General features: G+C 46.1%; 2 protein-coding genes across 6 annotated transcripts; both read left to right on the top strand.

Moving 5' to 3' along the window:
* The first annotated feature begins 198650 nt into the window (after positions 1–198650).
* On the top strand, positions 198651–674425 carry ARIH1 (ariadne RBR E3 ubiquitin protein ligase 1). 4 transcript variants are annotated; one of them, XM_069222254.1, is made up of 14 exons: positions 198651–199482; positions 223226–223293; positions 245262–245406; positions 290074–290166; positions 329016–329071; positions 329554–329620; positions 338919–339025; positions 411467–411509; positions 443736–443807; positions 570202–570332; positions 578474–578531; positions 609520–609780; positions 610078–610190; positions 673594–674425. In XM_069222254.1, the coding sequence occupies exons 1-14, from the start codon at positions 199195–199197 to the stop codon at positions 673676–673678; spliced, it is 1587 nt and encodes a 528-aa protein (XP_069078355.1). In that variant the 5' UTR covers positions 198651–199194; the 3' UTR covers positions 673679–674425. The 4 variants fall into 4 exon arrangements, with proteins under 4 accessions (XP_069078355.1, XP_069078353.1, XP_069078354.1 ...); XM_069222252.1 differs by having other exon boundaries at positions 198684–199482; positions 245262–245427; XM_069222253.1 differs by having other exon boundaries at positions 199046–199482; positions 609514–609780; positions 673594–673907.
* Positions 674426–835375: 160950 nt separating this feature from the next.
* Positions 835376–1152838, top strand: BBS4 (Bardet-Biedl syndrome 4). Of its 2 annotated transcripts, XM_069222250.1 has the most exons (17): positions 835376–835494; positions 867488–867539; positions 891635–891714; positions 893101–893164; positions 939674–939785; positions 947351–947423; positions 956314–956367; positions 971402–971529; positions 995146–995200; positions 995983–996051; positions 996289–996441; positions 1074504–1074675; positions 1081347–1081416; positions 1087147–1087288; positions 1089948–1090158; positions 1145666–1145847; positions 1152703–1152838. In XM_069222250.1, the coding sequence occupies exons 1-16, from the start codon at positions 835408–835410 to the stop codon at positions 1145815–1145817; spliced, it is 1674 nt and encodes a 557-aa protein (XP_069078351.1). In that variant the 5' UTR covers positions 835376–835407; the 3' UTR covers positions 1145818–1145847; positions 1152703–1152838. The 2 variants fall into 2 exon arrangements, with proteins under 2 accessions (XP_069078351.1, XP_069078350.1); XM_069222249.1 differs by lacking the exon at positions 1152703–1152838 and having other exon boundaries at positions 1145666–1146544.
* The last annotated feature ends 595 nt before the right edge of the window (positions 1152839–1153433 follow it).

The raw sequence follows: 1153433 nt of genomic DNA, 5'->3' as shown, positions 1-1153433 counted from the left end.
AAAGCTTTCAGAATTCAAAATCCTTCTTGGAGCTTGGGCCCAAGGAACACAATTGAAGCTGGAATTTACCAGAACATCTGTGTTCCAGTACTGCTCCCGCAGCTGCTACAGAAAGAGCGGGTGAGTGTATAGTCTTTATTCATTCATTACATTTTATTAATTCATTTATGAAACAGATTTTCTTAGGCCCGCAAATATTTGTAAAATATAAGATGTGACACTCATACTAAAAAGTTTGGAGACCCCTGTTATAGACGCAGACATCATAGAGCCCTCCATCAACACCTGGAGTTCCCCTGTCATTCTGGTTCCCAAACCCAACAACACCATCCAGTTTTATATAAAGTTCCACCAGCTCAATAGTAAAACAAAATTTGTTGCATACCCCATGCCCTGGGTGGATGAATTGATAGAGAAATTAGGGAAGGCCGTACACCTCTCAATGCTCGATCTCACAAAAGGCTACTGGCAAATTCCCCTGATTATTACAGCAAAAGAAAAAGCAGCATTCTCAACCTCTTCAGGCTTTTATCAGTTTAGAGTTCTTCTCTTTGGTGTTCATGGGGCTCTTGCTACCTTAGAACAGTTAACGGATAAGATCTTATGTTCACACCACCGTTATGCCACTTCCTATTAGTCCTTCTTGGAGTTCCCACCTCCAGGACCTAAGGGCTGTCTTCACTACTCTACTGCTCTTCGCAAAGCTGGACTCACTGCTAACCCTGAAGAGTGCACACTCCCCACCAATTCAATCAGTTATTTGGGATACCAAATTCAAGATGGCCAAAACCACCCTCAAGTAGATAAGTTAAAGGCAATTAAAGACATTCCTAAGCCTTCTATGAAAAAAAGGAGGTCCGCTCCTTCTTAGGCCTTGTGGGGGCTATTATAGACAAATTATTTCCCATTTTATGGATGTTGCCTCCCCCTTACTGATCCCAACCTGTGAAATTAACTAATTGGTCACTGACCCAACAGCGTAACTTTGATTTATTGAGGGATGTAGTGTTTAGGAAACCTATCTTTATATGACCAGATTTTCAGAAGCCATTTGTCCTGCTGACTGATGCCTCAGCCCAGAGTTTGGGAACGGTCTTATCACAGTCATATCGTAACAGTCACTTGCACCTTGTATAAATAAGTCAGAAAGTGTTGTTACAAGAGCAACACTCTGCTATCATTGCGAAGTAATGTCTGACCTTTAAGTGGGCCATGAAGGCCCTCCAATATTATCTGTTGGGTAATCATTTTCTTTTACTTACAGACCACTCTCCTCTAGTTTGGTTTGCCCATTAAAGGATTCCAAACACTAGAAACTTACAGTAGTTCTTAGCAATCCAACCTTTTTCCTTTCAGACTTACCAAAGAGCTGATAAACTAAAGGGCAACCTGGATTTCCTCTCCCATGCTGTGGCCTCTGAAGGGCCCAATCAGCCATCCTTAGAAGAAAGGTGTGTAACACGAGACTGCTTTGGACAGAAGAGGTCTCTAACATAGCTACCACAACATGCCACAAAACGGAGGGAAACATGCTAGTTGTTGGAAACTCCATGCACGTAGGGACGCCAGAACTTAAGCCGTTGTGATGCTATTAATTGTGTTTGACCAATGACTTTGTGTTTCACCACTGCGCATATTAGTTGCTCAATGTTCACCAGTAGCACATTGTATGTTTTGTTCAGCTTAGCCGCCTATTGGCTTTGACATGGCATTAGCCATTACATTCTGTATTCTGCGTATTGGCTTTGACATGCTGTATTCAGTTTAGCTGCCTATTGGCTTTGACATGATATTAGAGATTACATTTTGTATTCAGCTCAGCTGCCTATTGGCTTTGACATGATATTAGACATTACATTTTGTATTCAGCTCAGCTGCCTATTGGCTTTGACATGATATTAGACATTACATTTGATATTTAGGTTAGCTGCTTATTGGCTTTGACATGATATTAGACATTACATTTGATATTTAGGTTAGCTGCCTATTGGCTTTAACGTGGAGTTAGACATTGCAGTTGAAACATCGCAGATGTCTGTATTCTTCCAAGCTGTGTTTTTCCACAAGATGAACCAAGCTGTTTTCTTCACACCAGACTAGACCTGATAAGAGAGAGTACATTTGGTGTTTTCCTTTCTGCTCAGGCTTGGGAAGAGGAGAAGTCTAGGAGATCTGGCCAGTCTCCAAAGGCTTGCGTAGTTTTCCCAAGTCTGAGAGGAGGGGGCACGCTTTTGTAAGGATGACTCGGGGCTACAGTGAGTTAGATTCGAATCTGCTTGACTTCATGCTGGAACTAGGCGCCAGTTGCCAGTCTCCCGTGTGGGTAGATAATCTCTTTCTCGCAGTTGATCGGAGTCATCAACTTGCAGACCCCAGAAAGATGAAGCTGAAGATAGGTCTTACTTGCTCATACGGTGATGAATTTTAATTTTTATGCTTTGCTAATATAATCATATAAAGGTATATATATCTGCTGTGTACATTGCAACTGAGAAGTACTGTGATATATTTTGTTTTCATTGCTGCGACTACTTTTACTCTTTTGAACGTGTGCTTGAAATCTATTAATTCGTCTCTCAAGAACTTGTGGGTGGGGAAGAATTAACAACAATAAAGGTCTTCTTTGAACTCAGAAGTGCATTCCAGAGAGGTTCTGTAAGCTCTGATATGAGATAAGTAGGAAAGCAGAACAGGCGTGTGACCCAGAAGTAAGGGCAGAGAGAGCAGAAGGAGGCATTAGAAAGAGAAGAGCCACCAGAAGACAGAGAAAGCCTGCGGAAGACACGGATGGCACAGTGACGCAGGAGGGCCGGACGGCCTTAAAGGAAGAAGGATGCTGAGGAGACAAGGCCTGCAAAACGAGTGTGGGAGAAAGCAGAGACCTGACGGAAGGCTCCACTGGTGCAGGAAGTCGTCGGGTGGAAGGCGGTGTGGTTCCTCTTGCTACGGCTTGAGAGCAGAGCCTTAGCCCCAGGCAAGTTTAAGGGTTTTCATTGAGAAAGTGAGCAGCGTTTAAATACCAACACAGCCACAGGTGACGGGATTAGGGTTTTCCACAACAACAGCACTAATACCGGCACAAACTGTTTTGGACGTCTCAGAAAAACAGGGGCCTACCCTCGTAACCCTAGTATACCTGGGTCGAAAGAATATATGCAGAATAAAACAAGTGGTAATTAGTAGGGACAGATAAATCAAATCACTTACTGACAATGAACTTCTTAATTGAACATTGTTAGTGTATTTTAATTACAGCAAACTTTAACATTAATTGGTGGACAATAACACCCTAAGTGTTGAATAAACTTTAAAACTGGAGGTTCTCTACACAAAGTTATATCCAAGTATTTACAACATATTATTTACAGCAATTTGTTTACACCAATACACATTATTTAATATATCCTCATCGATCTCCACAAAGAATTTAAACTGTGGTTGGACGTGTGTTGAAGCTATTATCCACATGGAGGAGAGATGGTTGCAAATTTGGTTACATCCAATAATCCTGCTTTCCCAAAGCACTTTTTAACGGAGGGATGTAATCTGTATTCAAAGTCCATAAATCATTAATTTTTATATGGCAACCTCCTTATAATAAGGTTGACGCGTTTCGGCCCGTAAAAATATGGGCCTCTACAGGACTCGTGGAGTGATAAAGACCTGTGAATAGTATATGAACAGCAATTAAAATAGGGACTATATACAAATACCGACAAACAGACCCTTCGCCAAATCAAAAGTTATCTATTATGTCGCACCACTGTGAATTGTTATAAATTCAGTAATAAAATTAGCCACTAAACATATAGTCAAATCGCAATGGTAAGTATCAACAAAAACACCGAGAGTGTTACGATTCAGAGAATTCATGCCACATCTATAGGCCGAACCCAAAGGCTACTTACTTAACAAAAAATATATTTAAAACTAAGGTGTGTTGGAAACATTAACCCAGCTAAAATGTGGAAAGCAAGAATCCCAGATGATATAAGAGGGTCATACCTAATAATCATTGGATTCTTAGTTTAAAGGTGGTGCCTATAATATCAGGATTACACCTCTGTCGCCTCAAAGAAACTGCATTGTAAACAGAGAGACGACGACAAAGTAATGAAAACAACATTCCCAAAGACACTATTTTAAAGTATTGCCTGTCTGTGATACTGTTGGGGAAAGTCAACAAACTGTTTTGGAAGCGGGGTAGCAGTGGCTGACAGTACAATTCACTGTGTGACAGTGAAGGGTAGTAATAGTGTTGTTATTGGCTGACTCAGAACCTGTTCTCCTGAGGGTGACTACAACTTCACAGAAGGAATCACCTCCAAGACAATACCACAAAAAGTGTAATAAACACCTTCTACCTACCCTTAGGTGTGCCCTTGTGTGACAGCCTGTTACAGACATAGAGGTAATAACAAATGTGTCCCCCCCTCACCTGTTTAAAAAAATACGGAGGTAATACTCGGGAGGCACCTAACACAGAAGGCCATGACCAGACTCCTGAAGAACCAAAGGGCAGTGAAGAAGAAGCACAGAAGGGGTTTCCCGCACCCAGCAAATTAGGTGCAAAATATACCTTTGCATAGATTGTAGTCCACGCTCAGTTCCACAAAAAGGTATCCTTTTCCACTGGTCTTGCTCCAGCACTCAATATCTCACTAGTCAGCATTTCCAGCCCGTGGCTGGGGGTGTTTAGACAAAATATCAGAGAAAAAATATTGTGTGGACAAAATATCATGTCAAGAATATCAAGGACAAAAATATTGTGAAGGTAAACTTTTATAGCTAAGCAAAGTTTTACTATATATAACTCCACATATATGTGCCTTGGCAATATATATATATATTCAAGGTACGTAGATTTGAAGTTAAGAGTAGTAAATCTATACTTACCTATTTTGCATTTCTCCTCTCAATATTTTGGCCCTCAATATTTTTTACACAATGTTCTGTCCACACAATATTTCTGTTTCCCATATTATTATTTCAGTGGTCCTGGCTGGGCGCAGGCCATAACATGGGCAGACATTGCAACACAAACCACAGTTGGCTTCTGTGTCTCTGTTTCTTAAAATATGATCAATGTTACTCTTGAAATCAACTGGAAGTAAAAGGAACCGTTAGAAAATGAAATACAAAGTTACCAATAAGAACCCAACCTAAATTGACACCTTGCATCGGCATTAAAATAATTAAAATAAAAAGATTTTTGCCACTCACACGGTTAATCACTGATAAACAGTGAGACTGTTATGTGGAAAAGCCTTTCCATTGAAAAAAACACTTCATGTGCAGTAGCGAGTAACATAGCTCAGCGAGTTAAGCACTTACAGGCAAGAGCAGTGTGTCACCCGCAGGTAACATTTTGAATCTTGGCAGGTACTACTCCGCCTCATTCTTCCACGGTCAATAAACTGAAGTCCTGCATTAGATAATAGTGCTGCCTAATATTTACAATACAAAATGTAATGTTTACTTTTTTTTTGTTAACTTCATTTTCAGAGACTTGTGGGGGGGTAAGTTGCCACTTGGAAGCAGTTCTGACTTTTCAGCCAACATCTCTTTGCTTTCTCTGTCTTGCAGTTGAACCCATAATAAGTAAGTGTCCCATTTTTCTATTTTAAGATTTTTAACAAATAATGCAGATGGAAAATAATCTGTTTGTACAACAGTATTTATCTTTAAATTGGGAAATTAAAAAAAAAAACGTTTTATTGACTAAAGCAACAAAGCTTTACTATATAATTACAATACAATCAACACATGAAAACAAAAAAGAAACAACAAACAGTAGACTTGTGCATTGTGCACTTCATCTGCAGGTTCAGGTAGCCAAGGATCTAACCTCCCCCCACCCTCCAGTCTTGACCCCACACCCGCAATGGGAAGTATTTCACAATGTGCATCATTAGTCCACAACCATGCATACATCCAAGCCCCCTTTTGTGTGTCAGAATATTCAGTGCGTTGTGATTGCAACCCCTGCTCACTATCCCGATCCGTCCCTGTCTGCATGGCCTCCAGCAATGTGGCTCAAATTTCTAAGTCATACAGAAATTTATCATCCCATCTATTAAGTTTCATGTGTGCCTCGACTGCTAGTGCTCACTCAATGATGTCTTTATACCATAATGTGGTTGAAGGGGCCCTCATAATTAGCCACCCTAAGGCCACCCTCCTCTGGGCAACACTAGGGCCAGGTGTAGGAACCTCCAGGGCCTCTTGCCCCCTCGAGGTTGTTTAACAATGCCCAGCAGACACACCTGAGGTGACATTCAGTCGCTATCTGTCAGTGCAGCTGCTTGATCACTGATGACCAGTATGCTTGCATTCTGGACAGGTCCATGCCAAATGTAAGAAGGACGCACCTTCTCCCTCACGTGCCAACAATCCACACTTCTGTCCCTATACATCTAACTGAGTTTAATTGGTGTTAGATATGTGTGGTGAACATAAGTAAAGTGTGCCAGCTTAAACATAGCATTGCATGAGACCCATTTCACTAGCTAGCAGATCATGCTCCACTCCTTCAAGTCAAGTCAAACCCTCCCCCGTGCCCGGTGTGCCGCATGCTCTATCCCAAGCCTGTCTATCGTAAGTGCTCTATAAAGATACATTACCAGACGGCTCGCCATCCTGGCTGTCAACATCAAGTGTAGAGTTTCCCTCTGTAGGGGCGTAATCGGGAAATTCATCCAGATTTCCTTCGCAGTGCTCGCTAACTTAGCATCCTTCAAGAATTGTTGGACAAAGGTAATGAATTTCTCTCCCGTGTAGAGGTCATGCAATGTCTCTCACACCCCCCTCAGACATATCCTGGCTAATCCAGCTAAATAGCAGCAACGTCCGAATAACAAGGTCCCTAGCAAAGGGCATCCTCTTCAAGACTCATCACCACTCGCCCCGACACCCCCGCAACCTGTTGTATCAGATACGACATGTAATTTGGCGTCCGTGACCTAGCAGAAGCAGCACTAATAACAAGTGCATGCCATAGGTGCCCCGCAATAGTCCCTTCAATTTCACTCCTTGGCTGTCCAGTGTGTTGCATGCTGTATTTTAGTGACGTAATAATAGAGTTCTAAACTGGGAGCCCAATGCCTCCCTCCAGGTGATCCTGCTTGATAGCTGTAGCGCCATTCTGCTCCTCCTCCCAGCCTATACCAAGGAAGTCATGAGTCTGTAAAGATTTTTAAAAAGGCTGCATGGCAGGGTATAGAGCATGTTATGAATAATATAGAGGTACCTTGGGAGGAACACCATTTTTGCCTCTGATGCTTCCCATCATAGATAGCAGGCAGCGTGTTCTAAAAATGTACCAACTTCGTCAGTCCTCTCACCAACGGATCAATACTGTATTGACGCTGACTATCCAATGACTGTCCCACCCTAATTCAGAGGTATCAGAATGTTTTAGTCTCCTACTGCAGACCCATCAAGAACAGGTCCCCTTACAGTGTCTCACTGAGTGCCCCCAGGGGGGAAAGCAGTAGCTGGCACCTATTAATCCACAATCCTGTCCGTCCGTCCCAATTCTTCAAGTGCGCCACCAGCAGCGACACCGCCTCAGTGGGCCGTCGCAGGTAAAACAAAATATTTTCTGCATACAGGGAAATAAGGTGTGTGGAATCCCCTATGCCTATACTGAAGCCCTTCCCCCTCTCACTGCGAAGCTTCAACACCAAGGGCTCCAGCGCCAGGGCAAAGAGGAGAGGGGGCAACCATGTTGTGTACCTCTCCTCATGTCCGACTCTTCTGAAACCAATCCGCCACTCCGGGCCCTGACCTTGGGAGCTGTGTACAGTAGCCTTGCCCAACTGCAGAAATGGAGCCCACAACCCATCCTCTGAAGTACCCCCATCAAGTATGTCCACGCCAGCATATCAAATGCATTGGTGATGTTCACCAACACCAAGACCAGAACTTCCCCACTTTGATGCACTGAATTCATCGCATGCGCAAGCCTCCACAAATTAAGGGCTGTGCTGCACCCAGGCATAAAGCCACATTAATCTTCATGCACCAGGATTCCCACCACACCTCTCAACCCTTCCGGCAGGATCTTGCAGAGCACCTTAGTGTCCACATTGAGCATGGTGAAATGTCTGTAGGATGGCGGGCTCATCTTGTCACACCTTGGCTTTGGAACCATGCAGATCACACCCTCTCTGCCTTCCGAAACACCTCCAGCAGTGGTTCTGCCAACTGTCCCACATACGCCTGGTAACATTTCAATGGGATGCCATCGCCATCTTGCCGTCCCCCTATTCATTTTACCTGATGCCTTCTTCAACTCTTCTAGTGTAATGTCAGCCTTTAATTCCTCACTCATCAAGGAAGGCAACACCAGCAAGTCCACCCGGTCTAGGCATCTGTTCACCACTACGGCGTCCACCTCCTTGCTTCACCCTCCCCCATACAGATCTCGCAGGTGTTTCCTCAGAATCATTAATGACTCGTTGACACGTGGCTAAAGACCCACCCCACCTCTGGAGTGCCACAATAGGTACACAATAGGTGCTCTACTTTCCTCACCTTTAATCAGCCAAACCAGCTCCTAAATAGTGTTTTCCCCTTCACGATGCAAACGTTGTCTGTATCGTGTGAGCCTGTTGAGTCTATTCCACTTGTGTCCCAATCATCCCTGAAGAGCCACAGTTGTCTCCCCTGCATCTCGGGATTCCCCCTGCCCTTGCTGGGCCTCCGTTAGTCTTCTCTCTATGACCCTGAGCCCTCCCTGAAGTTGCCTTTACCACACACATTGCCCAGACATTTCGCCCGGAGAACCTCCTTCAGTGCCTCCCATTCAGTACTTGTACTACACTAGGAACTCTGCGATCGCCTCCCCTAGCGTCTGTCTGAATGATGCATCTAGCAGGACATCCACAGGCAAATACCAGCTTTTCTGCCCCTCCTGGAACCCTACTCCTCCCCTCTCCAGGAGAAGAGGGGAGTGGTCCGACAAGTATCTGCCCAAGGAGGTGGCTGTCTGTATTTCTGTCCATTTTTCAAAAACCACGAAGGCGCTATCCAGTCTGCTGTAGGTGCCATGGGTAGCGGAGTGAGCAGTCTGCTGTAGGTGCCATGGGTAGCGGAGTGACAGGAATACTCTTTCGTGGCCAGGTACATTCTCCTCCACATGTCCCTACATTCTAGGCTATGCATGATTACAGCCAGTGTCTCTGTCATATCAGGTTTGGTGAGTATGCAAGGGGGCCATCTGTCCATGTCTGTGTCAAGAACACAGTTAAAATCTCCAGCCCATAACAAGCACGTCATGTTATCTGTCACTTGCACCTGCAGGTGTGGAAAAAACGTCCTATCATCTATGTTGGGGGCATATATGTTCAGTATAATTATATCCACACCATCCAGTGCCCCTGCACCAGGATGTAACGTCCACTTGGATCTGCTTTTGAGTAAATCAGCTTAAAGAGCACACCAGGGACCATCCAAATGACCACCCCTTATGCATAGGATGAATATGTGGACAGTATCTGTTGATCTCTCTATTTTTTCTTCATTTTATCCGCTCCTTTCTCTGTGAGGTACGTTTCCTGCAAACAGGCCATGGTCACTCCAGAGTGCCTCAAGTAGGAGAGCACTCTGTGCCTTTTCACATAACTTCTCAGGCCTTTGACGTTCCATGTGACTATCTTCTAGGTCCGCATCTTACATATTAAATGCACCTGATGGCCCCCATTCCCTCAAGGCTCACCCCCTCCTCCAGCCCAGCTCCTGTCCCTCCCCGCAATCTACCAGTGTGTGCACTATCTGAGTCTCCTACAGCATATCATGTACCATAACAAAAACTAAACTCCCCTTTAAAGTAGTTTCTCCCCAGTCCCCCCAACCTCGCCCTGAGCAAGCACTTGACCACAACGAACATACAACATTGTGGTTGTGCACAATTCTGTACTAAGAATAACACAGACACCCTGTCCCTACCCCTCTGTTTTCTGAATAGCTGACATTTTTCCTGTAAAACTAGAGCCCAACTCTCACACAGACAACTATGCTAATTCCCTCAATGTGCAAGAACAAGTCAGTTTGATGGTACCCCCACCCAATGCTGGGCAGAGTCTCACACCAGGTCTCACTCCAGCTGTCCTACAGAGCCCTAAAGATCCCCCCATAGAGTTCAAGTATAACAATACAGTTCTGGGTCTCAACAGCAAATGTCCTACTCAATTCACCCCCTTGTTTCACTGAGGCCTGTACTTTGCCGCTATACTTCTTCCCACCTGACTCCATTGCATTCTTACACATCTGGTCCATATTCGACCATACCCCACAAATGTCAGCTTGCAGTCTTAATCAGAAGGGGTACTGGCAGATACTGAGGGAGTCAGATCAGCACTCTCCTTATCTCCACTCTGAGCATGGGGGAAGCCAGTGCAGTCCATGTGCTTGTCCGCTAGTGTAGCATCTTCCTGTATAATGATTCATGTTACAGTGCAGCTCGTGGCTGATGACGGATCCTGGGATTTACTTTTGCGGGAATTCCCTTGTCTTCCGATTCGCCTTCCTTGGCCCATTCTCAGTGTCCCTTGTTCACAGCATGGCACTTTGTTCCACTGCTCAAGCCATGCCCATACAGCCTCAGGCTCTCAAAGAAGTTTGTTTTGCCTTGCACAATCACTCGTAGTCTGGCCGGAAACAACTGCATGTGATTTTTGCTTTGCTTCCACAAATGACTTTCTCTGGTACTGCACATTGCAGGTGTAATCCGGGAAGATGGCAATACTTTAATGTCCAGGCCTCATGGGTGACCCAGAGGTAACAGTCAGTGTCACAATGATTAAAAATCCATCGCCAGGGCCCATTGAGCTCTCTCTGTCTCAAACATATGCATCAGGCCCTCTGGTCTAAATGTGTGGGTAGTCCAGTCCTCCAAGAATCTCTCGATTGACTCTCCTTCTGCGCATTTGAGGAACCCCACCAGGTGCAGGTTGTTGCACCAGGACCTGCCTTTAGTGTCCTCTGCCCTATCCTCCAATACCTTAGCAGCACCGTGAGCCACACAACCTATTCCTTTCAAGCCGCTGATTGACTGCACTGCTACCATTTCCATCTCCACTACTATTTGAAGGGCTGTGTGCAGGAGGCCACCATCTAGAGCAACAGCGTCTGTCTTTCCTTCTAGGGCTGTGTTGTTCCCCCGAATTGCCTCAAGTATAGCCGCTCTCATTGGTTCCTCCTCTGGTTCTGGTAACTGGCCCGTTTGGCGTGTGTTACGTGGTGGCAGACCCTGTGGTAGAGCATACTGAGTAATGGTGTTGCTCTGTTGCCCCTTGGCAATGGGGGCTGCAGCACCTGGTCTCAGTATAGCCCACTCACCTGCTAATGACACACAATCAAGCCACAGATGGACCCCCACTCCTGCTGCACTCTCGTCTTTCTCTCAACAATCCAAGCACTGGAGGAGTCACAGCCGGTACCCCTCACTCACAGCATCATCTGCCCCATTAACGGACATGCATTGGTGGGGCCCCCAGGCATGTCTCACATATCAGGTCCTCCCAGACCCTACAATGGGCACACCGACTGTGCCACTAGTGTGAACTGCAGCCTCCTCCAAGCTGCTCCTATGCCGTCGGATACCTCAGCCTTCGACCCGACATATACAGTCATTCACTGCCAGTTCTCTCCAGGAGACCTTCCTCTACAGTCTGTCTGCAATCAATTTCTGTCCTTGCTGCTCCTGGCAACTCCTTTGAGTGGTCCCGCACTCTCAGGTACAATACCAGGTCCCAATCACAGTTCAGCACAAGCTCCCGGGCCAGCTCCAAATGAAGCAGGCCTTACTGTCCTGCTGCCATTGCCGCGTAACATCAGCCTACCAATGCTTTAACTCTTCATTGGGAGGGGGCACCTTTACCGTTGCTCTTCCCCTGGGCCCAGGGCCACTTATCCCAGTTCTCCTCCACCTTTACTGTTCCCAGGGGACCCACTGGCTCTCAGTACCTCAAATCAAGTGGACCGCCGCCGCTACTTCTCACTGCTGAAGCTGAATTTTGGCTTTTCTGCGGCCTCGGTGCCACTCACTGCTCACTCAAGGCCCAGTTCGGCCTCACTTCTGAGAACGCAACTCTTCTTGGGGCTCCCTCTTGCCACCTGCAATCAGTGCAGCACCTCCAGGCAGCATATGTTATCCCACATGGCTCACAATGCCACCCGGGGTCTCAGCTCCCCCTGTAGAGAATCACTGCAGCCTCCGCCTCCATGGCACCCCATGAGGCCCCGGTCCACACTGCTTTCTCCTGATGGGCTACGCCAAGGGCGGATCCTCGGCTCGTACCACAGTGGAGTCCTCAGGTCCCGACGCCTACAAGACCGCTCCTCAATGTGCAGGCACCACAATGGGCACTCTGCCAACCCAGGTAGCCGCACCGCTCCTTGTCAGCACCACCTCGCCACTTCTCCTCACTGCTGGGCCCCATGGACGCTTGGCACTGCCATGCGGCCTTCCAGCTCAGCCTTCCACTCCACCTCTTCCAGGCCTCAGACAACCCCACTTGCAGGGTGACAATATAGATGGATATGAAACAGAATTCTCGTCGACTCAGTTTACAGCAATTTAACACTCCTACCGAGAGGATTGTGAAGGATTAGTTACTGGGGCTGCGGAGCTCTAGCTTACAGCATCTGATCAGCCATCTTGCCAGGCCACCGAAAACAGATCTTTTTTAATGTGATTTTCACTGCTGTGCTTTGGCCAGTGGGGAGGCTGAGAAAGGAACAAGGTTCCCTGTTGAAGCTTAAGTAGCTGCAGTTGTGCAATGTGATTCATTGCAATGGCAATATTTTCATGTGAGTGTATTGGAGAATTATGTGTAGGGCTAATTATTGCTCTAAAATCGGTCTTGGTGACAGGAAAAAACAGGATATTTATTTTCTGAATTCCAACTTCTTGTTGATGGATCTTATTTTTTTGGGAGAATTTATTCCACAGTTTGCAAATCAGTACTGAGAAGCAGCTATCACCTAAGCTATCACCTATTCAGGTTTTATGGTACGTAGAATTTATCAGCATTGAGACCCTTGATCTGAAGTTTCTTCTTTGATTGTATGGCCTGAGTTTGAGTTGTAAAAACATGCATAATGTGCAATGCAAATAGCTTTGAAAGACATTCTTTTGGCCACTGGTAACCAGTGCAGTGCTTTGAGGGCAGGGTAATATGGTCCCTCCAGTTCAGTTTAGGTTAAGGACTTGTCTGGTGCAGTGTAGTTTGGCAATTGATTGTCTAATGAGTCTGATGTAGAGTCCAGTTTCATCTGACATATATATTTAACTCAGTGATAGACTCAGGTTTTTTTCCAAAGTTATGGATGGAAGCACTAGTTAGGCCTTTTTTGAAAAAATGTAATCTCGATCCTAGAGGTATGAGACACTGTGGTCCTATATCTCTGCTACCTACCACTAGTACGCTACTGGAAAAATATCTCAACCAACAGCTTATGACATTTATTTACACACATGAACCACTGGATCCATCGCAGTCGGGTTTCGGAAGTCAGCATAGCACAAAATCTGTACCGGTAGCTGCCGTAGACAGCATTACATCATTAGTATATGCATGAGAGGCTGCGGCACTTATGTTAGATTTGTCTAACATGATATGGTTTCCCATTTTTTCTCAACTTCTTGTTTGTCACAGTTTGGACCAAATGAAATCCCTGAGTCTACTAAGATCTTTTCTGTCAGATCAGTCGCAAACAGCAATGTGTGGACAGTCTGTCTCAAAATCTTTCACTCTTCCATGTGGGATCCCACAGGGGTCTTCTTTAAGTCCAATCTTGTTCAACCTACATGTTTCCTTTTTGGCCAAGTTAATCTCAGACTGCCATTTGCTGATGATACGCAAATCATTGTCACCATCATGGAGGATGTTCACTCATTCGTACTGAATTTTAGGAATTTCATGAGGGCAATCAATAATTGGATGAATGATAACTATCTTAAATTATTTGCAGCTAAGAAAGAAGTCCTGATTTTTGGTTGTCACCTTTGTGTGTGGAACGTCAATTGAGCTAAAAATCTTGTGGTGATCTTTCATCAGCAACTTTTGTTTGACTCCCAGGTGAGCCATACTATGTCCTCCCGTTTTAATATCATTATCCCTTTATCCCGGTTTCTGCACGTAAAACAGTGGTACTCGCTGTGACTTCATAACAACTTGACTATAGCAATGCCCTGAATCTTAACATCAATAAAGTTTCTTTATTTAAATTCCAAACCATCCAAAATGCAGCTCCCTGGTGTCTTTGGGTTTGGTAGGCTTAGTGCCTTGATGCTTTTGGGTATATGGACATTTTACAAATTGTTTTTTTACTTCATAATTCATTCTTGCTATGACTATTTGTATCCTATTTGATAGCCTAGGTTGGGATAAGTGGGTCTTAGAATTCTTTTCATGTCAAATAAGTCTCAACCCATTTTTTGGTGGGTCACGAAAGTCAGAGCAATAAATAAAGATGCCTTTAGGTTCTGTTTTTAACTTGTCACATTTGCCCATGATTCAAAGACAGAGGTCCAGAATCAGGCTGCATTATTCTTTTAACGTTGAGATTGGTGTTAACTTTTCTTTTCTTTCTCTGACTGCAAAATAATCAACAAGCACCACGGCAGTAACCGCCAACAGCCAGGCGGAAGACAATGTACCGCCCACTCTATTATGACCGGCCTATCCGCCACCTTTTCCGGGGCGCTACCAACGACATCAAAAGCCTGGTGGAAACAGAGCTCAGAAGTCAAAGGACTCACCTGTGGAGACTCAGGGAACAACCAAGACGCCATGGAGCCCGAGCTGCATGTTTTCCCCATGCTCGTCTACCTTCTGCTTCATTATGAACACCAACGGTGGCGAAGACGACCACGTTGAGTACTTCCGCCTAGCACACAAGGGAGGGGGGAGGAAAAAGAGAGTGACACACACACGTAACACACACACCCACACCCAACACCATACACACAACTAGATGCAGCAACGTAACATATTAACCCCGTACCCCTCATAAATAATGCAAGGACAAAATGATTTGAAGAAAGTGAGTGTAATACGATAAAATACTATGAATAAGTGCATCAAAATCCAAACTTATATACATATTTACAAATGTAGCGATACTGCCCAGTCCTCAATGTCCGTGGGCCACAGGGCCACAACACATAGGCCAAGGCCCCACCTCACTCCTGCAACAACACGGAGAGAACAGTGCAGGGGCATCAGGTCAAAAATAGACAGGCACCTCAGGGGAACGAGGAATGGGGGGCACCTCAGCCGGAAGATGGTACAACGCCACTTGTCCTGGAGGGGGCAACATGCCCTGTGCATGATCCTGGGGAGTGCGAGGCCACAGTCTCTCAAGTGGGTGGTTTGCCCACTGCTTGGTCCTGGGGAGTGCAAGGCCACAGTCTCTCAAATGGGTGACTACTTCCACTGGTTCTGGAGGGGGCATTGTGCCCAGTGTGCTTCATCCTGTGAAGGATGGGGTGAGTAGATGGTGTCTTCCACTGGTTCTGGAGGCGGTATTGTGCCCAGTGTTCTTCATTCTGGGAAGGATGGGGTAAGTGGATGGCTACTCCACTGGTTCTGGGGGGCACTGTGCCCAGTGTGCTTCATCTTGGGAAGGATTGGGTGAGTAGATGGCTTCTACCACTGGTTCTAAAGGGGGCATTGTGCCCAGTGTGCTTCATCCTGGGAAGGATGGGGTGAGTGGATAGCTTCTTCCACTGGTTCTGGAGGGGGCATTGTGCATAGTGTGCTTCATTCTGGGAAGGATGGGATGAGTGGATAGCTTCTCTGCTGGTTCTGGAGGGTGCATAGTGCCCAGTGTGCTTCATCCTGGGAAGGATGGGGTGAGTGGATGACTTCTTCCACTGGTTCTGGAGGGGGCATAGTGCCCTGTGATGAAGATCTTTGGGGACTACAGGATCACAGTCTCTCACCTGGGTGTCAGACCCACAGGATTTGCAGGGGCCAGGCTGCAAACAGCCCATGGATGCAGGACTACACACTGTCCGCCGGCGCTGACGACTGCTCATTGGTGGCAGTGGTGCTGGTGGTGGTGCTGGCAGTGGTGGGGGGAGGCTCCAGCCCATCCCCTGCAGCCTTGGATGGCTGCCCACTGGGGCTGCTGCTGCTGGCAGTGGTGCTGGTGGCTGTGCTGGTGGCAGTGCTGGTGGCGGTACAGGTGGCGGTGCTGGCAGTGGTGGGGGGAGGCTCCAGCTCATCCCCTTCAGCCTCGGATGGCTGAACCCTCATGGTTGGAGGTAGGGGCTCCAAATGGGTCCCAGCACCAGGCCTCCTGTTCTTCCTGCCTCCTGGTGCAGGCCCCTTGCCCTTCCTGTCAGCAGCCGGGGATTGCTCCTTGCCCTTCCCTGTAGTAGCTGAGGGTGCCTTCTTGCCCTTCCTTGACGCAGCTGGGGGATGCCTCCTTGCCCTTCCTTGACGCAGCTGGGGGTGCCTCCTTGCCCTTCCTTGATGCAGCTGGTGGTGCCTCCTTGCCCTTCCTTGATGCAGCTGGGTGTGCCTCCTTGCCCTTTCTTGCAGCACCTGGTGCAGGCACCCTTTCAGTGTGGCTGCCTAGTGCCCGGTATCCTCTCCCACCTGGAGTAGCTGTCGACACTACTGCGGCCATGGATTGGGTGGCTGAGGTGCTCGCCTGGGTTCTGACCACCCTGGCCCGACGTGAAGGACGGGGGGAGTGGTAGGGAAGAGGTCAACGGTGGAGAGGAAAAGCTTCTTAGGGACATTGGGGAGGGAAGAGGGAGAAGGTTTGGGAGTGGAGGAAGAGGAAGTGGTGGTAGGAGGTGTCAGTCTGCTGTGTGTGGGTGCAGGTGCATGGGCTCGATGCTGTTGTGTGGTAGATAGCTGTTGGCTGTCTGAGTGCTTGAGTTTGTGTACTTTGGGAGGAGGGGGAACAGACACAGTGCTTTGGGAGGAGGGGGGCACAGACACAGTGGGAGAGGACACAGGGGACGTGTGCATGGATGTGGGGGTGGTGACTGCCAGTGAGGGGCGTGTACTGATAGGTGTGATGGTGATGTGGTAGCGGATGAGGATGTAGTGCATAAAGGTGTGAGTGTAGACGCAACTGGGAGGGAGGTGGACGAGGAGGAGGAGGGGGACACAGCAGAGGCAGTGGATGTTGGTATGTCTGCATCTGGATGGTGTTTGTGTGAGTGCCTGTGGGAGGATGTGTGGTGCTTGTGTTTGCCTGAACCACTCCTGTGTGTTGTCTTGTGTGCATGCTGGTCTGCCTGTGTGCTTGGAATAGGTTGAGGTTAAGGGGAATGGGATTGGGTAGAGGAAGTTGGAGGGGGGAGGCTAGAAACAGGGACAATCGCTGCCATTAGACAGAAGGCCAGAGCCTGGATTGATCTCTGTTGGGCCGCCATGCCATTGTGAATGCCCTCCAGGAATGCATTTGTCTGTTCCATTTGGACTGCCAGCCCCTGGATGGCATTCACAATGGTTGACTTCCCAACAGAGATGGATCGCAGGAGTTCATAGCCTCCTTACTCAGGGCAGCAGGGCTAACTGGGGCAGGGCCTGAGGTGCCTGGGGCGAAGGAGATGCCCACCCTCCTGGGTAGGCAGGCACGGGAAACACGCTGAAGGGCTGCTGGGAGGGCGGTGCTGGGACGGTGGGTGGCGGCTGTTCCTGTAGTTGGGGTGGGCACAGAGGTGTCCGCCACCACCAGGGAGCTTCCATCAGAGGAGGGATCACGGTCCCAGTCTCCGCCGTGGTGCTCCCCTCGCCCTCGGTCCCATTGGTGCCCTCCCCGTCAGTGGATTCGGCCTCCTGGGCCCTGTGGGATACAGCTCCTTCCGTCGCCGGTTCCTCTGCTCCTCCGCCAAATGATGCTAATGCACATAAGGACAGGGTGACAAAACAAAAAGGGGGGAGAGACAAAGGATACACTTGGTCAATGGCAGCAACAACATCACCGTTGGCGTACACGACACACACACACACAGGGAACAATCCTATGCACTAGGCAATGTAATACCAGTCACAATGCTAGTCACCAGCCCATGGACAGGGACACCTTAGGCCAATTGCAGCATACCTAACACCCACAGACCCCTGCCCAGTAGTGGATGCCTACTAGCTTGGCTGGAGGAAGTTTACATCAGAACCCTGCCCAACATGGGACCTACCCTGCAATGTCCGGCCTGGCCTAGGGGCACCGACAGACCCAGATCCCCCACCTGGATACCACGTGGAAGTAGTATATTGGGGCACTGTACTCACCCCCTTGTGGCTGCTGTGATGCCCCCAAGTGCCCATCCAGCTCCGGATAGGCCACCACCAGTATGCGGGCCATCAGGGGGGTCAGGGTTCGATGGGCACCCCTTCCTCGTTGGGAGGCCATCCCCAGCTGGGCCTCCGCCGTCTTCCGTGCCCAGCGTCTCAGGTCCTCCCACTGTTTCCGACAGTGGGTGCTCCATCTGCTGTAGACCCCCAGGGTCCGCATGTCCTTGGCGATGGCACACCATATACCCTTTTTCTGAAGGGCGCTGACCTGCAGAGAAATACACATAGGAAAAGGTATCAGTCCTGCCTGTTACACTCATGGCCCACCATAGCCCTTCACATCCCTTTACGCACAGACATGGCCCACCATACGTGCACCACACTGCCCAGGGCCCGTCCACCAACCCCCCCTACACGAGGCCTTCACACACATCACTCCATGCATTCATGCCCCATGTATCGTGCTCACAGTGCACTCACCTTTTGGTCTGGAGGCCCGTACAGCATTCGGTAATGGGGTAGGACCCCATCCACCAGTCTTTCCAACTCTGCTGCGGTGAAGGCAGGGGCCCTTTCCCCAGTGCCACGAGCCATGTTCGGTTCCAGACACAGGTCACAGCAGCACATGCAGTGTAGGTCCTCTCCTGTTGAAGGTCAGGTAGCAAGTGAGTGAACAGATAGGAAATGGCAGTCACGTCCGCGCCGGTGCGTACCGTCACCGATGGCGTACATCACCATTGGCCACTGTAACGCATGGGGCCCAATGACAACCAATGAGGAGTTGCACTGCGGTTCTCGACCGCCTCCCGCAACAGCGCACAACGTCAGCGGAATTACCTCATTTCCACATATCCCTCAATACAGGACAGGTGGATGCCATTTCAGGGGAGGGTGCACGCCATTGCACCTAACTGCGTCACAGTACACATAAGCAGCATTTGGACCTCTCCTACAATATACTGTTACAATCACAACATGCAATGAAGTGTAGTGTCTGGAAATATGGGATACTGACCAGCTGCTCACCGTTTTCCTCCATAGACTGCAACCGCTGTGGATGAATAGGAGATGGAGACATCCCCAGTGTACAGACCCCTGGTGAACTTAGCAACAATGGAGGACAGGCACATTATCCTCACCTATAGACTGGACAGGGCCACAATCTCAGAGCTGTGTGCCCAATTGGGGCCTGACCTGATATCTGCTGTCCGTCACCCCACAGGATCCCCCTCTTGTGCAAGTCCTACACATGCGCAGCTACATCGTTTTCCCCCAGGTGGAGGATTTGGCCACAGTGAAAGCTGATTTCTATGCAATGGGACATATCCCCAACATTATTGGGGCAACTGATGGTACACATATTGCATTTGTCCCCCCCAGGAGAAATGAACAGATGTTCAGAAAGCGAAAGAGCATTCACTCAATGAATGTGCAGATAGTGTGCCTGGCGGACCAGTACATCTCCCATGTCAATGCAAAGTATCCTGGGTCTGTGCATGATTCCTTTATCCTGAGGAATAGCAGCATCCCATATGTGATGGCTCAACTCCAGAGGCACCGGATGTGGTCATAGTTGAGCCCTGGTTCCCACCCAGTGGGTGTTGGTGTATGGGTATGGTGTGGGCCCTAAGGGTTGGTGTGTGGCTAACAGTTGTCCCTCGATATTTGCAGGTGACACTGGTTACCCCAACCTCTCATGGCTACTGACCCCTGTGAGGAATCCCAGGACAAGGGCAGAGGAACGTTACAATGAGGCACATAGGTGAACAAGAAGAATTATAGAGAGGACATTCGGCCTCCTGAAGGCTAGGTTTCGTTGCCTCCATCTCACAGGTGGTTCCCTGTGCTACTCACCCAAGAAGGTCTGCCAGATTATCGTGGCATACTGTATGTTGCACAACCTAGCCTTACGTTGCCAGGTGCCTTTTCTGCAGGAGGATGAGGCTGGAGATGGCCATGTGGCAGCAGTGGACCCTGTGGACAGTGAAGATGAGGAGGCAGAGGATGAGGACAACAGAAGTGCAATAATTCAATACTTTGAATGAGACACAGGTAAGACAGTGTAACTTTACTTTTAATTGACAGTTTTGTGTTTGACATTGTCACTGGCAGGCTGATTTTCCCACTTCTATGGCCACTCACTCTACCCTTTGGCATCTCTATTTGCAGATATTTGTGCCCCACTATCGCTCCTGGTGTGTTGCCTGCAGCCAACTACAGGTCATTCCTATGTATACATTACTGTACAGTTGTATTGCAGTGTTTAAACCTTGTTAAACGAATACATAGTGAAATCATTTGACATACTCCATACTTATATTTTTTCAAAGGGTGTTTATTTAAGTGCTAATAAGTAGAGGGGGATGTGCAATGGGCTGGGGTGAAGGTGGAGGAAAGTCCATGATAGAGGCCAGTTTATGTGGATCAAAGGTGCATTGTCCAAGGGGCATAGGAAGGGGAGCAATGGCAGTTCAAGGTGGACAAGGGTGACATTCAGGAGTGTCTTATTTCCTGGCGGGGTCTGGAAATAGTCTCTGGCTTCTGCCTGCATCGCAGGGAGCGTTTGCGGGGTGGTTCTCCTTCTGCAGGGGGAGGGGTGCTGGTGGCCTGTTGGTCCTGTGGCGGGGCCTCCTGTCCACCGAGGGCAGTGGAGGTGGAGGGCTGTTCATCGGTTTGGCTAGTGGTAGGGGCCCGGTGGTGTGCCACTGCCTCCCTCATAGTGTTGGCCATGTCTGCCAGCACCCCTGCAATGGTGACCAGGGTGGTGTTGATGTCCTTCAAGTCATCCCTGATCCCCAGGTACTGTCCCTCCTGCAGCCACTGGTTCTCCTGCATCTTGTCCAGTATCTGGCCCATTGTCTCCTGGTAATGGTGGTATGCTCCCAGGATCGCGATGAGTGCCTCCTGGAGAGTCGGTTCCATGGGCCTGTTCCCCCCCCGTCGCACAGCAGTCCTCCCAGCTTCCCTGTTGTCCTGTACCTCTGTCCCCTGGACCGTGTGCCCACTGCCACTGACCCCAGGTCCCTGATAGTCCTGTGTTTGTGGGATGGCCTGGGGTCCCTGTAGTGGTGGACACACTGCTGATTGACGTGTCCGGGGGACAGAATTATGGGCCCGCTGGGTGGGTACTGTGCTGGTGTTTCCTGAGGGGGTAGTCTCTGTGGTGGTATGGGACTGTGCGTGGGTAACCGACTGTCCAGAGATCCCTGATGGGCCAGGGTAGTCATCCAGATCCAGAAGTCCAGAGCTGCTGTCATCACTGTGGGCCTCTTCTGTGGGGGGACTGGATGTTGCTGGCACCTCCTCTCCGGTGACATTGGCTGGGGGACCTGTGTGGATGCAAATTCAGTGTTAATGTTTCTGTGTGTGACATATTGTGAATGGGTGTGTTGCCCTGGCAGCTTTGCCTTGTGTGAGTTGTTATTTGGTGGGCTAGGTGATTCTCGCCAATGTGCATGCTGTGGTGATAGGTGTCCATGCAGGTCTGTGAGGGGTGTCCATGAATTGGTGTTGCATGCAGGGCTTGGCACTGGGATGAGTGGGTTGTGATGGTGGGGTGTGTGGGAAGTGGTGGAGTGATGGGAGTGAGGGTGAGGGTGGGGGTATGTGATGGCATGCAGGTAGGGGGGTGATAGTAATAGAGAGTTGACTTACCAGAGCCCAGTCCTCCTCCTACTCCTGCCAGGCCCTCAGGATGCATGATTGCCAAGACTTGCTCTTCCCATGTTGTTAGTTGTGGGGGAGGAGGTGGGGGCCCACCGCCAGTCCTCTGTACAGCTATTTGGTGTCTTGCTGCCATGGAACGCATCTTCCCCCTTAGGTCGTTCCACCTCTTCCTGTGTCATCCCTTGTTCTTGGGTGCTGTCCCACAGCGTTGACCCTGTCCACGATTCTCTGCCATAGCTCCATCTTCCTAGCAATGGATGTCTGCTGCACCTGTGATCCAAATAGCTGTGGCTCTACCCGGATGATTTCCTCCACCATGACCCTTAGCTCCTCCTCAGAGAACCTGGGGTGTCCTTGTGGTGCCATTGATGTAGTGTGAGTGGTGTGGGTGAGGGTGTGAAGAGTGATGTGTTGGGGTGTGTGATGTAAGGTGCATGGATGGTGTATAGGTGATGGTGGTGTGTGGCTGTGGTCTTGTCTGTGGTCTTGCTATCTCTCTTGTGGCACTTCTTTGTATTCATAAAGGGTTGTGGGTAATGTGGGTGTGGTGTGTGAATGGGTGTCAGATGTGTGTAGTTTGAATTGTCCAATGTGGTGTTGTTTTGTATGTGTGTGTGTATTTTGAGCGCGGCGGTATGTACCGCCAATGGTTTACCACCATTGAATGTCCGCCGTGGTGATTCGTGGGTCATAATGTTGTGGGCGTAGTTCTGTTGGCGTATCCATGTGGGCTTGGATACCGCCAGTTTATCACCCTCCTTTGGGCTGGCGGACTTGTGTGTGTGGCTGTACAGTGACGGATTGCTATGTGTGTGTCATAATATGGGTAGCATTAATCTGCCGCCGCGGCTGTAGGTTGGCAGCAATCAGCATGGCAATAAGCGGTACTTACCACCAATGTCATAATGAGGACCATAATCATTTGTGTGCTGTACAGTTTTATCTATGAAACTCTATGTCTGTGCAAATTTAGTGCCCATTTTGATGGTAAATGTGCTGTCTGTATATGACTATGCACTACCACATGATGCTGTTACAATGATGTTACAGTAAAAAAAATCACCCTACCTCATATCCATTAAAGGTAGTTGGGTCCCTAAAGTTTGTTGTTCTAAAAAGTGGGTTGTGGTTCTAAAATGCTTGGCAGCCACTGGTCGATATGATGTTCTGCGCATTAGGAAATTGTGAGTATTTGTCCGTTATACCTGACAAAGAAAAACAAGACCCTAGCCATCTTGCACCTCAGGTGAGGTGGGTGACACCCTGGAGGCATAGCATCTGTAGTTTATTGTCACAGGGTGGATTCAAAACAAACATGCAACCACACCTGTGCAATATGTGGTACTATCGCACAGGTGTTCTGCGCTCATATAGAAAAATAACAGAAACATATTTTGAGCTTACCATTGTCATTTCAAAAAACTAAAATCGAAAAATAATTTTAAAAAAATAGAGCCCACCAAAAGCAAAACTCTGTGGGACAGGCTGAGGTTTAAAAATGTGTGTTGTTGGACGAGTCAGCAACAAAAAGTGTTTCAAAATACAAAAGGCAACCATTTATCTGGTACAGCCATGGCTAACTTTGTTCCTAGAATGGAACTAGCCAGGGGTGCCAGGCCATTTGGTCTACAAGCCATGCTCCTGCAAAACGAAGCGCATAAAAAATTGCTAAGAGTAGGTAATGCTACATATTAGGATAAGACTCACTGTTTTGTTTGTCAGTGCCAACTTGCCTCCACACTTCATAATGAATTAGTACCAATGGAATAACAACTTGATGGATTAATTTTTACAGCATTCCACAGCAGTCACCTCTATTAAGAAGTAAAAATCAGTGAGGACATAGGAACATATGAGGCTGGTGGTTGAAGGGGAACTTCCCAAAGCCAACCGACTGGAGGAAACCCAGATGTGTAAAATACCTGCAAACTCAGCTTCATGCAAAGCATTTTAACATACAGTAAATTTGCTTTGCCTGACTCATAATGGAGGACTTTTGCTATAACAATATTGTATAACGTTTAAGAATTATTGTATGCCTGTGGTTAATATTAATAGAGGGTTTTTAGTGTATATTCCACATGTGTACATTAATTAATGGTTGCTCCTTCACCAATAGATAGACAGTCCTTGCAAACAGATGTTCCTGGAGAATGTGTTGAGGAGAGTAACAGAAGCACATCAGACAGCAAAACACAGCCCACACCAACCACCCAACTAAGTAGAAGTATTGGAAGTAGGACAATGATGCATCACAGGTGTTCTACTCGTGTGCCTTCAGCACCAATTCATTTATCTCGGTAGTCGCACAGTTGCAGGTCAACCTTAGCTATCTAAAAGGCTCAAAGGCAAAGACGCTTAGCAATGAGCTCAAGGCCTAGAGTAGATTTTTAAAATTGTAATCCTTAATGTTACTTAACATTAATACATTCAAACATGTAATATCCTATCCGGTTCATGCACTCCTAAGAGTGACAACATTATAGCCTTTAACATATTTATGAAAGGAGTTGTTAAACCCAACAGCTACCCATCTATCATATAATGTACTCATCCTCCTTCCCCTGTAGGTACACCATGAGGCATCCCAAGGCATAAAAATCTGGTCCATACACATATCACAGGATACTATCTCCAGTTTGAGAAAAACGGGCTAGTAATTGACACCTATAGGGGGTCTGGTTGGTGGTGCTGGGTTCTGCAGGGTCATTGCTGCCCAGATCACCCTCGTGAGCCTCCTTGTCCTGCCTGCCCAGGTAGGCACGAAAGGGCCCCCAAACATCAGTGGGTCGTGAGGTTGCAGGAAGCATCAATGCGTATGTTTTGGTGTGGTTGTTTTAGATTGTTACGTCACAGAGCCAGTCATTCAACTTAGGTGTGTTGTGACTTTCCTAACATAGGGCTACTGGGCACTTGACCGGGAGCAGCGCCAGTGCTGGAAAGTACCTGTGGTCTTTGGTGTGTCATGTACGATGCCCAGGAGCGTTATAAGTGGATTAGCTTCTATGTGTCAATTAGTCGTCTGCTCTAGAATATTCTGTATGTATGCCAATAGGCAAGAATAGAGGGGCACTCCCAGGCTAGATGTACGAACCCTGCATTGTCAGCCTCACAATGTTAGCATCTATGGGAGCAACTTGGATCAATGCAATGTTGGCTAGCTGGTGTACTTTAATAGAGGAGTTTGTGTTGGTAGTTTAGGGGTATACAACCAGTTTGTGTGCAACAGTACTTCCATTGTGTATCAGTCAAGGGTGTTTCCAGATCTGCGTCCCATGCTTGTCATGCTGGATATGCTCTGCCTACTCAGCAGTGCAACAAGCATAATTATAACCAGGATACCCATCGCTTTGTATCAGAGGATGTGAGCATATGGGTCAGTAGTGAGAAATCATCCAGTTCTGCCGGGTGCCCGGGGAGTCTATCAAGTGCCTTGTTATGGAGATTAGCATACATAAAAATATCTAAAGTTGTGGGGCTGCCTCGTGACTGGAACGGTTGCAAAGTAAGAAATAGGCAATCTGTATATTGGTGCCTGAATTTGAACACGGCCATTTTGGAAAGCGTGTTCTGAACTGTCCGTTCTAAAGTGAGGGGTAGAAAGGAGTTGTGTAGGCGGAGCACCAGTTCTGTCGCATAATGTGCGCCAAACCTGGGAAGTCCCTGGGGGAGTATTGACAATAGCGGAATATTTCCTATCTGATCCCGCTCTGGTATAAGGTAAGGATCAGGAGTGCCCTGGGCGGTACCAGTCGATAGCGAAGTGACATTGTGCCATGTAGTAGTAAAGTTCAAAGGCCCATCGGTCATTGGGAAGTGTCATTGTGCCCCAACTTATCCTTGCGGTACTATCTGCCTAAACAAGTTTGGTTAGGAGGGATTTAAGGGTATGAAAAAAGCTCCTATTGAGAGGAATAGGGTGAATAAGAATAGATATAAACATTTTGGTAAGACCACAATTTTAAGCAGTGCAACCCTGCCAGCTAGAGATAAAGGTAGCTGAAGCCACGTATCTATTTGACATTGTAGCTGGTCGATGGCAGGGCCACAGTTAAAACGGATTATGGTTCCACATCTCTGTGCAAATCGATCCCCAGGTGTTTGACAGAGTCTAAGGCCCACCTAACAGACCCACTCCAGGGAACATGGCACTGCTTTGTCAGTGAGGGGAAATATATCCTTTTTATCCCAGTTTATAGAGATAGCTGAGTATCTACCAAATCGGATGATTTCCCTCAGGATACATTGTTCTCAGGATAAAGAGCAAAATATCATCTGCATACATGGGTATCAAAATTTTGCCAGAGTGAAAGGAAAGCCCTCTATGCCTGTGGTGTTGTTGGAGGTGTCATGTCAAAGGGTCCATGGTTAGAATAAAAAGTAAGAGTGACAAGGGGCATCCTTGCTGTGTTCCTTTGTTAATTGCAAATGAGTCCAAAAGTAGACCGATAACAGTAACCCTTTCAACAGGCTTAGAATAGAGCAGGTGTATCAGTGCCAAAAGAGCTGTAGCATGTTCGAGTTTCCATAAGAAAGGGCCAATCCAGGAGTCAAACACCCTTTTGGCATCGAGCAGAATCACTGCTGCTTTGAGATCAGGTTTTAATTGGTGTAGGACAGTGACCACTGTATGCAAGGTAATTGATGTCAATCTATGGGGACGCAACCAGCCTGCACCGTGGATATAATTTTCTCCAGTAAAATCGATAGACTGTTTGCAATTAATTTAGCTACGATTTTGTTATCACAATTTAATAGTGGTAATAGGCACATCTGATTACGTCTCGCCCGGGTTTCGGGGGGACTGAGATGACCACTTTGTGACCACTTTGCATAGCATCAGAGGAAGCATGCCGTCAATTAGTGCCTCAGCTTATACCTCTAGGAAGAGTGGGGCCAAAATACTTTTATAGGCTTTGTAGAAATCCATGGTCAAGCCAGCAGAGCCTGAGGCCTTCCCTCCACCTAGGGGCTGACTAGCTGCCTAGATCTCCTTTTTGGAAATAGGATGACTCAGAAATTGCTGGTGAAGGCCCTCCAAACACACCAGACTCACCTTCTCCAGGTAATTTGGAATGTAGTCAGTCGACTCCGTGATGGAGGACTCATATCAACGTGCATAATAGGAGAGGAACTTGGACAACACATCTTTGTCTATCAGTGATACACCTGGCTGGGTTGCGATGATGTATATGGGGCTCTGCTTGCAGTCTCGACGTAGGAGTGAGGACAGGCCTGATGTCCAGAGCAGTATACCCTCTACACATCTACTGATCGACAGATTGAGAAATCAGTTTGGGCTAGAAACGGAAGGGGAGGGATCTCAGCCAATCACAGACAGACCCACTACTTCAAAAGGGAGAAAGAGACATTTTGTTATTGAACTTTATAACACACAATCAGGATTTACATTAACAAAAAGTTGCTTCACGTTTCATTTTTCATGTATCTTGTGAATAAATATGGACATAAATTTGGTTAGTATAATCAGTTGTAGCCTGTGTCATTATTTAATATTTCTGTTTGTATTGTGTGTACCTTAAAAATAGTAATGTATGCCTGCCATTAACTTTCTCCCACAAGTCTTATGTCCTCTGGCCATGGTTTTTTTTGGTGTGCTGGCTCATCATTCACTTAACAGCTGTCATCGTTTGGCTCTATTGTCAGCCCTTTTCCTGGTGCTATGTTGTGTAACGTAGCACGAGTTGTTGCAGTCTTGCACACTGTCTCAGAGGAATACTGAACCGTACCACCATTGTCATGGAGGCACCTGAATCTGGCTTTCAGAACACCAGACGTTCTTTCTATTACTTCTCTAATACGCCTGTGTGCAACATTGTATCTTCTTTGCTGAGCTGTGACTGCAGTGAGGTTTGGTGTCGTAATCCAAGGATGTAAAGCACATGAACTGTCACCTACAGCAGGGGTAATGACTCTAGAAAAGTATTTCTTTTAATATTTTAGTTTGATCCCGAAAAAAGTAATTCAATAACCATCACATAAGTCAACTGTTGATATACAGCTGTATGGACAACATCTCCTTAAAATGTAGGAGTCGTGTACTCCCTGGATATTTAGCCACAGGGTTTGCAGTTAGACACCCTGCATTGTATAGTACTTGGATGTTAATTGAGTGATGACTTTTGGGATTCTGATACAGATATTCTGTTGCACTTAGTAGATGAATAAAACGAGTACTGCCCACAACCTAATACTTTAGGAAAATGAACAGTTTTATATAAATGCACATTGTTTGCTATAACTGTTGCAAGTTATTTGTAAATGCAATATGTGTGTTCATTTTAAGCAGTATTCCATCCAGAAAATGATATTTAAAAAAAAGAAAACAAAACCCTAGAAGTGAGCTCAGTGAAGCTGCTTTCTGTTGCTACGGCACTGTGAGATCTACCAGAAGCAAGAAAGTGAAGGAAGCACAGAGCTTGGACACGTGTTTGGATGGGCTCACACTTGTGTGTCCCTACGTAGGTCTGGGTCTAGGTAAAAAATAAGATATAAAAATACCTTACTGCTAAAATGATTCTTCTTATAAATCTCTTAGTCTGTTAAAATAAAGTTAATCTGACTGAATTTTTTTTTTCTTCTTCAGCTCCTCAGCTGTAGAGCAAAAAACCTCATTCTCCTTGCTAAAGCAAACATGCAGCCTGTAAAGAGTACCTCAGTGGCGGACGGCAATTTTACGAGGGGGGGCGGGGAAGGGGCGGTTACACATGCACACATACACCACTCACACCCATTCATTCACACGCACTCACACTCCCATTCACCACACTCACTAACAAATACACATACATTCATACACATATGCACACATCAAACATAAATAAAAAAAAAAACTTACCTTATGACCAGCTTGTCTGACGGGGAAGCCTCCGAGGTCCAAGGAGGGTTTGGCCCTCGGCGCTTCAGGGCTTAAAACTGAAGTGCTCAGGTCCAAGGCAATCAGTGATATTCCCCCTCGTCATGAGGGAGGTGCTTCGAGGCACCTTTGCCATACTGAAGACGTCACACCCACAGGGCTATGACTTCTTCAGCCCAGCAAATTTCATCTCAGACAGCAAGGAGTCTGCGCATTTAGGGCGTGTCCACCTCTTGGCTGCCTGACCTGAACCAGAAGAGTATATGTTAGGTGACTTTTGTTCAGCCTGGCAGACACACTTCATGTCAGGAAAAAGGTAGTGGGGGCATGGCCCTTTAGCCCGTACGTATGGGCCACTGCTGGAGTACCTCCTTACCTCAGCAGGGCTATGACAGCGTTGGCTTTATCAGCGGGCCTCCGCCCGCGAAGCCTTTTCTTCCCTGCTTCTCCATTGTAGTTCCGCTCAGCATCTCCTCTGAAGTGAGTTTGTTCTCCTGCATGCAGCATCTCTGTAAAGCACATGCAAAGGAGAAACCACAGCAAGACCTACAGCATCTCGGTAATGCTGAAGGTCAAAGGGCTGTGAGTATTATTATTGAGTTTATTTTCTATTTTTTAAGTAAGCTAGTTGTTTTTCAGGCCATAGAATTATGATTCAGTGTATACTTTTACAGTAATGAAAGCCTTTTTAATCTAAGCTGAAGGCTTTAACTTTCTGATTTCTTATTCAAGCCCATCCTGTTCCTGCACTATATAAGGCAGTCCATTTTGGGCCCTGATGCATTACAATTTAGCTTTACTCTTTTGCTCGCTCACTTGACTCATTTAAAATGTCCGTGTTTCTCATGCTCCGAGTATTCATTCTTGCTTCTTCCCTAGTTGTTTGACCTGGACTGTTGGATGGCTTTTTCCGGGTAACAGCATTTTACCCTGCTGCTGTGTATTGTTTTCTGGAGTAATCAGACTAATGTATCATCCTGGTGTCTAGTGATGCTGCAGGTGATAATAGGCCATGTCCCCATGCTAAGAATGCCCCTCTAGCATCGCCACGAAGACCTGATCTGAACATGGTCGTTGTGAAAAAAAGGTACTTTCCCTTCTTTTATACTGTGCACACAGGTACCTCCTGCTTCCACTTGAGGGTAGTTAGTGATGCTGGTTTTGGGCCCGATCCCTAATTGTGAATGTTCTGCACGTTCCATTAAAAGATCACAATTAGGAAATCACAATTTGGTAATCACTATTTGCTTTTGCAAAAATAGCAAATCATGATTTTTTTCGGTTTGCTTCGCTACTGTTGCAAACATAAATTAAAATATCATTCGTACATCTAAACCACGTGTTTGCAGCTGTAAATGATTCTGTGAACAATGTGATTCACAAAATATTAGTACAAACGGTCCCAAACGCGTAATGTGCCAGGCTGCTGTACAAGGAGAGTATTTATCCAAACGAGAAGGAGCATGAAAGATATACACTGGGTCTTCCTCATCTTATACAGTTATTTATTTAAAGTCCTTGTTTTAATGTATTTGCAGCATAATCAAAATAAGGAGTTATAATACAAGGGTCCTGCAATCCCTGTATGAAAACACGCCTCTAGTTTTCTTATTACAAGTGGCTTGGGACATATCTAGTCGCCTGTAATAAAGAAATGGTATAGCTGCTCAACTGTAATAAGTTATTACAGTTGAGTTCTGATGTCTCAGTTCCCGCTGCCAGAGCCACTTCCTGAGGGGACAGACAGGACACTGAGCATAATTATAGCCGCAGTTTTTTAAAAAAAGGAACCCTGGCTTTTCTTTCTTCTGCTATGTTTTGTACATGAGCAGTGATAAGCAGAAACAAGATATTTATGTCAATGTTTGCTTTTTGCACATTTTAGGAAATTGTAAGAAGCAGATAATCTGTCTGCATTTTTCTAAACATCCTGAGCTACATAGTTTTTAAAATGTAATTTGCATTAAAATGATTCTAATAGATTTTTGGGACAAATATCTAACTGTTCTTTGGTGTGTTTAATTTTGCATTAGAAATTTTATTGAAAATTCTTCATCCTTTCTCGTTCATATTAAACAGCAATACACCAAGGTTTTAAGCAGTTTGTGGGAAGAGTCATAGTGCAACCAAATATTATAAGGAATAAATTCTCTATGTGGTAACTGAACCCCTCTGTGACTGGTAATATCCTTGTAATGTATGGCTGGGGTACTTTGTCCCATGTAGAATGGTGGCTACAGTAACTAGTGGGAACTGAGTCAATAATTATTTTGTTAAAGCATAATTCTACACAAAAAATAGGTATACAGTTACCTCTCTTCTCAAACGTCAACGTTTATGCCCTAGTGAATTTCACAAATTCATCAGGGCTTCAGCTTGTTAAGATTCACTACTTATCTAATCGTAGCGAAAGCTCATGGTTCCGGTGTCTTTAAGCTAACAGCGCATACTTATTGTTACGCTCAGTGCTGTAAAGTTTCAACCATCTTATGCTATTTCTTATTGTACTCATTCCTGTTGCGTGGCATCATTATTTCATGAGTAGCAGCCACAGCTGAAAGGATCATGTAGGTGTCATGCTGCCTATTTGGAAATAGTTGTGTCTCAAAGGGTTATGTCCTTGCTCCGAACCTGCTAGTATGGACCACAGCTCCTACTGGTTAAGGTAAGGGTACAAGTAGGACTCCTTAGTCAGATAATGGTGCCTTTACATGAAGCCAGTGCCTATCCTCTCTAAAAACTACGTAAGAACACAAAACGGTAGTTGCAATTTCTGTAGCATGCTGGATGGTACACAACTGCTTGTAGGAGTAGATGAATTCTCCAGGTATTTGGAAGTGTAAACTTCACCTCTGCTTCATAATTCATTTTGCACTAGTGTCACTAAAATCGTGAGAATCTGTGGACCTTTCTTGACAATAAGGATATGAAACTACAATTTCACATCAGAAAAAATGATAAAGAGTAAAGCTGGAGGGTTTAAGTTAGTGATTTGGTATGCTAACCTGTGAAACCTTAAACAACTGAAGGAGGGTTGGAACTGCACTGTGTAGCACGGACCAGTGGGGAGAAGAAAACACATATGCTGTGACTGTTATCAAGGCTGCCACTGAATTTACATAGAAGGGGGGATGCATGTGCACCGTGGGCTCATGGTCGTGCACTGCAACCCACTCGATGTAACACTGTGGGTCTCCTTATGAGTTTAGCAAACAGTTTACACCGTCTGCCGAACTTCCGACGGGGAGGTTGCCACCATACAGGCTACCGCCTCCAGCCCAATTAAGAGTTTCCCGGTAGGTCAGCAGGCAGAAACCTCACTTTCTGCCTGCTGGCCTGGCGTGAAACAGTTTACAGCATTTTCTATGGCTCGTAATCGAGCCAGCGGCAATGCTGTAGAGCACAGGGTGCACCAGACAGTGAACATTGCTAGGGTGCTGGCCCAGGGCCCCGTCGAGGCCCCTGAACCCAATCTCCGCCAGCATTTTCATGGAAGTGGCACTGCCATGAAACCGCTGGCGGAGAAGGGGGTCGTGATCCCCAGGTCAGCGCTGCTTGCAGCACTGCCCTGGCCGATTAGGACCGCCACTACCTCCAGGCCACCAGGATCTCTGATCCTGGCAGAGCTAGTGGTTCCGCCAGGGTTGTGATGAGGCGCTCGAACCGCAGCATTGGCGGCAGTCCGACTGCCATCTGCGACGTGCCTGTGTACCTAAAGTCCCCAATGTCTGTGAATCAATAGATATTGTAGTCAGGTTTTCGGGTTTTTGCCAGATGGTGTCACTTTGTTTTGTGTTGCCATTGGTATCATTGCTAAATCCTTTGCTTCAGGGATGGAGTAATTCTTTGCACCAAGAGGTACCTAATCCTTGGGCTATTCTGTTCCGCTGCTCAATATCTTGCTTAGTCCCAGTCCGTTCTATTGGTAGCCAATCCCCAGTATGTTCCTTTTTGCTGGCTGACATGATTCTTTCAAAGCTATGCATTTATTTTACAAGATTACATTGTTTGAATATACATAAATAATGAACATATTACATGATTCTAGATAGAGTTTGTGTGTAGGAGTTAAGAGAATAGCGTCTTGCTTTTCATAGTTGGAGTGATGAAAAACATAGCTGCTGAGTGAGCTAAAAAACATTATCAAACGAATAGGAATCCTCCTTTTCTGTCAGCCCGTGAGCTGCTTTCCTTCTTCCTCCCTTGGGCTGTTTTACGGCTGGCTTTTTAGGTCGAGTGCCCAAGCGCTTTGACCTGTTGTAAGTTTTGTGCACTTTTAACCACACCCATGTCACGCCCATCACTTTCACTCGTTCCTGGGCTTGCGTTTCAAAAATCACTTGATGTCATTGATAAATGCTTTACGTTTGTCCGGCTTTGAGGATGTTTTTGTCACGCCTTGCAGACTGCCCCTGTTACATGGATTATTGTACGATTGCTTCTGGATGGGCAAACTATTTTTTTCTTTTGTCTCTCCCCTTCGTGCTGCATGGCAGCCCTGGCACTCACAGCGCTCACAGGGCAGAACAGTGTGAACTCGATTGGCGGTATTGGGGCGCTGTTCACATTGTTCACAGTTACCTACTTACCCTAAAATACTTGAAATTGGTGAATGCTTTATGTAAAACAGAAATCCTCAAAGTGAAAGCGGCTCTCCCGGCACAGCAGGAGAGCTGATACTACAATATTCACTATGCTCAGGAAAACTCAACCCATAATGCTTTGCAGGATGTTACTTTTCCAAAACATTTTTGTTCATAACTCACCATGTGGTAGTCCTAGGACAATGGGACCACCCAAAAAATGTTCACAACAACGTGCTCTTTCTGTCTACATTATATTTGGGTCTCCACACTAGTTAGTGGGGACCCCAAAATAATAACCCCCCTCACCTTTTAGTGTCTGTTTAAGCTACCTCATGGCTAGAACTTTTGTTTTACAGCTGGGAGTTGCGTGTGTTTTAAGGGCCTTGTTTGCAATATTATTGTTATAGGCCTGCTACCCTGGAATATATGTAGTGCAGTATGTTCTCTAGGGGCTAAACGTATGGTTACACCACATTATTTGTTGTCATTTCTTTTGTGTGGTTATTTCCTCTAAGGGCTAACTATATAGTTACATGACCATGTTTCTTACAAATGCTATTTTCATTGTGGTGTTCTCTATGGGCCGTTCTAAGCATTACAGTCATATCAACATATTAGCATTTTTGTGGCACGGAATTTGTCCCATATTGCTTTGCAGGGCATTACTTTTACAAAACATTTTTGTGCATATCTCAGCCTGTGCTGATCCTAGGACAATGGGGCCACCTTCAAAACATTGACCACAATGTGCTCTTTCTGTCTACATCATCTATGAATTCCCACACTATGTTAGTGGGGACTTCAAAATAATAACCCCTACCACCATTCATTATCTTTTTAAGCTTTCTTATGGCTGGGACTTTTGTTTTATAGCAGAGAGAAGTTATGTTTTATGGGCCTTGTTTGTAATATCATTGTAATAGTCCTACTAGTCTTAAAAATGTGTAAAGCATTATGCCTTCTAGGGGCTAAATATATGGTTACACTGCATTACTTTCTCCCATTCTGTTTATCATGTGGTTATGCTCTCTAAGCGCTGACTGTATGGTTACATTACCATATTTCTTCCAAATGCTATTTTTATTGTGGTGTCCTCTAGAGGCTGGTCTGAGCATTGCAGTCAACATACTATAATATGGAAGGTATTACTTTCACAAAACATTTTTGCTCATAACTAAGCCGGTGGTGGTCCTATGACAATGGGACAATCTTTAAAATGCTCTTTCTGTATACATCATCTCTGGGCCCCAACACTAGGTTAGTGGGGACCCCAAAATAATAACTCCTCCCACCATTCAGTGTTTTTTAAGCTTTCTCATGTCTATCATGTATACAACTTTTGTTTTACAGCTGGGAGAAGTTTTGTTTTAAAGTCCTTGTTTGTAATATCATTGCAGTAGGGCTGCTAGCCCTACAAATGCCCTCTAGAGGAAAAGTATATGGTTACAGTGTATTACTTTCTCCTGTTTTTTTCATGGATTATCCCCCACAGGGGCTAACACATGCTACATGACCATGTTTCTCACACATTATATTTTTGTTAAGGTGCCCTGTAGGGGCTGTTTTGAGCATTACTGTCTAAGGCCAAAAGTTTATTGCTGATAAACGTTTATATGATAATTGTATATGTTTTAATAATTTCGCCTTGTTACAATTATGACCATAATTCAGGCCATCTTAACATCCTTATTACACTATGACTGTTTGAACACTTTGAATATGTTTGGGTGACCCTTCTAGTTTATTTCACCTGTGTGACTGTCTTGTGTCTTTTTTTGGGGGAATTGTGTTGGCCAGCCAGCAACTCTGATGGTAGGGAGGTGAAAGTGGTATTCTATTGGAATTAGCATGGCAGATTTAAATTAAGATGCTGAATGGCAACATTTAATTTTTTTGCTGCAGATAGAGGGAGAAGGTAAATGGAAGTGCTTTAGTTATATGCAGGACCACTGGAATTACATGGCAAGACAAAATGAAATTATGAGGCAGGGTTGACCAATTTATGTGGCAAGAAAAGTCCAGTTATGAATTTACAGTGCCAATAGCTCTAGCTCAAGCAAATGCGAGACTTATTGCATTGCAAATGCTTGTTGTATTTATCCTCCTAGTTCATTGCTACTGATAGTTATCTGCTATCAGGCTTGTTGCCAAAAGGGTGGCAGACTTTGCAAGGGATGCAGAAGTTTGACTCAAGCCATTGTGTGCACTGTAGAGGGTAGAAGTCTGCCTTTGCCCCCCTCCTGGATTTTTCTTTTTTTTCTGTTTCTTGGATCTGGTGTTCACTTGGTGCATAGGAAAACAGGAACCAGTCTTCCTCATACCCCTTTGCACTGAGGTATATTTTCCATCTCTACTCTTTCCCTTGCCCTGAAAGTGACAAAGCTGTGAGGTGCAGCAATGTCGACTGGATCACAGTTATCTGTCAGTCAGGTCTGGTGTAGAAGCCATGGCAATGCTGGAGCTAGCCCTTCAGAGATCTGGCTATTTGTCAGTGCTGATGTGGGACTTGCTTGTGGGGCTTTTGTGTGAGATCATCCTTTGATTGGAGGCCACGCCAAGCCAGAGCAGGGAACCCACTGTGGGACACTTGCTCATAGAGTCCAGGATCAAAGGAGCAGGTTTTGTTAGTAGGTTTGCAGCCAGGTTGATCTGTGGCTGGAGAGAGTTTCAGTCTTGGAGCATCAGCTGGAAATACTTGTGAGGAGATTTTGGCTGTCTTGAATAAAGGTGTTAGGCTTTTGCTTCCTTTTGTTGCTACCTCTGTCTTGTATCTCGTAACACAAGTGTTTTATATTTTGAGCCTCTATGACATAGCATAACATAGCAAGTGTATTTGTGTAGAGCACATTCACATCCGGGACAATTTGACATTACTACTTTTAATGGTATTATACACGTACACGTCATCACGCATTCACTCATTCCTAGTAGGTTTGCAGGTTGCAGGTAGAATCAAGAGCACCGGCAGGAGGTCACCCAGTGCTGCGGATTCCACAGCAAGTTCTGCACTTCCAAATTTATTGTGATGACTAGACCGTGAGGGCCCACGCACCACACATATGAAGTTGGTTTGCCCCATGGTTGGGGGGTGTTTGTTTCTGCAGTTAGCATGGTGATTTCTAGTGTTATCAGTAAATATCCTGTTTGCACAGGCCATTTTTCTCCTGCTTGGGGTTGTTGGTTGTGGACTGCTTGTTTCTGAGTGAATACAGTGACTGTAGGCATGTTTCTACAGAGCTCCGAAAGTATTACAGCATCTCCGTAGCAGGACACCTATAGAGCCTCTTGACTCCATGGTTGATGTCATACCTCAGGTTATATTTGGATTGGTAGGCCTCGATTTTCTTCATGACCGCTTCGGTTCATTTCAGTGGTGATGCCCCCTTTAACCATATGGGAGGCATTTTAGTGCCTGTTTCCCGTCCCTTAACAGACACAAAGGGAGAGATTCCAGTAATACTATATGATGTGGTATGGTAGGACCATACCAAGCCTTTCAAAGTCTTCTCCACAGATATACCACTTAAATACAATCTTTGATCACACAATTGATCCCTTCAACTTGGCCTTTAGCCTTAGGACAATATAATGCAATTTTATGATGGCTGATAAACATTTATTTTAAGAAAGCTTTCATGAGGTCAGAGGTGAGTTGCACCCCATTGTCTGTGATGAGGACTTTTGGGATATCTTCATTAAAGGACACTTCCCAAAGGACATCTTTCAGCATATGGGTGGTGATAATATGCATGCACGTTAAATTATTCCAATGGAAATGATAGTCTCTCATAACTAATAGCATTTTTTTGGAAACCTTTCACATGGTTCTTCTGGAATCTTTACAGGGCCATGGGTGTGTGCGATGAAGGGTTTCCTTATGAACTTGGGTTTGTCAACGGTAACACACCTGTAGCACGCCATGAGCTTGTTTTCAACTTAGAGTTTAGTCATGGCCACCATTAGGTCTACCTGACTTTAGACTTGGTTGGTTCACTAATGCCCTTCATGCACAAAGTCCATTATTTCCTCCTTGAGCTTAATGGAAGGACTCAATTTAGTGCTCGACAGAACTTCCCTTCATTCATGCTAAGTTCATCCCTAACTTCCTAGTACATGTTTTAGCTCTCTCTAGAATAACTCTACACTTTGCAGGCTACGCTGATAAGTTAAATTCTTTTCTTCACACACATCCTCCAAAGGCATGCACGACAACAATCTGCTACAACATTATTATCTTATTAAAAACCAAAAAGCCAACGGGAAATTCTGAAAGAGGTAAGTTCCAACCAAGTGAACAAATGGGCTAAGGGTTTATGTTCTACTCTGATAATGAAAGGAATGCCTCGTGGGAAGAACTTAAAATGGTTAACTGCCCAATAACATTCCTTCTTTCCATTACCTAGTCATTACAGTCTGCTACTCTCAAGACTGTGGAGGCAAAGGCAATAGTGTGTTCTCTACATTCTTCTTCTCAATTTAAAGTGGTACCTAGTCCCTTGTCGTAGTTAAAATAGTGGTTTTTGACATATCAAATTTACCTAAAGATAGAGGTTAGTAAATGGCTAGTTTTATGCTTTTAAAAGCAGAGTCACACTCCTGGGACCCTTACTTAGTAATGATCTCATGGGTTCTACTTTCTCAAATAACTTTTACTCTAACTTAGAAAAAACTCTGCTAGACCGAAAAGAGTCTTGAGTTCCTCTTAATTGGTGGGGAATGGTGCTTTAATATTTGCCTGTTCGAGATTTAACTAAGGCTTGACCCCCATCATGGGATTTCATGTGCCCCATATAGTACACTTACTAATCTCACTATGAGGAACCAATGACGCCTGGGAGTCGTCCTATGCACTATTTGTCCCTTTTTATAGCAAGAAAAGCCTCTTTCAACCCCTGTAAGACTAATCTGAGAGTTTGATCATGCTTTCGTTCAGACGAACATAGAATAGAATGTCATCTTAGAAAAAAAGGAGGACATTAGTCAACCTTTCCAAGACATGATGCATAATCAACTGAAACACCACAGCAGCAGCAGAAGCCACCCCAAAAGACATTTTACCATATTGGTACGCTCTTAGATGTGTTATTAACAGGGTCATAGTCTATTAGCTTTACTTTAAGCTTTTGTGGCTAAGGCTATTGGGGCCAGCCATTTGGAGCTTTCTTTAGGGTCAATAATTCCTCAAAGTAAAAATCTGTCTTTAACTCAGTCTTAAGAGGTGCATGCACGATGTGTGTTATAGGTTCAACTTTGTGCATTACTGGGCTGACATTATATTTATACAATGTTGATAATTAGATAACAGCCCAACCATGTGTGCAAAACCATCTGGAAATTCACTGTGAACATTTTCTCCTCAGAAGGATGTAATAACTAGCAAAACAGGGTCAGCCTCACTCGGGTCTAGTTTTATTCCAAGTTCCTTCTGATTCTTCCATCTAACTCTTTGGATCCCTTCCTTGTAACATAAATACTCAATAGTGATCCTTCTCTTAACTGATAGCTTCATTTTATCATCTCTTCTTCCCCCAGGATTGATGTCTGGGTGTTCCAGTTTGTAGTTTATTCTCCAAATATTTGATTAGAAGAGTGATTATTTGCCAACGTGAAAGGAGAGCATGAATTTGCAAAAACAGTAAACATTTTTCTCCTCCTATGTCAATAAGGTATGATTCGAGCAATTGTACCCAGTGATTCCATGGAAGGGTGGGTTCTACCAGTTCATTCAGGAAGGAGGCAATTTACTCAGAGCAGCTTTAGTCATTATGGAAAATAATTAAATGAATAAACTTTGAATAGAACATGGGAGACATATTAAAGCAAGGGAGTGAGCAATACAGAAAATATTCCACAGTGTTTAACACAACCACAAAAGTACAATATAATGGACTGGTGCCAGAAGAGTATAATTCTGAGAGAGGAATTGCTCCTAGGAGATGTTAGAAATACACAATGTGGCAATATTTATGAGAACTCCTGAGATTAGAGTCTGTGAATGTTGGAAAAACTACAACTGTTTTTCACATACAGTGCTATTTTTATTGTAACCCACAAACTTCCCAGGAGGATATAGCACCGCCTAACAGATAGGCTCCGAACAGCCGATACAGAAAGAAGGTGGCTGGCAGGAAGATGGTGGTTTGCTGAAACAGCAAGTGTACATTTTCTGGAGGGACGTGTGCTTAGGTGGGTCCAAAACCTTCCTAAGTGCATATTTGGTAGTGAAAGAGAATAGCAGCTTTGCAGCTCCGCAGAGCAGAGAGACAGTATACAGAAGGTTCAATATTTTCCTCATGGAAGGCATGGAAGGGGTTCCACTACTTTGCTAAAGCAGAAAGCAAGCAGGGTCAACAGTTTTATATCAAGAGGAAGGGCCTCACATCAAGTAGCTTGGAGAGGCTGGAATCACCAGACAACTGAGGCAACTACATCTCACCCTGGAGAAAAAGGATTTCTATCAGGTTTTCTTGACCCATTATTTTGAAGCCACAATCATATCAATAGGTCTGTGCTACAGTCCGTAATGCCAAGAGTTAACAGCAACGCAGTTCAGCACAAAGGATACAGAGTGCTTCTTATTGAGGAATCAAGGACTAACAAGTGCAGATCCCAATATTCTTAAAAAGTGGTATTTCAGAGGGGGTCAGAAGTATTACCTCCAAATAAGCACAGAAGGCAAAATGTAATGAAAGCAACTTTAAAGAATGTGGTCGACTTTAGAGTGGTTATATTTACTATTTCCACTCCAAACTGAGCAATATTGATAAAAGTGTTGAACTTTGTGCAGGTCAGATTTACTCTTCCCACAGTATAAAATATTTAGCATTGTAGATAAAAAGTAAAAGTTAATATCACAACAGTAAAAATTAATAACAAAAATGTACAAAGTCAATTTAAAATATTTTAACAGTGTAAACAAAGGATTTTACCAATTAACAAATACCATTTAAAACTGATAAAACAACATTTAAAAAACTTCTACCTAACTTCCCTACAAAACAAACAGCCCACCAAAAATAAACAAATAGAAACATAATTATTACAATTTAACAAGCACAAGAAACAATAAAATATAATAATAATAACAATAATGACATAAATATTAAAATATATGTTTATCAATTTTACAAAAGAAACATATATTCATCAATCAATCAATCAAAACATTTATTAAGCGCACTACTCACCTGTTAGGGTCTCAAGGCGCTGAGAGGGGGGATGCCGTTTACTGCTCAAAAAGCCATGTCTTGAGGTGCTTTCTGAAAGTTAGGAGGTCTTGGGTCTTGCGTAGGTTGGTGGGGAGGTGGGAGAAGGATCTGCCGCCGGAGATGGTGCGTTGGATGCGGGGGACTGTGGCGAGGGCGAGGTCAGCGGAGCGTAGAAGTCGAGTTCGTGTGTGGAAGTTTACTTGTTCGTTGAGGTAGGCCGGTCCAGTGTTGTGGAGGGATTTGCGAGCGTGGATAAGGACTTTGAAGATGATCCTTTTGCTGATGGGCAGCCAGTGTAGGGATCTGAGGTGAGCGGAGATGTGTTTGTAGCCGGGGAGGTTGAGAATGAGACGTGTGGCTGCGTTCTGGATTCGCTGGAGTTTTTTCTGAAGCTTGGCTGTGGTACCAGCGTAGAGGGCGTTGCCGTAATCCAGTCTGCTGCTGATGAGGGCATGGGTGACCGTTTTTCTTGTTTCTAAAGGAATCCATTTGAAAGTCTTGCGTAGCATGCGAAGGGTGTTGAAGCAGGAGGATGATATGGTGTTGATTTGCTGGGCCATGGAGAGAGATGAGTCTCGGACGATTTCAAGGTTGCGTGCGTGGGTGGTGGGTGTTGGGGGTGGTCCGAGGGCGGTGGGCAACCAGGAGTCGTCCCATGCTGTCTTGTTGGGCGTCAAAGATGATGATTTCTGTTTTGTTGGAGTTGAGTTTGAGGTGACTTGCTGTCATCCATTTGGCGATGTCGAGGAGTCCGGCGTGCAGGTTTGTCTTAGCGTGGATGAGTTCCTGGTGAGGGAGATGATGAGCTGGGTGTTGTCTGCCTAAGAGATGATGGTGATTCCGTGGGGGCGGAGGATGTTGGCGAGGGGAGCCATGTATATGTTGAACAGGGTGGGGCTGAGGGAGGAGCCTTGGGGGACCCCGCAAATGATCTTGGTGGCTGGAGACCGGAAGGGAGGGAGGCGAACTCTTTGTGTTCTTTCGGAGAGGAATTGTTTTCCAAACATATTTTTAAAAATTGAATATTTAATAAACAAATTAATAAATAAAAAAACGTAAAACAAGAAATATGTGTATATATATTTAAAATACTTCCCAGTATACTTGTCTGCAAACAAAATAATCTAGTAAAAACTGTTGAAATTATATTTTACAAAATTCTCAAAGTTTATGATACATAAAAAACACAGAAACATTACACTAAAAAATTAATGAATACAAAGTATTACATTTAATATATTAGGAAAATACACACAATGTACAAATAAAAATATTTAGTTAAAATAATCTAATTAATCAATTAAAATATAATATATTATTAAACAATTATAAAATATCATTTAATAAATATTTTAAACCACTTCTCACCCTACTCCCCTACAAACTCATCAACCTACCAGTAAATAAAAAAAATACTTTAACTAAATTGTATTTTTTTAAAGATATTTTGAAACCCAAAAAATAAACTTTACTAGGCAATAATTACGAATAAATAAACTTAAAATAATAACTTAGAAAACAAAAACTAATAATGCAGCCGAAAGAAAGCAAAAAACAGATAATATGATATTACATAAAACAATATTAAATACTTTGATATTTTTAACAAAGTTATGTAAACGATTTTCATTTCGTATGTCCCACAATATTATTGTCATTATTTTTTTTTTAAATTATATTAGTGGACCACAATATTTTAACAACAATATAAATGTAGAACACCTAAAGTAGGGGGTAGGGCATGGTTATCTTCTATGCAGTTATCGGTTAGGATTCATAAATTAGTTATCTCTGCGTTTCTACAGTCATTTCACCATAATTCAAATCATACACTATTTACAGTTTGATTTGCGTTAACTTCCACTTGATGAATTCATATACTTGTTTCCTTGTTAAATCCACACATCAATCTGACCTGAAAAAGGCATCTTATCCTAACCTGTCCATATATATGATCATGGTCTCCTATGTGCAAAGGAAAACTCGAGTATTTGATAGATAGAGAAGGATGTTTACCATGTGATTTACCATGTCATAGGTATTCAGATCCAGCTACCTTATCAAGAAATTCCATCATGAGCATTATGATAAACTAGGACTTTGAGTGGGGCAGAATGTTAAGAAATATCAAGCACAAATGCATCTAATTCTTTAGTAATATATTCCAACAGTGTGCTCCAAAATGCATCAAAAGCTACATACTACACCCTTACCAGTCTTCTGCTTTTTGAAAAGCTAGGATATGTCACAATTCCTATAACTTCAGTGATGTACCACTGATGTTAGCACACCCCCTCTGAAAATTGTTCCAACACTGCTGGTGAAACATTGATAAACTAAGTGCCTAAGTCCAGTTTTAAAACAAATCCTTGCAGGCATGGACATCATTTAGGGGTCACCAGGGGTCACAATTGTGATCCCTGGCTTGCACCTTGCTACTCCTGGCACTGTCTTTGCGACCCCAGCCTCAGAGGTTGCAAATTCAGTGCCAGGAACCCAGTGGCAGCTGGTCCTAATGGACGTCAGTTGGGGCTCCACTCTCTTTCTTTTCAATTTTTTATCACACTATTAGTGTAATAAAAATGGAGTGCAATTAGCTGGAATATACCCTTCCAAGGCTGCTGAGGTAAGTAAAAGATGCTTTAAAATGAATGTTGTGTGTGTGCTTGCGGGTGAGAGTGTGTTAATGTGAAAGAGAGTGTATGTAAGTGTTAATTTGTGTGTATTTGTAAGTATGTGTGTGTGAGTGAAAGTGGAGGTCAAAGGGCAGGTGATGTCACTTCCGCTACCCCTGGCATTTCGGTGAATTGACGTCCATGCTTGTAGGTATTCTCAAGTAAGACCTCGGGTGAACCTTCCGGTATTTTTTGATCCTGTTTTTTTGCATCACAAAGCCATTTCAACAGAAATTTTCTCACTATACATGATCATACACAATCATCCCACACATATATGGTTTTCACACATAAATTGAGAAATATGGATGTGGCCTTATGGCCAGAGCGGCTGACTTTGGATCTAGGGAGCAGGGTTCAAGTCGCATTGTTGGCTTTGGGCAAGTCATGTATATGACTTATGATTTATATTTTTGCAGATGCAGTAATCTCTCTTGGTCTGTTGCAAGATTTCCTGCCTGCCAGGCTAAGACTACTCTGCCCCACCAAATATAGAAATGACCTCCAAGAAGTCAGTCGTTTCTAAAGCACTGGCAGAAACCCCTGTCATGGTGTTTTCTGTCAATGCTGTTTACAGTTTGGTGCAGGGCTCCGTCAACATGACGAAGCCCTGCACCAAACTATTTTCTTTTCTATTTTCATAAAGAAAATCCAGCCATGGTGAATGGAGCATTTAGCAGTTTTCACTTCCCTTACCACCAGGGTTTTCTTGGCGGTGATGGGCAGTAAAAACTGACATCTAATTCCATTCATTTAAATTAGGTGGGCAGATTAGAAGTCTGCCTTTGATGGTCATTAGGCTGCAAGGCCGTCAAAAGGGTTTAATCACAGTGTAGATGGAGTAGTCTCACCTGTGATTAAACCTATGCTCGGCCTGTATTTGTATAGGGCAGGCGAACCATTATCTTGGTGGTATTTATGCTACTGTGACAGAGTATACATACTGCCAAGATGTAGATTATGCCCTTAATCTCCTGTGCTTAAAATAAAATCAGTCTGACCTTATGTAATATGGCCCTCATGTAAAGCACTCCAATGCCCTTGGGCAGTGTTTGCACTAAATGAAAATTGTAATATAGATATATAGAGTCCAGAATGCACCACTGGGCTTTGTTTTAACATGAGAATAGATATGAGGCCTTACCACAAACTCTGCTGCAAAAGTGTTTTTTTTCAAATTTGCCAAAGTCACTAGTATCAGCATCAATATTTTTCAGAAGCCTTAAAATTTTAGTTAACAGATGCCACAGGCCATGCTCCAGTACAGTTCACCATCTGACACTTTTATGGGCAGATCAATATCTTGGCTGCAGTTTCATAAAGGGCTTATTAAACAGTTGCTCTTAGAGAGGAATGCAAAAAATCTTTAAAAGTATATTATTTTCAAAATTAAGAGCATTTTGAAAGCACGTCTACTATTATATTAATACACTGCCCCCACCGCCTGTCTGTAAAAAGCGAGGTGGGTTGCCGAAGTTTAGCATTCTACAAATTGGGGTGTGGTTCTAAAAAGTTTGGGAACCGCTGGGTTAGAGCCATTTCAGTTTAGTAGTCCTATGAAACGCTCCCAATTCAACATGGCTACGACTACTTACTGTGATATTTCTTCCCATCTTTCAACCTCTTCTTACTTAAGCAGTTGTGTGATTCATTGTATCAAAGTTTCTTCATGTTGGTTCCTTGCTCTGGATCCTCCCTCTACTTCATGTTCCTGCCGCGTCTGCTGTTCCTCTTGCCTATCTTTGTCTGCTTGCCTGAGCTGTATTTGCTAGTTTCAGTTTTTCCTTTGGAAATGGAAGTTTTCGCAAGTCTGAATTTCCTCCCCTCTCCTGCTTCAGTGTTAACATATCATTCTTGAGCACGAAACGAACAAGAAGAGCAGCAGGCCATTTCTTAGTATCAAGAAAAGAAATATATCTCTAACTTTGTAACGACCAGCCATTGACAGAGAGGCCCTGGTGATTAAATGGGGATGCCAGGACTTCTTTTACAAACATGCCAACCCTATCCATTTTAAATACTATCACTACACCTTTTTAATGCCTGCTACCAGCCTTCACTTGTTTGCCAGTGTGCACTACTGCATGCCCCACATATCTAAGGCTTAGTTGATAGTAGATACAACTGAGTCCATCTCAGTCGGCTACCAACCTGCTGGCGGGGGTGGGGGGCTATTAATATCACTGGACTAAACTGAGCCTGAAGCATGTTGCCATCTTCCCATGCTCACCATGCACCGGCGGCACTACTATTGCCTATTTCTTGGCAATTCCCAGATTATTTTGATGAAAAAGAAGCACTATGAATAGCTTTGGTTTCACAGAGCTTTACTCAAATCTGTTCCAAGGGAATTGTACCGCTTGCAATGGGGGTTACCGCTCCTACATTTTCAGCAGCTGTATTAACCCTAAAGACTGGGAATCCTTGAGAGGGTGAGTAGGAGCAGCTTCAGGTGAAGGGCAGAAATAGGGACTGTGAAGCAGAGAGAGGATGAGGGTTGAAGAGTGAGAGACAAAGAAGGTGGTGAGGATGAAGAGGGTAGTCGAGGAGAGAGAGAAGGGGTGAGGAGACAAAAGATGGGGTCTTGAATTGGGAGGGGCTCTAGAGAGGGGAGGTTGAAGAGGGAGAGGAAGCAGGCAAAAGAGGAGGCAATAGCATGGATCAAAAAGATAGTTAGTGTGAGCTAGTAAGAGCTAAATGGAGAGAGTTGAACATGAAGAAATAATGAATGGCTGAGGAAAGAAAGACACATTTTAGAGGGGATAAAAGGGTTGGACCAGAATAGAATGTTAGAGTCAGAATTTGGGGCAACATGTGTCTTGCTGTAGTCGCTTTTTGTCTTTTTTGGACCCTCCAAGAGTCACATATAGCTGTGCGTTATTTTAATGATTTTTCTATGCCTTGTTAGACAACAGAAACGTATCTTTAAGAAAAGCCTGGGAGTGGTTATTGCATGATGTCAGAGTTTAATGATGGAGTGAAATCTCACGGCATATAGTGAGTCCAGTACTGATTGTGTTCCTTTTGTTTTTGTGACTCATTTTTGTAGACTATCAGTCAACTTGCTTTACATTTGCAAGACGTAACATCTGTTTAATAGGGCAATTCACACCTCATGGATGCTCAAAATAACCTCTTATTTATCTTCAGTAACACTCTTTCTGGTGGATATTCTATCTATTCACAGAGTCCTCACGTTTAGAATGTTCCCCAGGATCGAACTTTTAATAGCTCTACGTAAGTGCGCCGCCGGAAGGTGCAGTGCGGCTCTGCACTGTCTTCATTCCGCCCCGGAAGTGACGGAGTGGGGGCCACGTATAAGTACCACCCCTGCTTGCCACCACTAGTTCTTTTCTTGATTCTTTCTGCGCCTTCCGATTCAGAGCACAAAATCTGTGTGCAGATCTCTAATTTGGGACCTTTTTAAATGGTAAAAAGGAGGCCACTCCCCTGAACAGGGAGACAGGGCATTGGTGAAGAATCTGCCTGCGGTTTGATAGAGTGTTCACCTGAATACCTCTAACCACAGAGCCCAACCTTCAGAACAGATACCAAAACAGTACCCCTCAATCTTCAAGGGTCTGTGGAGTGGACCAAAAAGTCTTGCAGGACCAAATGAGTGAAATGTCCTTACCGTCAGACCTGACTGTCAAGGTGGTAGTACCCACGTCATGGCCTGGCAGATGTCAAGATCATATCTATACACAATTGGAGAGTGAGATATTTTTTTCCATCATTGTACGTTCTCCCTGCCAGAAATGTATACACACAAAATAATATCAGGGGCTTTTACTGGGAGAACCCTTAAACATGTAGTAGTGGCATGGTTAATCATACGTGTCTTTCCTTCAATCGGCTAGGTGAATACCACCCATATGGCCTCAGCCATAACAGATTGTTTTCGGAGCTCATTATAAATGTTATCTTTTGGACAACTGCGCAGATCCAGTTAAACTAAAAATTACAATGGGTTTATCCCTAAATTATCACCTTTTATTTAATGGGTACCCATGTCATGGTTAAAAACACAGAGTGGAGGATGTGTTATGATGCTTGATTCATACATCCCATTTAGCAATCATAATCGCATACATGTTTCAGCCGATTCTGATAAGCCTATTAGGGTCTCTCGGCTTTCTTCACAGGCTCTAATCTCCCTGTCTTGATGCCTCTAATGTTATAAGGCTTTTCAGTGCTACAAGACCTACCCTATGATCCTTGAGAATCTAGGTATACAATGATTCAGCAAAAACAATGGCTCTCTTTGGTATCATTTCAAAACTTTTATATTAAATGCGAAGTCACCTCATGCAGTGAATGCAACGCCAAATAGAAACTATTGACCATCACATTTACTCCTTACACACAGGTTGTGCCCACTCGGGGGTAGTGCAACACCTAAGTACATTATTCTTCACTAAAGGGTGAGCAGTAATGTTTCCACCCTACTCATGTTGAAACAGATCTTACCTATGAACGTAGTACACTCAGAGCCCCACTGTTTTCAAGTCCTGATGAGACCCTCCTACCCAGACTAAAGGGTTGAAATGCTGAAAGGACTTGGCAGCTGTGGCCAATGGACTAATATGTTAAAATGTTCAGCAAGAATCACTCGTTCTTCACTGCTAGGTGTCTCTTTTCTCCTGCCAGAAACCACTCTTCTTCTTACCAAGCGCATGCCTAGTACCATTAATCCGTGATCGGGTCTGCACTCTAATCTTGTCAGAAGCTGGTAGCAATGTCTGTCATCTCAGTCTCACATTCTCTCTGGGACTCTTAACATCGTCTTGGTTGTCTCCATGGATTCCAAGCAGGGACAGTACGAGGACTTTCAGTATCCAGGAAATGATCACTTCTAAATCACTGATAAAAAAGGCCAGGATTCTGGCCTTCTGTCGCAATTGACTGCCACCAGCAGGGAGCACCCTAAGGATCTGCCTTGCCTTGTAGAAGCACCAGCACTAATTATCTGGTGGTTTATGGTTGGGGTTGACACGTGGATCCATGTCATATGACCTGTTGGCATCATTTTCACAAATTTCCTACACATCTAACAATGTATAGAAGTGCTGCAAATAGGTACTCCAATATCCATAGATTCTTCCAAAGGGAACAACTCCATGAATCTTATCCTCACTCTTATTTTGTCTTATTATTATTACAAAACATGGGGAGAAATGTTTCCCAAAATGTCACCAAACTTGAAGTACCTCTGCACATCCAATAGGAACTATCCGTACTTTGCTTCTGGAAAGCATTACAAGTCTGGCTCCTCTGTTAACTTTCACAGCCTATTCTGATTGCTCCAGGCCTTCCACTGCTCCAGGTCTTCCACTTGTTGGTTTCTGGTGCCTAGATATGCTCAAGTCCATTCAGTGCATGGTATAAATAAATAAATAAATAAATACATACATACATACATACATACATACATAAATGTCTACAGCAATGTGCCCTGTAGTTATACCTGTCAGGCTATAATGAAACACAAATTAATAAAATAAGAGGTTACTTAAAGAAATCAGCATTTGTTTTCCAAGCTCAACAAGCTGTTTCAATAATACAGATAAAGTATGTCACATTGTATGTGAAATTTGTAACCTGATTGCTCCAGCGTTATAGGAAAGCAAAAAAATATAATAAATGGTACCAGGTACATAAATGTGAAGGTAGTAGCATTTAGATGTCCGCTACTGTAAGTTACGTACATCCTTTTCACACTCAAAAGGAATAATTGAGCTTAAACCCACTCAAGGTAAACCCCCTTTAAGAGGAATCGCAAGTTCTTTTTGTTGGAACAGTTAAAACGTGTACTTTTAATTGTCACTACGTAAATAAAAAGTTTAAATAAAATAGTTGTAAAAAAATGTAATAAATAGCTAGTAAATAACATTTTAAATAAATGCAAAGTGCTGCTAGTCTTTAAAAATGTAATGGTTTTGTGTGTTATTCCTAAGGACTGAAAAAAGTAACCTTGACAGTAAGTCAATTAAACAGTAGTTGAATTGCACTGCATGAAATGAATTGTGCCTTCCCTTGTCTATTGACACTCCAGGCAAATGTCTAGTTCAGCGTGCTTCAAGCCCTCCTCAGCCCAAACACTCGACACTGAACAAATACATTCAAGAGTCCAGTGTCCCCGGCTCCTGGTTCTTTCAGTCTAAGGTGAGCCGTGGCAAGGGAATGCAAGTTCGAAGAGATTCTGAACCTTGAGAGCAAGCATTTGCACATTGCCAGTTTTCAAAGTGATGCAAGAAAGCTTAAAGTGAATGGAGAATTTCAATGGTAACCAGGGATGCCATATCAGAGAATTCAAATGATATACCCATTTCACACAGATGAGGCAGGCTGAGGTATGAAGCATAGCTGTCACTTTAGAGATTGAGCAGTAAGTGTAATCAAGTGGGAGAAAAATACCATTGTCAGATCTGCCATGTATTGTTGGTTATGTTGATGAAGGTTCTAAAATTAAGAATCAATCCCAGTGATTTTAAGAGGGTACTAGTTGTGTACCACAGTGGAAGGAGTTATAGAAAATAGTGTGAAACAAGTGTGTATTAGGAATAGAGGGGGAGAAGATGCGAAATTAGGTCATCAAAGGGTTACGTTTAAGAATGTTGAAATACTTCCAGGATTAAATGTTCGATGGGCTGTTTGCTTTTGCACAGGTGACATCTCCTTGAGCAGTCACCTGAAGGCAAAAGTGTGTCCCGTCAGTGTATTGCTGCATGGAAATTCCTAAGGCATTTAGAGCCTGATTGCAAGTGACCTGCTAAAATCTGGTTCAAGCTGTGAATCCTTTAACTTGTAAATGAGCTGTTTTCCCAAGTACGTGGGTGCATAACTTGTGTGCAATTATGCATTTAACACGTAGAAATACAATAATAATGCATGTAATATCCTATATCGAAGTATGCAAACAGTGCATGTGTTTACTCCAATGGTAAAACAACAAACTACAAACATCCATGAGTTGAACCCACATTGTAATAGCATTGTGGCTGCCAACAGGAGCTTACTAAGGCAGAGCTATTCGAATGTCAAGGACTAGCCGTTCAGAGGTTCCTATGACGATCCTTATAGGTTCCTCGAGGAAAGGATGACTTCCCAGTATCGGAGTAGCCACAGTGCCACCCTTCACAAAAAAAAATATGTGAAAAGTGAAAGGGGATACGTGTCTCCTTTAGAGGGTTACAGTTAGGAGGAAACCCCCACAAAGCTTAAACTACCTCCTGCAGCAATCCTATAATTCATGGTTGAATATGAAGATAGCAGTGGAGAAATCAGTACGGCACCAAAAGCCTACTAGCATAAGGCTTGAAAAATAGTGCCAGGCTATTCCAAGAGAAGGATGCATAAGAAAAACCTACGAGAAGCAAAATCAAGGACAAAAATAAAGGGTGATGTTATCCACGAAAAATCAGTGAACGAAGTGCACTGGGACGCACCTTTCTCATAAAACCTGATTATACATGTTTTTAATATAAACAGACATCACAGAAAAACATCCAGCAACATCTCGGATTGAGAAACTCAGAAATCCTCCAATGGACAGGCCACAGTCCGCCCCTCTGCAGGTGGTCATACTGTTTGTTTGACTATGAAGAAACCCAAGTTTGATATTCAGCACACTTCACATAATTCTAAAGCCCAACCACTGCCCTTTGTATTCCTTACTCCACGTGACTTGCTGTAAACTCCCCTGGGTCATAATTAATGTGGAAGTAGTGGAACAACCCATGTGGTGAGTATGCTCACCAGTGGTCTGTCACCGGAAAAAGACCCATGTGGCGAGGATGCTCACCAGTGGTCTGAGCACAGCATCTGACAATGCACTGATGGGGAATGCTTCTCCTTCTGAACCTAAGTGGTCACTGCCAAGCTCTGGGCACTGTCCTCTGCAGAGATCCCGCTACAAATGTAACATTGGAGCTTTCAGCTCCATGTAACTGTTAGAGACAGAAAGAAAAACAAGCATTTGCAATGCAATGGGTCTCCCATTTGCTTGAGTTAGAATTAGTGGCATTGTAAATTCATAACTGGACTTTTATTGCCACATAAATTAGTCAACCCTATCTCGTAATTTGGTCTGTTTCTGCCACATAATTCCAGTGGCCCTGCATATAACTAAAGCACTTCCATTTACCTTCTTCCTTTATCTGCAGCCAAAAAATGAAAATGTTGCAATTTAGCATCCTAATATAAATCTGCCATGCTAATGCCAATAGAATACCACTTTCACCCCGACCGCATCAGAGTTGCTCATTACCTGCTGCTAGGTGGGTTTACTGACCTACTTACCTGTGTCCCTCACAATCCTCTGGTGTCCCAAGCACCCTGCAATACATCAGGCTGCTGAAAGCCTCCAGCACTTGCGCAGAGACCGCCATCTCTAACGGCACAGCACACATCCATGCAACATGACAGTGTGGGGGACTAGAGAGATAGATTCATTTGACACTGAAGAAGGACTATCTTTAGGCCAATACGCTGACAACTGACACCAGACGAATTTCCAAAAAAGAACAAAGAAAACAAGCACCACTGGACTAAACACGGTGAAAGAAGACCTTTTGAATCATAACTCATGGTAAAAGTGAAACAAATCCACTTGCTCAGGGTCAAGGATGTGAAGTGCCTGCAACATACGGATAAACCAAAAGTTTAATAGAAAAACAAGTTCACACTCTATGAAACTTCTAAGCGGCATGGCTGCCACAGAGCACGAAGAAGACAAAATAAACAATGTTACATATCTGGTAGTCATGCAACCCCTCCAATTCCGCTGATAAAGTTTGTGCTGTATGAACCTTCTAAGCACTATGGCTGCCATGAGCATGAGCGCGAAGGAGAGACTCAAAAGAAAAAAGTGCTTGCAGTCAAACATATCGGCAATTGTGCAATAATCCAGGGTCAGTTCGCAAGGCGGTAAGAAAATTGCCCCAAGGTGGGACAAACGTAAAGCATTTACCAATTATATCAAGGGATTTTTGCAAGGCAAGCCCACGAACAAATTAAAGTGATTACGTGAGGTGGGTGTGGTTAAAGCCCAGAGAAGAGATTACAACACGTTGGAAAGCAGGGCATAGGCGCTCCTAGGCTCAACCTAAAAAGAAACACTAGGGTACTCTGTGAACCATAATAAGAGAGAAACACAAGAGAAAGCAAGAGAAGCAGAGAGATAGAAAAAAGAGCGAGACTGACTGTTTACAGCCAAAAATGTGTATATTTAAATGATGGCAAATACATGTTAGGATCAGTGGCGGCTTGTGGGAGGGAAAAGGGGCAGGGCAAAAGGCGCGTGTCGGGGGGAGAGGGGAAAAAGAAAATTAAATATAATAATTTTTTAAAAATATATCTTAATTCCGCACCGCGCTGCTCCGCTCCTCCGTCCTCGACTGCAGGAACAGGCTCCCAGCCTGCCTTGCAGCCAATCCTGATGCTGCTCAGAGCAGCGTTAGCATTGGCTGGGAGCTCCCAGCTAGGGTCCTCCCAGGCAGACTGGGAGCCTGTGCCTCCTCTCTCCAGCCCGGCAACACAGTGCCAGGCTGGAGAGAGCACAGTGCGCATGTGTGTTTGGCCAGTCCAAGATAGCCGACCAAACATACATGCAGAATGAGGGGGAGTGCTGTGCACTTCCCCTCAGTGCTCGTCACAGTCCGTGGCTCTGCCCCTTTTACTACAAAACGATAAGAAACATAGTTATTTGCTGAGTGGTTAGACGCTCCTCTGCCCTAGCGCCTGGTTAGGATACAAAATGATTGCATATTCCCAATATATTCAAAGTTGCTGTTTGTGTAATACTTCATGCTCAAATTTATATCCCTGATGTGATTTCTGTGGTAGTTTAGGATACTTGATGCTCTGAAAGCCATTTAATGACTCTTCTGAAAGCATTTTATCACCAGTGTTAATGCTGTTTTGCCATACAAGATACAGTGGTCATGAAGTTCGTGAAGTAAGGGCAGAAGGAGAAGTTAGAGATAAGGAGCAAACGATATATAATTTGAAATGGGTAATTAGTTTAGGGGAAATGCTGGAGAAATGACGAGACATTTGAAGGATGAAATATTGTCAGATCCAGAGGCGGAGAAGGGAATATGCTCTTTGAGACTAGCAGGAAGCACATACTGCTTGTGGATCCACTTTAGCTGAACGTTTTTATAGTCGGGGAGTCATTAGAAGTCAGAGCAAATAGTGCAGCATGAGGTAAAACCAAGGTAGTGAAGAATTTTGAAGACACAAAGGGAGATGCAGGAAGAGGCAGCTCATTGCCAGTTGTGAAGCACACAGGTAAGTGAAGAAAGCGAAGACCATAGTTATCACTCAGGCTTTTGCAGCTCTGCACTCAGTAGTTCTACAGAGATAACGATTATCCAAACTGATGAGTCTAAAGAAATCAAAACAGAATTACTGCTGAGGTCCATAGAGCTAAATTGTGGGAAGTGTTAGGTAGATTGGGGGTTCTAGCCAACATACTACTCTTGTTAAAGCGACTTCATGAAAACATTTACGCACAAGTGAGATGGGGCAAGCAAGGCGAGCTCACAGAAAAAATCCCAATTAAAAGGGGAGTTCATCAAGGTTGCGTGTTGACCCCCCTATTATTCACCCTTTTCATTAATGAGGTGGTGAAGGATATAATTACATGCCAGAATGATGCCCTTTCTTTGAACGCACAAAAAATCCCCATTCTTCTTTTTGCAGACGATTCACTTCTCATTTCAAAGACACCAAGGGGGTTGCAAACCCTTGTAGATAGATTTAATTAATTTTGTAAAGAACATGGGTTGGAGGTAAACGCCAGCAAAACCAAACTGATGGTGCTTTGCACAGTTCCCAGTAAAAGATGTACTATCAATATTGATGGACTTCCTTTGAAGAAGGTTAGCTCTATAGATTATTTGGGTATTAGGCTAACCAGCAATCTATCCTGGGAAAATCAGATTATGACGAGTGCGGGCTGCTACAACATAGAGCTGCGTCCATATTGCGCTTTCATCAAAGCTCTACAACAAAAGCAGTATCTCCTGCAATTAAAATTTATATAGCTAAAGCACAGGGTGCAGCTCTGTATGGTGCGGAAGTCTGGGGATTTTGCAATTGTATTAAGTTATCAGTAGGCGAAAACAATTTTGCGAGGGCTCTTATTGCATGCCCCTGCAGTACACCTTTGATTGCCTTTTTTTTTTTGACCTGGGGTTAAATCAAGTAGCTGACCTAGTTGTCTTAAGACCTCTCTTATATTGGATAAGGATATGGACTACCCCTGAATTGGACATACACAAGGTCTCACTACTCGACTTACTAAAAAGCCAGAATGCTGCCACAATTTTATGGATTAGACATGTCTCCCAATGGTTTCGCCTTTTGGGACTGGGCGATTATTGGGAAAATCCTCACAACTTAGAGGGGCGCCACAAAAATGTTTTAAAATCAGTTTACTGGTCTTATATAAGGGACAATTACATAATTTGTAAATCACATGGCCGCCTAACAAATCTTTACATTGATTTTAAATGGTTCTCGCAGTATGAACCATATTTAGATATCATACCTGATCTGCAGGGCAAGGGCCTTTATGCAAGATTTCAGTTTGGAACCTTGCCATTGTTGTCTTTAACTAGGAGTTGGGGACTGTCCACTTTTTCTGATATATGTCCTGTTTGTGGAGGTGCCCCAGAAACCGTTGAACATTTCATGTTTTTCTGTCCTGCTTATTTTACCCCACGGTCAAAATGGATCTGCAAAATCTGCCGAGATATGGGATTAAATAATCGTACTTCTGCAATAAGGATCCTAAAAAGTCATAGCTCACATGACCTTATCCTTGCAGTTAGCAAGTTTTTAGTGGCAGCGTGGCACATACGTCGCTGTCTCTTAAAAAACAAGGACCTACGAAGTTGATCCGGATGACATTTTTATGTGTAACTTGATTTTATTAACATGTATTAATGTTTTTATACTAGATTATTGATGATTGTATTTAATTGTGATTATTTATTGTATTGTGCTGCTTTGATGGTCAATTGACCGAATAAAGCTTGTTGTTGTTGTTGTTACTGCTGATGTCTGTTGCCAACTCTCAGAAATATTGATTGGAGTCGAGTCTTGGCATCCTTCCTGCTGTGATTAAACTAACATTCCTGGGTGTGTTTTGGGATCCTCGAACATCAACGAGTTGTTATGTACGTGCTAATGTAGTGTCCTCTAATTAACAGATGAACCTCTTGTGGTAGAGGACAAACACAGAGCTGCAATAGTCATAGGTTTGGTTCCCAAAAATATTGCAATATCCTAATGGGTCATATCACACAGTTTTAAAGAATGCTGTGACCAAAGCATTAATTCATTATTCCGAGATCAAATGGCTTCTATGACGACTGCACTGGCCACTGGTTAAGGAAACGATTTAATTTAAAACACTTGTGAATCACCAGACAATGCTCGACAAACTACCACAGTATCTTAAAAGAGGTTTGAGGTTATTCTGACCAATAAGAGCTCTTAGATCTATCTCAAGCAGCCACAGCTTAATATCTTCCTGAATATTTAAGATCTCAACATATACATAAAGGGCAACCCTAGGAAAATTGATTTTAGGTACAAAAGGAATGTTAACCACCTAAATGTGCATTGACTACCTATGTATTTGTGGTTCCTACGACAAAGACCTAATTATGTAGAAGAGATGTAGTATGTACTATCTTTGAGATATCAAAAGGTTTTCTTGAACAGTTTTGATTGTTTTTCATGAATGTGTTTGAGGTTTGTTTGTGTGGTAAGAATGGTGGCTACTATGCTTTGGGGACTGTGCTTTGAAATTTCAATGTAAAGGCAATATGTATTATTCATTATGAATTTTGTAATTAAATTACATTGCTAAATTTATACACAAAAACAAATGTTATTTTTGATAACTCTAGTGGTACATGTCATGGATCATTGTTGAATGATTTTCCTCAGTTAAGGAATACATGTTGAGCAGGATGCATGTTAGTATATAAATGTATTTTGGCCCCTGGTTCCACCTCATGGCAGTCTCATATATCCAAGAACTATCACTGTGTGGAACAGCTTCAACTGCAGGCCCAGTCGTGGACATTAGATGCTCTGAACAACATCTGATGTGCAGGATCACCCACATAGCCCATGTACAGTTCTATATATCCTAGTCCCGCAATCCAGTGTCAGAAGAAAGACCAGTGGGAGCTCCTGGTCAACTTAGTCTCATATCCCCATATACTGTCTCAAATGCCCTGACATTGTCTTCATATGAGAGGTACAGCTGCTGATACCATTGGTAAGTATTACAAGGTATGTAAAGTCTGAAATACCCATGCACAGACTCATGTACCCAGGTACCTTAATACCATACACATATGCTAGTAACACCTCCTGGTGTCCAGGTAAGCCTCACTGCCTATATACACAGTGTTGCATATGTCTCTCTTCAGCAATCATATGCTAGGAAAAGCTTTGGGTGCATATGTTATGCACCACGGCCTGCGAGCAATCTTATATGCCCCTGGGTCGATTTGATCTACGCAAGTGCTGAATTATGCCCAATGAGTAATATCAGATGCCAGGGGTTCTCTTCCTGCCCTATGTATGAGGAGTCGGATCTTCTTTGCTGGAGCACCACAAATACGCAGAGATAGACACACCCATGTGAACACCCAGCTGTATATGCATCTCACTTAAACATACTTCGTTCCTTTTAAAAAAATTTCAAGGTATGCATCAACTATTAGTCCAAAATATAAAAATATTTAAGTCGTTTAGTATACTTACCATAATAGCAAGGTGCACTCGAGTTCTGTAATAACATTTAGATTTATCCATAAAACAGTTGTTGTTGCATATGTATTGTGTTAGCACCTCTTCAGGCTAGCTACATGATTATCTGGGTAAACAAAGTCTATTTAATGAATTCATATTTTTAGTAGACTTATGGATCGCCTTTTTGTTTATTAACACTTGTTACAGAACATGGTAGGGATCATGACATTTAGATCAGGGAGCAATATAGTATAGCGAAGTGAATGACGTGTGAATCAGACATGTTGAGAAACTTTCAAGAGATTAGGGAGATGTATGAGACACCCTAAGGCTTATTCCTCACCTAATTGGGGTACTGCATCAACATTTAGGGCACACAACTACAGCGGAACCAGCACACAATCACACCCTTTAAGCAATACTAGACATAGGTTCCACAAAAAAAGCCATCAGGTGACTATATGGGGTATACAAGAGGACCTATTGTGGACTTTGGATTTTTTATGCATGAAGTGGACCTCGCACCTGGGGCAGACCTTACTGACAGCGAATGGGAGAAAGTGTTTATTTCCTAGAAAAGTGTCAAGGAGCACACGATTTAAACTACAACATACTCTCTTCTTGCATAGAGCATGCCTGCAGGTGCAATATCTCATGCAGCAGTTAGATATTGCCCGAGATGCGAGACACTCAACTACTGATGTGGACATGCAACATTGTAGTGGAGTTCTGAGGCAAATTGCTTGATAAACTCGAAGATATCCTAAAGAGGGAGGCCTTACTGGACCCGAAGGATTGTCGGTTGTGTCTTTTCCCACGACCTCAGAAAATGGGAAAATGGGCAATAAATTCTTCAGCCTGGTGTTAATACTTTCTAAACATGGCATAGCTGTGGCATGGAAAGTGCCTACCACCCGCGACTACGATACCTGGTTGACACAGTGTTGCATTGGGCAGACACTGAGCTGGCCTGAATGGATAAGGACAACTTTGAAGCACAGGGCAAGTATGAACACAGAACTGGGAGGAGATAGTAGCAGTATTCAGGGGGAATGATGGTCAGCAGATTGAGTAAAACAGAGAAATTAAGATACAAAGAACCGATAGCCCAGGTATGAGTAGCCATGAGCGTATTGGAGGTTGGGTTTCCAGAGTATGCTCCTGTTCAAAAGTCCGTATTTCAGAATTACAACACCTTCTGTGCATGGAAGGGCCCTGTGATGCCCTTTCCTCCTTGCCCCGACCCCAAGATGACTACTGGTTACACTTCAAAGCAGGAGACGGGGCGTGGTACAGTCTGACACGCTGGTTTTTTAGGGTCGAGCCTGCGTTGCATGCGCATGCGTATCGCATCGAGACGCTTTAGTTATTAGAAAAGGTCTCCGAGCCCTGTCGACGTCATGTCAGTGTGTTTAATTGGTTGGTGGGCTTACCTAGTAAAATCTGCTTTCTTTCATTAGTCAAAGGCATGCACACGTCATGCCTTTTCCGTGGTTAGCCCATCTCGAGCGCAGCGACCAAGTACAGAAAACATGCGAGGCTCGCTGTTTTCTGTCGGATCGTGGACTACTTTTTCTCTATTTTCCTAACGCAATTTTGCTTGGCAGAAGTCTAGCGCTTTGCACAGTTAATTTAACTTTTTCGGGTTACGTACATAAAAGCACTTTTGCCGATAGATGAAAAATCGGGTTAGGAGTTTACAACGCGATCAGCTCTAACATGAGCAAACGCGAGACCCGTTGCTTTGCAAATGCTTGTTTGGACTATGGGGGTTATTCCAACTTTGGAGGAAGTGGTAATCCGTCCCAAAAGTGACGGTAAAGTGACGGATATACCACCAGCCGTATTACGAGTCCATTATATCCTATGGAACTCGTAATACGGCTGGTGGTAAATCCGTCACATTTGGGACGGATTACCACCTCCTCCAAAGTTGGAATAACCCCCTTTATGTTTAATGGACAACTTTTTTGGCTTTCTTTCCCTCAGCAGTTCCTGTGCCATTTTTTGTATTATACTTGAATGAGTAAAGCGTGCTATCATAAGTTATTTTTTGGGGGGAAAACAATAAACGTCTATAAAATAAACACTTTACAGCACATACCACCTACATTATGAATAGCTGTAATTAATATGCAGAAATAAGTCTTGGCTAGTACCACTAAATATCATCTACTAAAGACTAACATAATACTGACTACCAGGCAATTCACCAACAAGAATCCCTGAAAACAAACTGTGGGTGGGTTAGTTGGAGCTTCTCTCTTTAATAAATGGGGCCATTTCTTCTTTGGAGCGCAATGTACCACCGTTTGGCAATTCGGTAATGAGTTGCAAACGAATTACCAAATGCAAAATGTGTTTTGCGAAGTACAAAGGCAAAAAATTCAGGCTTTCATGGTTTAGCATAGTGAACCAAATCAATAGAACTGAATTAACACATTCCAAATTCTAATATGCAAATAACGGTTTGCAGATGATATTTACTTTCTCAGGATGCCAGCTTTTTATGCAGGGTTGAGGAGAATGTGTACACAGGGGGGGAACTATATGGGAAATACAAATTGAGCTGTTGGGTGTTGTTGGAATTAATTGATGAACTGAAACCAGATTTCTCTAGAAATACCCAGTGTAGTTAGACTATACCTGTTCACCTACAGGTCATGAGTTCCTTATGTCTACTAGTCTCTGGAAATTATCAAGACATGGATAGAGAAGTGGGTGGAATAGCACAATGTGCACTTTCACTTATGTTTAGAGCATTCCTTGAAGCACTTTTATCCAGAGTACGTGTTCGCACAAACGGTTCACAAGTACAAAAGTATTTGCAGGGTCCCTTGGTGAAAGTTTCTTGTATAGCACAATTTCCACAGGTTATTGCTTGTGTGGATGGAATATCTGTATTAACACCTTAGCTGATGAGGCTTTTCCTACCCCTTTGCTGAGCCCTTTTATTGATCTGTGGGACACATGATGCTTAAGCCTTCGGAGCATTTTCCCACAAAAGGTGTCCAGGCCAAATATGCATCCTTTTCTCCCACAAATTGGGGATTCTGAAGTTACCCAGGGTTTGTGGATTGCACTGTAGGGCCCCAGAAAAAGCCAAAATATTACAAAAGTTTGTTTTAGAAAAATAGGAAAAAGTATTGTTTATCAAAGCAAATGTTTGTTTTCTAAAAAAGGCATCAACAAAACGTTTGCTGTGGTAGAATCCCCATCTTCCCAGCTTTCAGAAACAAGCAGAGTTGTATAGAATTTTTTTTTTTTTTACCACAGTATTTGCATTTTTCTAAGTGGTAGTCCATTTTTCCCATTATTTGTGGTTTCAACCCTCTTAAGGTTTGTGGTAGAAACAGACATGAAACCCATAGGTGAACCCATAAAGCTAAATATTTCTGAAAACTAGACAAACTTCCAAATTCAGAACAGGATCGTTCGCATAGATTTCTCATGGTTTACCTAAAGAAACTAATCACTGAAATGAAAAAATAATTAACCTAAATCGGAAAAATTAGAAATAGGTGACAACGTCCTCATCTATCATTTTTTTAAGTCCATTTCTTTATTGGCGTTTGACAATTACAGCAGTGGTACAGTGATACCAAATGCAGGTTGGGGAGAGGGAGGAGTGTGGGGCAGAGGAGGCACTGCACAAAGCAATCAGAAGCACAGTGATGGTATTACATTGACCGACACATGAAGGCCCTCAGAGATAACAACTCTGACAAAGCATTCCTCATTTTGGATGTGCACTTGAGGTGGGCCGTAAAGCGGTTGTTATTGTGATGACAGTGTCATACGCATCAAAGTGCGCGGAATTAGGCACAGCTCAGGGAGCAGACTATTTAGGATCTGAGAGGAGTTGGGTAATTCCCAGAGTGGGCCATCCCTTTCCAGGGAGGGGGTGATTCTCTTTGTCATAGGAAGGTTACGAGGAGTTCCCATATGTCTTTGGGGTTAAAGCGTTGTGGCATAAGCTCCCAGAAGTGGGATAGTTGCATTAAGTTTCATCCTGCAACCAAGTCTCTGCAGTAGGGGGAGACTGTCGTCCCCAGTGTATGGCGACCCTGCATTGCAATTAGTCGATGGTCCCCGGGAGGAGCATCTTTGAAGTAGGCCAACCAAAGGGCTTTGTGGTGGGGGATGGCCTGTGATGGTGTGTATAGTAGAGAAAACCCCAGCCCAGAAATCTGCCACCCGCAGACACTCTCATGCAAGGTGTAGGAAGGAGGCCCGGGGGGCGACTCGTTGAAGGCACTGTGTGTCCGCCACCAGTCCCATGCGAGAGCTGTATCGAGGTGTGGTATAGTCTGTGTATGAACCTGAAATGTATGAGTCGCAGTCTGTAACTAGGAGAGGGCGCCTCTCTGACTGCAGCAGTAGAACCATTGGGCATCAGTGTCTGTCTCCCTGGAGGTGCATGCCGCAGGCGTTCAGACGGGTGCCATGGTCTGCATGATGGAGTAAAGGTGGGTAACCAATTTATGTGGTGAGGGATTTGTGAGTAGAGCCTGAAGCAGGGGAGGTAAGGAAGGTGTTGTTTTATCACAAGGCAGGTTGCCTGGAGTTGGTGGTATAGGAGGACCTCCAGCACCGATGGGTGAGTTATTCCAGAGGCCTCAAATGGCGGTATAAAGTGGTTCTCAGGGTACAGGTCAGTAAAGATAAGGAGGCCTCTCACGCACCCTTGCCCTGCCACCCTCGTCTTGCAGGGGCAGCAGAAGGGGGTTGCGTCGTGGGGGTATAGAGGGTACACAAAGGCGTCTGAGCCCTGTGCATCGTCTCATGCCATAGCACATCCAGCGCATGAACTATATGATGGCAAACTCGATCTGCGTTGGCTTGTAGGGCTGGTAAAGTGCTAGGTTCAGAGGGCATGGTGCTGCATGGTCCACTTCGATGGCCTTATGTGGTTGAAATTGTGTGCGGTAAAGCCAAAAGTGTATGTATTGTGCTTGGGCACTGATTGCATTTAGGGTCATGTCGGGCGCACCCAGACCCCCTAATCATACGGCAGGGTGAGTATTTCCCAGGCGATCCTGGGTTGCTTGCCATCCCAGGTCAGCGCAAGGAGGTTTTGAGTGCAGCCGCTGAATAAAGTTAGCAGTAAGTGGGATAGGCACGTTCAGAAAAAGATGCAAGAACTTCAGAAGGATGACCATGTTTGCAATGGTTATCTGACCTGCCACGGATAGCAGCAGGTTGGACCCAGCCAGAATCCTGTCCTCCAGCCAGGCTATGGCGTGGTCGTAGTTGGCCCTCCACAAATCCTCCCAGGAGAATCCCTCAATGTGTATGACCTCTCTGATTACTGGGGCTAAGTACTCCTGGGGTTTGAGGACATATAAGGTTATATCATCTTCCTACATTGATGCCACCGTGAAGTCGAGGCCCTAGTGGGCATGATGCTGCTGGAGCCGAGCTGCAAAGGGCTGCATCGCCACAGTGAATAAGATCGTGGATAGTAGGTATGAATCGCGGACCAAGACTGAGGGCAGCGGGAAGAGATATGGGCACTCGAGGGAATCAAAAGCCTTTGTGGCATTTAGTAAAGTGATCATGGCTGCAAGCTGAGGGTCCAGAGTGTGCATGAGGGCGAATATTGAGCAGAGGTTGTGCGAGGTACAGCGGCTCAGAATTAATCCAGATTGGTCCGGTCTCACAATAGAGTGTAGCGGCGGAGGAGGCAGCCTGCTAGTATTTTTGCAAATATTTTATTATCGACGTTGGACATAGAGAGTGGCAGGTAGGAGTCACTGTGGTTCGCAGGCTTGTTGGGTATTGGAAGATACACTGTAACTGCTTATTGCTGGGATGGTGGTAAGCCCTCCCCCCCAGTTCCAAGGATTCCTCAGAAATCGCTAGCTTGTGGGGGGCTAGCATGGATGCATACTCGTTATAGGAGGAGGTGGTCATTCTATTCAATCCAGGCGCTTTAGCACCCGGGCGGCTCTAAATGACTCTTACGATCTTCTCCACTGTGATAGGAGAATCTATCACCTATGGGCTTGGTCCAACCACAGTAGCTGGACAGAGTCTAGATATGCAGCTTGAGCTAAGAATAGAATGATATCATAGTTCATAAGAGTCCACTATTGGTGGACTGCTCATCGTCCAGTAGCTCCACTACATAGGTAGAGGCCTGAGGTTTACAAAGCATACTAGGCAGGGTCCTGCTGGGGCGATCCTCCTCTCCCATACTGACATGCCCTTGCATCGCGGCCAAGATAGTTTGTCGCACATTTGACTTCTTCTGTGAATTTGGTCAGTTTCTCCCGAAGGGCAGCCATAGTGGCTGCACTTTTAGAAGTAAAATAGTCCAGCTCGAGAGATCTGAGATCATGGGCCAAACTAGCGAGCTGTCTGAGTATCACCCTCAGGATACCTGATTGTTTTGCGATGCAGATACCTCGGATAACCACCTTTTACGCCTCTCATAGAGTCAATGGGGAGGTTACTGATCCCTCAATGTGACTGAAATAGTCAACTATCATGCTGCAGACCTCTTTGAGGACGTCTTGAAGTGCCCCAGAGGGCAGACACCAAGTGAAGGCGCACAGAGCTGCCTGTGGCGTAGCAAGTTCCAGAAGGACCAATCTGTGGTCTGAAAGGGTACAGGGTAGGTGCGTTACCTCAGTGGCCAAGGTTCGAGCATCCTGAGATAAATAATCTATGCGAGATCATGGAATGCAGTGACGCAGGTGTCTTCAGTGAAGGCCGCTTGTGTGAGAATCCAAATGTCATAAAGTAATTGTCTGTATAAGGGTATTGAGTAGTGTTGCAGTGTTGGGATGAGGTGCCTAGAGGCACTTGAGCGGTCCAGCCTGTTGTTTAGTATCTTGTTGAAGTCACCTCCCCAGAGAATGGTTCCCGGGCCCAGGCTGTCAATGAGCCTCCAGATCTCAGAGAAAAAATCCAGACTGTCAGTGTAAGGGCCATAAACTGCAGCCAGAATGACGGGTTATCTGTGCTGGTTGCCAGCTAAAATGACGTATCAGCCATTGTGATCACAAAGGGTGCGCCGAAATTGCCATGGAAGACCCTTGCACAGCTGTATTGCTATGCCCCTGGCATAATTAGAGTACAAGGAAGTGTTGGCGTCCTGCACCATTCTGTGGTGCTGTGGACTGTGTTACGTGCAATTCCTAAAGACAGCAAATATCTGTATGGTGCATAGTAAGGTACGGATAGACCAGTCAAGCTTTCCTGTGATAGTTAAGCCAGCGGATATTTCAGGTAAGGAATCACAGGGTGGTCATGGTGCTGTGTGCAAGGATCGTTGGATCAATGCTAGGGACTGCTGTTGGAGGACCGTCACCAGGAGGGGCAGATGCATTAGGTGTGACCATGCAGGGGTCTTGTTAAATGGAGGGAGGGAAACAACCAAAAAAAACTTACAAACAAAACCGGCCCGCCACGCACTCTAATCCTCAAAGATAGTTTAGTACAGTAAGCTCACCCCCACCTCAAATAGCATGGAAACATCCCTGAAGGCGGTGGCAAGCCAGGCAGACAAACCAGTCATGCTCTGGCTAGGTGGCCCCAGGGAGCACCCAGTGAGGGCTGCATGGATCAATGACTGTGGCAGCCATGGTGTATGTGGGGTCACCAGTTTGTAAATGTATGCACAGGGTCACCGGGTTTTGCCCTCTCCCATCGGGGAGGGGATTTTCTTTGTTGGCTGGCCTTGTGGTGGCTCCTTAAGTATACAGGGGTAATTGTTATCGCTAAGGTGCTCCTGGCAGTGATGTGCTTAGCAAATTTAAGAGCCGCTTTGGCGTCGATAAAGTAACGTGGCTTCCACTCATGGGGGATATGCAGCTTGGCAGGAAATAGGAGTGCATGCTGAATTTTAGCTTTCTGAAGAAGTCTCTTGGCCGGCAGGAATTCCCGCAGGGCTGCTTGTACTGTTAGGGTAAAGTCTGGGTAGAAGGAGAGTTCATTGCCCTGATAGTGAACTGGGCAGAGGTCTTGGGCTAGACATAGGACTGTGTCTGGGTCTCTGTAGTTTAGGAGTCGTGCAACTATGGGCTGAGTTGGGGCATCCCAGGGGCAGACGCAGTGTGAGAGAGTGGTGTGCACGCTCTACAATGAAGACCAGGGATAAGGCCTCCCCAAACTGCTCGCATGGGGCATGGACTCAACATAGTCCTCCATTTTATCAATGGTGGTGGACTCCGGGACCCCCGTGATCCGAAGGTTATTGTGTCGAGAACGCACTTCTAGGTCCTCGTTCTTTGATGTGATAAGTTCAAGGACCTTGTCCATGTATAGGAGGTGTTCTCTAGAGATGGTATGAGGATCATCCACGTCCGATACTCAGTTCGATAGGTGGTCTAAGTGGTCTTCATGTTTGTCGACTCGCTCCTTCATGCAGTCTAAATGGCTAATAAGGAGGTCAAGCTTCACGTCTATCACTCTCAGGATGGTTTTTTACTTCAACAAGTGATTATTTGAGGTTGCTGTCATGCTGGGCTTCGACGCGAGGGCGTGCAGGGGGTTCCTCAGGTGGTGCCACTTGTTTCGTGTGACAGGTGTGTCCTTTGCCTTCAAAGGTAAGCTTTGCTTGCTGTGCATCGTGCTTCAGAGTTATACAGAGCAGTCATCTACGTTGTGGGAGGGAGGCCACCTTCCAGTGTTCATATGCAGGCCTGTGGGTCATCCTCGGATACACCCTGCATGAGGTAGTTTTTAAACAGGAAGAGGCCACTTCCTGCACAGATTCTATCCTGACCATAAGTCAAGGACCCTTGCGTTATGGTGCAATGGAACCTGTGTTGGCGCAGGCAGAACATAGTGTGCCAGCGCATGAAGACAGAGCAGAACTGCACCATTTCTTTGAAGGTATGGTGCAGGTCTGCTCTCCCCAGGTAACGCAGTGCAGAAACTTGCTCACTTTGTTGTCCCTTTGTCCCATGAAGTATGTTGTAGTACCTATGACTAAGCTGAGATGCACTATTCCAAAAGGAAAGACTCTGCTCTACCTACTAGGGTGGGGGCCTTCTTAGTACCCACAAGCATTAGCTTTCTAGGAACAATAGCCCTCACTCACCGTTAGGTGACATGATTCATCATCGGGCCATGCTCCTCGTCAGGCCGGCACTGCAATGCCTGATGGGCTCTGCTAGAGGGCTCTTTGCCGGAGATCTTTTTATGAAAATTGCCGGTAGTGAGTGGATGTGTGAGGGGCTAGAACAAAAAACATTACAATTGTCTTTAGGCGGCCAAGAAAAATATCTTTACTGTAACCTGATGCCTATGCCAAGATTAAAAACAAGAAAAGGGAAAACCTCATGGTCCATCACCATGACCATTAGTTCTGTAGTGTATGAAATACCCCCACACACAGTTTCTTCACACATACTTCATTAATTGGAGCAGGAGACACACACTTAACTTTTTAGTAGGGAACCAGACAATTATAATCTCCGGTTTTCCCTTTTCTTGTTTTTCTTCCTTCAGGAAATTGTGCAGCAACCAAATTTGCATACAGAACAATTTCTGAGGGAGCATGGAGGCTCTCTGGGGCCTCTTTCTAGGGCACAGTGGTGGAATCCATCTTCACTTGAGGAGTTGAATACATTTTTGGGCCTTACACTCAACATGGGGTTAGTGCACATAGCAAGCTTGCAGTATTACTAGTTTACTTGCATGGTTTGGGTAACACCCGTCATGAACAGAGATAATTTTTTTGCTATTACAATGTATGCTGCATTTCAATGATAATTCTCGTGTATTGCCCAAGACCATCCAGAACATTTTGGACAGGTTGTTCAAAATTCTGCCTGTTGTGGAACAGCTGTTTGCCAGGTTTCCAGAGATTTATATTCTTGGAAAGAATATAGCCATCAATGAGTCCTTGATCCTGTACAAATGACGGCTTCTATTCAGGCAGTACATACTGAGCAAAAGAGTTTATTATGGCATCAAGTTGTACATCCTGTGTAAGAGGTCTACTTGCTATGTATACAGCTTTAGACTGTATACAGGAAATGACTCAGCTCTATACCTTGTAGGTTGCCCTTCCAAGCTAGAAGTCACAGCAATGTTTTTATAGAAGCTTATCCAGCCATTCCTTTATAAAGTTTATAACCTTTATGTAGGCAACATCTATACAGGGGTAGAGCTATTCAGTAAGCTGTAAAAAGCTGGCACTGTGATATGCAATACAGTTCGATGTCAACACAAAGGATTACACAGGAGCTTGTTTATAGGATGTTACAAAAATCTCAGAGCAGTGCATTTCATTCCAACGAACTGCTACCAGTCAAATTCTCTTACAGGCTTTATGTGAACATGCTCACTACAATCAAGGATGAGAACACTCCCCCATCATGGTTTGAGGTCAGGTGGCCGATGTTCACAAGCCCACCTGTAAACTTGATTACAACATGCATTACATGTATATGAGAGGAGTTCTTCAACCATATAATGTGAGTTGAAAACACACACTTGGTATAAGAAGGCATTTACCCTGCTCATAGTGGCAATGCACATTGCATATGTTGTTTATCATCAGACCACCACAGGAAGACCCATGTCTTTCCTTGACTTTTAGTTGACCATAATTGAAAGTTTTACTGCTAAAGAAGCAGCAACTTCTGCTTCATATGCTGTGGAGGACGTGGCAAGGCTGCAGGATTGACACTTTTCTGACCCTATTCCTAACACAGCTAGATAGACTCTGCCATGTCGTTGTTGCAGAGTCTGCGCTGAACAAGGAAAGAGGCAGGAAACTTGTTGTTTCCATCCCCAGTGGCCATCACAGACAGTCATATGTTTTCCTACTTTATTTATGATGTACCACACAAAAGTGAAGTGAGGTGGAGCTGCTGTAATATATATCTTTCAGTGACTGTGCATGGGAATGGATACATACCTTCCATAGGCCACTAATTCACTAGGAAAACAGCAATACAAATGGTTTTCCTTGCTTATGGCCTGCACAACACCTTTATCCACCATCAGAACGTGGTAGGTGTTCTGTTTGCCGTATGACAAGTGCATTACAGTCACCACATTGCACGTAAAGGTGAATAGGAAATAAGCCATGTTGTCACGGAGTACCCTGTGTGGCAAAAACTAATTTTTAGTAGTTTTTGAAATGCTCTGTAGGGAACTTATGCAAAAACAACAGAAGATGGATGGAATGCAGACCAAATCAAACATTTACCCCCAGTCACAGATCTGGGTTTAATCCATCAGTTTGTTTGCTTGCCATGCCATTCCAGTTTGAACCCAGCCATATGCAAATCAGTCTTGACCCTGTTCCCCATGGGAACAGTGCAGTACAAACTGCCAGGCCAAGTCCTCCCGGGACAATAAACAAGCATCCTGGGACCAGTTTCGGGGTATCACCCTTCATAAGCCACGCTAGCTTGAATCTGGTGGCATAGGAAGCACGAGACCCACGTCTGGGCATACCCTTCCCACTTAGAGCAACAAAAGCAAAAACAACAAATGATGGACGAAATGCGGAACAAATCAAACATTCACCCCCAGTCACAGATAAGGGTTTAATCCACCATGTTTTTTTTGCTTGTCATGCCATTCCAGTTTGGACCCAGGGAACTTAGGCAGTCTGCCCTAGCATGTTCGCCTTCATTTCCAAGGTAGAAATGGACACTTACAGGAAAGTGGGCCATGAAAAGCAGTCTCGGACACCCCTAACTTGCATCTACAAACTAGAAGGAGTTGGATTTAGTACAGTGAGTGCGCTAAGGCACATGGAAGACATGTTTTCTTGAGCTCCAGGCAGTTAACAATGGAAGGCATTAGTAAAGGTTTACTTGGTAAGTATATGGGATTACTCAGGACTTTCAAGGGGACAGAGACATGAACAAGTATGAAAAGCTTAGGTTAGGTGTGTTTTCCCAGGGATATCACATAGGTAGAAGGCAAATAGTCAAGGTAGTAGATATACACTTGCCGCACTTTCAACAAGGGACTCAAATTCATCGGCAGTGGCCTCACCCCAATACTCAATTAGTCCCTCACTCAACTGACTCCAAACCTTAGAAAACGTAGTAGACAGACTCTCTGTACTTCAAAGAACTTCACTAGCTCCCTATCCACTTCACTAGCTCCCTATCAACAGCTCTCTTCAAACCCTGGACACACACATGTAACACATTAAACAAGACTGGTGCAGCGTACCTCTAAACCGCCTCAGATTTCAGAAACCTTCCATTGGCCAGCCAGGCTTGCACTTACACACATTCCATGCATATGCAGCACCAGAACAGGCAGTAGTGACTTCTCCTTCCTTGCTCCGAAAGGCATGAATGACCTGCCCCTACACATCTGTGCCACCTCTAAAATTATTGCATTCTGCACAAAGCTGAAGACTTAGCTCTTCAACCAGGTGAATCCATAGATCATCCCTGACTGCTCCTGCGTCGGTGCAATGATGCCTTCCTGGATGATAGTCTGGTTTTAAAAAAACTCATACAATTACAGAGAACTTTGCACCTAACGCTACACGTGTAGGTAATATATTTGTCCTGCTTGCCATGGTAATCCTTCTCAGAACATAGTAGATGTTCAGTTTGCTGTATGACAAGTGCATTACAATTACAGCACTGCGCATAACAGTGGGTGGGATATATGCCACATTCTCACTTGCTGCCCTGTGTGTCAAAAACAAATGTTTGTAGTTTAGGACATATTCCTTAGGGAATTTAGGACGGTCTTTCACACGTTTTCCTTAGTTCCCAAGGTAGATATCCACACTCAGTTCAAAGAATGTAGACCTCAAAAGGCACTTTTGGACACCCCCAACTTACATCCCCAAACTGGAAGGAGTTGGATTTACCTGTGAGTGTGCTAAAGGCGCATGAAAGATACGTCTTCCTGAGCCTCATGTGGCTGTCATGGGAGTCGTTAGCAAAGGTTTACTAGGCACACGTTCAGTAATGCTTAGAATACTTGACAGGTAGTAAAAATGTAGTCAATTTTTGTTTTTCATTTGTGAAATTTGTTGAGGCACCAACCGTCAACATGTCTTGCCGTATGTGTTTGCAGAGTTTTGCTTGTGGCGTATTTGTATGCAAGTTGGTGGGTGAGTGGGTGAGAGGTGGTTTGATTGAGGATTCCGTCCTGTGGAGTATGATTGTGATGGGCCTCTGAATGGAAGGGGTATGTTGATGTGAGTGCACTTATGTGATGAATTGGGCCCTTGGCTGTGGTATTAAAGTCTTATGTAAGGTGCCTGAATGGCGTGTGAATGGCCTATGAAGCGGTTGGTGCCTTGTTGAGGCTTTACAGCTCACATTCAGGAGGCGTGGTGTCAATATTCTGATATTATAATTGGTACTGGAGATGCCAGTAATAACCCGTATGAGTGGTGGTTTTACTTTGAAAGTTCAGTAACAACTCCTAACTTTTTGAACCCGCTGGTGTCCATGGTGGTATAACTTGTATTGATCCCACTCACTCTCCCACAAATGCGCTGCAAAACTTGAAAATTTGCATAAATGGATAAGATCACGCCTTTATTTAAATTTTGTGAAGGATATATCTGAAATCTTTTGCCATCCACAAATTGCACAACCAACATTCCTGCATGCCTCCACATTAAAATGGAACCCGATATTTTTGGTTATCTCTAGCGCTCAGAATTGGAAAGTGTAAAAAACACAGCATAGATACAACTTTGTTCACTGAAAACCACCCCTGTTGTGGGTAGCTGTGGATTTTGGGGCTTGTCTGTCCCGTCACCCAGAGAAAACTACCAAACCTGCATATTCCTGAAAACTGGAGAACCAGGGGTTGCATGACTTGCGTGGCTCTCACTAGGTAATTTTACCCAGAAGCTCTTGCAAACGTCAAACTTTGGTTAAAAAACACACATTTTCCTCACATTTCTGTGATGTAAAGTTCTGGAATCTGTCTTCCAATAAGAACGGTACCCCACATGTGTAGGTGAGCCAAAAGATAACAACACAAAAGGCCCGAAAGCTCAAGGGAGATAAGCAATAGGAATAGCTGCAGTATTTGGGTATCATAGCGATCTGATGTCTGATAATTTCTCTTATAGGAAACAATGCTTGCCATTAGGCCATACTTCTAACCACTCCCAGGGGAACACAAATACAACTTTGAACATTGCTCACAAAAAAACAGGTACATAGATAAACATACACTTGGACTACGGAAGGGAAGATGCTGATGCCGCCACAAAAGAGGTGGATTTGTGCAGTGTGCATCTGCTTGTTGTGCTAACCTGCATAATATTGTAACAAGGTGAGAACTTCTGTAGAAGCAGACAGTGACTCTGAGGATGAAGATATTCCCACTTGTCAACCACCCACAGCTCAGGATGCCAATACAGTAATTACCAGCGGCTGAAATTAATTCAAGCATTCCATCCATCACTTTTTTAATTCTCTTGTATGTCACCCGAATTAGGACGGGTATGCCCAGACGTGGCTCCCATTCACAGTGTGTCACTGGAACCAAGATATACCCAGTCGATGATCTCATAACCAGGGCGAAACCACTTCTGGGTTTCTTGTGTTCTGGTTCAGGGAGGACCTGACTTTGCAGTTTGGCCTGGACTGTTACCTTGGAGCAGAGTCAAGACAGATTTGAATATAGCCTGGTCCAAATTGAGGTGGCATGGTATGCAAAATAACAATGGACTTAGAGGCATCCTAGAGTAATTCTCCAAGAGCTGATTTGTGGCCCAAGCTGTGGGCTCCTTGTATTTCCCACACCAGCAGAGCTTTTTGCAGAGACCTGTTTAAACAGACAAACACTTAGTTAAATAACATGAAATGTTGTACAGCCTTGAATTCACTGGAAACAAACACACAGTTGCATTTCCTCTCCTCTGTCTTCACCCAGCACATGCAATGAGATGGCTGTTTTTCAGTGAAATAGAATGCAGGCCTCTCTTATAACTCTGATTGGCTGTGGCCAACCAATGAGTGTGAAAGTGTGTTTCACAAAACTGAAAATGTGTTGGTATGACTGAGGGATGAGGAATGAGGAGTAGGGATGATGGATGAGGAGTAGGGATAATGGATGAGGTATGAGAAGTAAGAATGATGGAAGATGGATGAGAAGTATGGATGAGAAGCAGGGAGGAGGGATGAGAAGTAGGAATGAAGGAAGAGAAGTAGGGATGATGGAAGAGATGAGGGATGAGAAGTAGGAATGATGGAAGAGCAGTAAGGATGATGGATGAGAAGTAGGGATGATGTATGATGAATGAGAAGTAGGAATGATGGATGAGAAATAGGGATGATGTATGATGGATGAGAAGTAGGTATGGCGGATGAGACGTAGGGATGATGTATGATGGATGAGAAGTAGGGGTGATGGATGAGAAGTAGGGATGATTTGTGATGGATGAGAAGTAGGGATGATGGATGAGAAGCATGGATGACAAGTAGGGATGAGGAGTGAGGAATGAGGATGTCCTAAAATGGATGCTGTATATATTTGTGCTGGAAAGGTAAACACTGCCTCACATGGAGTCAACAACATTACCAGTACCTAATGTATATAGTCCCAATGATATAAGCTATGTCACACAGTTGCATTAAGAGGTGTGCTATACAGATGGGAGGTGACTGACACCCTAGAGCAACAAATGGCCAAATGCTGATGGGTGGAGCAGGTCATACTCAATGGGTAGGGTGAGATACAAGCTCACATTCATAGTAACGGCAGGATGGAGTCACACATGTGCCAATGGGATTAGACCATCTCCACAATGCAGACATCGAGAAGTCTGGATATGGGATATGTACTTCCACTGACAGCAAACCATCAATGCACTTCTACAACTAATAGTCAGGCAGGGTGGTTACTACCCATTCCCCCCAAGTCTACATACATGTTGCATTGACTATATTTTCACACAAACTACAGTGAGGCAGCTAATCCCATACAACCTGAATCAAGTCCCAGGATACAGTCAATACTCACCCCCTTGTGGCTGCTGTGCTGCCTTCAAACGCCCATCCACCTCAGGGTAGGCCACCGTCAGAATGCGGGCCATTAGGGGGGTCAGGCTCCGATGGGCACCTCTCCCTCGTTGGGAGGACATCCCCAGCTGGGCCTCTGCGGTCTTCCGGGCCCTGTGCCTCAGGGTCTCCCACTGCTTCCTACAGTGGGTGCTCTGCCGTCTATGGACCCCCAGGGTCTGCACTTCCTTGGCGATGGCACGCCAGATCCCTTTCTTCTGATGGGTGTTCACCTGCATGGATGAGACAAACAAAAGGAAAGAGTCATGTACATTGGCTCCAGACCTACAGGAATGGTCTATACACATCCCACTCACCAAGTGCCCACACATACCCATCCTCTCTGCCCACACGCCTTCACTTGATGCCCTCTGCATGCATCTACATTCCCTCACAGGTGCACTTACCCCATTCACCGTCACATGCACCCCTATCCCCCATGACTATGGCATTGGGCTCACCTGCTCCTCTGGCACCCCATATAGCTGTCCATACGAGGGTAGGGCCCCATCCACCAGCTTCTCTAGCTCCTCTGAGATGAAGGCAGGGGCCCTATCACCTGCAAGACGTGGCATGAGGGCTCCCAGAGATGGTACACAGCAGCTCAGGTCATGGAGCTCTTGCTAGCAATAGTTATAGGAGTCAAGTGACCAAGGCTGCAGAAAATGGTGGTCACGGGCACCACGTACAGGGCTGTCGCCACCGGCGGTCACCGCCATCGGCCACAATCCCCCATAGGCAGCAATGTTAATCAATGGCAAGTTGCACGGCGGTTGTGACTGCCTACCGCCATGACGACATACGCTGGCAGACTTAGGTCACTTCCATCTGTCCAGTGCTGCAGGATAGGCGGCTGCCATTTTGTGCACATCTGATGTATTGATCTGCCAGTATATGTGCACCATACACATTTCTGTCCAAACTGGGGAGTAACCTCATGGTGTGCCATCAAGGTGGTGCGGACACGTGACATGCATCACACAGTAAGATGATGTGCCAGTGTATCTGTTGATGGGCTTGATTGGATACTCTGTGGCACATAGGTGGTGGCAATATATTGAAGTATCCTATTACTTTTGTAATGATCAGTGCAGGACAGCCCAGTTTGCCACATATGGTACACTACACATGATATCTGTCCTATACGACTTAAAGGTTCAGCATTGTGCTGCAGGCTGGTGTCCAAAGTGCTTCTGCATGTACATTATAGTATATGTCAGGAGTGCTTCGCATGTCCTACAGTGTTAGGTGTGTGCTATTTTGACATGTCTTGCATACGTGTGTGAAGTGCAATTCATAATGTACATTATTTTCTCTCTAACCTAGATATCCTGCCTTGGATTGAGACAACCACCAGTGTACCGTCCACTAGTTGACCTTGCAACCATGCAGGAGAGGCATATCATCCTAACCTATTGTCTGAATCGTCAGACCATCATGGATCTTTGTACTCAGTTGGAGCCTGATCTCTTACCAGACATACGCAATCCCCATTGCATTCTTCCCATAGTACAGGTCCTGTCAGTGCTACACTTCGTAGCCACACAGGCTCCTTTCAGAATACAGTGGGCCTGTCAGCAGGGAGGTCACAGCCCATGGTCAGTCCTGTCTTGAAAGATCTACTGTGTGCTTTTGAAACACCCGGACAGTTCTCCCAAGATATAGATCTGGCCCAAGTGAAGTCTGATTTTTATTACATGGGTCACATCCCTCATGTGATAGGGGCCATTGATGGCACCCATAAAGCCCTGGTCCCTTCCAATGCCAATGGACAGGTGCATGGGAACAGGAAGAATTTCCACTCTATAAATGTTCAGGTGGTATGTCTGGCAGACCAGTACATCTCACAGGTCAGAGGCAAGTATCCTGGATCTGTGCATGACTCCTTCATCATGAGGAACAGCAATGTCCCACATATTGTGTGACGACTACACAGAGAGAGGGCCTGGCTCCTTGGTATGTATGCATATGTAGGTGTTTCTGCATGATGGCACCTGTCATCACAATCTTCCCTGTCGCTGTACCTGTCATTTCAATGGTTCTATATCTATACACACAGGTGACTCTGGCTATCCCAACCTTTCCTTGGCTGTTGACACCAGTGAGGTACCCTGCCACGGATGGGGAACTCTGTTTCAATGAGGCCCACGGGAGGATGAGGCTTGTAATCGAACAAATATTTGGCCTCCTGAAGGCCAGATTCAGGTGCCTGGACCTATCTGGAGCTGCTCTCCTCTACTCGCCCCAAAAGGTATGCTAGATAATAGTAGCCTGCTGCATGCTCTACAATCTAGCCCTGAGACGTCATATTCCATTGCTAGCTGATGAGGGTGAGGCAGCTGGACCAGTGGCTGGTAATGCTGACATGGCAAGTGATGAGGAGGCAGAGGAGGAAGGTGCAGTTGACTCTAGGACTGAGCTCATCAATCAGTACTTCCAGTGACATAAAAGTATGTTGAGTGTGGGTTTGCAATTGTTGTATATCCACATGGTTTGCTGACAATAGCAACCCTGAGTAGACTCAAAAGTGGGGGTGTAATGTGGTCCTGTCCCTATGTGTGTATTGGGGGAGCTGACTGCCTGCATGTAAGTTGCACGATAAAAGTGTCTCAACTCTAACAAGTGCACTCACTGAGGTTACCAAGATACACAGCCTCAAAGTAAAGACCAGTATTGAGCTATGTGAGCTCCATTCCCCTGTTCTCATGTCAGTCCACCCACTGACAGTGGTATTGGAATATGTGCTTCAGTTACCTATGGCATGAGGCATTCACAGTCATTAGCCATTGCTAGATTACTTTTAGAATTGAGGGTTGTATCTGACAGATGGCAGCTAAAGAGAGTTTAGATGTATATACTGTGACTGGTGATGTATAGGTAATCTCTGGTGGCCCCTGCTTAGGAGGTATCCTACATTGGGTACGATGCCTATGTACTGCATAAGTGCTTTGTGTGGCTCCATGACTTCTACCTGATTGTATTCTCTGTCATTGTCATTTTGCAAGTTGGATTACTGACTGTACTCTTGTGTGGGCCTGGATTATTTGACTTACTGACCTCTGTCATAGGACATATCGGTTGTATTGTGTCTCCTGCTGAGGATGGCTCCGTCTGCTGTCCATTCCACTGCCTGTTGGATGTAGGGGGGGCATAACCAGTTCTTGTAATAGGATTCATGACGTGTTGATCTTTTAATGTAGACACATATACAGTAGATGTGTTCCATTTGTGTTTATTGTGCATATATAGAAAATGTGACAAAATAATATGGTGAATATGTTGTCCAACAAGTGATGAGTGGGGTCATGCTACTTAAAATCATCAGAGTAAGTGGTGCAGCAGATGGTTGCACAGGTCCAGTGTCATTTGATGGCGTTGTTTCATTCAACAGTCAAAAGGGTCTCTCAGTGGTACACAAGGGAGGCAAAACAGGTGAGGCTCACTTCCTGGCAGTAGGTTGGGTCTTGCCATCTGCTCCAGACGGATGTCTGGGTGGACAACCACGTTTGTGGGGGGTTCTTCACCTACAGAGGGAGGGGTGTCTGGGGCCTGTGCTTCCCCTGGCAGGGCCTCCATTCCACTAGCTGTGGCAGATGTGGATGGGCCAGGCGTTATGATGCTAGTGGAAGGGGCCTGCTGGTGGGTGGAGGAAGCACACAGGGTGGTGTTGATGTCCCTGAGCACCCTGCATTGGAGGCCATGGTGGCATTGTGCGCCTGCCACTGCTGCATGACCTCCTGGTGGTATTCCCCCTGCAGCCTTTGTTCTCCCCCAACATGGTTATGATCTGGCCCACCCTGTCCTGGGATTGTTGGTATGCTAACACAACTTGAGAGATGGCTTCCTGGTCAGTAGAGTCCCTATGGGGTCCCATCCTCTGGCCCACAGCTTCCCTCCCACGCCCCTGTCCCCAGATGCCTGTGCCTCAGGCACGGTGTGCCCACTTCCAGTGTCTGCAGGACCTTCATTGTCTGGGGCTTGAGGGGTCAACTCAGTTCCCTGTGGGGCACACAATAGTCCTTGGGACACAGGTTTGGGGACGGAGGGTTTGCAGTAATGTAGTGGCCACAGGGTTGGGGGGATAGGTGTGGGCAGGGTGAGACAGGGAGTCCTAGACTGACCAGGTGTCCCTGATGGGCCAGGTAGGTCGTCAGTGTCCAAGCATCCAGGCGTGTTATCCTCAATGGGGCCTTCATCCTGAGGAAGGCCGGCAGTCTCTGGTATCCTCTCCTTGGTGACAGTGGCTGGGTTACCTGTGGATGGAGTGAAAGACAGAGTTAAGATATAGGAGGTATGTATGGTTATGTCTTTCTCCAATGAATACAGTGGCTTGACATAATTTCCAGCAATGACAATGACAGATGTCTGTGACATGTGTGCCATACTCCATTTAGGTTGGTGTCCTTCAGGTTTGTTAACTTAGGCTCAGTGTATGGGTTCTGGTAGTATCTGTTAGTTTCCATGAGTGTTCTGCACTGTTAGCTAGTGTCTATTCAGGCCTGGTAGTTGTGAGAGATAATGGCTGGACATTGCAGCATGGTGTCCCAGTGGGAGCACTGTATGTGAGGTATTTGCAGTGATTTGTCCTGTCTGTGCATGTTGTGCATGTGCATGGAGTCTGCCATCTTTCATTCCAAATCAGGATTCTGTTTCTGGGTTTTGGATCCTGATTAGTGGCAAATGTGATTGGTCACAGTGCTGTAGCAGTGTTTAGCCTTGGTAGCTATTGTGGTGTGGCACTGCATTGCTATCATTGCCATGTAGTGGTCTTCAGTCATACCATCTAGTTGGTATGGGTAGTCTATTAGTCATACAGGCAAGGGATGTGATGTGCACATTCCAGGTATTCACAGAGGTGGGCTAGTGCATTGTGGGAGTCATAATGATAGTATTATTCATTGGTATCCATGCCTTTGCCAAGGGCTCGGTGGGCATTTGGGCAGTGTAGAGTTGTGGCATGCAGGAGAGAGGCATTAGGTGAATCGGTGGGAGGGGTAGTGGGCCATCCAGTGCATTGGGATGTATTTGGGTGGTGAGGAAGCATGCAGGACATGACAATTGTATGACATGGAAGTTGTAGGTACTTACCAGAATCCAGTCCCCCAGGTATTCCAGTCAGGCCCTCCGGATGCAGAATGTCCAAGGCCTTCTCCTCTGAAGATGTGAACTGTGGGGAGAGAGGTGGGGGCCCACCACCAGTCTTGTGCACGGCTATTTGGTGCCTAGATGCCATAGAACGCACCTACCCCCTAAGATCATTCCACCTCTCCCTGATGTCCTCCCATGTGCGTGGATGGTTGCCTACTGAGTTGACCCTCTCGACTATTCTCTGCGACAACACCTTTTTCCTGGCTATGGAGGTTTGCTAGACCTCTGCTCCAAACAGTTGGGGCTCTACCCTGACGATTTCATCCACCATGACCCTCAATTCTTCGTCTGTGAACCGTGGGTGCTTTCGTGGGGACATGGTGGTGGTTGTGTTGAGGGAGTAGGGGGGTGTTGTGTGTGTAAGGGTGCAGTGTAGGGTGATTGATGCAGTGTTGGTGGTGTGTTGTGAGTGATGATTGGTTGTGGTGAGTGTGTGTGCTTGTTGTGTGTGTTTTGTGTTGGTAGTGCAGTTGTGTCATATAGATGGGTATATGTGCCTATGGTGTAATGGCGCTATATATGTGTATTTTGAAGCTTTCGGTGTTTGTGTGTATCTCTTTTGTTACAAAGGATTGTGGGTTGCCTCGGGTGTGTTATATAGTGCAGTGGGTAGGTGTGTCTGATGTGGGTATGTGTATCAGATGTGGGGTATTCAAACTGCCCAATGTGGTTTTGTGTTCTGTCAGTAGCGGTTTCTGACCACAGCGGTTCGCACCGCCAATGGTTTTCCGCAGTGAAAGAACCGGTGTGCTGATTTGTGGGTCGTAATTTGGTGGGTGGAATGTTGTCAGCGTGGTGGTGCTGGTGGTGGAACTGCCTCTTTCCCACCCTCCCATCTCCTAGCGGTGTCGGATTTGTGGCTGTTTTTTGGCGGTCTTCACGTTTTGAGTCGTAATATGGTGTCGGAAGACCGCCAACATGGTGGTCTATCAGTGGCCACCATCGCGGCGGTCTTCCAAAAAGACCGCCAAAGTCGTAATGAGGCCCTAAGACTCTTACAGAACACCAGGAACATATGAACTATGGTACTCTTTAGACTCCTGCAAAGCATTTAACTTGTAAACCAGAACATTTTAATTTTGAAAAAGAACAAGTTGAGTATTTTTGATTTTGATTTATTGTTTCTGGCCTGTCTGTGAATAAAGTACCTACTATTTTGGATTATCCATCTATCCAGGATACAAGGTCATAAGTCTTGTTTTTCTTTGGTACAAAAACAATGGAGGTGCTCTAGCAGGGAGATTAAGTTAAAACAATCAAACCAATTGCTGCTTCTTTTGTAAATAACAATTGTAGACTTCCTTCTCCTTCTCACCTAGAGAAGAGGTGTCCCCAAAAGGGGAAATCAACCTAGGTTCAAATGGAATCATGTAATCATGCTCCCAACACGATGGCAGTAAAATGGCTTCAGGTTTAGAGGTAAATGGTCCTGCAACAGAACATAAGACAAACTGGCCACTACTATCTTAGAAACAACAACTCCTATTATGTCTGCTGATGATCAATACATTTCTGAAGCCCAATAATGATCATGACACAACTGTGAAGGTACATATATGGTGTGAGTTGGCAATTTTACATAAGCATTGTGCCTCTTTAACCAAGGATTTCCAAAGATTACAGCATATGGGAGAGGTGATCCAGTCAAACGATAACTCTTTTGTATGATCACCAAAAGGCACTTGTAGAGGGGAAGATATTGTACGAATTAGACAAGAAGTTACGTGTGATCCATCAATAGATCTAATCACTTCTGGAGTCATCTCTTTAACTTCCTTGGCATGTCATATCTTGGGGCATAATCCTAATCAATAAATATTGCACAAACCCAACTATCAGGAAAGGAAGAGTTATTCACAACCTTCCCTTCTTTAGCTAATACTGCAATAGGTAACATGAACAGGTGATTATCAGTTTTATTTAGATTAGACCTAATATAACTGATCAGCGCACTTTTGTCTTCTTTTTAAGCTAGAGGTTTAATTTACCAGTCTTCCTCAAGGGCCTTTAATTCAGGCAGATAAAGGTGTCCTTGTTGGCACAATATAGTCAAAACACAGTCTTGAATTGATGCTACTTATCCTACTCAGACAAGGGTATGCTACTGTCCTTACTTGTGCAGGCTCTTTATGAGAAAATGACTCTATGGAGGTCTCAGATTTTCCAGATGACAAAGAGTTTGGAAAAGTCCAGTAAAACCACTCACAACACCCTTATTTCCTTTTGTTTTTATTGTAATTAATGTACAATCAAAAGTAAAGTTCGGATAAAGTGGTAGGATGCTGATATCAAACTAGTTTGGCGCTTATCTCGTCTCTTAACCCATGATGAATTAAACTCATCTGAGTTTGCTAAACTCAGGTAGTTTTAGTTGCCAATTGGGGAAAGTAAGTTGTATAGTTTTAAACATCCATTTTTCCTTGCTGAATATCACATAACGACTCTTCAGCAAACTAATCCAAGCCAGGTCTTTCAAACATCCAGGGTCAGACTGGGAACCCAAAGCAGCCCTGGCAAATGTTGGCAGACCAGCCCCCATTTGGTGAATAGTGAGTGCAGCAAGCGAGCCTGACCACTACAAGGAGGCTTTGGGGGCTCCCCCCCCAAAAATATTTGAGCAAAAAGGGCACATTCTGAAACACATTTTGTCATTATATACTCAATTGAATGAGCTTTTAAAGCATAGTAAATGATGACCTTACAGTGCACCAGGATTCAACAATCTTTATTGGAGGTCTTGAATGATTCCCTTACTATCACCATCAAACAGTGCCCCCCATCTCTTCATTGCCCCTCTCTCACATGTATTTCAATTGTTTTATACCGCCTCTCACAGCAGTGTAGGATGTGGGAGCAATTTATATCGCACACAAATACAGAGAAAATGAATCATATATCTGTAAATCAATGTATAGGAAATGTTACATAAGACAAAGGGGACTACAAGGTGTAGGATTCATGTCATCCATACTGGTAGCCATTTTTTTAAGAGTACTTGGTCTGGTGAAACACAAATTCAGGATTCAGAAAGTAACACAGTTGTTAGAGTTGGCTTTACTAATAAGAATTAATTTCTACCCAAACAAACCCTTTTAGCAACATTAGGATAATGAAAGATTCTGAAAAAAACATATAACTTTCTAACCTGTACCATGCAGTTTGCATGGTGCTCTTTGATTACACTTCATAGCTCACTGTGCTAGATTAGGATTGTAATTTATGAACTGCACAGTAACAAAAGGGTCTCTGTGACAAAAGCAGTAACCCACTGAGCTATCCACTTAAAACACTGTTCTGGGATATGCATAGTACACGTCCTTTGCAGCAGGCACATTAACCCACTATGCTACCTTAGACAAAACTCTGATCTCTCTCCAGCACTAGCACTTTTATTGTTGCCCGAAAACTACTGGATATACAAGGAACTCTGCAGTAGATGCTTTCAAAACTGCTGCACTACTACAAAAATGCCCCCCCTTCATTAACAAAACTGACTCCCTCCCCAAAACCCCCACTCCACCCCCAATGCACCCTTCCAGCCTCTCGGGGAAAAGCCTGATGCCTGGTATAGCCAGCCTGGTCTTGCAAACATCTACTCAAAAGCTGCCATAAAGACATCATAGGACTGGAAACATGCATCAGATAGACATCAACTGAGTTGCCCGAGGAAAGGCAAGTACAGGACAGCAAGTAATCAAATAACCCACTTTAGTTTAATCTTGATTAAACTATGGAGTGCAAAAGGCAAAATACATCATGAGAGAATCCAAAAATTCTTGGAACTTAACTGAATCCCCAGACAAGTGTGGGCTATTTGATGAGAATTTGGGGATATCTGTTGTAGGAAAGTACCATCTTGCCTGGCATGTTACCCCCATATTTCACTGTATATATGTTGTTTTAGTCTATGTGTCACTGGGACCCTGCCAGGCAGGGCCCCAGTGCTCATAAGTATGTGCCCTGTATGTGTTCCCTGTGTGATGCCTAACTGTCTCACTGAGGCTCTGCTAACCAGAACCTCAGAGGTTATGCTCTCTCTGCTTTCCAAAGTTGTCACTAACAGGCTAGTGACTAAATTTACCAATTCACATTGGCATACTGGTACACCCATATAATTCCCTAGTATATGGTACTGAAGTACCCAGGGTATTGGGGTTCCTGGAGATCCCTAGGGGCTGCAGCATTTCTTTTGCCACCCATAGGGAGCTCTGACAATTCTTACACAGGCCTGCCAGTGCAGCCTGCGTGAAATAACGTCCACGTTATTTCACACCCATTTACCACTGCACTTAAGTAACTTATAACTCACCTATATGTCTAACCTTCACCTGGTGAAGGTTGGGTGCAAAGTTACTCAGTGTGTGGGCACCCTGGCACTAGCCAAGGTGCCCCCACATCGTTCAGGGCAAATTCCCCGGACTTTGTGAGTGCGGGGACACCATTACACGCGTGCACTATACATAGGTCACTACCTATGTATAGCGTCACAATGGTAACTCCGAACATGGCCATGTAACATGTCTAAGATCATGGAATTGTCACCCCAATACCATTCTGGTATTGGGGTGACAATTCCATGATCCCCCAGATCTCTAGCACAGAACCCGGGTACTGCCAAACTGCCTTTCCGGGGTCTCCACTGCAGCTGCTGCTGCCAACCCCTCAGACAGGTTTCTGCCCTCCTGGGGTCCAGGCAGCCCTGGCCCAGGAAGGCAGAACAAAGGACTTCCTCTGAGAGAGGGTGTAACACCCTCTCCCTTTGGAAATAGGTGTGAGGGCTGGGGAGGAGTAGCCTCCCCCAGCCTCTGGAAATGCTTTGATGGGCACAGATGTTGCCCATCTCTGCATAAGCCAGTCTACACCGGTTCAGGGATCCCCCAGCCCTGCTCTGGGCGAAACTGGACAAAGGAAAGGGGAGTGACCACTCCCCTGACCTGCACCTCCCAGGGGAGGTGCCCAGAGCTCCTCCAGTGTGTCCCAGACCTCTGCCATCTTGGAAACAGAGGTGTTGGGGGCACACTGGACTGCTCTGAGTGGCCAGTGCCAGCAGGTGACGTCAGAGGCTCCTTCTGATAGGCTCTTACCTCTCTTGGTAGCCAATCCTCCTTCCTAGGTAGCCAAACCTCCTTTTCTGGCTATTTAGGGTCTTTGCTTTGGGGAATTCACCAGATAACGAATGCAAGAGCTCATCAGAGTTCCTCTGCATCTCCCTCTTCACCTTCTACCAAAGGATCGACCGCTGACTGCTCAGGACGCCTGCAAAACCGCAACAAAGTAGCAAGACGACTACTAGCAACCTTGTATCGCCTCATCCTGCTGGCTTTCTCAACTGTTTCCAGGTGGTGCATGCTCTGGGGGTAGCCTGCCTTCACCCTGCACCAGAAGCTCCGAAGAAATCTCCTGTGGCTCGACGGAATCTTCCCCCTGCTAACGCAGGCACCAAAAGACTGGTCCTCTGGGTCCCCTCTCATCCTGACGAGCGTGGTCCCTGGAACTCAGCAACTCTGTCCAAGTGACTCCCACAGTCCAGTGACTCTTCAGTCCAAGTTTGGTGGAGGTAAGTCCTTGCCTCCCCACGCTAGACTGCATTGCTGGGTACTGCGTGATTTGCAGCTGCTCCGGCTCCTGTGCACTCTTCCAGGATTTCCTTCATGCACAGCCAAGCCTGGGTCCCCGACACTCCTTCCTGCAGTGCACAACCTTCTGAGTTGTCCTCCGGCGTCGTGGGACTCCCTTTTGTGACTTCGCGTGGACTCCGGTTCACTCTTCTTCCAAGTGCCTGTTTAGGTACTTCTGCGGGTGCTGCCTGCTTCTGTGAGGGCTCCCTGAATTGCTGGATGCCCCCTCTGTCTCCTCCTCCAAGTGGCGACATCCTGGTCCGTCCTGGGCCACAGTAGCACCCAAAAACCTCTACCACGACCCTTGCAGCTAGCAAGGCTTGTTTGCAGTCTTTCTGCGTGGAAACACCTCTGCAAGCTTCATCGCAACGTGGGACATCCATCTTCCAAAGGAGAAGTCCCTAGCTCTCTTCTTTCTTGCAGCACTCCAAGCTTCTTCCATCCAGTGGCAGCTTCCTTGCACCCTCAGCTGGCATTTCCTGGGCTCCTGCCCACTCTCGACACTGTCGTGACTATTGGACTTGGTCCCCTTGTCTTACAGGTACTCAGGTCCGGAAATCCACTGTTGTTGTATTGCTGGAGTTTGTTCTTCCTGCAGAATCCCCCTATCACGACTTCTGTGCTCTCTGGGGGTAGTCGGTGCACTTTACACCTACTTTTCAGGGTCTTGGGGTGGGCTATTTTTCTAACCCTCACTGTTTTCTTACAGTACCAGCGACCCTCTACAAGCTCACATAGGTTTGGGGTCCATTCGTCGTTCGCATTCCACTTTTGGAGTATATGGTTTGTGTTGCCCTTAAACCTATGTGCTCCTATTGCAATCTACTGTAATTCTACACTGCTTGCATTACTTTTCTTGCTATTACTTACCTAATTTTGGTTTGTGTACATATATCTTGTGTATATAACTTATCCTCATACTGAGGGTACACACTGAGATACTTTTGGCATATTGTCATAAAATAAAAATAAAGTACCTTTATTTTTAGTACTTCTGTGTATTGTGTTTTCTTATGATATTGTGCATATGACACCAGTGGTATAGTAGGAGCTTTACATGTCTCCTAGTTCAGCCTAAGCTGCTTTGCCATAGCTACCTTCTATCAGCCTAAGCTGCTAGAAACACCTTTTCTACACTAATAAGGGATAACTGGACCTGGCCCAAGGCGTAAGTACCTCTGGTACCCACTACAAGCCAGGCCAGCATCCTACATTGGTTGTGCAGCGGTGGGATAAGTACTTGTAACTACTTACCACTTTGTAATTGTGTACTTTTCATAAGAGAATAATATACAAAACAGTTCAGTGTATGTACACCTAACAAAAAAGTTTTGCTTTTCTCCTCTTAAACTTTTTACAAAGTTTTTGAAAAGTTTCTCTAAACTTCTAAAAGTTTCTAAAAGTTAGAAAAAGTTTTTTTCTCTGTTCTTTAAAAAGTTCTGAAACATTTTCTTCCTTCTCACTGTCTCTAAACCTTTTGCTATCATGTCTGTAATAGACTCTACTCTTAAAATGGTCAATACAACTTATGACAATTTGAATTACAAGAGCCTACGGAGTCTCTGCTTAGATAGAGGTTTAGTGATAGGAAAGAACCCTACAAAAGAGTTTCTATTTAACATGCTTATTGTGAATGATGAGTCCCAAGCAGGCACATCAAATGAGGGGTTAATAGAATGTTCCCATTCTGACTCTGAGGGAGGTGGGTGGGTTCTGAACCGGATCTGCCCCCTAGCAGGACACCCAGTAATGTTGGTAGTAATGGAGGTTCCCATCACAGTAGGGAAGTCTTTATTCCTAGAGGCCAAGTTGCTAGGGTCCAGTCAGTTAGGGACAGATCCCCCTCTGTTGTTTCCAATTTGTCTTCTGTATCCAAGCATTCCCAACCCACCCACCCTGAGGATAACTTGTTAGAAAGGGAACTCAAAAAGTTGAGGGTTGAAGAGACCAGACCGAAGCTTAAACAGCAACAGCTGGCCTTAGATAGGGAATCCCTAGACCTGGAGAAGGAAAGACAGAGATTGGGGTTTGGACCCCATGGTGGCAGCAGCAGTATTCCTGATAGAAATCCTGTTAGAGAGCATGATTCCAGGAATCTGCACAAGATAGACCCCCCCTTACAAGGAGGGGAATGACATCAACAAGTGGTTTGCTGCACTTGAGAGGGCCTGTATGGTACAGGGGGTCCCTCAAAGGCAGTTGGCTGCTATTTTGTGGCTATCTTTCACTGGAAAGGGTAGGAATAGGCTCCTTACTGTTAGAGTAAGTGATGCTAACAATTTTGCAGTTTTGAAGATGCACTCTTGTATGGATTTGGCTTAACCACTGAACAATACAGGATTAAGTTCAGAGACACCAGAAAAGAGTCCTCACAAGACTGGACAGACTTTGTAGACTGTTCAGTGAAGGCCTTGGAGGGGTGGTTACATGGCAGTAAAGTATCTGACTATGAAAGCCTGTATAATCTTATTCTGAGAGAGCATGTTCTAAATAACTGTGTGTCTGACTTTTTACACCAATATCTAGTGGACTCAGATCTGACCTCTCCCCAAGAATTGGGAAAGAAGGCAGACAAATGGGTCAGAACAAGAGTGAACAGAAAAGTTCATACAGGGGGTGACAAGGATGGCAAGAAGAAGGATGGTAAGTCTTCTGACAAGGGTGGGGACAAAAGTAAAACTGAGTCTTCATCAGGCCCACAAAAATCCTCGGGTGGGGGTGGTGGGTCCAAATCCTCTTCAAATCAACCTAAAAAGCATTGGTGTTATTTGTGTAAAGTCAAAGGCCATTGGACAACTGATGCCAGTTGTCCAAAGAAAAACACCAAACCTCCCACTACCACAACCCCTGCTGCAAATTCTAGAGCCCCTAGTAATAGCAGTGGTGGTGGGAGCAAACCTACAAATAGCCAATCCAAGGGAGTAGCTGGGCTCACTATTGGTAATGTAGTTGGGGTTGGTCTAGTTAGGGAGACCACAGAGGCTGTGTTAGTCTCTGAAGGTGCCATTGATTTGGCCACCTTGGTTGCTTGTCCCCTTAATATGGATAAGTACAAGCAACTTCCCCTAATAAATGGTGTTGAGGTTCAGGCCTACAGGGACACAGGTGCCAGTGTTACCATGGTGATAGAGAAACTGGTGCACCCTGAACAACACCTACTTGGTCAGCAGTACCAAGTGACAGATGCTCATAACAACACTCTTAGCCACCCGATGGCTGTTGTGAATCTCAACTGGGGGGGGGGGCTTACTGGTCCAAAGAAAGTTGTGGTTGCTTCAGATTTACCTGTAGACTGTCTACTAGGAAATGATTTAGAGACATCAGCTTGGGCAGAAGTGGAGTTGGAGGCTCATGCAGCAATGCTGGGCATTCCTGGGCATATTTTTGCTTTGACAAGGGCTCAGGCCAAAAAGCAAAAAGGACAGGGTAACTTGGATCCTGGAACAATGGACCAAGTGCTCCCTAAAGCTAGGGGTAGCAAGGGTAAATCCCTACCCACTATCCCTTCCTCTACAGATGATTCTTCTTCTGAGGAAGAAGAATTTCCTCCCTGTGCAGAACCTTCACCAGATGAACTGGCAGCAGACACTGCTGAGCTTTTGGGTGGAGGGGGGCCTGCCAGGGAAGAGCTGAGTGTGGCACAGCAAACCTGTCCCACATTAGACGGTCTCAGACAGCAAGCTGTCAAACAGCAAAATGGGGATGTCAGTGACTCACATAGAGTTTACTGGGAGGACAACCTCTTGTACACCGAGGCAAGAGACCCAAAACCTGGAGCAGCCAGGAGATTGGTCATTCCCTGCAATACAGAGAGTTCCTCCTAACTCTTGCACATGACATTTCTTTGGCTGGGCATTTGGGCCAGATCAAAACATGGGAAAGGCTTGTCCCCTTGTTTCACTGGCCTAGTATGTCATGGGACACTAAAGATTTTTGCACGTCTTGTGTGACCTGCCAAGCCAGTGGCAAAATGGTGGCACCCCAAAGGCTCCCCTTGTTCCACTACCTGTGGTTGGGGTGCCCTTTGAAAGGGTAGGGGTTGACATAGTTGGCCCCCTTGACCCTCCTACTGCTTCAGGCAATAGGTTTATCTTGGTGGTTGTGGACCATGCCACAAGATATCCTGAAGCAATTCCTCTACGGACCACTACAGCTCCTGCAGTGGCAAAGGCCCTCCTGGGAATCTTTTCCAGGGTGGGTTTCCCTAAAGAGGTTGTATCAGACAGGGGTAGCAACTTCATGTCTGCATACTTGAAAGCAATGTGGAAGGAATGTGGTGTAACTGTCAACACCAGAGCAACACACACTCTATTGGCGACAAAAATGCAAAAACCCAGCACTCTCAAAACAAAGTAATTTATGCATTGTGCTGATATGTTGTGGTTTAACCTTTTGCATTGCAGAGTTCAATCCTGAAAACTTATTTTTAATATGCTTACAAATACTGTTCCTTTGCAATGTATTGCTGCAGGTTTTCAGAGTGTGTTAGGGTGTGGCCCCTTTCCAGGGCCTTCCAGAGACTTTCCCTGCAACATGCCTGGGCGTGGTTCTGGGCTGGGCCAAGACTCTATAAAAGAGAGCCAGCCCAACTCCCAGTGCTCACTATTCAGAGGTCCCTGTGCAGAGCAGCAGCTTCTTCCTGAGCTCCTGTCCCGGCGGCCTATTTGGATCTTCCAGTCTTCTGCCCTAATCCTTCATTGGTGATCATTGTTCCAGGCGGTAAGACAGTGGTTGGACTGTCCCGACACCGTTATTTAGAATTTTAATATTCTTGGTTTAAATTCTTAAATGAGTAACAGATTACTTGCGCGCTACCATTTCTTGACATTTATATGGTAGTTTACAAATAGGCAAGACGCGCGATTTATTTCATAAAGGTTTGACTTTGTTATTCATTGCGCGCTACCATTTCTTGACATTTACATGGTGGCTTAAGAATCGGCAAGACGCGCGATTCGTTTTATGGTGTTTAAACATTGTTGTCCATTGCGCGCTACTATTTCTTGACATTTACATGATGATTTACGAATTGGCAAGACGCACAACTCGTTTCATGAGCATTTAACTTTGTTGTTCATTGCGCGCTACCATTTCTTGACATTTTACATGGTGGCTTAAGAATCGGCAAAAGAAGCGCAATTCATTTCATTGTACTTTGATCTTGTTATTTATTGTGAGCTGTTATTAATTGACATTTACATCGTGTTTTACGAATCGGCAAGACGCGTGATTCGATTAATGATGATTTGACTTTGATATTCATTGCGTGCTACCATTTCTTGGTATTTTACATGGTAACACTCGAATTGGCAAGACGTTCGATTCTCTCCTCGAGTCTAATTCATGTTGTTTATTGTATGCTACTATTCTAAGATATTTATTATGTAATATTCGAGTTGACAAGTTATGTGATTTGTTTCCTGAATCCATTTTGTGTTATTCATGGTGCACAATCCTTTTATGGTGTTTACTATATATATATATCTGCAATATGCGCAATTTGTGTTGAAACATTTTAAGAGTACACAGAAGGCCAGAGTTTCTAGATGCAATATTGTATGGTCCTAGTACACATTCTCAAAACAGGATTTATATGACTGGTTTAAAATTTAGTCAGAATGTTTTTTCTGATTCTCATGTAAAGGAAAGTACTTGAATAAGAAAGTTTTCATTTAATTCATCTTGATTCCCCTCTTGGACTCTCTCAGTCTCTGTGATTTATCTATCAGAGTCTTGGAGCTGTTCAGTGGTGGACGTGTTGGGACGTGTTAGACCCTTCACAATCTAGACATCTTAAACTGGAAATAAGAGTTCAGGTCAAGAAAAAGATCTATTTAAAAAAAGCTCTAGTAGATTCTGGGGCTACTGGGAATTTTGTTGATGTCCAGTTGGTTTGTGCATGGGGGATCCCATGTATTGAAAAGAAGACCCCAAAAAATCATCCAGGCAGTCGATGGAAAACTCTTGACTGGAGGTCCGGTAACTCTTCAGACTATCCCCTTGTCGATGATTTGTAAAGATAAGATTCAGAGAAAGAAACATAAAGAGAAAATCATCTTTGACGTGATCCATGCTCCCCAATATGGGATTATCCTTGGCTTGCCATGGTTAACTCATCACAATCCGGAGATCAATTGGGCAGAACGAAAAATCGTGTTCTCATCTGCGCTATGTAACGAACAATGTCTCCAAAAGATTCAAGTATCAAAAGTTTGCAACTCTTACATAGCTACTGCCGCGGAGAAAGAAATTCAGCTGCCCAAACAGTATTCATCTTACAAAGATGTATTTGATGAGAAAGGAGCAGAGACTCTACCTCCTCATAGATCTTATGACTGTCAAATTGATCTAGCCCCATGTGCGATACTTCCCAACTGTCGTGTATATGCCCTGTCAGAACATGAAAATCAACATTTCCTCCGTCACCTACCCTGGCGGTCATAGACCGCCAGGGTAGGAATGACCCCCTAAGTCTCCTGCAGCTTCGCCTTTGTTTTTTGTTCCAAAAGCTAATGGAGAACTTCGAACTTGCATCGACTATAGGGGTTTGAACAAAGTCACCATCAAGAATAAATATCCTTTGCCCCTAATTCCGGTCTTATTGGAACAAGTAGAGAAAGCAAAAATCTACATGAAGCTTGACCTTCGAGGTGCTTATCATTTGGTCAGAATGAGAGAGGGTGACGAATGGAAAACAGCGTTCAAGACAAGATATGGCCTTTTTTAATACACCGTCATGCCTTTTGGTCTGTGTAATGCTCCAGCAGCATTTCAATTTTTCTTGAATGACGTTCTTAGAGAGTACCTCGACATATTTGCCATAGTCTACATCGATGACATTTTGATCTACTCAGACAATGAAAATGAACATTTCCAACATGTCAAGAAAATTCTTGCAGCCCTTCGAAAACACCATTTATATTGCAAACTAACCAAGTGTGAGTTTCATGTCACCACAGTTGAGTTTTTAGGGGTTATTCTTACCCCTCAAGGTATGGTGATGGCAGAAAAGAAAGTAAAAGCCGTATCTGATTGGCCCACCCCAAAGACTGTTCGTGATGTACAATGTTTCCTGGGGTTTGCAAATTTTTACCAGAGGTTCATAAATCATTTCTCTCAGACAGTGGCTCCAATCACTAAGCTACTAAGAAAGAAAGAAAAGTTTGTATGGTCCCCAGAAGCTGATCAAGCCTTCTCGACTTTAAAGGAAGCTTTCTCCACTGCCCCAGTCTTGACTCATCCTGATGCGAATCAACCTTTCATAGTGGAAGCCTTCTTATCACAACGAAATAAAGACACTGGTCAACTTCGTCCTGTAGCTTATATGTCTCGGAAGTTGAACGAAGCCGAACAGAACTATGTCATTGCTGAAAAAGAGCTTCTGGCGATTTGTGACGCCTTTAAAGAATGGAAACATCATTTGTTGGGTGCCAAATACACTGTTACAGTATATACTGATCATCGTAATCTTCAATTCATGAGTTCCGCCAGACTTTTGACCCCTCTGCAATTACGCTGGATGCTTTTTTTTTGACGAATTTGATTTTGTAGTAACCTTCCGGCCTGGTAAAGATAATCGCAAGGCTGACGCCTTGTCCCGTCAAGAGTCTACCACGTTGCCTGCATTTCAAGCCTCCAGAACTATCATTGCTCCTGACAAGGTTCTATGTATCATAAAAACTGAAGATTTCTTTGAAGAAATTCACAACTCTTTCACTGTTGAAAAATGGCAAACATGGGCCCAAGCAGATCCCAAAAGGTCAATCAAGCAAGGTTTACCCTTTCATGACGCTCGTTTGTTCGTACCCACTACCAAACTTTGCAAGATAGTGTTTCATTGGTTGCATGTTATACCTACGGCAGGTCACCCAGGTACTCCTAAAACTCTTGAACTGATCCAACACTATTTTTGGTGGCCTACCCTAACAAAAGATGTAAAAGCAATGGTAAACAACTGTGAAGTTTGTGCTCGCATTAAAACAAGTCATTCAAAACCAAAAGGGTTGTTACATCCACTTCCAACCCCAAGTCGTCCATCGGAGCACATTTCTTTAGACTTTATTACCGGTCTGCCAATGGTTCAACAGCATTCATGAATTCTGGTGGTAGTAGATAGTCTCACGAAATATGGACATTTCATCGTCTGTAAAAAATTGCCCACTTCTAGTGAATTGGCATCTATTTTACTGAACAGAGTGGTTAGTTATCATGGACTGCCAAAGGTTATCCTCTCCGATCGGGGGTCACAATTTTCCTCCAATTTCTGGAAGACCTGGTGTAAAACACTCCAAGTGACATCTACGCTATTTACTAGTCACCATCCTCAAACAGATGGTCAAACGGAGAGACTAAATCAGACTTTGAAACAATACCTACGTGCCTACGCTGAAAAGGCACTTCATTCTTGGACATCTATGCTCTGGTTAGCTGAGTGAGCTTACAATAACTCATTCCACACTTCTATTGGCATTACACCCTTTTTTGGTTTATTTGGCTATCATCCTGACACCTTGCCCATCACAATTCCTCAAGAAAGTTCTCTTACTCCAGCTTTGTCAGAAACCATTCAGCATTTACATCAAACCCAGAAACTGATTCAACAGCATTTAGAAAAAGCCAAACAAAAATATAAAAGGCATTATGACAAGCAACATTGTGAGGGACCGCAATATCAACCAGGTGACAAAGTGTGGCTTTCCACAAAACATATAGGGCCTGATTACAACTTTGGAGAAGGTGTTAATCCGTCCCAAATGTGACGGATATACCACCAGCCGTATTACGAGTTCCATAGGATATAATGGACTCGTAATACGGCTGGTGATATATCCGTCACATTTGGGATGGGTTAACACCTTCCTCCAAAGTTGTAATCAGGCCCTTAGACTTCAAGAAGAAGCACATGTTTAACCCTAAATTCATAGGTCCTTATACTGTCCTTCAGCAAATCAATCCGGTGACCTATAAACTACAATTGCCCAGATCCTTACGGATTCATCCAGTGTTCCACACTTCCCTCTTGAAAAAGGCAGTCCAAAAGGTCCACCCTCATCCAGCTCCTGTTCTAGTACAAGGGGAAGAAGAATACGAAGTCAAAAAAGTGTTGGATTCTAAACTGAGAGGGCGTAATCTATGGTACTTAATCTCATGGAAAGGTTATGGTCCTGAAAGTAACTCATGGGTTTCCGCATCTGATGTTCATGCTCCAGTACTTGTGAGACGCTTTCATCGTCTTAATCTAAGCAAACCAGGCCCTAGAGCGCGTCTGGGAGAGGGGAGTACTGTCAAAATCAGAGCAATACGCGCTCTATTGGCGACAACAATGCAAAAACCCAGCACTCTCAAAACAAAGTAATTTATGCATTGTGCTGATATGTTGTGGTTTAACCTGAAAACTTATTTTTAATATGCTTACAAATACTGTTCCTTTGCAATGTTTTGCTGCAGGTTTTCAGAGTGTGTTAGGGTGTGGCCCCTTTCCAGGGCCTTCCAGAGACTTTCCCTGCAACATGCCTGGGTGTGGTTCTGGGCTGGACCAAGAATCTATAAAAGAGAGCCAGCCCAACTCCCAGTGCTCACTATTCAGAGGTCCCGGTGCAGAGCAGCAGCTTCTTCCTGAGCTCCTGTCCCGGCGGCCTATTTGGATCTTCCAGTCTTCTGCCCTAATCCTTCATTGGTGATCATTGTTCCAGGTGGTAAGACGGTGGTTGGACTGTCCCGACACCGTTATTTAGAATTTTAATATTCTTGGTTTAAATTCTTAAATGAGTAACAGATTACTTGCGCGCTACCATTTCTTGACATTTATATGGTAGTTTACAAATAGGCAAGACGCGCGATTTATTTAATAAAGGTTTGACTTTGTTATTCATTGCGCGCTACCATTTCTTGACATTTACATGGTGGCTTAAGAATCGGCAAGACGCGCGATTCGTTTTATGGTGTTTAAACATTGTTGTCCATTGCGCGCTACTATTTCTTGACATTTACATGATCTTTTACGAATTGGCAAGACGCACAACTCGTTTCATGAGCATTTAACTTTGTTGTTCATTGCGCGCTACCATTTCTTGACATTTTACATGGTGGCTTAAGAATCGGCAAAAGAAGCGCGATTCGTTTCATTGTACTTTGATCTTGTTATTTATTGTGAGCTGTTATTAATTGACATTTACATCGTGTTTTACGAATCGGCAAGACGCGCGATTCGATTAATGATGATTTGACTTTGATATTCATTGCGTGCTACCATTTCTTGGTATTTTACATGGTAACACTCGAATTGGCAAGACGCATGATTCTCTCCTCGAGTTTAATTCATGTTGTTTATTGTATGCTACTATTCTAAGATATTTATTATGTAATATTCGAGTTGACAAGTTATGTGATTTGTTTCCTGAATCCGTATTGTGTTATTCATGGTGCACAATCCTTTTATGGTGTTTACTATATATATATATATATATATATCTGCAATATGCGCAATTTGTGTTGAAACATTTTAAGAGTACACAGAAGGCCAGAGTTTCAAGATGCAATATTGTATGGTCCTAGTATACATTCTCAAAACAGGATTTATATGACTGGTTTAAAATTTAGTCAGAATGTTTTTTCTGATTCTCATGTAAAGGAAAGTACTTGAATAAGAAAGTTTTCATTTAATTCATCTTGATTCCCTTCTTGGACTCTCTCAGTCTCTGTGATTTATCTATCAGAGTACTGGAGCTGTTCAGTGGTGGACGTGTTGGGAACGTGCACAGACCCCGAGGATTTGGTGACTCTGACAGTAACCTACAAATTCACCACTCCTTATCATCCACAGACTAATGGACTGGTAGAGAGGTTCAATAAAACTCTCAAAGGTATGATAATGGGACTCCCTGAAAAACTCAGGAGGAGATGGGATGTCCTGTTACCTTGCCTCCATTTTGCTTACAGGGAGGTACCCCAAAAAGGAGTGGGCTTCAGCCCCTTTGAACTTCTCTTTGGACACCCTGTAAGAGGTCCACTAACACTTGTGAAGGAGGGTTGGGAACAACCTTTAAAAGCTCCCAAACAGGACATAGTGGACTATGTACTTGGCCTAAGATCCAGAATGGCCGAGGACATGAAAAAGGCCAGTAAAAACCTTCAGGCCAGCCAAGAGCTCCAGAAGCAATGGCATGACCAGAAGGCTGTTCTGATTCAGTACCAACCAGGACAGAATGTGTGGGTATTGGAGCCTGTGGCACCAAGAGCACTCCAGGACAAATGGAATGGACCCCATCTCATTGTTGAAAAGAAGGGTGAGGTTACCTATCTGGTAGACCTGGGCACTGCCAGGAGTCCCCTTAGGGTGATTCATGTCAACCGCCTAAAACACTACTATGACAGGGCTGATCTCACCCTGCTCATGGCAACAGATGAGGGACAGGAAGAAGAGAGTGACCCTCTCCCTGATCTCTTTTCCACCACTGAAAATGATGCTTTAGTGGAGGGAGCAGTTTTGGCAGATTGTCTGACTGCAGAACATACAACTGCATAAATCTCCTTGGACAATTTTCTGAACTCTTTCCAATTGTGCCAGGTACCACATACTGGTGTGAACACACAATTGATACTGGAGACAGCTTGCCTGTCAAAAGTAAAATCTATAGGCAGCCTGACCATGTCAGGGACTGCATAAAACAAGAGGTTCAGAAAATGCTTGATCTAGGAGTGGTTGAACCTTCTGAAAGCCCATGGGCAAGTCCTGTGGTGCTTGTACCAAAGCCTCACTCAAAAGATGGAAAAAGGGAGATGAGGTTTTGTGTAGACTACAGAGGTCTCAATCAGGTAACAACAACTGATGCTCACCCTATACCCAGGGCAGATGAGCTCATAGATACACTGGCATCTGCCAAGTATCTTAGCACCTTTGATTTGACTGCAGGGTATTGGCAGAACAAATTGGTTGAGGATGCTAAACCTAAAACTGCATTTTCAACTATAGGAGGGCACAACCAATTTATAGTGATGCCCTTTGGGTTGAAAAATGCACCTGCCACTCTTCAGAGGTTGGTGAACACAGTCCTGCAAGGGTTGGAGGCTTTTAGTGCAGCATATCTAGATGATATAGCTGTCTTTAGCTCCACCTGGGATGAGCACCTGGTCCACCTTTGGAAAGTTTTGGAGGCCCTGCAAAAGGCAGGCCTCACTATCAAGGCCTCAAAGTGCCAGGTGGTTTATCTGGCATACCTGGTAGGTGGAGAACAGATTGCACCACTTCAGGGGAAAATCCAAACAATCATGGATTGGATTCCCCCTACAACTCAGACCCAGGTGAGGGCCTTTTTAGGCCTCACAGGGTATTACAGGAGATTCATTAAAAACTATGGCTCCATAGCAGCCCCTCTTAATGATCTCACTAGTAAGAAGATGCCTAAAAAGGTATTGTGGACAGCTAGCTGCCAGAAAGCTTTTGAGGAGCTGAAACAGGCCATGTGCTCTGCACCTGTCCTAAAAAGCCCATGTTACTCCAAGAAATTCATTGTTCAAACTGATGCATCTGAATTAGGGGTAGGGGCAGTCTTATCACAACTGAATTCTGAGGGCCAGGATCAACCAGTTGCTTTTATCAGCAGAAGGTTGACCCCTAGAGAAAAGCGTTGGTCTGCCATAGAGAGGGAGGCCTTTGCTGTGGTCTGGGCACTGAAAAAGTTGAGGCCATACCTGTTTGGCACTCACTTTATTGTTCAGACGGACCACAAACCTCTACTTTGGCTAAAACAAATGAAAGGTGAAAACCCTAAATTGTTGAGGTGGTCCATATCTCTACAGGGAATGGACTATACAGTGGAACATAGACCTGGGAGTACCCACTCCAATGCAGATGGACTCTCCAGATATTTCCACTTAGACAATGAAGACTCATCAGGTCATGGCTAGTCTTATTGTCCTTCGTTTGGGGGGGGGGGTTGTGTAGGAAAGTACCATCTTGCCTGGCATGTTACCCCCATATTTCACTGCATTTATGTCGTTTTCGTCTATGTGTCACTGGGACCCTGCCAGGCAGGGCCCCAGTGCTCATAAGTATGTGCCCTGTATGTATTCCCTGTGTGATGCCTAACTGTCTCACTGCGGCTCTGCTAACCAGAACCTCAGTGGTTATGCTCTCTCTGCTTTCCAAAATTGTCACTAACAGGCTAGTGACTACATTTACCAATTCACATTGGCCTACTGGTACACCCATATAATTCCCTAGTATATGGTACTGAGGTACCCAGGGTATTGGGGTTCCAGGAGATCCCTAGGGACTGCAGCATTTCTTTTGCCACCCATAGGGAGCTCTGACAATTCTTACACAGGCCTGCCAGTGCAGCCTGCGTGAAATAACGTCCACGTTATTTCACAGCCATTTACCACTGCACTTAGGTAACTTATAAGTCACCTATATGTCTAACCTTCACCTGGTGAAGCCAAGGTGCCCCCACATCGTTCAGGGCAAATTCCCCGGACTTTGTGAGTGCGGGGAAACCATTACACGCGTGCACTATACATAGGTCACTACCTATGTATAGAGTCACAATGGTAACTCCGAACATGGCCATGTAACATGTCTAAGATCATGGAATTGTCACCCCAATACCAGAATGGTATTGGGGTGACAATTCCATGATCCCCCGGGTCTCTAGCACAGAACCCGGGTACTGCCAAACTGCCTTTCCGGGGTCTCCACTGCAGCTGCTGCTGCTGCCAACCCCTCAGACAGGTTTCTGCCCTCCTGGGGTCCAGGCAGCCCTGGCCCAGGAAGGCAGAACAAAGGACTTCCTCTGAGAGAGGGTGTAACACCCTCTCCCTTTGGAAATAGGTGTGAGGGCTGGGGAGGAGTAGCCTCCCCTAGCCTCTGGAAATGCTTTGATGGGAACAGATGGTGCCTATCTCTGCATAAGCCAGTTTACACCGGTTCAGGGATCCCCCAGCCCTTCTCTGGCGCAAAACTGGACAAAGGAAAGGGGAGTGACCACTCCCCTGACCTGCACCTCCCAGCGGAGGTGCCCAGAGCTCCTCCAGTGGGTCCCAGACCTCTGCCATCTTGGAAACAGAGGTGTTGGGGGCACACTGGACTGCTCTGAGTAGCCAGTGCCAGCAGGTGACGTCAGAGGCTCCTTCTGATAGGCTCTTACCTCTCTTGGTAGCCAATCCTCCTGCCTAGGTAGCCAAACCTCCTTTTCTGGCTATTTAGGGTCTCTGCTTTGGGGAATTCACCAGATAACGAATGCAAGAGCTCATCAGAGTTCCTCTGCATCTCCCTCTTCACCTTCTACCAAAGGATCGACCGCTGACTGCTCAGGACGCCTGCAAAACCGCAACAAAGTAGCAAGACGACTACTAGCAACCTTGTATCGCCTCATCCTGCCGGCTTTCTCGACTGTTTCCAGGTGGTGCATGCTCTGGGGTAGCCTGCCTTCACCCTGCACCAGAAGCTCCGAAGAAATCTCCCGTGGGTCAACGGAATCTTCCCCCTGCTAACGCAGGCACCAAAAGACTGCAACACTGTTCCTCTGGGTCCCCTCTCATCCTGACGAGCGTGGTCCCTGGAACTCAGCAACTCTGTCCAAGTGACTCCCACAGTCCAGTGACTCTTCAGTCCAAGTTTGGTGGAGGTAAGTCCTTGCCTCCCCACGCTAGACTGCATTGCTGGGTACTGCGTGATTTGCAGCTGCTCCGGCTCCTGTGCACTCTTCCAGGATTTCCTTCATGCACGGCCAAGCCTGGGTCCCGACACTCCTTCCTGCAGTGCACAACCTTCTGAGTTGTCCTCCGGCGTCGTGGGACTCCCTTTTGTGACTTCGCGTGGACTCCGGTTCACTCTTCTTCCAAGTGCCTGTTCAGGTACTTCTGCGGGTGCTGCCTGCTTCTGTGAGGGCTCCCTGAGTTGCTGGGCGCCCCCTCTGTCTCCTCCTCCAAGTGGCGAAATCCTGGTCCCTCCTGGGCCACAGCAGCACCCAAAAACCTCTACCACGACCCTTGCAGCTAGCAAGGCTTGTCTGCGGTCTTTCTGCGTGGGAACACCTCTGCAAGCTTCATCGCGACGTGGGACATCCGTCTTCCAAAGGAGAAGTCCCTAGCTCTCTTCTTTCTTGCAGAACTCCAAGCTTCTTCCATCCGGTGGCAGCTTCCTTGCACCGTCAGCTGGCATTTCCTGGGCTCCTGCCCACTCTCGACACTGTCGCGAATATTGGACTTGGTCCCCTTGTCTTACAGGTACTCAGGTCTGGAAATCCACTGTTGTTACATTGCTGGTGTTTGTTCTTCCTGCAGAATCACCCTATCACGACTTCTGTGCTCTCTGGGGGTAGTAGGTGCATTTCACACCTACTTTTCAGGGTCTTGGGGTGGGCTATTTTTCTAACCCTCACTGTTTTCTTACAGTCCCAGCGACCCTCTACAAGCTCACATAGGTTTGGGGTCCATTCATGGTTCACATTCCACTTTTGGAGTATATGGTTTGTGTTGCCCCTATACCTATGTGCTCCTATTGCAATCTACTGTAATTCTACACTGCTTGCATTACTTTTCTTGCTGTTACTTACCTAATTTTGGTTTGTGTACATATATCTTGTGAACATAACTTATCCTCATACTGAGGGTTCTCACTGAGATACTTTTGGCATATTGTCATAAAAATAAAGTACCTTTATTTTTAGTACTTCTGTGTATTGTGTTTTCTTATGATATTGTGCATATGACACCAGTGGTATAGTAGGAGCTTTACATGTCTCCTAGTTCAGCCTAAGGTGCTTTGCCATAGCTACCTTCTATCAGCCTAAGCTGCTAGAAACACCTCTTCTACACTAATAAGGGATAACTGGACCTGGCACAAGGTGTAAGTACCTCTGGTACCCACTACAAGCCAGACCAGCCTCCTACATCTGTAGACAATCAAACACTCAAAAGGTGATGGAGAAACACGTGCAAATAGTGTAACCACTGATAATTGGTCAGGGTAGCATTCCAACCTATTGTTTTTTTTTTTGCCCATTATACTACGTTCAGATTAGACCCAACTACATGCATATCAGAATTGGTCCTGCTCCAATAGGGACAGTCCAGCCTGAACTGCCAAGTCAGATCTGCTCTGAACCAGAATACAAGCAAGCCAAGACTGGTTTCTGCCTAGTTGGGCCTCTTCAGTCTTGTACCAGGTCATGGGCAGGATTCAGAGTACTACAGAACCTACAGAATCAGTGATGACATAATCTCTCAAGGACTGGATGCAGTGTAGGTCCGTTGAGTGCTCTTTGAGGTGCCCGAGGAAAAGACTACTCCTCCCAGTAGCTACAGTGCCACCCTGAACAGAGTAATATATGTGAAAGCTGTAAGGTGCTCCTCTAGATGACAACCCAAACATGAATGATGATGTAGATTGCTTTGGTGATAACCAGCAAGGCATCAAACTCCCCCTGACAACAGTATGAAGAAAAGAGCCAACAAGGATAACAGGTTTACAGTCAGATGATACACATGAAGTTGATTTATAACAGGTTAGAGGAAGAATAACAAAAAAAGTAGCAAAAGCTACTCTACATAACAGAAAAGGGAAAATTCCGAAAAATTATCTAAATAAACTGGAACAATCTGAGACAAATATATTTAGGAAGGGAGCCATGAGCCTGATAAAATAAATCAGGGAATGGAATGCAATGAGATGCATCCCATTTTTCCAAGTGCTGCCTTCTATGTGCCAAAACCAGGAACTGTTCTTGGAGGAAAATACTTTGCCACACCTTTGTTATCTGATCCCAATGGAGAGACCACCCTCACGGATTGGACACTTTGTATTGGCAAGCTTTGCCTTACACCAAGAACTCATGGTGTGTTGGCTCCCAAAATAAAAAATTAAAAAACACACTTTTGACATCCTGTGCAAAATTCAATCATCTGGGGACACGCTGCCACCCCCAGAATTCACCATCTGCTATCTGCAGGAAACCTCTCTGAGAGCCTGTGGGAGCAAAAGGGCTGGAGCATCTCTGACTAACAGAAGTCCATGTTCTGAACATGTGGCAGAAAACAGTGATGTGCTGAACAGAAGTGGGCCCAAGACTACTTCTCTGAAAGATGCATAAATGATTCAAAGGTTAGTGACCATGGTATTAGGGCCAGTATTGACCATGCATGTCCTAACACCCCGTTGCAGTGTCCCTTGAGAAAGACATAATGTAGGAAGTTGGCTCTGTATGTGCTATTTCAAAGTAAGGAATAGCATGCACAGAGTCCAAGGGTTCCCCTTAGAGGTAAAATAGTGGTAAAAATAGATAATACTAATGCTCTATTTTGTGGTAGTGTGGTCGAGCAGTAGGCTTATCCAAGGAGTAGTGTTAAGCATTTGTTGTACATACACATAGACAATAAATGAGGTACACACACTCAGAGACAAATCCAGCCAATAGGTTTTTGTATAGAAAAATATCTTTTCTTAGTTTATTTTAAGAACCACAGGTTCAAATTCTACATGTAATATCTCATTCGAAAGGTATTGCAGGTAAGTACTTTAGGAACTTCAAATCATCAAAATTGCATGTATACTTTTCAAGTTATTCACAAATAGCTGTTTTAAAAGTGGACACAGTGCAATTTTCACAGTTCCTAGGGGAGGTAAGTATTTGTTAGGTTAACCAGGTAAGTAAGACACTTACAGGGCTTAGTTCTTGGTCCAAGGTAGCCCACCGTTGGGGGTTCAGAGCAACCCCAAAGTCACCACACCAGCAGCTCAGGGCCGGTCAGGTGCAGAGTTCAAAGTGGTGCCCAAAACACATAGGCTAGAATGGAGAGAAGGGGGTGCCCCGGTTCCGGTCTGCTTGCAGGTAAGTACCCGCACCTTCGGAGGGCAGACCAGGGGGGTTTTGTAGGGCACCGGGGGGGACACAAGCCCACACAGAAATTTCACCCTCAGCAGCGCGGGGGCGGCCGGGTGCAGTGTAGAAACAAGCGTCGGGTTTGTAATGGAAGTCAATGGGAGATCTAGGGATCTCTTCAGCGCTGCAGGCAGGCAAGGGGGGGGTTCCTCGGGGAAACCTCCACTTGGGCAAGGGAGAGGGACTCCTGGGGGTCACTCCTCCAGTGAAAGTCCGGTCCTTCAGGTCCTGGGGGCTGCGGGTGCAGGGTCTCTCCCAGGTGTCGGGACTTAGGATTCAAAGAGTCGCGGTCAGGGGAAGCCTCGGGATTCCCTCTGCAGGCGGCGCTGTGGGGGCTCAGGGGGGACAGGTTTTTGTACTCACAGTCTTAGAGTAGTCCTGGGGTCCCTCCTGAGGTGTTGGATCGCCACCAGCCGAGTCGGGGTCGCCAGGTGCAGTGTTGCAAGTCTCACGCTTCTTGCGGGGAGCTTGCAGGGTTCTTTAAAGCTGCTGGAAACAAAGTTGCAGCTTTTCTTGGAGCAGGTCCGCTGTCCTCGGGAGTTTCTTGTCTTTTCGAAGCAGGGGCAGTCCTCAGAGGATGTCGAGGTCGCTGGTCCCTTTGGAAGGCGTCGCTGGAGCAGGATCTTTGGAAGGCAGGAGACAGGCCGGTGAGTTTCTGGAGCCAAGGCAGTTGTCGTCTTCTGGTCTTCCTCTGCAGGGGTTTTCAGCTAGGCAGTCCTTCTTCTTGTAGTTGCAGGAATCTAATTTTCTAGGGTTCAGGGTAGCCCTTAAATACTAAATTTAAGGGCGTGTTTAGGTCTGGGGGGTTAGTAGCCAATGGCTACTAGCCCTGAGGGTGGGTACACCCTCTTTGTGCCTCCTCCCAAGGGGAGGGGGTCACAATCCTAACCCTATTGGGGGAATCCTCCATCTGCAAGATGGAGGATTTCTAAAAGTCAGAGTCACCTCAGCTCAGGACACCTTAGGGGCTGTCCTGACTGGCCAGTGACTCCTCCTTGTTGCTTTCTTTGTTCCCTCCAGCCTTGCCGCCAAAAGTGGGGGCCGTGGCCGGAGGGGGCGGGCAACTCCACTAAGCTGGAGTGCCCTGCTGGGCTGTGACAAAGGGGTGAGCCTTTGAGGCTCACCGCCAGGTGTCACAGCTCCTGCCTGGGGGAGGTGTTAGCATCTCCACCCAGTGCAGGCTTTGTTACTGGCCTCAGAGTGACAAAGGCACTCTCCCCATGGGGCCAGCAACATGTCTCTGGTGTGGCAGGCTGCTGGAACTAGTCAGCCTACACAGACAGTCGGTTAAGTTTCAGGGGGCACCTCTAAGGTGCCCTCTGTGGTGTATTTTACAATAAAATGTACACTGGCATCAGTGTGCATTTATTGTGCTGAGAAGTTTGATACCAAACTTCCCAGTTTTCAGTGTAGCCATTATGGTGCTGTGGAGTTCGTGTTTGACAGACTCCCAGACCATATACTCTTATGGCTACCCTGCACTTACAATGTCTAAGGTTTTGGTTAGACACTGTAGGGGTACCATGCTCATGCACTGGTACCCTCACCTATGGTATAGTGCACCCTGCCTTAGGGCTGTAAGGCCTGCTAGAGGGGTGTCTTACCTATACTGCATAGGCAGTGAGAGGCTGGCATGGCACCCTGAGGGGAGTGCCATGTCGACTTACTCGTTTTGTCCTCACTAGCACACACAAGCTGGCAAGCAGTGTGTCTGTGCTGAGTGAGAGGTCTCCAGGGTGGCATAAGACATGCTGCAGCCCTTAGAGACCTTCCTTGGCATCAGGGCCCTTGGTACTAGAAGTACCAGTTACAAGGGACTTATCTGGATGCCAGGGTCTGCGAATTGTGGATACAAAAGTACAGGTTAGGGAAAGAACACTGGTGCTGGGGCCTGGTTAGCAGGCCTCAGCACACTTTCAATTGTAAACATAGCATCAGCAAAGGCAAAAAGTCAGGGGGCAACCATGCCAAGGAGGCATTTCCTTACACAACCCCCCCCCCAAACGAAAGAGGATGAGACTAACCTTTCCCAAGAGAGTCTTCATTTTCTAAGTGGAAGAACCTGGAAAGGCCATCTGCATTGGCATGGGCAGTCCCAGGTCTGTGTTCCACTATAAAGTCCATTCCCTGTAGGGAGATGGACCACCTCAACAGTTTAGGATTTTCACCTTTCATTTGCATCAGCCATTTGAGAGGTCTGTGGTCAGTTTGAACTAGGAAGTGAGTCCCAAAGAGGTATGGTCTCAGCTTCTTCAGGGACCAAACCACAGCAAAGGCCTCCCTCTCAATGGCACTCCAACGCTGCTCCCTGGGGAGTAACCTCCTGCTAATGAAAGCAACAGGCTGGTCAAGGCCATCATCATTTGTTTGGGACAAAACTGCCCCTATCCCATGTTCAGAGGCATCAGTCTGCACAATGAACTGGTTAGAATAGTCTGGAGCTTTTAGAACTGGTGCTGAGCACATTGCTTGTTTCAGGGTGTCAAAGGCCTGTTGGCATTCCACAGTCCAGTTCACTTTCTTGGGCATTTTCTTGGAGGTGAGTTCAGTGAGGGCTGTCACAATGGATCCATATCCCTTCACAAACCTCCTGTAATACCCAGTCAAGCCAAGGAATGCCCTGACTTGAGTCTGGGTTTTTGGAGCTACCCAGTCCAGAATAGTCTGGATCTTGGGTTGGAGTGGCTGAACTTGGCCTCCACCTACAAGGTGGCCCAAGTAAACCACAGTTCCCTGCCCTATCTGGCATTTGGATGCCTTGATAGAGAGGCCTGCAGATTGCAGAGCCTTCAAAACCTTCTTCAGGTGGACCAGGTGATCCTGCCAGGTGGAGCTAAAGACAGCAATATCATCAAGATAGGCTGTGCTAAAGGACTCCAAGCCAGCAAGGACTTGATTCACCAACCTTTGGAAGGTGGCAGGGGCATTCTTTAAACCAAAGGGCATAACAGTAAACTGATAATGCCCATCAGGTGTGGAGAATGCTGTTTTCTCTTTTGCTCCAGGTGCCATTTTTATTTGCCAGTACCCTGCTGTCAAGTCAAAGGTACTTAAGAATTTGGCAGCACCTAATTTGTCTATGAGCTCATCAGCTCTTGGAATTGGATGAGCATCTGTCTTGGTGACAGAATTGAGCCCTCTGTAGTCCACACAAAACCTCATCTCTTTCTTTCCATCTTTGGTGTGAGGTTTGGGGACTAAGACCACTGGGCTAGCCCAGGGGCTGTCAGAGCGCTCAATTACTCCCAATTCCAGCATCTTGTGGACTTCCACCTTGATGCTTTCCTTAACATGGTCAGACTGTCTAAAGATTTTGTTTTTGACAGGCATGCTGTCTCCTGTGTCCACATCATGGGTACACAGGTGTGTCTGACCAGGGGTTAAGGAGAAGAGTTCAGGAAACTGTTGTAGGACTCTCCTACAATCAGCTTGCTGTTGGCCAGAGAGAGTGTCTGAGTAGATCACTCCATCTACTATGCCATCTTTTGGGTCTGATGACAGAAGATCAGGGAGAGGTTCACTCTCTGCCTCCTGATCCTCATCTGTTACCATCAACAGATTCACATCAGCCCTGTCATGGAAGAGCTTAAGGCGGTTCACATGGATCACCCTCTTGGGGCTCCTGCTTGTGCCCAGGTCCACCAGGTAGGTGACCTGACTCTTCCTTTCTAGCACTGGGTAAGGGCCACTCCATTTGTCCTGGAGTGCCCTGGGAGCCACAGGCTCCAGAACCCAGACTTTCTGCCCTGGTTGGAACTCAACCAGTGCAGCCTTTTGGTCATACCAAAACTTCTGGAGCTGTTGGCTGGCCTCAAGGTTTTTGGTTGCCTTTTCCATGTACTCTGCCATTCTAGAGCGAAGGCCAAGTACATAGTCCACTATGTCCTGTTTAGGCTCATGGAGAGGTCTCTCCCAGCCTTCTTTAACAAGAGCAAGTGGTCCCCTTACAGGATGACCAAACAGAAGTTCAAAGGGTGAGAATCCTACTCCCTTCTGTGGCACCTCTCTGTAAGCGAAAAGCAGACATGGCAAGAGGACATCCCATCTCCTTTTGAGTTTTTCTGGGAGCCCCATGATCATGCCTTTTAATGTCTTGTTGAATCTCTCAACCAAGCCATTAGTTTGTGGATGGTATGGTGTAGTGAATTTATAAGTCACTCCACACTCATTCCACATGTGCTTTAGGTATGCTGACATGAAGTTGGTACCTCTGTCAGACACCACCTCCTTAGGGAAACCCACTCTGGTAAAGATACCAATGAGGGCCTTGGCTACTGCAGGGGCAGTAGTCGACCTAAGGGGAATAGCTTCAGGATACCTGGTAGCATGATCCACTACTACCAGGATATACATATTTCCTGAGGCTGTGGGAGGTTCTAGTGGACCAACTATGTCCACACCCACTCTTTCAAAGGGAACCCCCACCACTGGAAGTGGAATGAGGGGGGCCTTTGGATGCCCACCTGTCTTACCACTGGCTTGACAGGTGGGGCAGGAGAGGCAAAACTCCTTAACCATGTTGGACATATTGGGCCAGTAGAAGTGGTTGACTAACCTCTCCCACGTCTTGGTTTGTCCCAAATGTCCAGCAAGGGGAATGTCATGGGCCAATGTTAGGATGAACTTCCTGAACAGCTGAGGCACTACCACTCTCCTAGTGGCACCAGGTTTGGGGTCTCTGGCCTCAGTGTACAGGAGTCCATCTTCCCAATAGACCCTATGTGTTCCATTTTTCTTGCCTTTGGACTCTTCAGCAGCTTGCTGCCTAAGGCCTTCAAGAGAGGGACAGGTTTCTTGTCCCTTACACAGATCCTCCCTTGAGGGTCCCCCTGGGCCCAAGAGCTCAACCTGGTAAGGTTCAAGCTCCAAAGGCTCAGTTCCCTCAGAGGGCAGAACTTCTTCCTGAGAAGAGAGGTTCCCTTTCTTTTGCTGTGTTGCAGTTGGTTTCCCAACTGACTTTCCTGTTCTCTTGGTAGGCTGGGCCATTCTTCCAGACTCCAGCTCTACTTGTTCACCCTGTGCCTTGCACTGTGCTCTTGTTTTCACACACACCAGTTCAGGGATACCCAGCATTGCTGCATGGGTTTTTAGTTCTACCTCAGCCCATGCTGAGGACTCCAGGTCATTTCCAAGCAGACAGTCCACTGGGATATTTGAGGAGACCACCACCTGTTTCAGGCCATTGACCCCTCCCCATTCTAAAGTAACCATTGCCATGGGATGTACTTTTTTCTGATTGTCAGCGTTGGTGACTGTGTAAGTTTTTCCAGTCAGGTATTGGCCAGGGGAAACCAGTTTCTCTGTCACCATGGTGACACTGGCACCTGTATCCCTCAGGCCCTCTATTCTAGTCCCATTAATTAAGAGTTGCTGTCTGTATTTTTGCATGTTAGGCGGCCAGACAGCTAGTGTGGCTAAATCCACCCCACCCTCAGAAACTAGAGTAGCTTCAGTGTGGACCCTGATTTGCTCTGGGCACACTGTTGATCCCACTTGGAGACTAGCCATACCAGTGTTACCTGGATGGGAGTTTGGAGTGGAACCTTTCTTGGGACAGGCCTTGTCTCCAGTTTGGTGTCCATGCTGTTTACAGCTATGACACCAGGCCTTTTTGGGATCAAAGTTTTTACCCTTGTACCCATTGTTTTGTGAAGAGGCTCTGGGCCCACCCTCCTGAGCAGGTTTTTGGGGGCCTGTAGAAGACTCTTTACTATTTTTAGTTTTGGTTGTCTCATCACCCTTCCCCTGGGGAGTCTTTGTGACCCCTTTCTTTTGGTCACCCCCTGTTGAAGTCTTGGACACCCTTGTCTTGACCCAATGGTCCGCCTTCTTTCCCAATTCTTGGGGAGAAATTGGTCCTAGGTCTACCAGATGCTGATGCAGTTTATCATTGAAACAATTACTCAATAGGTGTTCTTTCACAAATAAATTGTACAGCCCATCATAATTACTTACACCACTGCCTTGAATCCAACCATCTAGTGTTTTCACTGAGTAGTCAACAAAGTCAACCCAGGTCTGGCTCGAGGATTTTTGAGCCCCCCTGAACCTAATCCTGTACTCCTCAGTGGAGAATCCAAAGCCCTCAATCAGGGTACCCTTCATGAGGTCATAAGATTCTGCATCTTTTCCAGAGAGTGTGAGGAGTCTATCCCTACACTTTCCAGTGAACATTTCCCAAAGGAGAGCACCCCAGTGAGATCTGTTCACTTTTCTGGTTACACAAGCCCTCTCAAAAGCTGTGAACCATTTGGTGATGTCATCACCATCTTCATATTTTGTCACAATCCCTTTGGGGATTTTTAACATGTCAGGAGAATCTCTGACCCTATTTATATTGCTGCCACCATTGATGGGTCCTAGGCCCATCTCTTGTCTTTCCCTTTCTATGGCTAGGAGCTGTCTCTCTAAAGCCAATCTTTTGGCCATCCTGGCTAACAGGAGGTCATCTTCACTGAGAGCATCCTCAGTGATTTCAGAAATGTGGGACCCTCCTGTGAGGGACTCACTATTTCTGACTAACACAGTTGGAGACAGGACTTGAGGGGTCCTGTTCTCCCTATTTAGGACTGGAGGAGGGACATTGGCCTCCAAGTCACTAATTTCTTCCTCTGTGATGTCATCATCAGAGGGGTTGGCTTTTTCAAACTCTGCCAACAGCTCCTGGAGCTGAATTTTGGTAGGTCTGGAGCCAATGGTTATTTTTTTGATATTACAGAGAGACCTTAGCTCCCTCATCTTAAGATGGAGGTAAGGTGTGGTGTCGAGTTCCACCACATTCATCTCTGTATCAGACATTATTTTGCTAAAAGTTGGAGGGCTTTTTAAAGAATCTAAAACTGTTTCTAGAATCTAATTTCAAACTTTTAACAAACTTTTTAAACTCTAAAAGACAATGCTAAACAGGGACTTAACACACAAGGCCCTAGCAGGACTTTTAAGAATTTGGAAAAATTTCAAATTGCAAAAATGAATTTCTAATGACAATTTTGGAATTTGTCGTGTGATCAGGTATTGGCTGAGTAGTCCAGCAAATGCAAAGTCTTGTACCCCACCGCTGATCCACCAATGTAGGAAGTTGGCTCTGTATGTGCTATTTCAAAGTAAGGAATAGCATGCACAGAGTCCAAGGGTTCCCCTTAGAGGTAAAATAGTGGTAAAAATAGATAATACTAATGCTCTATTTTGTGGTAGTGTGGTCGAGCAGTAGGCTTATCCAAGGAGTAGTGTTAAGCATTTGTTGTACATACACATAGACAATAAATGAGGTACACACACTCAGAGACAAATCCAGCCAATAGGTTTTTGTATAGAAAAATATATTTTCTTAGTTTATTTTAAGAACCACAGGTTCAAATTCTACATGTAATATCTCATTCGAAAGGTATTGCAGGTAAGTACTTTAGGAACTTCAAATCATCAAAATTGCATGTATACTTTTCAAGTTATTCACAAATAGCTGTTTTAAAAGTGGACACAGTGCAATTTTCACAGTTCCTAGGGGAGGTAAGTATTTGTTAGGTTAACCAGGTAAGTAAGACACTTACAGGGCTTAGTTCTTGGTCCAAGGTAGCCCACCGTTGGGGGTTCAGAGCAACCCCAAAGTCACCACACCAGCAGCTCAGGGCCGGTCAGGTGCAGAGTTCAAAGTGGTGCCCAAAACACATAGGCTAGAATGGAGAGAAGGGGGTGCCCCGGTTCCGGTCTGCTTGCAGGTAAGTACCCGCGCCTTCGGAGGGCAGACCAGGGGGGTTTTGTAGGGCACCGGGGGGGACACAAGCCCACACAGAAATTTCACCCTCAGCAGCGCGGGGGCGGCCGGGTGCAGTGTAGAAACAAGCGTCGGGTTTGTAATGGAAGTCAATGGGAGATCTAGGGATCTCTTCAGCGCTGCAGGCAGGCAAGGGGGGGGTTCCTCGGGGAAACCTCCACTTGGGCAAGGGAGAGGGACTCCTGGGGGTCACTCCTCCAGTGAAAGTCCGGTCCTTCAGGTCCTGGGGGCTGCGGGTGCAGGGTCTCTCCCAGGTGTCGGGACTTAGGATTCAAAGAGTCGCGGTCAGGGGAAGCCTCGGGATTCCCTCTGCAGGCGGCGCTGTGGGGGCTCAGGGGGGACAGGTTTTTGTACTCACAGTCTTAGAGTAGTCCTGGGGTCCCTCCTGAGGTGTTGGATCGCCACCAGCCGAGTCGGGGTCGCCGGGTGCAGTGTTGCAAGTCTCACGCTTCTTGCGGGGAGCTTGCAGGGTTCTTTAAAGCTGCTGGAAACAAAGTTGCAGCTTTTCTTGGAGCAGGTCCGCTGTCCTCGGGAGTTTCTTGTCTTTTCGAAGCAGGGGCAGTCCTCAGAGGATGTCGAGGTCGCTGGTCCCTTTGGAAGGCGTCGCTGGAGCAGGATCTTTGGAAGGCAGGAGACAGGCCGGTGAGTTTCTGGAGCCAAGGCAGTTGTCGTCTTCTGGTCTTCCTCTGCAGGGGTTTTCAGCTAGGCAGTCCTTCTTCTTGTAGTTGCAGGAATCTAATTTTCTAGGGTTCAGGGTAGCCCTTAAATACTAAATTTAAGGGCGTGTTTAGGTCTGGGGGGTTAGTAGCCAATGGCTACTAGCCCTGAGGGTGGGTACACCCTCTTTGTGCCTCCTCCCAAGGGGAGGGGGTCACAATCCTAACCCTATTGGGGGAATCCTCCATCTGCAAGATGGAGGATTTCTAAAAGTCAGAGTCACCTCAGCTCAGGACACCTTAGGGGCTGTCCTGACTGGCCAGTGACTCCTCCTTGTTGCTTTCTTTGTTCCCTCCAGCCTTGCCGCCAAAAGTGGGGGCCGTGGCCGGAGGGGGCGGGCAACTCCACTAAGCTGGAGTGCCCTGCTGGGCTGTGACAAAGGGGTGAGCCTTTGAGGCTCACCGCCAGGTGTCACAGCTCCTGCCTGGGGGAGGTGTTAGCATCTCCACCCAGTGCAGGCTTTGTTACTGGCCTCAGAGTGACAAAGGCACTCTCCCCATGGGGCCAGCAACATGTCTCTGGTGTGGCAGGCTGCTGGAACTAGTCAGCCTACACAGACAGTCGGTTAAGTTTCAGGGGGCACCTCTAAGGTGCCCTCTGTGGTGTATTTTACAATAAAATGTACACTGGCATCAGTGTGCATTTATTGTGCTGAGAAGTTTGATACCAAACTTCCCAGTTTTCAGTGTAGCCATTATGGTGCTGTGGAGTTCGTGTTTGACAGACTCCCAGACCATATACTCTTATGGCTACCCTGCACTTACAATGTCTAAGGTTTTGGTTAGACACTGTAGGGGTACCATGCTCATGCACTGGTACCCTCACCTATGGTATAGTGCACCCTGCCTTAGGGCTGTAAGGCCTGCTAGAGGGGTGTCTTACCTATACTGCATAGGCAGTGAGAGGCTGGCATGGCACCCTGAGGGGAGTGCCATGTCGACTTACTCGTTTTGTCCTCACTAGCACACACAAGCTGGCAAGCAGTGTGTCTGTGCTGAGTGAGAGGTCTCCAGGGTGGCATAAGACATGCTGCAGCCCTTAGAGACCTTCCTTGGCATCAGGGCCCTTGGTACTAGAAGTACCAGTTACAAGGGACTTATCTGGATGCCAGGGTCTGCCAATTGTGGATACAAAAGTACAGGTTAGGGAAAGAACACTGGTGCTGGGGCCTGGTTAGCAGGCCTCAGCACACTTTCAATTGTAAACATAGCATCAGCAAAGGCAAAAAGTCAGGGGGCAACCATGCCAAGGAGGCATTTCCTTACACATAACTAGCGACCATATCACAATCCAGGAAGGTGACAGTGTATGCAATTACTATCCTTAAGCACAGGCATCACCCAGTCACAGATCTCCCTCCCAGGATCAATCCAGCAGATCAAGCAGGAGATGGATATTAGGAATTAAGGTCCACATTGTCTTGCAACCACTCCACATAATGACAGACCTGAAAATAAAAAGTTTCTAACACCACACGCCATCAGAGAATGTCAACATTATAATCCTTATTTTGTACCAAACAGTTTAAAGGAGAATGATAAATGAATTATGCCTTTGCAGTATAGTTGCTTGACATAGGAGATCCATAAGCTCTTGAAAAACAATGAAGCACTCTAGGCCGGAGTATTAAGGACACAAGCAACGTTTTTCTATAATACTTCCATAAAAGGCCCAGCAATGCTATAGGTAGTGTCCTGCTAATCTCAAAAAAGGATCAAATACTTTTTTAGTTTATCTGAAAAACAGTGGTACGTATCACCTGCACTTTATCTATCTGGGGGTCTTATCCTCCCACCTCCTAGTGCGTAGCCTATGTATCATACATTTGCAGCAAGTTCCAATCCACTTCCATTTCCAGTTGTCTTTACTGGCATGCAGATCTACATGTAAGTGCTCCTCCCTTGCCTTGCCTGAGGAATGGTTTTCTTTTCTCTTCCTGAGAAGCAAACACCACCAGTCCCTTACAAATACCACCCAATATTAGTTTTGAGGCACTTGGTTAAGGTCTCAATGGATAAAGTGAATCAGTTGTTTAGGGACAACATTTTTTTAAATAATTACGTGGATAATATTTCTGCCCATAGTGTATGGAATGAAAATGTTCTTGACAACTCAATCTCTCTGACGTTATACAGACAAACATTCTAAACACTCTTCTCCATGGCAAACCCAGGATTTAGAAAACAAGGAACAAAAGTGTAGGCACCAAGAATGGAAATGGAGGCTTTATTACTCTCCAGATGATAAAATGATATACCTTAGAGCGCAACAAAACTATAAAAGTAAGATTTGACATACAAGGCTCACCTTCTTTACTAAGCACATTAATGCCTTGTAGAATATTGTAAAGAAGCTGAACAGACCTTCTGGTGACCCAAATAATTTATCGCTAGCTTTTTGTGAAAAACGTTCTTCCTACTTTCAAAATAAAATCATGAAAATCCTAGCATCACTTGGAACTAATCTGACTGCCATATGCCACTCCTACTCCCTTCCAGAATTGCTTCCGTATCACATGAGGTTAATTTTAATATTACCTCATCTACTTTAGACAGTCTTACTCAAATGAAAGATGTTGTGCACTTTAAACATATGACTCTGAGCTCTAGCTTGCCCAACTAAACATCCTAAACTCTGGGGCACCACTTTAGCCCCAATTTTTACCAATCTGTTCAATCTTTCACTTGAATCAGGTCCAGTTCTCTCTCACAGGAAGCAAGCCATAGTATTCACTCCGTTAAAAACACTTGAATGCTGATCTAGAGGTTTTCTCAAATTATAGGCCTATATCCCTCTTGCTAGGCCCAGCAAAGCCACTGGGGCCTATCAACGCAACTCTTTTGTCAGACCTTGAAACTACACAATAATTTGACTACCACCAATCTGGATTCAGGCAAGGCAACAGTACTGAATCTGGGATTATAGGAGTCCTAAATGAACTGTGTATGTGTCTTGACTCAAGTAGTACTGCCATCTTGACAACATTGGACCTGTCTGCAGCCTTTGACATAGTCTACTCTCCTGCCTGAGGTAGCGGGTAGAATTCTGTGTGCTAGACTAGTTTACATCTTTTTTGTCAGATCGAGCCCAAGACGTTTTCATGCCACCATTTAATACCAGTCTCAGAGGAAAGGCCTGCAGTATCCACCCAGGGCTCAGCACTCAGTCCGACACAGTATAATCTTTATGTAGCAGTGCTGGCTGGGATCATTCGGTTCCTTAGTTTTATATTTTATGCATTTGCTAAGGATACCCAGCTTCTAGTGAGACTAGATGGTGAATTAACCTCTATTCATATGACCTTTCAACTCTGCATGCCCAATGGAAGGATGCAAACTCTTGGATATTGAACACCGCAAAAACTAAAATTCTAACATTTTGAAATTCTACCAGCTAAATTTCTGAATGGTGGTTGAAAGAACTGGCAATGCCTTCTCCGCTGGTCTTATCTGTAAGAAATTTTGAGGTCATTTTTGCCTGAAATCCTTCTTTTCAAGAGCACATCACAGAAACATTGTCCACGTTTTTACCCTTTATTAGTTGGAATTTAGGAAAACTATTTTCTAAGCAACAGTAACATCCAGATTAGAGCACTGTAATGCAATCTATCTTGAACTTCTAAAAAACAAATATCACCTTTGCAGGCTATTCAAAATGCTGCGGCTTGCTTGCTACTTGGCCTGAAACAATTCTCCAACATATCACATTTGCAGGTCTTATATTGGTTTACAATAGTGAAGAGGTGCCAGTTCCAAGGCCTCTGCTTCTGACACCTAGCCATTAATGGATCTGGACCCAGATGCATCTTACAGCATTTTAAACACTAGCAATCTGCTTGTTCTTTGTGCTCTGGCGGCGCAGCGTCACTTTCTCTGTCCCTCTACCTCGTTCTGAAAGCATTGAAGGGTTTTTCTTAAGCTATCTCTCTGCTAAAGCACAGAATAGATTACCTCTTCACTACTGTCATATTACCTCTCTCATAGTGTTTAGATAACAATTATAAACTTGTTTCTTTACACATTAACCCCAGTGTATGTTCTTTGTTTTTTCATTCCTAACTACTGGTTTGCCCGCAGTCTCCTAGCACCAGGACATCCTGTTCAGGGTAACGGTTGTGCTTTATAAATTATTGATCAGCATTAAATTTTGCTATTCACCATTTCAGAGTGTAAAGATACTCCTGGGTGCAGACTTACATGTGTCTGCCCTCTGGAGAAGCATCCTACACCAGGACTTAAAAGTGCTAAGGTACTAATAGTACTTTTTCACACATAGGTGGAAACTTCCACCACTGTAGCAGAGATCTCTCTATGGTAATGTACAAGGAAATATTAAGCATTATTCATCTTTAAAAAATATTCATGTAAAATAATTTAATATATATTTTAAGCCTAGAACTAATAAAATATGTATTAAGTTATATTTATTTAATTTCTAAATAATACTTTTTAAAGAAGTTAACCCCCCCACCATATTTTTGTTATTTGTATTTAATATATGTTAAAATGCTTTAAATGTTTTGTATAGGGCTTGGATGGAGTACATGTATTACTGTTTTGGAACCATTTTGATTGTTTTAGCTTTAGAAGCGTAGTTTGCTAATAGCAAAGGGTTTTGTTTTTTGAGGGTGTGTGTATTTGCAGGTCCCTTCCTAAAACCACGCTCACTGCTCCCCAGAATGCTCTTAGCCACTCCCACCACCCCTCCTGCATTTACTACTACATACTACTATAACATGGACCACTATGTGTATGAAACTCTGCACACATTTGGCAAAGACCGTCACATAGAAAAGACAGGAGTTGCGGAGGTCTCAGCTTGTAGGTTAGTGATTAGCATTTTGTGGAATGTGAGCAGCAATATTTCACATGCTACAAAATGTAATTTGTGAACAGGCCTCCTTGTATTCATCAGGTATTTGAAAGATTGCCAGGTCTACAAAAAACCTAAGGAGGAGGATCTTAAATTACATGTGACAATCAAATGGATTCCCCCAGAGACCAGGAAGACAGTAAAAAAATGTCTAGCATTCGCGTTAAGAATTTTTCAATTCTATTAAGGACACGGAGGTGAGGATTATGCTTCTCTTTCCGTGCTCTTTATTTTAATAGCAGCCAATCAAAACCATGGAAAACAAAAAAATACATATCCCAAAGTCTGATATGTCACGTGATAACCATAGAGCACACCCATCCACTCCTCTTTCTTTGCCAAATATTCACAACAGATTAAAGTCACAGTCTTAAACATGAATCCTGCAAACACAATCCTGGAAGAAGATAACCTGGAGAACAAAAAATATGGCTCCAACCCTCCTGGAAACTTGAAACGGAGACCAAATGAATTGGAAATTACTTCTCATCATTTCCTAGGAAAAAAGAAAATTCAGACCATAAAAACTGAACATCATATGATACTTATATATACTACCAAATAGGGTGGGATAGCACTGAAATACAGTAAAATTTGTACATAAGCTTCATATTAACATGATGTACAACAAGATAACATATACATACAGTGCGGTGGGATAATCCTTGCCTCCGTGTCCTTAATAGAATTGAAAAATTCTTAACACGAATGCTAGATTTTCCCCCATATCAGAACGAAACTCTTCTGTACTCACCTCATAAGCTCTAAGACACTGTACTACACAAAGTTTGGGATTGTCCACAAAACAGGGATACAAAACTGACTTTAGATTACATTTAGTTCTACTTGAAATAGAAAAAGTTACTCCATCAGGGGAAAACGCTCTCCCTGCTAAATCCAGCGCTCTAACATCTGATACTCTCTTACACAAAATTAAACATAACAACATCGTGAGTGTGGCTGAAAGTTGTTTCCTAGATAAAAATCTATTGGGAGGCCATGATTCTAAAAAACGAAGAACAATGTTCACATCCCAAAGGGAAGAGTAGCGAGGGTGAGGAGGATTGGCCAATCTGATACCTCTCATTAATTTACAAACAATGGGAAACTCTCCAATAGGTTTGCCCTCAATAGGCAGATGACCTGCCGAAATAGCAGACCGATAATTATTAATAGATCGATAAGCTAGACCTGATGCAGCTAAAGAAGATAAAAAATTTAGGACCAGACAGCAATCTGCTGAAGAAGGATTCGCACCCCTAGCACCACACAAAGAACTCCAGCGCTTCCAAGCCGAAGCGTATATCTTGTGAGTACTGGAGGACCAGGAACCTGCAATGAAATCGGAAGACTCCTGCGAAAGCCCTGGGATACTCCATCTTTCTCTGAAAGACGCCATGCCACCAGAGATAACTGACCCGACAGGACCAACGGATGCAGAAGACCCAGAGGGTCCTGGAGTAGATTCTCTCGGAAGGGAAGCAGGATCGGATGATCGCAACTCAACTCCATTGCCAACGGAAACCATGCCTATGACCTCCAAAGAGGCGTCACCAGAACCAGATCCGCTTGCTGACGTCTGATCTGGGCCAATACCCTGGGGATCATCAAGAAGGGAGGAAAGGCGTACCCCTGGTCTTGAGACCAGTTCTGAAGAAAAGCATCTGTGTTCGCTGCTTCCGGATCCGGCCTCCAACTGATAAAACGTTTGATCTGCCGATTGAGGCGAGACGCAAACAAGTCTATCGAGAAGGGGCCCCACCGAGCAGAGAGTGCCCGGAAAATTCTGGGGTGTAGTCTCCAATCGCTGTAATCTCTCAGGTGTCGCGAGTTCCTGTCCGCCACCAGGTTACTGCTTCCTGGAAGGTACTGCACGACTACTGAAATCCTGTGCTGAAGGCAAAAGTGCCAAAATTCCTTGGCGATCTCCGCTAAAATGCGGGAACGAGTTCCCCCCAACTTGTTGACATATTTCACCGCTGAGATATTGTCCATGCGTAGAAGGATACAACAGTTCGCCTTGAGGGGGGAGAGACACTTGATCGCAAATGAGCCGGCTAGGAGCTCCAAACAATTGATGTGAAGGTTCAGCTCCGTGTGGGACCATCTGCCTCCCGTGGAGACTGATCCGCAACGGGCTCCCCAGCCCCAACGACTGGCATCGGACTCTATCACTACATCCGGGGACGAGGTCAAAATAGCTCTGCCGTTCCAAGCCTCCATATGCTCTAACCACCAAATCATCTCTGCACGAGATTCCTCCGAGAGGAGAACTTGGTCCGCATAACTGAGACCCCTTTGAAGATGTGAGATCTTTAATCGTTGAAGGGCTTGGTAGTGTAGAGGACCCGGTAAAATCGCTTGGTTCGAAGAAGAGTGCAGGCCCACTGTGCGGGCAATCGCCTCAATGATACAGTCTGTTTGGATAATAGAGACCTCAACTCCCTCTTGATTGACTGAATCTTCCCAGGGGGAAGAACCAATTGGGATCGAACCGAGTCTATCTGGAAACCCAGAAAGTCCATCCGTTGTGAGGGGGTCAGAATGGATTTCTGGGCATTGATTATAAAACCTAAGTTCTGCAGTAGAGACACCGTGCACCCCAGGTGGGAATGCAGAAGGCCTTGATTCTGGGCCATAATCAGAATGTCGTCTAGATAAATTATTAGACGGACCCCTTGAGAACGAAGGAACTCTACAACTGGCCGCATCACCATCGTGAAGCACCAGTAGGCAGAAGACTGGCCAAAGGGAAGAACTTTGTACTCTTAATACTCGCCTTCCCAAAGGAATTGAAGAAATCTCCGATGTGGAGGAAAAATAGGAATGGTCAGGTAAGCGTCCTTGAAATCTAAACGGACCATCCAGTCTCCCTCTTGGAGAATGTCTCTCAACAAGTGAATGCCCTCCATCTTGAAATGATGGTACAGTAAAAAACCGTTGATGTCTTTTAAGTTTAGAACCAGACGAGAACCACCCCCTTTTTTGTCCACTAGAAACACAGGACTGATAAACCCTGAAGGGTGTTTCGGTACCTTGACGACGGCACCTTTTGTTATCAGCGCAGAGATTTCTGCGGAGATGAGACTGTGTTCTTGAAGGGAAAAATATGTTGGACGAGGAGGCCACACCTGAGACGGGGACTCGTAAAATTCTAGTTTGAACCCCTGAACAGCCTCTAAGACCCAAGCATCCGAAGTAATCAGACCCCATGCTTGCAGAAAATTCTGAGTTCAGCCCCCCAACATTACATCTGAACTTGCAATCAATCTCACCTGTGGATCCTGACTCCTGGGAGAAAGATTGATGGCCTTTGGATCTCCCTCTGCGGAACCTGGACCAACCAGACCTTGGACGTGATGGGTAGAAGGTTGAAGAGGAGGAGTCGTACTCCTGAAAAACGCCTCTTCCTTGATGGTAGTAACCACTTTGAGGGCCTTGTTGGTTGAAGCGGCCGAAGGCACGCCCTCTGTAGCGTCTGGCCCCTCTAAAAAGTGGATGCAGCACCCGTCTTTTTGAACCTTGGGCCTTGTCCAAACTTTCGTATGTTGAAACATATTTAAAAAGTTCCTTTATGAAGGGGGAACCAAACAGTAAACCCTGAGCCGCAGGACCTGATTCAGAGGTAGCCAGATCTGCCAACTTTGGGTCTAACTTCATCAAAACGGAGCAGCGATGCTCCGAAAATATGGCGCAATTAGCATTGCCCAGGAAACAAAGCACTCGTTGAGCCCAACCCACAAGAATGTCAGGGTTAATGGGCTCTCCTGACTCCTTGGTTTGAAAAGCAACTCTAAAATCTTTGTTAGTGGACCCGAAACGTCCAACAGCTTATCTTGACACCCACGCCAGGTGCGATCTATACCTTTCTTTGGATCCTCAGCAGATTTTTTAAGGAAAGTGACGAGAGTAGGAACCAGTTCGGGGGTCTCAGTCACCTTGGAAGGGAAATCCGGTCTGGGGCATTCAGACCGCAGCCTGGAGCGAACCTCCTTGTCAAAGCTATGTCTAATGTGGGATTCCACATAATCTGCCACTTCAGGAGGTGGTAACCAAAGTGAAAACCTGGGGTGTACAATGTCTTCCGGTTCAAATGTCAGGACCCTAGGAGTAGGAGCTTCCTGATGATAAGCCTTCTTTTTGCGCTTGCGAGGGGAGTCATCTCCCTGCTCGGAGGAATGTTCAGAAGAAGAAGAAGCTGGGTCACTTGCAGCTTTCTTTTGCGATCCTGAATTATAATCATGCTCCCTTGCCATATTCCTAATAAGGCTTTCAAAGTCCGTGGAATGCGGATTAGTACTCTGCTTAGAGGCTTGGGTATTCGCCCGTAGTGAAGGTTCCATAATGGATTCAATGCCCGACGGGACTACCCAGCCTTGGTGCTCCGCAAAACCCAAAAGGTGGTGCTTAATGGGTTTGGTAGCTTGAGCTAAAGCTTGATTAACTGTATGACGCACTCCTGCGTCAAGAGCATATACCAAGTCCTGTTCAAAAGAACCAGCTGGTTCATCCAAATAATAGCCATCATCGGCTTGGTCTTCATAGCCAGCCATACTGTTACAGAGCGGAGGGGCCCCAGAGGAGCAGTAGTAAGAATAAAGCAGGGCAAACAAAAGTCCTTCTTTAGGACGTGGAGGAAGCTGCCCTGTGAGCAGAGACACATTTAGTGCAGGCCCAGCCTGGATACATGGAGCTGAGCCGGTCTTAATTCCCTTGAAATTGTTGTGCTTAAACAAACGCTCCTAGCCACGAGCGTGTAGGCTCTGAACTCGCCGAGTTCAAGAAGAAAAATGCTCCATGGATCGAGCGTGTAATTTTTTCCTTTGCCAAAGCAGGTATATTATGAGAAATACGCTCCGATCACGAGCGCGTAGATAATTAGGCCCCCTGGGGCAGTGTAAATAAATGCTCTTGCTCCGGCACACAACACGCGCGCTATAAATAGCCTGCTTCGCGGTCTCTGAAGCCGGAGCTCGGACAGCACTGTTATGTTTAGCACCTAAGAGCCGGCAATAAAAAGAGGACTGCGCGGAGACGCACGAGTCCTCGCTCCCCTGCTTCCACTCCACATAAGAAAGGAAGCGAGCCGAGCGGCCGCTTTAAGGAGGGAAAACACCGCTCCCAACACAAACACAGTAAAACACAATGTCCGATACATAAATCAATATGAGTCACTTAACTGGCTGCGAAGCAGCAAAGATAGAGGAGTGGATGGGTGTGAAGCAAAACTTTATAGGCGTCCTCCTCTATGGTTATCACATGACGTATCAGACTTTGGGATATGTATTTTTTTGTTTTCCATGGTTTTGATTGGCTGCTGTTAAAATAAAGAGCATGGAAAGAGAAGCATAATCTGAGCCTCCGGTCCTGACATAGAATCACCCATGCACTCATCAGCAGCAGACTTGACTACGGTAACGCCCTCTACGCCGGCACCACACTCCAACTCAAACGCAAACTCCAAAGAATCCAGAACACAGCTGCACGCCTCGTCCTTGGCCTCCCCCACCATGAACGAATCTCACCACACCTCAAATCTCTTCACTGGCTCCCCATAGACAAGAGAATCACTTTCAAGATCCTCATCCACGCACACAAATCCATCCACAACACCGGCCCGACCTACCTCAACGAAAGAGTGAACTTCCACACTCCCACCCGCAACCTCCGATCAGCCGACCTCGCACTAGCTACAGTCCCCCGCATCCACCGAACCACCACAGGAGGCAGGGCCTTCTACCTTCCTCGCCCCCACGACCTGGAACTCCCTCCCCACCAACCTCCGGAAAAACCAAAGACCTCCTACTCTTCAGAAAAAACCTCAAGTCATGGCTGTTCGAACAGTAAACCCCCCCTCACCCTTCCCCCCACTAGGGTCTTGAGACCCTCACGGGTGAGTAGCGCGCTCTATAAATGTTTCTGATTGATTGATTGACCTGAGAGGGGCAACTAATGCTATGTTCTACATCTGTTAAATAGTGTGCTTTCCTTAATTGTTCAATCAACTCATTATCCCTTGGCATAGACTAATTGTTACACTGCACTTTTTTGTTCAGTTTTCTCAAATTGATACAAAGCTGGATACTGCCATCCTGCTTCAGTACTATAGGGGAATTCTATCCCATAATTTCCATATCCCTCTGTATCTACAATGGGTACCTGGAGCCAAGAATTCCTCCAGGAGTTGTTCGGCTCTTCCCAAAAGGCCTGACATTTCTCTAGATCTTCTGACACTGACACAAGAAGGTTCAAAGTCCCATTGAGCACCAGAGGGCATTCCTCACAATCTGCATTTAGTAAAAGGCCTTTCTCTGCAGAAAGCAAAAAAGGTATGTTGCAAGTTAGTTCCAGGGTCATTGGAAACCAGGCTTGAGAAACCCAAAATGGAGTTATTAGAACAAGTGAACACTTTTCCCTCCTTACCTTCTGAAGGACTCTCAGAATCATGGCAAATAGAGGGAATGCATATGCGTTGGTCCCTTTCCAGATCTGAAGAAAAGCATTCATTGCTAGAGCACTCAGGTCTGGCATCCAATTGAAGTAACTCTTCAGCTGGTTTGTCAGTCTGGTCGCAAGAATATCTATGTGCAAAGGACCCCAAATTGGGAAAAGACTCTTTTAATAAAACTTGTTCAGTTTCCAATCGCTGAAATCTCGTAAGAATTTTGAATTCCAATCCGCAGCAACATTTGCCATTCCAGGCAAATATTCTGCTCTCAGACTGATCTTGTGTTCCAAACAAATCAACCAAAGTTTCTTTGCTAACTTTGAAAGGTCTAGAGACCTTGTTCCACCTAAGTGATTTATATATGCCACAGAAGAAACATTGTTAATTTTCAACAATACTGCCCTGCCTTATAAACAATGGTTTAAACTCATTAGGGCATAGAGACCAGTGGTCAGTTCTAAATAATTTATATGATGCATTCTTTTCTGCCTGAGACCAAAAGCCACCAGTCTTTTGAAGACCCAAACATGCACCACAGTCAGCTAAACTGGCATCCGATTCCAAAACAAAGTCTGAAGAACAACCGAAGATTGCCCTGCCATTCCATGCGTCTAGATTCCCCACCCACCAAGACAATTCTTCTCTTACTTTCTTGTCCAACAATACCCTGTCTCTGTACCAAAGGCCTTTCTGAAGGGCTTCTGCCTTTATCCTCTGTAAAGCCCGATAGTACAACAGGCCTGGAAAAATTGCCTGAATGGATGATGACAAGAGGCCCAATAGCCTGGCATGTTCAGTCAATGTCAAAACTTGCCATTTGAGGACGTAGTATATCTCTTTCTAGATCTTGGCAATCTTTTTTAAGGGTAATAACAGAAGCACGTTCACAGTATCTGTCGTGAAGCCCAACAACTCTAGGGACGTGGATGGAGTAAGAACAGATTTCTCCTTGTTAGCAATAAAGCCCAAGCTTTCCAAAAGAGACTTGATTATCCCTAGATCCTTCAAGGTCTGTGTTTCGCATTGAGACACAATGAGTAAGTTGTCCAAGTGAACAATTATTCGAATACCTCTTTCCCTGAGGTAAGAAGCTACAGCCCTCATAATCTTTATGAACCACCACGGTGCTGACGAAAGACCGAAAGGTAGCGCCTGAAAATGATAAAGCCACCCTTGCCAGGTGAATTGAAGGTAGGGTTGGTGAACTCTGGCCATAGGAATGGGGAAATAGGCATCTTTGAGATCTAACTTAACTAATCAATCCCCTTTTAATAACATGTCTCTTAGACAATGGATCCCCTCCATTTTGAAATGTCTGTAAACCACAAATCTGTTGAGTTCTCTCAAATTTATCACGCGTCTCCAAACTCTGTCTTTTTTTCCACTAGGAAGAGAGTGTTTACAAAAACCCTGTGGTCTAGAGGGACTTGAAGGGTGGCGTCCTTCTGCAGCAATGTTTTTACCTCTTCTTCTACTATCTGTAGCTGGGTAGATGATAGACTCATTTCTTTTGGGGAGAGTACCTAAAAGGGTTCCAGCCAAAAATCTATCTTGAACCCACAGCTGGCTTCTAAAACCCAGAAATTATGAGTAATAGATTCCACTTTGGGGAAAAATGTTTGAGGCGACTTCCCACTTTTACTGGGGAACATAAATGAGGAGAAACCATGATACTCACACTGGAACCCTGCGGTGCCTTGTCCTTGTGCTCTAGCCCTCTTCCTTGAGCACATCCTCTCTAGGGGTAGAAGTTTGATGAAGATCCATCTCTGTAAGAACCTCTTGGGGTCCTGTAATAATAGAACTAGGACTTCTGGGAGCTGCAGCCGGCAGAAAGTCCCCTTCTGCCGGCCCGTTGCCAAATAGTTACTTATTGTTTTAATCATATCCATCACCAAATAAGAGACCTTTGGGGTTTTCTGAGTGTTCTTTTTCTGCCAGGTTCCCAAGTTTTGGGGTTTATTTTTATCAAAATGAATCTACGCCTTTCAGCAGTAAGCCCAAAGTTTGCGTTGCCAAGAAGCACCATGGCCCTCTAGCTCCAACCTCAAAGCAGATCGATATCTATTGGGAGATCATTAGAATAAGTGCCCTCAGCCATATCTATAATCCTAGTCAGAGGACCAATGGCATCAAGAAGGCGATCTTGACGAGGCTTGAGAGACCCCTCAAGGCCCTTTCTAGGGTCTCTACCCAGCTTTGAATGTCATCAGTTCAGGATCTAAGTTGGGCGTAAGACATACCTTATTTTCAATTACTGGCCTGGAGCATTTGGCCCTTAAAACATAAGGTGGTCCCTTATCAAGGAGATTCCTAATCCACTTCTTGATAAACTTGGCCACATGACCAAGGGGCCAACACTCAGAGTGCCTAGAATGTTTAATCTTGTCTGGGGAAAACATCTCTTCCATCAAGAGGTCCTTTACTACGTCCTAAGAGGAAGGAGGATCGTCACTATCCTCCCAACGGTCATCATCATCATCCAGATCCCCTTGATCCAAGTCAAGAATATACTCGTCAATTTGGAATTCAACAGGTGGCTCCAAACCCCCCCGCCCAACTACTTGCAGGCCACTTGTCGTGTCTGAGTCAGCTGAATCTTGAGGGACAGCTTTCAACCTTGTGCCACTTGGGACACCCACACTTCACGAGGTGCTTGGACCTCCCTTTCTCTGTGAGATGCATGGACCTCCCTTTCTCAGTGGGGTGCTTGGACCTCCAATCTTTTTGTAAGGTATGTCAGCCTTCTCACTATGTTTTGATTTCCTTTTACCCCCTTTTATATCTCCAACGGGGATCTCCTCTGAAGTTGACTCAGGACCCCACAAAGACATAACTAATCCAGGGTCTCTCGCACACAAGTGCACATTTCAGTCTAAATTAATCTTTTGATTAAATCTTCATTAAGACAAAACATCAAAAGTTAAATAACAAATTTTAAGTAATTAAGGTTAAAATACCTAAAAATAATGAATTGCAACATTTCCTAAAAGGTAAATGAGCCAGAGCAACAAAAAAAAAAAAATGAATGGCCGCAATGTGGAAACAGCTGTTCAGGGCTTGTAACTGTCAACTGCAACAGTGACAGAATACCAAAACCCTGAGTATTCAATATAATCAAAAGCGGGCCGTTGCCTCGTCAATTATTTTAATCTGGGGGCTGACATGTCAAGTCCTACAAGGACGCATTGGCCAAGTAAACTGAGTGTCAGCTGTTGCCGAGTGGTTTCCTCTAAACCGGCCCTATTTGTCAAGAGCTATTTTGAGGACACGTTGGCCACTGCAAGAATCGGCACCAAAGAGAGGGAGCCTGTGTCCGGCCTAGTCGCTGGACTCGGCACAGCACTGGCATTAGCAGGGAACATGCCAGTGGCAGTCCCGACACACAAATCAGTCTCACACTCGTCGTGCTGCCCGCAAACCCTGGGGAAAGGACCTGAACAGGCAAAGGATCCCTGGTGGTCGAGATAAGAAGGAACAATGGTGTGCAGTGTGCTCTTCCAAGTCAAGAGAGCTATCACAGAGGTGCAGGAAATAACAGGTAACAAACATAAAAATTAAACCAAAGTCATGCACAACAATCTACTAAGAAAGCTCCAGAACTTGGAACTAGTTAGCAAAGGACACATTAAAAAGTTAATAAAATAACACCAACAAACATGAAAGTTCTCTAGGATTCTTATCTGCGTGGGAGTAGCATTTAAAAGAGGTAGATTGTTATTAACATGGTCTTATTATTATATGATGAATGTTCTGTTGTGGAATTGCATTAAAGGAATAATGCATTATGGGAGCCTCCAGTCTTGTAATGAAATTCATGGCCACAACAGTTTCTTACTGATACCACTATAGTGGCTGTTTTGTTGTTAAAAACAAAGGATGCATTGGGGTGGGTCACCACCTACATATATGAAATCAGAACCCACTGCTATTGAACTTTTCTCGGGATTTAGCCGATGTTAAAGCCTCCTTTGAAAAATGAAAGACCACTCAAGGCTCATATTCAGTTCTGCTTTCACTGAGACAAGGAAATAAGGAACTAGTAACACAAATGAGTCAATTTCAAAAACATTTTACTGAAGCAGCTTGTGCTGATGAAGTGGTACAGCAGCATTTTGTTTTGGTCTTAGAGAGGAGCTGAAGGATGCATTCGCTTTGGGGATTAACTATCCTACTACCACTAGATTGATAACTGATCTAAAGCTACAAATTGATAACCAGCAAAAAAGCAGGATACGGGAGAGGTGAGGATATTCTCATCACACTTGGTCACTTTCAAGGTGATCCTCCAGGACCTGCTCTCCTTTCAAAAGAGTCTATGCAAATAAGGAACATCAAAACCTCATTAGAAGAAAATGAACAAAAGTACCAAACAGGGTTCTGTCTCAATTGTGGGAAAGCTGGCCATTTTGTTAAACTGCCCACAGTTGGAGAGAAATGGGCAATCTTGACTGTAGCTGAAACACTTGAAGCGAGCCTACTTACAGCTGAACAGTCTTTCCCTAACACAAGCCTTGTTACTATTTAGGCACCCTTACTCTATTTGCTCTAATTGGCTGAGGAGCTTCTGGGTGTTTCATGGGCCAAGCTTTTCAGAACATTTGTCATATTCTTGTAGGGCAAAAAGAGTATCCTGAAGCTATCAAATGAATTAATAGAACAGATTTAACATCAGTAGCTATACCTAATGAAACTTTAGTTTTCATGATGGTTACGTAGATGGGACATCTCAAAATGATTAGATTAAACCTCAACAATACTCCTGCTTTCTCATCTGTATTAAGATCCAGCTGGCTCAGACTGCATGATCCTACAATTGAATTAAAAGATTTAAATATCACCTTTTCCTCTGATTATTGTGTGAGACAATTTTGCGAAAACATAAAGTTTGACTTGGTTTTATCTAGAAACCATGAAAGAACCTAGTAAAGAAGAAAGCCAAGGAGACTAGCCAATGGTAGAGTTACTTCCACCATGCCAAGATTCTGCAGATGTATTTAATAGAAAGGCAGCTGACAGACTTTCACCCCATCAAGAATACTACAATTGTGGTATAGGCTTAATTCTTGGGGCAGAGATTCATCATGGTTAGAATCAATACCTTCACAAAAATATGGAAAAAACATTAATTCGATATTCTACCTCCGTAGTGGGGCATCTATCTAGTTGATTCCAAAACAACATGGGGAGTTCCGTCCCTTTATTGATTACAGACTTTTGAGAACTATTCAATTTATTATTGATACCCTCTCTCCTTTATGTTAGTGTTGTAGGATCAGATAAATACTACCACCATCTTTTCCAAATTGGCTGTAACAAGAGCCTACAACCTTATGCGAATCTGAGAGTGTGAAGAACGGAAGACAAACTTAAACACCATAACTGCCTATTTTGAGTATTTGGTAATGCAGTTTGTGAAGCCCCTGTGGGGTTTCAAAACCTTAACAATGATATGTTCCATGCTCTCATATATACTTTTTATATTGTAGAGCTAGATGATATCATGGAATATTCCAAAGATTCAGCACAACACTGATAGCATGTTTGATAAGTATTATCCCATCTGCTGCAGGATGCACTATATGCAACAGCCGAAAATTATACTTCTGAGGTACCGCAGATCACCTTCTTGGGTGTCCAAATATCAGCTCAAGGTACTTGCCCTGTCCGTCTTCTATGAAGCAGGTCCAACATTTTGTAGGATTTGTTAACTTCTAGAGTCATTTCATCTAGAATTTTCATACCATTATTGGGGCCATTACCAGTTAACCAAAAGGGTGAACTTTTTCTGTGGGAAAAATAAGGAAAAACATTTGTGACACTAAAGAAATCCTTCACCAAAGCACCAATATCCTTTTATTATCTCTTATTGCCAACCTCCTTTTATTGTTAATGCAGATGCTAGCTTCTTTGATACAGGGGCGGTACTATTTTAAAGTGATCCAGAAACTGAGTTGTTGCAGCCTGTAGCATATTTCTCAAGAGTACTGTCTCCAAATAAATATAACTATACAAAATATGACAGTAAATTGCTTGCTATCAAGAAGTGTTCACAGAGTGAAGGTTATGTAAACTTTTTTCTTTTCTCACATTCAATTTGAACTTACCTATTGACCTCAGTTTGAATGTACCTATTGACTATGACACTGACACAGCAAGACTGATGTCTTACTCTACCAGTCTGAAGGAACAACTCTGTTCCCTCTTCCTCAGTCTAACATCCTGTCAACACTTATAAGCATTTCAATGCACTGTTTGACTTTTGTTACCCAAGCTTGACAAGAACAAGAAACAGATCTTCATCAGTTGAAAAATGTAAAGCCAACAGAAAGGTACCAAAAAGAGGATCTGTTATAAAGAAAAAAGGCACTATAGTTTCTGTTAACAGAGCTAAATGCACAAACTCTAGATTGATGCCACAACTCTCCAGCAACAGGACATCATGAGACCAGAAAGATGTAGGATTAATTTCAGAGACATTTTTAGTTGCCACATGTCAGGTGCCATGAAGAGTTACAACAATGTGCAATCTGTGCCAAGCGCAAGTAGATCTGCCGGGGTGCTGCAGCCTCAGCCCACACCTTCCCAGCCATGGGTCATTGTTATACTGCCTGGATCACCAAGGGTATACTATACTTGAGTAACTGAATACTTCTCAAAGAATCTGATATACAGTTTAGCAAACAGGGTACACCGTCACAAAGGTCCACTAAACCTCAGTCTGCCCACTTCATTTGGAGACAGGTAGACCATTACCCTTCTGTCCATGGATCCTTTATTGTCTGCGTTCCAGGAAAGCTTCCTCGAAAGGCCAGGTGGAGTATGAACCACTGGAGGAAGGGCATCACAAAGGCTGCCCAGTTTAGGGTAGACTGTGTAATTTCCTTTTTTCTGTCCATCACCCACAAGTAATACCAGGCGGTGATGGACAGAAATAAATAAATGACCCCTCAACACATTGTGAGAAAATTGCAATGGTGTGGGGGGCATTTTTTTCTTTTTCAGAAACGTATCCCCACATGGGAGGTTTGTTTCTGAAAAACAAAAAAAGATATGTTTGGTAAACAACTGTCAAAACCAATGTCAAGACCATGAAACCTTTTGTACCTTGACAGGAACTACTGTGACCTCTCTAAATTTGATAGACAGGACCCTGTCAGGGTGGTGGAAGTAATGGTCGCACCAATCTGATGGACATGGTACCATCAGCCAAAGTCTAACACAGGCTGAAAGTTAGGCTATTTTATTTCATTCAAAATACTTCCTACAACTGCCAAACTAATTCAAAGTCACAGATAGTGGGACCTTATTCACAGTTCACTTGGAACAAATTAGTGAAATTAATTTGGACAATCCACCTGTTGTTTTCAAGCTACCATCCACAAACTGATAGACAAAGAGACTAAGGACCTGATTTAGGTCTTAGTAGAGGGGAATACTTCATCACAAACCTGACAGATATCCCGTCCCCCGTATTATGATCCCATTCTATCCTATGGGGATCATAATATGGCGGACGGGATATCAATCACGTTTGTGATGGAAAATTCCCTCCGTCAAGACCTAAATCTGGCCCTAAGTCAGACCCCTGAACAGTATCTGAGGTATTTCCTCATGAATACAGAAAACAATTGGAGTTCATGGCTGGAGGGGGTAGACCTCTACAATAAATCTAAACGTAGTCCAACAGAGTTCTCACCATTAATTTACTCTTATCGCATTCACTCCCACCTGTTTCAACACAGGATATCCCCTTAAATGGTGTCACTTATTGCATATTTGTTACAACACTTTCAAACTGCCCAACATGCCTCTGCTCTTGATTTACGAAGGGTGAAAGCATACTTGGTTTCCAATACACAAATAACAAAGTGCTCTTACAAACAGGGTAACCGTATTTGGTAGGCCATGAAATTTCTTTCTGTATCCGGCTCACATCTGAGTTTGTGCCTATATTTGTGGGTACTTTTAATGTCTTAGATTCTGTAGGAAATTCTGCTCTACACCTGCTTCTACCTAACCACTAGCACATCCAACCCATTATTCACATTTCCAGAGTTGAACCTGTAGATTCTGTTGAGACACAGTCTCCAGCAATGCCTACTGTGATTAGTAGTATACCAGAGTTTTAGGTAAGTATGAGTCTTGATTCCAGAATCCACACGGAGCAGCCTTAGTACCTGAAAGCCTGGAAAAAGGTATGATGTGTAAGAGAGATCATGGGAATGAGGATTTTTTGTCCACGCTCCTCATCTGATGGGTAACTTTCGCAAACATTTCTCTGTCAAACCCACTGGAAGTATTCTTCAGTGGAGACCTACTGTGAGGAACTTGGTCAGAATTCCTGGTACAAAAAGCTGCACACACATTGGCCATCTCACATGATGTCTCATACAGGTATTGACTTCCCCTTAAGGGGAGAGTAGGATTACACTGGAGGAAATGGAAGACAGAGATGGAAGATGGAAGATAAAAGGAGCCAGAAACAAGACTGCTAACTTACATACATTTTCATTCGTACACTTTCAGGGCATGTTGGGCAGCTGCATCACACAAGGCTATCTCACCATCTGTTCCTTACCTGATAATGTGCTGTATAGTTGAACTGTTATTCCATTCTTGATACAGATCAGATCGCACACGGCATCCTTTCTCTCACATCTTTATTCAGTTTCGCCGTGGTGTTTCCCTTCGTAATTGCCATTCTTAACTGTATTGTTCATAGGAGATTTTGCTGCTCTCCTATGTATTTCTTCCTGCAGTTGCTGCTGGTCTCCCACAGTGCCTCGGATGCAAGAAAGATTCCTTCTATTTTCACAGTTTGTTAGCTGCCCACTTTATTCGGAAACTGGTTAGTGGTATTTCAATGTTTCTATGATTGTTTTTCATCTTTTTTTCAAAATGTTAGCACCATATTAATCCATTGTACCTTATTTAGTGAGATGACCGTCATTCCACAGAAGTGAAGTACGGCCCTGCATGAGAGAGACTCCTAATACATTAAAATTACCAGAGAATCCTGTTTTTTGATTTGCTTCTGTAACCCCTGTTTTTCCAGGTTGCTTCTTCCATCACAGCATCTTGCCAGATTAGGGACTCGCAGAGGGTGATATTCACTGGGTTTACTTTGTTTGCGAGTACACATCAAAGAAACAGGGACCTGTTAAAATTCTGTGTATTAGACACTATTCCAGCAAAGATAAGAGGTGGGAATAGAGAGTTAGAACTAAGGCAGTTAGAGTCTAGATTTATCATCAAGTATTCAACTACCTCCCCATATGGCTTTAACCAGGATGAAGAACGTTGGGTCCACCTTAATCCTATTTAAAAATTGGCTTAAATAATTAGAAAAATTAGGTAAAATTTTGATTAAATAAGAGTGTGAAAATCGTGAAAAATTGTAGAAAAATAATGAAAAATTGTAGGTGGTAAAAACTGTAGGTAAAAAAACTGTAGAGAGAAAACAAGTAATGGTTGGTAGGATCTTTTGTTGCAAATGCGCCAGATAATTAACCATGTACTGTATTTCCTCTTTTTCTGTGTCCTATATATGAATACTTATGTTCGTCTTTTTCTCTTTTTTAGGTATGTCAGAAATAGTAGTGGGGTGTTGCTGAAATGCAAGGAGCTATTATATCTATGAGGATTGATATCTCTCATTCAGATAAGTGATATTATATAAAAATATGATACTTGCCTGTTTCAAAATGGCCGACACCCTTTAGAGTATTTGTGTGACGAATTTGTGTTTGAGTCCCTCTTCTATGTTAAGTTTCTGTTGCCTGCTCTTGGACATTGAGAAATTTTCTAGCTATTGTGAAGGAAAGTTTCAATTCTATTAAGGACACGGAGGCGAGGATTATGCCTTATCTTGCTTCAATTTTTATTAACAGCAAGTTCAAAGGACAACATAAAAAACTACAACACCCATGGTTCACGTAGCCATGGTAACCAATGTCCAATCATAACAGTATCCAACAGTCTGTTTATATATCCCTGCAAGACGGTGTCCTTCCTCGTCTTCACTGCGACCGGAAGTTAATGTGTTCCTAGGTTGGTGCAGGTTCTGTACCTATAAAAAAAGGAGAACAGTGAAATAGGGAACCAAGACCTGCAAGTATAAGCAGGTACAGTAAATCACAATGGAGCGAAAGCCCATTCTCACCCTCCAGAAATACCAATAGCATGATTTCATCACAGGATCCAGTTATATATAATTTACAGAATCACAGTAATTTCACCTCAAAATAATAAAGATGTATACCAACTCCAACATGCTCAGTCGTTCCGGGTGGGTGACATTTTCCAAATGTCGGGCGGGATAATCCTCGCCTCCGTGTCCTTAATAGAATTGAAACTTTCCTTCACGATAGCTAGGAAATGTCTCATTCTATATCAGGACCGGAGGCGAGGATTATGCCTATTCAAAGCTTACTCACCACCAGTAAGTTTGCCTCGTGGATCGGTTTAAAATAAAATCTTTTGAACGTAGACTCCGACGACCAGTCAGCTGCGTTCATGATGTCTTCCAGCCTTCCCCCTACCTGGATGGCTTTCGAGGCCATCGCCCCCCTAGTGGAGTGCGCTCCAAAGACCTGCACATTGATGCCAGCTTCCGTTAGAATCCATCTGACCCACCTGACAATGGAGGGGGAAGAAACTGCTCTAAAAGGTTTCCTTAAAGAGATTAATAACTGACACTCCCCCGGTGGCCGGAGCTCCGCCGTCATTTCCTCGTAAGTCTTCAGGCATCTTACTACACAAAGCTTGGGAGCCTGGTCAAAAGCTGGATAAGTTACCGACCTGGTATTACATTTTGTCCTCCTGAAGACAGTGAACATTACTCCTTCCGGAGAAAACACTCTGGCTGAAACATCCAGTGCCCTCACATCCGAGACTCGCTTACACGAGATGAGACATAATAAGATAACCAGCTTTGCTGACAGCTCTTTGCGCGATAGAGATCTGTTGTCCTGCCAAGAGGACAGCAATCGCAATACCAGATTGACGTCCCACAACTCCGAATATCGGGGTTCAGGGGGACGGCTTAGCCTGATACCCTTAAATAACTTGCACACCCATGGGTGTTCCCCCACTGGGAGATTGCTGATTGGGGGGGTGTCCCGCCGATATCGCTGATCGTGCCGAATTAATCAAGCAGTACGCTTGGCCAGCCTCTGCTAGGTCTGCCAAGAAGTTTATGATGTCTGTAATTTGGGCCCCCATGGGATCGATATGTCTCGCCACACACCAACGAGCCCAGCGATTCCAGGCCAATCTGTATGTTTTACAAGTGCTTGGGGCCCAGGCCTGTCTGATAAACCTTTCAGCCTGTTGCGAAAGTCGGTGGTCCGACCAACGAGACCTGAAATCTTCCAAGCCACCAGAGGGAGATGGCCCTGAAGGACCAGCGGATGAAAATATCCCTCCGGATTCGAGAGAATGGATGGAAAGTTCGGTAGTAGAATCGGGAAGTCGCAAGAGAGTTCCAGGAGTGTGGGGGAACCACACCTGAGACCTCCAGAGTGGGGTGATAAGGATCACTGTTGCACCCTATCGACGTACCTGCGCCGTCACTCTCGGAATCAAGAGGAAAGGGGGGAACGCGTAACTCTGCTTCCGCCCCCAATCCTGAAGGAAAGCATCCACCGCCAACGCCCCGGCATGTGGGTGCCAACTGAAGTACTGTGGAAGATGGGAGTTCCATCTGGACGCGAAGAGATCCATTGCGCAGGGACCCCAACGCTTCATGAGAGTGAGGAAAACCGCTCTGTTCAACCGCCAATCGCTGGAGTCCTCCAGGAACCTGGAATTCCAGTCCGCCAGGGTGTTCTGGGACCCCGGAAGGTACTTTGCGTTACCGATATCTGTCGCTGCAGGCAATAATGCCAGAAGTCCTTCGCTAACTCCGCTAGAGCGGGTGCCCCCCAAGCGGTTCACATATTGCACCGCCGAAATATTGTCCATTCGCAAAAGTATGCAGCATGAGACTCTGTCCCGCGTCAGGGACCTGATGGCGAAAGAGCAGATGGAGTTCCCGCTGGGTCCAACGACCCCCAAAGGATATGTTCCCGCATCGAGCTCCCCAGCCATAACGGCTGGCATCCAACTCTATCACCAGGACCGGCGAGGCCCCGAAGATCGCCCTGCCGTTCCAAGCCTCCATGTGATCCAACCACCATTGGATCTCCGTCCGCGCCTCCTGGGAGAGGGAAATCAGCTCGGAGTACGTGAGGCCCCGTCGAAGGTGGTGAGCCTTCAGATGCTGAAGGGCCCTGTAATGAAGTGGCCCTGGGAAGATGGCCTGTATCGAGGAGGAGAGGAGGCCCACTATTCTGGCCAATTGCTGGAGTGAGATCCTGTCGTGCCGCAGGACCTTCGACAGTTCCTTCTTGATTTTGGTTATTTTCGAGCCCGGGAGACTGAGAGTCCTGGAGGAGCTGCATAGTTATGTTCGCATTGGATACTAGCCGCGTGCGCGACTGATCCATCGACTGATCCATCAGCAGAATATCATCGAGGTAGATGATTAAACGGATCCCCGTCGACCGGAGGTACTCCACCACTGGTTTGAGCAGTTTCGTGAAGCACCAGGCCGAACGGAAGGGACGTGAACTCGAACACCCGATCCCTCCAGACGAACTGCAGAAATCGGCGATGAGGGGGAAAAATCGGTACCGACAGGTAGGCGTCCTTGAGGTCGAGGCGAATCAGCCAATCTCCTTGCAAGAGCAAGTCCCTGAGCATGTGGATGCCTTCCATTTTGAAGTGGCGGAGACCACCCATTTGTTGAAGGCTCTGAGATTGATGACAGGGCCAAACCCTTTGTCCTTCTTCTCGACCAGAAAGAGGTTGCTTACAAACCCCCTGGAATGTCTGACCGATTCGCAGATAGCCTCCTTGCGCAGGAGATCCCGCACCTCTGTGTCTATCAAGGCGGCGTCTGGTTCCGAAAAGACGAGCGGGCGAGGGAAAAACTCCTGAACCGGAGTCCCCCAGAACTCTATATGGAAGCCTGACACTGTCTGGAGAACCCAGGCATCCAAAGTTAACTGGGCCCATTTGTGCGCAAACAGACGTAGCCTGCCCCCGACCGTATTTAGCAAAAAACTTGCACATTTTAGGGCCGATCTCCGGTGTCGCCGCCACCCTGTCGGGCAAGGTCGGGTGCGGGCATTCCGCCCTTAACCAGGCCCTGACCTCTTTGTCAAGAGGCTGCCTGATTTTACTAGCGACATAGTCTGCCACTCGTTTCTCGGGATGCCACTCCGAGGACCTGGGGTGATAGATGTCCTCCGGTTGAAACATGTCTGTGTCGGAGGTCTCCGCATCCAGCGCGTCAGAAAAAGTAGAACTTGAACACCACGGACGCCCGAAATCATGTTCCTCATCGAAGGAAGAGTCCCCTTCCGTGTCCCCGCCGACCCGCTTGGGAGACCCAGCTTCAGGGTCTGATATGTGGTGAGCAACCTCACCGGTCTCTCCGGGCTCAGAACCCTCCCGGAAGGGTGGACGCTTGAGCGTGCGCGCACTTTTGAAGAAGACTTCAGTAAGGGTGCTGAAGCCTTAAGGGTGCCCCGAGTCACGCTTGCGCACAACCTTGGGGCCCGCCGTACCCTTAAGGCCAGGCCCTGTCCCCCCCCACTGCACTTGTCCCCTGAAAACCGTGGTCGGAGAGTCTAGCCACGCTCTCCCTTAATGGGCCCAAGGCCTTGGAAATGGCCTGTGTGAGAAGGACGTCCACCTCAGGAGGCAGGGTCCGTTGGGAGGGGCCCTCACCAGGGGACAAAGTGGGGTATTTCTCTTGGTATTGCATGGACTGCATGGGGTAGGCACGGGAGGGTGAAGACAGGATGATTCTCCCTGAAAAAATATGCTGGGAAGCCCCCCCGCGCTCCTGTCACGAAGAATGGGCAGAGACAAGGTCTCGGTCGCGACCTGCTAACGTCGCGTGTGCCCACTAAGAATTTATTCCCACCGAAAATGGTGTCTGCGCAGGGGCTGGAGGGTTCTGGTGTGCACAAGCCCACTAGAACCCTAGTGCATTCCTCACCAACGAACGAGCGCAAACGCGGCTCAAAACGCTGCGAGAAACGCATTGGGAAAACCGGAGCGCGCGAAAGAGCGCCCTCTGGTGGACCCGACGTAGATTAAAATTAATTTGCGCTCGGGCGAAATGAAACGCCTACCGCGCGATGGGGTTGCTGGGCAGCCACCAGCAAATCACAGCGAAAGCGCTAACGAAGTGAAATAACAAAGCACAATACAAACAACACTTTCTGATACTCAGAGCAGTAAGGGGAAAGCACTTAACTGACACGTGAGCAGTGAAGAAAGAGGAAGGACACTGTCTTGCAGGGATATATATACAGACTGTTGGATACTGTTATGATTGGACATTGGTTACCATGGCTACGTGAACCATGGGTGTTGTCGTTTTTTATCTTGTCCTTTGAACTTGCTGTTAATAAAAAAGTGAAGAAAGATAAGGCATAATCCTCGCCTCCGTTCCTGATATAGAATTGAATACTTGTAACAAACAGAGGTGATTTGGATCTGTGAACAAGGAGTTAACTCTCCGAGATGCGTTAGATTTTCTTTTCTTTTGTTTAAGTAAAGCACGTTACTCTGCACTGAGTCCAGGCTTGTTGCTTTCTTCGCGGGGAAGCTATCTCGTGATGTTTAGGCTAACGCTGGCTGGATTTATGAGGGGTCGCCGCCCTGCCTGTGACTCCCCGTAACAAGAGGCTGAAGTGAAGGCGATAACTGTGGCAATATATATATATATATATATACACATATATATATATATATATATATATATATATATATATATATATATATATATATATAAATATATATATATATATATATATGCATTGCCTTCCTAAACTATGTTAGAGCACAGTGTGATAAGCCCTAATCTGCCCTTCAGGTTTCTCCCCGGGAAGACATCATCCCCCGAACCCGAGCAAGGAAGCCTGTTCTCTAGAAAGACACTGACCCCATATAGGCCAGGGATTCTGCAGTCTAAACAAGCAGCTGTAGCAAAGACATTTAGCAAGCAGCATGCAGTAGTGGTCATTTGGCTGGAATCTGCCTCTAACGTGTATGGGACTGAGAAAGGGTTTTATAATAAAATAACTGATGCTCTAAGAAAAGGTCCTGTGACAGGGTCCGAGTAATGGAGGCGGATAGACGTTACCGTGGTTTATGATTTTTATTACTTTGGTATAAGTATGATACAGTCTTTGTTATACAAGTCTTTCTTCTTCTTTCTTTTCTTCTCTTTCCTCTCGTACGGTCTTCACCCTCTTTATTCTTCTTTTCCTGGTGGTGACTCAGGAGGTGCATAGGAGGAAAGAAGAAAACAGAAAGGTGGTTTAGGAGGTTGGTATTACTGGTGATACACTCTCTCTCTCTCTCTCCCTCTCTCTCTCTCTCTCTTTTTGTCGTATCTGCATTTTTCTTCCTGTCGTTGGGCCTTCTCTTTTTTTCTTTCTGGGTTTATCTTTCTTGTCTGTTCTTGCGTTGTTAATATTTTCCCTTCCACTTTTCTCTCTATTTCTGCTTTTCTACCTTCTTTCTGTCTTTCTTGGTTCAGGGACGTCTTGTCAGACTTCTGCTTTTTCTCCTATTTTACTGGTGTGGTCTCTCTTTTCCTTTCTCTTATATATGTGAACTTTCCTTTTCTTCGTATTATTATTCTTTTTTATGTAACTTTTCTCTATCTCTAATTCCCTCTAGTACCCGAGTATCTGTGCAAATCAGAAGGAGAACCAAAAGAAAACAGAAATTCAGGGAAACCTAAATGGTGGATGTGCCCGGGTTAAAATTGTACCGTTCCCCTCCTGCCTCCTCCCCTTGGTGCATGTGAAACTCACTTTTCCGTTATTCCCGGTCCCCGTCGTGAAGTAGGACCGTACCTCACTAAGCCACGTTCTTCCCAGAGCGTGGCCGGTCTGCTCACTCCGTCTCGCCTCCTGCACCTCCCTCCGGTTCTTCTTGGGGGTTGGTCGGCCTCTCCGCACTGCATCGTCTTCCTCCTGGCGTCTTCTCCTCTGGTCCGCCCGTCTGGCACTCCGGCCCGTACGCGTCGTCTCCTCCGGGAGAAAACTGCTCTCCTCCTAGTGTGTTTGCTCCGGGTTTAAAAACGCCTCCCGCTTCCGCGTTTGTCCCACCTTGATTGGCTGTAGCTGTTCCAAATACTTCAGGGTCAACTTTGCCGTACCCAAAGGTGCCCCCGGGGAACGTCTGGTCCGCATCTCTGGTTCACGGACTATCACAGGTCCCCACGTAAGGATATGTATGTTTCTGTGACTGTCAGAGACACAGCGTACCACTTTTGCCCGCAACCCTATCTGACTACAGCCTTGAGGAAAGCACAAAGTGAAACAAATGCAGTGCTAAGAATGCAATGCTTTCCTAGGCGAAAGAACAACTAGGTAGAGAAAATAAAACACCGCAAATGTGGCTAATGCTAGAAAAATAATGTGTCTAAAACATAGCTAAAATAGCTATAAAACAAGGGTATGTCCCCTGTAGGAAGTTGGCTCTGTATGTGCTATTTCAAAGTAAGGAATAGCATGCACAGAGTCCAAGGGTTCCCCTTAGAGGTAAGATAGTGGCAAAAAGAGATAATACTAATGCTCTATTTTGTGGTAGTGTGGTCGAGCAGTAGGCTTATCCAAGGAGTAGTGTTAAGCATTTGTTGTACATACACACAGGCAATAAATGAGGAACACACACTCAGAGACAAATCCAGCCAATAGGTTTTGTTATAGAAAAATATATTTTCTTAGTTTATTTTAAGAACCACAGGTTCAAATTTTACATGTAATATCTCATTTGAAAGGTATTGCAGGTAAGTACTCTAGGAACTTTGAATCATTACTTTAGCATGTATACTTTTTACATAAAACACAATAAGCTGTTTTAAAAGTGGACACAGTGCAATTTTCACAGTTCCTGGGGGAGGTAAGTTTTTGTTAGTTTTGTCAGGTAAGTAAATCACTTACAAGTCTCAGGTTTGGGTCCAAGGTAGCCCACCGTTGGGGGTTCAGAGCAACCCCAAAGTTATCACACCAGCAGCTCAGGGCCGGTCAGGTGCAAAGCTCAAAGAGGTGCCCAAAACACATAGGCTTCAATGGAGAGAAGGGGGTGCCCCGGTTCCAGTCTGCCAGCAGGTAAGTACCCGCGTCTTCAGAGGGCAGACCAGGGGGGTTTTGTAGGGCACCGGGGGGGACACAAGTCAGCACAAAAAGTACACCCTCAGCAGCGCGGGGGCGGCCGGGTGCAGTGTGCAAACACGCGTCGGGTTTGTAATGGTTTTCAATGAGAGATCAAGGGATCTCTTCAGCGTCGCAGGCAGGCAAGGGGGGGGCTCCTCGGGGTAGCCACCACCTGGGCAAGGGAGAGGGCCTCCTGGGGGTCACTCCTGCACAGAAGTTCCGGTCCTTCAGGTGCTGGGGGCTGCGGGTGCAGGGTCTTTTCTAGCCGTCGGGAAATGGAGTTCAGACAGTCGCGGTCAGGGGGAGCCTGGGGATTCCCTCTGCAGGTGTTGCTGTGGGGGCTCAGGGGGGACAACTTTGGTTACTCACAGTCGTAGAGTCGCCGGAGGGTCCTCCCTGAGTTGTTTGTTCTCCACCAGTCGAGTCGGGGTCGCCGGGTGCAGTGTTGCAAGTCTCACGCTTCTTGCGGGGAGTTGCAGGGGTCTTTAAATCTGCTCCTTGTAACAAAGTTGCAGTTCTTTTGGAGCAGGGCCGCTGTCCTCGGGAGTTCCTTGTTTTGCTTGAAGCAGGGCAGTCCTCTGAGGATTCAGAGGTCGCTGGTCCTTTGGAAAGCGTCGCTGGAGCAGGGTTCTTTGGAAGGCAGGAGACAGGCCGGTAAGTCTGGGGCCAAAGCAGTTGGTGTCTTCTGTTCTTCCTCTGCAGGGGTTTTTCAGCTCAGCAGTCTTCTTCTTCTTGTAGGTTTCAGGAATCTGTCTTTCTAGGTTCAGGGGAGCCCTTAAATACTAAATTTAAGGGAGTGTTTAGGTCTGGGGGGTTAGTAGCCAATGGCTATTAGCCCTGAGGGTGAGTACACCCTCTTTGTGCCTCCTCCCAAGGGGAGGGGGTCACATCCCTAATCCTATTGGGGGAATCCTCCATCTGCAAGATGGAGGATTTCTAAAAGTTAGAGTCACTTCAGCTCAGGACACCTTAGGGGCTGTCCTGACTGGCCAGTGACTCCTCCTTGTTGTTCTCTTTGTTTCCTCCAGCCTTGCCGCCAAAAGTGGGGGCCGTGGCCGGAGGGGGCGGGCAACTCCACTAAGCTGGAGTGTCCTGCGGTGCTGTGACAAAGGGGTGAGCCTTTGAGGCTCACCGCCAGGTGTTACAGCTCCTGCCTGGGGGAGGTGTTAGCATCTCCACCCAGTGCAGGCTTTGTTACTGGCCTCAGAGTGACAAAGGCACTCTCCCCATGGGGCCAGCAACATGTCTCTAGTGTGGCAGGCTGCTGGAACCAGTCAGCCTACACAGATTGTCGGTTAGGTTTCAGGGGGCACCTCTAATGTGCCCTCTGGGGTGTATTTTACAATAAAATGTACACTGGCATCAGTGTGCATTTATTGTGCTGAGAAGTTTGATACAAAACTTCCTAGTTTTCAGTGTAGCCATTATGGTGCTGTGGAGTTCGTGTAAAACAGACTCCCAGACCATATACTCTTATGGCTACCCTGCACTTACAATGTCTAAGGTTTTGCTTAGACACTGTAGGGGCACAGTGCTCATGCACTGGTGCCCTCACCTATGGTATAGTGCACCCTGCCTTAGGGCTGTAAGGCCTGCTAGAGGGGTGTCTTACCTATACTGCATAGGCAGTGAGAGGCTGGCATGGCACCCTGAGGGGAGTGCCATGTCGACTTACTCATTTTGTTCTCACTAGCACACACAAGCTGGTAAGCAGGGTGTCTGTGCTGAGTGAGGGGTCTCTAGGGTGGCATAAGACATGCTGCAGCCCTTAGAGACCTTCCCTGGCATCAGGGCCCTTGGTACCAGAGGTACCAGTTACAAGGGACTTATCTGGATGCCAGGGTGTGCCAATTGTGGAATCAAAAGTACAGGTTAGGGAAAGAACACTGGTGCTGGGGCCTGGTTAGCAGGCCTCAGCACACTTTCAATTCAAAACATAGCATCAGCAAAGGCAAAAAGTCAGGGGGTAACCATGCCAAGGAGGCATTTCCTTACACAACCCTCCCCCAAACGAAAGAGGATGAGACTAACCTTTCCCAAGAGAGTCTTCATTTTCTAAGTGGAAGAACCTGGAAAGGCCATCTGCATTGGCATGGGCAGTCCCAGGTCTGTGTTCCACTATAAAGTCCATTCCCTGTAGGGAGATGGACCACCTCAACAGTTTTGGATTTTCACCTTTCATTTGCATCAGCCATCTGAGAGGTCTGTGGTCAGTTTGAACTAGGAAGTGAGTACCAAAGAGGTATGGTCTCAACTTCTTCAGGGACCAAACCACAACAAAGGCCTCCCTCTCAATGGCACTCCAACGCTGCTCCCTGGGGAGTAACCTCCTGCTAATGAAAGCAACAGGCTGGTCAAGGCCATCATCATTTGTTTGGGACAAAACTGCCCCTATCCCATGTTCAGAGGCATCTGTTTGCACAATGAATTGCTTGGAGTAATCTGGAGCTTTTAGAACTGGTGCTGTGCACATAGCTTGCTTCAGGGTGTCAAAGGCCTGTTGGCATTCTACAGTCCAGTTTACTTTCTTGGGCATTTTCTTGGAGGTGAGTTCTGTGAGGGCTGTCACAATGGATCCATATCCCTTCACAAACCTCCTATAGTACCCAGTCAAGCCAAGGAATGCCCTGACTTGAGTCTGGGTTTTTGGAGCTACCCAGTCCAGAATAGTCTGGATCTTGGGTTGGAGTGGCTGAACTTGGCCTCCACCTACAAGGTGTCCCAAGTAAACCACAGTTCCCTGCCCTATCTGGCATTTGGATGCCTTGATAGAGAGGCCTGCAGATTGCAGGGCCTTCAAAACCTTCTTCAGGTGGACCAGGTGATCCTGCCAGGTGGAGCTGAAGACAGCAATATCATCAAGATAAGCTGCACTAAAGGATTCCAACCCAGCAAGGACTTGATTCACCAACCTTTGGAAGGTGGCAGGGGCATTATTTAAACCAAAGGGCATAACAGGGAACTGATAATGCCCATCAGGTGTGGAGAATGCTGTCTTTTCTTTTGCTCCAGGGGCCATTCTGATTTGCCAGTACCCTGCTGTTAAGTCAAAGGTACTTAAGAATTTGGCAGCCCCTAATTTGTCTATTAGCTCATCAGCTCTAGGAATGTGATGAGCATCTGTCTTGGTGACAGAGTTGAGACCTCTGTAGTCCACACAAAACCTCATCTCTCTCTTTCCTTCTTTGGTGTGAGGTTTGGGGACTAAGACCACTGGGCTATCCCAGGGGCTGTCAGAGTACTCAATTACTCCCAATTCCAGCATCTTGTGGACTTCCACCTTGATGCTTTCCTTAACTTGGTCAGACTGTCTAAATATTTTGTTTTTGACAGGCATGCTGTCTCCTGTGTCCACATCATGGGTACACAGGTGTGTCTGACCAGGGGTTAGGGAAAAGAGTTCAGCAAACTGCTGCAGGACCTTCCTACAGTCAGACTGCTGTTGGCTAGAGAGGGTGTCTGAGTAGATCACTCCATCCACTGAGCCATCTTTAGGGTCTGATGAGAGGAGATCAGGGAGAGGTTCACTCTCAGCCTCCTGGTCCTTATCTGTTACCATCAACAGATTTACATCAGCCCTGTCATGGAAGAGCTTAAGGCGGTTCACATGGATCACCCTCTTGGGGCTCCTGCTAGTGCCCAGGTCTACCAAGTAGGTGACCTGACTCTTCCTCTCTAGTACTGGGTAAGGGCCACTCCATTTGTCCTGAAGTGCCCTGGGAGCCACAGGCTCCAGAACCCAGACTTTCTGCCCTGGTTGAAATTCAACCAGTGCAGCCTTTTGGTCATACCACAACTTCTGGAGTTGTTGGTTGGCCTCCAGGTTTTTACTTGCCTTTTCCATGTACTCTGCCATCCTTGAGCGAAGGCCAAGTACATAGTCCACTATGTCTTGTTTAGGCTCATGAAGAGGTCTCTCCCAGCCTTCTTTAACAAGAGCAAGTGGTCCCCTTACAGGGTGGCCAAACAGAAGTTCAAAGGGTGAGAATCCTACTCCCTTCTGAGGCACCTCTCTGTAAGCGAAAAGCAGACATGGCAAGAGGACATCCCATCTCCTTTTGAGTTTCTCTGGGAGCCCCATGATCATGCCCTTTAATGTCTTGTTGAATCTCTCAACAAGGCCATTAGTTTGTGGATGATATGGTGTAGTGAACTTATAAGTCACTCCACACTCATTCCACATGTGTTTTAGGTATGCTGACATGAAGTTGGTACCTCTGTCAGACACCACCTCCTTAGGGAAGCCCACTCTGGTAAAGATACCAATGAGGGCCTTGGCTACTGCAGGGGAAGTAGTCGACCTAAGGGGAATAGCTTCAGGATACCTAGTAGCATGATCCACTACTACTAGGATGTACATATTTCCTGAGGCTGTGCGAGGTTCTAGTGGGCCCACTATGTCCACACCCACTCTTTCAAAGGGGACCCCCACCACTGGAAGTGGAATGAGGGGGGCCTTTGGATGCCCACCTGTCTTACCACTGGCTTGACAGGTGGGGCAGGAGAGGCAAAACTCCTTAACCTTCTGGGACATATTGGGCCAGTAGAAGTGGTTGACTAACCTCTCCCACGTCTTGGTTTGTCCCAAATGTCCAGCAAGGGGAATATCATGGGCTAAGGTCAGAATAAACTCTCTGAAACCCTGAGGCACTACCACTCTCTTAGTGGCACCAGTTTTGGGATCTCTTGCCTCAGTGTACAGGAGTCCATCTTCCCAATAGACCCTATGTGTTCCATTTTTCTTGCCTTTGGACTCTTCAGCAGCTTGCTGCCTAAGGCCTTCAAGAGAGGGACAGGTTTCTTGTCCCTTACACAAATCTTCCCTTGAGGGTCCCCCTGGGCCCAAGAGCTCCACCTGATAAGGTTCCAGCTCCATAGGCTCAGTTCCCTCAGAGGGCAGAACTTCTTCCTGAGAAGAGAGGTTCTCTTTTTCTTGTTGTGTTGCAGCTGGTTTCCCAGCTGACTTTCCTTTTCTCTTGGTAGGCTGGGCCATTCTTCCAGACTCCAGCTCTACTTTTTCACCCTGAGCCTTGCACTGTGCCCTTGTCTTGACACACACCAGTTCAGGGATACCCAGCATGGCTGCATGGGTTTTCAGTTCTACCTCAGCCCATGCTGAGGACTCCAGGTCATTTCCAAGCAAAAAGTCTACTGGGATATTTGAGGAGACCACCACCTGTTTCAGGCCATTGACCCCTCCCCACTCTAAAGTTACCATTGCCATGGGATGTACTTTAGTCTGATTGTCAGCGTTGGTGACTGGATAAGTTTGTCCAGCCAGGTATTGGCCAGGGGAAACCAGTTTCTCTGTCACCATGGTGACACTGGCACCTGTATCCCTCAGGCCCTCTACACTTGTCCCATTAATTAAGAGCTGCTGCCTATATTTTTGCATGTTAGGGGGCCAGGCAGCCAGTGTGGCTAAATCCACCCCACCCTCAGAGACTAATGTAGCTTCAGTGTGACACCTGATTTGCTCTGGGCACACTGTTGATCCCACTTGGAGACTGGCCATTCCAGTTTTAGCTGGATGGGAGTTAGAAGTGGTATCTTTCTTGGGACAGGCCTTGTCTCCAGTTTGGTGTCCAGACTGACTACAGCTACGACACCAGGCCTTTTTGGGATCAAAGTTTTTACCCTTGTACCCAGAATTGTTTTGTGAAGAGGCTCTGGGCCCACCCTCCTGTGCAGGTTTTTGGGGGCCTGTAGAAGACTCTTTACTATTTTTGTTTTTGGCTGTCTCACCACCTTTCCCCTGGGGAGGTTTTGTGACCCCTTTCTTTTGGTCACCCCCTGTGGAAGTTTTGGACACCCTAGTCTTGACCCAATGGTCCGCCTTCTTTCCCAATTCTTGGGGAGAAATTGGTCCTAGGTCCACCAGATGCTGATGCAGTTTATCATTGAAACAATTACTTAACAGGTGTTCTTTCACAAATAAATTGTACAGCCCATCATAATTACTTACACCACTGCCTTGAATCCAACCATCTAGTGTTTTTACTGAGTAGTCTACAAAGTCAACCCAGGTCTGGCTCGAGGATTTTTGAGCCCCCCTGAATCTAATCCTATACTCCTCAGAGGAGAATCCAAAGCCCTCAATCAGGGTACCCTTCATGAGGTCATAAGATTCTGCATCTTTTCCAGAGAGTGTGAGGAGTTTATCCCTACACTTTCCTGTGAACATTTCCCAAAGGAGAGCACCCCAGTGAGATTTGTTCACTTTTCTGGTTACACAAGCCCTCTCAAAAGCTGTGAACCATTTGGTGATGTCATCACCATCTTCATATTTAGTTACAATCCCTTTAGGGATTTTCAACATGTCAGGAGAATCTCTGACCCTATTTATGTTGCTGCCACCATTGATGGGTCCTAGGCCCATCTCTTGTCTTTCCCTTTCTATGGCTAGGATCTGTCTTTCCAAAGCCAATCTTTTGGCCATCCTGGCTAACTGGATGTCCTCTTCACTGGAGTTATCCTCAGTGATTTCAGAGAGGTTGGTCCCTCCTGTGAGGGAACCAGCATCTCTGACTAGTATTTGTGGAGTCAGGGCTTGAGAGGCCCTGACCTCCCTAGATAGGACTGGTAGGGGGGAATCTTCCTCCAATTCACTATCTTCATCCTCTGTGTTGCCATCCACAGAGGGGTTGGCTCTTTCATACTCTGCCAACAGCTCCTGGAGCTGTTGTTTGGTAGGTCTGGAGCCCATTGTTATTTTCTTTATTTTACAGAGTGACCTTAGCTCTCTCATCTGTAGATGGAGGTAAGGTGTGGTGTCGAGTTCCACCACATTCACATCTGTGCTAGACATTATGCTTCTAAAAGTTGGAATACTTTTTAAGAATCTAAAACTAGTTCTAGAATCTAATTCAAATTTTAACAAACTTTTAAACTCTAAAAGAAATGCTAACAGGGACTAACACAAGGCCCTAGCAGGACTTTAAAGAATTTAGAAAAATTTCAAATTGCAAAAAATCAATTTCTAATGACAATTTTTGGAATTTGTCGTGTGATCAGGTATTGGCTGAGTAGTCCAGCAAATGCAAAGTCTTGTACCCCACCGCTGATCCACCAATGTAGGAAGTTGGCTCTGTATGTGCTATTTCAAAGTAAGGAATAGCATGCACAGAGTCCAAGGGTTCCCCTTAGAGGTAAGATAGTGGCAAAAAGAGATAATACTAATGCTCTATTTTGTGGTAGTGTGGTCGAGCAGTAGGCTTATCCAAGGAGTAGTGTTAAGCATTTGTTGTACATACACACAGGCAATAAATGAGGAACACACACTCAGAGACAAATCCAGCCAATAGGTTTTGTTATAGAAAAATATATTTTCTTAGTTTATTTTAAGAACCACAGGTTCAATTTTACATGTAATATCTCATTTGAAAGGTATTGCAGGTAAGTACTCTAGGAACTTTGAATCATTACTTTAGCATGTATACTTTTTACATAAAACACAATAAGCTGTTTTAAAAGTGGACACTGCAATTTTCACAGTTCCTGGGGGAGGTAAGTTTTTGTTAGTTTTGTCAGGTAAGTAAATCACTTACAAGTCTCAGGTTTGGGTCCAAGGTAGCCCACCGTTGGGGGTTCAGAGCAACCCCAAAGTTATCACACCAGCAGCTCAGGGCCGGTCAGGTGCAAAGCTCAAAGAGGTGCCCAAAACACATAGGCTTCAATGGAGAGAAGGGGGTGCCCCGGTTCCAGTCTGCCAGCAGGTAAGTACCCGCGTCTTCGGAGGGCAGACCAGGGGGGTTTTGTAGGGCACCGGGGGGGACACAAGTCAGCACAAAAGTACACCCTCAGCAGCGCGGGGGCGGCCGGGTGCAGTGTGCAAACACGCGTCGGGTTTGTAATGGTTTTCAATGAGAGATCAAGGGATCTCTTCAGCGTCGCAGGCAGGCAAGGGGGGGGCTCCTCGGGGTAGCCACCACCTGGGCAAGGGAGAGGGCCTCCTGGGGGTCACTCCTGCACAGAAGTTCCGGTCCTTCAGGTGCTGGGGGCTGCGGGTGCAGGGTCTTTTCCAGCCGTCGGGAAATGGAGTTCAGACAGTCGCGGTCAGGGGGAGCCTGGGGATTCCCTCTGCAGGCGTCGCTGTGGGGGACAGGGGGGACAACTTTGGTTACTCACAGTCATAGAGTCGCCAGAGGGTCCTCCCTGAGTTGTTTGTTCTCCACCAGTCGAGTCGGGGGTCGCCGGGTGCAGTGTTGCAAGTCTCACGCTTCTTGCGGGGAGTTGCAGGGGTCTTTAAATCTGCTCCTTGTAACAAAGTTGCAGTTCTTTTGGAGCAGGGCCGCTGTCCTTGGGAGTTCCTTGTTTTGCTTGAAGCAGGGCAGTCCTCTGAGGATTCAGAGGTCGCTGGTCCTTTGGAAAGCGTCGCTGGAGCAGGGTTCTTTGGAAGGCAGGAGACAGGCCGGTAAGTCTGGGGCCAAAGCAGTTGGTGTCTTCTGTTCTTCCTCTGCAGGGGTTTTTCAGCTCAGCAGTCTTCTTCTTCTTGTAGGTTTCAGGAATCTGTCTTTCTAGGTTCAGGGGAGCCCTTAAATACTAAATTTAAGGGCGTGTTTAGGTCTGGGGGGTTAGTAGCCAATGGCTACTAGCCCTGAGGGTGAGTACACCCTCTTTGTGCCTCCTCCCAAGGGGAGGGGGTCACATCCCTAATCCTATTGGGGGAATCCTCCATCTGCAAGATGGAGGATTTCTAAAAGTTAGAGTCACTTCAGCTCAGGACACCTTAGGGGCTGTCCTGACTGGCCAGTGACTCCTCCTTGTTGTTCTCTTTGTTTCCTCCAGCCTTGCCGCCAAAAGTGGGGGCCGTGGCCGGAGGGGGCGGGCAACTCCACTAAGCTGGAGTGTCCTGCGGTGCTGTGACAAAGGGGTGAGCCTTTGAGGCTCACCGCCAGGTGTTACAGCTCCTGCCTGGGGGAGGTGTTAGCATCTCCACCCAGTGCAGGCTTTGTTACTGGCCTCAGAGTGACAAAGGCACTCTCCCCATGGGGCCAGCAACATGTCTCTAGTGTGGCAGGCTGCTGGAACCAGTCAGCCTACACAGATTGTCGGTTAGGTTTCAGGGGGCACCTCTAAGGTGCCCTCTGGGGTGTATTTTACAATAAAATGTACACTGGCATCAGTGTGCATTTATTGTGCTGAGAAGTTTGATACCAAACTTCCCAGTTTTCAGTGTAGCCATTATGGTGCTGTGGAGTTCGTGTAAAACAGACTCCCAGACCATATACTCTTATGGCTACCCTGCACTTACAATGTCTAAGGTTTTGCTTAGACACTGTAGGGGCACAGTGCTCATGCACTGGTGCCCTCACCTATGGTATAGTGCACCCTGCCTTAGGGCTGTAAGGCCTGCTAGAGGGGTGTCTTACCTATACTGCATAGGCAGTGAGAGGCTGGCATGGCACCCTGAGGGGAGTGCCATGTCGACTTACTCATTTTGTTCTCACTAGCACACACAAGCTGGTAAGCAGGGTGTCTGTGCTGAGTGAGGGGTCTCTAGGGTGGCATAAGACATGCTGCAGCCCTTAGAGACCTTCCCTGGCATCAGGGCCCTTGGTACCAGAGGTACCAGTTACAAGGGACTTATCTGGATGCCAGGGTGTGCCAATTGTGGAATCAAAAGTACAGGTTAGGGAAAGAACACTGGTGCTGGGGCCTGGTTAGCAGGCCTCAGCACACTTTCAATTCAAAACATAGCATCAGCAAAGGCAAAAAGTCAGGGGGTAACCATGCTAAGGAGGCATTTCCTTATATCCCCCATCTGGGCTTTCGACAGAAGGGCACCAAAATTAGATTGAGAGCAAAAGATCTGAGAGGACGACAAGGTGAATATTGCTGCAAGGAAGAGCCAAAGTATTTACAGCCTTCCAAGAGGAGAGGTTTGTGTGTGAGGCAAAATGTCTTAAAAATAGTGCGCTTTTCCACCGGTAACCAGTGCAGCTGCCTCAAGCTGCTACTTGCGGATGCTAAGCACGGGAGATCCAAAATGAGGCGAGCCTCGGCATTCTGAATCAGCTGTAATCTATAAAGGGAACCCTTGCTGATATATAACATGAGAGCATTGCAGTAGTCTAGTTTAGAGATGACTAAGGTTAAAATCACCTAGATTCTGAGTTCCTTCTGAAGAAAAGGAAAGACTTTCTTGAGCATTTTCAGAGACCAGTGAAAACTTTCAACAGTATGGTTCACTTGTTGCTCAAAAGATAGAGACTTATCAAATAAAATTCTGAGGTTTCTGGCTGTTGAACTCGGGACTGGACACTCATTGCAGGACTGCGGCCACCAACGGGAGCTCCATAAATCAATGTCTAAACCAAAGTAAAGAATTTCTGTATTTTCTCCGTCCATTTTAAGCCAATTATGGCTCATCCACTTGTTAATCTTGCTCATGCAATTGTGAAATCGGTCTGCCACCTCATCCTAATTCCGGTTGACAGGGATGATCAGCTGAGTGTCATCAGCATAGGAGACCACTTGAAAACCGAATGAGCGGACCAGTCTGGCCAGCGGAGCAACACAGCTGCTGAAAGATCCAGCAGAACAAGAATGCCGCCCTCCCCCTGATCCACTCATCTCCAAATAATGTCAGCTGTCGAGACAAGAGCGGATTCCGTGCTATGTGCTTTAAGTACGTCACCCTACTCCATGCTAGCCTCACACACCTGAGAAGCACCAGGATACCCTTACATATAACATAACATAGTAGACATTAACAGAGTGAGGTCATCAATTACAGCGGTATGGATGGGGTCCTGCCTTGGAAATTAAATTAGATCAAGATGAAAAGGAACTTCAGCTGTTGCTTTGCATGACAGCGCATTACTAAATACTTTAGTTTTTTGAGAACCCAAGATCTCTTCTAGACGTATCGTAAAACTGCCACAGTTTGCTTGAGAATTGACATTTTGTAAAAAAGTATTGATCTTAGGGATCTCAAAACCTCCTATGTGTAACTGGTCCAATGGGCTTTGAAATTCACCCGTCATCAAAACATTTCTACAATATTCGTTGGGGTAAAGACCCTCAACTCACTTGTGAATTGACCTTTAAACAGTATATCGGTTTGACAAATGCTTCTGGATCATAGTGTTTCATAATGAACTATTTACCACACAATTTTCCCTAAATTTGTGGGGAAAAAGCCAAACTAGCAAGTGTTCTTTAAATAATACCAAGTACTTTAACACTTTTTATTAAACAAATACCAAAGACCTGCTCACGAGTTAACATTTATGACCGGTGCCAATGGCATGAGAGTTCAACACTTGCAAAAATGCCTTTGGGAGGGACCCACCTAACTCCTCTTTAATTGCATCTTTATTTCCATTTTGACCAATGTCACCAGCCCAACTGACTTTCAAATGCCATATTTACAAAAACATTTGTAGAAGGAACAAGAGTCCCTCAAGCAGAAAATACTTCGGTACAATACATCATAAGAGACACAATGGGGTCAATGTTGAATTTCCAAATAGATAATATTCTACATTTATTGAACTTAAAACAAAGAGTAGTGAGGAAACTGGGCATCAAGTGAGAAGTAGTAATGAAAACACAATTCAATTTAGCACTAAGACAACATGCAATAATGATTCCCAGTTTTCCCATGTATTGTACTGAAGTATTTTCTGCTTGAGGGACCCTTGTTCCTTCTACAAATACTCTACCCTGGTCCCTAAGTACCTATGATTTTTCCCTTGTTTGTAACCAATAATATTTACAAAAATAACAAACAATAACAATAATGTCTTGGTGATCCACAAGCTCTCTTGTAAAGTAGTGTCTAAACCATATTCATATCATATGGGCCAGGTGTGCTCTAAAAGGCTCTAAAAAGGCAGCATATAGCACAAAATAGGCAAAACATTCTTGAGAATGAACCTCTACTCCCCAACACTTCTAAGGCATTCTTTAAACTTGATCTGCTGCTGACCTACATTACTGGTCCAAAGAACTTTAATACGCAGGCAGTTATGCAACTTTTATGATTATTGCTAGCTTGTTGTGCTCCAAAATATGAAAATGTTCCCCAAAATGACTTTGTGGTACTTTCATATCCCTTTCTCTGCCACAGTGTAGTGTACCATTTGATATCTATGTAAGTATGCACGCCTGGATCCTGTCTCTGAACGCGGCATCAGGTTATAAATAAAAGCTACCTGATCGCACAGGCTCAGACAGCACATACTATAAAATCAGTTGCATGATCAGTTTAAAAATCTCCACAACACTGGGGAGAGCAGGATTATGACTGGGCCATTACTGCCCTTAGGGTCCATTTCAATCCTCAATTTGATTCAGAATTCAAACACTTCAAAATAAGGCAAGCATGCCAAATGGAGGGTTAATTGATCAATGTCTTAGGGAATTTTTTAGCACTTGCACCAAAGACAACCTTAACAAGGAAGTGAGGACACAAATCATACTAAGTTGCAGACCTGTTTTGTAATGCCAGATCGTTCTCCTACAGCTTGGAGCAACAATAGATGTAATCCTCACAGTAGCTAGGTCACAAACAAATAGGTGGAGCAGATGTCAGTGTTTGCTCAAATTGGGGGGCACTAGAGAGCCTGACGCAAGATGACAGCACTGCAGTGCTGCTCTGAAGACCAGGAAACGAAATTTGCACATTATCCTGCACCCGGTCGTTCATCTGCCCTACTAACAGAGCGTACTGTATTGTGGCCGATGAAGAGAGTGGATGTCACTCACTTTTGTGGTTCGGCGAGCCGCTGTGACAGGAAACTGCCTTAAGGACAGAAACTGTGGGCGCTGTGGGTAAAAAGAAAATGGCGGAGGCACCGGACCGCAGCATCGAAGGGCCCAGCGATTGCGAGGAATAATGATGCGCCTCATGAACATGGCCTGGCAGCAGTTGATCAGGGGACCCACTTACCCCCATAAGGTGCCAAATGAGATGGCAGCAGCGGTGTGACGAGGGGGCAGCCGCAATGATCTGACCTCGCTGGGCCTGACGGACGCAAGGATTCAAGCTGGCGGGTTCCAACTGACTGAGGCTTAGCTTGTGAGGGCAAGCCATAGTGAAGAGCGAGGTTCCCTGCACTGCTCCTGCTTACCAGCCCAGGTGGACTGCAGGGAACGTGCTGTAAAGAGTCATTTAGGCGGGTGCCTCAGAGATGCTGTGATGCATGGTGCCCCGGGGCCAGACCTCCGGGTGATAGTGCGGTGTGGATGCTGGCAGCCTGGAATGAAAATCTAACACAACGCAAACAACAACAAAGGTGCCATCACTGATCTGCACAATCTGAAGTGTGGGCCAGGTATCTCACTATGCTGCTGCCACAATATGCGCTGGTCGGACATGGCCAGCCCTGCCTTACAACAGTAGTGGGCTCTGGCGCGCACATATGGGCCCGCACTGTGCAGGTAAGGAGTGAAATCCAGGCCAGATGACGCTCCTGCTGAGGCATCAGGCAACTGCGGATGTCCTGCATCTCCAAACAAGAGATTCCTTTGGGCCTATTGGTGTGAAATACTGTGACTTTGCAATGGCAACATAGAAAAGTTAGTCGCTGGCTGTGTGAACTTGGGATTCACTGAGACACAGTTGGAGGAGGCTCAGTCCACTGGGGCCCGCAGAGTGGAACCCATTGCATCATCCAGCGTTGTCGCACAGCTCCCGAAGCCCAAGACACAGCACACTAGCGAAGGGGAAGGTGGACAGGCACCAGAACTTCCTTACATTTGAAATCAAGCACGCCACCAAGCCCCAATGAAATGATCTCTCGGCGGTGAGATCACGCCACAATAATCTGAGAATTATTGTCATTTCAGAAACTACCAACACTGGGAGGATGGAGCTCTATGTTGAACAAATACTGCAAGATATATTTGGATCAAAACATTTCTCTAATGTGCTGGAACAAGCACATCGATCTTTGACGGAGAGACCTCCCTCTGGGCCCCCATCATTGCACGGTTCCTGAATTATTGAGATCAGGACGTGGTGCTCCACAACATCAAGGGAACAAAGTTGCCTTTTTCTTTGACTTAACAGTAGCTATATAGGAGTCTCACAGAGAACATCTCCCTGGAAAATAGAAGCTGTAACAGGCGGGTATGGAGTAGGCCATGCTCTATCTGGCCATATTGCATATTGACCACCAGGACAGCCAGAAAATATTTTCCACCTCTAAAGTGGTAATGAACTTTGTAAAGAAAATTGGCACTAGCCACAAAGCACCTCCTGAATTGGAAACATGAACGGTCTATACTGTTGCCATAATATGGTTTGTGCTCTGATATCTGGGTGCCGAGCCAACATGATTAGAGTAAGACTATGACACGACCATCACGTAGGGCACTCTCCCACACTGACCCTCTCCTCTGTATGGACCTGCCGCCCTGAAGATGCCTCCTAACTCCAAGTCGCCTTCACCCATCTGGAGGCTTCCCAGACCTCTAACTGCCACCATGAGAGAGTACCCCTTGTGCTCGATGTGGTACTCTGTTCTCTTTCTAGCCTGTATTGAACTGTAGGGATGTTGATGGGATTTTGGTTAATGGTTGAATGGGGATGTGCCTTCAGCGAGATGGGGATGCTGAAGTGGGAGGGTATCTTGTTGTTTTAATTGCCTACACACATTATCTTGAAGGTGAGACTAAGTAATGCCTTGCTAAGTTTGTGTATATATGCGCTGACACATGTGAGGAATGGGTAATGACAGGATCACCGCCACAGCCAAGTTAACTCTTTTGACGTGGAACGTTAGAGGGCTTAATAACCCCCAAAAAACCTGCCAGGTACTAGCTATTTAGATCAACATCGTGTGCAAATTGCTCTACTGCAAGAGACACATCTCTTGCGGCTCATTGTGAACGCGGTGGGAGTGAGATGAGCAAGGTACCAGATAGCCTCTACATATGCTAGAGGGGTAATTACACTGATTAAGAAAGGAGTGCTGTTTATAGCCACACACTGAGAGGCAGACAACCAGGGACGCTATGTCAGTGTACAAGGTAAACTATGTGACACTGTGGTGACCACAGTCAGCACCTATGGCCCCAACGTAGATGACCCCGAATATTATACACAAATTTTAAGGTGCTTGCATGCCTTACCGTCGTCGGCCATGGTCTAGGGCGGGGTGACGAGGGAGGTCCAACCATAGACAAGGGATGTTAATCACATGCCTAGAACGCTCTCTGATCATGCTCTTGTGCGGCTGGTGCTAGTTATTCCTATGCACGCCCCTACACAGTTCAGGTGATGTCTGCACCCCACAGCACTGGTAGACCTGGTGTTCTGGGAGGAACTACACAGGGCTATCTTAGAATACTTTGTTCTGAATAAGGACACCTTGGAGAGAGTGGGCACACTATGAGACACCTTTAAAGTCACTACAAGGGTGGTGTATAGGCTCACAGGGGCAATTCTGAATGGCATATGGTTCCAATTACAGAAGACAGAGATAACAATGCATAATCTAGAGCTTGAGTATGAGTTGCAGCCTAGGTCTGGACCTTGGCTGCCATCCGAGAGCCGATTACTGAATATAGAGACACAGCAGACCATGAGGCCCACACCCTCTCACACAGACGCATTGCATGGACTTATGGAGAGGGGGGAAGGCCCAGACGAGCTCGGGCTAAAAAGCTAAAGGAACCGTGGCAGAACGCACACATAGGGGGTCATTCTGACCTCGGCGGTAAAAGGCGCCTACCGCCGGTCAGAAATCCTCCATAATTCCGCCGCGGTCGCGGAAACCCGCCACGGTCATTCTGACCCGCAGAAGGCAAACCTCCGAAAATCCGACCGCCACAACAGACCGCCAGACCAGCGGTCGGCGGAAAGGTGGAGGTGACCAAACCTCCACCGCCACGCCAACAGAAATACGCCCATCCCATTACGACCCACGAATCCACGCGGCGGTCATTCAAACGCGGTATTCCATTGGCGGGACACACCGGCGCGGTCAGAATACCCACCAACGAACAAAACTCACCCACATTGGACGATTTGAATCCCACACACCTGATACACATACACACACCACTCCCACACACACAATACAATATAAAACACCCACCCACATCACCCACAAACCCCTACGCTTACAAAATCGTAAAGAAGGCAAGAGAGAGACACCAGGATCCAAAACATAACAGCCACAGCCACTCAACACCATCACCCACACACTATCCACACACAAAACAACACACACCACCACACTCAACTCACTTAAATACACATACTCCACCCCACACATCATACACACCACCCCATGGCACCCCAAAGACAACCCCGCTTCACAGACGAAGAACTCAGGGTTATGGTGGAGGAAATCGTTCGTGTAGAGCCCCAGCTGTTCGGCACACAGGTCCAATACACCAGCATTGCCCGGAGGACGGAGCTATGGCAGAGGATTGTCGACAGGGTGAACGCAGTGGGACAGCACCCCAGAAATCGGGAAGACATCAGGAAGCGATGGAACGACCTACGGGGGAAGGTGCGTTCCATGGTATCCAGGCACAACATCGCCGTGCAGAAGACTGGCGGAGGACCCCCACCTCAACCCCCACAATTCACATCATGGGAGGAGGAAGTCTTGAACATCCTGCATCCTGACGGCCTCGCAGGAGTCGGCGGAGGAATGGATACTGGTAAGTTGAAGCTTCAATACTGCTTCCCCCCCACCTGCATGCCAAATCAGACCCCAACCCTCACCCCCATCCTCGAACCCCACCCTCACCCCCACCCCCATCCTCACCCCCACCCTCACCCCCACCACCATCCTCACCCCCACCACCATCCTCACCCCCACCCCCAGCACACCTATTCCCCGCCAATGTCTCACCATCACAACCCACACATCCCAAAACCTAGGCCTGCATGCGTCCACTAAGCATGGACACCCATCACCAAAGCATGCCCAATGCATATACACATCCCCCCCACAAGCCACCCTCACCAAAGCCCCCACACACGAATGCCAGCACTTGGGGACACGGGAACCCACAGATACACCCATATGCCACACATTGAAACTATAACCATACCTCTATACCCCTGCAGGACCCGACCGTCAACACACCGCGGCGGAGGGGCCAGAATTATCCACACCCCCCACCCAAGAGGCCGTCAGCGATGACAGCAGCTCTGTCGATCTGGACACCGATGACCAGCCCGGACCATCGGGGACCTCTGGACAGTCGGTTCCCCTCACACAGGCACAGGCCACTATAGACCCTAACCCCTCTGGGAACACCAGCACAGCTCCCACCCAGCGGGCCCATGCCTCTGTCTCCAGGGCGCGTCAATCTGCGGTGTGTCTACCACTACAGGGCACCCAGGATAACCCACCACCCCAACAACAACAGGGACCTGGGGGCAGTGGTAGTGGGCACACCGGCCAGGGGGCAGAGGCCCAGGGAAACAGGCCAACTCGGCGGGCAGCTGTGCGACAGGGGGGGGAGGAGAGGCCCAGGGAACCCACTCTCCACGAGGTCCTCACCACCATCATGGGAGCATACAACCGCTCCCAGGAGACGATGGCGACGGTACTGGCCCGGTTCCAGGAGATCCAGGTGCTGCAGGAGGAACACTATCGGGGGTACAGGGAGGACATCCGAGCCATCAACACCACCCTGGTTACCATGGTAGGGCTGCTGCAGGACCTCGTAAACAGCAGGGCGGACACTGAACAACACCCAAGGGCCCCTGCCACTAGCCGGGACCAAGAACAGCCATCCACCTCCGCCGGCGCTAGTGGACAGGAGGCCCCCGCACAGCAGCAGCCCACCAGACCCCCACCTCCTGCAGGAGAAGAACCACCCCGCAAGAGGGCCCTGAGATCTCGCAAGACAGAGTAGGATGTCAAGACCCCCGCCAGCAATGGATACCACCTGATGTCATCCCACTGTCCCACATTGTCACCCTGTCCATCCTCGAACTGCCCATGCTCCATCTCTCCACAGGCCTCTGGACAATGCACCTGTGTGACTGTTACTCTGGACTCTGCCATGGACATTCCTTCACCATAGCCCCCACCCACTTGAAACCACCCATCCCATTTTGAGCACTTCAATAAACACCTATTTTGCACCAAAATATCAGGAGTCTGGCTGTGATTTCAATAGATTGTAATTGACATGACAGTGCAAATATGTCCTTGTACATGGTGAAGTCAACAAACAGCTGCCACAAAGCTGTAGTCCATGGGGAAACGAAGCACAGGACTCGTAGTGGGGACCCCAGATCTGAAATAGGGAGGGAAAAGCCAAAACTCAGTCATCATACACTGGGGCAAATAGACAGGCAGCAGAGATGCTGCAGAGTAGTTAACTTTTACTAAATTATCTTTGAAATGTTACCTGTGTCCTATTGGAAGTACTGTTCAATGATTCTGTCCCTGTTGTCTGTTTCAGCCCCGTCGTCTTCCTCCTCGTCACTCTCCTCAGGTTCCACCGCTGCCACAACACCACCGTCTCGACCATCCTCCTGCAGGAAAGGCACCTGGCGGCGCAAAGCCAGGTTGTGAAGCATGCAGCAGGCCACGATGATGTGACACACCTTCTTAGGTGAGTACATTAGGGATCCCCCGGTCATATGCAGGCAGCGAAACCTGGCCTTTAGGAGGCCAAAGGTGCGTTCGATCACCCTCCTAGTACGCCCATGGGCCTCATTGTACCGTTCCTCTGCCCTGGTCCGGGGATTCCTTACTGGGGTCAGTAGCCACGACAGGTTGGGGTACCCAGAGTCCCCCACTAGCCATACACGGTGTCTCTGTAGCTGTTCCATAACGTAAGGGATGCTGCTATTCCGCATGATGTAGGCGTCATGCACTGACCCTGGGAATTTGGCATTTACATGCGAGATGTACTGGTCAGCCAAACACACCACCTGGATGTTCATTGAATGGTAACTTTTTCTGTTCCTGTACACCTGCTCCCTGTCTCTTGGGGGAACCAAAGCCACATGGGTCCCATCAATGGCACCAATTACGTTGGGAATATGTCCAAGGGCGTAGAAATCACCCTTCACTGTAGCCAGTTCGCCCACCTCAGGGAAAATGATGTAGTTCCTCACGGATTTCATCAGGGCAGACAACACTCTGGATAACACCTTTGAAAACATGGGCTGAGACATCCCAGAAGCAATTCCCACTGTTGTCTGAAATGACCCACTTGCCAAGAAATGGAGTACTGACATGACCTGCACCAGAGGGGGAATCCCTGTGGGTTGGCGGATGGGGGACATCAGGTCGGGCTCCAGCCGGGCACACAGTTCATGGATAGTGGCACGGTTAAGACGGTAGGTCAGGATAATGTGGCGTTCTTCCATTGTCGACAGGTCCACCAGCGGTCGGTACACGGGAGGATTCATCCGTCTCCTCGCCCAACCCAGCGGACGGTGCCTAGGAAGGACAACATGGAGCACACAGTCAGGCAACCCACAGGTACGTACTCACAGCTAGCACAGTATACGATTCTCTATGCAGTGAATGGCGTGTATGAGTGGCTATGCAAGGCCTAGGCCTGTGTGACGCAGTTGAAATTGAGCCATGTGGGCCCTGGAAATGGCGGCTGCCTGACCTGTGAAGTGTGACAATGGGATGTGAGGTCAATGCGCTGGCGTGGCACACCGCGGCGGGCGGCGGGCCAAGACCGCGGCGCGAAGCCGCATTGGTTAACATTGAAGCCTATGGGTTTCAGGAGCCAATGGCGAAGGGCGCCGGCGGTGGCGGGACGCACCGCCGCGGTACGCACCGCCGCGGACGTGACCGCCATTTTCTATCTACTTATCCACTTGCGACTTGAACTTTCACAGGAGAGGACCTATACTGCAAGTGTTGCTGTGACCTCGGTCTGGAAGGGACAATGGCTGCTGCGACTGGGGAAAGGGCCCCTGCCTTCACTGGCGAGGAGTTGGAGAAACTTGTGGATGGGGTCCTCCCCCAGTATGCGCTACTCTACGGTCCTCCAGACCAACAAGTGAGTGTAATTCTATCTGGATTTGGGGCCACTGGCTGGCTTGGGGGCCTGGCGGGGATGGGGTGCATGTTGGGCCTGGCGGGGGCCTGGCGGGGATGGGGGGCATGTTGGGGCTGGCGGGGGGCCTGGCGGGGATGGGGGGCATGTTGGGCATGGCGGGGGGCCTGGCGGGGGGCCTGGCGGGGATGGGGTGCATGTTGGGCATGGCGGGGGGCCTGGCGGGGATGGGGGGCATGTTGGGCATGGCGGGGGGCCTGGCGGGGGCCTGGCGGGGATGGGGTGCATGTTGGGCATGGCGGGGGGGCCTGGCGGGGATGGGGTGCATGTTGGGCATGGCGGGGGGCCTGGCGGGGGGCCTGGCGGGGATGGGGTGCATGTTGGGCATGGCGGGGGGCCTGGCGGGGGGCCTGGCGGGGATGGGGGGCGTTGGGCCACTGGAAAGGAAAATGCTGAGTAACTTGAACGTGGTATTTCTCCCTCCCTGTACGTGTCACATAGGTCCGCGCCCATGAGAAGATTGGGATTTGGCGTGCCATCGCCAAGGAAGTCCGGGGCCTGGGGGTCCACCATCGACGGGGCACCCACTGCCGCAAGAGGTGGGAGGACATCCGCCGCGGGACAAAGAAGACCGCCGAGTCTCTGCTGGGGATGGCCTCCCAACGTAGGCGGGGTGCCTGCCGTCAACTGAGCCCCCTGATGTTCCGGATCCTGGCGGTGGCCTACCCTGATTTGGATGGGCGCGTGAGGGCAGCACAGCAGACACAAGGGGGTGAGTAGAAGCATCATCTACTCTGTTGTCGTGCAGTGGAGGTGTCTGGGTGGGGGAGGAGGGCTGTGGGTCCCCCTAGGCCAGGGCGATATCTGTAGGCTGGGCACCCCCGTAAGCCCCTGTGTCCCCAGCCACCACCCTCAGTAGTGTGTCAGTACAGCCATCCCTGGGCCGTGTCATCCATGGGTGCAGTTGACAACTCTAGGCGTGTAGGGCATGTTCCACGGAATGCGTAGCGGACCACAAGTGCGCAACGTAGTGCAGGGGGCATCTGTGTCTGTCATGTCCGCTAACTGTACCGGAGATCCATGTACTCAATATCCCTTTATTTCTCTCTCCCCCCCCCTTTTTGTTTGTCTTTCTGTGCTTGTGTGCATCAGCATCATCAGGCGGAGGAGAAGTGGCATCGGGGCAGGAGGGAGCTGCATCTCACATGGCCCAGGAGGGCCATGCCACAGAGTCAGACTGGACCAGTGAGACGGAGGGCGAGGGGAGCTCCACGACGGGGACGACTGGAGCCTGCAGCGACACGGACACGTCCTCGGAAGGGGGCTCCCTTGCGGGGGTGGCACCATCCGTGCCCCCCGCCATTACAGGTACAGCCGCCACCCAGCGCACCATCTCCGCCCTCCCAGCAGCCCCTCTGCGTTCGCCCCGTGCCCGCTCTGCCAGGAAGCCGGGCATCTCCTTCGCCCCAGGCACCTCAGGCCCTGCCCCTGTTACCCCCGCTGCCCTCAGTGAGGAGGTCATTGACCTCCTCCGAACGCTCATTGTTGGGCAGACTACCCTTTTGAATGCCATCCAGGGGGTGGAGAGGGAGGTTCATCGCAGCAATGCGTACCTGGAGGGCATTCATTCGGGTCAGGCTGCCCATCAGCGATCGTTCCAGGCTCTGGCCTCAGCACTGACGGCAGCCATTGTCCCTGTCTCCTGCCTGCCTCTACTAACTCCCTCCTCCCAGTCTCCTGTTCCTCTGCCTGTCCCACCCACACCATCAGACCAGCCTGCACACACCTCAACACCCAAGAGAAGCTCATCCAAACATAAGCACCACAGATCACCCAGACATTCACACACGCAACATTCCGATGCAGACATGCCAACAGTCACTACCACCTCTGTGACCCCCACCTCCTCGTCTCCCTCCTCCCTCCCTGTGACGTCTACACTCACACCTCCATTCACCTCACCATCAGCCAGTGTTTCCATCACCAGCACACCCTCCACTCCAGTCCGCACACGTGCAGTCACCACCCCCACTGCCATTTACACGTCCCCTGTGTCCTCTCCCACTGTGTCTGTCACCCCCTCTTCCACACCACACAAACGCAGCCACCCACCCACCCAACAGCCATCCACCTCACGACAGCCTATCCCTCCTGCACCTGCACCCAAAGACAGCAAACGTGACTCACCTACAACCACATCCTCTCCCTCCACTCCCATTCCCACTGTACCTACCACTCTCCATTGTCCCAAGAAGCTCTTCCTCGCCACTACTAACTTCTTTCCTGACCCTGAGCCCCCCCCTCCTTCTCGTCGGGGTAAGAAGAGCACCTCAGCCACCACCAGCCCTGCAGCCCCCTTGACAAGGGTGCAGGGGTATTGGAGCCCGCCAGCCCGCATGTCTGGATCTTCGCCCAGCAGCAAGGGGACAGCCAGCCCACCCCCTGGGAAGAGGAGCAGAAGGCGGAAGGGGCGCCGCAGGAGCCCGCCTTCTACATCCCCCCCGGACACCACCCAGAGACAGTCACCAGCCACAGCTCCAAAGGGAGGCAAGGGCCACAGGCCGACGACTAAGGAGGGCAAGGGCAGCAAGTTGGAGAGGTCAGGCAGCAGGCCTGCTGCCCAGGAGGAGCCCACAACCCCCATAGCCGCTGCCCCGGGAGAGCCCACCACCCCCATAGCCGCTGCCCAGGGAGGACCCAGCCCAGCTGGCCAGGAGGGCCCCACCACCCACAGCCCAGGTGGGCAGTGAAGGAGCACCATCCCCGCTGCCCAGGAGGGCACCACCATGCAATTAGCAGTTGGCCATAGACCGTCCGCCGTCTCAAGAAACGCTGAACTGGGCCCCGCCGTCTCAAGAACCGCTGAACTGGGCCCCGCCGTCTCAAGAACCGCTGAACTGGGCCCCGCCGTCTCAAGAACCGCTGACCTGGGCCCTTCAAGGCAAGAACCGCTGAACTGGGCCCTTCAAGGCAAGAACCGCTGAACTGGGCCCCGCCGTCTCAAGAACCGCTGAACTGGGCCCTTCAAGGCAAGAACCGCTGAACTGGGCCCCGCCGTCTCAAGAACCGCTGAACTGGGCCCTTCAAGGCAAGAACCGCTGAACTGGGCCCCGCCGTCTCAAGAACCGCTGACCTGGGCCCTTCAAGGCAAGAACCGCTGAACTGGGCCCTTCAAGGCAAGAACCGCTGAACTGGGCCCCGCCGTCTCAAGAACCGCTGAACTGGGCCCCGCCGTCTCAAGAACCGCTGACCTGGGCCCTTCAAGGCAAGAACCGCTGAACTGGGCCCTTCAAGGCAAGAACCGCTGAACTGGGCCCCGCCGTCTCAAGAACCGCTGAACTGGGCCCTTCAAGGCAAGAACCGCTGAACTGGGCCCCGCCGTCTCAAGAACCGCTGAACTGGGCCCTTCAAGGCAAGAACCGCTGAACTGGGCCCCGCCGTCTCAAGAACCGCTGACCTGGGCCCTTCAAGGCAAGAACCGCTGAACTGGGCCCTTCAAGGCAAGAACCGCTGAACTGGGCCCCGCCGTCTCAAGAACCGCTGAACTGGGCCCTTCAAGGCAAGAACCGCTGAACTGGGCCCCGCCGTCTCAAGAACCGCTGAACTGGGCCCTTCAAGGCAAGAACCGCTGAACTGGGCCCCGCCGTCTCAAGAACCGCTGACCTGGGCCCTTCAAGGCAAGAACCGCTGAACTGGGCCCTTCAAGGCAAGAACCGCTGAACTGGGCCCCGCCGTCTCAAGAACCGCTGAACTGGGCCCCGCCGTCTCAAGAACCGCTGACCTGGGCCCTTCAAGGCAAGAACCGCTGAACTGGGCCCTTCAAGGCAAGAACCGCTGAACTGGGCCCCGCCGTCTCAAGAACCGCTGAACTGGGCCCTTCAAGGCAAGAACCGCTGAACTGGGCCCCGCCGTCTCAAGAACCGCTGAACTGGGCCCTTCAAGGCAAGAACCGCTGAACTGGGCCCCGCCGTCTCAAGAACCGCTGACCTGGGCCCTTCAAGGCAAGAACCGCTGAACTGGGCCCTTCAAGGCAAGAACCGCTGAACTGGGCCCCGCCGTCTCAAGAACCGCTGAACTGGGCCCTTCAAGGCAAGAACCGCTGACCTGGGCCCCGCCGTCTCAAGAACCGCTGACCTGGGCCCTTCAAGGCAAGAACCGCTGAACTGGGCCCTTCAAGGCAAGAACCGCTGAACTGGGCCCCGCCGTCTCAAGAACCGCTGAACTGGGCCCTTCAAGGCAAGAACCGCTGAACTGGGCCCCGCCGTCTCAAGAACCGCTGACCTGGGCCCTTCAAGGCAAGAACCGCTGAACTGGGCCCTTCAAGGCAAGAACCGCTGAACTGGGCCCCGCCGTCTCAAGAACCGCTGAACTGGGCCCTTCAAGGCAAGAACCGCTGAACTGGGCCCCGCCGTCTCAAGAACCGCTGAACTGGGCCCTTCAAGGCAAGAACCGCTGAACTGGGCCCCGCCGTCTCAAGAACCGCTGAACTGGGCCCTTCAAGGCAAGAACCGCTGACCTGGGCCCCGCCGTCGCAAGAACCGCTGACCTGGGCCCTTCAAGGCAAGAACCGCTGAACTGGGCCCTTCAAGGCAAGAACCGCTGAACTGGGCCCCGCCGTCTCAAGAACCGCTGAACTGGGCCCTTCAAGGCAAGAACCGCTGAACTGGGCCCCGCCGTCTCAAGAACCGCTGAACTGGGCCCTTCAAGGCAAGAACCGCTGACCTGGGCCCTTCAAGGCAAGAACCGCTGAACTGGGCCCTTCAAGGCAAGAACCGCTGTACTGGGCCCCGCCGTCTCAAGAACCGCTGAACTGGGCCCTTCAAGGCAAGAACCGCTGAACTGGGCCCCGCCGTCTCAAGAACCGCTGACCTGGGCCCTTCAAGGCAAGAACCGCTGAACTGGGCCCTTCAAGGCAAGAACCGCTGAACTGGGCCCCGCCGTCTCAAGAACCGCTGAACTGGGCCCTTCAAGGCAAGAACCGCTGAACTGGGCCCCGCCGTCTCAAGAACCGCTGAACTGGGCCCTTCAAGGCAAGAACCGCTGAACTGGGCCCCGCCGTCTCAAGAACCGCTGAACTGGGCCCTTCAAGGCAAGAACCGCTGACCTGGGCCCCGCCGTCGCAAGAACCGCTGACCTGGGCCCTTCAAGGCAAGAACCGCTGAACTGGGCCCTTCAAGGCAAGAACCGCTGAACTGGGCCCCGCCGTCTCAAGAACCGCTGAACTGGGCCCTTCAAGGCAAGAACCGCTGAACTGGGCCCCGCCGTCTCAAGAACCGCTGAACTGGGCCCTTCAAGGCAAGAACCGCTGAACTGGGCCCCGCCGTCTCAAGAACCGCTGGACTGGGCCCTTCAAGGCAAGAACCGCTGAACTGGGCCCCGCCGTCTCAAGAACCGCTGGACTGGGCCCTTCAAGGCAAGAACCGCTGGCCCTTTGGCAGACGTGGCAGGGCAGGATCTATCTTGCGCAGGGCTGCAGGATGTCCTCTGGCCAACTTGCCTCCTCCAGTGGCAGTGGGGTCTGTTATGGACTGTTTGGACTGTGGCTTTGCTCTCCCCAGGATGGCCCAGTGGGCAGGCCACCCACTGTATGGACTGTATGGACTGTGGCTTTGCTCTCCCCAGGATGGCCCAGTGGGCAGGCCACCCACTGTATGGACTGTATGGACTGTGGCTTTGCTCTCCCCAGGATGGCCCAGTGGGCAGGCCACCCACTGTATGGACTGTATGGACTGTGGCTTTGCTCTCCCCAGGATGGCCCAGTGGGCAGGCCACCCACTGTATGGACTGTTTGGACTGTGGCTTTGCTCTCCCCAGGATGGCCCAGTGGGCAGGCCACCCACTGTATGGACTGTATGGACTGTGGCTTTGCTCTCCCCAGGATGGCCCAGTGGGCAGGCCACCCACTGTATGGACTGTTTGGACTGTGGCTTTGCTCTCCCCAGGATGGCCCAGTGGGCAGGCCACCCACTGTATGGACTGTATGGACTGTGGCTTTGCTCTCCCCAGGATGGCCCAGTGGGCAGGCCACCCACTGTATGGACTGTATGGACTGTGGCTTTGCTCTCCCCAGGATGGCCCAGTGGGCAGGCCACCCACTGTATGGACTGTTTGGACTGTGGCTTTGCTCTCCCCAGGATGGCCCAGTGGGCAGGCCACCCACTGTATGGACTGTATGGACTGTGGCTTTGCTCTCCCCAGGATGGCCCAGTGGGCAGGCCACCCACTGTATGGACTGTTTGGACTGTGGCTTTGCTCTCCACAGGATGGCCCAGTGGGCAGGCCACCCACTGTATGGACTGTATGGACTGTGGCTTTGCTCTCCCCAGGATGGCCCAGTGGTCATGGAGTCCCCTCGTGGATCTGGCGTCGTGTACTCAAGTGGCTGAGGTGCCCCCCCTTCCCTTCCCCCTGAGGTGCCTGTCCTATTTTCTTTCTGATGCCCCTGCAGTGTTCTCTCCGTGGAGTTCTTGTCGTGGGACTGGGCCTTGCCCCTTTGCACAGGACCCCTGTGATCCACGGACAGTGGTTGGACTACATTTAGTAGCTGTATATATTTTGTACATAGTTTATTTCAATATATCTGCCCGTTTCTGATCTCTTCTTTTGGTCTTTGCATTATTTCGGAGGGGGGTGGTTTGTGGGTTGTGACAGTGATCTGTGGGAATGCATTGATGTGTGTGTTGTAGTGGGTGTGGGTGGGTGGGTGTGTGCCGGTAATCTTTTCCCTCCCCTGTGTCGTAGGTGCAGTACTCACCGATGTCTTCCGCGCCGCCGGGCGTGCTCCTGGTATATGAGGAGGAATAGGAGTGCGGGGATGACCTGCAACTCTGGCTCCATACTGCCGGAATCTCCCGTGGAGTGCGTAGAGGTGAGCGTTTTCCCGTTCGTAGTCTGTTTCCGCCGTGTTCTTATCGGCGGTGCTCCCGCCCCGGAAAAGGTGGCAGATTGGTGGGTCGTAATAGGGTGGGCGGTACTTTGTCTGCCGCCGGGCTGTTGGCGGGAACCGCCGCGCTGTTTGTTTGTACCGCTGTGGCGGTCGGAGTGTTAAGTTGGCGGGCTGTGTTGGCGGTTCCCGCCAGGGTCAGAATGCCATTTTTAATACCGCCGGTCTGTTCGCGGTCCGACCGCCGCCTCTCCGCCGACCGCCAGGGTCAGAATGAGGGCCATAATCTGTATAAATAAATCAGATAGCATACCATGCTTTGGAAAGCTGGTGATTCTAGCTGCGTTCTCTGCCTTCTACATGCAACTCTATGGGACACAACATCTGCTGCTGAGATAGTGGATTATCTGGACAATGTAGCCCTGGCATGGCTTTCACAAGGACAGAGAGAATATCTCATACAGCCCTTTACTGTCAAAGAGATAAGAGAGGCTATACAAGCCCTGCCCAACGGTAAGGCCCATGGATTAGACAGCTGGGTGAATTCTATAAAGAGTTTTCTGAAACATTAGCCCCCCACTTACATAGAATGTTTCACCTTCGCCCATTAGCCATATCGCTATGTGCATATGTCTGAAATACGGAAACCCACCTTGCACCATTCATCTGAGAACATACTTGGCTTCAAGGGTTAATTGGGAAAAAACATATATAGTACCCCTCATCATGAGTACCAAACCTTCTGCACTAGAGTTCCCATTGGAACGAAGCTCGGACCCTGTCAAATACTTGGGCATCTGGGTGCAACGGGATCCTGAGTTGGTGATTAGATATAACTATGGCAGGGATGATGTCCAATTGGAAGACCAGGTGCAACGAAGGTCGCGGCTACCGATGACTTTGGCAGACCGGGTGGCCACGATGAAAATTATAGTCTTGCCCAGGTTTCTCTATCTATTTCTAAATATACCCACACCGCTTGCACATCTTTCTTCAAAATGCCTATATCCCACATGATATCTTTCGCTTGGGCAGGTGGGCAGCCTAGGTTTGCCTGCAATGTGCTCATACTTCCCTATGAACAAGGGAGATTCAATGCCCAGGACCTACACATATAACTTGTGCTCGCAAGCACAACATGCACATTATTGGGTACACCCCCTTGGTACACACCACACCTAGCAACCGAACAGGATGATGCACATCCTATACTGCTACAATCGATGATACCACATGTGCGGGGGTAGGGGCCCGCAGGGACATTAACATTATACATTGCACCACAAGGGCCTGGTGAACACTAAATAAACAGGCAGGTAAACACCCGCTATATACACCAGCGCTTCCACTGGCATATCACCCAGCCCTTTCCGTTATGAACAAACCTAGAGCACTGACCCTACTGTCCAAAGCAGGATTGAAGACAATGGGGGATGCCTTTCTTGAAGGTCACTTTGTGGAACTATCAGCATTGCCACAGCAACACTGCCGGTCACCTCTCATGCATTTCACATACATATGTCTTTGGGCGTCCCAGCGTGAGCACTATCCTCAGTTTCCACAAGAACCCCCAAGCTTGAGAACACTTCAGGCACTGCTCACTGGCTCCAACTGTCAGTGTCTTATTACCAGACTATACACTGCAGCACAATTAGATGATGTAAGGACCCCCCACGCATTATAAGATAAATGGAATACTGCTCTAGACCTGCCACTATGTCAGAATGGGAAGTTCTGCTGCGCCTTAACTGGGAAGCTTACATCAAACTGTAACTTACGTATTATTCAGTTCAAGTCCCTGCAACAGATGTACCAGGTTGCTTAAATATGGGCTCAGGATTGATGATAACTGTGTAAGATGTGGGGCTGGAGATGCAAATTTTATACATTTGGCATGGGGGTGTGCCAAGATTCACCAATATTGGTTGCAAGTCACTGAAGTTCTTGCAGAGGTGGCGATGGAAACTATAGCCTGTGACCCACACACATCTTCTGAGATTTGTTAAGGCACTGCAGCCAATGAATCGTATATCGGTGGCAGTAACTATCCTATTGGCCAAGAGGAGAGCGGCTATACATTTAGAGAAAAAGTCATACCCAAAGCTTAGGCAGTGGTTCTGCAACAATGCACATTGTAAAGACCAACTGGAGTTGTATGTGGAAGAGTTATTGCGTGCATCGCAGCCAAAAGATTTCTGGGCACCTATGGCTGTGCATCTCCTGTCACTACCAGAAGAGACCCAAACAGATCGTATTAAGTAGTATGATGTTCTGTCATACTACTCAATAGCTAAGATGTTTACGGGTGTAACTCGGCATGGCACCTGTGATATGTTCCATCTTTGCTGGCAAACGTTGCTATGTTGTTTTCTGTATTGACTGAGTTGAAAATGCTCAATTAAAAAAATAAAAAATAAAAATGTTTGCTAAAATCGAGATCACAGAAGAGATGTATAATGGCGTATGTTCGAGAAGAATTCAGCTTTTGTTATCACGAGGCGGCAAGTCTCACGAGCCCTTGATAAGCACAGAGCCCAAAGTGAGAAGAAAACATGGCTACTGTAGAGCATAATCCTCCCCAGGGCAGAATGCCCAGCACAGGGCAAAAAATGCTTGAACCATGAAAAACGTAACTCTTTTCTCAGAGTATACAGGTGGGTGGCGACTATGAAGAATATCCCGTAGGTAATGTAACTCCAACTGTACAATGCACATGGTAGCAGACACCAGTGATGAAGACTGAGCGCTCCTCAGACAGAAATACTCAGAAGTTGATCCTGGTGATGATGACAAGGAAGAAGTCTTCATTGTGTCATTTGCTGATGACACCACTTACAAGAAGAAACAGAAACTCAATTGCAACATTGTGGTTCTAAAAATTCTGGACCCATGTAATTTACTTTGCCACAACAGTACGATTTTAGTATCAAAAGACCGATAATGACTAGTACACTCAGCATGAGCATTTTCGCTCAATTCCAGCAGCATTTTCACCTCGAAATCGCCATTTTTGTCCTGCACTCGTGGCTCCCATTTTATACACGACAGCCATTTTAAAAGTTGCCCTCACATAGGCTTATAATACAGTCGGATTTGATTCCAAGGACACGTACACCTTGATTGACTTTTCTCTGACCTGGGCAAGCTGGAACCATTGCCTCAGGCCAAACCTGTTTGGTCAGTCCCTCTCCCAGTGGCCGAATCAGATAGCATCAAGGCACACCATGCCATAAAACCCTTATTATCGCTCACACACCCTGCCTAATCTTACTCCCACCTGCACCTGCTCTTTTCTTCTTCTTACTTTACGAGGGGGAGGTGCCCGTTTTTATTGGGGGTCCACACTTATCTGATGTGAAATTCTAGGCCTTGCCGGGTAATTTATTATGGGTTGGGTGACATGAAATATGAGGTTTCATCATGTCACTGTTTTTTCCTTTGTAGTGAAGACATGTGAATGACCAACCAAAATGTCAAGAATGTTTGCCTGAAGCTTAAAAAACTGTATATAAGGAAACCTGATTTTGCATTGACACACAGTCTCCTGAGAACATACAAACCGTGCTGTTGTACTTCTAGGACGCTTGTTACTTGGCTGCAGCCAATAAATTCGATCTTTGACTTCACCTAGAAGACTCTGAGTTTCTGTAGTCTGAATCAGGAAAGTACCCGAGGTCTTTGGGTGTACCCTGGCACCGCTGGGTTACCGGATCAGTACCGGTTCTGAAAAACCCAGTACCTCAGTTGGCGCCCAACGTGGGGCGATACCAGCGGTACCGGTCCAAGCCTGAGGTTCGTGAGGAGCTTCGTGTGAAAATTCTGGAGGAAGGCCGCCACTTCATCGACCCCTGCATGTCGACGTGGTCTGAAAGTCTTTGCTGCGAGGTTCCCCGCTTCCCGACGGCTACGAAGGACTGCTGCCCTGGCTATCGCCCTGATTTGGACCCTTGATTTTTGGTAGAGCGAAACGATAAGACGAGTCTTCTGGTGACGTCATTGATATTTTCAGTTAAGTATAAGTGGAGCGTCTCCCAGTCCTTAGTTGGACACTTGGTTTGGTCCTTAGTTGGACACTTGATTTGGTCCTTAGTTGGACACTTGGTTTGGTCCTTAAGTTGGACATTTGGTTTGGTATCCCTTCGGGATCACTTTGATTTGGAACTTGCAAGTACCAAAGCCGAAGGACTCGTGTGTTCACGAGACTATCGTAAACGATAATCCTTTGAAGTTTGAAGCTAGACTAGTGAGCGAAGATGCCTGGTCTTAGCAGACTTGGAAATTTGTTTTGTCTTGGTTGTAAAAGGGACTCCCGGTTGGAGGACTCATGTCCGGTTCCTCCGATTGGAACTCCAACTTATGAACTATATGTGAAGCACGGAGTAGGCCCCATCACATATAATGAAGTATGGATCCGTTACACCAGAAAAGATGGTGTTTTAAAATGGCCCCAAAATGGTAGCTTTGACACAGAAATCTTAGATAACCTCGAAGTTAGACTTTTTAAGAAGAAAGCCCGGCCGGCAATGTTTGATTCTTTCCGCTTATGGCGTAAAGAAGCCAAGCAAAAGGAAATTAAATTAGCTAAGAAAAATAAGAGAGAAAAAGGTATTTCGATTATTCAAGCTGCTATACAGTTTAAAGATAACGAAGCAGAACAGTTGAATGAGCAGTTGCATAGGCGACACAAAATGACAGTAGATAAATGCTATCCAGTTTTGTCGCTTCTTCAGCAAGATGCAGCAAAAGACTCTGAAAAAGATCCCCTAATGTCGCATTTGCTAAGTTCGCCACCACCCTATGCGCAGAATGCAACGGCACCTCCGCAACCTCTAGTTGCACAACCAGTGGTTGCATTGCCTCCTGCTCCTCCCCAGCACCCACCAGCTATTCTTCAGTTGGTTCCTATTCCTCCGGTGCAGCCTTCTCAAGGGCCACCGGCTTTGACATCTGCTCTGCCTTTACTTCCTACAACTTTGACTACTATAGCGATTACCACTCCTGGTATTGTTTCTGACACTGCTTCTGTCTCTGCCTTGTCTCATTCTGTTTTTCCTCCTGTTCATTTGTCGACCTCTCCCTCTATCCGTCAGAGAATGACAAACACTGTGACTAGTCTTTTATCCCCTCTCTTTGGGTCATTAGCTACGACCCCAGTTACAGAGCGTAAGCAATTGCGTAGCCAATTGCCTGATGGTATGGAGAAAGAGACACTGAATTATTTGGCGCATAAATGGGTTACTGAACCAGCGAGATATGAACTAGAGTCTGTGATGGATGTCTTCCATCAGTGGGAAGAACCGAAACAGAGATACGTTTTTGAGAAAATGTGTACTTTTCTTTCTGAGGATTTAGAGGAAAATGGTTTGGAGCCCAATCCGCCTAAGTTGTGTCGTGTACGGTTTGATTTTTCGACAGGTTTGATTGTGGGTTCAGATGTCGAGAAAGCAGTTGCGACGTTATTGTCGTTTAGGACTGAAGGTGTTTCCAGGTTATTGTTTAAATATGATTCTTTTGCTAAAAAGAAAGGGAAACAGTACCCCATGAGAGAAGTTCCCCCACAGTGGAGGGAAGGGGACCCAAATGCTAATCCACCTGTCCTGCCTCACTTCCAGCGTGTATGGGTACACGTTCCATGGAAGCGAGCTGAAGTTTTAGCCCTTAAGCAGACATTGCCTGATCCCCGTAAGAATCCTACAGGGTATTACAAGGAATTGTCACAGACTACGGGGTCTTGCATTATGAATTTAGCTGACATAGACATGTTGTTTGGGAATGTTGTTCCACAGCCTTTATGGGGAAAGATTCGCCATGCAGACCATGCTCAAGAATTAGGTGACACATGGGCTAATATTGCTGCTGCAGATGCCCGACAAATTGGTGGTGCTAAACCTGAGCCTTTAGTGACAGAACTTCCTGGTAGAATTATTGATTACATGAAAACTATAATGCCTGCGATGCGTGTAAACTGGGATAAATTGTCTGCATGTAAGCAAAAGAAAGAAGAAACGGTATCAGATTTCTTCAGCAGGTTTGAAGAAACGTTTGTGGACCACAGTGGTCAAGATATGAGCACGGAAGGTGGTCAACGTTTGTTCGTCGATAAATTTGTGCATAATCTGCTTCCTGAGTTGTGTAAAAAGTTAAAAGATTCAGAAAGTTCTTGGGCAGTTTCCTCTTCAGCGCAGATATTGGCTACTGCACAATACTACGAAAATAGAGATAAAGATGAGAGAGATAGAGTAGAGAAGAAAACAAAAGATTTGAAAACGAAGGTTCTGTTACAACAAGCGTACCCGCCACGTGGTGGTCAGAATAGTGGTGCACAGAACAACTATCAGAATAACTATCAGCCCCAACCGTTTCAGAGAAACTCGCAAAGAGCCGAGTATGCTCAACCACGTATCCCAGTAGGTCCCAATCAGTGTTCATATTGTAAGGAAGAGGGTCATTTCAAGTATAGTTGCCCTGCTTTGCTACAGCGCGCAAATGATACTTCCGGTTTAAGAGGTCGAGGTGTTCCACAAGCACCTAGAGGAAGAGGACGTGGATATGTTCCCCAGAACGCGCGCCCATTCCTCCCTCAAAACTCAATGAACAGATTTGATCAACAGGTTAATGCATCCGGTAGGACGGCTCAGTACTATACTGATGATTACTATACAGAGGGTGAGCATTTGGACAGTAATGATTGCTAGGACAGCCATAGACAAAGAGAGGGAGTTGTTTCAGTTCCAGTAGATCAGAGTGGGCCTTATGTTGAGGTGATTGCATCAGGTGTGTCAGAACCTTTTCTGTTGGATACTGGTGCTACCAAGAGTTCTATTATGCACTCAAAACTCCCTGGCGCACCTTTGTCTGGCGAAACAAATGTATCAGTACAGGGAGTGCAGAATTATTAGGCAAATTAGTATTTTGACCACATCATCCTCTTTATGCATGTTGTCTTACTCCAAGCTGTATAGGCTCGAAAGCCTACTACCAATTAAGCATATTAGGTGATGTGCATCTCTGTAATGAGAAGGGGTGTGGTCTAATGACATCAACACCCTATATCAGGTGTGCATAATTATTAGGCAACTTCCTTTCCTTTGGCAAAATGGGTCAAAAGAAGGACTTGACAGGCTCAGAAAAGTCAAAAATAGTGAGATATCTTGCAGAGGGATGCAGCACTCTTAAAATTGCAAAGCTTCTGAAGCGTGATCATCGAACAATCAAGCGTTTCATTCAAAATAGTCAACAGGGTCGCAAGAAGCGTGTGGAAAAACCAAGGCGCAAAATAACTGCCCATGAACTGAGAAAAGTCAAGCGTGCAGCTGCCACGATGCCACTTGCCACCAGTTTGGCCATATTTCAGAGCTGCAACATCACTGGAGTGCCCAAAAGCACAAGGTGTGCAATACTCAGAGACATGGCCAAGGTAAGAAAGGCTGAAAGACGACCACCACTGAACAAGACACACAAGCTGAAACGTCAAGACTGGGCCAAGAAATATCTCAAGACTGATTTTTCTAAGGTTTTATGGACTGATGAAATGAGAGTGAGTCTTGATGGGCCAGATGGATGGGCCCGTGGCTGGATTGGTAAAGGGCAGAGAGCTCCAGTCCGACTCAGACGCCAGCAAGGTGGAGGTGGAGTACTGGTTTGGGCTGGTATCATCAAAGATGAGCTTGTGGGGCCTTTTCGGGTTGAGGATGGAGTCAAGCTCAACTCCCAGTCCTACTGCCAGTTCCTGGAAGACACCTTCTTCAAGCAGTGGTACAGGAAGAAGTCTGCATCCTTCAAGAAAAACATGATTTTCATGCAGGACAATGCTCCATCACACGCGTCCAAGTACTCCACAGCGTGGCTGGCAAGAAAGGGTATAAAAGAAGGAAATCTAATGACATGGCCTCCTTGTTCACCTGATCTGAACCCCATTGAGAACCTGTGGTCCTTCATCAAATGTGAGATTTACAAGGAGGGAAAACAGTACACCTCTCTGAACAGTGTCTGGGAGGCTGTGGTTGCTGCTGCACGCAATGTTGATGGTGAACAGATCAAAACACTGACAGAATCCATGGATGGCAGGCTTTTGAGTGTCCTTGCAAAGAAAGGTGGCTATATTGGTCACTGATTTGTTTTTGTTTTGTTTTTGAATGTCAGAAATGTATATTTGTGAATGTTGAGATGTTATATTGGTTTCACTGGTAATGATAAATAATTGAAATGGGTATATATTTGTTTTTGTTAAGTTGCCTAATAATTATGCACAGTGATAGTCACCTGCACACACAGATATCCCCCTAACATAGCTAAAACTAAAAACAAACTAAAAACTACTTCCAAAAATATTCAATTTTGATATTAATGAGTTTTTTGGGTTCATTGAGAACATGGTTGTTGTTCAATAATAAAATTAATCCTCAAAAATACAACTTGCCTAATAATTCTGCACTCCCTGTAGGGTTTTCCGGCGCCCCAGTTAGAAATCCGATTTCTAACCCTATATCTCTTTCTGTTGGACCTTGTAAATTTGAAACACCCCTTATTTTGACGACAGGTTGTGGCGAGAACTTGTTAGGATTAGATTTGTTAAAAAGATTGTATGCGACATTGTATTGCTCTCCTTCTGGAGTGCAACTCACATTGGGTAAGAAAGTGGTTTCACCAATGTATTTGTCAAAGGACAGATTTCCACCAGAATTTTCGTCTCTTCCTAATACTCTTTGGGCTACTGGACCTAATGATGTAGGTCTTTTGGAAATTCAGCCATATGTGATAACATTAAAAGCCAATGTTAAAATGCCACGTATTCCCCAATACAAGATCTCTGGTGAGGGGGAAAAAGCGTTGATGGAAATTATTCGTGATCTGATTGAGAAGGATGTAATTGAAGAGACAAGAGGCAACGTTTGCAATAGTCCTGTTTTGCCTGTCTTGAAGCATACTGACCCTACTCAGCCACCTGTTTATAGGTTTGTAATTGATCTTAGACAGGTGAACAAAATAGTTGTGCCACAGTTTCCAGTCGTCCCCGATATCACTGCATTGTTGACAATGATTCCGGCTTCAGCCACTTGGTTCTCAGTAATAGACCTGAAGAATGCTTTCTTCAGCATCCCTATTGAAGAGAAGCAGGGACATTTTTGGCTTCAATTTGGGAGGGCGAAGATTCAGATTTAAGAGAGCTCCTCAAGGCTATTGTGAAAGTCCATCCATCTATAGTCAGGCTTTGAAAGCACAACTTGACACTCTTATGTTACCTGATGGAGCCACTCTCATTCAATATGTCGATGATTTGCTAGTTGCCGCAGATACTAAGGAGATCTGCAAAGAAGCAACATTGTCATTATTGCGTCATTTGTCTGATTTACACCACAAAGTGTCCCTTTCAAAGTTACAGTATTGTCAAAAAGAAGTGACCTATTTAGGTCATCTCTTTTCGAAGGAGGGAAGGCAACTGACCCCAGAGAGAATCAGAGCTGTTGCAGCAATGAGTGTGCCAAGAACACAAAGAGAAGTGCGTGCTTTCTTGGGTATTACATCATATTGCAGACAATGGATACCTAATTTTTCGTTAATAGCCAAACCCTTGGTGGCATTAACTTGTAAAGATATACCGAATCCCGTCCCATGGTCTGAAGATTGTCAGAAAAGTTTTGTCGAATTACGTGATGCATTATGTTCAGCTCCTGTGTTGGGTACCCCCAACTACAGCAAGCCTTTTACATTGTATGTCCATGAGAAAGAAGGTTGTGCGTTAGCAGTTTTGACACAACAGTTTGGAGACAGGGAGCGTCCATGCGCCTATTTCTCTTCAACCTTAGACCCAGTAGCTAAGGCACTACCGAGCTGCTTAAGAGCGGCAGCGGCAGCTGCTGTTTCTATCCGCCAGTCTGCTGGTTTAGTGATGAATAACACATTAATCGTAATGGTTCCACATGCAGTGGACACGTTGTTAAACAGAACCAAGACACAGCATTTAACTAGTGCTCGATTGTCAGGTTACGAGTTGACATTGTTAGCAAGCCATGTACATATAAAAAGATGCACTACACTTAACCCAGCTACGTTATTGCCAATTATGACGGAGTTAGATACTTCTGAACAACATGATTGTCTCCATAGAACAGAAGAAGAAACGAAAGGGAGAATAGACCTTCTGGACACTCCCATTGCAAAGAGTGATGGTACTTTGTGGGTGGATGGTTCATGCTTTAAGCTCCCGAATGGTGACACGACTGCGGCGTATGCTGTGACAACTTTGGGTACGATTGTTGAAGCTGCACGTATCCCACATAATTCAGCCCAAGCAGCTGAGTTAATAGCCCTAACAAGAGCATGTACAGTATCAAAAGGAATGAAAGTGACTATCTATACCGATAGCCAATATGCGTTTGGTGTGGCCCATAATTTTGGGCGTTTGTGGAAGGAACGTGGGTTCCTGACCTCGCATGGAACTAAAATACAGCATGGTCAGTTGGTAAATGAGCTCCTTGATTCACTTACTTTACCGTTGCAAGTTGCGATTGTGAAGTGTAGCGCCCATAAAAAGGTGACTGATGATGTTGGTCGTGGGAATGCATTTGCTGATGAGGTCGCAAAAGAAACAGCAAGGAATGTGATGAGCCGAATGTATGTCGCGGGCCCTGCAAGATGGATTGGTGATGTTGGAATGTGTGAAGACACGATAGAAAGCGTGAAGTCGATTCAAGCTGAAGCCACAGAGAGAGAATTGAGTGTGTGGAGAGAAAGTACGGGTAAATTGGATGCGAATGGTTGTTGGGTCGAGTTGTCAGAACATCAAAGATGGTTGCTACCCGATGCGTATGTGCTTGCAGTAGTTACAATGGCTCATGGAATGGCTCACATCAGTGTGAAAGGAATTTGTAAGTTGTTGGCCCCAGTATGGCAAAATACAGGAATTCCCAAGTGCGCAGAAAATGTGGTTAGAAATTGCATGGTATGCCTGAAACATAACCCTGGTAGAGGAACCCCAACTCCAGCTGGTCATTTTGCACCTCCTACGTATCCGTTTGAGGTTTTGCAGCTAGATTTCATCCACATGGAGAGGTGCAACAACTTAAAATACGTACTCGTTGTTGTTTGTGCCTTTTCAAGATGGGTGGAAGCCTATCCCCTAAAAGAAAATACTGCGCTATCCACAGCCAAAGCCCTTGTGAAAGAGTTCTTCCCTAGATTCGGAATGCCGAGAATGATCTGGAGTGACAATGGAAGTGAATTTGTGGGTCAAGTGATGAAGAAAGTATGCGAAGGGCTAGACATCAACCAAAAGTTTCACGCTGCAAATCACCCCCAATCAGCTGGATTAGTGGAGTGCTATAATGGCACTCTAAAGCTAAAATTGGCCAAGATACAAGCGAGCTCTGGTCTCAAATGGCCTGACGCTCTACCCTTAGCACTCCTATCAACCAGAATGACTGTGCATTCACAAGTGAAACTTAGTCCTTACGAAATAGTCTTTGGCTGCCCGGCCAATATATGGGGAGTGCCTAGGCCCAAGAAGTTCAGCGAGATAGAGCATCCTGTCTTGCTTGACTATTTGTATGAATTGACAGCTAAATTGCGTGTCTTACATCAACAGGTCCACGACACCTTGCCTCTGGTCTCTGAATCTCCAGGTCATCCCATTGAGCCTGGATCCTGGGTTTTAATAAAGAACTTTCAGCGAACCAAAAACGAGCAGCCCAGGTGGACCGGACCGCACCTCGTTCTTCTCTCCACAAGATCAGCTGTTCGAGTAGAAGGGAAGAAACACTGGATCCATGGGACCCATTGCAAAAGGGTACCCCTACCTCTGCCATGTGACCGGTGGGTCCAGGAAGGTGTTGCCGACTCAGAGACTGAAACCGTGCCACGTTTTCTGCCTTTCAGCGATGCACGAATAAAAGGAACACTCACTGAGAAAGAAAGTGATGACATTTTACAATCAGCAGTATCACCGTCAGTTCGATTGGACACTACAGAACCTGAACTCCTTTTTCAGGACCACACGATACCTGGGACTAACCGTTATGATCTACGACCAAGAATAAAGGACAAATAAAATAGTTTACTTTTCTTCTCTTTAGCAAAGTTCTCCAATATGGAAAATTATTTTTGAATGACTTTTTGCTTTTTGTATTTTTTTTGAACCTCCATCCGGGTTCAGCTGTAGGATCGTGGCTGAAAAGACTTAGGAGGGTAGCCTGTGGACACAAGGTCTACAGGTCTGGTTTGTTCTAGGGCGGCCTGGAACATTCAGAACACTCCTAAGTGAAGTAAACCAACCGCCACGAGCGGCAACGGTTAGAGGATGGAATCTTTCCAAAATGGAGAACATGTTAAAAGACTGAGTTTCAAGAAGAGAATATGTGAAACGATAACCAGGAAACGGTTTTTGCTGCTGTGCATTTTTATGTTATTTAGTATACTTATGTTTTTTATAGGATATATTTTATTCTGTTTTAATGTGATATTGGCACCCACTACCTCGTCTGCACCTCCTCCTTCCACTGTTTCCCCACATTCTTTTCAACTCCTCCCTAAACATGAATCTGCTAGGAGACTAGAGTTCATTAATAACTCCTTCATCCAGCTTTTGCACCAACACCAACTAGTGATAAATACAACTAACTGTTGGGTGTGTGGCCTTATGCCTCACACAGCAGATAAAGGTATCCCTTATCTGATCCTGCCTTTTAGCCACAATGGTTCCGTGTGGGCATTCAGAACGATATTCATCTATGCACACTACCCCCTACGTTTTGCGGAAGACAACCCTAAGAAAAATGCTGTAGTTAAAGGTATCATAGACATGATGAAGGACAATATCTCCTACGAGACTATCCCCAGAGATGAGACGATGGCATATATAGGATGGAACATGACCGGATATGAAGCCACAATGAATGAGAAACAGCAATCTAAGATATCTTCCCTGATTTGGGTTGTACCCCATCAGGGTCACCTGTGTCTGCAAGGTACTGGCAAGAATCCCAGAGCTCAGCTAGGGGAAAGCGTCTGCACTGAGACATATGTCTTCGCATCTCAGACCTCCCCTCCGCTCTTGGCAGCTAAGGGCACCTATTTCATCTGCCATGATAGAGCCTTTACATGGTTGCCCCCTGACTTTTCGGGCACATGCTTCGTTTCGTTCCTGTTGCCCCCTACCTACACAGCAACGGCAGATTACCACAAGACAAGGATAGTTAGAGGCGTCTTCAGTGAAGAAGACACTGCAGGACAAGAATTTGGGGACTTCGTAAAGGGTTTTCTGCCGTTCTGGGGACAAATAAGCAACAGCAGGAGCATAAGGCAATTGATAAGAGTGGTTGAATCCACCGTGGCTGAAACCGCTGGTGCCCTTGGTAACTTGACTGCTGAGCTCCAGTCGGATCGTCTTATGACCCTTCAGAACAGGGTCGCATTAGATGTCATCCTTGCAGACCGGGGTGGAGTATGTACATTGATCCAGTCGAGTTGCTGTGTTTTTGTCCCAGATAACGTTCCAACAGTATACCAGGCCATCTCCAAACTGCATAGAATTTCCGAATCTATTCATTTAGATAAAGGAGATTGGTCATTAATGGGATGGTTCTGGGAACTGATATCAGCATGGGGATGGAAGATTCTAATGGTCATTGGAATGATATTGGCCATTCTTTTTCTGTTCTGTCTATGCGTGCAGTGTGCTCCTGCGATATGTGGTTTCTGTGTTACATCATGCATAAGGACACCTGCACCAAGAGACGAGCTAAATACTAGGATGATGTTACAGCAACATCTCAACGACTTTAGAAACATAGACCTGGACTCAGATTAGCATGAGAATAGGTTTATTGCCTATGTAAGGGCAAAAGGAGGGTTTGTGGTTCTAAAAATTCTGGACCCATGTAATTTACTTTGCCACAACAGTACGATTTTAGTATCAAAAGACCGATAATGACTAGTACACTCAGCATGAGCATTTTCGCTCAATTCCAGCAGCATTTTCACCTCGAAATCGCCATTTTTGTCCTGCACTCGTGGCTCCCATTTTATACACGACAGCCATTTTAAAAGTTGCCCTCACATAGGCTTATAATACAGTCGGATTTGATTCCAAGGACACGTACACCTTGATTGACTTTTCTCTGACCTGGGAAAGCTGGAACCATTGCCTCAGGCCAAACCTGTTTGGTCAGTCCCTCTCCCAGTGGCCGAATCAGATAGCATCAAGGCACACCATGCCATAAAACCCTTATTATCGCTCACACACCCTGCCTAATCTTACTCCCACCTGCACCTGCTCTTTTCTTCTTCTTACTTTACGAGGGGGAGGTGCCCGTTTTTATTGGGGGTCCACACTTATCTGATGTGAAATTCTAGGCCTTGCCGGGTAATTTATTATGGGTTGGGTGACATGAAATATGAGGTTTCATCATGTCACTGTTTTTTCCTTTGTAGTGAAGACATGTGAATGACCAACCAAAATGTCAAGAATGTTTGCCTGAAGCTTAAAAAACTGTATATAAGGAAACCTGATTTTGCATTGACACACAGTCTCCTGAGAACATACAAACCGTGCTGTTGTACTTCTAGGACGCTTGTTACTTGGCTGCAGCCAATAAATTCGATCTTTGACTTCACCTAGAAGACTCTGAGTTTCTGTAGTCTGAATCAGGAAAGTACCCGAGGTCTTTGGGTGTACCCTGGCACCCCTGGGTTACCGGATCAGTACCGGTTCTGAAAAACCCAGTACCTCAACATACAGATTCAATGCCTGGCCATCACCACTTTGATCCACATGGGGCATCTGTGAATGTTCAACACGCTCAAACCACACCCCACAATGGTACACAACCTCATTAAAATCTACGACACCTATGGGGCCTAACCCCTCTCCCGCAGCATGTTCAACATAAAAAAATTGCAGAAAATGAGTACCTATCAGATATCACCATACCAGCTATTTGTTTTGTAACCAAGATGAAAGCAAGCACATTCAGCAGCACCATAGCTGAAAAATGTGATTTGTTACACTTTGCTTGCATTGTCTGTTCCTATTCAACTTCCTACTACAAGCATTTGACCACCTCTTTCACGGTCTAGCCCAGCAGATCCCAACATGTGGTCCACGGGCCCCTAGGGGTCAGTGACACATTCTTTGTGGTCTGCAGGCCTGGCTCGGCAGGAAGGCACTTCATCAGCTGGGGACTCTGAAAGAAACACAAGCATGTTTTTATATTTATTACTTCCTTTGTGCAGCAGTTTTAAAAGCACTGCAAAGTTCCTTGTACATCCAACATCTTTTGAGCAAAAGTAGAAGCGTCAAGATAAATATGGTGATTAATGTACCTGCTGGATAGAGATGGGAGTTTTGTCTAGTGGCAGTTTTAACTCATCTAAGGTAGGGCAGATGGTTAGTATGCCTGCTGCAAAGAATGTGTATCATGCAAATAAGAGTATTTTATGTGCATAGCACAGTGGGTTACTGCTTTAGTTACAAACATTATTTTGTTACTGTGCAGTTCATAAATTGCAATCCTAATCTAGCAGTCAGCTGGAGCCGCATGCAAACTGCATGGCAAAAATTTGTAAGTTATGTTTTTTCTCAGCCTTTCATTTTCCTTTTGCTGCTATAAAAGGTGTTCTTGTGTAGAAATACATTCTTATTATTAAAGACAACGCTAACCACTGTGTTATGTTCTGAATCCTGGGTTTGTGCTTCTCCAGACCAAGCATTATTAGAAAATGCCTATGAGTGTGGATGACATGTGAATCCTGCACCTTGTAGTCCCCTGTAAAGTGCTCCAACTCCCCACAATGGTATGAGAGCTGGTATAAAACAAATGAATTACATATGACAGAGAGGCTATGGAGAGATAAAAGGTCCTTATCATTTTACTTCCTTTCTCCACCATATATTTATGTGAAAACGTGTTCTCAGATCTTATTTACTTACAAAATGAAAACAGAAATCGCTTGGGAAATGTAGAATGTGACCTGAGAATTCAGCTTTCCGAAATAAAATCAAACATTGAAAAGTTAGTCACCGATATGCAGCGCCAATCTTCTCATTAAAATTTTTCATTTATTGGATATTTTTTAATATAAAATAAATATATCCTCAGTAGTTCGAGTATTTGTTTGGTGTGTAATTGTTAATGTATTTTTTGCAAATTAATCTTTTAATGTTTGAAATTTGAGTCGTACAAATTGCTTGAGGGTCCCCGGCTTCCAGTAGTGATTCAGTGGGGGTCCTCAGAAGTCAAAAGGTTGGGAACCACTGCCTAAACAACACTTGCTCCCTGTTGCCTCCCCTAGCTTTGACAAATGAATTCCGAATCACACATTCTTGAGAGCCTCTTTCTTGAAATCTTTGAGCTAACCCCCAATGGCCTGTTCCAATTCTGAGTCTTCACTGCAGTTTCTCTGGGCGCAAAGCGCCTCACCGCATGTAATGCTCTGTTTTAAATTGACTGGATGAAAGCTGCCAGCATTGAGTACGGTGATACCCGCAGTGGGCTTTCTGTATGTTCTCTTGTGAAGTTTGTGGTCATGTACATAAATTTCCAAATCTAAGAACACTACCTTTGTGTGGCTAATGGTGCTGGTGAAGCGTAAATTCAAGGCATTTTGATTGATTCTGTGAATACACTCTATGACACTTGTCTTAGACCCCTTCTAAATAATAGATAGGTCATCTATAAACCTTGGTCATAGAATGACCTTGTTGCTCTATTCATCAGAGAATTCTGTTCTGAGCAGCCGAAATACAAGTTTGCATAGCTGGGGGCGAAGCAGGTGCCCATTGCACTCCCCCTCAATTGCCTATATACCTGGCTGTTAAAGAGGAAGTAATTATTCACCAGACACCATTGGACCATTTTGAGCAACATGTTTGTGCCCCAACTCGCGCCCTTGTCTGAGGCCGGGCCCTGTGGCCTACCCCTATATACACACAACCCTGTGCTATGCACAGCCTTTGGCTATCCACAGTGAGGGTTAGCTGCAGGCCTAACCCCTATATACACCTAAGCCTGCGCAACGCACAGTTGTAGACTGTGTGCGGTGAGGGATGGCCCTCATGGCCTGGCCTGCGGCCAACCCCCTATAAGCACCTAAACCCCCACCGTGTGTGGCGGAGTTGACCAAAAGGCCTGGCCTGTTGCCAGGTCCTGCGATCTACCCTCTATACCAGTGGTCTCCAAACTTCTTAATGCCACATGCCCCCCAGTTGAAAAATAAAAATCTATGGGCCCCCCTCAGAATTTTTCAAATATTTTATAAAGATGGCAATGTTTAAATATGGCTAGACCTATTTAAACTTTGCAGTTAGGTACTGTTACCTTTTTAAAAATGCAGTAACATGCTTTTGCTTAAAACAAAGGCCTGTAATCTGCTTAATGCTTCTGTTGGCCAGAGTCTGGCGCCCCCCCCCGGGACCACTTGAGGCCCCCAAGTTTGAAGACCTCTGCTCTATATCTACCCAACAATGCACCACGCATGGCCAGGTCCTCCAGACAAAACCCCATTAAGTAGTCATCCCCTGCCAAATTCAGCCTTAGGAAACTAAAGAAAAGGTATGTGTTAGGAATACCTTAACCCTCTAACCTTGGTCTTGGGGTCCTCCTGGGACCCCACCAAGGCCAAAAGCATTTTTTAAACATTTTTTCTGCAAATTTGCAGCTTGTTTTAAAAGAAATCCCCGAGGTGGGAGAGGTCCTTGGGGCATACCCAACTATATAACAGAAAAGGAGGGTGGCACACAGGGCCCCTCTCCTAGTGCTGGTAGGAGCCCCTGGTACCACCTTTTTACTGGGGCTTAATATTATTTTGGAGGGAGACCGAGCGGACCCCCCCCCATCCATGCACTAAAATGAGCCCCGTGGACTACCACCTCCCTGGGACTTTAATAAATACAGGCAATGGGCTGCATGACCCCCCCCTTCTAGGGCTTAAAGATGCCCCGGGGCCACCACCTCCCCGGGGCAAAATAAAAACTAGTGAGGGGGTGCGTGGATCTCCCTGGGCCCGGGGACCACCCCCTCCCCAGGGCCAAACTCCAAAGTTAAATTGGGAAGGGGGCCGTGCTGGCCCTCTCCTCAGACTGCTTTTGGCCACGGGGATCCGATCCCCCTGGCCTGGCCACATCCTTCTGGGTACCCTGGCCCCACCCAGAGCACCCACTTACCAAGATGGGGTCGCAGGGGAGCTTCAAGGACCCCTGTAGTCCCAGCCAGCTCCCCGCCTCCTGCAGGAGCCGACATTGCTCTTGCACACAGGGAGCTGCTAAATATGCAGCTCCCTGCATGCGGGAGTAATCTTTTATCTGTTTCCAGGCCCACAGGCCAGCAGGCAGGGAAACAGATCTAAACTCTTCTCCCAGCAAGTGGGAGTTGCTGAAAGCGGAGTTAGTGTTTACTTTTGCTTGGTGGGAGCTGTCACACAACCCGTCAAGCAAAAGCAAACAACTGTCTCTTGAGGGTGGGCACCTCGGGAGATAGCAGGAGCCTGCCATGGGGGCGGTGGTCCCCAGGGCCATTATTTGCTCCAGGAGGGGGGTTCCCCTGCCTTTGATTGCACGGGTCAGCCCTGGGGAGTTGGGTGGTCCCCAGGGTCACGCAGCCCCCTCCCTCTTCAAAAAATGTAAATGGCCCGAGAAGGTGGTGGTTCCCGAGGCATGGGGGGTTCAAGCAGCCCTCAGCACATATTCTTCATTTAGCCCCGGGGAGGAGGCCTGTGCTGACCCCCTCCATTAATTTAATAAAGCCCCGGGAATGTGGTAGCCCCCGGGCCTCATTAGAGCCCATGGTGGGAGCTCCACGAGCACCCCTCCCAGATTATTATCAAGCCCTGGGGAAGTGGTGGTACCCGGAGCTCTCAAGAGCCCTAGGAAGGGCAGCCTGTGTGCCACTCTCCTTTTCTAGTATATTTTAGTATATACCCCCAGCACCTGGCCTGTCCGGGGGCTTTCTTTGAAAACAAGCACTGAAGCCAGTGCTTTTTTTTTTTTTTCGTTTTACATTTTTGCAGCAAACTTGGGGCACAAATTTTTTGAAAATGTTTTTTTTTGCCTTGGCTGGGTCCCAAGGGGACCCCCGTACCAAGGCTAGGGAGCCACCCTTTTAAAAAAAAATTGATGTTTTTGTTTGGGACTTGACTGAGTCAGAGTACTAAAATGGCTGCCAACACTTCCTGGTTGAAGTGTTGGCAGCCAATCAGATCTCTGCATGAGATTGGGAGGATTTGGAAAATATTTGCACACCCAGATATACAAATTTGGATTTTCATTAAAATCTCAAAAACTAGTGAATGGATTTACATCAAAGAACAAAAAGCGTGCTTTCTGGACCAAGAGCTAACTCTCTGCCAAATTTGGTGTAATTCTGTCCAGTCGTTTGGGCTGTAGTCGTGCTCAATATCCCAATGGAAATCATCATGGGAAATGCACTTTTTTGACCACATCCCCGTTTCCTCTGCCCCGCTTGATGGATCACCCTGAAATCTTCCATGTACAATAAGACCCTATTGGACACTCTTTTGGAAAATTTCATGAAGATTTGCCAAACGATGCCAAAGATATAGCCAAGTCAAAAAACTATTTTCCTATGGAAACTAGGTTCTATCTATAACTACCTACTGGCAACAACCAGTAGGTTTTATATATAACATACAACACACACACACACATTACCCTACTGGCAAAGTGTTTTTGTTTTGCCAATAACTTTGGCGCAGGTTGAAGTATCTTGACGAAATTTTCAAAATTCGTATGGTAATTACTTCAGATGCTGTGTGGAAAGTTTTGGGGTGATTTGTCACCCAGAGACTGAGAGAAAGGGTGTGGGTCCTAAATGTGTTTTTCCCATGCAATTTTCATCCAGCTCTTCTTCCTGGCAGAATATTCTAAGTCCAGAGGTGTTCTAACTATGTGGGGTCAGAGGTCCAGTACTTATACCACTTTCTTCCTCTGAAGAAGGCAAACTTCAAAGAAAAGTCTCTGCAGTGCACAAGACTCTGCCACTCCTGCCCTGACACCAGACACACTCCAGGGGGTTGGAGACTGCTTTGTGTAAGGACAGACACGGTCCTATTCAGGTGCAAGTGTCAGCTCCTCCCACCACTCTAGCTCAGGAAGACCCATCAGGATATCCACGGCAAACCGCAGCTACCTTTGTGTGACTGTCTAGAGTGAATTCACAAACAGCCCAACTGTCACCCTAACCCAGATGTGTATTCCACAGACGGGCAGTGGAACAAAATGGTTAAGCAAGAAAATGCCCAATTTCTAAAAGTGGCATTTTCAAATTTACAATACAAGTTCAGAGACCCCAAACTCCACATCTCTATATGCTCCCAATGGGAAATTTCACTTAAAAGATATTTCAAGGCAATTTCCATGTTACCCTATGAGAGAGATAGTGATTGCAAAAGTGAAAACTGAATTTAGCAGTATTTCACTATCAAGACATGTAAAACATACCAGTACATGTCCTACCTTTTAAATACACTATAACCTGCCCATAGGGCTGCCTTGGGCCTACCTTAAGGGTGACTTACATGTAGTAAAAGGGAAGGTTTGGGCCTGGCAAGTGGGTGCACTTACCGGGTCTAAATGGCAGTTTGAAACTGCCCACACAGACACAGCAGTGGCAGGTCTGAGACATGTTTACAAGGCTATTCGTGTGGGCGGCACAATCAGGGCTGCAGGCCCACCAGCGGCATTTGATTTACAGGCCCTGGGCACACATGGTGCACTATACTAGGGACTGACAAGTAAATCAAATATGACAATCATGGATAAACCAATTAACAATACAATTTAGACAGAGAGCCCTTGCACTTTAGCACTGGTCAGCAGTGGTAAAGTGGCCAGAGTCCTAAAGCCAGCAAAAACTAAATTTAGCACAGGATCAAAAACAGGGGGTCAGAAGCAAAAAAAGGTTTGGGGATAATCCTGCAAAAAGGGCCATTTCCAACAAATGTGTTTTTGACAAAAATATCTCCTTCATGTCTATATTGTCTGTGTGATCACTTTTTAAGTTCAGTCCTTACATGGGAGAAAGCTTAGCACACACCAGAAATGCTTCAGTATTGATCACTGGCGGGTAGGGTTGCCACCTTCCCCACAGAAAAATACAGGCTATCTGTTTAAAATTCTGCAAAGGCTTGGACTTGATTCTTAAGTAGAACTGTTTCTAAAATTGTTTATATTTGTTTTTAAGATAGACTTTCTGTCAGGGTTCAATAATGCAGCTGTAGAAAACATTTCAAATTGTCTTCTTCTTACACTTACTGTTTAAAGTATGTACTGATAAGGGAAAAATAGCAGCTTTAGGTGATTTTTCTAATTTTTGTACCGACAGGAAATTAAAATATTGATTGTGTTGGTATAAAACTGGTCAGGTGGCAATCCTATTGGAGAGAAGGGTGCTTTAATGAGAACTATGGATACATGCCTCATAGTTTGATGTGTTTTGTGCATTATAAGAAAGGTGTGACAGGCCACAGTTAAGTAAAGAATTTTGAGGGGACTAGGTTATTAAGGATAGAGGGTGTAAGCTCTCTAATAATTGTCTCCACAAAAGGCAGTTTTAAAAAGCACAGTTTCCACATTTTGCTAAAATGTGTGATGTCAGTTTTTAGGAATTCGAGAATATGTGCTCTAAGTTACAGGCTTTACACGCTAATCCTAATGACTTTGTCTAGGCCCTGTAAACACACCTAAACCAATTCTTGTGGTAGTGGAGTTTGGTCTGTTTGTCCCTGTTTTTCCAAGATTAGAGGTACCTATTGCTTGTTTCCCAAACTTCTCTGAGGTCTCTAGAGAGCACACTTGAGGTCTTAAGATATGGCAAAAGTGGTCCTGTGTCTTGAAGCTAAAATTTTAATTGGCTAACGGTTACAGTTTGACGGTTATTCACTATTAAGAGTAATAGCCCCAAAGAGATCATCTTTATAAAGCTAGTTTGTAAATTAATTCAGGCTGTGGCCACTGATGCAGTAAGACTGGTTTGCAGAAGAGTGGTAATGCTCCTGGCCTAAAGATGATGAATAAAGGTCCTCGCTCTGCAAGTGAAGCCCTCTCCTAAAAAAATCAGGACATTGTCTAGAGCTGATCTTCTAGTTTCTGGAACAGTCAGAATACTCCAGTTATAGGCAAGTTATCTGGCATCTACTCGGCAGAGGTATAAGGCAGCATAGGAAAAAAAAGTGAAGTACATTTTGATGTTGTGATTTTAAAAAACACAGGTGGTCATTCTGACCTCGGCGGTAAAAGGCGCCTACCGCCGGTCAGAAATCCTCCATAATTCTGCCGCGGTCGCGGTAACCCGCCACGGTCATTCTGACCCGCAGCAGCAAAACCTCTGAAAATCCGACAGCCACAACAGACCGCCAGACCAGCGGTCGGCAGAAAAGTGGAGGTGACCAAACCTCCACCGTCACGCCAACAGAAATACGCCCATGCCATTACGACCCACGAATCCACGCGGCGGTCTTTCAAACGCGGTTTTCCATTGGCGGGACACACCGCCGCGGTCAGAATACACACAAACGAACAAAACTCAGCCACATTGGCCGATTTGAATTCCACACACCTGATACACATACACACACCACTCCCACACACACAATACAATATAAAACACACACCCACATCACCCACAAACCCCTACGACCAAAAATTCAGAAAGAAGCACAGAGAGACACATCAGCGATCACAGAATACCATCACACAGAGGCACACTACACCATCACCCACACAATATCCACACACAAAACAACACACACCACCACACTCAACACACTTAACTACACATACTCCACCCCACACATCATACACACCACTCCATGGCACCCCAAAGACACCCCCGCTTCTCAGACGAAGAACTCAGGGTCATGGTGGAGGAAATCGTTCGGGTAGAGCCCCAGCTCTTCGGCACACAGGTCCAATACACCAGCATTGCCCGGAGGACGGAGCTATGGCAGAGGATTGTCGACAGGGTCAACGCTGTGGGACAGCACCCCAGAAATCGGGAAGACATCAGGAAGCGATGGAACGACCTACGGGGGAAGGTGCGTTCCATGGTATCCAGGCACAACATCGCCGTGCAGAAGACTGGCGGAGGACCCCCACCTCAACCCCCACAATTTACAACATGGGAGGAGGAAGTCTTGAACATCCTGCATCCTGACGGCCTCGCAGGAGTCGGCGGAGGAATGGATACTGGTAAGTTGAAGCTTCAATACTGCTTCCCCCCCACCTGCATGCCAAATCATACCCCAACCCTCACCCCCATCCTCGAACCCCACCCTCACCCCCACCCCCATCCTCACCCCCACCCTCACCCCCACCACCATCCTCACCCCCACCACCATCCTCACCCCCACCCCCAGCACACCTATTCCCTGCCAATGTCTCACCATCACAACCCACACATCCCAAAACCTAGGCCTGCATGCGTCCACTAAGCATGGACACCCATCACCAAAGCATGCCCAATGCATATACACATCCCCCCCACAAGCCACCCTCACCAAAGCCCCCACACACGAATGCCAGCACTTGGGGACACGGGAACCCACAGATACACCCATATGCCACACATTGAAACTATAACCATACCTCTATACCCCTGCAGGACCTGACCGTCAACACACCGCCACGGAGGGCCCAGAATTCTCCACACCCCCCACCCAAGAGGCCGTCAGCGATGACAGCAGCTCTGTCGACCTGGACACTGATGACCAGCCCGGACCATCGGGGACCTCTGGACAGTCGGTTCCCCTCACACAGGCACAGGCCACTACAGACCCAAACCCCTCTGGGAACACCAGCACAGCTCCCACCCAGCGGGCCCATGCCTCTGTCTCCAGGGCGCGTCAATCTGCGGTGTGTCTACCACTACAGGGCACCCAGGATAACCCACCACCCCAACAACAACAGGGACCTGGGGGCAGTGGTAGTGGGCACACCGACCAGGGGGCAGAGGCCCAGGGAAACAGGGCAACTCGGAGGGCAGCTGTGCGACAGGGGGGGGACGGGCCCAGGGAACCCACTCTCCACGAGGCCCTCACCACCATCATGGGAGCATACAACCGCTCCCAGGAGACGATGGCGACGGTACTGGCCCGGTTCCAGGAGATCCAGGTACTGCAGGAGGAACACTATTGGGGGTACAGGGAGGACATCAGAGCCCTCACCTCCACCCTGGTTACCATGGTAGGGCTGCTGCAGGACCTCATCAACACCAGGACGGACACTCAACAACAACAAAGGGCCCCTGCCACTAGCCTGGCCCAAGAACAGCCAACCACCTCCGCCGGCGCTAGTGGACAGGAGGCCCCCGCACAACAGCAGCCCACCAGACCCCCACCTCCTGCAGGAGAAGAACCACCCCGCAAGAGGGCCCTGAGATCTCGCAAGAAGACAGAGTAGGATGTCAAGTGGGTGGGGGCTATGGTGAAGGAATGTCCATGGCAGAGTCCAGAGTAACAGTCACACAGGTGCATTGTCCAGAGGCCTGTGGAGAGATGGAGCATGGGCAGTTCAAGGATGGACAGGGTGACAATGTGGGACAGTGGGCTGACATCAGGTGGTATCCTTTGCTGGCCGTGCCCGCTCTGCCAGGAAGCCGGGCATCTCCTTCGCCCCAGGCACCTCAGGCCCTGCCCCTGTTACCCCCGCTGCCCTCAGTGAGGAGGTCATTGACCTCCTCCGAACGCTCATTGTTGGGCAGACTACCCTTTTGAATGCCATCCAGGGGGTGGAGAGGGAGGTTCATCGCAGCAATGCGTACCTGGAGGGCATTCATTCGGGTCAGGCTGCCCATCAGCGATCGTTCCAGGCTCTGGCCTCAGCACTGACGGCAGCCATTGTCCCTGTCTCCTGCCTCCCTCTACTAACTCCCTCCTCCCAGTCTCCTGTTCCTCTGCCTGTCCCACCCACACCATCAGACCAGCCTGCACACACCTCAACACCCAAGAGCAGCTCATCCAAACATAAGCACCACAGATCACGCAGACATTCACACAAGCAACATTCCGATGCAGACATGCCAACAGTCACTACCACCTCTGTGACCCCCACCTCCTCGTCTCCCTCCTCCCTCCCTGTGACGTCTACACTCACACCTTCATTCACCTCACCATCAGCCAGTGTTTCCATCACCAGCATACCCTCCACTACAGTCCGCACACGTGCAGTCACCACCCCCACTGCCATTTACACGTCCCCTGTGTCCTCTCCCACTGTGTCTGTCACCCCCTCTTCCACACCACACAAACGCAGCCACCCACCCACCCAACAGCCATCCACCTCACGACAGCCTCCCGCTCCTGCACCTGCACCCAAAGACAGCAAACTTGTCTCGCCTACAACCACATCCTCTCCCTCCACTCCCATACCCACTGTACCTACCACTCTCCATTGTCCCAAGAAAATCCGCTGGGGACCGCCGTCTCAAGAACCGCTGAACTGGGCCCTTCAAGGCAAGAACCGCTGAACTGGGCCCCGCCGTCTCCAGCACCGCTCCGCTGGGGACCGCCGTCTCAAGAACCGCTGAACTGGGCCCTTCAAGGCAAGAACCGCTGAACTGGGCCCTTCAAGGCAAGAACCGCTGGCCCTTTGGCAGACGTGGCAGGGCAGGATCTGTCTCGGGCAGGGCTGCAGGATGTCCTCTGGCCAACATGCCTCCTCCAGTGGCAGTGGAGTCTGTTATGGACTGTTTGGACTGTGGCTTTGCTCTCCCCAGGATGGCCCAGTGGGCAGGCCACCCACTGTATGGACTGTTTGGACTGTGGCTTTGCTCTCCCCAGGATGGCCCAGTGGGCAGTCCACCCACTGTATGGACTGTTTGGAGTGTGGCTTTGCTCTCCCCAGGATGGCCCAGTGGGCAGGCCACCCACTGTATGGACTGTTTGGACTGTGGCTTTGCTCTCCCCAGGATGGCCAATGGTCATGGAGTCCCCTCGTGGATCTGGCGTCGTGTACTCAAGTGGCTGAGGTGCCCCCCCTTCCCTTCCCCCTGAGGTGCCTGTCCTTTTTTCTTTCTGATGCCCCTGCAGTGTTCTCTCCGTGGAGTTCTTGTCGTGGGACTGGGCCTTGCCCCTTTGCTCAGGACCCCTGTGGTCCACGGACAGTGGTTGGACTACATTTAGTAGCTGTATATATTTTGTACATAGTTTATTTATTTATTTGGATTACTGCTGTCCATTTTTCAATATATCTGCCCGTTTGAGATCTCTTCTTTTGGTCTTTGCATTATTTCGGAAGGGGGGGGTTTGTGGGTTGTGACAGTGATCTGTGGGAATGCATTGATGTGTGTGTTGTAGTGGGTGTGGGTGGGTGGGTGTGTGCCGGTAATCTTTTCCCTCCCCTGTGTCGTAGGTGCAGTACTCACCGATGTCTTCCGCGCCGCCGGGCGTGCTCCTGGTACAGGAGCAGGTATAGGAGTGCGGGGATGACCTGCAACTCGGGTTCCATACTGCCGGAATCTCGCGTGGAGTATGTGGAGGTGAGCGTTTTCCCGTTCGTAGTCTGTTTCCGCCGTGTTTTTATCGGCGGTGCTCCCGCCCCGGAAAAGGTGGCGGATTGGTGGGTCGTGATAGGGTGGGCGGTACATTGTCTGCCGCCTGGCTGTTGGCGGGGACCGCCGCGCTGTTTGTTTGTTCCGCCGTGGCGGGCGGAGTGTTAATGCGGCGGGCTGTGTTGGCGGTTCCCGCCAGGGTCAGAATTGCATATTTTGGACTGCCGGCCTGTTGGCGGGTTGGCCGCCGCTTTATCACCGACCGCCAGGGTCAGAATGAGGGCCACAGTGCCTATAATATGTATAGTCCTTTATCAAATCGTTAGGAAAATTATGCTGGAAAATCAACTGTTTTGCAACCATTTTTTCATAGTTGTACTGGAGAAGGTAAACTTCATCCTGAGGAGGATAATACGTGCCTTGCATACCACAAATGTATTGACATTTTTCATTTGTGCTTTTCAGAATTAACCCTAGGGATTTTCATATACGTTTCGTGAAATTTGTCTTCAAAATTTTCTCTGATGGGGGAAAATCCTTCACACAAACCCACCTAATGGAAGTCACTTTTTTGTTTCATTGGCTTAATCAAAGTGGATGCAGATCAAAATAGTGGTTATGCCCCACCACTTTCAAAGTTCATCAGCTACCACTGGTCAGCACCATCGCCTGCTAAAGTAATTTGTGAGATGGCATGCAACAAAACACCTGCCTGAAGGTGTTAACACTCTGAAATACTGTAAGAATTCATCCTCAAAAGACTTTGTGGCAGTTACTTACCATTAATCTTCATTATCCTTAGTCTTTACTTTCCTTGTCACAGCCATTACTTATGAGGTCGATTCTACCAAAACAACCGGACCACAACCAAGAGGTAGGAGGGGATATGACCTATCCATGCTCACTCAAGTGGTGATATAAGGCATAGTCTACCCTTACTCCTTCCAGAACTATGAAGCGCAACGTAGTCCAGCAGCTCTAGGGAGAGAGGGCGGCTCACAATGACTGTGACAAGGACGTTAAGGACCAAGAATAATGAAGATTACTAGTACGTAACCCGGCCATTATCCTTACATCCCATGTTCTCAAACCAGTCATTACTCATGAGGAATACCAAAGCTGAACAGGCCAAAACACAAAATAATCCACAATAAATCATCATTCTTCGTGCATCAAAATATGTAATAGTGAACGGCTGAAATCCTAAATCAAGAAGAAAACGTTCAAAATGCATCACAGATTACAAAACTTTGCGACCAAAATCTACACTAGAAATGCCCACCCCATGAATTTTATAATGGTTCAAAAAAGTATGAGGAGTCTCCCACGTTGCTGCATGATAGATTTCTGTCAAAGAGACTCTATTGTACACAGCCCAAGAAGCTGCCACTCCTCTTGTTGATGTACCCAAGATTCTACCAGGAAGTGGCACTTTGGAAATTTCATAAGGAATCATGATGTTTTCTAATCCCTGAAATTTTAGAAGCTTTTTAACATGGAATCACTCCATCAAACGTAATAAACAACTGATCTAATTTTCTGGAATTCTTGGTATGATCCAGTTAAACTAAAACTGCACTCTTAACATCCAAAGCATGTAACATATTTTGACCCTGAGAAGTGGAATTAGGAAAGAAAGAGGGCACAAAAATGATATGCTCACTACAGGCAAAAGAAAGAACATTAGGCAAAACAATTATCATTTCTTAACACAATACCATCCTCCAGTTTTCTCAGCCCTGGGGTTTTGCACAACAAAGCTCTTATCTCCCCAATTCTTCTCGCTGAAGGCATTGCTACATTAAATCAAACTTTAAATGTAAGCCATTCAATTCACTTAATAAAATAGGTTCAAAGGAAACTAAAGGTATGTCCCAGAGCAGCAACACACGGTGAAGAACTAGTCTAGAAATAGGAAAACATATAAAAAGTCTGCATACTGAATTCTCATTTTCAGGAAAAAACACCCCAATGCTCCAGAAAATCTTGATTAGCTACCAATTGAGCTCTCAATGAGGCAACCGTTAAACCTTTGCTAAAACCATTGAACAATAACTGAAGTAACCATACAGATGTTATAGTCTTTGAAATAATTTTGTTCCTCTGAACACCTTCCCTGAATTGCAACTTCTAAATGCTAAGGTTCCCCTTTTGTTACTTAGTCTAACGCTTTCAACTTCTACACCAAAAGTCGTAAGTGGCAAGGAGGAAGACATCCCTGAGCTACCAGGGAAGAGGGAAAGGAGAATTTTCCAAAGAGGGAAGTGCCACGGGCAGAAGAAGAAACCAGGATCGCCTTGGCCAGAATGGTACCACCACTGCCTCCTCTGTCCCCTCCCTCCAAATTCTCAACAGCAACCAAGAAATCAGAGAAAATGAGGGAAAGCCTAAAAGAGCCTGTGTGGCCATTGAACAGTCAAAACTTTTACTCCCCGTGCTCCTGGTTATGTAAACTGTGTACAGTACCTTGCTAGTTGAAAGTTCTTCTAAGAAGCAAACAGTCTCCAAATCAGTGACATGCCTCATGGAACACTGTTACTGTGAAACATAGGTCTCGCGATGCTAAAACGTTACTGCTTTAGAAGCCTGTTTGGACATTGTCCTCTCCTCTGATGTATCTGGCTGAAAAAGACAGAGGGCACTTCTCTGCCCAGGCTCCTCTCCTTATGGTCACAAGATTCAGGAATGATGATTTTCATCCCCCTACCTGCTGACAAATGTCATTGCCACTTGACTGCCTATTTGCATCAACACATGATGATGTTTCAGAGTATCCTGTGAAAATGGCAAGGCTTCCCAGCTCGCTGACAGCTCTCTCCAATTTGAAGATTGTTGTTTCTGCTTCATAGACCATTTCCACTGATCTGTCAAATCAAACAGTATTGCGCCTGAATCTGCCAGACTGGCAGTGGTTGTCAACACATAAGGAGGATCAAGACTGAGAGGAAAACCTCTCATCAAAGAGGATGTCTTTTGCCACCACGGAGGTTAAAGTAAAATACATTTTGTGACTGGATTTATTTTCATAGTCCACAGAATAAAGTCTCCAGTACTTCAAAAAGCAAATTACTAAAGGTCTCCTGTGTAGTACGCAACTGAAAACACACAAGAGGCCATGTTACCTTGCACCATCATCTAGAGCCTTACCAATGCTTCCTTCTGTTTGTGGACATAACATAGGGAATCAATGACTATTGGTGCTCTGTCCTGTAGAAGATAAACCATACCTGTGTTTGTTTCAAAAAGGGTCTTTGTAAAAATCCTTTCCTATGGTGGATTCAGCTGGCACTTTGCATAGTTCAAAATCAAGCCATGACAATTTTCCATGATTTTTACTCCCTTTAAAATGTCTTCATTCGACGTGGCTACCAGGAGCCAATTGTCCAGGTACCTTAAAAACTTGAAGGTGCTGAAGATGAAAGGAGGCTTTTAGTGGGGCCATCATTTTTGTAAAGACTTGTGGATTATTTGACCCCAAATTGCAACACCTACAACTGATAACAGGTGCCAAAAACTCAAAATCTCAGATACTTTTGTTGGTCCACCGCAACCAAACGTGGTAATAGGCACCCATCAGATCCAGTCTTACCATATGAGACCTAAAAAGAATTAGAGAAATTAGCTTCTGTAAGGACTCCATTTTGAAATGGATATTCTTTATCCATTTGTTGGCTTCATTTAAATCTGTCACTAGATGCGATCCTCTTGTTATCTCAAGAACCAGGAATAATCTACAGTAACTGCCTCTATCCTTCTCCTCTGCTACCCTTCTTATTGCACTCTGCAGAGCTTCAATTGACGTTTTCAGTGGATCCTTCTTCTGCTTTTTGGATGGGTTGGATGTGTAAGAATGGTACCAGTCTATGGAAGAGTTGAGACAAATTCTGATATTCTCTCTCCACTGTTTTCAGAACCCAAGAGTATGAAGTGGATTGCATCCATTCCTCTGTGAAGTGAGCAGTCCTTCCTCCAGCTGGTCATTATTGACTATTTCTGACTTTGTCTGGACCTCTGAGATTTCCCATGTGGAGAAGATTTGTTTTTGCTCTAAAACTCAGGCCCTCATTATGAGTGTGGCGGTCTCAAGAACGCCACACTCGCGATGGCGGTCGGACCGCTGCAGACAGGGCGGTCGGACCGCCCTATTATAACCGTGTCTGATGGACCACGGTCCCACCGCCGGCACCGCCACGTTGACAGCCTGGTGGTCTCGACGGCTGCAATCTGCCAGGGAAGCGCTGCAAGCAGCGCTGCCCTGGGGATTGCGAATCCCCTTTCCGCCAGCCTTTGCATGGCGGTCTCACCACCATGTAAAGGCTGGCGGAAAAGGGGTGTCGAGGGCCCCTGCACTGCCCATGCACTTGGCATGGGCAGTGCAGAGGCCCTCATAGACAGCCCCATTGCGCCTTTCACTTCCCGAATTACGGGCAGTAAAATGTGCGACAGGTGCTGTAGCACCTGATGCACCACACGAGTCGGCGTCAATGTTGTGAAGAGTTTTCCGCTGGGCCAGCGGGCAGAAACGCTGTTTTCGTCCACTGGCTCAGTGGAAAACTTCTTAGGACGGCCAGCATACCGCCAACACTGGCAGTATGCTGGCTCCAGCGGCTTCGGAGGTCTTCTATGAAGACCGCCGAAGCCGTACTGAGGCTCTCAGTCTTGAATGATTTACCAAATTGTCTTTTTTCCATCTTGGTTAAATTTACGCCATCAAGGTTGTCTTAAAATGAAGATTTATTTGTCTTGGCAAAGATGATAATGAAGCAGGGAACACAGGATTTATGGAGAGGATGCATTACAGCTAACAACAGGTTATAACAATTTCAACTCATACTTCCTGGTTTTGGTCCTGTCATGAGGTGGGATCCACCTCATGAGTAATGGGTCGGACGAGGACATATGATGGAAAAATAATATGTTTAACACATGCTTTTCACAATATGCCAGGTCTACTGGCTTTGTCATACCTCTTCATAATAAACAAATCAAATCTACAGACTCCGACATAACTTTCCCAGTGAACCAATAATGCCTATAAACATCAGCATTGGCTTGACTTCATAACCAACACAAGACTACTGGAGTGTCCATAAACTAGCAACCATCACGAACAGCTATAAAATTACATATATGTAAAAAATTATAGTTAGCAAGACAATATGCAACCCCTTTCAAAAAGGCTCAACGAGGATTACAACAGTTAAAATCTACCACAGGGTTTCTCAGAGGGAAGACCAACATCAAAACTCTTGCCTACTAAGGTAATCTGTGAAATATCATGCTACAAAATACAGGTCTACAACCTGTAGTAAAGTGTAATATCAAACCACAATGTAAAGGTTTATTGGTGTTAACAAAAAAATGAGATGTGTCTACTGCTTTTGGTCTACAACCTGCAGTAAAGTGTAATATCAAACCACAATGTAAAGTTTTATTGGTGTTAACAAAAAAATGAGATGTGTCTACTGCTTTTGTCATCATTTTTCATAATAAACAGATTAGACCTATGGTCCTGGCCTATAACCTTCAATGTTGGCGTGTAAGGCCTGCTGTATTGACACTTCGCTTTCCACAAAGTATCCATCAGGCATAAAGACATAAAATTACAAATGTGTACAAAATAACATGTTGCAAAGCAAAATAAAATCTCTCCCAAGAGGCCTCTATTGGATTGTCTTCGTGTAAATCTTCTATCCCCAAGGTGTATCACATACGTTCCAATATTTTAGAAGAAGAAAGAGAGATTAAAAAAAAATAATCTGGAGAATATATTTCCTCCATTGAGTTCCACTGAAACAGAGGCAATTTCAGGGAAGAAACAGTCAAAATTAAGCTATTTTGGGCTCCATAAATCAGGAGTCTCCCACTAGAATCAGGTCTACATTCATGTATAGTATCAGATGGAGTAATCAACGCCAAAACCTTGCCTTAAATGGAAACCTGTGAGGTTGCACATAATAAAATACCTCTCTGCAGGTTTTAAAACCGAGCATTCACAAAACTCAGATGCCTGTTGGCTGTCGTATATGCTTTTCATTATAAACGTCAGACATACTGCTCTTATTGTGACTTTTCATAATAAAGACATCAGACCTGTAGCCTTATCCAACGTCTTACCATATCCAACATAGCCCCACTGTGTTGAGCATAAGCTTTCCCAAATAGACGTAATTCAAGCACTCTCTTTCAGAGGAATCGCACAACTTCTCCCCAATCAAATGTTGCACTGAAGACCACCAATAAACCCCTCGCAGTAGTAGTTCTGGAAGTTTTTTTGTCTGTGTATCGCTTAACGTCGCGTTACAGCTTAATGCTACGCAACACTTAACAATGTAAAAGAGCGTAAAAAGCGACTGACAAATATTCTTTCTAATTTTCATAAAGCTAAAAGGAAAGTATTTCTTTAGGGTGTGTGTATGTATATTCAAAGATTCATATTCAAAGCGAACTCGTCCCCTGCCACTCCCAACATGGCTGCGGATATTGCCCGGTGACTATGACACTTTGAGGCCTTCTAAGCCCCACTAATGATGGCGCTGTCGTCGTACCAAGGAAAAGGAGGGAGCCCACTGATCTAGGCGGTCTGATTGGGAGAGCTGTTCGGAGGTTGCACGTTACGTGCTTGCGTGACGCCTGAATCCCTTTGTTGGCTCAGCAGCGGCTCCGTTTTGTATTTCGGCAGGGACGTACTTTGGGAGATTTTTGTGTGAGACCCTGAAAACCGGGGGGGGTGGGCGACGAAGGAGGACGCGCAAAGCTAGGATAACATTTAGCGGGGAATAGCGTCCGCCGCCTGCCTGTGCGCATGCGCCATATTAGGAGTCTGTGAGGTGAAGGAGGGGAAGTCGCTATACCTTCCTCATGCGCAGACCAACATTACCAAACGATCTCTACACAGTTGAGGGGCGCTAGAAACATCGCGAGAGTTTGAGCAGTCAGCGAGAGCCGGGGCGCCTAATCCGCTGACACGCGATACTGCGCGCGAGCCCCGGAAAGAGACTGGGGGTGGCGGGTGCAAGTGTCCGGACTTGACATATAGCTGACGGTGAGCAGGCGCGGGTAGTGCGGCCGGCGCCGCGAGGAGCAACTTGCGGGCCTCGGAGGGCGCGCTGTCACAGGCCTCTCCCCGGCCCGCAGTCGCCATGGACTCGGACGAGGGCTACAACTTCGAGTTCGACGAGGACGAAGAGTGTAGCGAGGACAGCGCAGAGGAGGAGCCGGAGGACGAACACCTTGATCTGGGCGTAGTGGAGCCTGGTCTGGGCAGTGGTGAGAGGGACGGACTGGAACCCGGCGGAGTCAGTGGCGTTGGGAGCAGTGCTCTGGGTCCAGGCCACGACGAGGAGGATTATCGCTACGAAGTGTTGACGGCTGAACAGATCCTTCAGCACATGGTGGAGTGTATCCGGGAGGTGAACGAGGTCATACAGGTGAGTAGTGGGGTCACAGCGTAGAGTTGAAGGGGCGTACTAGTAACTCCGTGCCAGAGGTGAAAGAGTATTACGGGGATACGGATGCTGTATGCTACAAACTGTGATGCAACATAAGGGAGAGATGAAGGGCAATGTTTGAAGATGATGGTGAACGGTGATGCCTCATAAGGGAGACACGAGGGGCAGTTTGAAAACGATGATGGGTTGTAATGCCTCACAAGGGAGAAATGAGCATATCGTGAAGGCGACGGTGAAGCTTCATAAGGGAATGATGTGGGGCAGAATTTGAAGATGACAGCGGGTGGTGATGGTGAAGAGACTAAGAACTGTATAGAGGAATATGTCAAGTCTTGCGCGGATGCCCTGCAGAATATTTTTCCAGATTTGCTGGCACTACATTTGAAACGGTCCTAGACTGTGCTGATAGGAGGTGCAGATATCGTATGTTTGTAGTGTGGTCAGTGGAGACAACTCTTAAAGCTTCTTGTAAAATTACACTCGCGTTACTTATATGAAAGACTTTCTCCTTTTAACCAGATCAGACAGCCCCTACTGCAGTTTGGTGTCTCAACACTGTCTCTCTACCGCTCAAGCTTCCTTTGTATGTAAACGAAATTATACATTTCGAGATCCGTTCCTTGCAGCGTAACTTCGAGTCACCTTTGCACTTGTAAGATTGTCCATCACATGGTCTTGCCGTTTCTGGTCACAGTAAGCACCTTGTATACTCTTCATGTGCACTACATATCACGGTCATGTTACTCACATCTTGTTCTACTACTTTAATATTTATAAAGCTACTTTACAAACTTAAAACCACGTCAGAATTAACATAGGGTGTCTTATGTAGAAAGATGGATATTCTTGATTGGGCCCAAAACCCATAGACCCAGTTACATTAGAGAGTGATTGTCTCTGCTCAAGCATAGATTGGAACTATATGATCAGAAATCGAAGTCGCGGAGGCTAAACTCTACTTTATGTAGCTATGCTATGTATAGCCTTGCATGTCTCTTGCAGTACAAGAGAAGTAGTTACCGTATTCTCCGAGTTCTTGTTATCAACGCATTGTAATATTTATCCAGTTTTGGTTGTCGACCTGGTGGAAAATAATTATTGCGTCTGGTTTAAATAGTGACCTCGTTCTCCAGGGTTTGTATGAAAACTCCCCATCTGTGGAGAAACTAGTCATAGATCTTTCATAGAAACAAACTGATTTAATACATTAGGAAAAAAGCGATTTTAGAAGCACGTTATTTGTTTTAGGCTTTTATTCGCACAACATCACGTAGTTTGAGTTAAAGGCCTAAATAAGCGTCTGCGCAGAGTGAAGCGGAACTAGTAGATACGTTTTTGCATACTGGAGAATCAGTGATAGCATGGATTGTGTGGTGCAGGTTTGTTGGCAGCGTAAGCTTATACTGCCTCAAACTTAGATGTGAGAGGCTGTTGTTAGGGCAGATGCAATATTTGGACGTGGACTTAGGCATAGGTTGGTTGGTGAGTAAGTCTTTAGGGCAATTTTGATTATCATGCGGAAAATATTGGCATGTAGGTAGCGGTGAGATTAATTCAAGGGGAGAGCCCCAAAAGGCTCCACGGGTGGGGTCTTTTAGTGTTAGTTTCTTCTAGTTGGCATAGGCAGTTCATGCTTATTGTATTTGGTAACCTACTTAGAGTTAGAAAAGGAGGGCAGAAGAGAATGGTCAGGTTAAAAATAGGTTGCTTAGCAAAGTGTGATGTAATATAACAAGAGAGAGTGCATACTAGGATAAGCAAGCTAGGATGCCGTTTATCAATGTTCCCTTTGGTGTGTTGAAGGGGGTGGGGGGGAGGCAGATCTTTACTTATTTTCAATACCTGATCTTGGTTGTTGATCAACACGAATTGAAAGGCTAAATAAACTGACTTTCAACTGTCTTAGTTGTCCTCACCTTGCAGCCTTCTGCAGACTTAAATCCACAAAAAACTTATTTTGGTCTTATCTTCACCCACATCTTGTTGGTGGGGTGGTTGCGGTTCAGAACAGCCCCTGGCATTTAGCAAAATAACCTAGCCCTGAATGTCTCTTTATATATCTTACATAGATTTTTTTGCAGTCAAATTGAGGTACGTGCTGGGTGTCTGCATCGTATGCAGGAATGGTGGAGGAAGCTTCAGCATAGTCTGAGGTTATACACGCTGGGTGTCTGCATTGCATGCAAGAATGGTGAATGAAGCTTTAGCATTGTCTGAGGTTATAAGTCCTCTTTTTATACCGGGTTATTTGCGCAAGGCCCCTGACAGTGCTATTCTAACATTATCTCTAACACCATCCAGGAAGAATCTACTTGGATTTATAATTTTAAGTCTTCTCTGCCAGTTGTTTTGTCAGCACCTGAATATTGTCCGGAGCTGGCGAAAGGTATTTGTCCTGTCAAGTTGCCTTTGATGTCCTTGAATGTTGCACATTTCTGCATGTTTAGTTGTTTAAATCTGAGAATGATCGTTGAGTAGTCCTGTACCATCGAATACACGAAGTCTACCTGAAATGAAATCTCCTAAGTGACTAACAAAGCTGTATCTGCAGACTGTTAGGCATCTAATGGTTTACTCAAAAACTAGTTTGAGAGAAGACTGAAGAAGCTCTTTCTTCATTATTCTTACTTTATGTTCCCTGTTCCACACTGAGGGATATTTGAAAATAAGATGTACTTGTAAAATCACCAGTAGGTTTTGTCTGCTAGTGCGTTTTTTTCAATTTGTCTGCCATTGCTCTGTTAGTTATGGTCTAATGTTCTCTATCACATGGTTCTTTGCTGCCTGGCCTGTTAAGATCAGTATTTTCTCTTAGACTTTATAATTTCAGTTATTCCAGACCTTTGGGTTCCTTAAAATCTTGTACAAAGTTTACTTGACTGCACTCACTGTGCTGCAATTACCGTCTTTGAATTGTTTTTCCTTCATACGTGTGGTTTATATAATGGATCCTCTAAAATGGGGGTGTCTTCAGCCTATTCTGTGATGAGCGATTTACTAACAGCCATATTAACATTTACATTTACAGTATCTATGGCGTCAAACACACACTCTTCAATAAGCGTATATTTTCCAGCTCGCAATACTCTACCCTTCTTTCCAAGCCTGGTGGTCTCATGCATAGTGTGATTGATAATATAGGGTCTGCTTAACTACCAGTTGGTAGGTGGCTATCCTGCATGGTGATTGATCATGTTTCAGGCACCATGCTGTCAGTCATTCTGTGTGTGTGTATTTTGGGGCTTTGCCCATCAGTGTAGTCTGGCTGCCATTTCAAGAGTCTGGTTTGCAGCTGAGTTGTGCTGCCTTCTGCTCTAATTCCCAGACTGTGTGAATCGTGCTAAGCTGGGCTGCATGAACAAGAGCTATTTGCTGGCAAGGTACTGACAAACTCCTGAGCTACCTACCTCCGATGCAAATTTGAGTTGTTTAGTAAATAAAATAAAAAAGAGTGAATCAGTCAATCAGGGAATTTGTCAAGCGCCACCGACTACATCAGGACCATGCTAGACAGAGGCGAAACTGCTGCCCTTATCCTCATAGACCTCTCGGCTGCCTTTGACACCGTCTGCCACCACACCATACGCACACGCCTCCACGACGTAGGGATTCTCCACAAAGCCCTGGACTGGGTTACTTCCTTCCTCTCCGGAAGAACCCAGAGACTCCTCCTCCCCCCTCCCTTCCTATCTGAAGCCACTGCGACCATCTGCGGCGTTCCCCAAGGATCCTCCCTCAGCTCAACCCTTTTCAACATCTACATGGCACCGCTCGCCAACATCGTCTGATCACACAACCTCAACATCGTCTCCTACACCGATGACACCCAGCTGATCCTCTCACTCACCGAGGACCCGCCACTGCCAAAACCAATCTCCACGACGGGATGAAGGCCATCGCCAACTGGATGGAGAGCAGCCGCCTGAAACTGAACTCTGACAAAACGGCGGTCCTCATCCTCGGCTCCAACCCCTTCGCCTAGGACGCCTCCTGGTGTCCTGCCACTCTAGGAACCGCACCGATGTCCACCAACCACGCACGCAACCTAGGATTCACCCTGGACTCATCGCTCACCATGACCCAGCAAGTCAACACCGTCTCATCTTCCTTTTTCAACACCCTCCGCATGCCCTGCAAGATCTTCAGATGGATCCCCATGTGAAACCAGAAGGGCGGTCACCCAGACCCTCGTCAACAGCAGACTGGACTACAACAACACACTCTATGCTGGAACCACGGCCAAGCTTCAGAAAAGACTGCAGCGTATACAGAACGCCTCATCTTCGACATACCACACCGCAACCACATTTCAGCCCACCCGAGAGATCTACACTGGCTCCCTGTCAACAAGAGGATCACCTTCAAGCTCCTCACCCACGTCCACAAAGCACTCCAAAACACCGGCCCGCTTACCTCAACAAACGACTCACCTTCTACACTCCCAACCGTCAACTCCGCTCCGCGAACCTCATCCTCGCCACAGTCCCTCGCATCCACTGACCTACAGCCGGCGGCAGATCGTTCTCCCACCTCGCCGCCAAGACCTGGAACACCCTCCCCGTCCACCTACAACAGACCCAGCACCTGCTGACCTTCAGGAAACGCCTCAAGACCTGGCTGTTCGAGCAGTAGCACCTCACCTGGTCCCTCCTCCCTCTGCCTTGAGACCCTCACGGGTGAGTAGCGCCCTCTACAAATGATTGATTGACTACTTACCTGTGAGGGTCTCAAGGTGCTGATGGGGTCCTCGTCCAGGTACCTAGTGTATCTGGATGGGCTCGACCTTGAAACCAAGGCAGCTCTCTAGTTGTTATTGGTTATCTTATCTTAAAATTGACTTAGGCTACTGGCTGGACGAAGACATTTGACTATTTGTTTCCTCCTTTGCCCGCATTTTAATGGAGGACTGTTTGCTGTAAAAATGTATCAGGCATAACGCATTGATCTATACATCTAAGGTTACAAGTCTCACACTACACAAAAATCTAGTGTACTTGCTATAGAACTTAGCCAGATGAATATGCACATTTTTGAAGTCATATACTTGTCTTGCTTGGTGTGCAGTGATTACAGATTGATATACTAAGATGTACAATGGCTACTTGTTCAGATAACAGCATATCTTTGTAATTCCCAAAGATGATTGAAAACAGGGACTAGAATAGGTCCGTATGTATGGCATGCTTGAAAGGTTAGAAGGGACATCCCATAATCTGAATTTTTCACAGCGAGTGAGTAAAAGTTAGGCCGGATCATTCCTAGGTCCTGATGTAAGCTAAAGAACTCATTGAGGTGTTGGTGCGTTGGCTGAAACATGTTGCGCTTGGGGCACTAGAGGTAATAACACTCTTGTTACTTGTCCCCACCTGTTTTTGACTTTGTCAAGATGTCCTTGTACTAAAACAAACTTCTGGGCACCTTATGCAATGTTAATTTTAAGGCCCTCCATAACAACCAAAGAGCCTAGCTTCCCTAGGTTTGGAGGTTGAACCCACCCAGATACATATGACTGGACGAATACTCTGAAGCATGCCACTAGAAACCCTAGTAGGTGAAAGTTCTAATAAAACCCCAGAGTAGTTTCTGTTGTATGGATGTAGAGAGATAGGGGAAAAAAGCACTCAACAGTTCCCTCGCATTGGTTCTTTTGCTGGACTTTTGGAAGGTTAGTGGACCCTCTTTAATACTGCTCACTCCCTCTTTGGAATAGGATTGTTTAGTGAATATTCACTGGGCAAAAGTAGGTACGTCAGATTATGCAATTAATCCAAATCTGCACAGTTTTGTGTCTAAAACACACATTTGAAAGGAACTCACTGGTTTTTGGGTTGCCTTCAGATTTTGGACACTTTTCAGATTTTTTTGCAGGTCTCAAACATTGGAAATTACCTGTTTTATATGCTCTTTCATCTTCAATTTTCAGCCAGAGACGGCAGGGGTGTGGAATTTATTAAAATATCTACTTGTCCAGTGGACAGGTTGCTTCTCAAATTTACTTGTCCTGTAAAAAGATCTACTTGTCCCTTTGGTGCCATGTAGTGTGGCGACAAATTATGGCAGCAATCTCATTATGTAAGTGCTCTGATAATAGCCTCTCTGATTATGTCAGGGCTACTACCATAGTAGGGCTTAAATACTTGCAGTTTCAATCCCTACTGTAACAATTTCCTTATTTTGCCACCTTTCTGCAGATCTGCATACTGGGGCTGGAGGAAGCAGTAAGCAATAGTTCTAGGGCTGGAATGCCTTTGAGTCTGCAAACCTACTAACCTGCATGTTTTAAAGATTTTTACCAGCTTCTCTCTAATATTTTCCCATAATAAGAAAGGTTGGACATTTACTCCTGACAATGGCAGAATTAGAACTTCTTCCAGGGTTGGGAAGAAAGTGGCTGGAGGGAAAATGAACTTGCAAATGCTCAATAGATTTTTACATGAGCAAATCTACACATCGTATTTACCCATGCTAAAATACAGTTCACAAATATTTTATAGGGTACAACATATACCATGGGTGCACTTTTGTGACTTTCTTTAAGAATTTGGGGCCACATGTAGGTAGGTTCAGATTTGCGACCTGCAAATTGCGAGTCGCAAATCCGAATGTAGGATGGTGTCCCTGACACCATCTGTGATTCGCAAGGGCTTCACAAATGCCCACCTCATGAATAATCATGAGGTGGGTCGCAATTTGCGACCCCCTCGCGAATGGCGGCCCTCACAGGGATGGTGGCCTGCTGGAGACAGCAGACCACCATGTCTGTGACTGCTTTTCAATAAAGCAGTTTTTTTTTTTGTAATGCAGCCCGTTTTCCTTAAAGGAAAACGAGATGCATAACAAAAATGAAAAATGAAACGTTTTCGTTTCATTTTTTCAGAGCAGGCAGTGGTCCACAGGACCACTGCCTGCTCTGAAAAAATGTTTACAGTGACATTCACAATGGGGAAGGGGTCCCATGTGGATCCCTTCCCTTTTGCGAAAGTGTTAGCACCCATTTGAAATGGGTGCAAACTGCGATTGGTTTGCACCCGTGTTCGCGGTCACAAAACAATCCTACATTGCACTGCGAGTCGCAATTAGGAAGGGAACACCCCTTACTAATTGCGAGTCGCAAACCCGTTTTGCGATTCGGTAACCAGGTTACCGAATCGCAAAACTGGGTTTGTGCATCGCAGTGTGCTTTTTTCATGTCGCAAACAGCGAAAGTCGCTGTTTGCGACATGCAAAAAGCTACCTACATGTGGGTCTTGGTCCCTAATTAGGTCTGGTGTTAACAAAGACATTTTGTTTTTATTAAACTTCTATTTCTCTCTCTTTCGGCCGGCTTTACTGTGAGTGATCGCATTCTGCTCTTCCACAAGGAGCATATTGCCACACAAAGTAGTTTTGTTCAGTGTCAGGAACTACAGTGGCAATCAGTGACGTAACTAAACTGGAGGGTGCCCCTTTGTAAAGAACATGGAGGAGCCCCCTCTCCAGACTCACTCAGGGCAGGTGCTGTGCTGAAGGGGCCCCCTGGAGGGCGGCTGCGGGGCCTTTGTTATGCCACTGGTGTGCTTTTAGAGAGTTCAAAAACTTTTTGGGGGGGTTTGCCAGTGTTTGTTACAATGTTGAGGGCCTGGTAGCTCCCACAACAATAAAGTGTTACAAAAGCCATGTCAAAACAAGACACGCATTGATGAAACTAAAAGACTTATACAAATATGTCAGATCAGTTGGCTTTGTCAGTGTTTGTTTATTTTCATGCTTCCCATAATCGTGTTGAAAATGGTTACACTGATTTTCCATTAGAAATATTTTTGGGAAATACTAGCATGCATCAACACATTTTACTAAATGACACTTCATTTGCATATAATCAGAGAGCATTCTGGGAGCATTAAACTTAGCCTCATAGCCTAAACTTTTCAAACATGTGTATACACGTTTTTTTTTTTTGTACTGGAACCAACGTCAGTAGTGAAGTGTGACCTTAAAACATTTATTTACATCACTCACCCTAATAATGAAGACTTTCAAATAATGAACCATAAATACAAGTTCGAACAGCATTAACTTTTGGAAACACATTAACTCAACTGCAGAGAGTTCCACTCTCTGTAATCAGGCAGCCAAAGGGTTTGTGCTGCAGGGGGTTGGGCCTACTTGTCCCAAGGACAAAGTAAACATAAAAACTTGTAGCCCTTGACCCCAAACAAGATGTCCCGGGCGTCGGGCGATAGGAATTCCACATCCCTGGACGGGTGTAGAAATGTGAGTAAGGAAGGAGTAGTGACTGGGGCTAAGGATACAGAGCCACTATGGCAGCTCTTACAAAGTACTAGCAACACTACAGGCAGTGACAAAGGTACTCCATTTTATTAGCATTTTCATTTTAAGTCTTTGCACGAGAATCACTAAGCCCAGGCCTCCTATTCTGTGTAACAAAATGCAACAAGCATGTGTGTCTTTAATTCTCCAAACATAAAAAGGGGGACCAAGCAAAGGGGTATGAGGCTATATAAATCTGCCGTCCTGGCACAGAGGTTGAGCTATGTCTGCTGTGGTGGTGAAGGAGACCTAGATCTTGACATCAGCATGTACACGTTGCTGGTGGATAGAAGCCCTACACATTTGTAAGCTTGATTTCTGAACATGCAGGGGTGTTAACTGTGCCATTTGAGATTGTTGTACTTTTATGATTATTAGAGGCATTAGTCCAAAATCATGCAACGTCTGCAGATTTTATCGTCTTCCCCATAGAAATTTGAAAACCTTTCCAGCAATTTCTTCTGAGTATTTGGTAAGAGCCTAGCAATGTGATAGTAGGTGTCGTTATCTTTCTTTAAACCATGGAAATACTTCTCTTGTTCTTAAACATACATTTTATTTAAAAAATAAAATAAAGCTACATCGATTTGATTCACCAATGTTTGTCTCAGCTGGGGTGTGGAATTTCTATAGTCCGATGCCCAGGGCCTATTGTTTGGGGTCAAGAACAGCAAGTTTTCATGGTGGCCTTGTCCTTGGGTCAAGTAGACCCAACCCCCTGCAGCACAAATGCTTTGGCTTCCAGTATACAGGGAAAGAAACTATCTGCAGTTGAGGTAATATTTGTGTCCATATGTTAATGCTGTTAGAACTTGTATTTATGGATCAGTAATGCAAAGCCTTTATTATTAGGGTGAGCATTCTAAATAAATGTTGCAAGCTCTCGCTGCACTACTGACAGTGTTTTCATTAAAAATACAAATGTGTACACACAGGTTTGAAGAGGTTAAACATTTGAGGCTAGGTATAATGCTCCCAGAATGCTCTCTGATTGGATGCAGATGCTTACAGAACCTTGTAAGCAAGATTGATGGTTCTTTTCTTTTAAAGTAGAATGTTCAGGAAAAAATGCAAGTAGGAAAAAACGTTTTGCTAAATTACTGTGAAATTTTAGGTAGTATTCCTTTGAAGCATCATTTAGTAAAATGTGTTGATGCATGCTAGCGTTTCCCAAAAAATATTATAACGGAAAAGCGGTGTAACCAGTTTCAACACAATTATGAGAAACATGAAATGAAATTAAACAAGCATTGGCAAAGCCAACAGATCTAACATTGGTGGTCAGTGTTTTGTATTTGTCAGTGCGTGTTTTGTTTTGACATGGCTTTTGTAAAACTTTATTGTTGTGGGAGCTTCCAGACCCTCACCATTGTAACAAACATTGGCAAAAAAAAGTGTCTCAAACACATTGCCACAGTAGTTCCTGGCACTGAAGGAAACTACTTTGCTTGCCAATATGCTCCTTGTGGAAGAGCAGAATGCTATCGCTCGCGGTAAAGCCAGTCGACAGATGGATAGAAAGAAATAAAAATTGAATAAAAAAAAAAAAAAGGGGGGTCTTGGTTGACGCCATACATATTCAGGGGCCCAATTCTTAAAGTCACAAAGTGTAACCTGCTATATGTCCTTGCATTAGTGCAAAATTATGGCTTTCATGAATTCACAAGGCTTTACAAAAGTCAACCAGGAAATCGCACTCCTAGAAAATATTTGAATTGTATTTTAGCAAGAGCATATATGCATGTGTAGGCTTGCTCATGTGAAAAATCTGAGTGTTTACAGGTTCACTTTCCCTCCAACCACTTTTTTCCCCAACCCTGGAAAAACTTCCACTTCTGCCCTTGTCAGAAGTAAATTTCATAAATTTCTCACTATGGGAAAAGATTAGGGAAGAGCTGGTGAAAATCCTTAAAACATGGAGGTTAGTAGGTTTGCACAGATTCAAAGACATTCCAAACCTGGAACTATTGCTTACTGCTTCTTCCACCCCCAGTATTTAGATCTGCGGAAAGGTGGTAAAATAAGAAAATTGCTAGTATTCAAGCACTACCAAACTATTAGCCCTGGCATAATCATAGGCTATTATCAGTGTTCTTATGTAATTAGATGGCTACCATAATTTGTCGCGTGTTGCATGGTACCAAAGGGACAGGTAGATTGTTTTACAGGACAAGTAGATTTATGAAGCAACCTGTCCCATGGACAAGCATATATTTTATTAAATTCCACACCCCTGCCTCAGCTGTTCTATTCAGTCAAACGAGTAGCACACTTTAGAATCTTCATGTTAACTATGGGGTATCTTTCAGAAGCCTGTCTCTCCCCATTCCCCCATCCCCATACACATTTTGCTTTATATTCCTTGAGATACGGTTTTGAGTCCTAAGCAAGATAAGATCAATACTTTGCAACATGCTTTTGATCTACATTAGTGTATGTTGAGGTACGATTATTTACCTTTTGAAATTGTCATCCTATCTATCGGAATGTCGTTTTAGGTACTTTAACAAAATTGATTTTGTGTTTATATTTGGAGAAAGAATGGTGTTGCGTTGTTTTAATATATAGATGGCAAATGTTCTGTATTCTTTGTGATTTAAAGTAATGGTGTATTCTGCACTGCTGGTCACATGTTGTAGCCTGTCATTGCAGGTGAATAATGGAGTCCTGAATTTTGAGGAGTCTGTTGACACTGGCCAAATAGCCATCCTTTAGGCATAGAAGTGACAAATTTTGATTTTCACTTACATTTATACTGTTGTTGATATTCTGACATGTTCAGTGTCCATTGGATATTGTGCTTTTCGAGTAGCCTAACTATTTATTTAGACTGATAAGTAAAATATTTGGCATCCAGCATGGACTTTTTAGCGGCCCTGTTTTTTGTAATTCCAGTGTTCTCTTTTTTTGGTGATTTCTAAACTTTTGCAAATTAGGGGAAAGAAAAATGTTTTCTAATAGTAAATCGTTTTATCATTTCTTTGTAGTTTCTATTGTCCTCTTCGCTGCTTTGTCTAATATTTAAGTTGTTTTACTTGAAAGGTTTCACTGTGATAACTGAAAATTGCAATTGGTTGACCACACCGTTTTTTGTGTGATTTCCCCCAAAAATATTTAACTCATTTCCCAAAGGCAAGGGTTTTGATCTGTTTCAGTTTTCGAAGTTATTATTGGGTATCTCCAATTGTGAGGATAGTGCAGCTCACTTTTTCTGGCTTGCTAGCCTATTGACTCATTATGTCAGCGAAATTTACAGCAGTGCCAATCGCCTGCTGATACGGTGTTTTGGTGCTTGTGGGTTGTCTAGTGTTCATAACTGAAATTATTCAGGCCTTTTTGAAGTGAGTGATAACACATCTAGTCTGTCTTGAATTTGCATTGTAACACAGCTCTCGTGGTGTTGCGAATAAGATGCGTAGGGGTGACCTAGATTGGTTCATGAGTACCTGTGAAAGTATAATACATTCTGTGTATGCAGGGGATGATGCTCTCACTAGCGAAGTAGAGATGCAGGACGGTGGAAAATGACTGGGGAGATCAGGTGTGTAAGTGTGGCATTGAGCCATGCATTGCAGATTCGTTTTCCTTTGGAAGGATGTAGGAGCACTTGAGCATTAATTTCCTCGTGTATTTCCTCGGAGGTCTGTGCATAGCTGGTTGCTCTATCCCCTGGTGTTGAAACTGGCTTCCTCAACGTGATTATGCCTGCATGTCGCATGAATGAACTATAGGCTTCAACTTCTAGCCTGACAAATTAGTGTTGAGGATTTAGGCAGCCTTCTTAAAGTTGACACTCACTTTAACAGTCCCAGTATCGGAGTTCTTAGCTCCCTTTGCTGGGATATCATCTTTTTGTGGTGTTTTCCAGAGCAAAGAAAAGAAAGGCTTTGCAGTAGAGGACTCTGTTGAGGTAGATAGTTCTCTGCATTAAGATCTCCTACGCATTGACCAAGAAGCAGCCCTGGAAGGTCTTAAGAGCCAACTACTCCAGGGCCAAGGCCCACTGTGCCTGCATTGCCATTATGGGAGCTGTTTTTTATATTTGCCAGGCCGTTAAGTGGACTTGGGTGCATAAGTTCATAGCGCCACTGCCTTGACAGAAGGTCAGGCAGGAGTGCACTTTGCCTGGTTGGTTCTGCGTGTCTTTTTTGTTTGAGCCCAATCTATAGACACGCCCCGTTTTTTTGGAGGTACTGCTTTAGTGTCTACTCTGAGGAGAGGAATCTGAACTTGGAAGTATCCACCATAAAACAAGTTACCTTTGATAATGCTGTTTCTGATACTCTGAACATCTGCAGATTCACTGGTCTCCCAACTCCCCATTCTAACGAGTGGCCTCTTTTTAACATCTTAAAAGGTCCCATATTAGCCACAAGCACACTCTTACTGATTGTTCATGCACCACGCCTGAAAGCTGGCAAAGGGCACGAGACAAACTGACATCAGGGCTCAGGTGTAGTCTTTGTATGCAGCCCTGCTTTATCACTTTCTGGGCGGGTGGAGTCGGTGCTGAGTTGTATGACGCCACCTGTTAGCAAGTGGTAGCATTGCACCAAAAGTATCTGGATTCACTCTGAATTATTAGTTGAAGGTGAAGAGTCTGTAGTTAGAAGGGTATCCACCAGGCAGTGCACTACTGAATGTAAGATATTTGTTCATTTAAGTTATAGACCTATTTAGGGCTGTATCTGCTCCACTATGGTTAGAATCTGTGACCCACTGCTTTGAATACTGCAGCCTGTGCCCCATTGACTGAATATTTTAACAGCTAAGCGGAAATAAAATACCATGGAGCAACTGCAGTATAGTACAGTGACTTTTAATTTCAGGTCACATACCTTTTGAATGTTATGAAGTTGAAAGCTCATGAAGAAAAATATATTGTTTTTCATTGGTTTCTGTTGGAATAAGGGAAGTAAGTGCTGTAATCTGAATAATCAAATATTTGTTAGGCCACCTACGCTCTTTCTGCGGAAGGGCTCCCTATTTGATGAATTCTTTGTTTTTCAGTAGCACTGGTGCAGTCTTGTTTCATGCAATCTCATGACAAGACCTCTCCCAGTTTGAATTATTCTCGGAATGAATGTCTGTTTACCTGTATGTAGAAAAATAACCCTCTTTGGCATGATTACCCATGCTTTTTGCCTGCTGCAAGTGTGTTTTGACTGTTTTCACAGCGATCCTGCTAACCAGGACCCCAGTGATTGTGCGCACTCCCTTTAAATTTGGCATACTGGTGCCCCCATATAAGTCTCTAGTATATGGTACTTAGGTACGCAGGGCATTGGGGCACCGGGGGTTCTCCATGGGCTGCAGCATGTATTGTGCCACCCGTGGGAGCCCATGCAAAATGTCTGATGGCCTGCCATTGCAGCCTATGTGGAAGGGTGCATACACACTTTCATTATAGGGCACTGCACCAGGTCACTGTAAGTCACCCCAATGGTAGGCCCTCCTAGCCCAGAGGGAAGGGTGCGGGTACCGGTGTGTGAAGGCACCCCTGCATGAGTAGCGGTGCCTCTTTGAACTCCAGTTCCATTACACTGTACTTCGTAAGTGTGGGGAAGCCATTTTACCTGTGTACTGGACACAGGTCATACCTCTGTCCAGCTACATAATGGTAACTCTGAACCTGGGCATGTTTGGTATCAAACATGTTGGATTCATATCCCAGTACTGTTGCCAGTATTGGTATATGATTCCATGCACTCTGGGGGTTCCTTAGAGGACTCCCCAGCATTGCTCCTACCAGTCTTCTGGGGTTTTCTGGGAAGCCCGCCTTGCTGCCACACCTCAGACAGGTTTCTGCCCTCCTGCTGTTTGACCAGCTCAGATTGAGAAAGGCAGAACAAAGGATTTCCTGTGGGAGAGGGAGGTAACACCCTCTCCTTTGGAACTAGGTGTTACAAAGCTTGGGAGGGGTAGCCTCCCTAAGCCACTGGTATGCTTTGAAGGGCACATTTGATGCCCTACTTGCATAAACTGGTTTGCACCAGTACAGGGACCCGGTCCCTGCTCTGGCACGAAAATAGACAAAGGAAAGGGGAGTGACCACTCCCCTGTCCATCACCACCCCAGGGGTGGTGCCCAGTGCTCCTCCAGGTGGTCATTTGGTTCTGAGATCTTGAACCCAAGGTGGGCTGAGGCCACTGGGAGCATCTGAGTGGCCAGGTCAGGTAGGTGATGTCACAGACACCTACTGCTAGGTGGTCACCCTGCTAGGTGAACACATTCCCTTTCTGGGGCTATTTAGGGTCTCTCTCTGGGTGGGTCCTCAGATTCAATGTGCAAGATTCCAGCAGGACTCCATTGTCTCATTTACTTCATTTTCTGGCCACTGGGACTGCAACTCAGCCCTCCAGGAACCGACAATCTTCAACTACAGTGACTACTCTGCTCTGCAACATTGTTTCTCTGGCTCCTTCTGCCAACTGCAACATTTCCCTGGCTGTGCATCCTCTGTTGGTGACAAGTCTTCAGCCTGCGCAAGCAGTAAGAAGGAACCTCCCTTGAAGTGAAGGAGTCGCTCCCCTGAATCCGAAGACACCAGCTGCAGCAACGACTGGCTGCATGGATCCTCTCTCCTCTGGAACTGTGTGGATCCTGCATCACACGTGGTGGTCTGGAGTGGTCCCCTTTGGTTCTCTCTACCAGCTGACCAACTTGGGAGATGTTAAGCCCTTGTCTCTCCTTGCAAGACAGTACCCCTGTGCACTGTGACTCTTGCAGCTACCAAGGCTTGTTGTTCCTCCTCCAAGGGATCTTCAAGCTGTGTAGCCCCGGCCTCCATCACTCCTTCCTGCAAAGCCTTCTGCCTGCTGCTCCGGCGACGTGGGACTCCTCTTAAGTGTGCTGAGTGGGCCTCACTGCCACTTCTGTGCCTGCTGCCAGTGGGTTGCCTCCTCTTCTTGGGTCGAGTCCCCTGGACCTTGCTGGTCCTCTTCAGTCTTGCAAGCCTTCTTCTCAGTCTCTTGCATTTGCCAAGGCTTGTTGCCGTTTTTTTCAGTACTACCTGTTAAGGACTGCATCTCGACAGCCGACGTGGGACATCACTTACATCACTTCTGGGACTCCTCTTCTGCTCCTGTGCTGCACTGCTGACCACCTTTGTCCACCGTCGACATGTTCTGCATCCACAGAAGGGTGGGTAGTGGCTCCTGCTAAAACCAGACACCCCAACTCAAACTGGACTTGGTCCCCTTCCTTTGCAGGTTCTCGTCTGTCAGGATTCACCTTTGGGTTCTTCCAGTCTTGGTTGGGTCTTGCATAATGCTTTTCCATAGTCCTCCTGTTGATTTTGAGAAAAAACAGGTACTTGCCTCTGCTCTCCCGGTCGCTGGAGGTCACTCTGGTACTCAACTCTTGGGGTTCCTAGTTCCTCCAGCTCCCTTCTACTGATTTCACTTCCTCGGGTGAGGGACTGCCTTTCTCATTCTACTTTTTAGGGTTGAGCCTGCGTCGCATGTGCTTGCGCATGCTTATCGCAGAGAGACGCTTTAGGTATTATAAAAAAGTGTTTTTCATTGGTTTGTGGGCTTGCCTATTAAAATCTGCTTGCTTTCATTAGTCGAAGGCATGTACAAGTCATGCCTTTTCCGGTGGCTAGCCCTCCTCGAGCGCATCGACCAAGTACAGAAAACATGTGAGGCTCGCTGTTTTCTGTCCGGCTCGTGGACTACTTTTTCTCTATTTTCCTAGCGCGATTTCACTTGGCAGAAGTCGAGCGCTTTACACAGTTAATTGCACTTTTTCGGGTTACGTGCATTTAATGCACTTTTGCCGATAGGTGTAAAGTCGGGTTAGGAGTTTATAACGCTAATAGCTCTAACATGAGCAAACGCGAGACCCGTTGCATTGCAAATGCTTGTTTAGTATATGGTTTGGACCTCCCCTAGGGACCTCACTGTTTGCTATTGCTTTTAACAATGCCTATTGCTTTTTATGCTATTTACTGATTGCTAATGTGTATATAATAATGTGTTTACTTACCTCCAGTTGGGGGATTGCCTATTCAGTATTTTAGTATTTGTGTTACTATAATAAAGTACCTTTTTATACTTGTAACACTGTGTGGTTCTTTCATGTGTGTAAGTGCTGTGTGACTATAGTGGTATTGCATAAGCTTTGCATGTCTCCTAGATAAGCCTTGGCTGCTCATCCACAGCTACTTCTAGAGAGCCCTAGCTTCCTAGACATTAGCTACACTTCACTAATAGGGGATAGGTGGACCTAGTATATGGTGATCACACCATAGGTGCTCACCACAAACCAGGCCAGCGTCCTACACTGTATGCCCTGTTCAGCTGAAAGACTGACTGGCCATGGTGTGTTTTGTGTTATACCTCATGGCGCCCTTGTTGAGAAAGCTTAATCTCAATACAGTAAGTGAGTTGGTTATTCTGGCAAGCCAGTGACAAAGGCTATACACCTGATTGCGTCCTTGGAAATATTTATGCCAGCTGCAATATTGCTGACCTCTTGAAGTTACCTTCAAGGCAGTATGCCTCATTTACTTAGTATGTGTAGGAAGTTGGCTCTGTATGTGCTATTTCAAAGTAAGGAATAGCATGCACAGAGTCCAAGGGTTCCCCTTAGAGGTAAAATAGTGGTACAAATAGATAATACTAATGCTCTATTTTGTGGTAGTGTGGTCGAGCAGTAGGCTTATCCAAGGAGTAGTGTTAAGCATTTGTTGTACATACACATAGACAATAAATGAGGTACACACACTCGGAGACAAATCCAGCCAATAGGTTTTTGTATAGAAAAATATCTTTTCTTAGTTTATTTTAAGAACCACAGGTTCAAATTTAACATGTAATATCTTGTTTGAAAGGTATTGCAGGTAAGTACATTAGGAACTTTGAATCATTTCAATTGCATGTATACTTTTCAAGTTATTGACAAATAGCTACTTTAAAAGTGGACACTTAGTGCAATTTTCACAGTTCCTGGGGGAGGTAAGTTTTTGTTAGTTTTACCAGGTAAGTACGACACTTACAGGGTTCAGTTCTTGGTCCAAGGTAGCCCACCGTTGGGGGTTCAGAGCAACCCCAAAGTCACCACACCAGCAGCTCAGGGCCGGTCAGGTGCAGAGTTCAAAGTGGTGCCCAAAACACATAGGCTAGAATGGAGAGAAGGGGGTGCCCCGGTTCCGGTCTGCTTGCAGGTAAGTACCCGCGTCTTCGGAGGGCAGACCAGGGGGGTTTTGTAGGGCACCGGGGGGGACACAAGCCCACACAGAAATTTCACCCTCAGCAGCGCGGGGGCGGCCGGGTGCAGTGTAGAAACCAGCGTCGGGTTCGCAATGTTAGTCTATGAGAGATCTCGGGATCTCTTCAGCGCTGCAGGCAGGCAAGGGGGGGGTTCCTCGGGGAAACCTCCACTTGGGCAAGGGAGAGGGACTCCTGGGGGTCACTTCTCCAGTGAAAGTCCGGTCCTTCAGGTCCTGGGGGCTGCGGGTGCAGGGTCTCTCCCAGGCGTCGGGACTTTGGATTCAAAGAGTCGCGGTCAGGGGAAGCCTCGGGATTCCCTCTGCAGGCGGCGCTGTGGGGGCTCAGGGGGGGACAGGTTTTGGTACTCACAGTATCAGAGTAGTCCTGGGGTCCCTCCTGAGGTGTTGGATCTCCACCAGCCGAGTCGGGGTCGCCGGGTGCAGTGTTGCAAGTCTCACGCTTCTTGCGGGGAGCTTGCAGGGTTCTTTCAAGGCTGCTGGAAACAAAGTTGCAGCCTTTCTTGGAGCAGGTCCGCTGTCCTCGGGAGTTTCTTGTCTTTTCGAATCAGGGGCAGTCCTCAGATGATGTCGAGGTCGCTTGTCCCTTTGGAAGGCGTCGCTGGAGCAGGATCTTTGGAAGGCAGGAGACAGGCCGGTTGAGTTTCTGGAGCCAAGGCAGTTGTCTTCTGGTCTTCCTCTGCAGGGGTTTTCAGCTAGGCAGTCCTTCTTCTTGTAGTTGCAGGAATCTAATTTTCTTGGGTTCAGGGTAGCCCTTAAATACTAAATGTAAGGGCCTGTTTAGGTCTGGGGGGTTAGTAGCCAATGGCTACTAGCCCTGAGGGTGGGTACACCCTCTTTGTGCCTCCTCCCAAGGGGAGGGGGTCACAATCCTAACCCTATTGGGGGGATCCTCCATCTGCAAGATGGAGGATTTCTAAAAGTTAGTCACTTCAGCTCAGGACACCTTAGGGGCTGTCCTGACTGGCCAGTGGCTCCTCCTTGTTGCTTTCTTTGTTCCCTCCAGCCTTGCCGCCAAAAGTGGGGGCCGTGGCCGGAGGGGGCGGGCAACTCCACTAAGCTGGAGTGCCCTGCTGGGCTGTGACAAAGGGGTGAGCCTTTGAGGCTCACCGCCAGGTGTTACAGCTCCTGCCTGGGGGAGGTGTTAGCATCTCCACCCAGTGCAGGCTTTGTTACTGGCCTCAGAGTGACAAAGGCACTCTCCCCATGGGGCCAGCAACATGTCTCTAGTGTGGCAGGCTGCTGGAACTAGTCAGCCTACACAGACAGTCGGTTAAGTTTCAGGGGGCACCTCTAAGGTGCCCTCTGGGGTGTATTTTGCAATAAAATGTACACTGGCATCAGTGTGCATTTATTGTGCTGAGAAGTTTGATACCAAACTTCCCAGTTTTCAGTGTAGCCATTATGGTGCTGTGGAGTTCGTGTTTGACAGACTCCCAGACCATATACTCTTATGGCTACCCTGCACTTACAATGTCTAAGGTTTTGTTTAGACACTGTAGGGGTACCATGCTCATGCACTGGTACCCTCACCTATGGTATAGTGCACCCTGCCTTAGGGCTGTAAGGCCTGCTAGAGGGGTGTCTTACCTATACTGCATAGGCAGTGAGAGGCTGGCATGGCACCCTGAGGGGAGTGCCATGTCGACTTACTCGTTTTGTCCTCACTAGCACACACAAGCTGGCAAGCAGTGTGTCTGTGCTGAGTGAGAGGTCTCCAGGGTGGCATAAGACATGCTGCAGCCCTTAGAGACCTTCCTTGGCATCAGGGCCCTTGGTACTAGAAGTACCAGTTACAAGGGACTTATCTGGATGCCAGGGTCTGCCAATTGTGGATACAAAAGTACAGGTTAGGGAAAGAACACTGGTGCTGGGGCCTGGTTAGCAGGCCTCAGCACACTTTCAATTGTAAACATAGCATCAGCAAAGGCAAAAAGTCAGGGGGCAACCATGCCAAGGAGGCATTTCCTTACAGTATGAAACGCATATTTTAAAGCCAATAGGCTTTTAAGGGTGATTTGTTTTTGATTGCACCTTGTTAAAACCTGCAAACATATTTTTGTAAATAACCGGTGTCTACATCTTTTGTTACATGAAATCTCACAGATTAGCTATGTACTTATGTCTATCGTACCATCCTGGGATATAGTTCCTCAACCAGGACTCTCCAGCCACCTCTGCCTTGGGCTTTCCTTTCAATCTGACTCCAGGTGTAATTGTTCTCCTTTCACTCAGCCTCAAGGCCTTGGGCCAGGTCTTTTTCCTTTTCACTTGAGGGTTCCAGGTTCAGGCTTGCCTGGTGGTGTTTGATGCAAGCTTGTGGAGGGTCAGACCTGTCCAGCCAAAGCATCTTTTCATGATTTCTTCATTAGAAAGTAGTTGGAAATTCTGCTGCCATAGGTCATTGTGCTGATGTTTGGCCAGGTGATTTGGAGGCTTTTCCTCAGGCAGGTGTTGAAAGCACTCTTTAATTTGGTGGTGGTTGTCACTGTTTCCCTCCAGGTGTCTGCTCAATGCAGAAGGACCATTTCATGTTGGTGTTAAAAAATCTTGGTTTGCTGTGTTGAGTCCTTGGCGCTCCAGATCTTCTTTAGCCGATGAAGGCAGCCCTTGTTGATTCTTGCCTTGACGCTGGTGTTGGTGCCACCCTGTTTGTCTTTGACACTGTCCAGGTAGATGAAGGCCGCAGCCTTTTCCAGTGCATTGCCTGCAAGAATGACTGCAGTTGTGCTGGCCATGTTAGCCTTCAGGATCTTGTTTGTGAATTTTGAGGCCAAGTTGCACAGTTGTGGTTGCCACCTTGTTGGTCTTCTCACATGTCTGCAGATGGGTATGGGAGAGTACGGCCAAGTTGTCTGCAAACTCCTGGTCGTCGAGCTACGCCCAAGGTGTCAACTGGATCCCACTACTTCTTGCTGTGAATGTCTTCCTGATCCAGTCTATGACCTGAAGGAAGAAAAAAGATGAGAGCAAACAACTTGGAAGGCTTCCATGAGTTGTTCTCCATGGACTATCTTGCAGGTTATTCCATTTTAAGAGTTCCTGATGATTGTCACAAGTTTATCTACAGACCGAAGTGGCAGAGGAGTTTCCAAAGCCTAGATTAGCTTTGTAGGCAAGCATGTTGGTTTTTATTAACCAGTTTGACTGACCCTACTTGTAGACTTGCTCTTAATTAAAATCTATTCTTAAAGTCTGACAACCACTGGCTCTGTTGACCTGTGAGTTACGACACTTTTCTGATTACATGGGCCTGCCTGAAAATGAGTGGGCTTTAGTGCCATAGCTGGTAAGTCAGTCCTTTGCATGTTTAATCTTTCCTTTCATTTATTTACCTTTTTTTTTGTTTTTGGTTGAGAAAATACAAGGCGGTGGAAATGGGCCTCTTGTCTGCCACTCGTCTCATTTGCAGCCTGCCACATATGGCAAGGCCACTGCCTCTAAACCAGGCCACCACCATGGAATGATATGATTGCTAATTTCCTTTTTACTTTGTCAAGATGGCCAACACATTGGTTATTAATGTGACGTCCATGCTGAAACTTTAATTAAAGGAAACATAATGTACAGTTCTATTGCAGTATGCTACCTGCTGCAGTGTTTCTAGTTTCGCTGTAACGTTCTGTTCCTGCCCTCACTGTGGGAGCATTAAAATAACAGATTCTACTGTTTTTCTGTGGACTGATGCAGTTGCCAGAGTACTATAATTTGAAGGTATACATTTGGCTCTTGGTAAACAGTTCCTCCATACATTTAAGTTTAATGTTTTTCTCTATGCTCAAAAGATTGTCTTGTAATGAATAAGAGATTCTGCTGTCTTATTTACGTAAAAGAACAAGGGTTATATACTTCTGATAACAAGGAGCTGCTCAGAGTTCAGTTTGTGGATTAAATTTGACTTCTCTATAAATAAATAAAATTATAGGTATGGTGAGTCGACTTATTCTAAAATACACCAGCACATCTACAACACTAAGCCTGCCCTACACTCACTTTGAATTTCAGTTGTTAGGGTGATGAAGGCTATCTCGCAGATCTCTCTGACTTAGTTAACTGACTCAAAGCCACTTCAAAGATGTCCTGCTCTTAACCTTCGTCGAAGCTCTTTCCGGGGAGGCTCTCTATCACCCTACTCTCCATTGTCACTCACAAAATCTTCACAAAAGCTCCGATGGCAGACCAGATCCTCCAACGCCTAGAGAAACCTACACTTGGCCCTTCTATCCTTGCCAGCTACTGGTCCATCACACTCCTATCATTCATTGGAATTGTCATTGGAAAAAGCAGTCTATGTTCAGCTCCAAAGATCAATCTGGTTTCAGATCACGCTGCAGCATGGAGACTGGTACCTTACACAACATGGACAATACCCTCCTCATCGCTTACTGATATTACTGAACCTTTTAACTGCCTTCATCACAGTCTCACACTGATATGCCACCTAGGAGCCTTAAATGGGATTAGCTGGCAATATCCTTCACTGGTTCTACTCCTACCTTTTGAGACAACATTATTCTGTTCACATGGGCACTTCCAGGTACCAAAAGATCCCTTTCGCATTCAGAGTATCCCAGGGTTACCATACTGTTCCCCTGGCATCGTCAACCTCTACCTGAAGCCCCTTGGTGCTCTTCTTACAGAAACCACTATCAATATTCATCTGTATACTGATGATCAACAACTCTACATGAGTATCCTTTGCTTCGGACATCCAACGCCTCAGCACTGCTTGCATCTCATCCACACAAGGATGGACAGTGCTTACATGAAGCTCAACCCTACCAAGACCGAATTCCTGTTGTTTGCCAAGAACATGAAACAGTATAAACCTGGCTCAATGACCTAAACCTTGACAGCTCTGAATCCCAACTTCCATGAATGCCTAGTCATTTGGATTCACCCTGGAACCCAGCCTGACCCTCCAGGAAAATACAAAAAACAGACGGCCTAGCACTAACCCTAGTCTAAAGAAAGTGCAAGTTTGTTTTAGAACCAGTGTTCAAGCTCTCATTCTCTTACTTCTGGATGGTAGTAACTCTCGACTCTCATGGTCTCCAGACTGCAGCCTGGCATCCATTAACGATACCTTGCATGCTGCAGCACCTTTCATACAGGGCGTTAAGAAATATGATCACATAACCCTCATCATGATGAAACTCCTTCCCTTGCTGACTCTCCCAATCTTTACAACAAACAGCATAATTTACAAAGCCATCAAAACATGGCTCCCTTCTTATCTTGCAAATTCACTCACCATTCGAGGTGGTTCTTGGCACAACCACAGACAGGGCACTATCAGACTACAGACTAAGAGTTGCTAATAAGTAAACAACAAGGCAGCAGGCCTTTTCATCTATGCACCCAGGATGTCTAACAGCATCTCCTTATCCATCAGGACTACTCCAACTACTGCTCTAATTTAGGAAAGAGTTTAAGGCACACCTCTCTAAAGAACAATACATTTAAGTGCATTAACAGTCCACAAACTAACTTCTTTTCCTAATGTTTGTTGACTTTATGCTGGACTGTGACCATGTTCTTCACTTTCCTGCCTTTTTGGCTCTGTTTATTTTTAAACACATATATAAGTACATTTATTACCCCTAAAGTTAAGTGGAATTTTCTGAGGGGTTGTTTACTCTGACTGGGAGAATTCTGGTAAATTCAAATCCACCACCCTCTACCTCAGCAGCCCCCCAAGGATAACTGACCAGAGTGGTCTTTTAGCCCTCAGAACCTAATATTCCGGATGTTACTGGTGACTTCCCATTACCACCACACACCTGACAGCCTGTCTATATTTATTTGTGCAGACTTCTAAATCTAATTTAGATCAGAAGTTTTTTTTTTTTCAAGGATAATTCTAGTTTTAAAGGGTTTGAGATCGCCACAGTTAACAACTGTCTCATTATTTCTTTGTGATGCCCAGCTCGGATTGTTCCTTTAACTAATATGGAAGAGTGCGGACTATATATGAAATAATTGGTTACTTGCATGTATATGGGTTGTTAGTGCAAAAAAAGCTTGTTGTATTTTTAGTCATTTATTTGCCTTCTAGTGGTTTATCACAGCAAATAAAACATTTAGTTTTGAAGAAATCCAAATGCAGTCTTTAAGTTACAGAACCTTCTACAAAGCAATTATCCATTTATTTCATTCTTTATTTCTTTCCTTCTCCAGAACCCAGCGACGATCACCAGAATATTACTCAGCCATTTCAACTGGGATAAAGAGAAGCTAATGGAGAGGTATGTTACAAATGTTCATATAATATTACCAGTTGTGTAACTTATTTGTAAGTATCCATCACATGGAGTGTCACAAGCATTTCACTCTTTAGTGAGGGCATTTGTGGACTCTTCTTACACACAAAATGTTTGCATTACATGAAAGGTTGGCCCCATGAGCTCTTCTTAATAGCACATGTTGCACTTTCATGGTTGTTAGAACCCTGGGGAATGGGAGGCACCACAAGCTGATCAGAGGGTTGAAGATGTGAGATGGTGGTGGTTAAAGAATGCAAGTTGCACCTCTGGGAAACTAAAATTAAAAACCCTGCATGAGCCATTGGAACTCTTCTACAAGTATGACTGAAGCTAGAAGTTGCAAGCTAAGAAGAGTAAGTACCTGGATGCACAAAATGCAGTAAGAGACAAGTAACTTATCGATCTTGTTACCTAAATATGCAAGATGCCTAGGCTTGGTTGGTGCATTACTACTAGAAGATTCTTAGTGAAAGCCAGTTAATAGGGGTGTGCTACAGGAAAAGACAATTAATATTACTGTAGTATGGGAGCATACACATGCATAAACCTCCTGTCTACTGAAGAGTTTAAATTTGCCACTACATTGCAGGAATCTTTACACAGGATGTTTGTCAGTCGGATAAAGAGACAGGGAATGGACTCAACCGGGGACCTGCTCAGCTGGTGGGCTTAAATTTCAGAAAAAATGAGGACCTGACTTTATGAAAACAAACACAATGAACAAGTGAAATTCCTTTCACCCAGTAAGCAGCATTTAACCTACTGCTTACAGGAACTCCAAAATAGGCGGTACCAAAGGGTTGCCCAGTAATTCAAAATTATGAAGTAGAAGAAAATAACGTTTGCTAAGGCAAAGAGAAATCCCAACAGAAGGGTAGCAAATGGGTGACAGGATAAACAGTTAACTGGCAGTGCAAGATCTTGTAACAAACAGCAAGAGATTAAACAGACAGAAAAAGGAAAAGTAGAGATGGATGATTTCCAGGTACACCCCAATGATATCAGAACCAGGAGATTGTTATATTATTATACCCCCTGAATTTTATATTGTTGGTTTACCACTAGATTGCATACCATTTTATCACCTGGTAAGTCTATACTAATAGGCTTTGTCAAAGTCAGTAGGTTTAATCCTGTAAGCATGATAAAAAATTGTAATTGCTAGGATAGAAGGCATGCTGATGCATGCACATCACAATGCTTGTAGCTGTGGCATTTTGTACTTGTACAAGAGATAGGGCCACTCTGTCAAATGCTTTAGCGGAGTCTAAAAAGACCGCCACCATCTCTTGCATGGGGTTGAGTTGTGGAGTAGCGCAAATAGGGTACGCAAATTGTGTGCCGTAGACCTGCCTGGAACAAACCCCACTTGGTGCAGGAGGACCAGTACTGGCATCAGGAGGGTTAGCCTGTTGACCAAAAGTTTGGCTAAGATCCTGGTGTTTAGAAGGGAGAGATCTATACAAGTCAGGGTTATCAGGCGGTTTGTCTGGCTTTAGGAGCATGATCAGACTAGATTCCTTTATACTGCGGGTGTTTAGGAGCACTCCCTGTTCTAGTGCTTCGTTATACACCGTAGGAGTTTCAGGGTCAAGTGAAGCATTGTATCGTTTGTAAAATTCAGCCAGGAGCCCGTCCCCTCCCGGTGCTTTGCGTGTAGAGTCCAGCTATAGCTGATTGAACTCCTCGAGGGAAATAGATCCCTCAAGGAGGCGCCAGTATGGCCCCTCCATTCAGGCCAAAGCAATCTGATTTAAATATTGCATATATTCCTCACAATGTGATGACGTAGGGTGGCATATGGAGCAGTGGAATTGTCACCTAGTTCCAGTAGTATGTCAGATGCCTCATATAAAGCTGTGCCTATCTCCCTTCGTGAGGTGTGAGCTAGCTTGGACATGACGATTTGGGCGCGAAGGCGTAACCCAAGTCTAGCTTGGACGTTCTGCCTCCTTGTAGACTCTCGCCTTCACATATTTGTAGGAATGATGGACTTCCAGTTCCGTCATGTCTGAGAACTGTCCATTTGTGATGAATCTCCTGAAGGATGACGGTGGGTGGTGAAGCTTGGTAGCAGGCCTCCAAGCCATCCAGCTCCTGCTCCAGCTGGTCAAGGCTAGCCCAAAGTGCCTTGAGCACATCATTCTGTTTTGTTATACATATACCTCAGATGTACGCTTTGAACGCCACCCATACTGTGCCAAAGGGTGGTACTGATCCCTCATTGGGTTGAAAGTATTGCTGGATTTCAGGCCCCACCCCTTCCGAAAAAAATAAGTCCAGTAAGGAGAGTGAGGATAGACTGCATGTAAAAGCACAGTGCTTGGGAGAAGGTGTTCTAAGCTTCACCACAACTGGCAAATGATCAGACAAGGTATGAGGTAGGTGGCAAACATCCATCACCCACCTGCAACCATCCAGGGTTCCCAGGCAGTAATCTAAGCAAATCTAGGACACGTGGGCTTTAGAAACGTGTGCGGACTCGTGTCTGGGGAAGCGGGTGCGCCATAGACCAGAAATTCGATGTTTCCAGATTGGCACTTGAGTGACATTCACTGAGGGCGGCGGTATCAATTAACACTGGCTTGGCAAAATGCTTTTATTAGAAGATGTACTGAAGCTCACATGCATTGATAAAAGCCATTTAAGTGTTCAGTGTCCAAAATGGTGCTCACTTCCTAACTGATTTGTACGCATACCGTGCATTTACCATGGTGCAGTGGCCCCACCATTTTTTTTTTTTTAAGAACTTGCACAGATTACATTAGTCCTATGCTCTCACACTTATTACTTGTCCTGCGAATAAACACATGCTCCACCTGAGGACTTACTCACTTAAAAACAATATTTTAAAGGTGCCTAGGCTGCATCCGTTGTCTCATGCACATCCTGTCCTATTACGATGGTCAGAACCCCTTTCAGAGGGCCACGGAGCAAGCAGGAGCTACTGGGCCAGCGGGGTTGATGCTGTTAACTCATGATGTTACGGGGCCCCACCTACTATACCTATTCCTTGGGTGATGTCCCTTCACCCAACTGGGAGACTAACAGGCCTTGACCCCCCCAGTCCTGCTCACAGGCATGAGTCTTGTAGAATCTTCTTTTTCATTGCACTGCCTGATAGGCTGCTTAATAGTTGACAGTGTTTGGGTTCTCAAACTCTACTTCTTATGTGACATAGAGTCTGAGTCTTTGAAGTTTGTCGGGATCTGCTTCCTGGAGTGCCCTCTGATCTGTTCTCTTGTCACCCTGAAAGCAGTCTATTACAGCAGGAGCAACTCCAAACCTGATAAACCCATAACACAGGCCACAGAACTAGAGGTTCACACCTGAATGTCAGCCACAGTGATCTCTCTCAAAAGCTTACCCCATGGCCTCAGCCTCACACTTTGATTATCTTATCAGCATCATCTTCTTCCTGAGATGAGGCCATGCTCCACTGACCAGTGAACTTTTCAGAATCAGAGAGCCCGTGTTGAAGTGCACAGGGGAACCTGACTGTCCCTTGCTCCAATGTTGTCCCACTCCACTTACAGGTATGCAGAAATCCTAAATCTGTTGGGGCGTGGCTTTCTCTGCCCCCTCATGTTTCTTCATTCAGCCCTGGGGTCTCCCAAAATAGTGTAGTACCTGCAGGCACACATGCACCCAGCACACGCATATAGCATACACGTGCTGCACAGTTCTGCATTGTCCCAGTATTGTACCACTCAGGGGTACCCATACACCCAGCACATGTATAACACATGCACTGCACAACCCACACTGCCCAACACTACACACACAACACAACACTGCACACTGCACTGCCCAGCACACCACACAGACTGCCCAACACCCACAACCAATGTATGGCAAGCACGATTTGAAGCATACAGCAGCTGAACTTTAAATGAGTGAGCCTGTAGGCCTAACTCTTGTGACACAGGTAAAAAGGACCTGTTAACTCCTACTGATAACTACACGGTATGCAGCCACCACCGTCCTCATGCATACTTAACTTCTGGCAAAGGCTGTAGCCTTCCACAATTGCAACGTTTGCTCTGTGGTTGTCCCTCCCAGTTAAAAAACAGAAACAAAACCAGTATGTGGGACATGCCTAAGTTGAGGTGCACATATATGATCCGTTTTCGTCCATGACAACAAAAATCAGCCTTAGCTATCCAGACCTCTTTACACTTGAGGCACACAGGTCAGGACAGAAATGAGCGGTTTCCTAATGTGCATGTCCCTTAACTTGCGCATTGACTGAAGAACGCCTACGATGGTGAGTCCTTAAGATGTCCACTAAGAAGTACTTGGTGCCATTTACTCATGAGGTAGACTTTTATTCCCTGCTCCTCTTTTTCTTTTCAACATTCAGAAACAACTCTGTTGCCAAAATGCTATTCAGCTAGCTAAACTTTGACACAATATAGGGCATGATTACAACTTTGGAGGAGGTGTTAATCCGTCCCAAAAGTGACGGTAAAGTGACGGATATACCACCAGCCGTATTACGAGTTCCATAGGATATAATGGACTCGTAATACGGCTGGTGGTATGTCCGTCACTTTTGGGACGGATTAACACCTCCTTCAAAGTTGTAATCAGGCCCTTAGTGTGTAATTTTCACTAAGAACTTAAGTATGATGATTATTGTAATTGGTTTTCTACTCTACCAGTCCTGCAAAATTACTTATTGCTTGCTGTCATGAGCAGATATGCAAGCAACTAGATTATCTCCTGCATTGTTCTACATTTAAAAATGCAACACCAGGCACCCCCGGTATTGCTGTGCACATAAGTCCAGTGATTAGATGCTCTTGACCTTTGGGCCACCAGCACGTGTTCTACGGGTAGTATGGGCACTTCACATGAATGCACAGCACACTTGGTCCTGTTGCTAACTCATTACTTGCTGTTATACGTACATGTCTAAGCGAATCAACCTATATTTTCCTTTAAAATACCTTTGATACATCCAACCTCTGGGCACCCCTTTGTAGCGGATAATATAAAACATGACTATTCTGAGACCCAGATAAAATTTACTTAAGGTAACTGATACCATTACGTTTGAGAAAATGTTTTGTATACATAGCAGCTCAGCTTCTGATTGCTTTACACATCTCACCAAAATAGCAACAATTAATACAACAATACTGTTGTCCCCACTGTGATTTTTATTTTATTTTAATTATTTTTTGGTGCTATATTTTTTTTTCTATGTTAAAATGGTATGGGTATTTTCAAACCCAATATACTGATTTAGTATGCAGCAGTTTCTATCAGTCATTATTAATTTTTATTACCATACTCGCTTGAGATTTAACTTTTATTATAAGCCGCTAACAAGATTGGCTTTGTTTAACTACTTTCCCTAAATTAGCAACTCCCATCCCCCGCCACACTTTTTTCCCCAAGAACCATTCACAAGCACAGATAAGATGATCCAAAATCATTCTCATTATCCTTACAGTGAATAATGTAACTGAACATTGGTTTGAGTACAAACAGCCTTGAAGAAGCACGTCAGCTTATTGCACCTGGCAAAATGTACTCTCTGAAGTTTATTTGTACCAATTGTTAGAACAATGGGAATCAAAAATATAATCACATAAAAAATTAACTTGAACTTTTGTATCTTTCTAATGGGGTGCTTGATCAAATCAGCTTATTTCTACTGCACTGGGTTGCAAGGTTCATCCAGAGAATCACATATTGAATTTAAATAATGTGGTGTGCAGTATTCTGCTACTGTTGTGGAATACCCTGTTGACAAATATATAGCATTCACATCCACCCTTAAGATAAGCCTACATCAAATTGTCTTCCCAGTTACGCCAGGTGGTAACTTCTTGTATTCTGCCACTTGAGAAATAAAATCAACTTGAAGTGGGCAACATCTCGACTGCATATTTGCTCTCCTAGATAGTCCAAACACCATCTGTCTTTCGTTAACCACCTGTGCTTTAGACCTTATCCTGATCTAAAACCCAGTAATGATCTCTGCCTTACACTTCTTTACAAGGTTTGCTGACGCTGTACCCTCTTAACACTGGTCAGATGAATTTGGATTGTGAAGTCCTTCTCCCCAGCGATAAGCTTGAAAACTATCTAGTCTGCGGGGGCTGCCCTTTCACTTGATGAGAAGTTTTATTCCTCTGCGACTGGCAGTCTGTACTTCCAGCTACAGTTTCTATGTCATAGACTAAATTGTATTTTCTTTGATATGGCTTCAGGTGTACAGGACTGGATTAGTAGCATTCTGCATCACTCAAGCAGAAGGTTCCTGTATGGTAGGATAGATAAATTCTTCTACTTTTTTTTCTCTGAACTTCAATTGGACCGAGGCTGAAGTCACCTCATCAACACAGCAACTTGCTCAACCACGAAACTTCGTGGACAGTATTTCTGGCTTCAACCCTTTGATGGTCCCTGTTCGGTGACAAAGTGCCATCATCTTGTTGTAATGATGAGTGGGAAACTGAAGCCGAATGTATTTTTCTCCCATCTGACAATACTCTGATTGTACAAGTATATTTATGTTGAGGAGTTAAAGGCAGCTATTGAATTTACTAAAACAAATTACTTGACACCCCATCATGTCAGAGCACGAGGTTTGTGGCGACATGGGCACAGCCATCTCCGAAAGGTCAGCTTAGGCTCAACATCTTTTTCTACATGTCCCATCAGTTAGGGGTGCACGTTCCCGGCTGGTAATAATTCCCTATAAGCTTTGTTTGCTCCAAACCCTGATGAGTTTCTACTGCTGAAGACAGATGCTATTATGGTAGTTGGTAAAATTTGTTACAATTTTATTTGAAAAATAAAAACCAGCCCCTCAGTATCGGAGTAAGTCTTAAGGTTTTGTATTTTTAAGCTTGCCTTCATAGAGCAAATGTACTGTTTGTATAGAGCAGTGCCATCCATTGTTACGTCTGGCTTAAGACAGTTTTGTTAACTTTTTTTTAAGCAAGTATTTAAAATATTCACTGGAATGGCTTTGGCTCAGTTCAGAGTAGTATTTCTTGCTCATCTACTTCTGTGGGCTATTTGACATACAGTTCTCTTATGGAGTGCTTGAATGACACTGCATGAGAGACTATTCCAAGTGAAACTCACTCCTGTTGTACATTTTCATCTTATACTTGCAGTATCACTACTGCCAGTAGCAGCAGTACCACAGCCACAAACAGCACCATGAACCCACTACATTAATTTGCTATCGCAAGACAATTACTGCCAATACCACTACCATTAATGATAGTGATGCTACCAATAATATTAGTAACACAACCACTGCAAACTCTGTTCCCCTTCAGATTGCGCACCATTCTTTTCCCCCCCGGAAACAATTGGGAGCACACTGCCTCACACTAAAGCATGCAGTTTGCCCCATTGCAGTATGTTAAATGCAGTACAAATTCGTGCTTACTTCATTTGTAGTCCGTAGTGCCATGGCTGGTAAGGTTCTATCCTTAGTAGATCTTCCAGATATTGTAGTCCCTGTTCCCTATGAATGATATAGGCCGATGTGAATTGTGGTGTAGTGAGTAATTGCAGAAGGAAGGTACTCTCTTGTATTTGTAAGTTGGTAGGAGGCTGCAGATACACATTTAGCTCTAGAAATTGAGACCATCTCCTGAATTGATTTGCAGCCTAACATAGTGGCAGATCTACAAATACCCTAACAGGCGCTTATCATCTTTTGCTTGTTTTTCCTGTGTGCTTAGTCCAGGAACCACTAGAGGTGAACATGATACCCAGATAGGAGAATGATGTGACCCTTTCAGTTGGTCTGCTCTTGATGTAATGAGTTTGTGATTTTTACGTCGCCTCACCACAAATCATTGTGCAGATTTTTTTTAGGTTCATTTTAAGTTTTTCGGCAAAGCGATTAGTCGTTGCAGGCTGTTGACTGTCCTCAAAAATAGGGCAGCATCTTCAACATATAGGAGGACAGGGACTCCTCTTTCGTTCTCTTGTGGAGAGTCTACAACCACGTCCTGTAGCAGTCTATCCACACTATAAACAAAGCTTGCAAAAAGGGCACCCACTCGCACTCCCTCCCATCTCCTCTCTAGGAGATGGATAATGCTCTCCATTAAGGTCAGGACACCGTTGATGAAAGGTTCCTGTATAACTGAGATAGTTATGACACTGCTTTTTGCAAAACACCTACAGAAAGCAAAGTTTATGACAGAATTGAATGGTTTACCAGATCAAAAGCGCCAGACAGTTCAAAACATAAAAGCAGGTGTCTAATCTTAGCCCTCCTATATTTTCCTATACGATTCAGATTAAAGCACCTTATTACGGTCCTCAAGCCCCTCCTGATCCCATACTGTGAACTTATGCACACACAATTAGTCTTTGCCCAGTGTTCTTATCTTTCCAAGATCACTCTGCCCAGAATCTTAGCATAAGAGTCCAAAAGAGAAATGGGATGACAACATTTTGGGTCACTTTGAGCCTTCTGTTAAAATAAATAAATAAAATAATAATAAAAAAATAAATGGCACTGCCAGTGACTCAAGATAACTATTTGCAGTTGTGTTCATAACTTCATTCTGAATGGGAAACCCATAATACTGGCATATGTTTATTTATGCTTCTCACCAGGATTTTACCAATAGTCCTTTTTATTTAATCTAAATTGATAGTTATTGGGTGGTCCTTGCTGTAAATTGGACACTATTGGGTTGAATCTTTGACTGATGGGATCTAATTTGGGTGGGACAACTAAAAATGCTAGAAAATGGTCTACCCACTCTTGCATCTGCACATGCAAGTCTAGGTCAGGGATTGTGTTATCTTTCAGAAAAGGGGAGTTAATAGTTTGCTAGAATAAATATTGTTTGTGGCATAGCTTTTTGAAGCTTAGACCAAGCCTCCTCCTGTAACACTTATTTCCTGGCAGGTACTGCCTCCTTATACTTTTTAGTGAGGGTACTAACCGGAGTTCGATCTCCGGGGTATACATTTAGAGCTATCCATAATTTTTTTTTGTTTTGTTTTTTGATAAAGAATTTTTATTGATTTTTACAAAAGAAAGAAAAACCATAATACAAACGTCAAAACACGATGCCAACGGGCACCCAACATTGGTCGAACATGTAATCCCAGACAGCACTAATATTGGAGATGACATGTTATTCAGGTGCCTATTACTGCCTCCCATTTCCCCCATATCCTATTGTATTTATTCGGACATCCTCTAGCCTCATATACAAGTTTTTCACTCTGTGCGCACCAATCCACTCCCCGTCTCCATTTAGCCAATGATGGGGCACTCTTGGCCTTCCAGTTAGCCACTATATCCCTCTTAGCCACTAAGCACGCCACCCCGAGGAAGATTCGATCTGGTCTCCTTAGCTCGGTGTCACCCATGATCCCAAGAAGGAGGGGCAGAGGCTCTCTCTCTATATTCTCCTGCAGCACCTCAGAAACCTCCCCCAAGACAGCTCCCCAATAGGCTGTCATGGCCGGGCAGGTCCATACCATGTGGATGAAGTCGGCTGTAAGGTTTCTGCAGCGGGGGCACTCCGCAGTGGGGCGGAGGCCCGCTCTGTGTAGTTTGTCGGGTGTGAGGTATGCTGTGTGCAAAAAATAAGTTTGTATCAGTCTAAGGCGGGTAGCGATCGCCAGGGCACGCGGGGCCATTAGCGCCTCACCCCATTCCATCTCTTCCATGGGGCCCACCCACCCCTCCCATCTCTGGCGAAGCACCCCCAGGGAACCCGAGGTGCCGGAGACCAGGGTGCGATATATCTGGGAAACACCTCCCTTGCCCAGGCCCCCCATCAATGCCTTGGCCTCCATGGGGCTGCATTCGGGTATGGTTTCTCCCACTCGGATATGTACTGATAAGGCATGTCGGAGCTGGAGGTATCTGTGGAACTGTGTCTTATTTAATGAAAAGTTTTTCTGGAGATCTTCGAAGGATTGTATGTGTGACCCGTTCCAGACATCGCCTAGTATGGAGATGCCAATGTTATCCCAATTCTGAAACCCCTCCATGCCCGCCACCTCCACCAATTGCCTCCCCTGCCACAGTGGGGTCTGTCGGGTAAGTCGTCCCCACCACCCCGTCGATTTTTGAGCCGTCTGCCATCCCTGCAGAACCACCTTGGTCACGTCCGGGATGTCTCGAGAGATCGGACCTCCATAGAGGGTGTCCCAAATCCGTGGGTACCCCATCGTTTGGAGCTCCATTCGGTATGCCGGATCTGTCCACCCACCCCCCATCCAGTCATTAATTACAAGTACTTGTGTCGCGAGGTGGTAGTAATGGATATTGGACATGCCCAAACCTCCATCACACACATCCCTCTGGCAAGTTTTGAGTGCTAACCGTGAGCGGGCTCCGCTCCATATAAATTGGCGTGCCAATGAGTCCATTTCCCCAAACCATTTCCTAGGAATGGGATGGGGAAAGTTTTGCAGGAGATAGAGGAGCCTAGGAAGGATCATCATCTTGTAGAGCGCTATTCTACCAAGCAGGTTAAGAGGGAGTGTCCTCTAGTGTAGGAGATCACTTCTAATTTTCCTGGTTAACTGTGTAACATTAAGTTCCCATGTCAACTCGGGGAGAAGTGAAATAAATATTCCCAGGTATTTAAAGCTATTTCTTCGTACTGGTATATTCCGCTGCCAGTCCACACAATCTCCGGAGCGGTGTAGGGGGACCAACAGGGATTTGGCGGGATTCAGGATCAGCCCGAGGCTTCTGCGAAGAGGCCCAGGATCTTTAGCACGCAGGGGCCACTTTTAGCCGGGTTGGAGATATATAGGAGGACATAATCTGCGTATAGCGCCACACGGTCCTCTGCGCAAGCGGGCCATGACCAGCCTTCGATCAGAGGATCTCCTCGCAGCAGTATCGCAAGAGGCTCTATCATTAATGCGAAGAGCAATGGGGATAGCGGGCAACCCTGCCGGGTTCCGCGGCCAATAGGGAACGGGTCGGAGACCACTCCATTCACCCGGACTCGAGCTGTCGGTTTGGAATACAGGAGTCTCACTAGGCCTCGGAATTTGGGGCCGAGCCCATTTGTCTGCAGGACCAGTTCAAGGTAGGACCAATCCACTGTGTCAAAGGCTTTTTCAAAGTCCAGTAAGAGTAATGCCAAGGGTGTGTGTGACAGAGTCCTGCGATGTGCCAGAGCCAGATGCAACCGCCTAATGCAGTGCCTGGTGCTACGAGTGGGCATAAAGCCACATTGATCAGGGTGCACTAGTGTGGGCATTATCTCTTTCAATCTAGAGGCCAGGGTCGAGGAAAGCACTTTGATCTCAATATTCAGAAGTGAGATGGGTCGGTATGCCGAGCAATGCCGCGATGGGGGTTGGGTTTTTGGTATCACAACTATTGTAGCTTGCTCAATCTCGGTGGGAAATCGGCCTAGTTTCTCGGCTTCTCCATACATATTGAGTAAGTGGGGACCCAATATATCACTGCATTTGCTATATAGCGCTGCCGGGAGTCCGTCGGGGCCTGGGGTCTTGCCCGATGCCAGGCCGGAAATTGCACTGGTGATCTCTGCAAGGCTAATACTGTAGTTTCATCCAATCTATCTCTTGCCTCCAGGGAGATCCTGGGGAGAATGACATCATTCAAGAGGGGAGTCTCTTTCTCAATGGCAGGGCGGGGGTGCATTGCATAGAGGCGGGCATAGTAGGAGGCAAAGCTTTGTGCAATTTCAGCAGGTGTCCTGGAGAGGGAGCCCGAGGATTCTAAAATCTCAGGTATAACCCTGCCGGCCAGAGGGCGAGCGGCCAGCCAGTGCAGGAGCTTCCCATTTTTGTCCCCCCAGCCATATATACGGACTACCGAAGCTCTCCAAATGCACCTAGCCGAGTCTAGCATTAGGTGTTTAATTTCTTCTCTAACCATAGTCAGCTGCCTCAAGGCAGTGGCAGATGAAGAGGTCGTTTGTTGGCGTTCTAGTCTCAGGGCCTTAGCCTCCAGGTCAGAGATCTGGGAGTTACTGTCTCGCTCGCGGGAGCGGAGAAGGTGCTTGGCATGCCCTCTGAGGGTAGCCTTACAGGCGGCCCATAATGTTCCCGGGGACCGGACCGACCCCAGATTCAGATCAAAATATTGGGTTAGTTGATTTCTGATCTCCTGCGTGTAGTCTGTAGTCTTTGTCTTGTAAGTACCATGCGTTTAGGCGCCATACCGGGCGTCTGGAGGGATCTGCTCCACCCAGGCAGACCCGCACTGGTGCGTGGTCCGAAACTCCCCGGGGAAGTATCTCTGTCCCTGTGACGCTCGAGAGGTCCAGAGCGGACATGAATACCAGGTCTTTTCTGGATTGCGTCCGGTGGGCGGCCGACGTGTGGGTGTACTGACGATCCCTAGGGTGCCAGGTTCTCCATACCTCGCCAAGGCTCTCGGTCCAACCAGTCAGAGCCGAGGCCCTGGCTAATCTACTGGCCGTGATCTCGCCGGATACATTCAAATCGGGATCGAGAACCGCGTTGAAGTCCCCTCCCAGCAGGGTGGTCCCCTGGGGTATTCCCACAACCACTCGGCGGAGCGAGTGCAAGAAGGCATCAAGTCTCGTCGGGGGGGGGGGGCATACGCAGATATAACGTTTATCGGTGTTCCATAAAGAGTCCCCGTGGCCACTACAAATCTGCCCTGTGGGTCGACCTGCGTGGCTGTGATCACCACAGGCAGAGAGCGGTGAAGTAAAATGGCTACCCCTCTAGAGCCCCTGGAGAAGCCCGCGTGGTATATTCTGTCATATCCTCCCCGCATGAGCATGGGGCACTTAGTCCCAAGGAGGTGAGTTTCCTGCAAGAGGACCACTGAGGGGGAGTACCTGCGGAGAGTGTTAAATACTGCTGACCTCTTAATCTTGTCCAACAGGCCATTTACGTTCCAGGAAAGGACCTGAGTTAATGAGTGCCAGGCATGAGTTGCGTAGGTGTTATATAGGGCTGAGTGTCAGGCTGTGGACCCAGGGGCGACCATTCCAAACATAACAATGAAATAATAAGAAACCTAACCAACTTAATCCTATTCCTGTCTAAACTAACTTCAAAAACCCCAACCACCCCCCTCCCCATACTCCCACCCCGGAAGCATCTGTCGCCCAAATACCCAACCAAAACCAGACAGCCAGCAGGACTGTCCTTGGGGTGGAGTGGTAGACCCCTCCATATAGTCGGATCAATTACAATTAGTGGTAACCTGCCAAGTCTCGGGTGTCATAGTAGAGAGGCTTGACGCCTTCTGTAGTGACCCTTGTAAGGTCTGCATAGGTAAGTCTGACATCCCAAGTCTTTTGGACTCCCATCAGCGGGTGTCAAATGTGTCATATTAACCGAGGGCCGGGGATTGGCTCAAGTTGTTGTCATCTATTGTTTGGCTTGAGGTCTGAGGCCCGAGGGGTCTGCGGGTTTCCTCTCGGTTTGTGAGCCAGAGTCTCGGATTTCCTCATTATTTGCCAAGGTGTTTGTGTCTTTCAGTCTCCCTCTCCGGGATCTGGTGCGCCTCCGGCTCCTCCGGGGGCCTCCCGGGGTGAGGGGACCAACCCGAGGGGCCCTCTCAGAGTGTCCCGAAGGCCCACCCGCGGGCTCCGATGCCCTCCTCCGTCAGCCAGTCCCAAGCCTCTTCAGGTGTTTCAAAAAAGTGCGCTCGCCCGGCCAGGAGGACCTTGAGCCTCGCGGGGAAGAGGAGCATGTATGAAAGTTGCATCGCTCTAAGTTTCTGCTTAACGTGTTCGTACGACCGGCGGCGGGTCTGGACCTCACGGGTATAGTCTGGGAAAATTAGGATTTTATGGTTCTCCCATTGAAGATCTTCCAACCTCCTAGCCTCTTTAAGGATATTGTCTCTATCTTTGAAGTTAAAGAAGCGCGCAATCATTGGGCGTTTTGGGCCGCCTGGTGGGGGGCGAGGAGCCAGTGCCCTGTGGGCTCTTTCGATCGCAAACCAGGGCGAAAGGGACTGCTCCGGCATCCAGGTTTTAATCCACTTCTCTAGGAACTCAGAGGCCCCGCCATCTTCTATGCCCTCCGGAAATCCGATGAAACGCAGGTTATTGCGTCTTGACCGGTTTTCTGCATCTTCCGCATGACGGTGCAGCTCACCGGTTCGGGTCTGCAGCTGGGCCACTTTACTTCTGAGGTCGGCTAGGTCGTTTTCAGTCTGGGAGACTCTAGTTTCAACCTCGGTGATCCGGTTCACTGCATTTCTGAGGTCCTGTCGAACAAGACCCACGTCTTCTCGTACTTCCCCGATCTTAGTCTCTACCGCAGACTGTGATGATTGAATGGCTTGAAGGATGGCACTCACTCCGTCTGGTGCGGGGCCTCCGCTAGCTGTGTCTCCCTCTCCTTGCTGGCCCGCCGGTGTCGTGAACTGGTCAATCTTTTGCTGGGAGGGTGGGGGTTGTTTGTTCGCCTTGTCTCTCCCCATCACAATATCGGAAACAGGAGTCGGGTAGCTCACTTCTTGCAGTCTTTCAAGTCAAGCCTAGGTCCCATGCACGTTTGTAGTTACCACAGTTATAAAGAGGGCGTGGGGAGAGGCATTCAGGCCCGGGTTGTGGTCTTCTCCATCTTTGGCATCCGGTGACTCCACAATGGGTCCAGCTCTGTCCCAGCCCAGCTGCTAACTGCCATTAGGTATTAAGTGTTAAGGGGGGGGGTGGTAGGGCGTCTTCTTTCCCTAACTCCTCTCCCCTCCCCCACCCTGTTGTCACTTCGTGCCGTTACCTTCAGTGGGGCCTCGACCGGCCTTAGTGTTGTTTACGCTGCATCAGCGATGCCACGGGGTCACTCAAGGCCATCGCCCTCCGTTAGGCCGGATCGCGGTGTGTTTCCTGGTGCGGCAGCCGTCCGCCGTGGGCCTGTTCAGATCGGGGTCTCGGAGAGGGTGGCCCCAAGTCTCTCCGTTCAATTGCTAGTTATTCGGTCGTGTTGGTATCTTCAGAACGGCCTCGTCCTGTCCCGGTGTCTCCGCCGCACTCCGTGGACCCCCAGCATACGTTTATCGCCACTCATGACACCAGGGAGTCCCTCTCCGCAACCGCCACTCCAGCCCCTGCCAGCGGGGTCTCCCCCGGGTGCAGCGCAGCCTCTCAGCTCCCCTCGGCCGATGTCCTCGAGCCGGCGCACGGCCGCAGCGTCACCCACACAGCGCTCTCTCACCCTGGATGCAGCAGCGCCGCTCCTGCATGCCGCGAGGACCACGTTTGGAGCGCAGCCTCAGCTCCCTCCAGGATTCTTTCCTTACCCCGCCACACCTCCGTTCCAGTTCGGCCGCATTGGGAGGGATCGTCGGTCAGGCCCCGACTCAGCCGCGGGAGTCAGCCCCGGCCGCCATTTTGTTTTCAGGGACGGATCGGGCGCGGCTCGGGAACGGGCCGCTCTCATGAAGGTGCTCGCCGCCGGAGATTCCCAGGGGTCCAGGGGTCACAAGGATCGTCAAGACGACGTCTTCAGCTCGGTCAGGCCACTCTAACTACGGGCGGATGACGGAGGGGTCCAGAGCACTCTCAGAGTGCAACCGCCATCTTGACGCCCGAAGTATCCATAACTTTTTATATGCTGAGCAGGTCTGGTCAAACCAACCCGACTGACTCATCTTACTGTGCCTAGGTACAGCATTACTGGAGTTTGTGGAGTAGTGCATTTATGGGGTATGTCACATTCTCAAAAGCTTCTTCAATATCCCTTAGATTAACTGTCTCAGATAAACCAGACTCGAGGACCCGTTTGTTGGTTTCTATTAGTAAACTGATTAGGTTTGAATCCAGCCCGTTTAAGGCATGGCCCATGTGATCAAATTACTCCAATGTTGCTTGCAGTACTTGGAACAGTATACTCCTAGTTTGAGCTGTAAGGTGAGAACCAAAGGATACTGTCACTAACAATTGCGTTCAGTCATGAGATTCACTATATTAGATACACCATTTGTTGATAGTATATGATTGATGATAATCTTTGCATCCCTACCCATAAACTGCATTGTTGTCCTAGGGTGACATTACTTTTATCCTCCAAGGATGTTAAGTTATATTTATATATTGCGCTATTCAGTGCATTGCTCTTTCGTGTTTTGTGGGAAATGTAGCTGACCTACCGCATATGCATCTGTGACACCTCACACTTCTTTTGATGGCCGTAAACATTTGGAAATATTAAAATCTCAAACCAAGAGGATTATGTATTGGGTCAACTTAGGATAGAAAAATAAGGTCAGATCTTCCTCAAATTTCTTGATTTCCTTTCTACGAGTGGAGTCAAAGATATTGTTAAAATTGACAATGAGCAAAAACAGTGGTGTTTCCTAAGAGATAAGAGAACAAATTGGCAGTACAGTGAACCTGTATGTGTCTTATTAATATTTACTCAATAATTGGGAGAATAAGATAGCTAAGCTGTCTTCCACCCTTCCAGGGCTTGAAAGTGTTACTGCGGTGGCAACTGCGAAACTCTTCAATGTGGATGTCGACTCACATTTATTGTAGACAAATAATTTGAGCAGATGTTGCTAGGCTGCACCAGTCTGGACATAACTTGTTCATAAACCCAGCTACGTAGCAAGAAATAATTTGTGTATGGTTGGCAGCGCGAAGCCTGTGATTGTATTCAAACGTGCAAATGTTTCCTAATGCGTTAAGATGATCTCTAGGAAGATCTAGTTGTTTTTGAGTTAATTAATGAGAGAGGAGAGAGTCCAAGACATCCTGTAGTATAAACCCTGATGATGTTGTACCTGTGAAAGTGGCAGCAGATTCCATGGGTCAGTTTGCAATCTCCATTGGTGGAATCAGATGATTGAGGTTAATGATAGTGTTGAGTTTAAAAACTATATTAGCCTCACCGCAAGGGGTACTCTATTGATCAGTGATAATGGACTTGTATATAGAGACTGAGGTCTCCATTTTTTTGATTATGGGTAAAATAAATCTTGAACGGGGTTGGGGCTGAGGAGGTGTTTGGGGGGTATTAGTCGGAACAGAGTTAGACTAATCAAAAGATTGTCATTCGTTATCAGAAAGACTGGATAATATAGGATTAAGATTCTGAGTTGAAATTGCGGCATAGGGATGGCGAACATGCGAACGGTGCACAATCCTGTGTTTGCTCTGTAGGTGTCTATAAAAAAAAATACCCTAATGGGAAAAGCCTTATAGAATCCCGTGGGATAACCAGACTTTCACTTCTAAAACTGAACACCACACAGTCACCCGCCAAGTTCTCAAGTTCTTGTTTGAGAACCAACCCATTTGACGCTACGAATCATCAAGACGTTATGGGCCTCAAATAAGGGAAAATTTGTTATTCAGAGGCTGATGACCCAAGAGCCCACAGCCAGTGAAACCATATTCATAGGGTAGGGGTTTCTATCATCACATATACCTCCCCTCCAACCACAATGTGGAGATTGATGGCTGCTTAAATGCATCTCATCTGGAGGAATATCAGTATGTGATTTATATGGCAACAGAAGTCATAATTGGTAACAGAAGTAATTTCACATCGGAGGGCAGAGAGCAGGAACAAAGCAAGAGCTTACGGACCATACAGAGTGAAGGCTGCTTTTATGTGCTGTGGGTAGGCACCAGCCTGGAAACTCATAGGAAAGAGGTGATGAGGAAAGGAGTTTAATTCAGATTTACTGTGGACCATATTATGAAGGTGATTTTAAGCTATTCTTACTTTCTGAACCAACAGCACTAACCATCCACTAGTGAAAAGTGAGGCCTCGTTTAATTGGGGAAAAAAACATGAAATGTTGTTGTTAGCCATGATGTTGCCTTAATCTTTTTTTTGCCTTGCTTCCCTCAATCGGTATACCATGCTAGGAAACATTACAAAACACTTAAGAATATTTGGACCATGAGTTGCTTAACGGTGCTCATTTACAAACCCACTAAATTAGAAAGCAGTCAGTCAGAAAAGCACTATAAACAAGGCAAAGGGAATGTGCAGAACAGACAGCAGAAGTATTGACATAGGCCTGGGGGAGAGTGAAATAAGAAAAGTTGTGAAACGTGCTTCTACAGTACATATTTTGTATTTAAGCAGCAAGCACCATTGCATGTGTGTTTATCACGGTCTGAAGCAGGCACTACCTCATAGTGATAATGTGTGAACTTTTTGATTTTCTGTCTAATAAGTTAGCTCCGCTTGCATCACTAGCAAATGTTTTACTGAGTACAAAGCTATCCCAGCTAGCTCCCTGACAGTGTGGCATTCTGAGTTGCAGTTAGAATGGTTATCCAGCCAACAGTTCTAGACAAATGGTACATCCCAGAACTTGCCTGAAAAATGTATCATTGTTTTACAGTTGCTGTACATAATTGAGTTGCGTCATGGCCAATCTACCTTTAACTTAAACCAAAAGGGAGTTCTGTACCCATTCTATTACATGTGCAACAGAAAAAGGTGATGGATGGAGTGTTTGAAATAATCTTGGCCACTAGCAGTTGCTCGGGCCTCGCCCTAATCCATCATTTTTCACCAATCATGCCACCTCAGTTTCGTCCCAGCTTTATGCAGATCAGTGCTGACCCTGCTCCTCATTGAATCAGTACAGCCTGCAGCCCGAACTGCCAAGTCAGGTCCACACTGAATAGGAATACAAACAACCTACGACCAGTTTTGCCCTGATAAAGGCTAGTAGCCAGGTTTTTTTTTTTTTTTTTTTTTGGGGGGGGGGGGGGGGGGGTTCTGTCTTCAAGGCAGTCAGAGGGAATCCCCACACTGCTAGCCAGATCAAGAAGTGTCTCTGAACCAGTATTTTCTGGTCTTGAAGTGTTGAATAGGTGTTTAGTCAGTGAATTGGCTTAGTGTGGTCGCATGGTGAGAATGTTGGCAGACAAAGAAAATGTGGTGAGTATACCAGGAAAACCAAGAGACGGAGGCATTGGTTTAGATGGCAGTATTGACCATATGCAGGGTAAGAAGTCAGTGGGCAATAAGGCAACATAGTCACATTTGTCAAGCCATAGAAAGCCCTCACATTTCAGATTTTGAAATATGTTGAAAGGTGCTAAAGGGGCACAGAATATATAATTTCTGTAGTACTACCTAGAAGTAGCATAGTCATTTACTGCCGGTCATGATGAGGAAAACCTAAAAAAGGATGGAATCCAATGAAAAAGAGAGCAGACACCGAAGTCCATAAATACTCCCTAAGTCCTGAATGCCAGCTGGATGTACAATAGGTTTCCAAAATGCAAGTGAGTTTGTCATGAGGCATCCAACAAAAGGTAATTGCTCAAGTCAAAAAGATTTCAGCTATGGGGGAATTTAACTTTGTCAGTAGTCGTTCAGCAAGGTACTGAAGTTAGAACAAAAGAGAGATTTACCCAATAACTAACTATTCTTAGTATGTCACCTTATGTTCATGTAAAGATGTATTTTAGAATAGAAACTAGTTGATTTGAGCTCCATGTCAGTGTATTTAGATTTGAATGTTAATAGATGTGTTTGAGATAATCCAGTTCCAGGGTCTTCTGGCAAGATATGCTTAGTGTTGCATGACATTTTGAAAGTGCCTGTCAGTAGGCGTCTTGGCATGCCGGCACCATCCATCATCATGCCGGCATCCCCATGATCCAATCTGGAGTTTAAGGGTAATCAGGTTAGGAGTGGGGTTGTCTCTTGCAATCCACAGCTGTTAATGCAGGTTGATGCAGGTTGGCTTCCTGGCAAGGGTCTCTGACATACCATTGCAGGGTACCCTGCCACCTAAGACACCTGCGGAAAAGTATTTGAAGCACCCTACTTGTTAAATATTAGTATATACAGAATATTTGACGCAACTGCTTGCACTGCCAGTGACAATTGCTCACTGGCCTTATTTGGAGTAACAAACATTGCATGTCTTCATTGCAAATGTGGTTGGCTGCAGTGCAAAAAGATACTTTGCCACAGACAAATGAAAACATTTAGAGAGAACATAGCTGCCGGACATTGGCAAAGCCAAGAGGTTTGCCTTTAGTATGCTATACATTGAAATACTGATGCATGCCTGTGATGCTTTATCTAGACACATTTATCATTGCTATCTTTGCAGACAGAAGAGGTGGTAAAATGAAGAAAAGCAGGTGCTCACTTTAGGCAGTGCCACTGGAATTATGCAGCAGGAGAGAGCCAAATTATACTGCAGTGTTGAGTAAATTATGCGGCAAGAAAAAGCAAATTATGAAGCGTAATACAATGTAATAGTATTACTTCATTATTTTGTCCTTCTTTTTTTTTCTTTTTAACACTTGTTAATCACTGTCTGGCATTGGTAGCACCAATGGATCGTTTCACTGACTGCTACCTTACCAGTTCGGTCACTCTAAAACGTCTGTGAGAGCTGTTCTAGAGTGAGACAGATCTTAGTTTTTTTTCCTCGAAGTTCCTTCTATCATAATGTGACTGCTGATAGGCAATTAATTCATGTTATTTGTTAAAGATGTGCAACTTTGGTTTAATAGTATTTTTTAAATTATTATTTAATATTTGGCTATTTTCGTAAATGCAGTGGACATACAATTTACACAGTTATACAGTTATTTTTTATCACTTTTTGTCCCTGTACGTTAACTTACATACCGGACCCTTAAATGATCTATTGTGGTCTCCTAGCTCCACTACTTTATACGTATTATGTTTGTTCATACAAAGCCTGATTCCAAATTTCTAATAGTCTGTAGTGAGAAATGTTACGTTAGCAACACATTCCGTTAATGTACCCAAATTTCTTTCCTATCTTTCCTATATGTTTTCTGTCAAATGATCTATTCAGGTCTCCTAGTACCTTGGCTTTCCACTCACTGCTTTTGATGTCCCTTCCTCTTGCGCTCTCCCCATCACCACTTCTGCCTTCTTTTTACTGTTGTTGAATATCAATCCTGTGTGTCCTATATGTCTAGTGCTCACCCCTTCCAAATAATCTGTCCCATCAAGTTGTCTAGGAATGCTACAAAAAACTAAAAACGGGATACCTGGGATTACTCGGAAAACGGTGATGGCAGGCCACTATTACCATTCGACAAGAGGATGTCGGAAAACTGAAAACATCTTCTTGAACAATACCTTATGCTTGATAAAATCTTGCTTACCAATCACCATTAACTCCAAAGTGTATTATATATGGTAGCTCCCACTCAACCCTTCCAAGTTTATCGGACCTAGGTCAATTTGCCTCAAAAAATGTTGCAGCCTAATCTCCGAGTTTGCTATTGCTTCAGCCCCCAACAATAAACATAGTTCTTTCCTCACTGGACTGCTTGCTTCACGACTACAGATCTTCATCCATATATTACAGCTTTAATCTGGACTTTAAATGTTTATCTTCCTTCCTTCTAAGTCACTGTACATTGATGATACGTGATTTTATAGTTTAATTTCTCCTCTGGAGGACAGCTTCCATCTCCACTTTCCTTTAATCCTCAGTGATATTGAGGCCTGGCTGTCTAAACACTCTTAAGTTGTGTCCTCTGAAAACTGAGGATCTGCTGATTGACAATTCAGATTAATTACAAGTTATATTACCTTAATATTCTTGGTTGTATGTCTCCAGTCTGTAAATGCACATATCCCCTGAACTTTACACGGGACAAAAAAATAAACTACATTTACAGTCACATATCAGCACACAAGCAAAAACGGCAAGCACAGGGATAATTTTCTATGTTTGTGTCCGTTTTCAAAACTGTAGTTCAGTCCTTGGTTTTTTGAAGATTGGTGCCTCTGAAAGCCAAGTTAAATTCTGCTGTAAGGCTGGTAACTGGGTTAGAAAACACTGATCACATCTTAGTTTTTGCCTCACAAATGCAAGGTGATGTACCTATCTTGTCACTGCGGAGAATCTGTTTTGCTTTTAATTTATGAAATGCAAGATGATGTGGATAACGAGACTTGTCATACTTTAGAATGAGTTTTTAAAATCCAATTGATGCTGCACTTCTCTCGATTTACTCTTTTCCGTCTGCTTTTTGCAGGTACTTCGATGGCAACTTGGAGAAGCTCTTTTCAGAGTGTCATGTCATCAATCCCAGCAAAAAGTCTCGGACACGTCCGATGAATACTCGGTCATCTGCACTGGACATGCCCTGTCAGATCTGTTATCTGAATTACCCCAACTCAGTGAGTACCCCGCGACACAAGGCAGGTGGATATGGAGTTTCTCTATACAGCGCTGTAGTGCACATTTACTGTAATGGTTAAAGTGACACAGCCCAGGTCATATATTCAGTATGTGTTGCACCCCAATTATTTCACGTCATACCGTTTTTTTTTTGTTGTTTTTTTTTGTGTGTTTGTGAGTTTAGTGGTTTGATCCCAGAAAGAGGTTTACACTTGTCAGACTCTAACATGATGTGGTTGTAAGGAACACGCTGTACCTTTTACTATGTACCCTAGACAATATACAGATGTTAAAATAGAGCATAATTCTGTGTACGGTTTTGTTATAAACTTAACACCATTGTACCACATTTGAAGTTGGGGCTCCTTATTTTAAAATTATAAGATTCAGAGGACAAGTAGTTAAATGTGACCCATTGAAAACCATGATAAAATTAAGCTTCTCAAAGCACATGTTCTGCCTGAAGCAAGCTTCTAGAGTCCTGTCATACACATGTGAAACTGCAAACATCACATTCTTGTCATGAAAAGTAATTAGTATTATTATACAGATTAATATTTCAATAGAATGGAACATTTTGGATTTTTCCAGGTGTCAAAATTGGTTTGAGTTTGATACATAACAGAACAAAGCTGGGAAGGGATTCCACTGCGTCACACCAGTCATTATCAGGCTTTCACATTCAAGCCTACCACGATAGCCGCTTTAGGACCCAATGTGCATTGTGAAGTTCCTCTTTCTTAGTGCTTTCACTAATATGAAACAAGTACACACATGGTAGTCAGTGTAGTGTTTTGCCACAATTGCAGAGCACTCCTATTTTCAACTGAGAATTTAAGAATAACCAATCAGGGTCTCTTCATAGCCTAGACATATGATCGTACTTCAAGCCAAGTACTATTTTAATAGCTTTGCTTTGAACAGCATGAAACATCTTGATAGACAGTATGAGACTGTATGAAATGTATGAGATGATTGTATGAAACTAATTGGCAATGATAATCTTGAGCTAGTGCTAGCTTGTCTTTGATTCCTAACAAATGGCGCTTTTTGAAATATTGTGTAAGTAGAGATGAGCCACTTTAACAACTAACAGAATGTATAGTTCAATAATTTAATTTGTTTCTGTTATCAAATTATGCACAGCCGAGCTCCAGATATTGAGGTTTTTCGTCATAAGTATATATGCTCTGAAATGGGGTGCAGTACTGCTCAGCTCTCATCAGTGAGCAAGTGAGACAGCCTATTCGTGGGACCCTCTTTCCTGCATGGAGGTTGACGTCAACATGGGCTTACCTTTGGGTTCTGAGTTTTACTAATCATTAATCCTCTGAATTATGGTAATTTACCTCTGTTGTTCCAGGGTCACAATACTGTTGTAATCCAAATGAATGATCAAGTATCTGATTTTTCTCTCTGGCTAGTGAGGATGAAGCTTCGCCAGGAGGTAAAGGTGCTTACAAATTCAGAATGCAGTGAAGCACCGCAGACACCAGTGATTAGCGCAGTTCAAGACTGATATAGTCCAATTTGCTGGTTCCATCCACTTAGTATCTACAAGACTACTTTTTGACTAGTGTTTTCATGTCGCTTCGGGCTAGGGTATTCCTTCAGATCTTGTTGTCACCCAGCCCTTCCTTTTCCTTTCCTTTAACTCAACGTTGAATAAGAGAGACTTTCAGTGACAAAATCAAATATCTCTGCACACCTGAGGCTAAGACTATTCAGTACCTCTCCTGGCTTTTCTATAAGTGGGATTGCATACAACTGCTTTGTAGGGTGGGTGAATTGGACCTTTGATGTCACCATTGAACAGGTTCAGTTGTAGAGTTTGGTGCGCTTAAAACCTTCAGTTACTAGCTCTGATTGACAAAGAATGGCATTAAAAACATTTTTAATGGAAGACTGAACATTTTCATACTGACCATATAGCATCATTGCAAGGAATATAATGCTCAGTTGTTTTGGGACTATGTAAATTCATTTGAGCAGCCCCTTTAAATAGTACGGAGTAGGACATATTACAGATTAATATACAGCACTGTTGTGTCTATAATAATACAGTAGGTACCCCAATAAATAAAGAAAACTAGTAAGATCTTTCATAAAGTAATACATTTTTTTAATTTGATTAGTAGGGTTAGACCAGATTGGGCCACAGCCCGAACGGCATCCATATGATGTGTTTTAAACAAGACCAGATAATTAAATAGGCTGGTTGCTTAGCTAAAATAGTGGCTCCTGTCCCCTGGGATTCAGCCTTTGCTTTAAAAAAGGAGACTAATGAAAAACAACCAGCTGTTAAAAGCTCTCCTGGATGTTGATGAAAAAGTATATGTATATTTGTTGTTGGTTAAATTCTTGGGTATTAGCTTGTATTAATATCACATCACCCTAAACTAACTTCCATCCCAAATGTGAGGCACAGTTTGACTGACATCACTTTTGATCCAAAACCAGGTATTTGAAAGTAAGTCATCGTGCATGACTGCCTTATAGGTTTCCATGTGGCATTTGTTTGGTGTGAACTGAGGGAAGTTGATTTAAGTTGGCAACATATTGGGGACTGGAGGGTGGAGGGTGAATCCAGAGATACTGAACCAAGTTAAATCAGTAGAGGACTAAAACAGGGGGCCATATTGTACACCTGTACCTTACTATATGTACACTGATTTGGGTTGTGCTCTAGAGGTTGTGGGATGGTCTCCACCAAGACAGTCGTCCCCATATTCTGTTATTTCAGTATGCAGACAACACATTTATAGTTGACCTAAGTATTGTTGATTGTACGAAGGTAGATCTCCAAAGATTTCTGAATTCTCAAGAGAACCACCCAGTGGGGAATGATCTTAGTATAATTCTTAACATGGTCTTATTTGATTGTAGATGCTATGAAGCCATAAAATGCATTTGGATGTGTTGAGGGGCAAAGAATCACTCGAAGTTTGCCCTGGTGAAACTGGATAACTAGTCCAAACACGTCCTATCTACAAAGTGATACGAGCCATATCTTTGCACACCTGATTTGTGCAGCAGGTGCACATCTTGAATTTATGGTAGTTAATTTGTTCCAATGTTCTGTTCATAAAGTAATATTTGGCTTCTCTAATTCTAAAAGACTCCCCTAAGACATGCTGGAACATAGTCTATAGAGGCAGAGCTTAGCATTAAAGGCTTAACTTTTTAAAACTTGCTTTAAAACTTTGCATTCTCAATCAAGAACCATTAATGGTTTAATTTTAAGTTTTGGACTGAGCATTCTGAAGAACCCCTGGGTAAAGAACAGTCATTTGAGAAATATTGAGGGTGTTAATGAGAAGTCCGTTTCCTGGTTTTCTGCAAACCAAATTTGTTTCTATCCCTTTAGTGCATATCAGGTCTTTGAGGTGGGGAGGAATGGGCAAAGTACTAGATAAGGAATGTTTTTTTATTTTTTACTTTAAACTTCACTCTGTCCAGCATATTTAGGTCCACATTTTATACACCCTAGGAGGCCCTGGGTTAATGCCTTGACTAACTTGACTTGTGTTAGCTGGCGTTTGTGCAAGGGTGATTTCACATGTTGCTGGAAGGGCAAAAATGTGAGGCGAGGCACTTCTTAGTACATTTTTTAAAGGAATCACTGAGCTGTATGAAGAGTAGCTCTTAATGGCATCAGTTTTTTTCCTATTAATCTAATTATTGATTTTAGAACATTCATAAAGTAGAAAAGCCATGCATTCCTATTATTGTGTAGTTGTATATAAAGAGTTGTAGTTAGAAGTTAGTGCCATTCTGTGACTAACATTTAAGTCTGTTGAAAGATCAGGATGTGCCCTCAGTGTTTGATTTTATTTTTAAAAGTTTGATTTTGAATAAAAGAAATGTAATTTACTGCCACCATTGCCCCCTAAGGTGTACCTGCTTCTGGATCCTCTTTGGTTTATTTAGGAGTATTATGTGCTACATCTAATCTCCTTAACATCAGGGCAAAGCAAGAGATGGGAGCTTTATCTGACCTAGATAAAATGAGAGCGTGACCAATCAGGTCGAGTAGACATTCATAGATGATATGCTTGACCATAGCCCCTGAGAATTCAGAAAGCTCTGATGAAGAAGGTGAGCCTGAATAGTTATAGTAGTCTTCTGAAACGCATCTAGCTTTGTTTGAGACTTGGGGACAGCCAAAGAACGTTCCACAGTCTCGGGCCTCTTGCTTCCAGTGATCATCCTGGGTGTCAATCTGCTTGGTTTTTCCTGAAAGATATTAGCAGCAAATGAGTGAGGGTTTTCTTGGATATTGTATTCTGTTTTGCAGGTACTTTGGTTTATTATATATATTTTTTTAACTATTAGGTTTTATGGAGAGTGCAAAGAACCTTGCATTTGATCCTGACTGATAGGCAGCCTTTGGAGTGCTTTAAATTCAGGCTTGGTATGGTCCGGCTTTAGTGTGTTGAGGCTCATTCTAGTTGCTTGGTTTCATAGTCTGCTAATGAGTATTCTAGGAAGCCAATGTAGACAATAAGAATAATCTGGGCGGGACAAGACAACAGCTCTGCCTTGTTTATCAGGAAATTGAATATTTTGAAGTGAGAGCTGGTCCCTTTGTTCCCTTTGACTGGCAAATAGAATACTAGTTCTCAGAGTATCTGAAAATTCAGATTTTTCAAAGAAGATCACATCAATAGTCCAAGTATACCATAGGTTTTCTTGTTTATTGGTCGTATCCAAATGCATCAAAATTTGACTCAAACCCATATAATTTATGTTCTCCTTAACTTCATACAGATCACGTAGCCAGCACATGTTTTGTTGTAATGGCAGTAAGCCGATGACATGTCCAGTTGTACCAACAGGACATTGAAACAATTGGACATGAAATACCCTATAGCACATTATGCAAAGGAATGTACATCACAAGGGATGCACCTGAATTTAAAATTTCATGGTATTGATGTCATTTATGGTGATGCAAGAGGGGCTAATCAAGAATTACGTCTTAGACAATGTGAAGCCTGTTAGATCATGCACACACTTTTGAACGGGGTCTTAATTGTGATCACAACTGCAATATCTTTTGGGTACATGACCAGTACCTGGTTATTTGTAACACCATCTTTGTATATGAATGAGGTGTGTAATAACTGTCTGGATCCTGTTTTACTATTTAACTTACTTGTGGTCAACTGCACTTATTGATTGAGAAATAAATGATAGTACTAATTCTATTCTACTCACATTTGCAACTTTCTATCAGGGTGTCTTCACTTACCTTCTGTCTCTTGCGAATGGGGTCACAGGGACATGGGACGCTGTGCTTTCACAGGGGGCTATCATTGTTGTCTGTGTTTTAACATATGTGCGTATTAACTGTGTGTTTTCAGGTTTTCAACATACGCTAACCACTGACTTGTTTACTAGGAGTAGTCTCTCACTCCTGGGCTGTTGTGGGGAAATATAGGTGTACTGGACCGTTCAGTATCGTTTACGGGTCCTTATTTATGCACTTAGTTATGGACGTGTGTACCTCAAATGTTGATTGGAGTATTAATGTGGATTCGCATTGAAATGAGTTTGGGGTCATGCGTTAGTAAATTATGACTGACTAGCGGTTGGTGTTTATTGGAGTGAGTGAATTTGGTAATACTAAGATGGCTGCCTCTATTACACACATTCATTTCTGGCCGTACTCTTGTCCGCTTGTTATTACTAATGACTGGCGGGTCTGTGTGTGCCGGTACTGTGACGCACTAACTGGGAGGATATCAATAGTGATTTAAAGATGGTGCGTGCTATACTTACACTCTGCCTGATTATCCGAAAGGAGGAGTACTCTCTGCTCTTCACCGCAGCATAAGGCATTGACCGTATAAAGTGGAAATGCTTTTACTACCTTGACAGTGTTTTAGGATTAATGACATACAGAGAGGGGCTGCCCATGTGGCAACATAACTTTGACAAGTACGGATCAAAATGGTGCTGATTTCCTTTTTCACTACTTTTTATCGTACTTTCGGGCTTCACTTTACTGGAAGATTGGGACACAAGGTTCTAATGAGCCAAGTGGGATTCATTTTGAAGTTGGAACGTTATGACTTTGGTCTGAACACTACGTAGTTGTCTTTGCTAATTGGTCACTATTATAAGCAACGTGTTTTTTTTTTGTTTTTTTTTCTTTTTCTTTTAAATGGGCGTATGTCTTCCCCTCCCTTCTCCCCCACACACACACAGAAACCGCATACGGTCTATCGTTTGTAACCTGAACTACTGAGGTTTTGGTAACAATATTAAGGTGTTTTTCTCGTTATTGACAGTCTCTATTGGTGAATCATATAGTGTCATGCACGGGGCATAGGTACTCTGATTGTTGGTGACAAAAAACATTTTCTTTCAGTTTTTAACTCACTTTCTTAATATTTCTCACAACATGGTGTTGTCATTACTCTTGGGTTTCTTGGAGATGTGGTTTATTCTCTTTTGTGCACATTGTAAGGTATAATTGACACACTGATCTAGTTGTGTAACATTCTCTTCTAATGGTTTTTATACTGCATCTGTTGTAGCCCTGATGAACTTGTTGGCTTACTGCCATTTAGGTGAAACGTGTTGGCCACGCGATCTGTATGAAGTTAAGGAGAACATGAATTATATGGATATGTGTGTCAAACTTGGATGCATTTGGATCGGCGTTGGAGAGCCCAATAAACAAGAAAACCTATAGAATACTTGGATTATTGATTTGATCTTCTTGGGAAAAATGTGAATTTGTAATTGGAACAAATTCATTACTGTTAGGGGCAGCTTGGTGGGGGACTAATGTATACATTATTAGTTATGTGACCTCTATGCGTAGTATTTTGTGGCTCCCACACCCTCCCTTGAGCTCCAGGTAAAATCTTTTTTGGGGAAATACCTATTGGCACACGCAGGATTTCCGCTTTGGCCTAAGCCACCACGTAGATTGCTTTTTCTCTGAAAATTCCTAACTGGTAGAAGGTGGGTTTCTGGGCACTCTAGGTCTGTAGAAGTATACTGACTGGCTGTCTTTTTCCCTCTATGATGATCTTTATCTCACTTCTATTAGTGCTGTGAAAGCTCTCCTTTATCTCTCCTTTAGTTAAATACTTGGTCCTTCTATGCCAGTTCACTGTTTTTTCGCTGAAAAGGTAGGCTCTAAGATAGGGCTGTGCCATTTTTTTTTTTTTTTTTTTTCCCTTTCCATTATTTTTTTTGCCTCCCTCCCCCATCCAAATTGTGTGCTACTGTTGCTGTTTGGAGTTAGAATCCAAAGTAATAAACTGCAGCTCGCTACTCCGTTCAGATGGGTGATAGCTAGAATTGGCTACTTGGTAGTCTGCTTGATGCCACCCAACCTGCATACTGTAACAGAGGATCTATTTTTTTTATTTAAACAGACTTTATTGCAGTTTACGACAGTGGAAAAACAACCCCTCTGGGCACATCTTCATTACTACATTGCACAATTTTATTAGAAGTCATCTCCATCTCATTGTTTATAAAATTCTGATCATAGGGCAAAAGGTCTCAGCTCATCGTGATAAAGAAAAAAAGAGCTTCTTGCTTAGTAGTGTTCTATTTGTCCTCCCTCACATGCCCTCCACACCACATTCCTAGAAAGTGAAGAGTAATTGTGCCCACCCCAATTCCTTCCCTCACCCGTGGTGCCTGCCACCTCAGTGCCCTCCCGCGTCGGAGAGAGAAAATAAACGTGTAAGCAAGGAAAGTCTAACAGCTGTACTTGAGAGTGTGCAGGTGAGTGAGTCATGCCATATCCAGGAGTGTCCCTATATGTCACCTTGTGTGGAAGCTACCCTATGAATGTGTCTGAGAAAACAAGGGGGTTAGGTTTTAGTGCTTCAGAGGTCTGGGGTTGTGGTGGTGGGGGAGGGGAGGGTGCTGCAGTGCATCCAGTAAGGCCTCCCACACCAGGCCAGCTCCGCCTCCCGGATTCTCACCTCTCTCATATCCAACCCACTTAATCTCTCTCTTCCATGTGTCCATTCGGGGCCCACTACGGGTCTTCCAGTTTCTGAGTTTCTGGCTATCGCTTGTTTAGCAAGGACAAAGACCAGGTATTAAAATTTGCTTTTGACCTCTTTGCCATGTGTGGGAATCTACTCAAGAGGCAGTGAGCTGGGGTGCATGTGATCGCTCTCTGTGACCTCTGCTAGGGACCCCACAATGCCATCCCAATATCAAGTCCGGTCCGGAAAGCTCCAGAACATATGGAGGAATTTGTCCTCCTCCCCTCAACAGAGACATTTTGCGTCAGTCTGCGCAAAGTACCTATTGATTCTCCCTGGTGTAGGATACACCCTGTGAAAGGCATCAAAGTTGATACGTTTGAACCTAGCATTCCAGGTGGCCTTGGGAGTGCATTTGAGAATGTTATCCCAATCCCGGTCAGGAACATCAGTACCTAGGTCTTCCTCCTGTAAGGCTCTCAGAGCATTCAAGGGGAGCAGCATGTCTCCTCACAGCCGTTTATATAAACAGGTGACTGCTTTGAAGGTTCCTAGATACTGACAACACACCATATTCATTGGCTCTGCCATGCCTGCCCTCCAGCGCTTGCAAATTCAAGCCTTTACTGCTTAATGTGGACGAAGAGGACCCTTGGGTAAATCATATCGCAGGTGGAATTCTTCGACTAGGAGGAACACATCTGCTTCGAAGAGGGCTCCCATTGTCGATGCACCCACCGCTACCTACTACATCAGTCCCTGCCAGTTGCATCCATGTGGGAGCATCATCAAAAATGTCACCTGGATGTCGGGGAATATGATACTCGCGTCCATGTCCTCTTGAGGCACCTATTTCACCAACGGGGATAAGACCAGTGCAGCATGAGCTGTGATTCCTCTATCTTCCCCTTCACCCCCCCTGTGAGTCGACAGACCACCCACTGTGTTAGCTGTTGCAGCTGCGCTACGAAGTAGTAAAGCTCATAGGGTACAGTCAGGCCACCCTCTGGCATCGGCCGCCGAAGTCCAGGCAGTGACACCCTCCTGCGGCCCAAGCCCCAAAGGAGGCCTATAACTATATTATTAATGTCCTGGTGAAAGGAATTGGGGATCCAGATCGGAAGCACCCAAAGAGATACTAGAGGGGTGAAGGGCAACCATTTTCAGTAAATCCTCCCTCACTGCTATGGATTTCGGTAGAGTGCGCCAGAAATCAACACTGATCCGGAGGGCTCGCGTGTCCTTTCACATATTACTTTCCAAGATATTGGTAGGGCTGTGGTGAACACGAACCCCCAATATGGGAGACCGCAAGGTTCCCACTGCAGTGACCCCAGGCCCTTTAGTGGAGCCCCAAGGTGCCATGGTCTGGGGAAAAAGCAGGATTTCAGCTAGTTGACTCGCAGACCTGACAAAGAGCCAAACCGTTCCAAGAGCTCTCGAGCCGTTTTCAGCACTACTCCCGCGTCCCATAGGAAGAGCAATACGTTGTCCGCAAATAGCGCAATATAGTGGATCTGGTTGGCTGCTGCTATGTCCTGGTAGATAGTTCCCATTCTAGCACAGCAAGCCAGCGCTCCATGGCTAGGGCAAATTGTAGGGGGGACGGGAGCAATCCCTGTTCTATTACATAGTTCTCTGAGAGAGTGCGTCCGGTTCTTAATCCAGCTGAGGGGTCAGTAAACAGTAAGAGTCCAAGCCACAAAGTCACGCCTGAGGCCCTAGTGTGCATCATCACCCCATATAAGTAGGCCCATTCCAAGCTATTCAAAGCCTTTTATATGTCTACCATGAAAACCACAGCTTCCGCTTATTGTACGTAGTGACCCTCCGAATCAAATAAAGCCTTTCAATATTGAGTGCTGTATTACAGCCCCGGATGAAACTTAACAGACACACATACATACTCTTCCCCCCCCCCCCCCCCCCCCCTCCTTCCCCCCCCCCAGCTAGAACCACAGAGGTGCAGACTTGCAGGGTCCGTTAAGCACTGTATCTGGTTTGTAAATAAGATGATTCAGCTAGGAGTTCCTGCTGTACATTACACAAACAGGCCTAAAATTCAGTGTGGCTGTATTTCTAGCTTATAGGCTAGAAATATGTTGCATCCCATCTCTTAGAAACAGGCTTAATGCTTTATTTTCTGTGTTGGTTGTTATGGGTTTTAAGTTCGGTCTTCAGACCCTCAATTTGAAGTTGTCCATGCTAAATTTGGTTTGCTTCGTTCTGAAGGTAGAGTTTCAGTGGCAGTTATTTTTTCATATAGTTAGAATTATGGCCATGGCGTAGTACAGTTTTGCAGCACTATGGAAGTTGTTGGGATTGATTTGTGGGCAGTTATTTGTTTAGGGATAACTGTGTAGGTCAGATCTATTCCTCTCACTCGTTTGCATCAGTCTGACACCACAGACTTGCTCCCCCCCCCCCCCCCCTCCCACCCAATCACTGAAGGGAACTTATCAAAGGCGGAGATGGCAAAGAGATTGAAAAATCAGAGATGCGAAACCGCACTGGTAAATTCACCAGACCTATCTATAGATAGAGATAGAGATACATATCCTTTCACAAATTCCACCAATATTGCCGAACACTTTGGGATGGGTGCTTCCTTCGTGCAAGTGGCATGCACGTGAAATATAGCAACCAAACAGGCTCCACTTCAGAGCCAAAAAGGAGCACTCTCCAGATTCTCAACCACATTCATTACACCCAGCATGACGCGTTTCAGCAGATTGCCTTTCTCAAATGCCGGTAAAGAAATAGACATTTACTCACAGGTGCTTTAAATAGTTTTCCCTGAGAGAACTGGTATGTAGTAAGCATCAGCGTGTCTCTTAACGCCGAGATCAGCTCGAACTGAATGCAACCACTTTCTGCAACTCCTTTATCAGACCACAAGAAAAAGCCGGGGCATTTCTTAACTGGACCAACAATGAGATCGGTGCTTTGTTGGTCCGGTGTTCTATGTGTATATATTTGTAAATATTCATGGATGCACTTTTTCACTTGTTCACTTTTTCACTGAGCCGTCACTTTTGAGAGTCTTTTGGTTTTGTCAATGCGTGTCTTGATTTGACATGGCTTTTGTAACACTTCATTGTTGTGGGAGCTGCCAGACCCTCACCATTGTAGCCAACACTGGCAAAAAGAAAGAAGTTTTTGGTCTCAGAAAGCAAACATTGCCACCAGTGGCATAACAATGCCCGCAGCCCCCCTCCAGGCAGCCTCCTCAGCACATCACCTGCCCTAAGTGAGTCTGGAGGGGGGCCGCCTCCAGTTTCATTACACCACTGATTGCCGCAGTAGTTCCTTACACTGAACAAACTACTTTGTGTGCCAATATGCTCCTTGTGGAATAGCAGAATGCGATCACTCGCAGTAAAGCCAGCTGATAGAGAAATAGAAGTTTAATGAAAACAAAATGTCTTTGTTGACGCCAGACCTAATTAGGGACCCAATTCTTAAGGAGAGTCACAAAAGTGCAACCATGGTATGTGTCTTTGAATTAGTGGCTTTCATGAATCCAAAAGAATTTACAGAAGTAGAACAGGAAATCGTACTCCTAGAAAATATTTGTGATCTGTTTTAGCGCGAGCTTATATGCATGTGTAGATTTGTTCATGTGAAAATATATTGATCGTTTACAGGTTCACTTTCCCACCAACCACTTTTTCCCCAAACCCTGGAAGAAATTATTCTTCTGCCATTGTCAGGATTACATTTCCATCTTTTCTCGTTATGGAAAAAGATTAGAGAAGAGCTGTTGAAAATCCTTGCAAGGTAGTAGGTTTGCAGACTCGAAAGCCTGCGAGCCCTGGATCTATTGCTTACTGCTTCCTCCAGCTGCAGTATGTAGATCTGGGGAAAGGTGGCAAAATAAGGAAATTGCTATAATGGGGATTGAAATTGCAAGTATTCAGGCGCTACTATAGTAGTAGTCCTGTCCTAATCAGAGAAGCTATTATCAGAGCTCTTACATAATGAGATTGCTGCCATAATTTGTCGCCACAGTACATGGAACCAAAGGGACAAGTAGATATTTTTACAGGACAGTTAGATTTAAGAAGCAACCTGTCCCATGGACCAGTAGATATTTTATTAAATTCCACACCCCTGGTGATGCTCTCTCAGGCTATGCACTCCCTCTCCTGAATTTCCATGTATCCTCACTGTCCACTAGTAGGACCTCAAAACCTTACTGTCGAGGACATTTCTTAGGCACAGGATCTTATCCACTCAGCCAACCACTTAGCAAATCTTCCAGAAATTATTCCAGTGATTGACACCAGTGAGCTTGCGCAGTCTGAGTTCCCCTCCACATGGGTATGCCCTTCTGCCATTGCTGCCCATATCTAAACCTTGCTAACCTTTGTTATCCCCACTAGACTCGTGAAACCCTGTACTTTATTAGATGAGAAATATTTGAATTTGTTTCTAGTGCCACTTTGGTAACCCTCCACCTGACTGTCACTCAGCTCGCTCTACACATTTATTTGCACATGACCTCTAGGCCATCACCATGCTGCTTTGTTCTCCTGTGTGAAGGACTTGACTTATTCACCACAATTCTGTTATGTATGCCTTTTAAATCTCTTTAAATTGAACATTTTTAAAGCACAACTATCATTCCCAAGGGAGCCTTCTGGAGCTATTGTGGGTCAAGTGCAAAATCCATTCTGCTAGGCTAGGGAAAATCAGACCAGTGGCAAGAATCATTATCATGAAGGAATAGCAAAGGGTACCAGGGATTCAAATAATCCAGGTCCTTAACTGCTTTCTAAAAATAGTTTTGGATTCAATAAACCTTAGGTGGCTAAGAAGGGCGTTCCAGGTCACAGTACCTAGGACAGTGAAAGGTTTGCCACCTCTAGTTCTCAATCTTAATGGGGCAGGTTTCAGCAGATTGGCTTGGGGGGACCTCAGGGTTCTTCCTCGTAACATAGTGAGTGAACCTTGATGTTAGGAATTTCGGCTTAGTTGCTTTATAGGCTCCCAAGGTCATCAGAAGAATTTTAAAAAGTACCTTCTTGTGAATAGGCAAAACCAATGCATGGCTTTAAGATCTTCATAAGCTGATGATCTTCTTGACCATTTAAGGACTAATCTGGCAGCTGCATGCTGGACAACTTGAAGGTTTTGCACAGTCTGTTTAGAAGAGCCAGCTTAAAGACTATTGCAGCCTGGAAGTTATAAGTGCCCAGGCTAACATTTTTTCTAGTTCTCAGGGTCAGAAGATCAAAACATTTCCTCAGAGATTATATTGAATTTAAACATGCCCGTGACAGTGAGGGCCTGAGGACATATAGACAATTGGGAGTCAAATTTTACTCTAAGGATCCCAACGACCTTCACTATCGCCGGAGGAGGAGTGGTGGGACTGGGTCTGGCCACCATTTGGATGGAGAAAGTTAGACTTGCCCATCAACATGATCTGTTTTTCTCAGTCTTACATTTTAGATGGTTGTTTTGCATCTACTGAGTAACTGCAGTTAAACATTTTTTTAAAGTTCTGCTCTGATCCAAGTGATGCTTTTTCCAGCGATTAATATCAGCTGGATGTCATCTGCGTACAAAACTGTATCTATCCTTAAAGACTTAATCAGGGAAATTAAAGGAGCCATTTCGATATTAAATAGAGCCGGGCTCAATAATGAGCCCTGCGGAACACCTGAGGTTACTGTAGATTCTTCACAAGAATAGGGGCCCAACATAACCATTTGTCTGTGCTCTGGGAGAAATGATTTAATCCAGGAAAGAACTGAACCAGTAATCCTACACTCTTTCCTGCAGCCAGCCCCAATTTTGAAGTGTCTCCAATTTACAACAAAGCAGATTCAGTGGAATCCTTAGGACGAAATCCTGACTGCTGAGTGGAGTACACTAGCGTTTTCTAGAAAAGTCATGAATTGCTAACCCATCTCCTGTAGTAGGTTGCTTTCCCAATGTTTGCTTAATTTCTAGGTTATGGCTGAAATACAAACACCACACCTGCTCACCCCAATATGTCTCCTAGGAGAGATGGACACATTTCTTTTCTTCACAATTCAATGAAATATGTAGGCTACCTGCTTCCTTCCTAGAGGCTTTGACATGAGACAGTTTTTTTTTTTTTTCTGCACGTTTATCTTATCTACAAATACCAGTCTGTTAGCTCACTCTCGGAGTGCCCCCTACTGCTCACCTTTACTCATCCTGTGACTGATTTAGTTGACCTTTGAATTTCACACAGCTGTAATTTGTTTGCTTGCAAGTGACTTAATTGCTGGCATGTCTCCTGTTTTTCTTGGATGAGCACGACTAGGGGTAGTGAAGGATGTTTTGTCTCATCTGTGTATGTGGAGCACAAAAGCTCTTTCTTTCCCTGCAGGAAAACAAAAAACGAAAATGGTGACTCTCTCTACAACTACCCAGGCTTAACTCCAAAAGAGTTGCTGTTATGGTGGCTTGGTTACTAATATATATATATATATATTTTTTAATTAATCTGTTTATTGAAATTTTCGATTGTTTACAATTATCACAACATTTTGTTGGATTTGTGTTGCAGGTTGCTTCACCTGTGTATTACTTTGCTTTCTATTTTACAATACATTATCTTGTCTGTTTTCTTATTTTGAGGGGGGGGGGTGACTGACAAGGGAGCAGTGTCTCGGTCGTAATGTCTATTCCACCTGTTTTGGTTTTGCAGTTTCTCAGTTGTTGCCTGTATTCTGTGTGGCTTGTCGTTCTGTTTGATTGGTCATTTCCTGCATTCTTTTGGTGTGAATTGTTTTTCCCCCCTCTCTCTCTTTGAGCGAGTGTTGTGCTAGCAGTCTAAGGTGGGTTTGTGTCGTCTTTTCCCTGCAACTGATCCAGGAAGGTGTCCCATATGTCTGCACCTTTAACCTCAACCACGATGTCCCAGAGTGTACGCAGTACTTGTATCTCTGCATTAGTCCAGTGTGTCAGGTCCTTGGTCCATCTTTGCATGTCTGGGGTGCTGGGTGATTTTCATTGTGTTGCGATGAGCCGTTTAAGCATAATAAACGCGAAATCTGTGTCTTTGATTGTCTTTATTTCGCCTATGGCGTATCCCTAATAGGCAGGACTCTGGTGTGGGGGGTCAGAGGCAATCCCGACCATGTGGAGATCTGTTTTGTGGCATCGTGCCACACACGGTGTAGCAGTGAGCAGCTCTAGGTCATATGGTAGAAGTCTGCCTCTGCAACACCGCACCTTGGGCATTCGGAGGTGCCCTGTGGGAACATGTGTTTTATGCGAATTGGGGTTAAATATGCCTGGTGTAAGTAATTGAGTTGTGTGTATCTAAAGTGGGCATATCTCCTGTGTAGTTGAGGGCTATGGACCATGCTTGCATTGTGAGTGGTGGTGGTAAGGCCTTGTCCCATCTGGACTTGGCTTGCGGTTGTGCCTCTTCCGGACATGCCTGTAGTGTGTTATAGATCCAGGAGATGCTTGCTTGTGTCTCAGCGCCCGTCAACAATTCGTGTACTATGAGTGATGTTTGTGGTTCTGAGCTACCGCTGCCCCATGTTTTACGTATTAGGCTCTTAAGTGCCCCATGCATAATGAACTCGCCCGGACCTAGGGTGTATGTTTCCGCTAGCGACGCGTAGGAGGTAAAGTGGCCGTCTATGAATAGGTCACCAACTAATTGTATGCATTTTTCGGTCCATAAAGCGAGGCCCTATCTGCCCTGTAATTTATCCATTCCTGCTATAGCTAGTAGAGGGATCTTGGGTGAATATGGTGGTGTGTGGATACCCCTTGATACATAACGGCGCCAAATGCGGTCAGCTACTGTTATCAGAATGTTGCTATGAGGCGAGGGAGCCGCTCGTCCGATGAGCCAGCTCAGTACATCAGAGCGTCCTAGATATATTTTCACTTTGCGACCCTCCGGTCCGAGGGGGTCTTGTAACCAGATCAGAATCCAGTGCAGTTGTGCTGCTGCGTAGTAGAGTTCGAGTTGTGGGACACCCATCCTGCCCTTCTCTATTGGGAGACAGATCTTGGTCATGGCCACTCTCCTATGTCCATTAGCCCATATCAGTTCAGTCAGCAATTTGGTTAATTGTGTGAAGGTTTTTGGCAGTATAAGTGGTAGCGCAGTGAAGTAGTATAATAGTCAAGGAAGCACAATCATTTTAGCCAAGGCTACCCTACCCATGCGCAAGAGAGGTAGTGAGCACCAGAAGGGTATAGAGCCCTTTATTGACCTAATCGCTCTGTCTAGGTTGCCTTCTCTTAAATCTGAGGTGTTGTGGTAGATATGTACTCCTAAATATTTAAAAGTTGTATATTCCCATTTTAAATCATTGCCAGTAACTGCGTGGTCACGTGGACCTGGGAGTGGTTGCATGGGGAATATACATGATTTGGCCCAGTTGACGCGTAGGCCAGATAAGGCGCCATAGAGATTGAGCAGCTGTAGTACGTTCGTTAGGGATTCGGCGTTATTGCGTAGATATATTAATGCGTCTGCATATATAGGGAGATGATGCGGAATTCCTCTTCATCTGGAATGCCCATCTTGCCGCTTCACTGCGCAATCTCACTGCAAGGGGTTCGATTGCCAACGCAAATAGTAATGGTGATAATGGGCAGCCTTGGCGTGTGCCTCTGCCTATTTCGAATTCCTCCGAAAATGGTGGCACCAGTTTTGACTTGTGCCTTGGGGCTAGTGTATAATATGGATATCCAGTGCATGAACCCTGCGCCGAATCCCATTTTCTCTAGGGTTGCCATCAGAAAGGGCCAACCCAGTGTGTCGAAGGCTTTCTCTACATCTAGTGAGACCACCACACGGAAGTGGTCCGTTTCGGGGGGTCTCAGCCATTAGGCGTAGTAAGTTCCTAATGTTAACAAAGGTGTTGCGTCCGGGTATAAAACCGGATTGGTCCGGGTGTATCAGGGTAGTCATTAGTGGTATGAGGCGGTTCGCCAACACCTTCTCCAGTATCTTTTGATCGGAGTTTAGTAGTGATAAGGGTCGGTAGGAACAGACATTCAGAGGATCACGGCCTTTTTTATGTAGGACTAAGATTGTCGCTTTGAGTTGTGAGTCTGAGAGTTGCCCTAATTCGTATGCCTTCTGTAACATTATCAAATATGGCACAAGTGTTTGTGATGTGAAAGTCTGGTAATATTCAATGGGTAGTCCGTCTATTCCCGGGGCTTTATTATGGGCTAGTTGTTTTAATGCCTGTAATATCTCCTCTTTTTCTATGGGTTTATCTCGGTCTACTAGTTCTGCGTGTACACGTGTCAGCGGGGCACTTCGGAGAAACTCTGTTAATTTTAACGGGTGTGTGGGTGGGGGGGGGGGGGAGGTTCAGCCTTGTAGAGTGTGCTGTAATAGTGCTTAAAGGCGTATTTATTATGGTACCCGTGTCGTGTCGAATAGCGTTTATGGGGGTGTATCGTTGCAGCCCTTTTGATAACCAAGCCAGCATTCTGCTGGAACCGTCTCCCTCGGCATGCAAGCCTGCTGTGTAATGTCGGTAATCTAATTTTCGCAGCCGAATTTCAGATTCGTTCCATTGTTTTTTTAAGATTATTAATTTCATCTGTCGACACTGCCCAAGGCCATTTCGCATTCCATATTTCGTAGTTTCCCTTCGATATCTTGTAGTTCTAGGGTCAATGCCCGTCGGACCCCTCCCGACATTGACATACACATGCCTCTCCTGACAACTTTGTGCGCGTCCCATTCTAAAGTGCGTGATGCGGTCGTCTTAGCGTTTATTGCAAAGTAGGACTTTATTTCCTCTGCTGGTTTATCTCGGAATGGAAGGTCTCGCAATAGGGTGGGTTGCAGACGCCATTTGGGAATACGTGTTGGCTGTTTGCTCCATTTTAGTGTGGCGATTAGAGGGCTATGGTCTGATAGGGTTTTGGCCATGTAGGATGTGCTGTGTATAATAATAGCAGGTCTAGCCGTGTGTGGAGCTGGTGTACTGGTGAGTAGGAGTATTCTTTATCATTGGGATGTAGACATCTCCAAACGTCTTGTAACCCCCTCTCTTGGATCCAGGTACCCAATATTCGAGACCAGTTTCTGCTCAGTGCGCCTTTCACTGGGGGATGGGATCTATCCATTGACACATCTACAACACTATTGAAATCTCCCCCCCAGATAAGTACGGACGGATCATGTGAGATTTGTGTGGACATAGTTCGTAAAAACTCCCCATTGACCCGTGTTTGGTGCGTATATCCCGGCTATTGCTAATTGTTTGCCATGTAGTTCCTTGAGCAGGTAGACGTTTGAATAGTCCAAGACAGCTCCTGAGTTCCGTCCCATACGGAAGTGGTCTTTCCCCATCTGTGTTACACATACCATAGTCTGTACGCGTGTGCTGAAGCAGGTTGTATGGTAATATGTCCTTTGCTTGCTTTCTGTGTGGGTCTGTGTTTATCATTGAGCAGCTGAGTCTTTACGCTCGCCCCTTGTCGCTAGGGCTGGCTGGACGTGTGCATTACTTGGTGCAGTCTGCGTTGGCGAGACCGCGTGAGTTGTGATTGCAGCCATCATGTTCTATTTTAGAGATCATCTGCCGATCGTGGGGGTAAATGTTGGGCTGGAAATTAGAGGTGATGTGGGTGGGCCGTGCTGGCTGCTTGCTGAGTCTGAGTCCGTGATGCTGGTGTCCTGGTTGGGCTGTGTCTGTATGCACGAGAATCTGTTTACCACCTTTAGGGTTTGGGCTTGTTCGTCCGCTGCTTGTGTCTTAGTTGGGTGCGACTTGGTTCTGGGTTTTGAGCTTTTCTTACATCGTGGCTGCTTGGGTTAACCATTCTTTCTGTCCTTGAGTTTCCGCTGTGGGGTCTGCTAGTCCCTTTGCGTGTATCCAGGTCCATGTGTCTTCTGAGGTCGCAAATATGTGTTCTGTCTCAGTCCACCACACGTAATCTGGCGGGTACATAAGGGAGTATGAGTAGTTTTTGTCTTGCAGTACCTGTTTGGCTGTATAGAAGGTGGCGCGTTTACGCTGGACTTCAGCTGTGTAGTCCAGGTAGGCCGTGACCTTTGCGTTCTCTGTCTATTGGACCAGATGTGCGAAAGCCGTTCAAGACCTGGTCTCTGTCTCGGTAGTTTAAGAATCTCACTATTAATGGGCTGGGTGGGGCTCCTGGGTGAGGGGGCCCCCGGGATTTGATGTGCCCATTCCACCGACAAAGAAGGTGAGGTCTCTTATGTTAATATTGTTTCTTTGAGCCAGCGTTCTAGGAATCATTCCGCGTTTGGAAGTTCGATCCGTTCCGGAAACGCAAGGAATCTCGCGTTGTTTCGGCGTGAGCGGCCTTCTGCTTCATCTGCTCGCCTTTGCAGCCGCATTATTTCAGTTTCTTGGTGTTGGAGTCGGAGTTTCATGTCTTCCATATCCGGTTGGGCCGTTTTGAGAGTGGTTTCTGCTGTGGTGACCCTGTCTGCTAATTTCCGATGTTCCATTCGGAGGATATTAAATTCCACTACCACCGTATCTATCTTGCCCTCTAGTGATGTTCTGGTGTCAAGTACTGCCTGTAATACTTTGTCCATTTGTGTGGAGTGGGCGGCCAGTGTCTGTTACTTTGCGCAGAGCATTTGAGTTTGAGTCTCTCTGGTTCCAGTGATGAGGCTGTAATTCTAGTCTCGAGTTGGCCCCTCGGGGTTTCGGCTTCACCATGATTGTGGACGCTTTAGTCTCGTTGTACATTAGTTGTAGTGCCATCTGGGTGGCTAACGCTATTACATGTGTGCCCTGTGACTCTGGGTCACGGAGTGGACCGTTCAGGTCGATACGGGTGTGGTAATTTATGTTGGCCCCAGTTACGCTAGTTCATGCAGGCGAGTACCTGGCTCTGGGCGTCCTCGGAGAGTCTTCAGGCAGGGGGGCCTATTCAGGGTCGTGAGCTGTGTTTTGAGGGGTGGGCGGTCGCGGGAGTGGAAGCGTCAGACTGGTTCTGTTTGGCTGGGCAGGTCGGGGTTGCTGATTCTGCTTGGGTTCCCTCATTTGTGGCGCTTAGGGGAGGTTACATCAGGGCCCTTAAGCCTGGTTGTTACTTTTTAACTCCGCGCGTTGCCTTGTGCTTTCGCCTGCTCTTTGTGCCGTGGTGAGGTGCTTGGGTGATTCTTATCGCACACGGGTTAAACCGTGTAGCAGATGGGTCCCGACGCTGTTGTTGGCAGCATCCTGACTCTGTATTTAAATTATCGTCGGGGCGCACGCCGCCCCGTCTCTACAGTTCGAGTCACTGTGGTGGTGTTGGGTTATGCCCCCGGTAGGATTGGCGTTGTCGATTTATGCCTCAGCCTGCCGCTCGTGGCGTCCATTAGTACATGGCTCCATGGTCTTTCCGGGCCTGGCGGCCCACTTAGATTTTTCTCCGAGGAACGGCGATGCCAGTCTGCATCGCCGTCTCGTCGCTCACGTCGATCTTTCACCTCGGGTGCCCTCTGCTGTCTGGTGCTGCTGCTTCCAACTCAGAGTGCCAGGGTGCGTAGTGTTCCGCCGGGTCTCGGTCGCGGCCTCTATTCTGCTGACGACCCTAGCAATAACGGGCGTTGGTGCTGACGGATCTGCAGGTGCGTAGCGGGTCACGGTGCTTCGGTCGTTCCATAGTTTGAGTTGGGATGTCCTGGGACCGAATATTTTCAGGATCTTTGTGGGCTGTAAGCGGAGCTTTCTTCTGAGCGTCCTCTCACGTCGCCATCTTGGCCACGCCCCCTTTACTAATCTTTATGGTGTTGATATAGGGTACTGAATAATATCACCCACACACTGGATCCTGGAGCACTTTCTATGATTTGTTTTGTTTTTGCAAAATATAAAAATGTTTAAGCTTTTATTTTTAAAAGTAAATGTTTTCTTTAAAAAATAAAAAATAATTCAGATGTCCCCAAAATCCTATACTGCCCTATGTTTGCCTGTTTACTTTAAAAATGTATAAACTTTGAAAAACCAAATGACATGACTAGAAAACGTATGCAAACGTTTTTGGTGAGAGAAAGTAGGGGCGATATAACCTATTAGGCTTTAGCCTGAAAGGCTGGGAAAACATTTACTGCTTTTTAAAAGCCAACATACTACCGGTTTTCCATGATTCCCTGTAGGTGGCAGTTGAGCCAGTTTTTTTTTTTTTTTTTTGCCTGTCTTCTTATAGAGCCCTGTAGGACTAAGCTCAACCTTTTTTTATATTTTGTTCCCGTTAATAAACCTCTTAAAAGCACTTTCACTTTCCCTCCTTTAGGGATGGCCAGCAACTTTGTTTTATATTCTGACAGGGAAAAGAATTTTGATCCATAAAATGGCATCTATTTGTGAAGTGTCCCACTGTGGAAGAAAGGAGGCCCAAACATGCACTAATGCACTCTATATTGTATGTGTTCCTGCTTCTCATTGTCTATACTCCTATGAAAAATTACTGGCACACTTTGAAGGGACAGAGAGATTAATGGGCTGCTTGGACTCCCAGAGGATGAATGCAGACCTGAAGAGGCAGTATCCGGAAGAACAGAGGGACAGGCACTCTCTCCTTTCACTGTTTCCAATGACCTCCAGCAAAATATCACAGAAAAAGTAATGAAGTTGCACCTGTCAAGGTCTAGGAACATTGTGCAAAAGGTAGGGTGAGTTGCTGCTGGCTGGATGTTGAGAAGGGATGGGTCAAGGGCAAACCTTTTGACGTTGAAGAGACACTTCATGAAAGGATTCTTCAGCATCTGTCTGCTGAATGAGTCCTCAAGTTGAAAGAGAGAAAGGTACCGTTACGCCAGACTCGGACAGTTCCAGGACTTAAACAGTTCAGAGAAGTCTCACCAGTGGTGTCTATATCCTCTGCCTTAGCTCGGAGCTTGTGAGCATGCAGCCTTTCTAGTTCTGCCTCCTGTGGCACCAGTGCCTTCTGTCCAGTTGGTAGGTCCTCATATCTTGCCTGCAACACCTATGGTTCCTCCATTGATGTTGCCTTCACCAGTTTGGCAATCTTCACCTTTTTTTCCCTATGATCCTCATCAAGCATCCGGTCAAAAGACAGGTTGAGAACTTCAAGAAGGAGTTCTTAGAGTTCTCTGTAGAATAGCTGTCCTCATTCTCGTCAAACATTTAATTCCATCACATTCTACTCCTCTATGCATTGCTCAAGATCTGTGCTACATCCAAGATTTGTTGAAAGCTTATGATCTCTGCATCGTGAATATTCATATTTTTGGTATTCATCACTGCATCAAGATTCGCAATCTTTCAGAGCCTGCACGGGTGTCTTCTATAGAGAATACTGCCTTCAGACAAACAAAAGCTGCCTTACCAAGACCCTCTCTTCCTACATTTTCTGCAAGAAAGGACTACCCTGTTTTACTATCCTCCTGGCTACTTCTTGAGAAGGAGAGAGAGAAAATGTATCAGTTGGCAGAAAGTTCTGTGATACATCAGCATCTGCAACAAAAACGAAGATTGCCAGTGCCATTTTTATGTGCTTTGACAGATCACTTTAGGATACTTAAGCGATTTCAAGAGAAGCAACATCGAGAAGCTGGGCAATGTGAGTCAGAGGTAAGATTATCTCTGAACAGATCATTGGTGCAGCGGCTACTGTCACTGTTTACCTCTTCGGCATTCTTTGTGTCTGTCTTACCAGCCTGAAACCACAAGCCCAATAGCATTCCGAGCGTATTGTTTTCTGGAACCTCTTCTTCCTTCCTGTGTTCTCTTGGTCACAACAATACCATCAACAGTAACATCATCAAAGATCCTTTCACCCTGCAAGATGACCAATGGAAAAGGTATCCAATAAACACCAGCTGCCTCAGGAAATCCAGTCAGGTGGTGGCTCCTCTCCCTGTACCCCCCCCCTTCCAGAATCTCGCTTCCGCTCTCAGCGATTAACTGGAAGAGTGGAGAAAAATAACAGACAAATGTGCACTATTGTGCACAGTGACTAAGGTAATTGTCATTAATTCCTGCCAAGCAGAGACCTCTCCATACCATCTAGAATTGCTTCATGTGGAAGTCAGCACACTTCCTTTATTAAAAAAAAAAAAAAAAAAGAAAGAAAAAAAAAAAAACGAACTTATAAAGGCACCTGTACTTTAAGAATCCCTGTGTCAGTGTAACATATTTCTGTGCTTTAGTGACTGGGACTCAGTAAATTGCTGGCTCCAGTTGGATCCATACATTACCTCTGAGCATACACAGTATCGGCAAGTGTCTTTTGGATGAAAGACTGAAGTGTCAAGCAGTCAGGAATGACATCCTTACAAGCTTCTATCAGATTTATTCTCTTCTGAGATTGTGACGTTCTGCAATCCCCTCAATTTTCCTATCTTATGTAGCATCTGATTTTCATGTAAGCTGATTTCTCTAACCTTCTACCAGAATCTCTCTTCTTCTGCTAAAAGGACTTTGCATTCACTGGATGTTGAAAGGGTTTTGAAATGCTTTCTAAATAAAACTAAGGACTTGAGACAAACTACCCATCTATTTAACCATGGTCTAGTGCGAACAAGATTAGCCACTTCAAAACAGCCCATTTTTAATGGGCACAAATTACTTTCCATTGGACCGCAGTTGACCTCGCACTGTCACAGTACCTTTTGAGATTCTTCTTCAGATCTTTGCTTGTGCTTACTACGACTTTAAATTGGAATTTACAGACTTGCCGCCTTGAAAAAGCCCCAGGCCAGCATGTAGGGAGGGGGCGAAACACTTGTCAGCTGTTTATGTTCTATGTTTATGTTCTATATACTTCATTCGCAAAATAAAAATTACCTTTCTCAATCCAAGACTGCAGAATCTACCTATCTGTACTACAAGATCTGGTAATATACACTCTGTTCTTCAGCACAGTATGAATTTTGCCTCAGTGGGTAAGGAGTTTTCTCATTTTAGTTTTTGACCTATACTTTTGTTTCTGTATTTTTGTGTATTATGAGGTTCAAATAGTAGAAATTGCTTAGGTGGGGTTCCCAGTCTTCCAGCAATGATTCACTCAGTGTCTACGTGAATGTGAAGAAATGCTGCCTTAGATTATATGAGAACACATAGGTTCATTAATGTGACTAAGATGCACAATTCGAAATGGTAATTTTTAAATTGAGTCTGTCCATCCCGGTTTATGAAGCAATCAGTAGCCAGATATATTGCCTTGCCTTAATGTCTGCTTCTCATAAGAGCAATAGACCGTTTCAGAGAAAGCTATGGAGTCAGTCTATAGGAGAGGCAGAGTACTGTTCCAAGGGACCATTCTGGTCAATAATGGGCAATGTGGTGATGACGTTTTACTGTTCACTTTCGCATTTACTGCTATCCTCTCAAACTAGTGCAATTAATGTTATTTTCTTGGTTAAAACTCCTAACTGCCAACCTTAAATAGCGTAGTAGATGGGGATATTCAATAAATGGGAGCAAGTTATTGAAGCTTGGGAAATTGCACGAGACCTGTTTCAGAGACGGAAACGTTTAACCACAGAAGTTCTTCAAGGAGCGACAAGGTCAAGAACAGTACTGGAGAGCAAAATATTGATTCTTTTTAATCTTCAAGTAGATCTTCTGCAAACTGTTTTAAAGAAAAGTTGTGGTTCAACTAAAACTGGGCTGTGTGAAGTAACAGATTTCAGACAAGTCAAAGGATGTAAAATACTACCAGTTAGGGAACTTGACATTACAACAGCACTCGGAGGATATGGAAGGCTGACCTTAACACAATGTTTTTTTTTACAATTTTTCCTTTATTTTTTTTAAGCATCCTGGAAAAAATGAAGGGCCCGATGTGAAACTTTTTGTTGAAAACTGGAGTCCTTCTCAGTTCTATTATCCGGTGTTATTTTAACTACCTAGCCAAGAGAGTTAATTCCCACCCATCCAGAAGACGAGTCCTACTCCCTATGAAAAGGCAAATGTGCTTCTTTTCCCAAATTTTAACTTGGGCTGTCCAGTAACCGAGTTGTGTTGGTAAATGTAAAATACAACATTTCTTGAGAGGAGGATGCATGAGGCTGGTTGATGGCTGATTAAGTTTGGCCGCGCCTGAGCCAGCATGACTCATCTAATCCGCTGATACTAGCTGTGGAGCAACTGTACAATAAAACAGACGTACGACCTGGAAAACTAAATGAATGTACAGAAGATACTCCATTACTTACAGGGGTGCAGAAAGTGTGTGTACTTGTGCTTTTATTGTTTACTTTTGAATGATGATATTTAGCAAACCTAATTGTGGACACACTGATATTGTATGGAGAACAAAATTGCCAACCTCCTGTTTGTGGACCATGTGGTACTGCTTTTGTTGACTGAATAAAGTCAACAAAAGCAGTTCATTGCTGCCTCAAGGATTTTGAAGAACACTATACCCAAAAGCTGCATGTTAATAATATTTAAAAGCTGCTTTGTAGTTTTGAATCCAAGGTAGCCCCTCACTCCTCACCCATCGGAGTGCAAATAAACTACTAAACTTGTTCCATTAGAAAAAGTTCTTTTTTTATCTAATATTTGGCAGAACAGTGACATTTGAGGCTAGCATGCGTACAGAGTATGAAAAGGCTGTGGGAGCTGTTATGTGCAGCATTGGTAGCAAATCAAGAAGTGCCATGTTTCAGGTCTTCTGAGTGAAAGTGTTAGTTTAAAAAATCTGTGCTTTAACTAATGTCGTAGACTTTGAAGGAGTCGAAGATTGCTTTTGTGTCTGGGTCCTGATATTCACTGTATTGCTAATACAATTGTCCTGTGTCCAGTTTTGGATTGAATCATGCCACAAAGAAACCATGCGCAGAGGTTTATTTTGGATCTTTTAACAGTCTCATTCGTAAAGGGTCACAATAAGAGCTGATGTTTAAACCATGCAGAGAGGACTTTGAATATTATTTTTTGGGTAAACAAGTTTTTATTGTTTTTGGGAAGAAAAAGAGAAGATAAATAAAAGAAAGTGCAGAGCAGATAACATTTACAGTGAAGTGTAGCAATGCAGTAAATTCCAGCAGCGACCCACCATTGACAGTAATATTGGGGCAGTAGTCTGGGCGAGAGAGTGAACCACAATTTAGATCTCATTACAACAATCATAGTCGTGCTCTCACCCCGCTCTGTGGCATCATGTCCACCCATCTTCCCCATATTCTCTCAAATTTCTGGGGGCAGCCTCTGGATTCATATACCACTTTCTCTTGGTTTGCGCACCAGTCAATTCCCCCTCCCCATTTGTCGGAGTGAAGGGCCTTCGGAGAAGTTCCAGGCTGCGGCTATGTCTCTTTTGGCGATCAGCATGGCTGTGGCAGCCAGGGCTCGTTTCGCCTGTGGTCCTCCCATCTCTTCCATCACCCCTAACAGGGCTGACTTCGCCGATCTCTGTACCTCTTGTCCCAGGGCCTTCCCCAAGTCTTGGAGCACTTTGCCCCAATAGGACTATCACTTGACAGGTCCAAACCATATGGAAGAAATTAGCAGGCTCGCTCTAGTATCGTGGGCATTGGGCGGAGGGGTGGAGACCCGCTTGGTGTAGTCTGGCTGGTGTCAGGTATGCGCCACGTAAGAAGTAGAATTTCACTGTACGGAGTCTAGCTGACACCGCCAATACCCTGGGTGCCATCATAGCTTCCCTCCATTCATTTTCTTCCAGGGCCCCAAACCATGACCAACGTTACCCATGAGTAGTTGAGCCTCAAGTGGATTAAACTCTGGCAAGGGGCCTGCAGCTGGCAAGTGGACCCTCAGGCCATGTCTAAGCTGGAGATGTCTGAAGAACTGTGTTTGGGTTAGTTGGAAGTCTACTTGTAGGTCTTGAAATGACTTCATCGCTTCTCCTTTCCACACATCTCCCACCAAAGAGATGCCCAGCAAGTCCCATTCTGCGACCCCTTCCAGTGCTGCAGTCACGCTTAACCATTTCCCTCTCCACAGTGGGGTCTGGTGGGTGATGACGGTATTCCAGCGGGTGTCTTAACCAGAGCAGTCTTTTTGGTGTGCGGCGCTGCATTCTCTCCCGTATCTCAGCTTTCCATACATCACATCTAAGATATGTGGGAATCCCAGGAACTCCAACTCTACCCGATAGGCCGGGTCTCCCCATCCCCCGTTGAACCAATGGTGAATCACTATTAGCTGGATGGCTAGATAGTACAGATAGGGGTCCGAGGCACCCAGACCTCCATCGTATATCCCTCTTTGGCAGTGTTGTCGCCACTCGGTGTCTGGCACCCCTCCAGAGGAACAGCCCAGTAGCGCTTTCAAGAGCTGTAAACCAGGAGCGGGGGATAGGCAGGGGAAAATTCTGAAAGGTGTATATGGCAGGATCATCATCTTGTATAGGGCCACTCAACACATTACGTTTAGCGGCAGAGTTTGCCATCTCTGCAGGTCTGTTTTAACGCGCGCTAACAACGGCGACAGGTTTTTGGCCCACGTCAGTTCAGGCAAAAGGGACACCCAGATTCCCAGGTACTTGAAGCGGAGTCTGTGCAGCGGTATTGTGTCCTGCCAATCAAAGCAGTCACGCCATCTTGCCAGCGGGATCAGTATCGATTTGGTAGGGTTCATCTTTAGTCCCGACGCCAGCTCATAACGCCGTAAAAGGTTGAGATTACGTGGGCCCGTTATACTGGGTTCCTCCATATACAACAGGACGCTATCCTATCCTCATGGGAGTGACCCCGGCTCCAGCCGCAATATACCGGCTCCGTCCTAATCATCTGGGTCAAAGGCTCAATGGCCATAGCAAACAGAAGGGGGGACGAGGGGCATCCTTGCCGTTTGCCCTGATGAACCTCAAAAGTTGAGGACAAGGTCCCATTGACCTGTACGTGGGCTGTAGGGTTGGCATATAGTGCTTGAACCGGGTGACAGAACCTCAGGCCCGTGTGCTGAAGCACCAAAAAGAGAAACCCCCAGTCAACCGAATCAAAGGCCTTTTCGAAGTCGATGAGTAAAAGGGCAAGGTTTCGGGGCAGCCGGCGACGTTCAGCCAGAGCCACGTGTAGCCGACGGATACAGTGCCGGGTACTGCAAGTGGCCATGAATCCACATTGATCTGGGTGGATCAGTTGCGACAGAACCCTCTTGAGGCGGGTGGCGAGGATAGCGGCAAAGATTTTAATTTTGGTGTTAATCAGCGATTTCAGCCTGTAGTCTGCACAGTACAGCGGGGGGGGTTGGGTTTTGGGGAGTACTACAATGGTGGCGGTGTCTAACTCACGGGGGAAGTTTCCACTATTCTCTACTTCTATAAAGAGTTTTAATAAGTGTTGAATTAAGTCCTCCCTGAAAGCTTTGTAGTATTCTGAGGGGAACCCGTCTGGTCCCAGAAATTTCCCAGTACCTAAGTTCGAAGCGGCTGCCCCTACTTCCGCGCTAATAGATTCATCCAAGATCCGCACCTCCACCGCGGGCAATCATGGGAGGGGGACCTCGTCGAACAGTCGGTGGGCTAGGCCAAGATCAAGCAGTGCTGACGCTTGATATAGTGTTTAGTAGTACATGGCAAAGGCGTTTGCTATTTCTGTATGCTTCACAACGAGGTTACCGTCCCAGTCATAAATTTCAGGGACAATCCTGGAGGCCTCATGGCGAGATACCAGCCAATATAGCATTTTCCCCGTTTTGTCCCCCCACCCATAGATTTTTGCCATGGTTGCCCTCCACAGGTGTTTCGCCGCCTCCAGGGATTGATCTCGGATTTCCTCACGGATTAGGAGTAGTTGTCGCGTCGCCCTTTCACTTGGGTTTGTTTCATTTTCGTTCTCCCGGTCCATCGCCTGAAGTTCCAGCTGTACGATACGCTGGGCTCGCGTGCGTTCTTGGTTACATATCAAGTTTCTTGCCGTACCCCGCAGCACCGCCTTACTCACCGCCCACAGAGTACCCGCGGAGGCCACTGACCCCTCATTCAATTCAAAGTACTCTCGCTGCTCTTGTTGCAGCTGCTCAGTGTAGTTCCTGAATTGGAGGTACCACGCCTTCAATCGCCACATAGGACGGGACTGAGACCGAGCGGGACTCATGACGAACCGAAGCTGGGCGTGGTCAGAGATTCCCCTGGCCAATATTTCAATGTGGGAGAGGGCTGTGCAGTATGTGCTCTGGAGCAGCACCAGGTCAATTATGGATTGCGAGCCATGAGCTGCTGAAGTGTGAGTGAACTGTCGTTGTCTTGGGTGCCATACCCGCCAAGCATCACAGAGCCCCGTTGCAGAGAACCACCCTGTGAGTCCCGCCGCTGCTGTGTGTCTGTATACGGAGAGCGGACCGGCTACATCCACAGCCGGATCCAGAGTTGCGTTAAAGTCACCTCCCACCATAGTGAGCCCAGGTGGTAGATCTAAAAGTAGCTTGGTGAGGTCTTCGAGGGTTCTACGAACCAGTGCAGGAGGAGCATAAACACTGACCATATTAACTGTGGTTTCCTCAGCTTTGCCCGTAATGGCTACATAGCGTCCCTGTCTGTCCCGTACTTTGAATATTAAAGGCTGATCCAGTATCTAGAAGGTTATATCTTACTCTTCTCTGAATGCTTGGGCTAAGGCCCAGAGACAAATTTCTATAAGCACCTATATATTAATCAGCGTAGATGTTGTGGAACATTTCAACATTTCATAAGGAGCAGTTCTAACAGTATGCCCCTGTGCTCCAACCTTAAACTCCCCCCCCCGCCCCCATCGGTCCATGAAATTATGTGGATAGTACCTTTTACGTGCCTCTGCTGAAGACTGGAAATCTTGGCAAAATATCACTGTTAACACCTACTCCACAGTAGTCTGACCCTGGGATAAGAGGAGTAGGATGAGATGATGAGGAGGGAGTCTTGTGTGAGTGGGTAGGAAGCCTGTAGTGTAGGGAGAGACTGATGGACTGCAGACACAGAAATGTAATAGATGGGTAGAGGAAGAACGTTTTTAGCCATAAACAAATGTTTACTTTCTTAGCTCTGCCAGAGGACCTTTGTTCAGCTCCTCTATTCCACTCTCCCTGCCGTTTTCGTGGATGAAAGCCACACAGCTCTGCTGATGCACATTCATGAAATAGTACAGTCCTTTTAGGGAATATGCCAGCAGCTTGGCATATCATCAGCGTTAAGCCCCTCAGCCTACACATCAGGGTTTCCAGGTTTTTCCGAGGCATGGACCCCACAGACAACGACCATGCCACCATGGGTAACATAATTCAATATCTCCCTCTCCTCTGGCAACTGCCTGAAAACTTTTTGTGCGCGCCTTAGGCACACACTGCCATTCCGCAGGAGGCATGGCCAAGCACTTCCTGCAGATTTGGAATGAATTACATTCCGCAAGTGGGTCCCCCAAATTGTCCAATGGGGCTACATCCTGCCATACCTTTTAAACCTGTCACTTATGTCGGAACATGCTTTTCGAGGACCACCTGTCCACTTTGGTTCTGAAGATACAGGCTTTTGTGTCCAAAAGAGCTATAGAGAGGGATCTTTGCCTTCTCAAACGCTTCCTCCACACAGGCAAAATCAAGAAGCTCACATGGGCCTAGGTTTGTTCTGCCCTGGATCTCTGCAACTGAATGTTTGGTTTTAACCTGCAGGACCACTTTTTTCACATTTCAGTACTGCAGTCCAGGAGTGCAACATGAGGTTCAAGGTGGGCCACAAGCACTCTGTTTTTCGAGCTCATCAATGACCCTTGGGTGTTTCCAAACATGATGGCGGCGGTCTCTGCCTATCTTTATTCTTTGGGGGATATCAGTCTTCACCAGCCCCAGTGAGTGTCTGTTGAAGGTGGACTTTGCCACAGTTAATCATGAACCATCCCAGACAATGGCAAATTTCTTGACCTTGTTGTGGTTCTCACTCGACCTGCAGACATCACTCGACTTCTACGCAGAACCTTCCCAGATCCTTTCCTAATCAGCAGCAAGTTCAGGACATTTGGGCCATGATTCTGATGTTTCAGCCTCCGTAAGGATGGCTGATGCTTACTGGCATTTTAACCTCCTGTGTCCTGCTTACCAACCATGCCAGATAGCATATGCAGACTTTGCAGTAGTACCTGAAATCTCAGTGGGCCGAGCAATAAGAGAGCCTGTCGCGTTCCATCGAGGTGTCAGAAGAAACTGCACGAGATCAGCAGAGGTGGCTGTTTGACCATATTTGGACCAGAGGCAGACCCCTCCCTGTAGTCTACCCTACCCCAGTTGACAGTGGGGATGGACACATTCCTCTGAGTTGGGAAGGCCATCTGAGAGATGGTGGAGATCCAGCTCCATATCAGTTGCTTGAGTAATGGGTAATTCGGTTGGCATTGAAGGTCATCTTGCCCAACATCAGTTGGAGATTAGTGCAGGTTCTCAAGGACATCACCACAGTCGTTTTGTATTGCAACACGCAGGGTGGGTTGGGGTGGGGTCCTATGCCAGGAGTCTTTACACCTCTGGAACTGGCTAAATCATCAGGTCATTTCCCTAGTGATACAACACCTGTCGGGATCCTTAAACGCCCTGGCAGACAAACTCACACCACAAGGCATAAATGATCATGTATGGCAGTTACATCCAAAGGTGGCACAAATGGTTCTCCAGCAATCGGAAGAACCCTGGCTTGATATGTGTGTCACTGCTGAGAAAGCACCATGTCAACACTATTCTTTGCTGGAGTTTTCAAGAAGGTTCTCTCTCTCGGAGATGCATTCTGCCTAGAGTGAGGCTCTGGAATCCTGTATGCTATTCTGAGATAACCTCTTACCCATTAGTTCTGAAAATCGGCAACGACCCGGCTCAAGTCAACCCAGTGTCTCAGGATTGGGCCAGAATTGTGTATGTAGAGCTTCTGATGCTGCGTATCTGTCCTCCTGTCAGGCTGCACTTTGGGAGTATCTATCTTAGCACCAGGGCAGGGTCTTGCATTCGGGCATGCACACCCAGCACCACCATGCGTGGAGCTTGAGTAGCAACAGTAAATCTCCTTTGACCTTCCTTCTGAGGTCATTGATGTTATCCTGGCATCCAGGTATCCTACCATGAAATCTGTTTTTGTTGAGATAAGTTTGTGGCTTGGTGCCGTACCCTCCTGACTGCCACGATGTAGGCCAATCTGTTGGATATATAGTTTGGCCCAGCATGCACTTGCTTCGGGCACTGTAAAAGGTTATTTGTCTTTTGGCATTATGTTTGCCAGACCAACTGTCCTTGTTTAAAGGTTTGCAGCATATGTTTGCACTTAAGCCCTTTATAGTGCCATTATGGGGCTTAAATCTGGTTCTCACTTTTCTCATCCGGACAAACTATTGTTAAGGACTCTAGCAGTATTCTTACTAAAGGAGGAGACTGATTTGTACATCAGAGAAGCCATCACTCTCCGAACCTTCTGTGCTACACCTCATTCCTCAAAAGTTGAAGTGAAACTCGGACCCCAAAATAGTACTGAGTTTTTACATCAATCACACCAAGAAAGATTGGGTGGACAGTCAGCCCGCTGCAGGGCTTGCCAGTGCATAGAAGGGCAGTGCAGTGTACCAACAGACCATCTCATAATGGCTAGTCCTCTGTATTGAGATCTGCTATGCATACCTCATATCCTATGCAGACCTCATCCAACATATCTTCTTACTATCAGAAGACCCTCCACCACGACGGGCAGCTTCTGCGGGTGCATGACTGGCATCACCGACTGGATGAAAAACAACTGCCTAAAACTAAATACAGACAAAACGGAAGTACTGATGTTCAAGAATGACTTCTAGTCACCTACAGAAATCGAACTAGCACCCACCCTGACAGACCAATTACGCAACTGTGGCATCGCCCTGGACAGCAAGCTGACCATGAAAAACCATATTTACTGTCTCTTCCGCCTGCTTCCTAGCTTTTCACTTGCTCCGTAAGATCTTCAAATGGCTCCCTGTCAACACCAGGCGAACAGTTTCAAGTGCTAGTCATGAGCCGGCTGGACTACGACGGCGCACTCTGTGTAGGAATGAGCATGCACCTCCTGAAGAGACTGCAGTCCATACAGAACTATTCTGATGGATACAACTACCTGTGGATTCCTCACCTAATGAATACTCCCATGGCGCCAGCATTCAACTGAAATCTTACTAGTCTCTGCACGTCGACGTCACTCTAGCCCACGCGACGCCGTCTGACGTCATACAGGCAATAAGAGGTCCTCGCCGACGTGCCGATGACAGTTCCCTTTTTTCCGTGCATTCGAAACGGTTATCTTCGAGGGAGCTACTGTTACCTTCGTGGTTACAGTGTATTGTCTGCTGCGTAGTCTTCTCTGCGGTAATAATGTCTCAGAGGAAGTCGGGTTTCAAGCCCTGTCGAGAGTGTGGGGGCAAGATGTCAGTTACAGATCCTCACTCCGACTGTCTATGGTGTTTGAGCTCCGACCACGACGTCTCGACTTGCGATTCATGTCAACACATGAATCCGAAGGCCCTCAAAGAGCGTGAGGCCAAGTTATTCATGGCAAAGTCAAAGAAGAAGGAGAAACATCATAAGAAGTCTTCTTCGCCAAGGTCTCACCGGCGTCATCGAGACTCCCGGCGCCGTAGAGACTCACAACGTCATTCCAGCAAGGAGTCTCGTTCGAGGTCACCTTCGGCTCGGCGTCGGAGGACTTGGGAGGTCAGCCCCACGGTCACGCCGCATCCATCGACGCCGTTGCCCTCTCCGGCGTCACCGACTTCGCCTGGTCAGGCGTCGGTGATTGAGGTGGTGCAGCCTCTTGTGTTTTCTCCGGCGTCGCAGACGTCGAGGTCGGGGTCGCCCTCGATCCAGGCACCCCAGTATCCGGCTTTTCCCACTCCTGGAGCCGATAGTACCGCGTTTCTTAATGCGATGTATACCATCTTTCAGCAGATGGCTCCAGGAGCTGCTCCGGCTGGTCCTTCGGGGCCCTTGGCCTTTTCGTTGGGTGATCCTGCGCCTCTTCGGCCGGCACCCTTTATGCCCTTTCGGGAATGTGGGCTCGGCGCCGGTGCCGGCGTCGGTGGCCGCTCCGGTGGCTTCGGATGTTTCGGCCCCGGAGGTTGCCCTTCCGTCGAAGTCAGGATTTTGCCCTGTGACTCCGGTTGGTCCATCGGCTCCAAGACCTCGTCCTCCGGCTCCTGCCTCGGCGCCGAAGCTGCCTGTGGCGCCGGACGCGGCGTCAGATGCTTCTGGAGATCGGCGCCGTTCTTCGACGTCGGCGGAGGCCATGTCGACTCCGCGTATCGAGGAGAGACTTCATTCGAGGAGGCGTGCTCTCCGTCTTTTAGACGAGCAGGAGTACCAGCGAGTCTTAGAGGAGGGAGAGATTGAGGACTCTGGAGACGGACTACATGGTCTGGATACAGCCAGTGGGCTGGACACTTCCCCTGAGTGGGACCTTTCATCTCCAGGGGAATATATGGAGGAGGCTGCTTCCTTTCATGCTGTGGTGAGGAAGGCAGCGAGCTTTTTGGACCTGCCTTTGCCGGTGGCAGAGGCAAAGCAGAATTTGCTGACAGAGGTATTGCATCCGGCCTCTGCTGCAGCTGAGCCTCTCTTGCCATTTAATGAGGCTTTGCTGGATCCGGTGTTGGAGGTGTGGAAGAAGCCGGTGTCTTCCTCGGCCGTTCATAGGGCTGTGGCCAGGAGGTATCGAGCTGCACCATCTGACCCTGGCTTTCTCTCTAGACACCCTACGCCGGAGAGCTTGGTGGTGCAAGCCTCCTGTTCCTCAAAGTCAGCGCCTGGTTCCTTCCCAACGGTGCCTGGAGACAGAGACTCCAAGAAACTGGATGCGCAGTCCAAGAAAATATTTTCGCCATGCAGTTTGGCGTTGAAGGCCACCAACGCAACGTGCATTCTGGGGAGGTACATCCATGCTCTGATGGATGATATTTCGTCTTCATTTACGGAGCTCCCCCAGGGTCTCTTGGATGTGGTCTCGGACGCCCAGGCTGCCGCGACCCAGATTATCCAGTCTGGGCTGGACACGACCGACTCGGTGGCCAGGGCGATGGGCACGGCTGTGGTGGCAAGAAGACAGGCCTGGCTCCGAAACTCAGGGTTTTCTGCGGATGTGCAGTCGACCCTGCTGGACCTCCCGTTTGATGGGGACAGACTGTTTGGAGCCAAGGCAGATTCGGCCTTGGAACGATTTAAGGAGAGCAGAGCCACAGCCAAATCGTTAGGACTGCAAGCTCCTTCTTCCTCTGCCTCTTCTAGATTTTTCAGGAGGTTTCGGGGATTTGGGCGTGGCTCTTCTTCCTCTTCCTTTCGGGGGAGGTTCCAGCAACCCGCCTCTTCCCTCCCCTATAGGTCATTTAGAGGGAGGGGTAGGGGTGGGGCCCGTACCAGAGGAGCCTCTCAACAGCACTCTGCCTCTTCCTCGTCCTCTGGAGGGGTGCAGCAGGGGAAGCGGCCTTAGGCTTCCACCGTTTCCCACTCACTCCTCTCCTGTAGGGGGAAGATTACAGCATTTTCTCCACAAGTGGAAGTCTATCACAACGGACACTTGGGTTCTCGGCATTGTGGGGAAAGGCTACGCCCTTCCCTTTCGGGAGTTCCCGCCCCTCATCCTGCCCCGCCCATCTTATTGTTCAGAAGAACACCTCCTGTTGCTAGAACAGGAGGTTCAAGTCCTCCTTTCAAAGGGCGCGGTAGAGTTGGTCCCAGAGCAGGAAAAGGGTCGAGGTTGTTACTCAAGATACTTCCTGATTCCCCAAAAGGATGGTCAGTTGAGACCAATCCTGGATCTGAGGATCTTGAATTGGTTCCTCAAACAGGAAAAGTTCAAGATGCTGACCCTAGCACAGGTGCTTTTGGCGTTGAACAAGGAAGATTGGATGGTGTCTGTCGACTTGCAGGATGCTTACTTTCATATCCCGATACTCAAGTCGCACAGGAAGTATCTCCGGTTTGTGGTAGGGTCGCAGCACTATCAGTTTGCGGTCCTCCCGTTTGGTCTTACTTCAGCACCTCGAGTCTTCACAAAGGTGATGTCAGTGGTTGCGGCGGAGCTCAGAAGGAAGGGGATAGCAGTATTCCCTTACTTGGACGACTGGTTGATCAAAGCCAAGTCCCCGGAGCTTGTGTCGCATCCTCTGCAGTCAACAACCCAGTTGTTGTTCGACCTGGGCTTTTCGGTGAACGTGCCCAAATCTCACCTGGAGCCCTCTCAGCGCCTCCTGTTCATAGGGGCAGTACTGGATACAACATTGAGTCGAGCCTTTCCTCCGCCTCAGCGGATTCAAGATATTCAGGAATTGGTTCCAATGTTTCGAAATGGAGCGGTAGTTCCAGTCCTCAAGGTCCTTCGTCTGCTCGGTCTGTTCGCCTCCTGCATTCTGTTGGTCACGCATGCTCGCTGGCACATGAGGGCTCTTCAGTGGTGCCTCCGAAGGCAGTGGTCTCAACACAAGGGAGATTTAGAAGGTACTGTCAAGATCTCCAGAGATGCTGCTGTGGAATTGAAGTGGTGGATTGCGGGCAACAATCTTTCACAGGGAAAGCCGTTTGCGCAGTCGCCACCAGTGGCCACGTTCATAACGGATGCTTCCACCCTAGGATGGGGAGCTCATCTGGGGGATCTGGATATCAAAGGGCTTTGGTCTCCAGAGGAACAGGTGTTTCATATCAATCTGTTGGAGTTACGGGCTGTACGTCTGGCTCTCAAGGCCTTCCTCCCATCCCTTCGTGGTCAGTCGGTACAGGTCCTGACGGACAATACTACCACGATGTGGTACATAAACAAACAGGGAGGAGTAGGGTCGTACCTTCTCTGCAGAGAAGCTCTTCGGCTATGGTCCTGGGCAAAGGACCATCAGATTTGCTTGGTGGCAAATCATCTGGCCGGGGTCTTGAATGTACGTGCGGACAGTCTCAGTCGCCAATTCTCGGCAGACCACGAGTGGCATCTCCATCCAGATCAAGTCTGTTTAATCTTCCAGATGTGGGGGTTTCCTCGGATAGATCTGTTTGCCACTCGGGAGAACGCGCATTGCCCGTTATTCTGCAGCCTCCAGTATCCGATGCAGGGAGCGTTGGGGGACGCGTTTCAGATAACCTGGTGCGACCAGTTGATTTACGCGTTTCCCCCCATACCCTTGATTCCTCGAGTGTTGAGGAAAATTCGCCAAGACCGGGCCCAAGTCATCTTAATAGCTCCGGATTGGCCAAGGAGGGTATGGTACTCCGACCTTCTCCAACTCTCACTGTGCCCTCCGCTCCGTCTCCCTCTCAGGGCAGACCTCCTCTCGCAGTCGCAGGGGCAGGTTTTACACCCCAACCTCCAGAGTCTGCACCTACATGCTTGGAGATTGAACGGGGCAATCTGAGTTCCTTCTCTCTCCCGCCTGATGTAGTGGATGTTATCTTAGCGGCCAGGCGACACTCCACTAAATCTATCTACGCTAATAGGTGGTCTAAATTTGTTATGTGGTGTGGAGAGAGACAGATTGATCCCTTACATGCTCATCTGTCACATGTTTTGTCTTTTGCACTGTCTCTAGCGCAGAAAGGTTGTGCAGCGGCTACCATTAAGGGTTATTTGTCGGCCTTGTCAGCCTTCATTTGTCTTCCAGACCAACCATCGTTATTTAAATCCCCTATTGTTCTCAGATTCTTGAAAGGTCTTCTGAATCAATATCCTCCAAAACATTTGTTATGCCTCAATGGGATTTGTCCTTGGTCCTGACTTTCCTTATGGGGTCCCCTTTTGAGCCTATGCATTCTTGCCCCTTAAGGTATTTGGTTATTAAAACAGTATTCCTGGTAGCTATAACATCTGCAAGGAGAGTGAGTGAGTTGCAGGCCTTATCGGTTAAACCCCCTTATATAACGTTTTATGGGGATAAGGTGGTGTTGAGGACCAAGGCTGTTTTCCTTCCGAAGGTTGTTTCACCCTTCCATTTGGCTCAGACAATCACTTTGTCCACGTTTTATCCTCCGCCTCATCCTTCAAAGGGGGAAGAAAGACTACATCGCCTGGACCCAAAAAGGGCGTTGAGCTTCTATATCGAAAGAATGAAGGATATCAGGCTGGAGGATCAGCTGTTTGTCGGATACGTGGGCAAGAGGAGAGGAAAGGCAGTCCACAAGAGAACACTCTCCAGGTGGGTTGTTCTTTGCATTAAAATCTGTTACTCTTTGGCAAAGAAGGATCCGCCTGAGGGCATTAGAGCTCACTCCACCAGAGCTAAGTCGGCCTCTTCGGCCTTGGCCAGGGGTGTTCCTGTGGTCGACATCTGCAAGGCCGCAACTTGGTCGTCCCTTCACACTTTTGTGAAACATTACTGTTTGGACTCTGAGGTCAGAAGGGACGGTCATTTTGCACGGTCAGTGCTGCAGGATTTCTTGGTTTGACCATTTAGGCACCCACCGCCGGGCGTGGTACTGCTTTGGGACTCTATTCATTAGGTGAGGAATCCACAGGTAGTTGTATCCATCAGAAGAACGAGTTACTTACCTTCGGTAACGACTTTTCTGGTGGATACATTAGCTACCTGTGGATTCCTCACGGTCCCACCCGCCTCCCCGTTGCCTTTTTGGTCTCTCCAAGCAATCCTGGAGTGTGCTCCTTTTGGTCTTCAAAGTTGCAATACATTTTGCATATATGATATTTGTATATATGTGTATATTTATATATAAATCTATATATATTGTGTATATACATGATTCGTATGTATAAATATATTTATTTGTTTAAAAAAAAAAAAAAAAAAAAAGTTATAATAAATCTACAGCTATTTTATTGCAATGTTGTGTGATTTACAATATTAAGAGATGTTGCTTTGCTCTTTCATTACATTGGGTTATTATTATTCTCATGCACGTAAAAAATGTTGGTACTGTCATCGGCACGTCGGCGAGGACCTCTTATTGCCTGTATGACGTCAGACGGCGTCGCGTGGGCTAGAGTGACGTCCTCGTCGACGTGCAGAGACTAGTAAGAAGATTTCCGTCGAATGCTGGCGCCATGGGAGTATTCATTAGGTGAGGAATCCACAGGTAGCTAATGTATCCACCAGAAAAGTCGTTACCGAAGGTAAGTAACTCGTTCATCAGGCAGACTCGTACTCGCCCTCCCTAAACAGACCCACATTGTCTCCATCAAGAAGCTCCGCTGCCTCCCGATTCAGAAGAGGGGTGGTCATTTCAGGATGCTGATCCACACCTACAAAGCCCTTCACAATCGTGGACCAGCATACATCAACCACCACCTGAACTCTCCCCACACTACAGATTCCTGCATTTTGCCTTCCTCACCCTCGTGAACACCCTCGCATCTTCTGGAGCAGTGGTGGAAAATGCTCCTTCTCCTACCTTGTGGCAAAATTTTGGAATGCACTCTCCGTTCACCTGCTGACCTCATCCTCTTTTTTTGGAATTCAGGAAAGGTCTCAAGACTTGCCTGTTCGACAGAACTGAGCAGCTGCTCTCAGCTCCTGGATACTCTTGTGGGTGATTAGCTGTGCTCTATAAATCCATTTCTGATCTCTTTGGTAAAGAAGCACCCCCCAGAAGGTCTCTGGGCTCTTGCCACTGGAGTGAGGGCATCACTGTGTTGGCACCCAAAGTGCCTGTCCAGGCTATCAGTCAGGTGGCTGTGTGGGGATCAGTGCACACACTGACAAAGCACTGCTGTCTTGATAGTCTGATAGATATCTCAATCTGGTGGTTCCTTACCTTGTGACTGTTCACCAGGAGTCAGACCTGATCCAGATACTTTTTCTGTAGTACCTCCGCGCGTCAGATGGTGGTGCCACACTGCTCTGATACCGTTCTGCTCCGAAAGTGACTTGCGCTGCCTATATAGGTTACACTCCTGTGCGCTGATGTCAGTCAGTTCCCTTCTTTCTGTGCCTCCAGATCATGGATCCAGAGCTTCTCTTCTCTCTGAGACAACTTATTTTCCCTTTCTTCTGTCCTTCAAATATCTACAGTTTGCAAGGGATGTCACCCCATAAACTGACAGGTTTTACACTCTGTACACACTGCTGTAAACAGATGTCTGTGACAGATCCCCACCGAGTTTGATGAGGAGACTTTGTGCTGTTGAACCCGGAGGCCATCAGGGAAGGCGAGGTGAAACTTTTTCACCAACCACAAGAAAATGCAGTTCTGAGAATGCTCCAGATCCAAGTCTAAGACTCGATCATACTCCTATTCCCAGAGCCATTTTAGAGGTCGGTCTTCGTTCATTAAGCACCAAACATATGATACAGTGGAGTTCTGCTCCTTCAAGCCATTCCCACTTACCTGGCAAAGTGTGTAGTCTGCCGACTTCTGAGCTGATTTTGTCACAATTTGAGTTTCTGAGATCTTCAGGCACACCGCACCAGTTCAAAGTTTCACGCAGGTATGCCCTGGCTTTCTGCTCCCTACTGACTCCCTGTGTCTTGCCTTTGTTCCCCTAGGAGACGAGAGGTCTTCTACCTGGATTACCACTGGCAGGTTCTCCCTCTTAGCCATCTGGTCCCTCTGAACCACTTCTGCCCTCTGTTCCAGTCCTGACATTGTCCTAGGCAGCCACTACCACACCAGTCCCCGGTACATTGAAGTCCATGCCAACCTTGATGCCTGATGAAGTGGCCATGATTGTGCTCTCCTACATCTGCTCCAGTCTGACGTAGACTGCTGGCTCAACCGTATCCAACACAAGTGTCTGGACTCGCTTTACCATAACGCAGGGGACATTCTTTACACTCCCATTTTGGGACAGACTCTGATAATGACCACTACCAGGGTGATGAGTTCACTTAACCCTATGCTGATAATGAGTATAAGCACTTGCAAGACGGAAGTGGGATGGATACTTCCCCTTAGACAGCTGTTTTCTCTCCTCCTGTCCCTGCCATGGAAGAATCTGCCTCCTACGCCTTGCATAGGGTGTCTGAAGTTATTGACCTACACCTCCTTACCATGGAGGGAAGAACAAACGTCTTGAAGTCCTGCAGCCTTGCCAGAAAGCCCCTGAGCTTCTCCTTCCCTTTAAAGCAGCCTTGATGGATACCGTCCTAGTGGTCTGGGCTAAGCCTTGTTCCGGCTCTCAAGTTAACTGATAGATTGCTATGTGCCACAGTACTGCCCCAGGGTACCTGGTCTTTTTGTCACAGCACATTTCATGCGATTTCGTGGTTCAAGCTTCTACTAGCCGGACTAACCCCCAACGTTTTCCTTGCCACGGACTAGAAATCAAAGTTTAGACTTTTGGGAACTGCTTATTCTATTCCACCATTTTAGCACGGTTATGGCCTCCTGTTTGTTGATCTGCTATACTCCTGCTCTTTGGGACTCAGTGGCACAAGTCCTCCCTGGTGTTCTCGAAGACCTTCATCCTGCAAGCGATTGCGGATGGTCGTGATACAGCCAAGTTCACAATGTATTGTAGCTTAGATGCCACAGACTCCGTTGGGCTGGCTATAGGCACCAGTGTTGCCATTTGTTACCATGCGTGGCTGCGATTAACTGGGTTGTTGGGCGGCGTCCACTCCCCTCTGATGGACATGCCATTCAATGGGACTTGCTTGTTTGGGGACCAGGCTGATTCTGCCCTTGCACGGACGGACTCTGCTGTTAGCACTAGTGGATCACAAGTGGCTATTACAGCCAGAGGTGGTGCAAGGTCTCTTCTGTGAATAGGGAGTACTTTGGCTCGATCTGTTCTCCACCGACAAACTTGCAGTGTCTCCACTTTTTGAGTTTCCAAGGCATCTCTTGCTCTGAGATACGTTCTGCCTCAAGTGGAACTCTGGACTCTGTAATCCTTTCCACCAATACCACTCTTCCAATGAGTTCTCAAGGAAATAAGGGCCAAATGGGCATAAGTCTTCCTTGTGGTTCTGGGTTTGTCATGAAGAGTATTGTACCAAGAATTCCTAGGTTTGAGCATCTGCCCTCCTATCAGGCTTCTCCTCTGGAAGGGCCTGCTGTTGCAGCAGAAAAATTGAGTTCTCCACTTTCAGGCATGGAGTTGAGCAGCGCAAGGTCCGTGCCTTCAGTCTATAACCCACTCCCACCCCCCACGATAGATGGTCATCTTCGCAGTCAGGTGTCCCGCGACAGACAGTATACTCCTGTTTCTGGACCAGTTTGTGGTTTAGTGCAGCGCATGGCAAACCAAATTGTCCCACTCTGGCGCCAATTTTCTGATACTTTTTGTCTCTCGCCTGGCAAGATCTTGCTTTGGGCACTTAGAGTATCTTTTGGCCTTTGTACGATTGCCTCATTGTTTAAATCACTGGTTATGATGTGGTTTTTGAACGGTTTACAGCATATGTTTTGCCCCTTCTTTTGTAATGTCCCAGTAGGACCTCAATTTCTTCCTTACTTATTTAGTGTGTTCTCCGTTCAAGCCACTCCACAGCTGTCCCCTGCAGCTTCTCATCTTTTAAAAATGTCTTCCTAATTGCCATCACCCCAGCATATGAGTGCATTTTAGGCTCTATATTCATCCACCATACCTCCCTCCTGGTTCTGCGTACTCTGGCATCCTTTCTACTGAAAGTTGTGTCCCTGTTCAACGTAGGTCAAACATCACTCTGCCAGCTTTCTATGCTCTGCCTCACCCTTCTGTGGAGACATAATTTCTTTGACCTTATGAGAGAGCTAAGCTTCTACATCAATCATGCCCAGGGCCACTGGAACTGTGTGGCAGGGGTAGGCCAAATTATGCAACAGATTGAGCAATTTATGTGGCAAGAAAAGGCATATGTGGCATTATGTTGCTCATTTTTGAACTTATTTTTTTTTGTCATTTTTTTACTTAACACTGTCTGAGCATTAGTTGCACTGCTTTAGAACCAGTTTCATACCCAAATATAGCAATAAGCTACAGAAAAGGTGACAAGTTAACCTTTGCAAGGAGCCTTCCACTGCGCAGCAACATGTGTTGCTGTGTTTTTAGTAACTTTTGCACCTCTGAAAACAATTTCTTTTTATAAGATCTTCAAATTATGCATCTGATGATGATTTATGCGGCAAACCTATAATTATGTTTAAATAGCAGCATCTGCACAATCTCATAATTCCAGTGGCCCTCATCATACCAAAGACCACAGAAGGGACGAGCTGCTCTTTGTGGTGTTTTCTGGAGCAAAGAAAGGCATGGTGGTGCTAAAGTGTACCATCTCACGCTGGATTGTTCCTTTAAGATCGTTACACATTTGCAAAAGAGCAGCCTCCTGGATTGCTGTGTTCCCATTCCACCAGGGCCAGCGCTGCTACCACCGAGTTGGCATGCAGAGTCCCTGCACTAGACATCTGCCAAGGGGCTATGTCTGCATCCCTCCATATGTTCATGAAGCATTATTGCCTGGACAGCCAAGTCTGCAGAGAAGGGCACTTTACCTGCTCGGTCCTATAGGACTTTCTGGTTTGAGTCCATTCACAGCCCATTTCCCCTTAAGTACTGCTTTGGTATTCATTCACATGGTGAGTAATCTGCAGCAGTCTATATCAGAACAAGTTAGCTACTCTGATAACACTTTCTGCTAGAGACTAGCCACAGATTCCTCACCTGCCCTCTCACCCTCCCAGTCTGATTGGACTCTACTCATTAATAGGATGCCAAATCTAGGAATCTGCAAACTGGTTCATCAGTTTGTTTTTGGGGCTCCACGTTTGGAGGTTCAGACAGTCGTGAAAGCAACTGATGTCCGGGTTCAGGGGTGTGGCCAATATATGCACCCCACACGTACTTCCAGAGCAGAATGGCATCCGTGTGGAGCCGCATTTTGCCACCTGGCGGCTTACAGATACTCTAGAAAATGTTTCCAGATCCAGTCTGGCGCTTGGGGTATACTCACAAAGTGAGTAATCTGCAGCTCGATAGTCTCTACCAGAAAGAGGACTACCAAGGTAAGTAACTTGTTCTTCCAGTCCACGAGAATGAGTGTTCTGCTTGTTTGGTGTTGCAGGACTTTTTGGTCGGAGCCATTCCACAGACCCACCACCTAGGAAGATCCTGCTTTTATATCTGTGCACAAGGTGAGGAATCTGCGGGTAGAAGTATCCATCAGAAGAACAAGATATTTACCTTCAGTAACACTTTATCTGGTAAATAATCTATCAAACCTCTGATTACTTGCTGCCCTTTCACCTCTCCGTTCTGTTGAATGGTCTATTTATTCCATCTAAATGATCACATTTTAGAAATCTGCCCATTGATCTCTCCGATTTTATGATAGGCTCCGAGTCGGATGACAATCTTCCGAAAGAAACCTGATGTCCGTAGGTATGAGTTGCGCTTATGTGGGTCTCCACTCATCATTTCATAAGTGGAATTTAGTTGATGCAGAGTCGCAGGATGCCTCCTACCAGCATGCACGAGCACTGCTTTTAGAGTTTTTGGACCCAGTCTAGGGCATGGTACATTATTCACAAGGCGAGAAATCAGTGGTTAAAGTATCAACAAGAAAGAAGGCTACCAAAAATAGGCAATTTGTTCTCTACTGGCATACAGCGGTTGTCCAAAGATTGTTTCCAATGTTTTTTATTTTTTTATTTAATTTTTTTAGCTTTTTTGACTTGAAGTTGTACAGTCATTTCTATAGTTTGATATTTTTAAGATAGACCAGTGAAATTTAATTTGTGTTACTTTCGATGCTATGTGCGTTATGCCCTTTGTTAGTCTTATAATCTGTATTTTCAGTTCCACACTAGGTTGTTAGAGAAGGGTTGGAAGTATTTGGCTAATTGAGGTGGGGGTTAAGATTGTTTAGATTAATGATTGCTTCCATCAAGTGTTCAACAGTACCTATAACTCCACCCATATTTATTTATTTTTGTCTTGCAGTACTTTACAGGCCTGGAGTGTGGGCACAAGTTCTGTATGCAGTGCTGGAGTGAATATTTAACCACCAAAATTATCGAGGAAGGCATGGGACAGGTATGCTATTTAAATACTTGTTTCAGGTGACCAGGTAGATGGTCTTCAAACTGAAGGGATATGCTTTAAACAAACATTAGCTATTCCACAATGGAAGTCATTCAGTGACTTAGTTCAGGGTCCAGTCATAGCGCACTTATTTTTATTTTATTTTTTTACTGAAGAATACTGGATGAACTTCATTTGCTGGTGGCTGGTAATGCACCTGTAAATTAAGAATTTCTGTAGAAGAACAAAAAATGGGGTCAAACCAAACCCTCTTAGAGATGGTGGCAAGGGCAATGGAAGTATCAAGTTTTTTTAAGAAACGCAGTAGAAGTTGCCAGGTAGCAGAAACATGAAATACATTCTTGTTGTCCTTTTTAGTCAACATAGAAAGGATGTTGAAATTAGAGCATTCTTAACATTGTCCCTGGCCTAGCTTTAGCGCCCTTTGCTTTAAAAATGACAGCAATTTTAACAATTGCAGATAGCCATATAAAACCTAGGAGAAACAATAATTCAGATAGTGGTAATTGCTTTTTTGGTACGGTAATGGACTCTAATTTGCTTGTTTACTTAAATGCCAGAGCTTTAGCTAATATAGAAAAGCATTTTTGAAGAAAATGTTAGACGAGATGTTTACATTTTCATTGGCACTCAACTTATTGTTCCAAAATGGAAACCGTAGCTGTCTCAGTCCTCTTTGCCAAATTGAGTACCTCAACTTTTTGGAATCTATAAATGAATACACTTAAAAAAATAAAATAAAAAAAAACTTTTAAATATTGATGTTAACTTTTTGAAATGTGTTTTATTGAATTTATATGGACCAGTTGTCCAGTACTTATTCCCTTATGCAATTAAAAGACTAAAACATAATGATCATGGTCAAGGATACACATTATACCAATTTGGTCCAAGCTACACTGTTATGAAGTGTCAAATTACCAATTAATAAGTAAGCTGGCTGTTCACTGTTTGGTCTCTCAAGGCTGAATGCCTAAGCCATGCAGTGCTTTGATTTTTCTAGGTCCACAAATTCAAAATGTCCAAGATGGCAAATGTTTTGTGCGGAATGTCTGACTTCATCAGTTTTTTTTTTTTTTCCACACTTGGTTTCATTATTTATGAATAGTAATGTGTAATCTAAGGCACCTCAGTTACATTCTAACCTTATAGATGGAGCATTGCAAGCCAAAGGCTAGAACAATTATCTCCCGAAATCTTGTTTGCTAACAAAGAGTTGGACTTCGACAACATGATGATGTACACACCGCAGCATTTAAAATATTTTAGTGTCGAAGTATACCATGATCCCGCAAAACGTATTTAACTTGTTGAAATACAATGTTTCTAGTAATTAGAGGGCATCCTGGGGATCAGTAACCTTCCAAATAGGCTTAGCTGTGGCAAATGAAGTTATAGTCGCTCCATTAGTTTTTATATACTTGTGCCAATCCCTTTCAATTCTGATTAAAGCATGTAAGGGACTAAGTACATTGGCACTTAATTTAATCTGGACAAATATGATACCCAAAATGGCCTCTGAAAAGCATGTGTATCACTAGAGGATATGTAGGTCCCAATTGTGCAATTTCGTAGATGATAGAATCTCTGCATGTGCAGGATCCCTGAAACAAAGTTTTTTTTTAGAAATATCTACAAAAGAAAATCTGTGAAGAAGCAGCATTTTATATGTTTATACATTTTTTAAATTTTATTTTCAAAATGTTATCCAATTAGCCAAGTCGGCAGTGGAGTGTCGAGCAAAAGCACTACTGTTCTGGATTTTTTTTTTTTTTTTTTAAAGAACCTAAATAAAGAAAAAGAGTAGCTTCTAATAGGCTGAGCACAGGAGCATGCCATTTAGACACTGCACCTTTAAGGCACTCCAGAGACTCCTAGCCTTCCTCCCCCATGCACTGCAGGGTCAGTGGAAAACATGTTTTTCTAGTTCACCAGACACTGTTTTCTAAGGCGTTTTTTTTTTAAAGCTGAAAACCTTAATTTTTTTGTAGATGTGTTTTTCTAAGCTTTATTTGATTTTTAGTCCTTTTTTTAGGATTCTATTTTTTTTCTGTGATTTTGTGTTGATGTCCCATATTCTCCTGATCTGTAGACTTCTACAGAGGTGTCCCTACCAATACTGCCAGTGGAAGATGACTGACAAGTACCTTGAGGTCCTGAGAGTCTGTCTGTTCCATCTCCTGTAGATACTAATCCTCCAATGCGATCTTCATCAGCTTGACAGAAATGTAGGAAAAGAGACAGCATATAAAGATGAGCCTAAGACGAAGGGCCGTCACTTTAGACACTAGAGGGAGTAGCTCCAGCAGGACTAGAAGTTCTTGATCATCGCTTCTGCATGAAGCTAGTAAAATAGCAGTCCTATTGGAGTGAAGAACTCGTTAGTTTTTCATTCCATTAGAACTTGCCTTGCCATTTTTTACTCAAGGTGTTTTTCAGAATTTTACATAAAATCAATCTAGACTTCTCCCAGTATTTTTCAATAACCTTCCACTCCAGCTGAAGGCACAGACTGCCTTTTTTCCCATATCTGCTAATTTTAAGCTTATCAGACTTCTTTTTTTTCCCCTCTTAATTGACAATTGTAAGTTCAGATGCAGAAGTGTAGTTTTGTAAGATGGTTCATGTGGCTGTCTGTTAATTCCAGGAAAAAATGGATTGGTTAAGCTTTGAAAGGTACTTGAACTATACAAGGTTTTTTTTTTTATTTTTTTACCTGATTTGTACTGTTAATATATGGTTTGTGTTTTGGGTTGCCCACGTTCAGTGGGGAATTACGCACATGCTTATATCTTCAATGAAAATCACTGCAGTTCAGAATCAGGAATGCAAAAAAATCTTTCACTACATTTACCTAATTGCTGCTATGAGAAACTGATCGCAAAACACTTGCTAATCGTAAGTGACATAGAATTTGCCATGTGGTTCATTGTGAATGAAGCATTGGTGTGCGAGTCGATGACTGGAGGAACCTGGGTGTATAAAGTAGATCGAGGATTGAATTCACTAATAAACAGCACAGTGCCACTTTGTTGTTATGCATCTATGGACTCTAATACGAATAGCTATTTCAAACTGCAAGAGTTATTGCCACTATTCTGTTGATCAGAAGCACCCACTTTCGAAACAAGTTTCAAAATTTACCAGTGTGATTTCATCGACTGCAATGTCTGTATGAGTGGTCTTGTTTTAATCCTTCGTTCTGGCCATCCCTTATTCTCAAGTTAAGTGGAACGACAGCACCACAAACATCACTGGAAAAAAAACTTCAAACAATTATGCTGTACCATAATTGTTCCCCATTTTCTAATTGACAATTAATCGCCTTCCACCTACACAGATGACATTGAGTACTAGTTTCAGGGAGTGTATACTATGTGCTGGTATAATCTCAGAGCCCCATTTGTCTGGTGAGTTTAAGTGCAGCAGTTCATCTAAGCACCTAGCTTCTTTCCATGTTAAAGGTATGGCCCGTACTGCAAGAGAGCATCAGCTTTGTGGCAGGATGAAGCCCTTTGGATCTTGGTAAGAATAATTGAGGATTAGGTGGAGATAGTCACTCCAGCAGCCTCTTAATTCTGATTTGAGAGCCTCTGATTTAACACCCCTCCCCTCGTTTCCCGCAAGGGTGCACTATTTATGTACATGTGCTTGCAAGTACCCATTTTGTAGCACAGAGTTGCAAGACTTGCATTGTCAGCTTGCTTCTTAACTTTGGATACGACATCACAGTAGCCTGGTTCACCAACCTCTCTCAGAACAATATGTGGTAGATCAAACTTGTTAAGGTGAATCGAATCCCCAATAATGACCATTAGGTCCTTTGTCAAATATTTTTTACCAAAGGTAAATTCTGCTTTCCTCGAGGGTCCATTAACTCCTGCACCATTGTCACTGGAGCCTGTGAGTGCACTGGGTAGCTCATAAGTACAAACATCACTTTACAATTGCAACGGTCAGTGAGAAACTAGGAGTCTTACATCTCGAAAATACGTTTCCAGATAGGGTCCATACTTCGATTAACCTTAGTCATTGTTCAGGAAAAAGCGCAGCGCCATTGACAAAGATGAGATGGAAGAACGCGAGTGCTGCACTGGTATTGGCAGCAATTACCATTGGAATCTGCTCATCTTTTTTATATTGGATATTAGTTTTCATGTTATTTAACCGATTTTAATTTACTGAATATGAGAGCCTTTTCAGGCTTCCCAGTGCAATAAGGATTTACTGTGTTGAAGTATAAAAATGATTCCCAAACCACTGGTGTCCCAGTGCTTTACCCCAATTTTGGACAAAACCTGAAGATCGGGTTTTTCACGTTACCTCTGGGTAGCAAAGTCAAGCAGTACATGGCTTACTCAGCGAGGTGGTTTGTGGCAGAATCTCAAAACGCACTGAAACCCGTAATAGTCTGTAATGTCCAGTCAATGCCTTTACATATTAATACTAGTAGCACCCTACATAATATTTGAGACAACTTTGAAGAAAAACAATTTGCAAATGCCCGAGGCCTTCACTAGATAGGAGTATGCTAAACATGTGAATCTACAGCACTAAATGCTACAAATAGATGCTAACAGAGTAAGTAGCATTTTCTGTGTGTAAATGTATGTGTATATATACACGTGTGTATGTATGCATATATATATATATATATATATATATGTATATATGTGTATATATATTCGATGGCATGTGTAGCTGCAGATACACATGCTGTGCGTTCTGCCATCTAGTGTTGTGCTCTGAGTGTTACAAGTTGTTTTTCTTCTAAGAAGTGTTTTCGAGTCACGAGATTGAGTTACTCCTCTTTGGTTCCATTGTGCATGGGCATCGACTCCATTGTTAGATTGTTTTCTTTCCGCCGTCGGGTTTGGACGTGTTTCTTTTCGCTCCGAGATTTCGATTCAGAAAACTCTGTAAAACTCTTTTTTTTGGTATTGTCTCGATCAGGTTGATATCTTCCACCGACACAGCAGTACCGTTGGGAAAACAACTTTGTTCGCCCTTTGGGGCGCGCGCCCAACTCGGGCCTATTCGGGCCGACCGCGTGGAAAGCCTCATTGACCGGACTCCATTCCCATTCTGCCTGCGTTGCCATGCAAAATATCCGTACACAGACCAGGATCTGGTTTGCAACCTTTGCCTTTCCCCGGATCATCGGGAAGAAAATTGTGAGGCCTGTCAATCTTTCCGATCGAAAAAGACTCTTCGAGTCAGGAGGGCACGAAGTCTCGAAATGGCGTCGAGAAGCAGTGAACATCTCGACGTAGAGGAAGAACTGATGCAATCAGCGGTCTCTGTTCGAGATTCCGAATCCGAACAGGAATCAGAAGAAGACAGACCGGTCACGGCAGCACAACATGTGAGTATGTCTGCCCCTGTACCATAAAAAAGAAAAAACACAAGGCCTTGGGTACGCCACTGCCGGAAGGCCATGGCTCGGCCCAAAAAAAGACTAGTGGTGACCAGCTTTCCAGTTCAGTACTGAAAAAGGCCACTCCTCTGAAAACATCGGAGGCAACAAAAAGCTCGGTGTCAGACTCCAGTAAACACAATTTTTCAGAGTTGAAGATTAGAAAACCCCTTTCGGAGATGAAACCTTTGTCTGCAACATCTTTTTCGATCCCGAAAAAGCATGTTTCGGAACAGAAAAGGCAAACTTATACAGAGGAACATGGACTTTCAAAAAGACTTCAAGAAAGCCACAAAACCTCTGAAGAGGAGTTTGAATTACAACCAATACTTGAAGTTATGGATGAAAGGCAGTCCAGGATCCACATCCATAAGGAAACTGGGAGAATTCAAACAGCACCTCCTTTGAAAACAAAAAGGAAGCTAGCCTTTCAGGAGGAATTGGGCACCATGCAGCCTCCAGCAAAAGTGCAGAAGGAGAAACCACCACCTCCTCAATCTTCTCCTCCCTCTCCACACCTACCTCTCCTACTAGTCCTACACCAGTGCATTCACCCACTCACTCTTATGACTCACAACAAGACAGTGTGGATCCGTGGGACCTTTTTATGATCCAGATCACATTCCTAGTAATGATCCAGACAGCTATCCCTCTAGACCATCACCACCTGAGGATAGCACCGTCTACAACCAAGTTAAAGCTAGGGCTGCAGCATATCATGGTGTCACCATGCATACAGAACCCATAGAAGAGGCTTTCTTATTTAACACCCTATCCTCAACACACTCTAAATATCAATGCCTTCCCATGCTCCCAGGCATGGTAAAACACGCGGATCAGATATTTAGTGAACCTGTTAAGGCGCGTATAGTAACACCTAGTGTAGAGATAAAATATAAACCTGCACTTTCCGACCCTGATTACATCACCCATCAGGTACCTCCAGATTCTGTGGTAGTTAGCGCTGCCAGGAAAAGGGCAAACAGTCCATCATCAGGAGGTGCGCCCCCCCCACCTGATAAGGAGAACAGGAAATTTGATGCCGCAGGGAAAAGAGTTGCATCCCAGGCAGAAAATCAGTGGAGGATAGCCAACTCCCAATCACTTTTAGCTCGCTATGACGGAGCCTATTAGGACGAGATGCAAGACATAATCCAGCATCTCCCCAAAGAACGCCCCAAAAAAAGGGCACAAGTAGTGGACGAAGGGTAAGCCATTACTAACAATCAAATACGATCTGCCCTAGATGCAGCAGATACCGCTGCTAGAAGTGTCAATACTGCAGTCACAATTCGCAGACATGCATGGCTCGGATCTTCTGGATTTAAACCAGAAATACAGCAGGTTGTGTTAAATATGCCATTCGATTTAAAAACAAAAAAATAATATCTCTCTTCTCTCTCTTCTCTCTCTTCTCTCTCTTCTCTCTCTTCTCTCTCTTCTCTCTCTTCTCTCTCTTCTCTCTCTTCTCTCTCTTCTCTCTCTTCTCTCTCTTCTCTCTCTTCTCTCTCTTCTCTCTCTTCTCAGACACAGCAAAAGCAATGGGCTCAGTTTCAAGGTGGGTTCAGACCAGAGACAGCTGAGGCATCCACATCACAGGCAAAGCCAACCTACCAACAGGGTGGTTTTAAGGGCACATATAGAGGGCAGGACCCCAGAAATAGAGGGCAATTTCAGGACTCTAAGCAACCTCCACAGTACCCGAAACAGTGACTTCTCTCATTCCCTTCCGCTGCCCCCCTCTCCTGTGTGGGGGGGAGACTACAACAGTTCCACACAAATTGGCAAAATATTACCACAGACAATTGGGTACTATCAATTATCCGCAATGGCTATTGCCTAGAATTGGTATAAACTCCTCCAAATATTCCACCATGGTCACACAAACTATCCACAGAACACAGTCTGTTGCAAGAAGAGGTCCAATCTCTAATACTCAAACACGCAATAAAATTGGTGCCACAATCTCAAATAGGGACAGGAGTTTACTCACTATATTTTCTAATTTCCAAAAAAGATGTGTAAAGAAATGGCTCCCTGTTGCAGTTACCCCCCACTTTTTGCCTGATACTGATGCTGACTTGACTGAGAAGTGTGCTGGGACCCTACTAACCAGGCCCCAGCACCAGTGTTCTTTCACCTAAAATGTACCATTGTTTCCACAATTGGCACACCCTGGCATCCAGATAAGTCCCTTGTAACTGGTACCTCTGGTACCAAGGGCCCTGATGCCAGGGAAGGTCTCTAAGGGCTGTAGCATGTATTATGCCACCCTAGAGACCCCTCACTCAGCACAGACACACTGCTTACAAGCCTGTGTGTGCTGGTGAGAACAAAACGAGTAAGTCGACATGGCACTCCCCTCAGGGTGCCATGCCAGCCTCTCACTGCCTATGCAGTATAGGTAAGACACCCCTCTAGCAGGCCTTACAGCCCTAAGGCAGGGTGCACTATACCATAGGTGAGGGTACCAGTGCATGAGCACTGTGCCCCTACAGTGTCTAAGCAAAACCTTAGACATTGTAAGTGCAGGGTAGCCATAAGAGTATATGGTCTGGGAGTCTGTCAAACACGAACTCCACAGCACCATAATGGCTACACTGAAAACTGGGAAGTTTGGTATCAAACTTCTCAGCACAATAAATGCACACTGATGCCAGTGTACATTTTATTGTAAAATACACCACAGAGGGCACCTTAGAGGTGCCCCCTGAAACTTAACCGACTGTCTGTGTAGGCTGACTAGTTCCAGCAGCCTGCCACACCAGAGACATGTTGCTGGCCCCATGGGGAGAGTGCCTTTGTCACTCTGAGGCCAGTAACAAAGCCTGCACTGGGTGGAGATGCTAACACCTCCCCCAGGCAGGAGCTGTGACACCTGGCGGTGAGCCTCAAAGGCTCACCCCTTTGTCACAGCCCAGCAGGGCACTCCAGCTTAGTGGAGTTGCCCGCCCCCTCCGGCCACGGCCCCCACTTTTGGCGGCAAGGCTGGAGGGAACAAAGAAAGCAACAAGGAGGAGTCACTGGCCAGTCAGGACAGCCCCTAAGGTGTCCTGAGCTGAGGTGACTCTGACTTTTAGAAATCCTCCATCTTGCAGATGGAGGATTCCCCCAATAGGGTTAGGATTGTGACCCCCTCCCCTTGGGAGGAGGCACAAAGAGGGTGTACCCACCCTCAGGGCTAGTAGCCATTGGCTACTAACCCCCCAGACCTAAACACGCCCTTAAATTTAGTATTTAAGGGCTACCCTGAACCCTAGAAAATTAGATTCCTGCAACTACAAGAAGAAGGACTGCCCAGCTGAAAACCCCTGCAGCGGAAGACCAGAAGACGACAACTGCCTTGGCTCCAGAAACTCACCGGCCTGTCTCCTGCCTTCCAAAGATCCTGCTCCAGCGACGCCTTCCGAAGGGACCAGCGACCTCGACATCCTCTGAGGACTGCCCCTGCTTCGAAAAGACAAGAAACTCCCGAGGACAGCGGACCTGCTCCTAGAAAGGCTGCAACTTTGTTTCCAGCAGCTTTAAAGAACCCTGCAAGCTCCCCGCAAGAAGCGTGAGACTTGCAACACTGCACCCGGCGACCCCGACTCGGCTGGTGGAGACCCGACACCTCAGGAGGGACCCCAGGACTACTCTAATACTGTGAGTACCAAAACCTGTCCCCCCCTGAGCCCCCACAGCGCCGCCTGCAGAGGGAATCCCGAGGCTTCCCCTGACCGCGACTCTTTGAACCTAAAGTCCCGACGCCTGGGAGAGACCCTGCACCCGCAGCCCCCAGGACCTGAAGGACCGGACTTTCACTGGAGAAGTGACCCCCAGGAGTCCCTCGCCCTTGCCCAAGTGGAGGTTTCCCCGAGGAATCCCCCCCTTGCCTGCCTGCAGCGCTGAAGAGATCCCGAGATCTCTCATAGACTAACATTGCGAACCCGACGCCTGTTCCTACACTGCACCCGGCCGCCCCCGCGCCGCTGAGGGTGAAATTTCTGTGTGGACTTGTGTCCCCCCCGGTGCCCTACAAAACCCCCCTGGTCTGCCCTCCGAAGACGCGGGTACTTACTGCAAGCAGACCGGAACCGGGGCACCCCCTTCTCTCCATTCTAGCCTATGTGTTTTGGGCACCACTTTGAACTCTGCACCTGACCGGCCCTGAGCTGCTGGTGTGGTGACTTTGGGGTTGCTCTGAACCCCCAACGGTGGGCTACCTTGGACCAAGAACTGAACCCTGTAAGTGTCTTACTTACCTGGTAAAACTAACCAAAACTTACCTCCCCTAGGAACTGTGAAAATTGCACTAAGTGTCCACTTTTAAAACAGCTATTTGTCAATAACTTGAAAAGTATACATGCAATTTTTATGATTTAAAGTTCCTAAAGTACTTACCTGCAATACCTTTCAAATGAGATATTACATGTAGAATTTGAACCTGTGGTTCTTAAAATAAACTAAGAAAATATATTTTTCTATATAAAAACCTATTGGCTGGATTTGTCTCTGAGTGTGTGTACCTCATTTATTGTCTGTGTATGTACAACAAATGCTTAACACTACTCCTTGGATAAGCCTACTGCTCGACCACACTACCACAAAATAGAGCATTAGTATTATCTATTTTTACCACTATTTTACCTCTAAGGGGAACCCTTGGACTCTGTGCATGCTATTCCTTACTTTGAAATAGCACATACAGAGCCAACTTCCTACATTGGTGGATCAGCGGTGGGGTACAAGACTTTGCATTTGCTGGACTACTCAGCCAATACCTGATCACACGACAAATTCTAAAATTGTCATTAGAAATTCATTTTTGCAATTTGAAAATTTTCTAAATTCTTAAAAGTCCTGCTAGGGCCTTGTGTGTTAAGTCCCTGTTTAGCATTGTCTTTTTAGAGTTTAAAAGTTTGTTAAAAGTTTGAATTAGATTCTAGAAACAGTTTTAGATTCTTAAAAAAGTATTCCAACTCTTAGCAGAATAATGTCTGATACAGAGATGCAGGTGGTGGAACTCGACACCACACCTTACCTCCATCTTAAGATGAGGGAGCTAAGGTCTCTCTGTAATATAAAGAAAATAACCATTGGCTCCAGACCTACCAAAATTCAGCTCCAGGAGCTGTTGGCAGAGTTTGAAAAAGCCAACCCCTCTGAGGATGACTTCACAGAGGAAGAAATTAGTGACTTGGAGGGCAATTCCCCCCCTTCCAGTCCTAAATAGGGAGACCAGGGCCTCTCAAGCCCTGTCTCCAAAAATGATAGTCAGAAATGTTGCTTCCCTCACAGGAGGGTCCAGCATTTCTGAAATCACTGAGGATGCTCTCAGTGAAGATGACCCCCTGTTAGCCAGGATGGTCAAAAGATTGGCTTTGGAAAAGCAGCTCCTAGCCATAGAAAGGGAAAGAAAAGAGATGGGCCTAGGTCCCATCAATGGTGGCAGCAACTTAAATAGGGTCAGAGATTCTCCTGACATCCTAAAAATCCCCAAAGGGATTGTAACAAAATATGAAGATGGTGATGACATCACCAAATGGTTCACAGCTTTTGAGAGGGCTTGTGTAACCAGAAAAGTAAACAGATCTCACTGGGGTGCTCTCCTTTGGGAAATGTTCACTGGAAAGTGTAGGGATAGACTCCTCACACTCTCTGGAAAAGATGCAGAATCTTATGACCTCATGAAGGGTACCCTGATTGAGGGCTTTGGATTCTCCACTGAGGAGTATAGAATTAGATTCAGGGGGGCTCAAAAATCCTCGAGCCAGACCTGGGTTGATTTTGTAGACTACTCAGTAAAAACACTAGATGGTTGGTTAACTGGAAATGAAGTGTGTGACTATGTTGGGCTTTATAATTTGTTTATGAAAGAACACATTTTAAGTAACTGCTTCAATGAAAAGTTGCATCAGTATCTGGTAGACCTAGGTCCAATTTCTCCCCAAGAATTGGGAAAGAAGGCAGACCACTGGGTCAAGACTAGGGTAACCAAAACTTCCACTGGGGGTGACCAAAAGAAAGGGGTTACAAAAACTCCCCAGGAGAAAGTGGGTGACACTAGAAACAAAGAAAAAGAGTCCTCTGTAGGCCCCCAAAAACCAGAACAGGTGGGTGGGCCCCAAGACACAACCCAAAACAAAGGTGGGTACCAGGGTAAGAACTGGGATGCCACTAAGGCATGGTGCCACAACTGTAAACAGTCTGGGCACCACACCAAGGACACTTCTTGTCCCAAAAACAAACCCCAGAACAAAATTCCAGGGGTAACCAGTGTAGCCATGGGAGATGACTCCTCAGATGAGGAGGTCTTCATAGCCTTCAACTGGAAACAGGGCCCAACAGGTGAGTTGGAGATTCCAGGGGGAAGTAGACACTTCCACCACCTACTGGTGAATGGAATCCCAACCACTGCCCTGAGAGACACTTGTGCCAGTCACACTATTGTGCATGACAGGCTGGTGCTCTCAAACCAGTACATCCCAGGTGAGACTGCCAGGGTAAGAGTTAGCCTAGACAGGGTCACTAAGAGGCCTGTGGCTTTAGTGCCCATAGAAGTGGGTGGCACTCTTAGCTGGAGAAGGGTAGTAGTCAGTACAGACCTCCCCCTTGATTGTCTCCTTGGAAATGACTACCCAGAGGTTAGTCAGAGCTCAAGAGAGGAACTGGTCCAGTGCCAGTCCTCTCCCAAGGATTCTGGAAGTCCTGCCTCTGCAGTAAATGCAAGCAGGCCCCAGAAGAAGAAGAAAAGAAAACAGAGTAGGAAGGGTGGACAACCTTTAGCCAAGGTTACAGCAAGCCAAGGAGATTCTGCTCCAGTAGGGGAGAACTCCAAAAATGGCCCTGATAAAGTCCAACCTGACCCACAAGAAGTCCTGGCTAGTCAGGCAACTGTTAAACCTGAGTGGGTGGCTCCTCAGCTAACAGAAGAAAGAGTGGAAGAAGGGTGTTTACTACAAGATGTGGTAACCCCCCACTCTAATACAGCAGACAGGCAACCTGAACCCAAAGAGGCCTGTAACTTAGCCCCTTCCCTTTTAGGTGAAGAGCTAAAGGTGTGGTTCTGGGCACTGACAGCTGTCAGTGGCCTCTGCTGGGTGTTAGCCTTTATGGCTGCACTATCCTTAGCATGGTGGTCTGACCCCATGCCAAATAGCAAGTTAGGCCCCCTGACCCTATTAGTCATGGTGGGGTTACTCCAGCTCTGGGTAACCTCTCTGGGTAGGCTAGGGGTAACCCTGGCCAAGATAAGGTTAGCAGAGGTGGATACCTCTAAGACCAAAATAGAGAGAATGGGTGAAGACATAAAAAGCACAGACAGGAGGCAGTTCAGACTAGGTCCTATCACTGTGGAAGTGGGTCAGTTCCCCAGAGGGAATGACCTGAACAGGAGGATGTAAGGCAGAGTAGGCCCTGCAACAAACCAGCCATTTCCTCTACTCTTCCTCGCCTGACAGACTAGGAAGACTCTTCCAGCGTTGGCTGAGTCTCCTGGCCTGTGGGCTGGGGGGGGCTTGTGTAAAGAAATGGCTCCCTGTTGCAGTTACCCCCCACTTTTTGCCTGATACTGATGCTGACTTGACTGAGAAGTGTGCTGGGACCCTACTAACCAGGCCCCAGTACCAGTGTTCTTTCACCTAAAATGTACCATTGTTTCCACAATTGGCACACCCTGGCATCCAGATAAGTCCCTTGTAACTGGTACCTCTGGTACCAAGGGCCCTGATGCCAGGGAAGGTCTCTAAGGGCTGTAGCATGTATTATGCCACCCTAGAGACCCCTCACTCAGCACAGACACACTGCTTACAAGCCTGTGTGTGCTGGTGAGAACAAAACGAGTAAGTCGACATGGCACTCCCCTCAGGGTGCCATGCCAGCCTCTCACTGCCTATGCAGTATAGGTAAGACACCCCTCTAGCAGGCCTTACAGCCCTAAGGCAGGGTGCACTATACCATAGGTGAGGGTACCAGTGCATGAGCACTGTGCCCCTACAGTGTCTAAGCAAAACCTTAGACATTGTAAGTGCAGGGTAGCCATAAGAGTATATGGTCTGGGAGTCTGTCAAACACGAACTCCACAGCACCATAATGGCTACACTGAAAACTGGGAAGTTTGGTATCAAACTTCTCAGCACAATAAATGCACACTGATGCCAGTGTACATTTTATTGTAAAATACACCACAGAGGGCACCTTAGAGGTGCCCCCTGAAACTTAACCGACTGTCTGTGTAGGCTGACTAGTTCCAGCAGCCTGCCACACCAGAGACATGTTGCTGGCCCCATGGGGAGAGTGCCTTTGTCACTCTGAGGCCAGTAACAAAGCCTGCACTGGGTGGAGATGCTAACACCTCCCCCAGGCAGGAGCTGTGACACCTGGCGGTGAGCCTCAAAGGCTCACCCCTTTGTCACAGCCCAGCAGGGCACTCCAGCTTAGTGGAGTTGCCCGCCCCCTCCGGCCACGGCCCCCACTTTTGGCGGCAAGGCTGGAGGGAACAAAGAAAGCAACAAGGAGGAGTCACTGGCCAGTCAGGACAGCCCCTAAGGTGTCCTGAGCTGAGGTGACTCTGACTTTTAGAAATCCTCCATCTTGCAGATGGAGGATTCCCCCAATAGGGTTAGGATTGTGACCCCCTCCCCTTGGGAGGAGGCACAAAGAGGGTGTACCCACCCTCAGGGCTAGTAGCCATTGGCTACTAACCCCCCAGACCTAAACACGCCCTTAAATTTAGTATTTAAGGGCTACCCTGAACCCTAGAAAATTAGATTCCTGCAACTACAAGAAGAAGGACTGCCCAGCTGAAAACCCCTGCAGCGGAAGACCAGAAGACGACAACTGCCTTGGCTCCAGAAACTCACCGGCCTGTCTCCTGCCTTCCAAAGATCCTGCTCCAGCGACGCCTTCCGAAGGGACCAGCGACCTCGACATCCTCTGAGGACTGCCCCTGCTTCGAAAAGACAAGAAACTCCCGAGGACAGCGGACCTGCTCCAAGAAAGGCTGCAACTTTGTTTCCAGCAGCTTTAAAGAACCCTGCAAGCTCCCCGCAAGAAGCGTGAGACTTGCAACACTGCACCCGGCGACCCCGACTCGGCTGGTGGAGACCCGACACCTCAGGAGGGACCCCAGGACTACTCTAATACTGTGAGTACCAAAACCTGTCCCCCCTGAGCCCCCACAGCGCCGCCTGCAGAGGGAATCTCGAGGCTTCCCCTGACCGCGACTCTTTGAACCTAAAGTCCCGACGCCTGGGAGAGACCCTGCACCCGCAGCCCCCAGGACCTGAAGGACCGGACTTTCACTGGAGAAGTGACCCCCAGGAATCCCTCGCCCTTGCCCAAGTGGAGGTTTCCCCGAGGAATCCCCCCCTTGCCTGCCTGCAGCGCTGAAGAGATCCCGAGATCTCTCATAGACTAACATTGCGAACCCGACGCCTGTTCCTACACTGCACCCGGCCGCCCCCGCGCCGCTGAGGGTGAAATTTCTGTGTGGACTTGTGTCCCCCCCCGGTGCCCTACAAAACCCCCCTGGTCTGCCCTCCGAAGACGCGGGTACTTACCTGCAAGCAGACCGGAACCGGGGCACCCCCTTCTCTCCATTCTAGCCTATGTGTTTTGGGCACCACTTTGAACTCTGCACCTGACCGGCCCTGAGCTGCTGGTGTGGTGACTTTGGGGTTGCTCTGAACCCCCAACGGTGGGCTACCTTGGACCAAGAACTGAACCCTGTAAGTGTCTTACTTACCTGGTAAAACTAACCAAAACTTACCTCCCCTAGGAACTGTGAAAATTGCACTAAGTGTCCACTTTTAAAACAGCTATTTGTCAATAACTTGAAAAGTATACATGCAATTTTTATGATTTAAAGTTCCTAAAGTACTTACCTGCAATACCTTTCAAATGAGATATTACATGTAGAATTTGAACCTGTGGTTCTTAAAATAAACTAAGAAAAGATATTTTTCTATATAAAAACCTATTGGCTGGATTTGTCTCTGAGTGTGTGTACCTCATTTATTGTCTGTGTGTATGTACAACAAATGCTTAACACTACTCCTTGGATAAGCCTACTGCTCGACCACACTACCACAAAATAGAGCATTAGTATTATCTATTTTTACCACTATTTTACCTCTAAGGGGAACCCTTGGACTCTGTGCATGCTATTCCTTACTTTGAAATAGCACATACAGAGCCAACTTCCTACAAGATGCCACCCTCAGGCCAATATTAGACCTCAGGACCTCAATCTTTAAATCCTGTCAGAACATTTTCACATGGTAACTTTACAGGATGTTATCCCACTACAACAAAAACACAATTTCATGACAGCATTAGACCTCAAAGATGCATCTTTCCATATACCCATCCATCCTGCACACAGAAAGTATCTCAGGTTTGTCATTCAGGAAAAGCACTACCTGTTCAAAGTGTTGCCCTTTCGAATAATAACAGCTCCAAGGGAATTCACAAAGTGCTTAGCAGTAGTCGCAGCCTACCCAAGAAGACAACACATGCATTCCTTTCCATAGCTAGACGATTGGCTAATAAAATCAAACAGTCATACGCAATGCCAAAATCATACGCATTACGTAATACAAACCTTGCACACACTAGGGTTCTCAATAAACTACCAAAAATCACACCTTCAACCAGCACAATTACAACAGTATTTGGGTGCAATACTAAAGACTCAGCAAGCCCTAGCATGTCCAAATACACAAAGGATACAAGCGTTCCAAAATATAATCACACACATATAGACAAATCAACAATACACTGTCCGATTTGTCATGAACATTTTAGGGATGATGGCATCATGTATTGCAATTGTTCCACACGCAAGACTAAACATGCGGCCCTTACAACAGTGCCTTGCACAACAATGGTCATAGGCACACAGTCAACTTCAAGATCTAGTGTTGATAGACCGCCAAACATGCATGTCCCTTCAGTGGTGGAATTCCACAAATCTAAGCAAAGGGCGGCCATTTCAAGACTCTGTGCCTCAGACCATAATTACAACAGATGCATCAATGATTGATTGGGGAGCTCACCTAAACAATCAACATTCAAGGACAATGGGATGTCAAACACAAATAGCTACACATAAACTACGTGGAGTTGTTAGCTGTCTTTAAAGCACTCAAAGCTTTTCAACCTTTTCTCACACAGAAGAATGTTCTTATCAAAACAGACAACATGACAACCATGTATTACCTAAACAAACCGGGAGGGACACATTAATTCCAACTCTCCCTTCTAGCCCAGAACATTTGGAAATGGGCAATTCACAACCAAATTCATCTGTTAGCACAGTACATTCCAGGGATAGACCATCAATTGGCAGATATTATCAGCAGAAATCACCAACAAACACACGAATGGGAGATTCATCCTCAAGTACTTCAAAAATACTTTCAAAAGTGGGGAACACCAAACATAGATCTGTTTGCCACAAGTAAAAACACAAAATGCCAAAACTTTGCATCCAGACACCCACATCCCCTATCCAAGGGCAATCTCTATGGATCAATTGGTCAGGGATATTTGCATACGCTTTTCCCCCTTTCCCACTCCTTCTGTTTCTAGTCAACAAGTTGCGTCAAACTTCACTCAACATGATACTCGTAGCACCAACATGAGCACGTCAACCTTGGCAGACAACATTATTAGACCTGTCAGTAGTACAACACTCCAAACTCCCGACCAGATCAGTTGACACAAAACAGAGGCCAAATCAGGCACCCAAATCCCAAGACACTCAGTCTAGCAATTTGGCTCCTGAGGTCATAGTTTGGATATGTACAACTCCCATCAGAATGTATGGAAGTTATTAAACCATCAAGAAAACCCACTACTAGGCAGTGCTATGCAAACAAATGGAAAATATTTGTATACTACTGTCAATCTAAACATATTGACCATCTTACAGCATCAATACAAGGCATTGTATGCTATTTACTTCATTTACAAAAATCAAATTTAGCATTCGCTTGAATAAAAATTCATCTTACTGCAATTTAAGCATATTTACAAAATATACAGCACAGCTCTTTATTTAGAGTTCCTGTAATTAAAGCCTTCATGTAAGGTTTAAAACACATCATTCCACCCAGGACACCCCCCAGTACCTTCTTGTAATTTAAATATAGTGCTTACACGACTTATGGGACCACCATTTGAGCCTATGCACTCGTGCCAAATGCAATTGGCCTTCCTAGTTGCAATTACTTCTCTAAGAAGAGTAAGTGAAATCCAAGCCTTTACTCTTGAAGAACCGTTCTTCCAAGTACACAAGCATAAAGTTGTACTAAGAACAAACCCGAAATTTCTTCCAAAAGTTGTATCACCATTTCATATAAATCAAACAGTGGAACTGCCAGTCTTCTTCCCACAGCCAGCTTCTGTGGCAGAAAGAGCTCTACATACATTAGACATCAAAAGAGCTTTAATGTACTATATAGACAGAACTAAACAATTTAGAAAGACTAAACCACCATTTGTAACCTTCCAAAAACCTCACACAGGCAATCCCCTATCAAAACAAGGTTTAGCAAGATGGATTGTAAGATGCATCCAAACATGCTACATTAAATCCAAAAGACAACTTAGTTACTCCTAAAGTACATTCTACACGGAAAAAAGGTGCTACAATGGCTTTTTTGGGGAATATACCAATGGCTGAAATATGTAAAGCAGCCACTTGGTCAACACCACATACATTCACTAAACACTACTGTGTAGACGTATTATCACGACAAAAAGCCACAGTAGGCCAAGCTATACTAAGAACATTATTTCAAACAACTTCAACTCAAACAGGCTAAGCACCGCTCTTTCGCTCTTTTTATGGGAGGACAAACTGCTTTGTAGTCTATGCACAGCATGCGTATCTACAGCTACACATGCCATCGAACGGAAAATATCACTTACCCAGTGTACATCTGTTCGTGGCATGTTCCGCTGCAGATTCACATGCACCCTCCCACCTCCCCGGGAGCCTGTAGTCGTTTAAGTTACAAACATTTGTGTGTGTGTGTGTATATAAATATATATATTTTTGCATTAGCATGGACATCTCCTATCTTTTACCTATATATATATATATATATATATATATATATATATATATATATATATATATATATATATATATATATATATATATATATATATATATATATATAGTTCGATGGCATCTGTCGCTGTAGATACGCATGTTTTGCAATAGCTCGCCATCTGGTGTTGGGCTGGAGTGTTACAAGTTGTTTTTCTTCGAAAAAGTCTTTCGAGTCACGGGACCGAGTGACTCCTCCTTTTGTCTCCATTGCGCATGGGCGTCGACTCCATCTTCGATTGTTTTTTTTTCCGCCATCGGGTTCGGACGTGTTCCTGTCGCTCCGAGTTTCGGAACGGAGAATTAGCTAATTTCGGAAGATTTTCGTCGGTATTGTTGTGTTCGGGATCGGCGTACTTAGATTCAACGCCGCATCGAAGAGCTCCGGTGCCCTTCGGGGTAGTTTTTCGATCCCCCGTCGGGGTCTGGTCGGCCCGACCTCGTGCTGAAGAACGCCGATGGAACGGACCCCGTTCCGTTTCTGCCCCAAATGCCACAATAAATACCCCTATACAGACCAACACTTGGTCTGTAACCTGTGCCTGTCACCTGAGCACAGTGAAGACACCTGTGAGGCCTGTCGTGCGTTCCGGTCCCGAAAGACACTCCGAGACCGTCGAGCCAGAAGACTTCAGATGGCGTCCGCGCCGACAGCCCACCGAGAGTTCGAGGAGCAGGAAGAGGAAGGTACCTTCTCGATCCAAGAATCGGACTCCGAAGGATTCGACGATACACAAACCGTGAGTAAGACGTCGAAAACCACACAAAGGAAGATTTACAAGGCCCAGGGGACGCCACTGCCATCAGGCCATGGCTCCACCCATAAATTCGGTGACCGACCGTCGGCACCGAAAAAGGCCCAAACAGTGCCGAGATCGTCCGACTCCGGTCGAGACACCGGCACGCAGCCTTCTCGGGACCGAGAAAGTGCTGGAGACAAGCCTCGACACCGAGATGCCGGTGTGGACACGGCTCGACGCCGAGACAGCGGCACCGAAGAAGATCGACGCCGAGAGGTTTCGGCCCCGAAAAAGAAAAGTCACCTCGGAGCCGAAAAAACACGCAGACAGGGTTTCGGTGCCGAAACAAACTGCAAGCGACTTATACAGAAGAGCACTCGCTAACCTCCCAAATGCAAAAGCATAGGTTTGAGGAAGAGCTACAATCAACTGATGTGGACCATACGCAAAAGCGTATCTTCATACAGCAGGGGACAGGAAAAATAAGCACCCTTCCCCCCCATTAGAAGAAAGAGAAGGTTGGAGTTCCAAACTGAACAGACACCACAACCAAAAGAGGTGAAAAGAGTTACCCTACCACCCTCTCCTCCGCCCGTGATTAACGTCTCACCAGCACGAACTCCATCACACTCCCCAGCTCACACCACCATAAGCCAGGGTGACCAAGATCAAGACGCATGGGACCTATACGACGCCCCAGTGTCAGATAACAGTCCGGAGGCATACCCTACGAAGCCATCTCCACCAGAAGACAGCACCGCGTATTCTCAAGTGGTAGCTAGAGCAGCACAATTTCACAACGTAAGCCTCCACTCAGAACAGGTTGAGGATGATTTTTTATTCAACACACTCTCCTCCACCCACAGCTCATACGAAAGCCTGCCTATGCTCCCTGGTATGCTCCGGCACGCGAAAGAAATCTTTAAGGAGCCGGTCAAAAGTAGGGCAATCACACCAAGGGTGGAAAAAAAGTATAAGGCGCCTCCTACAGACCTGGTTTTCATCACTACACAGCTGCCACCAGACTCTGTCGTTGTAGGAGCAGCTAGGAAAAGGGCCAACTCTCACACATCTGGAGATGCACCACCCCCAGATAAAGAAAGCCGCAAGTTCGATGCAGCTGGTAAAAGAGTCGCAGCACAAGCTGCAAACCAGTGGCGCATCGCGAACTCCCAGGCACTACTTGCGCGCTATGACAGAGCCCACTGGGACGAGATGCAACATCTCATTGAACATCTGCCCAAGGACTTACAAAATAGGGCAAAACAAGTGGTTGAGGAGGGACAGACCATTTCCAACAACCAGATCCGCTCCTCCATGGACGCTGCAGATACAGCTGCACGGACAATTAATACATCTCTAACTATCAGAAGGCATGCATGGCTCCGAACGTCTGGATTTAAACCAGAGATTCAACAAGCAGTTCTCAATATGCCTTTTAATGAAAAAGAACTGTTCGGTCCAGAAGTGGACACAGCGATTGAGAAACTCAAAAAAGATACGGACACTGCCAAAGCCATGGGCGCACTCTACTCCCCGCAGAGCAGAGGGAATTACAGCACATTCCGTAAAACACCCTTTCGAGGGGGGTTTCGGGGTCAGAGCACACAAGCCAGCACCTCACAAGCAACACCGTCCAGTTACCAGGGACAGTATAGAGGAGGTTTTCGGGGACAACATAGAGGAGGGCAATTCCCTAGAAATAGAGGAAGATTTCAGAGCCCCAAAACCCCTACTACTAAACAGTGACTCACATGTCACTCACCCCCTCCACACAACACCAGTGGGGGGAAGAATAAGTCATTATTACAAAGCATGGGAGGAAATCACTACAGACACTTGGGTTCTAGCAATTATCCAACATGGATATTGCATAGAATTTCTACAATTCCCTCCAAACATACCACCAAAAGCACAAAATTTGACAACACACCATTCCAATCTCCTGGAGATAGAAGTGCAGGCACTATTGCAAAAGAATGCAATCGAATTAGTGCCAAACACACAAATAAACACAGGAGTTTACTCACTGTACTTTCTGATACCAAAGAAGGACAAAACGCTGAGACCAATCCTAGACCACAGAGTAGTGAACACTTTCATCAAATCAGACCACTTTCACATGGTCACACTACAAGAAGTATTGCCATTGCTAAAACTACACGACTACATGGCAACTTTAGACCTCAAGGATGCTTATTTCCATATACCAATACACCCATCGCACAGGAAATACCTAAGGTTTGTATTCAAGGGAATACATTACCAATTCAAGGTACTGCCTTTCGGATTAACAACCGCACCAAGAGTCTTTACCAAATGTCTAGCGGTAGTCGCTGCACACATAAGAAGGCAGCAAATACATGTGTTCCCATATCTAGACGACTGGCTAATCAAGGCCCATTCGTTAATACAGTGCTCAAATCACACCATACAAACCCTCTTCAAACTAGGGTTCACAGTCAATTTCACAAAATCCAAAATTCTGCCGCGCAAGGTACAACAATACCTGGGAGCCATAATAGACACATCAAAAGGAGTAGCCACTCCAAGTCCACAAAGAATTCGAAATTTCAACACCATCATACAACGCATGTATCCAACACAAAGGATACACGCAAAGATGGTACTACAACTCCTAGGCATGATGTCTTCATGCATAGCCATTGTCCCAAACGCAAGACTGCACATGAGGCCCTTACAACAGTGCCTAGCATCACAATGGTCACAAGCACAGGGTCACCTTCTAGATCTGGTGTTAATAGACCGCCAAACTTACCTCTCGCTTCTGTGGTGGAACAACATAAATTTAAACAAAGGGCGGCCTTTCCAAGACCCAGTGCCACAATACGTAATAACAGATGCTTCCATGACAGGGTGGGGAGCACACCTCGATCAACACAGCATACAAGGACAATGGAACGTACATCAAACACTGCATATAAATCACCTAGAACTTCTAGCAGTTTTTCAAGCACTAAAAGCTTTCCAACCAATAATAGTTCACAAATACATTCTCGTCAAAACAGACAACATGACAACAATGTATTATCTAAACAAGCAAGGGGGGACGCACTCCACGCAGTTAAGCCTGCTAGCACAAAAGATTTGGCGTTGGGCAATTCACAACCAAATTCGCCTAATAGCACAATTTATACCAGGGATCCAAAATCAACTCGCAGACAATCTCTCTCGAGATCACCAACAGGTCCACGAATGGGAAATTCACCCCCAAATTCTGAACACTTATTTCAAACTCTGGGGAACACCTCAGATAGACTTGTTTGCGACAAGGGAGAACGCAAAATGCCAAAACTTCGCATCCAGATACCCACACAAACAGTCCCAAGGCAATGCCCTATGGATGAACTGGTCAGGGATTTTTGCTTACGCTTTTCCTCCTCTCCCTCTCCTTCCTTACCTGGTAAACAAACTCAGTCAAAACAAACTCAAACTCATATTGATAGCACCAACTTGGGCAAGGCAACCCTGGTACACAACGCTGCTAGACCTATCAGTAGTACCCTGCATCAAATTGCCCAACAGGCCAGATCTGTTGACACAGCACAACCAAAAGATCAGACACCCAGATCCAGCATCGCTGAATCTAGCAATCTGGCTCCTGAAATCCTAGAATTCGGGCACTTACAACTTACCCAAGAATGTATGGAAGTCATAAAACAAGCCAGAAGGCCATCCACCAGGCACTGCTATGCAAGTAAATGGAAGAGGTTCGTTTGCTACTGCCATATTAATCAAATACAACCATTACACACAACTCCAGAACATGTAGTGGGTTACTTGCTTCACTTACAAAAATCTAACCTGGCTTTCTCTTCCATTAAAATACACCTTGCAGCAATATCTGCATACCTGCAGACTACCTATTCAACTTCCCTATATAAGATACCAGTCATTAAAGCATTCATGGAGGGCCTTAGGAGAATTATACCACCAAGAACACCACCTGTTCCTTCATGGAACCTAAATGTTGTCCTAACTAGACTTATGGGTCCACCTTTTGAACCCATGCACTCCTGCGACATACAGTTCCTAACCTGGAAGGTGGCATTTCTCATCGCCATTACTTCCCTAAGAAGAGTAAGCGAGATTCAGGCGTTTACAATACAGGAACCTTTTATACAACTACACAAGAATAAGGTCGTCCTAAGGACCAATCCTAAATTTTTGCCAAAGGTTATTTCACCGTTCCATCTAAATCAAACAGTGGAACTTCCAGTGTTCTTTCCACAGCCAGATACCGTAGCTGAAAGGGCACTACATACATTAGATGTCAAAAGAGCATTGATGTATTACATTGACAGAACAAAAAACATCAGAAAGACTAAACAACTATTTATTGCATTTCAAAAACCTCATGCAGGAAACCCAATATCAAAACAAGGTATAGCCAGATGGATAGTTAAATGCATCCAAATCTGCTACCTTAAAGCTAAACAACAGCTGCCCATTACACCAAGGGCACACTCAACCAGAAAGAAAGGTGCTACCATGGCCTTTCTAGGAAACATCCCAATGCAAGAAATATGTAAGGCAGCCACATGGTCTACGCCTCACACATTCACCAAGCACTACTGTGTAGACGTGTTATCCGCACAACAAGCCACAGTAGGTCAAGCCGTATTAAGAACATTATTTCAGACTACTTCCACTCCTACAGGCTGATCCACCGCTTTTGGGGAGATAACTGCTTACTAGTCTATGCAAAACATGCGTATCTACAGCGACAGATGCCATCGAACTGAAAATGTCACTTACCCAGTGTACATCTGTTCGTGGCATCAGTCGCAGTAGATTCGCATGTGCCCACCCGCCTCCCCGGGAGCCTGTAGCAGTTTGGAAGTTACCTTCAATTATTTATATATGTATCATCTCAACCTTAAATAGGTGCATACTTAGTCACTCCATTGCATGGGCACTATTACTACAATTCAACTCCTACCTCACCCTCTGCGGGGAAAAACAATCGAAGATGGAGTCGACGCCCATGCGCAATGGAGACAAAAGGAGGAGTCACTCGGTCCCGTGACTCGAAAGACTTCTTCGAAGAAAAACAACTTGTAACACTCCGGCCCAACACCAGATGGCGAGCTATTGCAAAACATGCGAATCTACTGCGACTGATGCCACGAACAGATGTACACTGGGTAAGTGACATTTTCATACTCTATCACTCCTTCCTTACCTCTGTGGGAAAACTATCTAACAATGGAGTCGATGCCCATGCGCAATTGAATCGAAGAGGAGTCACTTGAGGTTATGACTCAATCACTTATTCGAAGAAAAACTACTTGTAACACTCCGAGCCCAACACTAAATGGCAGAATAATGCACAGCATGTGAATCCTCAGCTGAACATGCCACAAACAGATGTACACTAGGTAAGTGACATATTTATATATATATATATATATATATATATATATATATATATATATATATATATATATATATAAAAAAAATTATTGTTTTTTTTTTTACTCCAGGATTGGAACTTTCATAGATTCACATGCTTGAATCATTCCTCGTTGTCGAGATGGGAGCCCCCGGTATGGTTAACCAAGTAGTGTTACCATAGATTTAAACCTAAGGGCCCTTAGGCCTCTTAAGTTAACACTCCAGAGTCATTTTAAGAAAATGGACCAAACTTCAAAATCCACCAATCAGGTGACACCACCGTTTAGAACCTTCCTGAGAGAAGCTCAAGTACCTCAGATTTTCTACTGCACGTCGTGCTAGGGAGTCTCCTCAGAGCTCTGCTCTATTCCTCTTTTGGAATAGCTTTAAGCTGATATTCGTCTAAACATGTTCTGACTGATTGTGGGTAAGGCCTACTGCATGTCTGACAAGGAAAGGTTTGTTTAGATCCTGCAAGACCTGTGGGAAAAAGATTACACACTGAAGACCCTCATCAGGACTGCATATACTACCTTTACCCAGACCACTCTGCCAAGGACTGCAAGGTATGTCGTACCTTCTCTTCTAAGACCCTGAAGTATAGTGAGGGCAGATTATTAATATGGTTGCAGAAACTTAAATCTATAGACAACCCGGTCTCTGATTCATACAGCGATGACTCCTATACATCGTCCAGAAAGTCATCTAAGAGACCTAGATCTCATTCAAGATGTTCCTCAGAGCAGCCAAGAAAGGCCCACAAAAGGCCGCAGCCCTTCCTCCTCACCTCACAAATTCTCCATAAAAGGGGAAAGAGGTCAAGCCAGCAGGTCTGAAAGGCCTAGAAAATCATCTTCTGTGCCTCCAGCTACGTCTGCTGAACCTTTCAAAAGGCCCTCCTCTGCTCCTTTGGTGGACAGACTACTGACCAAGACTATACCGTCGACGACAGCCTCATTGTCGATGACATTGGTGAGTGCCATTTCACCATCGATGACGGTTTCCACATTAATACCGCCGACGGCTGTGCCGGCGACCAGCCTTCCACTATTGACGAGGACAAGTCGACGGCAGTAACAATGGTTTCCTCATTGCCGTCTTCATCGCCAACGACCCAGTCGACGGTAGCGCCCACTTTGAAGCGGTCTACTGTTAAAATTTCCATGCAGACTTTGACTCAGTCGACGAAGGCTTTTACCACTCCGTCGACAAAGGAAAATATATGCAGAAGTCAGGAAAAATGTACTCAGCATACTGTGCCTAGTAAAGTAACCCCTCTGGTGCCAGTACATCTTTTGGACGGTGATGAAGACTCAGATGATGAGGGACCATTTTGGACCGCGCACAGCCCCCCACAGTTGAACATTAAGTATCAAGATGATGGTGATGAGGAGTTTGGCGAAGCCTATGACCTGCAGTCCTACGCAGGAGACCAGTCATATCAGGAGGATGTATACATGCCAAGCTCATTACTGTCTGATCTGAGAGCGATGCTAGCAGACTATAATAGGCACTTTCTCCTCAGGAACAGGGGCAACCGCAGCCTCCTTTGCCTGTCTCAAGGGTTACCACACCACGTCAGAGCCAACCTCTTTACCACTAGCGAATGTGGCCACACCGGGTATGACCATACCACATTTAGTATGACTGACATTTCGGAGGGAGATCAAGGAGGAGAGCTCCTTGACACCCAGTCTGAGTGGGATGAATATGTTATTCCAGCTCCTCCTCCTCATCCAAAAGTGGATTTGCCTCCAGGGGACATCGGAGGATTCCATAATCTTTTGGAAAGAGCAGCTAAGTGTTCTGCACTTCCAATGCAATCTAAGCAAACTATGCTTTCTATATGATTTTAAAGAACCTTAAAGAGGACCCGCTCAGGAGGCAAAAGTCAGTGTGTCACGAATGGGAACTGGACCAGTCCACGGTCAACCACATTTTTTTCTCAGTGGGGAACACCCAATCTCGACCTCTTCGCCAGCTGGTTCAACGCCAAATGCCGATACTTTGCAAGCTGGCATCACCAAAAGGGATCATGGGGGAATGCATTTTGCATAGCTTGGTCCGGAATCTTTGCATACGCTTGTCCGCCAATCCTCTTGATCCAGAGAGTCCTAACAAAGATGAAGAGAGAACCGTGCACGCTAATAATAATAGCCCCGTACTGGCCTCATCAACATTGGTTCATGGAGCTTCTTCTCCTGTCAGTGAAGCCTCACATCCCACTGAGAATATCTCTGCATCTCCTAACAGTGAGCAACAGACCCATCTTGCATCCGGATCCTCAATCAGTCCGATTTATCAGCATGGCTTTATTTTAGGCCATTTCTGCCCCCGGGGGGGGGGGGGCAGAAACCTCAAGGCGCCAAGGCAATTTTTTTTTTTGTTTTTTTAGAGATGGGGAGCGACCCATTAGGCAAGGGTCGCTCCCCTGGCGGGCAAATTGTATTTAGACCCTTTCTGCCCCCCTTGGCACCGGGGATTTGTTTTTTGGCGCCAATGTCACGCAGGGGGATCGACCCCGTAGGCGAGGGTGTCAAATTTATTTTTGGCCATTTCTGCACCCCCCCCCCCCCCCCCCCCCCCCCCCCAAAAAAAAAAAAAACCCCTGGGGCTGGCTGAGCTAGAGGCCAAAATCCACAGGTAGGCACTTTGCAAAAAACACCTCGGTTTTCGGTGAAAAAAATATGTTGTGTCCAAGTTGTGTTTTGGGCTATTTCCTTTCGTGGGCGCTAGGCCTACCCACAGAAGTGAGGTACCATTTTTATCGAGAAACTTAGGGGAACGCTGGGTGGAAGGAAATTTGTGGCTCCTCTCAGATTCCAGAACTTTCTGTCACCGAAATGTGATGTGATGTTTGCAAAGGATTCTGGGGAACATAACCTGTTCAGAGTCAAGTCACCCCATCTTGGATTCCCCTGGGTTTCTAGTTTTCAAAAATGCGCTGGTTTGCTAGGTTTCCCCAGGTGCCGGCTGAGCTACAGGCCAAAATCCACAGGTAGGCACTGTTTTCTATGAAAAAATGTGATGTGTCCACGTTGTGTTTTGGGCCATTTCCTTTCGTGGGCGCTAGTCCTACCCACACAAGTGAGGTATCATTTTTATCGGGAGACTTGGGGGAACGCTGGGTGGAAGGAGATTTGTGGCTTCTCTCTGATTCCAGAACTTTGTCACCAAAATGTGAGGAAAATGTTTTTTTTTTTTTTTTAGCCAAATTTTGAGGTTTGCAAAAAACACCTCTGTTTTCTTTTTTTTTTAAAATGGGATGTGTCCACGTTGCGTTTTGGGGCTAGGCCTACCCACACAAGTGAGGTATCATTTTTATCGGGAGACTTGGGGGAACGTAGATTAGCAAAACAAGTGTTATTCCCCTTGTCTTTCTCTAAATTTTTTCCTTCCAAATATAGGAGTGTGTGTAAAAAAAAAAAAAAAGACATCTATTTGAGAAATGCCCTGTAATTCACATGCTAGTATGGTCACCCCGGAATTCAGAGATGTGCAAATAACCACTGCTCCTCAACACCTTATCTTGTGCCCTTTTTGGAAATACAAAGGTTTTCTTGATAGCTATTTTTTACTCTTTATATTTCAGCAAATGAATTGCTGTATACCCGGTATAGAATGAAAACGCACTGCAGGGTGCAGCTCATTTATTGGCTCTGGGTACCTAGGGTTCTTGATGAACCTACAAGCCCTATATATCCCGGCAACCAGAGAAGTCCAGCAGACGTAACAGTATATTGCTTTCGAAAATCTGACATTGCAGGAAAAAGTTAGAGTAAAACGTAGAGAAAAATAGATGTTTTTTTACCTCCATTTCAATATTTTTCTTTTTCAGTTGTTATTTTCTGTAGGAAACTCTTGTAGGATCTACACAAATGACCCCTTGCTGAATTTAGAATTTTGTCTACTGTTCAGAAATGTTTAGGTTTCTGGGATCCAGCATTAGTTTCATGCCCATTTCTGTCACTGACTGGAAGGAGGCTGAAAGCACAAAAAAATTGTAAAAATGGGGTATGCCCCAGTAAAATGCCAAATTTGTGTTGAAAAATTGGGTTTTCTGATTCAAGTCTGCCTGTTCCTGAAAGCTGGGAAGCTAGTGAGGTTAGCACCGCAAACCCTTTGTTGATGCCATTTTCAGGGTAAAAACCACAAGCCTTCTGCAGCCACTTTTTCCCATTTTTTTTTTTTTAAAAAAAACTATTTTTTCACTGTATTTTGGCTAATTTCTTGGCCTCCTTCAGGGGAACCCACAAAGTCTGGGTACCTCTAGAATCCCTAGGATGTTGGAAAAAAAGGACGCAAATTTGGCTTGGCTAGCTTATGTGGACAAAAAGTTATGATGGCCTAAGCGCGAACTGCCCCAAATAGGCAAAAAAAGGCCTGGCACAGGAGGGGGAAAAGGCCTGGCAGCGAAGGGGTTAAAAGATGTATTAAATTCTCTTTAGACAGGACTAAACCATTTCGCAGAACCAACCAACTATTTGTGGCTTACAGTGCACCCAGATGGGGTCAACCACTCTCTAAACCGAGCCTAGCTAGATGGCTCTCCTCAGCAATTAAATTTTGCCATCAGGCAGCGGGCAAGTCACTAGCAATCATCTGTCTGTGCGCATTCAACTCGGGCAGTTTCGTCTTCAGCAGCGCTGTTTGCTGGCATACTGGTGCAAGACATTTGTTGAGCAGCAACTTGGAAGAGCTGCCATACATTTACCAGACATTACTGCTTGGAAGCATTTTCGCAAGGAGAAGTAGCGGTGGGACACACAGTCCTGTGGAATCTTTTCCAGTGAAGGTGAGCTACTACTTTCATTCCACCATCCTAATGTGAGGTATGCACATTGTCTATGCCTAGACGTCTCGGATTCATGCTAAATACTTATTGCGGTGTGCCTATAATGTTTATTTAAAAAAACAAAAACAAAAAAAATCTATATATTAGTGTATGTTAACATGCTTTCAATGTATGTATTGAACAAATTGCAGGAGTATTACAATGTGCATTTGCACTGCTTACTACTCTGATTCAAGCATGTGAATCTATGAAAGTTCCAATACTGGAGTAAGAAAATTAGTTACCTTTAACTTTAGTTCTCCAGTATTGGAATCTTTCATAGACTCACATGCGACCTGTACGCCTCCCCGGAGAAGCTCACCTTCACCTCCTTTTCTTTTTCATGTTATACGCACTTGTGCTTTATAAATCTCTGGTACTTGAGCTTCTCTCAGGAAGGTTCTAAAGGGTGGTGTCACCTGATTGGTGGATTCTGAAGTTTGGTCCTTTTTCTTAAAATGACTCTAATAGTGTTAAATTAAGAGGCCTAAGGGCCCGTATGTTTAAATATATGGTAACACTACTTGTTAAATATACTGGGGGCTCCCATCTCGACGATGGGGAATGATTCAAGCATGTGAATCTATGAAAGATATCAATACTGGAGAACTAATGTTACAGGTAAGTAACTAATTTTCTTATAAATCGCCCAGGTATCCCTAAAGGGTTTTCATGCGCAACCTAAGGAAGCAACAACCAAACTCTAGAAACAAGAAAGATCTTAAAATAAACATGTTTTGAGCAACTAACAAAATTCTGGAAAGGAAGCGCATGCCTCAATTTATTTTTTATTTTTATTTTATTTTTTAAAGGAAAAGACCTCCATAAAGTAGGTCCAAGGAAAGTGAAAGATCTGCTACCCTGCTTAGTTAGATTATAACAAGGTATGGTAGCCAGGAACTGATTTCCTGAGCGGAGAGTGTCTCTGGGAATAAAAGTCAACCAGTGCCCTGAGATAGGAAGGGCCACATCCATTTTGGGCCTTGTGCATGTAGCACAGTGTTTTAAAGTAGATGCGCTTTTCTGTGGGAAGTCAGTGAACATTACCTTGATGAATGGCAACTGAAGAGTCTTAAGGTACTTGACAGAGCAAATGTGCTGCCGCATTTTGTTCAGTCTGGAGCCTCGTAAACAGCTTTTTTTAAATTCACTTACCTAGAGAAGATTTTCACAATTTAGCCTAGAGGTGGTCTGTGATTGTACAGCAGATTTTTAAGCAGAGAGAGAAGCCAAAGAATCTTTCTGAAGCATTTAAATAACAATAGGATGTGATCTTTGACAGTCCATCAAAAGCTTTGAGCCAAGCCAGACGTCCAGGTTCTTAACTTCTTTACAAGGAGCGGACAGCAGTCCAAGATCTGTTAGCCACCGTTGATGGCCCCAGAGGTGAGGCTGGTTACCAGCTACAAGCACTTCTCTTGTCACCATTCAATTTGAGGTAGTTTGATCCCATCCTCCCTGCCACCTCTGTAAGGTGAGAACAGAGATTGACCAATTTTTTTTCCATCGTCAGCACTAAGTGACACAGCGATTTGATTGTTGCCTGCTTACATAAATAGCAGCAGTCCATGGACCTTAAGAAGATCAAGGAAAGGTCGAATATAAATGTTAAAAAGTGTGGCGCTCAGGGAAGAACCCCAAAGCGCACCACACTGCATATGTAGCAGTGGGGCTATATACATTTTGGAGAAGGCCTTTAAGAAAGGGGATGAGTCCCAATAGGACAGATACTTGAGTACCAGTTTTAGCTAGTCTACAACATAGAGCAGGATGAGACACTATTGAATACTGGGCTGAGATCTAGGAGAATGAGTGCAGCAGCACTACCTAGTTGTCTCACAAGATGTTCCACCAATCCTAGAAGAATAGTTTCTGTGATGAAGCCAGAGCGAAAGCTGGACTTGGAACTGTGTAACAAGTTGTGGTTCTGGGTAGATCTGACCATTTACATGCTTTTGCAGAATCTCAGCGTGCATTGCCAACAGAGAGATGGTTCGATAGTTTGCCCATATATTCTGATAGATACACCTACCTGTGGATTCCTCACCAAAAGAATTCTCCCCTCGCGCCAGCCCTCAACGGAAATTTCTTCTAGCTCTGCATGTCGAGGATGACGTCCCAATCTCCCGACTCCACGCGACGCCACATGACTTCATCCATGCAATAAGAAGCCCTCGACGACGTGCAGACATCAGTTTCCTTTTTTCCGTGCCAGAGTAACGGTTAATTCTTCGAGGCTCACAGGGAGCTACTGTTTCCAACGACGGTTACAATGTCGCAGCCAGGAAAATCCGGCTTCAAACCTTGTAGCCAGTGCGGGGGTCGAATGTCGGTTACCGACCCCCATGAAAATTGCCTCTGGTGCCTTAGTTCTGACCATGAGGTCGAGTCATGCGGCTCATGTCAGCGCATGAATCCTAAGGCACTTAAAGAGAGGGAGGCGAAATTGTTCTTGGCTCGGTCCAAGAAGGAGAGGCGTCATCGGAGGGAGTCTTCTTCGAGATCCTTGTAGTGTCTCTCGGCACCGTCACGGATCTCGGCGCTGATTGAGCAAGGTTACAGTCCAGGTCAAGATCGGCTTCTCCGTCAGCTCGGCGCCGTCCGACGTGGGAGATAAGCCCGACTGTCACCCCTCTGCCTCCTACGACCCAGACGTCACCCGGGTCGGTCTTTGAGGTCGAGCCTCCCCAGAGGCCAGAAGGTTCTCCTGGCCAGGAGTTACCTGGACCTTCCTCGGCATCTATGCCGGCACAGCAGCAGCAATACCCGGCTTTCCCGGCTCCGGGAACGGATCCTGCAGCGTTTTTAAACGCAATGTTTAACATTTTTGCTTCCATGACGCCGGGTGGAAGTCATGCAGGTCCGTCTGGCCCTCTGGCCTATGATTTGGGCGTTCCAGCGTCTTATAGATCGACGCCTTTCACCCCATTTTTATCTGCTGCACCTGAAGCGGCGCCGATGCCTATGACGTCGCCCAGGCTGTCTACACCTGCTACGGTGCCGTTGGATTCGCCTCGGATCCGATCAACGTCTAAGAATCCTATGGAGTCTGAGCTTCCGGCTTCGGACGGATCCGAGGTTCGGCGCCGACGAAGATCTTCGGCGTCGGCCGACACCTTATCGACTCCAGGCTTGGAATCAAGGCTTAAATCGAGACGTCTGGCTCTTCGACTTTTGGAGGAAGAAGAGTACTCGAGACAACACCTGGAGAAAGGTGAAGTTTTGGAGCCCTCTGGTGACTTCCAGGGACTGGATACAGCCAGTGGCTTGGACACTACCCCGGAATGGGATCTAGCTTCCCCTGGAGAGATCACGGAGGAAGCTGCTTCATTCCACGCAGTCATTCAGAAGGCTGCAGACTTTTTGGACCTTCCCCTTCCTACTGCGGAGGTCAAAAGAAATTTGACAGAGGTTTTACACCTGGCTTTTGCTTCTGCTGAGCCTCTTTTGCCCTTCAGTGTGGCTCTGCTGGACCCCATTAAGGACATCTGGTTGAAACCTGTGTCCACCGCTGCGGTCAACAGAGCGGTGGCTCGTCAATATAGGGTGGCGCCTGGTGATCCGGTGTTTCTCTCCAGACAGCTAACTCCGGAGAGTCTAGTGGTGCAAGCCTCTTGTTCGTCCAGATCCTCTCCTGGCTCGTTTCCTGGGACACCTGCGGACAGTGAGTCAAAAAAGATGGACCATACTGCAAAAAAGACCTTTTCATCTTGCAGTATGGCCTTAAAATCTTCCAATGCAACTTGCATACTGGGACGTTACATCCATGCCCTTATGGAAGAGGCAAAGGGCCACCCTAGTTTGTCTCAGGAGATGTTGCAGCTGTTGGCGGATGCTCAGGCGGCTGCGACTCAGGTGATCCAGTCGGGATTGGATACTTCGGACTCGGTGGCTAGGGCTATGGGCACGACCATAGTTTCTAGATGGCAGTCTTGGCTACAATCATCTGGCTTCTCGTTGGACGTGCAGGCCACATTTCTTGATCTTCCCTTTGATGGGGAGAGGCTCTTCGGCACAAAGGCTGACTCTGCCCTGGAACGTTTTAAGGAAAGCAGAGCGACTGCAAGATCTTTGGGACTCCAGTCGTCAGCCTCATCCTCCTTTAGAGGTTAGAGGTTTTCGGAAGTTTAAAGGATTTGGACGTGGTTCCTTTTGTGGAAGATTGCAAGGACCACAACAATCTGCTTCTACCCTGCCATACAGATCCTTCAGGGGCAGAGTCCGTACGAGAGGAGCCACCTTGCAGCACTCTGCCTCTTCCTCGGGAGGGGTGCAGCAAGGAAAGCAGCCGTAGTCCTCCACTCCCTGTCCACTTGTCTCCGGTAGGGGGGAGACTTGCCCATTTTCTTCCAATGTGGGAGGTTATAACATCGGACTCCTGGGTCATCGACATTGTGAAGAAGGGGTACGCTCTTCCCTTTCGGGAATTCCCTCCTACCTTCCCTCCCCGCCCATCCTTCTGTTCGGACGACCATCTTCTCCTATTACAGCAGGAGGTATATTATCCCTATTGGCAAAAGGTGCGATAGACTTGGTTCCCGAGCAAGAGAGGGGTCAGGGTTGTTATTCAAGATACTTCCTGATTCCCAAAAAGGATGGTCGGCTAAGACCGATTTTGGACTTGAGGATTTTGAATTGGTTCCTCAAGCAGGAAAAATTCAAAATGCTGACCCTCTCACAGGTTCTTTTGGTGTTGAACGAAGGAGACTGGATGGTGTCAGTCGATTTGCAGGACGCGTATTTTCATATTCCGATCCTCAAATCGCACAGGAAGTATCTCTGGTTTGTGGTGGGATCGCAGCATTATCAGTTTGCGGTCCTCCCTTTTGGTCTTACTTCGGCACCTCGAGTCTTCACAAAGGTGATGGCGGTGGTAGTAGCAGAGCTCAGAAGAAGGGGGATAGCTGTTTTTCCCCTATCTGGACGATTGGTTGATCAAAGCCAAAACTCCGGAGCTTGTGCGGTGCCATCTCCAGTCGACGACTCAATTGTTGTACGAACTGGGTTTTTCAGTCAATGTACCCAAATCTCACCTGGAGGCCTCGCAGCGCCTCCTGTTCATAGGGGCAGTGTTGGACACGACATTGAATCGGGCCTTTCCTCCACCCCAGCGGGTCCAGGATATTCAGGCGTTGATTCCAATGTTTCAAAATGGAGCAGTAGTTCCAGTCCTCAAGATCCTTCGTCTGCTCGGTCTGTTCGCTTCTTGCATACTGTTGGTCACTCATGCACGCTGGCACATGAGGGCTCTTCAGTGGTGCGTCCGCAGGCAGTGGTTTCAGCACAAAGGGGATCTCGAGGATTCGATAAGGATCTCCAGAGACACTGCAGTGGATCTTCGATGGTGGGCAGCGGTCGACAACCTGTCTCAAGGAAGGCCGTTTGTCGCTGCCACCTCCAGTGGCCTCGGTGGTAACGCATGCTTCCACTCTAGGGTGGGGAGCTCATCTGGGGGACCTGGAGATCAAGGGCCTTTGGTCTCCAGGGGAACAGAGGTTACTCATCAATCTGTTAGAGTTGCAGGCAGTACGTCTGGCTCTCAAGGCCCTCCTCCCTTCCATTCGCGGTCAGTCAATCCAAGTTCTGACGGACAACATGACCGCAATGTGGTATATAAACAAACGGGGAGGAGTGGGGTCGTATCTTCTCTGCAAAGAAGCTCTACGTCTCTGGTCCTGGCTTCAGGAACTCAAGATCTGCTTGATTGCACATCATTTGGCCGGAGTCCTGAACGTGCGTGCAGACATTCTCAGTCGACGCAGCACGGTCGATCACGAGTGGCGTCTTCATCCAGATCTAGTTCTGGGTATCTTCCGGATGTGGGGATATCCACAAATAGATCTGTTTGCAACTCAAGAGAATGCGCAGTGCCTGCTATTTTGCAGCCTCCAGGATCCGGTGCAAGGAGCTTTGGGGGACGCGTTTCAGATGTCCTGGAAGGGTCAGTTGCTTTACGCGTTTCCCCCCATACCCTTGATTCCTCGAGTTCTCAGGAAGATCCGCCAAGACCGAGCTCAAGTCATCTTAATAGCTCCGGATTGGCCGAGAAGGGTGTGGTATTCGGACCTACTCCAACTCTCTCAGTGCCCTCCACTCCGTCTCCCTTGCAGGGTGGACCTCCTCTCGCAGTCGCAGGGGCAGATTCTACACCCCCACCTCCAGAGCCTGCATCTTCATGCCTGGAGATTGAACAGGGCAATCTGAGTTCCTTTTCTCTCCCTCCAGATGTGGTGGAAGTTATTTTATCGGCCAGGCGACACTCCACCAAGTCAATCTATGCTAATCGTTGGGCTAAATTTACAAGCTGGTGTGGAGAGAATAGTTTAGATCCCTTAAAAGCTGGTTTATCTGACATTTTCTCATTTGCACTCCCATCTGGCACAGAGAGGTTGTGCGATTGCCACTGTTAAAGGTTATCTGCTTTTCTGTGCCTTCCTGATCAACCATCCTTCTTTAAATCACCAATTGTTTTAAAGTTTCTAAAGGGACTCACTAATAAGTATCCACCCACACCATTCATTATGCCTCAGTGGGACCTTAACTTAGTCTTAACTTTTCTTATGGGGGCTCCGTTTGAACCTATGCACTCTTGTTCTTTACGGTTCCTAGTATTCAAAACTGTTTTCCTGATGGCCATTACATCTGCCAGAAGGGTTAGCGAGCTTCAGGCTCTCACTGTGGAAACCCCATACCTTTCTTTCTTTAAGGACAAAGTGGTGTTGAGGACCAAGGCGGCTTTCCTACTGAAGGTTGTTACACCCTTTCACCTGGGGCAGTCAATTACTCTCTCTTCCTTTTACCCTCCACCTCACCCATCCAAGGAGGAAGAGAGGCTCCACCGGCTGGATCCGCGAAGAGCACTGAGCTTCTACGTCGCCAGGATGAAAGAGTTCAGATAGGATGAACAGCTCTTCGTTGGATACGTGGGGAATAGGAAAGGTAGAGCGGTCCACAAGAGAACGCTATCCAGGTAGGTCATTCTATGTATTAAGATCTGCTATTCTTTGGCGAAGAGAGATCCACCTGTGGGGCTTCGTGCCCTTCCACTAGAGCCAAAGCAGCTTCATCGGGTTTGGCTAGATGTGTTCCTGTGGCTGACATCTGCAGGGCAGCGACCTGGGCGTCCCCTCCATACTTTTGCCAAACATTACTGTTTGGACTCTGAGGTTAGGAGGGATGGCCATTTTGCTCGCTCGGTGCTGCAAGATTTCTTGGTTTGACCATTCGGGTACCCACCACCGGAGGTTATACTGCTTGGGGACTCTATTCTTTTGGTGAGGAATCCACAGGTAGGTGTATCCATCAGAAGAATAAGTTACTTACCTTCGGTAACGCTTTTTCTGGTGGATACAGTAACTACCTGTGGATTCCTCACGGTCCCACCCGCCTCCCCGTTGCCTGACTGGTCAAGCCAAGATCTCTTTGGGTGCGCATCCTTGATCTTGTGTATATATATATATATATATATATATATATATATATATGTATATAGCTGTTTCATGTATATAGTTGTGATGACTGTATATACTTTTCCTTTGCAAATTAAGATAGTTGAAGAGGACATTTTGGACATGGATTATACATTCATATATATATATTTCTCTCTCGAATTGAGCATTCATAACTGTTATTTATGAGTTTTATAATAAATGTTCTATTTTCATTCATTCTGGATGAATGTGTACTCTTTAGGTTTAACCTGTTCGCCTCCATGGCACGTAAAAAAATGGTGATAACTGACGTCTGCACGTCGACGAGGGCTTCTTATTGCCTGGATGACGTCATGTGGAGTCGGGCGATTGTGACGTCATCGTCGACGTGCAGAGCTAGAAGAAATTTCCGTCGAGGGCTGGCGCGAGGGGAGAATTCTTTTGGTGAGGAATCCACAGGTAGTTACTTATCCACCAGAAAAAGCGTTACCGGAGGTAAGTAACTTGTGTCAAGAGTGGACATTCAAAGTAAAGGAACAGCCATAGCTTGTTTCTGAATCATAGATACAATGCCTTCCTTCAAAGAAGAATTTCAAAGGTGGAATAAGAGGGAGTAAAGCACAAACTTAATCTTCCCCATTACCTAAAGAGGATCACACGGAGAGCCCTATTTAATGGATTCCAGCGAGGTGCAATCGAGGGAGCAAAAAGTAGTCAAGGAATAGGCCTGGAAATGACATGAAAACACACTCTACTCCAAACAGCCACAAATTGATAGAGAAGAATAAATATCAGCTATTTTATTATAAAAGAACTTAGCAATATCCTCACAACTTTGCAGGCACCTTTATAAACATCCTTCATGTCACCAAAGAATTGAGCAATAACGTAACGCCTGATATTTTAACTGCTGACTGTAATGAGAAGTGGAAAAGTCTTAATATTCTTTCACTTTACGGCCCAGATTTAAATTGCTCACTTTTGGAAAATCAGACATTTCTTTTGACAGTGTAGTATTCTGTCTGTAGTTGATTAAACAGAACACAGCTGGATGCTTTCACAGGATCCCATGTTAGAGATTGTCCCGTTAAAGAATGTTAATTTGCAAATGTATTTTAGAAACCATAAAAAAAAAAATCTCCAGCAACTTTCTGCAGTCTCAAAGTGTAAACACAAATGTTTAGTAGTTCGGAAAATGCTGAAAAATACCATTGAGGAAATAAGCTGAAAATGCAAAACCCTGTAAAACAAAGCAGTCATGTGATCATAATTACTCACTTTACATCTGTCTTTCTCAGGCAGTGTTTGCTTTGAATGTCATGGTTCAGCATATATGTTTACTATTTTTTTTGTTTTGTTCGAGTCAGTCGTGTAATTGTTCAGACATGGGTCTGAACACTATCTCGGAACGAATATTCAGAGGGAATATTATACAGTAGAAGAAAATTTGAAACATGTTAACATTAGTTCCGTCAAATTTTTCACATTGAAGTTCGTTGGTTGCTTAACTCTATCAGCCTTTTTAGTCCCTCTAGATTGGTAAACTGAAAGAGTTAGATAATGCACAGCCACTTCTGCTACAAGGTGTGTTCAGGTACTTTGTCACGTGGTGCCCTTTGACATGTGTCTCCCAGATAAAATCCTCTTTACTGTGTTTCCTTGAGTGTGGAATGATTGTGATCCCATCTTGGGGGTGGGATATGGTTGAACAAATTGTGCTGATGAAACGCATTCATCGTACCCTATCATAAAGCTCAAAATAGCTGAAAATGTCAATTTTCCAGAAATCCATATGAATCTTCCAACATGCAATATGTGGAGAGAGTTTGAGTAAATTATGCATTCAGTTTGTTACACCTGCTTATCCCATTCTGACCCTGGTTTCATGTTTCTCTTTCAGACAATTTCCTGCCCTGCTCATGGATGCGATATCTTAGTTGACGACAATACAGTTATGTAAGTTGACAGCCACATCATGCTTTCCTGCTAACCTGAGTAGTAGTAATATTGCATGTTCAGTTTTGTCCTACAGTGCTCTTTTGCTACTGTGTACCTTCACTACATAATATGCATGCTGTTTCTTCACCCTTCTGTGTCTCCCCTACTGTCTTCTGTTTCTTAAGTTCACAAACACTCTGAAGTTCCTGTTGCTCTCAGTCTGGTTCTCTTACTGAAGACCCACCCTATACTCATTTTCATTAAATTTCACAGCCTTGCTATTTATAAATTTGGTCATATACTTTGTGATTTGACAATGCAGAAGAGACCCAAAATTAAACTCTACCTTGACATCACATCCTCTTAACTGTTAGCTGTTAAGATGTCCCTCAACCCAAATTGGCTACGTTAGCTAGTGACTCCTAGGAATACATTATTTGGCACAGTTAATCTGTTGTTCACTACACTTTCCAATTAACCTATTTTTTCCTTTTTTCCAGGCGTTTGATAACAGATTCAAAAGTTAAATTAAAGTATCAGCATTTAATAACCAATAGTTTTGTAGAGGTAAGTTTATTTTTTACTCTAGTTAGTTTTTTCTTCTCCCAAGGGCACAGCTTGGATGTTGTCTAACTTGTTTTTTTAGACCAGCGGTTCTTAACATTTTGACTATTATGAACCCCCAAATAATCATTACTGGAACCAAGGGATCCCCACTGAATCATTGGAATCCGGGGGACCCCCTCACGAAAAATACAGAGACAAGCATTCATCAAACAAATACACAAATGATTACATTTTAATTCACAAATATACAAAAAATAAAAATGTCAATTATAGTGGGAAGGTTGGAGTGTTTCTAAATTCAGTTGAGGCCACTTGTCCATACTGTATTCTGTTTGGTGCATTTGCACTGCTACCAAAAATCAGTCTGAGGAAACTGAGTTAATTTTAGCCTCCGATTTTTTAAATTCATTCACTGGTGCAGAACGTTATATAGAATGTTAATATTTAATTTTCCGAGCATTCGCAGACTCCCATGAGGTTTTGCAGGCCCACAGCCCCCCAAACCTCTTTCTCCCCCATGGGTCACCAGACCATATGTTAAGAACCAATGGTTTAAACCACTTACCTTCCCAGCAGTGTATATGTAGGAGCTGACCATAATGTGAGGAATGATTTTATTTACCATCCCTTGCCAGTTAAATTCTGTCCCATTTACACAGAATATTTTTAAAATTTGACTGATATATTTAGCTTTGATTTTGAGTTTAGAGGTGTTTGTTTGGTTGGGGGGGGGGGAGGGGGGGTGAGATCTCATATTTGTTAAAGTTATGCTTGTTTTTTATTTTTTTGTCTTTCTCCGTACATGTGAAAATGTCTAGTCTGTCTGGCTGGCAGTCCTCTTAAAAAACAGAAACCTATGATCCCACCTGGAATCTCAACATTGTCCTTACCAGGCTAGCCTTTCTTATTGAATCACTGTATTTATTCTCACTGCAGATGTTTACTTTGGAAGTGGTGTTCTCGATAGACATTACATCGTTGTGCCAAACTAAAGAACTTTGTATACTATTAATAGAAGAACCGCACATTCAAGTACAAAGACAGAATTTGCCTTATGCACAGCCATGCTTCCTTCTGAAGGTGGCCTCACCCTTTTCTCTGTCAGTCAGTTAAGCTTCCATCATTTCTCCCAAAGATCTCCAGGGAACAGTTGCATTCCTTTGATGCTAAATGCGCTCTCTTGTACTACTTGGAACACAATCCATTTCTTCCATCTTACACGCTTAGATCTCCCAGTATTTAAGGGGAGTATTGCTAGATCGACTGAGGTGCATCACAATCTCTTATGACTGGACAAAGCGGGCACTTGTATACATGTCCTGTGCTCTTAATGCATCTCCCCTCTTATTGTAAAGTATTAGGGTTGTTAGCTTGTGTTCCTAAGTGTCTTTATATGGATGCACAGACTCACCTGTTCCTCTTGAGGGGTGCAGTAAATGGGAGGATAATTGCATAACATGGGTTAGCCTGTCTACTGATGGAGTTTGTGTAACAAAGTACCCTTAAATAGCCCTAACTAAATGGCATTAAACTAGTCCAAGAAAGATCCCACAGCTCCTCTAATTACTGTTAATCTATCCTCTTCTGGAAACATTGGGAGTATTTTTTTCAACAATCTCAGATGACGGAAGAAGATAGATGTTAACTTAGAAATTTGTTTTACAGTCTAGTTTTTATCAAACCGAAATCGAAGATTTCTAACAAATTTCATAGGGATTCTACAGAAGGCCACCACTCTGTTATCCTTACGAGTGTCCACTTCCTAAAATCAATACATCCCTTTTTATTAGAGAGTAACGTTTGGAAATTGTAGGTCATCCTCATGATCTCATTCATACAATTGGTGAAATCAGGAGATGTGCCTTACTTCCATTTTTCCAGCCAGACCCTTCATCTTATTAGTTCAAGAGTTCAAAAGTTTCATTTAAACAGTCTAAACAGTTTAGCACCACCACCGGATTTTACGGACTAGTTGAAGACCTTGTGATCCTCTAGAGGCAAACATTTAAAAGAAAATGTTTCCCTGATTGGACAATTTCCTGCTTTTTTAAATGCAGTTTCGGAAATTTTGCTACCTACAAGCACTGAAGTGCATGAGATTGGGGCTGGACCAGTGCCGAGTCTGCCATGTGCTCTTGAAGTTATTTTGGAAAGGAGCCACTTAAGCCACTGCTGTCTTTTGTATTGATTGTTTTATATGTGTGTGTCCCATTCTTACCTCGGATGCTGTTTTTCGCCAAGACCTAATTTTGTTAAATGTGGATGTCTCCTTCCGTTTCTAGATTAGAGTGCTTTGCAGTCAACACAACACAAGTAGGGAGGATGACTGACTAGATGTTGCAGTAAGTACTAGTTCTCTTCCAGGGGATCCTCATCAATAGTCATAAACATTGAATATTCCCGCCCTTGTGCGGGGACCCCGGAGCATATATATATAAAATACATACATATTATCATGTGTAAAACAGCAATGCAGGCTATAATCATAAATAGGCTAAAATGCTTTATTTCTATGCAAGTTTTTTTTTTTTTTTTTTTTATATTATAAAATCACAATAGATCATAAATATCTACCTAAGCCCCAAAAACTGGACTTAGGGAAGTAAACAGCAGTAAATAGCAGAGAAAAATAGAAAAAACCACATTGAAAAACAATGAAGCATTCTTAGCCAATAGGCTGCATGCAGGTTAACACAGGAGAACCATAAAAACTTTGGCACCGTGCCTTTAAGACCCTGAGCACCTCCAGTATCCCACCATGCCTCAGGGGTGAAGGGAAGGTGACAGTTGGTTCACAGTTAGGTCAGTTCTTTTTTCCGGCTTCTTCTGAGAGGATCCTGGAGCATTGAGCTCTCAGTTTTTCTGAGTTTTTCCTTCAGAAAAATCCCTAAAAATAGTGTTTTTCCTGTTTACTCGACAGATAACATCTTTTGGCTGAGTTTGGCAGTCTTTTCTGACAGAAAATGCCATCTCTTTTTGTAAAATGTCCTTCTTGTGGGAAGAAGAAAGCCCAGTCAGACCCACACTCTCTGTGTATTGTCTGCCTGCCACAGAGTCACTGTCCTGACACCTGCAAGTATTGTAAGAAGATGTCAAGGAGGACTCTCAAAGACAGAGAGAAAATCAGGCTACATGGGCTTCAGGAGAGGAAAAAGTCAACATCCTCTTCACTTCCCAGGCCTACAACAGAAGGAATGGCCAGATCGACGTCGACAGGTAGGATTGTGCCTGTTTGTTCTCCATCGACGTCATCGGCGCCACCGTCTCACCGGCATAGATCGCCGTCGACGGTGACCAGACCGACGTCGAGGGACAAAGCGTCGAAGCATGGACAGCACAGGGGTACATCTCCGTCGACGGCAGACCGCCGTTCGGCGTCGAGCCATCTCCGGCGCTCCCGTTCGCCGTCGAGAACATCTCGCCCCTTGGCGTCGAAGGACACGACGCCAAAAACACCACGACGGCATGAACATCCGCCGTCGACCACTCGCCACTCAACGTCGAGACACGACGGCGAGTAGGTCCAGGTCCCGCGATCGGCGATCGGCGTCAAGACATTCAACGTCGAGGCCTTCGACGTCAAGACCTTCGACGTCGAGAACAGCCGAACCATCGCAACTTTCGACGTCGAGGATGCAATCGACGTCGACACAACCTTCAGCTGTGTCACAGGCAGTAGAGCCAGCGGATAAAGCTCCCTCACCGGTGGTCTCTATACGGAGTGCATCATCCCATTCCAGAGCGGGCTCATCGGGGCATGTTTCTCCCATCACTCTATCACCTAGATGGTTAGAGAGCCTGAATAGACCGGCAGCATCCCCGGATTCCCAATACTCTAGGATGTATTCTCCTACTGCCTCATTACCTAGAACGCCATCGCCTACAGCTAGAGCAGGACGGGCTCGTTCTGCTTCTCGTCAGCCGACCACAAGACCTGCACACTCTGCTACAGCTTCTCGTAGCAGGTCTCGTTCCCGAAGGAGAACCAGGTCGCGAACACCACACAGAAGATCTCCTTCTTGGTCTTCTTCAGGATCGTCTGTTGGGCGCTACTCCCCCACACTGACAGATTCTCCACCTGCTAGGATCTCACCGGTGGATGATATCACCACTTTTAATGAGGTTCTTTTAAGGGGAGCGCAGAAACTAAATATTGAGGTACCGGAGCCGGCCACCTCATCCTCAGTTATCTTTGAGACCCTACAACACAGATCAGTCTCGAGAAAACTGCTGCCACTAGTACCGGGTTTGCTGCAACCTACTATGGACACCTTTCTGAATCCAGCCACTCTCAAGTCTGCCCCGGCTAGGATTCAAAAGAAGTACAAAGCTCCGGAGCAAGATCCTTTATTCCTGCGGAAGGATCCGCCACCGGACTCTGTTATCTTAGCCGCAGCCAGAAAAACACACTCTGTGGCATCATCTTCCACAGTCCCCCCGGATAAGGAGAGCAGACACCTAGACTCCCTGGGGAGAAAGATGTGCGGTACGGCGGCATCTGCTATGAAGGTCTCCAGCGCCTCAGCACTTCTGGGCAGATACGACCGCTCTCTGTGGGACTCACTCCACAGATTTACAGAAAAGTTGCCCAGGGAAGATAGACAGGACTTCCAGGAAATCTTGCAGGAAGGGGGCCTAGTATCTAACCAGGTCATCAGCGCGGCGGCGGACGGGGTGGATTTGGCTGCGCATGGGTATGCGCACGGAATCTGCGCTAGGAGGTCTTCCTGGCTACGGCTCACGGGTCTGAAACAGGAAGCACAGCAACGCATTTTAAACCTCCCATTCAGCGGGAATTCGTTGTTCGGTACCCACGCGGATGAAGAGATGGCCCGAATGAAAACGGAGGTGGACACTATGAGGGCAGTGGGCCTGGAACGTAAGAAAGACTTCAGGCGGAGGTACAGGCCGTACGACAGACGACCATTCCAGCAGAGGGTTCAAACCCCTCACTGGTCTCAGAGGCCACAACAACGACAGGGACGTCCCCTGTTTCAGGCACGTAGACCCACAAGAGACCGAGGGGCAAGTAGACCTCAACAGTCTACAGCAAAGACACCAACAAAGCAATGAAGCATTGCTTCCCTCAGCACTGTGCACCACTCCGGTGGGGGGGGAAGTATTACGCATCATCTTCACGAGTGGCACTCCATCACAAGAGACAAATGGGTGCTCAATATTGTCGAACATGGCTATTCTCTCCTTTTCAAAAAAACCTCCGCCACACTTGCCGCCAGCAAGATGTTTTCCCTCTCATCTCAGCCTGCTACGCAAGGAAGTTCTTGCACTCCTACAAAAGAAAGCTGTAGAAAAGGTTCCTCCGGCACAAAAAGGAAAAGGGGTGTACTCCCGTTACTTTCTGGTGGCGAAAAAAGGTCAACAGGGCATCTTCAGGCCAATTCTGGACTTACGGCTCCTGAACAAGTACATAAGAAAACAGAAGTTCAGGATGCTAGCCCTTCACCAGATTGTTCCGCAACTGCATCAGGGAGACTGGATGTGCTCCATCGACCTACAGGATGCATATTTTCACATCCCAATAGCATCCAAACATCGGAAATTCTTACGTTTCCAGATAGCGTCACAGCACTACCAATTCAGAGTCCTACCATTCGGCCTGAAGTCTGCACCCCGAGTCTTTTAAAAATGTGTAGCAGTGGTAGCGGCACATCTTCGAAGGCAAAAAATATTCGTCTACCCCTACCTGGACGACTGGCTATTGAAGGCTTCCTCTCCGGATCAGGCGAGAAAACATCGAGACATTGTACTAAGAACTTTCGAGTCTCTAGGTCTTCAAATCAACCACAACAAGTCAACCTTGATTCCAACACAAAACCTCCACTACCTGGGAGCTATACTAAACACAGAGCTCCAAAGAGTGTATCCTTCGGAGGAACGACTTTTATCAATCCACAGGAAGTGTCAACAACTATTAACAGCCGATGCACCTACTGCTCGTCAGGTGACATCGCTTCTGGGCTCCATGGCTTCATGCATCTTCATTGTCCCGAATGCCAGGCTACACATGAGGCCCCTTCAGGAGGCATTAGAGAACAACTGGAGCCAAAAGACTGGTCGCTGGGAGGACAGAGTAAGACTACCAGCAGCGGCTTTTCAATCACTACAATGGTGGATGCACAGACCTCACCTGTCGATAGGTTCTCCGTTTCACCAGACAATTCCAGCCGACACTCTGGTAACGGATGCGTCTCTTCAGGGTTGGGGTGCTCATCTGGGTTCCTTCCAAGCTCAGGGTCTGTGGTCCGACAAGGAAAAGAACTATCACATAAATCTACTGGAGCTCAGAGCGGTCCATCTGGCTCTCAAATCTTTCTCTCCATTGGTTCAGGGGAAATCTCTCCTAATTCAGACAGACAATACAACCACAATGTATTACCTGAACAAACAGGGGGGAACAAGATCACTACCTCTGTCTCGAGAGTCCCAAACGATATGGCATTGGCTCCTGGCCAGGGGAATGTCTATCACAGCGATACACCTGCCAGGTCAGCAAAACGTAGAGGCAGATTTCCTGAGCAGACATCTAGAAGACGCGCACGACTGGGTCCTACACGACGAAGTCGTCGAGGACATCTTCGGTCAATGGGGTCGACCCCAGTTGGATCTCTTTGCAGACGAAGCAAACAAGAAATGCCCAGACTTCGCATCCAGGTTCTGCCGTCCGGGATCTCAAGGGAATGCCCTGTTGATCAACTGGTCAGGGATATTTCTCTACGCCTTTCCACCGATTCCCCTCATACCGGCAGTAATCAACAAACTTTACAGCTCCAGAACCAGAATGATTCTGATAGCGCCACAATGGCCCCGCCAATTCTGGTACACGGATCTACTCAACTTATCGGAAAAACCTCACAGGAGGTTGCCGTGCAGACCGGATCTCCTGAGCAGAATGGAAGGCAGAATCCTACATCCCAACCTTCCCTCTCTGAGCTTGACAGCATGGCTCCTGAATTCCTACAGTATGGGCACCTAGGGCTCTCACAGGAGTGCATGAACATCTTGAAAGAGTCAAAACGACCTTCCACGCGGCCTTCTTACGCTTTTAAGTGGAAGAGATTTTACATCTGGTGCTCTCAACAAGGTATAAATCCCATACGAGCTCAGGAGGATGTCATACTGTCCTATTTGCTTCATCTGGCGAAGTCTGGTCTGCAGGTATCTTCTATTAAGGTTCATTTGTCTGCAATTACAGCGTATCGTAAGTCGCCTTCTCAGGAATCCTTCTTTACGATACCTGTAGTCAAGTATTTCTTAGAAGGCTTGAAAAAGGTTTTTCCTCCCATTCGGAGACCTTCTCCTCCATGGGAACTGAATGTAGTCCTGTCAAAACTTATGGGCCCTCCCTTTGAACCTGTCCACAAGGCCTCTTTACACCACCTTACGTGGAAGACGGCTTTTTTGGTGGCCATTACTTCAGCGAGGAGGGTCAGCGAAATTCAGGCTCTGTCTTGCAGAGAACCGTACACGGTTTTTCACGATAATAGAGTGGTTCTGCGAACTCACCCATCTTTCCTTCCGAAGGTGGTGTCAGAATTCCATATCAATCAGACTATATCTTTACCGACTTTCTTTCCCAATCCGGAGACTCCAGCTGAGAAAGCATTGCATTCTTTAGACTTGAAAAGAGTGCTGAAATTCTATTTGGACAAAACAAAACCGATTAGACATTCTAACCATTTGTTTCTGAATTATGGTCATTTAAGAACAGGAGAGGCAGCGTCTAAACGAACGATATCAAGAAGGATTGTGTCTTGTATTGTTAACACTTACCAACTGGCTAATAAGCAATTACTGGCTAGGCCAAAAGCGCATTCCACAAGGGGAAAAGCGGCTACTGCTGCCCTCCTTAACAATGTACCAATTTCCGAGATTTGTAAGGCTGCTACATGGAAGTCTGTGCATACCTTTACTAAGCATTACTGTTTAGACTCAGATGCAAGAGCGGATGCCCAGGTGGGGCAGGCCTCTCTTAGAAATCTATTTGCATGAATATGTATTCTTTCCTGCACTTCTTTCAGACAGTCCGCAGAGTTTAGGGATGGGCTTGCTAATCTATTCAATGTTTATGACTATTGATGAGGATCCCCTGGAAGAGAAGGATAAGTTACTTACCTGTAAATCCTAGTTCTCTTCCAGGGGTATCCTCATCAAAGTCATAAACAACCCACCCTCCTCCCCGGACTCAAGTCTCCTAGAAGTGCAGGACAGATTATCTTTCTGATCAGTTACACAGATTGTCACCGTAAAAAAGTACTGACCTAACTGTGAACCAACTGTCACCTTCCCTTCACCCCTGAGGCATGGTGGGATACTGGAGGTGCTCAGGGTCTTAAAGGCACGGTGCCAAAGTTTTTATGGTTCTCCTGTGTTAACCTGCATGCAGCCTATTGGCTAAGAATGCTTCATTGTTTTTCAATGTGTTTTTTTCTATTTTTCTCTGCTATTTACTGCTGTTTACTTCCCTAAGTCCAGTTTTTGGGGCTTAGGTAGATATTTATGATCTATTGTGATTTTATAATATAAAAAATAAATAAAAAAAAAAAACTTGCATAGAAATAAAGCATTTTAGCCTATTTATGATTATAGCCTGCATTGCTGTTTTACACATAATATGTATGTATTTTATATATATATGCTCCGGGGTCCCCGCACAAGGGCGGGAATATTCAATGTTTATGACTTTGATGAGGATACCCCTGGAAGAGAACTAGGATTTACAGGTAAGTAACTTATCCTTTCTCAACAGAGAAACTACTATAGCAGTACAGCTGCTGTGCAGAAATGCTTCTCAGCCTATCCTTTGGGCTGGTGCAGGACAGAATTCATGGGATAGTGATGGTGAGAGCAATAAGCTCAAGGCTCGTATGAGAGCGTAATGTGGTTTCTGCATTTAGACAGGCCGCAATGACAAGCACACTATTTTATTAAATTGAGTATAGAAAATTCCCTACTTTAGCACCTACTCCCTTTCTTATGGGTAAGAGGAGCAATGCTAAATTGAAAAGCATGAGCATGTTAAGTAAACAGACGATAGAAAGAAGAAACTGCCATCTGGATGGGTTCTTAATGGATTGTGTGAGGAGGGTGATAAAGGGGAGTGGTCGTGTGAAATTTTTAGTCAAAAATTAAACTAAAAAAAACACTATAAACTTCTCTCTTCAGAGCGCCTAGTTGTATTAATTAGGGGCTTTGGAAATCTGTGTTATCACCATAACCCCCCTCTCGCCTGTGCTTGGTGCTTCCATCACAACTTTCTCATAAGCTGTTCTTCTTTCAGTGCAATCGACTTCTAAAATGGTGTCCTGCTCCAGACTGCCACCACGTGGTGAAAGTTCAGTACCCTGATGCAAAACCCGTTCGTTGCAAATGTGGACGCCAGTTTTGGTAGGTGGAGTTTATTGTAAATCTTATAAATGCAAAATAAGAGAACTCGAGAACAATAAGTCCAATTTTGACATCAAATACTAAATATCTAAGTTCTTAGATAAAGATAGTTAGATTAGTAGGAAGACGTCTGCTTCAGATTCCATTTCATGTACTTTATACATCAACCATAGGTTCACAATTAAAGGATTGTAAAAGATAGGGCATAATGTCTGTAAAACAGAGTAGAAACTGTCACATAGGTTACTCAAATTGCTGCTCAAAACCAGTGCTTACTTGGATAGATTTCAGCCCCCATCTATCTACTGTGAATGCATGCTGTAATCTTTGATCCATATAAGCTAAGACCTTTCAAGAGCTCCTGTTTGAGGGATAAGACAATCTAGGATTCATTGATATTGGTTAAATTTGGCTATTTCAAAGGCGGTTGCAATTGAAGATTTCCTAGGATTTTTCTGGCAGCTGTATAATCTTTGTTCTTTGTATGTATTCCCTACATCGGTGAGCTTTCTATATGGAAGGCTCCTTTTTCAAAACTGATTTTCATTCTAGGATGAGAAGAAATACATCAGTTTTAATGAACTGCCAGCTTCAGTTATGTTGACTCTTTGTGGACTACTTCTTTGTTAACCCCATCACACTGAGTCCAATTTATGATTCTGGATTACATTGCATTGCAGACGCCTTTTGTATGGCCATGAATTCAGAAAAGTATTTTTGCAGAAAATATCTAACATTCACAGGCTGTGCATTATTCACTCATCTAGTCTGTGGTGTCCAGAAGTGCTTATTTACAAACTGACAAAACTACTTTCAGAGGGCCACAGGGCAAGCAGGACTTACTGAGCCCAACTGGGGTGTGTTGGTGTTTTGAGGCCTTTAACTCCTGATGTTTTTGGGCTGGCCCACAATAGGCTCTGATCAACGGGCTCAAGTACCCATTCTGCACTTTACTCTGGTAATGCAATTCAAGCAGTCTAAGGCTTCTCGGGGAGGAGATAGGTGATTGAGGAACACATGTTCACAACCCTATGTATGTTCAGCAACCTCTGTAAATGACTGGCCAGCCAAATACTCGCTTTTATTAAAAGTAATATTGACATACACGCAAAACAAGATATGGTACACACAGAATACCCTCAGTCTACAGTCTTGGTCTCAACCAGCAAAACTTGTGTAAGCTTCTCCACACTAGTGTACAACTCTAGTTTGACAATTTGGGGGTTTCAAGCTCCCTTTTTTTTTCTTTTTTTTTTTTTAATAAGGCATCCAGTCACAAATGTGATTTAGTGTCGGTCTTTGTAATTTGTGTTCTTGGCGTCGCCCACAATGAAGTCCGCAATCCTCTGTTTTGCTTTTCGTTGAAAGAGCTTTCTATGACAGCAGGAATATCTCCTTACTTCTTAGCCCCAAACACAGGTCATGGGAGTGACAAAAGGATCGCACCTGGTAGCCTCACTGATGTTTATCAAAAGGTCTCAAAGGCCTTCAGTCCTATGCTTCGTGACTTTTAACATCCCTATCTCCTTCCTGAGATGTGTCCAGGCCCCCTGCACCAGTGGCCTCTTTCATAAAGAATGAACCCTAGGGGTACCAGCAGAGAAAAACCACACATCTTCGTATACAGTTCCCCTCACAGACTCCTGTGCATTCTTAGCATCGCATGCAAACGTGTGTAGTCCTCCATTTGCTGTACTACCCTACCAGTGTGCTGCACACACACCCACACGCACTCTTCATGTGCTGTAGCTCTCACAGGCTCACACACATACATAGAGCAGCAGGCCAGGCCACTAGGGATGCTGCCTCTTGACAAGGATCGCAAGCAGATTGAGGCTGCAGGGAAGAGTGTAGTGATGGGTGCCACAACACAGTGATGTATCACCAATTCCATAGACCTTTCTCGGTATGATAGAGACAACTGGGGAGAGATAGAGGGGCTCTATCGGCATCTCTTTGATCAGTATCCCAAATTGGGGGGAGCTCGTTGAGGAAGACAAGGCTATTTACAGTGCAAAGATCGGGTGTAACTGGATGCGGCAGACACTAGCCAGGGTGGAGGTAAACACTTCCACATGGAAACAATACAGAATGTCATCCCTCCTGCTACAGCACACTAGAGCTGAAGGGTCCCCATCCATCCAGCTTATCTGCTCTACCTCTGCTTCAAGTTAAGTAATCAATACTAAACTTTAGCTTTACCAAGTGTTTAGCGTTGACAGCTGCTCACCTGAGGAGGATCAAACATCTTCCACCTCCCTTGACGACTGGCTGATCATGAGCGGAATCACAGGAATGCCTAACCCACACCCAGGCTGCAGTCTCCCTTCTGCACAGGGTAAGGTTCACAGTGAATGCTGCCAAATCACACTTCAAGTCACTCCAACCCCTCTTAGGGTCAATGTCGGTGCTGTACTCAGTTGTGGGGAAAAGCCTTATCCAGCTCTTAAAAGATTACAAGCATTCCAGCAGCTTCTCCCTCTTTTTCAGTCACTCCATCCACTTTGCATGGTAATGCGCCTTCAGGGAATGGTGATTTTATGCATTGCCCTAGTGCCCCATGCCAGACCCCAGATGCACCTGCGCCAAAAGTGCCTCCCCAGCCAGTGGTCACAAGTGGAGGGTCATGTGCAAGACCTAGTGTTGGTAATGACCAGCACCCTTCTCTCACTATGCAGTAGTGGAATAGCACAAATCTTTTGCACAGCAGGCCTTTGACATCCCATTTACGCATTGACCGTTACACAGACTCATCTCTTGGCTTCTGTGGAGCACACCTAATCCACATGACAGTCCAGGGTTTGTGGCCAGGTCATCAAAGGGGTCTCCACATCAACCACTTGGAACTTTTAACCATTAATCTATCTCTCTAAGCTTCATTTCAACAGATTCAAGGCAAGGTAATCCTTATGCGCACAGACAAAGTGACGGTCTACCGACAACATGAAGGAGGCACTCGCTTCCCTCGGCTCTAGATGTGCAAATCTGACCAGGGGGCCCATCCATCCCCAACTTCACCTCCTGGCGGAGTATCCTCTGGGAGCAGACAAGGACTGCACACCACAGCAGGACATAGCCACAAGTCCTACACCCTTACTTCCCAAGATGGGGTGCACCAAATATAGACCTTTTGGGCCATTTATGAAAACGTGAAATGGACAGAGTTGCCGCCAGGTTTTGCCACACCAGTCCATGGGCATTGCTCTGTGGGTGGAATTGGTCAGGGTTCTTTGTGTATGCTGTTCGTCCTCTCCATTTGATTTTCTTACATGATCAGTAAGCTCACGCAAACGTCCTCATCTTGGTGGCTCCAACATGGGCCAGACCACCATTGTTCTGCATCAAAGGATTTTCATTGGTAGTCTTAAACGTTGAATAATTCCCTGCTGCCTGCACGGACCCTGGAACACCACCATTAATATATATAAACTTTGGAGAGAGAAATGATCATTAAAGAATGTTTATCATGCAATTTAATTTTCCGTAGTGTCATTGTAATCTGTCAGATGCTGTTTTGTTTCTGAACGTTGGAGAACGCAGTAGAAGTCATTGAGTAGCTTTTGAATGTACATCATTTGTTATGGAAAAAAAACTACCTTTTATATTAATAGCATGAGAAAATGCAGCTGAACAAGCTAACACTGACAGAAGTGAAACAAGCATTGGCAAAGCCAATAGGTCTCGCCTATACCAGAGCCTTTGGCTTTGCCAGTGTGTTTTAGTCGTGTACACCAGCGTGGCTGCTGTTCAGCATTTCTAAAAGTTAGTGACATAGAGGAGAGTGGCGCAGAGTGCCATAGAGTGGAATGGTGAAGTGGCATGGCAGAGAGTGGCGTGTACTGTAGTGGCATAGCGTGGAGGGTATGGAATCGTGAGGAATGGCATACACCGGAGTGGCATAGAGTAGACTGGTGTGCATTGCAGTAGAGCAGAGTTTCCCAAACGTTTGCAACCCGCGGGTCCCTTGACCTATTGGTCTTTGGCTGCTGCTTCCCACTACTTTTTTTGGCGACTGGGCGAGATGCCAGCGAGGCCTCTGGAGTACTTCTACATTTCTCCATGAAAATAACAGGGATGAAGCCAATAAAGGTATTATAACCATATGGTCTCCCTCTTGCCTGCAGCTCCCACAGTGTCAGCAGTATGCACATTGCCGATTCAGATGCTAGGCCCTTCCCTCCAGCCTTTGCTGGACACTGTGTGCCAGTGGTGCTCTTATAGCATTTATCTCTGGCCTCCTTTAGGATTGTATCCTCTTTCTTGGCATAGTTACCCCCATTTTCTGCCTGTTGTCAAAGTGTTTGACTGTGTTCACTGGGATCCAGCTAACCAAGACCCCAGTGATTTTGCTCTCTCCCTTCTAACTTGATAACGTGGTTACTTACAGCCCACATTTGGCATACTGGTGCCTCCAGGTAAGCCCCTAGTATATAGTACCGAAGTCTTTGAGGTACCAGGGGATCCCTATGGGCTGCAGCATATATTATGCCACCCATAGAGAGCCCATGCAAAGTTTATCTGCAGGCCTTCCATTGCAACCTGCATGAAAGGGTGCATGCACCCTTTTTCACTATAGATCACTGCACCAGGTCACTACAAGTCATCCCTATGGCAGAAGTGCCCCCACAAACTCCAGCTCCATTTTGCTGGACTTAGTGAGTGCGGGGACACCATTTTATGCGTGTACTGGACATGGGTCACTGCCTATGTCTAGCTACATAATGGTAACTCCGAACCTAGGCATGTTTGCTATCAAACATGTCGGAATCATACCCCAATACTGTTGCCAGTATTGGAAGTATGATTCCATGCACTCGGGGTGCCACCCCTCAGACAGGTTTCAGCCCTCCTGCTGCTTGAACAGCTCAAGCCCAGAAAAGCAGAACAAAGGCTTTCATTTGGGTTGTAGGGTGCAGGAGGGAAACCCTCTCCATTTGGAAAGGTGTTACATGGCTTGGGAGGGGTAGCCTCCCCAAAGCACTGGTATGCTTTGAAGGGCACATTTGGTGCCCTCCATGCATAAGCCAGTTTACACCGGTTCAGGGACCTCCAGTCCCTGCTCTGGCGCGAAACTGGACAATGGAAAGGGGATTGACCACTTCCTGTCCATCACCTCCCCAGGGGTGGTACCCAGAGCTCCGTCAGAGGGTCCCTGGCCTCTGCCATCTTGAATCCAAGGTTGGCAGGGACCTCTGGGAGCATCTGAGTGGCCAGGTTAGGCAGGTGATGTCAGAGCTCCCTCCTGATAGGTGGTCACCTGGCTAGGTAGCCAATTCCCCTTTCAGGGCTATTTAGGGTCTCTCTCTTGGGTGGGGTCCTCAGATTAGGCTAACAAGATTCAAGCCGGACTCCTCTGCAACCTCTAATTCGACATCTAGCCACTGGAATCGCGACTGGACCCTCCAGGAACCGACAATCTGCATCTACAACGAGACTCTGCTTGCAACCTTGTTTACACCGCTCCTTCCAGCTTCTGCAACATTTCCCCAGTTGTGCATCCTCTGAGGGTGGCAAGTCTTCAGCCTGCACGAGAAGTGAAGGAGTCACTTCCCTGCATCTGCAGGCACCAACTGTAACGACGACCGGCTGTGTGGATCTCAGCTCCTCCGGAGCTGCGTAGATCCTGCATCACGGGTGGTGGTCCGGAGTAGTCCTCTTGGTCCTCTCTGCCAGCTGTCCAACTTTGGTGGAGGTAAGCTCTTGCCTTCCCACACAGGACAGTACCCCTGTGCACCGCGTCTCTTGCAGCTACCAAGGCTTGTTGGCATCTCCTCCAAAGGATCTTTCGGGTCCATGTAGCCCCAGCCCCCAGCACTCTACATGCTTCGCCTGCGGCGTGGGACCCTTTTTCAGTTGTGCTGTGTGGGCTCCTCTGCGACTTCTGGTTCCTCATCCAGTGGGTCTCCTGTGGGAGCTGCCTCTTCTCCTGTGGAGTTTCTGCCTTGGTTAGGGTCCCCCTAGGAATTCTTCTCCCCCCCCCCCCCCCCCCCCCCCAATGATTTGAGTCCTCCTGGACCTTGATGGTCCCCGGCAGCTCCACTTTTGCTTCACCGCGACTTCTGCTTTTGCCAAGGCTTGTTGGTGGCTTTTCCACGCCACTCACCGACTGCAAATATCCATCCGGCATTGGGACGTCGACTGCATCCCCCAGGAACTCTTCACCTGCTCCAGGGCTGCATTCCTGACCGTCTTTGACCTACCGGCGACCAACTCCTGCAACCACAGTTGGGTGGGTAGTAGCTCCTACTACCCCTGGACTCTTCTGTGACTTCTGGACTTGGTCTCCTTCCACATGTCGCCGGCTTCAGGAATCCACTGCTGCTTTCTTGCAGTCTTGTCTGGGCGTATCATTTTCTTCTTTTCTGTCATTTTGAGTGGTTTGTGGAAAATCCAGTAACTTACTCCATTCTTCCTGGTTGCTAGGGGGCACTGTGGTACTTACCTTTGGGGTTTCCTAGTACCCCCAGCTCCCCTCTACATATCCCACTTACCTAGGTGGGAGTCCTGTTTTCATTCCATTTTTTTTGTATATGGTTTGGGCTATTGCATTTGCACTGTTTTCTATCACTTTCTATGCTTACTGCTGATTACTAGTGTACATATCTAGTGTGTTACTTACCTCCTATTGAAGGGTTGCCTCTCTAGTACTTTTTGGTAATTGTGAAATTAAAATGAAGTACCTTTATTTTTGTAACACTGTTTCTTTCATGTGTAAAGTGCTGTGTGACTTCAGTGGTATAGCATGGGCTTTGCATGTCTCCTAGATTGGCTGCTCATCCACAGCTACCTCTAGAGAGCCTGGCTTCTAGACACTGCCTACACTACAGTAATAGGGGATACCTGGCCCTGGTATAAGGTGTAATCACCTTAGGTAACCACCACACACCAGGTCAGCTTCCTCCACCTCCACTCGGTATATCTGCAGGGCGCACACTGTGTACACAAAGAGTTGTGGTCATCCTGGCCCTGCTCCCGCTTCTCCACTGTGGCTCACTCAGTATACCAGCAGTGGAGCAGTTGTCACTGCGCTTGCACTCACTTCTCCACAAAAGCTCAGTATGCCAGCAGCCCTCAATGTACATCCTGGTGTGGAGGGATTCCTCTTGTGCCTGCTGACCCGTCTCCCCACAAGCCCCATCGGTTTGTCCAGGGAAGGAGATAATCACTTTGAAATTGCTTCCCCTGTACGCTCTATCCCCCTCGTTAGTCTGTGTCCTCATCATTTGTAATATTTACGCTTGCACAAATGTTGAGAAACTGCGTTGATTAAATGAAATAAACTTGTGGATGAAACCCTTTTACACCCCAACTGTTTGCTTTTCTGCATCTTGTAAAGATGATACATTTCAATTTTTTTCAAATAGAAAACAAGGGTTGGGAAATATTTAATATTTACTTATTTTTGTAACAATCGCCTTTTGGGATCCTTATTCTACTTACTTCTGTCATGATGCTACGGAGCTGTGCTTTTGTGCTTTTTCATGTACTTGCTGATAGTTCTTGCTCAGTAGGTTTAGCTAAGATTTGTGTGTAACATGTACCTCATGGATTCCAATGCCGGCAGGGTGGACTCAAACTTTCATTCTTCTTTTGACAATGAAAGAAGTACTATTCTTCCATCACATTTCTGTTTGTGGGTTGCCTTATTTGAATAGACAGTGGTGTTATTATTTATAATAGTTGTGCTTCTAATAGCCTACTGCAGTAGCTGCATGGTTTCATTGCAGGCTACAGATCTGTATATTTTGTTTGTATCTACCTTTGTAGATAGCCTGTTGTAGCGATCTTTATGTTACCAGCCTGACACATTTCAGAATCCCGTTATGAAGGCATCAGCGTTTTTGTGTTGCTCCCTGTAGCGATGACTTGGTGCATAAAATACATTCTGAAAATTAAACCGCTGACAGGCAGTTTGCTATATAGCGTATTGTTGGAAAGAAATATTATTTCTGAACATTCCAAACTAAGTTTTCACCTGGACAATTAAGACACAAGCGAATTCTGATATGTATTGGCATGTGTCGCCTGCTTGCTTGACTCGGTTTAAGGTAAGGGAGAACAAAAACAGATGCAGGATTTGAATGGCACTGTTTTTTAAGTTAGTGGTTCCCAAAGTGGTATGCATCGGTTTGGGACGCCCCTGGCTAGTTTTGATGGCACCCTGGGGTGCTGTGGTGCACAGGTTGGTAACCACTAGTGTAGAGTGTAATGTAGAGTGCAGCTGCATTCAGTTCAGCATTGTAGAATAGTCGTGTTGCGACCTAGTGTTGCGGCCTAGAAGCACCCTGCCATTGCAAACACATTTTCAATTGAAGTGACCATTACATTTGCTCAGATGTACAGTGTTACTACTAAAACTATAGGTTGCACTGACAAAAATATGTGGAAATTGCCATCACCAAGTGTAATGATTTGTTTTGATCATAGTAAAATATTTGTTTCCAACACACACAGAAATAACAAAACATGTGCTTCATTTGTGTTCCTAATTCTTATATATTCTGAAATACTTAAACAGGTTATTTAAATGTTGTCTTGTGCTAGGAAATAACTCTTTCCTACCCCCAGTACCCAGCAAGATTGTGACATAAATACTCACTTTGAAGTCCGAGAAAGAAAAGTAAACTATTGCCTTTGGGAGATGGAGCCTGGCACTTGACCTCTGTCTTTGAATACACAGCATATGACAAGATGAGAACACGATTTACAGGCCTGTCTACAGACTGTGGCAAGCATTTGGCAGAATACAATCCTAGGTCAGCTTTTTGAGTCTCCCCTAGTTGGTTTTAGTAGACAACTATGCTGCCTGGTAGGCTGCGACCTAAAAAGGAGCCTGCTTCTTTAAGAATGTGAAGCACCACTGCCCACAATGGCTTGTAGTGGCAGTTCGCCTGTGAGTCAGTTCTTTTTCTGACTCCTTCAGGCAGGATCTTCATACCTTTGGAAAAAAATTCTGTCTACAGCATTTATTCAAACCACTTATACTTGACATTTTAACATTCCTTCAGTTGAAAAACGATTTTTCTTTTACTCTAACACTTTTTTTGAGGCTGAATGCTTTCTCGATTTATCAACTGATCTTCATGTCGAAGAAAGATCAGTTCAGATCCACACAAAGTATGTGTGATTTGTCTCTAACCATCAAATCACACAAAATGTGAAATTTGTAAGGAAATGTCATAAAGGACTCTTAAGGACAGGGAGGGCATCAGACTATGAGGTCTGGTACAAGACATGAGAGCAGAGGAAGAGAGAAAAATTGGAAAGAGCCCCATCTTTCTTTCTGAGGAAACCCATAAATCTGGTAAAGACCCCCACAGAGGGAGATCTACAGATAGGAAAAATCTCCTCCAATACATTGTCATCGATGTCACTCTCCTCTGCACCAAACTTCGTCAAGAACACTGACATCACCATTGAGGGGTTTATCACTGACACATTCTCCCTCTAAAGAAGGGTCTGCGTTGGCACATTGTCAAAGTTTGGCATCTTAATCGACTTCAAGACTGTCACCAACATTAGCAACAATACAAACCCAGAGACAGGTGTAACTACTATCGTAGGGTTCAAACTTCTAGATAACAGTCTTTGCACCAATAGAAACAATCCCAAAGACTATAATGGAGTTGTAAAAAAAAAAATCTACCATGACAAAAACTTCAGTCCAAGGGGAGAAACTCCTCCAACGCCAATCATTGAAAATCAGACACCTCCATTTTTCCTGGAGAGTGGGAAAACATAACCACAGACAGATGGATGTTAAACATCATATAAAACAGATATTCAATCTTCTTCAAACTCACTCCTCTGCCTCTCTGACCAGGGCCCTTTTCAGCGGCTTGCCTAATCTATCTAGAATACAAACTGTACTCTCTAGTGCAATAATGGGCAATAGAAAAGGTTCCTACAAGCCAGATCAGCAAAGGTTATATATTCAAGGTTTTTTATGGGCCCAAAGAAAAGCCATCTCAAACAATTTCGACAGATTCTGAAACTCAAATTCCTCAAAGTTTATCAAAAAAGAAAAATTCAGGATACTTGCCCTTCATAAAATATAGCCACACATAAGAAAATACAACTGGTAGTGTGTGTATTTTAACATTCCAGTTTATTGTCCTCAAAGAATTTACCTAAGCTTTCTGGTATTGAACAAACGTTAGACATATGCTGTTCTTCCATTTGGTCTAAAAACGGGACATTGGAAAGATAAGATAGATCTAACAGGCAGTACGTAGCAATCTCTGACCTGGTGGTCCAAACTTCAGTCTGTTAGTAGGTTTTCCTTTTCTGAAGGAAGCACCTTCACAAACTCACAATTCAGGGACGTTGGTCTCAAAAAGAATAATCTTACCACATAAACTTGTTTGAAGTAAAAGCAGTGCATCTAGTGCTCAAGGCTACCATCTCTCACCTTCAAGGATATAATGATTCAAACAGACAATACTACAATGATGTATTGTATCAAAATACAAGGTGGAGTAAAATCTCTACAGTTATCACTTCAGGCTCAAGCACTGTGGCACTGGGCACTAGCAAGTGGTTTGTCGCAGCCTTTCACGTACCAGAAATTCAAACTGTCAAAGTAGATTTTCTCAGTCATTTTAACGAAGAAAATCGCGAATGGGTTCTCAGCAATGAGGTAGCACAGGACATTTTTTCAGAATGGGTACACCAACATTAAATTTATTCACCACGGCGCAAAGCGGAAAATGCAGTCACTTCACATGCAGGGTGTCATAACTACACTCACTGGGCAGTGCCCTTTTGATCAGCTAGTCAACTGCATTTGCCTATGCTTTTATACCAATAGTGATCCAGAGTTTATGGAAATCGAACCTGAAAATGATACTGGTCTCACGTGACTGAGACAATGGTGATACACAGATCTTCTCCAGTTATCCATGACATACCACAGGTGTCTTCCACTCAGACCAGATCTCATATCCAGAACTCCGGGCCAGATCTCACATACAACTCTACAGTCCTTAAATTTGCCAGCATAGCTCCTGATATCACACAATATGGCTATTTAAACGCAAAATATGAGAATATCCTTAAACACAAGTAGAAACAGTTATGTATCTAGTGTCAAAACATCCATAACCCTATATATGTTCAAGAAAATGATATTTTACAATGTGTACTTCACTTGGCCAAATCTGGGCAACAGTTTTTATCACTCAAAGTCCACATTTCAACTATTACTGCGTACAGAAAATCTGCAATACAGCCATTCCTTTTCAGGATTCCTAGGATTAAAGATCATTTAGTTTTGACTCCGGTTAAGACTATTACCTCCATGGGAGTTAAACTAGTGCTTTCAAAATTGTCCCCCATTCAAACCTGTTCATAAATCAACCTTACAGCATCTGTAATGGAAAACTGCTTTTGTAATTGCTGCTATTCTTGCAAGTAGTTAGTGAACTTAGAAGCATTGTCACCTTCAGAACCAATTAGTTTTTCATCTAAATATAGTATTAGGTACACATCCATCCTTTCTATCAAAAATAGTCTTAGTCAATTGCACTTCCTAACTTTTTTCCGAATCCTTCTTCAGCAGTGAAGAAATATCTACATTCTCTAGATATTGAGTGCCTCATTTTTTATTTAGACAAACCAAAAGATGTAAGACTATCTCACAAACTCTTTATAAACTGTGGCTCTTTTAGGGTAAGGTTAGAGTGCTTCAAAACAAACCATAGGAAGATGGATAGTTTCATGTATTGTTTTGTTACCAGATTGCCAGTAAACCTTTACCAGGCAAGCCAAAGGCTACCTCTACAAGAGGTTAAGTGCAACCACGGCGTGAATCAGGCATGTCCTGATGCAAGGTATGTGCAAGGCAGCCGCTTGGAAGATCAGTACACACATTTACAAGACACTGTCTAGACACAGACCTTCAAGCTGAAGCAAGGTCAAGAAACACATAGAAACCTGTTTGTGATTGCAGGATGTTTGATTTGCTGGGTATGATCATGGTTTTAAATTATATCATACTTAGCAGAATGGTCTCCTTTTCATCCTATCACAGATGCCTGACAGCCGCAGAACAATTCTTTCTACAGCTTGCTACTCTATTCAAAGTTAATAACTATCAGTGAAGATCCTACGGTGCAGATGGAAAGGTTACATGCTGGTAGTCCTAGTTGTGCATCCTAGGTATCTTCATTGAAGTAATAAAGGACCTACCCTCCCGACTGTTGTGGCATACGAGTTATAGTTCATGTAACAAATCACTCACTCTCATAGGCAAACTGCTACTACAAGGCATTGTGGGTAGCGGTGCTTTTCAGGTTCTTAAAGGAGCAGGCTCCTTTTTTCACCTCTGTCAGCCTATCAGGCTGCCTTTTCTCCTCATGTTTTTTTTTATATAAAAGGTAGCTTTTTTCCATGACAGGTGATGTACATTCTAAAGCTACTCAGCAACTTTTAACTTTCTCTAGCATTCAGAAAATTAAGATGGCACCGCTGACAGACTACACTGAGGCTTTATGGAAAATGATTATGAGTAATGCAAATTCTATGATGATTTCTCCAAAATGTATATATGTTCTGGGGTCCATGCAAGCAGTCTGGAATTAATTGTCTGGCTTCAATTAAGCTACCTATGATGCAGTACTAGAAGTGCAGATATGTAACCTTTCCTTCTCAACTGTTCTAGAAATATCTATCCTTCCACTTAGAAAAGTCAGGGTTAGCTTTCATATCAGTTTGGCTACACTTAGCTGCATTGCTGCATAAATTCAAAACCAGGAACACTTGTCCCTCAAACATTTCTGTAATCAAAGCTTTTATGGAGTGCCATAAATATATCATTCCACCAAGTGTTCCACAAGCCCCAGTTTGCAATCTCAGTGCTGTCCTCCCCAGACGTACGGGGCCCTCCTTTGAGCCACTGCTATCATGCCTCTTGGAGTTTCTGTCTTGGAAGTTTGCTTTTCTGTTAGCTATAAAATCTCTCTGGTGTATTAGTGACCTTTCTAGGGAACATACCATAGCAGATGTTTGTAAAGCTGCCACCTGGGTCCCCTCCCCAAATTCACAAAGCATTATTGTGTGGTGGTAGTTGCAAGGCAGCACGCTAGAATTGGTCAAACTGTACTTAGAACTCGGTTTCGGACTTGCACCATCCACTGGCTAGAGCAGAGCATGTGTATCTACAACCACACATGCTACAAGCAGATTTATTTCCCTTGGGGCGCCAACTCGCTCCTACGTTGGCCAGACTCCAGATTGTCTGCCATTACAGGACTTGGTCCCCTGACATGAAGTGCTATCCTACAAGACTCATGGGATCAGAAATAAAATAAATAGCAGCTAGGCTGCTTTTTGTTTATTATAAGCCCCGGGAAGCCAACACCCAGGGCTGTTTATAAAAGGGAGAGGGACCGCGTGCACATGATTCCAGCCCCCTTCTCACAGCTGCTTCCTACGGTTTGTGGTAAGTGGCTAGCTCTATCAGTTCAGGATGCTGCCCTTTGCAGGCACTATGACCCCAGGGTATTTACAAAATGACTTACCATGGCAGCACCTCATTTTAGGAGGGGCACCACCACTGTGTGCCCCCGACAGGCTGCTCAAGAGTGCAAGCAGGCAAGTGTTTCTCAAACGTTCAAGCCACCATAGACCTACAAAATTAAGGCTTCACTATTAATACGGTCAAGTCCCACAGTCGGCTCCTCCAGGTCCAGCCCTTGCTGGGCACAGTTCTCATAACTGTCACCAGTAAAACTTAACTTAGCCAAGCACAGATCCAAGCGTTCCAACACTTAACTGCCTCTTTTTCAGCCAGATAGCCTCTTAACGGTCAGAACAGTAATGCACTTTCTTGGCATGAATGCCTCTTGTATTGCCATAATCCCCCATGCAAGATTACACATGTGTCCTATATAAGAGTGCACAGTGGTCACAGGCAGAGTGTTAATGGGGAGGATCTGGTGTAGATTTGGGCCAGCACCCATTTCACTATGTCTGTAGTGGTAAAACAACAAAGACCTGTTGCAGGGTCAGCCCTTTCTAGACCCAGTTGTGAAGGTGCCCATCACTGCGGACGCTACTCTTATAGTGTTGGAGCGAGCATCTAGATCATGGTCATCCAGGGCATATGGGCACCCCACCAGTAGGCCTTCAGTGCCAACTACTTAGAGCTACTGGCCACCCAGCTTCTATCAGGTCTAGTACAAGGTGGTCTTCATCAAAACAGACATGACAGCCATGTACTACCTTGAAAAACGGGGAGGCGCACTCTCCGTAGCTATGAGTGTTGACACTGATCATTTGGCATTGGGCACTTCACCACAAAATACATCTGCTGGCGGAGGGCCTACTGGCAGTGGCCAAAGGTTTTGGAGACCTGTTCAGAGAATACGGCAACAACTCGACAAGTGAAACCTTCATCTTTAGGTTCTTCTCCCTTCCGTCATTGGGGGTTTTCCTACATAGATCTCTTCACAGCTGGACAAAATGCCAATGCTTTGCCTCCAGGTTTCCACACCTACAGTCTGTGGCAGTGCACTATGGATGAACTAGTCGGGGATAGTTGCCTACGCTTTTTTTTCTTTTCTGCCTCTCCCACTCCTTTGGTATGTGGTCCAGAAGCTTCGGCAAGTGCCCTCAACTCATCCTAGTTGCTCCCACGTGGATTAGACAGCCCTAGTTACTCCAGTATTGGAACTTTAATAAATTCACATGCTTGAATCCCTCCCCGTTGTCGAGGTGGGAGTCCCCAGCGTAATACAGAAGCTATGCTCAAGGACTTATACAGATTAAATGCATTAGGACTTAAAATTCGAGACATCACAGTTGTTTTGTAAAAAAAACAAAAAAAAAACAAAAGGGACCAAACTGTCAACTAATCGGATCACACCACCCTCTAGAACCCTCCTATGAGGAGCTGACTTCTCTGAGATTTTCCAAGCACTAGTGCTGCAATATAGATACTACTGAGAGAATGAAGGTGAGCTCCCCAGGGTTGGTGTGTGGGTTGCATGTCAATCTATGAAAGTGTCCAAAACTGGAGAACTACAGTTACAGGTAAGTAACTTATTTCTTACTCCAGTATTGAAACTTTCATAGATTCACATGCTTGAATCAGAATAGTACGCAGTGAACAACACATTTTCTACATGCTCAGTAGCAACATAGTATTCTATATGTGAAAGAATGTGACAACATTCTCATAAGCTTTTCTTGCGGCCTATAACCTGAAGAGCACAAAGGTATTACTTTTATAGAAAATGCGACATAATACAAAACAAGTGGATGGAGGTAAGAACTGCTTAACGACGTACGCATCATTGACCGGTTGGGGTGCATGCCTGCAGGACCTTTGAGTGAGCGGCAAATGCCCCCCTTCTCACCATCTTTCTCATCAACCTTCTCGAGCTGAGAGCCTTGTATTATGCTTTGCAAGCCTTCCTTCCAAGAATTCAAGAATTGACGGTGCTTGTCAGAACGGACAATACCACCACAATGTACTATCTCAACAAGCAAGGAGGAACGCATTCCCACCTACTATCTCGAAGCGCAGGCCATTTGGAGTTGGTGTATCCAGCACTCAGTGCACATAACAGCGGAGCATGTCCCAGGCCTACAAAATACTATTGCGGATTTGTTGAGCAGGTTGACATCTCCTCACGAGTGTGAATTAGACCAGCGGACACTGGATGGAATATTCAACTAGTGGGGAAAACCAAATCTCGATCTGCTCGCAACTTCCCAGAACGCCACATGCCAATATTACGAAAGTTGGTATCACCAGCAGGGATCGTAGGGGGATGCATTTTCGATCGCATGGTCAGGGATTTATGCATACGCCTTTCCTCCAATTCCTCTCCTCACGAGGGTAATCAGGAAAATAAAGTCGGAGCCCTGCCAAATAATTCACGTCAACCTTGGTACACGGAGTTACTTCTACTATCCTCATGTCCACCCATCAGAATGAAATCCATTCCGGAGCTGCTCACCATCAACCAGGGACAAATAAGACACCCGGATCCCAAGTCTCTGAGCTTATCAGCATGGCTCCTAAATTCAACTAATTCGGCCACTTAGACATATCAAGTGATTGTAGGGACATACTAGCTAAAGCACGGGCAGATAGCACAAATAAAACGTACCGCCTGAAGTGGAAACTATTTTGTTTGTGGTGCGAAGCCAGGAATATACACCCACTCTCCTCCGCCCCCGTAAAGAATGTTACCATAGTTCTTACAGCTAGCACACCCACGGCTTGCCCATGCGTCCATCAGAGTCCATCTAGCAGATATCTCCCAATATAGGAGAATACCAGGCAAACCATCCTTATGTTCTCCGAGATTAATAAAGCAATTCTTGAAGATTCTCTTCTGTTACTCTGTCTGATACCTTGTTCTGACTCAGTTCATGGGTGATCTCTTTAAACCCCCACTCTTTTGTTAACTACAGTTTCTGTGTTGGAATGTTGCCTTCTTGATTTCTGTCACATCTTTAAGGTGCGTTAGCAAACTCCAAGCTCTAACCCTGGAAGAACCTTTCTTCTAAATTCGTAAGAATAGAGTAGTTCCCAAGACTAACCCAAAGTTTCTCCTAAAGGGGGGTCTCCCCGTTCCATCTCAGTCAAACCATTGACCTTCCAGTTTACTTTCCACCGTTGCCAGAATGTGGCAGAGGGGACCCTCAATATTTCAGATGTTGAGCATTACGTCCTATGCTACATAGGTAGAAGAAAGACATGTCACCAATTTTCATCTACTTTTAGTCATCTCCAGCAAATGGCATGCCCTATCCAAAGGGATATATAGGCTGGTGGATTGTAAAGTATATTCAAACTTGCTATGCTAAGGCTAAAAACCAGCTGCATGCCCCTCCCAGACCTCACTGCACTCACGAAAGGGGGTTTCCATGGCCTTCCTTGACAGCATTCCTTTGCTGACATATCAATGGCAGCTACTTTTCCCACTCCACAAGCACTGCTGTGCGGATGTTTTAGAAGGCCAACAAACGCTGCTCAAGCTGTTCTACAAACTTTTTAAGTCCTTCTAGCCACCACTTTGGTGGGCGGACTGCTTTACAGTCTATGCATAGCATGTGTACTTACAGCTACTTATGCCACAAACTAATATGTTAGTTATCTTCTAAAAATCTGTTTGTGGCATGTAGTGCAGTAGTGTCGCATTCGCCCTCCCACCTCCAGGCACCATTGGTTGTTGCAGATGCCTCTTTCTTTTTTTTATTTTTGCATGGTCATCAAACTTTCCTTTACTTTGTCGATTTTCTTCCTCACCTGGCATGCGAAAAACAGTCTAACAATGGAGCCAATGCCCATGCCCATTTCTGGTTATAGAAAGAGTCACTACTTTGTGACTTGAGCATCTGGTTGCACACATCAGAGACCAACACTAGATGGCAGGAGTATTTAGTCCATGTAAATCCACAGCCCCACATGCCACTAATAGATGCTTTTAGGGTAAGTGACACATTCTGTCTCTCGCTCTCTCTCTATATATATATATATATATATATATATATATATATATATATATATATATATATATATATGTGTATATGTATATATATGTGTGTGTGTATATATATATATATATATATGTTCGATGGCATGTGTAGCTGCAGCTACACATGCTGTGCATTATCCTGCCATCTAGTGTTGGGCTCGGAGTATTACAAGTTGTTTTTCTTCGAAGAAGTCTTTTCGAGTCACGAGACCGAGGGACTCCTCCCTTTCGGCTCCATTGCACATGGGCATCGACTCCATCTTAGATTGTTTTCTTTCCGCCATCGGGTTCGGACGTGTTCCTCTTCGCTCTGTGTTTCGGTTCGGAAAAGATAGTTATTAATCGGAAAATTCAACGGTATTGTTTGCGCTCGGTACCGGGTTAGTGCTAGCACATCGACACCGAAAAAAAGAAGAGCTCCGGCAGCCCTTCGGGGCTTCCACTCCTCGGCGGGGCCTGGTCGGCCCGACCGCATCCATCTTCAAAGCTCATGGAACGGACCCCCTTCCGCTTCTGCCCCAACTGCCACGCTAAGTATCCTTATACAGACCAACACTTGGTCTGTAATCTGTGTTTGTCCCCCGAACACAAAGAGGATACTTGCGAGGCCTGTCGGGCATTTCGATCCAAGAAGACACTGAGGGATCGTAGAGCTCGAAGACTTCAGATGGCGTCGACACCGGCCGGACACCCTGACGTCGAAGAAGAGGAGACATTCTCCGTTCCAGATTCGGGCGAGCCCGAGAGTGAGCAGCCGACGAGGCAACAAACCGTGAGTAAACCAGCCCCGGCAAAAACTCACTCGAAAATCGTGAAGGCCCAGGGGACGCCACCGCCAACAGGCCATGGCTTTACCCGAAAACACAGTGACCAAACATCGGCACCGAAAAAGGCCTCCCAGCAGCTGAAGGCATCCGACTCCGGTCGAGATACCGGCTCCGAACAGACTCTGCACCGAGATACCGGCTCCGACCAGACTCGATACCGAGAGGTTGGCACCCTGAAAGCCAAAAAGGTTTCCCCGGAACCGAAAGACTGCCGAAAAGGTTTCGGTGCCGAAACATGCAGCCTCGGAGCTGAAACACAGCTCCTATACAGACTAACCGGGCCTTTCCTCACAATTACAAGGCCACAGGTTTGAACAAGAACTGGGCATGGGAGAGCCAGACCATACCCAGAGGAGGCTCCATATACAAAAAGACACGGGGAAACTCAGAACTCTTCCTCCAATAAAGATGAAGCGGAAGCTCGCATTCCATGAGGCGGAAATGCAGCCAAAAGCAAAAGTGGCTAAAGAAAAAACACCACCACAGTTTTCTCCACAGCCATCGCCACCGCACTCGCCACATCTGTCCCCAGTAGCAACACCCCCAATGATGCAGTCACCAACGCACACAGGGATGAGCCAAGATAACCCGGATGCATGGGATTTGTATGATGCACCGGTCTCAGATAACGCAGATTATCCCGGATTGCTACCCGGCAAGGCCATCACCACTTGAGGACAGTACTGCTTACATGCAGGTGGTTTCCAGTGCAGCTACTTTTCATAACGTGGCATTGCATGCAGAGCCCATAGAAGATGACTTCTAGTTCAATACCCTGTCATCTACGCACAGCCAATACCTAAGTTTGCCAATGTTACCAGGCATGTTAAAACACGCCAAACAGAGCCATCACACCTAGGGTGGGATGAAATATAAACCTCCCCCTACGGACCCTGTGTACATTACACAACAGTTGACTCCTGATTCGGTGGTAGTAGGAGCAGCCCGGAAAAGGGCAAACTCACAAACTTCTGGAGACGCACCACCACCCGACAAAGAAAGTCAGAAATTTGATGCAGCAGGCAAAAGGGTGGCAGCACAGGCAGCCAATCAATGGCGTATTGCCAGTTCGCAAGCTCTACTGGCAAGATACGACAGGGCACATTGGGACGAAATGCAACATTTCATTCAACACCTTCCCAAAGAGTTCCAGAAACGTGCCCAACAGGTTGTCGAGGAGGGCCAAACTATCTCCAACAACCAAATTAGGTCGGCTATGGACTCGGCAGACACGGCGGTAACCATTCGGAGACACGCGTGGCTACGTACCTCAGTATTTAAGCCAGAAATCCAGCAGGCTGTGCTGAATATGGCTTTCAACGGACAACAATTGTTTGGGCCGGAGGTGGATACAGCGATTGTCAAACTGAAGAAAGACACTGACACGGCCACAGCCATAGGCGCTCTCTACTCCCCACAGAGCAGAGGCACTTTTAGGAAGCCACACTTTAGAGGGGGGTTTCGGGGACAATATAGGGGTGGACAGTTACCTAAAACAAGAGGGAAATTCCAAAGCCCAAAAACCCCACAAACTAAACAGTGACTCCAAAGTCACAAATCCCCACCACACAACACAAGTGGGGGGGAGACTCACAGACTATTATCAAAACTGGGAACACATAACTACGGACGCGTGGGTCCTAGCCATTATCCAACATGGTTATTGCATAGAATTCCTACATTTGCCACCAGATGTACCTCCAAGAGCACACAGCCTGTCCAAACAACAGTTAGATCTGTTACAACTAGAAGTCCAAGCATTGTTACAAAAGGAAGCAATAGAACTAGTACCCAACCATCAAAAAGGAACAGGTGTTTACTCCCTGTATTTCCTAATTCCAAAAAAGGACAAAACACTGAGACCCATATTAGACCTCAGAACACTAAATCATTACATCAAATCCGATCATTTTCACATGGTGACACTCCAAGACGTGATTCCCTTGCTCAAACAACAGGACTACATGTCAACATTAGATCTCAAAGATGCTTATTTCCACATACCCATACATCCTTCCCACAGGAAATACTTGAGGTTCGTAATCCAAGGTGTGCATTACCAATTCAAAGTGCTACCGTTCGGCATCACAACAGCTCCAAGGGTATTCACAAAATGTCTTGCAGTAGTAGCTGCTCACATCAGAAGACAGCACATGCATGTATTCCCTTACTTGGCCGATTGGTTAATAAAAACCAGCACTCAACAACAGTGTCTTCTACACACAAACTACGTCATAGAAACCCTTCACAAGTTAGGGTTCTCCATAAACTACCAAAAATCACATCTACATCCGTGTCAAATACAACAATACCTAGGAGCAACAATCAACACACAAATAGGGATTGCCACTCCAAGTCCACAAAGGGTACAAGCCTTCCAAAATGTAATACTAAACATGCACCCAAACCAACACTATCAAGTGAGGTTTGTAATGAAACTCCTAGGCATGATGTCTTCATGCATAGCCATTGTCCCAAACGCAAGACTACACATGCAGCCCTTACAACAGTGCCTAGCTACCCAATGGACACAAGCACAGGGTCAACTTCAAGATCTAGTGTTGATAGACCGCCAAACACACTCCTCGCTTCAATGGTGGAATCCTATAAATTTAAACCAAGGGCGGCCATTCCAAGACCCAGTGCCTCAATACGTGATCACAACAGATGCTTCCATGATAGGGTGGGGAGCACACCTCAACCAGCACAGCATACAGGGACAATGGGACGTTCAAGAAAAGCAATTGCATATAAACCATTTAGAGCTGTTAGCGGTGTTTCTAGAATTGAAAGCATTTCAACCGCTAATAGCCCACAAACACATTCTTGTCAAAACAGACAACATGACAACAATGTATTAGCTAAACAAACAAGGAGGGACACACTCATCACAACTGTCTATTAGCACAAAAGATTTGGCATTGGGCGATTCACAATCACATTCGCCTAATAGCACAGCACATCCCAGGAATTCAAAACCAGTTAGCCGACAATCTCAGTCGAGATCACCAACAAACACACAAATGGGAAATTCATCCCCAGATACTACAAACTTACTTTCATAGCTGGGGAACACCACAAATAGACCTATTCGCAACAAAAGAAAACACAAAATGCCAAAACTTCGCGTCCAGGTATCCACACCCTCAGTCCAAGGGCAATGCGTTATGGATGAGTTGGTCATGGATATTTGCTTATGCATTTCTCCCCTCTCCCACTCCTTCCGTATCTGGTAAACAAATTGAGTCAAAACAAACTCAAACTAATACTAATAGCACCAACCTGGGCTCGCCAACCATGGTACACAACACTACTGGATCTGTCAGTAGTACCTCATATCAAACTACCAAACAGACCAGATCTGTTAACTCAACACAAACAACAGATCAGACACCCGAATCCAGCATCGCTCAATCTAGCAATCTGGCTCCTGAAGTCTTAGAATTTGGACATTTAGACCTTACACAAGAATGTATGGAGGTCATTAAACAAGCTAGAAAACCTACAACAAGACATTGTTACTCAAATAAATGGAAAAGATTTGTTTATTACTGCCATAATAATCAAATTCAACCACTACATGCTTCCGCAAAAAACATTGTAAGCTACTTACTACACTCACAAAAATCTAATCTAGCTTTTTCTTCCATTAAAATACATCTCACAGCAATATCTGCCTATCTGCAGATTACACATTCAACATCACTCTTTAGAATCCCAGTCATCAAAGCATTTATGGAGGGTCTAAAAAGAATCATACCCCCGAGAACACCACCAGTTCCCTCATGGAACCTCAATATTGTATTAACACGACTCATGGGGTCCACCATTTGAACCCATGCACTCTTGTGAGATGCAATACTTAACCTGGAAAGTAGCCTTCCTAATAGCTATCACATCTCTTAGAAGAGTAAGTGAAATACAAGCATTTACTATACAAGAACCCTTTATACAAATACACAAACATAAAGTGGTTCTACGCACAAATCCCAAATTCTTACCAAAAGTTACATCACCTTTCCACCTAAACCAAACAGTGGAACTCAGAGTCTTTTTTCCACAACCAGACTGAGTAGCCGAAAGAGCCTTACATACATTAGACATCAAAAGAGCACTAATGTATTACATTGATAGAACAAAACAATTTCGCAAGACAAAACAATTGTTTGTAGCCTTCCAAAAACCTCATGCAGGAAATCCAATATCCAAACAAGGCATTGCCAGATGGATAGTGAAATGTATTCAGACCTGCTATGTTAAAGCAAAGAGAGATCTGCCTATTACGCCAAAGGCGCACTCCACTTGAAAGAAAGGCGCCACAATGGCCTTTCTAGGAAATATACCTATGACAGAAATCTGTAAGGCAGCCACATGGTCTACGCCTCATACATTCACAAAACATTACTGTATAGATGTGTTAACACCCCAAAAGCCACAGTAGGACAGGCAGTATTACGAACATTATTTCAGACAACTTCAACTCCTACAGGCTAAGCCACCGCTTTTGGGGAGATAACTGCTTATTAGTCTATGCACAGCATGTGTATCTGCAGCTACATATGCCATCGAACGGAAAATGTCACTTACCCAGTGTACATCTGTTCGTGGCATGAGACGCTGCAGATTCACATGCGCCCTCCCGCCTCCCCGGGAGCCTGTAGCTGTTATAAGTTGATGAAACTTGTACATTTGTAAATTAGTAAATATATACTATTTTTATACACATTATGTACATACATACTCACTCCATTGCATGGGCACTTTCACTATATACACAACTCCTACCTCACCCTCTGCGGGGAAAACAATCTAAGATGGAGTCGACACCCATGCGCAATGGAGCCGAAAGGGAGGAGTCCCTCGGTCTCGTGACTCGAAAAGACTTCTTCAAAGAAAAACAACTTGTAACACTCCGAGCCCAACACTAGATGGCAGGATAATGCACAGCATGTGAATCTGCAGCGTCTCATGCCACGAACAGATGTACACTTGGTAAGTGACATTTTCCATATATATCACAGTACGAATGATATTGGCAAGTTATTTTTCTCAACCCATACAGCATATGCTATAATTTGCGCCACTCACCATGGCACCATGTTGGTCTCTATCACTCTTGTTTGTTTCTATACATTTGGCAAATTGGTGTTTTCAGCTTGGCTTATGGTACATGCTTTGTACAACACTTATGAATGCAAATATATCTAACTACTGAACAGTTTTACACAAAATCACAAAACCAAAGTTTCTGAGTAAAGTACCGCTTTCATGCCAAGTTTGGTGTAAATCTTTTCAGCGTTTTTGCTGTATCTCTCTGCATAATTACCCTAAATTTTCTAAATGATACTCTCTCAGGGGATCTCCATTGATCATCTTAACCTCTGAATAGTCCCGTCCATGTGAGAGGATCCTGGAGCTCTTCTTTATAGTATATCTGATAACGTGTAGGTGTTCACCTTTCTTCAGAAAGACCTGGTGAAACACTTAAGATATTAATGTTTTGCAGTCTATAAAAAAAAAGGCTACATTGACAAATTGCTTCAAATTGCATTTTAAAAAAAGGTACTAAATACTTTAAAAAGCCAAGAAAATTAACTGGAACTGCATTATTTGACTGTCTGAATCTCATTCACAAACCTTGTTTAAAGGAAAAAGGTGAAGAGTACGGTTTAGCCCTATAGGCTGCAACTCTGCAGATATAAGTCTGCGCACTTAAGGGTTCACAGCCCTCCGGTATCCCATCATGCCCAACAGGTGGTAGTTGTCTCGATTCTTTTTTCCGGTTCCTAGTGACAGGATCCTAGAGCACTGAGCTTGGCCCTTTTGGCTTTCTTTTCCTCAAACATCTCATTCAGATTTTTGACATCTACTTCATTGGACAGATTTCATCTTCTCCAGGCTTCTTTTCCTTTTTTTTTTCTTTTTTTAAATTTTTTTTATTTGTGCTTTATACAACCGTAACAACCAGGTCCATCGGCCCGGGTGACAGTAAAAGCAGAGATACAGCGAAGTATTATGAATTAAGAGGACACCAATATAACAGTCATTTTGCAAGTATAATGTTGGAACAGTAGTACCATTAAGTACCTTAGGTAAAGAACCTGCAGGTGTAACGTGTGTAAGGAAATGCCTCCTTGGCATGGTTGCCCCCTGACTTTTTGCCTTTGCTGATGCTATGTTTACAATTGAAAGTGTGCTGAGGCCTGCTAACCAGGCCCCAGCACCAGTGTTCTTTCCCTAACCTGTACTTTTGTATCCACAATTGGCAGACCCTGGCATCCAGATAAGTCCCTTGTAACTGGTACTTCTGGTACCAAGGGCCCTGATGCCAAGGAAGGTCTCTAAGGGCTGCAGCATGTCTTATGCCACCCTGGAGACCTCTCACTCAGCACAGACACACTGCTTGCAGCTTGTGTGTGCTAGTGAGGACAAAACGAGTAAGTCGACATGGCACTCCCCTCAGGGTGCCATGCCAGCCTCTCACTGCCTATGCAGTATAGGTAAGACACCCCTCTAGCAGGCCTTACAGCCCTAAGGCAGGGTGCACTATACCATAGGTGAGGGTACCAGTGCATGAGCATGGTACCCCTACAGTGTCTAAACAAAACCTTAGACATTGTAAGTGCAGGGTAGCCATAAGAGTATATGGTCTGGGAGTTTGTCAAACACGAACTCCACAGCACCATAATGGCTACACTGAAAACTGGGAAGTTTGGTATCAAACTTCTCAGCACAATAAATGCACACTGATGCCAGTGTACATTTTATTGCAAAATACACCCCAGAGGGCACCTTAGAGGTGCCCCCTGAAACTTAACCGACTGTCTGTGTAGGCTGGCTAGTTTCAGCAGCCTGCCACACTAGAGACATGTTGCTGGCCCCATGGGGAGAGTGCCTTTGTCACTCTGAGGCCAGTAACAAAGCCTGCACTGGGTGGAGATGCTAACACCTCCCCCAGGCAGGAGCTGTAACACCTGGCGGTGAGCCTCAAAGGCTCACCCCTTTGTCACAGCCCAGCAGGGCACTCCAGCTTAGTGGAGTTGCCCGCCCCCTCCGGCCACGGCCCCCACTTTTGGCGGCAAGGCTGGAGGGAACAAAGAAAGCAACAAGGAGGAGTCACTGGCCAGTCAGGACAGCCCCTAAGGTGTCCTGAGCTGAAGTGACTCTAACTTTTAGAAATCCTCCATCTTGCAGATGGAGGATCCCCCCAATAGGGTTAGGATTGTGACCCCCTCCCCTTGGAGGAGGCACAAAGAGGGTGTACCCACCCTCAGGGCTAGTAGCCATTGGCTACTAACCCCCCAGACCTAAACACGCCCTTAAATTTAGTATTTAAGGGCTACCCTGAACCCTAGAAAATTAGATTCCTGCAACTACAAGAAGAAGGACTGCCTAGCTGAAAACCCCTGCAGAGGAAGACCAGAAGACGACGACTGCCTTGGCCCCAGAAACTCACCGGCCTGTCTCCTGCCTTCCAAAGATCCTGCTCCAGCGACGCCTTCCAAAGGGACCAGCGACCTCGACATCCTCTGAGGACTGCCCCTGCTTCGAAAAGACAAGAAACTCCTGAGGACAGCGGACCTGCTCCAAGAAAGGCTGCAACTTTGTTTCCAGCAGCTTTGAAAGGACCCTGCAAGCTCCCCGCAAGAAGCGTGAGACTTGCAACACTGCACCCGGCGACCCCGACTCGGCTGGTGGAGATCCAACACCTCCGGAGGGACCCCAGGACTACTCTGATACTGTGAGTACCAAAACCTGTCCCCCCTGAGCCCCCACAGCGCCGCCTGCAGAGGGAATCCCGAGGCTTCCCCTGACCGCGACTCTTTGAATCCTAAGTCCCGACGCCTGGGAGAGACCCTGCACCCGCAGCCCCCAGGACCTGAAGGACCGGACTTTCGCTGGAGAAGTGACCCCCAGGAGTCCCTCTCCCTTGCCCAAGTGGAGGTTTCCCCGAGGAACCCCCCCCCTTGCCTGCCTGCAGCGCTGAAGAGATCCGTTGATCTCTCATAGACTATCACTACAAACCCGACGCTTGTTTCTACACTGCACCCGGCCGCCCCCGCGCTGCTGAGGGTGAAATTCCTGTGTGGGCTTGTGTCCCCCCCCGGTGCCCTACAAAACCCCCCTGGCCTGCCCTCCGAAGACGCGGGTACTTACCTGCTGGCAGACTGGAACCGGGGCACCCCCTTCTCCATTGAAGCCTATGTGTTTTGGGCACCACTTTGAACTCTGCACCTGACCGGCCCTGAGCTGCTGGTGTGGTGACTTTGGGGTTGCTCTGAACCCCCAACGGTGGGCTACTTTGGACCAAGAACTAAGCCCTGTAAGTGTCCTACTTACCTGGTTAACCTAACAAATACTTACCTCCCCTAGGAACTGTGAAAATTGCACTAAGTGTCCACTTTTAAAACAGCTATTTGTCAATAACTTGAAAAGTATACATGCAATTTTTATGATTTAAAGTTCCTAAAGTACTTACCTGCAATACCTTTCGAATGAGATATTACATGTAGAATTTGAACCTGTGGTTCTTAAAATAAACTAAGAAAATATATTTTTCTATACAAAAACCTATTGGCTGGATTTGTCTCTGAGTGTGTGTACCTCATTTATTGTCTATGTGTATGTGCAACAAATGCTTAACACTACTCCTTGGATAAGCCTACTGCTCGACCACGCTACCACAAAATAGAGCATTAGTATTATCTATTTTTACCACTATTTTACCTCTAAGGGGAACCCTTGGACTCTGTGCATGCTATTCCTTACTTTGAAATAGCACATACAGAGCCAACTTCCTACAACGTGTGCCATGCAAATATGGGATTATGCCCTCTGAACAGCCATGTCTGGTGTACAGACAGTTGATAGACAGGTGGGGTGTCCAATATTATTGTGTATCCAGCAGACTATGGTGTTCGCCCCCCCCCCCCCCCCCCCCCCAAAAAAAAACGTTATTGAATTTCCGTTGGCAGCCACGGGGCAGACAGGTGACCTCTGCCATCATGTAGAAATCCATACTCGCCCAGTTGCCCCTCTCCCGCCCCCTCAACGCAAGCAGGACTGATCCGAAGCTCCCCTTTATATTTACCCTCAGCCTGTCATAGTAAATTCTATGCAGGATTTGAAACTGTATGAATCGCAATCAATGCAGCTGGCTGCCTCTCCTGGGTGCATTAGGGCAGCGTCCCAGTCAGTGTCATCCAGGGGTCCCACGTCACCCTTTCATCTTTCTTTCAGACGCCCAAGTTTATCAGGCATGTTATTGTTCAGGGTTTTATATATCTAGGATATTGCCTTCTTTTCTATTCGGCCCATGAGGAGTCTCCCTTACAATGGGCTATACTCCGGAATTCCCTCGGTGTCCAGATTTTCTGCTTGCCATGCGTGCACTAAGTGAGTGTAGTGATGGCGTTGTGGCTGTTAAAGGTAGTACTCTTGCCTCAGATTAGAGAAGGTCTTGATCATTCCACTTTGTATAAGGTTCCCCAGTTTAGAGATACTTATTTTGTCCCAGACCTAAAATTCTTTAAGTTGCTTCTGATCTCTCAGGAAAGTGCCCTCCCACAGCGGGATTTGTTGTGTAGGTTTCGCGTACCAGCCTATCCTTCGTGTTGCCTTATGCCACGCTTCTATTAATTGCGTTGGGGGAGGAGGGGCCAAGAATGATTGCGTTAATGTAGACGTGATTTGTGTGTAAACTGGCTCCTCGTTAGCATATACGTAGGGTGATCCCTGGACGTGTTCTCCCAATCATTATGGCTATAAGGTGTGCGGCCCAGTAGTATGATCTAAGATCTGGCAAAGCAATCCCTCCATTGTAGGGGTTGCGTTAAAGGGTCTGCAGGGAGATCCTGCCTGGGGTGCCTGTCCTCCCACAGCAATGTACATACCATGCTGTATCTTAAGATGTCCTCGGGTATGCATGCGTAGGAGTTTAGGAGGGAATATATCAGTTTCGGGAGGGAGATACTCTTGTGCCGCGCTGCTCTTCCAAATAATTTATCAAGGTTCGGAGGTCTCTCTCTGGGTCCGTCAAATTGCTTCTCTATGTGCTCCACTTCCTGACGCTCTTTCATTTGTGCACAATTATATTTTGGGGTCTCTCTTAGTACTGCCTTATATCTCTCCGAAACTGTAATTGCAGAGGTCATTAAGTCTTGATTTTCCTTAAAATATAGTTCATTGCCACCTGCACCTCTCATGTTGTTGCCTCATCTTTTAGTTCATAAGCGTTCAACCTCCAGCTATTTCTCTCTTTGCGAGGTCAGGTCCCTATTTCTACCCTTAAGGGGGGCACTCTGCTTCCCTCACCACTGCCACTTCACCGGCCAGAGCCAGAGGGGGTGCTTCTTTACAGGATTTACACCCCTAGACCAGTGGTGAATCCTGCGTGTGCCAGCACAAAGTAAGTACCCCTGCCATGGAAACTACAGTAAGGGCCTTTAAGGTGGGTGTCCTGAAGGAAAACTATGTCCGACCTGCGTCTTTTAATGTATGTCTCCACCAGCCTTCTTTTAATTTTATTGCCCAGCCCATTGACTTTCCAGGACAGCATAGTGTATTTGCCACTCTCACCCATTGTGTGTACGGCTGAAGTCTATGGTACCAGTCTACCCTAAACCCGACTAACAGGTATTTTCGCAGCCTACCGCTGCTGCATCTTGATTGCTGCATTGCTACTGTCCCCGTTCCTTTAGAGCCCAAATGATTATAAAACTTCCAACTCCCCACACCCAACCCCCCTCATTATTGTGCAGATTTTACCATTCCAAATCAACAAACTGTTCCGCAGAGAGACCGGAAATGTCTGTTCCCTCCATTCCAATGATAAATTACCCCCAACTTGAAAGTTACGTCAACTTTTTGGCCACCAGATGGCCAACTGGGCCACTGCTCGGTATGGGTGACCCACTGATCAAAAACTGGGTCGATAAGACAATCAAGCACTGGTGCTGGGGGAGGTTCTGTGTTCCATTCTGGTGCCTCATGTTCTGTTGGTTGGCAGCGGACAAGGCCAATCCCCCCCCGCCTATGTGAGAGTCTGTTTGGTGGCTCCTGCCCAGTCTTGGGCCAGCATTCCCTCCTCTAGGTGGGCTATGGCAGATGCCAGTGGATGTAGAGAATCTGGGGTTTCCATCTCGTTGGCCCCACTGAGTCGCCAGCCACTGAGTCGCCAGTCTCTGATGCATGTGGGAGGTCTCTTTGCTCCTCTTCACGGTTGCATGTACACCCCCTTCTGAGTCTGAGGATTGCATGGGAGAGAGTACCACTGATTGGACTGTTGGCATTGTCTGCTTCCTTCCTCAACCTTTTCCTTCAAAAATGGTTTGTGAATGAGATTTAAGGCAAATAATGCAATTCCAGTAAAAAAAAATCAGGCTTTTTAAGGTATTTATCGCCATTTTTAAAAAATCGAATTCGAGGCAATTTGCTAATACAGCTTACTTTATATTGTGCAAAACATTAATATCCAAGTGAAGAAAGGCAAGCATCTACACTTCCGAAGATATATTGTAAAGAAGTGCTCCGGGATCCCCACACGTGGGCGGGACTATTCACTGCTCATGATTTCAATGGAGATTCCCCTGAGAGAGAACTAGAATTACAGGTAAGAAACAATTCCATTTCAAGCGCTATCACCCTAAACCACAACCGAACCCCTTACCTCCCCACCCTAACCCGCACCTTCCAACCCCATCCCCACCCACTCCTGCTGGAGTAACCTTCGTGAACCATGACATACCAAAACCTAGCTCAGAGTTAGCAGACTGTCAAGTTTTGTGGAAATCTTTTGATGGGCACAAACGTAACCAAATCGGGGAAAAATAATTTCATTGAAAAGTGCAGCTGAGCCATTATTCCACAGTGACAGCCATGTCTGTTTTACATATTTTGGTGCTTTTATTGGACAAAATGCAGTGATATGAAACATTTAGAAAATAATTAATGGTTGCCTATAAAATGTGTATTTCTTCATCATGACAGCCCTCCCCAAACCACTCTGAAGAGCTTTAACATGGCCAGGACTACTAGTATCATGCTGCGTTAAAGCCTGAATAATGCACAAATATTACCTAACCTCCACTTCTTAATGGCGGCCGCTGCGCAGTGTAGAGTGACCCTTGACCTGTTTTAAGGTAGAGTTTCGCTCCCTACGCAGCGCAGCTCCACCTGACTGTGCTCGTGCCCTCTACCCTGCCCTCGCTGCTGCTGAGAGTTCGAGGCCCTCCACCACCCGCAGGCTCCCGCATGCACCTCATCCCTGGTGTCTAGTGGTTGCCGGAAGTATTGTCTGTCCTGTGACTCTCTCTTGTGTATTTTCCATTGCTCTTTGTCCACTTTTTCTGCATTTTGCTCCTTATTTTAAAGCCTTTTCTCCTTCATCCTATCCGTTTGGCTTTTTCAGCTGTTTTTCACCTTTCCTCTGTCCCGCCGCTGCGTCCCCTGCGGCCTCGCGCCCCCATTCGCCCACCACTCCCGCCTCCTAGCTGCTCCTCCATCCCACCTCCCCTTCTTAATGGCGGCTGCTATGCGGCCGTGCCGCTGGCGTGCCAGAGGCAAGCCCGTCGGCGCCCGCTTGCGCCTGGACCGTGCCCAGCGCCAGACCCTCTGTCCCCCGCGACCCTCACGCCGCCCGATGCTGCTACAGTGCTAACGCCTTCCTCGCCCTCAACACTGGGCATTCACCCACCTGCTTCCAAGCCGCATAGAAGCTCACCCACAGACCCTTCTCCTGCTGGAACTGCAGCTTCACCATCCGCCGAGCATCCTGCCAGAGCCAAACGCAACCACCTCAGCTGCATCCTCCTCAACATCCGCTCCATCCACAAACGCGCCATAGAACTTTGGGACCTACTCATCTCATCATCCCGGACATTGCCTTCCTAACTGAAACCTGGATGAACCCCTCCTCGGAATCCGACATAGCCATCCCGGACGGCTATAAGATCACCTGCAGAGACTGCACCAACCGACCGGGAGGAGGGATCGCCATAGTCCACAAGACAACCATCAGAATCTCGACCAGCACCGAAGACGCACTCGACGGCGCCGAACACTTACATTTCCAGATTCACATCATCACCAACGCCACCCTCAGCGGAACTCTTGTCTACAGACCCCCCCGGCCGCAGTTTAGGGACTCCATCGCCGACGTAATCAGCGCTCACACCCTTGCTGTTACAGGCTACATCCTCCTCGCCGACCTGGACTTTGACCTTGAACGCCAGCGACAGCAACTCTTTACCGACTTGCTCAACAACCTCACAAACCTCTGTCTCAAACAACTCGTCACAACACCCACCCACTGTGTTGGCCACACGCTCGACCCAGTCTTCTCCGCCAGCAGCCACGTCACCATAAGGCACACCACCGAACTCCACTGGACCGACCACCGTTGTGCCCACTTCACCTTTAAGAAACCCACCACGCACCACCACCCACAACAGATCCCCCGCCGCAGCTAGAACAAGATCACTGAGGACCAACTGATCTCCACCCTCGCCCAAGCACTGCCACCCATCACCACCGACCCCCAACACAGCCGCCCTCAACCTAAGACAATGGATTGACGACTGCACCAACACCCTCGCCCCGATCAAGAAACTCTCCAACAGCCGCAGCAGCACTATGGCCATCTGGTTCCCCACCAACCTTCAGGCCTCCAAGCGGGAGTGCCTAAAACTCGAGAAGAAGTGGCGCTACGAACCGAGAGCAACCACACCGCCCCCAAGAACGCCATCTGCAAGTACCACCAGCTCATCCGGACCACCAAGCGATCCTTCTACAAGGAACGCATGTACAACAACGCTCAGGACAGCAAAGAGCTCTTTAACATCGTTACGGATCTCGCCAACCCCAGGTCCTGCTCCAACAACACCCCACCTTTGCAAGACCTCTGCGACTCCCTCTACACCTTCTTTCACTGCAAGATCACGGACCCCCCCACCCCCCCGCAGCCAGCCGCTGTCACCACAAACCCAGGCTCACTGGACTCCAGCCACACCAACCTCCTGCTCTCCTGGACCCACATCAACAAAGAGGATACCATCAAAACCATGAGCGTCGTCCACTCCGGCTCACCCTCTGACCCCTGACCCCACCATGTCTTCAACAAAGCAAGCTCCATCATCGCCCCCCCAACTCTGAATGATCCCGGAAAGCTGGAAGCACGCCGAAGTCAGCGCCCTGCTAAAGAAACCCAAAGCAGACCCAAGACATCTCAAGAACTACCAGCCCATCTCCCTCCTCCCCTTCCCAGGTCATCGAGAAAATCGCCAACAGACCCACTTCTTCGAAGACAACAAAACGCTGGACACTTCTCAATCCGGTTTCGGTAGCAACCACAGCACCCAGACCACCCTCCTCGCCGCGACCGACATCAGGACCATGCTCGTCAAAGGTGAAACTGTGGCCCTCCTCCTCCTCCTAGACCTTTCGGCTGCCTTTGACACCGTCTGCCACCACACCCTTCACACACACCTCCTGACACGATCTGCCACAAAGCCCTGGACTGGATCACCTCCTTCCTCTCCGGCAGAACCCAAAGAGTCCGCCTCCCTCCCTTCCTTTCTGAAGCCACCGAGACCATCTGCGGCGTTCCCCAAGGATCCTCATGCAGCCCGACCCTATTCAACATCTACATAGCACCGCTCGCCAACATTGTCCGATCACACAACCTCAACATTATCTCCTATGCTGATGACACCCAGCTGATCCTCACACTCACCAAGGACCCCGCCACTGCTAAAATCAACCTCCACGACTGAATAAAGGCTATCTCCAACTGGATGGAGAGCAGCCTCCTGAAACTGAACCCAGAGAAGACTGAGATCCTCATCCTAGGCTCCAACCCTCCGCCTGGGACGACTCCTGGTTGCATGCCACCCTAGGAACTGCACTGACTCCCACCGACCACGCATGCAACCTAGGTTTCATCCTGGACTCATCACTTACCATGATCCAGCAAGTCAACGCCATCTCGTCTTCCTGCTTCAGCATACTCCGCAAGATCTTCAGATGGATCCCCACTGAAACCAGAAGGACGGTCACCCAGGCCCTCGTCAGCAGCAGACTGGACTACGGCAACACTCTACGCGGGAGCCACGGCCAAGCTCCAGAAAAAACTGCAACGTATACAGAACGTCTCTGCACGCCTCATCCTAGACATCCCATGCTGCAACCACATTTCCGCCCATCTTAGAGATCTACACTGGCTCCCCGTCAATAAGAGGATCACCTTCAAGCTCCACACTCACAAAGCACTCCATAATGCCGGCCCTACTTACCTCAATGAGCAACTCACCTATGCTCCCATCCGTCAATTATGCTCCGCCAACCTTGCCACCATTCCTCACATCCACTGAACTACAGCCGGCAGCAGATCGTTCTCCCACCTCACTGCCAAGACCTGGAACACCCTCCCCATCCACCTATGACAGACCCAGGACCTGCTGACCTTCAGGAAACGCCTAAAGACCTGGCTGTTTGAGCAGTGGCACTCACCAAAAACCACCAGTTGTGTGTACAGATACAGAACCCCCTTCCCATAGGAGTTTCGAAAGGGGATATTTTCAGACGTGAAGAATATAAATGGAATCTGTGGTTCAGAATTACACACCAATAGCTATTAGTAACTTGTTGCAAAAAAATACTAGAATCAGTTTATTGTAATTTGGATAACAAAATTCTTGATCTCGGAATGTGTAGAAACATGCAGAAATTGTCTTTTAGGTAATGGCTTATGACGGGTTGAAAAACAATTTATAAATATCATATTTGCTGATCAATTTCTTTTTGTTTTTGAAAAACAGACGTATGAAAGGCTATCTTTTTTATGTGTGAGTTACAGTTGTAATTATGCTCCATAACCTGCCTTTCACCTGGGCTTCTGTCAATAGATAATGATGTTACACCTCAGTTGAAATAACAAAATGACGCAGGTGCTCAACTGTAATTAGATTATTGCGGGTGACTAGAGACCTCGCAACAGGACAGTGAGGAAACTAGAGACTTTTTTTTTTATTTTTTATCCTGGGATTGCAGGCTCCTGTATAATTTATATATGTATACAATAAATGTTTGGGTGCTTTATTTGTTGCACAAAATGTAATGATATAAAAATGCCTGTTTTAAAGTGGGGCTTATTTGGGAAATATGAATCTTATGGGAACTATTTTATGGTTCAGTGAAAAATACATATTTCCTTCTAATGCCAGCCCCCAAACCACTCTACAGAGCTTTAATATTGCTGGCCTGCTAGTGTTATGTTACGTGGAGGACTAAGTTATGTAGCAAGGTATTCATAGTTATGCAGGAAAAATAGCAAGTTATATAGCACATTCTCTAATAGTTTCATTCATTTTAGCTAGAAACATTTTTGTGAAATCTTAAATTTTGCACTTTATGCAGCAAGTAATGTGGCATATGCAGTAACGTCATAATTGTGTTGTAAGTGCTTCAACCACAGAATCTCATAAATTGTCTGACAACATTGTCCATCATATTATCAGCAATTCTTTTTGTGAAAGGTAAACCTGAACATTCTACTTGCAGTCTTTGCCCAGTGTGGACTGTTTTTTTTTTTTTTGTTTTTTTGTTTTTTAACACACCTTTTTAAAAATACCTACCCCTAAATAACCATGTAACATAAAAAATACATAAGGGGAAATGTGTAGCATGTATAGTTTGGTCCTCTATTGCTATCTTGGTGTTCTCGTTACATTTACAAACCACTCTCTCTTCAGTGTTCATTGTGATTTAGGATTTCTCCTGAACCCCTTTATATTACATTACATCTATATATATATAGATATATAGATATATATATATTTCAAAGTAAGGAATAGTATGCACAGACTCCAAGGTTTCCCTTTAGAGGTAAGATAGTGGCAACAAGAGATAATTCTAATGCTCTATTTTGTGGTAGTGTGGTCGAGCAGTAGGCTTATCAGAGGAGTAGTGTTAAGCATTTGTTGTACACACACAGGCAATAAATGAGGAACACACACTCAGAGACAATTCCAGGCCAATAGGTTTTTGTATAGAAAAATATATTTTCTTAGTTTATTTTAAGAACCACAGGTTCAAGATTTACAAGTAATACTTCAAATGAAAGGTATTTCAGGTAGGAACTTTAGGAACTTTGAATTAGCAAAATAGCATCTACAGTTTTCACATAAATGACATATAGCTATTTTAAAACTAGACACTGCAATTTTCAACAGTTCCTGGGGAGGTAAGTGTTAGTTTTTTGCAGGTAAGTAAACCACCTATGGGGTTGTTTGGGTCCAAGGTAGCCCACCGTTGGGGGTTCAGAGCAACCCCAAAGTTACCACACCAGCAGCTCAGGGCTGGTCAGGTGCAGAGTTCAAAGTGGTGCCCAAAACACATAGGCTTCAATGGAGAAGGGGGTGCCCCGGTTCCAGTCTGCCAGCAGGTAAGTACCCGTGTCTTCGGAGGGCAGACCAGGGTGGTTTTGTAGGGCACCGGGGGGGACACAAGTCAGCACAGAAAGTACACCCTCAGCGGCACGGGGGCGGCCGGGTGCAGTGTGCAAAGAAGCGTCGGGTTCACAATAGAAATCAATGGGAGATCAAGGGGTCTCTTCAGCGATGCAGGGGGTGGCTCCTCGGGGTAACCACCACCTGGGCAAGGGAGAGGGCCACCTGGGGGTCGCTCCTGCCCTGGAGGTCGGATCCTTCAGGTCCTGGGGGCTGCGGGTGCAGAGTCTTTACCAGGCGTCGGGTCTTTGAAGCAGGCAGTCACGGTCAGGGGGAGCCTCGGGATTCCCTCTGCAGGCGTCGCTGTGGGGGCTCAGGGGGGCCAACTCTGGCTACTCACGGTCTCGTAGTCGCCAGGCAGTCCTCCCTGTGGTGTTTGTTCTCCACAAGTCGAGCCGGGGGCGTCCGGTGCAGAGTGAAAAGTGTCGCGCTTCCGGCGGGAAAATTGTGTTGTTTCAAAGTTGCTTCTTTGTTTCAAAGTTGCAGTCTTTGGGGAACAGAGCCGCTGTCCTCAGGAGTTTTTGGTCCTTCTAGATGCAGGGCAGTCCTCTGAGGCTTCAGAGGTCGCTGGTCCCTGTGGAACGTGTCGCTGGAGCAGTGTCTTTAGAAGGGGGGAGACAGGCCGGTAGAGCTGGGGCCAAAGCAGTTGGTGTCTCCGTCTTCTCTGCAGGTTTTTCAGTTCAGCAGTCCTCTTCTTCTCAGGTTGCAGAAATCTAGTTTCCTAGGTTCTGGGGAGCCCCTAAATACTGAATTTAGGGGTGTGTTTAGGTCTGGGAGGGCAGTAGCCAATGGCTACTGTCCTTGAGGGTGGCTACACCCTTTTTGTGCCTCCTCCCTGAGGGAAAGGGGGGCACATCCCTAATCCTATTGGGGGAATCCTCCATCTGCAAGATGGAGGATTTCTAAAAGTCAGAGTCACTCCAGCTCAGGACACCTTAGGGGCTGTCCTGACTGGCCAGTGACGACTCCTTGTTTTTCTCATTATCTCTCCTGGACTTGCCGCCAAAAGTGGGGGCTGTGTCCAGGGGGGCGGGCATCTCCACTAGTTGGAGTGCCCTGAGGCATTGTAACACGAAGCCTGAGCCTTTGAGGCTCACTGCTAGGTGTTACAGTTCCTGCAGGGGGGAGGTGTGAAGCACCTCCACCCAGAGCAGGCTTTGTTTCTTTCCTCAGAGAGCACAAAGGCTCTCACCACATGGGGTCAGAAACTCGTCTCTCAGCAGCAGGCTGGCACAGACCAGTCAGTCCTGCACTGAACAATTGGGTAAAATACAGGGGGCATCTCTAAGATGCCCTCTGTGTGCATTTTTTTTTAAATAAATCCAACACTGGCATCTGTGTGGGTTTATTATTCTGAGAAGTTTGATACCAAACTTCCCAGTATTCAGTGTAGCCATTATGGAGCTGTGGAGTTAGTTTTTGACAGACTCCCAGACCATATACTCTTATGGCTACCCTGCACTTACAATGTCTAAGGTTTTGCTTGGACACTGTAGGGGCATAGTGCTCATGCACCTATGCCCTCACCTGTGGTATAGTGCACCCTGCCTTAGGGCTGTAAGGCCTGCTAGAGGGGTGACTTACCTATGCCATAGGCAGTGTGAGGTTGGCATGGCACCCTGAGGGGAGTGCCATGTCGACTTACTCGTTTTCTCCCCACCAGCACACACAAGCTGGCAAGCAGTGTGTCTGTGCTGAGTGAGGGGTCCCTAGGGTGGCATAAGACATGCTTCAGCCCTTAGAGACCTTCCCTGGCATCAGGGCCCTTGGTACCAGGGGTACCAGTTACAAGGGACTTACCTGGGTGCCAGGGTTGTGCCAATTGTGGAGACAATGGTACATTTTAGGTGAAAGAACACTGGTGCTGGTGCTGGGGCCTGGTTAGCAGGGTCCCAGCACACTTCTCAGTCAAGTCAGTATCAGGCAAAAAGTGGGGGTTAACTGCAACAGGGAGCCATTTCCTTACATGTATGTATATATGCATCTGTGTTCCATGGCATGCGTGGTTGTAGATGCACCTGCTCTGCATACTCTTGCCATCTAGTGTTGGGTCCTGAGTGGTGCAAGTTGTTTTTCTTAGAAGTCTTTCGGGTCACAAGATCAAGTATTGCGCATGGGCATCGACTCCTTTGTTAGTGTTTTCTCTCTGCCATCGTGTTAGGACGTATGTGCCTCTGCTCCGTGTCTTTGACTCCATTCAGTTTGGTTCTCTCTTCTGACGGTATTGTCTACAAACGTGCATTTCTGTTCCTGCGCTCTTTATGTTTTTTGTGGGTTCAGGTTTCTACAGACTGCCCTTCGGGGTGTTATGGCCCATCTTGGGGACTACCTTCTGTGTGGCTCTGGCATCAATGGAAATGGTTCCCTGATGGAATATGCACCATTTAGTTTCTGTCCCCAGTGCCACGCTTTGTTCCCACACATCGACCAACATCGTGTGTGCAACCTTTGCCTCTCTATATCACCATGAGGCGGACGCTGATGCTTGCAAGTCATTCAGGTCCAAGAGGACTCTTCAGGACCAGAGGGCTCATTGACTTGATGGCACAAAATGCGTTGGGTGAGTCCCCGAATCGGGGAAGAACACAGCCGGGAAGAGCAAGCAGCCCAGGTGGAAGATACTTTCGGCATTGAGGACCGCTCCGACTCCGATATGGAGTCTGATATCGAGAGTCAGGAGCTATCTTCTGCCAAGCGTGAGAGTACTATGGCCCTGGGTTTTCTGTTGCAATCCTCCAAGAAGTCCCAAGTCCCCAGTTCCTAGCTCGGTGGTCCACCACTGCCTCCTGGCCATGGTAGGCACCAAAAGACTGTTTTGCCCCTGCCTCCCACCTTCGGGTTCAGCGGCAAAAATTGCCACAAAAGCTATAGCCTCATCCTTTGCTTCAACCTCAGACCAAGAAATTTTGTGTCGATCTGAACTTCGGGACTGATCTGCAGGTGACTCCTTTGACCTCGACGCCAAGCAAGATCCAGAAGCATAATCCTTCAGTGCCGAAATCCTGGTGAGCTGAGGTACTCCAGCCAGTCTTCCACTAATCCTTTACCTGTCAAACTGATCCTCAAAGAGATGGACGCTAAAGAGCGCAAAATTCACATTCAAGAAGGAACTGGCTGCATCATAGCAATTCTTTCCTCTCCTGCACTTCCCAAGAGGAAATTAACATTTGAGGAGGCCTTGGGCATTCCTATCCCTCCAAGGAAGTAGACAAGGCAACCAGCAAAGCCTACCATCCTTCACCTCCACCACCATCATCTTCACCACCACCCCTTTCCCCTACCCACTCTCTGCTGCAATCCCCAGTGCAGGGTACACTTGATGACACGCCACAAAGGTTTCCATCCTCTTATAGTAGGGGTTTAAGTGGCCTACCAGATGGTGCAGATTTATGGGGTACTTGTGGTCCAGATCCCATCACTCCCAATGATGGATCTTTATCCTACTCACTCCTCCCCTCCAGAGGATACCAGCTTATACCCGCAGGTGGTATCCAGGGCAGCAGCGTTCCATTAGGTTCAGCTCCACAAAGAACCCATAGAGCAGGACGTTTTGTTTGACACACCCTCCTCAACGCACAGGGACACTCAGTACCTACCTATGCTTCCTGGCATGCTGGGACATGCAGAGGACACATTTAAAGGACCAGTCTGCTCTAGATCAGTCACCCCTCGATTGGATAAAATGTATAAGGTGGCTTCATCGGATACTTTTTTTTTTTTTAGAGCACGAGTACTACCTGACTTTTGTTGCCACCACTGCCCATAAGCGGCTAACAGTCAAGCAACTGGGGACTCTCCTACCCCAGAAATTGAAGAGTAAACGTATAGATGCTGCAGGAAAGAGGGTAGTGGCACAAGCTGCAAATCACTGGCGCATTGACAATTCACAGGCACTTTTGGCTTGCTGTGATCAGGCACATTGTGCTGAGATGGAGGATTTGCTGCAATAACTCCCTAAAGAACATCATTAAAGGGGACAGCAAATTGTCCCTGAGGGACTACTTATTATTAACAATTCTATATGGTGCTCCATAAATGCAGTGGGCACAGCAGCCAGAAGACATGCTTGGCTTTTGTGCTCTGGCTTCAAACCAGACGTCCAACAGGCAGTCTTAAACATGCCCTTTGGTAAGGAGCACCTATTTGGACCAAAAGTCGATACCACACTTGACAAAATGACAGACACCGACACGACCAACGCCATGGGGGCCTTACAGACTTTCTCACACAGGCTCCTTTCGACACCCGGGATTAGAGGAATGTTCAAATCCTCCTCCACAGATGCTTCTATGTCCGAACACAAGCAGCCTCAATCCTCTTACAGCAGAGGCTTCTTCAGAGGTTCATACAGAGGGAACAAAGGTAGGAGTACTGCCACACGTGTATCCACTTCCACTGCAAAGCAGTGACTACTTACTCCTTCCCCCTGACCATCTAACACCTGTTGGGGAAAGACTCCAGCTCTGTCACTCAGTCTGGGATGCTATCACCACAGACCAGTGGGTCCTTGTCATTATCCATCATGGCAATTGTATGTAGCTCATTACCAGCCCTCCACCCTTCCCCCACGCACCCACAGACCAGCGCAGGAACACCTATAATTTCTCAAGCAAGAAGTCCAGGCCCTTCCCCTCAAAGGGGCCATAGAGCCTGTTCCCCTGCAACACCAAGGTTCAGGAGTATACTCCTTATACTTCCCGATTCCTTAAAAGGACGGGGGGGGGGTCTCAGACCAGTCCTGGATCCCCGACCTCTAAACAAATATATCCTATCAGAATACTTACATTGGGTCACTCTTAAGGATCTCACTTCACTTTTACAACAATGTGACTTTGACAGCTCTAGATCTAAAGCACACCTACTTTCACATACCAATACACCTTGCACACTGAAAATACTTAAGATTCTTTATTGCAGGCAAACATTATCAATTCAAAGTCCTTCAGTTTGGGATCACTACTGCTCCTGGAGTATTCACAACATGCTTAGCAGTGGCCTCGGTGCACCTGCAAAGGCAAAACCTCCACATGTTTCCTTACTTGGAGGATTGGCTCAACAAAGCCAGTACACTTCACCAGTGTCCATAACATACTCAGTTGACTGTGGAACTCCTTCACAAACTAGGGTTCACGCTCAACATCCTCAAATCTCTTTTTTCCAATCTCTTCCAGGTCAAGCTTACTTGGGAGCAATATTGAACACACAGTTAGGGTTAGCATACCCTAATCCCACTCGCATTCAGAATTTTCAGACACTTCTGCCTCAGTTCCAGGTAAGACAATCCTACACAGAAAAGATTGTGCCTCTGTTAGGGATGATGGCTTCTTGCATTGCCATAGTTCCTCATGCAAGACTACACATGCGTCCCCCTACAGCAGTGCCTGTCTCGCCATTGGTCTCAGTCACATGGTCACCAGGAAAATCTAGTGTTAGACTGCCATATTCTCTGCAATGGTGGGACACCAACAATCTGTTGAAGGAGCTGCCTTTTCTAGACCCTGTTACACACATCACGCTAACCACAGACGTGTCACCTCCAAGACCTGACAGTTCTATGTCTTTAGGATGACAAACACCAGTTGCTACACATCAGTTACTTAAAACTTCAGGTGGGATTCCTAGAACTGAAAGCTTTCTTTTCTCACCTGTCTCACAAGGTTGACCTATACCGGGTGGACAGTATGACAGCCATGTATTACTTTGCAGTACGACAACTTTGCAGACCTGCTCAGCAGGATGCAGCAACAAGTCCATGAATGGGAACTCCACTCAAGTCCTTCAATCATACTTCAGAAAGTGAGTGTCCCCCTCCCATAGACCTTTTCACCACAGCTGAAAATGCAAAATGTCCTATTTTTGCCTCCAGGTACCCACACCCACTATCAAGGGCAACACACTTTGGATGAGTTGGTCAGGGATATTTACCTACTTTTCCACATCATCCTCTCGCTGCATTTCTGGTTCGGGAGCTCAGGCAAGAGTCTCTCACCATGATCCTTGTTGCTTTGATCTAGGCATGCCAGTCTTGGTTCACCACACTTGTGAATCTTTCTGTAGACCCACACAAGAAGCTCCACAACAGGCCCGGAACTTCTCACCCAGAATCAAGGACAAATTGGGTATCCAGGGGCCTAAGTCCCTCAACCTTGCAATGTGGCTCCTGAGATCATAGTTTGGCTACCTTGGTTTGCCTGCAGAATGTATGGACTTTCTCAAGAAAGCTATCTTTCCGTTCCGAAACTCGGAGCGACAGGAACACGTCCGAACCCGATGGCGGAAAGAAAACAATCGAAGATGGAGTCGACGCCCATGCGCAATGAGCACAGAAGGAGGAGTCACTCGGTCAAGTGACTCAAACACTTCTTCGAAGAAAAACAACTTGTAACACTCCGACCCAACACCAGATGGCGAGCTATGCAGACCATGTGAATCTCAGCGACTGATGCCACGAACAGATGTACACTGGGTAAGTGACATTTTCATTATGCTGCAAAATGGAAAAGTTTTGTTTGCTACTGCCAACCAAAGCAAATTGATCCTTTGAAAGCCACGGTACAAGTACTCCTTATACTTACCAAGGGTAGGTCGCTCCCCCTGCCGCTGCAGCTCCTCCAAGTTCCCGAGTTCCTGTGTTCCTGAGACCCACCTAACTGTAAGTACCCCCCTCCTCCCAGCCCCTCGCCCTGCCCCGCGCCACTCACCTTCTCTCCTGCTCCTGCTTCTTTTCCTCCTCTCTGTCTCTTCCTCCTCGCTCCCCCTCTGCAATCTTCTTCTGTGTTCTTCTGTTCTTCCCTTCTGTTCTTCTGTTCTTCCCTTCTGTTCTTCTGTGTTCTTCCGGTCTTCTGTGTTCTTCTTCTCTGTTCTTCTCTGTGCTTCTGTGTTCTTCTTCTGTGTTCTTCTGTGTTCTTCTGTGTTCTTCTGTGTTCTTCTGTGTTCTTCTGTGTTCTTCTGTGTTCTTCTGTGTTCTTCTCTGTTCTTCTCTGTTCTTCTCTGTTCTTCTGCTCTTCTGCTCTTCTGCTCTTCTGCTCTTCTGCTCTTCTGCTCTTCTGCTCTTCTGCTCTTCTGCTCTTCTGCTCTTCTGCTCTTCTGCTCTTCTGCTCTTCTGCTCTTCTGCTCTTCTGCTCTTCTGCTCTTCTGCTCTTCTGCTCTTCTGCTCTTCTGCTCTTCTGCTCTTCTGCTCTTCTGCTCTTCTGCTCTTCTGCTCTTCTGCTCTTCTGCTCTTCTGCTCTTCTGCTCTTCTGCTCTTCTGCTCTTCTGCTCTTCTGCTCTTCTGCTCTTCCGCTCTTCTGCTCTTCTGCTCTTCCGCTCTTCTGCTCTTCTGTCTTCTGTTCTCCTGTCTTCGGCTCTTCTACCTCCTCCGTCTTCTTCCCCCGAGCCTGCCCTCCTGCTCCTTCCTCATCCCCCTCCCTCACTCGCCTCCCCCTCTCTCACCCCTAGCTAACCCGTTCGCTATCTACCTCCCTCACTCCTCCTATCTTCCTATCTCTCTAGCTCCCTATCTCACTATCTAACTCCCCCACTCTCCACCTCCTCCTACCTACCTACCTATCTGTCTATCTATCTATTTCCCTATCTATCGACTTCTCTATCTATTTTCTCTATCTATTTCTCTATCTCTCCCCCCCTCCCGCCACCCCCTCTACTACCTATCTCCCTATCCTCTCACTCTACCTCTCTCCCTCACCCACCTCTACAACCCCCCCTCCCCTATCTTCACAACCCTACTCCTATCTCTCTCCCTAATCTCCAAACCTCCTAACACTCACCCTCCTCCACCCTAAACCCCCTCCCCCAGCTCCTCTCACTCTACCTGTCCCCCCCCCTCCCTCGCGCTTTCCCGCCGCGACCTCCTGCACGCCCCCGCCCCCCAGCTCCCATTCGCCCCCAGCTGACCCCTCCCCCCCCCCCTCCTACCTCTTATGGCGGCCGCTGCGCGACAGTGGTAGCGACCCTTGACCCAAGGGTAGGTCGCTCCCCCTGCCGCTGCAGCTCCTCCAAGTTCCCGAGTTCCTGTGTTCCTGAGACCCACCTAACTGTAAGTACCCCCCTCCTCCCAGCCCCTCGCCCTGCCCCGCGCCACTCACCTTCTCTCCTGCTCCTGCTTCTTTTCCTCCTCTCTGTCTCTTCCTCCTCGCTCCCCCTCTGCAATCTTCTTCTGTGTTCTTCTGTTCTTCCCTTCTGTTCTTCTGTTCTTCCCTTCTGTTCTTCTGTGTTCTTCCGGTCTTCTGTGTTCTTCTTCTCTGTTCTTCTCTGTGCTTCTGTGTTCTTCTTCTGTGTTCTTCTTCTGTGTTCTTCTTCTGTGTTCTTCTGTGTTCTTCTGTGTTCTTCTGTGTTCTTCTGTGTTCTTCTGTGTTCTTCTGTGTTCTTCTGTGTTCTTCTGTGTTCTTCTGTGTTCTTCTGTGTTCTTCTGTGTTCTTCTCTGTTCTTCTCTGTTCTTCTCTGTTCTTCTCTGTTCTTCTGCTCTTCCGATCTTCTGCTCTTCTGCTCTTCTGCTCTTCCGGTCTTCTGTTCTTCTGTCTTCTGTTCTCCTGTCTTCGGCTCTTCTACCTCCTCCGTCTTCTTCCCCCGAGCCTGCCCTCCTGCTCCTTCCTCATCCCCCTCCCTCACTCGCCTCCCCCTCTCTCACCCCTAGCTAACCCGTTCGCTATCTACCTCCCTCACTCCTCCTATCTTCCTATCTCTCTAGCTCCCTATCTCACTATCTAACTCCCCCACTCTCCACCTCCTCCTACCTACCTATCTGTCTATCTATCTATTTCCCTATCTATCGACTTCTCTATCTATTTTCTCTATCTATTTCTCTATCTCTCCCCCCCTCCCGCCACCCCCTCTACTACCTATCTCCCTATCCTCTCACTCTACCTCTCTCCCTCACCCACCTCTACAACCCCCCCTCCCCTATCTTCACAACCCTACTCCTATCTCTCTCCCTAATCTCCAAACCTCCTAACACTCACCCTCCTCCACCCTAAACCCCCTCCCCCAGCTCCTCTCACTCTACCTGTCCCCCCCCTCCCTCGCGCTTTCCCGCCGCGACCTCCTGCACGCCCCCGCCCCCCAGCTCCCATTCGCCCCCAGCTGACCCCTCCCCCCCCCCTCCTACCTCTTATGGCGGCCGCTGCGCGACAGTGGTAGCGACCCTTGACCCAAGGGTAGGTCGCTCCCCCTGCCGCTGCAGCTCCTCCAAGTTCCCGAGTTCCTGTGTTCCTGAGACCCACCTAACTGTAAGTACCCCCCTCCTCCCAGCCCCTCGCCCTGCCCCGCGCCACTCACCTTCTCTCCTGCTCCTGCTTCTTTTCCTCCTCTCTGTCTCTTCCTCCTCGCTCCCCCTCTGCAATCTTCTTCTGTGTTCTTCTGTTCTTCCCTTCTGTTCTTCTGTTCTTCCCTTCTGTTCTTCTGTGTTCTTCCGGTCTTCTGTGTTCTTCTTCTCTGTTCTTCTCTGTGCTTCTGTGTTCTTCTTCTGTGTTCTTCTTCTGTGTTCTTCTGTGTTCTTCTGTGTTCTTCTGTGTTCTTCTGTGTTCTTCTGTGTTCTTCTGTGTTCTTCTGTGTTCTTCTGTGTTCTTCTGTGTTCTTCTGTGTTCTTCTCTGTTCTTCTCTGTTCTTCTCTGTTCTTCTGTGTTCTTCTGTGTTCTTCTGTGTTCTTCTGTGTTCTTCTCTGTTCTTCTCTGTTCTTCTCTGCTCTTCCGATCTTCTGTTCTTCTGCTCTTCTGCTCTTCTGCTCTTCTGCTCTTCTGCTCTTCCGCTCTTCTGTTCTTCTGTCTTCTGTTCTTCTGTCTTCTGTTCTCCTGTCTTCTGTTCTCCTGTCTTCGGCTCTTCTACCTCCTCCGTCTTCTTCCCCCGAGCCTGCCCTCCTGCTCCTTCCTCATCCCCCTCCCTCACTCGCCTCCCCCTCTCTCACCCCTAGCTAACCCGTTCGCTATCTACCTCCCTCACTCCTCCTATCTTCCTATCTCTCTAGCTCCCTATCTCACTATCTAACTCCCCCACTCTCCACCTCCTCCTACCTACCTATCTGTCTATCTATCTATTTCCCTATCTATCGACTTCTCTATCTATTTTCTCTATCTATTTCTCTCTCTCCCCCCCTCCCGCCACCCCCTCTACTACCTATCTCCCTATCCTCTCACTCTACCTCTCTCCCTCACCCACCTCTACAACCCCCCCTCCCCTATCTTCACAACCCTACTCCTATCTCTCTCCCTAATCTCCAAACCTCCTAACACTCACCCTCCTCCACCCTAAACCCCCTCCCCCAGCTCCTCTCACTCTACCTGTCCCCCCCCTCCCTCGCGCTTTCCCGCCGCGACCTCCTGCACGCCCCCGCCCCCCAGCTCCCATTCGCCCCCAGCTGACCCCTCCCCCCCCCTCCTACCTCTTATGGCGGCCGCTGCGCGACAGTGGTAGCGACCCTTGACCCAAGGGTAGGTCGCTCCCCCTGCCGCTGCAGCTCCTCCAAGTTCCCGAGTTCCTGTGTTCCTGAGACCCACCTAACTGTAAGTACCCCCCCTCCTCCCAGCCCCTCGCCCTGCCCCGCGCCACTCACCTTCTCTCCTGCTTCTTTTCCTCCTCTCTGTCTCTTCCTCCTCGCTCCCCCTCTGCAATCTTCTTCTGTGTTCTTCTGTTCTTCCCTTCTGTTCTTCTGTTCTTCCCTTCTGTTCTTCTGTGTTCTTCCGGTCTTCTGTGTTCTTCTTCTCTGTTCTTCTCTGTGCTTCTGTGTTCTTCTTCTGTGTTCTTCTTCTGTGTTCTTCTGTGTTCTTCTGTGTTCTTCTGTGTTCTTCTGTGTTCTTCTGTGTTCTTCTGTGTTCTTCTCTGTTCTTCTGTGTTCTTCTCTGTTCTTCTGCTCTTCTGCTCTTCCGATCTTCCGCTCTTCCGCTCTTCTGCTCTTCTGCTCTTCTGCTCTTCTGCTCTTCTGCTCTTCTGCTCTTCTGCTCTTCTGCTCTTCTGCTCTTCTGCTCTTCTGCTCTTCTGCTCTTCTGCTCTTCTGCTCTTCTGCTCTTCTGCTCTTCTGCTCTTCTGCTCTTCTGCTCTTCTGCTCTTCTGCTCTTCTGCTCTTCTGCTCTTCTGCTCTTCCGGTCTTCTGTTCTTCTGTCTTCTGTTCTCCTGTCTTCGGCTCTTCTACCTCCTCCGTCTTCTTCCCCCGAGCCTGCCCTCCTGCTCCTTCCTCATCCCCCTCCCTCACTCGCCTCCCCCTCTCTCACCCCTAGCTAACCCGTTCGCTATCTACCTCCCTCACTCCTCCTATCTTCCTATCTCTCTAGCTCCCTATCTCACTATCTAACTCCCCCACTCTCCACCTCCTCCTACCTACCTATCTGTCTATCTATCTATTTCCCTATCTATCGACTTCTCTATCTATTTTCTCTATCTATTTCTCTATCTCTCCCCCCCTCCCGCCACCCCCTCTACTACCTATCTCCCTATCCTCTCACTCTACCTCTCTCCCTCACCCACCTCTACAACCCCCCCTCCCCTATCTTCACAACCCTACTCCTATCTCTCTCCCTAATCTCCAAACCTCCTAACACTCACCCTCCTCCACCCTAAACCCCCTCCCCCAGCTCCTCTCACTCTACCTGTCCCCCCCCCCCTCCCTCGCGCTTTCCCGCCGCGACCTCCTGCACGCCCCCGCCCCCCAGCTCCCATTCGCCCCCAGCTGACCCCTCCCCCCCCCCTCCTACCTCTTATGGCGGCCGCTGCGCGACAGTGGTAGCGACCCTTGACCCAAGGGTAGGTCGCTCCCCCTGCCGCTGCAGCTCCTCCAAGTTCCCGAGTTCCTGTGTTCCTGAGACCCACCTAACTGTAAGTACCCCCCTCCTCCCAGCCCCTCGCCCTGCCCCGCGCCACTCACCTTCTCTCCTGCTCCTGCTTCTTTTCCTCCTCTCTGTCTCTTCCTCCTCGCTCCCCCTCTGCAATCTTCTTCTGTGTTCTTCTGTTCTTCCCTTCTGTTCTTCTGTTCTTCCCTTCTGTTCTTCTGTGTTCTTCCGGTCTTCTGTGTTCTTCTTCTCTGTTCTTCTCTGTGCTTCTGTGTTCTTCTTCTGTGTTCTTCTGTGTTCTTCTGTGTTCTTCTGTGTTCTTCTGTGTTCTTCTGTGTTCTTCTGTGTTCTTCTGTGTTCTTCTCTGTTCTTCTCTGTTCTTCTCTGTTCTTCTGCTCTTCCGATCTTCTGCTCTTCTGCTCTTCTGCTCTTCTGCTCTTCTGCTCTTCTGCTCTTCTGCTCTTCTGCTCTTCTGCTCTTCTGCTCTTCTGTTCTTCTGTCTTCTGTTCTCCTGTCTTCGGCTCTTCTACCTCCTCCGTCTTCTTCCCCCGAGCCTGCCCTCCTGCTCCTTCCTCATCCCCCTCCCTCACTCGCCTCCCCCTCTCTCGCCCCTAGCTAACCCGTTCGCTATCTACCTCCCTCACTCCTCCTATCTTCCTATCTCTCTAGCTCCCTATCTCACTATCTAACTCCCCCACTCTCCACCTCCTCCTACCTACCTATCTGTCTATCTATCTATTTCCCTATCTATCGACTTCTCTATCTATTTTCTCTATCTATTTCTCTATCTCTCCCCCCCTCCCGCCACCCCCTCTACTACCTATCTCCCTATCCTCTCACTCTACCTCTCTCCCTCACCCACCTCTACAACCCCCCCTCCCCTATCTTCACAACCCTACTCCTATCTCTCTCCCTAATCTCCAAACCTCCTAACACTCACCCTCCTCCACCCTAAACCCCCTCCCCCAGCTCCTCTCACTCTACCTGTCCCCCCCCCTCCCTCGCGCTTTCCCGCCGCGACCTCCTGCACGCCCCCGCCCCCCAGCTCCCATTCGCCCCCAGCTGACCCCTCCCCCCCCTCCTACCTCTTATGGCGGCCGCTGCGCGTCTGCGCAGCGGGCGCGCGCAGCGGGCACGCCGCTGGCGCGCTGGAGGCGCGCCAGAGGCAAGCCCGTCTGCGCCTGGCCCGCGCCCAGCGCCACGACCCCTGGTCCCCAGCTCCCCCAAGCCCCGCTGATCCGCTACGACCCCACCACTCTCCACGCCCTCAACCCAGGGCGCTCCAAAACCTGCTTCCTAGCTCACCCCAAACGCACCCATGGACCCTTCGCCTGCAACTCCTGCAAACGCATCTTCCACCACGCAACTACCACGACCACAAGCCCACGCGCCATCAACCACCTCAAGTGCATCCTGGTCAACGCTCGTTCCGTCCACAAGCACGCCGTTGAACTTTGGGACCTCCTGGACTCCACAGCCCCGGACGTCGCCTTCATCACGGAGACATGGATGAACGCCTCCTCTGCTCCAGACATCGCTACCCGCCATCCCCGAAGGCTACAAGATCTCCAGAAAAGACCGCACCAACCAAGTAGGAGGAGGTGTCGCCATCATCTTCAAAGACTCCATCAGCGTCACCACCTCCACCGAAGACCCCCCCCTCGCCGCTGAACACCTGCATTTTCAGATTCGCACCGACCCAAGGACCACCCTCAGAGGATCCCTCGTCTACCGTCCTCCCGGACCTCGCGCCTCTTTCAGCGACGCCATCGCCGACTTCATCTCCCCGCACGCCCTCGCCTCACCGGACTACATCCTCCTAGGCGACCTCAACTTCCATCTGGAACAAAACAACGACCCCAACACCACCACCCTGCTCGACAACCTCGCCAACCTCGGCCTCAAACAACTGGTGAACACCGCCACCCACATCGCCGGACACACGCTCGACCCTATCTTCTCCGCCAGCAAACACGTCTTCTTCAGCCACACCTCTGCCCTACACTGGACCGACCACAGCTGCGTCCACTTCACATTCCGACGCGAGACCTCCCACCTCCGCACTCAACCCATCCCTCGTCGACAGTGGAACAAGATCCCTGAAGAGCAACTCTTCTCCGCTCTCGCCGCCAACCAACCCACCCTCACCACCGACCCCAACGACGCAGCTCTCAACCTCACAAACTGGATCTCCAACTGCGCTGACAACCTTGCTCCCCTCAAACGCACGCATCGACAGACCAACACCAAAAAACCTCTGTGGTTCTCTGACACCCTCAAAGAATCAAAGAAAACTTGTCGTGCCCTTGAGAAGGCCTGGCGCAAGGACCACACCGCTGACAACATGACCGCCCTCAAGAACGCTACACGCGAACACCACCACCTGATCCGCACTGCCAAAAGGAACTTTTTCACCGACAGACTAGACAAAAACAGCCACAACAGCAGAGAACTCTTCAGCATCGTCAAAGAGTTCTCCAACCCCAGCGCCAGCGCCAACGCCGTCACGCCCTCACAGGATTTGTGCGAATCCCTCGCCACTTTCTTCCATCGCAAGATCAGCGACCTCCACGACAGCTTCGGACACCAGACCCAACCATACACCACTGAACCCGCTTCCCCGGACATCACCCTCAACAACTGGACCCACATCAACACGGAAGAAACCAAATCCATCATGAACTCTATCCACTCCGGCGCCCCTTCGGACCCCTGCCCGCACTTCATCTTTAACAAAGCCGACGACATCATCGCCCCGCACCTCCAGACCGTCATCAACTCTTCTTTTTCTTCTGCTACCTTCCCCGAATGCTGGAAGCACGCTGAAGTCAACGCCCTACTAAAGAAACCTACGGCTGACCCAAGCGACCTGAAAAACTTCCGCCCCATCTCTCTTCTACCTTTCCCAGCCAAGGTAATAGAAAAGACCGTCAACAAACAGCTGACCACCTTCCTGGAAGACAACAACCTGCTCGACCCTTCACAAACCGGATTCCGAACCAACCACAGCACGGAAACCGCCCTCATCTCAGTCACAGACGACATCAGAACCCTGATGGACAACGGTGAAACAGTCGCCCTCATTCTCCTCGACCTCTCGGCTGCCTTTGACACCGTCTGTCACCGCACCCTAATCACCCGCCTACGCTCCACCGGGATCCAAGGCCAGGCCCTGGACTGGATCGCCTCCTTCCTCTCTAACCGCTCCCAAAGAGTTTACCTCCCTCCGTTTCGCTCAGAACCCACCAAGATCATCTGCGGCGTACCTCAAGGCTCATCGCTCAGCCCGACACTCTTCAATGTCTACATGAGCCCCCTCGCCGACATCGTACGCAAGCACGACATCATCATCACCTCCTACGCCGACGACACCCAACTTGTACTCTCCCTCACCAAGGACCCCGCCAGCGCCAAGACCAACCTACAAGAGGGTATGAAGGACGTCGCAGATTGGATGAGGCTCAGCCGCCTAAAGCTGAACTCTGAAAAAACGGAAGTCCTCATCCTCGGCAACACCCCGTCCGCCTGGGACGACTCCTGGTGGCCCACGGCCCTCGGCACCGCACCGACCCCCGCAGACCACGCCCGCAACCTCGGCTTCATCTTGGACCCTCTTCTCACCATGACCAAGCAAGTCAACGCCGTGTCCTCCGCCTGCTTCCTCACTCTCCGCATGCTCCGCAAGATCTTCCGCTGGATCCCCGCCGACACCAGAAAAACCGTGACCCACGCCCTTGTCACGAGTCGCCTGGACTACGGCAACACCCTCTACGCCGGGACCACCGCCAAACTCCAAAACCGCCTGCAACGCATCCAAAACGCCTCGGCCCGCCTCATCCTCGACGTACCCCGCAACAGCCACATCTCCGCCCACCTGAGACACCTGCATTGGCTCCCAGTCAGCAAAAGGATCACCTTCCGTCTTCTCACCCACGCACACAAAGCCCTCCACAACAAGGGACCGGAATACCTCAACAGACGCCTCAGCTTCTACGTCCCCACCCGCCCCCTCCGCTCCGCTGGCCTCGCACTTGCTGCCGTCCCTCGCACCCGCCGCTCCACGGCGGGTGGGAGATCTTTCTCCTTCCTGGCGGCCAAGACCTGGAACTCCCTCCCCACCAGCCTCAGGACCACCCAGGACCACTCCGCTTTCCGGAGACTCCTAAAGACTTGGCTGTTCGAGCAGCGATAACCCCCCCTTTCCCCCCTAGCGCCTTGAGACCCGCACGGGTGAGTAGCGCGCTTTATAAATGTTAATGATTTGATTTGATTTGAAGTAATTGTTTGCTGTCTGCTTTGTTTGCAGAAAGCAAATCTAGCTCAGACTTCCATACGCTTGCAGCAATGGTGCACATCTCCAAAATAGACAACCTATCTCACTATTCAGAATTCCAGTAATTAAAGCTTTCATGGAAGGACTCAAATGAGTCCCTCCCATTTAGCCCGGACATCCCTTTTCCTGCACATACGTGTTTTACTCCTTTCTCAACAGCCTACGGGAAAACAACGTAACAAAGGAGTCAGTGCCCATGACAATATCACTGAAGGAAGGAACCATTCGATCTTGTGACTAAATATATATATATATTTTTTTTATAAATCTGTTTGACATTTTGACATTTTATCATTACATTACTTCATGCTCTGATATTTGTTTCATTATAGCATACTATGATGTACATTGCTCATAACATTAGGTAGTGATTGATGAGTTGATAACACAGTGCTTCGGTTTGTTTTACAGTAAATCTTTGCAATTGTTTAAGTATTTATCACGGTTGCTATTTTACTTTTGGTTTTTGTCCTGTATAGCCTTTATTTTCTAATGTGTTATGTATTTACTACTCTGTTCTGTGAGTGCCGTCTAAGTAATCGTTAGTGTGTTTAGCGTCTGTTAGTCTGCACGTCATTTGATTGCATTCAGTGTCGTAGTATTGTTTCAGTCCCAGATGTTCAACTGAGGTGCTTTTGTTGAGGAGTCCTATATTATGAAATTTATATAGGTAAACATTTGAATGTATAGAAAAAAAGGAAAAGAAAGGAAAAACAGTAACGTTTGCCGGTGTCAGACACTTGTGTAATTATTGCCCGTGTGTCTGTTTCTACGTCGGGGTGGGAGTCATGTTACATCATATCGATTTGCAGGTGGAAGGGCTGGGTCAGTTGTCAAGTCTAGTATGTGTAGTTTTCCTGCCTCTCGGTTCTATAGTGTCTTGCCAATTTTCACCTTCAGTTCCCTTATACTGTGTGTTTTCTCGCCCACCAATACTCTCTCGCGTTAGTCTGATCCCACCTCTGCTGGGTGCAATCCCATGTTACGCAGCTGTAGCAACAGCCCTTCCCAGCAGGTGGCAATCGGGAACTGTCGCAGCCCCAGTGTAGGAAGTTGGCTCTGTATGTGCTATTTCAAAGTAAGGAATAGCATGCACAGAGTCCAAGGGTTCCCCTTAGAGGTAAGATAGTGGCAAAAAGAGATAATACTAATGCTCTATTTTGTGGTAGTGTGGTCGAGCAGTAGGCTTATCAGAGGAGTAGTGTTAAGCATTTGTTGTACATACACACAGGCAATAAATGAGGAACACACACTCAGAGACAAATCCAGCCAATAGGTTTTGTTATAGAAAAATATCTTTTCTTAGTTTATTTTAAGAACCACAGGTTCAAATTCTACATGTAATATCTCATTTGAAAGGTATTGCAGGTAAGTACTTTAGGAACTTTGAATCATTACATTAGCATGTATACTTTTTACATAAAACACAATAATCTGTTTTAAAAGTGGACACAGTGCAATTTTCACAGTTCCTGGGGGAGGTAAAGTTTTGTTAGGTTTCACAGGTAAGTAAGTCACTTACAAGTTTCAGTTCTTGGTCCAAGGTAGCCCACCGTTGGGGGTTCAGAGCAACCCCAAAGTCACCACACCAGCAGCTCAGGGCCGGTCAGGTGCAGAGGTCAAAGAGGTGCCCAAAACACATAGGCTATAATGGAGAGAAGGGGGTGCCCCGGTTCCAGTCTGCCAGCAGGTAAGTACCCACGTCTTCGGAGGGCAGACCAGGGGGGTTTTGCAGGGCACCGGGGGGGACACAAGTCCACACAAAAAGTACACCCTCAGCAGCGCGGGGGCGGCCGGGTGCAGTGTGGGAACACGCGTCGGGTTTCCAATAGTTTCCTATGGGAGACCAAGGGGTCTCTTCAGCGATGCAGGCAAGGGGGGGGCTCCTCAGGGTAGCCACCACCTGGGCAGGGGAGAGGGTCTCCTGGGGGTCACTCCTGCACAGGAGTTCCGTTCCTTCAGGTGCTGGGGGCTGCGGGTGCAGGGTCTTTTCCAGCCGTCGGGAAATGGAGTTCAGGCAGTCGCGGTCTGGGGGAGCCTCGGGATTCCCTCTGCAGGCGTCGCTGTGGGGGCTCAGGGGGGACAACTTTGGTTACTCACAGTCTTGGAGTCGCCGGAGGGTCCTCCCTGAGGGGTGTTGGTTCTCCACCAGTCAAGTCGGGGTCGCCGGGTGCAGTGTTGCAAGTCTCACGCTTCTTGCGGGGAGTTGCAGGGGTCTTTAAATCTGCTCCTTGAAACAAAGTTGCAGTTCTTGTGGAGCAGTGCCGCTGTCCTCGGGAGTTTCTTGTCTTCCTTGAAGCAGGGCAGTCCTCAGAGGATTCAGAGGTCGCTGGTCCCTTGGAAAGCGTCGCTGGAGCAGGTTTCTTTGGAAGGCAGGAGACAGGCCGGTAAGTCTGGGGCCAAAGCAGTTGGTGTCTTCTGTTCTTCCTCTGCAGGGGTTTTTCAGCTCAGCAGTCCTCCTCTTCTTGTAGTTTCAGGAATCTAAAGTTTTAGGTTCAGGGGAGCCCTTAAATACTAAATTTAAGGGCGTGTTTAGGTCTGGGGGGTTAGTAGCCAATGGCTACTAGCCCTGAGGGTGGGTACACCCTCTTTGTGCCTCCTCCCAAGGGGAGGGGGTCACATCCCTAATCCTATTGGGGAATCCTCCATCGGCAAGATGGAGGATTTCTAAAAGTCAGAGTCACCTCAGCTCAGGACACCTTGGGGGCTGTCCTGACTGGCCAGTGACTCCTCCTTGTTTCTTTCTTTGTTCCCTCCAGCCTTGCCGCCAAAAGTGGGGGCCGTGGCCGGAGGGGGCGGGCAACTCCACTAGCTGGAGTGTCCTGCTGTGCTGGTACAAAGGGGTGAGCCTTTGAGGCTCACCGCCAGGTGTGACAGCTCCTGCCTGGGGGAGGTGTTAGCATCTCCACCCAGTGCAGGCTTTGTTACTGGCCTCAGAGTGACAGAGGCCCTCTCCCCATGGGGCCAGATACATGTCTCTAGCGTGGCAGGCTGCTGGAACCAGTCAGCCTACACAGATAGTTGGTTAAGGTTTCAGGGGGCACCTCTAAGGTGCCCTCTGGGGTGTATTTTACAATAAAACGTACACTGGCATCAGTGTGCTTTTATTGTGCTGAGAAGTTTGATACCAAACTTCCCAGTTTTCAGTGTAGCCATTATGGTGCTGTGGAGTTCGTGTAAAACAGACTCCCAGACCATATACTCTTATGGCTACCCTGCACTTACAATGTCTAAGGTATTGCTTAGACACTGTAGGGGCACAGTGCTCATGCACTGGTGCCCTCACCTATGGTATAGTGCACCCTGCCTTAGGGCTGTAAGGCCTACTAGAGGGGTGACTTATCTATACCTGCATAGGCAGTGAGAGGTTGGCATGGCACCCTGAGGGGAGTGCCATGTCGACTTACTCGTTTTGTTCTCACCAGCACATACAAGCTGGCAAGCAGGGTGTCTGTGCTGAGTGAGGGGTCTCCAGGGTGGCATAAGACATGCTGCAGCCCTTAGAGACCTTCCTTGGCATCAGGGCCCTTGGTACCAGGGGTACCACTTACAAGGGACTTATCTGGATGCCAGGGTGTGCCAATTGTGGAATCAAAAGTACAGGTTAGGGAAAGAACACTGGTGCTGGGGCCTGGTTAGCAGGTGTAGGAAGTTGGCTCTGTATGTGCTATTTCAAAGTAAGGAATAGCATGCACAGAGTCCAAGGGTTCCCCTTAGAGGTAAAATAGTGGTAAAAAATAGATAATACTAATGCTCTATTTTGTGGTAGTGTGGTCGAGCAGTAGGCTTATCCAAGGAGTAGTGTTAAGCATTTGTTGTACATACACATAGACAATAAATGAGGTACACACACTCAGAGACAAATCCAGCCAATAGGTTTTTATATAGAAAAATATCTTTTCTTAGTTTATTTTAAGAACCACAGGTTCAAATTCTACATGTAATATCTCATTCGAAAGGTATTGCAGGTAAGTACTTTAGGAACTTCAAATCATCAAAATTGCATGTATACTTTTCAAGTTGTTGACAAATAGCTGTTTTAAAAGTGGACACTTAGTGCAATTTTTCACAGTTCCTAGGGGAGGTAAGTTTTGGTTAGTTTTACCAGGTAAGTAAGACACTTACAGGGTTCAGTTCTTGGTCCAAGGTAGCCCACCGTTGGGGGTTCAGAGCAACCCCAAAGTCACCACACCAGCAGCTCAGGGCCGGTCAGGTGCAGAGTTCAAAGTGGTGCCCAAAACACATAGGCTAGAATGGAGAGAAGGGGGTGCCCCGGTTCCGGTCTGCTTGCAGGTAAGTACCCGCGTCTTCGGAGGGCAGACCAGGGGGGTTTTGTAGGGCACCGGGGGGGACACAAGCCCACACAGAAATTTCACCCTCAGCAGCGCGGGGGCGGACGGGTGCAGTGTAGAAACAAGCGTCGGGTTTGTAATGGAAGTCAATGGGAGATCTAGGGATCTCTTCAGCGCTGCAGGCAGGCAAGGGGGGGGTTCCTCGGGGAAACCTCCACTTGGTCAAGGGAGAGGGACTCCTGGGGGTCACTCCTCCAGTGAAAGTCCGGTCCTTCAGGTCCTGGGGGCTGCGGGTGCAGGGTCTCTCCCAGGTGTCGGGACTTAGGATTCAAAGAGTCGCGGTCAGGGGAAGCCTCGGGATTCCCTCTGCAGGCGGCGCTGTGGGGGCTCAGGGGGGACAGGTTTTTGTACTCAGTCTTAGAGTAGTCCTGGGGTCCCTCCTGAGGTGTTGGTTCGCCACCAGCCGAGTCGGGGTCGCCGGGTGCAGTGTTGCAAGTCTCACGCTTCTTGCGGGGAGCTTGCAGGGTTCTTTAAAGCTGCTGGAAACAAAGTTGCAGCTTTTCTTGGAGCAGGTCCACTGTCCTCGGGAGTTTCTTGTCTTTTCGAAGCAGGGGCAGTCCTCAGAGGATGTCGAGGTCGCTGGTCCCTTTGGAAGGCGTCGCTGGAGCAGGATCTTTGGAAGGCAGGAGACAGGCCGGTGAGTTTCTGGAGCCAAGGCAGTTGTCGTCTTCTGGTCTTCTGGTCTTCCTCTGCAGGGGTTTTCAGCTAGGCAGTCCTTCTTCTTGTAGTTGCAGGAATCTAATCTTCTAGGGTTCAGGGTAGCCCTTAAATACTAAATTTAAGGGCGTGTTTAGGTCTGGGGGGTTAGTAGCCAATGGCTACTAGCCCTGAGGGTGGGTACACCCTCTTTGTGCCTCCTCCCAAGGGGAGGGGGTCACAATCCTAACCCTATTGGGGGAATCCTCCATCTGCAAGATGGAGGATTTCTAAAAGTTAGAGTCACCTCAGCTCAGGACACCTTAGGGGCTGTCCTGACTGGCCAGTGACTCCTCCTTGTTTTTCTCATTATTTTCTCCGGCCTTGCCGCCAAAAGTGGGGCCTGGCCGGAGGGGGCGGGCAACTCCACTAGCTGGAGTGTCCTGCTGGGTTGGCACAAAGGAGGTGAGCCTTTGAGGCTCACCGCCAGGTGTGACAATTCCTGCCTGGGAGAGGTGTTAGCATCTCCACCCAGTGCAGGCTTTGTTACTGGCCTCAGAGTGACAAAGGCACTCTCCCCATGGGGCCAGCAACATGTCTCGGTTTGTGGCAGGCTGCTAAAACTAGTCAGCCTACACAGATAGTCGGTTAAGTTTCAGGGGGCACCTCTAAGGTGCCCTCTGGGGTGTATTTTACAATAAAATGTACACTGGCATCAGTGTGCATTTATTGTGCTGAGAAGTTTGATACCAAACTTCCCAGTTTTCAGTGTAGCCATTATGGTGCTGTGGAGTTCGTGTTTGACAAACTCCCAGACCATATACTCTTATGGCTACCCTGCACTTACAATGTCTAAGGTTTTGTTTAGACACTGTAGGGGTACCATGCTCATGCACTGGTACCCTCACCTATGGTATAGTGCACCCTGCCTTAGGGCTGTAAGGCCTGCTAGAGGGGTGTCTTACCTATACTGCATAGGCAGTGAGAGGCTGGCATGGCACCCGGAGGGGAGTGCCATGTCGACTTACTCGTTTTGTCCTCACTAGCACACACAAGCTGGCAAGCAGTGTGTCTGTGCTGAGTGAGAGGTCTCCAGGGTGGCATAAGACATGCTGCAGCCCTTAGAGACCTTCCTTGGCATCAGGGCCCTTGGTACTAGAAGTACCAGTTACAAGGGACTTATCTGGATGCCAGGGTCTGCCAATTGTGGATACAAAAGTACAGGTTAGGGAAAGAACACTGGTGCTGGGGCCTGGTTAGCAGGCCTCAGCACACTTTCAATTGTAAACATAGCATCAGCAAAGGCAAAAAGTCAGGGGGCAACCATGCCAAGGAGGCATTTCCTTACACAACCCCCCCCCAAACGAAAGAGGATGAGACTAACCTTTCCCAAGAGAGTCTTCATTTTCTAAGTGGAAGAACCTGGAAAGGCCATCTGCATTGGCATGGGCAGTCCCAGGTCTGTGTTCCACTATAAAGTCCATTCCCTGTAGGGAGATGGACCACCTCAACAGTTTAGGATTTTCACCTTTCATTTGCATCAGCCATTTGAGAGGTCTGTGGTCAGTTTGAACTAGGAAGTGAGTCCCAAAGAGGTATGGTCTCAGCTTCTTCAGGGACCAAACCACAGCAAAGGCCTCCCTCTCAATGGCACTCCAACGCTGCTCCCTGGGGAGTAACCTCCTGCTAATGAAAGCAACAGGCTGGTCAAGGCCATCATCATTTGTTTGGGACAAAACTGCCCCTATCCCATGTTCAGAGGCATCAGTCTGCACAATGAACTGCTTAGAGTAATCTGGAGCTTTTAGAACTGGTGCTGAGCACATTGCCTGTTTCAGGGTGTCAAAGGCCTGTTGGCATTCCACAGTCCAGTTTACTTTCTTGGGCATTTTCTTGGAGGTGAGTTCAGTGAGGGCTGTCACAATGGATCCATATCCCTTCACAAACCTCCTGTAATACCCAGTCAAGCCAAGGAATGCCCTGACTTGAGTCTGGGTTTTTGGAGCTACCCAGTCCAGAATAGTCTGGATCTTGGGTTGGAGTGGCTGAACTTGGCCTCCACCTACAAGGTGTCCCAAGTAAACCACAGTTCCCTGCCCTATCTGGCATTTGGATGCCTTGATAGAGAGGCCTGCAGATTGCAGAGCCTTCAAAACCTTCCTCAGGTGGACCAGGTGATCCTGCCAGGTGGAGCTAAAGACAGCAATATCATCAAGATAAGCTGTGCTAAAGGACTCCAAGCCAGCAAGGACTTGATTCACCAACCTTTGGAAGGTGGCAGGGGCATTCTTTAAACCAAAGGGCATAACAGTAAACTGATAATGCCCATCAGGTGTGGAGAATGCTGTCTTTTCTTTTGCTCCAGGTGCCATTTTTATTTGCCAGTACCCTGCTGTCAAGTCAAAGGTACTTAGAAATTTGGCAGCACCTAATTTATCAATGAGCTCATCAGCTCTTGGAATTGGATGGGCATCTGTCTTGGTGACAGAATTGAGCCCTCTGTAGTCCACACAAAACCTCATCTCTTTCTTTCCATCTTTGGTGTGAGGTTTGGGGACTAAGACCACTGGGCTAGCCCAGGGGCTGTCAGAGCGCTCAATTACTCCCAATTCCAGCATCTTGTGGACTTCCACCTTGATGCTTTCCTTAACATGGTCAGACTGTCTAAAGATTTTGTTTTTGACAGGCATGCTGTCTCCTGTGTCCACATCATGGGTACACAGGTGTGTCTGACCAGGGGTTAAGGAGAAGAGTTCAGGAAACTGTTGTAGGACTCTCCTACAATCAGCTTGCTGTTGGCCAGAGAGGGTGTCTGAGTAGATCACTCCATCTACTGTGCCATCTTTTGGGTCTGATGACAGAAGATCAGGGAGAGGTTCACTCTCTGCTTCCTGATCCTCATCTGTTACCATCAACAGATTCACATCAGCCCTGTCATGGAAGAGCTTAAGGCGGTTCACATGGATCACCCTCTTGGGGCTCCTGCTTGTGCCCAGGTCCACCAAGTAGGTGACCTGACTCTTCCTCTCTAGTACTGGGTAAGGGCCACTCCATTTGTCCTGGAGTGCCCTGGGAGCCACAGGCTCCAGAACCCAGACTTTCTGCCCTGGTTGGAACTCAACCAGTGCAGCCTTTTGGTCATACCAAAACTTCTGGAGCTGTTGGCTGGCCTCAAGGTTTTTGGTTGCCTTTTCCATGTACTCTGCCATTCTAGAGCGAAGGCCAAGTACATAGTCCACTATGTCCTGTTTAGGCTCATGGAGAGGTCTCTCCCAGCCTTCTTTAACAAGGGCAAGTGGTCCCCTTACAGGATGACCAAACAGAAGTTCAAAGGGTGAGAATCCTACTCCCTTCTGTGGCACCTCTCTGTAAGCGAAAAGCAGGCATGGCAAGAGGACATCCCATCTCCTTTTGAGTTTTTCTGGGAGCCCCATGATCATGCCTTTTAATGTCTTGTTGAATCTCTCAACCAAGCCATTAGTTTGTGGATGGTATGGTGTAGTGAATTTATAAGTCACTCCACACTCATTCCACATGTGCTTTAGGTATGCTGACATGAAGTTGGTACCTCTGTCAGACACCACCTCCTTAGGGAAACCCACTCTGGTAAAGATACCAATGAGGGCCTTGGCTACTGCAGGGGCAGTAGTCGACCTAAGGGGAATAGCTTCAGGATACCTGGTAGCATGATCCACTACTACCAGGATGTACATATTTCCTGAGGCTGTGGGAGGTTCTAGTGGACCAACTATGTCCACACCCACTCTTTCAAAGGGCACCCCCACCACTGGAAGTGGAATGAGGGGGGCCTTTGGATGCCCACCTGTCTTACCACTGGCTTGACAGGTGGGGCAGGAGAGGCAAAACTCCTTAACCATGTTGGACATATTGGGCCAGTAGAAGTGGTTGACTAACCTCTCCCACGTCTTGGTTTGTCCCAAATGTCCAGCAAGGGGAATGTCATGGGCCAATGTTAGGATGAACTCTCTGAACAGCTGAGGCACTACCACTCTCCTAGTGGCACCAGGTTTGGGGTCTCTGGCCTCAGTGTACAGGAGTCCATCTTCCCAATAGACCCTATGGGTTCCATTTTTCTTGCCTTTGGACTCTTCAGCAGCTTGCTGCCTAAGGCCTTCAAGAGAGGGACAGGTTTCTTGTCCCTTACACAGCTCCTCCCTGGAGGGTCCCCCTGGGCCTAAGAGCTCAACCTGGTAAGGTTCAAGCTCCAAAGGCTCAGTTCCCTCAGAGGGCAGAACTTCTTCCTGAGAAGAGAGGTTCCCTTTCTTTTGCTGTGTTGCAGTTGGTTTCCCAACTGACTTTCCTGTTCTCTTGGTAGGCTGGGCCATTTTTCCAGACTCCAGCTCTACTTTTTCACCCTGTGCCTTGCATTGTGCTCTTGTTTTCACACACACCAGTTCAGGGATACCCAGCATTGCTGCATGGGTTTTTAGTTCTACCTCAGCCCATGCTGAGGACTCCAGGTCATTTCCAAGCAGACAGTCCACTGGGATATTTGAGGAGACCACCACCTGTTTCAGGCCATTGACCCCTCCCCATTCTAAAGTAACCATTGCCATGGGATGTACTTTTCTCTGATTGTCAGCGTTGGTGACTGTGTAAGTTTTTCCAGTCCGGTATTGGCCAGGGGAAACCAGTTTCTCTGTCACCATGGTGACACTGGCACCTGTATCCCTCAGGCCCTCTATTCTAGTCCCATTAATTAGGAGTTGCTGTCTGTATTTTTGCATGTTAGGCGGCCAGACAGCTAGTGTGGCTAAATCCACCCCACCCTCAGAAACTAGAGTAGCTTCAGTGTGGACCCTGATTTGCTCTGGGCACACTGTTGATCCCACTTGGAGACTAGCCATACCAGTGTTACCTGGATGGGAGTTTGGAGTGGAACCTTTCTTGGGACAGGCCTTGTCTCCAGTTTGGTGTCCATGCTGTTTACAGCTATGACACCAGGCCTTTTTGGGATCAAAGTTTTTACCCTTGTACCCATTGTTTTGTGAAGAGGCTCTGGGCCCACCCTCCTGTGCAGGTTTTTGGGGGCCTGTAGAAGACTCTTTACTATTTTTAGTTTTGGTTGTCTCATCACCCTTCCCCTGGGGAGTCTTTGTGACCCCTTTCTTTTGGTCACCCCCTGTTGAAGTCTTGGACACCCTTGTCTTGACCCAATGGTCCGCCTTCTTTCCCAATTCTTGGGGAGAAATTGGTCCTAGGTCTACCAGATGCTGATGCAGTTTATCATTGAAACAATTACTTAACAGGTGTTCTTTCACAAATAAATTGTACAGCCCATCATAATTACTTACACCACTGCCTTGAATCCAACCATCTAGTGTTTTCACTGAGTAGTCAACAAAGTCAACCCAGGTCTGGCTCGAGGATTTTTGAGCCCCCCTGAACCTAATCCTGTACTCCTCAGTGGAGAATCCAAAGCCCTCAATCAGGGTACCCTTCATGAGGTCATAAGATTCTGCATCTTGTCCAGAGAGTGTGAGGAGTCTATCCCTACACTTTCCTGTGAACATTTCCCAAAGGAGAGCACCCCAGTGAGATCTGTTCACTTTTCTGGTTACACAAGCCCTCTCAAAAGCTGTGAACCATTTGGTGATGTCATCACCATCTTCATATTTAGTTACAATCCCTTTAGGGATTTTCAACATGTCAGGAGAATCTCTGACCCTATTTATGTTGCTGCCACCATTGATGGGTCCTAGGCCCATCTCTTGTCTTTCCCTCTCTATGGCTAGGATCTGTCTTTCCAAAGCCAATCTTTTGGCCATCCTGGCTAACTGGATGTCCTCTTCACTGGGGTTATCCTCAGTGATTTCAGAGGTGTTGGTCTCTCCTGTGAGGGAACCAGCATCTCTGACTATTATTTTTGGAGTCAGGGTTTGAGGGACCCTGTTCTCCCTAGATAGGACTGGTAGGGGGGAATTGTCCTCCAAGTCACTATCCTCTTCCTCTGAGTTGCCACCCTCAGAGGGGTTGGCCTTTTCAAACTCTGCCAAAAGCTCCTGGAGCTGTATTTTGGTAGGTTTGGGGCCCATTGTTATTTTCTTTATTTTACAGAGTGACCTTAGCTCCCTCATCTTAAGATGGAGGTAAGGTGTGGTGTCGAGTTCCACCACAGTCACATCTGTGCTAGACATTTTGCTTCTAAAAGTTGGAATACTTTTTAAGAATCTACAACTGGTTCTAGAATCTAATTCAAACTTTTACAAACTTTTAAACTCTAAAAGAAATGCTAAACAGGATCTAACACAAGGCCCTAGCAGGTCTTTTAAGAATTTAGAAAACTTTTCAAATTGCAAAAATCAATTTCTAATGACAATTTTGGAATTTGTCATGTGATCAGGTATTGGCTGAGTAGTCCAGCAAATGCAAAGTCTTGTACCCCACCGCTGATCCACCAATGTAGGAAGTTGGCTCTGTATGTGCTATTTCAAAGTAAGGAATAGCATGCACAGAGTCCAAGGGTTCCCCTTAGAGGTAAAATAGTGGTAAAAAATAGATAATACTAATGCTCTATTTTGTGGTAGTGTGGTCGAGCAGTAGGCTTATCCAAGGAGTAGTGTTAAGCATTTGTTGTACATACACATAGACAATAAATGAGGTACACACACTCAGAGACAAATCCAGCCAATAGGTTTTTATATAGAAAAATATCTTTTCTTAGTTTATTTTAAGAACCACAGGTTCAAATTCTACATGTAATATCTCATTCGAAAGGTATTGCAGGTAAGTACTTTAGGAACTTCAAATCATCAAAATTGCATGTATACTTTTCAAGTTGTTGACAAATAGCTGTTTTAAAAGTGGACACAGTGCAATTTTTCACAGTTCCTAGGGGAGGTAAGTTTTGGTTAGTTTTACCAGGTAAGTAAGACACTTACAGGGTTCAGTTCTTGGTCCAAGGTAGCCCACCGTTGGGGGTTCAGAGCAACCCCAAAGTCACCACACCAGCAGCTCAGGGCCGGTCAGGTGCAGAGTTCAAAGTGGTGCCCAAAACACATAGGCTAGAATGGAGAGAAGGGGGTGCCCCGGTTCCGGTCTGCTTGCAGGTAAGTACCCGCGTCTTCGGAGGGCAGACCAGGGGGGTTTTGTAGGGCACCGGGGGGGACACAAGCCCACACAGAAATTTCACCCTCAGCAGCGCGGGGGCGGCCGGGTGCAGTGTAGAAACAAGCGTCGGGTTTGTAATGGAAGTCAATGGGAGATCTAGGGATCTCTTCAGCGCTGCAGGCAGGCAAGGGGGGGGTTCCTCGGGGAAACCTCCACTTGGTCAAGGGAGAGGGACTCCTGGGGGTCACTCCTCCAGTGAAAGTCCGGTCCTTCAGGTCCTGGGGGCTGCGGGTGCAGGGTCTCTCCCAGGTGTCGGGACTTAGGATTCAAAGAGTCGCGGTCAGGGGAAGCCTCGGGATTCCCTCTGCAGGCGGCGCTGTGGGGGCTCAGGGGGGACAGGTTTTTGTACTCACAGTCTTAGAGTAGTCCTGGGGTCCCTCCTGAGGTGTTGGTTCGCCACCAGCCGAGTCGGGGTCGCCGGGTGCAGTGTTGCAAGTCTCACGCTTCTTGCGGGGAGCTTGCAGGGTTCTTTAAAGCTGCTGGAAACAAAGTTGCAGCTTTTCTTGGAGCCGGTCCGCTGTCCTCGGGAGTTTCTTGTCTTTTCGAAGCAGGGGCAGTCCTCAGAGGATGTCGAGGTCGCTGGTCCCTTTGGAAGGCGTCGCTGGAGCAGGATCTTTGGAAGGCAGGAGACAGGCCGGTGAGTTTCTGGAGCCAAGGCAGTTGTCGTCTTCTGGTCTTCCTCTGCAGGGGTTTTCAGCTAGGCAGTCCTTCTTCTTGTAGTTGCAGGAATCTAATCTTCTAGGGTTCAGGGTAGCCCTTAAATACTAAATTTAAGGGCGTGTTTAGGTCTGGGGGGTTAGTAGCCAATGGCTACTAGCCCTGAGGGTGGGTACACCCTCTTTGTGCCTCCTCCCAAGGGGAGGGGGTCACAATCCTAACCCTATTGGGGGAATCCTCCATCTGCAAGATGGAGGATTTCTAAAAGTTAGTCACCTCAGCTCAGGACACCTTAGGGGCTGTCCTGACTGGCCAGTGACTCCTCCTTGTTTTTCTCATTATTTTCTCCGGCCTTGCCGCCAAAAGTGGGGCCTGGCCGGAGGGGGCGGGCAACTCCACTAGCTGGAGTGTCCTGCTGGGTTGGCACAAAGGAGGTGAGCCTTTGAGGCTCACCGCCAGGTGTGACAATTCCTGCCTGGGAGAGGTGTTAGCATCTCCACCCAGTGCAGGCTTTGTTACTGGCCTCAGAGTGACAAAGGCACTCTCCCCATGGGGCCAGCAACATGTCTCGGTTTGTGGCAGGCTGCTAAAACTAGTCAGCCTACACAGATAGTCGGTTAAGTTTCAGGGGGCACCTCTAAGGTGCCCTCTGGGGTGTATTTTACAATAAAATGTACACTGGCATCAGTGTGCATTTATTGTGCTGAGAAGTTTGATACCAAACTTCCCAGTTTTCAGTGTAGCCATTATGGTGCTGTGGAGTTCGTGTTTGACAAACTCCCAGACCATATACTCTTATGGCTACCCTGCACTTACAATGTCTAAGGTTTTGTTTAGACACTGTAGGGGTACCATGCTCATGCACTGGTACCCTCACCTATGGTATAGTGCACCCTGCCTTAGGGCTGTAAGGCCTGCTAGAGGGGTGTCTTACCTATTCTGCATAGGCAGTGAGAGGCTGGCATGGCACCCGGAGGGGAGTGCCATGTCGACTTACTCGTTTTGTCCTCACTAGCACACACAAGCTGGCAAGCAGTGTGTCTGTGCTGAGTGAGAGGTCTCCAGGGTGGCATAAGACATGCTGCAGCCCTTAGAGACCTTCCTTGGCATCAGGGCCCTTGGTACTAGAAGTACCAGTTACAAGGGACTTATCTGGATGCCAGGGTCTGCCAATTGTGGATACAAAAGTACAGGTTAGGGAAAGAACACTGGTGCTGGGGCCTGGTTAGCAGGCCTCAGCACACTTTCAATTGTAAACATAGCATCAGCAAAGGCAAAAAGTCAGGGGGCAACCATGCCAAGGAGGCATTTCCTTACAGCAGGCCTCAGCACACTTTCAATTCAAAACATAGCATCAGCAAAGGCAAAAAGTCAGGGGGTAACCATGCCAAGGAGGCATTTCCTTACGCACCCCCCCCCCCCCCCAACGAAATAGAATGAGGATGAGACTAACCTTTCCCAAGAGAGTCTTCATTTTCTAAGTGGAAGAACCTGAAAAGGCCATCTGCATTGGCATGGGCAGTCCCAGGTCTGTGTTCCACTATAAAGTCCATTCCCTGTAGGGAGATGGACCACCTCAACAGTTTTGGATTTTCACCTTTCATTTGCATCAGCCATCTGAGAGGTCTGTGGTCAGTTTGAACTAGGAAGTGAGTACCAAAGAGGTATGGTCTCAGCTTCTTCAGGGACCAAACCACAGCAAAGGCCTCCCTCTCAATGGCACTCCAACGCTGCTCCCTGGGGAGTAACCTCCTGCTAATGAAAGCAACAGGCTGGTCAAGGCCATCATCATTTGTTTGGGACAAAACTGCCCCTATCCCATGTTCAGAGGCATCTGTTTGCACAATGAATTGCTTGGAGTAATCTGGAGCTTTTAGAACTGGTGCTGTGCACATAGCTTGTTTCAGGGTGTCAAAGGCCTGTTGGCATTCTACAGTCCAGTTTACTTTCTTGGGCATTTTCTTGGAGGTGAGTTCTGTGAGGGCTGTCACAATGGATCCATATCCCTTCACAAACCTCCTATAGTACCCAGTCAAGCCAAGGAATGCCCTGACTTGAGTCTGGGTTTTTGGAGCTGCCCAGTCCAGAATAGTCTGGATCTTAGGCTGGAGTGGCTGAACTTGGCCTCCTCCTACAAGGTGTCCCAAGTAAACCACAGTTCCCTGCCCTATCTGGCATTTGGATGCCTTGATAGAGAGGCCTGCAGATTGCAGAGCCTTCAAAACCTTCTTCAGGTGGACCAGGTGATCCTGCCAGGTGGAGCTGAAGACAGCAATATCATCAAGATAAGCTGCACTAAAGGATTCCAACCCAGCAAGGACTTGATTCACCAACCTTTGGAAGGTGGCAGGGGCATTCTTTAAACCAAAGGGCATAACAGTGAACTGATAATGCCCATCAGGTGTGGAGAATGCTGTCTTTTCTTTTGCTCCAGGGGCCATTTTGATTTGCCAGTACCCAGCTGTTAAGTCAGAGGTACTTAAGAATTTGGCAGCCCCTAATTTGTCTATCAGCTCATCAGCTCTAGGAATGGGATGGGCATCTGTCTTGGTGACAGAATTAAGGCCTCTGTAGTCCACACAAAACCTCATCTCTCTCTTTCCTTCTTTGGTGTGAGGTTTGGGGACTAAGACCACTGGGCTAGCCCAGGGGCTGTCAGAGTACTCAATTACTCCCAATTCCAGCATCTTGTGGACTTCCACCTTGATGCTTTCCTTAACTTGGTCAGACTGTCTGAATATTTTGTTTTTGACAGGCATGCTGTCCCCTGTGTCCACATCATGGGTACACAGGTGTGTCTGACCAGGGGTTAGGGAAAAGAGTTCAGCAAACTGCTGTAGGACCTTCCTACAGTCAGACTGCTGTTGGCTAGAGAGGGTGTCTGAATAGATCGCTCCATCCACTGAGCCATCTTTAGGGTCTGATGAGAGGAGATCAGGGAGAGGCTCACTCTCAGCTTCCTGGTCCTCATCTGTTACCATCAACAGATTTACATCAGCCCTGTCATGGAAGAGCTTAAGGCGGTTCACATGGATCACCCTCTTGGGGCTCCTGCTTGTGCCCAGGTCCACCAGGTAGGTGACCTGACTCTTCCTCTCTAGTACTGGGTAAGGGCCACTCCATTTGTCCTGAAGTGCCCTGGGAGCCACAGGCTCCAGAACCCAGACTTTCTGCCCTGGTTGAAATTCAACCAGTGCAGCCTTTTGGTCATACCACAACTTCTGGAGTTGTTGGTTGGCCTCCAGGTTTTTACTTGCCTTTTCCATGTACTCTGCCATCCTTGAGCGAAGGCCAAGTACATAGTCCCCTATGTCTTGTTTAGGCTCATGAAGAGGTCTCTCCCAGCCTTCTTTAACAAGAGCAAGTGGTCCCCTTACAGGGTGGCCAAACAGAAGTTCAAAGGGTGAGAATCCTACTCCCTTCTGAGGCACCTCTCTGTAAGCGAAAAGCAGACATGGCAGGAGGACATCCCATCTCCTTTTGAGTTTTTCTGGGAGCCCCATGATCATGCCCTTTAATGTCTTGTTGAATCTCTCAACAAGGCCATTAGTTTGTGGATGATATGGTGTAGTGAATTTAGAAGTCACCCCACACTCATTCCACATGTGTTTTAGGTATGCTGACATGAAGTTTGTACCTCTGTCAGACACCACCTCCTTAGGGAAGCCCACTCTGGTAAAGATACCAATGAGGGCCTTGGCTACTGCAGGGGCAGTAGTCGACCTAAGGGGAATAGCTTCAGGATACCTAGTAGCATGATCCACTACTACTAGGATGTACATATTTCCTGAGGCTGTGTTAGGTTCTAGTGGACCAACTATGTCCACACCCACTCTTTCAAAGGGGACTCCTACCACTGGAAGTGGGATAAGGGGGGCCTTTGGGTGCCCACCTGTCTTACCACTGGCTTGACAGGTGGGGCAGGAGAGGCAAAACTCCTTAACCTTCTGGGACGTATTGGGTCAGTAGAAGTGGTTGACTAACCTCTCCCACGTCTTGGTTTGTCCCAAATGCCCAGCAAGGGGAATATCATGGGCTAAGGTCAGAATAAACTCTCTGAAACCCTGAGGCACTACCACTCTCCTAGTGGCACCAGGTTTGGGATCTCTTGCCTCAGTGTACAGGAGTCCATCTTCCCAATAGACCCTATGAGTTCCATTGTTCTTGCCATTGGACTCTTCAGCAGCTTGCTGCCTAAGGCCTTCAAGAGAGGGACAGGTTTCTTGTCCCTTACACAACTCTTCCCTTGAGGGTCCCCCTGGGCCCAAGAGCTCAACCTGATAAGGTTCCAGCTCCATGGGCTCAGTTCCCTCCGAGGGCAGAACTTCTTCCTGAGAAGAGAGGTTCTCTTTTTCTTGCTGTGTTGCAGTTGGTTTCCCAGCTGACTTTCCTTTCCTCTTGGTAGGCTGGGCCCTTTTTCTAGACTCCAGCTCTACTTTTTCACCCTGAGCCTTGCACTGTGCCCTTGTCTTGACACACACCAGTTCAGGGATACCCAGCATGGCTGCATGGGTTTTCAGTTCTACCTCAGCCCATGCTGAGGACTCCAGGTCATTTCCAAGCAAACAGTCTACTGGGATATTTGAGGAGACCACCACCTGTTTCAGGCCATTGACCCCTCCCCACTCTAAAGTTACGATAGCCATGGGATGTACTTTAGTCTGATTGTCAGCATTGGTGACTGGATAAGTTTGTCCAGCCAGGTATTGGCCAGGGGAAACCAGTTTCTCTGTCACCATAGTGACACTGGCACCTGTATCCCTCAGGCCCTCTACACTTGTCCCATTAATTAAGAGCTGCTGCCTGTATTTTTGCATGTTAGGGGGCCAGGCAGCCAGTGTGGCTAAATCCACCCCACCGTCAGAGACTAATGTAGCTTCAGTGTGACACCTGATTTGCTCTGGGCACACTGTTGATCCCACTTGGAGACTGGCCATTCCAGTTTTAGCTGGATTGGAGTTAGAAGTGGTATCTTTCTTGGGACAGGCCTTGTCTCCAGTTTGGTGTCCAGACTGACTACAGCTATGACACCAGGCCTTTTTGGGATCAAAGTTTTTACCCTTGTACCCAGAATTGTTTTGTGAAGAGGCTCTGGGCCCACCCTCCTGTGCAGGTTTTTGGGGGCCTGTAGAAGACTCTTTACTATTTTTATTTTTGGCTGTCTCACCACCCTTCCCCTGTTGAGGTTTTGTGACCCCTTTCTTTTGGTCACCCCCTGTGGAAGTTTTGGACACCCTTGTCTTGACCCAATGGTCCGCCTTCTTTCCCAATTCTTGGGGAGAAATTGGTCCTAGGTCTACCAGATGCTGATGCAGTTTATCATTGAAACAATTACTTAACAGGTGTTCTTTCACAAATAAATTGTACAGCCCATCATAATTACTTACACCACTGCCTTGAATCCAACCATCTAGTGTTTTCACTGAGTAGTCTACAAAGTCAACCCAGGTCTGGCTCGAGGATTTTTGAGCCCCCCTGAATCTAATCCTATACTCCTCAGTGGAGAATCCAAAGCCCTCAATCAGGGTACCCTTCATGAGGTCATAAGATTCTGCATCTTTTCCAGAGAGTGTGAGGAGTGCCCTCACCTATGGTATAGTGCACCCTGCCTTAGGGCTGTAAGGCCTACTAAAGGGTTGACTTATCTATACCTGCATAGGCAGTGAAAGGTTGGCATGGCACCCTGAGGGGAGTGCCATGTCGACTTACTCGTTTTGTTCTCACCAGCACACACAAGCTGGCAAGCAGGGTGTCTGTGCTGAGTGAGGGGTCTCCAGGGTGGCATAAGACATGCTGCAGCCCTTAGAGACCTTCCTTGGCATCAGGGCCCTTGGTACCAGGGGTACCACTTACAAGGGACTTATCTGGATGCCAGGGTGTGCCAATTGTGGAATCAAAAGTACAGGTTAGGGAAAGAACACTGGTGCTGGGGCCTGGTTAGCAGGCCTCAGCACACTTTCAATTCAAAACATAGCATCAGCAAAGGCAAAAAGTCAGGGGGTAACCATGCCAAGGAGGCATTTCTTTACACCCAGGATCTCCTCGTCTCAGTGCTGTACTCTCCGCTCCCGCCTACACCTCGAGTGAGCGCCTCCAAGCCTGTATCAGCAGGGGGTCTGGAGATTTCCACCTGCGGGTCACCAATCGCTTCGCCACTATGAGTCCTAGGTCTGTGAAGCGTGCCTCTGCTTTGCGTTGCTTGTTTCTGGGGAATAGTCCCAGGATGCATGCTTCTCACGTGCAAGGTATTCGTTGTGCTATGCAGTCAGATAATTTGTCAATCACTTCCCTCCAGTAGGGGCGCAAGCTAGGGCAGGACCATACCATGTGCAACAGGTCTGCTCCAATCTCATGGCATCGAGGACAGGCTGCGTCTTCACGGGCAAAGTATCTGTTCACACGGGCTGGTGTAAGGTAGGCTCTGTGCACTATATAGTTATGAATTAGGCGAAATCTAGCGTTGCCGGGTACAATGAGATGACTCGTGAGAGCAGACCTCCATCGCGGTCCGCCAGTGTCTGTTTCCCATGCCATACATAATGTTTCGTTTTCAGGGGCAGTTTGGGCTCTCAGGGCATCTGCCAGCCAGCTAACCTGGTGTTGGCCTCGACCTACCACCTGTAGGTACTGGACCAGTAGGTGAGTAGGTGGAGCCACTGTGACGTCTCCCCACCTGGACCCCAGGGCCCCCACTAGGGAACAGTATAATAGAAATTGGCCAGGTGGTAGTCCCATTTCCTGAAGCCTGGCGAACGGTAGTAGTTGGGTTTCTTCGTAGAGATCATGGAGTGTGTGTATAAGTCTATCTCGTGCCATGCGCGTAACTCAGAGTCTGATGTGACTCTGGGCCCCCTTGGTGTGCCCGATAGCGCCAAGGCGGGCGCGTAAGGGATCGCCGATCTTGTGAGGTGGAGTAATCTGCGGAAGCATTTGTGGGCTACCCTGAGGAACAGTTGCCGCGGGGTCTGTGCTTGTGTGAGTGGGTGAAATAGATGCTGTATCTGTTGGAGCGGCCATGGTTCTTTCTCCGATGCTGTCTGCTAGCTGTGTGTCCGCTAGCCACCTGGATATCCACTGAAGCTGGGCGGCCAGATAATAGTGTTCTAGATTGGGGACCGCGAGTCCTCCCCTTGTGACTAAATATTTATATGTACAGATATTTATATGTACGTATAATATGTTTATATAAGATGTGTAAAGTAGAGGTTGTGTGGGAGGGTATTGTAGGCTTACGATTGACATCTGCCCTAGTGAGTCATACTGACTCTACCTAGGTCAATGCCCAACAGGAAAGAGCTTGAATAAACGCTTCTGGACTGCTAGATTGCTTTATTTTCACCCAACGTTTTATATAGGTCCTCTCTGCCTGGAAAGTGTCAGTGAACTTAAGGGCCTTTGTAGAGTCTTTAAGTGCCAATAGCCCCCCATGCGGGGTTGGGCTTGATAGCAGTGCACCGGATGTTCTGAGTTGTCACTGTTTGAGGGTACATCTTTAGGGGCTCCCATAGAATTACTGTTTCAGTGATATGTAATGTGAAATCTATTTGTAGAATAGCATACTTAATTGAAGTATCCTTTGAGGCCCATGAATTCAAAGGCAAATGTGTTTTATCAGAATGTCAGATTGAAGAAATACATGACTTTTTCCCGCTCTACCTAATTTAGTCATAGTAGATGCGTCTTAACTTTTGAGTCTTGTCTTTCTAAACCCGTACACCTGGTTTCTTTCAGCTGTTTTTAACTGTTTTTGTTACAGCTTTAACTGCGGAGAAAACTGGCATGACCCCGTCAAATGCAAGGTAAGCTTGGGAACTGCTTCTAATAAGTTCAGTAAAATCTTTCATTTGTGAGGGAATTCATGCATGCCTGACTTTGTTGAAAATTTGACAACTGTGCATGCTTCTTAAGTTACATGCAAAGTTGCTTCATTTACAAATGGGCACAGTACTTGTTCTGAAATGTGTTGGAAATCCCAATATCTGAAATTCTCAGTGACATAGAACTGTAGTCTACTAGTTAAGACTACAATACATGGGTTATGTTTTGCCATAGAATCATGTCAAGGGCTGAAACATGTTGACCACCCTCTCATGGAAGAATTATTTCCCTGTCCTTTTGATCATACCCCACAGGGATGTCCTCCGCAAAATATTTTTAACAGCTGTTTACATTAGAAGAGAGACAAAGCCCCCCTCCCCAACCCCCCCAAAGAAGCCACCCTGACAACTGTTAGAGGGTTTTCTTTTAAACTCAGGAGCTCCCCTGTTCATCAGTTGTAGCCAACATTGTTAGCTTGGCTACCAGTTTAAGGGACCTTAAAATGACGCATGCCACCATTTGGGGAGGGCTTTCGTTCTATAAGGAAAATATTCCAAGTGGATGTACCGCTCTATCCCTTTTGTTTTTAAATTTCTTTCTTCCTAGTATGTAAAAGTAATTAGTGCTGTAACCTTCCACGCTGTTTACACACTTCAATCCTTCAACATTGTCAGGCAGCTAAACCTTTCAAACACTGAATTAATTCTCTTCCCTAAGAAATGGAGAAACAAATTGGACTTATGTGATTGAGTTTGAGAGAAACGTTGCTTGGATTCACACATTCCACACATATACAGTACACCAAAGTTGCCAACTTCCATGTGATAAACCTTAAAACATTAAAGAAAAAAAATCACTTCACATCGCAGCTTAAAAAGAAAAAACAATCTGTACGACCTTTTACTTTCTAAACTCTCAAAATACCATTCTGGCCAGTACTCTGCTGCAATCCTTGCTGCCCACATCAAGCCGGTACTTAAAACAATCACTTCTGTCACACCTATGAAAATTAAACCATGCCTCACTCTTCCTCGTCTACCTTTATTGGCTCTCCATAGAAGCGTAGATTAAACTGAAAATTAAATGTCTTGTGTAAGCAATCCATTTATCTGATATTCCACTTATCTAGCTGGTTTATTCAACATCTTAGAAATCCAGAGAGTACTTATGAGCAGAGCCTCTGTATCTCAGCACTCAAGTTCAAGATCTCTCAAGTTGTAAATCAAACCTTCCTTGATGTTACTTATCTCCCTGGAATTCCTTCCCTTTTCAACTGCACCCTTAATCCTTTCTTATAGTGAACAATATCCTCTTTAACATGAACTATCCTGCTCACAGTGCACATGTTCCGACCCTGTTTCCTACTACTTTGTCATATGTGATTGTGTATTTTCGTATTTCTACGAAAAACACTTGAATCATGGATATAGATTACCTTACTATTAATATTGTTAGTGCTATATATCTAGTAGTTATATGGACAAAGCTAGAATATTTGAAACTACTATTCAGCCTGACTATTTAGCTTTCCTTTAAATACAAATATGTGGATGTTCCTCAAGCGTTGTCCCCTGAGGATATTGGATAGTGGTACCAAATTGATAATTATTGCCTGTGGAGATGGAGAAAGTCTGCTTTTTGAGTCCAAGAAAGATACACTGCAGGAGAAGGTGTTGTGGGAAGTCTATTTCAGATACAAATGCTGTTGTATACCCCTTTCTAGCATTAGGTCTTGAAAGGCGGTTCTTAACCTGTGGTCTGGCGACTCCTGGTGGTCCTCTGCTTAGTCAAGGAGTCTTTGAAAGCTTAGAAAATTAAATACTAACCAAATTATAAAGTGTATATAAAATAAGAAGTAAAATGTAAAACTGGAAAATGTAAAAATGAAGGAGTTTACCTAAAATGTAAGTTTTTTTTTTTTTTTTTTTTTTTTTTTTTTAAATCCTCATATTTATGAGCAGTGAACGTGCATCCAACAGAATACCGTTGAGTGGGTGGCTTTAATTGAATTTAAAAAACCGCCATGCTTTATATACTTTCAATAAAATATTTCGCCATTTGTGTTTCTGTATTTTTGTTTAGTTTGCGTTTGAAATAGCTTTTGCTGGTGTCTCCAGCTTCAATTAATGACTCAATGTGGGTCCCTGGATTCCAGTAATGATTAAATGGTAGTCCACAGAAGTCACATGGTTAAGAACCATTAGTCTAGAGTATTGCACATTGTTCCTTGAAGTCTTATCTTTCTACTTTATGCTCATCTTAAGTGACTCTTGAGCACATAACACTAAATGCCAAAATACATTTGTACATATACCCCTTGTAGATACGTTTTATTTTTACCATTGTTTCTGGATAGGTGTGATCCAGGTTGAACTTGCCTGAAAAGTGTTCATGTCATCAGCACTGAGGACACGGACAACAGCTTCAGGACTTTGACACTGCCCTGGCACAGAAAACTGAGGCTGCTAGTGGTTTCTGTCAGACTGTGTATTGAAACAGCACGTAGGAATGGATCCTCAACAGTGATGACTGAAGAAGATTTTAATTTCTAGACCAAATATCTTGACCCAATATCATGATCTCCTATGTGGCCTAATGGCCACTGTTGTTTCTGTCACTAGAGCACAAGAACGGATCTGAGAAAACAGATAGAAATAAATCCATGTCATATGTCAGGTCTTCAGTTGTGACTTTCACAGGTTTTCCTTCTCAAGGCACAATGCCAAAGGTAGCCCGTGCCAGGCCTTTGAAGCTAAAAATAGTTTTAAAAAATAAAAAAAGACGGCCACCTGTGGTTTTCAAGAGAAACTGAGGACACTTTAAGAATAATGCATTTTCTGATCTCAAAAGTGCGGAAAGAAAGATGACTGAGTCTATAGCTGAGATAACTAGGTGCCATCTTCTGAAAGTGCCAAAATACAATAACTAAGGCTTTGTAGGCAATTTGTTATCGAATGTCAAGTTAGTGAAGCTCTTTTAGATGGAGACAAACTGATTAAAGTTTAGGGAATCCCAAAATCAGCCTGGCTGCTTCATTTTGCACAGTTTGTTGCCAGTTTAGCAGTTAAACGGAAGACCTAAATAAAGTGCATTGGCTTAGTTCAGTCTCAAGGTGATAGCGACATGCACAATAGTTTTCCGCACATCTATAGGGGCAAATTCCAATATATTCTTCAGTGCCCTTAACTTGGTAAAAGCATGTCCCCACCACTGTAGAGATCTGATGGCCGAAAACAAGACTCCTAAATATTTCTCAACACTACTGAAAGTGGAAAATGGAGCCCCTGTTCTTCTTGCCACCAGTTGTTAGACTATACAGTGTCAGCAACCGAAGAGTAAAATCTCCATCTTAGAAGCATTACACTTTAAACAATTTCTGTTTATTCAGCGAACCACCTATAGGAGGCATTGGTTGAACTGAGCTGGCTCACCCTGGATCTGCTTCCCAAAAGAGAACATAAGCTGAGTGTTATTGGCATTGGAGATCACTTTAATGCCATATTTTTCCACAGTATGCACTAGAGGCATCATATACACATTGGACAGTGTGGGGCTCAGCAAAGAGCCTTGAGGAACGCCATACTCATTTACTTTAGGCACTGAGAAGAAAGGCTCCAAGTACACCCATTGCTGTTTGTTCAGTAAGAACGATTTAAATCCAACTAAGTGCTGCACCCCAATTCCCAGATCTGCTAGTCTGACTAGGTGTATCTGGTGAGAGATAGTGGCGAAGGGCGTCGACATATCTAAAAAGCAGAGGGCAGCCATCTCCCCCCTGATCAGGGTGGAATTTGATCTTTTCAGATGCCTCCAGAAGGGCCATTTCTGTACTATATTTAGGACAGACAATTTAGAAGGACAACTCGATTGTGATGGATTAGGTTGTTAGTTTCCAAATATGTGCTTAATTGGTGATTTGCCAGCTAATTCAAAACTTTAGTGGCTGCTAAAAGTAACAAAGTGGGGTGACAATTTAGTTTGGCCAACTTGTGATCTTCTTCAGTAAGGGAATAACCGCTGCCTGTTTGCAGCCAACCCATAGGCAAGTGAAGAATTAAAAATATGGTTGAGCTCCGGGTTAATCAATTCATTAGCATGAGATAGCATACTAGGTGGGGACAAGGGTCAAGGTGAAAAACCAGTTTGCACTGAAGAATCACAATCTGCGACTCATCTAGTGATATCTGCTCAAATGTAGATAAAGTGCAACCTCTTAGTCCTACCTGGACCTATAGGTATTCCAGCTCCCCTGTCCTGGATCCCTGGAATTCTTTGCAGACAGCTTTGTAGTATTTTGCCCACAGAGCATGCCTTGACAATCAAAGTTTGTGTAAAAATATGTATATATACAAAATGAATTGTACAGTACTGTGCTCATTACCCCTTGATGGCAAGCGAGAAACGCACAATGGCATCCCTGTGAAATTTGAAAGAAGAACTAGAGGAAGATGCTGAAGCCGGTTGGGGCCTTCAGTTGTGTGGGCGAAGAAGTCTCTGGACAGTTTACCCTTGGTTCTTTTTAGATGCCCCATCCTTTGCTGGAGTATGCTGAGTTCCGCTCTTAAGTCCACAATATGGATGTGCACTTCACTTTTTAAAACAATACTACAGGAAGTTGTAACTTCCCTCCATGAGGGAGATTTTATGATGATTCTCTAACTCAATGATGCTTAGTTCGAGATTATAGTGCATCGTATATATCTATTATACCGGACATTTGTGGTTAGTTGTTAACATTATCAATTCAGTACTCCCGTCTTGACATCATGTAAGCTCCTTTGGTCTTTGACAACACTAGTGGGCATTCACCCGAGAGATATTTAGCAAACTACACATGTTTAATCATATAAGGACAACTGGTTGGTGAAGATCTTTCTGCACACTCTTGCCATCCAGTGTTGGGCTCAGACTTTTACAACTTGTTGTTCTTCAAAGAAGTCTTTCGAATCATGAGATTCTGTAACTTCTCTGCTTTGAGGTAATGCACATTGTCATCGTCTCCATCTTCATATTTTTTTTTTTTTCCTCTGCTATTGGGCTTACACATGGTTGTAGAAGCTCGCTCTTTCTCTTGGCCTTTTAGACCTGAAGAAGCAAACACTTTTGTCAAGGATGCGTCCCGCGACTGGTACCAAGCATTGGTGAAAAATCTCTGAAGAACCGGCCCATCAACTACTTGGCCCTTCCACCTTGATCGAACAATGTTCCGGGAGGGGTGTCCTCAGTGCTATGCAAAATATCCACACGATTACCACCTTGCCTACAACTTGTGCCCCCCCCCGCTCAAAAAAAAAATAACACCGCAACCAGGACTGTGCAGACTGTCAGCAGATCAAGTCCAAAGAGACTTGAAGATACTGTTGGGCAGGACGACTTGTTCATAGTATGGAGACCACCGCTGAGCTCGAGGTATCTAGAGGGAGACAAGATTATCGGTGCTGATAGAGGGAGCAGAGTAGGCAGGTAGCCTGCACTATATTGCTTCTAACATTTGCACTGGAGTCAGAAATGACAATGGGCAGCTATCTATCTCCGTCCAGAAGGGCCACAACTTTGATCCGGATGCCAATGACTAAGTCTACACCAAAGGTTGTGACTGCTGTTGCCCCTCTAGCCCCAACACACACAACCTAATTTTGCTTCTATGAACTCCCAGAACCCTTTCGAAATTCTTCCCTCATGTATCCCTCCTTTGACTCCTCTTATGCCTCATTTTACTACTATGATCTCCCAAATAACACTTTATAGAGACTTCCCTCTTCTATTCCTCCATAATCCAATTAACAGACTTGCATGTCCACCGTTCAAATTAACTTCTATTTCCCTCAACTAATCCAACACTAATCCGCTACTCGCTGAAAAGAGCTTTGATACCTCATAGGGGGTAGTAAGCTCTACAGAACTACAAAACACAGTTGCAGGACTTGTCAGAGCCACACCCTAGATCCAGCAGTCCAGAGCACCACACAGGTCTTTATGCTCCACAACCAAGTGGTTCCAGTCGATAACAAGACAAGGCTTTGGAGCTGCAAAAGGAGAGACCCTTGGACCTGGCTTCTAGCCACAAGACAAAGCACAGTGCCGATACAAAGTCTGCGACCTCTGGCCATGATGGCTAATCCTTCACTGTCGAAACCCTTGGTGTTGAAACGTCCGAAGCAAAAGGGATGTTCAAAAAGCCCTCACAAGGATAGTTTGGTACCTAAACTAAAGTCTGTTCCGAAACAACATGCTGCAGAGGAAGACGAGGGTCTGATCCACAGTTGCATCAGGTCCTCGACAGGAGTCAGTGGACTACTGATCCAAAGACTGGGAAACTTGGTACTCCTGAAAAGGGGAGGCTAAATTTGAAGAGCCTTTAATGTTTACCCAGCAGAGAGGCATCAGTCCATCAGTACCACATTACCACAACTCATCAGTGCATTCACTTAAATTACATTCTCCTACACATTCAACCACCGGGAGTTTACATCCTTATTCCCCAGTGGATGATTTGATGGGGGGAGGATTCAGATTATACACAGAGCCCTGATAGCCCTTGGGAAGGGTAAGATGACCCAGATTTAAAACCAGTTCCCATCAAACCATCCCTGCCAGACAACACCACAAGCTACGATAATGTCATGTCCCTCCAGAAGTGGAAGACTTTTTAGTAGAGACTTTATCCAAAACAGAATCATTCTGTATTCACCTTCGATAGGGACTATGCCAAAACAATCATCAAACATTCTTAAAGACCCCATCAAAAGTAAAGTACTTACTCCTAGGGAAAAGACGAAATACAAACCATCAGCCTCAAACCTTCTCTTCAAAAGGGGATACCCATCTCCTGATTCTTTAACCGGTGGCTACCACATGGAAATGGGCAGATGCACAATCTGCAGGAAATGCTCCTCTTCCAGATATAGAGCAAGAGGATTGACACTGGTGGGAGGGAGAAGCGGGGGGAGGGGCGGGCGATGCAACGCGACTCACTGCCAGAGCTTGTCAATTCTGTAGTGCACAGTGGGGGCGACATGGAGGATCTCCATCAACATCTTTCAGATGACTATAGGAAGAAAGCGGAGGATCTGGGAAGTGAAGTGAAGGGAAGCTCATATCTATTGCAACCATTAGATGTGCACTTGATGCAACTGAAAATTCAGTAAAAGGTATCAACTCTGCATGGTTGCGAATCCTGGTTTTAACCCCTTTGCTGCTGGGCCTTTCTGCCTCCCAGTGCTCAGCCTTTTTTTTTTTTTGCTATTTGGGGTAGTTTGCACTTAGGCCCCCATAAGGTTTTCCAACTATGGCAGATTTTTGAAAGCAATATACTCTTATGTCTGCTTGACCCTTCTGGTTGCTGGGATATATAAATAGAGCATGTAGGTTCATCAAGAACCCACGATACCCAGAGCCAGTAAATGAGCTGCACCTTGCAATGTGTTTTAATTGTATATTGGGTATACAGGAATTCTTTTGGTAAAATATAGAGTGAAAAATTGGTTTTAAGGAAATCTATGTGTAGGAAGTTGGCTCTGTATGTGCTATTTCAAAGTAAGGAATAGCATGCACAGAGTCCAAGGGTTCCCCTTAGAGGTAAAATAGTGGTAAAAATAGATAATACTAATGCTCTATTTTGTGGTAGTGTGGTCGAGCAGTAGGCTTATCCAAGGAGTAGTGTTAAGCATTTGTTGTACATACACCTAGACAATAAATGAGGTACACACACTCAGAGACAAATCCAGCCAATAGGTTTTGTATAGAAAAATATATTTTCTTAGTTTATTTTAAGAACCACAGGTTCAAATTTAACATGTAATATCTTGTTTGAAAGGTATTGCAGGTAAGTACATTAGGAACTTTGAATCATTTCAATTGCATGTATACTTTTCGAGTTATTGACAAATAGCTATTTCAAAAGTGGACACAGTGCAATTTTCACAGTTCCTGGGGGAGGTAAGTTTTTGTTAGTTTTACCAGGTAAGTAAGACACTTACAGGGTTCAGTTCTTGGTCCAAGGTAGCCCACCGTTGGGGGTTCAGAGCAACCCCAAAGTCACCACACCAGCAGCTCAGGGCCGGTCAGGTGCAGAGTTCAAAGTGGTGCCCAAAACGCATAGGCTAGAATGGAGAGAAGGGGGTGCCCCGGTTCCGGTCTGCTTGCAGGTAAGTACCCGCGTCTTCGGAGGGCAGACCAGGGGGGTTTTGTAGGGCACCGGGGGGGACACAAGCCCACACAGAAATTTCACCCTCAGCAGCGCGGGGGCGGCCGGGTGCAGTGTAGAAACAAGCGTCGGGTTTGTAATGTTAGTCTATGAGAGATCAACGGATCTCTTCAGCGCTGCAGGCAGGCAAGGGGGGGCTTCCTCGGGGAAACCTCCACTTGGGCAAGGGAGAGGGACTCCTGGGGGTCACTTCTCCAGTGAAAGTCCGGTCCTTCAGGTCCTGGGGGCTGCGGGTGCAGGGTCTTTTCCAGGCGTCGGGACTTAGGTTTCAGAGAGTCGCGGTCAGGGGAAGCCTCGGGATTCCCTCTGCAGGCGGCGCTGTGGGGGCTCAGGGGGGACAGGTTTTGGTACTCACAGTCGTAGAGTAGTCCGGGGGTCCTCCCTGAGGTGTTGGTTCTCCACCAGCCGAGTCGGGGTCGCCGGGTGCAGTGTTGCAAGTCTCACGCTTCTTGCGGGGAGATTGCAGGGTCTTTAAAGCTGCTCCTTGAAACAAAGTTGCAGTCTTTTTGGAGCAGGTCCGCTGTCCTCGGGAGTTTCTTGTCTTTGTCGAAGCAGGGCAGTCCTCAGAGGATTCAGAGGTCGCTGGTCCCTTGGAAGGCGTCGCTGGAGCAGAGTTCTTTGGAAGGCAGGAGACAGGCCGGTGAGTTTCTGGAGCCAAGGCAGTTGTCGTCTTCTGGTCTTCCTCTGCAGGGGTTTTCAGCTAGGCAGTCCTTCTTCTTGTAGTTTGCAGGAATCTAATTTTCTAGGGTTCAGGGTAGCCCTTAAATACTAAATTTAAGGGCGTGTTTAGGTCTGGGGGGTTAGTAGCCAATGGCTACTAGTCCTGAGGATGGGTACACCCTCTTTGTGCCTCCTCCCAAGGGGAGGGGGTCACAATCTTAACCCTATTGGGGGAATCCTCCATCTGCAAGATGGAGGATTTCTAAAAGTTAGTCACCTCAGCTCAGGACACCTTATGGGCTGTCCTGACTGGCCAGTGACTCCTCCTTGTTGCTTTCTTTGTTCCCTCCAGCCTTGCCGCCAAAAGTGGGGGCCGTGGCCGGAGGGGGCGGGCAACTCCACTAAGCTGGAGTGCCCTGCTGGGCTGTGACAAAGGGGTGAGCCTTTGAGGCTCACCGCCAGGTGTCACAGCTCCTGCCTGGGGGAGGTGTTAGCATCTCCACCCAGTGCAGGCTTTGTTACTGGCCTCAGAGTGACAAAGGCACTCTCCCCATGGGGCCAGCAACATGTCTCTGGTGTGGCAGGCTGCTGGAACTAGTCAGCCTACACAGACAGTCGGTTAAGTTTCAGGGGGCACCTCTAAGGTGCCCTCTGGGGTGTATTTTGCAATAAAATGTACACTGGCATCAGTGTGCATTTATTGTGCTGAGAAGTTTGATACCAAACTTCCCAGTTTTCAGTGTAGCCATTATGGTGCTGTGGAGTTCGTGTTTGACAGACTCCCAGACCATATACTCTTATGGCTACCCTGCACTTACAATGTCTAAGGTTTTGTTTAGACACTGTAGGGGTACCATGCTCATGCACTGGTACCCTCACCTATGGTATAGTGCACCCTGCCTTAGGGCTGTAAGGCCTGCTAGAGGGATGTCTTACCTATACTGCATAGGCAGTGAGAGGCTGGCATGGCACCCTGAGGGGAGTGCCATGTCGACTTACTCGTTTTGTCCTCACTAGCACACACAAGCTGGCAAGCAGTGTGTCTGTGCTGAGTGGGAGGTCTCCAGGGTGGCATAAGACATGCTGCAGCCCTTAGAGACCTTCCTTGGCATCAGGGCCCTTGGTACTAGCAGTACCAGTTACAAGGGACTTATCTGGATGCCAGGGTCTGCCAATTGTGGATACAAAAGTACAGGTTAGGGAAAGACCACTGGTGCTGGGGCCTGGTTAGCAGGCCTCAGCACACTTTCAATTGTAAACATAGCATCAGCAAAGGCAAAAAGTCAGGGGGCAACCATGCCAAGGAGGCATTTCCTTACACAACCCCCCCCCCCCCCCCCCTCCCCCAAACGAAAGAGGATGAGACTAACCTTTCCCAAGAGAGTCTTCATTTTCTAAGTGGAAGAACCTGGAAAGGCCATCTGCATTAGCATGGGCAGTCCCAGGTCTGTGTTCCACTATAAAGTCCATTCCCTGTAGGGAGATGGACCACCTCAACAGTTTAGGATTTTCACCTTTCATTTGCATCAGCCATTTGAGAGGTCTGTGGTCAGTTTGAACTAGGAAGTGAGTCCCAAAGAGGTATGGTCTCAGCTTCTTCAGGGACCAAACCACAGCAAAGGCCTCCCTCTCAATGGCTCTCCAACGCTGCTCCCTGGGGAGTAACCTCCTGCTAATGAAAGCAACAGGCTGGTCAAGGCCATCATCATTTGTTTGGGACAAAACTGCCCCTATCCCATGTTCAGAGGCATCTGTCTGCACAATGAACTGCTTAGAATAATCTGGAGCTTTTAGAACTGGTGCTGAGCACATTGCTTGTTTCAGGGTGTCAAAGGCCTGTTGGCATTCTACAGTCCAGTTCACTTTCTTGGGCATTTTCTTGGAGGTGAGTTCAGTGAGGGCTGTCACAATGGATCCATATCCCTTCACAAACCTCCTGTAATACCCAGTCAAGCCAAGGAATGCCCTGACTTGAGTCTGGGTTTTTGGAGCTACCCAGTCCAGAATAGTCTGGATCTTGGGTTGGAGTGGCTGAACTTGGCCTCCACCTACAAGGTGGCCCAAGTAAACCACAGTTCCCTGCCCTATCTGGCATTTGGATGCCTTGATAGAGAGGCCTGCAGATTGCAGAGCCTTCAAAACCTTCTTCAGGTGGACCAGGTGATCCTGCCAGGTGGAGCTAAAGACAGCAATATCATCAAGATAAGCTGTGCTAAAGGACTCCAAGCCAGCAAGGACTTGATTCACCAACCTTTGGAAGGTGGCAGGGGCATTCTTTAAACCAAAGGGCATAACAGTAAACTGATAATGCCCATCAGGTGTGGAGAATGCTGTTTTCTCTTTTGCTCCAGGTGCCATTTTTATTTGCCAGTACCCTGCTGTCAAGTCAAAGGTACTTAAGAATTTGGCAGCACCTAATTTATCTATGAGCTCATCAGCTCTAGGAATTGGATGAGCATCTGTCTTGGTGACAGAATTGAGCCCTCTGTAGTCCACACAAAACCTCATCTCTTTCTTTCCATCTTTGGTGTGAGGTTTGGGGACTAAGACCACTGGGCTAGCCCAGGGGCTGTCAGAGCGCTCAATTACTCCCAATTCCAGCATCTTGTGGACTTCCACCTTAATGCTTTCCTTAACATGGTCAGACTGTCTAAAGATTTTGTTTTTGACAGGCATGCTGTCTCCTGTGTCCACATCATGGGTACACAGGTGTGTCTGACCAGGGGTTAGGGAGAAGAGCTCAGGAAACTGTTGTAGGACTCTCCTACAATCAGCTTGCTGTTGGCCAGAGAGGGTGTCTGAGTAGATCACTCCATCTACTGAGCCATCTTTTGGGTCTGATGACAGAAGATCAGGGAGAGGTTCACTCTCTGCCTCTTGATCCTCATCTGTTACCATCAACAGATTCACATCAGCCCTGTCATGGAAGAGCTTGAGGCGGTTCACATGGATCACCCTCTTGGGGCTCCTGCTTGTGCCCAGGTCCACCAGGTAGGTGACCTGACTCTTCCTTTCTAGCACTGGGTAAGGGCCACTCCATTTGTCCTGGAGTGCCCTGGGAGCCACAGGCTCCAGAACCCAGACTTTCTGCCCTGGTTGGAACTCCACCAGTGCAGCCTTTTGGTCATACCAAAACTTCTGGAGCTGTTGGCTGGCCTCAAGGTTTTTGGTTGCCTTTTCCATGTACTCTGCCATTCTAGAGCGAAGGCCAAGTACATAGTCCACTATGTCTTGTTTAGGCTCATGAAGAGGTCTCTCCCAGCCTTCTTTAACAAGAGCAAGTGGTCCCCTTACAGGGTGGCCAAACAGAAGTTCAAAGGGTGAGAATCCTACTCCCTTCTGTGGCACCTCTCTGTAAGCAAAAAGCAGACATGGCAAGAGGACATCCCATCTCCTTTTGAGTTTTTCTGGGAGCCCCATGATCATGCCTTTTAATGTCTTGTTGAATCTCTCAACTAAGCCATTAGTTTGTGGATGGTATGGTGTAGTGAATTTGTAAGTCACTCCACACTCATTCCACATGTGTTTTAGGTATGCTGACATGAAGTTGGTACCTCTGTCTGACTCCACCTCCTTAGGGAAACCCACTCTGGTAAAGATACCAATGAGGGCCTTGGCTACTGCAGGGGCAGTAGTCGACCTAAGGGGAATAGCTTCAGGATACCTAGTAGCATGATCCACTACTACTAGGATGTACATATTTCCTGAGGCTGTGGGAGGTTCTAGTGGACCAACTATGTCCACACCCACTCTTTCAAAGGGGACTCCTACCACTGGAAGTGGGATAAGGGGGGCCTTTGGGTGCCCACCTGTCTTACCACTGGCTTGACAGGTGGGGCAGGAGAGGCAAAACTCCTTAACCTTCTGGGACGTATTGGGTCAGTAGAAGTGGTTGACTAACCTCTCCCGCGTCTTGGTTTGTCCCAAATGCCCAGCAAGGGGAATATCATGGGCTAAGGTCAGAATAAACTCTCTGAACGACTGAGGCACTACCACTCTCCTAGTGGCACCCGGTTTGGGGTCTCTGGCCTCAGGGTCTATTGGGAAGATGGACTCCTGTACACTATGTGTTCCATTTTTCTTGCCCTTGGACTCTTCAGCAGCTTGCTGCCTAAGGCCTTCAAGAGAGGGACAGGTTTCTTGTCCCTTACACAGCTCTTCCCTTGAGGGTCCCCCTGGGCCTAAGAGCTCAACCTGATAAGGTTCAAGCTCCAAAGGCTCAGTTCCCTCAGAGGGCAGAACTTCTTCCTGAGAAGAGAGGTTCTCTTTTTCTGACTGTGTTGCAGTTGGTTTCCCAACTGACTTTCCTTTTCTCTTGGTAGGCTGGGCCATTTTTCCAGACTCCAGCTCTACTTTTTCACCCCGTGCCTTGCATTGTGCTCTTGTTTTTACACACACCAGTTCAGGGATACCCAGCATGGCTGCATGGGTTTTTAGTTCTACCTCAGCCCATGCTGAGGACTCCAGGTCATTTCCAAGCAGACAGTCTACTGGGATGTTTGAGGAGACCACCACCTGTTTCAGGCCATTGACCCCTCCCCATTCTAAAGTTACCATTGCCATGGGATGTGCTTTAGTCTGATTGTCAGCGTTGGTGACTGTATAAGTTTTTCCAGTCAGGTATTGGCCAGGGGAAACCAGTTTCTCTGTCACCATGGTGACACTGGCACCTGTATCCCTCAGGCCCTCTACACTTGTCCCATTAATAAAGAGCTGCTGCCTGTATTTTTGCATGTTAGGAGGCCAGGCAGCTAGTGTGGCTAAATCCACCCCACCCTCAGAGACTAGAGTCGCTTCAGTGTGGACCCTGATTTGCTCTGGGCACACTGTTGATCCCACTTGGAGACTAGCCATTCCAGTGTTACCTGGATTGGAGTTTGGAGTGGAACTTTTCTTGGGACAGGCCTTGTCTCCAGTTTGGTGTCCAGACTGACTACAGTTTCGACACCAGGCCTTTTTGGGATCAAAGTTTTTACCCTTGTACCCAGGATTGGTTTGTGAAGAGGCTCTGGGCCCACCCTCCTGTGCAGGTTTTTGGGGGCCTGTAGAAGACTCTTTACTATTTTTATTTTTGGCTGTCTCACCACCCTTCCCCTGGGGAGGTTTTGTGACCCCTTTCTTTTGGTCACCCCCTGTGGAAGTTTTGGACACCCTTGTCTTGACCCAATGGTCCGCCTTCTTTCCCAATTCTTGGGGAGAAATTGGTCCTAGGTCTACCAGATGCTGATGCAGTTTATCATTGAAACAATTACTTAACAGGTGTTCTTTCACAAATAAATTGTACAGCCCATCATAATTACTTACACCACTGCCTTGAATCCAACCATCTAGTGTTTTCACTGAGTAGTCTACAAAGTCAACCCAGGTCTGGCTCGAGGATTTTTGAGCCCCCCTGAATCTAATCCTATACTCCTCAGTGGAGAATCCAAAGCCCTCAATCAGGGTACCCTTCATGAGGTCATAAGATTCTGCATCTTTTCCAGAGAGTGTGAGGAGTCTATCCCTACACTTTCCTGTGAACATTTCCCAAAGGAGAGCACCCCAGTGAGATCTGTTCACTTTTCTGGTTACACAAGCCCTCTCAAAAGCTGTGAACCATTTGGTGATGTCATCACCATCTTCATATTTAGTTACAATCCCTTTAGGGATTTTCAACATGTCAGGAGAATCTCTGACCCTATTTATGTTGCTGCCACCATTGATGGGTCCTAGGCCCATCTCTTGTCTTTCCCTCTCTATGGCTAGGATCTGTCTTTCCAAAGCCAATCTTTTGGCCATCCTGGCTAACTGGATGTCCTCTTCACTGGAGTTATCCTCAGTGATTTCAGAGGTGTTGGTCTCTCCTGTGAGGGAACCAGCATCTCTGACTATTATTTTTGGAGTCAGGGTTTGAGAGACCCTGTTCTCCCTAAATAGGACTGGTAGGGGGGAATTTTCCTCCAAGTCACTATCCTCTTCCTCTGAGTTGCCACCAATGTAGGAAGTTGGCTCTGTATGTGCTATTTCAAAGTAAGGAATAGCATGCACAGAGTCCAAGGGTTCCCCTTAGAGGTAAAATAGTGGTAAAAATAGATAATACTAATGCTCTATTTTGTGGTAGTGTGGTCGAGCAGTAGGCTTATCCAAGGAGTAGTGTTAAGCATTTGTTGTACATACACCTAGACAATAAATGAGGTACACCCACTCAGAGACAAATCCAGCCAATAGGTTTTGTATAGAAAAATATATTTTCTTAGTTTATTTTAAGAACCACAGTTTCAAATTTAACATGTAATATCTTGTTTGAAAGGTATTGCAGGTAAGTACATTAGGAACTTTGAATCATTTCAATTGCATGTATACTTTTCGAGTTATTGACAAATAGCTATTTCAAAAGTGGACACTTAGTGCAATTTTCACAGTTCCTGGGGGAGGTAAGTTTTTGTTAGTTTTACCAGGTAAGTAAGACACTTACAGGGTTCAGTTCTTGGTCCAAGGTAGCCCACCGTTGGGGGTTCAGAGCAACCCCAAAGTCACCACACCAGCAGCTCAGGGCCGGTCAGGTGCAGAGTTCAAAGTGGTGCCCAAAACGCATAGGCTAGAATGGAGAGAAGGGGGTGCCCCGGTTCCGGTCTGCTTGCAGGTAAGTACCCGCGTCTTCGGAGGGCAGACCAGGGGGGTTTTGTAGGGCACCGGGGGGGACACAAGCCCACACAGAAATTTCACCCTCAGCAGCGCGGGGGCGGCCGGGTGCAGTGTAGAAACAAGCGTCGGGTTTGTAATGTTAGTCTATGAGAGATCAACGGATCTCTTCAGCGCTGCAGGCAGGCAAGGGGGGGCTTCCTCGGGGAAACCTCCACTTGGGCAAGGGAGAGGGACTCCTGGGGGTCACTTCTCCAGTGAAAGTCCGGTCCTTCAGGTCCTGGGGGCTGCGGGTGCAGGGTCTTTTCCAGGCGTCGGGACTTAGGTTTCAGAGAGTCGCGGTCAGGGGAAGCCTCGGGATTCCCTCTGCAGGCGGCGCTGTGGGGGCTCAGGGGGGACAGGTTTTGGTACTCACAGTCGTAGAGTAGTCCGGGGGTCCTCCCCGAGGTGTTGGTTCTCCACCAGCCGAGTCGGGGTCGCCGGATGCAGTGTTGCAAGTCTCACGCTTCTTGCGGGGAGATTGCAGGGTCTTTAAAGCTGCTCCTTGAAACAAAGTTGCAGTCTTTTTGGAGCAGGTCCGCTGTCCTCTGGAGTTTCTTGTCTTTGTCGAAGCAGGGCAGTCCTCAGAGGATTCAGAGGTCGCTGGTCCCTTGGAAGGCGTCGCTGGAGCAGAGTTCTTTGGAAGGCAGGAGACAGGCCGGTGAGTTTCTGGAGCCAAGGCAGTTGACGTCTTCTGGTCTTCCTCTGCAGGGGTTTTCAGCTAGGCAGTCCTTCTTCTTGTAGTTTGCAGGAATCTAATTTTCTAGGGTTCAGGGTAGCCCTTAAATACTAAATTTAAGGGCGTGTTTAGGTCTGGGGGGTTAGTAGCCAATGGCTACTAGCCCTGAGGATGGGTACACCCTCTTTGTGCCTCCTCCCAAGGGGAGGGGGTCACAATCCTAACCCTATTGGGGGAATCCTCCATCTGCAAGATGGAGGATTTCTAAAAGTTAGAGTCACCTCAGCTCAGGACACCTTATGGGCTGTCCTGACTGGCCAGTGACTCCTCCTTGTTGCTTTCTTTGTTCCCTCCAGCCTTGCCGCCAAAAGTGGGGGCCGTGGCCGGAGGGGGCGGGCAACTCCACTAAGCTGGAGTGCCCTGCTGGGCTGTGACAAAGGGGTGAGCCTTTGAGGCTCACCGCCAGGTGTCACAGCTCCTGCCTGGGGGAGGTGTTAGCATCTCCACCCAGTGCAGGCTTTGTTACTGGCCTCAGAGTGACAAAGGCACTCTCCCCATGGGGCCAGCAACATGTCTCTGGTGTGGCAGGCTGCTGGAACTAGTCAGCCTACACAGACAGTCGGTTAAGTTTCAGGGGGCACCTCTAAGGTGCCCTCTGGGGTGTATTTTGCAATAAAATGTACACTGGCATCAGTGTGCATTTATTGTGCTGAGAAGTTTGATACCAAACTTCCCAGTTTTCAGTGTAGCCATTATGGTGCTGTGGAGTTCGTGTTTGACAGACTCCCAGACCATATACTCTTATGGCTACCCTGCACTTAAATGTCTAAGGTTTTGTTTAGACACTGTAGGGGTACCATGCTCATGCACTGGTACCCTCACCTATGGTATAGTGCACCCTGCCTTAGGGCTGTAAGGCCTGCTAGAGGGGTGTCTTACCTATACTGCATAGGCAGTGAGAGGCTGGCATGGCACCCTGAGGGGAGTGCCATGTCGACTTACTCGTTTTGTCCTCACTAGCACACACAAGCTGGCAAGCAGTGTGTCTGTGCTGAGTGAGAGGTCTCCAGGGTGGCATAAGACATGCTGCAGCCCTTAGAGACCTTCCTTGGCATCAGGGCCCTTGGTACTAGCAGTACCAGTTACAAGGGACTTATCTGGATGCCAGGGTCTGCCAATTGTGGATACAAAAGTACAGGTTAGGGAAAGAACACTGGTGCTGGGGCCTGGTTAGCAGGCCTCAGCACACTTTCAATTGTAAACATAGCATCAGCAAAGGCAAAAAGTCAGGGGGCAACCATGCCAAGGAGGCATTTCCTTACACTATGTATTTCTGAAATGGGCACAAGATATGAAGTTTAGAAGCAGTGGTTATTTGCACACCTCTGAATTTGGGGTTACTCGTACTAGAATGTGAATTACACGGCATTTCTCAAAATGACACTGTCATACATTTGGAAGACACAAATGTAGAGAAAGATAATTGGTAATGGCTCTTGTTCTTCTATTCTGTGTTCCCCCAAGTCTCCTGATAAACATGGTGCCTCACTTGTGTAGGTAGGCCTTGTGACTGCGACAGGAAACACCCCATAACACTATGTGGACACATCACATTTTCCAAATAAAACTAATGTGTTTTTTTGCAAAGTGCCTAGCTGTGGATTTTGGGCTCTAGCTCAGCCGACACATAGGGAAACCTAGCAAACCTCTACATTTTTTAAAACTAAACCCCTAGGGGAGTCCAGAATGGGGTGACTTGTTGGACTCTCACCAGGGTCTGTCACCCAGAATCCTTTGCAAACCTCAAAATGTGGCTTAAATGCTTTTTCCACACATTTCGTTTATGGAAAGTTCTGGAGTCTGAGGGGAGCCACAAACTTTCTTCTACCCAGCTTTCCCCAGGTCCCCCTGATAAAAATGTTACCTCACTTGTGTGGGTAGGCCAAGTTCCCGAGACAAGAAAGGTCTCAAACTCCATGGTGGCGATAATGATAACTAATGCGAGTGTACAAATTAGTCTTGGGATCAGGAAGAGCTGTCAAGCCTGTACCTAAGTGATATTAGGGCAGAGGAGTGTATTACCTCTACTTCTTAATTAAAAAAAAAAAAAAAAAGACATTAAGACCTATACTAGACTTCATGCCTCTTAATCGATACAGCTATCTGAATATGTTCATATGGTCACCATACAGGATTTCATAACACTTTGATAGGAAGTTGAGTTAATAACTGCAGATGACCTCAAAGATGCATACTTCCGCATTCCCATCCATACTGCTCACCTCCGATACCTGAGGTTCCTGGTAAGTGGCCGTCATTATCAATTCAAAACACTGCCCTTCGGAGTCACAGCTCTAAAGGTAGTCACAAAATGTCTTGTAGTAGTAGCGGCTCACCTATGGAGATAGGGTATTCATGTCTTTCCCCATCTAGACGATTGGCTGATAAGAGGGCAGAAAGAGCCTAATGTGTAACAATACACAAGTCACCATCATCCTAATCCACAGATTGGACTTCACAGTAAATGGCACAAAATCAAAACTGAAACAGCTCCAGATCCAACCCTATCTTGGTGCGTTTCTCAGCTCTGTCAAGACCAAAGTCTAACCCACTCCAGAGAGGGTTCACAATCTCCAGAACCAGCTGTTTTTTTTTTTTAACCCACATAATCGCCTGGTAGTCAAGGCGGGAATGAGGATCCTAAGCATGATGGCTTCTTGCATAGCTATTGTGCGCCATGGAAAACTACACGTGAACTTATAGGAGTGTTTGACATAAGTGGTCACAGGAGGAGGACAGCATACAGGATCTAGTGTTGATTTAGTCCACAGTTAATTGTTCTCTGCAGTGGTGGAACAGTAACAATCTGTTGCTGGTAAAGGCTTTCATGGACCCAATCCCTCAGGTGACCATTATTACAGACACATCGCTCAAGGGTTGGGTGGTGCACACGTTGGAGATTGCAGTCCAAGGAGTATGGACTGCTCAAAAAAAGACTCATTAGATCAACTTGTTACAGCTTAGTCATCATCCTTCATTCACCACAAAATGATCCTCCTAAAGATGGACAATATGACAGCAATGCATTAAATATAGAAGGCACTCACTCTCTATCTCAGCTAACACAGAGCATATGAAAGTGGGCAATATGATATCACATTCACCTCTTGCAGAATATCTTCCAGGAATAGACAATGACTTTACACACCTCTTGAGCAGAACGCAGCAACAAGTCCAAGAGTAAGAACTCCAGCCACAGGTCATTCAGCGGTACTTCCAAGCATGGGGAACCCTACACATAGATCTTTGCAACAGCAGAGAACTTAAAAAATGCCCCCAAGTTTCATTACCATCTTTAAAGGCCAATGCATTATGGATGGATTGGTCACGGATATTTGCCTACTGTTTTTCGCCTCTCCCACAGCCACTTGTGGTGGGCAAACTCAGGCAAACCTCTCACCCCAATTCTAGTAGTTCCTACATGGGCAGGGCAACCATGGTACACCACCCTACTCAAGTTGTCGGTAGTTCCTCATGAGAAGCTCTCCAACAGGCAATCTATATGTCACCAATACATCCCCATATATATATATATATATATATATATATATATATATATATATATATATATATATATAAAGCAAACAGAAAAAATAGTATTCGCACACTCAGGTATCAGGAGCAAAAAAATTCAGTTTAATCCATACACAACGCGTTTCGACTGACACAGCAGTGTCACGTGATAAGTATCCCCAATAGGATACCTTTAAATATCCTCCTAAATTAAACATAAACATAGGACTATCACCCTGTGAATTAAATCGAAACCAAACCACAACTACTTTGCAGTTACCATTATATAACCAATACTAATAATAAATACATTAATATAATAAATTAGTACCCCAAATATAAACGATATAATTAAAAACCATCATTTGCAGTTCCACAACTTTTCCTAAATGCATATTTCTTTCATAGTTTTATAGTCTGTTAAAGGGGGAACAAACACATCAGGGAACAGTGTTATTACATACTAGAATTCATATTTCTTATTTCTTTCTCAAACATCATATCTATAATAAAATATTATTATAAGTTTTTAAAAAAAATAGAAAATCAACTGGCTAGTAAAATATACACTGCTAATATATCAACGACTCAATCAGGGTAAAACATTTTTTTTATCTACAATAATAAATTATTAGAAATTCTTATCTGAACAATTGCAAAGCAGTTCACCCAACAGTGTTTTATAAAACAATTAAGGAGAATGAATAGAAGAAAAACAGGTAGAGTTTGATTGATCTTCATCCGACCCAGAGTATCTGAAAGGAATATCCAAAATTAAATAAATACCACAAAAAACTATAAAAGCAAATTAATAAATACAAAAGGAACACATAATACAGTAATGGTAAAAGATCATCTCCACGGTAAACAGTAACTATTTGCATTTTCAAGAAAAAAGTTCTCTCAAAAACAATTTATATCTCCAAAAAACTATCTCCAAGAAAAAATTAATTAACTTCAAGAAATTAATCCCTGGACAAGTTCTACATTTGTATCCACACCCTAATGATTCTCATACAGGTGAGTATTTAGTTCTTCCCCCATATTCAAACCTGTCGGGGTCTTTGTCTCCAAGTCTAAAATATATATTGACTCTTTTTTCCTTAACATTAATTCTCTGTTCCCTCCTCGATGGTATGGAGGAACATGTTCAATACCGAAATAGGAAAGTTTAGTACAATCTGAGTTATGTTTTTCTTTGAAATGCCTTGCTACCGGATAATGCTCATCATTAGATGTAATAGCTCGCATGTGTTCTAAAATCCGTTTCTTCACACTGTTTGGTGCTTCCGACATACCAACTCAAGCAGGGACATTCCAAAACATAGATCACAAAGGGGGTACTGCATGTTATAAATTGGGAGATCAATCTAGTTTTCCCAGGTCTACGTAAAACATATTGCTTCCGCATAGTGCTATTACGACATGCTTTGCAGTGGCCACAGGGAAAGAAGCCTTGCAGATTGTGTTGTCTCAGTTGGGGAACTGTAGTAATATCATTGGACCTCAAAATATTATGTAAACTTCGTCCTCTTCTGTAAGTGATCCGGGGTCTTTGCTGAATTGTACCCCCAATTACAGGATCACTTTTTAAGATATTCCAATTTTTTGAAATAATGTTGTTAATCTGTCTCGTATCCTCACTAAATGTCATAACAAGTCTCGTCACATCATTGTCGTCATCTTCCTCTTGTTTAATAGTATTATCAAAAAGGGTATCAGATCTTTTAATTACCTTAGTCTTGTCAATTGCTCTTTTGATTACCCAATCTGGATAACCACGCTGTTTGAACCTTATAGTCATCTCCTTTTGTTCAGCCTCAAAAGCTTCATCAGTACTACTGATTCGTTTTGCTCTTAGTAATTCACCAAAGGGGATACTCCATTTTAAACTATCTGGGTGACCACTTGAGGCATGTAGTAAACTATTACCCGCTGTGTGTTTCCGGAATAGTTCAGTTGTAATATTCTGTTCCTTAATCTTAATCAGAATATCTAAAAATTCGATGGAGGAACTACTCATATTGCAGGTCAAACCAATATTCAAATCATTTTTATTCAATTTGTCCACAAACTGAGTAGCCTCTTCTTTCGTTCCTTTCCAAATAATGAAAAGGCCATCAATGTATCTGAGCCAAAGGATTTCCTGATTGGCTTCTGGGTATAATTCTTCATTTCTAAAAATAGTCTCCTCCCACCAGCCAAGAAAGAGGCAAGCAAAACTAGGAGCGAAGCAAGTACCCATAGCAGTCCCAAGGGTCTGTTGATACAAAATCCCATTAAACAAAAAGAAATTGTTAGTTAGACAGTATTTGATCATATCTAATATCATCTCAGTATGGGCCAGATATTTCAACGACCTAGCACGCAGAAAATGTTTACATGCAGTAATACCCTTATCATGATCTATAATGGTGTACAACGAGTTGACATCCAACGTCAACAGCAAAAAGTCATCTTACCAGACAATACCCTCCAGTTTGCCTAGAAAGTCCTTAGTATCACGGACATACGAGGGTAAATTGATAACAAATTCCCTTAGGAAATGATCAACATATTTAGAGACCTTTTCAAGCACACTACCACACGAGGATACAATTGGGCGTCCCGGAGGATTGCTTTCATTTTTATGGATTTTAGGAAGTATGTACAAAATAGGCAGTTTAGGGAAGTCTCTTTTCAAAAAACAATATTCCTCCCATACTAATAGGCCTCTATCTTTCCATTCCATCAATAGCTGCCAAATTCCAGTGACATTGTTAACATATGCCTCCTTAGTAGTAACCTTGTAAAATACTGTGTTGTTCAATTGACGCATAACTTCCTCAATATATCTTTGTTTGTCCATCAATACTATATTACCGCCTTTATCAGCAGGACAGACAACAGTATCCTTGTCTTCAGCCAACTTACAAATAAAGGATCTCTGTGAATGTGTCAAATTCTGATTACATCTCGGTTTAAACCAGGTTTTGTGACAATTTCATTAAATCCTTAACCACCATGTCATAAAATGTATCGATGTTGTCATGATTCATGTTGGGGAAAAAATGTGGATTTTGGTTTAAAACCAGTTGGAACCGATAAATCATAAGTAATATTTAACTCATCAAGGATTTGGTAAACAACATGAGTTACATTAGGGTTTAAATAATTTTTTTCTAGTTCATACAATGTTATTAAAGAATCAACATCACCAATACTCAGCACATCCTGACTATCAGATGTCAGGGGACAAATATCCCCCGCCTCCGATGGATTTTTTAATTTAAACCATTTCTTCAATTTCAATTTCCTGATGAATTTATCAAAATCAATCCTAGTCTCTGCATAATTAAAGCGTTCAGTGGGGCAAAAAGAGAGACCTAGACATAATGTCAATTTGTCGCTCTCAGACAAAGCAAAGTTCGATAAATTAACAATAGTTTTATTCACTATAGTGTTATCCATTATATCTGCGAGTTGGAGCTTCTTGTTATTTTTCCCACTTGCCCCATGTTGTAATCGGTTCTTGTTGTGATTTCTAAGTCTTTCTCGCCTCTTCTTGGTCCGCCCCGTCTTCCTCTTCGGCCCGATATCCTGCCCTTGTGATTTGAAGTCTGTCCCTGTTGGTTCTTGGAAATTTGCCTGCCATGACGTAGCAGGCGATATTCGTCTAAAAAAGTTGCTGGTTTGTTGGTAATTTCCTCAATAGATTTTTCACTTTCTGACGAACTCGGGGTATCAGACACCCTTGTGCTTTCTACATCACTCTCAGAGATAGATTGTCCTTCCTGTGATGGGTGATTTACTGAAGGTGACTTATACAGATGATCAAATTTCCTACTAAAAGTTAGTATTCTTCCACTCTCATAGTCACCTAAATCTCTATGTAGCTTCTGTTGTTTTTTAGACTTGATGTCCTCCTCATATTTCTTTAATCTCAGGTTCATGGCTTCCAAGAATTTAGATATTTGACCCTTTTCAGGTCTCCAATCCAGATCATCTCTCATTTTTTTAATGTCCTCTAATAGAACTTTTCGATCGTGCCAGGCATATTTAATAAGGATTTCAAGCATGTGTCTTGAGCTAATGGCGGAATTTGCTGCCCATTCTCTCAGCATCTCTGGATTGGGGGTCTCGTAGGAAGGGGTAATAAAAATTCGTAGACCCCTAGGGACCATTTGTTGGTCCACATAGTTTTGTAAAGATGTAGCTTCCCACCATTTAGATAATTCAGTTTTACACATTTTCTCCATTTTGTACAATAAAGTCTTTAAGTCATTATTACTCTCTGAACCAAAATTGTAAGAGTTTTTTTTTTTTATAACATCTGTAGAGAATAATGCCTGCCCCGCCAATCGTCTCTCGTTTTCAATTTCGTCGTTCATTCTCCAAAATAAGAAAAAATAGAAAAACTCCAAAAATATATTAAATCACAAAAAAAAAAGAGAAAAAGGAGGAAAAAGGAAAAACTATCCAAAACACCTGAAACCCCCAGAAAAATTCCTGGTTCCCCTTGCCAAAAATTTGCTATATAACACAATTTAACAAATGCTGCCAAAGCTTTAATCAAAATACCACAGGTGGGATTTATAAAAAATGTGCTGTACAAAGTACGCTATGAAAACAAGTCCTTCTTTCGATACTTTCTATCGCACAGTCAATGAAGAAATTTAACGAAGAAATTTTGTTCATGTAGTTATAGACTCTGCACAGTCGTAACCGCCGAAAAAACACAGGTAATAATATACCCAATCAAGGTGTTCACATACCGGTCACGTGTAATATATATAATATATATATATATGTTCAATGGCATGTGTAGCTGCATATACACATGCTGTGCATATACTTCTGCCATCTAGTGTTGAGCTCGGAGTGTTACAAGTTGTTTTTCTTCGAAGAAGTGTTTTTGAGTGACTCCTCTTCGGCTCCATTGCGCATGGGCATTGACTCCATGTTAGATTGTTTTCTTTCTGCCGTCTGGTTTGGACGGGTTTCCTTTCGCTCCGATAGTTCGATACGGAAAACTTTGAAAACGCATAATTTTTTCGTCGGTATTGTATCGATTCCGTTACATCTTCTATCAACACCTTGGTACCGTCAGAACAGACATCTCTACTCGCCCTTCGGGGCGCGCGTGCCCAACTTGGGCCTGGTCGGGCCGACCGCGTGGAAGCCTCATGGATCGGACTCCATTCAGATTCTGTCCTCAGTGCCACGCCAAATTCCCCTATACATACCAACACCTCGTCTGTAATCTTTGCCTTTCCCCAGATCATCAGGAAGAAAATTGCGAGGCCTGCCGATCCTTCCGATCAAAAAAGACACTTCGGGACAGAAGAACATGAAGGCTTGAGATGGCGTCCAAAAGCTCTGAACATCTCGACGTCGAAGAGGAAGAGATCATGCACACAGCAGTCTCCGTTCGAGGTTCTGACCAGGAATCCGAGGAAGACAGACCGGTCACGGCAGGACAGCACGTGAGTACGCCTGCCCCTTTACCGTCCCAAAGACCGAAATAGAAGGCCTTGGGTACGCTACTGCCAGAAGGCCATGGCTCGACCCGAAAGAAGACACCCGGTGACCAAACCACCAGTTCGGCACCAAAAAAGGCCACTCCTCCGAAACCATCCGAGTCGACGAAAGGCTCAGTCTCCGACTCTAGCAAACACCGCTCTTCGGAGTCAGCATGTGAATCTGCAGCGGAACATGCTATATATATCTCTCTCCATATCCATCCCAGACTGGTTGACTCGTTACAGGGATAGGTCCAGAAGTGGGTGTAACAGTAAGCAACATCTTATGTTTTCTGGTTTCTGCTGAAAAATATTCCCTTTGGGGGCGGTTTATTAGTTACTGAAAACCGGAAGCCCTACTTATGTGCATGCTTTACAAGTCCGTGCACTGTTGCTCCTTAAGGTTTTTGATTCTAAAATTTCTGGTTGCTGCCTCAGCAGCACACTGTGTGATCAGGTGGCGCTGTTGGTACAACTGACCTACACTACCTGGACAAATTGGTGCTTTGGATTGATGCCCTTCTGTAGGTAAGTGCCCTCTTTCTTGACATGGTTACCACCATTTTCAGCCTGTTGTCAGTGTGTTTGACTGTGTCCACTGGGATCCTGCTAACCAGAACCCCAGTGATTATGCTCTCTCCCTTCTAACTTGGTAACTGTACCTTTTTCTTCCCTCAGTTGGCATACAGCCCCCCCCCCCCCCCCCCCCCCCAATGTAAGTCCCTAGTACATGGTACCTAGGTACCCGGGGCATTGGGGTTCCATGGGATCCCTATGGGCTGCAGCAGTTATTGTGTCACCCATAGGGAGCCCATGCAAAGGGTTCTGCAGGCCTGCCATTGCAGTCTGTGTGAAACAGGTGCATGTACCTGGTCACTATAAGTCACCCCTATGATAGGCCCTCTCAGCCCAGAGAGCAAGGTGCAGGTACCTGTGTGTGAGGGCACCCCTGCACTAGGAGAGGTGCCCCCACAAGCTCCAGATCCATTTTCCTGGACTTTATGTGCAGGGGCGCCATTTTACGTGTGTACTGGACATAGGTCACTACATATGTCCAGCTTTGTAATGGTAACTCTGAACCTAGGCATGTTTTGTATCAAACATGTCGCAATCATACCCCGATACCTTTGCCAGTATTAAAAGTATGATTTCATGCACTCTGGGGGCTCTTTAGAGGACCCCAGCATTGCTACCACCAGTCTTACAGGGCTTTCGGGCACCCCAAGCTGCTGCCACCTCTCAGACAGGTTTCTGCCCTACAGCTGCTTGATCTGATCAAGCCCAGGAATGCAGAACAAAGGATTTCCTTTGGGAGAGTGAGGTAACACCCCTCCCTTTGGAAATAGGTGTGACTGGCTTGGAAGGGGTAGCCTCCCCAAGCCACTGGTATGCTTTGATGGGCACGTTTGGTGCCCTCCATGCATAATCTAGTCCATACCAGTTCAGATACCTCCAGTCCCTGCTCTGGCATGAAACTGGACAATGGAAAGGGAAGTGATCACTCCCCTGCCCATCACCACCCCAGGAGTGGTGCTCTGAGCTCCTCCGGAGGGTCTCTGAGTTCAGCCATCTTGTTTCCAAGGTTGGCGGGGAACTCTGTGAGCATCTGAATGGCCAGGTAGGTGACTTCACAGCCCCCTCCTGATAGGTGCTTACCTGGCTAGGTGACCAGTCCCCCTTTCAGGGCTATTTAGGGTCTCTCTCTCTCTTCGGTGGGTCCTCCGGTTCGGCTTGCAAGACTCCAGCAGGATTCCTCTGCATCCTCTACTTAGTCGTCTGGCCACTGGAACTGGGACTGGACCCTGCAGGAACGGACAACACTGCAAACCCACAAAGAAGACTCTTCTGCAACTTTATTTCCCACAGTTCTTGCCAGCTTTGCAACATTTCCCCGGCTGTGCATCCTCAGAAGACTGCAACTCTTTAGCCTGCACAAGGAGGAATCTCCCTTGAGGTGAAGGAATCACTCCCCTGAATCCGCAGGCACCTGCTGCAATGACAACCGGCTGCGTGGATCCTGCATCACCAGTGGTGGTATGGAGTATTCCTCTTGGTCCTCTCTGCCCGCTGTCCAACTTTGGTGTAGGATGCCATGCCTTCCCATGCAGGACAGTGCCCCTGTGCACTGTGTCTCTTGCAGCTGCCAAGCCTTGTTTGTATCTCCTCCAAGGGATCTTCAGGTGACCTGTATCTCCAGTCCCCAGCACTCCTTCCTGCGACGCTCAGCCCTCTGCATGCTTCTCCTGCAGTGTGGGATCCATTTCTGTAGTGCTGCGTGGGCTCCTTCTGCGACTTGTGTCCCTGTCCTGTGGGACTCCTGTGGGTGCTGCCTCTGCTCCTGTGGACTCACTGCGACGCTGAGGATCCCCTGTGACTCACCTCCCCGGTTGAGTCCTCCTGGGCCTTGCTGGTCCCCGGCAGCACCACTTTTCCACTAACTGCAAGTTTGCCTTTGTAAAGGCTTGTTGGTGGAATCCCTGCACCGACACCAGTCTGCAATCTTAACTCCGTGGGACATCATCTGCATCCATCAGGAACTTTTCTCTGGCTCCAGGGCTGACCTGTTCTTCCTCACTGTCGACCAACTCCTGCAAGCACAGATTGGTGGATAGTAGCTCCTACTCCTCTTGGACTCCAATGTGACTTTTGGACTTAGTCCCCTCTCTCCACAGGCCCTCTTCTCCAGGAATACACCACTGGTTTCTTGCAGTCTTGTCTGGGTGTCTTCTTTTCTTTTTCTTTCTTCTGGGTGGTTTGGGAAAAATCCAGTGATTTACTCCTGCTTTCCTGGTTCCTGGGGGGTGCTGTTACTTATCTCTGTGGGTTCCTAGTGTCCCCAGCTTCCTTCTACACATTCCACTTACCTAGGTGGGGGTCCTGTGTTTGCATTCCATTTTTTTTATATGGTTTGGGCTCTTCCTAGGGTCACTATTGCTTATTGTTATTTGCACTACTTTCTAACCTTTTCTGTGCCTATTTCCGATTACTGGTGCACATATTTAGTGTGTCTACTTACCTCCTAAGGGAGTATTGCCTTTTTAGTAATTTTGGTAATGTCACTAAAATAAAGTACCTTTTATTTTTGTAACACTGTGTGGTTTCTTTCATATGTGTAAGTGCTGTGTGATTACAGTGGTAGTGCATGAGCTTTGCATGTCTCTTAGATAAGCCTTGGCTACCTACACACCAGGCCAGCTTCCTACACCTTCTGTGTTGGAAAATCATACACCTTACTTTCATCTTTTTTGAAGTATGAATCAGAGAAAGAATGTGACTCCATCGCCTAGGTTCATAGAGAACATTGAGCTTTTACATTGACCTGACAAAATATCAAGTAAACTACCAGCTTTATAGTCTTTGCAGGACTATAGTGGGTTATGGCATTGTAGAAAGAACCCTGTCAATGTCGATTGCATTAAAATCTCCTGTGCACTGGCCATTAAGCAGCCCCTGCTGTTGAGAGCCCGTTTCATCAGTGCCTAGATCACTATAATGACATTGGCACGAGTGGTGACTTGATAGCTGCTAGACTGAGAAGTTAGTGTTGGTGCATATATTTATGAAGGGATGGTTTGATAGCCAGATACAATAAGATTGACTGCTCTGTCCTGCAGGACTTTTTGGTCTGAGTCCACCCCCAGAGTTCCCACATTTTAGAGCTACTGCGTTGGTATCTTTTCTCAAGTTTAGGAAACTACGGTGAGAAGTATCCATCTGCAGAATAGGTGTAGGAAGTTGGCTCTGTATGCACTATTTCAAAGTAAGGAATAGTATGCACAGAGTCCAAGGCTTCCCCTTAGAGGTAAGATCGTGGCAAAAATAGATAATTCTAATGCTCTATTTTGTGGTAGTGTGGTCGAGCAGTAGGCTTATCCGAGGGTAGTGTTAAGCATTTGTTGTACACACACAGGCAATAAATGAGGAACACACACTCAGAGACAATTCCAGGCCAATAGGTTTTCGTATAGAAAAATATATTTTCTTAGTTTATTTTAAGAACCACAAGTTCAAGATTTACAAGTAATACTTCAAATGAAAGGTATTTCAGGTAGGTACTTTAGGAACTTTGAATTAGCAAAATAGCATATACAGTTTTCACATAAATGACATATAGCTATTTTAAAACTAGACACTTAGTGCAATTTTCAACAGTTCCTGGGGGAGGTAAGTGTTTGTTAGTTTTTGCAGGTAAGTAAACCACCTACTGGGTTCAAGTTTGGGTCCAAGGTAGCCGACCGTTGGGGGTTCAGAGCAACCCCAAAGTTACCACACCAGCAGCTCAGGGCCGGTCAGGTGCAGAGGTCAAAGTGGTGCCCAAAACGCATAGGCTTCAATGGAGAAGGGGGTGCCCCGGTTCCAGTCTGCCAGCAGGTAAGTACCCATGTCTTTGGAGGGCAGACCAGGGGGGTTTTGTAGGGCACCGGAGGGGGGTGGGGGGGACACAAGTCCACACAAAAAGTACACCCTCAGCGGCACGGGGCGGCTGGGTGCAGTGTGTAAACAAGCGTCGGGTTCGCAATAGGAATCAATGGGAGACCAAGGGGTCTCTTCAGCGAGGCAGGCAAGGGGGGGGGGGGGCTCCTCGGGGTAGCCACCACCTGGGCAAGGGAGAGGGCCAACTGGGGGTCGCTCCTGCACTGAAGGTCGGATCCTTTAGGCCATGGGGGCTGCGGGTGCAGAGCCTTTACCAGGCGTTGGGTCTTTGAAGCAGGCAGTCGCGGTCAGGGGGAGCCTGGGATTCCCTCTGCAGGCGTCGCTGTGGGGGCTCAGGGGGGTCAACTCTGGCTACTCACGGTCTCGTAGTCGCCGGGGAGTCCTTCCTGTGGTGTTTGTTCTCCACAAGTCGAGCCGGGGGCGTCGGGTGCAGAGTGCAAAGTCTCACGCTTCCGGCGGGAAACGTGTGTTGTTTCAAAATTGCTCCTTTGTTGCAAAGTTGCAGTCTTTGGTGAACAGAGCCGCTGTCCTCGGGAGTTCTTGGTCCTTCTAGATGCAGGGTAGTCCTCTGAGGCTTCAGAGGTTGCTGGACCCTGGCAACGCGTCGCTGGAGCAGTGTCTTTAGAAGTGGGGAGACAGGCCGGTATAGCTGTGGCCAAAGCAGTTGGTGTCTCCGTCTTCTCTGCAGGTTTTTCAGTTCAGCAGTCCTCTTCTTCTTAGGTTGCAGTAATCTATCTTGCTGTGTTCTGGGAGCCCCTAAATACTCGATTTAGGGGTGTGTTTAGGTCTGGGAGGGCAGTAGCCAATGGCTACTGTCCTTGAGGGTGGCTACACCCTCTTTGTGCCTCCTCCCTGAGGGGAGGGGGGCACATCCCTATCCCTATTGGGGGAATCCTCCATCTGCAAGATGGAGGATTTCTAAAAGTCAGTCACCTCAGCTCAGGACACCTTAGGGGCTGTCCTGACTGGCCAGTGACTCCTCCTTGTTTTTCTCATTATCTCCCCTGAACTTGCCGCCAAATGTTTTCTGGAGTGCCCTGGGGCATTGTAACACGAAGCCTGAGCCTTTGAGGCTCACTGCTAGGTGTTACAGTTCCTGCAGGGGGGAGGTGTGAAGCACCTCCACCCAGAGCGGGCTTTTGTTTCTGTCCTCAGAGAGCACAAAGGCCCTCACCACATGGGGTCAGAAACTCGTCTCTCAGCAGCAGGCTGGCACAGACCAGTCAGTCCTGCACTGAACAATTGGGTAAAATACAGGGGGCATCTCTAAAATGCACTCTGTGCATTTTTTAATAAATCCAACACTGGCATCAGTGTGGGTTTATTATTCTGAGAAGTTTGATACCAAACTTCCCAGTATTCAGTGTAGCCATTATGGAGCTGTGGAGTTCGTTTTTGACAGACTCCCAGACCATATACTTATGGCTACCCTGCACTTAAAATGTCTAAGGTTTTGCTTAGACACTGTAGGGGCATAATGCTCATGCACCTATGCCCTCACCTGTGGTATAGTGCACCCTGCCTTAGGGCTGTAAGGCCTGTTAGAGGGGTGACTTACCTATGCCATAGGCAGTGTGAGGTTGGCATGGCACCCTGAGGGGAGTGCCATGTCGACTTAGTCATTTTATCCCCACTAGCACACACAAGCTGGCAAGCAGTGTGTCTGTGCTGAGTGAGGGGTCCCTAGGGTGGCATAAGACATGCTGCAGCCCTTAGAGACCTTCCCTGGCATCAGGGCCCTTGGTACCAGGGGTACCAGTTACAAGGGACTTACCTGGGTGGCAGGGTTGTGCCAATTGTGGAGACAATGGTACATTTTAGGTGAAAGAACACTGGTGCTGGGGCCTGGTTAGCAGGGTCCCAGCACACTTCTCAGTCAAGTCAGCATCCGTATCAGGCAAAAAGTGGGGGGTAACTGCAACAGGGAGCCATTTCCGTACAATAGGTCACTTACTTCCAGCAAAACCCTTTCTTGTGTCTTCTCGAACTGTAGATTTCTTATTGTCCTACTCCCCAATATTCCCCCACCCCGTTCTGTGGAGTGGTCTCTATCAAAATGGTACCAATTTAAAAGTTAGATTTTGGCTCACTGTCACAAACAATTGTTCTACATACGTTTGAGGGTGCGGGAATGGGAAGATATTGGGGTTTTTGCGCATGGTCGGCGCTTATATGTGGCTCTGCTCTAACACTTCCATGGCGATACAGATCCAACATAAAGCTGCATAACACCACCTGCTTACACACAGAAGATCTACTCTGGCACCTGGGGATATTCAGAAAGTGAACAATCTGTAGTTAGTGTCCACCAGAAACCGCATTCCTGAAAGTAAGCAATTTGTTTATTTTCAACTGTGTTGCTCTTTTTTGCAGCTTGTTTTTATGCTGTTGCCTTTATTTCCATGTTAGGATCCTACATTGTGGTTTCTAATTATTTTCATTTTTCTTTTCCTTCATCTGGCTCCTGATTTTCTTGTTGGACATGTTGTGACAGTGGTTAAGGAAATGGATTAAAAAGTGTGATGATGATAGTGAAACTTCCAACTGGATTGCAGCCAACACTAAGGTTAGTTCCAGTCCTAAACTACATTTTAATGAACCCGGGCTTCACTGAAACTACTGAGCCCCCATACAAGCAGCAAAATAAACATACAGTGCAACCAATGACCTTGCAATGTTTAATATTTAAAGTGTAGATGCATGGATATATTCTGGTCACAATGGTGGAGACTGGATTTTGAAATCAGTAGTGAAATAATTTGATACTGCACAGAGTACGGATAACGGCACACCAGTGATACATGGAAGCTGGCTATTAGAAGCCCTGCGGGCTGGATGGTGGAAGATCGCTGACTGATAGAATGATATGGGTTAGGATGTAATTCTTTGGCACCAACTATTGACACAAATCTTGTGATTAAGGTATTGAAGCAAATAAGACCAGAGAGAGAGAGAACGAAAAGGAAATTTAGGGGCCTATTTCAGTGGGTGGGCTAGGGCATGGGATTTTAGGGGGTCAAAGAAATGTTTTAACAGAGTTTAGAATTGAATATCTGATGGACTTCTAGTTGCAAATTCCTTACCTTTGAATTTCCCCCAGGCGTCTGCTTCATCCAAAGAATTTTCTGAGCAGTACCCCTGCGTGCAGTTAGGTGGTGTCGATAGGCTCTGCGTCCATTGTTGGCATTGTCCAATCCGGAAATGACCTTGTTGGGTCCTTTATAGGTGCCACCCCAGCGTGCTTATGTCAATCGAAGATTTTGTGGAGTGTCTTTTTTTTTAAATCTTGGTCCATCTGTCATCAAGGAATGCAGGGTTTAAGCCTTTTGGATAGTGTCATCGGGCGAGGTCTGTGACAGATTTGCACCTCCTGTATCTTTGGTGCCTGGACTGCTACCGTGACCCAGAGTCATGCTTTGAGTGTCAAGCCATGCATCCGAACATTTTGAGGGAGCGGTCCCTGAAGCTGATGGCAGCCTGATGCTCGGTTCTGGTCTAAAAGAAGGTCCCTGGAGCAGTTGCAGAGTCCTCCATTGTCATCGTCCCACCTCAAGTCCTCGAGACGATTGGGTAAGTTGAGCCATAAAAAGAAGTCAAACTGCTCTTCCACTTCTCCTCATCTTTCTGCCGATGAGACAAGGGAGTGTCATTGTTCTAGGCCTCCCTCTGTGGAGCCTGCATCTGGATTGACCGTGCGCCTCAGAGCGACCCCTGCCCAGTTGAGAGTTCTATGAGGCCTTGTGCCTCATCTTTAAGGAGTCCAACATCGCCGGCGCACCTTGGGCCCTGCAGAGTCAGAAGGGGCCCCTTTGGGTTCTGCGCTGGTGGTGTTGTCTCGAAGGGGCACCCATGGACCATATCTGGATCGTTGCAGGTCTAACCACCTCACCCATCCCCCGATGTCTGTACCTGCGCTGCCTGTGCCCTGAGCTGCACCATTCCCATTCTTATTGAAAATTCCTACACTGAGCCAGATGGGTGTTGTGCGACGCCCACTCTGACCATGGCAGGAGCCTTTCCTCCTATGTCAGAACCTGATCCCCTTTCCTGTGGGCTAGATTACGGTGTAGAACGGAAGGGGTCGCTGGACCCTTTAGAATACCAGCTCCAAGACCCCATTGACTGCCGTCGAGACTTGAATGAAGCCAAAGGACTGGATACTTCTCCAGATACTGGTGTGCTTTCTCCCTCTTCCGTGGCTACGAGGAGGGAGCTTCATATTCTGTGGTGGTGCGAAGAGCAGCTGAGGTCCTGGACCTTGAGATGCCTTCGGTGGCACTGAAGCCCTTACGGATGCCCTAGTGGGTACCAGGTCTAAACCCGGCACTGGGGCTCCTGTGAACAGGACAGCTGCTCGCCACCATCACCCTGCTCTGGGTGACCCAAGTTTTCTGATGCAACACCCTACCCTTGAGAGCTTGGTTATCCAAGCCTCTTCTTCCCATTGCACGTTCCCTTCTGCAATCCTGGATAAGGAATTCACCAATGCTTTCTTCTGCCAGCCTTGCATTGCGGTCTATGAACACTGCATGCCTTTTGGGCCGTTATTCCCATACGTTGTGGGATACAGTTGCACAGGTACTGCCACAGGTCCCAGAGGAGGCCCAGACTGATTACTCTTGGGCTGCTGCTGATGGGAGAGGCACAGCAAAGTTCACAATCCGATGTCGACCTGACTGGGCAGAGTGGTTGCATGGCCGAGAGGTGCCACGACTGTTTGAGGATGTCTGGCTTTTTGGGGTTTGTCCAAGTCAGTCATATGGATGTGCCTTTTGATGGCATCTGTCAGTTTGGTAAGAAAGCAGACTCTGTGCTCAAGCGCTTCAAGGATTTTCGTGCTACGGCCTGGGCCTTACGGCAGCCCCTCCTCACTCTACTTTTCGCCCATTTTGTGCCACGCATGCTGCCCAGCCTCTGATGGGGATGTGGAATCCATCTGGAATGTGGATTCCATCGACCTCATGGATCAAGGAGCCAGCAGTCTGGCCAGTCCTCCATGCCCCTTTGCCCCGGCAGCTTCTGCCAATCCTTCCTGTTCTGGCTCTTCCCCATCAGGGGACAGTCGGAGACAGAATTCAGCATCACTTGCTCCGCTGACAACCCAACACATCAGATGGGTGGGTTTTGCAGATAGCCTAAAGGGGCTACTCACTCCCCTTTCCAGACTACCCCTCCATCCATGCCACCGTCCTACTATTGCATGACTGAGGATCCCTTGGCACTTCTCAAAGAGGAAGTTATGGCTCTCTTGGCCAAGGGAACCACAGAAAGGGTTCCTCTGACAGAAGTAGGTTGTAGTTGCCATTCCCGCCACTTTTTTGTGCCCAAAAAGGACAAGGGTCTCTACCCTTTTAGAGACCATCGGACCCTCAATGTCTTCCTCAAGAATAAGTTCAAAATGCTCACTCTGGCTCAGGCTCTATCTGCCCTGGACCCAGGAGACTGGTTGGTAACGTTAATCTTGTGTGGTGCTGGACTTGCAGGTCGCATATTTCCATATTCCCCCCCCCCCCCCCCCCCGTTTGCCCACAGATGTTACTTGCGGTTCATGGTAGGCCACACACACTTTCAGTTCATCATGCTCCCCTTTGGCCTTGCCAGAGTCCCTCTGGTGTTCACCAAAGTGATGGCGATGGTGGAAGCTCAGGGGTTCCGGTCCTTCCCTATCTCAACGACTGGCTGTTGAAGGTAGGCTCGCCCTAGGCTGTCATCTCCCACCTCCAGACTACGACGGACCTTCTGCACTTGCTGGCATGTACTAAAAACGTGCCAAAATCGCACCTGACTCCCTCTGATGCACTCTTTCAATGGAGCTGATGTGGCCTCTATCCTAGATTTAATTGAGAATAACTCTGAGGCTGCTAGGCCTCATTGCCTACTGCATCCTGCTAGTGACACATGCCAGATGGCATATGCGGGCTCTGCAGTGGGACCTGAAGTTCAGTGGGCGCAACATCAGGGGATTTTCTCTGACATGGTCCAGATATGTGAGGGAACTGCACAAGATCTGCAATGGTTGCTAATAAACCGCGATTGGCCCAGAGACTGATCCTTTCCCCAACTAGATCTGACAGTAGTGACAGATGTCACTCCTGGGGTGGGGCAGCTATCTGAAAGAGGTGGAGATCAGACGCATTGGTCTTCGGTTGAGTCCAGACTCCACATCAGCCTGTTGGAGCTCTGTGTGATCTGGCTAGCACTGAAGGCATTTCTTCCCTCTGTCAAGAGAAAGATGGTGCAGGTGTTCAGACAACACCACCTGCAGGTGGTACTGCAACAAGCATAGCATAGCGGGGTGGGGTCGTGGACCCTTTGTCAAGAGGCTCTGCACTTCTGGAGGTGGTAGGGAACAGCATGGCATATCCCTCATGGCTCAACATCTGACAGGCTCTCTGAACTCCGGAGTGGACAAACTCAGCCGAAAATACCTACTGGATCATGAATGGCATCTCCATCCCGAGGTGGTGCAGGGTGTCTTTTGGCAGTAGGGAGAGCCTTGGTTAGATCTGTTCTCCTCCCTAGAGAATACACAATGCCAGCAGTTTTCCGCATTGGAGTTTCCAAGGCAGCAGTCACTCTGAGACACCTTTCGTCTTGTGTGGAACTCAGACCTCCTGTACGCATTTTCGCCCATACCACTTCTGCCCAGAGTTCTCAAGAACCACAAGCCCAAGTAATCCGTGTAGGAAAGTACCCTCTTTTTGGCATGGTAACCCCCACTTTTTGCCTGCTGTCAATGTGTTTTGACTGTATTCACTGGGATCCTGCTAAACAGGACCCCAGTGACTGTGCTGTCTCCTTCTAAATTTGGTTCCTCATGACTTAGCACACCCCACAGTTGGCTTACTGGTGACCCCATATAAGTCCCTAGTATACGGTACTTAGGTACCCAGGACATTGGGGCACCAGGGGTTCCCCTTGGGCTGCAGTATGTATTGTGCCACCCATGGGACCCATGCAAAATGTCTACAGGCCTGCCATTGTAGCCTGCGTGAAAAGGTGCATGCTCCCTTTCGCTACAGCTCACAGCAAGTCACCCCTATGGCAGGCCCTCCTAGCTGAGAGGGCAGGATACAGTTACCGGTGTGTGAGGGCACCCTGTATGAGCAGAGGTGCCCCAAATAACTCCAGCTCCATTTCCCTGAACTTCGTAAGTGCAGGGAAGCCATTTTACCAGTGTACTGGACATCGGTAACTCCGAACCTGACATGTTGTATGATTCCATGCACCCTGGGGACTACTTAAGGGACCCCCAGCATTGCTACTACCAGCCTTCTAGGGTTTTCTGGGCAGCTCTCGCTGCTGCCAACCCTCAGACAGGTTTCTGCCCTCCTGCTGCTTGACCAGCTCAAACAGAGGAAGGCAGAACAAAGGGTTTCCTTTGGGAGAGGGAGGCAACACCCTCTCTCTATAAATAGGTGTTACATGTCTTGGGAGGGGTAGCCTCCCCAAGCCACCGGTATGCTTTGAAGGGCACATTTGGTGCCCTCCTTGCCTAAACCGGTTTGCACCAGCCCAGGGGCCCCCGGTCCCTGGTCTGGTGTGAAACTGGACAATAGAAAGGATTGACCACTCCCCTCTCCATTACCACCTGAGTGGTGGTGCCCAGAGCTCCTCCATGTGGCCACTTGATTCTGCCATCTTGAATCCAAGGTGGGCAGAGGCACCTGGGAGCATCTGAGTGGCCGGATCAGACAGGTGACATCACAGCACTCCCCTGATAGGTGGTCACCCTGCTAGGTGACCAGTCCCCTTTCCTGGGCTATTTAGGGTCTCCCTCCCAGGTGGGTCTTCAGATTCTGCGTGCATGATTCCAACAGGACTCCTCTGCATCGTTTACTTAATCTTCTGGCCACCAGGACTGCAACTGCTCCCTCAGGAACAGACAATCTGCAACTCAAGCGACGACTCCTCTCTGCAACATTATTTCTCCGTCTCCTTCCAGCAGCTGCAACATTACCCTGGATGTGCATCCTCTGAGGGCTCAGTGTCTTCAGCCTGCACAAGATGCAAGAAGAAATACTCCCTTGGAGTGAAGGAGTCACTCCCCTGCATCCGCAGGCACCAACTGCAACGATGACCGGCTGCATGAAGCCCCTCTCCTCCGGAGCTGCTTGGATCCTGCATCACTGGTGGTGGTCCGGAGTGATCCCCTTGGTTGTCTCTACCAGCTTTCCAACTTGGGAGACGGTAAGCCCTTGCTGGACAGTACCCCTATGCACCACGACATGCAGTTACCAAGGCTTGTTTGTTCCTCCTCCAAGGGATCTTCAGGCTCTGTGTAGCCTCGGCCTCCAACACTCTTCCCTGCAAAGCACAGTGTCCTGCCTCCTGCTCCAGCGACGTGGGACTCCTCCAGGTGTGCTGAGTGAGCCTCACTGCAACTTCTGTGCCTGCTGCCTGTGGGGGCTGCAGCCTCTTCTGGTGACTCTACCAACTGCTGAGGGTCACCTTGGACTTCCCTCCTTGGGTTGAGTCCCCTGGGCCTTGCTGGTCCCCTTCAGCCTGGCAAAACTTTCTTCTCAGACTCTTGCATTTGCCAAGGCTTGGTGGTGGTTTTCCAGCACCACTGACTGCCTGCATCACGACCACCGACTTGGGACATCCCTTGCATCACTTCTGGAACTCTGTCTTCCTCGCTCTGCAAACTGTTCAAAGGAAAGGAATCTGCAAATAGAATATTTCTCTACCATAGAAGGGGTTACCAAAGGTAAGAGACTTGTTATTTTAGGAGCTCTAAATGGAGAAGTAACCCATGCTTGTTTACAGCATGAGGCATTTAGGGTATTATCCCAGATTATTCTTCAGGGTAACTGCCAAAGCGATTGAATTTACGAAGTGGAAAAACCAAAATGGATCTACACCCTCAGAGTGATATAACAGTATCTCACCTCCTTTATGTAATCAAAGATAAAATCTTACATAACTCTTTGGAACAACCTGTTGCCAAACCAGATTGCTGAAAATGAGTAATTTATGATTTTGCTTAAGGTCTGTGCTAAACATTGGTCAGTATTATATCCTCTTAACAAAAACAAATTCACATGTAATTTCTTCAAAAAGGAATGGGGTGGGTTATAGATTTCTTGCGTTTTGTCTCCTCTACATTTACATGCTTTATTGATATGCCCAGTCCAACATAAGTAAATACTCAAAGCAGTTTAAATCTTTATAATGCAAAAGATAGCAGAATGTAGCGTCATTCTTGTTGTCCAAATATTGTAGGACTACAGATCAAAGATCAGCTATTTGGTGCACAAGTGATCAGCAAAATAGAATGACCTCTGTTTCCTTCGTAGAACCTACATTTTTGCTGAGCGTTGAACATTTTCAACACTTTTGGCAGCGCCAAGAGACTGACAAATCTACCTCGAAATGATTTTAAATAGTGAGTTTGCAGGATATGTTTGGGGGAATTTGCTGAGTTAAGTATTTTTTCTGGCCTATATGACCTACTCTGTCAATCACATACAGCTGTAGGCAAACGGGTAGATTGATACAATCTAAATAACATGGAAGGACGTCTTGTGGAATCAAACCATCCTAGACAGTGTCCTGCTCAAAAGTTATTCTGACTTTGCTGCACTTGTCAGTTTAAGGGGCAGATTTGTTGTGGCAGGAGTTCATTAGGATTCTTGACAGAAAGGAGGGTCTGTCTTGCATTGTTTGACTGAGATTATAAATGGGCAGTTTACTTCACGATACTGTATACCAGGAATGCTTCTATACTGTGTGTCTGTGTAAAAGACTAAATATATATTATACATTTTATAATGGTTTCCAGCTAAGCCTTGAATACTGTTAAACTTGCTAGGGTTTACATTATTTTGAACCTCCAACCACAATAGTATAAAACTGTACAGATCCAGGGCTCTGCTGTTCCTCGTAGAAAACTGTAATATGCTTTTAAGGCTCCAGGCTCAGTCTGCTTTTTTTAGGGAGAACAGCTTTTGAACCTCTATTCATCTTTCTGCTTAACACTGACCTTTGCACATTGCAGAGATCTGAAATTCCAGGCCATTTTCACTTTCTAACAACTATATTTGAAGTTTAATATTTCCAGACTTTTTTTTGTTTTAATCTGTCATTATACTACATTTTTGTCCCCAGAATACCTTCAGTGTTTTAAAGAGCTTTTTAAGTAATTAAATAAATTGAGAAAGACCCCTGAAGTGATACGTATACTGTCTGCCACAGTCACACATTATAAAAATGCCCTTTTACTCAAAATATGTTGAGTAGAATTAGAGTGGGAAGACATTTCACTGAGCCAGATTATGAGGTTCTGAGATTACTCTGCATGGACACCATGTGGCCCCGATTTATGTGAAATAATGGTAAAGTGAAAACTGAGAAAGCACATTGGAAAAAGGTAAATCATGGAAAACCTGTTTCAAAGAAAATCGATTTTTAGAAAATGCAAAAAAAAAAAATGAAAATTCAAGGGAACAGTTTAAAGAAAAGATCATTTAAGGAAACAATTACATTAAAATTGGAGTTTAGAGGTAGTGAGGGGTTTTGAGTTCAAGGATGGGTATGTATAGGGATGTGGAGGGATTTTTAGGATCAGGGATAAGTAAAACATAAGGTTAGTAAAGGGTTATTTACCAATCGGGATTTGGTGGTGCAGGCTTTTTACTGTTCAGATTAGTGAACTTTATGGGTGGTGAGGGGTTTTTAAGGTTCAGGGTTAATAGAGTGTGGAGGTGTTAAGACTTTTTTTGTTAGCCTTCATGGATAGGTGGAGCTTATGGCTGGTTAGGAAGTATTTAAGGGTCAGTGAACAATAGTTGGGGTTGATGAAGAGTTTTTAGGGACCAGGAATGGATGGAGTTTAGGGTTCTTGAGGGGCTTTAGGGGTTAGGGATAGGTGGAGGTTATGTGCAGATAGTTTTAGGAATGGGTGGAGTTAAGGGTGCTGAGGGATTTTAAGGGTTCAGGAATGGGTAGAATGTAGGGCTAGAAAGGGCTTTTAGGGATAAAGGATTGGTGAATTTTAGGTATGATGATCAATTTTATGGGGTCTGGGATGTTTTTTTTAGGGGAGATGAGTTTTTTTTTTTTAGTACTAAGCGATGGATGGAGTTTAGAAGGGGTTTTAGAAGTTCAGGGATGAGTGGCATGTAGATATAGAAAGGTTTCAGGAGTGGGGTGGAGTTTAGGTGTAGTTGAGAGGTTTTGGATTCGGGAATGGGTGGAGTTTAGGGATAGAAATGGCTTTTAGGGTTCTGGCATAGCTTGAGTTCAGGTGTGGTGAGGGTTTGTTTTAGGGTTCTAGGATGGAAGTAGTGTAGGGGTAGAAAAGGATGGTTGTAGTTTAGGGGTCAGGAATAGGTGTACATTAGGCACGGTGGGCAAGGATGGATGATAATTATAATAAGACACAATTACGATTCTGAAATTAGTGGTAGCCCTGATTGAAGGCCTCTCTGATATTCATCCTAGTGTCAGGACAACACTTGTCTATCTGGGCAGCCAAAGGCTTGAGACACTTTTTCTACCTAATGAAAGGACACAAATGTGTGAAATTCAAAGGAACTATGAGCATATTCAGCTACCACACACACAGTTTAATAAATATTTAAACATTTGTCATTTTCAGGATAATTTGGGTACAGTGCATATTGACTCCACCCTTTAAGCTGGTTATACAAGGAGGTAGGTCCTTCTGTGTCATGGCATCTTGGCTGCGAAATGAACTCCCTTCCTCCCCCCCTCCATTTACCGTACGAATATTTATACTCATTTCCATTTTAGGACAGAGCTAAACACCTGCTGTTTGAGCCTTTTCTTGACTGATGCAGCAGGCACCCCCTTGTCTAATTCTTAATAAATCTGTGCAGATTTATTTATGTAATGTATGTGTTCGACCTGGCATCTTTGGTGTGGTCTCCCCTGTCTTTTTTATCTCTGCTTCCCATGTTTTGACTTGTGTGCTGGACTCTTTTCTGTTTTTGGTATTCTGGACACTTTACCACTGCTGATCAGTGCTAACGTGCCAGTGCTCCTGTGTAAAAAGTATGTGTAATTGGCTTTTCCACGCTTGGTATATTTAATTTTCTAGTAAGTCCCTAGTAAAGTGCACCAGGGGTGCCCGGGGCCTGTAAATCAAATGCTACTGGTGGGCCTGCAGCACTGGTTGTGCCCACCCACATGAGTAGCACTGTAAACATGGCTCAGACCTGCCACTGCAGTGTCTGTGTGTGCAGTTTTAAACTGCCAATTCAACCTGGCAATTGTACCTACTTGCCAGGCCTCAACGTTCGGTTTTTAGACATGTAAGGCACCCCCAAGGTAGGCCCTATGTAGCCCCATAGGCAGGGTGCACTGTATGTTAAAGGTGGGACATGTACTGATGTGTTTTACATGTCCTACCAGTAAAATATTGCCAACATTGTTTTTCACTGTTGCATGGCCTAGCTCTCTCATAGGTTAACATGGGGCTGCCTTTAAATATATTTAAATTGCAAATTCCCTTTGAGAGCAGATGGAAATGTGGGGTTTGGTGTCTCTGGACTCAGTTTAAAAATATATATTTTGGTAAAGTTGTTTTTTAAATTCTTAGTTTGAAAATGCCACTTTTAGAAAGTTGGCATTTTCTGGCTTTAACCATTCTGTGACTCTGCCTGTTTGTGGATCTGTCTGGTCAGACTGACAGTTAGGCTGTTTGTGAATCTCCTCTAGACAGTGACACAAAGGGAGCCGGGTGTAGCCTGCATATCCTGATAAGCCATCTGAGCTAGAGTGGAGGGAGGAGTGGTCACTTACAGCTGAATGGGCTGTGCCTGACCTCACACAATGCAGTCTCCAACCCCCTGTGTGCCTGAGGCTTAGCCTGGGCAAGGCAGGATCTTGTGAACAGAGACTTTCCTTTGAAGTTTGCCTACTTCAAAGGTGGAAAGGGGTATAAGTAGTGGACCCAAAACCCCAGACTTTATATCACTTCTGGAACCAAGAGGAACGTCTGCCATGGAGGATAAAAGGTGAAGTTGGCAGAACAAGAGCTGAAATCTATACATAGAACGCTGTGCGTGGAAACTTTCGATGCACCATCTGCAACGCGGCTGATAAATGATGCGCCACCCGTATCGTGGCTAAAATTGAAACTCCACCTGCATAGCGACTGGGAGATCGACGCAGCGCCCGCTTGCGGCTGCTGATGATAACACAAACTCCACGCAGCCCGGTTTTCTAACACCGTGCGACTGGATTTCTCACGCTTCATCCCGGGGCGTCAATCATTGTGAACCTGCGCGGATCCAAGGTCCGCCATCTAAAAATCAATGCATCACTCTTGCAGGGGAGGAAGTTGACTCATCACTGACCCGACCAGAGAAGAAATGATGCACGGCCTCACTTGCGAGTAAGGAATCAATGCACCTCTGACTTTTCCGACGCACGCTTGCCCGTGCGGCTTTTTTTTTTTTTTAACGTACAACAGGTACTTTGTGTAAAATCAACATTTCCATTGTTTTCTATGGAGTAGGACTCATATTTTTTTTTAATTCATATTTCGACTTGTGAATGTTGGATTTTTGTTGTTTTGGTCTTGCTTGGTTTAGATGAATATTACCTATTTTTCTAAACTGGTATGGTGTCCATTTTGTAGTGTTTTCACTGTATTACTGTGCGTTGGTACAAATACTTTACACATAAGCCTGACTGCTTGTGCCAATCTACCAAGGGGGTAAGCACGGGTTATCTGTGTGTTTCTCCATTGCCCTGAATAGAGTGGGGTCCCTGCTTGGATAGATCACAAACTGACTGCCACCCACAGACCCCATTTCTGTGTGTATATATTTATGCACGTCAAGCTTAAGGGTATTTTGTAAACAAACTGTTAGTACTGCCTCTTGCACACCAACACTTCCCTTGCAAGATTTCCAGATTTCTGCACAAATTCTGTGCAAACACTCCCACATAATTTCTTGCTTCAAAGTGAATAGCGTAATAAGTGAGGTCAGGGACACATACATATTGCCACAGGATTAGGTAATATCATTTCTTTCTTTTGTCTTCTCAAATGTGGTGATGCAAAGTGCTTTTTTTATTTATTTTTTTTACACTGTTTTGAAATGGATAGTAGCTGACAGGATTGCTAAGTGAGCAGGAAACTGCACTGAGAAAGGTCCTATGGTTGAATCCTGCCAAGGAATACTCAGTCTTCCATCCTTTTTACAACAGTAACATAAGTATCACAAATTGGGAATTGGTAGCATCATGGCCTGCTACAGAGATTTCTATGCTTATTTGTACCCCGGAGGTAGCATCAATGAGCTGCAGTTCAAACTCACTCCAGCCTTAACAACAAATCTGTGAAACATTTAAGTTCAGGACTTATCCACAAGTTGCTCATATGAACAGCACCATCAACGCAAATGCTCTTCCTCTGAAACCGAGGGAAAAAAAGCACAGTACCCCCGGAAGCCTTTTCACTCATTTTCTGAATCAATACTGTTACTACGTTGTGTTCTTCACATACTTGTCCCTCCTATAGGAACCTCTCGGGCTTACATGGAGCCTTTTCTGAAGCCACTTCTTGCTCCGAAATAGTGTGAAATATGCTTCTGCCACAGGTTGTCATATGTTCCTTGGTGTTTGCCAAGACTGCATAATGCCTTGATAGCATTTGCCTCAAACAAAACAGTCTTGAGCCACTGTCCCTGTCATGTTGCTCCAAACAAACACTGCTTTGGCGTCAAAGCATTCCAACTCCACCACAGTTGGTCCCCACTCCATTGGCTGACCTCTTCATCTGCACTGCTCAAACTAGATCAGCTAAGTATTTGAGGGATGCTGGATGTCGAACGGATCTGAGAAATCTCAAAGTTGAAAAGTTTTTAGGTCGAGCGTCCAAGCTCTCTGACCTTTTGTAATCTATCCATGGGCTTTTATCCATGCCCATCACAAACACTCATTTACGAGCTTTCCTTTAAAAAAATTATTTGTTATCATTGGTAAGTGCTTTACGTTTGTCCCTCCTTGGGTCAGTTTTGTTACTGTCTTGGCCATCGACCCTGTTACATTGGTGATTGCACTTTTGCCTATACGTTTGACTGCTAGTGAACTTCTTTTTCCTTTTGTGTCTCTTCTTCACGATCATGGCGGCCGTGGAACTTTGAGACGACTCTTATGTCAACTGTTTTACTTTTTTTTTACAACGCTAATAGCTCTAACTTGAGCAAACACGAGATCCATTGCATTGCAGGTGCTTGTTAGATTTCATGGCCTCTTTCAATTTGATTGTGATGATTTGATAAACATCTAATATAATGCCTTCCATATCGGCTGGTTCTGAGGGGTTCCTCTAACCGCAGTTTATTCAGCTGTAGAAAAGCACCATGTGTCAGACTCATTCCAGAGAACTTCAGCAGCAATGCTCCTGCATGCTGGCAAGTTGCTTCATGCACCTCATTGTTGGCTCTTTACTGCCTCAGAAGTGAGAGTGGAGCCGCATATAACTGCCACACCTGCCTGGGGACGTGAATTCCTTTCCTTTAACGCCTTACAACACGGAGCTAGAGCTCTGCTCCCAAATGTTTGTTGTTCTTTGATTTCCTAATCTAATAAACAGTGTACTAGGAAGGGAATTGTGTCCCCTCAGACTACAGGCTTTAAACTGTGTGACAAAACTACAGGAAGTACTTGTTAGTCACGGACCTGCATGAGTTTATTGTTTTATTTTTATTTTTTATATTTTAGTTTTATTGAGACAGGAAAACCAAGTAACAGGCATCCAAAGTAAGGAGAGAAGTAATGTCACCTGCCAAGCAGGTCCAGGATAAAGGCTTTATCAATAGGTATGAACAATACCTAGGCTGTGTCGGGCAGTGACACCTCACTTTTTTTCTCTTTTTTTTTTTCCTTTCCTGTGTGCCCCAGTGGGACATTGGTTGAACAGTATGGTTAGTGGAGCAGGGTGTTGCGTGTGTTTCAGGAGCTTGAACTGGGAGAAGCTAGGTGGGGCTGGGGTAACGTGACTGCGCATTTTGTTCTGCGCACATTACATTGGGATGGATGTTAAGAGGCTCCGACAGTTAGAAAATAAATGAAGATGGGTGAGGAGAGCATTCGTTCTAGGGAAGCCAAGTTGGGGGGGAAGGGTGGTTGTGTAGAGACCATAGAGAGCGGTAAATTGTGTTGGGCGCACAGTCTCAAGGCAGCATAGTGTCCTCTCGGGGTACTGACGAAAGTGGGCAAGGATCATCGCCGGGTGGTTGAAGATGGGATGATGGCGGAGGCCATGTATTTCCTCACTATGCAGAGCCTCTTTTTCTGCCGCCCCATTTGTTCAGGGCCCCTCTCCAAGCCTTCACTGATGGAGAGGGCGCTCACCAGGCCAGTGTAATGTAATCGTGCGACTTGCCAGGAGCAGTGCTAATGTTGCAAAGCGGTACCACGCCTTATATGTTTTTTTTTTTTTTTTTTTACGCTTACAAATTCAAATAGCACAGGCTTCCCATGTGTGTGGGGAGATCAGGTAATTCTGTCACTTCCTTTAGTGTGTATTGTGGACCAATAGTGATGCAGCGTCGGACAGGTACACTGCGTATGACTGAGATCTGCATCTTTGTGGATGCAGCGTGGGCATGCAAGTTGTGCTGTGGGGTACTATCTATTCAGTTGTGCTGGTGTCAGGCACGCTCTGTATAGTAAGTGGAATTAAATGTTCTTGAAGTTAGTTACAGGAGACTTTCTTAGAGTGGGGCAGTGCTATCTCTCCATATTCCCGGTCTTGCAGTTCCCTGCCGAGGTCCATCTCCCATCAGCCTCAGAGTGAGTTACATAAGTGTCTATGATGGCTATAATAGCCCTGTAGAGCCAAGTTATGAGATGTTGTCCATGGCCCATGGTATATAGTGTCTATAGGACTGGGTGTGACTGTGGCTCAACGTCAATGGGTCCCCATAGCATCTGCATGGAGATGTGCAATTGTTGGTAGGTGATGAATTTCCCAGGTGGTAGGGCATTGTCCGTGGTAAGCTGGTCAAAGGTGAGTAGTTCACAATCTGATGACAAATACCCCGTGGTGCTGAGAGCACAAGATGGCGTGTTGTACAGTGACCCGGGAACCAGGATGTACTACCAGTGGGATGTTTGGTGCATAGCATGGTCTGTCCCGGGAGAGTCGGTGGACACACAGCATGCTGGTCTGTGCTATTGCCACCTGCCAGGAAGAAGCAGATGTCTACTTTGGGAACAGCAGGCTCACCAGGTAACAGCCTGCTGTCCAGCGTGACAGCCACTGAAGATGTGCCTCCAAGAAAAAGAAATCCACCCCGGTCCGACGGTAATTGTAGCTTCGAGTGTGCAACTTGGTGGTACAGAGAGCCCCAACTCAGGGAGCCAGTCAGCACGTCAAGCTCTCTTTAAAAAAAAAAAAAAAAAAAAAAAAAAAAAAAAGCACGCCTGAGTGGGAGATTCGAAAGAAGTGTAACAGCCTAGGGAGAATAAGCATCTTGAGAAGTCGCTATCCTCCTACTGGGGGCAAGAGGAAGAGACTGCCAGAATGTCATCTGCGCTCAGATGCTAACAAGTGCCTTATGAAGGTTGCCATCATAGAGGTATCTGGGAGAGTGGTGAACTCAAATTCCCAAGTAGCAGACCGCCTCCAGGCTCCTTTGAAGAGGTGTGCTGCCTAGGACATCGTCATGGTGGGAAGCTTCCAAATATAGAGTGTAGACTGTGGATTTGGCCCAGTTGATATGAAGGCCAGAAATGGCTGCAGATTCCTCCAGTGTGTTGAACAGTGGGACAAGGGACATTGGAGTGTCTCTGAGATACACTAACAGGTTGCCATTATATGAGACCACATTTACCCAGCCTGACAACGGTGTACCCCAGTGGCTGCCCTCCTCTCGCAAGTGGATCATCACCAGCTCCATCGCTAGGGCAAATAGTAAAGGAGGTACAGGGCAGCCTTGTCGGGTGCCCCATTGGACAGGAAATGAAATAGAAGCTAAGGGGCCCAGCTATACTCAAGGAGGGACTATCGTATAAGAGGTGGGTATATGCCAAAAGTTGCTTCCCAACTCCCATTGCAAGCTAAAACCTGGAACAAGTAGTCCCAGGATCAGGATAGCGTGTCAAATGCTTTACCATGTCTAAGATGAGTGCTGCGGCACGGGGGAAGGAGTCGCACACATGGTCCTGGACATGAAATGGGCAGCAAAGACACTGCAAAGTGTTTTGCCCAGGGACGAAGTCATTTTGGTCTCACGTACCAGGATTGGGACAGTCTGAGAAAAGCGGCCTGCTAGGCTTTTGCCCAGTATCCTATAGTCCCCCCCCCCCCCCCTCCCCCCCCCCCCCTAGTATGGCAATTGGCCTATACGAGCTCAACAAGGCAGGGACTAGATTGGGTTTGAGAACTGAGGTCAGCAGGGACTCCCAGAGGGATCAAGGCAGAGTACCCAGCTGCAGAGCCCCCTCAGATGGTCTCCAGGCGCGGAGTCAGTTTGGATGCAAAATTGGAGTAGTATTCGAGTGGTAGGCCATCTAGACCCCGAGATTTATTGCGGTCCAGATCTTTGATGGCCTAATGGATCTCTGGAACAGTGATTGGAGCATCCAAGTCATCTGCAGGAGCAACAGGCATGCATGGGATGTCTGTAACCGTGATTGGTGTATACAAATCTGCAGTAGCAACAGGGATGAATGGGATGTTGATCCGTGATAGGAAGCCAGTGAGGGTCGTTAGGGTAGCAGCAACTGGGGTTCTGTATAATATTGGGTAAATTCATTATCGCATTGCTTCCTGTTCGCATTGTATCTCTCCTGACCGGGAGCATACCTCTGTGATTGGGGCGGAGGAAGATTCCTGCCGTATTAACCAGGCCAGCAACCGTCCTGCCTTCTTCCCCTCTTGGGGTGGGTTTTGGTCACGTGGGCTGTGAAGTTGAAATGTTGCAGGCACTCCACCTGAGAATGGAGGGCCTCACTCCGTTGGATATGCTGTGCAGTGATACCAACCCGGGCATCGAGATGTCTATCTAGAGCAGCCAGTCGTGCTTTGGCCTCACCTATCTCGCGCTTCAGCGTTCTGTGGACACCTGTTATTTCTTTAATGCAGATTTAACGTATGACAATGTTAAAGGAGTCCCATTCTGTGGCGCGGCCCCCAGCAGTATTATGGTTATCTGCAAAGTATTGCTTTATATGGGTGTCTTGTGCATTGCACAAGGCTGGGTCGTCCAGTGTATCATGCTGGAGGTGCCAGAGAGGAACCGGGGGTTGTGGTGGTAGCCAGTTTAGGTCCACCACATGTGCTGGGTGATCTGCCACAATTCTGCCTAGATAGATGGAATGCCTCACTATGTGCAGGATAGTGCTAGAGCCCAGAAGACAGTCGGGACGAACGTAAAGTTGGTGGGGTGCGGAGTAGGAGGAATAGAGTCCATTTGTGGGGAATAGCGTGTGCCATGTCTCTAAGGGACTAGTGTTCTACCCATGCGAGACAGTGCACTTGGCAAGGAAGCGTGCAGGGCAGGAGCTGGTTGGATCTGTCCAGAGTTGTATCTTGGACCCTATTGTAATCACCCCCCTAGTAGCCATGGAAGGTGTCTTTTGGGCCAGGAGTTCTGATAGTTGTTCCCAACTGAGATGTTGGTCAATGTTTGAAACATAGTTACTGCTAATAAGTAGCGGTTTTCCATCCAGTCTTTCCTTCAGTAATTGAAAATGAGCCTGTGCCAACAGTGACCCCAATTTCCTGAAAGGGGAGGCCGGGCCTCACCCAAATGAGTTCCCTGTGGATGTAAGCAGAGTAAGTGGTGGTGTAGATGGTCCTGCGCCAGCAGTCTGTGCAATTCTTCCGTAGAGATGTGTCTCCTGTAGGAGTATTATGTTCGCATTGTGGTGGTGCATGTATGAGTAGACTAACATTTCCTGGCAGAATGCATACCCCTGACATTAAGGGTAAGGAAACATATGTTCGGTGGCATGTGTAGCTGCAGATACACATGCTGTGCATAGTCCGCCGTCTGGTGTTGGGTCGGAGTGTTACAAGATTTTTTTCTTCGAAGAAGTCTTTTCGAGTCACGAGACCGAGGGACTCCTCCTACTTTGGTTCCATTGCGCATGGGCGTCGACTCCATGTTATATTGTTTTTTTTCCGCCATCGGATTCGGAGGTGTTCCTTTTCGCTCCGTGTTTCGGGTCGGAAAGTTAGTCAGAATCAACGGAAAATTCGTCGGTTTTGTTTCGTTCGGTATCGGGTTAGATTAGAATCGACACTGAATCTTGAAGAGCTCCGGTAGCCCTTCGGGGTAATTTCGATCCCCCGTCGGGGCCTGGTCGGCCCGACCGCGTGCAACATCGAGACTGATGGAACGGACCCTGTTCCGATTCTGTCCTAAATGCCACAGTAAATATCCCTATACAGACCAACATTTGGTCTGTAACTTGTGCCTGTCACCCGAGCACAAAGAAGAGACGTGTGAGGCCTGTCGAGCGTTTCGGTCGAGAAAAACGCTCAGAGACCGAAGAGCCAGAAGGTTGCAGATGGCGTCCACGCCGACAGGACAACAACGGTTCGAGGAAGAGGGAGAAGAAGAAACATTCTCCATCCACGAATCGGATTCCGAAGAATTCGACGTCGAATAAACCGTGAGTAAGACGTCGAAACAAGCATCACACAGAAAAACAGACAAAGCCCAGGGGACGCCACTGCCGACAGACCATGGCTCAACCCATAAAGTAGGTGACCGTCCATCGGCACGAAAAAGGGCGAGCTGGTGCCGAGATCGTCTGACTCCGGTCGAGACACGAGCACGCAGCAATCTCGGGACCGAGAAAGTGCCGCAGGAAAGGGTCGGCACAGAGACAGCTCGGCACCGAAGGTGCTCGGCACAGAGACAGCTCGGCACCGAAGGTGCTCGGCACAGAGACAGCTCGGCACAGAGACAGCTCGGCACAGAGACAGCTCGGCACAGAGACAGCTCGGCACAGAGACAGCTCGGCACAGAGACAGCTCGGCACCGAAGGTGCTCGGCACAGAGACAGCTCGGCACAGAGACAGCTCGGCACAGAGACAGCTCGGCACCGAAGGTGCTCGGCACAGAGACAGCTCGGCACAGAGACAGCTCGGCACCGAAGGTGCTCGGCACAGAGACAGCTCGGCACCGAAGGTGCTCGGCACAGAGACAGCTCGGCACCGAAGGTGCTCGGCACAGAGACAGCTCGGCACCGAAGGTGCTCGGCACAGAGACAGCTCGGCACCGAAGGTGCTCGGCACAGAGACAGCTCGGCACCGAAGGTGCTCGGCACAGAGACAGCTCGGCACCGAAGGTGCTCGGCACAGAGACAGCTCGGCACCGAAGGTGCTCGGCACAGAGACAGCTCGGCACCGAAGGTGCTCGGCACAGAGACAGCTCGGCACCGAAGGTGCTCGGCACAGAGACAGCTCGGCACCGAAGGTGCTCGGCACAGAGACAGCTCGGCACCGAAGGTGCTCGGCACAGAGACAGCTCGGCACCGAAGGTGCTCGGCACAGAGACAGCTCGGCACCGAAGGTGCTCGGCACAGAGAGGGTACGGCACCGAAGGTGCTCGGCACAGAGAGGGTACGGCACCGAAGGTGCTCGGCACAGAGAGGGTACGGCACCGAAGCTGGTCGACACAGAGAGGGTACGGCACCGAAGCTGGTCGACACAGAGAGGGTACGACACCGAAGCTGGTCGACACAGAGAGGGTACGACACCGAAGCTGGTCGACACAGAGAGGGTACGACACCGAAGCTGGTCGACACAGAGAGGGTACGACACCGAAGCTGGTCGACACAGAGAGGGTACGACACCGAAGCTGGTCGACACAGAGAGGGTACGACACCGAAGCTGGTCGACACAGAGAGGGTACGACACCGAAGCTGGTCGACACAGAGAGGGTACGACACCGAAGCTGGTCGACACAGAGAGGGTACGACACCGAAGCTGGTCGACACCGAGAGGGTACGACACCGAAGCTGGTCGACACCGAGAGGGTACGACACCGAAAAAGAGAAAGATCTCGTCGGAGCCGAAAACAACAAAAGACACGGTTTCGGTGCCAAAACGCCCAGCAACCGAACCGAAAGCCAGTTCCTACTCAGAGGAACAATCACTGTCCTCCCAACTTCAAAAACACAGATTTGAGGAGGAATTACAAACAACAGCTGTAGATCACACGCAAAAGCGGATCTTTATACAAAGTGGTACAGGGAAGATCAGCACCCTTCCCCCAATCAGAAGAAAAAGGAAACTGGATTTCCAACAACAAGAAAAAACACCACAAGCAAAAGTGGTAAAGAAGGTAACTCCACCACCCTCTCCACCACCGGCAACTCCTATATCACCGGCACAGACTCCGTCACAATCACCAGCTCATACCACCATGAGCCAAGATGACCAGGACGCATGGGATCTCTGACGCCCCAGTATCTGACAATAGCCCTGAGTCGTACCCCACTAAGCCCTCACCACCTGAGGACAGTACAGCGTATGCTCAGGTGGTAGCTAGGGCAGCAGTTTCATAACGTATCGCTACATTCTGAGCCTATGGAGGATGACTTCCTTTTTAACACCCTGTCCTCCACCCATAGCAATTATCAAAGCCTTCCTATGCTCCCGGGAATGCTAAGGCACGCTAAACAAATCTTTAAGGAGCCCGTTAAAAGCAGAGCAATAACCCCAAGGGTGGAGAAGAAATACAAGGCACCACCCACAGACCCTGCTTTGATTACATCACAACTGACACCAGATTCAGTTGTCGTAGGAGCAGCTCGTAAAAGAGCCAACTCGCACACATCAGGCGACGCACCACCTCCAGACAAGGAGAGCCGAAAGTTTGATGCAGCCGGGAAAAGGGTTGCAGTACAAGCTGCAAATCAGTGGCGCATCGCCAACTCGCAGGCACTCCTAGCGCGATATGACAGAGCCCATTTAGACGAGATGCAGCATCTCATAGAGCACCTCCCCAAAGAATTCCAAAAACGGGCAAAACAAGTGGTTGAAGAGGGACAAAACATATCCAACAACCAAATCCGTTCTTCTATGGATGCAGCAGATACAGCTGCAAGAACTATAAATACTGCTGTAACGATAAGGAGGCACGCATGGCTGCGCACATCTGGCTTCAAACCTGAGATACAACAGGCAGTGCTCAATATGCCGTTCAATGAACAACAATTGTTTGGACCAGAAGTGGACACTGCAATTGAAAAATTAAAGAAAGACACTGACGCGGCTAAAGCCATGGGCGCACTCTATTCCCCGCAGGGCAGAGGCACATTTCGCAAAACTACTTTCAGAGGAGGGTTTCGAGGTCAAGCCACACAAGCCAGCACCTCACAAACAACACAGTCTACCTACCAGGGACAGTATCAAAGGGGAGGCTTTCGGGGCCAATACAGAGGGGGCCAATTCCCAAGAAACCGGGGAAAATTTCAAGGGCCCAAAACCCCCTCAAAACAAGCAGTGACTCACAAGTCACTCAACCCCTTTACACAACACCAGTGGGGGGAAGACTAAGCCAGTTCTACAAATCTTGGGAGGAGATAACAACAGACACTTGGGTCTTAGCAATTATCCAACATGGTTATTGCATAGAATTTCTCCAACTCCCTCCAACCGTCCCACCGAAAACACAAAATATGTCAAAACAGCATTTAGACCTTCTACAACTAGAAGTTCAAGCATTACTGCAAAAAGACGCAATAGAATTAGTGCCAGGTCCACAAAAGAACACAGGAGTTTACTCACTGTACTTTCTAATACCAAAAAAGGACAAAACTCTGAGACCGATATTAGATCTCAGAACATTAAACACCTTCATCAAATCAGAACACTTTCACATGGTCACGTTACAAGACGTAATACCACTACTGAAATAGCAGGACTACATGACAACCTTAGATCTAAAAGACGCGTATTTCCATATACCGATACATCCCTCGCACAGGAAATACCTACGGTTCGTATTCAAAGGAATACACTACCAATTCAAAGTGTTGCCATTCGGAATAACAACCGCGCCAAGAGTCTTTACGAAATGTCTAGCAGTAGTAGCTACACATATCAGAAGGCAGCAAATACACGTGTTCCCGTACCTAGACGATTGGTTAATAAAAACCAACTCGCTAACAAAGTGTTCACACCACACAGATTGTTATACAAACCCTTTGCAAACTGGTTTTCTCCATCAACTATGCAAAGTCACACATTCTGCCGTGTCAAACACAGCAATACTTAGGAGCGACAATCAACACAACAAAGGGGATAGCCACTCCAAGTCCACAAAGGGTTCACAATTTTCACAAGGTGATACAAGCTATGTATCCAACACAAAAAGTACATGCAAAGATGGTATTAAAACTCCTAGGCATGATGTCCTCATGCATAGCCATTGTCCCAAACGCAAGATTGCACATGAGGCCTTTACAACAGTGCCTAGCATCACAATGGTCACACGCACAGGGTCAACTTCTAGATCTGGTGTTGATAGACCGCCAAACATATATCTCGCTTCTATGGTGGAACAGTACAAATTTAAACAAAGGGCGGCCTTTCCAAGACCCAGTGCCACAATACGTGATAACAACAGATGCTTCCATGACAGGGTGGGGGGCACACCTCAATCAACTAAGCATACAAGGACAATGGGACGTACATCAAAGAAAGTTTCATATCAATCACCTCGAATTGTTAGCAGTATTTCTAGCGTTGAAAGCATTCCAACCCATAATAACCCACAAATACATTCTGGTCAAAACAGACAACATGACAACAATGTATTATTTAAACAAACAGGGGGGGACACACTCAACACAGTTGTGTCTCCTAACACAAAAAATATGGCATTGGGCAATTCACAACCACATTCACCTAATAGCACAGTTTATTCCAGGGATCCAGAACCAGCTAGCAGACAGTCTCTCTCGGGATCACCAACAGGTCCACGAATGGGAGATTCACACCCAAATCCTGAACACTTACTTCCAAATTTGGGGAACACCTCAAATAGATCTATTTGCAACAAAAGAAAACTCAAAATGCCAAAACTTCGCATCCAGGTTCCCACACCGGCAATCTCAAGGCAATGCTCTATGGATTAATTGGTCAGGGATATTTGCATACGCTTTTCCCCCTCCCCCTCTCCCTCTCCTTCCATATCTAGTAAACAGATTGAGTCAAAACAAACTCACTCATTCTAATAGCACCAACATGGGCAAGACAACCTTGGTATACAACACTACTAGACCTATCAGTAGTACCTCATGTCAAACTACCCAACAGGCCAGATCTGTTAACACAACACAAGCAACAAATCAGGCATCCAAACCCAGCATCGCTGAATCTAGCAATTTGGCTCCTGAAATCCTAGAATTTGGACACTTAAACCTCACACAGGAATGTATGGAGGTCATAAGACAAGCTAGAAGGCCATCCACTAGACACTGCTATGCAAGTAAATGGAAAAGATTTGTTTGCTACTGCCATAATAATCAAGTTCAACCATTGCATGCATCTCCAAAAGATGTTGTAGGGTATTTACTACATTTGCAAAAGTCAAATCTAGCTTTCTCTTCCATAAAGATACATCTCGCAGCAATATCTGCATACCTGCAAATTACTCATTCAACTTCCCTATTTAGAATACCTGTCATTAAAGCATTTATGGAAGGCCTAAAAAGAATTATACCACCAAGGACACCACCTGTTCCTTCATGGAACCTCAATATTGTCTTAACAAGACTCATGGGTCCACCTTTCGAACCCATGCATTCTTGCGAAATGCAATATCTAACGTGGAAAGTTGCATTTCTCATTGCCATTACATCTCTAAGAAGAGTAAGTGAAATTCAGGCATTTACTATACAAGAACCATTTATTCAAATACACAAAAATAAGGTAGTTCTAAGAACCAACCCAAAATTCTTACCAAAGGTCATCTCACCGTTCCACTTAAATCAAACAGTAGAATTGCCAGTGTTCTTTCCACAGCCAGACTCAATAGCTGAAAGAGCACTACATACATTAGACATCAAAAGAGCACTAATGTACTACATTGACAGAACAAAACTAATTAGGAAAGCAAAACAACTATTTATTGCATTTCAAAAACCTCATACAGGAAATCCAATATCAAAACAAGGTATAGCTAGATGGATAGTTAGGTGCATCCAAACCTGCTATCTTAAAGCAAAGAGACAGCTGCCTATTACACCAAAGGCACACTCAACCAGAAAGAAAGGTGCTACCATGGCCTTTCTAGGAAATATTCCAATGAACGAAATATGTAAGGCAGCAACATGGTCTACGCCTCACACATTTACTAAGCACTACTGTGTAGACGTGTTATCTGCACAACAAGCCACAGTAGGTCAAGCTGTACTAAGAACTTTATTTCAAACTACTTCCACTCCTACAGGCTGAATCACCGCTTTTGGGGAGATAACTGCTTACTAGTCTATGCACAGCATGTGTATCTGCAGCTACACATGCCACCGAACGGAAAATGTCACTTGCCCAGTGTACATCTGTTCGTGGCATTAGTCGCTGCAGATTCACATGCGCCCACCCGCCTCCCCGGGAGCCTGTAGCCGTTTGGAAGTAATCTTCAACATTTGTACATTTGTAAATATATTACTTTAACCTTCATTTTGTACATACTTATTCATTCCATTGCATGGGCACTATTACTAACATACACAACTCCTACCTCACCCTCTGCGGGGAAAACAATCTAACATGGAGTCGACGCCCATGCGCAATGGAACCAAAGTAGGAGGAGTCCCTCGGTCTCGTGACTCAAAGACTTCTTCGAAGAAAAACAACTTGTAACACTCCGACCCAACACCAGACGGCAGACTATGCACAGCATGTGAATCTGCAGCAACTAATGCCACGAACAGATGTACACTGGGTAAGTGACATTTTCCTTTCGTGGGTGTACACATATGGAGTTTGTGTGTAGGGGTAAATGTAGAAGGGGCACTGTGTGATCTAGAGCTCGTGCCTGACCATGCCGGCAGTGCGATCTGTTGCCGGTGCAGGTGGAATCTAGAGTGCAGCCTGGTGAAGGGGGTGGGAAATGGTGCATAGCCTGGTTGGGTTAAACATGGAATGCAATTAACAAGGAGAGCGCTTTGCAACAGGTGGGGTGCCCAAACTGTAGGTGTGCAGTGTCAGCTGTCTCAGTAATAGGTTTAAGTCGCTAAGATTGCAGGACCGGGTTGCCCGTGAGCCACTCCTGGGTCTGCAACTAGTCGTGCTGATGGTGCAGAAGGATCTGGTATATGGGTTGTTCGCGCCGACCGCAAAGGATGCTGGAGTGCCCTTCTTTATGGTGCAGATTGGGGGCAAGACTGCATACAGGTCGAATGGTCGGAAATATAGAGTAGTGTACCTCAAACTCAATAATACCCATCGTGGGTGGTATGGGGGCCGCCAGATTTACTCATGGGTTGGTCGCTGCAAGGCTGCTTCTCAGTAGCAGTCAGGAATATGTAAGAGGGTCCAGTCGAGCGCAAGTACAGGATGAGCCCAGGGCTACCGCCCTGTCACTGCTGTTGGGCCCTCACCTCTATGCTGTGCTGTCAATCGAGTAGGCCTGGGTTTTATATCCCAGTGTATGGGGTATAAGTGCAATGCCGCCCAGTGTCCCGTCTTTCCAGGGTCTCCAATCCTTGACCCTCCTCTGCTTGGATTGCGGCTGAGAGAGCAGGGGGCGTCGCAGCCCACCCTCTCTCTGCAGGTCGTGGCGGGCTGTACAGATCCGGAGAAGTCACCCTTCGAGATCGGGGGTGGGGTAAGAGTTTAATTCGAGGGAGGGGGGGGGGGGGTCCGGTGTGCACAGTTATCTTGCCCCGGACTGAATTCACGTTTCCACTCTCAGGGTGCGGCAGGGCGGATGGGACAGGCAGATGACTTCATCATCAGTGGTAAATAACAAGATTTAGAGCAAGCCTACAAAGGCAATCCAGCACTGGGAGGTGAAGCTGTACATCGTCAAGCAGAAGATAAGGCATCGGTAGAAGCTTGTGTCTTGGTCTTTCTCAAACTGCAGGTCACAAGGTTGTTCCAATGAATCATCCACTCCCTGCTTAGTCTTTGGGTAAGTCATGGTCCGAGCAAAAAAAGACAAAGCAAAACACTACTCTATTCTGCCACTCTTGTTCAACAGATAAGATGATGAGATGGTGTCAAGGTAAACATTGCATCCATTCGAAGTTTTCAGGTTCAGAATGTATTCCTCCGCTGGTTATGATGTGGCTAGAGTCACCCAGTGCTGTCACCCCCAAAGCAGATATCACCCTTCAAGGAATCTATCCTGCATATTTTCACTGTAATGCAGACTTCATCTGTTGTGCTTTTGGGCCCCATGAAGCTGCAGGGGCCTTCAGTGTACCACAGGTGGGTCCTCCCTAGACTCGTTTGTCCTCTTGAGACACTTCCGCTGTCTTTTACCGACTGGTACAAATTTCTATTCCAGCCCCAAGATAAACATCAGTTCCTTTTGCACCAACTTCACTAGCCCCGACAACGATACAACTATCAGCTGAGGCACCATTTACTCTGTCTCAAACTTTACACAAGAAACACAAAGGGTCCCTCAGACCCAGGAGGAGGAGAAGGGTGATAGATAGGTGCCCTCTCACTAAACTGATAATTCACTATACTCTGATTTACAAAATACCAGTGGGTTAGATATACATCTCCACAAAACAGAACATCAGACGCCACATGGACCAGCAGTTGAAGAAACTGCCCTGTTTGCCTTGCTTTTCTGGAGGGCAGCTGATGTGCTATATCTTCATTGAGACCAAAGCAAAGGTTCTAACATATTTTCCACCAACAACACCGACAAGCACCACAACACCAAACACCCCCAATCACCTCAACTGCATCCTCCTTAACACCCGCTCCATCCACAAACACACCATCGAGCTTTGGGACCTGCTCACCACAAACTCCCCCGACATCACCTTCCTCACTGAAACATGGGTGAATTCCTCATCAGAACCCGACTTCGCCATAGCCATCCCAGAAGGTTACAAAATCACCCATAGAGACTGCACCAATAGACCAGGAGGAGGTATCGCCATAATACACAGAAACTCCATCAAGATTTCCACCAACACCAATGACACCCTAGACAACGCAGAACACCTTCACTTTCAGGTACACACCAACACCACTCGAAGAGGAACCCTCATCTACAGACCACCAGGACCCCATCCCCCCATTCTGTGACACCATCGCTAACACTATCAGCTCCCACGCCCTCACCCCCACAGACTACATATTCCTGGGTGACCTTAACTTTCACCTGGAAAACACCCACGACTGAAACTTCACAGCCCCGCTGGACAACCTCGCAAACCTCTGACTCAAGCAACTGGTCACCTCACCCACCCACTCAGCCGGACACACGCTAGACGCCATCTTCACCTCCAGCAGCCACATCACCTTCACTCACACCACTGAACTCCACTGGACTGACCTCCACTGTGTCCCCTTCTCTTTCCCAAACCCACCACCAACACCACCCTACCCCCTACCGCAAGTGGAACAAGATCACTTGATCTCCAACCTCGCACAAGCTCCACCTCCCAACACCGCCACCCTTAACCTCACACGATGGCTAGGAACTTGCGCAGACTCCCTTGCCCCTCTGAAAACAAACACCTGCACTATCAAGACACCTCCCTCTTCCCCCGGTTCACCACAGAACTTCAGTCTTCCAAACGAGAATGCAGAAAAACTGAGAAATCCTAGTGCCACGAACCCTCAATGAGCAACTTCTCCACCCCCAAAACAGCCATGCGCAAACACCACCAACTCATCCGGACCACCAAACAGTCCTTCTACAAAGAACGCGTAGACAACAACACACACAAATGCAAGGAACTTTTTGTCATCCTCAAAGAACTCACCAAACCCAAATCCTGCACCATCGACCTCCCACCCCCCCACACTCCCAAGACCTCTGCAACTCCCTCTCCAACTACTTCCACTGCAAAATCGCAGACATACATGACAGCTTCACATCGTCGGCACCCACCATCACCACCTCCGATACAGCCAACACCACAACACCCTGCCGCACCAACCTACTGAACACCTGGACCCTCACCAACGACGAAGAAATCAGTAAAACCATGAGCTCCATCCACTCAGGCTCCCCAACAGACCCCTGCTCCCACCACATCTTCAACAAGGCCCGCCAAATCGTCGCTCCCCAGCTCATTTGGAAACACGCCGAAGTCAACGCTTTTAAAAAAAAAAAAAAAAAAAACAGACCCTGAATACCTCTTCTCCCCTTCCCCGCAAAGTTCATGTAAAAGATAGTTAACGTACAACTGTCTCGCTTCCTATAAGACAACAACATACTTGACGTCTCCCAGTCTGGATTCCGCAAAAACCACAGCACCGAGAACGCCCACATCGCCTGCACAGAAGACATCAGGACCAGATTGGACAAAGGCGAGACATCGCCCTCATCCTCCTAGACCTCTCTGCAGCTTTTGACACTGTATGCCAGTGGTTCCCAACCTTTTGACTTCTGTGGACCCCCATTTTATCAATACTGGAGCCCGGGGACCCCCACTGAATCATTATTGGAACACGGGGACCCCCAAGGAGTCATTACTGATAGCTGGGACCTAATATTAAATTTTTTAAGCAGCCGCGGACCCCCTGAGGAGGCTTTGCGGACCCCCAGGGGTCCCCGGCCCACAGGTTGGGAACCACTGGCTGTATGCCACCAAACCCTCACACGCCTTTTTGACGCCGGAATTTGCCACAAAGCCCCGGACTGGCTCACCTCCTTCCTCTCTGAAAGAACCCAAAGAGTTTGCCTCCCCCCTTTCCGGTCTACAGCCTCTAAGATCATCTGTGGGGTCCCCCAAGGACCCTCCCTCAGCCCCACCCTTTTCAACATCTACATGGCTCCTCTCGCCAACATCCTCCGCCCCCACGGCCATTTTGTACGCTGACGACACCCAGCTCATCTCCCTCACTAGGAACCCAGCTACCGCCAAGAACAACCTGCTCGTCGGACTCCTCGACATCACGAACTGGATGACAGCAAACCATCTCAAATTGAACTCAGACAAAACAGAGATCATCATCTTCGGTCCCAACAAGACAGCATGGAACGACTCTTGGTGGCCCACCACCCCCAACACCCACCACCCATGCATGCAACCTTAGAATCATACTGGACTCATCTCTCTCCATGACTCAGCAAATCAATGCCATATCATCCTCCTGCTTCAGCACCCTTCCCATGCTACGCAAGACTTTCAAATGGATTCCTCTAGTAACAAGAAGAACAGTCACCCACGCCCTCATAAGCAGCAGACTCGACTACGGCAACGCTCTCTACACAGGGACCACAGCCAAGCTTCAGAGAAAACTCCAGCGAATCCAGAACGCAGCTGCACGTCTCATCCTTAACCACACTTGACACACATATCTCCACCTACCTCAGATCCCTACACTGGCTGCCCATCAACAAAAGAATAATTTATAAAATCTTTGTCCACGCTCACAAAGCCCTTCACGACACTGGACAGGCCTACCTCAACGAACGAATCAACTTCCACATACCAACTCGACATCTCTACTCCGCCGACCTCGCCCTCGCTACCGTCCCCTGCATCCAACGCACCACCTCCGGCGGCAGATCCTTCTCCCACCTCGCCGCCACAACCTGTAACACTCCCTCCCCACCAACCTACGCAAGACCCAGGACCTCCTAACCTTCAGAAAGCACCTCAAAACATGGCTTTTCGAACAGTAAATTCCACCCCACCGTGCCTTGAGACCCTACCGGGTGAGTAGTGGCTTAAGAAATGTATGTGATTGATTGATTGGAACAATTTTTCCAACCAGGACCAACGTTGTTGGAGCCTTTGTTACCATTTAATGTTGCCCTCGCTGATGCTTCGATGGTTCCATGGTCCAAGCCTTCATTTTGCCTCCATTAGCCCAGTGAAATAGAGCTGTGGCCAGTGACTCCGACTTACTAACTAAACATCTTACACCTGACAGCCTCATTATGCAACTTCTCCAGGTGCAGAATTAAAAAAGATTGACTCTTGATAAATTAATACTTAAGTGCAGTTTGTTTGTTGGGCATGTAAATGCATGCTCTGTGCTGTAGGCTATTACCAGTGGGCTCTTGCTGGTGGTCCTGAAGGACCTCAGTTGCATCTTGTCCGTCCATCATTTATTGTGTTATCCAGAGGAGCTTCCATGTATGTATATCAGTGCAAGCATGGATACTACGGATTGCCTTGGCAGGGTTCTTGTCACTTGCGTCGTGCATGAATCTGGTCAACCAGATTTTCTTGCAGTGTTGAAGCATCCCTAATGGGTGTACCTTGTGGCTTTAGAGAGATTTTAAAGCAGCCGAGCCTCAGCAATGTTCTTTGCGGTGCTGATGCCAGCAAAACAATTGTATTATCAATTTAGGAAACTGACTATTCTGTGGAGTAGCCTACAGGCATTGTTAACCTTCCAAACAACTGATGCTCGCTGTCCGTATTGCTGTGAAGCTGCTTGGCCTCATGCACCATCCTCATATACAAGGCCCTGTAATATAACGTCAAATCAGATGAGGCTTAGCATCTGAGCTGCTCTGCGACTCCATTCAAATCTCAAAGGAGACATCTCTGAACCAACAGATGTGGCTGTCAGATGCCGATCAGAACTGTTCTCCCTTTCCCAAGCAGAGCTTGCAGTTGTGACAGACATGTTGCTCCATGGTCCGATTGGGAGAGTCACCTAGGGGAGGTGAAAATACGCTATCTCTGGCATAACTTCTGCTTTACATCAACCTACTGAAGCTTCGGGTGATCCGCTTGGCCCTCCTGCCATTTCATAGAAAATGCTTCCACCAATTGGTGCTGCAGCAACAAGGGGAGAGTGGAGTCCTAGACCATGTTGCCTCTGCAGGTAGCTGTAATAATAGAACATCTTCCTGGTTGACAACTGTCTGGTAAAGTCCATGAATGCAAGAGTGGGTTAACTGACTAGATGTCTGGTTGATCAGGCATGGCGTATCTTCATGAGATCTATTAATCACTAGCAGGAATGTGCTGTCAGCAATTTTGCTCACTGGAGTTTTCCTCATTAGAAGCCTTCCGGCTGTAATGGAGTGAGGAACTCCTGCATGCCTTCTCACCACTACCTGTCCTGCCTTGGGATGTGAGGATCATAGAAGACCGGACCCACATCATCTTGATTGCCCTGGACTTGGTCAGTAAAGCGTGCTACCCAGAGCTTTTCAGGCTGATTTGCTCTCTGTTCAGGCTTCTCCCTTGAGAGAACCTCCTGAATCAGCAGCTTCCTGCATCCCTAATGTGGTCAGCGTACAGCTCCATGCGTGAACTACTAAGTAGGACAGAAACATTGAAAAAAACATAAACATTGGCAAAGGCAATGGGTCATGCTTCTGCAAAAGCTATTAGCTGTGCCAGTGGTTTTTTTGGCCATGTTGTACACCAGCATGGCTAAAATTTAGATGTCAGAGTGGTGTGACTTAGAGTGATCCATGTTGTGTCCTGGTTCGAAGCTTGTCTGTGTCAAATTTAATTTAAAAAAAGATGAAACCAAAATCCTGCTGTGTATGGAATCTAAGTGTGACACAAATCCTCCTAAAGACGTCTGGAGCGAGACCAACCAGCAGAATGAAACCAGCCCAGCTGCTACTGACCAATGAAGACAAAAGAAGCAATAGTGATGACGATGTCAACCAATGGTACGTAATCTGTTAGCTCTAAGCTCTTTTTAGGTTTGTTTAAAATGCAATAAATCTCGCAGAAACAGTCCTGCCTCAGGGAAGATCTAACAGGCAGTGGAAGAGTCCTAGGGAACGCACTGGTCCACTTGGTGGCTGCTAGATTCACAGTGATGCATGTAACCAAGACAGGATTACATTTCAGCTAAAATTAGTTGAAGGGACCTCTGTTTTTCTGCAAGTGCTTGGGAATATGTCTTTTCGATGTGCTAGGACCTCTCGCTTCCACAGTTGGAGTTGGGATTTGGATTGAGGTAGAGTTGATCAGAAAGGTCAAAAGGCCTGGCAGGGAAAGAGGCATATGGGAAGAGAGCAACAAACACCTGCAATCTTTCAAGAGAACAAGGCCAGCAAGTATCTGCTGCAACATGAAATCCTTGGCCTGATGTAGGCAGTGACCCTCCCCTCACCTTCCCTCCCTCTCCCTGACCCCCCCCAAACAATCCTTCACCATGAAACTATCTGTAGGAAGTTGGCTCTGTATGTGCTATTTCAAAGTAAGGAATAGCATGCACAGAGTCCAAGGGTTCCCCTTAGAGGTAAAATAGTGGTAAAAATAGATAATACTAATGCTCTATTTTGTGGTAGTGTGGTCGAGCAGTAGGCTTATCCAAGGAGTAGTGTTAAGCATTTGTTGTACATACACATAGACAATAAATGAGGTACACACACTCAGAGACAAATCCAGCCAATAGGTTTTGTTATAGAAAAATATATTGTAAGGAAATGCCTCCTTGGCATGGTTGCCCCCTGACTTTTTGCCTTTGCTGATGCTATGTTTACAATTGAAAGTGTGCTGAGGCCTGCTAACCAGGCCCCAGCACCAGTGTTCTTTCCCTAACCTGTACTTTTGTATCCACAATTGGCAGACCCTGGCATCCAGATAAGTCCCTTGTAACTGGTACTTCTAGTACCAAGGGCCCTGATGCCAAGGAAGGTCCCTAAGGGCTGCAGCATGTCTTATGCCACCCTGGAGACCTCTCACTCAGCACAGACACACTGCTTGCCAGCTTGTGTGTGCTAGTGAGGACAAAACGAGTAAGTCGACATGGCACTCCCCTCAGGGTGCCATGCCAGCCTCTCACTGCCTATGCAGTATAGGTAAGACACCCCTCTAGCAGGCCTTACAGCCCTAAGGCAGGGTGCACTATACCATAGGTGAGGGTACCAGTGCATGAGCATGGTACCCCTACAGTGTCTAAACAAAACCTTAGACATTGTAAGTGCAGGGTAGCCATAAGAGTATATGGTCTGGGAGTTTGTCAAACACGAACTCCACAGCACCATAATGGCTACACTGAAAACTGGGAAGTTTGGTATCAAACTTCTCAGCACAATAAATGCACACTGATGCCAGTGTACATTTTATTGTAAAATACACCCCAGAGGGCACCTTAGAGGTGCCCCCTGAAACTTAACCGACTATCTGTGTAGGCTGACTAGTTTTAGCAGCCTGCCACAAACCGAGACATGTTGCTGGCCCCATGGGGAGAGTGCCTTTGTCACTCTGAGGCCAGTAACAAAGCCTGCACTGGGTGGAGATGCTAACACCTCCCCCAGGCAGGAATTGTCACACCTGGCGGTGAGCCTCAAAGGCTCACCTCCTTTGTGCCAACCCAGCAGGACACTCCAGCTAGTGGAGTTGCCCGCCCCCTCCGGCCAGGCCCCACTTTTGGCGGCAAGGCCGGAGAAAATAATGAGAAAAACAAGGAGGAGTCACTGGCCAGTCAGGACAGCCCCTAAGGTGTCCTGAGCTGAAGTGACTCTAACTTTTAGAAATCCTCCATCTTGCAGATGGAGGATTCCCCCAATAGGGTTAGGATTGTGACCCCCTCCCCTTGGGAGGAGGCACAAAGAGGGTGTACCCACCCTCAGGGCTAGTAGCCATTGGCTACTAACCCCCCAGACCTAAACACGCCCTTAAATTTAGTATTTAAGGGCTACCCTGAACCCTAGAAAATTAGATTCCTGCAACTACAAGAAGGACTGCCTAGCTGAAAACCCCTGCAGCGGAAGACCAGAAGACGACAACTGCCTTGGCTTCAGAAACTCACCGGCCTGTCTCCTGCCTTCCAAAGATCCTGCTCCAGCGACGCCTTCCAAAGGGACCAGCGACCTCGACATCCTCTGAGGACTGCCCCTGCTTCGAAAAGACAAGAAACTCCCGAGGACAGCGGACCTGCTCCAAGAAAGGCTGCAACTTTGTTTCCAGCAGCCTTGAAAGAACCCTGCAAGCTCCCCGCAAGAAGCGTGAGACTTGCAACACTGCACCCGGCGACCCCGACTCGGCTGGTGGAGATCCAACACCTCAGGAGGGACCCCAGGACTACTCTGATACTGTGAGTACCAAAACCTGTCCCCCCTGAGCCCCCACAGCGCCGCCTGCAGAGGGAATCCCGAGGCTTCCCCTGACCGCGACTCTTTGAACCTAAAGTCCCGACGCCTGGGAGAGACCCTGCACCCGCAGCCCCCAGGACCCGAAGGACCGGACTTTCACTGGAGAAGTGACCCCCAGGAGTCCCTCTCCCTTGCCCAAGTGGAGGTTTCCCCGAGGAATCCCCCCCTTGCCTGCCTGCAGCGCTGAAGAGATCCCTAGATCTCCCATTGACTTCCATTACAAACCCGACGCTTGTTTCTACACTGCACCCGGCCGCCCCCGCGCTGCTGAGGGTGAAATTTCTGTGTGGGCTTGTGTCCCCCCCGGTGCCCTACAAAACCCCCCTGGTCTGCCCTCCGAAGACGCGGGTACTTACCTGCAAGCAGACCGGAACCGGGGCACCCCCTTCTCTCCATTCTAGCCTATGTGTTTTGGGCACCACTTGGAACTCTGCACCTGACCGGCCCTGAGCTGCTGGTGTGGTGACTTTGGGGTTGCTCTGAACCCCCAACGGTGGGCTACCTTGGACCAAGAACTAAGCCCTGTAAGTGTCTTACTTACCTGGTTAACCTAACAAATACTTACCTCCCCTAGGAACTGTGAAAATTGCACTAAGTGTCCACTTTTAAAACAGCTATTTGTGAATAACTTGAAAAGTATACATGCAATTTTGATGATTTGAAGTTCCTAAAGTACTCACCTGCAATACCTTTCGAATGAGATATTACATGTAGAATTTGAACCTGTGGTTCTTAAAATAAACTAAGAAAAGATATTTTTCTATACAAAAACCTATTGGCTGGATTTGTCTCTGAGTGTGTGTACCTCATTTATTGTGTATGTACAACAAATGCTTAACACTACTCCTTGGATAAGCCTACTGCTCGACCACACTACCACAAAATAGAGCATTAGTATTATCTATTTTTACCACTATTTTACCTCTAAGGGGAACCCTTGGACTCTGTGCATGCTATTCCTTACTTTGAAATAGCACATACAGAGCCAACTTCCTACATTGGTGGATCAGCGGTGGGGTACAAGACTTTGCATTTGCTGGACTACTCAGCCAATACCTGATCACACGACAAATTCCAAAATTGTCATTAGAAATTGATTTTTGCAATTTGAAAAGTTTTCTAAATTCTTAAAAGACCTGCTAGGGCCTTGTGTTAGATCCTGTTTAGCATTTCTTTTAGAGTTTAAAAGTTTGTAAAAGTTTGAATTAGATTCTAGAACCAGTTGTAGATTCTTAAAAAGTATTCCAACTTTTAGAAGCAAAATGTCTAGCACAGATGTGACTGTGGTGGAACTCGACACCACACCTTACCTCCATCTTAAGATGAGGGAGCTAAGGTCACTCTGTAAAATAAAGAAAATAACAATGGGCCCCAAACCTACCAAAATACAGCTCCAGGAGCTTTTGGCAGAGTTTGAAAAGGCCAACCCCTCTGAGGGTGGCAACTCAGAGGAAGAGGATAGTGACTTGGAGGAAAATTCCCCCCTACCAATCCTATCTAGGGAGAACAGGGTCCCTCAAACCCTGACTCCAAAAATAATAGTCAGAGATGCTGGTTCCCTCACAGGAGAGACCAACACCTCTGAAATCACTGAGGATAGCCCCAGTGAAGAGGACATCCAGTTAGCCAGGATGGCCAAAAGATTGGCTTTGGAAAGACAGATCCTAGCCATAGAGAGGGAAAGACAAGAGATGGGCCTAGGACCCATCAATGGTGGCAGCAACATAAATAGGGTCAGAGATTCTCCCGACATGTTGAAAATCCCTAAAGGGATTGTAACTAAATATGAAGATGGTGATGACATCACCAAATGGTTCACAGCTTTTGAGAGGGCTTGTGTAACCAGAAAAGTGAACAGATCTCACTGGGGTGCTCTCCTTTGGGAAATGTTCACAGGAAAGTGTAGGGATAGACTCCTCACACTCTCTGGACAAGATGCAGAATCTTATGACCTCATGAAGGGTACCCTGATTGAGGGTTTTGGATTCTCCACTGAGGAGTATAGGATTAGATTCAGGGGGGCTCAAAAATCCTCGAGCCAGACCTGGGTTGACTTTGTAGACTACTCAGTGAAAACACTAGATGGTTGGATTCAAGGCAGTGGTGTAAGTAATTATGATGGGCTGTACAATTTATTTGTGAAAGAACACCTATTAAGTAATTGTTTCAATGATAAACTGCATCAGCATCTGGTAGACCTAGGACCAATTTCTCCCCAAGAATTGGGAAAGAAGGCGGACCATTGGGTCAAGACAAGGGTGTCCAAGACTTCAACAGGGGGTGACCAAAAGAAAGGGGTCACAAAGACTCCCCAGGGGAAGGGTGATGAGACAACCAAAACTAAAAATAGTAAAGAGTCTTCTACAGGCCCCCAAAAACCTGCACAGGAGGGTGGGCCCAGAGCCTCTTCACAAAACAATGGGTACAAGGGTAAAAACTTTGATCCCAAAAAGGCCTGGTGTCATAGCTGTAAACAGCATGGACACCAAACTGGAGACAAGGCCTGTCCCAAGAAAGGTTCCACTCCAAACTCCCATCCAGGTAACACTGGTATGGCTAGTCTCCAAGTGGGATCAACAGTGTGCCCAGAGCAAATCAGGGTCCACACTGAAGCTACTCTAGTTTCTGAGGGTGGGGTGGATTTAGCCACACTAGCTGTCTGGCCGCCTAACATGCAAAAATACAGACAGCAACTCTTAATTAATGGGACTAGAATAGAGGGCCTGAGGGATACAGGTGCCAGTGTCACCATGGTGACAGAGAAACTGGTTTCCCCTGGCCAATACCTGACTGGAAAAACTTACACAGTCACCAACGCTGACAATCAGAGAAAAGTACATCCCATGGCAATGGTTACTTTAGAATGGGGAGGGGTCAATGGCCTGAAACAGGTGGTGGTCTCCTCAAATATCCCAGTGGACTGTCTGCTTGGAAATGACCTGGAGTCCTCAGCATGGGCTGAGGTAGAACTAAAAACCCATGCAGCAATGCTGGGTATCCCTGAACTGGTGTGTGTGAAAACAAGAGCACAATGCAAGGCACAGGGTGAACAAGTAGAGCTGGAGTCTGGAAGAATGGCCCAGCCTACCAAGAGAACAGGAAAGTCAGTTGGGAAACCAACTGCAACACAGCAAAAGAAAGGGAACCTCTCTTCTCAGGAAGAAGTTCTGCCCTCTGAGGGAACTGAGCCTTTGGAGCTTGAACCTTATCAGGTTGAGCTCTTAGGCCCAGGGGGACCCTCAAGGGAGGAGCTGTGTAAGGGACAAGAAACCTGTCCCTCTCTTGAAGGCCTTAGGCAGCAAGCTGCTGAAGAGTCCAAAGGCAAGAAAAATGGAACACATAGGGTCTATTGGGAGGATGGACTCCTGTACACTGAGGCCAGAGACCCCAAACCTGGTGCCACTAGGAGAGTGGTAGTGCCTCAGCTGTTCAGGAAGTTCATCCTAACATTGGCCCATGACATTCCCCTTGCTGGACATTTGGGACAAACCAAGACGTGGGAGAGGTTAGTCAACCACTTCTACTGGCCCAATATGTCCAACATGGTTAAGGAGTTTTGCCTCTCCTGCCCCACCTGTCAAGCCAGTGGTAAGACAGGTGGACATCCAAAGGCCCCCCTCATTCCACTTCCAGTGGTGGGGGTTCCCTTTGAAAGAGTGGGTGTGGACATAGTTGGTCCACTAGAACCTCCCACAGCCTCAGGAAATATGTATATCCTGGTAGTAGTGGATCATGCTACCAGGTATCCTGAAGCTATTCCCCTTAGGTCGACTACTGCCCCTGCAGTAGCCAAGGCCCTCATTGGTATCTTTACCAGAGTGGGTTTCCCTAAGGAGGTGGTGTCTGACAGAGGTACCAACTTCATGTCAGCATACCTAAAGCACATGTGGAATGAGTGTGGGGTGACTTATAAATTCACTACACCATACCATCCACAAACTAATGGCTTAGTTGAGAGATTCAACAAGACATTAAAGGGCATGATCATGGGGCTCCCAGAAAAACTCAAAAGGAGATGGGATGTCCTCTTGCCATGTCTGCTTTTCGCTTACAGAGAGGTGCCACAGAAGGGAGTAGGATTCTCACCCTTTGAACTTCTGTTTGGTCACCCTGTAAGAGGACCACTTGCTCTTGTTAAAGAAGGCTGGGAGAGACCTCTCCATGAGCCTAAACAAGACATAGTGGACTATGTACTTGGCCTTCGCTCTAGAATGGCAGAGTACCTGGAAAAGGCAACCAAAAACCTTGAGGCCAGCCAACAGCTCCAGAAGTTTTGGTATGACCAAAAGGCTGCACTGGTTGAGTTCCAACCAGGGCAGAAAGTCTGGGTTCTGGAGCCTGTGGCTCCCAGGGCACTCCAGGACAAATGGAGTGGCCCTTACCCAGTACTAGAAAGGAAGAGTCAGGTCACCTACCTGGTGGACCTGGGCACAAGCAGGAGCCCCAAGAGGGTGATCCATGTGAACCGCCTTAAGCTCTTCCATGACAGGGCTGATGTCAATCTGTTGATGGTAACAGATGAGGATCAGGAGGCAGAGAGTGAACCTCTCCCTGATCTTCTGTCATCAGACCCAAAAGATGGCACAGTAGATGGAGTGATCTACTCAGACACCCTCTCTGGCCAACAGCAAGCTGATTGTAGGAGAGTCCTACAACAGTTTCCTGAACTCTTCTCCTTAACCCCTGGTCAGACACACCTGTGTACCCATGATGTGGACACAGGAGACAGCATGCCTGTCAAGAACAAAATCTTTAGACAATCTGACCATGTTAAGGAAAGCATCAAGGTGGAAGTCCACAAGATGCTGGAATTGGGAGTAATTGAGCGCTCTGACAGCCCCTGGGCTAGCCCAGTGGTCTTAGTCCCCAAACCTCACACCAAAGATGGAAAGAAAGAGATGAGGTTTTGTGTGGACTACAGAGGGCTCAATTCTGTCACCAAGACAGATGCTCATCCAATTCCAAGAGCTGATGAGCTCATAGACAAATTAGGTGCTGCCAAATTCTTAAGTACCTTTGACTTGACAGCAGGGTACTGGCAAATAAAAATGGCACCTGGAGCAAAAGAGAAAACCGCATTCTCCACACCTGATGGGCATTATCAGTTTACTGTTATGCCCTTTGGTTTAAAGAATGCCCCTGCCACCTTCCAAAGGTTGGTGAATCAAGTCCTTGCTGGCTTGGAGTCCTTTAGCACAGCTTATCTTGATGATATTGCTGTCTTTAGCTCCACCTGGCAGGATCACCTGGTCCACCTGAAGAAGGTTTTGAAGGCTCTGCAATCTGCAGGCCTCTCTATCAAGGCATCCAAATGCCAGATAGGGCAGGGAACTGTGGTTTACTTGGGCCACCTTGTAGGTGGAGGCCAAGTTCAGCCACTCCAACCCAAGATCCAGACTATTCTGGACTGGGTAGCTCCAAAAACCCAGACTCAAGTCAGGGCATTCCTTGGCTTGACTGGGTATTACAGGAGGTTTGTGAAGGGATATGGATCCATTGTGACAGCCCTCACTGAACTCACCTCCAAGAAAATGCCCAAGAAAGTGAACTGGACTGTGGAATGCCAACAGGCCTTTGACACCCTGAAACAGGCAATGTGCTCAGCACCAGTTCTCAAAGCTCCAGATTATTCTAAGCAGTTCATTGTGCAGACTGATGCCTCTGAACATGGGATAGGGGCAGTTTTGTCCCAAACAAATGATGATGGCCTTGACCAGCCTGTTGCTTTCATTAGCAGGAGGTTACTCCCCAGGGAGCAGCGTTGGAGTGCCATTGAGAGGGAGGCCTTTGCTGTGGTTTGGTCCCTGAAGAAGCTGAGACCATACCTCTTTGGGACTCACTTCCTAGTTCAAACTGACCACAGACCTCTCAAATGGCTGATGCAAATGAAAGGTGAAAATCCTAAACTGTTGAGGTGGTCCATCTCCCTACAGGGAATGGACTTTATAGTGGAACACAGACCTGGGACTGCCAATGCAGATGGCCTTTCCAGGTTCTTCCACTTAGAAAATGAAGACTCTCTTGGGAAAGGTTAGTCTCATCCTCTTTCGTTTGGGGGGGGGGGGTTGTGTAAGGAAATGCCTCCTTGGCATGGTTGCCCCCTGACTTTTTGCCTTTGCTGATGCTATGTTTACAATTGAAAGTGTGCTGAGGCCTGCTAACCAGGCCCCAGCACCAGTGTTCTTTCCCTAACCTGTACTTTTGTATCCACAATTGGCAGACCCTGGCATCCAGATAAGTCCCTTGTAACTGGTACTTCTAGTACCAAGGGCCCTGATGCCAAGGAAGGTCCCTAAGGGCTGCAGCATGTCTTATGCCTCCCTGGAGACCTCTCACTCAGCACAGACACACTGCTTGCCAGCTTGTGTGTGCTAGTGAGGACAAAACGAGTAAGTCGACATGGCACTCCCCTCAGGGTGCCATGCCAGCCTCTCACTGCCTATGCAGTATAGGTAAGACACCCCTCTAGCAGGCCTTACAGCCCTAAGGCAGGGTGCACTATACCATAGGTGAGGGTACCAGTGCATGAGCATGGTACCCCTACAGTGTCTAAACAAAACCTTAGACATTGTAAGTGCAGGGTAGCCATAAGAGTATATGGTCTGGGAGTTTGTCAAACACGAACTCCACAGCACCATAATGGCTACACTGAAAACTGGGAAGTTTGGTATCAAACTTCTCAGCACAATAAATGCACACTGATGCCAGTGTACATTTTATTGTAAAATACACCACAGAGGGCACCTTAGAGGTGCCCCCTGAAACTTAACCGACTATCTGTGTAGGCTGACTAGTTTTAGCAGCCTGCCACAAACCGAGACATGTTGCTGGCCCCATGGGGAGAGTGCCTTTGTCACTCTGAGGCCAGTAACAAAGCCTGCACTGGGTGGAGATGCTAACACCTCCCCCAGGCAGGAATTGTCACACCTGGCGGTGAGCCTCAAAGGCTCACCTCCTTTGTGCCAACCCAGCAGGACACTCCAGCTAGTGGAGTTGCCCGCCCCCTCCGGCCAGGCCCCACTTTTGGCGGCAAGGCCGGAGAAAATAATGAGAAAAACAAGGAGTCGTCACTGGCCAGTCAGGACAGCCCCTAAGGTGTCCTGAGCTGAAGTGACTCTAACTTTTAGAAATCCTCCATCTTGCAGATGGAGGATTCCCCCAATAGGGTTAGGATTGTGACCCCCTCCCCTTGGGAGGAGGCACAAAGAGGGTGTACCCACCCTCAGGGCTAGTAGCCATTGGCTACTAACCCCCCAGACCTAAACACGCCCTTAAATTTAGTATTTAAGGGCTACCCTGAACCCTAGAAAATTAGATTCCTGCAACTACAAGAAGGACTGCCTAGCTGAAAACCCCTGCAGCGGAAGACCAGAAGACAACAACTGCCTTGGCTCCAGAAACTCACCGGCCTGTCTCCTGCCTTCCAAAGATCCTGCTCCAGCGACGCCTTCCAAAGGGACCAGCGACCTCGACATCCTCTGAGGACTGCCCCTGCTTCGAAAAGACAAGAAACTCCCGAGGACAGCGGACCTGCTCCAAGAAAGGCTGCAACTTTGTTTCCAGCAGCCTTGAAAGAACCCTGCAAGCTCCCCGCAAGAAGCGTGAGACTTGCAACACTGCACCCGGCGACCCCGACTCGGCTGGTGGAGATCCAACACCTCAGGAGGGACCCCAGGACTACTCTGATACTGTGAGTACCAAAACCTGTCCCCCCTGAGCCCCCACAGCGCCGCCTGCAGAGGGAATCCCGAGGCTTCCCCTGACCGCGACTCTTTGAACCTAAAGTCCCGACGCCTGGGAGAGACCCTGCACCCGCAGCCCCCAGGACCCGAAGGACCGGACTTTCACTGGAGAAGTGACCCCCAGGAGTCCCTCTCCCTTGCCCAAGTGGAGGTTTCCCCGAGGAATCCACCCCTTGCCTGTCTGCAGCGCTGAAGAGATCCCTAGATCTCCCATTGACTTCCATTACAAACCCGACGCTTGTTTCTACACTGCACCCGGCCGCCCCCGCGCTGCTGAGGGTGAAATTTCTGTGTGGGCTTGTGTCCCCCCCGGTGCCCTACAAAACCCCCCTGGTCTGCCCTCCGAAGACGCGGGTACTTACCTGCAAGCAGACCGGAACCGGGGCACCCCCTTCTCTCCATTCTAGCCTATGTGTTTTGGGCACCACTTGGAACTCTGCACCTGACCGGCCCTGAGCTGCTGGTGTGGTGACTTTGGGGTTGCTCTGAACCCCCAACGGTGGGCTACCTTGGACCAAGAACTAAGCCCTGTAAGTGTCTTACTTACCTGGTTAACCTAACAAATACTTACCTCCCCTAGGAACTGTGAAAATTGCACTAAGTGTCCACTTTTAAAACAGCTATTTGTGAATAACTTGAAAAGTATACATGCAATTTTGATGATTTGAAGTTCCTAAAGTACTTACCTGCAATACCTTTCGAATGAGATATTACATGTAGAATTTGAACCTGTGGTTCTTAAAATAAACTAAGAAAAGATATTTTTCTATACAAAAACCTATTGGCTGGATTTGTCTCTGAGTGTGTGTACCTCATTTATTGTCTATGTGTATGTACAACAAATGCTTAACACTACTCCTTGGATAAGCCTACTGCTCGACCACACTACCACAAAATAGAGCATTAGTATTATCTATTTTTACCACTATTTTACCTCTAAGGGGAACCCTTGGACTCTGTGCATGCTATTCCTTACTTTGAAATAGCACATACAGAGCCAACTTCCTACATATATTTTCTTAGTTTATTTTAAGAACCACAGGTTCAAATTTAACATGTAATATCTTGTTTGAAAGGTATTGCAGGTAAGTACATTAGGAACTTTGAATCATTTCAATTGCATGTATACTTTTCAAGTTATTCACAAATAGCTATTTTAAAAGTGGACACTTAGTGCAATTTTCACAGTTCCTGGGGGAGGTAAGTTTTTGTTAGTTTTACCAGGTAAGTAAGACACTTACAGGGTTCAGTTCTTGGTCCAAGGTAGCCCACCGTTGGGGGTTCAGAGCAACCCCAAAGTCACCACACCAGCAGCTCAGGGCCGGTCAGGTGCAGAGTTCAAAGTGGTGCCCAAAACGCATAGGCTAGAATGGAGAGAAGGGGGTGCCCCGGTTCCGGTCTGCTTGCAGGTAAGTACCCGCGTCTTCGGAGGGCAGACCAGGGGGGTTTTGTAGGGCACCGGGGGGGACACCAGCCCACACAGAAATTTCACCCTCAGCAGCGCGGGGGCGGCCGGGTGCAGTGTAGAAACAAGCGTCGGGTTTTCAATGTTAGTCTATGAGAGATCAAGGGATCTCTTCAGCGCTGCAGGCAGGCAAGGGGGGGCTTCCTCGGGGAAACCTCCACTTGGGCAAGGGAGGGGGACTCCTGGGGGTCACTTCTCCAGTGAAAGTCCGGTCCTTCAGGTCCTGGGGGCTGCGGGTGCAGGGTCTTTTCCAGGCGTCGGGACTTAGGTTTCAGAGAGTCGCGGTCAGGGGAAGCCTCGGGATTCCCTCTGCAGGCGGCGCTGTGGGGTCTCAGGGGGGGACAGGTTTTGGTACTCACAGTCGTAGAGTAGTCCGGGGGTCCTCCCTGAGGTGTTGGTTCTCCACCAGCCGAGTCGGGGTCGCCGGGTGCAGTGTTGCAAGTCTCACGCTTCTTGCGGGGAGTTGCAGGGTTCTTTAAAGCTGCTTCTTGAAACAAAGTTGCAGTCTTTTTGGAGCAGGTCCGCTGTCCTCGGGAGTTTCTTGTCGTCGTCGAAGCAGGGCAGTCCTCAGAGGATTCAGAGGTCACTGGTCCCTTTGGAAGGCGTCGCTGGAGCAGAGTTCTTTGGAAGGCAGGAGACAGGCCGGTGAGTTTCTGGAGCCAAGGCAGTTGTTGTCTTCTGGTCTTCCTCTGCAGGGGTTTTCAGCTAGGCAGTCCTTCTTGTTGTTGTTGCAGGAATCTCATTTTTCTAGGGTTCAGGGTAGCCCTTAAATACTAAATTTAAGGGCGTGTTTAGGTCTGGGGGGTTAGTAGCCAATGGCTACTAGCCCTGAGGGTGGGTACACCCTCTTTGTGCCTCCTCCCAAGGGGAGAGGGTCACAATCCTAACCCTATTGGGGGAATCCTCCATCTGCAAGATGGAGGATTTCTAAAAGTTAGTCACCTCAGCTCAGGACACCTTAGGGGCTGTCCTGACTGGCCAGTGACTCCTCCTTGTTGCTTTCTTTGTTCCCTCCAGCCTTGCCGCCAAAAGTGGGGGCCGTGGCCGGAGGGGGCGGGCAACTCCGCTAAGCTGGAGTGCCCTGCTGGGCTGTGACAAAGGGGTGAGCCTTTGAGGCTCACCGCCAGGTGTTACAGCTCCTGCCTGGGGGAGGTGTTAGCATCTCCACCCAGTGCAGGCTTTGTTACTGGCCTCAGAGTGACAAAGGCACTCTCCCCATGGGGCCAGCAACATGTCTCTAGTGTGGCAGGCTGCTGGAACTAGTCAGCCTACACAGACAGTCGGTTAAGTTTCAGGGGGCACCTCTAAGGTGCCCTCTGGGGTGTATTTTGCAATAAAATGTACACTGGCATCAGTGTGCATTTATTGTGCTGAGAAGTTTGATACCAAACTTCCCAGTTTTCAGTGTAGCCATTATGGTGCTGTGGAGTTCGTGTTTGACAAACTCCCAGACCATATACTCTTATGGCTACCCTGCACTTACAATGTCTAAGGTTTTGTTTAGACACTGTAGGGGTACCATGCTCATGCACTGGTACCCTCACCTATGGTATAGTGCACCCTGCCTTAGGGCTGTAAGGCCTGCTAGAGTGGTGACTGACCTATACTTGCATAGGCAGTGAGAGGCTGGCATGGCACCCTGAGGGGAGTGCCATGTCGACTTACTCGTTTTGTTCTCACTAGCACACACAAGCTGGCAAGCAGTGTGTCTGTGCTGAGTGAGAGGTCTCCAGGGTGGCATAAGACATGCTGCAGCCCTTAGAGACCTTCCTTGGCATCAGGGCCCTTGGTACTAGAAGTACCAGTTACAAGGGACTTATATGGATGCCAGGGTCTGCCAATTGTGGATACAAAAGTACAGGTTAGGGAAAGAACACTGGTGCTGGGGCCTGGTTAGCAGGCCTCAGCACACTTTCAATTGTAAACATAGCATCAGCAAAGGCAAAAAGTCAGGGGGCAACCATGCCAAGGAGGCATTTCCTTACACAACCCCCCCCCCCCCCCCCCCCCCAAACGAAAGAGGATGAGACTAACCTTTCCCAAGAGAGTCTTCATTTTCTAAGTGGAAGAACCTGGAAAGGCCATCTGCATTGGCATGGGCAGTCCCAGGTCTGTGTTCCACTATAAAGTCCATTCCCTGTAGGGAGATGGACCACCTCAACAGTTTAGGATTTTCACCTTTCATTTGCATCAGCCATTTGAGAGGTCTGTGGTCAGTTTGAACTAGGAAGTGAGTCCCAAAGAGGTATGGTCTCAACTTCTTCAGGGACCAAACCACAGCAAAGGCCTCCCTCTCAATGGCACTCCAACGCTGCTCCCTGGGGAGTAACCTCCTGCTAATGAAAGCAACAGGCTGGTCAAGGCCATCATCATTTCTTTGGGACAAAACTGCCCCTATCCCATGTTCAGAGGCATCTGTCTGCACAATGAACTGCTTAGAATAATCTGGAGCTTTTAGAACTGGTGCTGAGCACATTGCTTGTTTCAGGGTGTCAAAGGCCTGTTGGCATTCTACAGTCCAGTTCACTTTCTTGGGCATTTTTTCCTGGAGGTGAGTTCAGTGAGGGCTGTCACAATGGATCCATATCCCTTCACAAACCTCCTGTAATACCCAGTCAAGCCAAGGAATGCCCTGACTTGAGTCTGGGTTTTTGGAGCTACCCAGTCCAGAATAGTCTGGATCTTGGGTTGGAGTGGCTGAACTTGGCCTCCACCTACAAGGTGGCCCAAGTGAACCACAGTTCCCTGCCCTATCTGGCATTTGGATGCCTTGATAGAGAGGCCTGCAGATTGCAGAGCCTTCAAAACCTTCTTCAGGTGGACCAGGTGATCCTGCCAGGTGGAGCTAAAGACAGCAATATCATCAAGATAAGCTGTGCTAAAGGACTCCAAGCCAGCAAGGACTTGATTCACCAACCTTTGGAAGGTGGCAGGGGCATTCTTTAAACCAAAGGGCATAACAGTAAACTGATAATGCCCATCAGGTGTGGAGAATGCTGTTTTCTCTTTTGCTCCAGGTGCCATTTTTATTTGCCAGTACCCTGCTGTCAAGTCAAAGGTACTTAAGAATTTGGCAGCACCTAATTTATCTATGAGCTCATCAGCTCTAGGAATTGGATGAGCATCTGTCTTGGTGACAGAATTGAGCCCTCTGTAGTCCACACAAAACCTCATCTCTTTCTTTCCATCTTTGGTGTGAGGTTTGGGGACTAAGACCACTGGGCTAGCCCAGGGGCTGTCAGAGCGCTCAATTACTCCCAATTCCAGCATCTTGTGGACTTCCACCTTAATGCTTTCCTTAACATGGTCAGACTGTCGAAAGATTTTGTTTTTGACAGCCATGCTGTCTCCTGTGTCCACATCATGGGTACACAGGTGTGTCTGACCAGGGGTTAGGGAGAAGAGTTCAGGAAACTGTTGTAGGACTCTCCTACAATCAGCTTGCTGTTGGCCAGAGAGGGTGTCTGAGTAGATCACTCCATCTACTGAGCCATCTTTTGGGTCTGATGACAGAAGATCAGGGAGAGGTTCACTCTCTGCCTCCTGATCCTCATCTGTTACCATCAACAGATTTACATCAGCCCTGTCATGGAAGAGCTTAAGGCGGTTCACATGGATCACCCTCTTGGGGCTCCTGCTTGTGCCCAGGTCCACCAGGTAGGTGACCTGACTCTTCCTTTCTAGCACTGGGTAAGGGCCACTCCATTTGTCCTGGAGTGCCCTGGGAGCCACAGGCTCCAGAACCCAGACTTTCTGCCCTGGTTGGAACTCCACCATTGCAGCCTTTTGGTCATACCAAAACTTCTGGAGCTGTTGGCTGGCCTCAAGGTTTTTGGTTGCCTTTTCCATGTACTCTGCCATCCTTGAGCGAAGGCCAAGTACATAGTCCACTATGTCTTGTTTAGGCTCATGAAGAGGTCTCTCCCAGCCTTCTTTAACAAGAGCAAGTGGTCCCCTTACAGGGTGGCCAAACAGAAGTTCAAAGGGTGAGAATCCTACTCCCTTCTGAGGCACCTCTCTGTAAGCGAAAAGCAGACATGGCAGGAGGACATCCCATCTCCTTTTGAGTTTTTCTGGGAGCCCCATGATCATGCCCTTTAATGTCTTGTTGAATCTCTCAACTAAGCCATTAGTTTGTGGATGGTATGGTGTAGTGAATTTGTAAGTCACTCCACACTCATTCCACATGTGTTTTAGGTATGCTGACATGAAGTTGGTACCTCTGTCAGACACCACCTCCTTAGGGAAACCCACTCTGGTAAAGATACCAATGAGGGCCTTGGCTACTGCAGGGGCAGTAGTCGACCTAAGGGGAATAGCTTCAGGATACCTAGTAGCATGATCCACTACTACTAGGATGTACATATTTCCTGAGGCTGTGGGAGGTTCCAGTGGACCAACTATGTCCACACCCACTCTTTCAAAGGGGACCCCCACCACTGGAAGTGGAATGAGGGGGGCCTTTGGGTGCCCACCTGTCTTACCACTGGATTGACAGGTGGGGCAGGAGAGGCAAAACTCCTTAACCTTCTGGGACATATTGGGCCAGTAGAAGTGGTTGACTAACCTCTCCCACGTCTTGGTTTGTCCCAAATGCCCAGCAAGGGGAATATCATGGGCTAAGGTCAGAATAAACTCTCTGAACGACTGAGGCACTACCACTCTCCTAGTGGCACCAGGTTTGGGGTCTCTGGCCTCAGTGTACAGGAGTCCATCTTCCCAATAGACCCTATGTGTTCCATTTTTCTTGCCCTTGGACTCTTCAGCAGCTTGCTGCCTAAGGCCTTCAAGAGAGGGACAGGTTTCTTGTCCCTTACACAGCTCTTCCCTTGAGGGTCCCCCTGGGCCTAAGAGCTCAACCTGATAAGGTTCAAGTTCCAAAGGCTCAGTTCCCTCAGAGGGCAGAACTTCTTCCTGAGAAGAGAGGTTCTCTTTTTCTGACTGTGTTGCAGTTGGTTTCCCAACTGACTTTCCTTTTCTCTTGGTAGGCTGGGCCATTTTTCCAGACTCCAGCTCTACTTTTTCACCCTGTGCCTTGCATTGTGCTCTTGTTTTTACACACACCAGTTCAGGGATACCCAGCATGGCTGCATGGGTTTTTAGTTCTACCTCAGCCCATGCTGAGGACTCCAGGTCATTTCCAAGCAGACAGTCTACTGGGATGTTTGAGGAGACCACCACCTGTTTCAGGCCATTGACCCCTCCCCATTCTAAAGTTGCCATTGCCATGGGATGTTCTTTAGTCTGATTGTCAGCGTTGGTGACTGTATAAGTTTTTCCAGTCAGGTACTGGCCAGGGGAAACCAGTTTCTCGGTCACCATGGTGACACTGGCACCTGTATCCCTCAGGCCCTCTACACTTGTCCCTTTAATAAAGAGCTGCTGCCTGTATTTTTGCATGTTAGGCGGCCAGGCAGCTAGTGTGGCTAAATCCACCCCACCCTCAGAGACTAGAGTCGCTTCAGTGTGGACCCTGATTTGCTCTGGGCACACTGTTGATCCCACTTGGAGACTAGCCATTCCAGTGTTACCTGGATTGGAGTTTGGAGTGGAACTTTTCTTGGGACAGGCCTTGTCTCCAGTTTGGTGTCCAGACTGACTACAGTTTCGACACCAGGCCTTTTTGGGATCAAAGTTTTTACCCTTGTACCCAGGATTGTTTTGTGAAGAGGCTCTGGGCCCACCCTCCTGTGCAGGTTTTTGGGGGCCTGTAGAAGACTCTTTACTATTTTTATTTTTGGCTGTCTCACCACCTTTCCCCTGGGGAGGTTTTGTGACCCCTTTCTTTTGGTCACCCCCTGTGGAAGTTTTGGACACCCTAGTCTTGACCCAATGGTCCGCCTTCTTTCCCAATTGTTGGGGAGAAATTGGTCCTAGGTCTACCAGATGCTGATGCAGTTTATCATTGAAACAATTACTTAACAGGTGTTCTTTCACAAATAAATTGTGTACAGCCCATCATAATTACTTACACCACTGCCTTGAATCCAACCATCTAGTGTTTTTACTGAGTAGTCTACAAAGTCAACCCAGGTCTGGCTCGAGGATTTTTGAGCCCCCCTGAATCTAATCCTATACTCCTCAGTGGAGAATCCAAAGCCCTCAATCAGGGTACCCTTCATGAGGTCATAAGATTCTGCATCTTTTCCAGAGAGTGTGAGGAGTCTATCCCTACACTTTCCTGTGAACTTTTCCCAAAGGAGAGCACCCCAGTGAGATCTGTTCACTTTTCTGGTTACACAAGCCCTCTCAAAAGCTGTGAACCATTTGGTGATGTCATCACCATCTTCATATTTAGTTACAATCCCTTTAGGGATTTTCAACATGTCAGGAGAATCTCTGACCCTATTTATGTTGCTGCCACCATTGATGGGTCCTAGGCCCATCTCTTGTCTTTCCCTCTCTATGGCTAGGATCTGTCTTTCCAAAGCCAATCTTTTGGCCATCCTGGCTAACTGGATGTCCTCTTCACTGGAGCTATCCTCAGTGATTTCAGAGTTGTTGGTCCCTCCTGTGAGGGAACCAGCATCTCTGACTATTATTTGTGGAGTCAGGGCTTGAGTAGCCCTGCTCTCCCTAAGTAGGACTGGAGGGGGGGAATTTCCCTCCAAGTCACTATCTTCATCCTCTGAGTTGCCACCCTCAGAGGGGTTGGCCTTTTCAAACTCTGCCAAAAGCTCCTGGAGCTGTACTTTGGTAGGTTTGGGGCCCATTGCTATTTTCTTTAGTTTACAGAGTGACCTTAGCTCTCTCATCTGTAGATGGAGGTAAGGTGTGGTGTCGAGTTCCACCACAGCCACATCTGTGCTAGACATTTTGCTTCTAAAAGTTGGAATACTTTTTAAGAATCTAAAACTGGTTCTAGAATCTAATTCAAACTTTTACAAACTTTTAAACTCTAAAAGAAATGCTAAACAGGATCTAACACAAGGCCCTAGCAGGTCTTTTAAGAATTTAGAAAACTTTTCAAATTGCAAAAATCAATTTCTAATGACAATTTTGGAATTTGTCGTGTGATCAGGTATTGGCTGAGTAGTCCAGCAAATGCAAGGTCTTGTACCCCACCGCTGATCCACCAATGTAGGAAGTTGGCTCTGTATGTGCTATTTCAAAGTAAGGAATAGCATGCACAGAGTCCAAGGGTTCCCCTTAGAGGTAAAATAGTGGTAAAAATAGATAATACTAATGCTCTATTTTGTGGTAGTGTGGTCGAGCAGTAGGCTTATCCAAGGAGTAGTGTTAAGCATTTGTTGTACATACACATAGACAATAAATGAGGTACACACACTCAGAGACAAATCCAGCCAATAGGTTTTGTTATAGAAAAATATCTTTTCTTAGTTTATTTTAAGAACCACAGGTTCAAATTTAACATGTAATATCTTGTTTGAAAGGTATTGCAGGTAAGTACATTAGGAACTTTGAATCATTTCAATTGCATGTATACGTTTCAAGTTATTCACAAATAGCTATTTTAAAAGTGGACACTTAGTGCAATTTTCACAGTTCCTGGGGGAGGTAAGTTTTTGTTAGTTTTACCAGGTAAGTAAGACACTTACAGGGTTCAGTTCTTGGTCCAAGGTAGCCCACCGTTGGGGGTTCAGAGCAACCCCAAAGTCACCACACCAGCAGCTCAGGGCCGGTCAGGTGCAGAGTTCAAAGTGGTGCCCAAAACGCATAGGCTAGAATGGAGAGAAGGGTGTGCCCCGGTTCCGGTCTGCTTGCAGGTAAGTACCCGCGTCTTCGGAGGGCAGACCAGGGGGGTTTTGTAGGGCACCGGGGGGGACACCAGCCCACACAGAAATTTCACCCTCAGCAGCGCGGGGGCGGCTGGGTGCAGTGTAGAAACAAGCGTTGGGTTTTCAATGTTAGTCTATGAGAGATCAAGGGATCTCTTCAGCGCTGCAGGCAGGCAAGGGGGGGCTTCCTCGGGGAAACCTCCACTTGGGCAAGGGAGGGGGACTCCTGGGGGTCACTTCTCCAGTGAAAGTCCGGTCCTTCAGGTCCTGGGGGCTGCGGGTGCAGGGTCTTTTCCAGGCGTCGGGACTTAGGTTTCAGAGTCGCGGTCAGGGGAAGCCTCGGGATTCCCTCTGCAGGCGGCGCTGTGGGGGCTCAGGGGGGGACAGGTTTTGGTACTCACAGTCGTAGAGTAGTCCGGGGGTCCTCCCTGAGGTGTTGGTTCTCCACCAGCCGAGTCGGGGTCGCCGGGTGCAGTGTTGCAAGTCTCACGCTTCTTGCGGGGAGTTGCAGGGTTCTTTAAAGCTGCTTCTTGAAACAAAGTTGCAGTCTTTTTGGAGCAGGTCCGCTGTCCTCGGGAGTTTCTTGTCGTCGTCGAAGCAGGGCAGTCCTCAGAGGATTCAGAGGTCACTGGTCCCTTTGGAAGGCGTCGCTGGAGCAGAGTTCTTTGGAAGGCAGGAGACAGGCCGGTGAGTTTCTGGAGCCAAGGCAGTTGTTGTCTTCTGGTCTTCCTCTGCAGGGGTTTTCAGCTAGGCAGTCCTTCTTGTTGTTGTTGCAGGAATCTCATTTTTCTAGGGTTCAGGGTAGCCCTTAAATACTAAATTTAAGGGCGTGTTTAGGTCTGGGGGGTTAGTAGCCAATGGCTACTAGCCCTGAGGGTGGGTACACCCTCTTTGTGCCTCCTCCCAAGGGGAGGGGGTCACAATCCTAACCCTATTGGGGGAATCCTCCATCTGCAAGATGGAGGATTTCTAAAAGTTAGTCACCTCAGCTCAGGACACCTTAGGGGCTGTCCTGACTGGCCAGTGACTCCTCCTTGTTGCTTTCTTTGTTCCCTCCAGCCTTGCCGCCAAAAGTGGGGGCCGTGGCCGGAGGGGGCGGGCAACTCCACTAAGCTGGAGTGCCTTGCTGGGCTGTGACAAAGGGGTGAGCCTTTGAGGCTCACCGCCAGGTGTTACAGCTCCTGCCTGGGGGAGGTGTTAGCATCTCCACCCAGTGCAGGCTTTGTTACTGGCCTCAGAGTGACAAAGGCACTCTCCCCATGGGGCCAGCAACATGTCTCTAGTGTGGCAGGCTGCTGGAACTAGTCAGCCTACACAGACAGTCGGTTAAGTTTCAGGGGGCACCTCTAAGGTGCCCTCTGGGGTGTATTTTGCAATAAAATGTACACTGGCATCAGTGTGCATTTATTGTGCTGAGAAGTTTGATACCAAACTTCCCAGTTTTCAGTGTAGCCATTATGGTGCTGTGGAGTTCGTGTTTGACAAACTCCCAGACCATATACTCTTATGGCTACCCTGCACTTACAATGTCTAAGGTTTTGTTTAGACACTGTAGGGGTACCATGCTCATGCACTGGTACCCTCACCTATGGTATAGTGCACCCTGCCTTAGGGCTGTAAGGCCTGCTAGAGGGGTGACTGACCTATACTTGCATAGGCAGTGAGAGGCTGGCATGGCACCCTGAGGGGAGTGCCATGTCGACTTACTCGTTTTGTTCTCACTAGCACACACAAGCTGGCAAGCAGTGTGTCTGTGCTGAGTGAGAGGTCTCCAGGGTGGCATAAGACATGCTGCAGCCCTTAGAGACCTTCCTTGGCATCAGGGCCCTTGGTACTAGAAGTACCAGTTACAAGGGACTTATCTGGATGCCAGGGTCTGCCAATTGTGGATACAAAAGTACAGGTTAGGGAAAGAACACTGGTGCTGGGGCCTGGTTAGCAGGCCTCAGCACACTTTCAATTGTAAACATAGCATCAGCAAAGGCAAAAAGTCAGGGGGCAACCATGCCAAGGAGGCATTTCCTTACACTATCTTAGTGTCAAAATATCACACGACTGCTGGGTGTTGAACATTGTGCACAATTGCTGCATGTAATTCTAAACACCTAAAAGGTTGATCAGATTAATAAGGAGGGAGTAAAAGCACATTGTTCTAAAAAAAAAAAATATATATGTATATGTTCGATGGCATGTGTAGCTGCAGATACACATGCTGTGCATTTTCCTGCCATCTAGTGTTGGGCTTGGAGTGTTACAAGTTGTTTTTCTTCGAAGAAGTCTTTTCGAGTCACGAGACCGAGGGACTCCTCCCTTTCGGCTCCATTGCGCATGGGCGTCGACTCCATCTTAGATTGTTTTTTTTCCGCCATCGGGTTCGGACGTGTTCCTCTTCGCTCCGTGTTTCGGTTCAGAAAAGATAGTTATTAATCAGAAAATTTGACGGTATTGTTTGCGCTTGGTACCGGGTTAGTGCTAGCACATCGACACTGAAGAAAAGAAGAGCTCCGGCAGCCCCTCGGGGCTTCCACTCCTCGGCAGGGCCTGGTCGGCCTGACCGCGTGCATCCTCAAAGCTCATGGAACGGACCCCATTCCACTTCTGCCCCAAATGCCACGCTAAGTATCCTTATACAGACCAACACTTGGTCTGTAATCTGTCTTTGTCCCCCGAACACAAAGAGGATACGTGCGAGGCCTGTCGGGCATTTCGATCCACGAAGACACTGTGGGATCGTAGAGCTCAAAGACTTCAGATGGCGTTGACACCAGCCGGAAATCCCGACGTCGAAGAAGAGGAGACATTCTCCGTTCCAGATTCGGACTCGGATGAGCCCGACCGTGAGCAGCCGACGAGGCAACAAACCGTGAGTAGACCAGCCCCGGTAAAAACTCACTCGAAAATCATGAGGGCCCAGGGGACGCCACCGCCAACAGGCCATGGATTTACCTGAAAACACGGTGACCAAACATCGGCACCGAAAAAGGCCTCCCAGCAGCCGAAGACATCAGACTCCGGTCGAGATACAGGCTCCGAACAGGCTCGGCACCGAGATACCGGCTCCGACCAGACTCTGCACCGAGAGATCGGCACCCTGAAATCCAAAAAGGTTTCTTCGGAGCCGACAAAGACTGCCGAAAAGGTTTCGTGCCGAAACACGCAGCCTCGAAGCCAAAACACAGTTCCTATACAGAAGAACAGGGTCTTTCCTCACAGTTACAAGGCCACAGGTTTGAACAAGAGCTGGGCATGGGAGAGCCAGACCATACCCAGAGAAGGGTCCATATACAAAAAGACACGGGGAAAATAAGAACTATTCCTCCAATCAAGATTAAGCGAAAGCTCGCATTCCATGAGGCGGAAATGCAGCCAAAAGCTAAGGTGGCTAAAGGAAAAAACACCACCACAGTGTTCTCCACAGCCATCGCCACCACACTCCCCACATCTGTCCCCAGTAGCAACACCCCCCATGATGCAGTCACCAACGCACACAGGAATGAGCCAGGATGACCCAGATGCATGGGATCTGTACGACGCACCCGTCTCAGATAATAGTCCGGATTGCTACCCGGCAAGGCCATCACCACCAGAGGACAGTACTGCTTACATGCAGGTTGTTTCCAGGGCAGCTACTTTTCATAACGTAGCACTGCATGCAGAGCCCATAGAAGATGACTTCTTGGTCAATACCCTGTCATCTACGCACAGCCAATATCAAAGTTTGCCAATGTTACCAGGCATGTTAAAACACGCCAAACGGGTGTTTCAAGACCCAGTCAAAAACAGAGCTATCACACCTAGGATGGAGAAGAAATATAAACCTCCCCCTACGGACCCTGTGTACATTGCACAACAGTTAACTCCTGATTCGGTGGTAGTAGGAGCAGCCCGGAAAAGGGCCAACTCACAAACTTCTGGAGACGCACCACCACCCGACAAAGAAAGTCGGAAATTCGATGCAGCAGGCAAGAGTGGCAGCACAAGCAGCCAATCAATGGCGAATTGCCAATTCGCAAGCTCTACTGGCAAGATACGACAGGGCACATTGGGATGAAATGCAACATTTCATTCAACACCTTCCCAAAGAGTTCCAGAAATGTGCTCAACAGGTTGTCGAGGAGGGCCAAACTATCTCCAACAGCCAAATAAGGTCGGCTATGGACTCAGCAGACACGGCGGCCAGAACAGTAAACACGGCGGTAACCATTCGGAGACCCGCGTGGCTTCGTACCTCCGGATTTAAGCCAGAAATCCAGCAAGCTGTGCTGAATATGCCTTTCAACGGACAACAATTGTTTGGGCCGGAGGTGGACACAGCAATAGAAAAACTAAAGAAAGAAACTGACACGGCCAAAGCCATGGGCGCGCTCTACTCCCCACAGAGCAGAGGCACTTTCAGGTACCCGCACTTTAGAGGGGGGTTTCGGGCCCAGACCACAGAGCCTTCCACTTCACAAGCCAGACCCACATACCAGGGACAATATCAAAGAGGAGGTTTTCGGGGGCAATATAGGGGTGTGGAGTGGACAGTTCCCTAAAACAAGAGGGAAATTCCAAAGCCCAAAACCCCCACAAACTAAACAGTGACTCCAACGTCACAAATCCCCACCACACAACACCAGTGGGAGGGGAGACTCAGACTGTTACCAAAATTGGGAACACATAACTACGGACGCGTGGGTCCTAGCCATTATCCAACATGGTTATTGCATAGAATTCCTACATTTGCTACCAAATGTGCCTCCACGAGCACACATGTCCAAACAACACTTAGATCTGTTACAACTAGAAGTCAAAGCATTGTTACAAAAAGAAGCAATAGAGCTAGTACCCAACCATCAAAAAGGAACAGGTGTTTACTTCTTGTATTTCCTAATTCCAAAAAAGGACAAAACACTGAGACCCATATTAGACCTCAGAACACTAAATCTTTACATCAAACCAGATCATTTTCACATGGTGACACTTCAAGACGTGATTCCCTTGCTCAAACAACAGGACTACATGACAACATTAGATCTCAAGGATGCTTACTTCCACATACCCATACATCCTTCCCACAGGAAATACTTGAGGTTTGTAATCCAAGGCGTGCATTACCAATTCAAAGTGTTACCGTTCTGGATAACAACAGCACCAAGGGTATTCACAAAATGCCTTGCAGTATTAGCTGCTCATATCAGGAGACGGCACATGCACGTATTTCCGTACTTAGACGATTGGTTAATAAAAACCAGCACTCAACAACAGTGTCTTCTACACACCAAATACGTCATAGAAACCCTTCACAAACTAGGGTTCTCCATAAACTACCAAAAATCACATCTACAACCGTGTCAAATACAACAATACTTAGGAGCAACAATCAACACACAGAGGGATTGCCACTCCAAGTCCACAAAGGGTACAAGCCTTCCAAAATATAATCCTAAACATGCACCCAAACCAACACTATCAAGTGAGGTTGGTAATGAAACTTCTAGGCATGATGTCTTCATGCATAGCCATTGTCCTAAACGCAACACTACACATGCGGCCCTTACAACAGTGCCTAGCAACACAATGGACACAAGCACAGGGTCAACTTCAAGATCTAGTGTTGATAGACCGCCAAACACACTCCTCGCTTCAATGGTGGAATCCTATAAATTTAAACCAAGGGCGGCCATTCCAAGACCCTGTGCCTCAATACGTAATTACAACAGATGCTTCCATGATAGTGTGGGGAGCACACCTCAACCAGCACAGTATACAGGGACAATGGGACGTTCAACAAAAGCAACTGCATATCAATCATTTAGAACTGTTAGCAGTGTTTCTAGCATTGAAAGCATTTCAACCGCTAATAGCCCACAAACACATTCTTGTCAAAACAGACAACATGACAACAATGTATTAGCTAAACAAACAAGGAGGGACACACATCACAACTGTGTCTCTTAGCACAAAAGATTTGGCATTGGGCGATTCACAATCACATTTGCCTAATAGCACAGTACATCCCAGGGTTTCAAAACCAGTTGGCCGACAATCTCAGTCGAGATCAGCAACAAACACACAAATGGGAAATTCATCCCCAGATACTTCAAACTTACTTTCTACGCTGGGGAACACCAGAAATAGACCTATTCGCAACAAAACGCAAAATGCCAAAAGTTTGCGTCCAGGTACCCACACCCTCAGTCCAAGGGAAATGCGTTATGGATGAGTTGGTCTGGGATATTTGCTTATGCTTTTCCCCCCTCTCCCACTCCTTCCTTATCTGGTGAACAAATTGAGTCAAAACAAACTCAAACTAATACTAATAGCACCAACCTGGGCTCGCCAACCATGGTATACAACACTACTAGACCTGTCAGTAGTACCTCATATCAAACTACCAAACAGACCAGATCTGTTAACTCAACACAAACAACAGATCAGACACCCGAACCCAGCATCGCTCAATCTAGCAATCTGGCTCCTGAAGTCTTAGAATTTGGACATTTAGACCTTACACAAGAATGTATGGAGGTCATTAAACAAGCTAGAAAACCTACTACAAGACATTGTTACGCAAACAAATGGAAAAGATTTGTTTATTACTGCCATAATAATCAAATTCAACCACTACATGCTTCCACCGAAAACATTGCAAGCTACTTATTACACTTACAAAAATCTAAACTAGCTTTTTCTTCCATTAAAATACATCTCACAGCAATATCTGCCTATCTACAGATTACACATTCAACATCACTCTTTAGAATCCCAGTCATCAAAGCATTTATGGAGGGTTTAAAAAGAATCATACCCCCGAGAACACAACCAGTTCCCTCGTGGAACCTCAATATTGTATTAACACGACTCATGGGTCCACCATTTGAACCCATGCACTCTTGTGAGATGCAATACTTAACCTGGAAAGTAGCCTTCCTCATAGCTATCACATCTCTTAGAAGAGTAAGTGAAATACAAATTTATCCACAAATGCCAAAAGTGATATCACCGTTCCACCTAAACCAAACAGTGGAACTCCCAGTCTTTTTTCCAAAACCAGACTCAGTAGCCGAAAGAGCCTTACATACATTAGACATCAAAAGAGCACTAATGTATTACATTGATAGAACAAAACAATTTCGCAAAACAAAACAATTGTTTGTAGCCTTCCAAAAACTTCATGCAGGAAATCCAATATCCAAACAAGGCATTGCCATGTGGATAGTGAAATGTATTCAAACCTGCTATGTTAAAGCAAAGAGAGATCTGCCTATTACGCCAAAGGCGCACTCCACTAGAAAGAAAGGTGCCACAATGGCCTTTCTAGGAAATATACCTATGACCGAAATCTGTAAGGCAGCCACATGGTCTACGCCTCATACATTCACTAAACATTACTGTGTGGATGTGTTAACACAACAAGCCACAGTAGGACAGGCAGTATTACGAACATTATTTCAAACAACTTCAACTCCTACAGGCTAAGCCACCGCTTTTGGGGAGATAACTGCTTACTAGTCTATGCACAGCATGTGTATCTGCAGCTACAGATGCCATCGAACGGAAAATGTCACTTACCCAGTGTACATCTGTTCGTGGCATGAGACGCTGCAGATTCACATGCACCCTCCCGCCTCCCCGGGAGCCTGTAGCCGTTATAAGTTGATGAAAATTGTACATTATAGGTTGATGAAACTTGTAAATTTGTAAATATATATCACTTTTATACACATTATGTACATACATACTTACTCCATTGCATGGGCACCTTTACTATATACACAACTCCTACCTCACCCTCTGCGGGAAAACAATCTAAGATGGAGTCGACGCCCATGCGCATTGGAGCAGAAAGGGAGGAGTCCCTCGGTCTCGTGACTCGAAAAGACTTCTTCGAAGAAAAACAACTTGTAACACTCCGAGCCCAACACTGAATCTGCAGCGTCTCATGCCACAAACAGATGTACACTGGGTAAGTGACATTTTCCATATATTTCTAGTTTGAAAGGCAAGACCATACAGGAATTTGTCATTTCCCGTTTTATAAATATAAACATATGGCTAAGAAAAGTTGAGTTCATTGTGTTTCCTTGTCACCCACAACTGCGATGGGTGTGAGTGTATCTTATTTATTTTTGATGTACATACTTCCACATTCCAATCGCACAAGTACTTAGTTACTCGTTTTGTGATCGCAAAGGATCAATTCCAGTACATGTTTATTTCTTTTGTCCTGAAGTCGGCTCCATGTGCCTTTTCCAAACACGCAGCAGAGGAGTTGCTGTATTTGAAAGGGAAGTCTTTATTTTTCTCTACCTGGCTTATGAGCTAATAGAAAAGCTTTTATATCTGAGTGAGCTCCAAGATTCTAGATGACCGTCTCCAGTCTTCATCAGATGGGATTGTACATCAGTGAATCCAAGTCTGAGTGCTCCATTGAAGTCCATTCATTATCTGGGGTGCCAATACGCGTTATGAGCACTAAATACTATTTTTGGAGCCTTCCTTATAAATAGAGCCTCTTATACTCTTTAGGAGCACTTGTTAGTGTCATCTGAGCAATCTGAAAGCAGCTGCTTTAATTTCTAAGCTCCCTTCAGAATTGTGAGCAGAGGTGTCAGTATGGTGCCACGGAAACTTACAGAAGCGTGTATTCCTATAAGAGGGCTTAGTTCTAGTGTATCAAAGTTTTTTGCTATGCTTTTTTCCATTTCATATTTGAAATAATACTCCTACAGTATTTTGAACACAATTCAGTGGTGCACATCCTATGCTGTATATTTGGGTAAGCAAAATATTCTGTTCCGCCTGCAGATTTCGTGGAATTTTGGTGACTGCGTGTAGGAACCATCTAGTGTTTTTACTGAGTAGTCTACAAAGTCAACCCAGGTCTGGCTCGAGGATTTTTGAGCCCCCCTGAATCTAATTCTATACTCCTCAGTGGAGAATCCAAAGCCCTCAATCAGGGTACCCTTCATGAGGTCATAAGATTCTGCATCTTTTCCAGAGAGTGTGAGGAGTCTATCCCTACACTTTCCAGTGAACATTTCCCAAAGGAGAGCACCCCAGTGAGATCTGTTTACTTTTCTGGTTACACAAGCCCTCTCAAAAGCTGTGAACCATTTGGTGATGTCATCACCATCTTCATATTTTGTTACAATCCCTTTGGGGATTTTTAGGATGTCAGGAGAATCTCTGACCCTATTTAAGTTGCTGCCACCATCGATGGGACCTAGGCCCATCTCTTTTCTTTCCCTTTCTATGGCTAGGAGCTGCTTTTCCAAAGCCAATCTTTTGACCATCCTGGCTAACAGGGGGTCATCTTCACTGAGAGCATCCTCAGTGATTTCAGAAATGTGGGACCCTCCTGTGAGGGACTCACCATTTCTGACTAACACAGTTGGAGACAGGACTTGAGGGGTCCTGTTCTCCCTATTTAGGACTGGAGGAGGGACATTGGCCTCCAAGTCACTAATTTCTTCCTCTGTGATGTCATCATCAGAGGGGTTGGCATTTTCAAACTCTGCCAACAGCTCCTGGAGCTGAATTTTGGTAGGTCTGGAGCCAATGGTTATTTTTTTGATATTACAGAGAGACCTTAGCTCCCTCATCTTAAGATGGAGGTAAGGTGTGGTGTCGAGTTCCACCACATTCATCTCTGTATCAGACATTATTTTGCTAAAAGTTGGAAGACTTTTTAAAGAATCTAACACTGTTTCTAGAATCTAATTTCAAACTTTTAACAAACTTTTAAACTCTAAAAGAAAATGCTAAACAGGGACTTAACACACAAGGCCCTAGCAGGACTTTTAAGAATTTAGAAAAATTTCAAATTGCAAAAATGAATTTCTAATGACAATTTTGGAATTTGTCGTGTGATCAGGTATTGGCTGAGTAGTCCAGCAAATGCAAAGTCTTGTATCCCACCGCTGCCACCAATGTAGGAAGTTGGCTCTGTATGTGCTATTTCAAAGTAAGGAATAGCATGCACAGAGTCCAAGGGTTCCCCTTAGAGGTAAAATAGTGGTAAAAAGAGATAATACTAATGCTCTATTTTGTGGTAGTGTGGTCGAGCAGTAGGCTTATCCAAGGAGTAGTGTTAAGCATTTGTTGTACATACACATAGACAATAAATGAGGTACACACACTCAGAGACAAATCCAGCCAATAGGTTTTGTATAGAAAAATATCTTTTCTTAGTTTATTTTAAGAACCACAGGTTCAAATTCTACATGTAATATCTCATTCGAAAGGTATTGCAGGTAAGTACTTTAGGAACTTCAAATCATCAAAATTGCATGTATACTTTTCAAGTTATTCACAAATAGCTGTTTTAAAAGTGGACACTTAGTGCAATTTTCACAGTTCCTAGGGGAGGTAAGTATTTGTTAGGTTAACCAGGTAAGTAAGACACTTACAGGGCTTAGTTCTTGGTCCAAGGTAGCCCACCGTTGGGGGTTCAGAGCAACCCCAAAGTCACCACACCAGCAGCTCAGGGCCGGTCAGGTGCAGAGTTCAAAGCGGTGCCCAAAACACATAGGCTAGAATGGAGAGAAGGGGGTGCCCCGGTTCCGGTCTGCTTGCAGGTAAGTACCCGCGTCTTCGGAGGGCAGACCAGGGGGGTTTTGTAGGGCACCGGAGGGGACACAAGCCCACACAGAAATTTCACCCTCAGCAGCGCGGGGGCGGCCGGGTGCAGTGTAGAACCAAGCGTCGGGTTTGTAATGGAAGTCAATGGGTGATCTAGGGATCTCTTCAGCGCTGCAGGCAGGCAAGGGGGGGGTTCCTCGGGGAAACCTCCACTTGGTCAAGGGAGAGGGACTCCTGGGGGTCACTCCTCCAGTGAAAGTCCGGTCCTTCAGGTCCTGGGGGCTGCAGGTGCAGGGTCTCTCCCAGGCGTCGGGACTTTAGGTTCAGAGAGTCGCGGTCAGGGGAAGCCTCGGGATTCCCTCTGCAGGCGGCGCTGTGGGGGCTCAGGGGGGACAGGTTTTGGTACTCACAGTATCAGAGTAGTCCTGGGGTCCCTCCTGAGGTGTTGGATCGCCACCAGCCGAGTCGGGGTCGCCGGGTGCAGTGTTGCAAGTCTCACGCTTCTTGCGGGGAGCTTGCAGGGTTCTTTAAAGCTGCTGGAAACAAAGTTGCAGCTTTTCTTGGAGCAGGTCCACTGTCCTCGGGAGTTTCTTGTCTTTTCGAAGCAGGGGCAGTCCTCAGAGGATGTCGAGGTCGCTGGTCCCTTTGGAAGGCGTCGCTGGAGCAGGATCTTTGGAAGGCCGGAGACAGGCCGGTGAGTTTCTGGGGCCAAGGCAGTTGTCGTCTTCTGGTCTTCCGCTGCAGGGGTTTTTCAGCTGGGCAGTCCTTCTTCTTGTAGTTGCAGGAATCTAATTTTCTAGGGTTCAGGGTAGCCCTTAAATACTAAATTTAAGGGCGTGTTTTTAGGTCTGGGGGGTTAGTAGCCAATGGCTACTAGCCCTGAGGGTGGGTACACCCTCTTTGTGCCTCCTCCCAAGGGGAGGGGGTCACAATCCTAACCCTATTGGGGGAATCCTCCATCTGCAAGATGGAGGATTTCTAAAAGTTAGAGTCACTTCAGCTCAGGACACCTTAGGGGCTGTCCTGACTGGCCAGTGACTCCTCCTTGTTTTTCTCATTATTTTCTCCGGCCTTGCCGCCAAAAGTGGGGCCTGGCCGGAGGGGGCGGGCAACTCCACTAGCTGGAGTGTCCTGCTGGGTTGGCACAAAGGAGGTGAGCCTTTGAGGCTCACCGCCAGGTGTGACAATTCCTGCCTGGGAGAGGTGTTAGCATCTCCACCCAGTGCAGGCTTTGTTACTGGCCTCAGAGTGACAAAGGCACTCTCCCCATGGGGCCAGCAACATGTCTCGGTTTGTGGCAGGCTGCTAAAACTAGTCAGCCTACACAGATAGTCGGTTAAGTTTCAGGGGGCACCTCTAAGGTGCCCTCTGTGGTGTATTTTACAATAAAATGTACACTGGCATCAGTGTGCATTTATTGTGCTGAGAAGTTTGATACCAAACTTCCCAGTTTTCAGTGTAGCCATTATGGTGCTGTGGAGTTCGTGTAAAACAGACTCCCAGACCATATACTCTTATGGCTACCCTGCACTTACAATGTCTAAGGTTTTGCTTAGACACTGTAGGGGCACAGTGCTCATGCACTGGTACCCTCACCTATGGTATAGTGCACCCTGCCTTAGGGCTGTAAGGCCTGCTAGAGGGGTGTCTTACCTATACTGCATAGGCAGTGAGAGGCTGGCATGGCACCCTGAGGGGAGTGCCATGTCGACATACTCATTTTGTTCTCACCAGCACACACAGGCTTGTAAGCAGTGTGTCTGTGCTGAGTGAGGGGTCTCTAGGGTGGCATAATACATGCTACAGCCCTTAGAGACCTTCCCTGGCATCAGGGCCCTTGGTACCAGAGGTACCAGTTACAAGGGACTTATCTGGATGCCAGGGTGTGCCAATTGTGGAAACAATGGTACATTTTAGGTGAAAGAACACTGGTGCTGGGGCCTGGTTAGCAGGGTCCCAGCACACTTCTCAGTCAAGTCAGCATCAGTATCAGGCAAAAAGTGGGGGGTAACTGCAACAGGGAGCCATTTCTTTACACTGCGTTACTCTTGTAACGCGGAGTTCTGACAGTTTTGGTAGTCACTGAGTTGTGGAATGTTTTTCTTATACATGGCCCCAGAACAGTATGTTGGCTAGCGAGATTTAGTGTTGAGTTGCTAGGAGGACATCAGCAAGATTTTTGTAATGCGAGTGCTCTCAGCCTTCAGAGGTCAGAAAGCTGCTGATCAATTAGGTCGTGTGGTGCCATTCACACTGATTTTTCAGCTCGGAATGCTCTCCCAGCTCTACATCACAGCACGAGCATGCAGCATGCCTATTCCACCTGTTGGTAGAACTCTGTGGAATCTCGCAAACTTTTTATGTAACTCCACAGAATTAGTGGAGTAAAATTCATTGAGTTCTGCACACCCCTACTTTATGGCAGCTTTAAGGAATAGCCATATAATTATTACTAAGTGTTTAACAGCAATTTCAGTCTCATGATGACAAAGTGCAAGCTTCCCCAACCACCACAACTAGAATTGCATGTCATTCTTTCAGATCTTGTTTATCATATGTTCTCACTAGTTTCAAGCGAACTTCTTCACATATCAGTTGTTACTCATTAGCATATTAGCTATTAGCATTGGAGGGGCCAGTTTGCTGCAACCGGTTCCTCATTATGCGTTTTCCCTTTTAGGAGTGAAAGGGCTACACATTTTAAATGACTATTGCCATTTTATAGTGTGAATAAAGCCCAGCAGGCAGTGCTTCATTGTATGTGCTGCTGTGGCACTCCGTATTACCCTCAGCAGTTCTACTACCTGCCTTCTCAATGTCAACTGTCGCACATGTGCAGTGTGTGGCTGCCATTTTGTTAGCACCTTCAGCATTCTTCTGATTTTTGGAGGGTATATTTTTCTTAGCAGCAGGATAAAAGAATGTTCTTTTTAATATCCTGTATTGCATCAATCAGAAACTGGCATTCCTCAAGCAGACGACAGATTCTAATCACACTGGGTGCTGTTTGGCTACTGCCGTCAGTCCCATAACTCGTGGTGTTACATTTCTCGTGGTGTGGCTGCTGGGGCACAGAGTTCTGCATTTGAATCCTGGAGTGCAGTTATTAGGTCAACTAAGCATTTCCTTAGTGCACTATCTCAAGGTGTTGCTTGACAGGTCTTAATGGCTCCTTTGCTTGGAGAATAGTTCTTTCACGTTCAGGCTACAGAAGCACATTTTGTATGTATTGTAGTGACTCAGGGTGCTGCTGGCAGTTATTGAGTGCACAGCATTCGGGGTCCAAAACTTAGATATCCAGTCTTTGCCTGGATCTGTGATAAAGCTGTAGGTGAGGTGCCTGTTTCTGCGGCAATAGGACCCTTGAGTGAGTTCCTTCAGTGAAGGATTCTGTGACCCATTTTAAATTTACTTTAAAATCCATCAATCTTTGAATTTAAATATTGTTACTACCTACCGAAAGCATTGTATCATTAATAGCCATATCAGTATCCTTTATTTTGTAACACATTTTTTAATTTCAAGAATTGTTCTTGATTTTTATATATAGAAAAAAGGCAATCATGAAAGAGCTGTATAAAATACGTATTTACATCATACGTATTTGTATAATAATACATCATTCAAATGATAACGACATAAAACAAATTATGGGTTATAAAAGTGAGAAGAAATAAATAGAAGTACAGAAGTTGATATGACATATCTAAAATCAATCTTGTTCATATTCACATCCCTCAATAACAGACAGGATGTTGATACCAAACATCTGAGTACAAAGAATAATTGTCTGCGTGCAAAACCTGAGAAGATAGAGGTAAATATAGGGAAACAGATATTACAACATATACTGGATAGAAGGATATGATATATGTATCTAATCATAAATCCAATGCCTGTTTTCTTATTGTAGAGGTACTAGTAAGTAGAAATGGCAGTGGGGGCTCCTATCTATCAAGTGGGGTGTCAGTGAGAGGTAGATAGAGCCGGTTAGGGGGATTTGGTGCTGGTAAAGTAGTTGTCCAATGTAAGGAAATGCCTCCTTGGCATGGTTACCCCCTGACTTTTTGCCTTTGCTGATGCCAAGTTATGATTTGAAAGTGTGCTGAGGCCTGCTAACCAGGCCCCAGCACCAGTGTTCTTTCCCTAACCTGTACTTTTGTTTCCACAATTGGCACACCCTGCCATCCAGGTAAGTCCCTTGTAAATGGTACCTCTAGTACCAAGGGCCCTGATGCCAGGGAAGGTCTCTAAGGGCTGCAGCATGTCTTATGCCACCCTGGGGACCCCTCACTCAGCACAGACACACTGCTTGCCAGCTTGTGTGTGCTGGTGGGGATAAAAAGACTAAGTCGACATGGCACTCCCCTCAGGGTGCCATGCCAACCTCACACTGCCTATGAAGTATAGATAAGTCACCCCTCTAGCAGGCCTTGCAGCCCTAAGGCAGGGTGCACTATACCATAGGTGAGGGCATAAGTGCATGAGCAGTATGCCCCTACAGTGTCTAAGCAAAACCTTGGACATTGTAAGTGCAGGGTAGCCATAAGAGTATATGGTCTGGGAGTCTGTCAAAAACGAACTCCACAGCACCATAATGGCTACACTGAAAGCTGTGAAGTTTGGTATCAAACTTCTCAGCACAATAAATGCACACTGATGCCAGTGTACATTTTATTGTAACATACACCCCAGAGGGCACCTTAGAGGTGCCCCCTGAAACCTTAACCGACTACCCGTGTAGGCTGACTGGTTTTAGCAGCCTGCCACACACCAGACATGTTGCTGGCCACATGAGGAGAGTGCCTTTGTCACTCTGTGGCTAGTAACAAAGCCTGTACTGGGTGGAGGTGCTTCTCACCTCCCCCTGCAAGAACTGTAACACCTGGCGGTGAGCCTCAAAGGCTCTCACCCCCTTTGTTACAGCACCCCAGGGCACTCCAGCTAGTGGAGTTGCCCGCCCCCTCCGGCCACGGCCCCACTTTTGGCGGCAAGGCCGGAGGAGATAATGAGAAAAACAAGGAGTCGTCACTGGACAGTCAAGACAGCCCCTAAGGTGTCCTGAGCTGAGATGACTCTGACTTTTAGAAATCCTCCATCTTGCAGATGGAGGATTCCCCCAATAGGGATAGGAATGTGCCCCTCTCCCCTCAGGGAGGAGGCACAAAGAGGGTGTAGCCACCCTCAGGGCTAGTAGCCATTGGCTACTAACCCTCCCAGACCTAAACACCCCCCTAAATTCTGTATTTAGGGGCTCCCCAGAACCTAGGAACTCAGATTCCTGCAACCTAAGAAGAAGACTGCTGAACTGAAAAACCTGCAGAGAAGACGGAGACACCAACTGCTTTGGCCCCAGCTCTACCGACCTGTCTCCCCACTTCTAAAGACACTGCTCCAGCGACGCGTTGCCAGGGTCCAGCAACCTCTGAAGCCTCAGAGGACCACCCTTCATCTAGAAGGACCAAGAACTCCAGAGGACAGCGGCTCTGTTCCCCAAAGACTGCAACTTTGCAACAAAGAAGCAACTTTGAAACAACACGTTTCCCGCCGGAAGCGTGAGACTTTGCACTCTGCACCTGATGCCCCCAGCTCAACTTGTGGAGAACAAACACCACAGGGAGGACTCCCCGGCGACTACGAGACCGTGAGTAGCCAGTGTTGACCCCCCTGAACCCCCACAGCGACGCCTGCAGAGGGAATCCTGAGGCTCCCCCTGACCGCGACTGCCTGCTTCAAAGACTCGACGCCTGGTAAAGACTCTGCACCCGCTGCCCCCAGGACCTGAAGGATCCGACCTCCAGTGCAGGAGTGACCCCCAGGTGGCCCTCTCCCTTGCCTAGGTGGTGGCTACCCCGAGGAGCCCCCCCTTGCCTGCCTGCATCGCTGAAGAGACCCCTTGGTCTCCCATTGATTTCTATTGCGAACCCGACGCTTGTTTGCACACTGCACCCGGCCGTCCCCGTGCCGCCGAGGGTGTACTTTCTGTGCTGACTGGTCCCCCCCCCCCCCCATCCGGTGCCCTACAAAACCCCCCTGGTCTGCCCTCCGAAGACGGGGGTACTTATCTGCTGGCAGACTAGAACCGGGGCACCCCCTTCTCCATTGAAGCCTATGCGTTTTGGGCACCACCTTGACCTCTGCACCTGACCGGCCCTGAGCTGCTGGTGTGGTAACTTTGGGGTTGCTCTGAACCCCCAACGGTGGGCTACCTTGGACCCAAACTTGAACCCCGTAGGTGGTTTACTTACCTGCAAAAAGTAACAAACACTTACCTCCCCCAGGAACTGTTGAAAATTGCACTAAGTGTCTAGTTTTAAAATAGCTATATGTCATTTATGTGAAAACTGTATATGCTATTTTGCTAATTCAAAGTTCCTACATTAAATACCTTTCATTTGAAGTATTACTTGTAAATTTTGAACCTGTGGTTCTTAAAATAAACTAAGAAAATATATTTTTCTATACAAAAACCTATTGGCCTGGAATTCTCTGAGTGTGTGTTCCTCATTTATTGCCTGTGTGTGTACAACAAATGCTTAACACTACCCTCTGATAAGCCTACTTCTCGACCACACTTCCACAAAATAGAGCATTAGAATTATTTCTTTTTGCCACTATCTTACCTCTAAGGGGAACCCTTGGACTCTGTGCATACTATTCCTTACTTTGAAATAGTGCATACAGAGCCAACTTCCTACATCCAACATTCTTCATACGGGCCTCAACTGCATTCTCCAAGGAGAGTGTTGAATAGCAATATTTTCAGTACTAAAGTGTGAAATCCAGTTCAGCCAAGACTTAAAGGAGGTGGCAGAAGTGTTTTTCCAATTATTGAGCACCGACTTTCAGGCCGCAGTCAGTAAGATGTCTATTAATAGTGTCGTTAGCTGACCAGTCCTGTGGATCTAGGAAACCATGAATGGGGAATGCAAAGTCACACTACAGCCGGACGTCAAATAGACCAAAGAAAAGTCATAAACTATGTCCCAGAAATGGGAGACAGCTCTGCAATAAAAAGGTGAGGTAGATCCCTGATCTCCTTATTACATTCCAGCATGTTGTATCTTCCCTAAGTCACAACTTGTGGAGGTATGAGGGTGTGCCAAATATGCAGGAACCAATATTTACTTTGAGGTAGGGAAGAGGCAATTTTATCAAACAACCAATTTCCAAATCAGTCTGCAGTCACTGGAGATATGCTATCGGACACGTCCCACTTCTTTAATAGGTTGGAGTTCAGGTAAGTGGTTTTGTGTTTTAGAAGTTGGTAGAATTTGGAGATTTAGTGGCCAGATTTATTAAAGGTGGATATCAGTGTAGGCAGAGAGGGGTCCTCATGGGAGTACCTAGAATTGTTATGCAAGCTTTAAGTTTAAGGAAATTTTAGAAGTCCAGCTTCAACACGTTGTACTGTTACTGGATTTCTTTTTCAAGAAATGGATACCCTTGGCGCACCAGGTATGCCAAGACACAGTTGTTTCATGTTTTCTAAATTTATATTTATTCCGGAGCAAAGACAAGTTAGATTAGTTTATCAGGACCTCAAGAAGTTTATTTTAATAAGAACTTGTTTCTTGTTAAAATATTTGGCCGATAGGAGGGTCTGATCTTGGTAGACAAGCATAATGGACTGTATTATCCTCAAGGATCTCTCTCTCAACTGAAAGTGAAGAGGGAGTGTAGTCTGGCAGCTGACAAATGCAGTTTTATAGTTTTTAAAGTCAACCAGTTTTACTCGACCCAGATTTGTGGAAAGTCTTAATTTTTTGATGGTAAGCCTGGGGCGCTTGTTTTGCCATATGAATTTTCCTAATATGTAATTTTTGATGGAAACCCTTTGGTAGGGATAATGGCAACATACTTAGGAGGTATTGACCATTGGGGTTGTCATAATTTTAACTCTCTATCCACCCCCACCTGGTGATAAATTTAGGGTTCCTTCCATCCAGCAAGTCTTTTTTTTTTTTTTTTTTTTGGTCAAGTTTTCAGTGCGTTTCTATCAAATCTGATCCAAATTCTGTGCCTAAGTACTTTTAAAACTGTGGTTGCCACGCCAGCCCTGAATTATTCAAGAGGTTTCTGGTGCATAAATGTAACTCCTCGACCTCTGATTTGTCTTTAAGTTTATATCCTGCTGCTAGTGCATAATCGTCAATCATATGTATTAGTGCACTGAAGTGATGTGCATTCTCAGTCATGGTCAGGATACCATCAGTATAATCCACCACTTCCACAGTGGTTCTGTTAAAGACAGCACTGGAAATCAAGTAATTTGTATGTTGTGAAACAAGGGCTCTAAGGCTTGATGAAAAGGGTAGGATATGTGGACAGCCAGCCTCGTTCTTCTCGCTAAACTGAAGAAGGGGGCCAAGATACCACCCACCACCACTCTAACACATGGGCCATTATAGAGTGCCATCACCATTCTGATAAAACCCTCACCTAGGTTAAATTTTAATAGTGTTTCACAGAGAATTGACCACAAGACTATCAAATGCCTTTTCGGCATCTAACGTTGTCATTGTATCAGAATGGGTGGTCTTGGCTTTTTCAAGGATATAGCATAAGAGATGTGATGTGATTCTTCATGAACCCTACCTGTGCTCAGCTAATTAAACACAGTAAATAAGTTTGTCTTTTACATAGGATTTTAGCATATATCATCGAGTCTAAGTTTATTAGTGAGATTGGCCTGTAGTTTTTAGCAAGTATTGAGTCATTATCTTCTTCCGGGATCACCACCATAGTGGCTTCAATTATGGTACCTAAAACAGCTCCCGACTCTGCAAAGTAATGGAGAAGATCTAAGAATGTGGGAGCAAGAGATGGTGCAGCTGTCTTATAGAAGTTTGCTCTAAAGCCTTCTAGACCCAGAACTTTGGTTTGAGGGAATTAATGGCTGCTGCAAGCTCGTCTGAGAGTGTTTTTGACCTCGGTGATTGAAGGTAGGTGTACACTCTCCCAAGTACTCCCTGCACATTTCGGAGGAAGACAGAGTCCTTATTCTAGGGCAACTCATAAAAGTCTCTGTATTGTTTGTGTATTAGTTTGTATCACATTTGAATTATCTTTGAGTGTGCTGATGCCCTTTTGGCCCCCATTTTTCCGACCTGGTTTGCTTCACACAGTTTTAAGCTCTTGTGTTTATTAACCTAAACCCCTGCTTTCTCTATCACCGTCCTGTTGTGTTATTAGTATTTTTATTTAAGAGGAAGAGTGTGGGGGCGTCCAAATTGAACATAAGACAAATCTCTAGGGTCTTGATTTCTTGCTCTAAAATTGAAAGCTTTCTACTATGGGCTTTATTCAGTTTAGCTTGCATGACAATTAAAGTGCCTCTAGCGGTTGCGTTAAGTACGACCCAGTAAGTAGGGGGGGAGACATCTACGGATGTATTGTCATGAATGTAGTTTAGTATGGTGTTTGTGATCATTCCTTTCACACTGTATCTTCAATGGAGTGGTCGTTGAAACACCAGACCTTACGAAATAGTTGTGTCCACCCCTGTGAGGTGCACTGGGAGATACAAGAGTGATCAGCGGCCAGCCTAGGTAGGATATCCGTTTGGTCAATGAGATGCGTGTGTGGGTTGAAGATAAGAAGGTACTCAATTCTGGAGTATTTGTGTGGGTTGGAAAAAAAATAAGGTGTAGTCTCTGGTGTCAGGGTGCTGCAGCCTTCAGCAGTCACACAGGATGAATGTGGTCCATAGTTTGAGGAGAGATTTGTGGGACCTTGGGGCCTGAAATGAGGCTTTTGATTGCCTGTCCAAGGTAGCATCTGGGGGAAATTAAAGTTACCTCGCATAATGGTCAGTCCATCTTCTGGTATATGGATTAGTGGGGCAGATAATGAGCCCTAGAAGTCTGCATCGTCCGAGTTCGATCCATAAACATTAAGACCATGGAAGGAGTTGCCATTTTTAGAAAGTTATGTGAGACTCCATCTTCCTTCATTGGCTAACACACAAGAATCTATCAACAGACCTGAGGTTTTGGCAATCAGGGTCACCACACTCTTTCTAATGCGGGTGAGCATAGAGCTCCACTGATCCAATTGTGCCCAAAGGAAGCCACCTTTTTCGGTCCATTTGCGGTTTCTTGTAATACGATAAAATGAGCTTTGAGTTCATATAGTTTTCAATTTTCTTGTCTGACCCTGTGGTTGAGCCCTTTAACGTTTAATGAGATCGCCTTCAGATTCTTGTTGAGGGGAGAGCTAGCCATATTGTAGGGATGCGTAAATGATTTGGAGATGCGTGGGCATAGGGATCACCTTGGTCCCATATTGTACCTAGTCGAACGAAATCCAGCACATATCTAATACCACTAGTGCCTGTAATGTTGTCCTCGTTGGGTAGACATATACCTATATGACCCATATGGGGATCTGTGTAAAGGCATACTGTTGCCAGTGAGTAAATAAAGGGAGATCAGAAGGTTGGTTTGTCATGTCAGGAGACTTAATACAGAAAAAAAATAGAAAAATGCTATGATATATTGCAACGAAAATACTGAGAGACCCTCTGGGAACCCTAAGCCTTCCACCCAGCCCAACACACCCACCCGCCTCACCCCTATTACTGAATATGAGGGAGACAGCGGGGTAACATCCCAGCCATGACATGAATTAGGTATGATGGATTGTATGTGTGGTCCTATGACCTAGGAACCAAAAGCGAATTACAATATAACACCGGCAAAACAAACGACCATTGGCTCACTTGTAAACTTCTAGGATGGATATCGAATTCTGTAGAGGAATAGACAAACATTTAAGGTGTTTATCTAGGACCCATATGATAAGCCCATTATTACATGTGTACATACCCTAGCAGCAGGTGTAACAGATGTAACAAGGTCCAAAAATTATAAACAGTCTAGAACAGAGAGATGATATAGCTTTAACAGATCGTGCACAAGGGCCCCCTTTCTCATAATACTCAGCAAGCGTGGGGATATATCCAAGAGTGTAGCCAATTAGAGGCCAGCGGAGCAGTCACAATATATTACAATGAAAATTCATCATATCATGAAAAAGATGTCTGAAATAGACAGTAGTACTGAACAGTATGTAAAGCATCTGTAGTGTTCAATGAGATAGACGTGTGTAACAGATGCACTAGTAACCTCATTTATGTTATCAAAGGTGCTAACGGAGGACCATCCATATTGGGAGACCCACTCTACTTAAGGGCCTTGTGACACACATGGTACCCAATGAACTGGACGGTGAGAGCAGAGCTTAGAGGACAACTAGGCAAAAATAGAAGTGACACGGAAAAAGTAGAAGTACTTTGTGACAACAGAAAAGCCCCATGTGATTGAGTGCTGGTTAGAAATAGAAGATACTAAACTTTGCAATTACAGTGCATCAGCGGTAGATTAATTAGGCACATACGTGCACTTATCTGCAGTAGCTCAAGGAAAAGCGCTGGTGTAGCATATGAGTGACACCCTGATCAAAGTTATCAGACAAATAGTGTGTAATTCCTGGGGACAGGGTGCATACTTTCTTCTTGTTGTGTTTCCTTGAACAGGGCCATATTTCATCCCAAAAAACTTGCAGGTCTTTAGAAGCAACAAAGATATGGTGCTTCCCATCAATGTATACTCTTAATTTTGCAGGACCAGCAATAGAAAACTGCAGGTTCAAATTCCTGAGGCTGGGGTCTAAGTGCCAGAAAACCCTTCCTGGCGTCCACAGTCGACTTAAAGTAGTCGTTCAATATGAATACTTAATTTGGTTATTCTTATGCTCAAAGTTCAGTATCAACTCTGTTTGCTGGTAGTGTAAAGCCGGATTGTTTAAATGAGTGGCTCTGTGCGCTCTCTCTAGATCAAAGTCCTTTTTGAAAGACGGGTTAGTTGCTTATGGTAGCCACTTCTCCAGGAGAGAAATACAAAAATCCGCAGACTCCTCCACTCTTTCAGGTATTCTGAAAATACATGAATTTCCTCTTCGATTTCTATCCTCCAGTTCCACCATGTCCCTTTGGAGCAACTTGGATGATGCTTGAGTTTTCATAATGTCTTTGTTTGAGTTAGTGGTATTGTCCTCCACTGCACTAATCCAAGACTGTCTTGACTACTTTATTGTTAATGGCTTTAATGTCCGATCTTATGATGCACAGTTCTAGTTGCATCGTATCTGTTGGATTTTGTATATGTAGCAAGGTCATGTACTTCAGCAAGTTTATTTAAAAATCATGTCCATAGTGCTCTTTATGTCCGCCTTCCACCTTAATAGGAGGGGGATGGGGGTGGGGTTTTGAAGTGTTTAAGGCTTGTTTTAGTGTTTTTTTCCGGCCATGGCCAGACCACTGATGGTATGATCAAGACCTCTTGTCGACCTATGTGTGGTTAAAGCACTAGATCTGTGCCTCAGTTCCGTGGCCCTTTCTGGTTGGTATGGAGTGTAGGCGAAACAAAGGCATAGTGTACTCATATTTTCGATGGCATCTGTCGCTGTAGATACACATGTTGTGCATAGCCCGCCATCTGGTGTTGGGTCGGAGTGTTACAAGTTGTTTTTCTTCGAAGAAGTCTTTCGAGTCACGGGACCGAGGGACTCCTCCTCTTTGTCTCCATTGCGCATGGGCGTCGACTCCATCTTCGATTGTTTTCTTTCCGCCATCGGGTTCGGACGTGTTCCTTTCGCTCCGGGTTTCGGAACGGAAAGTTAGCTAAATATCGGAAAATTACGTCGGTATTGTTGCGTTTGGGATCGGCTTAGTTAGAATCAACACCGAATCGAAGAGTGAAGAGCTCCGGTACCCTTCGGGGTAGTTTTAGATCCCCCGTCGGGGCCTGGTCGGCCCGACCGCGTGTGAAACAATGCTGATGGAACGGACCCTGTTCCGTTTCTGTCCTAAATGCCACAACAAATACCCGTATACAGACCAACATTTGGTCTGTGACCTGTGCCTGTTGCCTGAGCACAGTGAAGAGACTTGCGAGGCCTGTCGTGCGTTCCGGTCCCGAAAAACACTCCGTGACCGTCGAGCCAGAAGACTGCAGATGGCGTCCACGCCGACAGCTCACCGAGAGTTCGAGGAACAAGAGGAAGAAGGAACCTTCTCGATCCATGACTGTAGGAAGTTGGCTCTGTATGTGCTATTTCAAAGTAAGGAATAGCATGCACAGAGTCCAAGGGTTCCCCTTAGAGGTAAAATAGTGGTAAAAAGAGATAATACTAATGCTCTATTTTTTGGTAGTGTGGTCGAGCAGTAGGCTTATCCAAGGAGTAGTGTTAAGCATTTGTTGTACATACACATAGACAATAAATGAGGTACACACACTCAGAGACAAATCCAGCCAATAGGTTTTGTATAGAAAAATATATTTTCTTAGTTTATTTTAAGAACCACAGGTTCAAATTTAACATGTAATATCTTGTTTGAAAGGTATTGCAGGTAAGTACATTAGGAACTTTGAATCATTTCAATTGCATGTATACTTTTCAAGTTATTCACAAATAGCTATTTTAAAAGTGGACACTTAGTGCAATTTTCACAGTTCCTGGGGGAGGTAAGTTTTTGTTAGTTTTACCAGGTAAGTAAGACACTTACAGGGTTCAGTTCTTGGTCCAAGGTAGCCCACCGTTGGGGGTTCAGAGCAACCCCAAAGTTACCACACCAGCAGCTCAGGGCCGGTCAGGTGCAGAGTTCAAAGTGGTGCCCAAAACGCATAGGCTTCAATGGAGAGAAGGGGGTGCCCCGGTTCCAGTCTGCCAGCAGGTAAGTACCCGCGTCTTCGGAGGGCAGACCAGGGGAGTTTTGTAGGGCACCGGGGGGGACACAAGCCCACACAGAAATTTCACCCTCAGCGGCGCGGGGCGGCCGGGTGCAGTGTTAGAACAAGCGTCGGGTTCGCAATGGAAGTCAATGAGAGATCAAGGGATCTCTTCAGCGCTGCAGGCAGGCAAGGGGGGGCTTCCTCGGGGAAACCTCCACTTGGGCAAGGGAGAGGGACTCCTGGGGGTCACTTCTGCAGTGAAAGTCCGGTCCTTCAGGTCCTGGGGGCTGCGGGTGCAGGGTCTTTTCCAGGCGTCGGGACTTAGGTTTCAGAGAGTCGCGGTCAGGGGAAGCCTCGGGATTCCCTCTGCAGGCGGCGCTGTGGGGGCTCAGGGGGGACAGGTTTTGGTAATCAGTCGTAGAGTAGTCCGGGGGTCCTCCCTGAGGTGTTGGTTCTCCACCAGCCGAGTCGGGGTCGCCGGGTGCAGTGTTGCAAGTCTCACGCTTCTTGCGGGGAGATTGCAGGGTTCTTTAAAGCTGCTCCTTTGGATAAAGTTGCAGTCTTTTTGGAGCAGGTCCGCTGTCCTCAGGAGTTTCTTGTCGTCGTCGAAGCAGGGCAGTCCTCAGAGGATGCAGAGGTCGCTGGTCCCTTTGGAAGGCGTCGCTGGAGCAGAGTTCTTTGGAAGGCAGGAGACAGGCCGGTGGGTTTCTGGAGCCAAGGCAGTTGTTGTCTTCTGGTCTTCCTCTGCAGGGATTTTCAGCTAGGCAGTACTTCTTCTTGTAGTTGCAGAAATCTAATTTCTAGGTTCAGGGAGAGCCCTTAAATACTAAATTTAAGGGCGTGTTGAGGTCTGGGGGGTTAGTAGCCAATGGCCACTAGCCCTGAGGGTGAATACACCCTCTTTGTGCCTCCTCCCAAGGGGAGGGGGGTCACATCCCTAATCCTATTGGGGGAATCCTCCATCTGCAAGATGGAGGATTTCTAAAAGTTAGAGTCACCTCAGCTCAGGACACCTTAGGGGCTGTCCTGACTGGCCAGTGACTCCTCCTTGTTGCTTTCTTTGTTCCCTCCAGCCTTGCCGCCAAAAGTGGGGGCCGGGGGCGGGCAACTCCACTAGCTGGAGTACCCTGCGGTGCTGTGACAAAGGGGTGAGCCTTTGAGGCTCACCGCCAGGTGTTACAGCTCCTGCCTGGGGGAGGTGTTAGCATCTCCACCCAGTGCAGGCTTTGTTACTGGCCTCAGAGTGACAAAGGCACTCTCCCCATGGGGCCAGCAACATGTCTCTAGTGTGGCAGGCTGTTGGAACCAGTCAGCCTACACAGATAGTCGGTTAAGTTTCAGGGGGCACCTCTAAGGTGCCCTCTGTGGTGCATTTTACAATAAAATGTACACTGGCATCAGTGTGCATTTATTGTGCTGAGAAGTTTGATACCAAACTTCTCAGTTTTCAGTGTAGCCATTATGGTGCTGTGGAGTTCGTGTAAAACAGACTCCCAGACCATATACTCTTATGGCTACCCTGCACTTACAATGTCTAAGGTTTTGCTTAGACACTGTAGGGGCACAGTGCTCATGCACTGGTACCCTCACCTATGGTATAGTGCACCCTGCCTTAGGGCTGTAAGGCCTGCTAGAGGGGTGTCTTACTTATACTGCATAGGCAGTGAGAGGCTGGCATGGCACCCTGAGGGGAGTGCCATGTCGACTTACTCATTTTGTTCTCACTAGCACACACAAGCTGGTAAGCAGTGTGTCTGTGCTGGGTGAGGGGTCTCTAGGGTGGCATAATACATGCTGCAGCCCTTAGAGACCTTCCCTGGCATCAGGGCCCTTGGTACCAGAGGTACCAGTTACAAGGGACTTATCTGGGTGCCAGGGTGTGCCAATTGTGGAATCAAAAGTACAGGTTAGGGAAAGAACACTGGTGCTGGGGCCTGGTTAGCAGGCCTCAGCACACTTTCAATTCAAAACATAGCATCAGCAAAGGCAAAAAGTCAGGGGGTAACCAATCCAAGGAGGCATTTCCTTACAATGACTCAGACTCTGAGGAATTCGACAAACAAAAAACTGTGAGTAAGACGTCAAAGCCAGCACACAAGAAAAGTGACAAGGCCCAGGGGACGCCACTGCCACCAGGCCATGGCTCGACCCATAAATTCGGTGACCGACCATCGGCACCGAAAAGGCCGAAATGGTGCCGAGATCGTCCGACTCCGGTCGAGACACCGGCACGCAGCCTTCTCGGGACCGAGAAAGTGCTGCTGAAAAACGTCGACGCCGAGATAGCGGAGCCGAAACTGCTCGACGCAGAGACAGCGGCACCGAGGAAGATCGACGCCGAGAGGGTTCGACTCCGAAAAAGAAGGTCACCTCGGAGCCGAAAAAGAGTACAGACAGGGTTTCCGTGCCAAAACGACCCGCAACCGACCCAACTACTGGTTCCGATTCAGAGGAGCAATCACTGTCCTCTCAGCTGCGAAAGCATAGATTTGAGGAAAAGTTGCAATCCACCGAAGTGGACCACACTCAGAAACGTATCTTTATACAGGAAGGAACAGGGAAAATAAGCACCCTTTCTCCTATTAGGAGAAAAAGGAGATTGGAGTTTCAGTCAGACCAAGCACCACAAACGAAAATGGTGAAAAAGGTAACTCCGCCACCCTCTCCTCCACCTGTAACTAACGTTTCACCGGCACAAACTCCATCACATTCCCCGGCTCACACCACCATGAGCCAAGGTGACCCGGACCAAGACGCTTGGGACTTATACGACGCCCTAGTGTCGGACAACAGTCCAGAGGCGTATCCTACAAAACCCTCACCACCGGAAGATAGCACAGCATACTCACAAGTGGTGGCTAGAGCAGCAGAGTTCCACAACGTGTCCCTACACTCGGAACCAGTCGAGGATGATTTCTTATTCAACACCCTCTCCTCCACCCATAGCTCCTACCAAAGCCTGCCTATGCTCCCAGGAATGCTTCGGCACGCAAAGGAAATCTTCAAGGAGCCGGTCAAGAGTAGAGCAATAACACCAAGAGTGGATAAGAAATATAAAGCACCTCCCACAGACCCTGTTTTCATCACCTCACATCTGCCACCAGATTCCGTCGTAGTAGGAGCAGCTCGCAAGAGAGCCAACTCCCACACATCTGGGGATGCACCACCCCCAGATAAAGAGAGCCGCAAGTTTGATGCAGCCGGAAAGAGGGTCGCAGTACAAGCTGCAAACCAGTGGCGTATCGCTAACACTCAAGCACTACTTGCGCGCTATGACAGAGCCCATTGGGACGAGATGCAACACTTCATTGAGCATCTACCCAAAGAGCTACAAAAAAGGGCGAAACAAGTGGTTGAGGAAGGACAGAACATATCTAATAATCAGATACGCTCCTCTATGGATGCAGCGGACACAGCTGCAAGAACAATTAACACATCTGGGACTATAAGAAGGCACGCATGGCTACGAACGTCTGGTTTTAAACCAGAGATACAGCAGGCAGTGCTCAATATGCCATTCAATGAGAAACAACTGTTCGGACCAGAAGTGGACACGGCAATTGAGAAACTCAAAAAGGACACTGACACTGCTAAAGCCATGGGCGCACTACTCCCCGCAGAGCAGAGGCACTTACAGCACCTTCCGCAAAACAACCTTTAGAGTGGGGGTTTCGGGGTCAGGCCACACAAGCCAGCACCTCACAGGCAACACTGTCCAGCTACCAGGGACAGTACCAAAGGGGAGGCTTTCGGGGCCAATACAGAGGACAATTCCCTAGGAATTGGGGAAAATTTCAAAGCCCCAAAACCCCTACAACCAAACAGTGACTCACATGTCACTCATCCCCTCCACACAACACCAGTGGGGGGAAGAATAGGTCAGTATTACCAAGCATGGGAGGAAATAACTACAGACGCTTGGGTCTTAGCAATTATCCAACATGGTTATTGCATAGAATTTCTACAAATCCCTCCAAACATACCACCAAAAGCACAGAATTTATCAAAACAACATTCAGACCTTCTGGAAATAGAAGTTCAAGCATTATTGCAAAAGAACGCAATAGAACTAGTACCAAAAACACAAATAAACACAGGAGTTTATTCACTGTACTTCCTAATACCAAAAAAGGACAAAACACTGAGACCAATCCTAGACCTCAGAACACTAAACACCTACATCAAATCAGAACACTTTCACATGGTCACGCTACAAGAAGTGTTACCATTGCTAAAGCAACAGGACTACATGACCACCTTAGATCTCAAAGACGCGTATTTCCACATACCAATACATCCGTCGCACAGGAAATACCTAAGGTTCGTATTCAAAGGAATACATTACCAATTCAAAGTATTGCCCTTCGGTTTAACAACTGCACCAAGAGTCTTCACAAAGTGCCTAGCAGTAGTGGCTGCACACATCAGAAGGCAGCAAATACACGTATTCCTGTATCTAGACGACTGGCTAATCAAGACCGACTCACTGACAAGGTGCTCACACCACACAGATCAGGTCATACAAACCCTCTACAAACTAGGTTTCACCATCAACTATGCAAAATCACACATTCTGCCGTGCAAGGTACAACAATACCTAGGAGCCACAATAGATACACCAAAGGGAATAGCCACTCCAAGTCCACAAAGGGTTCAAAATTTCCAAAAGATTATACAACGCATGTATCCAACACAAAAAATACAGGCGAAGATGATATTTCAACTACTAGGCATGATGTCCTCATGCATAGCCATTGTCCCACACGCACGGTTGCACATGCGGCCCTTACAACAGTGCCTAGCATCACAATGGTCTCAAGCACAGGGTCAGCTTCTAGATCTGGTGTTGATAGACCGCCTAACATACCTCTCGCTTCTATGGTGGAACAACATAAATTTAAACAAAGGGCGGCCTTTCCAAGACCCAGTGCCACAATACATGATGATAACAGATGCTTCCATGACAGGGTGGGGAGCACACCTCAATCAACACAGCATCCAAGGACAATGGGACGTACATCAAACAAAGCTGCATATAAATCACCTCGAATTGTTAGCAGTATTCCTAGCGTTGAAAGCATTTCAACCCATCATAACCCACAAATACATTCTTGTCAAAACAGACAACATGACAACAATGTATTATCTAAACAAACAGGGGGGAACACACTCGACACAGCTGTGCCTCCTGGCACAAAAGATATGGCAATGGGCAATTCACAACCACATTTGCCTAATAGCACAATTTATTCCAGGGATCCAAAATCAACTAGCAGACAATCTCTCTCGAGATCACCAACAGGTCCACGAATGGGAGATTCACCCCCAAATTCTAAACACTTACTTCAAAATTTGGGGGACACCTCAAATAGACCTATTTGCAACAAAGGAGAACGCAAAATGCAAAAAACTTTGCATCCAGGTACCCACACAGGCAGTCTCAAGGCAATGCTCTATGGATGAACTGGTCAGGGATATTTGCGTACGCTTTTCCCCCTCTCCCTCTCCTTCCATATCTAGTAAACAAATTGAGTCAAAACAAACTCAAACTCATACTGATAGCACCAACGTGGGCAAGGCAACCATGGTACACAACACTGCTAGACCTATCAGTAGTACCCCACGTCAAGTTGCCCAACAGGCCAGATCTGTTAACGCAACACAAACAACAGATCAGGCATCCAAACCCAGCATCGCTGAATCTAGCAATCTGGCTCCTGAAATCCTAGAATTCGGACACTTAAACCTCACACAAGAATGTATGGAAGTCATAAAGCAAGCCAGAAGACCATCCACTAGACACTGCTATGCAAGCAAATGGAAAAGATTTGTTTGCTACTGCCATCATAATCAAATTCAACCGTTACACGCATCTCCAAAAGATGTGGTGCATTACTTACTACACTTACAAAAATCGAACCTGGCCTTCTCTTCCATTAAGATACACTGCATACCTGCAGATTACCCATTCAACTTCACTATTTAGGATACCTGTCATTAAAGCGTTTATGGAAGGCCTCAAAAGAATTATACCACCAAGGACACCACCCGTTCCTTCATGGAACCTCAACATCGTCTTAACAAGACTCATGGGTCCACCCTTTGAACCTATGCACTCTTGCGAAATACAATTCCTAACATGGAAAGTTGAATTTCTCATCGCCATCACATCTCTAAGAAGAGTAAGTGAAATTCAGGCGTTTACAATACAAGAACCTTTTATCCAACTACACAAAGATAAAGTAGTCCTAAGGACCAATCCTAAATTTTTGCCAAAGGTTATTTCACCGTTCCACCTAAATCAAACGGTAGAGCTACCAGTGTTCTTCCCACAGCCAGATTCCATAGCTGAAAGGGCACTACATACATTAGACGTCAAAAGAGGACTAATGTACTACATCGACAGAACTAAAAACATCAGGAAAACTAAACAACTGTTTATTGCATTTCAAAAACCTCACGCAGGAAACCCAATATCGAAACAGGGTATAGCCAGATGGATAGTTAAGTGCATCCAAATCTGCTACCTTAAAGCAAAAAGACAACTGCCCATTACACCAAGGGCACACTCGACCAGAAAGAAAGGCGCTACCATGGCCTTCCTAGGGAATATTCCAATGCACGAAATATGTAAGGCAGCCACATGGTCTACGCCTCACACATTTACCAAGCACTACTGTGTAGACGTGCTATCAGCACAACAAGCCACAGTAGGTCAAGCCGTACTAAGAACCTTATTTCAGACTACTTCCACTCCTACAGGCTGAGCCACCGCTTTTGGGGAGATAACTGCTTACTAGTCTATGCACAACATGTGTATCTACAGCGACAGATGCCATCGAACTGAAAATGTCACTTACCCAGTGTACATCTGTTCGTGGCATCAGTCGCTGAAGATTCACATGTGCCCACCCACCTCCCCAGGAGCCTGTAGCCGTTTGGAAGTTAGCTTCAACTTTGTACATTTGTAAATATTTTAAATCTTAGATAGGTACATACTTATTCACTCCATTGCATGGTCACTATTACTAACAAACAACTCCTACCTCACCCTCTGCGGGGAAAACAATCGAAGATGGAGTCGACGCCCATGCGCAATGGAGACAAAGAGGAGGAGTCCCTAGGTCCCGTGACTCGAAAGACTTCTTCGAAGAAAAACAACTTGTAACACTCCGACCCAACACCAGATGGCGGGCTATGCACAACATGTGAATCTTCAGCGACTGATGCCACGAACAGATGTACACTGGGTAAGTGACATTTTCATTCTCTTCCAGGGGATCCTCATCGATAGTCATAAACATTGAATATTCCCACTCTCGTGCGGGGACCCCGGAGCATGTATGAAATATGCCCGAAAAATATATATAGCATTTTTAGTAGGCAAATTTTCATACCAAATTTATATATACGTGTGTAAAACCGCAATGCAGACTATAATCATAAACAGGCTAAAATGCTTTATTTCTATGGATTTTTTATTTTTTTTAAACAGTCCTTTTCAAGATTACAGTAAGAGAAAAAATATTTTCCAAAGCCCCCTAACTGGGCCTAGGGAAATAAGCAGTAGTAACATCAGAGAAAAAGAAGAAAAAACTACATTGAAAAACAATGGAGCATTCTTAGCCAATAGGCTGCATGCAGGTTAACACAGGAGAACCATAAAAATCCTGGCACCGTGCCTTTAAGACCCTGAGCACCTCCAGTATCCCACCATGCCTCAGGGGTGAAGGAGAGGTGAAAGTTGGTTCACAGTTAGGTCAGTTCTTTTTTCCGGCTTCTTCTGAGAGGATCCTGGAGCATTGAGCTCTGTTTTTCTGAGTTTTTCTCAGAAAAATACTTCAAAACAGCGATTTTCTGCTTTTACTCGACATCTAACACCTTTGTCTGAGTCTAGAAGTTTTTTCCTGACTGAAAAATGCCTTCTCTTTTTGTGAAGTGCCCTTCCTGTGGGAAGAAGGCCCAGTCAGATCCACATACTCTCTGCATTGTGTGCTTGCCTCAGAGTCACTGCCCTGACACTTGCAGACACTGCAAGAACATGTCAAAGAACTCTGAAGGACAGGGAGAAGATCAGGCTTCATGGTCTTCATGAGAGGCAGAAAACATCGTCCTCTTCGCTTCCCAGGCAGCCAACAAGCCATTCTCAGGAGAGACAGGCTAGATCGACGTCAGCAGGTAGGAAGATACCGGTTTGTTCCCCGTCGACGTCATAGCTGCCACCATCTCACCGTCATAGATCGACGGCGACCCGACGTCAAAGGATACGACGTCGAAAGAACATGGACACCACAGGGGCAGATCTCCGTCGACGGCAACCCACCGATCGACGTCGAGCCATCACCGACATGGCCATTCACCGCCGAAGGCCTCGCACCCCTCGACGTCAAGGAAGACGGCGTCGAAATCGCCTCAACGGCGAGAACGAGGACATCCGCCGTCGGCGGCCCACCTCTCGATGGTGCGGCACACAACGTCGAGCAGGTCGCGGTCAAGGGATCGCCGGTCACCGTCGAGGCACTAGACATCGAGACCAGAGCAACCTACGGCACCCCCTTCGTCGTTGCAGCTGTCGACTTCGACACAGGTTTTACCTGTCTTGCAGGGAGCAGAGTATCGGCTTCCTCCGGCGGATAAGACCACTCCAACACCTCTGGTGGTCTCCATAAGAAGTGGTTCATCTCGGTCAAGAGCTGCATCGTCTGGGCATGTCTCGCCCATCAACTTGTCACCAAGGTGGTTGGAGAGCTTTACTAGAACGACTGCCTCCCCAGACTCGCAGTATTCGAGGATGTACTCTCCTTCTGCCTCTCTCCCGAGAACACCATCGCCAACAGCGCGAGCAGGACGGGCTCGTTCTGCTTCTCACCAGTCGACCACGAGGCCTCAGCGCTCTGCTACAGCATCTCGGAGCAGGTCACGCTCCCAGAGACGATGTAGGTCACGGTCACGCCATGGCAGAAGGTCTCCCTCTTGGTCATCGTCGGGGTCCTCGGTCAGACAGTACTCCCCGACCTTAACAGATTCTCCACCAGCTAGAGTTTCCCCGGTGGACGATATCACAACTTTGAGGTGCTTCTCAGGGGAGCACAAAAACTATAAATATGGAGGTTCCGGAACCTTCAACCTCCTCATCCGTCATCTTTGAAACCCTACAACATAGAGCGGTCTCAAAAAAGCTGCTGCCGCTAGTGCCTGGTCTGTTACAACCAACCATGGACACCTTTTCAGCACCAGCTACCCTCAGATCAGCTCCTGCTAGGATCTTGAAGAAATATAAAGCACCTGAACAAGATCCTTTGTTTCTCAGGACGGATCTGCCGCCGGACTCAGTCATATTGGCCGCAGCCTGAAAAACGCACTCAGTGGCATCATCCTCCACGGTTCCATCTGACAAGGAGAGTAGACACCTAGACTCTCTGGGGAGGAAAATGTGTGGCACGGCGGCTTCCACGATGAAGGTCTCCAGCGCTTCCGCACTCCTAGGCAGATATGACCGTTCACTCTGGGACTCACTGAGCAGGTTCGCAGATAAATTGCCTAGGGAGGACAGGCAGAATTTCCAGGAGATCCTTCAGGAAGGATGTCTGGTCTCCAATCAGATTATCAGCGCAGCAGCAGATGGGGCAGACTTAGCTGCACATGGTTGCGCGCATGGGGTTTGTGCGAGGAGGTCTTCCTGGTTGAGACTGACAGGATTGAAGCAGGAAGCGCAGCAGCGTATCCTAAATCTTCCGTTCAACGGGAACTCGCTCTTTGGTACTCATACAGACGAGTAGATGGCGCGTATGAAGACAGAAGTGGATACCATGAGAGCAGTGGGCCTGGAGAGAAAAAAGGACTTCTGACGGTATAGACCTTACGACAGGCGCCCTTTTCAGCAGAGGGTTCAAACCCCTCATTGGTCCCAGAGGCCACAGCAGAGGCAAGGACGCCCACTTTTCCAATCTCGTAAGGCCACGAGAGACCGAGGGTCAAGCAGACCACCGCAGTCCACACCCAAAACTCCAGCTAAACAATGAGGACTCGCTTCCCTTAGCACCGTGCACCACTCCAGGGGGGGGAAGTATCACAGCGTTCATTCACGAGTGGCGTGCTTTAACAAAAGACAAATGGGTGCTCAACATTGTCGAGAATGGGTACTCTCTTCTTTTCCGACAACCTCCTCCTCACTTGCCGCCAACCAAATGCAATCCGGCTCACATGAGCCTATTACGCAAAGAGACGCACGCCCTTTTACGGACAAAAGCAATAGAAAAAGTTCCAGTTGCGCACAGAGGGAAGGGGGTATACTCCCGTTATTCTCTGGTAGCAAAAAAAGGTCGAGAGGGAGTTTTCAGACCGATTCTGGACTTACAACTATTGAACAAGTACATAAAAAAGCAAAAGTTCAGGATGCTGGCTCTCCACCAGATTTTCCCTCGGCTACATCGAGGAGACTGGATGTGCTCTATCGACCTGCAAGACGCGTATTTTCATATCCCGATCATTCCCAAGCATCGGAAATTCCTACGCTTCCAGATAGGTTCCCAGCACTATCAGTTCAAGGTGCTGCCATTCGGCCTGAAATCTGCCCCTCGCGTTTTCTCAAAATGCGTAGCGGCACATCTAAGGAAACAAAAAAATCTTCATTTACCCATACCTAGACGACTGGCTACTGAAAGCCTCCTCTCCGGAGCAGGTGAGAAGCCATCGGGACATTGTGCTCAGTGTTTTCAGGTCTCTAGGTCTACAAGTCAACTACCAGAAGTCCACCTTGACTCAAATGCAAAATCTACATTACCTAGGAGCAATACTGGATACAGAGCTCGAAAGAGTGTATCCTTCGGAGGGACGACTGTTATCAATAAAGAGAAAGTGTCAAGACCTGCTGAAGTCTGACGAACCTACGACCCGTCAGGTGACATCTCTACTAGGCTCCATGGCCTCGTGCATTTTCATTGTCCCGAATGCCAGGCTACATATGAGGCCTCTCCAAGAGGTGCTAGAAAACATCTGGAACCAGAGCACAGGCCGCTGGGAGGACAGAGTGCGACTTCCGATAGGAGCACGACAATCGTTGCAATGGTGGATGCACGGACCTCACCTGTCAGTAGGAGCTCCGTTTCACCAGGTAATCCCATCCGACACTCTGGTAACGGACGCGTCTCTTCAGGGATGGGGAGCTCATCTAGGTTCCCTTCAAGCTCAGGGCCTGTGGTCTGACAACGAAAGAGAGTATCACATCAACCTGCTGGAGCTCAGAGCAGTCCATCTGGCTCTCAAGTCTTTTTTGCTCCATCGATTCAGGGGAAATCTCTCCTAGTACAAACAGACAATACGACCACAATGTATTATTTGAACAGACAAGGAGGAATGAGATCCCTGCCCCTATCTCGGGAGTCTCAGACCATCTGGCATTGGCTACTAGCAAGAGGAATGTCGCTTACAGCAGTTCACCTACCAGGTCAACAAAATATGGAGGCGGACTTCCTGAGCAGACATCTCGAAGACGCCCACGATTGGGTCCTTCACGACGAGGTCGTCGAAGACATCTTCTCTCAATGGGGTCGACCTCAATTGGATCTCTTTGCAGACGAGGTAAACAGGAAATGCCCAGACTTCGTGTCCAGGTTCTACCGTCCGGGATCTCGAGGGAATGCCCTGTTGATCGACTGGTCAGGGATATTTCTCTACGCTTTTCCACCGATCCCCCTCATACCTCCTGCGGTGATCAACAAACTCTACAGATCCAGCACCAGAATGATTCTCATAGCTCTGCAATGGCCTCGTCAGTTCTGGTACCCAGATCTCCTCAACCTATCGGAGCAACCTCACAGGAGGCTGCCGTGCAGACCGGATCTCCTTTGCAGGTTGGGAGGCAGGATACTTCACCCCAACCTTCCCTCTCTGAGCTTGACAGCATGGCTCCTGAATTCCTACAGTATGGGAACCTAGGGCTCTCGCAGGAGTGCATGAACATCTTGAAGGAGTCCAGACGACCTTCCACGCGGCGTTCTTACGCGTTCAAGTGGAAGAGGTTCTACATATGGTGTCGTCAGCAAGGTCAGAATCCTATACTGGCTCAGGAGGAGGTCATACAGTCTTACCTACTCCATTTGGCAAAATCGGGTCTGCAAGTGTCATCTATTAAGGTACATTTATCTGCCATTACAGCCTATCGTAAGTCACCTTCTCAGGAATCCTTTTTTACAAGACCAGTAGTCAAGGATTTCTTAGAAGGTTTGAAAAAAGTTTTTCCACCCATTCGGAAACCCTCCCCTCCATGGGAGCTGAACATAGTGCTATCGAAACTTATGGGCCCTCCTTGCGAACCTATACACAAAGCCTCTTTGCAACTTGGATAAAACCAAGCTAATTAGACATTCCAACCACTTATTTGAAAATTATGGTAATTTGAGAACAGGAGAGGCAGCCTCAAAACGAACCATATCTAGATGGATAGCTTCATGTATTGTTAATGCATATCAATTGGCTAACAAACTACTTACTAGACCTACGGCGCATTCGACAAGAGGAAAGGCGGCTACGGCTGCCCTCCTTAAAAATGTTCCAATCTCTGAAATTTGTAAGGCTGCTACATGGAAGTCTGTACATACATTTACTAGACATTACTGTTTAGACTCAGATGCCAGAGCAGACGCCCAAGTTGGGCAAGCATCTCTGAGAAATTTGTTTGCATGATACATATCTATTCCTGCACTTCTATTAGACAGTCCGCAGAGTTAAGGGAGGGGCTTGCTAATCTATTCAATGTTTATGACTATTGATAAGGATCCCCTGGAAGAGAAGGATAAGTTACTTACTTGTAAATCCTAGTTCTCTTCCAGGGGTATCCTCATCAAAGTCATAAACAACCCACCCTCCTCCCCGGACGCACGTCTCCTAGAAGTGCAGGACAGACTGTCTTTCGAATCTGCTACACAGCTTGTCACCGTAAAAAAGTACTGACCTAACTGTGAACCAACTGTCACCTCTCCTTCACCCCTGATGCATGGTGGGATACTGGAGGTGCTCAGGGTCTTAAAGGCACGGTGCCAGGATTTTTATGGTTCTCCTGTGTTAACATGCATGCAGCCTATTGGCTAAGAATGCTCCATTGTTTTGCAATGTAGTTTTTTCTTCTTTTTCTCTGTTACTACTGCTTATTTCCCTAGGCCCAGTTAGGGGGCTTTGGAAAATATTTGTTCTCTTATTGTAATCTTGAAAAGGACTGTTTAAAAAAAAAAAAAAGAAAAAAAAAAATAATCCATAGAAATAAAGCATTTTAGCCTGTTTATGATTATAGTCTGCATTGCTGTTTTACACACGTATATATGAGTTTGGTATGAAAATTTGCCTACTAAAAATGCTATATATATTTTTCGTGCATATTTCATACTTTATATATGTGTATTTTATATATGCTCCGGGGTCCCCGCACGAGGGCGGGAATATTCAATGTTTATGACTTTGATGAGGATACCCCTGGAAGAGAACTAGGATTTACAGGTAAGTAACTTATCCTTATGACACACTTTAGGTAGCCACAGATCGCACACCACAGGGCTTTTTTGTATTTTTTTTTCTCCAGTAGTATCTGGGCTATGTATTAGACAGCGCCCTCAGATGATACTGGATATTCAGACTGGCTAATGAAAGAGGAATCCTTCAATGGGACGAGAGCTTGTAAGGGACAGAAGTAGTAACCCCAGACTTAGATGATCGTTTTGATCAAACTGTTGAAGCCCCCTCCAGAACCTAAGAAGTCTCATATCACAGGCAGAGGGCATCTCAGTTCATGAAAGGCCGAATCCTTTGCCACTAGGGATGTTATGCCCTTCTAGAATCGCCATTTAGTGATCCATTTTAAAAGAGAAAAACTACATAGAAAATAAAGGAACATTGCTAGCCAATAGGCTGCATGCAGGATAATGCAGCAGAACCAAAGAAATTGGCACTGTGCCTTTAAGACCCTGAGCACCTCCAGTATCCCACCATGCCTCAGGGGTGAGAGTGAGGTGACAGTTGGTTCACAGTTAGGTCAGTACTTTTTTTTCAGTGATAATGAGCAATAGACTAGAGACACGAGTATTGTTGCACTTCTAAAAAATCGTGTCCTTTTGTTTGACTTTGAGGATACCCCTGGAAGAGAACTAGGATTTACAGGTAAGTAGCTTATCCTTCTCTTCCAGGGGATCCTCATCAATATTCATAAACACTGAATAGGTTAGCAAGCCCATCCCCAACCTCTGCGGACAGAATGATAGAAGTTCTTAGAGAAGCTTGACCCACTTGAGTGTCTGCTTTGGCATCTAAATCTATACTGTAGTGCCTGGTAAAAGTATGTACCGATCTCCATGTGGCAGCTTTGCAAATCTCGGATTTGGGTACATGCTTAGGAAGGGCTGCAGTCGCCACCTTCCCTCTTGTTGAGTGAGCCTTAGGCCTAGCTGATAATCGTTTGTTAGCCAATTGATATGAAATAGTTTGTTTTGAAGCAGCTTCCCCTGTCCTCATGTGGCCATAGTTATCAAACAGACGATCAGATTGAACTATAATTGAGGTTTTGGATTTGTGTTTATAAAAAAAAAAATATAAAACTCAAAAAAATTAAGCATTTTTAACCATAGACTGCATTGCTGTTTACACATGTATATATTATATTTGAATTGAAATTCTCCACTAAATGTTATTTTTCTTAGACATTTCATATATATGCATGTGTGTTTGTATATGCTCCGGGGGTCCCCGCACGAGGGCGAGAATATTCAGTGTTTATGACTTTGATGAGGATACTCCTGGAAGAGAACTAGGATTTACAGGTAAGTAACTTATCCTTAAGCCGCCGTTCACCATGCTGTCCAAGCCATGCCCTCTACATTTATTTTTTAATGGATAGGTTAAGCGAAGTTACTTTCATGAACTCTGCTGCTGGCTCTTTCCTAAAATGTATTCTCTTTGACCAACTCCTGACATTAAAACAGTTCTCCCCCGATTAGTTTTTTTTTTTTTAAATCACTTATGGTAACTGGCTATGGCCCTCATTGGCACAGTAGCATGCTCCAAATGCCTATGCAGTGCATGTATACACTGTAAAAACACCAGCAGAAGCAGTTTTGCATTGTGAACCTTTTCTGGCTTCATCTGCTATGCATTATTCTGCCATCCAGTGGTAGGATCTAAAAATACTTTTAGAGTTTTTTTCATTTTTTTTTTATTGCCTCTCCTCTCTCTCATGGTTGTCGACCATTTGGTGATAAGTTCACCCTCCTGTGATGTCAGTCCTACTCAATGGAACCCCTTTGCGTGGCTGCAATCTTCAGATTCTTTTTTCTACTTTTGTGTCAGGAAGCAAACCTATGAGTTCCAGGACAGTCTCAGTAAAGTCAAACTAGCCTGTGGAATGTCTAGGAAATACCCAGAAACCAGGATTAAAAAAAAAAAATTCTGCCACTGATATCGAAGGAAAGATTGAAAAACTTTGAGGGAAAACAAATTCAACACCATATTTACTGTTGTGGGAACCAGCCACATGGTCAGAGTGCACAGCTGGGAGTCAGATGTTGAATGAGATTTTCTGAAGTGTCACCACAGGTTTATGCAGAAAGACACCCACAAGGTCTGTAACCTTTGTTTGCTGAAGGACCATAGTGCGAAGGGGCATAAAGCATGCTCTTAAAGTAAGGGACAACTAGAGGTGGGTCCTCCATCACAGGCCGTGGTCTGTCCAGTGAAGAGGAGAAAAACCCTGAATAATACAGAGGTGCTTAAGGGGAAGTATCTGCCATCAAAGAGTGACATCTACCTTGAGAAACTGAACATCAAGTGAAGAACAGCACAAAAGACTGTCCAGTAATATTGCTATCCTGCAGTGGCTTCAAGCTGCAGCTATGGGTCTTTTTAGTCCTCAAAGTCCCCCTCAGTGCTAAAACACTCAGTAAATGAAGGGAGACCGAAACACCAATAACTCCAGTGGTTCAGGTCAGTAATAACATGGTCAGTTAGAAACCCTCAGACACATGCTCAACTCTGAAAAGCGATTGAGGTTGGGAAAATTAATCAAAAGAGGAAGGGCCCAACTCAGAAGAGATGTGGTGAGGGCATGGGTTGGTTGGGAGTCCTGGGTGGACCGAGTTCATGATGGAGGAAGTGTCCTTTGGGGCCAGCTGGCTTCATTTGGTTAGTCGGATGTCTTTGGTAGTAGCTGGGTCGTTGTGTTGCTTGAAGTCAGAGGCCTTGTGCTGGGGTTTGAAGTTTCTGTAGATGTTGGTGATCTTGTTGTAGAAGAAGTTAGCAAAGTTGTTGCAGAGTTCCTGTGAGGTGGTAATGTTTGTTGCAGCTGAGAGGTTGGAGAATTCTTTGACAATGTTGAATAGTTCTTTGCTGTTACTGGGACTTGATTCGATGCGTGAGGCCTCTTTCTTCGATTCTTTCAGTTGCCTGTGGTGGAGGTTAAGGGCGGTCTTGAAGGCGATCTTGTCAGTTCTCATTGCAGTGTGCCATTTCATTTCCAGTTGTTTACAGTTTTTAGAGGTTGTGAGGTCTTCAGTGTACCAGTTGGCCTGCTTGATGGAGCTTCTGTGAGTTTTGTTGCTGATAGGAGTGATGCTACTGGGACAGTTGGTGATCCAATTGTTGAAGCTTCTGGTGTTCTAATGTAGGTTGTTGGAGGAGATGGGGTGGGTGGTGTTAAATGCTTTGATCCATATGTCCTTTGATGTTTTGCTCCAGCTGCAAAAGGGGGTGTCGGGTCGACTGGGGGTGGAGGTCCGTGAGCTGGTGATGATGGAATGGTCAGTCCATGTGAGTTCTGTGGTGTGGCTGTACCTGATGCGTTCACTGGATGCTGGAGGTGAAGGTGGGGTCTAGTGGATGGCCTGCAGTGTGCTTGGGGTCGTGGACAAGTTGGGCGAGTCCGATGTTCATGCTGTTGAGGAGCTTGGTAGTATTGATGTCATTTGTGCTTGTTGAAATGGAAGGTGAGGTCGCCAAGGAAAAATGTAATTTTTTTGAGTCTGTGGCGACGGTGGCAATGAAGTCGGCTATGAAGTTCCAAAAGGCAGGACGTGGTCCTGAAGGATGGTAGGTGAGGGTGCTCCTGATGGTGGTTTTGCTGCCTGTTTGGAGTTGGATGTTGGGGTGTTCCATGGCTGGAGTTATGTCATTTGTGGTGGTGCATTTGATTGGGTTCCTTGTGTATGATGTTGATCCTTCTGCCAGGCTTGTTGATGCAGTTTCTGTGGGTGATCTTGTATCCTTTGGGGATTACAATGGCGATGTCTGGCACGAAAGTGGGGGTTGAGCGAGTTTTCAGTAAGGAAGACTGTCTGGTGTGAGTGGAGATGAGGTCTGAAATTTTGGTGGTGTTTGCAAAGAGTGTGTGCGGAGAAGGGTGAATGTGAGTTGGTGTTTTTGTTCAGATGGTGTCTGTGGCTCCATATGAGGCCAATACAGGAATGGCTTCAACAGTGGTCAAAAACTTTCAAGAGTTGGGACGGTCTGGTGGTTGTTACAGAGAGAGAGTGCAGAAGGAAATGGAGTACTGGAGTATGGAGAATATTACAAAAGGCAGACCATTCAAGCTGCCACCTCCCTCTCTATCAATCGCTGCAAACTCATCCCTCGCAAGAAGGGGAGCACATAGGTGAAAACTGAACATCAGGGGCCTATGGAGCCCAAGAGATGCAGTAAAGCACACAAATGTGTTGAAATTCTGTTGGAACTCAAAACTATCTTTCTAGCTCTGAAGATTTTTCAGTCACAGGTCAAAGGTAAAACAGTGAAGACCAGACCGACATTGAGTCTGAAATGTTTATCTCAACAAACAGGAACAAGATCACACACACAATCTAATCTAACTCAGGACAAAAGGGAATGGGCTAGTCAGAAAAACGTGACCCTAATATTCATACACCTGTCAGTCTTCCAAAACAGAGGAGCAGACTGGTTAAACAGACAAACTTGCACCTCACTCAAATGGGAGCTTAGACAAGACATAGCGAGAATGGCGTTTCTAGTGTGAGACACCACAAACTGACGTCTTCACACCACATGTGAAGATTTACTACTTTGCGTTCTCATCTATTTATTCACTCCACCGGTCAAAGGAGTATGCTCTCTCAGTAGTTTGATCAGCCAAATTTGCATTAACTTTCCCCGCAGAGAGAGATCAATGTACCGGATCATAGACTTGCTAATAAAGGAATGGGTATGGGTAAGCCAGCCAGTTGAAACTTAGCATCATGGCTTGTGAGGACTTGGATTTTGGGGACCTAACCCCCATAGGTCTTCCAAATGTCATCCCTCACTTCACTGTCAAAATGTTACAATTGGTTATTCCCACAGCCACAAATGTAGGCAGAAAGGGCCCTGCACACACTGGACTTCATGAAAGCTATAATTTAATGTTTATAGGAAACCTGGAAAGGGAACCAATTCTTTATTTCTCTCGTAGGGGATTTCCATAATAGTCATAAGCACTGAATAGTTCTGCACGCCTGCGGGGACCCCGGAGCACTGTTCTGAAGTGTGGTGTTAAGTGTAGATGTTCGCCTTTCTTGAAAAAGGCCTGCAAAGTCACTTAAGAATGTCAATGTGCAGCCTAGAGGAAAAGCTACAAAGGCCAAATTGTTCATTCTTTTGGTTGAAAAAAGGAAACTGTAGTACAGATATACCTTTAAAAACATATTTATTCTACAAATGTATAGAAAATATCTTTTCCAACCTTTTTTACAACTTCAAAATAAGGATGAAACAATGCAGGGCAGTGTAGCCCATAGGCTGTCATTATACAGAATGTAAATAGAGCTGTGCCTTTAAGAAGAGCCTTCCTGTATCCCATCATGCACAGCAAAAGGCAGTTGCCTCAGTTCTTTTTTCCGGCTCCTTCTTACAGGACCCTGAAGCATTGAGCTCCACCTATTTATAGGTTTTTTTGACTAAAATTCAACAAAAATCCTTTGGATTTCAATTTCACTTGACGTTCTTCAACCAGAGTGAATGTTTTCTGGCTTTTTTTGTCAAATTCTGACAGAAATTTGAGGCTTTTTTCCACCAGCATGCCTTTTCTTTTTGATAAGTGCCCGAGCTGTGGCAGGAAAAAGGCCAAAACAGACCCACATCAAGTCTGTATTATTTGCTTGCCGTCATCTCATAAACCTGATGCCTGTGACATTTGTAAAACCTTCTCCAGGCGCACCCTTCGTGACAGGGAGAAAATCCATCTTCAAGCCAAGGAGGACAGTAGATGGAGAGGACAATCTACCACAGAGCGAGGAGAAGGTCAGTCTTCTACCAGGGCTCTCACTTTGTCCTCTGGAGCAGCCTCCAGATCTGCTCAGAAGCGTCACAGGTCCCCGACGACGTCGAGGGCATCGACGTCGAGACATGGAACGGCACTGACATGCTCGCCGTCGTGAACCAGCTCGCCGCCGAGAGCGTTATCATCGACGAGAGGGCGTAGACATTCGCCGTTGAGAAGTTCCTGGTCCAAGTAACCGTCGATGCGAAGGGGAAGATCGACGTCGGTAGACAGTACTCGCCGTCGGCGACGTTCGCCGTCATCCCACCAACGTCGAGGGAGATCGCCGTCGAGGGGCTCTCAACTGCGAGAGGAGTCAACGTCGAGAGGGACTCGTCGGTGTCGTACTTCGACATCGAGAAGCTTGTCGGCGTCGAGAAGGCATTCAAAGAGACCAAGGAGAGTCTATACCACCTCAGAATCCTCGGCTTCTCTGATTCTCTTGCCTCCTTCACCTCAGCCTTCTCCTCTACCACCGACACCTCTGGCACCTACAGCTCCTCCGCCGGTACCTCTTTCAGAGGCCGCCCCAGTGACTCCTGCAGAATCCATGAGGCAATCTTGCCATTATTCGAGACGCTCTTCTGCGTCTAGACACCGTCATCGGCATCACTCGGATCACAGGTCTCCTCGTTCCCACCATAGGCACTCCTCTTCATCCACAAGAGATTACTCTCCGACGTTATCGGTCTCCCCTTCTCTGAGAGTTTCTCCCATAGATGATGTGAACACTTTTCAAGAGGTACTAATTTGCGGTGCTACCAAGCTGAGCATCCCTCTGGCAGTACCCACTCCAACAACCTGTCATTTTTGAGACACTACACCAGCGTTCTTCCGCTAGACCATTACTACCGCTGGTCCCAGGGTTACTCGAACCGGCAATGGACATTTTCCTAACACCGTCCACAACTAAGACTGCTCCTTCCGGACTCATAAAGAAATATCGTCCTCCAGAGCAGGACCCTTTATTTCTGAGAGCGGATCCAGTGCCCGATTCGGTGGTAATCGTGGCTGCTAAGAAGTTACATTCTACATCTCCGTCGTCTTCTCCACCAGACAAGGAGAGTAGAAAAATTGATGCCGCAGGCTGCAAAGTTTGCTCAGCCATCACCATGAAAGCGGCTAGTGCCACTGCCCTGTTGGGCAGGTATGATCGCGCTCTTTGGGATTCTGTGCTACAATTTGCAGATTACCTTCCTAAAGACAAAAAGGAGGATTTCTTGGAGATTGTAAATGAAGGCGCCATGGTCTCCAACGAAGTGATAAGCGCGGCTGCAGACTCCTCCGTGTTATCTGCACATAGTTATTCTCATGTCCATATCCTTAAGGAGACATTCCTGGCTACGCCTTACTTCACTTAAGCCAGAGGCGCAACAGAGAATACAAAACCTTCCTTTTTCAGGTACCACTTTGTTTGGTTCTCATGCTGACAACGAAATGTCGAGGATGAAGACAGAATTGGACACTCTGAAGGCAGTGGGCATCGAGAAACCAAGAGAACAGAAAACATTCCGTCCCTACCACCGTAGATTCTTCGCTCAAAGGCTTCAAACACCGCAGTGGATGCCTTCGAGATCCCAGCACCAGCAACACCAGAGACCCTTTTCGACCCAGCAAAAACAAACAAGGGGTCGCTCCACACCACAAACCGCCCAAACAGGTCGTCAAGCATCGGCGTCTAAACCCTGAATCCTCACTTCCCCCTCCTCCATTACCCACTCCGGTAGGGGGAAGTATTTCACATCATCTGGAAGAGTGGCAACGCATAACATCAGACACCTGGGTTTTGAATATTGTACAGAATGGATACTGTCTCAGGTTCATAACCCCCCTGCCTTCTGTTCCACCCAAACCAGTAAAATACCATCTTGACGCTCTCAAAGTGGAGGTAACAACCCTATTACAAAAGAAGGCGATAGAACCTGTCCCTATGAACCAGCAGGGAAAGGGAATCTACTCGAGGTACTTCCTGGTACCAAAGAAAGACAAACACGAGTTCCGACCCATTCTCGATCTAAGAATAGCCAACAAATGGATTTGCAGAGAAAAGTTCAGAATGCTATCCTTACAGCAAATCTATCCCCAACTTCATCAAGGCGATTGGCTCTGTTCAATAGATCTCCGCAACGCTTACTTCCACATTCCCGTGGTCAAAAAGCATCGGAAGGTCTTAAGATTTCTAGTTGGAAAAAGCCATTACCAATATACAGTGCTACCCTTTGGCCTCAAGTCAGCACCGAGGATGTTTTCCAAATGCATGGCAGTGGTGGCAGCCCATTTAAGGAAACATTGGATCTTCGTCTATCCATATCTAGACGATTGGCTCATAAAAGCATCCACATACCTAGAGGCCCAACAGCACTTCAATTGGACCCACCAACTACTCCAGAGACTGGGTCTTCAGGTCAACCTCTCCAAGTCCACGGCAACACCTGTACAGAGGTTACACTACTTAGGCGCCATCAGCGATACCACTCAAGCAAAGGTGTTTCCTTCGGAGGAACGACGTTTATCAATCCTCCAGAAGTGCCAGCTGCTCGAGAAAATTCCTCAGGCCACTGCAAGAGTGATATCCTCTCTCCTGGGGTCGATGGCGTCTGGCATCTATCTCCCCCCCAACGCTCGCCTCCATATGAGACCTTTACAGGAATGCCTAGAAAATCAATGGAATCAACTAGTAGACGATTGGGAGAACAGCATCCTTCTTTCTCCCCATGCCATTCAATCCCTCAAGTGGTGGTGTTCTCCGAACAATCTTCTGAAAGGGATGCCATCCACCAACAGCCTCCAACTCAGACCATAGTCACGGATGCATCGCTGCTCGGATGGGGAGCGCATATGGATCACCTTCAGATTCAAGGCTCTTGGTCGCAGAGAGAACGACTATCACATCAATCTTAGTTACGTGCAGTCCATCTTGCGCTCAAGGCCTTCCTCCCCTCACTGACTGCGAAAACTCTGCTTCTCCAAACAGACAATATGGCCACCATGTATTACTTGAACAAACAAGGGGGTACCAGATCCAGGACTCTGTCTACGGAGGCCCAAACAATCTGGCACTGGCTTCTAGCCAGGAACCTAACAATAGTAGCAACTCACCTTCCGGGCATACAGAATGTCCAAGCGGATGCCCTCAGCCGAGCAATGGACGAAAACCACGAGTGGGTTCTGCACGACGACGACGTCCACTCCATCTTTTCCATGTGGGTACCCCTTCTATAGACCTATTCGCAACCCCAGAAAACAAAAAATGCCAAGACTTCGCCTCCAGGTACTACCATCCAGGAACATTGGGGAATGCCCTGTGGATAAACTGGTCAGGAACATTTCTTTACGCCTTTCCACCGCTTCCCATGATACCGACTGTCTCACTCAAACACCAAGATGATTCTCATCGCCCCAGAGTGGCCACGCCAGTGGTGGTTTCCAGACCTTCACCGATCACTGTCGACACATCAGATTACCTTGCAGCCCGACCTTCTCACGAAGTTTCAAGGCCAGATGAGACATCCCAACCTCTCGTCTTTGAATTTGGCAGCATGGCTCCTGAGCCAGTGCAGTATGGTCACCTTAATCTTCCTCAGGACTGCATTGAGATTCTAAGGGAGGCAAAACGCCCTTCCACAAGAACAGCTTATGCCTTCAAATGGAAAAGGTTCTGCATGTGGTGTTCGGACAAGAACTTTGACCCAATAACATGCAGAGAAGACGCTATTCTTCCATATTTGGTAAACCTGGCGAAGTCTGGTTTACAGTTGTCATCAATCGGAGTACACCTGGCAGCACTAACAGCATATAGGAAAAGTCCTTCCCAATCCTTTCTTTAAGATTCCAATCATAAAAGATTTCCTAGAAGGTTTAAAAAAGGTTTTTCCTCCTATTAGACGTCCATCTCCTCCATGGGAGCTTAATATAGTCCTTTTGCGTCTGATGCTACACCCTTTTGAACCAATACACAAGGCATCCCTCCAGCATCTTACCTGGAAAACTGCTTTTCTGGTAGCAATCACTTCAGCTCGCAGGGTTAGTGAGATCCAGGCCCTTTGCGCTCAGGAACCTTATACTGTTTTTCATTCCTCAAAAGTAGTAATGAGAACACATCCTAAATTTCTACCTAAAGTCATTTCAGACTTTCACGTAAACCAGACCATCTCCTTACCGACTTTCTTCCAAAATCCATCTGCTCCTGCTGAGAGAACCCTACATTCTCTCGATGTAAAGAGGGTTTTAAAATTTTACTTGGATAGAAAAAAATCATTGCGCAAATCACAACAGCTGTTTATTAACTATGGCCCAGTTAGAACAGGTCTGGCCACCTCCAAACAATCCTTATCCAGGTGGATTGTCTCATGTATCGTATTCTGTTATCAGTTAGCAAATAAATCCCTCGATGGCAGGCCTAAGGCCCATTCCACTAGGGGCAAAGCAGCAACTGCTGCTTTGATGAGAAACATTCCGTTAGCAGAAATATGCAAAGCGGCTACCTGGAGATCTGTCCACACCTTTACTAAGCATTACTGTCTTGATTCGGATGCTAGGACAGATGCTCAGGTTGTACAGGCCTCTCTTAAGAATCTCTTTGCGTGATTTATTATTTCTTTATTGTTCTGTCTACTCCACCACGGTTATTGGGATGGGCTTGCTAATCTATTCAGTGCTTATGACTATACATGGAAATCCCCTACGAGAAAAGGAATAGTTTCTTACCTGTAACTCCAGTTCTCTCGTAGGGGTATTTCCATGATAGTCATAAGCAACCCTCCCTCCTCCCCGGTGGAGTTGACATGATAATAACTATATTATTAATAATATTGATAATGAAAGAGATATTCAGACTTCTTCATGTCATATTACAAGCCTACAAAAAGAACTGAGGCAAATGCCTTTTGCTGTGCATGATGGGATACTGGAAGAATTTCTCTTCAAGGCACAGCTCTATTTACATTCTGTATAATCAGCCTATGGGCTACACTGCCCTGCATTGTTTCATCCTTATTTTGAAGTTGTAAAAAAAGGTTGGAAAATATGTTTTCTACTACATTTCTAGAATAAATATGTTTTTAAAGGTATATCTGTACTACAGTTTCCTTTTTTCAACCAAAAGAATGAACAATTTGGCCTTTGTAGCTTTTCCTCTAGGCTGCACATTGACATTCTTAAGTGACTTTGCAGGCCTTTTTCAAGAAAGGCAAACATCTACACTTAAGAACACACTTCAGAACAGTGCTCCGGGGTCCCCTCAGGCGTGCGGAACTATTCAGTGCTTATGACTATCATGGAAATACCCCTACGAGAGAACTGGAGTTACAGGCAAGAAACTATTCCTTCCTTTTCAATAGCACATAAAGTTCTCTTCGGGGGGGATCCTCATCAATTATCATAAGCACTGACTAGTCCATAAAACATGTGGGATCCCAGAGCACTTAAAAAATATGTACATAATTATTTACACTTCTATAAATAAATATTTTTAGCCTTTAAAAGGCTAAGAAGGCCAAATGTCTTTGTATTTTCATTAAAAAGGCCAATTATGTCACTTTAAAAAGAAACAATAAGCACTTTTAAAATGAATTACAAAAAGGAGTGAAGGGAAGAATTAGCTGTTATGCTACAAGGAAAAGCCTAGCTAACAAAACTGACACTGTGCCTTTTAAGAACCTCACAGCACTCTCCGTGTCCCATCATAACCCCCACAGGTAACAGTTAGGTCAGTTCATTTTGCCTGCCCTTTTGTACAGGATCCTGTGTTAGTAAGCTCATCCGGTTTGTCTAAAACTAGTGGAAATCTTTCCAAAAATCTTATTTTAAGGCTTTCACTTGGCATCCTTAGAGACTTGGGCTTTGCCTTTTTCTGACAGGAAAAGATTTATATTCCTGTTGGAATACATTCACTTTTTGTGAAGTGCCCTTCCTGTTGTAAAAAGAAGGCACTAACAGATCCTCACTGAGTCTGTATTCACTTTCTTCCCAAGATCATAACCTAGAGTCATGCAGACACTGCCAGAAACTCTGCAGAACTACACTAAAAGACAAAAATCGCAGCCTGCATGGACTTCAGTGAAAGCAGCAGGGTGTTCAAGAGGCCATGGGGAAAGTCATTCTTCCACCAGAGCTCCCTCCCACGCTCAAGGACTGTCTGAGGGGTAAATCCATGGTGAGCAGTCATCCTAGGGAGAAGCAGCTCTCATGATCAACATAGGGGAGTGTGACGTCAAAGACACTCTGCCTACTAATTCACCGTCTATAGGTACTCCATTAAAACAGCACTGTTGAGATGCCATCTAACATCGAGAGAACCTCAAAAGCTATTGACCTCTTAGACTCCTCTGTCGAAGATACCCTCCGTCAACGTCAAAGCCATAGTCAATGGCACCATCAGAACTTAGATCCAAGTCAAGATCTCATTCCCTTTCATTACAAATATCACCTAGGTGGCTTCAAAGTTTGTACAAACAGCGAGCAGGCACTCCAGGTTCTGCCTACTCACATACTTGTCCGCCTTTAAGGAATACTCCGGAGGCAGGAAATTTAATCTCACTCAGGTTTTCACGAGGTCCTGTATCAGTTCCTTATCATCTCAGAAACTACTAAAGACATCAGTGTCACCTCTGGCTCCTCCACCAACCTGTGAAACAGAACAAAAAGTCCTCCTCCAAGAGGATTAGTATCTCCTAGGAGGTGACATCATACATGCTCTACATCTAAGAATGTCTAGAACAAGGTCTTCCGCTTCTTGTTGCAGAAAGGTCTGCTGAAAGAGCTGCAGGTACATCTTCGTCTTGCCACAGAAGGCATACTCTACCTTGCATTGCAACTTCAGCTTCTTCTACCCGAAAGTATTCTCCAACGAACATTCCACTCATCCTGCAATTTTCTCATTAGTAGATGTTCTCAGTACATTCACTGAAGTACTAATAAGAGGTGCAGTAAAGTCAAATACTGCAATTCCCACCACCTCAACATCTGTTATCTTTGAAACTTTGCACCATAAAACTGCTTCAAGGTCATTACTTCTGTTAGTCCCAGATTGACTGGAACCTGCTATGCAGTTGTTCCATGCACCTGCATCTGTACAGCCTGCTCCCTCAAGGCCGATGGAGTAATACCCCTCAATCAGAACTCACTGTTCCTCAGACAGAACCCTACTCTGGATTCTGTTATTGTGGCTGCTGCAAGAAAATCCCACACAGTAGCTCCTACTACTTCTTTTTCACATGATAAATAGGGCAAGCATGGATTCTCTTGAAAGGAGAATGTGCGGAACATGCTTCCATCATGAAAGCAGCAGGTACTACAGTTCTTTTGGGGAGATACAATCCTCTGGGATTCTCTTCAGAAGTATTGTGATAGGCTACCCATAAAAGATAGACATGGTTTTGAAGAAGTCGTTATCAAGGGCATGCTAGTATCTAACCAAGTCACTTGGGCCCAAGCAGCACATGGATATTGTCATGGCACCTGTACTATGTCCGAATGGTCTAAAACCAGAAGCTCAGCAGAGAATGCTATATTAATTAGTTAACATGCAGATAATGAAATGTCTTGTATGAAAATGGACATGGAAACTCTAAAAATGGTTGGTCTGGAAAAGAATTGAGAAGATACGGGCCTTATCGGCTCTTCTTCCCTCAGAGGGTTTGAACCCCTCATTAGTTGTATCAGCAGCCCTACCATCCTAGAAGATCTTCCAGAGGTAAAGGAGGCCAACAATAGCAGCAGTCTGCTATTGTAGGCAAACCTCTTGCAGAACAATGACTTAACCTGTCCCTCCTTCTGTCACCTGCTGCTGTAGGAGTCAGCACAGCCAATTATTTTCAAGAGTGGCTGAAAGTATTAAGACAAATGTCTTGAATGTTGTTCAGATGGATACTTGCTACACCTTAAGTCCACTTCTCCATCAGTATCACGAACCAGAACATCAACTTATTGGCTAGATCTGTTGCAATAAGAAGTCAGCATACTGCTACAGAAAAATGAGGTGGAGGAGGTTTCATGTCACCAAAAAGGATTTGGAATTTATTCCCAATGCTTTCTGCTTTAGAAAAAAAAAAATAGTTCAGGTCTATTTTAGATTTAAGAAGTTCACATAGCACAGAAGTAATTTCTACCTTTGACCAAGACGAAAAGGTCTCTGTTCAGATGGGCAGTAGAACAATGTTTTACTTGACACTCCAGACTATCCCTTGATCCGTAGGCCATATGGAAATGGCTCATTGCAAGGAGCCCAACACTCACAGCAGTCCACAGTCTAAATGTTAAAAACTTAGAAGCAGACTCCTTCAGTCGAACTATTCAAGAGAACAACGTCTTAGTTCTAAGTGACAAGGTCACAGAGGCAGTTTTCCAAGAATGGGGTTTCCCCAAATAAACTTACTTGCAGACTCCAAAAACAAATTTGTTTTTTAGAGGTTTTACCACCCGGGCTTGAAAGGGAATGCTTTTGACTTCTCTAGTGAAGTGCAAGGGGCTTATTTTCACCCTTTTGTGAGCAAATTGCATTTGCCAGTACATTTGTTTCGTCTGTGCCAACAATACCATAATACAGAGCACTCCCCTCTCTTAACATCACTCTGAGACTAGTTTATTCTTCCATGATCATTGGCACAGAAAGGGCGTCTTATTTAACTCATCACCGTATTAAGCTTTAATGTGATAGAATGTCATGCATCATCAGTACGTCAACAGCTTCTTACTTTCTACATGCATTTGTGTTGGCTAGGCACCTACGTGCCCCACCTGATTTCCTTTCTTAACCTGCATGCACACTTGTCCTGGTAGATGCTGAAATTATGGTACTGAATGACACAAATTAATTTTCAGTGAAAAGCGTGCTGTGAAGTGATTCTTAATTTTGATTATTTTTCCACGCATCAGTGCTATGTAATTTGCTTTTCCAATTGCTCATTGGCTCTTTCTTAAGTATTATTTCAGTGATCAGTTCTCTGAAAAATACAAGTGATAAAATGTACTAAGTATTATGTCACTTGTTGTGAGCCTCACATCAGAACGTGTTTCCAGTATTGGTTGCTCCGTAAGCTATTAGGAGCACAGGGATTATTATTCGCCAAACTAATACATTGCTTCTGTGCTGCTTTGTATTTTTAATACTGCTTGAATAAGTCCCCTCTGGCGTTTCTTTGGGGATGGCTATGCAGTCCTATGATGTGGCCAGCATTGTCCAAATATTAAGTTTATTACTTTAAGCCATATTGCGCAGCATATGCAACATCTAATAAAACATTGACTAAATCGATAGAATGTGCAATGGCTAAACCAATTGGCTTTGCCAGTGCTTGTTTTTGTTTCTATTACTTTGGCACTAAGTTAATGAAGTCCTCGCCTTATGGGCAACCTAACCATATACAGTAGTTTATAGTAATAGGGTAGGGAGAATCCATCCTGGTTTCCTTCCTGAAGTAGTATCGGACTTCCACATTAATCAGATGACTTCCTTGCCCATATTTTTTCCTAATCCAGAGATCTCTTCATTCCCTTGATGTATCTATTTAGACAAAACTAAAGGGAAAAGACAATCTGAAAGCATATTCATAAATTATGGGCCAACAAAAAAAGGTTTATCTTCTACAAAGCAGTCCATTTCAAGATGGATAGTTTCTTTATACCTCTTGGCCAAAGGAGCCCTTACCTTATAGACCTAAAGCTCACCCTAGCAGAGATAAAGTGGCCCCTCTTTAAAATGTCCCTATTTCAGAAATGTGTAAGGCTGCAACCTGGAGATCAATCCACACTTGCACCAGGCATTGTCTGGATTTAGAATTCAGGGAAGATCCTCAAGTAGGGCAGGCATCCTTGAGAAATCTTTTTGTGTGATTGGTGAAGCTGTCCCTGTTTCTTGTCTGCTGTTTTGTGGGATGGGTTTGCTGTTCTATTCAGTAGTTATGACTATTGATGAGTGTAAGGAAATGCCTCCTTGGCATGGTTACCCCCTGACATTTTGCCTTTGCTGATGCTATGTTTTGATTTGAAAGTGTGCTGAGGCCTGCTAACCAGGCCCCAGCACCAGTGTTCTTTCCCTAACCTGTACTTTTGTTTTACACAATTGGCACACCCTGGCATCCAGGTAAGTCCCTTGTAACTGGTACCCCTGGTACCAAGGGCCCTGATGCCAGGGAAGGTCTCTAAGGGCTGCAGCATATCTTATGCCACCCTGGGGACCCCTCACTCAGCACAAACACACTGCTTGCCAGCTTGTGTGTGCTGGTGAGGACAAAACGAGTAAGTCGACATGGCACTCCCCTCAGGGTGCCATGCCAACCTCACACTGCCTATGCAGTATAGATAAGTCACCCCTCTAGCAGGCCTTACAGCCCTAAGGCAGAGTGCACTATACCATAGGTGAGGGCACCAGTGCATGAGCACTGTGCCCCTACAGTGTCTAAGCAAAACCTTAGACATTGTAAGTGCAGGGTAGCCATAAGAGTATATGGTCTGGGAGTCTGTCAAACACGAACTCCACAGCACCATAATGGCTACACTGAAAACTTGGAAGTTTGGTATCAAACTTCTCAGCACAATAAATGCACACTGATGCCAGTGTACATTTTATTGTGAAATACACCCCAGAGGGTACCTTAGAGGTGCCCCCTGAAACCTTAACCAACTACCCGTGTAGGCTGACTGGTTTTAGCAGCCTGCCACACTCGAGACATGTTGCTGGCCACATGGGGAGAGTGCCTTTGTCACTCTGTGGCCAGTAACAAAGCCTGCACTGGGTGGAGATGCTATCACCTCCCCCAGGCAGGAGCTGTAACTCCTGGCGGTGAGCCTCAAAGGCTCGCCCCCTTTGTTCCAGCACCACAGGGCACTCCAGCTAGTGGAGTTGCCCACCCCCTCTGGCCACGGCCCCACTTTTGGCGGCAAGGCCGGAGGAATTAATGAGAAAAACAAGGAGTCACCGGCCAGTCAGGACAGCCCCTAAGGTGTCCTGAGCTGAAGTGACTCTGACTTTTAGAAATCCTCCATCTTGCAGATGGAGGATTCCCCCAATAGGGATAGGAATGTGACCCCCTCCCCTTGGGAGGAGGCACAAAGAGGGTGTACCCACCCTCAGGGCTAGTAGCCATTGGCTACTAACCCCCCAGACCTAAACACGCCCTTAAATTTAGTATTTAAGGGCTTCCCTGAACCCAAGAATTTAGATTCCTGCAACTTACAGAAGAAGAGGACTGCTGAGCTGAAAAACCCTGCAGAGAAGAAGACGACTCCAACTGCTTTGGCCCCAGCCCTACCGGCCTGTCTCCCTCCTTCAGAAGAAAACTGCTCCAGCGACGCTTTCCCCAGGACCAGCGACCTCTGAATCCTCAGAGGACTGCCCTGCTTCCAAGAGACCAAGAAACTCCAGAGAACAGCGGCCCTGTTCAACAAAGACTGCAACTTTGTATCCAGAGGAGCAGATTTAAAGACCCCTGCAATCCCCGCAAGAAGCGTGAGACTTGCAACACTGCACCCGGCGACCCCGACTCGACTGGTGGAGAAACAATGCTACAGGGAGGACCCCCAGGCGACTCCAAGACTGTGAGTAACCAAAGTTGTCCCCCCTGAACCCCCACAGCGACGCCTGCAGAGGGAATCCCGAAGCTCCCCCTGACCGCGACTGCCTGACTCTAAAATCCCGTCGGCTGGAAAAGCCCTGCACCCGCAGCCCCCAGCACCTGAAGGATCGGAACTCCAGTGCAGGAGTGACCCCCAGGAGGCCCTCTCCCTTGCCCAGGTGGTGGCTACCCTGAGGAGCCCCCCCCCTTGCCTGCCTGCATCGCTGCAGAGACCCCTTGGTCTCTCATTGAAACCTATTGAAAACCCGACGCGTGTTTGTTCTGCTGAGGGTGAAATTTCTGTGTGGGCTTGTGTCCCCTCCGGTGCCCTACAAAACCCCCCTGGTCTGCCCTCCGAAGACGCGGGTACTTACCTGTAAGCAGACCGGAACCGGGGCACCCCCTTCTCTCCATTCTAGCCTATGTGTTTTGGGCACCGCTTTGAACTCTGCACCTGACCGGCCCTGAGCTGCTGGTGTGGTGACTTTGGGGTTGCTCTGAACCCCCAACGGTGGGCTACCTTGGACCAAGAACTAAGCCCTGTAAGTGTCTTACTTACCTGGTAAAACTAACCGAAACTTACCTCCCCTAGGAACTGTGAAAATTGCACTAAGTGTCCACTTTTAAAACAGCTATTTGTCAATAACTTGAAAAGTATACATGCAATTTTTATGATTTAAAGTTCCTAAAGTACTTACCTGCAATACCTTTCGAATGAGATATTACATGTAGAATTTGAACCTGTGGTTCTTAAAATAAACTAAGAAAAGATATTTTTCTATACAAAAACCTATTGGCTGGATTTGTCTCTGAGTGTGTGTACCTCATTTATTGTCTATGTGTATGTACAACAAATGCTTAACACTACTCCTTGGATAAGCCTACTGCTCGACCACACTACCACAACATAGAGCATTAGTATTATCTATTTTTACCACTATTTTACCTCTAAGGGGAACCCTTGGACTCTGTGCATGCTATTCCTTACTTTGAAATAGCACATACAGAGCCAACTTCCTACATTGGTGGATCAGCGGTGGGGTACAAGACTTTGCATTTGCTGGACTACTCAGCCAATACCTGATCACACGACAAATTCCAAAATTGTCATTAGAAATTCATTTTTGCAATTTGAAATTTTTCTAAATTCTTAAAAGTCCTGCTAGGGCCTTGTGTGTTAAGTCCCTGTTTAGCATTTTCTTTTAGAGTTTAAAAGTTTGTTAAAAGTTTGAAATTAGATTCTAGAAACAGTGTTAGATTCTTTAAAAAGTCTTCCAACTTTTAGCAAAATAATGTCTGATACAGAGATGAATGTGGTGGAACTCGACACCACACCTTACCTCCATCTTAAGATGAGGGAGCTAAGGTCTCTCTGTAATATCAAAAAAATAACCATTGGCTCCAGACCTACCAAAATTCAGCTCCAGGAGCTGTTGGCAGAGTTTGAAAAAGCCAACCCCTCTGAGGATGACTTCACAGAGGAAGAAATTAGTGACTTGGAGGGCAATTCCCCCCTTCCAGTCCTAAATAGGGAGACCAGGGCCTCTCAAGCCCTGTCTCCAAAAATGATAGTCAGAAATGTTGCTTCCCTCACAGGAGGGTCCAGCATTTCTGAAATCACTGAGGATGACCCCCTGTTAGCCAGGATGGTCAAAAGATTGGCTTTGGAAAAGCAGCTCCTAGCCATAGAAAGGGAAAGAAAAGAGATGGGCCTAGGTCCCATCAATGGTGGCAGCAACTTAAATAGGGTCAGAGATTCTCCTGACATCCTAAAAATCCCCAAAGGGATTGTAACAAAATATGAAGATGGTGATGACATCACCAAATGGTTCACAGCTTTTGAGAGGGCTTGTGTAACCAGAAAAGTGAACAGATCTCACTGGGGTGCTCTCCTTTGGGAAATGTTCACTGGAAAGTGTAGGGATAGACTCCTCACACTCTCTGGAAAAGATGCAGAATCCTATGACCTCATGAAGGGTACCCTGATTGAGGGCTTTGGATTCTCCACTGAGGAGTATAGAATTAGATTCAGGGGGGCTCAAAAATCCTCGAGCCAGACCTGGGTTGATTTTGTAGACTACTCAGTAAAAACACTAGATGGTTGGTTAACTGGAAATGAAGTGTGTGACTATGTTGGTCTTTATAATTTGTTTATGAAAGAACACATTTTAAGTAACTGCTTCAATGAAAAGTTGCATCAGTATCTGGTAGACCTAGGTCCAATTTCTCCCCAAGAATTGGGAAAGAAGGCAGACCACTGGGTCAAGACTAGGGTAACCAAAACTTCCACTGGGGGTGACCAAAAGAAAGGGGTTACAAAAACTCCCCAGGAGAAAGTGGGTAACACTAGAAACAAAGAAAAAGAGTCCTCTGTAGGCCCCCAAAAACCAGAACAGGTGGGTGGGCCCCAAGACACAACCCAAAACAAAGGTGGGTACCAGGGTAAGAACTGGGATGCCACTAAGGCATGGTGCCACAACTGTAAGCAGTCTGGGCACCACACCAAGGACACTTCTTGTCCCAAAAACAAACCCCAGAACAAAATTCCTGGGGTAACCAGTGTAGCCATGGGAGATGACTCCTCAGATGAGGAGGTCTTCCTAGCCTTCAACTGGAAACAGGGCCCAACAGGTGAGTTGGAGATTCCAGAGGGAAGTAGACACTTCCACCACCTACTGGTGAATGGAATCCCAACCACTGCCCTGAGAGACACTTGTGCCAGTCACACTATTGTGCATGACAGGCTGGTGCTCTCAAACCAGTACATCCCAGGTGAGACTGCCAGGGTAAGAGTTAGCCTAGACAGGGTCACTAAGAGGCCTGTGGCTTTAGTACCCATAGAAGTGGGTGGCACTCTTAGCTGGAGAAGGGTAGTAGTCAGTACAGACCTCCCCCTTGATTGTCTCCTTGGAAATGACTACCCAGAGGTTAGTCAGAGCCCAAGAGAGGGACTGGTCCAGTGCCAGTCCTCTCCCAAGGATTCTGGAAGTCCTGCCTCTGCAGTAAATGCAAGTAGGCCCCAGAAGAAAAAGAAAAGGAAACAGAGTAGGAAAGGTGGACAACCTTTAGCCAAGGTTCCAGCAAGCCAAGGAGATTCTGCTCCAGTAGGGGAGAACTCCAAAAATGGCTCTGATAAAGTCCAACCTGACCCACAAGAAGTCCTGGCTAGTCAGGCAACTGTTAAGCCTGAGTGGGTGGCTCCTCAGCTAACAGAAGAAAGAGTGGAAGAAGGGTGTTTACTACAAGATGTGGTGACCCCCCACTCTAATACAGCAGACAGGCACCCTGAACCCAAAGAAGCCTGTAACTTAGCCCCTTCCCTTGTAGGTGAAGAGCTAAAGGTGTGGTTCTGGGCACTGACAGCTGTCCGTGGCCTCTGCTGGGTGTTAGCCTTTATGGCTGCACTATCCTTGGCCTGGTGGTCTGACCCCATGCCAAGTAACAAGTTAGGCCCCCTGACCCTGTTGGTCATGGTGGGGTTACTCCAGCTCTGGGTAACCTCTTTGGGTAAGCTAGGGGTGACCCTGGCTAAGATAAGATTAGCAGAGGTGGATACCTCTGACCTCAAAATAGAGAGAATGGGTGAAGACATAAAAAGCACAGACAAGAGGCAGTTCAGACTAGGTCCTATCACTGTGGAAGTGGGTCAGTTCCCCAGAGGGAATGACCTGAACAGGAGGATGTAAGGCAGAGTAGGCCCTGCAACAAACCAGCCATTTCCTCTACTCTTCCTCGCCTGACAGACTAGGAAGACTCTTCCAGCGTTGGCTGAGTCTCCTGGCCTGTGGGCTGGGGGGGGCTTGTGTAAAGAAATGGCTCCCTGTTGCAGTTACCCCCCACTTTTTGCCTGATACTGATGCTGACTTGACTGAGAAGTGTGCTGGGACCCTGCTAACCAGGCCCCAGCACCAGTGTTCTTTCACCTAAAATGTACCATTGTTTCCACAATTGGCACACCCTGGCATCCAGATAAGTCCCTTGTAACTGGTACCTCTGGTACCAAGGGCCCTGATGCCAGGGAAGGTCTCTAAGGGCTGTAGCATGTATTATGCCACCCTAGAGACCCCTCACTCAGCACACACACACTGCTTACAAGCCTGTGTGTGCTGGTGAGAACAAAATGAGTAAGTCGACATGGCACTCCCCTCAGGGTGCCATGCCAGCCTCTCACTGCCTATGCAGTATAGGTAAGACACCCCTCTAGCAGGCCTTACAGCCCTAAGGCAGGGTGCACTATACCATAGGTGAGGGTACCAGTGCATGAGCACTGTGCCCCTACAGTGTCTAAGCAAAACCTTAGACATTGTAAGTGCAGGGTAGCCATAAGAGTATATGGTCTGGGAGTCTGTTTTACACGAACTCCACAGCACCATAATGGCTACACTGAAAACTGGGAAGTTTGGTATCAAACTTCTCAGCACAATAAATGCACACTGATGCCAGTGTACATTTTATTGTAAAATACACCACAGAGGGCACCTTAGAGGTGCCCCCTGAAACTTAACCGACTGTCTGTGTAGGCTGACTAGTTCCAGCAGCCTGCCACACCAGAGACATGTTGCTGGCCCCATGGGGAGAGTGCCTTTGTCACTCTGAGGCCAGTAACAAAGCCTGCACTGGGTGGAGATGCTAACACCTCCCCCAGGCAGGAGCTGTGACACCTGGCGGTGAGCCTCAAAGGCTCACCCCTTTGTCACAGCCCAGCAGGGCACTCCAGCTTAGTGGAGTTGCCCGCCCCCTCCGGCCACGGCCCCCACTTTTGGCGGCAAGGCTGGAGGGAACAAAGAAAGAAACAAGGAGGAGTCACTGGCCAGTCAGGACAGCCCCCAAGGTGTCCTGAGCTGAGGTGACTCTGACTTTTAGAAATCCTCCATCTTGCCGATGGAGGATTCCCCCAATAGGGTTAGGATTGTGACCCCCTCCCCTTGGGAGGAGGCACAAAGAGGGTGTACCCACCCTCAGGGCTAGTAGCCATTGGCTACTAACCCCCCAGACCAAAACACGCCCTTAAATTTAGTATTTAAGGGCTACCCTGAACCCTAGAAAATTAGATTCCTGCAACTACAAGAAGAAGGACTGCCCAGCTGAAAACCCCTGCAGCGGAAGACCAGAAGACGACAACTGCCTTGGCTCCAGAAACTCACCGGCCTGTCTCCTGCCTTCCAAAGATCCTGCTCCAGCGACGCCTTCCAAAGGGACCAGCGACCTCGACATCCTCTGAGGACTGCCCCTGCTTCGAAAAGACAAACTCCCGAGGACAGCGGACCTGCTCCAAGAAAAGCTGCAACTTTGTTTCCAGCAACTTTAAAGAACCCTGCAAGCTCCCCGCAAGAAGCGTGAGACTTGCAACACTGCACCCGGCGACCCCGACTCGGCTGGTGGCGATCCAACACCTCAGGAGGGACCCCAGGACTACTCTGATACTGTGAGTACCAAGACCTGTGCCCCCTGAGCCCCCACAGCGCCGCCTGCAGAGGGAATCCCGAGGCTTCCCCTGACCGCGACTCTTTGAACCTAAAGTCCCGACGCCTGGGAGAGACCCTGCACCCGCAGCCCCCAGGACCTGAAGGACCGGACTTTCACTGGAGAAGTGACCCCCAGGAGTCCCTCTCCCTTACCCAAGTGGAGGTTTCCCCGAGGAATCCCCCCCTTGCCTGCCTGCAGCGCTGAAGAGATCACGAGATCTCTCATAGACTAACATTGCGAACCCGACGCCTGTTCCTACACTGCACCCGGCCGCCCCCGCGCTGCTGAGGGTGAAATTTCTGTGTGGGCTTGTGTCCCCTCCGGTGCCCTACAAAACCCCCCTGGTCTGCCCTCCGAAGACGCGGGTACTTACCTGTAAGCAGACCGGAACCGGGGCACCCCCTTCTCTCCATTCTAGCCTATGTGTTTTGGGCACCGCTTTGAACTCTGCACCTGACCGGCCCTGAGCTGCTGGTGTGGTGACTTTGGGGTTGCTCTGAACCCCCAACGGTGGGCTACCTTGGACCAAGAACTAAGCCCTGTAAGTGTCTTACTTACCTGGTAAAACTAACCAAAACTTACCTTCCCTAGGAACTGTGAAAATTGCACTAAGTGTCCACTTTTAAAACAGCTATTTGTCAATAACTTGAAAAGTATACATGCAATTTTTATGATTTAAAGTTCCTAAAGTACTTACCTGCAATACCTTTCGAATGAGATATTACATGTAGAATTTGAACCTGTGGTTCTTAAAATAAACTAAGAAAAGATATTTTTCTATACAAAAACCTATTGGCTGGATTTGTCTCTGAGTGTGTGTACCTAATTTATTGTCTATGTGTATGTACAACAAATGCTTAACACTACTCCTTGGATAAGCCTACTGCTCGACCACACTACCACAAAATAGAGCATTAGTATTATCTATTTTTACCACTATTTTACCTCTAAGGGGAACCCTTGGACTCTGTGCATGCTATTCCTTACTTTGAAATAGCACATACAGAGCCAACTTCCTACACCCCCGGTCTGCCCTCCGAAGACGCGGGTACTTACCTGCTGGCAGACTGGAACCGGGGCACCCCCTTCTCCATTGAAGCCTGTGTTTTGGGCACCACTTTGAACTCTTCACCTGACCGGCCCTGAGCTGCTGGTGTGGTGACTCTGGGGTTGCTCTGAACCCCCCAACAGTGGGCTACCTTGGACCCCAATTTGAACCCCGTAGGTGGTTTACTTACCTGCAAGATCTAACATTACTTTACCTCCCCCAGGAACTGTGAAAATTGCACTGTCCACTTTTAAAACAGCTAAATGTGTTTTATTTAAAAAGTATATATGCTATTGTGATTATTCAAAGTTCCTAGAGTACTTACCTGCAATACCTTTGAAATGAGTTATTACATGTAGAATTTGAACCTGTGGTTCTTAAAATAAACCAAGAAAATATATTTCTCTCGTAGGGGATTTCCATGATAGTCATAAGCACTGAATAGTTCCGCGCGCCTGCGGGGACCCCGGAGCACTGATGTGAAGTATATTCTTAAGTGCCAACACCAGCCGTTTGAAGAAAAGGTCTGTCAAAAAACACTTAAGAATAACATTGTGCAGCCTATGTGAACAGCTACACAGGCCAAATTGTTGAAAAGAAAATCAATAGTAGTGTAAATTCATGTTCAAACACCTATTTATTCTAGAAATGTAATAACAAATACATTCTCATACTTTATTTACACCTCTGATGAGAATAAAAACAATGCAGGGCAGTGTAGCCCATAGGCTGCCATTATACAGAATGTAAATAGAGCTGTGCCTTTAAGAAAGCAAAGTCTTCCTGTATCCCATCATGCACAGCAACAGGCAGTTGCCTCAGTTCTTTTTTCCGGCTCCTGCTGACAGGACCCTGAAGCATTGAGCTCTACCTCACAAAGTTTTTTGTGACAGAAATTCATTGAAATATCTTCTGAATTTCATTTTCACTCGACGTTTTTACCTTTGAGTGATCATTTTCTACTGATTTCTGTTAAATTCTGACAGAATTTTGAGGTTTTTCTAGTTAGAAATGCCTTCACTTTTTGATAAATGTCCTTCTTGTGGCAGAAAGAAGGCTAAAACAGATCCACATAGGGTCTGTATAATTTGTCTTCCATCCAGCCACAAACCGGAGTCGTGTGACATTTGTAAAACCTTCTCTAGAAGAACCCTTCGTGATAGAGAGAAGATCCGACTTCAGGCGAGAGAGGACAGGAGAAAAAGTGGCCATTCCACTACAGAGCGAGGAGAAGGTCAGACTTCTACCAGGGCTCAACCTGTTTCCTCCATGACTCCTTCCAGACCTGCTGAAAAACGACATAGATCTCCGACGACGTCGAGAGCGTCGACGTCGAAGCAGGGAACGGCGCCAACATGTTCGCCGTCGAGGAGTGCTTCGCCGGCGAGAAAAAGACATCGTTCGCCGTCGACAGCTATTTCGCCGTCGAGGCGGCGAAGACACCCGACGTCGAGAGGATCTGGGTCGCCGTCGACACGGCGAACACAGTCCACGCCAAGGAGATCCGAGTCGGGCTCGCCGTCGACACTGCGAGGGAGATCGCCGTCGAGAGAGAGTGTTCGCCGTCGGAGGCGTTCACCGTCACTGCACCGACGTCGAGGTTCGTCGTCGAGAGGTTCTCAGTGGCGAGACGAGTCGACGTCTAGAGGCACTCGACGTCACCGCAGTGCGACGTCGAGGAGTGCTTCGACGTCGAGAAGACCATCTAAGAGGCCTAGAAGGGTTTATACAACCTCGGAATCCTCGGCCTCACTTATCCTACTTCCAGCATCGCCACAGCTCTCGCAAAGGCAGTCGCCGTTACCACAGACGCCGGTAACACCTACGTCTCCTCTTCCGGCGCCTCCTCCAGAGCCTGTTCCGAGGACTCCAACGCGATCTGCAGGGCGTTCTGGTTATTCCTCGAGGCGTACTTCTACCTCTAGGCACTGTCGTCAGGAATCACATCATGGACATTCTTCATCGTCCACACGGGACTACTCTCCAACCTTATCGGACTCACCGTCCCCAAGAGTGTCCCCCATAGATGTCAACACATTTCAGGAGGTCTTAGTGAGAGGGGCAACCAAGCTGAATATCCCGCTAGCAGCTCCGGCCCCATCGACATCAGTGATCTTTGAGACCTTGCATCAAAAGACATCTTCACGACCTTTACTTCCACTGGTTCCGGGTCTTATTGAGCCAGCAATGGACATTTTTCTCACGCCGGCTACAACAAAGTCTGCTTCTTCCAGACTCATTAAAAAGTACCGTCCACCAGAGCAAGATCCTCTATTCTTGAGGTCGGACCCAGTACCAGACTCGGTAGTTATAGTGGCAGCGAAGAAATCGCATTCGACGTCACCGTCTTCCTCTGCTCCTCCAGACAAAGAGAGCAGAAAGATCGATGCTGCAGGAAGAAAAGTATGCTCGACGGCATCCATCACCATGAAAGCAGCCAGTGCCACTGCTTTATTAGGGAGATATGATCGATCCCTCTGGGACTCTATACTGCAGTTCGCGGAGCATCTCCCTAGGGACAAAAGGGAAGATTTCCTAGAGGTCGTGAGCGAGGGAGCTATGGTTTCTAACCAGATTATAAGTGCTGCGGCGGATTCTTCAACACTATCCGCACATAACTATGCTCATGGTATAGCGCTCAGGAGACATGCATGGCTGCGGCTTACATCGCTTAAACCCGAAGCACAGCAGAGGATACAGAACCTGCCTTTCTCAGGCTCCACTTTGTTCGGCTCTCATGCCGATGACGAGATGGCCAGAATGAAGTCGGAGCTGGATACCCTGAAAGCGGTAGGCATGGAGCGACCTAAAGAACAGCGAAAAGGATTCCGCCCATATCAAAGAAGACTGTTCTCCCACAGGTATCAGACTCCACATTGGACGTCTTCACGCCCTAAGCAACAGCAGCAGCATCAGAGGGGCTTCTCCAGAAGGTCGACAAGGGGTCGTTCAACACCTCAGACCCAGACACCTCGACAGGTGCCCGCGTCTAAGCCCTGAATCTTTGCTTCCCCCTCCTCCGTTACCCACTCCGGTAGGGGGAAGTATCTCAAATCATCTGGACGAGTGGCTACGCATCACATCAGACGCCTGGGTTTTGAATATTGTGAGACATGGTTACGTTCTCAGATTCACCAGTCCTCCATCTGTTCCACCCAAAACAACCAACCGACACCTCGAAGCTCTTCAGTTAGAAGTCACCATCCTATTGCAAAAAAGAGCCATAGAACCCGTCCCGTTCAGCCAGCAAGGGAAGGGGATTTATTCGAGGTATTTCCTTGTGCCAAAAAAAGACAAGCAAGAGTTTCGTCCCATTTTAGACCTAAGGACAGCAAACAAGTGGATTCGCAAAGAGAAATTCAGGATGCTATCCTTGCACCAAATTTACCCACATCTTCGTCAGGGCGACTGGCTCTGTGCGGTAGACCTTTGCGACGCTTATTTTCATATTCCGGTGGCCAAGAAACATCGAAGATTCTTAAGGTTCACCGTCGGAAAACATCATTACCAATTTGCGGTTCTGCCTTTCGGCCTAAAATCAGCGCCGAGGACCTTTTCCAAATGCATGGCGGTGGTAGCCGCCCATTTGAGGAAGCATCGAATTTTTGTCTACCCCTATCTAGACGATTGGCTCATAAAGGCCTCCAGTTATCTAGAGACGCAACAACATTTCAAATGGACTCTACAGCTGTTGCAGAAACTCGGTCTTCAAGTAAATCTCCTGAAATCCACAGCAACACCGGTTCAGAGGTTGCATTACTTAGGAGCCATTATAGATACAAATCTAGGAAAGGTGTTTCCTTCGGAGGAACGACGATTATCGATTCTCCAAAAGTGCAAACAACTCCAAAAGGCTCCACAGACCACTGCAAGAGTAATAGCTTCCCTACTGGGCTCGATGGCGTCTTGTATCCATCTCGTTCCCAATGCTCGCCTCCATATGAGACCATTACAGGAAAACCTGGAGGATCAATGGAGTCAACTAATGAACGAATGGGAGAACAAAGTCCTCCTTTCTCCCCACGCCTTACAGTCCCTCAAGTGGTGGTGTCTACCCGACAATCTCTTGGTGGGGATTCCGTTCCAACGACAGCCTCCAGCTCAAACCATCGTAACAGATGCGTCACTGCTCGGATGGGGAGCGCACATGGGGCATCTTCGAGTCCAAGGCAAGTGGTCACAGAAAGAGAGCCTCTATCACATCAACCTGCTGGAACTTCGAGCGGTCCACCTTGCGCTCAAAGCTTTCCTTCCCTCTCTGAGAGCGGGAACTCTCCTTCTTCAGACGGACAACGTGGCCACCATGTACTATGTAAACAAACAAGGAGGCACCAGGTCCAGGATTTTATCCAGGGAGGCTCAGACAATCTGGCATTGGCTTCTAGCCAGGAACATGTCGCTAGTAGCAACTCACCTGCCGGGCATCCAGAATGTGCAAGCGGATGCTCTCAGCCGAGTAATGGACGAGAACCACGAGTGGGTTCTACACGACGACGTCGTTCATTCCATTTTCGCACTATGGGGTTCCCCCTCTATAGACCTGTTCGCAACCCCAGAAAACAAAAAATGCCAAAACTTCGCCTCCAGATATTACCATCCAGGGACACTGGGGAATGCCCTGTGGATAAGCTGGTCAGGAGCATTTCTTTACGCCTTTCCACCGCTTCCCCTGATTCCGGCGGTCCTCCAGAAGTTATCCAATGCTCAGTCCAAAATGATCCTGATTGCTCCGGAATGGCCACGACAATGGTGGTTCCCAGACCTTCTTCACCGGTCACTCAAACCACACATCAGGCTCCCTTATCGTCCGGACCTGCTCACGAAGTTCGGAGGGCAGATATCTCATCCCAACCTCTCATCACTGAGTTTGGCAGCATGGCTCCTGAGCTAGTGCAATATGGACACTTGAACTTACCCCAGGACTGTATGGAAATCCTGAGAGAAGCTAAGCGCCCTTCCACACGATCCACTTATGCAAGCAAGTGGAAGACATTTTGTGTGTGGTGTTTAGACAACAACATTGACCCGATATCCTGTGGAGAAGTCTATTCTGCCATACCTCCTAACATTGGCAAAATCGGGCTTACAATTATCATCAATAAAGGTACATTTGGCGGCTCTAACAGCATACAGGAAGAGCCCATCACAACCTTCCTTTTTTCGAATCCCAATTATTAAAGACTTCCTGGAGGGTTTAAAAAAGGTCTTTCCCCCCATTAGAAGGCCGTCTCCTCCATGGGAATTGAATGTTGTCCTATCGCGCCTGATGCTACCTCCATTCGAGCCAATACATAAGGCATCGCTTCAACATCTCACATGGAAAACTGCTTTTCTGGTGGCAATCACTTCAGCGCGTAGGGTCAGTGAAATCCAAGCCCTTTGCTCTCAGGAACCCTACACGGTTTTTCATTCTGCGAAAGTGGTAATGAGAACTCATCCAAAATTTTTACCGAAAGTCGTCTCCGATTTTCATGTGAATCAAACCATTTCACTTCCAACTTTCTTTCAAAATCCAGCTACTCCTGCTGAGAGAACGCTGCACTCTCTGGATGTAAAGAGGGTTTTGAAATTTTACTTGGACAGGACAAAATGCTTACGTAAATCACAACAGCTTTTTGTTAACTATGGCCCACTTAGAACAGGGTTGGGCACGTCTAAGCAATCACTATCCAGGTGGATTGTTTCATGTATAATGTTATGTTATCAGTTAGCGAACAAGTCCCTCGCTGGTAGGCCAAAAGCCCACTCTACTAGAGGGAAGGCAGCTACTACAGCCTTACTGAGAAATATACCTTTGGCAGAAATATGCAAGGCTGCCACTTGGAAGTCTGTCCATACCTTTACTCAGCATTACTGCCTTGATACAGACGCTAGGGCGGATGCACGGGTTGGACAGGCCTTGCTTAAGAACTTATTTGCATAACTTTAGTGTTTTGGCACTATTTTTTTTCTGTCTGCTCCACCGCGGTTATGGGGATGGGCTTGCTACTCTATTCAGTGCTTATGACTATACATGGAAATCCCCTACGAGAGAAGGAATAGTTTCTTACCTGTAACTCCAGTTCTCTCGTAGGGGTATTTCCATGATAGTCATAAGCAACCCTCCCTCCTCCCCGGTGGAGTTCACATAGAAAAAGTTGCCATAAATATGATTGATGTTGATACTCCAACAAAGCTTGTTCCAGGTTAAAAGCCTTCAAAAAGAACTGAGGCAACTGCCTGTTGCTGTGCATGATGGGATACAGGAAGACTTTGCTTTCTTAAAGGCACAGCTCTATTTACATTCTGTATAATGGCAGCCTATGGGCTACACTGCCCTGCATTGTTTTTATTCTCATCAGAGGTGTAAATAAAGTATGAGAATGTATTTGTTATTACATTTCTAGAATAAATAGGTGTTTGAACATGAATTTACACTACTATTGATTTTCTTTTCAACAATTTGGCCTGTGTAGCTGTTCACATAGGCTGCACAATGTTATTCTTAAGTGTTTTTTGACAGACCTTTTCTTCAAACGGCTGGTGTTGGCACTTAAGAATATACTTCACATCAGTGCTCCGGGGTCCCCGCAGGCGCGCGGAACTATTCAGTGCTTATGACTATCATGGAAATACCCCTACGAGAGAACTGGAGTTACAGGTAAGAAACCATTCCTTTTCTATAACAAAACCTATTGGCCTGGAATTGTCTCTGAGTGTGTGTTCCTCATTTATTGCCTGTGTGTATGTACAACAAATGCTTAACACTACTCCTTTGATAAGCCTACTGCTCGACCACACTACCACAAAATAGAGCATTGGTATTATCTCTTTTTGCCACTATCTTACCTCTAAGGGGAACCCTTGGACTCTGTGCATACTATTCCTTACTTTGAAATAGTGCGTACAGAGCCAACATCCTACAATGAGGGTCACCTGGAAGAAAAAGAAACGTTGCCTACCCTTTATCCTAGTTCCCTTGCAGGGGAACCCTCATGAAAGTCATAAGCAAAACTGTCATATCCCTGGACAAGAAATACTAAAGAATTCATCTTTTTTTTCACCTAGGATCCTCCATTATTCTGTGTGTAAAAAAAAAAAACAATTACTGACCTAAGTCACCTGTATGGCACAAAGAAATACTGGGTGTGCTGTGAGATACTTAAAGGCACAGTGGCAGTTTTTATAGCTCGGTATTTCCTTGCAGCCTGTTGGCTAATTCCCTGCTTCATTCCTTTTTCTTTTTAAGAGGTTTGTGAAAGACTTTCTATGGTCACTATCTTTTTTTTCTTTTTAAAGTAACATAATAATTGACCTTATTTTAAAATAAAAATACACTAAAATGTGGCCTTCTTAGGCTTTTATAGGCTGCAAATATTTGAGTGTAAACGATAGTTATATGTGTAAAAGTGCCCCAGGATTCTGCATGTGGGCGGGACTATTAGCTGCTTATGACCACGAAGAGGATCGTCCTGGAAATGAACTAGGATTACATGTAAGCAACCTTTCCTTTCAGTTTTCCATTCACCATTGCTTGGGTAAAACTGGGGGAAAATCTGGAGCATGCTTCACTAGAAAAAACAAACTTTAGGATTGCCCAACAGCTTTTCTATAAATAACATCTGTGTGGCGCTACAAGCTCATCAATACTTAACTTCACAAAAGTCCAACAAAGTACAGGTAGGACAGACAGTATTAATACAGCTGTTTGGATGGAAAATATCTCTGCCACACTAGAGGCAAGAGTCAGGATTTGAGAAAACCTAGGGCCTGTGTATCACTTTTCTCACCCAGGAATACAGGCAACTCAGTTGCCCCAAATATGTAGCGGTACGGCATCTCGTGTCCTCTGCCACCCCTCCCCAATATCATAAGGCCGTTACTCGGCATAAAGCATTTGCTTTGGGGGAGTAAGGTGGCACGCCCTGGGTGTGCGGTGGACTAGAGAGTGGTCTGGAAGACTTTGATGACTGATTTTAGGGAGTTTGGGTGTATGTTGATGATTCAAGAGACGGAGGTTGGGGGGGTTGTCCACAATTCGGACAGGAGACTTGTATTGCACTGTTTAATTTTTTTACCTTAACAAGCCCACTAGCCTTTGGATGTTGGTGGCACATGTTGTAAATCACTAAGTAGATCTAAGGCAGGGTTCAGCGGGGAGCACACAAGACCGACACATGGAGGGGAACAGGGCAGGATTGGAAACAAGGAAGGGGTGTTGCATAGGAGGGACAAAGTAGTCGGTGCTGCTGCTGGCCGTGTCGTGGGGGTATTTTAGTGCTTTGCATGGGCACCTTAATTTTAGCTCTGGGTCTGAGGCCTGTGCCCTTTAATTTTAGTCCCTTTTTTTTTTTTTTTTTTTTAAACGAAAGAAAGCTTTGTTTTAGCCATGCTGTTTTACTATTTTTATCAGTTGCCATTCTGCACAGAATTTATTAGTACTTTTGAATGACATTTCATCTTGTGCTCAGCCCAAGGTTGTACGGAGCTGTACATAATTTGCCAAGTATTGCTGGCCCAAAGACTACAATTTGTAACTTACACAGACAAGACGTATTATTACGGCAGGGCAGTTCTCAGAACAACATGTTTTATTATAAAACAGACTGCCACTAACCAGGTTAAAAGGGAACACTCCAGCCAGCCATACTATGCTGTACCATGTCGTCTCATTGCTGCTAGTCTTGGCCTTGTTCCAAACACCTGGGAGGACTGCCAGCAGACCCAACGGGCAACTCCCCTGTTCATTATCCAGGTATGGGGGTAGGTCTTCCTTGCAGAGACCAAGTGCTGGCAGATTAAATCCAACATTGCTATTGCTCTCATGTAGATTTATAGTCATTTTAGGGATTTTAGATTCACAGGGTGACAGAATGTTAGGATTTTTTATCTGTTTCTGATTTCTCGTCACAATGACAATATTGTTGTATTTCATCGTCCTAATAATCGAAATTGATGTCTCATCATGTATGATGCAGCTGTTTCAATAAAAGTATTCAACCAAATACTGTTTCTCATTGTCTTGTGCATGTATGAGAATTATGTGACTGAGAGCAAGGGGCAAGATCTGTTCCACCATGACTTCCCAGAAAAGTCAGTGTCCTGCATCAGGCTGCCACAAATGGCCTTTACTTCTGGGTTTTGGTGAGGTGCTCCTAGCTAGCCGAACGGTTTAGGTGAACAGCTGCCAGACAGTGTGGGATAAGACTTAGTCGCCCACGCGCGATGGTGCTGCTGCACCTGAATCCAGCAGTCTCGTCCCCATGACAAGAGTCCTACGACATGGCGCCACCAGCGTTGGTTAGGCAGTAACTCTATGGATCTCCTAAGTATCTCAATCTCATTATGTGCTACAGGCACCCTAATTACCTTATATGGAGAAATCTGTGGTATCAGCAAATACCTCCTCAGCTAGATTAGTACCTAGGCTGTAGGTTATTCAAGCCTTAACCTTAAAAGAATTTCCCAAAATCTGTGTTTCTATCTCCGAACAGACCATTTCTTAATTATGGCAGACCCTCAATGGGTGGCAGTTGCAACAAACATGAAACCGCTTCTCACACAACATTTATTAAACCATGGGCACACCGCTGAGGGTGAGGAAGTCAGTCGTAGTAGAGGCTCACAAAGGTTACCAAACTGACATTTTCTATTCTTGGGTCACCTTTCTAGCAGCAGATGGGAGCACACACATCTCACAACTACACTGTAGCAAATGCACAATACAGACCACATGCATATGTAGAAATACCATTATCCTTTCAAGAACAGCATAATTGGCTTGATCACGCTCTACCACCTGTTGCAGAAAAAAAGTTAGACTAGTTCCTTTAAGTAATGACAGTCCTACATGGCCAGAAATGGCTACTTGCACACCACACCCTAATGCAGGTACCATGGCAGTAGCGAAGGTGCACCACTTATATAATAATTTAGTAGAAATATATAGCCATTTAGTACAATTCGTAATGCAGACTTTAAACACTGCCTCAGCGAGGGTCACTCCAGCGCAACTACATTTGGCTACAACAGGAATAAAATCCTGAGACTGCATTCAATAATGGGTAAAGTCTCACTAAACATGAAAAGATTCTGTTTTGGCTAACACAAAAAATAAGCGCTTTGGAGGCAGTATTTCTTCATACAGGACCCCAAGCTAAACACACAATTCTCACAGTGTGCTTGCCTTTTGGGATGGTTTCCTAAGTGGACAGCGGTGCCACGTGGGGTGCAGTTTTTGCTGCACTATACTACAGCACACGGTACAAAGACACTTGCGGATTTTCCGTTAGTGTTTAACAGATTCAAATTGAATACCGGCCAGCTCTGGACTTAGGGATGCAATTAATGGGGAATTTGCCACAGTGCCCTCCATTATATTAAGTAATATAAAATTTGAATTAGTAGCATTGGCAGTGAGCCAGCAGCTCCCGGGCATTCCTCAACAGAACCGAGAAGACGAACTGCCAAAGACTATCACCGAAATCTATACCAGTATAGGTAGGGATAGTCTGGGAGCCAGACCAGGTAAACCACAACTACAAGGTAAATCCAATAAGGACTCTACCAAAGAAGCACAGGAGGGTTATAAAAATCACTGGGATAACCAAAAACAAAATAAAGATAGAGGAGAATCTCTGTGTTTGGAGATCTCGGAAAAAAAAATAGAATCTTAGAGATAGGGAAACTTTAAAAACTTCTGATAGATACACATACACTGACCAGCGCCAATCTCGTTCCTTTCTGGACTCAACAGAACAATATAGTGAGAGGCGGGCGGTCAAACTACTGAAACAAGTATGTGAAACCAAGAAAAGATTCACAACACTCATCCGAAGATTCAATAAAAAAAAAAAAGAGAAAAACTTCCACAACAGAAACCCCAATTCAAATAGAAAAACTTTGCGGTCATCTCAGCGAAAAATTACGTAAATATTGAGAACTTTACTGAAGAACAGGACGTGGGCAGTGACTCTGCTGTACAGCGCACCAGAGGTCACAGTAGTTTGCAGGAATCTTCAAGAACTTCTGTATGTGACTGCAACTAAGAACTTTTTTGAAGTCAAAACTGAGGAGAGGCATTTCTCACCATCCAACAGGTTTTATAAACTAAAAATACAAATTGTGGGAGACAGAGTGCCCAATTGAAGTAATATTTTGGAGAAGATTAACACGTAGTTAAGATATCCTTGTGGAAGAAAGACTGGCCACCTAAATTTGTCCGTAATCTCCGGCAAGGGGAAGTTGCCATTTTGTTATCTTTCTCAGTCCTAGTTCCAGATACACTTACAGAAGTTTAAGCTGTAGATTGGGCATTAGCACAAGCTCCAGCACTTTATCGCAAGTTATGTGGGGGTAGTAGGCGCAAAGACTAAGAAATCCAAAGTACAATGGAAATTGCCGAAAGGGGAGAAAATAATCTGAAGATGATGACCACATATAGGTATTTCTGGGATGTATGTCTGGCATCATTAGAGAATGTGCTTGCCACCAATCTATCAACAGTGTTTAATAGAGGAGGAAAAATGAGAAAGAAGACAATTTCAGATCCAAACACTAGATGGTTGAATAATGCACAACATATAAATAAAAATTTGAAGATCTCAAAACCGTTCCTATAGGTAACCATTTTGCTTCTTCTCTTGCCTGTCTGGTAGGATGCTCATAGGTTGGTCTTGAAAATAGGCCTAGAGATTATGAGTTAGCTTCAGTGTAAAAGAAGTTGACTTTTTAAGACTCCGCCCACAAGTGCGATTGTAGATTTTTTGTTTTTTATTAATTCATCACTTTCCCTTTGTGGTGAAAATATCCAGCTGAAGAACTCCTTCAATTTTGAGTTGTTTGTCAGGTCCCTCAATATTTGTGTAAATCCTTTCCCTTTATAGTTTCATAGGACCAGAGCCCCAGGCTAAAGTTTGCACAGCCCACCCAGACAGTAAAATTACTGATTTCAGTTGCAAATAAATGTTATCCCTGTCGAAGCTATCATTGAGACAGTTAGTGCAGCTTGATCTATCCGATGGCAGAGCAAAAAAAAAGCTAAAGATACCACGCACATGCTGGATGTTGGGCAGTACAGGTTGACATCATTAAGGATTCTCATTTCATGCTCCTAGGTTGAGGCCCACAAGGACACATTTTTCAACCAGAGCAGGAATTGTCCACAGTCATTCCTAAAATCCAAAAATGTGTGCAATGTATGAAACTGACTGTTACAGAGAAATAAGTTAGTAGTTACTGCTACTAGCTCAGGTGGCCTCACACCTTTTCTGTAATAAAAGCTACTTGTATCCAGTGAAAATAATGCATAGCTACCAATAATATTAGTGTTGTAATTATGACCACTTCAAACAAACTTACATTAGTGGCACCATATGATTACCGGCAGTGGTCCCCTTAAAGAATCATGGCTAATACATATCAGACATAGCTGTGATGCCTCTGGCACCAAGTGAATAATATTAGTGAGATTCCAAAACACTGCAGGATGTATCACTCCAATATCAGCTTGAAGTATATACTTGCAATTCAGCCCCTTTTTTCTCCGAACATCAGCTATGAGTTCTGAAAATACACAGTCACCTTGAATGCACACTTTTCAATTTTGTCATACATATATTATTTTTACCATGCCAATGCTTCTAATTTAGTGGATTGGGCTCCACACAGGAAACCTGCGTGCAGGTAATTGGAGAGCTACTAGTAGCTCATAAGCTACATGTTGAAGACTGCACTAGTAGGACCGCTAATGTGAGTGCATGTTACCAGTAATATGAGGTATTTCAATGCATGTGCCTTCTAAAAGTATGTTCCTGGTGGCAATATACAGGGCAACTACTTGAATCATCCCATATGTCCACTTGTGCTGTGCTGTCATTAAATTCCAATACTGCGCCAGGATGCATTATATTATAATTTTGTATGCAGACACTACCCACATTTTTAATTTGAATTTTTGTTTCATAAAATGTTATGTAGTTCTGCTGTTCTTCTCAGATATCCTTATATTTATAAATATGTCAAAACTCATGATCAAGCCATACTATTTCAGGCTACTGATATTTCTTAGGTCTGAAAAGGAAAGCAAGTTCCATGGGTACACTAACCACTGCCACTCCTCTGCCTACTTTTTAAATGTTCCTTTATGACCTAGCGTATGATGGGGAACATTGAGGGGTGACACCAGCTTACCCTTCGGAAAACATCTTTCAAAGGTGTCTCAATTTTCCTCTATTTGTGGTATGTTATGTATCATAGCATGCCTTGTGTGCAATCATAAGACATCAAATCTAAATATAAAGTAGACTTACTCCTACAAAGAGACTGATGGGAGCAGTTTCCTTAGAACAAAAGTTTGATATTTATTTAATTTTTTAAGGGAATTATCCCTGCGCAGATCCCCATGTAGGTTGTGTCTTAAGCAAGTGCTTCAAATCATATGTAAAGTAGATTTGGATGCTGCAGAGGACCAGTCATTAAGTAAAATTAGGAGAGGACCTTTTGAGAAGCTTTGGTTTTAAAGTTGTAGAGAAATGAAGTGATTAACTTTGAGACAAATGTCTCCTGCAAGAGTAAGTTGGATGATCAGTCCATCTTGAGCACAGAGGTAAACGGCTAATCTCTAAGGTTTGTTTGCATCCCAGGTTTATGGTTGAATACCCATGGTCTATGCAGCAAGGAAAATGTTATAAAGACAAAGGAATTTTGGTGCATAGGATAGAATTACTTAATGTGCACTCGAATGATAGGTGATTCTTATTTGATGCAGCTCAAGTAAATAGGGAGTGAGACTGCGGAGGATATCGTGGAAGCGTGTGCAATAATGAAACATCGTTATACTCCATGAAACAGTAGTACCTTACAGATTATGACAAACATAGGAATGTTCGACTATTACTGGGATTGTTCTCCCCACTTTCACACACACTTTGATCCTTAGGTTGGTTGAGATGTCTGTGTATATTATCCTTTACCTGGAACCAAAAGAAAATTGTAACATGAGACTGAGGTAGTTGATAACTTGGATCTAATAGCCAATTGAGATATTAACTGAAGATGCCTCGTCAATTGATACTTAGACCTCTGCTTTCTCAGTAGGGTGACTGTTCTGTTCTAAGTTAGAACTCACTGTGTTTGAAATGAGTTGGTGAGCCATGAACAGCTTTCTGCTAATTACCAACAGTAGCCTTTTTCTTTTATCCTGCAGGAATGTCCAAAATGCCATGTGACAATTGAAAAGGATGGAGGGTGCAATCACATGGTGTGCCGCAACCAGAACTGCAAAGCGGAGTTCTGCTGGGTGTGTCTAGGCCCCTGGGAACCACATGGATCTGCTTGGTAGGTGCCAGTCCTGAGGCAGTGGTGAGAGTCCCTTATGTCTTCGAGTATATTCTTAACTTGATCAGAAAGTTATTTCTACCCATATTTGATAAACCCCAAGCCTGTTTCAATAAATATTTTTGTGTCCCTCCAAGTCTACGGAGAGTTAATCAGCTGCCTGGTTTCTCACATTCCCAGGTTGCACAGTATATTCAAGTGGGGTTTAACAATAGACATGTGAAGAGTGAAGAAAAACTGTGAAGCAGGTTCTAAAAGTATTGTTGTAGTTGTACTGTGAATGGTTTTTCCAAACTAAACCTATACATAACACAAATATTTGTAGACCTAAATAGCATGCAGTCTGTTTTTTTTGTTTGTTTTTTAATTCTTAAAACACTCATTGCTTTCAGAATAAATATGTATTTTGAAGTGTTTCTTTTGTTTTGACTACTCTGTGGAGAGATAATCTTGATAATCTAGTGCACATTTAAAACAACTTTAAGACATATCGCACAAACTGGATGTAAAACAGTTTTTTTTTTAAATCTTTATTTTCAGTTTGTATCCTTGACCCAATAAAACTGTGGCCTAAAATATGTAAAACAAATGTAATGTGTTGGTAGCAATTGTAGAATTAAGTATATGAGAAGAACTTGATCCATTTACATTGATATCCTGATCATTTAACGATTAAGGGAGAAGCCAGTGTAGTTTTAAGCTGAAAACTACTGGTAACTTAATTTCCCTATCATGATTAGTCAGAAATATCTGAACCAATAGTAGCTATCACATGAAACTACCCACTAGCTGGAATATTTGTAGAACATGTGTAAGGAAATGCCTCCTTGGCATGGTTACCCCCTGACTTTTTGCCTTTGCTGATGCTATGTTTTGATTTGAAAGTGTGCTGAGGCCTGCTAGCCAGGCCCCAGCACCAGTGTTCTTTCCCTAACCTGTACTTTTGTTTACACAATTGGCACACCCTGGCATCCAGGTAAGTCCCTTGTAACTGGTACCCCTGGTACCAAGGGCCCTGATGCCAGGGAAGGTTTCTAAGGGCTGCAGCATATCTTATGCCACCCTGGGGATCCCTCACTCAGCACAGACACACTGCTTGCCAGCTTGTGTGTGCTGGTGAGGACAAAACGAGTAAGTCGACATGGCACTCCCCTCAGGGTGCCATGCCAACCTTTCACTGCCTATGCAGTATAGATAAGTCACCCCTCTAGCAGGCCTTACAGCCCTAAGGCAGGGTGCACTATACCATGGGTGAGGGCACCAGTGCATGAGCACTGTGCCCCTACAGTGTCTAGCCAAACCTTAGACATTGTAAGTGCAGGGTAGCCATAAGAGTATATGGTCTGGGAGTCTGTCAAACACGAACTCCACAGCACCATAATGGCTACACTGAAAACTTGGAAGTTTGGTATCAAACTTCTCAGCACAATAAATGCACACTGATGCCAGTGTACATTTTATTGTGAAATACACCCCAGAGGGCACCTTAGAGGTGCCCCCTGAAACCTTAACCAACTACCTGTGTAGGCTGACTGGTTTTAGCAGCCTGCCACACTCGAGACATGTTGCTGGCCACATGGGGAGAGTGCCTTTGTCACTCTGTGGCTAGTAACAAAGCCTGCACTGGGTGGAGATGCTATCACCTCCCCCTTGCAGGAGCTGTAACACCTGGCGGTGAGCCTCAAAGGCTCACCCCCTTTGTTCCAGCACCACAGGGCATTCCAGCTAGTGGAGTTGCCCGCCCCCTCCGGCCACGGAACCACTTTTGGCGGCAAGGCCGGAGGAGATAATGAGAAAAACAAGGAGGAGTCACTGGCCAGTCAGGACAGCACCAAAGGCAACCTGAGCTGAAGTGACTCTGACTTTTAGGAATCCTCCATCTTGCAGATGGAGGATCCCCCCAATAGGGATAGGAATGTGACCCCCTCCCCTTTGGAGGAGGCACAAAGAGGGTGTAGCCACCCTCAGGGCTAGTAGCCATTGGCTACTGCCCTCCCAGACCTAAACACCCCCTTAAATTCAGTATTTAGGGGCTCCCCTGAACCTAGGAAATCAGATTCCTGCAACTTAAAGAAGAAGAGGACTGCTGAGCTGAAAAACCCTGCAGAGAAGACACCAACTGCTTTGGCCCCAGCCCTACCGGCCTGTCTCCCTCCTTCAGAAGAAAACTGCTCCAGCGACGCTTTCCCCGGGACCAGCGACCTGAATCCTCAGAGGACTGCCCTGCTTCCAAAAGACCAAGAAACTCCCGAGAACAGCGGCCCTGTTCAACAAAGACTGCAACTTTGGATCCAGAGGAGCAGATTTAAAGACCCCTGCAATCCCCGCAAGAAGCGTGAGACTTGCAACACTGCACCCGGCGACCCCGACTCGACTGGTGAAGAAACAACACCTCAGGGAGGATCCTCCGGCGACTCAGACTGTGAGTAACCAAAGTTGCCCCCACAGCGACGCCTGCAGAGGGAATCCCGAGGCTCCCCCTGACCGCTACTGCCTGACTCTGAAATCCCGACGCCTGGAAAAGACCCTGCACCCGCAGCCCCCAGGACCTGAAGGATCGGAACTACAGTGCAGGAGTGACCCCCAGGAGGCCCCTCTCCCTTGCCCAGGTGGTGGCTACCCTGAGGAGCCCACCCCCCCCCCCCTTGCCTGCATCGCTGAAGAGACCCCTTGGTCTCTCATTGAAACCTATTGAAAACCCGACGCGTGTTTGCACACTGCACCCGGCCGCCCCAGTGCCGCTGAGGGTGCACTTTCTGTGCTGACTTGTGTCCCCCCCCGGTGCCCTACAAAACCCCCCTGGTCTGCCCTCCGAAGACGCGGGTACTTACCTGCTGGCAGACTGGAACCGGGGCACCCCCTTCTCCATTGAAGCCTATGTGTTTTGGGCACCACTTTGAACTCTGCACCTGACCGGCCCTAAGCTGCTGGTGTGGTGACTTTGGGGTTGCTCTGAACCCCCAACGGTGGGCTACCTTGGACCTCAATTTGAACCCCGTAGGTGGTTTACTTACCTGCAAGAACTAACATTACTTTACCTCCCCCAGGAATGTGTGAAAATTGCACTAAGTGTCCACTTTTAAAATGGCTATATGTGTTTTATGTGAAAAGTATATATGCTATTGTGATTATTCAAAGTTCCTAAAGTACTTACCTGCAATACCTTTCAAATGAGATATTACATGTAGAATTTGAACCTGTGGTTCTTAAAATAAACTAAGAAAAGAGATTTTTCTATAACAAAAACCTATTGGCCTGGAATTGTCTCTGAGTGTGTGTTCCTCATTTATTGCCTGTGTGTATGTACAACAAATGCTTAACACTACTCCTTTGATAAGCCTACTGCTCGACCACACTACCACAAAATAGAGCATTAGTATTATCTCTTTTTGCCACTATCTTACCTCTAAGGGGAACCCTTGGACTCTGTGCATACTATTCCTTACTTTGAAATAGTGCATACAGAGCCAACTTCCTACAACATGTCTCTATGTACATTCCAGCAAAGGTAGCTTGATGGGTGAAGGTGGTATGTAAGGAGTATTCAAATAAGCATTGCAGCCCTGTTGAACAAAAAACTCAGTCTGGAGTGGAATAATACATTCTGGGATATCTTATCTTTCCTTGAATAGAGAATTAGGCTTGCATGACTGCAACTTTGAAATATATTTGTGCACTTAATAAGCAAACATAACTTATATTCTCCTTCATAGTGGGACTGGGCAACTGTGATTACACTTTGTCCAAGGGCACCCCCTTGCATCTTACCTGTAAGTGAAACCTAGAGAATGGAAAGAGATGTAATTGCATCACTTGGGATAAGCCTTGAGCTGTGATTGCTAAAAGATAGTTACTTTCTCTGCTTAATTTGTTTTATAGTTTGTAAAGTCCAGTTAAACATTCCCCTTGCTGTCTTTCATACTGTGAATTTTTAGTGACTTCTCTTTTGTCATTTGAGGATGGAGTTGGAACGTTTAAAGGTTTGCAGACCAGCAATTTAGCTCATCCTAAATAGTGTAATGCAAACACTTGTTTAGTCAAGTATGCACTTATTTTGCATCGTAGGTTCCTCACTGATGGTCGTAAATGTAGAGTATTCCTGCCTATGTGTGGGGACCCCAGAACACTTTTATGTATGAAAGCTGATCTTTAGTTGATGGTAGACACCTTATTTTTTAAATGGTCTGTTGGCACCTCCTCCGACTGGTATATAGACAGCATAGCTTTACCAGCGTTTTTCTAAGGGGAATTTATAGAGGGCCTGTAAAGAAATGGCTCCCTGTTGCAGTTACCCCCCACTTTTTGCCTGATACTGATGCTGACTTGACTGAGAAGTGTGCTGGGACCCTGCTAACCAGGCCCCAGCACCAGTGTTCTTTCACCTAAAATGTACCATTGTTTCCACAATTGGCACAACCCTGGCACCTAGGTAAGTCCCTTGTAACTGGTACCAAGGGCCCTGATGCCAGGGAATGTCTCTAAGGGCTGCAGCATGTCTTATGCCACCCTAGGGACCCCTCACTCAGCACAGACACACTGCTTGCCAGCTTGTGTGTGCTGATGGGGAGAAAATGACTAAGTCGACATGGCACTCCCCTCAGGGTGCCATGCCAACCTCCCACTGCCTGTGGCATAGGTAAGTCACCCCTCTAGTAGGCCTTACAGCCCTAAGGCAGGGTGCACTATACCACAGGTGAGGGCATATGTGCATGAGCACTATGCCCCTACAGTGTCTAAGCAAAACCTTAGACATTGTAAGTGCAGGGTAGCCATAAGAGTATATGGGCTGGGAGTCTGTCAAAAACGAGCTCCACAGCTCCATAATGGCTACACTGAATACTGGGAAGTTTAGTATCAAACTTCTCAGAATTATAAACCCACACTGATGCCAGTGTTGGATTTATTAAAAAATGCACACAGAGGGCATCTTAGAGATACCCCCTGTATTTTACCCAATTGTTCAGTGCAGGACTGACTGGTCTCTGCCAGCCTGCTACTGAGAGACGAGTTTCTGACCTCATGCGGTGAGAGCCTTTGTGCTCTCTGAGGACAGAAACAAAGCCTCCTCTGGGTGGAGGTGCTTCACACCTCCCCCCTGCAGGAACTGTAACACCTAGCAGTGAGCTTCAAAGGCTCAAGCTTCGTGTTACAATGCCCCAGGGCACTCCAGCTAGTGGAGATGCCTGCCCCCTGGACACAGCCCACACTTTTGGCGGCAAGTCCAGGAGAGATAATGAGATAAACAAGGAGAAGTCACTGGCCAGTCAGGCCAGCCCCTAAGGTGTCCTGAGCTGAAGTGACTCTGACTTTTAGAAATCCTCCATCTTGTAGAAGGTGGATTCCCCCAATAGGGATAGGAATGTGACCCCATCCCCTTGGGAGGAGGCACAAAGAGGGTGTACCCACCCTCAGGGCTAGTAGCCATTGGCTACTAACCCCCCAGACCTAAACACGCCCTTAAATTTAGTATTTAAGGGCTTCCCTGAACCTAAGAATTTAGATTCCTGCAACTAACAAGAAGGACTGCTGAGCTGAAAAACCCCTGCAGAGGAAGAACAGAAGACACCAACTGCCTTGGCCCCAGACTTACCGGCCTGTCTCCTGCCTTCCAAAGAAACCTGCTCCAGCGACGCTTTCCAAGGGACCAGCGACCTCTGAAACCTCTGAGGACTGTCCTGCTTCGAAAAAGACAAGAAACTCCCGAGGACAGCGGCACTGCTCCAAAAGAACTGCAACTTTGTTACAAGGAGCAGATTTAAAGACCCCTGCAACTCCCCGCAAGAAGCGTGAGACTTGCAACACTGCACCCGGCGACCCCGACTCGACTGGTGGAGAACAACCAACTCAGGGAGGACCCTCCGGCGACTCTACGACTGTGAGTAACCAAAGTTGTCCCCCCTGAGCCCCCACAGCGATGCCTGCAGAGGGAATCCCCAGGCTCCCCCTGACCGCGACTGTCTGAACTCCATTTCCCGACGGCTGGAAAAGACCCTGCACCCGCAGCCCCCAGCGCCTGAAGGATCGGAACTTCTGTGCAGGAGTGACCCCCAGGAGGCCCTCTCCCTTGCCCAGGTGGTGGCTACCCTGAGGAGCCCCCCCCCTTGCCTGCCTGCGACGCTGAAGAGATCCCTTGATCTCTCTTTGACTTCCATTGAAAACCTGATGCGTGTTTGCACACTGCACCCGGCCGCCCCCGCGCTGCTGAGGGTGTACTTTCTGTGCTGACTTGTGTCCCCCCCGGTGCCCTACAAAACCCCCCTGGTCTGCCCTCCGAAGACGCGGGTACTTACCTGCTGGCAGACTGGAACCGGGGCACCCCCTTCTCTCCATTATAGCCTATGTGTTTTGGGCACCTCTTTGACCTTTGCACCTGACCGGCCCTGAGCTGCTGGTGTGATAACTTTGGGGTTGCTCTGAACCCCCAACGGTGGGCTACCTTGGACCAAAAACTAAAACCTGTAAGTGACTTACTTACCTGTGAAAACTAATAATAACTTACCTCCCCCAGGAACTGTGAAAATTGCACTGTCCACTTTTAAAACAGCTTATTGTGTTTTATGTAAAAAGTATACATGCTAAAGTAATGATTCAAAGTTCCTAGAGTACTTACCTGCAATACCTTTCAAATGAGATATTACATGTAAAATTTGAACCTGTGGTTCTTAAAATAAACTAAGAAAATATATTTTTCTATAACAAAACCTATTGGCTGGATTTGTCTCTGAGTGTGTGTACCTCATTTATTGTCTATGTGTATGTACAACAAATGCTTAACACTACTCCTTTGATAAGCCTACTGCTCGACCACACAACCACAAAATAGAGCATTAGTATTATCTCTTTTTGCCACTATCTTACCTCTAAGGGGAACCCTTGGACTCTGTGCATACTATTCCTTACGTTGAAATAGTGCATACAGAGCCAACTTCCTACAGGGCCCTAAGACCATATTGCAGCACCTAGCTGAATGGATGTGTAACAGTATTATATCACCAGGGCTTGCTTCCTTAGTGATAAAATGCAGGAAATAGGTGTCAAAAGGTAATTTAAAGAGTTGACCTTACTTGTATGATTTCTTCAAGTCAGTAGTAACATTCCTGTCCACCACACTCTGTATTTTTAGTTTATTTCAAAGACCCATCCCCAAACTGCTGCTGATCTTGACGTCAATTGGAGATCTCGGGTGTGTGGCAAGAGTGTTTATAAAGATGGAATGAGGGTTTCTTCATTTCCTTGCTTTAGATCTCCTTTTGGAGTCTTTCGTGAGAGGGGTAATTTCAGAAGTCTCCTCTTTGTTCGGCCTTTTTATTTACTTCTCTCCTTTTCTGAGGTCTTCTAGCTTCCTATTAAGCCTAATTCCCTCTCCTTAAGGGTACGTTTTGTCTTTTTGTTTTTTAAATTCAAAAGCTGAAGTACTTACTGAATTTGTAGGGGGAAGACATCACATTGACGATAGAGGGGTCTGGTGTAGTCTGTTTTCTTCCACACAAAAGCATTTCACAAGAAGACTGCATGTCAGTTAAAAATTCACTTGAATGTTGGCAAAGCATGGAGAAAAGGGTAAGTAAAGATGTTGAACAAAGATGGAAAAACTTCACATTGTTGAAGTAAAAGCAGAATTATTAATGCCTGGAGTGTTCTGAGATCCTCAACACAAGCCAAAAAAAACTTGACCTGTGCAGCAAACTGCCAGTACAGTGCATGATGGGGCAGGGAATCTTTTGACTTCTTAAAGGTATGGTCACCCTTTGACATAACACACCATTGCCTTGCATGTGTCCCTAACAGAGAGGGAAGATACAATTTTATTTGCGATACTGCTACACATAACTTCAGCTAAGTTCTGCAGTGTGATCTTAACACCTTTTCAAGTGGCTAGTTTCCCCCACTTGGTAAACAAAATAATGCTGGTGGGACTGTGCAGCCTATTGGAGGAAGTGGTAACACTCTTTAACAATGAGTGTCTACCTCCAACTAAAGTGTTTTTGGGTCCAAGTGCATAGGCAGCAATATTGTGTGTGTATGACTTCAATGAGGAATCCTGCAAATCAGCAGAACCAGGATTACAAAAAGTAATTCAAATTTTCTTACATGTCCTCTCTTGCTAGTGCCTCAGCATTTGAACTCCTTTTTAATTACAGGTACAACTGCAATCGTTATAATGAAGATGATGCAAAGGCAGCTCGAGATGCACAGGAGGTAAGTCCACTGAGCATCATGACAAGGAACCTCCAGTATGTGGTTGGTGTGTAGGAGGCAGTTGCCCTCTGAAGACGGTGGGGAGCATTGCTTACCTCTCTTAAGGTACCGACCGGGCACTAACATCTACAGTATGTAGGATTAAAACAATTTTCTCATTGTGCAAGTATGTAAAATTGATTTGTTTTGTGGAACTCTTTTTTTTTTTTTTTTTTTTTATCTCACTCTTTGGTTGAAGTACCCTTCAACTTACCTTTTCTGAATATATGTTGTATATTTGATAAAAGCTTCTTTTTTTTTTTTTATTATTATTTTTTTAAAACTTTTCACTAACATGAAAATGCAACCTTTTACTTTGCACCTATATGGGAGCTACAACAGGATCACTGAATCATACACAGGAGAGTGCCAAAAATATGTGGCAGGAGTAATTAAATTATGTAGCAAGAAAGAAGAAATGCAGCTCCTTAATAAAACACTTTTTTGTCATTTCATTATTTTGAGATTTTTACAAATGTTAACTCTGTCGGGCATATGTTTCACCTCAGTACCTTCTTACCACTCAAATGATGCAACACTAACCAGCAAAGGTGACCAGTAAACCTTTGGAAGGACTTCCCACTACAGTGCAACACTTGTCTGAGTTTTGATCTGTTTGTGCTAGAAACATTTTCTGTTAAAATATGCAGATTAGGACTTATGTCACATGTGGGAAATGCTGCAGCCATAAAATCACATATCAGTGGCCCTCATCTACAGTGTTTATTTCTGGTTTTATTTTACTTCTTGTTTCAAATCTGGAATGGTCGTCTTGAATGGACAGCGTGAAAAAAATAGTGAAATGTTGGTGGAAAGACTTATCTTATTAAGACACTCAAACAGCGTACAAGAAGCATAGTTTATTCCGGCAAATCAGTGTAGGACCCATTTAATAAAAAACCTTGCTTATATTATCTTACCATGGCTGTTAATTCTTTATACTCTTCCATTACATCATTTAAAAGCACCTTGAAGATGCACCATTCTGGTTTTACAGACTGCCTACTTTCTTCTGTGGCAATGCAGTGAGGTTTTTTTTCAGGAGCTCAAGGGGTCTTGGAGGCAGCAGGAAAGACTCTTCAAATTCTTAGACCTCGCAAACATAGACTCTTTTCAGGTCATGGTTTTAGAAGCCGTTGAAATGGAGCGGTTTTCCCAGAGGTGTAATAACTCCTGATATTACCAAGGCACTTAGCCTATTTTGTAAGGTGTAAGACAAACATTGATGGTCAAGTACTATTTTCTGATGTGCCTTCCCTTTTTCTTGCTTTTAAAAGGTAAATTTGTTGCAGCGATACTTCCATAAATAATTATGGCACCTTAATTTGTGATCTTGGTTAGAACATTCCTTTAATAGACAGGAAATTTTAAAATGATAGTTTCCTTATCTTTTATTGTATTTAACATAGGATTAACTGAGTTATTAATGTAAGATTTACATTTGTAGATCATTGATAGTAGTACCATACAAGCAACTAGCTTCTTGAGTATGCCTGATTTTTGTTTTCCCCCATCAAAGTTGTTAAAACTCAATCAAAATAAGTAGTTTCAGTCAGTACATGTTTTGTGTCTCCTGGTCAGTTTCTCAGGGCTTATATCTTATGCCAGCTATTCATTTGGATCAATAAAGGGTTTGACGAGTCTGATCTCAATAATAGACCTGGTCAGTTTAAAATGTTCCAGTCTATTGAAGTAATTTTTTTAACAAGATTACAAATGTAGGTGCCTCTGTCGTTTATGGTAGTATTAATTGAAAAGTGAATTTTGAGAGGTAACTGACTTTTTTGTGGGTGCACCATATGCTGGTATTGAGATGGGAAAGTCCCTTGCATGGTGACAAACATGCACACCTGCACCTGCTCTGAATGGCCCATCTGCAATGGTATTTAGTTTCTTGGTGCTGATGTTTTGTCATAGGATAACAAGGATCATGCATGTGCAATGACCTACACATGTCTCATGGATTGCAATCTCGCTTAGACTGGGAGTGGCGCCCAAAGCGCTATCCTCCTAAGTTATCAGAGTTAAATAGAACGAGCACATGGTGGCTGCAGACCATTTTTTAGTAATGATGACCAGTAATGTGGACAGGCTGTTTTCCCTGTCATTGGGGTGGGGGCCTACTAGCCCACTCATGTAAAGCTCCGCTGCTGTGTGCTTATCTCACCGGTGGCCTACATGGTGTTAACATGTAGCTCTGTGCTGCATGTATGCGTTTTCTGTGATATGTGCCTCTGAGTGGTATACTACATGGAGGCTGGTGGATATCATATTGGAAGTTCGGAGTCTTAAGGAACGCACGTGGAGGAGCTTCCAGACACATTTGTGGATTGCTACATTCCTGAGAGCTCGGTAGGACATACTTGGAGGAATGGAGAGCAAGGCTGTCCTGTGCACCTCAAAATGGTGCTTTGAGTCTGGAAAGGTCAGTGGGGCCTTTGTTCATCTTGGGCACATGATGGGGCCAATAAAGGAATCAAAGAGTAGGACTGACTGAAAGCTTCAGTAAACTTTTGTTGGTATATATCAGTGAGGCTGACAATCAGGTATGATCCACAAGTAACTCCCATGGCCTGTGTTGTGGGGCTATCTGGCCTGGGGTCACTTCCTGGGCACAGAGTGGGGACCCTCTGAAAAAGTCACTTAAAAACATGAAACACTAAATCACATTTATGTCTGAAAATGGATTATAAAAAAGGGGAGCTAGATAAATTGTCAAGCAAGCCAGCCTAGACTGTACTTTGTTGTGGAGAAGCTCAGCCAGAGTTCTTCCTTGTGTCCAGATCAGGGGATTAAGGTCTGCCAGTCTCCCAACAGGCATCACACAGGTAAATCAAGACCACCTTCCCTGGAGCGCCAGCACCTACCTGCTGACAGAGTACACTGTGCGGAGGAGGACAGTGCCTAAAGGGCACAAGGACTAGTAGGGAATCCTAGCAAGTAGATCTCCACATTAAAGAGCAGCTGTTGCACTGATTGAGCAGTTGCCTGTGTGCAAACTAAAGTCAGCAACCCCGTGTGCCAGAGGAGGGCAACCTGAAAGAAGCTGCTTTTGCACCAATTGGGTCATTGATAGTGTACTGACTAAAACCAGCAACTCCTGTATGACAAAGGTGGCCGCTGTGAAGAGCCAGGGTTGTCGCCCTGGTGCACCTTAATGCCAAGAAGGGCCGTCACTGTGTGCATTGTGACCACAAGGAGGGAGGCTGCCATGAAGAAAGCTACTGTTTCAATAATAGGGCATTTGCGTATGTTCACACTAAAGTTGTCAACCGTGTATTGTATGCCTCATGGGGCCACTGTGAAGCGCAAGCACCATTGCCCTTGTGCATGGTATGCCAAAACAGGAGTGCTGTTGCTGGGTGCATTGTGATCACGGGGACGCAGCAGGGTCAGGCCTGTGTGGTCGCAACCCTAACTGAAGCATCAGAAGCAGTGATCGCACACATCCTGTTAGATTAGAGGAACTTATAGCATCATTCGAAGGAGTGCGGCGATATTATGTATTGCAGTGGAAGTGGATCTGACTCATCGCCAGGCTGGAGAACCCAGGGGCAACGTCTGCCTCATAGCTCTGTAGTCCTGGAATAGTGGTTTATAAAGATCCACAGTGAACATGTAAACCTCTGACTTGTAGCAGGACCTATCCTGAATCAAATGCCTATGGGAAATAACTACTTCCAGTAGACCGGGAAGTGAAACTCGAGGCTCTGCCTAGACAATAGAATTTCAGACTTAGGACCCCTGCATATATTGCTCGCCTATGACTCATTTCACCTTAATAGTATAAGTACTACTTTTTCATTAAAGCTAGAATATGGCTGGACGTTCAGTTAATGGGGTTGCAATATGTATTTTGAGTCTTGAACCTGTGTTCATTTTGCACCTACCTCCCACCCCCTGCCCCCCATTATCTGACGCACTCACTCCCTCTGAAGACTCAGACTGCTACACCCAGGCTACCACTAAGAATCAAGTGCTGAAAAGGTACTTGCCCAATTTGCGCAGGACCACAGGGAGGTTGGGCCCTGGGACATGAGGAGTAAAAGGCCACAAACACCACATTGGACCAGTAGCTACTCCTGTCCCCCATGGGACTCTGAAAGGGGTTTTGATAGCCTGACATTTCAGTCTTCTGTATTACCTCGTATTTAGGTCCTTTTTTGGTGCTTGTTTGACACCTGTTCCCATCAGATTTGCTATAATCTCTAGCAGTTCTCAGTCAGCCACTGTGTTGCTAGGCAACCACTGGGCATCTAGTGACATCACTCTGGCCATGCTACGTTCAGCAGTTTTGTGGAAATAACAGGCCTGTACCCTTTTGCTATTTTCATGTCCTGCTTGCTCTAATTTCAGATTATTGCGTATTAGGATGCAGTTAATTTCTTTTGCAGTACAGTTATTTTAATATGGAATAACAATATTTTATTTAATACATAGGCAAATACAGAACACTTCAAGTAAATATTGTGCAGTAGTCTCCCCATTACAGAGTCCTGTTTAAGTTGATTTTGGCCTTCATTGGCACGTATCCATAGCCTCCTGACATTGGCCATGACTTTGTCTCAGTCCCTTTTCTTCCCCCCAGCTGTTACTTAAAGCTTGTACCTCCGAAAATAATGTTTCTACACTCATTCTCAGAACTTCACCCTCTGTGTGCCGTGCCCCCTCTTAACTAGATACCCATAAGAGATAAACATTTAACTGAATGTTGCTTTAGATGGCTAGCTTCTTGTACTGGATATTTTGTATGTCCTCATGTGAGCCATCCACTTGTCCCTCATTCTTTCTGCAACTCTTTAAGTAGGCTGTTGACTGGTTCTAACACCCAGAATATATCCTCTCCCTTCATAAGTTACCATCATCTTTGCGGGAAAGAGAATCTTTGCTTTTCCATCATGGTAATTTGTTATTTACTTAAAAGAAAGAAATACTCCACCCTTGAATTGGATCGCAGAGAACTTTTATATTAGAAGATTTCTATTAAAACTATTAAATAAGTAACAAGCTTCCAGTTAGGAAAATAGGGAAAACCGATAATCATACATGCCTTATTGGGTATGGTGGAGAAGATACATTCCTTGATGCACTGTGGGGATGCCCTAAAATCTATTGCTTTTGGCAAGGAATCACACGCATAATGGAGGATTTAACAGTGGAAAAGTTTGTGTTGGGCATATGACACCTCTTGACCCTACCTAGATACATTCAGATATTCGGTAATCTGGCAGTGATGGTGGCTAGACGTGATGTGCTAAACTCTGGGAATCTGTGATCAACTCTTCACTGAGACCGTGGGATAAAAATATGGACTGGTGCGACTTGCACAGGAAATTGTGTAAAAAGCAAGGTTTTCCATGACATTGTTGTCACCCTGAATGCATCATTTGATTATGGTCTCCTGTGAAAGGTTGGAGAAAGGGGGCGGGCATGACAATAGGGTGAATAAAGTGAGTGGGGCATGACAATAGGGTGAATAGTGAGTGGGCTGTGTGGGTGGAGGACCAGGCAAGTGTGAATGAACTCTGATTTATCATAATATGGATTGATGTCTGCTCTTAAATGTTGCTATGTTGGTCCTTATTGCCAAAATTGATTAAAAAATAAACTGTGGCAAGGCTAAGCAGACTCTTGGATGGCAGCGCCTCCCAGAGATCTGCAGACAATCTGCTTTTTTGCCCTGAGCACTCAGATAGGACAGGAGAAGCAAGATCCATGCCTGTGCTGGGAGACTCCTGGGACCGTCTTGTTGCAGCTGTCCAATTGCAGTGACAATCGCAAGCATGATCCTGAGGCTGTTAAGCCGAGGCCATATGAAATCCTTCTGCCATTAAAATGGCGGTATCCACCCTTCTCTTTGGCAGCATCTTGGATCTTGCATGGTGAGTGCGAGGCTTTGGGAAGATAGTGGCAAGAGTACTAAAGCAGATGTAGAAGGCATGCTGCGAGCTGTATGCAGTGGTATGGACAGTATGGCTGACCGGAGGACAGCGGATTTGCAGCTTGTTTGAGATTTTGTCCCATTGTTGGGAGGGTGTTACAGAAAGTCTAGCAGCAAAGTAGACTTGTGACCTAATTTGATCCCATTGACATTCAGAAAGGAATGACTCCATCGAAAGTGGTACATTTGAGATATGTAAAGATGAATAAAAATTGTGGGCCTAAATCTGCGCTTAAGGTGGGTAATACCATGGAGTGTCTTAAAATGCCTCAACTGTACCTAAAGGCATGGGAGAAAGCCTGATTTGGTGCTTATTGCAAGAGGTCTACTGTTCTTTGATTAGGATGCTTTCCTCTTCCCCAACAGGTAACACGGTACAAGCACAGTTTGGGGTATGGTTGCACCAAAGACAGCAGATCCTCTGAGAAATCAAGAAGTACTTTGAGATAAGTTTAATGGATTGTTAGCTGAAGGCTAAGGTTCTGTAGGAGTGGCACCTTGAAGAGATAGAGCAGTTTTTTTCTGACACATCCTTAGTTTATTATTGCATTGCAGATGTTTGTTGGCAATGAGAAAACTTATCCATCTAACTTTACAGCATGAAGTGAGATTATCTGAGGTAATTGTGGGGAACTATCGTAAGTGGTAATTTCATCCCACCAGATTGACATTTGGAAAATCTGGATTGCTCTATATTCTTATTTGCAAAGTTCACTATTGCATGAAAGTAGGAGGCGTCCACTCCTGTCAAATTGCTGTTTGGAGAAATTCCAGATATTATGAAAATACCCAGATTTTCATATGTATTACTAATTTCTTGGACTTTCTCAAGCCCAAAGAATTCTCTAAGTTAGGGAAAGTATCATCTGCGTAAGGTATAGAAATAGAAGGCCTGTCTATTTCCTCTTAGTTTATGAATGGCCCAAATAGATTCGATGTAGGTTTATGATTTGTTCTGAAATGAGAGGATGGCTCACTACTTTATGGATCAAATCTGTTTATTGATACTTTCAATATAAACAAACATATGTAACATCACATGTAGAATGAGACCAATGCCATATCATACAGTAAGTTCTATGACAATAAAACAAAAGACCAGTAAGTTGTAACATAAGTAAAGAAAAAGGAAAAAATATATATATACTACTAAGGTTTCCCTTCTGTTGGTTCACAAGCTAGCATCAAGGTCATACCTCCCCAGGACTATTATCGTCAGATTCACCCACCTGAGCGCAAGCATGCCCATGTCTTCCCTCCCAACCCTAGGTCAACCTCAGAACCCTCAAATAGGTTGGACATGTCAATGCCGTAAATTCGGTTGACAGTATTCGTAGGAATGGTTGCCACAGTTCCTTAAAGTCTTCACCACTCTGCAAGGAGGACAGGGTGAGCCTCTCCATGGCAAGGATAAACCATAGCTTATGGAGCCATAGTGTCATCGACGGAATCTGGTCAGACCCCCACATACCCAACAGCAACTGTGTGGCTGCATTTAGCGCTAAGGCCATCTGTCTGCCCTTCATTGTTCTCAGGGGGAAGGTGAGATCATTGGGAAGACCCAGGAGAATGTATGCGGGAAACCTAGGGATGTGGGTATCGAAGGCTGCGTCAAGAGTGTCTAAAACACTATCCCAATACCGGTGAAGCCTGGGGCAGTGCCACAGAAGATGGGCAAGCGAACCAGACATTCCACACCCTCTCCAACACAAATCTGACTTAACCGGGTCCCAGACATGGATCCTTGCCGGGGTGTAGTACCAGTAGGACGCAATCTTATAAGCTGACTCTGTTCCAGCCGCATTATAAGCAGTGTGATGTGTTCTGTAGAAGATACTCTCCCACTCATCCTCCGAGAGTTCCCTTTCCAGTTCCCTCTCCCATCTTAGTTGACCCTTAGATTTAGGTGGTCGAGCCCCCCCTCGCAGGAGAGCATATAGCTCAGAGATTAGTTGCTTGTCATCTTTTTTTTTTTTTTTGTTATAATCCATTTTTCGAATGGCGTTAAGGGCCTATCTATTGACGGTCTATTGGCTGGCGACAGAACCCAGTGTCTTATCTGATAATACATCATCCTGTCTGCCTCCAACAGGCCATATGTCTCCCTCATATGGTCAAAGGGGATCACACCCTGTTCATCGAAGAAACAGCCAGCTCTCTTACAGCCCCCCTCATACCAACGGCGCAGCGCTTCCGCCTGGAGACCCGGGCCGAAATCTGGGTTTGCCCCCAGGGGTGTCATTGGGGATGGAAAAGTCGTCAGGCCCGTGCAGCAAGCCACGCGGTCCCATACGCACATCGAGACCTTCGTGACCGGGGACGCATACAGGCCGCATGCTCTATGTCGGTGCCTTAACCAAGGCTCTTTCCAAATATGTGAGCCCGCCACCGCCTGACCCATGAAGCACCAGTGCCTCTCGGAGGACGGGCGGCTACACTCCAGTAGAAAGCGAAGTTGCGTGGCCGGGAAGTATCGCTGAAAGCAAGGGACAGCCAGCCCCCCCCTCTCTCACTTAGGGCGGTAGATCAGTCCTCGCGGGAGCCTTGCTGCCTTCCCCCTCCCATATGAATCTTAAAACCACCGTCTGAAGGACTGCTAATGTTCGCGGTGGGGGTTCTACTGGGAGTGCCTGGAATACATATAGCACTCTCGGCAAGATAGTCATCTTGACTGCCGCCACGCGACCCAACCAGGATAATTTAAGTCTCGCCCAGCTCTCCAAGTCGCGCTGTACCTCCCGCGTCAGCTTCTCGTAGTTCAACGACGCCGTACGGGCTGCCGTCGGACCCAGCTCCACTCCCAAATACGGAAGCTTTGAGGAGGACCAGATAAAGGGAAAACGGTCTTGCAAAGTCTTTTCGTGTTCAGCGCTAATAAACCTACTCATAGCCTGCGACTTTAACATATTGATTCGGAAACCCGAGACTTGTCCAAATTCCGCTAATACCTGCATTAGTGCAGGGAGTGATGTCGTGGGGTCCGCCATGTTGAGGATCACATCGTCCGCATACAGTGAGATAAGGTGTCTATCACCTCCGAATTTAAGACCCACAATCTTAGGGTCATCACGGAGTCGCTGTGCTAGGGGTTCCATATAAAGTGAATAAAATGGGCGAGAGGGGACACCCCTGCCGAGTTCCTCTCTGAACCGAAAAGGGCAAAGAAAGCGTCCCGTTGATCCTCACCGCCGCCCGGGGCGATTGGTAGATGCATCGGATCCAAGCCATGGACCCCGGGCCCAACCCGAAGCGCTTTAACGTCTTAAACAAATATGGCCAGTGGACCCTGTCAAACACCTTCTCAGCGTCGACAGAGAGGAAAAGGGCCTCCCGTCTTGATCGTTCCGTTTTGTCCAATAAGTGAAGCAGTCGTTTAGTATTATCGCCGCACTGTCTACGCGGTATAAATCCCGCCTGATCCGGATCCACCAAACCGGGCATATAGTAGTTTAGACGGTGCGCCAGCACTCCTGTGAACAGCTTAGCTTCAATATTGAGGAGCGAGATCGGCCTGTACGAGGCACAGTCCTCGGGGTCCTTTCCGGGCTTTGGGATTACTACAATGGTGGCGTCGAGCATGCTCGGCGCAAGGGACCCCGTTCGACGGAAGGAGTTAAAAAGGTGCACCAAAACTGGAACTAGTTCCGCTGCAAATGTCTTATAGAAGAGCGCCGAGAAGCCGTCTGGCCCAGGCGACTTCCCGGACTGCAGGCGCGAGATCGCTGCTATAACCTCCTCCGGTCTTATAGGTTTCTCCAGACAAGATGAGTCCCCTTCCGGCATCGAGGTAATTGCTATCCCTTCCAAAAAAAATCCGGGAGATGGGGAGTCAGACTCCTCCGCCTGATATAAGGCCTTATAGAATTCCGCGAAAGCGTCTATTTGATCGCTGGTCCGTGCCTCGACCTCTGATGGTGAGCGAACCATCTGTATCATTGATGCTGTTCGTTGTGCTCGCAGCCTGTGCGCCAGCAATTTCCCACATCTGTTACTACCAACATAGTACTTGTGTTTGAGGCGCACCACCGCATATTCCGCCCTATCCCAGTCCAGCGCTCGCAGCGGTTTTCTTTCTTTCTCTAGCTCGCGCCATATCCTCGGGGCCCCAGTGCGTTTGTGAGCGCTCCAGTTCGCCCACCCGCCGCTCCAGGTCCGCTCTAAGGACTTTTCTTGCCCTATTATCTCTAGCCGAAATCGACATCACCTCTCCCCTAACCACAGCCTTCAGTGCCTCCCACAGCGTCGTCTCACCCGTAGACCCATCGTCATTTCGGTCAAGATAGTCAATTATAGCCTTGCGAATCTCTTGTACCGTTACATCGTTCTGGAGCATTGTCCCTAAATCGCCAGCTCGCCGCATTCACTCGCTCCATGCCCATCTGAACACTCACTATGACCGGGGCATGATCTGAAAGAGACCGAGGTTCAATCGAAGAGTCCCTAATCCGGGCCAATAGTTCCCGTGAGGCCAGAAAGAGATCTAGGCGGGCGTACGTCTTAGTCGCCGCTGAGTAAAACGAGTAGTCTCTCAACGTGGGGTGGGCCCTGCGCCATACATCCACCAGGCCACATTCATTCAGCCAATGTTTACCAGCCTCAGTAATGGACCCCGTTTGCCCCCACCTGTGGGCTGAGCGATCCATCTCCCCGTCCATCACCAGATTGAAGTCATCCCCAATCAGAATAGCGCTGTCTGGGGACTGTAGCAATGGAATCAAGGCTCTTTTTATAAAAGGTTCTTGCTGGGAGTTGGGTGCGTACAAAGAGGCAATGGTGAAGGAAAAGCCCTCTAGTCTCAGACGTATGGCTAAAACCCTCCCTGCTATCTCATGGAACTTGGACACCAACTCGCCCGGGAATGTGCGCTCTAGAAGAATCGCCACCCCCACATGCTTTGTTGTTACCGAGGACCAGAACTGCCTGGGGAACCACCTGGAGCGCATGCGTTCGACATCCTTCGGTATAAGATGTGTCTCCTGAAGCAAGCATATGTGACAGCCTGACCACTCTAGGGTGGACAGGACGGCCAACCTCTTGGTAGGGTTATTAAGCCCACGGACATTCAGACTCATACATGTAAGGAGCATGGGTTAGGTTGAAAAATACAAGCAAAGAAGCGGAAGGGTGCTGGAAAGAAGTTCCGGGGACATTTCTTCCCCAACTGTAACCGCAGGCCCTGGAGGAGACTCCTTGCATATGCAAACCCACAGGGAAACCCAACAAAAATAAACCATCATGCACAACAGGTGCAAAAAGTATATAAGTCCTCGTGCTTTCTTCCTCACAAGGAAAGGTCTACAAAGGGCAGTAGAATCAGCCATAAATGAAAGTCCTCTTTTGTCGCCTCCGCCGCCCCGAGCCCCTCCAACGGCCGACATGCCGTTCGCATCCAGGCCCGCTAGCCGCTAGGGCGCCACCCGGCCCTCACCTCTATGCCGAAGTTCCAGCTGCCACACTGCTCAGAACAGACTCCCTCTCCATTCTCAGCTCTGAGGAAGACGGTCGTTGCGGCCTCCGCTTTCTCTCTTTTCGTCGCCACCGAGGCTGGCCGCCCCCCCCCGACAGGGCCGACCCCTCACTCGTCTCCCGGGGTCCATCCTCCATGCCCAGGATCTGAGCCGCCTCCGCAGTGGACGTCACCTGTCGGAGTTGTTACTCCCATCGAAAGACCAGACGGAACGGATGACCCCAAAAGTAAGAAACGTTGTGCGCCCGCAAATGCTCTGTAATCGGTCTAAATTCTCTTCTCCTTTGCAGTGTGTGCACTGAGAGGTCATGGAATAGTTGAAGATCATGTCCTTTAAAGTGGACCTTCTGAAGAGTGCGGGCTTGCTGCAAAATCCGTTCTTTGAGAAGAAAATCATGTAGGCAGGCCAGGATGTCCGGAGGACGGTCCCCGGGGGCGCCAGCACGGCCGACTCGGTGCACCCTGTCCAGGGTTATCTCCTGTCTAGTCTGGGCCCAGCACAGAACGGAATAGGCCCTTCACATAGTCCCCGATGTCTTCCTTCTCAACCCCCATCGGAGCCCCTCTGATGCGGACATTTTGTCTCCTCGAGCGATTTTCCAGGTCTTCGACTGTTAACTGGAGATGATCTTGCTGTTCCCGAAGACTGACAACCTCCTGCTGTAGGCCCGCCAGTTCTTCTCCGCGAGGAATCTCTCCATCCTCCAACTGCAAGACACGCTCTCCCAAGGAGGCCATCTCTCCTCTCAACTCCTTCACCTCCTGAGATATATCCCGTCGCAAGTCTTGTATATAACTAAGAAGTGAATCAAAAAGGGACGCCAAGAAGCCTTTCGTGACCGGCGAACTGCCATCAGAGTCCCCCTCCAAGCGTCCCTCAGGAGGTCTTGTCGCCGGAGGGTCTTTGGCCATGCCCCCGTAGGTAAGCGAACACCTGCCAGCATGTCTTTCACTGACCACTCTCGTTTTGTCTTAGCCGCCGCCATGCTTCGTAGGCCCTGGCTGTTTGCCAGATCAACCTTCCACGTGGCCACACCACCAACGTTGGTTACAATGCACCCAGGAGTGCCCAATAGCCTCTGTGATCAGCGCCCAGTAAGCGCTGCTCCTCGCACGTGTCTCTCAAATTCACTGTTCATGCATGCCAGGCCCGATCCATCCGGAGCGCTCGGGGGCCTCACCCCATTCAGGATCTTCAGCCGTGCGCAGCCCCTTTTGTCCACAGTCGCAGCATGCGAGGGCGCAGCGCCCACACAGGCCGACACTTACTTTCTGTATGGGGGGTGCAGGGTGCCCCCTCGAGCTCCTTTAGTCCGCTGGGCCTCTCCGCGTCCCACTACTTGGCTCTTCAACACTAAGGGGTCAGTCTTCACCCCCTCGCAGCTCCAACACCTGGGTTGGGTCACTTGGGCTCCCAGCCCCGTTATTCCCTGGGCACGGGATCTCCGTGCCTCCCTATGGGCCAGCGGCGTCGAAATGCCCCAAAGAGGCAAAAGCAGAGGGGGAACCAGGCCTCCTCAGGTCCTCCCCCTCGGGCGCGAGGGCCAGGGAGCGCCAGGGAGAGAGGGCCCGGCCCCCAGCCACTCCAGCCGCCACGCGTCTCTGGCTGCACACCTGCGCGCCTCAATCCGCGGCCATCCGACGCGCTTTTAAGCCTTCAAGTGGCAGCGCACGGGCCGCGGCGGCAATCAGGGGCCCCGGGGGGGTCTCCTCAAGTCCTCTCCAACGGACCCAGCAGCAATTTAGAGGGCCGGGGCGGCGGAGCTCGGGCCAGCGCGTCCTAGCTCGCCGCCATCTTGCCCCCCCCCCCGGCTCACTACTTTAACTGTTCTTTCAAGATTTGTTTTCAACACTTTCCTAAATTGATAATCATTACGAGGTGTTGTTTGAGATCCCGGGTGCATAGAAGATGACCCATTACCTAGTTTTTCTTTTATTGTCAACCTCCTGTCTGGGTCCCTAGCTGCAAGTGTACAGAATGCCACTGAGAGGGCGAGCTACAAAGGTGGGGATGCTGGTCTTGCTTTGTAATTGATAAGGCTGTACTTGATGATGATGATGTGGACTGACAAGTCATTGGAGTTCCATTAGGATCGTTGTAATGTACTAATTTCTTCAGGCCCTTGATGGTACATGCAGCAACATGTAGAAATCCCTTACAGGCAGCCATTGTGGAGTCATGGAGCAGGACTTTTCCACCATCAACATGCGACAGTACAGGAGTGTGAAAGGCAGCCGTCAATTTGGTTTCAGGAAGGAAAGCTTTGCTTTCTTTAGTGGCGAGAGCTCATACCTGCCCATCTTGGTTTTCTAGCCGATGTGCTACTTTTGGGTGAGGTTGACCCACTTACTGACTTGTTGCTTAATAGGTGGGGTTATGTTTCAGGTAGGTACTAGACTTCCTGGTCTGTTGTGCAGTCAGTGCTTGAGGGCTTTCAATATCTACAGTGGAGGAGGCCTTAATGTATGGTTGTGTGTGGCGTGTGCTTCTGAATTTGATCATCCTTCCCCTTAGCTGAAATGGCCATATGTTTTAGATTTTAGTTGCATTGTGTGTTTGCTCTTATCTTTTTTTTTTTTTTTTTAAGAATCTTTTTATTTTCTTATTCAAACATCAAGTAAAGGTCGACTTATAACAATCATAACATTGAACACAGCGGTGATAACTGTTTTAATAATCTGGCGTGTGATTTACAGTTATAGCCACACATTGCGACCATTTATGTATCATGTACATGACTATTGGCATTTACTTGCCTCCAGTCTTTGTGAAGATACCAGTTTACCCCCTTGTCCACCCCCTATTCCTCATGTCGAGTCCCCCCCCCCCCACCCACCCACCCCCACCCCCGATGATTGGCTTTGCCCCTCCCTCAAATTCTGTTGATAGTGCTCCCCAGAACTGCAGGTCTCTCTGAATTCCTCAAAGGCGAACATCCTCTGCCACAGTCCATTCCATCACGCCCCTCTTTCAGTGTTCAACACTTGGTCCCGTATGACTCATCCAAGTGATAGCCACCCTACGTTTTGCTAACAGAAGGATCAACTAGGTAAATTTATACTCCATCTTTCTTCCTTTGTGGTTGTACCCAGTAGGCCAACCATGGGATCCTGCTCTATAGGTATACCACAAGCAGCCCCTAGATGTTGTACCACAGTATCCCAGAATAACCTAACTGGTGGGCAGTACCAAGCCAGATGTGTGAAGGATGCTGTACATTACTGGCAGCTGCAGCACCCCTTCAACTTAGTGGGGTCTTCCTATGGAGTAGTACTGGCGTAATATAGGTACGATGCAGATAATTAAAGTGGGCTAATTTAAATGTTGCATTACAAGACACTGTCCACACCAACAAGCTCATTCTGTGCCAACGTGACTCTTCAGTCTGAACCCCCTAGTCATCTTCCCATGCAGTTCTAGCCAGGAACTGGATTTTTGGTCTGTCAGCCTGCATAAACTTGTATGATTTGGATCGCTAGGGGTTCCAAAGCCAGTGCGAAGAGCAGTGGCGACAGTGGGCAAACCTAGTGCGTCCCTCTGCCCACTGTCCAAGAGGTCAAACACAGACTGCCCTCCCTGGCAGTAGGTTCAGTATATAACCGTTGTATCCATGATCAAAACTGTGGCCCAAACCCCATTGCTTCCAGTACACTCATGAAGTACCTCCAGTCTAACACCTTGTCTATATCTATAGACACTGCCACCTTTGCTCTTATCTTAAGCGGATCAGAATAGTTATCTTGATTGGATCTTGTATGCTGGTACGTGTAGTCTACATTGCCACCCCTTCTCCAACTCCCCAATTGTGTGGCTACATCTGTTTTCAGACAAATTCCCGGGGCTACTTTGTCAAACAGTTGACTAAACTTGTTAGCCTTACTCCTGATTAGACTGATGTAATAGCTTCTCTGATATAAGCTTCAACTAAATCACAAAATAGCTTTTTGTACTCCTTGTCTTCACTAGCTTCAGTTCTTCCTTCAGCTTAACCCTGAATTTGAGTCCTTTCCACATTTCTGTATCTAGAATTTATCTTTGAGGAATTTTTCCCTTAAACTGTAATAATGATGATTGCATAATGGTGGCATAGAAACATGTGAATTAGATCTGTCAGGGTAAATAACCCACTTCAGAACAAAATAATTTCTGCGGCAGCAAGACTTAAGTCTGAATTAATAGAAAGTATTTTGTTCTTACTAGGGTTTCCTGTTCTCTAGGTGTTTAGGAGGCTGAAGTCCTTCAGCTTTTTTTTCTTTGTGCTCAATTCCTTCAGTCCTACATGCCAGCAGTCATTTTATTTTCCTCACTATTGCTGAGGACTATGTTAATCTCCCTCCTTAAAAAATTGGTGATTTTCTTTTAGCACTTAACGTGTCAGTGACTGTGAAACGTAGGAGGAGTAGAGGATAAGATGAGACTGGGATATCCACAGTTGCACCCCTCCACCCCACGCTCACTTATCAAGAATAAGCTGATTCTTTTCATTTATGAAGAGACAAAAATCAGAACCCTGCCCTCATCTAAGGCAACAAAGAGCAGCGGTAAGACTTCCTAGTATGAAGGAAGGTGAGATCGTGCAACAAGAAAGTAAGACTCAAGGAGTCTGAAAGGTTTCAAAGAACACTGAACACCCACTATTTGTACCTTCAAGGCCACAGGGTTGGCAGAGCTAGCAGATGTCCAACAGCAGGAGGTCTGAGGGGAGTGTTTGCTTTGCTGGGACAGGAGAGGCAGAGATGGGAAATAACCTGAGGAGGCATAATATATAGACTACCTAGTGTGATTATATGCACGGCATGAAATATGTTGATTATTAATTAAGCCAACATGAGTCATACTACCTTGGCACATATTACTCCCATTCATGCTGCCACCTTGCAAAAAAAAAATAGGACTGGGATAACAAATGAGCAGAAATGTACTGAAACAAATGAGTGTGTTTTGGTTTGGTGTGTATTGAAAAATACCCCTTGGGTTGTAAAACTAAAGTCAAAAATATATCTAGATTACTCATTCAGTGACTTGATCAGACATTCTCAGATGTGCAAAAAAAGGATGTACATTAAAGGGGTTATGCAAGAAGTTTTAAGCTTTAAAGTGATATCCTCCCAACTATCTTAGCCCCTGAGAATTTAGGAGTGTAAGTATTTACTTTATAGTTCTCTAGCTTATAGGTTATTATTTAATATAAGAAGGAAAGTAGAATAGTGCAAACATCTGTATTCACTTATCTTGTACCAAACAAGGTATGTGCTTTGGATCAATCTGGCTGCTGGTCTCAGAGGTCTAAGAATTATCAAAGACTTTGAAGGGTCTGAACCTAAGGGTGAAGAGAGGCCATAAATCCATTGCCCTGATAGTTATTATTTTACAGGCATAGCTTAATTTGATTGGGGGAGGGGGAAGAGATGTAGGTCTTTAAGCACTAGCGTTACCAAGTACTAAATATTGGTGGATAAGGTTTATTTTTCCAGTCCAGGCTAGCTAGCAGTTGTGTGGATAGGAATAGACTGTTATTAAGGATTTGGAGAGTTTAACGCAAGCAGTAAGAGCTGTCAACCAGAATTGCAGGGATTCATCATTTTGAAGCTGATTGTGTTTCTGAATAACAATCACAAGCAGCACAAACTGCACTCTTGACCAGAAGACTACAAAGGGGTTTAAGTGCACCTGTGTGAGTAGCTCATATGTCTTTCTCTTAGCCACAGACAGGGCCAGTGAGCCATTTTTAGTCTTTCAAAGTGTTGCACCACACTTACTTATTTTAAACTTCCTGTAGATATTTTCACGACTTGGATAACTGCTTGTGGTTGGAAAAATGTGACTGACTGTTTTCCTCAGTTGGGAAGAAGTCACGTTCATTCTGAAGGCTACATACTTGACCATGTTGCAAAAAAAATCTGATAGAGACTTCTAGCTGCAGATTTCCTTACCTTTCAATTCTCATAGGTGTCAGATAAGATTCTGAAAATGTTTGTGAGCAGTACCCCTGTGCACCGTTAGTGGCATTGTCTCCCGTCTGTTGTCAGTGTCGTCTGCTCTGGATATGATGTTGTGGGTCCTATATAGGCACTACCTAGACACATTAACGTCAGTTCTTTTCTTTCCACGACAGCCAAGCACTGATCTGTAAAGAGCTACCCCCTGGTCAATTTTTGACTGGCTTTTTCGACTTTTTTGTTGAGTGTTTTTCGAGCTTACTCCTGGTGCGTCGAGTGATGTCTTTTAGGAAGACTGGATTCAAGCCCTGCGGGTCTGTCACCTGACGATAACAGTGACGGATCTGCATCTCGTGTGCCTATGGTGTCTGGAGCGCAACCACAACCCAAATTCGTGCTCAGAGTGCTGGGCCATGCATCCAAAGGCTTTGAGGGAGCGGTCCCTAAAGCTGGTAGCGGCCCGGTGCTCGACTTTGCAAGTCGAGATCCTGGTCTTGAAGAAGGTTCCAGGATCGGTTGCGGAATCTGAAGTTGTCCTCATCCCACTTCATACCCTCAGGATGACCGGGTAAGATGAGACATAAGAAGAAATCTAATAAATCAAAGCACTCTTCAACTGATCCTCGTCTGTCACTCCTAGGTCCTGAAAGACGCCGGTCGTGCCATCCTGACCTTCCCCAAAGCTGGTTCCTATGCTTCTGTCGCTGCCCATGGGTGGCACCATCCCCAGTGAAACCGCAGACTCTGCATCCTATGAAGCCCCTCTGGCTCCATGTCAGACTCCAGCGCCGGCAGGAGTTTTGCTTCCTTGCTCGGATCCTGGGCCCCTTTTGTATGGGCTAGGTTTCGGTGATGAATGGGAGGGGTCGCTGGACCCTTTAGAATACCAGCTTCATGAAGAAATGGACTAGTGGGAAGACTTGGGTGAAGCCAGTGGACTGGATACTTCTCCAGATACTGGTATGCTTTCTCCCCCTACCCTGGCTATGGAGGAGGGAGCTTCTTATGCTGTGGTGGTGAGGAAGGGCGGCTGAGGTCCTGGACCTTCATCTGCCCTCTATGGTCATCAAGACTAATCTATTGATAGAGCTGCTGAAACTTTGTGCTTCCACCTCGGAACCCCTGCTGTGGTTAAACTAGGCCATCTCTGACATCTTACTGGGTACATGGTCCAAACCCAGCACAAGGGCCCCTGTGAACAATGTGACTGCCCTCCGCCATGGCCAACACTTCGGGACCCAAGTTTCTTAGCACAACATGCCTCCCCTGAGATCTTGGTGGTCCAAGCCTCCACCTCCCAGAGCACATTCCCTTCTGCTCCCCCGGATAGCGTTTCCAAAAGGTTGGGCTCACTTGGGAAGATGTTTTCTTCCACCAGCCTTGCATTGCGGTCTGTGATTAATGCATGCCTTTTGGGCTGTTCCCCCCCCCCCCCCCCCCCCCCCCCCCACCCACCCACACACACACACACACACTGTGGGATACCATTGCACAAGTGCTGTCATAGGTCCCGGAGGAGGTACAGGCTGTACTCTCTCCCATCTCTTCAGAGACGAGGCAGACTCTATGCAAGAACCCCACTTTTTGCCTGATGTCAATGTGCTTAGACTATTTTCACTGGGATCCTTCTAATCAGGACCCTAATGATTGTACTCTCCCCTCTAAATGTGGTTGTCTTGGTTCTCTTACACCCCGCAATTGGCATACTGGTGTACCCCTGTAAGTCCTAGGTAGATGTTACTTGGGTACCGAGGGCATTGGTACACCAGGGGTCTCCATGGGCTGCACCATGTATTATGCCACCCAAGGGAGCCCAATGCAAACTGTCTGCAGGCCTGCCCTTTGGCCCTTTCAGGCCAATTGCAGGGTGCAGGTCCCTGTGTGTCTGGGCACCTCTGCTTGAGCAAAGGTACCCCTACGAACTCCAGTTCCAATTCTCTGGACTTCTTAAATGCGAGGAAGCCATTTTAGTTGAATACTGGCCACTGGTCCTGTGGTCCAGCTACATAATGGTAACTCCGAACCTGGGCATGTTTGGACATGTCGAAATCATACCCCTATACTGATCCCAGTATTGGTGGCATGATTCCAAGCACTCTGGGGTTCCTTAGAGGATCCCCAAGTGCTGGTCCTACCAGCCTTCCATGATCTGCAGGCAGCCCGTGCTGCTACAGCCCCCCAGACACAATTCTGCCCTCATGCTGCTTGAGCAGGGGATAGAAGAACAAAGGATTTCCTGTAGGAGAGGGGTGCAAACTCCTCTTCTTTGAAAAGAGGTGTTAATGGACTGGGGCGGGGTAGCCTCCCCGTGCCACCGGATTGCTTCGAAGAGCACATATGGTGACCTCCTTCCATAATCCGGTTTGCACCAGTCCAGGGACCACTGGCCCCTGCTGTGGTGTGAAACACACAAAGGAAAGGGGCGTGTCCACTCACTGTCCAGTGCCACCCCTAGAGTGGTGCCCAGAGCTCCTCCTGGTGGCCACTTGGTTCTGCCATCTTGGAAACAAGGTGGGCAGAGGCCTCTGTGAGCATCTGACTGGGTAGGCCAGGTAGCTAATGTCAGGGACCCTTCCTGATAGGTGGTCACCCCCAGAGAGTGACCAGACCTGCTTTTTTGGCTATTTAGGGACTCCCTTGAGGGTGGGGTCCCCAGATTCGTTGTGCAAGACTCCACCAGGAACTCTCTGCGAAGACATCTTCTGCTCGTTGCCTCTGGAACTGCTGCTGGGCGGCATAGGAACCGAACAAGACTGCACCGCCTGAGACGACCTCTCTTTGCAACATTGTTTCAGCAGCTCCTGTCCGCACTCTGCAACATCTTCACAGCTGTGCATCTTCTGGGGTCGCCAAGACTTCAGATGCACCAAGAAGGAATCTCCCTTGTAATAAAGGAGTCACTCCCCTGCATCTGCAGGAACCTAAGGCAACGATGTCCTGCTGGTGGGATCTTCTGTCCTCCCGATCTGTGAAGATTCTCCATTACAGGTGGTGTTTCTGAGGGATCCTTTGGGTCCTCTCTGCCTTCTGTCCAACGTTGGAGACGGCGAGCCCTTGTTTTTTCCGCTGGGACAGAATCCCTTTGCACCACGACTGTTGCACTATCCCAGGCTCATTGACTCCAGCTCCAAGGGATCTTTAGGCTCCAAGTAGTCCCGGTCCCCAGTCTTCTCTCTGCTGCTCCAGTGATGTGGGACTCCTCTTCAGGTGCGCTGACTGGGCCTCACTGCGACTTACTGTGTCTGCTGGCAGTGGGTTGCTTGTGGGGGCTCCGACTGCTACTGCTGGCTCTCCTGCCTTCTGAGGGTCAGCCCTTACTCTCCTCCAAGGCTCAAGTTCTCAGGACCTTGCTGGTCCTCCACAGCTCTGCAAAACCTCCACACAGCTTCTTTTGTATTTGCCTGTGGTTGTTGGTGGTCCTCCTGACAACTGACCCATCTGCAGTCCGGCCACCATCAAGGGGCAGCTCATAGGTGACTTCTGCGACTCCTCTGCAGCTCCTGGACCCTGTAGCTGGACTTCATCAATCATGTTGCTCCGGATCCTCAGCTACAGAAGGGTGGGTATTGGCTCCTGCCCCACCTGGACACTCCTGCTTGGACTGGACTCTGTCCCCTTCTTTTGCAGGTCCTCCTCGCCCAGAATCCGCCCTCTGGTTCCTCTGGTCCAGTCTTGCTTCTGCATTCTCCAACCATGACGTCCCCATGTTCGCCTATGGGAAAACCGGGTAACTTACCTCTCTGCACCCGGCCGCTGGTGATCATCTAGGACCTTTTGGGGTTCCACTTTCCCCCAGCCCTTGTCTAACTACGCCATACACTCTGCTGGGGGACACCCTTTCGCACTCAGTTTTTTTTTTTTTTTGTATATGGTTTGGACCCCTCATAGGGCCTTTGCTAATTTATACTTTCCTGAGTACTTACCTGTGCATATTTTGTGTGTTCATACCTCCAGAGGGAGTTATACCAAAGGTAGTCTAGTTTGGTGTGCCTATAATAAAATACCTTTATTTTTGCAACACTGTGTGGTTCTTTTCATGTGTGATAAGTTACTGTGTGACTACTGTGGTATTGCAAGTGCTTCACATGCCTTCTAGTCTTGGCTGCTCACCACAGCTACACTAGAGAGCCTGGCTGTCTAGACACTAACACTGACTAATTGGGGTTGCCTGGACCAAGTATAAGGTGTAACACCATAGGTGTCCACCACACCCTCAGTCAGCTTCCTGGAGGGTGCTTCTTTTCATGTCCCTGTCCTGCCTCTAGATATATGCTGCAGTTCATGGTAGGCAACGGCTACTTTCAGTTGACGTGTTTCCCTTCGGCCTTACCAGCGCCCCTCTGGTGTACACCAAGGTGATGGCGGTGGTTGCAGCTCATCTGCAGTGGTTTCATTCTTTCCCCATCTTGACTGGCTGTTAAAGACAGGCTCGTCCCAGGCTGTCATCTCCCACCTCAAAACTTTGGCGGACCCCCTGCATTTGCTAGGGTTCACTATAAACATGCCGAAGGCACACCTGACTTGCTCAGACCCTTACTTTCATCAGAGCTGTTCTGGACACAGTGCAGTTTCGCACCTGTCCTCCTGAGAAGTGAGTCCAGGATATTCAGGCTATGATACTGATGTTTCATCCTCTGTCCTTGATTTCGGTGAGAATTACTGAGGCTTCTGGGCCTCGTGGCCTCCTGCATCATGCTGGTAGCACATGCAAGATGGCACATAAGGGCTCTGCGGTGGGACCTGAAGTTCCAGTGGGTGCAGCATCCGGGAAATCTCTCAGACAAGGTCCAGATCTTTGAGGGGACTGCAAAAGATCTGCAGTGGTGGTTAACAAATTGCAATTGGATCAGAGGCATATCCCTCTCAAGCCGATCTGACTGTAGTGACAGATGAGTCACTTCTGGGATGGGGTGGCTACCTGGGCGAGGTGGAGATCAGAGGCATCTGGCCCCTGGCAGAAACGGGCCTCCACATCAAACTGTTGGTCTTCCGTGCGGTCCAGCTGACATTGTAAGCCTTTCTTCCCTCTATCAAGGGAAAGATGGTACAGGTGTTCATGGCAACACCACCGCCATGTGGTACTGCAACAAGCTGGTTGGGATGGGGCATAGACCCTTTGTCAAGAGGATCTACGTCTGTGAACGTGTTTGGAACAGCAGGGCATACCCTGGTGGTTCAGCATCTGGCGGGCTCCATGAATGCCAGAGCGGACAAACTCAGCCCAAGATGCTTAGCAGATCACAAATGGTGTCTCCATCCGGAGGTGGCGCAAGGTCTCCTTCAGCTGTGGGGATTGCCCTGGTTAGATCACTTCGCCTTTGCTGATAAAGTGCAATGTCAGCAGTTTTGAGTTGGAGTTTCCAAGGCAGCAATCACTCCAAGACGCTTTTTGTTTCGAGTAGACTTCAGACTTTTTTGCCCATATCTCTCCTACCCAGTGTTCTCGGGAAGCTTGGGAATGACAGGGCCAAAGTAATCCTTGTGGCTGCGGACTGGACACAGAGTCTGGTATCATGAACTGCTGAGCATGTCCGTCGTCCCTCTGATCAGACTGCCCCTTTGTGAGGATCTCCTGTCGCAGCAGCAGGCGAGGGTATTACACCCGAACCTATTCACGCTCTGCCTTCTTTCCTGGAGTTTGAGCAGCTGACAGCTTTTGACCTTCCTCCCCAAGTCTGTAATGTCATCTTGGCAGCCAGTGTCCCTCCACCTAAACTTTTATGCGCCTGTTGGAAGAAATTTGTGGCATGGTGCACAGACAAGTCTCTTGACCCACTTTCTGTGTCTCTCTGAGGTCCTGCTATTTATCATGTCCCTTAACCAGCAGGGCACCGCTTTGGGCACTCTTACGGGATATCTGCCTATTTTTGCTTTTTTAAGGTTGCCTGATCTTTTGTTAAAGTCTCCTTTTGTACATAGGTTCCTCAAATGTCATACACTTTTTTCCTCCGTCCTCAAAAAGTCTACCCCAAAGGTATCTGAATTTGTTTTTGGTCTTTCTGATGTGCTCCCCTTTCGAGCCTCTCCACAATTGTCCGCTTAGGCTTCTCACTTTGCCTCAAGGAAGGCAGTTTTCAGTCACATCTGCCCGCAGGGTGAAGAGCGTCGGACATTGTCATCTAAGCTGCCCATCCTTTCTATCCTGACAAAGTGGTGCTACGCAGTAGAGCCTCTTTTCTGCCAAAACTGGTCACACGCTTTCTTGTAGGCCAGTCCTTCACGTTGCCTACCTGTTATGCACCCCCACATCATTATAAGGAAGAGGAGTCTGCACCACCTGGACCCAAAAAGTGCATTTGTGTTCCACATTAATCGTACCAAAGAGTTCCAGGTGGATGACCAACTCTTTGTAGGGTGTATGTGGGTGCAAAGGAAGGTTAGGCAGTGCAGAAGCAAACCATCTCCAGATAGGTCATACTCTGCATCAAGATCTGCTATGCATTGGCGAAAAAGCAACCCCCTGAGGGTTTGTACGCTCCTTCCACTGGATCTAAAGCTGTGAACACTGCGTTGGCACGTGGAGTTCCTGTCCTTGACGTCTGTCAAGAGGCAACATTGGCATCTCTGCACTGTTTACCAAACACTGGACCGTCAGGTCTGTAAGGACAGGCATTTTGCCTGTTTAGTCCTGCAGGACTTTCTAGTATGATCTTAGTTTGTAGGCCGACCTCCGGGGATGGTATTCCCTGAGTATCTATTCAAAAGTAAGGAATCTGTAGTTAGAAGTCTGTCTGATAGACAATTTACTTACCTTTTGGTAATGCTTTATTTGCTAGAGGCTACATCTAGCTACAGACTCCTTACTAACCTTATCCTCTCCGCTCTGCGAACTGATTTCAAGGACCAGGGACTCCCCTTTCAGGGCCTTAGTTGTGACACACTAGTATTCATTGGTCTTCATGGCTCTGCGCTTCTGGCATGAAAAGTCATGAAAAGAAACTGGCGTCAGCACACCTGGGTGGTGCCTATATAGGACCCACGATGTCCTGTCCGGCATGGATGACTATGCCTCCTAATGGTGCGCAGGGGTACTGCTCAAATTTTTTTTCCAGATCCAGTCTGACTCCTAGGGAGAACTCAAAGGTAAGGAATCTGCAACTAGATATAGTCTCTACCAGATAAGGTGTTATCAAAGGTATTATAATTAGCTGGAGGTTTCGCTACCAATTTGTGAAAAGATGAACTGTAGATTAGTGACTTGAGCTGATCTACAAATAGCAGTTCCTTTGAACTAAATGTGTCAGTGCTAGAAAAAATTTGATTTTTTTTTAATGTTAGTTTGTCTGCCCTTCATTCCTAAAACAGTTTGTGTTGAGTACATTCCAAAAAATGGTTTAATCAGAAGTTGACAGTATTCAAGAAAGGAAGAAACAGTCCTCAATCAGATATATTTACTATAAAATCTTACTGAAGTTTTGCACCTAGTCCAGCCCTGCTGCGAGCTGCTCTACTTGTCTAATAGTTGACTGTCAGATATTCTACTGGAGACCTTTTTAGGTTCCATGTAAGATCTTAATAACCATCCAAATCTTACTTGCCTTACTCTCTGCATTGCAATGGCTAAGAGATGGCAGCTACCAGAAATAGTTTTCCTTGTAACAGGACGTTTATTAGACTATCTTTAAAGAGAAGAATTTGTTCCTAGCTTTGTTTTAATGACAAAAGTATTTTTTTTTTTTTGAATTTTTTTTTTTTAAATAGTTTTCCATATTTTAGTGCTACAAAAATCATGGAATACAGAAAATAGTTTACATGGTTTGTCTTCAAGATTCTTACATAATTTCAGTAATCAATGTATGCAAACCAATTCCTTAAAGGTGGCTGATAGTAGAGAAACCTTGTCTTAGTGCTAACCTGGGCTTTCTCAGGAAGAACCCAGTAACTTCGGATCCTGTCTCTGCACAAGAGATTGGGGAGATGAGCCTTTGACAATGTGTGCACCTTTCTCTGAACGTAACTTTTTCTGACAAACTGCGCCATTGCTGCAATTCTTGCTCCTCTTTCAGCATTTAAAGCTGTTAGATATAACCTTGGTAGTGCTAAAAATTTATTCAAATCTAAACTGTTCTGTTTACAATTTTGCATCATTTATGTGGTAGCGAGCAAAATGAACGTAGTCTTGCATCATTAATAGTATATTATATAATTATTATTATTATATTGTATGCCCTTATTGCTGAGGTTGCAGAAGTTGTCTGGGGGTCATTTTGCACCTTTGGCAATATTTATTACTTAGTTTGATCCAATGGAGACACATTGGGTGTATTTTGTTACATGGATTCTCTTCCTTGGGGATCCTCATCAAAGTCATAAGCAGTGAATAGTCCCGTACGTGCGCGGGGGCCCCAGAGGACTTAAATAAATGTATATATGTAGAAACCTTGTACTTTACCCGTGCGCGCACACACACGCTCACACTCTGTGGCATGTGTAGCTGCAGATACACATGCTATGCATAGGTTCTGGCACCTAGTGTTGGGCTTAGAATGTTACAAGCTGTTTTTCTTCAAAGAAGTATTTCGAGTCACAGGATCGAAAGACTCCTCCCTTTGGTGATAGTGCGCATGGGCATCAACTCCTTTTAGATTTTCTTTCCGCTGTCTGGTTCGGATGTGTTTCCTCTTGCTCCAAGACTTTAGATTCGGAATCTTTAGAACTGTTTCACTGTCTGTATTGTTTTTATCGCTTTTCCATCTATTAACAAACCAATAGTACCATTGAAAACCAGAAACCGCCCTTTTGGGGTGCACATTCCCAAATCGGGCCTGTTCAGGCCTACCACGTCGGAGCCTGATGGATTGGACTCAATTCCGATTCTGTCCTTGATGCCACACAAAATTCCTGTATACAGATCAGCATGTGTTATGTAATATCTCTCTCTTGAGCATCGAGAAGAGGACTGTGAAGCTTGGCGGTTGTTCCGGTCGAAGAAGACACTGCATGACCGGAGAGAGAGAAGACTTGAGATGGCGTTGAAAAATACAGAGTACATTGACACCGTAGAAGAACAGGCAGCGACTGCACTTTCCATCCAGGACACAGACTCTGAAGCAGACTCGGACGAAGACAACCAACCGATCACTGCGGCTCAGCATGTGAGTACAACTGCCTCTATGCCCACTTCCAAGAGACCAATTAAGGCCTTGGGTGAACCACTGCCAGAGAGCCATGGTTCCACCCGAAAAAATAATTGGCGACCAACCTTCGGGTTTGGCCCTGAAAAAGGACACACCTGTTTCGATGCCGGAGTCGAGCAAATCCATTAAAAGATCCACAGCCGAGCCAGCATCCACACTCTTCTGAGTCGGAAGTTTGACGTCCAGCTTTGGAGCCGAAACCACAGGCTGTCTTCGCAATTCACAACAACATACACCTGGTAGCTCAATACATTCCAGGGATTCACAATCAATTAGCAGACGGCCTCAGCCGAGATCATCAACAAACACACGAGTGGGAAATTCATCCCCAAGTGCTTCAAACATACTTTCACCACTGGGGAACACCAGACATAGACCTATTTGCCACCAGCAAAAATGCAAAATGCCAAAACTTCGCTTCTACAGTACCTAGGCCCTTGGTACTAGAAGTACAACTTACTAGGGACTTTAAAAGGTGCTACAGGGCCTGTACTGCATGTACTGCAACCAGAACCTAGCTTCCTACACTATAATGATGGAGAAATCATCGGGCATCATGGAATCAGGAGAAAGGATCTTCAACAAGAGGCCATGGGCTAACATCATTCTTCCTCTTAAAAGGGTCCTCCTGTTCAAAAACACCCTAGAGAGGAAGATCTCAGTAGAGACACCATAAAACAAGGTCCCAGTCAATGTCACGAGGTAGGAGGTCATCGAAAAATATCAGTTTGGTCACAGTCGTCTGAGACGCTGTCGCATATGGAGTTGGCTCATCGCTGGGGAGGAGACCTCACATCCTTTGCTGTCAGTCAGCAGCCACTAGGTGTCATCCATCAACATCGAGGACAAAAACACTGTTGAGGCATCTGCACAACCTGCAAAGCAGCCACCGCCTACGAAGCTGCCCTTGACGTCAAGAAGTTTAAGTCTAAAGAAATATCCCGCCCAATGTTGAATGAACATCAGATTTTGACGTTGAAAGGCAGAAGACTGCTCAGGGGCCTCAGATAACCTTCCAAGATGTCCAAATTCCGTCATTGGACTTGGCTTCAGCAAGACCTCGATCACCTTCTAGGTGTAGTTCACAGTCTCCTGTTAATGTTTCACCTAGGTGATTAGAAACCCTAAGAAAGAAACCAGTGCCTGCAACATTGGACTCTGAATACTCTCAGGCATATTCTCCTTTTAGACCTCTTATACTATCTCTTAAGAGAACACCCTCACCAAAATTTTCTCCTAGCATAATATTGGTGCCTCTTACGGCTACAAGGGCCATGCCATGTAGAAGTCCTCAAACACCTCAGAGGTCTAGAAGTCCTGCTTGCTACAGCTCTAGACCTCACAGAGCATCTAGGACCAGGTCTATTTCCAGCAGGTCTAGCTCTTGCATGGCTTCCTCCAGGCGCAGATGAAGAACACAGTCCTGATCTACAATATCTATATCATCCGTGCAAGACTACTCTCAGACTGACACCTCCGGCATGAGTGTCACTAGGGGTGATCTAGTAACATGTAATGTCTTGATCAGACGTGCCATTAAGCTCAGTATAGACAACCCAACAGTGATGGCATCCTCTTCTGTATTGTTTTTTTTTTTTTTTTTTTTTTAACTCTACTTCACAGGACAGCTTCAAGACCACTCTTGCCTCTAGTACTGGGCTTTCTAGAACCAGCAATGCAACTTTCTCACTCCAGCGTGTTTGACATCTGCACCATCTCGGATCCTGAACAAGTACAAGACTCCTGATAGGTTCCACTATTTCTCTGAGCTGACCCTCCACCAGACATGTTGATAGTAGCAGCTCCACAAAAGTCTCATTCGGCTTCCCCCTCTTCCTCTGGTCCCACCAGACAAAGCAAGCAAATGGATGTGCTTAGGAAAAAGATGCTTGGAACATCAGCTTTTTTTATGAAAGTGGCTAGTTCTTCGACTCTGGGATGTTATACCAGATCCCTGTGGGATTCCTTAGCCAGATTTACCGAAAAGCTGCCTAAAGAAGTTAGGCAAGAGTTCTTGGAGTTGCTAAATAAAGGGGGCCTAGTCTCTAATCAAATCATCCATGCTTCAGATGCCCTGGACCTGGCAGCACATACTATGCTCATGGCATTTGTGCAAGACGATCATCCATTACCAAAGACCAATGGGTTTGAATATTGCACAGAATGGCTACTCTTTGTTGCAAATCACCTCCTCCAAATGTTCCACCAGCAAAAACATCCTGATATCAGATAGACCTCTTGCAGCTGGAAGTCGACCTTAATGCAAAAAGAGGCCATAGAGGAGGTCCTGTGTCATCAAAGGGAATCTGGAAATCTGTTCCCATTACTTTCAAATGAAAATGAAGGCTGATGCAAGAATTCAGATCCACCTTAGATCTTGGAGTAGTCAACAAATACATACCTTGAGGGAAATTCAGAATGCTGGCTCTACACTAAATCTATCTGCAGTTGCTGGGAGTGGATTTATTCATTGCAATGAAAATTGTTAGGTTACTGTGGAACACAACAAAAGTAAAATTAAAGGAAACATTTTATAAAATGTGGACTTTTCTTAGCATAATTCACACAATACACGCAGATAAGTATTTTGTGGAGTTTATATGATGTGGCGGTGGTACCTGATGATCTATGTCAGCAGCCTCTATAAATGACTAAGGTATTAAATTCTAAGGAAGACTCATTGCTTAAAGTATCAATGGACTATAACATGTTTACTGTCTTTGTTGAAAGCAAGATGAAAAGAATTGGCATGGAGGATAGGATACAAGGAGAACCACGTTTCTTGAGCATTGCTAGAAAAGGTGAGTGTTTTTCTGGTAGAAGGGATTCAGAGCTTCTGAGGGAATTTGAACCTCCTGAAATTGATAATATGTATCAACTGGATAATTTAGAAAGGTGTGATCTAACATTTTGTAAACTAAACAAATCAATTTTGAAGATGCTTCTGGTTGTATTTTACAGCTAATGAACTGTTTAGAATTGTATATTAATGTTAAGCATGTTTCGTTTATTTGATGTCTGACTGCAGCACACAGTTTTTACCCACGAGCAAGGCTTTGGAATGGTTTTGATCAATTGTGAAGCAGTATTCTCATTAAAGGTCAGTCACTTGTTAGTGGATGTGTCTCTGGGTCGAAGGGTAGCAGGCGCCCTTTTAGGATCAAGTTGGTAATGTTAACCTTTTTATCAAACATTCGGCTAATTCCTGATAATTTTTTATGGTTGCTAACTGGGTTGAGGGTTTTATTTATTGACTGTTTAACAGTATTAAAGACAGTCATTTTGGTACATGGAGTTTCAGATTAGTGTAGTAAAGAAGGATTCGGTCTTCCTCCTCCTGAATCAATTTGGTGTCTGATAAAAGGATTTGCTCATGAAAAGTTTTCTTGTCCACTGCTAGCTTTTGGAGATTGGAAATGGAGGGGACATTGTTGCCATTCGTGATTTCCTTTCCCTATTCAGGTAGGGCGTTTTTCAATCATTGTAGTTCCCAGTAGGCAAGAACGATTATTGATGTCTGATCTTATTACATTGCAATGACGTATACAAGTTGATCTCACTCTATGAATAGTGGATAGTCCGGAAGAAACTAAGATAAAGTTGCAAGATCAAGGCCTTGAGTGTTCTTAAATAAAACAGATTATTTTCTTAGCTGTCCAGTGGTCAAAATCTTGGAAAAAGAAGGGAATTTGCATAGAGTTGGGGGGGGGGTTATGTTATTTCATTTTAATCTTATGGTTTCCCCAACCTCATTTGCTGATCAGTGAGCTTGGTACTTATCGTTGAATTCAGAAACACCCCATCTGTCAGTTTAATCAAGAGTGTGGCTTAAAACTGGTTACTCTGACTTTCATCAGAACAACGGACATATTGACAATACTGGGCATTCAGGAACAGTGGGGCTCCTCAATACCAAATGCAGAAATTTGGGCTTTTAAGCCAACTTTATTTTATACTGTAAATTTTGAATACTAATTTAACGAAAGACTTGCAATGTTAGCTCATAAAGACGCATCATCTTTGATATTGTTTGTGAAATAAAAATTGTATCTGTGAAAATGTGCTCAAGAATCCCACACAAAAGGAAATACACAGTTTATCATTTAAGAGAACAGGGATTATGAGTAACTTGTTCCCTTGTTTTCATAAACACTGCTAGGTATTAACAAGCATTTACTTTCTAACCTGTAATAGTTCTGTGTAATTTAATTCAGTGAGAAACTCTTAAAGCTCTACATTTTAACAAAGACTCTGCGAGGAGCTATGAAACACTTTCTCTTATGAAGAAATATTGGAATTCGTGTGGGAAGACATAAAATGCTGTTCATTTCTTCTTTTAAAATGTCTTCACCTAACATGCATACCAATACCACATTGCTGTTTTCATACCCTTATTCTTTTGCTCTCCCACTCTGTTCAAGGTTGTCACTTTATTTTTATTGTATTTCATGTGTACTGACACAGCGATCCAGAGCAGCCTTGCAGAGATACCTGTTCTATTGCAACCGCTACATGAACCATATGCAGAGCCTGCGTTTTGAGCACAAACTCTATGCACAGGTGAAGCAAAAGATGGAAGAAATGCAGCAGCACAATATGTCTTGGATTGAGGTGCAGTTCTTGAAAAAAGCTGTTGATGTCCTCTGCCAGTGTCGAGCAACACTGATGTACACTTACGTCTTCGCCTTCTACCTCAAAAAAAATAATCAGTCCATTATCTTCGAGGTAAGGAAACTGGGATTTCTGTTTTTAGGGTTACTTTGTCTAGTCAGTGTACACAGTACAGTGTAGGGTAGCCATTTGTTTCTAAGGTGCTTGGTTCCTTACATAGTTGTGAGATGGCAACTGGTCAGTCACTGAAGTTTGGCAAGTGCTTGTAAGTGTTATTGGGGCTTGTTTGCCCTAATGTTTGTCAATGCTAGGGTCGTTGTGTGTGTTTCTGTGTAGAAGGTACTTTGTGCACATTTCTAAGCTAGAACATGTGACATTTGCTAAAAATCTAAATTATCTTTCTATTTTCAGAATAACCAAGCAGATTTAGAAAATGCTACAGAGGTACTCTCAGGGTACCTGGAACGAGATATATCCCAAGATTCACTTCAGGACATAAAGCAGAAAGTACAGGATAAATACAGGTTGGTATGTTTATAATTTTCACCTGAAAGCAAGTAGTACCTCTAACACCTTCTAAATTACATTGTTGGTATGCCCAGTGCCTTCCTCTCCAAACTCTTGAGAATTAATGAAGATACCAGGATATCCCATTGCATCCTCGTTAACAACCATGAACCTTGAATAGCTCTGTCTCTATGCAGCCTCCCAAAGCACTTTTCTATATGAAAATATTGATTTCCATAGCAATATATTTGAAAAAGAATACATATCCTACAGTAGCATTTTTTTATATTTTTTTTTGTTTTTAAACTTCAGCTGGAAAGAACAGACCACTTCTCCCACCTATTTAAAATGTTTCTGTTGAAAAGGAAACAGTGCAAGAAATAGGTATAGATCTGCAGTGAATGCAAGTCTTGGCATGTTCTGCAGCTTTATCTTGAAGCCAGCTAGTTTCCACTCTGTTGAGCAAGGACCCCTGAAACATCATTGGGTTCTACTCTAGTGTTTGTTTGCTTGTCTCATCTTTGGTCTTCTGTAATCTGTTAAAAACATTGTGAAAGTAAGTTGCTCTAGTACCTTCTGTAGTCTCTGTAGAGCATTTTCCTTGGTTTTCCATGTACTGTTCCAAATGACTTTGAAAATTTTCCTTTTTGCAGTGTTTTCCTGACACTGGGGACAAGTCTACCATTTGTCAGGTGTTTAGGCTATTGAAAGACAGGAATAACGCATTTCACCTGATGATGAAGCAGGACTGTTTTGATAAGCACACTGACATTAATTGTGACGTCTGTAAATGGTATGTTCGAGGCATGTGTGGCTGTAGATACACATGCTACATCTTGTGTTGGGCTTGAATGTGTGCAAATTGTTTTTCTTCAAAGAAAGTCTTTCGAGTCACAGAGTAAAGTGACTCTTCTTGCTGGTAATGCGCATGGTCATAGACTCAATTGTTACGTTGTTTTATTCCTCCCTCTGATTTGGACGTGCACTCCTCTGCTCCAGTTCAACACCATCGTCGCTCAGTCCTTTCCAGACTTCACCATCAATATTGTGTTCGATCGGTGTTCCCTCAGTCTCCCTCTTCCGTTCATTGACTTAGACTTCGTTGGAGCTACTCAAGTTGGCTTCAGGCCTTCGGGGCATGACTTCATGCATTTGACGTTCCCTCTGCATCATGTCCGCCCGTGATGGAACAGATGCCTTTCAGATGCTGTCCTCACTGGTACGCCAAACACTCACAAACGATCTCCACCAGGTGACTCTCCACTGCACATGAAGAGGCTGCTTGTGTGGCCTGCTAGTCCTTTCAATCAAAGAAAAGACTGTGACTCATGAGCTTGATGCCGTAATGCCCCGCCATAGTGTTGAGGATACACCAGACCTCTTCGGACCAGAAGACCCTCAACAGAAGATACAAGCCCAGGGGTTGGCTGCTAATGGAAGACACCTTTTGCCCCCAAGGACAGCTCCTGCCCCTAGCTGGAGATGCAAAATCTCACATCGGGTCAAGTCGTGAGTGCTGAGCCCCCTACACTCAGACTCCAGCAGACCACCGCAGAGGTCGCCCACCTTCCCTAGACCGGCCAAAGTCTATTGTTGGGCCACCACTGCCTTCGGGCCATGGTTGGCAACGACGGGCTCCATCCGGCTTGTCCAACTTTGGTGCCGAAAAACAGCATAGGTCACACGCTCCTGAACAGACAGACTCTTTTGGGTTGATCTGATCTTCGAAGCCAAGACCCTTGGTGTTGAAACACTGCTCCACCTCAGCACTGAAAATTCCAGCTTTGGACTAGAAACCCTCTGCACCAAAAACTTTGCTGTTGGAGCCGAAATCCTATACCTTCAGCAAACATGCACATGGTTAGAGCCACTGCTTCAACGTCTACAAGAGGCGATAAACTCCAGACAAAAACATTGATACACCTGGACACTTATTGTATCATTACGAGACCTCCTAATTCCAGTGCACAGCCAGCAGGGATAAATATTGTTTTAAGAAGCTTTGGAAGTAGTAACGCCACCAAAGCAGGGAAAGAAGACTGGTAAGGCCACGAGCCCAGTGCAGGTCAGTCCACCGCCTTCTGCGCATCACATACAGTCACCACCACCATCACTTATAGAACACACACCATATGCTCCAGAGTTCTATCCACTCCTCTGGGGTGGGGAGAGGGAGACACATTTTTCATCCAACCACACGACCCTTGAGATTCACATGATGCAGACCCACCTGGCAATACAGACCCTGATGACCATGACCTGATAGGCAAAGCTGTAGCCTTCCACAAAGTCCAGGTACACGCTGAGTCTGTAGAGGATGATTTCTTATTTGAGATTCTCTCCTCGAGCTACTGTTGGGCACAATACCTGCTGATGCACAAAGACATCCTGCTCCACGTGCCAGACCTATTCATCAAACCTGTTGGGTCACTGGTTATCACACCCATAGTTGACAAAATACTAAGCGTCACCCAACAACCCCACATACATAAAAGGACAACTTCCACCTGACTCCTTGGTTGCTGCCACAGCATCCGATAGAGCTATCTCAAACTTCTGATGAGAAACCTCCACCAGATAGCAGAAATATCGATGCCGCGGGTAAGATGGTGGCTGCCCAGTCAGCTAACCACTGGAGGATGGCTAACTCAATTGGACTCCCATCCAGCTACGACAGGGTCCACTGGGGTGAGATAGAGGAGATCCTCCAATATCTCCTAGAAGAGCACAAGAAGCTGGCATACCAGATTTCCTCAGAGGGTAAGGTAATTTCAAACACCACAGTTTGCCGCTTAACTGCAGCTTAGAGGCATACATTCTAGTGCCTTCCTTCAAACTCATGCCTTGCTAAGAGTATCATGTTTTTCAACCTGAAGTCTAGCAAAACCTCTTGGCTCTTGCCTTCATCAGGAAACACATTTTTGGTGCCCAGGTTGACACCCTCCTGGGAAAAAGAAAGATAATGAGATGGCCATGGTGGTGTTGCAGACACCATCGCAACGTTGATCCTTTCGCCACTTATCTTATCACAAAGGATCTAAGACCACCTCCCCTGACACTTCCACCACGTACCAGCTTCCTCAGGGACAGACCTCCTATCCCAGATGATTCTACAGAGGCTCATACAGGGTCAAAAATTCCAATGGTAGCGGTAAGGGTGGTTTCAACAAGCCCTTCGCTACCACCACCAAACCTTGATTGGTCAAACCCCCACTCTCCCCCCTGCACCCCCCCCCCCTCATCCCCCCACCCCCTATATTCTCTCAATCCGGACTACAGAACACCTATTTGGGTCAAATACAGGTGTTCTTTCTCACCTGACGGAATATCACCTCTGACCAGTGGGTGTTGGATATTATACAATGATTGTCTTGAGCTCACCTCCAAACATTCCACCTCACAAACACACTCACATCAGCAGTTGTTCTAGGAAGAAGTTCAGGGACTCTTCAAAAAAGGGGTCATAGAACTGGTCCCAATACACCAGCAAGGCATGGGGTTTACTTACTCTACTTTCTTAGCCACAAGAAGGACTGGTCCCTAAGACCAATCGTGGACCTCTAACAACTAAACAAATACATTCTTTCAGAGCACTTTCACATAGTTATTCTTCAAGATGTTATTCCCTTACTGCAACAAGGTGCCTTCTTGGCTGCACTCGACCTGAAGGACGCCTATTCCCACGTTCCTATTTATCCAGTGCACCACCAATACCTCAGGTTCATAATAAACGGACAGCATTTCTAATTCAGAGTGCTCCCCTTTGAGGTCACAACCGCCCCCGGGGTCTTGACCAAATATCTTGCAGTAGTAGCTATTCACCTGTGCAGACAAAACATACAGGTCTTTACGTATGTAGACTGGCTCATCAAAAGCGCAACTCGCTAAAAGTGCTTCCAGCACACTGGTTGCAATAAACCTGCTTGGTCAATTAAGCTGTACCATCAGTGCAGTCAAATCCCACCTCCATCCCCTTCAAATACAACCCTACCTGGAAGCAATGCTCGACTCACAACGAGGAATAGCTTATACCAATGCAGCCCAGGTCAGTCCTTCCAGGCCCTCGTTCTACAGTTCAAACCTCATCAGCAGGTCACAGTGAGGACATTTATGCGTCTCCTCTGTATCATGGCTTTCATACATAGCACCTCATGCCAGGCTCAACATGTGTCAGTTGCAAGAGTGCTTAGTACACCAATTAACTCAACAGAGGGTCAGTGTCTGCAGTGCTGGAACACCAACAATCTCCTAGAAGGACTGCCTTTCCTGTCATAGACTCCTGTTATAGTGACAAGACTACTGGATTTTAGGTGGCAGCGCCACAGAGTATGGGGGACTGAATCTGATCCCACACCATGTGACAGCTGTCTGCCTAACCCTACAGGCTAACAAGTAGCACTTCACCTATACCAAAGATAAGTGATTCGTGGCAGCCTGTCGCATGACACTTGGACTCCTTAGGGAAGTCGTGGTTGAACAGACCTTACCCCTTTCTCTCACCTACACAAGTCTCATACATGCCAAGACAAACAGAAGCAGGATCTTGGTTCAATATATATTTTTAAAGCAACTGCATTCTTCGTAAAGGCATGAATTTCTATTATGAGGATAATGGAAGAGCATTATCACAGCAGTGATCAGGAAAGTGAAACACAAGAAGAGTCCTACCAAATCACAATAGTGTTCCTAATATCCCTACCTACACTTCTGAGTTTCTACATGAGAGCAAATAGCAGTGGTAGCCCTAATCCACCCTTTTGGTCCCGGAAAAGAAGCCTAACCCCCATACCTATGTTCAGAGGTTAAGGAGTCTGTTAGTCTGCTGTGAGTTCTTCCAAGTAGATGAAGAGGAACCAAAAGCTTTCTGCAGAAACTGCAACGCATGCAGCATGAGATGGAATCTGACTGGAATGTCCTCTCTAGCCTGGATTGGGCATTGTGATGTTTTATAATGTTATTCTAAAAACTGCCCTCACGTGACAACACATTTTTCTGTGTACGGTAGACAATGTACTCTTACGACCAGCAATACCCGGTAAATATTGTATACAGTCTTGGGTTGAGCACAGGATAAAAATGTTGTGTAAAGAAATGAATAACAACTTCTACGTGGAAGGGTAACGGATAATAGAATGGAAAACATCTCCACTAATTTGAAGCTTTGCTGAAATAATAAAAGGAATACAAGCAAAATGTAACTAAGTGAGGGGGCACAGGCTTCAAGCCCAAGGCTAAATAATGTGCCTGTGTGAATGCTAATATAACCTCACGACATTCCTAGATCCAGCCCTGCAGAGAACCATATTAACATGCCTTCCTCACAGGTTGGGGAGCACATCCACAAGATCTGACTGTCCCAGGGATGCTGGACACCCAACCAGAGACTTCTCCAAATCTGTCATCTGGAAGTGCTAGTTCACCCAGAGCTCAAAGCCTTTCTTCCTCACCTGATTGACAAGGTAGTCCTGATAAAAAGACAGCATGAGTGCCATGTATTATCTCCAAAAGCAGTGGGCACCACGTCCCCTGAGCTGTCTCATCTAGCCCAAACCATTTGGAGGTGGGTTCTCTGGTACAGCATTCACCTGTTAGTGGCATACCTCCCAAGAGCAGACACCAACTTTGCAGATCTCAGCAGGAGGTGCCAACAAGTCCACGAGTGAAAACTCCACCCACAAACCCTCCTCCCATACTTCTGCCGTTAGGGTCACCAAGAAAAATAACTTTTTGCCACAGCAGAAAACGCCAAATGCCTAAACTTCACCTCCAGATACCCACAGTCCAGGGATACTGCACTAAGGATGAGGTGGTCTGGGATATTTTTGCCTCTATGACTACTTCTGTTTGTGGTTTGTAGACGTCTGCAGACATCTCTAACTCTCATCACAGTGACTCCCCCATGGGTGTGGCAACCATGGTTCACCACACTCTAAGAGCTCTCAGTAGTTCCCCACGAGTTACTGCCGAACAGGCAGGACCTTCACACACAGAGCCATGAAGAAATCAGTCACTCAGACCCCAGGTCCCTCAACCTTGCAAGTTGGCTCCCGAAGGCCTGGAGTGTGGTTATTTAAATCTACCACCATTTTGTATGGACATTCTTTAAGAAGCACTCAAGCCCACTACTCATGCCTGTTATAAAGCAAAGTGCAAAAGATTTATTCACTATTGTCATTCCAAACACATTGATCCTTTAGCAACCAACGTGCAAGACATTGTTACTTATTACATTTACATACTACTGGTCTAGGTTTTACATCTATATGACTACACCTATTAGACTACACTTAGTGGCACTAGCCATGTATCTACAAAACAGACAACACACTTCTCTATTCAGGATTCCTGCCTTCCTAGAAGGTCTTAAGTCGTTCATCACAGGGTACCACCAGTCCTAACTTGGAATATCAGTATTATATTAACAAGCTTAATTGGCTCTCCAGTTGTGAGCCCCTCCAGTTTTTATCCTGGAAGTTATCATTTCTAGTTGCTCTAACTTCACTCAGCCATGTTAGTGAGCTTCAGGCAAAAACTTTAAAAGAATCCTTCTTCCAACTGCATAGAGATGGGTTGGTACTATGTACCAATCCTAAATTTCTTTCAACGGTGGTGTCTCATTTCCACCTTAATTGCCATATTTTTTTCCCCAGCCTGACTCAATTGGCTAAAGGGCTATACTCACCTTAAAGGTAAATCAAGCCCTTATATATATATTCTATTGATAGAACAGAATCATATAGAACGCCACAACTGTTTTTGCCTTTTCAAAACCACACAAAGGGCCATTTCTAAATCTGGCATTGCACATTGGATTGTCAAATGCATCCAAAAATTCTATGCTGAAGCTATAAGAACTTTGCCTAACCCTCCTAGAGATCACTCCAGTCATTAAAAAAAAAAAAAAAGAGCTTCAGTGCCCCTCCTTGGAAATATACCTATTACTGACATATGTAAAGCAGCTACATGGTCTACACTGCATGCATTTGCACAACATTACTGTATAGATGAGCTGCCCTATCAACAAGCCAATGCTGGCCAAGCAGTTCTCCATACATTATTTCAAACAACTGCAACCCACAGGTTAGTCACCACTTACCCAGGAGAACTGCCTTTCTGTCTGTTGCTAAGCATGTGTATCTACTGCTACACGTCTCAAATGGAAAATATTACTTACCCAGTAGGCATCTGTTTGAGGCATGTAGTGCTATAGATTCACATGCGCCCACCCTCCACTCCGGACACCTGTGGTTGTTACAGATTCTTTACAGTTATCACAAATGTATTTAGCATGGACATATCACAATGTTATGCTTCACATCCCATTCTCTCCTGCCTTGTGGGAAAACAATCTAACAGTGGAGTCGATGACCATGCCCATTACCAGCAAGAGGAGTCACTCTACATTGTGACTCGAAAGACTTTCTATTAAGAAACACAACTTGCAAACATACGAGCCCAACATTAAATGGCAGGATTTTGCTAGGCATGTGAGTCTGCAGCACTGCATGCCACAAACAAATGCTTACTGGGTGAGGAACATTTTCCTTCTATAGAGCAAACCTACCTAAAAGGCAGCTGAGCGCTGTACAGGGTCACAAACTAGCATAAAGCCACAGAGTGATAGGAAAGGTTGTGCATAGTTATTGCATTATGATGTAATGGTTGCTGCCCAGCTGAAGAGGCAGGACAGGAACATACCTTTACCTTGAGCCTACATTAGCCCTTGGTAGCAGCCTTTTTGAAATCCTCAATGGGTCTCAAAGAAGCTATGCACTATTCCTGTTATTCCTGCACTGACATTATTCCAGATGACCAAAATTAGATGGCTTTGCCAGTGATCTACTCAACATTTTGCATAATATCAAAATATTCATATGTTGGTACAATTGTCCTGGGGATAGCTGACAGAGACCTGAACACAGCACCAACCGTGAAACCTTGAAGTGAGTTTTCACAGCCAAAGAACACATTTCAAGCATTCTTCAGCAGTGCCTTTGTGAACTACTGTTCTAAAGGCATGTCGAGTTTCAAGTGAATGAGCAGAACACTAGAGAGTTGTCAATCCAGAGGAGTTCTTGCTGGAGACAGAGTAGTAACACATGCAGCTAAAACCTGCAGGGGATAATCCCACCATAGGAAAAGATAGCTCCTTCGAGAGGATATCATAGAACGCCTCAACATTTCGGGCCCGAAGGAGATCAGAGGAATCCGGTGAAGCACCAAAGATTTGACCCTGGCTACATTTCGCTGCTGTAGTGGTTGCGGTGTTGCTGTCCATTTGGGCTGGAGCCAAAGCAAAACTAGCATTGGAATCCATTCTGTGAAGGAGAGGACTGTGCAGCTTGGTTTTGGGTGCATGCAGGAGGATTGGCCTCCGGGACTGGCGCTGGTTATATTTACGTCTGAGCGTGCTAAAAAAACCATAGAAATTAACTTTAAAAAACAAAGGTTACAGGGACGTAATGGTTAGGTTCTGAATTTCCTCACACAAAACCATTGAAATTCAGCAGTTATAGTTATGGTTAACTCAAGTAACTATAAATCGCGCCCTAAGGTAACTATAACTTGCACCTTTGCCATGCACAGCTAATTACTCCACATATTACATCATTGATGACACCACCTATGGCAACATTGATATTGTTACGGCAACATTTGCAATAAAGTTATTGATGACGAAAATGTGCATTGCGGATGCTCAAATTGTATTTACCTTAGGACACAAGTTATAGGTACTAGAGTTAACCATAACTACATTTCTATGGTTTTTTGCAAATTCAGAACATTCCGCCATCTAGTGTTGGGCACCAAAAAAAGACCTATTCGCAACAAGCGAAAACGCAAAATGCCAACTTTGCATCCAGACACCCACATCCTCTGTCCAAGGGCAATGCTTCATGGATCAACTGGTCAGGGATATTTGCTTACGCTTTTCCTCCTCTCCCACTACTTCCATTTCTGGTCAACAAACTGCATCAGACTTCTCTTACCATGATACTCATAGCCCCAATGTGGGCACGACAACATTGGTACACAACACTCCTAGACCTATCAGTAGTACCTCACTACACACTTCCAAACGGATCGGATTTGTTAACCCAAAACAAAGGACAAATCAGACATCCAAATCCCAGTGCTCTCAACTTGGCGATTTGGCTCCTGAAGTCATAGAATTTGGATATTTACAACTTCCATTAGAATGCATGGAAGTACTCAAACAAGCACGCAAGCCTACAACTAGGCAATGCTATGCTAACAAATGAAAAAGATTTGTTTATTACCGTCAACCTAAAAATACTGACCCACTTACAGCATCAATACAAGATATTATATGCTACCTACTTCATTTACAGAAATCAAATTTAGCTTTCTCATCTATTAAAATTAATCTTACTGCCATATCAGCATTTGCAGACTTTACAACATACCTCACTCCTTAGAGTCCCCGTTATAAAAGCCTTCATGGAAGGACTAAAACTTATTATTCCACCCAGAACACCACCTGTTCCTGCTTGGAATCTCACTATTGTTCTCAAGATTAATGGGCTCACCTTTTGAACTCATGCATTCATGTAGATTCAATTCCTAACCTAGAAAGTTGCTTTCCCTGTAGCTTTTACTTCATTACGTAGAGTTAGTGAAATACAAGCATTTACTCTGGAACCTTTTTTCCAAGTACACAAACATAAAGTTGTACTTAGAACCAATTCAAGATTTCTGCCGAATAAAGTGAACAGTGGAATTGCCAGTCTTCTTCCCACAGCCAGATTCAATTGCAGAAAGAGCCCTTCACACTCTTGATCTTAAAGGAGCTCTTGTGTACTATGTGGCTAGAACAAAAGAATTCAGAAAAACAAAGCAGCTTTTCGTTGCTTTTCAACAACCACATAAAGGGAATCCTATCTCTAAACAAGGATTAGCAAGCTGGATTGTTTGATGTATACAAACATGTTGAATCAAGGCAAAAAGACAACCCTTAATCACACCTAGAGCACATTCCACTAGGAAAAAGGGTGCATCTATGGCATTTTTAGGAAACATACCAATGGCAGACATATGCAAAGCTGCCACATGGTCTACTCCTCATACATTTACAAAACATTGTGTATTTTCAAAGCAACAGTCCAATGTTGGTCAAGCTGTCTTAAGAACATTATCTCAAACAACTCCAACTCCTACAGGCTAGCCACAGCTATTTTTGGGGAGAGTAACTACTTTGTAGTCTATGCACAGCATGTGTATCTGCTGCTACACATGACATTGAACGGAAAATGTCACTTACCCAGTGTACATCTGTTTGTGGCATGTAGTGCTGCAGATTCACATGTTATGCATTATTCTGCTATCTAGTGTTGGGCTCGGAGTGTTACAAGTTGTTTTTCTTCGAAGAAGTCTTTTCGGAGTCACGGGATCGAGTGGGGGGACTCCTCTTGGTCATTCACATGCACCCTCCCTCCTACCCGGAAGCCTGTAGTCGTTGCAGTTTTTTCTCTTTTGTACATATGTAGATACATTTACATTTGCATGGACATCTATTTTTATTTACTATTTTCTTACAACATTTATATTATACTCTATCACTCCTTCCTACACTCTTTTGCGGGAAAACAGTCTAACAGTGGAGTCTATGCCAATGCGCAGGATGACCGAGAGGAATCCCCACTCGATGTCATGACTCCGAAAAGCACTACATGCCAAATGTACACTTCGATGGCATGTGTAGCTGCAGATACACATGCTGTGCACATCCCGCCATCTGCTGTTGGGCTCGGAGTGTTACAAGTTGTTTTTCTTCGAAGAAGTCTTTTCGAGTCACGAGATCGAGGGACTCATCCCATTTCGGCTCCATTGCGCATGGGCGTCGACTCCATCTTAGATATTTTTTTTTCCGCCATCGGGTTCGGAAGTGTTCCTTTTCGCTCTGTGTTTCGGGTCGGAAAGTTAGTTAGAATCTCGGAAAAATCGTCGGTATTGTTTGCGTTCGGTATCGGGTTAGTTACAATAGATCGACACCGACTTTTGAAGAGCTCCGGTGGCCCATCGGGGTTTTTTCGATTTCCCCCGTCGGGGCCTGGTCGGCCCGGCCACGTGTCTCTTCCAGGCTGATGGAACGGACCCCTTTCCGCTTCTGCCCAAAATGTCATAACAAGTATCCATATACAGATCAGCATCTGGTCTGTAACTTGTGCCTGTCTCCAGAGCACAAGGAGGATACCTGTGAAGCCTGTCGAGCGTTTCGGTTGAGGAAGACATTAAGAGACCGAAGAGCAAGAAGACTGCAGATGGCGTCGGCGCCGACAGGACAAGGGCGTTTCGAGGAGGAAGAAGAAACCTTCTCCATCCAGGAATCGGACTCGGACGAGCTCGATCCCGAAGAAACGCCGAAAACCGTGAGTAAGACGTTGAAACATAAAACTCACGAGAAGACAACAAAAGCCCAGGGGACGCCACTGCCAACAGGCCATGGCTTAACCTGAAAAATAGGTGACCGATCATCGGCACCGAAAAAGGGCATGCATGTGGTGAAGTCATCCGACTCCGGTCGAGATACCGCCACACAACAATCTCGGGCCTGAGACAGCGGCTCCGAGCAGATTCGGCACGAGACACCACGACGCCGAAAATAAAGAAGGTTTCCTCAGAGCCCAAAAAGGCGACCAAAAAGATTTTGATTCCGAAACATCCAGCCTCGGAACCGAAAACAGGTTCCTACACAGAGGAACAGGGATTGTCCTCCCAGATGCAAGGACATAAGTTCGGAGAGGAACTTGAATCAGTTGAGCCAGACTACACTCAAAGAAGGCTCCACATTCAAAAAGACACAGGGAAGATAAGCACTCTTCCCCCAATTAAGATGAAAAGAAGACTTGCCTTTCAAGAAAAGGACAAGCAGCCACAGGCAAAGCTGCAAGACAAACAACTCCACCACCATCTCCACCACCATCAATGCACACATCACCGGTAGCCACTCCACCACTGATGCAATCCCCGACTCATACTGCAATGAGTCAAGATGATCCCGATGCATGGGACCTTTATGATGCTCCTGTATCAGATAACAGCCCAGACTGTTACCCTGCGAGGCCGTCACCACCTGAAGACAGTACATCCTACACGCAGGTGGTCTCAAGGGCAGCTGCGTTTCATAACGTCACCTTGCATTCAGAACCAATTGAGGATGACTTTTTGTTTAATACACTCTCCTCCACTCATAGCCAATACCAAAGCTTACCTATGCTCCCGGGAATGCTAAAACATTCCAAACAAATATTTCAGGATCCTGTAAAAGGCAGAGCCATAACTCCAATGGTGGAGAAGAAGTACAAGCCACCACCAACAGACCCTGTTTATATTACGCAGCAATTAACACCAGATTCTGTGGTTGTTGGGGCAGCTCGCAAGAGAGCAAACTCTCATACCTCGGGAGATGCACCACCTCCAGACAAGGAGAGTCGCAAATTCGATGCTGCGGGTAAGAGTTGCAGCACAAGCAGCAAACCAATGGGGTGTTGCCAATTCACAAGCACTTTTGGCAAGATACGATAGAGCTCATTGGGACGAAATGCAGCATTTCATAGAACACTTACCCAAAGAGTTCCAGAAAAGGGCACAACAAGTGGTAGAAGAAGGACAAAGTATCTCCAATAATACGGTCATCAATGGACGCAGCAGATACGGCTGCAAGGACAGTAAATACTGCAATAACGATAAGGAGACACGCATGGTTGCATATGTCAGGATTCAAGCCGGAAATACAGCAAGCCGTGCTGAATATGCCCTTTAATGAACAGCAGTTGTTTGGGCCGGAAGTAGACACTGCTATTGAAAAACTCAAAAAAGATACTGATACCGCAAAAGCCATGGGCGCATTCTACTCCCCACAAAGCAGAGGCACATTTCGCAAAACACAATTTAGGGGAGGGTTTCGAGGTCAACCTACAGAGGCCACAACCTCACAAGCAAGGCCCACTTATCAAAGCCAATATCAGCGGGGACGTTTTCGGGGGCAATATAGAGGGGGACAATTCCAAAAAAATAGAGGGAAGTTCCAAAGCCCCAAAACCCCTCAAAACAAGCAGTGACTTCCAAGTCACACATCCCCAACACATAACACCTATGGGGGGGAGACTAAGCCAATTTTACAAACATTGGGAGGAGATAACAACAGACACTTGGGTACTGGCAATTATCCAGCATGGTTATTGCATAGAATTTCTCAAATTCCCTCCAAACGTCCCACCGAAAACACACAATATGTCAAAACAACATATAGATCTTCTAGGACTAGAAGTTCAGGCATTGCTACTAAAAGAAGCAATAGAATTAGTACCAAAACACCAGAAAGGAACAGGAGTTTACTCTCTGTACTTTCTCATACCAAAAAAAGACAAGAGTCTGAGACCTATATTAGATCTCCGAACATTAAATACCTACATCAAATCAGATCACTTTCACATGGTGACATTACAAGACGTAATTCCGCTACTCAAACAACAAGACTACATGACAACACTAGACCTAAAGGATGCATATTTCCATATACCGATACATCCTTCACACAGAAAGTACTTAAGGTTTGTATTCCAAGGGATACATTACCAATTCAAGGTGTTGCCATTCGGAATAACAACTGCGCCAAGAGTTTTTACAAAGTGCCTAGCAGTCGTAGCTGCACATATCAGAAGGCAGCAAATACATGTGTTCCCGTACCTAGACGATTGGTTAATCAAAACCAACACGCTAGAAAGGTGTTCACAACACACAAAGTATGTCATAGAAACCCTCCACAAACTAGGTTTCTCAATCAACTACACAAAGTCACACCTTCTGCCGTGTCAAACACAGCAATACTTAGGGGCGACAATCAACACAGCAAAAGGGATTGCCACTCCAAGTCCACAAAGTGTTCAGGCATTTCACAATGTAATGCAGGCCATGTATCCAAATAAAAAAATACAAGTCAAAATAGTGATGAAACTCCTAGGCATGATGTCCTCATGCATAGCCATTGTCCCAAACGCAAGGTTGCACATGCGGCCCTTACAACAGTGCCTAGCATCACAGTGGTCCCAGGCACAGGGTCAACTTCTAGATCTGGTGTTGGTAGACCGCCAAACATACACCTCGCTTCAATGGTGGAACAGTATAAATTTAAACCAAGGGCGGCCTTTCCAAGACCCAGTGCCACAATATGTAATAACGACAGATGCCTCCATGATATGGTGGGGAGCACACCTCAATCAATACAGCATCCAAGGACAATGGGACACTCACCGAAAACAGTTTCACATAAATCACTTAGAACTATTGGCAGTATTTCTAGCGCTGAAAGCATTTCAACCCATAATAAGCCACAAACACACTCTTGTCAAAACAGACAACATGACAACGATGTATTACCTAAACAAACAGGGAGGGACACACTCAACACAGTTGTGTCTCCTGGCACAGAAAATATGGCATTGGGCGATTCACAACCACATTCGCCTAATAGCACAATTTATTCCAGGAATTCAGAATCAGTTAGCAGACAATCTCTCTCCGAATCACCAACAGATCCACGAATGGGAGATTCACCCCCAAATACTGAATACTTACTTCCAGAGTTGGGCAACACCACAAATAGATCTATTTGCTACAAAGGAAAACGCAAAATGCCAAAACTTCGCATCCAGGTACCCACAAGATCAGTCTCAGGGCAATGTGTTATGGATGAGTTGGTCAGGGATATTTGCTTACGCTTTTCCCCCTCTCCCACTCCTTCCATATCTAGTAAACAAGTTGAGTCAAAACAAACTCATACTAATAGCGCCAACATGGGCAAGACAACCTTGGTACACAACACTACTAGACCTCTCAGTAGTGCCTCATGTCAAACTACCAAACATACCAGATCTGTTAACGCAACACAAACAACAGATCAGACACCCAAATCCAGCATCGCTGAATCTAGCAATCTGGCTCCTGAAGTCCTAGAGTTCAGACACTTAGACCTTACACATGAATGTATGGAGGTCATAAAACAAGCTAGGAAACCTACCACTAGACATTGGTATGCAAATAAGTGGAAAAGATTTGTTTATTACTGCCATAATAATCAAATTCAACCCTTACACGCATCTGCCAAAGACATCGTAGGATACTTTACTACATCTGCAAAAGTCAAAGCTAGCTTTTTCTTCCATTAAGATACATCTTACAGCAATTTCAGCTTACCTGCAAATTACGCACTTGTGCTGCTTTACTCTTCAGAATATCAAAACTATGCACTTCAGGATATTTTAAGGCACAATGTAAAGCAATCACTCTCAAACACCTTCGTAAGTAGAATAATCAAGTTTATTTAAGGGGCAAGTTCTCAGCTAGCAAAACTAAACCACACTAATATATATATATATATACATCGGGAGAATAACATGAGAATAATGATAAAGATATAAGCACTCTGTGAATAATTGCAAGAGTAAGTGCATATAATACGAGCACACACAATATACCTCAATGCTCAATAGCATGAAAATGACTGTAAGAGTAAGTGCATATTACGCGCGCACACACAATATACTTCAATGCTCAATAGCATGAAAATGACTGCAAGAATAAGTACACATTACGCGCGCACACACAATACACTTAATAAATTGAAAAGCTTCACCGAAAAGAGCGTCTGCATCCCTCCGCCGTACACAAAGCTGGGGAACCCAAATCAGCTGACACAGGGAGCCTCTGTTCGGGACAATCAGTCCTCCTGGCGTTGCGTCCAACCCAGGAGAGAGTTCCTAAACCAGCCCATCCAGGCCCCCAACTTTTATAGTATTTACTAACGCCCAGGAGTCTTTTCTAGAAAAAGACCCCCTCCTTTACAAATTGTGCAATCGGCGGTACCTTGTTCACCCTTCGAGACGTCTCCTCAGAACGGGCCAAGTTCCCAGGAGAGGACTCCAAGGTGAAGCTTGCATTCCTCCTTGTGTACAGGCGCATCCCCCTGTTGTTCTAACTGATAGCTCGTGGAATGTAAATAGCGCCCTTCGTACCAGGCAGATGGAGCGAAGTTGAGCAGAAAAACACCCCACCCTTCAGCTTGCCGAAGCTTGTGGAAAAACACAGAACAGTGCCTTACGCACCGAACCAGACTCGACAAAATGGAGTCGTGAACCAAAATGGAAGCGAAGGCCCATGAAAGCAGAGGCCAATGGTCCACACTCTGCACCACTGTTTACCTTGCACGTGGTGCTGCCGCATGCACGTAGTGCATGTAGCAATACATTTCCATCCTTGGACCATTTGGCCAACTTACAACTAAGTATATCCTATAAGCTGAAATGGCAATGCTCTTGGGCGAAACTGAGATAGAAGATTAGGCACACACTGAATACAACAACATAATGAAATCAAAATAACTGTTATGATAATGATTACACCAAAGATATAACGCAGTTGGCCTAAATTAGGCAGCCATCCAAAAGCCCAATCCCACCACCCCTTGTCAACATCTTGCTGCACCCCCTTCACCAACTTATGCAGGGCCTCTATGTGGGAGTTGATTGATATGGAGTGGTCGGATAAATTGAAGCAACATAATCCTTCAAAATCACTGCAGCCATGGTTGTGTTTAAGCAGTAAATAATCAATAGCAGCGCGATTCTGCAAAGCAGCTCTTCTAATTCCCTGTACATCTAATAACAGCTCAGCTAAGGCAGCTGATGTATAGTTAATATTCTCGACTACTAAACATGCAAGTTTATTAATAACTCTGGTATTATATACTGCAAGTCCTGGCACCCCTACGATAGAACTAGCTAAACTAACATATTCTGTTTTGGACAGCAATGAAATTTCAGAATCACAGTCCGTAGGTAATTGAATAGTGTCTCTGGTATAGCGAGGGTGTAGAGCAGTATCCATAGGAAACATGAGAAAGCCTAAGCGTGACCAGGCACAAGGCCCTCCGGTTAGATTGGCTGGAATATAAGTAAAAGAAAGATTACCACAAGAAAAGAGCCAACCTTTAGGCAACTTAACATTTTGAATGTGGCTGGCAGCAGGCACCACATGTTGGCAAAACATTGAATTATTTACATTCAAACAGGTTAGGTCAGTCCGTGAGTGGCACAACGTCCGTTGTGCAGCAGTTAAATTTTTGTCTCTTTTCTCCAATTTGAGCTGAGCACATTTACCTATTTTCATAGGATCACAGGTCAATGAATAGCACACATCCCCACTTGAGATGTTAAACGTGAGTATAGATGTCATGTTCCTCCACAACCGCCTGCCCACCTCCGGGCAATGACGGCAGTACTCATAGAGTGACAGATGGGAGCGAACGTCACTCACATCCACCATTCCATCCTGGTTTGTATTGTTAAAGATGTGTAATAATACAGCAGCAGGAGTGGGCACTGCCACTAGACAAGTGGTAATCAAATCTTGAACGCTTTGCATGTTACTCATACAGAAGTGAGATATATTCAGCACTTCCTGCGCTAGATGAATCCAAACATTGTTCGGTTGATGCAGCAGCGTTGGCATCTGCGGCTGACGGTTGAATTTTTGGGCTATGAGCCCCTCCCGCTCCCCGGTGGAGTCTCCCGAACGGGCTCCATACACCACACTCATGGCACAGGCACTCCACAGGATGATCTGAAAAGAACAAAGGACAAAACACGTATTATCATTCTCGCAGATAGCATTTGTCAGCGGGAACATGTTCCCATTTATCTTGACCAGGTCGCATAACTACCAGGACATTGTCTGGTCCAGTGGCGATGACATCAGCGGGTTGAGGAGGGTTATTTGGGGATTCAATCCACACTTTGGCCCCTGGGTTCTTGTCAGTAGATCCGAACCCTCCTTTGCCTCTCACAGTGAGAAGAGCTGGGGCGCTCCCCTTCTTAACAACACCTCCATAAACCGGCATGATGACAATTTGGGCAACGCGATCACCAGGTTGCACCACTAGGTCTGTGTCACCACTGTTCAAGAGAATGACTTTCAACTCGCCTTGGTAGTCTGCATCTATCACGCCTCCTAAAACCTGGATGCCCCTCAAGGCAAGCCCAGATCGAGGGGCGATCAGACCGTAATGTTCAGGGGGAATCTGAATTCCCACCCCAGTTTCAATCAGAGTGATGTCTCTAGGTTTCAATCGATGCATGTGTAAAGCATGTAAGTCAAGTCCTGCAGATTCTGGTGTAGCTCGATATGGGGCCAAAGCTCCTGGAGCTGTTTCCCAATACACAATGGTATTGCTCGTTGTAAACGGATTAATCTGTAAAGCAGGTGTGAGCATTCTCATGAGAGGTGTCTCAGCATTTGTAAGGGGTCGGTTGTTCAAAATTTGCAAAGCATCATACAAATTATCCCTCCACCCCTTCAGTGTCCCATCATTCAGTTTACGCAATTGTTCTTTCAGCAACCCATTCATTCTCTCAATCAGTCCCGCTGCTTGTGGGTAGTAAGGTATGTGAAAAATCCACTCAATATTGCGTTGTGCACAATAGTCCTGCACTAGTCTGCCCTTGAAGTGGCTGGCGTTATCACTTTGAATCTGGAGTGGCACTCCATAGTACAGAATCAACAGATCTAGTGTTTTCAGGGTGCTCTGTTGAGTTGCGCGCTTGCAGGGAAAGGCTATGAGATAACCAGAGTAAGTGTCTACCACGGTGCAGGCATACTGACACCCTCTGCTCACTGGCATTGGTCCAATGTAATCAATCTGCCAAATCTGTCCTGGCAATTTACCTCTACCTAGCTGGCCTCTCACCACCTGTGGGACCGGTCTGTGCTGTGCATGCTGACAAATGGGACATTCAATGATCGCTGTTTTAATCAAATCTAGGGGAAGATGCATCCCTCTAATCTCAGCCCACCTGTGAGTAGCCTTTTCTCCAAGATGTCCGCATTTCTGGTGTGCCCATTTAGCCATTCCCACCAAATCAGAACTCTGCGCCTCCACTTCAGCCTCTTGAATCTTGGCTCGATCGTCTGCAAGACAATTGAACCATCGGTCTAATGAATCAGTTGGACAGTGAGCGTCCACATGATAGACAGTCACGGTGCTTTGAGGTAACATTTCCCAGATCTCCTGCCATAACTCCTTCCCCCATACCTCTTTGTTATGGATTTTGTACTGATGTGCATGCCACGTGGGAAGCCAAGTAGCTAACCCATTGGCGGTAGACCAGGAATCTGTATAAATGTGACATTTTCCGGGTAGCTCCTGTTTTAAAGCCTGATACACGGCATAAAGCTCTGCATACTGGCTACTTTTTCCCTGTCCTGTAGTTGTCAAAAGCTTCTTGGTAACAGGATTATAGGACACTGCCTTCCAGTGCCTTTTCGCTCCAACATATTTTGCTGAACCATCTGTGAACCACACATGTTTTTTGTCATCTGCAGACAAGTCTGCGAACGGCTGGCCCCACCCTACTGGGGATTCACACACTGAAGGTACATCATGCAACATTTCGGAATTCTCCACTGGAGCCTGCGCTACCTGCTCATGCAAAACGGCGGTCCCTTTTGGACCCGCTCGTGCCCTGTCCTGGACATACCATTTCCATTTTATAATGCTGGCTTCTTGCGCATGTCCAATTCTATGAGTTTTTGGGGAACTCATCACCCACTGCATGATGGGAATTTCAGGCCTTAAAATCACATTGTGTCCCAGTGTAATTTGCTCAGTATCAACCAGGGCCCAATAGCAGGCCAGCAGCTGCTTCTCAAAGGGAGTATACCGCTCTCCTGCCTCAGGTAACTTCTTTGTCCAAAATCCCAGGGGCACCCTCTTTCTTCCTTGTTTTTGCCATAAACTCCAATTGGCATACTGCCCCTGGACTGTCACATTCAACTCAATGTCTCCCTCTCGAATCGGCCACAAATCCAAAGCATGCTGAATGGCGTCTTTCGCCAATTCAAACGCGCGCTGCTCCTGCTCTCCCCATTCAAACGCATTTTTCTTTCGTGTAACTTTGTACAATGGGGCCAAAATCTGAGACAAATGGGGTATATGTTGTCTCCAATACCCGAATAGTCCTATAAAACTCTGGGCTTCCTTCCGATTTCGCGGTACTGCGAATTCCTTAATCTTTTGTTTCACTTTTGGCAACACTTCTCTGTGTCCCTGATTCCACTGAATGCCCAAAAATTTCACGCTCTGAGACGGTCCCTGCACTTTCTCGGGGTTAATCTCCCACCCTTGATTCTGCAAATGTTCCACCACCCTGTCTAGCTGAATTTGCACCTGTTCTTGCGTCTCTCCCTGCATCATCACGTCATCTATATAGTGGGAAATTTGCACTCCAGGAACCACTGGTACTTCATCCAAATGCTCTGCCACCAGCCGGTGGCAGATAGTGGGGCTATGTAAATACCCCATGGGTAATCTACAGAAGGTGTACTGACGCCCCGCCCATTGGAATGCCAGCTGAGGCTGGCTCTCAGTAGCTATTGGTATCGTAAAGAAGGCATTGGCAATGTCAATGGTTGCATACCAAGTCCCACTGTGTTTCTGTATGTTCTCAATCAAGGTAATGGTGTCTGGGACCGCTGCAGTCAGAGGAGGTGTATGTTTATTCAATTGGCGATAATCAATGCAAATCCTCCAACTGTTATCACTTTTACGAACAGGCCAGAGGGCATTATTCCACGCAGTGGTGATGGGAACTATTACCCCGGCCTCTAGTAAATCATGTATAGTCTGGCTAATCTCCTCATGTCCTCCCGGTATTCTGTACTGTTTCATTTGAATCACTTTAGTAGCTTGGGGAAGTGTTACCGGAGGAATCTTCAACAGCCCCACCCTTGCGGCGGCTATTGATATAAATCTTTTGGAACCAAATTGATAACATCCATCTTCCAAATGTAGGGTCATCCCTTTCAAAATGTCAATTCCAATAATGTATTCGGGAATGGGCACAATCAGGACAGTGTATTCTCTCTTTGGAAGTCCCCCTATTTTCATGGGAACCACTATCTGCACTGCCGGGGTTTCTTTTCCGCCCAATCCCGTAATGGTGAAGTACTGTCCCCTGAATTTTCTCGGATTGCCATGAATCAAAGTGGCCTCCGCTCCGGTGTCAACGAGGGCTCGAACTTTTTGAACATTTCCACGTTTCCAATAAATTTCTACTTTGACATGAGGTCTGTTATCTTTGCGAGCCCATCCCTGCACCGGAGTTTGGCCTGTTTCCTAATCTATTTTCACTCTGCGCACATCTGAGTCTGCCCAAGTCAAATCTGGATTCAGTTTGCGGTAATTCTCAGGGAACTCCTCCTCCCTGTCTCTGCTTCGTAACCTCTCTGAGCTTACCAGCTCCCTCTCCCACTCTCTTCCTCGAGTTTTCCCAGAACCTGTCAGTTCTCGGTCTCTCTCCCTGCTCCGGGTTCCCTCTGCGCTTCGGTGCTCTTCCTCCCAATTTCCGTCCTCTGGGGATCTCTCTCTACTGTGGGGTTTTCTCCCTCTCTCCCCCTTTTCACTCTCACGCTCCTCCCCTCCTGCTTTTCTCTGGTTCACCACCTTGTTATCCTTCTTGTTCCCTTTCCTACTCCCCTCCTTTTTATCCAAACCGCGTTTGTGATACATTTCCCACATGTCCTTGGTGCTTATCCCATCAATTTCATTCCTGGTCACCCCATCTCGCATCAAGGCCTGAAACATGTCTCGCCTTGTCACCCTGTTGTTATCAGTACGATTCTCAGACCGTGAATTCCTCTCTGGCTTAGCCCATTCTCCTAAATCACTTAACTCACGCACCGCTTCTACCACCTGAGACAATGGGTTACCTGTCTGATTAATTAACAAAGTCATGATGACATGCTTATATGCAGGAGGAGCGGCCCTAATCAGCCGGTTTCGCACAGACACACTTAAAATTCCATTCATCAAATCATGGGCATTACCCATAAAGATAGCTGTTTTCATCCCTTCTTCCTTCAATCTTTGTACTGCATCTCTCAAAGTATACCAAGGTTTATCATTAGGCGGCCAGTCTGACTCTGTCGGATACTTCTGAGCACACCCTTGCGCAGCTAGCTCTAACAAATTGGTCATGGGACCATTCCCTGGATAGGTTCTAAACTCATTTTGAATAACCGGGTCTGTACTTAACATACAAAGCCTCGGGGCGTCGCCGTGATCCAATTGGACCCCCTGGCCCCCCATATCGTGCACCCGCACTAACCACGTAAGCAATGTTTCCCCAGACCTCTGTCGAAATCTGTCTATCACATCACTTAGTTCTTGCTGTGTATAATCCTCCAGGGCATCCAACATCACCCCTCCAGGATTAGCTGGGCTATGCTGTAACTTTCGCCGATATATGGGCTGCGCACGGACAACATTCCTGCGCTCTGTCTTCTCCTGTCTAACATCTTGGCAGTCATCGCCCCCGGACCCATCTGAAAAATCAGATGTATCCCAGATGTTTCCATCCCAAAATTCAGGGTCAAAGGCTAATCCTGCCTGAGAGATAGCTAAATGCACCTTCTTTTTATTAACTTTCCCTCTTCGTTTCTTGTGTTTATATTTAGCTACGCTAACAGCCGTTCTCTCTGCAACCAGTTGGTACATTTCCAACTTATCACTTAATAATTTATTTTGACAAGCTAGCATGGTAGAGGAATTTCGGGCTTCCACTAACTCCTTCTCCAGCTGCTCGTGGTCTTTTTGTAACTGTAAACATTTTTCATACAACTTTCGGTACGCAGAAAGCAAGATCCAGCCTCGCCTCCCCAACGCACAAACCTCCCTTCCCTTGTCAATCGACACTTTCCGTAAACAAATGAGAAGATCTTCAGGTTCCACATTTAACATACACGCATTCCAATTTTCACACAAACCAGCACAACGTGACCATTCCTGAGCTAAAAGTTTATACGGGGCAGTTTCCCATCCCGGTATTTCTATGTCTGGATTTGCTACCTGAGAACCTGCTTTTGAGCTCGCTTTGATCTTATTAAGCATTTTCCCCTTTTTTTTTTTTTTTGAATCCTGCAAACGACTACGCCAATTTGTGCTGCTTTACTCTTCAGAATATCAAAACTATGCACTTCAGGATATTTTAAGGCACAATGTAAAGCAATCACTCTCAAACACCTTCGTAAGTAGAATAATCAAGTTTATTTAAGGGGCAAGTTCTCAGCTAGCAAAACTAAACCACACTAATATATATATATATACATCGGGAGAATAACATGAGAATAATGATAAAGATATAAGCACTCTGTGAATAATTGCAAGAGTAAGTGCATATAATACGAGCACACACAATATACCTCAATGCTCAATAGCATGAAAATGACTGTAAGAGTAAGTGCATATTACGCGCGCACACACAATATACTTCAATGCTCAATAGCATGAAAATGACTGCAAGAATAAGTACACATTACGCGCGCACACACAATACACTTAATAAATTGAAAAGCTTCACCGAAAAGAGCGTCTGCATCCCTCCGCCGTACACAAAGCTGGGGAACCCAAATCAGCTGACACAGGGAGCCTCTGTTCGGGACAATCAGTCCTCCTGGCGTTGCGTCCAACCCAGGAGAGAGTTCCTAAACCAGCCCATCCAGGCCCCCAACTTTTATAGTATTTACTAACGCCCAGGAGTCTTTTCTAGAAAAAGACCCCCTCCTTTACAAATTGTGCAATCGGCGGTACCTTGTTCACCCTTCGAGACGTCTCCTCAGAACGGGCCAAGTTCCCAGGAGAGGACTCCAAGGTGAAGCTTGCATTCCTCCTTGTGTACAGGCGCATCCCCCTGTTGTTCTAACTGATAGCTCGTGGAATGTAAATAGCGCCCTTCGTACCAGGCAGATGGAGCGAAGTTGAGCAGAAAAACACCCCACCCTTCAGCTTGCCGAAGCTTGTGGAAAAACACAGAACAGTGCCTTACGCACCGAACCAGACTCGACAAAATGGAGTCGTGAACCAAAATGGAAGCGAAGGCCCATGAAAGCAGAGGCCAATGGTCCACACTCTGCACCACTGTTTACCTTGCACGTGGTGCTGCCGCATGCACGTAGTGCATGTAGCAATACAGCACTCAACTTCTCTATTTAGGATACCAGTCATAAAAGCATTTATGGAAGGTCTAAAGAGAATTATACCACCAAGAACACCACCAGTTCCTTCATGGAACCGCAACATTGTCTTAACACGACTCATGGGTCCACCTTTTGAGCCCATGCACTCTTGTGAAATGCAATACTTAACATGGAAATTTGCATTTTTAATTGCCATCACATCTTTAAGAAGAGTAAGTGAGATTCAAGCATTTACCATACAAGAACCATTTATTCAAATACACAAGCATAAAGTAGTTCTACGGACAAATCCTAAATTTTTACCAAAAGTCATATCACCGTTCCACTTAAATCAAACAGTAGAATTACCAGTGTTCTTCCCACAGCCAGACTCTGTAGCTGAAAGAGCACTACATACATTAGACAGCAAAAGAGCATTAATGTACTATATTGACAGAACAAAACTAATTCGAAAAACAAAACAATTATTTATTGCTTTCCAAAAACCTCATACAGGAAATCCAATTTTTAAACAAGGCATTGCTAGATGGATAGTTAAGTGCATTCAAACCGGTTATCTTAAAGCAAACAGAGAACTGCCTATTACACCAAAGGCACACTCAACTAGAAAGAAAGGTGCTACCATGGCCTTTCTAGGAAATATTCCAATGACCGAAATATGTAAGGCAGCTACATGGTCTACGCCTCATACATTTACCAAACACTACAATGTAGATGTGCTAACGGCACAACAAGCCACAGTAGGCCAAGCAGTACTACGAACATTGTTTCAAACAACTTCAACTCCTACAGCCTGAACCACCGCTTTTGGGGAGATAACCGCTTACTAGTCTATGCACAGCATGTGTATCTGCAGCTACACATGCCATCGAATGGAAAATGTCACTTACCCAGTGTACATCTGTTCGTGGCATTAGTCGCTGCAGATTCACATGCGCCCACCCGCCTCCCCGGGAGCCTGTAGCCGTTTAGAAGTTGATCTTGAACATCTGTATATTTGTACATATATTACTTTAAACTACATTATGTACATACGTATTCACTCCATTGCATGGGCACTATTACTAGCATATACAACTCCTACCTCACCCTCTGCGGGGAAAACAATCTAAGATGGAGTCGACGTCCATGCGCAATGGAGCCGAAATGGGAGGAGTCCCTCGATCTCGTGACTCAAAGACTTCTTCGAAGAAAAACAACTTGTAACACTCAGAGCCCAACACTAGATGGCGGGATGTGCACAGCATGTGAATCTGCAGCGACTAATGCCACGAACAGATGTACACTGGGTAAGTGACATTTTCCATATATATATATATATATATATTCGACGGCATGTGTAGCTGCAGATACACATGCTGTGCATATATCGCCATCTAGTGTTGGGCTCGGAGTGTTACAAGTTGTTTTTCTTCGAAGAAGCTTTTTTCGAGTCACAGGATCAAGTGACATGACAATTCCTCTCTGTAATAGTGCGCATGGGCATCAACTCCTTTGTTAGATTGTTTTCTTTCTGCCGTTGAGTTCGGATGTGTTCCCTCTCGCTCTGGTACTTTCGGTTCGGTACTATCTGAACTTCTCTATCCTTTAGCTTACAGTCAGTATAATTTTCAAAAGTGGTTTCCCACTACACTCGATCCGATTGTAGCGTAGGGATCGATTAAATGCCCTTTCTGGCACCTGCACCCTTCTAGGGCCTCTTCGGGCCTACTGCACCACAGGCTCATGGATCGAACTCCATTCCGATTCTGTACTGCATGCCGCGGCAAGTTCCCGTACACCAACCAGCATTCGGTGTGTAAACTCTGCCTTTCTCCAGACCACGGAGAAGAAAGCTGTGAGGTGTCAGTCTTTACGATCAAAGAAGACCTTACGAGATCGGAGAGCAAGGCGGTTGGAGATGGCGTTGAAATCCAGAGCCCACACCCGACATTGTTGGTATAGAACAGGCACAGACGGCAGTCTCCATTTGAGATTCGGACTCCAACCGAGATTCAGAGTAGGACAGCCAGGCACTCCCTGCAGCTCAGTATATGAGTACACCAGCCCCTACCCAACAAACTAGAAGACCACTCAAGGCCTTGGGTACACCACTGCTTGCTAGCCATAGTTCCACCCGAAAACTTCAACTCGTCGACCGACCCTCAGGTTCGGTGCCGAAGAATGCCAAAACTCACCCCCAACAACAGACTGCCATGCCTGTTTCGGTGTCAAGTTGAAAGATGGAGGCTTCCACTTCCGAACCGGGTCTGCTTCCAACTACATCGAAGCCGAAACATCCAGGCTCCCCTTTGGAGCCGAAACATCGAAGCCCATATTCGGGGCCGCAAACACTTTTTCCTACTGCTGAAACCACTTTTTCGGCCTGTGTGAAGCATACTGCCACCAAACCTTCGGGGCATTCTTTAAAAGGCAGAAAACATGCCTCCTCTTCAAAACATGAGGGGGATGATTCTGACATTAGGCCCATTCTTGAGGTCATGGACCAGAAACAAAGGAGGATTCAAAACCAGAAAGAGACAGGAAAGATTATCGCCTCTCCTCCTCCAGTGACAGAGGAAATTAGCATTCCAGGAGAGCTTGGATACTGGCCCTTTACTGGCGAAAATATTTAAGCATAAGGAAAAGCCAAAGACTATTCAACTTTCTCCACCACATTCGCCTTAGCGTTCCTCTTCTCCACCACCTCCTACTCCACCAACTTCAACCACACAATCTCATTCTTCACATGGGGACTATATAGGTGATAGTATTTATAGCATGGATCCATGAGACATGTATGACTCTGATCCAATCCCACCTAATGATCCTCATATGTATCCCACAAGACCATCTCCACTGAACACCACAGCATATAATCAGTTAAATTCCAGGGCAGCCGCATATCATAGTGTGCAGATGCACTCCGAGCCATTGGAAGAGGATTTTCTTTTCAACACTTTTTCCTCAATGTACAAACAATACAAATGTTTGCCAGTGCTATCTGCTATGCTCAAACACACAATGATATTTTTAAGGAACCAGTCAAGGCCAGGGTGTTAACACCTAGAACAGATAACAAATTTAAACCAGCACCAACAGATCAAGTTTTTTTTCCCCAGCAGTTACCACCAGACTCCATTGGAGTTAGTGCAGCCAGAAAACGCAATGGTTATTGCCTAGAACTCATCTCCACTCCACCAAACATTCCACCCCGCTCACATGGCTTTTGCTCGAACACATTGCTCTGTTGAAACAAGAGGTAGAACCTCTTGTACTCAAAGGTGCAGTAGAGATTGTTCCCATCAGTCAGCAAGGGACAGGGGTATATTCTCTATACTTCCTCATACCAAAAAAAGGATGGCACACTCAGACCAATTCTCGATCTCAGACCTCTAAATCAATATATCCTGTCAGAACATTTCCACATTGTCACTCTATAGGATGTAATTGCCTTGCAAGTACTAAAGGTTTGTAATAGCAGGCAAGCACTATCAATTCAGAGTACTAACCTGTGGAGTAACAACAGCACCAAGGATATTATCAAAGTGTCTAGCAGTAGCTGCGGCATACCCTCACATACATGTCTTACCATATCTGGACTACTGGCTAGTAAAAGCCAGCACCATTCGAAACTATCAACAGCATACACAGTACACAATAGATACCCTACACAGGTTAGGGTTTACAATCAATTACCAGAAATGTCACCTTCAGCCAGCACAAATTCAACCATATCTAGGAACAATTCTGAACACTGTCAGCATTAGCCTACCCAAATCCACAACGAATCCAAGCGTTTAACAATCTCATATCCCAATTACAAGTCATTCAAACCTACACAGTAAGGTTTGTCATGAAGCTATTAGGAATGATGACATCATGCATAGCGGTAGTGCCCCATGCACGTTTAAACATGCGACCACTACAACAGTGTCTCTCGCAACATTGGTCCCAAGCACAGGGTCAGTTACTGGATCTAGTGTTAGACCGTCAAACTTACAAATCCCTGCATTGGTGGAATCACACCAGCTTTTCAAAAGAGGCGCCCATTTCAGGCCCCTGTGCCACAGACCATAATCACCACAGATGCATCAATGACAGGGAGGCGAGCCCTTCTCAACAATCTTACAATACAGGGAGACTGGGACTCAATCCAGCAAACTTACCACACAAACCACTTGGAATTGCTGGCAGTGTTCTTAGCCATAAAAGCATTTCAGCCACAGATTGAACACAAAACCGTTTTAATAAGGACGGACAACATGACAACAATGTATTATCTGCAAAAACAGGGGGGGGGGGGCGCAAACATCCAAATTGCCACTCCAAGCACAAACAATTTGGAAATGGGCAATTCACAATCACATTCACCTGCTAGCGGAGTACATCCCAGGGATACACAACCAGCTGCAGACCTCTTAAGCAGGAGACAGCAGCAAATACACAAATGGGAGATTCACCCACAAGTAATTCAACATCACTTTCAAATGTGGGGAACACCAAACATAGACCTTTTCGCAACAAGCAAAAATGCAAAATGCCAAAACTTCGCATCCAGATACCCACACCCTCAGTCCGGGGGCAACGCTCAATGGATCAATTGGTCAGGGATATTTGCTTACGCTTTCCCCCTCTCCCATTAATTCTGTTTCTAGTCAACAAGATCCGTCACACTTCTCTCACTATGATACTCCTAGCTCCCAGGTGGGCACATCAACATTGGTACACAACATTATTGGATCTGTCAGTAGTACCACACCACAAGCTCCCAAACAGACCAGCCCTATTGACTCAAAACAAGGGTCAGATCAGGCATCCCAATCCCAGTATGCTCAACCTGGCGATTTGCCTCCTGAGGTCATAGAATTTAGATATCTACACCCAGAATGTATGGACATTCTAAAACAAGCACGTAAACCTACAACCAGACAGTGTTACGCAAATAAATGGAAACTCTTTGTATATTACTGGCAACCTAAAAACATTGATCTACTTAAAGCATCAGTACAGGATATTGTATGTTGTTTGCTTAACTTACAAAAAGCAAATCTGGCACATTCATCTATTAAAATTAATTTAACAGCAGTGTCAGCCTACCTCCAAAGCAGACATCATACCTCTCTGTTTAGAATTCCTGTCATAAATGTTTTTATGGAAGGTCTTAGTTATTCCACCTACAGTTCCACCAGCTCCTGCATGGAATCTTAACCTTGTGCTCACAAGACTTAGGGGTTCACCTTTTGAACCCGTGCATTCTTGTGCTCTTCAGTTTCTCTCATGGAAGGTTGCCTTCCTACTAGCAATTACTTCCTTTAAGAAGAGCAAGCAAAATTCAAGCATTCATTTTGGAAGAACCCTTCTTCCAAGTACACAAACACAAAATAGTACTTGTCAAATCCAATATTCACCAGTATTGGGGTATCTTTCATAGATTCACATGCTTGAATCATTCCCCGTCGTCGAAGTGGGAGTCCCACGGTACATAGAAAGCAGTAAATAGAGAAAAAACTCTTTTTTAAAAAAAAAAAATGTTAATTTTTTTTTTACTGTAATCCATAGGAAAAAACACATTCAATTATAGAACCATTAGCCTCTTTATAAAGAGCCCAAACTTCAACCAATCAGGCGTGACCACCTCCTTAGAACCCTCAGCACAGAGGCTCAGTCTGTCAGATTTTCTACCGCACGTCGTGTGTAAGGGAGTCTCCCTGAGCTCTGCTCAGTTTTCCATCTCTTCAAGAGAAATCCTTAGAAATTTTTCACTTCACTTTTTGCTTCAAGACTTTTTTCCATCATGTCTACAAGAAAAGGCCTTTTTAGACCTTGTGGGACCTGTGGCAAATTGAGACTTCACTGTGAGGATCCTCACAAAGAATGTATCTATTGCTTACATCCAGAGCATAAGGTCAAGGACTGTAAGATCTGCAGGACCTTTCCTAATAAGACTGAGGGACAGAGAAGCCAGGCTCCTACTTTGGCTCCAGAAAAAGAAGGCAAGAGAAGCTCTTTCTGAAGAGGAGAGTGACACTTCAGTGACCTCAAGGAAAAGAAAGAGGTCTGTGGAGAGCTTATCCCCTACAAGCAGTAAGTCAGCCAAGAAGCTGCATGCTTTTAAGGACACCGGGGATCTACCTTCTACATCCAAGGTAGCAAGTGGCAGGGTTCACTCAGAACCAGCAACACCTGCTTCTTCTTCAAAGAAGCTTAAGAAGCCTTCAAGTTCACTGCCTCCGTCGACGTCCAAAAAATCTACACCGTCGACGAGCGCTCCGTCGACGACAGGTCTACCTGTGACGATGACTACGATGACGGCTACGTTTACAGCTCCTCCGTCACCGATGATAGTGACTTTGTCTCCGCTGTCGTCTACGACGATAACATCGGTGAGTCTGAAGTATGGTCCGTCGTCGTCGCACACTTTGAAGATCACTAAGAAACCGTCGACGGGTAAGTAGCTAAAATCTTTGCCGTTGACGCATTCATCGACGAAGAAATTCAGGAGGTCGCCGTCGGTTTCGCCGACGAAGATTCCATCGATGCGCCTGATAGCGAAAACCCCGTCGACGGATGACGCAGTGACATTAGCTTCGTCGACGGGTCCTTCGTCGACATTGGTACCACCAACTACACCGACGGCTCCGTCGACGCCTGCTCCGTCGACGCCTGCTCAGAGGACACCATCGACGAGTGCTCCGTCTACGACAGTTCCGTCGACGGTTCATTTTCTTGGGGCATCTCCTTACCTGCCGCAAAGAATTTTACCTGTACAAAGCAGGTCCTCTTTATTACTACCATCGCATACATCGCCCAGCAAGGTTGCACCCGTTCCTCCGCAGCATCTTTTTGCTGATGATGATGGCGATGGGTACTCTGATGACGGATTTTTTCCGGTAGCGCATAGTCCGTCCGAACTATGTATAAAATGCCAAGAGGAAGATGAAGAAGAGGATCTGCAGTCTTTTCCTCATCAACAGGATCAAGGGCATTTCGAACAACCAGAGCAGACAGTTCAAATGCCGGTATCATTAATTAACAACCTTCAGCAAATGATGCAGGACTACTATGCGAGGTTTCCCCCGCCTGGTTCTTCTACACCGGTACAGCCTCCACAGACACCAGTGTCCACTCCAGCTAGACCTTCTGGATTCCCAGACCCTACCACAGCACCTCCATCGGTTCAGGGTATTGCGTCACCGTCATCCGAGGAGGAACAGGAAGAAGGGGAGATACAGGACTCAGACTCTTTAATACCGGAATGGGATGAATATCAGATCCAGACTCCATCTCCGTCCACACCACTGCCAGTAGACTCCATCGCAGGACATTGGGGGTTTCCATAGTGTCATGGAGAGAGCTGCTAAAAGATTCCAGCTACCGATTACATCAAAACAATCAGATTGCTTTCTTTATGATTTTAAAGAAGACACTAGAAAATCGGTAAGGGCCATTCCCATTGTCAATTTCATCTGGGAAGAAGGCTTAAAAGTCATGCAGACTCCGTCCTCCATTCCTGCAGTCTTGCCCAGACCAGAAAAGAAATATAAGGCTCCTGACAACTCCCCAGCATGTCTAATCAGTCATCCTAAGCCGGATTCGGTTATCTCACAAGCAGCTCAGAGAAGATCCAGGAATCCGTCAGCTTCTCTGACTGCTCCTCCAGACAAGGAAGGACGGCGTCTGGACTCCATAGGTAAAAAAATTTCAACCATGGCTGCCACCACTGTTAGAGCGGCCAACTCTCTAGCGATACTTGGGAGATACGATCGTCAGATGTGGTCTGACATGTCACAATTCATTGACATGATACCTGAATCCAGTAGAGCAGAGGCACGCAGAATTCTTCAAGAAGGAGAAAAGATTTCGGCTGAAATCATAGACTCTGCCATTGATGTTTCCTCTACAGGTTTTCGACAATTGGCCGGGGCGGCGGTTCTCAGACGCCAGGGGTGGCTAAAGGCTACCTCTTTTAGGCCGGAAGTTCAGTTAAGTGTTAGACATGCCGTATGATGGCGAGCTTTTGTTTGGAAAACATGTCGACGATGCATTGCAGTCTATCAAGGCAGACACTGAAACAGCCAGGTCGCTTGCAACGCTGCAGTACAAGAGGCAACCCTTTCGGGGAGCGAGAGGGAGAGGTACTTTTTCACATAGAGGAGATTTTCAGCAATATCGACCTTACTCCTCTTACCAAGGGCAATTTCGCTCAACCTATGGCCAACAACAACAACAGCACTCCTTTCGCCAGCAATCATCAGCTCGCTTCAGGCAACAAGCGAGAGGAAAGTCTGCTTTCAGAACCAAGGAAACAGCTAGAAAGCAGTGACCCTCATCAAGTGCCTGCACCCAGCCCCTACACCGACACTCGTATAGGGGGCACAATTTCCGGATTTCTACACCAATGGTCCAGAATAACAACAGACAGATGGGTTTTGGATATTATCAATCGGGGGCATACACTAGAATTCAACCAGCCTCCTCCTCAAATACCACCAAGAGGCCCCCCGCCAGCCCATCTCAACGAGCTTATGGAACAGATTGCTATCTTAATGAGCAAGGGAGCAATAGAGATCGTGCGAAGAAACCAGAGGGGGACAGGTTTTTACTCCCGTTTTTTCCTTATCAGGAAGAAAACCGGAGACTGGAGGCCTATTCTCGATCTTCGTTCGCTCAACAGATACCTCAAGAAGCAATCTTTTCGCATGATCTCTCTTCAAGACGTTCTGAGCCTCCTCAACCGAGGTGATTTTATGACCTAGTTAGATCTTCAGGACGCATATTTCCATATTCCAATTCACCCCAATCATCGGAAATTCTTGCGGTTCAGGGTCGCAGGCATTCACTACCAGTTCAGAGTGCTTCCGTTTGGCCTCAAGTCGGCTCCAAGAGTGTTCACCAAGGTTTGGCGCCAGTGGCAGCCCACCTCAGACAATTAGGGGTACAGGTGTTCCCATACCTAGACGACTGGCTAATAAAAGCACGTACAGCGTCGAAGGCTGCCAGAGACACGGAAACATGTCTCTCCCTTTTCGGAGCTTTGGGTTTGACGGTCAATTACCCCAAGTCTCACATAGAGCCCACTCAAAACATCACGTTTCTAGGAGCCATCTTAGACACTTTACAAGCGAAAGCCTTTGCTTTACAGGACAGAAGACAAACTTCGAAACTTAGCAACACAGCTCAGCAAAAAAAAAGGTCCGTTTCAGTGCGGACTTACAAGTCTTTTCTAGGGATACTATCGTCTTGCATTCCATTGATAAAGAACTGTCGCCTGCACATGAGGACTCTTCAGCAACAGCTAGACAACCAATGGAAACAGACAGAAGGCTCTTTCGACAAGCTAGTACAAATCACCCCTGCAGCGAAGCAGGCTTTCAGGTGGTGGAAAGAAACTCCCCTAGTCTCAGACGGACTGTCTTTTCTGAAGGACAGGACCATGCACATAGTAACAACAGACGCATCTCTGGAGGGATGGGGTGCTCATTTACAGGATCTCTCCGTGAGGGGCAAATGGTCCACTCAAGAATCAACTCTCCACATAAATGTTTTAGAGTTAAAAGCGGTGGCTTTGGCACTCCAATCCTTCCTCACGAACATCAAAGACTCTTCGGTGTTGATAAGGACAGACAACACCACGGTCATGCATTATATCAACAAGCAGGGAGGCACAAGATCTCGGGCATTATCCCTGGAGGCGCAGAAGCTGTGGCATTGGGTGATTCAGCATCGAATCTCCATCCGAGCAGAACATCTCCCAGGGATCACCAACATCTGGGCGGATGCCTTGAGCAGGAATCGAACCAGCTGCCACGAGTGGGAACTCAATCAATCGGTTCTCGACAATCTCTTTCATCTTTGGGGCAAGCCCGCTCTAGATCTGTTCGCGACCAAAGACAACAAGAAATGCCGACACTTCGCAAGCTGGCGTCCGCAGAAGGGTTCGAGAGGGAATGCGTTTTTGATCAGATGGTCAGGGATTTATGCATACGTTTTTCCCCCGCTTCCACTCATCCCGAGACTTCTGCTAAAGATGAAGAGGGAACAATGCAGGATTCTTCTAATCGCTCCCAGATGGCCACGCCAGTTCTGGTTCACAGAACTTCTATTGCTATCGGAGCAACCTCACATTCGGCTAAAGGCAATACCGGATCTGTTGACAATGAGCCAGGGTCAGGTTCGTCATCCCAATCCGACATCTCTCCGTTTATCAGCCTGGCTCCTGAATTCTATGAATTAGATGGATTGAATATTCCTCCGGATTGCAGAGAGGTACTTGCCTGTGCCAGAGCTCAGTCTACAAATCGCACATACAAATTCAAGTGGAAGAGGTTTTGTTTGTGGTGCGCAGCTTCCAGCATCCATCCTCTAACATCATCTCCTGAGCAAATTTTGCCATATTTACTACATTTGGCTAAATCCGGTCTTTCGCATTCATCGATTAAGGTGCATTTGGCTGCCATATCTCGTTACCGACGGACCTCTCAGTCACCTTCACTATGGTCCACCAGAATAATAAAACAATTTCTTAAAGGTTTGTTCAGAAAGTATCCACCAATTCATCGTCCTGCACCACAATGGCATCTGAACATTTTGCTCTCCCAATTAATGAAACATCCGTTCGAGCCTATTCATAGAGTGGATCTAAAGTTCGTCTCTTTTAAAACGGCCCTTCTTTTAGCCTTGACATCGGCAAGGAGAGTCAGTGATATCCAGGCCTTCACAATTTCTCCACCTTTCCTTCAATTCAAGCCAGAGGTGGTCATTTTGAGAACAAATCCAAGGTTTATACCTAAAGTTCCATCATCTTTCCACTTAAACGAACCAGTAGAAAGAACATTTTTTCCAAATCCTCAGACTGCAGCTGAACGAGCTCTGCATTCATTAGACATTAAACGCTGTTTAAAATTCTATATAGAGAGAACAAGTGATTTCCGTAAGTCTGAACAATTGTTTATCAGCTATGGAAAGGTCAATCACGGTAGCGCAGTTACTAAACAAACGATAGCGCGCTGGATCTCTTCTGCCATTCAGTTGACTCACCAGTTGGCGGGGAAGCCATTATCATCTAATGTCCGGGCGCATTCCACTAGAGCGGTATCCACTTCCACAGCTCTGTTCGCTGGAATACCTTTGGACCAGATCTGCAGGGCGGCGACATGGACACGTCCTCATACTTTCACCCAGCATTACTGCCTGGAAGCTACGGACAAGGTGGATGCTGCGGTAGGACAAGCAGTTTTGCGCAATTTGTTCACATAAGGTGAGCCTATAAGCTTTACCCTCCGTCCTCTGTATATTGTTTGATGTATAATTTAAGGTATATGCTTCCATATGTGTAGTTATGGATACACATTTTTTACTAGATAGAGGTGTATGTATTTATATAGATGTGTGTGTGTGTGTATATATATATATATATATATATATATATATATATATATATATATATATATATATATATAATAGATGGATACTACATGCACTTAAAATGATTAGCACTTAATTTGCAGATGTTATTTGCTTATATGCATTCAGTCAACATGCATTGTTTATGCATTCTGTTGGTACTACAAAGAAATAACAATTTATCCTTACTGCTGGCTATTCTGATTCAAGCATGTGAATCTATGAAAGATACCCCAATACTGGAGAAGAAAATAAGTTACTTACCTGTAACTGTGGTTCTCCAGTATTGGTATCTTTCATAGATTCACATGCGACCCACCCTCCTCCCCAGAGAGGCTCACCTTCTGGGATTTTTTCCTGTGTACTCTAGTGCGAAGAAATCTGACAGACTGAGCCTCTGTGCTGAGGGTTCTGATTGGTTGAAGTTTGGGCTCTTTATAAAGAGGCTAATGGTTCTATAATTGAATGTGTTTTTTCCTATGGATTACAGTAAAAAAAAAAAAACACAAAGTTTTTTCTCTATTTACTGCTTTCTATGTACCGTGGGACTCCCGCGTCGACGACGGGGAATGATTCAAGCATGTGAATCTATGAAAGATACCAATACTGGAGAACCACAGTTACAGGTAAGTAACTTATTTTCTTTTTACCCAAAGTAGTTTCACCATTTCACATTAATCAGTCAGTGGAATTGCCAACTCTTCTTTCCACAGCCAAATTCAGTTGCTGAAAGAGCTCTCCACACTCTTGATCTTAAGAGAGCTCTCATGTATTATATAGATATAACAAAAGATTTTAGAAAATCTCAACAACTTTTTGTGGCTTTTCAACAACCTCAAAAGGGTAATCCCATTTCCAAACGAGGATTGGCCAGCTGGATAGTAAAGTGTATTCAAACTTACAAATAGTTGCCTTTTAGCTTTAAGAAAGTAACTCCTAAAGCACATTCAACTGCAAGGAAAGAGCTTCAGTGGCATTTTTGGGAAATATACCAGTGGCAGACGGATGAAAAGCAGTCACATGGTCCACACCACACACATTTACCAAACACTACTGTGTGGATGTCATCTCCACAGCAAGCAAATGTTGGTCAAGCAGTGCTTAAAACACTATTTCAAACTACTTCAACTCCTACAGGCTAATCACTGCTTACTTGGGAGAGTGACTGCTTTTCAGCTGTGCGCAGCATGTATATCTGCAGCTACACATGCCATTGAACGGAAAATGTCACTTACCCAGTGTACACCTGTTCGTGGCATGTAGTGCTGCAGATTCACATGCGCTCTCCCGCCTCCCCGGACACCTGTAGCTGTTGTAGTGCTTTATTATGTAAATATGTATATACATTGCATGGACATCTTCTTTAATATATATATATATATATGTGTGTGTGTGTGTGTGTGTGTGTGTGTGTGTGTGTGTGTGTGTGTACATATACAATTCTTCGCTCCTTACTTCACTCTCCTGCAGGAAAACAATCTAACAAAGGAGTTGATGCCCATGCGCAGTATCACCGAGAGGAGGCAGCACTCGATCCTGTGACTTGAAAAAAGCTCCTTTGAAGAAAAACAACTTGTAACACTCCAAGCCCAACACTAAGTGGCGATATATGCACAGCATGTGAATCTTCAGCACTACATGCCACGAACAGATGTACACAATGACTTTTTGGGGAGAAAATGTACATTGCTCCTTTAAGGAATCTACAGTGATCAACTGTACCAGAAACATAACAGCATCAATAAAGGCAGTTTCTCTTCCAGGGGATCCTCATCAATAGTCATAAACATTGAATATTCCCGCCCTTGTGCGGGGACCCCGGAGCATATATATATAAAATACATACATATTATCATGTGTAAAACAGCAATGCAGGCTATAATCATAAATAGGCTCAAATGCTTTATTTCTATGCAAGTTTTTTTTTTTTTTAAATTTTTTTTTTTTATATTATAAAATCACAATAGATCATAAATATCTACCTAAGACCCAAAAACTGGACTTAGGGAAGTAAACAGCAGAGAAAAATAGAAAAAACCACATTGAAAAACAATGAAGCATTCTTAGCCAATAGGCTGCATGCAGGTTAACACAGGAGAACCATAAAAACTTTGGCACCGTGCCTTTAAGACCCTGAGCACCTCCAGTATCCCACCATGCCTCAGGGGTGAAGGGAAGGTGACAGTTGGTTCACAGTTAGGTCAGTTCTTTTTTCCGGCTTCTTCTGAGAGGATCCTGGAGCATTGAGCTCTCAGTTTTTCTGAGTTTTTTCTTCAGAAAAATCCCTAAAAATAGTGTTTTTCCTGTTTACTCGACAGATAACATCTTTTGTCTGAGTTTGGCAGTCTTTTCTGACAGAAAATGCCATCTCTTTTTGTAAAATGTCCTTCTTGTGGGAAGAAGAAAGCCCAGTCAGACCCACACTCTCTGTGTATTGTCTGCCACAGTCACTGTCCTGACACCTGCAAGTATTGTAAGAAGATGTCAAGGAGGACTCTCAAAGACAGAGAGAAAATCAGGCTACATGGGCTTCAGGAGAGGAAAAAGTCAACATCCTCTTCACTTCCCAGGCCTACAACAGAAGGAATGGCCAGATCGACGTCGACAGGTAGGATTGTGCCTGTTTGTTCTCCATCGACGTCATCGGCGCCACCGTCTCACCGGCATAGATCGCCGTCGACGGCGACCAGACCGACGTCGAGGGACAAAGCGTCGAAGCATGGACAGCACAGGGGTACATCTCCGTCGACGGCAGACCGCCGTTCGGCGTCGAGCCATCTCCGGCGCTCCCGTTCGCCGTCGAGAACATCTCGCCCCTTGGCGTCGAAGGACACGACGGCATGAACATCCGCCGTCGACCACTCGCCACTCAACGTCGAGACACACGACGGCGAGTAGGTCCAGGTCCCGCGATCGGCGTCAAGGCATTCAACGTCGAGGCCTTCGACGTCAAGACCTTCGACGTCGAGGACAGACCAGCCATCGCAACTTTCGACGTCGAGGATGCAATCGACGTCGACACAACCTTCAGCTGTGTCACAGGCAGTAGAGCCAGCGGATAAAGCTCCCTCACCGGTGGTCTCTATACGGAGTGCATCATCCCATTCCAGAGCGGGCTCATCGGGGCATGTTTCTCCCATCACTCTATCACCTAGATGGTTAGAGAGCCTGAATAGACCGGCAGCATCCCCGGATTCCCAATACTCTAGGATGTATTCTCCTACTGCCTCATTACCTAGAACGCCATCGCCTACAGCTAGAGCAGGACGGGCTCGTTCTGCTTCTCGTCAGCCGACCACAAGACCTGCACACTCTGCTACAGCTTCTCGTAGCAGGTCTCGTTCCCGAAGGAGAACCAGGTCGCGAACACCACACAGAAGATCACCTTCTTGGTCTTCTTCAGGATCGTTTGTTGGGCGCTACTCCCCCACACTGACAGATTCTCCACCTGCTAGGATCTCACCGGTGGATGATATCACCACTTTTAATGAGGTTCTTTTAAGGGGAGCGCAGAAACTAAATATTGAGGTACCGGAGCCGGCCACCTCATCCTCAGTTATCTTTGAGACCCTACAACACAGATCAGTCTCGAGAAAACTGCTGCCACTAGTACCGGGTTTGCTGCAACCTACTATGGACACCTTTCTGACTCCAGCCACTCTCAAGTCTGCCCCGGCTAGGATTCAAAAGAAGTACAAAGCTCCGGAGCAAGATTCTTTATTCCTGCGGAAGGATCCACCACCGGACTCTGTTATCTTAGCCGCAGCCAGAGAAACACACTCTGTGGCATCATCTTCCACAGTCCCCCCGGATAAGGAGAGCAGACACCTAGACTCCCTGGGGAGAAAGATGTGCGGTACGGCGGCATCTGCTATGAAGTTCTCCAGCGCCTCAGCACTTCTGGGCAGATATGACCGCTCTCTGTGGGACTCACTCCACAGATTTACAGAAAAGTTGCCCAGGGAAGATAGACAGGACTTCCAGGAAATCTTGCAGGAAGGGGGCCTAGTATCTAACCAGGTCATCAGCGCGGCGGCGGACGGGGCGGATTTGGCTGCGCATGGGTATGCGCACGGAATCTGCGCTAGGAGGTCTTCCTGGCTACGGCTCACGGGTCTGAAACAGGAAGCACAGCAACGCATTTTAAACCTCCCATTCAGCGGGAATTCGTTGTTCGGTACCCACGCGGATGAAGAGATGGCCCGAATGAAAACGGAGGTGGACACTATGAGGGCAGTGGGCCTGGAACGTAAGAAAGACTTCAGGCGGAGGTACAGGCCGTACGACAGACGACCATTCCAGCTGAGGGTTCAAACCCCTCACTGGTCTCAGAGGCCACAACAACGACAGGGACGTCCCCTGTTTCAGGCACGTAGACCCGCAAGTAGACCTCAACAGTCTACAGCAAAGACACCAACAAAGCAATGAAGCATTGCTTCCCTCAGCACCGTGCACCACTCCGGTGGGGGGAAGTATTACGCATCATCTTCACGAGTGGCACTCCATCACAAGAGACAAATGGGTGCTCAATATTGTCGAACATGGCTATTCTCTCCTTTTCAAAAAACCTCCGCCACACTTGCCGCCAGCAAGATGTTTTCCTTCTCATCTCAGCCTGCTACGCAAGGAAGTTCTTGCACTCCTACAAAAGAAAGCTGTAGAAAAGGTTCCTCCGGCACAAAAAGGAAAAGGGGTGTACTCCCGTTACTTTCTGGTGGCGAAAAAAGGTCAACAGGGCATCTTCAGGCCAATTCTGGACTTACGGCTCCTGAACAAGTACATAAGAAAACAGAAGTTCAGGATGCTAGCCCTTCACCAGATTGTTCCGCAACTGCATCAGGGAGACTGGATGTGCTCCATCGACCTACAGGATGCATATTTTCACATCCCAATAGCATCCAAACATCGGAAATTCTTACGTTTCCAGATAGCGTCACAGCACTACCAATTCAGAGTCCTACCATTCGGCCTGAAGTCTACACCCCCGAGTCTTTTCAAAATGTGTAGCAGTGGTAGCGGCACATCTTCGAAGGCAAAAAATATTCGTCTACCCCTACCTGGACGACTGGCTATTGAAGGCTTCCTCTCCGGATCAGGTGAGAAAACATCGAGACATTGTACTAAGAACTTTCGAGTCTCTAGGTCTTCAAATCAACCACAACAAGTCAACCTTGATTCCAACACAAAACCTCCACTACCTGGGAGCTATACTAAACACAGAGCTCCAAAGAGTGTATCCTTCGGAGGAACGACTTTTATCAATCCACAGGAAGTGTCAACAACTATTAACAGCCGATGCACCTACTGCTCGTCAGGTGACATCGCTTCTGGGCTCCATGGCTTCATGCATCTTCATTGTCCCGAATGCCAGGCTACACATGAGGCCCCTTCAGGAGGCATTAGAGAACAACTGGAGCCAAAAGACTGGTCGCTGGGAGGACAGAGTAAGACTACCAGCAGCGGCTTTTCAATCACTACAATGGTGGATGCACAGACCTCACCTGTCGATAGGTTCTCCGTTTCACCAGACAATTCCAGCCGACACTCTGGTAACGGATGCGTCTCTTCAGGGTTGGGGTGCTCATCTGGGTTCCTTCCAAGCTCAGGGTCTGTGGTCCGACAAGGAAAAGAACTATCACATCTACTGGAGCTCAGAGCGGTCCATCTGGCTCTCAAATCTTTCTCTCCATTGGTTCAGGGGAAATCTCTCCTAATTCAGACAGACAATACAACCACAATGTATTACCTGAACAAACAGGGGGGAACAAGATCACTACCTCTGTCTCGAGAGTCCCAAACGATATGGCATTGGCTCCTGGCCAGGGGAATGTCTATGACAGCGATACACCTGCCAGGTCAGCAAAACGTAGAGGCAGATTTCCTGAGCAGACATCTAGAAGACGCGCACGACTGGGTCCTACACGACGAAGTCGTCGAGGACATCTTCGGTCAATGGGGTCGACCCCAGTTGGATCTCCTTGCAGACGAAGCAAACAAGAAATGCCCAGACTTCGCATCCAGGTTCTGCCGTCCGGGATCTCAAGGGAATGCCCTGTTGATCAACTGGTCAGGGATATTTCTCTACGCCTTTCCACCGATTCCCCTCATACCGGCAGTAATCAACAAACTTTACAACTCCAGAACCAGAATGATTCTGATAGCGCCACAATGGCCCCGCCAATTCTGGTACACGGATCTACTCAACTTATCGGAAAAACCTCACAGGAGGTTGCCGTGCAGACCGGATCTCCTGAGCAGAATGGAAGGCAGAATCCTACATCCCAACCTTCCCTCTCTGAGCTTGACAGCATGGCTCCTGAATTCCTACAGTATGGGCACCTAGGGCTCTCACAGGAGTGCATGAACATCTTGAAAGAGTCAAAACGACCTTCCACGCGGCGTTCTTACGCTTTTAAGTGGAAGAGATTTTACATCTGGTGCTCTCAACAAGGTATAAATCCCATACGAGCTCAGGAGGATGTCATACTGTCCTATTTGCTTCATCTGGCGAAGTCTGGTCTGCAGGTATCTTCTATTAAGGTTCATTTGTCTGCAATTACAGCGTATCGTAAGTCGCCTTCTCAGGAATCCTTCTTTACGATACCTGTAGTCAAGGATTTCTTAGAAGGCTTGAAAAAGGTTTTTCCTCCCATTCAGAGACCTTCTCCTCCATGGGAACTGAATGTAGTCCTGTCAAAACTTATGGGCCCTCCCTTTGAACCTATCCACAAGGCCTCTTTACAGCACCTTACGTGGAAGACGGCTTTTTTGGTGGCCATTACTTCAGCGAGGAGGGTCAGCGAAATTCAGGCTCTGTCTTGCAGAGAACCGTACACGGTTTTTCACGATAATAGAGTGGTTCTGCGAACTCACCCATCTTTCCTTCCGAAGGTGGTGTCAGAATTCCATATCAATCAGACTATATCTTTACCGACTTTCTTTCCCAATCCGGAGACTCCGGCTGAGAAAGCATTGCATTCTTTAGACTTGAAAAGAGTGCTGAAATTCTATTTGGACAAAAAAAAACCGATTAGACATTCTAACCATTTGTTTCTGAATTATGGTAATTTAAGAACAGGAGAGGCAGCGTCTAAACGAACGATATCAAGATGGATTGTGTCTTGTATTGTTAACACTTACCAACTGGCTAATAAGCAATTACTGGCTAGGCCAAAAGCGCATTCCACAAGGGGAAAAGCGGCTACTGCTGCCCTCCTTAACAATGTACCAATTTCCGAGATTTGTAAGGCTGCTACATGGAAGTCTGTGCATACCTTTACTAAGCATTACTGTTTAGACTCGGATGCAAGAGCGGATGCCCAGGTGGGGCAGGCCTCTCTTAGAAATCTATTTGCATGAATATGTATTCTTTCCTGCACTTCTTTCAGACAGTCCGCAGAGTTTAGGGATGGGCTTGCTAATCTATTCAATGTTTATGACTATTGATGAGGATCCCCTGGAAGAGAAGGATAAGTTACTTACCTGTAAATCCTAGTTCTCTTCCAGGGGTATCCTCATCAAAGTCATAAACAACCCACCCTCCTCCCCGGACTCAAGTCTCCTAGAAGTGCAGGACAGATTATCTTTCTGATCAGTTACACAGATTGTCACCGTAAAAAAGTACTGACCTAACTGTGAACCAACTGTCACATTCCCTTCACCCCTGAGGCATGGTGGGATACTGGAGGTGCTCAGGGTCTTAAAGGCACGGTGCCAAAGTTTTTATGGTTCTCCTGTGTTAACCTGCATGCAGCCTATTGGCTAAGAATGCTTCATTGTTTTTCAATGTGTTTTTTTCTATTTTTCTCTGCTATTTACTGCTGTTTACTTCCCTAAGTCCAGTTTTTGGGGCTTAGGTAGATATTTATGATCTATTGTGATTTTATAATATAAAAAAAAAAAAAAAAAAACTTGCATAGAAATAAAGCATTTTTGCCTATTTATGATTATAGCCTGCATTGCTGTTTTACACATGATAATATGTATGTATTTTATATATATATATGCTCCGGGGTCCCCGCACAAGGGCGGGAATATTCAATGTTTATGACTTTGATGAGGATACCCCTGGAAGAGAACTAGGATTTACAGGTAAGTAACTTATCCTTATCATCCTACACAGAGCTAGGGCATCTGGGTGATGCCATGCCTTTAAAAGTAATGTACAAAACATTTAGGGGATGGACTTTTGTCTTTTAGCAGAAGAGATTCGCGCAGCTACTCCTTCCTCCTGCTAGGACACACCTGCTGTATATCCTTCCTTTGGAGTAATACGTCTAGATCTGTACTGTAATATGTTTAGAGGAGAGCAGGTTTTTTTTGTACTTTCAGAGCACCACAGATTGAGGTGCTGTAAAGAAGTCTAATGTTGAGAGAGAATATGCTGGGTTGCTAAGCATTTGTATAAAGATTAGAAAACCTATCCTGCAGTTCCATTCTGTGAAACGACTAAGGAATTCAGAACTTGGTAGGAACAATCTTAACGTAACCATAGAACCAAAAGAAAGCGTTCTGTAATGAAATTGATGGTTCACAATTAGTTTCAGAAATTTTAGAACCAAACATCTACACCCACAATATGGAGTGGCTCGGACAGCGATGATGACCAATATGACAAAGGCAATTTCTTTGATGACCTCCAGGAGGTCAATGGTCTAGACACTTCCTTAGACAATGGCCTTTCCTCACCAAATCAAACTCTGGCCACTGAGGAGTTTGTCTCCTTTTCTGAAGTAATTCGGAGAACGGCAGAAATTCTCGACTTCACCTTAGCCACCCAAGAAGTTCTTACGGAGGTCCTTAACTCTGCACAGTCCAGATAGAAGCCATTCCTCTTTAATACCACTTTGACAGATATTGTGGTGGGGACCTGGGTAAGGCTAAGATCTTGCTCTCCTGTTAGTGGGCAAGTGGTAAAACTGCTCAGGCCTGCTTTTAGAGACCTGGACTTCTGCTACAACACGCCACCCCAGAGAGCTCAGTGGCTTTGATGTATATTGTGGTGGGAACCTAGGCTAGGCTAAGATCTTGCTCTCCTGTTAGTGGGCAAGTAGTAAATCTGCACAGGCCTGCTCCCAAAGACCTGGACTTCCTGCTACAGCATTTCACTCCGGGTAGCTCAGTGGGTTATGCATCTGCTAGTCACTTGAACTCAGATGCAGTCCCTACCTGTTCTCCTTGGCCAGTCTTTCCTCTAGATCTGTGTATACAATGCTCCTCTGTTGGAAGCTCAGTATATACAGTACCAAAATGAAATGGGATGGGTAATACTAACGCTCTCTTTTGTGGAAGTGTGGTCGAGCAGTTAGGATTATCAGAGGGTAGTGCAAAGCATTTGTTGTACACACAAAGGCAATAAACGAAGCACACACATTGTTTTTTATATAGCAAAAATATATTTTGTTTACTTCTAGAACCATAGATCAGCACCAAATACACACCCTCCTGCGCAGGGGCGGCAGGTGCAAACTCAGCGTTGGGCTGCCAATGCTTATATATAGGGTGACCCCGTGGGTCACAAGTAGGCTACTGGCTGGTTCCAGGAGGTCGGTTTAGGGAAACCACAGGCTGGACGAGGATGGCCGCCTGCTGAACATTGCTGCAGCGGAGGTCAGATTCCCCAAGGAGGGACATATCTAACCGTATTGATCCCTGTCCTCCAAACCAAGATGGAGGATTCTGCAGGGAGGGGGTCCCTTTAGCTTGGGACACCTTGGGGGTGGTCCCAGCTGAAGTGGTCCCTACTAGTTTTAACAAATTTTCCCACCGGATTCGCCACTGAAAGTGAGGCTTTGTCGGGGGGGGGGTGTTCTCTACTAGCTGGAGCTCCCTGGGGCACTGTAACAAGAGGCCTGAGCCTTTGAGGCTCACCGCCAAGTGTTAGAGTTCCTGCAAGGGGGGGTGGGAGATGTGAAGCGCTTCCAACCAGTGTAAACTTTTTTTCTGGCCAAGGGGAGCACAAAAGCTCTCGCCCCATTTGGTCAGAAACTTGTCTGGAAGTGGCAGGCTGGCACAAACCAGTCAGTCCTGCACTAGATGTTTTGCTAAAATTCAGGGGGCATCTCTAAGATGCCTTCTGCGTGCATTTTTCAATAAATCCAACACTGGCATTAGTGTCTGTTTATTGTGCTGAGAAGTTTGATACCAAACTTCAGAGAAGCCATCATGGAGCTGTGGAGTTTGTGATGACAAACTCCCAGCCCGTGTACTTAACATGACCACACAGAACTTACAATGTTTAAGAATGGAGTTAGACACTGTAGGGGCATATTGCTTATGCAGCTATGCCCTCACTTGTGGTATAGTGCACCCTGCCTTAGGACTGTAAGGCCTGCTAGAGGGGTGACTTAGCTATGCCGCAGGCAGTGGTTTGAGGGCATGGCACCCTGAGAGGGCTGCCATGTCAACTTTGTCTTTTTCTCCCCACTAACAAACACAAGCTGTAATGGCAGTGTGCATGTGCTTGGTGACTCCCCTAGGGTACACTCCTTGGGGACCTTCCCAGGCCACAGGGCCCTTGTTACCATGGGTACCTTTTACAAGGGACTTAACTGTGTGCCAGGGGTGTGCCATTTTTGGGAACAATGGTACCGTTTGAGAAAGAACACTGGTTCTGGGGCCTGGTTAGCAGGTTCCCAGCACACTTTCAGTCAAGTCAGCGTCAATATCAGGCAAAACATGGGGGGGTAACCATGCCAAAAGGGGCACTTACCTACAACCTCCAACAGATATTCACATGCGCTATGGAACAAGGTGGCGGTCATCTTGCCAGCTGTCCTAGCGGCACAACAGTCTATTCTTATAGCAGCTAATCTTAGACGGACAAGATGCAACAACATATTCAGTAAAATCTATTCTAGTCACTACTGACTGACTGGGGTACGGCAATAGACACCAGTGTTGTGCTTGGGCATCACGTCTGGATTCGCCCTTTGGGATTTTGTCTGATGTTTAGCAGTCCCTTGTGACATCCCTTTTGGCTGCTCCAGGCTGTTCGGAGCGAATGTGGACTCTGTCCTTGATTCTTTTAAAAAGAATAAAGCCACTGCCTACTCGGAGTTTAGCTTAACTGGTTTGGTGTTTTCCTCAACAATAATGCCCGTTTTGAGGCTTCGGAAGGGGGTACCTGCAGAGGCAAAGACAGTATGTACCTCAGCAACAACAGGCCTCTCACTCCTTTTGGGGTAGAGGCCTGGGAGCCCACCAACAGTATCGAGGCAACCAGCACAACAAACTGTCCTCCAAACTCACCTTGCAGCTTTAAGTAGATCGGGCACTTTCAGTTCTCAATGCTCCCCTTTGGCCTTACCAGTTCATCTTGGGTGTTCAAGGTGATGGTGGTTGCAGCCCGTCTGCAGAGGTTGAGAATACCAGTCGACCCATGCCTCAACGCCTGGTTGCATAAGGCAGGCTCCCTATAGGCAGTTGTAAGGGACTTCCAGATTACCACTGAACTGTTGACATCACTCGGACTTCCACCAGTGTGGTAAAGTCACATTTTGTTGGAGCCATCCTGAACATGGTGCTCTTCTCTGGTGTGCCGCCTCCTCTGTGAGTCCAGGATATCTAGGCCATGATCCTGATGTTTCAGCCCTTGACCTTGGTCTCCATGAGAGTGGCTGTCAGGCTTCTAGGCCTCCTGCGTTCTGTTTGTGAACCACACCAAGTGGCACGTGTGGGATCTTATGGCAACACAAAGGCAGCCTGTCAGGTTTCATCCAGGTGTCAAAGGAGACCGTGAGAGATCATCGATGCTGGCTGGTTGACCGCAGTTGGACTGGCCGCTGAGCCCTCTCCCTTCCTCATCCAGAGCTGACAGTCATGACATATGCATCATTGCTGGGCTGGAAAGGTCAATCGGGAGAGGTGGAGATCATTGTGCTCTGGAGCTGCGAGCGATCGGCTTGGCATGAAAGGCAGTTCTCCTGACCATTGGCGGGCTGTACTCCTGTACACCTTTCTGCCGCTCCCCCTCCTGCTCAGAGTGCTAAAAAGTCATCCTACTGGCTGTGAACTGGGCAGAGTGTGTGTGGAACTTATGGCCATGAACACACATTCTCCAATTTACCTGCCCCGTTTTACACTCAAGCCTGCACTGCCATGCATGGAGATTGAACAAGCTTTCAGCCTTCCCAACAAAGTGAGCAGTGTCATCCTAGCAGCCAGGCATCCATCTAGTAAATCTGTTTACGCAGGATGTTGGGAGAAGTTTGTTGCCTAGTGTCCTGTCTGAATGCACAGCTATCGAATGTTCTCCTGTTTTGTATTAGCCCAGCAAACCCTTGCTGTGGTGACTGTTAAAGGTTACCTTTCAGCCTTCTTACGTTCACCAGATTAGCCATCCTTCGTCACCTGTTGTGCTGTGTTCGGTGAAGTGGCTGATCTGTAGCAAGGTTTTTGATGCTACATTGGGACATTAATTTGGTACTCACTTTATGTGCACTCCTTTTAAACCATTGCACAGTTGCCCTCTTTGCCTACTAACCATCAAGACTGTATTCCTCATTGGCATAACATACAGACAAGGAAGACTTGCCCTCCCACATAGGACAGTCCATCACCTTGCTGACTTTCTATGCACTGCCTCATCCCTCCAAATAACACGAGTGGTTCCATTGATCCGACTATAGGAGGGCCCTCAGCTTCTTTGTAGATTGGACCAAAGAATACGGACAAGATGACTAACTTTTAAACATTTTATTGGTTTCTCTGGAGATGAGAAAGGCAGAAACGCTGCAGAAGAGCTCCATTTCATGATGGATTGTCATGCATCAATATCTTTCAAAAGGAAACCAAAAAGGAACTCCTGTAAGACTTATGTGCCAATTCTACCCGAGCGAAGGCTGCAATGCTACAGTGTGAGGGGCCAGTTTTGGCAGTTGTGATGTCCAACACAAACAACCCACTCCCCTGCCCCCTCCAACCCGAATACATTTGCCAGGCACTATTGCAAGGGAAGAGAGACTTTGCCCCAGATATGTTCTGCAGGATTTCCTGGGCTGAGCCTCTCCAGAGACCCACCACTTGCGAAGGTGCTGCTTTGGTATCTATCCACAAGATGAACAGTTTGCGGCTAGAAGTATCTATCAGAAAGACAAGTTACTTACCTTCGGTAATGCATTTTCTGGTAGAGACTTTATTTAACTGCAGATTCCTCACCAACCTACCCTGTTCTGTAACACGGACTTAGTCTGTTAATAAAATACTAATTTGGAAGTCTGTATACTGACACAATATAATTTCAATGATTCTGCATGTGGCGCAGACCGAGATCAGAAATCAATTTACGTCAGCATATGGAGGTGGCATAGATATGATGCCCCAAAATTGCATCTGCAGCATGATGGACCTGACGTGAAGCCACATGACGCACCTACCAATTTGTTACGAAAGTTTCCAGAACAGAAAGGTGCCTGGGGGACATTCACAATGTGCAGAATTTGCAATTATTCTCTACCAGAATAGTCGCTACATTTTGAAATCCATTCTTCACAAGATGCTTAGATTTGCACGGTCTCTTTAAGGTGGAAGTCTGTATGTAGTCCCTCACCATGCAAGATGGGTATTGTCATATACTGACTGTTTTCTCACAGTAAGGACCCATGTTTTATGCAGTCTCCAGCCACTATCAAGTTGCACTCGTGTCGTTTGGGTTGGCATTGGCACCTTATGTCTTCAAGCAGATTTCAGTGGTTGTGGTATATCTTTGGAGGTCTGGAAACTGTTCTCATTTTTTATGTTTGCTTGCTGAAGGTGGAAAGCATCAGCAAGTACCAGGCACCCTGCTAGCTACTATCTCCCTGCATTTCAACCAGGGATTGTGTATCAGCCTTCCAAATTCCCTACATCCAGCCCTTCTAGCATCTACCCTTCTTTGAGGCAGAGCTGGATACCGTCTCCCTCAAGACCTTCAAGCCTTCCCTGCAAGTTTGCAACACTGAATTTATGATCCTAATGTTCATATCTTTTCTTTCACCTTTGGAGCTGTTGGCTTGCTGCATTCAGCTGGTGCCCCTCAGTCATTGGCACAATCATGCATTTGAGGTGCTTCAGTGGGGGGGGAGACTGTCCAGACTAGGGGTTCTGTTGGTTTTAGGACTTCTGGAGCCTCATTGGAAAGCTATTCAGACTTTCTTCCCTGTTATGCTGTTTAAGAGGCTATCAAAAAATACATATTAGGCACCTAACAAGAATCCCTTTTCTTGAGGGTTTAACTGGTTTGTGCTTGTTTAAGTGTTGTGCTGCAGGCATCGTGGATTGAATAACGTGCAGGCTTGATTAACGTCCAGGCCGGATCTCAAGGATGCAATTAACCATAAACACTACAAGGTATACTTGGGTTTTATCTTATTGGTGGTTAACAGTGTCTTATTGTTTTAGAAGTACTCCTGTTTATTTTATATTTAAGTTGAGTATTATGAAAGTGAGAGTAGATCACTTCAGAAGTTCTCAGCAGATTGGAATTGGTGAAGATTTCTTCCGTTCCATCTGTAAAACTTGTTTTTGGTCAGTGTGTTGCCTCTCCTGTCGCTCATTGACTTCATGCTCAGCTTTGATCCTGTTCAATGCACTGCTGCCTTTCGGCTATGTTGGAAAATGCCACTGTTGGCATGGTTACTCCCTAACTTTTTGCCTTTTTTTGAGGCCTGCTTTGATTGAAAGTGCGCTGGGACCCTGATAACCAGTCCCCAGCACCAGTTTTCTTTCCCTAAAACTGTACCTTTGTCGCCTCAATTGGCACAGCCCTGGCACACAGCTAAGTCCCTTGTAAACAGTACCCCTAGTACTAAGGGCACTGTGGCCAGGTAAGGTCTCTAAGGGCTGCAGCATGTATTATGCCACCCTGGGGGACCCTTCACTCAGCACATTCACACTGCCTCACCGCTTGTGTGTGCTGGTGGGGAGAAAGACTAAGTCGACATGGCACTCCCCTCAGAGTGCCATGCCCACAACCCACTGCCTGTGGCATAGGTAAGTCACCCTTCTAGCAGACCTTACAGCCCTAAGGCAGGGTGCACTATACCACAGGTGAGGGCATAGCTGCATGCACACTATGCCCTACAGTGTCTAAGTCAATTCTTAGACATCGTAAGTGCAGGGTAGCTATAAAGAGTATATGGTCTGGGAGTTTGTCAAACACAAACTCCACAGTTCTGTAATGGCTACACTGAATACTGGGAAGTTTGGTATCAAACTCCTCAGCACAATTTATCCACACTGATGCCAGTGTGGGATTTATTGAGAAATGCACACAGAGGGCATCTTAGAGATGCCCCCTGCATGCTAGCCCAACTGCTAGTGCTTGGCTGACTGGTCTCTGCCAACTTGCCACTTCCAGACTAGTTTCTGGCCACATGGGGTGAGTGCCTTTGTGCACTCTGACCAGGAATAAAGCCTGTCCTGGGTGAAGGTGCTTCACACCTCCCCCCTGCAGGAACCGTAACACCTGGCGGTGAGCCTCAAAGGCTCAAGCCTGGTGTTACAACGCCCGAGGGAACTCCAGCTAGTGGAGATGCCCGCCCCACAGACACAGCCCTTTGGCAGCAAGTCCGAAAGAGATAATGAGAAAAACATGGAGTCAGCCCCCAGCCAGGACAGCACCTAAGGTGTCCAGAGCTGAGGTGACCCCTTCCTTAGAAAATCCTCCATCTTGTCATGGAGGAGTTAGCCCAATGGAATTACGGATGTGCTCCCCCTCCCCATAGAGAGAGGCACAAGGAGAGTGTAGCCACCTTCAGGGACAGTAGCCATTGGCAACTGCTCTCCAGCCCTAAACACCCCCCAAATTTAGTATTTAGGGACCACCCTGACCCAAAAAAATCAGATTCCTGATGACCTAACAAGAAAGACTGCTCACCTGTAAGCCCGCAGACAAGACATCTGCTTTGGCCCCAGCCCTACTGGCCTGTCTCCAGATTCAAAGAACCTGCAACTGCGACGCATCCAGCGGGCGCAGCGACCTCTGTCGACTCAGAGGACTGCCCTGCAAACCCAAAGGACCAAGAAACTCCCGTGGACAGCGGCTCTATCCAAAGCAACAAAGAAGAAACCATCTTTAAAGGGACTCACTCCTGACGCGTGCGTCCCCACCACTCTGCACCTGATAACCCCGGCCTGTGTCCAGAGAAACCAACACCGCAGAGAGGACCCCCAGGCGACTCCGACGTTTCCACCCTGAGACGACCTCCCTGCACCCCTACGACAATGCCTGCAGAGAGAATCCAGAGGATCCCCTGACCGAGACTGCCCGGCAACAAAGAACCTGGAAGAACTGCACCCGCTGCCCCCATGGGCGAGATCAACCAACTTACCGGTGCAGGAGTGACCAGCAGGCGAGGCGGCCCTCATCTTTGCCCAGTCAGTGGCTGGCCCGAAACCCCCCTCCCCCTCTCTGCAAAGTCAGTGACCCCAGGCTCCCTCCATTGATTTCAATACAAAACTCAATGCCTTCTTTGCACACTGCACCCGGCTGCCCCTGTGCCGCTGAGGGTGTATTTTGTGTGCCTGTTTGGGACAAACCCCCCCCAAGTGCTCTACAAAACCCCCCTGGTATGCTCCACGAGGACGCAGGTACTTACTTGCTAGCAGACTGAAACCGGAGCACCCTTAGTCTCCATCGGTTCCTGTTATTTGGGCCCCTCTTTGACCTCTGCACCTGACTGGCCCTGTGTTGCTGGGTGTTTGGGGTTGACTTGAACCCACAACGGTGGGCTGTTTATGCCCCAGAGACTGAACTTGTAGATGCTTTACTTACCTGACAAACTAACCTCTACTTACCTCCCCCAGGAACTGTTGAATTTTGCACTGTCCACTTTTAAAATAGTTTGTCATTTTATGCTTAACTGTGTACAGTACTGTTTTAATTCAAAGTTCTACATTTACCTATCCCAAGTACCTTATAATGTATGTACTTACTTGAAATCTGAATCTTGTGGTTCAAAAATCAATTAAGAAAAACATTTTCTATATAAAAACCTATTGGCCTGGAGTTAAGTCAGATTGTGTTATTTATTGCCTGGGTGTGTACAACAAATGCTTAACACTACCCTCTGATAGCCTAACTGCTCGACCACACTACCACAAATAGAGCATTAGTATTATCTATTATTGCCACTATGAACCTCTAAGGTGAACCCCTGGACTCTGTGCACACTATCTCTCACTTTGAGATAGTATATACAGAGCCAGGTTCCTACAGGCTATATTTGTGCTATAGAAATATCATGTACTTACAGAGAGGAATGAGATGAACCATATAAAAAAGTCAGTAATGCACATTAATGCAGGGAGATTTTGAAGCAAGACCGTACGAAGTCGATGGTATTGAAGTTAACAGCGTAAGCAACATCAACGGAAATGGATCACAATAATCAGTGATTGATCGGATGTCATTTAGCAGCTGCTGCAGTCTTGGCACTAATGCATGGTTGATAAGGTTACAACAGTTTTTGAAGCTGTTTAGCTATTGTGCTTTCAAGAATGTTCCTTGTGAGAAGACTTGCTACTAGAAATACTCACCAGGTCTGTTGAATGCTAATTGCAGATTCTCTCGGAGGGGGATTTCTATGTATAGTCATAAGCACTGAATAGTCCCACCCAGGTGCCAGGGACCCCGGAGCACTTCTTCATAATATCTTCTTAAGTGGAAGTTTTCAACTTTCTTCTGGAAGGCCTATAAAGTCACTTAAGAAATAGACAGGTAATGCAGCCTGTGTACTTGGGCTACTCTGGTTGAACTCTTCATCTTAAATCAAAGAAAGAGGCTGCACAATATAATTTGAGAGTAATTTGTCAACTGAATGAATCTCCCTCACAAACCCCTTTTGCATGATAAGAGATGGAGAAGGACTGAGTAGCCCCATAGGCTGCCATTACATAACTCAAAAAGAGAGGCTGTGCCTTTAAGAAGTCAGACCACCGGTATCCCATCATGCACAGCTGGTGACAGTTGCTTCAGTTCTTTTTTCCGGCTCCTGCTGACAGGACCCTGGAGTATTCAGCTTGACTAATTTATTTTATGTAATTTATTTTTTTTCAGGAAAATTCACTTCTTAAGATCATTGACAACTACTTCACTTGACGTCTTCGATCTTCCTCCACCTCTGCTACTTTCTGGCAGAACTCTGTTTATTATCAAAATGTTCTCTTTTTGATAAGTGTCCAGATTGTGGGAGGAAAAAGCCCATGACTGACGCTCAGGGTTTGTTTTCTGTGTATTCCAGATTCCCACATACCTGACTTGTGCAAAATTTGTAAGACCTTTTCCAGGCACACCCTACGTGATAGAAGATTTGCCTTTAAGATTTGGAGGAGCAGCGGAAGGCCGAATTTACAGGTGTAACCTCAGGACAAGGAGAGGCTCAGTCCTTTACCAGGGCTCTGTCTTCGGCCTCTGGAGGACACTCCTATCAAAGAAGGCCTGAAAAATGATATCGGTCCTGGTCGACGTTGAGAGCGTCAGAGAGGTGCAGCGCCAACATGTTCACCACCTCTCCATGGGTCAATGTCGAAGAAACTCTGTACATCGATGTCGGAGTGAAGAATAATGATGGCGACACGTCATCACACCGAAGACCTTTAACATCTAGGACTTCTTTGACATCGAGGCACTCACTCGTCGAGGTCCTTATCGACATTGGCTCATCATGGTCTTTCAAGGCAGGCTGATATAGAGATCATGTACAATGTCGAGAAGTGGATCGACATCAAGTGAGAGAGGGAGATAAAGTCGATCCCCATTTCAGGTTCTTCACCTCTAGAAGGTCGCAGAAATCTGAGACGAATCTATAGTTCTCCTTATTCTGATTATTTGCAAACCTATTCACCAAGAGCGGCCCCAAGTGATCCTGCAACGCTTCCTCCTCCACTGCCAGTTCCTCTACCGACAAAACCACCACTAGCCTCTCCTGTGAGAACCAGGTATTTTTCTCCTTCAAGGCACCTTTCTAGACAGCGCTCCAGACACTGTCAACGTATGCAACACTTGTCTACAAGTCCAAGCCGCTCACATCTTGGATGATGTTGCACCAGGTCTCGTTCTAGGCATACCACGGATACTTCCTGCACAAGTACTGGGAGATATTCCCCAACTCTTTCTGACTCTCCTCCACTGCGAATCTCACTGGTAGATAACGTTTCTACATTTCATGAAGTACTACAGACGTGCAAACAAGTTAAATATACCACTGTCCACACCTACACCGAAAACATCTGTAATTTTCAAAACCTTTGAGCAGAGGTCAGCCTCACATCCGTTACTACCTTTGGTTCCAGGCTGTTGGAACCAGTCATGGACCTATTCTTGACTTCGTCATCCATCAAGGCTGCACCTTCAAGGCTTCAGACACATTTTTTACTTCCCGAACAAGATCCGACCTTCCTACGTTCTGACCCAACACCATACTATGTGGTAGTGATAGCAGTGAGAAAACATGCCACAGCTCCCACTTCTGCGGTACCGCTGGACAAAGTCCGTAAATTAGACTTGGTAGGTCATAAAGTCTGCAGTACTGGATCAACTACAATGAAGGCAGCAAGCACCTTGTTAGGACAGAGCCCTATGCGAATCGCTACAACAATTTATTGAACTTCTTCCTAGATATGAGAGGACTTTACCAAAATTCTCAAAGAAGGCCTAATAGTATTGGATCAGATTATTAGCACAGCAGCAGACTCCTCTCTGCTGGAAGCTCATGAATACTGCCACAGAGTCTCCTTACGGCGACACTCCTGGCTTCGCCTCACCTCTCTCAAGCCAGAGTCTCAAAAAAGAATTCTTAACTTGCCATTCTCTGGAACCACCCTATTTGGCTCTCGCACAGATGAAATGGCACGGATGAAGGCAGAGCTAGAGACATGAAAGCTTTCGGTTTAGAGAAGCCTAAGGACTTTAAAAAAAAAAAAAGCTTTCAGGCCTTTTCCACGCCACTTCTAGTCACAGAGGGTTCAAGCCTCTTGTTGGTATCAGGGTCGCCAACAGACTGGGGCTCAGTCTCAACACTGTCAAAGGTCCTACCAGTCTTATGAAAGAAAGCAGGCCAGAGGAAGATCGAGTCGGGAACAAAGCCTTGAATCATCTCTTCCCACTCTTCCATTATCCACTTCGGTAGGGGGATGCATTTGGCATTACTTGGAAGAGTGGCAACCCATCACGCAAGATGCATGGGTTCTGAATATTGTTCACCATGGTTACTGTCTCAGATTTTCCACTCCACCGTCTACTCCACCAAAACCTTGCAATTTCCACATTCCGTGATTAGAAGCAGAGGTAGACATCCTATTACAGGAATCCCTCAAGGATCAATGGGGACCAGTTGACAGGCAGCTAGGACGACTAGGTTCAGCTGTCCTGTCACACCAAACTGTCTCTGAAATGGTGGTGCTCTCTGGCCAACGTCCTGCGAGGAACATCATTCCATCAGGATATTCCTCCTAAAACCATAATCACGGAAACTTCTCTTCTGAGATGGGGAGCCCACATTGATCATCTTCAAATTCAGGGCAAGTAGTCCTTGAGAAAATCTAGATATCACATCAACCTCCTTGAACTGCTTGCAGTGCATCTGGCGCTGAAAGCTTGTCTGTCCATCATGCAGCTCAAACTCCCAGCTTGTTCAGGCGGACAATACAGCAACCATGTACTACCTCAACAAGCAGGGAGGAACGATGTCCAGGCTCTTGTCACACAAAGCCTGGGCAATCTGGAGAACTTATGGGTAATTGCTACTCACCTTCCAGGAATTCAAAATACCCAAGCCCATTCTCTCAGCAGACATCTTCAAGAAAATCAAGAAAAGTGGGTTTTAAATGAAGAAGTCATTCAAGACTCATTTCAACGGTGATGATACTCATACCTCTAGAGTGGCCATGTCAGTGGTGGTTCACGGACCTCCTTTATCAATCCATCCCCATCTCAAGCCACCATGCAGACCGTATCTTAAAACGAAATTTGGAGGCCAGATGGTGCATCCCAATCTCTCCTCCTAGAGTTTGGTAGTATTGCTCCTGAGCAAGTGCAATATTGTCACCTGAATCTTCCACAAGACTGCATGGACATTCTTAAATAAGCAAAGCGGCCTTCCACACGAGCTGCGTATGCCTTCAGATGGAAGAGATTTTCCATATGGTGTTCATCTAAACACAAAGACCCTAACACCTGCCAGGAAGATGTCATTCGTCCATGTTCGCTCCATTTGGCACAATCTGGCTTGCAGTTCTCTTACTGCATATGGAAAATGCCCTTCACAAAACTCTTTTTTTCAGAATCCCTGTCATCAAGGATTTCTTAGAGGGTTTGAAGAAAGTCTTTACTCCCATTAGGCACCCTTCTCCTCCATGGGAGCTAAATATAGTTTTCACGCCTTAAGCAAGACCTTATTGAGCCCATACATAAGGCCTCTCTCCAACATTAATCTTGGATAACCGCTTTCCTAGTGGCCATTACATCTACCCACAGAGTTGAGTTAGTGAAGTTCAGGCACTCTATTCAAATGACCCATACACAGTATTTAATTCCAACAAAGTAGTCAATAGAACTCAACCAAAATTCCTCCTGATGGTGGTTTCGGATTTCCACGTCAACCAAACTATCTCCTTGCCTACATTTTTTTTTTTTTTAAATCCCTCTTTTCCAGCGGAAAGAAAACTTCCCCTTAAGATGATATTTTAAAGAAGTGCTCTTGGCTCTCCCGCACGTGGGCGCAACTGTTCAGTGCTCATGACTTGTCATGTAAATTCCCCTACAAGAGAACTGGAGTTACACATAAACCATTCCTTCCTTACCTTACAATATCCCAAGGCTCACGGCCAGATCAGGAGATTTAGGTAGCAATGTTCCTCCATGTCACCACAGTTATAAACACAAACTGAGTGTGTTGGATTGAACCTTTACATGAAATATTTAAAAGTATAAAAAGGAAAGGTAGTCTTTGCAGTTAATGTCTTCCTCGCATGTCAAGAAAAACAGACTTGAGTGGTTAAACTAACTGGAAGAAGAGAATATGGAACTCAAGCAAGGGCCATTAAACAAAAATATGAAACATTTAAAAAGTGGATTGTAAATGAAAATGAATGAAAAATCTGTAGAGTTAAAAAAACAAAAGAATTAAGGATCTTTTATTAGAATATCCATTACAGTGTCTGTCAGGTGAGATAGATGAGGGTTACATGGCATCCGGTAAGGTAAAAGAAACCATTTGTAAGCTTATCCACTCATACTGACATTTTTTTTTCTCATGTAGAATCAGCCATTTCAGGTCTCGGTTTGTGGCCGAATCTTTTTAAATGCTCCCTTAAAAGTGACAAGATTAATATATGCTTCTGGTTAATAGTGTGGTGGGTGGCTGGTTATTAAATCGGAGAACAATCATAAGTAGGTAACTTTTCCTTTTCCATCTTGGGATTCTCTTTTCATAAACAACTGAATCGAGTTAGAACTGGGCATGACTGCACAAGTCTGCTCCACCACTGCATCCTGCTTCCACACCCTGAAGATGCTGAGGAAGATCTTCAAATGGCTCCCAAACACAGGAAAACTGACACTCACACCCTATTTACCATCAAGTGGGACTATGGAAACGCCCTCTACACAGGAATTGACCATCAACTCACTAGAAGACTACAGACCATCCAGAACTCTGCCGCTAAACTCCTTAACTTCCCACACAGAGCTGACATTACACCACACTTCGGGGAACTACACTGGCTTCCAGTACACTAATGCTCTCAATTCAAACTCCTCTCATATTCATCATCCCACAACTCAAACCCTAATTACCTTAACAGTCGCCTCGCCTTCCACCAACCACCCAGACAACTCCCCTCCACAGGACTCCTACTTACAGACATCCCATGCATACACAGAATAGGATCAGGAAGATGAGCATTCTCTTACATCTTGGTACTTCTCCATATCAGAGCCTTCTCCTCGCTACTTCAAGTCTGCAATGACATAACAGAACAGGTCACACAACAGATCAGAAGTGAAAGCTGCTGATCTATAAAAGTGGAACAATATCTAATAATTTCACCAGTTAAAGCAAGTGAAGCACGCAAGCTTGGCTTTCCTTCAGGTGAAACAGGCTCTTCCTCCTCCACAAGTTTAAAAAAAAAATAAGTGTTTTGTAGAATCTTTTCTTCAGACATTTTCAAGGGTCTCTCAACGGGCACTTGTGAAATATTTCAATTTTTTCAAAGTGTGTCAAACAAGCGACACCATCCAAAAAGTTGTTTGGATGGGGGGGGGGGGGGGGGGGGGAGCCAGATATCTAACCACCACAAAGAAAGTTTGAGATGGTGCATTTTGCAGCACAATTTCAGTTACAAGGGTTCCCGTAAAATTAGCTATAAAAAAAAGAATGTTCCATTTTATATTGACTTCATAGCTGCTTTCATTCGTGTCTCCTCTTTTCAAGTATATTCTCAGTCAAGTGTTAGGAGTTGCACTATTGGAAAAATCTCATCCCAGTCACTAAAGCAACACAGATTTTGCAGGACCATATAAGATTGTTTATCATTCAGGTTACAAAGGCCTTACAGGTTCTGTAGGAAGTTGGCTCTGTATGCACTATTTCAAAGTAAGGAATAGTATGCACAGAGTCCATGGGTTCCCCTTCAAGGTAAGATAGTGGCAAAAAGAGATAATACTAATGCTCTATTTTGTGGTAGTGTGGTCGAGCAGTAGGCTTATCAAAGGAGTAGTGTTAAGCATTTGTTGTACATACACACAGGCAATAAATGAGGAACACACACTCAGAAACAATTCCAGGCCAATAGGTTTTTGTTATAGAAAAATATATTTTCTTAGTTTATTTTAAGAACCACAGGTTCAAATTCTACATGTAATATCTCATTTGAAAGGTATTGCAGGTAAGTACTTTAGGAACTTTGAATAATTACAGTAGCATATATACTTTTTACATAAAACACATTTAGCTGTTTTAAAAGTGGACACAGTGCAATTTTCACAGTTCCTGGGGGAGGTAAAGTAATGTTAGTTTTTGCAGGTAAATAAACCACCTACGGGGTTGAGATTGGGGTCCAAGGTAGCCCACCGTTGGGGGTTCAGAGCAACCCCAAAGTCACCACACCAGCAGCTCAGGGCCGGTCAGGTGCAGTGTTCAAAGTGGTGCCCAAAACGCATAGGCTTCAATGGAGAGAAGGGGGTGCCCCGGTTCCGGTCTGCCAGCAGGTAAGTACCCGCGTCTTCGGAGGGCAGACCAGGGGGGTTTTGTAGGGCACCGGGGGGGGACACAAGTCCACACAAAAAGTACACCCTCAGCAGCACGGGGGCGGCCGGGTGCAGTGTGCAAACACGCGTCTGGTTTTCAATAGGTTTCAATGGGAGACCAAGGGGTCTCTTCAGCGATGCAGGCAAGGGGGGGGGGGGGCTCCTCGGGGTAGCCACCACCTGGGCAAGGGAGAGGGCCTCCTGGGGGTCACTCCTGCACTGGAGTTCCGATCCTTCAGGGGCTGCGGGTGCAGGGTATTTTCCAGCTGTCGGGATTTTAGAGTCAGGCAGTCGCGGTCAGGGGGAGCCTGGGGATTCCCTCTGCAGGTGTCGCTGTGGGGGCTCAGGGGGGACAACTTTGGTTACTCACAGTCTCGGAGTCGCCGGAGGGTCCTCCCTGAGGTGTTGGTTCTCCACCAGTCGAGTCGGGGTCGCCGGGTGCAGTGTTGCAAGTCTCACGCTTCTTGCGGGGATTGCAGGGGTCTTTAAATCTGCTCCTCTGAAACAAAGTTGCAGTCTTTTTGGAACAGGGCCACTGTCCTCGGGAGTTTCTTGTTCCTCTTGAAGCAGGGCAGTCCTCTGAGGATTCGGAGGTCGCTGGTCCTGGGGAAAGCGTCGCTGGAGCAGGGTTCTTTAGAAGGCAGGAGACAGGCCGGTAGGACTGGGGCCAAAGCAGTTGGTGTCTTCTTTTCTTCTTCTGCAGGGGTCTTTCAGCTCAGCAGTCCTCTTCTTCTTGTAGTTGCAGGAATCTAAATTCTTAGGTTCAGGGGAGCCCTTAAATACTAAATTTAAGGGCGTGTTTAGGTCTGGGGGGTTAGTAGCCAATGTCTACTAGCCCTGAGGGTGGGTACACCCTCTTTGTGCCTCCTCCCAAGGGGAGGGGGTCACAATCCTATCCCTATTGGGGGAATCCTCCATCTGCAAGATGGAGGATTTCTAAAAGTTAGTCACTTCAGCTCAGGACACCTTAGGGGCTGTCCTGACTGGCCAGTGACTCATCCTTGTTATTCTCATTATTTCCTCCGGTCTTGCCGCCAAAAGTGGGGCCGTGACCGGAGGGGGCGGGCAACTCCACTAGCTGGAGTGCCCTGCGGTGCTGGAACAAAGGGGGTGAGCCTTTGAGGCTCACCGCCAGGTGTTACAGCTCCTGCCTGGGGAGGTGTTAGCATCTCCACCCAGTGCAGGCTTTGTTACTGGCCTCAGTGACAAAGGCACTCTCCCCATGGGGCCAGCAACATGTCTCGAGTGTGGCAGGCTGCTAGAACCAGTCAGCCTACACAGGTAGTTGGTTAAAGTTTCAGGGGGCACCTCTAAGGTGCCCTCTGGGGTGTATTTTACAATAAAATGTACACTGGCATCAGTGTGCATTTATTGTGCTGAGAAGTTTGATACCAAACTTCCCAGTTTTCAGTGTAGCCATTATGGTGCTGTGGAGTTTGTGTTTGACAGACTCCCAGATCATATACTCTTATGGCTACCCTGCACTTACAATGTCTAAGGTATTGCTTAGACACTGTAGGGGCACAGTGCTCATGCACTGGTGCCCTCACCTATGGTATAGTGCACCCTGCCTTAGGGCTGTAAGGCCTGCTAGAGGGGTGACTTATCTATACTGCATAGGCAGTGTGAGGTTGGCATGGCACCCTGAGGGGAGTGCCATGTCAACTTACTCGTTTTGTTCTCACCAGCACACACAAGCTGGCAAGCAGTGTGTCTGTGCTGAGTGAGGGGTCCCCAGGGTGGCATAAGATATGCTGCAGCCCTTAGAGACCTTCCCTGGCATCAGGGCCCTTGGTACCAGGGGTACCAGTTACAAGGGACTTACCTGGATGCCAGGGTGTGCCAATTGGGTAAAACAAAAGTACAGGTTAGGGAAAGAACACTGGGGCTGGGGCCTGGTTAGCAGGCCTCAGCACACTTTCAAATCAAAACATAGGATCAGCAAAGGCAAAAAGTCAGGGGGTAACCATGCCAAGGAGACATTTCCTTACAGGTTCGGAGAAGAGACTTAAATTACAGGCTAGTGTGTGAGTGAAGGTATGCAGGAGATTCCCTTCGTAGTACTATAAGTTCTGGACAGGATTCCTAGAGTACCATTCTACACTTGGTAAACACAACATCCTAGGATTAGGACCTCATTCAATCATTTCTAAGTCCATGTGTCCGAAGGCGAGTAAACACATTGTGGACATGAACACCTCTCTTGTAACAACCCTTAAACCGCTCAGAAGCACCCTCCAATCAAAGAAAAAACAACTTCCTTATAGGGTAAGTAATATTTTCCTTCTTGTTAGACTACAGTGCAGTCCCACATTCAATCAGTAGTGACAGTATGAAGCGTAGCATATGACTTTATTAGAGAGCTGATATGATGCTGAAGACTTCTACGGGTAGTAGTAGTAATACCTTTGTTCATTGGCTTGCAGTCACAAAAGCACACTTTAAATAGGTTTAAACCTAATAGACATATGTGCCAAGTCTGCCTTCATTCCATCCCTCTCGCTTCCTACAGTGCATAAAAATATTTGTAATTCCTAAAAAGCCTTGTTCCCTTTTGTGGATGTTTTACATTGCATGTCCTTTTATTTTTTTTAGCAGATACTTGGGACTTAGTTTATCGCACTTCCAGAAGAGAAAATGTGCAATTGCCCTACAGATATAAGCACTTTGTGATTACGGTTGAAAAGTAGTAATTTTGAATGGAAATAAGTAGTGACCAGAGGGCTCAGCGCAGGGCAAAAAAACGACTAGGAATACCCAGTACCAGCGAGTTGGATAAGAACAAACCTCCATTATCCTCAATTAGCACTAAGGCCTTCCTTGTTGTGCATGTGTGCGCTACAAATAGGCCTGTTAAACAGCCACTGTGTTCAGTGAGACTTACTTTTTTATGTCTTCCCTCTAACCATTCTTGCTTCACAAGGTCGTTTCAGATTATGTGAACCCAACCATTTCTCTTTCCCCATCTCTGACCCACTACACTTTAACAGTTGTTCTTATTTCCCAAGTGTTCTCTAGCTATTGCCTAGAAGAAGTCAAAGCCTAAGCAGATACTGTATTGTGGGGTTGCCACCAAATTTGTTTGTAGACATCCACATCAAAATGGATTGTATCCTACTTTTCTCCTTGCTCTCTGAAAGCTAATTAAAACCTTCTAACTAAACCTTCAGTAGAAGTGAAGCAGCGACTCCATCTCAATTTGAGCAGCCTTCGTACTCTTGATTTATACAGATAGAAGCCTTTTGATGTATGCGTTTGTAAGATATTATGGACTGGTTTCCGATGTCGTAGCTTATCTTCATTTCTTTGATAGAACTTGCTAGATTTCCTGCACTTCCTTTTTGCAATCTGCTTTCTATTGCATTCAGTGCTGACATCAATGAGAATATGCCAAATGGAGTGAACTTCTTGTAATCCTAGTTCTTCATTCTAGTAATCTTCTTTGAATTGATAAGACCTGAAACCAGGAGATTTTTTCCTGAAATAGACATTTGAGATCCTTCTTCAGGCCACTCGAATCTCCCCTTTTCCGAGTGTAAGGTTATTGAGCTTTCAGTTTGTCTGCTATATTTTCTCCTATGCAGACTGGCCACCTGCGTTGTTTTATAGAGTTCTGTTTCTTCTGAAAACATGTTAATCCTTCAAATGTAGCTGGAGTTAATCAGTGGTCATAAATTCACTAAAAGTCCTGTAATGTAGTATTAGGGCTACATGCGAACATGCTTTTTTTCTGTGTTGTGATATTTCCTTTTTCTTTGCAGATACTGCGAGAGCCGACGAAGGGTGTTATTACTGCACGTGCATGAGGGCTATGAAAAAGACCTATGGGAATATATCGAGGACTGAAAGCTGAACATTCTCCCTGCATAAAAACAAAAAACATAATTGAACTCTTGACAACTTTTATCATCTAGAGTGCTCATGCAATTAAAAGCAAAGAAACAATAACACAAACAAAAGGCGCCACACAGGGCTATCAAGCCCAGTCTCCCATCGCTGGTCTCTGCTCCCGCCATTCGGGTTTGTTAATGGAAAGTTTAAGTAAATTATATTGTAATAAAAAACAAAAAAGGTAGCTAAAGAATTGTACAACAGTATTCTGGGCGGCCAGTGGGAATTTAGAGGAAGCACTAAAATCAAATGAAAATCCTACAAGATAAACTTGTGACCTGCTGAAGCGTTCCCTCCTTGAAGCAGGAGCCTTCTCTTTTCAGTGAAGTTACCCCTTGTAATCCAGGTGATTCTCGCCTAGTTTTTTTACACCACATTTCATTTCCGAACCTGCAATTTCGTTGTTGGTTCCTGCTCTACAGCCACATCCTCTTTTTCCCTGATCCCAGCCTGGTACATGAATGAAAGCTGCTTGGCCCATGCGGTGTTCTTTGGAGGGAAAAGCAAAAGGGACAATGGGGTAAAAACAAAAACTTTGTATATGACTTTTAAACAAGATTAAAAAAAGAAAAAGGAGAGCAGTATTTTTCAAGAATGTATATAGCGCATATGCATGGACAAAGGGCAAGTGTGGCACGTGTTCGCATAATGTTTCCTTACAAAAAAAAAAATATTTATTCTTTAAAAATCTTCATGATCATGTCTAGTTGCTGTGCAGTTTTTCCTCTTGTACTGTAGTATTAGGTGCTCTTGTACAATAGCTTTGGCTGACAGTAGGGATATTGTCCAAAAAGGAGTTGAAGTGAAAAGGCACCAAATTTCAGGAAATTCTGGTAAGTTACACTGCAAATTTGAAGGCAGCACCTCCAACCTCTTGCAGTTAGGATGGAATGGAATCTTGAAGGGTGTTGGTGTGTGCCAAATGGTAATGTATGTGACAAAAGTTTCACATTGCAAGGCACTGGGGATCAGTGGAGCACTTTTTGGTAAGATATCAATATTGGTAGAAAATACTGGTGGAAAGGCTTATTTTGGCAAGCGGGTTGTGCTATTTGTAAATGTATGCATTGAATGCTTGGGATAATTTGGTCTATGATTTTAGTAACTGAGTTTTGGGAGCTTATCACTATCCCCGTATGAATCGGACAGGCTGTGAACTGTTATGGAGAAAATGTGTTTGGGAGGGGCGGGGGTAAGCTTTGCAGTAGCTGGTGCTTAGCAGCTCACATAAGATATTGTGTAAACAAAAGTATGTTAGTAGATGGTGGTATGATGAACATCCAAGATACTACTTCTGGCCAGGACCCAAGGCTTCAGCCACCACATTTTCATTGACTATTCAGGTCACCACTTAAAGCTTGGAAGATATCTAAAATAATTGTCATGGGAAGCCATAGGATGTTACAGACCACATTATCAAGAATGAACACTTTCCAGAAAAAAAGAATGTGCTATTTCCCTGAAGTAAGAAAATCGTTTTGTGTGTAACTTAACAAGAAATTCCATTACTGATTTCTTTTTTTTTTTTTTTACGTTTTTTTTTTTTTCTTCAAATGCAGGATTGATGACTTCGATTGCTACATGCTTATGCATGTTAGGAATGAATAGGCAAGATATTTCATATTTTTGAATGATGGATGTCAAAAAGTTTGTTTAGCTTTTATCTTGTAGCTTATGTTATTTGTTTGGCATATGATTCTGTGACTGAGCTAAATTTGGAAGACCCTATGGGTGTTGGCCACCCAATTGTGATGAGGCATGCCTTAACTGGGTGGGCTTTCTAATCTTTAGTATCTGATAGAGAGTTCTAGCCTTAGATTCCTTAGCTTAGAATATTTCCCAGGTGTTCTTGAGCAGTACAGCACACCTGTAGATAGCTGTCGGCTCAGCATTGTCCATGCCGGAAGTGAAGTGTGCTGCTCCTTTATAGGCGCCACTCCGGAGCACTGACATCACTTTTCTAGAGATCTAGCAAGAGCTACCTCAGTCCTTTTTTGGGTAACATTTCGACTTTGTCAATTCTTTTTGAGTAATGCTCCTGGAGCCTGTTAGGGGATGTCACCTAAAAAAAAAAAAAAACTGTGATTTAAACCCTGTGGATCCTGTCAGAGGAAGATACCTGTGATAGACCCCACACACCTTGTAGTGTATGGAGCTGGGCCATGACTCCAAGGCCTGCCCAGACTGTCAAGCGATAAACCACATGGCAGTTCTCGAGTATGCTCTGAAGCTCCTGGTTAGCAGACGCCAGCTGGCTCCGCACTGCTCTATGTCTCCGTTATGAGGAAGGTCCTGGGGCTGGTCTAGGAGTCTTTCCCCACTGGTCGTCATTGCACTTCGCATTATCGTCCGGTAAGTCCCAAAAGAAATCCAAGAAGTGCTCTTTGACTTCTGAGTGCCGGTCCAATTAGTCTGACCAGATGCATGATTGATGCAACAACTCGAGGCCCCACTCACATACATCAGCCATGGAGCCAGAGTCTAGATCTGCTTAGGGCCTACCAAAATTTGCCAGAGCAACCCCCACCCAACTAAAGGAATGTTATGAGATCATGCACCTCATATTTGGGTGGCATGCACCTCTGGAGGAAACTAGGGGCCTCATGGGTTCAGCAGGTGCCCCATTTGGTTTTCCACTAGCAGGTTCATCCTTGGCACCAGCATCTGTTCCTGGATACAGCTCAACTATGGTTGCAAGTCCGTATCCTTCCCTGGAGTCTGTTCCTGGTGCTGCTGATGCCTCTGTGCAGCATGAACCCCATTGTTATACCCAACTCCAGCGACAGCAGTCAACATCAATGTCGACTGCAGCCTACCGGACTAAGAACCTCCAGGTCTGTGAAAGAGCTGCTCTTTACTGACATTCCTTGTGGGGATTACTATTGCGGCAGATCTGAGGATCCTTATGGGTATTTCGCCCCCAACAGAACACCTTTTGGCAGAGGAGAACTGGTATGAGGAAATGGCGGATGCCAGTTGTCTGGACACCTCTCCTGACACTGGCCTAGTCTCTCCTAATGTGGGTACGGAAGAAGACGTTTTATTTTTCATGGTGGTGAGGGGGGTTGTCTGAGATCTTTGCGCTGTCCTCAGTGGTTATCAAGACTAACATCTTGTCAGAGCAGTTCCAGTCAGGGCTAGCCCCTTCCCTTTAGTGAAGCCCTTACTGATGTCCTGCTTGGGGCCTGGACCAAGTCCTTCACAGGCGATCCTAGGCACAAGACCTACCACTACCATCTTTGACTCAAGACCCAGCTTTCTTCACCCACCACCCTGACCCAGAGAGCCTGGTTGTCCAGGCCTCGACTTCAGAGTTTAACCCTGGCACATTCCCTACCACACCACTTCACCGGATAGGGAATCCAAGGAGCTGGACACCTTCAGAAATAGGATTTTCTTTTCCACCAGCCTTCCAGTATGGTCTATGAACATAGTGTCTCTCTTGGGCTGGTATTCTCACACAGTTTAGGACCCAGTTGCGCAAGTGCTGTCCATGGTCTCGAAGGAGGCCCTAGACATCCTGTCCCAGGCTATTGCTGATGGCAGGGACACAGGAAAGTTCACAATACACTGGACACAACAGACTACCTACGTGAGCAGTTCCTTCTTTGGTGGCACTTTCTCGCCACACATGGCTGAGGTCAGCTGGGTTTTCAGGGAATTTCCTGGCATCCCTTGGTACTCAAACGATTTAAGGACATCAGGGCCACCACCTGGCCATTGGGACTGCCCGTTGCCCCACGCCAGCCCCATTCTGCCTTTGACCCCTCAGTGACTGCAGTAGGGGCTACCATCCACGTCCTGGTACAGCCTGCAGACTCCCCAGTCCTTTTGTGGCCACGGATGTGATTTTCTCAAGCCTCATGCGACATAAGGCAAGGGATCTGCCCAGATCACCAGTCCCCAGCAACTGCTCCCTCCAAACCCCTTTAATATGCTTTCTCTCCATCATGGGCAGGTAGTCTGCAGCAGGACCTAGTACCACCTGCCCTGATGGCAGTCTGTCACCTTAGACAACTGGATGCTCCAAAATGTTCACTGGAGTTACACCCTTCCATTCATAGGAACCCCGCTGCCCGTGCCAGCATCTTTAGATGAGCTGACGAAGGACCACCGCTCCCTCTGCATCAGAAAGTACAGGCTCTTCAGGCCAATAGAGCTATTGAGAGGGTGCCGACATCCGAAGTAGGTAGTGATTGCTATTCCTGCTACATTCTGGTGCTGAAGGAGAACAGAGGCCTCCACTCTATACTAGACTTATGCCTTCTCAACTACTTCCTGAAAAAAGAGCAATTCAAAATGCTCACATTGGCTCATGTCCTGACTGCCCTGGAAACTGGATGGTAGTGCTGGATTTGCAGGATGCATATTTCCCTATATCTATCCTGCCAACCCACAGGCGTTACTTCCGGTTGATATTGGGCCTAGAGCACTTTCATTTTGTGGTGCTTTCTTTTGGCCTTACCTCTGGCATTCGTGAAGGTGATGGCGGTGGTTGAAGACCATCTGCAGAGGTTAGGGGTTTTACTCTTCCCCTACCCTGACAACTGTCTGTTGAAAGCGGGCTTGCCCCAGGCAATGGTTGCTCACCTTCAGACTATGGCAAACCCCCCTGCTCTCGCTGGCATTCACATAAAATGTCACACCTGACTCCCTCTGAGATGCTCCCTTTCATTTGAGCCCTTCTGGATACAGTACAGTTCCGTGCCTACCAGGTCCAGAATGTTCAGGCTATGATTTTGATGTTAAAGCCTCTGTGTTGCATTTTAATGAGATTGACTGAGGCTGCTGAGTCCCATGGCCTCCTGCTGGAAAAACATGCCCACTAGTATATGAGGGCCCAGCAGTGAGACCTAAAATCCCAGTGGGCACAGCATCAGAGGAATCTCTCAAACCTGGTGCACATGATACTGAAGGGAACTGAAAAAACCTGCAGTGGTGACTGACTCATGATTGGGTCATCAGCAGACCTTGCCCTTCCCCACCCAGACCTTGCATTGGTGACAGATGCGGCCCTTCTAGGAGAGGTGGAGATCAGAGCACTCTGGTCTCCGGTGGAGTTTCAGCTACACATCAACTTGTTGGAACTGAGAGCATTATGCCTTCCTACCCTCCAGCAAGGTGAAGTTGGTTCAAGTGTTTACGTACAACACCACCACCATGTAGTATTGCAAAAAAACAGGGTGGGTGGGATCGTGGACCCTGTGTCAAGAGGCCCTGCGTCTTTGCACTTGGCTGGAACGTCAGGACATTTTCCTGGTCATACAACAGCTGGCGGGCTCTCTGAAGACCAGGGCAGACAAGCTCAGCTGTCAATACCTAGTGGATCACAAATGGGGTCTCCATCCAGAGGTGGTGTAAGGTCTGTTCTGTGTCTGGGGTTCGCCACCAATAAGTGTGTGCAATGTCAGCACTTTTGTGCTTTGGAATTTCCAAGGGGGCTCTTGCTCGGAGACGTATTTCGTCTCCTGGGACTCTGGACTCCTGTATGCCTTCCTGCTCATACCACTCCTGCCTTGAATTCTGAAGATCATCAGGACGGACTAGGCCCAAGTCATTCTTGTGGCCCCAGATTGAACTCCCGAGCATGATAATCAGTCCCCTGGTCAGGCTGCCCCATTGTGAGGGTCTCCTGGTGCACCAAAAAGGTAGGGTTCTAGACTCGAACCTGTGGACAAGCCACCTTGCTGTGTGTGTAGATTGACCTGCATCAGTTGATAGTTTTTGATCCTCCCTCAGAAGTCTGTGAATACATGCTGACAACCGGGCATGTATCAATAAAGACTGTATATGCCTATCATTGGGACAAGTTTGGCTTGGAGTGCTGAAATGCATATTGATCCTTTTTCTGCATCTTTGTTCAGGGTATTGTTTATTTTATCTTTAGCCTAGCAGTACTTTTCTTTGTGCACAGTTTAAGGGTATCGTTCAGCCAGTTCGGCTTTCTTACTGTTGCTGGATCAGCCCTTTCTGTTCAAGTCATCTGTTGTGGCTCATTTCCTGAAAGGACTTAAACACTTTTTCATTCAAATCCTTCATTATGCCCCATTGGGGCCTCAACTTGGTTTTCACCTTTTTTGATGTATTCGCCCTTCAGGCACATGCATGTCTGCCCTCTGTCTCTCTTGACAATCAATACAGTCTTGCTGGTAACCATTAGTTTGCCAAAAGGGTCAAGGATTTACAGGTGCTCTCTGTACACGCCCCATCTACCAGCTTCTTTCCAAACATACTGGTTCTCCGCACTCGTGCCTCTTTTCTGCCAAAGATGGTGACTGCTTTCCACATTAGCCAAAGTATCACGCTGCCAAATGTCTGCTCAGCCTCACCCCTCTAAGGAGGAGGAGGAGAGACTCCATTGTCTGGAACCAAAGAGCGGTTGTTTTACATCGAGCGCACCGGAGAACCACTGGGTGGATGAGCAACTCTTGGGTTGTTTTGTTGAAGTGAAAAAAAGAAACAAAATGCAGGCATGGACCATCTCTATATGGATTGTGCTCTGCATTAAGATCTGCTACGCACTGGCCAAGAAACAGCCCCCTAATTGCTTGTGCAATTGTTCTACTAGAGCCAACGCTACGATTACTGTTAGCTCGCAGAAGCCCTTAACTGAATATCTGTCCAGCTGCTAAATGGGCTTCTCTGCATACTTTTACACAACGCTACTGCCTTGACAGTCAGTCATGGCAGGCTTTTTGCCCGTTCAGTCCTTTAAGACTTTTTGGACTGAACCAGTTTGCAGACCCACTTCCGGGGAGGTGCTGCATTGGTATCTATTCTGAGGTAAAGAATCCACATCTAGTAGTCTTACCAAAGTCTCTTTCAGATGAACGGGTTACTAATTTTCAGTAACAACCTATCTGATAGAGACTCTAGCTAGCCCCATATTACTTACCGGCCCTCTCAATTTCCTTGTTTCTGCGAACAGGTTTCTTCTAACTAGAAGGCCCCTAAGGGTCTTTAGTTTCTGCACACTGATCCATCACCCTTCTGAAGTGGCTGTGTGCTTGTGGTGCTGAAAAGTCACGAAAAAAAGGTGATGCTACTGCAATGTGGTGGCACTGCGTATGTCACTACTGGCACACAGTTACTTAAGATTTTCCGGATTTGACGCCTGGGGAATATTTTAACATGTGAAATCTGCCGCTAGATTGTCTCTATCAGGTAAGGTTTTACTGAAGGCAAGTAACTTGCTCGTTGAGGACAGACAGCCTGCAACACATACTATGCTGGTCTGTTCTTCTGCTTCCAAAGTGGCAGGGAAATGTTAAGGTGCATTGGTAGGACCAGAAAGGACTTTATAAATGGTAAGCTTGTGCTTAAAACATTTAATTAGAGCTACAGAAAAAACTTGCCTCTCTGAACCAAGAACGTATTAAAACACATTTCATTTTACAACCATTGGCGGGTGCAGACATTGGCTAATTTTGCCACCTTCATTATTGGATTTTTTCTTAATTTCATAAACATTTCTTGGCATGTGCTAGATATCTAAAAAAAAACAATTTAAACTTACATATGTTTATTTTCTTATGTACAAGTTTTATGCAAGGAGAGAATGTCTGTTTGGCAACAGTCCTTGCTTTAATCAAAGGCAATTAATATAACCAGTCACTAACGGAGTACATTTCACTGAAAAACACCAATTCAGAAATGCCTTTAAAAAATGTTTTGAGCGTCACTTTTATGCAAATTCTTTAACGTGACTAAATATAAATGCTGCTTTATGGTATCTGGAAGTTAGCCTTGTTCAATCATACTGGAGCTAAATTTAGACAGCTTATTTTTTTCCACACTGTATAATGATCCTAGAACACAGTCACGGCTATGTGTAGATTAGGAATTTCTCATCATGAGTTTTCCTAGTTTGGCACTAGAGGACGTCTGATTCCTGTAATTATTTTCACAGTAGATGCCTCTTCAGTTGTAAGTCTCCCCTGCAAAAACCTCTTGACGAAAAAACTATTATGGACTTTGGGTTCTAGGTCAGCTCCCTGCAAGTCTTTGGTTAGTGTTCTTACCAGTCTCATTTGGTTGCTTCTTCAGTTGTTTCCCTCCCTCTTGTTTTTCCTTCTTGTGTTTTCTCTTCTGGAGCATAGTTTTCCACCACTGCTTTGCTGGGTGACTTTTCTTTCCACTGCTTACGTTCAGGGTACTACTTTTGTGCTTGTTTTCAGCGCTCCATAGGAGTGCATGAGTTTGCTTTCTCCCCCTTTCCCCTGTGCTGCTCCACCTTCACACCCCTACCACATGTTCTCTGTGTGACTCTCCTACATGATTGCCTCTCACACTCGTCAGCCACTTTGCTTGTCTTTTATAACATTCTGCCCACTGTCGTTCCTCTACCCCTCTCTTCTACTGCTCACATCTCCACTTGTTGGTAGAGTTTAGTTGACCCTCGACCCCTCAGTCGTATACTGCTCTTGCCCCTTCCTGTCACTTGGGTTTTTAATATTTGCTTCAGCCCTAACTCATCTGCTGCCCCACTGCCCCTCCCTACTTGGAGCCCCCTTTCCAAAGTTTTCACTCCCTCCTCTCGTCCATTCTCCTGGTCATGGCAATGGTTTCTATGCTTTCACCATGGTCTGTTGCTGCCATTTGCTCTGCCAGTGCCAGCTCGTGATAAAAGCTCAGCGCATTGGCAAAGCCAGTAGTGGCGGGCACAAAGCATTGGCAAAACGAGACCTGTTAGGTTTTGCTAATGCTTGTCATTGGAAGGAACGATCATAGTCTTCCCTGACAACATTGGCTCTGTTACTAACAGTAGTACTTCAGAGCTTCAAAAAGAAGCCACATGGAAGATATGTTGTCATGTGTTTCTTTTTTCTTTTTCTTCATATGATGTTCTATGTCCAACTAAAAGGAGGCAGGATACAATGTATACCAGCCAGGAATCTGATCTTTTCTGCAATATTGACATCCTCTGCTGCACGAGAGAAAGAAAGCAAAAGAATTGATACCACTGAGTTGCGCCAGATGACCACTACTGCTTTTGTGCTGGTCATGCTGTTAGCTTAACCTTCCCACTGATTCGTTCCTCAATATTCCTCTTAGGCTACCAGACTGATGAGGATGACTTTTGGTTGGTTATTCCAGCTACACTTATGAACACTCCCTCTGATGAAGATAGAACGACTATTTGGAGAGAGCAGATTCTTCTTAAAACGTTTTATAAAACAGCAGGGCGACAAGCTGGGCCCGATCTCTGCTACACTGCAATTCCACTAACAATATTGTGAGTTCCATGGTTACTTGAGGCCTGTGTGGGCCTGACCGTGGCTACTCTGTGACCCTGTTCAGAACCCTCTGCACCTGTATCCCGCCTTTTCGAGGCAGGGATGAATTTAGTAGACTTCAGCAGCAGATCCAATATCCACCATTTGATCACTTATTAAGTTATCACAATGGACTTTTAGGGTCATTCTGACCAGCTGAGCCTAAAATGTTTCTATCCTAGCCACAGTATATCCTTCCAGCCCCTTCCTTTTGAGTGTGCTGATTTTTCACATCTTCATTTTGAATTGCAGAACTTATTTGCCTTACTGAGGAAAGTAGCCATAAAAGTGGTTCTCTCGTAGGGGATTTCCATGTATAGACATAAGCACTGAATAGTTCCGCGCGCCTGCGGGGACCCCGGAGCACTGATGTGAAATATATTCTTAAGTGCAGATACCAGCCCTTTTGAAAAGGGTCTGTCAAAAACCACTTAAGAATAACACTGTGCAGCCTATGTTAACAGCTACACAGGCCAAATTGTTGAAAAGAAAGACAGCTGTAGTGTAAATACATTTTCAAACACACATTTATTCTAGAAATGTAATAACAAATACATTCTCATACTTTATTTACACCTCTAATGAGAATAAAAACAATGCAGGGCAGTGTAGCCCATAGGCTGCCATTATACAGGATGTAAATAGAGTTGTGCCTTTAAGAAAGTAAAGTCTTCCTGTATCCCATCATGCACAGCAAAAGGCAGTTGCCTCAGTTCTTTTTTCCGGCTCCTTCTGACAGGACCCTGAAGCATTGAGCTCTATCTCACAAAGCCTTTTTTGATTGAAATTCAAAAGATTTTAATTGAATTTTCTATTTCACTCGACGTCTTTCATCTTGAGTGAACATTTGCTAGCCTTTTCTGCCAAATTCTGACAGAAATTTAAAGTTTTTCTGTCTTTAGAATGCCTTCCCTTTTTGACAAATGCCCTAGTTGTGGCAGGAAAAAGGCCAAAACAGATCCACACCAGGTCTGTATTATTTGCCTACCATCCAGTCACAAACCTGACTCTTGTGACATCTGCAGAACTTTCTCCAGAAGAACTCTTCGCGACAGGGAGAAAATTCGACTTCAGGCAAGAGAGGACAGGAGAAGAAGTGGTCAATCTGCCACAGAGCGAGGAGAAGGTCAGTCTTCTACCAGGGCTCTCCCTGTTTCCTCTGGAGCATCTGCCAGACCTGCTCACAAACGACATAGGTCTCCGACGTTGAGAGCGTCGACGTCGAGACCGGGAACAGCGCCAACATGTTCGCTGTCGAAGACCGGCTCACCGTCGAGAAAGAGGCATCGCTCGACGTCCACAGCCGTTTCGCCGTCGAGACGGTATAGACGCTCGCCGTCAAGAAGGTCTTGGCCCGGATCGCCGTTGACGTGACTAGGACGATCGACATCGAGGGACAGTGCTCGCCGTCATCTCATCGACGTCGAGGAAGATCACCAATGAGAGGATCTCAGCGACGAGAGGAGTCAACGCCGAGAGGTACTCGCCGTCACTGTACTTCGACGTCGAGGAGACATTCAAAGAGGCCTAGAATCCTCGGCCTCTCTCATTCTTCTGCCAACTTCACCTCAGCCGTCTCCTCAGCAGTCACCTCTGCCACAGACACCTGTGGCACCTACAGCTCCTCCTCCGGCTCCTCCCTCAGAGTACGTCCCGGTGACTCCAGTGGAATCCACAAGACATTCCCGGCATTCCACAGGACGCTCTTCTTCCTCTCAACACCATCGTCGACATGAATCAGTTCAAAGATCTTCTCCTTCACGTCATAGACATTCTTCTATCCGGAGAATGGTTTCTTACCTGTAACTCCAGTTCTGTCGTAGGGGTATTTCCATGATGGTCATAAGCAACCCTCCCTCCTCCCCGGTGGAGTTGACATAGGAAAAGTTGTCATCATAATATCGATGTTGATGCTACAACTAATGTTTTGTTCCTTCATGTCATGTTACAAGCCTCCAAAAAAGAACTGAGGCAACTGCCTTTTGCTGTGCATGATGGGATACAGGAAGACTTGACTTTACTTAAAGGCACAGCTCTATTTACATCCTGTATAATGGCAGCCTATGGGCTACACTGCCCTGCATTGTTTTTATTCTCATTAGAGGTGTAAATAAAGTATGAGAATGTATTTGTTTATTACATTTCTAGAATAAATGTGTGTTTGAAGATGTATTTACACTACAGCTGTCTTTCTTTTCAACAATTTGGCCTGTGTAGCTGTTCACATAGGCTGCACAGTTTTATTCTTAAGTGGTTTTTGACAGACCCTTTTCAAAAGGGCTGGTATCTGCACTTAAGAATATATTTCACATCAGTGCTCCGGGGTCCCCGCAGGCGCGCGGAACTATTCAGTGCTTGTGACTATCATGGAAATACCCCTATGAGAGAACTGGAGTTACAGATAAGAAACCATTCCTTCCTCTAGAGAAGGGCACAGGATTTTATTACCTTTACTTCTTGGTCCCTGAAGGACAGAGTCCTCGGGCCTGTTCTCAACATCATTCCGGATAGATCTTTTAAACTTGTTCATTCAGCAAGAACCTGAAAATGCTGTCTGAGCTAGGCCCTATTGGCCTTGAACTCCGAGAGATTAGTTGGTTGCCTAATTTAATCTTTCAGTGGTACCAGCCCACTCGTGCCACTTAAGGTTTACAGTGGTGTCCTACCATTATGAGTTTGCATTACTCCATTTTGGACTGACAACAGCCCCACGCAACTTTACAAAGCTGCCAGCGGTCATTGCAGCTTAGTTGCTGAGGGCAAAAGTTTGTGTATTTCCATGATTTGACAACTGGCTGAATGCAGAGTTCCCAGCGCTGGTCAAGGAGTATCCCTAACAGGCAATGACTCCTTCACAACCTGGGCTTTAAAATAGACATTCAAAAGGCCCATATCCCTCCCTCCGAAACAATGCCTTTTTATTTGAGCAGTACATGACACAGCCCACCTTAGAGGATCACAGTTGTGTTGGGCAATGATTCTGCTGTCTAATAAAAGCTCAGATCTAGGTCCCTCAGGTATTATGCCTACTAATCCTAATAGCCTCCTGCACCCTATTGTTGCCTCATGCCAGATGTTGAGTTAGTGACTGTGAGCAGTGTCTGAAGAGACTGTTATTGCGACATCAAGGGAGCCTCTCAGCTTGGGTACAGATCTTTCAGTCTGTGATTCAACACCTGCACTGGTGGATGGATACATCCACCCTCCTGAACTATACTCTTCTCAAGTTCCGGCTACTGAAGTCGGATCTCGCTGGGCCACAGTGCTCATCTCTGACAGAACATCACGAGGCATCTGGTCTGTCTCAGAGCAGAACCTGAACATAGATGTGGAATCTGGAAGAACAGTGGAGATACACCCCGAGGTGAGAAAGGCAGTCAATCTTCTCCAGATTGGGGTTTGTTCGTGGGTCTATTTGCTGAGACCCAGAATAATTTTATAAATATGCCTCTCTGCTAGATTGCGATTTTCTACAGGATGACTTCAGGTTCTAGTGGTTTTGTGGCCTTTGTACACATTTCCGCTCATTTCTGTGGTAGCGTTGAAAGTGTGTGGGGGGGGTTGTGCCACTAATTCTGATTGCTCCAGACATGATGAGCAGGTTTTAGAACATGGATGTGTCGCTACTCTGCATTTGTGTGGAATGTGCAGGAGAATTGCGTGCTGCTATTTCTGAAAGCTGCAGATTGGATGAACAGGCTTTGGTAAGTGGCTGTGTTTGTACTCAACATTCAACCACCTCTTTATCACCTACGCAGTGCAGACCTGCTCTTGCAGGAGGATAGTCAGGTCCTCCTCCTAAATCCTCAGAGGCTTCATTCCTGGAGATAGTGTAGTGCAGCCAAAGTAGACTGAACTTGGGGCATATGGTATCGTGTAGCAGACACAGCACTTGACAGAATGGGAGATCATCTTTTTGAGTTTCATTGGCACAAAGAAGGGCAAGTTGGTGAATTTCACATTGTTACCCTCCATATGAAAACCTACTATTCTGTGGCAAAATAAGAACCTCTAGAAAACATTTGATCTCATTCTACTAGGACCATGACTGCTTCCCAGCTGTTTCCAGAGGCATCCCATTTTCTAAAATTTGTTGCATAGCGCTTTGCAAACCTACTGCTCCACATGTCTGGCGCACAATGATGGGAACTTTGCCCAAGTTGTGTTTCACAATTTCCTTGGTTAACTTGTTTTATTCAGTCCCACCTCAGAGAGGTGTTGCTTTTGGACTCAGTAGGTGAGGAAGCAGCAGAAGGTCTATCCCTGAGAAAAAAGATACTTACCTTTGGTAACAATGTTTGTGGCCGGTGCAGATATACAGGTTATGCATACTTATGTCATGTAGTGTTAGGCTCGGATGTGTGCAACTTGTTTGTCTTCAAACTCCACTTATTGTAAATATTGCGCCTGGGTATTGGCTCCAGTATTTAGATTGTTTTTACACGAATCTGGTTTGCATGAGCACCCATTGAACTCCGGGTCTACCCCCTCAGGTGTTTGGTCCTGTTACATCCCAGTTCATCCATTCTGATCTGCTTGAATCAGTCTTGTGCAGTTTCTTCTCATAACTCGACTTTGCCATCCAAGTTTATTCCAGCTCCCTGCCCCTTTGGGCACTCGTCCCTTTTTGGGGCTTGCTCCTTTGTCTCTTACTGAGAATGCAGACTGTGCAAGGGAAAGAACCGCTTTCTGGTACTGTCCACAGTGTCATTCAAAATATCCCTGGTTGGATCATCATCATCCGGTCTGAAACTCATCTCATCCCAGAGCATGAGGCATCCTGCGGTGCCTGTCTTTCCTTTAGATCCAAAAAGATAATTCCATACTATTGGGATTGGTGCCTAGTTCATGCACCATGGTGCAGAGTCAAGAAAACAGCACCCCTGATCCCTCTCAGCTCAGCAGAAAATGTCAACTGTAGTACCACACCCTTCAACTCCACATGGACAGGCCCCAGCACCGCCCTCAAGAGGATTAAGTGTCAAACCCTGCAGTCTGCACCTAGACTTCCAATCTGCCACTGCCAGAAGGCCGTGGTCCGCCGCGAACAAAGGCATTCAGGCAGAGTCCAAGACAATCACCAGCATCAAAACATCTGACCCAGCTCTTGGTGTCAACAGCACCTTCAAAACTGGCACTGAATCCTGCTTCAGCTCCCAAAACTACCTTGGTCTTAACGCACAATGCCACAAAGCTTTTTTCAAAGTTGAAACGTTCAGCTCGTAATGCCCTGTTCTTTGCGGGACGGGGCTAAGAGGACCAGGAGCATCCCATCCTGTTTGACTCCAAGAAGAGTTGGATGCCATGCAATGACACCTCTCCATCCTCCCTCCGACGGGAAATTTATTAGAAGGCTGCCTCCTGTGGAATAGGACTTTCTGTCCTGTAAACTGAAACTCACTTTTGAGGATGAACTTGCACAGGATCCCCCTACTCCACCTAAGTACAGGATACATAGTGACAGGGGCATTAGATGAGCACCAGCTTTGCACTGTGCACCACCTCCTCCTCCACACCATTGATTCCTCAGGCTTAGCAAAAGGGATATCCACAAACCTATTATGGGTAAGGTAGCCCAGTGTATCCCCTTGATCCAGTTGAGGTACCTGTTGACCCAGTGACAACTTATGGGACGGTTACAGCATTGACCCAGCTGCAGACATGGACTTTACCCCCCACAAAACCATCGCCCCCTGATGATAACATTTTGTACCACAAGGTTATATGTAGAGCAGAAGCCTTCCAAAAGGTAAAGCTTCTCAAGGCTCTGGAGGAAAAGTACTTCCTATTGGAGACACTCTCTCTACCCAACTGTCAGTCCTGTATCTTCCCATATTTAAAGGCATGCAAAGAACTTCACCTGATACCTTTTTAAAAGAAAACATGTGAAGGCTAGACTGGTAATATTTTTGGTGCCCACTACCACCCCATTCCCTGTTGGTACATAGAGTGAAAATGCACTGATGACAAGGCACCAGCAATGCCCCTCTACCAGATGAAGCGAGCAGGAAGATTGATGCAGCAGGCAAAAGCATTGATCCCAATCGGCAAACCACTGGAGAATTGCAAACTCCATTGACCTACTGAAGCTATGATTGTGCTCTTTGGGATGAGATCGAAGAACATCAGCATCTCCTAGATGAGTACAGAAAGCAGGGACACAAGCTTGTCTCAGAAGGGAAGCTCATGTCTAACACCACCTTCAGCTATGCCCTGGATGCAGCTGACACAGTTCTCGGCATTAACTAGTTTTCTGATCTGCCAGCACACTTGGCAGCATGTCTGTTTTTTCAAACCAGAGGTACAAAAGTATATCCTCAACATGCCAGGTTCTATCTAAAGAAACAGAGCAGAGTTCACTCACCACAGTTGTCTGCATTAGCTCAGGGCATTTGACTGTGAATGGTCCATCACAAAGTCCATCTCCTAGCAAGAGTACCTACTGGAATTGGACAACAACCTTGCAGACCTGCACCCCAAGATGCAACAGGAAGCCCACAAGTGGGCACTCCAGCTGCAAGCCCTCCTGCTGTACTTCCAGCAGTGATGCCTTCCCGATGTAGACCTCTTTGCCACTGATGAAAAGGCAAAATGCCCAAGTTATGCCTCCAGGTATCCACAGTCCATCAGCAATGGTCTATAGATGAAATGGCCATGGGTATTTGCCTATGCTTTTCTGCCTCTCCCTCTTCTGTTCGTGGTTCGGCAGTCAGCAAACAGCCCCCACTCGGGCCAGAAAGCCTGGTTCACCACTCTTCTCGACCTCTTCCTAGTACCTCACGAGAAGCTGCCCAGCTTCTCACGCAGAGCCAAAGCGCACTGTAGATCCTGAACCCCAAGCAGCTGAATCTTGCGAACTGGGACCTGTGATGTTAGAATTTGTCTCCTCAACTTATCTCAAGAGTTTGATTATCCTCTAGGAAACGTGCAGGCCTACAAGAGCCTGCTGTGCAGCTGAATGGAAGTGGTTTGTGCACTACAGCACTCCAAGGCACATCCACCAGATTACGGCAGCAGTCCCAGATATTGTGTGGTCCTTGCTTCACTCTCCAAAGCAGGCATTGCATGTTGGCTGGTCAACTGTATCCAGCATGTTACACTAAAGCCAAAAGGTGATTGCCTATACCACCCAGACCCACTTGTTAGAAAGGAGCCTCAATACTTTATTGGGTAGCGTACTGATAGCCGACATCTGTGAAGCAGCTACCTGGTCCACTCCACTCGTGTTCAGCAACTACACTTGAATGTTTTACCACGCTAACAAGCTCATGTTGGCCAGGCTGTACTTCATACACTTTCAGTCCTCTTCAGTGTCCTCTAGCTAGCCACTGCTTAGGGGAGAACTCCTTTATAGTTTATGCACAGTGTATCTGATAGAGACTTCTAGTTCCAGATTCCTTACCTTAGACTTTTCCCCCAGGTGTCAGACTAGATCCGGAGATGTTTTTCTTCAAGCAGTACCCTTGCATGTCGGTACGTGGCGTCTGTCGGCTCGGCGGGCGTCGTTGGCATGTAGTTGCCATGATGACATCGGGAGTAGTAAATAGATGCCGCCTCAGTGTAGTTACGTCAATTCTTTTCTTTCTGTGCCATACGCTGATCCGGAGAGAGCTACCCTGGTCTTTTTTTGACCGAGTCCAACCGCTTTGTCAAGTTTTTGGTGCGTCAATGTCCGCGAAGACCGGTTTAAAGCAGTGCGAGGACCCGTCACTGCATGATATCGGTGACAGATCTGCATTGGGTCTTTTTTGTGGTGCTTGGAGCTCGACCATGACCTGAAGTCGTGCTCAGAGTGCCAAGCTGTCCTTGAGGGAGCGGTCCCTAAAGTTCATGGTGGCCTGGCGCTCAACCCGCGTAGGTCCCGGTCTCGCTCTAAAGGAAGGTCTCGAGACCGTTTGCAGAGCTACCACCAATTTTTCTTCCTCCAAGTCTTTGGGCACAGGTAAGAAGTCGTCAAAGCGGTCCCATCACCCTTTGACTTCACCCCGTTGCTCGGCTGATGCAACACAGAAGGAGCATAGATGCTTTAGGCCTTCGTCTTCGGAGCCTGCTTCTGGGTCCGCCCCGCGCTGCTCTGAATTTCCAGGAGCCGGAGCAACACCTGCCCAATTTAAGGAGTTTTATGATGCCACACGCCTCATTTTTGGGTGGACCAACCCTGATATGGGGCACCTTTGGGCCCAAGGGGTTCGGAAGAGGGGCCTTCAGGTTGCGCGCCTTCGGCTCTCGCAACCGAGGTCCCTTCGGATCCACTCGCGGATCCGCACTGACACCGGTTGTACCACTGAGACCTTCCCTGGTGCTGGTTTGATTGTCGACGCTCTAGACATCAGTGATGCCAGATATCGGCACAATCCTTATGCCCGATGACTCTGAGTTGGAATGGTGTCGGCAGATGCCGCCTCTGTCTTCAATGGGGCCTACTCACCTCAGGTCAGATTTGAACTCTTTTCCTTATGGGTACGAATTCAGGGAAGGATTGGAGGGGTCTCTGGACCATTATGAATACCAGGATGACCCATCTTTGGACTGGGCATAGGAATTGGGCGAGGCCGGTGGACTGGACACTTCTCCAGATGCTGGCATGTTGTCTCCTCCTACCGTGGCTACGGCAGAGGGAGCGACTTATGCTGTGGTGGTTAGTAGGGTGGCTGTGGTGCTTGGCCTTGAGCCACCTGCTGTAGAGGTCCGGTCCAATCTCCTACAGAGGTGCTTCAGCCAAGGGCTTCCACATCTGAGTCCCTTTAGCCATTCAATGAAGCACTCACCGATATCCTTTAGGGTACTTGGTCCAAACCCAACACAGGGGCTCCTGTGAACAGGACTATCGCAAGCAGTCATCGACCTGCCCCGTATGACCCTAAATTCCTGTCCCAACACCCCACACCTGAGTCTTTTCATCCACGCTTCCTCTTCCTCGGGCGCATTCCCTTCCGCACCCCCGGATAGGGAATCAAAAACGCTGGAGCAATTAGGGAAGATGTTTTCATCCTCCAGTCTCACGCTGTGGTCCGTGAGCACCGCATGCCTTTTGGACCGCTATACCCACTCTGCGGTATAGTTGTGCAAGTTCTGCTGCAGATACAGGAGGAGGCCTGTGCTATTGTCTCCCAAGCTGTCAACGATGGGAGAGATGTGATTAAGTTCACAAACTGATGTGGGCTGGACACGACTGACTGTCTGGGCAGATTGGTTGCTACGACGGTGGCCTTGAGATGCCGTGCCTGGTTGCGTACTTCTGTTTTTTCTGGGGATGTCCAACAGTCTCTAATGGACATGCCCTTTGATGGGTCCCATCTCTTTGGAGACAAGGTGGACTCTGCCTTGGAGAGATTCAAGGACTCCCAGGATACAGCTCAGTCCCTTGGCCTTCTTGCTGATCCTTGCCCCCAACAGTCTGCCTTTCGGCCCTTTCGTGGCCATGAAAGAGGTCTCCCTGTCTCGTCCCCCACCGTGCCACCCATGCTGTTCAGCTGCTGCGTGGTTGGGGACGTGGAACCAGAGGTCTGCCCAGTCCACCCATGCCCCCGCCTCCAAGCCCTCCTAGTGCTTCCGTCCCCTCACTCCGATCCAATTGGCGACAGGATTCGCCATCACTTGCCCCACTGGGAATCATCACTACTGGCAGGTAGGTTTTGCAGATAGTTTGAAAGGGCTATTCCCTCCCTTTCGAGTCTGCCCCACCGCCATGCCTCCATCAATCAGCCAGCTCCCGGAGGATCATTTGTCACTTTTCCACCAGGAAATCGTGGCTCTCTTGGCCAAGGGAGCCATAGAGAAGGTCCCTGTGCCAGAAGTAGGTAGTGGTTGTTATTCACGCTACTTTCTGGTGCCGAAAAATCACAATGGCTTATGTCCTATCTTAGAACTTCGGGACCTCCACTACTTCCTCAAGAAGGAGAAATTCAGAATGCTCACCCTGGCTCAGGGTCCTGTCTGCCTTAGACCCAGGAGACTGGATGGTAACGTTTGACTTGCAGGGCGCTTATTTCCACATTCCCATCCTGCCTGCCCACAGATGTTACCTGCGATTCGTAGTAGGTCATGAGCACTATCAGTTTAGCGTGATCCCTTCGGCCTTACCAGCGCCCCTCTGGTGTTCATGAAAGTGATGACGGTGGTTACAGCTCATCTGCGCAGGTTAGGGGACTCAGTCTTCCCTTACCTCGACAACTGGCTGTTGAAGGTGGACTTGCCCCAGAAAGTAGTCTCCCACCTTCAGACTACGGTGAACCTGACTCCCTCTCAGACGTTCCCTTTCATTGCAGCTGTTCTGGACACAGTGCAGTTTCGTGCTTATCCTCCCAAAAGGCGAGTCTGAGATATTCAGGCTATGATGCTGATCTTTTAGCCTCTGTCTTGGGTTTCGGTGAGACTGACTGAGGCTGCTGGGCCTCATGGCCTCCTGCATCCTGCTAGTGACACATGCCAGATGGCATATGCAGGTTCTGCAGTGGGACTTGAAGTTCCAGTGGGCACAGCATCCAGGGGAATCTCTCGGACATGCTCCAGATCTCGGAAGGGACTGTGAAAGACCTGCAGTAGTGGCTTTAGAATCCGCATTGGGTCCACGGCAGATCCCTCTCACTTTCCCAGACAGATCTATCCATAGTGACGGATGCGTCGCTTCTGTGTTAGGGCAGCTGCATGGGAGAGGCAGACATCAGAGGCCTCTGGTCTCGGGCAGAGTCTGGGCTCTATATCAATCTTCTGGAGCTCCATGCGATTAGGCTTGTGTTGAAAGCATGTGTTCCCTCTCATAGGGAAAGTAGTGCAGCTGTTCACGGACAATACTACTGCCATGTGGTACTGCAAAAAACAGGGCGGAGTAGGGTCCTGAATCCTTTGTCAGGAGGCACTATGCCTCTGGACATGGCTGCGACAGCAGGGCACTACCCTGGTGGTTCACCATCTGGCAAGTTCTCTCAACACCAGAGCGGACAAACTCAGCCATCGATGCACAGCTGATCACGAATGGCGTCTCCATCTGGAGATGGCACAAGGTCTCTTTCAGCAGTGGGGAGAGCCTTGGTTAGATCTGTTCGCCTCCACAGAGAAAGCGCAATGTCAGCTATTCTGCGTGTTGGAGTGTCCAAGGTGTTGTTCGGAGACTCTTCGTCTCGAGTGGAACTCCGACCTCCTTTCCACCTATACCACTTCTGCCCAGAGTTCTCAAGAAGACCGGGCTCAAGTCATCTTGGTGGCTCCAGACTGGGCACGAAGAGTATTGTATCCCGAGCTATTGAGCATGGCCACTGATCCTCCACTCAGACTGCCTCTTCAGGCGGATCTTCTGTTGCAGCAACAGGGTACGGTTCTCCACCTGAACCTGTCCAATCTCCGCCTTCACGTGTGGCGATTTGAGAAGCGGCAGTTGATGACTTTTGATCTTCCACTCGAAGTCTGCGATGTTATCTTTGCAGCCAGGCGTCCCTCCATCAAAACGGTATACGTCTGTCATTGGCATAAATTTCTGGCATGGTGTACCAACAGATCTGTTGATCACCCACACCCCTCTCTGCTCCGCTATCTGAGGTTCTTTTGTTCATTCTTTCTTTGGCCCAGCAGGGCTCTGCTTTGGGAACTCTTAAAGGGTATTTATCTGCCATTTCGACCTGATCAGCCCTCGCTCTTTAAATCTCCTATTGTGAATAGATTCCTTAAAGGTCTCACCCATTTATTTCCTCCCACTCCGTTTATCATGCCTCAGTGGGACCTCAATATTTTTCTTTCTTACTTAATGTGTACTCCCTTTGACCAGATCCACAATTGCCCTTTACGGCTCCTCACTTTCAAGACTGTCTTTCTTGTTGCCGTCACTTCTGCTCGCAGAGTGAGTGAGCCTCCATTCTTGTCTGTGCACCCTGACTAAGTGGTGTTGCGCCCTAAGGCTTCCTTCCTTCCCAAGGTTGTTACGCCTTTTCATGTAGGCCAGTCCATCACCTTGCCTACATTTTACGCACCCTCACATCCTTCCCATGAGGTGGAGAGTCCACCATCTGGACCCAAAAAGAGCATTGGTGTTCTGTCTTAATCGTACTAAAGATTTCCAGGTAGACGATCAACTCTTTGTCGGGTATGTGGGTGCAAAGAAAGGGAAGGCGGTGCAAAAATGTACCATCTCTCGATGGGTACTTCTTTGCATCAAGATGTGCTATGCTTTGGCCAAGAAGCAACCCCCTGAGGGCTTGTGCGCTCATTCCTCCAGAGCAACTGCTGCTTCCACTGCATTAGCATGTGGAGTTCCTGTTCATGATATCTGTCGGGCAGCTACATGGGCATCCCTGCACACGTTTACTAAACATTACTGCCTGGACAGTCAGGTCTGTCGGGATGGCTACTTTGGTATTTCGGTCCTGCAGGACTTTCTAGTATGACCTTGGTTCACAGCCCACCTCCGAGAATGCCATTGCTTGGTATCTATTCTAAGGTAAGGAATTTGCAACTAGAATGTGTCTCTGCCAAATATTTTGTTACCGAAGGTAAGTAACTTGTACATCTACCCCTACACATGCCACCAACAGAAAATGTTACCCTGGAAGCTTTTGTTTTGGGCATGTAGTGCTGTAGATTAGCATGTGCCCACACTTCTCCCCGGAAGCCTTTGGTTGTTGCAGAACCTATTTGTGTATTTTTCCTGCATGGTTATCATATTCTGTATCTCTACTCTCCATTGCTTTCCTCACCCGCCATAAAGAGAAACAATCTAACAATAGAGCAGATACCCATGTACATTACCAGCAATAGGTGGAGTCACCATAGCTTGTGACTCAAAGGAAAAGCATGTCGCACATGTCCAAGCCCAACACTAGATGACAGGAATATGCACAGCATGTGAATCTACAGAAGCTTTCAAAGTATGTAGTGTTTTCCTAGTCCTTACATAATCATGATGGCTCTCTCCCCTAAGATATGGAGACTTGTGTGCAGCATTTTTCTATGTCATAGCTTCCTTGGTTCTCATGTCTTCACAACAAGCAGAAAAAAAAGTCAGGAACTGACACCAGTGTGCCAGTTGGGATGTCTGGAAAATGGAGTTCTGTGGCCCCACTTACTGGTGGTGGTGGAGGGGTGATTGTTGAGAAAAGGTTTTCCAGACCAGCCTGAAACCTGGAAGGAGTGTTCATAAGAAGAGTAATCTGCAGGTAGGTTATGAATCCTCCAGAAATAGAACTTCTGAAATTAACTTACTTTTGCTTATGGCTGTAACTTTGATCATGGCAGCAACACCACTGCAATTTCTTTTTTTTTTTTTTTCGTCTGGTTTGGGTGTTTCATCTTGAGTTCCTGGATCTTTTCGTGTCAGTCAAGGATCGTTATCCAGTGACAGAAGAAGTATCTGCTGAATTGGTGACCATATCTTTTGAGCTCCAAACCACTCAGAAGCAGTTTCCTCTCCGTAAATTGGTCATATTGATAACTGACTAAATTAGAAGAGAGTTATGTAGAAAACTCTCCAGTTTTGGCCGAACTGTAACAACAAATATCATGGTCTGATCTCAGTTGGTCTTGTAACCACGGTCTGTGACCAGCGCATAAGGAGTCCTTTTACTTGAACTGCAAGGCTGTTTAAAACAAGAATGCTGCTGAAGTTAATAGAAAATGCAGCGTTAAGACCCGTCCACCATATCGGACCTTTTTGGTGCTGAGGACATTGAGAGTGTTTAATAAGAGTAAGGAATCCCATAAGGTATCCTGCCAATGCAGCAAGACGTATGCCCTATAATCCCCTTTTATGACACTTCATGGGAGGTGAGCTCCCATTGCAGTAAACGTCAGGGCCCAGGACCACTATTCCATCACACTTGAGGATCAACAACCTCCTTCCCAAGGAGTAGCCCTTGAAAGAAGTCTCACAATGAGGTGGGGCGCCAATCCCAGGGGAGTTTATCTCCCTGAGGCTAGCTAGAAGAGGCACTGACCTTTGAGTTTGGCTTCTGGCCCAAGTCCTCTCAACCCCAAGGGGTCCCCCTGTGCTCCAAGGAAGTTTTCGCCAAAGGGCTCAGACAATTTGCATTCACTGAAGCTAGTTTGGCCTAAATCTCTGACAAATCCCCACTCTCTTAAGATGAAATCTGCTCTGAAGCAGACTTCTAAACCAACTCCAAGCCTGCTCAGAAAGATCTTGATGCCAAGATTAGAATCGAGTGACACACCCACTCCAATTGGGCTCCCAAACAATATAAAGTATTCATACACAACGCCACATGGGAGATTCTCACTCTGCTAGTCCCGCCAGAGGGGGCGCACACACCCTTAGCATTCAGGAGAAAAGGGAAGCTCACCTTTGAGGGGCATGTATCAGAAGAGCTATAGCAGACCCAAGCAAGAAGTGCACGGCCATTAATCTGCCACCACAATTCCTTTCTTGAATTCACCAACCTGCTGCATCCACCACAATCACTTCCTCTTTCACCTCAGTCCTTGGACCAAACAGACTAAGACCAAGGGAGTCTGTGTGATATAGCAGGATTCCTATTTAGACTCTGACCGCCAGGGGTGTGAATAGTCCTTAAAAGGATTACTATGTCAACCCACAGGATGACACTGGCCTAGAGCCCTATCTATCTTGTTAAAGCCTCCCCTGCCTCGAATGACACCGAACCCCAAACTTTGAGGAAGAAGACTACTTTTTGGTGAAGACACTCTCCAAGAAAGAGGGCTGTTTAATACATGCAAATGCTTAAAATTATGAGCTAATGCTGTAAGTTCAAGGACTCGGCTAAGGTATGAATCATCACCCCAAGGGTCGAAAAGAAATCTTAGCCTGCTGCGAATGACCCCATAAGAGGAGATGTCCTACCAAACTGCTTGGTTGTGCATACAGCCAGGAAGAGTTTTCGCCCAAAGGAACTAGGGACGGACCTCTTCATAAAGCAAAAGCAAAAAGATTGAGGCAGCAGTGAAGCGAATGGCAGTGGGGGGGGGGCAGCTACCCAGTCACTTGCTACTATATGCCTTTGCGACGAAATGGAACAGTTGGTGAAGCGCCTCTCTGAAGTGTATTGCACAAAGGGACAAGAACTTGTGGCGGGGGGGATGGTGATTTTTAGTGTGAACATACAATGTGCTCTGAATTCTGCAGACACTGCCTCTTGTGAGGTAAGCACTGGCTTAGCAATTTGCTGCCTTGCATGGTTTAGTCTAGCGTATCTGGGTTGAAGCCAGAAGTATAAGAGCAGCTCATTAATGTCACATTTCGATGGGGCGCATCTGTTTGGCCCCTATGTGGACAGCATGCCTGAAGATCATGAAGGGTATGGACTGTGCTAAGGCCATAGGTGCTTAGCAGATATGAACACCCAAGTCCTCCTTTTGTAGGCAACAGGCAAGCAAGGGTAACAATGCTGCAAACCCTTCCTCTTCCAAACATTGGCTCACTCATCATTTCCCCCTTATCACACTGCATCTGGTGGGGGTTGAACAGGGTTATTCCTTCGACTATGGGTGGAAATAACCTTGGACAAGTTGTTCCCCTAAGTAGATACTGCCTAAAGTTCACACCATATGCACCACCTGTCAAGCACACCTAAAACTATTGCAGGAGGAAGTTAATGTACTTACCAAGGGTACCATCAAGCCAGTGCTCCCTTGCCAATGGGGCCAAGAAGTCTACTCCCTGTGCCGCCTTCTTAAAAAAACATGGAACTCTGTAGCCTATACTTGGACCTTAGGCCATTGAACCAGTACATCCTCTCGGAGCACTTCAAAATAACCACCCTGCAGAATGTTATCCTACTGTCATGCATAGACCCCATAGCGTCCCTTGACCTCAAGGACGCCTAATTTCATATCCACACCCACCCAGTGCTACCTGCGCTTTGTGGTAGGTGTACAATGGAACCACTTTAAAATTCTCCCATTTGGCGACATAACAGTTGCTGGCTGAATCCTACACTGCAACAATTGACTTATTTCTGTACTTGGATGACTGGCTGATAAAGCGCAGCAGACAACAGCCTTGCCTAGCACACATTCAACACGCATTATCCATGTTGGCAATTATGGTTTCATGCATAGCAATTGTGCCTCATACAGGATTGCTCATGCATCCACTACAGGAATGTTTGCTGAAGCAGTGAAGCAAAGAGCAAGTAATGGTAAAACCTAGTGTACAGGAAAGTGTTATAGTGGAACTTTCTATTGGACAGGCCGTTTCTTGACCCTCGGATGCAAGGGATCATTACCATGGATGCCTCCTCATCATAGGCTGTGATGCACACCTCTCCCCCGTGATGGTTCACAATAGATGCATGCAGATGCAATAGGTCTGCCATAGCAACAACCAGAAATTCAAATAAATCAGCACTAAGAACGCTTTACAATCAAATTCACGTTAAGGTAGACCACGTGACCACCAAGTAATATATCCAGAAAAAAGGCGGGATACATTTGACACAGCTATCAGTGCTAGCTCAGAAACTTTGGCATTGGGCCCAAACACATTAACATTCAGTTTTTAGAAGAACATCTGCTTGGAGCAGACAACAAATTTGTGGGACGGGTAAGCAGAATGCATCAACAAATGCACAAACAGCAGATGAATCTCCAAGAACTTCCAAAAAAGGGGTGCACCCTCCGTTTGCTATCATCAAAAATGCAGAATGTCAAAGCTTTACCTCCAGGTATCCACAGTCCATAGGCACATTAATGAGCCTCATTCATGTTGCCCCACCTTAGGCGAGATGGCTGTGATAGTCCGTGCTTCAAGAGATGTCAGTCTATCCACATAAAAAAAAAAAAAATGAGACCCAGACCTCCTGTTACACCTTAAGGGCAGCTCAGACACTCAAACCTTAGGAGATGAACTTCGCCATATGGAACCTGAGGTCTTAAAATCTGGTTACCTTAAACTTCCACACTAGTGTGTACAAATCCTGCATGAGGCATGAAAACCCACCACACTCTCCTATTACATTGCCAACTGGAAAAGGTTTGTCCATTACAGCTTAGTTCAAGAGATCTGCTGTTTCCTGCATGTCAGAATTAGCATATATTTCTATTTGCTGTCAGTTATGACATGAGATTTATAAAGCACACTAAACCTGAGGGTATCAGAGTGCTGGTGCTCTCTGGGGAACAGTCAGTAGTAGCAGAAGCTTATAAATGGGGACAAGTGTTCTCTGTTTTGTTTGTATTTCCTGTGGCTAATGCCTTTATGGTAACCTTTGATTCACTCCTCCAAGAGCATGCCCAGCATGGAACCTCTGTAGTAACATGAAGATTTATGGAGTTTCCCTTTCAAATGCTACTCTTTTGACATGCGGTTCTTGTTGTGGAAGGTAACCTTAGTTGTAGATGCTAACAGTGGAGAAACTTTTTATCAAGGTGTACAGGAATAGTGGTTTTACAAACAAACCAACAGTTTCTCCTAAAAGTTAATTCCTCTTTTCAAGTAAAGTAGACAGTGTAGTTGCCCATTTTCTTCCACCATCCACTGGCAGAAAGGACATTACACACTCAATGTCAAAAGGGTGTTACTGTATTACATTGACGGGATGAAATCCATCCACTGTACTTAACAGCTGTTTGTAGCTTTTGCAAAGCCTCATCTGGGAAACCCCATTTCGAATGGTGGTATAACCAGATATATTGTCAAGTATATTTGCATGTGTTTAGAGATAAATGTGCAATATGTCCAGTGCCTTTAGCACATTCCGCTAAGTAAGGAGCTACAGTATCCTTTGATAACAATTCAGTTGCAGGCATATGCAAAGCTTATATATGGTCAATACCACACATTTACTAAGCATTACTGTTTGGCTCTTCAAGCCAGTCAACAGGCTTTGGTTAGCCACTTGGTCTTCAGCACCTTGTTTCAAACATCTGCTCACTAGACACCACTAATAGTCTGTGCAAAGCATGTGTATTTACAGCAACACATACTACAAATGGAAAATCTTCTCCTGTAACCATGTTTGTAGCTTAAAAGCTGTAGATTCACATGTGCCCTCCCTTCTCCCATAAAGTAAGCACTGATTGATATTTCACATTTATTGATGTGACTTGCAGTGCACAGTACATATATACAGTCCACCTTCATTACCTGCTTGAGAAAGAGACAAACTTAGATGGAGTCTCTGTCCTGGTACATCATGGGCCAAGCAAGGAGTAAAGAGAGATCTTGAGACCATGGGGCGACTTGTAAGAACCAACTTGAAAATGTTTGCACCCATCAGTAGATGGCAGGAATGTGCAAAGCCTGTGAATCTGAACCAGTTCAAACTACAGACATGGTTACTGGGGAAGTAACCATCCTCCAGTTAGCTGATTAGCATAGTGAAGGATACAGCTAGGCTTTCTACAAGTAATGTGTCATGGCTTTGAAATCCAAACTACATCCTAGTATTGTTTTCCTCTGCTCCATCAAGTTCAACAAAAAAATTACAGACCTCACCTTTCCTTTGTTCTGTTTTCAGCTTACAATCCGATCCAGACACTGAAATCTGAGGTGAAGAATCTGATGTTAGTTGACTTGGTGAAGTGATTTTTCTTACCTCAAACGCTACTACTAAAACGGAAATTAGCAGGTTTATTAATCTGACCTGCAGATCCAACACTAACCGTCTACAGAAATAGACTGAACCAAGTGCCTGCCAGATGAATAGTGAGTCAGCAGCTTTCCTCATATGTTTAAAGGCCCACACATCAGATAAACTCTACTGCCATCATGCCTCCAGTATCCACCATCCTATTGTGGCCATATGGAGAGAGCACATTAACATTGTCTCCCAAGCATGGTAGAAGTAAGACAGATTGGGGCTGCTCCCAGCAATTGTTTCTAGTCCCTTTCTTCTGATAGTCCAGGAATTTTGGACCCTACTCAGAAGAGTGTAGTAAAGAGAGTTCTGGAACCCAGAGGAACTAGAGCATCTACTACTGCTTAAGTGTCATAACAAAAATGGTCACCTAGTCTAGATCTAAATTCTGGGGGGGGGAATTATTTTAAGGGAGCCACTCTGTATGTTGTCCCTGCATTTGATCTGTGGACTTAGTCCTGCCTTTGGGGCAGAAGTTTGCTCTGTGTATATTCTTCAAATGCATGCAGCAACTAGCTTTCCTCCAGTGCATCCTGGCCTTTACTTACTTACTTGGGCAATAGGATGATCAAGTCCAACGCACAGCAGACATTCGTAGAGGCCCTGCAGGTGTCTTAGTCTACAAATCAGTATAGGTAAGTTGAAAGTCTCCACAGTACAAAGTATTCCGTACTTGGAAGCACTTTTGGACATCAGGATTGCAGAACATTATCATTCTGTGGGGAACAAGTGTTGGTGACAACAGAATAATTCTTATCCAACAGACAAGCCTTTTCTCTTCTGATTCCATGAAGTGGAACATTGGTCCAGTGTCCAATGCATGAAGTTTCAGTTCTTCACCAGATTGCCAGGAGGATAAATAGTGCTATAGATTTTGAGATGGCATTTATTTAGTGATGCGTCGTTTGGGCTTTGCAGTCTCTACCCAAATGATGCAGAATGAACATGCTGACAGGAGTTTTTTTGCATACATCAGTTGAATTCCTTCTGCTTGCTTGTGATCCATTGTGAGTAACAAATTGCAACATTGGAAGTTATAAGAAAATGCCTCTTATTTTGCATGGTCTATTAATTTTGTTTGGGACTGATGATGATTATTATTATTATTATTTTATCTGTAAACTGGGGCTCTGCTAACCGGGATTTAGTGCTTATGCTCTGACCCCTAAAAACATGTTGAAATCGGGTGTGCTTCTAATAGGCATCTTACAAATAAGTGACTAGTATATGTTACAAAGTGTACCTAGGACCTGTAAGTTAAATGTCATTACTGGACTGTAGCATTGATTGTGCTGCCAGTAGAGTGACAGTCAAAACATACTTGCAGGCCTACCATTCCTGCCTGTTTGTATAGTTTTATATTGCATTTTCAGCCTGCCAAATTAATCCTTTTTACAAGTCTAAACTCCCTTTTTAAATGTGAACAATTTAATGCCCTTAACATAGATTGCATGATATTTATAGTTGGCCATACAAAAGTTTAATGTTAAACATGTCCTGATCATGACAAAGCCCTAAACACATTTTCACTGTAGTAAGCTTAGCTTTTCCACAGAGAAGCAATAGGATATAATATTAAAATGAACCTTATCTTTGCCTAGGAACTAGCTACAAAGCTCATTCTTGGACTTTTTAAAATATTGATTACAAACCCAATTCACTTGTAAAGTTTGATTTGTACTAAATATTTTCAAACTAAAAAGCCAACTTTTACCTCGTTAAAACCTCTAGAAGCCCACTTGCATGACTCAGGAGCTAAATAACCTCTTTGAGGTGTGAACATGTTTCCAGAGCTGAGACAAAGTCCTTAGGTGTGGGGAGATATGCTGTTGCTCTGATTGGATTACCGTGTAGGCAGTGCTCACTGTCACCGGCAGATGTAGCTAGCACCTGGGCGCTCCCCTTTTTGTTCCTCTAATCAATCAGCCACCAATCCTAGTGGGAGCGGAGCTGCCCTCAGAACTGGTTTTTGGGTTACCACAGCAGAGGAGATGCTCATTTCCATGGCCACACACAACTGTAGTGGGCAGAGGAGCTTGGCACAGGGGCAGAACGGTTCTGCCATGTTTGATTTAGGTAGCGAGGGACACTGTGAAATTGTTTGTAGTAGGCTAGACAGGAACTGCTGTAGACGGGGATCTTCCCTCTGGGAACTTTTTCCCTATTGGTTAGGGAGGGGACCACACATTTTTCTACCCACAGGATAGTGCCAAGCATAAATGTGACACTCCTGGGCACACTCTCTTCAGACCACTACTGGACCTGTTTGGTTGCAGCTTTCAGCCTTGCCCCACTGGAGAAATATGACTTTCAAATAAGTGACTGAGTCCAAATGTAGAATTCTTCACTGAGCTAAGGCACCAAAGTTATCCAGTGGGGGGAGAGACCTTCCTCTGCATGAATTTTGAATTTCTCCTGCACTGAGCTTTCCTGCCAAAAGTCAGTTGTTTCTCTGGCACTCTGGCTTCTTGGAGCCCATCTCAGCCACAACCTTACCCTGTTGAGGACTTTTGACTTTCATTTCAGAGACAGAAGGTAAAACTTCCAACTTGAACAAACCTGTTTTCTATATCCAACCCATTCTGCACCGCGGTTAGCCTTAAGCAGCCCTGCTATGTTTCCCAGGTCCATGCGTGATGTGCTGCTCCAGTCCAGGTTTTTTTATTTGAATTCTGGGACTTGTAGTCATGTTTCTTCCATTATAAAACAGTAATACAAGTTCCAGAATTCAAAGGAAAAAAATCTGGACAGCACATCACGCATGGACCTGGGAAACTTGCCAGCTATGCCTAAGTTGCGCCTAGGAACCAGTCAAGTGCAACTAGATGACAGTGGTTGGTGCTGAACCCTTTTTGGCATGCTATTCATTTAGAATTTGAAAAATGAATATCTATTAATATATATTTTTATAAATTGGAGTTCTATTTGTATTTTGGACTCTTTAATTGTTTTGTTAAATGCTTTACACATGTTCTTCATTTGAGTCTGTGCCTCTATGTCATAGTTATGAGGCGCTGAGCTCAGGTTTAAATTACTTAAGACTTGACCTAACAAGAATCACATTAATACTTGTGGTAGAATACTGTCCACCCCAACTAATAATCCACATTCTTGCAGAAGTCATATAACACAGGACACCAGGATGACATTGGTAGTCAATGCTATCAATCCATAGCCCTTCAATACCAAAGGTTATGCCAAAGAACATATCATGAATGACTGGCTGTAGTATGGCTGGAGCAGAGGAGAATTAAGGAGTTGGGAACAGGGGACCATTTGGTGGACTGTAATACTCCACCTCCAAAGAAAAAGACAGCAAGTGGTACAGTGCAGCAACATTGATTTATACAGCTTTACCCCAGGTCTTCTGGAGTTTGAAATAGCAACCTAATTTCAGGTTTACTAAGCTGATGTATGCTGTTTGTGAATTTGAGAAAATACCCATGCTTGAAAATTAGGATTGCAATCATTTACTTGTACATATGTATAACATCTGCACTTTTCCTGGGGGGGCAGCACCCATTGAGTCAACAATTGCCAAGGACAAAGTGACTTTCATCCCCCGGAGTACTTGGACAAAAATCACAGGCACCTGGCTCCAACTGCCATCTCTGAACTCAGTTCTCCTTTTGGCTTACAGCCTCTGGTTGCATGAGGGTTGATGTCATGTTGGAAGTGATTCAGTACACTAGTATGGCGCTTGAAAGCAAGATTAGCGAAGTGGGTTTAGATGTCTTTATTGCAACATGGTCCAGATTGTCACCAAGGTGTGGAGGTCACAGTATAGAAGTTGGAAGATACTGTTAAACAGCTACATACCTCTGGTGCTTTTCAACCACAAATGTCCTCGAAGACTCTGCCAAGGATGCAAAAGGGAGAGGGAGGAGCAATAACCTGGGGTTTCTGGGATTCATGGAAGGAGCAGAGTGCAGACACCCTGAACAGTTTCTGGGTGGATAGCTCCAATCCACTGTTCTGATTGATACGCTTAACCAGGGCAGGCTTTAGCACTGGTGTCACCCAATACGACAATCTTTTTTTGGCCCCCTCTCCCTATGACCACCTCCTCGGATTCCCTTACTACCACCTTGCAAAAGTGTCCCTCATCTCTCCATTGCCCATCTCTCACTTACATTTTATTTGTTTTAAAGCACTGGTAAAGGCGGTCTTTACTAATCCACTCAGCTATCCAAGATCTGTTCTTTGCAGCAGGTATATTAACTCTCTGCAACTTTGACGAGTCAAAACTGCCACTAGACAGAACTACAATCTCGCTCAAGCAGGCACATTATTCACAAGAGTTATCTTGGCATTTTGCTTCTTGAAAATTGGCCACACAAGAAACTCTGCCACAGGTGCTTTTAAATCGTAAGTTAATGCTAAACACAACATCCCCCTGGGATCAGCCCCAATGTCAGCACCCAGTTTCTGGACATCTCCCTAATTGTGAACCACCTGATTGGAATGTTTAAACACCAGGGTAGACAAGCTCAGTCTGTGACACCTGGTGGATCACGAATGGTGGTTGCATCCCAAAGTGAATCAGGACTTCTTTTGACAGTTGAGAGCCCTTTTTTGGATCTTTTAGACACCACTGAATGCACAGTGCCAAACATTTGTATGTTGGAGTTCCCAAGAATGCTCTTAAGAAGACACATTCAGATTACAGTGGAGCAATAGACTCCTGTATTCCTGCAGTTGTGGATATCATCCTCAAGGGTGGGCGTCCTCCTACAAAATCTATTTATGCAGGGCACTGGAACAACTTTATGACCTGGGCGAAGTCTGCAACATAGACAAGCTAAACTGTTGCATGTTTTGTTGTTTGTTTCATCCTTGGTGCCTAGGCCCAGCTTCCCTCTCACCCGTGACTGATCGTCTGACCAGTCCAAGGCCCTTGCCTCGTTCCTTTGGCGCTCACTCACCTCCCAAACACCCCGTCATCTCTTGGTCAGCCATTTGTTTATATATATATATATATATATATATATATATATATATATATATATATATACACACTCACTCACTCACTCCCCCCTGCTTTATTCAGCCCATTTTGGCTCAGGCCATTGCTTGAGCTCTCTTCCTTTCCAACCTGTATTAGCGCCTCCACTCAGCTTTTCTCTTCACCCGTCTGCCTTTATTTAAGTGCTTTTCTCGTTTCACCCCATGCTCTCCTTTCCTGAAACTCTTTCACCCCCGAGTCATACCTTTATTGAAGCTCTTTTTTACTCTGTTTGCTCCTTTCATGTAGCTCTTTCTCTTTAACCCCGTGTCAGGCCTTCAGCCCTCCTCTGTGCTCTGCCCTGGGGCCCCATGTCCTCGGCCCGTCCCTTTTTCCCACCTCCTCCCATTCCTCACCTGCTTCTTCCTGTGTCATTTTCCCGCTCACATGTAGCCTCCTCCACCACGCTTCCCCTGCCCTCAGGGCCTACTTAATGGCAGCTCTTGCACATCCACACTGCAAGCACGCTAGAGGCAGGCTCATCAGCACTTCTCTGTGCCTAGACCACATGCAGCACCCCAAAATCTAGTCCAACTGCCCTCCCGCGATACACCACCGCGCTCTTTCGTTCACTTGAACTGAGACACCTCTCCCTAAGCTACTGCTGCACCACATACCACTGTAGGAGATTTTACATGCACCCACTGTTGCTTCACTTGCTTCATTAACAATGGTTGACAACTTCAACAATTGGATCAAAAACTCGCAAGAATCCCTCACAATCACCAAACACAAAAGCTCCAACATGCAAGTCAGCTGGTACACAGAGGACCTTCCGGATACCAAAAGACACTGCAAACAGCTTGAGAGAAAATGGAGTCAGCTGGGAAGATTCAGAGCTACACTCAAACAATACTACCAGCAACCAATAGCACCAAGGAAAGGGAGCTAACTAAACCCATCGAATGGATGTCCAACAGCTGCAAAGAAATATTCTTGCTCATCAAAGATTTCACTACACCCACAGCCAGCATCAACATAACTCCCTCTCAAGAACTATGTGTCAACCTATCCAGCTTCTTCCACTACAAAATTCTGAAAATCTATAGCAACTTTGAACACCAACCAGAACCCAGGAAACTTCTTCCCAACCTGCCCATCATCAATAAAGATAAAGACCTAACAAAAGTGAAGATCCTCACCAGGAAAGAAACCGCCATAATCATGCTTACCGTGCACTCTGGAGCCCCAGAAGATCCATGCCCCCACCACATCTATAACCTTGGCACATCTCCATGTAGCACATATTAAACATCTCCATCACCTGTGCCACCTTCCCAGAAGCCTTGAAGCACACAGCTGTCATTGCCCGCCTCAAGAAACCTTCAGCCCACCCACGCCAGATGGCCAAATTACATCCCATCTCACTGCTTTCCTACCCAGCCAGAGTGATCGAAAGGCCATCAACAAGCAACTCATAAGCCACCTCTACTGTACAATTCACAATCCGGTTTTAAGGAAGAACCACAGCACAGAAACAGCACTCATCTCAGCCAAGAATGATGTCCGGACCATCCTAGACTGAGTAGAAACAGCAGCCCTCATCCTGCTTGATCTCTTGCCAGTTTTTAGTTTTTGACACGTTCTCCCACAACACACTCATGAGAAGACTCTATGATATTGGCATTCAAAGACCCACGCTCAACTGGATCTGCTCCTTCCTTACAGGAAGTACCCAAAGAGTCAGTCATGCAGGCCAATAATCTTCACAAAATCCATGACGTTGGTAGCAGAATGGATGAGAAGCCACTGCTTGAAACTCAACTCCAACAAAACAAAAGCATTGGTATTCAGAAACAAGAACTCCCTGTGAGTCTCCACCTGGTAGGCAAAAAAAAAAGGACCAACACCCACAGACCAGGCCAGAAATCTGGATATCATCCTGGACGACGAGCTCAACATGATGGCACAAGTCAACACAGTGAGTGCCACTTGCTTCCACATCCTACGAATGCTGTGAAAGGTGGTTTCCACAGAACACCAAACAAAGCGTCATGCAAGCACTCGTTACAAGACTCAGCTACACACTACACTGGAATCTCCAAGCAGCTCTTATACAGACTTTAAACCATTTAGAATACTGCTGCAAGATTCGTACTCGACCTTTCTTGCTGCACCCGCATTTAACCCCACCTCAGGGAACTTCACTAGATCCCCTTTCACAAGCGCAGCCAGTTCAGGCTACTCACACAACTACAAAGCCCTACACAATCCTGTAGCCACATACATGAACAGCCGCATACACTTTCACCACCCATCCAGACTCACTTGCACTCACAAAAGCAGAGCAGGAGGTAGCACATTCTCCTACATTGCTCCTACAACACATTAAAGCCTCCTCACTTCTTGAGTTCTACAGAACCTCAAGACCTGCATCTTCGAATAACTGTGCTGGTACCACACTGGATACCCTCACGTCTGATTAGAGTGTTCTACAAATCGGCATACCATAACATACCTCCAGTTCTTTTGTGTTTCACACCTGAATGCGCTGAATGAGTTAATGAAGAAACTGATGTTGCCACACAGGGGTAGCAGAGACAATCCTAAATGCCTACCTAGTCTTTCCAGCAGTCACCACAAGGAAAAAGCAACAAGTGTTGTGAGGAGCAGTCTTACAAAAGAGGACTTTTTGATGATCGAGTAAACAGGAATATTACCGGCAACAAAATGACATAGTGGAAATACTTGATTTATCAAATGCATCTCTTTACCACCCAACAGCCCTCTTCATGTCCAGAAGATCAACAAAACCAGATTGGTCTCTGTATGGAAAGTATGTTTCCTACTCAGCAAGAGCACAAAAGAGGAATTGCCCTTTTATCAGAGGTCAAGGGGTGTACTCCTTGTACTTTCTCATCCCAAAGAATAACAGCAGTGCACACCCAATTATAGATCTGCGTGTCTTGAACACCTACTCCAAAATATCACATTTGAGATGGCTGTACTGTATTGTCATACCAAGTCACACTGTTGTGGAGAAAGGATGACTCTTGATCTGACAAATGCATAATTCTATATCCAGCTGTTACCACTGGTGCTAGGCAACACATCTTTACCCCCTAAATAGACGATTGGCTGGTGAAAAGGAGCTAGGAGCACCTTAAAAATGACTTTCTCACTCTATTAAGACGGTGCCCCTAATACATCACTGAAGCATTCCCATCTACAGCCACTGCAGATTCAGAATTTTCTAGACTCACCACTAAGGTAGACCAAGCATCTCAAACTCTAGGAAAGGTATATGGATTACAGAAATGTTTTCCTCTTTTCCAGACTTCAGTTTCAGAGCAGTTAGAATGGTAATATAGTTGCTAGACAGGATGACGCCATGCATGTCATCCACATGCCTGCCTATATGACCTTTCTAAGCGTGGTGAGTCAGTGGGCTCAGAAGGTCTGCGGATTGGTAAAATCTTGTGTTGTCACCTCAGACAGCAGACGTTGGTAGGGTGCATCGCAGATCTCTTTGGAGGGCAAAGCTTTGCAAAGCCCCTGCTTCAAATCATAGTCACTGCTGACATATCACTTCAAGGTTGGGATCGCCTATGTCCGATCTTCCATGGGGTGGAAATGCTCCAGAGTGGAACTCCACAACGACGATCTAGAGTTGAAAGCTGCATTTGACCCTCAAAATCTTTCAGTCTCACATTCATTGGAAAGTCTTACTCATACCGACTGAAAACGAAAGTAAATTCATTTCCAAAGGGGGCCACGTACTCCTCAACTCTTTGATTGCCCAGCTGATGTGGCACTGAAAAGAGAAACAGACCTTAAAGGGACAAATACGGACTATTTAGACCTGCTCAGTAGACCCAAACAGAAAACAGACAAGAGGGGGCTTGATATCTGAGATCCTCAGCTATTTCCAGAAATGGGGGACAGCAGACCATCTGAGTCTACCACATCCTTCCTTTTCCTTCTATAGCTTCTGCCAGTAATGCTCATTCTATTTTCTCCTCTCATCCTCTATACACCATAATTACTGTTGTGATCTTCTCATAGCCTTGTAGTTTTCCCTGCTGTGTTCATTTTATTCATTGCTCTCATTTCTCCTTGAGATGATTAGACTGTTCTGATATATTGTCATAATTTGTACTCGCCACTGACTTTGGTTATTGTTGGTTTAATGTATGTAGACGTACGAACCACGTACTAACAACATCTTGCATTAGTTGTGTTTTATAAAAATGAGAGAAATAAAAACATTATTGCACGTTTGCCACCTTTCAAAATAAAATACCTACACTTTATCACCACGTACCCATACCTCCTAGATTTATGTCTCCTTTAACTGTCCCACTGAATCCAGCAGAGGTACGAAAAATGCATCTATTGTCCATGTGTTGTTTTGCCGTGAGCAAGTCAAATATGGATGTCTGAGCAGCCATAGTGCTTGACACAACTTTGTCTAGACGTACTCGTAAGAAAGGCCAAATCGTTCACTACAATCCTGAATTGTTGAATCTGGCAATTTGGCTCCTCAGGTATTACAATTTCAATACTTAAATCTGCCTTTAGAATGAATGTCCAATCTCAAGGAATTATCATTCTTTCTACAAGCAGACGCTAGAGTACCACTTCGTCCAGCCACAAGAGATTACTATGCTGCTAAATGGAAACTTTTTGTCTATTACTGTGTTTGTTTCTCTGTGGATCCTTTATATGCTACATCTTCAGACATATGTACATATGTGCAACTTTGACTTTTTGATGGGCTGACTGCTGTTGCCAGAGGGACTTCGAGTCCCAGAAATGCCTACAGAGAAAAAGGGTGGAGCTGCCACTTCATCGCACTACATAGCACTTCAGCACAGCCCGCTGCATGTGACTTTTTGTTTGGTCTGCCTGTCGCCTGCTCTTGCCAGAGGGACTTAGAGCCCCAGAATCACATACGGACTCCCATAGAGGAAATGGGCGGGCTGCCCACTTTATCATGCTGCATACCGCTTCAGCCCAGCCTGCTGCCCGGGACGCATGCGGACACATGCCCTGGCAAAGACCAGGCCAAGACTGGCCCATCTTAGCCCAGAAGAGGCTGGGCCCTCCTTTTTAGGTCTAGCATAGAGCGCATGCGCTGATTTTCAGACGTGTTGGTACGTATCTGGGCTTTTAACAACACCCACCTCACACCCATCACTCGTTCAAAGGCTTGGGGAGGTTTGGTTACCGCCGTGGCTAGCACCCCTGTTACATGACTAATTGCACTTTTGCCCATAAGTTTGACTGCAAGCGAACTTCTTTTTCCTTTGTGTGTCTCTCCGCGCAGATGCGACCGTGGCGCTGTGAATCTGCTCGCTTATGTGAAACTGTTTTACTTTTAATTTTCAAGTTATGTGACAAGAAAAGTCCGGTTAGGAGTTTACTACGCTAATAGCTCTAACTCGAGCAAATGCGAGACCCATTGCATTGTAAATGCTTGTTACGTTTTGCGTCCGCTGAGCGTTGAAGTAAAAAGGGAAAAGAGGTGGGCCTTTGACTGTTAACATTCTACTGCTGGGGAGATTAACAGAGTTGCTAGTAAATTGATACTATGGGGAAACAAAAGGTGGCTGTGGGAGAGGGGGCAGCAACTCAGCGTAACACTCAGCTTTTACAATTAACTGTTTTTTTTTGTTTTTGTTTTTTTTAGTAAGTGCAGTTCACTTGGTAGCGAATGAAATCAAACTTGCAGAACGCCCTCTCTAAGTTCTGATATCCTTATACAGATGCCTCTACTATTGCCAAGGGGAGAAGGCAGAACCAGCGCAGCATGTAATGGGAATGTCTCAACTCCAACACCTGGCCACACCCTCTCCCCTGAGTTGCAAGGAGATTGCAGGGTTGGTACAGAGGATGCAGGAGTGCTAGTGCATTCGCACTAGCAGACTGACTATCAAGTAGAGGGCCAAGTGGGAGGACTGGTGTCTGTGTCTACCCCAACTTTGGTGGAGTCCAAACCCGAAGAGGCGAGTGTAGTCAAATGATGGAAAAGGATGGCCAGGGGGTGTCAAACAAGGGTCTCCAGACTCACAATATGGATGTGCAACCGTATGCCCCTTAATGTGAGCCCCTGGACTTGGTGAAGGGATGTCAAAGTGAATTGTTGCATAACAAACATCGCCCAATTTGTGATCTTTTAGATAAAATTGAGGTTAATTTAAACCAATTGATTGAAATGTCTAAAACTTGGGGAGGGAAGGGAAATGAGAGGGTGTCGTAACATCAGAACCATCAACACATCCTGAAAACCATTGTGTTCCCCTCCTGGGTGTTGGATCTCTTACAACTCTTTAAACCCCCAATCTTTAACACACTAGAAGTGCCCTCCTAGTAACTCCTATATGAGGGACCCGGAGGCAAATTCGGGAGGTACACCTTTGCCCACAGACCCATTATTACATCTGTCTGAATAACGTCAAGTTCAAACGGGGGGAAGACCACCTAATTTGGTATCCGCTCACAGGCCACAAAGGGAGTGTAATCTAATAGTATAGAGAATTCCGTTGTTATTAACCTCCCTCCAGCTTCATGACCATACATCATCATACAGGCTCATGTCCCCCTTTTGCCAGCAGGTCAGCCTGAGTGTACACTATCTCTTAAAAACAAGGTTGTTTTTTGGCTAAATCAAAGATTACATTTTCAGTGGAACTTGGCCGAAGAGGTTTTACTCGTAAGACAAGTGGATGGAATTGACCCTGTAAGGAAAACCTATGTAGGGGATACTGTAATCATAAACGTTTGCAAAGCTGTAATAGCGGGGGATATCTTGTAAAAAATTCGGGCAGGCCTGATTCGAGCTGACCCTATGCTGATCTTGTTGTTGGGTTTTTTCTATAGGCACCTGCTACCAGCCCTGCATAGAGCAAGTAAAATGCATTTATATCCAAGCACTAGAGACAGACAACTGACCTCTCTGTTCCCACTGGCCAATAGTTTTTCCATTTTGAGTGATCTAGATGTCAGTGATTGACTCCTCCAAGCTAGAGCTTGTGGGACACATATTAAGAAAGAAAGAGATATGGTTCTTTATGCCCATTCCCCCTCCCCCCACGCATGCCATGTTGAAAACCTTATGAGGTCCATCAGTAATTTAGATATTGGCACAGGAATGTATGATTCTTTGTTTAGTCCAGTCTCACCCTGGAGAGAATTCTAACATGTCAACAACTGTGACGGGACAGGGCCAAGAAGTTCTTCAGATAATTCAAGTAAATTAGTATCAAATGTGACAGGAGGGGGTCTGTCTCTTTTATCCTATAACATCATGGGGATTTGTGTTAAGAGACGAAAACTGGTTAGCATTTGTTGGGAGCTTTAATGTTTTCTGTTGCCAGGAACTGTGGGCACTGGAGAATATATCTTTAAATGGATTTAGATCTCATTGTTCCAGTGCCACCCTGGTGGTGGCCGGAAGAGGTAAGGGGGGGGCTTAGTGGTCTTTGTAGCAAATTCTGTTGGGATAATGAATTCCAAAATTATTTAGTCGAGGCCCTGTTAACAAATTTTAAAGCTATGTCTGCCCGCACAGCCCAGTGTTTATTTGATTAACTTTTATTTTAACTTTTTTACCTCACAGTGACACATATAGAAGATTGTAGAATGTAATGCCCTCAGTTCCGTTATTTGGGTAGGTGATTTTAACATTACAAAATGTACTATGGATGGGCGTCGGGCTTGTGGAATTACAGGTATCCTGGTCAGAAAAATTAGCCATTTTGTACATACAGGATAGTGACCCCTAAATCATCTGATCATATCCTTGAATTGAATATTTTCCTCAGAAGCCCAAGGTTATAATAAGCATAATCTTCCAACCTTTACTGTAAGGGGGAGGGGCTCAACAATTGACCTTCTATTACTGTCAAGAGATTTTGCCCAATTGTTGTCATGCTTTGAAGTCCTCACTCTTCCTTTTGGGGGATCATTATTCGATTTCCCTTTCACTGGCGCTCCAGGGGGTTAAGAGTTTGCCAGGGTGACAACTGGCTCCAATCTCCTATTCTGTAAATAAGTGGGTTCAGCTGAGGTGGGAGGCTACCGATCCCCAAGAATTCCTGAGGACTTTGATTTTAGAGAACAACAAAGAAGTTTTGGGTTGCTTCTCTCTTTTAGGTGACCCCGTGCCCATTTAAAACAGCTTTGGAGATTTGTGTAAGGCAATCTCACAAGGGTTAACTAGGAAAAAACCTTTTAAGGAATGGCCGGTCTGTTCCTGGTTTTCACATGACTGCACAACTGCACTACGTGCACTCGAGGCAGCCACAAATACTACCCCTCGGGATACGGAAAGTGTTGGATTATCCAGAGTTAAATATGAACAAGCTCTTAAGAAGTGAAAGGTCGAAATTCAAATGAGAGGTTGGGATGATCTATGTAAAGCTGCTGAATTAAAAGATTGTAGGTTGTTTTGGAGCACTGAAAACCGCCCTTTCTTTGTTGACCATGAAGCCAGCAAAATCACATGCCATATCTCTGAAGAAGATTGGCTTAGTTATTCATGACAATATTTAATACAGAAAGTAAAGGAAATAGGGTTGTAACGGTATGCGCCTGGGAGTGAGATGATAGCTGGGTGGCTGACCTTGTCGATTTAGCCTCAGTCTTAAATGCAATAAGGAGATTGCACTCTTGCAAGGCGCCTGGCCCAGATGGGGTTCCAGTTGACCTGTTTAAGTCAAATATGGATCTCTGGGCCCCTTTGATTACAAATGTTTTGATGGCTGCTATTAAGGCAGACTTGATAACCTCTTGGAATGAATCAATTATTGTACATATTTTTCATAAAGGTTACCAGAATTTGCCCTCATGCTGTTGCCCTATTCCGTCGTTAGATTCATCTATGAAGATTCTGGGTCAGGTCATTCTTGATTAACTTAAAGTTTGGGCCGAGGAAAATAAGTTTTTCAGTCCTATGCAATATGATTTTCGCTGTGGGTTAGGAACAACAGAGGAGGTGTTGAATCATTTGCTTATATTGGGAAAGTATGTGACTACTAAATGTGGTGTCCTACCCCTAGCCTTTATGGAACTTTCCAGCGCATTTGACATGGTTGATAGAGAAATCCTATGGGAAATGATGGAACATGTTGGTATAGACATGAATCTATTTGATTTATTAAGGCGGGTTCACCAGGGCACCACCAGTAGAGTGCGCTATTCTTGTGACCGTCACTGCACAGCCCCAATTAGTGTAGCTAGCGGGGTTAGACAACGATGCATTCTAGCACTTTTTTTGTTTCTGGTTTATATTAATGCTTTAGATAAGACATTAACGGGTTGTACGGAAGACATACCCAAGATAGGTGGTCAAAAAGTGACGGTATTGTTATACGCGGATGATGCAGTTTTGTTAGCACAGACAGCTGATGATTTGCAAAAGCTTTTGGAAGGTTTTAATAATTTTTTGATTGGACTTAAGCTTAAGGTGATTAATGACCAAAAGTACTTTAAAAAATCTTATGGTCTCACTAAGAATAAGCATAAAGGCATTTATATTAAAAAAACAGATGTTTCTTGATCTACGGCCAGCTTCATTACCCATACTGAACTGGTGGTAGTGTACGTTGAGGATCATGTTAAGATGGCACCTTTACTCTTATGGGTAAAAATACAGAGCAGCCCCCAGGCCATATTTTCCAGATGAGTCATGGCTGATTGCCTAAAATTAGTTAATAGAGCGTCACTTCCATGTATAGCCTATATAAAATTTATATTTTATAATATTGGGTGCAGGCACTTGTTTTAAAACCCAGAACGAATTATTGCAAATTGCAAGGCAGAGGTGATTGAATTATATCCGTCTAACTGTGAGGAACTAAGGATAGCAAGTGTTTTAAATAAGTCCTCTGTAATACGATATATGCAAATAACCTCATCATGTGCTCTAGAGCCATATTTAATATGGATGACCAAGCATGAACATAGGTTTTATATTACCCAATTAAGGCTAAATCTTGTCCATCATCTATTCGTCTTCAAGATGGCTAAAACAGGGCACAAATCCTTACCACCATGCCCCTGTGATGGTGTAACGGATCAATCCACCGTACATTTTATGTAGTTCTGTTGCTTGTATCATTTAATAAGGCAGAGATTTTTGTGTCCGGTCCTCTTGAGTAAGAGACTTTCCTCGCATAAATAAGAGCTGTCTTATTGGCAGTGTTTGCTGCCTTAGGGGTATTAAATTATTTATTAACCGCACTATGTATAAGAGGGAAATATGCACTTTAAATGATTCTGAAATTGATTGGGCCAGAAGATGTGATTTAAGGTTTTACTATTTGATATGCTTTATAAATGTTTAGTATAGGCATTTTTAATTGCTATTGATTGATAATGTTTTGGAATTGATCTTAGTTTTTTATATTATATATTAATGCCTCATTATGAAATATGGTTGGTGTTTATACTTTTATGGTCTTTTAAATTTGACCGAATAAAGTTGAGATTGATTGATTGACTTCTACCTCTAGCAATATCAATTTGTCTGCTGCTGCATAATTGAAAAACAGACAAATGCTTAACATTTGGAAAAATCTATCCTTAGAGAACAAAACCTATACACAAGAGCAGTTGTTTCTTTTCTCTGCACCCATTCACTTATGACTTCCAATATATAAGAAAGTGTGGCAGGTAGATTGTGTATGGAAATTTGCTCTGCATGTGCAAGTATTGTGCTCATTGACTTGCTGCAGGTTCTTTCCACATGAAGGAAGGGAGCAACTATGCCCTTCCTTCGTCATATATTATAGATATTTGCAAGGCCCCTACTTGATCATCTGAAGTCACTTTTCACTAAGCATTAGTTCTCTGCAAGTGTGGCCAATGGCCTGCAGTTGGCACAGGAAAGCAATGAGGGACAAGCAGGAGGATAATGGGACTTTCTGCATATAGAAAAATACGGCATGCCCTGTCATGTAGAAGATAATGACTTCAGAGCAAATAGTAGTCACAGCAGCAATGCAATTGAATATTGTCAAATGTCCATCATGAAAATGCAATTAAGTTTGTTTAAAAACAAAAGCAGGAGGTGGTAATTCAGATGTGGCTGCGCATCTTTTTCCCAGAGTGACGTTCAGTGCTTTGGCAAAAGGTTCTGAAGCTCTAGGTGGAATTTTAGATGTTGCTTGCAAGGGACCCTCTCTAGCAGCTGGAACCATCAAGCCTTCCTTGCTAAGTTCACCCTCAAGAGGATGACTATGCTGGATGTTCTAGGAGTGCTCTATGTTGTCTGTAAATGAACAATAGCATACATTGGTTGTTGGTGATCATCAAACCACCCAAATAGGTACTGTATATTGTCTATTTAAATCCACCTAGGAGTGAGAGAAGCCCTAACGGGGAAAGATCGACAAATTATTTATATATCCTAAAACAACATCGGTGAAAACAAAAACTATTTATTCATATAAATATATATATTCATTTATTTACTTCTACATAAATATCAATTTAATATATTCATCCTATATGGACAACCCATCTAGTAAAACAACACACCAAAGGACAGATAGTGTGACAAAAAGTGCTCGTGATAGATAGAAAGAAGAAGAATACATATTCCAATGAATCAAAAACCTATACAAAAAACATTAAAAACAGTCGGTTGGTTATTTTCTGTTTGCTGCATTGACTCCATTCCAAATCCTCAGAGAGTCTAAATCAATTCCTTTAATCCTCCGAAGATCCTCTGCAGAAGTAGGAGTAGGAGTGAGAGAAGAGCAGGCTATGGGAGTCAGCTTGTGAAGATGTAGCAATAGTCCTCTGTCATGAATTAATAAAAATTGTGTAATACTGAAAAGAAATTCTGATTAAATGGCATTTATAGATTTTTTTGGTAGGTGTTTTGTGGATGCTGCACAACTGTACTGGGACCTGTTTTCTTCTGCTATCTAAAAATGTTCCTTGCCAGTGCATGTACTGGAGTGTTGCAGTTTTCAGTTTCTATTCTTCGCCATTGTCTCCATCTCAAGCTTTCTGGGGTTGTTGGCTACATGAGTCCATATGACGCTACTATTTGAGACTGTCCGTTAGAGCCTTATCCTGGACCTACTGATTTGGTATTGATCTCATTAAATGAAAAATCTGCAGATAGAAGTGCCCATCAGAAACATCAGTAACTTACCTTTGGTATGGATGGGTCCTCACTGCTTCTGAGACCTAGGTATGAGGAGTGCTATATGTTTGAAAAGGTGCCAACTGGGTTTTATTTGCACTGAAGCTCTGCAAATGACAGGAACTGACAACAGAGCACTTGGATGGTACCCCATATGGCTCTGTAATGTCACATCTGGAGAGGTACCAGATTTGAGTTTGAGCCAATGCATCACCTACTGGGGCAACCGAGTTCTGCTTTTCTGCTTGTGGCCTGGCACCTTAGGAGATTAATGAGGTGAATCTGCAGATAGTGTATTCATTCAAAATACTGCTACTGAAGGTAAGTAACTTATTTTAACTCTCCACGGTTTGCTTTTTGAAGGGGGTGGGAAAGCTCTCCAAATCTTTAGAAACAACACAATAGTTTTGTTTAATTAAAACAAACATGATAGTACTCAAACATGTCACCTAACACCTCAGCCTTGGAAGTGGGCCCTCCGAAACATGTTTTCCCTGCTGCATCTCATCTTGAAAGTAAAGTTGATGAATGCAGAAGCAGATATTCTGAGTGGACTCTTATTCTGCTCGCAAGTGGAAACCAACTGCTAAATGGTTCATTTGTTTCTCATGGTGGTGTTTTCTACTGACGGACCTTTTACCTCAGAGAACAGAACTTCATCATGTCACAAGTCACCATCCCTTCTTGAAGTAGTAAGGGCCTCTCTAGGGGATTCGTTACTACAAGGCTTGTCTGGTTACTTTCTCTAACCTTACTTTGCCTCTAGCATCTCTGCACTACTGGTCCAGTATGGAGAGATGAAGAGGACTCACTTTTCTCCCTCCTTACCATTATATCTTGGCATCTCTGATAATTTTGCCATGATGTATGTTGCTAAAAAGAACAATGTGCTAGAAGGCAGTATAAAAGTAGTTGGCTTTAATTTTACTAACGATTTCTGGAGAAGGGAATTAACTGTCATTAGGCTGTCCTAGTCATGCCTTTTATAACTCGTTCGACCTCTAATGAATATCTTGCAACATCTCGCCTAGTCAAGTGACACCTCTCATTGACTGATTTATGTGTGGCACTAATTTGAGGTTAATGTATACATTCATCCTACCTTACGAGAGTCAGATGGAAATTCAGTTTTAGCTTCTTTCATTCACAGCCATATTGAGTTGATGAACTCTTGTTGAAAGATTTTGTTTAGTAGCCAACATTTGGATTAGCACCGTCAGCCCTAGTGTTGTAAAATCAACTCTTCTGACATAAATACATTGTGAGCATTCAGGCGTTATCTTTCGTCCAAAATTTACTCTCAGAATCCCACCTAAATCAGAAATTGTTCCCCAACTTAGAACTCTTACATCCTCTTTTGGGGAAAGGTTACACAATGTTCTTGTTTCCTGTGAACTTAGACTTTATGTCAGAATCCTTCCAGAGTTTCTGATCATTTTCATACTATAGACTTTGGACCTCCAAGCAACAAGATGGACGACAACGCCATCTCCAGGTGGCAAAATCCTTGTGTTTGAAAGGGTTCCTAGGTTCAAGCCGTTCATATTCTTCTAACAACTAGTGTTCAACACACCACTACAAAAATAGTGTATGGCGTTTTCTATGACATTCTTATTGGAGACATATAATGTGGCAGCATGGGCTACGGAAATTTAAAATATTGGTGTGGTGAATCCAAGGCATCTAGGTAGGCACCATTGGTAATCAACTTGAAGAAATTTCACCGCTCAAAGTTTTTTTTTCAACTAAAGACTGCCTTTCATTATCAAATAAGAATTGCTCACGACTGTGACTTAATTTCCAATAAAGTACATCTACTTCAAGTAGAGACGATTCAATATAAATTTTTCATTTCAAGAGTATATTCTTCTCGCTGAACCATGTGTGGCATGTGATTATAATCTTGCTGAAACTATTAACCTCCTTGCCTACTGGTACATCATGTGCCAGAGTGAGCAGCCTTTATCTGTTGTTCAGAAATACTTCAATAATTAGGCCCCATGACTGGAAGAACGCTGTTTTGATCACCTAGAAACCCTTGCAGCATCTTTTAACATTCTCTTTCACAATGCATACAAAGAAATTATCTGTCACTAATCCAGCAAGGTATCATTGCAAACGAAAGAGCTGGATCTCATGTCTGCTAAGTGGTGGGGGTCCTGGCACGTAGATATTGTAGGGCAAAACAACAAGGTTATGTTTCGACTTGGCTAGACATTTTGAGTGATCTTCCTAATGCTGGTATGGATAGTGTTTGCTGTCTTACTCACTGTTTCCATTATCTTGTAGTAGAGTCAAAGCAAGCACTTGAGGTGCCAGGAGCCTACAGAGAGCTGAACTACAACAACAAGTAAGTTTCACATTTTGTTAAAAAATGAACGTATGCTAGAGTACGGAGATAGTAGAAGTGCCTTATGTCTGCACAGGATAAACTACATTAATATCATTAGGAGCCCAATGTCACTATCATTCCAAATATTTGAAATTGTCACCACACTTTCTGTTCTACGCTAGGCATGTTCAATTACAAAAAAACTCCGTTTCTAAGAAAGATAGTTTTTAGTCCCTCTAGATATTGGTTAAAAAGATAAAGTTAAAAGGGTTCTCTCCAGATAGATACAATCTAAGGATATAACTGTTTGCTGAAGCTTCAAGCAGACGCAGTCTAGTAGGCTCGCCAAAAGAGCTCCAGATTAGCGTTTTAAATCTTGATTGAGGTCAACACAAGTCTTAAACGGAAATCTCTTTATTTCCGACTGTGAAGTATTGAGACATGTACACTACAGCCCAGGCGAGGTCAGGATATAGCCCTTAAGAAAATTCCAGATGCTATTGTTCATAAATATTTTATTGACAGATGGAGAAAAACATAATTTCAGAGGGCTGCACATAAGAGACACATTGGTAGTGGGGAAACGGGGATAGCTAATTAGTTGAAACTCTTAGCACAATAAATAATAATACGCAGCATAGAGTTGAGTTATAGTTGTGAGTGGTACATCACTTAATATTCGCTATTTCTAACAGAAGCTGCAAACCAACCCTGGTCAAGCACATTGTCTCTACTCTCACCCACTGTTTTTCCCCCTTTCCACCGTCGTCCTGGCCATCACCTTTGTGGAACAATTGCAGGGTCAGTTTAGGGTGACAGTGGAGTTTGAGAACAGCATCTAGGGCAGATCTGTGTCACTTGCTCAAGGCACAAACACCGCTCTGACATTTGTGACAATTTAGTTACACGTGTGAGCTCAAATTAGATTATTGTTATGGCATGAGAGAGAAAGTGATCCTAATAGTCTTCAATAGGTGGTTCTCAGTAGTAAGGCAGTGAACTAATACGGTCAATGCAGAGAAGAGCCACTAAATTTCTCCTGCGGGATGATGCCAAAGGCAAGAAATTAGAACCTTAGAGCACATATTGATAGTGATGTTAAAACAGTACAGCAGATGGTACCCTTTACTTTCTACACAAGATCAAAACTTCATTAGATGCTGTAATTCCAAATTGAAAGCACGTACATCCATCAGGTGTTCTGTATGATTGGCGTGGAATTCAAACTTTTGCTTGAAAAGCAGCTGGCAGATATATTTGGTGACTGGTTCCCTGACTTGCTCACTACTGGACTGTTTGCAACACAGAAAACAAATAACTGAAGAAGAGCAGTTGATGGCGCTCTACACAACAATGCACGAGAAACAGAAAGCAGTGTTGCCTCAGTATTCCTAAAAGAATGTCATTCAAAATGAATGAAGCATCAAAAACCTTAGGAGTTAATTATCCACCAAATAGTTTAATCTCATTTCACTCACGCATAGCAGTATTCGTTCAAGTCCAATAGAACGTACATTCACAGGTCCTAATACGATTATCTGTCAAGCAAGCACATAATTATAGTTTCACAACATATTACAGTAAACTACACTTTATTTTAAATTCTTGTCATAATAAACTTCTGGTTTTATTGAGCCTCTTCAATCACTGAATCAATATTAACTAGTCAAAACCCCATCTATCATCAGATTATAATATCGTTATAATAATCTGATTGAATGTTTATATTTTGACCTTATGTTATTCAAGATCATCACCGTACAGATACAGTAAGCAAAAGTGATTACATTATAATAATAATATATATATATAGTAATCTTATTGAAACCTTCAATAAGATTACGAGATTGATAGAGTATAATAGACAAAATAATGGAAATGTAATAAACATTATCACAATGTAACACCCGTTAGGGGAGTGTTTTTCAACTCATGCTGTGAGGGGGTTTGTATAAAAAGTAGTAATAAAAATATGGAGGTTAACAGACATTGGTGCAGTTTGGGAGAAATGTGGATATTCCCTTCAATCTCCCGATGATAGATATGGTTTTGAACAGTAAATATTGATTCAATGATTGAAGAGGCTCAATAAAGAGGCTAAGTGTGACAAGAATTCAAATAAAGTGTAGTTTACTGTAATATGTTGTGAAACTGTAATTATGTGCTTGCTTGACAGATAATCTATTAGGACCTGTGAATGTACATACTATTGGACTTTAAAGAATACTGCTATACATGAGTGAAATGAGATAAAAATATTTTATCTATATGAGATGTTTTATGATTGTAATGACATTGGTGCGGATTTTATATTTGAAATAGGTATGGAGAGAATCAGAATTTAGTACTGGTGGAAAATTAACTTATTGAATTTAGTGTAAACTGGGGAAATTATATTGATAGGTTGTTATTCGGGGTAGTTATAAAGAAATATTGTGAAGAATTTTAAAGAAATCATCTGGTAACAAGAATTTGTTTGTAAACGTTTAGGCATGGGGACGCTGTGGTGCAGTGAACTGGTGTTGTAATCTAAACATTTATATATTGGAGAGTTGGATCTATTTTTGTATTTGTAAATATGGGTTACAGTGATTGGTTGTTTGTATGTTTTATAGGCCCTGACGACGTTCCTAGGAGAGAACGAAAAGCGTTGGCTGGGTCTACTTGAGATGAAAGCTTAATAAATGAAAATATTAAAACAAGTTTATAGCATCAGATTGATAGTTTGGATTAGCGTCCTCAAATGCTTTCGCTCAACATAGAGCAAATATTGGATAAAAAGATGATCCAGGAAAAATGTGCGTGCTCTCCTCATGATTGGAAATTTGGGATAGCAGGTTGGTAGCAGTCTCAACTGGAGGACTGGCACGACATAGTTTGAACAGATTGTCAATGGACCTGTGTGGCTTAGCGTAACCACAGCTACATGCTTGGAGTTACATCTATTTTGAGTATACTTGCACTGCCAGTCTCGAGCGCCTGAACTGTGAAGTCCTTTTCTGAGGTCTGAGTTTTCATGGGCAAGAAAGAAAGGAACATAATGAGCTGGAAGGCACTGAAAAAGTGTTTCATGGTATATTACTACAAGTTTAATTTGTAAGGACGTATTACATTTCCAATATAAACATTTTTATAGGCCAAAACATAGGTTTTTTTCGTGGAAAAAGTCTCTGGCGATTTTTCTTTGTTGAATCACAAAGTATAAACACTAATAACTACTAATTTGAGAATTGGAAAACGTTGTAAAATACCCACTGTAATGCAAGATAAGAAGCCCTGAAAACAGGAAAGCCTAACTATGTTATATATATCCCTTACTACATTTCAGTGTCACCTACAAATGGTAAATTCACACAACACAGATCAGACCAAAACACTCACGAACACACATAAAAACACAGTCCCTAGCTAGATAAGTGAAGCACCGCACAAACATTAATCCTAGAAATATGCAGACGTTGTTGCAGGGCCTGCGTCAAACCAATGAAGCAGGTCTATCACAGGGAAAGGACCTGTACAGAATTTAATAGAATGTCCTGTGGGGAAAGAGCACACACACCTGGAACGACCTAGTGGGGTTAGCCACCCTAGCTGCCTTGTTACAAATAAATATGGTAGCTTCGTGTTAAAATCTGTAAATGAATGAGAAAGTACCAGTGCAAGGCTCACATAAATCACGGGACCTGAGGAATAATGACGCCCCTCTCCCTTCTGACCTTAATATAAACGTAGCACACACTCATGTACAGAACAGCACATCAGCATACAACAGCCTGGCTTGTGATGCTTGTATGCAAACCACTACACTCAAGCCAAGCAAAGAATAACACATACAACACCAGACTTGTTTTTTTCTGGATCAAACTCACTAACTCCCAGAAAGCATTTCAAATATAAGCACTGATCACATTATCTACTAATCACACAAAACCAAACTAACAGAATAGACACTGTTAAACAATTGTTTCCTTAGTCCGATTGAATTGTTTCTTCAGGCCTTCCTAGACCCCAACAAAACAGCACCTAAATAAGGGAATGCATGTGATGCAAGAAAAATGACAGTTGTAGCCATGCAAATGTGCGTAATGTATTGAAAGTGTTATGTCTCTAACAAAAAAGAGAAGAGTGGTGAGCGAGGCAAAATCTTTAATAAATGGACACATAATTAATTGTTAGCAAGCTAAAAACATCCATTGTATGTAGCAGCCAATCTGAACAACTACTGTATGTATAATCCATTCTTTTATAGTAATGCAACTACACTTTTATTCAGTACTGTACTATGAGCTACTAAAAAATACTGCAGCAACTATTGCAAGTAGGATTGGTTGTTTACAATCAACTGACCTAGGAGACAGCACAAATATAATGGCCTACGTAATCACACACGCCAAGTTTACGTTTTCCGCCAATAGGCCCAGGACTCAGATTCTGTTCATTTTTTTTTTTTTTTTTAACCTCAAAGAGCATGTAATTTTAGCTTTCTTCCTCTTCAAACTTCATCTGTTCCAATGCATGTTAATGGACAAATATAATTCTACTTCTCGAATTAAACCTTCCTCGAAGTGTTCCCAAATGTTTAGAAGTGTTAGTCATCACAAAATGTTAGACAGTGAAACACATCCTATTGCCCGAAAGAGACGGGCAAAAAGCAGGCACCTGGAGAATCAAGAAGGCATCCAGAGCTCTTTAAATCTAATTTACTAAAGGTTTAGTCCCTCTGCACTCCACACAAAGTAATGACTACTGTGATAGGCCATAGCCCAAAAATAGATTTTGAAGACAAAAGTTCACAGACATAACTTGTTTGTTTCTCTGCCACATATTACATATTTTATAGGCAAGTACATAATAAGCAAATTATATTGTAAGGATACTGGGACAATATCTATTGATCCAATAGGTAGACATCTACGGTTTAAGACACTACTACAACGTTTGAGGCTATATTTATTGATTGGTCTTGCCACTGCAATTTATATGCCTCTTTTAACTTCTTTACTTGAAACATATCAGAATGTATTAAGTGAGAAGAGAGCACAACCCTATCTGGCCCATTTGCACTGCTGGAAACACTATGACACTTTATTTGTTTTGTTTTTATTTATATTTCCCAAGACATCTCAACTTGGTTTCGATTGTGTGCAAAAAGGACGTAAAATAAACTTGACAGAACAAGCCTCTGTATATTTCATGGACTGAGGTTGAAGGCAAGACTTAATTCCTAGCAAGAGACACAAAGATATATGTCAGCCAGACATAGTGATATACAGTGTTCCAAAATGTCCTGTTCCAACATTTTGGTTTCACCTTTAAAAAAAAATCCCAAGAGAGGTTGAGTGACTTCATCACTGTGAAATAATATTCAGCACGTCTTTCCTATGGTGGAACCCTCCATATGAGTCTTCCGAAGTCAACATTGTGAAACTGCAAGCAGAACATGGCAAGTTGAACAGTTAAGGCTTACTCGTAGAGTGTTGTGAGGTAGAACATATAGTGCAGGCAGCGCATGTATTATTCACAATAAATGTAATGTGTAAGCAGTCTTAGTTTGTTAGAAAAATATAGGAGACTTCCATTATTAAAATGCGATTATCAGTAACTTTAATGCGTTTTAAGGTATTTCTAATACTTCAGCACACCAGGTAAATTACAGTGGGCGTTGCATACAGGGAATCGGGGGGGAGCAGTCATGTGGGGCTTGTGACCAAGCAAAGCACCTGTTTGTTGAGCACAATATCTTATCATCTATGGTGCTGTCTTCGAGTACATTGGCAGTTGTTGTGAGAGTGCTGAGCTGTTGGGAAGAGGTAACGGTGACACAGCTCAGCAGTGGCATTGTCGGGCTGGTCATTTTGTGGGAGGCACAAGTTATCTTTGGCTGCTTGCGCTCCTCGCAACAAGTGCGAGCAGGACACGGGGGCACAATTCAGCATATTGCTACAGCATCGGACTCTGAGATGGTCATGACAGCTTTGTGGGGACGAGATGTCTTCTCTGTCTTTTTCTGGACAGGGTGCCAAATTATTGGCTTCGGCTCTGATCCAGTCCAGGGTATCACAGCAGGTGATGGCCCACTGATGTGAAAGTGTTGTTGTGGGGATTTAGTAAACCAGCCTCACACCTATTGTTTTTCGTTGGTGGTGATTGTCTCTCTCAACGTGAAGGAGCTTACAGCAATGAAGGACAACCACACCAAGTGAAGATAACAGGGTTACCTATGTCATCCTCACACCAGCAGGGTTTCTTACTTTTGGGGACATCACTCTCTGGGTTTATGGGCTCACAGTGGCTAACAGGACACCAAAACAAGGTCAAGGTACCTCAATAAATTAACACACAGTGGCTTCATTCCTGCGAGGGTTTTCATTCCTTGATCACACTGCTTGGGGAGATCTGCTTCTTCAAGGCAGACTGTGCAGTGGTACTAAGGACTAAGACAATTCTAAGGACCTCATGGCTCAACTAGATCTCAGAATCGGATGGAGTAAAGTAGATTCCTAGGGCTCCAGGCATTATACCTCTTTCTACAGCTACGCTAAGCCGGCATAGATATTGGCCTATGGCTGTACCCCTCATTGAGAAACAGGCAATGATTCTGGCTCTAGTATTCACATCCTGCAACATAGCATTTTCAAGTAAAAGAGAAACACTGGATATGCAGCAGCAATCAGTACTTCACCTAAATGCAAAAGTCCAGTCAAGTTCAAAGTTAGCCCCAAACTTTAGCATGTAAGACTAATCCTTTTAAAGTGAGTTTTCTTTTTAGGTCTGCAACAACAGTTGTATGTTAGAATATCAAATACCAAAATATTGTGCTTTAAAAATATTGTTAACAGACTATCTACTGATATTTGTGGTTTGGCCAGTTTCTTTCGTCTTTAACCTCCTTTGAGATGGCACCTGTTTCACTTCTTCTCTGGGCAGATCAGTCTTGATTGTTTCCATCACTCTATTGAGATCCTCGCCTTTTAGGACCTCTTTGTCTGCAAAATGTTGGTGATTGTTCACTTCAAATTCCTCTCTGGCCCTTGTTCGGTGCATAGGTGTTAGCAAGGGTGAAAGAGAACAAACACATAACAATCTGGAGGGCCAGATTCCTTCCCTTTTATCCAACGCCGTACCTCTCCTGCAAACTAACGGGAAATAACCACGCTCCCTTGTAGTCGGACCTAAAAACAAATACTTCCTCGATGTTTTAGTGCATGGACAAAACAGCAAGTCTCTTGGCAGAGCTCCTGAGACTGTAGGCCTTAAATCTAACTATTTCCAACGTAGATGGGGCTCATCACCTTTTCCCAGACTCCCCGCTCCTTAGGTTGTCTCCTGTGAGCCTACCTTTGTCAGCCCTTTCTGCTTTTGCGCGCCCTTTCTCAACTGAATAGAATTACTTCTCCCCCTCTTCCTAACCCTGACTGGAAAATTTCTTAAACCAAAAACCAACTGTACACTGCCAACTCTTTAGAGTACCTTCGGCCACTAATGCCTCCAAGGTGATGGTTAAAAGCAACATTTTTCAGATATTGCCGAAATATTTCATAGAAAGAAGTTGTTTAATATCTATGTGTGAGTTTTTGAGACAATACAAATGTCATCAAAGAATACAATGCCTGATAGATGGTAAATATCGGAAAATACTATATCTATAAAACTTTGAGGAACGGCCATGGCGCAGCAAAGCCCAGAAGGCATTACTTAATGCTCAAATTACAAAAAAAGGGTTTCCAATATCCATCTTCCACTCACCCCAGCTCTTATCCTAAGTAGATGGATAGGCAGGGGTCAAGTTATTTTAATATGGTCACTCCTTGTAAAGTCTCCACGATGTCAGAGAGCAGAGGTGTCTTTTCTTGTCACTTGATTTAAATGTGTATAATTGATGCATCACCTCAATTCAGTAGTATTCTTTTTGAATACAAAATAAGAAAGGACCCTACAGTGGATGTGAGTGAGGAAGACCCTAGCTAATATGTTTGTATAGATATTTCTGAAACAGAATAGATTAGACCAAAAGGTACAGTGACATCTGCCGGATAGAAGTTAAGAATGTCTATGTGAAAGTCAAAAAGTCTACCAGGAGCCCAATTCTTTCTCATGGGTTTGCAAATATATTAACAAGTTATGGTATTTCATGGGTACAGTGATTAGTTAGACCACAGCAGAGTAAGAACCTGCATGAACCTTGTCTTGTGCAGAGGTAAAAGAATGATCTATAATGAGTTATGCAATTTTCAGGCACGAAGAACATGGGCTTTGCTGCCTAGTTAATATAAAAATTGTGTATGGTTACAAAAACATTTCTCAGGACCATGGGATAATGTGGAACTGCACTGAGTAGAAAGGACATCAATTGATGACTCTGAGTAATAAAGAACAAGTGGTGTCGGTTTTCTACAGCAAATGAGGATACAGGAGTTCCAGCAATGTCCTTCCTTGTCTATTAGTGAAATTTGATGATGTTCCCAACTGTATAAATTGTTCCTTAGCAAGAGTGGTTTTGGGTGAAGCAAGAGATGGAAATACATTCCTCTGATGCAGAGGAGATGACTTCTAGGGTCCTCCTCTCCGCTCCTGGACTCACTGATTTGTGTCACTAGGATGATCAGCAAAAAGATGCTGGCTGTAGAACACGAGCCCTTTCATCATTTAGGTACTCTTTAAGTCAACCTTCAAACTAAAATGAATAGTATATTTTCTGACCAATTGGTTGAGACACTCTCAGCAGTTGAAGCTTTGCCTGTGAGATGGGACCTGACCTGGATTATGAATAATAAAAGAAAATGTAATTAATTATCTGCCTTGTTGGAAAGGGAACTCCTAGTAAATGACACAACAGAAAATGGATTCCCAAAGTAAAACAAAGTCTGGACTCATGAGTCCACTATTGTTTCTATGAGCAAAGGAAGGGAGTTGGAATGGAGTCTGGGCCTATTCATGTAGCTAGGGTGCTCCGGTGGCTGCAGTATGGAGGAAGGAGGCACATGCATGTCCTAGCAGAGAGCCCAACTCTAGGAGAGACTGAAACACACCATACAGGTCAGTCTACCTCTTTGTTGAGAATGAGGATCACGCTGAACAGAGATGAGTGTTTGGTCTCGGGGGTGTGCACCAGTAAACAACAACATGCACTGGGATGTTGTTAGTTGCTAGCTAAGGTTGTTTCAAAGCATGTGTTCTGGTATGTTTGGTTTCTAATAAGACTGCAGTGTATGGTATAGAGGAGCAGCTGAACAGATGCAGCACAAATGTCCATCTGGTCACAGATCTGGAGCTGTTCCCAAGGAATTCGGCAGCTAACCGGACCAGGTAGACACTGACACTTAACTGGACCCAGTCTAGGGTGTTGCAGATCAGGGAAAGCAAGTTAGCCTCTCGGGAAAGGCTAGGTCTGGTGCCAGGGAGAAATTACAATTTTGTATTACGGAAACCAGAAATTTCAATTTTTAAAAATGTAATTATAAAGGCAAACATTTTCTAATAAACACAAAACACCAATGGTTGCAGTTGGCAACGATATAGACACAGTTGAGGCTTCCCAGAATACAGTGAATTAGGGAAGCCTAACTAGTTCTTAGGCTAGGTTTTAATTTGAAACTTGGTCTTTTTCAACTCACAAATTTCTTGTGGGGGAAGGGAGGATAATGCAGCCAACAACGTTGTCCTAAATTTGGAATACAAAACTGGACAAGTTTAGCCTCTTTTCACTGGGATAACTTTACCGACATTTCAGACTCTTAGATTTTACTTTCACACTTAGGGCCTGGTTTACAGTTTGGCGGACACAGTTCCGTCATCGGGATGGTATAAGACAATACATCTGCTCACCAGATTTAGAGTTGTCCATTGGCCCTGCAGACAACTCTCTGAATTGACAGAAATGACCATCATGGCAGTTCCTGTAAGAAAGGTTTGACAGATGGTACTGGCAGCCATGATGGCTGGCCATCAAGCTATCAGTTTTTTTGTTTTCAGAAAACAGGGAGCTCCCAAGCAGGGAGTTTGTTATAGAAACAACAAAAAATGATGGTCTCGACACCTATGGTGTGGAGGTCATTGCTATTTCCCTGTCCCTTACCACCATATGTTTCCTGGCAGTGATAAACAGGAAAAAAAAATGTTTTACACCTTCCACCCTAAATAGGGGTGGTGGTGTAGATTACTTCCTATGACTGCTCCTACTCATTCAGGCCATCAAATTAACTATTCCGTTGATATATCCAACGCATCTCCGTTGACTAAATACTTATGATCTGCTGGACTCTAAATGAGACAGGCATACCAATGTGCTTGGTGGACAGGGTAATCTGTTGCATTTTCAATGGCGTATCCTGTGTGCCAAAGTCTAAATCAAGCACTTAGTAACTTTTTACAAAGCTCTGGGCAGGATGCTGTAGTTAACAAGGGCACAAAGGTTGAAGATTTTTTGGGCAGCCATGGCACATTGCCAAAGCCCTATGGAGTTTCAAAAGAATGGTTATGCCTAATCTTTTGAAGAAGCAGGAGAAATTCTTTCTAGTTACTTTACAACTTCCAAGCAGCTGAAGGAGGCTTTAGGGGTGAAGGCTGTCAGCAGGCTCAAACAATCACTCCAGCCAGGGCTTTAAGTACAGTTCAGAATCCCAACTGGTCTCCTGGTATTTCTTCCAAGATGTCTTTCTTCAGAATCTTCTTTTCAGTTCCCGACACTACAGTAGGCCAGCTCGTTTGAGCCTTAGAGCACTTGCACAGCAAAGGTACAAGAAGAAGCACAATGCCTCATCCTCTAGGCATACAACAATCAGACAGTCCCTTTTTCTTGTAGTCTTTCCATAGTTCAATTGTAGTCTCAAAAGGTGGTGGTGGGAATATGTTGCTACCAGCGAGAAAACAAACGTTTCTTGCAAATATACCCCAAACAACTTGCCCTCCCCCAAATATTCCTGTGAAGAACATCCAAGATACAATCCCAGACTCAGATATTTAGTTCCATCTTTCTGCATAACGTGGACACTAGCCAGTAGACGTGGGTACATATAGATCCTGCTAATTATCATTCAGTGGGAGGAGGGAGGAGTAATCAGGGATGTAGTCACTCCACGTCCAGTGGAAAATCAATAATCACAAGATAATGGTATGCCACTAGTGAATTCTACTGGGCGAGGGTCTCTTAAAAATCTTTGAGACTTCGGATTCATACTGGCTAGTCTGGGTTTCACTCTTGTGATTACTGATTTTCCACATGTAGATCAATACATTTAAATGGCGTAGTTCAGAAATGGTGATCAGTCCATAACAAAGCCTTTATTCTTGTGTTCCACTGAGGTCACAAACTTCTCCATGGCAAAAATACCCCACACCCAGAAGATTCAGTCACTTTCCGATGGGACCATGAGTTTCCCCACAAGGCCAAAACAGGTTGCGATTCTACCACCAGTAACATCACCATTTGTTTCACAGCATCTCCTATTAACGGAGGGAACCAGCCACCATTGTTTCTGCAGCCAGTCAGCCATCCTCCCCTCCCCCAAAATGGTAACAGATATATTTTGGCTGGGAGCAGAGCAGCCTGAACCAACCCCCTCGACACTATAGCACTGTCTATTTGCAAAGGCTTCAGCCCATTCATCGTCCGGGTCCTCTGCAGTTCCTGTCCAATCTGCGTCCCAGATGCCATCTTACGCAGCTAGTACTTACTGCTCCAATCCTTCATGCCAATAAGCACAGGCCAGTTGTCTTCTCCCAGTAAGAGCTAATTACTACCACTATGGAGAGTGTGTCTATTAGAACTAAATTATGTTCCAAGCTCTCAGGAAGAAATAAACTACATTTTATTAAATAATATTTGATGTATAGTTAACAAAAAATGATGTTCCCACTAAACTACATTCTTGGTAACCATTACAGATTAGCTCTGTAGCTTTTTCCATGGCCGACTTATGTACAAATTGATTTTTTTTTTTATTAACAAGTATGCTTGTAACAAAGGAAAATAGTTGCCATAGCCCATGAGGTGAAAAGGCGGATTCTGGTACCCTTTCACTGAAAGGGTACACCAATCTGAATATTAGACATGTGCTACATTTGGGCACTATGCACCAGACTCTGCTGCCTCTCTGGTACTACTTACAAGTGGCGGTGCTGGAAGTCCTAATCCTCCAGGGCAGCGCTGCAAGCAGCGCTGTGTTGAGGATTACGACCAGGCGGGCCCGTTCTTTAGGGTGTAGGGGCCACGCCACCCCCCCCTGCCCCCCCGCCCCCCACCACCGTTTGCCTCTCATGAAGAGTGTCTGTCAGGCTGAACAAAGGTCAGCCTGACAGACACTTTTCATTGTCAGCTCAGACAGCCAGGAGTGAGACATGCACGATTTGCGCAGACTCCTGGCTGCCTGAGCTGATCTTTGCTGGGCTGAGGAGGTCACAGCTCCTATGGGCGTGACCTCCTCGGTTCAGCAAAGGTGCCTTGAGGCCCTCCCCTAGGTGACGAGGAAAGCGTCACCCATTGACTTCGACCTGGGCGCTTCAGGTTTAAGGGCATAAACCTGAAGCGCACAGGGCGAGTGTCATTCAGTGACACTTCGTCACAGAGTGGGGTGGGGTGGGGTCAGCAGTCTCACTGATCCCATCCCACTCTATGACGTGGCTGGGACTGCTACCTTCCCCCAGGGTCAGCCAAGGAGGAAAGGCAGCAGTCCCAACCCTCCTGGGACCTCGAGGCTGAAGGTAAAAGTGTGTGTGTGTGTGTGTGTGTGTGTGTGTGTGTGTGTGTGTGTGTGTGTGTGAGAGATGTTTTAAAATGAATGTTTGGTGAGTGCGTGCATGTTTGAATGTTATGAGTGTTGTTAATGGCTGTGCGTGTGTGTGAAAGAATGAGTGTGTGTGATCTTTTAAAATGAATGTTTCGTGCGTGCATGTTTGAATGTTATGAGTGTTAATGGATGTGCGTGCGTGTGTGTGTGAGTGTGAAAGTATGTGTGTGTGATGTTTTAAAATGAATGGTTGGTGCGTGCGTGCATGTTTGAATGTTATGATTGTTGTTAATGTATGAGTGTGCATGCGTGTCTGTGTGTGAAAGAATGAGTGTGTGTGTGTGTCTGTGTGGGCTGCCCGCCCATCCCCCTCCCTCCTAAAGCTGCCGGCGCCACTGATTACTACCCCCTCTCCACCAGCTTTTGCATGGCGGTAGCACTTGAATTGGGCAGTGCAGGAGCCCCCATGGCCGACCCTATCCAGCTGTTAAGTGTATGCATTGCAGACAGTGAACAGCGCAACTGGTGTACCCTACACACTGGAACATTGCCATCGGCTCAATTATGTTCCCCACTGTACACCGTTTCCGCCCGCTGACCCTGAGAGGAACTCGCAATGGGGCCTGTGGGAAGGCGGCCACAGTGGCGGCAACCTGACCACTGGAGTTTGTCAGACAGCCTTTTCAGCCTGCCAAACTCATAATGACCCCCTTAATGTCAAAAGTAGGCTTTTATACATGTCAAAATAGTTTGCTTATACATGCATCTGCCGCAGTCACAGTTCAAGGCTTACTTATAAAGTCACTCATGTGGGTGATGTGTCTATACTTCTACTGCTGCTCACCTGTGACAACTTTTATCACACTGTTACCATTTTCCGAGTATTGCACTGTGGCCTTCTCTAAAGGTTGTACAATCTATTTGGGGTTAGCTGATCTATCACCATGTTTATGGATCAGATCACATGCTCTGGGGAAGGTTTAGCAATGTCTTGATACCCTTAGTCAAAATAGGCTAGCAAATAGAGTTCCATCAAGGCAAATAAAAATGGGAAGCCATGCAGAAAGACCAATAAAACACACATTGCCTTTATGCAATTAAAGACTAATGAATCCCTTCCCTGCTCAGACAACAGAACATGGGTAATCTGAAAATTGTGTAGTGTTCCTTGTCTGTTCTGCGTCTTCCAGGACGTCTCAGGCTCTACTTCCACTACTAACCTTGTTCATTGGAAATCTGACTCCTTATCTGCCAACCCCACCCAAGAGGACCTAAGATCTGGTCTAATCATAAGTTCTTCCCAGAAATTGATCATTACCACCACCAAGGTCAATCAGGTTAGTATCCTACTTTCCCTTCTTTGTCAAGGTCATACCCACATCCACAAGCACGCTCTGGCAACAAAGAAACCTAAAAGAAAAAGCCCATTGTAATGGTTCCTAGACTCTGATTATTGACATCTCTCAATTGACTGAACCAGGTCACTGACCATTCACCTCCTGGAGAACTGACAAATCTAGTGCCTAAGGTAGGACTCACTTCCATGTTTTGAGCTGGCGAGGAGTCACACATTAGTCCCTAGGGCCTTTCTAGACACAGTACCAGCCCTTTCATGGCAAGCCACAGGTCCCAGTGTTAAGTCTGAAACCAGTAAAATGGTCTTACAAACAAAATAGGTGAAAACAAAGGGAAAATATCTATTTTCAATCTTGTAGTGCACGGGTATATTACCAGCTAGTCATACGGCTATTTGAAAGTCTTGCAATATGTAGTGCTTCCCCCATTCACCATCTTAATGTACCATATGGCTACCAAAAAATCTTTCACACACTGTTAATTCCTTAAATCTTTGTTTCATTCCAATAACTATCCATTCATTTAGCACCTCAGAAATATATTCTCCACATTTGGGGCCAGATTTATGCTGGCCTTGCGCCGTTCCAATGCCACATCAGCTTCATATCTTTGACATTAATGTGGCGTTGGAAGGAGAAAAACGCTGCGCTATATTTACAAAGTGGCATAATGCTTGCATTGTAAACCCTTGCACCACATTATACCTGTGCCAGGCATAATGTATGCAAGGGAGGACATTCCAGCGCTGGGGGGGGGGGGGTGTAAAAATGGTGCAAAGGAATCTGAGATCCCTTTGCGCCATTTTTTATTGGAAACTTTTAACGCCTGCTAAAAATTAGCCTGCAGGCGTTAAACAGAGGCTCCCATTGCTTACAACGGGCCTCTGGGTGCTTTGCAGCGTTAATTTGTGATGCTAATCCTGCAAAGTGTTGGACTAGAGTCAAGTATTATGACACTAGTCGCCTTAACTACTGCCATGGTGTGCCGTATTTTAAATACAGCGCTACCACTGTTGCGTTAGGGGGGGGTGTTAAGGGGAACAAGAAAAGTGTTGTTGCACTAAATGCAGCGCCACATTTCATAAATGTGGCCTTTGGTGTTTCCTTTCTTTTTTTTATAGATTTGAGTGTGTATGGTGCGCCGAAGCTCTGCTATTCACTTCTGTAGGTTAAAACTCCATAGGGGATAATGTTGTTTTATCTGGCATTTGTACTGAACAACACTGCCACACTGCAGCATTCTAACTGGAGTGATTACAAGTTGACTGCGTCTTTGGTCGTAGAAGTGTGTGGTTGTAGTATGACCTATATGCGAAGAGATGGGCGAGGTGTCTGATATCTTAATTCATAGCAGCAAATGTGGCCCATACTTGTGCTAATGTATGAAGGGCATGTGAGCGAGATAGATAGTTCTTTATGCAGTTTTATTTTAGGTGAAATTGGTTGAGTTCTTCTGTGGAGATAAAGGCCCTCATTACGACCTTGGCGGGCGGCTGAAGTCGCCTGCCAAGATTGGACCGCCAGGCCGCACCCCGCCACGGCCATTTGGAGATCCCCGCTGGGCCAGCGGGCGGAAACCTAGTTTCCGCCTGCCGGCCCAGCGGGTATCTCGGCCACAACACAGGAGCCGGCTCCAAATGTTGCGGCCGTGCAACGGGTGCAGTTGCAAACAGTGAAAAGCTGCACGGGCCCTGTCTGTGGGCCCCTGCACTGCCCATGCCAGGGGCCCGCGACTCCCCGTACCACCAGCCTTTTCCTGGCCGTTCAAACCGCCAGGAAAAGTCTGGCAGTAGGGGGACTCGTAATCCCCTGGGCAGCGCTGCTAGCAGCGCTGCCCTGGCGGATTACTATCGCCGGGGCCATTGTGGTGGGAAACCGCCGGCCCCGGCTCTGTGTCGTAATGACCTGGGAAGCACCGCCAGCCTGTTGGAGGTGCTTCCATCATTACAGCCCTGGCAGTCTTGTACCGCCAGGGTTGTAAGGACCCCCATATTCTCTTGTAGCTGTAGTTCTCCAGTTTCATGAAGAAGGGTGTTTTCATGGAGTTAATTAGGTTTTATTTTGAAAATTCAAAGAGCTATGAATTCACAGCTTTCTTACAGATGAGGTCGGTTTCTAGTTTTCTTATGTCAGTGTTCACAGCTTTCTGACTTGGACTGAGAACGAACAGTCTTCTAGTCACTTTTTCGGAGGCATGACATTTTTAGGTTAGGTGTGTGTTGGATCAGAGGTTTTGTCCAGGGCAGTGGTTTTTATGTTGATCCGATGACTCATGCATAGGGCTCCTGGTTTTATAGTATTTATTTTTTGACTTTTCTGTATACATTTATCCACGTTTATTTTCCATGATTTTAACTGTTTATCCATATTTATATTAGGTTTTGTTAAAAAATTGAGTTGAGCCAGTATACTTCCATATCTATTGAAGCAGTTAATGTACAATCATACTTGCACGTCTGACGGTCTCAGTGCAATAAATTCTCATAGATGATAAATCAATTAATTTATATGAAACTATGCACGGTTTAGTATATACCTCATTAAGAAACTTTCCCTTTTTTAGCTCCGTTACCTATTAATCCACACAGCCTTTGATTTGTAGGTTAAGACTGACAATGTGTAGAATCAATCAAAAGGCAACCTATTATCCATTTTATTTATATTTAAAAGTAAATACAGGCCGGAAAATAGGTGAGGTTCTGTCTATTTAAACATCTGTAAAAACTGCAAACTGTAATCCTTAGTTGTGCAGTTGTTTCAGTGCTACCCAGCGACAGACTGCTAGCCAGCGCAAGCATAAATGGCTCTTCTGAGGGTTTCAGGTGCAGAAGTAGCCAGGCCACTGGATGTTGCACCCATCGTAAATCTTTTTAGGAGACATTTCTTAGCTCATAGGTATAGACATGTGTAGAGCCCAGGCAGCACATTCCCAGCTAGACATGTGTAGAGCCCAGTCAGCACATTCCCAGCTATGGTTTGAGTTAATGACTTAATGAGAAACGCTTAAGGAAGGGAAAATCTGTTTTGTTGATCCTGAGCATATTTGCTGAGGTTTTTAATCCAGCGTGTATTTGCAGTTCCAGGACAAACTGTGCATCCAGGATGACTCCTAGTATTTTTGTTGTGCTCAGTTACAGGATTGTTTCTCCTAGATGTGCTGTCAAGATGGGGATTTTCTGAGCAGATTTGCCAGTTTCCAAATTTAAGGATTTCAGTTTTACCTGGGTTAAGTTTAAGGTGGTTGGTGAACATCCACTCTTTCATTGCGGTCAAGCATGGTGCCAATCTGGATGCCTTGTCATTGATGTTTTTGAATTTGAGGATAATCTGTGTGTTATAAGCATAGTTGTAACATGGCAATCCGAAGGATTGGATCAGTCCAAGTAAAGGACTCCGTTAGATATTGAAAAAGAGGAGTAAACTGGTTGAGCCCTGGAATACACCTGCATCCAACTGGTTGTGAGAGGATGTTCCTCCCGTTGGACCGGAAGGACGCAATTCAATCCGAGGATTAAGGTAGCTGTTCCATTAGAACCCATTTGTGGTGTTAGTTAGTCCATTTTGGAGGATAGGGTAGAAGCTCTATCTGTGGAATGATAGAAATTTGCCTGTGTACCGAAAAGTTAATTCCTGCATTTTTCTACCTAAGGTCCCTTTTCAATATATTTTTCCAAATAATACATATTTTCAATTATTATGTAGTTTGTAGGGTCGTTGGCACCCAGACCAGGCAGCCCTATAAGCAGTTTGAAGATTTGAGGTTTTTTTATGCATAGTACGCATTATAAAGTATTTATAAAGTAGTATTTATCAGGTTTTTTACAAGGAAAGGTCATTCTTACATATGAATAGCATCTGTGCAAGGTCCCTTGAATCAGTTTGTGACCCAGTTCAGCACAATTTATACTATTTTTTACCATCTTCATAGTAAAAACAGTTGGCCACCAAATAGTTCATAAATCCAAAGATGTTCTAATTCCTCTAAGAACAGAAATAGCAAAGTCATGGAACATCTTCATCACTTTGACATGTAATTTATGACTGGGAATATATTTGCTTTGATTTTTATTATGCATAATTAATTAAAATCTTTACATATTAAAAAAAATATTTCCGTAGCAGACCACTATTAAGAATGATAAATCTGTAAAACGTAACTTCAGTAAAGCATTAAAAGTTACTCAAATAGCCCCCGACTTTAAATCATATTGCATAGTTGGGCAGTTACAGTGGCTGGCATATTGGTTGGCTGGCATAACTTGTCTGAAATCGGCTATCTGCCATCACAGATTGGGAACAGACAGCTGTATAAACTGTTATGCCCTAGAGAGTCAATTCTTCGGGATAGTACCCGTCTAATGCAGGTAGCCTTAGTGTATTGGAAACTAGCGCTGAAATATACCGTAAATACCATACTGTACGCACCAAACATTCGTCTTTGTGGGCTCCCAATGCCCATGGGGACACTTACGGAATGGTGCCTATTGTCCTGGTTGCAAGAAGGGGTGTTGACTGTGGGCTCCATGTTCCAAGGCCATACATTATCACATGCTGATTTTGTGCACCTGCATGGCCTTCCTGACTCACTATTTCTGACTTATGTTAACATAATTAGAAATATAAGGGAACATTGGGCCCCAGATGGAATCAAACCAGTAACCCATGAGTTAGTACAATCAATCCATGTAATGTGCGATGGCAGACACATAGTAATATGGCTTTATCGAGGCATTCGAGCACACTCAAGTATCCCTCCAACTACACTAAAACAAAACTGAGAAGATGATCTCATTTATGAAATACCATATAGGGAATGTGACCACATACTGGAATACCCAAAACAGGTTTAATGAAATTGCAGATTTAACTTGATACAATTCTTAATTCTCCACAGAGCATACTTAACACCACAAAATATTGCTAAAATCTACTCGAGTGCACCTTCTAATTGTCCTCAATGTGGAGCGGTGAAGGTGAACTTACTGCACATGTTGTGGGCCTGCCCCCGACTGCTGGCATACTGGTCTTGCATAGCTGCGATTCTAATGCAAACTACAGGATTAGAACAGTGGAATACACGGATGCAGTTCCTCCTGGGGTTACACCCCAATCCCAGGGGATCCAAGGCTGGTAATGCATTTTGTGAATTTTGCACTTTTACTGGCATATAGACTGCTTACACAACAATGGAAGGCACGATTAGCTCCAACACTGGGCAGATGGCATAATGATATGGTACACTGGGGACAGAGAGCGAGGTCCTAGGTAGGAAATAGTACAGGGGTCTCTGTAAAAAACCTATTGCATTGGAATGGGATGCACTATTCGAGGCTTTCAAATCCTGCGATATGGCACCAGATTAACAACTAACACCATACAATAGCACTGTTGAGTTGTCCGCAAGATGGAATGATGTATCTTATAATTAGGAGTGACGCCTTCGCAGAAGCTAGATGGATGGCCACTGACGAGAATAGCCTCAATATAAAAGCCCTCAGCGACATACAGCGAAGTGGCGGCTCCAAGTTGCGCTGTGTCTTGGAACCGCACTGACAGACATATACCCTCAAACATACACCACAATCACATAAGAGATAACTGCAGTTGCCAAGGGTTAGGGAGGGGGGATAATAAAGTTAAGTGTTATTTACAAATCCATAAACCGATGCTCATATAACCAACTTCTGTAATCCCGGTACGTACGAATAAATGTTAGTACATTCTGCACAATGTATAAACATGATTGTACCATAGTTTGGAGGCAAATTGAAAATGCAATCAAGTTTGTTAACAAAGATACTCAAATAGTAAAATTAGCTTCTAAAGCCTTTAGGTTTTGATATGCTTTTGTTAAAAATTTGGTAAAACGGCAATTTACCTGCATATCAAAAGAATAAAAACAATCAATTACAGCCTGTGTACATAAGCAAATACGACTATTGTTAAAGGGAGTGGTAGTGTGCTCCTGTCTGTAGGAGCTTGCAGCAAATACGCAATAGATGGACCAAGTCTTACACATCTGATACACATAAGTGGCAGCAACCTGAAAGTCTTGACCGTAGCCAAGGTAGAGTTTGAGATAGGGTGGTAACTGGCCAAACCAAAAACCCATACATTTCCTCTTTATGTGCAGGGCCCAACCTACTGTCAAGTAGTTCTAGAGTTTAAGGGTTTTATAAGTATTTAGTATCATCTACCCATGTGATCTTTTCGCTAGGGCTGCCTTGTCTTCAGTTGCTGAGGGCTTCCTCATTGAGCAGCTGATTGTCTTTTTGAAGACTGCAGGAGAGACCTTAAGGTCCCATATTGATCATGCCCCCAAAGTATTGATAACCGATTCTAAATATATTCTGGCTCGTGCACCTCCCTTTGATGGCTCTAGCCATAAAATATTGTTTAGCGTTTTATCAGCTGATGTCTGCAATTGCTACCAGGCTTCGAGGTAAGCTTCCTTCCGTGCAGTTGACTGTTTTATGAGCCCAAATTCCAACCAAGTTTGTGCTGGAGAGGAGTACTAGTGGGTAGATCGAAAAAGTGCCTGTACATTTTTGAAATTATTGTATTGATAGCTGCTGTGTCCCACGCATGGAGGGCTTTAACAGTGACAACCTTTCACAACTGGTCATAGCAAGGGCTAAGAGCAGATTTTTTTTTAGTTTGAAAAGCAACTGTTAGGGTACCAGGTAACTCCTGCTTGTGAGCTAAAAAGGTGCCTTTATCATCAAATAGCACACTTAGATATTTATGTTCATTTGTGTGTTCCAGCTGCTCATTGCGGAGGTATCACTGTGATTTGTTCCGTTTTCTGTCTTTTATCACTTTGTTTTTCTGTGATTGATGGTCATACAGTTTTTTTTGCATATCTCGCAAGTTCGTTGATAAAGGGCTGCAAGCCAACTTGCATTTGACTTAGTATGAAATCATCGCATATAACATATTTGACATTTTTTGAAGTCATAGCTTGGGTGAACAAGAATTGGCTTAGGAGTGGGAATAAAAATAGCCTGTTGCCAAACATGTGGGTCATTTTGTTGAACCAATAGAGCCTTTAAAGGAAAATCATCTTAATATTTTGGGTTAAGTAGTTCTTGTGCAATCGTTATTTATTTTCCAAAAGAGAGTAATAATGCCGAGAATTTGTTGTGGAGAAATGAGACTATTCATAAGTGAGTGCAGATTCTGGAAAATTCTCTTTCTTTGGAATCTGAGTAATATAACCAGTGATTGTTTAAAATCTTTGATAAGCTGTCTATAGAAATTCATGAATCCAAGGAAACTTTGAGTTTATGTAATGTTTGTAGGAGATGGTCAGTTCTAATAGATACATTCTTATTATCCATAGACAAATAAGAAGCAGCTATTCTAAATCAGAGGTATTTATTTCCTGACTCAGCTTATCAGAGAATATCAAGTTCATGAACCACTGAAGAACAGAAAGAGGACTGCACAATCTAGTCGGCATCACACAATATTCATTATGTCCAAAGGGGTACAGAAAGGTATCTTCCACTTATCGCCTTCCTTCCTTGCTTGTGAGATGATACACTGCTTGTAAATCTAGTTTGGTAAGATTCGACCTCATGAACAAATTCCAAAATGTCTTTGATATGAAGAAAAGATATCTATCGTTCACTGTCATCCTACTTAGTAGTCTATAATCAATACGAGGACATATCTTAATCTTTCATAGCTACAAAAGCCGGTGATAAAGATGGAATAATCAACCCATTTTGCATAATCCCCCGAATTTCTGTCTCTTTCTCAGATGGAGAGTAAATGGCCCCAAAAGAAGGATTGCCCCGAGCCCAGTTAAAACAGCCCAATCATACTCCATGTGAGGGGAAGAAACACAAGCTTCAGGTTTAGAGAAAACTGGAGAAATGGCATAGCATAGTACTGCAATGGCACAGAAGACAAGTTACCTACTTAGAATTGGCATCTCTCAGTTCATCTGATGGTGACCAATAGCTTCCAGAGCCATAACAATGGCGATGGTAGTACTGTGAACACATACTTACATATGATGTAAGTTCACCAGTTGACATAAGGATTTTGCCTCTTCAACCAAAGAATTGTAAAAATTATAGCATAATTGTGAGAGGCAATAAGGTCAAAAGACATAGAGTCTGATTTATTTGTTTACAGACGGAGTAATCTCTTTTGGCCTGGTGGAGGACTTAGGCCCATATTTATACTTTTTAGTGCCGTATTTGCATCATTTTTTTATGCAAAAGCGGCGCAAACTTACAAAATACAATTGTATTTTGTAAGTTTCTGTCGCTTTCGCGTCAAAAAGCAGTGCAAATGCAGCGCTAAAAAAGTATAAATATGGGCCTTAATGTCCGCCAGGCTGAGACCACATAGGAAGAGACTCACCTTGGAATGGAATGTTCCACTTACTTCCAGTGGAGAGGTGACCATCTTAGATCGGACACCTTGTATGTTCAAACTCCACTATTGACTAGGATCTCATGGCATCTGTGGTCCGACAAAAAAGGAGCCCAAGTTTTACAATCCTGGCAAGGCTGACTGCTGCCTGCACTCTGCCCCATCTGCTACCAGTATGCGACCTCCTTCAGGCACAGGGGCACCAGAGGAGCTTAGACACTTGGAAGGCCCCACTTTCACCATGGTGCAGTGTGCAGCAAGGCACAGAGCAGTAACATATAGGAGACTTCGCCTTCCAAAATGCATGAACTCGGGTAAGCTCTGAGCTTTCGCATAGATGTGGGAATGAAGGGGACTTCAACCCATATTCTCAGTAATTTTATAGGCCAACTACAGCAATACTTTTTAAACACCATTCCTAATATGTTACAGTTTCTATCCAGAAACACCAATACTGAGGCATTAGCCCAACCTATGTATGAATGTGCCACCATCTTCTCTAGCAGGAGTACCAGTCTCTTCACTCAAATCACAGGAGCTGTATCCTGTAATACATTCTATGGAAGTGTGTTAGTTTCAGAAAGAAGCCGGATTCTATGGACCGTTCCTGGGGTGTACTACAGTGTCTTGCCACATATCTTCCATCTGGCCTATCTTATGTTATCAATGATGTCTTAGGTTTGCACAGTTGTTTAGTTGAGTTGTTCACCAGTATATTATCATTTAAGCATGTAGTTGTTTTATTCTAACTCTCTTCTAGGAGCATGTCTTTCAGAAGTGAATCCTCCAGGATGTCAGTTTACTGTCTGACACTGCTGTCCAACGTATGCTTTAGTTGTACATACGTGAAAAATATATATATATTATCGCCAGTGTATCACACAATGGCTAGCGGGCAGACAAATTCCGGACTGCCTACTGGGGCCCTTGTCCTGGAACTGAATAGTCTACTCAGGGTGCTTCTGAGAATGAGGTGCCCCCACATTGGACAACACACAAGAGTTCCAAAAGATGTAAAAGTGTTGCAATAGATATTTCCAGAAAGCTCGCTGCCAGGTACCATACTCATCCGACCTGCCAATGACCATGCTACTAGGGAAGTTTGGAAGACTGGGCGGCTGTGGGAGTGACAAGAGCAGGGAACCTATTCCGAATGGCAGAGCTTCTCCCATTCAAGAAATGCCGCTTGGAGTTCGACCTCCAACAGGGCCACTTTTTACTCCACAGAGCAGTGACCACGGCTTTTCGCAAGCACTGACGGACAGATTCATCAGAACCAAAGCCACATAAGAGCTGCCAGTAGATCATTCTACGAATGCGGTGAGAGGAAGATCTGGGGGTCCCTGTTGCTAAAAGAGACTTGGAGGCCATCCATGAAAGAGTCCCAAAGGTATCCAAAAATGCCTGATTTAAACTGATTACCAATTACATACTCCACAGAGCATACCTCACTCCAGGACAAATTAATACATATTTCCACACAACTGAAGCAGCTTGCCCATGATGTGGGGAAGTAGGGGCTGATTTCTTACATATGATGTGAGCTTGTCCCTCATTAACTGATGACAGGGAGGAAATCACAAGAGCCGTTGCTGTCATTGTAGAGAAGGATGTCCCCTGTTCCCTGGACTCTGTCTCCTGAGCTAGTTCCCACACACCTCCAAAACCAAAGTTACTAGGAAATTTCAAGACCTGGCATTTTTCCTGGGCAAAAGAGAGATTACTAGACACTGAAAGGCCCCCGGGGGACCGGAGTTACCACATGGGGATGAGAGCTGGAGAATTAGGTGGCGTATGAAGGAAATGTATTGATGAGAGAGACCAGAAGAGGGATAGGCTCCCTAGATGTAGCCCGAACCTGAGAGGTATTGGTGGATAGTCTAAAAGAACTAGAAATGCTGCTCCTCAGAGCCTTCACCTAGTGGGTCACCTGCACAGGTCACTCCCCAGCATTCGAGGCATGTTCAGGATTTGGCCTATATTATCCCAGACCACCACATGCTACGATGTGGATAAGGACATTAGGTAACACAACAACTGTTTCCCTCTAATGCGATCAATGCGGGCATGACACTAAGACAGCATGTGAGTTCAAAATAGTTCTGGCTCAATAGGGAGTTGAGGAGGGGAGAGAAGTTAAAGTAGTTGAGGAGGGTGGTCAACTGATCCTGGGAAGAATATCTTGGTGATGCCTCACCGCTGTATGGTTACAGAAAAGGTACCTTTATTTGTACCTTGAAACCGCAAAAAAATCTGTTTACAAAAAATGTGAAAAATCATGATGCATCTAATTCCAAGAGCATTAAAAACAATTTGATAGGTGGAATGCTTGAATTAATCTCAACCAATGGCAATCGCTTGGGGTCACATTCCAGACCACCATTTTCCACCCACCAAGCCACCTCAATTTGGACCCAGCCGTATGCAAATAGGTCTTGACCCTGCCACAGTGGAAACAGTCCAGACTGAAACTGCCAGGCCATGTCCTTCCTAAACTGGAACACAAGCAACCAATGACCGATGTTGCCCTTATTAGGGCTTATTAGCCAGTTTTAGCTTGGCTCCAGTAGTTCAGTGAGCACGGAACCAATGTCTGAGCATACCCGTCACGCTTGGGGCACCAAAAAACAAAGTAATGGATGCAATGCTTTAATTAATCTCAGTGACTGAAAACTACTCGGGCCACATCCCAGTGCATCATTTTTCACCTATAATCGTGTCCAATTCCAAGGCAGATTGCACTTGTTCCAATGATTTTACCCCTATTGTTACACTAAACATCATCCCAAAAAAGATACCTACAACATCCCTTTTCTTAAACCCTGAGATTATTCAGCATGGCCAGTCAGTTCCGAGCCAATAAAGAGGCTTCTGTGGGACTCTTTGTGTTTTACCCAATTTCCCTGTCGACTTTTTCCCATGTAATAATGGCTGAATGTGTAGCTATCAGTAGTGCAATTGGATGTTTATCTCGCATAAGACATACAAGTATCGCTTCTGGCCTAATGCATGTCTGTCAAGGCTAAACGCTGGTTTGCCATGAGAAGCGAAGGCCCTTTCATTAACATGAAAATGAATGTTATGCAGTAAGGGCCTCAGCTATTAGCATTTCATACACACAAATGTTTAAAGTGATCCGTTTCTAGTCTCATTTGTATATCCAGGTGCAGTGGCAGGTACCATGAGATCACTGGGAAGAACAGGAATTTTCCTTACTTCATACAAAATCAGATGTGTACTGTTCATAAACTTTTTAAAAAATACAACAGTCTCATCAGAGTGTTACCCAGCAGCTAGTTGTTCAAGCACTATTGTGAGTAAGACTGGAATAAACGGTTCATGTGTAAACCTAAATAACAAAAATAACACCAAAAAGCCCAACAGTAATCACATTAGTTCTGTTGCTTCCAACTTTCCTCTAAATAGACTTCAGTCTTTTTCATCAGGGAAAAAGTGTTTTTCCCCAAAAAGAAATCCTGCCTTCTCAGCTTGCTGCTTGGTTGGTTCTGGCTTGCACTAAAATTAGTGAAAGCACTCCTTACCAATAATCCTGTGTACAGGTAAATATCAGTGTCGGGGTGGGATAATACTCTCCTCCTTGGTCTTTATTAAAGTCAGGCCACTACTTCACAACTGGCTCGGAGACTCTGTAATTTTATTACAATACAAGAGGGGCATATTATGCATGTTTAAAGTATATTCACCTCTCTTGAAACACATTCCAACTGGTTTTCAATAAAATGTTTTAAATGTTGAAACAACCCCAACATATTGTAATACCATGAATATATAATTCTTACATAAACCTAATCTCTAGTCCCTAGCGAGAGCATGGAGGTGTAAGTCAAATCTGTCCATGCAGTGTCCATGAAAGGCACACCCTACCTTTCTTGCCTTCATACAATTTCAGGTCTCTAGATCCGGCTGATGAAGTAACCCTCCTTCAAATTCTAAATCAGTGAAGAGATACCAACAAACACTTGAACTTAAAAATATATCATCTAATAAGAGAACAAGAAAAAGAGATTAGGTGTAAGTTCTAAGAGGCCTAGGAGAAGGAGCTGGGCATTAGCCCCTTTCCAAGGAGGAACGGGAGAAGAGCATTGGGCTCTGTTACGGGGTGACCACTGGAGTTAGGAGTAAAGAAGAAAACATCAAAATTATGTATAGATGACACTTCACTCCAGTAAGACAACAAAAGTTCAACAACAGATTAACCAACAAATGAAGGAGGGAATGTGCTTAAATCCATATCATGTGGGACTGCCCCATCATTGTATTTTGGAGCAAATATGGAAAGATTTACTCACAATCACAGGAGCAAAGCTCCCTCACATCACAGCTGGATTTACTGTGCTTCCTGCCAATACACACTGAGGACGGGGGGGGGAAGCAAGATACATGTGTTGTATTGTAATATATGTAACATTTTGTAGCACTGAAGAGCATTCCTACACCATGTAGGGTGTGTGGCTGGAAGGGTGTTATCTTTGTTTTGATCCTGTTTGGTAAGTGTATTTATGTCATGCATGATAACCACTGAGGTGCAGTTATCGTGGTACAGGATGCAGTGCTTATCAGTGTGATGGATGAGGAACCACGAGAGGCAGGTGCACAGTTTATAGTTTTCAGTAAGCTGGTAGCTTTGAGCAGCTTTGCAGATCCCTTTAGGATATCTCTTATTTTCATAGTCCACTTAGATGGTTATTGAAGTGGGATGTTCATTCTGAGATACATTTTGTTTAAAATTTCAAGTTTATGGCTTTGAATAGACATATGTTGGAGGAACACATGGATTAACGATCTGTTGGGATGGGCTTTACTGTCATCCCTTATCTGATTGCCATTGTGAGATCTAAAAAGGTGGTTATGGTATGTAACCAGGTGGGACCTGCAGTGTTGAACTAAATTAAAGTCCTTTGACCAATGCCATGTGGCAGATCTCTTCAGTTAGTCCATTCCTGTTGAGTTTGTGATGAGTGGTTTATTGCAATGAACTGGTTCAGTACTGGGTGATAAACAAGACCATAACAGTTTTATCTTCAGCGTGAGAGTGTCAAGGAGTACAAGGAAATGATTATGCAGTCTGTATGAATTACAATGCCCAGCAGCTGAATCCCCAGGAACCAAGGCTGAAAATATCAAAAGGAAATCCCTCTGGTGCCTGCACCGTGGCATCAGACGGTTCCCGACTGTCCGACGCACGCAAAGAGTTAAAGTAAACAGCTCCTTCAAGTATGCTTTGTAACCTGACCTGCCTTTCACCTTGGCTGCTGGTGCTGGCAGAAAAGCATTGTGGTGTCAAAACTCGACTGTAATAACTTATAATAGTCAAGTTCTGGTGCCTTTTCTTTATACTCGGCGACTGAGTGCGTCGGTAGTTGCTAACTATAAAGAAATTAGAGATGTGTATTTCTACAGGGATTACGGAATCCCATGCATCATAAAGTTATTCCAGCCGAATTATGACGTTATAATGCCTGCTGTCAGAGCCAGCAGCTCAGATGAAAGGCAGGAAAGGTCACAGAGCATTATTAAAGCAGCTGTTTAAATCAACACTGCTTTTCTTTCTTCTGCTCTATTGTTGCAGCTTACAATGGAAAGCAAAGAGAACATGTTTATTTTTGGCACTCCTTAAATAGTTAGAGAACAGCTAGAATCTTCCCGCATGTTTTTACACAGTCCAAGCTACTGCAGCTCTTTATTGAAAAAAAAACAAAAACTAACTGACGCGTATTGAACTGTTTCTAATATCTTTTTGCAGCAAATATGTAACAGGTTTTCGATGTTTTTTAATTTTGCAATTGAGGTTTTATTTGTATTCTTCATGTTTGCAAACATGCTTGCCCTTTCATATGAAGGAGCTACAAACCAAGGTTTTGAGTGGTTTGGAGCAAAGATGGTGGTGTGCTAAAACAGGTTTCTCTAACGAGTAGTTTGTGAGCTACTGGTAGGGCTCTAACTGCCTGTAAGTTGCTCTCCTGTGAGCATCCCAGCCTACTAAATTGGAACCTTTTGCTGGTTAAATTGATATATATGTGCCAAAATTGTATATTCAAGACAAATATATGTGTATTAAAGAAGTCATAAGCAGATGGCTGGAAGTATTTTCAAAATATATTTAAAGCTGATTTTTTTTGTGATAAATCATCGTGTGGGAAGACTTATTACTCATCTTTTGTGCCGGGGTATTGCAGTTGTGGCCGGCATGTATTTTCCATGTAGAGGCATTCCAAGTTGACAAAGCCTGTTTTGCATTACTGCTGGCACACCTGTCTGAGGCACTGAGGTGATCACTGACTATAATCTTACATGGGCTGACAACTAATGTAATCCTTTCTGATGTGGTCACTATTACAACACTGATAATGTTAGTTGCTCACCATGTTTCACGTGAACCTAAGTAGATTTTGGTGCACAAAAAGTTGTAGACCCCCGTGCTAGAATGTTGATGATAGCAGAGATCTGCTGACCAGTCCCCGGACGCACTATGCAGTGCATCCCGGGACTGGTCAGCAGATCTCTGCTATTGGCACCATTCTAGCATAAGTTGTGTTAAACTGGCCAATTACACAAAAGACTGCGTGCCTTATTTTGATTACATTTCATTTACATTTGAGTAACAAACCTTAAGTGCATTCATCAGACTGCATACTGAAAGATGATGGGGTGACCATGTATTATATGGGATAAAGTACCCCCTGGCTTACATGGTAAGGACTTTGCAAGTCACTTCGGAGTTCCATAGCCTTATAAAGAAACTTAGGGCCTGATTCTAACTTTGGAGGACGGTGTTAAACCGTCCCAAAAGTGGCGGATATACCACCTACCGTATTACGAGTCCATTATATCCTATGGAACTCGTAATACGGTAGGTGGTATATCCGCCACTTTTGGGACGGTTTAACACCGTCCTCCAAAGTTAGAATCAGGCCCTTAGTGTCTATATGGGAATGGAACTCCTCAGTGACCTGCAATATCCTTATAATGTACTGCAGGTGAGATACTTTATACCTGGTTGCAGCACTGGTGACATAAAATAGATCTGGCACTGTGTAAAACTTAAGTGACCAACCGTCTTTGTGGTTATAGTACTGAAGATATCTCATTAAGAAAGCTAAACTGTTCAAAAAGGTGATAAAGCGGACAGACCCTCAACACTGGAGGGCTTCATGTTTGCAACTGGTTAGTTTGTCAAATATACAGCTAAGGCCCTGAAGTTCAAGACCAACTCAAACAAACAGGACACTGACCAAGTCAAATATCAGCTTGACACTAATCTCAAGGCTTGATGGAAGGACCATAGTCTGGACATCTTAAGACAGCTGAGTTGCACCTGTGAAAGCACATTGTCACTTGCTTATTAACTGTGGAGATGGGTTCCACTACCCAAAATCTATTGCCTTCTGGTTTCACTGGTTAAAGTAATTCTCATTAGCTTCTTAACATTTTGCTCGTGAATTTGAACCCCTTTCAGGTTTTCTCCAGTTTTCGTAAGAGCCAAAAGATAAAGAATGCCATTTTTAAAGTGGATTCAATTTAACCAACTCTTAATAACCCTAACGTTTGACTGAAGACTGCTGACTCAGACATTATTTTCTCTTTAGGGGATCTTAAAAGCTATCTCACAAATATACCTTTAGCACTTTAATGAATCCTTGACCTAGTTCAATGACAAGATGTCGTAACAGTCTATTCCAGAATTACTGCTGTAAGTTCAGCAGGCTATATGGATAAGCTTAGACTGATCAGACAATTCATAATGTGTTCTCTCAATCCTTCCTCCAAAGCCTCTGTTAAAAGAATTCACAAAAAAGACTGATTTTACCCAAGCACCCTGCTGAGAAGCACTATATAGCCATAAATGAAGACTCAAATGCAGGTGAAATCTTAAATGTTCAATATTGCTAGCATGTTGGGTAATGTAGTTTCAGAGGTAGAGCGGTTTGGGTAGTAATAGTACTAGCAGCAAAGTTCTCTTAGCAGTTTTTCATGTGACGACTTTGGTTCACTAAAAACAGCCTTAGAAACAAGTAACCTGACGTGATCAATAACCCTATTAAAAACAATATAACAGAAAGGAGTCATACCTTCTCCATTGTCTGAAGTAAGTTTTGTATTAAATTAGCATAGATTAAAGATGTTGTGACAAACAAGGCACTAAAGCTAGTCCATGGGCACTGTGACACTCTTTCAGCAATAAAGAGAAAGCTTTGCTTAAGTCTCTAGATTTTTAAAAGCAAGTGAAAAAGATGCTATAAAATCTTTCCCAATAACTGTGTATTCCTCAAGCTCAAGAAGGAAAAAACTACTACTTCTAATTCTAGTTTTTGATCATGGACATTGTCATTAAATGTAGAGAAACTGAATATGTCTGGCTTGGAATCACAGAACTATTTCATGAGATCTTTTAAACAAGTAGTAAAAATCCAAAATGTTTGGGTTTTTCCTCTGTAAACAATTATAAACTGACCTCAACGATAAAGCATTTTTGCCTCATCGAACTGTACCAAAAGCTTGTTTGAAATGAAATGAAATGAAAGACCATTAACACTAAATATACGGAACGTTCCACATCACTTTAAAAGAGCAAGGCAGAGTCACTCATTTCTGTGTAATGCCCGTTCACATCCATACACTTCATCTAAAAGAATGGTGATTTACTTTCTCTGAATCTATTTGTATGTTTCCTACGTCGTGACAGCAGAGTCATTCATGAACCTAACAAAGATACTTGTACCGGAGAATAGGTATTACCAATAAACAACTTTTCCTCCAAGCTCATGAGATCTTCATGAATATTCATAAACCAAACAGAATAGCAGACTTACCTCTCCAAGAATCATGAAAAACGAGGAAAAAAACAAGAGAAACACTAAATTGTATGCAACCATTTTGCTGAGAAGTTCGAACTAATTGTAAGGGTTGCCGACTTCACCTCTTTAATAGAGACACGTCTGATAAAAGCAAAACCTGCTGCTATTCCAGTGTAGCTTTTAGACCTACCCTTAAGGCTTCTGTTGGTCTTTTGAGGCATTAAGTCCCATATTTATACTTATTAGCGCCGCATTTGCGTATTTTTTTTTATGCAAAAGAGGCACAAACTTACAAATTCTAATTGTATTTTGTAAGTTTGCACCACTTATGCGGCGCTAAAAAAGTATAAATATGGGCCTAAGTGATTATTTACACTATCCACGTGACAACGAGCAAGCCTCTTTGAAATTGCTACACTGATGATAAAGATTGGTTTTCTTATCTTTCTCCATTGTAGTACTTTTATATCCAGGATGATAAAGTAGCTCTAATGCAGAGGAAGAAGAGGGAGAAAAAGCATAATAGCATTATATATGAAAATTCAAAACTAAGTGTAAATTTAATTGTTATGAAATACAGTACAGGTTTAAAAATTACAAAGATCCTAAATTTTGCTTTCTGATGTAATGGCTTTTAAAGAATGGAGTTGTAAATTTGTAAGTCTTCATTTAACTCCTAGACCTAAGTCAGTCTTCTTACTTTTAAACACTGCAAAAATACTTAATCAGTAAAACAAGTCATAATAGCTAAGCAAAACATCTATAGACCTAAGCGCCTGCTAAATAAATATTAACGGTTCAAAATAGAACTGGATTTGGTTAATTAGGTAAGGCAATTGTGTTTTAAATGCATATTTGAGTCTATTTTGTTGCCCAGGCACAACAAGAACAAACTCTTAGACTTGCATGTATAAAAAGATCGTATTGGTTGTACCAGCGTCCTTGACAATGTTCATACAGTAAAGGAATATTTACAATCTGTACTTCAAGCAACGAAAAGCAAGACAATCACGTTCAGCAATGGAATACTGATGGTGAATGCTGTCATTTATAATGAACGAGGCACCACAGACATCAACTCTAAACCCTGATGTAGTGCACTCTGACAGCAGATCGGTTGGGCTCCCTGCAGATTGTAGCAATGAGTGATGCATGACATTATCCCCCTAGCATTTGTGGTCTTCTGAGCTGTTTGGCCAACATCCTTGCCCCTGACACCAAAAAAGCTGGTCTGATCAATGCAGATCTCTAGTTTGGTCCAGATCGAAGCACAAAGTGCACATGATGCCCAGAAACTTCTAAGGAGGCGTGAGAACGTGGAAGAATGGAATTGTGGAATAAAAACAACAGTGTGTGAGGCACATTGAAGTCTAATACTTATTTAATGGCTAAATATCCTCAGTGCAAATTCACAAAACAAAGGACTTGTGCATTGCTGTCTGAGCCGCAGAATCATACAATGCTGAATTCACTTCAATTTCACATCTGTTATACATTATCTATATTGCAGTAAGTGGACGATAGAACATATGATGCTATATGAAACACTAGCTATGTAATGAGCTGGTGACTAGCTCTTCTTGTGGGAAGAATGTGAGGAGACCTTGATGATTTTTATATAGTTGGGTACTGTGGAAGTTATGAAGGTCTGGATTTTGTTGTTGGTGGTCACTGTTGTCCTCCAAGTTTCTGCTCCATACAGAAGGACCAATTTTACGTTAGTGTTAAAAAGCAGGTCCTTAGACCTCCAGATCTTCTTTAGCTAAATGAAGGCAGCCCTTGCTTTGCGGATTTTTGACTTGATGTCAGCATCTGTGCTGCCCTCCTTGTCTGACACTGCCCAGCTGGCCTTTTCCAGTGCATCGCCAGCAAAAGTGACTGCAAGTCTGCTGGCTGTGTTAGCCTTCATTATCTTGTTTTTTCCGTTGTGGAGGTCATCTCCAAAGTCCAGGTCATCGAACTGCATCCAAGGTGTCCACTGGATCCCATTTCTTGTCCTTGCTGTGGATGTCTTCATGTTCCAGTCTATGGTCAGCAGGAAGAGAAAAGGCAAGAGTAAACAACCCTGGTGGACTCTGGTCCTCTCTTTGAAGGCTTCTGTTAATTGTCCTCCATAAACTATCTTGCAGGTCATTCTCTCGTAAGAGTTCTTGATTATTCTTATAAGTTTATCTAGCACAACGTCATAGTGGAGGAGTTTCCAAAGGGTCTCCCTGCCCACGCTGATAAATGCCTTTTCATAGTTGAAGAAGTTGACATAGAGGGGGTAGTTCCATTGCATTGAATGCTCAATGATGATACTTAGGCCCTCATTACAACCTTGGCGGTCGGTGTTAAAGTGGCGGTAATACCGCCAACAGGCCAACGATAAATAAAATGGAATCACAACCACGGCAGAAACCGCCAACACAGACAGCCACTTTAACACTCTGACCGCCACGGCGGTAGCAACAAACACCCTGGCAGTAACCGCCAACAGCCAGGCGGAAGACAATGTACCGCCCACCCCATTACAATACGCCCATCTGCCAGCTTTTCCGGGGCGGTACCAACGCCATCAAAAACACCGCGGAAACAGTACTTGGAAGGGAAACCACTCACCTCTCGACACTCAAGGAAGAACCAGGATGCCAGGGAGCCCAAGCTGCACGTCCTGCCCATGCTGGTGTATCTTCTCATATATCTGGTATACCAACGGCGATGACGACGACCACGGTGAGTACAGCACCTTGTAGACAGGGGTGGGGGGAGGAAAAAGAGAGTGACACACACACACACGCAACACCCCCACCCCCACTCTCACCCCCAACACCATACACACAAACACATGCAACAACATTTCGTATTCACCCCATAAACCTCTGGAATAACGCAAGGACAAAAGGAATTGAGTCAAATTAGTGTTATATTAGAAATAGTTATAAATAAGTTTAGAACTCAAAAACAGTATTTACAAAATATACAGTATGCACAAAAGGCGGAACAATGTCCACCCAAAATGTCTGTGGCCCACTGGGCCAAAACGCATAGGCCAAGCCCACACTTGACTCCTGCCTCAATATGGAGAGAACACTGCAGGGGCATCAGGTCGAAAACACACAGGCACCTCAGGGGGACGGGGAAGGAAGGGGCACCTCAGCCAGAAGATGGTACAACGCCACTGCTCCTGGAGGGGGCTACATGCCCACAGCGATGTCCTGGGGAGTGCAAGGCCACAGTCTCTCAAGTCTCTCCAGTGGGTGGTTTGCCTACTGCTTGCTCCTGGGGAGTACAAGGCCACAGTCTCTAAAGTGGGTGGTCTGCCCACTGCTTGGTCCTGGGGAGTGCAAAGCCACAGTCTCTCAAGTGGGTGGTTTTCCCACTGCTTGGTCCTGGGGAGTGCAAAGCCACAGTCTCTCGAGTGGGTGGTTTACCCACTGCTTGGTCCTGGGGAGTGCAAGGCCACAGTCTCAAGTCGATGCCTTTCTCCACTGGTTCTGGAGGGGGCTTGGTGTCCAGTGTGCTTCATCCTGCCAAGGATAGGGTGAGTCGATGCCTTTCTCCACTGGTTCTGGAGGGGGCTTGGTTCCCAGTGTGCTTCCTCCTGCCAAGGATAGAGTGAGTGGATGCTTTTCTCCACTGGTTCTTGAGGGGGCTTGGTGCACCCAGTGTGCTTCATCCTGCCAAGGATAGGGTGAGTGGATGCATTTCTCCACTGGTTCTGGAAGGGGCTTGGTGCCCAGTGTGCTTCACCCTGCCAAGGACAGGGTGAGTGGATGCCTTTCACCACTGGTACTGGAGGGGCCTTTGTGCCCAGTGATGCAGCACTTGGGGGGTGCCAGGTCACAGTCCCTCACCTGGGTGTCAGAGCCACAAGATTTGCAGTAGTCAGGATGCATGATAGTCCATATAGGCAGGGCTACAGTCCATCCGCCGGCGGCTACGGCTGCACAGTGGTAGTAGTGCAGGTGGTGGGGGGGGTGCTACCAGTGGTTGGGGGAGGCTCCAGCCCATCTCCTGCATCCTTGGACAGCTGCCCACTGGGGCTGCTGCTGCTTTCAGTGATGCTACTGTCAGCGGTGCAGGTGGCGGTGCTTGCAGCAGTGCAGGTGGCAGTGCTGGCCGCGTTGCAGGTGCCGGTGCTGCCAGTGGTGCGGGGAGGCTCCAGCCCTTCTCCTGCAACCTCGGACAGCTGCCCACTGGGGCTGCTGCTGACAGTAGTAGTGCTTGTGGGAGTGCAGGTGGCGTGCTGGCCGCGGTGCAGGTGCTGGTGCTGGGCCTTCACCTACAGGCTTGGACGGCTGAAGTGCCTTGGCTGGTGTTTTGTGCCCCTTCCTGCCCTTGGCAGATGGTGGTGTCACCTTGGGTCTGGCAGCTGTGGAGTCTTTGAGGTGGCCTTGCTAGGTGGTTGTGGCTCCTTCCCTTTGCTGGATGCTGTCCCCTTCTTCACCTTGCCAGGTGGCGGAATGTTCTTTGCCTTGGCAGGGGTTGGTGGCACACTGGCTGGGCTGACGGGTGCCCCCTTTGAGCCTCTGACAGCTGCAGGAACCACAGCAGACATGGACTTGGTGGCTGAGGTGCTGGGCTGGGTTTTGGCCACCCTGGCCTGAGGGGAAGTATGGGGGGAGGGGTAGGGAACAGGTCAATGTTGGCTAAGAAAAGCTTCTTAGGGACATTAGGGCGGGAAGAGGGTGAAGGTTTGGGAGTGGAGGAAGAGGGAGTGGTTGTAGGAGTGTCAGTCTGCTGTGTTTGGGTGCAGGTGCATGAGCTGGATGCTGTTGTGAGGTGGATGGCTGTTTGGGTGGGCGTTTGTGTACTTTGGGAGGAGGGGGTCACAGACACAGTGGGAAGAGGACACAGGGCTCGTGTGCATGGGCGTGGGGGTGGTGACTGCAAGTGAGGGGTGTGTAGTGATGGGCGTGCTGTTGATGGAAGTAGTGGATGAGGATGTAGTGCATGCAGGTGTGAGTGGAGATGCTACTGGGAGGGAGGTGGACGAGGAGGAGGAGGGGAACACAGTGGAGGCAGTGGATGTTGGTGTGTCTGCATCATGATGGTGCTTGTGTGATTGCCTGTGAGATGAAGTGTGGTGCTTGTGTTTGTCTGAGCCACTTCTGTGTGTTGATTTGGGTGAATGCTGGTCTGAAGGTGTGCTTGGGATAAGCTAGGGTTGAGGGGATTGGGACTGGGTAGAGGAAGTTGGAGGGGGGAGTCTAGAGACAGGGACAATGGCTGCCATCAATGCAGAGGCCACAGCCTGAAATGCTCTTTGTTGGGCCGCCACGCCAGAGTGAATGCCCTCATGGTATGCATTTGTTTGTTGCAAATGCCTCTCGACACCCTGGATGGCATTCAGAATGGTTGACTGCCCAAAAGTGAGGGATCTCAGGAGGTCAATAGCCTCGTCATTGAGGGCAGGAGGGCTGACTGGGGCAGGGCCTGAGGTGCCTGGGGCGAAGGAGATGCCCACCCTCCTGGGTGAGCGGGCATGGGAAACACGCTGAGGGGCTGCTGGGAGGGCGGTGCTGGTAGGTGGGGCGGCAGCTGTACCTGTTGTTGGGGTGGGCACAGAGGTGTCCGCCACCGCCAGGGAGCTTCCATCGGAAGAGGAGTCGCTGTCTGTAGTGTCCCCTCCTGTCTCCGTCGTGGTGCTCCCCTCGCCCTCCGTCACACTGGTGCCCTCACCCTCGGTGAATTCGGCCTCCTGGCCCATGTGGGATGCAGCTCCCTCTGTCGCCGGTGCCTCTGCTCCTCCACCAGATGATGCTAATGCACACAAGGACAGGGTGACAAAACAAAAAGGGGGGTAGAGACAGAGGATACATTTGGTCAATGCCAGCAACACTACAGTTGGCGTACACAACACACAGGGATCTGCCCTATGCACTAGGCTATGCACTACCAGTTACAATGCTAGTAACCAGCCCATGGGGGACATGGCATAACGCCATCAGCTGCACACCTGAAACCCACAGGACCCTGCCCAGTAGTAGATGCCCACTAACACCATTGGGTTTGGAGTGCTTCGGAGCCTGGCCAACAAGGGACCTACCCTGCCATGTTCGCCCTGGCCTAGTGGCACCCACAGTCCACATCCCCCACCCAGGTAAAACCTTAACGCTCACCAACTCATGAATCTGAATTTGTACTCATCCCCGTGTGGCTGCTGTGATGCCATCAAGTGCCTATCCAACTCCAGATAGGCCACCACCATGATGCAGAACATCAGGGGGTCAGGGTACGACGGGCACCCCTTCCTCGTTGGGAGACCAGCCCCAGCTGGGCCTCCACCGTCTTCCTTGCCCAGTGGCGCAGGTCCTCCCACCGTTTGCAGCAGTGGGTGCTCCGCCTGTCAAAGACCCCCAGGGTCCACACCTCCTTGGGGATGGCACGCCAAATACTCTTTTTCTGATGGGCACTGACCTGCAGGAAAAATACAGCAGAAAAGGGATTAGTAATATCGTCCGGACCGTCACACTCATGGCCCACCAGATCCCTCCCATCCACTAATGCACATACATTGACCACCATACATGCAGCACTCCCCCCACATGTGGCTTACACACATAGCACTCCATACATTCATGGCCACGCATCATGCTCACAGTGTACTCACCTGTTTGTCTGGAGGACCATAGAGTAAAGTGTACTGGAGTAGGACCCCATCCACAAGTCTCTCCAACTCCTCCGCAGTGAAGGCAGGGGCCCTTTCCCCAGACACATGATCCATTGTCTCTTCCAGACACAGGTCACAGCAGCACTTGCAATGTAGGTCCTCTCCTGTTGAAGGTCAGGTAGCAAGTGAGTGAATAGATAGAAAATGGCGGTCACGGCCGCAGCGGTGCGTACCGTCACCGCCGCCGTACATCGCCATTGGCTCCTGGAACCCATAGGGCCCAATGATAACCAATGCAAAGTTGCGCGGCGGTCATCGACCGCCTACCATAATGGCGCACAACGCCAACGGAATGACCTTATTTTCACTTGTCCCTCCTCACAGGTCAGGCAGCCGCCTTTTCAGAGGGGCACAGGCCCTGGCACCTAACAGCAGACATTGGCACATCAACTGACTCTTGGATTCACATACTGGTTCTGTAAATGAAGAGATGCATCATTACTGCAATAGATGTGTGAATGTGGCCCTCTGCTCACCGTTTTCCTCCCTAGGCTTCAACCGCTGAGGATGAATATGAGATGGAGACATCTTCCAGTGTACAGACCCCTGGTGGACCTTGCGACAATGGAGGACAGACACATTATCCTAACATACAGACTTGATCGGGCCACATTCCAAGAACTGTGTGCCCAATTGGAGCCAAACCTGATGTCAGCTATCTGCCAGCTTACAGGTATCCCCACTCTAGTGCAGATCCTGTCAGTACTCCATTTCCTGCCAAGTGGTTCCTTCCAAACAGCAGTGGCCATGGCATCAGGGATGTCTCAGCCAATGTTCTCAAACATGTTGACCAGAGTGTTGTCTGCCCTGCTGAAACACATGTGCAACTACATCGTATTCTCCCAGGTTGAAGATTTGGCCACAGTGAAAGCTGACTTTTATGCCCTTGGACATATTCCCAACATCATTGGTGCCATTGATGGCACATATGTATCATTTGTCACCCCCCCACCCCCCCCCCCCAGAGAAATTAACAGGTGTTCAGGAATAGAAAAAGCTATCCCTCTATGAATATGCAAATGGTGTGTTTGGCAGACCAGTACATCTCCCATGTGAATGCCAAGTATCCTGGCTCTGGGCATGATGCCTTTATCTTGATGAATAGCAGCATCCCATATATGATGGCTCAACTCCAGAGACATCGGGTGTGGCTAATAGGTGAGACTAAGGTCCCCACCCAGTATATGTTGGTGTCTGGGTATGGGGTTGTCCCTAAGGGTTAGTGTGTGTCTAACAGTTGTCCCTCGATATTTGCAGGTGACTCTGGTTACCCCAACCTTTCATGGCTACTGACCCCAGTGAGGAATGCCAGGACAAGGGCAGAAGAACGTTACAATGAGGCACATGGGCGAACAAGGAGGATTATTGAGAGAACCTTCGGCCTACTGAAGGCCAGGTTCTGCTGCCTCCATCTGACTGGTGGATCCCTGTACTACTCACCCAAGAAGGTGTGCCAGATCATTGTTGCATGTTGTACAACTTTGCCTTGAGACACCAGGTGCCTTTTCTGCAGGAGGATGAGCCTGGAGATGGTCTTGTGGCAGCGGTGGAGCCTGTGGACAGTGAGGAAGAGGAGGCAGAGGATGAAGATATGGACAACAGAAGTAATATCATACAGCAGTACTTCCAGTGACACACAGGTAAGACACTGTAACTTCACTTTACTTTTCAGTTTTCTGTTGGACATTGTACATGGCAGCATGTTTTTCCTATGTCTATGGCCACTTACTGTACCCTTTGGCATCTCTATTTTTAGATCTCTGTGCCCCACTCTGGCTCCTGGTGTGTTTACCGTTGCCCACTACAGGTCATACCAAAGAATAAATTGCTGTACATATGAATTGCAATGTTTTCTCAATGTTGTACTAATACATATTTCAATCAATTGACAGACTCCAGAATTGTGTTTGTTCCAAGGGTGTTTATTTAAGTGCTAATAAGTAGAGAGGGATGTGCAATGGCCTGGGGTGATGGTGGAGGAATGTCCAGTTAGAGTCCAGTCTCTTGGTATCACAGGTGCATTGTCCATGGGGCACAGAAAGGGGAGCAATGGCAGTTCAAGGTGGACAGGGTGACAGAGTGGGACAAAAGGGTGACAATCAGGAGAGTCTTATTTCCTGGCGGGGTCTTGGCAATGTTCTGTGGCTTCTGCCTGGATCACAGGGAACATTTGCGGGGTGGTTCTCCTTCTGTAGGGGGTGGGGTGCTCGTGGCCTGGTGGCCTGTTGGTCATGTTGTGGGGCCTCGTGTCCACTAGCGCCGGCGGAGGTGGAGGGCTGTTCATCGGTGTGGCTAGTGTCAGGGGCCCATTGGTGTCCCACTGCCTCACTCATGGTGTTGGCCATGTCAGCCAGCACCCCTGCAATGGTGACCAGGATGGTGTGGATGTGTTTGAGTTCCTCCCTGATCCCCAGGTACTGTCCCTCCTGCAGCCGCTGGGTCTCCTGCAACTTGGCCACTATCTGGCCCAAGGTCTCCTGGTAATGTTGTTATGCTCCCAGGATCCCTGCAAGTGCCTCGTGGAGAGTGGGTTCCCTGGGCATGTCCTCCCCCTGTCGCACATCAGTCCTCCCAGCTTCCCTGTTGTCCTGTGCCTCTGTCCCCGGAACCGTGTGCCCACTGCCACTGACCCCAGGTCCCTGATTTTCTTGGGTTTGTGGTGTTGCCTGGGATCCTTGTAGTGGTGGACACACTGCTGATTGACGTGTCCTGGGGACAGTGGTATAGTCCCGCTAGCTGGGTGCTGTACTTGTGTTTCCTGAGGGGGAGGCTCTGTGGTAGGTTGTGACTGTGGCAGGGTAACCGACTGTCCAGAGGTCCCTGATGGGCCAGGTTGGTCATCGTGATCCAGGTGTGCAGAGCTGCTATCATCACTGTGGGCCTCTTCTGTGGGGGGACTAGATGTGGCTGGTATCTCCTCTCCGGTGTTGAGTGGGGGTCCTGTGGGATGAAAATACAGTGTTAGTGTATCTTCGTGTGCCATCTTGTGCATGGGTGTGTTTCCCTGTATGATTGTGATTGCCCTGTCAGCATTGCCTTGTGTGCGTGGTGATTTTGTGGGCTAGGTGATTCTCTAATGAGCATGCTGTAGTGATGGGTGTCCATGCAGGTCTGTGATTGGGGTCCATGCATAGGTGGTGCATGCAGGGCTTGGTACTGGGATAGGTGGGTTGTGATAGTGGGGTATATGTGAGGTGGTGGAGTGATGGGTGTGATGGGAGGGGTAGGAGTTTGTGATGTCATGCAGGTAGGGTGGGGGATATAGTAGTTAAGATTTGACTTACCAGAGTCCAGTCCTCCTGCTACTCCTGCAAGGCCCTCAGGATGCATGATTGCCAAGACTTGCTCCTATCATGTTGTTAGTTGTGGAGGAGGTGGGGGTCCACCGCCAGTCCTCTGTACAGCTATCTGGTGTCTTGCAACCACGGAACGCAACTTCCCCCCTAGGTCGTTCCACCTCTTCCTGACGTCATCCCTTGTTCTTTGGTGCTGTCCCACAGAGTTGAACCTGTCCACTATTCTCCGCCATAGCTCCATCTTCCTTCCAATGGATGTCTGCTGCACCTGTAATCCGAATAGCTGTGGCTCTACCCAGATGATTTCCTCCACCATGACCCTTAGCTCCTCCTCTAAAAACCTGGGGTGTCTTTGGGGAGCCATGGATGTGGTGTGAGTGGTATGTGTGAGGATGTGTGCCGTGATGTGTTGTGGTGTGTGCTGTGAGGTGCGTGGATGGTGTATGGGTCTGTGGCTCAGATTGAGTGGGTGCTCCTTGCTTGTCGCTTTCTCTCTGTTCGCAATCTTTTTTTTCGTTGAAAGGGTTGTGGGTAATGTGGGTGTGTATTTTATAGTGGTCTGAGTGTGTGGGTGTGGTGGGTGTATGTGTGTCAGGTGTGTGTAGTTTGAATTGTCCAATGTGATGTAGTTTTGTAAGTGTGTGTGTGTGTGTATTTTGAGAGCGGCGGTGTACCGCCAATGGTTTACTGCAGTTTAAAGACCGCCGCAGTGATTCGTGGGACCTGATACTGTGGGCGTATTCCTGTTGGCGTAACGGTGTGGGTTTTGGTACTCTCTGTTCGCAATCTTTTTTTTCGTTGAAAGGGTTGTGGGTAATGTGGGTGTGTATTTTATAGTGGTCTGAGTGTGTGGGTGTGGTGGGTGTATGTGTGTCAGGTGTGTGTAGTTTGAATTGTCCAATGTGATGTAGTTTTGTAAGTGTGTATGTGTGTATTTTGAGAGCGGCGGTGTACCGCCAATGGTTTACTGCAGTTTAAAGACCGCCGCAGTGATTCGTGGGACCTGATACTGTGGGCCTATTCCTGTTGGGGTAACGGTGTGGGTTTTGGTACTGCCAGTTTATCACTGACCTTTGGTCTGGCGGACTTGTGTGGGTGTCTGTATAAGTGGCGGTTTTCTCTGTGTGGGTCATAATACCCGTAGCAGTATACCGCCGCGGTCACGGTATGTTGGCGGGCGTCAGCACGGCGGTAAGCGACATTTACCACCAAGGTTGTAATGAGGACCTTAGTGTTGCAATCCACTCTGTGAAGGATCTAACTTTGTGGAAGCCAGCTTGCTGGTCTCGCACTGAGCGTCGATATGTTCCTTCATTCTGTTCAGGATGACTCTCTTGAACACTGCCTGAGGTTAATAGAAGAGGTATCTCTCTGTAGTTTGTACAGTTACTCAGGTCATCTTTTTTGGGGATGTTGATTAGATATCTCTTCTTCCAGTCGGATAGCACGTTTCCCTCTTTACAGATCCTTCCAAACATGGGGTAGAGCATATTTACCTATGTTTCAATGTCTGTCTTCAGGAATGTTGTCAGGTCCAGCTACCTTACCATTTCTCAGATGTTTGATGTCTTGCCGTATCTCTTCCCTGCTTGGTCTGCTACAGTCAATTCGCAAGCCTTTGTCAGTTGGCTTTGTATATCTGGTGGAGACTGCGTCACAGGCTGGTTCAGCAGTTCTTCAAAGGGCTCCACCCGCCTTCAGCAACAGCTGTCAGAGGAAAATCCTCCAAATATTCTGGCCAAACACGACCAGCAGTGTCCTATGGCAGCAGACTTTCCATCTCCCTGCTCATAAAGAGATAATGAAAAGATGCTGGATCCGTCATACACTCTGCAAGCCCGTATCAAACGCCACCAGACAAGTCCTCACCTGGAATCCTCAAGGGAAAAACAAAAGAGGAAGGCCAAGAAACACCTGGCATTGAGGCTTCAAGGCTGACTCCAAGGAGATGGGTTACACTAGGAGTCCGATCGAAAGAAAAACCCATGATAGAGATGGCTGGAGAGTCCTTTTTGATGGCCTATGCCCCAGTAAGGGTAGTAGGCATAAGTAAGTACTGTAGAAAGCTGACACAGATTTAGCAGTTCTTGCTAGTCTATGCCAACTGCAAAATGATACTATGCTTTCCTAAACAGCCATGCTCAATGTGCAGTGTACAACATCAGAATACTGGATGGCAGCACTTTTAAAATGCATATTAATGTGCACAAATGCAAAGGTTTGGTAGCCTTTATTTCTGCTGATTCTTGGAATAGTGCATATGCAAAGAGGAACCAAAACATATAGGGCCCAGTTTAGAGTTTGGCTTAGAGAGTAGTCTGTTGAAAAGGCGATGGACTACCATCTCTGCCAAACTGAAGGTCCGCCTGCCTCATTTACCGATGGCCGGACTTTCAGTATGTAGATGGCAGAGACTATTCAATCTCCGTCGCAGACATACCGCGACTGAGTAAGGAGTCGTCAGAGCTTTGGCCATGTGTCCACACACCCGATTTTTACTTTTGCAAGATGCCACTAAAAAAATGGCAGTAGGAAAAAGTACAAACGTTTCAATGACAAACATGCCATAGGGAAAACTCCATTGGCAAGGGGGTCATCTTTTTTTATTTTCAAAAACGAAACCCAACTTTGGTTTTTGAAAAGAAAAAAAAAGTGTGCAGTGCCATAGTGTTGTTGTGACGGTGGTTCCTGTAAGTACTGAACATTTCGGCTGGGCTGGCAAACCTCTCTAAATTAGGGTGGTGAAGTGCCCTCACCATGGTGGGAGTAAAGTACTCCACTGTCCACCAAAATCCAAATCGGTTGCATGGTTATGACAGCAAGAATTGTTGTTAGTATGACTTAATTCCCAAGTTTTCGAGTATCCCACACATCCAAGACCAGATGGTACTACAGTTAATCTCAAAGGCACTGTAAGAAATTGGATTATTATTTGGGGTGCCTGGCTACCCACCACAAGGAATATTCACCGCCTTTGTCAGGGTGAACCCTCTCAGAGGCACTAAATTAACATGAGCCACACATACAAACTCCTGATCCACACCTACAAGACACTACACTAAATAAGACCGGCATACATCAACCACCGCCTAACCTTCTACGCACCCAACAGACATCTCTGTTCTTCCCAGCTTGCCCTTGCAGCCGTTCCCAAGATCCGGGAAAACACAGCAAGAGGAAGCTCCTTGTCCTCCCTCGCAGCCCAGACATGGAACATGCTACCTTTCAAGGTCAGGCAGACCGCTTTACTGAAGCAGTTCAGGCAGGACCTCTTCGATTGAGCAGCACACCCACAAACAGCGCCTTGAGACCCTACGAGTGAATAGCTGCGCTTTAGAAATCACTGCTTGATTGATTGGTTGAGCTCAATCCCCTGGTAGCTAAGGCACAGAGCAGGCAGGCAGGCTTAACTTATGGCAATGTGTAAAGTATTTTTGCAGTAACAAAATAGTTATAAAATCAAAATGAAAAACAACAAAATTCTCAAAACCATATATAGAGTAAAATTGAATGAATAAAATGACATTGGAATGACAAAAATCCAATTAGGGGAACCATAGATATGAATTTTAAAGGTTTTAAGTAGAAATGGCGCCAAAAAAGACCCAAGCGCTAATGATAGTCAATGGTCATGGTAGACCGGTACCTACGCGCAACTTGAGGCAGACCGCAATGGACCATGGATCAGATATAGTAAGCAGGTTCGTCCTGGTCAAAGATTTTACCTTATTACTTAGTCCTTTAAGTCCCAATCCGCCATCGGACTATACTTCTAACGCCCCCTGAACCTCAAGGAAGGGACTTGAAGACTCAAGCAGTGGCCAACAGCATGGTCCAGTTGCCACTGGTCGGCTGAGTACTTCCAGAAAAAGGGCTTTGTTCAGCTTGTTATTTCCCTATAGCCACACAGGTAGTCAGTGAAGTGAGTCTGCTTCATTGTCCTTCATGGCTCCTTTCAGATCACACAGTGGGTCCAGTCTTCTGATGCTTTGCAGCCTACAAGGCCTACATAGAAACGATTTACTTGTCAAAAAGGTTTCATTTAACAGGTCATACTGTGGACGTAAATGGCAACATTGAGGCTACACAGGATAGGCCTGAAGTTATGTTTGCTTTGTTAAAATAGTGGTTGGCACATTAGGTGCTATACTTAAATGTCAGGTTGTACACTATATACCAGGGCTGTTTAGGCAAGTTGCATATACCAGTTAGAAATAGGCTTATTCAGCCACGTTTAAAGGGGGAGAACAGGCATATTCCTACTGGTTAGCAAGAGCAAATTGCAGTTCTAAAGCTAAAGCAAAAAAACATAAATAGGGTCCAGCAAAGGCAAAACCTCCTAGGACACCATGAAAAAGAGGCAGATTTCCTACTGGCACTTCTAAAACTATGTATTTCCTTGACTCTACTCTTAATATATGTTTGTTCATGAATGCTGAGCAAGATGCTGGATATGTAAGTACAACATTCTGACTGAACTATGGCGAGGGCCATTCTATTTTGCAATATGACCGTTCGTTAAAAGTCCAGCTGGTTGACTGTATACAATGGAAGAGGCATTCTTGACCTTGTCCAAGACGTGAGCATTGGTTCAGGTTTCACAAATAGCCTGTCCAATCTAATACATAGAGGAGAAAAATGGAGAACGATTGCTTAGTCTCAGAAACAATTGAATCTGCTTAGATTTTGTGGAAATTGTTCAGGGGGTGTGATAGATTGCAGTGGTCGCATAAGCGGAATAGCAAGTTACAGACCAATTAGGTGATGGAAAGGAATAAGCTTTCTTAGCACACACAATATAAGGATCACATTAATGTTCAGGTTGGCATCAGTAGCTGAGTATCCCACTAGCAACATATGGGATGCTGGGTTCCTCCCCATCTTTAATTGCATTTAGTTAGGGGCGGTCCTACGCAATGGCAGAGGGGTATCACCCCCATGCCTAATAGCCAGGAAATGAAAAATAAAGAAAATTGCTTATTATTGTTTTATTTCTCAGGGAAGGGTGAGGCTGGGCCACGGGAGGTGAGAATGAGGAGAGAGTGCACCTAAGTGTGCATGTGTGTTTGACTGGCTGTCTTAGGTTTCTCCAACCTGGCTGTGTACACAGCAGGGCTTGAGAAACTGGACAGACCCCAGGGTTGTGTCTGAGCGGCTGTCCGAGCCGCTCAGACCAATCCTGACGCTGCTTTCAGACTGGTTACCAGCATGAAACCAGCGTCAGAATTTGTTATTGTTTTTTCCTGGTCCCACGTTGGAGCTTCCGGGAGCAGAAGGACGCCGTGAGGGAGACGCCTGCAGGTAAGTTACTTTTTTTGTAAATATTTTTATTGTATACCCCCGTATCCCCCTGTCATAATTACAAGCCAGCCGCCACTACATTTAGTAAAGTGTCACACATATTTGCACACTCGGAGATAGTGAAATTCTGTGACTCACAAAAGGTACCCCGGCTAAGTACTCAAAGTGAGTGGGTTCAGGGGTGGTGAGGTCACTACATTCCTGAAAACGGGGCCCATTTTAATACAATTCAGTATAAGTAGTTTCCCTACTCAGGGGCACAAAGATTGAGGAACCCTTTTCTGTCAGTGGGAATATCAGTGCAGTGCAAATCCAGCAAGGACAAAGGTTTATAGTCTGGCAATATTTTTCAGGAAGGTGCAAACGAGTGATCAGTCAAAAGGCAAAAGGGAATCAAGGAATCTAGAATTGGGTGACCAACAAATCGCCTCGGACGAAGGTTTTAACAATCAGTGGAAGTGGGTGCATTGTTGCATGGCTACAGGGAAGCAGGGCAGAATGACTGTCTGGCTTGTCTGTCCAGTCTGGCAATAGTAGCAGAAGCCAGGGAAGATTCAGCAGTTCACCGATCCGCAGGCTGTTACAGGTCTGGAGATGGGTACTAGTGGGCAGACATCTAGTGGAGGTGTGCACGCTTGCACTGGGAGGAATAGACCCGTGCCCACAATCTGTGGCTATAGGAGAGATGAGCAGAACCTGATTTGGCCCTTTTCACTGGGACTGCATGGTGGATTTTCTCGGATGCACTTAAAAAAAAAAAAAACTGCCTGGTGGGTGTAGCAGACTTAAGATGGGCAATTGTGTAAAGCAGGTAAAAGCAGGTAAAACCAGGAAAAGGAAAGTGTAGATACAGTGAATACATTCTCAGCAGTACAGTACAACTGCATCATAATAAAATGCAAGTCTGTCTTAGCACCCGGAACAGGTGGGTTTGAAGGCACCATCAAATGGTGTCACATGTCTAACTTTCAGGGGCTCGGTTTAGTTCCTTGAGTTGAAATGGCTCCGACTACGAAGCTATGGGTAAGATATCAGACCACTTCAGCTCAGTCTCTGAACCGATTTTTGTAGTTTTAGTTTTAAGGGTGCTGGTACTGTGCCCAACTTTCTCTGTAGACTGGGGTGACAGGCACAGTGGAAGTGTTTACTTAATCCTTAAGGCTTTTCAGATTTCCTGCTGAACTGAGGTGTGTTACACGGTCACTAGTAATGTGATGTGGAATAGTAGAATTAATTCCACGAGTAGGCACATAGCCACGGTTATAGTAGCTGCTCTTGCAAGTGAATATGCCGCCACCAGCCCGGAAAAAATATTATCACAATCACATTAGCATAGGAAGCTCATTTTGACATTTGTATAAAATCCATTGATAGATTGACAAAGAGCACCCTTGGAAAAGGAAGGACAGTCGGGTGGTCTTGAGTCCTTTTCCAGTGTTGTAAGACTGGCAGATGGCACAAGAGTGGCAAGAGTTCATGGTGAACAAAGAAGCATGCATACCAGTGGATGGCTACGTAATGAATCACATCATCCCTTCCAACATGAGCAGGTCCATAACAACCACGGGAGGTTGGGAACCCCTAGACGTTTTAGTGAAAGCATACATCCTGGCTTGTCCATCGACTCCAAGTCCAGATTTATTGCACAATTTAGCTGTGTCTGGTATTCTTTTTAAACGTACGGGGCTTTATCCTACGATAGACAAAAGTAGTGAAAACAGAGGGTGCATCGAATTACAACTGCTTGAACAGCCACATTTTTAACTGCTTTCTAAAGAGGGCAAGCTTAGGTAAAAAGTTTAGAGTCACAGGAAGAGAGTTCCAAATTGTGGCAGCCATAAGAAAAAGAGGGTCACTCTTTTCCTCCCTGTCCATATGGTTATACCGGATGCATGCAATTATTAGAAGATTAGCAGTCATGGGGCGCAGAGACAGACCCAGTTTGTAAGGATGTATTTTTTGTCTGGCTTCAGCCATCCTAAAAACTCATCTATTTGACATTTTCAAAAAAGGGAGCAAGTTCATTATAGGTGTGCATATCTCTAATGCAAATGAAAATATCAAATGCTGGCATAGGTTTATTGACGTGGGAGGATCTGAAACCACAACTAGATGAATTTTAGGGGGGCTTAATCTTGGTGACTAAAATCTTAAATTTACATCCCATGTTAGCAATCAAAGTGGATTTTTTGGCCATCTCCATCAAGAGTATTGGGGGCATCTAGAAGTGGAGCTCTCACAAAACCCAAAATCAGTGGGAATGTCATCACTGCACAGGTAGTTTGCTAGATACTCATCCACAGAGACCTGGCATGACTATCTAACAATGGATGTCACTCATCAAGCCTTAATGAAAACAGCAGAGGTAATAAATGACACCATTACGCTACCTGTTTTCAATGTCAAGAGGATATATGGATGGTTCCCCTTATACAATAGGGAATGAATTGAGGGGTGAGGTTGCTCTGAATGATATGAGCATCCAAGTCTGGGTGATCTTAATTTCTCAACATGACTGCTTGAAATGTTAAAAGAGCTGCAAGAAAATTAGCCATTGTAGGTTCCAAAGGTCCACCAACTTAATAGGTATGAGCGGCCACAGTGGCTTCAGAATTTGCAATTGCTCAAAACTGATAGTTTCCTGCTGAGTAGTATGCATGTAGGGATACGTTTTGTATGCTGCACATTTTCAGAGCTAGTGCTCCGGAACATTGTGGGATGCAGTACAATGGAAAAAAAAGGGACAGAAAATTAGAAAGCAAAAGGATGAAAAAGATACAGAAGGGACCAAAGTAGGAAAAAATTGACAATTATAGAAGAGTTATTCAAGCTTGGCTTCAGCTTTTTTCTTTAAAGCAGGATGGTCATTGGTGTTCATAGTCAAGGAAAGCAGAAATGCAAAGCTTCAGCATCAGGTGTAATAATTACATCTATGAATATAGCTATTTAAAAGCTTAATCTCTTGAAGAGTTTTTTTAAAAAATCTGACAGAAATAACTAAAGCAAAGTAATTGGTCCACTTTCTTGCATGTTCCCACCACTAACTCCGCACTTTTCAAAAAAATTTTGCATAGAAATTGGGAGAGAAAACTATTTTAAAGAAAAGAAAATCTAAAACAACATAAAAGATGTTGATTGATGCGGGGCGTGGCTAACCGCCCAAGATGATGGCCACTTGATCGTGGAGCTCCAGTCCCGAGCCCGCAACACAATCTAATCTGTTGACAACCGGGATATTTATGCACAAATGCAAACAACTGCCGAGGGGAGGAACAAACGAGGCTCCTGGGGAGAGAGTTTGACCGACCGACCGAACCCCCCGGAAGCGCTGGGGAAGGCGTGAGACGGACGCGGCCTAGGATTAATGGCCGCCGGCAGCGCGGAATGCAGAGCAGATCTGGGTGCGGCTGAAGCTAAGAACATGCACCGGTAAGCAGAGCATGGGGGATAGGAACAAGCGGCAAGGAGCGGAATTGAAACTGGAGCAGTAGGGGGCAAAAAACAATCGACTGCTCCCCCACCGGCTCCCTCGCAGAGAGGCCGAGCGAGGCATTGAGGAGAGACAGGTGAAAAGAGTAAGCACAATATCAAGAAAGTCCCCAGAGCCAGCAAAACAAAGGTGAGGGCCACCTAATTAATATAAATGTAAACGCAGCGGTGGGGGGCACAAGACACAACTGGTAGGGCAGCGGCCCACAACCCCCCCCGAAGAGGAGGCTTTGATGGAACAGGAGCATACCCGCTGAAAATACATGCAAAATAAAGGGGCGCTATAAAGAATAAAAAGACTTTAAACCATTGCTCGGCTGAGATCCGAACAAAACCCGGCGCTCTGTCTCCCGCGTGACAAGCGCGAAATAATAAAAAACGCGTGCCAGAAGCAGAGGCTGTCATTCATGGACCTTAGCTTGGGAACACAGTCACTGATAGGAACAAGCAGCAAAGAGCGGAATTGAAACTGGACCAGTGGGGGGGAAGCAATCGATCGCTTCCCCACCGGCTCCCTCGCAGAGGTGCCGGGCGAGGCGTCGAGGTGAGATGGAAGAAAAGAGAAAGTACAATACCAAGAAAGACCCCATAGACAATGAAACAAAGGTGAGGGCCACCTACTTAATATAACTGCAAATGCGGCGGTGGAGGGCACAAGACACGACTGGTGGGGCAGCGGCCCACAACACCCCCTGAGAGGAGGTTTTGAGGGAACAGGAATATAGCCGCTGAAAACACATGCGAAATAAAGGGGCGCTAAAGAGACTCTAAAACATTGCTCGGCAGAGATCCGGATAAAACCCAACGCTCTGTCTCCCGCGCGCCAAATGCGAAACAATACAAAACGCGCGCCAGAGATAGAGACTATCACTCATGGACCTCAACTTAGGGACACAATTATATAAACAGTTTATAGACTCTGTGTCGCACCAAGCCCTCATTCGACTCCCTAATACTACTGACCAGCAGACATGCAAAGGCACGCAATGAATACTTGATCCCCACTACCAACCACAAAGACTGTATACAGACCTAGCGTACATTGTATACTGGGACCATAGTGTACACCAACGCTCGAACCCAACACAAACTGCACAACTAACCATGGGCCGCACCAAAGGTAAACACTCCGAAAATGGAGAAGCTCCTAGACCCAACGACCCTACACCGGAAATACTGGTAAAAAACCCCGCAGACAAACTTGATCTTATTCTGCAAGAAATCAAAGACTCCCGGCAAGCAATCGAGAACAGGCTAGGATCTATCACAGCAGAACTGAATATCCTAAGATACGATATTTTTTTTTTTTATCGGACAGAATACAGAAAACAGAATTCAATGTAGCAGAAATACTTCCAAACCATAAAGAAAATAGAACCGCCATTGAACTACTTCAACAACAAGTGCAAGCTCTACAAGAAAGAGCAGAGGATGCAGAAGGGCGGTCAAGGCGCAATAATATTCACATACTAGGAATACCGGAAGGGAAAGAAGGGAAAAACCCAACACACTACGTGGAGAGATGGCTGAAATCAATTGCAGAGGATCGTCTATCAGTCCACTTTGTGGTAGAGAGAGCACACCGTATCCCAAGCAGGAAACCCCCGCCGGGAGCACCAGCCCGTCCCTTAATAGCGCGGATATTGAACTACAGAGACAGGGATACTATACTACAAATGGAGAGAGAACTGGATCCCATTATAGTAGACAATGCCCGAATTTCCTTCTACCCAGACTATACAATAGTAGTTCAGAAACGCAGAACATCTTTCCAGGGAGTAAAGCAAAGACTCGGAAGAGCGGAAGGTGTAACATACGCCCTCCTATTCCCAGCAAGAATGCGAATCTCATATAATCAAAAGACTAATTTTTTTGAAACTCCGGACATGGTGTGTGCCTGGCTGGATGAGACCTTCCCACAGTCAAAAACTAGAGAACCAGGTGATGCCCCCCTCACGAGACAATATCACCAACCCCACAAAGACAAGCAAAGCAGACTGCAAACGCAGCGGAAAATGACTGGCCCGACACCCCAACAAGCTATGGAAGGCCAAAATGACGCGTTACAATCAGCATACTCCCTACAAGAGGCGAACTCCCCCCCAGGTGATGGGGCGTCATCGAAGGACAGCACCGTGGCGTCTGACTCAGAAGGGAGCCTGACGCAATTTCCTGCAATTACCCCACAGACAGCACGAGATCTGTGTTGAGCACTCCCCTCAATGCTAGAAACTATGCTATACCCATACTCTGCAGGGCCTTAGGCCTTCCTCCAAATGGCGGGCTCGGGCGGTAGAGCTCTGCGGTCTCCCTAATCCACAAAAGAACCCGCCGTCTACGGGCAAAAACCATAGACCTCACATCTTGTACTGCCCCATTGCGTAGGCTTCTCACTATTCGTATGCTTTTGTTATAATATGATAGTTATGTACTATAGAACAGTTTGGCAGAGCTGGTTCATGCTCTGCCTGGTATTTCAGTTAAGAAACGGAATTGTTTACTATTACACACAGTTGTCATCTACAAATAATCTGCATATTCTAATACATAGGGGACACCAGACATGGAGAGTCATGGTAGGGATGAAGAGGCTAACACCCCAAGATGGCTACACAGCATGAATACAACATTGTTACTTGGAATGTAAGGGGAATGGGAGCCATAAAAAAAAGACATAGAATACTGGCCCAATTAAACCGCCGAAGAATACACATTGCTTATTTACAAGAGACCCATCTTACCACCCACGAAGTTTCAAAACTCCGCAAGAAATGGAGGGGGCAATTTTTCAACACATCGTACTCGTCGTTCGCACAAGGAGTAGATGTATGGATTAGGGCCGGGGTACCCTTTGAAGTACTAGATACTAAAATAGACGCAGAAGGCAGATATACTCTAATTAAGGGCAACCTGGACGGAAAACCCATAGTAATAGGTAGCATCTATGCTCCTAATGTTGGACAAGATACATTTCTGGAGAGACTATCGAAGACACTGCTACAATGGGCACATATCCCGTGGATACTGGGGGGAGACTTTAATGCAATACTTGATACCAGCTTAGATCGTAGTAGCCCACCACTGTCCGGAACGAACGTCCAAAAACAAGCAGAGGCGCTAAAAGCTTGGATGCAGGGCTGGTCACTTATTGATGTATGGCGGACCAAAAATGTTGGTATGAGGGAATACTCCTTTTACTCCCATCCACATAAAGTCCACATACGACTAGATCGTATGATTTGCACAGCATCGTTACAGACACAAGTGACTAAAACTACATACCTGGGAAAGACGCTCTCTGACCATAATCCCTTAGAGCTGACCACACTATGGGGTAGGTCGTCTACACCTATCCCTACGTGCTGAATGCAGCCAGTGGTGCTGGAGGACACTCTTCTGAGGGAGGAAGTGAGTCAGGCGATTACTAATTATTTTAAAAACAATACGGGATCGGCATCTTCCCCTCTGACAGAATGGGAGGCATTCAATGTAGTGATAAGAGGTACATTAATGAGCAATGTATCAGGGGTGATGAAAACACTGATGTGAGAACTGCAACAAGCAGAAAACCGACTGGGAATACTGGAAAAAGAATCAATAGCACAGCCCCACAAAGCCCAACACATACAGGAAGCAAGAACCGAACACACACACCTTCTCGAGAGACTGAGAAAAATTGACCATGCTAAATACAGGGAACGAGCACACAGCGAAGGAGACAGGGCGGGCGCACTCTTGGCACGATTGATAAGGGATGATCCACCCCCTACTCCTATAATACATATCAACACCCCACACCAAGGAAATATAACAACACAACTAGAAATCAACAATGCATTCCGAGACTATTACACAGCCCTATACTCCGCCCCACCATTAATGGAGAGAGCAGAAATTAATGCCTTTCTAGCTAACATCAAACTCCCAACACTACATGAAGAGGCCAGAGAGAAACTAAGCGCCCAAATAACACAAGGAGAGATACGAGAAACTATTAAGAACATGGCACGGAACAAGACACCGGACTCGGATGGACTCCCATCCGAGTTTTACTCCACATACAGCGCGCAGCTGGCCCCGCACCTAGAACGACTATATCAAGCCTCACTGACATTGGGACATCTCCCAGATACTACCAAACAAGCAATAGTGACGTCCCTACTAAAACCGGGTAAGGATGCAACAGACATCTCATCCTACAGACCATTATCCTTATTGAATTCGGAGTACAAGATCTTAGCAAAAATATTAGCACAGAGACTACTCAGCTATATCAGTGGCCTGATCTACACGGATCAATGTGGTTTCATCCCATCCAGATGCACCTCCCTTAATATTCGCCGCTTATTTCATGTAATGGACGTGGCCAAGAAGGGGCTTTCACACGCAGGGTGCCTCTCACTAGATCTGCGGCAGGCTTTCGACTCCCTACATTGGGATTATATGCTGGCAGTGCTGGAAAAATTTGGGATTCCACTGGAATACACAAAATGGGTCCGTCTCTTGTATGCTGAACCAACGGCAAGAGCACGCACAGGACAGAATATATCTGACACATATCGGGTAAATAGAGGCACCAGGCAGGGATGTCCTTTGTCCCCCTTATTATTTGCCCTGGCAATAGAACCCCTGGCCCAACTTTTAAGACAAGACAGCGGAACATGGGGAATAGACATAGAAAATACAAAACATGCAGTCTCATTACATGCAGATGACATTATATTATATATTAAGGATCTTCGACAACCCCCCGACACAATAGCATTGATCTTCCAGAAATTCACACCATTGTCAGGACTGGCTATTAATTTTAGCAAATCTATAGCATTTACCTTCCATGAATCAAATGATGATAATGCAATAGCATTTGGAGAACAACAACTACAAAAGGCTACAAGCACATTCCGCTATCTAGGCATCCAGATATATCGCACCTCGACAGATCTACTAGAGGGGAACCTAAAGAAAGCCATGTCCGCACTAAGACGACAGATTCAATTCTGGATCACGCTGCCAATATCGATAGCGGGCAGACTAGCCCTGGCGAAAATGGTAATGCTACCCCGCCTCTTATACTACTTTGCAAATTTACCAGTAAGAGTACCAGAATCCTACTTCAAAACACTCAATTCGATGTTATTAGATCTTATATGGGGAAAAGGTAGACGTCAAATAAGTTTGCTGAAACTGCAGATGTCCGTGGACCAAGGAGGCATGGGTGCACCAGATTTTAAAGCATACTGCATAGCAAGCCAGCTTCAACGGCTGGCATTCTGGCTGGCCAGTCGCAACCTCCAAGAAATAGAATATACCCAATTAATGTTTGACGAGGGCAGCATACATGCTAGGCTATGCCCGGGAAACCAAATCCCTGGAAACATACCACTCCTTCTAGGGGTGGCCCTGCAGTATTGGAGATTGTCACTAAAATATACCTCTGACGTACTCCCCTACTCTCCCAATATACCACTGCTGGGACTACCAGTTACAGCAGGTACCTTAACCCACAACACACTACTCAGCTGGGCACAAGAGGTAATAAACACAGTTGGCGCTCTAAAGACCGGCGACTGCTTAACCACACAGACTATATCCATGAACACGGTTTGCCCCCCTCAGGCTTTCTACTACATGCTAGTATTACACACTACGTCAAGAAACAGTGGTACACAGACAATAAGGAGCCTCCTACACATGATCTTGTCCGTGCTATATACACTGTAGGACAGGGTAAACACTTAATAAAATGGCTATATAAGGGAATAAGAACTCACTTGGCATATCCCCTGTTTGCGCTTAAGCACAATGGGAGACAGATATAGATAAGGAATTGTCCGAAGAAGACTGGTCCACCATACTAAAGTACCCAAGTCAAATATCCCGTAATACAAGATTTAAATTTATTCAATTTGCCATACTACATAGGGCGTACCTCACACCACACAGACTACATATCCTATACCCGGGGACATCCTCAGCGTGCCCCAGGTGCAGAGTAGAAGGTGCTGATTTACTGCATATGCTCTGGAGCTGCCCTGATATAGCGGCATATTGGAAAGGAGTAACTACCATACTAGGCAAAATGACTGGTAATACCATACAATATACAACAGAGACTTGTATGCTCCCGCACCTAAAGAAAAAGAAAACACTACTCAGACTCATACACCTTGCACTACTGTTAGCGAAGCGCCTTCTAACAAGGCGCTGGAAAGCAACCACAGCCCCCACAACAACACAATGGAAAGCAGAGGTGATGGAATGGGGAAAAGCAGAGGGTGCAGCACTTAGGCGAGAAGATAACTCTGGAATGAGAGAATGCCCGGTAGCCCCAGATTGGGATACACTAATGGAAAAGTTTGGGGCACTGTGTGAAGAAGAAGATGAGTAGAAAAAATACACAAAGGAAGAGGCATGTCAGAACCCCCCAACAGACTAGAAATTACAAAGTTGAAAAAAAAAAAAAAAACTAGAACAAGAACTATAGTACAAACTTGCGTCCAGGTAACTAAAAACCCTATGTATAATTGTAATAAGATGACCAAGCAGTTGATAAAAGTTAAGTAGAGATGTTAAACGGTTAAAAGTTGGAACAGGCAATAAAGCGATGCAATGTACTGTAAGAAACTGTTATAAAATGAAGTTAAAACACGACTTTGTACTGCATAAAAAAATGTCATAGAAAAATGTTTAAAAACTACAATGTAAGTACTGCCTGAACAACAATAAAAAAAGTGTTAAAAAAAAAAAAAGATGTTGATTGATGTAAAGATAATGGAAAGCATAATGTTCAGACATACTGTACTTGCTCATGAAGTGGCAAAATGCATTAAGGCTAGCTGCACTGCACTGTAAAATATTTGTGTGCAGACAGTCTGCCTTAAGGTGGCAGTGTCCCCTTTCTAGCCTAGTTTTTCTTGATTTTATTTTTCTGTTCAGCAGAAGTTTATGGAAGAGTTTAATGCAGCAAAATTAATGTTAATGGTAATAGGTGGGTGTACACAAAGTAAAAATTAAGTCCAAATAGGCACTGATTATCTTTTAGAAAAGTACACTTTTTTATATAAAGTGTTCCAAGATACTCTGCTTAAATGAAAATGCTCCGTTTATGAATATTAAGAACAAAACCATGATGGAGAAAACAATTACCAAAGATTAATTTGGAACAAAGCTATCCTCAAGTTAAGTGTACAAATATTGCAATTGTAAATATATAGTGCTTACCACCATGATGATTCGTTGACGCTCATTCCAGCAAGTGACACGCTACTCCAGAACCCAAAGTGTATTATTGGTAGATTAGTACAGGAAAATATACATTTTAAATTCGAGCAGTGGATTTGTTAGTCTGCTGGTTGGACTGAATAGAATAAAGGGGGTACAGAGGAGGGAAGAGAATAGAAAATGTTATTTGGGAGATCATAATAATAAAATGAGGTTTGGGATAAGTCTCAGGAGGGATAGGTAAAGAGCCTAGAAAAGGCTATCAGGGACACCATAGCAGTAAAATGAGATTTGGGAAGAGTCTAGAACGTGTTATTAGGGAGATCATTGTAGCAAAATGATGATGGTTGGGATGAGTCAAAGGCGGGATTAAAAGGAGGGAAAGGGATCTAGAAAGTGTTTTTAGGTAGATCATGATAGTAAACGAGTTTGGGACGAGTCAAAGGAGGTACACATGAGGGAAGAGTCTAAAGATTTCTTTTTTGGCAGATCACAGTTGTAAAATTAGGCTTGGGATGAGTCAAAGGAGGAATAGAGAAAGGATGAGTCTAGAAAGGGTTATTAGGACGATCATAGTAGTACAATGAGGTTTAGGATGCGTCAGAGTGGAGGTAGAGACAATATTAAAAGAGGTATAGGATGAGACAGAGAGTAGTGAATAGGAGAGGCTTAAACATGTATTTCCCAAAGTAAGAGTAAAGTAATAAATATATAGACATATATCCACTGTTAGAAATTGCATGTCTGGTTGGCAGGAGTATGCACCCTGTACAGGGATGGCTGTGGTGGCTGTTGGCGGGCCTTGCTCACGGGGTCTGCAGGGAGGCTATTGTGCTGTGAGTCAGCAGTCGGGGTAGGTCTTCCTGCTGTCCGTATGTCGGCAGGTCTCTCATGTGGGGCCTGAGGTGCTAGATGTTCAGTTGGGACTGTGGTACAGCACTCAGAAGAGGTGCTCTTTCTGTCTGGGTGTCGGAGACTTCTCACTCAGAGGCAGTAGTGCTGGGAGACAGGTCACAGTGCAGTCAGTCAGGGAAGTCTACCAGCACTTAGCTAGCAGCGAACAGAGAGTGGGAGCTCTGCTCATAGGCTGATCAGTGAGCACGCGTCCCTCGGCACTGGGGAACGTGATGCTGTTGGAAACAAGTGCAAGGCTTGCGGCTTGTCAGAGGCCAGCAACAGCCACAGGGGGAGGAAATCTTTGATTTCCCTGAGATTTCTCACAGAACATGGGGCAAGCCAACAAGCCCTTGGAGACATTCTGGAAGTTGTTTCTAGTCCTTAAGGTGCAGGGCTAATTTCAGCGGGCAGCAGGGCAGCACAATGAGGCAGACCAGTAGTTCCTGGGAACAGCCAATACTGGTAGAGTGGTGATTCTGAAACACAGCAGTCCTTGCTCCAACAGGGTTTCCTTGTGTCCAACAGTGTACTATTTGTAGGGGGTCAGAGACCCAGTACTTATACTAAAAAGTGCCTTTTATGTGGGGCATGACTTCAAAAGGTTTCTGTGACGTGCAAAGTTCCCCCTTTCAGCTTAGTCCAGGCTTCAGACTATCAGTGGGGGGGTAATCAGTCCATTTGTGAGGGCCTTAGCCACTACCCTCTAAAACGCAAGTGGGTGCCCTTTCCATCCTTCTCGAAAGAAAGATCCATCAGTATGCAGATGAATGTAGCTGAGTATCCTGTGTTGTGGGTGTCTGAAGGAAATGTACAAGTGTAGCTGTCCAAAATAGTAATAATAAATCCACCTGTACCCATAGAGAGAATTTATTATTACCATGCCAATAGTACTGAACACAATGCAGCTATGCCTCTCAGATCAGGAATTACAGCTTAAAAGTATTATAAGGGATTCCCAGTGGTGGCCAATGAGAGGGGCAGGTCTCACAGTAATGAAAAACAACTGGGTGTTTTTCATTACCAAGACAAAAAAACTAAAACGTATATGTCATGTCTTTCCTTACAAGGCACCCTGCCCCATGGGTGACCTAGGGCCTACTTCAGGGGTGACTTATATGTAAGAAAAGGGGAGTTTACAGTTTGGCAAGAGGTTTTAAATGCCAAGGCAGGGTGGCAGTGAGACTGCACCCACAGACTGTGCAGTGGCAAGCCTGAGTAATTGTTATAGGGCTACTTAGGTGGGTGGCACATCCAATGCTGCAAACCTAATAGTAGCATTTAATTTACTGGCCCTGGGTATATGGTATACCACTTTACAAGGGACTCAAATATAAATTAAATATGCCAGTTGTGGATACACCACTGTTACCATATTTTAGGGGAGAAGTGTAGGAAGTTGGCTCTGTATGCACTATTTCAAAGTAAGGAATAGTATGCACAGAGTCCAAGTGTTCCCCTTAGAGGTAAGATAGTGGCAAAACAGAGATAATACTAATGCTCTATTTTGTGGTAGTGTGGTCGAGCAGTAGGCTTATCAAAGGAGTAGTGTTAAGCATTTGTTGTACATACACAAGCAATAAATGAGGAACACACACTCAAAGACAATTCCAGGCCAATAGGTTTTTGTATAGAAAAATATCTTTTCTTAGTTTATTTTAAGAACCACAGGTTCAAATTTTACATGTAATACTTCAAATGAAAGGTATTGCGGGTAGGTACTTTAGGAACTTTGAATAATCAAAATAGCATACACAGTTTTCAAATAAATCACATATAGCTATTTTAAAACTAGACACAGTGCAATTTTCAACAGTTCCTGGGGGGAGTAAGAGTTAGTTAGTTTTTGCAGGTAAGTAAACCACCTACGGGGTTCAAGTTTGGGTCCAAGGTAGCCCACTGTTGGGGGTTCAGAGCAACCCCAAAATTACCACACCAGCAGCTCAGGGCCGGTCAGGTGCAGAGGTCAAAGTGGTGCCCAAAACGCATAGGCTTCAATGGAGAAGGGGGTGCCCCGGTTCCAGTCTGCCAGCAGGTAAGTACCCGCGTCTTCGGAGGGCAGACCAGGGGGGTTTTGTAGGGCACCGGGGGGGACACAAGTCAGCACAGAAAGTACACCCTCAGCAGCACGGGGCGGCCGGGTGCAGTGTGCAAACACGCGTCGGGGTTTCAATGAGAGACCAAGGGGTCTCTTCAGCGATGCAGGCAGGCAAGGGGGGGGCTCCTTGGGGTAGCCACCACCTGGGCAAGGGAGAGGGCCTCCTGGGGGTCACTCCTGCACTGGAGTTCGGATCCTTCAGGTCCTGGGGGCTGCGGGTGCAGAGTCTTTACCAGGCGGCGGGATCTGAGGAACAGGCAGTCGCGGTCAGGGGGAGCCTCGGGATTCCCTCTGCAGGCGTCGCTGTGGGGGTCAGGGGGGGCAACTCTGGCTACTCACGGTCTCGCAGTCGCCGGAGAGTCCTCCCTGAAGTGTTTGTTCTCCACAAGTCTAGCCGTGGGCGTCGGGTGCAGAGTAGCAAGTCTCACGCTTCCAGCGGGAAACGCAAGTTGGTTTAAAGTTGCTCCTTTGTAACAAAGTTGCAGTCTTGGGTGAACAGAGCCGCTGTCCTCGGGAGTTCATGGTCCTTCTAGAGCAGGGCAGTCCTCTGAGGATTCAGAGGTCGCTGGTCCCTGGGGAAAGTGTCGCTGGAGCAGTGTCTTTAGAAGTGAGGAGACAGGCCGGTAGAGCTGGGGCCAAAGCAGTTGGTGTCTCCGTCTTCTCTGCAGGGTTTTTCAGCTTAGCAGTCCTCTTCTTCTTAGGTTGCAGGAATCTGAGTTCCTAGGTTCTGGGGAGCCCTTAAATACAGAATTTAGGGGGGTGTTTAGGTCTGGGAGGGCAGTAGCCAATGGCTACTAGCCCTGAGGGTGGCTACACCCTCTTTGTGCCTCCTCCCAAGGGGAGGGGGTCACATTCCTATCCCTATTGGGGGAATCCTCCATCTGCAAGATGGAGGATTTCTAAAAGTCAGAGACACCTCAGCTCAGGTTGCCTTAGGGACTGTCCTGACTGGCCAGTGACTCCTCCTTGTTTTTCTCATTATCTCCTCCGGCCTTGCCGCCAAAAGTGGGGCCGTGGCCGGAGGGGGCGGGCATCTCCACTAGCTGGAATGCCCTGGGGGGCTGTAACAAAGGGGGTGAGCCTTTGAGGCTCACCGCCAGGTGTTACAGTTCCTGCAAGGGGGTGGTGATAAGCATCTCCACCCAGTACAAGCTTTGTTACTAGCCACAGATGACAAAGGCACTCTCCCCATGTGGCTCGAGTATGGCTACCCTGCACTTACAATGTCTAAGGTTTTGCTTAGACACTGTAGGGGCACAGTGCTCATGCACTGGTGCCCTCACCTATGGTATAGTGCACCCTGCCTTAGGGCTGTAAGACCTGCTAGAGGGGTGACTTATCTATACTGCATAGGCAGTGTGAGGTTGGCATGGCACCCTGAGGGGAGTGCCATGTCGACTTACTCGTTTTGTCCTCACCAGCACACACAAGCTGGCAAGCAGTGTGTCTGTGCTGAGTGAGGGGTCCCCAGGGTGGCATAAGACATGCTGCATCCCTTAGAGACCTTCCCTGGCATCAGGGCCCTTGGTACCAGGGGTACCAGTTACAAGGGACTTACCTGGATGCCAGGGTGTGCCAATTGTGGAAACAAAAGTACAGGTTAGGGAACGAACACTGGTGCTGGGGCCTGGTTAGCAGGCCTCAGCACACTTTCAAATCAAAACTTAGCATCAGCAAAGGCAAAACGTCAGGGGGTAACCATGCCAAGGAGGCATTTCCTTACAAGAAGCATATGCACTTTAACACTAGTTGGCAGTGTTAAAGCGCTCAAAGTCTTAAAGCCAACAAAAAGATACAGCAACAAAACAGGAGATAAAGGCAAAAAGTCTGAGGGAAGACCACCTATTGATGCCAGGTCTAACAACCACATAGAAAGTTATATACGTATATGGAAAATAATAACGTTTTATTAAATAAAGTCTCATATGTACATGTATGGATAAATAGTTAGAGTCTCAGGGTGGCCATCGGACCACTGCAGCTGAAGCGCTGCGGTAATACTGTCGACACCGCCAGGCTGGAGTCAGGCTCTAGCCTGGCGGTCCCAGCAGTAGTAATCCACCAGGGCAGCGCTGCCCACCGGATTACGAGTTCCATTCCGCCAGCCTTTCCACAGTGGTTTGCACCACCGTGGAAAAGCTCTTGGCATGGGCAGTGCATGGGCCCCCATGCACAGCCCCGTCGCGCATTTCATTGCCACGATTCCGAGCCGGCGTCAATGTTAAGGCCCTCTTCAACACAGGGCCAGTGGCCGGAAACACTGTTTCTGCCCACCATCCCTGCAGGTGAAGTTGTAATAGGGCCAGCAGCGTCCTGACGGCACCAGCGGTCAGGTGGTAGGTTGAGTTCAGCGGGCGGCCTCTGCCGTCCGCCATACTCGGAATGACCTCCTCAGATTTTCAAGTGTTGATGTTTATGGAGCTAATTTATTTATGTATTTTGTTTCTTTTTTGTTGCTTTTTAATTTACTAATGTGTTTATTTTTATTTTATTTCCCCCCAATATTTCAGTAGTAAAGTACTTATAGATACAATTGCCATGATCATATTTACACATTGTGATAGATAAAATAAAACAGAGACCTATTAGCATACAATCCAATAACTTTTATAACGTATCACACATTGTGATGAATAAAACTCCATAAGCAAGCAAGCAATGTATATGTAAACTATGCAGTGACTTATATACATGCTTAGCATAAAATTATGTGTTTTATATGTTTTAACCATAAGTAATATATACATTAGTTAAGCAGACCTACAAGAATATATATTTTTAAACCAAATGTAGTATGCATATTTGTACAAAGAAGTGCACATATCTTTGTATATACATATAATCAAATTATACATCTTTACAAATTACTTTATATAAACAACTTACTTTACATATAGATCACACATTATGTTGCTGAAGCAAAAAAAGGTGTGATCTCTACCACTGAATTCGAACCCATGCTGGAAAGTCATGATGCACACACTTTGCATTTATACTTGAACGAGATCCTCTGCTGAAGACCTATTTTAAAGTTCTTCAGAAGAGAAATGTCTGTAGACTGAAAATTCCCTGGAAAATACAACAGATATGTGGTAGGTTCCCACTTGTAGCAATGATATTAAAGCAACCAATTGCCGATTGTTCTTGAAATACTCAAACTTTCTCCAAGAGTTATCCAAATTAATGTTTATTCAGAAGAAAAAGATCAGTTCCATTATGTGCTTGGTTAATTAGATCATAGAACAGAGTGAACGTTCAACCAGCCGACACGTGTTTCGCCCAACGAGGTGCATTCACCTGGGCTTTCGGCAATTGGTTTCTTTAATATCATTGTTACAAGTGGGAACCTACCACATATCTGTTAGTTAACCCCATGTTTGGAGGATAAGGGTCTATTTCCTCCGGTTTGAGTTCCCACATCCATTGCAAGAATTGGCATTTAACACTGGAAGTAATTCAGTTGGACCCCCTGTAAACCCTTACCTGGAAAATACAAGGCTGCAGATGTCCCTTAAAATGAGAAGACTAACATTTGCATCCACACAAAAAATCATTAGTACTAGTTTTACAAGCTAATACAGAAGTAGGCAACTGAAATATGTCCAGTCAACCTTTGCAAAGGATCTTCCACTGTGTGGGAACTCATGTTGCCATATGTTTAGTAACTTCTAATCTGTTTAAACTAGAGAGATTTTTGTTAAAATCTGCAGCCTATGCAGTACATCATGGAGACTGTGGCAGATCCATAACTATAGAGAAAATGCTGCACCCGCAGAATCACATAATTCCAGTGGCCCTGATCACGAGTGACATGAACATCTTTGCTCTGTTTGCTCATAAACTACTTCAATAACTGAGCCTCACTTGAGCCTCACTACTGGCAGAAAGCTATTTTGATCACTAGAAAACCCTTGCAGCTTCTTTTAATATTCCGATTCCCAGATGCACAAATAATCATAAACGTGTCAGTTCTGAAAATTAATTAGCGTGTTCCACCATGGGATCATTGGAAATTATTGAGATAGCTCTTGTGTCTGCTAAGGTACATAACATGTGCAACAATATTACAGCGTTGTAAATGTTCTTTGTTTACTCTCACCATGAGGCGGCTATACAAAGAAACGTAACACAGTGGAGGTGTTTTAAACAGTGGCACTAACTAGTTGTCTATATGCCGTTTTACTTTTTTCAAAGACCAAATAAGAACAAAAATCTGTATTTTAACAGAAGTCTACCTAATGCTTACCACGCGAATAACAATATACAAATACTCCATTACTATGTTTTTATTAAAACCATACTTTATAAATCTTCTATGTTCGTATGAACAAGAGGCATTCATGCCACAGGTTTGATTAGTCAGCGCTAACATTTACAATGGACCAATATCCCTACGTCCTTGTCCCAAGGCATTTACTTACATAGTGATCCCACCTCTACCACAGGACCAAAGGACGTAGGATGTGGTATGAGAAATGGCCAGGGCCACAACTCTTTCTGATTTTGTTCCTGTCTCATGACTGAGACCATGACACTAGGAGTGGATCCCTGGTGGGCAGGGATCCTCAACGGAGATAGACTGGGACCGCTCCTTGCTGGGCTTTAGTGTGGTGGTCTGTGTTGCTGGAGCACCACCTGCACAAGGAAGGAATCCCAGGTTCCTTCTGGATGCTGAGGATGCAGGGCAGAGTCTATTACCTAGAAACCGGACAGATCAGGAAATAGACCCTAAACATGCAGACGTACTCTCTTGCACTTACCTGTGGGTCAGGGGGTTGGAGTGCCTTTCATCTGGGAATGCGTGAAGTCCTGGGCATTGATTTTGAGCAGTGGGACCTCTACATCTTTTATAATCATTTTTAAATGAAGTATGAGCACGTGAAGAGAGTGGTGGCAACAAGTGGATCATGTTTCTGCTTTCACTTTCCATTGCTTCATTATCCTGGGTATTTAAAGGCATGCTGGAAGCAGGTAGGTGTCATTTTGACTGAGTAGTGGGTCTGTTTTGTGGCTATCACTTTGATTGCCAGCAGATTCCATATTTATCCCCATGCTATTTTGGGAAATTATTTCAGTATGGGGAAACATAGGCAATCTAGATATCTAGAATCTTCTATTTTAAGTGACTCACCAACCAGATCCTCCTCCAAGAAAGAGATCTTGGACCTTAGAAGATGAACAGGATGCCTCATTTGAGGAAAGAGTTCAAAAGATTCTCTTTGGTAATTAGTAGGGATGCAGGATGTCCCTAAGTAGTCTGATCAGGAAGTGAGGTAGAGGAAGAATTTGTTCAAACTACTGATTTGAAAGGCCAAATAGATAGAGACACCTTGCCTGAAATATTCTCTAGAGTTCGGATGAAAATGGGGTTGCCTTATGCAGATTTACCTTCTTTGTCTTCAGAATCTGTGTTAAGACCATTTGTGGACTCTCATACACCGGCTTTGCCCATCAAACAACACGTCTCTGATGTGGTTCTCAAAGAATGTAGCACCCAGACAGAATTAAGATGCCAAGTTTTATTTCTAAACTGTGCTCCTTGAAAGACACTGAGATACAAATTCCGGAATCAGTATCAGTGGATTCCTTGGTTGGCAGTCTAGTAGGATGCATGTCCATGATAGAGGAAAGTATGATTAAAGACCCTACAGATAAAAAGACCGTGTTAGCCTTAAAAATGTATGCAGGTTCCAGTTTGGTAATGTGGGCAGGAATCTATGGGGCTTATGTCAGCCAGTCTATGCTAGCAGACTTCAAAGAGTTATTCAAGGTGGTCCAAAAGGTAAAGCAATGCTCAGTCCTTATTGAAAATCTGGAAAAACAAACTGAGTTTTTTCTGACATCTCATTTGATGTGGCAAAAGTGGCTGCCTTGTCTGAAGGAGCGATATTAGCTGCTCAGAGAAATGTTTTCCTCAGAGACTGGCCTACAGACTATACCCAAAAGAATGCTGCTCTGTAAATACCTTTTGAGGGCGCAAGCTATTTGATTTTAAGTTTGATGAGAAACTGCATTCCTCATAATTTAGGGAAACCCAGTTTATAATCTCTTTATCTACCAGAGTCTAATCAAATAAATATGCTAGGCAACTCTTCCAGAGATAATATAACCAAGATACAAGAAGACAGATGGGAAAGATGTTCAAGCAACCTGAATCAGAACTCTGTCAGGAGGAAATTCAGAGATCCTGACTGCCGGAAATTGCCAGGATTCGCATGTAGGAGGAAGAGGATTGTGCATTTCCTGGAGGCTTGGAAGCAATCCATTTCGGACTCCAGGGTCCTTGAGATAGTGGAGAAGGGTTCCAAAGAAGAATTTATTTCGGAACACTCTTCCAAACACTGAGATCATTATTTCTTAAATTCTTTCGACTAAGGAGAAGTTGGAATCATCAAATTTTCGATACAGACACCACTCAGCAAAAATGCTATAATTTGATTTCCGTGTCAGCAACAAGGAACAGCAAATAAAAGTAATGGATATTTGTAGTTCCAAAAGTGACAGGTGGTTTTCGCTTAGCGATATACTTAAAATATGTCAACAGGTGGATAAAGAACATTCAATGGAAAATGGAGACCATCAAAAAGATACTTATAGTCCCTCCTGTAAGCTATATGGTGACTATTGAATAAATGGATGTATACTTCCATATACTTATAAAGGCCAAACATCAGTAGTGCTAACTTTTCTTTGTTTTTGGCATACATTATCAGTTCCAGGGCTTTCCCTTTTGAATCAAATCTGCTGTACACAAAAATGAAGGCTCCTCTAGTGTTTTTTTCCATGTACAAGGTCTTCAAGTTTTTCCATATTTAGATGATTGGGTGCTGATGGCCAGAACAGGAGACTCTGGAAGTAGTAAAACTCATGGAGGATTGTCAAATGGCACATGGTCTCATTCTGAATTATGCGAAATGCCAATTGGTCTCCTCACAAGAGAGTTTTCATTGGAGCTCTCTTCCATATGGTCGACGAGATGGTCTATCTCCTTCAAAGCAGGGCAGAGAGGTTTACACAGACCTCAAGTCACCTACTCAAACAGGACAGAGCCTCAGCTAGTTATGGTTAAAGGTCCAAGGGCACCTGGCCTCGTGTCTTCCGGGTTCCTTGGACAAGACTGCATAGGAGACCTGTGCTATGTCTTCTCCTGATGTTCTGGTAACCAATGCCAATGGGAGTACAGAAGAAAAATTCCTGTTAACAAATAAGTCTCGATGGAGCTTCTTTGGTCACTAAAGACATCATTTTTGAACAAGTGGTTTCCGTTAAATCCCAACCATCCTCTCATCCTAACTACATATGCCTCTATATCAGGGTGGAGAGCGACTCTGGGGACTGGGGATGGGTTTGGGAACAGAAGACAATGCTCCTCAAATTTGTGAGAATTATCAGCAATATAGGCATTAAGCCTTGAAAATATCCCAGGGGACTCTAAAACATCAGCATCGTCTGGTTCAAATGGACAACTGTGTTGCCATAGAATCTATTAACAGGCAAAGGTGATCCAAATCTTCAATGAATCAGGTGGCAATGAAGATAGGGAGCTAGCATGAGAAATTTCTCCTCTCTCTGACAGCCAAATACACCATTGAAGTAGACAACATTCAAGAAGATTCTCTGAGAAAATTGTACCTTGCCATGATTTGTCCCAATTCAGACATTTAGAAAGATAGGTTTCGGATTTGGTTGACTGTACTTGGACTGGTTTGGTTCTCCCAACAAGGCTCTGTTGTAGAGGTTTTTCACTCAAACCCTGACTCCAGGTGCACAGGGAGTAGATGCTTTATCAACCTCAAACTCCTGTATGCCTTTCCTCCCTTTCCAGGTATCTCCACTCTATTACTGAGAGTTCAGAAGGAAGGGGCAGGAATAGTGGTAGGGATTCCCATTTGGCAAAGAAGATCCTGCTTCCCTTCAATTCTATCAATGTCTATCTTACCTCATTGAAGGATTTCAATGCCTTCTTCTTCTCTGGTAATGCAAAGACGTATACTCCTGCCCCATTTGCCACTTTCGGTTTGGAAGTTGAAAGGGTGGATTTAAAGAAGAAAGGAGTTCAGGGTAATTTTGCTTCTACTCTATCTCCTTATACCAGACAGTCAGAAAATTTCCAGAAGTTGTGTTTTGAAAAGCAGAGTTATACTACTGATTGTGAGATTGATATAGTATTGCAGTTTCTGTATGATGGTTACAAAATTGGTTAGCATTTGCAACATCGAGAGCCCAATGGGTTGTAATCAAAGCTGTCACAGATCCTCAAGGAGGATTCTCTGATAAAGGAGACTTAGGTGTTCATTACAACCCTGACGGACGGTGTTAAAGCGGTAAGACCGCTACCAGGCCGGCGGAAAATAAAATTGAATTACGACCGTGGCGGAAACCGCCAACAAAGACAGCCACTTTAACACTCCGACCGCCACGGCGGTACAAACAAACAGCATGGCGGTCACCGCCAGCAGACAGGCGGAGGACAATGCACCGCCCACAGTATCACAACCTACCAATCCGCCATCTTTTCCGGGGTGGATTCACAGCGAACAAAAACACGGCGGAAACAGGACTTCGAAGGGAAAACACTCACCTCTACACACCCCACGAGGAACCAGGACGCCATGGAACCAGAGCTGCACATTTTCCCTGCCCTTATCTTCTTGCTCCTTTACCAGGAGCACGAACGCCGGCGGCGAAGACCACAGTGAGTACTGCACCTACGACACAGGGGAGGGGGGGGAGGGAAAAACAGGGACACACATGCAACACCCCCACCCTCACCCACTACAACACACACACTAATACAGCATGATACATTACAGTTAGACAACCCCAAAACCCCTGAAAGAATGCAAAGACAAAAGGAAATGAGTGTAACCATTGTAATATATTAAATCCAGTACGCAAAAATATATATACACTATTAACAAATATATACACCAAGAATAGTAGTCCAGGTATTGCTCCATTGAAGTCCGTGGAACACTGGGCCCACACGGCATGGGCGAGGCCCACACCCAATACCCGAACATGACGGAGAGAACACTGCAGGGGCATCAGATAGCAATAAAACAGGCACCTCAGGGGGAAGTAAAAGGGGGGGCACCTCAGCCAGTTGAGTGCACGACGCCAAATCCACGAGGGGGCCACATGCCCACTGTGCAATCCTCGGGAGTGCAAAGCCACAGTCTCTCAAGTCTCTACAGTGGGTGGTTTGCCCACTGTTCAATCCTTGGGAGTACAAAGCCACAGTCCCTCAAGTCTCTACAGTGGGTGGTTGCCCACTGTTCAATCATGGGGAGGGCAAAGCCACAGTCTCAAGTCTCTACAGTGGGTGGGTTGCTCACTGTTCAATCCTGGGGAGTGCAAAGCCACAGTCTCTCAAGTCTCTACAGTGGGTGGGTTGCCCATTGTTCAATCCCGGGGAGTGCAAAGCCACAGTCTTTCAAGTCTCTACAGTGGGTGGTTTGCCCAGTGTTCAATCCTTGGGAGTGCAAAGCCACAGTCTCTCAAGTCTCTCCAGTGGGTGGTTTGCCCACTGTTCAATCCTGGGGAGTGCAAAGCCACAGTCTCTCAAGTGGATAACAGTCTCCACTGGTTCTGGAGGGGGCTTTGTGCCCAGAGTGCTTCATCCTGCGAAGGACTGAGGTAGTGGATGTAAATCTCCACTGGTTCTGGAGGGGGCTTTGTGCCCAGAGTGCTTCATCCTGCCAAGGACAGAGGTAGTGGATGTAAATCTCCACTGGTTCTGGAGGGGGCTTTGTGCCCAGAGTGCTTCATCCTGCCAAGGACAGAGGTAGTGGATGCCTTTCTCCACTGGTTCTGGAGGGGGCTTTGTGCCCAGAGTGCTTCATCCTGCCAAGGACTGAGGTAGTGGATGTGAATCTCCACAGGTTCTGGAGGGGGCTTTGTGCTCAGAGTGCTTCATCCTGCTCGTGGCGGACACAGTAGCGTCAGTGCCCTTGGCGCTCATGGGCCAGTGGTGCTTGTGGCGGCGGTGTCCTGTTCAGCGGTGCTTGTGGCGGCGGTGTCCTTGGCAGCGGTGCTTGTGGCGGCGGTGTCCTTGGCAGCGGTGCTTGTGGCGGCGGTGTCCTTGGCAGCGGTGCTTGTGGCGGCGGTGTCCTTGCCAGCGGTGCTTGTGGGGGCGGTGTCCTTGGCAGCGGTGCTTGTGGCGGCGTTGTCCTGTTCAGCGGTGCTTGTTGCAGCGGGGTCCTTGGCAGCAACTCAGCTGCTGGCGGGTCCTGTCTGGCCCTGCGGGGCTGGGGCTGGCAGTCCTTTCTGGCCCTGTGGGGCTGGTGCTGGCGGTCCTGTCTGGCCCTGCGGGGCTGGTGCTGGCGGTCCTGTCTGGCCCTGCGGGGCTGGTGCTGGCGGTCCTGTCTGGCCCTGCGGGGCTGGTGCTGGCGGACCTTTCTGGCCCTGCGGGGCTGGTGCTAGCGGTCCTTTCTGGCCCTGCGGGGCTGGTGCTGGCGGTCCTGACTGGCCCTGCGGGGCTCGTGCTGGCGGTCCTGACTGGCCCTGCGGGGCTCGTGCTGGCGGTCCTTACTGGCCCTGCGGGGCTGGTGCTGGCGGTCCTGTCTGGCCCTGCGTGGCTGGTGCTGGTGGTCCTGTCTGGCCCAGCGGGGATGATGGCCGTGGCCTCCTGGGCAGCGGGGATGATGGCGGTGGCCTCCTGGGCAGCGGGGATGATGGCGGTGGCCTCCTGGGCAGCGGGGATGATGGCGGCGGCCTCCTGGGCAGCAGGGATGATGGCGGCGGCCTCCTGGGCAGCAGGGATGATGGCAGCAGCCTCCTGGGCAGTGGGGATGATGGCGGCGGCCTCCTGGACAGCGGGGCTGATTGCGGTCTTCTCCGCCGTGCTGCTCTTCCCAGACTTGCTGAGTTTCTTGTGCCCCTTCCCCACCTTGGAAGGTGTCGCAGCTGAATCCACACTCCCACTTGTACCCCTGGGAGCGGCTTTGGTGGCTGGAGATTTTCCTCCTCTCCCGCCGGGCACTGGCCAACTTTTGATGCTTGACAGGTGGGGCACTGTCCGTGCTGTGGCTCCTTGCCACACTGGCTTCCCTGCTGCCTGGTGCACTCCAGAATCCGGTGACTACTGGCACCACTTGTCCCGGAGATGTTGTGGCTGAGGTGCTAGGTTGGGACCTGGAGAGTCGGGCCCTAGGAGACTGACTGGATGGGGGAGGTGAGGGAAAGAGGTCAGGGGTGGACAGGAAACGTTTTTGGGATCACTGGGACGAGTAGCTGGAGGGGGTTTAGGAGTGGAGGACGAGGTTGTGGTTGTAGGAGGTGTTCATTTGGTGACTTTGGGTGAAGGTGCATGCGCTGGAGGCTGTCGTGAGGTGGATGGCTGTTGGGTGGGTGTGTGCCTGCATTTGTGTATCTTGGGAGGGGGCATCACAGACACACTGGGAGAGGACACAGGGGACGTGTGAATGGTAGTGGGGGTGGTGACTGCACGTGAGCAGGTGTGGTGGTTGGTGTGCTGGTGATGGAAGTAGTGGCTGTAGATGTAGTGCATGCAGGTGTGAGTGGAGACGAGACTGGGAGGGAGGAGGGAGACGAGGAGGATGGGGACACAGTGGAGGCAGTGGATGTTGGTGTGTCTGCATGTGTGTGATACTTGCGTGAGTGCCTGTGGGATGTGTGGTGCTTATGTTTGCCAGAGCTTCCCTTGTGTGTTGACGTGTGTGCATGCTGGTCTGATGGTGTGCTTGGGGTAGGCTGAGGTACAGGGGTGTGGGTCTGGGTGGAGGTAGTTGGAGGGGGGAGGCTAGAGACAGGGACAATAGCTGCCATCAGTGCTGAGGCCAGAGTCTGAAAAGCTCGGTGAAGGGCTGCCTGACCAGAATGAATGCCCTCCAGGAATGCATTTGTTTGTTGCAACTGCCTATCTACACCCTGGATGGCATTCAAAATGGTAGACTGCCCAACAGTGAGGGACCTGACGAGGTCAATGGCCTCCTCACTGAGGGCAGCAGGGGTGACTGGGGCAGGGCCTGAGGTGCCTGGGGCGAAGGTGATGCCCACCCTCCTGTGTGAGCGGGCACAGGGTAAAGGCTGAGGGGCTGCTGGGAGGGGGGTGCTGGTAGGGTGGGTGGCGGCTGTACCTGTAGATGCGGGGGGCACAGATGTGGCCGCCACCACAAGGGAGCTCCCATCAGAGGACGAGTCCGTATCACTGGTCTCAGCTCCGGTCCCCGCCGTGGAGCTCCCCTCGCCCTCCGTCCCACTGGTGAATTCCGAGTCTGTAGTCTCGCCCTCCAGGGCCATGTGGGGTGCAGCTCCCTCCTGCTCCGGTGCCACTGTTCCTCCGCCTGATGATGCTAATGCACACAAGAACAGGGAGACCACAAAAAGGGGGGGGGGGGGGGACGACAAAAGAAAGACATGTTGAATGTATGCATTACCGCTACAGTTGGCGGACACGACAGACACAAAAGCCCCCAGCACTACGCCGCGCACTTGGGGTCCACTGTTCAATCCCTGGGACATGGCCTACAAGGCTAGGGCCGACATCTGCACACATGGATGTCACAGGAGCCTGACTAGGTGTAGTTGGCACTGTACACAGGTGGGGTGGGGTGCCACAGGGTCTGCCAGAAGAAGGGGACCTAACTAGCACACTTGCCCTGGCCTAGGGAAACCCACAGCCCACCTCCCCCTCCCAGACACCTCCACTGCGCGCTGAATGGGAGTGTAATCACCCCCTGGTGGCTGCTGTGATGCCCTCAAGCGCCCATCCAACTCCGGGTACGCCACCGCCAGGATCCTGAACATCAGGGGGGTCATGGTGCGACGGGCACCCCTCCCACGTTGGGAGGCCATCCCCAGCTGGGCCTCCGCCGTCTTCTTGCTCCAGTGGCGAATGTCCTCCCATCTCTTATGGCAGTGGGTGCTCTGTCTGTGATAGACCCCCAGGGTCCGGACATCCTTGGCGATGGCACGCCAAACATCCTTCTTCTGGTGGGCGCTGACCTATAGGAATTGACCAACTGCACCGTCACAGTCATTGGCCCCCATCCCTACCCTTGCCATGTGGCACATGCACTCACCGTCGTTTCATGCACGCCTCAATCTCCCCCTCCCCATCTTTCATCCACCCCACTCCACACAGGCATAGCACATACAGCATGCTCCCAGTATACTAACCTGTTTGTCTGGAGGACCGTAGAGTAGTATGTACTGAGGGAGGACCCCATCCACGAGTTTCTCCAACTCCTCCGATGTGAAGGCAGGGACCCTTTCCCCAGACGCATGAGCCATTGTCTCTTCCAGACTGAGGTCACAGCAGCACTTGCAGTGTAGGTCCTCTTCTGTCGAAGATCAGGTATCGAGTGATTGAACAGATAGAAAATGGCGGTCACGTCCACGGCGGTGCGTACCGTCACCGCCGGCGTACATCGTCATTGGCTCCTGGGACCCATAGGGTCCAATGTTAACCAATGCAGAATTGCGCTGCGGTCTTCGACCGCCTACCGCGATGGTGTACAACGCCAGCGCAGTTACCTCACATCCCATTGTCCCACTTTACAGGTGAGGCAGCCGCCATTTCAGGGGCCCACATGGCTTAATTTTTAACTGCGTCACACATACCTAGGCCTTGCCTCAACACTCCTACATGCAAATTTCGGATTATGAATTGTGTTCTGTGTAAGCTGTGTGTACGTACCTCCGAGTTGGTGCCTCCTGTTCACTAGCACCGGCGGAGGTGGTGGGCAGTTCATCGTCCCAGCTAGTGTCAGGGGCCCCTTGTTGTGCCACAGTGTCCCTCCTTGTGTTGAGGACTTCCTTCAGCACCCCTACGATGGTGCCCAGGGTGGAATTGATGGATCTGAGTTCCTCCCTGAAGCCCAAATACTGTTCCTCCTGCAGCCGCTGGGTCTCCTGAAACTTGGCCAGTACCGTTGCCATTGTATCCTGAGAATGATGGTAGGCTCCCATGATGTTGGAGAGGGCCTTGTGGAGAGGGGGTTCCCTGGGCCTGTCCTCCCCCAGTCGCACAGCAGCCCTCCCAGTTCCCCTGTGTTCCTGGGCCTCTGTCCCCTGGACCGTGTGCCCACTGCCCCCAGGTCCCTGTTGTTGTTGGGGTGGTGGGTTAGCCTGGGTTCCCTGTAGTGGTGGACACACTGCTGATTGACGTGTCCTGGGGACAGAGGTTTGGGCCCGCTGGGTGGGTGCTGTGCTGGTGTTTCCAGAGGGGGGAAGCTCTGTGGTGGCCTGTGCCAGTGTGTGGGGAACCGACTATCCGAGGTCCCAGATGGGCCGGGCTGGTCATCTAGATCCAGTTGGACAGAGCTGCTGTCATCACTGTGGGCCTCTTCTGTTGGTGGTGTGGACATGTGTGGACCCTCCTGTCCGGTGACGTTGGGTAGGGGTCCTGCAGGGGTATAAAAGGATGTTTTTTTGCATCTGTGTGTGCCATGGTGTGCAATGGGTGGGTGTCCGTGTACCCCACTGCTTGCATTCCTGTGTGGGACCTTGTGTGATGGTGATTTAGGGGGGTGTATAGGTATGTGCAGTGGCCATGCATTGGTGATGGGTGTCCATGCTTTGGTGTTGCATGCAGGGCTTGGTGTTGGGATGTGTGGTTTGTGATATTGGGACATTTGTGAGGAGACGGAGTGATGGGGGTGAGGGCGAGGGTGGGGGTATGTGATAGCATGCAGGTAGGGTGGGGGATGTAATAGTTAAGATTTGACTTACCAGAGTCTATTCCTCCATCTACTCCTGCGAGGCCCTCAGGATGCAGAATCGCCAAGACTTGCTCCTCCCATGTTGTTAGTTGTGGGGGAGGAGGTGGGGGTCCGCCGCCAATCCGCTGAACCGCAAGGTGGTGTCTTGAGACCACGGAACGCACCTTCCCTTGTAGGTCGTTCCACCTCTTCCTGATGTCATCCCTATTTCTTGGGTGCTGTCCCAGTGCGTTGACCCTGTCCACTATTCTTCGCCATAACTCCATCTTCCTAGTTATGGAGGTGTGCTGCACCTGTGCTCCGAAAAGCTGTGGCTCTACCCGGACGATTTCCTCCACCATGACCCTGAGCTCCTCCTCAGAGAACCTGGGGTGTCTTTGCTATGCCATGGGGTGATGTGCATGTTGTGTGGGGTGGTGTGTGTTGTGATAAGTGGGGTGATATTTAGTGGTGTGTTGTATGAAGTGCGTGGAAGTTATGTGGGTGATGGTATTGTGTGCCAGTGGATGCTTGGTAGTAGTTTGTAGTGTCTCTCTCTGGCCTTCTCTCGGTATTTTGGTCGTAGGGGTTTGTGGGTGATGTGGGTGTGTGTTTTATATTGTATTGGGTGTGTGGGAGTGGTGTATGTATGTGTATCAGGTGTGTGTATTTCGATTTGTCCAATGTGGCAGTGTTTTGTAAATGTGTGTGTATTTTGAGCGCAGCGGTGTGCACCGCCAATGGAATACCGCAGTTGAAAGACCGCTGCGTGGATTCGTGGGTCGTGATAGTGTGGGCGTATTTCTGTTGGCGTGACGGTGGAGGTTTTGTTTTCGCCAGTTTATCACTGACCTTTGGTGTGGCGGACTTCTGTGGGTGTCTCAATTTTGGCGGATTCCGAGCAGTGGGTCGTAATTGCTGTGGAGGAATTCTGCGGCAGCAGCGGTTTGTTGGCGGTCTTCTGCACGGCGGTAAGCAGCTTTTACCGCCAATGTTGTAATGAGGGCCTTATTCTTTAGGTTACTACAAAGTTTTTATAATCTCTAGGCCTGTTGTATCATTTTTTTTCCTCCTTGGGATCGACTTTTGGTCGTTAAAGCCTTGCAAAATTGGCCCTTTGAACCTTTATCCATGATAAAACTTAAGTGGTTTACGCTTGGGTAGTATTTCAGGTTGCAATTTCATCAGCTAAAAGGACTGGAGAACTAAGGGCTATTTTGTTTAAACATCAAGGATTAAGGATTTTGGAAGATTGAGTTATTCTTCAAACGGAACCAGTTTTTTTTTTTTTTTTTAACAAACATTCCCTCTTTATCACATTGAAGACTAAATCTTTTTCCCATAATCCAGATTCTCATTATGAGACCATGCTTCATTCTCTATGTAAAGAGGGCAATCTTGGTGTACCTCGAACGTGCTAAAGCGTTCAGGAAAACTGATAAGCTTTTTAGTCAAAGTCAAAATCAACTTTATTTGATTTTCATGAATAGAAAACATAAAAACATAAAGTACATATGTAAAGTGCAAGTCAAATTAAAAAAACTGTTAAAATCAATTAAATGGTAAAAAGCAGTCCAAAGAGATTCATTACTAAATGGCCAATTTTTCCTTAATCAAATCACTGACCATAAAAAAAAAATGCATTAACACAGACCTGCGCTGATAGTTCTGCACGAAGTTAAGGTAAGGTGGCACGCTGTTCACTACAAGAAACATCTGGTTTTAGTAACATTGGGTTTCATCATTTCTTGAGAGAGCCTCCGATCTTCAAGTAAGGAAAAGCATTTTTAGGTCACTTCTACATCCGGAGCTGATTAATGTTAGAATGGCTCCAAATACCTGCCCCATGTAAAGCTGCAAAAACACATTTTGAATTGTATATTGTTAACATCTCCCTCACGGGTTTGTTGCTTAGTTTGATGGCAAAAGCTGAGAGCGCAGTCACAGCTTCCTATTATATACAGCTGGAGACCATGTACTGTTTGCCTAGATAAGAAAAAGTTGAGATGAGGCTTGACTTGGCTTCTCCAGCTATAAAATCCAGACACTTCCTGACTTTCCTCCCACACTTCATAACAAAGGTCTTCTCTGTGTTAACAGTCAAACCAATCTCTGACATGTAGTTGATAAAACGAGTAAGAAGCCGCTGCAAACCCAGCAGGGTGCGGAACATGAGGATGGCATCATTGGCGTAATGCAGACATGGAATAGGTCTGTGGACAATTTGGGGACAATCTTTGCAGTTTGTAGTTAGTTCAGCGCCCAGACTGTTGATGTACAGAGTGACTATGGACTTCCTTAGGGAACTATTCCAAACTGTTAAATCTTTAACCACTTCAGAGTCAGATACTAATCATCCAGAACCTCCGGTAGCACACTGTCATGACCTGGTATTCATTGTTATTCTTTAAAAAAATCTCCAATATTTATTCCTCCTTACAAAGTACGAAAACTACGTCTAACCCCATTCCAGGGGGAATGACGGTAATTGCATCCATGGTATGCCTACCAACCTTCCCTGCCACAACCAAAACTTTTTAGTAAAGTGAAGTCCAGGTTCCCCCAAGACACTGCTCTCCTACCACCCACTCTTCACCTGTCAATGTCTAAGCATGGAAGCACGCTTTGGTAAAACCACTATTAAAAAACGACAGTCTTGACCCTTATCTCCTGTGAATTACAGGCCTTTATCCCTACTTCCAGCAGTCAGCAAGAAAAACATGTAAATCAGAATCTATCCTTATATGTAGAGGTGAATGTTCCCCTTAACCCCATTCAGATGGGGTTCCTCCCACAATAAAGCACTGAAACCACACTCTTGGTGGTCACGGAGGAGCTTAAGACCAGGGAGGGTCCGCTGCTGTTATACTCCTCGATTTAAGTGTGACCTTTGACACAGTAGACCATAGAAAATTTACCCAAAGATTCTAGGAAGCCATAATAGAAGATAATGCTCTAAATTGTCTCACTTCTTTTTTAGAAGACTTGATGTTTCAGGTTTGTGAAAAATCGTGTTACTCAGACATCGTCCCCCTGAAGTGTGGAGTGCCACAGTGACCTGTACTTAGTCCTTAGTCCCTTGCTTTTTAATCTCTACATGTGCCGGCTCGCTGATATTGTCCTTGAATTTGTGCTGTCAATTGTCTCCTATGCAGACAACACACAGTTGGTTGTCTCACATCAGGACAGGGAGTACAGCCTCAGCAACTGGCTCCGTGTTAGCAAAGCATAGCTAGCTGGATGGTAAACTGCTGCCTCAAGCTCAATGGGGAGAAGACGGAGATCATGGTATTGGGCAACAACCCAAACACCCAGCTCACGTTGGGGTGTCCTGACTGTCTAGGTTCTGCACCAACTCCTAATACCCCCATTAAAAGCTTGACAAATCACTTTCCGTGGAAGCCCAAGCTTTGAAACTGGCTGCCAGCTGCTATGGCATCCTTAGAACTCTGCGTAAAATTCTAGATTTGCTTCCCCTTCCTTCTAGAAGGATTGTTGTCCAAGCCTTAGTTCTATCATGCATGGACTATGGTAACTCACTATATCTGGGCATGTGACAAAAAGGCGTTCAAAACATGGCTTTTGCTTCATGTTCCAAACATATCTCTGCTAAAAATGCCTTGTTCTCCCCCTTACTGGCTTCCCGTTGAGCAGCTGGTGAAGTTCATGGCACTATGCCTAGCACATGGAGGACTTCATGAGAATGGCTCCTCTCTGTTATGAGCCCTTAAAGTACCTTATACACCAAGCAGGGCAATGACGTCACCCAATGCCCAAACTATCAAAGTGCCCCAAATACAAATATATTTCTCTGAGGAGGACGATTATTTGAGGATCCACCCTGAGCTCTGAGAATGTTTCCCACAGTTAGCTATGAAGGACATCGTCTAAAGCACTTGACAAATCAACAAAAGCTACAAACAGCTGACATTTTTTCATAAAAGTATATTTACCTATAAGCAGATTAAGGTTTAGCCCCTGCTCGATTGTTCCCAGACCTCAGCAAAACCATACTGCAGATATGAAAGGATGTTGATGGCTTCAGCCCACTCTTTAAGTCGATTCAGTTGTATTTTCCCAGTGACTTTCAACAGTCAGTCAAGTAAAGGTATAGGGCAATAGCAGGTGGGCTTTCAGTTAACCCTTTTCTTATAAATTGGAACAATTGCAGACTCCGACTAGGTATTCAATATGCTGGAACGGGAACAAGCTCCTAACACCCTGTTCGAAATTTGCCCCTACAGAGGTAGGTTGGCCTTAAACAGGTCGATGGAAGTTCTGTCTGGGCCCAGGGCTTTACTGCCCTTACTGCTTTCCATAATGTTTTCGTCCAGGGTGAAAAAATAGATTACTGGAGTCTAGCGCTAAGCCTTCATCTGTAATAAGGCTGGAACCCTGAGTATGCACGGTAGAGGAAGAATACAAGTGTGCAAAATGAGCAACCTGGAGTCGTCATGGCCGATCAGACGTAACTGGGCTCCATTGCATTCTCTTTGTAAATCAAGGCAACAGGTTCCTTTGCCCCTGTTTTGTTCATCAATGATCGTTACCAAGGTCAGAGTAACAGGAAGCATCGAAATGATGGTCTAAGCAGCCCCCCATGCAAGCTCTCTCAAAAACAGCTGACCCAGTCCTCCGACAAATCATGGCCATGACGCAATCGAGCCTGCGGCCATGAAGGAAAAGACCAGGAAAGCCGACAACCTGCGCCATGCACTGGACGTAAAAAATTTGTTTTGAGGGAAAGCACTATTAAAGAAACTTCTGTGCTAAATTGAGGCACTCCGCTATTCTGCCAGACCCCAATATGGTGCCCATGCTGCATGGCTCCCTCATGGCGGTGCAGGCCAAGTAACGCCACAATAACACCCCAGCACCCCCCGCAAAGACAGTGAAAACCCACCAGACACAGTGAATCACCTCCATGATATTTGCATTGTGACTGCGTCAAAGACAATAGGAGTGCTTCCTGGGTCTTTTTACCACTCAAGTCTCTCTCCCAACAGGTGCCTCTTGGAGCCCTATAGAGAACGGCTGCCATGGGCAGCGCACACTCATTTTGGGCCCATCGCCACTGAACTCAACGAAAGAGACGATGAGGGCTGTACAGAGGGCTCTATCAGGTTAGAGATGAAACACAAGGAGACAGCTTACATAATTAGAGCCCAAAGGCCCGGCATCAATTGACAACGAGATACGCTCGGAGCCTCCAGCTACTTAAGGCCTCACCAAGGGGGAAGCATATAACCCGCAATATAAACAGATTGGCCCTTCGTCTTCTGCCTAGTTGGAGAGAAGGAAGCAACACAGAGGGTCATGATCCACCACTTGACTCCTCACGCTCCACCTGAGGCTACCTTTGGAAGTGCCTGCTCACAACCCATATACTTGAGATCTCAACCGCACTCTACATACCTCTGGAAAACAAATGCAGAAGAACAGTGTTGCACTACTTTCAACCAACGGAAGCAAGGGGCTCACACTCTACTGCTGCCAAAGCAGGCAAAATGGCAATAACTAAGGAGGATCTCCTTTCCTCCCTTCAGGATTTTAAAAAAGAATTGAGAGAAGAATTCAAAGCAGACCTCGCCACCTCTGTGGAAGCTCTGCAGTCTGACCGCAACTCTAAGCTCCCCACCTTACACCAAGATGTGGACTCCATCGGTACCCGCACACTTACCCTCAACGCTAAATGCCAACCCTTGAATGAGTAAATCGACTGGAGGGCTCCTCGGACCAACTTAAGGCCCACTTCCAAGCTACACTACTGAAATGCAAAGACTTGGAAAACCGCTCAAGGCGTTATAACATTTGCATATAGAACCTGGAGGAAGGAGCGGAAGGACCAGACCTAGAGGCATTCATTATAGGCCTGTTCCCAGAACTCCTGAGAGAGAGTGGCACCAGGGTTGGCCGAGTTGGCCCACTGCTAACTGATGAGGGGAACCAGTCCAGAGATTTCTTGGTGAAGCTACACTCTTTCAAAGTGAAAGATACGATCCTACAAGCTGCAAGAAAAGTGGAAGAGGTATCCTTCCAAGGTGCAACATTCTCTCTGTCCCAGGATACTGCTTCATCTACTTTAGCACGATGACTACAGTTTCGACCTATTACTGACAAACTACTTAATAACAACATCAAATAGAGGTGGACTTATCCCTTTGGCATAGCCTTTGAATAACAAAATAAAGCTCACCACTTCACGGACCTAGCAACTGCAGCAACTTTGTTAGATGTGACAATCTCTGAACGTGAACACTCCGAGAGAAGTTCAGGAGGACCATCCACAAGCCCTAAGACTGGTTCAGACAAAAGACAATGGCTCTCACAAAGGAGTGACGTCCACGTTAGCAAGGGAAATGCTAGGCCACATGCTGAAATGGGTACCCACAATTTTTGTATCCAGACAAAGGTTTTAGGAGCACTTAAGTACCGGTTTGTACTGTATCTAGGCCTGCTTCATACCTGTACGGTAGGCTCCTATGTGGCAATATGTTCTTTGTCCATTTACAACCTGCTATAATCTCATTGAAAGATTACACAATGACTAGAGAGACCTAATTGTCTAATTAGAATTATTTTATACCTTTTGTTACCTTGATCTTGAATTTACATAGGAAGAATGCTTACATGGTGTTGCACGTATCCTAAAGATGCTGGGAAACCAGGTTCCAAATGTTACTGTTTTGTTGTTTTATAATTTTTTTATTCCATGAGTGGGACTATGTTGATGTGTTTGTGGGGGGGGGGGGGAGCGGGCAGGGCGGAGGTGAGGCAAAGTGGGGGACCCTAATGAGGAACATGTGCTACATGGTGATATGGAAAAGGTACAGTTGGAGTACTTGAATATGAGTAACCATACCATGGTGTTAACCTTATTGACATGGGAAGTTAAAGGGCTTAATTCCCCGGCCAAACATCACAAACTGTGGAAATGCATTTTAGTTCAGAGACATGATATAGTAGCACTACAGGAAACGCACCTTAAGCGCAGCGAGGGCCATGAATTATGCCATAAAGCATATCCCCTGATCTGTAAATCCTCTGCTCCCACTGAACAGAGGGATAATGGGGTTGCCCTCCTCTTTCACGCATCTTTCAAGTTCCAACCAACACGCAGCAAATCTGATAAAGAGGAAAGAATAATAATGGAAATAGGAGAGATATTGGGCAGGATGTGCACAATAGCATCAGTTTATACCACCAACTCAGCACAGGCTACCTTTCTTCACTCCTTTCTCCCTGTTTTGGGGGAGTTTGCAGAGGGAGAAATTATACTAATGGGAGACTTTAACCTTATCTGGGATCTAGAACTAGATAGCATCCAACTGCAGCATTCCTTCACTAAACCCCTAAAACAAACCATCCAATCAGTGGGCTTGATAGACACTTGGAGAACAGCACACCCTACCATTTGAGACTATTATTTTTTCCTCATACTCCCACCGTTCATATTCAAGACTCAATTATACATTTATAAATCAGTCACTGGAACATTCTGTTCTGGCAACATTTTCCATCCTATTGTATTATCAGACCACATTCATGTAGAGCTTATACTAGATAGGATAGCCCCACACCTAATTTCTGTTGGCGGTTCTTCCCTGGATCTATTACCAGAGACAGCCTCTTCAGAGACAAGATGGGAAAGACTATCAGGGACTTTTTCCAACGGAATGACCCTCAGGATACTAACCTGTCCACTATGTGAGGTGTCTTTAAAGCAGTTATTAGAGGGAAATGTATCTCTGTTATCCACTTAACTAAACAAAAAAAACAAGATAGGCTTGCTCTTGAAACAGAACTCCAAATAGCAGAATGGGCCCATAGAGACACTCCCACCCTTGCACTACAGAGGAAGGTCACAGCTCTTAGAGGGAAACTGAATGCAATATTCTCCAGTAGAGCAGAATTTACCCTACTGTCGCCTTAAATATATGACATATGATCAGGAAAGTAAGGTAGGCACCCATTTATTGCGACAACTAAAGATCAAATTGGAGAAACACTATGTCAGCCACATCAACAGAGAGACAAGAGGTGTAGCCATGTCCCAAGAGGACAAAGCAAATTCCTTCCGTGATTTCTACAAAAACCCATACATATCTGAGACATCAGGGGGGAAGGCACAGCTAGAAAAATTGAGGGGGCCTCATTTACCCCAGGTGACGGCTAATCAGAATGAGGAGCTGGGTAACACAATCAAAGCAGTTCAAACTGCAATCAGTGGTCTTAAATTGCATAAATCACTGGGGCATGATGGGTTGGTTTACAGCCCAATTTTCAAATCCTTTAGCTCTGATTTAGTACCTCACCTAACACTCCTATTCAGTCATATAGCATCCACTCAGATGGTTACCCCCTTGATGAGGGAAGCATTGATTTCAATAATTCCAAAACCGGGGAAGGACCCTCATTACTGTGCCTCCTATAGACTTGTAGCTTTACTTAACCTAGGTGTCAAAATTTATACTAAAATCCTTGCTACCAGATTAGAAAGCATTATGCCAGATTTGGTCCATCCGGACCAATCAAGCTTTAATCAAGAGAGTCAAACACATAGTAACCTAAGGAGGGTTGAAAAGGCTACCAAAAAGCAGATCCCAGCAATTCTTCTGGCATTAGATGCTAAAGAAGCCTTTGACCGGATGGACTGGTCCTTCTTCTTCCACAGTCTCTGCACAGTGAACATTTCATAGCCATGGTCCAAGCAAACTATGCAAACCCTCTATCATGGCAGTTGGTCAATAGGGTGGGCTCAGATTTTTTAAAGATAGAAAGTGGCACATGTCAAGGGTGTTCGCTCTTGCCACTTTTATTTGCTCATAGGATAGAACCCCTCACAGCCAAAGTAAGGGCTACACCTACGATCCAGGGCATTCCCTTTGGCTCTAAATATCACAAAATCTCACTATTTGCAGATGTGTTACTCCCCCTTACCTCCCCATCAACATCTTTAGCAGCTCTACATCAGGAATTAGCTCACTATAAAACAGTGGTGGGTTATCACATTAATCTACACAAATCTTTTGTTCTAAATTTAACCCTACCCACACCTGAGATGGAAGTGTTGGTAGGCTCAACTCCCTTCTGGTGGGATCTCACATATCTAGGGATTAAAATATCTCTCAAGGTTTCCGATCTTACAACATTAACAACCCTCCTCTTCTCCAGCAACTTAAAAGATGGGTGCCCATGTATTTATCGTGGCTAGGTCATATCAGTGCAATAAAAATGACTGTTTTACCGCTGCTTTTGTATCCAATCCAAGGACTCCCAATCGAGCTGAGCTTTGTTCCCTAATGACCTGCTTCACTTGGCAAGATTACAGAGCCTGACTCCCCTATAAACTATTGTGGCTACCAAAGGAGGCTGGCGGAATGACATTGCCTGATTGCCCCTTATATTATAAAGCATCACAGCTAAGAACTAAGATTGATATCTCAGTGAGTGGTCACTGAGGCAATCGTATAAACACTGGCTCCATATGGATAGAGCTGTGGATGGTCGTTGTGTGTGGGATGTCTTATGGAAAGTGAAAGCGGACCAAACCTCCACTGCATACCTTAGCACGCCTACAAGAATGACCTAAAAAGTATGGGACACCGTTAATTTGACAGCTTGGTGTCCTACCTTTCCCTCCCTTTACACACCTATTCACTTTAACCATACCAATCCCCTTTGACTTGTATATAGAGGGAGGATGCCTCAGTATTTCTGACTTATTTAATGGATGGGACATTCCCTCCTTCGAAAATTGCCAACAAGACTTTGGTTTACCAGCCTCAGAGAGATATAATTATACTCAGCTGTAGCACTGGGGCCTCCATCCAGACGTGAGCCTAGCTTTTACCAGAGACAGCTCCCCAATTGAAAAATTTGTAAAACAAGCATGAGGAACTAAAGGAAATATCTCCTTCCTCTTCTCTTTCAGTCGACACCTTCCGCATGACAAAACCGTGACATCGAATATTGGACTAAGGTACTTGGCAACCCTGCACCAGATAAATAATGGCAAAAACTATGGAGAGACATCCGCAGATTTAACCACTCTCTAGGGATGAGGGAGCCTAATTACATAATACTGTTTGATTGGCATCTCTACTCCACTGAACTCAAGACAATCTACCCCAACACTTCTGACTTATGTTGGAAAGGGTGTGGATTACTTGGTGATTTTCAACGCATATGGTGGGATTGCTCAATTATTCAACCTTTCAGGTCAAAAACTATAGCACAGATTAAAACCGTACTGAGTTACCTACTTCCATCCATGCCAGGATTTGCTCTTTTGGGACTAAGGGACGAGACTCTTAAATGTGAAACCTCAAGTGACCAATCCATGTGGTTGTGTTTGAGAGTGGCATCTTGGAAGAAAACCACAGCACCCTCAATATCTCAATGGCATGCTAGATTATGGCAGACTCTGACAATGGAGAGCATTGCAGACATTTCATTAGATAAATATAAAAAGTTTAAATACCTATGGTGTCCTCTAGTCACTTTCCTGTCGGAATGTCTTCCACTCACCGCCTGCCCCACTCATACGAGAGTACTTCATCTCTTTCAAATGTTATCCCCCAAAGGCAGTTGATAGCAATCTCAAGATTGCACTTGACTCCCCATCCGGGGCTCCCTGACCACTGCCTTGTTTTCCACCTACCGTACTTTATATGGCTTCACTACAACCACTCATGGTTTACTGTTCAGGATACAGAGGGGTTTGAGGAGTAAGTTGGGGAAAGAATGTATTGAATAGTTAAGCTAACTTAATGACAGAGATGTATTTGCTTCATCTAAATGTAATGAAGATGTCACCATCTATTTGCATCTCAATGTAACATTAGCGGTTTCCCTGAAAAATGTTTGATATCTTCTTCATGCTTCACTATCTCTGTATGGTAATGTGCCCTATCAAAATTCAAATAAGAGGAAACGAGCAACCCAACTGGACTCATTAATGGCTACCTCTAGTCTGGGGGCACTATCATCCTTTAATAGGACGACATTAATAACACACCAAAAAGCTGAAATGCCCTTGGTGAAGCTGGCTTCAATCAGGGATTCCTAGGCCATGCTCTTTAGCTTTTTCTTCCGTGTTCTCAGTGCTAGTCTGTACTCATATCTGCACCTTCTCACTTCCAAAGTACGGCTTGGCATCTTGTGAAAGGCTGTCATGAGACACTTATGGACTTTAGTGCAGGTACTACTGAACCAACAGTCTTGAACTGGGGCAAGTCTCTGGTTAAGCCTTCTTTGATCCCACCAGAAATATTAAGAAAAGTCACCTTAATGTCCCCATCATTAGCTGAATCATCTACGCAGATATTAAAAGCACACATGAGCAGTGATTGCTTTATCAAGAAAATTATCAGAATTGGCCCACGACCAATGTATTAAGGTACCATTTTGAGTTTCTAACACCGTGTTATTAAGAGGACATTGTAGGAAGCAGGCCTGGTGTGTGTGGTGAGCATGTTTGGTGTTATCACCTTATACCAGCTCCAGGGATTGCCGATTAGTGAAGTGTAGACAGTGTCTAGGAAGCCAGGGCTCTTTAGAGGTAACTGTGGATGAGCACCCAAGATTTATCTAGGAGACATGTAAAGCTTATGCAATACTACTACAGCTACACAGCAACTTATCACACATGAAAGAACCACACAGTGTTACAAAAATAAAGGTACTTTATTACAGTAACAAAACACTAGAATACTTGGAGGCAGTTCCGTCTAACTGGAGGTAACTACACACAAATTATATACACAATAGTAATCAGTAAGTAGCACAGAAACAACAAGCATTGCCAATACTAGTAAAAATAGCAATAGTCCTAGAGGAGGGCCACACCATATACTAAGAAAGTGGAATGCGAGATGCAGTCCCCCACCGAAGGATATGGAGTTGTTACAAGGGAGCTAGAAAAACTAGGAACGCCAAGAGGTGAATACCAGAGTGACTCCCAGCGACCAGGAGAGCAGAGGTAAGTACCTGGTTTTCCCAAGGACTAACAGGAAAACCAGCGTTGGATTCTGGAAGAAAAGGACCTGCAAAAGAAATAGGCAGAGTCCAGTCTAACAGCGGAGTGCCCAGTGGGTGGGCAGGAGCTACTATTCACCCTTCTGTGGATGAAGAACCAGGTGAACGAGGGATGAAGAGGACCAGCTGTGGAGCCCAGGAGCTGAGGAGGAGTTCTGGGAGTGGTGCAGATGGTGTCCCACGTCGGTTGTCAGGTCGCAGATGGTCGGTGGTGCAGGAGAACTACCAACAAGCCTTGGTAAATGTAGAAGAAGCATAAAAAGAGTTGCAAGGCTGAAGAGGGCCAGCAAGGCCCATGGGACCGACCCCACAGTCGGGAGAGCCAACAGAAGCAGTCACAGCCCCCACAGGCAATCCACTGGCAGCAGACACAGTAAGTCGCAGTGAGGCCCAGTCAGCACACCTGAAGAGGAGTCCCACGTCGCTGGAGCAGCAGAGAGGAGACTGTGCTTGGCAGGATGAAGTGCTGAGGGCTCAGGCTACACGGAGTCTGAAGATCCCTTGAAGCAGGAGCAAACAAAACTTGGTAGCTGCAAGAGGTATGGTGTACAGGGGTACTTGTCCTGCAAGGACAGGCAAAGGCTTACTATCTCCCAAGTTGGACAGCTGGCAGAGAGGCTGAAGGGGACCACTCCAGACCATCACCTGTGATGCAGGATCCACACTGTTCCAGAGAGGAGCAGATCCACCCAGCCGGTTGTCATTGCAGTTGGTGCCTGCAGATGCAAGGAAGTGACGCCTTCACTCCAAGGGAGATTTCTTCTTGCTTTTTGGTGCAGGCTGAAGTCTTGATGGCCTCAGAGAATGCACAGCCAGGGAAATGTTGCAGTTGCTGGAAGGAGCAGTAGAAACAATGTTGCAAAGCAAAGTCATCACCAGAGTTGCAGCTTGTGTGTTCCTGAAGAGTTCAGTTGCAATTCCGTTGGCCAGAAGATTAAGTAAACAATGCAGAGGAGTCCTGGTGGAGTCTTGCACATCAAATCTGGAGACCCACCCTCAAAGAAGTCCCTAAATAGCCCTAAAAGGTGATCACCTATCAGGAGGGGTCTGTGATGTCACCGACCTGACCTGGCCACTCAGATGCTGCCAGGGGCCTCTGCACATCTTAGTTTCAGGATGGCAAAAACAAGTGGCCACCTGGAGGAGATCTGGGCACCATCCCTGGGGTGGTCATGGACAGGGGAGTTTCCTTAGTCCAGTTTCACGTCAGAACAGGTGACCAGGGTTCCCTGGGATGGTGCAAACAGATTTATGCAAGAAGGGCTCCAAATGTGCCCTTCAATGCAAACCGGTGGCATAGGAAGGCTACCCCTCCCAAGCCTTGTAACACCTATTTTCAAGGGAGGGGGTGTTACTTCCCTCTCCCACAGGATATCTTATGTTCTGCCTTCCCCTGCCTAAGCTGGTCAAGCAGCAGGAAGGCAGAAACCTGTCTGTGGGGTGGCAGCAGTGTGGGCTGCCCAGAAAACCCCAGAAGTCTGGTAAGAGCAATACTGGGGGTCCTCTAAGGAGCTACCAGAGTGCATGGAATCATACAACCAATACTGGCAACAGTATTGGGGTATAATTTCGACATGTTTGATACGGAACATGCCCAGGTTTGGAGGTACCATTATGTAGCTGGACACAGGTAGTGTGTCCAGTACATGGGTAAAATGGCTTCCCCGCACTTACGAAGTCCAGTGCAAAGGAACTGGAGTTTTTAGGGGTACCTCTGCTTATGCAGGGGTGGATTCACAGACAGGGACCTGCACCCTACACTCTGGGCTAGGAGGCCCTACCATAGGGGTGACTTGTAGTGACCTGGTGCAGTGACCTGTGGTGAAAGGCTGCAGGCACCTTTTCACGCAGGCTGCAATGGAGGGCCTGCAAACAAATTTAGCATGGTCTCCCATGGGTGGCACAATACATGCTGCAGCCCATGGAGAACCCCTGGTGCCCCATTACCCTGGGTACCTAAGTACCATATACTAGGGACTTATAAGGGGGCACCAGTTTGCCAATTGTTGGATGTGCAAAGTCCTAGGCAACCAAATGTAGAGGGAGAGAGCACTATCACTGGGCCCTGGTTAGCAGGATCCCAGTGAAAACAGTCTAAGCATACCAATAGCAAGCAAAAAGTGGGGGTAACCATGCCAAAAAGAGGGTACTTTCCTATAAACATTCAATGTGATTGCTTTTCAGTCCCAACATTTGTTTTACGTTTATGCTCTGCAGGTAGTGATGATCACTCATAGGAATGGGGTGGGCATTAAAATCGCATAAAAGTTTTTCGAGTTTATGAGAGGCAAGAATGTAATAAATAACAGTGTTGTGGCTGCAATCATTGAACGTGGGATTGAAAGGAACTAGGGGTGTACATAATTTTTAAAAAATGGCAAGGTCAGACTTTATCAATAGGTCAGTCAGTTTCATTCAGTTTTAGGAAAACCCCAACACTTTATAAAATAGTTGAAGAAATTAGTTTGGTCATTGTCATTAGTGTCCACCGTGCCACAAACCGTTTTGGTGGAAAATGCCATAAGTATGCATTAAAATCACCACCCTACAATTAAAAGGTTTCCTTCCCTTCAGAACTTATGTCCCAGACCTCTGCCATCTTGATTCCAGAGGTGTGAGGATACAATGGAGGCCTCTGAGTGGCCAGTGCCAGCAGGTGACGTCGGAGACCCCTCCTGATAGGTGCTTACCTGACTAGGTGGCCAATCCTCCCCTGAGGGCTATTTAGGGTCTCTCCTGTGGGCTTCTCTTCAGATAACGACGTGCAAGAATTCACCAGAGTTCGTCTGCATCTCTCTCTTCGTCTTTTGCCAGAGATCGACCGCTGACTGCTCCGGGACGCCTGCAAAACTGCAACAAATTAGCAAGAAGACTACCAGCGACATTGTAGCGCCTAATCCTGCCGGCTTTCCCGACTGTTTCCTGGTGGTGCATGCTCTGGAGGCTGTCTGCCTTCACCCTGCACTGGAAGCCAAGAAGAAATCTCCCGTGGGTCAACGGAATCTTCCCCCTCCTAACGCAGGCACAAAACTTCTGCTTCACCGGTCCTCTGGGTCCCCTCTCATTGTGACAAGTGTGGTCCCTGGAACACAGGAGCTGGATCCAAGTGACCCCGACAGTCCAGTGGTCCATCTATCCAAATTTAGTGGAGGTAAGTCCTTGCCTCCCCACGCCAGACAGTAATCCTGTTCACTGTGTGAACTGCTGCTGCTAGGGCTTCTGTGCACTTTTGCAAGGAATCCTTCGTGCAGAGCATAGCCCAGGTGCCCAGCACTCCATCCTGTATTGCTCAACTCGCTGAGTTGGCCACCGACTTCGTGGGACCCTCTTTTGTAGTGTTGAGAGAACCGCCATGCTCAGTTTTCTTGAACCTGTGTTCAAGTACTTCTGCGGGTGCTGCCTGCTTCTGTGTGGGCTCTCTGTTGCTGAGCGCCCCCTCTGTCCCCTCTTCCAAGTGGCGACCTCCTGGTCCTTCCTGGGCCCGGGCAGCATCCTTTTTCTTCAACTGCGACCTTTGCAGCTAGCAAGGCTTGTTTGCAGTCTTTCTGCGTAGAAACAACTCTGCATCCTCCAGCATGCCGTGGGACATCTTCCGTGCAAATGAGAAGTTCCTGGCATCTTGCAATGTTGCAGAATCTTCAGCTTCTTCCACCTGGAGGCAGCCATTTTGCACCTTCATCTGGGGTTTAGTGGGCTCCTACCCCCCTCTACACTTTCGTGACTCTTGGACTTGGTCCCATTCCTTTAACAGGTCCTCAGGTCCAGGAATCCGTCTTCAGTGCTTCGCAGTCAGTTGTGGTCTTTGCAGAATCTCCTATCACGACTTTAGTGTGTCTCTGGGCAAGTAGGGTCACTTTACTCCTACTTTTCAGGGTCTTGGGGTGGGGTATCTTGGACACCCTTAGTGTTTTCTCACACTCCCAGCGACCCTCTACACACTACACTAGGCTTGGGGTCCCTAAGTGGTTCGCATTCCACTTTTATAGTATATGGTTTGTGTTGCCCCTAGGCCTATTGCATCCTATTGTATTCTCCAGTGTTTGTACTACTTTACTAACTATTTACTTACCTGATTTTGGTTTGTGTGAATATTTTGTGTATTTTACGTACCTCCTAAGGGAGTATATCCTCCGAGATATTTTTGGCACATTGTCACTAAAATAAAGTACCTTTATTTTTAGTAACTCTGAGTATTGTGATTCTTATGATATAGTTCTATATGATATAAGTGGTATAGTAGGAGCTTTGCATGTCTCCTAGTTCAGCCTAAGCTGCTCTGCTATAGCTACCTCTAACAGCCTAAGCTGCTAGAACACTATTGATCTACTAATAAGGGATAACTGGACCTGGCACAAGGTGTAAGTACCATCAGGTACCCACTATAAGCCAGGCCAGCCTCCTACATTGGTGGTGCAGCGGTGGGATAAGTACTTGTAACTGCTTTACCATTTTGTCATTGGTGCTTTTCCTAAGAAAAACATATACCCAATACTTAAAAATATACACAGTTAACCTAAACAGTTTAATTTTCTTTCTACAAACTTTCTAAAAAGTTTCTAAAACGTTTTGAAAAGTTTGAAAAGTTTTTCTCTTTTCTTTAAAAGTTTCTAAAACTTTTTTCTCTCTATCTTAAATTCTTTCTTAACAACTATGTCTGCAGTAGAGCTTACTCCCACAGTTGTCCAGGCAACCTATGGTAATTTAAACTCTAAAAGTTTGAGGGGTCTCTGCATAGAAAGAGGTTTAAGCATTGGTAAGAACCCTACCAAAGTTCTTCTCCTTAGCCTTCTCCTAGAAAGTGACCAGAACCAGTCTGGCCCATCCCAGGATCAGGTGGTAGAGGAGGAGGGTATCCAGCAAGAATCAGGGGAGGGCCCTGAGTACTCTGGGGAGGGTTCATCCAAAGACCTGTCAGCTAACAGGTCATCTAGTGAAGCTGGTAGTGGGAGGGGGTCACACATCAGTAGGGCACCTTTCACTCCAAAAGGCCAGGTAACTAGAGTCCATCCAGTTAGAGACAGGTCCACTTCTGTCAATGCCCACATTTTCTCTGTGTCTCAGAATTCCCAAGCCTCTCACCCTGAGAATGAACTCCTAAGACTTTCTATAATCGCCCATGCAAATCAGAATATTGTCAAGTAGTGTAAACCAACTATAGCGCAGTGGTTTACTTAATTTCATTTAGAGTGTCTGTTTAATTTTCGACTTGATTTTTCCATAATCTGGTTGGAAGATGCCTTTGGTTCCTTATATGGACTTTGACTGGGCCACACTTATTTGACTATATGCTTTGTTTAACAATCAATGTGGTTGTTTATCTTTTTAAATATGGATAATCAATGATTCACAGCTTGGCATTACCATTGTGTGACACATACATGTTTCACAAATATTTGTCTTCTTTGTACATTATCCCTGCTCAGCATAGCATACCTGTTTGTGGGCACGTGCATTCCTATGGAGCCTATGCTTTAATAAGGGATGGTAAGCTTACATTTTCTATGACTACCTGCACTTTTCACGAGCACAGTGACCACTTAACATGAGCTAAATGTCACTATTATTCACCTTTTTGAAACACAACTTGTTTATTAGCATATGTACTATTGATTTTTATATTCTACAGGGCGACTTGCTGACTGAGTCTGACCTTGATGAGCAGTTGGTATGAGTAAGTGACCAGTCACTATTTACTCCATTATATCCTAATCTGGTCTGGGCACTTTTTTCAGGAGAAGTTATATTTTGTCGGTCCTGAGGAAGCGTCACTGGATCCTTTGTGGCCACCTAGACGCGAAACATGTCGACCTAATATTGTAGGAATTTGAAGAGTTTTCATCTTCCATCACACATATTGAGTGTGAATGCGGTTGAACATTATTTCCACTAGCACTCCCCATTTTAGTTTTTAATCTTGGCCTGGACCTCTTTTCTGAATTATTAAATGTGATGGCTATGGTTCAGAGCCAATTTTATGCTTCACTTTCTTTTCTCTCCTACACACATCTATAGTCTGTGTCCTTTGTAGGCACATTCACCATTGGGAGTACGATCCCCGGCTAAGTGCTATCCCCCTCTTTGAAAGGGGTGGCCCATCAGACATTGCAGTGCCGGTCTGATGAGGAGCTTGCCCAGTGATGAAGCTTGACATCCTATTGGATGTGTGAGGGCTGCTTTGCTCCTGACCTTTTTCGTTTCCTTGTAGACTAGTTGTGTTTCTTTTCATTTTCTGATTTTGTGTGGAACACTGTATTAGTATTACTAGTTATATTATGGAGAGTGTACACTGGACCAGTAATCTCCCGATTCCCTCTTGTCTTATTTGTTCCATTGTTTCACTGGCCTCACATGTCAGAGGACACTAAGGAGTTTTGTTGCTCCTGTGTGACCTGCTGTAGTGCTTTCCTCTTATTTAGTTTCTAAGCACTAACATAACACAACAGAAATGCACTTCTGAGGTCAAAGAAGACTTTTATTGTTGTTAATTCTTCCCCAACCACAATGTTTATGAATGAATGACGAATTAGTAGCTTTCAAGTCCGCGTTAATCAAACAAAATATATCAGTTTGCAATATACACAGCAGGTTATATTTATAAGATATTGAATGCAAAGCAAAACAAATACTTCACCGTGTAGGAACTATTTACAGCTACATCTTTCTAAGGTCTGCAAGCTGATGACCCCTGTCAGCCGCGAGAAAGAGTTTCATCTACCCACACGGGATGCTGGCAGCTGGCGCCAAGCTCCAGCACGAGGTCCGGCAGATTCGAATCTGACTCTCTGCAGCCTGTTACATTTGTTACAAAGGTGTGCCCCCTCCTCTCAGACCTGGGAAACTGAGCAAGCCTTTTGGAGACTGGCCAGGTCTCCAAGACTACTCCTGTTCCCAAGCTCAAGCGAAGAAAAAACAACACCCATGTACTCTCTCTTATCATATCTAGTCTACTGTGAGAAAAACATCTTGGTTCTCTGGTGCAAAAACACAGCTTGGAAAAATACAGCTTGGATTCTCAACTGCAATGTCTAACTCCACGTTAAAGGCAATAGACAGCTAACCTAAATATCAAATGCAATGTCATGTTAAAGGCAATAGGCAGCTAACCTAAATATCAAATGCAATGTCTAGTGTCATGTCAAAGCCAATAGGCATCTAAGCTGAATACAAAATGCAATGTCTTATATCATGTCAAAGCCCATAGGCAGCTAAGCTGAATATAAAATGCAATGTATAATATCATGTCAAAGCCAATAGGCAGCCAAGCTGAATACAGCATGTCAAAGCCAATAGGCAGAATACAGAATGTAATGGCTAATGCAATGTCAAAGCCCATAGGCGGCTAAACTGAACAAAACATACCATGTGCTACTGGTGAACATTGAGCAACTAATATGCGCAGTGGTGAAACACAAAGTCATTGGTCAAAACAAACTTTATCAAATGGCAGTACATTCCGCCCTTTGACCAATGAATTTTTGTTTCACATATCTCTTGTTTCAAACAAAAACAAAAAAAAAACATCAGCACAGACAAAAAAACATTATGATCAAAGCAATCCCTGCTTAGTTCCAGTGGAAGAATGCAATCAAACAAGTTGAACTTGAACTGAAGGCGCAGTTTGCGCAAAATGGATCCATGGTGCTGGCACTTTACTCAGCCAGGTTCAGGTTGGGGATTCGGTCCCTTCCCCGACCCCACACGCACACACCGGAAGGGGGACCACACAGCACACTCAGGGACAGTGGCGAAACGTGGTAGGATCTGCAAAAGAAACAAGTATGACTTTTCTTGCAAATAACATTTTTCATTTAAACTGCACCCTTCCTCTTTCTTTCCCTGTTTTATAATCAGCAGGACGTTTTTGGGGCCCTTTGTTATATTTTCTGCAGGTTCTGGAGGGTCACTTGGGGCTTCAGCCCACACATCAGCACTGAGGTTTTTATCTGCTGCGCCACAGCTTCCCTTTTCTTGCACTGTCAGAAGGGCTGGGGCAGACTCCTTCTTTACCAAACCTCCATTCACTGCATTTTTGTCAAGTTGGGCCATTCTGTCTCCAATTTGTATGAATGAATCAGATTCTTTTCTAGGTATCAGCATAATTTCGATTTTTCCTTGGTAATCTGCAGCAATCACTTTCCCTAAAACCTGATCAATTTGCCATTTCTGTTCTGGTAACTTTCCTCTCCCCAACTGCTCTGTGACTGCTTGCATGACAGATTGCTTTTGTGCGTGCTGCACAGTTTTTATCAAATCTAGGGGAATGTGCATCTCTCTCATCTCTGCCCACCTGTAAGTGGCTTTTTCTCTCAGCTGTTCACATTTCTGGGGCACCCACTTAGCCATTCCCACTAAGGCATTGTTCTGGGTGTACACTTCTCTCTCTGAATTTTTCTCATTAACATCTGCAAGGTAATTGAACCAGTTAGGTGCTAAAACATTAGAAATGAACCAAAAATCAGCGTAAAAATGACACATCTCACGTAGCTCTTGCTTTAAAATCTGACACACATTATACAACGCTGTTCCTTCTACTGTGCCAGAAAACAACATTTCAGTCAATGAATCATTAGTAAAACAAACATGCTTTTTATCTTCAGTAGACACGAATTCAAATGGTGCACACAATTTCATTGGTAATTCTTTTACCTGTGGTACTCTAGCCCTGTCTTGCAAGTACCAGATCCATTGTATGATTCTAGCTAGGGGCACTATTTTCTTTCCTTGTTCATGATTTAAATGTACATAAGTATTTCCTTCTTGCACTGCGCAAAAATCTGAAGTCTGCATTATTTCATTTGCCAAATCACAAGCGCGCAGCTGCATATTATTTTTCACAGTGACCATATACAAAAGTGTTAGGATTTCTCTCAAATGAGGGCTATTCTTTTTCCAAAAATCAAACAAGCTAATGAAAGTCGGCTCTTGCTCTAAAATCTTTCGTTTTACTTGGGCATTTTGCAACGGTAACTCGTAAATCACATTCTGGTCTCTCTCGTCCGTGTTATCAGTTAAGGAATGCATTTTGTCTGCCAAAAACCCTGGCTCACACGAAAACTCAGTGCAGCTCGGAGCTGTCTTAACCCCCTCATTACTGGAATGGGACAAGAAAGATTCTTCAAAAACAGCCCTTTTATAACTTTCAGTCGGGCTAATTTGCTCACGTAAATTCCTATTTTCATGTTCCAACTTCCTACATTTCTCCTGCATTTCTCTGTAAGCAGATAAAGGTATCCAGACCTTTCTGTCATCATTACTTCCAAAACACACGTTTTCTACACATGCATTTTCTTCTGTAATTCCCCAAACAGAAAACAATTCACAGTTTTTCTTAGCACCATCAGGCAGTTTAACAACACATGACATGGTCTGCCGTGCTACTGTGATTCTCCAAACAACAAACAATTCACAGTTTTTCGTAGCACCATCAGGCAGTTTAACAACACATGACATGGTCTGCCGTGCTACTGTGATTCTCCAAACAACAAAAAAACAATTTCTGTAACTCTCCAAACAACAAAAACAATTACACTTTTAAAGTGTGCACTTAGAAATCTACTAACTCGTCAAACCCCCTTAATCACCTCTTAATGACCGACACCCCACGACCTCTGGTACCAATTGTAGTGCTTTTTCTCTTATCTTGTTTCTAAGCACTAACATAACACAACAGAAATGCACTTCTGAGGTCAAAGAAGACTTTTATTGTTGTTAATTCTTCCCCAACCACAATGTTTATGAATGAATGACGAATTAGTAGCTTTCAAGTCCGCGTTAATCAAACAAAATATATCAGTTTGCAATATACACAGCAGGTTATATTTATAAGATATTGAATGCAAAGCAAAACAAATACTTCACCGTGTAGGAACTATTTACAGCTACATCTTTCTAAGGTCTGCAAGCTGATGACCCCTGTCAGCCGCGAGAAAGAGTTTCATCTACCCACACGGGATGCTGGCAGCTGGCGCCAAGCTCCAGCACGAGGTCCGGCAGATTCGAATCTGACTCTCTGCAGCCTGTTACATTTGTTACAAAGGTGTGCCCCCTCCTCTCAGACCTGGGAAACTGAGCAAGCCTTTTGGAGACTGGCCAGGTCTCCAAGACTACTCCTGTTCCCAAGCTCAAGCGAAGAAAAAACAACACCCACGTACTCTCTCTTATCATGTCTAGTCTACTGTGAGAAAAACATCTTGGTTCTCTGGTGCAAAAACACAGCTTGGAAAAATACAGCTTGGATTCTCAACTGCAATGTCTAACTCCACGTTAAAGGCAATAGGCAGCTAACCTAAATATCAAATGCAATGTCATGTTAAAGGCAATAGGCAGCTAACCTAAATATCAAATGCAATGTCTAGTGTCATGTCAAAGCCAATAGGCATCTAAGCTGAATACAAAATGCAATGTCTTATATCATGTCAAAGCCCATAGGCAGCTAAGCTGAATATAAAATGCAATGTATAATATCATGTCAAAGCCAATAGGCAGCCAAGCTGAATACAGCATGTCAAAGCCAATAGGCAGAATACAGAATGTAATGGCTAATGCAATGTCAAAGCCCATAGGCGGCTAAACTGAACAAAACATACCATGTGCTACTGGTGAACATTGAGCAACTAATAGGCGCAGTGGTGAAACACAAAGTCATTGGTCAAAACAAACTTTATCAAATGGCAGTACACCTGCCAAGCCAGTGGCAAGACTGGTGGCATACCAAAGGCCCCCTTAATTCCACTCCCAGTGGTTGGGTGCCCTTTGAAAGGGTAGGGGTTGACATAGTTTGCCCCCTTGACCCTCCAACAGCTTCAGGCAAAAGGTTTATCCTTGTGGTAGTGGACCATGCTACTAGGTATCCTGAAGCAATTCCCTTAAGGACCACTACAGCTCCTGCATTGGCAAAAGCCCTCCTGGGAATCTTTTCCAGAGTGGGTTTCCCTAAGGACGTAGTGTCAGACAGAGGGAGTAACTTCATGTCTGCATACCTCAAAGCTATGTGGAAGGAGTGTGGTGTAACTTATAAGTTCACTGCTCCTTATCATCCACAGGCAAATGGTCTGGTTGAGAGGTTTAATAAAACTCTCAAAGGTATGATTATGGGGCTCCCTAAAAAACTCAGAAGGAGATGGGATGTCCTGTTGCCATGCCTCCTTTTTGCCTATAGGGAGGTACCCCAAAAAGGAGTGACTTTAACCCCTTTGAACTTCTCTTTGGGCACCCTGTAAGAGGTCCCCTTCCTCTTGTGAAAGAGGGTTGGGAACAACCTTTAAAAGCTCCAAAGCAAGACATTGTGGACTGTGCACTTGGCCTAAGATCCAGAATGGCTGAGTACATGAAAAAGGCAAGTAAAATCCTTCAGGCCAGCCAAGAGCTCCAAAAGCAATGGCATGACCAGAAGGCTGTCCTGATTCAGTACCACCCAGGACAGAAGGTGTGGGTATTGGAGCCTGTGGCCCCAAGAGCACTCCGGGACAAATGAAATGGACCCGATCTCATTGTTGAAAAGAAGGGTGAGGTTACCTATTTGGTAGACCTGGGCACTGCCAGGAGTCCCCTTAGGGTGCTCCATGTCAATCGCCTAAAACCTTACTATGGCAGGGCTGACTTAACCCTGCTCATGGCAACTGATGAGGGGCAGGAAGAAGAGAGTGACCCTCTCCCTTACCTCTTCTCCACCACTGAAGCTGATGGCTTAGTGGAGGTAGTGGAGCTTGCAGATTGCCCTACTGCTGAGCAGAAGGACAACTGTATACATCTCCTAGGCCAAATCTCTGACCTCTTCTCACTGAAACCAGGTACAACTACTATAGGCAGACTGACCATGTCAGGGATTGCATAAAACAAGAGGTACAGAAAATGCTGGACCTAGGAGTAATTGAGCCTTCAGAGAGCCCATGGGCTAGCCCAGTGGTGCTTGTCCCAAAACCTCACAGTAAAGATGGTAAAAGAGAAATTAGGTTTTGTGTTGGCTACAGAGGTCTCAATCAAGTAACCAAAACTGATGCTAACCATATACCCAGGGCAAATGAGCTAATAGATACACTGGCTTCTGCCAAGTATCTAAGCCCTTTTGATTTAACTGCAGGGTATTGGCAGATTAAATTGTCAGAAGATGCTAAACTTAAAACTGCATTTTCTACAATTGGAGGGCACTACCAGTTCACTGGTATGCCCTTTGGTATGAAAAATGCACCTGCCACATTTTCAGAGGTTGGTGAACACAGTCCTGCAAGGTTTGGAAGCTTTTAGTGCAGCATATCTAGATGATATAGCTGTCTTTAGCTCCACCTGGGATGAGCACCTGGTCCACCTATGGAAGGTTTTGGAGGCCCTGCCAAAGGCAGGCCTCGTTATCAAGGCTTCAAAGTGCCAGATAGGGCAGGGGGAAGTGGTTTATCTGGGCCACCTGGTAGTGGGGAACAGATTGCACCTCTGCAAGGGAAGATCCAGACCATTATGGAATGGGCTCCCCCTACAACTCAAACCCAGGTGAGAGCCTTCTTAGGCCTCACAGTGTACTATAGGAGGTTCATTAAGAACTATGGCTCCATTGCAGCTCCTCTTAATGATCTCACTAGTAAGAAGATGCCTAAAAAGGTATTGTGGACAGCTAGCTGTCACAAGGCTTTTGATGAGCTAAAACAGGCCATGTGCTCTGCACCTGTCCTAAAAGGCCCTTGTTACTCCAAGAAATTCATAGTCCAGACTGATGCTTCTGAATTAGAGGTAGGGGCAGTTCAATCACAGCTTAACACTAAGGGCCAGCATCAACCTGTTTCTTTTGTCAGTAGGAGGTTTACCCCTAGATAAAAGTGTTGGTCTGCCATAGAGAGGGAGCCCTTTGCTGTGGTCTGGGCACTGAAAAAGTTGAGACCATACCTGTTTGGTACTCACTTTATTGTTCAGACAGACCACAAACCTCTATTATGGCTTAAACAAATGAAAGGTAAAAACCCTAAATTGTTGAGGTGGTCCATCTCCCTACAGGGAATGGAACATACAGTGGAACATAGACCTGGGAGTACCCACTCCAATGCAGATGGACTCTCCAGATATTTCCACTTAGACAATGAAGACTCATCTGGGCAAGGTTAGCCTTATTGTCCCTCGTTTGGGGGGGCGGGGGAGTGGTTGTGTAGGAAAGTACCATCTTGCCTGGCATGTTACCCCCATTTTTACTTGTGTGTCAGTTTGTTTTTGCCTGTCTCACTGGGATCCTGCTAGCCAGGACCCCAGTGCTCATAGTTGTGGCCTCAATGTGTGTTCCCTGTGTAGTGCCTAACTGTGTCACTGAGGCTCTGCTAATCAGAATCTCAGTGCTTATGCTCTCTCTGACTTTAAAATTGTCACTGCAGGCTAGTGACCATTTCTACCAATTCTAAGTGGCACACTGGAACACCCTTATCATTTCCTATAATATGGTACCTAGATACCCAGGCTACTGGGGTTCCAGGAGACCCCTGTGGGCTGCAGCATTTCTTTTGCCACCCATAGGGAGCTGAGACAATTCTTACATAGGACTGGCACTGCAGCTTGAGTGAAATAACGTCCACGTTATTTCACAGCCATTTTATACTGCACTTAAGTAACTTATAAGTCACCTATATGTCTAACCCTCACTTGGTGAAGGTTAGGTGCAAAGTTACTAAGTGTTAGGGCACCCTGGCACTAGCCAAAGTACCCCCACATAGTTCAGGGCAATTTCCCCGGACTTTGTGAGTGCAGGGACACCATTACACGCGTGCACTACATATAGGTCAATACCTATATGTAGCTTCACAACGGTAACTCCGAATTTGGCCATGTAACATGTCTAAGATCATGGAAGGGGCGTGGCCCGGGCCCCAGAATTTTGCAGCGCGACCCCGGAGCCTGACGGCCCGGGGCGCCAAGAGCTGGCGACAGGTGCTGCGGAGCGTTGGGCACCCTGAGAAGCCCGCGGTGGGCGAAGGAGAGCACGCGGAGCTGCGCGGCCTAGGTCCGTGCTTGAGGCCGGCGCGCGCGGCACACAAAAGCATGTGCCGCGCGGGTGCCCCAGATTTGGCGCTCCCCGGCCCGTGGGAGACGTGGCGGCAGGAGCCCCGGGAGTGGACGGCGAGGCCGTGGTGGGGTGAGGGCCGCTCCGAGGTCCCGGAGCGGAGAGGAGCACCGCCGGCCCCAGTAAGCGGATCCGCCCACTGAGCTCGGCTCCCCCACCCTTGTAGCGGAGGGGGAGCAGTCGTGCAGCTGGTCGTCCCGTTCCTGAGGCGGAGAGGCACACGGAGCTGGGCCGCCGATCGGCGGCGCTGTCGGCCCGCAGCGGCCCACCTGGCGGTGCAACAAGCAACGGGGCGACGGGAGGCCAGAGGGGGTCTGAAGGGCAAGCGGTGGTTGATGGCACACGAGGCCTGGAGTGACCTGGTCACCGCGGGAGTCGGTGAAGAGGCCCTGGCCTGGCAATAGAGCGTGCAAGGCAGCAAGCAGGAGGGATGGCCGCTTCCAAGTCCAAGCGGGAGCGCTCGGTAAGAGAAATGCTGACTGGAACACGACCGGTGCCGGGTGGCGCAGCTGAGGGGCCGCAGGCGGAGAAGTCCCCCGAGACACGTGGGGAGGTGGCGGTGCATGAAGAGTCCCCGGTCACGAAGGGCTTCCTTACCTCCTTGTTCTACTCGCTCCGGAGTGATATACAGGAACTCCGAAGGGACCTATCTCAGGAGGTGAGAGAGTTGCGAGGGGAGGTTACGTCCCTGGGTGGGCGAGTGGCACAGATGGAGGATGGCGAGATCTCCCATGGCGAGGAAGTGGCGGGCTTGCAACAGGAGGTCGTACGCCTGCGGGAGCAGCAGGACCACCTACAGATAACGGTGGAGGCCTTGGAGAATCGCTTGAGGAGGCACAATATCCAAATTAGAGGGGTGCCAGCTGGGGCGGAAAAGGAGGACATTGGAGACTTTGTGGTGGAGCTGTTTCGCTCATTGCTTGGCCTGGAGGAGACCCGAGAGATTACGTTAGACAGAGTTCACCGAGTAGGCCGTGCGGGTGGAGCTGGAGACCGGCCACCAGATATTTTAGCCTGCGTTCATAGTTATGGGCTTAAAGAAAGCATTTTGCACCGGGCTCGCAATCTTCCACAGGTCCATTTTAGAGGGCATACGCTTCAACTATTTCAGGACCTCTCGGCCCGGACCTTGCATCGGCGGCGAGAATTAAAGCCCATTACTGAGCACTTGCGAGCACATGATGTGACTTACTCGTGGGGTCACCCATTCCACCTTGCCTTCGGCTGGGAGGATCAGCTCCGGCAGGTGAGGACTGTATCGGAGACAAATCGAATTTTGTGCCTGTAGGGCGAGGACCAGGACCCGGGTGCTAAGAGGGGCTCGGCTGGCGGGGATCGCCCCCGCGCTGGCGACGGAAAGAGAGGAGACGGAAGCAGCAGTCCCCCACGGCTCTGGAGCAAATGTCGGAACGGGAGGCTGTATTGTGCAGCGTTGCCGCTGGGACTAACGCTTGAGGGAGCGGAGCACTGGCCGTGGAAAGCTGGCCTGCCAAGGGTCGCACCGATTTAGGCCTTTGTGGCCGTTTAAGAGAAGTCCGGGTAGCGGGGTTGTTGGACCTGACCTAACGAACTTGAGAGGCTCTACAGCCCTTTTGGGACTTCACCTCGACAGAGATGTGTGTGCGAGGTCTTTGTTGTTATGGGCACCTGTTGTGTGTACTGGTTGTGTGTTGCTGTGTTTTCTTGCGATAATGGTTATTGGATGGAGTAGTGGTATGGCCCTGTTATCCGGAGTGGCTGATGGTCTGTTCTATGTTGTGCTTCCCCCGTGGGGCCTCTCCCTTCCTGACTGCTTTTCTCCTCTTGATGCATGACTATTAAATGTATAAGCTTGAATGTTCGTGGGCTCAACAATCCGACTTAGAGGTTGGCGATCCTATCGGCCCTTGAGAAGTCTGGGAGTCATATCTGTTTGCTACAGGAGACACACTTAGTGCAGAAGGACACGTACAGCATGCACTCCAAGTGGTTCCCTAGGCAGTTCTGGATTGTCAGCCTCCACGAAACACGCTGGGGTCGCAATACTGCTTTCGAGGTCCTTCCCCAGGGAAGTAGTGGCAAAAATTCATGAGGTACAGGGAAGGTTTCTGGCTGTCCGAATAAGGGTGGGGGCCTTTTTCTTCACTATTGCTTCTCTATATGCTCCTAATACTCAGCAAGAAGCCTTCCTGAGACAGGCTGTCTCCCCAATGTTGCATTCGCCGGATGGCACCATTTTGCTGGGAGGCGATTTTAACTTGGTGATGGATAATGATCTAGATCGCTCTGGTCACCGGTATTGGCAGACGGGGGCCTTGACAGCGGCAGGTCGCCATTGGCTGGTGGAGTGTGGTCTGGAGGACGTGTGGAGGAGGGCACACCCTACGCTTAGGGATTATTCCTTTTACCCCGCGGCGACCAAGACGTATGCACGGCTTGACTTCTTCCTGGCATCGCAGGAGCTCCTCTCCCGGGTTATGGAGACTACGATTGAGCCTAGGGCCCTGACTGACCACGTCCCTATCACTGTAGTGGTTACTTTGCATCAGAGACAGGTGGGTGCCTCGGGCTGGCGCTTCAGGGACTCGTTGCTTCAGACTGGGGCAACGGTGGAGTCGATCCGACGTGCAATCACGGATTACCTTAGTTTTAACGACGACGGCAACACTTGCATGGGAACTTTGTGGGAGGCCTTGAAGGCGGTGGTGAGAGGGGAGGTGATGTCACTGTCCGCTAGGGACAACAAAGCAAGGAGGGAGATCAGGGAGGAGCTGGAACAGAGAGTGGCGGCTCTGGAGCGCTCACATCAATCTACAGGGGCGCCCAGAATCTGGCGGGAGTTGGAGAAGGTGAGGCAGCAGCTGAAACGGCAAGATTGGGATAGGGAGGAATACGCGATTGCGCGTCTTAAGCACAAGTATTACATCAGGAGCAACAGATGCGGAAAGCTTCTAGCACACCGGTTACGGGCGCAGCACGCAGCGTCGACAATAAAGCTAGTTCGTTCCCCTTCAGGTGTGGAAGCGCGAACGAGTGATCAAATTGTAGAGGCATTTGCGGAGTTTTATCGAGGGTTGTATGTGGCGGATGAACGGAGTAATGTGGCTCCGGATATATTTCTGGAGGGTATTGCAATTACTCCTCTTGGTGAGAGGGAGGCATCTTCTCTGGACCAACTTGTAAGGGCAGAAGAGGTCATATCAGCAATCTCACGCCTGCAGGTGGGGAAGTCCCCTGGCCCAGATGGCTTTACAGCACTTTTCTATAAGACCTTGTGTGTGGAACTGGTGCCACTTTTGGTTCGGCTCTTCAATTCTTTCTGAACGTCGGGAGCGCTAACGTCCAGTATGTTGGATGCCACTATTGCAGTCATACATAAGCCAGGGAAGGATCCAGAGGAGTGCGCGTCCTATAGGCCGATCTCGCTTTTGAATATAGATGCTAAACTATTCACAGGAATACTTGCCCACCGCCTGAATTACTATATGCCAGGCCTTATTGATCCGGATCAGGCAGGTTTTATTCCACACAGACAGTGCAGTGATAACACAAAGCGGCTGCTACATCTGCTAGACAAAACGGACTGTTCCTGCCGGGAGGCGCTCTTCCTCTCTATCGACGCGGAGAAAGTGTTTGATAGGGTTCATTGGCCATATCTTTTTAAGGTGCTAGAGCGTTTCGGGTTGGGTCCGGGTTTCATGACGTGGATCCGCTGTATCTACCAGTCCCCTAGTGCTGCTGTCCGTGTTAATGGTACGCTTTCATTGCCGTTCCCAATCAGACGTGGGACCCGGCAAGGGTGCCCACTCTCTCCTCTTTTGTTTGCGCTCTACATGGAGCCTCTGGCGCAGCGTCTGCGAGACAGCCCTCTGATCACCTGCGTGAAATTCAGAGGCGACACTCATCTTATCACCTTGTATGCAGATGACGTGATCCTCACGCTGTCAGAACCTGCGACCTCGCTGCCTGCGCTTATGGGGATTCTGGATGAGTTTGGGCGGGTCTCGGACTTCCGGGTGAACATGCAAAAATCGCAGGTCCTCAGTCGATTTATCAGCGTGGAGCGTGAAGAGGTTCTGAGGGCCCGGTATCCCTTTATATGGTTGTCCTCGCGACTTTCCTACTTAGGGATTGACCTGGCGCCTTCTGCTGCAAAGACGGGGAGCTTGAATTACACGAAGCTGGTTCGAGAGGTACAGCGCGATCTAGAGACCTGGGAGGCTTAAGCTGTCCTGGCTGGGTAGAGTGGCGGCGGTGAAGATGACAATCTTGCCGTGTGTATTGTATGTGTTCCAGGCGCTTCCCCTGACTCCTCCACCTCGGACGGTTGCGACTCTTCAAGCGGCGGTTCTGGGATTTGTCTGGGAGGGTCGACCAGCACGCCTCCTGCGACGGGTTCTGTATCGCCCGAAGGGGGAGGGAGGGTTGGCGGTTCCCTGCCTCTTGCAATATTTCCAGGCAACGCAGCTGCGTTTTCTTTTAGAGTGGAGTCGCCTGCTTACTGAGAAACACTGGTGCTTTATGGACCAGGCGGTGGCAGGATCTCACATATGGAAGGAGCCCTGGCTCTGCCGGCGGCACAGGGCGGGAGGACTTTACTCCTCCCCGGTCACGGGAGCAATGTTATGTGTATGGGATGCGGTGGCCGGTCGGTTGGGGCTGACGTCGTTCCCATCCCTGATGACCCCCATAGGTGCAAATCCGGATTTTGGGCGGGGTTACACGTGAGAGTGCTGCGGTGTTGGCATGAAGGGAGCTGTAAAAGGGTGGGGAGCCTTTTTGATGAGCAAGGAGTGATCTCTTTCGACCAGATGAGAGAGACATACGGTTTGACAGAGGCGGATAGGATGAAGTATTATCGGATACGGCACAGGGCCCTACTGCCAGCTAATAGAGCATTAATAGATAGGCCGTTAACGCCGTTTAAGAAATGGCTCCTGCTGAAAAAGGATGGTAAACGAGTAATCTCGGAGCTCTACAGGCTACTGCAGGGAGAGGGGCGCCCGCCTAAGTCTAAGGGACAGTTGCGATGGGAGAGGGAGCTGGAAAGGGAGCTTTCTGACGAAGAGTGGGAAAGGGTCTTCTATAGGATACACCATACGGCCTATAATGCGGCAGGCACGGAAACCGCATATAAGGTAGCCTCCTATTGGTACTACACCCCAGCAAGGATACACACATGGGATCCCGCTAAGTCTAGTCTCTGTTGGAGAGGGTGTGGGGGCAGGGGCACACTTGTACACTTACTCTGGCATTGTCCCAAGCTCCATAGATATTGGGAGAACATTATAGATGCTACTGCTGCAGCGTTTAGTACCAAGATCCCTAGATTCCCATCGTATATCTTACTGGGTCTGCCCAATCCGCTCACCTTTCCTCTGAGATCGTTAAAAGGGCGGCAAATGGCCCTGGCTCTCAACGTGGCGTTGCAGCTGATCTTAGTGTTGTGGGGCACGGACAGGATACCGACATACGTGTCATGGCTGCAGAAGTTGTGGTTTATTTTGGCAATGTAGAAGCTCACTTTGGCCTCTCAGCAACAGGTGGGAGATCTGAGTGATTTATGGAGACCGTTCTTGCAGATTTTATCCACAGAGTTCACTGAACTGACTTGTCCAGCGTATCTGAGAGTGTTGGGGTTGACATGAACGTCTGGGAAGGTGTCTACTGGAGAGATCTTTGGGAGAACAAGGGCTAAGCGCGGGGCGGGATGGGGGATGAAGAGATTGATGGATGACGGGGCATACCAAGGGAAGAAATGTTGGTGTTATATGTTTGTTTTACTTTGTCTGGAGTTTACTTACAAGGTCAGCAGTTTTCTACGAGTCACTCACCTGTGCTTGGGGTCACGAGGGGGAGGGAAGGGGGAGGCCCCCTCTCATATGAATGCACGGGTGATATTCCCTATGGGCCGCTCAGATGCTCTTGGACTAGAAATGCTGCTGTCTGTTCACTATATCGCGATGCTTTGTATTTTCTATGCTGGTATGTTGAAACAATAAACAGATTTGATCCATAAGATAATGGAATTGTCCCCCCCATGCCAAATATGGTATTGGGGTGCCAATCCCATGCATCCCCGGGGCTCCAGCATGTACCCCGGGTACTGCCAAACCAGCTCTCTGGGGTTTTCACTGCAGCTACTGCTGCTGCCAACCCACAGACAGGCTTCTGCCCTCCTGGGGTCTGGGCAGCCCAGGCCCAGGAAGGCAGAAAAAAGAATTTCCTCTGAGAGAGGGTGTTACACCCTCTCCCTTTGGAAATAGGTGTTAAGGGCTGGGGAGGAGTAGCCTGGATGGTGCCCTCCTTGCATATGCCAGTCTACACCGGTTCAGGGATCCCCCAGCCACTGCTCTGGTGCGAAACTGGACAAAGGAAAGGGGAGTGACCACTCCCCTGTCCATCACCACCTCAGGGGTGGTGCCCAGAGCTCCTCCAGTGTGTCCCAGACCTCTGCCATCTTGAATCCAGAGGTGTGAGGGCACAATGGAGGCCTCTGAGTGGCCAGTGCTAGCAGGTGACGTCGGAGACCCCTCCTGATAGGTGCTTACCTGACTAGATGGCCAATCCTCCCCTGAGGGCTATTTAGGGTCTCTCCTGTGGGCTTCTCTTCAGATAACGACGTGCAAGAATTCACCAGAGTTCCTCTGCATCTCCCTCTTCGTCTTTTGCCAAGGATCGACCGCTGACTGCTCCAGGACGCCTGCAAAACTGCAACAAATGAGCAAGAAGACTACCAGCGACATTGTAGCACCTAATCCTGCCGGCTTTCTCAACTGTTTCCTGGTGGTGCATGCTCTGGAGGCTGTCTGCCTTCACCCTGCACTGGAAGCCAAGAAGAAATCTCCTGTGGGTCGACGGAATCTTCCCCTTCCTAACGCAGGCACCAAACTTCTGCTTCACCGGTCCTCTGGGTCCCCTCTCATCGTGACGAGTGTGGTCCCTGGAACACAGGAGCTGGATCCAAGTGACCCCGACAGTCCAGTGGTCCATCTGTCCAAATTTAGTGGAGGTAAGTCCTTGCCTCCCCACGCCAGACAGTAACCCTGTGTACTGCGTGAACTGTTGCTGCTAGGGCTTCTGTGCACTTTTGCAAGGAATCCTTTGTGTAGAGCATAGCCCAGGTCCCTAGCACTCCATCCTGCATTGCTCAACTCGCTGAGTTGACCACCGGCTTCGTGGGACCCTCTTTTGTAGTGTTGAGGCAACAGCCATGCTCAGTTTTCTTGAACCCGTGTTCAAGTACTTCTGCAAGTGCTGCCTGCTTCTGCGTGGGCTCTCTGTTGCTGAGCGCCCCCTCTGTCCCCTCTTCCAAGTGGCAACCTCCTGGTCCTTCCTGGGCCCGGGCAGCATCCTTTTTCTTCAACTGCGACCTTTGCAGCTAGCAAGGCTTGTTTGCAGTCTTTCTGCGTAGAAACAATTCTGCATCCTCCAGCATGCCGTGGGACATCTTCTGTGCAAAGGAGAAGTTCATGGCATCTTCCGTTGTTGCAGAATCTTCAGTTTCTTCCACCCGGACGCAGCCATTTTGCACCTTCATCCGGGGTTTAGTGGGCTCCTGCCCCCCCTGGACACTTTTGTGACTCATAGACTTGGTCCCCTTCCTTTACAGGTCCTCAGGTCCATGAATCCGTCTTCAGTTCTTCGCAGTCAGTTGTGGTCTTTGCAGGATCTCCTATCACAACTTTAGTGTGTTTCTGGGGAAGTAGGGTCACTTTACTCCTACTTTTCAGGGTTGTTGTGTGGGGTATCTTGGACACCCTTAGTGTTTTCTTACACTCCCAGCGACCCTCTACATGCTACACTAGGCCTGGGGTCCCTAAGTGGTTCGCATTCCACTTTCTTAGTATATGGTTTGTGTTGCCCCTAGGCCTATTGCATCCTATTGTATTCTACAGTGTTTGTACTACTTTTCTAACTGTTTACTTACCTGATCTTGGTTTGTGTGTATATTTTGTGTATTTTACTTACCTCCTAAGGGAGTATATCCTCTAAGATATTTTTGGCACATTGTCACTAAAATAAAGTAAATTTATTTTTAGTAACTCTGAGTACTGTGATTCTTTTTGTATAGTGCTATATGATATACGTGGTATAGTAGGAGCTTTGCATGTCTCCTAGTTCAGCCTAAGCTGCTCAGCTATAGCTACCTCTATCAGCCTAAACTGCTAGAACACTACTAATCTACTAATAAGGGATACTTGGACCTGGCACAAGGTGTAAGTACCACCAGGTACCCACTATAAACCAGGCCAGCCTCCTACATCGCCTAATGGAAAGGACAGGTGGTAACATAGTTCTAGTTCTCTACAAAATTAGCTAGGGAATTTGAAAGCCATGATTACACAATTGCCTGGAAGAGATTTAACTCCCCTTACAATCCAGCTTACCCTTCTTACCATTTAATGTTCTTAAAGAGAGCCTTCGTCAATCCATTTTTACTACCCACCCAGTGAATTGTTTTGTTCTTTAAGCTGTCTCAGGACTCGTAATTCTCGGGAACGTACCAACTCTTCCTAACCCAGATTCTAACATTCAGTGTGACTTCAGTGGAAAGATCGAGGACTGGCGACAAACCACCTGATGTGTATACACTACAAAAGTTTTGGGGTTATTAGGTTTTGCATCAAGGAAGAGGGTTGGGAATGCTGTATTAGTGCCTGGGACTATAGCAGTGGCAGACTTGGATACAGAACGAATGCGGCGATTGTTAGTAGACAATATCTATAAATGGGGTTGGGCAACTGACGGGGGCCATGATGGTACTCTGATTTGGTTGGGGGATAAGTTTGACATTAGATTGTAATATTTTTGTTTTAAGATAGCCGTAGTATTATCAACTAAAGTTAATCTGGAGGATTAAGAGTCAAGTGATGTATTAACTAGGGTTACCAAAGATTGTACAGATGTAAGTAAACGGTTCAAATCTTCCGAGTTTACTATGGGGGATTTAATGGATTTCCCCCTTTTTAATAACAGACCTACAAGGCTGGGCAGCGGACCCCAGTCCAACCTGAGCATGATTACCTGCAGCTTCCGGGGAAGGGGCTGATAGTTTCTTACGCTTCACAATGAGGAGGCAGACATAACATCATCAGTGTTAGGCTGCACACACCCATTTTTCGCTGTGCCCATGACCATATTATTAGATCTCCCAGCACTGTAAGTCAGAGCAGATGAAGGTAAAGTGCTTTCAAAGTCTGCTGATACATGGTGACACGTCACCAGTCTGTCTTCAATAGAAGTAATCTGTCAATCGAATCAATTGCACTCATCAAGAGGTTCATTATCGAAGTACACGGCTTTCCCTGAGGCTTGGAAGTAGGCAGTTTTCTTTTGACCATGATGTAAGAACGCTAGAATAATGAGGAACCAAGAGAGTAGACTCAACCTAGCCTGATCGCGGTTTAGATGGGCCCGCTCTTTGCCATGGCCATCGCTAGGCACGTCCCGGGCTATGGGGAAAATGCAGCGCCTTTAATAGCGCCTGACGGGTGCGATGGAGAAGTGCCCCTGCACGAAATGAACTCTAGCAAAAGCATCCTGCTTTTTGTTACTTTTGACAAAATCAACCTTGTGGTAATGCAGCTAGCATTTTTATAAGAGGTGGGTAAGAAAAACTATTTTGCTAGCTTACGAATCTGCCAATGTGCTCCACCAACTCTTATTTAGGGCAGATCAATAAGAAGAGTTGGTTATGATTTTAAGGAGGTGTCTTTAGCAGAGGTCTGTCAGGCAGGAAGGTGTGCAACCCCACACACCTTTCTCAACCATCACAAAATTTAGAGAGTGGGGTTATAGGAAGAGACCTTTGGTCATACAGTTTTAGAATCAGTGACGATATCATAGAGTTGCCATTACTTTCTTATTTCCTTCACTGTTAAAAAGGAAATTTGTTGAACAGATATAGTTACTAGTGGTTCTTCGGCTAGTTTAGCTTTTGTACACCACATAGCAAAATGACTGAGAGGAGGCCATTAGGATGTTGGGATAATGCCTCAATTACTTACTGGTAATCTTCATTATCCTTAGTCCGTTAGTCCTTGTCAGTCATTACAGCTCAACTTCCCTCCCGATGCTGGGAGAAGGCTTGGTAGTTCAGAAAAAGTTGTGAGCCTGGGCATGTCTTATACCACCTCTAAAGAGTGGCACTCTATCATGTCCACTCCTACTGATTGGTGGAGGTGGGATCAATGCATAAGTAAATGACTGTCATAAGGAGTAACAGACTAAGGATAATAAAGATTATCAGTAAGGAACCGGTGTAGGAAGTTGGCTCTGTATGCACTATTTCAAAGTAAGGAATAGTATGCACAGAGTCCAAGGGTTCCCCTTAGAGGTAAGATAGTGGCAAAAAGAGATAATTCTAATGCTCTATTTTGTGGTAGTGTGGTCGAGCAGTAGGCTTATCAGAGGGTAGTGTTAAGCATTTGTTGTACACACACAGGCAATAAATGAGGAACACACACTCAGAGACAATGCCAGGCCAATAGGTTTTTGTATAGAAAAATATATTTTCTTAGTTTATTTTAAGAACCACAGGTTCAAGATTTACAAACAATACTTTAATGAAAGGTATTTCACTTAGGAACTTTAGGAACTTTGAATTAGCAAAATAGCATATACAGTTTTCACATAAATGACATATAGCTATTTTAAAACTAGACAGTGCAATTTTCAACAGTTCCTGGGGGAGGTAAGTGTTTGTTAGTTTTGCAGGTAAGTAAACCACCTACGGGGTTTAAAATTGGGTCCAAGGTAGCCCACCGTTGGGGGTTCAGGGCAACCCCAAGGTTACCACACCAGCAGCTCAGGGCCGGTCAGGTGCAGAGGTCAAAGTGGTGCCCAAAACGCATAGGCTTCAATGGAGAAGGGGGTGCCCCGGTTCCAGTCTGCCAGCAAGTAAGTACCCGCGTCTTCGGAGGGCAGACCAGGGGGGTTTTGTAGGGCACCGGGGGGGACACAAGTCCACACAAAAAGTACACCCTCAGCGGCACGGGGGCGGCCGGGTGCAGTGTGCAAACACGTGTCAGGTTCGCAATAGGATTCAATGGGAGACCAAGGGGTCTTTTCAGCGAAGCAGGCAGGCAAGGGGGGGGGCTCCTCGGGGTAGCCACCACCTGGGCAAGGGAGAGGGCCACCTGGGGGACGCTCCTGCACTGGAGGTCGGATCCTTCAGGTCCTGGGGGCTGCGGATGCAGTACCGTTACCAGGTGTCGGGTCTTTGAAGCAGGCAGTCGCGGTCAGGGGGAGCCTCGGGATTCCCTCTGCAGGCGTCGCTGTGGGGGCTCAGGGGGGCCAACTCTGGCTACTCATGGTCTCGTAGTCGCCGGGGAGTCCTCCCTGTGGTGTTTGTTCTCCACAAGTCGAGCCGGGGGCGTCGGGTGCAGAGTGCAAAGTCTCACGCTTCCGGCGGGAAACGTGTGTTGTTTCAAAGTTGCTTCTTTGTTGCAAAGTTGCAGTCTTTGTGGAACAGAGCCGCTGTCCTCAGGAGTTCTTGGTCCTTCTAGATGCAGGGCAGTCCTCTGAGGCTTCAGAGGTCGCTGGTCCCTGTGGAACGCATCGCTGGAGCAGTGTCTTTAGAAGTGGGGAGACAGGCCGGTAGAGCTGGGGCCAAAGCAGTTGGTGTCTCCGTCTTCTCTGCAGGGTTTTTCAGTTCAGCAGTCCTTCTTCGTCTTAGGTTGCAGGAATCTATCTTGCTGTGTTCTGGGAGCCCCTAAATACAGAATTTAGGGGTGTCTTAAGGTCTGGGAGGGCAGTAGCCAATGGCTACTGTCCTTGAGGGTGGCTACACCCTCTTTGTGCCTCCTCCCTGATGGGAGGGGGGCACATTCCTATCCCTATTGGGGGAATCCTCCATCTGCAAGATGGAGGATTTCTAAAAGTCAGAGTCACCTCAGCTCAGGACACCTTAGGGGCTGTCCTGACTGGTCAGTGACTCCTCCTTGTTTTTCTCATTATCTCCTCTGGCCTTGCCGCCAAAAGTGGTGCCGTGGCCAGAGGGGGCGGGCAACTCCAATAGCTGCAGTGCCCTGGGGTGCTGTAACAAAGGGGGTAGGCCTTTGAGGCTCACCGCCAGGTGTTACAGTTCCTGCAGGGGGAGGTGAGAAGCATCTCCACCCAGTACAGGCTTTGTTACTAGCCACAGAGTGACAAAGGCACTCTCCCCATGTGGCCAGCAACATGTCTGGTGTGTGGCAGGCTGCTAAAACCAGTCAGCCTACACGGGTAGTCGGTTAAGGCTTCAGGGGGCAACTCTAAGGTGCCCTCTGGTGTGTATGTTACAATAAAATGCACACTGGCATCAGAGTGCATTTATTGTGCTGAGAAGTTTGATACCAAACTTCACAGTTTTCAGTGTAGCCATTATGGTGCTGTGGAGTTCGTGCATGACAGACTCCCAGACCCATATACTCTTATGGCTACCCTGCACTTACAATGTCTAAGGCTTTGCTTAGGCACTGTAGGGGCATACTGCTCATGCACCTATGCCCTCACCTATGGTATAGGGCACCGTGCCTTAGGTCTGTAAGGCCTGCTAGAGGGGTGACCTGTAGGCAGTGTGAGGTAGGCATGGCACCCTGAGGGGAGTGCCATGTCGACTTAGTCTTTTTATCCCTACCAGCACACACAAGCTGGCAAGCAGTGTGTCTGTGCTGAGTGAGGGATCTCCAGGGTGGCATAAGACATGCTGCAGCCCTTAGAGACCTTCCCTGGCATCAGGGCCCTTGGTACCAGTTACAAGCGACTTACCTGGATGCCAGGGTGTGCCAGTTGTGGAAACAAAAGTACAGGTTAGGGAAAGAACACTGGTGCTGGGGCCTGGTTAGCAGGCAATCGCTGGCAGTAGCGACACCTTACCACCATGGCTGCAGCTGGGTTTCCACCATCCTTCTCGCTGAATTTCGGCTACAGTCATAATTTGGCAGACGGCTGGTAGCCGCTGCGACGGTCTTTTGCCGGCTATCGCTGCGGCGGTAGGTGGTATATACCGCCATTGTTGTAATGAGGGCCTTAATGCTTTGACAGATCCATTGCAGGTTAAATATGGATGGCAGCATGATGCTTATAATTAAAGGGTGATTAAATGTCTAATAAATGATGCACTATAAAACTATTTTAAAGTTTGCATACTCACTTAAATAATTATTACTAAACTATAGCAGGAAGCACGGTGCTAACGTTCGACATTTTTCCGTTTCTACAATTGATAGCTGTATAGTAAGTAATCATTTTGTACATTAAATTCGTTAAGAAAAGAATAGATTACGTTTGTTTCTGTTCTGCAGACTGAGGCCGCTACTTAATACAATCTCAGTATTGTAGTCCTTTGTTCTACATTTTTGTTTCAACATGGGAATGCACGGCTTTGTTCTTCTTTTACTGTTTTAAGTTAAACTACGACGAACTATTGCCTATCAAAGATGGCCAACTACACCGGCAATTCTCCTCTTTCGTTCGCATCCTAAGCGTTTAATGCATTCGCTTCCGGTTCAGAGCTCCAGCTTGTCTCTTGGCAACGGCGCTGAAGCTGCAGAGATGGCGGAGGAGAAGCTGCAGGAGGTGAGGCGGAGGGGGGGTTGGGCCGGTAGACTCCAATAGTGTTGAGAGGGACACCTCACACACTAGAGAGAGAATACACATAAATCAAAGACAACCCGCTCGCCACAGAGTGAACAGCACATTGCACCCGGTGGCAAAAACAGTACTTACTGCATAGAGTAAAAACACCCACAATGCATGGCAGAGCTAGTCCTGGGAATGGAAAACAACTCACACCGAGAACATTAGGGGGGAAGAGGGCAGGATTTGGGGGTGGAGTCATGAGCAGAGTCATGTCATTGACTTTGCTGATGCATACATATACGTTCCCCATAGTCCCCGAAGAAAACGACAGTAAGGAAAAACACCGTTCTAAAGATGTTTGGCTTACCTTTAGGAAAACCTCACCACTTTATAAGATAGATTAGTGCGTTAATAAACTGCTGTAGACAGCAAGTGTGAGGGTATAATGCTGGTTATGGCTAGTAAGGCGGTAAACTTTAAATATTCACTCCGTAGGGCAATTTGCAGGCGCAGAGAGGCTTTGCGTGCGTGTAGACATCAGAATACTTGGTTGGTGGTGTTTAATGGGGGAAGCTGAGTGAAACCCTTTTTTCTTAATCTGGCCATTAAAAAATAAATACATGGACTGGATATTGTATTTATTAAGTGCGATTACTATGAAACTGTGGAGTACTGCATTGAGTGCCAGTACCTTTGTCACCTCGATTAAAAACGTTGATTGCCCACTATATTCCCCCTTCGGAAGGAAAGTTTACAAAATGAATAATTCCATTATCCAAATGAAATAAAATACTTTGAAACCATGAAACGCCAATGGTAAACAGTATGCACCACGAATGCTGCTGAGCAACGACCTACCACCCACGCACCCAAAGAAAAGGTCTCACAATCTATGTATACATTTTTCACGTATTGAAAATATTGCAGGAGCTTAGACACTGTACTGGAGCACACAATGATTTGCTGGGGTTGGTCAGCACCACATTTCTAGCATATGAATAGCTGTGTTTAGGTCGAGCGTGCAAGCGCTCTAGCCTCTTGTAATCTATCTGTGGGCTTTTACCACGCCCACTGCAAGCCCATCACTATAACTCGTTCATGGGCTTGCCTTTCTAAAATCCTTTATCACTGGTAAGTGCTTTACGTTTGTCCCTCCTTGGGGAAGTTTTGTTACCGCCTTAGACACAGACCCTTTTACATGGATAATTGCATGGTTGCCGATACATTTGACTGCGAGCATTTTTCTTGTTGCTTTTGTGTCTCTCCTTCATGCTCATGGCGGCCATGGCGCTTTGAATCAGCTCGCTTATGTCAACTGTTTTACTTTTCATTTTCAATTTATGTGTCAAGAAAAGTCCAGTTAGGAATTTACAACACTAACACCTCTAACTCGAGCAAAAGTGAGACTGATTGCATTGCAAATGCTTGTTCTTCTTTGCCTGCACTGCCAAATAATGCATCCTATTGCACACCATGAAAAGACAACACTGCAAATGCATCAAAGCAGAGCGAAACTGCACACACACACACACACTGTGTGGCTAATTCCACCTAAACGGCACATGCAGACTTTGCTCCCGTTCTTGGTTAAGCTCTAAATTATGTTGCATTGGAGAAGAAATGCCTACTTTCCAAAAGTGGCATTTCTAAAAAAATAAGTGATGTTAAATACAACTTCACCAGTAAGCAGGATTTCTCACTACCATTACAACCATACCAAACATGACAATGCCACTCATTTCAGATCAGAAATTACAACTTTAAAGTATATAAGGGAATTTCCAAGGCTGACCTATGAGAGTACAGGGGTGTGAAATGTAATGAAATATCTACTTGTCCATGGGACAGGTTGCTCCTTAAATCTATCTGTCCTGTAAAAAAATCTACTTGTCCCTTTGGTGCCATGCAGTGCGGCAACAAATTATGGCAGCAATCTGATTAAGTAAGAGCTCTGATAATAGCCTCTGATTATGCCAGGGCTACTATTACAGTAGGGCTTGAATACTTGCAATTTCAAGTCCTACTTTAGCAATTTCCTTATTTTGCCACCTTTCCACACATCTACATACTGATTTTCCATTAGGAATATTGTTTTGGAATACTAACATGCATCAACATATTTTACTAGAAGACACATCAAAGAAATAGCACCTAAAATTTAATAATAGCGAAACATTATTTTTCCTACTTGCATTTTTTTCTGAACATTTTATTTTGAAAGCAAAGAATCCTCACTCTTCCTTACAAGCTGCTGCAAACATTTGCATCTAATCAGAGAGCATTATACTTAGCCTCGTATTGTTAAACTTTTCAAACATATGTATACACTTTAAAAAAAAAAAACAAAAAAAAAAAATTATACTGGAACCAATGTAATTAGTTCAGTGTGCTCTTAAAACGTTTATTTACAGACTCATCCAAATAACGATGACTTTTCATTAAAGAACCATAAATACAATTTCGAACAGCATTAACATATGGACACATATTACTTTACTGCAGACAGTTCCCTTCTCTGTAAAATGGCAGCCAAAGGGTTTGTGCTGCAGGGGGTTGGGCCTACTTGTCCCAAGGACAAAATAAAGATGAAAACTTGTTGCCCTTGACCCCAAACAATATGTCCCGGGCTTTCAGGCGATAGGAATTCCACATCCCTGAGAGGAGCAGGCTTCACTGTAGTGAACAAACATTTGCAATGTAATGGGTCTTGCGTTTGTTTGAGTTAGAGCTATTAGCGTTGTAAATTCCTAACTGAACTTTTCTTTCCACTTAAATTGAAAATGAAAAGTAAAACATTTGACATAAGGGAGCCGATTCAAAGCTCCATGGCTGCCATGAGCATGAGCGCGAAGGTGGGACACAGAAGGAAAAAGAAGTTTGCTTGCAGTCAAACATATCGGCCACTGTTATCGATGTATCAGGGTTGGTGTCCAAGGCAGTAACCAAATTGCCCCAAGGCAGAACAAACGGAAAGCATTTACCTATGAGAACAAAGGACTTTTGAAAGGCAAGCCCATAGACAAATGAAAGTGATGGGTGTGGTTAAAAGCCCACAATACTAACAACAGGTCGGAAGCGCTTGCGCGCTCGACCTAAATACAACTTTGGGAGTATTTCACTAGCAGGACATGTAAAACTTACAAGTACATGTCCTGCCTTTTACTTACATAGCACCCTGCCCTGTGGGCTACCTAAGGCCTACATTACGGGTGACTTATATGTAATAAAAGGGGAGTTTAAGGCTTGGCAAGTAGTTTTAAAAAACAAGTTGAAGTGGCTGTAAACTGCACACACAGGTCATACAGTGACAGGACTGAGACAGGGTTAAAGGGCTAGTTAAGTGGGTAGGACATTCAGTGTTGCAGACTCACTAGTAGCATTTAATTTACAGGCTCTGGGCACATGTAGTGCACTTTACAAGGGGCTTACAAAAAAATTAAATATTGCAGTTGGGTACGAGCCAGTGCTACCATGTTTTAGGGAAAAAGCACATGCATTTTAGCACTGGTTAGCAGTGGTTAAGTGCCCAGAGTCCTAAAGCCAATAAAAATAAGGTCAGAAAAAGAGGAGGCGGAAGGCAGAAAGTTTGGTGTGACCCTTAAGAGAGGGCCATTTTCCAGCAGTTTCTTAATTCAGAATACTCACGTCCACATTTGAGTGGTCGCAGTCTAGTCGCAGCAAGAGGTGAGTAGCCTTACAGCCGGACTAACGGTGGGAGACAGTCTCAATGTTTAGGTGACAGGCGGTAGACGACTTCAGTGACCTGGTCTCGATCATATCCTCTTGTGGTACCCAGTAAAGGGTCCCAAACTGTAGTGGACTCTGTAGTCTCCTTATTCTTACGGCCTGTCTGGAGAGTTGGCTTTGTGTCCTTGTCATCTAGGTCATGAGCGGGGCCCAACTCCTCAGACTGCAATCATACTAGTTCCTGATGTCATCAGGGGCAGTGCAGAACCAGGTTTTTCCCTCTGAAACCACTCGTAATTTAGCAGGAAAAACAGGTGTATTTTATTTCACGCTCCCTCAGGCCTTTTTTACCTGAAGAAAATTATGGCGTAGGTTATGAACATGTAGTATGAAGTCCGAAACAAAGGTGATGGTGACATTGTCATATTTGACTGGTGGTGCATTGCGCGTAGCTTGCAACATGACATCCCAGTGCTAATAATAAAAAATGCATGCTATTATTGGACACAGGGACGCGCGCGGCTCCGACATGATGTTCTCGGATCTATTCTTACTGCAAAATTGGATTACATTTGCCTAATAGACGATTACCCAAAAGCATTGGTGGTGCAATAGAAGAAAATGGATTACATTTCATGTTAAGAACCTTGAAAAAGTCCTACATCAGGACGAAACACGTGTCGGCTGAATCCTGTCAACTTCAACTACTGGCTGAATCCTGTCAACATCAGCAAATATTGCTCTTAGTTGGACCTTTTATGAACTGGTCACAGATGTGTTTGAATCATTTGAATTTGGTTTTTAATTTATACAATTCATAATGTTATTTTGGGTTTGTTAGGTGATTTGCGTTTCTTGGATATGGAATTGTTTCTTGTGTTTAATAAAATGTTTGATTTGAATTAACTTATCACATACCCATTCCTGTGTATAAATTATCTTGTAATTAAAAAATAAGTCTTTATTGATGCACATTTTTATTGATACTGCTTTTGGTGAAGTTTAGGAATTGTGATATATGTGTGCTCCACTAGTTGTCTTTTGGTTTGTGAATAACTGGTTGAAATTTATTTCTTGCCAGTATATGTACTTTGGCAGCAGGTACGTGTGTAGTGTTTGAGCACCATCTGTTTAACTATTTGAACTGACAGGAATGTGCAGCTAAACAAAAGTCATCGTTGACATAATTTTTAATGTGCCCGGCTTTGGCTTGGTAACAGGAACACAGTGGGAATGCTCTACAGAGAAGCATTTTGAGAGGCTAGGTGGCTGTAGTTGTTGGAGTATTAGGTCCTCTAAAAATAGGTCAACTGTCGGGCCCTCTGCTCTTTCAGGGGCTCCTATTATGCGAATATTGTTCCTTCTTGAATGTCCCTCAAAATCTTCCACTTTGACCTCCAGTGTTGTAGTGGTTGCGCATAGATTCTTGATCTGGCTTTGCAAAGTCAGGGTGACTATTGCATCTTCTGCCTACTTTACCCAGTCCCCATATTGCGAAGGTCAGCTCTCATCAATGTGATTTCAGTAGAGGCTGAGTCTGTTTTGCGTTCAAGACTGCTGCATACACCCTAAATTGCAGCCATTATGTCAACAAGGGAGGGTGTCCTTTTCTCAAGGGGAGGCCTGTCAGCAGGATTCTGCAGTTCGTCGGCCATGGGTGCTGTGGTGGAATCCCTGGGCCACTTATTTGTCCAGTTTGGTCTATTGGGTGCGTAGGTCCTCTTCCAGCTGGTCACAATACAGGGCCCAAACTAAGCATCTGAGTAGAGAGACATCCGTCCCGTGAAAGGTGGGGGGGTGCATCAGTAATCACCGCCGCCAGCCAAGGGGTGAAGGGTAGACCCTGTGCGGCCGGTCGGTTTTCCTGCAGCAGACCTCCCAGGTTCTCCTATGGCAATTCTTTGTTGCAGCACTACAGCAGCCCCAAGGGGCTTAAGCCATCGCTGATTTCTAAAACTGGATGCAGGCCATGAGGGCCACAGTTCTGGCTGGCACACCTACTACAGTCCAAGTTGTTCAAGGAGGCTGAGCATCTGGACTAACAAGGTGGCAGAGTCCCATAGCTTTACAGCAGTACTGTGTGCAGGCCACTGACATCGCAAATGGGGGCCAGTACATGAGAGTCCAACACTTTGGTAGGCAGCTCGCCAGGGTGAGGCTTTCATTGAAAGCACACCAGGTCACGCGCACTAAAGGGGCACACAGTGGGGACCAGAGTGGAAAAGTCCAGGTCATTCAGCATAAGGTGCACTGTACGCTATCCAGAAGTTTCAGTCTTTGAGAATAGGTCCATGGGCTTGTTTCTGAAACCAGAGAGACTCACCTTTGCGGGCGTGGGTCTTGTGGTGACCTTCGTCTCAGCTGCAGCCGATGTCGGTGGAAAGGGCAGCTCCACACATTGAGGCCGACTCCTTATGTTGCAGGTCGTTAGGGGGCACCCGGCCTTGCGTACACATCCCCATGTTGGCCCTGGTACTTTCTCAGACTGTCTGAGCATGCGAGGTTGCGGCTGCAACTTACTGCACAGGCCCCACCAACTCCTTCCGTACAAAAGCAGTTCTGTTGCTCCACCATCAAATTATTGGCATCGCTGCGACAAGTAAGTCATAGGAATCTGGCTTGCTTGTTGCGGCAGGTGGATGAAAATACAGATATTGGTGGATTAGGTCGGCGGGCGACGGGAGCTGCTGCAGAAGGTGGCCATCTCGTTCGGCGGTTCCCTTCATTTTACTTCAATTATTTAATATGGACTTTTTCTAGTAATCGCACAAAGAAACAACAAAATACAATGCACTGTGACAAGCAGTGTTGCACAAATCTGTCAGGGTCATCATAAATATGAATAAGAATGAAGTCGTTATGACCATAAGATATTCTTCATTAGCTTACTAAGGGCATTTGCTTGCTGTTTACAGTTGACATTCAAGGTTTCCAAAAGGAAGCCTGGGAGAGCGAAGGAATAGAGATCTCTGTTCTTGCCTGTGTCTCCTTGACTCTTGCTCTTCTCTCCCTGTGCCCTTCTTCATGTTCCCTCCTCTTTTAAGGCGACAGGTCTGGTGATAACAACGTTGACCATCTTAGTTCTGTCCATATATCCACATTTTTGCTGGGTTTTAATCTTTTGGAGTTCTTTGGCCAACGACCATTGAAGCACATCCCCAGTCTTACTGCCCACTGACAGTTCCTGCTTGTTGAACCTGGCCCTTTTTACATGGTCATCCCCAAACATTTTGCCTCCTTCCTCCTATTTTTCCTGACCTGTTTTTCTTGGCTTTTGAACTCTGAACACTTTACCGCTGTTAACCAGTGCTAAAGTGCATATTCTCTCTGTGTAAATTGTACTATTAATTGATTTATCCATGATTGGCATGTTTGATTTACTAGTAAGTCCCTATTAAAGTGCACTTGAGGTGTCCAGGACCTGTAAATCTAATGCTACAAGTGGGTCTGCAGCACTGATTGTGCCACCCACATAAGTAGCACTGTAATCATGAATCAGACCTGCCACTGCAGTGTCTGTGTTTGCAGTTTTAAACTGTAAATTCAACTTGGCAAGTGTATCCACTAACCCTTCCCTTTTCCTACATATTACACCCCTAATGTAGGCCCTAGGTAGCCCCATGGGCAGGGTGCAGTGTATGGTTAAGGTAGGACATATACTATTGTGTTTTGTATGTTCTGACAGTGAAATACTGCCAAATTCGGTTTTCACTGTTGCAAGGCCTATCCCTCTCATAGGTTAACCTGGGGCTGCCTTTAAACATGATTAAAGCATAGCCTCCCTTAGGGAGCAGATAGACATGTGGAGTTTGGGACTTCTGAACTCACAATTTAAAAATACATCTTTTAGTAAAGTTGGTTTTGAGATTGTTTGTTTGAAAATGCTACTTTTAGAAAGTGGGCATTTTCTTGTTTGAACCATTTTTGTGACTGTGCCTGTTTGTGAATTCCCTGTCTGGATTAGTTTGACAGTTGGGCTGTTTGCACCTCTCTTCAGACAGTGACACAAAGGGGGCTGGGGTTTAGCCTGCATATTCTGATGAGTGATCTGTGCTAGGAAGGAAGGGAGGAGTGGTCATTCGCACCTGAAAGGGCTATGCCTGCCCTCACACAATGCAGACTCCAACCCCCTGGTGTGTGTCTGAGGCCACGCCTGGGCAAGGCAGGATTTCACAATCAAGTGAGATTTTCCTTTGAAATAAGCCTACTTCAAAGGCGAAAATGGGTATAAGAAGAGGACCCAAAACCACAGACTTTAGACACTTCTAGGGGTAGACACCCTACCTCACTGCCCTGAACCAGACCTGCCAAGATGAACTGCCTGGCTGCCCAAAGGACTCACTGGGTCTGCTTTTCTGACAAGGACTGCTGCCTTGTTGTTGCCCTGCTGCCTTGCTGCTCCCTGGCTGTCCTGAGAAGTGCCCTCCAAGGGCTTGGATAGAGCTTGCCTCCTGTTCCCTGAAGTCTCAGGACCAAAAGTCTTCACTCCTGCAACTGGACTCCTTGTGCGGTGAAAATTTGACGCACAGCCTGCTAAAAACGACACACAGCCTGCCCTGCGGTGAGAAATTCACAGCACGCCGAACCGGGACGACGCAGCACGACTTCGCAAGGAGAAGATAAACGCAGAGCCTGCGCTGCAACCGGAACTTCGACCCACCGGATCGACACACAGCCGACCCGGGATGACGCAACCCAGAGAGGAATCGATGCAGCGCCTGCTGTGCAGGAGAAATTTCCACGCAACACCCACTGGCTCGACGCAGCTCTTGTGACTTTGCTCTGCAAGCCCAGGATTCCACGCACAGTCCCCGGGGCATCAGAAAACCCGGCAACCCGAAGAGGAAACAAGTCTGTGCGCCGGAAATCGACGCAAAGCCTTCCCCAGCGTGGAAAATAACGATGCAAGTCGGTGTGCGAAGGGGTGACACCGACACACACTTCCCCGTTTTCCACTCATCGCCTCCTCTGCTGAACCTTGTGGAGATTTTGAACACAAACCACGTACTTTGTTCTTGCAAGAGACCTTTATTGTTTTTAATAGACATTTACTTGTTTTGCAAATACTTAAGACACGTTATATCACTTTTACAGTGATATCTCAACATCTACTTACTGCATTTTAATCGTTTTGACCTGCATCTTATCAGATAAATATTATATATTTTTCTAAACACTGTGTGGTGTATTTTTGTGGTGCTATATTGTGTTATTGTATGACTTATTGCACAACTACATTACACATTGGCTTCTATGTTTTTTATTTTTATAAAGTAGTTTTATTGTTTTTTTTTTTTACAAAGCAAAAAGACAGCATAACATAACACCACTGGTCACCCTCTTCCTCCTTTGATTGAGCGTAGCATGGAGATATCATGTTCATGGGACTAGAAACCTTATTAATGTCCTGGCATATTTCCCTAGCTCACACTGGGGGACCACCCATAGCGTCTTCACCCCTGGATCCCACCCATCTCCCCCACACCCTTTCATATTTATCAGAGCAGCCCCTTGCTTCATAAACAAGTTTATCTTGGGAGGCGCACCAGTCCACCCCTCAGCGCCATTTCTCCAGCGTGGGGGCACAATCCATTAGCCATCCTGAAGCTATGTCTCTTTTGGCCACCAAACAAGCCGTTCCAACAAAGGCTCGGTCTGCCCCACTGGAGCCCATTCCTTCGAGAACTCACAGCAGGATCGGCAAGGGGGCGAGCTCTATCCCCACCCGCAAGACCCAGGACATCTCCTCCAATACTGTGTGCCATTAGGCAGCAGTATCTAGGCATGCCCGCACCATATGAAAGAAATTGGCTGTCGGACTAGTACATTGGGGGCATCCTGCTTGTTGTCGGAGGCCGGCCATATGCAGCCTTTTGGGGGAGAGATAAGCTGCGTGGAGAAAATAGGTTTGTACCAGCCTTAGACGGGAGGTTATAGTCAACAGTCTTGGAGCCATCAAAGCATCTCTCCAGTCTTCGTCCTCTATTGGGCCCACCCACTACTCCCAACGTGAGCGAAGTGCATCAAGGGGCCGTGATATGTTTGTGACCAACATTCGGTATATACGTGACACCCCCCCCCTTGCCCAAGTGTCCCATGAGTGTTTTGGCCTCTACAGGGCTGAACTCCAGGGGAACCGCCCCCGTCTGATTGTGGACCCGCAGGGCATGACGGAGCTGTAAGTACTTATGGAACTGAGTTTGACTGAGTGAGAAGTGCTGCTGCAGCTCTTGGAAGGACCGCATGTGTATTCCCCCCCAGATGTCTCCAAGTGAGGATATCCCCACCAGGTCCCACTTGTGAAACCCCTGGAGAGCTGAGACCTCCTTCAGCCACGAGCCCTGCCACAACAGGGTTTGTTGAGTTAGCCGACACCCCCATCCCGACGTTCGCTGCGCTGCCCTCCACCCCATGAGCATCAACCTCGTCACTTCAAGGAACTTTCGTGGCACAGGGTTGCTGTACAGCATCCCGAATAAGTTAGTGAGGCCAACGGTCAGGAGCTCCAGTTGGTATGCGGGGGTTGGATAACCCCCCCCACCCCCCAGCCAGTTGTTGATTACCAGTAACTGCATTGCCAGGTGGTATAGATAAAGATTGGACAACCCCAGACCACCCTCGTAGACGTCCCTCTGGCAGACCCGAAGCGCCAGGCGTGGGCGGGAGCCGTGCCATATAAATTGTCGCGCCACTGTCTCCATCTCGGCGAACTATCATCTAGGAATCTGATCGGGGAAGTTTTGCAGCAGATAAAGGAACCGAGGGAGCACCATCATCTTGTATAGTGCGATTTGGCCGAGTATATTGAGCGGGAGAGATCTCCATCTCTGGAGAGCGTCCTTAATCCGCTTGGTTAGGGGTTCAAGGCCCACGCCATCTCCGGCAGAAGTGCCACTGGAAACTATTTTGTTTGATGGGAATACTGTGTTGCCAATCATAGCAGTCTCTAGAGTGACTAAGTGGGATCAGTAAAGATTTGCCAGGGTTGACTGTTAGGCCAGATGCCTCTGTGAACAGCTCCAGTAACCGCAACACCCTAGGTCCACTGTTGGTCGGGTTGGCCAGGTATATGAAGACATCGTCAGCATATAACGCGATTCGGTCCTCCCCCTCCCGGTGGGCCACGACCATCGCTCAACCAGGGGGTCTTCACGGATTAGTTTCGCCAGCAGCTCCATTGCCAGGCTAAACAAGAATGGGGAGAGAGGACATCCCTGGTGGGTCCCTCTCCAGACGGGGAAACGGTCCGAGACCACCCTGTTGACTTGCACTCGGGCTGTCGGGTTGGAGTAGAGGAGGTCCACCAAGGCACGGAACTGCGACCCAAACCCCATCCTTCTAAGGACACAGCGCAGGTATGACCAGTCCACTGTGTCAAAGGCCTTCTCGAAATCTACCAGTAGAAGCGCCTGGGGAGGTGAGAAGGGCCCTGTGTGCTAGAGCCACGTGCAAGCGCCTAATGCAGTGTCGGGTGCTTCTAACTGGCATAAAACTGCATTGGTCTTGGTGAACCAGTGCGGGCAGCACTTTCTTCAATCTAAAGGCCAGTACTGTCAAGAAAATCTTGAGATCTGTGTTGAGGAGTGAGATAGGGCGATATGCTGAGCAGCTCTGGAAGGGGGGGCTTAGTCTTTGGAATCACCACTATGGTGGCATGATCCACGCCCTGGGGGAAGCCTCCTGTACCTTCGGCCTTTTGATACATTGCCAGCAGGTGGGGGGCCAGGATATTCTGGAACTTCGTGTAGAACTCAGACGGGAAACAGTTGGGCCAGATGTCCTCCCCGTGCCTTCTATGTTAAGTCTGACTGCTCAGTGCCAAGCTACCAGAGGGTGGGCACAGGATAATTTGGATTATGTGTGACTTACCCTGACTAGAGTGAGGGTCCTTGCTTGGATAGGGGATAACCTGACTGACAACCAAAAACCCAATTTCTAACACTGCTGTTTCAACTAATACATGGAATCCTTCTTCAGATCAACACCAATCAAAACTATGCAAACTTACAATTAATTTTATTTTTCTTTGGCCTCATGTACAACCCCAGTAAACAGCATTCTATTTTATTTTCCACTATAGAGCCCGCAAACCCTTTTCCCTTTCACCATTACTCCTTTCCAAAAACCGTGTGTCAGTCTTCATGTCCAGATCATATATCCAAAATGCAAAGCCCCCCTTTTCACTGTAGCAGTCAGGTCAGGCTACATTGGGGGTAGGCCTGTAGTCATGTTTGCACTGCCACTATAATCGATTGCCCAATAGGTGCTGCAATGCACAACCGGCCTTTTCCTTCCAGCCGCTGAGTGCAGTTTCTACACCATATACTAGGCCAAGTTAAATGTGCCAAGTTGGAATAAGCCAATTTAACCATGCTTAAAAGGGGAATACAGCCAATATACTTGTGGTGAGCAGGGGTGCACGGACTTCTAAAGCCAGTTTTAAAGCCAGCAACAACCGGGTCTACATGTGTGGTCCCATCAATTTCAGATCCCTAACTACATATTGGATTACAAATTGGGTGAGTGTGGGCAGCCCTGTCTTGTTCGCCTGTTTAGCCTTATTTGATCAGAGACCACACTAGTGATAGGTGCTGTATAATGGGATTAATCGTGTTGGCACAATCTTAAAAAAAAAAAACTCAGTGATGGCCCAGAAATATAGTGCTGCATTGGCCATAAAAAGGAATTGCTAGTCTAGAAATCAAAAGGTTCTTTATATGACCAGTGAAGCCACTGTACAGTCATTCTGATAAGTGTCTGTAAAACTCTATACATGGCTGAGATGTTTTAAAGTTACTGTTGTTCTCCTTCTGGGTATAAATCCAAGCTAGTCAATGTGACCTGTGTATGAATGACCCTTAATAGTGGGGTTGCTTTCTCTTTACTCAGTATCATAACATCTACTTTCAGCATCAACAGTGGCTGATATGAGGAGCATTCAACCAAGCCCTTGCTGGTTTACGGGCCCACCACTATCAGTTCTTCACTTATGGTGACCTATAGGATTCCTTCTTCTAAGGCTTCAATGTATGGTCCAGTTACAGACCTGAGTAATCTATTTAAAACTCCACCAGAGGTTTTACCATCAGTACCAGGTTTCTTTCCAGGCTTCGTGTCCCTAATTGTTAAATTCATTATCCTTCACAGTCTCAACAGGAAACGGCTACATAGATAAACATGGCCTAAGTCTACGCCATGTATAGTCTTTTCTGAGACACAAGTGGCCTAATGGGGTTCTAACTAAGTATTCCCAGTTTCTGCACCTCAACATCAAACTATCACTGGCCAGGAAATAATCCATTCTACTCTGTTTTATGATGGGCAGAGTACACGGAGTACATAATTGTTGTTGGTTATAAAGTCATCCATATGTCTATCTCCCGCTTGTGATTAATTATTGCTTTAAATAATTTTGTCACTGCATCCATAACTTAAAGGGTCTCACCACCATTTCGGTCAAGTTGTGTCTCCCAGATGCAGTTTAAATTCCCAGGCCATATTTAAAGAATCATTATTTAGGGGAGCATATGTCCTGCCCCATCTACCCCCCCCCCCCCAGTCCTTGATAAAAATGTGGATCTATCCTGTTGAGCTCATATGTTTAAGAACCCAATCTGGTGCCCCCCTGCTTCCTCAAGTACAAATAGATACCTTGCCTAGAGGCGGCATTATGTGCAATTCTTTATAATAACCCTCCTGAATGTGACGAATAGTGAGAATACAAATACCCACAGCACCCATCAGAAAGTCTCCTGAGTGCTGGTAATAAAGAACTGCATTCTCCCCACCAGACAACATAAACAACCAGGAAAAAGCGTTGCACAGTCACACATCCTGTATGTCTAAAGCAAACAACTTCTTCCTCGTTTTACATCTTATCCCAATCAAAAAAAAGAACAAAGAAGCTAAAAGGACTCATATGGGCAGGATGCCACTGTTCACAGTCTTGACCTCTTCTCCTCAGCTTTAGGAAGATCACCCAGACCAGGAATGGGACCGAGTCTTTCATTAAAGAACTATAGGCAAGAGGTCCTATAGAAAACCTTCCTGTTCTGCCACCCATAACATATTGGTACAACATTATATTAAATTACGCCATTTGAGATATTTAAACAAAAACCCTCTGTTTATTTGCCATTCACTTCAGTATTTTCACCAATGTGTGATCTTCAGTTACTCGGACTTGTAGTTTGATGTAAATCTGTTCCCACTGTTTGGATCCACCCACCTCCTCAGAGGTGCCATTCACGGCCTATGATGCCTTCTAGACCCCCGTTTCCCCTCAAAAGCTCCATCCATATCATGCCATATCTGGAGATCCAAAGCAGGGAGTTTTTCAGGCATGGAAGATCTTCAGTTTCACTGGAATTAATTGCATGTAATTTATGTCCCTCTCTGTTAGTCAGTGTTTGTGACTTTCTTTGTTTCTGAACCTGTTGCGTTTAATCAGGCAATACCAAAATCTTCACGCCTATGTACTGTGCATAGTTGTTACGTTTCGCTTGTTGCATTATAGCATCCCTGACGTTGAAGATTCGCTCTATCTTTTCTTGTCGCAAAGACCCTGGCTTAGAGGGTGAACGGAGTGCCCTACATGCCCTCTCAGCAGAGGACAGCTTTGAAGGGCCACATCACCTTCAGAATTCACGTTTCAGAAAAAGTCTGAGATTATTCCTGTAGAGCCTACATTCTGCATCTTCACCTATAACTTCAAGTTTACATGTTGTCCCTTGGGAGGCAGCTATCGTGGTTTGCAGGTCCGTTACCTCCACAGTTATAGTTCCCACTGCCATCTCCATGGCATTGGTGCGTTGCACAGTCTTGCCGAGAACCCTGGTGCGGTTCATGTTGATAGACACATACAGCCTCATTATGAGGCTGGCGGTCCAGAGACCGCCAGCCTCACTGTGTCAGTCCTACCACCGCAGAGGCGGCGGTAAGGACCGCCACATTAATTGTTGCGAGGCTTGCCAGACGCCAAGCCTCCACAACGCCGCCTGACCATCCGGTGCAGTCGCACCGCCGCGGCCGGCGGGAAGCACCTTCAACCTGGCCTGCTGGCCAGATTACAAGGCTGCAAACCACCAGTTTTTCTGTGGCAGTGTCACTGCCACAAAAACCCTGGCGGTCACGCACCTGGCGACAGGAATCTTCATTTCTGTCGCTGGCACACACATGCAGACATGTCCCCACACATGCACACATCCCCCCGCACACTCACAAACACCCCCACCCTTTCACGCACGCATGCATTCACATACACACCCATTCAGCATACGCATACATGCACTCATACACCCCCAGTCACTCACATTCATCAACACAGACACTCCCACTCACTCACACTCATCCACACAGACACCCCCATACACATGCACATACTGGCACATTCACATTCAGTTGCATACACACATGCATTCACCACCCCCTTCCCCTCCGCAGACACGCACCCACACACATGGGCACATACAAGTCACCCCCCCTTTTTCAGAGGCCTACTTAGCTTCTCCGTCGACGAGGACATCCGGGAGGGGATGGGTTCTGGCAATCTTGCACCACCACGCCAGCAGGACTCCGCCACGCCATATTACGGCTTGTAGGAGTCCTGCTGCTGTGGCAGTGCTGGTGATGCACCCGCCTCTGCACCGCAGACCACCAGCACGAATGCTGGCAACTTTCAACCACAAAGATGGCAGACGGCTGCCACCACTCGTAGTATGGCGGTCAGGGAAATTGACTGCCAAAGTCTAAATGAGGGCCATAGTCTATTCTGAATTCTAACGCCACACTTTATTCACCCCCCTCCCCCCCCCCCAAGTCAAGTTAGCTGTTGACGCTTCAGACCCATGTGCTTGTTCCTCAGAGGTCTTGCGACACTGACTCCTTAATTAAGTATTGCATAGCAAAGCGCTTTCCTAGCACATAGTATAGGGCCCTCATTGGCGTCTGCTCTCATGTATTAGCCATGCAGGTATTCGTGTCCGATCTTGACTGCCATGCGCTTGAACGCTGATGCAATGCATCTTGAACAAACCAGTTCCATTCTCACAGTTGTTTCAAGTCGTTCTAAATGGCTTCATCCGAAAACAAAAACTGGTCTGTTAGTGAATGACAATTAGAAATTGGCCATTAACTTTACTTGAACATGCTACAGAGTGAAACAGAGTAAGGTGCCGTTTATTTACGAAGTCTGCCCACCGTTTATTGGCTGCTTACAAGAGCACAGGGTGTGAAGTTTTAGTCTGTCCTTCCTCCCAAGAGATGTGCCCAGCAGTGTTGTTGGTGGCGTTGTGCCTTTGCAGTAAGTGGACGTGAGAGAGGTTGTATTCTAACCTTAATAAATCGTTTCAAAACTGACCGTTCTAATGTGTAACCTCATTATAAAAATTACAAAATGCTGCCTAGCTCAAATATGTAACAATGTGGGGTTGCTTGTGTTTGAAGGGGAACTGGTCTGGCAGTTTTGGGCTCGATTGTTCATATTGGAGCTTCATCAAGGCCGATTTGCATATGGCTAGTCCCTGTCTGAAGCGTCTTAGTGGGTAAAATATGGTGGATTGGAATGCCACCCTAATCAGTTGCCACTGGTTGAGACTTCTGAAGGCAATCCACTCATGACTTTTGTGTTTTCCTACGTGCAACGTCCCAATTGAAGCATGTTTTCGCCGTCTGCGGCCCTAGAAATATGCCACATTTAAAGACAGATTAGTGTCGTTACTGCTTCATCTGTTCATGTGACATTGTTCTAAGAACGAAATCCAAATCCTTTTCGGTCTGACAGTAATCCAATTACCTTCCTTGTCTGGTGCAGCACTGTATGTAAGCGGTTTATTAGTGCCAAGTGTAGAAGAAAGTTTATAATGTGAGTGGAGAATATCTTTTAATAATAGTAGGGATGGAGGGGAAGTTATTAACAACAGGGTGGAGCGGTGTTTAACAGTGGATGGCCTGGAAGAGAAAAACTGACTGATCTCAGAAAAACAGAAGGATTGCATTGTGCGATACTAGAGTGATACACGGAGCGTGGGAAGGAAGGGCCACCGTAATATGTTCAGTGTGTACTAGAGGGAGAAAGACTGGAGGAGAACTGTGAGCAGGTGAAATAGTGGATGAAGTGCATTAGCAGTAGTAGAGTAGGAAAAAGGGAAATTGACATAGCTGTTCAGTTGAAAAAAGCGAAACAGTGGAGGGAAAGTAACAGCATGGCATTGCAGCATCAGGTAACACATTGTTAGATAATGCCTTGTCCTTACATTAAAAAAAAAAAAAAAACATTTTAATTTTAATAGGAAGGTTGCAGCTTTTCTAAATTCAATTGAAGCCACACATTGTCCATACTATGTTCCATCTGATGCACCTTCTCTGCTCCCACGAATCAATCTGAGTTTACTAATTTCATTTTTAGACTCCAATTTCAAATTCATTGACATTTACAGTATGTTTTGAAAGTTTCAATTATACATTTGCCACTCTATTAATATACACTTTTATTAATCTGTTAATTTCATTTAATATTCTAAGTGGTCACGGACCCCCTGGGGGTGCTTCCTGGACCCCCAGTGGTCCCCGGACCACAGGTTGAGAACCACTGATTTTTAAGGTACCTGTTTGCTGTTGAGAAGTGCTGGTACTCTCCCATTAGATGTATTGTAGGAGCGCTAAGAAGTGCAGGTACTCTCCATTTCACATTGGAGAAGTACAAGTACATGTACTCAGTACTGGACAGCACCGGCCCATTTAAAGCACTGTCTGTACATGATTACACAAGAACAAGCAGTACTGCCTCCAAAAAGCCTGACATTGAATGAAGCAACATGAAGTGGCTCTCAAAAGAGAACAAGGAGGCTTCAATTTATAGATTTGTTTCGATTACATAATTGTGATGATCTTGCGTCTCTTGGTACCTGAGTCAGCCTAATATGCATCTAGATGAAGCCATCAGTTTACAATCCCGACTTGCTGAAACAGGCTTTCTCCATGTTTGTGGGTTCATTGGAAAGATGTTTATCATTCTGAACAGATAAACAATTTCTCGAGATGATACTCACTTTTGAAAGACTCCCCAGTCTAATTACTTGCAGGAAACACCTTTTGGTTTGGCTAACTAGCAGCTCTTTAGAATCCTAAGTGGGGTTGTCTGTGTGTAAAGTAATTTTGATTTCTAGTATTATAGGTTTGTATTTAGCATGACATTAATTGATTTGTTTTTAATATAGCTCTATCATGACTCTTTGTAGAGTGGCAGTGCTTTACGGAGATTTGGCGTTAACTTAATTATTTGGCATAATACGTGTAATTTAAAATGAATTACACAGGCAAAGTGCCACAGAAAATGCTTGAAAAGGAGTTTGATTCTTAGCTTCCAAAATGAGTCATTTAGTGGTCTCTCTACCCTATGATTCATGGTATTTGTCAGAGAATAAACGTAAAATGAAGAAAATACATGATAAATGCCGTTGACCATACTGGAAGGTGACTCGGATTGTGCCAATATCAATTCTACTAGATGGATAATAATAAATGACTCTTTAGACTGTACTTAAGCATTTCTAGGGAGAGAGAGCAAGGTGAATGTGTGTCAGAAGCTGGTTTCATATTCTTGGGGCGTTGATAGCAAAATATATCCTTTATTGTTGAACGTTGCTTGAAATTAGGGCTCTTACATTGGAGAATAGATCTTCTTGTTGATCTCTTCCCTCAGGAGATGATCCATTTGTGTGACACATGTTCTGGAGTGCCCAAGTGTAGCGTCTTGTAACCAAGACATTACACAGACCTAAATGATTAGCAAGGCTAGGGAGGACATGATTGGCTAAATGTGATCAGAGTTCTTTTCAGCAAATAAGAGCCATGAGGTAGAGTCCAGAGCAGTTTTAAGGGATACCAAGTGATTGTGGGCGGGCCTGTGTGTAATGCATTTCCATGCTCAATATCCAAGATGATAATATCTTGAACTATTGATTTTAGACCCCATTTGTGACACTTGACCTACCCTGTTAGCTCCAGATTATAGCTTTTGTTTTTTGTGTTCATGCCTATTGCTTGTGGCTACATTACTTCTTGATTCTCAAACAATTTTACCAATACTCTCCCGCTGCTCTACTGCAGTGGGTGTGGTTTCTGTTCACTCACTGAAACATTTGAGCTTAAGAGTTGGGCCATGTTGTACCACCATTTAAATGATGGAGCATGAATGTAGCAATATAGACGCAGCCAACAGAGAAGCCCCCCTTATGACATTACCTGTATGAAAACTCTATGTTCTCTATTCTCAGCACAAACTCTATGGTCAACTGGAAAAGCAGCCATAATGGGATAGCCTGATGAGGTCAACTACACCTAAGAGAAGCAAATTCTATACATGCTATCTTGGATGGCACTCTTAAACATCAAACCCCCCAACCTCCCAAATCGGGTTAAGATTACATAAACCTTTACAGGTTACTGCCTTTGCCTATATCATTCAGACAACACTAATAAATCAATGGTATAAATGGAGTTTTAGTCTGCTGCACTGGCTGACGAGAGTAGGAACTTGTTATAAGGAGTGATCACTATATAGGAGAGTATGAACATTATATTGGCACAACCATGTGGTAAAGCACCAGAGGACGATAGCAATAAGGCTCATATTGCCCCCATACTTTGAGTAGATCAGAGCCTGAAACCTTGGGTAGACTTTTAGACTTTGTAGCAAGATCATTAAGCAGTATGAAACCTTAGACCCAAGCCGCAGAAGAACCTGCTTCTATGTCGTAGACACAGACCCACGTCTTTTATTAATATAGAAGGGAAGATGCTAATAAAGGTGCTAACAAGTCACCTGAGGGGGTTTATCTTGAGTCACATTCACAACTCTTAAAACTGTTTTTTTGTGCATGGCCGCATTTCTCCCACTCATATGATATTCCACATCAGTATTATCTGACTGAAGGAGGCGGTAGTGGTCTCCCAGGACATTTAGATGGCTTTCAACCATGTTGATAGGGGGTGTTTATTTTAGGACCCAAGCAAGGTAGGACTTAGATGACAACTAATGCCCTCATTACGGTCCTGGCGGTCGGCGGTAATATGGTGGAAAGTACTGCCAACAGGCTGGCGGTGCTTTCCACCATATTATGACATTGGCGGTTTGGCTGCAGCCAAACCACCAATGTACCACACAGACTACCACGGCGGTAACAGCTGCCGGGCTGGAGATATCAATCCCGGCGGCCGTCACTGTACCCCCTGCGGGATAATAACCTCGCCTACCGCCATGGTTTCTGTGGCTTCCTTACCGACATGAAAACCATGGAGGTAGACACTATCAGTGACAAGTAATCCCTTTTTAGAGGTCTTCCCCCACCCCCCTCTCCAGATACCCTCATCAGCCCCCTTCCTCTCCAAACCCCCCTACATTCACGCCCCTTCTCACACACACACACACACACACACACCCATTCCCAAATGCATCCACGCATGCATACATCCATTCACACACACTTTCATACATACACGCAGACACGCATTCACAGAACACAACATGCACGCACTCACACCTCCATACATACATGCACGCACATTCAACACAGAACACACACCCGCATACACGCATGCACAAACATTCACACACACACACACACAGCACCCCCCCACCACCCTCCCCTGTCGGAGCACCCACTTACCTGTGTTCAGGTGGTCCTCCGGTAGGAGACAGGACGGGGCGCTGCTACCAGCAGCAGTATCCGCCAGCAGAACATCGCCAGGCCATATTATGGGTCATAATACGGCTGACGGCGGTCAATTGGTGTGGCGCTGCTGCTGGCAGCAGCACCACCTTACTGCCATCCGCCGGCATAGCCACAGCTGGATTTCCGCCATTCTTCTGGCGGAAATCTGGCTGTGGTCATAATATGGCAGACATCTGATAGCCGCGGCAACAGTCTTTTGGCGGCCGTCGCCACAGTGCTAGGCGGTTTTTACAGCCAATATCATAATGAGGGCCTTAATCTTTAAAGGGAAGTGACTGCTGTTGGACTTGTCGGTTGCCATCTGTGTTGCTCTACTTTGAACTAAGAGGAATTGATGCAAAAGCATTGATGCAGCACTCTGTTTAAGTAATGAATTTATTAAGGCGCTTCCCAGATATCAAATAAAAGCACACGAAAATATGAACATGGGCATTTAACTTGAATGCAGTAAAACACGTGTAGATGCCAAAATACTCACAGCAGTTAAACAATGATAGACAGAAAATGGGCAGTACATCAACAATGAAAATATGAAGTGAATATGCATATGCTTCCTGTGCATGTCTTATCCATTGAGTTTTAGGTGAACTCATCACCCACTGCATTATCGGGATCTCTGGTCTCAATCGCATCATGCCCTATGGTCATTTGCTCAGTGTCCACTAGAGCCCAGTAGCACGCTCGTAACTGTTTCTCAGAGGGAGTATATCGCTCTCCAGCATCTGGTAGCTTTTTGTTCCAGAAACCTAGGGGCACCCTCTTTCTTCCCTGTTTTTGCCACATACTCCATTTTGCATATTGCCCCTGAACGGTTACATGCAACACAATGTCTCCTTCCTGTACTGGCCATAAGTCTAACACCTGTTGAATCGCCTCCTTTGCCAATTCCAACACACACTGTTGCTGCGCTCCCCATTCAAACTCATGGTTCTTTCAAGTCACTTTGCACAAAGGGGCAACATCTGTCTCAAATGGGGAATTTGTTGTCTCCAAAAACCAAACAATCCAATACATCGCTGAGTCTCCTGCTTATTATAGAGTGTGGCAAATTCTAGTATCTTTTGTCTTGCCTGCGGCAATGCCTCCATATGACCCTGATTCCACAGAATTCCTCGAACTTTAACATTTTGAGAGAGTCCTTGCATCTTATCTGGATTGATCATCCACCCTTTGCTTTGCAAATGTTCCACAACCCTGTCTTACTGAGTCTGCACCTGTTCTTGTATTTCTTCCTGAATCATCACATCATCGATAAAATGAGACAGTTGCACCCCTCCAATGACAGGTACTTCATCCATTACATAGCCAATAGGCAAAGATAGCATCTTAAATTGTCTTCCATTCCACAAGAAAGCAAACTGCTCCTGACTCTCAGGGGTCAATGGTATGGAGAAAAAAGCATTGGTAATATCAATACTTGCATATCAGGTCCCTTTATGTTTTTGTATCCTCTCAATTAAAGTGATGGTGGTGGGGACTGCAGCAGTCAGAGAGGGCGCATATTTGTTCAATTTGTGATAAACGATCGTCATTCTATACCACCCATCCACTTTGGTATAGGCCACAAAAGATTGTTCCACTCAGTGGTGACTGGGGCCGCCACACCTGCCTCAATCAACTCCTGTATAGTTTTACTTATCTCCTCATGCCCTCCCTGTATTCAGTGCTGTTTCAAATGAACCACCTTCGTAGCTGGAGGGACCTTCAGTGGGGGTGTCTTTAAACGATCCATCCCATCCTCACTGCTGCCACTGAAATGTATCGCTTTGATCCAAATTGATAACAACCATAATCTAAGTATAAAGTCATCTCCTTCACAATGTCATGTCCCAGTATATACTCTAGGAGGGGCACAATCAAACCAGTGTATTCTCTTTTTGGCATTCTTCCTATTTTCATTCGAAGATTAGTCTGCACTCTAGGGGTTTGCTTTCCACCCTACTCTATGAGGGTGTAGTGATGACCTGTGAACTTCTTTAGATTGCCATTTATTAAAGAGACCTCTGCTCCTGTGTCCACTATTGCCTGAACATTTTGAACATTTTTATTCTCCCAGCAAATTTTTAAATCAACAGGGGGTCTATTATCTTTGCGAGCCCATTCCTGTACTGGAGTTTGGCCCGTTTCCTAATCTGATTTAAACCTGTCAACTTTTGCTCAAGTCAAGTCCAAATATATACTCTGTTTTGCTCAGTCAACCAGTCAGTATTCAAATCTTCCTCCTCCTTCCCCCTCGGAGAAACATTTTTCTCTTTCTTTTCCTTCCTCCTGCATTTGGGACTTGCCATGACTCACTTGTTTGTTCTCCTGCTTATTCACCTTTCTGCTGCCCTCCTTTCTGTCCAGTCCTCACTTGCATCTCTCATAGACTCTTGGTATCTATCCCATCTTTCTGTTCTTTGTTGACACCATTCTTCAGCAATGCCAAAAACATATCTCTCCTAGATACTCTGTTACTATCTGTGCAACCTTCAGAACTCAAGGGTCTCTCTGGTTTTATCCAGTATCCAAGCTCTCCTAACTCACGAACTGCCTCCAGCTCATCCTCTAAGGGATTACCTGTCAGATTGATTGATAAGGTCATTATCACGTTTGTAAGATGGAGGAGCGAAGCAAATATTTGTTTTTCGAACTGATCCAGAGAACGGTCTGTCTAACAGACGGTGAGCATCACCCAGAAAAATAGCAATTTTCATTCCCTCCTCCTTAATGCTTTGCATTGCATCTCTTAATGTATACCAGGGCTTATCGTTTTGTGTCCAGTCTGACACTATAGGATTCTTATGGATACACCCCATGACTGCTAGCGGCAGAAGGGTGATCTGTTGGTTACCCTAATAGCCCCTAAACTGCTCCTGTACAGTGGGATCAGTGCTGCAGAAAGTATGCAAAACTTTAGGCCGTCTCCTACATCTAGCATTACTCAAATACTTAAAAAAAAATATATATATATATATATATATATATATATATATATATATATTTTTTTTTTTTTAAGTGTCAAATAATCGCACCATCCATGTAAGTAATGTTTCCCCAGATCTCTGCCTAAATCTGTCTATTATGTCATGTATCTCTTATTGTGTATAATCCTCCAGAGAGTCCATGGCTGCCCCCCTAACCGGGTACTGAGGTTCATGTTGTAACTTTCACCTCTGAATAGGGCTGCGCATTAATCATTTTCTGTACAACTGCCTCGCTTTGAGCACCACTAGTTTTACAAAGCTCCTCGCAGAATCAGAAGAATCTGTGGAACCCCAAATATTTGCATCCCAAGCATCCAGATTCCAGTCTAGCCCTGCTTTAGCAATGGCTAAATGAATCTTATTTTTATCAACTCTCCCCATGCACTTTTTGTACTTATACTGAGCAACGCGCACAGTGGCTTTCTCTGCCACGGACTGATAAGTGTTGACTTTATCTTGCAGTAATTTGTTCTGACAGGACAGCACGGTTGCTTTATTTTTGGCTTTGACTAGCTGCCTCTCCAATTGTTGATTTTCTTATTCTATTTGAGCACATTTCTCATGCATTTTTCTATAAGCAGATAACCGGATCTAGCCCTGTCTGCCTAAAAGAGATAATTCCCACCCCCTATCTATGGGCGCTTTTAACAAACAATTTGATACCTGAGTTTGTTCAGCATCTACAAGACATTCACCCCAATTTTCACATAACCTCGCACTACACGCACATTCATTCGCAAGAGCATTATAGGGTGCTTTTTCCTATCCAGGTATGTCGTTTGGTACCTGGGAAACTGCCTTTGACTTATTGCCAAAAATTTTCACTTTTTAATCTTTTGCTTCGAAAATCCTGTGGAGTGACGGCAAGACGTGTTGCTCTACTATGAACAAGAGGAAACTATGACAAAAAATGCAGCACTCTTAGTTTAAATAATGAATTTATTAAGGCACGTCCCAGATATCAAATAAAAGCACACGAAAATAAGCATTTAACTTGAATGCAGTGAAACGTGTAAATGCCAAAATACTTACAGCAGTTAAACAATGATAGACAGAAAATGTGCAATACATCAATAATGAATACATGCAGTGAATATATACATATGCATAGCCAAGCTAGATAATTAAGAATTGAAATGCATCACCATGGGTGTTGAATTCTTCATCCTTGCCAGCATCAAGCTGAGGAACCCTGGGCGGCTAAGTCAGGAGGGCTTCCCAAAATGGGTCTTTTTCCTGAACCGTGCGTCAACGTTCAGATGAGCTTTTTCTACCTCAGTGGCAAGCTTCCCCACCTTATATGCCTTAAATAAACTTGAGCGGAAGATTCTGGCAATATCCAACCCCCTTCGGGTATGAAATTCAAGTGCTGGCTGTACTCTGTCTGTGTCGAAAACACTCAAAGGAACGGGCCCTGCCCTGATGCACATTCCAGAGACGGAGGAGCTGTACTTTTCCTTGATGAAAACATTCCCAGGCTAAGACTCTCTTATCACGTCTACTTTCCACATCCCCCATGTTTTGTTCCAATACGGTGTAACCCTGTGCTGGTGAGAAAAGCGCAAACACGTTCTGTGTGGAAAACAAGCTCTGTGTGGGAAAACCTTGCACCACCACTGACTGCACCTGAAGCTAAGCACAAAATGGAGTCAGTGGCCAAGATGGAGTCGGTGGCCAAATACAGATTGCATTAAACCATCAAACCTGAAATACCTGGGGGTGCTGGTCAATAGGGGATTGATAGGTATGATTGCTGATAAATTTCAGCTTCTTAATGCAGAAATGGAGAATTACTTTGGCAAATATCACCACTACTATTGTCCTTGTTGTGTTAGATTCAGGTGATCATAATAGTAGCAGCCCCTAGTTAGTTATTTAGTAGGCATGACACCTATTTCTTCCCCACTTTTAGTAATGTAGACCATAAACAAGAGCATAAGAAACAGTATATGGCCTGAAAGGAGGCCCAAATTCAAGTTGGTTAAGTTGCACACAGTCATTGTCCCTGGAGTTCTACAGCTGCTGGACATGGACCTATATCAACTGACACATCATCTGTTACAACTAATATATTTGACCCCTGACTAGCCCGGCCCAACTAAGGTGGGCCATCATTAAACAAGCATGTGTGCAGAACACCCTTGATTTTAGGTATTTTTGTAAGGCAAACCTCTTCTCCGTAATATAACCATGCCTCCCACAATGAAAGTCAAACTAGACTCTTGGGTTGTGGCACATAGGGAACCAGAATTTGCAGATGCTGGGACGTGGGCATGCCATTGTGGCACAGTGCAGGTTACGTAATCAGCTGCGATGAAGGATTGGAATAGGGTCATTTTTCTCTCCCCAAATCCTTATACTCTCCTATGTAACACAATAGGACGAGGGAGTGGTGTTTGAGTATGTATGGCATTTTGATTTTGAGAGCTGGTCTCCAGGTAGCTTGAACAGGACACACAGCTGTATTAGCAAACACAGTCTGGGAAGAATGTACATCCTTACCAAGCATGCACGGCAAGGATCTGAAGAAAGCCAAGCTGAAATGTATTTATTTAAAATTTGTGCACAATTGATACTGGACCCCATTCAGACTGCGCAGAATTCACTTACGTACCACAGGGCACTCTCAGAACATATGGAACGTAGAACTTCTCACATTGTCAGAACATGAACTAATCATTTACAGGCAATGTGATAATTTCAGATTGTTTATGTACATGTGACCGTTCATAGCACTTTGCAAAACTCTAGGCCCTTAGTTGGCCAGATTGCCCATCTTTCATGATCCCATGCCTCTGCAACCTCTACTATAACCTGTCCTTCCCACCTTGAATATTTGCCTTCCCCTTCCCTGCATGCAGTCTTGTTTACAGGATTTAGGATGAACAAGATGAACAAGAGATGCATGCAAGGCCTTGTTACAGTGGTGCACAGCTGGTATAAGTTGCAACATACAGTTCCAGGTTTGGTCTTTAATGCCCAGGGAAAAAAATATCTGTATACCTCTGTGTATGTACTCGCGCAGGATCAGATGACTGCTCAACTTTACTTTGTGCCAATATGTTCTGAAGGTAGCCAGTAGTATGACCTAGTAGGACAATTATTATGACATACGTAGAACACATTTTTCTATTGATTGTATGCACAAGATTCAGAGTAAGCTGGGAATCATTGTCTGTTGTTGTTGCCCTTGTTTACTAAGCTGTGGGACCATGTGATAAAATATACATAGCAACAACGTCTTAAAGAAAATCTGTGTCCACTGTATGGATGAATCATGTGAGTTTTGTGGACATTTAGACCCCTTCATCCTGTAGATCTATTCTGTTGCTGCTCAACAAAAGGAATAGAAAAGTAGATCTTTGTAGGAAGCTGGCCTGGTGTGTGGTTATTACCTAAGGTACTTACGTCTTATACCAGGTCCAGGTATCCCTTCTTAGTAAATTGTAGGCAGTGTCTGGAAGCCAGGCTCTCTAGAGGTAGCTGTGGATGAGCAGCCAAGGTATATCTAGGAGATATGCAAAGTTCATGCAATACCACTGTATTCACACAGCACTTACACACATGAAAGAAAACACCCAATTGTGCAAAAATAATGGTACTTTGTTTTTTGAACACAATACCACAAACTACTAGAAGGGCAACCCGTCCAATAGGAGGTAACACACTAAGTATATACACTAGCAATCAGAAATAGGCATAGAAAAGGTTAGAAAACAGTGCAAATAGCAATAACCAATAGTGACCTTAGGGGGAGCCCAAACCACACACTAAAAAAATGGAATGCAAACACAGGACCCCAACCTAGGTCATTGGACTGTGTAGAGGGGAGCTGGGAGTACAAGAAAGCCACAGAGGTAAGTAACACAGTACCCCCCAACGACCAGGAAAGCAGGAGTAAATCACTGGATTTTCCCCAAACCACCCAGAAGGAAAAAAAGAAGACACCCAGAGAAGACTGCAAGAAACCAGCGGTGGATTCCTGAGGAAGAAGACCTGTGGAGAGAGGGGGCCAAGTCCAAAAGTCACAGTGGTTCCAGGAGGAATAGGAGCTAGTACCCACCCAGCTGTACTTGCAGGAGTTGGTCGACGGTGAAGAACAGGTCAGCAATGCAGCCCTGGACCTGGAGAAAAGTTCCTGATAGATGCAGAAGATGCCACACGCTGGAGTGAAGATTGCAGATGAGTGTTGGTGCAGGCAAACTTGCGCTTAGTGGAAAAGTGGTGCGGCCGGGGACCAGAAAGGCCCAGGAGTACTCAACCCAGGAGGGGGAGTCACAGGGGACCCTTGGCGTCGCAGAGAGTCCACAGAAGCAGAGGCAGCACCCACAGGACGGGGGCGTAGGAGTCGCAGAAGCAGCCCACGCAACACTTCAAAAGAGGATCCCACGCCGCCGGGGAACCACGCAGGAGGCTGTGCTTTGCAGGAAGGAGTCCTGGGGCTGGAGCTGCATGTCCCCTGAAGATCCCTTGGACGAGATGCCAACAAGCCTTGGCAGCTGCAAAAGATGTGGTGCATGGGAGTACTGTTCTGTGTAGGAAGGCAAAGTCTAACCTCCACCAAAGTTGGACAGCTGGCAGAGAGGACTACTTGAGAGCACCAGTCGTGATGCAGGATCCATGCAGCTCAAGATGAGGGGAGATCCACGCATCCGGTCGTCGTTTGCTATAGGTGCCTGCTGTTGCAGGAGAGTGACTCCATCACTCCAAGGGAGATTTCTTCTTATGGTGCAGGCTGGAGAGTTGCTGTCTTCTGAGGATGCATGGCTGGGGAAATGTTGCAAAGCTGGCAGGAATCATGGAAAAAAAGTTGCAGAAGAGTCTTCTTCGTTGATGACAGCATTGTTGGTTCCTGGAGGGTTCAGTCGTAGTGGAGGTTACAAAGAATCCTGCTGGAGTCTTGCAAGCCAAAACTGAGGACCCACTCAAGAGAGCGACCCTAAATATCCCTGAAAGGGGGATTGGTCACCTGGTCAGGTAAGCACCTATCAGGAGGGGGCTGTGACGTCACCTGCCTGGACTGGCCACTCAGATGCTCCCAGAGTTCCTTGCCACCTTGAAAACAAGATGGCAGAACCCAGGGACCCTCTGGAGGAGCTCTGAGCACCACCCCTGGGGTGGTGATGGACAGGGGAGTGATCACTCCCCTTTCCAATGTTCAGTTTCGCGCCAGAGCAGGGACTGGGGGGGGTCCCTGAACTGGTGTGGACTGGTTTATGAAGGGAGGGCACCACATATGCCCTTCAAAGCATACCAGTGGCTTGGGAAGGCTACCCCTCCCAAGCCAGTCACACCTATTCCCAAAGGGAAAGGGTGTTACCTCCTTCTCCCAAAGGAAATCCTTTGTTCTGCCTTCCTGGGCTTGAACAGATCAAGCAGCAGGAGGGCAGAAACCTGTCTGAGGGATAGCACCAGCTTTTGCTGCCCGGCAAACCATGTAAGAGTTGGTGGTAGCAATGCATGAAATCATACTTCTAATACTTGCAACAGTATTGGGGTATGATTCCAACATTTGTGATACCAAACATGCCTAGTTTCAGAGTTACCATTATGTAGCTGGACATAGGTAGTGACCTATGTCCAGTACATGCATAAAATAGCATCCCCACACTCACAAAGTCCAGGAAAATGGGCTTGTGCAGGGGTGCCCTCACACACAGGTACTTGCACCCTGTCCTCTGGGCTAAGAGGGCCTGCCATAGGGGTGACTTACAGTGAACGGGTGCAGTGACCTGGTAGTGAAATGGTATATGCACCCTTTGACGCAGGCTGCAATGGCAGACCTGCAGAACACTTTGCATGGGCTCCCTATGGGTGGCATAATACATGCTGCAGCCCATAGGGATCCCATGGTATCCCAATGCCCTGGTTACCTATGTACCATATATTAGAGACTTACATGGGGGTACCAGTATGCTAAATGTGGGGTGAAAAAGTTTCCAACAACCATGTTTAAAACGAGAGAGCATAATCACTGGGGTCCTGAGTTGCAGGATCCCAGTCAAAAACACTGACAAACATGCAAAACGTGGCGGTAACCATGCTAGAAAGAGGCTACTTTCCCACAATCTTTATGAGAAGATTGTGGCCAAAGTGGTATGAAAGGAGGCTCGTCAATTTGGAAATGTGTATTTGCTTAATGATGCTGTATGTGGTCTCATGCAAGATGCCTTGAATCTTTGAGCCAGGCCCAGTAGGTCAATATAGGACGCTGTGAAAGAAACCTTATATAGACTTCCTTACCAACTTAATAATGTTGTAACTAAAATGTAAATAGTAATATGGGTTACTATGCTGTGTTAGTTGGGTAGTGGCAATGAAAAGTTTAAGAAACCCTACCATGATGATAATGGTGTTAACTTGCAAAATAAGGTGTAATTGCATACAAATTTAGAGGCTATTTTCCTTATTGGAGGTGAGCTTTCTAAGTGTGAGCAACATAACATGCAGATGCTTGGAATAGTATATTGCAGTTATATATATATATATACTTTTATTTATTAAATGCATTAAATGTTTCATAGAGAACAAAATGAGCCCTTATTTGCATCTTTGTGTTGGAAAAAAAGCATTTGAAATATTTTTGAAAGCATAAAAATATTGAAATTAAATTAATACCCATAGTTTGCACAACTGAAAAATATTGTCAGTCCTCGTTTAATATGTTCTATATGTAGTGGTAAATGCCAGTCCTATGTGCTAGCAGTGTAAGGCCATGCAGCAGTTATACTGGTGCATTTTTAACCTACTCATTCAAATAACTTAATTTTGGTCGTCCATTTTTGTTGATATCATCACTACATCCGATGGCTACTTCCGAAGAAATAGCCTCTTGAGGATATTTAGGTTCATGGAGATGGGATGTAAGTGGTCTAGAAGGTGTCCCTGTAACACAAGATGTGTTTCATTTAGTATGTGTGGTGAGCATAGTTGGCCAATGACCTAGGCCCTCATTACGACTTTGGTAGTCTTTTCTCAAGACCGCCAAAGCCGCCAGCTGACGGCATATTCTGACTGGTGAGAGGTTTCCGCCAGCTGAAGAGGTGGTCCCTCGACCAGCATCGCCACACCAAAAGGACCTTGCACGCCATATTACGACCAGTAATACGGCGTGGCGGTGTCCTGATGGTGGGGCGCTGCCAGCGGTGGGAGCGACCGGGGCCTGTCCCCTCCCGGACGACCTCCTCGACGAACGAGGTAACTTAATTGTCCGACAGGGGAGGGGGGAGGGGTGTTGAGTGAGTGTATGTGTTGTCTCCCTGTGTGTTTGAATGCGGGGAGGTGGTGTTGAATGCGTGAGTGTGTGTTTGAAAGTATGAATGCGGGTCTTAGTGGAGGTGCATGTATGTTTGTGTGAATGCGTGGGTGAGTGGGGGTGCATGAATGTGTTGTAGGGGGGAGTGTATGCGTGCGTGCAGTGGTGTATGTGTGAGTGTGAATAGGCGTGAATGTCGAGTTTGCGTGGGGATGTGTTTGTGTGCTTGTAGGAGTGTTTGGGTGCATGCATGGAGGTATGTTGATGTGTGTGCGAGTTTGTCCTGGCGACAGGAATATTTATTCCTGTCGCCAGAATGCAAGACCACCAGCATTTTGCTGGTGGTGCGACCGCCAGGAAAGTGTTGGCGGTCTCCCTCCTCTTAATACCACTGGCGGTATTGCCAGGTCTGCCGTGCTGGAGGTACTCACCTCCAGCACGGCGGACCTTGGAAAAGAGGCGGGATGAGTGGGGATTCGGAGGTTTGGCTTCAGCCAAACTTCCGACCTCGTAATATGGCGGTTTTCACCGCCGGCCCATTGGCAGTGAGCCCGCCACCGCGGCCCTGGCTGTCTTCGTACCGCCAGGGTCATAATGAGGGCCATATTGTCTGTCATGTTCCACTATCTTCCATGTGCAAAAATCTTCACAATCATCTATTTGGGAGTCAGAGGAAAGTTAAACAACATTACTTGCTTTTTCAATCTTTTAGATCTCAAACAGTAGTTGTTTTCGTCAAAACATAACTTTGCATTGGCTCATTATGATGTATCAAAAAGTCACCCAATCTGAACTAAAATGTAGAGTGGAGACTGCCATTACCACATCTACAAGTAGCCTCTTCAGTAGTGTACTCTTCAAAATGTGGAGAATCCTTGCCACATGACCACGACTTGAACCTCTTTTCGTATTGTCAGAATATACGGTCATGCCTTTTCTCTCATTCTGTGAATAAATTCCCTCCTAACTGTTGGTATGACTTATATACATAGACTGCACAACCTTATTCTGGAAGGGAAACAAACATAATGGACTAATCCTTTAATCATACAAACTGCAATAATGTAGAGATGATGCCTTCCTCGTTGCTTTAGCTTTTCTTTGAGGGCCCAATTTGGCATTAAATAGGGGGATGCAAGTTCCCTACTACAATACTAAATGTAGGTAGTACTGATTCTGACAGAGGTGGTTCTCTATTTGGATGGGGCATTTCCTATTAGTTTACCCCCTTTTGCCCCTGTACATTTCCCTGTTGGGGGTCCCACCAATAACTGATTCTCTTAAATAAGAGGAGTGAGGTATTAGGCACATGTGCCTCACTTTGATTCTCATGATTTTTCTGGTTTTAGGTTTCTTCGTTTCCAGTGACAACTGAAGCTCGAAAAACACGGCCCAAGAAAGGTGGGTGAGCAAATTAAGATATGTATCAATTATTATGCATACATTGTATAAAATAGACATTTGCAATATGTAATTGTTGAAATAAAAAATACAAATGACAGTGTGGAAATGAAAGCATTGTTGCCACTTGGAATAGTCGAGTACTAATCAGTACCACAGTAAGATGGTAAAACTGCTCAGCATATTAAGCATTCATTTTAGAAATCTATACGATCAGCAGTCTGTTATACTTCAGTTCCTCTGAGGTTGATAGAACGAGCACCAATTGTGACTAGGTAATAATAATTTTCTGTAATGATATTTTCATTAATTCATAAGCACTAACAACTACCAGTTTTGTTTGCGCAAAAATAATAATTATCCCATTATTAGGTCTTCATTAATTATCCTTACCTACATGCTGGATCCATTAATGCTTTTTGTGAAGAAAAGTATCTCTTTTCGTAATAATTTTTATGCCTGTCAGTACACAAGCACTTTTTTATTTATTTCTTTAAATCAACAAACATTTGCATTGCAATGGGTCTTGCATATTTCAAACAAGTTAATTGTCATCTTTTGACGACAGTGCCCACGAGCAAAAACAAAAGGAAACATGAGCAGAAACTAAGAAAAGACGATTTGGCAAAATTAAATAAAAGTTTGCAATTTTGTGGCTGCTGGGCACGTTTTTGCCAGTAATAATCCTTCTGTTTGCGGGGCACTCAAAGTTATAAACACCAGATAGTACCTCGATCACATTGGGATCAGTGGACGGGCACTAATTAAGTTGCATCAATTAGTACTTGATCCCTGCCCCACAGAGAGATGGAGGAGATGCCAGGTGTGCCTTGAAGAATGATGAGGCTGTAAAGAAGAGTGCAACGCAATATTACAAATGGTGACCGACAGGCTGGTTCCAAGCCCTGTAATGAACACAGGAGAGTGTCGCAAGTGAGACACATGCGCTAGCGCATGCACTCGCAGGCTCAATCATTACAAAATTGAATGGAAGCAAATGGACTAAGGCCTCATAATGAAATAATTGGGCTCTGCCACTTTACGGCATTCCACCTGCTGTAGAGATCCAAAGTCCACTGCAGTGACAGATAGTCCTCAGTTCATTCAGAGACTAGATCACAGAAGCTCGGACTTTGCATGTTAATTTTTTTTTCATCCAAGCAAAACCTCTGACACTTTTCATGCTCCACCTAGGATATATATATATATATATATATATATATATATATATATATATATATATATATGTGTGTGTACATGATCAAAGACAAACTGAAAGTCAGGGAATAGTAGGACAGTGAGCTAGGTTGTGAATGGTTAATACATTGTGATGTAGTGCTCTTTAAAGAGAGTCTTCAATTATTTCTTAATTTTGGAGCACTGTAAGGGCGGTCCTGATGGATATTGGGATGTTGTCTTTTTTTTCTTTTTTACACCTATTAGTCTGCAGTCTGATGGTGTCCTGTCTGCAGCTGCGTCAAACCACCAGAAATGTTGAGTTTGTCTATTAAAAAGCAACACTGGGGTGCTGGTTGTGATGGCTTTGTAAGTGATGGCTTTGTAAATGATGCAGCTAGTTTTGAAGATGGTGTTGGCTGGCAAGGGAAGCCAATGGAATTTGATCAATATGAGGGTGATGTGATCATATGTGATCATATGTCTTCAAATCCTGGATGAGCTGTGCTGCGGTGCAGGATCCCCCTAATGGATCCCATTGTGTAGTCTGGAATGCCATGGAGTAAGGCATTAGCAGTCCTGAAGTCACTTTCTGAAAGGTAGAGTTTGACTTTCTTTAGAAGAGAGAACTGGTAAAAGGCTGTCCTTTTTTTTTTTTTAGCAGTGTGTTCTTTGAGGGTCAGATTGGTGATGTCAAGTGAGTTGGCATGTAGTGAGAGTTGGGGTTTGAACCTGTCGTGGTTCATGTCATTGAGCCAGGTTTGTACTGTATTTTGTTTGTTCTTGGCAAATAATGGGAATTCTGTCTTGGTTGAGTTGATTTTCAGGTAGACACTGGACATCCAGGCCTAAATGATGTGCAAGCTGACCTGGTGTGGCAAGTGGTGACTTGACCCACATCCTTCAGAAAATGGAATGTAAATGGATCAAACATTGTGACTCCATTGATCAGGAACTGAATACTTCTGAAGAGTGGCAAGCTTTTCTAGCTGAATTAAGAAGTTAATAGGGAATGGCAGTCACAAGACTGGAATTGATTCTGGGATTATAATGTACTACTGAGGGAATGTGAATTGATCATTATTGTTATTGGTCCTCACTATTCATATAATGTACAGGTTTTTCTTTTCAAATGGCCTTATCGGTTCTGTTGTCTCTTGTTCCTCTCTACTATAACATTACTACTCTCCATGATTGATTTTTCTGAATTTTTACTTTTTGGCTATTACCAGGAATACAGTTATGTGGTACTTTAATATTTGATATGATTAATTTTTGTTATGTCTACATTGCAAGCCTCTATTTAATGTTTCATCTCTGAATAGGAGAGCTTTTTTTATCATTGTATTTTCCAAACGTGGGTGTCCCTTCAATTTACTTTCACTGGTTCATCTCTGCAGTTTTGATTAGGGAGTGTACCTTTTTTATGCTTACATTTCTCTCCCTTGGATTTCTTGAGGCGTTTTGAATCCCAATTCCCCATCCCCACCCACCTTTTCCCGATTGCAGGCTTGTGTAATTCAGTGTACCTCTCGGTTTTGCATTGAACCTTATCTAATCAGGGGTGTGGAATTTATTAAAATATCTACTTGTCCAGGGGACAGGTTGCTTCTCAAATCTACTTGTCCTGTAAAAAGATCTACTTGTCCCTTTGGTGCCATGTAGTGTGGCGCCAAATTATGGCAGCAATCTCATTATGTAAGAGCTCTGATAATAGCCCCTCTGATTATGCCAGGGCTACTACCATAGTAGGGCTTGAATACTTGCAGTTTCAATCCCTACTGTAGCAATTTCCTTATTTTGCCACCTTTCTGCAGATCTGCATACTGGGGCTGGAGGAAGCAGTAAGCAATAGTTCCAGGGCTGGAATGCCTTTGAGTCTGCAAACCTACTAACCTGCATGTTTTAAAGATTTTCACCAGCTTCTCTCTAATATTTTCCCATAATAAGAAAGGTTGAACATTTACTCCTGACAATGGCAGAATTAGAACTTCTTCCAGGGTTGGAAAGAAAGTGGCTGGAGGGAAAATGAACTTGCAAATGCTCAATAGATTTTCACATGAGCAAATCTACACATGCGTATTTACCCATGCTAAAATACTGTTCACAAATATTTTATAGGGGTACGACATATACCATGGGTGCACTTTTGTGACCTTCGTTAAGTATTTGGGGCCACATGTAGGTAGGTTCAGATTTGCGACCCGCAAATTGCGAGTCGCAAATCCGAATGTAGGATGGTGTCCCTGACACCATCTGTGATTCGCAAGGGCTTTGCAAATGCCCACCTCATGAATAATCATGAGGTGGACCCCCTTGCGAATGGCGGCCCTCACAGGGATGGTGGCCTGCTGGAGACAGCAGACCACCATGTCTGTGACTGCTTTTCAATAAAGCAGTTTTTTTTTTTTTTTTTTCGTAATGCAGCCCGTTTTCCTTAAAGGAAAATGAGATGCATTACAAAAACGAAAAATGAAACGTTTTAGTTTCATTTTTTCAGAGCAGGCAGTGGTCCGCAGGACCACTGCCTGCTCAGAAAAAATGTTTACAGTGACATTCACAATGGGGAAGGGGTCCCATGGGGACCCCTTCCCTTTTGCGAAAGTGTTAGCACCCATTTGAAATGGGTGCAAATTGCGATTGGTTTGTGTTCGCAAAACAATCCTACATTGCACTGCGAGTCGCAATTAGGAAGGGAACACCCCTTCCTAATTGCGAGTTGCAAACCCGTTTTGCGATTCGGTAACCAGGTTACCGAATCGCAAAACTGGGTTTGTGCATCGCAATGTGCTTTTTGCACGTCGCAAACAGCGAAAGTCCCTGTTTGCGACATGCAAAAAGCTACCTACATGTGGGTCTTGGTCCCTAATTAGGTCTGGTGTTAACAAAGACATTTTGTTTTTATTTAACTTCTATTTCTCTCTCTTTCGGCTGGCTTTACTGTGAGTGATCGCATTCTGCTCTTCAACAAGGAGCATATTGGCACACAAAGTAGTTTTGTTCAGTGTCAGGAACTACAGTGGCAATCAGTGACGTGACGAAACTGGAGGGTGTCCCTTTGCAAAGAACATGGAGGAGCCCCCTCTCCAGACTCACTCAGGGCAGGTGCTGTGCTGAAGGGGCCCCCTGGAGGGCGGCTGCAGGGCCTTTGTTATGCCACTGGTGGCAACGTGTGCTTTTAGAGTTCAAAAACGTTTTTTTTTTTTTTTGCCAATGTTTGTTACAATGTTGAGGGCCTGGTAGCTCCCACAGCAATAAAGTGTTACAAAAGCCATGTCAAAACAAGACACGCATTGATGAAACTAAAAGACTTATAAAAATATGACAGATCAGTTGGCTTTGTCAGTGTTTGTTTATTTTCATGCTTCCCATAATCGTGTTGAAAATGGTTACACTGATTTTCCATTAGAAATATTTTTGGGAAATACTAGCATGCATCAAAACATTTTACTATATGACACTTCATTTGCATCTAATCAGAGAGCATTCTGGGAGCATTATACTTAGCCTCATAGCCTAAACTTTTCAAACATGTGCATACACATTTTATATTTTTTGTACTGGAACCAACGTCAGTAGTGAAGTGTGACCTTAAAACATTTATTTACAGCACTCACCCTAATAATGAAGGCTTTCAAATAATGAACCATAAATACAACTTCGAACAGCATTATCTTTTGGAAACACATTACCTCAACTGCGGAGAGTTCCACTCTCTGTAAACAAGCAGCCAAAGGGTTTGTGCTGCAGAGGGTAGGGCCTACTTGTCCCAAGGACAAAGTAAACATAAATACTTGTTGCCCTTGACCCCAAACAAGATGTCCCGGGCGTCGGGCGATAGGAATTCCACATCCCTGTCTAATGTTCATGCATTATCGTGCTCCGTATGGAGCACCTATCCATATCCCTACTCATCTATTCCTGATTGGAGGTTTTTGGAGTGCAGTGCACATAAAGCCTTGTTTTCCGGCCCAGTCAGTGTCTTAGGAATGAACGCTACCACGTCATCCCTTCGGCACTGTCTCCATTCTGGCCTTTTTTTTTTTTTTTTTTTATATAAAGATGCTTTATTATTTTCCAAAAAGAAATTTACAAAAACATTGCCAAGCCAAGTGATACATATTATTGCATAGCGCCCTACTGGGCGCATAAAACTTATTTCGGATTTAATAGGATCACTTGAGATGGGTAAAACAATACGGAAGAAATAACCCAAAGGGAAAGGTGTGAGAGTTGAATAAAGGGAAAGAGGGAAAGGAGTGAAAAGGGGGTGAAAAGAATGTCTCCTGTCCACGTGTGATTCGTGGTATGGGTTATAAATTTTGGAGGTATTCTTGGCGCCCAGCAGCTAGTTTTGATCGTGAGTGATTTTGCCCTCTGTTAGTCGATCCCACTCAGTTATGCGGGGTAGGTCTCCTCTCGGCCCAGAACGAGATTGAGCAGGAGGACCAGGCCCACTAGTATTTGGATTAGTCAAAGGAGTTGTTTTTTAAACGTAAGTGTAAATCGGGAACCCATGTAATCTAGCCCTCTCCCAGGGCCTTCCAACCTCCCCAAATCTTATCGTACTTGCCCGGGCACCCCCTGGCCTCGTATACCACTCTCTCCTGTTGTGCACACCAATCCATCCCCCGTTTCCATTTATTTAGGGATGGGGCTCCCTCTGACATCCATTTGGTCATGATATCCCTTTTGGCAACCAGGCATGCTATGCCCACAAAGGCTCTCTCCATTCTTCCTAAATCTGTGTCTCCCGCCACCCCCAGTTAGAACAGGAGGGGTTCGGGGGTAGGTCTGTTTGCAGGGCCCAAGAGATTTGTGCTGCAATCTCTTTCCAGTATTTCTCTATGATCAGACATAACCATGTCATGTGGTAGAAATCTGCTCCCGGCCGCCTCGCATAGTCTCTTGGGTGACATGTATACAGCGTGTAAGAAGTAGGATTGTGTCAAGCGGAGCCTGGAGGATATAGTTAGGGTACCAGGGGCCGCCAGGGCATCATTCCAGTCCCCTTCTTCTATTTTACCCACCCAATCCTCCCACTTGTTGCAAAGTCTGGTCATGGGACTAAGGGTGTTGGAGATCAACGAGCGGTATATTTGTGAGATTCCTCCCTTGCCCAGTTTCCCCATCAGTACTTTGGCCTCCATTGGTGAGTGGTCTGGCATGGGTGCGTCAGTACGCATGTGCATCATAAGAGCGTGACGGATCTGAAGGTATCTATAGAACTGTGACTTGTTCATGGAGAAGGTGCTCTGGAGGCCTTCAAAGGATTTCATGTGTGTGCCCTCCCAGACATCTCCAAGTGTGGAGATTCCAATTTCATCCCATTTCCGGAATCCTTGCAGACTTCTGACCTCGGTCAGGAGACTACCATGCCATAGTGGGGTTTGACCAGTGATTCGTTTCCACCAGCCGGTGACCCTCTGGGCTTCTCTCCATCCCAGGAGCGTCACCTTGCTCACCTCTGGGGTGCAGTTGGGAATTGGGCATCCATAAAGGGCGTCGAATACTCCCGCGTATTGCAGCGTGCTGAGCTCAAGTCTATAGGCCGGATCTGACCAGCCTCCACTAACCCAGTTGTTCACCACAATGAGTTGCGACGCAAGGTGGTAATAGTATAGGTTTGACATCGCAAGGCCCCCTTCACACAGGCCACGCTGGCATGTTGCGAGTGCTAGCCACGGGCGGGCGTCTTTCCATAGAAATTGACGGATCATTGAATCCAGGTTTTTAAACCATTTCTTGGGGATTCGGAACGGGAAGTTTTGCAGCAGATAAAGAAATTTAGAGAGGACCATCATTTTGAAGAGGGCGACTCGCCCATGTAAGTTAATGGGCGGGGTTTGCCAACGCAGAAGGTCTGTCTTGGCTTTAGCTACAAGGGGTGCCATATTTAGCTCCCAAGCTAGCTCTGGTATAAGGGAGACTGAGATCCCCAGGTATTTAAAATTGTTTCGCCGAATGGGGATGGTTTGCTGCCAATCTATGCAATCCCTCGCCGGGTGTAATGGGACAAGTAGTGACTTGCGGTGATTCAGGGTGAGGCCGGATGCTTCAGAGAAAAGATCAAGCAACTGCAGAATACGCGGACCGCTCGTGGCTGGGATCGCAACATATATGAGAACGTCATCTGCATAGAGGGCCACGCGGTCTTCAGAGCCCGAGGGCCAGGACCATCCCTCAATCAGAGGGTCCTCTCTGAGCAGTTTGGCGAGAGGTTCTATCACCAGCGCGAAAAGGAGTTGGGCAGGGGGCAGCCCTGACGCGTGCCTCTTCCTATGGGGAAAGAGTCCGACACCGTTCCATTCACCTGCACTTTGGCCATCGGCTGTGAGTACAGGAGTTTCACGAGGTTCCTAAATCTGGGGCCAATCCCATTGCATTCTGGCAGCTTTGAGGCCTGACTTGTGTGGCCCGTATTGTATTGCTGAATTTGCCTGCAACTCTTGCGCGATTTCCATGCTGCTTAGCTACCAAGGTCATTCTCCCTCTTGTATTATGTTACAGGGTCAACAAAAACGCTCTAAAGACTCAAAATGACCATGCAGAATCTTCTTGGGAATCCAAAGACAGTATTTACTAACTGTTGCGATAGGGAGAAAAACACTGTGGACTGCACAACATGCCTCTACGGTTTTTCTCAAATCCCTGTTCACAGACAGGCCTTTATATATACATCAGTACAGTACTTTATTACACATGATTAATAATAGATAACTTTTAAGTTTACAGATTAAAATGGAAAAACACTCAAACATAACCCCGAATTCCTAGGCTTAGTCATTACCCGATCTTTATTACACGTTCGGCAAAGGTTTATTACCGAGTATTCTTTGACCCATGAAAGCGTACGTGCTCTTTTGTAAATGTAATTTATTTGAAGTGTGTGTGTCCGGGACTTCTGAGTGTTAGGAATTTGGTTTCTTCACCCATTGTTAGTCTGCACCTGTGTGCTTTGGGCTAATTCAATTATTACACGTTGTCTAATCAGTCTGTAGTCTGTTTGTAGGCAAGGAGAGTGTGCCGGGGACTTGTGTGCTTATGTCGTCAATGCTTGCAGGTTGGTTAGCCATAAGTTGGCCTTTAAGAGATGACCCTTTCATGTTCCTTCTTCCAATACATCCTTGAATGAACCATTCACCTTGCTCGTGTCAGTGTGGGGGTTAGACCTAAACTGGTTTTTGGTTGTGAACAGAGGTGTAGTTTCTACTTGTGCTTGATGTTGCACAATGATTTCACATTTCATATTTACGGTAGTGCACATTTCCTACAACATTAATCACTGGTTTTTGCCCCTTCTAAGTATTTTGGCACCCATTGCTGCACCTCTCTTTAATCGTTATTGAATAAGGGCACGTTGGACAGTATTTCTTTTTTAATAGAGAGCGTATGTGGGAGTAAGTGTTCTCACTATTACTATTATTATTATTCTCCTTCCTCTGTTTCCTCACCAAGTGCCCCATATAAGTACAACTTTAATTGGTACTTTCACTTTGGTTGTACACATTAGTTTTCTCATACATATATTGCATTATCAAGGCACCAACAGGTACCGTGTTGTGTTTAATTCCTATGTGTGCTTTCACAGCGTTAAATTAAGGTTTAGTCACTGTGCTCCCTTCTAATCGTTAGGTGTCCCTGCATTTATTTGGTCCTGATGTGACCCCTTATTGCTAAAGGGGTAGAAACTTTGTCGACATACATAAAACGAACCAATCGACTGGTCTCTTGAACCCCGACAAGGGTTAATTTAATTTGTCTATAATTTGTTTACTGTGGTCATTTTTGGTTGAATGGAAACATATGTGTTTATTTTATGTACTGTATGTATAATTATTTTGTGGGGTTTATTTTTTGTTCCTTTTTTCACATGGGACACTGAGCACAAAATGTCATCAATTTGAGAAATGCAATGATTTCTGCATGCAGTGCTTCCCTAATTGTATTTTATTGAGTTTTTTGGACAGCTATTCAATTTTGAGTAATTTTAGGCATACATTGATATATATTCATGGTCAATTTCTATTCTGAGATATTTATAAGGACAACTGTTGTTTTTTGTTGTTGCTGCAAGCAGTGTTTGAGGCATTGGAAGTATGAAGCAGAGGAGACTTTCATGTAGAGCATACCGATTAATCTTGATGCTGTTATATGTGAGACGAGCACCAAGAGGCTTCAGGAAGAGGTTGAAGATGGCAGGAAGCAGTATAGAACCCCAGGGGACTCCATATGTAAAAATAAACTTTTGTGACCTGGAGGTGAACAAACTGATGTTGGTTGGAAAAGTAGGACAAGAACCAGTGAAGGATCCCATGAATGCCATTGAGATTCAAGGGCCGGATATATTGATGGAGACAGAGGGTCAGCAATATCAGGAGGGCAGGGGTAATCGTCATCTGTGGTTAGGAGGGCATTTTCTATGATGTGTAAGGTAGACGTTTCTGTGTTGAAGCGTGACCTGAAGCTAGACTTTCAGTCATGCAAGAGGTGCTTATCATTGATGTGATCTTGGAGTTGAACATAGACTGCTTTTTTCTTCAAACTGTTTTTACTGAGTTTCAACAGGCATGATATCAGACAAAGCTTTCGTTTTGTGACAAAATACAGAAAATGTCATCGATCCCGCAGTAATTACAGTTAATATACTGTTCAGGTGTATGAGTCGGATACAATGGTTTCTGGTCAATATTAACATTTGATCTCTGAGTATCATTGCAATATCACCATTTTAATTGTCATGCCTGGTGTTAACCCCAAGCCCCCCAAAAACAATAAATAACTTTTGTTTTCGGAGTGTCAGTGTATTCTTAGGTGTATATGGGAAACGGATGGTGGGAGTGTGGAGGCGTAAAGCCATCAGTAGATAGGGACTAGTGAGTGTTGAGCACCTGAAGAAAAGGCGAAATCACATTTAAAAGAGGTTGAGTGCTCTTGTGTGGGTGAGGCTAGCCGCAAGTGGGAGACCTTTGGAAAGAAATTGTACAAGGGGGCCCCATTTGAATACAAAATTCTCGTCTGTTAAAACATCAGCCATTCTTTCCATTGTGAGGCCCTGCCAAAGTTGGCCTTGCCATTGTGTAAGAGATGGAGCTGTGGATTTTTCCAGTTTGAAGCTATTGCGCTCTTAGCTGCTCCCAGGCATAGCCATAGGATGGAATGATCGCTCAAGGTTTGGCGTTTAAGGGTCTATTCACATAGACCTAATAGAGTGCAGCCCAGTGTAGCTGGGACTGGGTTTCCCAGTATCATTTTGATTTGTGCTAAGATTTCAGACCAAAAAGGCTGGCTAATGGGATAATCTCACCAAATGTGTTTCAAGTCTTCCAATAATCCACAGCCTCTCCAGCAGAGTTCTGATGTAGTGGGGTAGATTATTTGAGTTTGGTGAGGTATAGGTACAAATCATAAAGTATTATGTAATGGACTTCTCTCATTCCAAAAGAATGGTTATGCCTATATGTCTGTGTCTAAGTTATGTCATTGTTTAGTGGTAACCTGATTGTCTAGAACCGTGGTCCAAAATGTGATGTGACGCTGTGGTGAGCTGAGGGGTGTTAGTCAGTAAGTGGGTATAAAGAAATTACCACTTTAGTTCCTCCTGCCTGTCGAACACATTTTCAATCGGAGATAAATTTGAAGGTAATGGTAGTGTTCAGAAGCGGACAGTCCAAAGTCTTGCCAACAGTGTTTAAAAGTAAGAAGGTCACATCTATGAAGGAGACAGAAATGGTGAGGCATCCTCCCTACCTCCATCGATCAAAGGGACCTGGTTTATGTGCCGGGGAAAACACAGAATTTAAAAGGATGTGTATGTGGCGACTGGATAGTTGCCCAGCCCTTGGTACGATTTACAATATCCCATACTTTAAGATTGGTTCTCATGGGAGTACTAAGGTAGGAGTTTGTGGGTCTATCTGCCTTTGGTTTCCATAACACATACCGTATGTAGCGTTTCAATCCCTATCCATGTGTAGCCAGTGCTTGTCTTACTCCCTTGCTAACCACTCTGTTATTACTACGTTGTGCTGCTCTGTAATAGAGGGAGGAAGTCATGGATCACCACTCCACCTGCTTGTTTCAGAAGTCCAAGAAGCTTACAGGGAAGTCGAGCGCAACGTCTTTGCCACATGAAGCATATGATGAGGGAGCGAAGTGCAGAGAAAAATTTGCAGGGAAGCTTTATAGGGAGTCCCTGAAATAAATATTGAATGAGAGGCAAAACAGTCATCTTGACTGCTTTGATTATGCCCATCCGGGATAGATAGAGGGGGGGAGGGTCCATTGTTTAAGGTCAAGTTGCAATTGTCTTAGGAGCGGGGGAAAATGTATTGTTATATAGACCTGGAGTCTTAGGGGTTATCCTAATTCCTAAGTAAGAAAGATATTTTCTTGCCTAGGTAAAGGGAACTGTCTCAGCCAACCTGGCCATTTCGAGCGGGGAAGAGTTAGATTTAGGAGTAATGATTTGTGAAGGTTCACCCGAGTAGCTTGATGTTTGTTCATATTAGGTTAATTCTTGTTGTAAGGTTCCTAGGGAGGATTTGGGTGCAGTGAGGGAAACCAGTCGTCTGCAAGTGGTGAAATCCTATAGGTGTCTTGGCCAAAGAAAATTCCCTGTTTCTCGTGTCTCACTGTAGCTCTAGCTGCAAACGGTTCTATACTGAGGGCAAATAACAACTGGGATAGCGGGCATCCCTGCTGGGTTCCCCGTTCTTGTCTAAAGAAAACGGAGCCTATGCCATTGACTACCACTCGTGAAAGGGGAGATGTATTGGCTAGATTCATATTTATGAAGTGTTCACTGATTCCGAATTTACGTAGGGTGTGAAAGAGGAAACACCACTCTACGTGGTTGAAAGCCTTTTAGCATTTAGTGCCAGAATGAGTGACAAAATCTTCTTTTTGGTTGCTTTTTCGACCAGGTGTATTATTCTGCGTAGGTTGCCATGTGTGTGTCTCTTTTTTAAGTAACCAGATTGATCTGGATGATTTAAATTGAGTAAAATAAGTTATAATCAAGTGGCAAGGATTTTAGAATAAAGTTGATCATCTACGTTGAGCAGTGCGATTGGTGTGTACGAGGCACAATAATGAGGATCTTTCTCCGGTTTGGAAATAATCATGATTAGCGCTTGACCCATCAGAGCAGTGACTTTGCGGGTGGAGGCTGCATATTAAAAAGTGTTGTGAGGTGCAAAACAAGGTCAGAGCTGAAAGTTTTTATAAAATTAAGCAGTGAATCCATCTGGACAAGGAGATTTGTGTAATTTAAGAGATGAGATTGCCAGTTGGACTTCCTCTTCCCCTAATGGGGCTACTTAGATCTTCGTTTTGGTCATTGGAAACTTGAGGCAATTAGACCCTTTCTAAATAATCGTTTTGTACGAAGTCATTGGATAGTTTGTACGTGTAAAGTTTTTTATAAAAGTTATGGAAAGTGTCTGCTTTGTCACATTCAGTCATAATTTTATCTCCTGCATCATTGATTAGGTGACATTGGTATTCACTTTCGTGATTGACTCGTAGTTGTTGTGCGGAATGTGAGCCTACCTTGTTTCCCTGGTCATATGTAGCATGTTTTAGGCATAGGAGAGTGAACTCTGCTCCATTAGTATCAATGGCATTCAACTTTCCTCTAAGGGATGTGACTTTGTTTCTGTAATGCGAGTGTGGGATTGACCTTATGTTCTTGTTTGACATTTTAAAGTTCTGCTTCAAGAGTGTGTTGCTCTTGGATTTTTTGTTTGGTTAGTGCGGCCAACAGAGAAATGCATTTTCCTCTAATTGTTGCTTTAAATGTGTCCCAAGTATTAGAGATGTCTGTGTCCTGAGGGTTATTTAGTTTGTAGAATTCTCTAATGGTAGTGAGCAGGTTGTCTCAGATGAGGCGGTCTCTTGTGAGAGAGGCCGGAAAGAACCACCTACGAAGTTTGGGAGCGGGGTGCAGAATCCAGTATCAGCTCCACTGCGGCATGGTCTGAAATATATATTGGATGGATAGCCGAAGACTGTATGGAGTGTGTTAGAGCCTGGCTTATAAATGTGTGATCTAATCTCGAGTACGATTGGTGGGAGTGGGAAAAAAAAGTATAATCCCTAATGTTGGGATGAGAGAATCTCCAGGCATCTGTCAGACTTAATGAATGTATAGTTTGATTTATAAATTTGAGAAAACTGTTAGCACCTCTCCACATGTATCTGCAGCTATCTAAATTGGTGTCCCAAATAAGATCAAAACCCCCCTCAGAATGTCCTCCCCCTTTGCAAAGCCACTCAGGGGGGTAAAAGAATGCAGAAAGGAGGTCCGAGCTGTGTTGGGGACATAAATGAATGCGATTGTACATGTTCTGCCAAATATCTTCCTCTTGACCATCAGTATCCTTCCTTCCTTGTCTGACCGTTTATCTTTAAAGTGAAACCTGAAGGCTGAGTGGAGAGGAGTGCCACTCCATTATGTTTCGTCTGTGCTGAGGAGCAGTAAATCAGAGGATAGGATTTGTGGCATAAACAGTGGTCCTCCCCATGTTTTAGATCTGTTTCTTGTAGGGCGACTATATCATGTCTGTCCAGTAGGTACTTCCACAGCTTATGGGATTTAGCTAGCAACCTTTTAATATTCCATGTTAATATAGTTAACACCACGACTCAAAGTTGACAGGTTAAATTTGGTGGTTATTCCCCTCTCGGAAGTGGTTGCACCCCGGGGACCTACCACCTCTACCTGGATCCCATCCCACTATCTCCACGCTCCCTAAGCCGTCCATGCACAGAAATTTCTTGACACTCTTAAAGTGCAAAGAATAAACATTAAAATAACACTGCTGTTGGGGGACTGTGGCCCTAACCCAACAAAATGTATTAGAATGAAACCTTATGTATTTGATTTAACAACCACTATTGCATTTCCTGCTGCAGAGACTTATAGACATGGTATCTGTAATCACTGGGAAAAGTCCAGTTGGTTTTTATAAACGTCTTACCCAGAAGTTCACCGTAAAAAAAAAAACAAAAAAAAAAGAAAAAAGAATGGCACACTTACATCGAGAAACATGTGTTTAATCCCCCAGTTACATCTCTATAACACTTTAAGTTGCAAGAGAAGAAGTTCCATGCATGGGTGCGGCTCGTGGATTACTGACTGCAGCCCTCAAATATGCCTACTGACAGGGGCAGTGTTCTCAGCGGAGTGTCCCTTTCTTGCCAAAGCGTTTGGGCCGCCTTTGCAGGAGCCATTGTCTTTTGTCAACCGTGGGTGCAGTATTCAAAGTTCTCTCATTGGGGACATCCTCGGCGTGAGCTGATGTAGGCAGGGGCATCTCTAACACCTGGGCTGCTTCCCCCAAAGTATTAACATGGTGAGTCATATTCTGGTACTCAAAGGCCAATCCAAAGCGATATGTCCATATGTGTCTAATGTATTTTTGGCAGCGCTTATCAGCAATTGATCAGAATTGCTGTTGATGTGCCAGGGTAGTTGGAGCTACATCTTAAAAAAGAGAACATGTGAAGCCTCGGAAAGATACCTCCTCCACCTTTCTCGCAGCCTCAAGGATCCCTTCTTTCATTGGAAAGGAGTGTAATTTCACCAGAACGTCTCTAGGACGCTGTCCTTCCCCCTGCATTAGTTGGCCAACTCAGTGGACTCAATCAAGCCTGACTTCACTTCCGCTATCTCCCAATATTTTGGGGAACATCCCCACCGTGAAAGCTTCGAGATCGGTGCCTTCTGTTCCCTCCTCCAGATTGCATATGCGAATGTTGTCTCGCCAAGAGTGATTCTCCAGGTCCTCGCACTTCAACATTGTGGCAATAAGGTGGCTCTTTATAGTGGCGGAGGTCTTCTCTACCCTGACTCCGGAATAGACTGCTTTTTCAGGGCTCTTGAAGGTGAGTGGTAGGTCATCAGGGTCTAGTGTAGGTTTCGTTAGAAGCAGAAGGATCTGGCCTATCTTGAGAGCATCTGGGAAAATGCCTTGAGTAAGGAAGGCACTGTCAATGCTAAGTAGGGGTACAAGAGCATCCCCAGAGAGTTTTGATGAAGGACAATGGTGAGATGTCATCTTCATAAGAAGCGGCTTTGAGGGAGTTAAGTAGGCCAGCCAGATATGGGAGGGATAGGGCTTTGATGCTGACCATTTCAGGATTCTCCAGCAAGGTGTGGGTGTAAAAGATGAAGTTTACTTGGTATCATTGATGTGCTGTTTGATCTTCTGTATGTTTTCACTGAACAACTATTTGGTAGTGTTGCACTTTTTTGTTTATTGATTTATAGATGTGTCCGGCATGGTGTTGATCTAGTGCTTGATTGACTTGAATAGCGCAGGAGTCTGAAATGTAATAAAATATCAATCAGTCCTTGGGACAAGCTGCTTCTTAAATCTATGTGCCCTGTTAAAAAAAAAATCCACTTGTCCCTTTGGTGCCACGTAGGGAGGTAACATATTATGGCAGCAATTTTGTTATCTGAGAACTCTGATTATAACCTCTCTGATTATGCCTGGGCTAATACTACAGTAGGGTTTGAATACTAGCAATTCCCTTACATTGACACCTTTCCGCAGATCTACATACTGGGTCTGGAGATAGTGGTAACTAATAGTTCCACTACTGGAATGCTCTTTTGGCAGCCGAAAGTCTGGAAATGTACTCCTGAGAAGGGCAGAAGTACAATTTTCTCCAGGGTTGGAAAAAAGTAGTTAGAGGGAAAGTGAACTTGTAAACACTCAACAGCTTTTCACATAAGCAAATCTACACATTCATATCTGCTTGTGCTAAAAGGCAGTTCACAAATATTTTATAGGAGTACAATTTCTTGACCTACCTCTGTAAATTGTTGTGAATTCAAGAAAGGCATAAATCTGCACTAATGCAAGGACATATACCAGGGATGCACTTTTGTGACTTTCTTCAGAAATTAGGCCCCTAATTAGGTCTGGTGTTAACCAAGTACTTTGTTTTTTATTAAAATTCTATGTCTTTCTCTGTCTATTCACAAGCTTCACTGTGAGTATCAGTGTTTTGTTCTTAAACAAGGAGCATCTCAGCACACAAGGTAGTTTTATTCAGTGCCAGGAAAGTTGTGTCAATGTGTGCTTTTGAGACCCAAAAATTATTTTTATTTTTGCCAGTGTTTATTATAATTCTGAGAGCTAGGCAGCTCCTACAGCTATTAAGTTGTGCAAAGACCAAGTCAAAACAAGACACGCATTGACAAAACTAAAAGGCTGACCACTGATTTCTGACCTTTTAACTTTGCCAATGCTTGTTTATTTTCATGTTTTCCATAATCCTGTTGAAACTTGCTACACTGATGTTCCATTATGAATATTTTTGGGAAATACTAGCATGCATTTTGCTATAACATGCTTCAAAAAATGATACTTAAAATTTTAAAGTAGTTTAACAAACATCTTTTTCCTAGTTGCATATTTTGTGAAAAATGTATTTTGAAAGCAAAGAATCATCAATCTTGCTTACACGATTCTGCAAATATTTGCATCTAATCAGAGAGCATTGTGGAAGCCTTACACATAGCCTCATATTGTTAAAGTTTGCAAACATGTATATGTTTTATACTGGAACCACTCACTGTCAGTAATGCAGTCCGAGGATTACAACATTTTCTTAGAGCTCTCACCACAACAATGAAGGCTTTTAATTAATGAATCATAAATAAAAGTTCTAAACAGCATTAATATTAATATATGAACACAATCATTGCTTGCTTTAACTGCAGAAAATGCATTTCCCTGTTCCATAATGTACTGTAAACTGGCAGCCAAAGGGTTGATACTGCATGGAGTTGGCCCTACTTGTCCCAAAAACAAAAGAGCCATGACAACTTGTTGTCCTTGACCCCAAACAATATGTCCTGGGCTATAGGAATTCCACATCCCTGGTAACATTATGCTTCTGTTAGTGGCTTAATTGATGGTGTAGTACTTTGCTATGGCTGATGTGATGAGCAACTGCATGTTGCATGAAGGCATGTCAGTATCAAGATGTCCTCTAGAGTCAATGTCTTTAGAATTCCAGAATGCTGAAGACTTTGGCTTGCACTTGTATGTTGTAATTGGAGAGTGGATGTTCTCCTAGGTTTCCAAAAAATCTTTGAGCTTTTTTTAAGAAGGGTGTTGGTGTTGGACATGGAAGTAATAAGTTGAGAGATGAGTTCAAGCTTTAGATTCTGTGGCAAAGTCTCAAGGTTTGGCCTTCAATGTTGTGTTGACCTTGGTTTATTGGGAGCATGCTGACCAGGGAGATAGGGATGACAAAGTGGTCATTCCAGTCAGTAATGTGGGTGGTTTGTGTTGGGTTGTTGGTGATGCTGAGAAGACATAGTCGAGGATGCGGACTTTTGAGTGAGTTGGCTATGTGACGTGTTGTTCCACTTTGAGCGTATTGATGAAGTTTAAGACTGTGCCTCTTTGCTTTTTGTTTTATTTAGCTCATGTTGCTGGGAGGTTGAAGTCACCTAAAAGGGTGGTGTTGGCATGTTGGATGGACAATGTGGTCAGGAGATCTGAGAATTCATCAGTGAAGTTCTTGTTTTGCCAGAGGGACCTGTAAATGAGATGTAAGGTGGCAATCTGGGTTGCAGAGAATGGGAAATGGCATGTCAGCAGTACCATGGAGTTAAGTGTGGCTTGCCTAGGATGGAGGACTATGAGTAATTGCATTTGACCAAGAGGCCGCCTCCCTTCTGATCAGTGCCTAGGATCTGTGAAGATGTGGGGGTGAACCATATTTTTGTGATGAACATGTTGTGTGTGTAATTGGTGATGTGGTCTGCAGTGTCTTGTGCGTGGCATGCGTTAGAATGTATGTCTTGTAGTTTGAGGGTGTGTGATTTATTAGCAGGATGTGTAGAAGGTTTGGTCTATGTGTGGGCCAAGTGCTATGTGAGTGTCTGGATTTTCTGCATTTGGGTGGTACTATGAGGTGCTGGCTGAGGCACATGATGTGCACACACGAAAAATACACACAGTACATACATTTGTGAACAATAATATTCAATAATTGAAAAGCAGACATCCAGCAATTTCCATGTAGATGAACATAACCCAAAGAAAATTTAGACAACTCTGCGTACACCCATTGTAATAAATTCACCTTGGTGGCATGTAAATTCATTTTAAGTATCTAAACAATTTCTCCAGTAGATCGCCATAGGCAGTCCTCTTCCTATTATAGTATAGTGTATAGGGGCAGTGTTCCTTATTTAACCACTCGGCTCAATCTCTGTTAATAAAAAAGGAGTATATTAATCACCAATGAAGGGAGAGCTTACAAAAAACACAATAAACACTGACACCGAAGATCAGAGGCCATCAATATGCTGCAGGTGCTGTGTCAGACCTTGCTTTGAGTAAATTCATGTAGCCCTCCCCTGCCCTGGTGGATTAGCAATTCTACTCCTCAGTGTATACCACTCTCCTGCTAAGCCTAAACAATAGCATCCACTGTATGATGTAACAAAACCGAACAAAAACATATGTAACCTGACTAGAAACACTTAAAATCCTAACGCTGCTTCTTGCATCCCACAGTTCATATGCCTCAAAGCTGAGCGGCCAAGTCTAGAACCACTCTTCCATCATCTCACACTCAATTACGTCTACATAGTATGACACCCTAAATTCTCCAGCTGGGTAACACGTTCATTTCCTATTCTCATTGTCTGTTACTATGATGATTCAAGTAAGTTAATTCAGCATAGTTACAAGAATTTAAGCAAAGCAGTAGCACCCCACCAGGAGTGCACTGATACCTGCTAATATCCAATTTTAATTATTCTTTAAACTGACTGGTGGACCTTTCAGTATACATAGATTCTACACACCATGGGCACACTCCACATATTCCAAGGCCGCGTGCTAAACTGGGCTTAACAAATTGGTGTGAATGAAGTTTGGTTTCTTTAATTTACCACTTTGTTCACATGTTGTCTGAATGGTGAGAAATGCTTTGGTCCCCCTTCTCCAAAAATAAAACCCCACTTTTTATTTCACAGAAATCCACGGCACCAAAAAAAGTGTTCAAGTACCCAGCTGTCCCCCCTTCACTCCATCCATGACAAAAGATATTCACCTTCACCACAAAATGTTTTGCAAATTCCTTGCATGGGTCATTTGGATTTCAAGCACTGGAACTTCTAAAAATATAAAGTAAAACAAACTGTACAAGAAATTTAAAAAATCAGACAGAGTTCCGTCAAGTTATTGTAGTTTTTATATGGATAGTCAGAAAAATACTGCTTTCTTTGTACCCATTCCTTCTAAACCAGTGGTGGTCTTGTTTCACTCACCAGAAGGCCACTGTTTGGTGCTGAAAGGCCATTTCATTGGCTGCATCTGATTTTAGCCTCAGCTAGCATGCATTTTAAATGCAACACTTGAGACATCATTGGCAGTGACACTGCTTACGCTTGGCAAACGTTGGGGTTTCATTTAGAGCTTGACAGATGCTAGACATCCACAAAAAGCAGTGGAGTTTCCATCCACCATACTTGCTATCCCCTGCTCTGTTTGGAGTCTTGCGAAACACCATGTCTACTATGGTAGAGCCTCCACTGGCTTCACCGGCAGAAACCCGTGAGCAGTGGACCATCAATCAGTGTATGTCAGTCTGTCTTCCCTAATTTATGGCAGATGTTCTGACAAAGATTTTTCCTGTTCCGGACTTCCAGATAGAGCCCAGCAGCCCTAAACCGAAAACCAAGAAAATAACCACCTCACCGCTACCCCTGCTCTCCCTCAATGCCACACACAATAGATGAACATTCCATTCTTAGTGTCTGGCCCATTTGTTTTTTGTCCTTCAATAACAAACTTTGTTGAAGGCCAACACAGCCTCTTGATGGGGATCTTGAAGTATGGTGGACAAAGGACTTCCCTATGCTTGGTTGGTAGGCTAGCGAGCCACTTGAAAAACTCTAACTAAGCCCCCAAGTTCCATGCCCTGCTATTTTCATGGTAGTACTGAAGGAGTATTTTTCTCAACCATATATATATATTGAATACAGATGATTAGTAGCTGTTGGACAAATGTAAAGAATATGGTGTTCTAACTGAGATGCCATTGTGTATTTGGTGTAAAAGTCGAAAGACCATAATGTATATAATTTGGTTACCTTCAAATGATGTCTTACAGCCAGCAGTTGAAATAAGTTACATCATCAATACTTGTCACTCTGTTAATCACAATGCTACTCTGGCGGTCCACATGCTTTGCTATCTACCCGTACTCTGGAAATGTGTGTACAATATTTTCCCTCTTTTCTTAATGGATGTCTTGATTTTTTTCACTTAATAAATCCATACAATGTATCATTTTATTATGGTTTGAATTTCCCAGAGCCCAGTAGATGAACTGGTACACTAGTAGTTACAGCAGTATATTGGTGAAACATCCAGAAAGGCTAGTGAGTGTTCCTATTTTTTGTGACCTAATTCTAATGACTGGCCCTACATGCGTGTTAAAATAGTTGTAATTTAAACCTGCTACTATCCATTGGGTGCATGTGTGCAAGCAACGGACACCATTCCAAGTGCAAGTGGATTAATATATAAGTAAGGCACTTTAAAAGAAGAGCGTTTGTATCTCTTCAAATGTAATTGTGATAATTCAGTTCACTGCTAAAGTAAAACCAAAGTGTACATGGTCTTCATATTAAAAGTTGTCAATATTAATTTGCAGAGTTCTCCAGGGCTATCACCACTAGTATTACGAGAGTTTGTGGTCTATTATTATATGCAGTTTTTCATTTTTTTTTCTTTTCCCCACCATTTCTTTACTTATTGAAACATAGCTTGTGGTTTTGCTCTCCCTCATGGTTAGGCAGTATTATGTGCCCACTATTGTGGAAGCGCATGGAGTTAGATTTCCCTTCCCTATATCTATGCGTTTAGCTGTGACTGCAGAATAAAGAGAACACAGCCCGGTATTTTACACTCCTGCTCTTGGGATGTACACATTGAATCAAAAGGGTGTTTGGAGAACAGCAGAAATGCCAGAAAATTGTTGAAGGGAATATTAGGGGCTTATCCATTTCACAACCCATTAATCCGTGATAATGGGGGTTTCTTAGACCCAAATGTATTGTGTCCTATGCAGGCTACGATTACAGTGATAATAACATGAGCACTTGCGAAGGCAAATAATGCTAGGGTTAAAGGAATGAACACACCAACCACTACATATCAAATATTAGTGAAAATGATATCCTACTTTGATCTTAGATTTGCAAAGCTAAGTAAAAGAACGCTGCACTCTTATCTTGTGACCCATGAAACTAGCCTTCTAGTTTAACAGTGGTAATGTTCTGGTCCTAACAACTCTCAGTATGTAGTGAGGTCCCCCTTCTCTCTTGCTTACTGAAATGAGGTTGTATAGCTTTTTTTGTCTGGATGTCTCGATTACTTGGTGAGAAATTCTTTGATAGGTGAAGACACTTAGTAACCCACTGCTGGGGTTGTAATTTAGTAGCCTATTTCAAGGCGGGGTGCCATGTGTACCAATGTAGTGGGGGGAGAGTTTGAACAAGAACCCAGCATAGAAGCCATGGACTAGCTGATGTGATGTAGGGAGAACGCAAGGCAAATGTTGTGAACAGTTTTTATAAAACACAACATATTATTTGGCAATGTAATATATATAAAATATATATCATTAGCCTCTAATGGATTACACTACAAGAAGTAGTTAGCACAGGCAATTATTGAAGCATCATATCTTACAATGGGAGTTATTTAGTATAGATATGACATCCCTTGTAGCGTCATAGGTAATGGGGGATAAAATAGGAATAAATCCCTCCTGGAGGGCCAAACCACATTGCACCTTCCAATTGTGCTTAGATGGGTATATCAGATATGCTTAGAAAATGTACGAGGGCATGTATTGGTTATGTAGATTGTATGATATAGATCAGCGTTTTGGCATCATTGTTGTAAGAACAATAATCAAAAGAAAATAGCTGTTGAAATGATGAAAACGGTGTCAAGTCACCAAAGAAGGGTGTAGTGAAAGATCTGGTAATCTCTGACACTCCTCCCCCTTCAAAGAGCCGATTAAGGTTTAAATGTTTTTATTCATGGGAGGCAGTGTAGTCTCTTATGACTTTTTTGGATGTAGTGTTGATTGGATTGAGGAATCCTATTTTGTCCTCCTACAGGCCTAACTGTATTGTGTGGCACCAGGTCGCTGTGTGCCAGTCCAAGAACTCAGGCAGCAACCTTGTGCTGGAAGTCCAGTCCTAATTTGGTGCAGCAGCCGCAACCCCAGTGCCACTAGAATCTGATCTGCTGTTTAGTGGGAGAGTGTTTCCTCCTCAACTCACCTTCACTCCCAAGCGCTCCTCCCTAGGAGCTGCCAAGTTCTTTGTGCTCTGCTATGACCATGATAGTGTCGCTGCATCGGACCCCGACTGGCCACCCTGGCGTCTCACTTCATGGAGGTGAGCAGACACTGGTTTGCCCGCACCAGAACTGCTGGTTGCTCTGTGCTGTCATACTCAAGGTACCGCTAACCTGTAGATCCATATGCACCTGCAGGTTCAACATGTAGTTAACCAGTCTCCTTCCTCACCGACTGTGCCTAACACATCCAAGACTGTTTTCAATACTAATGAAGAGAGGATATGAGTATGAGAGAAGACACACAAGAAACAGTCAGTTTGTAGTCACACAGCTTGTTTTCTCAAATGAAGGATATCTTGAGTGTTTTGCATACTCTGACAAGTGAAGGCTCTTTTCTACTAAATGTAACACAAGACTATGGTTACTCTCTGCTCTTACATCAACGTCAGTTGCATACAGTTCTTTCCTTTTACATGGATTTCACATGAATGATAAACACTGAAAAAAATCCCCACAGATCACTGCAGTATATTAACCACTGAACATATCAATGGCCTAGTAAATATATCTTGCTAGAGCCAATAAATCCATTTGGAAACAGTTGCTGTTCCAATATAATAGACATAGTTCTTAAAGTTCCACAACCTGAGGAACAAAATATACACAAAGGTTTACTCAGGATTTGTAAATAACTCTGTGAATTCCCAGCAAAACGGAGGTGAGCCTGAATTCCATTATCTAGGTACGAAGGGGAGTAGTTTAACCATCCAAACAAACTCTTTAGCCAACCTGGGGTCTCTGAAGACAGAACTGGAAAAGGGTGAAGAGTTCTACAGATGCAAGGAAATTCTTTGAGATGATGCTGCAAACGAAGTTCCAACATGTGCCAAAGGCAGAACATTTCTGAGAGGATGAACTTTGCTTTGATTTGAATATTGTCTCAGCTGGGGAACCATTAACACAGATGAGGAGCTGAGCCCAAGTAAAAGAACACGGAAGAAAAGCAGAACCCAGGGTTAGGCTTCCTCTGATTAACAGTGAGGAAAGCCAAGGTGCTTATAGAGTGCTTGAATCGCGAATCCTGTGGTGGATCCTCAAATCCTGCTGCAGATCCTCGAATCTCGCTGTAGTCTCCCACTCAGGTGGGACATACTGTCATGGCTTTTGGGGTTCCCGTCTGTAATCATGCTCGGGTCTGAGGATCAGGGTGAAATAATTCTGCACAAGTGTGATTTCAAGGCAATGCATGTTCCAGAATGATTCAGCGTCTACTCTGGTCAGACAAAGCAGCCTTTATATTGAAATCTTGGTTGTTTATTTCCGTCATAATTTAGGTGGGCATTTATTGTTAGAAAAAGTTGGGGTACTGTGATAAATACTGTGGTATAGAACAATAGAACTGTTTTTTTTTTAACCTTTTAGTCAAGTATAAAACCTGTGTACTCAGCTCATTTATTACAAATGATTACGTTTGCCATGGTAAAAGTCTGGAGTAGTATTGCATATCATGGAGAGACCTCTTTTTGCTAATCTTTATTTTGACTCCTGTCCATTCAGCACCCGAGCTACCTATTTTGGAAAGAAGAAACTGGCTGATCCACCTGCACTACATACGAAAGGATTATGAAACGTGCAAGGTAAGCATAACCTTTGAAACACAACTGCAAATAACACAGTGAATGAGTTGAGTGTGTTTCTAGCAGGTATGGTAGAGGCAACACTATTAACAGTCAAAAGAAGGTCACTGATCTGTACTAAAATATTTTTTGATAGTGTCCTTTTATTTTCATTTTTGTCACAATGTGTCATTTCAAGGTGGACTTTTTTAGTATATGTATTTTTTCTTTTGCATTTCAAGACATCTTTTTATTTTCGGAGTCCTTTTTTTCCGACATTACCCCTCATTTTACGTCTGGCTTATAGACTTTTTTCCGCTGTTTCACCAACTTCACATAATCAAAAAAGTTAATAAATAACAACATGTATATACCTACATTTTTTGGCATTGGTTCAACCCTTTTTCACCATTGTCCTTTTGAACTATTATTCACGTTTTGCTTCTGCCCGCCACAGCATACAACACATGGCGAGCTTTCAGCCACTTAACACATGAGCTGCCTGGCTCTTTAAGTGACTGCTTTCAGCCTGGTCACGTGCGCATCCACACAAAAATGAAGCCATTTCAGTGGGCCAACACCTTACATTCCCAATGTTATTCCTTTCCATTCTTTATCCTAGATCTTCAGGTTGTAGTAATTTAAAACCAACATTACCTTCGTCCTTGTGCCATTAGAATCCTATTTTCCTGGACATGCATTGAAACTAAAATTAATTTCTATTCTTGTTCTAAGTACATATGCCTGCCAGGAAGCCTTCATATTGTTTTTATTAAAATTATATGAATTGCTTCTTTTTAAAATGTTAACATGTCTATAACAAGCGTATGCGTACGACAGGCAGTGCAGTGTTTTATTTTTGTTGTATAAACGTGCAGTAAAAACACTTAACTATTGTACCAACATGTTATCTTTGCAATGCTTGTCATGAATTGCTTCCACCCCCTTATTTCGGGTGGGTGCGGAATTTCCCATTTCTAAAAGCTCCTGCTGACCGTTGGCAATACTGTACTATTTGCCCTTTTCCATTTACCTGAGTTCTGTATCTTTATCCATCTTTTCCTCCTCTGTGTAACTTCTTATTATGCCATGTGTTTCTGATCTTTCACTTTTACTTGGATCATGTTACATAGTAAATGTCTTTGAATTTAGGCACAGTCGAGATTCATTATACTACGGTTGACTTGTATTTAGGAAAACAGGTAACGTTAAGTTACTATTTACAAAGCTAATTTAACTTCTACCCTCACACTGTGTTAGGGCCTGAATGAAGAAGAATGAATTACTTGCATCATTATACATGGAGTATAAATCTCAGGTTGATTTCGAAAAATGCCTTTAACTTTGTGTCTGTGGGTCCTCTGATGTTGTGTTACTGACCAGTAGTACACTGTCTTATTGTTTCAGGCGGTAATTAAAGAACAACTGCAGGAAACACAGGGGATGTGTGAATATGCTGTGTATGTGCAAGGTAAGATATGGTGCTTCCAAGCAGAGGCAGGAATAGTAGTGTAGCACTATAGATCAGACAGCTGTTGAAAGTATGCTATGGCAGGCCTCAAGTTTTATGCATTAATTGACACTCGGGTCCTGAATACTAGTGTGGCGGTCTGGTCCGACTGCCACATTACAACCCTGATGGTCAGGCCGCCAGGGAACCGCCAGCTCCGCCAGGATCTCAGATCCCAGCGGTCTGGAGGATGGTGGTGGTCCTAATCCGCCAGGGCAGCGCTGCTGGACCCCCTTCTCTGCCAGCAGTTTGATGGCGGTTGCACCACCATGAAAAGGCTGGTGGAGAACAGGTGCATGGGACCCTAGGCATCTTCCCCCCCAGCCCGCACTGTCGCAGTGTTCACTGTCTGCTTTTTAGATTGCAAGGGTGCTGGTGCACCCAGCAGGCGACAGCATTGCCGCCAACTCTATTACGAGCTGGAGATAATGCTGTAGCCTGTTTCCCGCTAGACCAGCAGGCGGAAATTCAGGTTTCTGCCTGCCGACCTAGCAGGAAACTCTTTATAACTCCAGTGGGGAGGTCGCCTCGTAGGTGGCTGCCACCCTGTTGGGAGTTTGGCAGATGTGCTTTCCCATCTGCCAAATTCGAAATAGGGCTCTCAGTCTGGTGAGAGGCTACTATATATTTATTTAATGATGGCCTGCTATGCCATGAACAGACCTAGTAATTCCTTTAAGGTGGTCCAAACAATGCATAGAGGTACAAAAATGGCTAAAACTGAGCATATTTTCTGGACCTTGATATGTATGCAGATGCAGAAGTAATCCTTCACCATAGGTTGAAAGAGATCATAGCCAGGGCTTTGATACATACCCATCCTTACACACTTTTAGTGTTTCTGGTACTTGCTTAACCTTAATAATAGTTAGAAGTCTTATTTAAGAACATGGGCGCGTGAATGCTGTCCTCCTTTGCATTAGATTACATTTTTCTATTTATAGATCTTTATTTGATGGGACATTTGATCAAACATTGCTGTTGATTGTCGTGGGTTCTAGACTATTCTTAAAAATCAATAGTTCTTCCCTCAAACTCAACATGTAAACTTTTTTCCAATCAAAATAAAATTTTATTTTTTAATAACAAAATATTTTATTAATGTCATTAGCCATCGGAGCCCAGCAATGAGGAGACCTTGCACCTTACAAGCTGCTTTTTGCACTGCCACAGCCGTAGCCATACTACACTGTCATATACGCCCTGTTACTTTTTGAGATTTGTTTTGAAATTTTGTATTTTGGAGCCATCCCTTAAATTAAATAGGATTAGAGTAGTAGTGAATGTAGTATCAATTTTCAAAGCACTATAAAGAAAACTAACACAAATTGAAAAGAAACGACTATTGAACAAGAAATAAACAAAGTTGATAGAAACACAAAATGTAAACAAAAAAAAGTACAATTAGCAGTACTTCGAGTAAATGGCAATTTACATTTAGATGGTAGGAGAAAATGGTTTATTACTTAGGGGGGATTGAGGGTCCACCGCAAGTAATAGAAGCATTGTTCTGTTAGGTCCACTGAAAGATTTTAGCAATTCAAAACCAAGCTCAATCCTTTGTAGCTATAGCACAGAGCTGGTAGTCTTAAGTTGAGGAAATGTGTAAAGTGGATGGGATATCCATCACGTTTGTGACAGAGCAACCTGTCCACCAAACTCTATATCAGGCCCTTAGTCTCTTTTTTACCTGAGCTCAGAATCCTCCAGTGGGCAGGGTTGCTGCCTCTTTCAGACAAGAGCTCCACAAGGTCGGATGCCTTCTTGGCGAGGTCCTGATGTATTTGCTGCAGCAGAGAAGCTCTGAGTGGTAGAAGTCTGTTTCTTGAGGCCAGCGCCAAGACACCTTGAGCAGATTGGCTTGGCATATTAGTTCTAGTACCTCCAGAGGTCTTTAAGTCCAAAGTGTTTCTATTTCCCAGGTTTTCAGGGCTGTTAGGAGGAGCACGGTTAGACAAAGCCAAGAGTCCCAGGACCTCAAGAACAGTACTTGGTGGCCAAGACTCACTTCATCAGAGACCGCTAGCATGGCCCATGGCCAGTTAAGTTGCAACTGCTCAGCGGAGATGTTCAGAAAAAGATCTCTTGTAGATAGTCGTGGCCCTGTAGCTTACACAGGAGATTAGTCAACTGACCCTTGTGGGTCCACTTCTTTGTCCTGGGTACAAGTGAAAGCATATCCAGTTCTTTAGATCTCCTTACAGATCTCTTTCAAACAGCATGTGCAGTCCTTGTTCTGTTCTTCCACAGGTCCACTTGTGTTATGCCTGACACTAGCTTGTGGGTGACGCCTGGCCCCTCCCTAAGCGATACAATAAATGTTTTCCAACTGTTTCTGCCTGCTCTGCACAAGAAATCTCACAGTGCAACTCACTAAATTCAGGAAGGAGAATCCTTTTTTTTCCTTGTGTGGATCTTGTGTGCCAAAACAGAGGGTATGGCAGGGTAATGAGCAGTTCCCTCGACCTTGGTCACTCCACACCAGTTCTGGGGCAGCCTCCTAGTCTACTGGGTTTGGTAACTGCCTAACTGGTATTACAAAAAAGTGTCTGTGCAAGTGACATCTGACAAATGTGTGTGACAGAGGAGGTCACTTTGAAGTAAATTAAGTTCCTGGGCACTGCCCAACTGGTCTTCCTGTAAGAGGAACAAAATGAATGCCTCCGCACACCCAGTCCATTGTCTCTGCTCTGGGAGTACAGTTTTCACTCCTCATCAGGACCATTTACCAGCTGGGTGACAGTTGGAAACGAATGCAAGTTAATCTCCAGGAGCTTCAGCCTGGAAAAAGGTAGTTTTTAAAACATGTCTTTTCCTTAGATTTGATTAAAAATCCAACTTCACCATTGAGTTGGGCTTTTAATAAGTATTAAAACCAGACCTTGAATTATCTTTCTATAGGGTGCTCTCACTTGAAGTAACAGAATTAATATTTAATAGTGCTTCCTAGTGGTTCTTTATGGGCCACCAGCCTCCCATCTGTGAAAATAGCTTTAGGGGGCTAGCCACTAGAAGGACATTTACCTTTAACTTTCTACCTGTCCAACCTTTAAATACCATGCACCCTGCCTTTTGGGCTACAAGGCTTACATATGAGTGACTTCTTAATATTTAAAGTGAGGTCTTCTCCTGTCAAAACGGTTTATTTTGACATGCCAGGTTGTAGTTTTAAAACTGCAGTAGTCAAGCTACAGTTGTAGACTTGGAGTTATGTTTCTCCTGTCACCCTAGTGGGTCGTACAGTAGTGCTGTAGTCCATAGGTGACATTGAACTTTTCATGCTATGGAAGTACAAGTGCATTAAAAAATATCTTACTTTCCATCACAGGGAGGAAACCTGTTACTCTCCCACCAAAGTTGCACGTATTCCAAGAAAAAATATAAAAATGAAAGGACATGACAGAAAAGCATAAATGTATTATTCCAGAAAGTGTACAGGAAAAACAAACTCATGGGCCAAATATGAGACTAAAGCCTCCTGATCAAGTAGTCCCCTTAGGACCCAACAGTGTGACTGGAGGCGCAAACAAGATTGCACTTGCCCCCCACTGTAGAAGCCAACTTACAGGAACACACATCCAGATTCGATGCAGGTGTTTTGAGACTTAGAGATGGCCATAGAGTCCATGCTGGATGCCTTGACTCTAGATGTGAGACTACTTTGTGCAGACCACAAGAAACTGAAAGACCGTGTGGACTCCACAAAAATTACCATAGCAGCGCTTTAACCCACAGTAAAAAAACTGAACTGATTAATATATGAGCTAAAAGAGAACGTTTGGTTCCTGCGATTTAAGCAGACGATGCCACAGGATGCTCCTGCCGTAACAATATACAGATAGGGGGCATGGCCAAGATGGAGACCGGAGCAGCCCCATATACATGAGCTCTGTCCCAACACCACAATTATCCTGTGAATCCACCCTATCAGAGGCCCATCCATCCACTGCCGACTCTTGGGGTGCATCCCCAACTCCATACTAACTTATGGAGATCAGCACAACCTGAGTGAGCCCCCTGCTGCAGCAGAGGAGATGGCGCGGAGCGGGCTGCTCCGCCATTTGCGATTAGTGACGGTGTGGCCTTGTTGCCTATGGGCTGCTTGGATGTCTGCTGCCCCAGGTAATCTGGGTCACGTTTGGGGGATCAGGGAGTGGCGATGCCCTGAGGCACTGGGTGGTGCACCATACCTGTTCCTCACTGCGGGGAAGCCTAGTGACAGAACCATGACGCGGCCCCTCCCCCTCCTCTCCTTGACGTTGTTGGTGGCCCAGCAGCGTGAACACTGCGTAATTACAGTCTCCGTTCCTGGACCGGATCAGTGAAGCTCCTATTGTAATGTGCTAGTCAGTCTAGCACACTCTGATAGGGACTGCCCAGTGCACCTATGGCTGCAGTGGAGGACTGCAAAATCATGTGGTGAGTCAGCACCCTCTTCCTCTCCTACTGCTACGATTTAGGACCTGGACACCTGCTATTTATCTGGCCTGTGTCATGAATCCTGGGGTGCAATAGCTGTTCTCGTTCCACCCTGGTCCTGCCACATCCGCCCAACAGACAGGCATTGAGGATCCAGCTGTAGAGCCCCTCGCGCTGCCCCAAAAGGCAGGCTGGAGCCGTGTGTGGGGTTTATTCATGAGACTCCCGTTGTTGAAACAGGGGCCTGTGCCCCTGTGCTACTGGGGACTAAGGGTGAGCTACGATGAGGATCTGAGCTCTCACCTGTCTACACTGTACCCACTGCGTTGTCCCATGCTGTACTGGTCAGCTATGTTTGAGGCTTGTTTCGGGGGGGACACATTTGAGGGTGGCGATCAGGGGGCTCCCCTGCTTTTCAGCCTTCTGTGACGCACAGGTGCACTTGTGGGGACCCCTACACCCTGGAGGACTGACTGGCCAGTTCACAGAATAACTGAAGTTCTCCACCCTTACGTGTGCTTTGCTGCCGACAAGATTGTGGGATACTATTCCTACCACACAGAATACTTGGTTGATGTTAACTGATCTGCTGGGGTCCTAGCTTCTCGTGGGAGATGGCCCCCAATCTCCTTATTGGAGGGGAGTGTGGTTTCTTTTCCTCTCCTTCCTTTCCTCTTTTCTCCCAACTCATGGCTGCCCTGACAAAAGAGACGTCACAAAGACTGATGCGCTGGTCCCTCCACTGGTGTGTGGTGCGGAAGACACAGTGGGCTACCACTCACAAGCTTATACTTCTCTCTCTGCCTTGGGATCATAGAGCCCAACTGTGTTGTAATGGTTCACCTTAAATGCCCCAAACTGGACGACAAACCCCACAGTCCCTCTCACCTGATATGGACATAGCGCTGGTGGGGGCACCCATCAGCACTAACCTGGTGCTCCAAGACACAAACGCTAAATTTACTGAGCTCCTGGTGGCTGTGCACGGCCTGAAGACGACCTTGGAGCATAAACTGGACACTTTGATCTTTGACATGGGCCATATTCAAGAGGAACATAATAAATTGAAAGCAAAAGTAACAATCCATCAGTTTATCCTGGAGGAGGTACGGCCCACTTTGTCTGATGCAGTAGATCTGTTGAAGCGCAGAGTTGATGATGCTGAAGGGCGATCATGCCGCACTGCCATCAGAGTTGTTGGACTGCCCGAGAGGGTTGAAGGACCAAGTATGGACCTCTGCTTGGAGCAGTGGCTGGCACAGACGGTCCTTGGGGGCAACACCTCCACATTCATCTCAGTGGAACATGCGCATTGAGTGCTGGCCCACCCACCCCTGCCCCGTATCCCGCTGCACTTCGTGGTGGCGCGCCAGTTCAATTATCGGGACAGAGATAATATTTTATAGATTGCCCGCTCTAAAGGCCCTTGGTAGGTGGAGAGCCAGGTTGTCATGATCTTCCCAGACTATACGGTGAAGATACAGAAACGCAGGGCATCGTACTACACGGTGAAGCAGTGGCTCCGGCAGATGGGGCTCAAGTACACATTGATTTTCCCATCCAAACTCAAGTTATGGAAGGAGGAAAGGAATTGATCGTTCAGATAACCCAAGAGGCATGGGACTGGCTGGAATCCGTCGTTGTTGTCAGGCACGCGACCTCGGGTAGGTGCATGGCGGACTACCGGGAGATTAGAATGAACTCTCCTTTGGTATGAGGTTTACGCGTCCCTATGATGCCCTGTCTCCACATGGGATGGGCGACCTACAACTTTACTGACTGTGACGACTGGTCCACGGACTGTAAGTGACCTTCCAGCATTTACCGTTTTTGTTGTTTGTTTTTTAAGGAGAAGTTACAATTTACGGTCCTGATGAAGCGCCATTGGATCATTTTTTGACCATAGAGGCGCGAAACATGTCGACCCTCCAGTGTTAGGAGTGAATACTTTTCCTCCTTTCCGTTTTTTAGGAGTACAGGGGACATCACTTCCCCCAAGTACTCCTGCATTCATTTTTAATCTTGGCCTGACCCTTACTTTGAGCATTAAATTGAGGCATTCGGTGCTCAGAGCCAATTTTAACATACCCTTCACTTTCCTTTCCTCTCTTGTCAGCACGTACTGCAGACTCGATTGGATCTGCGATACAACTTTCGGTTTAGTGCCACCACCACTTGTGTGGTGGCCCGTCAGATGTTGCAGTGCCGGTCTGACGAGGAGTCAGCCCGATGATGATGCTCAGCATCCTATTGTGATGCTTGAGGGCACTCCTACAATATCACTTTCAATCTCTCTTTGGTCCTCATTGACAGTTTTTTCTGGAACAGTGTACTCATTTCTATTATAGGTTCATGCTCAGGGAGAACGTACACTGGACCATTAACCTCCCAGTCCCTCTCTTTTTGGTAGAGCATTCCGCCTCCCCTGGTCGACAGTATGTAATAGACACGGGGCAAATGCAAAATCCGCTCTTCACCATTGCAAGAACCGAGGCAGTTGAGGCAGTGGCAACACTGGTGTTAGTGGGATCCCCTGTTTCTTAAGCGAAGGCTGGAACCATAGAGATTTCTGAGACACTTTATTTGACTGGCTTCATACCAGAAGAAATCCCAGAGACAGTGCAGGGGTCCCCAAGGTCACACTGATGATGTCTGAGCCCGACATTATGGTTTTGGTATCCTTTTTCCTTGATTCTGGGGGGGGAGGGGTGCGTGATGTCAATCTTGCAGTTGGTGTTGTGTCAGCTTAAAGGGACACTTAAGTAGTGACTTTACTGTGTATTGGCAGTGGAGAGAAATGGGTTATACTCTGAGCAGGGATTCAGGGGACATGCAGGGTTCTTTTGATAGACACAGTGGCTGCCATGTATCACCCCACACCCCCTGCAGGACTTTTTTCTATATGTATTATACACTTTGTATGGGTTGTGGCAGGGCCTTGCGCTGTTGCATAACTCCAGGATTACCGTTGATGGTGACTTACATACTGACAGATCCTGGGAGCTACTTCTTATTGGTGGCAGGAATGTTAGATGGGCGGCTGTTGACAGTAGTGGCAGTGTACACACCGACCACGGGGTAGGTGACATACTTCACAACTGACGCCTGCCCTGCTAGCAGACTCTACACTATGGTCTGGGATGACAGTGGACAGATCCACACCTCGCCTACCATAGCATTTAAACACCTGGGCCTGTGACATGAAGGTGGGGGAGCTTTGGTGACTTTTACACCTTGTTGACAGAGAGTACTCCCACTACTCCGTAGTGCATGCACTGCACTAATGGCTGGACCTGGTGTTTGGCCCCCTGATGTTGGCCACACAGTGCTTGCGTGCTGAGTATCTGGGACACACCATATGGGACCACAATTCTTTACTGATCACACCAGGTTGGAGCATGTCTACACACAAGATTCCTACCTGGCACCTGCCCACTGCTGATCTTGACGATGCAGGTTTCAGTGCCCAGATTGGTGCAGACATAGACCACTGTTTCCCAGATAATAAGGGGACGGCCTCAGACTCGTGGTTGAATGGGTCATTTTCAAAGTGGTCTGGGTGAGGGAGTGGGGGTGCCAAAGCCAGTTTATGGACTACGCAAAGGCCTGAATGAGGGAGTGCTTGCGGCAATATCAGTTTGTTCCAGGGGACTGTGTGACTGATCAGTCAGCATGTGCTCTTGCTTGCCATGCAGAAAGACTACAGAGCATTAGTGGACAGATTGCCTAATTTTAATTATAAGGTCAATTTGCAGCAACAACATGAACATCATGATAAGGCGGACCACTTACTGGCATGGTTGCTGTGCTTAGAGAACACCCACCCCGACCCCTACCTGATTGCGTCGCTCCACCTATAGACACCTATAGACATGCCAGGTGATCAACACCAAGGCAGAGATCAGTGACACATTTGGGGAGTACTACAAGGGCCAGTATGAGGAATCAATAGCGGTGGAGCCTGAGATGATTTCCACTTACTTATTTATAACTTATCTGCACCCCTACAGTTAGCCCTCTACAGTGCCAGGAGTTGGCTAGTCCGATTACCCTGGAGGAAGTTAAAGAAGCAATAAAGCAGATAGCCAGTGAGAAAGTGCATGGTACTGAATTTAATTCTATGTTCACTATCACACCCAGTTGGCCATTCGATTGCTGAGTGTGTACAAGACGGTGTCAGTGTGTCTTTAACGCCCTCCATGAGGGAAGCTGTAATTGTTGTCCTCCCTAAACTGGAACATGATCATCTAAATGTGAAGTCCTATTGCCCTTTGTGTGTATTAAATCTCACCTACAAGATCCTCAGAAAAGTTCTAGCCAATAGCCTGACAGCGATGGTTTCCTCCTTAGAACATTCAGGCTAAAATGGTTTTATACCTGGACGCAACACGTTCGTTAATTTGCAACGGTTGTTCCACACTATGGACTGGGTGAGGCACATGGGGATGACGGATTGGGATGCATCACTTGATATAGGAAAGGCATTTGACACCTTCAGGTGGCCGTACTTCATGGCAGTCCTGACGCAAATGGGGTTCGGACAGCCATTCCTAAGTTGGGTGGCACTGCTGTATTCGGAACCGGTTGCCTAAGTGCGCACTGTGGAAGTCAATCAATCAATAATTTGTTAAGCGCGCTACTCACCCGGTAGAGTCTCGCTGGATGAGGGGGTTGGGGGGGGTGTCTGCTACTGCTCGAAGAGCCATGTTTTGAGGCGTTTTTACGAAGGCTAGGAGGTCCTGGGTCTTGCGTAGGTTGGTGGGGAGGGAGTTCCAGGTTTTGGCGGCGAGGTGGGAGAAGGATCTGCCGCCGGAGGTGGTGCGTTGGATGCACGGGACTGTTGTGAGGTCAGCGGAACAGAGCTGGCGGGTTGGGATGTGGAAGTTAAGTCGTTCGTTGAGGTAGGCCGGTCCAGTGTCATGGAGGGGTTTGTAAGCGTGGATTAGGATTTTGAAGATGATCCTTTTGTTGATGGGCAGCCCGTGTAGAGATCTGAGGTGGGTGGAGGTGTGCTTGTGGCGGGGGAGGTTGAGGATGAAACGTGCGGCAGCGTTCTGGATTCACTGGTGTTTTCTCTGAAGCTTGGCTGTTGTCCCCGCGTAGAGGGCGTTGCCGTAGTCCAGTCTGCTGCTGATGAGGGCTGGGTGACCGTTCTTCTGGTTTCTATTGGAATCCGCTTGAAGGTCTTGCGTAGCATACAGAGGGTGTTGAAGAAAGGAGATGATATGGCGTTGACTTGCTGAGTCATGGAAAGAGACGAGTCTAGTATGAAGCTGAGATTGCGTGCATGGGTGGTGGGTGTCGGGGGTGGATCCTTAGGATGGCAGGCCACCATGAGTCATTCCATGCTGTCTTGTTGGGTCCGAAGATGATGATCTCGGTTTTTCCTGAGTTCAGCTTGAGGTGGCTTGCTGTCATCCAATTAGTGACGGCGAGGAGTCTGGCGTGGAGGTTGTTCTTGGCGGTAGATGGGTTCCTCGTGAGGGAGAGGATGAGCTGGGTGTCGTCGGAGTAGGAAATTATGTTGAGCCATGTAGATATTGAAGAGGGTGGGGCTGAGTGAGGATCCTTGGGGGACTCCACATATGGTCTTGGTGGCTTTAGACCGGAATGGAGGGAAGCAAACTCTTTGGGTTCTTTCAGAGATGAAGGAGGTGAGCCAGTCCAGGGCTTCGTGGCGAATTCCAGCGTCGAAGAGGCACGTGCGAAGGGTTTCGTGGCATACGGTGTCGAAGGCGGACAGGTCGAGAAGGATGAGGGCAACGGTTTCACCCTTATCAAGTTTGGTCCTGATGTTGTCAGTGCAGGCGATGAGGGCGGTCTTGGTGCTATGGTTTTTGCGGAATCCAGACTGGGAGATGTCGAGTATGTTGTTGTCCTCCAGAAAGCGGGACAGTTGTTTGTTGACTATCTTCTCTATGACCTTTTCAGGGAAGGGGAGTAGGAATAGGTCGGTAGTTTGTGAGGGCTTCGGGGTCTGCTTTGCGTTTTTTGAGTAAGGCGTTGACTTCAGTGTGTTTCCAAATATCTGGGAAGGTGGCGGTCTCGAAGGAGCTGTTGGTGACGGACTGGAGCATGGTGAGCAATGATTTGGCTGGCTTTGTTGGAGACGTGGTGGGGGCAGGGGTCTGTTGGAGAGCCTGAGTAGATGGTGCTCATGGTTTTGCTGGTTTCTTTATCGTTGGCGGGGGTCCAGGTGCTCAGTACGTTTGTGCGGCAGGGTGCTGTGGGGTTGGCTGTGTTGGTGGTGGTGATGGTGGGTGACGGCGTTATGAAGCTTTCGTGTATGTTTGCGATTTTGCAATGAAAGTAGCTGGAGAGGGAGTTGGAGAGGTCTTGTGAGTGCGGAGGGTCGATGGCGCAGGATTTGGGTTTGGTGAGTTCTTTGATGATGGTGAAAAGTTCCTTGCTGTTGTGTGAGTTGTTGTCTATGCGCTCTTTGTAGAAGGATCTTTTGGTGGTCTGGATGAGCTGTTGATGTTTGCGCATGGCTGATTTGTGGGCGGAGAAGTTGCTCACTGATGGTTCTTGGCGCCAGGCTTTCTCAATTTTCTGGCATTCTTGTTTGGAGGTCTGAAGTTCTGTGGTGAACCAGGGGGCTGTCTTGTTGATGCGGGTGTTGTTGGTTTTTTTGAGTGGAGCGAGGGAGTTTGCGCACTCGTCGAGCCATCATTTGAGGTTGAGGGCTGCGGCCTTGGGGTCGTTGGTAATGGGTGGTGTAGACTGGGTGAGATTGGAGATCAGTTGTTCCTTGGAGATCTTTTTCCACTTGCGGTGAGGGATAGGATGTTGGTGGTGGGCTTCAGGAAGGGGAAGTGGACGCAGTGGTGGTCAGTCCAATGGAGTTCAGTGGTGTGAGTGGAGGTGATGTGGCTGCTGGAGGAGAATATGGCATCAAGCGTGTTTCCGGCTGAGTGGGTGGGCGAGGTGACCAGTTGCATGAGGCCGAGGTTTGCGAGGTTGTCCAGCAGGGCAAGGAGTTGCAGTCGCTGGCGCTCTCCAGGTGGAAATTTAGGTCGCCGAGCAGCAGATAGTCCGTGGAGGCGAGGGCGTGGGAGGTGATAGCGTCAGCGATGGCGTCACAGAATAGGGGACAGGGGCCTGGCGGTCTGTAGATGAGGGTTCCGCTCAAGGTTGTGTTAGCGTTGATATGTCTCTGAAAGTGTAGGTGCTCTGGGGCGTCCAGGGTGTCGTTCGTGTTGGTAGAAATCCTGATGGAACTTCTGTGTATACTGGCGATTCCCCCTCCTGGTTTGTTGATATGGTCTCTTCGGGTGATTTTGTATCCCTCCGGGATGGCTATGGCGATGTCGGGTTCCAATGAGTGGCTCATCCATGTTTCTGTGAGGAAGGCGATGTCGGGAGAGGATGTCATGAGTAGGTCCCAAAGCTCGATCGCATGCTTGTGGACGGAGCGGGTGTTGAGAAGGATGCAGCTGAGGTGGTTGGGGTGTTAGGTGTTGTTGTGGTGTTTGTTGGCGTGATTGCAAGAGAAGTGGCATGAGTGACATGCAAAAGGTCTGTGGGTGTGTCTGGGGTCAGCTTGGGCGCAGGCGGTGTGCCGGCCGGGATTGAGAGCGTGGAGCTCTGCGGTGGAGTAGAGGCATATGGGGACGTGGGAGGTGCGTGGACCAGGGGGACGGGCGCTGGGCGCGGTCCAGGCGTGGATGGGCGCAGAAGGGCTTGCCTCTGGTGCACCTCCGGCGCGGCAGTGGTGCTGCCGCACAGCGGCTAGCATTAAGAAGGAGAGGTGGGAGGGAGGAACAGCTGGGAGGCGGGAGGGTGTGGCGAATGGGGGCGGGCTGCAGGGGACGCAGCGGCAGGGATGGGGAAACCGGCGAGAGCCAAAAAACAGGTCACAAAGCGAAAAAGGCAAAAACAAAGCGGAGCACACACAGCAAATGGGCACAAAAATGAACGCAAGAGTACAGGGAAAACAGAATACAATATACAGAAGCTATGCCTACCACTAGACAGCAGGGATGAGGCGCAGGCGGGTGCCTGCGGGTGGTGGAGGGCTTCAAACTCTCTTCAGACGCAAGGGCGGGGTCCTGGGCACAGAGGCAGGCTGGTGGAGCTGCTCGCCGTGTTGAGTGACTCCTGGCCTTAAGGATGGATCACCCCAAACCCCATAACATATTTCAGCTATTTCTCTTCACTGGTACTAGGAGACGGGGTTGCAAACTTAGATCTGACCTGCGTGATGTCACAGCTGGACTTGAAGAAAGTCCAAGTTGCCAAACTGCATCAGTGGCGTTAGTTCACCCCAATTTTCTGTTTCCTGGCCAAAGTTGTTAAATAGTCAGTGTAACTGATGTGCTTTCTTCTTACTCTGCATTATGCTTGTGTGCCAATCTCCAGAACACAACCGTTCCCTTAATTGGTATCCTTTTGAATACAAATTTCCAGAAGTGATGTCCAATCTGTTCCTGGTGCTCGGGGCACTAGGGCAGATTATATCTCTATACAGACGATGCACTGATTTATCTCAAGGCAGACCCTACTATGTTACCAGGAGTAATGGCAGTGTTGGACGTCTTTGGGAGGATGTTGGGACTCTATATTCATTGGGATACGCCCTACCTGTTCCCTTTGACTCCGATACCTGAGGACTGGAGAGAGGAGTTGCCATGCATGGGGCTGACCTGTCAGGTTGACTCCATCAAATATTTAGGGGTGCAGGTCTATCACGACACACATGATCTCATGGAAGGGAACTTGGAGAAGGCAGTAGCTTCGATCCGTCACTCGCTTACCTTCTTGGCTGAGCTGCCTCTGTTGCAGATGGGCAGAATTGCCATTGCCAAAATGCTGGTACTACCTCAATTGCTTTATTTCTTCGCAACCGTCCCATTGATTATAAGGAAGGCCTTCTTTAGGGATCTACGGAGTATTCTTACAAGCCTGATATGGGGCACTGGCCAGCGGCGGGAAGCACTTAGTTATCTATTTGCCCCATTGGAATATGGAGGTATTGGCACTTCTGATTACAAAATATACTACACAGCGGCCCAACTGCAGGATAGGATGGTTGGCAGGCGCACCATTGTTCGAACATGCGGGAATTCCAGATAGCTACTGGGTCAACCCCTTTTATATAGGCTTCTGGATGCTGCTCGATCCAGAAACTCAAATAGTGTGCTACTGCGAACAGCCTTGCATGTTTGGAGATGATATGTCTGCAATGGCTCACGCTCCACGCCATTTGCCCCAGTCCATCGATCTGGGTGACGCCTGATTGTGCAGGAATAGAGTGCCTGTTCCGTACAAGGGTATGTGTGGAAGTGGGGATCAAGTCTTGGGCAAATGTGGTCACAGAGGAGGGACTTTAATGTGAGATCACGGGTTGTGACTGACCAGTTCCTTCTGTACTCGACGCTCAGGGATGGGATGCAGAGGACTTGGGGGTTTGACCGGTTGCAACCTCCTATTGGGGTGCCTCTGGAGACTTTCCTGAAAGGCGCAAAACTCCACGAAGCCCATCACATGCCTGTACTTTGGGTTACAGCAGCGGCCCACTGGAGACACCTTGCAGCTATGAGAATGGTGGAACTTAGCGCTTGGAGTGGACAGCCCAGCTAAACAGTGGGGGTAGCACCTTCTGTAGGGTAGGCAGGTGATGAGCAATGCACAGTTTTGCCTCATTCAATTTCACTACCTGCACCATGCATATCGTACGTCACAGAAGATAGGTATGATGCTTTTGGATGGCGGTGATGCTTGTCCCTGGTGCTGCGCAGTGGAAGCGGACTATCCCCACATGGTGTGCTCATGTGTGGTGTTGCGTCTGTAGGAAGCTGGCCTGGTGTGTGGTGAACACCTGTGGTTTTTCCACCTTATACCAAGTCCAGGCAACCCCTATTAGTGACTTAAGACAGCGTCTAGGAAGTCAGGGCTCTCTAGTGGTAGCTTTGGTGAGCAGCCAAGACTTATCTAGGAGGAGTGTAAAGCATTTGCAATAACATAGCAGTCACACAGCAACTTATCACACCTGAAAGAAACCACAGTGTTGCAACAAAAAAAGGAACTTTATTATGGTAAAACTGAACTAGATTATTTATAGGCAATCCCCCAACTGGAGGTAAGTACACACTATATATACAGTAATTATTAGGCATTAGCATATCGAAGCAGCAAGCATTGGCAAATATTTGTGAAAAATAATTAGGGACCTGTAGAGCAGCCAAACCATATTCTAAAATAGTGGAATGCAAAGTGAAGGCCCCCACCCAAGGACATGGAGTAGTTAGAGGGGAGCTGAGAGAGCTCAGACCCCTAAAGGTGAGTACATAAGTGACCCCCCTAGCGATCAGGAGAGCAGAGGTAAGTACCTGTCTTCCCAAAGACTAACAAGAGGACTTAGAAAGAGAAATATTGCAAGACCAGGGCCAGTCTGGTTGAACCCAACAATGGATTCTGGAAGAAGAGTACCTGGAAAAGAAGGGGACAGAGTCCAGTACACACAGGAGTGTCCAGAAGGGGCAGGAGCCACTACCCACCCTCCTGTGGATGAAGAGTCAGCTGTGGAGCCCAGGAGCTGCAGAGAAGTCCTTGGAGTCATGCAGATGATGTCCCACGTTGTTCGCCGGGTCACAGTCAGTCAGTGCAAATGCAAGTCAGAGCAAAACAAGGGTTGCAGAGACCAGCACCAGGGGACTTGGCCGACCCTGAGCAGTCGGAAGAGCCAGCAAAAGCAGTTGCAGCCCCCACGGGCAACACACTGGCAGCAGGCACAGTAAGTTGCAGTGAGGCCCAGTCAGAGAGGAATCCCACGTTGCTAGAGCAGCAGAGGAGAGACTGTCCTTGCAAGTTGAAGTGCTGGAGGCTGGGACTACGTGGAGCCTAAAGATCCCTTGGAGCAGGAGTCAACAAGCCTTGGTTGCTGCAAGAGATGAGGTGCTCAGGGGTACTGTCCTGCAAGGAGAGGTAACGGCTCACCATCTCCTAATTTGGACAGCAGGTAGAGAGGACCAAGGGGACCACTCAGACCCACCACCTGTATTGGTGATTCTTCCTGGAGCCAGATGGCAGAAGATCCCAGCAGGTGGTCCTCTTTTCCTTAAGTGCCTGCGAATGCAGGGGAGTGACTCTTTCACTCCAACGGAGATTCCTTCTCGCTTCTTTGGTGCAGCTGAAGTCTTGCCGACTCCAGAGGATGCACAGCCGTGGAAATGTTGCAAATGCTGGAAGGAGCTGGAGAAACAATGTTGCAAGGCGAGGTCATCTCAGGAGTTGCAGTCTTGTTTGGTTCCTTAAGAGTCCAGCAGGGGTTCCGGTTGCCAGGAGCAGAATAGCTCATTGCAGAGGAGTCCTGGTGGAGTCTTGCACGCCAAATCTAGAGACCCACCTGCAAGGGAGTCCCTAAATAGCCCTACCAGGGGATTGGCCACTCTGCAGGGTGACCACCTATCAGATGGGGGTCACTGATGCCAGTCACCCGTCCTGACCAACCAGATGCTCCATGGGCTTCTGCACACCTTGTTTTCAAGATGGTAGAATCAAGTGGCCACCTGGAGGAGCTCTGGGCACCACCCCTGAGTTGGTGATGGACAGGGGAGTGGTCACTTCCCTTTCCTTTGTATGCTTTCACGCAGAGCAGAGACCAAGGGTCCCCGGACTGGTGCAAACCAGATTATGCAATGAGGGCAACAACTATGCCCTTCAAAGCAAGCTGGTGGCGTGGGGAGGCTAACCATCCCCAGCCGTGTAACACCTATTTCCAAGGGAGAGGGTGTTGCCTCTCTCTCCCACAGGAAATCCTTTGTTCTGCCTTCCCCTGCCTGAGCTGGTCAAGCAGCAGGAGAGCAGGAACCTGTCTGAGGGGCTGCAGCAGAGTGGGCTGCCTGCAAACCCTTTAAGACTGGCAGGAGCAATACTGGTGCAGTCCTCTACAGAGCACCCAAAGTGCATGGAACCATGCCACCAATACTGGCATTAGTACTGAGGTATGATTCCGATATGTTTGATAACAAACATGCCTAGGTTCGGAGTTATCATTATGTAGCTGGACTATAAGTAGTGACCTGTGGACAGTATGCAGGTACAAATGGCTACCCCGCACTTACGAAGTCCAGTGTATTGGAACTGGAGTTTGTAGGGGCACCTCTGCTGATGCAGGGGTGCCCTCACACACAAGATCTTGCACTCTTCCCTCTAGGCTAGGAGGGCATACTATAGGGGTGACTTGCAGTGAAAGGTTGCATGCACCTTTTCACACAGGCTGCAATGGCAGGCATGCAGACACATTTTGCATGGGCTCCCATGGGTGGCATAATACATGTTGCAGCACATGGGGGACCCCTGGTATACCAATGCCCTGGGTACCTAGGTACCATATACTAGGTACTAGGATACCAAAGCAACCAACTTTGGAGGAGAGAACACAATCACTGGGGTCCTGGTTAGCAGGATCCCAGTGACAACACACTAAACACACTGATAAAGAGGCAAAAAGTGTGGGTAATCATGCCAAAAAGAGTGACTTGCCTACACAACCCTTTCCCTCAAGGAAGGACAATGAGGTTAACCTTGTCCAGATGAGTCTTCATTGTCTAAGTGGAAATATTTGGAGAGTCCATCTGCATTGGAGTGGTTACTCCCAGGTCTGTGGTCCACTGTATAGTCCATTCCCTGTAGGGAGAGGACCACCTTAACAATTTGGGGTTTTCTTCTTTCATCTGTTTAAGCCATAGGAGAAGCTTGTGGTCTGTTTGAACTACGAAGTGAGTGCCAAACAGGTATGGCCTCAACTTCAAGGCCCAGAGCACAGCAAAGGCCTCCCTGTCAATGGCTGACCAACGCTTCTCTCCGGGGGTCAACCTTCTGTTTATAAAAGCAATATGTTGATCCTGACCCTCTTCATTTAGTTGTGACAGAACTGCCCCTATCCCTACTTCAGAAGCATCTGTTTGGACAATAAATTGTTTGGAGTAATCAGGACATCTCCGAATGGAAGCAGAGTACATGGCCTGTTTCAGGTCATCAAAGGCCTCCTGGCAGCTAGCTGTCCACAAGACTTTCTTTGGCATCCTTTTGTTAGTGAGGTCATTTAAGGGGGTTACAATGGAGCCATACCCTTTAATGAGCCTCCTGTAGTACCCAGTCAGATTGAATAAGGCTCTGACTTGGGTTTGAGTGGTACGGGCTACCAAATCCAAGATTGTCTGGATTTTGAGCTGGAGTGGCGGAATTTGGCCTCCACCTACCAGGTGGCCAAATAAACCACTTTACCCTGCCCTATTTGGCATTTGGATGCCTTGGTAGCGAGGCCTGCCTTTTTAAGGGCCTTAAGCTAATTTTTAAGGTGAACCAAGTGATCTTCCAAGGTGAAGCTGAAGACAGCTATATCATCTAGATATGCTGTACTAAAGCCTTCTAGGCCTTGGAGAACTTTGTTCCCAACCTCTGTAATGTTGCAGGGGTATTCTTCAAACCACAGGGCATCACTGTGAAGTGATAATGCCCACTAGTTGTTGAGAATGTTGTTTTAGGTTTGGCATCCTCTGATAATTTGATCTGCCAGTACCCAGCAGTCAAATCAAATGTGCTAAGATACTTGGCAGCAGCCAGAGTATCTATCAGCTCATCTGCACTAAGGATGGGATGAGCTTCAGCCCTGGTTACTGTATTGAGGCCTCTATGGCCAACACAGAACCTCATCTCTTTCTTGCCATTTTGGGAGTGAGGCTTGGGTACCAACACTACAGGACTAGCCCAGGAGCTGTCTGAAGGCTCTGCTGGTCAGAGAGGCAGTTGGCAAGAACTACTTCCTCTACTGAGCCTTCTACAGAATTGTGGGAGAGGAGGTCACTCTCTTCCTCCTGACCTTCATCAGTGGCCATGAGCAGTATCATGTCAGCCCTGTCGTAGTAAGGCTTTGGGTGATTCACATGAAGCACCCTGTGGGGGCTTCTGAGAGTACCTAGGTCCACCAAGTAGGTGATCTCACTTTTCTTCTCCACAGTAGTGTGAGGACCACTCCATTTATCTTTGAGTGCCCTGGGAGTCACAGGCTCCAGGACCCCCACACCTTTTGTCCTGGCTGGTAAACAGTTAGTACTGCCTTTTTGTCATGCCATGGCTTTTGCAGTTCTTGGCTGGCCTCAAGGTTCTTAGATGCCCTCTTCATGTACTCAGCCATCCTGGATCTTAGGCCTAGTACATAATCTACTATGTCCTCTTTTTTTTGGGGGGGGGGGTTGAGAGTTTCTCCCAACCTTCCCTCACAAGGGCAAGTCGACCCCTAACAGGATGTCCAAACAAAAGCTCAAAGGGGCTGTAACCAACTCCTTTTTGTGGAACTTCCCTGTAGGCAAAGAAGAGGCAAGGCAATAGGACATCACACCTCCTTCTGAGTTTTTCTAAGAGTCCCATAATAATGCCTTTGAGGGTTTTGTTGAATCTCCCAACTAACCCGTTTATATGTGGGTAATAAGCCTTCCATATGGCTTTAAGGTATGCACAGATGAAGTTGCTACCTCTCTCTGACACCACCTCCTTCGGAAAACCCACCCTGGAAAAGATTCCCAGGAAGGCCCTGGCCACTGTAGGAGCTGTAGTGGTCCTGGGGGAAATTGCTTCTGGGTACCTGGTGGCATGGTCCACCACCACCAGTATAAACATGTTCCCGGGGGCTGTTGGAGTGTCCAGGTGGCCAACAGTGTCCATCCCCACCCTTTCAAACGGTACCCAACTACTGATAGTGGAATTAGGGGAGCCTTTGGAGTGCCACCTGTCTTGCCACTGGCTTGACAGGTTACATAGGAGCGACAAAACTCCTTTGTATTTTCAGACATGTGGGGCCAGTGAAAGTGAGGGACAAGTCTGTCCCAAGTCTTGTTTTGCCCCAAATGACCTCCGAGTGAAATATCATGTGCCAAGGTCAAAAATAACTCCCTAAACGTTTCTTGATTCTGCCATCTTGAAAACTTGTTCCTGTTTTTAAGATGGCAGATTCAAGTGGCCACCTGGAGGAGCTCTGGCCACCTGTGATGTGTGCCCCTTTCCTTTGTGTGCTTTCGCGCCAGAGCAGGGACTGGGGGTCCCTGGACTGGTGCAAACCAGATTATGCAAAGAGGGCACCAAATGTGCCCTTCAAAGCAAGCCAGTGGTGTGAGGAGGCAACCACTCCCCACCCATGCAACACCTATTTCCAAGGGAGAAGGTGTTGCCTCCCTCTCCTACAGAAAATCATTTGTTTTGCCTTCCCCTGCTTCAGCTGGTCAAGCAGCAGGAAGGCAGGAATCTGTCTGAGGGGCTGTCTGCAAACCCTGGAAGACTGGCAGGAGCAATATTAGGGGGGTCCTCTAAGGAGCCCCCAGAGTGAATGGAATCATGCCACCAATACTGGCATTAGTATTTGGGTATGATTCCGACATGTTTGATACCAAATATACTTAAGTTCGGAGTTACCATAATGTACCTGGACCATGGGTAGTGAGCGGTGGCCAGTACACAGGTAAAAATGGCTTTCTTACGAAGTCCAGTGCATTGGAACACAGGGGCATCTCTGCTCATGCAGGGGTGCCCTCACACACAAGCACCTACACCCTAGCCTCTGGGCTAGGAGGGCCTACCTTAGGGGTCACTTACAGTGACCTGGTGCAGTGTCCGGCAGTGAAAGGCTGCATGCACGTTTTCACGCAGGCAGCAATCGCAGGCCGGTAGACATAGTTTGCATGGGATCCCATGGGTTGCATAATACATGCTGCAGCCTATGGGGGGGACCCCGGTGTACCAGTGCCCTGGGTATTCCAGTACCTTATACTAGGGACTCATTGGATTCAAGCTAGCCTAGCTGATGAAGGGTGATACCCTGAAACCGGTCCCAGGATGCTTGTTTCCGGTCCAGGGAGGACCTGGCTTGGCAGCTCGGGCTGGACTGTTCCCATGAGGAACAGGGTGAAGACTGATTTGCATATGGCTGGGTCCAAACTGGGGTGGCATGGTGAGCAAAAGAACGATGGATTAAACCCAGACCTGTGACTGGGGGTGAGTGCTTGCATTGTTCAACACTCTGTCCATCATCCTTTTGTGTTGCTAAAGTTACAGGGGTACACCAGTATGCCAATTGTAGGTGGGAAAAGGATATCAAAGCAACCAAATTTGGAGGAGAGAGCACAATCACTGGGGTCCTGATTAGCAGGATCTCAGTAAAGACAGTTTAAATACACTGATAAACAGGCAAAAAGTAGGGGTAACCATGCCAAAATGAGTGACTTTCCTACAGCGTCCTTTTTGGGTGCAGGTCACGCAAGCTATCTCTGAGATAATGAGTTGCTTGTTTCTGCTGGACCTCATCCGGTGCCTGCTTGATGTGGGGCATATCACCAGGGGTGTATGCGGAGAGGGATAGACACAATCACAAATCACCCTTGACGAAGCAATGCTGGTGTCGCCGGAATCGGAACATCATAGCCAATGCTTACACACTACACCGGGACACAAGTGCCACAAGAACTGTAGGATATGCTGCAATTACACCCAAGGACCTATGCACACAGGTTTGTGGTTGGGGGAAGAGTGGGGCTGTTTACAGTTACATTTATTGAGGTATTGTTTTGTTCATCATGATCTATCGATGTTCTTTTCAAGGGATCCTCTTGATGGAGAGGCACTGTTATGATCAACTGCTATTGACAAGTATTTTTGGATTCTTGGCAGAGGTGCAACGACCCTTCCATGTTGATGGACTTATACAGGGTGGCACACAAACTATACGAAAGGAGCTATGGACACTGGTGATCGAACTATACCTGTCTTCCTTCTTCCGATACGGAGTGTCCTAACTGTGTACTAGATGTGGTTCTGTTACTTGGACACATTGTAAAGGCAATAAAAACCTATGAATAGTTTCCCTCCCGAAGGGTGTGGAGGTCCTCAGCATGGATTTGTTCTTGGAGTTATGGCTGGTCACCACCATCCTGGAAGGCTAATCCCCCACATTCTGTTCGGTCGAGAGGGCACACAGGGTCCCTCATCTTGTAGACAGACATTGCATTGGAACTGCAAGAGGGACCTGACGTTACCCCCAATATCTGCTGACAACATCATATGAGAGCACCTGTTGCTACAGGTTTGGATTCAAGTGGAGCCACATGTCTCACTGTCTCAGGGGAGAGTCCCAGTAAATGGGGTGGAGGGTTACAGCCATTTCATAGGATATTTGCACAGTACTGAACACCTCTTCTAGATCTCCACATCAGAGAAGTATACCCACATGGTTTTATAATGTTTAATTGGTGGCTGCGAGCCCATTGACCTTGCAGCCTGGGAGAGGGGAGTTGGCACCTTGTTTAATTCATGAGTTATTGTTTCTATGTTTTTCGAAGCCGTACACTAAGGGCACACATACAAGAATGGCAAAATGCAATGAGACAATACGGCACCCCTCGAGCTCACCACCCTGGCCAGCACTCTCCAATACCAACACATCCAGTCTGTAAATAAGTTATGGCAATACACATCAAATGACACTGCATTCAGTCCTATCTCAAATGTAGACACATACATTTTGCCTTGATACAAGAGACCCACCTGCTTACACAAGAGCTTGTGGAACTTAATAGGAGATGATGGGACACAGTTCTCTATGGAGGGGATGGGCCTGTCTGTATTACACTTAGGATCGAGAGGGCATATATGTAGTTGTGGAAGGAGCATTGAATGGTCCTCCATTATTGCTGGTAGCGATCTATGCCCCTAACGGAGGATTGACCGCCTTTCTCAAGGATCTGACTCCTGCCTTTGTCCAGTATACCACAGCATCCTGCCTATGGGGAGAGGACTTCAACAGAGTGCCTGACCTAATAAGGGACAGATTGACCTCTACCAACCCCCTCACTCTCCCCACCCAGCTGCCAATATGGGACGCCTACTCGATGGCAGCCTCCAGATTCATATGCCAATGGCCTTGTATACCCAAGTGATTGTGCAATGGAGTGCACCACCTGGAGGACAGAGCCTATTCCTTCTACTCTGGCCTCCATGCCCTACACACCAGAATTTACTTGCTATTTTCTAACTCGGAGGCGGAAAAAAGGGTGACGTATATAGAGTATTTAGGATGCACACACTGTCTGATCATAATCCCGTAAAACTTTCACTCTCCTGGGGCCCACTGCGTGTGCACAAATGCCTTTATCCATGTGGTGCCTCATTATGGAGGCTTTGAATGACCCAGACTTTCGAGGGGTTGTAAGCGATCACATCACCCAATACCTTGAATTGAAGGTTGTACAAGACAGGGGATTCCAGCAAATGCTAAGCGACTGTAGGGGGAAAACACAGGGAGCTCTTAGTCAAATTATGTTGTATCAACTATAGGGAAATATGTTCTATCAACTATAGGGAATATGTAACATCCCAGCACAGAGAAGGGGGGCAAAAAGGGCAGACTACTGGCCTAGCTACTCTGAATGAACAAGTTATATCCCTAATAGGAGCCATATGCACACATCAGGGAGACATAAGCAGCACCGAAGAGGGCATTAGCACCACTTTCAAGCAATACTACAGCACCCTATATGGTTTATCTTGACGGAATCACACTAACTCAGATCACCCTGCTGGTCAGTTCCTATCATCCACTATATTTACTCCACTTCAATTAATGCCCTTTATACACCTCTTGATACAAAACGACCAGAAAGGCTTTATATCTAGATGCAACACTCTCCTCAATTAAAGGATTTTATGGTCATGGATTGGGCCAAAGCAGAGAGATGTGATCATTGAGTGGCCTTGATGGATAGTGGGAAGGCCTTTGACACCCAGCTGGCCCTTCTTAATGGAAGTGCTGCGCAAAATGAGGATAGGCCCAGAATTCCTAAGATGGATACACCTTCTCTACACACAGCCATTCGCATGGGTCTGCATAGAGAGAGTGGTGTCTGACAGCATCACTATTTAGAGAGAGAGACCAGGCAGGGATGCCTGTCCCCACCCTTGTTGTTTGCTCTTGTGGTGGAGCTTACTTCAGGCCCAGGCTCCTGACTGGGACCTGGAGATCGCGAATCGCTGGCGTATGACGTCATTATATGCCGACGATGTGCTAGTATAGTATATCTCTGCAATGACCCTGACCATCTACCACTCTTGATGGCCTCCCTAAACAAATGTGGCAATATATCATGCCTTCTTTTAAACTAGGGAAATCACGCCTGTCCCCTCACATACCTCTGACTGAAGCACAAACAATCTTGGTGCAAGTGGTCGGGCACAGTGCGGATTCTACACTTTTAGTCAACATCTATCATGAAACATTTGATTAGTTGGATGTCACCTTGGTTTGGCAGTAGCTGTGCTTTATTCCCTTTTACTGCTCCCTGCCTCTGCCACCAATGGATGGAATTGCCATTGCCAAATGCTGGTCCTTCCTCGACTGCTATACCTCTTGCAGCTCTGCCGGTTATAATCCATTAATCATTCTTCACAGACCTGCGCCTTTGTTGACACACTGAGATGGGGCACTGGCAGACACGTGGTTCCTTTCAAAACTATATGCACCATTGATGAAAGGAGACCTAGGAGCCCCTGACAATGAGTTTTATTATGCTGCAGCCCTGCCCCAGTGGCCATTGCACTGGCTAGCTGACGACCAGAAACCAGAATGTGTTGAGGTCCTGACACGGCTAAGTGGCTCTGAGATCTTACGATGCCTTTTGACACGAGGGAGGGGGTGACATATCCAGCAGTACTCTCATGATGGTCGCAATGTGGAGCTGGGACACATGCATCACACCACGGAGCAGGGAGACACCGTATGCACCGTAACTGCTGCAAGGGACCCTTCCCTTAATGGTTTTAACTCGTACGTCATCATGATACAGTCTTGGGGGGAAACGAGGATACACAACTGGAGATGCTGAGGGCTTGTGGCTCCACTTCCATGACCTAAGACCTCAATATGGCATAGGACCAGGTAGCTTCCTTCTACACTATGCACTGCAGACCTGACTACAGCTTACTTGGGGCTCAGTACCTACAGAACAAGCTATCTTGATGAGGCTGCAGGTGTTGATTGCACACATGAATCACCACAGAGCTATTACAGTGCTCTACACAGTGCTGTTGCAGATGAGAGACTTCAATGTCCCATTTTCGACAATGGTGGGGAGATCATCTCCACCTGAAGATTACAAATAGCACATGGGGAAATGCTTAGGAAGTATCAAAGCAATATTGAGAAATGCAATACTGAAATTCACACAGTTCAACTACATATTTCATTCATATATGACCCCAAGCAAATAAGACAATTTTTTGGGGGCACAACAACTAACTGCCCATGTGCAGTGCTGGAAGTGAACTTCCTCCATATGGTTCGGCAATGTGTGGGGCTTGCTGCCATTTGGGATGAAGTGCTACAGACCCTGATGGACATAACAGACACACTGATCCCTGGAGACCCTATCATCTGCCTGCTAAATCCGGCGGACTGTTAAAAAAAGACCAAACATGTGGCAATTCCTGGATCTAGCAGTTGTCTTAGCAAAGGGCTGTATAGCGATGTCCTTGATGGTGCCAGCAGCAACCAGTGTCTGATTGTCTACGGGATTTGCAAAAATGGAAAAGTGCAGAACTGCAGCTGCTCTCCACTCTTGACTTAGGGGAGGCAAGTGAGCGTTGCATCTAATCTTGGAATAGCTATTTAGCAAAGGTGGAAGCAAAAATGAACAGATGCCCCCTTGAGCATCCAAGATGATTCCTGAGACCTGTATTAAAAGGGAGGTGTATGCATGTGACAACGATCTAATACAAAAATGAATTAAAAAATTCCAACAATAGCTGTCATATGGATTTGGATGTAGAGAGTGAGGTTAGATATGTTGCAGAGGAACTTAAAAACATAGCTAGTAACTTAACACAATCAACAGCGGAATTGGTATTAGAATTTTCAATATTACTGTCCCCCAGCAAGTTGTTGGTCAAAAACCAGCAATACAGAACTGTCTTTTCTGCGTGGTCACTGTGTTTTTTGCCTTTTATTGAACCCTACATTTTTGCTGATTTTAGAACTCTGTGCACGTTATCCCTGCTAGTCAATAGTAAGTGCTTGTGATCCCTTTTTAGACCCGGTTAAATTAGCTTATTCCTTATTGGTATATTTAATTAATTTACTTATAAGTCCATAGTATGTGGTACAAAATGTAATCATGGCCTGTAAGTGGATTGTCATTAGTGGACTGCAACACCTGTTGTGCCATTCACTACTGTGATAATATAGAACATGGCTGCAGGCCAACCATTGTAGCCTGACTTTGGCAGTTTAAGCACCTCAGTTCGACATGTCAAGAAAACCCTTTTGACAGGTCAAAACCTCCCTTTTACATATTAATGTCACCTCTATGCAGGCCTTGTCTTCTACAAATATGGTATTTGAAAGTAGAACATGTAGAAATGCAATTTTAACATGTCCTTACAGCAACTAGCACTCGGAAGCACTGTGGCAGGTCTAGTTGTCCTATGTAGAAACCAGAATACAGATCAATAATCTTAATACTGCATTTTGGGAATGGGACCAGCTAGTAAAATAATTAAACAGCTATTTTTTATAGTTATTAAAATCATATTCAATTATTAAGTTGGATTCTCATAAATTTTTAAGAAAATTGACTTTTAGAAAGTTGCCTTTTCCCTGCCTGAAGATCCAGAGACTAAATTCGTATTTGCTCTCACTTCTGTCAGCTAGTAATTAGTTTTTCAATATGTGTGAAAGAGATGCAAAGTGCTTTCCAGGAGCAAACAACAGGCTGACCTGAATGGCCTGATGTGACTCCTCTGAACTAGAATATGCAGGGTGGGGCTACGAGCATTCTTTTTGACATTGCAGTGTTGAATCCTGCTTGAATGTCAAATCTTGCTTGACAAGTGTCTGGTTTTACATATAACACTGGAGGCACACTTGATAGGAAGGGAAGCAGAATGACAAAACAATTCTTGTGTGTCCACTATCTAGTTGCTGGAAAACTGTACTTTTCTTCTGCCAGACTTCAGTCTCTGGGTTTACAATGGGTATAGTGGCTGCCCCAAATTGGATTTTTGTATTAGATGTGGGAGGACACTAGGATTTCCAAAGTACACTTTGCACACTTGCCCCCAGCGCTCAAGCTTAGTGTGGCCGAAGACTTTTGCCATTAGAAAAAAGCCCAAAGTGAGTAGGATGGGCCCCAAGAACCTTTATCCAATTGGTTAGGGTATGCAGAGGGGTTATTCCCACCCAATGGTTTGTGTCAGGTAAAAATGACACACCTTAAGGAATTCCACTTCATACCACTTTCGGACCTGAGGAAGATAAGATCAGAAGAGGGCTGATTGTGCTGTCTGTGACCTGAGAAGAGCCGCGAAGGACTGGACCTGCTCTCTTTTGAACCCAGGACTGAGAAGTGGCCTCTAAGGGTCATAAGGCTGACTTTCTGTTCAAGCTGCAGGGATACAACAATCTACAAGAGGCCTTTCCTACAGCTGCCCAGTTGACTAGTTGCACTGGACCTGGACTGGATCCTACTGTAGGCCGCTGCCAGGCAACCTCTGAGTCTTTAAGTGCCCCCTTGAGGTCCTGAGTAGCCTTAGAAATGTACTTCTGTGGTCCTGCGCCAAATATCCTCTAGGTTCTTGTCTACTGCAATCCTTGACTGTCATTGGCACTTTATGCTTCTCAATGCTGTTCGTACTTACATTTTTAAAATTAATATCTCCAGTTACCCTCATTGTTTTGTTTGTCATTTTGGTATCATTTTGTTTGTTAAATTTTACTCTGTTTTTGTAATTCAGTTTGTATTTTTATTGTTTTGCATTATGACTTTATTGCTGTTTTGATGCTACATAAATACTTTACACACTGTCCTAAATTAGAGGTGTCTACTCTGTGACTTGAGGGTTCACCCTGACCTGGTTGTGAATATTTCTTGAGGTGGATACTCACTCACTCCAAATAATAATTCAGTTACTAACAAACATTTTAAAAGAATATTAAATAGACAACAAAGTCAGAATGAGAAGAGTCTCTCTCCTGCCCATGAGAAATCTGTTCAAATAAAGATCTACAAAGGACTAAAAAGTTACACACAAAAAAAGAATATTTATCCAAGACAATGAATGAATTGGAAAATAAAATGTCCATGTCACCACTTTACATTGTGGAGTATTTTGAGATACTTGCCGAGAGCAAATGTTTTATAGAACATGAATTCAAACTATCATCAATTCTTCAATTACTTTGATGATACATGTGTATGGAGAATAAACTACTTCGAAGTGAAGTGTACTAAAATTACTAAGCCTGTTGTGGAATTACTCTCAAAGTTAACTACAAGGAGCAATGGATGGCATAATTGCTTTCAAGTTACAATTGGTAAAAGCTACTCCAACTTAATTTGCTTTACTGGAAATTCTGCTAAAACAGAACCCAGAACTTGGCATGTAGTTTAAATGTCAAAATTTCAAAGAAGGACAAAAATGCATGTATATCTGCAACAAATAGTACAATTGTTGGAAAATATGTGGCCAGTTAGGTTTACACCTATGAATACTAACAGTGAAGATATATTAAAAAAGTAAAATGTAGAATCAAAATAAAGTCTTTAATGGAGAGCCCCCAAAATACTTCAAACATATAAGTCTAACTCATTTAAAACTATTACAAGATGAACTAATAACATTGCATGACAAATAATAGTTTGAATAAAATGAAAAATAACACCTACAATGACATTTTAGCAAACACTAATGATTTATTGCTGAATCCATTGTGACAAAAAATCTATTGAAGTGTTAAAGTAAAAATGAACCAGAAAAAAATATTTTTATGGCAATTAAAAATAAAAAAATAAACATTTAAAAAGCTTTTCGAAACTATACTAAGATTGGTTTTGTGTTATCTGGAGAACAAAACAGTCTTCACTTATAAAACATTAAGAATACTGGAACACTACTGTCCAAAGGCTGCTTATTTGCTTGGTACTTAAAAACAAAATATATTACAAAAATACTAAATAAACACGACAGTCCACTCACCACCCATATCAGCGTTCAGTCTCTCTATAATCACAAATTAGACTAATATTACTTTTATAACAATATCACTTGTGTTGCTGTAATGTCCGGTGTAAACACTCAAAAGTAAACAAAATTCAAAGTAACTCCCCAGTGCGAAAACATTGCACCTGAATGAGCCTTCACTTTAGCCCTCTTCTCTATCCCTCCAATAATCTAACATTAACAACTTTATTACATTTACAAAAGTTCCAAACAAATTTAAAGTCTAGTACATAAATTACAGGCTCTTCTTCACTCTAAGACTTAATTATAATCTATTTTATTAATAAAATCTGAATTTTATTTCAAATTAAATTCTTACCTACTCTGTGCGCTCTCCTTAGTTCCTTTTCTTCCTGAAGACCTCTGAACGACTTAAAATGACCATCACACAACCACATGCAATGTTGGACGAATTAGATTTTTTTTTTACTATTGCCCTCAATGGATTAAAACATTGATATTTTATTAGAATTTTTAAAATAAATTATTTTAAAAAACACTTTATTTATTAGTTTTTCATAGTGCAACAGACGCAGAACAAGAATGCCCATAGATACAGTGGCTGCATACAGTGTGCATGGTACAATGCCAATAAATTGATTTGAAATAAAAGCATAAAAAAAAGATGTGGCACAACGATGTGAGGAGAGAACCAATGGTGATGGTAGGAAGAGAGGGGGGTCATTTTTTAGTGGAAATGGGAGTATACATGGTGCATTGTAGTGGTATGGGCAGAGAGAGAGCATAAGAGGTAGATAGTTTAATGTCTTACTTCTGTCTGATTCATTGGAGGTCAAGGTGAGTGTATAAATGTACACGGTGGCAGCCATATGTCCTTGGGTCTCGAGGTTTAGGATTGTAGCTGGTTGTAGATGTCACTTATTTCGTCACAATAGATCATGCTTTTCAGCCAGGCCCAGTTTGTGGGGCACATACTGCTACCCCAGTGCAGTGCCAAATCCCGTTTTTCCATGAATAGTGATATTGCTGTGAATTTGTTGGCGCTGTTGGGAAGATCCTGGACATAGCCCAGCAGGAGGGAAGGACCAAGTGTGGTTCCTATCATGGCAGAGACAAATGAGAATATTTTGGCCCGGTATTGCCCAATACTTGGGCATGTCCAGGTTAATTGAGCAAAGTCTGCCTCGGCAGCATGGCATTTAGGGAAAGAGAGGAACGAGTGGGGTCAAAGCGTGTTAGTTCTTAAGATGTACAGTAGGCATCATGCAAGAACTTGAAATGGAGGATCTTGTGCTTGTGGTTGATGGAAATGTGTTTTGTCTGAGCACAGCAGTAGTACCAGATTTTGTCAGACGATGGATGGCCGAGGTCGCGTTCCCAGGCCTCTCTAGCCCATTTGGTAGGTTCAGGCTTCATGTCAAACCCAGCTTGATATAATCTGGAAATCAATTGCACCCCCTTCCGAATCCGTGATAATGAGGAAAGTCATCTGGGGCCAGTAGATGTGTGGGTAGTTGTGAGCGCAGTGTATTATGAAGTCATCTAAGTATAAAATGGTCCATGTGGGAAGCATCTTGTAAACGAATGTTGTCTGCATGTGTGAAGGCGTGGTAATTGGAAAAGAAATCCCCCATAGTATGCAGGAGGTGACATTGGAGGGTCCATGGGACCAATTTCTCAGATGTGAGGGTGAGCCAAGGATTATTGGTCAGGGGTAAGATGGGGGAGTACAGGATACCACTGCCAAGGATTTGGCACAACTTACGCCAGGCCCCACAGGTGGTTGAGAGGGTTTGAATGTCCATTGGGTCCATGGATAAACCTTTCAGTAGTACAAAAGACAGCAGGAGTTCGCCGACCTAATTGCTCTCTGGTTTTAGATATGGGAGTCGGTGTTGGGATGGTACTAGTGGTACGCAAATTGGCATTGCGCCACAAGGTAGTCGAGTTGGGGTTCGGGAACTGCAAAGCTGCCTCATTCATAGGGGAGGATTAGGGTGTTCCAACTGATGTGAGGTCTATGCCCAGCCCACACTGGCCTTAAAAGGAGGCCACTTAGGGTTATAAAGAAATGTTGGGTCAATGATACAAGAAGCGGGGAAGTAAAACCATTTTGATGACCGCTGCCCACCCCACCATAGAGAGAGGGAGTTTAATCCAGTGCTCTACCTGTGTGGCAATTTTGTCAATGGAAGTGCCATCAGAGTATCTGATCTTTTCCCTATCTAGGTAGATACCAAGGTATTTAGTGGAGTCAGCACTCCAGGTCTGAGGATGCTCTAAAGTGACTTGGTATGTGCAGACAGTCGGGGAAGAGTTTGGATTTAGCCCAGTTGATATGTGGGCCAGAGGGCCCGAATTGCAGGATTTCACGGCTCAGAGGTGGGAGGTTTCTGATGGCTGGCAAACAATTTGTCATCAGCATACATGGAAAGTAGGAGGGGGGCGGTTGTGAATTGGAGTCCTCTGTATATGTGTTTTCCCAGGCAGTGGCAGCCCAGTGGGTCCATAACAATGTTAAAAAGAAGGAGGAGAGGGGACAGCCATTTTTAGTGTTACAGAGAAGGGGGCTGTTAGGGAGCCATTCACCCATAGTTGTGCCACAGGGTTGAACCCTAGGGTGGGCCAAGTTTGTCCAACGTTGCCTTTAAAAAGGCCCATCCTAGGGAGTCAAATGCCTTTTTGGCATCTAATAATGTGGCAGGCTTTTCGAGGGAAATCCTGTTCAGTACAGCAATGATTGTTCACAGATTGAGGGAGATGGACCTGTGTGGGACAAAGCCCGTCTGAATGGACTAGATGATCTGTTCCATCAGTAGGCACAAGTGGGTAGCAAGGACTTTGGCTAGACTTTTATTGTCAAGGTTAAGGTGGGAGAGTGGATAGTAAGAAGTTAGAGATGAAGATCTTTACTGGGTTTCAGAAGGCATATGAGAACAGCTTCTTATAGCATGGGTGGTAGGGTGCCTGTTTCTAAAAGATTCAGCATATACCTCGAGTAGATGTGGTGCCAGAATGTGTTTGTAAGCTTTATAAAAGGAACCTGTGAAGTCATCAAGCCCAGGAGCCCAGGAGCCTTGTAGCCATCTAGGGCATCTGTGGCCTAAATGATTTTGTCACAGGTAATGGGTTCACTTCAGAAACATTGTTGACCATCTGTGAGCCATACCATTTCAGTTGTAACGCCCAATGAGAGGGATGTGTAGAGATGTTCATAATAAGGCAACATTTCAGTTATACCATCGTTTAGGATAGGTGTGCCAGTGAAGTAGTGTAATTTTGTGGTATATCCACTGAGCTTCCGGGTAGTTCTCACTCACCGTATTGGTGAGCGACAGTGGGCTTATCCATTTATGCTATTTCTCAGTCTGCTAGGTCTCGAACCTAGCAGACTAGGATAGGTGTGCCAGTGATCGGAATGTGATTTTGTGATGTATCCACTGAGCCGGTTTGTGTAAAGCAGTTTCGCCAGTGTTCGTCCTGGTAGTCCTCCCTCAAAGTATCGGCGAACGGTAGTGTTCTTACCCACATATGTTATTTCTCAGTCTGCTAGGTCTTGAACCTCGGACATTAGGACTGAACGTTGATGTAGGTGAGGGGAAGTGGATGAGTGGAAATCTCCCTGACCATTGTTATGGAGTTCCGCCTCAATATGTGGTAATCGGATTCATATATCCTGCAGTATACCCGCATGCTTAGAAATACACTCTCCGCTTATGTGGGCCTTAAAGGCCTCCCAGAGGGTAGCCGGTGTTGAGACTGACCCGGTTTTAAGGTCAGAATAGTTGACAATGGAGTCATGCAATTCAGAATGAAAGACAATGTGACCCATGGTGTGAGCCTGATGGTTGATGAGCAGGGCACTCTGGTGCCCTATGACGTGGTGACCTGGTCAAAAGGACGATGCAGTGAAGGAAGGCAAGGGAAGATGTCGCCACCCACAACCACTGGTCAGTTTGCAGTTTGCTGAATGAGGGCCCAGCCAGATCAAAAAGCCCAGCGCCAAGAGGAGGCCTGGTCCATGGTGTCCCAGCTAGCCTAGACGTAGTAGTGATGTGGCATCCACCTGGGGGGCGGGGGTTCGACGTGGACAAACGGGTCACCTTTGTAGTTAAAATCCGCTTGGCGCCTGGAGGCCTTACATGTATTCAGGTGGCGCCTGCAGGGCCCGCAGGCTTTCCCAAGCTGGTGCAGGTCGGCGATTAGAAGGAGGTCCCTCCAAGGTGGTATGGTGCGGCAGCCAGTCCCCGGGGAGGGTTCTGGGGTAAAGGTTGGGGCCCGGCGGTGCCTGGTCAGCACCTCTGCCACGCCATACCCTGTGCTCTTTCCCCGTGCCACTGCAGCCCCCCAGTTGAGGATTAATGACGAGAGTCTGCAGGTCCGCAGAAGCGGCGGAGTTGTCCACAACTTCGCCAGACCAGCCAGCGTGGACCAGTCAGTGTCCCCGGGATTAAGATGAGGCCTGCAGCTCCAGTGGGTCCAGCCTGCGAGGCTTTGCTGGGCTGCGGGGCCTCCAGTTGGTTTATAGGTTACTGGGCCAGTACAACCGTGCCTGGCGCCACTATGAGTGCCGCCACTACTTCAGGGCTGCTAGTCTGCCATAGGGATGGAACTGGATTCGACAAAGTGTGCGACCTGTGCTGCAGAAAGGCAGAGCCTGCCGGAGCTACACCATCAGGCGGCCATTTCGGTCGCTGGCGTGGCCACCAGCATGTTAAAATATATTCTAAAAATAAATTACTATTTAAAAAAAACTCTAGGCTTTGAAATGGTTTCTCTATATACATTTGTATTGTATTTATTATAATTAACAATGGTATTCTAAATTGAAATGCATATTCTATTTATCTTTCCTGATACAACTGTGAAACGTATGCACTTCCTATAGTGCTGTGCTCGTTGTGGTCGGGGCTTCCTCACTCTTGTTTACTGTGCCATCAGTCACCTGAAGATCTTTAGTCTGGCTGTGTGTAATCAGTTTGAAAGCCTTTGCTACGTTTCCCCTGCATGCCAAGAGGCAACTCATCAGGTCCTCCTTCATGAGCTGCACCAGTTCACTTCTTTTCATGTCCATGTCCATGTCCATTGTGCTATCCCGTGTATTATTTGCACTACTAACTTCCCTTTTCCCCATAGCAGGAGAAGGAGGTTCTTGGCTGTGGCCTCTCCTGCTCGGTTTTCTTCATGTGCTTTCCGAAGTGGTGAGGTTTCAATCTCCCAAAAATATACTTTTGTGTAAGTCTGTTTTCTTGCAATAGTGCTTTTGGTGAGAGCTCACACCTCTCCTACTCCTACTACTTTATGATATCTGCAAGGGGGTGTAGGTGCAGCGGTTGCAGATTCACTAGTGTAGTGTGTCCCAGAGAGGGAGATGACTTTATAGTGGCCTTAAATATGGCCACTGTGTAAGTGGTGGTTGCGGCATAGTCTTGAAGTAATTGTAAACTTATTGTACAAGGCTTATCGTTTTTTATAATGTTCTAGAGATGCCAACCATTGTAGGACATCCAGTGCCACAACCGGGCCCCTTTGCAGTCACCAGAATCACAATTGAGTCTGCTCGTCCTACATATACACGTATGTTCACAATTTTCCTCTGCCATCAGTTTTCCTTATCAAGCTCTGACATGTTTGCTCCTTGTTGCAGTGTCCTCGCCCACATTATGGCGCATGCCAGATGGTTAAGGTCTGTGCATTCTTTTCTCACAGGACCAAGGTGACCGTTGCCACTGTTCCTCAGTGCACCCATGCCCCCGTGCCCTCTGCTTTGTTATTGCACCTCCTGTCCTTTTCACCTTCTCTGTTGCCAGTTCTCTCCCTCTTCAACTTCTGCAGCCAAAGACACTAATTGTGCCACTGGCATGGCCAGTTTGGGGAGAAATTAGGAGCTGACTGCCAGGTTGTCTCCATCACTCTGGTGCTAACCCTACCACCAACCCCATTGTCTTTTTCATGTCAGGTGCTCTGAAAGGTATTGTCTTCTTCACCTATCGTCCTTAAGAGTTATAGGATTTCCAAATGAGTAAGAGTAAACCAAACAGACTTGTTTGTTAGTGCCTCTGTTGGGGGTGGGGCATGCCCAGCAACCCATTGCTTCATTAGCACAGCTCAGCCACAGATACCAAGCTATATGGCTTATATTGAAGCTTGATTCAAGATACCCAGCTATTGACATTACACCAGATAATACTCAAGGTAATGGAAAGGTGATAGGTGATTCTAAACTGATTGTTGTTCTATGTCTTTGGCCCTTGACCAGAGAGCGGTAAAAGTTAGGGAGTACCTAGTTTTGCAGCTGTCAAGGCCCCACTGAACTTTCAAGTTCTGCTGGCATTTGACTATAGTGATGTCTAATGATAGACTCTTTCCTGCTGTTTTCACCATTCTTGGCAATACATTACTGGCTTGTTAAAAAAAGGTCCGGCGGGATCGTCACATTTTTTACTGAGCTCTAGCGAATGACTAGTGTATTGGCTCGGAAGGCTCCTGGACTTCAGGGAAGAGTAGGCAAAATTGCTGGCATCAAAAAACCTGATCTCCCTGGGTGCCTCTGTTACAAATAACACTATCTGGCCACCTGGGATGAGTGCAGGTGCAGCCGGTCCGTTTGGGCAGAGGGGCCACCCCTCCCCACCTTTTGCCCCTCATGAAGAGCAAAAGTCAGCCTGACAGACACTCTTCATGTTCAGTTCAGGCAGCCAGGAGCGAGACATGGGCGATTTGCGCAGACTCATGGCTGCCTGAGCTGCTCCTATGGGCGTGACCTCCTTGGCTCAGCAAAGGTGACTCGAGGCCCTCTACTGGGTGACCAGGAAAGCGGCGCCCATTGACTTTGACCTGGGCGCTTCAGGTTTAAGCCCTGAAGCGCCCAGGGCGAGTGTCAATCAGTGACACTTCGTCACAGAATGGGGTGGGGTCAGCAGTCTCACTGACCCCATCCCACTCTGTGATGAAACTGGGACTGCTGTCTTCCCTCTTTGGCTGACCTTAGGTCCTCCGAGGCTGAAGGTGTGTGTGTGTGTGATCTTTTTAAATGAATGTTTGGTGCATGCGTGTATGTTTGAATATTGATGAGTGTTGTCAATGGATGTGCGTGCATGTGTGTGAAAGTGTGAGTGTGCTTCCCGCCCGCCCCCTTCCCTCCTAAAACAGCCGGCTGCCACTGGATAAGAGAAAGATCCCTGCCCATCTTGGGTGTATCAATCAGATAATTCCATTTGCTCTCCAGGGAGACAAGCCACAGCTCACAGTGTTGTGGTGCTATGATCACTCCGATGGATCTGCTCCTTCTTGATTGGAAGGACCCAGTCAGCCAGCGTTGCTCAGATGCCTGCGACTTCATCTGCAGAGTTCTGCAAGGATTCTCGACCCTCTTCAACACATACAGGATCCCTCTAGCCAGCTTCATCTGCTCGCACGAAATCAACGGCTTCATACGCTGACAACAGCAACTCACATTCTCTTCCTCACAGACAGAACACCCATTACCACGATCAAGTTCAATGCCTGCATGACTGAAACCGCCCACTGAATGAAGACCAACTGGCTAAAACTGAACACAGACAAGATCCAAATTGTGATCTATGGGAAGAGCACTTCCCTGTGGGACTCCATCTGGTGGCCAACAGAGCTAGGACTGCACTGCATTGAGCACTTTGCATGCTATTCGGAAGTGTCTGGTGCGACTGAGGTCATTGTGCTCCAGACCTTTTGCCCATACTAGGAGGGCTCAGAGTTTGGTAAATTCCCTGTGTGCAGCCGGGATGCCTGGGGCAGTCCAAGTCGTCACGCCTCAGACGTGGTGCCTCGTGTCCTGGGAGGTGCTGGATTGGTAACTATCTGTGAAGTGTAGTGTCTGGCGCGGCTGGGCACCACTGTGAGCAGCGTGTCCCAAGGTGATCCTCCTTCTCTTCTTTGCAGACCGGGACCCACGCCAGAAGGCCAGTGTGGATACCCCTGAGTGAACTTCCCGAGTGGGTACCAAACCTCTAATTGCCGACTTTTGTCTGATCTACTCTCTTTCTTCTCATGTACCTTTGCCCCGGGATCCTAAGTGTAACCACCAGCTGCAAGCAGCCTATTATCTGGGGAAAGGTTGCTTCATTTCTAACTCTGAGGAGGGTGGGAATTGATTCGATGGTGGAGGAAGGTTGAGTGGTTCGCAAACTCATTTACACGTCACCTGCCGGCTATCAGCGCACCGCATTAGGGTGCTGGAAGCGAGTGTGTGTAAGTGCCTGTATGCTAGTGTGACTGATCCGTGGCACTGTGTAGCGATGCATAGTGCAAGTCAGCTTGACCGTCTGGACCTCATTTCATCATGCTGTAGCGTTGCTGTGGACGTTGTTTACAATAGCTGTTGATACTGACGTTTACTGGTGTGGCTTAGGCTGCGGAACTAATTCAAGAGTGCTATAGTTCTCTGTATGCATACATTGCTGCTATCGTTGGGAACTGGGATGCATCCTACAACAATTTTATATTGAATTGGGGTGATTGCTGGGGTGGGTCAGGTGCTGCTGATGCGGTAGTACTGCATATGGGTGCAAGGTGGGAAAATATTGTTTTTCTCATGTGTTCATACAGCTGATGTCGTATTAACACTATGGGGTCTCGTACCTCTAGTGATCTTTCTGAATGTGAGTTATGCTCAGATTTACATGACGTTCATGTGGTGATAATTCATGTGTGTTGAATACAAACTTTACTTACATACACCTCGTGTGACGTCTTGTTTGTGATGCTTAGTGTACTTATTGTGTGGCCATTGCTTTACACATTGCCTCTGTGATAAACCTGACTGCTCTGTGCCAAGCTACCCAAGGATGAGCTTAGGTTATACAGGAGCGTAATCACACCCCCCTAACTAGAATGGTAGGTTATGCCTGCCTAGGGCCTTACCTCAGCCAACCAGAAAGTGTCACCTCCAACACAGGGCATACATGATCTAGTATACCTCGTAGGATCTTCCTACAGAACCCCCCGAAGCCTGGCCTACACTCCCTGCACCACATGCTGACTTCTGGGAGATGTGAAACTCCCCTGTCCATGTGGGTTATGGTGTAGCCCAATGGTTTACCAGGTAGTTTTGAGCTCTCCTCCGAAGCGCAGATGTACTTATGAGTTGGCCCTGGGTGATCCGCTGCGGCCCTGGAATCCAGAGACCTTCGAGTGGAATTGTCATGGAGGTGGGTCAGTCAGAGATGGACTGGTTGTCCTGGGGAGCCGTGCGGTAAACTGGTGCTGCTCCATAGGTGGGACTATCTTGCCCCTGGGAAGTGGGGCCTGAGATCCCATCCAGAGAGTGGATACTGGACTTGGTTTCACCCTTGCCATACATAGCATCTCCAGAACATCACCCTACTGTTAATGTGGGGAATTCAGACCTCAATCAAGGTAAATTTCTCTTTGAGCAGAGGCAGCAGACTGGGGCACCGTCCAGACACGCCTCTGGTGCTGCCGAACAAATACAAGAGTGAAGATGGGGACATTAAATCAATCCTCTTAGAGATGAAATCCAGTGTAAAGGGAATCTCAATGCTAGAATGGACTTAATGAAAGATAGGCTGGATAAGCAGGGTGAATCCATAAAAATGGGTGAGTCTAGGATCTTGATTCTAGAAGATGAGAACCCCAATGTTAAAGAAACAAAATAGTTGGCATCCTGCAAACTACTGGTATGGGCAATCCTGAACCCTTCATTGAATCCTTCATATCTGAACTCTTGGGCAGGGATAATTTCACTGACCTCCTGGTTGTGGGAAGGACATTCAGGTCTCCTAGGCCAATCATCTCCAGATTGTTGAATTATCATGATACTGTGCTGTGCCTGACACAGGAGAAAGGCCTCTTGAAATATCAGGGATCTACTGTTTCCATCTACCCAGACCTCGCACTGATGGTGCAGGAGGCCCGCAGTTACAGATGCAAAAAAACTTCTCCAGATCAGAACATCAAATATGCCGTGCTATACCCCGCTGGCCTATGTATCCAATTGCCAGATGGCTCACATGTCTTCACAAATCGTTTAGAGGCGCTTAAATGTGTCAAAAGGTCTGCCAACTCTTCGTCGAATAACACAGAAGATCCCAGAGGGGCTGATTGGAATGACCCCATTGCTGCAAGGCACAGCTGCAGCTGTGGTCCTACTTCAGAGGACTCAACCTGATTGGACTATTAAGTCTCAATTATATCCTTTTTGTCATAATATGCTGGAGTGGCCCTCTGTCGCAAGAGCTGTGGGCAGCCCTTGGAGTGTGTGAACTTCATTGTGGGTTGATGTCCAACTTGAGGGAGCATCGCAGCCCACGTAATGCTTTCAAATCACTCTAGTATCCCAAGGCATATTTGACTAAATTAGAAGCTGGGGACGGTCAGTTCTAGGACCCTCCTCAGCAACATGCCTGTTTTGATAATAAGACAGTTTGGTTATGAGGGTTATTTCACTGACGGTTGGCAAATTTAAAGTGGGCAGGGGAAGGAGGGATTAGGAATTTGTTGATTATGTAACTGTTGATGAAGATGCTCAAGTTGTTCCTACTTAGTGCATGATCTTTAGCTGAAGCACACCCTTCTTTATTACATATCACTCACCAGACTAGTGATGGACAAGAAGAAAGCAATTGCATCAAACATCAGAGGCCTTGTCAACCCGAAGAAAAAAACGCCAGGTCTTGACATACATGCATAGGCATACTGTAGAGGTGGAGTTCTAACAGGGACACACCTGGCACCAACTGTCGCCCCCTCCATTTGCCCAAGCATGGGGACACTTCACTATGCATTCTACAGTACATAGTCAAGGGGTGTTGCCATACTCATCAAAAAGACTCTACACTTCCACTTACTATTGCCTCACGCAGACCCTGAAGGTAGATTTCTTAACATAGAATGGTACATATCTCAACTTGATCAACTCTTATCCCCCTAATGTGGACTCCCCTGAATTTTGTTTTCTAATCCATGCTTACCATCTACAGACGGAGGTCTGCTTGCAATATTCTTTGGAAGGGGGGCTTCAACTTGGTCCTTAACCCTACACTTGACAGCACCAACCTCACATGAGAGGACCACCCATGAGCCGCCAAGGTGCTAAGACACATACTAGATATGGGTGGCATGCAAGATGTTTTGAGATCTAAATATAGAGAGGATAGAATATACTTTAACTGTTCAACAGTGAATGGCAGTCACTTCCGCAAAGTTGTCTGGCTTTCCCCCCATGGACCACAGAGATGCAGCATCTGTTTTGCACAATATCCGACCACTATTTGGTGGTTTGTGTGCTGGAGCTGCCAGGGAATGCTACCGCTACTCGATCTTGGCGCTTTCCCATCAGTATACTGCAAGATGCGGTCTTCATCAAAGATTTGCAAAATGCTATTACCGAACCTTTTGAATGTTATTATTGGTGCTGTCCCCCAAATTGCGACAGTATGGTAAACTTTCAAGGCAAACATTAGTGGATTCACACAGAGAAGATATGTTGGAGTATTTCATTTGATTAGAGCACGATTACTGCATTCAGAGACAGAGATGGCACGACTGGAGAATACTTATGCTGTGACCCGAGATCCACATACACTTTACCAACAGGATGACATCACGCTGGAATGTAGGGGTCTACTGTAGCGAGACACAATTCATGGCCAGAGATGCCAGAGCCAGACTATATGGAGAGGGTGACTGAACTAGTCATATGCTGGCACGGCTGGTGTGGAAAACGTGCACCAATGACAAAATACATTCCCTCAAGTTGGATACTGGTGATTAACGGGAGACCAAGCTGCTGTTTTTCATGAGTTCCACTCTTACTATTCGAACCTATACACTAGCAAGGCGCTCCCCCGAAATTCTCATATAAACCAGTACTAAGAGGAGACTCCCATGGAGTTCCCTGCTAGAACCTTTAACGGTACAAGAAATAACTGTGGCTGCTGAGGGCCTTGCAGGGGGTAATTACTGGGCAATGATGGCCTTACGGACGAATTTTAGAAAACATTCAAACACCTTCTAGCGCCTCACCTGGCTACCATATACCAAGAAGCAATAGACCGCGGTGGAGTTCCTCCGACCAAGCGGGAAGCAATCATCACAGTCTTGGTAAAGATGTGCAGTAATTGTTAGCAATGCCATGCTTACAGATCACTTTCTCTCCTCAATTCAGACAGCAAGACATTAGCATGCTTCGCTGCGAATACGCTCCCCCCCAGGATGTCAGGACTGATACTACCCGAACAGTCAGAATTCGTCCCCAGTAAGGCAACTTCTAATAATCTGTGCACTTTCTTTGCTGTCATGTTGGAAATTCAACCAGATGGTTACACGGTTGCAGTCCTCCTAGTTGCCAAGAAGGCATTAAATTCTCTCAAACGGCCATTCCTATTCATTGTTGTCCAGAAAATTGGCCTCCCATTTCAATTGTTGAACCTTATTAGGTTACTATATACTAACCCAGCTGCCTGAATCAATTAATATTGGCAGAGATATACAACAAGGATGTTCCCCCTTCCCCCCCTTTTGTTTGCATTGGCCCCTGAGACCCTGATGACCCAACTCTGGGACCACCACATACATAGAGGTCTGACATTCCCCAATAAGCGAGTACTACTGCCACTCTATGCGGATGATCTCATGCTGTATGTTGAAGAACCAGACACATCTCACTCCACTTATAGGTGAAATTACTCGATATGGGGATGTGTCTGGGATACACATCAACTGGGCTAAATCTGAAATGTTTCCACTAATGGATGCTGTTAGTACACCAGAGATTCCATTCCCCCTGAGTTGGTGTGGGGTATATGTGTGCTATTAGGGATGTGACTGAATAGGAACTAGTCCCAAATCATACTACATAGCTATGGCCCAGCATTGACAAAACTACAGGAACAAGTGGAAAGATAGATTACACTACCCCTTCTATTACGGGCCATAATTCATTCAATGATAATTCTTCCAAAATCTCTATACCTTTTTCACAATATCCCAATACCTCCAAACCAGACTTTCTTTTGCCACATACGATCCCTGCTCAGCAGATTAATCTTGGCAGGCCGTAACCCACGGCTGAAATTGGAGACATTAACATTTCTCATCTAGCAGGGTGGGGGAGGCATTGCAGTCATGGACACGCAACAATACTTTTATGCCGCACAGTCAAGCTATATCACCTCTGACTAATTGCCCATTAACCCCATTTTGGAGACGAGTGTGATGCTAAGATTTCAGAACGCGGGCCTAACAAAGGTGGTACAACTGTTCATAGAGGGTCAGTTTTTATCCCTTGACGACTTCAGAGGGAAACGGATTTTAACATCCCTAGGTACTTTTGACTACACATGCTTATGTCATGCGACATTGCCGGTTTGGACAGAATTCCCTCACAAACCCCCAGAATACCATCTCTCTTCACCCCACCCCCTTTACCAAAATGATCCAAAAACAGACAAAAGGGACTGGCTCTCTGTGTTACACAGATTATGTACTGAGACCTCCCCGTACAAAGACTTCATAGCCCTCAATAAGTGATGTCTAGAAACAAATATAGCTGTCATCTTAGATATATAGACATACTGCTGAAGTCAGAGTAAGTTTATCTCCATCAATTATAGACACAAACTACTTCACATCAAATTCCTACAGAGACTGGACTGCTCCCTGCACTACCTACATAAACTCGACCCAGAGAAAGCAATGACATGTATCAGATGTTCAGTTGACCCTGTTGGTTTCTTCCACCTGCCGTGGGACTGCCCACCTGTCAGCACATACTAGGGGCGATCCTTTGAACCATCAAGGAGATAGATGGGTCCCCTTTAGAGCATAAACTTTTGCTTGCACTTCTGGGAAAGACTAAACATCTCCCACAGTCGACAAAGACTGGAGATTGACTGGAAGATGCTGCTCTCCCTTTTTTAACGTGCAGAATATTATGCTGAGCTGCAACTGATCCAGTCACGTTCACAAGTTATCTCAGAACCATTGAGGACTTATCTCTTGTCACTACCTCCTGCGAATGCTGGGACCCGGATAGACCACTACTACACAGACAAACACCTTTTGCACTAATGGCGTGCTATTTGTACAATGCTGATAAATGAGTACCTCCTACATGTTCTTGTCAACTTAACTGCACCTTTTATCAATTGTTAATTTGATGTCTATCCTTTGGCCTGCATTTTGCTAATTGTGTAGCCAGCTATGAATCTCCATAAAACCATGTGGATTTGTTGGTCTGAAAATGCCAGTAAATAAAATTAAGAAAAAAACAAAACAAAAAGAGAATGATGTCCTCACTGAAAATGAAATGGATTCAAGCCATTCTGCGACTACAGGAAGGTCCATGGATCCTCAATAGGTATTCCTTTAGAGCCTGGGCTCAGGATATGACTTGGACATGTGACAAGCGTGCCTGAATGCACCTAAAGATGATTTGTGATCAGGAGGCGAAGCTGTATTTTGCTGGCCCCAGAAACGTTGCAGCCTTGTGTAGGTCCCACGACCACTTAAAGTCCTGAGCTCCAATTCATGGGCCTTCCCGCTCCCAGTCGCTTGGTAAGTTCAAACGCAAGCATAAACAAAGAAATGGGACTCCACACCATTCCTCCACTTTGACTCTAGAAAGAGTTGTAAGGGTGCTGAAATGCCAGTTGCACTCCATCAAGGCAACAGATCCAGTTACTCAGATGATTCTGTTGAGCTCCAAGTTTCTCATGGGATTAGCGTCCTTGCAGCAGATGGATGTCTTCAAAGAGGCCATGCTGCAAATTTTCAGTGCACTTCATTCTCCCTCTGGCATGGCCTTTTGGCCCTATGGAACCACAGAGACCTCCAGTTGGGTTACAGACAGGGGGTCCCTTCCCAGTGCAGTCTATCCCACTTGGGTCTCTTTACTGGACCCGTACTGACTCAGCTACAGACTTCTATTCCAGTCCCCTGAAGCCAGTTCCGATGCCACCAGTGTTGAAAGATAACCCAGTGCCACCACCGATGTCAGGTCCTGAACCAAAGCTCATGCTCAGTGGATGTTGTGGTGTAGTCTGCTCTCATACACCCTGACTCTAATCCTTTAACTCTACTGTCAAGCAGCTGTCCGCAGAGGTGCCATTTTCTTTTTGGTTATGTTATTTGTATTGGTAAAGTGTACTATCACCCACAATGGTATCCTGGTACTGAGCAGGTGTGTGCGCTCAGCCCTGTCTGTGTGATAGGATGGTTAATTGAAAAGCCAGGTCTTCAGATTCTTTCGGAATTCAAATAGAGCAGAGGTGGCTCTGATGTGGAGTAGGTTGTCCTCCTCATCTAGTTCTGTGTATGCGTGAGATGTGTGCAAGTACGAATCCTGCAGAACTAAGGTGTATGGGTGGTAGGTGGAAGGCGAAGAGACTGTTTAGGTAGGTGGGGCCTGAGTTGTGTAGTCCTTTGAATGTGTGTGAGGAGTTTGAATTGAACGTGTTTGTGCATTGGGAGCCAGTGTTGTTCTCTTAGGAGTAGTTGATGTGAGTTTGGTGTGGAAAGTTGAAAATACTAAGTTCTGGATGGTTTGCATTTTTTAGTGAGCTGCTTGGTGATCCCAGCGTAGAGGATGTTCCCGTAGTCCAACTTTCTGGTGACTAGGGTATGAATAACAGTTTTTTCTAGTATTGCCTGGGAGCCGTTTCAAGAACATCCTCAGCATATTCAGGGTGTGGAAGCCGTATGCAGTGACCATGTGTTGACTTGTGTCCTATATCCAATTTCTTGATGATTATTTAGAGGTTCCTGGCATGGTTGTGTGTTCGAGTTCAGCCAACCACCAGTTTGAGGCCCATAGTGAGGTGTCCTTGCCTAAAATCACTACGTCTGTCTTGTCGGTGTTGAGCTTGAGACAGTTGGCTTCATTCATTAAGCGACTTCAGTCATGCGGGCTGTGAATTTGTTTCTTATATTGGAGGTCTTGTCCAAGAGGGAGAGTATGAGTTACGTGTTGATGGCATAGGAAAGGTTGTTGATGTTGTGTGTGATGACATTCGCCAGAGGGATCAAGTATGCGTTGAAAAGGGTGGGGCTGAGCGATGAACCCTGAGGCACTCCACAGATGAGTTTGCGGACTTCCAAGGAGTAAGGTGTGATGGTAGAAGGGAGATGGGTCTGACTATGATCCAGTGCCAGCAGAATGCATCTCATGATATTGATGATACTAAAGGACCTGCATGCCCCCATCCCTCCTTAATTATACTGATGATACCTTATATGATGACTAACAGAATTGTCAGTGGGCTCCTACCTCCCCTGAAACAAAGTCTGACATATGGGCCACAAGCAGAAGTAATTGCCTATTTTGCATCGGAGGTCTGAACGGCAGTAGAAGTGCTAGAATTACAGCTGCCCACCTCTAACACTAAAGAAAAAAATAGTTTTGATAGGAATTCTTCAGTCTGGGCCAGGAAGATTAGAACCCCTACTTACATCTAATGACATCCTCACAGATGCTTTGGTAGCTACCCTGGTCGAAACCATGTTCTTGCACATCTGTTAAGAGGTAAGACTTTATAGACTGGTGCCTGACGACCCAGATTTTATCACCAAACACCCAACTCGAGAGAACCTTATTTTCTAGGGTTTACCTGTAAGGTGATTCGTATTTCTTTTCCAACCACTCCTCCATAAAGAGAATCCTAAAGTATTGCTGTATTTGGCAAACGTAAGATGTCTTCCATCATTCTGCCACTGCAATCTTTAAACAGAGTCTGTGTCTGTCTTTTAGGCTGGTACAATAACTTCAAAGGAGAAACTCCCACACAGCCAAACATATATTTTGATGTATTCAATACTATATATTGACAATGACTCATACAATATAATAATAATTCTTTATGACCTCTTTTTTATTCTCCATAAAACTAAACAACATTACATCGTTGTAGCAATCATTATTATATCATATATTTATAAATAATCTCTGTTGAAACTTTCAATCAGTAAAACAGCATATCCATCATACCTCAACATCCACTACCACACATTCACTCACTATCATACATGCCACATTCTCACTTCACACATTCTCTAATAAATCTCTAATCTGGTTATACTTTTATAATTTCAAAATATCAACATAAGATGCTATCAGAACAGGCTTTGTACATTTGCATGTGACCATTAACATTTCTGAACAATTATTTAAATTCATTAATTTCTTATTTGTTGATACAATCTTCTATTGTTCAAGATTTTATTCTGTTTCTTTTAATATTGTGGCTTGAATCATATGTTACAATGCTGTGACTTCAATTTCTATAATTTCTGTGGCTTCAATTATGATTTCGATTTCTTTGTGTGTTTCGGCGACCGAGCACCTTCTTCAGGAAAGCCACTCTAATGGTACATTCAATAGATTCTTAATCAATCCAAACTCCCCCTCCCCACTCCACAGTGGTTAAGACTTTCTCTCTTGGAGCCTGCTGATATAAATTCGTTATTTTTGCAACACACTGTACTCTAGAATGCAGCCTCGTGACTTCAGGTGGCAGTGTCAAAATCTTTTTAATGTGGGATCTGTTTGTCTATACATGTTTACAACATTTTCTGCTTTTAGGAAGATGAAAAGGTGGGTTTAATACAGTTAATAGCGTGGTATACTTCTTAATTTGTATTGCTGCTTTTCAGAAGCAAACTGGAAAGGCTTTCTTTGAATAGAAAATGTAAAATTGAGTTACTGTGGGAACATAATTTTCTTTTTGAAATAGACATATCGGGATCTTGCCCCCACACATAGGGCTATTCAGTGTTTCTGAATTTAATTAATATATACAGTTAGGGCTACAGACAAATACATTTTCAAGACCAAGGGGACTGGCTTGCTTTTTAAGTGCGGAACTACAGGCATCCAAGTGACAGTAGTTGTGGCCTGGTAGCTTCACACTACAAATGCAGGTTGCGTTTTCTTCCAAGTAGATGTGTGTTTCATTTTCAAAAAGGTTAATTACTACAAGTATTTCTCCTGTATTTAGCAATCTTGCTGTCAAGTCTCAATTGCCTTAATGTATGGGTTTCTATTTTATTTGTTAGCACTGATATTTCGCTTGGAAGGGAGGATTCAGGAATCGCTTGAACTTTTCCAGACATGTGCAATTCTCAATCCCCAGAGCTGTGACAACTTGAAGCAAGTGGCTCGATCGTTGTAAGTGCTTGCCTTTTATCATTCATGTGACTTTTCCATTTTCTGGCATGTCCTAGTTAAACTATTCCGCTATAAAGCTTTGTCAACTAACTTCTTGTTTTAGGTGGAGTCCTTTCTTTGTATTGTTTTATTAAACGTTTAAGAATTGATTTAAATTACAGGTAAAGTTCAGGTAAAGAATCGCACCCCTTCAGGGAAAATTGACCCAAGATTGATTAATCTAGTAAACACTTGCAAAGAACCATCTGAATGCATCCTTACGGGAGTATGCAGAGAAAAATTATTATGTATGTGATATTGGATAGTATGCTAGGCAAGCAGGTCCCAATCACAATAAAGTCTTACACCAACATAATTCCTAACCGGTACGTTGTACAAATGGCAGTCCAGGTGTACAAATGACAGTCGTTTAACAGGATTACTGTATTTTCAAAAGATGGCAATTGGATTTTTGATTCTGACCATACCCCTTTTAATGTTTGAAACACACTACATGGCATTCTCCAGGCTTTTTAATGGGTGATTTCCACTTCTTGAAGGTTATTTCTTTTGATTGAAAATTCTAACCACAGATTCCTCGTCGCTAGAATAATCTCATGAACAAGACTGGATTTTCAATGGCAATTGCTCCCACGCATCTATTATGTGGCACTGTCTGACTCAGGCGTCCTTGCAGTACCCTGGGAGAGAGGACACAGCCTGCATATAGGTGCCACCTCTGCAAACTGACATTGGATCCTTTCTTTTCACCTCCCTTTTACTTCGATCTGCAGGTTTACTCCCAACTTCGTTAATTGTACTGACGTCAAACTTCAGTGGTAGAGAGTGTGCCAGGGAAAATATATTTCCCCCCAAGACAACATGTTTTAAAACATGCTTTGATTGCAGAAAGCAAATGTCACTCACAGATCTGCAGAATGTGTGTTCAATCGCAATTTCAAGTTGTGTGACAGATGCATCTGCCAGAACCTGCCTGAAGTCAGTCAGGGATGGGAATCTTTGAGTCATGAAACATAGGAACAGTTTGCATGTTAGTCCTTGATTCTGCTCCAAATTGCGTGGCCATTCACACACAAATTTTCGATCTCGATCCAAGACTGTGTAAGTCTAAGTCCAAGTCACACCATAAGTGCAAGAAGGCTAAAAGGCATTTGTTCCCTTTATTCCACTCCAGAATAGGCAAGAAGCCATGCAGTCTGCATTCAAAGGCCCATTCCTCAGTAGTTTTCTCACTCTAATAATGTTCTGAGGCTGGTCTTGGTGTGCCATTGTCATTGCCATTGTCAGCCCTGCAGCACTTAGAGGTTTTTAGAGAGGCTGCGATTTAGGTCTTCAAATTCCTGCCAGCTCCCTCTGCAGCGCCTTCTGGCACCATGGATTCTCTGGGACCACTAGTCTCACTTCCATTGCCGGATCCTTCCACAGCATTGTAGGGCCCGCCTCCAGCTTCCTTGCTATTGCCAGCACACAGTTCTAGTCTAGTCCATGAGTGCATGCTGGCCTCGGCCTCCCCGTTGCTGGCCCCAATGCTGATCTCAGACCAAAAGTAGATGTCAGCTGTTCTAGACGTATGTCACACTATGAACTCACCAAAGTCCGGCACCCAGCATTGGATGATCCACAGCCTCTCCCTTGAGAACAATACTACAGGACAGTGGGGGGCTGTTTGGCTCAGATTCTTGTGTAGTTCAGGGGGCTTCAGAATATACAATGCAATGAGGAGGCAACAACTTGCTCTTCCCTCATTATCGTGATTCTGGATTGTACGTGGACTTACAGAATGCTAGTGGGTTGGACTATTATTCTGAGACTGAATTAGAATCTCCACTAGGTCTACCTACAGAGGAAAGTGCTTCTTGGTGGTGGTTGTCTGCAAGGCAGCTTAACTTATTTGGTTCTTACTTGGTTTAGAGCTACCCAAGGTTGACACAAAAGCAAACTGTTAAAGAAAATCTTACAGCCTGGGCCTGCTGCGTCAAAGCCCGTGCTGCCTTTCGGTGAGGCTATGATTATTTAATGGCTGCTTAAATGAGGCCTTTGTCAGACTCCTCCAGTCAGTTATCCTGTTGATAGATGATACATGACAGTCCCTGGTGATCCAGCCTCTCTGACTTAGTACCCAATCCCAAGAACGTGGTGGTTCTAGCTTTCACAAATAAGGTCATACCTAATAAGATCCCATCTGCTCTGCCATATAGGCAGGCCGAGCATGTTGCCGCATTTGGCAAAATGGTGTTCTCACCAGATCGGTCCTTAAACAGAGTTTTTGCCCTGGTTCAATGTACACACACCCTTTGTGTCATGGACAATGAGGTCTTGTCAGTTATCCCTGAAAGGATCAGGAACATCCTTACCCAAACAATTCAGAAAGGACAGAACGCTGTGAAATCTTAAGAGTTGCGTTCAAAACAGCAGACTGTGTGTGCCAACTGATGGCCACCAGTGTCTTGATCAGGGGTGATGCCTCGTTGCGAGCTACAGGGTTTTCAAGCATCCTTAATGGACATGCCCTTAAATTAATCCATACTTTGAGAAAAGGCTGACTCTGTGCTTGAGCATTTTAAGGATAGTCTTATTATGGCCTACTCCTTAAGCTTGCTTTGACTGGCCCAGCAGTTTCACTAACAATATAGAAAATAATTCAGAGGCTACTCATGGGGTCCAGGTTTTAAACAACAGTGAATCTTGAACCATTTCATCAGCAAGCCTAGACTTTTTGTAGCTCCAGAGAATGTGGAGGTGACTGTGGCCTGAGGCACCACCAAGAGCAGCACTTTTGCTCCTCATCCGCCGGAGTGACTTGTAAGCCAATTGACTTTCCCTTGTAATACCATGCTCAGCAGGTGGGGGGAGCAGTGTTTGATTTTTCCTGCCCAGCTGGAAATCCATCACTTTTGATCCGTGGCTGCTGTAAATTGTTCAAAAATGTAATGTTCTACCATTTTTATTACCCCCTTCCCTTGGATTCACCCATTTCTACTTGGGTATCAGTGGATCATGCCGTTATATTTTTGCAGTAAGTCAAATAGTCAAGTGGACCGTTGAGAGGGGACCGTAATTGGGAAAGGGGAAGTGGTGTTACCTCTGCTCTTCCCGGTGCCCAAGAAGAATGGAAAGCTCAGGCTGATTTTGGCTTTTTGTCACCTGAATGCTAGCCTAGGTACTTTCTGCCCTGTGTCCCTGGGAATTCAGTGTATCCGTGATGTGCCCATATTGTAGTCCTGTAGATGCTACTGTTGGTTCGTGATAGGGTCAGAGCATTTCCCATTTCCCATTTTACACTTCAACATTGCCTCTCTTCCTTCATGTGTTTGCAGAGGTGTTGGCAGTGGTCGCAGCACATCTTCACAGGTCAGGGTACATATGTTCCTGTACCTTGTCAAGTGGCTCCTCAGTGCAGGCTCTCCGCAATCAGTTGCAGACCATCGCTGAAAGAAAATTGCCCTCCTTTCATCTCTGGGGTTTTTCATCAACAAATTGAAGTCCTGTCTGATGCAGATGCAAAGCACACCCTTCATAGGGTGACAAAGTGACATTCAAAGTGTTCCGACACCAGGAGCGTATCCAGGACATTTAGGATATGTTCCTGATGTTTCATGCTTGGGTCTTTTTGAGGTTGCTTCTGAGGTGGCTAGAAATACCCAACTCATTCATCATCCTGGTACTGTGTGTTCACTCGCACTTGCAAGCGTTACACCAAGGCTGTCGGACAACATTTATTCCTGAAAGGAGGCAGTCTTTGACTTTCAGTCGTGGTTAGTGAATACCAACTTGTCATTTGGCAGAGTGTTCTTTCTACTTTAGCTAGAGATCACTGTAATGATGGATGCATCATCTGTGGGTTGGGACTGTCACCTGGGAGAGGTGGCAATGAGGAGTATGCGGTTCCCAGTATAACTGATTCCCTGTATCAACCTCCTGAAGATTTGTACTGTCCGGCTGGCACTGAAAGGCTTTTCCTATCCATCAAGGGACACCTCTGTAACCTTATGGTTAGCACAACAGCCATGTGGTACTGCAACAAGCAGGGTGGTGAGTAGTCTTGAAGCTTGGGCCAGGAAGCACTGCACCTTTGGAGATGGCTGGACCATTGGGGTAACCTTCCTGGTAGCTAATCATCTGACTGCGCTGTGAACACCAGGGTGGACGAGCTCAGCAGATGTCAGCTAGCAGATCACAATTGACATCTTCTTCAGAACATCTGTGACCAGTGGGTTGTGTCCTGGTTGGATCTCTTTTCCACTGCTGAGAGCACAAAGTTTAGTGATTACTGCATGTTGGAGTTCCCTCCAAGACGGTTCTAAAGGGATGCATTCCATCTGCAGTGGAGCAAATAACCTCTGCACGCATTTCAACAACTGCCCCTCCTGTCTTGAGTTCTGAGGACAGATCAGGCCCAAGTCATTTTGAAAGCCCTTCATTGGGCCAGGAGAGTGTGGTTCTCCGACCTGTTGAGCCTTAGCATTTGCAACAGGGCTGAGTCCTACACCTGAATTGCCATAATCTACCTACATCTGTTGAAATAGAGTGATGACAGTTGAGCAGTTTTGACTTATCTGCTGAAGTCGTTGAGAGCATTCTTATGGTTCCGTGCCCATTGACTACATTCAGTTGGAGGCAGTGGGAGAAATTTGTGCCGTGCTGTAAGGATTGTCAGATTGATCCCCTACAAGGCAAATTTTCAGATGCTCAGTTTGTCTTAGCTTGGGCTCAGGAAGTCTTTGTGGTGGACACCGTTAAAGCTAATAAATTGACCCTCTTAGCCTTTTATGTCTGCCTGGCAAACTTTTAAAAAAAATTAAAATCATCTGTTGTGATGATGTTCTTATAGGTTTCCACCAAGGCCTTTCATGATTTAGCGCCATGATGCCTTGTCTTGGTAACTGTAGTGCTTTAAATAATGATCATTCACTCCATTCATTCATCTTACCTCAATGGGAACTTAACTTTGTCCTCACATCTCTAATATGCATGCTGTTCAAGCCTGTGAACAGTTGCTTTCTATGTCTCCTCGCTATCAAGATGTTTTTTTCTTGCTACAGTCACTTCTGCAAATTGTGTATTTGAGCTGCGTCAATATCAATGCGACATCCATGCACCACTTTCTTTCCTGACAAATTGATGCTGAGAACCTGGGCTTCCTTTCTGTCGAAGACAGTATCCTGTACATAAATACATGCTATCTTCTGATCAAGAAGGAACCCTGCTAGAGCATCTCATCTCGTTCCATTCAAGCCTTGACATTCAGGGTATTCTAGACATCAGCCAGGGTACAACATGAATGTCCATGAATACGTTAACCAAGCACTATTGCAAAGAGGATTCTTTTGTCTAATTGGTCCTGTAGGACTTTTTGGTTCAAGTCTACTCTTCATTTTGGGAGGTAGTGCTTTGGTATCTATTCTAAAGGTGAGGAGTCTCTGGTTAAAAGAATCTACCAGAAGAACATGTTACTTACATGACCCTCTTTCTGGTGGATAATCTATGTAAGCGCAGATTCCTCACTGCCCTCCCTCCCTTCCTTATTCGTGGTGTGAACTCTTGTACTTGTTAAAAACGCCCCAAGTTAGTTTTTGTCACACTGTGATCTCTCATTTTTCTTGATCATTCTGCAACTGAGGGCATAGAGGAGTGCAAAACAAAAAGTTGAACCCGTGCGCAGGAGTGGTGCTTGAAAGCAGCTCTGAGCTTTGATTTTTCTGGCAGCCCAAGCCTTCTGCAGAAGTCCGACTGTACTACGTGGTGGCACAAAGGAGCAATTGCTGTAGAAAATTCAAATCTGGTCTGGGGCGGCCTGGGATTGTTTTTAGGGTGAGGATTCTGCAGTTGGAATATTCCCCAGAAATAGTAAAACCAAAGGTGAGTCAATAGTCTATGGATGTACGTTCGCTGAGGCACCAAGGCGCTAAGAACCCCAAAAAACTGTTATCTAAGGTGAACAACAAAAGGAAAATTAAGATAAATATGTTTTTAAACCGCTCTTACATTCTTGTAATTTAATTAGAACTAATGAAAAAGGAAAGGGCTTCCATGCTTGCAAGTACTTGTTCTGGGAACCTTAAGCTGGCAGGCTTGAGCAAAACAAATTTCTTTCTCAGTAACACGAAAATATTTTTTTTAATCTAAAAGGTCAGACGAATGTTTATATACTTCCCTCTAGAAAATGATCACAGCTTTGAAAATGATCTGCTTTTTTATTGGCAGCCAATGACATGGGCATAGAATATACAACATTTGTGATCATGGGCAGTTTACTATGCCGACTGGTATCTTTCAGAGTGACTGAAGCTTATGTAAGAGTCTATCAGAAACCCTTAAATGGATAACTTTTCCATAATATAGTCTTGACTGGATCAAGGCATTAACAATGGTTACATGATGGACAGGGATGATTACAGGCAGCAGTGAAATCAGAAGTTTCAGTTACTAGAAAACAGATTTTAGAGACGTTGGTCACCTAAATTTTTAATGATAGTTTAGCATCTGTCAGCACTCTCCAGTGACACACTGGCAGGGAAGGTGCAGGAAAATTGTTCATACTTTCTGGCAAGATACAGAGGACAAATGATGCTACCTGAAAGGACACCAGTCTTCTCTGGATTTAAATTCAGAAAGTAAGTAGCTATCCATCAGCGTATGGTGGTTAAGAAGCTTGGACAATGTGAATTGTCAACCTGATCAAATGATACAAAATTTGACAATGGAAAGATCAGTTGGGTGTTGTTCGTGTACACAAGCTAAAACGTGTAGAATACCAAAAGCAATTTTGTTAAAGCTGGCATGTATATATGGAATAGGGTGGGTGGTAAAACAGAACCCTGAGGTACATGACAAATGAGAGTTTTCACTGTCACATGGTATGGCAGGATTTGCCAACATTTATTTAATGTAAACCACTCTAGTGCTTTACTGCCACAATGTTAGCCAGCCTTGAGACTATATTAGTATGATCAATGGTGTCAAAGGCGACTGACAAATCGAACAGGACTGGGATGCCCACTCCACCTTTATCCACAATTAAACTTAGAACGTCAATGACTGACATTATCACAAGTTACTTGTTACACAAGTAAGCTGTTATTTTTAGTTGTACTTCTGTAAAACATAATTGTTTCATGATCACGAAAATTCTCCTGGCATCTCCTACCACGAAGTATAAACCCCCTAAAGAAAAGTGGATGAGCACAACTAGGGTGAGATTCATCATTGTTGACACATTTTGCAGGACAAATAGGACTTAGAACAGCATGTAATCTGTCTTCCGTAATTCCAGCACTGATGATGGACTAGCAAGCCTCTCTACAATACAAACTGATTGTCTGGGCTATGTTGAGGACCCCTTTCCATATAGCTTTATTTTCCCAATGTAGGACCCTGTGTCTGTAAAAGTGTGCTTCGTGTGTTGAGGTCTATTGAGTGTGGGCAGTGGAAACCATTTGTTTCATAGTATGGAAAGTGAAATCCTCAGACCAAAAATGCAGACTTCTTCTGTGCCACCCTGAAAGTATGGTTGGATAATGCTTAAAAGTGGAAGAGACTAATACAGCATTTGCTTTTATTCTCAGGTTCCTGTTGGGAAAGCACAAAGCAGCCATTGAAGTGTACAATGAAGCTGCCAGATTGAACCAGAAGGACTGGGTGAGTGTAAAATCTTTAGTCCTTCTCCCTACCCCCCATGCAAAGTGCATCTCTGCCTGTGGAGCCCTCCTGGGCGAAAACACCTCCTCTCTGCCAACTCATCCCAGAGATCGAGGAGCTGCTGTCACAGTGCTCACATGCTGGATGAGCACATCGCCTTGTCCTTGTAGATAAAGGGTGAGGTGCTGCTTTCACTTTTGCTACACCCTGCCAGAAAACAGTGCTGTCCTCTTCTTTTCTTAGAACCAGGAAATAGCACAATGCACACTGCCCCACGAGGCTCTCTAAGTTCAAACACAATTTTCCAGGTATAAAAATATTACACAATAAATTATGTACACCTGTTTCTGAGTACTCGTACTTTCGGCACTTTAAGAACAGATGCAAATTGAGACTAAGTGAATTGTTCTGGGCAAAACAAGTTCAGTCAAGTGGGAAAGCAGTGATCCAAGCCTTGGTCTCTTAACAAATGTGTCACTGCAGTTTTCGGTTGTGTTATTGCCTACAAGTTAGTTGTTTTAACCTTCAAAGAACAGTTTTTGCCCATCAAGCTTAAAAATGCAATGCAATTATAAAATTCTGAGCATATCCATTCTTTGTGCCCATACACTGTATAAACACTTTTTTATTGCATTTATACCCTTTGCTGGCACTCCTTGGCTTTGAACACGCTCTTAGGAAAGATAGCCTTGTTCTAAATATCTAAAATGATGTTAAAATCAGTTTGCTCACAGAAAAGGGATCATTGCATCATCAGAAAAGCGATACTGCTCGCACACAGGGGGCCCAAGGTCTCATCGTCTCACAGGCTAAGAAGCACACACTTAAAAACAACAGAGCATTACACTGACTGTCGTCCCCTGATGGTGCATTGCTCTTGTGAAGTAACAGCATTCTCACTGTAACGCTCTAGAAGGTGGGAGGACTGATCTTGCTTTCCTTGCATACAAGATGGAAGCTTCTTTCTATTATTTTTACGCACATAGATAAATCATTATTCTGATTCACATCACATGCCAAGGAATCCTTGCCCTCATAGACCCTCCGCCCCTGTGAGTATCATTCATATGCCTTCTTCTCAGTTCCTCTTTCCTCCGGGTTCATTGGACTTCTGGCCAAAATCGTAGGACATCAACATAAAACAAGCAATTGGGCGCCTAGACACGTTACTCTGCGTCTCGAATGCTCAGGCCCTGTCTGTTACACTGCCAATCAGCTTTCTGTAGTTTAGGCCCCTTTCTTCAGTTAAGGAACTTAAACCCCTATTGTTGCACAGCGTGTGTGGTCACTTCAATGACTTTTTTGTGGTTGTGAGTTTTGGGCAGCATGTGCCTTTTCTCAGGCTATTTTGTCGTCTCTTTCTTATACCACAGGTAAATGTTTTTTTTATTTTTATTTAAAAATGCTGTTTGTGCAGTACACAGTATTTTAAAGCATATTCTCAGTCCCCATACGAAGAACATTTTAGTGCTGCTAGATCACTAAGGTATTTATTGTACCAGTGGACAGATAGATTGGCACCCACCCCCCGCAGGGAAATCCAGGACTTCGTTGTTTGAAAATGGACACTTAGCAGAGGTCTCTTTGCAGACCCTAGTCCTGGTGACCTGTATTTCCCAGATAGGCACTCAGACTGTTTCCAAAGTTGACAGCAGATCATTCTGCTGAAAGCTCTTTCAGACAATACCTTTCATTGTTACACCAGGCTAACACTAGAGCCACTGTTTCCGAAGTACCTTCACATGCTAACACAATGACCTGCCTCGGCACTAGTCTAGTACCCCTCCCCACCTACCCCCCCCCCCCCCCCCCACACACACACACACACACGTGATTCACAGTACTTAAACCAAAAACCCTGACTGCTGGGTCACCAGAACAACAGCAGTTTTGAAAATGGACCAGTCTACCTGACCGTTAAAAACTATTTATGCTCTTACAGCCTTTGAACCTTTGTGACTTTTTGAGCCCTTGTATGACAGCTCCGCACTCAGACTAGCAAAGGATTTCATTGGTTCTCCTTTTAAACGTGAATGGGCTCCACAGGAACGTTATTTGAATAAAATTGCAGGGGGGAATGCTATGTATCCCTACAACATTACAAATGTTGCCGCATGCCTGCAACAGAGGCAGTGGCTAGACCAAATTTGTCTTTCTGCCTGTCCACACAGCGTTTATGCGGTTGCCGTTCTATGCCTCCTGGTCTTCTCCTGGAGCTCCAGCCTCTCGGCAGGCTGTGGCTAGTTCCATGGTTCTGCCCCCTCGGCCTGCCACCAGTGTCACTGGATTTGTCAGTTCCACTAACAAACTGAGCCTTTACGTTCCAGCACCCAGTGGCAGCTCCTAATTTTTACAAATGGTGGATCAGACGCAAACTCACTTCCACCCACAAGCGCGCACACATACTCATACCCAGTCATACACAAGAACACTTATTCATACCCATCTATTCAGAAGTGCACAGTCACACCCACTATTCACAAGCACACGCACAGATCCACATGCACAAATATAGGTACATTCATACATGTACGTCAGCCAGCACCTACTAGTCCGCCGCAGTAACTACACCGGACCAGTGGGTGGGAAGAGGGGAAAGCACCAAAGCACCAAAAGGAGCTGAAGGCTTCGGGGAGGAAGGGAAAAAAGAGAAAACTCTCTATTTAACAGTGGCTTGTTCTGACAGCTGAAGGCCACGTACCTTTGAAACTGCACGAGGCAACCTAAGATAAGCAGGAGGCCGGCATCTACTTGGAGCATATTCAATAATGGATATAACAAATGAAATGTTGCCAGCTGTATTTCTGGAAAAGTTCTTGCTCCTTGGCCCAAATTATCGGACTGCTTTCCCTTTCAACTAGCTGGCCCCCAGTAATCATGGGTGATATTCAATTCCAAGCTGTACATTATTACAATTCAGTGTAGTAAAAATGTCTCCCATCTTTTACATACTTTAAGGCATCTTGCCCATTTTGTTCTTCTTACACTGGAATACCTGTTTATGGTCACCACCAGACTATATTCTCTGGCCAGCGGTGCCTTTAAAGCACTCAGACAGCTGCAAGTCAGCATTATCCCTTCACAAAAAACTTAAATAAATCAATAATTTGACAACGGTGTTTACTACTTGTGCACGTTTTTTTTTCTTGGTTAAGTTTTGCACGTATCTATAATGGTGTTCCAACACCTTCCAAACCTTCATGAAGAATTACATGTGTGTGCAACACACCAGAACATCGAACCTCCCCCAGAAGAATTCACAATTGACCCCTTAACAGAAGATTGATTAATTACATGACTTGTGAAAGCTATAGCCATTTCCTCCTCCAGTAAGAATCTTTGACTTCATGTAGATCATAAGACACACACACACACACACACACACACACACACACACACACACACTGAATCACGCCCATCCTTACGTTCACACTCAAATGCACTCTCACACATACACTCAAGTGTACACACTCACTTTATTTATTTTTGTTTTTAAGTTAATTTGCCCATTAAACCTTAAAATGACAATTCAGGGGCACTAGTCTTGAAACGTGTCCCACACATATATTTAAAACAAAAAAACTATCTGACAGGTAATTTTCATGTTGTATACAGGCAAGATGCCTGAACATTGAGCTATGCATTTGACTGAATTTCAGTTAGTTCCTTTTTAAGGTTTTCACTAATTGGCATTTTTGTGACACCTTTCACTGAAAGTGATTTTGTGTGCAGTGTCTCTGTTTTCACAGCATTGTTAACAGCCACCATCATGCTTACGAGTGATCCAACTTCAAGTCAGATAGATGAGTAATGTTTTGGACTTTGGGCCTGATATATAAAGTCATTTTGTGGTTGCAAAGCCTGTGATTCACAAAATCAAGGGATTCACAAGCCTGAAATGGGTAGCTGTTATCTATTAACCCAATTTTGTGATTCAGTAACATGTTACTGAATCGTAAAATGGGTTTAGAAGCCCATAAGGAATCTCTGTTTGCAAAGGGTATGCTTGGAGTGTACCTTCCAAATAGCAATTCTTTAAGGGATATATCAAAGTTTTGCGATTGTAATCTGGTCACAAAACATTGAAAAGTCACCAACTCTTGAGTTGGAGCAGTAACACATTCATAAAAAGAAACAGGTCCCTTCAAGACCCCTTCCACTTTGTGAATGTAAAAAAACAAAGGTTTGTTGGGGAGTAGGCAGTGGTTTGCTCTTAAAATCCAGTCCCTTTTCCAAATGTGACCCCAGATTCCTGTAATTGCATCGTTTCATAGTGAGTCTCAGCTCATTTTGAGACCTGTCTCATAAATTTTGATGAGGCAGGTCAGATTAAGACCTACTATGATTCAGTATTTTGTGAACCAACCCGTTACCACATAGGTCAGTTTGCAAAATTTGTTTCCATTCGCAAAAACTTGGTGCGCAATTTGCAACCACTTTTTGCAAATCAATATTTCATACATCAGACCCTTTGTTGTTGTATGACACTCATCCAGTTATGTGCAGACGTGGTAAAGTATCAACATCAAAACAACACAGTTGCTCTGTACCAACAGGTACTGAACAGATAGGGAATACTGTTAGGGTCCTTGTCGTTCTCGAGACAGCACTTTCAGTTGTATCAGGACCCATGAGTTGCACCAAGAGCCCACAAATCAGCGGCCTTCTTCCGCACAATGCTGTCATAAGTCTAACCTTCTACAAGAGACTCAGTCTAACAGAGTTCTTGAATCTTGCAAGCACAGTTGTGACCATTCTAGGTCAGGCCTCCTCCCTTACACTCACTGTACTGCTAATTGACTAAAACCGTTTTGTTTTCTAATAACAATTTTAAAATGTTCATTCTGCCTTTCGAAAACAGATGTTGTCCAGGAAAGATTTTTGACATATTCACAGAACAGCTGCACAAAATAGTTTCAAGCATCCCTGGCATTGATCACACATCTCAAAAGTGGTGCAAGCTTGTGGGGGTCAAAACCTGTCGATGTTGTTCTGGAATACTGCTGTAACCCTTAAGTCTGCCTTTCCAGAAAGGTTGTACAAATTTTTTTACAAGTACCTCCTGCGTTGATCCTATGCACATTAATTTCGAAGATGTAGATTTTGGATCCCCATTTCTGATATGCTGATGGCGTACACCATGACATATGGGAAAGCGCAACTCCAGAGTCTGGTTTCTCGAAGCAGGTATTTCAGCTGGTAGAAGTTCATAGTTTGATGAATCATAGGCATGAATATGCCAGATAAGATATCTGCATGCTTTTAGTCACCTTGACACACAAGCTCATCAATGATTCTTTTCTCCGTGCATGCCTCTTACAACCTTAACTGAAGACTCAGTGTTAAATTTTAGTTACTGAACTTGAGAGGGTCAACTTCTACCTCTGCAACGGATATGTTGCTGATCCTGTGAAGTAATACGAATTGATTCTGTTTAGTCTTTAGCTATATCTTCATTGCCGGCTTAAACCATGAAACATACCACCTAGTTGCCATGTTACCGTCTGTGCTATGAAATTGAAACAGAGCAGGAACAAATTCAAATTGAATGTCTCAGAGCCAACCCTGCCACTCACTGATACCTATTTCAAGTCAGTAAAAGATGACACTACTGTTGACCTCATGTCCTACACTCCAAACCTGCTGGCTTGAAAAAAAACGTTATCCATCTTCCCCAAGATCATTAATACTAAGTGGGTGGAATCTTGTAGTCTCCTGTAGCGCAAACAATTCCTCGACTACCTTAAACGTTTACCATAGTGGTGAAGAAAGGGCACAGCTCACACAGAGGGAGACCCAGTGTTTTTCAGCAGAAGAGGCCAAGACAGATGAAAGTCCCCAGTCGAGGTTGTCTGTATTCCGACCTGTAAAGCATGCATCAGGACCACATAAAAACTTGGAAGAAGTGACTGACTTCTAGGTTCCCCTCCCCCACAGGCTAGATAACTCTGACTATAAGAACAACAGTAAAAGCAATGCACACGCCACACAATTGATCGTAACATGGGTGGCTGGAACAGACATATGAAGGCTCACTAATGCTGATTAAGCTTACAGGGGAAGATCTAGTGCTAAACTCAAAACTTTTCGGTCTGGTGAAGTGGCTGTTAATATTTATTGTTCACTAAAATGTTGACATAATTAAAGAAGTTTATGCTTGAACAATATTTCTGTAGCTCCTGGTAACCATACACGGGCTTGGATGTGATATAGATGCGTAATACATATAAAACATCAATAAATAATAATAAAAAAAAAAAAAGGTTTACTATACCATGGCAGAGTAATGATGCCATTTAATTAGTTTAATCTTCATATCTTCAGTCAGAGCTCCAGCAAGATGCTGTGTGTTCACATGTTTCTTCATGTTTTGTTATGGCAGAACTACGTAATGCAACTCCCCATTTCTTCCTGATGTGTACCCTAAAGCATAGTGGGGCCAGCGCAGTGTGTTTAATAACGTTCTACAAAAAAGAAAAACTAAAATGTCCTTCATACGGTAAAAATAAATTTGAGTCTCTGTATCCTGTGTCTTCCTGATAACTGCTTGGCACTCGTGTGTCCCATGTGCCAGAAAAGAATTGTTCTAGAGCCTCATCTGAATCTGCAGGTGGGCGCCCCCTTGCATCTAAAAAGCCCAGAGCTCTATTTATGACAATCACAGACCACTATTACTCCCATGTTAGGAAGTTTACCAGAACATATGCCAATAATAAACAACAAAGATTCTGAAGCCACCAGAAAAAGTCACCTAAAAAGTCATAAGATGCCAAAGAAAGGCTACTCTGTAACCGAGTCCTCCCGTGGCATTTATTCTCTCACCTTCAGTGAGAAATCACCATCTCTGGTAGCCTGACAGGAACATAACGTTAATACACACTCTTTGTTGTCTCTGTCCTTGCACACCTTGAACGCACATCTTACTATTTGTGTTTTCAAAATGAGAATTGCCCATGATATGCTAGCATGTTCTGAAAGAGTGCACATGCTTCCTCGGAGTGGGAGAGCTGCACTGCTAAAGTCCTCTCTCGAACCAAGAAAGCCCTGTTCTCGCCACCCAGTGCACACATCACACCCCTGCTTTCCTGCACACATAGGAAGAGCACAGTTGTCAGTCCCACGCATAGTGTGGCATGATCTCTTACTTTAGCTGTAGCCCCTGAACAAGGTACTCTCCAGGTAGCCCGAGGTACACAAAGGAAGCGCCACTCACATGATCTCTCGACACACAAGCAAGTCATCACTTTCCCCAACCACACCTAGGAAGACCTTTCATATTAAGGCTTTTCAGCACATTTGGGTGACATTTCTACTTTTCTTACATCCACACATTAGCATTACAGTTCAGCACTTGTCTGTGTCCCAACACACACAGAGGGCCACAGGTACATAAACCCAGTTGATCTGCTGCTACTGTCTCTCTAGACTCGTGGGGAAGCCATTCTGTTACTGTTTTTACGTCCATTAACGAAGCATATGGCATACACAACATGGCATCCTCCAACCATTGCAACTTTGTTTTTGGTCTGTACACCAGTGGTGGCTGGTGACTGAAAGCAGTGGTGGGCCACAAATACAAGATGGAATTGCACCTTGTGAGTGAGCCTCACTACCCACGTATTTCCATTCACCTACTCACCCACTGCCTTTGGTCACCTATCCATTTACTCATCCACATTGTCATCCACTGCCATTCACACAACTCTTATATACGACACCCACATTTTCTCAGTCAAGCCCTGCAAACACTTATTCAAACAAACACACATTGCCTCACCCATCCAGTATCCAGCAGTTTCAGTGATAAAAGGTACACGTTTATTTGAGCTGCAGATTACATGTTTAATATGACATGTCACGTCATTAGTCTGCAGAAGAAATAAAACGAGCATAACTAGCCATGATAAATTACTGGAACCATTACTGCCTTTGAGAGACGAAATCACCTACAGAAGCAGTGAAGGGAGAGGAGAGCTGAGAGAAAAGATTTTTTTCTTATTGTCTGTAAAAAAGATAGAGCTCCAACTCACTTGTGTGCAGGGTTGTCTTTGGCATATTTATGACTTGAGGTCTTCAGGTCACACTCCTGTCTCCCAGAGAGCCCTGGATGGAGTTATTTATTGTATTTATACCATTTCCCTGCCACAGACTGCTTGTAATGCAGGAAAAGGGGATTTTCTTTGTGCAATGCCACATTCTTTTAATAAAATGTGACCTCTGGGACGTAGACCCTTCTGATTACACCCCACCATTTGAGTAAATAGGAAAGGGTGGATAATAATATCGGAGTGACATGAAGTTTTCAGAAACCCGGGCTGAACAAAAAACGCTCCAGGCTGTTTACTATCAGGGCTTCTGGTGGAGGAGGAGATAAACCAGGGAGTCACTGGTTTCTGAGAAAACGTGAGGGCTTTGCGTGGGCAAGCCCTGTCAGCCCTACTGTGCAGCTTTCAGCCACATACTCACGCAGGCGCAGTGGGGCTTTTAAAAGTGCACAACTTTCACTCGGAAAATGTTGTGCAGAAAATGTTTTACTCTCATCATGTAATTAAATATATGCTTCACTAGAGAGGCCAGAAAAGGCAAGGGGCGCAGCCCCTTAGCCCTTGAACACCAGCCGCCCCTGCTGTACACACAGAGGGTACACTGACCTCTTAAACATCATTACCATAACAGTAATAGCAGCCCTTCAGATTTTGCACACACATTGATTTCTCAAAGTAGTAAATGTAACCCTGGAAAGTTATCATTGTTTTCATCATGCATAGAAAGGGTATACCTGCTCAAACCACATTGGCTTGGGCCGGGACAGACGAACACACTCCTGTCATGCATGGAGATCGTCACAGTGGTGCACTAACTGAATGTGTTTCATTTTTCTCTTGTACAGGAGATCTGTCACAATCTTGGAGTGTGCTACATTTATCTTAAGGAATTCGGCAAGGTAAGGTGCAGCAGAGATCAGAGAAGGAGGGATTCTTACTGTTTTAACAGGTTGAGCTGGCACCTTTCCTGTGCTGAGTGCACAGATAGGCCCCGATGCAGAGAAACAATCCTTCCTCATCATAGATCTTTGACAGTGGACAGGGCATTTACTAGGTGTGTGTGTGTTCAAGAGAGAGGTCCAACACTGAATGGTGTTCTATATGAATAGTGTATGTGTAAAAAAGCACTTGGTATAATCGGTATGTCAGCAATGTTTTGTATGTATCTGGTGCACATACATTTTCTGCAGTATGGGATCTTGCAGAGCCACATGCAATGTGATTATTCCCTATTCCACTGAAGGATCGATGAAAGATGGGCCGATTTTGATACCACAGATTTGTAATTTGTAAAACAAACATTCGCCAAGCTAATAGGTCTGGTCTTTCACTGACGTTTCCCATCTTTTTCGCTTTGACCCTGGTTTTTACTGATGTTGTTCAGTTTCGGCAAAAATAATACTGGTGTGCTGATGCAGAACCAAGCCTCCAAATGGTGGCGGCATACGCAAGCAGATGCTTAACCATCTTTACTTCACAGACTTCAAAGGGCGCCTCTTTTAAAAAAAAAAACTTTTATTTACCGTTCCAAGATGGTGAATGCAAGGATTGGAACTCTATATTGAAATAATATGCATGAGAGTGCAGTACAGAAAATGTAGTGACCTGGAGCTGCAGGACCCTCCAAAACAAAATACATATATACGTGTGTGTATATGCTAGGATTACAGAGCCCAAAGTTTCATCAGTCAGTTATGTGTTTTGGCAACCGACTTTGTCTCCAATCAAAACAATTGGTTATTGCTCAGTTATACAGTAAATTACAACTCATCATTTAAAATTCTGAACAGCTGCCAACTTCCGATCACCACTGACGGTTAGCATAATTGTCCCTCTGCACAAAAAATTAATTATTGCCACCCCAAAATATTAGAATGATAAAGGCATAGGTAACCCCGAATCCCATATATATAGTTAATGACATAGAACTTGAATGACAGACTGTCACATTTCGATACCTAGGGATCCACATATATCATACGCCATAGGACCTCTTTGATGGGTTTTCATGGGTGCACCCCAGGCTGGCATGGGCTAGAGCGAAGAGCACACTGCTACGCAGGGAAGAGCTAAAATGTCTCTGTAAATACTCTATATCAGATCTCTGGGATGCCCTCCTGTACAAGTTCCAGGAGAAAGCACGACCACTCACCCGTCTCCTTGACCAGTCATGCCAGAGTTGTCTTTCATCCATCCCCCAACCCTCTCCCCCGTCTCGATCTCCATCCTACTGAGTAAGAGCCCTACTATCCCCAATTAAATGTCACCGTTGATATTTACACACTTGTACGCCTGAGTTTCTTTTCTCCTGCATGCGCCCCTCGACCGCCTTTATTGTTTGTGTCATTATGCTTTTTCTTCTTCTCACTTCTTGTTGCCTACAAGTGGTTGACACATTTGCATTGTCTGGTCCATTAATGTAAATTTATATTATCCTTATTTCTCACCGCCTGCAAATTTCCTGTCTGCGAACAGGACACTGTGTTTGATTACCCATTTACAACAAAATGGCGATCAAAAAATGATCACGACCTAGAAGCAGAGGTCTTTGAGAAGATCATATAAAAATGATAAAAAATAGGTTATACCGCATCCAACTTTTTTCTATCCAATTATAAGGGGTAAGTTGAGAAAGAAAGTTCAACCTTAGCACTTTTCTAGACTTCTCAACATTCATTCAGAGAGTCCGGAGGACTGCGTTTGAAATAACTGCCCCTTAATATCACGGGTCCTTCAATGTCATGTGTCACTGACGGATCAAGCAGCACTGCTGGCAACTCACAGGTAACTCAGATATTGCTTCCAAATTTACAAATACTTCAAGAGCCCTCTTTACTGATGCTGCCAGAGTGCTTGCATGAACATAAAATAATCATCCTAGTCTTTTATGTGTTACAAAGAGGGTACAGCTAGTAAAAGTCAAAGATCAAGCCTACAACGTTAAAGGCTATTGGTCTGGGACATAAAGACCAATGGGTGCGGAAAGAATAAATGGTTCTTCCCTGGTAACTCTGTTCAACAAACTCTTTTCACCTATCTGAGTAATGTTAAGAAAACTCATGCAGCAGGGTGCAAGTCTAAAAAACTGTGGACAATGCTTAGTTTCTCAAAGAAAAATGCTACAAATACTAGGGCACAGCTAGAGAAAGTGTGTGGAATGGGTGTAGTGTTGGCCCTGGACGGTTTGACGTTTGCTTTTAGCATGGTTTAGAGAAAATTGTAGAGTAATGCGTTCCAGATTCTGAAAGGAAACACTGGATTGAACCTAATGAACGAAAATGTCAAGACCAAAGCAAACTGAACCCCAACAAACATGTTTCGGCAATGAATCTCATCAACCTATGTTATAAAATGTTTTACCTAAACACTGCGAGCCTCTAAATATAAACTTTTGGGAAAAGAATGACTCCTGTCTCAGACGAACATCTAAAATGTTTCTGTCCTGTCAAAAAGGACTACAGTCATCGAAGTGAAAAAGCATATGATTGTCTGAGAGCACTAATTATTGCACCTTGACCTTTTCTTTTGTTTTTGTCCATGGTATGTTTTTATTGTTTTAGATAGCGCAAACACATTGTCTCTCGACCACTTCATAGCGCTATCTTGTTCAGCCAACATGCATAAAATAGTTGGGTATTATTTGATATGCAGAGCAGCATAGTGAGAATGTTCGATATGATTAGTGTTTACATTTCCATGTGTCAAAATAAATTTTCTGTATTAGATGGAATGCCAAGCCAGCATTCTGAGAAGGTTCTTATTGGTGCTAACAATGAGGGACCTTATGGATGTGTGGCATGTATATTTCATTGTGGATCATGAATAGTAGGTATCAGGCCCTCCAGCGTTCCTCGATCAGTACATTTCTGGCTCGAAGTTATCATTTGAGTGTCTGAGTAATCCTTGCCCTGATTCAAACCTGAGACCTGCTTGATGCACACAAATATCACCAGGCTGCTGAGTGGTAAAGACTAACTCAGAAACATGGTAAATGAGAGAGAGAACTATGGTATCCTATGTTTTCCGGTTTGTGTGTCTTAGAGGTGAGCCCCACGCTACTTTTTTTTACTATCTGCAATCAGGATGCTTGTCCTGAAATCAAGGACTCTATCAAAGTAGTGCCTCTCGGTTTTTAATGCCTTAAGAGGTGCTGAGTGGAGCTAGTACATTTAGAGAAAGTGCTGCTTAAGGAGTTGTGTTTGTAAGTTTGAGCTGCAGTTGAATGCCAAGTAGAAGATGGAGAAGGAAAAGCTCATTTTGGGGTGTGATTGTTAACGTTTTATGATGTTTTTTTCTGGGTGAACAGTGCTGCCATACACCCCGCATATGCACCTATGCACCCTGGTAATTGGTTGACTATGCATCTGTGTCTCATTTTGTCTGTACTGGGGAATGGATTGCATTCTTCTTTCGGTAAGGTGTGTTAAGAAGAGTATGTGTGCCCCAGAAATGTAATGTGATCACACCACAGAAGTGACAACACAAACTTTAACATTTACCTAAACTGCCAAGTTTCCCAGGTCTATGTGTGTTGTGCTGCATAGATGTCAAGCGAGAGACTCCCAATTTCTGAAGGCGAAAATTTCCCTTTTTTAGCAGGCTCTCGTCTGAAAATGCCTCTGATTCAATAGAAGTCAATGGGGGAAATGCACTCTCCCGATTATGTTAATTTTTTTAATCTCCCACTTTCCTTGTCCGAAAAGATGGCATTTATGTTGTATGAACACTGCTTACGTTGGGGGTGTGGGGAGAGGGACCATTTACAGCTGTGGAGTTCATCCAAGGAACTGGACAGCCAATGTTCAAACTACGTGGGGGGGTGTCGTGTCCCTGAAGTTATAGCCTGCAGCACACTGTAAGATTTATAATCACAATAGATCTCCTACAAGGCTTAACTTCACAGTAGAAGGTATGTGGAGAGTCATTTTACTAGGTTGCTGTGCAGCTGCCTTGTGAATGTAGAGGTTTTTTGCATTAAGGAAAAAATCAGTCTTTTTGAAATTACAGTAGTTACTCTCCCGTGATACAGATCTAAGTATGTTTATTGATTATAATTCACTGAGAGGATATTTTTTAGACTTGTTAAATATATTTTAGCTGTTTGTGTTTTCTTATCACTTTTCCAGTACCCTTTTTGTAAAGGCTTGGACACAGACTCGGGTACTTGTATAGTTTCTAGGGTAGGAGGCTGAATCCTAAGGTAGTGACAGGCTTCTGTGTGTCAAGTGTGACAGATGCACTGAATACTTAGTGAAACTAAATTCAGACTGACCCATCACCGCCATTCTTTTCCACTAGCTCTGATGAGCCTGATGTCGGGGTTGGGTGGCATGGCTAATGGTATTTGGGGGTGTGTGCAGCCTCATAACATTATGGAAAGAAATATGCTATTATTAATATATTGCAACCAGAATTTGAGTCTCTTTGTGAGAACTTGCCAGTGACTGAGATGGGTAGAAGGAGTAAAACTAATGAACGCAAGTAAGGAGGGGGTTGTCTGTGACCAGGATAGGTGTGTGTGTGTGCATTTCTGTAAGTGTCATGTTCAGTACATTGCTAAAATAAATTGAGGTAGCGCCTGTTTAGAAATAGTGCCAAGGTCAAGAAAAAGTAAGAGATGTACACTGCACCTTTAGAGAGGTTAGGTAGCACTTGCTGAGAATTTAGCAGATTACAATAATATTGTTAACTGTTCAGCAGTAACTTTAATGTGTGGGAAGAGTCACGGCTCAAGGGAGGCCATTTGCCTAGTGAAAATCTTTATGGTCACAAAAGATGTTGAACAAATAATTGCATTGTGTGAGTGAGTTAGAATGGTGTTCTAACATGACAGTGGGAACCTGCAAGATGTTGGTCAAAGAAGCTGTTTTAAAAAGAGTTAGAACAATTTTGTCAGGTATGTGGCTAACCAAGAACAACAGGAGACTGACAAAGAAATTGTGTTGTAGGTGATGAACACATTCATTTGGAGGACCATAGAGTCCAAAATATTCCTCAAATTTGTAGTTTGTCTGGAAGGGGTCAGTAATTAAAGATGCTCCAAAATCAGTTTACCAAAAAAACAACTAATGTCTGTGTTGGGCATAGCAGAACTTTACCCCCAATTTATGATTATGCAAAACTCACCTCAGAAAGTTTACTAGATATATGTTGCCTATGTGGAATGTGGTTTCTAAGAGAGTTCCTTGAGGATAAGAGGGGGCTGAGGGTGGCCTTGACACAAAGCCATTTTCAGGTCTCGGCTAGTCAGCACATGTGGCTCTTCAAGGCATGCTATTTACTGTTAGTGGGTTTGGGGGCCACCCGTTACCTACCATTGGATGACTTCAAAGCCACTTAATTGCTTGCTTCCTGCTGGTCAGCTCTGCGGTGACCACTTCCCTCTTCTTGCATGTGACCCTCTTCTGGAGCATGGTCCTAGCACTCATGTCCTTACACTGCTTTCTCTTTTGGGAGCTACTTTTTATTTTTGTTGATGCACTCTACAGAGTACATCTTTCGTAGCTGGCTCTGTCAGCTGTGTTGTCTGTGTTTGTTTGTTCCCCCTCCCTCCTATTGCTGTGCCCCTGGCACAGTAGATGAGCCAGAAAGCCAGATGCCTTTGCACGGTTCTGACTTTTGTTTCTGTTGTAGCTTTTACATAGCGCAAACTCGACCTGAAGGTGTTTGTGCACTTTACACAAGGACACATTCATTTTCTGTAGGCACGAGACTCAAACCTGGTTCCCCAGCTCCAAAGATGGTAGCTTTCACCGTTACACCATATCCTGTCCCCTAGCTTGCTTGCCGATATCAGATTGCAGATTTTACGTCCGTGTTTGAAGCGCCTGAAGGCAGAGCTTCCCAGTGCAAATGCTGACAAATGCTGTCCTTCAGGACTTCAAACATGGAACGAAGATGACACAATTCTCTGTTTGAGTTTTTATCTTCCACAAAGGATTATTTGTTGCTGTTTTATCTGACTTCTTCTCATCCAGTCATACCAGATAAGGAGAAAAAGAGTCTCTTCAGGCACTGCAAGACCTGTGGTAAAAAGAGGCTTCACTTCGAGGATCCTCATGGCAATTGCATCTATTGTCTTTATCCAGACCACTCTGCTAAAGATTGCAAGTTATGCCAAACCTTTTCCAACAAGACCTTAAAACACGGATGGAAGGCTGCTGATTTCGCTTCGGAAGCTAAAATCAAGAAAAGACACTGTGTCTCATCTACATCCTCAAGAAGGTCACAAAAGAGGGACAGGTCCCCTCACTCCCGTACTTCCAGTGAGCAGTCAAAGAAGTCCTAAAAAACTTGTGGGTCTTTAAAGACTGCAGTCCTTCCAGTTCTCCTCACAGACACTCACCTTCTGAAAAACAAAAGGAAAAAAAATGACATTTTGCGTCCTCAGAAGGGCTAAAAGAGGCTACACCTGAGCCTTCTACTCCACCTCTGAAGGTTCACTCCTTTAATAAACCTTCCTCTGTGCCACCCTCTGACAAGTCGAGAATCGCATCGTCGACGAGAGCCTCGTCATCGACACGTGGATACCCCACCAAAATACATTGGGGATTTCATATTTTTGGGAAAGAGCAGCTAAAAGATTTGCACTCCCTATGCCTGTGAATCAGACTGACTGCTTCTTTTACCATTTAAAGGAGCCCTTCCAATGAGCGGAAGATCTATGCCCATTGTTAACTGTTTTTGGGAGTATGGTCTTAAAGTTATTAAAAATAGAGTCACGGTTACTGCTGTTCTTCCATGTCTGAACAAAAAATATAAGGCTTCAGAGGATGCTCCAGCCTGTCTAACTGGTCACCCTAGTCCAGATTCAGTGAAAACTCAGGCAGCCCAGAGAAGATCAAAAAATCCCTCTGCTCCAATATCTGCACCCCGAACAAGGAGGGCAGGCACCTGGACAACATTGGTAAATGCTTCTCTTCTCTGTCGGTCGGTGCTTACTGTCAGGGAGGCAAATTCATTAGCTGTCATAGGCAGATATGATAGACAACTCTGGGTTGACATTGCACCATACTTAGAGCAGCTGCCAGATGAAGCCAAAGCAGAGGCGAAGAAAATCATGCAGGAGGGTGAACGTGCTTCGGCAGAAGTCATTGATTATGCAGCTACAGCATTTTGACAGCTTGAGGGAGTGGCTGTTCTTAGGAGACAGTGTTGGCTTAGAGCGACTTTGTTCAGGCTGGAAGTGCAAAACAATATCTTGGATCTCTCATTTGATGGGGATTCCCTGTTCAGCAAACGTCAATGAAGCCCTGCAAGCTATAAAAACAGATACAAATACGCCAAAATCCCTCCAAACTCTTCAATTTAGGAAGCAGCCCTTCCGCGGTGCCAGAGGATGAGGTTTTCCATCATACAGGGGAGGATGTCAGCCGTACAGATATACTTCCTACTCCTCTTCCTACCATCCATTTTGACCACAATACCCTCAAAAACAACCTCCACAGCCCGCCTACAACAGGCCCATGCATAAACCAGAGCAGGACACCAAGGAAAGGACACAAGTCGTCGATAATGACCTTTTATGAGAGCCCCCAGTGTTCCCTCGACTTCCAGGCAAGGAGGAAGAATTTCCCATTACACTCGACGTTGGCAAGACATAACAACAGACCAATAGGTCCTGGTCCTTGTTCAATTTGGTCACACCCTAGAATTCATTCAGATTCCACCAACACCACCTTCTCATACCTATCATCAAAAGCATTTCCATCTCCTCAATCGAGAAGTACTGACCAAGCTCCAGAAGGGAGCCATCTGAAGAGTTCCTGTTTCAGAAAGAGGGAAGAGGTTATTTTCCCTTTTCTCTCTAGTCTGCAAGAATAGAGTCCAATTCTCAACCTCTGAGATTTAAATACGTATCTCAAAAAACAGTAATTCCATATGATAACACTGCAAGATATCCTACCACTTCTAAATTGCGAGGATTGTATGTCCACGTTCTTCAGTATGCGTACTTTCACATCCCCATTCATCTATCCCACAGAAAATTCCTCAGATTCACAATAGTTGGCAGCCATTATCAATTCAGAGTTCTTCCCTTTAGCCTGAAGTCAGCCCCCGGGATAGTCACGAAATGTTTGACCCCACTTGCAGCATTCCTAAAAAAACAAAATTTTGGTCGTATCTGGACCATTGGTTAGTCAAGGCTCCTTCAAAACTAGAAGTGCAGACATCAACAACAACTTGCATGACCTTCTTCAGAGATGTAGGTCTTACAATCAACCTGAAAAAGTCAATTTTTCCACCCTCAAAAAACATCACTTTCATGGGTGCAATATTGGACACTTCGCTCATCAAGGCATTTCCTACGAAGGAAAGACAAAAACTAATAGCATTAGCCAAGTCAATTCGAAGAAAAATGTCTCTTTCAGTGCGCCTCTTCAACTCCCTGTTGGGGAGGATGTCTCTTGCATTCCTCTGATTCCATTCTGCCAGCTGCAAATGTGACCCCTCCAGGAAGAATAGGACAGCCAATGAGAGCAAGCCAGAGGTTCCTTTGATGATACCATCAGCGTTACACCAGCAATGGTCACGGCTCTATCTTGGTGAACCCAGACTCTACATCTATTGGTGGGTCCATCATTTCTCACTCCACCCTCTACATGGGTCATAACTACCGACGCTTCCCTGGATGGATGGGGAGCCTACCTTCAAGACCTGCAAGTCAGCAGCAAATGGATAAGACAACAAAGGGGCTATCAGATCATTCTGCTCAAGGTCAGGGCAGTGCACCTGGCCCTACAGGCTTTCCTTCCAAGGATAAAGAATTCAGCAGTTCTAATACATACAGACAGCACAACAATGATGCACTATAAAAACAACCAGGGTGGGACCAGATCTCTTCTCCTGTCTTGAGAATCACAACACTTTTGGAATTGGTCCATCCTACACGAGGTGCATTGGCGAGCAGAGCGCATTCCAAAAAAATAAAATGTGAAAGCAGACACTCTCAGCAGATTGAGAACATTGAACCACAAGTGAGAATTAGATCAGGACACAATCGGTCAGATCTTCTCTCAGTGGAGCAAGCAAAACCTCGACCTATTTGCAACTCCCCAGAACACCAAATGCCGATTCTTTGCAAGTTCTATCGAAGATCAAGACTGAACATTGCAGGATACTCCTGATAGCCCCCTCGCGGCTGCACCAGTATTGGTTTACAGCATTGCGTCTTCTCTCAGAAAATCCCCACATTCTGCTAAGGACAACACCTCTTGACAAATGAACAAGGATCTTTGTCTACACCTGAATCTCTTCACTTGTTTGATAACTTTATTTTTTAGTAGGCACAGGAAGGTTAAGTGATTTGCCAAGATTCACAGAATGTTGAGCCAGCGCTGAGACTTAGCAGCTCTGGTTGTTATGCTACATCCTCTGCCCTGGCTTGCTTGAAGAGATCAGATGACAGGTAAACATGTTTACATTGCTGAAGGTATTTATTTTGGCACTGGGAAGCTTACATTTGAATCCATCCCTTCCTGCGACGTCCCTCTTTATTTCTCTCCCCCACACCAACCTATTCCTGTCCACTCCACATAATTCCACTTCATGCTCCACAAAGCAACTACACACAATTCAACCTGCTCTATACCAAAGAATTGCATTCAACATAATTCAACTCTACATAATTCAACACAAAGCCACACAATTAAGTGCCACGCAGTTTTACAACACACCAACCCACAATGCATAATTCCAGTACACACAACACATTTCAACATCTCACAATTCCACACCACACAATTCAGCTCCACACAGTTCCACTCCACGCCACATAATTACGGTCCACAATTTCAACTCCACATATCCACTCCTCTTCATGCCATATAATTAGACTTCACAAAATACTACTCCGCACAGCATAATTCCTCTCCATTCCAATGCACATACTTACACTCCATGCAACACAATTCAACTTCAGATAATTCCACTCCACATATATCCACTCCACTCCAAAACACAAAATTGCTCTCCAGAAAATTCAGCTCTGCACCATGCCTCATAATTCCACTCCACATAATTCCACTCAAAACTATGCCACATAATTCCACACAACGCCACACTATTCAGCACCACACAATTCCACACTACCCAACATAATTACATTCCGTATAATACCACGTCATAGCACATATTTTAACTCTGCATCATTACACTCCGCACCGCATAATTACACTCCACATAAATACACTCCTTGCTATGTAGCAACACTCCACATAAATACACTCAATGCCATGTCACGTGATTCCACTTAGCATAATTCGACTCAATGCACGCCGTGCCACATAGTTCAACTCCACACCACATAATTACACTCTACACCACATTATTCTACTCCACACAAGAAATATATATATATTTATATATATATATATATATATATAGATATATATAGATATATATATATCTATATATATATATATATATATATATATAGATATATATATATATATATCCAATCCACACCACAGAATTCCACATCATGGCACATAATTCCACTCCATGCTACTCTACGACACACAATACCTCTCCACATGATTCCGCTCCATGACACAATCCCACTCACATAATTCCACTACACTCAGAACCACATAATTACTACCCACATGTCACTGCACACCATACCATATAATTCCACTACACACAACTCCACTCAACACCACACAATTAAATGCCACACAGTTCCCAGCAACACAATTCCACAACAACCTAAACAATTGCACTCCACTCAACACATTGCAATCCACACAATATATTTCAATATCATGCCACATAATTCCACTCCACTGCATGCTACTCCACCCCACCCAATGCCACTCCACGTAAATCCACACAATGCAACATAATTCCACTCCGCATCATGCCACATATTTACACTACACTTAGTTTAACTTCACACCACATACATGTACTCCACTCTATAACAGATGGATAAAAGACATAGACAAAGCCAATAGTTCTCGGATTGCCGAGGCCTATTGGTTTTGTCAGTGCTTGTTTCATGAAGCTCCCTAGTATTTTGACACAGACTACGTCCAGAGTAAAATCCATTTTAAAACAATACAATTAAAAGGAGATCAAGAGAGCAAGATACCGTTGGCTTCCCGGTTATTGAAAATTGTTAAATTGAAGCATTTATTGACCGAAAAGAATATTTGTCCGTGCGTTAAACAATCAATACACGTACAATTATTGCGTGGGACCTTGGTTGTTCATGATATGGCATGCCACAGACCTACCTGTAGGTGGTGCTAATATATAACGGATTGGAACGGATTTTATCGAGGACGTGCAAGTGGGAATTTTTGTTGCGGGAGCACGAGTCAAGGATTGTACAGTGGATGGCTGTCAGGCTAGTTACGTTGCAATGATGAGGAGTGTAAGAAGCCGGTAAGGACTGCAGACACTTTTGGTGTCTGCATTCATGGTGTTGAAAGCCGCGTGGAAGGAAGCACTGCGATGGATGGCGTTTAGTGCGGATTGCTTTTGTGTAAAGGTGAATGGGCAATGATGTTGGAGGTAGCCTACCAGCGATCTTGTATACGTAATGACAAATTGAATGTGGATGATGATTTTTTGGTTGAGATTAGTTAATGGAAATAAACCATTCCAGAAAAATGGAATGACAGAAACTCGTCAAAGGCTTATTCCAGATTGTTGTAGCCATAATAGAGCTGGTAAATGAAAGATGAGAGAGTCTCTTGTGCAAATAGTGACGATCTACTGAAGATGTCCAGTCCAACTTTTAAGTTTCCTACCTTGCCTTGGGAGAAAGTTGGCTTTGACCTCATGTGTCCATTCAGCGGATAGTGCGTTTCCCCACTGCAATCGTGGTGACACCAGGAACACATAAATCTCTGCTGCCTGATGTCCGCTGCATGTTTTGCCGGGCTTTCGGCTTCATGGACTGTACGTGGTGGACAAATCGAAACCATGCCAGTCTTGGACAATCCGGGATATTCACACTGCTTGTTGAAGTCCAAACCCCCGACGCCACACCACTGGCTCATTCCTAGTCACAATGCCACCATAAATGGCAAATCGTGGAAGGGGCACAGGGTAGCATGTAGCCATTTTGGGGGTTTCTGTGTGCCTCCTGCGATGCTGGGTGGTTGCAATTCACCGGTTCCACTTCGTGAATGCTTCATGTCTGCCTTCTCCGTCCAGTTAATCATTTCTATTTTTGGCAACTGCACTAGTGGTCACAAAGTATTTGTGCATTACTGTGTGATTTGGTAGAAGTGAGAAGAATACCCTGTAGTTTTTTTTCTGTGTTGTTTGTAGCTACGTTTCCACTATTCTTTTCTTTTTTGGGTAGTACAAGTGTTAGTGGACTTAAACTCTCGTCTTCGCTATCCTCAAAGCAGGCAGAATCCTGCAGGTTGGTCTGCATCTTCATGCTTGTCACTTCGAAATGCTTTCGGATTGATTGTCATTTATTTCTTTTTGTAGTTTCATATATAGCACAAACATTGATGATTTCCAGGCATTTTACATATTGCAAAAATAAACCATAGACATTGGCATACATTTAAGGACAATGTTATAACTCTTAATAAATTGTTGTACAGGCAGACTTTTTCAGAGCACAAAAATGTGATGCTTGTGATGGTATTTACATACTCTCCGATGATGGGAGGATCTCTAATCTTGATGGAAGTTCACTTGATTAGGGCAAATGTATTTGACCTGGGCCTCATTTACAAATATTCTTTTCATCCCTTTCTTTAAAGAAATGAATAAAGGAGCCATTGTGGGGCTCTAGGTGAATGTCGTTGTGTATTTTGGGCGTTTATTTGAAGGTTGCAATTTTTTCTTTCTGGGATTTCTGTTTTTACCTTAGGACTTTAGCTTCTGCGCAGGTTTGTCAAGATGCTGTAAAGTTTTGTACACAACTCATGCAGTTATCAGCAGACAGTGTTTATCTCTATGAAGCCACTTTTGGAGATTTAAGTACCTAAGGGACAGATGTACAAAGCCATTTAGCATTTCTTACGGTCCGAATCGCTATTTCGGGCAGTTAAGAAATGCTGAATGGGTTTTTAGAGATGCACACAGCCTTGTAAGCGGTCACAAATTGCAATTTCTACCCAGTAGAAATCGCAGTTTGTGATCTCCTAAATAGGAAATCGCAAATAGGGATTACCGATTTATAATTCCTATTCACATATGCAAAGCATTTCCTAAACACAAATTGGGCATTTAGGAATTGCAGTTACCATCGTCTCCAAGTTAATAATAACCATGTACAATTTAAAAAAAAAAACCAACCAAATGTGCTTTTTAAAAAAAAACAAAAAACAAATGCAATAGAGCACATACATTCCCCTAGGCACCACTATTTTTGGGGTGCATCATGGGCGTCCTTTTTCCTATAGCCATCCTTGGTTTTTCATTTCCAAAATAGCGATTTGCTAATAGGAAATGGCTTTTTTGTTAATGTTAAAACACCCCATTGTAACAAATGGCATGGTATTTCTTAACTGTGATTTCCTAATAGCGATTCCTACTTTGTAGGAATCGCTATTAAGAAATCTGAAATTTCAGACATATTGTTTTGCATTTCCAAAACAGCGATTTCTGTGGAGTCGCTATTTAGGAGTTGCAGAACTGCATTTTGATACATCTGGCCGGCCCTAAGAGACATGAGCGGTCCTTTCATTTCTGGAAATTAGTCTTGCCTCTAAATTTATGATTTCTTTTAGAGGAGTAAGATGTTATATCTAGTGGTTCTGTAATTCAGTGCAGACCGAACTAGGGCTTGCACAAGGGTTTTGTGTGATTACTTTGGATACGAGATGCTTTAGGTAGCTAATTACACTTATTTACTAATTATGATTTTTTGACTACCTACAAAGGCAGTGAGAATTCCAATTTTTCTACCAACTTGCCTGTCACTGCTGCTGTACGGCTGGCAGCCTTGGCTGCTCTACCTCACAAAGAGACAAACATCTCATTGCGTTCTATATAACATGTGTTTTTCTGCCAATACTGATTTCTGTCAGGATGTGGTTCTGCGATTTTCTCGGCGTCAAGGGCTGCCTTGATGTTTGTGTACTGACCAGCTCTTTTGGTCTCTACAAGCCTCCCTAAACATTTCTAGCTAGCAAACTCTGTTTTAAGCACACATAATGGGGGGAGATAGGGTGTTCTTTGCTTTGGCACTTCCACTCTCACAGCTGCTCTACAGCGCAAGCCAAGTTTGTGTCTGAAAGGAGTAAAGCTGTAAAAGTGGCTGAAAAACGTTGGCGGAAAAGATGTGCAGTTCAAGTGAACTTGCTCCTTGGGTCACAAGGCCAGTTTATATTCCCACACTGTGGCAGTTGGTGTCAATCCCATAAGTTATTCAGAAATTGTGCATCATTGCAGACTTTGGTAACCAATCACCTCCTGCTCATCTTCCTTCAGGTGGAGTGCAGACCTGTTATGGCAGGCATCCTATGAAGTTCACAGTGCCTTTGACTCTGTGGTAATTGTTGGCAGTCCATAATGTGTGCAGAGAATGTGCATCTTCCTCCGAGATAGTTCCTCTGCCATCCATGCTGTTGTGGGGGCTTCGGCCCACTTTCAAAACTGACCACAGGATATGGGCTGAAGGACAGGACACACACTACATACTTTTATTTATCTGAGAACAGGGGCCATGCTCTTAACCACTTTTTTGTTAATACGGCGCAGGCCTTAATTTTTCTGTTTCTGCACTCTATCTAAAAGATTAAAATTGACACTGCCTTCCAGCTGAGTCACACTTCTTTCAGCAAATAAGACCAAAATCATCCACAAATGGGCCGAAAATAGAGTTCAATTGGTATATGTTTGGATTGTAATGTGTGCATTGAAGATATGTTTGGGTGTGAATGGGACTGTATTTGGAATGTATTTAGTGGTTTAATCACATGCCATATTTCTGCTTCATCCCCTTTCTTTTGACAGGCGAAAGAACAGCTAACAATGGCTCTGCAGCTTAGCAGACATGACATGAGCTCCGTGATGCTCGGTAGGATCCATCTTTTGGAGGGGGACATGGACCAGGCTATCGAGGTGTACAAGAAAGCTGTTGAGTAAGGAGGTTTTGTTTAGATCCTAGCATTGTTCCAACCTGGCTAGGGATCCCTGGGCTGTTTACTGAAGTGTTAAATTCATTGCACTTCTCCAGTATGAGCAATCATCTAATGCCACATGGTCGTTTCTGTCAGGAGGGCAATGGGAGTGTAAACGAGTTATATATGGTCTTTGCAAGACTTCAGAAAGCATTCCACACTGAAGAACTTACGATACATTAAAAGATGCTTTTCTGACGGCAGCATTGCACACTGCACGTTCGTCATACAAAAAAGCGTACTTTCTGATTATCTTTCAGTTATTGGGAATTGTATTTTCATCAGTGAGTTTTAATGGCAATACATGATAAATAAAGAACATGAATAGTAAAAAGAAAATAAACATTTACTAAATACTACAGGGAAACATTCAGAAAGTTACTATGTTTCCCAGCTCTATTGCCTCTGTCCTAGACGTAAAACCACATTTTAAAAACAACGATTGAAAGACCTGCCTTGTGTCTGAAAATCAGATACAGTCTAATAGCACATTCTTATTGGAACATTTACACTGCAGTGGGCACATACACTGTCCGTAATTCAATTTTACAGATTTCATAAACCCAGGTATTTGCCATCTAGGATAAACTCCTATCCACCATTTCAGAATAACATTCTTCATAAGAGGATTGGGAAGCATTAAGTTGCCAATTATGTCTCACCAACAGGCCTCAAAGTTTGAATATCATAAAAAAAATCAAGATATTAACTACATTTAGAGCTCTCGAGAAATTTATACGTAAGCTGCTCTACCCCAGCTAAGCTCAAATGTGATAAGTTCCCCTTTTCCGAGTGTTTATTATTTTAAAGGAAATTAATAGCTTGTCTTTTTAGCAATTATATCCAACAAACATATTCCAAGTATCAATCAATCAAGGATTTGTGGAGGTCTGCTAATCACCCATAGGGTCTCAAGGTGCTGTATGTGGGCGTACTGCTCAGTCGAAGAGCCAGGTCTTGAGGTCCTTCCTGAACTGCTTCAGTGATGCGTTCTGCCTGAGCTTGAGAGGTAGCGTGTTCCATGTCCAGGCTGCTAGGTAGGAGAAGGATCTTCCTATTGCTGTACTTTTCTGAATCTTGGGGACGGCTGCAAGGGTGAGCTGGGAGGAACTGAGACGTCTGTATCAGCCTTAATGCCTGAAGAATCCCAGATTGTGAGAGTCCAGAATCTCGCCTGAGAACATAGCCTTGTAAACATGTGAAATTGAATCTGCCACTAAGATAGTACCAGAACCTCGCATTCAAATAACCACGTTGGGAGTATTATCCCTTTCATAGCTCTCAAAAAAGGAGACCAGAAGAAACCTCCAAAAAGACTATTACACATTATCCACTGTGCCAAAATACTTTTAGGTTTGACTTGTTATTTGTGCTATCGGTTAGAGCATGACATAGAATTGGTGAATGTCATACCCAGATATTGGTTCTGAGCAACAAATTCCAATACGATCGAGGTGTTAATAGGCACTCCTCAGCCCATTGTTTACTGAAACCTTGAATTATAGTTTCCCTTTAGAGATAGCCTGGGCCCCATTAGTTCAGTGTAAGAGTATTATAATTGAAAATAGCCAGGGAAAATCAGATTGTCTCTCTGGGTAAATCCATAAGCAATCAACACATTGAGTCAAAGACACCAGAAAGTCAACAAAACGACAATCCATAACATGTTCAACCTACATGGACCTCCAAAAGGTCTCCCACAAAAACAAAGCACTGAAGTAAAGTCAAACAGCTGTTTTTGCATATTATGATTTGCATCAAGAACATTTAACTGATTCAGCACCAAGTTTACAAAAGTCTTTGTGGCCAAGTTAATTAATGATAAGTCTATAAAAGCTGAATGGTCTTTATTGCCTTTTTTGAAACATGGCTTTTACAAGATTTATTATAGCCCCTCTCTTTTCACTACACTGATATAAGGGCTAAAGCTGTGCAGCCTACCACAAAGAATGTAAACAAACAATATATTCAAGTAAACTATCAGGACTTGCAGCCCTCATGGGTTGAATCACATTGTCAATATTTTCCATTGATGTACTAGCTAATAAAGCCTTGTTCATTTTATAATCCGTATCAGTTCCATCATTGTTTGGCCCATCATATAAACAAGTAATTTGTCCAGACCACCTTGAAATTGTACATTCTGGGGGTGGCAATTTCCATCCATAATCCTGTTTGGACAAGATGACGAAGAATCTTTGCTGTTACCAGAGTCTATAACGTGAAATATTGTTTTCCTATAGCATAAATAGGCCAGATTTGTATTTTTAATGCATTTGTATAATGAGTATGGTCATATTTGTGTATCAGGCAAATGAACTCGCTCTTGTCTTTCCTAAATTTGCAAAGAGACATGTACAGATCTCAGGCATCGTCTTCCTTCTTTATCGTACAATGGATCTTGTTTATTCACCTCCGTGTCATGGCTCCTTTGAGTATTCATATTTAGAGAACATTTAAAACACTCCGTGATTTCTATACCCACCACTTCATTCTAATCCAGTGGAGCCTGAAGAAATATACAAAGATGGTGGACCCATCTAACTGAACTGATTTAAGCTGTTGTAATATTTGACAAACAAAATGACATGTTTGCAAATGCTGCAGGTAATCAATGTGGAATATAATTAGATTTATTAAAAGTGTAAATTTTCAGCCGAGCCTGAAGATAAAAATGATCACTTTCCTATGTGAAATGCCATATATACTCAGCATTTTGATGGTAACTGTAGTGATATGAAAATATAGTCAATCTGATGAAGCTCAGTTCCATGCTTTACATTTTTAGTTGAAGGTAATCTTCCGTGAAGCACCAATTTAAATAAATTAGGTGTTTTCCTAAGAGTATCTTCCCCCAATGTTTGCTTGGAGCTTTTACAAGAAGAATATTTTCCTTGATGAATATTGAAAGATATTAAAAATACTCTCAACTAGGCTCAGCTATATCATCTTAATGTAAATCTCATTTTTGATTGAAGTCACTACTAAAAATCCATTTTGCATCTGAAAGTTTTTTCCTATTCTTTCAAATTTGTCCGCAAATCAACAAGATCCTATACACTGGAGTCACAACTAGAATAAATAAAATATATATTGAGTAATACAATTCACTTTAAATCAGCCCAGTCTTTCACAACGTCAGGTAGACTACTTTAGTCCGGTGGCATTTAATCCCAATTTTTCTTGAAGATACATTCAAGTCTATAAACATAAAAATTATCCAACCCCTAAAGAGGCGGACTTCCCTTCCTGCAGTACATGTTCATTAAATGCAGCAAAAAAAGCCCATCAGGAAGCAGTCGTCAACCAGTCTTGTCTCCTGGATGAAGGTAAAATAATTTCCCTTAACAGATCAATGAATCCTACACCAAATACCTGATGAACCAAACCATTAACATTTAACACAATGAGGGAAATGATATCAGAGTTCTGTAGGCCAGATCGCAAATTAGCATGACCTTCTTGAACCCATCTGGAATCATTCAATTCTCTGCCATTAAATCATTCTTCATTATTCTACTAATGCACCTGGATAGATCCTGGTCTATGTAAAGGTCATGATTAATCAAAGCCATCACCTATTAACAAGAAGTGTTCAATATTTAGTCTAATAATCTGTGGGTTTGTTAAACCAACATATCTCTTTTCCTGTAAAGAAGCAATTACTGAGGGTTTCTTTATTTGCAACGAAGAAAATAATGCTGCTAAAATGAATTATCCCACCGGTAGCAACTTTTTTGATGCAATTAGTTGTGAGTAACAAGTGTAGGAAGCTGGCCTGGTGTGTGGTGGACACCAGTGATGTTTGCACCATATTCCAGGTCCAGGAAACCCCTATTAGTGAATGAGACAGTGTCAAGGAAGCCAGGGCTCTCTAGTGGTAGCTGTGGCGAGCAGCCAAAACGTATCTAGGAGGAGTGTAAAGCACTTGTAATACCACAGCAGTCACACAGTAACATATCACACCTGAAAGGAACCACACAGTGTTACAAAAATAAAGGTACTTTATTACAGTAGCAGTGAACTAGATTACTGGAGGTAAGTACTCACTATGTATACACAGTAATTTCTAGGAATTAGCATATAGAAACAACAAGCATTGGCAAGAAATAGCAGAAAATAGCTAGGTCCCTATTGAGGGGGGGCAAACAATAAACTGAAGTAGTGGAATGCAACGTTAGATCCCCCACCCAAGGATGTAGACTTGTTCAAAGGGAGCTAGAAGAATTTGGGACCCCAAGAGGTGAGTAGCTAGATGACCCCCAGCAACTTGGAGAGCAGAGATAAGTTACCAGGTCTTCCCAAGGACTAAAAAGGGGACTTGGAAAAGGAAGATTGCAAGACCAGGACCAGTCCAGTGGAAGCCAAGAAGAGGACCTGCAAGAGAAGGGGACAGAGTCCAGTTCATGCAGGAGTGTACAGGTGGGGCAGGAGCCACTACCCACCCTTCTGTGGATGAAGATCCAGGTCGACGAGGGAAGATGATCAGCTGTGGAGCCCTGGAGCTGCAGGGAGGTCCTTGGAGTCGTGCAGATAATGTCCCACGTTGGTCGTCGGGTCGCAAATGTTCAGTGGTCAGGAGGACCACCAACAAGCCTTAGCAAATGCAAATCTGGGCAAAGGAGAATTTGCAGAGAAGAAGAGGGACCAGAAAGGTCCAGGGGACTCGACCCTTGGAGGGGAGTCTGGGCTGACCCTTAGCAGTCAGAAGAGACAGCAGAAGCAGACGCAGCCCCCACAGGCAGTGGGCACAGTAAGCTGCAGTGAGGCCCAGTCAGCATACCTGGAGAGAAGACCCACGTCGCCGGAGCAACAGAGGAGAGACTGTCCTTGCAAGGATGAAGTGCAGGAGGCCGGGGGTACTTGGAGCCTGAAGATCCCTTGGAGCAAGAGTCAACAAGCCCTGGTTGCGGCAAGAGTCACGGTGCATAGCGGTACTGTCCTGCAAGGAGAGGCAAGGGCTTACCGTCTCCCAAGTTGGACAGAGAGGATCAAGAGGACCACTCAGAACCACCACCTATGTTGGAGGATCCATGCAGTTCCTGTGGAGAGCAGATCCCAGCAGCCAGACGTCATAACCTTAGGTGCCTGCGGATGCAGGGGAGTAACTCCTTCACTCCAAGGGCGATTCCTTCTTGCTTCTTTGGTGCAGCTGAAGTCTTGCTTACCCCAGAGGATGCACACCAGTGCCTTCCCCTGCTTTCTCTGGTCAAGCAGGAGGAAGGCAGAAACCTGTCTTGAGTGGCTGCAGCAGCATGGGCTGCCCGCAAACCCTGGAAGAGTGGTAGGAGCAATTCTGGGGGGGGGGGGGGCTCTAAGGAGCACCCACAGTGGATGGAATCATGCTACCAATACTGGCATTAGTATTGGGGTATGATTCCGACATGTTTGGTACAAACATGCCTATGTTCTGAGTTACCATTATGTAGCTGGACAACAGGTAGTGTGACCTGTGGCCAGTACATGGGAAAAATGTCTTCCCCGCACTTACAAAGTCCAGTGCATTGGAACTGGAGTTCATAGGGGCACCGCTGCTTGTGCAGGGGTGCCCTCACGCCCAGGAACCTGCACCCTACCATCTGGGCTAGGTGGGTCTACCATAGGGGTGACAGACAGTGACCTCGTGCAGTGAAAGGGTGCATGCATGTTTTCACGCAGGCTGCAATGGCAGGCCTGCCCACATAGGTTGCATGGGCTCCCATGGGTGGCTTAATACATGCTGCAGCCCATGGGGGGACCTCTGGTGTAGCAGTGTCCTGGGTACCTAAGTACTATATATTAGGGACTCACAGGGGTACACCAGTATGCCAATTGCGGGGTGTTAAGGTTACCAGAGCAACCAAATTTAGAGGAGAGAGCACAATCACTGGGTTCCTGGTTAGCAGGATCCCAATGAAAACAGTCTAAACACACTCATAAACAGGCAATAAGTGGAGGTAACCAAGTCAAAAGGAGTGACTTTTCTAGAAGAAGTTACCTTAGTTGTTTCTTTTTCACCTCTTGATAGCTGAAAGTCAGAAATGTAATGTCACTCAAGGCTGTTACTTTCAGTAATTGACCTTGACTGAACTGGTTTGAGATTCTATGTCTATTAATTGGTTAAATTGTATTTGCTTGTTTACTTTTTCTGATAATGTATAAGCAGACAGTCACCCGAGGGGATTTCTTGTTACACCCTCACAACATCCTCTTATGTTTTTTTTGTGATACTGCTGTGTAAATGTTATCTACATGGTACTGCAGGGTAGGGCAAGCTTCACTTACAGAAGGTTGCACAGTCCACTGTACCATGGGGGTGCAGCAGCTCCTAGGGGAGTCATGTGGTACCTCACTGGAGGGTCCTGCAGAAGTACTGCAGTACCTGCAGGACAGTTTATTTTTATTTTTGGACGCTGGAGGAGCAGGAGGAGTCTGTTTTGGCCACCCTCAACCCCTCTCCCCACACAAAAGTTCAAGGGGTTCAGTGTATCCCTACTAAAGTTCATGTTTCCAAATCCTAGTTTTAATTGTTTAGAATTGCCACTGCCAAGATTGGCATTCATGGCACTCCCTGGTCATGCCCCCACTACCTATGACAGCCATCCCTCACTCACCAGCTACGCTATAAAGCTTCCAGTCATCACTTTAAACACCTTCACAGACTGCCTATCCCCAACACATCATGGTCCAGTTTGGGATCCATGAATAGGCTTGTGTTCAATGGTAAAATTATGTCCGCTTGCTAATTCCGTTCCCCCAACCAAGACTGATTTTTACTACAGTTTAGCTGCCTATGGAGCCCTCTGCATTTATTTCAGGTGCCCTTGATGTCCTATTTTAGTCATGATGGTCCTTCTCAGATGTCTGGCCTGATGGGCATCCTTCACAGGACAGACTGGTGAAAGCACATACTCGTAATGTTATTGATTGTGAATATCCATACCATACCTCCCCCTTGGACTGCTCTTCATGGGGCATTGATGACAGAATATTTACGTGTCTACGTTGCTCTCGCAACTCCCTTGGTCCGGAAAGAGCCGAAAATATCTTTGGAAGACAGATAATATCAGCTTTATTGGAGTTATATAGGCAGTAAGTGTACGAGGGATTGGTTAATCCTCATTATTAATACTGCTGCTGAGTGATGAACTTCTGAAGGAGAGCCTGGAGCATGAAGAAACACTTAACAGGCATTTGCAATGCAGTAGGTCTCACATTTTCTTGAGTTAGAGCTATTGGCATTATAAACTTAGAACTGGACTTATCTTTCCACATAAATTTGTCAACTTCATCTCATATTTTTGTCTTTTCCTGCCATGTTTTGGTGGTCACTGACAGCTACTGACATCAGAAAATAAGGCTGGAAAAGTATTTTCTTTTTATTTTAACAGAATGAAAACTCTTGCAAGAGTTCTTGCCTCACATTTCAACAAAGCTCTAATGAAGTTAACAATAGCAGAGCAGCTCCAGAAGATTTATGGCCCAAATAAAGTAGATAAGCAGTGCCCTGTGTGATGTCCTGAGTGCTGGCAGGGAAGGGGCCCTGGAGAGAGAGACTCTGTGAGGCTAAGCAAGTTTCACATCATTGCTTCTAGGTTTAGCTACATTTTTACCAGAAAGGGCATATTGTGGCTTTCATGAGGCGTGAGCTAAACGACCGGGTGTTTCTTCTGTGAAATAAGCTTATTTTAGGAGGCAAAGGCAAATGAGGACAGCACTGGAATAAAGCCAAAACAAACTTAAGTGACATGGGAGGAGGTGGGAAGTACGGAATGCTGCAATAAAACAGCAGCTACCAGCCTATAACACCCACAGTAAAAAGGCAGCAACAAAGAAATAACAAAAAAAGATAGTCACAGCAATAGATAAATAAATCAAAGTGGAATAAGACAGTAGTTGGTCACTGCTCTGAAACAGAAAAAGGAGGGAGAAAAAGGCAGAATTGACCACTAGCGAGCAAGAATTTTGCAAACAACAAATGAAATCGCTTTAAGCTATAATAACAAGTATACTAAACGTATACATGAGATCGAACGCTTACGCTCTACCTTAAAAATGATTCAGCTCTCTCTGAAGCGAAGGAGCAGCTAGCTCGGATTCATTTGAGTCTTTGAGTATAAGACCTTCGTTGTAAATCAGAAGACTAAAGGTCTACGAAGAAATGTGGAGAGGTTCCCTCCCTAATGGGCATTTTCCCTATGTTGAGGACCAATATCATCCAGCAGAACCAGATGAGGCTTTGTCTAACCAGCGCAAATCGGCTAAGACCGACAAGAGATGCACACCACAAAAGTGGACATTTGATAATATCAACAGTGAGGAAGATTGTGAGTGAACAACTGTCCTCTTCTACTGCACAACTGTTTGCTCCCACAAAGTAACAGAACATACAGGAAAATCTATTAAGGTCTTTTTTTAGGACCGGAACAGAGAGGCAGCCGCTGTGGGGGGCAAACGAAGTCGAGGCAGGTGTCGGCAGGACCACCCATGGCAAAAACCACTGTCCACAAGTGAGCAGAGGTCGCGGCCAACAGCAGTTTTATCAAACATAGTCAATCTGCCTGACTATTCCCTGTCTGAGATGGAAGAATGTGTTTTGAACAAAGGCTTCGCTGTCATTCTTACACCTATACATGACCCCTTTAAGTTTTGAGTAGAGTTTCAAGAAGTGATGTGGCAGAAAATTATGCATAAATTCCTCCTTGAAAAACCAAGGGACCCTCCTTCGGTGTTTTCTACTACTCTTCATAAACCCTCAACATTTTATCCTCCACCCTCTGCCATTGGTGTGTATCTTCGACCAGTGAGTAGTAGAACATATCCATGGACTTAACAAGTAGGCCCAGGTTTACCAGAAAACAACAAGGGCGGAATGTCTGGCCATTAAGTCCTTACAGGAGAATCTGAGCATTGTGATTAAACCCACAGACAAGGGTCGGGCAGTATTTGTGTTAAACACCAAGGATTATGAGGATGAGATCAACTAATTGTTGAGTGTCAGCAGTAATTATGGTCCCTTGACTAGGGAACGGACACCGGAGTTGAGAAACATCATTAAGATGATCTTGGATGAAGCATTGGACAAACAATGGATTATAAAGAAGGAAGCAGACTTTCTACTTTACCCTGACTCTTGAGTTCCAGCATTCTATGTCTTGCCCAAGATTTATAAAGCTCAGTGCCCACCTCCAGGCAGGTCCATTGTGTCTGGCATCCAGTCAGTATTGAATCCTTTTTTGTAATGTGCTGACTTCTTTGATAGAGAGTGTGTAATCAGTCAACCAGCTTGCCTGCAGGATACCCTGGATGTGGCCAATGGTTCAATCGCCACCTTGAAAAGCTGGGTGGATAAAAGACAACCTTGTCTTGTTCCCTTGCTTCGCCTGAACTGTCTTGAAAATACCCCATTTACCCTGACCCTTGCTGTGGGGTCTTTGTATAGGAGGGTCACCCACGACAAGTATGTTGGGCCGAATCTCATTTTGTGTGAGATTGCCATCATGTAGGACTACCTACAGAGTTGAATTCCATATTGGTGTATATAGGGCTAATAGACTTGATGGTTCATCAATATGGTCTCTGCGAGCTAAGCACCCAGCCAGTCTCTGCAGGTTAGGCCTTGTTGCCCTCTAGGGCATAAAGCCTTATTGGTCAGGAGCCACCAGGGTGTCTACCATCAGCAGGAGGCGGTTAGCTGCAACCTTTGCTAGAACCTTAGTTGCCAGGTTCAGCAGCAATAAAGGCCTGTAGAAGGCTCAGTCGCTGTGTTGTTTCCCTTTCTTGTGGATCATAGCTATAGTAGCTCGCCATAGGTCCCTGGGGAGCATACCCTCGTCCCGTGCCTTCTAAAACATGGCATGCAGTGGGCCCACTTTGCGCAACCTGACACATTAAACAAATTCCGTCGGCAGGCCGTTGGGTCCCGGGGATCTACCCCCTTTCTTCTGGCTCAGCGCCTCCGATATCTGTTTCCATAATCTCCTCCTCTAGGGAGCGACCCACCTCTCTCCCCAGCCGAGGGGCTGGTATGTCAGTAATGATTTTGTCAAGATCCCCAGGGCCCCCTACCCAGTTTGCCTGATAGAGGTTGCTCAAATGCATCACAAAGGCCTAGGCTATGGTAATCAGGGTTTTGGCAAGTGTGCTGGACCCTGTGTCTGTGGCCTGCCTCCACCATTGCCTTTCCTCTTTTTTCACTATCCAGGCTAAAAGCTTCCCTGTTTTATTGCCTACCTCATATAGTCTGCCCTGGTTTGCCTTGCATTGGGCCCTAGCTTCCTGCTGGATGTGGTTTCTCAGGTCATCTTTTACCACCTCAATCATGTGTGCCAATCCCGTAGAGGGAGAGGCCACATACTTCACTTTCCATTGGGTCAATTTAGGTTCCAGCTCCCTACTCTTTGTCCCGCTTCTACCCTGTCCCATTTGTAGTGAGCTGCTCCAGCATAACCACCTTATATGCTTTCCATAAAGTTGCCTCGGAATCAACAATGTCTGTATTTTCTTTTATATTGATGTCTTGTAGTGTTAAGTTGAGGTCCGTCCCAAAAAGTAATAGAGCCTCCAGCATCTCAGCTATCCATCTCTCCAGGCTGTCTGAACTCTCAGCCTGCAAACCTTGTATCAGGATGAGAATGTTAGGTTGACCCCGTTCCAGCGCCACTTGGCATCCAAGCGAGTCGGCCTAAGAGTGAATGACTTGCAGCAGGAGGCATTTGTGGGCCTGAATCCCTACCCATCTGGACCTTGACACCATTATGGGCTCCCGAGGCTGTGCAGCTGTGTAAGGGCTTGCAGTGCTGTATAAGGGTCCAGGGCATCAGAACCCCCTTGTCCTTTGGAAATGGTGAGGAGGGAAATCAGGGAGCCTTTTTCGGTCGGCGTCCTAGGCCATTATGGCTGAGATCCTCAGCACGACACTGCCATCTTTGCCACCTCCTTGGGTTTTGGTTTCCATATGCCAGTGGGGACCCATGCAGCCCCAATCTTAATCTGTTCCAGTGCAGGCCATGGGCTCCTCCTTACTTTCTGCTGCTGGCCTCTAGGCTTTTGGTTGTCAGCCCGAGTCCTCCATCACGAGATGGCTGCCACCATCTTGCGGCTCCTTGCCGGCTGCCAGCATCGCTCTCCCTCTGGAATCACTCCAACCGGTGCAGTCACAGATTGCTGCCAACCCTTGCTGTGGAGCTCCAGGAGATCCCCAGCCTCGCCAGCCGTCCCAGGACATTAGGAGAAGTGATTCCATTGGGCCTTTCACCAGAGCACTGGGCTCAAGCATCTGACTTCATATGTTAGGCCACGCCCCCCATTATTAATAATTATTAGTGGCTTAACTGTGCATTGTGTGTGTACAGTATTATATGTATGTGACAAATGTTTTCTTATTTGGATTGTGGTTTCTACCCCTTTCCCTTCCTGTTCTTCTGTAGGTACGTTGCACTGTTGGGTGACATATGGTCCTCTTGCCCAATTTCATGATGCTATTCCCCCGTGCCCTGGTGAACTTGACTGTAAGTTTATATTGCCAATGAAACATGTTGTCCGCTCTTAACAACAGGGTCTAAACATGTAATTTTGTTTCTTACTCAGGTGCCTGGGGCACACATACTAAAGATGTGTAGGGATGCTGTATGGACTTATTAATCATTTTCCTTTTTGAGAGTAAGGGACTAACTCTCCCAGCATGAGGAACTCACTAAATTTGGGGCGCAGGAGAGTGATTTAGGAGTTTAGCTTGGATTATTTTACTACACTCGCCTAGTATAGGTAGATACATTTACACTGAGTTTTTCCTGCTTAAATAGGAAAGTGCCAATGATGATGAAATTAGCTAATTGGTAAGCACTAGCCAGCAGGTTCCTGGTGGTTGCTTCCGCGAGGGCTATTTTTTAAAGAATATTTCCCTCGCTACGGGTGGTGTCTACCCCCTGTTTCTGATTAACTCTGAGCTTTAGAAGAACTTGGATGGGTTTCTAGATTTGGCCAGGACCACAGGAGACCTCTGACATTTACCCTTGTCCCTGGGGTGCGGGATATTGGGGATATTGGGGCTGCTTTGTTCTGAGCTGAATTTGGTCTTCTCGCAACTTCCGGTCTGGAGCATCCAGAGCTCTTGAGTGCGTCCCCACTCCGGAGCAGCAGTGGCTGGTTTAGGTGAGTTCACTGCACATGGCCTGGGTGTGATCCTTGAGTTCCTCACATGTGGTCGGTCGTTCACCCACAGTGACCGCAGCTTCCTTGTGGCTCCTAAAAGGGAGTGGGGAGTTGGTGCCAATTTCTTAATGCTGATCCATCATCCTAAGGTAAGTGCGTAGGGATTCCCATGGCGGCCTCACTCCATACTGGTTCTAAGCTGTACATGGGTACTAACGTGATCAGCAGAGCAGATGACTGCACTGCAACTCCTCATGGCATATGGAGTCACTGGCTCTTCACCATGCAAGGGCTATGGGGCACTCTGCCTGGCGATCTGTTCATGGAGGTCCCTCCTGGCATACGGGGTTGCCACACCTTTACTGCACATTGGCTACTTCGCAGTCAGCACAACAATGATTACTGTTCACTCCGTTGCACCCCTCCTGGCATTCGGTGGCCAGTGGCTTTATCCTGCAAACAGACAACAATCAGTGCAGCAGCCGTTTTCTGACACCTTGCTCAGGGAGTCTACTCGATAGAATTCCCCACTGGACCGTTCTCTCCTGCACTCTCCTTTTCTTCACAGGGCACATTGGTCTTGGCAAGCAGGCATGCACTGGTGCTCCGTGCTCCAGGGCTGGTGGTTTTGGATTTCCAGGGTGATTACCCCCTGTTCCAGCAAGGAGACTAAAGGGCCTTGGCCCCTAGTCCTCGTCACAGACAGAAGTCTTGCAGAACTTCTCCTTGTGCAGCCCGACTGGCTGCTTGACAGTTGACAGGATTTGGGGTCCCAATCTCCCCTTCTTATAGTCCATTTCCACACACCAAATGTGATTTAGGGTGCTTTGTTTTGAAGTTGCCACTACTCGGCCCTCTTTTCCTCTTGTAAGCAGTCTGTCACAGCAGAAGCGACTCCAAATCTGACTTCCCCCACAACACAGTCGAGGAGAGTGACTAGTGTTCACACCTGGCGGTCAGCCACAGTGATGTGTATCTGATAGAGAGATCTAGCTGCAGATTCCTTACCTTTGAATTTCTCCAGGCATCTGATTGTATCTGGAAGATTTTTTTTTAGCAGTACCCGTGCGCCAGTAGGTGGCGTTTATCGGCGAGCATGTGCCGTCTGCATCATCGACACCAGAAACGAAGTTTCGGTACCTATATAGGCGCCACCAAGACACGCTGACATTAGTTCTTTCCTTTCCATGACAGCCAGCACTGTCCAGAAAAGAGCTACCCCTCAGTCACTTTTTGACTGGATTTTTGCAACATTTTGTTGAGTTTTTGAGAATTTCCTCCTGGTGTGTTAGGAACATGTAATCTAGGAAGACAGCATTCAAGACTTATAAATGATGCAAACGATGATGGAACCACTACTTGTCTGCCTGTGGTTTCTGGAGTGCGACCATAACCCGAAGTTGTGCTCCAAATGCTGCGCCATGCATCCGAAGGCTATGATGGAGCGGTCCCTAAAGCTCATGGCGGCCCGGCATGCGACTCCGCGCAAAGTGAGGTCCCAGTCGAATGGAAGGACCCAGGACCAGTCATGGAGCCCAAGTTGTCTTCATCCTACTCCACGTCCTTGGGATGGTCGGGTAAGTCGAGGCACAAGAAAAAGAGCAAGAAGTCGAATAGTCTTCGACTTCTCCTTGTCCGTCGGCCGATGAGACAAGGGAGCATCTGAATTCAAGGCCTGGTTCCTCAGAACCTGTGCATGGGCCAGATCCGCGCCTAATATACTTTCCGGGACCCGGAGCGACTCCCACCTAACGTAAGGAGTTCTATGAGGTCATGCGCCTCATATTAGGGTGGCCTTACCCCTCCAACGCATCTTCGGGCCCCGTGGGGTCAGAGGAGGCCCCATATGGTTCTGCGCTGGCAGCTCCAGCCCCTGCTCCAGTGGGCTCCCAGCGATCCATTCCTGGATCTGGACCAGCGCAGTTTGTATCATCTCGACCTTCCCTGGTGCCGGCCCCAATGCCAATGCTCCTGGTGCCACTGGTGGTGCCACCCCCATTGTGCTACCTGGCTCTGACACGAAGCTGGAGGTGCATCGCCCAACACCACATCTGACGCCGGCAGGAACTAGATCAGAGCCTGAGCCCTATTCCATCAAATAGGCCTTGGGGAGGAATAGGGGGGTCGCTGTATCCTGCAGAATTCCATCCCAAGAAAAAGATCGAAATATGGACTGATGTGAGGAACTGGGTGAAGCCAGTGGACTGGATACTTTTCCAGATACTGGTCTGCTGTCTCTCCTTATTGTGGCTACGGAGGGGGGAGCCTCTTATGCAATGGTTGTGCAGAGGGCGACTGCGATCCTGCCATGGGTCGACTAACATCTTGTTGTGTTACAACCGGGTGTTTCCTCGTTCAAACCCCTACTCCCATTCAATGAGGCCCTCACTGACGTCCTTTTGGGTTCTTGGTCCATACCCAACACAGAGGTTCCTGTGAATAGGACAATCGCCTACAGCCATCGCCCGGTCCCAGGGTACCCAAACTTCCTCAAACACCGTACCCTGGAGATCTTAGTGGTCCAAGCCTTGACATCCCAAGACGCGTTCCCTACCAACCCCTGGGATAGGGAAGAAGTTGTTTTCTTCTGCCAGCCTTGCATTGCGGTCTGTGAACACCACATGCCTTTTGGGCTGTCACTCCTGTAGGAAAGTACCCTCTTTTTGGCATGGTTACCCCCACTTTTTGCCTGCTGTCAGTGTGTTTTGACTGTGTTCACTGGGATCCTACTAACCAGGACCCCAGTGACTGTGCTCTCTCCCTCTAAATTTAGTTGCTTTGGACTTTGCACACCCCTCAATTGGCATACTGGTGCCCCCATATAAGTCCCTTTTATGTGGTACTTAGATACCCAGGGCATTGGGGCACCAGGGGTTCCCCATGGGCTGCAGCATGTATTATGCCACCCATTGGAGCCCATGCTAAATGTGTCTGCAGGCCTGCCATGCAGCCTGCATGAAAAGGTGCATGCACCCTTTCAATACAGGGCACTGCACCTGGTAGGTTACTGTAAATCACCCCTATGGTAGGCACTGCAGGGAACGGGCGCTTCCACCGCCGGCAGTGCCCCGCCATCAGGACACCGCCAGGCCCTATTACTGCTCATAATACGGCTGGTGGAGTACTTCTCCCGGGGTGGGCCGGTGGTGGAACCGGCCATGCGCCTCTGCCCGCCACTACTGCAGGATTACCACCCAAAATGTGACGAAAATCCTGCAGTACTCGTAATATGGTCAGTCTGGCACCCACGGCTTTGGCGGTCTTTCAAAAAGACTGCCAAAGTCATTATGAGGTCCTATATCTAGCTGCCGATTCCTTACCAACCCACCCATCCTCCACCCTCTGTGAATGGATTTCTAGGGACAACGCTGACCCATTTCAGGGCCCTAGTTTTTCACACCAGTAGTCGGTGCACTTCATGGCTCCACGCTTCTGGTGTGGAAAGTTGTTAAAAGTAACTGATGTCAGCACGCTTGTGTGGTGCCTCTGTAGGTCATTTCCAGCGCAGACGATTCACACAGAGCCGATTGGTGCCACCTACTGGCGCGCAGGGGTACCGCTCACGAAAAATCTTCTGGATCCAGTCTGATGCCTGGGAAAATTCAAAGGTAAGCAATCTGCAGCTAGATATAGACTATACCGGATAAAGCGTTATCCAAAGTAATTAACTTTTTTATCAAAAGGTTAGCCTGTGGCCTCAGCCCTACTCTTTGATCCTCTTATCAGCCCCATCGCTTCCCTGAGATGTGCCCAGGCCCCTTCTTTGTGACCTCTAGCTGAACTAAAGAGCACCTTTTGTGGTGTACATGGAAAACCTGTCTCTCCCCTCTCTAGTGTGTCCCAGCTTACAGGAATGCAGCAATACAGAAATCTATCTGGGGGATTCATTAACCTATCCTCTATGTTTCACTATACAGCCCTGGGTCTCCCAAAATGGAACTAATTGTCTGCCATATATTGTGTCAGTCACAGGCACACAACACGCATTTAACATTCACTTGTTTCACAGCACTACATCCTTCATGCATTGTACCACTCACAGGCACCCACACCCACCCAATACATGCATTTACCATGTTTGCACTGCAGAGCACTACATCTTTCATGTACACATATATCAAGCACATGCACTCAACATGCATGCTCTGCACCGTATTGCATTATCCCTGACTTGTGCCAATCCGAGGCATACATGCACCCATCGCAGATACAGCACTCCACATCAGTCTGATGCAGGCCAAGGGTTGTGTTAAACACACAGTTGCAGAACTTTGAATGATTTAACCCTTTAGGCCACATTCCTTAATTGCATGTATTTTATTTTTATTTTGCTACATTTATTATTATTCTAACGAAAAAAATATTTTGGCTAACTGAGTGAAGGGTGTTAGATATGAGTGAGTGAGAGATCTGTAAATGAGAAGGATGAGGCAGGATGAGTGAGAATAAATGAAAAAGAGTGAGTGTAAGTGCAATGAGTGTTAAGTGTGAGAAGAGTGAATGAGAGAGCATCTGAGAGCATGGGAGAGAAACAATGAGAGATGGTAAGAAGAAGTGCGAGTGAGAAAGTGTTAGTGAGTCAGAGTAAGAAACAGAGTTAAAGTGCGTGCAAGAGTGTGAGAATGAGTGGCAGTGAATGTAAGTGATTGTGAGTGAGAATATGGTGTAATCCTTGCAAGTCTGTTGTTGACCCTGAAGGTAATTCTTGGCTTAAAGGGGCACACATGGCAAAGTACTGGTGCCGGTGTGCCTGGAGGAAGTTCTTAGAGTGATAGCTACCTGTGGCAGATGATGGTACTGGCCTACTAGAGGTACATATTGACATAATGGGCACCCATGGTAAAATACCGTTACTGGCATACTTGAGATAATTTGTAGCATATAGGACACAAATGCAAAAATTCTGGCGCTGACATACCTTGTGGAAATTTTGGCATAGGGGTCACTCATAGCAAAATGCTGGCCCTGATATATTCCAGGTATTTTTTGAGACAAGGTCAGCCGTGGTATATGAATGGCATTAATTGCAAAGGTCTGACACTGGCATTGTATATACATTTTGGCATAAGGGGGCAGTTATGGCATAGGGGTATGAGATATGGGGGCACCCATAACACATTTCGAAAGAAAACTGAGTCAACTCCTGTGAAGTTCTTTTTACCAAATTTATTTGGGAAATTTTGCTTTAAAATGCACTATTTGATTCAATTTGTTTTCAAAATTCTCCTGGGGTAGAACCCAGCGAATCCCCTTAGAAGAGATCTGGCACACTCAATTCACTCTCTCTCTACAATGCAGGAGGAGTATTATGCCCTGATACTTTCAAAGATAATTTCAGTAACAAAATATAGGTGGCTCCTAAAGTAGACTTTTGTCTGTGTTATGCTGCCATATTAATTATGCAGTTATTATCGAACCTCAGCCAATAATGGCAATTGACATCAGGGTTAAGGTTACATGGCATTACCTGGAATCATTCTCTGTCGAAGGTCAGATGATGTCACTTTCTGTTTTTTTATTACAGTCAATGAGTGTATAATTTCACTTTTGCTACCCCTGGCATTTTAATGATTTGACGTCCATGCCCTCAACGACCTAGAATGTACTAATAGGCATTCAGACATTTAATGACCAATATAATGATGTCCAATGTTAACTCAGAGGCCCTCATCATGAGTCTGGCGCAGGCCTCGAAAAATCATAAAAATGTTACTAGACCTGCAGGTCGAGTTGCTTGAATAATCTACCCAACCTAACTGTAACGTACTTGACCCAAAAACGTGCCTCAAATTGTGTGATCCTAGGCAAATATTATATTTTACAGTCACCTTTTTCTTCATTCTCACATATGAGTGCACCTTCAAATATGTGAGTTCAGGATTTCTGCTGTAAAAAAAATATTTTGTTTGACTAAATACACTAAATGTTTGCTCCATGCATAATAAATCTAGCCAACATATAGGGCACACATCATCCATGCATGATTTGCCTCTTAGTTTACTAATAGCTTTGCCATCAGGGCAGGATTGTTTCTCAGTTTATGCTTAAACACTCACCTTTAATAGATATATTACTAAAGCATGATGTGGTAGTGCACTGTCATTTACAAACAATACATTTCCAAGAAATGTCCAAAAACCTTCCCACTAACTTGCAGCTTTACTGATAAAACTATATATTGTATTAACAATAACCTGTGAAAATTAGGTTTCAGAAAACATTTATCATTTGCACATCACCAAGTAAAGTGTTCTGACTTGTTTTCATCCTATCAAAATATGAAGTACACAAAATGGTCTTTCACAGCTACTGAAATATATTTTGAAATGTTTGTAAAGTTGACTTAGTTATATAAATGTTGTGTGTTAGGAAAAACCTGATACCAAAAGCCTTTCACTCCACATAGGTCAGCCAGTTCACCTTACAAAATCCTGGAACTCTACAGTCAAGAGGAAAAGTATTTGCATTGCAAGAAGACAAACTGACTTTTGACCTCTGTCTCTGAACACAGAGCAAATGTGACAAGAAATAGATTTAAAGGCATCTTAATTTCTAATTCAGTTTCTGACTGAACAGAACACCTGTTCTTTGTCCTCTGGCCAGAAGTGTCAAGTGGAATCTAAAAATAACTTGACCTCATAAAATAAAACTCTTCATAGCGAGTGGTCTAGTAGATTTTTCAAGCCCGAGTGGACCGCCAAATTACGAGTGTGGCGGTTTGGCCTGTGCCAAATCGCCACTTTCCCGTGCTTACCGCCAGGGCGGTCGGGCCGGAGATAAGCATCTCCGACCCGGCGGTCCACCAAAGACCACCGGTGGTATTACGAGTCCCCCTTCCAGCAGGGATTTCGTGGCGGTAGCACCTCCATGAAATCCCTGGCGGAAAGGCTACCGGTGACAGGAATTTGCATTCCTGCCGCTGGTAGACTACTCTCTCCCCCACCCTCCCATCTACCCAAGAGCCCCCCAACTCCCTTTCCCTTACAACATTCCCACCCCCCACCTCCTCAAAACCCCCAGTCACCCCTCCACCTCCCGCTCCCAGTAGTGGCCCTCTCACCCCCCTGCATACACGTACTTACTCCCCACCCCGGATTCACGTACTAACCCCCACCCACCCCGCATACACACACGCACCCACGTACATGCACACCCTGACACTCACTCACCCACTCTCGCAACACCCTTACACTCATGCGCACACACACAGGCAACCCCCTCCAAATCCATATACGCACAACACCCACACGTGCACTCACTACATTCACCCCCCCATTGACAAGCATACACATTCCATCCCCCACCCCTCCTTTCCTCAACATACATACACACTCAACCCCCACCCCTGTGTACATGCATGCACACATGCACTCCGACCCAACATTCACCCACACATGCATCGTCATCACCACATTTACTCACACACATTCATGTACGCACAAACACTCCCCCGCCTCCCGCCCATTCATGACCTACATACACGATCACACACATCCATTCACACACCACAAACCCCCTCCCCTTGCGGAGGACACTTACCTAGTCTGACGAGGTGCTCCTCCCTGATGGGACAGGACCCTGCGCTCCCACCACCGGTAGTGCCCCTCCATCAGGACACCGCCAGGCCGAATTACAGGTCATAATGCGGCTGTCGCAGTCCTTTTGGCGGAGCGGGCTGGTGGTGGAACCGCCTCTGCACCGCCGACCACCAGCATGACTGCTGACGACATTCCGCTTAAAGAATGGCGGAAAGCTGCCAGCGGTCATAATATGGCGGTCTGCAGACCACCAGCACTGGCGGTCTAGTGGCAGCTTTGGCTTTGACAGTCTTGGAAAAAGACCGCCAAAGTCATAATGAGGGCCATAGTTATGCAACGTACAGTACATACAGTGAATTCCTGAAAAAAGACCCAAATGCAGCTCAATGTACACACTGACTATTGCTTTCATTTGCTCCCATCAGATAGTGTGTTTAGAATGATACATGAATCAGCTTAATATTCGTGCAAAATAATTATTTGGCAGGTGAAAGACTAATTCTTTAGGTGAATAGGTGAATAGAATCCTGCGCTATGGAGAGAATGCCAGGCTCCTGCCCATTAAGCTGTCCAGCTCGCTTTCTCTGCCCAACACAACTGTCACCATTCCGAGAATCATTGTCCCAGATCAGATTGATCAAGAGTAACTAGATTTGGGAGGCAAACTTAATCCAAACAACAAAAGAGGTGGGGAGAGAGTTACTGAAAGGATGTGGCTCAGCTTAATGAAGCACAATCTCTCACCAGCATCCTCAAGACATTTTGGCAATACCAAGCAATAGTGAACTTCTGCAACTTCTGGGTCGTGTGCTGAAGCTGAGATTTCAGCTCAGTCCGGGTACATCAGAGATCACACCCACTATAGGCCCCTTATCTCTGAGAGACAGGCTTGCAGGTGACGGAGATAGATCCTATTGGCTAATAGTTGGATCTGCCACTGTCTGATCCACTATACTCCTACGGTTGGGCTACCATGTGTTTTTGCAGCTCATAAATGCACGTGCCAGGCTACATTTGGAAGACAGTTTTTATTGCTTCAACTGATCACAGTACACCCACATTAGGCCTTAAAAAGCTGTAGAGCGGGGCATAAAGTTGGTAGGCTGAAAGAATATCTACATAATGGTAGCATACCGCCTAAATCGGTATGGTTGGCAAGTTTTGAATTTGCCTCCTTGCTACGGGGAAACAAAATCTGACTTTTCTCGGTGATCCTAAGCTTTGATTTGAGCTCTGCACATACAGACCATAAATATATTAATGGTCTTGAAGTCATTAATCTAAGTTTACTCAAAACTAAGCCAACCACCAAGTGGGACATCTCCTTGACCCAACGTGATCCACTTTAGATTGTGTTGTCTTGAATTGCTCCCTTTGTTGTGGGTCCTGTTAATGGTATTTTTAATAGGACTCACTTCCAGAACTGAGCCAGCTTTCAAGAGCTCCTAGTGTTTGCAGATAAGAGCATAAAAGCAGAAGAAGTCTGTGAGGCTTTTGTCCGGGTCCTGGGGCAGTAGGTTTTTACTGCCCAATATTCTTGGTGTTTTTTTTTGTTTATCACTGGTGTCACTATGCCTTTATTCAATAACCAACTTACTACCACTGTACATTGGAATTGCTAAGGAAGGCAACAGGGAACAATTAAGGCTGCCTCCAGGAGGTGGTAAAGGGATTGCAACTCAGTTATGGCATTGAATAGTAATCCTACTCAATGTCCAGTCAGAGCTTTAAATTCTAAAGACACTTGATTTAGAAAAGGACTAAATAAAATGCCACAGAATGCACTTATTCAAAGATGGCTGTTCCCCTCAAACGTCTTCTGATTACTCTGCACGTGCAGATGGTATCTGTGCTCATTGACTATCCTGTGAAGTGACTCTGGAAAGTACTCCATCATTCCCGTAGATGTAAAGAGCCCATCTAGATAAAATGGCCCTGCTCAATTCAACTCCTTCCTAGGTGTTGGGTGGCCAAATCCACACCTTGTCAGGGTGCTTCACCAGTAGACATTCGCCATCCAGAATCGGGTACACTGCTCAAATAAATGCATTTCACATAAAGGGCACATCCACAATCTGGTGGCCAGTTTGGGGGATAATACCTTCCATCTCTCCATACAGTGTCTTTGGAATTAAAATGCTTATTGGCTTTGCCAACAGTCACTGAGTGAAGAGACCGCCTGGTTCGCAGCATTCCCCCGGCTCTGATTCAGGAACAGCGATGGCTGCACAGTGAAAGGAGGCCATCCTGCCAGGTTTTGCTCCTCCTCCACACAGATCACGTTTTAAGATCGCTTATTGGTCAAGACAACTGCTGAAGAAATGTTTGTGCAGCTAGCAAATATTGGGTGTAATACTGAGAAGATGATTCAGGTGGTTAATGCACTTGTAGATATCTGTTTAAATTCTCTAGTTACAAGTTTTCCTCATCATAAAACGCCTTAATAAATGTGTTTGCCTTCAACAGAGCATTTCATTTCACATGTAGGTCTATGTATGATAGTACCAAGGGATAATATAAATACTCATTAGGTGCCAAAAACAATTTGGATCTATTTTGTGCTACATATTGTCGCATAGGTTCTCATTATTCTAATGAGACTACTGGATTTTGAGCAGCAAGATCTCCCACGGTGTGGGAGACTGAGTCTGACCCACTGTGGGTGACACCTGTCGCTCTAAATCCGGGTTTTGCTCCGGCTAACTAGCAGTGCCTCATCTCTACCAGGGGATAAGGATGATTGGGCAGCCGAGCGCATGACATATTAGGCTTCTCAGGGAAGTCGTGGTCACTCAGGTCGCATCCGGTTCTCTCATTCGCAATTCAGTCTCATATATAAATGACAAACGGAAGCAGTATATGTTTCAATGATTGGTTTAATTAATAAAACGACTGCATCTTAGATAGCAAAGCGTGAGCTGCAATAACCAGGGCGACACAACATGATAGTATTAAAACGTGACGAGGAGAGTAAAGCATAAGAATAACGCTATCATATTGTCACTATGATCGATGGACTATTCCCTATCTAAGTCATAATCTGAGCACAGCATGTTAAGGTCTAATTCTGCCTTTCAGGTTCCCTCGGGAAGACATCAACCCTCATACCTGAGCAAAGGCCTGTGGTCTGCGTTAGCATGTGTAGCGAAGCAATCAGCATACAGTTATGGTTTCCTGGCTGGAATCTCCCTCTTAATGTATAATGGGACTAGGAAGTGTTTTTATAATAACACAGCTGATGTTCTGAGAAAATGTCCCTACGCAAGGATGTGTATTTTACATGAATGTTGGAGACTAAACTTCTATCACGTTCACTGGCAATGTACCAAACTGTAGCCTTGAATGAAGCACAGAGCAATCAAGAATGTCTTGTTTGAGAACACAGTGCTGGGCTAAGCAAAAACAGATGAAAAATAAAACAAGACCGTAAAAATGGTTATTGTAAAAATAACAATGCAAGGCCGAATAAAATATATCTAGGTTAAAGTGCACAGCGGCCTAGTGTGTTAAAATAACGTGCATGGAGCTATAACTAAAATGGCTACACAACAATATAACATATCTTATATAAGAGAGGCCATATTTAGATATACACACCTTCTATACAGAGCTTGACATAGTAAAATGATTTAATATCACGATTTATCTCATTAAGTGACAAAGTGAGGGCTCTATATTTTCGTCGTCAGTGAATAATAAAAATGACTGTTGTCTCATAAATTATAGTATCCTGCTAGAGAAGTATTTCTTGACTATACCATGCATCATGGATTCCAAAAAATGCTATCAAAGTTGACTTCAATATTTACTTTGCAGGTTACACCACAAAAGTGAGAGCTGTTATCTATCGACTGATTACTAAAATTCTTCCATACTTGACTTCATCTGTTAACCTTTTACTTTGCAGGTTTTCACCAGAAAACGCAGAACTGCTTACTACCCTCGGACTACTGTACTTGCAAGTGAGCGCTGCTCTCATTTTCTAAAGCTTCTTCTTACTTTGTGTTTACTTTCACGTCTTTGCCTTTACTGACTCAGTGATCCACCTCCTTCATGGGACCCCGGAAATAAGATGGAAAATTAGGAACTACTCTTCTATCCTACCTTCTGATATGTGTATGAATGAAAGCTGTTTATGGGGCAGGGTTAGTCAAATGGGGGCCCGTTAGTCATAGTTTCAACAGTGGTTACAGTTTAACTGGAACAGCTTTGGCTTCTCACCTCTCATTTGGCTAAAGAGAAGTGTAGTAGTCCTGGGCCTCACTTTGTGCTGTTGTCTTCCTTCCTGCATGCTTTTATTCCAGTACTGCAGCCTAACGTTGACCCTCACCCCAAGCAAAGGCTTTGTCTTCCCATAAAGAGAATAGCCAAAAATCCCATTCCCTGCGATATAGACATTTGTGCAACTGTGTGTTCTGGGTTTTTGTCATACTCGGGTGGCAATCTTGCTTTTACAGAAGCTGTCAGACCCAATAGGAATACTGACCTGTATGTGATGCGAACTGACGTTGTGGAAGTGAAAAGACGAAACTGTTGAGCAATCCAGTTTGTTTTGGGCTTTTCAGTTTTATTTTCCGTGAATGCTCTTGCTTTTTCTGTTCTTGCTAATTGTTCATCTCACTTTGTCTCCAGCTTTCTTTACTGTCTGTTTCTTTCCCCCCATTATTTCTTTTGCAGCAAACTTCATTAACTATGCCTCTTTTCTGCCATTGTATAATTTCACGAATGCCATCTGGTTTTGCAGCTTGCCGTCTACCAGAAAGCTTTTGAACATCTTGGAAATGCCCTCACTTATGATCCTGGTAACTGCAAGGTAAGGCATTGCTTTCTTACAAAAAACTTTTAATTTGGTAATTCTCCATTTTAAAATTTCTGTCTAAAGTCTCAGTGACAAAAATGCATTTATTTCACTGAGACTTTAGACAGAAATTTTGTGGAGGTAATGCAAGAGCTACTAATAAGCTGGATACAAGGGAATAGTCTAACTTGGGGGAGGAGGCAGCATAACCCCCCGGTGGTGCACCGTAACCATTCTTATTGTGTCTTGTAGGCTATTCTAGCAGCAGGCAGTATGATGCAAACACATGGTGACTATGATGTGGCCCTGAACAAGTATCGAGTGGCGGCGCACAGTGAGCCCGAGAGTCCTCCCCTCTGGAACAACATCGCTATGTGCTTCTTCGGCAAGAAAAAATATGTGGCAGTGAGTCCTGCTCTCTTTTCATTGCTCTTGTCTCTTTTTAGAGTCGAGCACCTAAGCGCTCTGGCCCCTGTTGTAATCTCTGTGTGGACTTTTAACCACGCCCATGTCACACCCATCAGTTTGGTTGGTTTGTGCGTTTGCCTTTTAAAATTTGCTTGATGTCATTAGTGAAAGGCATGCATATGTCATGCCTTTTCTGGTGTTTAGCCCTCCTTGAGAGCACTGGTAAACTACTGAAAACATACGATGCTCCTTGTTTTCCGCAAGGCTTCTGGACTACTTTTTATATTTATTTCCTATGCGGCGCAATCTCGCTGGGCAGTAGCCAAGCGCTTTGCATGACATCAACCCTGTTACATGGATAATTGCACGTTTGCCGATAGGTTTGACTGCGAGCAAACTTATGTTTCCTTTTCTGTGTCTCCTTCAAGCTCATGGTGCAGATCGGCTAGCGTATGTAAAACTGTTTTACTTTTCTTCATCAGTTTATGTGTCAAGAAAAGTCCGGTTAGGAGTTTACAACGCTAATAGCTCTAACTCGAGCAAATGAAAGACCCATTGCCTTCCAAATGCTATTTCTGTTCATTTGTGTCCTCTTTTTTTACATATATGTTGCTACTTTACATTTATTGCTTCACCCATCCTCTATTATCTATTCTTCTCATCTGGCATCTTCTTTCTTTCTTACACCCTTCTAGGTCATTCTTTTGTCTCTTAACTTTTCATATTTCAATCTATCACTACATTTTATATTCGTATCCATCCTTCTCTCATTTTGCCACTCCACTTCTTTTCATCAACATTTGCTCAACTGTCTTCTGTCACTGGTTGAATCGCTCACTTTTTAATTTTCATTCAGTTCATCGTACTCTCTTTAATCTTGTGTTTCCAGCATGTGCTCCTGTAGATCACATGCACTCACACTCCTACCATCCAGTATTGGGCATCGATGTTGCAAGCTGCCTTTCATACAAGGAAAGGTTTCAGTTTTGAGTCAACCTGTGATTCCTAACCAAAACCCATAACACACCGGGATAAGGACTCTATTTTTCTATTTCTGTTTTTTACAAAATACCATCTGCTATCAGAGTGAAGATCTGTGGGTGTATTATAAAATGCAGTGCCTGAGAGATCTCTTGCACTGAAGACGTCGAGGACAAATACCCAACAAAGAGTGGGGGGAATCGAGTATCTTGGGAGGCCTGTTGCAGCACAGTTCAGAATGTCTGTCAGAGGACTTTGGAGAGTAAAGGTCTCCAGGGCCAGCATTTGAAGCCCGCACCTAGGATACAGAATGCACCGAAGGCACCCACCCAATCCGATAATGTTCCCTCCGGGGTTCGTCCTCAACAGGAGTCTTGACTTGAGGGTAACCCTCAGCCTTGAAAGCGGTGAACTGCAAGCCCTAGGTGATGCCAAAAAGGTATTGACAGTTGCACCTACCACTGTTTCAGAGCCTGCTTTGGTTCTGTGAAGTTCTTGATAGATAGACACCTAGAAACACCTTCTTTAGGTGTAAAGGTTGATTCTGAAATCTGTTTCAAAACTGGTACTGACACCTGCTTTGACATAGAGTGCAACACCTTCTCTATAGCTGCAGAAGCAGCCTGATAGGCATGGTAAAGTTTTCATTCACCCTCAGATATGGCATATACTTAGATATACACCACATCAAAAGCCCTGATTGGCACAACATAAGAAGAGGAAGCTTACTTGGGGGCGTGGCCGAGGCAGCGACCAAGATGGCCACTTGTCTGTGACGCTCCAGCAGTACTGGCCTACACAAGGCATGGATCCCGTGCACTACTTCAGCTGATACCATCCACGCCTTGGGACAGCACGACTAAGTGCCCGAGAGAGCGAATGGTGATATCTCTGACCGCCATGCACGCCTGCTGTCTTGCAACTTGAGGGGAGGCCAACGTGGCCTGGCACCACCTCAGAGTCCCTGCAGCAATGGGGGTTGTGGGCGAGCCTCAGACTGAGACCATTGGATTTAGCCGCATCCCTGCCTGCCATCTATCACGCTGTCGCCAACAACACATATGGAAGCGGGTGGCTGCCTACTTCCTCGCTCTACGACCTGCTGCCCTCTCTCCATGGAAGACACCAATTCCCTGCCAGCATCAGATGCGGCCATAGCTGCTGGTGCTCGGGGGACCTGCAGCTGCTAAATGTGATCCGGTGAGTGCCCCTTTACTCAGCAGCAGTGCACTCACAAATTATCATCTGCCCTCCACCTACACTGCACTGCTACTTGGGTGTTCACCCTGGGATGTGAGGGCGGATGTGATACGTCTATGTGGCTGGCCTGCTACAGCTAAACAGTGCAGTTGTGCTCCTGAGCTCGGCACGCCACATACATTCTCATTGGCCTACCTACATGAAACTGGCTCCCATACCGGATATCTGACGTACTGGCTTCTGCTCTCCTCCCGAGCTTTGGCCTGCAGCTGTGAATGCCCACCTCCTCTGACATCCAGTGGTGATCATTGCTGGCAGCTGACTGCCGTACCACAGATACCCCCGTGACCTAAACCAGCGGACCTGGGCTCCTTTAGATACACAAATTCTGCCTTCAGCCCTGACCCATCGTGGCTTATTTAATGTTAGTGTGCCTGAGTCAGATCACATATCAGTAGAACATTACTGCAGCCCTGCGCCCTGAGAGCCACATATAGCAATGGACCAGCACCTGAGGTAACCCGTGCTATAACTACTGCTTCTTCACCTCTTCCACCTGGTCTTCCCCCTGGTCTTCCCCCTGACATTGGAAACGCAGCCATGAACCTGATGGCCGCTGTCTAGGATGCCCATGGCATCGCTCCCACGTATTACACGGACTCTGGGATAGTGCTATTGATACCTTGCACTTACTGGAGCCCACCGGATGCTTCATTCTAGCCCCCACTACATCTTCCACAATGGGTTGCGGCAAACCAAAACAGCATAATCTCCTCTTTGATCAGGCTAAATCAACGCGCCGCCCACATTCAGACACTGATGAACCCTCGGACAGGGCCCAGATGCCCCCAGTGGCTTGACGGCCATACTTGTGGAACTCAGAGCCGGTTTCTGCTCCATTAATACCAGCTTTGATGCCCTTTCAGGACGCATTGACCATATGGGCGAGCTCCTGGACTGCCAGAAGACTAGGATGAACGGAGCAGAGTAGAGCATCTCTGGTCTTGAGGATGGCACAGGGGCCATAGTGAAGCGGCTAGAAAAGATGGAATGCATCCTAAAGACAATGGCGATTAAAAATGAGGACTTAGAGGCACTGTCCCACAGGAACAATATCAGAATCTTGGGAATAGCCGTGACACCCAACATGGGACAACCAGACATGTTTGTTGAAACCCTGCTCATAGAGTTATTTGATTGTGACAGTTTTCCACTATGGTTGCAGTGGAGAGGGCACACCGCTCCCTTGGCCCACGCCCACCAGTTGGAGCACCACCACGGCCAATCGTAGCTAACCTAGAATTTTAGGGACACTCAGTCTGGTCTTCGAAAAAGGGCCATTGCAATACCAGGGCTCATCTTGCTCAATCTTCCCTGACTTCACCCTCACTGTTCAAACCCACTGTAAATATGCTGATGTAAAAAATACGTTATGGAAGCTGGGCCTCAAGTATGCCATGATGTACCCTGCCAGACTACTCGTTGAGGTCAATGGGAATTTTTTTTTACACTGCGGTGGAGGCTCAGGATAGTTGCAATACACAAGCAGCCAATCAAGCAACCAAACGCAACACGCTGGAGCGTTCCCATTCCACAACCATAGCATTGGGATCCCCCCTCTTTGAGGTCAACAATGTTAATACGTGGGGAGTACTCATCATCCCATGCGCTGTCTTCTGACCTAGTTGGCGACTTGCTGTGAACACTTGGTGACATTGGAACCTTAACCGCGCTGACACCCCTTGGTTCTATATGCCTGTGATCCCACGCATCATTCATCAGACCTCCTTCATAATATGGGTCATGCTGCCTGAGGGAACGCCTCTTCCCCCATGATGTATACCGACCTGTTCTTACATGGGTGTTTTATTTTTCTGCTTGTTGTATTAGGGACTTACTGGACATCCTTTAATTAGGTATGGGTGGGACCGGTGATATTGTTTCTTTGTTAACTTATTTTTGTCTTTTGTTGCCGCTATGCTTCTTCTACGTGTGATCACCACATTGCATTGCGCCAATGCGCGTCAGATGTCCTGTTGCATTGTCATATTCCTCACTACCCCTAATGTCCTCTGTGGCCACAGAGCTACGATGCCTCACATGGAACAGTCGAGGTTTAAATAATCCAGAAAAGGCATATCTTGCCAGACACCTGATAACACTAGCATTTTTACAGGAAACTCACCTATCGCCCAGAGATAACTATCAGTTTGCTGGCACCTGGGGCCAGAATAATATTTTTTCAAACTACAGCTCCTACTCCCGAAGGGCTCTGTATACTTATACACAAAACGCTTCCCTTCACCTATGTTTCACATGTCACTGACAATGATGGTAGGTTCTTTCTTGTCTCTGGCTCCCAGTTGGGCAGGGCGGTCCTGTTGATCAATTTCTGTGCCCCTAACATCGATACCCCCTAATTTTATTGTAGACTTACTGCCCTGATATCATGCACACTGGCAGAACTCATGCTCCTCGGTGGGGAAATTAACATCTCACATCACTCCCACTGGAACACCCATAAGCACCAGACCACGATCACTCAGCGCACTTCAAGGCTTAATAGTCACACAGTGCCTTTCCGATGCGCTGCGTTCTCGACACTTACACGCTAAAGGATACACATGCTATTCTGCTTCCCATGATTCATGGTTACGTCTGGACTACTGGTTCTTCTCTCCCAACCTCTTATTATGGATGCAAGACATAACACATATGCCCCATACACTCTCTGACCTTGCTCCTGTTAACCTCACTCTGTTGATACCACTTTCTCACTCCACCCCAAGGCCATGGCGGTTCCTGGAACTAGCGCTCCAAGATGCTGTGTTCAGCTCAGACCTCCTCACAGCCATCAATTAATATTCTTTCCTTGAAATCCGGCTATGTTTCTAAACAGGCATAGTGTGGGAAGCTTTTAAAGCTTACATGGGGGGGGGAGGGGTGGTCTGTATTTCCACACACTTCGGGGTCCTGAAAAGTATACACAGTGATCTCGCCCGGGTGGTGAGGAATCTAAACGCCGTTTATTCAGCTGCACCTGTTGGAGCCTGAGACTCAACGATGCACTTTTGCAGTAGATCCGCGACTTAGCAGACCAAGAGGTGACTTTTGTTGGCAAATATGCCTGCGCCTGTAGGTATGACGACAGTGACCATCCAGGTCACATCCTAACCCAAATACTGTGGCCTAATTACCAAGCCACATACATCACGTGCAGATGGCACGGAGATAACTGGGGATGACCATATCACTCTTACCCTACAGATTACTACCATACCTTATATACCTCGCAACACACAGTCAGTACCCGGATGGATTGCATCCTGTTTATCTGAGATTGCCATGGTCTGGCTCACTAACTGTCAGCAGCAATTCCTTGCAGCCCCCATCACGCAGGAAGAAATCTCACAAGCCACTGATGGCTCTAAGGCCCCCAAGCTCAACGGTTTCACAGGACACTTTAACCAAGGCCTTTAAATCAGTCTTGGGTCCCTCATCTATCAGAGGTTTATGTGGAGGCCCTAGAGAATGACATGCTACCCCCTACTATGCGGGAAGCCATTGTAACCCTTCTCCTCAAGCGTGGCAAACCTTCACACCTTTGTACTTGCTATACACCCTTATCCCGTCTCAATTTTGATAATAAGATCTTAGCAAATGTTATTTCTACGTGGCTTGCACTCCTGATGGAGCAAATAATCTCTCCTCTTCAGACGGGATTCGTACCTCAGTGCTCTTAATTTATGTACCATATTTGCAATATTGAACCAAATCAACCACACTATCTCTGCGGCTGTCACCTTAGCAGACCCTGAAAAGGCGTTCATCTCTGATGAATGGCCATTCCTGTGAGCTACACTTGACAAGTTTGGCATTCCTCTGGATCGCCACAACTTGATTTTACTCCTCTATGCTAATCCAATGGCCCGCCTGTGAGTCAGCAGTCACCTTACAGACACATTCTCCATAGCCTGTGGTACCCGCCAGGAGTGTCCCCTCTCGCCCCTCTTTTTTCATTACCATGCTTTGGTATTTTCAAGAGCACAGGGGTTTGTGCTTCCAAGGAGGCCCTATCGTGGTCACGGTATATACAGATGACATACTGCTGTTCATTAGGCCCTGCCACGCATCTCCCTCCAGTTATTTGGGAAGTTATTAGCTTCAGAGCCATCTCTGGCCTCCAGATAAACTGGCACAAATCCAAGTTATTTCCCCTACTATGTTCCCTCCCCCCTTGAATACACCCTAGATATTTGGGGATCATCCTTTACTGCAAAAAGAGGAAGCAATACAGACCTGCCATTGAAACCCTTTCCTCCCAGGTAGACAGGTGGATCTACCTCCCACTCTCTGTTGCAGGTTGCATTGCCATTATAAAAATGGTAGTACTTCCCCACTTTCTCTGCCTGTTCCTTAACATCCTGATCCCACTGAAAGTCACCTTCTTCTGTATGCTTCTTACCCTTTTCATACTCTGGTGCCACCTGGATGCCAGACTCCCATACTTGAAGCCAGAGAGGCACCCGGTGGATCTTCTGCCCCTTTTGTTCCTACTACCTAAAGGGCTACCCTGACAACCCAGAGATATTCATAACTACTCCGTGGCTTGTTAGGCGTGGTCAAAGCTATGGCGATATAAAAGATATACCGTCCTTTACTCACCTGATTTACCCCTTAGAGATGACCCATGGCTCCCTCTGATGGGGGAAGCACTGGTTCAGTGTACACTCAACACACACACCAGATCCAAACCTTTGGTGATCTCTTCACCAATGGTAAACTAGGCCTTCTCTCTATCTTTGAGGTTGAAGGAGTGACCTCCATGATGGACCACTTTGTCCGTCAACGCTTACACTGTACTCTTTGGGAGTTACTAGCTACCGTCCCAGAGGAGCCGCCAGATATCCCTCACCAGTTATTTTGACAACTGAAAACAGTAGACTTGCCTCCCGCTTGTACCATGCTAGCCTAGAGCTGCGACCGCAGTGCCGACCTGCGGCGAGATTGGCATGGGAGTGTGATTGGAACTCCCCTACCTCAGAGAAGATGTGGCAATTCTGCTGCATCCAGATAAACTGGGCTTCACAAGTAGCCGACACAAACTCCTGCATTTTAAGTTCCTGCACCAAGCATACACCACCCCCCAGACTCTTCCTAAGATTGACCCGACAAGATCCCACAAATGCCCCAAATATGTGGCTATATATGCCAATTTTGCACACTTAACCTAGAACTGCACCGTCATACGGGGCTTTTGGCATGCTATATTCGCGACTCTCTACACCATGTTGGAACATCCTGTGGATCCAGACCCTCTCCTGGTCTAAGCCCCTTGCTACACAGCACAGAAGATTTGCAGCTATGGCACTTTTATTAGCTAAATGACGCATAGCCATTCTCTGGGGTAAAAGTTGGAAACCAAGCACTGACGACTGGCTACGTGACCTCATTTACTGTGACACCACTAGTGAGCTTTACGCCTCCCTTCCACATCCCAGCCAAAGGATATTTGAGCCCCACTTCATTCCTATTAGTTAACTCATGACACCACCTACCCACTCAATGCTATGTTTGACTCATGATCTCTGCCCCCCCCACCCTCTCCGGAACCAATTTCTTGCACTTGCTCAAGTTTACATATATTGATTGTATGCAATGTGTTAAACTATGACACAACTGTTTTTGTGTATTGGAGATGCGGCTATGTTTGTTGTTATTTGAAAAGCAATCAAAAAAACATTTAAAATAAAAAAAAAAGAAGAGGAATCTTACTTTTGAAGGGGCAGTATTGGGGGAAATTAAAATGTTCTCCATACCTAAAAAACACAAAACATAACCAGTCCTACCCTTCCGGCACAGTCACCAGCACACTTGCCTTCATCACAACTATTGGCTGTCTCTCCTAAAATTGAACTGTACATTTCCCTTTGATCAGATTACTACACACTTGTATATTAAGCATAATATAGACTCATATCAGTGTGACAGACAGCCATCTTAATACTTGCATTGAATTATTTATTTACGCTAATCACCGCACTAAGCACTGTGTGATTAACTTTTCCTTGCTGTGTAGAACTTTGGTTTATCAATGATGTCTTGATAATAATACATTTTATGAGAATATGCCAAGAATCAAATACATTGCTGTCCTTTAAATACCAGTTGGACATCAAATCATACCAGGATATCAAATTACTGCATGATCATTCATTTACTATTTATGCTTGCTTAAAAGTACTTTCTGAAGGACCACTTTTCTCTATTAATATGCTACCTAGGTACGCAGGGTTAATGTAAAAGCCGCATATGTGTGCGTTGTTAGCATGTGATCTACAGCAGTACATGGTGTAAATGTCAAATGTTATTTAATTGTAGCAAGTGGTTTGCCCCTTGTAGTCCTTGCAGATTCACAAGCATCCAACAACCTCCCTGGATGCAAGCAATTATCTCAATGTTTTTTTCACTCTATAAATGCGTATATCATCACAATTGCAATGCACCAATGCTCCCTGTACTGCAGCACTCCGCATACCTTCCCTCACCTCTTTGGGAGGTGGGAAATGGAACAGTGTAAGTGGTAGTCTTTGTCCTATTACAGTGTTGGTTTTGGGCAGAGATCATTAGTTGCCTCAAAATCAAAACCTTCTCTTTGAAGAAAACCAACATGCAATGTCCGCACCCAACAATAGATTGCAGGAGTGTACTAGCATGTGAATCTACAGCACTACACGCTGCAAATAGATTGTTACAGATAAGTAACATTTACCATCTTCTATCTCTCTTCATCTTTTGTTTCTTAGTCTCTTCACCATTCCTCGTCTGCTCATGTTTTCTATCACTCACATTTTCTTTTCTCTCATTTCCGTCACTTACTTCAATAATATTGTGAGAAAGGTCCTCTTTTGACATGGTAGTCCCCCACTTTTTGTCTAGAAAATGATGTGGTTTCAAACTAAGTGCCCTGGGTCCATGCTAAATAGGTTCACAGGGCCAGATCTGGTTCCCCAGAGCTGTACTGTGTTTGGCACTCGAGCATCCTTTGTAAGTCCCTAGTAAATGGTACCTCTGGTATCTAGCGCATGGATACTGAAATGGGCCCCCCAGAGCAGCAGCACCAATTGTGCCACTCTGAGAGGCCCTAAACCAGCCTCATGCAGACTGCCATTGCAAGTGCATGACAAGGTGTATCCAAAGTTGCAAACTCACTTACCAAGAGTGCCATGTCCACTAACACTGCATGCAATATAGGTAAGTTACCCCTCTGACTGGCCTTACAACCCTAAGCCAGGATGCACTATAATGCATGTGAAGGCATAGGTGTGCATGAGCAAATATGCCCTTACTGTGTCTTTGAAAATTCTTATACATAGTAAGTGTCCAGGGAAGCCATAGCAAATGCATGTGATAGACACTGGTCATTACAAGTTCCCCAGCTACATGACTGCATTTCTGAACCTTGGGTTGTTTGGTATCCAACAACTCAGAATAATAAACCCACACTGATTCCAGTGTTGGATTAATTATAAAATGTATCCAGAGGGCACCTTAGAGGTGCCTCTTGCAAAACCTAACAGCCCTGGCATAGTTGCTGACTGGTTCTAACCAGCCTGCCACCACCAGACACGATTCTGGACTCCTGGGGTGAGAGCCGTTTGCACTCAGAAACCAGACCCAAAGCTGTTCCTGGGTGGAGTTGTTAGTCCGCCTCCCCCAGGCAGGCACCATCGGTCAGCTTCAAAGGCTTTATCACCTTTGAAATCCTACCTCTGCCTCTGCTGCTAGCAGTAGATGACCGCCCAATGGTTTTGCTTCCACTTTAGGTGAGAAAAACTGTGAGAAAACTAGCAAGGATAGGAGAAGTGGCCATACCTAGCTGCACCACCCCTCAGGTGTAGCAGGCAAGGCGACCACTCCATTTCATTTTCCTTCATCTTGGATGGCAGGAAAATAGCCATTAAGGGTTAGGTATGTGACGCCTTCCAACAGGATGTGGTCACTTAGTTATTGAAGCCACCCTAAGGTAGGTGGCCCATTGGCCACTACCAAGTGAACTCCCTTATGCCCATAAATGCAGCATTTAGTGGGCATCCCTAGCCAAGAGATCAGATTCAGCGGACACAAGAAGACCGGAAGCAAAGAAGACCCGAGGCACGAGAACTAAAGTCTGGCTGAACAAACAAAAAGGCGCCAAACCTTTCCTTTCTGCTCCAAGGACTAAACAATCACTGCTGAGGTGTCACCTGGAAACCTGAAGGACTCTACAAAACCCCAGAGCACCTCCAGCCTTCTAAAAATTGACAAGAACCTCCCTCAGAGAAGGAACCCATGAAGTCCAGTTCACTGACCTGGTGCTGACCAACGAACTAGACCCAGCAGCCCAACCAAAATCCACACGACATACTCGAAGGACAAAACCTACCTCTGTGCCAAGTTTGGTGGCACTGGGACTTTCATAGGTGGGGTGTACCACTACCCGGGCTACTGGACCCCCAACATCGGACACTTGGAAGCAAAGTCCACTCCGGACTCTCAAAAGCCCAGAAGCAAGCACCAGTCAAGGGACTTCAGGACACCCAAGATCCCTGCTCACCCTCAATCCACCCTCCAAGAGACAAGCGTGTGACTCCAAGAAGCACAACTTCTGGCTGAATTAGCAACACTGCACCCAGCCTCCTTGGCCCCTGTATCGTCAAACCAGTTGTGCTCTATGGGTCCCTAACCCCTTGTGACATCCACCCTCCAAGGGTTCCCACCAGGCTCACCTTTAAGTCCATCTGTGCAGTGCGTTTCCAAGTGGTGCCCTTCTCCATTGTGCACCAGCTCCTAGACTTTCAGCTGCTGTTCCCACTTGAACTGGGAACCGCCCAAACTTCTATCGGTGGCTCACAGGACATCTTGCTGCCCTAACCTAAAAATAGAAGGTGACACTTGTGAGTGCATTGCCTGATTTTATATGCATTTTTAAAGTTTGCCCATTGATTCCTATGATGCGTAATTATGCACAAAAACAGAACATTTTCTAAAATTTTAAAAACATAGCAAAAGAAGTACTTACCGTATATTGAGGATCTTGGACTGTAAACTTTTATAGAAATCGGAAGTATTTTTGTAAATTGGTCTCAAGTTATTTTTCTGAGTTTGTCCACATTTATTGATACTGTGAGTATAACAAATGCTTAGCACATCTCCAAGATAAGCCTAACTGCTCACCCACACTACCGTAAAAACTGAGCATTAGGTGGTGTGCTTTTTTCCTCTGGATACCAAAGTGGGGTTGCTTGGACTCTCTGCACAGTGCACGTATATAGAGAGCGAGCCTCCTACAATTATCATTCCAAATGTTACCTTCCCATTTCTCCATTGCACTGCATGTTTATTTTCATTGTAGGAGGCTGGACTGGCTTGTAGTGAGTACCAAGGGGTACTTGCACCTTGCACCAGGCCCAGTTATCCCTTATTAGTGTATAGGGTGTCTAGCAGCTTAGGCTGATAGATAATGGTAGCTTAGCAAAGCAGCTCAGGCTGAACTAGGAGACGTGTGAAGCTACTACAGTACCACTTAGTGTCATATGCACAATATCATAAGAAAACACAATACACAGTTATACTAAAAATAAAGGTACTTTATTTTTATGACAATATGCCAAAGTATCTTAGAGTGTACCCTCAGTGAGAGGATAGGAAATATACACAAGATATATATACACAATAGCAAAAATATGCAGTATAGTCTTAGAAAACAGTGCAAACAATGTATAGTTACAATAGGATGCAATGGGGAAACATAGGGATAGGGGCAACACAAACCATATACTCCAGAAGTGGAATGCGAACCACGAATGGACCCCAAACCTATGTGACCTTGTAGAGGGTCGCTGGGACTATTAGAAAATAGTGAGAGTTAGCAAAATAACCCTCCCCAAGACCCTGAAAAGTGAGTGCAAAGTGCACCAAAGTTCCCCTAAGGACAAAATAGTCGTGTTAGAGGGAGAATGCAAGGAAAACACAAATCAGCAATGCAACAACGATGGATTCCTGTCGGAGGGTACCTGTGGAACAAGGGGACCAAGTCCAGAAGTCACAAGCAGCTCGGAGATGGGCAGATGCCCAAGAAATGCCAGCAGTTGGTGCAAAGAAGCTCTTACTAGGCTGAAGAACTGTGAATACTGCAGGAACGACAAGGGCTAGAGACTTCCCCTTTGGAGGATGGATCCCCCACGCCTTGGAGAGTCGTGCAGAAGTGTTTTCCCGCCGGATGGACGCCAACAAGCCTTGCTACACGCAAATCGTGCGTTTGGCGTTTTTGGACGCTGCTGGGGCCCAGGAGGGACCAGGAGGTCGCAAATTGGACCTGCAGAGAGAGGGGGCGTCGAGCAAGACAAAGAGCCCTCACTGAAGCAGGTAGCACCCGGAGAAGTGCCAGAAACAGGCACTACGAGGATGCGTGAAACGGTGCTCGCCGAAGTTGCACAAAGGAGTCCCACGTCGCCGGAGACCAACTTAGAAAGTCGTGCAATGCAGGTTAGAGTGCCGTGGACCCAGGCTTGGCTGTGCACGAAGGATTTCCGCCGGAAGTGCACAGGGGCCGGAGTAGCTTGCAAAGTCGCGGTTCCCAGCAATGCAGCCCAGCGAGGTGAGGCAAGGACTTACCTCCACCAAACTTGGGCTGAAGAGTCACTGGACTGTGGGAGTCACTTGGACGGTGTCGCTGGATTCGAGGGACCTCGCTCGTCGTGCTGAGAGGAGACCCAAGGGACCGGTAATGCAGCTTTTTGGTGCCTGCGGTTGCAGGGGGACGATTCCGTCGACCCACGGGAGATTTCTTCGGAGCTTCTGGTGCAGAGAGGAGGCAGACTACCCCCACAGCATGCACAAACAGGAAAACAGTCGAGAAGGCGGCAGGATCAGCGTTACAGAGTTGCAGTAGTCGTCTTTGCTACTATGTTGCAGGTTTGCAGGCTTCCAGCGCGGTCAGCGGTCGATTCCTTATCAGAAGGTGAAGAGGGAGATGCAGAGGAACTCGGCTGAGCTCATGCATTCGTTATCTGAAGTTTCCCCAGAGACAGAGACCCTAAATAGCCAGAAAAGAGGGTTTGGCTACCTAGGAGAGAGGAAAGGCTACTAACACCTGAAGGAGCCTATCACAAGGAGTCTCTGACGTCACCTGGTGGCACTGGCCACTCAGAGCAGTCCAGTGTGCCAGCAGCACCTCGGTTTCCAAGATGGCAGAGGTCTGGAGCACACTGGAGGAGCTCTGGACACCTCCCAGGGGAGGTGCAGGTCAGGGGAGTGGTCACTCCCCTTTCCTTTGTCCAGTTTCGCGCCAGAGCAGGGGCTAAGGGGTCCCTGAACCGGTGTAGACTGGCTTATGCAGAATTGGGCACATCTGTGCCCAACAAAGCATTTCCAGAGGCTGGGGGAGGCTACTCCTCCCCTGCCTTCACACCATTTTCCAAAGGGAGAGGGTGTCACACCCTCTCCCAGAGGAAGTTCTTTGTTCTGCCATCCTGGGCCAGGCCTGGCTGGACCCCAGGAGGGCAGCTGCCTGTCTGAGGGGTTGGCAGCAGCAGCAGCTGCAGAGAAACCCCAGGAAGGGCAGTCTGGCAGTACCAGGGTCTGTGCTACAGACCACTGGGATCATGGAATTGTACCAACAATGCCAGGATGGCATAGAGGGGGCAATTCCATGATCATAGACATGTTACATGGCCATATTCGGAGTTACCATGGTGAAGCTACATATAGGTAGTGACCTATATGTAGTGCACGCGTGTAATGGTGTCCCCGCACTCACAAAGTTCAGTGAATTGGCTCTGAACAATGTGGGGGCACCTTGGCTAGTGCCAGGGTGCCCTCACACTAAGTAACTTTGCACCTAACCTTTACCAGGTAAAGGTTAGACATATAGGTGACTTATAAGTTACTTAAGTGCAGTGTAAAATGGCTGTGAAATAACGTGGACGTTATTTCACTCAGGCTGCAGTGGCAGGCCTGTGTAAGAATTGTCAGAGCTCCCTATGGGTGGCAAAAGAAATGCTGCAGCCCATAGGGATCTCCTGGAACCCCAATACCCTGGGTACCTCAGTACCATATACTAGGGAATTATAAGGGTGTTCCAGTAAGCCAATGTAAATTGGTAAAAATGGTCACTAGCCTGTTAGTGACAATTTGGAAAGAAATGAGAGAGCATAACCACTGAGGTTCTGATTAGCAGAGCCTCAGTGAGACAGTTAGTCACTACACAGGTAACACATTCAGGCACACTTATGAGCACTGGGGCCCTGGGTTACCAGGGTCCCAGTGACACATACAACTAAAACAACATATATACAGTGAAAAATGGGGGTAACATGCCAGGCAAGATGGTACTTTCCTACACAACCCCCCCCCCAAACGAAGGACAATAAGACTAGCCATTACCTGATGAGTCTTCATTGTCTAAGTGGAAATATCTGGAGAGTCCATCTGCATTGGAGTGGCTACTCCCAGGTCTATGTTCCACTGTATAGTCCATTCCCTGTAGGGATATGGACCACCTCAACAATTTAGGATTTTCACCTTTCATTTGTTTTAGCCAAAGTAGAGGTTTGTGGTCTGTCTGAACAATGAAGTGAGTGCCAAACAGGTATGGCCTCAACTTCTTCAGAGCCCAGACCACAGCAAAGGCCTCCCTCTCAATGGCAGACCAACGCTTTTCTCTAGGGGTCAACCTTCTACTAATAAAAGCAACAGGTTGATCCTGGCCCTCAGAATTAAGTTGTGATAGGACTGCCCCTACTCCTAATTCAGATGCATCAGTTTGGACATAGAATTTTTTAGAGTAACAAGGGCTTTTCAGGACAGGTGCAGAGCACATGGCCTGCTTCAGCTCCTCAAAAGCTTTCTGACAGTTTGCTGTCCATAATACCTTTTTAGGCATTTTCTTGGATGTGAGGTCATTAAGAGGGGCTGCAATGGAGCCATAGTTCTTAATGAACCTCCTGTAATACCCAGTGAGGCCTAGGAAGGCTCTCACCTGAGTCTGAGTGGTAGGGGGAACCCAATCAATAATAGTTTGGATTTTCCCCTTAAGTGGTGCAATCTGTTCCCCACCAACAAGGTGTCCCAGATAAACCACCTTACCCTGCCCTATCTGGCACTTTGAAGCCTTGATAGTGAGGCCTGCCTTTTGCAGGGCCTCCAAAACTTTCCATAGGTGGACCAGGTGATCATCCCAGCTGGAGCTAAAGACAGCTATATCATCCAAATATGCTGCACTGAAAGCTTCCAGCCCTTGCAGGACTGTGTTCACCAACCTCTGAAAAGTGGCAGGTGCATTTTTCAAACCAAAAGGCATTACAGTAAACTGGTAATGTCCTCCAATGGTAGAAAATGCAGTCTTAGGTTTAGCATCTTCTGACATTTTGATCTGCCAATACCCTGCAGTCAAATCAAAAGTGCTTAGATACTTGGCAGATGCTAGTGTATCTATTAGCTCATCTGCCCTGGGTATAGGGTGAGCATCAGTTTTGGTTACCAAGTTGAGACCTCTATAGTCTACACAAAACCTCATTTCCTTCTTTCCATCTTTAGAATTGGGTTTTGGTACCAGTACCACAGGAGAAGCCCATGGACTGTCAGAGTGCTCAACCACTCCTAGTTCCAACATCTTCTGAACTTCTTGCTTTATGCAGTCCCTGACATGGTCAGGCTGCCTATAGATCTTACTTTTGACAGGTAAACTGTCTCCAGTATCTATAGTGTGCTCACACCAAGAAGTGGTGCCTGGCACAATGGAGAAGAGTTCTGAAAATTGTCCTAGGAGATTTATGCAATTATCTTTCTGCTCAGCAGTAAGACAATCAGCCAAAACTACACCTTCCACAAGAGCATCTTGTTCTGTGGAAGAGAAGAGATCAGGTAGAGGATCACTGTCTTCTTCCTGTCCCTCATCTGTTGCCATGAGCAGGGTGAGATCAGCCCTGTCATAGTAGGGTTTCAGGCGGTTGACATGGAGCACCCTAAGGGGACTCCTGGCAGTGCCTAAGTCAACCAAGTAGGTGACTTCACCCTTCTTTTCAACAATTGTGTGGGGTCCACTCCATTTATCTTGGAGTGCTCTTGGGGCCACAGGCTCCAAGACCCACACTTTCTGCCCTGGTTGGTACTGAACCAAAACAGCCTTCTGATCATGCCATTGCTTCTGGAGCTCTTGGCTGGCCTGAAGGTTTTTACTGGCCTTTTTCATGTACTCAGCCATCCTTGATCTGAGGCCAAGTACATAGTCCACAATATCCTGCTTAGGAGCTTTTAAAGGTTGTTCCCAACCCTCCTTTACAAGTGTGAGTGGACCCCTAACAGGGTGTCCAAAAAGAAGTTCAAAGGGGCTGAAGCCCACTCCTTTCTGGGGTACCTCCCTGTAGGCAAAAAGGAGGCATGGTAGAAGGATATCCCATCTCCTGCGGAGTTTTTCTGGGAGTCCCATAATCATGCCTTTGAGAGTTTTATTAAATCTCTCCACCAGGCCATTTGTTTGTGGATGATAGGGTGTTGTGAACTTGTAAGTTACACCACACTCCTTCCACATGGCCTTTAAGTATGCAGACATGAAATTGCTTCCTCTGTCTGATACTACTTCCTTTGGGAAGCCCACCCTGGAAAATATTCCCAGGAGGGCCTTTGCCACTGCAGGAGCTGTAGTGGTCCTTAAAGGAATAGCTTCAGGATATCTTGTGGCATGGTCCACTACCACCAAGATAAACCTATTGCCTGAAGCAGTAGGAGGGTCAAGGGGGCCAACTATGTCAACCCCTACCCTTTCAAAGGGAACCCCAACCACAGGCAGTGGGATAAGGGGTGCCTTTGGAGTGCCACCTGTCTTGCCACTGGCTTGACAGGTTTCACAGGACTTACAAAATTCTTTTGTGTCCTCAGACATCCTAGGCCAATGAAACAGTGGTACCAATCTGTCCCAAGTTTTCATTTGACCCAGGTGCCCAGCTAAGGGAATGTCATGTGCCAGTGTTAGGAGGAACTTTCTGTACTCCTGAGGAATCACTAATCTCCTGGCAGCTCCAGGTTTAGGATCCCTATGCTCAGTGTACAAGAGGTTGTCCTCCCAGTAAACTCTGTGTGAGTCACTGACATCCCCATTAGCCTGTTTGACAGCTTGCTGTCTGAGACCCTCTAATGTGGGACAGGTTTGCTGTGCCACACTCAGCTCCTCTCTGGCAGGCCCCCCTTCACCCAAAAGCTCAGCAGTGTCTGCTTCCAGCTCCTCTGGTGTAGGTTCTGCACAGGGAGGGAATTCTTCTTCCTCAGAAGTAGAATCCACTGTAGAGGGAGGGATAGTAGGAAGTGGTTTGCTTCTACTAGCCCTAGCTTTAGGGAGCACTTGGTCCATTGTTCCAGGATCCAAGCTTCCCTGTCCTTTTTGCTTTTTGGCCTGAGCCCTTGTCAAAGCAAAAATATGCCCTGGGATGCCCAGCATTGCTGCATGGGCCTCCAACTCCACATCTGACCAAGCTGATGTCTCCAAATCGTTCCCTAATAGACAGTCTACAGGTAAATCTGAAGCTACCACAACTTTCTTTGGACCAGATACCCCCCCCCAGTTGAGATTTACAACAGCCATGGGGTGGCTTTGTGTTATGTTGTGAGCATCGGTTACTTGGTACTGGTGTCCAAGTATGTGTTGTTCAGGGTGCACCAGTTTCTCAATCACCATTGTGACACTGGCACCTGTGTCCCTGTAGGCCTGGACCTCAACACCATTTATTAGGGTTAGTTGCTTGTACTTCTCCAAGTTATGGGGGCAAGCAACCAAAGTGGCTAAGTCAATAGCCCCTTCAGAGACTAAAGTAGCCTCTGTGGTCTCCCTAATCAGACCAACCCCAACTAAATTACCAAAAGTGAGCCCAGCTACTCCCTTGGATTGGCTATTAGTAGGTTTGCTCCCACCACCACTGCTATTAGTAGGGACACTAGGTGTAGCAGTAGGGGTTGTAGTGGTAGGAGCTGTGGTGCCTTTCTTTGGACAACTGGGATCTGTTGTCCAATGGCCTTTTATCTTACATAAATAGCACCATGGTTTCTTTTCCTTGTTCTGATTAAAGGAGGATTTGGGCCCACCACCCCCACCAGAGTGTTTTTGTGGGCCTGATGAAGACTCATTTTTAGATTTGTCCCCACCCTTGTCAGAAGACTTACCATCCTTCTTTTTGTTGCCATCTTTGTCACCCCCTGTATGAACTTTTCTGTTCACTCTTGTTCTGACCCATTTGTCTGCCTTCTTTCCCAATTCTTGGGGAGAGGTCAGATCAGAGTCCACCAAGTACTGGTGCAACAAATCAGACACACAATTATTAAGAATATGCTCTCTCAGGATCAAGTTATACAGGCTGTCATAATCAGTAACTTTACTGCCATGTAACCACCCCTCCAAGGCCTTCACTGCCTGGTCAATGAAATCAACCCAGTCTTGTGAAGACTCCTTTTTGGTATCTCTGAACTTTATCCTGTACTGTTCAGTGGTTAAGCCATAACCATCCAGGAGTGCATTCTTAAGAACTTGGAAATTGTTAGCATCATTTTCTTTTACAGTAAGGAGCCTATCCCTACCTTTTCCAGTAAATGATAGCCATAGGATAGCAGCCCACTGCTTTTGAGGGACATCCTGTACAGCACAGGCCCTCTCAAGTGCAGCAAACCACTTGTTAATGTCATCCCCCTCCTTGTAAGGGGGAACTATCTTATGCAGATTCCTGGAATCATGCTCTTTTGCAGGATGACTATGGGGAATACTGCTGCTGCCACCATGGGTATCTAAACCCATCTTCTGTCTTTCCCTCTCTATTTCTAAAGACTGTCTATCCAAATCCAGCTGTTGCTTCTTGAGCTTCAGTCTGGTTTGCTCCACTCTCAATCTATTGAGCTCCCTTTCCAACAATCTGTCATCAGGGTGGGTGGGAGGGACATTTCTAGATACAGAGGTATGATGGGAATGAACAGAAGGAGACCTGTCCCTTACAGAGGGCACCCTAACAGCTTGGCTACCAGTATAATGTGAGAGCACATCATCAGTATGATGTGATTCAACCTCTGTACCAACTATGCTAGACTGTCTTGTAATGGGCAGGCTGAGAAGTTTCTTTCCTGAACCTTTTCCTGGGGGAGTCCCTGGATCAGATTGAGAACCATTAGCTACTTTTTCTACAGATTGGGCACTTATGGCCTTATCCTGTACTCTAAGCATATTAATTAACAGTTCTAAGGAAGGATTCTTCCCTACACTCAAACCTCTCTCTATGCAGAGACTCCTTGCTCCTTTCCAGCTAAGGTGATCATATGCAAGTTTGGACAGTTCAACTTTTTGGCCTGTGCCAGACATTTTTTAGAGAGAGTTAAAGTGATAGATAAAGAGAAAAAGTTTTCAGAACTTTTTGGAAAGACAGAAAAAACTTTTTAAACTTTTTAAGAACTTTTTGAAAGTTTAGAAGTACTTTTCAGCACTTAGAAAAGAGTGAAAAGAGGAAATGCAAAACTTTTTGGCTATGTGTATATACACTGACCTTGTTTTGTATATTTTTCTCTTATGAAAAGTACAATGACAAGAGTGGTAAGTAGTCTCAAAGCACTTATCCCACCACTGCACAACCAATGTAGGAGGCTGGACTGGCTTGTAGTGAGTACCAAGGGGTACTTGCACCTTGCACCAGGCCCAGTTATCCCTTATTAGTGTATAGGGTGTCTAGCAGCTTAGGCTGATAGATAATGGTAGCTTAGCAAAGCAGCTCAGGCTGAACTAGGAGACGTGTGAAGCTACTACAGTACCACTTAGTGTCATATGCACAATATCATAAGAAAACACAATACACAGTTATACTAAAAATAAAGGTACTTTATTTTTATGACAATATGCCAAAGTATCTTAGAGTGTACCCTCAGTGAGAGGATAGGAAATATACACAAGATATATATACACAATAGCAAAAATATGCAGTATAGTCTTAGAAAACAGTGCAAACAATGTATAGTTACAATAGGATGCAATGGGGAAACATAGGGATAGGGGCAACACAAACCATATACTCCAGAAGTGGAATGCGAACCACGAATGGACCCCAAACCTATGTGACCTTGTAGAGGGTCGCTGGGACTATTAGAAAATAGTGAGAGTTAGCAAAATAACCCTCCCCAAGACCCTGAAAAGTGAGTGCAAAGTGCACCAAAGTTCCCCTAAGGACAAAATAGTCGTGTTAGAGGGAGAATGCAAGGAAAACACAAATCAGCAATGCAACAACGATGGATTCCTGTCGGAGGGTACCTGTGGAACAAGGGGACCAAGTCCAGAAGTCACAAGCAGCTCGGAGATGGGCAGATGCCCAAGAAATGCCAGCAGTTGGTGCAAAGAAGCTCTTACTAGGCTGAAGAACTGTGAATACTGCAGGAACGACAAGGGCTAGAGACTTCCCCTTTGGAGGATGGATCCCCCACGCCTTGGAGAGTCGTGCAGAAGTGTTTTCCCGCCGGATGGACGCCAACAAGCCTTGCTACACGCAAATCGTGCGTTTGGCGTTTTTGGACGCTGCTGGGGCCCAGGAGGGACCAGGAGGTCGCAAATTGGACCTGCAGAGAGAGGGGGCGTCGAGCAAGACAAAGAGCCCTCACTGAAGCAGGTAGCACCCGGAGAAGTGCCAGAAACAGGCACTACGAGGATGCGTGAAACGGTGCTCGCCGAAGTTGCACAAAGGAGTCCCACGTCGCCGGAGACCAACTTAGAAAGTCGTGCAATGCAGGTTAGAGTGCCGTGGACCCAGGCTTGGCTGTGCACGAAGGATTTCCGCCGGAAGTGCACAGGGGCCGGAGTAGCTTGCAAAGTCGCGGTTCCCAGCAATGCAGCCCAGCGAGGTGAGGCAAGGACTTACCTCCACCAAACTTGGGCTGAAGAGTCACTGGACTGTGGGAGTCACTTGGACGGTGTCGCTAGATTCGAGGGACCTCGCTCGTCGTGCTGAGAGGAGACCCAAGGGACCGGTAATGCAGCTTTTTGGTGCCTGCGGTTGCAGGGGGACGATTCCGTCGACCCACGGGAGATTTCTTCGGAGCTTCTGGTGCAGAGAGGAGGCAGACTACCCCCACAGCATGCACAAACAGGAAAACAGTCGAGAAGGCGGCAGGATCAGCGGTACAGAGTTGCAGTAGTCGTCTTTGCTACTATGTTGCAGGTTTGCAGGCTTCCAGCGCGGTCAGCGGTCGATTCCTTATCAGAAGGTGAAGAGGGAGATGCAGAGGAACTCGGCTGAGCTCATGCATTCGTTATCTGAAGTTTCCCCAGAGACAGAGACCCTAAATAGCCAGAAAAGAGGGTTTGGCTACCTAGGAGAGAGGAAAGGCTACTAACACCTGAAGGAGCCTATCACAAGGAGTCTCTGACGTCACCTGGTGGCACTGGCCACTCAGAGCAGTCCAGTGTGCCAGCAGCACCTCGGTTTCCAAGATGGCAGAGGTCTGGAGCACACTGGAGGAGCTCTGGACACCTCCCAGGGGAGGTGCAGGTCAGGGGAGTGGTCACTCCCCTTTCCTTTGTCCAGTTTCGCGCCAGAGCAGGGGCTAAGGGGTCCCTGAACCGGTGTAGACTGGCTTATGCAGAATTGGGCACATCTGTGCCCAACAAAGCATTTCCAGAGGCTGGGGGAGGCTACTCCTCCCCTGCCTTCACACCATTTTCCAAAGGGAGAGGGTGTCACACCCTCTCCCAGAGGAAGTTCTTTGTTCTGCCATCCTGGGCCAGGCCTGGCTGGACCCCAGGAGGGCAGCTGCCTGTCTGAGGGGTTGGCAGCAGCAGCAGCTGCAGAGAAACCCCTGGAAGGGCAGTCTGGCAGTACCAGGGTCTGTGCTACAGACCACTGGGATCATGGAATTGTACCAACAATGCCAGGATGGCATAGAGGGGGCAATTCCATGATCATAGACATGTTACATGGCCATATTCGGAGTTACCATGGTGAAGCTACATATAGGTAGTGACCTATATGTAGTGCACGCGTGTAATGGTGTCCCCGCACTCACAAAGTTCAGTGAATTGGCTCTGAACAATGTGGGGGCACCTTGGCTAGTGCCAGGGTGCCCTCACACTAAGTAACTTTGCACCTAACCTTTACCAGGTAAAGGTTAGACATATAGGTGACTTATAAGTTACTTAAGTGCAGTGTAAAATGGCTGTGAAATAACGTGGACGTTATTTCACTCAGGCTGCAGTGGCAGGCCTGTGTAAGAATTGTCAGAGCTCCCTATGGGTGGCAAAAGAAATGCTGCAGCCCATAGGGATCTCCTGGAACCCCAATACCCTGGGTACCTCAGTACCATATACTAGGGAATTATAAGGGTGTTCCAGTAAGCCAATGTAAATTGGTAAAAATGGTCACTAGCCTGTTAGTGACAATTTGGAAAGAAATGAGAGAGCATAACCACTGAGGTTCTGATTAGCAGAGCCTCAGTGAGACAGTTAGTCACTACACAGGTAACACATTCAGGCACACTTATGAGCACTGGGGCCCTGGGTTACCAGGGTCCCAGTGACACATACAACTAAAACAACATATATACAGTGAAAAATGGGGGTAACATGCCAGGCAAGATGGTACTTTCCTACATTCATCTTGCCATATATTCCTTTATTCCTCCTAGACATATTATTTTTCATATCTACAACTGCTTGTTGTACGTCACTTATCCTTTACATGCCATGCATCCTTTTGCTAATATTTTCTTGTTGTTTCTGTTAATGCCTTATTCCTTTTATTGATATTCTTCCCTTTCCTACGATTGCTTGCCATTTGTCTCTTATTCTTTACTTGACAGTTATTGTCTTGTTTTTTCAACCTTTTGCCAAATTCTTTCATTCCTATTGTTTGTCATCTTAGTTATCCTATTCCTCATTTCTGTTGACTTATTTCCTATTCCTTTTGTTTTTCTCTTCCTTCTTCTCCTGTCAAATTTCCTCAGCACTTTGTTCCTCTTGTTTGCTGTTTTCATTGTCCTCATTATCTTCTCATTTCACCACTAACTATATTATTTCATCTATTCACATGCACACTTTTATTTCATTCATAAATTACTTCCTACCCTTGCCTTCCTCTTTCTAATTCCCAACACCAGCTACTTTCTTTCAGTACTTAAGTGACATCATTTCAAGGTGGCATGCAGTCTGCCTCTTGACTTTATTGCAATCCTTCTGTTCCTTGTTACCTATCCATTTCTTTTTTCCCTTTTATTTCTTATTTAATTTTAGTCCTCTTTGGTAGTCCTTCTGCTTGAGCATGTCTGTCACTGAATTCAACTGGTAGTTCTGCATGGATCAGTACATATCTGTATAGTTTTCATACACATGTACATGTACAAGAGTAAGTAAATGTGAACAGGATATATATTTTAAATTGATAATGCACATACACCGTATTCTATCTTACTGACATTGTATTCTACAATGATAACACCAGAGAACTCAATGAAACCTAATACATTTCAAAAGAATTAAAGGTTTAAAAAACCCAGTAGTTACAAACATTTAGAAACTAAGACGCCTGTGCAGCATTAGCTTATCCCCAATTAGCAATCTTAAATAAACAGTTCACTTACAAAATACATGCAGCCCATCTTTTTAGTCTACATCTGACCTTGTATCACTGACATAAACAAAAAAATAAAAGGAAAAAGAATCAAAGCACATGACAAAAATCTCACACAATATAGTACAAATACAAATGCAAGCATACATAGCATACAAGCCCAACATTCTTAGTTGTTATCACTCTGAATAGTTAATATTTGAGTTCCTTATAAAGTAATTATTTACCTGTAGTCAGCCTCTTCAGCCACTAAAGAATTAACAAATAACAAATCACAAGAAACCTTGTAATTTTGGGATTGCACGGATGGCACCCTATATTGTATTTTTTATCAATAGTCAATTTGCTGTGCCTCAAAAAATCCTTTTTATTTCATCAAATACATCTAAAATGGGACAGTTCAAAAATAAATAACCAACAAATAAAACATTGCAAGCAAAGAAATGGCTGAAACACAGAGCCCATTTCTATCTACAAAGAAACCCAAACATGGAAAGGGTAAGGGCTTGACTGATTTTATCCTCAGGAATTCCTCCGTTTGCATGCTTGCACTGCCATTTTGCCTTGAGTGATTACGAAGCACATCAAGTTGGGGCAGTGTAGCTCATGACTAGCAATAAAGGACAGAAGAAACTAGTGCAACAAATAGCAAGAGTAGGGCTATGAAGCAAACAAAACGGACATCCAAAGTAAACATCCACTAATGAATGTGATGTTAGGCAGACCATGACACTTCTGTTTCAGGTGATTCTCACCAACAGTCAAAAGCATTTAAAATATATATATATATATATATATATATATATGTTCGATGGCATGTGTAGCTGCAGATTCACATGCTGTGCATATCCCGCCATCTAGTGTTGGGCTCGGAGTGTTACAAGTTGTTTTTCTTCGAAGAAGTCTTTTTCGAGTCACAAGATCGAGGGACTCCTCCCATTTCGGCTCCATTGCGCATGGGCGTCGAGTCCATCTTAGATTGTATTCTTTCTGCCATCGGGTTCGGACGTGTTCCTCTTCGCTCCGTGTTTCGGTTCGGAAAGTTAGTTAGATATCGGAAAAATTTGACGGTATTGTTTGCGTTCGGTATCTGGTTAGTTAACGCAGATCGACACCGAATTTTGAAGAGCTGCCGTGGCCCTTCGGGGTTTCGATTCCCCGGCGGGGCCTGGTCGGCCCGACCACGTGCGTCTACAAGACTAATGGAACGGACCCCATTCCGCTTCTGCCCCGAATGCCACAACAAGTATCCTTACACAGATCAACATTTGGTCTGTAATTTGTGTTTGTCTCCCGAACACAAAGAGGATACCTGTGAGGCCTGTCGAGGAAAACGCTGAGGGACCGGAGAGCGAGAAGGCTTCAAATGGCGTCGGCGCCATCAGAACACCACGACTTGGAGGAAGAAGAAACCTTCTCCATTGCTGACTCGGACGAGGTCGAAACACAACAGACGCCGAAAACCGTGAGTAAAACAGCCCCGGCCAAAATTCGCGTAAAAATCATCAAAGCCCAGGGGACGCCACCGCCGGCAGGCCATGGCTTAACCCAAAAAAACGGTGACCGTCGATCGGCACCGAAAAAGGGCACACGTGTCGAAGTCATCCGACTCCTGTCGAGATACCAGCACAGAGAAGACTCGCCCGAGACACTGGGTCAGAACAATCTCAACATCGAGATACCGAGATGAGTCGGCATCAAGAGATCGGAACACCGAAACTCAAAAAAGTGGCTTTGGAGCCGAAAAAGACGGTTGAAAAGGTTTTGATACCGAAACATCCGGCTTCGGAGCCGAAAACAAGTTCCTACACCGAGGAACAAGGGCTTTCCACACAAATGCAAAGCCATAAATTCGGGAAAGAGCTAGAAGCAGGGGAGCCAGATTATACACAGAGAAGGCTCCATATCCAAAAGGAGACAGGGAAGATAAGAACTCTCCCTCCTATAAGGATGAAAAGGAAACTGGCTTTCCAAGAGAAGGATAAACAACCACAAACAAAGGTGGCAAGACAAGTAACTCCGCCACCATCACCACAACGCTCACCGCAATCATCACCAATTGCTAGCCCACCTATGGTGCAGTCTCCAACGCACACAGGCATGAGCAAAGATGACCCAGATGCATGGGATCTTTATGATGCGCCTGTGTCAGATAACAGTCCCGACTGTTACCCAGCAAGACCATCACCACCTGAAGACAGTACTGCTTACACACAGGTGGTGTCCAGAGCAGCTGCTTTTCACAACGTGACACTGCACGCTGAACCTATGGAAGATGACTTTTTATTTAATACTCTGTCGTCCACACATAGTCAGTACCAGAGTCTTACGATGCTACCGGGAATGTTGAAACACGCAAAGCAAGTATTTCAAGAACCCGTAAAAGGCAGGGCCATTATTCCTAGGGTGGAGAAAAAGTACAAGCCTCCACCAACAGACCCTATGTACATCACGCAGCAACTGACACCGGACTCGGTAGTAGTAGGCGCAGCACGCAAAAGGGCGAATTCACACACCTCCGGAGATGCACCGCCACCCGACAAAGAAAGTCGCAAGTTCGACGCAGCGGGAAAAAGAGTGGCAGCACAAGCAGCCAATCAATGGCGCATTGCAAATTCACAGGCTTTGCTGTCAAGATATGACAGAGCCCACTGGGATGAAATGCAACATTTTATTGAACATCTGCCCAAAGAATTCCAAAAACGTGCACAACAAGTGGTCGAAGAGGGCCAAAGTATTTCAAATAACCAGATACGTTCAGCAATGGACGCAGCAGACACAGCCGCAAGAACTGTAAATACAGTGGTCACAATTCGGCGACACGCATGGCTGCGCACCTCAGGATTCAAGCCCGAAATACAACAGGTGGTGCTTAATATGCCTTTTAATGGACAGCAGTTGTTTAGGCCGGAAGTAGACACAGCTATCAAGAAGCTGAAAAAAGATACAGATACGGCCAAGGCCATGGGCGCGCTCTACTCCCCACAGAGCAGAGGCACTTTTAGGAAGACACAATTTAGAGGGGGGTTTCGGGGCTAAACCACAGAACCCTCAACCTCACAAACCAGGCCCACATACCACAGCCAGTATCAGAGAGGAGGCTTTCGGGGACAATACAGAGGTAGACAGTTCCCTAAGACTAGAGGAAAGTTCCAAAGTGCAAAGACCCCTCAAAACAAACAGTGACTTCAGTGTCACAAATCCCCAACACATAACACCAGTGGGGGGGAGACTAACCAATTTTTACCAAAATTGGGAGGAAATAACAACAGACTCGTGGGTCCTAGCCATCATCCAACATGGCTATTGCATAGAATTCCTACAATTACCACCAAATGTGCCTCCAAAAACACACAACATGTCCAAACAACACATGGATCTATTACAGATAGAAGTCCAAGCGTTGTTACAAAAAGATGCAATAGAACTAGTACCCAATCACCAGAAAGGAACAGGGGTTTACTCCCTGTACTTTCTCATACCCAAAAAAGACAAAACTCTAAGACCCATATTAGATCTGAGAACACTAAATCTTGACATCAAATCAGATCACATTCACATGGTGACACTTCAAGACGTAATCCCCTTGTTCAAACAACAAGACTACATGACCACATTAGATCTCAAAGATGCGTACTTCCATATACCCATACATCCTTCACACAGGAAATACTTACGGTTTGTAATCCAGGGAGTACATTACCAGTTCAAAGTGTTACCATTCGGAATAACAACATCACCAAGGGTATTTACAAAGTGCCTTGCAGTAGTTGCGGCACATATCAGAAGACAGCACATACAAGTATTCCCGTATCTAGACGACTGGTTAATCAAAACCAACACACAAGAACAGTGTTTTCAACACACAAAAAACATCATAGAAACCCTTCACAAACTAGGTTTCTCACTAAACTACCACAAATCACACCTACAGCCGTGTCAAATACAACAATACTTAGGAGCAACAATCAACACAAAAAAAGGGATTGCCACTCCAAGTCCACAAAGGGTACAAGCATTCCAAAACGTAATACAAAGCATGCACCCAAACCAGAAGTATCAGGTCAAATTAGTGATGAAACTACTAAGCATGATGTCCTCATGCATAGCCATTGTCCCAAACGCAAGATTACACATGCAGCCCTTACAACAGTGCCTAGCAACACATTGGACACAAGCACAGAGTCAACTACAAGATCTAGTGTTGATAGACCGCCAAACACACACCTCGCTACAATGGTGGAATCATATAAATTTAAATCAAGGGCGGCTTTTCCAGGACCCAGTGCCTCAATATGTGATCACAACAGATGCTTCTATGGTAGGGTGGGGAGCACACCTCAACCAACACAGCATCCAGGGACAATGGGACACTCAGCAGAAACAACTTCACATAAATCAGCTAGAACTACTAGCAGTGTTTCTAGCGTTGAAAGCATTTCAACAGCTAATAGCCCATAAACATATTCTTGTCAAAACAGACAACATGACAACAATGTATTACTTAAACAAACAGGGAGGCACACACTCATCACAACTGTGTCTCTTAGCACAAAAAATTTGGCATTGGGCGAATCACAATCACATTCACCTAATAGCGCAATACATCCCAGGAATTCAAAACCAGTTGGCAGACAATCTCAGTCGAGATCACCAACAGATCCACGAATGGGATATTCATCCCTAGATACTACAAACCTACTTCAAAAACTGGGGAACACCGCAAATAGACCTATTCGCAACAAGAGAAAACGCAAAATGCCAAAACTTCGCATCCAGGTACCCACAGCCTCACTCCAAGGGCAATGCGTTATGGATGAGTTGGTCAGGGATATTTGCTTACACTTTTCCCCCTCTCCCACTCATTCCGTATCTAGTAAACAAACTGAGTCAAAACAAACTCAAACTAATACTAATAGCACCAGCTTGGGCACGACAACCTTGGTACACAACACTACTAAACCTGTCAGTAGTGCCTCATATCAAACTACCAAACAGACCAGATCTGTTAACTCAACACAAACAGCAGATCAGACACCCAAATCCAGCATCGCTCAATCTAGCAATCTGGCTCCTGAAGTCTTAGAATTCGGACATCTAAACCTCACACAGGAATGTATGGAGGTCATCAAACAGGCTAGAAAACCTACTACAAGACATTGCTACGCAAATAAAGTTAAACGATTTGTTTATTACTGTCATAATAATCAAATTCAACCATTACACGCGTCCGCTACACACATTGTAAGCTACTTACTCCACTTACAAAAATCTAAGTTAGCTTTTTCATCCATTAAAATACATCTCACAGCAATTTCAGCTTATCTGCAAATTACACATTCAACTTCGCTATTTAAAATCCCAGTCATAAAAGCTTTTATGGAGGGTCTAAAAAGGATCATTCCACGAGAACACCACCAGTTCCTTCGTGGAACCTCAATATTGTATTAATGAGACTCATGGGTCCATCATTCGAGCCCATGCACTCTACAACTGCACAACATTAGGTATGTTTGCAGCCTATAAAAGGCTGAAATAATACCATATTTCATTTTGAAAATGCAGCCAATTCAGTAAAATAGCCAATAAATACATAAATGTGACCATAGAAGCCCGTTCACTAACCTTTCCTTTTTTTTTTTTTTTTTTTAAAAGGAGGGGGGATGAAAGACAATATTAACAGATAGACTGCAATGCAAAGCATATAAAATTGGAACTGTGCATTTAAGTGCATATCCGTACCCCATGTATCCAGTCATGCCTCATAGATGACAGGTTAGTTAATTTTCCTGGCCCCTGGAAACGGTATCCTGGAGCACTGAACTATGCTTTTTTGGATTTTTCATTGGAAATCTTTCTCGGCAATTACGTCCGATGTCTTTCAAAACCTAGACTACATTAAAGAAATTTCTGACTGAAAATAAAAAAAATTCTGTCAGAATGCCTTCAATGTTTGTGAAGTAGCCTGCATGTGGGAAGAAAATGCCCTAGTCTGACCATCACAAAGTCTGTATTATTTGCCTTCCTGAAAACAGTTGCCCAGAAACCTGCAGCCTCTACCAAAGTTTCTCCAGGAGAACTCTTAAAAGACAGAGGAAAACTAACTGCACATCCTACAAGAAAGACGTCAGGAAGAAGTTGGTGGAACAACTCGGGGTCTAGGAGAAAGTCATCCTTCTACCAGAGCACCCTCTTCCTGATCCAGGGACTCCAATAGGGCTAGACTGAGGGAGAAGCATTACCAGAGCAACAGACGCTGCTTCCAAAGGACACCATGAAGCGTGATATTGAAGTCGGACAACATAAACACTTGTTTGCCATTAGCAGGTCTGCTGTAGAAGATAGCATTGAGATAGCACAAGACGTTGACGATAAAGCATCCATCAACATTGAAACTACCTCTGACGTCCATGAACATCTGTGTGTCAAAATGCCAGGGGTAGCGGAAGTGAGATTACACACACCTTTTAACCATCAATTTTACTCACACACACATGCCTACACAGACAAACACATTCACACTCTCTCACGTAAAAACACACTCACCTTCAAGCTCAACACAACGTACATTTAAAAGCATTTTATTTGTTAACGCAGCTGCCAGGAAAGGTCATATTCCAGCTAATTATACTCCATTTTTTATTACACTGATAGTGAATAATAAAACATTATTCACTAGTAGTGTAATAAAAACATTGAGAAAAAACAGATTGGAGCCCCACCGACTATCATAAGGACAAGCTGAACCGTGTTCCTGGCACTGATGTTGCCACCCCTGAAGTCAGGGGTTGTAAAGGCAGTACCAGAGGTTGCCAGGGGTTGCAGCTGCGACCCCTAAATGACGGACAAGCTGACGTCAACAACCACCAGTCATGCACCTTTGAAGCTTTGTTAGACTTTTAGACCATCATCTTAATCAACCTGCATTAATGCACAGTGAATTAAAGAGCTAAGACAAATGTGTATTTAAAAGCTTACTCATAGTAGTCTTGTAACTATTCCCCTTCATGAGAGATCACTCCTAAGTTAGTCCTTTAACCCACACTATCGCCAAAGGGTTCAAAATCTCTGCACCTTTTCCCAGGCACCCTCAGCTACTCTAGTGTCTTTTGCATCTCCTCTGTTTCCTCCACAGACTGTTCCACCAACTCTTCCCTTGCTCCAGTAAGGCCTGCAAGGGTAATGGTTCATCACACACCACGTTTGTGTTCTGAGAAGACATTCAACCAAGAGTTCCCATAGAAAATGGAGATCAAGTTCCTGATTATCCAGAGGGAAGTCAAGAAGGTTTTCTAGAGATAGAGCAACCTCACATTCCCTGGCTAAAGGTTCCAGGAGAAGATCTTGTCCTCATCAGAGGAGACGGTCTTAATCTTGACTTATTTCTTGAGTTGTTCTTTTGTCTGAAACTACTCTCCAACTCTCTCCGATTCACCAATGGCAAAAGTCCCACAAATGGGCAGACTTACTACATTCAGTGAGGTGCTGGTTAGAGGTGCAGCAAAGTTGAATATGACAATGCCCTGCATCAGAAAACAGCATCCAAACCCCTTCTGCTGGTTCGTGGGTTGCTTGAACTTGCCATGCACTTATTTTTAGAACCTGGTTCAATAAAGTCTGCACCATCTAGACTTTTCAAAAAGTACAGACCACCTGATCAGGACCCTCTCTTCGTGGGAATGGAGCCACTTTTAGACTCTGATATTTCCTGCAGCATAGAAATCAAATGCAGCCACTCTGTGTTCTTCTTCTGTTCCACCAGACAAAGAAAGTAAGAAGATGGTTTCTGTAGGAAGAAAGATGTGCAGAAGTTCACTACAACAATAAAGTCTGCCAGTGCCTCTACACTTTTGGGGAGATACGACTAATCACTCTGGGACACTTTCTAAAGATTTTACGAGAGACTGCTGAAGGAATACAAGCAGGACTTTCACGAAATCCTTAATGTGAGGGTATGCTTGTCAATCAAACAATTAGTTAAGAAGCGGATATGTCAGATCTAGCTGGATACTGTCACAGCATCTGTCTCAGGAGTTCAAGGTTGAGACTAAGGGCCTCATTCTGACTTTGGCGGGCGACGGAGGCCGCCCGCCAAAGTACCGCCGTCAGAATACCGCTGCGCGGTCAAAAGACCGCCGCAGTAATTCTGAGTTTCCCGCTGGGCTGGCGGGCGACCGCCAGAAGGCCGCCCGCCAGCCCAGCGGGAAACCCCCTTCCATGAGGAGCCGGCGGAGTGGAAGGGGTGCGACGGGTGCAGTTGCACCCGTCGCGATTTTCAGTGTGAAAATCTTGGTGGGGCCCTGTTAGGGGGCCCCTGCAGTGCCCATGCCAGTGGCATGGGCACTGCAGGGGCCCCCAGGACCCCCGCGACACCCGTTACCGCCAGCCAGGTTCTGGCGGTCAAAACCGCCAGAGCCAGGCTGGCGGTAAGGGGGTCGGAATCCCCATGGCGGCGCTGCCTGCAGCGCCGCCATGGAGGATTCCCCAGGGCAGCGGGAAACCGGCGGGACACCGCCGGTTTTCCGTTTCTGACCGCGGCGGTACCATGGATGCACCGCCAGCCTGTTGGCGGTGCATCCGCGGTTGTTGGCCTGGCGGTAGCCTACCGCCAGGGTCAGAATGACCCCCTAACTGTCCTAAAGCCTGAACCTCAACAGCGTATCTTGGATTTAGCATTCTCAGGAAAAACTCTTAGGGTTCAGTGCGGATGATGAGATGAGTCGCATGAAAACAGAAATTGAGACATTAAAAGCTGTTGGTTCTTGAAAAGAAGAAAGAGCATAAAAGAACCTACCATATAGCAGACACTTCTTCCCCAGAGGGGCCAACTCCTCAGTGGTTACATCAACAGCCACATCAGAGGCAGCCTTACGAACCTTGTAAGCCATCCAGAGGTAGAGGAGGCCAGAAACCGTCTGCAGCTGAAGAGAAACCCCCTGCAAAACCATGACATTCTCTTACCTCCTCTCTGTTAATCACTCCGGTGGTGGGAAGCATTGACAATCATCTACATGAGTGGCTTTTAATAACATCAGTCATATGGGTTATGAATATTCTGAATGGATATTCTGTTTGATTGAAGTCTCCCTTCCCATTATACCACCAAAGAAAAATTCTCCCTATCGTGAAGCAAACATTTTGCAGCAGAGAAATGCATTGGAGGATGTTCCCAGTCCCCAGAAAGAAACTGGGATCTGTTACTTTGCTTTCTAGTTCGAAAAAAGGGCCCAAAGCAAAAATTCACACTTAGTCTCAATCTCAAAATAATGAAATAATTCCTAAAAAAGGAAAATGTGGATGCATGCATTACATAAGAGTTACCTTCAAATACATCAAAGGAACTGGATGTATGCAGTAAACCTTTAAGACACCTATTTTCACATCCCTATAATAAAGAAGCATCAGAAATTCTTACGCTTTTATCAGGGGTAGCCACCACTTCCATTAAAAAAAGTCTTACCATTTGGGCTAAAGTCAGCACCTTAAATATTCACAAAATATGACTGTCGTCAAGGCACATTTGAGAAGGCAGAAAACCTTTGTCTAACCAATTGGTTAGTAAAAGCAGTATCGTCAGAGGAGACTTTCAAACACTTTCAAATGTGGCTAAACACACTATCCTGACTGAGTCTCTGAGTCAACCTCAAAAGGTCGTCTGCCTGCTTGGTGCAAAAGATATACTATCTCAGTGCAGTCTGGGATATTTGGGGCACATAATTGTGTCCTTCGGAGGAGAAACCATCATCTAACTATCAGAACTGTGGCGAACTCTGCATCCAAAGGGCACAACAGATAACATCCCTCCTAGGATCAATGGCATCTTTTAATTTTCTGGTTCCTCATGCCATGCTTCATATGAGAACCAGCTGAATCAATTCCCAGGCATATGGACAAGAAGTTGACACTATCACAGTCAGCAATTCAATAATGTTCATGGTAGAGCCAGTCAAAAAATGTACTGCCCATTCCATCAGGACGTTCCTCTTCAAACAGTAGTGACAGATGCATCTCTCTAGGGACTGGAGGTGAGAGTTCTCCACCTGGCTCTGAAGTCTTTTCTTCCTTCATGACAAACTCTGTTCCTGCTTGGACAGACAATAGAACAACAATCAAGTAGAGAGGGAATATTTACAGAGCTGTCTCACAAATCACAAACCATCTTGAAATGGCTAATAACAAGAAACCTGAGCATCATTGCTGTTCACCTGCAAGGAATTAAAAATACTGAGTTAATCTCTCTCAGTTGTACAGTTCAAGTAGATCACAGCTGGGTTCTCAGCTGCAATGTCCTACAAGCAGTCTTTCAAGATTGGTGTTATTTTCAAATGGATTTGTCTGCAGATACAGACACAAGAAATGAAAAGATGCCCAGAATACACCTCCAGATTCTACCACCCAGGGTTGAAAGGGAATGCCTTTTTGATAAATTGGTCATTGAAATTGCACTACACATTCCTTCCTATTCCACTGATACCCAGTGTTCTGATCAAACTTTATCATTCCAAGACCATAGTGATTATGAATCAGAATGGCCCCAACAATGGTGGTTTCATGCACCTACTACTTCTTTTGGCGTGACCACACCGAAAGCTGCTGTGCAAACACGATCTCCTGTACAAGTTTGGGGTCCAAGTCCTGCATCAGTCTTGCATCATTGAATTTAGCAGTCTGGCTACGACTTTACTACAAAATGGACATCTGATTCTGCTGAAGGACTGTAGGGACATTCTGCGAGAGACCAGATTCTCTTCCACCAGAACCTCTAATGTCTTAAAGTGGAAAAGGTTCTGAATCTGGTGCATTTGGAACAAACACAAACCCCTCCAATGTCAGACATTGAGGGTGATTCATTATTTACTTCATCTGGCAAGGGCTGATCTGTTCTGCAGTTGCCATATCTTAAGGTACACCTTGGGCTATGACTCCTTATAGGAAATTTCCTTCACAAACCTCTTTCTTTAAAATACTTGCAATCAAGAATTTCTTAAAGAGTGTTAGGAAAGTGTTTCCTTTCACTAGGTCTCCTTCTCCTCCTTTGGATTATAATATACTACTTCCTTAATCAATAGGACCGGCCTTTAAACCGATTTACAAACCTTCTTTACAACTTATTATTTGGGAGGCCTCTTTTTTGATAGCCACTACTTCTGCTTCCCGAGTCAATGAGATACAGACCTTATGTGTTAATGAACCCTACACTGTGTTTCATAGGAGTAGATCCTGAGAACCCACCCTAGTATCCTGCCGAAAGAGGTCTCAGACTTTCATGTCAATCAGACTATTTCTTTACCAATATTTTTTTCAAATCCTTCAACCTCAGTAGAGAGAACGCTTCTTATGCTAAATGTAAAAAAGGTTTAAAAATTGTCTCTAGATAAAACAAAATAAATAAGACAGTCAGATTGTCTAGTCCTGTCAGAACCGATTTACCCACAACAAAGCAATCCATCTCTAGATGGATAGCCTCTTGCTTATTACTTTCTTACCAACTAGCTGTCATACTTCCAGGCAGACCTAAAGCATATCCCACAGGAGGAAAAGGTTCTACATTGGCCCTATTGAGCAGCATTCCTATTACTGAGATTTGTACAGCTGCGACGCGGAGCTCCAGATCCACATTTACTAGGCACTGCTGTCTGGATTTGGAATCCAGGACAGATAAGCAAGTAGGGCACGTTTCCCTGAGAACCCTTTTTAGTGATTATTGGAGGGATTCTCTTTCTTATCCACCTCTTTTGTGGGATGGGTGTGCTATTTCTTTCAGTGCCTATGACTATTGATGAAGATCTGGTAAGAGAGGAGGAAAAGTTACTTACGTGTAATCCTAGTTCTCTTACAGGGGAATGCTCATCATATTCATAAGGCACCATACCATGTCCCTGGCAAGAGGGCATACAGTGTCTTCATCCATTCACCAAGAATCCTCCTATTTCCTGTTAAAAGAAAAACAATCTGATTTGTTACCTCTGGCGCATAATGGAAACATATTTTTTTTAGGTTACAAATTTTTCCTAGGCTTTGCATTGCAGCCTGTCTTATAATATTGACTTTCATAATCTATATTTCCACTTCTATAAAAAGTTTGTGAATGATTTTCTGTGGTGACTTTTATGTAGTTATTGACTATTTTATTAAATAGGGTGCATTTTAAAAATGTAAACTACATGAAATTCAGCCATTTTTAGCCTTCTGTATGCTGCAAACATGTCTAATTGTTTGCACCACTAATAAACACTGTTGACTTGGTTCGAGATTTGATCATTGTTGACACGGAATCTCACTCATGTGCATGGAGGCACCCGCCTTGCTGGGAGGTCAGGCATATACACTCACAAAGGGTTAGTTAAAAGGACTTTCCTTGCAGCCAAGACCACCACAGAATCAGGAGTAGGATCTGAGTGCACAAATAACGGATCATGCTCGGAAGGTCTGTATTTTTCTTGAAGCCTAGCCGCTTCAGCTGATGCTGATGTAAAGAAAAGCTCCATAGCAGGTACTAACAAGCCTAGAACTAGAGGCAGGAGTGGTCTCGAGGAGGAACGTTATTTGAGGGTTTCAAAAATCACAGATGTCATTGCTGAGGGAGGTGGTAATAGAATGTTCAATTTCGTAGCTCCTCCTTTGAGAATTTCTTTGAAAGTACAGTATTGATGATGTCAATTGGCGAAACCCTTGCCAGAGGAGAGTCAGTTGAAGTGTGTTTGAAGTCCTTGTGTTAAACGAAGTAATTGAGTAAAATGAGCATGTCCTGGATCTGGACCTGGTTCTGGGTCAGTATCTGTGCCTGCACCTAGACGAGTGCCTAGAATGGTGACAGTGAATTATTTAAGTAGCCCTTGACTCTGATGAGATCTAGACCTTAGATCACTGTCGTTATAGTGGTGGCTTTAATGGGAAGAAGCCTTCAAAGGTGCTTCAGTCTAAGGAAGAAACGGAGGTGAAGGACATAGAAGACACTGAAAGAGCTGGTGGTTAAAATGGAGGCGCTTAGTAGTCTGGAATTCCTACTGGCAATTAGGTAGAATAAGCCCTTGAATAGTCCGAATCAGAGGTTGATGGTAACCTACTCACCCTCATTTTTCTGACCCAAACACCAGATTTGGTATGTCTTGAAGCTGGGTGCCTCCTATGCCTCAATGTCATGTAATCCCTCATCGCTGAATGTTAGCTTCTGTTCGAATTGGACCCAGCATCCGGACAGCGAGCATGTTTGTTGCCACTGTACCTTGCCTAGACGTCATAGTCCTCAGTGCCGAACAGGAACGTTGTTGTTTTCCTGGACTGGACTGGAGGGTGATGGAAAAGTCCTGGTAGAGGATTGACCCTCTCCACACTTGTGCGAAGTCCCACCCTCAGATAGTGCCTGTTACTGTCTTCATCACGCTTGTGTTCTATGAAGGTGAATATGCTCCCTGTCCTTCACTGTACGCCTAGAAAAAAGTATTGTGGGCATTTGTCAGACATGACTGTCAGTAAGAGAGAGTAAATACCCAGACCCTTTCTCTGCCACAGACTGTATATTTGGCAAACAAGGATGGCAGTTTATTTGCATGCAAAATATATTTTTCTGTTATAAAATGACACAGAAATACTCTAGGCCTCAAATGACATTGAGTATACTGTTGTCAAATAATTTGAGGAAGGCTTTTTGTGAAGAAAAGTAAAAAAAAAAAGGCTCAGCTCAGTGAAGATCCTGTCCCCAGGAACTGGAAAAAAACAGAACTAAGGTAACTACCACCTGCTGGGCATGATGGGATATTAGAAGGCTGTAAGTGCCTAAAGATGCAGTGTCAGTTTTCGTACGTACATAACTGCAGCCCAAGTGTTTACATTGCCCTATTCCTTCTTCATCTCCTTTAAAAAAGGTTTGTGAAAGAGATTTATAAAGATAAATGAGATGGCATATTGTAATTTCTTCTAGTTTTTATTACTAATTTGACCTTTTTTTAAACTGAAGTAATTGACCAATATAGCCGACTTTGTAGGCTGCACAACGTTTTTTTTAAAACACACGTTATTCCTTGACCTTCCTGAAGTAAGGCGAAGATCTACACTTTTTTAAAATTCTTTTTATTGAAGTTTCAAACATACACAATTGTAAACATTGTGGAATCATGTATGTGATACATTGTTTTAGATCACAGGTACCATACAATGCCATGTATAGTGGATTAGACAGATTACAACTGTCACCTTTTCACAAGTAGTAAATGATATATCTCAGTAGGTCTCATCTGGAAATGATAAAAGGTATGCAGTAAATGGACTCCAAATATCCTTCAGTCTCGAGGCCCTTGGTAGCTCTTTGGCATAGAATTCTAGTTGATCTCTACAATATGCCATATCACAGAGCCATTGATTAATTTTGGGGACTGTCCTCTTGCCATAGTGAATAGCCACCCTTCTTTTCACTAAGAGTAGAGCCACCGCTACTAGCTTAGGATAAGCTGGCTGTAGAGGTTTCACAAGACCAAGCAAACACATCTTGGGAGTGCATTCCAACCTCTCCCAGTATCGTCGGCCAGGAACACATGCCCCAGCCAAATGAATAAAATCCACCTCTAATGCCCCATAGCGTACACAATTTGCATTCGTTCAGATCCCGAATTTGAACATTTTCACAGGAGTATAATACATTTGCTGCAGATATTCGAAATGTATGATCCTTAAATTGCCATTGGATGTGAGCATGCCTGTTAGTGCACAGTAGAAACACCAATCTTCTTGTCTCAGTGGTACTGCCCCAAACATCATGATAGAAAAGTGGAACACCTTTCTATCATGATGTTTGGGGCAGTACTCCTATCTCTGTGTGATGTATTATATAATTTACTGATAAGGTAGCAATATTTTCACTGTGGTGCTTGTGAGTAAGGTCTGCACTGCCCCAAGTGCTGGTGGCTCAGCCCGGAATTGGGGGTATAGTACCCTCATGGCTGTTAGGAGTGGGTAGTATATAAGTTCAACAGCGGGGTCTGGAGTTGTGTTTGCAGAACTTCAGCTAAGGTTATAAAATTCCTCCCAGGATAAATATCTCCCATCGTCTTCAACCCTGCCTCCTCAAGTGTACCAAGACACTGTAGCCACGTGTGGTGCAGCGAACAGTGGTGATTTCCACATGCATTACATCTGCACATGTATGCAGTAAGATAACCTTGAGAGGCATGGGGCATGCATCATCACTTTCCATAGCCACATGTGGTGTGTATTTAAGGGGGTAGCACTAATAATAGGCAAACTGGGTGTGCATGCATAAATAATATAGATGCAAGTCTGGGGTGCCAAACCCACCCTGATGATAGAGAAGTGTCCCATTTAATTCTAGGTTGTTTTCCTGCCCAAGCTAGCATTATCATGTAAGATCTGATGGTTTTTAGAAAAAGGCCTGTGTCAGGGTTACTGGAATGTTAATAAACAGGTAGAGGGACTTGGGCAGCACTATCGTTTTCATGATCTCCACCCTATCAGCAAGTGACGGGGGCAGTCGAGACCACCGGACCACATGGTCCTCAAGCTTCGAGGATGCCTTGCCGTAGTTGTATCTAGTAACTAGCTCCAGATCCCTGTGTACCCAAATACCTAGATATTTAATAGAATCGATACACCACTCCAGTGGGAAGTCCAGTGAGTGCAGCTTTGTATGCAGAGTTAGGGGGAAAATAGTCAATTTCAACCAGTTGATGCTTAATCCAGAGTACCACTCATACCGGACATATTCACGAATGACTGATGCCAAGTGTGTAGCCGGGTCATGCACATACAACACCATATCATCTGCATATAGCTATATGGCTAATGGACACTGGCAAATCCTCAGTGCAGCATCTGGATGTAGTATCACACATGCCAGGGGCTCCAATGCCCATGCAAATAATATTGGTGACAAAGGGCATCCCTGATGTGTGCCCCTGTGTATTTGTATTGTGTCAATGTGTTGCCATTAATCTGCACTCTCGCTGCTGGGCCAGTATTTAGCAGACATACCCAACGCAAAAAGGCCTGCAAGATTCCCATGCCATGGAGGACCGCAAACATATGTAGGCCTTGGCTGCGTCCAATAGGTTTGCCACCTCCCGGACAGAGGTGTCTGATCTATGCTCAGGTATAGTGTGTCAATCTTGCCATCTATTGATTGAAAACTTTGCTGCATGGCTATCAGTGTGGTCTCAAATGATGAGGTGCCCTGCGACTGCAGCTCCTGTTCGGAGTTTGCTAGAGCATGCTTTTGGGGCATAGTAGTGCACCTGGTTTCAAAAGTTTGCTTTCCCTATTGTTCCCCAGCTTGTGACATTTGTTATATGGTAGCGTGTAAGGACCATTCAGCTGCGCAAGGTTGACCAAAAAGAGCCCACAGGTGCTCCACCACGTGCAAGTTTGTAGCTACCCAGTTGGGGTTCACACAGAATGAAGAGCAATAGGACCCAGGAGCTCACTCTGTTAGTCCCTAAAGCAGCACAAAGACTATTATTTCCCTGACTGCAGAATGCTTCAGAGTTCCGGCCACATCAAGCATTGATGCTTGATGATCGTGGCTGCATTAAGGGGGTGCCAATTGTCAATTACAGCGCACTAGCAGTTCAGAAAGCAAAATTCAGCCGTTTCTCCCTCCTACAACCATGAATGAGGCACTAAGTAAACCATTGGGGCCCCAACTCCCTGAGTAGTAGTGTCTAACTAGCCACAGAGCCCCAAGACGACTTGCAGGCATTCAGCGATATTGCTGCTATTGTATTACGGGCTTTCTCCCTGCAAGGCACAGTCTATCCGTCCAGTGCAGCACCACACAGCGTATTCAATGCAGCAAGCAATCACACTCACCACAATGAAGTATGGCACCCTGCATGCCTGCATTCAGATGCCATGGAGCTCCAGGGGCCGCCGTGGTCATCCTAAGGTTGCCGCAATGTGCACAGTCCAACTCTGCATGGGGCCTCCTGGTTCTCTCCTAACTCTTCAGGCAGGATGTTATTGTCTCTCACTGTTAGCCACTATTGAAGCACCCACAACTTGGCCCGCTGCAGTATCTCGGAGCTTTCAGCCATTGCTCCTCTGGTGGCGCCGGCGCCCCCTTTAATTCTCTAATAAGAGTGGGCCATGCCCCCGCCTCCCCTCAGTGCTGGGATCTGCGATTACTGAGCCACACAACTGGTCGCACCGCGATACAGCCAGTGAGCGGCCGCTATCTTCTCACTGGCTGGGTTACCACGGGGCAGATGAGTCTGGGGAATATCATGGTGCTGTTTTCAGGCTGTACAAGGTCCCAGCAGCTTCATAGGAGAAGGCCCCCAAATTAAAGTTGGATGACAGTCATAATGCAGGATATTTAACTGATATGAGTTCCCGGCAAGCAGAGCTGCACTAGGGTGCGACCATCTTGCTATGGATCTCTAATGCCCCCTCTTGAAGATCTACACTTAAGAGGATATATTTTAAAGAAATTCTCCAGGATAACCGCACATGAGATGGACTATTCACTGCGTATGAATTCATTAAACATTCCTCTGAGAGAGAATAAGGTCAGAAACCATTCCTTCCTTCTTCCAAAATAGACTATTGTAATGCCCTTTTTCTTAATCTGGACAAAGCCTCGCTGAATAAGTTACAATTGATCCAGAATTCGGCTGCTAGAGCGGTCCTCAATCTTCCTCGCTGGGCTTCAGTCAGAGACAGCCTTAAACAATTACATTGGCTTCCGGTGGCTCACCGCATCACTTTTAAAACGCTCTGCTTGACTCACAAAGCTGTTCATGGCATTGGTCCTCAATACCTGACTACCAAGCTCTGTTGGTATAAACCCAAGAGACATCTTAGGTCATCCGAGGCCTATAGAATTCAGGTCCCTCGTACCAACAAAGTCAAATGGGGTGATAAAGATTTCACCGTGGCTGCAGCAAAATGTTGGAACTTGCTTCCCTTGAATTTTAGGAAATAACCTAGTTATTTAAGTTTCAGGAAACTGATCAAAACCTGGCTTTTCCTGCGCTAGTCATAGGCGTCACTATCCTTTCCTGTCGCTTTTTTGTCGGACTTTGAGTCTCTCGCCTTTCTGTTAGCGCTTCAATGCTTTTTTTGAGGCGGAATGCGCTTTATAAATTTCACATACAGACATACATATATTTTTTACCAGCAGTCACTCACCCTCCATTTCATGTGGTTCAATAGAAGACACAAATAGCTAGGAAATCATGATTTGGAACTGACGCAAGTTGATACCCTGACTCCATCAACAGCATCAACACCAGCAGACTTCTCATCTCAGTTAATATGAGAAATGCTGCAGTGGGAAACAAGGCAAAAACCAAGATAAAAAAACATTGTCCCACGGAAAAAAGACAACTATTGCAAGGTGGTCTAATGTTTTCCTGAAATGATCGACAAAGGAGAAGAGAGTTAGGATACTGAAGGTGCATGGGACCTATTGCCCATCTTTAATCTTACAGATTTGTTGTTTGAGTGCAGAATAATGGGAAAGGATGTCAGTCAGGTGGAAGATGAACTATACTTGCAAACATTTACTTTGACATTATAACATATTAAAGCAGCTTAATGAACACTTGCTGTCAAATAACTCAGTGGATATATTTATTCTATTATTTTGTTATGTTTCGAATAGCTTATACAGACATTTAGAATCCTATGTAGAGTCTTCCTTTGCAAATCGTCAAAAGATCTAATAATGAAAACTGAAATGATAGAGCAAATTAAAAAAAATATCAAATAGCCATCTCTATTTATAGCCATTGGCCACAGATCTAACGATGAATCTCGTAGTCTCCAGAACTTGATTCTTCATAGATTCACATATTTGAATCATTCCCCATCATCAGCTGGGAAACTCACAGTAATATAGCCAGACTAATAAAATGCATTGAAAAAAGACCATAAGCAATGTAACTTTAGTAGTGCAATCATCTGACTAGAAACACAAACTCCAGCCAGTGAAGTGAGAGTGCACTGAATTCCACCCCCCCAAAGGTATTCCATACTTCAAATTTCTACTGCACATCATGTAGCAGAATGTCCTCCTCAGAGCTCTGATCACAGAATTTTCTGCCACTAATTTTTCCTGCCTTTTCAACTAGATTTTACCTCTTCAGGCATTATTTAACATGTCTTTGAGAATCTATGGCAAGACCATTTTCTGCCAACCAATGACTTCATCACCTAAGAAAGTCCTTTTTAAACCAAGTGCCTCATGTGAAAACATTTAATTATTTGTGGACTATTCACATTCTGACTTGACTTCATCTACTACCTTCATCTGTAGCATACATCTAAGGATTGTAAACTTTCCTAAAAATTCTATTTGAAAACCCTGCATAACAGTGCAGACTGGTTGTTCACGTGGCTGCAGAAAAGGTTGCCAGTGACTAGATTGCATCTGTCTGTCAGGCTGCCAATGACTAGATTGCTAAATCTGGCACATAAAGTCCTCAATCTCAAGGGCCCTCCCAAGATTAGAGGTCTCATCTCTCCATACCTACCGACTAGATCCCTCTGCTCTGACCCATGGCCACTTACTGAGGATTCCAAGAATCAGGAGGGCCAGATGGGGAGGCAGATCATTTGCATATCTGGTATTTAAACTCTGGAATTCATCTCCCACCCCTCCCCGAATTGAGGCATTTGGATAAGGAACCACCTTCAGGAAAATGCTCAAAGCCTGGCTTTTTCCACTATAAACATTGTAATAAATTTTGTAATAGTCTTCCCACACTGCTCTCTGTTGTTTAGCTTACTCTCTCGCCTAGCCCTGGGAAGCCTCAGGGTAGCTATGTGCTTTATAAACATGCTTTATAAACGTGCTGATGTGAAATCCTTTCCAAGCACACCCTTTAAAGGTGAAAGGACCCCAAAAAAGACAATTTGAGGGGAATAAAACCATCTGTCTGATAGAGAGCTCTAGCCTTTCGATCCATGTCTTTCTTCATCGTTGTCCACGCTGGTTACGACGTTGCAGTTCCTGTATAGGCTCTAACCTGGTGTGCTGACGTCAGTTCTTTTTTCTACTTTTTGTTAAGTCTTTTTTTCAAGTTTCAACTCCTGGCGTGTTGAGAATGTCCTCCAGAAAGACCGGCTTCAAACCCTGCCGGTCCTGTCATCGAGCAATGTCCATGACAGAACCGCCCCTCATGTGTCTTTGGTGTCTGGAGCGCGACCCAACCCGAAGTCTTGCTCCGAGTGCCGGGCCTTGCATCCAAAGGCTTTGAGGGAGCATTCCCTGAAGCTGATAGCGGCCTGGCACTCGACTCTGCGCAAGTCGAGATCTCTGTTGAGAGGAAGGTCCTGGGATCAGTCATAGAGTCCTCCGTTGTCGTTGTCCCACTCCAAGCCCTCAGGGTGCTGTGGTAAATCGAGGCCCCCCAAAAAAATCCAAGAAGTTGAAGCGTTCTTCTGCTTCTCATCTGTCAGAGGGAGCATTGAACCTCTTTGCTTCATTCTGCAGAGCTTGTGTCTGGGCCGACTCCACGCCTCCCCGGGTTTCCGGGAGCTGGAGCGACACCTCCCCAACTCTGTAAGTTTGATGAGGCCATGTGCTTCATTTTTGGGAAGCCTGACACTGCTGGAGTGCCTTTGAGCTCTGAAAGTCGGAATGGGCCCTTTCGGGTTCCATGCCGGTGGCTTTGTCCTCAGCGCTGAGGGGCACCCAGGGATCCAGTCCTGAGTCTTGACCAGCGCCAGTCGTACCACCTCGACCTTCCCCAATGCTGGTTCTGATGCCAGCACTCCCAGCACCATCCGCGACCGTGGGCGGCACCATCCCCATTGTGATTCCTGACTCTGACATGGAGCCGGATGGGTGTCGTACGACGCCGACTCTACAGAAGCCTTGCCTACTAGATCGGATCCTGGGCCCTTTTACTATGGGTTAGGCTTCAGGGATGAATGGGAGGAGTCGCTGGACCCTTTAGAATACCAGACCCATGAAGACTTGGGTGAGGCCAGCGGACTGGATACTTCTCCAGATACTGACATGCTTTTTCCTCCTACCATAGCTACAGAGGAGGGAGTTTCTTATGCTATGGTGGTGAGGTGGGCAGCTGAGGTCCTGCACCTTTAGCTACCTTCGTTGACTGATGTCTTGACAGAGGTGCTGCAACTGGAAGATTCCACATCAGAACCCCTGCTCCTGTTCAATGAGACCTTCACTGATGTCCTACTGGGTACCTGGTCCAAGGGCAACTCAGGGGGACCCAAGTTTCTTGACGCAACACCCCACCCTTGAGAGCTTGATGTTCCACTTCCCATGCTGCGCTCCCTACTGCTTCCCCGGATAGGGAATCAAAACGGTTGGACTCACTTGGGAAGAAGATGCTTTCTTTTGCCAGCCTTGCATTGCAGTCTGTGAAAACTGCATGCCTTTTGAGACGTTATTCCCAGACCCTGTAGGACATGGTTGCACAAGTGCTGTCATAAGTCCGGAAGGAGGCCCGGGCTGTACTCCCTCAGGCAGTTGCCCATGGGAGAAATGCTGCAAAGTTCACAGTTCGTTGTGGACTGGACACGACCGACTCACTAGACAGAGCAGTTTCTTTGACAATGGCCCTGAAGCCCTAGGCCTGGCTGAGGATGTCTGGCTTTTCAGTGGATGTCCAAGCTTCCTTGATGGACATACCATGGCACCCTTCTCTTCAGAGTCAAGACAGACTCGGCGCTCGAGCACTTCAAGAATTCTCTGGCTATGGACAGGTCCTTTGCCCTCGTGGCATCCCTCCTTACCCCCAGTTTGCCATTTGCCTATTTTGTGGATAAGAAGGGGACCTCCAACAGCACCCACACCCGGCCAGCCACCATGCTGCTCATGCTCCCCAGCCTTTGTGCAGCCGAAGGCGCGGGACCCATGGACCTCGTGGATCAGGTGGCCACTGGTCTGGACAGTCAACCTCCTTCTTCCATTCTCTTCCCCCAATCAATCCCCCCCTCCCTTTCCATTCCCCCCAGGCCTCCCAGCAGCCTCTAAACCTTCCTAGACTGACTCTCCCACCCCTTGGGCCAGTTGTGGCAGGGCTTGCCATCATCTACTCAGCTGCCAATCCATCACGTCAGACGTTTTGCAGATAATCCGAAGGGTCTACTTCCTCCACTTCAAGACTATCCCTCCATCCATGCCACTGTCCTACGATCTGATGTGGGAGGATAATTTGTCCCTTCTCCGCAAGGAAGTTATGCTTCTCTTGGCCAAGGGAGCCATAGAGAGGGTTCCCATGCCAGTAGGCTGTGATTGCCATTCCCACTACTTTCAGGTCCCCAAAAAGGACAAGGGTCTTCACCCTATCCTAGATCTTTGTTCCATCATTCTCTTCCTCAAGAAGAAGTTCAAGGTGCTCACCTTGGCTCAGGTTCTGTTTTCCCTGGACCCAGGAGACTGGATGTTAGCATTGGACTTGCAGGATGCTTATTGTGACATCTCCATCCTGCCTACCCACAGACATGACTTGCGGTTCACAGGAGGCCTCAAGCACTTTAATTTCACAGTGCTCATCTTTGGTCTTACCAGTACTCCTTGGTTGTTCAAGATGATGGCGGTGGTTGCAGCTCATCTGTGAAGATCAGGGGTTTCAATCTTCCCCATCTCAACAATTAGCTGTTGAAGACAGCCTCGCCCCAGGCTGTCACCTCCCACCTCCAGACTATGACGGACCTCCTAAAATTCACTGAGGTTCACTATAAACGTGCGGAATTCACACCTGACCAACTGTCAGGCGCTCCCTTTCATCGGAGCAGTTCTGGACACAGTGCAAGTTTCTGGCTTATCCTCCTGAGCGACGAGTCTGGGATATTCAGGCTATGATGCTGATGTTTCAGCATCTATCCTGGATTTCGGTAAGAATTACTTTGAGGCTGCTGGGCCTCATGGCCTCATGCATCCTGCTGGTGACACATGCCAGTAGGAAGCTGCCTCTCTATATACTATACCAAAGCAAGGTATAGTGTGAACAGAGTCCAGTGGATCCCCAGAGGCTTTACAGAGACTGAAGTGGATAATACCAATGCTCTCTTTTGTGGTTGTGTGGTCGAGCAGTTAGGTTTGTCAGAGGGTAGTGCTAAGCATTTGTTGTACACCCACAGTCAAGAAATGAGCACACACTTAGGTGGTCATTCCAACCCTGGCGGTCGGTGTTAAACCTGCGGCCAAACCGCAAACAGGCCGGCGGGGTAAAAAATGGAATTCCGACCCTGGCGGAAACCGCCAACAGAGACCACCACATTACCACACCGCCTGCCACGGCGGCACAAAAAAACAGCGCGGCGGTCACCGCCAACAGACAGGCGGGAGTCAATGTACCGCCCACCCTATCACAACACACCAATCCGCCACCTTTTCCGGGGCGGTAGCCCCGCCAATAAAAACATGGCGGAAACAGCCATTTCAAATGGAAAACGCTCACCTCCATACACCCCACGAGGAATCTGGACAGCATGGAACCCGAACTCCACATCCTCCCAGCGATTGTCTTCCTGCTCCTCTACCAGGAGCACGAACGCCGGCGCAGAAGACAACGGTGAGTACTGCACCTACGACACAGGGGAGGGGGGAGGAGAAAATATTACGGGGACACACATACGCGACCCCCACCCTCACCCACTACAACACACACATCAATGCACAGTAATACATCACAGTTACCCCCCCCAAACCTCCCGGAAGAATGCAAAGACAAAAGGAAATGATTCTAAACATTGGAATATATTGTATTACTGGCAGAATTATATATATATATATATATATATATATATATATATATATATATATATCTACACATCAAAAACACTTATATACATATATGTACAAGTCCGAGCATTGTAGCAGGCATTGTCCGTGGACCACTGGGCCCAAATCACATGGGCAAAGCCCACACAGGATACCTGACTCCAACGGAGAGAACACTGCAGGGGCATCAGATAGGAAAACTACAGGCACCTCAGGGGGAAGGTGCCAGATCCACGAGGGGCCTCCATGGCCACTGTTCAATCCTGGGGAGTGCAAAGCCACAGTCTCTCAAGTCTCTGCAGTGGGTGGGTTGCCCACTGTGCCATCCTGGGGAGTGCAAAGCCGCAGTCTCTCAAGTCTCTCCAGTGGGTGGGTTGCCCACTGTGCCATCCTGGGGAGTGCAAAGCCACAGTCTCTCAAGTGGATGCATGTCTCCACTGGTTCTGGAGGGGGACTGGTGCCCAGAGTGCTCGTGCAGCCCTGCCCGACACAGATGCGGGCCTGCCCCTGCCGCTAATGGGCCAGCGGTGCTTGAGACAGCAGTGCCCAGTTCAGCGGTGCTTGAGACGGCGGTGCCCAGTGCAGCGGTGCTTGAGATGAAGGGCCCAGTTCAGCGGTGCTTGAGACGGCGGTGCCCAGTTCAGCGGTGCTTGAGACGGCGGTGCCAAGTTCAGCGGTGCTTGAGATGAAGGGCCCAGTGCAGCGGTGCTTGAGATGAAGGGCCCAGAGCAGCGGTGCTTGAGACGGCGGTGCCCAGTTCAGCGGTGCTTGAGATGAAGGGCCCAGTGCAGCGGTGCTTGAGACGGCGGTGCCCAGTGCAGCGGTGCTTGAGACGGCGGTGCCCAGTGCAGCGGTGCTTGAGACGGCGGTGCCCAGTGCAGCGGTGCTTGAGATGAAGGGCCCAGTGCAGCGGTGCTTGAGACGGCGGTGCCCAGTTCAGCGGTGCTTGAGATGAAGGGCCCAGTGCAGCGGTGCTTGAGACGGCGGTGCCCAGTGCAGCGGTGCTTGAGACGGCGGTGCTTGAGACGGCGGTGCCCAGTTCAGCGGTGCTTGAGATGAAGGGCCCAGTTCAGCGGTGCTTGAGATGAAAGGCCCAGTTCAGCGGTGCTTGAGATGAAGGGCCCAGTGCAGCGGTGCTTGAGATGAAGGGCCCAGTGCAGCGGTGCTTGAGATGAAGGGCCCAGTGCAGCGGTGCTTGAGATGAAGGGCCCAGTGCAGCGGTGCTTGAGACGGCGGTGCCCAGTTCAGCGGTGCTTGAGACGGCGGTGCCCAGTTCAGCGGTGCTTGAGATGAAGGGCCCAGTGCAGCGGTGCTTGAGACGGCGGTGCCCAGTTCAGTGGTGCTTGAGACGGCGGTGCCCAGTTCAGTGGTGCTTGAGACGGCGGTGCCCAGTTCAGCGGTGCTTGAGACGAAGGGCCCAGTTCAGCGGTGCTTGAGACGGCGGTGCCCAGTTCAGCGGTGCTTGAGACGGCGGTGCCCAGTTCAGCGGTGCTTGAGACGGCAGTGCCCAGTGAAGCGGTGCTTGAGATGAAGGGCCCAGTGCAGCGGTGCTTGAGATGGCGGTGCCCAGTGCAGCGGTGCTTGAGATGGCGGTGCCCAGTGCAGCGGTGCTTGAGACGGCGGTGCCCAGTTCAGCGGTGCTTGAGACGGCGGTGCCCAGTGCAGCGGTGCTTGAGATGAAGGGCCCAGTTCAGCGGATCAGGCCATGGCGTGCAGGTCATTTGCCACCTGTCCTGTGGCTGGCGGGGCCTTCCTGCCCATCTGTCGGGTGGCTGGCGGGGCCTTCCTGGTCTGCAGTACCGGGCCTGTTGGTGTCCTCCTGCCCACCTGGGATGGGGCTGGCGGGCCCTCCTGGCCAGCTGGGCTGATGGCGCTCTCCTCGGGCGTGCTACCCTTCCCAGCCTTCCCTGTTCGCCTGTGGCCCTTCCCCACCTTGGCCGGTGTGCCACCTGTCTCCACACTTCGTGCCAGAGCCATGGTAGGGATTTTAGTGCCTGGTGTTTTCACCCTCTCGTGCCGGCCGCTGACTATCTTCGGGTGTTTCTCCGGGGGTGGGCTGCCCGTGCCTTGGCTCCGTACTGAACTGGCTGCCCTTGAGGGTGGGGGACTCCACAGTCCATGGCAGACTGTCATCACAGGGCCCGGTTTTGTGGTGGCTGAGGTGCTGACTGGAGTCCTATGAGATGGACGGGGTGGGGGCGTTGTAGGAAAGAGGTTGAGTTTGGACAGGAAAAACTTCTTAGGAGCAGTGGGACGGGTAGGTGTAGTGGGTATGGGAGTGGAGGAAGAGGTTGTGGTTGTAGGAGTCTTAAGTCTGGTGTCTTTGGGTGCAGGTGCTTGGGCTGGAGGCTGTTGTGAGGTGGATGGCTGTTGGGTGGGTGGCTGCCTGCGTTTGTGTATCTTGGAAGAGGGGGTGACAGACACACTGGGATAGGACACAGGGGATGTGTAAATGGTAGTGGGGGTGGTGACTGCACTTGTGCGGGGGGTTCTGATGTGTGTGCTGGTGATGGACGTAGTGGCTGAAGATGTTGTGCATGCAGGTGTGAGTGGAGACGTGACAGGGAGGGAGACGAGGAGGAGGGGGACACAGTGGAGGCAGTGGGTGTTGGTATGTCTGTATGTGGATGTTGCTTGTGTGAATGCTTGTGTGATGTGTGGTGCTTATGTCTGGATGAGCTTCCCTTGGGTGTTGAGGTGTGTGCAGGCTGGTCTGATGGTGTGTCTGGGATAGGCAGAGGTACAGGTGATAGGGTATGGGTGGAGGAAGTTGGAGGGGGTAGGCTAGAGACAGGGACAATTGCTGCCATCAATGCTGAGGCCAGTGTTGAACGATCGCTGAAGGGCAGCCTGACCAGAATAAATGCCCTCCAGGTATGCATTACTCTGGTGCACCTCTCTTTCGACACCCTGGATGGCATTCAAAATGGTAGACTGCCCAACAGTGAGCGTCCTCAGGAGGTCAATGATCTCCTCACTGAGGGCAGCAGGGGTGACTGGGGCAGGGCCTGAGGTGCCTGGGGCGAAGGAGATGCCCACCTTCCTGGGTGAGCGGGCACGGGGCAAACGCTGAGGGGCTGCTGGGAGGGCGGTGCTGGTGCGGTGGGTTGCGGCTGTACCTGTTGTTGCGGGGGCACGGATGTTGCCGCCACCACAAGGGAGCTCCCTTCAGAGGACGAGTCCGTGTCACTTATGTCTGCCCGAGTCCCCGCTGTGGAGCTCCCCTCGCCCTCCGTCCCACTGGTGTATTCTGAATCTGTTGCATGGCCCTCCAGGGCCATGTGGGATGCAGCTCCCTCGTGCTCCGATGCCACTTCTCCTCCGCCTGATGATGCTAATGCACACATGAACAGGAAGACCACAAAAAAGGGGGGGGGGAGAAAATAAAGACATGTTGACTGCATGCATTGGCGACACCGTTGGCGGACAGGACAGACACAGAAGCCCCCTGCACTACGCCGCGCACTTGGGGTCCACTACTCAATCCGTGTGACATGGCCTACAAGCCTATGGACAACATCTGCACACATAGATGACACAGGGCCATGAATAGCTGTACTTGGCACCCTACAGAGGTGGGGGGCGGGGGCACAGGGCCATGCCTTACGGAGGGGCCTAGCCTACAGAAATCGCCCTGGCCTAGGGATACCCACAGCCCTCCTCCCCCACCCAGACCCCTCCACTGCGCGCAAAGTCACCAGAATGAGAGTGTACTCACCCCCTTGTGTCTGCTGTGATGTCCTCACGCGCCCATCCAAATCGGGGTAGGCCACCGCCAGGATCAGGGACATCAGGGGGGTCAAAGTCCGACTGGCACCCCTCCCACGTTGGGAGGCCATCCCCAGCTGAGCCTCCGCCGTCTTCCTGCTCCAACGTCGGATGTCCTCCCATCTCTTCCGGCAGTGGGTGCCCCGTCTCTGGTGGACCCCCAGGGCCCGGACGTCCTTGGCGATGGCACGCCAAATGTCGATCTTCTGGTGGGCGCTGACCTATGTGAAATGTACAGGGGGAGAAAAAGAGTCATCACCTTCTGCACCCTCAATGTGAGTGGCCCCCCATCCCTACCCTTGCCATGTGGCACATCCTGTCATCCGTCGTTTGATGCCTGCCTCATTCGCTCCCCTCCCCACCATCTTTCATCCACCCGACTCAACACAGCCATTGCCCCCAAAGCATGGTCCCAGTGTACTTACCTGTTGGTCTGGAGGACCGTAGAGTAGCGCATACTGGGGGAGGACCCCATCCACGAGTTTCTCCAATTCCTGAGCAGTGAAGGCAGGTGCCCTTTCCCCAGTCGCATGAGTCATTGTCTCTTCCAGACCGAGGTCACAGCAGCACTTGCAGTGTAGGTCCTCTCCAGTCGAAGATCAGGTATTGAGTGATTAAGCAGATAGAAAATGGCGGTCACGCCCGTGGCGGTGCGTACCGCGGTGGTGCGTACCGTGACCGCCGGCGCACATCGTCATTGGCTCCTGAGACCCATAGGGTTCAATGTTAACCAATGCTGTTTTGCACCGCGGTCTTCGACCGCCTACCGCCACGGTTTGCCACGCAAGCGCATTTACCTCACATCCCATTGTCACACTTCACAGGTCAGGCAGCCGCCATTTCAAGGGCCCACATGGCTTACTTTTAACTGCGTCACACATACCTAGGCCTTGCATCAACAATCGTACAAACCATTCAATGCATTGGGAATTGTGTTATGTGCAAGCTGTGGTTACGTACCTGTGGGTTGATTTACTCTGTGCTCGCTGTTGTCCTTCATAGGCACCGTCCGCTGGGACATGCGAGGAGATGGAGGAATCTTCCCGTGTACAGACCGCTGGTAGACCTGTCGACAATGGAGGAAAGACATGTCATACTGACATACAGGCTTGACCGAGCCACTATTCATGAACTGTGTGCCCAGCTGGAGCCAGACCTGATGTCACCCATCCGCCAACCCACAGGGATCCCACCTCTAGTGCAGGTGCTGTCAGTACTCCATTTCTTTGCAAGTGGGTCATTTCAAACAACAGTGGCCATATCATCAGGGATGTCTCAGCCTATGTTTTCCAAGGTGTTGTCCAGAGTGTTGTCTGCCCTGCTGAAACACATGCGGAGCTACATTGTTTTCCCTGAGGTGGGGGATTTGCCTACAGTGAAAGGTGATTTCTATGCCCTTGGACATATCCCCAACATCATAGGTGCCATTGATGGGACCCATGTGGCTTTAGTACCCCCCCACAGGAGTGAACAAGTGTACAGAAACAGAAAGAGTTATCATTCGATGAATGTACAGATGGTGTGTTTGGCAGACCAGTACATCTCCCATGTTAATGCCAAGTTCCCTGGCTCAGTGCATGACGCGTACATCATGCGGAATAGCAGCATCCCTTACGTGATGGGTCAACTCCAGAGGCACCGGGTGTGGCTATTAGGTGACTCTGGTTACCCCAACCTGTCATGGCTACTGACCCCAGTGAGGAATCCCCGGACCAGGGCAGAGGAACGGTACAATGAGGCCCATGGTGAACTAGGAGGGTGATCGAGCGGACCTTCGGCCTCCTGAAGGCCAGGTTCAGGTGCCTCCATATGACAGGTGGATCCCTATTCTACTCACCAAAGAAGGTGTGCCAGATCATCGTGGCCTGCTGTATGCTTCACAACCTGGCTTTGCGACGCCAGGTGCCTTTTCTGCAGGAGGATGGTCCAGATGGTGGTGTTGCAGCAGCTGTGGAGCCTGTGGAGAGTGAAGACGAGGAAGCCGAAGAGGACGACATAGACAACAGGAACACAGTAATACAGCAGTATTTTCAATGACACACAGGTAAGATTCCAACCCGGCATATTACATATACTTAACCCCTATTACCTCTCTACTGTCTGACCTTTTCCCCCAGTGTATGGTAACTGAGTTGTGACTTTCCCTTCCAATTTCAGAGATGTGGGCCATACTGCGTGACATCTGCTTTGTTTCCCCATGGACTACAGCTGTGTGACAGTGGTATGTTGGCATCACAATGTAAATATGCATTTTGGGACGGTAATGTCTAATACATTAGTACAAAATCACAGCCAGACTCCTGATTGTTTTGTGCAATAACTGTGTTTATTTCAGTGCTCTATATTGATGGGTGATTGCAAATCGGTGAGGGGTGATGGTGGAGGATTGTCCATGGCAGAGTCCAGACTATTAGTTTCACAGGTGCATTGTCCAAATGCCTGTGGAAAGTGGAGCATGGGCAGTATAAGAATGGACAGGGTGTCAATGTGGGACAGTGGGATGACAATCAGGGAGGTATCCTTTCCTGGCGGGGGTCTTGGCATCTTACTCTGTCTTCTTCCTGGATCTCAGGGCCCGCTTGCGGGGTGGTTCTCCTTCTGCAGGGGGTGGGGTGCTGGTGGCCTGTTGGTCCTGTGGCGGGGCCTCCTGTCCACTAGCGCCGGCAGAGGTGGTAGGCAGTTCTTGGTCCATGCTAGTGTCAGGGGCCCTTTGTCCTGCCACAGTGTCCCGCAATGTGGTGACTACCTGATTCAGAGCCCCTACAATGGTGGCCAGGGCGGAACTGATGTTTCATAGTTCCTCCCTGAATCCCAAAAACTGTTCCTCCTGCAGAAGCTGGATCTCCTGAAACCTGGCCAGGACCGTCGCCATCGACTCCTGGGAGTGGTGGTAGGCTCCCATGATGGAGGAGAGGGCCTCGTGGAGAGTGGGTTCCCTGGGCCTGTCCCCCCCCTGTCGCACAGCAGCCCTCCCAGTTCCCCTGTTTCCCTGGGCCTCTGTCCCCTGGACTGTGTGCCCACTACCACTGCCCCCAGGTCCCTGTTGTTGTTGGGGTGGTGGGTTAACCTGGGTGCCCTGTAGTGGTGGACACACCGCTGATCGACGTGTCCTGGGGACAGAGGGATGGGCCCGCTGGTTGGGTGCTGTGCAGGTGTTCCCAGAGGGGGGAAGGTCTGCTATGGGCTGTGGCTGTGTGAGGGGAACCGACTGTCCCGAGGTCCCCGATGGGCAGGGCTGGTCATCTAGATCCAGGTCGACAGAGGTGCTGGCCTCACTGTGGGCTTCTTCTGGGGGTGGAGTGGACATTTGTGGACCCTCCTGCGCGGTGACGTGGCGTTCGGGTCCTGCAGGGGTATAAAAGTATGGTTATTGCATTTGTGTGTGCCATAGCGTGTAATGGGTGGGTGCCCTTGTACCCCAGTGCTGGCATTCCCGTGTGGGGGCTTTTGTGACGGTGATTTGGTGGGGGATGGGTATGTGCAGTGGGCATGCTTTGGTGATTGGTGTCCATGCTTTGTGGTCGCATGCAGGGATTGGTGTTAGGATGGGTGGGCTGTGATGGTGAGACATTTGCAAGGAGCAGGATGTGATGGGGGTGAGGGTGGGGGTATGAGTTGGTATGCTGGTGGGGTGGGGGGGATGAAGTAGTGATGATTTGACTTACCAGAGTCCATTCCTCCTCCTACTCCTGCGGGGCCCTCAGGATGCAGGATCGCCAAGACTTGATCCTCCCATGTTGTAAATTCTGGGGGAGGAGGTGAGGGTCCGAGGCCAGTCCGCTGCACCGCGATGTTGTGCCTGGATACCATTGAACGCACCTTCCCCCGTAGGTCGTTCCACCGCTTCCTGATGTTGTCCCTATTTCTTGGGTGCTGTCCCACAGCGTTGACCCTATCGACTATTCTGCTCCATAGCTCCATCTTCCTGGCAATGGTGGTGTGCTGCACCTCTGTCCCGAAGAGCTGTGGCTCTACCCGTACAATTTCCTCCACCATGACCCTGAGTTCATCCTCGGAGAACCTGGGGTGTCTTTGCGGTGCCATGGGGTGGTGTGGATGATGTGTGGGGTGGATTGTGTGGTGATGTGTATTGGTGTGTTGTGTAAAGTGCGTGGAAATATTGCTGGGTGAAAGTAAAATGCGCATTGGGGTGCTCAGTTCTCTTTTTCTCAGTGCGTGGTCCCGATTCTGTAGCAGTGGGGATTTGTGGGTGATGTGGGTGTGTGTTTTATATTGTGTTGGGTGTGTGGGAGTGGTGTGTGTATGTGTATCAGGTGTGTGTATTTGTAATTGTCCAATGTGGCTGTGTTTTGTAAGTGTGTGTGTATATTGAGCGCGGCGGTGTGTACCGCCAATGGAATACCGCGGTTGAAAGACCGCCGCGTGGATTTGTGTGTTGTGATAGTGTGGGCGTATTTCTGTTGGCGTGACGGTGGAGGTTTGGTCATCGCCAGTTTCTCGCTGCCCTTTGGTGTGGCGGACTTTTGTGGATGTCTGTATTTTGGCGGTTTGCCTGTTGTGGGTCAGAATGACCGTGGCGGTTTACCGCGGCCGCAGAGGTATGTTGGCGGTCTTCTGACAGCGGTAAGCGCCTTTTACCGCCAAGGTTGGAATGACCACCTAAATGACTAACTCCAGGCCAATGTTTATGTATCAAAACATATGCTTTGTTACTTTATTTCTAGAACCAAAAGATTGCAGGTAAGTACAGTTTCAAGAGTGTATCACTTTCAAGTATCAAATGCACTTTGTTTGAAATTCACAGATAAAAAAGTTTTCAGGTAAGGAATACTTTTCAATATCAAAAGTCGACTCAGTGCAATTTTCATTGAAGGCAATGCACTCCTATGGGGGAAAAGTACATACTCAGTTTACTGGTGAGTACTCGACTTATGGTCCAAGTCTTCAGGGGTTAAGGTGCCCACAGGGCAAAGTTTAGGAAGACACCAATGGTGAGCCACCAGCAACGCGGGGGTGGCCGGGTGCAGAGGTCAAAGTTGGTGTTGGGTGCCCGATGGAATCCTATGGAGACTGTGGGCACTCGGAGGTGATCGGTTTGCAGGTAAGTACACGCAATTTCAGAGCACTGGCCCTGGGGGGGTTTAGATCAGCACCGGTGGGGGGGGTGGCACAGATAAGCACCAAACACAGGCAGCCAGGTGCAGGGAGCAATCACAGCACTGGGCGCCCAATGCTTTTCAGGCTGCAGGCTTGGACCAGGGGTTCGGCTGAAGAAGACCAATGGCTGGACAGGTAAGTTGAGCTCCTCTGGACGTCGATCAACCGTCGACTGGGTTCCCCAAGTCCAGGGGGCTGCGGGTGCAGGGGTACCTTTAGGCATCTAGTATCTTCACCGTATCCGGTCGCGGTCAGAGGAGTCTTCTGGATTCAGGCTGCAGGCATTGTTGTGGTGGCCAGGAGGGGTCAACCCAGGGTGGACTCGAGATAGGAATCACCTATCTCTGGTCAGGTGGGCCACTTGGATTCGGGCAATGTGTGTCGGGTGCAGAGTGGGCAGGACGTTTGACCCCCTTTATGCCCCTGTTTCTGAGATCCTGTTGCTCATAGTTTCCCTGGCTCAGCAGGGCTCTGCTATATGCATTCTTGAAGGATATTTATCTGCTATTTTTGCTTTTTTGTGGTTGCCTGATCAACCTTTGTTTTTTAAAGACCTGTATTGTACATAGGTTCATCAAGGGTCTTGCACATATTTTTCATTCCTTGTGGCCATTACATCTGTCCGCAGGGTGAGTGAGCTGCAGATATTGTCATCTAAGCCACCCTACCTTTCTGTCTATCCTGACAAGGGGTGCTTTGGAATAAGGCCTCTTTTCTGCCGAAAGTGGTCACGTCCTTTCATGTAGGTTGATCCATCACCTTGGCTACTTTTTACACACCCTCACATCCTTCTAATGAAGAGGAGAGATTCCCCCACCTGGACTCAAAAAGAGCGTTGGCCTTTTACCTTGATCGCACAAAAGAGTTCTGGGTGGATGACCAACACTGCGTAGGGTATGTGGGTGCGAGGAAAAGTCGGGCAATGCAGAAGCGAGCCATTTCCAGATGAGTTGTACTCTGCATTAAGATCTGCTGCACACTGGTCAAAAAGGAACCCCCTGAGGGTTTGCATGCTCATTCTGTCTGAACTAAAGCTGCAACCACTACTTTAGCAGGTGGAGTTCCAGTCCTCGACATCTATCAGGTGGCAACGTGGGCATCTCTGCACAGGTTTACCAAACACTACTGCCTTGAAAGTCTGGTTCCTAGGGATGGGCACTTTGCCCGTTCAGTCCTGCAGGACTTTCTAGTATGAACTTGATTTGCAGACCCACCTCCGGGGATGGTATTGCTTGGTTATCTATTCAAAGGTAAGGAATATAGGTGGTCATTACAACCCTGGCGGACGGTGTTAAAGCGGCGGTAAGACCGCCAACAGGCCGGCAGTAAAAATGTTGCAATTATGACCGTGGCGGAAACCGCCAACAAAGACAGCCACTTTAACACTCCGACCGCCACGGCAGTACAAACCAACAGCGCGGCGGTCACCGCCAACAGACAGGCGAGGTCAAAGTACCGCCCACAGTATCAAAACAGGCCAATCCGCCACCTTTTCCGGGGCGGATTCACCATGGTTAAAAACACAGCGGAAACAGGATTTCGAAGAGAAAACGCTCACCTCTACACACCCCACGAGCACACCATGGACCCGGAACTCCAAATTTTCCCTGCGATTGTCTTCCTGCTCCTCTACCAGGAGCACGAACGCCGGCGGCGAAGACCACGGTGAGTACTGCACCTACGACACAGGGGAGGGGGGAGGCAAAAAACAGGGACACACATATGCAACACCCCCACCCTCACCCACTACAACACACACACACCAATACATATTGATACATCACAGTTACACCCCTCAACCCCCCGGAAGAATGCAAAGACAATAGAAAATGAGTGTAACCATTGTAATATATTAAAATCAAGTAGGCAAAAATATATATATACACCATGTACAAAATATATACCAAGCATAGTAGTCCAGGTAGTGCTCCAATTAAGTCCGTGGAACACTGGGCCCACACGGTATGGGCGAGGCCCACACAAGATCCCCGACCATGACGGAGAGAACACGGCAGGGGCATCAGAGAGCAACAAAACAGGCACCTCAGGGGGAGGGGAAGGGGGGGCACCTCAGCCGGTTGAGTGCACGACTCCAAATCCACGAGAGGGCCACATGCCCACTGTTTAATGCTGGGGAGTGCAAAGCCACATTCTCTCAAGTCTCTACAGTGGGTGGGTTGCCCACTGTTCCATCCTGGGGAGTGCAAAGCCACAGTCTCTCAAGTCTCTACAGTGGGTGGTTTGCCCACTGTTCCATCCTGGGGAGTGCAAAGCCACAGTCTCACAAGTCTCTCCAGTGGGTGGTTTGCCCACTGTTCAATCCTGGGGAGTGCAAAGCCACGGTCTCTCAAGTGGATAGTGAAGGACAGAGGTAGTGGATGGATCTCTCCACTGGTTCTGGAGGGGGCATGGTGCCCAGAGTGCTTCATCCTGCTAAGGACAGAGGTAGTGGATGGATCTCTCCACTGGTTCTGGAGGGGGCATGGTGCCCAGAGTACTTCATCCTGCTAAGGACAGAGGTAGTGATGGATCTCTCCACTGGTTCTGGAGGGGGAATGGTGCCCAGAGTGCTTCATTCTGCTTGTGACGGACTCAGTAGCGTCAGTGCCCTTGGCGCTCATGGGCCAGCGGTGCTTGAGACGGCGGTGCCCTGTTCAGCGGTGCTTGAGACGGCGGTGCCCTGTTCAGCGGTGCTTGAGACGGCGGTTTCCTTTGCAGTGACTCAGCTGCTGGCGGTCCTTCATGGCCCAGTGGGGCTTTTGCTGGCGGTCCTTCATTGCCCAGCGGGGCTTTTGCTGGTGGTCCTTCATGGCCCAGCGGGGCTTGTGCTGGCGGTCCTCTCTGTCCTAGCAGGGCTGGTGCTGACGGTGGCCTCCTGGGCAGCTGGGCTGGTGGCGGTGGGCTCCTGGGCAGCTGGGCTGGTGTCGGTGGGCTCCTGGGCAGCTGGGATGATGGCGGTAGCTTCCTGGGCAGCGGGGATGATGGCGGTCTTCTCCGCCGTGCTGCTCTTCCCAGACTTGCTGAGTTTCTTGTGCCCCTTCCCCATCTTGGGAGGTGTCGCAGCTGACTCCATACCCCCACCTGTACCCATGGGAGCCGCTTTGGTGGCTGGAGTCTTCCCCCTCTCCCGCCGGGCACTAGCCAACTTCTGGTGCTTGACAGGTGGGGGGCTGTCTGTGCTGTGGCTCCGTGCCACACTGGCTGCCCTGGTGGCCGGTTCACTCCAGATTCCGGTGACTACAGGCACCACTGGTCCCGGAGATGTTGTGGCTGAGGTGCTAGTTCGGGACCTAGGAGATGGACGGGGTGGGGGAGGTGTGGGAAAGAGGTCAAGGTTGGACAGGAAAAGTTTTTGGGAGACACTGGGACGGGGGTTTGGGAGTGGAGGAAGAGGTTGTGGTTGTAGGAGGCGTTCGTTTGCTGACTTTGGGTGAATGTGCATGCGCTGGAGGCTGTTGTGAGGTGGATGGCTGTTGGGTGGGTGTGTGCCTGCGTTTGTGTATCTTGGGAGGGGGTGTCACAGACACACTGGGAGAGGACACAGGGGACGTGTGAATAGTAGTGGGGGTGGTGACTAAACGTGAGTGGGGTGTGGTGGTGGGTGTGCTGGTAGTAGTGGCTGTGGAGGTAGTGCATGCAGGTGTGAGTGTAGACGATACTGGGAGGGAGGAGGGAGACGAGGAGGAGGGGGACACAGTGGAGGCAGTGGATGTTGGTGTGTCTGCATGTGTGTGATGCTTGCGTGAGTGCCTGTGGGATGTGTGGTGCTTATGTTTGCCTGAGCTTCCCTTGTGTGTTGACGTGTGTGCATGCTGGTCTGTAGGTGTGCTTGTGATAGGCTGGGGTACAGAGGATTGGGTCTTCGTGGAGGAAGTTGGAGGGGGGAGGCTATAGACAGGGACAATGGCTGCCATCAGTGCTGAGGCCAGAGTCTGAAAAGCTCGCTGAAGGGCCGCCTGACCAGAATGAATGCCCTCCAGGAATGCATTAGTTTGTTGCAACTGCCTTTCTACACCCCGGATGGCATTCAAACTGGTAGACTGCCCAACAGTGAGGGACCTGAGGAGGTCAATGGCCTCCTCACTGAGGGCAGCAGGGGTGACTGGGGCAGGGCCTGAGGTGCCTGGGGTGAAGGTGATGCCCACCCTCCCGGGTGAGCGGGCACGGGGCAAAGGCTGAGGGGCTGCTGGGAGGGGGGGGGCACAGATGTTGCCGCCACCACAAGGGAGCTCCCATCAGAGGACGAGTCCGTGTCACTGGTCTCAGCTCCTGTCCCCGCCGTGGAGCTCCCCTCACCCTCCGTCCCACTGGTGAAGTCTGATTCCGTAGTGTGGCCCTCCATGGCCATGTGGGATGCAGCCCCCTCGTGCTCCGGTGCCAATGCTCCTCCACCTGATGATGCTGATGCACACAAGAACAGAGAGACCAAAAAAAGGGGGGGGGGGCGACAGAAGAAAGACATGTTGTGTGCATGTATTACCGCTACCGTTGGCGGACACGACACACACAGAAACCCCCTGCACTACGCCGCGCTCTTGGGCTCCACTGTGGGACATGGACTACTAGGCTATGGACGACATCTGCACACATGGATGACACAGGGGCATGACTAGGTGTACTTGGCACTCTACAGAGGTGCGATGGGGTGCCACATGGCCTGCCTTACGGAGAGGGACCTTGCCTACGGAACTCGCCCTGGCCTAGGGAAACCCAGAGCCCACCTCCGCCACCCAGACACCTCCACTGCGTGCAAAATCAGCAGAATGAGAGTGTACTCACCCCCTTATGTCTGCTGTGATGCCCTCAAGCGCCCATCCAACTCCGGGTACGCCACGGCCAGGATCCTGAACATCAGGGGGGTCATGGTGCGACGGGCACCCAGCCCACGTTGGAAGGCCATCCCCAGCTGAGCCTCCGCCGTCTTCTTGCTCCAGCGGCGAATGTCCTCCCATCTTTTCCGGCAGTGGGTGCTCCGTCTGTGGTAGACCCCCAGGGTCCGGACGTGCTTGGCAATGGCACGCCAAATATATTTTTTCTGGTGTGCGCTGACCTACATGAATTGTACAGGGGGAAGAGAAAGTTATTACCAACTGCACCGTCAAAGTGATTGGCCCCCATCCCTATCCTTGGCATGTGGCACATGCACTCACCGTCGTTTCATGCACTCCGCACTCTCCCCCCTTCCTTCTTACATCCAGCCCTCTTCACACAGGCATAGCCCATACAGCATGCTCCCAGTGTACTTACCGGTTTGTCTGGAGGACCGTAGAGTAGCGTGTACTGGGGGAGGACCCCATCCACGAGTTTCCCCAACTCCTCCGATGTGAAGGCAGGGGCCCTTTCCCCAGACACTCGAGCCATTGTCTCTTCCAGACCGAGGTCACAGCAGCACTTGCAGTGTAGGTCCTCTCCTGTCGAAGATCAGGTATCGAGTGATTGAACAGATAGAAAATGGCGGTCACGTACATCGTCATTGGCTCCTGGGACCCATAGGGTCCAATGTTAACCAATGCAGCATTGCGCCGCGGTCTTCGACCACCTACCGCGACGGTGTACAACGCCAGCACAGTTACCTCACATCCCATTGTCCCACTTTACAGGTCAGGCAGCCACCATTTCAGGGGCCCACATGGCTTCATTTTCAACTGCGTCACACATACCTAGGCCTAGACTCAACACACATTCAGGCCACTTTTTAGATTATGAATGGTGTTCTGTGTAAACTGTGGGTACGTACCTCTGAGTTGTTTGACTCTGTGCTCGCTGTTGTCCTTCATAGGCACCGTCCGCTGGGACATGTGAGGAGATGGCGGCATCCTCCGGTGTACCGACCGTTGGTGGACCTGTCGACAATGGAGGAAAAACATGTGATAATCACATACAGGCTTGACCGTGCCACAATCCAGGAACTGTGTACCCAGTTGGAGCCAGACCTGATGTCAGCTATCCGCCATCCCACAGGAATCCCCCCTCAAGTGCAGGTGCTGTCAGTGCTCCATTTCCTTGCAAGTGGGTCATTTCAAACTACAGTGGCCATCGCATCAGGGATGTCCCAGCCTATGTTTTCAAACGTGTTGTCCAGAGTGTTGTCTGCCCTGCTGAAACACATGCAGACCTACATCGTTTTCCCTCAGGCGGAGGATTTGCCTACAGTGAAAGGTGACTTCTATGCCCTGGGACATATCCCCAACATCATAGGTGCCATTGATGGGACACATGTGGCTTTGGTACCCCCGCAAGAGTGAACAGGTGTACAGAAACTGGAAGAGTTATCATTCCATGAATGTACAGATGGTATGTTTGGCAGACCAGTACATCTCCCATGTGAATGCCATGTTCCCTGGCTCAGTGCATGACGCCTACATCCTGTGGATGTAGGCGTCATGCACTGAGATGCATGATGGGTGATGGGTCAACTCCAGAGGCACCATGTGTGGCTATTAGGTGAGCACCTGGAAGCTAGTCAGTGGGAATGGTTGTCTGGGGATATCCCTACAGGTTAGTGTGTGTCTAACAGTTGTCCCTCGTCATTTGCAGGTGACTCTGGTTACCCCAACCTGTCATGGCTACTGACCCCAGTGAGGAATCCCAGGATAAGGGCAGAGGAACGCTACAATGATGCCGATGGGCGAACTAGGAGGGTGATCGAGGGGACCTTCGGCCTCCTGAAGGCCAGGTTCAGGTGCCTCCATATGACAGGTGGATCCCTATTCTACTCACCAAAGAAGGTGTGCCAGATCATCGTGGCCTGCTGTATGCTTCACAACTTGGCTTTGTGACAACAGGTGCCTTTTCTGCAGGAGGATGGTCCAGATGGCGGTGTTGTTGCAGCTGTGGAGCCTGTGGACAGTGAAGACGAGGAAGCAGAGGAAGAAGACATGGACAACAGGGACTCAGTGATCCAGCAATATTTCCAGTGAAACACAGGTAAGAATACAAACCTGCCTACTACATGTACTTAAACACTACTGCCTCTCTGCTGTCTGTTGTTTTCACCCAGTGTATGGTCACTGAGTTGTCACTTTCCCTTACGATTTCACAGATCTGGGTCCCACAGTGTGACATCTGCTTTGATTCCTCATGGACGAGAGCTGTGTGACATAGGTATGTTGACATTACAAATGAAAGAGCTTTTTTGCCACAGTTATTGCTAATACAGTATTCCGAAATCACAGACTGACTCCAGATTGTTTTGTGCTTTAAGGGTGTTTATTTTAGTGCTCAAAATTGGAAGTTGTAGCAAAATGGTGAGGGGTGATGGCGGAGGAATGTCCATGGCAGAGTCCAGTCTATTAGTCTCACAGGTGCATTGCCCAAATGGGCATAGGAAGTGGAGCTGGGGCAGTTTAAGGATGGACAGGGTGACAAAGTGGGACAGTAGGATGACAATCACGGTGGTCTCATTTCTTGGCGGGGGTCTTGGCATCGTTCTCTGTCTTGTTCCTTGATCTCAGGGACCGTTTGCGAGGTGGTTCTCCCTCTGCAGGGGGTGGGGTGCTGGTGTGTTGTTCCTGTGGCGGTGCCTCCTGTCCACTAGCGCCGGTGGAGGTGGTGGGCAGTTCATCGTCCAGGCTAGTGTCAGGGGCCCCTTGTAGTGCCACAGTGTCCCTCCTGGTGTTGAGTACTTCCTTCAGCACCCCTACGATGGTGCCGAGGGTGGAATTGATGGTTCTGAGTTCCTCCCTGAAGCCCATATACTGTTCCTCCTGCAGGCGCTGGGTCTCCTGAAACTTGGCCAGTACCGTTGCCATTGTCTCCTGGGAGTGGTTGTAGGCTCCCATGATGGAGGAGAGGGCCTCGTGGAGAGTGGGTTCCCTGGGCCTGTCCTCCCCCTTTCTCACAGCAGCCCTCTCTCTCAGTTCCCCTCTGTTCCTGTGCCTCCGTCCCCTGGACCGTGTACCCACTACCACTGCCCCCAGGTCCCTGTTGTTGTTGGGGTGGTGGGTTAGCCTGCGTTCCCTGTAGTGGTGGACACAGTGCTGATTGATGTGTCCTGGGGACGGAGGTATGGGCACGCTGGGTGGGTGCTGTGCTGGTGTTTCCGGAGGGGGGAAGCTCTGTGGTGGCCTGTGACTGGGTTTGGGGAACCAACTGTCTCGAGGTCCCCGATGGGCCGGGCTGGTCATCTAGATCCAGTTGGACAGAGGTGCTGTCATCACTGTGGGCCTCTTCTGTTGGTGGTGTGGACATGTGTGGACCCTCCTGTCCGGTGACGTTGGGTAGGGGTCCTGCAGGGGTATAAAAGGATGTTTATTACATCTGTGTGTGCCATGGTGTGCAATGGGTGGTGACCGTGTACCCCAGTGCTTGCACTCCTGTGTGGGACCTTGTGTGATGATGGTTTAGGGGGGGTGTATGGGTATGTGCAGTGGCCATGCTTTAGTGATGGGTGTCCATGCTTTGTTGTTGCATGCAGGACTTGGGGTTAGGATGTGTGGTTTGTGATGTTGGGACATTTGTGAGGAGTTGGAGTGATGGGGGTGAGGGCGAGGGTGGGGGTATGTGATAGTTTTGACTTACCAGAGTCCATTCCTCCACCTACTCCTGCGAGGCCCTCAGGATGTGTGGGGTGGTGTGTGGGGTGATAAGTGTGCTGATATGTAGTGGTGTGTAGTGTGCGGTGCGTGGAAGTTCTGTGGGTGATGGTGTTGTGTGCCTGTGGATGCTTGTATTGTTGATGGTGGTGTCTCTCTCTGGCCTTCGTTCGTGATTTGTTGTCGTAGGGGTTTGTGGTTGATGTGGGTGTGTGTTTTATATAGTATTGGGTGTGTGGGAGTGGTGTGTGTATGTGTATCAGGTGTGTGTATTTCGAATTGTCCAATGTGGCTGTGTTTTGTAAGAGTGTGTGTATTTTGAGCGCGGCGGTGTGTACCGCCAATGGAATACCGCGGTTGAAAGACCGCCGCGTGGATTTGTGTGTTGTGATAGTGTGGGCGTATTTCTGTTGGCGTGACGGTGGAGGTTTTGTTTTCGCCAGTTTATCACTGACCTTTGGTGTGGCGGACTTGTGTGGGTGTCTGAATTTTGGAGGATTCCGTGCTGTGGGGCATAATAGCTGTGGCGGTTTGCCACGGCGGTGTGTTGGCGGTCTTCTGCACGGCGGTACGTGGCTTTTACCGCCAATGTTGTAATGACCGCCATAGTGTCATGTTTGCCCGATGGCAGGCCCAGAAAGCATTGTCTCGCTTTTTGGTGGAGCGTGGAGCTTATAAAGCTGCGTGCTCGAACAAGGAAGCTGCTTGATGTTTCAGTGTTTTCCTGTCCGGCGGGTTCCTGTCCTTACCCGACGTCACACCTGTCTCCTACCTTCCCGTCGTCCTCTCAGCGACTTCGGCTTCCTCCAGGACTGCCAGCGGTCGACTTCACGTTCTCGGCCGCATGGAGCGTCGGGCTTCTTCTTGTTCTTTTTCCGTCCTGTTAAACTTTCGGATTTCTGAAACCTGCAAAAACAAAAGAAAGAACACTCCACTAAAAATTGCATCTTGGGTAACGCTCTGCATGCGCCAAAAATAATATAAACACACTTAGCTGACTGTTTTCTGTGATTATTTGCTGTTATGTTCTGGTGAAACCTGCAAAAGAAAAGTACAAAGTAATTATATATCATACTTGAATTTAAGGTTATGAGGTACCACAGTTAGCTATAGACTTCTATAGTTAGAACATTTTATATGTTCATTTAATTTTGCTCTACATATTGTTGTTTGGCATTAAGCAGCACAGAACCATTCTGATTATCTTATGCACAAAGTAATGCATTGTATTAGCACATAGTCATATGTTCTTTTAAGTCACCTCCCAAGTTTCTGCAAGTTCTGTGACGGTTCACTTGAAGTCTATTCAAGAACAGCCTAGCTAAGATGTTCTCAAAACTAATTATACTTATCTAAATGACCATTGTCCTTGTATATAGACTATGGCCCTCTTTACAACCCTGGCGGTCGTTGATAAAGCGGCGGTAATACCGCCAACAGGCTGGCGGTAATAAATATGAAATTATGACCACGGCGGAAACCGCTCAGACAGACAGCCACTTTAACCCACCGATCACCAGGGTGAAATCAACAGGCACCACGGCGGTAACCGCCAACAGCCAGGCAGAAGACAATGTACTGCCCAAAGTAATATGACCCACCTATCTGCCACCTTTTCCGGGGCGGTACCAACAACATCAAAATCCTGGCGGAAACACTGCACAGAAGGGAAAAGACTCACCTCTGGACACTCAAGGAAGAACCACGCCGCCATGGAGTCCGAGTTGCATGTCTTCCCCATGCTCTTCTACCTTCTGTTCCACTATGAAAAAGAGTGACACACACAAGCAACACCTCCACCCCCAACACCACACACACAACCAGATTGAATAACATTACATATTCACCCCCTACCCCTCAGGAATAATGCAAGGACAACCAAAATTGAGTAAAAAGAGTGTAATAATATAAATATAGCAGTAATACGTGCATCCACATATACATATTTACAATGCAAGGGACACTGCCCAGTCCTCAATGTCCCTGGGCCACAGGGCCACATCACAAAGTCCAAAGCCCAACCTCACTCCTGCAACAAAACGGAGAGAAAACTGCAGGGGCATCAGGTCGAAAATAGACAGGCACCTCAGGGGGACGGGAAATGAGGGGGCACCTCAGCCGGAAGATGGTACAATGCCACTGGTCCCGGAGGGGGCAACATGCCCATTACTCTGTCCTTGGGAGTGCAAGGCCACAGTCTCTCAAGTAGGTGACTTGCCCACATGCTCTGGAGGGGGCAACATGCCCTGTGCTTGGTCCTGGGAAGTTCAAGGCCACAGTCTCTCAAGTGGGTGACTTGCCCACTGGCTCTGGAGGGGGGCAACATGCCCTGTGCTTGGTCCTGGGCAGTTCAAGGCCACAGTCTCTCAAGTGGGTGATTTGCCCACTGCTTGGTCCTGGGAAGTGCAAGGCCACAGTCTCTCTAGTGGATGGGCATTGTGCCCAGTGTGCTTCATCCTGGGAAGGATGCAGTGAGTGGATGGCTTCTCCACTGGTTCTGGAGGGGGCATTGTGCCCAGTGAGCTTCATCCTGGGGAGGATGGGGTGAGTGGATTGCTTCTTCCACTGGTTCTGGAGGGGGCATTGTGCCCAGTGAGCTTCATCCTGGGGAGGATGGGGTGAGTGGATTGCTTCTTCCACTGGTTCTGGAGGGGACATTGTGCCCAGTGTGCTTCATCCTGAGAAGGATGCGGTGAGTGGATGGCTTCTGCCACTGGTTGTGGAGGGGGCATTGAGCCCAGTGAGCTTCATCCTAGGGAGGATGGGGTGAGTGGATGGCTTCTTCCACTGGTTCTGGAAGAGGCATTGTGCCCAGTGTGCTTCGTCCTGGGAAGGATGGAGTGAGTGGATGGCTTCTTCCACTGGTTCTGGAGGGGGCATTGTGCCCAGTGAAGGCAGTGGATGTTAGTATGTCTGCTTCTGGATGGTGTTTGTGTGAGTGCCTGTGGGATGAAGTGTGGTGCTTGTGTTTGCCATGTCCACTCTTTTGTGTTGTCCTGGGTGCATGCTCGTCTGACTGTGTGCTTGGGATAGGTTGGGGTTGAAGGGAATTGAATTGGGTAGAGGAAGTTGGAGGGGGGAGGCTAGAAACAGAGACAATGGCTGCCATCAGAGAGGAGGCCAGAGCCTGGCCATGCCAGTGTGAATGCCCTCCAGGAATGCATTTGTCTGTTGCAATTGGGCTGCCAGCCCCTGGATGGAATTCACAATGGTTGACTGCCCAACAAAGATGGATCGCCGGAGGTCAATAGCCTCCTCACTCAGGGCAGCAGGGCTAACTTGGGCAGGGCCTGAGGTGCCTGGGGCGAAGGAGATGCCCACCCTTCTGGGTGAGCGGACATGGGAAACACGCTGAGGGGCTGCTGGGAGGACTGTGCGGATACGGGGCTGGCGGCTGTACCTGTAGCTGGGGTGGGCACAGAGGTGTCCGCCACCACCAGGGAGCTTCCATCGGAGGAGGAATCTGTGTCAGTACTGTCCCTCCTGTCTCCCCTTGCCCTCCGTCCCACTGGTGCCCTCACTGTCTGTGGATTCGGCCTCCTGGGCCCTGTGGGATGCAGCTCCCTCCGTCGCCGGTACCTCAGCTCCTCCGCCAGATGATGCTAATGCACATAAGGACAGGGTGACAAAGCAAAAAGGGGGGGGAAACAAAGGATACACTTGGTCAGTGGCGCAAACAACACCAATGTTGGCATACACCACACACGCGCACACACACACACACACACACACACACACACGGAACAGCCCTACGCACTAGGCAATGCACTACCAGTCACAATGCTAGTCACCAGCCCAGGGATAGGGACACCTAACACCACTTGCAGCATACCTGAGACCCACAGATCCCTGCCCAGTAGTGGATGCCTACTAGCTTGGTTAGAGGTATTTTACATCAGAACCCTGCCCAACATGGATGGGACCTACGCTGCAATGTCAGGCCTGGCCTAGGGGCACCCACAGGCGCACATTCCCCACCTGGGTACCACCCCACCATGCGCAAGGTGTATATATGGGGGCACTGTACCCACCCCCTTGTGGCTACTGTGATGCCCCCAAGTGCCCATCCATCTCCGGATAGGCCACCGCCAGTATGCAGGCCATCAGGGTGGGGCAGGGTTCCCCGGGCACCCCTTCCTTGTTGGGAGGCCATCCCCAGCTGGGCCTCCGCCGTCTTCCGTGCCTAGCGTCTCAGGTCCTCCCACCGTTTGCGACAGTGGGTGCTCTACCTGCCGTAGACACCCAGGGTCCGCATGTCCTTGGCGATGGCATGCCATATACCCTTTTTCTGATGGGCGCTGACCTGCAGGGAAATGGACACGGAAAGATATTAGTCCAACCGTCCTGCCTGTTACACTCATGGCCCACCATGCCCCTTCCCATCCCCATTAGCACAGACATGGCCCACAATACATGCAGCGTGGTGCCCAGGGCCCCTCCACCAACCCCCCCTCCCACATGAGGCCTTTACACACAGCACTCCATGCATTCATGCCCCATGCATTATACTCCTGGTGTACTCACCTGTTGGTCTGGAGGCCCATACAACATTCGGTACTGGGGTAGGACCCCATCCACCAGGCTCTCCAACTCCGCCGAGGTGAAGGCAGGGGCCCTTTCCCCAGTGACACGAGCCATGGTCAGTTCCAAATACAGGTCACAGCAGCACTTGCAGTGTAGGTCCTCTCCTGTTGAAGGTCAGGTAGCAAGTGAGTAAACAGATAGAAAATGGCAGTCACGTCTGCGGTGGTGCATACCGTCACCGCCGGAGTACATCACCATTGACCACTGTAGCCCATAGGGCCCAATGTTAACCAATGAGGAGTTGCACTGCGGTTTTCGACCGCCTCCCGCAACGGAGCACATCAGCGGAATTACCTCATTTCCTCCTGTCCCTCCAAACATAACAGGCAGATGCCATTTCGGGGTGGGGGCGTGCAGGCCATGGCTCCTAACTGCGTCACAGCACTCATATGCACCATTTGGACCTCTCCAACAAAATACTGTTACAATCATGACATGCACTGAAGTGTAGTGGTTGGAAATAAGAGATACTAACCAGCTCCTCACCATTTTGCCCCATAGATTGCAACCGCTCCGGATGAATAGGAGATGGAGACATACCCCTGGTGGACTTGGCAACACTAGAGGACAGGCACATTATCCTCACCTATAGACTGGACAGGGCCACAATCACAGAGCTGTGTGCCCAATTGGAGCCTGACCTGATATCTGCTATTCGTCACCCCACTGGGATCCCCCCTCTTGTGCACGTGCTATGAGTGCTCCATTTCCTGTCAACTGGCTCCTTCCAAGTGTCAGTGGGCTTGGCAGCAGGAATGGCTCAGCCAATGTTTTCAGTAGTACTGACCAGAGTGTTGTCTGCCCTGATTAAACACATGCCCAGCTACATCGTTTTCCCCAAGGTGGAGGATTTGGCCACAGTGAAAGTTGACTTCTATGCAATGGGACATATCCCCAACATTATTGGGGCAATTGATGGTACATTACGGGCATTTGTCCCGTCTCACCCCCACCCCCCAAGTGAAATTAACAGGTGTTCAGAAATATCCTGGGTCTGTGCATGATGCCTTTATCCTGAGGAATAGCAGCATCCCATATGTGATGGCTCAACTCCAGAGGCACAGGATGTGGCTAATAGGTGAGCCCTGGTTCCCACCAAGTGGGTGTTGGTGTATGGGTATGGTGTGGGCCCTAAGTGTTGGTGTGTGGCTAACAGTTGTCCCTCAATATTTGCAGGTGACTCTGGTTACCCCAACCTCTCATGGCTACTGACCCCTGTGAGGAATGCTAGGACAAGGGCAGAGGAACGTTACAATGAGGAACATGGGCGAACAAGAAGAATTATAGAGAGGACCTTCGGCCTCCTGAAGTCCAGGTATCGTTGCCTCCATCTAACAGGTGGATTCCTGTACTACTCGCCCAAGAAGGTGTGCCAGATCATTGTGGCATGCTGCATGTTGCACATCCTTGCCTTACGTCGCCAGGTGTCTTTTCTGCAGGAGGATGAGGCTGGAGATGGCCGTGAGACAGCAGTGGACCCTGTGGACAGTAAAGAAGAGGAGGCAGAAGATGAGGATGAGGACAATAGAAGTGCAATGATTCGTCAATACTTCCAATGACACACAGGTAAGAAAGTGTAACTTCACATTTACTTGACATTTTTGTGTTTGACCTTATCACTGGCAGGCTGTTTTTCCCACTTCTATGGTCACTCACTGTAGCCTTTGACATCTCTATTTGCAGATATTTGTGCCTCACTATCGCTCCTGGTGTGTAGACTGCAGCCAACTACAGGTCATTCCTATGTTTAAATTTCTGTACAGTTGATTTTCAATGTTTAAACCTTGTTGAACTAATACATACTTAAATCATTTGAAATACTCCATACTTTTCAAAGAGTGTTTATTTAAGTGCTAAGAGGTAGAAGGGGGTGTGCAATGGCCTGGGGTGATGATGGAGGAAAGTCCAGGGTACAGTTCCAGTCTATTTGTATCACAGATGCATTGTCCAAGGGGGCATAGGAAGGGGAGCAATAGCAGTTCAAGGTGGACAGGGTGACAGAGTGGGACACAAGGGTGACAATCAGGAGAGTCGTATTTCCTGGCGGGGGTCTTGGTAATAGTCTCTGGCTTCAGCCTGGATCGCAGGGAACGTTTTGGGGGGGGTGGCTCTCCTTCTGCAGGGGGAGGGGTGCTGGTGGCCTGTTGGACCTGTGGCGTGGCCTCCTGTCCACTAGCAGCAGTGGAGGGCTGTTCATCGGTTTGGCTAGTGGCAGAGTCCCGGTGGGGTGCCACTGCCTCCTTCATCATGTTGGCCATGTCTGCCAGCACACCTGCAATGGAGACCAGGGTGGTGTTTATGTTCTTCAAGTCCTCTCTGATCCCCAGGTACTGTCCCTCCTGCAGCCGCATGTTCTCCTGCAACTTGTCTAGTATCTGGCCCATCGTCTCCTGGGAATGGTGGTATGTTCCCAGGATCTCGGTAAGTGCCTCCTGGAAAGTCGGTTCCCTGGGCCTGTCCTCACCCTGTTGCACAGCAGTCCTCCCAGCTTCCCTGTTGTCCTGTGCCTCTGTCCCCTGAACCATGTGCCCACTGCCACTGACCCCAGGTCCCTGATCGTCCTGTGTTTGTTGGGTGGCCTGGGGTCCCTGTAGTGGTGGACACACTGCTGATTGACGTGTCGTGGGGACAGGTGTGGGCCCGCAGGATGGGTGCTGTGGTGGTGTTTCCTGAGGGGGGGAGGCTCTGTGGTGGTGTGAGTGTGTGTCTGGGTAACCGACTGTCCGGAGATCCCTGATGGGCCAGGTTGGTCATCCAGATCTAGATGAGCAGAGCTGCTGTCATCACTGTGGGCCTCTTCTTGGGGGGGTGGGGGGGGACTGAATGTTGCTGGCACCTCTTTTCCAGTGACATTGGCTGGGGGACCTGTGGGGATGTAAATGCAGTGTTATTGTTTCTGCGTTTGACATCATGTGCATGGGTGTGTTGCCTTCTATGGTTGTTGTTGCCCTGGCAGAGTTGCCTTTGTGTGAGTTGATATTTGGTGGGCTAGGTGATTCTCTCCAGTGTGCATGCAGTGGTGATAGGTGTCCATGCAGGTCTGTGAGTGGTGTCCATGCATTGGTGTTACATGCAGGCTTGGTATTGGGATTAGTGGGTTGTGATGGTGGTGTATGTGGGAGGTTGTGAAGTGATGGGAGTGAGAGTACAGGTGGGTGTTTGTGATGGCATGCAGGTACGGGGTGGGGGGTGATAGTAATATAGATTTGACTTACCAGAGTCCAGTTCACCTTCTACTCCTGCCAGGCCCTCAGGATGCACGATTGCCAAGACTTGCTCCTCCCATGTTGTTAGTTGTGGGGGAGGAGATGGGGGTCCACCGCAGTCCTCTGTACAGCTAGTTGGTGTCTTGCTGCTGTGGAACGTACCTTCCCCCGTAGGTCATTCCACTTCTTCCTGATGTTGTCCCTTGTTCTGGGGTGCTGTCCCACGGCGTTGACCCTGTCCACGATTCTCCACCATAGCTCCATCTTCCTAGCAATGAATGTCTGCTGCACCTGTGATCCAAATAGCTGTGGCTCTACCCGGATGATTTCCTCCACCATGACCCTCAGCTCCTCCTCTGAGAATCTGGGGTGTTGTTGTGGTGCCATGGGTGTAGTATGAGTGGTGAGGGTGTGTGGGGTGATGTGTTGGGGTGTGTGATGTAAAGTGCATGAATGGTGTATAGGTGATGTTATGTGGATCTGGTTGTGTGTGTGTGCTATTGCTGTCTCTCTCTGGTATCAATTGTTTCTAGTCGTAAAGGGTTATAGGTAGTGTGGGTGAGTGTTTTATAGTTGTGTGGGTGTGATGTGTGTCAGGTGTGTGTAGTTTGAATTGTCCAATGTGGTGTAGTTTTGTTTGATTGTGTGTATTTTGAGCGCAGCAGTATGTACCGCCAATGGTTTACTGCCATTGAATGTCCGCTGAGGTGAATCGGAGGTCATAATGCTGTGGCTGTAGTTCTGTTGATGTAACGGTGTGGGTTTTGCTACTGCCGGTTTATCACTGACCTTTGGGCTGGCGGACTCGTGTGTGTGGCTGTATAGTGACGAATTGGTATGTGTGTGTCATAATATGCTTGGCAGTAATCCGCGGCGGCATTATGTTGGGGGCATTTGGCATGGCGGTAAGCAGGATTTACCACCAATGTCATAATGAGGGCCTGTATACCTCTCTCACATTTTAGGAATTAAGGGCCAGATGTAGCAAAGGTTTTTACCCATTCTGTGTCTATGGGAAAAAGTGTTTGTACATATGGCCCTAAGCCACATTACAGTGCTTTCCTACACCATGTACCAAGACAGAGGAGGGGAGATTAATGTACTTATTGAGGTTTTTGACTTCTGTCTAAGGGAATAACACATCTGCGCAGTTATGTACTTCTTATTGTCTTGTTTGATTACAGGAAGAGATTGCAAGGAACTTGGGCAGCCCAGAAGTAGAACGTACAAGCCTAGGGAAGTGTTTACATTTTTCTCTTCCTTCCCCTCTTTCTGTTTGGACAAGTTTGATTTTGTTTTAGTTGGGTCTTCTTGTCTGGTAGGGAAGTTGGGACTAGTCTTTGTGGTCACATCTCACTCCTGCGGAAGAACAAGGTGAAATCTGCAGCTAGAAGCTTCTATCAGATGAACAAGTTACTTACCTTCAGTAACACTTTATGTGGGAGAGGCAATAACTACCTGCAGATTCCTTACCAACCTACCCATCCTCCCTGCTGTGCGAACTGATTTCTAGGGGCCGGGACTCCCCTTTCTGGGTTTTAGTTTTGACACACCAGTAGTCATTTTCTTCATGGCTTTGTGCTTCTGATGCAGAAAGTCAGAAAGCCCCGGGATGGCACCTATTTTGGAACCGGGACATCATATCTGGCGGTGATGATGCCGACTACGGATGCGGAGCCGATCAACGCCACCTAACGGCGCACAGTTTTACTGCTCATGAATATCTTCCGGATTCAGCATGTTGAGGAGGAAAAGCAACTACATTAGACGCTTAAAATGAAATTGAAGTTGTATATTCTTCAGGGAGAATGCTTTTTGAAATCTCAATATAAATTCACTAAAACACTGAAATAATACTTATGTTTACTTGATTTTTCAACAAATTTTGGTTTGTTTCTTCTCTTAAACTTCTATCGGGTTAGCCACTACAGAAAAAGGGAGATGGGACTCAAGAATAAAAGTCTGCAATCTAGCCATGTTAATGGGGGTCCTCCAGGGGAAGTCTGGAAGGTAGAGACAAAAGGACAGAGAGGAACAAACTAAAGACCAAATAATTAAAAGGATAAAAACAAACCATGGGAACAATAACAAGCATGGTGCGAAACTGACACAAGAAATATAATTTAGAATCCGAAAAATATAAAATTAAAAACTTGGCATGATGGACATATGCTTATTGGCACTAAGGAAACTTCAAAATAGATAATTATTCTTCAGAATACTTATGACGATGAATACTGACCTTAACAAAGACACACCATTGTGTGTTATTTAATAACATAATATTCCAATATATGACTACTGCAGAAGACCAGTTTGCTGAGTCTGAAACTCTTTTAATTCACAGATGTTATCTTCAGTGCTGGCAGGACAAATATAGATACTTTTTTAATCCAGATAATCAAAAAGTCTTATTTTTCTGGTTAAAAGGTAAAGCTGATAAGATGTTGATTAATAAGTATCTCTTCAAAAAACATAACCGTGACCTGTTTATAGCCCAAACACTGATGACACCCAGAGCTTTTGATTCAAGTTAGTATGTTTCCCGATCATTCGTGATAGAAGTTTACATATTCAATTGCGTATTAAAAGGGATGAAACTTTAAATCACTGACTAATAGTAGCCAAAACAAAGAGGAGTGGGGAGCAGCAGATCAGTTGAGGGATGTGAGATGGTGCTGGATAGCTAGATACTTCACAACACAACTTTTTAAATCAAGAAACTAAACACATTCTGACTATTAGACATTCAGCGAAGATGGTCCTGATATCGAAATATATTATATGCTGGGGTTATTCATCCTATGAATATTGACCTGTCATAACTACAAGAGGAAGCAAAATTGGCACAGGAACAACTCTTCTCCCTCTTTGCAAGGGTTGGGCTCCAAGGAAGTCTACACAAGTGGAAACAACCATAAAATGGTAATCTTAAAATACTTTTCAGAGTTTAAAAGCAAAGCAGTGTAATAATTACAATAAAAGTGGCAAACTTTGGGTGCCTACAGCTAGAAACTGGGAAAAGAAATAATGAAAATAATGGTGAAATCTTTAACGCTAAACAACAACCCACGTTTGTGAACCTGCCTGTCTTTCCTTCTCCTGCTTTTTCCAAGTAGAACACAACTAATCCTAAGAATAAGTAGGAAAATGTTTCCTCAATGGTTTACTTCCTGAATGCAGTTTAAATACGCTCTAATCTCCCAGAGAGAACAATAAGATTGTTTGAGAGGTTTAAATTGCTACACACCCTGACCGGTCTGGTTTAGCTGGCTACATCTACAGTACATCCTTTAATTCTCCAGTCAAATACAGTGGTTTATTTTTTTAAATGACAAATGAGGTTCAGCACTGAACACCTTTTGATTCTTTTTCTTTGGGAGATTATTCCACTTGTGATAACTTAGTTAACAGCACAGTAAGAATAGACCAGATTGTGAGACTATTCAAGTGCATTTCTAAGGCTGCACCCTCAAGTTTATAAACGTACATATGGCCCTGGCTTGTCCGTTACGGGAACATTATTGTGCATCTGGATCACCTTGTGTAATGGTGCCAAAAGCCTCTACTTGGCTGAATTTCCAGGAAAATCTGAGAAACTATAAAAGGCAGGTGGATTGTACTCTTTCCCCTAATTTCTTTAAACCATCTTCTATTAGCTCATTTGTTTAAGTTATTGCAAGGGAGTCATAACTGGATCTTCTGCCTCTGAGAGTGTATGCCAAGGAATAATGTTGTTAAAATAGTTGCAAATAGTCCACAATAATTATTTCTTCTAGTGTAGGCTATTCTTGGGGCTGTAACCTCTGATTCTGTTTCCTCTGGATGGTTGTATATTGTATCTACTCCTTGCACCATTTGTGTGTATCTGCCAGCTACCTTCCTCACTGTCTACGGAGTACCTCCCTTGGTTGAGAGGGGGAGTGTATGTGTAGTGGGGAAATAGGGGATAGAGAGCCACCCCCTTCTGGCTCACCCCCTGAATTTGAATCTTTGTAATATATCTTTTTAGTTCTGTCTGCTCACCACTTGGTGTATATACACAAGTTTTGCTCCAGTATGTGTGAGGTCTATGTGTTCCCCTAACTGTGTACTCATTTGTGTTTTCTGTGTATCTCTGTGCTGACTACTAGTACCCTCACTTTGGTTACTGCATGTTCTTCTCAGCAATTGTCTGTTACCTACTTTTTCCATGGTACGTCGGAGACTGATCCACTCTGAATTTTCAGTCTTGTACTTTTGCTCATAATGCTACCCCATGTCCTTGTTTTGTGTGTACAAAGTACGTTATGACTTCCCTATCTTCTGTATATGTTGTCTGCTTCCCGGCTGCCCTTTGTGATGTCTTATGATGCCCCCCCTTTCTGGGTATTGATTTATATTTTTATCTTGATAGTGCACAGACGCCTACTGTTGCAGTTTTCACTGATTGTAGTGTGTAATTTATGTGCATTGATGTCTTCCCTAGTTCTGTGTGTTGTGTGCAGTGCTTGATCATCTTTATATTGTGTGCTGCCTGCTATCCTCAGTCTGTGTACAGTGCTGCTTCCCATGGGCTTGTGCTCTGCCTGATCCCTTTGATGCCTCCTCCATTACTTGTGTACTGTCTGGTCCACTTGGTGTGTGTACCTGCATCATATTTTGTCTTCTCTTGCATATGCCCTGCCTGATAACATAACCTTGGCAAGTAAACACCCCTTTTTTCGTAAATCTGTGTGTGTTTGTACTCTAACTATCCTTCTCTAAGTGTCTTGGTTTGTGTTAGGTGCAGTTAAAGGAATATTTGAGGGTTCTTTCCCAGTTCCGTCTGTGTTTGGCTGTATTGACTCACTTGTTAGTGTTTATCAGCTCACTTTAGACTGTATTCTTGTGCTGTTATTTAACAGTTTGTTCGCTGGTAGTTTCCTTCACTATGTGTATATTCCCTGTCTGATCTCCTTATGTTAGTTCAGTGCTAATCTGAGCCGTGTTTCTGCTGCATATTTAATTCAGTTTCTGTATAAGTCACTTGTTTACCACTGTGTATGGGCCTCACTTCATCCTTAAGATTGTGTGAACCAGCTGCCTTCGATGTGTATTCGTAAAATATTAGTTTCTCTTCACAGCCTTTCCTTCTCTGAGTCGTAGCTTCTCACTGAAATATGTGCATGCCATCGCTACCTGAGCGGTGTCTGTTGAATGTCTAAGAGGAGAATGGCTCCTTCACTTGTAAGTGGTCTGCTTGCTACCTTAAGAGGTGCAGCATTCTTATTGGTGGTGTTTGCTGGACATGTCTACCTGAGACTACCCTGTATTTGTGCATTTTATGTTTTCCTAATCACTAGCTACTTTGTTCTCAAAGGCTATCAGCTGCCTGAAGAGAGCCAATTACTTGGCACCATTTGACTGGAAGATACTGTCTAATCTTGGACTTGTGCACCTGACCATGCAGCAGTATGCCTCATCCTTCCATTTCCTAAGCGCTGCCATCAATCTTCAGCCACGGAGAGGAGAGCTCTACATGTTGTTGGCAGGTATGGGTGGCTTCTATGTACGTAACGATATTTGCATAGAGTGAATCAAAGTAAAAATTGTAAATGGGCAACACCTAGTGGTACAATTCATGGTTCCTTACAGAGAAGTAGATAACAAGCGTCCTCATATTGTGTGATGGGGTAGTGTCCTTTGAAGAGGTACATTCTTTATCTTCTTCAGGAATTGCAGAAGGGTTGAAGTTCTCATAAGGATGGGGATGCTATTCCATCACCTAGGAGAATAGCGAACAGCTGCATTATTATTTTTTCTTGCATTGTTTCTTATCCAATCCTGCAGGGTCCTGAACCGTAGTAAGGCAGTATCGACCTTAGGTAGGTAGTTTCTTGACCCGATATATCTTGGTATCACTCCTTATGCCTTTTAAATGACACATCTAGTTTTGAAGATGACACTAGCTTGGATGCAAAACCATTGTAATTCCTTCAGTCATTGAAGGATGTGGTCAGATTTCTTCAGGTACTTCACGAGAAGGCCCATGACGTAAGAAATATGCCATGTTGCCACCTGGATATAAATTCTTCCAGGTTTAAAGCACTCCTACAAACAAACAGCAGCCAGAGTAGCTGTAAGGATGTGTTTGATGGGTGCCAGTGTGATGTTGGCTAGCCTGTTGAGCAAAGCATTGCCCCATTCTGGGTGTGAGAGGCTCATGGCTTTGCACTGTTATGAAATCAGTTTCTGGAAGGAAGGGTTTTACTGTTTTCAGGAGGGAGAGCTAGTACGGTGGCAATATTTTTTAGATGGCTTTGACATAGGGGCATTTGGTGCCCATAAGCAAAGCAGCTAATCGTTTCCTACTGAACTGAGAGCATGGTATAGGACATGCATTATGTCTGATACTTTTGCAACATAATGTGTATAGTACAAGCCTGCAGAAATCTTGTGTTCAAGAGTTAGAGGCAAATAAACAAAGCAGTTAGAATAGGTTTAAACTCAAAAAAAAAAAACTCATCACACTGGCTCTGAAGGCACTTCACTGGCTATTGTGGTAGAGATGAGAATTACATTTAAAGTATTTTGCACTGTCCAAAAAGCATTTTTGAAAAAGGGCCTAAAATACATATTGAAGGTGACTCTTTTCTACATACCAACCAGAAATGTCTATTTTAGCCCATCGCTACCAGAATTGATAAAAAAGAAAAAAAAGACTACAGCAGATCACCAAGCATGCCTGCCGATACTTGTCTCTGCAACCAGATCTCCCATGTTTCATCTGATTGGGCTAGGCTGTAACATTCCCATAGCCAAACTGTCCACTGTCGATTAGCGATCTTTCTGACCCCTTTACCTTTTTTTTCTTGGATACAGTACTGGTGGCATCCATGAATGTCACCTATAAGCATTTGCAGCATTTCAGAACACACTGTGAATGAATAAATACAAATGTCATATGTCATACTCACCCAGCTCTTATTTACTGACCATATTTGAAACTCACCCAGATCTCTCGAAATAGCCAACTGTTTCTCTAAATCAGTATGGAGTGTGGTCTGTTTCGCTTTTGTCCTTGCAGAACCTTTCAGAATCTCATAGCAGACATGCAATGCTTTATTCATTCAGTATAAATATTGGGACTTCTTTCTTAAACATTATGCACTATGAAGGTCAAACATGGCCACTCCTAATTGCCCATTGTTCTAAATTCTGAGGGGAAAGTGAAATTAAAATTTGATGCTAATGGATACTATTCAGTCTTCAGGTCAGCAATTTGTTCCATGTTAATGGGGACTGAACCAAAAAAGAACACCTACCTCGAGTGAAACTCAGAATGTAGGTACTACTTAGAAACCTTGTTTGGTGCTGAGCAGGGTTCTAGCCAGGATGTAAGTTAGGAGTTTGGAAACTTAATTGTGAGGATCTTGTTGGTTTCAGAAATTTAAAGTTCGGACAGCTAATCTTGTAATATACTACCAACCCCTTTACGACCTGTCCAGTTTTGTTTGTTAAACCTTAGCTCAATCCTGGGTAGCTACTGCTCTGAGCAGTCAGACTTACCCAAAGGAACAGGTGCAAAGCATTTAACAGCACCAAAAAAATGAAGAAGTAACTGAGACACCCAAGAGATCCAACACCAATTTATAAAAATAAAGCAGATTGTTATATATTTTTTAGACATAAAAAGAAAAAAGATACAGAATTTAAGAGGTGCAGTAAATATTCACTTTTTACTCAACCACAAGCAATCATTGGTAAACTCAACAAATTTGACCCTCTAAAACCTTTTGAGGCAAAACCTTGGCTAATTGTATTGTGGGTAGTTACAATTACTTTGGCCAAACAACGCCGCAGGGAGCCAGCCAGTGGGTAGCAGCCAGGCCCTAAGACTCAGTTACCTAATGAGAAGAAAGCATTTTCACTTGGTTTCAATCACTTGTATCTCTTTGCCCTCCTATGGAAGTGACTCTGATGTAAGGGATGCAGGATGCTGTAGATGCTCAAGGATGCTGTAGGTGCAATGCAGTCAACAGGTGTCTTTCTGCAGGTAGTTCTGTCTACAGGCTTGGTGAGGCTGTCCTAGCCACAGGGGTCGACATTTACTCAAAGACCTCTTGAGCCTGGCAGGAGTCTAGTTGCCACTGGGCTACCAGTCGCCTGGTATGGCGATCACAGTGGAATCCCTTCTGTAGCAGTAAATTGCTTAATGGGTGGCCAAGCTGCACTCTGATGACTCTCCTGAATCCAGCAGACTCTGGGCAGCTTGTGTGCATTGAGCCCTTATCCCTGGTGCTGCACAGTGGCGAGACTAAGATCTGGGCTACAGACTCACCCTAGCAGTCTTCTTCAGCTGTTGTGTCGCTTTGCTGTGAACAGATCAACCAAATGACACTTGGAGTCTCTTGCTTGAGCTAGGCACAGGAATCGACTTTTCCTTGTGTGAGTAGGATCACTAAACAGTTACCTCAACAGTTTTGTCATCTTACGCTATGGGGATTTTCTCCTCAGACCTCGAATTGTGCTTCTTCACTCAGTTTTTTTCTTATTAATCATTTCCACCTGTTTTCTTTCTTCTGAATGGTAAGTTTCTGTGTTCTTTGTTTATTTTGCCAAGCATTGGCTGTAGAAGGACGAAACTAGCCTCTGTCCCACACATTTACCTATTTTCCAATACCAAAGACTGTAAAATGTTTAAATGAAATATAATAGAAACCCTGGAAGGACATTTCTTCAGAGGAATGGAGGAGGAGGAAAAAAAACACCTCCGGGTTTTCAGGAAAGGTGCATCATCTACAGCAACTGTGTCCTCTCCACCAACGGACTCCTAAGGAGGAAGATCTAAAGAAGGGAAAAGGCACCATTTTCATTTATATCATTCTTGTTGTTCCTGAATCTTCTGATGGATGTCATTCATCCTGGTGACTAAGGCCCTGATTCTGACCTTGGCGGACAGCGGAGGCCGTCCGCCAAGGTACCGCCGACAAATGACCGCACCGCGGTCAAAAGACCGCGGCGGCCATTCTTACATTTCCGCTGGGCGCTCTCCAAAAGAGCGCCCGCCGGCCCAGCGGAAATGCCCCTGCAACGAGGACGCCGGCTCAGAATTGAGCCGGCGTAGTTGCAGGGGTGCGACGGGTGCAGTTGCACCCGTCGCGTATTTCAGTGTCTGCAAAGCAGACACTGAAATACTTTGTGGGGCCCTCTTACGGGGGCCCCTGCAGTGCCCATGCCATTGGCATGGGCACTGCAGGGGCCCCACGGCACCCCCTACCGCCATCCTGTTCATGGCGGGTTTCCCGCCATTAACAGGATGGCGGTAGGGGGTGTCTGAATCCCCATGGCGGCGGAGCGCACTCCGCTGCCATGGAGGATTCAATGGGGCAGCGGTAAACCGGCGGGAGACCGCCGGTTTACCCTTTCTGACCGCGGCTGAACCGCCGCGGTCAGAATGCCCTTGGGAGCACCGCCAGCCTGTTGGCGGTGCTCCCGTGGTCGGTGACCCTGGCGGTCACCGGCCGCCAGGGTCAGAATGACCCCCTAAGTCAGCTTTAATCCAACTTGCTTGCAGGCAACAACATGCTGGTTTGACATCATAGCACAAGCATCACTCATTAAGAAAAGGTGTCATCCCATTCTCAATGTCAAGACACTCAACATTTAGGCACTCCTTCACACCATTCAGAATCGAAGAGTTCTCTGCCACACCAACTATACATCATCATCCTCATCTTACACTCATAGAAAATGCCTTTCAATGCTCCTGAAGATTCCTTTAAGGGTTATACTGCAACATGACCTGATCCAGTTCTTGTTACAACCTTTGCCTTCATCATTAGCAAAACTAAAAGCAAACTTCCATGTGTCCCATCTTCCTCCAGCTGGCCACCTCTAACTTATAGGACTCACACAGCTGCCTGGTGAGGCTCCCGGTGTTCAATTAGATGCAGTTGACCAGTGGAAGGACTACTGGATCAGTGTCCACACAAATTCAAGAGAAAACAAGCATTTGTAATGCCTTGGGTCTCACGTCTGCTCGAGTTAGAACTATTACTGTTGTAAATTCCTAACTGGACTTTTCTTGCCACATAAATTGAAAATGGAAAGTAAAACAGTTGAAATAGGCGAGCCAATTCAAAGTGCCACAGCCGACGTGAACGTAAAGGAGAGACACAAAATGAAGAAGTTTGCTTGTTATGTTAATTCAATTTGTGTAGCGCATAGCTACCCGAAGGCCTCCCAGCGCTTTCAGGCAATTGTATCAGTAAACAAGCAATTTTCCATAAAACAAGGTTGATGGCCAAGGCGGTAACAAAACTGCCCCAAGGAGGGACAAATGTAAAGCATTTACCAATGGTAACAAAGGATTTTTGAAAGGCAAGCCCATGACGGGTAATAGTGATGGGCGTGCGGTGGGGGTGATTAAAAGTCCACAGATAGATTACAACACGTTGACCTAAAGAATGTCTACTGAGACATACTTTGGATTCAGACTCTAGCTTCTCCTATAATACACCAAATTCATGGGTATATTCATCATCACTGCGTTTCATGATGATGTACTACTAAGGGGAGCAGCTATGTTAAACATTTCAGATGAGGCCCCACACACAGTGCTTTATAATGTGATTATGGAGACACTGCAATTGTAGTCAACATCTTGTGCTCTGTTACTTTTAGTCCTTTTAAATTGACAAGATTTTATTTGTGGTGTCAGCATCACAATTGTTATCATTCCCTATTTGTTCCTTCTCATACAAAACTACAATTTGTTGATATTGGGTGCATCCACCAGCTGTTATGGGTTACAGTATGATCCTTCTCAAAAGCCCTTCTTTACATTCCTCGTCATCAAGACTCAGAACAAATAAAGATAACTTACTCTAGACAGCCTTCACCTCTATGGTGTTTTATCCAAATTGATTGCTCCTACTTTTGAGATTATACATAGGACATCATTGCAGCATCTCTAGAGGAAGGAAGCTTTCTGGTCTCTATTAGATCGGGCCAGCAGAAGAATCTTACACTGCTAACTCCAGTAGAGTTATTTTGAGAATTTGTCCCTGTTTTGTACTGGAAGAAGTCTTGGATTTTCCTAATGAAGTCCATATCTGTGCTGGTCTTCAGTAATTTTTCCTTCCTGGGAGAGAAATCCTCTTTAGCTTTAAGGAGAGTTTTAACATTTTACCTACATAAAAATTAAATAATGGCAAACTGTCCGTCAAAATAGATAGTTTTATGTATTTCACTGTTATAAACTGGCCAACAAGCCTTTGCCTGATAAACAAAAAGCACACTGTATACTTGAGGAGAGACTTTGATAACTTTGCTGCTGCAGTATTGTCTTATGTTTTGAAGAGTTTAAAAAATGGAAAACATTTTAAGGACTATATATCTGCATTAAAAAAATGCCAGGCGTTCACCTTCTCAAAATGGATATGTTATTTGAAACTGAAATGTTTCAGGATCTCCGTACTTAGGTGGAATATTATTTATATATATATATATATATATATATATATATATATATATATATATATATATATATAGCACTCCACTGCCGGTGCCAGTGACGGAGAGGACCAATCTCGAGGAATATATATATAATTATATATATATAATCCACATATTCTATATTTGAGTCCAGTGATGCAGAACTTGGATTACAAAGTAGCATTTCTTTCTCCGAAGTGTATTCTTGCTTTCTTCAGTTTCTGTCCACTCTTTGGCTTTCATGACTTCTCTCTTCTCATACTCCCATGTCATCTCTTACAACCACGCTTGGTATACTTCTTTAGTGGGAGGTGAAATGAAGGTAGCAGAAAACTACAAATTGACCTGACCTCCATCACTCTATTCCTGCACGATTGTCCGAACGGAGAGAGTGGATCATAAACTTCTTAGCTGTTGATATTCTGCAGAACTCTTGTGCTACTGTGATGCTTTCTGTATCTGACAAGTCAGCATGCTTAATGGCCCTCCAACAGTGTGGTTTTTAATAGGGTAATAGGGTAATAGGGTAATGCAACTAGCCATGTGAACATTTCAATCCTAGTCTCTTTTGAAAGAGTAACCTTAAGAAGGAAAGCTTTTGTGTAGGTCTATCATGTTTTATTAAAGACACCCTTTTAAGTGTTCTAAGAGTGCAGTAGAGAAAACCTACTCCTCACAGAATTTCCAATGTTTTATAATATGTGTTGGTCTCCTCTTCCCGCAGTTGCTCTAACAAACCTGGATGATCCAGAGAATGCAAAACAATCTTACGAGCAAGCCGTCCGTTTGGAACAGTAAGTCCTGATATATAACTCTTCTGTCTCCTTGCTGATGCAGAATATTTTATCCTCTGACACATGTCTTTGCAAAGTTAGACTTTTTTGTGACATCACTGAGTGAGGAAATTTTTTAATTTGTTATTTCCTTTACAGGCTCTTTTTGCAATGGTTAAGCCATCAACCCAGGATACTTAAACTTTTTCACTTGATCACAGCACGAGATAGCACCACATAGATTCTATGAAGTCACCATAACATCAACCAGAAGTGATGTAGCAAAAGGCTTTATATTGTGTTGCAACACCCTAGCCCTACAGTTCCTTTTTTATTTTTTTCACCACTGGTGTGAAATCGGGAATCCAGAATATGCCCCAGAGCTGAGTTATGGATTCATTAGTCAACCAAGCTTGAATAAATATATTTTAATTGTTTTTGTTTCACAAATGAAAACAACAAAAGGCCCACAACATTTAAGTACTGTACTATTTCCAAAAAGCGTATTTCTAACAGAGACTTCAAAGGCGAGATTCCTCACATTTTTAATACTCTCCCAGGCGTGAGATTGGATCCAGAAAATTTTCAGCTGGACGCCTGCGTCTCCGCAACTTCATTCCTCACTGAATGTGGCCAACTTCATTTCTCACTGAATGTGACCTACACCCATGTGTGCTGGCTTTACTTTCTTTCTTTTTGCACCAACAGGTGCAGATCCTGAGTTACCCCTTGTCTCACTTGAAACAGTTTTTTGGCGTTTCCAAAACAAGTCTACAGTGTACAAGCGACCGTGTCCGCTCCCAAATCTACAGGATTCAAACTATGTGGGGTATGTCACAAACAAATGTCTGTGGCTGACTGACACATGGTCAGACAGTGACTCCAGTGCCTCTGCCATAAGGCATCCCAAGGCCATCCAGGATCGTGAAGAGAAGTTGTTTGTGGTGAATATCGCAAAACACCACATTGTGACCAATTGAGGTACACGTCAAGAGCCAGATCCCTCTCTAGAGAATTTGTTGTTGAGGTCCAGAACCGCGGGTAAGTCAAAAAAACAAAAAGACAAGAAGGCCAAGCAGGACTCTGCACCATTACACCACTCCCGATCACCTGAAAAGACTCGAAGGTGTCATTGTGCCCGAAGGTCTTATTCCTGAAGTCATTCAACCTCGAAGCCAGTTCCTACCCTTGTCCCATGGCAACCTGGATTTCGGGGGCCACGCTTCAATGCTGCAGCAAATTTAGGACTTTCATGAAGCCAAGCTATGGCTTTTTGGCACGTTGCTGGCTCCCTCTGGCACACCTGTAGGCCCCAAGGAGCCTCAAGGCCGCCCAACAGGCTAGAGAGTTCACTATCGGCGGCAGGTGGGCCGCTCTTGGCTCGTTCCGGCCTGACCTTAGTACCAGTTCACTCTCGGACACCACAACCCACGCTGAAACACAAGCTACTGAGCTTGACGCCATCGACTACAGATGACAATGGGCAACCCATAGAGCTGTCTGACACTGAGTCTGCACCACCCCGACCTCAACCAAGGCCACGAGCTGCTTTAAATGTGCCACAGCTGCTCAGTCACCCTTCTGACTCCGACACTATGCCCTTTCTCCCTGACACAAATTGTTTGATACAGACTTGTCTATGATGCTGGGGACGATTTAGCCAAGCCCTGTCAGGAGGGTACTTGATATGGAGACCTCCAGGACACCAGTGGTCTGGATACCTTCCTCCTCCGACACTGGAATGGTGTCAACTCTGGGCCTGGCTATAGAGGAAGGCACTATCTTAACCATGGTTGTGCGGAGGGTATCAGTTGTTCTGGACCTTCAGCTTCACACCCAGGAAGTCAAGACCAGTGTTTTGCCTGAGGTACCTCAGCCTAGCCAAACCAGTTCTGAGACTCTTTTGCTTTTTAATGAGGCACTTACTGTCAAGGTTTTGGGGACCTAGACTAAGCCCTGGTCAGGCCCCAATTTTAATCGGAAGGTTTCAAGGCACCATCCCCCTGCTCCAGGTGATCCAGGCTTCCTTACCCAACACTATACTTACGGGAACCTAGTGGTCTAGTCTTTGACCAGCAAAGTTCAGCCAAATTATTTCCTGACTACTCACTGTGATAGAGAATACAAAAGAATAGAGGCCTTTAAGGGAAACAGATCTTCTACTCGGTGAGGTTGGCTTTCTGCTCTTTCAATGCCAGCTGCATTTTAGACTGCTGTTTCATGCTTTGTGGGACTCTGTGGATCAGGTGCTCTCCATGGTTCTAGAGAAGATCCATGCTTACTTATCTCAGGCCATGCAGGATGGTCATGATGCGATCAAATTCACTATCCACTGTGGACTGGATACTAAAATTTCAGTCAGTGGTGCAGATTTTGGGGGGCAAATGAAATCCAGCTGTTGCAGCAATCCCCCCACCTTTTCACAGCTGTGGCACCCACCAAACACATGCACAATAGGGCAACATGTGGCCATTCCTCTACCCCTTCAGCTGCCGCAGCCCCAGGGCCCAGCACCCTTTAGCATGCCCTTACTGGCCCACGGCCACCATGTCTGAGGCAGGTGATAGCTTTGGACAAATGTGTCCTGCATATGGTGTCAGCAGTGTTGAAAACCTGCCTCACCTTCCACCAGAACTACTGAAGGAGGACCACCTGTCCCTGTTGTAGCAGGAAGTGCAGGCTCCTTTGGCCAGAGAAGCCATAGAGAGGGTGCTGATGCGGAAGTGGCCCGTGGTGGTTACTCCTGCTACTTTAAGTGCTGAAAAAAGTTGGAGGCCCTTGTCCCATCTTAGATTTCTGCCCTCTCAAAGCCTCCTTATGAAAGGACAAATTCAATATAATCACCTTGTCCCAGGTCTTTTCTGCCCTTGACCTTGAGGACTGGATGGTGGTGTTGCACTTGCAGGGTGCCTATTTCCACAGCCTCATCCTGCAGGCTCACAGGCACTACCTATAGTTCACAGTGGGTCTGGAGCATTTTCAGTGTATCATGCTCCCCAGCGCACATCGAGTGTTCAAGGCAGTGATTCCAGCACAACGTCGAAGGTTAGGGGTCCCAGTCTTCCACTACTTTGATGACTGGCTATTGAAGATGGTCGTCACCCACCTCCAGACTACGGCGAACTGCCTAACATCATTGGGGTTTACTATTAACATGCTGTAGTCACACCTGACTCCGTCACAGGTGCACCCCTTAATTCTGGATATGGTGCAGGTTCACGCCTATCCCTCTGAACCAAGAGTCCAGGACATTTAGACTGATGTTCAACCTCTATCTTGGATCTCAATCAGGATGACTCTGCAGCTGCTTGGACTGATTGACTCCTGCTTGCCAAACACGCCACGTGGCATATGCGGGCTCTGTAGTGGGATCTGTAGCTTCAGTGGGCTCAGCATCATGGGAATGTTTTCTGATCTTTTCTAGATTTCGGGGGAGATTGCAACAGATCTGCAGTGATGACTGGGGGAATGCAATTGAATCAGCAGCTCAGCCCTCTCCTTGAGCCATCAAGAGCTCACACTGGGGACCAATGGATTGCTTTTGGGTTGGGGCAGCTTTTGGGAGAGGTGGAGATCGAAGGCATCTGGTCTTCACCGGAGGCACAGCTCCATTTCAACCTCCTGTAGTTAACAGCCCTTCGCTTAGCATTGAAAACCTTCCTGCCATCCATCAAAGGGAAGCTTGTGCAGGTGCTCATGGACAACACCACTGCCTAATATTCTGCAACAAGCAGGGCAGGGTGGGGTCGTGGACCTTGTACTCCAGGAGGCTTTGTGTCTCTGGAGTTGCTAGACAGCCAAGGAATTTTTCTGGTGACCCACCACCTGGTAGGTTCCTTGAACATCAGAGCAGACTAATTAAGCCTGCGACGACTTGGGGATCATCAATGACAGTTATATTGAGAAGTGGCACAGGGTCTTTCCTTCATGTGGGTAGAACCCAAGCATCTTATTGCCGCTGCCAAGGGCGGACAGTGTCTGCGTTGGAGTTTCCAAGGCATCTCGCTTGGAGAAGTGATCCACATAGAATGGAACTGATGACTCCTGTACACCTTCCCACTGATACCTCTCCTGCCCCAAGGGCTGAAGAAGATTAGGGCCAACTGGACTCAAGTTATCTTTGTGACTCCAGATTGGGCACAGAAAGTATTGTATCCTGAACTCCTGGGCATGAACATCTGTCCTCCAATAATGCATATTGCATTTGGGACTAAGGTTGAAAAAACGTTTTTCTGGCATTGTCTCAGGAATGAGAATTATTATATATACCTACACTGTCAATGAAAGCATTTTACTTTGTAATAAGGGCAAGCAAGGAGAACAAGATGCAGTAGGGTGCGCTGCAGTAGACAGAAGTTGATTTATGTTCTTTCCCCTCTGTCACAAGGTTTTGCCTTGGATGAGTTTGGGAGGGCAGCTAGTTACATGGGCATCCTGCCTCTTGAAGAGCCTGGTTATCTAGTTATTCGCTGGATGACCACCCAGAGCATAGGAGTTTGTGAGATGCCTCAGTCGTGCAATGGATTCAAAGATGGCTGTTTAAATAATTTTAGATTTTTACCTTATAAAAACAAAAATCAAAAAAGTAATTTTATAGATGTAATTTTTTCTATAGGATGTAATAGCTTGTATCAAAGAATCCAAGCCTCTGTAGAAGGGCCAACATACTCCAGCTGCATCTCTCAGACACAAAAACTGTAGGTATACAAATGTTTCCTGATAATTAACTACTTTTTAGCTTTAAGGCTTGCATACAGAAACCTGTAAGAACATTAAAATCTGACTAGAATTATTGAAGCTAAAAAGTGATCATTTCAAGGCTTAAATTGACATTGGATTAAGTCTGAAATTTATTTATATAGGGCTACAACTGGCTTTTGTGGTGTGCAGATGATCCTCATAAATACATATTTTCTAATGCATGTTACAGTTGATATTTTTTCATTTTATGTGGTCTCTGAACTGGTTTTGAGATCAACTATCATGCCAAGATCAGTATTAATTCTAACTTTCTTGAGCATATTTTCCAAAGGTTTGAAATACTGATTAAACCTGATGCTACTGTTTAGCTCTTATTCTGATTGAAAAATAGTAGCGTTCTCATTGCATTCATTCTGTGTGTTTTGTTGTCTCTATCACAATTAAGGCTGCCCGGATAGCCCTAGTAGCAGGGATGAACTGGCATTACCAGGCATAGAAAAAACCCTGTCCGCAGAAGCCACGTCTCGGGGTTGAGTGGGCTGAGGCAATGTCAACCCTTTCCTCTCTGAAAACAGCTCTGACAGGGTGGCACACAGCTATCTTGCATGCACATTTATTTGCTTTACAGTACATTATTCGGTGCTGAGGAATAATGTGCATGGATATTGTTTCAGTCCCATGATTATTGAAATATTTCATGTGATTCTGTTCGGAACAATCTGTACATTCTGAGGCTTTTTAGCAATACGTTTGGCAAACTGTGCAGTGTGGTAAATTAATTGTATGGCAATGTTATTAAAAATTCATTCCATGAAAGAACTCCCACAATTCTCTTCAGTCGAGGGCCAGAGTTGGTCATTGTAAAGTGTGAGTAGATTAACATAATTTCAGGAGCTGTTTTAGCTCCCAGACCCACCAAGTCTTGTAGCGGTTAGAAGAAATCTACAATAAAAAGTATCTAATGAGATGTATATTAACACAGTGACATTGCAACCTGCACTAGATAGTTTGGTGTTTCACCACCTGTGGATGTTTCTGTTTCCCTTTCAGATGTCACCCTTTGGTGAATTTGAACTATGCTATTCTCTTATACAATCAGGGGGATAAGAAAGGATCCTTGAATCAGTATCAGGAGATGGAGCACAAGGTGAACACCATGAAGGAGGGCAGTACTATAGAATTTGATCCAGAGGTAAAATGTTTGCACCATTACTATTGTGATTTATCAATTCCTTTATTCTTGCATGGAACGTGACAAAATGTTGTCTCTCCATTTATTTTCGGTTTTTGAGGAAGAGGAGGTAGGAAAAGGGAGAGAGGATAGCGTTTGCTTCTTTTTTCCAGTTGATTTACTTTGTAAATTTCATTTTTAGAGGGTAGATTTCTCTGTGCCATTTTTGTTTCATCAATATTTCTGCAGGAGTGTATATCATTCCTTCCTGTATACCTATTTTGGGGTTCAGCTGCATGCTGCAGGAATATGCAATCCCAATTTGGTTTCACTTTTGTGGGTGTAATCCATTCGATTGGCTTTCGTTTTTCTTCACGAAGTGTCAGCTCCAGACCTCTTGCAACTTGAATTTTGGGCCCATCAACCTCTGGGCTCCACCTATGCCTAGGTAAAGAGACTTTGACAAACTGGAGTGGTGGTGGCTAGACCGAACAGGGACAGAGTTTTGGGGCTCCTAGTTTGAACCCATGAGATTGTATGAGTATCATAACAGTCTCCACAAGAGTGCTATCTGCAGTGAATTTAGAAGGCTGAAACCCAGTGCCCCCTACTATACACACACAGGCCCAATTTGTATTCACCAGAGGTCTGCGTTCTGCCTAAAAACCTATGCAAATGTAATAGCTGTCCATCTGCCTCCAATAACAATAGAGCATTCTGAGGAGTATAGAATCTAGCATTTGTGAATCCGCCACATTAACCTGTGCAGGTGAGTTAGGATCTCACCAGACTGCACCACAGTGCTCTGCTCCATTAATGGACCTGGTCATCTGAACACTACTTCCCCTTGCTTCAGACAGCATTTCAGCCTCAGAGCTGCAGCTGTGCCAACTCATATTTCTTTTTTACTTTTGCATACCATAGTGAATCCTGGAAAAAATAAATATCAAGTCTTCGGGTCCTACACCCTTCTGCACTTAAACAGATCATTTAATTATGAAAAATAAAAGTCATAAAGCTTTCGTTCAGTTGCCACATCTGGAGCTAGCCATCTTTGGTGCTAGCCCCTATCAGCAGGCTATCTGTTAGGAAGTGGTGCGGGGGCTGTAAGAAAGAGTTTAGATATCTGTGATTTCTATTTTCAGTCTCTTCTTGCACTTTCAAGCAGAAAATGAAGACTTCAAAATTGTTAACATTTTTTAAAATGTGATATCTTCACATAGATATATCCCTGCCTTATATTGAATTTGTCCTTTCATAAGGAGGCTTTCAAACCTTTAGAGAGAAATTATTTGTAGTGGAAGTATGGACAATGCTTTTGGGTCCTCCTCTAGCTATGCAATTAGCAAGAAAAGGTACAGACAAACATATTATCTTATACATACAGCTCTCTGCCTGGAAAACTGCACATTTCTATAGGCACCGGCTCTGGCTTTATTTTATTTATATACCAGATCTGTCCAGGTTAGTGTGTAGATATGGCTAGGTCGTCAGGAGATGGCTTAAGGCAGTAATGTCTACTCCTGAGCAGTCCCTCCTTTAGAGAATTATTCAGCCTAAGGCTTCTGGCAGTACTAATGACCACCCAACAGACGCAGCAGACCACCAATCTCGTTCTTTAGTGTGGCACTGTTTTTTGCAATTTCCAACCGTACCTGCACATTTTGGGCTGCCGTGCCCTCCGCCATCTAGGCTGCTTCACCCTCAGTCACAGTTGCTGCCCCCTCACTAATTTGGGTTGCCACGAGCACAGTCTTAATGACTGTTTTGCGCCTACTCATTAGGGATGCTGTAGCCTCACTCCTCAAGTGCTGTGCTCCATGTTTCCATGGTTACTGCACACACCGTCATCTTTAGGATACGTGCACCTGAATTAATAATAATGGGCTGCTGTATGTCCAAACATTTGGGCAGCCCGACATCCAATCATATGGGCTGCTAAGTCACATTCAGTCATCTAGGACATGGAATTCCTGATCACCCGATGCCGATCAATATGCAGTCACTTGACCAGCTGCACAAAATTATTCTTGAGATATGTCTGAATCTTTTCGTGCTGCAGTTAATGTTGCACTTTCGGAGTCTACAAATCATTGCTGCCGTAAGACTAAAACATTTTAGGTAGTTTTATTCCCTCCTTGATGAGGAATCAGGATTTGCAGGTTCATAGTTTAAAAGATAATGCCTACTCTAGTCCAAACATTTTCCTCTAAAGTATATGTTTCATCTACATCACAAGATCTGTGTCCATGTGCAGGTGGCATTCTGCTATTGGAAAAGAATGAAGGAATAAATGAATTATTGCTATATATAAAGCACAGCATCTGCTTCCTAAGAAGTGTCCCGACGCTACCAGTAAGACACTCGACCCTAACCAGCAAAGAAGGATTGCCAGGTGCAATGTGTAAATATCAAGCGAACTTTGGAGTTTGTGTTTCTCAAATGTGTGTTTTTTTAGGTTGCTGCCCTTAAGAATGATTCTTCACATTCGGTTTCACCTTGTTTGCGCCCAAAACTATTTTCTGTGAGCATTGGTGGGGGGGAGGGTGGGAGGGGGGGACATTGTCTATGACATGTAAGCACATGACACACTCTGTACAATTCCCTTTCCATCTTCGCTGTCAGTCAGCTCTTCAATCATGTATTTCTCCTGTTTTTTTTCTCCGCATTGTATTTGAAGATGGTGGACATGGCTCAGAAGTTGGGAGCTGCTTTGCAAGTTGGAGAGAGTTTGGTGTGGACAAAGCCAACAAAGGATCCCAAATCCAAGCAACGAAGTGCATCATCCAGTAAAGTGTCCAACACACAGCAGCCTTTGGGTTCCAATCAAGCCCTAGGGCAAGCCATGTCCTCTGCGGCTGGCTATGGAAAGAGCTTGCAGTCCTCCACAGGTAGGTGTTGGTAGCAGCCTCTTTGTTCAGTGGCTTAAAATGGATCCTTCAAACCAAGTCCTCTGTTATTGTTTTAACAATTCATAACAGCCTGTAGCTCTCTACTGACTTGAGGGAAGAGTCTGCATTTACAGATGGACAAGTGAATATTGCAGCATTTATTCATAAATTAGCAAGACAGAGATACTGCATCTGGCCAGAGTTAGGTTATCTTAGTTGTCTTGCATCATGCGTCAATTGCTGGGTACCTACCAATGACTGCATTTCCTCTTTCCCAAGTAGTCTCCGTGCTGCGGTACTGCTTGTTTAACAGTATAGTTAAAAAACCCTGTTTCTTAAAATGTGAATATTAAATATTCTATGAATGGTTTACCAAGCTGCCACTTTTTTTTACTTTCATTTTTCAGTGCCTCACTGTGTAATCAATTTATGCATAAGCCTCCTGGCTCTGAGTAGTATTGTCCCTACAGTTTAACCCCAATGGATGTGTATTTGCTACCTCATCCTCCTACACAGCCTCTTTTACTGCAACTCTTGCTCATAGATGACTAGACATTCTCTAGATAACTTCATCCAGCTACAATGAGTGCTCCAGTCAGTACCATTATCCCTGAATAATTTGTGAAATAATAATAATAATTTGTGAAATTGTGAGGCACAGTCCCACGGGCAACACTGTCTACCAATAATGACAAAACGCACATTTTAAAGCTCTCATTCTGTCCAATAGTGAGGGTCTTTCTCTTCAAATGACACAGGGAAAACAGAGTGGTCCCCTGGCTACTAGATGTTATTAATCCAGATGTGGTTCTTCGTGTCAGGATGGAACAACAGGATCCTTATTTAAAAAACACTAGTAGTAGAATACCCCTTGCGGCCCTCCCCCTCCTTCTAGAATTCAAACACCCATTTTGCACCTAAAATAATCCTTAAATTATCTCTTGTATTATGACACCTAGTGGAATTATTGAGATAGTTTATAAACATCTGGCTTTCGTGCCGTTGGCACAAAATTATTATGTGGTCAGCAAGTGTCCCCATGATTAGCAATGCATGCTCAGAATTCTGATGCTGAAGGTCTCCACTTGGTTGGTTGGTTCTGCTGAATCAAGCTAAGCAAGGAGTACTCCATGCTGCTCACATGGACTGATCATGCGATCATCCAATTCCAAATCAGCATCCCTTGCTTAACGAGACCCTCCACCACAGACAGGACGAAACAAAGCTGGAGAATAATCCAGGATACCAACTGGGTGGACACCATGTGCCTGAATCAATGAACTCCCCCCGCAGCAACACCAAAGATTTGGATACGCTGACTCCCTGCCCACCCCATAAAACACAATACATAAAGAAGAATATGGAAGCATGCTAGCTGGTACAATGTGGAAATCGGTATAACAAAACAACACTGCCTACAACTGGAAAGAAGATGCGGACGAACTAGCTAGAAAACTACAAAAAGACACATAAGATAGCCCTGAGACACTACCACCAACACATCAAGGAAACAAAGAAGAAAGCCCTAGTAGAGTGAAGACAACAGCTCCAACAGTGGAAAAGAAATCTTTGCGACCATCAAAGACTTCACTTCACTAACTGCATCACACCATCGGAAGAACTGTGTAACAACATCTCAGAATTCCTCAGCGAAAAAATTAAAGCCATGTACAACAACTTTAGCCCCCAACCAAACATCTGCACCCTCACCCCTAGTCTACTCTCAAACACCCACGGAATAATCTGACTGGTTGGAAACCATTCACCATGGAAGCAACTGCCAGCATCATGAGAACCATTCACTACGGGACGCCTACAGACCCCTTCCCCTACCACATCTACAACAAGGGAGCAGCCCCTATCAGCAAAGTCCTCACCTGCTTCATGAATTAGTCCATCATTTCTGAGGTGTTCCCGGATCCATGGAAACACGCAATGGTTAATGCGCTGCTAAGGAAACCCTCGGCAGACACCAGGCAACTAACACACTACCGCCCTATCTCCCTGCTACCCTACCCAGCCAAGGTAATGGAAAAAGCCATAAACTGACCCCTCTCTCTGCCTCAATGGATACCAGCTCCTAGACACCACGCAATAAGGGTTCCAGCCCGACCACAGCACTGGCACTGACATCATCACAGCAACTGACGACATCGGGCTCAAAGAAGGCGGCGGCTCAAAAACAAAAGGAACACATCCATACATTTTATGTCACTAACATCGCAACTCATTGTCATTGTCATCCCAGTTTAATAATTTGGAGGTAAGTGTGGGAGCATGAGAAAGAGAGAAGGGTAGGCTAATCCAGTAGTGTAACAAACTGATCAAACACCAGCTGTGCAATACTGGGGATATTGCATTTATTCTCTGCCCTTCATGGCCTTCAGGAGGAAAACTGTTTCAAGCCAGGGTCAGAACCATAAAAACACAATTCACATAGAAGTTGGCTAGACAGAGCTGAAAGAGCCTGCTCTGACTCAATGCACATTTCTCTTCAACAAAAGATAGTCTCGAGCAGTCTCTAGATTATCAAATACATATGCCTTCCCGTATTACTTACCAGCAGTTTTGCCTGGAACCATCGGGATGCCTCCATTCCAAGAGTAATCTACTTGTTTTCTTTTTATGAACAATCTGCGGATCTGATCAACATTCAGGGTGATAAGGCTGAGCACTGGGAAGGTGTGGAAGCTGGAAACAATCAGTAATAAAGGGTCCTTTTTGGCCACCGTCTTCCTAACTAAGTTTAGGTTATCCAGGGCTGGCCAGTTCTGCATATACCATTTGAATTTCTGCTCTTTTTTATTTTTTGCCTTTGAGGTCTTGGTTGATAAGCATGAGACCCCTAGCACTGACACTACAGGTACCACATCACCATCACCATCCTCTAAAACCAAGTTTCTTAAGAGCTGCTTCGTTCTTTTTGAGATGCTCTGGTGTAGGAAACTCTAGAATGCATATTTTAGAGTTATTTGTATTATTCACCAAGTTTGTATGTTTGTATTTGATGCAAATGCACATTTTTCAATTTTGGTACCTCTGGGTCGTTTCACCCTGGTTAGCCACTGCTTTTTCAACTTTTACCATAACACTTTTTAGGGGTCCCACATCTCTGTGACTATAATCAGCACAAACCAGCAGTCTGAAAAACGCATATTGTGCATAATTGGTGCCACCACTTTGCCAGCCATAGGAACACAATGGCTTTTTGAGGGGTGTCAACCTATGGTGGGAACCTGGAGAATTTTTCAAAGGGCATTTCAGTTCCCATGCACCATCAGCAACCAGTTGTTAGCCCTGCCCCCGGTAGCACACCTCCCCAGGGACAAAGCCACCACAGAGCTTCAAAAGCTCTCTATCTTTCTTGGACCTAATCCAGCTCTACCCTGCCCTTTGAGGACATTTATACTGAGATTATGAGGATGAGGATTGCTGTTAAGGTATTCTTCACTCTTCACCACTTACACTAGCTTTGTTGGAGAATCATTAGGGTGAAAAGAGTTTGCCTGATGAGCCCATGCTTCAATGGTTACCAAATGTTACATCTACCTGACTGTAAAAGGAGTACTTTGTGCTAAAACATAGAGGTTATTCCTAAATTGAGTTCCATCCTTCGTTCTATTCTTTTCTTGTTGCTCCTTTAAGAAAAGGGTTCATCAAGTTAGTGGATCTGTGAAGTCTATCAGATTAAGGAAATGCACAGAGATATTTCCGAACACAGCATCCCCATTTTAGCTTCACATACATGTTTCTGAACCTCATGCAGAGGCTAGTTATGCAGATGTTCACTGCATGTGAGAGCAGACAGAGTGCATTACTAAACCATGGATTAGCCCTGCAACATATTATCAAGCATGACCAATGCAGATATAATCTACAATTCTCTCCACTACTGACCTTAATGATTCCCTTTATGTGCAGAATGAACATTTCCACTATGAAATCGTCCACAAATCTATAACAGGAATTACCTTTCTGTCATTAGTATAATTGGGGAAGGCTTTTAACATCAATGCTATACTTTTTAAGACTACTGTGTGTTTTAAATATTCTTATTCAAATTATGCATGAGTCAAGACCAGCATATTAGAATTCAAACATAACATATATATCACCCACACACCAGAAATGACTCCATGTCCATTGCTACATGTATCCTTTAATAATTCAATAATTTAATATAATAATAAGTTACTTTTGCTACACAAATATGCTGCTCTCTAACAGGAAGGTACACACAAGTTGCTTTATACCTAAACCAACACAGAGTTCCCGTCATTGTCTTGCATGTTTCCAATGCTCCATAGAGGATCTTGTGGTCACTCCTTTTATCAACATCCTCAAATGGTGCAGAGTTCAGCTTTTTTTTCTAGAAGTGCCGTGCTCTTCTTTCACTTTCAGGTGAGTTGGAACCCACATGTAGGCAGAGATTCCCCCACATCCAGCAGTCTCTTGCTTATCTATTGGACCCATCTTCTATCACCTGGAAAAAAACACTTTTTGGTTGATGAAGTATGAGCTACATTACCCAAGTGAGTTAATAAGGATTTTGCAGAATCCTCTCTCTGGGAATATAAAGTATTAAAACATCAACTACAACACCTCCCCAGTTGTCAAACTCACAGTACTATTTTTCCTCGAATGCCCCACATGATACTTAAGGCCTTCAAAAGAACCACTGATCGTCTTTGTACACCTACAAGGACCACCTCAAAGAGAGGCAGCAAAAGTGGCATCTAGCTGAATACTAGAGTCTTATGCCAAAAATTTGACATTATGGGGCTTATTACAACTTTGGAGGAGGTGTTAATCCATCCCAAAAGTGACGGTAAAGTGACGGATATACCACCAGCCGTATTACGAGTCCATTATATCCTATGGAACTCGTAATACGGCTGGTGGTATATCCGTCACTTTACCGTCACTTTTGGGACGGATTAACACCTCCTCCAAAGTTGTAATAACCCCCTATATCTGGCCAGTCTTCTTTAGCTTGTTTGGAACCTCCCCTGATCTGCTTATGGTTCCTGGAGCAGACCACGGCTCCAAGACTTGCCCCAATTGCTGTCCGATGAACCCCAGAGCGGTCAGGGAGTGTGTGTTGAAGCTCCTGGTTGATCAGTGCTGGATTACTCCCCACTGCTCCAGGTCTGGGTCACGCAAAAGGTCCCAGACCCCACTCTTGAGTCATTCCCGTCAGTCGTCGTCAAGATCAAAATCTTCAACAAGAAAGTCCCACAAGAAGAAAACAGAAGTTGAAGTATTTTTTCACTTCACCGTGCAGTACAAGTCATCGGAAAAGGCACGGGAACAATTCTATAAGTCTAGGCCCTGCTCCAACACTTCCTCTGCAGAACTTGAGCATGGGTCCGCTCTCTGCCACCCAGAATTGATCAGAGCAGCCCGTGCCCAAATGAAGGAATTCTATGAGGCTATGCATCTCATCTTGGGCGAGCGGACCCCTCTGGTGTGCCTTCGGGCCGCATGGGTTTGGAATGTGCCCTGACTGGATTTCTGCTGGAGAGTTTGCCCTCGACCGCAGCTGGGCCTTTTAGGATCCATTCCTGATCCAGACCGACTCGCTTTCGAACCCACAACCTTCACTTGAGTCTAGTACAGTGCTGCCGTTCCTGACAACCCCAACCTCATTATTATTCCAGGCTCAGACACAGAGCTAAACCAGTGTTGTCCAATGTCGACTCCAGTGCGGACTGGAACAACCTACAGGTCAGAGACAGTGCCTCCTTTTTTTTTTTTTGACAGGACCTGTGATGAATATGCTTGGGGCGGATCTGAGGATCCTTATGGTGATCCTGAACCCCTTGAGGAACACCTGGCCAAGGATTACTGGTGTGAGGACCTGGCTGATGCCTGTGGTCTGGATACCTCACCAGGCACTGCCCTGGTCTCTCCTCCTAGTGTGGCTTTGGAAGAAGAGGCTTCTTTTGCCATGGTCTATCAGGGGCGGCTGAAGTCCTGGACCTTGTGCTCCCCTTGGTGGTAGTCAAAACCAATGTCTTGACGGAGATGCTTCAACCCGGGGTATCCCCACACAGAACCCTCTCCTCCCCTTCAATGAAGCCCTCACCGATGTCCTGTGTGAGCCTTAGCCAAGCCCTGCACAGGTGCTCCTGTGCACAGGACAATCTCCTGCCACCATCGCCCTGCTCCTGGGAATCCAGCTTTGCTTACTCAGCAAATCACCCCTGAGAGCCTTGTCGTGCAAGCCTCAATGTCCAAGGTTAACCCTGGCACATTCTGTGTACACCCCACCGGATATGGAACCCAAGAGGCTGGACACCTTTGGTAAAAGGATTTTCTGTTCCACCAGCCTTGCACTGTGGTCAGTGAACACCACATGCCTCTTGGATCAGTATACCCGCAGTGTGTGCGACTCGGTTGCGCAAGTGCTGCCTATGGTTTTGAATGGAGCCTGAGCCATCCTGATCCGGGCTATTGCAGATGGCAGTAAGCAGCCAAAGTTTACAATATGTTGCAGACTGGACACACCAGATTTGCGATTACTTCATTGGTGGTGCTCCGCCGCGCCTGGCTGAGGTCAACTGGCTTCTCCAGGGATGTCCAGGTAACCCAATGGGCATGCTCTTTGATGGCACTCATCTGTTAGGCAACAAAGGAGATTCAGAACTCAAGCGTTCAAGGACAGTATGGTCACCACCTAGTCATTGGGACTGACCATGGCCCGACAACAGCCTCATTCTGCCTTACTCCCCTTCCATGTTATGGTAGGGTTACCAGCCAAGTCCAATTTCACCCAACCACACAGCCAGCAGGCTCACCAGTCCTTTTGTGGCCACTGATGTGGCTTCTACAAGCCTCATGGGACCCAAAGTCTGGGATCTGGCCTGTCCAGCCAACCCCTCCAGCGGTCGCAGCCTCCAAATCTCTTTAACATGCCCTCACACCTTCACAGGCTTCCGGTTAGGGGCAGGATCAAGCACCACTTGCCCGCTGGAAGTCTATAATTTTGGACATGTGGTAGCACCAAATTGTTCACCCTTCTGTTCATGGAAGGACACCCCCATGTCAGCGTCCTCAGTATCATTTCTCCCTGTTGCGTCAAGAAGTGCAGGCTCTTTTGGCCAAAGGGGCTGTAGAGAGGTTGCTGACATAAGAAGTAGGTGGTAGTTGCCATTCCCAGTGCTTTCCAGTGCCAAAGAAGGACAGAGGCCTCTATCCAATTCTATTTCTGTGCCCTCTCAACTACTTCCTGAAAAAGGAGAAATTCAAAATGCTCAAGTTAACTCATGTCCTGTCTGCCCTGGAGATTGGATGCTAGCGCTGGACTTGCAGGGCTCATATTTCCACAATGTTCACTATGCTACTCTTTGGCCTTAATAGCGTCCCTCAGGTGTTCACAAAAGTGATGGAGATGGTTGCAGCCCGTCTGCAGAGGTCAGGGGTTCCAGTCTGCCCCCACCTCAACAACTGGCTGTTGAGGGCGGGTACGCCCCCAGGAGGCAGTCATACACCTTAACTACAGCAAACCTCCTGCATTTCATGAGGTTCACTATAAGGGTGCCAAAATCACACCCGACGCCCTCTCAGATGTTCCTTTTTATAAGAACCATTCTGGACACGGTGTAATTCTATGCCTATCTTCCAGAGTGGCGAGTCCAGGATATTCAAGCTATAATACTGTTGTTTCAGCCTCTATCCTGGATTTCGGTGAGATACATTCTGAGGCTGCTGGGTTTCCTGGCCTCCTGCAACATGCAGGTAAAGCATTCCCGCTGACATTAAGCCCAGGGGGCTCAGCATCAAGGTCATCTCTCTGACCTACTCTAGATATATCAGAGGGAACTGCAAAAGACCTGCAGAAGTGGCTGAAGAACCACAATTGGGTCAGCAGCAGACACTTCTCATTCCCTACCCAGATCTCACAATGGTGACAGATTTATAACTTCTGGATTGGGACGGCCATCTGGGAGAGATGGAGTTTAGAGGACTCTGGTCCCCGGTAGAGTCTCAGCTCCACATTAACCTGTTGGAGCTGAGAGTGCTCGGCATTGAAAGCCTTCCTTCCATCAGTCAAAAGGTGGCTGCTGCAGGTGTTCATAGACAGCACCACTGCTGTGTGGCACTGCAACAAGCAGAAAGGGGGGGGGGTCTTGGACCCTGTGCCAGGAGGCCCTGCTTCTTTGGACATTGGTGGAACGCCTGGACATATTCTTGGCCGTACAGCACCTGGTGGGATCTTGAACACCAGGACTGACAAACTCAGTTGTTGATGCCTTGTGGATCATGAATTGTGTCTTCACCCGGAGATGGTGCAGGGTCTTTCGCTACTAGGGAGAAACTTGGTTGAATCTCTTTGCCACTGTACAGAACGTGCAATACTAGCACTTCTGCGTCCTAGAGTTTTCAAGGCAGCTCTCACTCAGAGATGCATTTCATCTTGAGTGGGTCTCAGAACTCCAGTACTCCTTCCTACAGATACCACTCCTGCCCCAAGTTCTGAAGATCGGGGTCGACCTGGCCCAAATCACCCTTGTGGCTCTGGCTTGAGCACGGTAACCCGAGCTCTTGAGCATGAGCATCGGTCCTCCGACCCAGCTGCCTCATCAGGAGGATCTCCCATTGCAGCAATAAGGCCGGGTTCTGCACCTGATCCTGCCCACGCTCCGCTTTCATGCGTGGAGATTAAGCTGCAGCAGTTGAGTCTTCAAACTCCCTCCTGGTCTCCTCAAGGACCAAATATGCTTACCAGTGTGACAAGTTTGACTTGGTGCACTGAAAAACATATTGACTCTCTTTCTGCACCCTTGACTGAAGTGTTGCTGTTTGTTTTGTCTTTAGCGCAGTAAGGCTTTGCTCTGGGCACTGCTAAGGAGTATCTTTCGGCCATCTGAACTTTTTTTTTTTTTTTTGCAGTAGCCGGATCAACCCTCTCTGTTCAAGTCACCTGTTGTGATTCGTTTTCTGAAAAGTCTTCAGTATACTTTACCCCTCAAACCTTTTGTTATCCCTGTTTCTGCAAACCGGTCTTTCTACCTAATGGGTACCTGTAGGCCATTAGTTCTGCAAACTAGCCAATCGGCCTTCTGATGTGGCTATGTGCTTCTGTCGTGGAAAGAGCCACTGATGTCAGTGCGTTGGGGTGGCCCTTATATAAACACCGTGCTCGTTGCATCTGGCATGGGTGAATCTACGATGCTGACGTGAAGTTGATTGGCGGCACCTACCAGCGCACAGAGGTACTGCTCAAGATTTCTGAATCCATTCTGACTCCTGGAGGATATTCTAAGGTAAAGAATCTGCGGCTAGATGCAGTCTCTACCAGAAAAAGTGTTACCAAAGGTAAGTAACTTGGTTGGGGGGAGCACTCAAGCAACAACCTCAGTCCTTGTTAGGGTAAACCACAACAATTCACTAAGCTATCCTGTGCTTAACCCTCTAGTAGCTTGACACAAAGCAGTCAGGCTTAGCTTAGAGGCAATGTGCAAAGTAGTTATGCAGCACACAAACAGTAATAAAGAGAAGTGAAAACTAGTTTAGAAAAATAGAGTAAACTTTGATAAATAAAATGATACCAGATCGACAAAAATCCAATTAATAGAACCGGAGATATTCAATTTTTTTTTTTTAAAGGTAAATAGCACCTAAATGCACAAAGTGGCTTTCGCGGTCATCTGGTCGTACTAGACATGGGGAATGTACAAATTTCAAGGCGATGGCAATAGTGCATGGGTTGGATACAGGGACCAAGTTAGTCCTGCTGAAAGAGTTATCAGCTCAACGGCTGGTGCAAAGTGTTTCATTTGCAGTGGGGAAGACCATGAGGAGCAAGATGAGCATTGTGGGTTGTCATAGCAGTAGCGCTGTTATGCGGTTCCCATTATGGTAATAGGACTGCATGTTTAGGACGGCAGCACCACAGAACATGAGAGACTGAGTGCAACCCACAATAGTTGGTAGCTGTCGGCCTAACTCCTGGCTAGCTCACAGTTCCTCACTCTGACCACGAAACCTATCGGGTTAAAAGGTGATTACAGCAACCTCAACATGACACTGACTCTTCGGGAAGGTTGTGTAAATAGATCGTACCCCTTTTGCTGAGTTATTCATGCATGCTAAGGTGAGACACAAGATGCAAAGTGGATTTCTATGTGTTTAGTGAAGCAATCGCATTCTGGTATAAAATGCATGTGCTGCAATAATTAGGCAGATGAAACGGAGCAAAGTAACCAACATCACAGCCAAATTGAAGAAGATAACCCCCACCATGTTGTGTGTTTCTAGATAGTCTAGAGGTTCCTACCAAAACCCTATGTCTTGGTCTGAGAGCATAGTGGTTGTAACCCTCTCCCTTGCCTGACCTAAGGGGTCAGCCCCAGCCCCAGCCCCATACCTAAATCAAGTAGCAGGGGTCTGCCTGTTGTGTGGATGGCAATCTTTGCGGGAGTATGATAAGCCAGCACGAGCAAAGCTATCTGTTGTGTATTATGTGTGCAAGATTGATCATGACCGGAATGCCCACTGCCCTTCTAGGGCCTAAGTGTAGTTTATATAATGACCCATACATTGTTTGGACAACAGTTCTGATGTAATGCTGTGTCTTGGGGATAGAAACTGGCTCCTGGGCTGGCAACATGAGTTAGCATATCTTGTACTGTATGTATTAGCCTTAGACAAGTAGTATGGATTACACATGGTACAAGGCTCGTTAAATGTGCTACATGAACTTTCCCTTCCTAGAAGAAGCAGCTGATAAAACATGTAAAAGCAAATACTAAAGGCAGGCTCACTAAAACATGAATACAAATGTGTATAAAAGTAAGTATAGGCACAAGCCATGAAACTAAGCTAAGACTAGGTGCCTAATCCGGGTATTTAAAGGCTCTCACAACAGCACAAAAAGCTGGATGGACAATGCTGGAGCTTTGCATTGGCAGTCACCGCAGGCTGTTGTTGCTGTAGTGCAAGTGCAGATCTTGCATTGCTGGTCATTGCTGGCAGTCGCTGTAGCGTGAAGAGCAGGTCTTCACCGGAATATGACATTGGCAGTTGTCGCTGGTGGCAGAGTCTTGGCACGAAGGGGCCAGTACATAGTCTTGAAGAGCCCAAACCTCAGGATGTTACCTTTTCTTCTTGTGAGGAGCTCAGACTAATGCCACTCAAGAATGTAGGATCTGGGGAGGAACCTCTTGGGGGTCAGGAACTCACTCCATAAGAGACCAGCAGGGCTCAGGCACGTCCATTTGCAGCAGGTCAGCTGGGCAGTTGCAGGGAGGCCTCTGGAGATTGTTCTGTCTCTGTAGCTCAAACAGGAGATCAGGCAACTGACCCTTGGAGTTATCATCATCATCATCATCATCATCATTTAAGCTTTATTTTGGCAACAAGTACCATAAAAACAATACAAATACAACATAAAACCAAAACCACAGCACATCTAAAATTAAAATAATAAATAATCAGTTAAAAATGGTGGGATCTTCAAACTAAGACTGTTTCATAATTACAAAATCCAGGGAATGAAGATACCACACACCAAAGGTCTCTATCGTTACCCTTATAAATTTGGTAAGCTATACTAAATGATTGACCAGAATTAGATTCTCAGACAGACAACACAAAATCAGACTAAAACAAATACATCTAAAATTCTCTAAACCTATGAGTCTCCTCCCAAAATTAGAAGGATTTAATAAGATAAAACATACATTCAAAATTTAAAATAGTCGACAATTGCCACCATTCAATCTAAAATTTAGAATAGTGGGCGAACACATTTGCCACCCTTAGGCACATATTGTATCAATTTATAAAATCTGCTCTATACCGACAGATAGCTGCTAAATACTTTGCCACAGTACATACCACCAGCCCATGGGTATTTGTACTACAAATCCTAAGGGCTGAGTTACGGTCCCTGATGCCAATAATCTTGCAAAGGGGTCTTATCCAACGAGCCCTTTGCTTGTTAAATGCTGGACAGTGGAATAAAAGATGACTAATAGTTTCCCTGGTATTACATCCCATCGGGCAAGAGTTTGACAAATTAATAGGTTGCTTCCATATAGCAGTAAGGTCGCGCACTGGTAAGGATCCCAATCTAAGTCTTAGATAAAGTGCGCGCGCCACTGGGTGTGTGATAGTGTCCAGAAAGTGCTCAAACTCGTAATGACACTTAAAAGATAAAAAGATGCCTGTCATACTACCCAACGAGACAGCTGCTAGAGTTGAGGTATGTACATTTTTCCAGTATGCATCCTTCAGCATCTGAGGGGCATTTTTTGGAAGATGGAGAGGGTCCACCCAGTAGGACCCCAACCCAAGTTTGAGAAAACCCCTTTTTACATACTTACACCATGGGATTTTGTCAACCTGAGAGTCTCGTAAGAGTGCTGTTAGCCATGTTCTATAATGATCCAGCGCCACAGTGGACCACATCTGAATCCAGCATTGAAGCAGTCGCAGAGCAGCAATATCTACAATAGAGTGCAAGTTTAGATCCATTCAGATAGGCAAGGTTGAAGAACTTGATGGAACTTTTAGCAGGGCCTTAATAAAGAGATTTTCTGCTCTTCCTATATCATGGAGTTTGACATGCCCCCAGAGCTCGGCACCATATAGAACACCTGCTCTAGCTTGCAGTTTATAAATATCCATTGCAGGTGTAATGGGAAAGGCAGGCATTTTAGCAGCAAATCTCAAGATGCCTCCTGTCTTTTGTTTGAGGGACATCACAGACTTTGACAGATGTGATGTCCAGTTATGGGAGTTTTCTATCCTTATACCCAAATAATCAAAATCACTAACACGTTCAAGGACCTCACCATCAAGAACTATTTTTTTCTTTGATCTAAATTTTGGGTCGCCAAATACCATACATTTGGTTTTGGTGCAGTTTATTTGTAAGCCATAGTCCTTGCAAAAATCCAGTTTTTTTTCCCAAAGCCTAGTTAGTCCAGAGGCGGTTTGGGATAGAAGCAAGGTATCATCAGCAAACAGGCATGGTGTCTTGACACCACCCGATTTCGGTGCATCATTTTGGGTATCAAGCAGGTGTGGAATACATGCATTTATAAAACCCTTGGAGTCACTCAGGTTAGTTTGGAATGAAGATAAGCAGGTCCAGTCTTCCTTCTTAGACAACAAGGCAGTCCTCTGGCAGCAGGGCAGTCTTCTGTAATGTCTGCAGGTCCAGGAGTGTTCCCATGAACCAGCTATGGAGGTCTAATAGTTGTGGCAACATTCGTGTGTGGGATGACATTGTTTCCTACCCACCCATTTGTTTCTCAAAAGTTCCTCACTGCTCCTGTCAAGACTCCAAGAAGTGGGGTGACAAGAGACAGGCCTTGGTGTCAGATTGCTTTGTATGAGCAGGAAGCAAAGGCCTTTGAAATGTAAGTGGGTCTTGGCACAACTCCTCCCAGTCATCCTGCCAGGATGGCCCATTCTGTCTGTACATAAGCCTCCTTTGTGTCACTGTCTGGATGCAATACACACACCTCAACAGCAGAGTTACTCACAGTCATGTGACCCAAAACACTGTTAGAAGGTTCAGGTGGTTAAGACAAGAAAATACCGACATTCTGAAGTGGCATTTTCAGAATTGTGACTTAGAATCCGACTTTACCATTAAAAAGGATTTTAAATTACAATTTTTCTGAGCGTAAACAGTATATATTTCTACCTGCTCTCAATCTAAAGTTATCACTTCTTAAGTGTAATAAGGTAAGCCAGTGTTAGTCAATGGAAGCGATAGGCTTTACAGCAGTGAAAAAAACTTTACAAGTTTTTCACTGCTAGGACATGTAAAACTTAAACCCACATGTCCTACTTTTTAAATACGATGCACCCTGCCCCATGAAACTTTATAGCTACTTAAGGGGTGACCTTTATGTATTACTTACAAAAGGAAGGTTTAGGTCTGGCAAAGGGTTTATTTTGCCAGGTCAAAATGCCTATAGGCTGCAGTGACAGACCAGAGACATGTTTGTGGGGAAAGTGCCCCTTTTTGACATGTCACCCCCACTTTTTGCCTGGTAATTGATGACATTTTGAATGAAAGTGCCCTGGGTTCCTGCTAACCATGTCACCAGCGCTAGATCTCTGTCCCTAAAACTGTGCAATTGTTCCCCAATTGGCAATATCTTTGGTCCCCCTGTAAGTCCCTAGTACCTAGGGCATGGGTACCAAACAGGGTCCCCAAGGGCTGTAGCATGTATTGTGCTACCCTTGGGGACCCCTCACCTAGCACATGCAGACTGCCATAGCAGGCTGCGTGTCTTGGTGCAGCTAAAAGTGGACACACAACATGGCACACAGCCTGTATGCCATGTCCCCTAACACTGCATGTAATATATGTAAGTCACCCCAACAGCAGGCCCTACAGCCCTAAGGCAGGGTGCATTATATTAAATGTGAGGACATATCTGCAACAGCAGATTTGTCTCTACTATGTCTTTGCCGATCCTCAGACATAGTGAGTGAACAGGAAAGCAGTTTTAAGTACATGTGCCGGACACTGGTCACTACGAGTTCCCCAGCTACATGATGGCTTCACTGAAAATAAGGTCTCAAACATCCTGTATTAATAAACCCTCACTGACGCTAGTGATGGACTCATCAATATATGAACCCAGAGGGCACCTTAGAGGAGCCCCCTGAAAATCTTCCAACTACCCGTGTGGGGGCTAACTAGCTTTAGTCAGCCTGCCACCACCCGACAAGATTCTGGCCCCCTAGGGTGAGAGCATTTGCTCTCGGGCGGCCAGAGAGAAAGCCTGCTCTGGGCGAGGTGTTTACACACCCCACCCAACAGGATTACTTGTGATTCTGCATTCCAGGGCAGGGGACTTCAGAGAAGCCTACCGATCTTGTTATGCAGATCTGGCTTCCCTCAAAGGAGAGATGCCGACCCCCCACCCCCGCCCCAGGGCCCATTTGGCACCTGGACAGGCAGGAAATTTAGTATTCAAACAGGTGTGTCCATCCCTCTGGTCAGTCCCACCCGTAAGGTGAGCTGCTTGATGTGGACACAACATTTAGAAATCTGCCATCTTGGTGATGGCAGATTTAGGAACTCTGGGACAGGGTTATGCCCACTTCCCACAGGAAGTGGTCATATTGGGGGTGTAGGGACCCCAGGGGTATGCAGCCCATTGGCTGCTACCCTGCACTCACCGAAACGTTCCTAAATTCAGTATTTAAGGGAGCCCCTGCCACCAGGAAATCAGATCCTGCTGACCTGAAGAAGAAGGATACTCCAGAGATGCAAAAGGCAAGAACTGAAGATCCGGGGCGGACTCTCCACCAACCCTGTCATCCTGCCTTTGGACTTTGACAATTGCAAGAAAGACACATCGTCCTCCAGGTGCTGAAACTTCCAAAGGCCCGAGAAGACTGCCAGCCTTCACCTCAGCACAAGGAACTCCTATGGAGTAGCGGAGCCGCTCCCCTGCATCCTTACAATCACCTAACAACCGCTGAAGAGGACTCCGGACTGCCAAAACCGCTGCCAGGCAGCACCACTGCCAACCTGGTCCCCAGCCTCTCCAGACACAGTCCATTGTGGGTTTCCCCACTGCGACCTCCACTTTGATGCCTGCAGCCTCTTTGTGAAGGCCCCCCCCCTCATCCACCACCATCTCTGATGGTGGCAACCCCAACGATCCACTGCACCTCTGCATACAGACGCCCCGGACAGAGGAGAGGAGGACCACATGTGTCTTTGCGTCCCCCAGGCTTGTGGGACTTGAGCCCACTTGTTGGTTCACCCGGACTGTTCCCCAGTCCACACCTGCAGTCTGTTTCTGTGGGCCCCCTTCACCGCGACCGTCTCCGGTGATGAACACCTGATGGCCCAAGAACCCTCTGCACCCGGATGCCCCATATCGAGAAGGAGAGGAACACTGGTATCCCTACGTCCCCGAGCATCGCAAGATCTGAGCTCACTCAGTGGCTCACCCAAACTGGACACCTCGTCCTAATCTGCAGCCTCTTTCCAACCCAACCGATCCCCATTGACTAACATTGAGCACCCGATGCTGTGCTACACCCCTGCACCCGGCCGCCCCAGTGCCATCCGGTGTGACCTGTTGGTGTGGTCCTGACCCTTGCCCAATACTTATTTGAAGTCCAGGAGATGGGTCTCGTAAGTCGCTTTACTATACCTGAATGCCGTGCTTGTTTTTCTCTCCATAGGATAACATTGCAGCTTTTCAGAAATTGCACTGTCTACTTTTCCGAACTGTAAAGATTTTTCTTGCGAAACATACTTACCTGATCATATTGATTCGGGTACCAAAACCTATATAAAGATACTTGTTATTTTTGTAAATTGATGTGGATCTCCTTCTTGAGTCGTGTATCTCATTTATTGACTGTGTGTGTATTTGCAGATGTCTCACACTCCTTTCTGATAAGCCTAAGGCTGCTTGACCACACTGAAAAATTACATTGGGAGTACTAGAGCAAGCCCCTGTCCACTAGTAAGGGAACCTCTGGACTCTTTGCACAATGTATCTCATTTTGATATATCATATAAAAAGCCAGCTTCCTACAGTGATTTATAAGGCTACTTCAGTGGGTGCCACAATGAGTGATACAGGCCCACTAGTAGCATTTAATTTTCAGGCCCTGGGTACAGGTAGTAACATTCACTAGGGACTTACAAGTGAATTAGATGTGTCAATTAGGCATATGCCTATTTTAACATGTTTGAAGGAGAGAGCCCAAGCAATTTAACACTGTTTTGCAAGTTGGCGTCCGAATGCGAACAAAAACTAATTCAGGAAACCGTAGACGTGAAGGCAAGTACCACATCAAAAATGTTTGGTCTAACAGAGTCTTATAACTAAGCCATAACCTTCTCTTAGTTTTAATAAAATGCATCTTCCTAGACGGGTGGTCTTTAATGTGTACCACCTCTGCGCTGACGTTGTTCTGCCCCAGAAGTGACAGAGCAGAGTTGCATATTAATGTCACCCTGCGCGACAACATCCATTTGTTTCCATGCTTTTGTACACTGATCTGGAGCACCGCTCCCTTTATTCAGTTGACAAATTCAGTTTGAAAATATTTTCCAGTGCGCATGGGAACAATGTTGCCTTTGAAGTCTACAGACTTCAAGCCGTGCTGTGACTGCTGAAAACAGATGTTTGTGACTGACTCACACTAGGTGTGTCTCTGATGTTAGAGCTCAGGACACTATTTTAAGTTATGCGAAGAATAGGGCCCTATGCACCCATGGGCAACCCGGGACTATGAGGCAAACCTGAATGTCGATGAACACCGAAAGAATCTCAAACCTTTCATAAATGCCACTCCTAGTTGAGATCCCAAATTTGTTCCCACTCTTGAGGTTGCTGTCACAACAGGTCCTCTTTGCATTCAAAGTCATCAAGTAAGTCCAAGAGAAACACAAGAAATCGAAGATGGGACATGACCCCATCCTGCCACTCTCTTTCCAAAGAAAAGGTGTGATGGCGTCAAGGTGCCATCCAACTTCGGTCCCAGTCACTGGAGCTGATCCCACAACTGTTCTTTTTGCACCCCGATTTCCCCAGGCCACCGGCAATGCCACAGCATGTTGAGACCTTCAGGGAGGCCATGTTGCATATTTTTGTCACTCCTCCGGTTCACTCCGGCATGCCTACAGGCCCCAAAGATCTGAAGGAGCCTCCAGACGAGTTACCGCTGGTGAATCTGTCTTTGGCGCAGTCGGTGCCACTAGAACATTCCTCGAGTTCCACCCAGATGCAGATGCTACCTTCTACTCTGACTCCATGATCCTCACGAGTGTTGGAATTCCAACCTCTGCTGACTCCAGTGGCTGACCTCAAGCCGAATTTGGTTCCACCCTCAACTAGGTCGAACCTTGACGCCACTTCAGCACACCCGATCACCGTACATTCCAATGTAGACAAAACTCTTCCTCTTTTGTGATGCCTTCCTCAGAGGCTTCATAACCTTTTTGGGTCAGGTTCTGATCAGCCAAACCATGGTGATTGTGGGCGTGATTTACTCCTACAGTATGATGATAATGACATTTACATGAACTTGCAATAGGCTGGTGGGTTGGATACCTCCCCAGACACATGGTTGGTGTCACTTCTTGGACTCACTACAGAGGAAAGCGCATATTTAATTGGGGGTGATTAGACGTTCAGCTGAGGTCCTGGACCTTCCATGGAAGTCAAGACCAATTTACTTACTGGAGTTTTGCACTTGGGGCCAGCCTCATCTGAGCCTTAGTGAAGCACATCCTTATGGTTAGTTGGGCAAAGGCCTGCTCGTGCCCACCAGTAAACAGGCAGGTGGCCATGCACCATAGACCACACCAGGTGACCCAGACTTTCTTATGCAGCAACTCCTGAGAGTTTGGCCCAACCTTCCACCAATAAAGTTAACCATAATGTATTCCCTGAGGCTCCTCCAGACAGAGTGAAAAAGGATTGAGGCATTTGGAGAGTCAATGTCTTCTTTCACCGGCTTTGCGTTGCACTCAGTGCGGCTGCCTATTAAGCTATTATATACATGCCTTTTGGGACAAGGTATTGCCAGTGGTTCTGGAGTAATTTCAGGCCTCCTTGACGCAAACCAATTAGGAAGCAGCAAAGTATGTCATCCAGACTGTGCTAGGTCCTACTAGCTGCTTGGGGTGTGCGATGAGCACTAGTATGGTGCTTCACTGTCACAAGTGGATGTGATCCACTGGCTTTTCTGGGAACCCACTGCTACCTTTAATGGACATGCCTTTTGCTGGATCCCTCCTTTTTAGCGAAAAGGCTGATTCCGCTCTACAGAGCTTTAAAGAAAGCAGAGCCACGGTGCATTCCTTGGACCTTCTACCCCTGCACAACGATGGCAGGGATCAGGCAGACATTATGCAGACCCCCGGGGTCACCATTCCACTCAGCCACCTGCACCTACAGCATAAATCTCCATACCACTTTAGCTTGTTCTTAGGGCGTTACATCCATCCTGTGGAATGTACTGTGGAAGACCGTTGCAGATACTTTCTTCCAGGATGGCCAACCATCATAACCAACAGATGAGTCCTCCAGATCGTCCAACAGGACTATACTCTACAATTCTTTTCCGCCCCACCTCAGCTTCTTCCCACATCAGAGTGGTTTTTGAAGAAGCACCTCTACATTTTGCTGCAGGAGGTTCAGGCTATTTGAGCCAAAGTGGCCATTGAATGGGTACAGGCCTCGTAAATAGGGACTGGTTGCTATCCCGCTATTTAGTCATGCTGAAGAAGTCCAGAGGCCCTCGTCCTATTTTAGGTCTTAGCCCTCCGAATGACAGATTTTGAGTGCTCACTTAGGCCCAAATTCTGTTTGTGTTGGATCCAGTCCAGAAGCTTTCATCCAAATTTAGATCCTTGCCCTCCGAATAGCAAATTTTCACTTAGGCCCACGTTCTGTTTGCCTTGGATCCAAGCAACAGGAGGGTTGCCTTGAACCTGCAGGATGTGTAATTTCATGTGCCTGTCCTGCTGGACCACCGATCTTAGCTGTGGTTCAAGGTTGGAGGGGAGCTTTTTTTCCATTTGCTGTGCTCCCCCTTGGCCTTGCCAGTGCCCCTGGGGGGGTTCACAGAAGTGATGGCAAAGATTGCTGCCCATCTTCTGAAGTTGAGGATACCAGTTTTCTCTTGCCTGGATGACTGGCTGTTGAAGGCAGACTTGCCGTAGTCAGTCATAGACCACCTCCAAACAGTGGCAAACCTCTTCACATCATTTGGGTACTTGATCACCAAGCCAACATCACACCTGACTTAATAGAGCCATACTAAACATGGTGTTGTTCAGGGCCTTTTCTCTACTGCAACAAGTCCTGGACATTCGGGTTATGATTCTTATATTTCAGTCTTGCCCTGAATCTCAATGAGAGCAGCTCAGAAACTTCTTGGACTGTTGGCCTCATGCATCCGGCTTGTCCCCTTTGCTAGGTGCCATACACAAGCTCTGCATTGCGCCTGAAGTCTCAGTGGTCTCAGCACTATGGAAACCTGCCAGATTTCAATCAGGCTTCTAAGGAGACCCCACAAGATTTGCAGTGGTGGCTACTCATCCACAACCTGACCAGAGGCTGACCCCTCTCCAGTCTCCTTCCAGACTTGGTGGTGGTGATGGATGCATCCCTGCAAGGTTCAGGTGGTCATCTGGGAGAGGTGGAGATCAAATGACTGCTGGCCAGCAGCTTGGCATTGAAAGCCTTCTTGCTGTCCATCAATAGAAGGTTGTTGCAGGTTCTCATGGACAACACCACTGCCATGTTTTACTGCACCTAGTAGGGTGGAGTGGGGTCATGTGCTAAGGGGCACTGCATCTCTGGAGTTGGCAGGAGCTTCAGGGCACTTCCCTCATCGAGAACCACATGTTGGGATCTTTGATTTGCCAGGGTAACCACGCTCAGCCGCCAACACGTGGAGGATCACAAATGGTGATTGCAATCTGAGCTAGTGCCAGACATTTGCTATGAGTAGGGAGAGCACTTGCTCAATCTTTTTGCCACTGTGAGAACATAGTGTCAAACCTTATGCACATTGGAGTTTCCAGGAATGCTTTCTTTAGGAGATGCATACATGCTGGGTAGGAGCACGAGACTCCTGCACGGCTTTCTGCCACTGCTTCTCCTGCCCAGAGTTCTTAAGATCAGTAACAACCAGGCCCAAGTAATTCTAGTGGCTCCGGATAGGACCAGGAGAGTCTGGTACCTGGAACTTCTGGGCTTGAGCATTTGGCCTCCAATCAGGCTCAGCTGCAGGGCACCGTTTTCCACCTGAAACTATGCAATCGATACCTCCGTTGGTGGAGATAGTGTTGCGACAGTTAACTGCATTTAACCTATGGTTGTGAGGGTCATTCTTGCATCCAAGTGTCCTTCTATAAAGTTAATCTACACCAGATGCTGGGATAAATTTGTGGCCTGATGTGGAGTTACAGATGCATTACAAGCCAGACTCTCTGATGCCTTACCCAGCAAGTCCTTGCAGTGGACACTATTAATGTCTATTTGTGGGCCCTTTTGACTTTATTGCATTTATGTTATGTTATATATATTTATATAGCCCCTTCTGCCCAGGGGCCTCGTAGCGCTCAGGGCTGAAGCAATAACATCACACAGTATTACCCGGTAAATCAAGCTCTAAATAGCCATGTCTTCAACGCCTTCCTGAAGGAGAGTTCTTGTGTCATTGCTCGAATATTGAAGGGGAGAGAATTCCACAGTTTTGCTCCCTGGTATGCCAGTGATCTTCCACCCTATCTGGCTTTCTTCACTTTCGGAATTACTGCTAGCAATGCTGAAGAGGATCTGAGAGATCTATTTGGTAGATAGAAAGAGGCCAGAGACCTAAGCATCTCTGGGCCTTGATTGTGTAGTGCTCTGTGCATATGGGATAATGCTTTAAACTGAATCCTCTTGGCTACTGGGAGCCAATGTAATGAGTATATTCCTGCCTTTATAGAGTCTTTCTTAGGGACATCCAGCAAAAGGCGAGCCGAGGCATTCTGTACCCTCTGCAATCTCATTTACTGGACCAACCACACTTGTTTAAATCACTTGTGATACTTTTAATTAAAGTCTTGATGCACATATTCTCTCCCTAACCATTTGTTAGGCCACTGTGGATTCTTAATTTGGTCCTATCATTCCTCATGTGCACTCCCTTCGAGCCCATTGACAGCTGCTCGCTCCACCTACTGACTTCAAAAACTGTCTAACTCTTCAGCTAGCTGAGTGAGTGAGCTCCAGGCTGTCTCAGTGCAGCCACCCTATAGCACCTTTTCCCAGACAAGCTGGTATTGAGGACCAGGGCACCCTTTTTGCCAAAGGTCATGGCTCAGTTAGATTTTAAGCAATCCATCACCTTCCTAACAGTCTTTGGTCAGCCTCACCCATGGAAAGAGGAGGAGAGACTCCTTTGATTGGACCAAAAAAGTGCCTTAAGTTTCTAGATTGATCACACCGAAGAACATCAGGTAGAGGATCAGCTCTTTGTAGGGTTCTCTGGGGCAAAGAAAGGTAAGGCTGTACAGAAAAGGACTTTGGCACAATGGACAATCTTCTGCACTAAGACTTGCCAAAAACCAGCCCCCAGAAAGATTGAGGGCTCAATCCACCAGTCAAGGCTACTACCACTGCGTTGGCATGTAGAGTGCCTGTTCTAGACATCTTTCAGGCCGTGACGTGGGCATTGGTACATATGTTCACAAAGCAATGTTGCCTGGTCAGCCAGGTTCGATGGGAAGGGCACTTTACCCAGTAGGTCCTGCCGGACGTTCTGGTCTGAGTCCACTCCACAGACTGTTCACCTTGGGCAGGTAATGCTTTGGGATCCATTCTACCAGTCAGGAATCCGTGATTAGAAACATCCATCAGAAAACAAAATTACTTACCTTCGGTAACACTCTTCTGGTGGGTACTCTAGCTCACAGCAGATTCCTCATCACCATGCCACCTTCCTGTTCTGCTGAGTGGTCCCAAATTAGAGACCTACACACTGTTTTGTGTTGTGCGTTCGAAGCAATGGAAAGTGACATGCTAAAGATTGACATTGTTGTGCAGGGGTATGCAGCTCTGCTCCGTCACTTCCCGGGCAGAGCAAAGTCAGTGCGAGCACAGTTTGAACATTTCCAGATCTAGTCTGGCTCCTGGGGAATCCTCTACAGGTGAGGAATCTGCGGTTAAATGGAATATCCACCAGAAAGTGTGTTCCCAAAGGTGCCCCTGCTGCTCTATCTCTTAAACTGAACGACTCAGCCCTCCACCTGTAGTAACAGTTCCCATGACCTTCAAAGGAGCCTCCATCTCCTCCACCTCGAACTCAATGTGCTCTAAATGGGTCACAGTAGCCACAGTTGCTTTCTCAGCTGTGTGTGTTTCTCCGGTGCTTGTCCAGTACTGCTATGGCCCTTTTTGAGACCTCATTTTGGTCACCAGTAGCCAAGCCTCAGCCAAGCTTTTCATATAACAGGCTGAAAAAAATCTTATTTCCCTTTTCTGCGACTCCTGTCCGTTGTGTCACCATGCTCTTGCAATCTTACACTGTGTTGCAATGCTGAATGCTGGGCTGATGTCTTCTGACACTCCCCCTCTGTCCACGAGAGCTTTCCTGCAAGCTCCACCTTCTGCCTCCAAAGAAACACACTCTACTGTGCCTCCTGCCCTGGGTTAGCCAGCGTCCAACCTGAGGAATCCGCGTTGCACCTCTCAAGTGTTGTGGCAGGGCAGCTTGCTAAACTCCTCTTGGCTGCCTCTCTCACAGGTGGCTGCATGATCCCCAGCACCAATCGCTGCCACCCACGACATCATGCCTCGCCACCAGCATTAATGGATGAGTAATTCCAGCACTGATTCAGTGACATCTGTGGACGTGGACTCGACACCTTTCAAACACCGCATCAGCACCCAACACTTTTCACTTCATCCCACAGTGACACAAGCCCAGAATATCTCCTCTGTATGCTAAAAGATGAGACTCACATCCTGAGGTTGAAAGCTGACATACATTGCACTCGCAAACTGCATCACTTCTGTTTTACATCAGTATGTATTCATTGGTTTACATCTGAATTCATACCGTATCTGACGTAATACAGTTCGTGACAGTGAGCTTTTATTTTTGTTTTTCTGTACATTGTGTAGGACACTTCCCGAATGCCACTTGTTTCCTCCAGCGTATTTAGTCAACATCTTTGACATGTTGTCCTTGTAAATGCTTTTTGAGACTCTTATTTGGAAGCCAAAGTTTTCTCACTTTTATGCATTTATTCTTTAGCAAGGATCCTGGCTGTCCTTATCTGTGGAGACTTTACTTCAAGTTCTGTTCTCGCTGAAGGGGTAAATTGTAGTATGAGACTATTTTCTCTATTTTACCTATTATCTCTGTTAGATGAATACCCTATAGAGGAGCACTTCAATTGCCTCTTTCACAAAAGTAATTTGGGGACCGGCAAGTCAGGGATGGTAAGTTAGTAATTTGTCACCTCTCTGTATATATTGCTTCCCAACCAAACCCAAGTCATTGTTTTTTTTCAAATTTTCTATCTCAGGACATCATTGAAGTGGTGGTGACTTTCTGCACCTTCACAGGAGTATTAGACCTCAAATTTTATTCGACAATAAATAGAAATGTGGCTCTCTGTTGGATCCCTTGTCAAAAGATGTCTTCCTTCTGTGGCTCATTCCTGACTCACCATTTCCGTAATGGCTTTATACATAGAAATCCTGCTTGAATTAAAAGTGCAAATCTAGGTCGTAAAGGCATTAGTTATTGTAATCTTTTGTTTAGAAGCTGTCGGGCCAAAAATAAGACCCAAACTGGTAAAGCACAGGATTTAGAAGACCCTTACCAAGATTGCAAGGGGTGACTTCATAGAGAACCGAAGAGTTTTGATGCAGTTTTCTGTTTTTGAGGAATTTACATTTTGATGACTTTTTTCATGCCTTTTTCACTGGACAGCTACATATTTCAAGATTCATCTTCATACTACTACAGCTACACAGCTATCCTTTTGTAAATTTAGGTGGCCTCGGTTCTGTTCTTATATATAAATAAAAGCAGGCTTAAGTCAGTTCCTTTGTCTCCCTTCCTCCCCCCCCCCCCCCATTTTTCTGGATTGGCCATTTGCTAGAAGAAGCCCACTCCAATCAATTAAATATACTTTCTGCTGACCAGATAGATTTCATTTCAAGAGTTGTATGTGGTACACAGTGTGCACTATATGTGTAGGCTTTATCTTTACCGGACACTTAAAGCACAGCAGAATGCAATACATTAATTGTTTTACTGAATACCTTTATTCGCAGTGCATGTACATAAAGTAATGCAACACATACAAGCAGAAAATGAAGCACAAGCATGGTACTGGAGCAGAGTATACCAGTAAAGAGGCAGAAGGTGTCAATGCCTCATTGACACAAAAGCCCTGTAGCAACAGCAGTGGTCCAAGTTATGACCCTTCTGGACGAACCAGAGGATCAGCCATGACCAGAGCAACTCCAGGTCTCCAACTTAAGGAAATACTGACCTATTTGTTCTACTTCATTTGTAGGACACTTCAGTTGGTGCAAAAGTATCTTAAAGCCTTTCTTCTGGATTAGTGGATGTTGGCCGCTATATTCAGTTTATCAAAACATCACTTGAAAATTTGTGCTCTGAAACTTTTTCCCATGGGTTCCATTGTGTGTTATTCAGCAGAAATAGTTTCCTGAGTCTATGTGTAATAAAATACCTTAAAATGAATATCAGAATATGGTATATTCTAAATTCCATGATAGTTTTGTTCCTCCTCCTTGACTAATGTCCACCTGTAGGCAGGGTTAAAAGCTTTCTCAAAACAAACTATCACTTTAGTGTTGTCAAACAGCAACCTGTGCTCTTGTGCCATTTTGCACTTTAATCCACTCCCCTTAACTGTATGGCACCAGTGTTTCTTAGAACCCTCACCCTTTAACGTATGGGTTTGGTCTGGAACTTTATTGCTCGTGTGTCCCTTTTGTTGGGCACTTTTCTTCCTGAAGAAAATGTTTTCTTCACCAGTTTTCTCCATTTAAGAGGATTTATTTTTTGGGTGCACCCCTTCGTAACCAGGAGCTTCCCCTTGAGAGGGACATGGAAAGTTAAGAGTCTTATAATACCAGTCTTCACTACAGATAAGCATGTTTGTTTTGGTATCATGGAGGAGACTTTACTGGCGAAAAGCACTTTTTGATTGATAAGGTACAAGACACACTATCCAAGTGAGTCAATAAGGATTTTGCAGATTTCTCTCTCTCAGAATTTAAAGCATTCATTCCAACCGCCCACCTCCACTGTCATATCATCAGTACTATTTGTTCTTGAAGGACCTACGTGATACCTAATGCCTTCAAAACAACCACTGATGCTCTGTATACACCTACAAGACCTCCCTAGGGAAAGTGGGCAGAATTGGCATCAAGCTCAGTAGTAGGGTTTTAGGCAATCAGGACGGGCCAATGTTCACTAGCTTGTTTGGAATTGTTTTTTTCAGGGCCTGAGTCTTATAACTAACCTTCTCTTCATTTAAGTAATGTGCCTCTTCCTAGATTGGTGATCTTTATTGTTTGTCACAATAATCATTCTTTGAATACTGTTCTTCCAGTAAAAACAATTCTGCATGGTAACAATGTTTTAACTTGACTTGAATTAGTGTGGGAATCAAAAACCACATACTTCTGATTCCTACAACTATAAGTGATGATCACGAATATCGTAGGTACTGTAAATGAAACAATGTTATCGCTAACAGCTTTAAATGGCTTAACAACTTTAGGAGATCAGGATAATGTTCCAGATCCAAAATCTGTTTCTCAACAAATTAATCTGCAGATCCACAAATGAGGACAGATCAAGGAAATGTGAGCCTTTTCCTCCACACAGTTATTTATCACTGTATCTACTACACTTTGTTTCTACTGTCATGTCTGTATCTTCAGAAATTCTTTCTACACTTTCTCCATCCTAGTTCATGGCACTTTTAGGAATTGAGGCATCAGTGACTGCACAGTCTTTATTTCTGGAACAAGCCTAAATCTAAGCTATGTTTTAGCTTGGATTTGAAGTAAACAACGCATATGCTTTTTCTTGCATCAGATAATGTTTTAGCATAGTCTACCTTGTTCACAACAGCCTTCGGTAAGACTGTGCTCCTCGAATTGTCTTTGTGCTGGTTCAGGAATCCAGTGCAAGGAAAGAAGTCTTACCTTTATGCAGATTTGTTTTGATAGCACATAAATGTTATTTCCGATAGCACATAAATGTTATTTCCACTGGGTACTTCTGACAGCAGATTCCTCACCTTGTCAATATCCTCAAGACTGGATCCCGAAATCCTAAAAACAATGCTCCTTCTGCCAGTAGGTTGCACTGTGCAGCGCACCCTCAATGTCGTTCCGCTCTGGGAGTCACAAACGGAGCTGCATGGAAGCACCACCCATGTGTGCTGACATCATTTCCTTTCTTTCCATGTCTTTAGATGCGGACCTGGAGCTCTGATCCTCTTTTTGTTCACTTTGTGAAGTGGGGTTTTCCAGTGTGCAAGGGAGTATGTCAACTCTCTCCCCCCCCCAGGCTACAGGTGTAAGCCATGTAGAGGCTATCGCAAACAGATGTCTGTGACATATCTCCAAGAGGTGTCTCAGGTGTTTGAATTTACCGCACAGCTCCAAGTCTGTGATGGCTGCGCCCAGATGAATCTAAAGGGTATTCGTGAATGTGAAGACTGCGAGTCATGCAGAACTCCACATGACTCCACATAGGTCCCACTCCAGGTCGAAGTAGGGAGTGCAGAGTAGGGGTGGGCGAGGCACGAAAAGCAAAAGCCTGTTGCTTGGCTCTGGCTCAGCTAGAGGTCCACTTGGGACTTCAAGCCCAAAATGTGCTAAGCTTTCACAGGAGGTCATGTGGCTTAGTAACTACAAATTTCAACCATGGTACATGTGGAAATAAGGTTCGAAACCTTTTCTGGGTTTTGCATCCTGTAACTCCAGCAGATCTCCCTGGTTCATACAAAAAGTGTTAACTAGTCTTTGTTGTGAAGCACTTGTACTTCCGTGGAAAAGGTTAGTGTTGTATGACAGTACTAAAATTAAAATGTGGATTTTTCCTGTCACTTACACTCTAATGTCCTCTTACAAAAAGTAAGGACAAAGTATTAACCTTTAAGCATAAACCATATTATAAGTGGCATGAACAAATCAAAAGAGCACGACCATAGTAGTGTTCACAGGAGTCATCACATAGGTTACAGTACAGATCAATCAAATACAGTATCACTGCTCCTTCCACCCCAGTCTCCCTTTCTCTGACACCTTCATAGAAAACATTTAGATATCAGAAAGAGATATCAAGCTAATGTGTGTGAATTTGCCATTGTGAAACTGGGAAATCTTGGATCGATCCTGGCTTCCCTGCTTGACAAAATAGAGCACCCTTTTTGTTCATCATCACCGGTGCTCAGTTTGAAAAAGAATGAACACCAGTGCCCAAAGCGCTGCACAGAAGCCTTGCTGGCGCTATTACATGTCCGCAAGCGGGATACCGAGGCTCCCTAGACCTGAATTCACCTCAAGCCTCTGTAATCCACTTCCAGACTCTGTTGACGCTTTATCTTATTTTTGACAGTCTTTTCTTTCTCACATTGTGACTGTTTTTCTATCGTTCTCTTCCTCATTCTTCCCGGTTTGTGTATTTTTTTTTCTGTTGCTCTTGGGAAACGCCTGATGAGGAAAAATAAGTGCTGGTTGTCCGCACCAGCAAAACCTGTCTCAAATTAAGCACCGATCATCACATATCAGAGCACCTTTAAATATATGAGTTCAGGATGCGTGCTGTGCAAATACGTCTCTTGTGTTTGATTTAATACCCTATAAACTATTTAACAAACTGAAAAGTCTTTTTGTGTATAGTAAGAATCTAGGCCATATATAGGGCACACATGACAACTGAGTCACCTTTTAGTTCACTTGTTGTCATTACGGGGGGCAGGATTGTTTCTCACTTTTTATTATAAAACTATCAGTTTTAATAAATACTTCTTACTGCAGAGATACAATATGATGTACTAAGGTGAAACACTTTCATATATTAAAGAAATTGTTGGCTTGCCCACCTCTAGTGCAGATATTCTCCCTAAGTCATTCCTGCAGCAGACCTTCTTCATGTTCGAAGTCTTCAGGTAATTCCAAGAAGAAACATAAGTCCAAACAGAACTCAGCCCTTTCTCACCACTCTAGTATTCCAGAGAAGGTGCAAGGGCGTCACCATGCTTTCAGCTCTTGCTCCTGATTCACTGAGGAGTCGATTGCGTCTGAGGTCCTGATGCTTCTTGAGTCTCCAGATCCATCTGTGATGTCACAGCAGGTCAAAGCCTTTTGAGAGGCTGTGTTGCACATCTTTGGCACACTGAAGTTCCCAGGAAGGCTGTCCCTCAGAGATGCATTCCGCAGGCCCAAGTCATCCTAGAGGCTGTGGTTTGGGCTGGGAGAGCATGTTACCTTGAACTTCTTGACCTGAGCATCTGTCCTCTGATCAGGATGCTGCTTTGGAAGGATGGATCTTCTGTTGCTGCAGCAGAACAGGGTCTTGCTCCTGTGCCTGAGCAACTTGCACCTCTAGGATGTCTGTTGCTTTCTGCAGCACCCTCCAGACAGTCCCATGGCAAGACAAACTGTCCAATGTATTGCTGTTTGTTTTGTCTTTGGCCCAGGAATATCTTGCTCTGGGCACTGCTAGAGGTTGTTTGTCAGCTCTTTCGGCCTTTTTACTGGTCCAGCCGCCTTTCTTCATATCACTTGTCATGCATTTTCTAAACCATTTGCAAAATATGTTTCTGCCAAAGCACTTTGTGGTGCCACAGTGGGACTTAAATTTGGTCCACGCTTTCCTCGTGTGTATCCCTTTTGAGTCAGGTTACAGTGGTCCATTGCGTCTCCTCACCTTGAAAATGGTCTTTCTGGTTGCAGTAACATCAGCACACCATGTAAGTGAGCTTCAGGCCTTCTCTCCAGTCTCTTTATATCACCTTTTCCCAGACAAGCTGGAGTTGAGGAACAGGGAGGCCTGTTTGGTGAAGGGAGTGACTCTTTCACATTAGGCAATCCATCACCCTCCAAACATTCTTTGGTCCACTGAACTCCTCAAGAGAGGAAAATAACACTCCATTGACTGGACCCCAAAAGAGCTTTAAGCTTCTAAATCAATCGCACCAAAGAACACGATCGGGTAGTCTCTTTGTGGGATTCTTTGTGGCAAGAGAGGTAAGGTGGTTCAGAAAAGGACATTATCACAATGGATAGTGCTCTGAATTAAGATCTAGTATGCACTGGCCCAGGAGAAGAGTGGGCTCATTCCTGCAGAGTCAAGACGTCCACCTCTGATTTACTAATCGGAGTACCTGACTTGGATATCTGTGAGGCTGCACTGCTGCCTTGACAGCCAGGTTCAACGGGAAGGGCGTTTTGCCCATTCGGTCCTGCAGGACTTTTTGATCTGAGCCATTCCACAGAACCACTACCTTGAGAGGTACTGCTTTGGTACCTAATCACAAGGTGAGGAATCTGCAGTTAGAAGTATCCATCAGAAAAACAAGTTATTTATTTTCGGTAATGCTCTTTCTGGTAGATACTCTATCCATATTCCTTACCATCTCCTCCCCCCCCCCATTCTGCGGAATAGTCTCCTTTTTCCATCTAAAACAGTCCCAGTTTAAGAATCTGGACACTGGTTGTTCCAATCTCCTGTTTGGCTCCACCTCTGGGGATGCGGACAAGCATCCATTTGTCACTCCCGGAGGGGAATGAAGTCCGCGCACAGAAGCACATCTTATTGAGTTTTTGGATCATGTCTGGTGCCTGGGGATATTAACCCGGTGAGGAATTTGCAGTTAGAATATCCACCAGAAAGAGTGTTACTGGACTTTTCTAGTTTGCCTTGCTGCATCATCTTAAATCCTCTAGAATTGGAACAACCTGGACCCATTTGCGGCTGTTCTGCACTCACAGGCAGTAGAATAATTTTGTTTTCATCTTCCCTAAAAAAAGAAGTTGCTATGCAACAATTTGAATACCAACAACTTGTTCATCAGAATCTGACATAATGACTGATTTTACAGTATGGGAGAGGTTAAGTTCCTCTTGTGCATTCAAGTATGAGAGGTTCTGCCCATTATGTCTCCAGAGACACATGGACCTGGGAATGGTCCCATAAGAGACATTGCTACCTTATATTCTTTATTTGTCCTTCAGTTCTCTATGAAAGTGAATTTGGCTGCTGTCACTGCTTTTCGGAAGACATCCTTTTTCACCATCCCAGTAATTGAGGATTTCCTTGAGGGCCTAAAGGAGCATTTCCCCAGTCAGAACACCACCTCGTCCTTGGGAGCTTAATATTGTCTTTTCCAAATTGATGGACCCTACGTTTGAACCCACGTATAAGGTAGCTCTGCAACACTTTCATGAAAAATAAATGTTCATATGGCTAACATTAATAACAAGGGTTGATGAGCTTCAAGTGCTCTGTTTGGAGGTACCTTGGTTGGTTTTCTATTGTAACAAGTCTCTTTAAGAGCTTGTGGCCCTTAATTACTTCGGTGTGTCATTTTAGATTTCCACAATACTCAAAATATGTCCTTCTGACTTTCTTTCTGGATTATTCTTTCTTGACTAAATGGTTGTTACAAACAGGACATTAAAAAACTATAACGATAAGACTAAAGAAACTAGACAGTACAAACATTTTTTATAATTATAGGCCTGTCCTCACCTGCATTGTAGTTTCTTAGCAAACCATAGCTAGATGGACTGTTTCTTGTATAATAGACTCACAGATGCTTACTAGGTAAGCCCTAAGACACATTCCACCCAAGTGTCAGTGGTTACTGCTGTCTCACGAAGGAATGCCAAAATCTCAGACATTTGCAGAGCAGCAATGTGCAGGTAAGTATATACATTTGCCAGGCACTTCTGTATTGACTCTGACCCCAGAACTGATACAAAGTAGTTCCCAAACTTTGGGTCACGAGCCTCTGGTGAGTCGTGAAAGTCCCAGCTATTCATTAACATGCCATTAAATCGTTTATTAATATTGTCACATTTGCTGCGCATCAAAGAAATAGGTCAAGTGTCAGACTATCTTCTGACAAATTACTGCTTATTATTTTAACAGGGGGATTGGTGTTTACAAACTCCTCTCACTTTGCAGTCAGAGAACGAAAAGTAAACTGAATTGTGGGACAATCTTGCTGTGGTACAGAGAGTGAAAAGAAAGGTTGTAGGATGTCATTTTTATAACACAGAACGAAATATAAATACATGTAAATGAACAGTCCTTTTTTGTAATGCTGAAGTGTGATCGAAGCAAAGATTTTAATAGGATCAAAGCAAATCAAGACACTTTACTTGGTGATGCACAAATGATAAATAGTCACTGAAACAGGTTACTGGTTGAGGGGGGTGAAAGCCTCGTTCAGGCAACAATCACTAAATTAACCTGTGCTGCATTTTCTGGTAGCTTGGCACAGAAAAGTCGGGCTTAAATTAGAGGCAAAGTGTAAAGAATTTATGCAGCACACAAACAGTAATGAAAAGCTTTTACAATCAGTTCCACCTCGGACAGCTTCAGCCTGAATTCCTTTCAGATTTCTTGTCCTCTGGTTCCTCAGGGACAGGGGGAGGGAGGAAACACTTCTTTCTGTGCTGGACCGAGTAGGGGACCTCACTTCTGTTGATCCCCCATTCTCATCTGGTTCTGAGGCAAGGGGCAGAAGATTCTCCTCTCTTTCCAGTACTGGAGCTGTTGCAAAGTTATCTTCCTCAGCCTCTATTTCATTCTCCTGCGCCTGTGCTGCAGCTTGCATTCATTCCATACTCCCACGTTTTGAGACCCCTTGGCTGACTTCTGCACCCTCTCCCTGCACAACCTTTTCAGCTCAGACATACTGCAGCTTTCAAGGTTGTTGAGAAGCAGGCAACAACCAGAGTTCTTGTCGGGGTGAACCACAAAAGTCACTAAATTAACCTGTGCTTAGCCCTCTGGTAGATTGGCAACAAGTCTCTTAGAGGCAAAGTGTAAAGTATTTATTTAGCACACAAACAGTAATAACGTAAAAACACGACAAGAAAAATCTCAAACCAATTTAGATAAGTAGAGTAAATGTTAATAAATAATAAATAAAATTATACCAGAATGACATTAATCTATTGGGTGGAACCAGAGATATTAAATTTCAACGTTGTCAGCAGCTATTGTGCCTAAAAGCACAAAGTGTCACTTGTGGTAGACTGGGGAAAAGTCACAAGTTGAGTCCGACCACAATGGAGTGCAGGCCAGATACAGGGACCAAGTTTGCCCTGTTGAAAAGGTTTCTGTGTCAAAGTCCGGTGTAGAGAGTTTCGTTCATGGCAGAAGAGGCCGTGAGGAGCAGGGAGAACATCACAGATGATTGTTGCTGTAGCATGAAGAGCAGGTTGGGTGGCATGGGCTGTCATCACGGTAGCACGAGGAGCCGGTCAGGTGGCGATCACCACGGACTGTTGTTGCTGTAGCGGGAAGTGCAGATCTTGTTTGCCTGTTGTCGCTAGCGGTCACTGTAGAATGAAGAGTTAGGTTCACCGTAGCTTTGCGTTGGTCTTTGTTGCAGATGGCAGAGCCTCTTAAAGTTGCCCAAAACTTCAGGATTTCACCTTCTTTCACGGCCAGTCAAGGGGCCAGGATCTAGGTATACACCTCTTGAGGATCAGGAACTCACTCCAGCAGGTGACATGAACAGCTGCAGGAAGGACTCTGGAGCTTGATGTGTCCTTGTAGCTCAGACAGGAGGTCAGTCAACTGACTCTTGGAGTCACTCAGGTTAGCCTGGGGCGAAGGGAACAGGTCCAGTCTTCCTTCTCAGAAAGCAAGGTAGTCCCCAAGCAGCAAGGCAGTCCTCTGGTAGCAGCCGGGCAGTTCTCCCTAGGGGACAAGGCAGTCCTATAATGGCCTCAGATCCATCAGTGTACTGAAGAGTGGCTCTGGAAGTCAAATATTTATACCTGGTGCCACAGCCTTTGAAGTGGGGTAGGGGGTGAGGTGAGGGGGAGATTCCCTATACTACCCCCACATCTTGTTCTGGAAAGTGTGTGTGTGTGTGTGTGTGTGTGTGTGTGTGTGTGTATGTTTGTCCCCGACCCCCCGTGAAGTGCAAGATGGGCAGGGAACATCTATGCCCCCAGCCATCCTCCTCACACCTAGTCCCATATTATCTCACTGTGTAGTGGGGAATAAAGAAAAGCCCAACAGCAGGGTCATTCACAGTCATGTGACCTAAGGCAGAGGCATGAAAGGTTAGGACAACAAAATGCCCATTTTCTAAAGGACCATTTTCAGAATTCTGACTTAAATCCAACTTTACCATTTAAAAAGATTTTAAATTACAATTCATTTGAGTCTAAACATGACACTTCTTCCTGGTCCCAGTCAAAAGATAACACTTATTAGATGTAATAAGGTAACCGAATGTTACCCAATCGGAGAGTTAGGCCTTACAGTCGTGAAAAATGAATTTAGGAGTTTTTCAATACCAGACATGTAAAACTTAATCCCACATGTCCTTTTATCAAAATACAATGCAACTTGCCATGTGGACCTTTAGGGCCTATTTTAGGAGTGACATATATGTATTAAAAAGGAAAGTTTTAGGCCTGGAAAAAGTGTTTTTTTGCCAAGTTGGAATGACAGTTTCCAACTGCACTACAGGCTGCAGTGGCAGGCCTGAGGCAGTTTTTAAGTGCTACTTCCGTGGGTGGCACAATGGGGGGTGCTGTTGGCCCACTAGTAGCATTTATTTTACAGGCCCTAGGTACATATTGTACCATCTACTAAGTAACTTAAATGTGCCAATCAGGTGTAGGCCACTTTTACCATATTTTAGAGAGCAAGCACAATCATTTTAGCACTGGTTATCAGTGGTAAAGTGTACTACCAACAAAAACTGGTTCAGCAACAGAAACATTTGGGGGCGACTGCAAAAAGGTATAGGTCCAATATGCCCCTCCCCCCTTCAGCCAAAAGCTAGTGTAGACTAATCAATATATTGATGGACCTCCCTACTTAGGTGATAAAATGTGGACAGTGGCCCTCTTTTGCAATGGTACTTGTCAGTTCTCTGTCCATCCAAGCCTAACTATATTCCTCTGGCATTAACTTCTGGAGTCACCACACTAGCCGCTGGGAAAGCATTGTCTGCACCTGAGGACCCCATCTGTTTCAGGCCCGTTCCTGGGTTCAGAAGATGATAGTTCTCTGGCTTTTTGACCTCATTTATCCTGTTTCCCCATCACGCACGTCGCCTTAAAAAAGAACTGAAGCAACTGTCACCTGCTCGGCACAATGGGATACTGGTGGTTTCTGGCTTCTTAAAGGCACAGTCTCTATTTTCATTCATATAATGGCAGCCTATGGGGCTACGCTGTCCTGGCTTGCTTCATCTGTTACCTCAAAAAAGGGTTTGGGAAAGACATTTAAGCAGTTTTTTTTTTTTTACTAAAACACCATCAAATAATATACACATGTAATCTCCTGGCCCCCTTTTTTAATTAAAGATGGAGAATTGGGCCATTGTAGCCTGCTCCTAAAGGCTGCATAATGTCTTTCTCTCTTAAGTGACTCTGCATGCCTTACTAAAGCAAGGCAAACATCTCTACTTAAAAGATATATTGTAACAAAATGCTTTGGGGTCTCTGCACGTGGGGGGGGGACTATTCAGTGCTTATGAATATAATGGAAATTCCCCATGTCTACAGTGACTCTGTCGGAAGAGGACCTGGGCACTATGTAGGATATTCGCAAATGACGTTCATTTGGGAGCCATCTCCATTACTAATAAATACAAATTAACACACTTTAAGTTCCTACACAGACTGCACTACATCCATGCCAAGCTGCATAGGAAGGACATTTCCTGGTCCCATGAAGGTACCTCTTGCTATCAGCCGCATGGGAATGTGAGTTTATGCTGACTATTGGAGGGCAATTTTGGATGTGATACCCCATGTTGTTGGGTGGGAAGTTCTGTGTACTCTGTACATTCCATTGTTGGAGTAAGTTGCTAAAACTTCTAAAGTTGTACGTTGTCTGTTGGCAGACAGCCCTCCACTGGATGTGGGGCCCGCTCCCTACACACAAAAACCAGCTCAGGACTATCGTTGTCAGTTCCACTTCATTCCACTGACTAATCAGGAGATTTCTGAACAGCAATCATGAAGATGCCCTTTGCTGATAACCAGTTATTCGGATACAAGTCTGACTGCTCCCTGGAATGCTTCAAGAACAGTAGAGCTAAGGCTCACTCACTGGCCTTCACCTCCACCAGCAGTGCATAAAGTTCCAAGGTTATTTGAGGGGACAACAAGTCTTCTGGAATGCAATCTTCTAAACCAGTCTAGGTCCTCCAACAAATGTTTCACTCCCTTTGGGACAGTAGAGGGTCTAGAGGTTGTCATTGCCAGCAGCAGCAGATCCAGTCTTTGCCACCCCCCTGCTAGCGCACCCTCCACTATGGCTTGCTCTCTGGCCACACCTCAGTTTTTAGAGGCAGTGACTCTGGATGGAAGAGATTTTGGGTTTTACTCACTTTATTTTTTGGTCCCCAAGACGGACGGCGGTCTAAAGCCCATTCCGAATCTCCCTTTTTTGAACTTGTTCATTTTTCAGGACAAGTTCAGCATGCTGTCACTGAGCTAGTCTTGCTGATGCTAAAGGCGGGAATTTGGTTGGTGTCTCATGATCTACAAGATACTTACTTTCATCTTCCAATTCTTTCTGCCCATAAAAAGTAATTACCTGAGTTCACTGTGGGATTCCATCACTATCAGTTCATACTTTTACCGTTTAGACTAACAAGCAACCATACATCTTTACAAAAGTGTTGGCAGTTGTTACACTTCACTGTGACATTTAGGAGTGCATATGTTTTTAAATGCCTACAGCGCATGCTGGCTTTTCTCCACAACTTGCGCTTTATTATCAATGCCCAGGAGTCTCACTGCACTCATATGAGTGATTCTGGACGTAACATGCATGAATGCTTTCCTCCTCCTTAGAGGACCGTGGATATTTGGAAGATGAATCATGTATTTCTGACTCAGCCCTGGCTCCTAGGTCTGCATATCTTGCATCTTCTTGACATCATATATCCTGTTGGTAGTCAGGCTAGATGGCTGATGAGGACCCTCCCACGGTATGTGGTAAAACAGTGACTTCAGCATCAAAGTAGTGTCCCAGCTCAATCTTCCAATCAGTTCATTCAGATCTTCACTGGTGGATAGAGCCCTCCAAGCGTGTAATGGAGTGCCCCTTCAGCCCTCACCAGGTACGGGCTACCATGGCCAAAGATGCTTCCTAACTGGTCTGGGTGACACGATGACACAAGTTCTTTGGTGTGCGTCAGAGCTGCAATTGCGCATAGGCAAGTTAGCACTGTGAGTGGTCTCCCTTGAAGGCATTTCTTTCAGTCTCAGTGAACACAACTCAAATTTGGATAGACAACATCACTACCATCCTGTGGATCGTGTGTTCTAAGGCGATTCACCCATAGCATTGGATACAGATACAATGAATTTTACTAGAAGGTGGCTCATCTTCCAGGTTCTCTCGATGTGAGAGTGAGCACTCTGTCACTTCTCACTGGAGGATGTTGCGTGGGAACTACACCCCAAAGGTGATCTTCTCGATATTGGGGTGTTCATACACGGATTTCTGATGGATACTCTTAACAGAAGATTCATCTTCTATATAATATTTCCACATGTGCCAGACTGGATCAATAACTTTTCAAGCTCTGCATTGGCCTAATTCTGCCCTGGAAGTGATGGAGTGGAGCTGCATTTAAGCGTCCCCACCCCTGTGTGTGCCTGTCAGTCTTTTTTTTCTGCACCTTCATACACGGATTTGGAGCTCTGCTTCCTTTCATCAGCTGACTAATTCCTTTCAAAATTATTTTCAGTGTGCGTGAAAACAGTGTCTTCACTGAAGATTACAGGATTCAATTTATGCAGTGACTGTCAGAAGCAGATGTGGGTGACGGTCCTGCAAAAGGTCTGTCTTTGGTGTTTGGGCTTGGGGCACGACTCGTGGCAAAAATTTGCCCTCATGCACTCAGTTGATCCAGGACAATGAAGCGAAGCTGTTTGGTGCCAAACACTGAAAGAAGTCACGGATCTTGCATCACTCCCACTCTAAGTTGAGGGTGTGGACTTGTTCCTGCTCTGGGAGCCATTCTCTCAACAAGTCCACTTCACAGTTCGATTTGTCTGATAAGTCCAAATCCAAGAAGAAATGTAGGAAGTCAAAGCAGGACTCAGCTGTATCCCACCAATCTCTATCCTAAGCAAAGCCATGAAGGCTTCCACGTGGCAACTGATCTGACTCCAGTTCCCTTGCTGGGGAGCTGATCCCACAACTGGTACCATTGTGCCCTGACTTTTCCAGGCCATCGGACGCCGCAGCAGGTCAAGGCTTTCAAGAGGGCCATACTACATACTTTTGACACCTTTCCGGCTCCTTCCAGTGCATCTTTAGGTCCCAAGGATCCGCAGAGGCCTCAAATCTAGTTAACGCCAGCACATTTATCCTCAACACCATCTGTGCCCCTGGAACTTTCCCTAGGTTCCACACTGACTTGAGTTCCCACTAACACTCCAGCTCCAAAATCTGTGCCGGACCCTTCTCTAACAATGGCGGTCCTGATATCACCAGTGCCAGAGGTCAAGCCCCTGCTAACACCAGTGTAAAACCTCGAGCTGAATCCACTTCGATCCTGACTGAGGTTGCCCCTTGACTCCACTTCAGCGCACCCAGTCCCAGTATTCTGACAAAAGTATTCCTCTACCATGAGACCTGTCTTAGAGGCTTGATCACCTTTTTGGTTTGGACTCTTATCAACGGACAATGAGGAGGATATTTAGATGGACATGGAAGAGGGCAGTGGGCGGGATACCACCCTGGACACAGGGTTCCTGTTGCCCCTTCAACCTTCTATGAAAGAAAGAGCATCTTTTGCTGTGGGAAAACATGCAGCTCATGTTCTGGACCTACAACTACCTTCAGTTGAAGTGAAAACAAATGTCTGTAAGGATGTTTTGCGCGAGGCTAGCTTCATGTGAGCCCCTGCTTCCACTTAATGAAGCCTTGAATGACACTCTTATGGAAACTTGGGCAATGCCCTGTTCTTGCCCACCAGTGAACAGATAGGTAGCCAGGCGCCATAGACCTAAACTTTCTTATACAGCACCCAAATCCTATGCATTTGGTGGTCGAAGAGTCCACCAGTAAAGTTAAACCTAATCATTCCCTACAACTTCTCCAGACATGGAGTTGAAAAAGATTGAGGCTTTTGGAAAGCAGATGTTGTCCGCAAGCTTGGTGATGTGATCTGTTGATGCCGTCTGCCTCTTATTATCTGCACTCCCTCTGGGACATGGCTATCAAGATCTTACTGGCTATCCAGGAGGAGTTTTGGGGTTCTTTGGTTCAAACTGTTTAGGACAGTCAGGATGCAGCAAAGTCTGTCATTATGGCTTGCCTGGATATGACTGACTGCTTGAGGCATGTAGGGGGCACTAGTGTGGTGCTCCGCTGACCCACATGGGTGTGGTCCACTAGCTTTTCTGGGGACCTGCAGGGGTCTCTAATTTCTATGCTTTTTGGTGGCCCTGCCTCTTTCGAGAAAAGGCTGATTCTGCTCTTAAGTGCTTTAAACAAAGCAGAGCCCCGGTGCAGTCCTTGGACCTTTCTGCACCTGCCCATCAGTTTCTTCAGCAGTTCTGACCCTTTTGAAGTTACTTCTGGGGGCTAGTATATAGGCAACACCAGGCCCTGCTACCTACATAGCAGTCACCATAGTTCTTTCAGGGCCAAGGATGGGGATCAGGCAGACACTGTACAGGACACCATTCCACTCAATCCCCCTTCTCTGCAGCATCAGCCCCCAAGCAGGTAGTTTGCCCTTAGTTGTATACAGCCACCCAGTGGGAGTCGGGATTAGACATTTTCTTCCAGGGTGGTGCAGGCCATCACATCCGACAGAGGAGTCGTCCACATCACCACCAGGGCCATTCCCTAACATTTTTTTCAAACTCCCCTTACTCCCGCCTAAATCAGAGCAGCATTCAGAGGAGCACCTATCCATCTTGTTTGGCAGGTTTTGCTGCCCTAAAGAGCTATTGAGATGGTATTGGCCTTGGAAGTAGTGAATGGATTGCTATTCCTGCTATTTCATTGTGCTGAAGAAGTACGGAAGCCTTCATCCTGTTAGAGATGTTTGCTTCTGAATGCTTTCCTCTGGAAGGAAAAAAAACAAAATACTCGCCTTGGTTCATGTTCTCACTGCCCTGGATCTGTGTGACTGGATGGTCATATTGAACGTGCAAGAGGATACTTTCAGGTTCCTGCCATACAGTCCCATAGATGTTGCCTGCAGTTCAGGGTTGGCCTGGAGCATTTTTAGTTTGCTGTGCTCCCTTTCAACCTTACCAGCACTCCTTGGGTGTTCATAAGGTGAAGGCGGTGGTCCCTGCCACCTTTGGAGGTTTGGGATGCCAGTTTTCTCCTACCTCAAGAGCTGGCTGTTGAAGGCAGGCTCACCACAATCAGTGGTAGGCCACCTCCAAGAAGATGGCAACCCTCCTGCCATTGCTGGTGTTTTTGAAGACATACCTGACTGTTTTGCAGACGCTTCCTTTTACAGGAGCTGTTCTAGACATGGTGCAGGCCCTTTCCTCTATCGCAATGAGTGCATGATATTTGGGCTATGATCCCGATGTTTTAGCCTCGGTCCTGAATCTCAGTGAGAGAAGCAGTGTGGCTTCTGGGTCTGTTAGCCTCATGCATCTTTCTTGTCCACTTCACCAGGGAACATATGCAGGCTGTGCAGCGGGATCTGAAATCACAGTGAGCCCAGCACCATGGAAGCCTGTCAGATGTCATACTAGTTTAGGAAAGAACTGAAAATTATCTGCAGTGGTGGTTGCTCGACTGCAACCTGACCAGTGGCAGATGCCTCCCCTAACCGGGTATGATGGTAGTGATAGAGGTATCCCTGCAGGATTCGAGCAGTCATTTGGGAGAGAAGGAGATCAGAGGACTCTGGTCTCTGGCGGAAAAATAGCTTCACTTAAATCTGTTGGAACTGTGGGCCATTTGCTTGGCATTGAAGGCCTTACTGTTGTCCATCAAGGAACAGCTGTATTGCTGTTTTTTTTAGTGGTCCAGCAAGGGCTTGCATTGGACACTCTTAAAGGCTATTTGTCTGTCTTTTCAGCCTTTTTTGTGTTTGCTAGACGAGCCGATCTTGTTTCAATCCCATGTTGTAATGCATTTTACTAAACATTTGATACACCTGTTTCTTCTCAAACCGTTTGTGATGCCACAGTGGGATCTCAATTGGGTCCTAACTTTTCTTATGTGTACCACCTATGAGCCCATGCACAGCTGCATCTTCTTACTTTCAAATTAGTTTTTCTCATTGTGATCAGTTTAGCTCGTCGCATGAGTGAGCTTCAGGCTCTTTCTGTTCAGCCACCTTACACCACCTTTTTTGTCACACAAGCTAGTGTTGAGGACCAGGGCGGTCGTCGTGCCGAAAATTGTGACTCTGTATCACGTTGGGCAATTCATCCCCCTCCCAATGACTGAATCCCAAGAGAGCTCTGTGCTCTTATATTGATCACACTAAAGACCATCCGATGGATGATCAACTCTTTGTGGGATTCTCTCAAGCAAAGAAGACAAGTGCAGGAAAGGAGTCTTTCACAGTGGATAGTTCTCTCCATTAAGACCTACTATGCATGGGCCAAGAAGCAGCCTCGTGGAGGGCTGAGGGCTTATTTCACTATGACCATGGCTATTACCACTGCATTGGTTGGTTGAGTGCCTGTTGTCAACATCTGCTGGGCTGCAACGTGGGCATCAGTGCACACTTTCACAAAGGGCTACTGCCTTGACAGCCAGGCCCAACATTAAGGGCATTTTGTCTCTCGGTGCTACAGGCTCAGTCCACAGACCATCAACGTTTGACCACTCCTGCTTTGTGTTTAGTCTAAAGGTGAGGATGCTTCTTTTAAAAGTTTCCAGCTCTTTCTGGTGGATACTTTATATAACAGCAAATTCTTCACTTCCCTCTCACCACCCCGTGTTCTGTAGAGTGGCATATTTTACCATCTAAAAAGATCCCAAATTATAAATGTGCACACTGATACCTCTAATTGTTTCATGCTCTGCGTTTAAGGGCATGGAAAGGGTCAAGCAAGAAACACAAGTCAACGTACAGGGGTGACACTTATGCAGGGAGCCGCATGATGCCACTGAGCAGAGTGCTGGAAAATTACTATGAAAACTTCCAGATCCAATCTGGCACTTTGGAGAATATTCTATAGGTGATTCATGCTGATTCTCAAAGACTAAGTGAGTAGAGAATTTTGATTTTATTAGACAAGGATGTTAGCATTATGCATCATCCTTTTTTCATCACTCTGCAGACTTTTAAAGAACATCCAAATACAGAACCTTTCATACACACAAAGGGAGTAGTCCCATATAAATCCTGTCCTACATCTTCTCCCACTTTTAATTGCTTCATCCTGCTTGTAGCAAACGAAAAACCCCATAAAACTTCTCATTGACTTTCTGTTAAGAAACAATAAATGATAAATGCACTGTTTCGTATATTATCCAAAACCATAACAAAGCACATATTTTGTAATTGAAACAATTCACAAAAAATCCGTCTCTGATATTTTCTTACTTTTTAAACTCTCATGATAAAAGCCATTAATAAACGTACAGCTAAACCAACAAATCCAACAGGGGTGGGGCGGGAGGGATGATGCTAGCCTCCTTATCTTTAATAAATTCACAAATTTCTACTCACCTAGGCTTTGAGAATCTGCATTTTATGGCAAGACGGGAGGCTAGTATTATGCATTCTTTGAATCTTTCAGTGCAAAGCTTAATACTTGTTTAAAAAAAAAAAAAAAAATGTATTTGACCAATCTGCCGCCTTCATAATATCCTCTAATCTTCCTCCAGCCCTAAAGTTTTAGTTGCCATAGCTCCCCTAATAGAATGCACTTTAAAACAGAAAAACATCAACTTCCCTCATGACTGTCTTAATCCACCTGCAGTAGTTGAAGATAACACTGATCCTCCCATGCCCTTCTGTTCTCTATAATACTGTTCTCATACTCTTTCATACAGCTTATGACATCCAATTTTGGATGATAATCAACTTTTAGATAAAACAAAAACGTAATCATAGTTTTAGTCCTTTTCCAGATTTAAAAAAATACACAATTTGGTCCATAAAACCTACTGCTTAATTCTATTAATTATAGTACTTTTACCTCAGAAACGCTTCTTCTGGATGGATGTAAGACAAAGCAAACACGGAAAGTAAGTAAATTCCCTCAAAGATAGAAATGTATTTCCAGGCCATACTTCAAACAGCTTAAATATTTAATTAACACCCCGCAGACTTTCATATTTAGAATGTGGTAGTCTCTTCAGACAAACCCCTTTCATGAAACAACATATCAAATAGCTTCTATCTGAAAAACCATCACCTAGAGAATGGTCTGCAGCTATAGCTAATCTGTCACAATTAACTGTCCTATAACATAGACCTTTACAGAATAAATCTATTCAAATTTTCTATCACTGGTCTCAGAATCTTTAAAAAAAGAAAAACATCACAGTGCTGAAGAAAGGCCTAATGCTAAAGATCTGAACTGATAAATTGTCCTTTCCATTTGAATTGTAGAAATGTCGGACTCTTTTGCTTTCAGAATCAATCTCTTCCCCGCAACGTTTCTCACAACAGACGCTCATCTTTCATCTTGAAATGTATGTAAACTACAAAAACATTATTCCTCACATTTATTACAGTACTCCAACCGTTGTCCTTCTTTGTCACCAAGCACAATGTGTTCACAAATTATTTTTGATCTTTTCCTACCTTTATTAATGAGCCTTTTTGCAACATCTGAAATACCTGGGTTTTGACAATACTCATAAATTATTCCTAAAGCAATAATTCTCTGTTCCTTTAGTTGTCAGGGTGTTGTATAGAATTGTGTTACGTAATGTCTTACCACATCTAACACCCTTCTGTTATGACCTGTCAATTTGTCCAGAACATGTTCAGCCTTCTTTCCATGGGGAAAATCCATAAATATTCACTATACTCTTCCTGGGTTGAGTGTGTATATTGGTAATGGCTTCTTGAGGGCCTGTTCCTAACAACTCTGCCTCTTTGAGGAACGAAACCTGCTAGTTTTTAAGATCATCTGGGTGAACCTCTATCCTGTCCATACTGGGACTTCTAAAATTCCCAGCCGATAGGTTGCCCTCCACTGCAGACCTTACAATATAAATTGTTTTATCAAGAGACATTTCTCATTGATGTCTGCACTTTGGCTAAAGTGTTAAGTCGTCACGTACTTTCCTAGTGACCTAACGGTTCCTTCACCAAACAAAAAGGCCTTTTGCATCCTTGCTAGATTATTTTCTGGCTAACTCATCCAGCTTTGGGCTGATTCTCATCAAACAGCCTTGCATCCGTCAGCAATAAGGCTTGCATTTGCATTGCTCAAGAAACATATTGCTGTTTGACATAAGCATCTTGCCAGTGTCAAATCAAATGTGCCACCTCTAATACCAGCTTCTTCTACTAAATCAAATATACGAGTAAGTGGGCCTAAAAGATGCGTCTGTGCTCAATAACTATAGGCCCATTTCCTTGTTGCCTGCTCTCTCCAAGATACTGGAAAAACATGTTAACACATGTCTTTCTAATTTTCTTGAGGACAATAATATTCATCCTTCCCAGATGGGTTTCAGACCGCTACACAGCACTAAATCAGCACCGATTGGCATTACTGAAGAGGTCAGGAAACGCCTTGATCAGGGTTTGGTTTCAGCGATCATTTTTCTGGATCTGAGTGCCGCCTTTGACACTGTGGATCATAGTATTCTTTGTCAAAGAATGAAGGAGATTGGAATTACGGGTAAGGCTCTCAGCTGGCTCTCCTCTTTTCTAGAGGCAAGATCATTTCAGGTACTAGATCGCTCGTTCCTCTCCAGTTGCTTTAAAAGCAGCTAAGGAGTGCCACAGGGCTCTTTACTTAGCCCTCCTTTATTTAACATCTACATGTCACCGCTGGCAAAGATAGTGGAGCCATATGGTCTCTCAGTAGTCTCATATGCAGATGACACCCAATTGGTAGTCTCCTTTACAACTGAGCAGAACTCATCAGAGACAGCACTTGCTCCTTGCCTAAGGGCAGTATCTGAATGAATTTCCGAATGTAAGCTCAAGCTAAATGGAGAAAAGACATAGGTTATGATCCTAGGACGTCTTTCTCGGCCGAACTCTATCTCTCCTTTGCATCACTCCCTAGGTGATCTGCCCTCTCCTAAGGAATACATCAAGAGTTTAGGAGTATGGCTTGACCCATGGTTAACGATGGATCATCAAGCTAAGAAAATCTCCTCCACCTGCTTTGGTACACTAAGACTCCTCAGAAAGGTATTTAAAATACTCCTATTTATTGCAAAGAGACTCATTATCCAGGCACTCATTATCTCTCGCCTGGACAATGGGAATGCCCTGTACATCGGTGCTCCAAAATTTGTTAAAAAGAAAGTACAAGTGGTGCAAAACACTGCCACCTGCCTTCTCTTCAACATACCTAGACACAAATCGGCCAAACCAGCTCTTTCTACTTTGCACTGGCTCCCAGTTGAGCAGCGGATAAAATGTAAAACGCTGTGTTACATTCACAGAGCCCTCCACAATAAAGATCCCCCGCTCTTATGAACCCTTGCCTCCTTCTATATTCCTGCTAGACATCTTAGGTCCTCCTTGGCGGCCCTTGCCGTAATCCCTTTAACAAAAAAGGATAAATGGGGTGGAAGATCAATGGCCTTCCATGGTGCCAAGTTGTAGAACTCCCTGCTGATGGGCTTACGACACACCAGCCACAAACTTTCCTTTTGTCGTCTAATTAAGACCTGGCTATTTTGATCCTCGTCTGTAGCCTTAGTTTTGAAGTCTTCCATTCAGCACTGGGAGGCCTTTGGGTAGCCATGCGCTATATAAGACCTCATAACATAACATAACATAACATAAAAGATTCAAACGTTTATCCTCACATTCTTTGAGGGAACGTTCCAAACCTTTTTTTTATATGCCTTGCCAGTTTAAATAAATAAGTGATCAACTGTGGCCCAAATTAGGAGTCCTAGGTTCCTTTGTCCCCAATAACAGGATGTGAACATTCTTACTTTATTATACTTCTCTTCTTCTATAGGTCTCCTGATCCAGAAGCATATATACCCCTAACATGATCCAATGGTTACCATTCAGAGCAATGTGGATGTCTCATATTCTTTGTGTCAAAATATCCATGACACAAACAAAATCTTCCACCACTCAAGGTATTCTTTGTACATCCTCTTTCCCAGAATCATTGTTTGAATAATCCTCTGTGTTTACATAGGATACTTATTCATCCACACCTATATTTAAGACATCTTGCTACACTGCCTGTTGATATGTTGATATGTTGCATCTTGTACAGGTATATCCTGCCCTCGCTACGTGCCGGTTTGCACACCGAGCCACTAAGGATTCCACTTCAAATAAATTCCATACCATCTGGAGTATTCAAATGTTTTTTTTTCCAGGACTCTTATAAAATCTGTCTTCGTCCTCTGACGAGGACCAATAGTCTTTCCATCCCTTAATAAACGTTCCTTTTATTTCCAAAATACTCTTCACAGCATCCTGACTAGATTCCTTAACTTACTTACTAATAGGCCTTTTTTTAATGGCCTCCACAAGTTTCACGAGGAGTGATGTTTGCATCGCTTTCTGACAAAGTAATAAATCTTCATTTGATACTAAGAATATATATCCACCCTGAAACTAATCTTGTTGAAAAAATACTAAACCTGTTTTGCAAACTGTTCCCAAACTATTTAAATTATTTCTGTCCTCTAAAAGTAAATGTTTGCTCAAATTTACGTATCTGCTAATGTTGGGAAAAGCTGCTTGCCAAAAAACTGTCAACTGAGAGAATTCCACACATGCCTGAGCCACTGTGCCCAACTACCTCTGAAAACAAAAGCAGCACTGCGCTACGTGCCGATGCTTCAACCAAATCTAAAATGGTGCTGGCTTAGATCGCTGATCGAATTTCCTCCCAGAGCAATGTTATTTGAGCATGCTCACACTATGCATTAAATGCCCACTTCAGTGGAATTGAAAGGTTTTTGAAAACTTAATGTAATTGTTGAACATTAACTTATCACTTGAGCTTATGCAGATTAAAATTGCTTTTCAATCAATTACATCATATTTGTCCTAAGAAAGATAGAAGCTTACAACAACCGCTACACAAAAGATGAAATACCACTTAAATATTAATTACAAACAACCTGCTAATAGGTTTCCCATAAATTGGAAAATTGATATAAAGTTAAACACAAACCGTTACCTCATCCACAGTTGTATTATAAAAATATCAAATAAAAGAAGTGCTACTTATCTCAATAAAAGCAGCAAACAAGAGGGAGAAGATGGAGCACAGAGGATGCATATAGGACTGTGGTGTTCTATTTCTTTTTGTTCTTAAAAGGTTGTAGATACTGATGTTCTTTAAAGTGCTGCAGGGTGGTGAATCAAAGGATAATGCATAACACTAGCCACCTGTCTAGCCATAAAATCTGCAGTTAGACATAGTTGCCACCAGAAAGTGTGTTGCAAACATTTAATTCACTTGTTCTTCTTTGCCATGGCACAGAATAGTGTGCTTAGTTTTTTGCCATACAGTTCCCTCTCGGTGGTTCTGTGGGGGTGCCTTCAGGTTCAGCTGGTCTCTGAACCTGAAGGCACATGTTTTCATTGATTCCAGTTCTGTCGAATAGCCAGTGGAGGGTGTTGGAGTATTGAGCACAGCTGATTCTGTTTGCCCATGATTGAGCAAGGAGGATCTGATACGCTAACTTATTGGCACTCAACATTCAGGTACTTCTTCTTTCTGTCACAGGGTGGCCCTGCTCGCACTTTAAAATGGTCAGGTCCTACTTCCGTGGCCCCTATCACTGTAGTTACACATATGGAAATTGAGTGGTGCCCACTAGGGTTTGTTTTACTTCCTGATCAAGTTGCAGACATTATCTTGGCTGCAAGCAAACCTGATATAAAACCCATTTATGTTGGCTTATGGTACAAATTTGTTGCAAGTAGGAAGGCCTAGATCGGTTTAAATGCCAATTCTTTTGTACAGCAGTGCCTGGCAGCAGCTATAGACAAGGGTTATTCAGCTACCGTATAGGCCTTCTTGTGTCTTTCGGGTCAGCTAGCCTTTTTTAGGTTGCAACTAGTGGCATTTTTTCTAAAAGGCATACTTTACTTTTTATTTGCCCCATTCCGTTTATTTTTGATCTTGTGTTGACTTTCTTAGTGGCTTTACCATTTAAGCTGAGGCACATTTGATCAATTCAACTTCTCACTCTCAAGGCAGTATTGTCATGGACAATAACTTCAGCTCCTAGGGTCAAACAACTCTAGGCCCTTGGGGGATGGAGCTAACTGCCATGCTGTGAGGACGTCGACAGCGCAAGCTCCTCACTAGCTGCGAACCCCTGGCCCTTCACAGCCACTGCACATGAACCTCTGGGCCCACCAGCATGCCCCCAGCCTGCCAGGAACTCTGTGGGGCCCACTGGCAGTGGGAAAGGCGAATTGCTGCAGCGGGGGACAGTGCCTGACATTTACAAGATGGTGACCCTGTGCTGATGGCAGAGACTGCGAGGACAGCAAGAGAGGTACACTGCAGGGAATTGGCCCGGGCTGGGGTAATTGAGCACAACACTGCAGAGGGTGCCCTTGGTTAGGGGTTTGCCTCACCCCCTTGGGGAGCAGTTGAACTGTGCCGGGGCCTTCCCTTGATGCATTTGGCCTTCACATGTAGGGTGGGGCCATCTCCCCATTACGGCCTGCTGGTGACATAGGGAGCTGCTGGAGTCCATACAGATGCCCCTCAACGATGACTGTCCCCGCAGCTGCACCCAAAGAGACGCCTAGTGAGTGGAGCTGTTGTGGTCTCACAGGGACCACACATTGAGGCAGGAGTGCCTCTGTTGGGTCCCCCTTCTTACCCGTTAAGCAGGGATTGCCCAACTGCATTGCAAAGGCCTTAAAACACTGGGGAAGTGACGCTTGTTCTGTAGGTGGTGGGGCCCTGGCCTGGACTGGTAGAAGGACCCCCCCCTATTGCAGTAGGCTCATATTCACCTCTTCCATGATGTGCTGGTGATGTCTGGGATGATGAGACCCACCCTGTTGCTGGAGGTCTTGTGGTTTTTTGGATTATAGCTGGCGCCTTGGCTGCCTGGAGCCTTCATTTGATGCTGTTGGAGCCCATTTTGCTATCACTACCATTACAGATCCTTTGTTGGATGATCGTGACTGATTGACCTGTACTTCTAGGCCCGGATACTGTTGGCTCTGGCCACTGTCTTTCTCCTGCCACTGGTCCCCACGTACCTGAAGCTGTCCTGGGTTGCACTCAGAGAACCAAGGAGGATACATCGGCAGGAACCCCTCAATAGGGAATCAAGCAGGGTGCGAGTGACTGAGATAACTGGGGGTAAAATAGACTCTATTGCGGTGGAACAGGGCCTCGTCCACGAGGACTCCAGGAAATTGTCCAAGAGTCACTTCTTTGGAGGTCTCTGTACAGATGTTGACACCTGAGGGCTAGAACACAGAATGCCACTTCAAGGAACTGGAGGCCCACATGCGACAGTTAGCTGTCAGGCTAGATGATGAGGAGGAGAGGACCCGTCGTGATAACATAAGCATTGTGGGGCTACAGGGGAGGACTGAGGGTGACACCATGTTGGGCTTTCTAGAAGAGGTCCTTCAGGAGGTGGTGGCACCAGATGGTCTGTCCACATTCTGTGCCTTGGAGTGGGCTCATAGGGTACTTGTGTATCCACCTCGGCCTGGGGCCCCTCCTCGCCCAGTAGTGGCCTGATGCCTACACATCCGTGAGAGGGACTTCCTGCTGCAGCAGGCTTGCAATCATGGTTGCTTTGTGGTGGAAAATGCATTCTTTTATCCAGACTTCACTCTCCAGGTACAGACCCAGAGGGCCTTGTTTCTTGCAGTCTGAAAAAGTTGCATAAACTGGGTCTGCTATACTCTCTGCTGTTTGAGGTGGAGGATCAGGTTCATTTCTTCACTGAGCCGGCTCCTGCATGGGACTGGCTGGAACTGTATGACAGAGACACTGTGAGACCAGAAATGGCGGAACAATGGAGACCACCACACCTGTGGTGGCAGCGGTTTTGCCGCAGAGGGACACACCGGCCTACTAAGTCGCACATGTCCCTGGAGCATATGAGGGCAGTGGATACTGCTGCATCTCTGGGGGCTAGTGAAAGCTCCTCATGGCATGCGTCCTCTGCCCATCGGAGTTCTTCCACCAGCTTGGAGGACTCAGTGGTGCTGGGACTGGAGGACACACTTCATGGGGTTACTCCAGGCACAGTTGATGGCTTCATTTGACACTTGTCTGGGCAGCGATAGCAGATTGTGAGGCGACCGCCTAAACTGTGTTACTGTGATGGCTGTGTTTATTATAATTATTGTTGTGATGAGTCGTCCTGATTTGTCACCTTTATGGGCTAAGAGGGAGCTGGGTGTGGTTTGTCTCAGTGTCCGGTCATACTGTTTTGCTCCTCTTTTTTTCTTGCCCGAGCAGGCTGTTCTCGTTCCCCGGTTGCCTACGTCTGGTATGGAACCAGTTTGCTCCTTAGTTGGGCTATTACTGGCTAGTCCTTGTGGTATTTCCCATCTATTGCTTGGACAGGATGTATGTATATCACAGTCCGTGGGTTGTGTTGAGGGTTTGTTGCTTCCGTTTGCTTGTATTTATGTTTTGCTTTCTTTTTGTGGGGTGTATGTGGCGGATGGGGTTGCGCTTTTTGACTGATGAGCGAACCTCTGATACTATGGGGGTGCAGTACAGAGAGACCCTTGGGTCTGTGAATAGTGGTGGCTGAATGGCAGACCAGATTAATCTGATTACTTGGAATGTATAGGGCCTCTCCACTTCCTCTAAACGTTATAACGCCATGGCGTACCTGAAACGTAGATGGGCGCAGCTTGTTTTTATTCAGGAGACCCATCCGATTGAACCCAAGGGTCGGGCCCTGTGAAAGCGTGGAGGAGACAAGTGTTTACCCCTACTTATTCCACATTTGCAAGGGGAGCCCTCATATAGATTAAGCCCAGAATGCCCGTTAATTGCATAGGGCAGTTGTTGACCCTGATGGCTGTTTCGTGTTGTGCTTGGTCGGTTGGATGGTAGCGATGTTGAGTTGTTGAATGTATACTCCCCAAATGAAGACCAATCATTGTTTCTGTCCAGCTTGACTCTTCTTCTCCCGCTGATGTTACCTTACCTGAAGATAGTGGAAAGAGACTTCAGCTGCGCTGCAGACCTCACCTTGGATAGATCATATCCCACGCTACCCCATGAACATAGGCTGGCAGAGGATTTTCACTCCTGGACAGAACAGTAGGGTCTTACTGCCTGCTAGAGGGTGAGGAAACTGGAAGCACAGGTATATTCCTTCCATTCTGGTCTGCATGACTTGGAAATGAGACTAGATGGGGTGTTTTGCTTCAAAGTGATGTGTAGAAGAGTGTTGGGCGCAGAATATTTGACAAGAACATACTCCAACCATTCCCCCCCCCCCTACTGTGCTCCTTTTGATAGTCCCCACATAGATCAGGTGTCCGCACCTGGCATTTGGATGTGGCTCTGCTTGACCACCAGGCATTCCGGGCCTCTCTGTGTGAGCAAGTTGCCCATTGTTGGCTTGATAACACAGGCTTGGCCAAATCAGTGGGGGCTGAATGGTAGGCTATGAAGGTGGTGATACGGGGTTACTGCATTTCTAACAAGATTGAGGTGCCCACCGAGTTACACTCTTGATATTAAACTACAGGCGGGAGTTCTTGATGGCCTTCCCCCTTGACCTAGAGGGGGTGCGTGAGGACATGTGACGCACTCTCGGTGAACGGGACAAGTTGCTCACCATAGAGCAAATGTTACTAGGGCCTCTGCAGAGAGAGAGAAAAATCGGGAAGTATGCTAACTTGGCTCTTGCAGGTGAGTAGCTATCCTCCAGATCAGTGACACGTTGGGCGTGGCGGCTTTACTCAGGTGGAGATCAACACTTCCTTCATTATTACCAGGACCTATATTCTGTGAGGATCGGGGAACGTGAGGAGGATGTTTTGAATTACATCACGGACTCCTCTCCGTTGGTATTAGAGGTTACTATGGCAGATCAACCGAGTACTGATATATTGGAGCAAGAGGTGCAATCAAAGAGATGGCAAGAGGGAAGGTCCCCTGGTTGGGTGGACTGCCCATAGACTTCTATGCTATGTATGCCACAGATCTCATCCCTAAACTAGTGGCCCTGTGTAACAAGTCCTGAGGCAGGGTGTTCTCTCACCCACTCTGTGTGAGGCTACGTTTGTGTCACTGTCTAATAAGGATACCATTTTCCTTGATTAGTATCACCCTCTTTCGATGCTTAATACAGATTATAAAATCATGAATAAATTGTTGGCAACCCAGGTTCTACCACGTGTGCCCTGGTCCATCCTGACCAGACCGTTTTTATACTTATCCGTAGTACTCTGCCTAACATTTGTCAACTGCTTCATATCCTAGTTCAACAGGAATAGCTTGCCCCAGATTCCTTGGCCATCTCCATGAATATCCGGAAGGTGTTTGACTCGCACGGTTGGGAGTTCTTGCATGCTACTTTGCTTGGTATTGGCTTTGAGTTGCCCTTTTTCAAGTGGACAAAGCTATTGTACAGTGGCCCGCTGGCTCGGGTCCGTACTGGCTCTGTGATCTTAGAGATTTGCTTGGTAGAGTGGGGCACCAGGCAGGGCTGCCCATTGTCCCCTCTGTTGTTTGCTTTTGCTCTAGAGCCATTTGTGTGGACAATCCGACAGGGTGGGCACTACCGAGATTTGCATATCTCCAGTGACCGAGTGTATCCCTCCCTATATGCAGACAACATGCTCTTATATATGCTGGGGGGACAACACTGACCTGGAGGGAGCGGTGGCAGCCTTGACAGATTTTTGTTGTTTATCCCTCCTGGAATTTAACTGGAATAAATCCTGTATTTTCTCTTTGTGTGGGTACTGGGGGGGGACAAGGGAGGAGTGCTATACCCCTCTTAGCTGCCCCGACCTTACGAGTGGAGTCCGTCACCATTTGCTATTTAGGAGTGGCTGTTTATCGTACTGTGGACTTTCTGTACGAAGGCAACTTTGGCCGGACCATTACCGCCCTGATATGTTCTGTGACCTTCTGGACCACTTTGCCTTTATTGGTGGTTGGGCGGATAGCCATTTCTAAGATGGTGGTCCTGCCATGGCTCCTCTATTTGTTTGTGGCCCCGCCCATGGTGCTCCCACAGGGTTTTTTTTTTTTTTTTAGAGTTAAATGGCATTCTCCTGACTTTTTATCGAGGTACATTGCGGCGTCAGTGGCAATGCGGATATTGCAGTTACCAGTAGAGGAGGGCAGATTAGCCTACCAGATTTCCAACTCTATCTGGCTGCACAATTGCAATGGGCGGCTCAGTGGCGATCCGTGCTATGGGATAGGGTGACCTCCCTAGCATCTTTACTAGCATCTTATTAAAACGTGTACCTGCCTCCATGGTACACAATGAGAATGTGCTGGTCAGGACGGTGCACTGTGCCTGAACAAGGAAATTACAGAGATCACACACTAGAATACCATACACAAGTGAGCTACCCTTGAAGATCGCTCACTGGCGGTGATTGGGGGTTGGTTTGGCCTTCACTAGTGGTCGGAGTTGGGACTCGTTTGTAGAGGGTGAAGATTGTTCCTTTCTGGAGTTTAAGGAGACACATGATCTCCCAGTGGGGCTTTGTTCTACTGGGCCACGAGTGGTGGGAATGTGGCAATATGGAGCCTCCAGAACATGAGTGTCTGCGTTATTTATTTCTTATTACGTGTCGAACGAGGGTGGTCACATTACTTTACAGAGCTTTATTCAAAGGGGCTCAGCTGGATGTGTTGCAGGTACGGCAACACTAGGAGGAGGACTTAGGGTCGCTGTTGACTGACGCTGCTTGGAGGAAGGCACTAAAGCTCACCCCCAAGCTGAACAGAAATGTTCGCGGTAAACTCACTCAGTTTTTTTACCCTGATGCCTGCATACCATGTTCCCTAGCATGGCATCGACACGCCTTCAGTGCCGTGGGACTATTGTAATAGCAATAGTATTTATATAGCGCTTACTAACCCTGACGAGGCGTCGAAATGAGGGATTCTGCCACGTGGTTGGTCTTGTCCGATGTTTGCACCAGACCGGACCACTGTTTTGCAGGGTATTTGCCGAGCTACAGATGGGACCTTTGAGTGTACTCCACAACTATGTTTACTAGGCCTTCATAGCCACAGTGTGGCCCGAAAGGTGATTTGATAGATTCACGGATCAGGCTGGAAAAACAGCCAGATTCGGAAAAAATTAAATAGAGTCGTGCATAGGGTGCCGATATTTCCGGCTGGGGATGCTATTAAAGTGGGCTGTCTCGGTACAGATCCCACAGAGTAGATCGTGGAAGGGGAGACACCCCTAGGGGTTTTCTCCCCGACTGCTGAAATCCAGGTATTGACCATGGCATTGGCGGCATCTCCCTGGTACCTAGACGGCGTACTGACTCTGGGCTGCCTGATGGGTTTGGGCATGGTTGTGATAGCTGAGGCGTGGGACACTTGAATGCTGAAGTGGGGATGTTCTTGAACTTCACTTCCATTGTTAAGGTCTGTGTGATGAGGCTTCCCTGCCGGTCCTCTTTTACTGTGTCACATTAATATTTTTAATGACGCTGGATGCTCCTGAGATGACTGTTCCATTATTGATTGCTTCTTTGACAAGCCACAGGCACCCCACTGTGTTTACTAGTATTTTTTGTTTGACAAAATGCAAATAAAAATATAAGGGAAAAAAACTCTAGGACCTTCACTTTTTCTATTTACCTGAATAAAGTGGTCCTTTGCATCTGCCCATCCTTCTTATGTAAAGTGGTGTCTGCCTTTTGTTGTTGCCTTGTTTGTTAGTTTTCCATGTTTCTTCCCTCCTTCTCATAACCTAGGTTGCCTAGATTGGACCACAGGTGTGCAGTAACTGTGCTTGGCTCTGACCAAGCAACCAATTTCATATTGGGTCATATTCTGCATCAACATGAACTACAAATTCCAGGCAGGCGTAAACGGCAGGTATTTTCATTAGTACATAGATGCTTAAAGCATACTAAAATGTCCTATAAAAAATTACAAATGAAACATTGGACTTCAGCTGTCTTCCAGTATTAAACTTCGTGAGGTCTTAGCAAGGACTGCCACACACGTTTCTTCTGTGTTGATTTTTCCATGTCAGTGGTATACCTTGAGCTTTGCTTAATTCATTACTGAAAGTAAAGATGATGTTGAACAAAATACATAAATTAAGTAATGAGCAGGTACATGAAGAAACACTTAGCGCAGATGAAACTTTGAAGTTCTTTGTTTTGAATGAATTGCTTAATGCAAAATTAAGATTTTACTAATGACAAAAGGATGTAATAATAGGAAATATATTGTGAGCGGTATAAGTTATTCAAGCTTGCAGACTGAAAACTTGTAACAACCAAGTTTGGGCCGCTGTTAGGAGGTAGGATGTGATCTAAGGTTTGTCTGTATAGTTGTAAACCTCATTTTCGGGTTTGTTTAAAGCAGTTAAAAGGCCTGTAACTGATGTTGCGCATAGTCCCATGTAACATACTGAGAGCTGAAATTTAGCATCCATATTTATCATTCAGTTGTTTTTTTTTGGCTTTCTGCAGGTGGTGGGGCTCCCTCACAGCTCTCCAAGCCTCCTTCGCTGCCTCTTGAACCTGAGCCAGGTCCAGATGTCAACTCTGAAGCCCCTACAGCAGAGAGACAGGATCCTGAAAGGCACAAAGAACGAAGCAAGAGTCGCCTGGTGGCAGAGTGAAGGAACCATCCCCAAAGAGTTGTACTGGAGGTTCGAGATCCAATATTCCACTTCTCGTCCTGGAATAAAGACGTACTGGCATCAGATATTTTTAGTATCGTGTTAGAGAGACCAAAACAATGCTTCAGTGCAAGCCAAGCTTGAATGTAGATGTGACAGTACCCTACATTAACGAAAACATGCTGTCGAAGTAAACGTGGGATCAGAAATTGTTGTTCGATGCAAGCTGTTGTGCTCCACAAGTTGTCACTGTGGGCCCTCCTGCAGCCCAAAAAGCAAAGATGCTTCCATTCTGTTATCCTTTTTGACATTCATTAGGTATTGCTGCAAGACTAGAACATATCTTTCACACAATAGCTCTACTTCTGTGCCCGGGCAGCAGGTGTCCTTGCAAGAGAAACACTTGGCTGCCTTAGGACCGCGTTCTGCAGCACTCTAAGCTCTCCTCTTCCAGTGACTGAATTATAGCTTAGCACCAATCCTAGAAAGTACATGTATTTACTTTCTTTTAGTATTTTGAAGTCTAGGACATCGTAGTGCTTCACAGACGTCCAAACTTTGCAAAGGTAACGCTCATAAAGAGACAGTAAAAAGTGCTAAAACATGACTTAGCAGATCCTGGGATTTGCTGAATGCCTGCTAACATGGAATTCCATGTTTGTGGGACATTATGAAAAAGGCTGTTATTTTTTCACTTAGGTGGTAATAAAATTACTGCATCATGGGACATTCGTTCACATTCATAAACAACAAATATCACTGTCTATGTAAAGGATTCGGAACTCTTGGGTGAAAAATACAATAAGCTGTCTTTGAGAACAACATATTAATCCTTTCTAAAAGCATGATTTCGTTTTAAATCGGTAGAAACTATTAAAGCCTACATTTGGCTTAGTTATTAAAATAGAAGGTGAGAAAATAATTTTCATTTTGCTTTTAAAAAAGGAAAAAGTGAAGGAACTGGGTGGATAAGTAGCAAAGCATCATGATAAGGGTACTTTTCACAATCCTTTCAAAGCAGCTAAAACGCTCTATCAGCCTAGAATATAGTACAGAAACTGCTGAAGACCAATGCTTTTTTTTCTGTTTCGTGAAGTGGTCTATCTGAGCAGACCTACTTCTTATTTATTTTCTGATTGGGAATATGTTTCCTAATGTATTTTTAAAGTGATGAAAACACAAAGTAGAAGGTACGACAGTTCATTAACGTTTTTTGTTCATTAGTGGAATTTATAAAACTAGCAGTTCATTTAACTTCTGTATGGTTTCATTCAAGGTTTTATTTTTCTCGATATTTTATCATATGGAGACATAAGTTAAAGGTACTCTCCCCAGTATTTAACAAACTATGTTCACCGATATAACATCTATTTAAAATCTTGACGTTTTCAGCCCACAGCAGACACGTTTCACATAATGTGACCGCTTCATCAAGGCTCTATCTTTTAAGTTTTAAAATTGGGTCACATTTGTTGTTTTTGTATTCGGCAGTCTGTTTTCTTCTTCTGCAGACCTCGTTTCCTACTGCATGTTTGCTCTGCATCATCAAATCATTAATCTTTAATATAAAAGAATCACCAGGCATTGACAGGCAATACCCAAGAGAGAATGGCATGTTGTGCAGTGTACTACCGAAGACCCAGGATGGTGGTGCTTATGTGAGATGATGACAGAGCAGTATTTCGTGACTGGTGAGAACTTCAGGACCCAAATAATATATAGTGAGGGATACCTGCAGCAAAGGAATGAGCTCTGTGGCTGGGCCAGAGGCGGTTGACATCAAAAATGCTGGTAGAGTGGTTGGTGAACCAACAGAAGTGTTATAAACCCCCCTTTATAGTTTCTTCCTTCTTTGAGAGGTGGTGGATGTTGCACTGGTTTTGGCCTGCCTGGCGGAACAAGACTGGTCTTCTCATCTCACCCTCACAGAGCAGCTAACTGCGGCAAATGCTCACAGTGGGTAAGGTCCAGAAGGAGGGGCAGTTGGGTCTCGGGAAGCAGCTACAAGACCAATGGTGGGCGTGCAGATTGTGCAGCCTTTCTTACAACTTCGGTGCACCAGCACAGATTAATGCCCTGTGGTGATCTATCTTGACTTAATGCAGATGGCAGCCATAAATCAGATGCATAGTAAGCTACAATCAATAGATCAAAAAATTATGGCGTTGCGGGTGAAACAGGGAAAAAGTGGAGATACATCTGAATGAGGGGAGGCTGGGCATTGTGGACTTTTCAGTACAAAATGTGAAGACAGACTCCATGTAGACTAACATGTTTCAATACAGTGCACTTAATACAATCTGTGGCGTCCTGAACCAAGTGGAACATTTGGAGAAATCCCATAGAGACAACGTTGTCCAGGTCCTGGGATGGTCTCCTTTGGAAGATGTATCAGATATAACACTTACTTTTGAGACATTACTTCAGAAGGAAGTTCAGCCTATGTTAGTTGGGGGGAAGATGATTGACATGAATCATGATTCATCAAACTCCCGATTACATGCAAGGAGCACTGGGTGGTGCTAAAGGTGCCACAATCTTGATGACCCTTAAAGGTGAAGACATTAACAAGCCAATTCTGCGCATAGCAGCTGTGAGCTCCTATATCGGGGTAACTGAATACTCTTATTCCCAGACTCCCATGACTAGAAAGTGCAAGAATAGTGTCAGGAAGCAGTGCAGAAAGGTGCTGAGGCTTTGGTGTTGTTCTCTGTTAGATTATGCTTAGTCCTAGAAGTCAAAATATTTATAGTCACCTGAGTAGATGCTGTAGATCCTTAATGTGGGGTCCCTGAGACGATCTTCGGAAAACAGCCAGGATGCCTTCTATGATCGGTTATGTGGTGGGTGTTCTGTGAAATGTAGTCGATCTGAAACTAATTTACTCTACTTCAGACTCTTTTGGAGCATTTCTCAGTTTTGACCCCATAAGACGGCCCCCATCAGATACCCTTATTCTCCACCTCCCCAAGTTCCCCTTCGATTATCCACAAGGCATTCACACAGTAATCAGAGCCATCTGATAGGAACTTATAGCTGCAGATTCCATACCTTTGATTTTCCCAGGCATCAGAATGGATCCGGAAACTTTTGCTGAGCAATACCCCTTGCGCGCACTGTCGGGTTGCTCCATTTGGCTCTGCGTGGCATTATTGGCACCGGAAGTGACATCGCGGTCACCTATATAGCCACCACTCAGGTGCGCAGCATCAGTTCTTTTCTTTCTGTGCCAGTTAGCGGAGATCAGGAGAGAGCTACCCCTATGTCGCTTTTTGACAGGCCTTTTTTCAACATTTTGTCTAGTTTTTCTTTGTGTGTGTCAAGGATGTCATTGAGAAAGGCTGGGTTCAAACCTGTCATCGCACCATGTTGTTTTCGGATCCCCATCTCTTGCCTCTGGTGCCTCAAGTCCGACAACGTCTCCAAGTCGTGCTCGGACTGCCAGGCTATGGCGCCAAAGGGTTTGAGGGAGCAGTCCCTAAAGCTGCTTGGGGCCCGGCTGTTGACAACACTGGTGCGCATGACTCCTAGAAGGTCTTGGTCCCTGTTGAGAAGGTCGTGGGACCGCTCCAGGAGCCCCAAGTCCTCTTCATCCCATTCGAGGTCCTCAGGACATTCAGGGAAGAGGCACAAAAGAAGTCCAAGAGTACTTCGACTCCACCTTGTCCGTCAGCCAACGAGACAAGCAGCGAACATCGGCGTTCCCGGCAAGGTGCTGTGGAGCCGTTGTCCAGTTCGACTCCCCCTGTTTCCGGGAGCCAGATCGACACCCACTCATATAAAGGAGTTTTACAAGGCCATTTGCCATGTATTTGAGTGGGCCGACCACTCTGGCACGCCTTCGGGCAGAGGAGGCCCCAACCGGTTCCACGCCAGCAGCTTTAGCCTTGGCTTTGGTGGGGTCTCATGGATCTGATTCTGGATCCGGCCAACGCCGGTCGTACCCACGCAACCTTCTCCAGCCTGATGCCGATGTTCCCGGCGCCGCCAGCACCATTCTGACTTTTCAATGATCTGGAGCCGGAATGGCGTCACAATGCCGATTCAGGCACCAACAGGTGCCATATCATTGCCTGAGCCTTATTTTATGCAGCCAGGAATGGGAGAAGAGTGGGAAGAGTTGCTGGACTCTTTAGAACACCAGTTGGAGAGGACATCTCTCAAGATACTGGCTTGCTCTGTCCTCCCACTGTGGCTAAGGATGAGGGGGCTTCCTATACAATGGTGGTGCATTGGGAAGCGGAGGTCCTTGACCTCGAACTGCCCTCAGTGGCTGTCAAGATGAACATCTTGAATGAGGTGCTTCAGCCTGTCGCTTCTACATCTGAACCCCTTCTGCCTTTTAATGAAGCACTTACAGACGTCCTGCTGGGAACTTGGTCCAAGCCCAGCACAGGAGTTCCTGTTAATAGGATGATCGCCCGCCGCCATCGCCCTGCACCAGTTGCCCAAGCTTCCTCAGCCAACACCAAGCTCCTGAGAGCTTGGTAGTTCAAGCCTCTACTTTTCATGGCACATTCCCTTCCGCTCCCCCAGACAGGGAATCCAAGAAACTGGACCATCTTGGAAAGAAGTTGTTTTCTTCCACCAGCTTGGCACTGAGGTCAGTGAACACCTTGTGCTTATTGGGCCATTTCTCACGTACCATTTGGGATATGGTTGCGCAAGTGCTGCCTCAGGGCCCAGAGGAGGCCCGGGCCTTACTCACCCAAGCAGTGAAAGACGAGAAAGGTGCAGCTAAGTTCACCATTAAGTGTGCCTTAGATACAACTGGCTCGCTAGGCAGAGTGGTTGCGTCGACTGTGCCCTTAGGCGCCATGCCTGGCTGAGGACATCTGTGTTTTGGGGGGGATGTCCAGGCAGAACTGATGGATATGCCTCTCGATGGCACTCGCTTGCGCGGGGTACCTTCAGACCTAGGGGGTCTGTAGGCCAGAAGTCGTCTGCCACCCAGCCTCCAGCAGCTGCAGCCTCAAAGCCCTCCTAGTTTGGATCTGCAGGGCCATGCCGGCCCAGTTGGAGGGAGAACACACCATCACCTCCTCCACTGGAAGTCCATAACATCGGACGCATGGGTATTGCTGCTGTTCCAATCCTCCCTCCCTCCCCCCCCCCCCCCAATACGGCTAATATTCAAACAGCTAGCCGATCACTTGTCATTGTTCCAAGATGAAGTTACGGCTCTCTTGGCCAAGAAAGCCATAGAAAGGGTCCCAATATCAGAAGTAGGTAGTGGTGGTTATTCCCGCTACTTTCTGGTACCCAAAAAGAACAAGGGTCTTCTCCCTGTTCTAGACCTATGAATTGCAAATCTCTTCCTCAAGAAGAAGTTCAAGATGCTCACACTGGCGCAGGTCTTGTCTGCTCTAGACCTAGAAGACTGGTTGGTAGTGCTGGACGTACAGGAATGTGTATTTGCATATTCCCTTCCTGTTTGCCCACAGGCGTTACCTGTGGTTCACGGTTCAAGGTAGGCCACAAACACTGTCAGTTCACCATGCTGCTATTTTGCCTCACCACGCCTCTTGGGTGTTCAAAGTGATGGCAGTGGTCACAGCTTGTCTGCACAGGTTAGGGGTTTCATACTTCCCCTACTTCAACGACTGGATGTTGAAGGCGAGCTCGCCCCAGGCTGTCGTCTCCCACCTCCAGACTACGGCGAACTTTCTGCATTCACTGGTGGTCACCATATACGTGCCAAAGTCACATCTGACTCCCTCTCACATGCTCTCTTTCATAGGAGCTGACTCCCACGCATGCCTTCTCACTCTGCGGAGTTGTTTACTAAGGTTAGAGTGATCTCTTCTTCATGGCCCTAGTTTGGACACACATATGCACCAGTTCTTATCATGGCTCTGCGCTTCTGGCATGGAAAATTGTGATTAAAGTAACTGATGCCTGCGCGCCTGGGTGGCACCTGTATAGGTGACTGCGAAGTAACTTCCGACGATGCCACGCGGAGCCAAATGGAGCCACCCAACAGCATGCACAAAGGGTATTGCTCAGAAAAAGTTTCCGAATCTAGCCGGACGCCTGGAAAAATCCAAGGTAAGGTATCTGCAGCTAGATAGAGTCTGTACCAGATAATGCGTTACTGAAGGTAAGTAACTTGTTCTTTTCTGCACATGATGGAAATCACATTTCCGAACTCCCTGTTAGCAATCCACCACCCAGAGATGGTTGTGGGCATTTCCCCTGGAGCCTACATGTCCCCGTCCCTTATTTATATTCTACCTTCCCTGGTACTTTTATATTGATTGACTTTTCCACTTTTCCACAAATCCTCAGCTTTTTTTTTTTTTAAGCTTTCCCCTGTAGGTCCTGTAACGCATGGGTGACCTTGCTTGAAGCATCCCCTTTGGTAGGTGCAGAAGACTAGAGTACTGTATTCCATCATCTTCAGTGTATTTCCGAGTGGATGCTTTGCCTGGTTATTTACAAGCACAAATGTTAATCACTAATTTTTTAAAGCACTGTTGTGACTGTTTGCTAGATTGTGCTATGCAATAGTTTTTTCATTCTGCTATAAGTGTGTTTTATATTGTATAATTTTAAGGAAGTATTAAAGAGCCAGTGTAAAAAAAAAAAAAAAAAAAAAGCATTGGCAATGACAATAGGTCTTGCCTATACTAGATTTTTTGGCTTTTTCAATGATTTTTTGCCATGTTGTGCATCTCTGCTGCCGTGCAGCGTGGTTGAAAGCAATTTGTTTTTTAAAAGCGCTATGATACAGTCTGTGCTGGCTGCGTGATAACACTTTTTGTGCGGAAAACAGCTGTGCATGCTGTTCAACATGGTAAAAAAAAACACTGACAGTGAGTAGAGCTTACATAGGTGAAACCTATTCTCTTTGACAATACTTGTTTTGTTTTTGTTTTTTTAAAGAGAGAGTGGGGGGAAGCGGTCAAGTCAGGCGGCTGAAAATCAGAGCAAGGTCTGGGTCGCATCTGCGGCGTTTTTGGACTTGTGGGGCTGTTTTGGACCCGCAGAGTGCTAGTAATCATTTCAGACAGAGGAGTGGTGCCCTGGCACTGCGGGGTCATGGCTCAATAAGTGGATATACCGACCTTGGAAGGATTACATTGTGCATTTGTAGGTGCCCAAATTTGAGCCTTTGAAGTAATTCATAATTAATTTTAACGCTTCCTATCTTTTTGACCTGAGAAAATCCGAGTTGCTGTTTTATTTATCGAAATTTTTTTTACATCGAAAATGTGTTTGCCTGCATTGGAACTTCATTATTAGAGGTGTCTAAACATTAATGTGCAATGCTTCTAATAAAGATGTATTGTTTATATCTTTGTGAGTGGACATTAATAGTCGCATGTAAATCACCACATTTAGTTGTGAAATGAGAATCATGGTGCATTTGCGGTAATCTCATCATAGAGAATGCAGACAATTAAACAAAAGCTTTTTGTTAAATTATAACTTAAATTAAGATGGCTCGCCTTTGTAGCAGCATGATTCAATATTTTTTTCACCACTAAAGTGGAGCGAACATACCAGAAAAAAGTCATGAATGCCTGCTAACTGAATTTTTTGCACATAAAGTGAAAATCTGTCTTCTTGGGGCGTTTCAACAAATAATTTCAATTTGAAATATGAAAGTAATG

Source organism: Pleurodeles waltl, chromosome 3_1, assembly GCF_031143425.1.
Source record: "Pleurodeles waltl isolate 20211129_DDA chromosome 3_1, aPleWal1.hap1.20221129, whole genome shotgun sequence".
In the NCBI taxonomy this organism is placed as follows: domain Eukaryota; kingdom Metazoa; phylum Chordata; class Amphibia; order Caudata; family Salamandridae; genus Pleurodeles; species Pleurodeles waltl.
This window is presented reverse-complemented; position numbering and strand designations above follow the sequence as displayed.

What these genes read in the sequence shown, in the direction of transcription:
- BBS4 (XM_069222250.1), top strand. Translation starts at nt 835,408, where the DNA reads ATGCATTCGCTTCCGGTTCAGAGCTCCAGCTTGTCTCTTGGCAACGGC. An exon ending in GCTCTACATGTTGTTGGCAG is followed by an intron (nt 1,074,676 to 1,081,346) that starts GTATGGGTGGCT and finishes CTCTTCCCGCAG; the next exon opens with TTGCTCTAACAAACCTGGAT. An exon ending in GAGCTTGCAGTCCTCCACAG is followed by an intron (nt 1,090,159 to 1,145,665) that starts GTAGGTGTTGGT and finishes GGCTTTCTGCAG; the next exon opens with GTGGTGGGGCTCCCTCACAG.
- ARIH1 (XM_069222251.1), top strand. Translation starts at nt 199,195, where the DNA reads ATGGACTCGGACGAGGGCTACAACTTCGAGTTCGACGAGGACGAAGAG. An exon ending in ATGACCCCGTCAAATGCAAG is followed by an intron (nt 411,510 to 443,735) that starts GTAAGCTTGGGA and finishes ATGTTGTGACAG; the next exon opens with TGGTTAAGGAAATGGATTAA. An exon ending in ATCAGTCCATTATCTTCGAG is followed by an intron (nt 609,781 to 610,077) that starts GTAAGGAAACTG and finishes TTCTATTTTCAG; the next exon opens with AATAACCAAGCAGATTTAGA.